The sequence below is a fragment of the Bombus huntii genome, chromosome 12 (genome assembly GCF_024542735.1).
Source record: "Bombus huntii isolate Logan2020A chromosome 12, iyBomHunt1.1, whole genome shotgun sequence".
NCBI classification, from domain to species: Eukaryota; Metazoa; Arthropoda; class Insecta; order Hymenoptera; family Apidae; genus Bombus; species Bombus huntii.
The window spans coordinates 279,274-1,144,694 of NC_066249.1; the positions used below are offsets into that span (position 1 = coordinate 279,274).

General features: G+C 36.3%; 28 protein-coding genes and 6 long non-coding RNA genes across 94 annotated transcripts; 17 read left to right on the top strand and 17 right to left on the bottom strand.

The window, feature by feature from the left end:
• Positions 1-11,614: 11,614 nt before the first annotated feature.
• Positions 11,615-13,557, bottom strand: LOC126871617 (kinesin-like protein KIF21B). Its single transcript, XM_050630607.1, has 2 exons — positions 11,879-13,557; positions 11,615-11,795 (listed from the first exon to the last, which is right to left on the bottom strand). The coding sequence occupies exons 1-2, from the start codon at positions 13,312-13,314 to the stop codon at positions 11,615-11,617; spliced, it is 1,617 nt and encodes a 538-aa protein (XP_050486564.1). The 5' UTR covers positions 13,315-13,557.
• A 149,534-nt stretch (positions 13,558-163,091) lies between these two features.
• On the bottom strand, positions 163,092-182,248 carry LOC126871969 (zinc finger protein 48). Of its 9 annotated transcripts, none has more exons than XM_050631387.1 (9): positions 181,937-182,248; positions 174,868-175,022; positions 173,932-174,114; positions 172,295-172,605; positions 170,862-171,164; positions 170,599-170,786; positions 169,878-170,189; positions 167,282-167,386; positions 163,092-165,709 (listed from the first exon to the last, which is right to left on the bottom strand). In XM_050631387.1, the coding sequence occupies exons 2-9, from the start codon at positions 174,965-174,967 to the stop codon at positions 164,878-164,880; spliced, it is 2,334 nt and encodes a 777-aa protein (XP_050487344.1). In that variant the 5' UTR covers positions 174,968-175,022; positions 181,937-182,248; the 3' UTR covers positions 163,092-164,877. The 9 variants fall into 9 exon arrangements, with proteins under 9 accessions (XP_050487344.1, XP_050487340.1, XP_050487339.1 ...); XM_050631383.1 differs by lacking the exon at positions 181,937-182,248 and adding exons at positions 175,140-175,310; positions 180,960-181,887 and having other exon boundaries at positions 170,599-171,164; XM_050631382.1 differs by lacking the exon at positions 181,937-182,248 and adding exons at positions 175,140-175,310; positions 180,889-181,887 and having other exon boundaries at positions 170,599-171,164.
• A 5,731-nt stretch (positions 182,249-187,979) lies between these two features.
• Positions 187,980-209,498, top strand: LOC126871970 (regulator of G-protein signaling 17). The gene is made up of 5 exons (XM_050631389.1): positions 187,980-191,575; positions 197,357-197,649; positions 198,844-198,852; positions 201,150-201,525; positions 203,840-209,498. Exons 1-5 carry the CDS (start codon positions 191,567-191,569, stop codon positions 204,077-204,079), a joined length of 927 nt encoding a protein of 308 aa, XP_050487346.1. The 5' UTR covers positions 187,980-191,566; the 3' UTR covers positions 204,080-209,498.
• Positions 209,499-279,810: 70,312 nt separating this feature from the next.
• Positions 279,811-442,582, top strand: LOC126872117 (protein grainyhead). Of its 2 annotated transcripts, XM_050631693.1 has the most exons (15): positions 279,813-281,268; positions 284,847-285,171; positions 298,908-299,680; positions 392,223-392,648; positions 415,598-415,958; positions 417,764-418,147; positions 426,325-426,584; positions 428,353-428,521; positions 432,591-432,702; positions 433,083-433,177; positions 433,340-433,510; positions 433,632-433,817; positions 435,147-435,599; positions 437,346-437,410; positions 438,518-442,582. In XM_050631693.1, the coding sequence occupies exons 2-15, from the start codon at positions 285,109-285,111 to the stop codon at positions 438,801-438,803; spliced, it is 3,804 nt and encodes a 1,267-aa protein (XP_050487650.1). In that variant the 5' UTR covers positions 279,813-281,268; positions 284,847-285,108; the 3' UTR covers positions 438,804-442,582. The 2 variants fall into 2 exon arrangements, with proteins under 2 accessions (XP_050487651.1, XP_050487650.1); XM_050631694.1 differs by lacking the exon at positions 437,346-437,410 and having other exon boundaries at positions 279,811-281,268; positions 438,518-438,677.
• An 833-nt stretch (positions 442,583-443,415) lies between these two features.
• On the bottom strand, positions 443,416-447,714 carry LOC126872123 (uncharacterized). 3 transcript variants are annotated; one of them, XR_007691856.1, is made up of 6 exons: positions 447,558-447,714; positions 447,381-447,486; positions 447,058-447,252; positions 445,827-446,257; positions 445,511-445,742; positions 443,416-445,418 (listed from the first exon to the last, which is right to left on the bottom strand). It is a non-coding gene; the product is annotated as an uncharacterized LOC126872123 (long non-coding RNA). The 3 variants fall into 3 exon arrangements; XR_007691855.1 differs by having other exon boundaries at positions 446,869-447,252; XR_007691854.1 differs by having other exon boundaries at positions 445,827-447,252.
• Positions 447,715-448,005: 291 nt separating this feature from the next.
• LOC126872120 (proclotting enzyme-like) lies at positions 448,006-451,790 on the top strand. Its single transcript, XM_050631698.1, has 6 exons — positions 448,006-448,204; positions 449,523-449,836; positions 450,326-450,798; positions 451,040-451,314; positions 451,409-451,554; positions 451,627-451,790. The coding sequence occupies exons 1-6, from the start codon at positions 448,015-448,017 to the stop codon at positions 451,777-451,779; spliced, it is 1,551 nt and encodes a 516-aa protein (XP_050487655.1). The 5' UTR covers positions 448,006-448,014; the 3' UTR covers positions 451,780-451,790.
• LOC126872119 (serine/threonine-protein kinase greatwall) lies at positions 450,780-454,681 on the bottom strand. 2 transcript variants are annotated; one of them, XR_007691853.1, is made up of 4 exons: positions 454,232-454,681; positions 452,287-454,150; positions 452,096-452,198; positions 450,780-450,915 (listed from the first exon to the last, which is right to left on the bottom strand). XR_007691853.1 is itself a non-coding variant. In XM_050631697.1 (3 exons), exons 1-3 carry the CDS (start codon positions 454,448-454,450, stop codon positions 452,152-452,154), a joined length of 2,130 nt encoding a protein of 709 aa, XP_050487654.1. In that variant the 5' UTR covers positions 454,451-454,681; the 3' UTR covers positions 452,014-452,151. The 2 variants fall into 2 exon arrangements, 1 of the variants encoding a protein (XP_050487654.1); XM_050631697.1 differs by lacking the exon at positions 450,780-450,915 and having other exon boundaries at positions 452,014-452,198.
• A 226-nt stretch (positions 454,682-454,907) lies between these two features.
• Positions 454,908-457,652, top strand: LOC126872121 (serine/threonine-protein kinase VRK1-like). Its single transcript, XM_050631699.1, has 7 exons — positions 454,908-455,312; positions 455,469-455,521; positions 455,601-455,670; positions 455,800-455,996; positions 456,116-456,329; positions 456,402-457,099; positions 457,169-457,652. Exons 1-7 carry the CDS (start codon positions 455,156-455,158, stop codon positions 457,295-457,297), a joined length of 1,518 nt encoding a protein of 505 aa, XP_050487656.1. The 5' UTR covers positions 454,908-455,155; the 3' UTR covers positions 457,298-457,652.
• Positions 457,653-457,686: 34 nt separating this feature from the next.
• Positions 457,687-461,554, bottom strand: LOC126872118 (ribosome quality control complex subunit NEMF homolog). Of its 2 annotated transcripts, XM_050631695.1 has the most exons (10): positions 461,376-461,554; positions 461,102-461,273; positions 460,831-461,033; positions 459,674-460,752; positions 459,432-459,612; positions 459,065-459,366; positions 458,801-458,963; positions 458,417-458,714; positions 458,075-458,337; positions 457,687-458,000 (listed from the first exon to the last, which is right to left on the bottom strand). In XM_050631695.1, exons 1-10 carry the CDS (start codon positions 461,429-461,431, stop codon positions 457,802-457,804), a joined length of 2,916 nt encoding a protein of 971 aa, XP_050487652.1. In that variant the 5' UTR covers positions 461,432-461,554; the 3' UTR covers positions 457,687-457,801. The 2 variants fall into 2 exon arrangements, with proteins under 2 accessions (XP_050487652.1, XP_050487653.1); XM_050631696.1 differs by lacking the exons at positions 461,102-461,273; positions 461,376-461,554 and having other exon boundaries at positions 459,674-460,738; positions 460,831-460,975.
• Positions 461,555-461,830: 276 nt separating this feature from the next.
• LOC126872163 (40S ribosomal protein S16) lies at positions 461,831-463,035 on the bottom strand. The gene is made up of 5 exons (XM_050631799.1): positions 462,885-463,035; positions 462,743-462,787; positions 462,536-462,667; positions 462,184-462,298; positions 461,831-462,099 (listed from the first exon to the last, which is right to left on the bottom strand). The coding sequence occupies exons 1-5, from the start codon at positions 462,891-462,893 to the stop codon at positions 461,954-461,956; spliced, it is 447 nt and encodes a 148-aa protein (XP_050487756.1). The 5' UTR covers positions 462,894-463,035; the 3' UTR covers positions 461,831-461,953.
• Positions 462,885-466,455, bottom strand: LOC126872143 (chitotriosidase-1-like). 2 transcript variants are annotated; one of them, XM_050631765.1, is made up of 5 exons: positions 466,012-466,455; positions 465,101-465,164; positions 464,250-464,911; positions 463,866-464,155; positions 462,885-463,777 (listed from the first exon to the last, which is right to left on the bottom strand). In XM_050631765.1, exons 1-5 carry the CDS (start codon positions 466,012-466,014, stop codon positions 463,339-463,341), a joined length of 1,458 nt encoding a protein of 485 aa, XP_050487722.1. In that variant the 5' UTR covers positions 466,015-466,455; the 3' UTR covers positions 462,885-463,338. The 2 variants fall into 2 exon arrangements, with proteins under 2 accessions (XP_050487722.1, XP_050487724.1); XM_050631767.1 differs by lacking the exon at positions 466,012-466,455 and adding an exon at positions 465,838-466,005.
• A 121-nt stretch (positions 466,456-466,576) lies between these two features.
• LOC126872166 (39S ribosomal protein L54, mitochondrial) lies at positions 466,577-467,446 on the bottom strand. Its single transcript, XM_050631803.1, has 2 exons — positions 467,212-467,446; positions 466,577-467,013 (listed from the first exon to the last, which is right to left on the bottom strand). The coding sequence occupies exons 1-2, from the start codon at positions 467,297-467,299 to the stop codon at positions 466,730-466,732; spliced, it is 372 nt and encodes a 123-aa protein (XP_050487760.1). The 5' UTR covers positions 467,300-467,446; the 3' UTR covers positions 466,577-466,729.
• Positions 467,447-467,734: 288 nt separating this feature from the next.
• Positions 467,735-471,656, top strand: LOC126872133 (leucine-rich repeat-containing protein 49). Of its 2 annotated transcripts, XM_050631745.1 has the most exons (7): positions 467,735-467,909; positions 468,065-468,231; positions 468,313-468,951; positions 469,046-470,304; positions 470,366-470,736; positions 470,836-471,072; positions 471,164-471,656. In XM_050631745.1, exons 1-7 carry the CDS (start codon positions 467,880-467,882, stop codon positions 471,365-471,367), a joined length of 2,907 nt encoding a protein of 968 aa, XP_050487702.1. In that variant the 5' UTR covers positions 467,735-467,879; the 3' UTR covers positions 471,368-471,656. The 2 variants fall into 2 exon arrangements, with proteins under 2 accessions (XP_050487702.1, XP_050487703.1); XM_050631746.1 differs by lacking the exon at positions 471,164-471,656 and having other exon boundaries at positions 470,813-470,960.
• Positions 471,657-471,799: 143 nt separating this feature from the next.
• On the bottom strand, positions 471,800-474,711 carry LOC126872156 (uncharacterized). The gene is made up of 2 exons (XM_050631787.1): positions 472,596-474,711; positions 471,800-472,258 (listed from the first exon to the last, which is right to left on the bottom strand). Exons 1-2 carry the CDS (start codon positions 473,029-473,031, stop codon positions 471,981-471,983), a joined length of 714 nt encoding a protein of 237 aa, XP_050487744.1. The 5' UTR covers positions 473,032-474,711; the 3' UTR covers positions 471,800-471,980.
• Positions 474,712-475,905: 1,194 nt separating this feature from the next.
• On the top strand, positions 475,906-479,672 carry LOC126872139 (uncharacterized). Of its 6 annotated transcripts, none has more exons than XR_007691861.1 (3): positions 475,906-477,925; positions 478,017-479,018; positions 479,165-479,672. XR_007691861.1 is itself a non-coding variant. In XM_050631757.1 (3 exons), the coding sequence occupies exons 1-3, from the start codon at positions 476,856-476,858 to the stop codon at positions 478,852-478,854; spliced, it is 1,836 nt and encodes a 611-aa protein (XP_050487714.1). In that variant the 5' UTR covers positions 475,906-476,855; the 3' UTR covers positions 478,855-479,672. The 6 variants fall into 6 exon arrangements, 2 of the variants coding, with proteins under 2 accessions (XP_050487714.1, XP_050487713.1); XR_007691860.1 differs by having other exon boundaries at positions 478,017-478,920; positions 479,055-479,672; XR_007691862.1 differs by having other exon boundaries at positions 478,017-478,920; positions 479,058-479,672.
• A 543-nt stretch (positions 479,673-480,215) lies between these two features.
• LOC126872135 (DNA ligase 4) lies at positions 480,216-487,590 on the bottom strand. Of its 3 annotated transcripts, none has more exons than XM_050631752.1 (12): positions 487,455-487,590; positions 483,604-483,787; positions 483,364-483,521; positions 483,025-483,281; positions 482,627-482,941; positions 482,202-482,508; positions 481,998-482,127; positions 481,672-481,926; positions 481,431-481,616; positions 481,040-481,357; positions 480,710-480,952; positions 480,216-480,634 (listed from the first exon to the last, which is right to left on the bottom strand). In XM_050631752.1, the coding sequence occupies exons 2-12, from the start codon at positions 483,778-483,780 to the stop codon at positions 480,290-480,292; spliced, it is 2,691 nt and encodes an 896-aa protein (XP_050487709.1). In that variant the 5' UTR covers positions 483,781-483,787; positions 487,455-487,590; the 3' UTR covers positions 480,216-480,289. The 3 variants fall into 3 exon arrangements, 2 of the variants coding, with proteins under 2 accessions (XP_050487709.1, XP_050487708.1); XM_050631751.1 differs by lacking the exon at positions 487,455-487,590 and adding an exon at positions 483,901-484,045; XR_007691859.1 differs by lacking the exons at positions 480,216-480,634; positions 480,710-480,952; positions 481,040-481,357; ... (5 more) ...; positions 483,025-483,281; positions 483,364-483,521 and adding exons at positions 483,901-484,257; positions 484,393-486,236; positions 486,320-486,523; positions 486,591-487,008 and having other exon boundaries at positions 483,639-483,787.
• A 240-nt stretch (positions 487,591-487,830) lies between these two features.
• Positions 487,831-492,850, top strand: LOC126872131 (membrane-bound transcription factor site-1 protease). 2 transcript variants are annotated; one of them, XM_050631734.1, is made up of 14 exons: positions 487,831-487,974; positions 488,276-488,814; positions 488,910-489,041; positions 489,127-489,336; positions 489,412-489,596; positions 489,670-489,961; positions 490,090-490,241; positions 490,343-490,623; positions 490,702-490,813; positions 490,892-491,150; positions 491,237-491,511; positions 491,609-491,898; positions 491,980-492,147; positions 492,332-492,517. In XM_050631734.1, the coding sequence occupies exons 2-14, from the start codon at positions 488,290-488,292 to the stop codon at positions 492,376-492,378; spliced, it is 2,928 nt and encodes a 975-aa protein (XP_050487691.1). In that variant the 5' UTR covers positions 487,831-487,974; positions 488,276-488,289; the 3' UTR covers positions 492,379-492,517. The 2 variants fall into 2 exon arrangements, with proteins under 2 accessions (XP_050487691.1, XP_050487690.1); XM_050631733.1 differs by having other exon boundaries at positions 487,861-487,974; positions 491,980-492,256; positions 492,332-492,850.
• Positions 492,851-493,172: 322 nt separating this feature from the next.
• LOC126872155 (replication termination factor 2) lies at positions 493,173-494,991 on the bottom strand. The gene is made up of 3 exons (XM_050631786.1): positions 494,526-494,991; positions 493,968-494,351; positions 493,173-493,895 (listed from the first exon to the last, which is right to left on the bottom strand). The coding sequence occupies exons 1-3, from the start codon at positions 494,592-494,594 to the stop codon at positions 493,494-493,496; spliced, it is 855 nt and encodes a 284-aa protein (XP_050487743.1). The 5' UTR covers positions 494,595-494,991; the 3' UTR covers positions 493,173-493,493.
• A 247-nt stretch (positions 494,992-495,238) lies between these two features.
• LOC126872141 (V-type proton ATPase subunit C) lies at positions 495,239-505,898 on the top strand. Of its 5 annotated transcripts, XR_007691864.1 has the most exons (10): positions 495,239-495,418; positions 496,402-496,723; positions 498,824-499,402; positions 502,727-502,913; positions 503,027-503,125; positions 503,202-503,410; positions 503,561-503,705; positions 503,773-503,917; positions 504,042-504,227; positions 504,359-505,898. XR_007691864.1 is itself a non-coding variant. In XM_050631760.1 (9 exons), the coding sequence occupies exons 2-9, from the start codon at positions 496,438-496,440 to the stop codon at positions 504,135-504,137; spliced, it is 1,746 nt and encodes a 581-aa protein (XP_050487717.1). In that variant the 5' UTR covers positions 495,239-495,418; positions 496,402-496,437; the 3' UTR covers positions 504,138-505,898. The 5 variants fall into 5 exon arrangements, 4 of the variants coding, with proteins under 4 accessions (XP_050487717.1, XP_050487720.1, XP_050487718.1 ...); XM_050631760.1 differs by having other exon boundaries at positions 504,042-505,898; XM_050631761.1 differs by lacking the exon at positions 495,239-495,418 and adding an exon at positions 495,847-496,110 and having other exon boundaries at positions 504,042-505,898.
• Positions 505,348-508,476, bottom strand: LOC126872154 (S-methyl-5'-thioadenosine phosphorylase-like). Of its 2 annotated transcripts, XM_050631785.1 has the most exons (7): positions 508,338-508,476; positions 507,637-508,235; positions 507,219-507,379; positions 506,878-507,098; positions 506,598-506,800; positions 506,319-506,528; positions 505,348-506,228 (listed from the first exon to the last, which is right to left on the bottom strand). In XM_050631785.1, the coding sequence occupies exons 2-7, from the start codon at positions 507,655-507,657 to the stop codon at positions 506,187-506,189; spliced, it is 858 nt and encodes a 285-aa protein (XP_050487742.1). In that variant the 5' UTR covers positions 507,658-508,235; positions 508,338-508,476; the 3' UTR covers positions 505,348-506,186. The 2 variants fall into 2 exon arrangements, with proteins under 2 accessions (XP_050487742.1, XP_050487741.1); XM_050631784.1 differs by having other exon boundaries at positions 507,637-508,476.
• A 47-nt stretch (positions 508,477-508,523) lies between these two features.
• On the top strand, positions 508,524-512,784 carry LOC126872161 (dynein axonemal light chain 4-like). Of its 9 annotated transcripts, XM_050631798.1 has the most exons (4): positions 508,524-508,677; positions 512,121-512,176; positions 512,250-512,547; positions 512,621-512,784. In XM_050631798.1, the coding sequence occupies exons 1-3, from the start codon at positions 508,536-508,538 to the stop codon at positions 512,505-512,507; spliced, it is 456 nt and encodes a 151-aa protein (XP_050487755.1). In that variant the 5' UTR covers positions 508,524-508,535; the 3' UTR covers positions 512,508-512,547; positions 512,621-512,784. The 9 variants fall into 9 exon arrangements, 2 of the variants coding, with proteins under 2 accessions (XP_050487755.1, XP_050487754.1); XM_050631797.1 differs by having other exon boundaries at positions 512,250-512,784; XR_007691867.1 differs by lacking the exon at positions 512,621-512,784 and having other exon boundaries at positions 508,535-509,037; positions 512,250-512,341.
• On the bottom strand, positions 509,200-511,663 carry LOC126872145 (histone acetyltransferase type B catalytic subunit). The gene is made up of 7 exons (XM_050631769.1): positions 511,529-511,663; positions 510,888-511,072; positions 510,521-510,783; positions 510,283-510,439; positions 509,982-510,196; positions 509,687-509,838; positions 509,200-509,620 (listed from the first exon to the last, which is right to left on the bottom strand). Exons 2-7 carry the CDS (start codon positions 511,034-511,036, stop codon positions 509,327-509,329), a joined length of 1,230 nt encoding a protein of 409 aa, XP_050487726.1. The 5' UTR covers positions 511,037-511,072; positions 511,529-511,663; the 3' UTR covers positions 509,200-509,326.
• LOC126872164 (mitochondrial import inner membrane translocase subunit TIM14) lies at positions 512,649-514,069 on the top strand. Of its 2 annotated transcripts, XM_050631801.1 has the most exons (4): positions 512,649-512,786; positions 513,228-513,362; positions 513,428-513,649; positions 513,982-514,069. In XM_050631801.1, exons 1-3 carry the CDS (start codon positions 512,733-512,735, stop codon positions 513,638-513,640), a joined length of 402 nt encoding a protein of 133 aa, XP_050487758.1. In that variant the 5' UTR covers positions 512,649-512,732; the 3' UTR covers positions 513,641-513,649; positions 513,982-514,069. The 2 variants fall into 2 exon arrangements, with proteins under 2 accessions (XP_050487758.1, XP_050487757.1); XM_050631800.1 differs by having other exon boundaries at positions 513,428-514,069.
• LOC126872149 (growth hormone-regulated TBC protein 1) lies at positions 513,695-516,099 on the bottom strand. The gene is made up of 7 exons (XM_050631777.1): positions 515,921-516,099; positions 515,419-515,620; positions 515,122-515,352; positions 514,862-515,022; positions 514,683-514,791; positions 514,311-514,496; positions 513,695-514,211 (listed from the first exon to the last, which is right to left on the bottom strand). The coding sequence occupies exons 1-7, from the start codon at positions 516,031-516,033 to the stop codon at positions 514,101-514,103; spliced, it is 1,113 nt and encodes a 370-aa protein (XP_050487734.1). The 5' UTR covers positions 516,034-516,099; the 3' UTR covers positions 513,695-514,100.
• Positions 516,100-516,743: 644 nt separating this feature from the next.
• LOC126872142 (eukaryotic translation initiation factor 2A) lies at positions 516,744-522,574 on the top strand. The gene is made up of 12 exons (XM_050631764.1): positions 516,744-516,910; positions 517,397-517,660; positions 517,867-517,966; positions 518,236-518,411; positions 519,224-519,312; positions 519,382-519,532; positions 519,626-519,796; positions 519,904-520,078; positions 520,153-520,316; positions 520,408-520,500; positions 520,588-520,775; positions 520,853-522,574. Exons 1-12 carry the CDS (start codon positions 516,883-516,885, stop codon positions 520,976-520,978), a joined length of 1,725 nt encoding a protein of 574 aa, XP_050487721.1. The 5' UTR covers positions 516,744-516,882; the 3' UTR covers positions 520,979-522,574.
• Positions 522,575-523,188: 614 nt separating this feature from the next.
• Positions 523,189-538,364, top strand: LOC126872124 (probable ubiquitin carboxyl-terminal hydrolase FAF-X). 5 transcript variants are annotated; one of them, XM_050631700.1, is made up of 30 exons: positions 523,189-523,316; positions 524,713-524,925; positions 525,139-525,403; positions 525,505-525,730; positions 525,828-525,962; positions 526,053-526,209; positions 526,287-526,610; positions 526,690-526,947; positions 527,025-527,123; positions 527,253-527,524; positions 527,615-527,816; positions 527,898-528,227; positions 528,313-528,647; positions 528,726-528,966; positions 529,042-529,179; positions 529,305-529,574; positions 529,655-531,414; positions 531,518-531,691; positions 531,759-531,900; positions 531,984-532,288; positions 532,372-532,622; positions 532,695-532,870; positions 532,944-533,140; positions 533,218-533,345; positions 533,433-533,599; positions 533,675-533,940; positions 534,040-534,290; positions 534,352-534,554; positions 534,634-534,899; positions 534,991-538,364. In XM_050631700.1, exons 2-30 carry the CDS (start codon positions 524,860-524,862, stop codon positions 535,166-535,168), a joined length of 7,782 nt encoding a protein of 2,593 aa, XP_050487657.1. In that variant the 5' UTR covers positions 523,189-523,316; positions 524,713-524,859; the 3' UTR covers positions 535,169-538,364. The 5 variants fall into 5 exon arrangements, with proteins under 5 accessions (XP_050487657.1, XP_050487661.1, XP_050487662.1 ...); XM_050631704.1 differs by having other exon boundaries at positions 534,040-534,275; XM_050631705.1 differs by having other exon boundaries at positions 534,040-534,275; positions 534,361-534,554.
• Positions 538,365-540,598: 2,234 nt separating this feature from the next.
• On the bottom strand, positions 540,599-544,865 carry LOC126872176 (uncharacterized). Its single transcript, XR_007691896.1, has 2 exons — positions 543,126-544,865; positions 540,599-542,978 (listed from the first exon to the last, which is right to left on the bottom strand). It is a non-coding gene; the product is annotated as an uncharacterized LOC126872176 (long non-coding RNA).
• A 187-nt stretch (positions 544,866-545,052) lies between these two features.
• Positions 545,053-552,649, top strand: LOC126872150 (2-Hydroxyacid oxidase 1). Its single transcript, XM_050631778.1, has 9 exons — positions 545,053-545,194; positions 546,129-546,273; positions 546,652-546,803; positions 550,871-551,126; positions 551,209-551,337; positions 551,409-551,541; positions 551,697-551,813; positions 551,891-552,002; positions 552,080-552,649. The coding sequence occupies exons 2-9, from the start codon at positions 546,137-546,139 to the stop codon at positions 552,145-552,147; spliced, it is 1,104 nt and encodes a 367-aa protein (XP_050487735.1). The 5' UTR covers positions 545,053-545,194; positions 546,129-546,136; the 3' UTR covers positions 552,148-552,649.
• Positions 546,950-550,829, bottom strand: LOC126872140 (N-acetylgalactosaminyltransferase 6-like). Its single transcript, XM_050631759.1, has 2 exons — positions 549,941-550,829; positions 546,950-549,582 (listed from the first exon to the last, which is right to left on the bottom strand). Exons 1-2 carry the CDS (start codon positions 550,142-550,144, stop codon positions 547,954-547,956), a joined length of 1,833 nt encoding a protein of 610 aa, XP_050487716.1. The 5' UTR covers positions 550,145-550,829; the 3' UTR covers positions 546,950-547,953.
• Positions 552,650-557,870: 5,221 nt separating the features above from the next.
• LOC126872127 (TLD domain-containing protein 2) lies at positions 557,871-860,629 on the bottom strand. 18 transcript variants are annotated; one of them, XM_050631719.1, is made up of 20 exons: positions 860,082-860,629; positions 784,383-784,740; positions 662,036-662,104; positions 659,763-659,869; positions 621,927-621,991; positions 609,037-609,262; positions 605,770-605,924; positions 605,283-605,675; positions 604,983-605,189; positions 604,539-604,898; positions 604,307-604,458; positions 603,189-603,359; positions 602,117-602,283; positions 600,890-600,925; positions 599,894-600,056; positions 593,765-593,990; positions 591,613-591,699; positions 563,121-563,402; positions 562,234-562,403; positions 557,871-561,549 (listed from the first exon to the last, which is right to left on the bottom strand). In XM_050631719.1, exons 2-20 carry the CDS (start codon positions 784,538-784,540, stop codon positions 561,414-561,416), a joined length of 3,330 nt encoding a protein of 1,109 aa, XP_050487676.1. In that variant the 5' UTR covers positions 784,541-784,740; positions 860,082-860,629; the 3' UTR covers positions 557,871-561,413. The 18 variants fall into 18 exon arrangements, with proteins under 18 accessions (XP_050487676.1, XP_050487677.1, XP_050487675.1 ...); XM_050631720.1 differs by lacking the exon at positions 860,082-860,629 and adding an exon at positions 841,887-842,076 and having other exon boundaries at positions 784,383-784,735; XM_050631718.1 differs by lacking the exon at positions 860,082-860,629 and adding an exon at positions 841,887-842,076.
• On the top strand, positions 563,409-579,016 carry LOC126872169 (uncharacterized). Of its 3 annotated transcripts, none has more exons than XR_007691883.1 (3): positions 563,409-566,113; positions 566,186-569,304; positions 569,350-579,016. It is a non-coding gene; the product is annotated as an uncharacterized LOC126872169 (long non-coding RNA). The 3 variants fall into 3 exon arrangements; XR_007691884.1 differs by having other exon boundaries at positions 566,186-568,487; positions 568,694-579,016; XR_007691882.1 differs by having other exon boundaries at positions 566,186-568,052; positions 568,187-579,016.
• Positions 596,617-598,088, top strand: LOC126872179 (uncharacterized). The gene is made up of 2 exons (XR_007691899.1): positions 596,617-597,838; positions 597,925-598,088. It is a non-coding gene; the product is annotated as an uncharacterized LOC126872179 (long non-coding RNA).
• LOC126872172 (uncharacterized) lies at positions 758,882-765,530 on the top strand. The gene is made up of 2 exons (XR_007691890.1): positions 758,882-763,901; positions 764,878-765,530. It is a non-coding gene; the product is annotated as an uncharacterized LOC126872172 (long non-coding RNA).
• On the top strand, positions 794,068-811,586 carry LOC126872177 (uncharacterized). The gene is made up of 2 exons (XR_007691897.1): positions 794,068-799,778; positions 800,696-811,586. It is a non-coding gene; the product is annotated as an uncharacterized LOC126872177 (long non-coding RNA).
• Positions 860,630-865,421: the final 4,792 nt, after the last annotated feature.

The following is an 865,421-nucleotide window of genomic DNA, read 5'->3' on the forward strand; positions in this document are numbered from 1 at the left end:
TACCATATAGCGATACGCGTTATAGCATTATGTTAGATAACATAATACGTTATAACGTTATACCTTATAACGTAATACGTTATAACGTTATACCATATAACGTAATACGTTATAACGTTATACCATATACGTAATACGTTATAGCGTTATACCATATAGCGTAATACGTTATAGCGTTATACCATATAACGTAATACATTATAACGTTATACCATATAACGTAATACGTTATAACGTTATACCATATAACGCAATACGTTATAACGTTATGTTATATAACGTAATACGTTATAACGCTATACCATATAACGTAATACGTTATAACGTTATACCATATAACGTAATACGTTATAACGTTATGTTGTATAAAGTAATACTTTATAATGTTATACTATATAACGTAATACGTTATAACGTTATTCCATATAACGTAATACGTTATAACGTTATGTTATATAACGCAATACGTTATAACATTATACCTTATAACGTAATACATTATAATGTTATACCATATAACGTAGTACGTTCTAACGTTATACCATATAACGTAATACTATATAACGTTATACTATATAACGTAATACGTTATAACGTTATACCATATAGCGATACGCGTTATAGCATTATGCTAGATAACATAATACGTTATAACGTTATACCTTATAACGTAATACGTTATAACGTTATACCATATAACGTAATACGTTATAACGTTATACCATATAGCGTAATACGTTATAGCGTTATACCATATAGCGTAATACGTTATAGCGTTATACCATATAACGTTATACCATATAACGTAATACATTATAACGTTATACCATATAACGTAATTCGTTATGACGTTATGTTGTATAAAGTAATACGTTATAACGTTATACCATATTACGAAATACGATATAACGTTATACCATATAACGTAATACGTTATAACGTTATACCATATAACGTAATACGTTATAACGTTACACCATATAACGTAATACGTTATATCGTTATACCATATAACGTAATACGATATAACGTTATACTATATAACGTAGTACGTTATAACGTTATACCATATAGCGATACGCGTTATAGCATTATGTTAGATAACATAATACGTTATAACGTTATACCTTATAACGTAATACGTTATAACGTTATACCATATAACGTAATACGTTATAACGTTATACCACATAGCGTAATACGTTATAGCGTTATACCATATAGCGTAATACGTTATAGCGTTATACCATATAACGTTATACCATATAACGTAATACATTATAACGTTATACCATATAACGTAATACGTTATAACGTTATACCATATAACGCAATACGTTATAACGTTATGTTATATAACGTAATACGTTATAACGCTATACCATATAACGTAATACGTTATAACGTTGTACCATATAACGTAATACGTTATAACGTTATGTTGTATAAAGTAATACTTTATAATGTTATACTATATAACGTAATACGTTATAACGTTATTCCATATAACGTAATACGTTATAACGTTATGTTATATAACGCAATACGTTATAACATTATACCTTATAACGTAATACATTATAATGTTATACCATATAACGTAATACGTTCTAACGTTATACCATATAACGTAATACTATATAACGTTATACTATATAACGTAATACGTTATAACGTTATACCATATAGCGATACGCGTTATAGCATTATGTTAGATAACATAATACGTTATAACGTTATACCTTATAACGTAATACGTTATAACGTTATACCATATAACGTAATACGTTATAACGTTATACCATATAGCGTAATACGTTATAGCGTTATACCATATAGCGTAATACGTTATAGCGTTATACCATATAACGTTATACCATATAACGTAATACATTATAACGTTATACCATATAACGTAATACGTTATGACGTTATGTTGTATAAAGTAATACGTTATAACGTTATACCATATTACGAAATACGATATAACGTTATACCATATAACGTAATACGTTATAACGTTATACCATATAACGTAATACGTTATAACGTTATACCATATAACGTAATACGTTATAACGTTATGTTGTATAAAGTAATACTTTATAATGTTATACTATATAACGTAATACGTTATAACGTTATTCCATATAACGTAATACGTTATAACGTTATGTTATATAACGCAATACGTTATAACATTATACCTTATAACGTAATACATTATAATGTTATACCATATAACGTAATACGTTCTAACGTTATACCATATAACGTAATACTATATAACGTTATACTATATCGTAATACGTTATAACGTTATACCATATAGCGATACGCGTTATAGCATTATGTTAGATAACATAATACGTTATAACGTTATACCTTATAACGTAATACGTTATAACGTTATACCATATAACGTAATACGTTATAACGTTATACCATATAGCGTAATACGTTATAGCGTTATACCATATAGCGTAATACGTTATAGCGTTATACCATATAACGTTATACCATATAACGTAATACATTATAACGTTATACCATATAACGTAATACGTTATGACGTTATGTTGTATAAAGTAATACGTTATAACGTTATACCATATTACGAAATACGATATAACGTTATACCATATAACGTAATACGTTATAACGTTATACCATATAACGTAATACGTTATAACGTTATACCATATAACGTAATACGTTATATCGTTATACCATATAACGTAATACGATATAACGTTATACTATATAACGTAGTACGTTATAACGTTATACCATATAGCGATACGCGTTATAGCATTATGTTAGATAACATAATACGTTATAACGTTATACCTTATAACGTAATACGTTATAACGTTATACCATATAACGTAATACGTTATAACGTTATACCACATAGCGTAATACGTTATAGCGTTATACCATATAGCGTAATACGTTATAGCGTTATACCATATAACGTTATACCATATAACGTAATACATTATAACGTTATACCATATAACGTAATACGTTATAACGTTATACCATATAACGCAATACGTTATAACGTTATGTTATATAACGTAATACGTTATAACGCTATACCATATAACGTAATACGTTATAACGTTATACCATATAACGTAATACGTTATAACGTTATGTTGTATAAAGTAATACTTTATAATGTTATACTATATAACGTAATACGTTATAACGTTATTCCATATAACGTAATACGTTATAACGTTATGTTATATAAAGCAATACGTTATAACATTATACCTTATAACGTAATACATTATAATGTTATACCATATAACGTAATACGTTCTAACGTTATACCATATAACGTAATGCTATATAACGTTATACTATATAACGTAATACGTTATAACGTTATACCATATAGCGATACGCGTTATAGCATTATGTTAGATAACATAATACGTTATAACGTTATACCTTATAACGTAATACGTTATAACGTTATACCATATAACGTAATACGTTATAACGTTATACCATATAGCGTAATACGTTATAGCGTTATACCATATAGCGTAATACGTTATAGCGTTATACCATATAACGTTATACCATATAACGTAATACATTATAACGTTATACCATATAACGTAATACGTTATGACGTTATGTTGTATAAAGTAATACGTTATAACGTTATACCATATTACGAAATACGATATAACGTTATACCATATAACGTAATACGTTATAACGTTATACCATATAACGTAATACGTTATAACGTTATACCATATAACGTAATACGTTATAACGTTATGTTGTATAAAGTAATACTTTATAATGTTATACTATATAACGTAATACGTTATAACGTTATTCCATATAACGTAATACGTTATAACGTTATGTTATATAACGCAATACGTTATAACATTATACCTTATAACGTAATACATTATAATGTTATACCATATAACGTAATACGTTCTAACGTTATACCATATAACGTAATACTATATAACGTTATACTATATAACGTAATACGTTATAACGTTATACCATATAGCGATACGCGTTATAGCATTATGTTAGATAACATAATACGTTATAACGTTATACCTTATAACGTAATACGTTATAACGTTATACCATATAACGTAATACGTTATAACGTTATACCATATAGCGTAATACGTTATAGCGTTATACCATATAGCGTAATACGTTATAGCGTTATACCATATAACGTTATACCATATAACGTAATACATTATAACGTTATACCATATAACGTAATACGTTATGACGTTATGTTGTATAAAGTAATACGTTATAACGTTATACCATATTACGAAATACGATATAACGTTATACCATATAACGTAATACGTTATAACGTTATACCATATAACGTAATACGTTATAACGTTATACCATATAACGTAATACGTTATATCGTTATACCATATAACGTAATACGTTATAACGTTATACCATATAACGTAATACGTTATATCGTTATACCATATAACGTAATACGTTATAACGTTATGTTGTATAATGTAATACGTTATAACGTTATACCATATAACGTAATAGGATATAACGTTATACTATATAACGTAGTACGTTATAACGTTATACCATATAGCGATACGCGTTATAGCATTATGTTAGATAACATAATACGTTATAACGTTATACCTTATAACGTAATACGTTATAACGTTATACCATATAACGTAATACGTTATAACGTTATACCACATAGCGTAATACGTTATAGCGTTATACCATATAGCGTAATACGTTATAGCGTTATACCATATAACGTTATACCACATAGCGTAATACGTTATAGCGTTATACCATATAGCGTAATACGTTATAGCGTTATACCATATAACGTTATACCATATAACGTAATACATTATAACGTTATACCATATAACGTAATACGTTATAACGTTATACCATATAACGCAATACGTTATAACGTTATGTTATATAACGTAATACGTTATAACGCTATGTTATATAACGCAATACGTTATAACATTATACCTTATAACGTAATACATTATAATGTTATACCATATAACGTAATACGTTCTAACGTTATACCATATAACGTAATACTATATAACGTTATACTATATAACGTAATACGTTATAACGTTATACCATATAGCGATACGCGTTATAGCATTATGTTAGATAACATAATACGTTATAACGTTATACCTTATAACGTAATACGTTATAACGTTATACCATATAACGTAATACGTTATAACGTTATACCATATAGCGTAATACGTTATAGCGTTATACCATATAGCGTAATACGTTATAGCGTTATACCATATAACGTTATACCATATAACGTAATACATTATAACGTTATACCATATAACGTAATACGTTATGACGTTATGTTGTATAAAGTAATACGTTATAACGTTATACCATATTACGAAATACGATATAACGTTATACCATATAACGTAATACGTTATAACGTTATACCATATAACGTAATACGTTATAACGTTATACCATATAACGTAATACGTTATATCGTTATACCATATAACGTAATACGTTATAACGTTATACCATATAACGTAATACGTTATATCGTTATACCATATAACGTAATACGTTATAACGTTATGTTGTATAAAGTAATACGTTATAACGTTATACCATATAACGTAATACGATATAACGTTATACTATATAACGTAGTACGTTATAACGTTATACCATATAGCGATACGCGTTATAGCATTATGTTAGATAACATAATACGTTATAACGTTATACCTTATAACGTAATACGTTATAACGTTATACCATATAACGTAATACGTTATAACGTTATACCACATAGCGTAATACGTTATAGCGTTATACCATATAGCGTAATACGTTATAGCGTTATACCATATAACGTTATACCATATAACGTAATACATTATAACGTTATACCATATAACGTAATACGTTATAACGTTATACCATATAACGCAATACGTTATAACGTTATGTTATATAACGTAATACGTTATAACGCTATACCATATAACGTAATACGTTATAACGTTATACCATATAACGTAATACGTTATAACGTTATGTTGTATAAAGTAATACTTTATAATGTTATACTATATAACGTAATACGTTATAACGTTATACCATATAACGTAATACGTTATAACGTTATGATATATAACGCAATACGTTATAACATTATACCTTATAACGTAATACATTATAACGTTATACCATATAACGTAATGCGTTATAACGTTATACCATATAACGTAATGCGTTATAGCGTTACACCATATAACGTAATGCGTTATATCGTTATACCATATAACGTAATACGTTATAACGTTATGTTGTATAAAGTAATACGTTATAACGTTATACCATATAACGTAATACGATATAACGTTATACCATATAACGTAATACGTTATAACGGTATGTTGTATAAAGTAATACGTTATAACGTTATACCATATAGCGTAATACGTAATAGGGTTATACCATATAGCGTAATACGTTATAGCGTTATATCATATAACGTTAAACCATATAACGTAATACGTTATAACGTTATACCATATAGCGTAATACGTTATAACGGTATGTTGTATAAAGTAATACGTTATAACGTTATACCATATAACGTAATGCGCTATAAGGTTATACCATATAACGTTATGTTATATAACGTAATACGTTATAACGTTATGTTGTATAAAGTAATACGTTATAACGTTATACCATATAACGTAATACGATATAACGTTATACCATATAACGTAATACGTTATAACGGTATGTTGTATAAAGTAATACGTTATAACGTTATACCATATAACGTAATGCGCTATAAGGTTATACCATATAACGTTATGTTATATAACGTAATACGTTATAACGTTATGTTGTATAAAGTAATACGTTATAACGTTATACCATATAACGTAATACGTTATAACGTTATACCATATAACGTAATACGTTATAACGTTATGCCATATAACGTAATGAGTTATAACTTTATACCATATAACGTTATGTTATATATCGTAATACGTTATAACGTTATACCATATAACGCAATACGTTATAACGTTATACCATATAACGTAATACGTTATAACGTTATGTTATATAACGCAATACGTTATAACGTTATACCATATAACGTAATACGTTATAACGTTATACCATATAACGTAATACGTTATAACGTTATACCATATAGCGTAATACGTTATAGCGTTATACCATATAGCGTAATACGTTATAGCGTTATACCATATAACGTTATACCATATAACGTAATACATTATAACGTTATACCATATAACGTAATACGTTATGACGTTATGTTGTATAAAGTAATACGTTATAACGTTATACCATATTACGAAATACGATATAACGTTATACCATATAACGTAATACGTTATAACGTTATACCATATAACGTAATACGTTATAACGTTATACCATATAACGTAATACGTTATATCGTTATACCATATAACGTAATACGTTATAACGTTATACCATATAACGTAATACGTTATATCGTTATACCATATAACGTAATACGTTATAACGTTATGTTGTATAAAGTAATACGTTATAACGTTATACCATATAACGTAATACGATATAACGTTATACTATATAACGTAGTACGTTATAACGTTATACCATATAGCGATACGCGTTATAGCATTATGTTAGATAACATAATACGTTATAACGTTATACCTTATAACGTAATACGTTATAACGTTATACCATATAACGTAATACGTTATAACGTTATACCACATAGCGTAATACGTTATAGCGTTATACCATATAGCGTAATACGTTATAGCGTTATACCATATAACGTTATACCATATAACGTAATACATTATAACGTTATACCATATAACGTAATACGTTATAACGTTATACCATATAACGCAATACGTTATAACGTTATGTTATATAACGTAATACGTTATAACGCTATACCATATAACGTAATACGTTATAACGTTATACCATATAACGTAATACGTTATAACGTTATGTTGTATAAAGTAATACTTTGAAATGTTATACTATATAACGTAATACGTTATAACGTTATACCATATAACGTAATACGTTATAACGTTATGATATATAACGCAATACGTTATAACATTATACCTTATAACGTAATACATTATAACGTTATACCATATAACGTAATGCGTTATAACGTTATACCATATAACGTAATGCGTTATAGCGTTACACCATATAACGTAATGCGTTATATCGTTATACCATATAACGTAATACGTTATAACGTTATGTTGTATAAAGTAATACGTTATAACGTTATACCATATAACGTAATACGATATAACGTTATACCATATAACGTAATACGTTATAACGGTATGTTGTATAAAGTAATACGTTATAACGTTATACCATATAGCGTAATACGTAATAGGGTTATACCATATAGCGTAATACGTTATAGCGTTATACCATATAACGTTAAACCATATAACGTAATACGTTATAACGTTATACCATATAGCGTAATACGTTATATCGTTATACAATATAACGTAATACGTTATGACGTTATGTTGTATAAAGTAATACGTTATAACGTTATACCATATAACGTAATGCGCTATAAGGTTATACCATATAACGTTATGTTATATAACGTAATACGTTATAACGTTATGTTGTATAAAGTAATACGTTATAACGTTATACCATATAACGTAATACGATATAACGTTATACCATATAACGTAATACGTTATAACGGTATGTTGTATAAAGTAATACGTTATAACGTTATACCATATAACGTAATGCGCTATAAGGTTATACCATATAACGTTATGTTATATAACGTAATACGTTATAACGTTATGTTGTATAAAGTAATACGTTATAACGTTATACCATATAACGTAATACGTTATAACGTTATACCATATAACGTAATACGTTATAACGTTATGCCATATAACGTAATGAGTTATAACTTTATACCATATAACGTTATGTTATATATCGTAATACGTTATAACGTTATACCATATAACGCAATACGTTATAACGTTATACCATATAACGTAATACGTTATAACGTTATGTTATATAACGCAATACGTTATAACGTTATACCATATAACGTAATACGTTATAACGTTATACCATATAACGTAATACGTTATAACGTTATACCAAATAACGTAATACGTTATATCGTTATACCATATAACGTAATACGTTATAACGTTATGTTATATAACGAAATACGTTATAACGTTATACCATATAACGTAATACGTTATAACGTTATACCATATAACGTAATACGTTATATCGTTATACCATATAACGTAATACGTTATAACGCTATACCATATAACGTAATACGTTATAACGTTATACCATATAACGTAATACGTTATAACGTTATACCATATAACGTAATACGTTATATCGTTATACAATATAACGTAATACGTTATGACGTTATGTTGTATAAAGTAATACGTTATAACGTTATACCTTATAACGAAATACGATATAACGTTATACCATATAACGTAATACGTTATATCGTTATACCATATAACGTAATACGTTATAACGTTATACCATATAACGTAATACGTTATAACGTTATACCATATAACGTAATACGTTATATCGTTATACCATATAACGTAATACGTTATAAAGTTATGTTATATAACGCAATACGTTATAACGTTATACCATATAACGTAATACGTTATAACGTTATACCATATAACGTAATACGTTATATCGTTATACCATATAACGTAATACGTTATAACGTTATACCATATAACGTAATACGTTATATCGTTATACCATATAACGTAATACGTTATAACGGTATGTTATATAAAGTAATACGTTATAACGTTATACCATATAACGTAATGCGCTATAAGGTTATACCATATAACGTTATGTTATATAACGTAATACGTTATAACGTTATGTTGTATAAAGTAATACGTTATAACGTTATACCATATAACGTAATACGATATAACGTTATACCATATAACGTAATGCGTTATAGCGTTACACCATATAACGTAATGCGTTATATCGTTATACCATATAACGTAATACGTTATAACGTTATGTTGTATAAAGTAATACGTTATAACGTTATACCATATAACGTAATACGATATAACGTTATACCATATAACGTAATACGTTATAACGGTATGTTGTATAAAGTAATACGTTATAACGTTATACCATATAGCGTAATACGTAATAGGGTTATACCATATAGCGTAATACGTTATAGCGTTATACCATATAACGTTAAACCATATAACGTAATACGTTATAACGTTATACCATATAGCGTAATACGTTATAACGGTATGTTGTATAAAGTAATACGTTATAACGTTATACCATATAACGTAATGCGCTATAAGGTTATACCATATAACGTTATGTTATATAACGTAATACGTTATAACGTTATGTTGTATAAAGTAATACGTTATAACGTTATACCATATAACGTAATACGATATAACGTTATACCATATAACTGTAATATCGTGATACAATGTGTTTACAAAGAGTGGACAATAGAGATGTTAATCAGACAGAAAAAGACGATTGTTGTTCAACCTGAACTATTCGTGCCAAACGCACAGAAAACAGCGCAATCCACACTCTCTCGGCAACGCCACTCGCAACCTCTGTCTCCGCTCAGCTCGCACTCGGCTTCTCGACTCGCACGCTGCTTTTCGACTCCCCCGCTGCTTTTCGACTAACGCTCTGGCCGTTGCCGCATTCTATTGTCTATTGCTGGGCCCACCGCACACGTGTTCTACAGACGCTCGTAGCCAGGGTCACGTAGGTCCTTTCGACTATTTACCTATTTACCTGAAGGACCCGGTAATGCATCGATGGAGCCGACAGCGCCTCGGCTCTCGCGACATTGTCTGTAGTTAGCTCGACGTTTCTTGGGCCCTTCTTCCCGATACTACACTCGGCCATCCTGCAGTAACATCTGCCCTCAGATGTTATGTTCGCTCTCGCTATCGTCGGATGCGTCATCTTCGGCGTTCAGGACCCAAGGCTTCATGAAATCTGCAGTCGTCGAGGTGTGCGCGGGTCCTTCCTTCGGTACTGCTTCGTACGCTTTCTTCTTTTCTTGTAACTTCGACGATTCTCCTCTTGAGTTGCGGCGATCTTCCTCTTCGCGTCCTCACGTAGCTCGCGACGTTGTTCTTCAAACCTCGCGGCCCACTCTTCGTCGATCAGCTTTCTAATCTTCGCCTCTTCCCTGACTTGCATTTCGACCCCGACCAGTAGCTGGAAAGGAGTCTTCCCTGTGCTTCTGTTTACGGTGGAATTCAGGTATTTCTGAACCTGGTCGACATGCTGCCCGTTCCCCCTCGGCGCCAGTCTTCGCGGTCTTCGCGCTACCGGTTTGTCGCTTTTCAGAACTATCTTTGCGGTTATTCCGACGTCTCTCTTCTTCTCCGACCTATACCCTTTAATAATATCCCGAATGGCTTCGCGGTAATGAGGTTCTCGTGCATGCGACAAGTCGATCTCGTCGGATTGTTCTATCGCGTTTACCCTCAGTACATCCGGCGCGTCCTCGTGACCGTCGGTCTGATCGTCGAGTCGTAAAAATGTCACCTCGCCCCGTTTGACTCGCAACTCTACCTGGTCTAAAAAATCGGTACCTAAGAGTAGACTGTGTCTTGTCATTACCTTATTGGAGACAACATGCAGGGTGACAGTAAAGTCGTACCCGTCGACCGTCATTACCCTTGTAAACTCGCCCCAGGTACTATTGCCAGCGGAACCAAAACCATCAAACCTAAGTTTGCAGTTTCCCAGAGGTGGTGATCCTAACCTCGCATACTCATCCGCTCGTATGAACGTAAAGTCACTACCTGTATCCACTAACGAGACAAACCTGCAGCCATCTATCGACACGTCCTTCACATACTTCCCTTTTTCGGATCTTGACACTACGCAAGTCTCTTTCGGTCGTGCCGTACACCTCGCTGCAATATGTCCAAATCCGCTGCACTCGAAACACCTAACACCTTCTCCCCTCTCCGGACACTTAACACTTAGATGATCCTCACTACCGCAAATGAAGCATCTTCTTTTCTTCATTGCATCTACAGATTGACTGGGCTTCCCGTTCTTCTGGGTTTCAGCCGGCTTCACAATCGACTTTGCTCTGCGACTCTTCTGCTCTTCGTACATCACTAACCTCTTCCTCAACTCTTTGATTGACGTAGCGCCGTACAATACAGCCTTATTGTTCTCGTCGTCTATTATTCCATCCACTATGTATTCCACCTTTGCTTCCTCCTCCATGTCCACATGGCTGGCTATTTCGAGCATGCGGTACATGTAGGCCAAACATGCTTCATCACTCTCCTTTTTTGTTTCTTCAAGTTTCTGATGTACTTGCCTACTGTTGACTTTCCTCGAAAATTCTTTCACTAGCCCCCTCTTCAACTCATGCCAAGTCCTGGCATGACACTCGAAGCTCGCGAATATTTTCGCTGATCCCTTCAGCAGCTTCCTGGCGTAGACTGCCTTCTGCCCATCCGACCACATGCACGTATCAGCGACTTCCTCGAACGACTCGAACCATCGTTCGACATTTTCACCTTTGTCGCCACTAAACGACTCTAATGCATCTTCGACGTCTCTAAAACTCAGTGTCGAACCAACGCATGCCCTTCGACAACATTCGTCACGGTCCTGATACACCCTTCGCGTATCTCTCTTGTATCCTCTTGCGTTTTTCTTGTCATCTTCATCCTCACTTTCGTCGTCGCTTTCTTCTTCCGACGATATGTCGTTACCATCCATGGCCGCTTGTAGCCGTGCGCGTAATTCTACTTTTCTTCCCGTCGTTTTTAAACCCAAACTAGCGAGGCGCTCCTTCAACTCCTTCGTATTCATTTTCTCAACATCTTCATCTTCGTTACAATCGCGCTCAGCTCTCTGTACGTTTCCTAGATCTCGTTGACCGGTTAGCTCTTCACCGCCCGTCGATCCCTTAGGACACGATTGTCCAGCCCTACACGCCCGATTCAGCCTTGCAATCAGCACTGACCTCGCACCCGATATAGGGAGGTTCATTCGCGCGAGCTTACTCCTCAGCTCCTCCAGCGTCGAACCCTCTTCACCCGACAATCGCTCGTCCCCGACGTTTGCCATTTTTCACACTACACAAACTTAAACCGTCAACGATATCGTCTTTTACCGCACCGCGTACCGGTAAATTCACAACTAGCTCGAATAGCTCTGTTAAACCGTTTCGTTTTCTGTCTTGTCCAATCCCGGACGAGCCCCCAAAAATATGTAATATCGTGATACAATGTGTTTACAAAGAGTGGACAATAGAGATGTTAATCAGACAGAAAAAGACGATTGTTGTTCAACCTGAACTATTCGTGCCAAACGCACAGAAAACAGCGCAATCCACACTCTCTCGGCAACGCCACTCGCAACCTCTGTCTCCGCTCAGCTCGCACTCGGCTTCTCGACTCGCACGCTGCTTTTCGACTCCCCCGCTGCTTTTCGACTAACGCTCTGGCCGTTGCCGCATTCTATTGTCTATTGCTGGGCCCACCGCACACGTGTTCTACAGACGCTCGTAGCCAGGGTCACGTAGGTCCTTTCGACTATTTACCTATTTACCTGAAGGACCCGGTAATGCATCGATGGAGCCGACAGCGCCTCGGCTCTCGCGACATTGTCTGTAGTTAGCTCGCCGTTTCTTGGGCCCTTCTTCCCGATACTACATAACGTAATACGTTATAACGGTATGTTGTATAAAGTAATACGTTATAACGTTATACCATATAACGTAATACGTTATAACGTTATACCATATAACGTAATACGTTATAACGTTATGCCATATAACGTAATGAGTTATAACTTTATACCATATAACGTTATGTTATATATCGTAATACGTTATAACGTTATACCATATAACGCAATACGTTATAACGTTATACCATATAACGTAATACGTTATAACGTTATGTTATATAACGCAATACGTTATAACGTTATACCATATAACGTAATACGTTATAACGTTATACCATATAACGTAATACGTTATAACGCTATACCATATAACGTAATACGTTATAACGCTATACCATATAACGTAATACGTTATAACGTTATACCATATAACGTAATACGTTATAACGTTATACCATATAACGTAATACGTTATATCGTTATACAATATAACGTAATACGTTATGACGTTATGTTGTATAAAGTAATACGTTATAACGTTATACCTTATAACGAAATACGATATAACGTTATACCATATAACGTAATACGTTATATCGTTATACCATATAACGTAATACGTTATAACGTTATACCATATAACGTAATACGTTATAACGTTATACCAAATAACGTAATACGTTATATCGTTATACCATATAACGTAATACGTTATAACGTTATGTTATATAACGCAATACGTTATAACGTTATGTTATATAACGCAATACGTTATAACGTTATACCATATAACGTAATACGTTATAACGTTATACCATATAACGTAATACGTTATAACGCTATACCATATAACGTAATACGTTATAACGTTATACCATATAACGTAATACGTTATAACGTTATACCATATAACGTAATACGTTATATCGTTATACAATATAACGTAATACGTTATGACGTTATGTTGTATAAAGTAATACGTTATAACGTTATACCTTATAACGAAATACGATATAACGTTATACCATATAACGTAATACGTTATATCGTTATACCATATAACGTAATACGTTATAACGTTATACCATATAACGTAATACGTTATAACGTTATACCATATAACGTAATACGTTATATCGTTATACCATATAACGTAATACGTTATAAAGTTATGTTATATAACGCAATACGTTATAACGTTATACCATATAACGTAATACGTTATAACGTTATACCATATAACGTAATACGTTATATCGTTATACCATATAACGTAATACGTTATAACGTTATACCATATAACGTAATACGTTATATCGTTATACCATATAACGTAATACGTTATAACGGTATGTTATATAAAGTAATACGTTATAACGTTATACCATATAACGTAATGCGCTATAAGGTTATACCATATAACGTTATGTTATATAACGTAATACGTTATAACGTTATGTTGTATAAAGTAATACGTTATAACGTTATACCATATAACGTAATACGATATAACGTTATACCATATAACGTAATACGTTATAACGGTATGTTGTATAAAGTAATACGTTATAACGTTATACCATATAACGTAATGCGCTATAAGGTTATACCATATAACGTTATGTTATATAACGTAATACGTTATAACGTTATGTTGTATAAAGTAATACGTTATAACGTTATACCATATAACGTAATACGTTATAACGTTATACCATATAACGTAATACGTTATAACGTTATGCCATATAACGTAATGAGTTATAACTTTATACCATATAACGTTATGTTATATATCGTAATACGTTATAACGTTATACGATATAACGCAATACGTTATAACGTTATACCATATAACGTAATACGTTATAACGTTATGTTATATAACGCAATACGTTATAACGTTATACCATATAACGTAATACGTTATAACGTTATACCATATAACGTAATACGTTATAACGCTATACCATATAACGTAATACGTTATAACGTTATACCATATAACGTAATACGTTATAACGTTATACCATATAACGTAATACGTTATAACGTTATGTTGTATAAAGTAATACGTTATAACGTTATACCATATAACGTAATACGATATAACGTTATACTATATAACGTAATACGTTATAACGTTATACCATATAGCGATACGCGTTATAGCATTATGTTAGATAACATAATACGTTATAATGTTATACCTTATAACGTAATACGTTATAACGTTATACCATATAACGTAATACGTTATAACGTTATACCATATAACGTAATACGATATAACGTTATACCATATAACGTAATACGTTATAACGGTATGTTGTATAAAGTAATACGTTATAACGTTATACCATATAACGTAATGCGCTATAAGGTTATACCATATAACGTTATGTTATATAACGTAATACGTTATAACGTTATGTTGTATAAAGTAATACGTTATAACGTTATACCATATAACGTAATACGTTATAACGTTATACCATATAACGTAATACGTTATAACGTTATGCCATATAACGTAATGAGTTATAACTTTATACCATATAACGTTATGTTATATATCGTAATACGTTATAACGTTATACGATATAACGCAATACGTTATAACGTTATACCATATAACGTAATACGTTATAACGTTATACCATATAACGTAATACGTTATAACGTTATACCATATAACGTAATACGTTATAAAGTTATGTTATATAACGCAATACGTTATAACGTTATACCATATAACGTAATACGTTATGACGTTATGTTGTATAAAGTAATACGTTATAACGTTATACCTTATAACGAAATACGATATAACGTTATACCATATAACGTAATACGTTATATCGTTATACCATATAACGTAATACGTTATAACGTTATACCATATAACGTAATACGTTATAACGTTATACCATATAACGTAATACGTTATATCGTTATACCATATAACGTAATACGTTATAAAGTTATGTTATATAACGCAATACGTTATAACGTTATACCATATAACGTAATACGTTATAACGTTATACCATATAACGTAATACGTTATATCGTTATACCATATAACGTAATACGTTATAACGTTATACCATATAACGTAATACGTTATATCGTTATACCATATAACGTAATACGTTATAACGGTATGTTATATAAAGTAATACGTTATAACGTTATACCATATAACGTAATGCGCTATAAGGTTATACCATATAACGTTATGTTATATAACGTAATACGTTATAACGTTATGTTGTATAAAGTAATACGTTATAACGTTATACCATATAACGTAATACGATATAACGTTATACCATATAACGTAATACGTTATAACGGTATGTTGTATAAAGTAATACGTTATAACGTTATACCATATAACGTAATGCGCTATAAGGTTATACCATATAACGTTATGTTATATAACGTAATACGTTATAACGTTATGTTGTATAAAGTAATACGTTATAACGTTATACCATATAACGTAATACGTTATAACGTTATACCATATAACGTAATACGTTATAACGTTATGCCATATAACGTAATGAGTTATAACTTTATACCATATAACGTTATGTTATATATCGTAATACGTTATAACGTTATACGATATAACGCAATACGTTATAACGTTATACCATATAACGTAATACGTTATAACGTTATGTTATATAACGCAATACGTTATAACGTTATACCATATAACGTAATACGTTATAACGTTATACCATATAACGTAATACGTTATAACGCTATACCATATAACGTAATACGTTATAACGCTATACCATATAACGTAATACGTTATAACGTTATACCATATAACGTAATACGTTTTAACGTTATACCATATAACGTAATACGTTATATCGTTATACCATATAACGTAATACGTTATAACGTTATAGCATATAACGCAATACGTTATAACGTTATAGCATATAACGCAATACGTTATATCGTTACACCATATAACGTAATACGTTATAACGTTATTCCATATAACGTAATACGTTATAACGTTATACCATATAACGTAATACGTTATAACGTTATGCCATATAACGTAATGAGTTATAACCTTATACCATATAACGTTATGTTATATATCGTAATACGTTATAACGTTATACGATATAACGCAATACGTTATAACGTTATACCATATAACGTAATACGTTATAACGTTATGTTATATAACGCAATACGTTATAACGTTATACCATATAACGTAATACGTTATAACGTTATACCATATAACGTAATACGTTATAACGCTATACCATATAACGTAATACGTTATAACGTTATACCATATAACGTAATACGTTATAACGTTATACCATATAACGTAATACGTTATAACGTTATGTTGTATAAAGTAATACGTTATAACGTTATACCATATAACATAATACGATATAACGTTATACTATATAACGTAATACGTTATAACGTTATACCATATAGCGATACGCGTTATAGCATTATGTTAGATAACATAATACGTTATAAAGTTATACCTTATAACGTAATACGTTATAACGTTATACCATATAACGTAATACGTTATAACGTTATACCATATAGCGTAATACGTTATAACGTTATACCATATAACGCAATACGTTATAACGTTATGTTATATAACGTAATACGTTATAACGCTATACCATATAACGTAATACGTTATAACGTTATACCATATAACGTAATACGTTATAACGTTATGTTGTATAAAGAAATACTTTATAATGTTATACTATATAACGTAATACGTTATAACGTTATACCATATAACGTAATACGTTATAACGTTATGTTATATAACGCAATACGTTATAACATTATACCTTATAACGTAATACATTATAATGTTCTACCATATAACGTAATACGTTATAACGTTATACCATATAACGTAATACGTTATATCGTTACACCATATAACGTAATACGTTATAACGTTATACCATATAACGTAATACGTTATAACGTTATACCATATAACGTAATACGTTATAACGTTATAGCATATAACGCAATACGTTATAACGTTATAGCATATAACGCAATACGTTATATCGTTACACCATATAACGTAATACGTTATAACGTTATACCATATAACGTAATACGTTATAACGTTATACCATATAACGTAATACGTTATAACGTTATGCCATATAACGTAATGAGTTATAACTTTATACCATATAACGTTATGTTATATATCGTAATACGTTATAACGTTATACGATATAACGCAATACGTTATAACGTTATACCATATAACGTAATACGTTATAACGTTATGTTATATAACGCAATACGTTATAACGTTATACCATATAACGTAATACGTTATAACGTTATACCATATAACGTAATACGTTATATCGTTATACCATATAACGTAATACGTTATAACGTTATAGCATATAACGCAATACGTTATATCGTTACACCATATAACGTAATACGTTATAACGTTATACCATATAACGTAATACGTTATAACGTTATACCATATAACGTAATACGTTATAACGTTATAGCATATAACGCAATACGTTATATCGTTACACCATATAACGTAATACGTTATAACGTTATACCATATAACGTAATACGTTATAACGTTATACCATATAACGTAATACGTTATAACGTTATGCCATATAACGTAATGAGTTATAACTTTATACCATATAACGTTATGTTATATATCGTAATACGTTATAACGTTATACGATATAACGCAATACGTTATAACGTTATACCATATAACGTAATACGTTATAACGTTATGTTATATAACGCAATACGTTATAACGTTATACCATATAACGTAATACGTTATAACGTTATACCATATAACGTAATACGTTATAACGCTATACCATATAACGTAATACGTTATAACGTTATACCATATAACGTAATACGTTATAACGTTATACCATATAACGTAATACGTTATAACGTTATGTTGTATAAAGTAATACGTTATAACGTTATACCATATAACATAATACGATATAACGTTATACTATATAACGTAATACGTTATAACGTTATACCATATAGCGATACGCGTTATAGCATTATGTTAGATAACATAATACGTTATAAAGTTATACCTTATAACGTAATACGTTATAACGTTATACCATATAACGTAATACGTTATAACGTTATACCATATAGCGTAATACGTTATAACGTTATACCATATAACGCAATACGTTATAACGTTATGTTATATAACGTAATACGTTATAACGCTATACCATATAACGTAATACGTTATAACGTTATACCATATAACGTAATACGTTATAACGTTATGTTGTATAAAGAAATACTTTATAATGTTATACTATATAACGTAATACGTTATAACGTTATACCATATAACGTAATACGTTATAACGTTATGTTATATAACGCAATACGTTATAACATTATACCTTATAACGTAATACATTATAATGTTCTACCATATAACGTAATACGTTATAACGTTATACCATATAACGTAATACGTTATAACGTTATGTTGTATAAAGTAATACGTTATAACGTTATACCATATAACGTAATACGTTATAACGTTATAGCATATAACGCAATACGTTATATCGTTACACCATATAACGTAATACGTTATAACGTTATACCATATAACGTAATACGTTATAACGTTATACCATATAACGTAATACGTTATAACGTTATGCCATATAACGTAATGAGTTATAACTTTATACCATATAACGTTATGTTATATATCGTAATACGTTATAACGTTATACGATATAACGCAATACGTTATAACGTTATACCATATAACGTAATACGTTATAACGTTATGTTATATAACGCAATACGTTATAACGTTATACCATATAACGTAATACGTTATAACGTTATACCATATAACGTAATACGTTATAACGCTATACCATATAACGTAATACGTTATAACGTTATACCATATAACGTAATACGTTATAACGTTATGCCATATAACGTAATACGTTATATCGTTATACCATATAACGTAATACGTTATAACGTTATAGCATATAACGCAATACGTTACATCGTTACACCATATAACGTAATACGTTATAACGTTATACCATATAACGTAATACGTTATAACGTTATACCATATAACGTAATACGTTATAACGTTATAGCATATAACGCAATACGTTATATCGTTACACCATATAACGTAATACGTTATAACGTTATACCATATAACGTAATACGTTATAACGTTATACCATATAACGTAATACGTTATAAGGTTATGCCATATAACGTAATGAGTTATAACTTTATACCATATAACGTTATGTTATATATCGTAATACGTTATAACGTTATACGATATAACGCAATACGTTATAACGTTATACCATATAACGTAATACGTTATAACGTTATGTTATATAACGCAATACGTTATAACGTTATACCATATAACGTAATACGTTATAACGTTATACCATATAACGTAATACGTTATAACGCTATACCATATAACGTAATACGTTATAACGTTATACCATATAACGTAATACGTTATAACGTTATACCATATAACGTAATACGTTATAACGTTATGTTGTATAAAGTAATACGTTATAACGTTATACCATATAACGTAATACGATATAACGTTATACTATATAACGTAATACGTTATAACGTTATACCATATAGCGATACGCGTTATAGCATTATGTTAGATAACATAATACGTTATAAAGTTATACCTTATAACGTAATAGGTTATAACGTTATACCATATAACGTAATACGTTATAACGTTATACCATATAGCGTAATACGTTATAGCGTTATACCATATAGCGTAATACGTTATAGCGTTATACCATATAACGTTATACCGTATAACGTAATACATTATAACGTTATACCATATAACGTAATACGTTATAACGTTATACCATATAACGCAATACGTTATAACGTTATGTTATATAACGTAATACGTTATAACGCTATACCATATAACGTAATACGTTATAACGTTATACCATATAACGTAATACGATATAACGTTATGTTGTATAAAGTAATACTTTATAATGTTATACTATATAACGTAATACGTTATAACGTTATACCATATAACGTAATACGTTATAACGTTATGTTATATAACGCAATACGTTATAACATTATACCTTATAACGTAATACATTATAATGTTCTACCATATAACGTAATACGTTATAACGTTATACCATATAACGTAATACGTTATAACGTTACGTTGTATAAAGTAATACGTTATAACGTTATACCATATAACGTAATACGTTATAACGTTATACCATATAACGTAATGCGTTATAACGTTATACCATATAACGTTATGTTATATAACGTAATACGTTATAACGTTATGTTGTATAAAGTAATACGTTATAACGTTATACCATATAGCGTAATTCGTTATAGCGTTATACCATATAGCGTGATACGTGATAGCGTTATACCATATAACGTTATACCATATAACGTAATACGTTATAACGTTATGTTGTATAAAGTAATACGTTATAACGTTATACCATATAACGTAATACGTTGTAACGTTATACCATATAACGTAATGCGTTATAGCGTTACACCATATAACGTAATGCGTTATATCGTTATACCATATAACGTAATACGTTATAACGTTATGTTGTATAAAGTAATACGTTATAACGTTATACCATATAACGTAATACGATATAACGTTATACCATATAACGTAATACGTTATAACGGTATGTTGTATAAAGTAATACGTTATAACGCTATACCATATAACGTAATGCGCTATAAGGTTATACCATATAACGTTACGTTATATAACGTAATACGTTATAACGTTATGTTATATAAAGTAATACGTTATAACGTTATACCATATAACGTAATACGTTATAACGTTATACCATATAACGTAATACGTTATAACGTTATACCATATAACGTAATACGTTATAACGTTATACCATATAACGTAATACGTTATAACGTTATACCATATAATGTAATACGTTATAACGTTATACCATATAACCTAATACGTTATTACGGTATGTTGTATAAAGTAATACGTTATAACGTTATACCATATAACGTAATGCGCTATAACGTTATATCATATAACGTTATGTTATATAACGTAATACGTTATAACGTTATGTTGTATAAAGTAATACGTTATAACGTTATACCATATAACGTAATACGTTATGACGTTATACCATATAACGTAATACGTTATAACGTTATACCACATAACGTAATGCGTTATAACTTTATACCTTATAACGTTATGTTATATAACGTAATACGTTATGACGTTATGTTGTATAAAGTAATACGTTATAACGTTATACCATATAACGAAATACGATATAACGTTATACCATATAACGTAATACGTTATAACGTTATACCATATAACGTAATACGTTATAACGTTATACCATATAACGTAATACGTTATATCGTTATACCATATAACGTAATACTTTATAACGTTATACCATATAACGTAATACGTTATATCGTTATACCATATAACGTAATACGTTATAACGTTATGTTGTATAAAGTAATACGTTATAAGGTTATACCATATAACGTAATACGATATAACGTTATACCATATAACGTAATACGTTATAACGTTATACCATATAGCGATAAGCGTTATAGCATTATGTTAGATAACATAATACGTTATAACGTTATACCATATAACGTAATACGTTATAACGTTATACCATATAACGTAATACGTTATAACGTTATACCATACAACGTATTACGTTATAACGTTATACCATACAACGTATTACGTTATAACGTTATACCATACAACGTATTACGTTATAACGTTATACCATATAACGTAATACGTTATAACGTTATACCATATAACGTAATACGTTATAACGTTATGCCATATAACGTAATGAGTTATAACTTTATACCATATAACGTTATGTTATATAACGTAATACGTTATAACGCTATACCATATAACGCAATACGTTATAACGTTATACCATATAACGTAATACGTTATAACGTTATGTTATATAACGTAATACGTTATAACGTTATGTTGTATGAAGTAATACGTTATAACGTTATACTATATAACGTAATACGTTATAACGTTATACCATATAAACTAATACGTTATAACGTTATACCATATAACGTAATACGTTATAACGTTATACCATATAACGTAATACGTTATAACGTTATACCATATAACGTAATACGTTATAACGTTATACCATATAACGTAATACGTTATAACGTTATACCATATAATGTAATACGTTATAACGTTATACCATATAACCTAATACGTTATTACGGTATGTTGTATAAAGTAATACGTTATAACGTTATACCATATAACGTAATGCGCCTTAACGTTATATCATATAACGTTATGTTATATAACGTAATACGTTATAACGTTATGTTGTATAAAGTAATACGTTATAACGTTATACCATATAACGTAATACGTTATAACGTTATACCATATAACGTAATACGTTATAACGTTATACCATATAGCGTAATACGTAATAGGGTTATACCATATAACGTTATAACATATAACGTAATACGTTATAACGTTATACCATATAACGTAATACGCTATAACGTTATACCATATAACGTAATACGTTATAACATTATACCTTATAACGTAATACATGATAATGTTATACCATATAACGTAATACGTTATAACGTTATACCATATAACGTAATACGTTATAACGTTATACCATATAGCGTAATACGTTATAGCGTTGTACCATATAGCGTAATGCGTTATAGCGTTATACCATATAACGTTATACCATATAACGTAATACGTTATAACGTTATACCATATAACGCAATACGTTATAACGTTATGTTATATAACGTAATACGTTATAACGCTATACCATATAACGTAATACGTTATAGCGTTATACCATATAACGCAATACGTTATAACGTTATGTTGTATAAAGTAATACTTTATAATGTTATACTATATAACGTAATACGTTATAACGTTATACCATATAACGTAATACGTTATAACGTTATGTTGTATAAAGTAATACGTTATAACGCTATACCATATAACGTAATACGTTATAGCGTTATACCATATAACGCAATACGTTATAACGTTATGTTGTATAAAGTAATACTTTATAACGTTATACCATATAACGTAATGCGTTATAACGTTATACCATATAACGTTATGTTATATAACGTAATACGTTATAACGTTATGTTGTATAAAGTAATACGTTATAACGTTATACTATACAACGTAATACGTTATAACGTTATACCATATAGCGTAATTCGTTATAGCGTTATACCATATAGCGTGATACGTGATAGCGTTATACCATATAACGTTATACCATATCACTTAATGCGTTATAACGTTATCCCATATAACGTAATACGTTATAACGTTTTACCATGTGGCGCAATACGTTATAGCGTTATACCATATAACGTTATACCATATAACGTAATACGTTATAACGTTATACCATATAACGTAATGCGTTATAACGTTATACCATATAACGTAATGCGTTATAACGTTACACCATATAACGTTATGTTATATAACGTAATACGTTATAACGTTATGTTGTATAAAGTAATACGTTATAACGTTATACCATATAACGTTATGTTATATAACGTAATACGTTATAACGTTATGTTGTATAAAGTAATACGTTATAACGTTATACCGTATAACGTAATACGTTATAACGTTATACCGTATAACATAATACGTTATAACGTTATGTTGTATAAAGTAATACGTTATAACGTTATACCATATAACGTAATACGTTATAACGTTATACCATATAACGTAATACGTTATAACGTTATACCATATAACGTAATGCGTTATAACGTTATACCATATAACGTTATGTTATATAACGTAATACGTTATAACGTTATGTTGTATAAAGTAATACGTTATAACGTTATACCATATAACGTAATACGTTATATCGTTATACCATATAACGTAATACGTTATAACGTTATGTTGTATAAAGTAATACGTTATAACGTTATACCATATAACGTAATACGACATAACGTTATAACATATAACGTAATACGTTATAACGTTATACCATATAACGTAATACGCTATAACGTTATACCATATAACGTAATACGTTATAACATTATACCTTATAACGTAATACATGATAATGTTATACCATATAACGTAATACGTTATAACGTTATACCATATAGCGTAATACGTTATAGCGTTATACCATATAGCGTAATACGTTATAGCGTTATACCATATAACGTTATAACATATAACGTAATACGTTATAACGTTATACCATGTAACGTAATACGTTATAACGTTATACCATATAACGTAATACGTTATAGCGTTATACCATATAGCGTAATACGTTATAGCGTTATACCATATAACGTTATAACATATAACGTAATACGTTATAACGTTATACCATGTAACGTAATACGTTATAACGTTATACCATATAACGTAATACGTTATAACGTTATGTTATATAACGCAATACGTTATAACATAATACCTTATAACGTAATACGTTATAACGTTATACCATATAACGTAATACGTTATAACGTTATACCATATAACGTAATGCGTTATAACGTTATACCATATAACGTTATGTTATATAACGTAATACGTTATAACGTTATGTTGTATAAAGTAATACGTTATAACGTTATACCGTATAACGTAATACGTTATAACGTTATACCGTATAACATAATACGTTATAACGTTATGTTGTATAAAGTAATACGTTATAACGTTATACCATATAACGTAATACGTTATAACGTTATACCATATAACGTAATACGTTATAACGTTATACCATATAACGTAATGCGTTATAACGTTATACCATATAACGTTATGTTATATAACGTAATACGTTATAACGTTATGTTGTATAAAGTAATACGATATAACGTTATACCATATAACGTAATACGTTATATCGTTATACCATATAACGTAATACGTTATAACGTTATGTTGTATAAAGTAATACGTTATAACGTTATACCATATAACGTAATACGACATAACGTTATACCATATAACGTAATACGTTATAACGTTATACCATATAGCGATACGCGTTATAGCATTATGTTAGATAACATAATACGTTATAACGTTATACCATATAACGTAATACGTTATAACGTTATACCATATAACGTAATACGTTATAACGTTATACCATATAGCGTAATACGTTATAGCGTTATACCATATAGCGTAATACGTTATAGCGTTATACCATATAACGTTATAACATATAACGTAATACGTTATAACGTTATACCATGTAACGTAATACGTTATAACGTTATACCATATAACGTAATACGTTATAACGTTATACCATATAACGTAATACGTTATAACGTTATGTTGTATAAAGTAATACGTTATAACGTTATGTTGTATAAAGTAATACTTTATAATGTTATACTATATAACGTAATACGTTATAACGTTATACCATATAACGTAATACGTTATAACGTTATGTTATATAACGCAATACGTTATAACATTATACCTTATAACGTAATACATTATAACGTTATACCATATAACGTAATACGTTATAACGTTATACCATATAACGTAATACGTTATAACGTTATGCCATGTAACGTAATGAGTTATAACTTTATACCATATAACGTTATGTTATATAACGTAATACGTTATAACGTTATACCATATAACGCAATACGTTATAACGTTATACCATATAACGTAATACGTTATAACGTTATGTTATATAACGCAATACGTTATAACGTTATACCATATAACGTAATACGTTATAACGTTATACCATATAACGTAATACGTTATAACGTTATACCATATAACGTAATACGTTATAACGTTATACCATATAACGTAATACGTTATAACGTTATACCATATAACGTAATACGTTATATCGTTATACCATATAACGTAATACGTTATAACGTTATACCATATAACGTTATACCATATAACGTAATACGTTATAACGTTATCCCATATAACGTAATACGTTATAACGTTTTCCCATATGGCGCAATACGTTATAGCGTTATACCATATAACGTTATACCATATAACGTAATACGTTATAACGTTATACCATATAACGTAATGCGTTATAACGTTATACCATATAACGTAATGCGTTATAACGTTACACCATATAACGTTATGTTATATAACGTAATACGTTATAACGTTATACCATATAACGTAATACGTTATAACGTTATACCATATAACGTAATACGTTATAACGTTATACCATATAACGTAATACGTTATTACGGTATGTTGTATAAAGTAATACGTTATAACGTTATACCATATAACGTAATACATTATAACGTTATACCATATAACGTAATAAGTTATATCGTTATACCATAAAACGTAATACGTTATAACGTTATACCATATAGCGATACAAGTTATAACGTTATGTTAGATAACATAATGCGTTATAACGTTATACCATATAACGTAATACGTTATAACGTTATACCATATAACGAAATGCGTTATAACGTTATACCATATAACGTTATGTTATATAACGTAATAAGTTATAACGATATGCTGTATAAAGTAATACGTTATAACGTTATACTATATAACGTAATACGTTATAACGTTATGTTGTATAAAGTAATACGTTATAACGTTATACTATATAACGTAATACGTTATAACGTTATACCATATAGCGTAATACGTTATAGCGTTATACCATATAGCGTAATACGTTATAGCGTTATACCATATAACGTTATACCGTATAACGTAATACATTATAACGTTATACCATATAACGTAATACGTTATAACGTTATACCATATAACGCAATACGTTATAACGTTATGTTATATAACGTAATACGTTATAACGCTATACCATATAACGTAATACGTTATAACGTTATACCATATAACGTAATACGATATAACGTTATGTTGTATAAAGTAATACTTTATAATGTTATACTATATAACGTAATACGTTATAACGTTATACCATATAACGTAATACGTTATAACGTTATGTTATATAACGCAATACGTTATAACATTATACCTTATAACGTAATACATTATAATGTTCTACCATATAACGTAATACGTTATAACGTTATACCATATAACGTAATACGTTATAACGTTATGTTGTATAAAGTAATACGTTATAACGTTATACCATATAACGTAATACGTTATAACGTTATGTTGTATAAAGTAATACGTTATAACGTTATACCATATAACGTAATACGTTATAACGTAAAACCATATAACGTAATACGTTATAACGTTATACCATATAACGTAATACGTTATAACGTTATGTTGTATAAAGTAATACGTTATAACGTTATACCATATAGCGTAATTCGTTATAGCGTTATACCATATAGCGTGATACGTGATAGCGTTATACCATATAACGTTATACCATATAACGTAATACGTTATAACGTTATGTTGTATAAAGTAATACGTTATAACGTTATACCATATAACGTAATACGTTGTAACGTTATACCATATAACGTAATGCGTTATAGCGTTACACCATATAACGTAATGCGTTATATCGTTATACCATATAACGTAATACGTTATAACGTTATGTTGTATAAAGTAATACGTTATAACGTTATACCATATAACGTAATACGTTATAACGTAAAACCATATAACGTAATACGTTATAACGTTATACCACATAACGTAATGCGTTATAACTTTATACCATATAACGTTATGTTGTATAAAGTAATACGTTATAACGTTATACCATATAACGTAATACGTTATATCGTTATACCATATAACGTAATACTTTATAACGTTATACCATATAACGTAATACGATATAACGTTATACCATATAACGTAATACGTTATAACGTTATGTTGTATAAAGTAATACGTTATAACGTTATACCGTATAACGTAATACGTTATAACGTTATACCGTATAACATAATACGTTATAACGTTATGTTGTATAAAGTAATACGTTATAACGTTATACCATATAACGTAATACGTTATAACGTAAAACCATATAACGTAATACGTTATAACGTTATACCACATAACGTAATGCGTTATAACTTTATACCATATAACGTTATGTTGTATAAAGTAATACGTTATAACGTTATACCATATAACGTAATACGTTATATCGTTATACCATATAACGTAATACTTTATAACGTTATACCATATAACGTAATACGATATAACGTTATACCATATAACGTAATACGTTATAACGTTATACCATATAGCGATACGCGTTATAGCATTATGTTAGATAACATAATACGTTATAACGTTATACCATATAACGTAATACGTTATAACGTTATACCATATAACGTAATACGTTATAACGTTATACCATACAACGTATTACGTTATAACGTTATACCATACAACGTATTACGTTATAACGTTATACCATACAACGTATTACGTTAAAACGTTATACCATATAACGTAATACGTTATAACGTTATACCATATAACGTAATACGTTATAACGTTATGCCATATAACGTAATGAGTTATAACTTTATACCATATAACGTTATGTTATATAACGTAATACGTTATAACGCTATACCATATAACGCAATACGTTATAACGTTATACCATATAACGTAATACGTTATAACGTTATGTTATATAACGTAATACGTTATAACGTTATGTTGTATGAAGTAATACGTTATAACGTTATACTATATAACGTAATACGTTATAACGTTATACCATATAAACTAATACGTTATAACGTTATACCATATAACGTAATACGTTATAACGTTATACCATATAACGTAATACGTTATAACGTTATACCATATAACGTAATACGTTATAACGTTATACCATATAACGTAATACGTTATAACGTTATACCATATAATGTAATACGTTATAACGTTATACCATATAACCTAATACGTTATTACGGTATGTTGTATAAAGTAATACGTTATAACGTTATACCATATAACGTAATGCGCTATAACGTTATATCATATAACGTTATGTTATATAACGTAATACGTTATAACGTTATGTTGTATAAAGTAATACGTTATAACGTTATGTTGTATAAAGTAATACTTTATAATGTTATACTATATAACGTAATACGTTATAACGTTATACCATATAACGTAATACGTTATAACGTTATGTTATATAACGCAATACGTTATAACATTATACCTTATAACGTAATACATTATAACGTTATACCATATAACGTAATACGTTATAACGTTATACCATATAACGTAATACGTTATAACGTTATGCCATGTAACGTAATGAGTTATAACTTTATACCATATAACGTTATGTTATATAACGTAATACGTTATAACGTTATACCATATAACGCAATACGTTATAACGTTATACCATATAACGTAATACGTTATAACGTTATACCATATAACGTAATACGTTATAACGTTATACCATATAACGTAATACGTTATAACGTTATACCATATAACGTAATACGTTATAACGTTATACCATATAACGTAATACGTTATAACGTTATACCATATAACGTAATACGTTATATCGTTATACCATATAACGTAATACGTTATAACGTTATACCATATAACGTTATACCATATAACGTAATACGTTATAACGTTATCCCATATAACGTAATACGTTATAACGTTTTCCCATATGGCGCAATACGTTATAGCGTTATACCATATAACGTTATACCATATAACGTAATACGTTATAACGTTATACCATATAACGTAATGCGTTATAACGTTATACCATATAACGTAATGCGTTATAACGTTACACCATATAACGTTATGTTATATAACGTAATACGTTATAAAGTTATACCATATAACGTAATACGTTATAACGTTATACCATATAACGTAATACGTTATAACGTTATACCATATAACGTAATACGTTATTACGGTATGTTGTATAAAGTAATACGTTATAACGTTATACCATATAACGTAATACATTATAACGTTATACCATATAACGTAATAAGTTATATCGTTATACCATAAAACGTAATACGTTATAACGTTATACCATATAGCGATACAAGTTATAACGTTATGTTAGATAACATAATGCGTTATAACGTTATACCATATAACGTAATACGTTATAACGTTATACCATATAACGTAATGCGTTATAACGTTATACCATATAACGTTATGTTATATAACGTAATAAGTTATAACGATATGCTGTATAAAGTAATACGTTATAACGTTATACTATATAACGTAATACGTTATAACGTTATGTTGTATAAAGTAATACGTTATAACGTTATACTATATAACGTAATACGTTATAACGTTATACCATATAGCGTAATACGTTATAGCGTTATACCATATAGCGTAATACGTTATAGCGTTATACCATATAACGTTATACCGTATAACGTAATACATTATAACGTTATACCATATAACGTAATACGTTATAACGTTATACCATATAACGCAATACGTTATAACGTTATGTTATATAACGTAATACGTTATAACGCTATACCATATAACGTAATACGTTATAACGTTATACCATATAACGTAATACGATATAACGTTATGTTGTATAAAGTAATACTTTATAATGTTATACTATATAACGTAATACGTTATAACGTAATACGTTATAACGTTATGTTATATAACGCAATACGTTATAACATTATACCTTATAACGTAATACATTATAATGTTCTACCATATAACGTAATACGTTATAACGTTATACCATATAACGTAATACGTTATAACGTTATGTTGTATAAAGTAATACGTTATAACGTTATACCATATAACGTAATACGTTATAACGTTATACCATATAACGTAATGCGTTATAACGTTATACCATATAACGTTATGTTATATAACGTAATACGTTATAACGTTATGTTGTATAAAGTAATACGTTATAACGTTATACCATATAGCGTAATTCGTTATAGCGTTATACCATATAGCGTGATACGTGATAGCGTTATACCATATAACGTTATACCATATAACGTAATACGTTATAACGTTATGTTGTATAAAGTAATACGTTATAACGTTATACCATATAACGTAATACGTTGTAACGTTATACCATATAACGTAATGCGTTATAGCGTTACACCATATAACGTAATGCGTTATATCGTTATACCATATAACGTAATACGTTATAACGTTATGTTGTATAAAGTAATACGTTATAACGTTATACCATATAACGTAATACGTTATAACGTAAAACCATATAACGTAATACGTTATAACGTTATACCACATAACGTAATGCGTTATAACTTTATACCATATAACGTTATGTTGTATAAAGTAATACGTTATAACGTTATACCATATAACGTAATACGTTATATCGTTATACCATATAACGTAATACTTTATAACGTTATACCATATAACGTAATACGATATAACGTTATACCATATAACGTAATACGTTATAACGTTATGTTGTATAAAGTAATACGTTATAACGTTATACCGTATAACGTAATACGTTATAACGTTATACCGTATAACATAATACGTTATAACGTTATGTTGTATAAAGTAATACGTTATAACGTTATACCATATAACGTAATACGTTATAACGTAAAACCATATAACGTAATACGTTATAACGTTATACCACATAACGTAATGCGTTATAACTTTATACCATATAACGTTATGTTGTATAAAGTAATACGTTATAACGTTATACCATATAACGTAATACGTTATATCGTTATACCATATAACGTAATACTTTATAACGTTATACCATATAACGTAATACGATATAACGTTATACCATATAACGTAATACGTTATAACGTTATACCATATAGCGATACGCGTTATAGCATTATGTTAGATAACATAATACGTTATAACGTTATACCATATAACGTAATACGTTATAACGTTATACCATATAACGTAATACGTTATAACGTTATACCATACAACGTATTACGTTATAACGTTATACCATACAACGTATTACGTTATAACGTTATACCATACAACGTATTACGTTAAAACGTTATACCATATAACGTAATACGTTATAACGTTATACCATATAACGTAATACGTTATAACGTTATGCCATATAACGTAATGAGTTATAACTTTATACCATATAACGTTATGTTATATAACGTAATACGTTATAACGCTATACCATATAACGCAATACGTTATAACGTTATACCATATAACGTAATACGTTATAACGTTATGTTATATAACGTAATACGTTATAACGTTATGTTGTATGAAGTAATACGTTATAACGTTATACTATATAACGTAATACGTTATAACGTTATACCATATAAACTAATACGTTATAACGTTATACCATATAACGTAATACGTTATAACGTTATACCATATAACGTAATACGTTATAACGTTATACCATATAACGTAATACGTTATAACATTATACCATATAACGTAATACGTTATAACGTTATACCATATAATGTAATACGTTATAACGTTATACCATATAACCTAATACGTTATTACGGTATGTTGTATAAAGTAATACGTTATAACGTTATACCATATAACGTAATGCGCTATAACGTTATATCATATAACGTTATGTTATATAACGTAATACGTTATAACGTTATGTTGTATAAAGTAATACGTTATAACGTTATGTTGTATAAAGTAATACTTTATAATGTTATACTATATAACGTAATACGTTATAACGTTATACCATATAACGTAATACGTTATAACGTTATGTTATATAACGCAATACGTTATAACATTATACCTTATAACGTAATACATTATAACGTTATACCATATAACGTAATACGTTATAACGTTATACCATATAACGTAATACGTTATAACGTTATGCCATGTAACGTAATGAGTTATAACTTTATACCATATAACGTTATGTTATATAACGTAATACGTTATAACGTTATACCATATAACGCAATACGTTATAACGTTATACCATATAACGTAATACGTTATAACGTTATGTTATATAACGCAATACGTTATAACGTTATACCATATAACGTAATACGTTATAACGTTATACCATATAACGTAATACGTTATAACGTTATACCATATAACGTAATACGTTATAACGTTATACCATATAACGTAATACGTTATAACGTTATACCATATAACGTAATACGTTATATCGTTATACCATATAACGTAATACGTTATAACGTTATACCATATAACGTTATACCATATAACGTAATACGTTATAACGTTATCCCATATAACGTAATACGTTATAACGTTTTCCCATATGGCGCAATACGTTATAGCGTTATACCATATAACGTTATACCATATAACGTAATACGTTATAACGTTATACCATATAACGTAATGCGTTATAACGTTATACCATATAACGTAATGCGTTATAACGTTACACCATATAACGTTATGTTATATAACGTAATACGTTATAACGTTATACCATATAACGTAATACGTTATAACGTTATACCATATAACGTAATACGTTATAACGTTATACCATATAACGTAATACGTTATTACGGTATGTTGTATAAAGTAATACGTTATAACGTTATACCATATAACGTAATACATTATAACGTTATACCATATAACGTAATAAGTTATATCGTTATACCATAAAACGTAATACGTTATAACGTTATACCATATAGCGATACAAGTTATAACGTTATGTTAGATAACATAATGCGTTATAACGTTATACCATATAACGTAATACGTTATAACGTTATACCATATAACGTAATGCGTTATAACGTTATACCATATAACGTTATGTTATATAACGTAATAAGTTATAACGATATGCTGTATAAAGTAATACGTTATAACGTTATACTATATAACGTAATACGTTATAACGTTATGTTGTATAAAGTAATACGTTATAACGTTATACTATATAACGTAATACGTTATAACGTTATACCATATAACGTAATACGTTATATCGTTATACCATATAACGTAATACGTTATAACGTTATACCATATAGCGTAATACGTAATAGGGTTATACCATATAACGTTATACCATATAACGTAATACGTTATAACGTTATAACGTTATACCATATAGCGTAATACGTTATAGCGTTATAACATATAGCGTAATACGTTATTGCGTTATACCATATAACGTTATGCAATATAACGTAATACGTTATAACGATATACCACATAACGTTATTTTATATAACGTAATACGTTATAACGTTATACCATATAGCGTAACACGTTATAGCGTTATATCATATAACGTAATACGTTATATCGTTATACCATATAACTTTATACCATATATCGTTATACCATATAACGTTATACGTTATAAAGTTATACCATATAACGTTATACGTTATAACGTTATACCATATAGCGTAATACGTTATAACGTTATACCATATGGCGTAATACGTTATAGCGTTATACCATATAACGTTATACCTTATAACGTAATACGTTATAACGTTATAACATATAACGTAATACGTTATAACGTTATACCATATGGCGTAATACGTTGTAGCGTTATACCATATAACGTAATACGTCATATCGTTTTACCATATAGCGTAATACGTTATAGCGTTATACCATATAACGTTATACCATATAACGTAATACGTTATAACGTTATGTTATATAACGTAATAGGTTATAACGCTGTACCATATAACGTAATACGTTATAACATTATACCATATAACGTAATACGTTATATCGTAATACCATCAAACGTAATACGTCATAACGTTATACCATATAACGTAATACGTTATATCGTTATATCATAAAACGTAATACGTTATAACGTTATACCATATAGCGATGCAAGTTATAACGTTATGTTAGATAACATAATACGTTATAACGTTATACCATATAACGTAATACGTTATATCGTTATACCATATAACTTTATACCATATAACGTTATACCATAAAACGTAATACGTTATAGCGTTATTTTATATAACGTAATACGTTATAACGTTATACCACATAACGTTATTTTATATAACGTAATACGTTATAACGTTATACCATATAGCGTAACACGTTATAGCGTTATACCATATATCGTAATACGTTATATCGTTATACCATATAACTTTATACCATATAACGTTATACCATATAACGTTATACGTTATAACGTTATACCATATAGCGTAATACGTTATAACGTTATACGTTATAACGTTATACCATATAACGTAATACGTTATAACGTTATGTTATATAACGCAATACGTTATAACATTATACCTTATAACTTAATACGTTATAACGTTATACCATATAACGTAATACGTTATAACGTTATATTGTATAAAGTAATACGTTATAACGTTATACCATATAACGTAATACGTTATAACGTTATACCATATGGCGTAATACGTTATAGCGTTATACCATATAACGTTATACCTTATAACGTAATACGTTATAACGTTATAACATATAACGTAATACGTTATAACGTTATACCATATGGCGTAATACGTTGTAGCGTTATACCATATAACGTAATACGTCATATCGTTTTACCATATAGCGTAATACGTTATAGCGTTATACCATATAACGTTATACCATATAACGTAATACGTTATAACGTTATGTTATATAACGTAATAGGTTATAACGCTGTACCATATAACGTAATACGTTATAACATTATACCATATAACGTAATACGTTATATCGTAATACCATCAAACGTAATACGTCATAACGTTATACCATATAACGTAATACGTTATATCGTTATACCATAAAACGTAATACGTTATAACGTTATACCATATAGCGATGCAAGTTATAACGTTATGTTAGATAACATAATACGTTATAACGTTATACCATATAACGTAATACGTTATATCGTTATACCATATAACTTTATACCATATAACGTTATACCATAAAACGTAATACGTTATAGCGTTATTTTATATAACGTAATACGTTATAACGTTATACCACATAACGTTATTTTATATAACGTAATACGTTATAACGTTATACCATATAGCGTAACACGTTATAGCGTTATACCATATATCGTAATACGTTATATCGTTATACCATATAACTTTATACCATATAACGTTATACCATATAACGTTATACGTTATAACGTTATACCATATAGCGTAATACGTTATAACGTTATACGTTATAACGTTATACCATATAACGTAATACGTTATAACGTTATGTTATATAACGCAATACGTTATAACATTATACCTTATAACTTAATACGTTATAACGTTATACCATATAACGTAATACGTTATAACGTTATATTGTATAAAGTAATACGTTATAACGTTATACCATATAACGTAATACGTTATAACGTTATACCATATGGCGTAATACGTTATAGCGTTATACCATATAACGTTATACCATATAACGTAATACGTTATAACGTTATACCATATAACGTAATACGTTATAACGTTATACCATATAACGTAATACGTTATAACGTTATACCATATAGCGTAATACGTTATAGCGTTATACCATATAGCGTAATACGTTATAGCGTTATACCATATAACGTCATAACATATAACGTAATACGTTATAACGTTATACCATATAACGTAATACGTTATAACGTTATACCATATGGCGTAATACGTTATAGCGTTATATTGTATAAAGTAATACGTTATAACGTTATACCATATAACGTAATACGTTATAACGTTACACCATATAGCGTAATACGTTATTGCGTTATACCACATAGCGTAATACGTTATAGCGTTATACCATATAACGTTATACCATATAACGTAATACGTTATAACGTTATACCATATAACGTAATACGTTATAACGTTATACCATATAACGTAATACGTTATAACGTTATACCATATGGCGTAATACGTTATAGCGTTATACCATATAACGTTATACCATATAACGTAATACGTTATAACGTTATAACATATAACGTAACACGTTATAACGTTATACCATATGGCGTAATACGTTATAGCGTTATGCAATATAACGTAATACGTTATAGCGTTATACCACATAACGTTATTTTATATAACGTAATACGTTATAACGTTATACCACATAACCTTATTTTATATAACGTAATACGTTATAACGTTATACCATATAGCGTAACACGTTATAGCGTTATACCATATAACGTAATACGTTATAACGTTATACCATATGGCGTAATACGTTATAGCGTTATACCATATAACTTTATACCATATAACGTTATACCATATAACGTTATACGTTATAACGTTATACCATATAGCGTAATACGTTATAACGTTATACGTTATAACGTTATACCATATAGCGTAACACGTTATAGCGTTATACCATATATCGTAATACGTTATATCGTTATACCATATAACTTTATACCATATAACGTTATACCATATAACGTTATACGTTATAACGTTATACCATATAGCGTAATACGTTATAACGTTATACGTTATAACGTTATACCATATAACGTAATACGTTATAACGTTATGTTATATAACGCAATACGTTATAACATTATACCTTATAACTTAATACGTTATAACGTTATACCATATAACGTAATACGTTATAACGTTATATTGTATAAAGTAATACGTTATAACGTTATACCATATAACGTAATACGTTATAACGTTATACCATATGGCGTAATACGTTATAGCGTTATACCATATAACGTTATACCTTATAACGTAATACGTTATAACGTTATAACATATAACGTAATACGTTATAACGTTATACCATATGGCGTAATACGTTGTAGCGTTATACCATATAACGTAATACGTCATATCGTTTTACCATATAGCGTAATACGTTATAGCGTTATACCATATAACGTTATACCATATAACGTAATACGTTATAACGTTATGTTATATAACGTAATAGGTTATAACGCTGTACCATATAACGTAATACGTTATAACATTATACCATATAACGTAATACGTTATATCGTAATACCATCAAACGTAATACGTCATAACGTTATACCATATAACGTAATACGTTATATCGTTATACCATAAAACGTAATACGTTATAACGTTATACCATATAGCGATGCAAGTTATAACGTTACGTTAGATAACATAATACGTTATAACGTTATACCATATAACGTAATACGTTATATCGTTATACCATATAACTTTATACCATATAACGTTATACCATAAAACGTAATACGTTATAGCGTTATTTTATATAACGTAATACGTTATAACGTTATACCACATAACGTTATTTTATATAACGTAATACGTTATAACGTTATACCATATAGCGTAACACGTTATAGCGTTATACCATATATCGTAATACGTTATATCGTTATACCATATAACTTTATACCATATAACGTTATACCATATAACGTTATACGTTATAACGTTATACCATATAGCGTAATACGTTATAACGTTATACGTTATAACGTTATACCATATAACGTAATACGTTATAACGTTATGTTATATAACGCAATACGTTATAACATTATACCTTATAACTTAATACGTTATAACGTTATACCATATAACGTAATACGTTATAACGTTATATTGTATAAAGTAATACGTTATAACGTTATACCATATAACGTAATACGTTATAACGTTATACCATATGGCGTAATACGTTATAGCGTTATACCATATAACGTTATACCATATAACGTAATACGTTATAACGTTATACCATATAACGTAATACGTTATAACGTTATACCATATAACGTAATACGTTATAACGTTATACCATATAGCGTAATACGTTATAGCGTTATACCATATAGCGTAATACGTTATAGCGTTATACCATATAACGTCATAACATATAACGTAATACGTTATAACGTTATACCATATAACGTAATACGTTATAACGTTATACCATATGGCGTAATACGTTATAGCGTTATATTGTATAAAGTAATACGTTATAACGTTATACCATATAACGTAATACGTTATAACGTTACACCATATAGCGTAATACGTTATTGCGTTATACCACATAGCGTAATACGTTATAGCGTTATACCATATAACGTTATACCATATAACGTAATACGTTATAACGTTATACCATATAACGTAATACGTTATAACGTTATACCATATAACGTAATACGTTATAACGTTATACCATATGGCGTAATACGTTATAGCGTTATACCATATAACGTTATACCATATAACGTAATACGTTATAACGTTATAACATATAACGTAACACGTTATAACGTTATACCATATGGCGTAATACGTTATAGCGTTATGCAATATAACGTAATACGTTATAGCGTTATACCACATAACGTTATTTTATATAACGTAATACGTTATAACGTTATACCACATAACGTTATTTTATATAACGTAATACGTTATAACGTTATACCATATAGCGTAACACGTTATAGCGTTATACCATATATCGTAATACGTTATATCGTTATAGCATATAACTTTATACCATATAACGTTATACCATATAATGTTATACGTTATAACGTTATACCATATAGCGTAATACGTTATAACGTTATACGTTATAACGTTATACCATATAACGTAATACGTTATAACGTTATGTTATATAACGCAATACGTTATAACATTATACCTTATAACTTAATACGTTATAACGTTATACCATATAACGTAATACGTTATAACGTTATATTGTATAAAGTAATACGTTATAACGTTATACCATATAACGTAATACGTTATAACGTTATACCATATGGCGTAATACGTTATAGCGTTATACCATATAACGTTATACCTTATAACGTAATACGTTATAACGTTATAACATATAACGTAATACGTTATAACGTTATACCATATGGCGTAATACGTTGTAGCGTTATACCATATAACGTAATACGTCATATCGTTTTACCATATAGCGTAATACGTTATAGCGTTATACCATATAACGTTATACCATATAACGTAATACGTTATAACGTTATGTTATATAACGTAATAGGTTATAACGCTGTACCATATAACGTAATACGTTATAACATTATACCATATAACGTAATACGTTATATCGTAATACCATCAAACGTAATACGTCATAACGTTATACCATATAACGTAATACGTTATATCGTTATACCATAAAACGTAATACGTTATAACGTTATACCATATAGCGATGCAAGTTATAACGTTATGTTAGATAACATAATACGTTATAACGTTATACCATATAACATAATACGTTATATCGTTATACCATATAACTTTATACCATATAACGTTATACCATAAAACGTAATACGTTATAGCGTTATTTTATATAACGTAATACGTTATAACGTTATACCACATAACGTTATTTTATATAACGTAATACGTTATAACGTTATACCATATAGCGTAACACGTTATAGCGTTATACCATATATCGTAATACGTTATATCGTTATACCATATAACTTTATACCATATAACGTTATACCATATAACGTTATACGTTATAACGTTATACCATATAGCGTAATACGTTATAACGTTATACGTTATAACGTTATACCATATAACGTAATACGTTATAACGTTATGTTATATAACGCAATACGTTATAACATTATACCTTATAACTTAATACGTTATAACGTTATACCATATAACGTAATACGTTATAACGTTATATTGTATAAAGTAATACGTTATAACGTTATACCATATAACGTAATACGTTATAACGTTATATCATATGGCGTAATACGTTATAGCGTTATACCATATAACGTTATACCATATAACGTAATACGTTATAACGTTATACCATATAACGTAATACGTTATAACGTTATACCATATAACGTAATACGTTATAACGTTATACCATATAGCGTAATACGTTATAGCGTTATACCATATAGCGTAATACGTTATAGCGTTATACCATATAACGTCATAACATATAACGTAATACGTTATAACGTTATACCATATAACGTAATACGTTATAACGTTATACCATATGGCGTAATACGTTATAGCGTTATATTGTATAAAGTAATACGTTATAACGTTATACCATATAACGTAATACGTTATAACGTTACACCATATAGCGTAATACGTTATTGCGTTATACCACATAGCGTAATACGTTATAGCGTTATACCATATAACGTTATACCATATAACGTAATACGTTATAACGTTATACCATATAACGTAATACGTTATAACGTTATACCATATAACGTAATACGTTATAACGTTATACCATATGGCGTAATACGTTATAGCGTTATACCATATAACGTTATACCATATAACGTAATACGTTATAACGTTATAACATATAACGTAACACGTTATAACGTTATACCATATGGCGTAATACGTTATAGCGTTATGCAATATAACGTAATACGTTATAGCGTTATACCACATAACGTTATTTTATATAACGTAATACGTTATAACGTTATACCACATAACCTTATTTTATATAACGTAATACGTTATAACGTTATACCATATAGCGTAACACGTTATAGCGTTATACCATATAACGTAATACGTTATAACGTTATACCATATGGCGTAATACGTTATAGCGTTATACCATATAACGTTATATTGTATAAAGTAATACGTTATAACGTTATACCTTATAACGTAATACGTTATAACGTTATACCATATGGCGTAATACGTTATAGCGTTATACCATATAACGTTATACCATATAACGTAATACGTTATAACGTTATACCATATAACGTAATACGTTATAACGTTATACCATATAACGTAATACGTTATAACGTTATACCATATAACGTAATACGTTATAACGTTATACCATATGGCGTAATACGTGATAGCGTTATACCATATAACGTTATACCATATAACGTAATACGTTATAACGTTATAACATATAACGTAATACGTTATAACGTTATACCATATAACGTAATACGTTATAACGTTATACCATATAACGTAATACGTTATATCGTTATACCATAAAACGTAATACGTTATAACGTTATATCATATAGCGATACAAGTTATAACGTTATGTTAGATAACATAATACGTTATAACGTTATACCATATAACGTAATACGTTATATCGTTATACCATATAACTTTATACCATATAACGTTATACCATAAAACGTAATACGTTATAGCGTTATGCAATATAACGTAATACGTTATAACGTTATACCACATAACGTTATTTTATATAACGTAATACGTTATAACGTAATACCATATAGCGTAACACGTTATAACGTTATACCATATAACGTAATACGTTATAACGTTATGTTGTATAAATTAATATGTTATAACGTTATACCATATAACGTAATACGTTATATCGTTATACCATATAACTTTATACCTTATAACGTTATACCATATAACGTAATACGTTATAACGTTATACCATATGGCGTAATACGTTATAGCGTTATACCATATAACGTAATACGTTATAACGTTATACCATATAACGTAATACGTTATAACGTTATACCATATAGCGTAATACGTTATAGCGTTATACCGTATAACGTAATACGTTATAGCGTTATACCATATAACGTTATACCATATAACGTAACACGTTATAACGTTATACCATATAACGTAATACGTAATAACGTTATGTTGTGTAAAGTAATACGTTATAACGTCATACCATATAACGTAATACGTTATAACGTTATACCATATAACGTAATACGTTATAACGTTATACCATATAGCGCAATACTTTATAGCGTTATACCATATAACGTAATAAGTTATATCGTTATACCATATAACGTAATACGATATAACGTTATACCATATAACGTAATACGTTATAACGTTATACCATATAACGTAATACGTTATAACGTTATACCATAAAACGTAATACGTTATAGCGTTATGCAATATAACGTAATACGTTATAACGTTATACCATATAACGTAATACATTATAACGTTATGTTATATAACGCAATACGTTATAACATTATACCTTATAACGTAATACGTTATAACGTTATACCATATAACGTAATACGTTATAACGTTATATTGTATAAAGTAATACGTTATAACGTTATACCATATAACGTAATACGTTATAACGTTATACCATATGGCGTAATACGTTATAGCGTTATACCACATAACGTTATACCATATAACGTAATACGTTATAACGTTATACCATATAACGTAATACGTTATAACGTTATACCATATAACGTAATACGTTATAACGTTATACCATATAGCGTAATACGTTATAGCGTTATACCATATAGCGTAATACATTATAGCGTTATACCATATAACGTTATAACATATAACGTAATACGTTATAACGTTATACCATATAACGTAATACGTTATAACGTTATACCATATGGCGTAATACGTTATAGCGTTATATTGTATAAAGCAATACGTTATAACGTTATACCATATAACGTAATACGTTATAACGTTATACCATATAACGTAATACGTTATAACGTTATACCATATAGCGTAATACGTTATAGCGTTATACCATATAACGTAATACGTTATAACGTTGTACCGTATAGCGTAATACGTTATAACGTTATACCATATAACGTAATACGTTATAACGTTATACAATATATAACGTAATGCGTTATAACGATATATCATATAAAGTTATGTTATATAACGTAATACGTTGTAACGTTATGTTGTATAAAGTAGTACGTTATAACGTTATACCATATAACGTAATACGTTATAACGTTATACCATATAGCGTAATACGTTATAGCGTTATACCATATAGCGTAATACGTTATAGCGTTATACCGTATAACGTTATACCATATAACGTAATACGTTATAACGTTATACCATATGGCGTAATACGTTATAGCGTTATACCATATAACGTTATACCATATAACGTAATACGTTATAACGTGATACCATATAACGTAATACGTTATAACGTTATAACATATAACGTAATACGTTATAACGTTATACCATATAACGTAATACGTTATATCGTAATACCATCAAACGTAATACGTCATAACGTTATACCATATAACGTAATACGTTATATCGTTATACCATATAACTTTATACCATATAACGTTATACCATATAACGTTATACGTTATAACGTTATACTATATAGCGTAATACGTTATAACGTTATGTTATATATCGCAATACGTTATAACATTATACCTTATAACGTAATACGTTATAACGTTATACCATATAACGTAATACGTTATAACGTTATATTGTATAAAGTAATACGTTATAACGTTATACCATATAACGTAATACGTTATAACGTTATAACATATGGCGTAATACGTTATAGCGTTATACCATATAACGTTATACCATATAACGTAATACGTTATATCGTTATACCATATAACGTAATACGTTATAGCGTTATACCATATAACGTAATACGTTATAACGTTATACCATATAGCGTAATACGTTATAGCGTTATACCATATAGCGTAATACGTTATAGCGTTATACCCTATAACGTTATAACATATAACGTAATACGTTATAACGTTATACCATATAACGTAATACGTTATAACGTTATACCATATGACGTAATACGTTATAGCGTTATATTGTATAAAGTAATACGTTATAACGTTATACCATATAACGTAATACGTTATAACGTTACACCATATAGCGTAATACGTTATTGCGTTATACCACATAGCGTAATACGTTATAGCGTTATACCATATAACGTTATACCATATAACGTAATACGTTATAACGTTATACCATATAACGTAATACGTTATAACGTTATACCATATAACGTAATACGTTATAACGTTATAACATATGGCGTAATACGTTATAGCGTTATACCATATAACGTTATACCATATAACGTAATACGTTATAACGTTATAACATATAACGTAATACGTTATAACGTTATACCATATGGCGTAATACGTTATAGCGTTATGCAATATAACGTAATACGTTATAGCGTTATACCACATAACGTTATTTTATATAACGTAATACGTTATAACGTTATACCATATAGCGTAACACATTATAGCGTTATACCATATAACGTAATACGTTATATCGTAATACCATAAAACGTAATACGTCATAACGTTATACCATATAACGTAATACGTTATATCGTTATACCATAAAACGTAATACGTTATAACGTTATACCATATAGCGATGCAAGTTATAACGTTATGTTAGATAACATAATACTTTATAACGTTATACCATATAACGTAATACGTTATATCGTTATACCATATAACTTTATACCATATAACGTTATACCATAAAACGTAATACGTTATAGCGTTATTTTATATAACGTAATACGTTATACCGTTATACCACATAACGTTATTTTATATAACGTAATACGTTATAACGTTATACCATATAGCGTAACACGTTATAGCGTTATACCATATAACGTAATACGTTATAACGTTATACCATATGGCGTAATACGTTATAGCGTTATACCATATAACGTTATATTGTATAAAGTAATACGTTATAACGTTATACCATATAACGTAATACGTTATAACGTTATACCATATGGCGTAATACGTTATAGCGTTATACCATATAACGTAATACGTCATAACGTTATACCATATAACGTAACACGTTATAACGTTATACCATATAACGTAATACGTAATAACGTTATGTTGTGTAAAGTAATACGTTATAACGTCATACCATATAACGTAATGCGTTATAACGTTATACCATATAGCGTAATACGTTATAGCGTTATACCATATAGCGTAATACGTTATAGCGTTATACCATATAACGTTATAACATATAACGTAATACGTTATAACGTTATACCATATAACGTAATACGTTATAACGTTATACCATATAGCGTAATACGTTATAGCGTTATACCATATAGCGTAATACGTTATAGCGTTATACCATATAACGTTATAACATATAACGTAATAAGTTATAACGTTGTACCATATAGCGTAATACGTTATAGCGTTATACCATATAGCGTAATACGTTATAGCGTTATATCATATAACGTTATAACATATAACGTAATACGTTATAACGTTATATTGTATAAAGTAATACGTTATAGCGTTATACCATATAACGTTATACCATATAACGTAATACGTTATAACGTGATACCATATAACGTGATACCATATAACGTAATACGTTATAACGTTATACCATATAACGTAATACGTTATAACGTTATGTTGTATGATGTAGTACGTTATAACGTTATACCATATAACGTCATACGTTATAACGTTATACCATATAACGTAATACGTTATAACGTTATACCATATAACGTAATACGTTATAACGTTATACCATATGGCGTAATACGTTATAGCGTTATACCATATAACGTTATACCATATAACGTAATACGTTATAACGTTATACCACATTACTTAGTACGTTAGAACGTTATACCATATAACGTAATACGTTATAACGTTATACCATATGGCGTAATACGTTATAACATCATGTTGTATAAAGTAGTACGTTATAACGTTATACCATATAACGTAATACGTTATAACGTTATACCATATAACGTAATACGTTATAACGTTATATTGTATAAAGTAATACGTTATAACGTTATACCATATAACGTAATACGTTATAACGTTATACCATATGGCGTAATACGTTATAGCGTTATACCATATAACGTTATACCATATAACGTAATACGTTATAACGTGATACCATATAACGTAATACGTTATAACGTTATAACATATAACGTAATACGTTATAACGTTATACCATATGGCGTTATACGTTATAGCGTTATACCATATAACGTTATAACATATAACGTAATACGTTATAACGTTATACCATATAAAGTAATACGTTATAACGTTATACCATATGACGTAATACGTTATAGCGTTATACCATATAACGTTATACCATATAACGTAATACGTTATAACGTTATACCATATGGCGTAATACGTTATAACATCATGTTGTATAAAGTAGTACGTTATAACGTTATACCATATAACGTAATACGTTATATCGTTATACCATATAACGTAATACGTTATAACGTTATACCATATGGCGTAATACGTTATAGCGTTATACCATATAACGTTATACCATGTAACGTAATACGTTATAACGTGATACCATATAACGTAATACGTTATAACGTTATAACATATAACGTAATACGTTATAACGTTATACCATATGGCGTTATACGTTATAGCGTTATACCATATAACGTTATAACATATAACGTAATACGTTATAACGTTATACCATATAACGTAATACGTTATAACGTTATAACATATAACGTAATACGTTATAACGTTATACCATATGGCGTAATACGTTATAGCGTTATGCAATATAACGTAATACGTTATAGCGTTATACCACATAACGTTATTTTATATAACGTAATACGTCAAAACGTTATACCATATAACGTAATACGTTATATCGTTATACCATAAAACGTAGTACGTTATAACGTTATATCATATAGCGATGCAAGTTATAACGTTATGTTAGATAACATAATACTTTATAACGTTATACCATATAACGTAATACGTTATATCGTTATACCATATAACTTTATACCATATAACGTTATACCATAAAACATAATACGTTATAGCGTTATTTTATATAACGTAATACGTTATACCGTAATACCACATAACGTTATTTTATATAACGTAATACGTTATAACGTTATACCATATAGCGTAACACGTTATACCGTTATACCATATAACGTAATACGTTATAACGTTATACCATATGGCGTAATACGTTATAGCGTTATACCATATAACGTTATATTGTATAAAGTAATATGTTATAACGTTATACCATATAACGTAATACGTTATAACGTTATACCATATGGCGTAATACGTTATAGCGTTATATCATATAACGTTATACCATATAACGTAATACGTTATAACGTTATACCATATAACGTAATACGTTATAACGTTATACCATATAACGTAATACGTTATAACGTTATACCATATAGCGTAATACGTTATAGCGTTATGCCATATAGCGTAATACGTTATAGCGTTATACCATATAACGTTATAACATATAACGTAATACGTTATAACGTTATACCATATAACGTAATACGTTATAACGTTATACCATATGGCGTAATACGTTATAGCGTTATATTGTATAAAGTAATACGTTATAACGTTATACCATATGGCGTAATACGTTATAGCGTTATACCATATAACGTTATACCATATAACGTAATACGTTATAACGTTATAACGTTATACCATATAACGTAATACGTTATAACGTTATACCATATAACGTAATACGTTATAACGTTATACCATATGGCGTAATACGTTATAGCGTTATACCATATAACGTTATACCATATAACGTTATACCATATAACGTAATACGTTATAACGTTATAACATATAACGTAATACGTTATAACGTTATACCATATAACGTAATACGTTATAACGTTATACCATATAACGTAATACGTTATATTGTTATACCATAAAACGTAATACGTTATAACGTTATATCATATAGCGATACAAGTTATAACGTTATGTTAGATAACATAATACGTTATAACGTTATACCATATAACGTAATACGTTATAACGTTATACCATATGGCGTAATACGTTATAGCGTTATACCATATAACGTTATACCATATAACGTAACACGTTATAACGTTATACCATATAACGTAATACGTAATAACGTTATGTTGTGTAAAGTAATACGTTATAACGTCATACCATATAACGTAATGCGTTATAACGTTATACCATATAACGTAATGCGTTATAACATTATACCATATAGCGCAATACGTTATAGCGTTATACCATATAGCGTAATACGTTATAGCGTTATACCATATAACGTAATACGCTATAACGTTATACCATATAACGTAATACGTTATAACGTTATACCATATAACGTAATACGTTATAACGTTATACCATATAGCGTAATACGTTATAGCGTTATACCATATAGCGTAATATGTTATAGCGTTATACCATATAACGTTATAACATATAACGTAATACGTTATAACGTTATACCATATAACGTAATACGTTATAACGTTATACTATATGGCGTAATACGTTATAGCGTTATATTGTATAAAGTAATACGTTATAACGTTATACCATATAACGTAATACGTTATAACGTTATACCATATAACGTAATACGTTATAACGTTGTACCATATAGCGTAATACGTTATAGCGTTATACCATATAGCGTAATACGTTATAGCGCTATACCATATGGCGTAATACGCTACAGCGTTATACCATATAACGATATACCATATAACGTAATACGTTATAACGTTATACAATATATAACGTAATGCGTTATAACGATATATCATATAATGTTATGTTATATAACGTAATACGTTATAACGTTATGTTGTATAAAGTTATACGTTATAACGTTATACCATATAACGTAATACGTTATAGCGTTATACCATATAGCGTAATACGTTATAGCGTTATATCATATAACGTTATAACATATAACGTAATACGTTATAACGTTATATTGTATAAAGTAATACGTTAAAGCGTTATACCATATAACGTTATACCATATAACGTAATACGTTATAACGTGATACCATATAACGTGATACCATATAACGTAATACGTTATAACGTTATACCATATAACGTAATACGTTATAACGTTATGTTGTATAAAGTAATACGTTATAACGTTATACCATATAACGTAATACGTTATAACGTTATACCATATAGCGTAATACGTTATAGCGTTATACCATATAGCGTAATACGTTATAGCGTTATACCATATAACGTTATACCATATAACGTAATACGTTATAACGTTATACCATATACCCGCAATACGTTATAACGTTATACCATATGGCGTAATACGTTATAGCGTTATACCATATAACGTTATACCATATAACGTAATACGTTATAACGTGATACCATATAACGTAATACGTTATAACGTTATACCATATAACGTAATACGTTATAACGTTATGTTGTATGATGTAGTACGTTATAACGTTATACCATATAACGTCATACGTTAAAACGTTATACCATATAACGTAATACGTTATAACGTTATACCATATAACGTAATACGTTATAACGTTATACCATATGGCGTAATACGTTATAGCGTTATACCATATAACGTTATACCACATTACTTAGTACGTTAGATCGTTATACCATATAACGTAATACGTTATAACGTTATACCATATGGCGTAATACGTTATAACATCATGTTGTATAAAGTAGTACGTTATAACGTTATACCATATAACGTAATACTTTATAACGTTATACCATATAACGTAATACGTTATAACGTTATATTGTATAAAGTAATACGTTATAACGTTATACCATATAACGTAATACGTTATAACGTTATACCATATAACGTAATACGTTATAACATTATATTGTATAAAGTAATACGTTATAACGTTATACCATATAACGTAATACGTTGTAACGTTATACCACATTACTTAGTACGTTAGAACGTTATACCATATAACGTAATACTATATAACGTTATACCATATAACGTAATACGTTATAACGTTATACCATATAACGTAATGCGTTATAACGTTATATTGTATAAATTAATACGTTATAACGTTATACCATATAACGTAATACGTTATAACGTTATACCATATAACGTTATACCATATAACGTAATACCTTATAACGTTATACCATATAACGTAATACGTTATAACGTTATCCCATATAACATAATACGTTATAACGTTATACCATATAACGTAATACGTTATAACGTTATACCATATGGCGTAATACGTTATAGCGTTATACCATATAACGTAATACGATATAACGTTATACCATATAACGTAATACGTTATAACGTTATACCATATAGCGTAATACGTTATAGCGTTATACCGTATAACGTACTACGTTATAGCGTTATACCATAAAACGTAATACGTTATAACGTTATACCATATAGCGATACAAGTTATAACGTTATGTTAGATAACATAATACGTTATAACGTTATACCATATAACGTAACACGTTATAACGTTATACCATATAACGTAATACGTTATAACGTTATGTTGTGTAAAGTAATACGTTATAACGTTATACCATATAACGTAATACGTTATAACGTTATACCATATAACGTAATACGTTATAACGTTATACCATATAGCGCAATACGTTATAACGTTATACCATAAAACGTAATACGTTATAGCGTTAAGCAATATAACGTAATACGTTATATCGTTATACCATATAACGTAATACGTTATATCGTTATACCATAAAGCGTAATACGTTATAACGTTATACCATATAGCGATACAAGTTATAACGTTATGTTAGATAACATAATACGTTATAACGTTATACCATATAACGTAATACGTTATATCGTTATACCATATAACTTTATACCATATAACGTTATACCATAAAGCGTAATACGTTATAGCGTTATGCAATATAACGTAATACGTTATAACGTTATACCACATAACGTTATTTTATATAACGTAATACGTTATAACGTTATACCATATATCGTAACACATTATAGCGTTATACCATATAACGTAATACGTTATATCGTAATACCATAAAACGTAATACGTCATAACGTTATACCATATAACGTAATACGTTATATCGTTATACCATAAAACGTAATACGTTATAACGTTATACCATATAGCGATGCAAGTTATAACGTTATGTTAGATAACATAATACTTTATAACGTTATACCATATAACGTAATACGTTATATCGTTATACCATATAACTTTATACCATATAACGTTATACCATAAAACGTAATACGTTATAGCGTTATTTTATATAACGTAATACGTTATACCGTTATACCACATAACGTTATTTTATATAACGTAATACGTTATAACGTTATACCATATAGCGTAACACGTTATAGCGTTATACCATATAACGTAATACGTTATAACGTTATACCATATGGCGTAATACGTTATAGCGTTATACCATATAACGTTATATTGTATAAAGTAATACGTTATAACGTTATACCATATAACGTAATACGTTATAACGTTATACCATATGGCGTAATACGTTATAGCGTTATACCATATAACGTTATACCATATAACGTAATACGTTATAACGTTATACCATATAACGTAATACGTTATAACGTTATACCATATAACGTAATACGTTATAACGTTATACCATATAGCGTAATACGTTATAGCGTTATACCATATAGCGTAATACGTTATAGCGTTATACCATATAACGTTATAACATATAACGTAATACGTTATAACGTTATACCATATAACGTAATACGTTATAACGTTATACCATATGGCGTAATACGTTATAGCGTTATATTGTATAAAGTAATACGTTATAACGTTATACCATATGGCGTAATACGTTATAGCGTTATACCATATAACGTTATACCATATAACGTAATACGTTATAACGTTATAACGTTATACCATATAACGTAATACGTTATAACGTTATACCATATGGCGTAATACGTTATAGCGTTATACCATATAACGTTATACCATATAACGTAATACGTCATAACGTTATAACATATAACGAAATACGTTACAACGTGATACCATATAACGTAATACGTTATAACGTTATGCCATATAACGTAATACGTTATAACGTTATGTTGTATGATGTAGTACGTTATAACGTTATGTTGTATGATGTAGTACGTTATAACGTTATACCATATAACGTAATACGTTATAACGTTATACCATATAACGTAATACGTTATAACGTTATACCATATGGCGTAATACGTTATAGCGTTATACCATATAACGTTATACCATATAACGTAATATGTTATAACGTTATACCACATTACTTAGTACGTTAGAACGTTATACCATATAACGTAATACGTTATAACGTTATACCATATAACGTAATACGTTATATCGTTATACCATAAAACGTAATACGTTATAACGTTATATCATATAGCGATACAAGTTATAACGTTATGTTAGATAACATAATACGTTATAACGTTATACCATATAACGTAATACGTTATAACGTTATACCATATGGCGTAATGCGTTATAGCGTTATACCATATAACGTTATACCATATAACGTAACACGTTATAACGTTATACCATATAACGTAATACGTAATAACGTTATGTTGTGTAAAGTAATACGCTATAACGTCATACCATATAACGTAATACGTTATAACGTTATACCATATAACGTAATACGTTATAACGTTATACCATATGGCGTAATACGTTATAGCGTTATACCATATAACGTAATACGCTATAACGTTATACCATATAACGTAATACGTTATATCGTTATACCATAAAACGTAATACGTTATAACGTTATACCATATAACGTAATACGTTATAACGTTATACCATATGGCGTAATACGTTATAGCGTTATACCATATAACGTAATACGCTATAACGTTATACCATATAACGTAATACGTTATAACGTTATACCATATAACGTAATACGTTATAACGTTATACCATATAGCGTAATACGTTATAGCGTTATACCATATAGCGTAATACGTTATAGCGTTATACCATATAACGTTATAACATATAACGTAATACGTTATAACGTTATACCATATAAGGTAATACGTTATAACGTTATACTATATGGCGTAATACGTTATAGCGTTATATTGTATAAAGTAATACGTTATAACGTTATACCATATAACGTAATACGTTATAACGTTATACCATATAACGTAATACGTTATAACGTTGTACCATATAGCGTAATACGTTATAGCGTTATACCATATAGCGTAATACGTTATAGCGCTATACCATATGGCGTAATACGCTACAGCGTTATACCATATAACGATATACCATATAACGTAATACGTTATAACGTTATACAATATATAACGTAATGCGTTATAACGATATATCATATAACGTTATGTTATATAACGTAATACGTTATAACGTTATGTTGTATAAAGTTATACGTTATAACGTTATACCATATAACGTAATACGTTATAGCGTTATACCATATAGCGTAATACGTTATAGCGTTATATCATATAACGTTATAACATATAACGTAATACGTTATAACGTTATATTGTATAAAGTAATACGTTATAGCGTTATACCATATAACGTTATACCATATAACGTAATACGTTATAACGTGATACCATATAACGTGATACCATATAACGTAATACGTTATAACGTTATACCATATAACGTAATACGTTATAACGTTATGTTGTATAAAGTAATACGTTATAACGTTATACCATATAACGTAATACGTTATAACGTTATACCATATAGCGTAATACGTTATAGCGTTATACCATATAGCGTAATACGTTATAGCGTTATACCATATAACGTTATACCATATAACGTAATACGTTATAACGTTATACCATATACCCGCAATACGTTATAACGTTATACCATATGACGTAATACGTTATAACGTTATACCATATAACGTAATACGTTATAACGTTATATTGTATAAAGTAATACGTTATAACGTTATACCATATAACGTAATACGTTATAACGTTATGTTGTATAAAGTAATACGTTATAACGTTATACCATATGACGTAATACGTTATAACGTTATACTATATAACGTAATACGTTATAACGTTATACCATATAGCGTAATACGTTATAGCGTTATACCATATAGCGTAATACGTTATAGCGTTATACCATATAACGTTATAACATATAACGTAATACGTTATAACGTTATACCATATAACGTAATACGTTATAACGTTATGTTGTATAAAGTTATACGTTATAAAGTTATACCATATAACGTAATACGTTATAACGTTATACCATATAACGTTATACCATATAACGTAATACGTTATAACGTTATACCATATAACGTAATACGTTATAACGTTATACCATATAACGTAATATGTTATAACGTTATATTGTTTAAAGTAATACGTTATAACGTTATACCATATAACGTAATACGTTATAACGTTATACCATATAACGTAATACGTTATAACGTTATATTGTATAAAGTAATACGTTATAACATTATACCATATAACGTAATACGTTATAACGTTATGTTGTATAAAGTAATACGTTATAACGTTATAACGTTATACCATATAACGTAATACGTTATAACGTTATACCATATAGCGTAATACGTTATAGCGTTATACCATATAGCGTAATACGTTATAGCGTTATACAATATAACGTTATAACATATAACGTAATACGTTATAACGTTATACCATATAACGTAATGCGTTATAACGTTATACCATATGGCGTAATACGTTATAGCGTTATACCATATAACGTTATACCATATAACGTGATACGTTATAACGTTATACCATATAACGTAATACGTTATAACGTTATACCATATAACGTAATACGTTATAACGTTATATTGTATAAAGTAATACGTTATAACGTTATACCATATAACGTAATACGTTGTAACGTTATACCACATTACTTAGTACGTTAGAACGTTATACCATATAACGTAATACTATATAACGTTATACCATATAACGTAATACGTTATAACGTTATACCATATGGCGTAATGCGTTATAGCGTTATACCATATAACGTTATACCATATAACGTAACACGTTATAACGTTATACCATATAACGTAATACGTAATAACGTTATGTTGTGTAAAGTAATACGCTATAACGTCATACCATATAACGTAATACGTTATAACGTTATACCATATAACGTAATACGTTATAACGTTATACCATATGGCGTAATACGTTATAGCGTTATACCATATAACGTAATACGCTATAACGTTATACCATATAACGTAATACGTTATATCGTTATACCATAAAACGTAATACGTTATAACGTTATACCATATAACGTAATACGTTATAACGTTATACCATATGGCGTAATACGTTATAGCGTTATACCATATAACGTAATACGCTATAACGTTATACCATATAACGTAATACGTTATAACGTTATACCATATAACGTAATACGTTATAACGTTATACCATATAGCGTAATACGTTATAGCGTTATACCATATAGCGTAATACGTTATAGCGTTATACCATATAACGTTATAACATATAACGTAATACGTTATAACGTTATACCATATAAGGTAATACGTTATAACGTTATACTATATGGCGTAATACGTTATAGCGTTATATTGTATAAAGTAATACGTTATAACGTTATACCATATAACGTAATACGTTATAACGTTATACCATATAACGTAATACGTTATAACGTTGTACCATATAGCGTAATACGTTATAGCGTTATACCATATAGCGTAATACGTTATAGCGCTATACCATATGGCGTAATACGCTACAGCGTTATACCATATAACGATATACCATATAACGTAATACGTTATAACGTTATACAATATATAACGTAATGCGTTATAACGATATATCATATAACGTTATGTTATATAACGTAATACGTTATAACGTTATGTTGTATAAAGTTATACGTTATAACGTTATACCATATAACGTAATACGTTATAGCGTTATACCATATAGCGTAATACGTTATAGCGTTATATCATATAACGTTATAACATATAACGTAATACGTTATAACGTTATATTGTATAAAGTAATACGTTATAGCGTTATACCATATAACGTTATACCATATAACGTAATACGTTATAACGTGATACCATATAACGTGATACCATATAACGTAATACGTTATAACGTTATACCATATAACGTAATACGTTATAACGTTATGTTGTATAAAGTAATACGTTATAACGTTATACCATATAACGTAATACGTTATAACGTTATACCATATAGCGTAATACGTTATAGCGTTATACCATATAGCGTAATACGTTATAGCGTTATACCATATAACGTTATACCATATAACGTAATACGTTATAACGTTATACCATATACCCGCAATACGTTATAACGTTATACCATATGACGTAATACGTTATAACGTTATACCATATAACGTAATACGTTATAACGTTATATTGTATAAAGTAATACGTTATAACGTTATACCATATAACGTAATACGTTATAACGTTATGTTGTATAAAGTAATACGTTATAACGTTATACCATATGACGTAATACGTTATAACGTTATACTATATAACGTAATACGTTATAACGTTATACCATATAGCGTAATACGTTATAGCGTTATACCATATAGCGTAATACGTTATAGCGTTATACCATATAACGTTATAACATATAACGTAATACGTTATAACGTTATACCATATAACGTAATACGTTATAACGTTATGTTGTATAAAGTTATACGTTATAAAGTTATACCATATAACGTAATACGTTATAACGTTATACCATATAACGTTATACCATATAACGTAATACGTTATAACGTTATACCATATAACGTAATACGTTATAACGTTATACCATATAACGTAATATGTTATAACGTTATATTGTTTAAAGTAATACGTTATAACGTTATACCATATAACGTAATACGTTATAACGTTATACCATATAACGTAATACGTTATAACGTTATATTGTATAAAGTAATACGTTATAACATTATACCATATAACGTAATACGTTATAACGTTATGTTGTATAAAGTAATACGTTATAACGTTATAACGTTATACCATATAACGTAATACGTTATAACGTTATACCATATAGCGTAATACGTTATAGCGTTATACCATATAGCGTAATACGTTATAGCGTTATACAATATAACGTTATAACATATAACGTAATACGTTATAACGTTATACCATATAACGTAATGCGTTATAACGTTATACCATATGGCGTAATACGTTATAGCGTTATACCATATAACGTTATACCATATAACGTGATACGTTATAACGTTATACCATATAACGTAATACGTTATAACGTTATACCATATAACGTAATACGTTATAACGTTATATTGTATAAAGTAATACGTTATAACGTTATACCATATAACGTAATACGTTGTAACGTTATACCACATTACTTAGTACGTTAGAACGTTATACCATATAACGTAATACTATATAACGTTATACCATATAACGTAATACGTTATAACGTTATACCATATAACGTAATGCGTTATAACGTTATATTGTATGAAGTAATACGTTATAACGTTATACCATATAACGTAATACGTTATAACGTTATACCATATAACGTTATACCATATAACGTAATACCTTATAACGTTATACCATATAACGTAATACGTTATAACGTTATCCCATATAACATAATACGTTAAAACGTTATAACATATAACGAAATACGTTATAACGTTATACCATATAACGTAATACGTTATAACGTTATACCATATAACGTAATACGTTATATCGTTATACCATAAAACGTAATACGTTATAACGTTATATCATATAGCGATACAAGTTATAACGTTATGTTAGATAACATAATACGTTATAACGTTATACCATATAACGTAATACGTTATAACGTTATACCATATGGCGTAATGCGTTATAGCGTTATACCATATAACGTTATACCATATAACGTAACACGTTATAACGTTATACCATATAACGTAATACGTAATAACGTTATGTTGTGTAAAGTAATACGTTATAACGTCATACCATATAACGTAATACGTTATGACGTTATACCATATAACGTAATACGTTATAAAGTTATACCATATGGCGTAATACGTTATAGCGTTATACCATATAACGTAATACGCTATAACGTTATACCATATAACGTAATACGTTATAACGTTATACCATATAACGTAATACGTTATAACGTTATACCATATAGCGTAATACGTTATAGCGTTATACCATATAGCGTAATACGTTATAGCGTTATACCATATAACGTTATAACATATAACGTAATACGTTATAACGTTATACCATATAACGTAATACGTTATAACGTTATACTATATGGCGTAATACGTTATAGCGTTATATTGTATAAAGTAATACGTTATAACGTTATACCATATAACGTAATACGTTATAACGTTATACCATATAACGTAATACGTTATAACGTTGTACCATATAGCGTAATACGTTATAGCGTTATACCATATAGCGTAATACGTTATAGCGCTATACCATATGGCGTAATACGCTACAGCGTTATACCATATAACGATATACCATATAACGTAATACGTTATAACGTTATACAATATATAACGTAATGCGTTATAACGATATATCATATAACGTTATGTTATATAACGTAATACGTTATAACGTTATGTTGTATAAAGTTATACGTTATAACGTTATACCATATAACGTAATACGTTATAGCGTTATACCATATAGCGTAATACGTTATAGCGTTATATCATATAACGTTATAACATATAACGTAATACGTTATAACGTTATATTGTATAAAGTAATACGTTATAGCGTTATACCATATAACGTTATACCATATAACGTAATACGTTATAACGTGATACCATATAACGTGATACCATATAACGTAATACGTTATAACGTTATACCATATAACGTAATACGTTATAACGTTATGTTGTATAAAGTAATACGTTATAACGTTATACCATATAACGTAATACGTTATAACGTTATACCATATAGCGTAATACGTTATAGCGTTATACCATATAGCGTAATACGTTATAGCGTTATACCATATAACGTTATACCATATAACGTAATACGTTATAACGTTATACCATATACCCGCAATACGTTATAACGTTATACCATATGACGTAATACGTTATAGCGTTATACCATATAACGTTATACCATACAACGTAATACGTTATAACGTGATACCATATAACGTAATACGTTATAACGTTATGCCATATAACGTAATACGTTATAACGTTATGTTGTATGATGTAGTACGTTATAACGTTATGTTGTATGATGTAGTACGTTATAACGTTATACCATATAACGTAATACGTTATAACGTTATACCATATAACGTAATACGTTATAACGTTATACCATATGGCGTAATACGTTATAGCGTTATACCATATAACGTAATACGTTATAACGTTATACCACATTACTTAGTACGTTAGAACGTTATACCATATAACGTAATACGTTATAACGTTATACCATATGGCGTAATACGTTATAACATCATGTTGTATAAAGTAGTACGTTATAACGTTATACCATATAACGTAATACGTTATAACGTTATACCATATAACGTAATACGTTATAACGTTATATTGTATAAAGTAATACGTTATAACGTTATACCATATAACGTAATACGTTATAACGTTATGTTGTATAAAGTAATACGTTATAACGTTATACCATATGACGTAATACGTTATAACGTTATACTATATAACGTAATACGTTATAACGTTATACCATATAGCGTAATACGTTATAGCGTTATACCATATAGCGTAATACGTTATAGCGTTATACCATATAACGTTATAACATATAACGTAATACGTTATAACGTTATACCATATAACGTAATACGTTATAACGTTATGTTGTATAAAGTTATACGATATAAAGTTATACCATATAACGTAATACGTTATAACGTTATACCATATAACGTTATACCATATAACGTAATACGTTATAACGTTATACCATATAACGTAATACGTTATAACGTTATACCATATAACGTAATATGTTATAACGTTATATTGTTTAAAGTAATACGTTATAACGTTATACCATATAACGTAATATGTTATAACGTTATACCATATAACGTAATACGTTATAACGTTATACCATATAACGTTATACCATATAACGTAATACCTTATAACGTTATACCATATAACGTAATACGATATAACGTTATACCATATAACGTAATACGTTATAACGTTATACCATATAGCGTAATACGTTATAGCGTTATACCGTATAACGTACTACGTTATAGCGTTATACCATAAAACGTAATACGTTATAACGTTATACCATATAGCGATACAAGTTATAACGTTATGTTAGATAACATAATACGTTATAACGTTATACCATATAACGTAATACGTTATAACGTTATACCATAAAACGTAATACGTTATAGCGTTAAGCAATATAACGTAATACGTTATATCGTTATACCATATAACGTAATACGTTATATCGTTATACCATAAAACGTAATATGTTATAACGTTATAACATATAGCGATACATGTTATAACGTTATGTTAGATAACATAATGCGTTATAACGTTATACCATATAACGTAATACGTTATATCGTTATACCATATAACTTTATACCATATAACGTTATACCATAAAACGTAATACGTTATAGCGTTATACCATAAAACGTAATACGTTATAACGTTATACCATATAGCGATACAAGTTATAACGTTATGTTAGATAACATAATACGTTATAACGTTATACCATATAACGTAATATGTTATAACGTTATACCGTAAAACGTAATACGTTATAGCGTTAAGCAATATAAGGTAATACGTTATATCGTTATACCATATAACGTAATACGTTATATCGTTATACCATAAAACGTAATACGTTATAACGTTATACCATATAGCGATACAAGTTATAACGTTATGTTAGATAACATAATACCTTATAACGTTATACCATATAACGTAATATGTTATAACGTTATACCGTAAAACGTAATACGTTATAGCGTTAAGCAATATAAGGTAATACGTTATATCGTTATACCATATAACGTAATACGTTATAACGTTATACCATATTACGTAATACGTTATAACGTTATACCATATAACGTAATACGTTATAACGTTATACCATATAGCGCAATACGTTATAACGTTATATCATAAAACGTAATACGTTATAGCGTTAAGCAATATAACGTAATACGTTATATCGTTATACCATATAACGTAATACGTTATATCGTTATACCATAAAGCGTAATACGTTATAACGTTATACCATATAGCGATACAAGTTATAACGTTATGTTAGATAACATAATACGTTATAACGTTATACCATATAACGTAATACGTTATATCGTTATACCATATAACTTTATACCATATAACGTTATACCATAAAGCGTAATACGTTATAGCGTTATGCAATATAACGTAATACGTTATAACGTTATACCACATAACGTTATTTTATATAACGTAATACGTTATAACGTTATACCACATAACGTTATTTTATATAACGTAATACGTTATAACGTTATACCATATAGCGTAACACGTTATAGCGTTATACCATATAACGTAATACGTTATATCGTTATACCATATAACGTAATACGTTATAACGTTATACCATATGGCGTAATACGTTATAGCGTTATACCACATAACGTAATACGTTATAACGTTATACCATATAACGTAATACGTTATAACGTTATACCATATAGCGTAATACGTTATAGCGTTATACCGTATATCGTAATACGTCATAGCGTTATACCATATAACGTTATACCATATAACGTAACACGTTATAACGTTATACCATATAACGTAATACGTTATAACGATATGTTGTGTAAAGTAATACGTTATAACGTTATACCATATAACGTAATACGTTATAACGTTATACCATATAACGTAATACGTTATAACGTTATATTGTATAAAGTAATACTTTATAACGTTATACCATATAACGTATAACATATAACGTTATACCATATAACGTAATACGTTATAACGTTATACCATATAACGTAATACGATATAACGTTATACCATATAACGTAATACGTTATAACGTTATACCATATGGCGTAATACGTTATAGCGTTATACCATATAACGTAATACGTTATAACGTTATACCATATAGCGTAATGCGTTATAGCGTTATACCATATAGCGTAATACGTTATAGCGTTATACCATATAACGTTATAACATATAACGTAATACGTAATAACGTTATACCATATAACGTAATACGTTATAACGTTATACCATATAACGTAATACGTTATAACGTTATACCATATAACGTAATACGTTATAACGTTATATTGTATAAAGTAATACGTTATAACGTTATACCATATAACGTAATACGTTATAACGTTATACCATATAACGTAATACGTTATAACGTTATACCATATAACGTAATACGTTATAACGTTATATTATATAAAGTAATACGTTATAACGTTATACCATATAACGTAATACGTTATAACGTTATACCATATAACGTAATACGTTATAACATTATACCATGTAGCGTAATACGTTATAACGTTATACCACATTACTTAGTACGTTAGAACGTTATACCATATAACGTAATACGTTATAACGTTGTACCATATAACGTAATACGTTATAACGTTATATTGTATAAAGTAATACTTTATAACGTTATACCATATAACGTAATACGTTATAACGTTTTACCATATAACGTAATACGTTATAACGTTATACCATATAACGTAATACGTTATAACGTTATACCATATAACGTAATACGTTATAACGTTATACCATATAGCGTAATACGTTATAGCGTTATACCATATAGCGTAATACGTTATAGCGTTATACCATATAACGTATAACATATAACGTAATACGTTGTAACGTTATACCATATAACGTAATACGTTATAACGTTATACCATATAACGTAATACGATATAACGTTATACCATATAACGTAATACGTTATAACGTTATACCATATGGCGTAATACGTTATAGCGTTATACCATACAACGTAATACGTTATAACGTTATACCATATAGCGTAATGCGTTATAGCGTTATACCATATAGCGTAATACGTTATAGCGTTATACCATATAACGTAATACGTTATAACGTTATACCATATAACGTAATACGTTATAACGTTATACCATATAACGTAATACGTTATAACGTTATACCATATAACGTAATACGTTATAACGTTATACCATATAACGTAGTACGTTATAACGTTATACCATATAGCATAATACGTTATAACGTTATACCATATAACGTAATACGTTATAACGTTATACCACATTACTTAGTACGTTAGAACGTTATACCATATAACGTAATACGTTATAACGTTGTACCACATAACATAATATGTTATAACGTTATACCATATAGCGTAATACGTTATAGCGTTATACCATATAGTGTAATACGTTATAGCGTTATACCATATAACGTTATAACATATAACGTAATACGTTATAACGTTACACCATATAACGTAATACGTTATAACGTTATACCATATAGCGGAATACGTTATAGCGTTATACCATATAGCGTAATACGTTATAGCGTTATACCATATAACGTTATAACATATAACGTAATACGTTATAACGTTATACCATATAACGTAATACGTTAAAACGTTATACCATATAACGTAATACGTTATAACGTTATATTATATAAAGTAATACGTTATAACGTTATACCATATGGCGTAATACGTTATAACGTTATATTGTATAAAGTAATACGTTATAACGTTATACCATATAACGTTATACGTTATAACGTTATACCATATAACGTAATACGTTATAACATTATACCATATAGCGTAATACGTTATAGCGTTATACCATATGGCGTAATACGTTATAGCGTTATACCATATAACGTTATACCATATAACGTTATACCATATAACGTAATACGTTATAACGTTATACCATATAACGTAATACGTTATAACGTTATACCATATAACGTAATACGTTATAACGTTATATTATATAAAGTAATACGTTATAACGTTGTACCATATAACGTAATACGTTATAACGTTATACCATATAACGTAATACGTTATAACATTATACCATGTAGCGTAATACGTTATAACGTTATACCACATTACTTAGTACGTTAGAACGTTATACCATATAACGTAATACGTTATAACGTTGTACAACATAACGTAATACGTTATAACGTTATACCATATAGCGTAATACGTTATAGCGTTATACCATATAGCGCAATACGTAATAGCGTTATACCATATAACGTTATAACATATAACGTAATACGTTATAACGTTATACCATATAACGTAATACGTTATAACGTTATACCATATGGCGTAATACGTTATAGCGTTATACCATATAACGTTATATCATATAATGTAATACGTTATAACGTTATACCATATAACGTAATACGTTAAAACGTTATACCATATAACGTAATACGTTAAAACGTTATACCATATAACGCAATACGTTATAACGTTATACCATATAACGTAATACGTTATAACGTTATATTGTATAAAGTAATACGTTATAACGTTATACCATATAACGTAATACGTTATAACGTTATACCATATAACGTAATACGTTATAACGTTATATTATATAAAGTAATACGTTATAACGTTATACCATATGGCGTAATACGTTATAACGTTATATTGTATAAAGTAATACGTTATAACGTTATACCATATAACGTAATACGTTATAACGTTATACCATATAACGTAATACGTTATAACATTATACCATATAGCGTAATACGTTATAGCGTTATACCATATGGCGTAATACGTTATAGCGTTGTACCATATAACGTTATACCATATAACGTTATATTGTATAAAGTAATACGTTATAACGTTATACCATATAACGTAATACGTTATAACGTTATACCATATAACGTAATACGTTATAACGTTATACCATATAACGTAATACGTTATAACGTTATATTATATAAAGTAATACGTTATAACGTTATACCATATAACGTAATACGTTATAACGATATACCATATAACGTAATACGTTATAACATTATACCATGTAGCGTAATACGTTATAACGTTATACCACATTACTTAGTACGTTAGAACGTTATACCATATAACGTAATACGTTATAACGTTGTACCACATAACGTAATATGTTATAACGTTACACCATATAGCGTAATGCGTTATAGCGTTATACCATATAACGTTATAACATATAACGTAATACGTTATAACGTTATACCATATAACGTAATACGTTATAACGTTATACCATATAACGTAATATGTTATAACGTTATATTGTATAAAGTAATACGTTATAACGTTATACCATATAACGTAATACGTTATAACGTTATATCATATAGCGTAATACGTTATAGCGTTATACCATATAGCGTAATACGTTATAGCGTTATACCATATAACGTTATACCATATAACGTAATACGTTATAACGTTATACCATATAACGTAATACGTTATAACGTTATACCATATAGCGTAATACGTTATAACGTTATACCATATAACGTAATCCGTTATAACGTTATACCACATTACTTAGTACGTTAGAACGTTATACCATATAACGTAATACGTTATAACGTTGTACCACATAACGTAATATGTTATAACGTTATACCATATAGCGTAATACGTTATAGCGTTATACCATATAGCGTAATACGTTATAGCGTTATACCATATAGCGTAATACGTTATAGCGTTATACCATATAACGTTATACCATATAACGTAATACGTTATAACGTTATACCATATAACGTAATACGTTATAACGTTATACCATATAGCGTAATACGTTATAACGTAATACCATATAACGTAATACGTTATAACGTTATACCACATTAATTAGTACGTTAGAACGTTATACCATATAACGTAATACGTTATAACGTTGTACCACATAACGTAATATGTTATAACGTTATACCATATAGCGTAATACGTTATAGCGTTATACCATATAGTGTAATACGTTATAGCGTTATACCATATAACGTTATAACATATAACGTAATACGTTATAACGTTACACCATATAACGTAATACGTTATAACGTTATACCATATAGCGGAATACGTTATAGCGTTATACCATATAGCGTAATACGTTATAGCGTTATACCATATAACGTTATAACACATAACGTAATACGTTATAACGTTATACCATATAACGTAATACGTTAAAACGTTATACCATATAACGTAATACGTTATAACGTTATATTATATAAAGTAATACGTTATAACGTTATACCATATGGCGTAATACGTTATAACGTTATATTGTATAAAGTAATACGTTATAACGTTATACCATATAACGTAATACGTTATAACGTTATACCATATAACGTAATACGTTATAACATTATACCATATAGCGTAATACGTTATAGCGTTATACCATATGGCGTAATACGTTATAGCGTTGTACCATATAACGTTATACCATATAACGTTATACCATATAACGTAATACGTTATAACGTTATACCATATAACGTAATACGTTATAACGTTATACCATATAACGTAATACGTTATAACGTTATATTGTATAAAGTAATACGTTATAACGTTATACCATATAACGTAATACGTTATAACGTTATACCATATAACGTAATACGTTATAACGTTATACCATATAACGTAATACGTTATAACGTTATATTATATAAAGTAATACGTTATAACGTTATACCATATAACGTAATACGTTATAACGATATACCATATAACGTAATACGTTATAACATTATACCATGTAGCGTAATACGTTATAACGTTATACCACATTACTTAGTACGTTAGAACGTTATACCATATAACGTAATACGTTATAACGTTGTACCACATAACGTAATATGTTATAACGTTACACCATATAGCGTAATGCGTTATAGCGTTATACCATATAACGTTATAACATATAACGTAATACGTTATAACGTTATACCATATAACGTAATACGTTATAACGTTATACCATATAACGTAATATGTTATAACGTTATATTGTTTAAAGTAATACGTTATAACGTTATACCATATAACGTAATACGTTATAACGTTATACCATATAACGTAATACGTTATAACGTGATATTGTATAAAGTAATACGTTATAACATTATACCATATAACGTAATACGTTATAACGTTATGTTGTATAAAGTAATACGTTATAACGTTATAACGTTATACCATATAACGTAATACGTTATAACGTTATACCATATAGCGTAATACGTTATAGCGTTATACCATATAGCGTAATACGTTATAGCGTTATACCATATAACGTTATAACATATAACGTAATACGTTATAACGTTATACCATATAACGTAATACGTTATAACGTTATACCATATGGCGTAATACGTTATAGCGTTATACCATATAACGTTATACCATATAACGTGATACGTTATAACGTTATACCATATAACGTAATACGTTATAACGTTATACCATATAACGTAATACGTTATAACGTTATATTGTATAAAGTAATACGTTATAACGTTATACCATATAACGTAATACGTTGTAACGTTATACCACATTACTTAGTACGTTAGAACGTTATACCATATAACGTAATACTATATAACGTTATACCATATAACGTAATACGTTATAACGTTATACCATATAACGTAATGCGTTATAACGTTATATTGTATGAAGTAATACGTTATAACGTTATACCATATAAAGTAATACGTTATAACGTTATACCATATAACGTTATACCATATAACGTAATACCTTATAACGTTATACCATATAACGTAATACGTTATAATGTTATCCGATATAACATAATACGTTATAACGTTATACCATATAACGTAATACGTTATAACGTTATACCATATGGCGTAATACGTTATAGCGTTATACCATATAACGTAATACGTTATAACGTTATACCATATAACGTAATACGTTATAACATTATACCATATAGCGTAATACGTTATAGCGTTATACCATATGGCGTAATACGTTATAGCGTTGTACCATATAACGTTATACCATATAACGTTATACCATATAACGTAATACGTTATAACGTTATACCATATAACGTAATACGTTATAACGTTATACCATATAACGTAATACGTTATAACGTTATATTGTATAAAGTAATACGTTATAACGTTATACCATATAACGTAATACGTTATAACGTTATACCATATAACGTAATACGTTATAACGTTATATTATATAAAGTAATACGTTATAACGTTATACCATATAACGTAATACGTTATAACGTTATACCATATAACGTAATACGTTATAACATTATACCATGTAGCGTAATACGTTATAACGTTATACCACATTACTTAGTACGTTAGAACGTTATACCATATAACGTAATACGTTATAACGTTGTACCACATAACGTAATACGTTATAACGTTATACCATATAGCGTAATACGTTATAGCGTTATACCATATAGCGCAATACGTAATAGCGTTATACCATATAACGTTATAACATATAACGTAATACGTTATAACGTTATACCATATAACGTAATACGTTATAACGTTATACCATATGGCGTAATACGTTATAGCGTTATACCATATAACGTTATATCATATAATGTAATACGTTATAACGTTATACCATATAACGTAATACGTTAAAACGTTATACCATATAACGTAATACGTTAAAACGTTATACCATATAACGTAATACGTTATAACGTTATACCATATAACGTAATACGTTATAACGTTATATTGTATAAAGTAATACGTTATAACGTTATACCATATAACGTAATACGTTATAACGTTATATCATATAGCGTAATACGTTATAGCGTTATACCATATAGCGTAATACGTTATAGCGTTATACCATATAACGTTATACCATATAACGTAATACGTTATAACGTTATACCATATAACGTAATACGTTATAACGTTATACCATATAGCGTAATACGTTATAACGTTATACCATATAACGTAATACGTTATAACGTTATACCACATTACTTAGTACGTTAGAACGTTATACCATATAACGTAATACGTTATAACGTTGTACCACATAACGTAATATGTTATAACGTTATACCATATAGCGTAATACGTTATAGCGTTATACCATATAGCGTAATACGTTATAGCGTTATACCATATAGCGTAATACGTTATAGCGTTATACCATATAACGTTATACCATATAACGTAATACGTTATAACGTTATACCATATAACATAATACGTTATAACGTTATACCATATAGCGTAATACGTTATAACGTAATACCATATAACGTAATACGTTATAACGTTATACCACATTAATTAGTACGTTAGAACGTTATACCATATAACGTAATACGTTATAACGTTGTACCACATAACGTAATATGTTATAACGTTATACCATATAGCGTAATACGTTATAGCGTTATACCATATAGTGTAATACGTTATAGCGTTATACCATATAACGTTATAACATATAACGTAATACGTTATAACGTTACACCATATAACGTAATACGTTATAACGTTATACCATATAGCGGAATACGTTATAGCGTTATACCATATAGCGTAATACGTTATAGCGTTATACCATATAACGTTATAACACATAACGTAATACGTTATAACGTTATACCATATAACGTAATACGTTAAAACGTTATACCATATAACGTAATACGTTATAACGTTATATTATATAAAGTAATACGTTATAACGTTATACCATATGGCGTAATACGTTATAGCGTTGTACCATATAACGTTATACCATATAACGTTATACCATATAACGTAATACGTTATAACGTTATACCATATAACGTAATACGTTATAACATTATACCATATAGCGTAATACGTTATAGCGTTATACCATATGGCGTAATACGTTATAGCGTTGTACCATATAACGTTATACCATATAACGTTATACCATATAACGTAATACGTTATAACGTTATACCACATTACTTAGTACGTTAGAACGTTATACCATATAACGTAATACGTTATAACGTTGTACCACATAACGTAATACGTTATAACGTTACACCATATAGCGTAATACGTTATAGCGTTATACCATATAGCGCAATACGTTATAGCGTTATACCATATAACGTTATAACATATAACGTAATACGTTATAACGTTATACCATATAACGTAATACGTTATAACGTTATACCATATAACGTAATATGTTATAACGTTATATTGTTTAAAGTAATACGTTATAACGTTATACCATATAACGTAATACGTTATAACGTTATACAATATAACGTAATACGTTATAACGTTATATTGTATAAAGTAATACGTTATAACATTATACCATATAACGTAATACGTTTTAACGTTATGTTGTATAAAGTAATACGTTATAACGTTATAACGTTATACCATATAACGTAATACGTTATAACGTTATACCATATAGCGTAATACGTTATAGCGTTATACCATATAGCGTAATACGTTATAGCGTTATACCATATAACGTTATAACATATAACGTAATACGTTATAACGTTATACCATATAACGTAATACGTTATAACGTTATACCATATGGCGTAATACGTTATAGCGTTATACCATATAACGTTATACCATATAACGTGATACGTTATAACGTTATACCATATAACGTAATACGTTATAACGTTATACCATATAACGTAATACGTTATAACGTTATATTGTATAAAGTAATACGTTATAACGTTATACCATATAACGTAATACGTTGTAACGTTATACCACATTACTTAGTACGTTAGAACGTTATACCATATAACGTAATACTATATAACGTTATACCATATAACGTAATACGATATAACGTTATACCATATAACGTAATACGTTATAACGTTATACCATATGGCGTAATACGTTATGGCGTTATACCATATAACGTAATACGTTATAACGTTATACCATATAGCGTAATGCGTTATAGCGTTATACCATATAGCGTAATACGTTATAGCGTTATACCATATAACGTTATAACATATAACGTAATACGTTATAACGTTATACCATATAACGTAATACGTTATAACGTTATACCATATAACGTAATACGTTATAACGTTATACCATATAACGTAATACGTTATAACGTTATATTGTATAAAGTAATACGTTATAACGTTATACCATATAACGTAATACGTTATAACGTTATACCATATAACGTAATACGTTATAACGTTATACCATATAACGTAATACGTTATAACGTTATATTATATAAAGTAATACGTTATAACGTTATACCATATAACGTAATACGTTATAACGTTATACCATATAACGTAATACGTTATAACATTATACCATGTAGCGTAATACGTTATAACGTTATACCACATTACTTAGTACGTTAGAACGTTATACCATATAACGTAATACGTTATAACGTTGTACCATATAACGTAATACGTTATAACGTTATATTGTATAAAGTAATACTTTATAACGTTATACCATATAACGTAATACGTTATAACGTTTTACCATATAACGTAATACGTAATAACGTTATACCATATAACGTAATACGTTATAACGTTATACCATATAACGTAATACGTTATAACGTTATACCATATAGCGTAATACGTTATAGCGTTATACCATATAGCGTAATACGTTATAGCGTTATACCATATAACGTATAACATATAACGTAATACGTTGTAACGTTATACCATATAACGTAATACGTTATAACGTTATACCATATAACGTAATACGATATAACGTTATACCATATAACGTAATACGTTATAACGTTATACCATATGGCGTAATACGTTATAGCGTTATACCATACAACGTAATACGTTATAACGTTATACCATATAGCGTAATGCGTTATAGCGTTATACCATATAGCGTAATACGTTATAGCGTTATACCATATAACGTAATACGTTATAACGTTATACCATATAACGTAATACGTTATAACGTTATACCATATAACGTAATACGTTATAACGTTATACCATATAACGTAATACGTTATAACGTTATACCATATAACGTAATACGTTATAACGTTATATTGTATAAAGTAATACGTTATAACGTTATACCATATAACGTAATACGTTATAACGTTATATCATATAGCGTAATACGTTATAGCGTTATACCATATAGCGTGATACGTTATAGCGTTATACCATATAACGTTATACCATATAACGTAATACGTTATAACGTTATACCATATAACGTAATACGTTATAACGTTATAGCATATAGCATAATACGTTATAACGTTATACCATATAACGTAATACGTTATAACGTTATACCACATTACTTAGTACGTTAGAACGTTATACCATATAACGTAATACGTTATAACGTTGTACCACATAACGTAATATGTTATAACGTTATACCATATAGCGTAATACGTTATAGCGTTATACCATATAGTGTAATACGTTATAGCGTTATACCATATAACGTAATACGTTATAACGTTATACCATATAGCGGAATACGTTATAGCGTTATACCATATAGTGTAATACGTTATAGCGTTATACCATATAACGTTATAACATATAACGTAATACGTTATAACGTTACACCATATAACGTAATACGTTATAACGTTATACCATATAGCGGAATACGTTATAGCGTTATACCATATAGCGTAATACGTTATAGCGTTATACCATATAACGTTATAACACATAACGTAATACGTTATAACGTTATACCATATAACGTAATACGTTAAAACGTTATACCATATAACGTAATACGTTATAACGTTATATTATATAAAGTAATACGTTATAACGTTATACCATATGGCGTAATACGTTATAGCGTTGTACCATATAACGTTATACCATATAACGTTATACCATATAACGTAATACGTTATAACGTTATACCATATAACGTAATACGTTATAACATTATACCATATAGCGTAATACGTTATAGCGTTATACCATATGGCGTAATACGTTATAGCGTTGTACCATATAACGTTATACCATATAACGTTATACCATATAACGTAATACGTTATAACGTTATACCACATTACTTAGTACGTTAGAACGTTATACCATATAACGTAATACGTTATAACGTTGTACCACATAACGTAATACGTTATAACGTTACACCATATAGCGTAATACGTTATAGCGTTATACCATATAGCGCAATACGTTATAGCGTTATACCATATAACGTTATAACATATAACGTAATACGTTATAACGTTATACCATATAACGTAATACGTTATAACGTTATACCATATAACGTAATATGTTATAACGTTATATTGTTTAAAGTAATACGTTATAACGTTATACCATATAACGTAATACGTTATAACGTTATACAATATAACGTAATACGTTATAACGTTATATTGTATAAAGTAATACGTTATAACATTATACCATATAACGTAATACGTTATAACGTTATGTTGTATAAAGTAATACGTTATAACGTTATAACGTTATACCATATAACGTAATACGTTATAACGTTATACCATATAGCGTAATACGTTATAGCGTTATACCATATAGCGTAATACGTTATAGCGTTATACCATATAACGTTATAACATATAACGTAATACGTTATAACGTTATACCATATAACGTAATACGTTATAACGTTATACCATATGGCGTAATACGTTATAGCGTTATACCATATAACGTTATACCATATAACGTGATACGTTATAACGTTATACCATATAACGTAATACGTTATAACGTTATACCATATAACGTAATACGTTATAACGTTATATTGTATAAAGTAATACGTTATAACGTTATACCATATAACGTAATACGTTGTAACGTTATACCACATTACTTAGTACGTTAGAACGTTATACCATATAACGTAATACTATATAACGTTATACCATATAACGTAATACGATATAACGTTATACCATATAACGTAATACGTTATAACGTTATACCATATGGCGTAATACGTTATAGCGTTATACCATATAACGTAATACGTTATAACGTTATACCATATAGCGTAATGCGTTATAGCGTTATACCATATAGCGTAATACGTTATAGCGTTATACCATATAACGTTATAACATATAACGTAATACGTTATAACGTTATACCATATAACGTAATACGTTATAACGTTATACCATATAACGTAATACGTTATAACGTTATACCATATAACGTAATACGTTATAACGTTATATTGTATAAAGTAATACGTTATAACGTTATACCATATAACGTAATACGTTATAACGTTATACCATATAACGTAATACGTTATAACGTTATACCATATAACGTAATACGTTATAACGTTATATTATATAAAGTAATACGTTATAACGTTATACCATATAACGTAATACGTTATAACGTTATACCATATAACGTAATACGTTATAACATTATACCATGTAGCGTAATACGTTATAACGTTATACCACATTACTTAGTACGTTAGAACGTTATACCATATAACGTAATACGTTATAACGTTGTACCATATAACGTAATACGTTATAACGTTATATTGTATAAAGTAATACTTTATAACGTTATACCATATAACGTAATACGTTATAACGTTTTACCATATAACGTAATACGTAATAACGTTATACCATATAACGTAATACGTTATAACGTTATACCATATAACGTAATACGTTATAACGTTATACCATATAGCGTAATACGTTATAGCGTTATACCATATAGCGTAATACGTTATAGCGTTATACCATATAACGTATAACATATAACGTAATACGTTGTAACGTTATACCATATAACGTAATACGTTATAACGTTATACCATATAACGTAATACGATATAACGTTATACCATATAACGTAATACGTTATAACGTTATACCATATGGCGTAATACGTTATAGCGTTATACCATACAACGTAATACGTTATAACGTTATACCATATAGCGTAATGCGTTATAGCGTTATACCATATAGCGTAATACGTTATAGCGTTATACCATATAACGTAATACGTTATAACGTTATACCATATAACGTAATACGTTATAACGTTATACCATATAACGTAATACGTTATAACGTTATACCATATAACGTAATACGTTATAACGTTATACCATATAACGTAATACGTTATAACGTTATATTGTATAAAGTAATACGTTATAACGTTATACCATATAACGTAATACGTTATAACGTTATATCATATAGCGTAATACGTTATAGCGTTATACCATATAGCGTGATACGTTATAGCGTTATACCATATAACGTTATACCATATAACGTAATACGTTATAACGTTATACCATATAACGTAATACGTTATAACGTTATAGCATATAGCATAATACGTTATAACGTTATACCATATAACGTAATACGTTATAACGTTATACCACATTACTTAGTACGTTAGAACGTTATACCATATAACGTAATACGTTATAACGTTGTACCACATAACGTAATATGTTATAACGTTATACCATATAGCGTAATACGTTATAGCGTTATACCATATAGTGTAATACGTTATAGCGTTATACCATATAACGTTATAACATATAACGTAATACGTTATAACGTTACACCATATAACGTAATACGTTATAACGTTATACCATATAGCGGAATACGTTATAGCGTTATACCATATAGCGTAATACGTTATAGCGTTATACCATATAACGTTATAACATATAACGTAATACGTTATAACGTTATACCATATAACGTAATACGTTAAAACGTTATACCATATAACGTAATACGTTATAACGTTATATTATATAAAGTAATACGTTATAACGTTATACCATATGGCGTAATACGTTATAACGTTATATTGTATAAAGTAATACGTTATAACGTTATATTGTATAAAGTAATACGTTATAACGTTATACCATATAACGTAATACGTTATAACGTTATACCATATAACGTAATACGTTATAACATTATACCATATAGCGTAATACGTTATAGCGTTATACCATATGGCGTAATACGTTATAGCGTTATACCATATAACGTTATACCATATAACGTTATACCATATAACGTAATACGTTATAACGTTATACCATATAACGTAATACGTTATAACGTTATACCATATAACGTAATACGTTATAACGTTATATTATATAAAGTAATACGTTATAACGTTGTACCATATAACGTAATACGTTATAACGTTATACCATATAACGTAATACGTTATAACATTATACCATGTAGCGTAATACGTTATAACGTTATACCACATTACTTAGTACGTTAGAACGTTATACCATATAACGTAATACGTTATAACGTTGTACAACATAACGTAATACGTTATAACGTTATACCATATAGTGTAATACGTTATAGCGTTATACCATATAGCGCAATACGTAATAGCGTTATACCATATAACGTTATAACATATAACGTAATACGTTATAACGTTATACCATATAACGTAATACGTTATAACGTTATACCATATGGCGTAATACGTTATAGCGTTATACCATATAACGTTATATCATATAGTGTAATACGTTATAACGTTATACCATATAACGTAATACGTTAAAACGTTATACCATATAACGTAATACGTTATAACGTTATACCATATAACGTAATACGTTATAACGTTATACCTTATAACGTAATACGTTATAACGTTATATTGTATAAAGTAATACGTTATAACGTTATACCATATAACGTAATACGTTATAACGTTATATCATATAGCGTAATACGTTATAGCGTTATACCATATAGCGTAATACGTTATAGCGTTATACCATATAACGTTATACCATAACGTAATACGTTATAACGTTATACCATATAACGTAATACGTTATAACGTTATACCATATAGCGTAATACGTTATAACGTTATACCATATAACGTAATACGTTATAACGTTATACCACATTACTTAGTGCGTTAGAACGTTATACCATATAACGTAATACGTTATAACGTTATACCATATAACGTAATACGTTATAACGTTATACCATATAGCGTAATACGTTATAACGTAATACCATATAACGTAATACGTTATAACGTTATACCACATTAATTAGTACGTTAGAACGTTATACCATATAACGTAATACGTTATAACGTTATACCATATGGCGTAATACGTTATAACGTTATATTGTATAAAGTAATACGTTATAACGTTATACCATATAACGTAATACGTTATAACGTTATACCATATAAAGTAATACGTTATAACATTATACCATATAGCGTAATACGTTATAGCGTTATACCATATGGCGTAATACGTTATAGCGTTGTACCATATAACGTTATACCATATAACGTTATACCATATAACGTAATACGTTATAACGTTATACCATATAACGTAATACGTTATAACGTTATACCATATAACGTAATACGTTATAACGTTATATTGTATAAAGTAATACGTTATAACGTTATACCATATAACGTAATACGTTATAACGTTATACCATATAACGTAATACGTTATAACGTTATACCATATAACGTAATACGTTATAACGTTATATTATATAAAGTAATACGTTATAACGTTATACCATATAACGTAATACGTTATAACGTTATACCATATAACGTAATACGTTATAACATTATACCATGTAGCGTAATACGTTATAACGTTATACCACATTACTTAGTACGTTAGAACGTTATACCATATAACGTAATACGTTATAACGTTGTACCACATAACGTAATACGTTATAACGTTACACCATATAGCGTAATACGTTATAGCGTTATACCATATAGCGCAATACGTTATAGCGTTATACCATATAACGTTATAACATATAACGTAATACGTTATAACGTTATACCATATAACGTAATATGTTATAACGTTATACCATATGGCGTAATACGTTATAACGTTATATTGTATAAAGTAATACGTTATAACGTTATACCATATAACGTAATACGTTATAACATTATACCATATAACGTAATACGTTATAACGTTATTCCATATAACGTAATACGTTATAACGTTGTACCATATAGCGTAATACGTTATAACGTTATGTTGTATAAAGTAATACGTTATAACGTTATACCATATAACGAAATACGTTATAACGTTATTCCATATAACGTAATACGTTATAACGTTGTACCATATAGCGTAATACGTTATAACGTTATACCATATAGCGTAATACGTTATACCGTTATACCATATGGCGTAATACGTTACAGCGTTATACCATATAACGATATACCATATAACGAAATACGTTATAACGTTATACAATATATAACGTAATGCGTTATAACGATATATCATATAACGTTATGTTATATAACGTAATACGTTATAACGTTATGTTGTATAAAGTAATACGTTATAACGTTATACCATATAACGTAATACGTTATAACGTTATACCATATAGCGTAATACGTTATAGCGTTATACCATATAGCGTAATACGTTATAGCGTTATACCATATAACGTTATACCATATAACGTAATACGTTATAACGTTATACCATATAGCCGCAATACGTTATAACGTTATACCATATAACGTAATACGTCATAACGTTATACCATATAGCGTAATACGTTATAGCGTTATACCATATAGCGTAATACGTTATAACGTTATACCATAAAACGTAATACGTTATAACGTTATACCATATAACGTAATACGTTATAACGTTATACCATATAGTGTAATACATTATAACATTATACGTTATAACGTTATACCATATAGCGTAATACGTTATAACGTTATACCATATAAGGTAATACGTTATAACGTTATGTTGTATAAAGTAATACGTTATAACGTTATACCATATAAGGTAATACGTTATAACGTTATACTATATAGCGTAATACGTTATAGCGTTATACCATATAACGTAATACGTTATAACGTTATGTTGTATAAAGTAATACGTTATAACGTTATACCATATAACGTAATACGTTATAACGTTATACCATATAACGTAATACGTTATAAAGTTGTATCATATAGCGTAATAAGTTATAACGTTATACCATATAGCGTAATACGTTATAGCGTTACACCATATAGCGTAATACGTTATAGCGTTATAGCATATAACGTTATACCATATAACGTTATACCATATAACGTTATACCATATAACGTTATACCATATAACGTAATACGTTTTAACGTTATACCATATAACGTAATACGTTATACCTTTATACCACATAACGTAATACGTTATAACAATTGTACCATACAACGTAATACGTTATAACGTTATACCATGTAGCGTAATACGTTATAGCGTTATACCATATAACGTTATACCACATAACGTAATACGTTATAACGTTATAAAATATAGCGTAATACGTTATAAGGTTATGATATATAACGTAATACGTTAAAACGTTATACAATATAACGTAATACGTTATAACGTTATACAATGTAACGTAATACGTTATACCTTTATACCACATAACGTAATACGTTATAACAATTGTACCATACAACGTAATACGTTATAACGTTATACCACGTAGCGTAATACGTGATAGTGTTATACCATATAACGTAATACGTTATAACGTTATACCATATAGCGTAATACGTTATAGCGTTATGTTATATAACGTCATACGTTATAACGTTATACCATATAACGTAATACGTAATAACGTTATACCATATAACGTGATACGTCATAACGTTATACCATATAACTTAATACGTTATAACGTTATACCATATAACGTAATACGTTATACCGTTATACCACATAACGTAATACGTTATAACAATTGTACCATACAACGTAATACGTTATAACGTTATACCATGTAGCGTAATACGTTATAGCGTTATACCATATAACGTTATACCACATAACGTAATACGTTATAACGTTATAAAATATAGCGTAATACGTTATAAGGTTATGATATATAACGTAATACGTTAAAACTTTATACAATATAACGTAATACGTTATAACGTTATACAATGTAACGTAATACGTTATAACGTTATACCATATAACGTAATACGTTATAACGTTATACCATATAACGTAATACGTTATAACGTTATACCATATAGCGTAATACGTTATAGCGTTATTCCGTATAACGTGATACGTTATAGCGTTATACCATATAGCGTAATACGTTATAGCGTAATACCATATAACGTAATACGTTATAACGTTATACCATATAACGTAATACGTTATAACGTTATGTTATATAACGCAATACGTTATAACATTATACCTTATAACGTAATACGTTATAACGTTATACCATATAACGTAATACGTTATAACGATATACCATATAGCGTAATACGTTATAGCGTTATACCATATAACGATATACCATATAACGAAATACGTTATAACGTTATACAATATATAACGTAATGCGTTATAACGATATATCATATAACGTTATGTTATATAACGTAATACGTTATAACGTTATGTTGTATAAAGTAATACGTTATAACGTTATACCATATAACGTAATACGTTATAACGTTATACCATATAGCGTAATACGTTATAGCGTTATACCATATAGCGTAATACGTTATAGCGTTATACCATATAACGTTATACCATATAACGTAATACGTTATAACGTTATACCATATAGCCGCAATACGTTATAACGTTATACCATATAACGTAATACGTCATAACGTTATACCATATAGCGTAATACGTTATAGCGTTATACCATATAGCGTAATACGTTATAACGTTATACCATAAAACGTAATACGTTATAACGTTATACCATATAACATAATACGTTATAACGTTATACCATATAGTGTAATACATTATAACATTATACGTTATAACGTTATACCATATAGCGTAATACGTTATAACGTTATACCATATAAGGTAATACGTTATAACGTTATGTTGTATAAAGTAATACGTTATAACGTTATACCATATAAGGTAATACGTTATAACGTTATACTATATAGCGTAATACGTTATAGCGTTATACCATATAACGTAATACGTTATAACGTTATGTTGTATAAAGTAATACGTTATAACGTTATACCATATAACGTAATACGTTATAACGTTATACCATATAACGTAATACGTTGTAAAGTTGTATCATATAGCGTAATAAGTTATAACGTTATACCATATAGCGTAATACGTTATAGCGTTACACCATATAGCGTAATACGTTATAGCGTTATACCATATAACGTTATACCATATAACGTTATACCATATAACGTTATACCATATAACGTTATACCATATAACGTAATACGTTTTAACGTTATACCATATAACGTAATACGTTATACCTTTATACCACATAACGTAATACGTTATAACAATTGTACCATACAACGTAATACGTTATAACGTTATACCATGTAGCGTAATACGTTATAGCGTTATACCATATAACGTTATACCACATAACGTAATACGTTATAACGTTATAAAATATAGCGTAATACGTTATAAGGTTATGATATATAACGTAATACGTTAAAACGTTATACAATATAACGTAATACGTTATAACGTTATACAATGTAACGTAATACGTTATAACAATTGTACCATACAACGTAATACGTTATAACGTTATACCATGTAGCGTAATACGTGATAGTGTTATACCATATAACGTAATACGTTTTAACGTTATACCATATAACGTAATACGTTATACCTTTATACCACATAACGTAATACGTTATAACAATTGTACCATACAACGTAATACGTTATAACGTTATACCACGTAGCGTAATACGTGATAGTGTTATACCATATAACGTAATACGTTATAACGTTATACCATATAGCGTAATACGTTATAGCGTTATGTTATATAACGTCATACGTTATAACGTTATACCATATAACGTAATACGTAATAACGTTATACCATATAACGTGATACGTCATAACGTTATACCATATAACTTAATACGTTATAACGTTATACCATATAACGTAATACGTTATACCGTTATACCACATAACGTAATACGTTATAACAATTGTACCATACAACGTAATACGTTATAACGTTATACCATGTAGCGTAATACGTTATAGCGTTATACCATATAACGTTATACCACATAACGTAATACGTTATAACGTTATAAAATATAGCGTAATACGTTATAAGGTTATGATATATAACGTAATACGTTAAAACTTTATACAATATAACGTAATACGTTATAACGTTATACAATGTAACGTAATACGTTATAACGTTATACCATATAACGTAATACGTTATAACGTTATACCATATAACGTAATACGTTATAACGTTATACCATATAGCGTAATACGTTATAGCGTTATTCCGTATAACGTGATACGTTATAGCGTTATACCATATAGCGTAATACGTTATAGCGTAATACCATATAACGTAATACGTTATAACGTTATACCATATAACGTAATACGTTATAACGTTATGTTATATAACGCAATACGTTATAACATTATACCTTATAACGTAATACGTTATAACGTTATACCATATAACGTAATACGTTATAACGATATACCATATAGCGTAATACGTTATAGCGTTATACCATATAGCGTAATACGTTATAATGTTATACCATATAACGGTATGTTATATAACGTAATACGTTATAACGTTATACCATATAGCGTAATACGTTATAGCGTTATTCCGTATAACGTGATACGTTATAGCGTTATACCATATAGCGTAATACGTTATAGCGTAATAACATATAACGTAATACGTTATAACGTTATACCATATGACGTAATACGTTTTAACGTTATACCATATAACGTAATAAGTCATAACGTTATACCATATAGCGTAATACGTTATAACCTTAGACCATATAACGTAATTCGTTATAACGTTATGTTATATAACGTAATACGTTATAACGTTATACCATATAACGTAATACGTTATAACGTTATACCATATAGCGTAATACGTTATAATGATATACCATATAACGTTATGTTATATAACGTAATACGTTATTACGTTATACCATATAGCGTAATACGTTATAGCGTTATTCCGTATAACGTGATACGTTATAGCGTTATACCATATAGCGTAATACGTTATAGCGTAATACCATATAACGTAATACGTTATAACGTTATACCATATAACGTAATACGTTATAACGTTATGTTATATAACGCAATACGTTATAACATTATACCTTATAACGTAACACGTTATAACGTTATACCATATAACGTAATAAGTTATAACGATATACCATATAGCGTAATACGTTATAGCGTTATACCATATAGCGTAATACGTTATAACGTTATACCATATACCGTAATACGTTATAACGTTATGTTGTATAAAGTAATACGTTATAACGTTATACCATATAACGTAATACGTTATAACGTTATACCATATGGCGTAATACGTTATAGCGTTATACCATATATCGTAATACGTTATAACGTTATACCACATAACGTAATACGTTATAACGTTATGTTGTATAAAGTAATACGTTATAACGTTATACCATATAACGTAATACGTTATAACGTTATACCATATAACGTAATACGTTATAACGTTATAGCATATAGCGTAATACGTTATAACGTTATACGTTATAACGTTATACCATATAGCGTAATACGTTATAGCGTTATACCATATAACGTTATACCATATAACGTAATACGTTATAACGTTATACCATATAGCGTAATACGTTATAGCGTTATACCATAAAGCGTAATACGTTATAGCGTTATACCATATAACATTATACCATATAACGTAATACGTTATAACGTTATACCATATAACGTAATACGTTATAACGTATACCATATAACGTAATACGTTATAACGTTATGTTGTATAAAGTAATACGTTATAACGTTATACCATATAACGTAATACGTTATAACGTTATACCATATGGCGTAATACGTTATAGCGTTACACCATATAACGTAATACGTTATAACGTTATACCACATAACGTAATACGTTATAACGTTATGTTGTATAAAGTAATACGTTATAACGTTATACCATATAACGTAATACGTTATTACGTTATACCATATAACGTAATACGTTATAACGTTATAGCATATAGCGTAATACGTTATAACGTTATACGTTATAACGTTATACGTTATAACGTTATACGTTATAACGTTATACCATATAGCGTAATACGTTATAGCGTTATACCATATAACGTTATACCATATAACGTAATACGTTATAACGTTATACCATATAGCGTAATACGTTATAACAATTGTACCATACAACGTAATACGTTATAACGTTATACCATGTAGCGTAATACGTTATAGCGTTATACCATATAACGTTATACCACATAACGTAATACGTTATAACGTTATAAAATATAGCGTAATACGTTATAAGGTTATGATATATAACGTAATACGTTAAAACGTTATACAATATAACGTAATACGTTATAACGTTATACAATGTAACGTAATACGTTATAACGTTATACCATATAACGTAATACGTTATACCGTTATACCACATAACGTAATACGTTATAACAATTGTACCATACAACGTAATACGTTATAACGTTATACCATGTAGCGTAATACGTTATAGCGTTATACCATATAACGTTATACCACATAACGTAATACGTTATAACGTTATAAAATATAGCGTAATACGTTATAAGGTTATGATATATAACGTAATACGTTAAAACGTTATACAATATAACGTAATACGTTATAACGTTATACAATGTAACGTAATACGTTATAACGTTATACCATATAACGTAATACGTTATAACGATATACCATATAGCGTAATACGTTATAGCGTTATACCATATAGCGTAATACGTTATAGCGTTATACCATATAGCGTAATACGTTATAACCTTAGACCATATAACGTAATTCGTTATAACGTTATGTTATATAACGTAATACGTTATAACGTTATACCATATAACGTAATACGTTATAACGTTATACCATATAGCGTAATACGTTATAATGATATACCATATAACGTTATGTTATATAACGTAATACGTTATTACGTTATACCATATAGCGTAATACGTTATAGCGTTATTCCGTATAACGTGATACGTTATAGCGTTATACCATATAGCGTAATACGTTATAGCGTAATACCATATAACGTAATACGTTATAACGTTATACCATATAACGTAATACGTTATAACGTTATGTTATATAACGCAATACGTTATAACATTATACCTTATAACGTAATACGTTATAACGTTATACCAGATAACGTAATACGTTATAACGTTATACGTTATAACGTTATACAATATAGCGTAATACGTTATAACGTTATACCATATACCGTAATACGTTATAACGTTATGTTGTATAAAGTAATACGTTATAACGTTATACCATATAACGTAATACGTTATAACGTTATACCATATGGCGTAATACGTTATAGCGTTATACCATAGAACGTAATACGTTATAACGTTATACCACATAACGTAATACGTTATAACGTTATGTTGTATAAAGTAATACGTTATAACGTTATACCATATAACGTAATACGTTATAACGTTATACCATATAACGTAATACGTTATAACGTTATAGCATATAGCGTAATACGTTATAACGTTATACGTTATAACGTTATACCATATAGCGTAATACGTTATAGCGTTATACCATATAACGTTATACCATATAACGTAATACGTTATAACGTTATACCATATAGCGTAATACGTTATAGCGTTATACCATAAAGCGTAATACGTTATAGCGTTATACCATATAACATTATACCATATAACGTAATACGTTATAACGTTATACCATATAACGTAATACGTTATAACGTATACCATATAACGTAATACGTTATAACGTTATGTTGTATAAAGTGATACGTTATAACGTTATACCATATAACGTAATACGTTATAACGTTATACCATATAACGTAATACGTCATAACGTTATACCATATAGCGTAATACGTTATAGCGTTATACCATATAGCGTAATACGTTATAACGTTATACCATAAAACGTAATACGTTATAACGTTACACCATATAACGTAATACGTTATAACGTTATACCATATAGTGTAATACATTATAACATTATACGTTATAACGTTATACCATATAGCGTAATACGTTATAACGTTATACCATATAACGTAATACGTTATAACGTTATACCATATAACGTAATACGTTATAACGTTATACCATATAACGTAATACGTTATAACGTTATACCATATAACGTAATACGTTATAACGTTTTACCATATAACGTAATACGTTATAACGTTATACAATGTAACGTAATACGTTATAACGTTATACCATATAACGTAATACGTTATAACGATATACCATATAGCGTAATACGTTATAGCGTTATACCATATAGCGTAATACGTTATAGCGTTATACCATATAGCGTAATACGTTATAACCTTAGACCATATAACGTAATTCGTTATAACGTTATGTTATATAACGTAATACGTTATAACGTTATACCATATAACGTAATACGTTATAACGTTATACCATATAGCGTAATACGTTATAATGATATACCATATAACGTTATGTTATATAACGTAATACGTTATTACGTTATACCATATAGCGTAATACGTTATAGCGTTATTCCGTATAACGTGATACGTTATAGCGTTATACCATATAGCGTAATACGTTATAACGTTATACGTTATAACGTTATACAATATAGCGTAATACGTTATAACGTTATACCATATACCGTAATACGTTATAACGTTATGTTGTATAAAGTAATACGTTATAACGTTATACCATATGGCGTAATACGTTATAGCGTTACACCATATAACGTAATACGTTATAACGTTATACCACATAACGTAATACGTTATAACGTTATGTTGTATAAAGTAATACGTTATAACGTTATACCATATAACGTAATACGTTATAACGTTATACCATATAACGTAATACGTTATAACGTTATAGCATATAGCGTAATACGTTATAACGTTATACGTTATAACGTTATACGTTATAACGTTATACCATATAGCGTAATACGTTATAGCGTTATACCATATAACGTTATACCATATAACGTAATACGTTATAACGTTATACCATATAGCGTAATACGTTATAGCGTTATACCATAAAGCGTAATACGTTATAGCGTTGTACCATATAACATTATACCATATAACGTAATACGTTATAACGTTATACCATATAACGTAATACCTTATACCGTTATACCACATAACGTAATACGTTATAACAATTGTACCATACAACGTAATACGTTATAACGTTATACCATGTAGCGTAATACGTTATAGCGTTATACCATATAACGTTATACCACATAACGTAATACGTTATAACGTTATAAAATATAGCGTAATACGTTATAAGGTTATGATATATAACGTAATACGTTAAAACGTTATACAATATAACGTAATACGTTATAACGTTATACAATGTAACGTAATACGTTATAACGTTATACCATATAGCGTAATACGTTATAGCGTTATTCCGTATAACGTGATACGTTATAGCGTTATACCATATAGCGTAATACGTTATAGCGTAATACCATATAGCGTAATACGTTATAGCGTAATACCATATAACATAATACGTTATAACGTTATACCATATAACGTAATACGTTATAACGTTATGTTATATAACGCAATACGTTATAACATTATACCTTATAACGTAATACGTTATAACGTTATACCATATAACGTAATACGTTATAACGTTATGTTATATAACGTAATACGTTATAACGTTATACCATATAACGTAATACGTTATAACGTTATACCATATAGCGTAATACGTTATAATGTTATACCATATAACGTTATGTTATATAACGTAATACGTTATTACGTTATACCATATGGCGTAATACGTTATAGCGTTATTCCGTATAACGTGATACGTTATAGCGTTATACCATATAGCATAATACGTTATAGCGTAATACCATATAACGTAATACGTTATAACGTTATACCATATAACGTAATACGTTATAACGTTATGTTATATAAAGCAATACGTTATAACATTATACCTTATAACGTAATACGTTATAACGTTATACCATATAACGTAATACGTTATAACGATATACCATATAGCGTAATACGTTATAGCGTTATACCATATAGCGTAATACGTTATAGCGTTATACCATATAACGTTATACAATATAACGTAATACGTTATAACGTTATATTGTATAAAGTAATACGTTATAACTTTATACCATATAACGTAATACGTTATAACGTTATACCATATAACGTAATACGTTATAACGTTATAGCATATAGCGTAATACGTTATAACGTTATACGTTATAACGTTATACAATATAGCGTAATACGTTATAACGTTATACCATATACCGTAATACGTTATAACGTTATGTTGTATAAAGTAATACGTTATAACGTTATACCATATAACGTAATACGTTATAACGTTATACCATATGGCGTAATACGTTATAACGTTATACCATATGACGTAATACGTTTTAACGTTATACCATATAACGTAATACGTCATAACGTTATACCATATAGCGTAATACGTTATAACCTTAGACCATATAACGTAATTCGTTATAACGTTATGTTGTATAAAGTAATACGTTATAACGTTATACCATATAACGTAATACGTTATAACGTTATGTTGTATAAAGTGATACGTTATAACGTTATACCATATAACGTAATACGTTATAACGTTATACCATAAAACGTAATACGTTATAACGTTACACCATATAACGTAATACGTTATAACGTTATACCATATAGTGTAATACATTATAACATTATACGTTATAACGTTATACCATATAGCGTAATACGTTATAACGTTATACCATATAACGTAATACGTTATAACGTTATACCATATAACGTAATACGTTATAACGTTATACCATATAACGTAATACGTTATAACGTTATACCATATAACGTAATACGTTATAACGTTTTACCATATAACGTAATACGTTATAACGTTATACCATATAACGTAATACGTTATAACGTTATACCATATAACGTAATACGTTATAACGTTATACCATATGGCGTAATACGTTATAGCGTTATAACATATAACGTTATACCATATAACGTAATACGTTATAACGTTATACCATATAACGTAATACGTTATAACGTTATACCATATAACGTAATACTTTATAACATTCTACCATATAGCGTAATACGTTATAGCGTTATACCATATAACGTAATACGTTATAACGTTATACCACATTACTTAGTACGTTAGAACGTTATACCATATAACGTAATACGTTATAACGATATAGCATTTCACGTAATCCGTTATGACATTATACCATATAACGTAATACGTTATATCGTTATACCATATAACGTAATACGTTATAGCGTTATGCCATATAACGTAATACGTTATAACGTTATACCATAAAACGTTATTTTATATAACGTAATACGTTATAACCTTAGACCATATAACGTAATACGTTATAACGTTATTTCATATAGCGTAATACGTTATAACGTTATACCATATAACGTAATACGTTATAACGTTATGTTGTATAAAGTAATACGTTATAACGTTATACCATATAACGTAATACCTTATAACGTTATACCATATAACGTAATACGATATAACGTTTTACCATATAACGTAATACGTTATAACGTTATACCATATAACGTAATACGTTATAACGTTATACCATATAACGTAATACGTTATAACGTTATACCATATGGAGTAATACGTTATAGCGTTATAACATATAACGTTATACCATATAACGTAATACGTTATACCATATAACGTAATACGTTATAACGTTATACCATATTGCGTAATACGTTATAGCGTTATACCATATAACGTAATAATTTACGACGTTATACCATATAACGTAATACGTTATAACGTTATGTTGTATAAAGTAATACGTTATAACGTTATGTTGTATAAGGTAAAACGTTATAACGTTATACCATATGGCGTAATACGTTATAGCGTTATACCATATAACGTTATGACATATAACGTAATACGTTATAACGTTATACCATATAAAGTAATACGTTATAACGTTATACCATATAACGTAATACGTTATAACGTTATATTGTATAAAGTAATACGTTATAACGTTATACCATATAACGTAATACGTTATAACGTTATACCATATAACGTAATACGTTATAACGTTATACCATATAACGTTATACCATATAACGTAATACGTTATAACGTTATACCATATAACGTAATACGTTATAACGTTATACCATATAACGTAATACGTTATAACGTTATACCATATAACGTAATACGTTATAACGTTATACCATATAACGTAATACGTTATACCGTTATACCACATAACGTAATACGTTATAACAATTGTACCATACAACGTAATACGTTATAACGTTATACCATGTAGCGTAATACGTTATAGCGTTATACCATATAACGTTATACCACATAACGTAATACGTTATAACGTTATAAAATATAGCGTAATACGTTATAAGGTTATGATATATAACGTAATACGTTAAAACGTTACACAATATAACGTAATACGTTATAACGTTATACAATGTAACGTAATACGTTATGACGTTATATCATATAGCGTAATACGTTATAGTGTTATACCATATAACGTAATACGTTATAACGTTATACCATATAGCGTAATACGTTATAGCGTTATGTTATATAACGTCATACGTTATAACGTTATACCATATAACGTAATACGTATTAACGTTATACCATATAACGTGATACGTCATAACGTTATACCATATAGCGTAATACGTTATAAGGTTATGATATATAACGTAATACGTTAAAACGTTATACAATATAACGTAATACGTTATAACGTTATACCATATAACGTAATACGTCATAACGTTATACCATATAGCGTAATACGTTATAGCGTTATACCATATAGCGTAATACGTTATAACGTTATACCATAAAACGTAATACGTTATAACGTTACACCTTATAACGTAATACGTTATAACGTTATACCATATAGTGTAATACATTATAACATTATACGTTATAACGTTATACCATATAGCGTAATACGTTATAACGTTATACCATATAACGTAATACGTTATAACGTTATACCATATAACGTAATACGTTATAACGTTATGTTGTATAAAGTAATACGTTATAACGTTATACCATATAACGTAATACGTTATAACGTTATACCATATAGCGTAATACGTTATAGCGTTATACCATATAACGTAATACGTTATAACGTTATACCATATAACGTAATACGTTATAACGTTATGTTGTATAAAGTAATACGTTATAACGTTATACCATATAACGTAATACGTTATAACGTTATACCATATAACGTAATACGTTATAAAGTTGTATCATATAGCGTAATAAGTTATAACGTTATACCATATAGCGTAATACGTTATAGCGTTACACCATATAGCGTAATACGTTATAGCGTTATACCATATAACGTTATACCATATAACGTTATACCATATAGCGTAATACGTTATAGCGTTATACCATATACCGTAATACGTTATAGCGTTATACCATATAACGTTATACCATATAACGTAATACGTTATAACGTTATACCATATAACGTAATACGTTATAACGTTATACCATATAACGTAATACGTTATACCGTTATACCACATAACGTAATACGTTATAACAATTGTACCATACAACGTAATACGTTATAACGTTATACCATGTAGCGTAATACGTTATAGCGTTATACCATATAACGTTATACCACATAACGTAATACGTTATAACGTTATAAAATATAGCGTAATACGTTATAAGGTTATGATATATAACGTAATACGTTATAACGTTATACCATATAACGTAATACGTTATAACGTTATACCATATAGCGTAATACGTTATAATGTTATACCATATAACGTTATGTTATATAACGTAATACGTTATTACGTTATACCATATAGCGTAATACTTTATAGCGTTATTCCGTATAACGTGATACGTTATAGCGTTATACCATATAGCGTAATACGTTATAGCGTAATACCATATATCGTAATACGTTATAACGTTATACCATATGACGTAATACGTTATAACGTTATGTTGTATAAAGTAATACGTTATAACGTTACACCATATAACGTAATACGTTATAACGTTATACCACATAACGTAATACGTTATAACGTTATGTTGTATAAAGTAATACGTTATAACGTTATACCATATAACGTAATACGTTATAACGTTATGTTGTATAAAGTAATACGTTATAACGTTATACCATATAACGTAATACGTTATAACGTTATACCATATAACGTAATACGTTATAAAGTTGTATCATATAGCGTAATAAGTTATAACGTTATACCATATAGCGTAATACGTTATAGCGTTACACCATATAGCGTAATACGTTATAGCGTTATACCATATAACGTTATACCATATAACGTAATACGTTATAACGTTATACCATATAACGTAATACGTTCTAACGTTATACCATATAACGTAATACGTTATAACGTTATACCATATAACGTAATACGTTATAACGTTATACAATGTAACGTAATACGTTATAACGTTATATCATATAGCGTAATACGTTATAGTGTTATACCATATAACGTAATACGTTATAACGTTATACCATATAGCGTAATACGTTATAGCGTTATGTTATATAACGTCATACGTTATAACGTTATACCATATAACGTAATACGTAATAACGTTATACCATATAACGTGATTCGTCATAACGTTATACCATATAGCGTAATACGTTATAACCTTAGACCATATAACGTAATTCGTTATAACGTTATGTTATATAACGTAATACGTTATAACGTTATACCATATAACGTAATACGTTATAACGTTATACCATATAACGTTATGTTATATAACGTAATACGTTATATCGTTATAGCATATAACGTTATGTTATCTAATGTAATACGTTAAAACCTTAGACCACATAACGTAATACTTTATGACGTTATATCATATAGCGTAATACGTTATGGTGTTATACCATATAACGTAATAAGTTATAACGTTATACCATATAGCGTAATACGTTATAGCGTTATACCATATAACGTAATACGTTACAGGGTTATACCATATAGCGTAATACGTTATAGCGTTATACCAATTGGCGCAATACGTTATAATGTCATACCTTATAACGTTATGTTATATAACGTAATACGTTATAACGTTATACCATGTAGCCTAATACGTTATAGCGTTATACCATATATCGTTATGTTATATAACGTAATACGTCATAACGTTATACCATATAACGTAATACGATATAACGTTCTATCATATAGCGTAACACGTTAAAACGTTATACCATATAGCGTAATACGTTATAATGTCATACCTTATAACGTTATGTTATATAGCGTAATACGTCATAACGTTATACCATATAACGTAATACGTTATAGCGTATTACCATATAACGTAATACGTAATAACGTTATACCATATAACGTAATACGATATAACGTTCTATCATATAGCGTAACACGTTAAAACGTTATACCATATAGCGTAATACGTTATAATGTCATACCTTATAACGTTATGTTATATAACGTAATACGTCATAACGTTATACCATATAGCGTAATACGTTATAGCGTTATACCATATAGCGTAATACGTTATAGCGTTATTCCATATAACGTGATACGTTATAACGTTATACCATATAGCGTAATACGTTATAACGTTATGTTGTATAAAGTAATACGTTATAACGTTATGTTGTATAAAGTAATACGTTATAACGTTATACCATATAACGTAATACGTTATAGCGTTATACCTTATAACGTAATACGTTATAACGTTATACCATATAGCGTAATACGTTATAGCGTTATACCATATAGCGTAATACGTAATAGCGTTATACCATATAACGTAATAAGTTATATCGTTATACCATAAAACGTAATACGTTATAACGTTATACCATATAACGTAATACGTTATATCGTTATACCATAAAACGTAATACGTTATAACGTTATACCATATAACGTAATACGTTATAACATTATACCTTATAACGTAATACGTTATAACGTTATACCATATAGCGTAATACGTGATAGCGTTATACCATATAACGTTATGCCATATAACGTAATACGTTATAACGTTATACCATATAACGTAATACGTTATAACGTTATACCATATAACTTAATACGTTATAACGTTATACCATATAACGTAAAACGTTATAACGTTATACCATATAGCGTAATACGTTATAGCGTTATACCATGTAGCGTAATACGTAATAGCGTTATACCATATAACGTTATGCCATATAACGTAATACGTTACAACGTTATACCATATAACGTAATACGTTATAACATTATACCATATAGCGTAATACGTTATAGCGTTATACCATATAACGTAATACGTTATAACGTTATACCACATTACTTTGTACGTTAGATCGTTATACCATATAACGTAATACGTTATAACGTTATACCATATAACGTAATACGTTATAACGTTATACCACATAGCGTAATACGTTATAGCGTTATACCGTTTAACGTAATACGTTATAACGTTATACCATATAACGTAATACGTTATAACGTTATGTTGTATAAATTAATACGTTATAACGTTATACCATATAACGTAATACGTTATAACGTTATTCCATATAACGTAATACGTTATAACGTTGTACCATATAGCGTAATACGTTATAACGTTATACCATATAGCGTAATACGTTATAGCGTTATACCATATGGCGTAATACGTTACAGCGTTATACCATATAACGATATACCATATAACGTAATACGTTATAACGGTATACAATATATAACGTAATGCGTTATAACGATATATCATATAACGTTATGTTATATAACGTAATACGTTATAACGTTATGTTGTATAAAGTAATACGTTATAACGCTATACCATATAACGTAATACGTTATAAGGTTATACCATATAGCGTAATACGTTATAGCGTTATACCATATAGCGTAATACGTTATAGCGTTATACCATATAACGTTATACCATATAACGTAATACGTTATAACGTTATACCATATACCCGCAATACGTTATAACGTTATACCATATGGCGTAATACGTTATAGCGTTATACCATATAACGTTATACCATATAACGTAATACGTTATAACGTGATACCATATAACGTAATACGTTATAACGTTATACCACATAAAGTAATACGTTATAACGCTATGTTGTATAAAGTAGTACGTTATAACGTTATACCATATAACGTATTACGTTATAACGTTATACCATATAACGTAATACGTTATAACGTTATACCACATTACTTAGTACGTTAGAACGTTATACCATATAACGTAATACGTTATAACGATATACCATTTCACGTAATCCGTTATAACGTTATACCATATAAAGTAATACGTTATAACGTTATGTTGTATAAAGTGATACGTTATAACGTTATACCATATAACGTAATACGTTATAACGTTATACCACATAGCGTAATACGTTATAGCGTTATACCATATAGCGTAATACGTTATAGCGTTATACCATATAACGTTATACCATATAACGTAATAGGTTATAACGTTATACCATATAACGTAATACGTTATAACGTTATACCATATAGCGTAATACGTTATAGCGTTATACCATATAGCGTACTACGTTATATCGTTATACCATATAACGTTATGCCATATAACGTAATACGTTATAACGTTATACCATATAGCGTAATACGTTATAACGTTATACCATATGACTTAATACGTTATAGCGTTATACCATATAACGTTATACCATATAACGTAATACGTTATAACGTTATACCATATAAAGTAATACGTTACAACGATATACCATATAACGTAATACGTTATAACGTTATACCATATAGCGTAATACGTTATAGCGTTATACCATATAGCGTAATACGTAATAGCGTTATACCATATAGCGTTATGCCATATAACGTTATACCATATAACGTAATTCGTTATAACGTTATACCATATAAAGTTATGTTATCTAATGTAATACGTTAAAACCTTAGACCACATAACGTAATACTTTATGACGTTATATCATATAGCGTAATACGCTATGGTGTTATACCATATAACGTAATAAGTTATAACGTTATACCATATAGCGTAATAAGTTATAGCGTTATACCATATAGCGTAATACGTAATAGCGTTATACCATATAACGTTATGCCATATAACGCAATACGTTGCAAAGTTATACCATATAACGTAATACGTTATAACATTATACCATATAGCGTAATACGTTATAGCGTTATACCATATAACGTAATACGTTATAACGTTATACCACATTACTTTGTACGTTAGAACGTTATACCATATAACGTAATACGTTATAACGTTATACCATATAACGTAATACGTTATAACGTTATACCACATAGCGTAATACGTTATAGCGTTATACCGTTTAACGTAATACGTTATAACGTTATACCATATAACGTAATACGTTATAACGTTATGTTGTATAAAGTAATACGTTATAACGTTATACCATATAACGTAATACGTTATAACGTTATTCCATATAACGTAATACGTTATAACGTTGTATCATATAGCGTAATACGTTATAACGTTATACCATATAGCGTAATACGTTATAGCGTTATACCATATGGCGTAATACGTTACAGCGTTATACCATATAACGATATACCATATAACGTAATACGTTATAACGGTATACAATATATAACGTAATGCGTTATAACGATATATCATATAACGTTATGTTATATAACGTAATACGTTATAACGTTATGTTGTATAAAGTAATACGTTATAACGCTATACCATATAACGTAATACGTTATAACGTTATACCATATGGCGTAATACGTTATAGCGTTATACCATATAACGTCATACCATATAACGTAATACGTTATAACGTGATACCATATAACGTAATACGTTATAACGTTATACCATATAAAGTAATACGTTATAACGTTATGTTGTATAAAGTAGTACGTTATAACGTTATACCATATAACGTATTACGTTATAACGTTATACCATATAACGTAATACGTTATAACGTTATACCACATTACTTAATACGTTAGAACGTTATACCATATAACGTAATACGTTATAACGATATACCATTTCACGTAATCCGTTATAACGTTATACCATATAAAGTAATACGTTATAACGTTATGTTGTATAAAGTGATACGTTATAACGTTATACCATATAACGTAATACGTTATAACGTTATACCACATAGCGTAATACGTTATAGCGTTATACCATATCGCGTAATACGTTATAGCGTTATACCATATAACGTTATACCATATAACGTAATACGTTATAACGTTATACCATATACCGTAATACGTTATAACGTTATACCATATAGCGTAATACGTTATAGCGTTATACCATATAGCGTACTACGTTATAGCGTTATACCATATAACGTTATGCCATATAACGTAATACGTTATAACGTTATACCATATAGCGTAATACGTTATAACGTTATACCATATGACTTAATACGTTATAGCGTTATACCATATAACGTTATACCATATAACGTAATACGTTATAACGTTATACCATATAAAGGAATACGTTACAACGTTATACCATATAACGTAATACGTTATAACGTTATGTTGTATAAAGTAATACGTTATAACGTTATACCATATAGCGTAATACGTTATAACGTTATACCATATGACTTAATACGTTATAGCGTTATACCATATAACGTTATACCATATAACGTAATACGTTATAACGTTATACCATATAGCGTAATACGTTATAACGATATACCATATAGCGTAATACGTTATAACGTTATACCATATAACGTAATACGTTATAACGTTATGTTGTATAAAGTAATACGTTATAACGTTATACCATATAACGTAATACGTTATAACGTTATACCATATAACGTAATACGTTATAACGTTATACCATATAACGTAATACGTTATAACGTTATACCATATGGCGTAATACGTTATAGCGTTATAACATATAACGTTATACCATATAACGTAATACGCTATAACGTTATACCATATAACGTAATACGTTATAACGTTATACCATATAACGTAATACGTTATAACGTTATACCATACAGCGTAATACGTTATAGCGTTATACCATATAACGTAATACGTTATAACGTTATACCATATAACGTAATACGTTATACCGTTATACCACATAACGTAATACGTTATAACAATTGTACCATACAACGTAATACGTTATAACGTTATACCATGTAGCGTAATACGTTATAGCGTTATACCATATAACGTTATACCACATAACGTAATACGTTATAACGTTATAAAATATAGCGTAATACGTTATAAGGTTATGATATATAACGTAATACGTTAAAACGTTATACAATATAACGTAATACGTTATAACGTTATACAATGTAACGTAATACGTTATAACGTTATATCATATAGCGTAATACGTTATAGTGTTATACCAAATAACGTAATACGTTATAACGTTATACCATATAGCGTAATACGTTATAGCGTTATGTTATATAACGTCATACGTTATAACTTTATACCATATAACGTAATACGTAATAACGTTATACCATATAGCGTAATACGTTATAGCGTTATTCCGTATAACGTGATACGTTATAGCGTTATACCATATAGCGTAATACGTTATAGCGTAATACTATATAACGTAATACGTTATAACGTTATACCATATGACGTAATACGTTTTAACGTTTTACCATATAACGTAATACGTCATAACGTTATACCATATAGCGTAATACGTTATAACCTTAGACCATATAACGTAATTCGTTATAACGTTATGTTATATAACGTAATACGTTATAACGTTATACCATATAACGTAATACGTTATAACGTTATACCATATGACGTAATACGTTTTAACGTTATACCATATAACGTTATGTTATCCGCTGTAATACGTTAAAACCTTAGACCATATAACGTAATACGTTATAACGTTATACCATAAAACGTGATACGTTAGTGCGTTATACCATATAGCGTAATACGTTATAGCGTTATACCATATAGCGTAATACGTTGTAATGTCATACCTTATAACGTTATGTTATATAACGTAATACGTTATAACGTTATACCATGTAGCCTAATACGTTATAGCGTTATACCATATATCGTTATGTTATATAACGTAATACGTCATAACATTATACCATATAACGTAATACGTTATAACGTTATGTTATATAACGAAATACGTCATAACGTTATACCATATAACGTAATACGTTATAGCGTTATGCCATATAACGTAATACGTTATAACGTTACGTTGTATAACGTAATACGTTAAAACATTATACCATATAACGTAATACGTTATAACGTTGTACCATATAACGGAATACGTTATAACGTTATACCATATAACGTAATACGTTATAACGTTATACCACATTACTTAATACGTTAGAACGTTATACCATATAACGTAATACGTTATAACGATATACCATTTCACGTAATCCGTTATAACGTTATACCATATAAAGTAATACGTTATAACGTTATGTTGTATAAAGTGATACGTTATAACGTTATACCATATAACGTAATACGTTATAACGTTATACCACATAGCGTAATACGTTATAGCGTTATACCATATCGCGTAATACGTTATAGCGTTATAACATATAACGTTATACCATATAACGTAATACGTTATAACGTTATACCATATACCGTAATACGTTATAACGTTATACCATATAGCGTAATACGTTATAGCGTTATACCATATAGCGTACTACGTTATAGCGTTATACCATATAACGTTATGCCATATAACGTAATACGTTATAACGTTATACCATATAGCGTAATACGTTATAACGTTATACCATATGACTTAATACGTTATAGCGTTATACCATATAACGTTATACCATATAACGTAATACGTTATAACGTTATACCATATAAAGGAATACGTTACAACGTTATACCATATAACGTAATACGTTATAACGTTATGTTGTATAAAGTAATACGTTATAACGTTATACCATATAACGTAATACGTTATAACGTTATACCATATAACGTAATACGTTATAACGTTATACCATATAGCGTAATACGTTATAGCGTTATACCATATAGCGTAATACGTAATAGCGTTATACCATATAGCGTTATGCCATATAACGTTATACCATATAACGTAATACGTTATAACGTTATACCATATAACGTAATACGTTATATCGTTATACCATATAGCGTAATACGTTATAACGATATACCATATAGCGTAATACGTTATAACGTTATACCATATAACGTAATACGTTATAACGTTATGTTGTATAAAGTAATACGTTATAACGTTATACCATATAACGTAATACGTTATAACGTTATACCATATAACGTAATACGTTATAACGTTATACCATATAACGTAATACGTTATAACGTTATACCATATGGCGTAATACGTTATAGCGTTATAACATATAACGTTATACCATATAACGTAATACGCTATAACGTTATACCATATAACGTAATACGTTATAACGTTATACCATATAACGTAATACGTTATAACGTTATACCATATAGCGTAATACGTTATAGCGTTATACCATATAACGTAATACGTTATAACGTTATACCACATTACTTAGTACGTTAGAACGTTATACCATATAACGTAATACGTTATAACGATATAGCATTTCACGTAATCCGTTATGACATTATACCATATAATGTAATACGTTATATCGTTATACCATATAACGTAATACGTTATAACGTTATACCATATAACGTAATACGTTATACCGTTATACCACATAACGTAATACGTTATAACAATTGTACCATACAACGTAATACGTTATAACGTTATACCATGTAGCGTAATACGTTATAGCGTTATACCATATAACGTTATACCACATAACGTAATACGTTATAACGTTATAAAATATAGCGTAATACGTTATAAGGTTATGATATATAACGTAATACGTTAAAACGTTATACAATATAACGTAATACGTTATAACGTTATACAATGTAACGTAATACGTTATAACGTTATATCATATAGCGTAATACGTTATAGTGTTATACCAAATAACGTAATACGTTATAACGTTATACCATATAGCGTAATACGTTATAGCGTTATGTTATATAACGTCATACGTTATAACTTTATACCATATAACGTAATACGTAATAACGTTATACCATATAACGTAATACGTCATAACGTTATACCATATAGCGTAATACGTTATAACCTTAGACCATATAATGTAATTCGTTATAACGTTATGTTATATAACGTAATACGTTATAGCGTTATACCATATAACGTAATACGTTATAACGTTATACCATACAGCGTAATACGTTATAGTGTTATACCATATAACGTTATGTTATATAACGTAATACGTTATAACGTTATACCATATAGCGTAATACGTTATAGCGTTATTCCGTATAACGTGATACGTTATAGCGTTATACCATATAGCGTAATACGTTATAGCGTAATACCATATAACGTAATACGTTATAACGTTATACCATATGACGTAATACGTTTTAACGTTTTACCATATAACGTAATACGTCATAACGTTATACCATATAGCGTAATACGTTATAACCTTAGACCATATAACGTAATTCGTTATAACGTTATGTTATATAACGTAATACGTTATAACGTTATACCATATAACGTAATACGTTATAACGTTATACCATATGACGTAATACGTTTTAACGTTATACCATATAACGTTATGTTATCCGCTGTAATACGTTAAAACCTTAGACCATATAACGTAATACGTTATAACGTTATACCATAAAACGTGATACGTTAGTGCGTTATACCATATAGCGTAATACGTTATAGCGTTATACCATATAGCGTAATACGTTGTAATGTCATACCTTATAACGTTATGTTATATAACGTAATACGTTATAACGTTATACCATGTAGCCTAATACGTTATAGCGTTATACCATATATCGTTATGTTATATAACGTAATACGTCATAACGTTATACCATATAACGTAATACGTTATAACGTTATGTTATATAACGAAATACGTCATAACGTTATACCATATAACGTAATACGTTATAGCGTTATGCCATATAACGTAATACGTTATAACGTTACGTTGTATAACGTAATACGTTAAAACATTATACCATATAACGTAATACGTTATAACGTTGTACCATATAACGGAAAACGTTATAACGTTATACCATATAACGTTATGTTATATAACGTAATACGTTATATCGTTATACCATATAACGTTATGTTATCTAATGTAATACGTTAAAACCTTAGACCACATAACGTAATACTTTATGACGTTATATCATATAGCGTAATACGCTATGGTGTTATACCATATAACGTAATAAGTTATAACGTTATACCATATAGCGTAATACGTTATAGCGTTATACCATATAACCTAATACGTTACAGGGTTATACCATATAGCGTAATACGTTATAGCGTTATACCATATAGCGTAATACGTTATAATGTCATACCTTATAACGTTATGTTATATAACGTAATACGTTATAACATTATACCATATAGCGTAATACGTTATAGCGTTATACCATATAACGTAATACGTTATAACGTTATACTACATTACTTTGTACGTTAGAACGTTATACCATATAACGTAATACGTTATAACGTTATGTTGTATAAAGTAATACGTTATATCGTTATACCATATAACGTAATACGTTATAACGTTATTCCATATAACGTAATACGTTATAACGTTGTACCATATAGCGTAATACGTTATAACGTTATACCATATAGCGTAATACGTTATAGCGTTATACCATATGGCGTAATACGTTACAGCGTTATACCACATAACGATATACCATATAACGTAATACGTTATAACGGTATACAATATATAACGTAATGCGTTATAACGATATATCATATAACGTTATGTTATATAACGTAATACGTTATAACGTTATGTTGTATAAAGTAATACGTTATAACGCTATACCATATAACGTAATACGTTATAACGTTATACCATATAGCGTAATACGTTTTAGCGTTATACCGTATAGCGTAATACGTTATAGCGTTATACCATATAACGTTATACCATATAACGTAATACGTTATAACGCTATACCATATACCCGCAATACGTTATAACGTTATACCATATGGCGTAATACGTTATAACGTTATACCATATAACGTAATACGTTATAACGTTATACCACATTACTTAGTACGTTAGAACGTTATACCATATAACGTAATACGTTATAACGATATACCATTTCACGTAATCCGTTATAACGTTATACCATATAAAGTAATACGTTATAACGTTATGCTGTATAAAGTGATACGTTATAACGTTATACCATATAACGTAATACGTTATAACGTTATACCATATAGCGTAATACGTTATAGCGTTATACCATATAGCGTAATACGTTATAGCGTTATACCATATAGCGTACTACGTTATAGCGTTATACCATATAACGTTATGCCATATAACGTAATACGTTATAACGTTATACCATATAACGTAATACGTTATAACGTTATGTTGTATAAAGTAATACGTTATAACGTTATACCATATAACGTAATACGTTATAACGTTATACCATATGGCGTAATATGTTATAACGTTATACCATATAACGTAATACGTTATAACGTTATACCATATGGCGTAATACGTTATAGCGTTATACCATATAGCGTAATACGTTATAGCGTTATACCATATAACGTTATACCATATAACGTAATACGTTATAACGTTATACCATATAGCGTAATACGTTATAACCTTAGACCATATAACGTAATTCGTTATAACGTTATGTTATATAACGTAATACGTTATAACGTTATACCATATAGCGTAATACGTTATAATGTTATACCATATAACGTTATGTTATATAACGTAATACGTTATAACGTTATACCATATAACGTAATACGTTATAACGTTATACCATATAGCGATATACGTTATAATGTTATACCATATAACGTTATGTTATATAACGTAATAAGTTATAACGTTATACCATATAACGTAATACGTTATAACGTTATACCATATAACGTAATACGTCATAACGTTATACCATATAACGTAATACGTTATAACGTTATGTTATATAACGTGATACGTTATAACGCTATACCATATAGCGTAATACGTTATAGCGTTATGCTATATAACGTAATACGTTATAACGTTACGTTGTATAACGTAATACGTTAAAACATTATACCATATAACGTAATACGTTATAACGTTGTACCATATAACGGAATACGTTATAACGTTATACCATATAACGTTATGTTATATAACGTAATACGTTATATCGTTATATCATATAACGTTATGTTATCTAATGTAATACGTTAAAACCTTAGACCACATAACGTAATACTTTATGACGTTATATCATATAGCGTAATACGTTATGGTGTTATACCATATAACGTAATAAGTTATAACGTTATACCATATAGCGTAATACGTTATAGCGATATACAATATAACGTAATACGTTATAGCGTATTACCATATAACGTAATACGTAATAACGTTATACCATATAACGTAATACGATATAACGTTCTATCATATAGCGTAACACGTTAAAACGTTATACCATATAGCGTAATACGTTATAATGTCATACCTTATAACGTTATGTTATATAGCGTAATACGTCATAACGTTATACCATATAACGTAATACGTTATAGCGTTATTCCATATAACGTGATACGTTATAACGTTCTATCATATAGCGTAATACGTTATAACGTTATACCATATAACGTAATACGTTATATCGTTATACCATAAAACGTAATACGTTATAACGTTATACCATATAACGTAATACGTTATAACATTATACCTTATAACGTAATACGTTATAACGTTATACCATATAGCGTAATACGTTATAGCGTTATACCATATAACGTTATGCCATATAACGTAATACGTTATAACGTTATACCATATAACGTAATACGTTATAACGTTATACCATATAACTTAATACGTTAGAGCGTTGTTCCATATAACGTGATACGTTACAGCGTTATACCATATAGCGTAATGCGTTATAGCGTTATTCCATATAACGTGATACGTTATAATGTCATACCATATAACGTTATGTTATATAACGTAATACGTCATAACGTTATACCATATAGCGTAATACGTTATAACCTTAGACCATATAACGTAATTCGTTATAACGTTATGTTATATAACGTAATACGTTATAACGTTATACCATATAACGTAATACGTTATAACGTTCTACCATATAGCGTAATACGTTATAGCGTTATTCCATATAACGTGATACGTTATAACGTCATACCATATAACGTTATGTTATATAACGTAATACGTCATAACGTTATACCATATAGCGTAATACGTTATAATGTCATACCATATAACGTTATGTTATATAACGTAATACGTTATAACGTTATACCATATAGCGTAATACGTTTTAGCGTTATTCCATATAACGTGATACGTTATAGCGTTATACCATATAGCGTAATACGTTATAACGTTATACCATATATCGTAATACGTTATAGCGTTATACCATATAGCGTAATACGTTATAGCCTTATACCATATAGCGTAATGCGTTATAACGTTTTTCCATATAACGTTATGTTATATAACGTAAAACGTTATAACGTTATACCATATAACGTAATACGTTATAACGTTATGTTGTATAACGTCATACGTCATAACGTTATACCATATAACGTAATACGTTATAACGTTAAAAATTATAGCGTAATACGTTATAACGTTATACCATATAACGTAATAAGTTATAACGTTATGTTGTATAACGTCATACGTTATAACGGTATACCATATAACGTAATACGTTATAACGTTATACCATATAACGTAATGCGTTATAACGTTATACCATATAACGTAATACGTTATAGCGTTATTCCATATAACGTGATATGTTATAGCGTTATTCCATATAACGTGATACGTTATAGCGTTATACCATATAGCGTAATACGTTATAGCGTTATTCCATATAACGTGATACGTTATAGCGTTATACCATATAGCGTAATACGTTATAACGTTATACCATATATCGTAATACGTTATAGCGTTATACCATATAGCGTAATACGTTATAGCCTTATACCATATAGCGTAATGCGTTATAACGTTTTTCCATATAACGTTATGTTATATAACGTAAAACGTTATAACGTTATACCATATAACGTAATACGTTATAACGTTATGTTGTATAACGTCATACGTCATAACGTTATACCATATAACGTAATACGTTATAACGTTATACCATATAACGTAATGCGTTATAACGTTATACCATATAACGTAATACGTTATAGCGTTATTCCATATAACGTGATATGTTATAGCGTTATTCCATATAACGTTATACCATATAACGTAATACGTTATAACGTTATACCATATAACGTAATACGTTATAACGTTATACTATAAAACGTAATACGTTATAACGTTATACCATATAACGTAATACGTTATAACGTTATACCATATAACGTAATACGTTATAACGTTATACCATATAGTGTAATACATTATAACATTATACGTTATAACGTTATACCATATAGCGTAATACGTTATAACGTTATACCATATAACGTAATACGTTATAACGTTATGTTGTATAAAGTAATACGTTATAACGTTATACCATATAACGTAATACGTTATAACGTTATACCATATAGCGTAATACGTTATTGCGTTATACCATATAACGTAATACGTTATAACGTTATACCATATAACGTAATACGTTATAACGTTATGTTGTATAATGTAATACGTTATAACGTTATACCATATAACGTAATACGTTATAACGTTATACCATATAGCGTAATACGTTATTGCGTTATACCATATAACGTAATACGTTATAACGTTATACCATATAACGTAATACGTTATAACGTTATGTTGTATAACGTAATACGTTAAAACGTTATACAATATAACGTAATACGTTATAACCTTATACAATGTAACGTAATACGTTATAACGTTATATCATATAGCGTAATACGTTATAGTGTTATACCATATAACGTAATACGTTATAACGTTATACCATATAGCGTAATACGTTATAGCGTATTACCATATAACGTAATACGTTATAACGTTATACCATATAACGTTATGTTATATAACGTAATACGTTATAACGCTATACCATATAACGTGATACGTTATAACGTTATACCATATAGCGTAATACGTTATAGCGTTATATCATATAGCGTTATACGTTAGAGCGTTGTTCCATATAACGTGATACGTTATAGCGTTATACCATATAGCGTAATGCGTTATTACGTTATACCATATAACGTTATTCCATATAACGTAATACGTTATAACGTTCTACCATATAGCGTAATACGTTATAGCGTTATTCCATATAACGTGATACGTTCTAGAGTTATACCATATAGCGTAATACGTTATAGCGTCATACCATATAGCGTAATGCGTTATAACGTTATACCATGTAACGTTATACCATATAACGTAATACGTTATAACGTTATACCATATAGCGTAATACGTTATAATGTTATACCATATAACGTTATGTTATATAACGTAATACGTTATTACGTTATACCATATAGCGTAATACGTTATAGCGTTATTCCGTATAACGTGATAGGTTATAGCGTTATACCATATAGCGTAATACGTTATAGCGTAATACCATATAACGTAATACGTTATAACGTTATACCATATGACGTAATACGTTTTAACGTTATACCATATAACGTTATGTTATCCAATGTAATACGTTAGACCTTAGACCATATAACGTAATACGTTATAACGTTATACCATAAAACGTGATACGTTACAGCGTTATACCATATAGCGTAATACGTTATAGCGTTATACCATATAGCGTAATACGTTATAATGTCATTCCTTATAACGTTATGTTATATAACGTAATACGTCATAACGTTATACCATGTAGCCTAATACGTTATAGCGTTATACCATATATCGTTATGTTATATAACGTAATACGTCATAACGTTATACCATATAACGTAATACGTTATAACGTTATGTTATATAACGTAATACGTCATAACGTTATACCATATAGCGTAATACGTTATAGCGTTATACCATATAGCGTAATACGTTATAGCGTTATTCCATATAACGTGATACGTTATAACGTTCTATCATATAGCGTAACACGTTAAAACGTTATACCATATAGCGTAATACGTTATAATGTCATACCTTATAACGTTATGATATATAACGTAATACGTTAAAACGTTATACAATATAACGTAATACGTTATAACGTTATTCAATGTAACGTAATACGTTATAACGTTATATCATATAGCGTAATACGTTATAGTGTTATACCATATAACGTAATACGTTATAACGTTATACCATATAGCGTAATACGTTATAGCGTATTACCATATAACGTAATACGTTATAACGTTATACCATATAACGTTATGTTATATAACGTAATACGTTATAACGCTATACCATATAACGTGATACGTTATAACGTTATACCATATAGCGTAATACGTTATAGCGTTATATCATATAGCGTTATACGTTAGAGCGTTGTTCCATATAACGTGATACGTTATAGCGTTATGCCATATAGCGTAATGCGTTATTACGTTATACCATATAACGTTATTCCATATAACGTAATACGTTATAACGTTCTACCATATAGCGTAATACGTTATAGCGTTATTCCATATAACGTGATACGTTATAATGTCATACCATATAACGTTATGTTATATAACGTAATATGTTATAGCGTTATGCCATATAATGTAATACATTATAACGTTATACCATGTAACGTTATACCATATAACGTAATACGTTATAACGTTCTACCATATAGCGTAACACGTTATAGCGTTATTCCATATAACGTGATACGTTCTAGAGTTATACCATATAGCGTAATACGTTATAGCGTCATACCATATAGCGTAATGCGTTATAACGTTATATCATGTAACGTTATACCATATAACGTAATACGTTATAACGTTATACCATATAGCGTAATGCGTTATAACTTTATACCATGTAACGTTATACCATATAACGTAATACGTAATAATGTTATACCATATAACGTAATACGTCATAAAGTTATACCATATAGCGTAATACGTTATAACCTTAGACCATATAACGTAATACGTTATAACGTTATGTTATATAACGTAATACGTTATAACGTTATACCATATAACGTGATACGTTATAACGTTATACCATATAGCGTAATACGTTATAGCGTATTACCATATAACGTAATACGTTATAACGTTATACCATATAACGTTATGTTATATAACGTAATACGTTATAACGCTATACCATATAACGTGATACGTTATAGCGTTATACCATATAGCGTAATACCATATAGCGTAATACGTTATAGCGTAATACCATATAACGTAATACGTTATAACGTTATACCATATGACGTAATACGTCATAACGTTATACCATATAGCGTAATACGTTATAACCTTAGACCATATAACGTAATACGTTATAACGTTATACCATAAAACGTGATACGTTACAGCGTTATACCATATAGCGTAATGCGTTATAACGTTATACCATGTAACGTTATACCATATAACGTAATTCGTTATAACGTTATGTTGTATAACGTCATACGTTATAACGTTATACCATATAACGTAATACGTTATAACGTTATAAAGTATAGCGTAATACGTTATGACGTTATACCATATAACGTAATAAGTTATAACGTTATGTTGTATAACGTCATACGTTATTACGGTATACCATGTAACGTAATACGTTATAACGTTATACCATATAACGTAATACGTTATAGCGTTATACCATATAGCGTTATACGTTATAGAGTTATACCATATAGCGTAATGCGTTATAACGTTATACCATATAACGTAATACGTTATAGCGTTATTCCATATAACGTGATATGTTATAGCGTTATTCCATATAACGTGATACGTTATAGGGTTATACCATATAGCGTTATACGTTATAGCGTTATACCATATAGCGTAATGCGTTATAACGTTATACCATATAACGTAATACGTTATAGCGTTATTCCATATAACGTGATACGTTATAGCGTTATACCATATAACGTAATACGTTATACCGTTATACCATATAACGTTATACCATTTAACGTAATACATTATTGCGTTATTCCTTATAACGTAATGCGTTATAACGTTCTACCATATAGCGTAACATGTTATAACGTTACACCATATAGCGGAATACGTTATAATGACATACCATATAACGTTATGTTATATGACGCAATACGCTATAAACTTAGACCATATAACGTAATTCGTTATAACGTTATGTTGTATAACGTCATACGTTACAACGTTATACCATATAACGTAATACGTAGTAACGTTATACCATATAATGTAATACGTTATAACGCTATACCATATAGCGTAATACGTTATAGCGTATTACCATATAACGTAATACGTAATAACGTTATACCATATAACGTAATACGTTATAACGTTATACCTTATAGCGTAATACGTTATAGCGTTATTCCATATAACGTGATACGTAATAGCGTTATGTTGTATAACGTAATACGTTATATCGTTATACCATATAACGTTATGTTATATAACGTAATACGTTATAACGCTATACCATACAGCGTAATACGTTATAGCTTTATTCCATATAACGTGATGCGTTATAGCGTTATACCATACAGCGTAATACGTTATAGCGTTATACCATATAGCGTAATGCGTTATAACGTTATTCCATGTAACGTTATACCATATAACGTAATACGTTATAACGTTATACCATATAGCGTAATACGTTATAACCTTAGACCGTATAACGTAATTCGTTATAACGTTATGTTGTATAACGTCATACGTCATAACGTTATACCATGTAACGTAATACGTTATAACGTTATACCATATAACGTAATACGTTATAACGTTATGTCGTATAACGTCATACGTTATAACGTTATAACATATAACGTAATACGAGGTAACGTTTTACTATATAATATTATATCATATAACGGTATTCTATATAACTTTACACTAATACGTTATAACTTTACACTATATTACGTAATACCATACTACGTTATACTATATAACGTCGTACTGCATTACGTCCTGCGTTATAACGTAATACTGTATAGCGTTATGCCATATAACTATATATCCATATAACTGTATAACTATGTAACCATATGCCATATTTTATATAACGTAGTACAACATTACGTAATACTATATAACTTTGTACCATATATCGTTATACAATATAACGTTTGACTATGTAACGTAATACGTTATAACGTGATGCTATATAACGTAATACGTTAAACTTAATACTATACAACATTATACCATACGTTATACCATATGTCGTTGTACTATATAACGTAATACTACATAACGTTGTAGTGTGTAACTTAATAGGTTGTAACGTTATACCATATAGCGTTATGAAATATATCGTTATTCCATATTGGATAATACTATATAACGTAGTACTATAATACGTTATATTATACAGTGTGGTTGGTAACTGATGGTACTAGCGTTAAGGGTGTGATTCTACGCGAAAAGAGAAGTCGAAAATATGGAATAAACATTTTTATTTTTAATTTTTCCATCGAGGCAACGATCTACTGTGAGATCCGTTATAACCTACCGCACACGTACTGAGCGAAAATTTAAAATTGATTTTCTTGATAACAAAGCCTCAAACGAAAAATTTTTATTCTATATTTTCGACTTCTTTTTTCGTATAGAATTACCCCCTTTCCGCTTGTACCACCAGTTACCAACCACCCTATATATTTTAAATTAAGTAATAAATACAGAGAATGTTCGTTAAGACACTGGGTACTAACTGATTCGTTAAAGACTGTGTATTGATCGCTAATAAAGTCGCTCGAGGCTGAGACTGAAAAACTGGTTGCCTTACGATCGTGTTCGTTTATTTATACTGGTCGAGAGGGTACCGATATGTTTCCAATCGCCTTTGTTTAACGGTTACACGTTGCGGCGACATTGTTTTACCCGGAGTTGGTTTATTATTACATTATGTATATCTTAACAATATTGGTACTTCAAGGCAAAACAACAACGTGGCTTGAATTGTCCTCTAGCTCGTGTGCCGCTACAATTTTAAGTATTCCATGGTAAACTACATTACCTGGTGTTCATAATCGTTCGAACGGCTTGAAAAGATGGTAGACATTGCTTGAGTAATTCAAATTTCAGAATTGTATAAATTCTAATTGATAATGCAATCCAGGAAGAGATCGCTGTTTCGATAAAAGAAGAAATAGCAAGAAATTATTTGGCTTTTATAGTACTATAGGAGAGAAGTAAAGAATAACAGATGTACAATTGGGATAATCATGAGCGCTACCATATGTACAGTTACAGAAAAGTAATGAACTAGTGTCCTGAATTGTGTCCATCTTTACAATCCTTTAATATAAATGCTATATAAACATTTCGCGATGAATTAAACAGAATTCTCCAAAAAGTCTATCCGCTTAACATGCATATCTATAATTATATATAGAAATATGAATTTGCATAAACATCCGCGATGTAATAACAATACGATACGGACATACTGTGCTCAGTATGAAAATGTTCGCAATAACAGTACAGCTCAATTTTTTAGACTCTCCTTCATTTTCATCTGCGTGTGTGACCATCGACGGATCGTTCCTGTAACACGCGAATCAACACCGCGTTTCGCGACGTTCTCGCGCTCTGTCATTTGCCGGCGTGCTGCGAACGAAACGAGCAAATTTCCACGCGACATGTTTGCAATCTCTCGCCACGGTATCCGCCGGACGATGTTTTAATGAAACGATGATTCTCGCGTCGAACGGATTAAAAATCCAAGCGGCGCGTTGCGACGCAAACCGCCAGCGTGTAACCGGTGTAAACATCGATGCAACCGTGTGATCATATAAAATCGAGCAACGTAACAATTCAGCGAGCGTCAAAACGCCACAACCCTTTTCCGCTATTATCAAATATCGAAAAATAACAGGAAAACAAGGCCGCTCGTCTTCTTTTTTTTTTATTTCTAGCATTGATAAAACGAGCAACCGCGTGAAAAATTGCTGAAACAACGAGAAGAAAAGGGTACATGCGTTAAATGGCAAAGGTGGAAAGAAGATTGATGAAACGTTCAGCGAGTTTCACGAAGAGGCTACATAACGATTTCATCGTTTGTCGAACGTTCTTCGTGGTAATTCAATTTCGGGGTGAGATACGATCCGAGCATCGCGTTAATTAACACCGGTTACGACCTTTTACCGCGTTTCGTGTGTAAACATTGAGCATGCTAGAAGATTTTAACGATGCCTACTGGGAGTTCACGAATGGAAATTGATAGGTTCGTTATTGAAAGCAACAATTAATGCTGGTGAACAGAATTCGATGACTAGGGAGAGGAATTGTAATTGTGTAACACGATTGATTTCGTGTAATGAGATTGTTGAATCCATTCCAAAACGTTTTAACGCGTCAAAACAACGTGGCAAGCATATAAATTTTCTTGAAAGATAACCGATCGGCTGGTATCTGATATATTATGCGCTGGGAAATTTATTCGGTTAATTATGCAGCACGCTTTCGAACAGATGAATCGTTAATGACACCATGAATTTCAATTTCGAATCATGCATTAATTTTATGACGTACACGAGAAAGATAAAAAAGAAGATTATTGCGCGAAGTATATAAAAACAAATTTGTGGAACGTACATTATGCATAAACATGGAGGATGCAAAGAAGGATTTATCGGGAACATGTTACATTTGAATCTAAATTAACTATTAAAAGTCAATCTACGACGATTGCCAACACGCGAGCCAATAATTCAGGCGATAATTATCGCGCTAGCCGGAATTTAATAATGAAACGTGATTAATTTCCAATCAGCCGTGACGCGGATTTTTGAACGCGTCGAAATTTCAAAATAGCCAACTTACCGATACCGATCGAATACCGATTAAATGTTTTCTATCCTGAAATATTTATAATATCCGCCGATTTCGAACCAAAGAAATAATATAAATCATGGACACAAGGCAGGCAAAATATATTGATGTCACGATCGAAATAAGCAGAGTATTAATTACATAAATATTAATTCCATGCCAAATTCGTTGCATCGAATTTTTCAAACTTTTTCATACTAGGTTTTAGGATTGCCATTTTGTAGAAGATAACAAATGTGACTTGTCGCTTTTATGTTTTTCACATATAGCATTCGTATTTCAGGAATTCGAAGACTGTTTGGAATTTTACAAATTTCACGCTTTACTCCTCCAAATACTCGAGATTTGCTTTTCAGACTATCTCCACTAGTGAGTATACAGCTATTATCGTAAGAATTATCGCAGCAGGTTTGTAAATACGCGAAACGCACGAGGACAAAACAACATCGTTACCCCGTCGTTTGAAAATTCCGTTTCGAGAGCGCACGAACCTACCCTGGGAGAATCGTTTCATAAAGATTCAACGTGGAGAAGAAAAAAGAAAAGATACGAGAAAGAGAATAGAGGAATCTGGTCGCGGCTAATGGTACGCCTTTAACTGAAAAATCTACTTCGAAGCTAGGACAAAGAGATTTCGACCGACCGTGTAACGAGTTTGTTACACTACGCACGTTAGTGTAATGAAGTTTCCCGACGTGCTCGTGGCGCATCGTGCACATCTCGTGTGTGTAAACCAGCACACACGCTTCCGGTCTGTTTCCGATGAAGGCGGCGGCGGTAACTTCTCTTAAACTACAGTATAATGCCACCGTATTATTAGAGAAAGACGCAGAACGCAAGAAAACATTGGCAGCCGTTAGAGCTGTGCCGTAGAAGTTATGCACAAAATCCTCTAATATTTTTCAATGTGTTGTGCCTCGAAAATCGGCTGGTAACTTCCACTGAACGCAATAAAAGGTGGAACTAATTACTGTACCAGATTACGTGGTTTAGTTTACAGGCAATTAATAGGTTGTAACAGGTAATAATCGATGATCCTTTTGCTGATAGCAACCTGTACATTATAATCCTGTAAAACTCATTCCTTTCGAATCTGAGGAGCTTTTAATAAGTAGAATGTACTACCCGCGAAAGCATATCTTTATAACACTTCCGACACCTTCCAAACTTAATAATGTATAATTATCTGGCCATTTATAATTCACTTAGAAATTAGTAAAGCTTTTAACAATCGGCGTGTACCTCAAGCAGTCTAATATTATTTAGAGCTTTAATTATCCTTTAATTATACATAGCGCAATTACAGAATCAGGCAGGACTCATCAAATCAAGTCATTGCACAAATAGGACTACGATATCCACGAATGACACGATAATATGCATCTCTCATGGGGGAAGAAAACACTATAAACCAGGAGGGTTTAATAAATGGATCGAGGGTGTATACGATGTTGACAGAAAAACTCTAGGGAAATATGCGAGTATATCCACTGCAAGCTGTCTTTCGTAGATTATGGTAAAATCATTCGTGTAGATTCATAACATTTCGTTCATAGCATCCATTGATTTTTTTACTGTTTTATTTAACAGTAGTTAATATTTTTTATAGGATACCGCATGAAGTATGCAAGACGCGAATTAGCGTCTCCCATCATCAACACGTTAAGAAACAAAGTACAGTAAGTACGTCATAGAAAGAAACGTATCGAACGTTTCAACTTTTTTTTTAACTTCCTTAGAATTCGTACGAGAGAAATCATTTCGATCGATCCAAGAGGGTCCTTTGACCCTAACATCAAGGAAGTCACTGGCGATCTGTACCGAGTGATTTCTATTCCTGTCCATCCGATGGAAATCGATATCGTCGCGTAATGCGTTCGTGAGAAAGCCGTAGGAAAAAGGGAAATATATTGGCCGAGCGTTAGAACAGTGGCTGGGGGTCGCGTCGAAAGATCTTATTCCACCTAACCGACGTTCTTCGACCATAAAGATAAATTCGAATGGTTACGAAGGAAAATCCAGTTTGTAGCGTGGGCCACTTTCACGGATTTTCTTTCGCGATAAAATCAATGTGAAGAGGTGAAGCCCTTTCCGAAAACGATTTAGGCTTGTCCCTGTGACACGATCTTGTCAGCGAATGAAAAACCCCCGACGATCTGCTGATTATTTAATTGAATTTAATTCCTAACTTTAATTCGTAAGGTAAAGTCTATGAGACTATATGCTGTGAGATGCAATCAATGTCTACGAATTATTGCATATACAGAATGTCTCAAAATATGTGGAAAATATTTGTAGGATTCAAATATAGTAATCGAAACAATAAAAATGATTCACGAACAAAAAATGTCGTGTGAGAAACTAATAAGCATAACACGCGATACTACGCATTCTTAAATTTTTTAAATTTCCCATAAATTTCTAAACATTCCTACGATATTCTATGAAGCGAATGACCATCGTTTAAGTTAGAGATTCATCGTACAAATATGTCTTTAAAAACTCTCAAACTTATCAAGGAACTCGAATTGTGTATCGCTTTTGATATTTCACAACATTTAAACGAAATAATTTAATACGCGAGCTGGGCTGTATTTAAAAAAAAACACAGAATATAAAGCGGACCGTTTAGCGTCCATTATCGTTGTTTCAATAACAAGCAAAATGTTCGCCCGCCGTTATTAACGCAATTTCCATGCCGTAGTTTGATGTTTGATTTAGCTTTGAAAGCCTTCGTCTACCATTATCGTCCATATCAATAACTTTTTTCTCCGCGTCAATGCTTTTAACGCGCCAAACATGTCAGTAAACGCTATTAATTCGCACGTTCGGCGAGCCAAATTATCGATGAGGGAGGGCAGAACGTAAACCGGAAGTGGAAACTGCCGGACGAATTGTTCCGGTCGGCCCTTAAGCCATTTGGAACAGATGTTCCGAACGATGCACACGAATCTAGGAGCAAACAGCCTTGAAAGGGCACGTTTCTCACAGAGTTTCAGCCACGACACGAGCCAAGGATGCGGAACCACGTTTTTTACGATGGAAACGTAGACCATTGAACATTGTCCTGTATCCAGCGTGGCGTTTATATGATCAATCATGCGACGCTCTCGTACTTTGTCCGCTTGTCGATTATCTCTATATGTCTACTGGCTCTTCTTTTCTTTTTTCAATACTAGAGGAATATCATTTTTTTCGTGGAATTATTGGCGAATTTTGAGGTTATTGGAGAATTTTATGGAATTAGTATTTTGTGGAATAAATTTAGCAATATATCTTTGACGAATTAATCAGATATCGTTAATTAACTCCTATCTATTTCTCATTCAATTTCATTTCATTTTTACTTTTTCAATTTCATTTTTCTCTTGGGTAGGAAATTAACACGATGGTACGAAATGAAAAATGATTAAATTTGGGATCAATAAATGAAACTGATACAAGAGATACATAAAGCCAGCACGAGGAAAGACAAGTTCAGTTTTGTTAACTTTCTGTTGTCTCTATCACTTGGTGACTGAAAAGAAGTACTTTAGTATGAGACAGTTATGTTGGCGAATTATCCGGTAGATTCAAAGATATTAATCTTTTGAAAATAGATGTTATATCCACAATCTTTGAATAATTTATTTTAATGGGTAGATTTGATAAGAAGGTAGTTAATAACATATTAAATTTAAAAATTGCAAATAAGAAGCCAGAACCGCTGGAAAGACATTAGAACTATTAAGGAAATATTTGGAATTCGAAAATATATGTAAACAATTTCTAGAAAAAAGGGTAAAAGGAAATGATATTTCACATGACAAACTTCATGGTAGAGAAGAGAAGATAACAGCTACTTGATACGTCGACTGGAATTGATCCTCTGCTCACGTGACAGTGTTTGCGAAAAATTTTATTCTCTACCGACGTCGATACGACGATATCGCTGGAATCGGTAAATGTTCGGGCGGGAGATTGATACGATGTCAAAGGATATTGATCTCTCGTACGAAACGTATTGGAATCGTGCGACGATTCAACGAATAGCCTGTTTCTTTCTCATCCTGTTCTTGATACATGGTTCCAGGAATTATTGAACACCCGTTCGGCGTCCATTAGAACATCGTTTAACTTTGAAAGGAAAGATGAATTCGCTTCGAATGTGGATAATTTTTAATAATTCCATCACAAGTGGTCGAATTATTCGAAATAATGCTATTATTTAAGCTTCCGTTGCAGAATGTAGATCCTTTATAAGCGATAATAGTACATCCCATTTTTTAATATCATTCCTATTAATAGAATTTAGAAGCCACAATGAAAAAGTTGAACTTTTCAAACTTGTTTTAACACTATATTTACCGATGAGTACAAAAAGTACGAAACTTGTATCAAAATGTACATAGAAAGATAGATATCTCCAGAAATAGATTTAGCTCCTAGAATATATGAAACATTAAATTTTCGACCCTTATAAAATCACTTTACTCCACTAAGCATACTGCAAAAATAATTAGTCTTACCTACTGTCATTTCAATCCCTGTAATCAACGAAGCTTCCCACATCGCATTAAAATCCGACACGTTTGTCAATTGCCAAAATTTCACTAAAGTATTCGCAAGAAAGGCAAAGTAAATTTCCCTGAATTAAATTTTTAATCCTAAAAATCATTAACTAACTTTCCCTATTTATCATCTCCTCTGATCAAAGCCCTCTGTACTCGCCACAATTTTAGCAAAAAAATTTCGTCAAACCATCTTCCCTATCGCAATAAGAGTCAACACGTGACTTTTCTCAACTGTCAAAATTTCATTAAGATATTCGCAACAAAGCTAAAGTAAATTTCCTTGAATTAAATTTTTTATCTTAACAAGTACTAATTAATTTTCCCTATGTATCATCTCCTCTGATCAAACCTCTATACTGGCCACAATTTTAGCAAAAATTTCGTGAAACCACTTTCCCTATCGCGGTAAAAGCCAACACGCGACTTTCTCATCTCTTGCCACGTCTCCTCGACTTCCGGCGCAGCGTGAGGTCGTCCAATTCCCGTCGAGGCGTTCTTCTGTGGACGGTAAACCTACCGGAAGCCCTTCAATTATCCCGCACTCTTACGTGATCGTTGTGTTTCCTTAATTAGCCGCGTGGAGAAATAGAAAGGGAGAGTGAAGCTATGAGGGGGAAGGCGAAAGGATGACAGAAATGAACTTACCGGGAGCAAAGGGCGTCGACGTTGGGTCACATTGTGTTGCCTGTATAGGATGCATGAGGCGGGGAACGTGATCGCACCCGCGACGACCATGTAACTGGTCAGGGCTACGAGGATCCCGGTCGGACCATATAGCAGATGGATCACAGGCAGTCGAACCAGCAAGCACCAGATTCCGCTCGACAACAACGTGCATGACATGGTAAGGAGGAACGTGCCAGCAAAGAACAGGTAGAAATTGACGAAAGACGTACTCTCTTGGTGAACCTGCGGCCCGTCAACCTGAATGATATTGATGGTAAATAAGATTTATAGAGCTATGGTGATTTGAATTAATCGAATTAAAGAAGGGTCGTGTGGTAGCTTAAATTTGTGTCGAGTGATGAACAGGTTTGAACAATTTTTGGTTATTCTATATAATATAGTTATATAAAATTTTGCTATTTTATTTATTTGCTATTTATAATTAAGGTGTTCGAACGATGGCTTAAACTTATGTCGAGTGATAGGAAAGTTTAATTAGTTAGGGTGATAGTTTGGGGACGAAGAGGACATTAAATTATCGTAGTATTGCAAACTAGAATTATTAATAAGGGAAGAGCAATGGAACGAATACAGTATATGGGATAATTGATTCTTCTTTTATTCGTTGTTATATGTATTGAATAAAATTTTCCAAAATTTACAGTTAAGAATATCTCGATACAGATAATTCTTCGTTTTAAACATTGTTATACCAAAGATTAAGGATTGTCGTAACGCAAGGAAGTGAAGGTAATACACAAGACGAATCTTCGCAATCTTTAACAACTTCGAATCTTACTTATTTACAGTTGAGTACGACAAACTCGCACCGGTATCAGCGACAGAACTTTCTCGAGAGGTAAAAAAGTAGAATTCTAACAAGAAGGGAAGAAACGCGGTAGATTCGTAGATAGAAATCCTCGATGTGCTCCTCTCACCAGATGAATACTGAATACATTACCGACTGTAATGCAGTTCGCACATAAATTAACATACGCGAGCCGTGGAGTCGCCGTTCCGTGAAAGCTCCTTAAACTTTCAATGGACCGCGAAAACTTTCCAACGAAATGAAAATTTCCCGCGTGCCCACCGCACCCCCCTTGAAGCAAAACCTTCTCTTTATTCTTACACGAGTCTCGGGTTATTACAAGTTCGTTAAAATAGAGTCCGGAAAAATTGAACTTATCTGCATTCGTTCCATCGATGTTCCTCTTTGAATTATATGAGAAATCTCAGCACGGTGGAAATTATAACGAATGTAACCTGTTGGTTATGGTGGAAAAATTGCGCGTGGGAAGGAATAGGATTTAGAAATTTGATTTAAAAATACGTTGGATAATTAACTAAGCTAACGATCTTTTCTTCGTAATGGTGGTGGAAAAAATGTGTGAGAATTTGATCCGGAAATATACTCGATATTTAGTATCAGAGAAGCGATTTTTATTACAATATTTTATTTTGATATTGAAGGATGAAATGAATAATATGAATATTCTTCCAAATTTTTTGCTATCATATTGATCTACCCAAATTTAACGGAAAACGTTTGGCAAATATTTATTCGAATATATACCTTTGATACCGAGTTAATTGTTTCCAAGTTTGGAAAAAAAATCAATTTTAATAGCAGGAAGGGAACGAAAAATACGACGAATAAAACACGATGACGTTTACGGAAATAAAGATTCGGAAGTGTTGAAAATAAAGAGCTCGTTTAGTTCGAATTTTCGGAGCGTAGAAACAGGTGGATCGTAAACGTCGCTCTCGTCTTAACGTCAGTGTTTGGTCACCTGGATTATGACGCGATAATGTAAGTGCAAAAGGCAGTCAGAAATCCCAGATATACTTTCATAAGGAACAACTATCGCTGTGCCGAGAATGTGAATCATTAAAATCGTGGTTGCTGCGACTCGTGTTGCAAAGATTTCGCGAATGTCAGAGAAAATTCCGCGTGGAGAACGCATACAACTTCTAATAGCTGACTTGTGATATTTTTATACCGTTGCAGAAACATTTGTACCATATAGATACATACACATAGGCGATTGTACATATTATGAACTACATAATTTATGTGAATATTTCTTAGGAAACAAGCTGATCAACTATACTTCTCGTACAATTTTCAATTTCGTTACCCAAATACATAATTAATATTCAATTTTTCAAAAAACAAATGATTTCTCCCACGAATTCGTTCATTATGAGGTGAAATTAAATAATCATAAATTGAAAGATGAATTTTAAGGAGTAATGTTTATAACGATGTCACTTTCTGTTATATATTAATTAATGTAGTTGACTGATGTAATTTCTTTCATAAAAACAACCACTTGCGTATAACCATTTACCTTAACCAAATATATAAACTATACGTTAAAATCATTTATTTTAACTCAAGACTTATATTAATCGTATATGAAAACTCACATACTTCAAGTAATCACAAAATCAAGATACCTAAAACCTGTGACTGAAGCAAGTTGAATGATTCTACCGTTGCATAATTGGAATTCCAAGCCAGGCAAATAAAAATCCTAAAGGACGCTTGAAGCAATCAACAAATAATAACAGTTCTCATAGCATATGGTAAGCAACCGTGTTGGCTCGATTGATTCTCGGATGCGATTGAGTGCTATCGATACTCTAACAGGATATCGCGAACGGTACGTTGTATCGATCTCCAACATCGTACAAGGATGTGCTCCGTGTATGCATTAAGCCGTTATGTCGCATTTATAGGTATCTGACATTGATTCTGATTCGATCGAATTAGATTAGCTGAGAGGATCGTGAGAAGCAACGGTAGGTGATAGATGGTAAGAAATATTTAATATCATAACAATACATCAAATGGCTTGTAAACAAATGCCTGAAAACATGAATTTGTAGAAATCACAAGCTTCACTGATTTTAACAACGCTGTTACGAATGGTTGATGTGAGTCCACTGTTGGTTTGCAGAAAAATAGAATTTTTATGTAACTTATGAGGCAACTATACAGGGTGTTCTACTAAGAATCTTGAATATCTCCGTTGTTTTTGGAGATATGAAAAAGCTTTATGGACAAAAGTTGTTCGATATAAAAGGGACTATAATATGGTAGTAATAATTTTTTCCAGCTGCTGGACTTTCGGAGATTACAAGGTCACTTTCTTTAAATGGAATTATATATCCTTTTATGCACTGGTCGATGCAGCTCGACATTCTCTATAAAAAAGTATTAACCTATGTATGCTATGTAACGTATGTCGAAAAATGATTGTTTAAGCAGATATTTCAACTGTTAAGCTTGAGTCAGACTAGCTGTTGCACTATTCGGGAGATTTTCGTTTGACTTGATCGCCTGCTGTGAATGCTCTGATTGGATTACGTATAAGCGAGTTTGACTCTGATGTGACGCTCGACTTGACGTGATCTGATCGTACACCGTGATCTCGAGTGTGAATCATCCCTAATTTGCCAATTTACCGTATGAGACACAAGGACAACGTAAACACAAGAATACCGCTTCGCGTCTTTCTGTGTCTTTCATACATTAAATTCGACTAATTAAAACTAAAATATCTCCTAAACTAACAATTTTTCAACATACATGGATTAATTCTTATTTGTAGAGAATATGGAGCTGCATCAAATAAAGCAGAAAAACGTATATCATACCATTTAAAGAAATGGAGGTGGCCTTGAAACCTTGAAAACTCCTCCAGCTGCAAAAAGATTATTATTGCCATATTATAATCCGCTGTACACCGAATAGCTTTTCTTAATACGGTTTCTTCATATCTCCAAAAACAGCAAAGATATTCAAGAGCTAATCCTTATTAGAATACACTCTATATGGACGTATATTCCTCATTTTGCAATAAAAAACGCGATCCTTTTCGTTGCATGCGTAATCGCTGTATTTGTTGACGCAGTCGTTTTCAACATTTTTGCCAACTTTCTGTTAACTCCACCACACCCTCGCGATATGTCAAAAATCATTCAATTTTTTGTCAAACAAGTTGCTTTCCATCCGTAGCTGTCCCTAAGTTAACTCTTAAGAAGTCCAATTTTAGAGAGTGGTTTCAACCCTTAAACTCGAGTTACCGCAGCTAAATAAAAGACACGCGTGTAATAATTTTGACTGTTTCCTTCAAGCCCACTGTGTTTCATTCAAATCGGAGCCGGGCCGTTCACGACCTCCATTATAAATCAGCCGACATCCACGTCTCCTCCGGCTACAGCCCTGGCTCGTCAAATATTTACCAGCCTCTAAGCACGAAGTTTACGTTCCACCTGTTACTACCTTACTTGCCTCATTCATTCGTATCCTGTAATAAAGCGAATCGATCTGAATCGCAAACAGAGATCGTGATCCATTCACGACGAATGAAAACGGGATGGCTGAGAAGACAAGAAATTATGGGAAAGGAAGGAAAGTTTGCGGCTCTTTAATGTCACGGTCGAGAAGGAGATGAAACGAGGAAGTTTGGTACTGAGAGAGATCTTTCGGGGATATAGAATACTATTGGTATTCAATTGGGAGGAATTTCAAGGAGATTCCAAGGAATCGATGAGATCTCGTGGTGCAAGTCTGAGAAAGGATAATTATATTGAATATAGCACACTTTCCATCCATTTTGAACTATGTTATTTCGTGTAAACTTACGGTATAATAAATACTAGATCTGACCGAATAACATGTAAAACGGAGGCGTGTTTTCTTGTGTAAAAATATGAGAAAGGTATGGAACGAAATTTCTTCGTTCTCGGCTTAGTCTTCGAGTAAATCGAATTTGAAAGTTTATCAGATATACTTGAACATGACTAATTCAACACCTGACTTGTGCGTATTCAATTTTCTTGAAAATGTTACCGGAAAACTGCTTCACATTTTCGATTTATTTTCAAACGTGGAATTACGTCCTATCTTACTTAGTCCTGTCCAATGCAGAATTAGCCATGTTCAAGTATACTTGATAAATTTTCAAACTCGATTTTCCTGAAAGCTAGCAGACAATGGAAAGATTCTATTCTATATCATTTGCCTGTTTTTCCACAAGGGATTATGTCGTGCCCGATTTTATTCGGATGGATCCAGCATTATAATGGCTCACGAAAGCATTCAAACACTTGTCATAAGAAATTTTGATGTCTACATTGTGTGAATTGAATGAACCATTTGGAATTTCATTGACACTATAATGAAACGCGATTGTCATGATGATACCGTTCAAGTTCAAAACTAATCTGAAAACATATATAGAAGTTACGACAGGTGTATCCAATTGTATATAATTACCAGAGAAAACACGTTACTAAGAGGAGTGCCTATTATACAGCAAATTGGAGAATTTAAAAAAAGAATTTATTATAATTTAAATCGACGCTAGAGAAAGAGACTTGACGTAAACAATTTTGATATTGGCAATTATTTTGAGCTGGTGAAATTTAATGCCGTGAGTTGAACTCAAGGAACTCGATACCGACAACCCTTGATTTCAATGACCTGATATCGATCTGCTTACGTACAGGGTTATAGCATTTCCTGACTCAACAATGGCCTTCACTCTGTTCTACTTTGTATTTTTAATAATTGCCTTGAAAATTGTTCGATTTATCGAGTCTGAATTTACAATGAACGCGGCCGGAACACAGTTCCGATTTACAAAGCAATAATATCATGAATAATAATAGGGCATTTTTGCAAAATTTTGCTATGGTTAAAATTACAGTTAGTTGACAATCTCGCCAGATAGTATCCCTTTGAAAAGCGACAGCTTTAATGCAAGTAGGTAATATCGATGCGGTCGATAGCGTGCTCGCGTGTAAACCACGCGCTTCACTCGCTAGGAACAATGAAATCATAATTTTATAAAACGGTTTTGCATTTTGAATGGCTCCGAATGAAGAGCTACAGTTATTGTTGAACAAACGTTATTCGAGTATTTTGGATAAATTTAATTGAAACCTCTGCTATACTAAAATACGTACTTAGATATTAACAATTATTCGAGTCAATAATGTATCCGACAATTGCATAAATTCTTCGTCTTATGATCTTTTTAATAAGATCCACAATTTTTATGGATTTATCTCGTTTTACCCTCTCCTTAGATCTAAATACGTATCAACAGTAATTAATACAATATTATACGTATTTGACGAGCATAGAAATTCATTATTTATTATTCATTAACCTATCCTTGCTAATGAAATCTCATTTTGTGAATTTATCTTATTTCACGCTATCTCTAAATCTGCATACGTAATAACAGTAGTTCAAGTGAATAATATATTCGACAAATACATACATTCCTTATCTTGTAGCCTATCTACGATGAAATCCCAAAATTTCACACCGTCTGTGACGGTCATCATTTATAATTCAGCCCAAATCTTAAAAGGTACGTATAAGGTAAACAAAAAATTGTTTACAGTTAAAACAATTTTATACGCTCCAAAAGATATAAATTCAGATCGATTAATTTGATTAATTGGTATAGATGGAGCTTCGTCTCGTTCTATATCAGCAACTTCGACGATATTTATATTACTATTCGTTTAAATTAATTAATTGTTTCATTTTTACCAATAATTGCTGGCTTTATGCATTTCCACGATGATAAATATCATACCGATGCTCAACAGTAGTTACTAATCTTTTATCTGCAATGCCATACTTTGAGAAATTGCCGATAAATTTATCGTCGAATGAATTCAAAAGGGATATATTCGATTAACGATGCTACATTAAATCGATATTTTTCATTTAACCGAATTTACATTGAAATGGATCTTCGGATCGCGAGTATATTTTTGATTCTTCATCGAATACCTCCACGTTAAACGATTCCCTTCCTTCTCCTCGTCTTTCTATACTTATGAAAGGTTGAAGTACGCAATTTCGAATCACAATTCCTTCAAAAATCCGGCGCACGTGGCTGGGGCCAACCATCCGCACTGATAAGGTCGTTTTCCAGGCGAACGATCAAGCGTTCGCATGGCGGTTTCGAGAAGCGAGCGCAGACTGCCCTCAGTATCCAATTATAACACGCGCATGGCGTGTCTACCGTTCGATAAATAGGCTTTGTTGTATCGCGCGGATCCTCCCGAGGAGCGACGACGTCGTTAATTATTATTTATTGGCGAGTTATTGGACGCTAATGACTAGCCGCCTACCACACAGAAATCAGTTGACGTACGAGACAACTTTTTGGAGAAATTATATTCGAAATGTGTTCAGGGTTGCTACACTTGGCGAAATGTATTTTATGAGCGTAATTAAAGAAATTATGAACGTTTTCCGAACTTAATTATAGAGAATTTCATCTCTGTAGAAATCTTGTTTCGTCCATTAGATATTACAATATGCGGCTTACTTCGAATATTTTATATATTTTTTCATAATATTATATACATCCTGCATATGTTTACAATTTTTCCATAAATAAGTATCCACAGTCTGTTTATCCTCTTGCGGTCTATTCATCATTCGCAAATAAATGAATCATTCAGTCAAGACACTGTGAAAAAAAATGTCCTGAAAAATGTCTAAAATGGAGCTGAGCAATGCTACAACGTCAATTTTAATATAACGTTTTACGATCCTGACTAGCCAATATGTGTCGTATAGTAAAAGAAAACTAATTGATATGACAGAATATTGGGTTAATAAATGGTGTCCAAATTTCCGGACAGTGATTCGAGGTTTCTAAATAGATTTGGTTGCGATCAATATCTGTTACCGTCACGTGAAAACATATGGTGTCCAGTCGTTATTAATATATCTCAATTAGTAACTGTCAGGGTTACACAACCTGGCCGATATCGTTATTATATTCCAGGTCGCGCCTTCATCTTTGCCGTTCGTGTTATTGTTATTGCCGCCGCAACCTAATCGCGCGATATTATGCTACCCTCGTGAATGTGTGCATATATCACGGAGTATTAAACGCGCTATGTGTCGAGATCGAATTTAAGCGCTCGAACTCGCGTGCTCTTGAAATTCTAACTACATGCAGCCAATCCTACGCGTGTTGCTTTTCGCAACAGCGCTTTCATTTATTTCCCTCTAAGATGCTCAACGATATTGTCGAGATTTAATGATAGCAAATGAATGCAGGTTCGTCGCGTGTAATCCGTGTTAATTGTCCGAGATTTAGATTCTAAGTTTTATAAACATCTTATAATCGTTAATAAGTTAATAAGTACTTTAATCGCTCAACGTATGTAATCGTCATCATCTTTTCGAATTCCAGAACCACGATCTTATGCTATAGATATGACTGCAATATCTATATGTCTTATAAACAATAATTTATACATCCATTTGTATTGCTGGTTATTTTCCTTTTATAGAAATGATTCATCATTTTCATAGATAAATTCAGAAAAGCGATGGGCCACTCATTTGGAAAATGAAAGATTCGGTTTCGAAAGCTGCATCAGGGAGAGCCAATCTCCTGATTTCTTTTCCTCTTGCATCTTCAATCTCATCTCATTGCTATCCCATCTGCATCTTATCTTAGGTTTGGAAAATCTTCTGGTTTTTTAGTCACCATCTTTCCATCCTGTCTATGTTCAGCTCTATATAATAAATTGTACTTGAGATTGTTTATTGTAAATTAGAAGTAAAAGAAAAACTTCGAATAAATCAGTCTAAGTGTATTTTGAAAACGCCTGTATAATTTACTACACAATTTTTAATGTAATTATTTTAATATAATTTAAAACTAGAGAAAAAGAGAATGTAAGTATGTTATAATGCACTGCACGAAAAATGCGTACCTAGAGCTTAAATTTCACACCGTGACGCTAATACCACATCATATCCAGCTGTACTTTATATTCTTCAATTGTTTCTAATACATTTAACCATACATAATCTTACATAATCTTGCTACAAACTATTTACTCTATTTTATACTCATATGTTTTCACTCCTCCGAAGATAGTTCGCTAAAAATGTGTTTACAATTAAAATCTACGGAGAACAATCGCGCGTAAACGTAACAATAAAATGATATCATCTTTTCTTTTCTCACAGATTGAAACTCGGTGCTGATTGCATTAAAAACAGCATAAAAATCAATTCTTCTAAAAGTCAATACCTGTAACGACAAACGATACGCAGGCTATGAAAACAATTCGGTGCAACGAAAGGAACAACGTCAAACGCTAATTGGATCCAGACGATCCGGAAGCATCGAGCCACAAAGAATTAACCAACTACGAGAGCTCTCGTGGCACGATGTTCCGCGCTCTCGATGCTAGAATAGCAAGTATTAGAGCTATTACTTGTCCTCACGTTCGTCAAAATCGAGACTGTGTAACGTAGTTTCATCGTTGTTCCCGTTACGTTGAGTGTATCTTGAATCAAAACGGGTTACGTCAGCTACAAGCTTACATACAGGAACTGGTAAAAGCTGTGTATACGTGACGTGAAGACAAGGTTTCCTACGCATATCGTGAATACATATCATCGTTTGTAATAGGATCGCTTTATATCTGGATATAATACGACTGAAAACATTTTATGGTTAGAAATATTAGGATAGATGGAACTAGGCATTTGGAATCTTCTCAATAGAAAAAGTGGTTGGATGATGTAACCAGCGGTTGTTTCCTGGAAAATAATAGGTTTCAATGAGAGTTTCGATAATTATAGTTTCGAACATATTGAAATGTTCTGCATAATTTGAAAACTTTATTTGAAACTCTATTTCTAAAATGCATGTAAAATTCGGGCTTTAAATTGAACGTATTACAAATAAAATCTGGCTTCATTAAATATAAATGTGCAAAAAGGGCAAACATACAATTTCGAAATTCAGTAACAAGTTCAAGTTTTCAAAAATTCCTACCAATATTTAAATTAGTTTAATTAACATCTCCTTCAATGATCGATCTGGCTTGGAAAGTAGCGCGTGAGAACTTTTTGTCAACGAAATAAAATACACTAGGACCCTAAAGCGCTTTTAATCCTAACCGAAGCATTCCCTGTCTTTCGTTATTACTTTTTTCTCAAAGGATAACACTATTGATAGGTTGAAACACGAACGATAACACGTTCCACGTGTAGATTTATCCGTCGTGTCATTCCCGTTTAATAAATATCACGTTTCACGCGGCAACGTCCTCTAGAAAGATGAAACCAGCTTCGATCTCGACCAATCTCGTTGATTCAACGTAGTTTTTCGTCGCGTTCCAGTTTCTCTATGATAGCTAATCGACACCTTCGTCGATTGTATGTATATACATCCATTTTTCGCAAGCGTTAGAACGCTAGCTGGTTTCATTCAAAATGTAGCGATTAATCCAAATCATTGAGGAAATTAATCAAAGTTAATGATTTTTTGTATTGGTCGAAGATTGCGATCCGATAATTATAGCAAAATTAGTTGAAACTATATATTTGAAAGAGTTGCAGCGATATAGTAAATTATAATAGTTATATGTTTCCTAGCGTTCTAATCCATTTTTTATTAAATATATCTTTACAGTAAATATCTTGTAACTTCTATATAAATTTTTAGATTAGTTTCAAGTATCAGTACAATCACGATAGTCGAGTGCTCATAGAACTTGGAAATGTTTCATATAACGCACGCAATATGCGGTACATATGACTAAAAGTTTTTTACAGTAAATATTCAAATTCTCGCGTAACCCAATGTATATAGCCCGGCATTTTATTGATACATCACAAAAATTCATTTTCGTTAGTGCGAGCTATCTCGCAGGGAAATTTATACATGTGCCGACCACGGCTATTAATTAAAATTACAATCACTTATGAAAACCGATCGAGAGGTAAACAAATAATCGAAAACTAATATCGAATGAAAATCGAAGGGAAGGATCGATGTACTTTCGCCGATTTCGAATTTAATTTATGGTCGGACGCATTTGCCAAGCTGAGCCGATTGTGAGAGCCATCACCCTCTTTCGGGGCGCTTCCACTTTTTTAATATATCAGTCACGTAATGAAGGCTGAAATAAAAATTACGAGAGATGAAAAAATATTCCACAGAGTATTGATTTTTAGTTTTCCTCGTGTCACAATTGGTTCAGTCAGTATATTATTAAAAATTCTTCTACTTGTCGTTCTTTGAAGTGTTAAATTACGTTCGAATTGCGTTTGTTTGAAATTTACATATCATAAGAACATTGTGTATAACAGTTGCGCAATTTCCAGTTTCCAGATAAACCGATAAATATAACTTGTCGATTTGAAAATGTTTCATCAAAGTGAAACCCAACTGACGGAAAACTGATCGACAATATCGAGGTTAATGTTTCCTTTTGAAAAATTATACGTTCAGAAATTTTCAGTATCCAATATATTTTTTCGTATAACACTGTTAATTCTAATTTTAGACTCTGCTATTAATTTATAAGGTTAATCGTGTGATTACTATATAAGTCAATTATCGAATATTTCATAATATTAAAATACCCGAGTTACAAAAAGGCAATAAATTTCATGTATAAGAGTTGATTGAACCATTTTACAATAATATCGTTATATCGTAATATCGTTATATCGTATAAAAACAATGGATTTTATGTACAAGGGTTGGCTGAAGAATTTTGTCGCAGAATCGACAACGAACGTTTTACGGTCTACGCGTGAGCCAGGAACAATTTCATTTAACGCGACGCGACAATTTTGCGTTACGGCAAAAGTAATTAGCAGCTCTAACATGTCCCTTTAAATAACGGTAACCGCGAATTCTTGAACCGCACCAGAGTCAATTGACTCCACATTCGCAACAAATATTTGCGCTGCGATGCTTTCGTATTTATTATAAAACGGTGTGAATTTTAACGCTCGTTTATAAATCCGATCGCAAAGTTTCGAACTAACCATGAGATCCATAAATTTTACACCAACACGCTTCACAGACTGTTTATTCAATTATCGGTAATGATTCCAACGAGCGAACGGTCCAATGAAACGAATTAATTCAGAAACAAGCAAGTATGATAGGCGCTTTTATACGAATTATATTCGATTCTTTCGAACTGCAGAAAATTGTAGAATCTAAATGGATATATTTTCATGACTGCAACATTAAACAACAAAATTCAGTGATATAAACTGACTGCAACAATTATTGTAAATATGCAGATGTATAAATTGTGGTTGTAGACAAAACATGACGTTAACAGAAAGTTCACCCGCAGCGAATCGAAGAAATAAATCTCGTTCGAGTCAGGTTCCATTAAAACCAACCCTCGTTAAAGCGATTCGTGCGATATCCACGAGTCACCCCGAAGAAATCCAACCATGAAATGAAAAACTTCTCGAAGCACATCGCCATCAGTGGCAACACAAGCTCAAATACGTCTAAACATCGTCCATGTGTCGTTTATCAACGATAAGATCGCGGCATGAAATACCAGGGCGAGAATCTTCGACGAAGATCGGGGAGGTAGTTCGGTGGTGACGATTAACGGACGATTATTAAAGCAGCCCCTTATCGCGGTAATTGCGTGGAATAAATCCAGGTAGCGAACGAACAGACGAGCGAACGACGTCGCTGCAATTTTCTGGCTCGGCGAGCCTCCGGATGACGATATTCTCTCTCTCTCTGTCTCTCTCTCTCTCTCTCTCTCTCTCTCTCTCTACTTCGATCTTTGCTTCCCTTTTTCTCTCGCCCACTCGTTGGCCTATCTCGCCAAATACCACCAGGGTCTGGACTGTCTCTTAGTCAACACGCGATACGATAATCTTTTTAGCCGGCAGGTCGTTAATCGCAGATCGATTTTGCACCCTTCGAGAGAGCGGTTGCTACATCGTGTTTCAAGGGTGAAATAGTATGAGGGTGTGTGGACTCGGGCGAAAATGGCAACAGTCGCGTGGGTAGGACGTGTCACGTCGAATGGGGTTGTAAGTAAATCCGACAAGCTCCTTCTTCGAACAGACCCGATGCTTTTTGCGCGAAGCGTCGATCTTATCGGGCACCCGGGGAGTGATCGATGCTGACACCGCTTGTTTCGTGCACTTTATTGCGTTCCACGGGTGTACAGGCCGATCCGTTTTATCGGAGGTTTCCGAGACTACCGTTTCCCTTGTCCGTCACTAGGTGGAAACCGAGGACTCGATGGTATTGGTAAGAGGGTTCGTTTCTGCGGTTTTAGGGCGAAGATTTTGACACCTGGTTGAAATGGTAGTTGGTCTGGCAGTTTAGGTGAAATACCTACTAGGTTTTTTATTGTAGCGTTAAATCATATTCAGGGCATGGATTGCAGTTGCGTAAGTTGCAATCGTGACCAGATTAATTTGTATTCTAACTTCGATATCAGCTCTATAGCCTGAGAGGTTATTGAATGTAAAAGGACGTAAAAAATGAAATGTTTGTTAGAATATTCTAAATTATAGCATATTGAATATGCTCGATATCGATATTATATCTTAAAATTTAAAACTTTACGAAGTGTGCACGAGTTTGTAAGTGTTTATCTTGTTATGTTTCTAATATTTTACTATATTACTGTAATAAAGTTTATTATTTTATTGTTTTTGTGTTAAATATATTCTATAATATTATCCTGCGTATAGAAAATAGACCATTAAAATGAAATTTTCACAGAATTGTTAATCGTGAATATTTTTAAAATGCCGACAGCCGGTATTACGATAGCAAGGTAATAAAAAGTCAAATTTCATGCAAAATAAAAAACAGAAACAAGGAACAAAGTACGTGCATAAGTGAAAATAAATATTAAAATAGATTAAATATTTTGACGGTCGTTCGGTTAATTTCAAAAAGCGCGAAGAACAAAGGATTGTCCCAGGGCTGAAAATCAACGAAATTCGATCGAGCGCGTCAGCTTTGAACGATGCTGAAATTAATTAACGTTCATGGAGTCATTTACAACGGTTAGATGTAATTTTTCGTCGCCACCCTGCCCGATGGCACAGGATGGAGGAATACAATGCAGTCCACAGCATCGATAACAATGGTCGATCGCTCGTCGGTTCAGTGTACCATTCGCGGCAACAATCAATCTTGTCAGATGGCTCGTCTCATTGTCTAATAACAATCATTTACGCTGCTGACGCGATTAATCGGCAGCTTAATAATCCCGCAAACACGACTACAACGATCCGAAATCATTAACGCCGCATCACCGTTTAAACGTTCATTCGTCTCTGGCTAAATGAGCTTCTACCGGGTGTCTCTGAAGTACCTATACATCGATATTTCAGAAATATTTCATTATAGAAAGCTGATAATTGGTACACGAAAATACATCTTGTTACACGGAATACGAAAATTTGAAATATTTCACTGCTTCCTGGTAAACTGGATTATTTATGTTCAGCTGACATTTTTTATTTAAAAAATCCAAACAAGATTTCCAGAACTCTTTCCACATTTCCACTATGATATTAAAGTCGAGTCAAATGCGTGAGACTTTTTTTAGTAAAAGTGAGAATTCTTGCTGGAGAAAGTGAAGAGAGAAAACTCAGTTCGTGTACGAAGGGTCAATACTATTGAATTGATCTTGTTTATGGATACTTCAAAACACCTTAAATCAGAATGTTGTTAACTAGAATGTAATGGGAATTTTATTTGGTTACGAGAAAAAAATCGCATTTCGATATAGTTTCGTAATTTCAGTCACCATACAAGGAATTAATAAAAATGTAACAATGAAACTGCTTGTTATCGATCAAATGATATAGCAACAAAATCGAATAATGATTACATTCTAATTAAATGTTATAAATTTTAAGATACGAGAAAGTATTAATTTGCTGAACCACACGCAAAGCGTATTTATGTACGTTCTAATGTGAGCATTTCCAGTGAAATAGCAAGAAAATCATAGTCATAGAAGTTTAAACCGAAATGTTCGTGAAACTGCGTTTACGCGACTGGTTGGCATTCCACAAATGCGGCCATGTTTGCACGAAGTTATTTCGCGTTCAAGTTCTGGGGACATGGTGTATAATCGAGTAGAGCGATGATCAATTTGCACAGGGAAACATTTTCATTTTCACATCTTTCCTGGCAACACATGTCGCGATAATATTTCCAGTCCGCGTACGCTAATGGCCCGATCGATTTTCCAATCCTTTTTAATACATAAATCATTGGCTTTCAACCCGGCTGACGATGTATCGCTACAAAATGCACTCTTTGTCTTCTTTAATCTAGCGATGATATTTTCCACTTTTGTTCGCCCGTGTTGATCACCCATTGTTTCACGCGGCTGTTTATTCGCCTCATTTGCTCGACTGCCGAATTGCAAGCTTGATCTAATGCTTCCAGAAACGTTTAACCTCGTTGAATTACGACCCATTTCCTTTTTATCGAATTTCCAGTTTAAAATATTTACGAACCTGTGAATTTCCTTTTCCATAAACGAAACTTTCAAAGCGACGTAAATGTTAAAGTTGCATTGAACTTAATTGGAAAGTTTATTTAACGAGGGTCTTCGGATTTTTATGATCAACGGGGAAAAGCTTTAGCTGATTAATAAAATTTAAAAATCGAATACTAAATGTCTAATGAAACGAGGAAATCAAAAAAGGTAAAATTGATCAGTTTGGATTGAAATTATATAAAGATCCGAATATTGACTCCGTTTGATACGTAACATCGTTCCAAACGAACGATAAAATATATAATGACGACTGTAGAAGGCGACGTGGTCTTGCGAGGACATTTTCTCACTGACAAGAACAAACGCGTCCCGATCAATGGACTCTAATTATCGAGCGATTCCAGGCCGATCACGTATGCGGTTAAGATTGGATGGCATTGTCGAACACGCGTTCTTGCATTCGACACGTGCTCCTATCATCTTTTCGCTCGACCGGCATTAAGCGACGTCGCTAGACGATGCGCTGCCTTCGCTGCTGATGGCGTTATCTCAATATTCAATGGTGATTCGCCGTCAGTTCGACGTTCCCTGTTCTTTCGCTCGAATAAAACCAGCCCAATTTCGTGCAATTAATTTTCGATATTAGACTCTGTTCCTAGGTAGGTAAATCGCATTTTAGATTTATGAATTATACTTTGTGAGCGGAGTAGGTTCTTTCTCATTTGAAGTTGGTGAAAAATGATTGACTAAGTTCGTTCAAAGTTTCTAATAAGTAGATTCTTGCTTGTTTAAGATTCGTGAGAAAAGATTAGGTTAAAGAAGGAAAAAGAGCAATTTATTTAAAGTTTATTTAAAGATAAATAGATTCTTTTATATTTAAAAGTGACGAGGAAAATTGAGTTGATTTAATGCTACAGTGTCTCGTATAGCATAAATTAAAGATCTTGCCTATGACGTGCAAATAGTTGAATTCACTAGCTCAGTTACAACATAATTATTTCAGTATCAAAAATTAACAATCTAAAATATGAATATATTATGATTAAATGAAAATCAATTTGTTTGCTGGAAACATTTCTCTTCATACCTTGCATAAAAGAACCAACCGTCAAAGGTTAATACGACAAGTGGATGTATATAAAATTGTGTTATTTATCATATTTCACACCTGAATATGACCATAATTTTTTTAAAAAACCTTGACATATTAGCTCGTAACGAATTGAAGAATATTGCTGGACTGAACAATTTCATAATTAAATTTCGTAATTTTTTACTCATAAAATTACATCTTTCTTCTTGCTATTTCACTGCTGTTTCTAATATTTACCAATTCCCATATTTATCTCGAGTTTAGTTTAAATTAAGTTTAAATCTTTCATCGAAATTACGTAATATCACGATATAAATCATTCTTTACAATTTCTTCTGTTCATAGCATACTTAATTACTACCATCAAACTTCGAAGTAATTTTTCTCAATTTCATTTCTCACTGGACTGTTTCCTTCTTGTATAACTCGGACCAATTAAAGATTGAACCCCACGTTTCCGTACAAGTCTATCCAAGTACAAATTTAAATTTCCTACATCTGCGTGCACTCGTCGAATTAAGAAAATTAAAGGCCCGTTTGTCTCGATATTTTCATACAGAATCACAGAATGGTATGACCGTGAATACTATCTGCTTTTAAGAAGATTTCTAATAAAAGTATCAAACCTTCATCGTTGGTTGTCACGAATAATTAAAATATTCGTATGATTTTGTTCTATGAATTGAGATTTGAAGAAAACGGCATGAACGATGCTGGAGACATGAATTATTATTAGCATTTGGGGAAAATCGAACGCTTAAACAAGTTTCTAATGTGCAAAAGAAGAAACAAATAAAGAAACTGTTACGATTCGAATCGAAGAATTTGTTTTTAGAAACGGTAATTCGACAATTCTTGAATAACAAAACTAATTCATCACTAATTGTCAATATTATTATATATTTCTATACTATTATTATTTATATATATATAAAGAATTATTATATACTATGTGTTCTTCAAATGATTCAGAGTTTTATTTGCACCAACCCAACAGCTCATTACGGTGGACAAAAAATTTCAAGAAATTTCGTATGACACGCACATATTGATAAAAGCTTCCTAATTGTTCGCGAGACACTGCAGAACATGGACAATATTAGTCTCGGGGCTCTTAATCTCTGACGCGGGAATATAGACGCAAACGAGAAAATAAGAACACGGCGTGTAGTCAATCTCGATTCGCAACGAATTTCGCATTTCCGGCAAGATAATTATTTTAATTGCATTCGGTTAACGACCTCCCTCCATCCTCGTCCGTGTTTCCGGTTCCGGCCGTTTGTCCCTTTTACAAGTGGCGTGCCGTCGGAAATACCGCGTTTCTTTGTCCGCGTATATGCTTTTAATTACGCGAAATCAGAAAAATGTTCCTAATTAAACGCGTATTGTGGAACGGCAGCGGACCCCTTCATTGATTTTATTTATCGCGCTCTTGTTGTTCAACGTCGAATCAACCGGCTGCAATCGATATTGGCAAATGTCAACTCGTTACTCGAAATACGGGGGAAAAGCGGTTCTTTTAATTAATTTCGCGGACACGAAGTTAATTTCGATTCGTACTCTCTATTGCTACTCGCTGTTGAAACGAAATTTTCTTCTTACTTCCAAACCTTTAAATATGTTGTTGTGCGTTTTATTGATCTAATAATGCGTTTACTGGATACGAATATCGTGGCAAATTTTTCCCTCTCTTTCACATTGATTCACTCGTCAGAAATATATTAAAAATAAATTTCGGGCGTTATTTTCGTTTTTACTCATCAGCTCTTTAAAACTTAAGGATTTCTATATATGATCAATTACCGACTTGTAATATTTATTTTTTGAGACTAAAAGTTTCTTTTCTTAAAAAAGAGAAAGTATTATAAATAGACGGCAGATTTTCATACATTCATGGGACATTCAAAAGTACAAAAAATGCTCGTATATAAAATATTAAAAGTACAGTACGCATTATAATTGTATTCGTTAAAATATGAATTTGCGTGAACATTCGCAGCCTGGTTATAAATTTAGTTACACAGCCTCCTTTCCACTCTTCTCTCGTGTCAAAAACAAAACTAAATAAAGATTTTCACAACACCAACGTCGCTTATCGGTTTCCATGGATCGGAAGCATTACTTCTCATTCGATCCCCGTATAGCAAGAATTATATCAAGCTTAACCTAATCAATCTACTTAACTGACCCAGATTACCTATCAAAACAGTCATATCATCACGTTCATACATTATTATTCGAGCACATAATTATTTACCTATGACAAAGGATCGTTATCCAGAATGGCACTCGGCGAAATAATTATTCCGCAATGAGATAATGACCATTTTGAGGGATAATGTCGGTGAATCGTCTCTCGGGCCGATTCTCCATCCCACGTTCAAGGCAATTCGTTAAGTCTCGTTTCAATCCCAGTTTGGCGTGTCACTCGATCTCTAATTACGTCGAACGAGAGAGATAAAGAGAGAGAGAGAGAGAGAGAGAGAGAATTAGCAGAGAGCGATATCTACCAGTTTCGAATTGGTTCGGACAGAATCAAGATCGAGTTGGTATTATCAGGTGGAAAAGCGATAAGGGATGGTAAAGCTTGTCTACCAATTAACGCGAGACCCGCGAGTGGGCTTAAATAAAATTAACGGCTCGATAAGTTTTCGAGAGTCGCGGACCCGATATAGTTTTTCTCACGTTAAGACGTACTCGTCCTCAAGAGGAATCATCCTGACAAAAAAAAAGCACTTTTAATCATCGTCCCTTGATTCAACCTCCGTTAATGATCATAAAAAATTCCAGAATATGACACTTCGTCGCGATAATTTTCCGTTTCGACGTATGTGTTTCGTCTGGTCTGTGTAAAACCTACTTTACAAACATGTTGAAACTCTAAGGGATGTAATAGGATTTTAGTGTGCTAAGTGAAATACATGCGAAATTTTGCGAGGTTATAACTACATAAAATAATAAAAAATAAATTAGCAAGTTGTAATATGGAATTGTACAAAATGTACAACTTCGTTATATCAATTTTCTAAATATTTCTTTCCAACAAATGTTTCTACTTACTATTAACACATACTATTTACTATTAACTTTAACACGTATGATAATACAAATAATAATATACAAATTTTGTGTTCTGCTGTTATTTTTCAAACACAGAATTTCTCTGATCTATAAATATACCCACAGACTGATGAAACATGAATTATTATACGCGATCATGAACTGCTATTATCGATTCCCGATCGTATGAAGCTATCTGTGTATACTTAGGATTCATTCATACTCATATTTTATTCAAACACAACCATCCCAAATGATTATGGTTAGACTCATCCATACTTTCATAAACACTTGTCACTCGTAGCTATACAATGCATAAGAATTCATTCCCCCTACAATACCAGGTTTTGCAGTTTGATTTGACTCTCGTTTAACTCGTTATTAATGACTAATTATTAGTTAGATAGTGTTTACTTCTACTTTGAAACGACATTCGTCTATTTTGCTACGTTTAAGATTGACGTTTTTACCTCGTTGAATACTTAATGAAGAACTTCGACTGCTTCAAATTACACGAATAAAGTTTCTACAGATGCCGAGTCGTGGAATCACAATTGGCAAACGTAAAATTTAAATTGGGAATTTTGTAGTACTGTAGGGAATCACAAGTATGTTTAATGATATTTATAAAGCTCTGCAAAAATACTGCAAAGTATTGTATGCAAAAAGATATTGGTTTATTCAATAATTGACAAGAAAAAAGATTATAATACATAACAAATACAATATGTTATCGTTCCTAAAGAAAAATTCTGATCCTAAAAGAGATATACTATATTTCCATCTAAACAAATGTAACGTCATCTACAAATGTTTAAAACATCTCCACTTTGGAAAGCTCTTTTTGCTTATCATCTGTCTAATACGAAACCAAACAGCTTCCTTATTATCTATTTTCTATTACAAATAATAATACTAACGTGAGTTATGTATGTAATTATATAATTCCAAAATAGTCGAAATTTCCATTGATTCAACGATACGTAGACGTAAAATCGTAATGGGGGCGCGCCTGTTAATACCCAATCGAATTTACAAGCACGATATGCGGTGGCACACGAAGATAGGAAGGAAGGAAGGAAGGAAACGAGGCACGGTCAGTGTCATTTCCGGAACGAATCTACATGGGGGACGGACCGGTGTATGGCGTTGATAATTGCTGCTCTTACGCAACCTGAAAACACGTGAGGCCATTCAAGCCCTCTACCACGTTACGATTAATTTATTCCAGCTATCCCATTCGAAATCGCGATAAATATTGATTCTTCAATTTTTCTTTCGCGTTATCGCATTAAAATTATACAGATATTTTATTTATAACACGACGTAATAAACTATTTAACCGATTTCGCACGAAACTCCTCGTCATCTTCAATTTTCTCCCGCTAAAGATATTTTACCGCGTTAAATAATCACGCATTATTTCCTGTACGTTTACAGATTACACGAAGGGGCAAACTTATTATGGTAATTTCGCTCTCGTTAATTGCGTATTCGGCGCGGAGGGCAAACAACGAGGATGAATCGGTAATCTCGATCAAAGTGAAAAGTTTTGTTTATTCACTTTTTCACCTGTCTCGTTAATGCGCCCTTTATTCGTGTCCATAGGACTTTTCACGGATAAATGGAAACCCGTGAAATGGACACGACCGATCACGATCGACTGGAATATTAAATCGAATAAGAAATAATCAAATATGGCGATCACGTCTGCGTTGTATCGAGGACCTGTTAATTATTTCGTCTGCTCATTAGCGCGTTACTTTTCGATCCGAATCGTACGGCAGAATCCGCTGCGTGAAATTCCAATCAATTCCACTGTAGCATGGACAATCCGATCATTTTAATAATCGTTTAAAATAATGCCATTAATTCGCAGACCACGCGTCGAATATCGTTGGCGATCGCAGGGCGACACGATCCTTGTCTATCAAAAGTATCGCCTCCCTTTGATACTCTGGCAAATTATTCAGGGAATTCTGTGCATTCTACGTAAATTATAAAAATTAACGAGCTTAATTAATAAAGTACTCAGTGGAAAAATCATACAAACGCATAATTGGAAGAAAACAAAGCAATGGAAAGAATACAAAATAAAAGTATAGAATAATAAATAATAATGCAGAATGGAAACAAAGAATACTTATTAACTATTACACGCTCTATTTTGTACTTTAACACATTCACTGCCAACTATGAGATATCTCGTAGTTAACGACAACACGAGGACACGCATTTATCACATCCCAGGCGCTGTCAACTTGTCCCACTTGCCAGGGATCACATACCATCTGGATTGTGATATCTTCAAAACCAAATCCCTTCGCTAGCGCCTTCGAGAGGTCAAACGAGCATCCTTATGCATCAACTGCCTCCGGAAGGGACATACAGAGCGAGATCGCCACGCCGGGTCACGTCGGGCGTGCGGAGAACGACATTATACGATGTTGCATAGGGCAAAACACCACTCAGGGTCTCGTTCCAGCACGCCCAGTCCAAAATCCTCTCGATCAAACAGTAGACCCACAGCAAGCTTCCTCCGCAGCATCATCTTCACAGAAAGTCGATCTAGAATCGAAACCTACGGCAGACTCTCCAAAATCCACGATGATCGAATTATCCAGGAACAGGTTTTCCTCGATCAACACTTCGACGGTTAATAACCTGTCCTGCATCACGTCACCTGTTACACCTGATATAAACAACATATCGGAAACTCATTCTTCGGGACATAACGTGAAGACTCCTCCTTCTTCATGATCGAAAGGGGCCATACCTGCGAGTGACCCGTATTGAAATAATATCTACGTTATTGCCACTGTGACTAATCACTTAATTGATATCGATAGTTTTCAGAACACCCCTTCGGATCTCAACACTTGTCGACTGAGCCCACATATCACTACATCGAACAAGTCTCTGATTTTGTCTTTTGCGGATAGTTGGACCACGCCGGTACAACCACCAAGCATCATCAAGAAGGCGCGATACGGATGGGTTAGCGGGGGGAGCCCTGACTCCCAATCAACCGTAGACCTCTTTCACGCCTCCAAAACGCATCTACATGCGAATTTCACTTGCCTTTGTGAAATCGACGAAATGTATAACGACACTTCGTGAACTTCAACGGCAAATTTCTTGGTAATGCCGAGGACCACGGCGATTCAGACTACAAGGCAGACAACGTACCCTCAACGCAACGGCCTTTCGGCCGTATCATCGAATTCATCCTGGCAACGACGGCGTCACAGATGAAATCCGACTAAACAAAGCGACAAGATAGCGAAGCGCCTTAGTATGAGTGACCATCCGGATAACATCCGGTTACTCTATTCGTTCTCAGAAATATATGATAAATACGATCGAAGCCTTTTCTCACTCCCACGAATAAAGGAATTTAAATACTCCTCCTAAAATCATCCAAGTCAGTCTTGAACAGTCACGCTCCGAGCTCGGAAGTGTATTGTAAACCAGAAAAGATAAAGTTTCTTTTTTTCTTAAATTTCTTTTTATTTTACGTGACAACGGCCTTGTCACGTAAAATTGATACTTGGATTGTAAGAGAAAAGAAGGCTGAGTCGTAACCTAACTATTAATTCTCTTTTATCGAACTTTATTATAAATTTAGCACTTACAATAATAGAATAACACTGAACCGGAGAAAGAGGTTATACAAGAACAGCGACTAGAACAAGAACTGCCCGAGCTGGGTGAAGTCTCGCTTTATATACGTTTTGGTTTGAGGATGTTGAGGGGGCTCGGTGTAGGTTATGATATGGAAAAGTGTCCGAAAGTCGGGGATCGATATCCTATCTCTGATGTTGTTACGCCACGAGACTTACTATAGGCCGTATTTCTAACCGTCGCTCGCGGTTCTGCAGTTTCGCAAACGGATCGTCTGATCTGTCCAACGGAGGGTATACAATATATCGAGTTCTAGAAACGTTAATTTCGGTCCGTTATTTTTGCCACGCAAGAAGGCGGCATACGTGATATCATAGGCGTGAACAGTGGCGTAACCCGAGCGTAGTGGGGGTCGTCTCCCAGAGAAAACAAAGAAATGATCGAAGGGCAATTAGTTCCTTCTGAAGACTCAAACGCTGTACATCGCTTAGTCGAACGCATACATCGAGAGATATAATAAAGTCGAGTCGAATCCTGTATCAAACTAATTATAATTGTTAAACAATTTGTGGCGTGTCTGTTATATTATTTTTAAATATTGTTAAATATACAAATTTATGTTAACCCTGTTAATTCAGTATTATCCTCATTTGAATCACCCCTATTATCGTAACAGAAATCAGAGGATCGATCAGTTTGTCGCGCCGATTATCTAATCGTAACGGGAATTTATGATTCCCGTTGACGTGCTTTCTCGCGATCGCATCTCTCCGCGAATGGTCGAAGAAACAGATGTGGACTAAGGTGCGTCACAGCCTTGGTGTAGGCTATGATGATGAGGTGGTGATGTGTCCAAAGGAGTCCGAAGGTCGGGGGTCGATATCCTATCTCTAGTCTGGACTAAGGTGCGTCACAGCCTTGGTGTAGGCTATGATGATAAGGTGGTGATGTGTCCAAAGGAGTCCGAAGGTCGGGGGTCGATATCCTATCTCTAGTCTGGACTAAGGTGCGTCACAGCCTTGGTGTAGGCTATGATGATAAGGTGGTGATGTGTCCAAAGGAGTCCGAAGCTCGGGGGTTGATGTCTTATCTCTGATGTAGGTTGAGATGTGATTGATGTCGCAGTCTCATCCAGACAACCACAATTCATACAGCAACGAGCATCGTGGATCGAGGTGCCACGCAGCTCGTCCTTTTTTTTTTTTTTTTTTTTTTTTTTTTATTAACGTGGAGGAAATCCGCACGGACACCAGGTCGCTTCTGGGGAAAAGCGGCGTGGTAGTGCCGGACTCCAACCGACTAAAACCTCCACGATGACCGTCCCGGTTGCAATCGAAAGGGGCCCGGGAACCGGTGTGAGCGATACACCGCCCCTCCGACCCAGCAGAATACGGACAACCAGCAATCGACAAAGAGTTGGACGGCAGAACTTTTGCAGAACTTTTGATCGGTACCCTCTCAACGGGGGGGAGGATGTTATCTACCTAGACCAGGCCGCACACCGCGGGCAAGATGGGAACCAAATGTTCGCTTACTGCGTATCCTCAATAGTCTTAAGAACCCATCATAAATCTCAGGAACTTTCTAGCTAAGGTCCTTCAGACCGAACAAACATCTCTTTACTGAATCGTTTCTAAAGCTTATTGTTTACTACGGGAAGACGCGGGAAAGTTAGTTTTCCTCACATGGTATGACTATGATACTTCACACTAGCAACTTTCTATCGAGGGCGGCTAAGACCCTTCCTAGTCCACCAACCTTCTTTTATTCAATCAGAAGCAATGTCTATTGCTCTCACTTTCCTAACCAAAATTGTCATCAACAAATTCAATGGTCTCTTGCGTTAGACACACCCATTACTAGCTTTCCTCCGACACAGCATCGTCATTTAATTATTCTTCATCGTTAGAATAGTCAACATGTCATTACCGGGTTTCTATCCTTAAATTAATCACTTACTTAACTTATACATAGTGTATCAGTGTAATTATCTTCTTCACAAAGTTGTTGGAATAAACATTAATTTATACCTGTTAATTCAGTGTAAACTCAATTGAACCACCCCTGTTATCGTAACAGAAATCAGGGGATCGATCAGTTTCGTGGCGTCGATTATCTAGTCGTAACGGGAATTTACGACTCCCGTTGACGTGCTTTCTCGCGATCGTGTCTCTCCGCGAATGGTCGAATAAACACATCGTGTGTTTTCTTTATAAAAATATTAAATAAAATATGTTCCTATTGTTAATAATTCCCATTTATAATGATCCTCGTATTAATAATAACTGGTAAAAAAATGTTTAAGACTAATTTGTGATTGTAATGGTAGAATTGCTTGCATTTAATAGAATTCAACTTCATGGAAGCATAATCAGAATTTAAATAGAATAATCGAAAGATTCCCGGAAGGAGGTACATCGTGCACGGGGAACTTTCGCCACAAACTTCGGTTTTAAATAAAGTTAATATAAACTTAACCGCGGGGAAGTTTTAGCCGGGAACTTTTATTAACCCCTGAAATATCCATCATCAGTCAAATACCAAACGAGTTCTCAAAGTCGGTAAAACTAGCAATTTGAAATTTCTTTATTCTTTCCTATATTCAATATTCCCAATATTTTCTTATGAAATATCAATCGTTAATACTATCTTTTTAGAGCTTCTTCTGCAACCTTTTAACCCATCAACTACGAACACCCACGTTTAAATATATGATATAAAAAATATGCAAGCATACAAATATCAAATTTAAAAACTCAAGCTAAAGCTAGACATTACCTAGAGACATCCATATTTATACGTTTGACATAAAAATATCAGATATGCGTCGTACAAATACAAATACAAATACAAATAGCGTCTCAAACAAGATTAAATCTCGTCCAAAAAATCGTTAGCCATTTCGCAATCCATCAAAAAGGAGAGATTCATTGGAAAACGCATTCGATCATGCTTTAGAATCTTTTCATCGAAATCACATTCGATAATCCCCTAACCCACTCCCCAACGAAAAATACAAAATCCCATTGTCTCACGTATACGCACGTATCGCACACCACGTTTCTCACAGTTATTTTTTCCAACTGTAGTCGTGGATTTATGCCCGTGTACCACCCAACGGGATTAACTTTTTAATTAATCCCGACCGCTGCTTATCGTTATTTCATTCAACCAGGATCCAACCATCGCGTCGAACGAAAAGCTAGCAGAGGGTCGTAGGGAGAGTCGATCATTAAATGAAACCCGCGAATCGATCTGCCTAACAATGTCGAAAAGCCCGCGTAATCTATTTCGGGGACCGATTTCGAGGAATTTCCACGAAACTCGACAATGAAGCTCGCCATTCGTGGTAGAGCATGTCCTAGGAAATAACGCCGCCTGAATCCTTCGTGCCAAAGCTGCTGAATGATCACATATCTCTGGACATCGAATCAAAATCATAAGAATTTCGAAATCACGAAATCATTCGAAATGAATCATTCGAAATCATAAGAAATCACGAAAGTATTCGAAGAGATGTAGAAATCTTTCGCAAATATATCGTGCGTATTATACGAAACTTTCGAGGTTTCATTGATACTGCAATGACTATGTAATGATTTTTATCCACGTTTATAGCTCTGTGGACTTAGCTAAAGAAATGGGCGCTAAATAGAGATTTGTTTCATCTCCTAAATATTATAACGAATATCTTGCCTTATATAATTTACGTATTTTTGTACGTTATACGTGTTGCGACGCACAACTTACTAACAACCAGTCGGATGGCAACTGATCGGTTGTTTATCGCGAGCCTTGAACGTTATTAGTGTCACGTAATTTTTGGGTTAGTTGGTGAAAATAAAATATAGTTGAGTCGTAACACAACTATTTACTTGGTTTTAATCAACCTTTATTATGAATTCAGCAATCACAATGTAACACGCACTGAATTAACATAAATTACAATTCACTCCAACCACGTTATGTCAGAGTTAGTTACAACGATACATTAAGTACGCGACTTATAAGAGTAGAGACCGACATAGATATGTTGACTATTCTAAGGATACAGAATAAGTGAAGTCTTACTGACGATACTGTGTCTGAGGAAAGCTAGGGGTGGGGGTATCTAAGGAAATACTCGCTTGGTCCGAACGACCTTAACTATAAAAATGCCAAGGCCCCTGATAGGCACTTAAGACTATTGAGGGTTCGCGCCAGGGATATGCAGGTATCTGGGTGCCATCCTGTCCGTGGTGTATGGCCTGGTCTCTGATATGAATTGACGTTACATTAGCGTTCAAGGTGGAGGAATACGATAAAGGTAAAGAGCGAGGTTTAATTCACCTTATTTATTACATTCAATACTCGGATTACACTGATTTAAGTTGCTATGTTCCACGTTCTACTCTGAATCCACTGTCCGTAAGTGTACTGATTGTCCTGTTAAATATACTGTTCACTGAGTGAGTACTGGTAAGTGTTGACTCTTAGAATACTGATGCAAGAGTCTGTCCTGTCCGTAGGTTACGGAATATGCTGTTCACTGGTACGTGTTGACTCTTCGAATACTGTTGCAAGAGTGAGTCTTGGGGCTGTTGCTGTTGTAGCGGAAGGTTCGTCGTGGGGGTGTCCCAGGTCTGTTCCTACCTGGTCCTTGGGTAAAGCCGTATGTTTCTGAATGGGCTGGCTGCCTTAGTGACGGTTCGCGCGGGTGACCTTACACTTGGGGAAACCCGCGTGTCCCGTCTTCCTGAGATATCGCATAAAAATATAGGTGTTTTATGGTAGGTCCTAAAGTACTTCGACTGTACAATAGGCCCACTGTTTATGATGGGTCCGCATTACGGTATCCTTGACGGTCGTCCTGCTCGAGGCTTGCGTCCGGTGGTCATACCGTAGCGGTAATTACCAGGCGACCCCTCCAAATCTCGAACAATACGCATTGTGTGCATTTTTGCACCTTTAAATTGCCCATAAATACATAAAAATGTGCAGTCCGGTATGTTCGAAAAGATATTTAGCGAAATAATGAGAATATAAAATATACAACATGACGATGCACACAGTGCAAATTGGGAAGGACATGAGCTGTAATGAATGCGAAGGGGAAAACAGAAATTGTTATCATGCATATATGTACGTGTACACTGCATTAATTAATAATTAATTAAGTTCGTTATTACGATTCGCTCGTGTCATTCGATTTTAATAGAGAAGTGAAAAATATTGAAAATTTTGAGCGATCAGCATTCGATGATTGGGAACTATGTATTGCATTCGTGAAATGGACTGGATCGATGGTTCCAGAGAACAGATCGACCCTATTATTTCTTGGCCAGTTCAAAAAGAATCGTGCGTGATTAAGACCTCGTGGAATGAGGAAGAAAATTGATTTCGAGAGATAATCTTTTGGATGGCGATGGATTTAGCAATGGAAAGGGGTCCAGGTCTGAGGAAAAGGAAGCGAAAGAAGAGGAATAGCTCGTTCGTGAGATTGTCAGAGGTGTTATCTGTGGCGTTAAGTAGCCATCTCTCTGGTAGGGTTGGATACTAAGAATGGCGAGAACTCGGAGATAAGAAGGGTTCGTTTTCTCGACAGCGATATCAGGGTAATTAGCGAAGATCGTGGTATTCTTGGATAAAAAGAATGATCAGTTTGATGCAATAAGACTTGCGAGATTTGTAAGATTTGTGAGAGTTGTTAGTAGATGGCAGATAAAATATTGGAGAATAATGGCTGCGACTTTTGCGATGAAGATCGATCGTATGGGGACGTTCACAGATGAAAAAATCTGCAGATTTCTATATTTTAGAATTTTCAATGTTCTAGGAATTTCGAGATAGTGCGAGAATTATTTTGATTCAAGATTGTTCAATCGAAAATTAGTTATCTACATAATAAGCTTATCATAAGCTTATAATGAGCTTATAATACAATGACGCGACACTAAATTTTGTGATACTGAAGTAATTTGCAATATTCGAACCAGCTCCTTCTAAATGGTCTCGGAATTATTATTATTTAAGATCACTAGATGGAAAATTCGGATGATTTATTTGCGTAATTCTATAAAAGAGCTCGTGTTCCATTAGATGGCGCAAAGCCGGTGACATTAGACGACTCGTACTACGTGTTACGTATTAGCGATGTTACGAGTTACCCTACAGCCTCTGAGATGTTTCCTCCATGCACATTCTCATTCTGAGACACGTGCACATCATGTCAGCTCAACGCATTAGGAATTATGTACATGCTTTGTCGCCCATACTCTACGTATATATGCATATGCACGCTTGTCACCTTGTAATCCCTCTCTCACATTCTTCACGTCAAAGTTTGTTGCAACACAGTTCAGCCGTATTTAACACTTTAAGAATCAGTTTAAGTTAAATGACAATTAAGAAGTTTGCAAACATGAACCTTTGTGTGGTTTCCTTTTCCTTTATACAAAGGGGAAGGAGATGGCACAATATATGTATACTGTCCTCAACTTTATACCGTTGTATTATGTCACCGTGCAAAGTAGCACTATTCTTGAGAATATAAAGATATAAATATTCGCGAATATGTTCTTCTTCTTTAAACATTATCTTTTTAATATAATATCTATGTGTCTAAAATATTATAGTACAGGTATCCCTCGCATAACACGGTATTCTTACACACGGATTCCATCAAATACGATACATTTGTTAGTTTAGTTCAATAAATCTTGTGAGATATTAATACATATGTGTCAAAAGAAACAAAAATACAATAACTATATGTACATATTATTTTCATTAGATATTTTAAAATTCTCTCTTATTCTCTACTATTATACTATATACTACTCGATAACGAAATAATAATATAGTAACAATTTAATTACACACTCACATTTGCTCTCTGCAAATGAAATTTCGAACAAATGGGCCATGCATTCTTTATTTATACTATAACCTCAAATATTCTGCATTCGCACGTTCAAAAGTCTCGCCTCGTCTAATCTCTCCCACACAACACAACCAATCAATTCACTTACTTAACACGAACTTAATTAATCAAGGCACGGAATTAAGAATTCTATAAAGCCACCATAACTCGATTTTAACGTCAACCGAATGACTAAAATGAAAAACGCGACTCGACGTTCGAAGATCGTTCGTCGATGGCTGGAGCACGCGAGCACGGTTCGTTCGCATTAATTTTTCGCTCGAGGCGGCGCTCGTGCGCCGATTACGCGATTATTAATTGCGATTATTTATCGTTTGTCGGGATCGATGCACACGTATAACACAAAATATCTTTCCACAAATCTGACCCGTGTCATGCGACGAAAAAAGGTGTTTGCCGTCTTCGAAGAAACGAGAACATATATAGAAGGGACGATTAAGAACACATGATTTAGAAGAAAAGGCTCGAAGACTGTTCGAAAGGTGAAATGCAAGTTACATCATATATATTAATATATAACAATATCAGGACTGCTCGACTCGGTAAGTTTAATGCGACTCTATTTATTTGCAATCGTTTAGTGACGTTGAAGTTTGAGGTTTTTAGAGCGTCCTCTTCGAAGATACATACTTTTTCTATTAATGTTGCGTTATTGTATGTAGATCTACTCATGAAATGAGTAAAAGTAGAGTATGTATTCAAATCACTGAAAAAAGTATAATTTTATTAACACAGTTATTTAAACTAGCAATCTCAAACATGACATTGGATTATCCATTTAATAACAACTATCTATATATCTAATTCTCTTAATAGTGTTAAGTTATTAACTTAACCTCTAAACACTATGTATGTATGTACATATATTATTATATCCTAAGGATGAAAATAAGCAGAAGCAGAATGTACATTTAAATAATTGCAAAATAGAATTTTATTAATATATATAACCACATGAAGCAACCAGTTAAAATATGCTACTGAATAATTCATTTGATTATAACTTTGGTAATATTGTTCATAAATCATGTATTACGTTGAATATTATCCTAATATCTGAAATGTACTTGATCCCTATCTGCAAACAATAATATTGGAAGTATGAATATCAACGTGTAATATCATGAATATCAAGCTTTACCACTCTAATCATGATAATTCTCTTACTTCAGTATCGTTACCTATATTAATGGAAACAATAATGTACCGTTAATTGTACACTGTATCGATGTGAACATAGCTGCTGGTGGAGAAATAGCTAAGTCGTAAATTATGTATATCGAATAATAGGTACCGATTAATATCGCCCATGTATTTCCTACAAAATTTCTTGATTGCATTCATAACTCATAAGAAAAATTATATTCCCTCTAATATAAGCCATTCTTAATGATTTAATGTAAATTACCAATTGATGGTTGATAATTACCAATTGAAAGGAAAAGAATTATATCGTCTCGTAAATTCCTCTAAAAGATTTATAAAGAAATAGTATATTAAATTGTAATTAAAAATAGTCTGTTAGAAAATGTACGATATTGTGATAATGTACGAATAAAAAGAGCTTACACAAAATTTTCTGCTTAACTGACTTTACGATCTCGCTATATCTCCAGCATTTATAAACACCAATTCGTGCATGGGCTAATCCACGTGAAATAACACCATAAAGAAGACAAGTTTTTTATAACGAATCTACCCGTAATACTTTGCCACGTGCGTGTCATCGCTAGCATCGTATTCGTTGGTACATTTTCAACGCGTATGTCGTCCGCGCGAAATTACACGCTCGCACGCGAATAGATGCGTGTACCGGCCACCTTTCAACCAGGACAGAACATTACAAAACAATCCCGTGGTTCTCAATTTCATTCTGTCCTTTTTTCGTCGCCGCTTATCTTTTTTTGCACATTCGCGAGAGAAACCGTACAAAATCGGTTCGCGTGTCGCAGGTTGCCGACCCCGCAACACTCTCGTGTTCCGACGTATTAACCCCGAAACTCGCATAGAATGACACTCGCCAGCTCAATTACCCAGCTGTTTTCTCGCGACAACAGCTTCGATCGCGCAACCATAAGTCGACATCGAAATTTAGAAAAAACTAGAACCTCGAATTTTTATTCAGATAGTATAATGTTATTTTCCATAAAACCATTAAACACATCATAATTCCGAAAATTACAAATTTGCTAGCCTTCCATAAATTTGGGTTTCGAGTCTTTATTTATTATATTATTTTAAACCGAAGTATATTTGATAGATACATATTAAATTGTACCAATACCAACGATTTTATACCGAAACTTGTAAGCTGCAAGTGTAACACTCCTCAAATCAATAGTCTGCACCTGCAGAATATAATTTTCAATAATTTTCATACGATAAACGTAACTAACTGTTTAAGAAAGGACATGGAGATAACAAGAGCTAAGAAACTTCATTACTGTCCGATCGATCAGCATGTTCGGCTTGAATACGTAAATTATGATAGCCCAAAGTTGACGTCGCGAGTTGAGCTCGAAAGAAAGGTGCTCATACGCAGTCGAACGTCCCAGTGGAGCTCAGAGTATGTCAGGAATATATATGATGTCGTCCGTGATGATGACGTCAGAAAAATATCCCTCAGTTGCACTTTGTCAGGTTGATAAAACTTTTAGAAGGTCTATACTTAGGATGAACATTTCTTTAAAAATTAAGGTAACATTTCTTAAAAAAGATTGGCTAAATTATAAATGATCGAAGATCAGTGATTGAGAATTTTTCATTCTATATCGTGCAATAGGTATACACCTTATCAAAGTAAGAAATGCTTTAAGTATTAATTAAGTATTAATTAAATACCTTAGTACCTAAATAAGAAAAGAATGGACCTTCTAATTTCTAATACTAATCTTATGAAACGAACAGGGGGAAATCAACGAAGGACAAGGATGTAGTAACAAAAACGTTTTAAAGCATTTTTTCCCTGTCGCTTGTTGGAGTTTCTTTATTCGGCGAATTTCAATTTATAAGACGGGGTAATGCTTTCTAATGCAGCTGGAGGAATGTTGCATTATGCATACGGCTGGCATTAACTTCGTTATCCAATTCAAAGCGTTTCTTTCTTCTGCAGGCGGTTACCGGAGTAACGTATTAGGGTTTAGGAAAATTGTATCTGGGAGAAAGAGGATCTCGCGTAGAGGAATGGACAAAAAATATGATGATAGTAGTCCAAGTTTAAGGAAAGGAGACGATGTACGACCAGGAGCGTACTCTCTCCGCTACTTTCGCCGAATAATTAGTATGTATTTATTAGAGCATATGTGGCATTGTGTTAGCATAAATTTACAAGTTTCGCTCCATTTATTCCCCTAATGTACAGCTTCTCATCACCTGAGCCAACCCCTTATTTCGCGGCTGGATATTCGGTATGCTGAGCTCTCAGTTTAATGAATTGAATATTCTTCAAAGTGTTAAGCGAGCATCTGTTTCGAAGTTTGAAGAGACGACGGAAACTTTTCGGCGAGGACAGATAGAGATAGAATTGCTGATATGCGTATTTCCACGAGGGTAGAATCGATAATAATGGAATTTTAGGAGATTTAGGAAGAGTAGCACCTGAGCTTTTGAAGATTGATTATATTAATGATCGAGTTCTCGAATAATGTTTTGTCTCTTTGTTAATTGCATCTACAGTCACTCATATGGTTTTTTAATTTAATAGGCTTATAATCAGTTAGATGCTCGATCATTCCAATGATTCCATACTTGTAACAATTAAGAATATTTAACAAGAATTTAACAAGAAAAATTAAGAGAAAAGTAGTAATTTTCAATATATTATTTGAGGAGGAAGTCTTCTTTCAAACCTTTTTTAAAAAGGCGAATAAGAATAAACTATCTGGAATAAAATTCTGCTCCCATACGCATCTTTTAAGAAGAAACCTAATTCATGACTAAGAACCATCAGAGTCAAATTTTCGTTCCTAACAATAGGTGCGCGAGAAAAATGTAATAGCGACGGTTTAACATTTCGCGAAAGGGAAGCTAAACCTCATCAGGCCGTTAAGCACTTTCCCAAAATGGAAACGATCAAAATAACCAGGTAATGGTGTCCCTTAACCTCTAACCGGTTTAACCTGCATGTAAAATGCATTGAATGGCTGAACTGCAACGGTCGGTATGTGTCGGTGAATGGGCTAGTGTTTCGTACGAATATTCGTAGGAGGACGTAGGCGCTCGTAATAGCTGCTAAATTACGACCCTATCCTCGAAAAATGGACAGGATCGTTTAAACGGAACTTCTGTTATCGTGAATTCGCAGAATCGCGATTATCTCGCCTAAGTTTTCCACGATTCGCTATGATAAACGAAATAGAGGATAAAATGGAAACGCTCGGAGACACTAATCATCTGAAAACACTGGGACGAATGCAGTAGGATGGAACAATATATCCAGTAATCAGCCTACATCCCCGTAACTTGAGAATGAGATTAACCGATTGTCCCAAGCGGCATTAAAGGAACTTAAATATTTAAATTAATTCATCGAACCGATAGTTCTTCATTTTTTTTTTTTTTTTTTTATTCACATGAGACTAGTGAAGCACCCACGCGTTTTCGAAACATCGCGGCTCGAAATTATGCTGGAAATTATATTAACGCGAGATTGACGCAATTAAAATGCAAAACGCATTTCGTGAGCTCTAAATGAGATACAAATAAAAACGATTGCAGGCGAAAAGGTGGCGGTGACAGATAGTACCGTTTCATGGGAGGGGAACGGTGCTAAAGAAAGCTGCAAAAAAGAAATTGCATTCATGATTCGGTCGCTGTTGGCGAATATATATTTCCACGAAGCTTTTCGTCGGGCTCTGGACCGCTTAAGAAATTAAAAAAGAAAAAGGGAAAAAGAAGTAAAAAGGATGGGGAAAGGAGGAAAAGGCATACGTCATGAATATTCATGCGTTAATGCGGCATGCGTAATGATGAGAAAGTTGTTCACCATTGCCGTGCTTTCCGCGAGGAGATATGCGCCTGGTGTATACGTGCCCACTTCACGCGCGTTCGGCTGAAGTGCCACTATAAACTGATATACGAGCGTCATAGTCATGCTTGCTTGCGGACCGGATATTAAAAAATGCCTTTAACGCGAAATTCATCCTTTCGATATGGCGACAACGCGAATTTCCTTCGTGTGGTGTTTGTTTAACTAGCTGCGTCCAGAGCTAAGGGTTGGTTACGTCAAGAGTAAGTTGATACATTGAGAAAGTGGATTAAAATCGTGCAGACGAAGTGAAAGATTCGATGGTGAGGATCAAAGAACTCAGAAATTCATATATATCATGTACCAAAGACTCAAATCAGTGAAAGCTTACGCGTTAACGACAAGGAAAATTTGAAAATTTTTACACGACCAACGATAAATTGATAAGATCCAACAATACAGTCATTAATGATAGAAAAATTCAGGAAATTAGAAACTTCATTGTGAGATGAATATAAATCACGCAGATTCGTGTGAGCATTTTCATCGTAAAATCGATGAACGAGCTTCAGATTCCAAGTAGGCGATATTTGTGGAATAAAAACGATGGAAAAACGAAATCGTTTCAGAACGACAGATACCATCAATCGTAACCCGTTTCATGGTGGTGTTGCGGATGTTGCTGAAATATTCTTCATTTCTTTTATCCGCTTATCGATGTGAATCGAGGCACAAATCCCAATATTTACCATACCAGTGTTCCACATTGAAAGTTAACCGCCTTCTCGCGCTCGCCAGCATCTTCCTGCCAACTTTCGTTATCCAAATTTCCGCATAAGAATCGACTTATCCCCCAGTCGATATCGGAAAAATCCTTGAAAAATCCGACTTCCCGAGATAAACAGATACTCGATGCGCACAACACGATCCTCACCGCAAGCATCGTTCTCCGGTCGAAACGACTCGCGTTACGGATAGTTATGGTTGATCGAGTCGCATCATACACGAAACGAGACACGGAAAGTGATCGGTTTCCGATCGATTACCCCGTAAACGAAACGGTTGATCAACGACGTTAATTATGGGAATAGGATCAACGATCGATCGCGTTCAATCGCTCGTATTTCGTGAGCTTGCATGTCGCTACGTTGGGTTAGGTACACGGCGGCGATGCGAGTTTGCCGTTGTGACGCTTTGCAATTTGATAGTTTTGGTATAAATGCATGAACATTTGCTCCAGCACAGAGTCTATTAGACATGTTTAATGATGTGATACATACGAGAGTATTACTATTGAAAATATATAGAAGCAATGGAAAGTTATAACAAATAAGAATCGTTCGAATGCATCGAGTACCTGAGTCTTGCTCGGATTACTCAAGATACCTTGATTAAGATACTTTAGGACTTAAATTACAAATTTAAATTTCAATAAAAATGTAAGTTTCAATACAAATTGAGAATCTCAAGCGTTTTCTTTGACTGGATAAAAACAGGAGTTACTTGCTAGATAACGTAATATTATTTCTAATTACGTGCTTGTCGATATCGATCCCCTAAACCAAATTGATTTCAGATACGCATTTCCCGTTAAGCTAAAGTACCGTGAAAAGCCAATTAATTAAATTCGACTAATTAAAATGAATTTGATTTTAAATAGGTTTTGAATTTTGGGATTCCAACATTAAAATTTAATATATATTTAATATGTTTCTAATTCAATATAAAACTGTTACATGCTGATTGAGTTTTCGAAAACTAGCTTTCTATAAAACGATGACATTTTCTGGCTCTGTAAATATCTATAAAAGCAACTGCAAACGCAAATACTTATATCAAACTCAGATAACTTGAGTAATCTGAACAAGATTCAACGCGAGTTCGCGCGAATCGGACGACGCGAATTGAACGACCATTCACGTGACGTTGTTCTTTGTACTTTTTGTTTCAATCTATCTTTCTTTTTCTTTTTCTAACCTGTTCCGCCGCAACGATTACTTGATTTTGTAGCTGACCCGATGGAACGAAAATGGGCAACGAGCTTCCGCTTCGAGACCACGCCTTTGATTCCTTCCTGCGCATTTCTTCTCGCACGACATTCGCGTTCGTATGATCAATCTCCAGCGAGCTCTCGGATCCGGAATCCATGGCCAAAATAATTCCAACAACAGAGAGAGCTACTCGAACGTCTCGAAACCGGAAGTAGAATGATACAGATTTCTGATAAAAGACATTCTGTTGTTTCTATGGAATTTTTAGATATGTGAATGGTATGACCGTTTTTGTAATTATTGAACACTAGAATAGGACTGATAAGATAAAACATTGTTACAAAATTGGTATATGAGAATAAATAAACGTACAGGAATATTAGATGAAATTGTATTTTAAGATCGAATGTAAGTGGTTCTTTTCTGATATTTTTTCCACGTTAACCCATTCGTTGACATTTTATTTAAAAATACTGAGAATACGAAAATTTGTTGTCAGTTTTATACGTACACTTTGAATGCATTTTCTTTCGTTCTGCAAAAAAAAAAAAGAAACATTTTAAACGTATCGCTTTCTTTTACATTTCCACTCGGCGTAATAATAGCTAGTACGAAAGTGATGGTTTTGCGTTCAAAATTCGTGCTGAAATTTCTAAAAAAAATAATTTTGTTCCGGGACACTTTTTTCTGGGTAACTTCGTTTCAGAATACTTTTTTCCTGCGAATCTAGAATTGAAAGAAACGTTCGAATGGTCCCATTTAAATGCACCGCTTGTGCCTGCGGGTACCAAAATACCAAAACCGTAAAAACACAATTTTTGGGCTAAGCGAGAAGTGGCGATAGTGTGCAGTCGAATTTTTGACCTGATAAAAGTGACAGAGCATGTAAATTCGTTCGCGCATTCGAATAAAACAAACCAGTGGAACTGTCGTTTCCGTTTCGCTAAAACATTCCTCACTTTCCTGTAATTTATGACTCAAATTTCGGAGTAATGTTTCCACGCATTTCGAAATAGTTTCGCCACAATTTTCGCGTGTATTTTATCGTTTGTGTTTTCTTGCCACAATTCGACTAATGTTATTAGCGAAGTTCATCGAATCATAAAGTGTAAGTTGTTAGCAATTATTAAATCCTTTTATGACAATGAAAGAAATGAGAACAACATTACAAGTGATATTTTGCAAAATTACTAGTTATTTGACTATCTTGTTTGACGTACAGTCGTAAAAAAAATAGTCTATATAATTAAAAAGCGAGATACTTGAATGATGCAGTGGTATTATTCTTTGTCATCGGTATCATTGGCATTATGTATATGAGTTTTTAAATCAACTACAAACCAAATTTCGTACTGCATTTCGAAAGTTAATCTCGTTTAAGATCGTAATCGAAAATTAGGACAGTTACTTGTTTTATTCGGGTATAAATTACAAACCCAACTCATTCTTTATTCGAGAAATGACAGGTTGAAATCGTTATGTGAAAGCACAGTTGAACGATTCGTAGATAACGTTATTTAACGTTATTCAGCAGCAAGGAGAACAAAATGGAAGCCACGCGGTTTCGCGTTTCATCCAATTATCGACTCTCGTCGACATTGCGTGTTTTCTTCAGTTTACGTTACCAGAGATTGCGCCTGATCGTTACTAAATACCTTTACAAAGACTTCCGTCTGCTATGCGCTCTTTGCAGTTACCTTTACCGTGAAATTTGCAACTTGAAAAGTTTCGCGAACTTTTTATTCGATAAAGCAAAAAGAGGAACTATTCGAGAAATTACGATTTACGAACTCATCTGACGAAGTTTAGTTATTTACGTTGTAAATTGCTCACAGCTCTCGCAGCTTCGACTTTACTTTCAGTTTATTAAGTTTCTCGGGCTCTCTTCCGCATAAAGACTTAAGTTTTCTGGACGATACTCAACAGCCGTTCTTCCTCGCATGTATTAAAAATTTTGAATCAAGTTTCTAACATTGTTGATGGAAGCCGGAAGTCTTCCGTTGGAGCGAAGTAAAAAATTCCTGTTTCTAAAAAAGTTAAAATGAAGTTACGCGAGTTGATGTTACGCGGTCCACGTTTCAGAAAAAGTTTCACAATATATTTTTTGCGTTGCTGACAAGTTTAGGAGAAAAATAAGCATAGATTGTGTGAAACTTCGCGCGAAAAACCGGAAATCGATCGGCTGTGACGATTTTGGCGACGTCTACCGGCACATTTTCGAGCCAAGTTTCTCTTACGCTGCTAATATCAACATTCGATACGGTTTCTTTTATAAGAGAAACAGACACGTATTTTCTTCGTAAAAGACAAACTGCACGAATGCAACATGGGACGATAACTATGCCTTGTAGTTTTGAGAAATAAAGTGTACACCTTCTGTGACCTCAACATATTTTATTTTACTTCACATACGATTATAATCTTTTCAATGGAAATAATTTCGCTTAGAACATCTCTCGAATCTCATGGAATTTTAATCAACGTATTGCAGCAATTAATTTAGTACGAAACAAAAAGTTCGAAAATCATTTTTACAATAATAAACGATCAATAATACCACATAAATGAAGATTAGAACATTAAAGTTAATGATCTGAAAGACACGATTTTGGATCACTATAAAAGAAATGAAATTAAATCCTTTTCCATTTGTGCTCGTATGCTTAAATGGAGGGGAGTGTGAAATGAAAAGCCAGAAATCACAGAATCTCAGAGAAATAACAGATAAGGTGGATGTTCTCTGAGAGTCTACAGTTGCCTGGGCTTCTCACGTCCCCTGCTTAAGTACAATAGATATAATATATTTCATGTAATAACGTAAACAAGATGTTTTTGTACAAATATCCCTTATATAAATATGGTGCTTGTCTGACGGCTAGGCACAAATTTCGTGACTTGCGTGTCTCAATCATTTTTTCTTTCGCCTTTTTTTTTGATATTTTCTATTTTTTCTTTTTTTTTTTTTTTTGACTAGACACAGCCCCACCGTAAGTATATTTTAGGCTAGCAAAGTCGACTGATCAGTAAACGAAAATAATCACGTAATTACAGAGACGGACGATGGACATACGCACAAGACATCGATTAGGGACGATCATCCAACATTAATATCGTTTCAATTTGCATTCTTTTTTTTCATCTTTTTTATCTGTTATCTTTTCTGAAAAATATGGTCTTCGCGACGTTCGTCATAGGCAATCTAAAGTCCAATGCGGATGAATGTGCTTACAAGGATAAAAACTCGAGTGTCAAGGTACTTTCGATTAGTTCTTTCTTATGCGCTAAATGTTTCGCTGTTTCAATTTCTTAGAATCATCGTCCCGTCCAGAAAAGGTTTAATTGAGAGCAGAAAGGCTCCTTTATCGTTTTATCCCTACAACCTCGACAAAATTCTTTTCTATCTAAAATTGTTTCGTTGGCTATGAGAAAGTTTCCGCATCTATCGCCGTAGTTCATCGACCAAACATGGACCGTTCGTTTCAAATCGATCAATACCCTCAAACTTCATACGAGATGTGGTCCGAAATCTTGATTAGGAACACCAATAATTTCTCAAAAACGGACGTTCGCTTCACAGCATCCGATATTATCCTCCGAACAAGACGAAGGCTACGGATTTCTTAACCAATACGATACAAATACCCTGAATCCGGAAGCTAAAGTTTAAAGCGATGAATATCGAAAGGTACCAGCTCTTTTCGTCAAATATTTTCTCTCGCGAGATCGATAACTTTGTAATAAGAATATCCTCTTGTAATAATATAATATATTATAATATAATATAATATAATATAATATAATATAATATAATATAATATAATATAATATAATATAATATAATATAATATAATATAATATAGTAATATAAAGGATAATATATAATATTATCCTTAGAAATAAGAATAAGTAGAATATTACGATTAAGTACAATGACAATAGAACAAATCAAATCCTAGTAATAATTTTCTGAAAAGTCCTCTCTGTAGGACCTCCGAACACAACGTCTTACAAAAACATTTCCGCCTGTCATAGTAAAGAGATATCTTTATTACAAAATTAATTTGTTAAAAGGAGAAGATACTGATCGAAAAACAGCTTTCTAGATTCGCATTTCGAGATCCATCTACACGATCGTCTGTCGTTGCCTTTCTTATCGAGTGTTATCTGTCGTATTCGTATCCAGGGTTGGTGAACACCGTCGCCTTCAACGTGATGGAGGGCGGTTGTGACAACGAACTGTTCCTAGCTACCCAATTGCTTATAATTTCATTCCTTCTGTGCCTCCATAGTTTATGGAGAATGAGAGAGACTTTGGTGTGGTACGCTGAACAAATTGATCCCCTGGCAAGTGCATCTTTGGGGCATTGACGACACTTGAGCAAATTTCTTCTGTTCTGTTGATTTCGATACCTAGCTTTCATATCTATCAAGGTGATAGCCCTGGATGGACACTTCTTTACAGGACTGGATGTCGTTTCTTCTAGTTTCTTGTCCTGGTTCTCCCCCTCAGAACAAGTTGAGTCCTCGTCATCGAACTCCTGGACCCCTGTCACCTTTCTGGGCTGTCTCTGCTTCCTCGGTCGCCTCTCGTGCGGTTTGCTCTGGATGTTTCTTAGCCAAGGAAACTCATACGGCTCCGTGGCTGACTGTCCCTTGCTCGCTTCGGGAACGGCTCGGTAGCTGTGCGCAAAATCACGATTAAGTAAAGTAGAAGTAGAGTCACGACTGGAACAACCGGTGCACGGTTCGTCGTGTACATGACGGTTGTCGTGTTGCTCGACGTTCGACGAGTATACGGCGTAAAACGAAACGAGGTCGCGTCTCAGTATCTCGGTTTCATGGTGATCGACGATCTGGTTGGCGTCGTGTTGACGATGGCGACGACGATGGTCGTGGTCGCGGCCGTGCTCGTGCCAGCTCGACCGCCTCTCCTCCTCCAAGGTCGGGTACGCCATTGTCGCTGCAGTTGCAGGGGAGTTTACCATCTCGTGGCTGCAACCACCGCGGCACTGTTCCATAAGTTACGTTCGCGTCATTTTTCTACCAACGAACGAGCGCTCGTCGACCGTGCGACGAGAAGGCAAGAAACATTTTTCTTTTCTTTTTTGGTTTTTTTTTGTTGTTGCTTTGTTTATTTATTTTTTAAAGAAGAAAAGTATAAGAGACAGTGACAACGAGAGAAGAACAGACAACGAAAGTGAAGCACGGGAACGTGCACGACACCGCGTGTCCTGGCGACACCGAAAGCAAACAAACGAAGCGTGCACACGGCGCGAAAGAAAAAAACTAAAAAATGACGCTGCAACGTAACAGAAAATGGAGAGGTAGGAGGGCGGGCGAAATGGTGAAGAGCAGTTTCAGTGGCAGATTGTAATCTTTTTGTTCAAAATCGATCTATAAATTTTACAAACGACTTTTGTTTAGCAGACAATAGTTGTTGAGAGATGGTCTACCCTTTTGAAATTCGTAGGAATTTATGTTGCAGAACGATTCAATCTACCACTGAATAACGTCGACCTGGTACAATGGGCGAATATAGAACGTAATATAAAAAAAAAGCAAGCGCAGGAATGGCACTCGCAACTTACGAGCACACACGACGTCGCTAATGTTCGTTTAGGTATTTATTAGTAAAAGTACTTTAAGGCGTTAAACGACAAACTTTAATTTGCTACAAATTCGATTTCCACTGTCAGAATATGTATTGGGTAGATTAAACGAATTACTTGATATCTAGTTCTCAACTGAGCACTCTGGCACAATTGAATTAATATATTATTAGTGACATTATACGAGTCACAAATTATCTGACTATCCTATTTGATAAAAGATTATAAGACTGTAAAGGAGATCTACAATTTTTAGCTTGGAAATTTGGATTGATTATTGTGCGAGAAGTATCCTGATATCTTTGGTCATGGGTAACTACGGCGATCTATCTTTAATTTGGACCACGTAGTTCAACAAAAAACTCTGTACGAATGACTGGAAAACCGAATCGATAAAGTCCATAATGTAAAAATGTATATTTAATATCAAAATGTACGTATTTTATGTTTTATCAATTTAAAAAAGGTGGTGTATAATTAGGTTTCTGTATACTTCAATTATTCTCGTTATATAAAACATAGAATTCAATGCAAAATTCAATCTTCCCAAAATTAAATAACATAACCCAAACTAAAATAAATTACTATCTATAGCCTAATAATACCGATCTTGCAAATAATAATATAGCTGATAATATCGAAATTACAAATTCCAACAGTGGACATCAAATCTACATTTCTCTCTAAAGATTCAGATATTAGCTAATAGAAACTGGCGTAAAATCTCGTTGTAAAGATTCATGCTATTCGACATACAGATTCCCGATTAAAAAACATCAAAAACTAGCATGTTTTGTCTGTCGTACGGGACAAACGAGCAAACGAATTCGAATTTACGAGCGGAGTTAGCTTCGCCGATCTCTGTGCGCCAACGAGCGAATCACGGACGGGCAAAAACAAAAACGAATAAAATAGCTTAGGAGCGTGGGAATCAGAAGGTTAGCGAGATGCTTACCCGAGTATCGTTGTCGGTGGTATCACAGTGGTAGCAGGTGCGATGGCTGGAGCTGGAGCTGGAAAAACTGGTGGACCAGGTGGTGGCCGTCCTCCTCCTGCGGGACTGTAAATTCGATAATTAACCATGTATAAAGCACATATTACAGCGAATTGCAATATTATTATTCAATGAATAAATCGTAATACGATCATAATTTCAAAATGTAAGCCAAGTGAAACAAACAATTATGCGATCCAACAACGTTGTGCAGAAACTTACGAGAGCCTTTGAACACTTTTAGAAACATTTTATGAATATATTATGTACGTTAAGCGAAACAATTTGAAATTTCATAAACATTATAACGACACCTAACGAGTATAATTATATATAGGTAACGTTTGCAACAAATCTGAAAATGTGCATCAGATTAATTTCTACTGGTGCGCGAAAGCTTTTCGTTTGCAGTTATCTTCCATAGAAAAATAAAATAACAACCAATCCTCCAAAACACTACTCATTTTTAACCACATCATTTTTTAGTCGATATAATCGAACAATTATGGGAAATATTTAAATACTTTCGTGAACCACTGTTCATCGATTGAATAGAAGGAGGTGCAGTAATAAACTGCTGGACGAAAATGATTAATGACGAGAGTTTGCACCAAAACGTGGTATAATATACGAAACCAGCGGCGAACAGATACGGATAAACAAAATTCACATCTTTCCTCTTCAGCGATCGGTCGAATCCCAATTAATTCGTAACTCATCGTGATCGATATATACGTAATACTTTTCTCTAATTTCTGTTAGCGGAACGGTTTTGTGTAAAGATGGCTAACGAACTAGAGAAACGGGGCAGGGAATCGAAGTTTAAATCCGGCTCGACCGCTCGTTACACACTTGCTTTCCCACGGGACGCGACCGGAAAAGTAACGAGAGCGCGGATTAATCGCGTCCGATCGGCTTCCAATTAAATCGTTTTAATGAATTTCCCGGTTCTCGTGTGTCGTGGCAAAACCTCTAAACTAAACAGACCAGCGCACTGCGGTTCGATGAGTTTTACAGGGCGGAAGATGCACGAGAAACCGTCCGATCCGGATTCGTTTAACAGCGCGTGAAGAAAAATGTTGCGCGAATTTTCGAAGTTCGGATCGAATCGTGTGAATCGCGTTTTCGTATGGTTCGACACGACTTTCTGGGCGATTGGAACCAAACGAGTTGGAAGATGAAGCAAAGAATGAGTTTGCAGAGCAGTATGTCGAATTTATATATTGTAGAGATTATGTGAAATTCTTTAAGTGTGCCTGTAATAAGAATGTTGTTCAGGACGATTATTGAAAATATAATTGATACGTGTGAATAATTTCCTGAAATATGTAAATACGCTCTACGTCTTACAATTATAAAACCATAGCAAATTTTCAACTCTACGAGGATACAGTGCAGCAAAATCTGTGATACTAGAAGTATGCAAAGTCGAATAGTCAAATTTGTAAATCGCTATCGTTACTATTTCATTTATATAATATCTTTTTCCAGTGAGTATAATCTATCCTTTTTGGGAAGAAAAAGATACATTGTTTCTCATAATCAAGTTTTTAGGTGATTTTGTAGTCATAAGATGCAACGTAGATCGTCCACATATAAAGTCTTAGTCAATTGAAGAATTTCACTGATATGAATGGTTATCAAGTAAATCCAAGTCATATTTCAAATCAATTAAATATCACAGATCAATTAACAGGTTCGTCGCCACGTCGCACATATTCGTGTGACGGGTATACTTCCGTGGGGGCCCCGTCACCAACGTATGGTGACGCTCTTCTTGTTCGAGTTCGTCGCCCAGCGTGTTTCGGCTATGTTTCCTGCGGGACCCAAATCCGACTGTGGCTTCCTCAATATTCGAACTCGATGAAATTCTATTTATAATTTTTTTTCTAAAATTCACTACTTCGTCATCACTATTCTCCTCACTTTCAAATATATTTTCACACTGTTTACTGAACATTCTCGACTAAATCGAAGATCTGAGATATCTGCCATGAGATCCCTCGGAATACTCTAACTGGAAAGTTTATCGCTTTCTCCATTTCAGAACTAAATATATTTGTCGGAGATGAAAGGACATCGGGATTTCCCGTCTGGAATGTTGGGAAAGACCCCAATACCCTAGTCCAGACTTTTACTATAGCTACACTTAAGTAATAAAAATAAGAAATAGTTTTAATGTTCCAATCTGGCTTTATGACTATGTGTTCGGGCTCGAAGTGCCATAGAGGGTCACTGGACGTAGCCACGGTCGGATTTGGGCCCCGCAGGAAACATAGCTGAAACACACTGGGCGACGAACGTGTTAAATAGATGTACTTCTATAACATTCTAAAAATGTTTCCTTCTTAATTATCCATTTTATCAACATATCTCAGCACCTATCCAACAACTCAAAATCAACAACTTTTCTCGCAAATCATCCTTCATACTTTTCTAATCCATTATCTCTCATAAACAAATCTCGATTACTGCATCACACGGATAACGGTTAACACAATTAGGACATCAATTACTGCATAATACGTTAACGAAACAGATAGAAACACATTCTTACTGCAAAGGTTGTTGATGGCGATTAGTAGGCGGTGGTGTAGCTTGAGTAGTAGAGGTCGCGGGTGCGTTAGCACTGCTGACTCGATGTACATGCAGCTGGTGCATCTGTAATTGGGCCGCATCTTCGCCAAGGAAAGAGCACCTTGAGCATTGCCGTCTGTTGTGCACCTTGAGCACGTGGGTGGCTAGGCGTTCGGCACGCGCCGCTTTATACTCGCAAAGTGTGCATGCAAACGGCTTCAAATGTGTGTTTAGATGCCGTTTCAAACACCAGTTGTCCACACCGCTCCAGGAACAGTAGCAGCAAGTGTACCTAAAATCGATGACTGTGTTAATCGGTTGTTAAGTCAGCCTATTGATTCGAACGAAACAATCTATTCACCTGAGCTCTACAGGAAATTACTCCAGCCATTAATAAGAACAACAAATTTCTTATATTACATAATCAATAAAAATGAACGATTTCTAGCCACAATTTTAAAAGAGTATTCTTCTATCATTGATAAGAATGCGTTATATTATTTAAAACGAATAATCTTTAGTGTCAATTCCAAGAGAAAATATATTGACAAGAAGAATTATCCTATTAAAAGACGAAAAACTTTAGGCTGCATTTAAGAAATAAAGTCCTTCAATTATTAGGAAAATCTTTAATTATTTATTTTTCTTGTCCAACTCCTATATGTACTATAAAATCATCAAATTTTCCAAAGAAATCTCACCTTCGTTCCTGAGCACCTTTAGAGCTTCCCTTAAGATGGCTCTTGCTGTTACATCCACCATTCTGTACTCTTCTTCCAGTGGCGCAGTTCGCTGCATCAGGTTGCATAATACCCGGAGCAGGCATCGATGTTCCTTGATAAATTCCTCCCGCGTTAGTAGCTGCATTATTGCCAGTATTCGGCTGCAACTGGTAATTTTTGTTATTATTAAATCCTGACGAGTAATTTGTGTGCTGTTGCTGCGGTTGGCCATTCGTATTCACATTTCCGGTATTCGCGGTTCCTGCTTCTTGTTGGAGAGGCTTTGGTGGACTGGATCCAGCTGGTCTGCGTATCCTTGATAACTCGTAACCGTGCTCGCGATGCATCCTTAAGAAATGCTTTTTCACATGATCAGCGCGGTTGAATGGTTTGTAACAGATATAGCAATGGAACGGTTTTTCCTCCCGGTGGATATTTTCGTGTCGTGTGTACAGATCGCGGCGATCCGTTCCATAAGGACAATATGGACAGCTATACCGCTTCACGCTCGGTGTCACTGTCACTGAAGACATCGTGGTGGTGTTCTGTGGAATTAATAAAATTTGAACACTACTTGTTAATTAACTGAGTTACTATCGGGTCGAGAGAAGATTTCATCTTATCGTCAAGACAATGGATTTTAGATATGTAATTTTTGCAGTCGCTAGAATTAAGCAGACACTTCTTTAAAAAATTAATATTATTTGCTGAAACTTTCGAAAACTTAATTACTGACACGCAACTGTAAACAGAATCACTGTAGTGGTACCGGCAGTTTTTCATGAATATCTCGGAAACTAAGTGAGTCCACCCCTCGCGTGTATAGAGAAAAGTTGTCAGAATATAGTCATTTATGCATAATATACAATACATTTTGGTACATGTCAACCTTTTATATCTCATCCCGGAATATAGAATATTATCGGAGTAAATATAATTTAGAATTCTATAGGATTGTATAGACTGTAAGATATTTAACACTAAACCTACCGACACTTCGTGTATACCTATCCTTACCGTGTGCGGTCAAAATGATCGGTGATTAAAGAAGTAATAGTTTTTATGATTTAACTTAGATAATGGTTAATTTATCACTAAATGTATATAAAATGATGAACTTTCATAAAATTTCGTTCAAATTTACTTTTGTTTAATTTCAATTATAGACTTAAATGGAATTATACTTTTATTTATATAGAGATATATCTTATTCAACTTCGCTGCATTTTTTACAAATTATCTTATTATCAAATGTACATTTGCCGCATAAATATTTCCCGCATCTTAAACAAATTTGACCTTAAGGTAGCCTTTTCTTTGTACTGATTGCATTTATTTTAAGAATAACTAAAATATTTTGTCGAACAGTCAAAATGACCGCTCATGGTAGGTAAGGCAGAGTACAAATTTTTCTCAGAAAATAAAAGAGTAAACTAAAAGTAAATACCGAAAAATATATTGTATTGTATGTTTTAGGAAAAGTAAAAAATTATGAAGCGATATGATAAAGTTTAAATATGGTTTAGTTTGTGTAGAAATTCGAGAGCGGTCAATTTGACCGCCACTGGTATGTTTAATATTAATTGTGTTACAGAAAAATTTTACGTGATAGAAATAAACTATGCTCACTCATTTGACTTCAAGGATTTGAGAATAACCATGAACAGAGACATACCTGATGCAAATGTTGTGGTGCAGGAGCTGATGGTAATTCTTGTAACAGAAAGGTGGAGGTGACAGGTAAGAGTGCTGCAGGCACTGTTTGCGTTTCCTGAGTTCTCCTGGATGGTGGTGCCACACGTTCTACTCGTTCACGCAGCCTTTCCAGGTAGGAAATCACATCCTCCACTTTTAATTCTTCGGACTGTCGATAATCCTGTGAGGGCGAATGGTGTCTGTTTCTGCTATCGTCTCCAAGAATCCTTGACGAGTGAAGTTCCATGAAATGTTCAGCTACATCCCGTGGTCCACCTCCCATCAAATCACCTGGAGAAATAACGTCATTCGTAAATTTATCCGTTAGTCCAGAATATCGGCCTAGCCAATGAATGACCTGATCTGGTAAAAGTAACTCCAGAAACTTTTTGTTTCTTTAATTTATGGTAATAAACTTCTGTAAAATATATCTATGCCTTTATTACTTCAATTTGCACAGAAGATACGATAGTATACACCCTTTGATAGTATCGCGAAACTTCGTCAAACACCGTCAAACACCGTCAAACACCGTCAAACACCGTCAAACACCGTCAAACACCGTCAAACACCGTCAAACACCAATCAACTGTTTTCAAATATCGTCAAACGTTGTAAAACGTCTTCAAACGTTGTAAGCGTCTTCAAGCGTCGTCAAACTGTTAAACGGCGTCGAAGGCGACGATCACTCACGAACTCAAACTCCGTAATGAACGGACGTTGAACCACCCGGAAAGCCATAAGCCCAAGAAAATGGGCAAAAGACGGTAAGACGGGGGGAGGGAGGGTCAGTACTATTCACGAGAAACTTTCCATTTGCAAGGGACAGTCACGAAATCCGTAACTCAGGTATTACTAAGGAAACATAGTACGTCATATAGTGTTCGTATTGGAGAAGGAACCAAATATCCCCATAAACAGCGAATTGCGTTCACGCATTGTTTATACAGGGTGGTTGGTAACTGGTGATAGAAGCGGAAAGTACAAGCGGTGGTACAATAAACATTTTTCGTTTGAGGCTTTGTTTTCGAGAAAATCAACTTTGAATGTTCGCTCAGTACGCGTGCACTTTATCACGTCTCGTTATAACGGATCTCACTATAGATCATTGTCTCGATGGAAAAATTAAAAAAAAAATTTTTATTCTATATTTTCGACTTCTTTTTTAGCGTAGAATCACCCCCTTTCCTCTTGTACCACTAGTTACCAACCACCCTGTATATTGAACTCTGTGTCGATTTGTGTATCTAGCCGTGCCGTCGTGCTCGGTGACCTATTATATCACCACATAGCGTTACATGTTTTTATATAGCTCATGTTGTCCTCGATAACCGACGTCATTCTAATAATTAGACAAATAAAGAAATGAATTGTATTGATGACTATAAATTATTACGAATTCTATAATGTTCATAATATTTATGAGTCCCTAACTCTATTAATAACTAATATGTATGGGGAGGAATATCTAAAATCTATAAATCAAATTTATCAAATAACCTATATCCCCTCTAGTATTTTTAAAAAAATTTTATTTTATGTTTTATATCTAAGATAAGACAGTTTAAACAGAAGTGGTGCAATTTTTTAAAATTTTACTAGATGTATTATACGAACCGCATTCGTAGCACCTCCATGTTGCTTTTCCAGCGTGATAAGCAGCAATACGACTTCCATCGGTGCCTTTCAAAGGCTCCTCTTCGCAGGTCCAGTTTCCATCATCACTATCGGTCCCGTTTCCGGTATCCTCTTCGGTCTTGTACGATACAGAAGTTTCGAACTCGTTCTGAACGCTTGAGGCTATGATAAACGAAGATAATAAGCTACATTCCCTTTTGCTATTTTATTTTACAGAATACCAAAGCATCTTTTGTTTTCTGCGGGAGCATCATTACGTTTTATGGATTTAAATATTAAAATATAAAATAACGATCTCGATGCACCGAAGCAAAAAAGCGTGCTACGTTTGAAGTATTTATGGTACCCCGCTGGGGGTAGCCACCTACATGATAATCAAACAGCCAAAACAATTCTACCAAATGTTCAAATTGGACAAATTGTGAATGTAAACAACTAAAAAAAAAAAAAACGTTTGAAGTATACCGTAATCCTCCAGAAATATTTATCTTGCTTCAATTAATATTGCAATACTTGCAATTACTCCTTACTTTCATGAACTTTTACTGCGATAGTATATTCAAACCGTTAAACTTGAATTTTAAAGGCACGCTTTAATATTTATACTCAATTTGAAAATTATTACCTCTTCTTTAAAATATGATACACGCCTCATTAATAAAAATATCGATTCCTTTACCGTAGTGATACATGTTAATCTAAACCCTTAATATAAACCTTTAAGCTTGAGAGAGTTTTCAAAGAGCATACTGTATAGTATTTCTAGTTTATTTGAAGACTTCTTTAAAATTTAAGTTTAAAATGCAGTACACAGTTCAATAAAAGATACTTAAAATTTTCTACCGCAGTAACACATACACAAGTTATTAAATCTATCATTTTAAAGAACACATAAATATCTTTAAATTCACTTACTTCTATGATCAGGATCTTCACCGTACAATTTTCTGGTTATTTCCTTAAACATATCTTCGTAGCAGTCGAGCCTGCTAATTCCTGCACCGCTACCCTCCATCTTCCCAGTCCCCGCCGGTCACCCCCTATCCTTGGAACAATAAACCTTCGCCTACCTGCGAACCGAAAGATGCCCGTAAGCCGGGTTGTAACTAATAATTCCTCTTCCAAATGTATTTTCCTCCCGAATTTTAAAAGGTTGGGTTCCTCCCTTTTCATACTTGGACATTTACAGACCCACCTTCACCCATCGTTATTGCTTTCGTGCTTTCTCTCCTGCCTTTCCTTTTTCGGTACTCGTTTAAAGATATGTCTTTTTTTAGAATCGCTCGCACAGTGATGTATCGACGAAGGGAGCTAATTGACTCATTGAAGCTTAATGAAATCTTGCCAAAGCGTTGCCCCTAATCGTCCACAAGATTTAATCTTTCCGCTGGCCGGCTTGAATGGCACATTTATATAGAGAACGGGAGTTTGTCGGTACTAAGTGCGATTCAAAGAAAACGGAGGAGATTGGTGATAATTTGCCGAATATTCTAGCGCGAGAATAACGAATATAGTTTTTTGAGATACTGTTCTGGATTTTGAACATCTGTAGGAATTATATTATCAAAAAAGAAAGAAAAGAAAAAAAGGAGAAAAAGAACTGAAAACTAAAGTTTGAATAGAGTTAATTTTTCTTGATGCTAAGTGGAGTCATATTATTGACTGTCTCTGTTTTATGAGGGGGGCCGAGAATGGTAAATGAAATGTCGTTTTCGCCGAGCGTTCAATTCTTCGGAAATTCTTAACGTCGAAACAGTTTGTAGAAGGAAAGATATATAACGCTAGAATTTGACGGTCGGATATTACGTTTCTACGTACAAACATACCCGGTCACTGCTTCTGAACTCTTCGACAAATTGGAAACGTGAGAATAAAAAGCTGCATTTCCTATTAAGTACGAAAATTACTTTCTGTTTAACGAACCATTTATTTGATAGTAATTTAAATCACAAATTGAAGAAACTTTGAATAAAAATCTCAACGATGATAAACAAATATTAATACTATAATTTCATACTGTGTAACAGAATTTAGTTTTGTATAGTGTAATCATTCTATATCATCGCCGTTAATGACCACAATTGTGAAGGTTGCAAAAAACAATTGCTGTGCGAATCTAGAGGACGATTTTGTTTTTAGAAGACGTGATCGCTTCCGCGTCATCGACTTTTCCCCTATCTTCTTATCTTGTATATATTCAGCTGCAACGCTGCCGACTAAAACATCTTATTCCCTAAAGCCGCCTTCTATCTTCGTGTACCTGAAAAATCGATTCACCCCGGTCAGAAAACGTTAAGAACAACTCGGGGTTCTCGGTGAAGCCGACCTGACGGGCGCTTAAGCCACGTACATACCTACGAAAATGCTTCGTAATGCAATCTCATCGGTTAACGTAATTGATGATCGATGTCTCATTCTACTGCGCTTTGATTTCTTATAACAAGTTTTTAGTTATGTACCTTCTGCTCTGTGGACGAAGAAAGAGTCACTGACAAGGAATCATTAGACTAAACCGCGTTCGCGCTTGATAAAAGTTTCATGTTGATTTGTATTTAAGATATTTGAATTTAAGATACACTATATTGACCATAGAAAGATAATAAAAAATAAATAAAAAGATATTGTTCAAAATTATACTTTCTATTCTATTCTATTTTATTTTCTCTGTATCTCTTTCTTGCTCCAGGAAGCAAAGAGTTTCGAATATTTAACTTAAAGAAAGGTTGTATGATATAGTAGTGATATTCATAAGTTTCACAGAAATCTTCCAGACTTTTGAAATCTTAGAACAGTAACAAATATTAGGAAAAATTCCAGAAAAATTCTACGATACTTATTAATGTCTCTATTATATTATACAAATCTTCTCTTAACTGAAATATTTGAAACTTTCCCAAGAGAAATACAAATCCAAAAGAAATAAATTAAAAAGTGAAATGTTCCTTTAAATTCGCGTATTACTCTCAGAGTATTAAAACTAAACATATAATTTTGCAACACGTTGTACAAAAATTAATAAGATTCTATCGTCTATCTTAGACATTTTTAATCACTTTGCCAACGTGTACTAGGCTTAAGGCAATCGCAGCGTTCGATCGTCAAGCGCAAACGAGGCAATGGCAACGTAATAGCAATTCCAAGCTGAAAGAGATTCTGGCCGCGTACGAACGTAAATACAGGGCTAATGTGTGCTAGGAAATCGCGGCTGGTGTTCCATCACGATGACAGGAACCGGTGGTGACGCGAAACTCTGTATCGGAAGCGTTAACGACTTCTCTCCCTGGAGGTAGACGCCGCGATGGAATTAGAATCGAGGCTGTTATGGCCCGTTTAGAAGCACTGATCGTCGTTACGGATCTTCAATTAAGGGCACTTTGAAATCAAGCATGCAGAATAATTATTTTATTCGCACTATACAAGCGTTTTGAAAACTGATGACTAGGCTGCAGAATATTTATGGATTTATGGGAAATTTGTAAATACAAATGCGTATAGAATGCGCATATTACACAGAAATATATGTTGTGAAATACTGAAAGTGCAATATGTAATAGACAAAATATTTTTCTGTCCAAGTTCGATCTTGTAAGTAATTTAAGTAAGGAAATACGAATTTCCATAAATATCGTAGTCTAGTGAAGAGACTGTGGGGAATGAATTTTACGATTCAACAATTTTCAAACGAATAGAATCTTCGTTTTTCACTTTCAAAGGATAATTTACCACGAAAAATGCGATCTTCCACGTGAAAGAATCTTTCACGTGTTTGCGCAACTTCCAGACGTTTTGAAACTAAACATTCTGACGTAATATTCCAGTAAACTTTTTAATCGCATATCTGTATTTAAAGAGCGGCGGATACTTAAGAGGCGCGTGAGAGAATATTGTTTGTCAAATTCCGAAAGATAATTTACGAGGAAAAATGGAATTCTTCACGTGATAGAATTTTTAATGTTCTCACCAATCGTTGAATGGTTCTACGAAGATAAATGAAAAATTCTGAGGAAAGGCCACGAAGTTAAATACTCTGGTAAATTGTTTAATGCCTGTTCTCTTCATTTTCCGAATGTTTTCAGAAAGTAAGAAACCCTCGAGAGTTTGAGCATGTTGGAAAAGCACTCGGCAGGTCGTGATGTCCTTTGAAAGCGAACCACAATGAATAAAAAAGGATCGAGGAGCAATTGCGAACGTGCTTCGAGGATCTCGAGAAACTGGATCGAAGTTAAGACCACTTTACAATTTGCTGAAGCGTGAGCAGTCTTAACTCTTCTTCCCGGTGTATCTCGAGGGGATGAAAGGAGAATGAAAAATCCGCCTTCGTGTTATCGGCTGCTAAATATTCATGAACCGGGAAATCTTTCGCCTTTGAACCGAGTTACAATTTAGAAGGCTGACTAAAAAGAGTTATCGATTTTCACTTAGAAGTGAAACAAGAGTGAAACCTGCCGTCTCGAACTCATTCACGCGATACCAAGGAACAACACTTCCTTTTCGCCCCATTAACGAGCGCGTTTCCCATTCGTGTCTTTCTTCTTTGAAAAACAGCTGATCAAAGGATAAGAATTCCTTCGAAATAAATGAAAAATATGGAAAGAAAAAAGACAAATTAAATTTTAAATCGGAGGCATTCGAAATAAATGCAAAATAAAAAGAGAGAGAAGAAAGATGGAAATTAAATTGAATTATAAAAATAAAAGATGAAAAAGGAAATGAAAATGAAATTTTTAAGAATCCTTTGCCCTGTTTAATGAAATTGCAAACCTTCTAAATTTACATTGAATTTGTAGATACGAACTATTATAAATCTAAGATTTGGAAAAATTGCATTAATAAATCGTAAAAGCTTAAAATTCTATTAACGAATTGTAAAAGTTCAAAATTGTATTCGTTTCTATGCGAGATCTAATATTGTACTAAATAGCGCGTAGAATCCTTAAAACGTAACAAGAAGAATCAAATGGACAACAATAATTTATTGGACATAAAAATTATTAGCTTGGCTATACTCGAAAACGTGAAACAAAAGAGCAGAATGTAATAAACACGGCCGATGCCAATTCCATTTACTACCCTTCAAACACAAGGGAAGGTCTGATCGTCGCAAGGGATCCTTGAAACTAATCGAGCATAAAGACGAGCAGTTCTTCATCGAGCCCTATTGTGAATAATGAAATCCACAACGTCACGAACAGCTCCTCCAATCTTATAGAACACATTGAAAACGCTTTTGAACGATATAATCACGCTGAGATTCCCATAGCACGTTAATTATTCTAAGTAGGAATCTTCGTAGAAGTCCTATGCCACTCTAACTGGCACGGAGAAGGAAAAACTCATCAGCCACATGGTTTACCGAAAGCAAAACTGTTCTAACAGAGGTATTCAGACATTCAACAGACCTCTTTTCTCCCCAATGCAAACAGCTAAACGGCTAGCACCTACTGTTCCCAAGTTTTCGATTTTCCAGTGTCTATTTAAGTGCATACATTAAACGTAGAATTAGTCGAAACTGAATTTGTAATTCAGGTTGAAACCATTTTACGTTTATTAAGAATTAAAAATTTCCTTAACTTTAAGCAAATTTCAACATCGAATCTCAACATCGATATTTCTCATAATACGTTAAATTTAACGATTCTAAAATTAACATTAAACACGTATGTAAAATTGAATTACACATCAAAGATTGAGACTTATATCTGGTCTTCGATTATTAAAAATCATTTTATTGCTTCAAAATATGATCTTACTTATCACAAAATAATGAACCTTCGAACAATAAATAAAGATTGTATTATCAGTTGGGATCGAAACTACCCTTTGAGTATAAAAAGTTATTCCATTGCTCTTTAAAACTATACTATAAAAATTATATTATACCGTAATCACAATTAACCCAACAATTCCTAAAGATAAACTCCGTCATTAACGGAAGAACGATCTCCAATTAATAGCCCCACCCCATAATCGTCCAGAGCGCGAATAAATTACCCATTGCCGAGATCCTAGCGCTTGGAAGCAACGCATTCCAGAAGCAACAAAATCAATCCGTGAGCAACGCGTAACGCGGCTCATTAACCGGCCAATCGACTCTGGAGGGAGTGAGTGCCCTGTCAATCGAACTGGATCCTACCCTGTTAGAGCATAGATCGATCGATTTCGATCTCCGCGGCGATGTAACTCGCTTTTAGGGGATGCAGCGTCCGGAAAGAGGAAGAAGGAGCCTGGTCGCGTATTGATCGAGCCACGGTTGCTGCCGCGTGAAAACTAGGGGGAGAAACAGAGAGGAAGAGATGAGCAGAACAGAGAAAGACAGGGTGCCTCTGGAAACCCCAAGCGACGGTACCATACATACTCACACACAGATCATACAGTACACATACACACATACGTATACATACGTACGAAATATGTACACATGCATGCTACTCATACATTATGTACACGTGTATAAGAACGCATACTATTCAGTGTATCTCGGTATACGTATTATAAAGGGGTGGTGGCGAGAACGATCGCGCTGTGTGGAAGGGGTTAGACCGGCGACGAATAAATCAATATTCCCCTCCGGAACGATCGAGGACATGTCCCGAAGGCGACAGATGGCGAGGGTGCCTTGATTCGTGTTCTGCGCCGGTTGAGCACCACTGTCTCCGAAGAAAACCTAAGCTTGGTGGGGAGATGCGGGTGGGTAGAGCATAGGGAGCTGTCGTATATACAACGAGGAACGTTCGAGGGAACGAAGAGCGGAAGAAACGAAAGAAGAGAAAAAGGTTCAGAGGGAGAGAAACGGCATTGGGGAGTGCTGCGATGGAATAAGACAGAGATATGCAAGAGTGGGGAGATTGTCGAATGGTGGGAGTGAAAAGTAGTGGGGGTAGAGAAGGCGCGCGCAGTGTGCCATTCAAATTCATCCGGAAATTATTACCGACTAACCAAGGACGGCGAGCGGGTCTTGGCGTCGGCGCGCGCGCGTGCAACTCCTCCATGCGTACAGGCATACATACGGCGACACACAGGCATTTATAAATATATAGCGGTGTCTGTATAGCACTGTGGAAGATACAGTAGCCGCGCAGGGACACATAGCAACGAAGCGTAGGTGATTTCCCATTACGATCGAAGAAATTCTACTGGTTCGGTTCTGGTCGCCGTGAGAACATTTCTCGGTGGCCATTGCGTTTCTTCCGCCTCTGGTAGGCCGATCGAAGGCGCGCACACACGTCGAGCGAGCACGCGAGTAATCGTCGCGATCCGGCGAGCGATACACGCACACGCGACGCATATCGTCTCGCTGTTCTCTTCTCGAGTTCACTCGTACGCGTACCGCGCACCATGATACTAGCGTTAACCACTCGCACGCGAGCCGGCGTTTTCTTCTTTAGAGCGCGTTTTTTCTTAAAGTTGGATCGTGTTAGAATACACCACACACTCGGATAAAGTGTTCGAGCTACCTACACGAGGACAGGGTCGCTATCTTCTCGGCGGCCACGCGTGTAACGTCGTTCCGCGATGCCCACGATACATGCTTCCTCTCTGGACGCCTGTTCCGCGTCACACTCTTCAAGTCACTCTGTCACTCTCGCTCTCCGATCGATCGCGGCTGGTTCGTACGTTGGTCCGTCCACTCGTTTGATTCGATTCCTCGTAGCACGAGCACAGTACGCACGTTACATACTGATAGAATCGAGGGTCACGCCGTGTACAGTTCAACTCGAGAAAAGTTCTAACTGACACGATGAAAAATCATGAAGAATCGAAGTCCAGGAGTTGTCGATCTCGGTGAGAGTGAAACGAGCGGTAGAAAGAAGGACGGAACGAAAGGAGGAGAGAAAGACGCAGAATGGGGGGGCCTAGAGAGTGTAAGGGAAAAATTGAAGCGCGCGCGAACGAGTTCGCCCGTATGAGAGGAAGAAGAAGAAGAAGACGACGACGGATAACGAAGGTGATGGTGAAGATATGATACGTGTTATAGAGTACTCACTGGATGTTGTTGCGGTGTGACGAGAACCAGCCTTGCCCAGGATGGAAATTCGTTGTTCGAGGAAACGTTGTGCTGGTTCGGTTGCAGGTTGTTTCCTCGACGGCAGTCGGGTGGCGAGTGGGTGGGCAGGCGGGGTGGCAGGCGGACAGAAGTGGGTGGTGCGGGTGGGTTGGGAGCTAGCGGCGTGTGGGTGGTGGGAGTGGGGTGAGGGAACCCAATACCACCCTCCTCGCCCATTCAATCCTGCAGTATTAGGGGGAGCAGTCGAGCCTGTTCCCTCCCCTCCCTCCCTCCCTTCCTCCCACCCTCTTCGTCACTCTCTCTCTTTCTGTCTTTCTCACTCAGCACATATCCAGCACAGGCAGAGAAACGTCTAGGACGACGAGGATGATGTCGGAGTCGACGACGGATCGTTGTACGCGTGTTGGTGCATACTCTCGACGCTGTATGGAGGTGTTCACGCATGTGTGCGTGCCTCTGTGGTCGCAGTGCCTCACAGTGTCGGCCTGTCTCTTCCTTCTTCGCTACACTCACACGCACGCACGCATACTAAGAACCGAAGCGAACCTCCCTACACGTGTTCACAACGAAGCAGTCAGCCGGTCGAGGGGCGGATTCGCTGGGGTGGGAGGAGAATTTACGGAGGCCCTTCCGAGGTCCTTGTCGAGAAAACCATTACTTGGAAGGGTCTGGAACATTGGGTCTCATGCAGGTCCGTATTTTCGAAACGACAGAGGGTCCGTTGAATTGAGAAAGTTGCAGGAGAAGGGTGACGGAAGTTGCTTGCCGGATGCTCGTATCCTTGGAACGAGGGTGCTCTGCTCGCTTTCGTATGGGTTGTGGAAGGCTCGTATCGTTTCCGGATGGATATCGTGAAAAAATTTTGGCAGAACCCATCTTTTAATTAGAAGAAAGATTCCGTAATTTGCAGCAGGGTAGAAAGGTCGTGGGTGGATGATAGAGCAGATTTGTTCAGATTGGAAATGATTATTTTTAACAATGAGGAAAGAGAATGACTATAATAGAAGTGAAACTGTGGAATTCGTTCCGCTATAAATACTATTTTTTGAGATAGCTTTTATAAGAAATATAGGTAAATTAAAGGTTACAGGGTGGAAGATCGAAGCACCGAGCGTAAAGCGTGAATCGGAGCGGCTAAGTTTTTAGGAGCTTTCTATTAATAGAAAAATTCGATACCGATAGGATCAATTTCTCCATAGAGTCTTTAGAATTTACCTCGTCTCCGATTTTTCTCTGAATTTTGTAATATAAAATACATCACACTATATATGTTTCCTGCTTCCTATTGAAAATTCTACATTACTCCAATAATAAGTGAAGTTATAATAGAAGTTGATGTAAGAAGGCTACTGATTTGCAATAAACATATAAACGAATTTCAATCAATTTGAAATTCTGATTTTCACTTTGAAATACTGGTTATAGTTTTAAAAATGAACAGGATCGGAAGTCACGTATTGTTCTCTGGTTAAAATTAGTTTGTTGTATAATTCTGTGTAATGTCGAGAGAAGCGATATCGGAAACCAGTAAATTACAGTAATCTGCGTTATCGACGAAAATCGAAGAGCTATGCGATGGTACAGACACAGTATAAGATAATCCGTAAACTTAACATATTATGAAACTTCACATGTTCTGAAATACCGATCGACCAAAAGTACATAGGTTTTGTTATACCACAGACGAAGTATGGAATAGATGTGAATTACAATGCTTTTTCGTGTCCCAAGTTCTGAAGATCACCTAACCAGGCATACCATTTTCGTGTCACATGCGACGTTATCGATTCAGTGGAGTGCTGGCACACACGAGATAGTACCACAGACGACATGTAGAATAGACGTAACATACAATGCTTTTTCGTGTTACGTTTTGGGGGTCACCCAGCCCCTTTATCATTTTCGTGTCACATGCGACATTATCGATTCAGTACATAGTAATGTTTTGAATTAAAACTACATAAAGCCTTGTACATATGACATTAGAGTAGAATAATCGCAGCGAATTATAGAATTCTATACTTCCACAATATTCTAGAAAATTCTTATACACTATAAAAATAATAAGATACTGTATACTGTACACACATTACGTACATTACATGCAATGATGCTTAAAATTAATGATGCAACTTAAAGCTAAGACTTAAAACTAAAGCTCAAAACTAAGGATTAAAACGAAGACTTAAAATTAATACTTTCAACTTAGACTAATACTTAGAATTTAATACTTTGTCCCTCGTCGTCTCTCACTAGTCATGCCAAAATAAGGCATAAATTTAACTTAATAAAAATCTTAGAACCAAAACCTACCTAAACAAGAATATATTAGATCGTAGCCATACTGGTAGCCTTTCGGATCAAGGACTATAACTTGGAGCGAAATTTAAAAACTGAAAGTACAAACATTTTGTTAAATCGATTGTTTTGTTTGATAATTTGATATTTAAGAGGATTAAATGAAGGAGCTTCTAACTTTTGTCTCCAAGTTAGACAACATATCTTTGTACAAAAGGCACGCATAATAAACTTAGCCCAGATATATTCATCTTAAAATTAATTAAAGCTGTAGCGTGCATCCCACGACATCCTGCGATATCACACGGCTTTCCACGACAGGTGCTTGTAATTTATTAAGATTATATGTTTTATGATTAACTAAAACTAGACGCATGCATTCCACGTTGGCTGTGTAGCTGAAAGTTGGAACTAAGTTTTAAATATAAAACTCAGAAATAAATATACACCACTTACCATCTCCCACAGGAAGATTACACAGACGTTCACAAACTTAAAAGTAAGTGTACATCATGCAACATCTATCTCCTACAAAACGATTAGAGAAATCGCTACCAATCGTAGATTATAGTCTACGATTTTATAATTAACTAAAACTAAGACGCAAGCATCCCACGATGTCCCTGCGATATCCCATGGCGTCCTATGACGAGTTGTTAGCCTAGTCTAGATCAGTCAAGGACTCTGCAACAAATTTTGGATAATCGATAGTCTAGAGTGCATTGCATTAGTATAGTTCTTAGCTTGGCATCGTTTTCCGAAGATTAATTAACGAATATGAAAACAATGTGAAGATTAATCTCTGGAAAACGATGCCAATTACCAGGTCTCGCCTATGTATCAGCCAACATTACGCATAAATTTCGACATTCAAGCTGTTAAGAAGAATGTCGAGCTTCGACTCTATTGTCCATGATTCTGCGTAAAGCGAGATAGATATTTCGTAATTCAAATTGTGAAGCACCTACCTCCCACGTAGCGTTAACATGAATTTTAACAAAATTAAAACAAAGCATGTTACAGCGCGCTACATTTATCTCCGATACAACGCTTACACATATCTTCGCAAATTTAAAATAAGGCACATGCCACGCTACATCGATTATCCCGCGCGACACTCACACGTATCTCTGCAGACATTGTACAATTATTTACAATCCTGCTGGCACCATTCAGTATTAAAGATACGTTGGTCTAACTTGGAACGAAGGAAAGGAAACGAAGCAACTGACACTATTCGCAATTTCGTGTCTTGCAAAAAGGAAATACCAATCGTTGTGCCAAACTCTAATACCCTGCTTTCGCAACACTAATACGTTTCAAAATATCGAAAAATTACCTGGCCTGAATTAACTGAACTTCCCTTAAAAACAGGAATGCGAACAGAACCGCGATCGGTCAAAGAATAAAATAAAAATCGATGAAATTTTGAGATTTCGAAAAAATTTCAGAGAAAGAAACGAAACGATCCCTCAAAAGAACCAACGAACCTACGCGACGTATTTCCGTGCACGTGAAAACCTTAAGTTCCTGTGGTTGGGAGATACCTAGAGTTGGGTGATACATCTCCAAGAGATATCTTTCAAATATTTTTCGATAAAGTATTACAAGTTGCTAGTTATTGAAGTGTGCGTAAGTGTGAACGGTAGAACTAGTGGGAGTTGAGCTCGTATCTGAGCTCAAATAAACATGTTTGAACATTGGACCCATCACCGAAGAAACCAAACTATGCGACTCACTAATCCTAGCACGCACGATTGAACGAAAAAATCTCGTTGCTTACGATTTCATTGCATTTGGTTTTTTTTTTATTATTTAATTTGTACTTTACAATTTGTCCAGCTGGACATTTGGTAAATTTGGCTTTGAGAAGAAACAGTAAAACATATTTGATTCTAAAGAAGTAGTGAGTATTGAAATTTTTCAATTACGATCTGAAGGTATTGGCAGAGGTTATAATATAGCTTCAAAGTTTTGTTTGAATAAACGGAGCTCGCTCAAACGTATAGTTCAAACGGATTTATAATCACAATCGTCATGACGCAACGTTGCAAATTGTAGAGGGCGTGAAAAACACTGAATTTTTTCGAGGTCGGTATTTCAGAACGTGAGACACGAAGTCCCATTTAATGTCACATGTATCCTGTCTCTAGTCAATGTATATTTATTTAATGTCTACGCTACGTCTCGTTTATCGTGGAGGATGTTTTCTCGTCGACTCTTTTGATTTTCTCTTTACAAAATTGATTTCTTCGGTGCTAGATGTCCGTAGCTTCGATTCGAAGGGATCCGCCCAACTTTATCACATCACCAACTTTACCAAGTTCCGGTCAATTTCCGTCAACGAAGAAGATTTCAATGGACGAACTCGATGAGCGCACAGTCCAAACTATTTTGAATTAACATTCGGAATTATTACTGTCAGTCAGACAAATTTATCAATGAAATAATACGTAAACTCGTTGTTTCATTTTTATTTCTTTAATAAAATAAATATTCTCATCAAAACCATCCCTTCGTATATATCGGTTCATCGCTTTTCTCCTAATTTAAATATTCTTAATTTTGATGCAACTATTTGGCCAAAAGCTTTTAGATTTTTAATGATGAAACATTTTATGTGCAGTTATGTAACGAACATACGTACATAGGATCGTGTAAATAAGCGGAAGGAAGGTTCACTCTAAGGAAGGTAAAGGCGCTTGTTCTCGCTCGAGAGAAGATACGTTGTGACATATAAGTATATGTAAATGCATGGGAAGATTATGACACACGTGTAACTTCCTTCACCAGTAAAGGAACGTATGAAATTGGGAAATCGATAGGGTTACGAGCGGAGTTCGCCAATTACGATTAAGAGGAGCTAAAAATAAATCTTTTATTGGACTTAGTTTCCCTTTTTAATTACAGTCAGCGATATTCGTGGAAAATTGTATTTGTCGAAAAGTAAGGAAAATTTAAAGTAACTGTGGTTGATTATTATTTCTAAGAATATGATGTACATAGAGTGGCAGCTTTCCTGGAAAGAAAATAAGAGAGGCGATAGATCGAAGCACGTTTTGAAAGAATGCAAGCGCAAAAGCGATAACACCAAGTACGCTTGGTCGACGTCAAACCTCGACGTCATCCTCCGTGGCACGTGGTATGCGTCATCGCTTATTATTCTCACGTAGATCACTCGCCTATTGTTGCGCGCGAACTACGGCACCTGTTACAACCATCGTTGTTAATCTACAAATACTTTCCCAATAACAACCTCATTAATTACCCAATAAATTAGACCAGAAGGAATAAATAATTAAACTTTAATAAACGAAAACACAATTCTTTTATGATTGTATAAAAAAGTCATATTAATCCTGGTGCGGTCTTTTAAATTTGTTATTATAGATACGTAGATCGTGCTGTCTGTTCATTAGAAATAATTTTAAATTTTAGGAGAATTTGTTAGAAATAACTTCAGTTTTGAAAAGAAACGTTCTCTCATTGAAAATAATCTTAAATCTGGAAAATGGACCTTGGAAACTGGAGAACCATATCAATAATAACTTGCTTGTACCTCCCTAAAAATTGATAAAAATTTTGTATCAAAGGTAAAAGAAAATTGCATAAAAAACTAGCCTAGAAACAATAGAAGGGTTAAAGTTGAATCTCGGAAGCCACCAAACCATCCATTCATGATCCTCACCTCATTATCTTTCCTTCCTTCAGTAAAATATAGGCATGAATAAAGGCTTGTATTATGGAAATTACATTCCCTCGTGAAAAGGATCCCTTACATTACGTATTATATTATATCACGTATCTTTTATTTCTTCAGTATAAATTTCATACATTAATCGTCTCTCGCCGTACTTTTCCCCATTCGCCAAAAGTCAACGTGGAACCGTCCAAACTCGTAAAATTCGCCGGGGCTCATTGACACTGTTCTCTCTTTTCAACCCTCCCCAACCCTCTTTCTAGCCGAGAAAGCTAAAAGGACTCACGTAATGCGATCGACGGAGAGAAAAGGAAAAAAGAAAGGCGTCCATCAGTAGGTCGTTCGCACGCAGGATCGCGAGCATGAACCCGACGTCCGGGCTGCGTCGGCGTCGGCGTCGGCGTTTTACGGTGTAGCGATGGCGCGGCGGCTAGGATGGTGTCGCGACGCCTCGCGTCAGCGTCGCTGAGACCATCGACGACGGAGGCAACAGTGGTGGCCAACGCATCGCGTCAGCGCGGTATCCGCCATATTGGCCGCGAAGAACCTGTTTAAACTACGCGAGGAAGAGAGAGATAGAGGGAGAGGGGGAGAGAAAGAGAGAGAGAGAGAGAGAGAGAGAGAAAGGCTGCTCTCTTACGAACATTCGTCCGAGATCCGGCCGTGGGGGTGAGAAACGAGGGCGTGTAGCACATAGAAGAGCGTGTGTGTGCTAACGCGATTCTAAGTGTGTGCGCGACAAGGGAAACGAAGAAGGTGGTCGGTGGTGGTGGAGGAAGAGGGCAATCGCGTCGTGGGACACGCCGAAATACGCCTCGAACGTTTTCCACCACGCCACACGGTGAAACGGGGTGAAAGACGGCCTGGCCCGTTGAAACATAGAGAGGGAGAAGGGAGAAGAAGAGAGAGGCTGCAAGGAAGTGTACACTCTGGTGATAGTGGCTAGGAAAGTGTCAGCGCAAAAAGTGTCCCGTGCTTCGAGCCGGATCGGTGGCTACGATCGTAGTACCACCCTTGGCCTACACCCCATCGCTCCGAACAACTCGATGACCCTGTTCCGTTTCTTTTTTATTTCCGACAAACTTGCGCTATCGATCGCCGATCGCTACTGATCGTTGAACGACGTGTAATATAGTCGATGCATAGTGCACACGTTGATAACTCCGGTCAGCCAGTGTAAAATTCTTTCCATGCGACCTTGTGTATAAACGAGAGCACGCGTTCACGGGGTTCAGTAACATCGTTCGTTCAGCAGCTACCACTCGATTCGATCGACAGAACCAACCCATCACATTCGTATTTCGTATTCGCGATCACGTACGATCGTCGATCGTCGAGAGTGTATTCGATAGGAGGGAGAGAGGATCAAATTGGAGAAAAACGTTCTGGGTAGTTCCGGTGGAAACGACGCGGCTCGCGAGAAACTCGAGGCGGAACGTAAGCGGGTTAGCTGGTCGGTGTCCAGCGTGACAGCGCCGTGGGCTTGTCTCTCCCTCTGGTCTCGACTTCTGCCAATCAATAACCAGCGCACCAACTCGTTCACGCTCTGCTCTCTGCCTTCCTCTCCCTTCTCTCTCTCTCTCGCTCTCTCTTTCCTTCTCTTTCTCTCTCTCTCTCTCTCTCATCCTATCCGTTTCCCTCGTTACCGTTCACCGTTCAAACTTCCCTCTCTGTCTCCCCCAGCTCACTCGATACGCTTGAATGACAAACGCAAGCCCGATAGCGAGTGGAATCGAAAGGGTTTAAAAGAATTGCCCGGATGAATTGAGAGGCTCGTGTTTGCTCCGCGATGCCTTTCCGTTTCTCTCTTCCGCCCGATTCGCGCCGTTCTCCTCTGCCCCTGCGCGCTCCGATCGCGTCTCGCGTTTCTTCTCCCCTCGCTTCCACTTGCTGCTAGCTTTCGCCGCCCTTTCAGCGGCTACAAACACGAGACTCCTTATCCATCCTTTACTATCCTTCTTGATAACGATACACGGTGAGCAGAAGCAACAACAGGCTGTGCGTGTTTTGGCGCAAAAGGACGAACACGAGGACGGCAACTTGCGACGACACGAGAGCGGAGGCAACGCGTCGCGACGAAACGGAACAGCCAGAGGCGGCGGTAGCGGCGCTCTAGCTGCTGGCGGCGCCAGCGCCCTGCACGCAGCACCTTCAAACAGAGCCACGAAACCTATTTATACTCCGTCAACGTAGCGGACGACGCGACGTAGCGAGAACAGCGCCGTGTTCTGGCCGCCCACGCGAGCAACAGCCCGAACGAACCGCGCCGTGAGCTGCACGACCACGAACCTCGAGAGAAGACGACCAAGACGAGCAACAGCCAGCAGACACCAACCTACTCTCTCGTCCCCGATCTACGTGTTGCTGCTCGTTACTAAATATTCGCCATAATAGTTCGCTGCCGTCGTCATCGTATCGAATCGTCGTGCCGAACCGTGGCTGGAGGACGTATCGTAGTTAACCGGTGGAGCAATTCGGTGGAATTCGTGAAACGCTCGTCATCCATCCATCCATCCATCCATCCCGTCGTACACACTCCTGCTTTCCAACGATTCGAAATTAGAATCGTTCTACTGGTTGGCCGATAGAGATAGAGAGAAAATAGAGGTTCGTTGGTCGTCGTGGTGGTGTCGATGGACAGCGACGAAATCCTCATGGGACAGGATCAACGACAGTGGAGTCTGGCTAGCGGCGCGGCCACCGGAGCCCACCCATAGGGGACGCCATTGAGAGTCTATCTTTCCCTTGGCGTGTGATCGACCGTCGCGCATCCGCCTTCCCTTCTCGCGTCGTGTGCCGATCTGCGCGCTCTACACCACCGCGGCGGTTGCTCTCCTGTCGCCGGAGCTGCTCCGCTCGCTGGATGGGGTTGGGTGTCGTCGTGGTGTCGCCTTGCTGTTGGGTGCCGTTGAACGCGTCTCGCTGGTGATCGTGTTGCCGGCGAACGAGTGGAAGAAGAAGAAGAAGAAGAAGAGGAGAAAGAGGAAGCTCTGTTTAGGGAGCTTTTCAAGGCTGGACGAGCCAGCGGGCGGGAAATGGCCGGTGGTGTACTGTTATAATGCTTGAGGACGATCCGCTGGCTGGACCAAGGCGCGCCGATTCGTTGACCGATTGTTGTTGTTCAAACACCGACGTTGCTACCGACTTCGTTGAGATCAACGTTGATAGCATAGTCGTGGAGAACATCGTCGAGGGAGTCGGTCGCGAACAGACTACGAAGAAGAGCACAGTGACGAAGGGGCGGCTCGCGTAGCCCAAGAGCATCGTTGTGCGTGTGGTGCGTGGTGCGCGCGTATGTGTCCGTCCGTGAGTGAGTGGCACGAGTGAAAAAGGTTGAGGCGATTGTAACATACGCGACGAGGGCTGCGAAGAGCGCGTGCTGGGAGCATGCAGGGTTCGGGCGAGGCCCGAAGAGGCCTGAGTCCCGCCGGTGGACCGGGATAAGGTTTAGCGATACGATTCACGAGTACCGCACCGGAAGTGACGAAGAGGATAACGAAGTTCGGATTAAAAGGCTGCTTGGTCGCGTTCGCTCGACCAAGTGAACGTCCTTAAGCTGAGATCGCAGGGACGCGGGAAGCGAGCTGGACTCGCTTTCGGGCGCATGGAACATGATAGAGGTGAGGCGATGTGATATCGATTGAGAGATGCCCTGTCGATGGTTGAGATGCGAGCGAGAGCTTGCGTCCTGTGTGGCTCCTTTCTCTCTTTCTCTCTCTCTCTCTCTCCCTCTCTCCCTATCCCTCTCTCTCTCTCTCTCTCTCTCTCTCTCTTCCCCTATATATATACATATTTCTGCCTCTCTCTCTCTTTCTCTCTCTTTTTCTCTCTCGCTCACTATGCGTCTGCTTTCCGTTTATATTTCGTGGATATTTTATTGTTCGTTTGGTAATAGAATTTTTGATTTTCAAATAGCGATTCTCATGAGCGTTGGAAAATGGGAGAAGAGATTGAAGAATCGTTTCATAGTAGGAACAGTTAACAGCTGGAAAACGTCGAGCAGTGGCGAGGATTTAGGTTAGCTAGATTGTGTCGAGCCTGTTGATCCAACCGGGCTTTATATTCGGCCCGGATGAATAGTTGTTGCCGACACACGCGCCAAATCCAGGTTTCGCGATCCTCGCGACACGAAAAATTCGTGTGCTACTCGTTATCGGTTTATTGGACGAGGTTAGAAGAAAATTTATTTTCGAGGTTAGTTATTGCGAGTTGGAAATAATTGAAATCTAGGTCACTGGTTTGAACATCCAGGTAAAGTGCCCCTAAGAAGCTGTTATTGGAAGTAGACTGCGGTTGTTTACGCAAATTCATATTTTTATGAACACTTCTATGAACGACAGATATAATCTGTCAGATTTATAATATATAATATATAATATATAACAGATATACATATAATCTAGATATTATAGTGCGAGATCTAAAATACTATACGCATATACTATACGCATTGCCCGTATACGTATATTCCGTATATTTTTACAAATTTTACTCCTCATTAATGCATAAACATCCGCAGTCTAATAATAAATTTATGAAATACGATGAGTTTGTGGCATAATATTGATAAACAATAAATCTCAGTCGACATTTTTTAACGTAAAATTCTTCCACGATTTTCATCTATTTGGAATCTATAAATACTGACTACATATCTTTTAACACTCTACATAAAAGTCTAAATATTCACAATATCATAACTTTCGAACACAGTACCCTCGATCAACTTGTACATTCGTTTCTGGAATATCGGAAGATACGTGGAACGATGATTCGAAGGAACGAAGTCGGTTGAAATTGGTAAAATAAACTCAATGTACAATACAAACGGGTTTGACATACTTTGGTCAGGTTATGCACGTGCTTTGGAATGGAGCAATTCGTCGATGGGGTCGATCCTCTTGCACATTAGCGTCGATAACGCTTTAACGTTTCGAGTCACTGCCACTCGATGATGATACGTGCATCAACAAGTGTCTGAGCTTGTTGCACTGGTGCACGAATGCTGTACGATGTTTCGGAAAAAGCCTTTTCTCGAACAAGGTTATAATATCGTCCGGAGAATACGGTATTCAAAAATAGAAATGCAGCCTTTGGGAAAATCTTTCTTTCCTTTTTTACGCGAATGTTTCACAAATGAAAATGTTTTCGTATCTTTCGGAATATGTAAACGTTGTGCGAATGCACTTTTAGGCAACGTTCCAATAGTCGCCGGAGATCCCTCGATCATTTTGTATCCACGTTTTCCTTATCGTTTTATTGGCAAACTTTTTTCTCTTCATCTTTTCACGTTTAATTAACTTTTTCGTTATTTACGTTGCATAATCTTGATTTATTTGCATACGTTCGTTTTAAACTCGAAGAATACAACGCTAAAGATAAAAAATTACCCCTTTATTTTTAGTAACATTGAAGAATGAATAATTTTATCGCTTTATTAAATCGTATCATTACTTGCAAGCAATCGTGAAAGATACAGCTTGAATTTTGACATTCTCGAAAAAGGGATCCTCTCCAATCTTCCTTTTTTCTTCTCGTTTCTTTTTTAATGTACCACATTGTATACTGAAATAGTTCCAAAAATAGCTTTCAATATATAAACATTTTCCTCTTTACATCTCTAATCTAAGTTCTTACAAACAATATCTTCTGAAACCACTCTAAACCACCACCCTCTTTTATCGCATCGACCAATACAGCTTAACTTAAATAACATTTACAACCTATAAATAAATTTCCAATTAATTATTAAACCAAACAAAATTGTTCAACGAAATTAATATATCCTAACATCATCTAACACGTCCACTTCCCCTAAAGTATCCAATTTGAATTAAATCAATTAAATCGACTGATCCTTGCAACCATCATAACTTAATCTGAGATTAAACGAACCTTGGTTAAAATTAAATAGATAATTTTCCAATTTATAAGTACACTGCAATTTTTTCCAAGAAAATTCATCTTCTAACACTCGCTGAGTTGTGAATTCTTCCTCGGAGCGCCGTCTGACGCGCTTTTCTCGTGGTAGCTTCGATTTTCACCCCTCCACTTCCGCCTGTCCGCTCCGTCATCGGCGAAAATCGCGTTCGCGACCGCGATTCGCAATGGCAATGAACCGGCACGCGTTTTCGTCTCCAAACGCTTCGATCTTCCATCTTCGTGCACGCACACGCGCCGCACGAAGGCCTGCTGTTTATCAATCGGTGCCCACAGCCCGTATAAGCGACTCTCGAAAGCGTTATCGTGGCAAAGCTGCTCGCCAAGCGGATCATCGATATACACCGCCGCGTAAAAATAAAGCGAATAGGGAAAGAAAGAGGAAGAGAGAGCGATTGTGATCAGTGAAGAGGCGATCCACGAGATTTCGCTTTAGTAGAGGGGTTAATTCCTTCGATTCAAGATAATCGGATACCTCGAGAACTTGTTGCGATCTCGATGGTCTCTTTGGTTTTGGAAATTTTTCAAATTTCAGGTACTTCGATACTCTGCAAAGCTTGAAGATCTTTCAGAATCTTAATTGTTGAAATTTGATAAAATTCTTTTTAGAACATTACAAAGATTTTGTAAGTTTATGATACTTCGATACCTTGAGATCTTGAAGACCTTGTAGAATTCAAGTATCTTAGAATTTTTGTTAAAACATAGTCAAAGTTTTGAAAATTTTTGGCTACTTCGATCACACCTTGAGAACCTTTTGGAATCTTTGCGATGAAAACATTTTACGATCTTTTTCATGTTTGAGATTTTTTATAAGTTCTTGGGGTCTTTTTGGAATCTTTCTATGTAGTACTCTTTTAAACATTCTTTTCGGAATTTTTGGAGAAATTCTTCAAAATTTTCAAGAATTTTCGTGGCGTCCAGCGTTTCACGAATTTCACACGTTTCCTGTGAGATTTTGAATTCATCGTTTCCGTGCCCACTTCGAAGATACTAACGGATCGATAGGTGCAGCTGAGCGTGCGACAATCGTATCCAAACAAATTGGTTGGCTTTTGAAAGCTTATGTGTCAATTACCGTACGGTCAGGTTGTTTCAATTAGAGCTTAACGACTTTATCGTGTTTCCGCGTGCGAGCCGACTGTGATGTTTTTCGAGTGTTCAAATACATATGGGGCGAGAGATAGAGAGAGAAAGAAAGAGGAAGTTTTGGTACATGCCATACACTAGCCCATAGTTAACCCTTTTCCTTTTTTTTCTTTTTTAATAAAAGCTACCCCGATACGTGGGAGCGGCCTCTTTCTGGCCACGTCGATTCAATGCTTTGATATTCTAAAATAGTGAATGGAATCACGTGCGTGCTTTCTACCTTGATTAAATTCGACTCCGAAACTTTCAACCTATTCAAACCTATTGCCAAACGAACAAGAGTTTCCTTGCCTTTTCAGAGAATACACAGTCTTCTTTATTAAATAAATTTCTTCGCTTGCTAAATAAATTTCTTTACTTAAGGAAAATTCTTAATACTAACTCAGAATAATAGTTGATGCAGAATGCATTTTCTTTATTTTTGAAATATAATTATATTCTTATCGCTGGCCCCTCTAACTCAAGAACCATCGACCTAAGCGTATCGAAGTATTCTATATATAAATAATTTGATTTAAAATACGATAAGTAATATTAATTACAACCTATATATATATATATATATATATATATATATATATATATATATATATATATATATATATATAGGTATATATATAGGTATATATATATATATATATATATATATATATATATATATATATATATATATATATATATATTCTAGTTTTCTAATTTTGTCAAATTTTGCTAAATATTGAAAGAAATGTAAAATCCCACATTTTGATAGACTTGGTAGTTCTACCTACAGTTAAGGCTTTGATGTAATAAGGAAACGTTCATTAACCACTTTCCTTATTACCGACTGTAGACTGTAATTAGCACACATTTCTATAAGACGGTATATTCGTAGTAACGACATTCCTCTCTTCGTCGATTCCGCGTTTCTTAATCGGATTCCCCTAATTAAAACTCTCTGGAGGATAAATTCTTCATCGTTGATACTAACGTAGCAATCGGAATCTACAATGTGATTTCGAATCGTCGCTTTCGAGCGCACACAGAGTTCCGTGATCAATCTTCGCTCATTATTACCAATAGTCACACTGATTTAGAATCGACTCTACCTAATATCACTTAATATCCATAAGGCTGGTCTACTCGTGTCTCTTCACTCTCCTGACAAACTTCAAATTATTCCATTTCTCTACATTCTCCATTTAGATACTTCCAATTCAATTTACCATCCCTATCACTTTTTTTCCTTATCGATTCTTTCACGCAGTGTCCAAAATTTTAGAAGAAGATCACAAATATCCTCGTCTTCTATCCTTTTCTTACCATCTTTTTCTTAATAAATTTCCAACGTTCTAAATACCATTTCCGTGATCTCTAAAGAGAATTCCAAAGAACATTTTTTTCTTCAAATGCACTTATTCTACTCATAAGTTTTCCCTGTAAATCCAATTTACCGTTCCTTTCATTAATTCTGTCACGTTTCAAAGGGGTATTTCGAAACTTTTAAAGAGAAACCTAAAGAGCGTACCCCATTGCTTTTTTAATTTCCAAAATTTCAAAGAAGATTCCAAGGGATGTTCCCTTTTGTAATTTTCTCTGTCCCGTTTCTAAGCCCTCTCTTTCAATTCAATTTACTCCCTCAACTCGCCATTACTCAGCTTTCATTAATTTCGATCAGAATTTTTCTTATCACGTCTCTAAGTTCCCTTTCCAAGCCAATTCGCGTTTCCTACCGCTTTTCCTCAATTAAGTCTTGCACATTTCAAACTCTTCCCAAGAATATTGCAAAGAATATAGTATTCTTTACCACTTCTTCCCACTCTACCCCTAAGTTTTCTTTTCAATCCAATTCCTCTTTCGCCGTTTACCGTTCCTGCTTTTCTTCCATCAAGCTATTCATATTCCAAACTTGTCTTTCCTAACTTCCTCGAAGATTATATACCATTCCAATCTTCTTGATTCCACTCACACGAGTACTTGATCCAATTCATCGTTTATTCAATTCATCTCAGCCTGTAATTATAGTTTATACGCTGCCTCTCAGTTAATTCCACTAAACATTCTCGTAAATATTTCCAAAGAAAATTCTAAAAACTATACCATCGAATTTCTTCCATGCAAAATGGAATACACCGTGATGCTAATCCACCGTAAGATTGTGTTCTCGGCGAATCGGTGACAAAGAAGGTTAAGGTCGCGAAAAGGCCGAAGAGCGTCGATCGGTTGCTCCAGTGACTCGGCGTGCGCGCCTGTGTATTTTTAGCGAGATGGAGCGATGATGGGTTCCGGAGCTGGGGATAGGGCTGGCTGACCAGCGCAGATATCGTTTGCAGATGTCGAGCGGAATCGGTGCAACTGCAATGGGGATCGACGTTAGTCACGGGGCAGGGGGTGGCGAGGGTGTCGCCGGTGGGTGCCGGCTCCGCGCGCAGAGCCAAAGCCAGGCGAGCGGATCATCGGGCAACTCGCAGCAGTCCTCGCAGCAGCAGCAACAGCAGCAACAACAGCAGCAACCTTCGTCGCAGCAGCCGCAGCAGCAACAGCAACGCCAGTCATCCGGAATCATGGGCCGCTTGAAGAAGGACAACTGTTGCCTGTGCTGGTGCTGGTGTTGTAGTTGCTCGTGGTATTAATGTGCCTGTCTACATCCCGCTTTTTCTTTTCACCAATGGTTTGACAAAGTTTGTGGAAGGTCACGTAGTTTTTCTTTACAAGCCCTTATCATTTTGTCAAAATTATTATCACGGGAATGGTTGGTTAGGTACGTTTCGTTTTTGATTTTGGGCTGGTACTGGCTGATTATTTTCGTTGTTGGTTATTATTCAGCTGCCCTTTTATCGTAGTAATTTTTTTTTGTTAGTTGTCATTTAGAGTTATATAGAGCTATTAAGCTTCAATTGCCACTGTTACATAGGTAGGCGATATTGGTAATTTGAAACGAGTTATCTGATTTTATAGTAGGTTAGTTCACTTACGTTGCGTAGTTTATGCGATGAAAACTATTAGCGTCGTTTGTCTCAGAAGATACGGACTACAAATGAAAACTGGCTAATCTGAGATTAAGTAACTTAATTTAAATATAATTATAAAGTTACTTTATGATCATCTAGATTCTTATGATACTAGATGAGCGTTAAATTTAAAGAGACAAAGATTGTTCGTACGAGAAAATAGCGATTCCCGTGATTGGTAACACTGATGTCAGTTGCATTGGTCAACTGCTAATATTAGTTATATATTACACGAAGACTAGATGTTTTAACTTGTAATAATTAATTCAATGACTGTGCTTATACAGAAAGTCATTACCTTTTATTCGTACCAGCTATTCGATTCAGTTAAATACAATTCTCAACTTCAATTATTAATTCCACAACTTTCGTCCTCACGATGCTTCATGCTTAGTACATGTCACTCTTCCTGCAATGCATCCACGCTTATGTCCCGAGCATCTCATTAAAGACAATAAGCTGACCTCGACTCGTCATAAGCGTATGAAAAAGAAAGAAAGAAAAAAAACGTACTTTTACTAGAAATCTCGAGTTGAAACGCGCTCGACTTGAAAGCAACGAGTCGATCGAACGTTTTCATCCGTCCATCGCGGAAAAGAAGAGACGGTGGTAACCGACGATCGATCCTCGAAACCGTCCCGCGATAACTCGCGTATCCTGCCGCGTGACAAGCCATTATCGCCGCGTTTCGTAATATAATCGTAAGCGAAACGACGTCAGTCCATTGTCTTTAAAACGGAGCTACGACCTATTTATCGAAGAACAGCCATACCTATATACACTCTTTCTGTGTTTCATGCTGCACGCAGGCATAATTGGTAAGCAGGCCATCTGCGTTCGTTCAAATTACTTCTTCTTTTCGATCCGTAGCATCTTACTATATTTTAACGCAAACGAATGGCGCAATTCCTCTCGATTTTCACGAAAGAAATTGAAAATCCCACTTAACAAGATCAACCTCCATTCACATTGCTGAAAATATCGGAAGAGATTTTGGTATCTCGCCTAACTTTTAATCGACAAAGAGAAACTAAAAATACCATCAGCTTAATACGTTACTTAAAATTCCTACCTTGAAACGTAGAATCTAACAAAAATTAAGTCCATCAAGTTAAAATACCCTCGTGCTGAAACTTTTCATTCCACCAATATTCGTCACATCGTCTATCGATTATCTAACTTACAGCTGACAAACAGACACTGAAGATATCATAGACCCAAATAAGTTTCTGCGAATTCATCTCCTCAAACGAAGTCGATGACAAAATTTAAACCACGCTCGACACTAAAGCATCTCATTCCGCAAATACATATTCGTACCAGCATCTCTTAACGTAAGCGACAAAACGGAACCACAAATATCGCCGACTCGATAAATTCAAAATTCATATTCCAAGGGGAAAGAGATAATAAAACAGAAACCCGTCAGCTTAAAGCAAAACTTCTTATTTCACCGATATAGCAGCATCGATCGACTGGCAAACTTTTTTAGCAACCCCGAGAAAATCCACCCTAATGCCCATTGAACATCCACCAATCTCACGCTCCTCCACGCGAAACAAACAACTCGTAGCCATAGATCTGCCTCTTTATACACGAAGAAACGGAACAGAGTCTCTGTGAATATCCCCTCTCGAATAAAAAGGCATTCGTACGATAAGCAAACGGACTCGCCGCGGCGTTGGTCGAATTTTTTGGAACGGCAGACTGTTTCAGTCGGGCGATAACCGCCCCTGGGTCGATAGATTACGCGGTGGCTGGCACGGAACCCTCGCCGGATGCGTAACACGTGTCCATTCTCGACGGAAATCTGGTGGACTGGGGGAAATGTTTTTCCGACTGGATGTCTCGCGCGTCTTTCTCCATCGCTATCTGCTTGTTTATCCACGAAACTCACGGGCTCTTCCAACACGTTATCGTCGTCGACTGAAACGAAACGAGCGAGCTTCCGGAATAATGGAGCTCGTTCCGTCGCGCGGAGAAAACCGTACAAAGTCTCCTTTATTTTCGTTCGTTCCGTTTCGTCTCGGTTTGTAGTTTTTTATCTGACAAGCGTCGCGGAATCTTTACTTTTCTTTTCCACTTCCTTTGTGAATTTTCCCCTCCTTTGGCCTGGTTTTTACGGTTCCGTGGCCATCGTCGGTCGAATTGCAGTGGTTAACCGTGGATCGTTTGTTTTACGAGTTTCGAGTTTGTGAATCGGTGAAATGGGCATTTTGAGGTAATTCCTGGTGGTTTTTACGGTATCTGGTATCTTTCTCTTTACTGTTACTGAAATTACTAGTAAATGAATGTAACGAAGAAAGACACGCCTGCATGGTTCGTTCATTGTGTAAAAATTCGCGGAGGAAATTTCAGTTTTTGAAAGAAGGACCGTTGCAGTTCATGGTTTATCACTCACGCGAGTTGGATTGGGAAAAGAACTGAAAGTCGATTTTCTCCTCCTAGAAACTTTACTCGAGTAAAATAGTCCATCGACAAAGGAACGTATTACATTAGCATACAATCGCATTTAGCACCCTCGCGAAGAAGAATCTTTCAAATGGCAATAAAAAGTCGATTCTACCCTGCAAATAGCCTCGCTTGAATAAAATAATCAATCACCAAAAAGATCTATTATCGTAGAATCCACACCACATTCGCACTAAAAGAAACAACCCTCAAATCACTCCACAAACTCTTCTCCCCCAAATAACTTTACTCAGATGAAATAACCGGCCAACAAAAGGCTGTATTTGCCTTGCCGTACAATCATACTCAGCACCCTCACCGAGAAGGAAAAAAACAACCTTCGAATCACGGTATAAAATCGATTCTTCCAAACCTACCCCTATGATCACACTGATATTTGGATATTTAACCAATCTCATGTTTCTATAAACACAGAAGTAAGAGAGATAAGATCCAAGCAGAAATCAGTTCACCTACGAAATATTATATAATAAGCACTCTACCTCAGTTATTTCCTGTATCAACGTACGTCTCTTGCACTTTGAAATTTCTCATAAATGCGTAAGAATTTACCTACGATCATCCAACCCCCGAAACTTCCAAAAACTATTTCGAACGATTATCGAAATACAAACTAAAAGGAATCGTAAATCAAAATTAACAGTTTGTCGGCGTTGAGGGGAAATTCGGCAGGCGCAGGAGGCGCGATCGATCAGGGGAAGAAGAAAGGGAACTCGGGTGTGGAACACAGCGAATTGTGCGACACGGGGAACGGACTCGACGGCTTGGATGGTCTTGATGGAAACGTGGAGTGCAGCCTGGAGGAGATCAGGTCGTGGGGCTCGTCCTTCGATAAACTGATGAGGAGCGACGCGGGCCGTAAATTCTTCAGGGAGTTCCTCCTCAGCGAATACAGCGAGGAGAACATCGCGTTCTGGCTCGCTTGCGAGCAACTGAAACACGAAAGCAATTCCGAGAAGATCGAAGAGAACGCACGCTACATCTACGATCGTTACATATCCACAGTCTCGGAGAAAGAGGTTCGTGATGCTTGTATGGCTCTATTATTTAGTTTCAGGCTAGATTAACTAACTAAATTAGTAGTAAACTTTCTACGGATTTTTAGCAATTTCATTTATCAAATGATTTTTCGATTAGAATTTAGGTAGCGTATGGAACTTTGCAAATGTGTATTATAAAATTGGATCTTTGTGGAATCAAATTTTATAGCGTGATATTAGCGAAGCGAGAGCGGTAGATATTTTTTCGATAAGAAGTTTGTGAAGCCGAGCCAAGTTAACGAGTTAAGTTGGGATGAAGAATTTGATTAATTTAAGGCTTAGCTATATTAAACTATTTGATTTATTATGACGATATCCAGGCTTTGTTACCAAAGGTCTTTCATTTTTGTACCTGGACGTGAGAAGAGTATGATGGGGTTTCAAGATGGGAAATTTAATTTAATTTAAATTTCGAATAATTTTAATTTAAATTTTTATTGGAATTATTGATAATGTAAAACTTGACACAATTCAAGCTTGAAAAGTTTAGTAGATTGGAAGAAAGAATAAATACTGGTGTCTTTTCTTTAAAGGCCTACTTAAACTTCCTTTGTACTATAATAAAGTGTTTGTTTTTGGTGAAAAAATCGAGTAGGCATCTGCCGCCCTCGAATACGCTCGGTAAATACCGTAATCTGTAGAATATTGTACAAATGACCGATCGTCTGCATCGTTATCGCTTTCGTTATCGAGAGTCAAACATCGTCATTGCTTCACCTGAGAAAGCTTAGTCCAAACATCTGTAGGGACAGAAATTTCTTTAACAGATATATCTCTTGAAAGATTTCAAAATTTCTTCAACAGAAGGAAATTACAATATTGTTTTAGCAACAATTATCTTATCGTTTTGATCGTTGACAGATTCAAATAGTCTCAAACTACAATAATTAGACTTAAAGAAATTCTAAAAATCTAAGCTAACAGGTATTTATGCAAATCTAAAAATCAATACCAAAAATTAATAAAATATTGTTACAATTATGTTTACATACTCCTAGCTTGCATTTTTCTTGCATCTTTAATGTTCAGTGCAGACGAACAACGCGACATCATATTATGACGATTTCACAGCATAAACGCGGCATTATATGATCTCACAAATCACACATCGACCTTTCTAGCCAGAGATTCAAAATAGCAGTAATTTTACACATTTTTTAATCACTGAGTAAAAATTAATTTTTATTTCAAGTGAAATCAATTATCAACAAATCATTTTTAAAAAATTAAATGATTAAAAAATATTAATTCCTAATTGTTTTGATTGCGAATAACCATTATGAATGATTAAAATTGTTTTCGGCTAGCAGTAACCATCGTCGATGTCGAAAATTTAATTTTAATTATCACTAACCAATACAGATGATCGGAATTTTTTTTCGTTACTAGAAACCATTATCGATGGCTCGAATTTTATTTTGGTTACCGGTAACCATTATCGATGGCACGAATTTTTTTTTCGTTACAGCTAACCAATATCGATGACAAAAGCTTTTTCTCGTTACGTTCGATTATAGTCAATTGTTCCTAAATTACTGACAATTAATATTCATTGACAATATAAAAATACCCAATTATAAAATTTATGTATTTTATTAAATAAAAGGAAAATATAAAAATATATGAAACAATATTAATACAAGTGTTAATACAAATACTCTACTGCAATATCTTCCACCCATTTTTTGTTTCATATATTTTCATATCGTCTTTTTTCATTGTTAATGAAAATATACAAGTTTTATAATTAATATCCTCTACGTTGTCGACGAATATATACCAATTATCAGTAATAACAATCGACAGTAGCCGAATACGTGAACCAGAAAGAATTGTTGCCGTCGATAATGGTTATCGATAACCAAAATAAAATTCAGTCCATCGATAACGGCTACTGGTAACTAAAAAAAATTCCGGTCATTTATATTGGTTACTGGTAAACAAAATTAAATTTCCGTCATCGATAATGGCTATTAGTAACCAAAATAAAATTCCTATTATCGATAAAGGTTACTGGTGATCAAGAAAAATTCCGGTTATTTATATTGGTTGCTGGTACGCAAAATTAAATTTCCGTCGTCGAGAATGGTTATTCGCCACTAAAATAAAATTCTCGTAATTGATAATGATTATCAAAAAAATTTATATAATAGTAATTATTATTCGTAACCAAAATTTTCTAATTAAACACACTTTTTAGCTGTTATACCATGATTTAAAAAATTTGCCCTATAACAATTGCGACGTCTAGCTGTAGCGAACAACGCTTCTAACACACGCCTGCAATTTTCAGGTGAGTCTGGACTCGCGAGTGCGCGAAATAGTGAACCGTAACATGGTGCAGCCAACGCCGAACACCTTCGACGAGGCCCAGCTGCAGATCTACACCCTGATGCACCGGGACTCGTATCCCCGTTTCGTGAACAGCGAGATCTATCGACGGGCGGCGAGACTGAGCAGCGGAACGACGGGATCGAGCAATCAGGAACACGGCAACACAGCCAAGTCGAAGGGGAAGAGGTCCACCACGTAATCGCTCGTTCAACGACCAAAAAAAAAAAAAAAAAAGGACGATGGGGTGGCAGCGGACCAACAGCCTCCGTCTCTCAGTAGGTAGCCCCGAGGCGACATTGGGGACGCCGCGACGCTGTCAACGCTGGCCGATGACGACGGAAGCCGGAGGACATCGGCGTGAAAACAACAAGAAATAGTATCAGCTCTAAGGTGTCGCGCCTCGACGAATCTCTCTGCCCTCATCATAAAGCAAACAAAGAAAAGAAAGAAAATGAAAAAAAATAAAATAAAGTAAAATAAAATAAAATAAAATAGAATGAAATAAAAATCGGGATCTCAAGCGTGTGGAGATTTCGAAGATTTTCTCCTCTCGTCGGAGAATACAGGAGAAAGAGGAAATAAAAAGTTTTCCGAAGCGAAACTCGCGACTCGCTCTTCCACGCGATGCCACATCGGGGCCAACGTGCACGAACTTGACGATGGACTGAACTAAATAAATAAAAGTAACTAGATGAAGAGGAACGACGAGAAATTGAAAAGAAAGGAGCAAGGACTAGGATGAAAAGAGTAGAGAAAGGAAAGAGCAGCATGAAAGGATCGCGTATACGTTGCGTTGATCCATTGACTCTTTCTTCCAGGACACTATGGACACACGCTCGTTCACGCGTGACACACGAGTATAGATCGAAGAATCGAAAACACAGAGACATATACACACGCGGGTCGGTCGGGGATGACGTTCATCTTTCAAGGAAGTTCCTAATTTCCATCGTCTTTAGCGACTGATCATCGCCGATGATCTCTCTCTTTCTCCCCCCTCCTCCATACACAAACATAACCATAACCACCCCAACCCCTCGCTCGATAACGAATTAGTCGTGTTTTTCTCTGTCTCTCCCCGCTCTCGAGCTCTCTTCTTTCTTTTTTCTCTCTTCTTTTGTACCATTGTTTTTCTTCGTCCCCTCGTTTCAACCCCTCTCTCTTTCTCGCTCTATTCAGTCGAACCTCTTTCATCGTACGAGTTGGGGAAGATCTAGAGATTCGAGGAATTTCCTGCGATAGAATCGTTTGGAACTTGGGTCGCTCAGGATGATAGAGTCATTCAAAATATCAGGATCCTGCACGATAATGATATTAGCGAATTTTGATAAGTCACAATTTCTAGGTCGTAGACAAATTTTATGGTATCACGTCGAAATGATTTGTAATTTATAAAACTCTAAATGTTTTCATTGCCAAGCTTACATTTGTCAAACTGTATTCGTCAAACCTGTGAAATTGCGATTCGTAGAATTTCATTAATAATATGTACTCGGTTGTGCATGAGCATCCGATATTGTTCAATCCTACTTTTCTGTGATTAAAATTGCACAAGACAGACAATGACCCGAGTTCTCGCAGCACAGGGGGCTCTGCATGTTCCAAGAGACGCGCGAAGAAATGAAAATCGCCGAAGCAATTCCATCGCTGGAAACGATCGTCGTTAATAGAATCGATTGTTGGATACTTAGAATCCCCCAAAATATCAACGAAAGAGTAGCGAAACGACGAATATTCCGTGACGAGGCTCCCATTAAAAGAAGACACTCTTTTCTCAATGTCTTGTTGACGATGAAACGGATCTCTGTTAATAGAGGCAGAGATTATTTTCATAGAAAAAGGAGTGACATTTCGTCTGGTCTTAGGGTGCCCTCAGACGATCAATAATGTCAATATTTCAAGATTCTCAACATCATTGCGGCTTGTCAATAAATATTGATGATATCACCAATGATGACGTATCGTCAATATTTATTGCGACAAACCGTATTTTCTCGTATGTTCAATATTTATTGACGATATCTATCGATCGTCCGAAGATCTCTTTATACGTACAATGATATTGAGAGCCTTGAATATTGATAATAAATATATACATATATATACATATTGCACGTTTGATGGCATCCTTATTTGTAATCTGACAGACGAACTCAAAAATCGGTGACGTACGGTTCGTCTCGTCACAAATCGCGATTTCTGCAACGGGACCATGAACAGATCGAAGTAATTTATTAGCAAATAAATGGTAAATGGGCCTCGTTCGTGGAATACTCGTTCGATGAAAAGTATGTCGTTCGACTGTAGAATACCAGGTCAAAGAATATCAAAGAGCGTTAGCATAATTCAATTACGGAGGCGTTGTGAAGTATTTTATTACCATCGCACTAGCATCGTAGAAACGTAAGCAGGTTCGCAAATTTGTTTGTCAAATTCATGTACTCGATCTTGAATTGCTAATTCAACGAACCCTCGACACTATTCTCTGAACGTTCTTCCTCGTTTAATCGCCGTTTCTTTAAACATGCCGCGTTGCATCGGCGATTCGAGATCGACCCAGAGGCTACGCGCCTCGACAATCCGATTGCTAATTGAGATTTAATTAATTCAGCCCCTTGCATTCCGACATCCCTTCGACTTTCTCCGTCTTGCATCGATATCTTTCAGCAACAAACGAAAACTCTGTAAAGAATTTCGTTTGAAAAGAGTTAGAGAATACACAGATACCATTTTTATTATCTAATACGCATCGGAACACAGCCAAAGATCAACCAAATCAACCGATCGAATCGCATCGTGCGCAAGTAGAAAATTTCTTCTTTGGAAGGATGTAAAAGACGAAGAAGAGAGAAGAAGAAAGAAATCCTCGACGATCTTCCCTCATCGATGCCTGCCACATTGCAAACCTGGAAGCCGTTTCACTTCTATTTTCGCGTGGATCGTTCATCAAGATGGCCTCCATCCGAATGAACGAAGCAGCTCGTCGTCCCCGAACAGCGTACACCAAGTTACTGCCAGCGAGACGCACCGTGGATCGAACACGCCTCACGTGGATGACCAAGAAAGAAAAAAAACGAAGAGTAAAAATGATGCACGATCTAGTCAGAATCGCTCGAAGACGATGGCGTGGATGAAAGAAAAAGGCCTAAGCGAGAAAGTTTTCAACTTGGACCGCGAGTTCGAACTGACATTTGGAATATCGTTCGTTATACTATCGATGCGGCGGCGAGAACACAGTATCACGTCGCGTGACGTTTCTTCGTCTCCTATTGTTGCACAAAGTTATCGTTCTTGTTAATATAATTTCGTTACTTTATCGATGAGGGAATGTAACGGATACCTTTCGTTTTTCATTTTCTTTTTTTTTTTTTTACAAAGATGGAACGATCGAAGAAGTTGGAACGCGACGCGATATCTTCGATTCTCGCGCGAGACGTTCAAGCTCGCTCGGATACTGTTCGACGCTGTGTAAACGACCGAAAAATTTTTTTTACACCCGCGATTCATTATCGAAGGTACTTAATCGATGTTTAAGGGTTGTTACTTTACGCGGTCGAACGTTCGACAAGTTGATCTCACCATGATGGATCTCACAGCAGCGCGCTCGAAAGGAGGAAAAGATAAGAGTAAAATAAAGAAAACGAGGAATGAGTGTGGAACTGCGAAAGCGGAAACGAACCGAATTTAAGCGTGTCTTGGACGAGACACGCGCTCCAACACATGCACATGAACAGACACGTGACCAGGGTTCCATATCGCTCTTGTGAACCTCACAATTTTACCCATCCAACGACCACGAGTAAAAGTAAAACCGATGGACACCTGAACTGGAGTCACGTTCCTCTGTGTTCGCGCTGTTTCATCCCTGACCTTGCAAACCAAAAGAAACAACAACAAAACGTAAGCATTAAAAAAAAGCGAAAAAAGTAAAAAAACGATTAAAAATCTGAGTCTACAGTTCTTTATATCGACACTTTCATTTGATACTACCATTTTCTTCTTGTTCCACAAATTTTCTATAATCTTTACTTCCCCGTGATAATGACGTAGGGTTGACATACGCCCCTGGTCACGTGGCTGCGCCAAGAATAAAAAAAGGAAAAAAAAAAGAAAAAGAGAAAAATCGCTCGCTCGAAGCTCGTCGATCAGCGACGCTTAGGGGAAAGACGCGCGAAATCGTCGCGAGCCGATTGCACGGGAAAACAAGCAGAGAAAAAAAAAGCAAAGAGTGAAAAATACTAAAAAAGTTCGCACAGTCAGTCACAGCGGTTGGCTACTGCCCTGTAGATAATATTCTAGATAGTAAACACGATGGCGGAGGAAGGAGGATAAAACTAATTATACATGCGAATATATGAATATACATAATATATATATATGAATATAAAAGGAATCTAAAACAAGAATATATATATATATATTATAAATATATATGAAATCTCACCTACACATAAACAAACACACGCGCGCGCGCGCGCGCACACACACACACACACACTCATGTGCTACATATGTTCGGCATTATAAATATGGTGGCAGGGTGCGAATCGCGCGCACGAGGGGGAGAGAAAGGGCGGGAGAGAGTGGGAGGGAGTGAGCGTAAAGGTGAGAAAGAGAGACAAATATCGGACGATTTTTTCATTCTTCCGTATTCCATTTCCATGCGAGAAGACATCATTCGCGATCGAGCATTTCACAGGCAGAAGCTGACGCTTTACAACCCCCGTCTCGTTGTTTTCCACCCTCCAACTGATCGATCAAATAACGACGAAACGGTTCACCCTTTCTCCTCCCATCAACCACTGTCGTTTCACGTGTGATCTCATTTAAACACATCTCTAAAACGAGAACAAACGTAAGCTTCGTTCATTCTCGAAGAAGAGAACGATTATGGTGGACAGAAACTGATTTTTATATACGACCACATCCAATCATTTCCTCCTCGCCCCTGTTCAGTCGTGAAACAATATTGACGTATACACGAGGTATATGACGATGAAATATGAAGGAAAAGGCGACTTCTACCGGAAGCAACGAGACACGAAGCGATTCTTCGCGAAAGCATTTCCCCTTGGAAACGGGGATGGAAAAGAATGACGCGGGGGTTGATGTGCGTGAAGACGGGGCAAGAAACGAGAAACGTCGGTGGAAAAAGAAGTGAATGAAGAAGAAGCCGGTGAAATTGGTCGAGCGTCATCTTCTCTAATAAACGCACAATTTTTCTGAACCTTCGATCCCCTGCTTCTTTCTTCCGGTAGCCCTTTTATAACATAATAAAAAAGAAAAAAGAAGAGGAAAAAGAAGAAGAAAATCGTCGTTCGATTTCGATTACGCGATTCCTTTTGTATATCACTTTGAACGACAATATTTGTACAGCACCGGAGGACGCCCATCGCGGAACCTTTTCGTTACCGCACACGATCGTTCATTTTGTGTCGATTCCTTTAAGAATCGTGGAACACCTCTAAGTTTTTTACCCCGAACGTTTTCGCGACTGGACATACGACGGAGTTCTCCTCCCTGCTTTTTTTAGCTCGTCACAACCGGCGGAACTACGGACAATAGGCAATAAGAGAGGGATGGAAATGTGAGGGTTAATAAACTGGTGAAACATTGAACGTTGCCTGGTCTTCGAGTGTTCAATTATATACATATATTTACGAATTCGTCTGATTATGAATTTTAAGGGGCTGATCTCAATTAGCGAGGATCGATGAGCCTGAGCAAATTCTCGAATCTCGAAGGTAATTCGTCGAGAATTTTTATATTCTAACTTCTTTTTTAGTTAGCTCATCTTTCGTAAATTTCTTTTTGATCGATTTGAAATTGGTAATTTAAGTTTCAATTTAAAGTTAATGTAAGTTTCAATTTGAAGTGAAGAACGATCGAAGTCTGTTACGAATTGTTGCGGAATTTGTTCGTGTCCATTGGTGCTCGCAATTTGAGTTCAGTTTTATGGAAATAATGCTCAAACGCGCTTATTCGTTGTAAATTAAATTTTCCAAGTATTCGATACGAAATTTGCAATTCTTTCGGATTACCATGAATTCTTATCGTTTGTTTATATGGTCGGAAGAATGATGCGTACCCTTACCAGAGACGCCATCTACACGATCCACGAATCAACAGCTACATCATTTCTACCTACTTCGTTTGAACATTTTCACTATACACAAATAATCAACCAATAAGATAAAAGACTCGAACGAGGAGATGTAACATTTGTAAATTTTTTACATAAGAAAAAAGAAAGGATAATCAGGTAAGTACCATATTTTGTCTCTCTCTTCCCCTTCCAATATCCTGTATTTCTAATATCAACATTAGAATTACCAGCTTTTAATATGTAAGTTTCTATTCCTGAATCTTAGCGCATCTTTTTATTTTTAGTAAAATTTCGATATCTGAAGTAAATTATGAATTTTCAATTGCACGCGAGTTTCAATAAAACTATTAACGTTTATTCTGTTATCTTTATTACTATTTATCTATTCATTTAAACTAACTATATTACGTTATAATACATAAATACATTATCTAACTTGGATCAACTTATACCTTACCATATACAGGGTGGTTGGTAACTGGTGGTACAAGCGGAAAGGGGGTGATTCTACGCGAAGAAAGAAGTCGAAAATATAAAATAAAAATTTTTTTTTTAATTTTTCCATCGAGACATCTACAGTGAGATCCGTTATAACGAGACGTGATAAAGTGCACGCGTACCGAGCGAAAATTCAAAGTCGATTTTCTCGAAAACAAAGCCTCAAACGAAAAATTTTTATTCTATATTTTCGATTTCCTTTTTCGCGTAGAATCACCCCCTTTCCGCTTGTACCACCAGTTACCAACCACCCTGTATATCTGGATTTACCTATTGAATACTTGATTTTTTCCAATTTAAAAACCGACATAACAACTATCCTAAGACTCTTAAATAACGATATATCTAGATGTACCACACATAAATGATTATAATCAAATCAATACGACTTGATGATGTTTCCATTTTCAACAAAAGACAAAATTAATTTAGTCGAAAACATTTGCACGATTGCAAAGATTAAAATATATTAGGGCTACTTTGCAAAAATGATAAAGCTTGGTTCCTCCTAGTGTTGATATTCCAAAGAAAAATGGGAATCTCTTTCGATGTGTTTCTTTCGTTCTACAGAGATCGATCATTACGGGGATTCGATTGTGATTCCAACGAGTTTGTGCGAATGGAAGCGTAACTCGCGCCATGCCCTTAATGGTATCAGCCTCATCGTGGCCATTTAGGGAAGAGGGTCGTTGAATGTCTTGCTCGTTTATCGATCCTCTTCGGGACGATGCCATTGTTGGACTTCTTCTTCTGCCTTCGATTATCCAGAAACGCGTGTTTTCGCGAAAAAATGTCCACGCGGATCCCGCGTCGCCTTTCTTCTCGGCCGTTTCGCTGTTGGACTTCCCTCGTAATGCGTTTCACCTGAGGGACCGTCGCGACTGTAAAACTGAGAGGCGTGTAAAGAATTTTTCCGTCTGTCAGCGGGAAGGCTGAATTAATTTGCAAAAACCGTTTAGTTACGCAAATAGATGCGTTAATCCCTTCTTGTCTGCAATCCACGATAGAATCCACGATGACTTCTTTCGTTGGATTTGAATTAATCACCAACTTTAGCGTCATCAGATTTAAATATCAGCAATAAATCTCATAGGAAGAGAAAATTGATAGATCGATGGGAATAAATTTGAATACTTAATCGGTATTGGACAGATAGGAAAGATTCTTCGAGGGTGAATTTTCGCGCAGTCTTTGGATTTCCTGGTAGATGGCGCCATCAGGGTCATCTGAAGAGTCAACTGATACTGCGTGAATTGGACGAAAATGAGAGAACTTATATAACGTTTTGATAAAACGCCAAGTTCCATTTTTTATACAAAAGTAAGAAATCCTGAGTTTTTAGGTACAGATTAAGTTTTATTTATCCTTTCGTTGAATGATATTAATGGATTCCTTACTAACTAAGAGAAGGGAGAAATCCTCGCCTTTAGTGAAGCTACTTTTTAAGAAAGATGAGCGATCTCTATTTACTTATATTACATTTCATTCTCTAATAAAATACCTAGCTAACCGATAATACAGATCCCTGCAATTGCATGCTCGACCAATCGAAACTGAAAAAGTGTCCATCTTATTGGTACACCGTTTCAATCACGATAAAGGCCAAAATAAAAACACGATTCGAATGGAACCATCGACTCGTCCGTAAAAGCTTCCTCATCGCACGTTCAACTCACGCAATTAATATCAAACATCGGGCCAATCAAAGTTAAACCTTTTCTTTTATCTCGTTTTCTTGCAAAATCGTTTTCTTGCAATTACAATAGTCGACATTCGCGCGTCCATTAAAAAGGAACTGTAGGAATCTTTGAAAAAGAAAGAAAAAAATGAAGAACGAGGAGAAAAAGAAAGAGCCAAGCATACCCGCACAATTTCTAAGCAAAAGCGAGCAGCTCGTCACCGGCCTAAGCCGCAATTTCCTCGTCGAGGGGTTAATCGCGGCCATTAAGTTTCCGATTACATTCGAGCCAATTTATCTGGTAATTTCGCGTGATCGGATCAGCTTGCGCGCTTCTATGTCTTTCCTGCGCCTCAGTCTATCGTACCTTTTAATAGAGAGAGATGGTTGGTCGCGGTTCATCGTGAGTAATTACTTACTCGTTGATAGGGACAAGCGCGTTACACGTATAAGCGAGCTGGTTTTCGCGAAGAAATCTCGCGTTACGCGCGGTTGCTGGCCAGGACGCGAGCCAAGGGGAAGGAACAGCGTGGGTCTAGCACCGAGGAAGCGGACGTTGTCACGCTTTATGTACTAGCAAATCCTACGCGTTCGCGCCAGCTGCAGCTGCGACAAGCTAACTTTAGCCAGACACGCTCGTGTTCCTCTCAACTGCCCACACGAGGCCGTCAGGGTAGTACGCGTTACTGTTCGAATTTGTTATAATACTGTTTGATCAGTTTTCAGAAGGTTTTAGCGTTGCATCGTGTGGGTGGATGGGTGTTTTATGTGTTGGATTCCTTGGGTTTGAAATGGCTGGCGGTGAATAACTTTGGGATTTTAGAGTGATGGAGCGTTCTCTTTTTTCTTTTTTGAACGAGTAGTGGATTTAGTTGAAATTCGTTCTTTTGAGAGTGCGTATTGGAAATTCTTTTCAGTCGGGGATTTTCTATTTGAGAGAATTTTAATATTTGCATATTGGAACATCGAGACAGTAAATATCGATAGGAAATATTAACTGATCCGAGGATTGATTAGGTTTTGAATCAGAGAAAGATATCGGGAGTATTAGAAGCGGAAAATATAAAGATTGGGTTTTTTCAAATCGGAAACGATATTAAGAATATTCGAATTGGGAAATATCGTTATCGCGAGCCTTCGCACCAACATAATATCACGCTACAAATAATCACCCTGCCAGTATGAAACTACGAACGTGAGAAAGGAAGTTTCCCTCTACTATCGTACCTAAAACGCATCAAACCATAATAATATATCCATGCATAATAGCCATTAAAGTCCACGAGGGAGACGTTACTCGTCTCGGCACGCAACGTGGCTCGAACAGCCTGATTGAGATATAAGAATCAGCGCGAATCACGGAACGAACCTGTCGCGATAACCGCAATTTCGTACGCGAAATTCCGCATCGAACCTTCTCTTCCCTCTTCGTGCCTCTGTTTAAGCAGGCTAATTTCCATCGTTCACAGTTAAAATTACGTCGAGAAGCTGCGATGGACGCTCGTAACCGTAACCCATAACCGGGGTATCCATTGCCGGACGAACCACAAACGCCACGTGAAATCCGATGCGATACGTGCACGTCGCTCCCTCGGCGCGTATATTCCGCGAGCTTCGAGGAAAGAGGATTCCGCCGCGTTGAGATCGCGCGCGTTCGCTTTCTTCGGCCGCCTCACAATGGCCACAACACGCCACCGCGATTATTTTTCATCCGCGGTGATCAAAGTCACTGGTGTGTTTCGCAAGTAAACTGCGAATTTTTTTGCGTCTCTGTGAAATTCGAAGATACAAATATGTATAGAACGTATGTAATTAACAAATAGATACGGACTGTCCTCAACTTAAATGTCAGAACTTCGGGAACGTGTTCTTTTTAACGTGAACGTGGAAAAGCGTCCTTTTGAGAGATTCGCTAATTTTTGCTGCATTTTGGAGAAAATAAAAAAAGAAAGAATGGCCAACAAGTTTCTGTTTCTCACTTATCTATTTACGTTTATTTATGCATGGTATCATCTATTTAACGAAGATACTGTGATAACAAAATGCTAGGCTCTTGCTGAGCTTTAATATTGATCTGATTTGATAATTGCAGTTTGACATTATTGTTCTGGTGGTGTTTGGTGCACTGCAGCTACGATTCCGTTTGTCAGGATAAATAAGTGAAAGAACGTGAACTTTATGTCATTATCTTTCGCGATTTCCTCTAAAATGAGGCAAAAACGAGTAAATCTCGAAGGATCTTCTTTCCTTGTTCTTTTTTATCGGCCCCTTACATGCCCCCGAAATTTTGACATTGAAATTGGGGACGTTCTGTGTATATGAAATATCCGAAGTATAATGTCCGTTATAAAGTTTAATATAACAGATAATTTTCTCGCTGAGTTTCACTTGTTTAATTATCTTCATAAAACTATAAAGTTACATACATATCTGCTGTCTATTTATAAGTATATGTGAAAAGAAAAGCGTATACATGGTGTGTATTTCTCATTGGAAAGTTTGAGCCACCTACCTTTTACAAATTCTGTACATTTTCCTGTGAAATAAGAATATTATAATTGCGGGTGTTATTTCTAAATATACATAATGAATTGCAATTTCAACACCGTAGAATAGTAATATTTATTTTTACTTTTAATGAAGTAGTTACTTCTTTCGAAGCCCTAACATGCTCTAAACTTTTGAACAGGAGTGTATATGTGTTCGTATGTATAGGGAGTTGCGAGGTTTGGAACTTTCTCCTGTTTGGTGCAGTTTGAAGATGAATGGACGTTCTTGGGTGTTCGAGTTTAATGACAGATTGTACTTAATCCTCTATAATCGGATTTCTCTTTGCTCGTGAAAAGGAGAAGAAATTATAGTTGATTACTGTTTTTCATTTTATTGATTGAATATGTAGGTATGCAGATTAGTGGCTGGACGATGATATAGTGACTAAAACACATAGTACCGTATTCAGTATACGAATTATTATAATAATAGATGCATATATATGTATATACAGACTGTTCATTCTAATGGTTCACGCGATTCTTCAATCGTTTGCGGCAACACGTTGTTGATTAAAATTAACGCGTTGTCGAATGATCATGTTACGTATGGTAATAAATACCTCGAAGATATTCTTTTTCTACAATGAATTCAAATTTTTTCGTTTCTCTTCCGCTAAAATCTTGATATTGAAAAAGCAGTCTATTTATCAACTTTTTCAATCATTTCCGTATAAATCAATCCGAATCAAACGGTTAACTTCGATGAGATCAATTATTTTTCCTTAGAGTATAACTTAAGTAACCAACTATGATATGTACCCTTGAACAAAACATTTTCAAATTAACATCTTGAAACATCTTCGAAAGAAATTGAACCTCTACTCTCCGTTTTTTAACCTAATGTAAAACAAAGGGATAGGAAGTTCGCAAGTTGCACACAATGAATCTCTCGTAGCCCGAGTGGACGCACAAAGGGATGCATTCTGGGAGCCACGACCGTGTCTCGGCGAGACTCCCCATGCAAAAATCTGCGCCCGGGCTCGTGAATATTTTTCCTTTTTTATTCTACGTCCAGCTACCGGCTACAGATCGAGGCGATCGAGATCGCATGGGCCGAGGAGAAAACCGAACCCGGTTAAACTCTTTCACTGCCCCCGCCTCCGTTTGTCTCCTCGACCGTGCTGACATCGTTTTCACGGCCTTCTCTCCTCTCTTTCTCTTTCTCTCTGCTCAGGTGACCTGCCTCTTCCATTTCCCTCCTTCGATTCTCTCCACCTCAAAAGCTAACGCGGACAATGCAACTTTAATAACTACATTTCAACCATCCTTTAGCTTTTAACGAATATAAAGCCTATAATGGAGCTTCTAACGAAGACTCCAAATTGTTGAAATTTATATGTAACTTGGTTGTGATTCTTAAATTTATACATTCGAATTTTGTTCCTGCTTTAAGAGACGAATAAAATTGCAATGTTTGACAACGGGAGACTACTTTTAAGAAAAGCTCGAAACGAGAAATTACACGTATCGGTAATAATTCTGTATCCTTGCCTTAATTTCTCAACCATAGAAAGACACAATTGGCTTAAAAACTACAAAACGTCGGCAGAGTTAAGAAGAGGATCTATCGGAATATTGAAAATTTATCCTGGACAAATTTCCTGAATAACTGAAAGAGTTTGAAAGTTATAAGCGCCTCTGCAATATCGGGTCACTATAGCCAATTTCGAATTAACTGGTCGCTCGATGCTACGGTAACACAACCCCCACCACGCTAACCATCCTCGTTTTTCACCCTTCACTTCTATCGCCAAATTTACCTGAACGAACCTCCACAATTCAACGAGTCTGAAACATTAACGTAGCCTCGATATACCGAAACATTTCCCAGAATCGTACCGCTTGCATATTAAGGTAAATCCTTAGGTCTCTTCCTCTTCTTTTTCTCTTTTCTTGCGGTGATGCCAGAGTACCGAAAAGAAGCGATCGAGTTGAATTATCGTTAACACATTTTTATCCTGCACGTACACTCGGCTTTACGTACGCCTTCGAAACTCGCGTGGTGTTTGGTGCTTTCACGATCGAACGACGGTAATCGGATACAAGACGCCGCGCGGGGAATCGGTAATTAGCCAGGGATCCGGCGCATCTTCGACCCGGCGTCGCCGGGAATTAAAGCGTTTACAGTAATTCGGGGTTACAATATGGCGAACCGGCATTGGGTAGTTCACGATCCTTAGCTCCTCTCTCCACGTCTATAAACAGCGTTCGTTATTGCCGTAACTGGCGGCCGGATTATCGCGATTAATATTGTTGGCGTATTCGGAGGGAATCGCCGAATCCCGGCGCGGAAATGATAAAATAAGTTAACGCGCGAGTAAAACTCGCCGGTCGGATTCGTTCGTTTTAAGGCGAACTCGAATTTATCGCGCCAGAGTTTCTTTCAAGCTGGAAATTGTAGGAACTGTAATTTTTGTAGATGCGACTGTTTTTGGATGAGATTGTACGTACGTTTTATTGAATGTGGAGGGTCTAAATTTAGTTTCGAATGTAGCAGAAGATACTGATCGTGATTTTAATAGTTTGGTACGAGCAAACTCACAAAGATTGTTTTCTTATTAAGTGTAGAATGTGTCTTGAATTCAGTTTCGGAAATAACAGCAATTTTCCGATCGTGGTTTTAATAAATTGGTGTAAACGAAAGTTTTTCGAGCAGATCGTGTGTTTTCTTGCTAATCGTGTTTTTTAAGTATAGTCCCACGAAACAATAGAAATGTTTCACTTGTAGTTTTAATAGTTTGATGTGAACAGACAGTTTTGTGGAGTAGTCGAATGTGGAAAGTGTTTTAAATTTAGTTTCGAAAATAGTAGAAATTTTCTGATTGTAGTTTCGATCGTTTAATACGAAAAAATATGTTTCTGATGTTTCATTCGATGTAAATGTGAATTTAATTTAAATGTTACTTTTACTCGTACCATTTTATTCGCCATAATATATGCTTCTTGGAATAATCTCGCGTGTAGCTGTTCTTATTAAACTCTGTAAATAATGATTCAAGCGGGCGCTATCTTTTAAAAGAAAGTAACGTAATAGCGTAAAGAAATTGTGAATTGTGTTCAATTTCGATATTTGTAATAAAAGAATCTTGGATAAAATAATACCGACTGTTTCGAACACATAGTGTCACGGCTGAAAGAAGTATGGAAGACATTTTCGGCTCGGGACACCGTGTACATGTAATCGAGGGGATGGCCTCGGGCAGGTAGTTCTTTCCAGGCTGCGTATCGAGAAACGTGAGAAGCGCTATAATATAATCCGCGAACGTAAAAACTCGAAGGTCGGGTCGATAGCTGTCCTCGGTTGTGATAATGATCCGAGGAGGCTGGCTTTTAAGGGAACGAACAAAATTCACCCGGCAGGCCTTCTTTATTGTCATGCTCGGCCACCACCGATTCGGATTCTGCTTTTGTTTTCCAGGGAAAAGAGACCGCCTTCGGCTTGTGAAAGTTTTCAGAAGGCCCACAAACCCAACTTCGGAAAGTGATATCGAGAGCACTAACTTATTCACATTCTTCCAAGCTTCAAGAACATGAGAACAGTTTTAACATTTTATGGCCTGATCTCACCTATGATTACAACACTTGAAACGTTATACGTTTTATCTTATAATGAAGCTTGATTCCTATTACGTAGTTTTGATCATTTCCCAACCAATTGTGTTTTTCTATCGTTAAAACGTTTTTTAGGTACGTTGTTAATCTACAACTTCTCGTTGCGATTTTAAGAGAAGTTTTTCTTCATACAAAGGCTATAGAGCCTTCCTTGAATCGTTAAAACCGTTTTTGTTTGTTGAAACGGGAATGGTATCGAAACGTAAGAGCTTCGAGAATTATAATGAGATATTGGCTTGAAATTGATCCGTCAAATCAGCTACGATACTCGCATAACGAGAGTTATTTCATGAATCGATTCCCAAGAACGTCACCAACAACTAAATTTATTCGTTTAGCAGAAATAATTGGTCCGATATGTTCACGATCATGGATCTATATATCGACTCACAACATTGGCAAAAAACTATGTCACCTAAAATCCACGAGGAAATTTGTCGGCTTCTGGCAGAAACAGGTGGCTCAATTCGTCCACAGTTATAAATCTGTCGATGGTTTCGCGATACAGTCGAAACTCGAGTCGGTCGATCTCAAAAACGACCTCGATTTCCAGCAGACGTATCGTAACTCGGGATCTCTTCAAGGCCGCGCGTTACCGCGCGAGACCCGGAATCGTCTTTAAAGATGCTCGATTCTCTTTCTAGAGTAGAGAACCATCCTTTAACCAAAGAAAAGCAACGATCATCGCGTAAACAGGGTTCGTTACGGAGAAAGAGACGATTACTATCGCGTTACTCGTTAATTATCCTTTTAGTGGGGCTCGTTCGGGTGGTATAGCCGACGTTCGAACGGAATAATCGATTCACGACGTTACACTCGATCGTTCGGGTACCTGAGTTCACCTGAAACAGTCTGGCTAATTGCTGTTTGACGAGAGCAACGCGATCTGCCGCGCGCAACCGCGCCAATTTCGTTTTTCGTCGTTTTGAGATCGCCGAGGATAAAGTCGCGTTCACGTTTGATCATTTAACGCGGATCTCCGGCGGTTATGATATTCTGAACGCAGCATGGTTGTAATGGAGCGATGATCACGTGGTGATTCGAGTTACAAGATGCCGCTTAATGACGTGTTTGTTTAAGGGAGGGTCGAAGGGTGGGGAAAAGTGGAGGAAGGGTACAGATGGGGATGTCCACGGTTTGATAAGAAAAGTTTAAGCATCCTCCTATTATTTATCGTAATTCGATCTTTATATCGTGGCTGTTTTATCAAGATTTCGATGCGTTATTAAATGCACGGGGAAAATGTAGTTTACATTTCGAGATCATACGTGGCAATTAAATATATAATTAAAATTTGATATTTAACAACAGTAGATTTTAGGTTACTGGTTATCTATCAACTTGATACTTTTGTCGAGATACTTTCGAGAATTTTGACAGCTTCTTTTTTTACTATTGCTTCTTTCTATTTTGACACTTATCGTGTTCAAGTTCACGCGACTCGATCGTTTCTTTAGACCAACGTTCGATATTTCGTCGTATTTCTTTAAATTGATACTTAATATTGTTTATACGATAGATCGCTTTGGATTTCGTTTAATAGTAATGATAATTTCGCTTGACACACGATCAAAGGCTCTTGAAATCTGCGATGAACTTTGCTAAAATTGGACCTTTTCTAATTTTGTTTATACGAATAATATATAAAGCGGAGAATTCTATTTCGAATAGCGAATATGAAATATTCTGTACTGACTGGTTACTTCTGTAACCAATCGTGTAGAATAACGTAGATGAATTCGATTCCCGCGGCGCAAGAAGTCGTACGCAGCGTGGTCCCCGGATGTTCCGGTTTAATTGGGAAGAAATGTCGGTGAGTTTTTAACGCGAGGACCGCCTAACGAGTGGTGCCGGCGTCAGCAGCATAATTACAGGGCGTGGCGGATACGGCGCCAATGCCAGGCAAATACTTTGCCTTAGGGAATGAAATTAATCTACATTAAGGGAAGGGATAGAAACTGCGGCCCATTCCACCACCGATAACGAGGAAAACGAGAAACTGCGCAGTTGCGACGACGATTTTCGTGTTTACTTCGGTAATAAACATCGATGTACAGGGTGTTTCACTATTCCTCTTTAAATCTTCTTTCTCATAAGAACCTAGGGAATCGTATGATTTGATATTTTATGTCACCCGAGAGCCAATGTCACTAGAAAACGAGATTGCCAATAGATTTCTCTGATACAGTGTGTTCGAACCAAAAATCAACCTGATCCAATCATCTACCGGTCTTATCGTAGATTAGATTCGATCGTAAATTTTCGCAGCGAAACAATTTACTATTTGTCGAAAAGTAGAATTTCTTGTAAGTGCCAGGCGTGTCAAGATCGTTTAGAATAAAATCTATAATGAGACACTTGTAGTAAATATCTCGAATCTTCTGTACACGTTTTTGCATTGCTTTCGAACTTCAGCCAAATAGTTACTTATTTATTTACTTATTTACATACAGGACAAACCCTTTGATGTAACAGATCAATGTAGGAGACAGAAAACAAAAGGAAAAACGAGCAGAAGGTACAAGTATAGAGAAAAGAAAAGCGTCGTAGAAAACGCTCAAGAGAATGTCTGAAAGGTACTATAGATTGGTTCGGAGATATTTATGTTCGTGTGGCAAGAGTTTACGTGACTGACCATACGATTTATCCAATTACAGTAAACACAATGTGCGATATTATTGTGTATGGAACAACAGGTGACTTTTTAAGTCTCTTTGAAGGTGCATTGAGCAAAACCAACTATATGATATCCGAACAGTCAACGACACACGTTTAGCTATTTCACTAATGAACATTATATCAGATATCTTTCTCACGCCCTGTGTAGAAAGATATCAAGCATGAAGGTATTGTTACAATTTCGAGAATCGAACGTCATCGAATGTCCACGGTATCTGGCAGCGAGGTTCAACGAATTTGTGTTCAACATATTGGATATTACGGCTGTAAAACATACAAACACGCGTATAACGATCATATCTCGTTACATTGCTAATGAAATTTCCAAATGTTTCGTATAACACGCGTAACGTAATACACATAAATATTTTCTATGTTTAAATACTTTCATGAGCAACTGTATTTATAACCGTCTCCTATTTCTAGCATCCTCCACCCTTTTCCCAGGCGCCAGGTCGAAGGAAATTTCCTCTGAAAGGAAAGGCGCCCTTGGTTCCCCTTGCAGGCTATCTCGTGAGCTCGCACGCAGCAAGAAGGGCGCATGGTGTACCACGTTCTTCCTTTCTCCGTGTTTATCTCTCTCTTTCTGTTTCGAAAAGTCGCAGGAAGGCCGCCGGCAGGGAAGAAGACAGGGCGTGGTCGCGATCTCCCGCACCGCGAAACGCGTTTATTTGATCGAGAAATTTCTCTGCACCTCCCTTCCCCCGCTGTTCGTATTCCTTTCTTTCTTCATCTTCTTTCGTCATCCTCCTCCATCACCCTTGCACCATTTACCTCTCCCTTTCTCTCTCTTTTTTCATCTTAATCTTTGTCTTCCTCTTTACAATGTTCTTCTCTCTTTCTAACGAACCGTCCCTACTCCCTCTCTCTCCTTTTCTTTCTCTCTCTCATACAGATACACACACATACACATAAACATGTGCACACACAGCTCGATCTCCCTTTTTCTTCGTCGTTCTTCCCTGTCCCCGACGTTCGAACGGAGGCTCCTCTCTTTTTCGTCTTTTTGCCAGCCGACGACTAGGAACGCGTGTGCGTGTGTCCACTTCTATCGAAAGGCGCATCACGCGTCGAAGTCTCGACTATGGTTGCGAGAAAGAGGGCTTCGAGGAAGATTCGAGGAGAGAATAGCACGGGGTGTGAAAGAACAACCCTTTCTTGTCTCGTTCTCGCTGTTACGATAGAATTTTTTCTATAGGAGCTATAGTGGCTGCAGTAGAAGTATTTGAACAGTTATATTATAGAATAAATATAATTATATTATATTATAGATTAAATATATATTATGTCTGTGAAGCTTTGAACACTTTGAAATTTCGGTAGTACTATAACGAGGCACGATACACTGTTTGAAATCTAGATAAATTCTTTGGTATTTATAAAGTCATGGAGTGAGTGCACATTAATACACATGAGTATTTCGAGATCGAGTATTTGGATTAATACCATGAATTAATACCGTTCAAATATTAATTGGAGATAGTTAATATTTCCGAATACCCGAAAATCAAGTATTTCAGTTAATATCATGGATTAATACGGCTGAAATATTAATTGGAGACAGTTAGTACTTGCAAATACTTGGATTAATTAAATTGGATTGACAATATGATCTAATGTCTTTGAAATATTCAATGCGATCAACGAAAATACAATTTGAGATGTTAATAATTCAATCAAACGGGTTAAATAGCTTTTTAAAGATACTTAAAAGCAACTGTACGCAATTTTCTTCACACAATATCGCAGGAGACGTGGAAAAGCGGTTCAACGACCTACGGCAACGCGATCTTTACCCGTCCTTGAGCATGAAAATCTGTATCACGAGAGAAATGGACGCGGCTGTGGATCGACAGCGCACCTGTTCCTCGTGTATATCGAAAATAGAAGAAAACCGGCAGACGTACGTGGCCGATACAACATTATTGCATGATGCCGCCGCGCCATTGCTCCTTTTAATATCATTACGACGTATTTCTTGCGAGCGACGTCTGCTCGAGATCGAGAGGAGCGCGAACCTGAACCAAAAAAGGCTTGGGAGCAAGAAAAAAAGGGAGGAGGACACGTCGGATATGAAAAAACGACAAGAAACGAACGGATGAACGAAGAACGAGAGAAATGTCACGAGCAAAACATTGGAGTGCTGCAAAATCTTCTTCAGCGATCGAAGTTCTCATCGTTTTACGTTTTATTACCGTGAAATCGCGATTAAAAAGGAAATGTATCTGATTGGTTCGTTAGGCTGCTGTTTATTAACTCAGATATGCTTCAACTTTTCTTGCGATAAAATAAAGTTTTCTGAAAAGAATATAACCTGTCCTTTATTTAGTATCTATCAAGTAGCTTGAATATTCTCATGATTGCTTCTTGGAAAAACTTTTTCCACATAATAAATTCCTTCAAGTTTTTAAAGGCTCTTAGTGAATTTAGTTTTGTGACGTTAAAACGTTTTGCGAATATCAAAATAAACCATATTCGTACCACGCTCCTAATTAAGACTCGAACCTGGCTTCTGGATCTAGTATTTAATGTAACAGTTAAAAGCCAAAAAACAATATATTTCGTTTCAAATTACCCATAGATAAAGAAACACCCGCAATCTAATAACAAAATTATATTTTAATCATTCTTCTGCAAGAATGATAAATATATGTAGGTTAAGGATCTAATAGTAGAAGATAAGTGTACTATCTAGATCTCGAGAGATTTAACGAAAAGTTTTCAATGTCTACGCCAATGGGGCGCCTCCCTTCGCTACCAGAGGGATCCTTGAGACTTTCATTCGTCTCTTTTTCGCGTACGCTTAATGAAAGTTCCGAATATCCTTCAGCCTCGTTTCCGACTTACCCTTTCGGTACGAAATGTATAATTGTGAAATTTTGTCTGGTTTCTGTGGCACGGAAAAGTCGCGGACGATGTATCAGACGATGATAATAAAAACATCATAATCGTACAGTTATATCGAGTTAAAGATAGTCACTTTAATTAGTGTTTAATTGTAATAGGTTTATTAGCGTTCTGTTAACCATAGGAAAATTACGACCGTTCTTTGCTCGAGGCAGCGTGGTCTCTTTTTACTTTTACGACAAATTAAATCCCTTTATGACCGTGAATATTTCTTGTGTTCTGTTATTGTAAGCCAATATCAAGCATGTTTTATGATAATTTCAAAATCTAATATGGATCAATTTAATATTCAATTTTTATCTCAACATTACGAGAGAAACATAGTTTTAATAATTGATAATTGTACATGAAACATAGATAATAAACGCCTCAATTCATTCCATATCATGGATTTGTTAAAGTAATATTCAATTTTCATTTCAAGATTGTCGCAAGTGCCTACGTAGTTTCGAGAGAAATATTATTTCAATAATTAATAACAAGTGTATAAACGATAATATGCAATAGTATTCCTATACGATTAATAAAATTCTAATCTCAAGTATTTATTGATACCATGTAACGCTCGATAATACAAGAATGTATAAAAATCAACCTCTCATTGCAACATTATCGTTTTCCTTGTTCAACGTTCTTGTCAAATATTTATAACAAAGATTATTATTCATAAGGACTTGTTTCGCTTCGATTCACCTATCGTCTAAAGCAATCTGCCTTATCAATCTTGCGACGTTTATTGCGGTCAAGCGCCATTTATCGCGTTTCTCCATTCATTATCGGGATTTTTTCATCGAGCACCCGAGATAGTATGTCGGTGGAAAAGGTCGTGCCGGCAAATCGATTGAATGGAAATACGGTCTGATCCTGGCTGACCTTCGCCACGCGATGCCTATTTTTCGCGCCATTGTTGAGAGTCCGCGGCGAACCGTGACGCGAATGGTCGACACTATAAGTGTATTTACAAACCTGTTTGTTGGAAATCCATGACAAATTTTAGGCCAATTATGTTGCGATTATGACAGTGAGTGTCTGATCGAGGTTTTGATATACAGTAAGTGAAGGTTCCACAGGAAAAGGAGGATAGTCAGGTTTCAGCATTTCTTGATACATGAAAGTTTATTTTTCAGTATTTAATGTCACAACTTTATATTTTTTCGTAGATACTATGTCAAAATAAAACGTTCTACTCGTCATTTTATTCCGCATCATTTTCAACTTTTATTTATAATTTTAATTAATATATCACACGTTAGATTGCAAAAAGTGAAAGGACATTGTACGCTTCGTACTGTAAAACTCGAGAAATTTTAATTCAATTTAGTACGACATGGCCAGTGATAAAGATCATAGAGAGTACGAAAAAATGTTAAACTCAAAATTTGTTAAAATACATGTTCCTCTTTCACCTGTTGGCCCTTCAATTGGGCCAGAGTGAGATTTAAAAAAGGAAACCGTGAAACTTTGTTTTTTTTTCAGACTTTCAAACAAAACAGTAGATGAGTACATATTCTTAAAAATGTCCAGTAATTTGATAAAGAAACATTCTTTATCTTTTTTATCCATGCTTTTTATGAAAATATAACAAATATTTGAGACCAGCAGACCAGAAACCAGCAGAAAATATCATAAGTATGACAACTTGATCATAGTTCCAAATTATAAGAAATTAAGAAGTTTGATATAATCGTTTAGAGCAAAAAGAAGTTTAATATAATAATTCCATGGAAAGATTGCGAACATTTTCTGGGAATGATGATGCCAATATTAAGTTGTAATTTCCAGCTCTTCAAAAACGCTTTAAGTTTTTTTGGCAATAGAAGCCATGCTTTACAAAAACCGGAATATAAAGGCTTCCAGTTACAGAATAAAAGATACCCTTAAGGCAATTATCAAGCGAGGTTAATTTGTCGAGGCTCTTTCTACACGTGTAAGTCCATCCAAGTATCTCAAGAGACGAAATTCAAAGGAAATCACAGCGTGCACCTGCATCATATAACACTGGTTCGAGGTAACAAGTGCAACCTCGTATAATTTTCGCCCAGCAAAGGCTGTCCACCGCAAAACAACCCCCTCAGGGAATTCGAGATCCCACCATTCTTGGCTAACGCGTTGGTGATCCTATCTTGAGATATCGTTGGCTTACAACGAGAGAGAAAGAACGAAAACACGACACTTTCTAATACTCGTGGCTAGTGGACCGCGTCTGAGATACTTGAAATTGTTGCTCGAGAAATGTTATCAATTATTCAGGAGCTACCGATTATTTCCTCTACTCTTTGCTCTAGGTTTCCTTAGTACAGTTGATGGACACTATGGATAAGATAGAAATAACGTTGAAACCAACTGCACACCTCTTTATTTTCTATTCTATACTTTATCGATGGTTTTAGCGTGGAATGTAAATTCGTATCTTCTTGCGAAGATATTTAGTTGTAGGGACATGATGAATGATGTGTGATCTTTGAATTATGGCAGCGAATGGGAAATGGATGGTATAAGGAAGGAATACTTGGAATAGAAGAAGACGCATTAAACATCTTGTAAAGTGTGATCATAAAATTAAATATATATTTTTGCCCGTTCATTAACACGAACAACTTTTTAACTATTTTCTAGATTTAATCAATATGTTCTTTCAAACTGTGTCGCCACGTAGTTACATCTTACTCCAAGAGAATCGATTGTTTCGTTCATGATTTTGTTCTTTCCATTCTTCCACTTACGCAATTAAAAAGAAAAGAAGAAAAGAAAAAATATAGATAAAGCTATTCTACAAAGAATAATTTCAATAAAAATACGTTCTCCGGTTGTTCAATCAGCGAAAACAAGAAAACCGTTTGAAAGAATATAAAAATTCGCCAAATTTGGTTATGAGCAAATTTTAAGCGACGTACGATCATTGTATAATTACATCGTATAAATTCTTCTGAAGTCTGAAGCCTGTTTAAAAGCCTATTTACAAAGCCTAAAACCAGAAAGCAGCTAAAGTCTATACCTGTAACAAAGATCACACAACACGTGAAACATGTTCCTCGAGAGCGATCACTATGATAAAGTTCTCGAAGATTCTCTATTTGTAAACCGGTGAACAAGAATCGTGGAAATCGTCGCGCGTAATCAAGCATTCGCCGGCCTGGACGGAAGCGGAATCCGGGCGGGCAGATCGTCCGCTTGGCAAACGGAGAATTTCATTGAACAGTTCTTTGCCCGAGGCCGATCCGGCCGAGCCGTAATAGGTAGGAAAATGTCTGCAGGACGTGGCAGGATATGGCAAGTGGAGCCACTCAATTCGCTGAACTGGTCTGGCGTGTGCTACCGCGGAATCAGTCGCAGCTGACGTTGAATGCCTAAGCTGACGTTTTTCCGTCAAGCATGTAAGCGAGGAGCCTAGAGTCAACAACCCCCGTGTCCCTGATGGCCTAAGCCCCGTGGCTGGCCAACCGTGTGCGCGTGCAAACGGCATTCAAGATCACGAGAACGAACTCGTCGCGCGACTATGCTTGCTTCATCTGATCATAGAAAGGTATCCTAAACACGTCGAACACGTTCAAGGGTTCTGCACCCTTCTGCTTCAGATTATTTAGAGAATGTGTTGAAGGGATTAGGAGTTGATAGATTGCTGTGAAGAGTTTATTGTAGGATCTCTATAGATGAATTTGTATGTTGGTTGTGCGAAAATGGCAAGTCATCGCAGGTTTAGTTGGAATCACGAGATCTATAGAATTGCGTATAATGTGGTACGGTGTGAGATGTAGCAAGATAACTTTTAGGAAGATTGCTACTACGTTGCTATAATGTTCCTTGCGCTATTGATATCTATTGGAATACTTCTTTGGTTGAAACTATTTAGAGAATTTGTTGGAAGTATCAGAAGTTGGTAGATCGCTGCGAAGAGTTTATTGTAGGATCTCTATGGATGAATTTGTATGTTGGTTGTATGAAGATAGGTAATCGTTGGAGGCATAGAAATGGTGGCTTATAAAATTGTGCATAATGTGTATAAGATGGTATTGTATGTAACGAGATAACTTTTAGGAAGACTGCAAGATTGCTATAATTCAATTAAAAAGCAAAGATGGCTAGCATCATTGAGATGTAGTGCGATATAGATAGTTTTCAATTTTTGATTAACCTACATATTTTTAAACTTAATAGTTATTATAGTTTGTGCCATTGTATTATCGTATTCATTATTAAAAGAAAAGTTCGAAGCAAAACCAGTAGGTGAAAGATTTTTGATCGTCGAAATAAGATATCTACGTCAAAGATGGAAGTTTCGTAATTACATTATGTAAACGTTCTTTAATCAATCAATTTTATTCAACATCGAAATTTTATTTGATCGTGAAAGACTGAAATTCGGTAGATTTAAAAGATTCTTCGTTATCTCGCTGGGTTGTACTTTGTATAGTAATGAATTAATCAACCAGTTATCTGCGTAGAAAACTCAACTAACCAAGTATCCACGCGAAAGATTAAAGTTTTGTGGATTTGAATGGAGGATTCTTTTTTAAGTCTCCGAAGTATGGTCGCAATTTATATAGTATCAAATGTTCATGCGGTGGTAATGCGATTTTCGAATGCCATGGATTCCCGGTGTAAACAGATTTCCCGTAATACGGTATGCATGGGTGTGTCCCTTTCCATTTCGCGAAGTCTAACGCGTATGCCTTTCGCCAACGCGCTCCACGCAACTCCAGGAATGTCGTGCCGATCTCCTTCTCGTCGATCCGTGGTGTTTGCGTTCGGCTCACGGAATTTCATTGATCGTCACGACCTCTAAACCAAAACCATACATTGCTCATTTAAAACTGGACATTCAATATACGCCCCACTTTACGTCTCTTCGATTCAATGAAAATTTTTATTCAATCGACAATTAATTTATTGCGTATTTACCCTTTGCTTAGACCATGTTGTAGCTTTCTGTTTAAAGGCTTGGCGCATAACTTCTAAAGTAGCTCATCGTCACCTAACTATTAAACGTTATGCAATCTTCGTCTGTGAGCTATTGATAATCACGATCTATTCTGTCTTCATTCATAGTCTCAGTCAGTAGATTCCATTCACTGACAAGTAAAAGAATCTTCTTTCATTCTGTACCGTTTTCTGCTTTAAACGCTAAATAGATAGATAGTACCTCGATTAATTAATTTATTGTTGATAAAGCGAGAAACGTTGAAAGTTTTACTAAAATATCCAGTCAAATCATTTTCAATGACCTCGTTCTTTCAAGAATCGCAAATAATTTTGAACACCTAACAGTTGGATCGCTCGCATAAATCCATATTTCTACCTGTCAAACGAACATTAAAATTTTTCATAGCAGCTATAAACGTGAAAATATCAATAATATTTTATCAACGTAAATATTTGCAAAGAATTTCTTCTCAATCTAAATAATTTCCTATCTTTCCCTTATCAGTGTTATAAGCAATCAGCGAATATAAGATTTAGAGGGAAATTGAGGAATACCAAAAAATCTCCGATATAAAGATTCTTTCAAACGAAAAAATAAAACGACTCCGGACTATAATGAACGTAGCAAAATTCGAAATCGATCAAATGACACATAAATTTCGATTCGACGTGGATCCACGGGGTCCCTCAAGGTTAAATCACGGATGGTCTACGGGGTTATCAAGACTCTAGGCACGAGACTGCTCGCGCGTTCTGCTAGCTGGTTGGGCGCGCAAAAGACGACGTCTCTTCTTCTTGGGCGACGGTGGTGGCAGTGTCGCAGCTGCAGTTGCACTGCAGTGTAGGTTACCGCACGCCACGAGCAAGGTGAAAGAATGTCAAATGATGATTGGTCATTGCGGTGGCCAATGGGTCCCCGACTTCTCGGCTGGTAGGTAGGCGCTCGCCGTTGTACGTACCGGCGCCGCCTCCTGGTGCATCGGGCTATCAGCTTGCACAAGGAGTTGCGTTAACATCGTAAACGACGCCTGGATCACTCGAACGAGTCGTGTTCGTTCGATCGAGCCGAAGATTCCTTTGACTTCGTCACGATCGATTTTTAAGGGCAGTTTATTAGGCGGGAAATTCATTTTCAATTTGATTAGCGAGGCTGATTCGGTCAATCACGAGGAAATGTAAATGATTCTGTATTCTTTGAATCTATCGATCGAAGCATTTTTGAACCAGGAGTTTTTATAATTACGGCATTGATGTCAACGAAGATGAATCAATTTGAAATAAAGTTGGTTCGGTAATTTATTTTTAATAAAAATGACATTTTTATTGAAGGTAGAGCGTTCCTAAATAAGCGAATTATTCTGACTGAGAGACTGGTAAATCGAAGTGGCGATTTAACTCGTCTTCTCTGAGTCACAGGTTAAGAGGATGATGGATAAGATATAATAGTAGACACACAGGTTTGCATATTATTAGCAAGTGCTAAAGGAGTTTTTAAAAATCTGAATTTTGAAGGTGATGATAAATAAGATACGACAGTAGATATACAGGTTTGAATCTCCATAAAAGGCTCTAAAGAAGTTTCAAAAAATTCGAGTAGTTTCAAGGTCCTAAAGTTTCTTAATCGTAGGTCATCATACAACACGCCGACGTGTCGGACATCGCCTAATCTACTACATCACGTGACATACTGCGAGTCCCACAACGCATGGCATGTCTCACTCTAAGAAGCCTATACTACTTTATACGCCGGTATGCACCAGGAGAAAAATAAAAATCGGATTCATCGACGAACGTGTTAGGTAAATATTCTTACAAATGATCTTCCTCTTTAAAACTTAAATATTCTTATGAATTTATACGAATAATTTTCCCGCTGTAAAGATTTAATTTCCAAGATCCACAGCGCAATATCCTACCGAACGCCATAAACGGCTCGGCCGTGTCTAACCAGGTAAAGAAATTACTCCTCTCGGTAAGTACACGTTACATCCCACTAAAAACCTATCCATTACTGAATTTAACACCCAATTTCATAGGAAAGTAATAAAATTCCACTAACCATCTACAGTAAAGTGGATAACTGTACCTTATGGCCGACATCAACGTAATTATTCAGGCCGTTTCCACTATATCCTAGCTTTTTCCACTATCAGCGCCGAGTCAAGAGGAATTTCCACCAATTCAAACCGTAATCATTTACCAGCAAATTATCAATACACCTATCCCATTGGCAAGCACAGCGGGTAAGCGCGTTTCGACTTAGCGGAAGACGACGAAGCAAAAGGAAACAAATAAAAACTATCATCGTCCAAAGAAACTGAAGATTTGCTATATTAAGTAGTATTCCGTGGATGATATCGGTTGTAACTAGATCGCGGATATTTATGAGCAAAGTCACATTTTTATTATTATTATTTATGTATTCAGCCTTTGAAAAAGGATCCTTTGGTACATGCAATGTAAAGAAAGGGGACAAGTACATGAAACGTACATTATAAAAGTGTAAATTGAAGGAAAAAGATAAACAAAATTTAGATGCACATGCATCTGTAACAAGCGTATTAAGGGATGTTTTAATGAATCAAGGGATGACCGAACAGATCGATCGTCGAATGTGCGACGTTAGTATAGTCTAGTTTGGATAGCTATGTGATTTACACGATTAAAATAGGCATATGTCGTACGGTGCTGTTCAGAATGAAACAAATTGAAATTCCTTAGATTTCTGGAATCCAGAACGAATAGCAGAATAATGCAAATAATGATTGAATAATGCAGCGTGCGAGACTTTTGAATACCGTGCAAGCAAAAATGATATTAAATATAATACTTCTACTGCTCAAAGCCTGAAGATTCAAATCACTAAGAACTGCGTCATAAATGTGACAAACAAAAAGCACGGAATAGTCACAATGTTCAGCACCAAATTTAAGGAATTTATGTTGAATACTCTGAATTTTCTAACTATGCAATCTTTATAAATATAACTAAAAAAAAAAGAAAAAATAAAAGAAAAAAAAACGAGATCCAAACAGAAATTCGTTTCACCTATCAAATATTATAACAAGTACTTTACTTTGAATATTTTACACATTTTTCCATATTGCACGTTATCGTGTGCACTTTTACATTGAAATATGTCCCATAAATGCATAAAAGTCGATGCAATTTAGTCATGACTAACTGTTTGCTAACTGACAGCTTGTTCCCTCCGCTTATAATTGCTCGTGACTGTGTTCCTTCTTGTCGCGAATATCTCGACAAGAGTATTTACTTCTAGCACGGTTCCGATACCGATACACCGGTACCGTTAACGTGATATCAACCTGCCGTATCGTGGCTTGTTGACGGCCCACGAACTTCGAGAAATCGTCGGAACAATGCGGCCGGCCGCGTATGTACGCCAAACCGGACGATAAATCGGAACGATCCCAGGAACACACCACTTTCCATACACCTGGACTTCTCTTTAATGCAACTTCACGGTGGTCCGTTAAACCAAATGTGTTATGAATATGGAGCGTTCACTTTGTGAAAATATAGTTCTCTCGAAGATAGTAATTCGGTCTCTTGAAGAATGTTACGCGAGAGTTTTCGGTATGGATTTTTAGGTTTATGTCGGAGAACTTTGTGGAAATATGGAAGGATACATAACGACTATGACTTGTTAAATAATTAATAAATTTAATTACACAGGGTGAAACACAGAATTTTTTTGATTGCAGTATATTTTTATACAGCAGATCGGCAATTTTAGAACTTTGTTTACGATAGATCACGAATTGTAGAATTTTTATATAGTAAATCTCTCTTAAACGACAGATTACACCTAAATATGTACAAATTTCTTTCTTAAAAAGATACAAAGCAGCTTCATCCCTATTTACCATTTTTATCACCACCTATTACCAATATCATCAAAATGAATCAATGAGAAATTAATTATTCTGACTACTTTGCTAAAAACAATGACGTGTCTACTTCTAAAGATACCGTGTAAGGTACGCACAGGACCGATTCCCAAGAATTCACACGGGTCGCGAACACACGTATATATCCACGGAAAAGCCCGTGCTCGTTTTCTCCGGTAATTCTCACGCGATATGCTGCAGGCGTTCATCTACTCGCCACGCGGATCGGAAGCTTATAATTCGACGTAGCGAGCGTATCGTTGCCTGTAATATACCGAATACCGATGCACCACGGAGCCCCTGAGATCCTGTCTCGGGCTGCGTGTACGTGACCATCATTCAGGATCGTTCGATAAATAATTATCGATATGTCCCGGTGATGCGAGAAGGGGATGATGTCGGTTCGAAGGAGGAAACTGAAACGTCTCCTCTTTCGCTGTGGCTCTATTATGGCAGCGGCACGGTGCTCGCATTATACAGACGAACCATTTTATCGGTTTTCACGACGTATTTTCATCGGCCGACCGTATAAATTCCATCGATAGGATCTCGACAAATGAAATTACAGGCCGGCCTGGACCGAACTACATTGTACGGTGCGGTATCACCAGGTCTCATCGGCTGATGGTGACTTCGTTGATCCTTGGGTCCCATCTTCGATCAACCGTCGACGTATGAAAGGCTTTCAGACGCATGTATTTCAAAATGGATCATTTGATAATTTCGTGAGTGCTTTCCTTGTTGTCGCTCGATTTCTGGAATATTTGATTCAAGTATATTCTGTCGCCTACAATTGTTTGAACGACATCGATAGTCGGTTTAAATTTGAGATACGCGGAACTTCAAACGCAAATACAAAGAATACAATGTTCGCTGTTTGTATAAAAAATCGTGAGCAAGAAGCTCCTATTTAACTGTTGTATTAAAAGCGAAGTAAAGTGGGAAATCTGTGTCGTTTGAACAGTTTTAAATGGTACTTTATATCTATGAAGTTTGATGGAGATTTGATATGGTTGTTCATAGTCGAATGACGACGTGTGGCAATCTTCTTGGAACGATTTCAGCATTGGTGAGAAGTAAAATTTTAACCTTGATCGAAACTGTCTTTCAATATTTCTATTCAATTCAGTTATTCTTATATAGAATATTAATTTATTATTGTTTATCATTGCAGTATCTGAAGTATTCACTGTACAGTATTGTATCAATCATGTTTTTAAGATTAAAAATTTCAATTGTAAAAATCAAAAACTTTCTACGTCGCAGTTTACATTGCTCAATGTCCTTTCAGATATAATAAATGACCCTGCAACATGGTAATCTGTATTGCGACTACCTAACATTTATCCTAACAATTTAATTAACAGGTTAATTAATTCTCCATAGTTAATAACTCAGTAAATTTAGATCACGCACGAAGAAAGTGACGTTATTTAAAAAATCATTCTAAATATCTATCCATCCAAAAGATGGAAGCTTTTAATATCAACCGTGTAGAAGTGCCATCGGATTTCACTCGGCCCATAAATCCTAACCTCTTTCCTTCTCGAACATCCTCTTAACTTTATCAACCAAACTACAACACGGTGCCTTAAGGAAGTGCTAACAATACTCGTGGCGTTAACAATTTTTTTCCTAAGCGCGGTATCAGCGAGTAACAATCTCGTGTCCCATAACAGCGAGCGGGATGCGCCGTTCATCGACGCCAACGGCCTCGAAACGGTGAAGAATGGCGGAAATTAAAAGCGAGACGGCCGAACGAGGTATCGTAGAACGTTGGACGGTGACGGAACAGTTTCGTTCGAACGACCGTCGTTCCGGTTGTCTCGATAAATAATTACCGATGCTTAGCCACCTCCTAAAAACAGCCGTACCGTCGTCGAGTGAACGCCATTATCCCGTTGGCCGCGATAGCGACGCTATACGAGGCCATATTCACTCGACATCGCCCTTATAAATACGGACACGCAGCCGCATTCGTTTCGTTAAGAGCATCGTGTCGTTATTTCATGGTGTTTCATGATGTGACGATCCTCTTGGCCTCTAGCAAGGGGATCGCTTAATTCGGATGACCGTGGTAACGGCGTCCTTCATCGCGCTACAAGGAGGAGCTGTGGGAAGAAATGTTGACGCACTTATCTTTGCAACCGGTGCGCATGTTGGTTTTACGTTAAACACGCTAGGATTATCGGTGTGATTCACGTTGTGCGAATTGGAAGATTGATATTCTGAAGAGAAATGGTAGATCTGGAGATCCTGGCGAGAAAGTGATTTGTTATTTACAAACTATGGAAGTCTAGAATCGAACACGTAGGCTCAGTTTGTTCGAGTTTAGTATGAACTTGATTGGCGGTTATATCTTGACTCTATTTGTCCATTTAATTGTCGCTTTATACGTGTATACTCACGCGTACAATTGTCAGTGACAGTGTGAATTAACTTTTCAGTAATGCTGAAGTGAATTAAGTCAAAGGTAGACGCATCTTCTGAAATTGACAATCTCCATAACAAAGCGAATATTCAACCAAAAATAAGTCTATGATGTGACATGTGACCAATTTCAACCATTCACTTTCCATTAAATCACATTATCGAACACGTCTTACGATTAAACATAGTAACTCCACCAATGTTCCTCAACTAACGCGTAAATAGTATCGATAAACTATATGGGGTGGTGGAAAGCCTTCAAAGAAAATAAAATAAAGAAATAAAGAAAGTAATATATATCATTTCAAACTAAAACAAACTATTTAGCAAAAAGAATTGTATTAAAAATCACAGAGTCGAATAAAAGAACCTGTTTTCTCCATAACCCAAATTCAGTACGATATTCGTACTGAAGAGGTAAAGCTCGTTTACACATTGTGAACCGATGGCATCATGACATACGTATATGCCACAATGATCGACGACAACATGTCGTCGCAACATATGTCATCGATATTTTCAGTCAATTTTCAGACAATTACAGTTACAAATAATATTTACACCTATTATATAATAATTCTATAATTTTCTCATTCTTGAAATAAATATCATTAACATTTACGTGTTTATCTGTCTGAAATTTTAACTAAAACCCCATTTTACTCGGACGACACACGCGATGTATCACAGAACAGTACGTTCAAATAAAAATGGTCTAAATGGCGTTTTTTCTATTCCCAAGTCGATTAGCTTCGTTTAATATAAATGCAAAAAATGTTTCCAGTCATTCAGGAGAGTTTCGTTCAAAGTCATCGGTTTCCAACGTGATAATAAATAATCGTGCGAAGGCACGTGGAACGATCGCCGTTACACCATGCTCGACGATCCAAACACTACGTTTGACCCTGTGTATCAACAATGGTGTAAATCGCGGTGGCGCGCGACGTGCCAGCACGAAATCAGCGTGGATCGCAACCGATCGTGCGTACAGTCGTTGGTTCGACCGGTTCGCAGGTCAACGGGGGACCGTAGCCGCCATTATCCGGCAGTCTGGTTAATTTATGAATGGATTATGAATGGACGGGGAGCCGAGTTCGGTCGCGGGCCAAATGGAAAATCGGCTTAAACGGTGCTAGCTGGCCGGGAGATAAATGATTCCGCCTCTCGGCCGTAATGAGGCTTCCTTGTCGCGCGACGCTTTTTGCCTCACCGCCTCGTTCACTACGCCGTGTGATTTATCCACGATCCGGTGAACCGTTTTGGTGGTGACTAGGGCGGAGAATAGAGGTTTCCTTTCGGTGATGAGTCGTTCTTAAGGTGATCGATTGCAAGTCGACTTTTGGAAGTGGCTTTTTGAACGACGGATATTTTTTGTTGCTAAGTTGAGGATGAAGGTTGTTGGAGCAGAGAGGTTGAAGTTTTGGATGAGGTTGAGGACGTTGAAAACCACGTTGAAGCATCTGGTTTAGGAATACTGAAAATATGGATGAATAAATTTAGACTGCGAATAAGAAGAAGCAGGAAGAGATTTGGATAAAAATAGACTGAAAATGTAGAGAGCGAGTGTATGGATAGATAGACTACGAAGAGATGAACGAAAAATGTTCAGGAAGAAACCAGGAATGTAAGCAAACAGTATGAGTTAAGAATGTAAATAAATAAACATATTAGTCAATGTTATAGGGTTCTAAACTAAAAGGATCAATATGTATTGTCAATACAATATTGTGAATTTAAGATTTTCGTTGAGAACCTTGAAATTTTGACAATGTTATTGATCGTCTTAGAGCAGCCTCAGAACTCCAATTTTGTCACGCTCCTGATAAAGATTTAATAATATTTATAGAGATAATTCGTGCAAACCCTTGTGTCTAATAAATACATAAAACTCTCCAATAATTTTAAGTATGATCAACAATTTTGAAGTGATCAAATTTTCCTTTGACTCCATCTCTATCCTGTAGTAAATTAATAATCTAACAATCACGTATCCCAAACATATTGCACCATCAAAATTCCCTCTAACCAACAGAACACGATGTTTATTTTCCACTTTACACTTCGAAACGGCAATCTTTTCCAGAACGTGTCCATTTACCATCAAACGTCGTACTGTTACGAAAAAGACGAGGAACCGGATTCGGTTCGCGTTGGAAAAAAAGAAAAAAGGACAGTCAACGGTACGATTAAACGACGTGAGGACGATTGTGTGCACGGGAAAAGGATATACTGTTAACCCGTAATCACCGTTACGCCGTGGTTTAACTACCAATAGTTGGACAATCCAACGGAATTCATAATTATCCAATGACGCGTGGAAAATTACACGCGTTGTCGATCGAGAGCTAATTTTACCGATCGCTACATAGAATGACTGGCGTTTGAATCGCGCCGCCTGTCTCGATGATAATGAATTGTCGATTGCCTGACATGCACCGTAGATGCGATCGTTGTAAACGTTTGCAAGGAATGCAAAACGCACGCTCCATATCGTTTCGTTATAGTTTTGTAACGACTTTTACGATCGTTTCGAAGTTGGTTCAGGGCGAGAGGCACGTGTACAATTTTCGTTCGTTCTTGCATCTTTCGTTAGAGTGGAATTATTATTTTACCGAGGATCTATACCTTTTTATGGAAAATTTCGAGAGAGACTTGTATAATAGAATGCATATGATATGCGCATATACGTAAATTATTCATCGCGCTTGATCTTTACCATAGTATCATGCTGAATAATACGTTAATTTTCTGTATCAAGCCTGTAGAAGTGAAAGCATTCATAGCAACGATCTACCAGTTGTGTTATACACAGTAAGAATATCAATTCGTGTAAGCGTTTACAATCTAATTATTACGAAAGGAATACACGAACCCAACACTTCATTGAAAAAAAAAAGAAAAAAAAGAGAGATCTATTTGCTGATATCTCAATACTTCGAGTTGTACGGTAAAAGACAAAAATATATTTAATTGTAAGACATAGATTCCGCAAATGAGACACTGCGATGACTATCTTAAACCCTAAAGAATTCATTTTACTCCTATTAACTTATCCATCGCCGCACCTTATCTTCCACTTTATGTCATCAAAACTTCTCGATTTTCCGATCTAGAATGATAAATCCCTGCCCATACATCAACCAGACGTTTCACGATAGTTCGAGCATCTTAATTGAGATGCTTGCCCGCGTAGGATGTTTCCTTTGCTCCTCTGTTTATACATACGTTCCGAACGAACGTTGTCAGTTTCGTCGTCGATATTGTCCTCGAGAAAAATCGTTATCGCTACGATGTTCTTAAACAAGCTCGCGTTTTACCACGGCCATTCGACGTTGTCTCCATGCGCCATTAATTTTCAGGCTGGATGATCGTTAAAACGCTGTTCTCGGGACGCGAAACGAGCAAGAAGAAGATCTTCATCCCCGGTGTTCTCGAGAGGAAGGGGTGCTGGCCGTAGAAAGAGGAGAGGAACGCGCTTCCTGCGAATTCGCGATCGCGAGAACGATAATAGAGACACGTACCGGTTGCCGAGGGAAAAATCGGCAGGGTCCGGTATAATAAGGCGTTCGCATTAACGTCGTGGATCATTTGAAAAAGCGATGGAAACAAAAAGAATCGGCTGGATCCGCAGGAACTGAACCGCCGTGCGTCATGCAACAAGTAAATTAAGTTTCCTCCCTTGCCTTTTACCTCGTTCGCTTTCTCTTTTTTTTTTCTCCTCTCTCGTTTCTTTCTTTTAACGTTTTGCTTCGCCTCGTGAATGTTCCGAGAATATTTCTGTTTTCCCTTTAGAGTCGCTAATAGGAGTTGGTGGATATAAAGGAACATTTATTAGGTGGAGGGAACAAGAACGATGGCTTGAACAAGTATCGCGTAGTGATCTTTGTTGTCAGACTTTCAGACATTAAGTCGTGGAGATGACTGCTATTTAATATTATAATGGCATATATACGATATGTCTTTTAAGGAAATCCAAATGATTATTAGTTAACAAAACTTTAACTTGGAACGCGAGTATTCTGCGTTTTCATATTTTAATTTCTTTCGGTATAAAAGTTATCGCGTGAAAATTTTCGAACAACTTTTCACCGAGTGCGTTTGATTTTGTTTCTGTTCATTCGACGAGCTAAAGATGCAAATGCATTGAGAACAGAAAATGCAAACGCACATAGGAAAATGCTGTGTGATAATATTTAAAGAATATACCGCGTGTTAATGTTTTTTAAATACGAAGGTTCAAACGCAACAACGAAAATATTCATTTCAAATGACAAAACGATGTCGTGTCCTACCCTTAAACCAATTTAATCGATAATCAGGCTAGACTAAATGAAACGCAACAGTTTATAGCGAATCGATACGCTATGATCTAACAGTTAATAATGGCTACGTTTATCGACTTCAACCGAATCCCTGTTTCCGTGTTAGCCGTGCAATCTGAAGCATATAATGCAGGAGAGTAATAAGGCGAGCATAATGAAGCCTTCAGACCGTGACAGCAGGAATCAGTCAAGGGAAATCGAATCGGATCGTGTTAGGCGAATGCTGGCGAATCGATCAATCACTAGCAGAGACAAGTGAACTCTGTTAACATGGTATATCTTCTGAACCAGCTTTGGCAGCCCTTGAAAGCAGCTCCAGTTGAGTAGTATCAGAGATTGTTGAAGCTTAACTTGCAGGTAGCTATTATAGTCAATAGAGGAAGGGTAAAATTTGTCTATTCTTTCGATTACTCGAGTAACATTACATGTACATTACAGTACATTAATACATTATCTTCGGTTATGTATGTGTTCGAGTTTTATGATTTTGTCAGATAACGTCGCTGTTACAATATTTTATTATTTATTTAATTATTTCAAGATCTATGTCGGATACGCTATTAAAGTTTTTTAAAATACTGTTAAGTAGTTCTTAAAAAATAATCAAGGCGGATAAAGAATGGTAGGCAGTATAAAAGTCGTGAAACTAATTAAACTACAATATCTTCCAATTACTTCTTTGAAGAGCAGATCGACATGTCCAAGTTATCTCAGTCTGGAATCATCATAACGTTATTAATCAAAGTTGGAAAAATGTTGGTAACATCAAATTGAACTGATTAAAGCGCAGCACGTATAGAATTTAAAAAGAGCCTTGATCTTGATCTAGGAAAAAATAAAAAAACTCTTCAGTGTCGATCACTCCACGAAATTCCCCTTACGTGAAACTAATAACAATTATTAAAAATAATTCTATAGCAAATCGAAATTAATCGGAGCATTGTATCTCTCAGAAGCAAAATTGATCAACTTCACGTTCTACCAATTCCTCGATTTCATTACATGAACACACAGTTAACATCTGTTATCTATGTTAAAAAAGGAAACAAATGACTTACTTCTATCAGTATACTTATCACAAGAACGCATCATAATTTCCTAATTATAAATTCCAAGATAAGATTCAAAAAGCATCGTTCGTAGCATCGTCACTTTTCCCTATTTCTTGATTTATATTCAGTTCGATGCGGCTTCCGTGAGACTCGATTATACTACAGGAATCTTCACATCGAGGAAGAATATCGAAGAAATCATCTTCATCTCCGTCCAATCTTCCATCCAAACTAAATTTCATCGAGTAATCTTCAATCCCGAACGTATCACCCTGTGCGGTACACTCGTTCTCGGAACGGAAGTACACGTTGAGCGCACTTCCCGATGACTCATCTGCGCGTTCGACGACTATCGTCATCGACCACCGTACGTTAAAGAACGCGGCACAGTGTAACCGTCGCCGGATCAGCCGAGATCTCGAGGCCAACTGCTAGGCGATTTTTCTTTTCCATTCTTCGAACGGTTCGAAGGGCCAAGCCACGCTTATCGGGTCCGCTTCCTATGTCCAGTGTCCGGTTCGTCCGGTTTTCCCATGGCCCGTTGTCGAACCGCGGCTGAGCTTCGTTACGATCCTCGTGTGTGCGATCTCGTCGCGAACGTATTTCGAACGGTTTCTCCATTGTCGCGTTTCGTTTGGTCGTCCTTCTTCGAGCGTGCGCGACAGAGACGCCCGCGATCAGGTTTTCGTTCCCACAGCACCCGTTAAAAAGAATCGAGACGAAAGAGTAAAAGGAACGAGAAAAAAAGAAACGAAGTCGCGCAACCCCTGCGTTATCGATGGTCATCCCCAAAAAGGACGACGCTGGACAGAGGTGTTGGTCACTGTCCCTTTGCGTCCCTCGAGTCCCTTCTCTCACACCTCTTCGACAGGTTGACCGTGTGTGGATCTTCTGCCACCTTTACGGAAGGAACCGGCTGACCCGCCGATCATCCCCCTTGGCTCGTTATTGTCGAGAAACCGGATTTCGACAGAGGAGATGGACAGAGGCCAGCGAGGGGCGACTTTGAGAAATTTTCGAGCCGAAACTACCAGCGATGGTTTCACGCGTGAGATGGGGACGTTCGAGAGGGTTGGAAACGATGGAAAAGTTTTATTTCGGCTTCTTTCTGAGCTACCAGCTTGTGTCTTGGGAAGATCGTGGTGTAGCGAAACGTTGGGGCATTTATGTTTTATAGCTGCAGCGAATTATGAACGGCTTGCGCGATAGTATGTATGGGCTATGGAAGGCTTTTATGCGATGTTTCTGAAACTGGTATTTATATGATAGGTTTGGTGGAAAATGAAAGGAGCAAGTAAAGAGTTAGTGCGAAAAATGTGAAAGGGATGCTTAAAGGAAATTTAAAAAGTTATGTTGTTACCTAACAGCATTAATTTAGAGAAAGAGACATTCGTCTATGCGGATTAGAGACTATAGAAGGCAAGAAAGTTTGATGGAGAATGACAGAAACTGCTACAAAGAAGAAACTGACAGAAGAAGGGGTAGTTAAAGTAAGTCGGCAATTAAATATACATAGTTAATAAATATGTTAGTATTATTAGCTAGTAAGCCCTACTTCATGCAAAAGGTATTTCTTTATATATTTTTCGTTTAGAATGTTGAAGTATACCAAAGCTCACCCCTTCGATTTTTCTATCTTCCAACACTTTGTTTCGACAACTCGTTTACTACAAGTTCCTATTTCCTATCTCAAATTCGTTGATAAATTGCTTCTTTGCAACTGCAAAGGAGAACAGATAGATTTCTTTGAAGCGTCTAACAATCGTCGACTTAGGAACATTCGTGCGCTATAAAGCGTGGCGATTCTCGTCGCAGGTTCCCCTTTCGTGTCCCCTGCGAGGTGAAAAGTTTGACCCTCGGTTAGAATCGCGTTCGAGGGCACTAGGCGTCAGGCATTGTCGAAAACCGGATTTCGTCGACGATGGACAGTCCTTGGATGCATTAGGATCGCCAAGAGGGTTGGAACCCCGTCACTGTAATTACTATCAGTCACAGTTGAGGAATCGAAGCTTAGAGGCTACGTGATGTGCACGTGAAACCTACCCCTTCGATCTAATTTAGAATTCTATGGACGGTAGGGAAGAATTGTGGAGTGGAATCTGCTTTCTGTCGTTTTGTGAGACGAGTGGAGAATGGTTCGGTGAATTTTGTTTCGCTGCTACCGCAAATCTACTTGAGATTCAGATACCAGAGATTTGTATTGGTATCTCGTATTGTTCTATTCTTTTCATTTTTTCGTGGAGCTTACATTCGTTATGATGTTTGAATTCCCTACCAATGTCTTTTCAAGCACCATTTCATTCTGACGAAGAAAAAAATATGAAATATTCTTTTTCGTGAACTGACCAGGCCCCCTGTATCTCCATATTAAGCTCATATAACTTGCCAGGAAGAATATATTTTTCTTCTGCATGAATCAATGACCAACCTACATCTGCACAGTCATAGCGGCGACTTCCTTCCTTAGTACTAAAAATTATTTAACTTTTAATCACTAAACTCTCAGCCTCTAATTTCTTCAGTACTTTCTTAATAATTCCCAAACTTAAGCTTACCTGTAGATCAAGCCACGCTTAAAACCCAATCACGAAATTCTTACCCCTAAATTTCTCTACCATTTGCTTAACAATCCTCAGTTCCATTCACTGTCAATACCACTCATCCCAAACACCCCAAAACACCCAAAATGTTTCAGAAATAGCGACTATCTCATTTTACGTCTCCACCAAATCATCATACTCCCAAACTCTACCGTACAAAGCTGGGAAGAGGTATAACAGGATTATGCAAGAAGAAAGACGCACTCTCTCCTCTTCCACTCGCTATCATACAATGCCGCGTAATTTTCTCTGTGGATGAAGCACTTTCGGTCAATACTCGTACTTATCTTACTCTACGATACCATTGAATCTATTAGAAATCAAACGCCCATTCCTCCCAGCTTTGTATTTCTTTCAGCCCTGTACGGTACGTGCCTCGTCTAAAAATCGCCAATGTCCAACCCCCCTGCTGGGGTCCAGAGGGTGATTCTCGCGTCTCAGCACGCGGCAGGTATTGTCGAAAACCGGATTTCAGGCCCAGGATGGGCAGAGAGCGCTAATGTATGCGGATGGGCATCGTACGTGGAAAAGGGGTTGCTTAGCGGACCTTTGCCGTGTTCCCTCTCTCACGGAACGAGGACAAGTAAGTCGGACGGGGGCTGACCACGGTACCGCTTGGAGCAACGGGGTCCCGCCCGATGACCCGCGGAATCCGGAAACCCGCTAAACCGGATCTATTGGTCAGTTTCACGTGTCTTACGGGGCCCCGTTTACCGGCCTCCCCTCCCCTCCCCTCGATGCTCTGTTTGCCCAGTCGGTTGGCATTGAACGCGGCCCAAGGGCCTTCTTCTTCTTCTTCTTCTCCTCTTCCACCTGTGCACGCGCGCATGCCACTGGACATCTGCGTAGTTTTGGTTCCGGCCACCGATGAGAACCGGACAACAACGCGAGTCTCAAGAATAGCGTTCGCCATCGATTGTCCCAGGCTATCCGTTTCTACTGGCCGCTATCTTTTTCTGTTTTTTTCTCTCGATGGTTTTAAGCATCGGAGAGGGAGAGTTGGTTGGGGTCTTTCTCATTTCAGGGTGAAAGAAGATGGACTCGTGGTACGTTGGATACTGGACGATGTTATGATAGTCAACGGTCGTAACGTGGACACAGGAGAATTGGGGGGATTCTATGGAGCATGTAAGTAGTTCGTTGAAGAATTCTACGCGGTTTCGTACTTGGGTCCTGATTGAAGAATTGGGGATGATTCTATAAGGAATATATGTAGGTACATATTTGTTAAATTTTACGTAAGAACGTATATGATTCGCAAGTACGAAGAAGAAAGAGTTCTGGGGATGGAAATATAGGGATGGTTTTCGGGAAAAATTTTTTTTTAACAATTTTCCGTAACTAAATACGGAGAAAATTTTTGCGGATGATCCTTTGAGAGGTAGGTACACGTATACCAGAATTTTCCGTGAATAGCAACTATATATACGTATAATAATAATTTATAGACACAGCAGCGAATTCTGGATGAACATAAGAATTCTCAGTTGAGAATTATATGATGATACCCGGTGGCAAATTTCACAAGTTCAAGATGATAAGATGAACAAAGCAGGTGGGCTATTTTGGAGTAGTTTTTGACGCTATAAGTATCGGTAAGGGTGAATTTTAAATACAAATTCCCTTAGAATCCAGCAGAAAGGAAGGTTCAGGTTTTGGAATCTTGTAGCGGTAGCTTTCTTCCGGTTCCTGAATCGGCATCTTCATACAGTAAACAGGCTAAAGGGTTACCTTTCACTCGTCGAATGAAACTGCCAATCCATCGAAATCGGCCCATTTACATATCGCTCATTTCAATGCGTTCGTCAATTTGCACACGCTCGTGCAGGCGCCGCTCGTGCATTCGATGCAAATCTCGCGCTAATTGCGTGTCATTGTTAACCGTATTGTTAACTTCATAATACGCAACTGCGACGCGGAAGAGAATGTCAGCACGCGAATAATAGAGCTTTGGCTTCGATATTGCGAAGTAATAACAAAGAGAACGCAAGGCAGATAATTATTTCTCCATAATGGATAAAGATCCAATCTTTTTCACCCAACATTTTTCGGAATAGATGGGTTACACGATTAAACAAACGAGCATTAAAAAAAGATTCTTGCACATTTAGATCAATAATATCCATACTATACCGTTATATCTTACTTCAACCACTTTAAACGAAAGTACGGAAGCAAAAGCTTCCGCGGCAAACTCTTCTGTCAACAGCTCTTTAAACATAAACGCCACTTTCTTCGTTCAATTCTCGCAATTCAATCACAATGTACTCGCGACAGCTTGGCTCCTGAGCAACATTGTTTCGTACGACAACGGTAACGCAATCACGCGGCGCAGTTACGCGCGCTATCGACAGTAGGAAAGGTTGGCGAGCCGTCGACCTGTCAGACAGGTTGATCGTCAGCTCCTTTGAAGTGTGAACCAGCTGTGCTGCTGACAACTATATCATAAGCGTCACGAGCTCCTAACTGTACGTCTCGTTTCTCACATTTTTACGACCACGGCGTTTCGATGAATCTGACGATGGGTTTTCGGGCGAATTTCCTGCAGTTGAATCGCGAGAAATCGAGCAGCGATCGAGAGTTCGCGTGATCGTCGTTCGTGAGCCGCTAGTCCGACTATACGCCAGAGATAGCATATTTTTTTTTACAAATGTTTTTCGTCGTCTCCTTATTGACGGTGGTCGCTGATACGGTCTTCCTCCGGCTCGATGCACGTGTCGATATTTCATTTCGCGGACGTGCAAGGTAACTTTGATAAATGGAAGTCCTGTTCTCGTAATGCTCTCAGGTCTGATCTTCTTTACGGGTTGGAATCACGGTATATTAGATGAAGAAAAAGCGGTCCGAGCGGGTAAAACTCGGTTTCCGAGTCTTTTGGAGACTTTTTGGTTGCTTTCTTATCAGCCACGATTGGCTGAGATTAAAATGGTAAATTGCTGATTATTCGTTCGAGTTTTATTTCCACTGACTTTCAATCGAGACGAGAGATCTTAGGTATCAGAAAAGAGATAGCGGAATTAAGAACGAGAATATTCTTCCGTTAAAAGTGTTCTTATTGTATTTTTCACCTAGTTTCGTATTTCTATGAAAATGATATTTATTCTCGAACCGAATCACAGAAATGAGAATGAGAAATTTCACGCGAAGCTGACAAATATTCGGATTAAGTTTTAGAATGAATTACGCACGAGCTGTTTTGCGTGGTAAATTTGAATAAACGCGAGCAATGATAAAAACGACGATCGTATATCAACGGTGGCCGGCAATTCATTCGTATAATTTGTTGCTTGAATCTACAAATCGGCGTTCGTGTAACTTTGTCACGTTGCACAATCTATGGCACCAGAATTTATCGACAGCTTAGGAACTTCCTCTTTTAACGCGCTTGATATACATTCTATATATTATAGCAAATTATGGAATAAAGTTTTCGCGTCTCAATCTAAATCTGTAGTTTGCAATTTTGCAAGCAACAAGAGATATTTCAGAATGGAAATACATTCCGCGTGTTTCAAGAAACGAATCGTAGAAAATGTCATGCACGTTTGAATTTATATCGACGATTTCGAACTTTATGAGAATTACAAGGAATCTTCAAAAGTAAGATACAACGTGTGTCCTGAATGATAATAAATAACGAATAAAAAATAATTATATTACACTTTGTGACGATGGAAAATAATTTCTCTAGTGCAATTACGATTAGAAGAGCTTAAAAGACACAGGTCGAAGCAACGCTTTGAATTCCATGTCACGCGATACGTCGTCGACGAAAATAGTCACGGAACGCGTGCAATAAAAATGATAATTTTATCAGCCAGTGTCCTTCTAGAAGCAGGAAAGATCTTGATCAGGATAATTTATGGATGCATTCGGATCAGTTTGCATTTCTGCGCATGGAAATTTTGACATTTCATTATCTCGCGAAGTGTCGCTTCCGGGAAAGAGATTGCACGTTTATGCGTGTTTTTTCACTCCTCCAATGAGCAGAAAGTACTCTAAAGCGAGAATTGATTTTATTCTTCTCGCATAGACATTGTAAAAATAAATTTTTAAGTGATGCTATCGAGATACTTCATTTTGATCGTGGAATACGAAATTCTGAAAACATTTATATCTTTAGATTTTGCTAATATTTACAATCCTTTGAAATCGTGAAATTCATTCTATAAATTGCGAGAGTATAATGAATTCGTCTTTAGGCACTGTCTTAAAATAAAAACTTTAAAATCTACTTAATAAAAACCAAAAGTTTTAGAACTAAAAGTTACCACAGTGAAAATTTTGAATATATCATATTCATATTTTACGTTTATATTCTCACGTTTCATATTTATATTTCTAATCAGGAGAACATTATGTTAAACTCGAAACACTCTAAAAACCGGAGAAACTAAATAAGATATTAAAAACACGAGTATAAAGAGATAAAATATCGAATAGTTTTTACTCCACACTAAAAGTATCGAAAATAAAAAAATCTCCAACTCTCGTTCGAATTATGTTATCGAATTTAAAACACGCGAAAACTTAAAAGTCGAAAAATAAAACTGTTAGATAAAAGGGAGCGTATTATAAAATCCCCACACCGTAAAAACTTAGAATTACAAATAAAATATCGCAGCTTTAGAGAGTCTTCAACCTCTATTCGCAAACTTGAAACATTTTAAATTATACTGAAGCGCCATTACACTCCATAAACGATTCTTTATATTCAACTTTTTCAGCTGAGGCCTCCGTAAACACTTTGCAACGTTTCCACATATCAGCCACGGGACCACTACGGCTCGGAAATTTCGGGAATTTGGTGTCGAAACGCGACGTGGACGATTCTGCCGTGTTTTCGTTTTCTCTTCCCCTGGCTTCTCTTTCCTTGTATCGCGAGCACGTCGCCGAACGATGCGTTAAGTCAGGTCATGTTATGGGCTTATCTCCCACGAGACGACGCAGAGAAACTCAAGAAGGTCCCGACGACGGTTCCAGCGGCGCTGTTTCATTCCGGGCCCCAGGCCGCGTCGTCCTTTTGCGGATTTAATTTATGGAGCGATTTTAATGCCTAAAAATACCGCGCACCGTCCCCGCCTCGAGATTCCATGCGGTTTTTGGCCTTTCCAAGTCCACACCCCTTTCCAACCAAATTTCCTCTTCTCTTTTCAGTCCATTCCTTCTTGTCCTTTTTCTTATTCTTATATTAGTCTGTTTTTGCCACGTTTTATTATTTGCTTGTTTTATTTGATAACGAAAAAAGAAAATCAGGGAAGACGGAGCGGCGAAAACAATATTTGGAGAAAAAATGTAGAATTATGGGAGAGCCGGGTAAAGAGAATTTCAAAAAATAAGATATCTAAATAGTGTTAGATTTGTAGGATACTACAGACTGAACCTTTATGCGTTATGTAGCTCTGTTTTAACAAAAATGTTTTATCGTATCTTCTAATGTTTTATTATTTAAAAGTTTAGATAATATTTGGAACCTTGTAGGAAATTAAGAAATATTTCAAACTTTGCGGGGGCTTGAAGAATATTTGAAATTTTACAGAAAAGTCGTTCGACTGAAGCTAGCGATCCGATTATGATTTCTTTCGGTAAAGAGATGGTTCCAGGGGTAAAGACATTTCTTAAAAGAATCTCCGAATTTTTACATTGCGCACGAGTATGCGTGTAAATGCACGGAGGCTGACACTTTGCCTTCCATCGAACTGCAACTGAATTGCAGATATCATAAATCGATGATACAGCCGGTGTATATCGTACACACGCTGCAGGCTTTTCAACGTCTTTCGCCGGGTTACGTTAGCGAGGCAACAAGTTATAGGTTTCGCCGTGGCTAAGTATGATTTATCGTGACCAGTTGCGTGCACGGACGCTGCTTAGTTCAGTCTTCTGGCCCGAAACGTTTCCTCTCCTTTTCGCCGTTTCGTACTGCTTGCTTTTATTAGATGTCGATTCCATCGACGCACGAGATCCTGAATTATCATAAAACGTGGGAGCCAATGATAAATGCCGGCACTTCGCTGGAAAATCAGACAATTTGCATGAAACGCCATGCAACGAATTTTAGATCTGTCTTTTTTAGATAAAATGTCCTATGTAAGCAGCACTTTTTCGTTTATCGAGATATGTTTATAATCCCCTGTGCTGTATCAAGTAGATATATGTTATACAGTTTGACACGAAATAATGATTAAATATTTTAAATTTCACAAGGAAAGACAGAAACGACGCAGAGAAGTAATAAAACCCCGATTTTCTTCAATGATTTAATGAAATAATATCTAGGACATCATAGTTATAGAGTAATGGAGATATATTCCTCTCGTTAATAAGATAGAGAGGCAGCGAAGGATTCTAGAAAGCAATATTATTTCTTTCTCGCTAAAACGTCATCCACTTATCACTTATTTCCAAAAGGTTTTTGTCTCCGAACCCAACAAATTATTCCCTTTCTCAATTATGTAATACTAACTCTGTTACGTTTAACTTAATTATATATTTTTAACATAGCGAAATATTTTTAGTTTGGACGAAATATGAACAAAGACTTATTAAAATTATCTTATGCATAATTTCTCGTTTTAATTTCAAGTTAAACACCTTGAAACATTACAGATTCTTGTCGTTTTGTAAAATAAGATCAAGATCGAAATATAAAAATTCGAAGATCGTGACAGAATTTAGATGCTTGCTTCTAGCCAGCAGGTGGCACGAAAATAACAAAAATTACCATACTTTAGCCGTGAAAAAAATATCTTCCACCGAGATTAAAATCCAAATTCTCCAGTTCATTCATCGAAGCTCGAAAGCTTCCGATTCCAGAGACGCGGAAGCAAACCACCCCCGAGCAACCTAGAACCGGTCTACGGATCCATGTGATTAATTTGTGGAAGAGAAGCAATGGGACGCGAGTTCGCGACCATCGCCTAGCGATTCGTCCGGATAAAGGCGAGATTATTGAATTAAGTATTCCTTAAAATCTCATGTACCCCGTTCGCGGCATTAATACACACTAAATTACGTGGCGGAACATTATCTGCGCGCCAGACCTGATAAATGCCGACTATACCGGGTCCACGATAATTCCTGCTGGACCGACGATAAATTATCGCTGCGAGTGATATAGCGGCGTTCCACACGCAGACGGTTTTTCTTTGTATCGAGAGCTACCGTGAGTTTTTCCGCCGTGAATCGTTCCGCGATTTCGATACCCGATCGCGTAACCGATCTATTTCGAGAAAAGATAATTCACAATTATACTGGTTTCTCGCGCAACTGCGTATAATTATCGCGACGTCATAATCTACGCAACGTAATTCAGTGGCGTCTGGTCGAATCGTGACGAGGAATTCTCCGCGTTGGATCGAGCTCCTGAGACCTCTATGAGAATTATACGCAGCAAGGTAGGATTGCTCGAGTCAGTCGATCTTCGACGTCTTAAAATTCAACTTTGATCATTGCTCAGAATGACGAAGCTTCTTACGCGTTATGAAATTTAAAGTGCAGCAAGAGAAGATATTGAAAAAAGGAAAATAATTCGAAGAACTTTGTGATAGTGTTTGAACGAAGTTAGATAGAAATTATAGTGAGATATAAAACAAAGGAAGTGGAAGTTATATTTAATAAATCAGTAGTACTTGGAATAATGATGATAACAGTGACTCTCACCTATGAAGTAAGTGCAGATAAATTTGGAGGAAAGGGTTTAGAAGAAAGATCGATTAAGGGAATGAAATGTAAGCTACGTAAAACGTTCGATATACTTACATCAAGATGATTGTATTCAGCAGTAGTTTGTTGACGCAGAAAGTTTCAGCCTAATTATTTGAACCACAAAATCCACGAAAACACGAAATTCTGCATTTCGAGATTATCCACAAATTCTCTGTCATTTAAACAATCAAAAAGCTTAACAAAAGACACTTTTAACTCGACGTTCCGACACGGTCCACAGTTAAAATCAAGGATCAAGAAAGTTATGTAACTTTTTAATACATAATTCTACTTAAAACATTGATCGTGGAACTTTTTTAGAAATCGTTCTCGCATTGTAATTCCGCTGCGAACAGATAAAGAAAAATTCTTGAAAATGAAAGTTTTAGTTTGAATAGAAGTTAGAATAGAATTAAATATAGAATGAAATATTTTTCTATAACAGTAACAGATATTTTGTTCATCGATGTTAACAAAGTTTTCAGTTATTGTAAAAAACTATTGAATACTATTCATATTACAATACTATATTAAATATTAAAATATTAAATAATATATAATATTATTATATATTATTATAATATTAAATAATTATTGCAGTTAAATTGATATTCTGAATATGTTATTTGTAATCATTAAGTAGATAATTTACAGTTCAAAACCCGTTTGCGTTTCTTTTTGGAACGAACACTTAGGAAAATACAGACGTTTGCTGATGTTCTATTATAGAAATGTACATTATATATCGTATTACATACATATGTTTTATTTATTGAAGAATTGTTACGTATTTCAGTAAATTTGAATGATGAAAAAGTGTTATTTAGGTAATATTCCCGATTAATTATATTTTCTGCGCAATAGTTATGCAACTATTAATTACTTATTTCATGACTTTTATATCTTTTATCAATATGATATTGCACAGTTAAATAAAATTAGTACCTAATAGCCTAGTACTTTTATTCATCTTATGGGACCTTTCTAAATACACGTTCTAACGTAATTTGTTTCCACGAAACTTTCATCGTACAGATTCTGAAGTATCTGCTGCGTGGGAATGCATTTTATAGTTCCCAAAGGCAACATTGCCTTCCATAAAAAAAGGCATTTTTTAAAACATATAAGTTGGAACAGAATTTTATTAAACACGAAAGGACATTGTTTATTTCAAGACCGTAATACGTACCGAGGTCTAAATTCGCTACAGCGCTACTTGAACCAAAACTCATACTATCTCGTCTTAATCAGTTTAGGTTCGCAGTTCGATTAAAAACTCGATTAAAATCCAAGCTACAACTCATCTGGGAAAAAGGGAAGAAGCAAATTGAAGATCCTCGCGTTCCAGGATCGTCGACGAGTATCAAGATCGAAGGTGGCTATCGCAGAATCGGCGATCGTCCACTAAATCATCCGCCGTCATTCGCGTTCGAGGCGGAGCACGTTAAGAAGATCTCGCGAGAATCCCGCGGCGCGGGCAGACTCATCGATCGAAGCTAATTAAAGCGGTCTCGGCCGGTTAATCTAATTAAAGCGGGGTCAGCCGGTAGCTCGGTGACAATTCAACAGAACGACCAGGACGAAGAACACGCACGCAAAGCTTGGTGGGTTGCAACTGCGGCACCAATGCGCGCGAACGTAAATCATAATGCTTAACCATGCCCAAAGCAGGCTCCACCTTCCGATACCGGCGGATACAAGCGTGCACGAGCTGCTAATGGTACCGGGTTTTTCATCCGCGGCGTCGCTTCGGTGAATTCTGGGACTTTGGGCGAGAAAATTTGGTGGAAATTGAATGATAAGAGTGAAGAGATGAGGATGAATTTGATTTCTAGATTTTAATCTTTCATGCCGATTAGACGAGATATCGTGATCTGAAAAAGGGGCCTTTGTCTAGAAGTTATTGGACATTTGAAAGATTTAAGAATACGGTGAATTAATTTCGCGAAATTATAAGAAGCTTGTTAGCTCTTTCAAGATCGAGTATCTCTTAGGTTCTGAGGCGAACTTGTTTTTGGTTAACGATTATCGATGGAAACACGCTTTTTCTTGTGTTTCTGTGAAGATAAACATCTACCCTGTAGATGCAGAAGGAATAGGCAAAATCTGCGATGCTTTTATGTCACGTTTCTGTGCAACGTTTTCCCGATTTGCAACGATTCGATTCGTCGCGAAGCTTACAGATGCGTAAATTTCCCCAATTTATCCGTGTTCGATGGAAAAGTGCGATTATTTGCTTTGTCCTAAACGTACAAACGAGAATATCACCAGGAGTCGCGTTTCTTCGTCTCATTTCGTTTAGCCTGTTTCAAGTTTTGACTGCTTCTAGCACGCTTGAAATTGGCAGTATCAACAATCTATCCAGAAAACGAATGTTTCTTTTTAGCTGGGGGAGAGGGTTGACTGGAGAGGTAGACGGCAGGGCTGGACAGCTTCCATAGTAATGCGTTAAAATTAGAACTATTTCGAAAAGCTCAATATACAGGGTGGTTGGTAACTGGTGGCACAAGCGGAAAGTAAAAGCGGAAAAATAAAACTTCTTTTAAAATTTTGTTTTAATTTTTTCATTGAGACAACGATCTACAATGAAATCCGTTATAACGTATCACACGCGTACCGAGCGAAAATACAAAGTCTATTTTCTCGAAAACAAAGCCTCAAACGAAAAATTTTTATTCTATATTTTCGACTTCTTTTTTCGCGTAGAATCACTCCTTTCCGCTTGTACCACCAGTTACCAACCACCCTGTATATTTATTTTATTATTATTTAAGTACGTGACATCGAGCTTAATTGCTTTTAATTATAAAACAATATATATTCCTAAAAATCATTAGAGACTTCGGCGAATGACTCGTTTAAAATCGGCGAATTTAATTGTTTAATGCAAGTTATAGAGAAGAGCGTAAATTATAATGAATTGTCGAATAATTTGATAGAATGTTTCTTAAGACATTCAACAGGATATTTGATGAAAGAATCGGCTGTTGAAAGGATCAAGCCTTTTAATGGGCAAAAGTCGCAAAGATAAAATCGGTAACAGGATCACGAAGTACTGCGTTAAGGCAATGATCTGATAGAGAAGTGAAAGAAAAATCGCGATAACGTTTATAGAGGTTACAAAAATACGAGGAATACGCTTGTTGCGGCCATATCTCAGAGTGAATGATAGAGGCTTAAAGAAAGGTGGCCGTCTGACTCAGATACATGGAGCATAAAAGTTGATTAATCGAGCAGTTTTCGAGTCTCTTGAGAGACGACGGGCTGAGAGACCAGACCTGAACAATACCATTAACACGAACTTAAACTTAACAAATCCTAGATGTTACATATCTAGAGTAGTCTTTAGAAGGGATTAACTCGCCGCCCAACGATCAGCAAAAAGATCTAAAAATAAATAGAGAAATCGATAAATGATATAAAACGCCCAAAAATTAATGCATAGAAAAATAAAAAAAATTCTTCTCTTTTTCAATTTCATGATCAAAACAATCTTTCCCGATAGACAAACCATTAGGCTTCACCGTTTGATCGTCCCAAAAGAATTCTCCTACCTGCAATCGTCTCCATAATATAAAAACGTAAATCAATAAACAGTATGAAAGACATCCGATATTAAAAATATAGAAAATAAAAATATTCTTCGCGAATTAACGAGTGCCCCTCGACTATTCAGTTGCTTGAAAGAAAATTCTCATCGCTTCTAACAGCCCTGGAAAGGTGAACGGCGCCTATGCTATGGTGAGAAAAGCTGAGATTCCTCGATTCGGCTGGCGTTGTACGTTTTATCTGTGGAAGTGAGGCCGACAAGAGCGAGCTGTCGGATTCGAGAGCAGCGTAAACGTAGTTACCGTGCACGGTGCCTCTCTTTCGCGGTGACTAGTCGTGTTGCTCCGGTTAAATCCTTCGGTGCTATCTCGAGGCGGGCCTGATAGGCTGTCCCTTCGCGAACGATAACGCTCGCGAGAGATACGCGACGAGATTACCGCGGCCCGAGCTCGTTCGAATTTTGCAATGCAGATCCCGGCTGAGCGATACGCTGAATTGATGGAGCGGAGAAAAAGAGGCTCCGCCTATAAATTGAAGGACGTCGCGATTTTGTCACGGAGGAGACGCGCGTAACGAGCCATAACGTATGCAAATTACATAAGAGATCGCTTGACACGGGCCTTTAAGTGTCTTCCCTCCCCCTCTTTCTCTCTTTTTTCAAATCTCTTTGATTTGTTATGCTTCGGAGAAGAGACTTTTTCGTGATGTATAGAACTCGAGATGAGATTGGAAATTAATCTCGAGTGTGGGTGGATGGAGACTTTAATGTTCTTTGCATCGTATATGAGAAGCAGTTGTTGGTGAACGATTTTTGGTTTTAGGTTCGAAGAATCTCGTATTTTGAGTACGATGTGCTCATCTTTATAGGAACAATTCCCAATCCTTTCAAATTGGATATTGTACCTTATTAAGCTACTAATTAATCAGTTAGCTATTTTTGACGTGTATACCCGTCATAAAGAAATGACAATATTTTGTTTTATGTGTTACGAGCCTTGTCAATAATAAAATTAAAATACGCATACTCTGTGTTTGACGAGTATACTCGTCATCGCTTCCTTTTTGCGACACGTTTTAGGTACACGCTTTTCAAAGAGGTCGCAACAGCTAACTTGTTAACTGAGCGATAAATGCATTTGTTTGTATGCGTCTCCGTTATTCGTGATCGATCGAAAGTAATTTTTCTCGTTACGTGAAAGATAATTCGATTTTGAAAGAAGGTTTTTAAAGGTTTCATAAATGCAAGGAAATATCGTTAATGCATGTTTGAAAAATTTAATCTTCGTTTTAAAAGATCCATGGCTGCTATTTTCGGATCAATCACGAATCAAATAAAAGCGCAATCTTTTAAATTCGCCATTCTGTCCTTCCAATTTTATTATCACATAATTATTTTAACACACATAAAATCCAAATCCGCGCAATCTACATTATGAAGAAATAAAAAATTCAATTTCCAAAGAACATTTATCATCCCCCTTCGCTAAATTATTGCTTAATTCGAAAATATCATCTTCTCAAGTCACGACGACTCGTTCGTCGTATTTTTCGACATTATTAACGACACCGATCCATTAACATATTTTTATTAAGCAAAGGAATTAAAGCGACAAGCTCTCCGTCTCTTATCCAATCCAATTACAGGCACGGAGAGCAGGAACGAGGCAACATCGGGAACGAACCGCGAACAATTTCATTTTTCCATTGCCGCGTAACTTCTTCGATCTCCCTCTCCACGCTTCCCTTCTTTAACCGACCCAGTGCGTCGGGACCATTCATTGAAATTACACGCGACGTAAGTTACTTCTCGCTGGAATTTACATTGAAATTGTAATTAAGCCGCGGCGATCGCTGTTTTATCTGAAATTAACCGACAGAAATCCTGGTTCGGGATGCTCCAACGTATATAGATGTAACCGGTGTGTCGCATAGAACCAGTGTTTCTCAAAGTTTTCTTCTGTTGAATTTCGAAGCTTGCTCATGGAATACTATGGGACACGAAAAGTGGCGAATTTCGAAGTCTACTCGTCGAATACCGAGCACTCGAAAAATAACGAATATCGAATTCTACTCATCTAGTGCCGCGGTATGATTCTCTAACAGTAATGAATTTTGAAATCTATTCGTTAAATACTATAGTCCTGAAAAAGTAATAGATTTCATAGCCTGCTTATCGAATACTATAGCGTTTGAAGATTAACGAATTTCGAACACTACTCATCGAGAACTTTAACAGTCAAAAAAGTAATAAATCTTAAATTTTGCTCATCCAGTGATATAGTACTGAAAAAGTGGTGAATTTCAGAGTTTACTTTACTATCGAATACTACAGCGCTCAAGTATTACCGAATTTTAAACTTTATCCATCGAATATCATAATACTAGGAAATATAAATAATAGTTTAATAATTTTCGATACTTTAGAACGAAATTTAATCAAAATTTCCCCGATATTAAATTACTCTAGAATATAAATATCTACGCAGCAGCAAAGTAAACAGGAACATAATGATTATAAATGCGTTTCTTAACGCCCAGTAAAATTGCAATGTTTCTGCGGAAGTGCTAATAATGGTTATCCAATTTAACATCTTTTTTCGAAACGTCGATTATCTAGCGTAAAAATGTTATCGTTATCGTAGAATCATTCGATGTCGCTCGATGTTCCCGCGATTACGTATGTATTTATGCGATAGGTTTATGAGGATGTTCTCTTTTCGTCCAGATAGGATGTTTTATCGGTGTATCTAGATCCTAGGCACGTTGATTATACGCAACAGTATAAATACAGAAAAGGGTAAAACAGGCGCATCTGCATGCTACGTATCATGAATATTTATTCGAGAACCGCGTGTCTTCATTTTCCTCGAAGCGTCGTCGACTCCTTGTCCTTTTGCGTTCTGCCTATTTACATTCCGCCACGAAGAGCTTTGACATTCTACTTTATTTATACTCTGTCGCGAGGCTTTACGATTCTACCGACGAACGTTCATCATCTCTCGACGTACGCGCGATGTTTCATTAAGAACAGCCAGTCGAACCAGAGATTTAGCAAGCTGTGTGATTTCAAGTTGGAGCTTTTGAAAAAAGAACAATCTCATCTGGACATCGTTCCCTTGAAAAGATTTCTACGAAGAACGTTTTTACAGCATAATTGAGGAAGGACAAGGCCTGCGTAATATGGAAGTCGAGTAGTCGATGTTTATTATAATTATTGAGGAAAGATAAGGCCTGTCTAGCTAATGTAGCAATCCGTGTTTGTATACTACAGTGGTTAATAAAGAGCAAAGTCTGTGTAATGTAGTAACAAGAGTTTGTAGATTATCGTGATGAAAGCCAATGTCCGTGTAGTGTTGTGATCGAGCAGTCATTATAATCTAGTAATCCAAACGTAATCCAAACCAAACCCAAACTATCTCCAAACAATTGTACATCGGGAAATACAAATATACTAATTTTCTTCAATCTACTAAACAGATCAATTCACATGGGAATAACACCATTTAATACATCTTCAAACCTTCTCCAAACATCGTACTACAATTCACATCGCTAAGTACAAATGTATTAATTTCCAACAATCTATCAAGGAGATCAATTCACATGCGAATAACACCATTTAATACATCTTCAAACCATCTCCAAACATTGTACTACAATTTATATCGCTAAGTACCTATTTACGATGTATTAATTTCCTTCAATCTATCAAACAGATCAATTCACATATAAATAATAACATTCGATACAATAAATTCAAAGCATCTCCAAACATTATGTCACAACACTACATCTTAACAAACTCGTTGAACCACCTTACTAATGGAAACAAGCAATGACTAAAATACCATCGAATACGACATCTACAAACCATCTCCAAACTATCTAACATTACACAGAGCGAAACAAACTTGTTGAACCAGTTCGCTAATGGAAGAAAGCGATGAGAAACACTGTGTGCTGAGCTGCTTATCCAACGTTCCGGAAGCGACAGATCCGCAGAATTGATATTTAGATTAGTTATCAAGACGAGCCGTACCGAGCCACGTCCCGCGTTATTACCATCGATTATTTCTACTATTTGCACGCGGCCAGATCCCAACCGAGCCGTAACACGCTTGCGAAAGGGGACGCTTTCCTCGTTCGATCGGCTCGATAGCCTAACGCACCGCGGGCGTTTGCAATGCTAAACCGGGAATTCGCGACAAACCACGGTTCCGATGTTCCGGAACGAATGATAAACGCGTTCGCGACCATTCTCCGAGAGTTCGCGCGAATATTTCTATTCGTATTCAAGATGATATACGTACATAGTTTGGTGTACAACGATTCGATGATCTGGGCGTTGCTTTCCAGGCGGGAAAACCGGAATCGAAATCAACGTGTTTTTCGAATAAAACGGGACGATTCTATCGAGCGGATTATAGTAGCGTACGTATGTATGTTAGTGTCTTGATATTCTAAACGCGTAAATTACTCGAGGAATGCTGCGAAATCGACGAGCCGCGCATAAATCAGAGATTATGGCGTTTCGCGGATGATAATTCGTTGCCACCCGTTGCTTGTTATTTTGTGAAAGAAACGAGAAGCCGCGATGTTATTCTGGATTTTGTTTTCGCAATTATTTATGGAGAAACTGTGGTTTCTTGGACGTTGGAAATGCTGGTAATTCGAAGATGGATTTAGAATAGTTCGAGGATTCTTATGAGTAATACTTCATGGAATTTAAACATATTTTCAAGAATTTGACCGAGTTTTTGTAAAATGTATGAATAATAGTTTCCTTTCTTGCGATTACGTATCTTCTCGCATATTTTTTCATTTTGATTCCTTTGATACAAGTTTCGCACTTTAGTTATCGGATGTTCCATCGTCATCGATTCACCATCGCCATCGCGTTATCGAAAACATCTATATTTATATGAGATAATGACAAAAAAGGTGCTTTAAAAAATAGGGTTGAAAGAGGTGATAACAATTATTCGAATAAAGTAACGATATCAATTGGAATTATTCGTAAGAAAATTGAAATGTTACAGGAGTTGCAAGTCTTTTGTAATTTTAACGATGGATGTGTTCTATAATCGTTCTAGTTCTAAGAAGGCAATCAGAGGATGTAGTAACAGTAACTGAAATGGAATAATGGTAAATAAGAAACGTCCTAGCGACACGCGACCATAAAACATCGATTCCAACAAACGAATTAATGACATTCATATTTCGTAGCCTTCACTTCCGCCCTTACATTCATTTCTAGCCCGTAGCAACAATCGTTACGACTTCATCCCGGTGATCCTTATCGTGGCGTTCGCGTTGAATAAATCCCGAACCTGATTATCGTTCGCTGCCGTGGGCAATAGAGGGGTTATGCGCAACTAACGAAATCGCTAGAACATTGTTCCACCTTGATAAGATTTGTGCTTGTCGCGAAATGATTTAAGAGCGGTTTAGCAAGAAGGAACAAAAGGGTTGCTAATGAAATGGTAGACTCTGATGTTTGTTTCGACACTTGGAGCTGTTCAAAAATTAGATTATTGTATGAACGGAATTTTTATTCGCGCTGTTAACTATATTTATCTTTTAATCTTCGAGTTTTATTGTTTCGATTTCGGATAATCATAACGCTACATCGTCTCCTGAAAATTGTCAAGATTTTCATTATCATCAGTCGGAATAAATAAAGTCTCTCCAAAAATCTCACCTCGTAATTGACCTTACAATTTTTTAACTACCTGTCTTTAAAATTTAGTCCTCCAATTTACGCGATTTTAATATCCTCCACCCGTCCAGAAACTTCTTAAATATTTCGTAACCTTCTTGAAAGTTTACTCCCTCGGTCTACAAAATATCTTCTCAAACGTCTTCAAACGAATCTTCACACGTCTTGCCTCTCTTCCTACCACAGCAGCAATTTCAAAGTCGACTACGAAATACGTAAGTGCTATAATAAGTACAACATTGTATCGATACTTTTTGTACCCACTGTACATGTTAACTACTCTGCCTAAGTTAAGTCACCCTTAAATCCCGCAAACATTCGCCGCGCAAACTGTCGCGCGTAAACGCTCTCCAATTCATCTCTCTTACAAGCGAACGTTCTTCAGGTCTGTTTACACCCAGCTCGCCATCCATCGTCGATCCATAAATCGTCGGATCGGCTCGTACATCTTTACACACGTAGCTACATACGTATACACGGGCGTGGATCTTAGCCAGGCGGATCGGGCACGAAACGACGCTTGGCCGATTATTATTGGCGGAATAATTATGATCGGTAGGCTGTTTCGTTGGGAAACGAACGCGGCGTATACGAATCGTCTCGCATGCTTGCTCGTAATTAATAATGCAAAAGGCGTCCACAAAGCTGTCAGCCGCGCGACGCCGCTTCGGCTGAAGCAGGAGGAGAAGAGGAAGAGATGGAGGGAGAATCGCAATTTGCCGATAGGGGAATAGGAAACGCCTATACTCGGCCGAGTCTCCATTCCAGTCTCTCCTTTTCTACTCTGGTCGCACGACTTTTCCTTCGTTTTACTTTTTGCCCGGCCACGCGTCGTCTCTCGTATTTTTCTATCGTCATCCCCTTCTGCGCAAACCAACCCCGACCTTGTGTTCGAGCTTTCCACGCGACGCAGTCCTCCAGACTTTATACATCGCTGGCTGTGTTCGCTCGCGTGTTACCATTCCAGGATAATATTTCCCGCGTGTACCTCGTTGATTTACGACGCGAGTCTATCGCGAGCTACCTTTTCGCGATTCGACCTTATTAAAAAGCGAAGATCGCAATTGGAAGCAGACTTGTAACTGAATGTCAGAGGGGTGGTTTACTGATCTGACGAAGGATGCGTGGGAAGAGAGCTTTTTGAGGGAGTTTTTGAACAATTACGCTTATGTAACCTTTCTGGTCTCGTTACTGGATGTGATAAAGCAAAACGATTGTTTCCTTTCGTCATCAAGATTTTTAGAAGGTACTTTTGATGTCAAATATGAAAAGTAATCGTATTATATTTTGTTGCAATTACTGTACATTTCTAATCTCGCGGAAAATGTATTAGTCCACGATAATGCAACAACGAATGAATAATGTTTTACTTCAGGAATTGTACGATTATTTGTTTCGCATTTCGTCGTTGAGAAATTTCACGAAATTTCCAATCGCTGAAAGAAAGTAATTTCACTTAGGAGTAAAGTTCTTTAGGATAAAAGAACGAAGTTGATCTTCGACAAGGATTCTCTAGTAAAGTTCATGTCCGTATGTATATTTCACGTTTTTAAATAAAAAATAGTCTTCATAAACTACGTTATATTCCATGAAACTTTCTCCAAAGGTTACCAAGCCAATCCCATCTTCTACATCGTGGCTGTCAAACAAAATACTTGATTCAACGCTCTCCAAACAGTCACATAAAAGTGCTACAGTCCACCTATAGTCGTTAAATATTTCCTTACATTCTCCAAACAATTTCTCCCCTAAAATGTGTTCCGTCGTCAAAGAACATATAATCGGAGAATCGCAAGATCGAATCACGTCCACGTGTGGACTTCTTCATTCTCTTCGGTGGAAACCCCGTTGCTTTATACGAGCTGCCAATTAACATTGCCTCTCCGCCAGAGATGCCATCTCAGTCCTTCATTTTCTTTAAGTGTAAGAAATCGCGACTGTAAACTAATTATGACTAAATTTAACTTTCAACCACTCACTACCAGAGGATTCCCCGCGGATGCAATTTTTCTATATAGAAATTCAAACGGTCAGATTAACTGCGTCGAGCTCTTGAGTCTCGTCGACTTTCATATATCACTGTTTTTTTTACCAGATCATCAAAGCTGTTTTATGCAAACATTTTCAGCTGCAGATTCCGGGATCACATCAACACGACAAATAAAATATGTGAAGCAGGGAATAACTTTGGCGATCAGGTAAACATCTTCTCCACTGTTCAAAGATTTACGACCTCTTCGCGAATTTGGAGCACCGATCAATCCGTAATTTTATGCATCGGATGATTTGAAATTTCAACTGATCTGTTTCCTTTTTTTCTCCTATTTTCTTGTATTTTCCTGTACTACGCTATATTAAGTTTCTACGAAGCTATGTATATCGACATATATTTTTGTATAATTTCAACGTTAGAGAGGTTTCCCTGTTTATCGCAGTAAATGAAATTAAAATTAAATTCCGCTTATTATTCGAGGATCATCGAGAAAAGCTTTCGTAACTTCATACGCGAGGATCGTCGATCGATTTGAAAAGTCAATTTTTCACGACCTGGAAAGTTTCTCCGTGTGATGCAACGGCATTTCGTCCCGGAGGCGATTGGGTAAAAGCTTGAGATCGATTAAACGATCTATAATGGACGCGTGGCCGTTTCACCATTGCAAGTCCGCCATTAAGGAAAAAAGGAAGAAGCGGGAAAGTCGAGGCGATTTACGCGCGGCATTTTATAGCCGCGAATAGATAACTGTTTGTAATTTAATAAAACGATCGAATGAACGATAATTCCGATAATTCGTCGCGATTTTTAGCGACGATTTAATCGACGCGCGCACCGGGTGGCGCGCAATTAGAATATCGACTATAAGCACCTTTGTGTTGCTTTCGTTCGAGACGATTTCACTACGAGTCCAGTTGGGAAAGCGTGGATAATAATCGAGCCGGGATAATGGCGAATTTTTGCTTTTGTTTTTTGGGCGTTAGAATTCGACGTTTCGTTTCTGCAAACTTTTTGTTTTTGGCTGATGCGGGGATCGTGATCGATTTGATACAGCTACGTGCACTTTGATGCATTCTCTCGCCATGGGGCACGAAACCTTTCACTGACGTCTTCTCACCTTTAACCTCCGAGGAAAAGTTCTTGACGCTGGAAGAATTCCCTTTCGCGCCGCGCTCCTCGCCAAAATAAATACCTTTCACCCTTCTCTAGCCAAGATTAACATTCACGAATATTTCTAGGCAAAACGTTAAATATTCAATGCATTCCTCCTTTTCATAGGGCAAATATTTATAAATAGTACAGTGATTTCTGTATGGAATACTTTATATATAGAATAATATCGTTATATCGAATTGTATTCCTACATATTCTCATTTTAGATACTCGTACGAGATTTATCATTTCCAGGAATTTTCAGAAAAAGATCAAAATAATTTAGTAGAAAGCTTGGATTCGTTTAGAATCGGCATCAATGTAACAAAATTATTTTTCAGTCATCTAATTTTCAATCATCTCTATTTTTAGGTGTTGTGATATTCAGTTACTCAGCCTAGCGTTGACAGAATTCTGTGAACCGTATAAAAGGGAAATTCATCCGCTCCAATTAACGAAGAAAACTGATGATGTTACGAGCGTTTCTCTTTTAATAATAAATTTATTTTGCTACTTAATATCACGATAAATAAGTTCACGAAGATAAGTATTTTGTTCCTTGTGAATCGAACATACGAAAGAAAAAAATCCACAAAATGTTCAGCTATTTAGTTTGGTTTTTAGAAAGTTCATGTACGAACGTAGTACGCAGTTATACGTAAATATATTAAATATAAAATGTCTTGTCGGAAATGAAGATTCGAATTTACTGATACTTATCCTGAAACACCATAAACCTTAAGGAATTTTACGAGACGTTATATTGAAATATAAGACGCGTTTCAGAAGAATTTCTATAAGAAGAAATAAATGTAAATCATTGCTCGGCACGTTCTTCACAGCTCACCTGTGGCAGGTTGGAAAATATATACTCCTCTAAACACGCTCTCAAGCATCCCTCACGAAACTGATACAAATCTATGCTTAAGGCTAAACAGGTTAAGTCTGTCTCAATGGGACTGTTTGTATTTTAGACCACCCACCGCATGACTACAGGATTAAACGAGGACTCGACACTTAAAAAAATTCATATTTTTCTATTGCACCTTTTATGCATAAACCGCTAATATTTGCTTATAAGCTTTAAGAACTGCCAGAAAAAGTTCAATTTTCAACTTCATCCCTCTCATTTGGATCTCTTTAAAAGGATTGAAAGTTTGATTCTAAGGATTTCAAGGATTCAAGATTTACGGAATCTAAAGATTGAAAATTTAAGGAATCTAGGAATTCAAAATTTAAGAAATCTAGGAATTCAAAATTTAAGGAATCTAAGAACTCAAAATCTATGGAATCTAGGGATGCCAAATCTAAAGAATCTAGAGATTAAAAATTTTAGGGATGTAGGGATTCAGAATTTAGGGAATCTAGTAATTCAAAATTTAAGGAATCTAGGAATTCAAAATTTACGGGATCTGGGGATTCAAAATCTAAGGAATCCAGGGATTCAAAATTTAAGGGATGTAGGAGTTCAGAATTTAAGGAATCTAAGGATTTAAAATCTGAAAGACCCAAAGATTCTAAGCATTCAAAATTTAAAGAGCCTAGGAATTCAAAATTTAAGCGATCCGGGGATTAAGAAATCTAAGGATTCTGAGGATACGAAATTTTCAAGATATTTCAAGTGAATATGTGATGACATACAAAGTTCCTAAATAAAATATTATAACATTGTCAGAAATTCATATTTTCCTACACTAATTCCATAAAAACTTCGAATCTATTTCCCTGTAATATATATCCAACGATATAACACCTTCGCAACGCAATGTAAACTCAAGATTTTCTAACCTACTAAAGGGATGTCCTACATCCTTTTTGTCAATAGCTTCCTACACAGATAACGGTACACAAAGGATTATAATACAGGAAGCAGGTCGATGTCAAAGAACCGAAACATCGGAAGAAGGGAGCAGTTCTCACGGCTGGAATGTACTTGGATGATTCTCCTCCTAACACTACGAAAAAGTTACGATGCCGGATTAGATGAGGGAAACCCATGTCCTCCCTTTCTCCTCCCTTTCAGGCGAAGTGGTAAACGTTTTTTGGCTTTTTACGCTCCACCAGGTAAAGGCCTGACGGGGGTGTTCCTCGACCTGACAGGTGCATCTCTTCTCGACGTTTGACCATGGCGCAACATCCTCAGCCAAAATGCATTCAACCTCGGAGCCACGCCGAGTATCTGTCCGCGTATTCGTTACAGCGTGTTAGAGTGTTGGTATGTGTACATATATAGGCCTCGAGATAAATATAAAGTCGCCTCAGGTAGATGAAGGCAGTGCCAGGATCGAGACAGGCAGGTAGGAAAGTCCCGTATACCTACAGGACCCTTTGGCCGAGGTCACCGCGATGACTAAGAGGAAAAACGATTATCTGACTGGGCAGATAGTGAGATAGCGCAGGAGACACACGTGGAAAACCCAGGTGAATGATTTCGTAATAGGATTGTTTTCTATCTGTATTTATCTTTTTCTCTTGTTTACTTTCTTTTTTACTTATTTTTGTGTTACTTATTAATGATTAAGGATCGAAAGAATGACACGTCTTGTGGCGAGAAGAACAAAATTGGCGACACGAAAGTGTTGTGTATGTCGAGGATGAAATTTTCAGGGTAGTTTGCGAAGGTGTATGATGGAGGAAGAGGAAGGACGAAGGACGAAGGATTAAGCGCTGTGATGTTATTGAAGAGAAACTGAGCGAGAAAGAAGAAAGATTAAACAGACAAAAAGCACCGATAACATAGAATTTCGAGGCTAAGGACATAAGAATGTGGGATTAAGTAGCTTTTACGATTTACTATTATCGATTACGTAATCTCTATATCTGGTAAAGGTTAAGGAAATCAACCCTTTCTTTAATCCACTCTCCAGAACCTCCACGACGTAACAATCTCCCCAATCAAACTTTAATTCTTCTCTGTTTAACCGACCACATTGGAACACACCAGTACCGAAAGTTCTCCTTCGAATCGAAACTTCTTCAAACTTTCATCAACCATGCTCTGCCTGAATAGGATCGTTAGGATGTATCTGATAACTCGTCGATTAACATCGATACTTCGATGTTACATACTCCGATATTCAACGATGTCGAGAACACTTGGAGAACGCGTGCCTTCGACAGGTTTGCGATTGTCATCGTTTGGTTACGCAATCCAGCGGCTAATTAACCTACCTCCACGAAACTACGACGGATTGAAATTTTCAGGCGCACGACGAGTGATCAAAGAGGCGGAGACAGGGAGGAGGCTAATCAGCGTTAATTGCGTAACCGTCTAATGATAAATTATTCTCGACGCTGGTGCACGCGTCATGTATCAAAGCAGCAGAGATGCGTCTCGGTGGCGTGGAAAAATTGCGCCACTGAGACGACGGTTGCAAAAGAGCCGCACAATGGCGCATCATTAATATTCGTTCGACGATCGACAGCGATCGAAAAGCGCGCCGCGTCTGTGCCTCGAGATCATGATTTTTCTTGTGGTATCTGGCTTACTTTTCTTTTTCGATCAACAGAGGTGACGGTGGACCGTGTACGAAAGTTTCTCTTTGGATGTAACCATATATTTTGCCATGTCGGGTGACGCACTGTAAATTATAGCGATACACGCGCGAACTATGCTTGGCGGTTCGCTGAACCAGCGAAATTCGGAGCTTTTCAGTTCGTTCGCTTTCTAAATCATTCTGACGCGAGTTGGGTGAGTGGAAACACAGTTACGAAAACGTTACTTTTTTTTTTTTTTTTTAGAAAGAGAGAGAGAGAAAGAGCTATCTGTTTCGCAAGAGTTTTTGAAACTGCGTTCTGGAAGGTTCTTTGGGAGGTCAGTGCGCTTGAAAATACTTGTGGCTTTGTAAAAGTTTGTTGCGGTGATTGGATTTGTTCTTCTTTTTATCTTTGTTTCTCTTTTTTAAATCGAAGGAAATATTTCTTGTCCATTGAGTTCAAGCAATCTTCTTACCTCTCTTTTCAAGCTCAAGTTTCTCTTTTCTGAATTGAGGGAAATATTTGTTATTCACTGAGATCAAGGAATTTTCAAAAATATATGACCGGAAAAGAAAAAGAAAAATATTCGAACTTTGTTTATTCAAATGAGATTTGAATCAAAACTCAAATCCATTTATCGAAACGTGAATTCCTATTGAGTGAACGAAAAGTTCGTCCCTCGGCGTATTCAGATAAGTGAAATTCTACAGTACGACCAAAAGATATTCGTTTATTTCGACACTTTTTTCTCAGTTTCTTATATCTGACAATTACGATAAACAACAATTTCTTTCACTTTTACGTACAAATACGTTCAAAACAACCCATCGAACACACTAATAAGATGAAGATCTAAAATATTATTCGCTTCTAAGAAGATTCCACCTGCAATCTCCGACTTTCTCGATTCTTTTGCTTTTGGTCCAGCATTCGAATCACCAAGCGATATCAAACGCGATAAAAGAAGTCTGCCGCTTGGTTTTCGGGGCTATCCTCGATGGCGGGTTCTTCCAATGGTTGTTCACGAATCCACGATGGCTGAACGTGTTCGTGTTGCGTTGGCGACACACGAATCGAGAGTGCACGAATGCACGAAAGCCGGGTCTCCGCGTTTCGCACACTTTCGTATTCGTCTCGTGCGTGTTCCCTCTTTCTGCGTGGCCGTTGATTGGGCATATCTGGGTCCCGTTTCGCGCCCCTCGTCCACCAACTCCCTCTGGATATCTTCTAACGAAGGGGAATGCAAATCTCCGCGAACGCAGCCTCGATTTGACTCGTGTGCTTTTTTCGGCGATGACCAAAGGAAATTTTCGACTGCCGAATTCTTACAACCTTTTCGTTTATTTTGTAAGGGAAAAATGGTTTCTTTATTTATAAAATAATTAAATTGGGTCTCTAAATCTTGTCTCACAAATTGGAGCGGTTCCTGTTACAAACTTTCGATGTGTTGGAAATGGATATGAGTTTCGAACTCGTGTCCGCTTGAAATTGATGTTCGATTCGCTATAGTGAAATTCTCTAACGTTGTAGCATCCCGTACAATTCAATCAAAATGGAACTCCAACCAACTGATTTTTCATTTTTCAAAAAGCTTCTTAACGTTGTATAGTAACGAAACTAACTTAATTAGGAATTAAGATTTTGAACTTTGCCTTCCCACGACTCCTAAACTTTGTATCTTAACGCTACACTGATCGAAGCTTAATTTCTCAGAAACAGATCTGATAAAAATTCAACTTCGTTCAATTGACTCTTAATTCCTCCGAAACGTCTAAATTTCAAACTGAAACATAATACCATATCTAAAATCTAGAACAAATAATCTACCTTCCAAATAACGTACCTGTAACCTAATTAAAATTAACTTACCATCGCCTGACAATCTGAATTCCTCGAAGGCTTATAATTTTGACATTATGTAACCGTCTTGTAAACATAGTACCTGATCGTCGCCGAGATAGCATCTCGTTTCACTGCCATAGACATTTCCACGTTCTATGCTCAAAAGGGAGAAAAACCACATAGTCAGAGGATAGTAATCGAAAGACGTCGCTCGTCCGGTCGAATTTCCTCCGATCGAAGAGTAGAGACAAGCGTGGCCGCCGCGAGGGATTTTCTTGTCGGTTTCGTAGCAGCTCCGTGCCGGCCATTAAGGCCCCGGCAGTGGAGAGTCAATGAAACGCTCTCCTTATCCCCCGGCCGCTGCATGTCTGAGCGGGGTAACTGTTTTCCGTTCTTGCGAAAAGTTAACGGCACGGAGCGGCGCAATTTCGCCGGCTTCACGGAGCCAACGGATACACGCCGCGCCAGTAAACGGAGTCGCAAGAACGACCCTCGGGCATCCGCGCGATTTTCGCGTACCGTTACAGAAACGCTGCCTTAATTTGTTCACCGAACGATCTATCGGGACAGCGAACAATGTGTTAAAACGACCGGCCGACCAGAGAACAGTCTAATTAAACTGCGGATTTTTATATGTTTAAGGAGAACTTGGAAGTGGAAAAATGCACGGAACGAGCATTTCGGTAACGTTTGGTAGGCAAAGCAAATTTTTGCTTAGATTCTGTTGCTTTACGTGCTTTCATACAAATGAGTTTGCATAAGTAGACACAGTCTGGCCGTAAGTTTTATCATTCTCTATTACGCAATTCGTATTCCTATTTTAACATTCTAAATCGTTAAGAACCCTTAACTAGAATGTTATTAGTTAGTATGAACGTTATTTAAATAGAGTAACACGTACGTATGTGTTGAGGTTAACTGATAGAGGAACGAGTGGATGAATTTGTAATAGAAAAATGTATTGAAATAAGTATAGGTATAAGTATAGGTATAGTGTATGCTGATCCAGATCCTCACTCTTCCAGTGTTACAATACAATAGGAGGGATGACACGTTGATATATTTATAGCAAAGGACATTGGCAAAAAGTTAACCTTGGTGTGTAGCTCTAGCTGAAGGCTATAAGAAACAGCAATAGAAATCTACTTATAGCTCTTTTGTTTCTCGACCTTGTAACCCAAAACAAAATTTATATTCAAGGGCACAATAATATGGACCTCTCCTTATTTTGAATTTTTTTCACTAAATTCTATTTTCTTCGTAACAGCAGTTTTCAGGTCACGGATATACAAAAGAAAAGGTGTAGAGTTTTTCTTGAAGTAATTACTTCAACAATATGCATCGGGGAAAAGGACATAATTTTCGTCATTTTCTATTGCGTTAATGTGATACTTAACATAGATCGTCTTACATTATTACGGATTTCGTAAAGGAAAGTGGATACGTGAAGTTACAATAAGAAGTTAAGTTTTACAGTTTCTAAAGGCGTGTACTATAATCTGGTTCGTGAGGAAGCGAAACTTCTCTAACGTTGATAAATGACGTATGATCGTGACGTGTGAAATAATTATACGTATTTACAACAACTGGAGAGCGGTAAGCTGCGTGCACTTTGCACGAGTCAGGCGATCGTTCATAAGACGTGTCAAAAATATTTCATACGGGATCGTGTCACTGCCCGAATATTATTTATTATGGATGAACGTACAATTATTTGATAAATATCTGTCTGGTTCGATCGTAAAAGATCGAAACGGAATATGTAGCTACATGAACAATGAAATATACGAAAACAATAAATAAATTTAAACATCGAGAGACATGCATTATTCATGCGTCATATTTCGTGGAGCGCGCAACGATTACGATTTTACTTTACAAAAGAGTCGCGTTGTAACGACACGCGCGGCGCGATAACACTGCCGTTTGCTTTATGTATCTCCACAAACGTACCTCGCGTCGCATACTTAAACCGCGCGGCTATTTTGCATCGATAACGTCAAATGCGCTTAACGCCTGATCAGCCACGTTTCCTTCTTGTAAGTACCGAAATTTCTTAGTACGAGTATCCTCACTAACTTTTTCACAGTTTATCCGTATTTTTTTCACGAAACATATGCCAATGGTATTCTCTGATAAGTAGATTGCGGATTTTTACGCATTCGTAGGAAATTTAAAAACGTATAAATATAGAGAACGCGCACGTAAGATAGAAAATTATATAAAATTTTCAGCGTGAGTACTCGTGATATTTAATTGCCGAAAAAAATTGTTGCTTAGATTCGATTCCTTTAATTTTCATAAATATCCGCCGTCTATTAATAAGCACATCTTTTACAAAGATCGTACGAAAGAAAATCGACAACATAATCATTACGTTGGTGAGTATGAGATGTGACTTTTTTAAGATGTAAGTTTCGTGAGCTAATACTGCTTATTAAATTTTTCTTCTATCTGTTCAATTATCGACTGCATTAACGAAGGAGCAGTTTGACGTAAATTTACGTATGCGCAATGTTAATTGATACATGAATGACCAAAAGAAATTGCAAATTAAACGTTGCAACGTTGGTCTTCGATGTGTTATACAAATTAATTGGCAGGTTTTTACACGGCGCGTCGATCGATGCATATCGATCGCGTGTGCGTGAACGCGTTAATCGACGAATGGCCGAAAGACCGCTGGAAGTGCGCCGTTAGAGAGAAGAAAGTTCTTTTTCTGGACCTCGACAGCTCGGCCTCGCCGCACGCCGCCGGCATCTCCGTCGCGACGTCGTTTCCTCTCGCGCGCGCGACTAATCGCGTCCATTAATCGTGACTCGATTAAATGATTTCGATTTGGACACGGTCGCTTAACAGGCCAGTTTTTTCACGCTATAAATAGTCCTCTGGCAAGACTCGCGCGCCAACCGACCGCTTTGTCCACGGGATTACACAATACGATTGAGAAGAAAGGAAAGAAAAGGCGTCTCTGACGATTTAACGCGGACGATAAAATGCGCTCGCCGATTCGCGCCGGTTTCACTTCGCCGACTCTACCGAAGTCGTTTAAAGAACTGGATCCTCCGAGGGAAAAATTAGAGATAAGAAAATAAATGAGAAAGGACAGGGTTGCAGTGGATGCGCCTTCTAACGAATACACCAGAACAATCAAATATATAGTAGCTACAGGAAACATTGACAAATACCTTTCGTTTTCTAACGAAGCATTTTTTATCAGGTTCCATATTTCATTTTCGTATTATCAAATTTCTGCAGTCATACTATCGTAGACCTACTAAATCGGATGAAATTTAATATACGTGGATAATTAATTAACATGTACGCGCTATAATAAATACAATGCTGCATCGATAGTTTCTTTGTAGTCAATGTACATGTACTTCCTCTAATTGAATCCTAGAGCCCGCTAATACTTCAATTAATGATATTTTAAACTATGTTCATAAAGGTATCTATATGTGTACTTTCAGTTTGTTGTTTGAGTTTGTATAAATATAATACAACAGAAAAATCATAAACTTTAATGATGCTATTCAAAACATTTAAATGAGCTTTGAACAGTATTCAATTTAGAATAAAGTATGGACGATTACAAGCTGGTTTTCGCCCGTGCGCGAAAGTAACGAGGAGAAAACCACGCGTGTGCACGCCTCGGCTGGACGAGAGCTCGTTCGCTTTCCGCACTGACCGATTCTCAGGAATGGGAAAGTCGGCGATAACAATCGCCGTTCAACAATATCGTGCGAGCAATAAGCGTTTCATTACCTTGCAGCTTATCGACTGTCATACGCGCGAATAATGGTCATGGTATTGCAGAACCGTAAGCAATTGCGTGGATACACTCTTTCACGAGGAAGAAACGAATGAAATCAACAATAACAACGGACTGATACTTTTCGGTAATAAATTTTGTTTTATGGCCTGATTGTTATCCTATTTGAATCTCTCACACTGTAATGGGCGGTATTGCGTAATGACCTTTCCTTCTATATCGTATTTCACTTTTTTTTATATAATACCTTATAGTGCGTCAAATATATCTTTCAGTGAGAAGAAAAATTACTAAAAATTACAGAAACCTGTAGGGAAAAAAAATATCAATAAATACCTTCACCTTGCTTTTTGTCAAACTAAGCAGATATTCTATCTTTTGGCAAATTAATTATTAATTAGGGATGAGTTTCGGCGATGCGTGTAAGTGTTAAAAATATAGGATCCAAACTTGATGCGTACAAAGAATTCAACAAACCCTAAACGCGACACGCATCACGATGCGCCACAAAAGTTAATTATAACTTAGGAAATTTATACTACGTATTAGATTTTATAAATATTCGTTTAAATATAAAAAAAAATTAAAAAGATACAGAAAGACGACCTATCTCAGGAAAAAGTTCTCAAAACTCAACGTAGCTAACCCCATCTTTGGTGTAAGAAACGAAGGAACGTATTATATTCGTAACGAATCCCAAAAGAATATTCCCGATGATATTCCTTCTTCAATTTCTTCGAAAGTCTGCGGCGTTGCATCGTGCAACACAGTACATCGTGACGCATGAAACAACGACGCCGCAAAAAGCGTAAAACAAACAGGCTGTTCATTCACGCCAGTCAAGTTCACGCAGTCCATCATCGCGGTCGCGAAACTTCTCGACCCAAGGTAGAAAGCTCTCGCTCTCCTCCTTTTCTCTCTGAGAGAGCTCGATTAACTCGCCAACCTCGCGTCGGCTATAAATCTGCGAAATTCACTGTACTCTCAGTCCCATTGGACGCGATGAACACGTCTCGGAACACGTCCACTCGCTCAACCTTCGACTAATCGTCGAATCGCTCGTAGCTGGAAGCGGGGATCGGTCGCGACTACTTACACGCGGCTTCCGTGACACGGCTCGATAACGGCGCCAACGGGCTGGCGAAAATCGTAAATTTTCCGCGCGATTAACGCGACTCCGCGGCGTAAATTAACGGAGGATCGCGCGTTCCGGCGCGACGCACGCTCGAGCAGATAACCTCGCGTACACGCGTAACACTTTCGATACCGTTATCACGACGCGCTTCCTGTCGCCGACGATTGGAAACGCACGGAACGGCCGATCAACGGCCGCCGCTACACGCTTCTTTTTCCACGGATTTGTAATTAACTGGGAACGAGCGCGGCCCGCTTCGACGAGTTACGCGCGCAACACAGGCTCCCGGTGAAAGTTCCAGCCGAGCGTTACTACGCGTCCAAGCAACCGTTTTGCACTTATTTCTCCCGTGGCTACGTGTATAAGCTGAATGGTGTGGGCTGCATGTAGTTTGGAAGTTTGCGTGGGATGAAATTTTTTGTAACTCGAACGACTTCGAGTAGCAGCGGCGTGTGGTGGAGTTTCGGTAGGTTGGTACAGTCGAGGAATTTGAGATTGGATTACGAGAGAAAAATAGGCAAGCTAAAATTTCTGATTAGCTACATAGATCGAGAAGCTAAATTTGCCTTGAAATTTACGATTCGTTATGCCATTTCCTTCTGACAAGCAAATTTATGGAAATGTGTCTTTTTGGAAAGTTGAACGATAATCATGTGTGAGTAGAAACAAAAACAGCAGTTGATTGGTTCAGATTCTGAGTAACTTGCATGTTAATTTATCTCGCTAAAGATTATTTTGTGTTAAACAACTTCGAGCTGTGTATCGAAGTCTTGGTAGGGAATGTTAGGCAAACATATTAATGTGTCAATGTGTCTCTTTAAAGACGAGGAACGAAGCAGACGAATTTTCTAATGTTAAATAATTTTAAGTTACGTAAAATTTTAATAGGTAATATTTAAAGAATATCGTTGATATGATTTTCTCTCAAGGGAATGTTGTTTATAAGAACGGATAAAGAATGAAGTTTGCTTGGAATTTATTCGAGTTTAATTATAACGAACATTTCTGCAAAGTATAGTTGACTTGCTAAGCGCGGAGGCATAAAACTCGCATTTGTGCTCACGAGAGGCGCCATTAAACCACAATGAGTCACTATCTTCTTTCTTTCGTAAAGAAGACGTTCGTTGACTTCGTACTTAGCAACTTCAACCTATTCGCGTCCTCACAAACCGCACTTCAAAGTTTTATTAACGTGACAAAATTGTTATCCTCCCGTAAAATAAATCCTAGAAAACTTTCTTTAAAGCAATGTCCGACGGAAGAAATATTCAAATAGTAATTTTCCAATATATTCAAATACATGTACCTTATGAAGTTTCCTCTTAAAGATCAAATATATAACTAAACAACGTATATTCGATATTTTAATTAATACCAAACTCTTACGTCCGAATTAATAAATTGTTAAATGAATATTATCGAGTAAAAAAGATTCGAGAAACTTCTCCAGAGCGATATAACGAAATACTTGATATCCATTTCTATTTGTCTAAACATTCTCGATAAAAATAAACAATGAAAAAGAATTATCTCGCATTAAAGAATGAAACAAAAACGAACGTAGTGTAATTACGTTGCGACACGGAAGAGTTGAACGCGAGGTCAGTGGCGACAATCGAAGTCTCCACGAAGATTCGGCGCGACTGACGACTTGTGCTGGCGTCGAAGTCACCGCTGCGATTAAACGGCGCGCTCGTGTTCTCGCGTATAATGGCCGGCGACCGGTTCACGCGTTTCATTCAGAGAGACGTCGATGTTGCATCTATTCACGTGCACGGCCACAATACATCATAAACTACCTGTTCGACGAAAGACCGGTCACTGGTCGCTCTTGCCCGCGTTTCGAGAGTAAACAGAGAACCCGTGAGGGATCGTGCGGATCGAACAGAGGCGGCTCGTCGATCGACAGGTACAGAGGTGTTAAAAACCTTTTTACAATCAGCCGAGAAAAAGGATTAGCATCTCGACGTGTACATTAGGATCAGAGTATTATTACTCTCTGCTACTTCAGATCAGAGACTAAAATTAGAAAATTTAATCGACCCAGATTACGCAGAAAAAGAAAAGGAACAAACACAAAGTATTCCCTGATATTTTTCTCTTGATTTATTTGGCATTTGGGGCGTTACGTCTGCTTCAAACAAAATTCCAGAGAAGCTAATTCCAAGTTTTCAGAGAGGAATGCAATTATTTTTCATGCGATTCGGAGAAATCTGCCAGGCTAGTATAATCCACGATCAAACGACTACAGCGATGAGAGGGAGAGAGAGAGAGAGAAAGAGAGAGAGAGAGGGATTTTCGTGGTCAATGACAGATGACTGTGCTGTCGCGGAGGACGCGTATTTCAGAATCATACACGCAATTACAAGCGACACGACCTACGTCAAAGTTTATCGATATTTCTAATAAAACGAACAATCTAATGTATCTATCTAAACAGCATCTAACTAAATTTATGTGGTTTATTGTAATAAACGTTCGAATAAAATGTACGAATCATTCCTAATTAACATAAATTGAAATTTTCTCTTCAGATGTCCGTGAAGAATTCTTTCCCTCATTTTCATGAATTAATAAAGAATTTTACCGTTCTCCGTTAATCGCGATGAATCAAAGAAAGTTAGCAAGTTCATGTGAAATAATTCCACGCTATTATATTCGCTGCATCGCGGTTAAGATGACACACGGAGCCGTTAAATCATACATTTAAATCGAACACATGACATACCAAGTATATTTAAGTAAACTCATTAACTTGAATGACGTTTCCAGGTCACCTTGACTTTTTAAAATCTTTCAACTTCAAAGAGGAATTCTGTGACCTACATTATCGTAACCTTGACGAGATACCGAACTTTAACATCCCTAAATTACCACTGTATAATTCTTCCATATATCTTTCTGTCTCTGAACAACGAGAAACCTTTTAACAACCAATTTACATTTCTCAAACGAAATCTATCAAGTATACCATACATTACTGTGATCTAAAGAATATTCCAAATTTAAGTATCCTTAAATCAATTCTATATAATATTTCCATATTACTCGATGTCTGTGAACAAGGAAACGTCGAATTACATCTTAACAACGAATGACTTACGTTTCCTCCCTTAAAAAAAATACCTAACTAACATACTTTATCTAGAGAAAAAGTTGAAGGAGATAAGGATCTTGAACATCTCTAAACTAATTTGTCTAGGTAGCTCTGTATCTCTAAACAACGAGAAGCCTTTCAACGATAGATAAACTACTCGCAGAAAGTATCTATGAAAAATAATTATAATCTACACTAACAATCGATCACTCGTCAAATTGACCCTGTAACACATCGTATCGTCCAATTTCCTCGCGGCTCGAATCCTCAGCTCTCGCTGGATTCTCTCCGAAGGTGAAGAAAAACTCGAGGTCGTATCGTCAGAAGAGAACGCCGTCAACCGAGCAGAGTCCCCTCTCCCCGACGAAAATGTCGTCGTTCCTCCTCCTCCTTGGCGAAGTCGATCCGCCCACGCGGTTGCGTGCAGCCACCCACGCGGTAACGTGCACGCGTAACGACCAGCGACGATTCTCACGGGAAGGCGTGCGTATTCAAATGATCCGGCCTCGCGTTTCGCCCGGTGCCGTCCGCGGCCGGCGCCGTCACAAGCCCACCGATTCCCTAATTACTCCCTGCTAAACATCGCCGGGAACATTCGGCGTCAGCGCGACGCGGTGCAACATCGCTGCCGCGCGAGCAATAATTTCCTTTCCTCCTCGCTGAAGCTTTTTACTCGCGCCCGCGCGCAACTTTATATATCTTTTAAACGAACGAACAGCAAGATCCCTCCCTGAGCAGGGTCGCAGCGCGCGACGTAGCCCGAGGCTGTCTTCTCTCGCTGGCTGTCCATTTTTCACCAGTCTCCCTCTCGCTTCATCCTCGTCTTTCTTTCCTTCTCTCTCCTTCCTCCTTCTTTTTTTCCTCCTTTTAATTCCATCTCCTCCTTTTTCTCCTTTTAATCTCTCCCTCGGTGCGCAGGCCTAAGAGGACCAAACAGGGAGGAGAAACCAGAGAAGAGAAAGAGGCAGAAGACGTGTAAGACAGAAAAGGAAAGGACGATGATTTCTTCGTCCTGGTCGCTCATTTTCTCCTCTGCCTCTCGTTTCTCCTATCGAGGAGGGCTCGCCACGCACTCTCTTCTCTCCTTCTCGGCCTTTTCTTCCTCTCCTCCTCCACCTCTCTGCCTTCGTCTCTCTACTTCCACCTTCTTGTCCAGCCGGCTGACTGGCCGACTAGCCGCCTCCCCCTCGCGCGGCATCCCGAACTTCTCGCTCTTTCGATCCGGAGTCCATCTCCGCTCGCGTAGCCGGCCGCCGCTGCCGCCGGCACCAGCAGAAGCCAGCTACGGCAGCTTCGTTTCTTCTTCGCTATGTCTGCCTCTCTATACCACTCTCCTCTTCTTTTTCTCACGCACAGAGAAGAGAGCGCACACAACAGAGAATCAATAGCCACGCACATGTGTCTGTGACTATATCGATGCACGGACCGCTGCCTCCATATCTCGTCTCGTTCCTTTTCCATTTTCTCCTTTCTTCTCTTCCCTCCTCGTTTTCCCTTCCTCTTCTTCGTGCGCGTTTCTTGTTGCTCTTCTTCGTCCTCGTCTTCTTCCTCTGCAAGGGTGTCGTTTTTTGCCAACCGTCGAACGAGCCTCATAGAACGTCCACGAGGAATCTCCTCCTCCTTTTCTTCTTCTTCTGTCGCCGATAAAAAGCACGATAAAAGAAGGGGACGCCGGTATCGTTCACCGTCGCCGCCATGCCTCTTCGCCGGGAAGACGCGATCTTTCTAGATCACGTACGGAGCAGAACTGAGCAGAAGAAAATCGAGTATATCTTCTGCAAAAGCATATCTTCGTACGGAAAATTATGTCGGAAGCTGTATAGAACGAATAAACCGAATGGTATAGAAGCGTACAAATAATCACACGTGGATCGAAATCCACGTTCGTCTCCGTTCACCTTGGCCGCTCGACCTTAAGTCTTCATAGGATGTCCACAGGTATCTCGCGGATATCTGGACATCCTTCTCAAGGTGGGAGAATACGGCGAAGGTGAAACGCTTCGGGGATCGAACGAGAGACCAGGACGGTCTCCGGCGTCGAGGGGAGAGGAGAATTACGATAATCTACGTACGCGGTGTCCTCCTTCTTTGTCTCCTCCCGGCTGGACGGCCAACTCCCGGGAATATCCTTCTCAAGGTAGCGAGACGGACAAGGAGAAAGCCTTAGGAGGCTCCATTGCGTGTAACAAAGACACGAACGCACGATAACGTTCGAGCGTACGTGTGTGCCAATGTCTTCGTTTCTCCTCCGGTAAGGTAGGCCAGGTATCCTTGTCAAGGTAGCAAGCCAGAGGAGGAACGAACGACGAATAACAGACAGGAGAGACAGAGACGATCCTGGAGACACGATAATGCCGGGTGGCCAAGAGCCCTGGCTGCCTGGCTGCCTCGTCGATGACTCGATGCTCTGTTTGTATCCGTGCAGGTCGCCGTAGAGAGACGTTCTTCCTGTCTCCGTCTCGCCATAGGCCCATCGTATTCGCCTTCTCTTCGTTCAGCGTTGGCTACCTGCGCGCCGACTATCCTGTCTCCCGATCCCTCTCCTCTCTCTTCCCTTTCGCTGCTCGTGTCCTTCTTTCAGATACGGCTCCTCGTCCCACCTGAGCTCTCTTACCTTAGCCTAACGTCGGAGGAGAGAAACGCAGAAAGAGAGATAGAAGTCATGTGGAAGAATGAGAAGGGAATATCATCAGATAGCTCCGTCTCACCACCTCTCCACCGCAAGCTGCTGGTGTACCTATTGCTTGGATTCTCTTCGAGAGGAGTGGGAGTACGGTCGAGAAAACGCTACAGGTAGGCGACGAGAGGGAGCAGGAGCTCTGTGCGTGGTGTCGAAGAGAGAGGGATTCGTGGTGTTAGAAAAGGAAGGTGGATCAAAGGAGAAAGAGCCCAAATGGGGAGGCGTCGTAGGGTGGCCAGGTAAAACGACGAAGAAAGATATAGAAGACGGGTGGAGCGAGAGGTAGAGAGGAGATTCGGGAGCGAGGGAGGCTTACACGAGATGGTGGAGAAAAAGAGTGAGGACGAACGCGTGTCAGGGAAACGATCGGTGGTACGAGAGAGAAGGAACGAGAGCGGGAGAGACGAGAGGCAGCTTGTGGAGTCGAACGTGTGTGTTGGAGGAGAGAAGAGAGGGGGGTACGAGACACGGAGCCAAGAGCGGGATGCTGGGAGGCGGCGGCGACGGCGGCCATGTTGCCGTATCCCGAGAGAAGAGAGAACGATCCGAGAGAGCACCGTGAGGCTGCTTCGTTTGTTGCTTGCAGCGGCTGCCTAAACTTTGGGTGGTTTAATTCTACCTGTTGGGCCGCACAGTTCGGGGTGTAGTGCATCCGTTCCACCCTCGAGTTCGCCTCGCCAACACACGTTTCACGTAGAACAAAACGAGAAGCTCGAGTTCTCGTCGCGCGGCTTCGACACACGACGTCGGTCGATCTGTCGCGCGCGGAGGTATAGTACGCTCGCGTTCGCGATTCCACGGCGACGATGTCGTCGTGCTTCCCGTACAAGCCGCCGTTCACCACGTTCACGTCGTCGCGTTCGTTGTCGCCGTCATCGTTCTCTTTGCCGTTGTTGTCGTTGTCGTCGTCATCGCCGTCATCGTCGTCGTCGTTGTCGTCGTCGTCGTCGTCGTCGTCGCCGTTGTCGTCGTCGTCGTCGTCGTCGTCGTCGTCATCGTTGTCGTCGTCGTCGTCGTCGTTGTTGTTGTTACTACTGTGGTCTACGTCGTCGACGTCGTTAAAGCCGCGGCCTGCGCGAACGTGCGCGTGTGCCTGAAGCCGGTGTACAAGTGTGAATCGTGGACAGACGATCCGGTTTGGAAAAACCGTTCCCGGTCCGGATCCTCGTGACTCGTCGAAGAGGGGTGTGCGCGAAAGGAACGATAGCGCTTGGTGACTGGCTAAGCGGAACGCAACGCGGAATGAACCAGAAACGAGGATAATGAGGTGCGCGGAGTGAATTTTGTGTTTTCCACGGTGCTTCTTTCCTACATTTCTTTCTCACTTGTGCGTCTAGTTGGAAGCAAACAACCGATCGATCCGATAACGAACCATATCGTGTCGATATCATTCGTGGAAACGAACAGAAAAAAAAAAGAAAGAAAGGAGGGAAGAGCCGTAACGACGGTTTTTGTGCGTAACCACCGAAAAACCGTGTACATACATGTGGTGGTAGGTGAAAAACTAAAAAAGAACAAAAAGGGCTACCCGCGACAGTGGGTTCGCCCTTCGACGAGGAGAAGTCTCGAAAATCTCGTCGAAACTCGCGGCAGATTCACGTTTGGTACGGGTGGATCCATCGCGAAGGTGGTGACACTATCATCCGTGGAGATGTGATCCGGAACACAGGAGGGACGCTTAGTAGTTTGTAGTTGGCCCCCTCCCCCCTCGCCACCCCACCAGCACCCCACCAGCACCCCTCGACCTACCACCTACCACGTTCTCTACCACCTTCTTCTTACTGCTCTCCACATACGTACACACGTCTACACGCGCGCACTTTCAAGCCATCGGCACGAAGATCGTCCATCAATCCATCTTCTAAGAAGAATATCGACTTTTCTGTATCGAATGCACAGAAGACTTCCTCCCTTACGATCCAGCGAGATACACTTCGAGATATACATCGAGATACCCCTCGGATACGTTTCTCTTTGTACGCTAGCCCCGACAAAGTGAGTATCTCGTCTCTAACAGTGGGATATCTGTCTGTGGGTGAGATGTCGATCGTTTAACCGCGTCAATGCTGTGCACCTCTTTTCCGCGGATGTTCACCGGCTACCTGCACGATGACGCACAGGTGACGCGCAGGTGAGCCGCCGGTAAACAACTTGCACGTCGACGACAAGTGGGATCATCCGGTTCCCGTATATCTCTTTTTCGCATTTCTTTCGTCCAATTGACTCCAATCGATTTTTTCTTTCCTATTCTATCGCCGTAGGTCGTTTTAGATTAGCTTTAGATCAACTTTAGATCAGGTTTTTCCTATAATCGGTTTTTAGTCGAACTGTACGCTACAGCCGTGTGCAAGCTAGAGTTTCGAAGGATTACGTAAAACGGTGCACGTTCGACTGGTAAAAATGGGCTCGCGTTCAGAGCTGCGATTGCGTGCGTTCAAACGAACGAGACGCGATCAGCATACGCGTTCCTGGTAGAGCGAGTGAATGGAAGACTCGCAAATATAATTGGTCCCGGTTTAATGGTGGCTACTAATGGAATCGCGTAGTTCTATACGCAACGTAGATTTCTTTTGGCTTTACATAACGACGTTTCATATCGCGACCAGGAGCATAGATATTTGAAGAACATTCTCGAATGGTCCATATCTACGCACTTCGTCTCCATTACCTCGTCTGTCCTTCTTCTTTCTTCGTTCGATTCTTCATGGCCAAAGAGACAACACGTGTTAATCGCGAGAAAGGATGCTCAATTCCCACGGTCGAAAACTCGCCACTAATTCTCACTCCCGAAACACTGCACGAGGAGGACAGCACCTCTATAAAGTTGGAACGTTCGCAGGTAGTAAAAAGGAGGAGCGTAGTTGACTTCGTGGGCCAGGTAAGCTTCGAGACGAGCAAACATCTCGTTTTCGAAGGCCTCGAACGGTCCAAACTTCTTATTCCGATTGGATCCACTTTTAAGTCGATCCAGTCGAGAAATTCAGAAGACACCTGAGACCTACGGACTCTCTCACACTCTTCTTCTTTCTCTCTTCGATTTCTATGTTCACTGTACGAGATCACTACGGATCAGTCGAATCACTTGTAAAAGGCTTTGCCCACGAATCGATCGGACCCAAAATGCCACACGATAGACACCACGGAGCCGGTTAACGCGCCGACGTGCCTAGTGCCTCGTCTTCGAGACACCAGCTCTTCTACCAGCATGTACTCGAGCTCTCCGTAGAGAAGCTTGTTCCTCTTTGCAAAGGCTCGTCGAGTCCTCCGTCTCCGAAGGCATCGTCCACTGACGCGAAGCGAGGGAGTACAGGTACTTGAAATACAAACGGACCCACGGAGGTGGGTCCAATCTGATGCAGGGTTCCCTTTGAGAATCAGGTTAGACCGGCCGAACCTGCTCCTCTGGCTTCTCGTCTCCGGTCCGCGGTTGTATACCGGCTTCGTGTACCTACTCCTTCTCCCCAGTCGCCCCAATCTCCTTCTTCCGCGTAGTAGGTAGGCAACCAACCTACCTACTTCCCGCCACCCTGTTCCCTGAGAAGTCTCGCTCTTGCACACGTAGGCCGGTTCATCCATCGCGTTCCTCTTCCTCGCCACCGACGAGTTCGCATAATCTTCTTCAGCCCCCGGTGTCTCGTCTTCCAGGAACACCATCCTCCTACTGTCAAGCCTCGAGAAAACGAAGAAATCACGGAACAAACTGAATAGAATCGTCCTCGTCGGAGATACACGTCGGTTCTCCTACGCTTTCCTACGACCAACGACGGTGTTCACGGTTCTTGCTTCCTCGTTTACGTCTATTATTACACCTGTCTATCCGTCAGACAGGCGGTCGCGGGTTGAATTCCAGTTTTACGCGGCCTGCCCTCCTTCCTTAGCTGGCTACCGGTAGCCACGCGGTTGTAGTAGGAGGAGATGAACGAGCCGGGAGAAGAGGGAAGCCAACTGGTTTTACCGACTATCCACCTGGTGAACGACGACGCGGCGCAAGGGCCCGAAGACGGTGGAATTCGTGGTGTCCGACTGGTTTGGCCAACATCCACGGATTCCCTGGTTCGACCGGCCACCGCGCACGTGATAACTGAATCAACCAGAGCCATCGAACCTGCTATTCTGGCTTCTGAATCCGGCTCTCTCTTCTTCGTTTGTCCGCTCTTTGCTCGTCCACGAACAGTCGCGTGGATTCGCGTGGTCTCTCAGCCACCGCCGCCCTACCCGATGGCCTTCCTGATTCCTCCACCGATCTCGTTCTTCCGCCTGGACGTCACAACCTGACTTGCCAGGGCAAAAATGCGGCTGCAGCTTCCTGTTCGACCGCGACTTCTTCTTCTTCTTCTTCGTCTTCTTCCTCTTCTTCTTCTTCTTCTTCTGTCGGATACTAAGGCGACCGGTTCGACCGCTTGCGTTCCTCTCTATGTTGTGGTTCCGTTGCGGCCAGATTGCCAGTTTCGCTTCTTTCTTTCGCGGTTGACGTTTAGGGAGTCTTTCACCGAAAGGAACGTGTTCCAGTATTCGAGAGACGAGACAGGAACTTTTCACTCTCGGCTACCTGGCGGCTGGGTCGGTCGGTTCGCTTGTCTGACTGTCTGTCTGTCTTCGACGCCGGTTTATTACACCTGTCTATCAGAGCCGCGACCGCGAAACCGTTTCCAGTTTGACGTGCTTGTAGCCGGTTCAAATGAATGGAGGAGAGGCGAACCAGCTGGTCCCACTGATTGCACGTTGCGTAATCGTAAACGCGACAGAACGTACAATACAAGATTGACGTCTTCGCTTTGGTTAGCTCATTTTGCAGCATGTTCAGTGAATGAGAAAAATGAAACTTTTAAATAATATATTTTCACGTTGGTTATCGACGTCCATCGTTCGGCTTCTCCTTGTCAAAGGAGCTCTAATGGTCACCATTGGACCCATGTTATTAAATTTACGATGATTACAATAAAACATATATTATTGATCAAAAACGGTTCCACGTAAAGAAGTAGATTATTAGATTGTAGAATTAAAAGTGCTCCAAATTCTATTGCAATGTAATGTATTTAAGAAAATTAAATGTTATGGTATAGGATAGAATACGTGAGTTTATCACAAGCTAAACCGATCAACGCAATTGTTTATACATTTCTCAATGTAAATTTTCCTCGGAATAAATAACTTTCTTCCATACGCGCTGTGTATCGCGAACAGATGGCATAAACAAACGGAAGTCTCAAGGCAAATTTAAAAAAATAGCGCTGTGACATCATTACTTTTCTCTACTGTCTGATACACGCAGTTGATCAATATGGCCTTTGTGAGTGACTCATATAAAATTCGCGTGGCAGTCGACGTGTTAATTACTTTTTTACATTTCTTTTTTTTTACCTTGACAATCCGGAATTCGACTGTCGAATATTCTCAATGACACAGCCTGACACGATCAAAATTGACTCATTAACGATACAATCTGCTTCTTACATCACGCATAATGATCTCATTTTTTTTATTTTACCCTCGTTCTTTGTTCGTAGTCTTAACTTATAAAAACGAAGGATTGTTACATCTCTCTTTTTTATTTCTCGTCCGTTTCGCAGGTCCTCACTGGCTGCTCCTCTTCTTCCGTCCAATCACGTGCCATACAACGCTCAGCAGAAGACTGTGATACGCAACCCCGCATGCTTAGAACCCGTTCGTTCCCGTAGAGGTTAGTAGACGATATTAGTCGACCACTAGAGAGTATCGAAGCAGAAAGGGAGAACTTTGGAGGAGGACACGACGTCGCGGGATAAGAGGCTCGTCCAGCGGAACGCCACGATTAGACGAACTGGAAAGAGAAGTGGAAGACTGCGCGGGAGAATGTCGACTTGCACCGACGAGGCCGACAACGCACCCCTGCACATGCAGGAGGCTCTGTCCCCGGTTAGTCTATTCTTATTCTTTCTACGTTACCAACGATTTTTTACTTTTCTTTCAAATCGTAATTAAAAAATTATTTACTATCCCACGATATTGCATAACGAAAGGAATAATAAAAAATTTAATCAACCGATAATTCTCCATGTAACTTGGAAATTTCGTCTTTCACTCTTCCATATGGAACTTTCACTGTTAGGTAATATGTCCCTTACATTCATATAATATTAATTTTGTTTCTTGAACACTCTCCAGTCCCTTTATAGAGACTCGAATTTTCTTTCGTTGTAAAATTATTTAAAATAATTTCATTTACACTCGTTACTTGGAGTGTACATTGGGTCTATTAAATCTTATTATATCAAATCTTTGTATATAAAAAACAAGATTAAACGCGATCCAGTAGTCGCGAAATAAAAATTGTAAAATAAGATTGGACGAGGGAAATCGTTTAATCCATCTGTGAGGCAGAGATTATTTAGAGCCGAAGCGATTTCATCAGCTTCTAAATTCAACGAAATCTTCGCTGTACCACGTTAATCCCATTTACAGAGAAATAAATTTCTCGTAAAATTCCCAAGAAAAGAACTCGAAAAATGCTTATTAATGCGCGGCAGGCTCCGACAAATATAAATTCTACGATACGTGTAAGATTTTGAAGATTTTTTGGTAGATCCTTTGAGGGATGTTCGTGATTAACGTTCTCTGAAAGGATCGCGCCGCTTCGATTTCGACAATTCATGGAATGCATTGGCATGTTGCATGGGTCTCTTCTCGTGTGGGTCATCGTTTGACCTTCCTCCCTTTCTCTTTCTTTCTCGCCTCTCTCCCACCTTTCTACCATCGTTTCGTCGGTACCACCCGTTGCGTGAAATAACGAGAATGGCGGACCGACGAGATTATTGCCAGTTGCGTTGTTCCAGCGTGGAACTTCTGGAACGACCCTGAGACGCCGTCCAATGATGGACGTAAATACGTGGACCAAGGATTCAAAATCGCTCGAAATCGATTTCTCGAAAAAAAAAGAAGAAAGAAAAAAGAAATGGAAAGGTAGAACGAAATAAGATGTTTTCCTTTTTCGTCTTCTTTCTTCCTTTCTTGGGTTGATTAGGATAGCTAATTGCACGAAATGGAAACCGAATATCATCGAGGTTAATTGGGAACAAAGGTAGATAATCCGATTGGTTCGTAATTGATTCATTTGGCGGTTTCAAATTCTCTAATACGAAGAAGATATTTTTAGTAGAAAGAAGATATTATTAATCGTACGAAATTTACAAAAACTAACTTCTGTATTTATTTTTCACCGTAGTGGTATGTTTGTTGCATATAGTATATAGCATGGCATGTAGTATATAGTGTAGGATATAGTATAGTCTGATTGGTACGGAGAGATCGACTAATTTAGATTTGGAACGTTCTAATTGAAAGAAAATACTGGCGAAGTAAGAAATTTTCGAGAAATGATTCCTGCGTTTATTTTTGATCGCAGGTAATCTGATTGGTTCGTAGACTGACTGATATAGCTTTGGAACTGTCTGGTAGAAAGATGTTGCTTCTTTATCTTCGTACTTCTTTTTTTCTTGATTTAATCTTCTGTGTTTATTCTCGATCGTGTGTAATCTGGTTGGGTAGACGATTCATTTTGGTTTCGAACTCTTGTTTGAAGAGAGTAAAATGCTGGAGGATTCGTTGACCTCTGCTAGTCACGCTGTTGTTTGTCTTAACGAAGACGCCTTGCAGGTCTGGCATGAGAAAAGGTGCGTCATAGAATCTTCCTTTCACGACGAATTTTTGGTGTTCCGGGAATAAGTTTAGAAGGTGCGTAGGAAGTCGTATAGATTCGTTGGTTTGTTCAGAAATTTTAGTACCTTGATTCTTCGTTCTCTACCTATTCTATTCTTCCTTAGAATAATTTCCTCTTGCACCACGCATATCGTAATAATTTTTATCATTCTAATTTTCACTCCAATGTATCACAAATTAAATTTAATTCAACGATGTAACTCATGGTACGGGCGATTGATAAATATTCAAGAACATGTCGAACAACTAATTAATTCATATATTCATAACAAATAATTATATAAAAAAAGAATTCACAAACTTAGCGCGTCGCAAGACAAAATTCAAAAAGGATTTTCTTAAATCCATTTTTAAGTTAAACGGGATAAGAAACAGAAAAGAAAGACACGGTGGTTTCTTAAAAAAAAATATACGGTCTAAAAAAACAAAGATAAAAAGAAAATTTTGTAAAGGTATACAACGATTGACGCTCTCGCACGAAAGGAAAGATTCGAAAAGAAGATGAAATCAAGTTTCTCTGGATCCAAGAATGATTCGACGATTGTATGGTGTCCCATTTGAGGCGCAGGCCGAACCCTCGAAAAATCTAAACGAATTCCAATAGCTTATCGGTCTAGGGTGATGTGTATATCGTTCTGGGACGGCCACTCCTCGACACAGAGAAGCCTGAAAAGATTTTTACTGTCACCTGGCCGCAGGTTTTTAACCTCACAATAGTATACCTGTCGCTTAAAAGTGAAACTCTGTAGAACGAAAGCCCGTTATTTGCGTGGCGTTGCTCGACAATGGGAAGACCGCCGCTTAAGCGGCTCCCCTAAGAATCTTATGGGGCCCCGGACATTACGGAGACCAAATCCCTGCTGGAATTATTACGCTTAATCTGGTTCGTGAACGAGGTGATACAATTTACGGCAATGGAATGGAATTTGCGTCGTTGTGTTGGTAACTCAACACGTGGAATTTCTTTTTTACTTTTTATTGTTGTCGTAACAGAAGCACGTAATTATAATTAAGATAAGAAATTAAGATAACGTTTAGGAATGTGGAACTTCGTTTTTATTTTTTGTTGGCGCAACAGAAGTATGTAATTATAATTAAGATAAGGAATTAATTTAGTATTTAAGAAGCTGCGTTGGTAGGTCTGGGAGGAATACTTAAAAAAAAAAATTTTGTTGTTGTTGTTGTATAAAACAGTATAAAAGTATAGAGATATCTTGTTAACTAAGTCTTCATACATATCCATTCGATCATCACAATAAACGTCAATCAATTTCCCCATTTATGTCGAAGGATATAAATAATTACGCTTGCTTCTTTTTTCGCGCATGACTGAGTCAGTTACAATGATTTATCGCTGTTGTCCAGCTCATAAAAATTAGATAAAAATGAACAGGCGCTAGGTTCTTGGTAGAATCGATTAAAATATTAAACAACTTTTGTCAAAGCTATTCTATGTAAACCTGGTCGACAGTAAAACTATACCTACATCAACCTACACGAATGGGGGAAAAATTATGAACTAGCTAATATTCAAAGTGACTAATCCGTAATTTCTAAAAAAAGATTAGTTTTTGCCAAACCCACCTGCACATTTCCATTAAAAAGAAAAAAAAATAGAAAAGACAGTAAATCTAAATGGTTTTAGCGTCCTAATTTAAATAAAATTTAGTCAAACCCCATTTTCTAAATTTTTACTAGAAATTTCATCAAGAAGTGACGCGAATTTCCATTTCCATGGAAAAATTTCCGTTTTCGCTTTACGATCGAGCAGTAAGAACGGTTGCGAGATTTTCCATCCTAGCCAGAATCTTCGACGAATACCGACATTCTTTCGCGAAGGCGAAGCGGTACGTCGTCGTCCATTCGTGCGAGCATAACCACTCATGGTTGGAGTCTCGAACCAAGCCGTGTCTCGAACTACGGGCAAAGAAGGAAGAAGAGGAGAAGGAGGAGGAAGACGATTTTGCTGTGTACGATGACTCGCCGGATTTCGCGTATACCTGATACTTGGGTCGAAGGGAACGCACACTCACCGATCGTGCTATTCATTATCCAAGTAACCGGCAGAGATTACTTAATAGAATCCGCCAGACTCCCAACTTAGACTTTTTATTCGATTTTTTTTGCCGCGGTGTCGGAAAGGGGGAATAGAAAATCTTTTTGTTGCTTCTTCTCGTCCTGTTGATTTTTTAAGATATATTCTTCTTTTCTTTTTTTTTTTTTTTTTTAGAGGCAATGGGAAAAGAATGTGTTTAACCCTTTCACTGCTTTTGAAGCTTAATGTGTGTCGACGGCAATGCTCAATATACCGTATTACAGAACATCTTTTTTATTCTCTTTACTCGTTTTTGTTGGTATGTTTAATACTTTGTGTTGAGCGAATCATGGCGATTTTTCGAAATTCCTAACTTTCGAATGTTCGGATTACCAAATTTTCCGATTGTCAAATACTCTGGTATACAAACTTTCCACTTTGTTAATTTTTGAACTTACCCATTTCTCAGATACCTGAGTCTTCAATCTGCCCGGCTCTCAAATTCTTTGATATTTTAATTAGGGAACGCATGATATTTATTCCTGGTGTACGCACTCAATACCGGTGGCTACACGCAGTTGAAGGTTCAACGGAGAATTTATTGTCGGAGACGTTATTTTCGACAGAAATTGGTATATATTACACTTTTAGCGATACTGCGTTAATTTTAGTGAATTTTAAAAAAGTTAAACGAGCCAGAATTCCCCATAAACCGATTCGTAGGAATAATATAGAAGATTTAGTGCTCTGTCGGCTCGTATTCGGAACCGGAGTTAGTGATGAGACTTATTATAATAAAGACGACTCGACGTCGAATAAAATATACAACCAATGAAATCAGCAATGACGAGAATCGTTCCAAAAGGATTACAGGAGCAACTGATTACTTTTCCTCTAATAAAAAGCGTTGCTCTAACCGTTCTGAGTAGTGTATAATGGGAACGGAATAATGGTAGCAAGAAATGTTAGCGAGAGTTGTTTGGAGATATCAATCAAAGATAATGGCGGTAGGAGAATTTTTGTTTTCCTCTCCAGCTACCAGCAACGCGAACTACAGATATTGTGAAAAAAAATGATTTATTGCTCTGTACACTCTGGTCGGATGTTCGGTATACGCGCTAATTACATGAATAGTATCGCAGTGTCCGAGTGTCAACGATATTTCTTGCTTCTTATTCTTAAATTGTGATTGATGATGCAGCAATGATAATAAACGTTCGATGAACGGAATCACCAGACGATTGCGAAACTCTTCGAAGCGATCGATGATTTTCCGCCGACTGTTTAAGACTAGCTGTTGGTTAAGAAATCTTGAATGAATGAATTTTTAAGGTTTAGAATTTACGAGGTGTCTCGGTTACTGGGATGGAAAGATTTTTAACTTCCCAACAAACTTTCGATTGTTCGAATTTTAAAGATATTTCGGATCCAAAAATATTGGATCTGCAATGATTGAAATTAATTCAAATTGACATTACGAAAATTAAATTGTCAAATATTCGAAATCTCGAATATTTTGATTTTCAAGTACACAGATTTTCCTTCCGAAAATTCGAATAACCAAATTCTCAGATATTCAAATATGCAAACATTCCGTTTGTTCTATTTGCAAAACTGGAACTTCCAAATTTTCAAATGCAAATAATCTCAGTCATTTTCCAAGCCCATAAATTCTCAACCCTCTGCTTACCTGCATATCTCGAAGCTTGTTAATACAAAATTTCCAATTCTACGATTGGCGATTGGAAAAAAAACGTATGTAATTCAACGGTCATAAACCGAGCCGAAAAAGATTTGCATAAAGCGTAAGTGAAATAACGAGCATGTTTATCGTGGGGAAAAAAGGGGAATAAACGATGGAGATATAGTGATACGATCGTCGACAAGCGTTTCTAGCAATTCCATTTAGCTTGGTTCGCCTGCGGCCACGTTCACGATGCTCGATACGCCAACAGGAAACTAAAAAAAATAAACAACGCATAGTGAACAATCGCACACAGTATTTCCATGATTACCGTGACTGGAAATAGCGACAGGAAGTCGCCGGGTGTAAATACATGAATATAATTAATAACAGTAATTTATTTCGGATCATAGTTGCGCCACTTTCGTTATTCAACGAAACTTAACACGGCAGTTAAACGCGCACGGGTCCACATTCTTCGCGACTAATAAACAATTACAAACAATTATAAGAGCCATTCAGAGTGGCTACAGAACAGCCTTAACGTTGTACAATGATTTTCCACCGCAATATAAACCGCTAATTGAACATTCACGAGAGTCAAAAATGTATTTTAATAGGAGCTGCTTGGAAAGATCGCGACTGACAGACCGCGACAATAACGTATTTTTATTTTAGAAGTTTATGTGTTTTATGGCGCATGCAATTAAAGCGTACCATGGACTAATGTAATCCGAAATATTTATATCAAGTGGTATGCTGTGCTAATAGGAACGAAGGGGATAGAAGGAGATACGAAAGGAGAATTGAAGTTGTACCGTGTGAAGAGTTTCGAAACGCCCGAAATTTCCAACTACCTAAATTTCCAAATGTGTGAATTTACAAAACCACGTTCCCCGAAGCTTCAATTCGCAAATGCGTAAATTCATAAGTATTTGAATTTACAAACTCTCGAGTCTGACCTTCCAAATGCCCAAGAATCGCCAGAAATGCCTGAAAATTTGCAAACTTCCAAATTTCCAAATTCTCCACGCAACTTATTACGAGCATACCTGACGCAAGTCAACCCAAAGGAAAAAGATTCGACGCAGCCAAAATCCGAGAAGAGGGCGAGAAATACAATAAAAAAAAAAAAAAAAGGAACGGAGAGCGAGTCGAAAACGAGGGAATGGAAGGAAAGGACGGGAAGAAATAACCGCGACGGGGCCGCAATAACAGAAACTCTGACAGGTGTTCCGCGAGCAGACGAAGCTGGATGCCCGGACAGAAGAGAAGCGAGGAGCGGCCCGATATAACAAGGATTCAACGGCGTATCGCAAAAACCTTTGGACGATCGTGTACATCGTCTTGCGGAGGGGGATGCTGCGTGGAACGACGAGGCAAGAGAGAAAGAGAGGAGTGCGGGCAACAATGAAGGTTCTCCGGTGAGCTAGGACGCGTATACGCGCGCAACCGCTTGGAAGAGCGAAAGAAAGGCCCTTAACGATTCCACGTATCTTCGAGCTGGCGGCGCAGCTGCGTATTCCAACGACGTGATCGGCAATAAGCGAGCGCGCGCGACCCGCAAGAAGAAATCGACGAGGACGCGAGAGCAGCGGTCGCGCATCCGCTCGACCGACAGACGAGCCAAGGAGTATCGTCCGACCTGGAACAGTCTCTCACGGCCAGCAGGCCAATTAACTGTTATTATCAGCCGGTTCTTGCGTGTAAACAGAGGCTAGTCTCTGTTAGAAGGTGGTTAGAAGAGGCAACTCCATTCGAACCCACTACCGCCCCTTTTTCCTATTATTATTAAAGGAATCGATGCAGGGGAGCGCGATGAATCGCAAGAAGGGAAGGTTTTAGGGAAATGCTTATATTGGAACAGTGATCAGATCGGGCGATGACTGGAAATTTGTAATTTTTCAGTGTTACGTGATTCGGCCTAGGACTCGAGCAATTTTGATCTCGGGTTGGAAATTGATTTTCCAACGCGATCGAAACGTGTTAGAATTCAAGAAGTTTCAATTTCAGGGTGGTTAATTGTATTTGACGACGAGTGGCAATTTGTAACTTTTTGGTGTAATGTGATTGGGAGTTAGAATACGGGAAATTTCAACCACGGAGTGGTAATTAGGTTAGAAAAAATTTTACAATTTTTCTGTATAATATGGTTGAGTTGAAGATACGAAAAATTTAATGGGATGGTAATCCCAGTAATCACAAAGGTTCAGCGGCGAGTGGAAATTTGAAATTTTTGCGCATAATGAGGTTGCGGTTTAAAGTACAGTGGAAGATTTAGAGTTTAGCGAACGAGGTTATATTTAGCTTAGAAAGTTTGGAGAAATTTTGATTTTCCGGTGATAGTTAGACTGGGTGATAAATGGAAATCGGAAAACTGTTTTTGCTTGTAGCGGATAGTGATAAGTTAGTTTTTCTACGCCCTTCCGTTTTAGGAAGCTAGTTTGTAGTTTTGATAGCTTACGCTACGTTGGTTTTATTTGCGACACAGACGTAATGATACCGATAGATATTTTTCTAACCAACTTCGATTCAGTCTATTCCATGCTCACGTTGCGGATCATTGGTCTCTAACCATCGCTTTTTATTCGATCAGCTGACCGCATCAATGTCCACTCCCGGCAGTTTATACATGTTTTACGACGACTGCTTTTTCTCCCACGGAAATGCAGTAACCACGGAAAATGGAAAAATCAGCGCGAGAAACCAAACTTCTCGAACGTTCTGACCAATCCGATCCAATTGGAATCCTATCTTCACCGCGTGACTTGCTACCGCATCATGAGAATGAAGTTGTAAACCACGCTGCATCTATCCAGTCTCTTTTGCCCGCAGAACCTGATAACCTGAATTATCCTTCATTCTTAATCACTATCCACATCGATATCCAAACGAAGTCATCTGTAATTATTCGCTCGTAACGAACTCATGCAGCATCGAAGCACAATTCGATGGCCATTCGGAATCAATTAGGTATAGAATTAACCGAGAAAAAGAAGAAACAGAATGAAATAATAAAAAATCACACGTTCTATGTCGACTTACCCAATACGACAAAGACTATTCGAAGACTATCTGAGAGTTAAATTCGAAAACCATTCGAAATCAATCAAGGTGTTAAATTTAAGAAGAAAAAATATAAACGAGACAGTACGAAACCATTAAAGATCGCTGGTTCCAAACGAACCTACGCAACAACGAGGAACGTTCGATGGCTATACCGGACAAAAATTTTACGGCTGTTCACTGAAATCAATTATGGAATTAACTAAGTAGAGAAAAAGCGAGAAAGAAAGAAATGAACGAGGAATGAAAAAAGAGAGGAAGAATCAGAAAGTCAGGACACAAGCAGGTACAAGGCCAATCATCGTCTAATAACTCTCAACACGCCTCTGAAGTACTATCGCGATGCCCGTGGTTACGTAATCTTCTACCTTGACAGCGATACTAGATTGAATCTATGGTACAAGGCCGTCGTTCGACACCCGGTCGTGTACGAGTTATTCAATAAATAATCCCGAGATAACATCCAGCAGGAGCTCTGGGAAACCGTAAAACGCGTATTCGTGAGCAGGATAAATAACGAATATTTCCTTTCTAACGATCCTCTTCCCTTTCATCCATCGATGTCATTTTCTTCGAGTTGGCGCGTGTAGAACGTCGTAAAAACTAATACATTCGGTCGCAGGATGGCATGTGAATCAACGCGCTCGGACGACCGCGATAAATTTTCCTGGCGATCGGCGATTAGATTTCGAATGAAGTTGGTATACGCTTTCATCGACGAGTGCTCTTAACGTCACGTCATGACCGCGGGAGGCTTCGTAATCGAGCTGATTAATATTCGTCAAACATCGGCCACCCTCCGTGTGGGTTATTACGAGTGTTACCGTTCGCACACTCGTTTAGGAGAGCTAGTGGGACTGGAGGGTGTTTCGAGTATAAAGTGAACTGGGCTTTGAGCCTTTGCACCTGCCCGAGCGATGCCTTTGGCGGATTAAATCAATCGAGGATTAATTCTTCACACTCTGACAAGTATTTCATAGGATTGACCAGTTACCATGGTAGTATATTCTCGTGGAGGCAGTTTTTGGAATCGTAAAGTCTGTTTCGGATGGGAATAAATTGCAGTTAATTCTCTGAATACGGCGGAGGTTTCTGAAGTGAGAAATTTTACTCCGAAAAGGAGAAGATTGTGAATGTGAATTGGAAGTTGGGTTTACAAGCTGAGAAGTTTTTGAACGAGATTGGGCAAAAGGATGATAAAGGTAAATTACCGACAAATCTCTGTATCTTGAAAGGCGTTTAACGCGATTGATCAGGATGTCCAACGCATTTCATGATACAAAAAATTGAGCTAGAATTTCTGATCGATGATATCGAAACTTTTTCGAAACTTCTCGTAGTACGAAAGATTAAACGATTTATTATGACAACAAAAGAGAAAAAGAAGTGCGTATCTAATATATTACATACATTCTGAAAAAAGTTTTTGAATAAGTTCAGCCTTAACAACTTGGAATGTCATTAATCAACCCGTTAGACACGAAACAAACTGTACCGGGTATTCCCAGAAAAAAATAACTTATCATGTTGTCTGACCGATACTCGAGGCGACGACGGTGACTTGCCGCCAGTGAAACTCGAATATTAACCAGATGACTCACGATATTGTTAATTATGTTAATGGACGGTGCACGATCGTAAATGACATTGCATGCTCGTTCGTCCGAGGACTCCGCGAGAGATGTGAGGAAGGGAGAGAGAAGATTCGCGGTAATTCGGCCTGATTCCATTGGAAAGCGCCATAAACCGCCATAAACCGACGACACGTGGGAAATTCCAAACGACGTCGTTAGCGTGATGGGACACACTTATTCACGAGACGGCGGCAACTTTCTGAGCTTAAGTCCCTCCTTTATTATGTCTTTCTTTCCACTCCTTTTTTAGACACTTTTTTAAATGACGGAATTAGTCGTGGTATGAGCAGAAGCATTTTGCATCCTTTCTTTGTGCGAGCATGTTTAATCGCGTAATCAGACGAAGGAGATGCACTCGAGATAATTCTTCCATCTCGAGTTTTTATTATTTCAAATTTATTCAAGAATATTATCGCGTTTTGTTCAGAGCGAACGTTTATCGAATAACATGGCAGGATAAAATCACGCGTATATTAATACTCTCGACGTTATTTGTTCATACGAATGTTCCGATTAGAAGAATATTATGTAGAAATATTCATCTTGTACTTCACGTGTCCATTTCAAGAATCGCATGTGCTAACTTTAAATAACGGACAACACACGATGATACAAGATATGTTTTGGTTTCATGTTCGATAAATTTCATAATTTAAACAATTTTTAGAAACGTTCCTCATCCTGTTAAATATACAGTCGCGATTCTCGTTTCGTCAAAAAATTCCACCAATGTTTTCCAATGTTTCTTTATATATCATTTTATTCGGACAAAGGCATACTATCTGTCAAAATATTTTCAGCTTTCTCAAAGCCACCAACAAATCCTACAGCTTTTCAAGAAACCAATTCCAGGAATTCGAACAACGAACCTAACACTTCACGCTCCCTTCGACCACAAAATCCTTGAAACGAACTTGTTCGCCGATCGATCATAGTCACTTGACAATCTCAAACCAGTGGACCACGGATCAAGGAAACGCAAGAGCGCGATCGTTTGGTTCAGAAACTTTTCGCGATGGAGCCGCTTTCGAATCGCGATCCCTCGGCGCGATTAAATACCCGGCTTAACATTAGCCAACTTTAGATTCGTCTCGGAAATGAAAGTAACGCGGCGAGTTCTTCCCTGAATTTCGTGACGAAAAAGGATCACTTACGCGATGACTCCGTTAGAAAGTCGAGTGGACGTCGTGGTACTTTGATCTTTGCTGGCGCGATTAAAAATATTTGCCGATCGACGCGTTACCAGACACCTAGGGGATTAATTATTATTCGACTCGACTTCGGCTGGACTGGTCTCTACGGAGCGATTAACCAGCAAGATTTTTATTGCGGGTCGATTAGCATTCGAAAATGTTAAACTGTCGTTACGACATAAAGTACCGCGACGTAAATTTCCGTGACTAAAACCGGCGAACCGTGCCTCGATAAAATAATAATTTTGTGGAAGCCACGCGACTATCGATAATTGGCAAACGTTCGCGTAATTGAGAAGCTCGACTGGATCTTGGATTTAGAGATGCATGGATCGTTACAGGGATTATCGTGGGTGAAATTTCACCCCTTACGAATTTCTTCATCCCATATTATTGTCTCGTAATCGCATATTACAATTTAATTTTACTTGCAACCGTCGAGAATAATAATTTTTCATTTAGTCGTGGAATAATAATAAAATAATCACTCTGACATTCTTTGTTCAACACAGAATGGTGATAAAATATCGAACTGTATTTGTTAGAATTTATTGATCTTTACAGGAAAAAGGAAAGATACCGAGAAAAGGTACTGAGATGAAATTTCATCCATCAATGTGACTTTCCCTGATGATGGCTTTTATCGTGATTGCACTGGAGATTATTTTAGTGATAAATTAGTAAATTACGAGTGATTGTACGTTTATGTAAAATTTAAAGGTACAGTAATATACAGAAAAAGTGTCTACGGTAAAGTACTAACTAATTTCATAATAACTAAAGAATGAAATAAATTTGACTACAATTCCTATAGAAATACGAATGTCATATAAGCATCTGACCTACTGATTATTGAAAATTCTAACAAGAGATATCTCGTGATAGTACTTTATTTATTTTGGTCCACAGATCTATCGATATTCACAAGCCTACATACACAACGTTATATAACTTGTTATTTATATAAGCTTCTAATCTCACACCATGTATCCTACTTCAAAGCTTTCACGAACGCTGTCCTTACTTTTCCTGTCACTTGTCGACAAAGGATTCGTTCCATTTTCAATTCCCCATGGAACCTGTGATTCTCTGTAGAATATTCGGACTATACCCTCGTCAACCAATCTCCCTTGAAAATTTGCGACTGAGTATTGAAACCCTAAGCTGAATAGGGGTTGACGATTCATCTTTTGTTCTCGATTACATCCTTGAACTCGACCAGTGTTCTTTTAGCCTTTTGTATCGTAGAACGAGGTTTTGAAGAAAAATTTAGTTTATGAATTTTTAATTGGAATCTTGATTACGTCGTATTTATAAAAAAAATATGGTTGAAGATTTTGGAGAGTCAGAGATGCTAACTGAGTTTTAACTTTATTTTTTATTGAAAATGTTAGAAAACGACGAATGCCGGAGTTTCGATCAAACGCGAAGAAAGTAATAATTTAGAGTTATTTAGAGTTATATAAAACAAAAGGTATATCGATAAGAGAGTTTCTGTTAGAGAAGAGAAATCTGTCAATCAATCTGTGTGAAAACTTCCTCGCAGTGTTCAGAACTTTTCTAATCGCTTATGGTAATCGTACTCGCGTTCGCTAATGGTAGAGCCTTGACAGAACGAGAGGTTTAGTAGCAAATAAAAAGGCAAGTACCATAATTGAACTCGTCGTCTTGTCTAGTTTCTTTGAATATTCCTATTACGACTACTAAGAGGTAACTCTAGGAGAGTAGCTATCATCACGTTCGCCGGCGGTTGAGGTTAGCAAAAAACTGAGGAAAACGTTTAATAAAGTTGCCATTCTGTTTGGCTTGCTCGTGTATCTATTCGAAACCAACGAACGGTGACAAAATATTGTACATTTTGATGTACAGACAGCAATTACCACTATACAGATTAGCTTTCTATAAATATAAAGAAACTGATCATGTCAATATTCTAAAAAAATTTATGTAAACAGAATTCTATCGCAGATATAATAATTCACCGCTACAAACGATAACCTTCCCTAACTCTTTATTATCACAATAACATTTTCTTCGAAATTCTAAAATTTTCAAATGCACAAATTACTATATTTCCACGTTTCTAAATGTCCAAACTTTTGGCTACCAACGTTTTTAAATATCCAAACTCGTAAACGCGCAAATTTCCGAAAGCCTAAACGTTTACATTCCCAAATTGTCCAATACTTTCCATATATAATTTACAAACGTCTAAATTTGAAAACGCTCAAATTTCCAAGTTTCCAAATTTTCCCAAGCTACCCCAGATTTGTCAGCTTAATCCAATCAAAGGCACTGGTTTATGGAAATCTTTGCTATCCTAGGTGCAGGAGGGGCCAGTGTCCCCGGCGTCCTCCTCGCTGAGCAACCAGAATCAAAACGAGAGCGAGCAACAGGTGTTGCTGGCCACGATGCAGCCAGTGAACGTCCTAGACCTGCACGAACCAGCGACGGTTCACTCTCTGCATCCAAAATACCACCATCACCACCACCGTCACCACCATCATCATCACCATCACCACCATCAACAACAACATATCCAAACTGATCCGGACGACGTTCAACAACGAGCGACGGACGACACCGATGGCCGAGTGACGCCTGGCACAGACGCAGCGGCCGCCAGCACGACGTTGAGCGTCGGTGAGCACAAGATGATCGATTTAATTTACAACGACGGTCAAAAAACCGTCATGTACACGCACGACAAGGAGATCATCTACGAGAACGAAGCGGATCGCGTTCAAGTGGTCGAGTATCCACCACCACCACCATCACCGCCATCTCCATCGCCACCCTCGGCAGTCACAAGAGCTGGATTATTGCCACCCACGTGTGTTACACCTAGATCTGGGTCAGCCACGACCGCGTTACATCTGCATCATTATCCTCAACTGCAGTTGCAACACGAGGATGATCTTCCACCCAGTGTTCGCCATGCTGTAAACGCAACGGTTCCAAATTGTGCGGCGGCCACTACTACGACTACCGTGTTGGTTCTGTCGGAATTGGTCGCTGCTGACCCTGCAGCTGGAGCTGCTGCTGCTCAACAACTCACTCTTACTGCCGCTGCCGCTGCTGCTTCCCTCCGTGCAGGGTAAGTGTTTAATGATTTTTGTTTTTATTGACAACACTGCGGATCTTTATGCAAATAGATATTATTAAATTTGTTTTATAGATACAATTTAAAAGATGAAACTTAGCGAAGCATTCATACCGCTCTAAACATTTTTCAACAATAGTATTCAAGTTCTCGTGGGTACAGTCGAAAGAATGAAATTTAATTAGAAATTTCTTTGATTGGTTAAACGTTATAATGGATACTATGCATAGGACAATTTATATATTTTTGACACATTATGTGCATACTATACGTTTGCATACTGCACCGCTAAAATTTCTATAAATGCATAAAAATTCGCAGCTCTTAGGTGGTGAAGGAGATTTTGGTTGTTAGGAGAAATCGAAACCTTGCGTGTTTTCTGAGAAAATACAAAAATTAAGATGACGTGGTGGAATATGGAAATGTAAGTACTTCCAAGTATTTTTGGTAAAGTGGAAATCACGTTCTATCGAAGAATTTAGATATATTCTTAGTTGATGAAGAGTCACGCTGTCTCATTATGATAATCGATGAGATTCATTTTACATTTGTTTGTTATGTCGTATCGAGTCTGTTATATCAGAAAGCGTTGTCACATTATACAAATCTGTGCCAGATCGAAGTCGAAGGCTGCATTAAGTAAAATGTCAACGAATAAAGTTCATTCCAAAAATACGCAAGAAACCGCGACAGCGTTAATCCATTTTAAATAACGTTACAGATATTAATTAACATTGGCATACGCGGTAATATTGCAAAATCTTAAGAAACAAAAATTCCCTCGTCCGTTTAAAGTAACGAGCTTCGTCGTCGCAGAAAACGGAACGAATCGTACGTGTAGAATTTAACGAGATGGAAAAATGAAATTCCGCGGCGGAACGAGTCACGGCGTGGCGAGGAATCGCGTACGAGCATTTCGAGGCGGCTCTATATCGAGCAAGTAACGTATCGTTGCACGGTGTCGCGCCTTAATAAGCCGTAAAGTAGCGAGGAAAGTGTCTGCACGTGGACAGTAGCCTGTTCACCGGCATGGAAAAATCGAATAGCTCTGTTGTGTGCGCGCGAGAGAGCGTGAGCACGTTGAAACGGCGAACCTTATCGGCCTCGTGTATCAGCGTCGACAATTAACAATTATTGCGCACACCTACCCGCGAGCACAGTCGCGGATAAGTCACGTTGCTGCGTAGAATTTATTATTAGGACGCCGTGTTGCTCGCGCCCGCGTGCCTATACAGCGTCACGCAGACGCAGTGTGCCCTGCAAGGACGTTCGCCATAGCCGAACGGTCGTTCTGCTTATCAGTTTGGCCTTATTGCAATTATTTGATCGTATTATACAAATGTTCTATGAAAGTACTGGACAATTAGAAGTTTTTTAGAAACATTATATGAACATATCGTATGTGTTGCACGAAACATTTTGAAGTTTCGTTGGCGACGAGCAGACTACGGATTTTTATGCAAATTCATATTTTGGAAAATTAATCAAAAATTAATTTAAGAAGGTAGAATCTCACTGGAATATTGTTTTACTTACCAAGTATTATAAAAAACATTGTATTTTGGATATCTTATATGTTTCCTCGTTTTACATACAATTTTGCACATACGAATTTTCTATAAATGCGTACAAATTCGCGATCTAGTAATGAAAATCTATCGTCACGACCATAATGATAAAATTTGAAACAAGATCTGAAAATATACATAAAAAGTACGAGATATTTAGTGTAAGTCGGTTTATTGAATGCAAGAAAGCAAAGACGCAACAGTTGCGTCAGTAGTATCAGACGTAATCAGACAATTAAAGCGGCGCTACATACGCTTCAGTAGTATTGTAGCCAGACAACTGAAGCGGCGGCGCAAAGTATGCTTCAATAGCAGCGAAACTCTAAAGTATCAAGAAATTGCATAGTGTATAGAAGTAGGGAAAAAAATAATTTATTTATTAATTTGATAAGATACAACATGTACTAGGATAATCGATACTTACAAGAGACCACCAGAATCATGATCTTAAAAGACAATAGTTTATCATAGTAATATGAATAGTACAATTTTTAGAAAATTTCAATTGTAGAATTTCAATTGTTTTATGCTCATTATATATAAATAGAGGAAGCAGAGGAAATACATGTTACAACTTAACAAATGAAAGAAAATATCGTTCATTCTTCATTTCAAAAAAACATCGTTCGTTATGTTTCTTTCTTGGTCTTATCAATTTATTCGCTTTATTTTTATGATTATAAATTTTCTATTTTTAATTATAATTAAATTTTTATATTTATATTCATGCTTATAAATTATTTGTTCGACTATTGAATATGCTACTAAAGATGATAAATTATAAATTATCGCTATCGGTTCATCGATCGTTCGTTAATTATTATCATACTATTCTGTCGATAGACAGAAAACGTCGTTTATTTTCGCTTGACATATTTCTAACAAGCAACGTATTCGATGAGAAAATTGCCCAGCAATTTCCACTATGCTGCACCTGAATCATACGGTACACGCGTGAGAGCGTCGAATAAATAATCCACGTGTCGCTTACTCCACGGGCACCACCCCGTGCGCGAATTATTCCGAAGGATCCGTCGAACTCAAAATGCAATTAAGATCTCGATCAACTAATTTGTAACGTTTTCCTATCGCGCTCGTATCTCCATATATTCTCGTGCGAGCAAAATACCACTAAACGGGGGAACAATGTTTCTACCTAGTATATTTAGAAATGACGTTCTTCCGCGCTATGTCGAACGCGCGCGCGCGCGCGCGCGCGTTAAACTGCGCGCCTGACCAGCCACCCGTGACACAATGAATAATCCGAAAAAAGAAAAAAAAAAAAGAAAAAAATGAAACGAAAAAGGAACGAACAGAAGGAACGAGAAAATGCAGTGCAAAAATTATTACAACGGGAGAACCTGGAGTCGAATATTTCTAGAATTTAAGTGGCGAACGATGTATTTATGGGCGAAGAAAATAAAAAGTTGCCTTTTTAGCGAAGGAATGTTAGCGCGAATTTTATGGTAGATATAGTGGTGAGCGCCGCGGTCGCTATAGTAATTTATTTTTGCTTTTAAGACTTTACCAGATTGCGGATAAAGCTAAAATCAATAGTCCTCGCTTTGCTGTGATTGAAAAGGAAGGCTACTGACCAGTAGCTTTCGATTTGAGGAATTTGGCACGCCATAATTCCATAATTTATTTCCTTCTCCTGAAATTTATAAAAATTATAAATTGGAAATCTACAGCCTTCGGATCGATGGACGGTATCATAATTAAATATCAAAATTAACGAAGATAACGTTCTTTATCTATATGAGAAATCTTCATTCGCCGTTCCAATTTTTCGGTTCACATTGTAACGCGCATTTAGAAACGATCTGTATGCAGTACACGCATATATACCACGAAATATCGCGAACAAATAACCATTAAACTCACCGGTCGCCGCACACCTTGCTCTTTTGCAACAAATAAAAATCAACTGCAATTAATCGGTCGTAAGATATGCACGTGGAGACCTTGGGGGCCTCGAAAACAACCGTGTCTCTCTTTCTCTCCCCGCCTTTCTCTCGTCTCCATGTGTTTCCTTCTCTATCTACGCCTATCCGTCTGTTTCTCTTCGCTTTTTATTCCTCGCTCTCTCGCTTATTATAAATATTTTCAATATTTCCGAAACCAAATTCCGCGGAATCCTTTCTTCTCTGTTCACCATTCGGTAGCAAGCGACAAGGGACCATCGGCGACAATTCTGTCGCTTTCACGTCATAAAAATTTAAGAAAAGGAAAAACTTGTTGGCAATGTTTCGAGGGAAAAGGGGCAAACTGTCTGTTCGAAAGCTTGCTTCTACCTCAAGGCAACGTGGGTTTGCTAGCTTGAACATACGAGGAATGATTCTTTTGATGAAGGAAACGATTCTTTAGAATCGTTTCATTTATTTTACATTAGCAAATCTCTCCCTTTTTATTTGACCTTAGATGTTTCGAATATTTAAGAAACTTCGTAGATTTATCAGCTATTTCAGTTTCTTTAACAGACCGAAGTTGATCTCTGAAAGGATTTAAAAAATCTTCTTGCCAACTACATACAATAATTAAGATACTCTTCTAACCATCAAACACAGAGCCCCAATATTGTAAAAAAATGTATTATTATTTACTTTTATCTACTATCACATATTGTTTTTTACTTGTATCTTTCTCCGGTGGTCCTCATAAGTGTAAAAACATACTTCCTCCGGATCTTCGTAAAGAACGATCAACCCACAATCGATGAGAAGGCGATAATCAGATTAAAATGGGTGAAAAAGGCTGGCGACTGATGTGGAAGCTATTACAGATCAGATTTTTCCCAGTATTTCTCCGTAAGCTACTTATATCGGAGCTTAAACGCTCGCATCCACGAAATCCGAGCCGAACTCTCGATTCGTCGCGGCTGAATCCTATCGATAATCCGGCAGGCCGCGTCAAGGGAAATAACTGGACGAGCGGAACAACGGAGATGTTAATTTAACCTCGAAGCACGCGGCGCCATCGAGTTTGCCCGGCCACCGTTTATCGCCATTTTGTCCTTCTTTGTTGTCGCGAGACGAAAGAGCCGCGGGAAGCTTTGATACGTTGCGTTTGATTAAAATTCGTCCGCCTTTGTTTATCGAGCTTAATCGCCGTGTCACGGCATATTGAATATTAATGCATTCAATTTCGCGAGGCTTGCATATTTATGAACCCGTGGATCGAAGTCGTTGACTCTCGGAGTAAGCGTTTCGAAATGACGGTCAAGGTGTATCGAATATTTGATTAATATTATTCCGGGGAAAGTAATAGATTTGACAGATTTCTCTTCAGCATTCTTCGCTCATTTTATTTGGGTCACTTTATTCTTTGAAATTTCTTATCGTTATTTAAAATTATTAATAAGACAATTGTTTTACCCTTTGACGTGAATTTCTTCTTTAAGAATTAAATTAATATTATTCTCGACAAAACATATAGATGTTTCGTGAACTATATCTGGGAGTTCTATCGACGTTTGATCTGAATCCCTCGGCTCTTTCAAGATTATTCTCTGCATAGTTTAGCATCGATTGGTACTGTAAGCATTAACATTTTGAAATCACGACAGAGAATATATCGTCTACTTTACTTGGATATTTGCTTCGTCCGATAAAACTTATTAAGAACGAAGTGTAATGATCGATAGTTGGAATCGCATACGACTTCTCTGACTTTTCTCGTTATATTACAGTAACCTGTAATGATAATGAATAATGTACAGAAACCAGAAATGAATTATTATTCGATGTAACTTCTACTGGATAAAAATTACATAAATACGTCATTCCTTTCTTTATCAACGGTTTGACTCTGCAAATAAAATATTTATTATCGTTTCGCTCTCGATATAAAATTATCCCGACTGTGTTTACGTGAATTTCGTTTAACCGACAAAATGAAGCGAAATTGCCAGTGATTTTTATTTTTCGCGTTTCTCAGACATTTTATTATCGAAGAATTACGTGGACCAAGTGTCTGTCGCGACTTCCTTAGGGGTTTGATACATTCGTGGTGCGGCAAGGAGTGGTTGAGAAATACGAAACTAAATTGCGATACGCGGCATAAAATTAAAATACGAGACGAAGAGCGCGATGCTCGGGACCGGCCGCGGTGAAATTTGCATATATTTCGCGCGATTCCTTCAACGAAATTACGGTGCGCTGGTTAACGTTCCTGACGAGCGTCTCTCACGCACGAAAATAAAAAGAGGAAACTGCTTTTTTCGTAGAAAACATTCTTTGTCCGCTTGATCGAACAGAAAGTTTCGCAACAAGGCGACGAAGCGTTTCCTTTTTCTTTTCGTTAGTTCATTCGTCGCGATTTTAACGCGAAGGCACTCGCGAGATCTCGCTGCCGGCACATTCCTTTTCCAATCAGCCAAATTATAGCCGATCCGTGGTCCGTAATTAAATTAACGTGAAAGTTCACCGCCGCTGTCGAGTTATTTCTATGAGTTAATTGTACCTCTGTCCCTCTCTCTGGATATCTAAATAAGAAAGGAACGCATTTGAACGCATTTTTAAACAAACACATGACAAGCTAAGACGATATTCGAAAACTACTACATTGCTACGTATGGAATCTTCTTCGAGATTTGCATATTGCTACTTTCGTTTATTGAATTCGCTTTATTAATTCGATTATCAACTGCATTAAAAAAAAGAAGAAATTTGATATACGCGAATGAAAATATAAGTTCCATGTGCGACATGCTGAAGCTTTTAAAGACATGGAAATCGTCTTGTCGATCGTCACGAACAATAAAAATGCTCGTGCGATTTTCTCGTATGAGATTAAACTGCGATTAAATTTGGACAATTTAAGGTGGCACCGTTGCTGAAATTTTTAGAATTTCGCGCGACAGAAAAGTATGAAGAAGATAGAAAAGCATTTGATATCCACTCGAAATGGAACGTAAATCGCGACAGAGCAAACGATATGCAAAGTTAATTTATCCAAACGACGATTATCTAACGCAATGTAAAAGACAAGAGTCGAATATCGAGCAATGAATCTTTATTCGCTCTAATAAGGATTCAAGATCGTTGAACCCGCGTTAACGTCGATCCCGAGGAATAACAAAGAACACTGTAACGCAGCAGCCTAGCGGGGGACCAGAAAATGGCCTCCGTTTAATAAATCCGCCGCGATGGAAGCGCGATCTGACCGAAGAAAAACGGGACCGCTCGAAGGGGAGCGCTCGTAATCTATGCTAATGCGGCGAAGGTGGGTGCACAGGGCCTGTAATAATAGTGTTTTCGAGGATGTGACGTCACACGGGAACAATACAGGCACGAGCCGTGCCGTGTACACGCTTTCGGCGGATTATTTATTTGACAGACCTCCCCGCGGGCCGTGTCTGCGTTTACGACCAGCTCGCAAACGTTTCGACCCGAGATTCGCAACGCGCACTTCTCCTTTTCCTTCGCCAGATGCTAATGCGATGCCTGCATGCAACGTATAATAGATTATATATTTTCTTCCTAGAATAAACTATAAATAAATATATTCGCAGTGACTCACCAAAGTATTCGGACATTTATGGTTGGAAAACATCGATGTGTATAGTTTCTGCACGTTATAGATAGAATATTTCGAAATTTCATGAATATCTTCAGTCAAAGAAGAAATATCCAAATTCAGTAATGGATATAACATAAGAGTTAACAAACACCAAAACCCACTAGTTACTCAATTACTTGACACGTCGGATCAGATCCGCAGGCTAAAAAGACTAAAAAGGCTAAAAAGAATTACCCTTTAGATTTAAGCACTAGATTCAACTAGAATCATACACACGATAAACACTTATTAAACACGGCATAGTACCACGCCAGAAAAATTTACTTATAATTCTCAATGAGAATTGATTGTAAAATTCATCCAAATAAGAAAAAAAAAAATGAATTGAATCTTAAGAAGAGGCGAGTTTCGTAATTCTATGTATCGGTCAAATTTGAAGACGATATATGAGAATGTACGTAAAAGGTACAAGATATTAAGCGCAAACATTTCGAGAAAAATTAGTACAGTCAAATTGGAAATGATCGGTAATGTGTACTATCTCAATTCGTAACCAATTTACGGCGTATTTAATTTGAAACGCACCTAATATGAAATGGGCCTAATCTGAAACTTCTTTAAATTTAGTTGAGGAAAAAGAACAGGATATTTTATAAAGTATTAAGTTGTCCGAAAAGTGTCTATCTTTTACAGACACGTCTTTTACAACGAGGCATCTTTATACAAACATGAAACGTACGCTGTCGAACGTTGTGATCTTTATTTTGATAGAACAAAATGGATCATACGTAATTCGATAAAATAATATAAAACAGATGTTGTGCATCCATTATTTCCTTATAAAACGAAAGAAACTTTTCGGACGACCTAATACATGGAAAAGGGAAATTTATTCGCAAGCTATTCATCGTACCGACTTCTTCTATCAAAGGCGAGTTCGGTATACCATTCAAAGATATTAAGAAATCTGTTAGGTAGAGAAATTATTCGAGAAGCGGAATGAGAGATGAACTGGCATAAATTCTACAAGATCACATAAAACAGCAAAGCGATACTCGAATCCCTCCTCCACCTCCGAACCTCTATACAATAGAAACGACCAAGTGAAGCTATTCACTGCTAATTGAACACACAAGCGTAACGCACGAATTTCCGTTACGAACAAATTACGTTACTATTACAAGTTTCTATTACATTACCAGTCACGGTACAACGCATGATTCTGAAACGCACGACATTATAGGAACCACGGAACACATTCAAAACCCCAAGAAGCTCACGCAAGCGTTCAGTTCGAAACAAAAGTAGAGAAAGCCTCTGGAAATTTATCAAACAGACAGGCACATAGTAGAAGATCCTAGAGGAGATACAAGCGAAAACCTTCGCCAATGATCGTATTGTCGATGCGACGCCCTTATTCAAAGAATAGAAGAAGAAGAAAATTTTTAATCGGTACAACAACGACAAAAAGAAAAACACAAACATTTCAGAAAATTTCGCAAGAAGATCCGCTCAACGACGATCATAAAATTGCAATCGAACGAACGAACGAACGAAATGGTGGGGCTTCTCCTTGTTCGCTTGCAGCTCGAATTTTCGAGTTTAACCAGGGGCCGCGTTTCGTATGCGCGGCAAATTGCCGTAATGACGGTGCATCATGGTAAAAAGTTTCGCGTTCGCGGAAAGCAGAATGTAAACCGGACATATCCCTCGCTCTGTCCTCGTCTCGTTGTCCTCGCGGATCGCCGCACCCGCTTCTTGCGCCGCTCGGAGGCGCCTTTGATCCGTCGTGTTTTCAGCGTTCACCGCCTCCCCGCGGGTATACATATATGCGCGGTTCCCGAGTTTTTGCGGCTTCCGGGGACGCAAGCCCCTGACTCTCGAACAATGTCCAGAAGAAACGATTATGTCGCGGTTGGTTCATCGATCGATGAAAGTCTGACGAGCTGACTCGATTCTCCGATGAAAGGGGTCGCTTCGATTGGATCGAACGGTGATTAAAAATGAAACGCCGGCTGATTTTTGATACAAGCTCCGTTTAATCTCGGTCGATTTGGAAAAGAAAGGCTCGAGTTTCGTGACTTTTCGGAAAATTGTTCGAGTTCTAGAGTTGAAGAGTACTTTAGGCGGAGCGTCTGCGTTGTTTTTTGTAAATTTGGAAATAATTGGGTTTTGTAGAGACGGGGTTGGTTAGGATAGGGACGAATCCTGTATTTTGGAAGGGAAGCAGTCACATGAATTGCATCGAAGAACGATTAAATGCAAAGGAAGGCCGACTTGTGGAAGAAGTTTCATCTAAATTTGTTTACTTGCGACATGATCGAAAATGGTCGGATTGGATTATTCGAAGAAAAGGGCGTATTTTGTGATTTCTAAGACAACGAATGGAGATCTATGGTTGAAGGATGCGTCATAACATCTCTGGATGACAGAGAAAAAGAGTGAGTTTTTGTATGGTTTTTAAGAGGAATATAGAGTTTGAAAGTTTGAATATACTTTAACGAGAGAAAGAGTGTTTCCTAGTAAACGATAAAAACGATTACTAAAGCGTTATCCTACATGAAAATAAATTACAGTAATTACTCGTGAGTAAATATAGGTAAATGGTAATTACGTCTCGGCCATACGTGGTACTTAAAAGCCGCAACAACCGGTGCAACGATCTCCATCTTTTGCAATCGATAACATATGTAAATCAAATTAACATCCCCGCGTGCAATAAGTTAATATCCTTTCCTCGTAGAAATTATATCCTTATCCTTTACGGTCTTTAACGTGTCGACCTATCAGAGTATCACAGGGGAAGTCACTTTGCTGGTGAAACTTACTTTCTCAAATTCCAACGATGACCATCAATTAACGACGATGATCATTTATAACTTCGCGACTTCCAGACAATTTTAAACCTACCAACAAATAGCTAAAAACATATCTATTAGATCGTTCAACGTATTTGCCTCGTGGCCGCGACACTGACATAAAATTACAAAGATATTTTTTTCTTGTCTTTCAAAATACTTTCCTGTATGGAATTTAATTCTTCTATTTCTAACTTGTAAAATCTTTCGTAATTTGGAATTTGCTGAAAATTTTTGTACGAAAATATCAAAAACTATCCTTAGTCTTTATGTTCTTACATCTACAGTTTGCTGATAAACAAAGGAAAAATAAGTGAGAACCAGTGCGTACCTATTGCCAACAAATATTCAGACATCGTCGTCACCGTCACTATCTCGTTTTTGTAAAATGTATAAAACACATAATTACTATACTTCCATCATTCTGTCAATTGTCTATAAATTTTCACCATTAAAGATCGATATTAATTAGGAAATTATGCAGACAGGTAAAAAATTCTGCGAGAACCTCGTCAAGATTTAGAGCAAAAACGACAGATCTCATAATACGACTTAATATCATGGAGCAGAAAATATGAAACGAGACGCCAGCACTTTTCCCGAAAAAACTTTGATCGGACACTTTTTTACCCGTGCACAAACCGTCGGTTATTACGATCACCGGAGCGTAACGATCTATCGGTTCATAACACGCACTAAAATTAGAAATAAGATTTCCCAATATCCCTCGCGCCCCTTCCGCCCCTTTTTCTCTCCCCGTTAGCTCGCGATCCGGTCGCTACCGTATCGTAATCATTCAGCAATGGAAATCGGCTGACGCAAAGACAAATTCTGTTCGCGCCGCTGACTGATTACGATACGCGAGATAACAGGCCAGGCCTGCGTTCCACGTGTCGACATATCTCCTCGCGGTCGAACACGCAGCTCGTGAACTTCTTTTCGCCTGTTTTTCCGTATCTAGATCTCACCTAGATCCGCCAGCTGTCATTTGAATTCAATTTTGTTTACAGAGGCGCGATCTTTTATTGGTTCGCGAGACACGATTTCTATGTGAAATGGAAGTGTAGAAAGTAGAAAATAGTAATGGTCGAGAATTATTTATGGAATTCTAGACAGATACTTTAATTAATAGCGCAGATATCATAATCGCGGACTGCGATTTAAATTTATCTTGGAATTTTCTATCGCTTATATCATTGTCTTATGATGAACGAGCTTCTGGAAGTAACTTATGTGTTTCTTAAGCGTTGAATATTAATCGTGCACTTATGCAATGGAACTCGCAAATTAATAAAAAGTGAAGTCGATCAATCTAGCTTCTGAAAGGCCCGTATAATAAAATCAATCATCTTCGTATATACCGTTCTATCTGCGTTTCAGCTCGATTTAGCAGTAACAGCTTTTTAAGACATCGCATTAGCTTATAGAATACATTATATTTTCATGGCTAATAAAAATACAATATGGTAGAACTCGATTTATTTCAACTCCGTTCATCCGAACTGACGTCATCGCAATATCTGATTTAACGAATGTATCTCCCTGAACTCCAGTTAACCGACTCCAGGTTAAGGCATAGAAAAGGTAAACACAAAAATACCACTTCTTATCTCTCATACGTTAAACTTGACAAATTGAACTTGAAATGGTTTCTAATGGTTTCTCGACAGAAATATATTAATATCTTTTTGCAGGGGAAAATGTATCATTCTGTTTAAAAAAATGAAGTTGGCGTTAAAATCTGCTCCACTGTACTCGACCGGTAAGAAGACAATCTGCACCATATGATGTCCTCTTCCCAGCGAAACAGCTTGTGTTGAAACATTTTTTTCATAGTTACAGATTACAGACTATAGAAATATTTCGAGTTTTCCAGATAAAGGAAACATTCTATATATATATATATATATATATATATATATATATATATATATATATATATATATATATATATATATATATATATATATATATATATATAATATATATATATATTATATAATATATATATATATATATATATAATACAAAAAGAGGATTAACCCTCCATCAGTTTCACGGTGCAGACACGTTCCAACCTCATACGTACTCCCCTGATAGCAGAGCTGGCAGTTCACCAGGAACGACCGGCGTCCAGCTGGCGATTTCCCAAACGATTTTAATTGTACTTGAAATGGATGCACGTAGCTCGTCCCCGGCGGCCAAAGAACTCCAATTAGTCGTCGTGGTGGTGTCCTTATGTTGCCTTAGGCCGGTAAGAACTAATGCCGAAATAAGGGAAGGGAAAGAAGTGGCGCGGTCGGCGAGCGTGCGTGCGTGCACGCGGCGCGTGCAAGAAAAATCTCACTCGGCAGAGACGTGCCTGCGAACCTGGAGATCGGACATGCCTGAACGTATTACTCATACCCAAGCGTAGGGCCGCAGTCCCGGCATCCTCTCGCGAGCAACGCGCTCTCCAGATCGATACCGGTCCTCGATGAACTCTGCAAGCTGAATTGCGATGCGTTTCTTGCGACTTTACCATGGACACGGTGGAAATCTCGATCTGCGAATCGTGCACGTGGGAAAAATTTGGGTTTCATGGGTGGAAAGTGGCAATGGAAGTTGGTAAAATTCGTAGGCTCGATTTATACGTAGATTCGCACAGACTTTGCACGTATACGATTATGTTAGAAGATTAAAGATTAAAAATTGATCGTCGTTCAGATTAAAGTATCGAGGTGAGAGATGATTTGCAGGTTGAAAATGCGCGAATTTTAGAGAAATATTTTTGACACGAATCGCGAAGATTTTTAGCATTTTTCTGTCATTTCCTTCGAAATTTAATGTGTCGAGATAATTGATAATTAGATATGGCTTGGTTGAGAAGAAGATGGATTTTAGAAAAACCTTGATATTTGGAAGTTTTGGGAATTATTGGACGACCTTTTTTTAAAAGATTGCCGTGCGGAGATCGTTAACATTCTTGTAAGTTTCTTCAGCGTTTAAAGTATCGAGATGACCGACGATCAGCAATGGTTTAATGGAGAAGGGGTGGGTTTTAAAGAAGCATTGATATTTGTAAAATTGTGGAATTATTGAACGACTTTTTAAAAGATTGTGACATGAAGTTTTTTCATATTCCTGTAATTTTCGTGGAAATTTAAAGCGTCACGTAAGAGATAATTAACAGTGGCTGAATAGGAAAAGGAAACGTTGAAATTTGTAGGTTTTCAGAATTATTGAGCAATTTATAGCATTTAAAATTCCGGTTTAACTAGAAAGAAATATCGATAGAAATTTATAGCATAGTTTTGCAGGAAAGTTGAAAGTGTTATCTGATAATTGTCGTTAACTTAACAGCACAAGCTTCTATAACTTTTTCGAGTTATTACTCGATAGTCTGGAGGATTGGTTTACCAAGAACTAGTCCTTGTCATTTTGTTTTCCATACCGGTTGCAAAAGAATTGATTGATCGAGTAGATTCCGTCGATTACACGCAACAATATGTATCGATTAAGCGCGTTGATTTCATTCGCTGGCAACGCCCTGCGCACTGGCGTTTAGCGTGATTAAACTGAATCTGTAAAAGCATCTATCATAAGCTACTACTACGCTTATTAAACGGAGCGTAGATTCAACAGATAGGATCGAGCCAATAACACCTATAAAACCGAGAGTCAGCGGCATTTTAAAATAGTGTTCCGCGGCGTGTATAAACGCGGACAAAAAAGTGATAGTTCAAACATCAATCAATGAAACTGTATCTGCAAACTATCGTTGCAACAAAAAGTATTCTCGATCGGACGCTTAAAAAATGATAACTTATAAATAATAAATAGAAAAATATCATAGGATGGCCTTGTGGCTCGACTTGGATGAAAAATCAGATAGAACCGTTCGAAAGTCGTAGCACGAACTATTAATAATCGTAAGTGGACCAAGTATACGACAGGAAATTTTTCTGTTAGCTTCCGTTACGATTCTATGTACGAGCGCTTCCCACTCGTTACCAAAACGGTACTCACACACATTTTCCACACGTTTTGCATAGCAACGGCATAGTACACCTCCGCATTTTCGGCTCGCGTGAAAAACAAACGGGCTTTATCTCCTTGTTACGTGATCTCACGGCGCGTAGGTGAGGAAGTGATCTACAAAGTGCGATCATAAGGAAAAGAAACATATAGAGTAGGTGCCTTTTACAGTATATGTCGATTCAGTGATAGATTTATCGAGGTTGATTATCGCTTCGAATAGAAGTTTACCAGATCTATACGTGATATATATTCTTTAGAGGAAACACATTAGTATGTTGGAAATATCGAGGTAGAAATGTTCAAGCAGTATAATCATTGGAAATGTAAATGTACAATGTAATAGTTACGACGATTTGTAAATTAATGAATATTTCTAGATAATATTCCCAGATCGATACGATGTTTCCTAGGTATATATCGTTGTCCAGCCAATGTCTCTTTCGACGTTTCTCTAAATTCTACGTTTTCTTTTCCATGCCACCTCAACGTTCACCGCATAGAATTAACACAAGAGCAATTTTCATTACATTCGCTGCGTTCTGAATTTCGAGACTATAAAAGACCTACAATCTCCACACGCCTTTTGTATTCCTTTTTTACCCCTAAATCTCCGACAAAATAAGAATCTATAGTCTACATCGAAGGAAAGCCAACACCGTTCAACGACGACGACACATTCGAAAGAAAAAGGTTCGATCTGGCGTTTGACGTGCACACACGATCAACGAGGACGAGGAGCGGAGAACGGTAACGGAGGTGAGGAAGAGAAAAGGACGACGAAGATGAGGAGGAAGGGCAAAGATGGCCGCCATCGTGGCGCTGGTACGGGGAAAAGCGTCGGACCTCCGCGTCGTTCGTCTCTCCTGTTAATTCCCACCGGCGTGTCCTTCGTTTCTGCCCTCCCCTCTTTCACTCACTGCATCTTCCCTTCCTCTCCCTTCCTTGTCCTCTTTTCGAAACACGCGTTCGTCATCGTACCGAGTTCCCTCGATGTGCTTCCCTCGCGCATAAAAGCCTCCCCCCATGGCGTGTTTCGATCGCCATCATGCCACGTGATCGAGGAGCATTCGGTGTTTTATGCGACCGGCTACCCAGAAAACCAGCACAAAATCGTCGATCTGTACGTTTATCGAATTACGATGCTCGCCTCGCCTTCCACTCACCACCGATTTCTTCCTTTGTCTTTCGTCTCATCGGCCACTTCGCCATCCTCATCCTTCGTTTTCCCTCTTTCTTCCTCCTTAACGGAAGTCTTGTTCCGCCTCTCTGTTCTGTCGCCTCGTTTCTGCGAATATCTCTGGCGTTCCATGGATTCGATCTGTCCCACGTGGTTCTTCTGTTTCGGGCTTAAAGCTAGTACGAGGAGTAAAAGGAAAAGGTTGACCGACCAGGAGACCAACTGATCGGAATGGTCGAAAAAGATCGATTACGGCGGGATAGGGGGACAGTCTTGGGGAAGGGACCTGGTTTCGAACGAATTCTCTCCTCTTTCTATCTTGGCCTCCGCAGGGCCGTCGGGAAATTACGTGGGGAGATCGAGGGTTCTTTAACGAGACTCTCATTACCAGAACTTCTTTTGTCTCGAGATATCTTTTCCGCCTTCCCTCTGCCCCTCGTTCGCTTTGTGCGCTTCACGGCAAACACGACGTTCAACGTGCACGCTGCCCCCAAGGAACAATTAATTCGCGCGATCATAATAATTTCGGTGTTGGATCAGTGATCGGTATCAAAGTATTAAATCCAAAGGTGTTACATTTCGGAAAAGAGCGTTAAATAGCATCGTAGATGCGTTCGGTGAGACCACAACCTCTCCTTCGATTTATTTTTATATAATTCGAGCGTGGGTTACTTGTAAAATGAAAAATCGAACATTTGTAAAATTAAAGGAGACATTAAAGGACTTCAGGAAATTAGATAAATTGTGACGTGGCGATCGTTGTTTTAATTTCGAATGTAGGATTGTTGTTGCGGTTGTAGAGCCCGATTGCATTATGCGGATGCAACGCGCATTTACATCGTAGAGCTGCAACACGATAGCAAGGTACAATGATTGCCATGTACATTGTCATTGTGTCAGGTACGCAACATGTATTTACAATATACAGTCGCATTGTACAGTTGCGTTTGAGATCACGATCTATGTGTAACTGTTGGCTCATCCATCGTGCAAACGTTGTTTCGTGTTACGGTACAATATCGCGGTATTAAAATCATAGGTAAAGGCGGTAGGAAAGAAACGAAACAAAATTTAACCTGTTCGGGAAACGAATTTGCAGTATCCGTCAAGAAATTAGGAAACATAATCGCGTCGCGTTGAAAACGATCGAAGACACCATACTGTTCTTAGTCAGGGATATGTAAACTTGAAACGATGAAAGAAATAGAAGCTTAAGGTGAGAAAATCACACTTTCACAATCATTCATCGATAGCAGAAAAACTGTGTCGTAATCGCAGCGATCGAACAAGATACTCTTCATCGTAACCATTCACACGTTAGCAGAAATACCTTCAACGATACGTAATTCTGCTTATCCATCTATTTTCTCCTGTTTGCTGCGAAAAATTAAGACGAACACATATACAACCGTAAGATCAACACTGAACACTCAAACGATTCTTCTACACCAGTTTCTAATTACGTGGATATGTAACGCATGGATTTGTATTTAATAACACGTAACTCCACGCATCCATTTATTCTTCTATATCGATCACGAAAAAGCAAAACCAACAGATTAGAACAGCAAAATAGCACCCTAAAACCATCCTACACCATTGGCTTGAAACTATTTCTATGCAGTTGAAACGCGTAATACAAGTAAACGTTCCTAAATATATCATCAATGGTTCTGGCAATTCGTTTGTTTTATACCTGTCACGAAGAAAATACAATCGACGTGTTGCAACCATACGAACAACCACTAAACCGCAGAAAAATGGAAACTATGCGAAACTATACGAAACTATGCGTTAGATAACGAAAGATAACGTTCTCGATAAAAGCAACGACCAAACCGCAAAGAAATTTTGCTGCACCAATCTGCAACTATCCGGATGTGTAATGCACATAAATTCGCGAAATCTCGATGGCGTGGAGGGGGGCAGTTGGCCTGAGGCGGGTCGGCGAGCCACGATTTATCTAGGAACGCGATCGAGCTACGTTTTTGCTGACTACGAAAAGCCCTGGAAACGTACGAGCTACGCCCCGCCATCGGATACGCGTAATAACACCCTTTAACGCAGCTCTCGCTAGAAATAATGTTGCAACCACGGGAGGAACGCGCGACTCTGCAGGAGATATGTGCCGTCCCTGGTCAGACAGGGAATAAGTGATTTCACGGCGTTCGAGGAACTGGTGGAAGGGAATTAAAGGGTCGAACACACGGATGAAGGGTTGTCCCGTGTCTTTTTCTCGTTCGTTTTCCTCTTCCTCTTCGTTCTATTGCTCCAGGAACGTTACAATTTGGACGATTGCCGGGCGATCTGTGATCCAATGGTTTCCTCGAAACGAAATGATAATCGAAGAGAAGGAAGCAATTTTCCCGGGCAGAACGTTTGGGAGCAATATCCGCGAAAAGTATAAATCGATTTTTCTTTTTGTCGTTCTTAAGTGTTGGTGATTTTTTGATGCTACGTAGTAATTTATAATGCACTGTGCGTGGTGCCTAATTATGGGACTGATACAGTGACTTCGATTTTACGACTTCCTGCGTGTATAAGGTATATATTAACGGGAATATTTATGAGATAAACTGGATGGCGAGGAAGAAACGACAGCGGAATGCGAAGCGCAGTCGTGCGATTGTCTGTGAGAAGCTTCGAGTATATTACCATCTGACTATTGGGAAAATCTCATTCGAAGTATGGGAAAAAGTTCTCGGTGAAAGATTGGCGATTAATTGTTAGCGTGAGATGATCGAGTAAGTTGTCGAAACATAAATTTGTAAAACTGGAAGCTTCGTTCCTGATAACATATAAATCCAAAATATCTTACATTTAAATTTCTAAATAGATATATTCGCAAAGAAACTATTACACGCGTTATGGATATAATTTATGTAATCGTGACTGTCTAAGATTCGAGATAACCGTAATAATTTGTACGCCAGATAAATCTAACTATTCCACTAGTTCATCAAAGATTCGCGTCCTGTTCAGCTTGCATGCAGGGTATGCAGTTCTCCACCACGCCTCGCACTTCATTGATTAAACGAAGGCAACAGAAGCAAGAAAACCGGAGGAAGAGACGAGATTTAAAGCCCTTAAGTGCTCAGGCCGTGAATCACTCGACTCGGTTCAGTATTCTCCGATTTATTGGTCGCGCATAACGCGATGATCAATTCAAATTGTCGCGCGCGAAGGTTTACTACCGTCGTGCTTGCATTGGTCAACCCTTGGCTGATCATGCGAGTCGAGAAAAAGAGAAGGAGACAAATGTAAAAAGAAATAAAGCTACGAGAGAGTAGAACGATAACGCTCGTTCTAATCCATTCGAGCAATTTAATCGTTTTAATAGCGTAAACCGTTATACGATTAACGCCGTGTATCAGCCGTCGTAAACGCAAATTTTCCATCGACAGAACGCTTCATTAATAAGACGACGTTTCCCGCGAAGATAACACGACTCTCGAATTTTTTTCAATTATATTACTGCTTAATAGCGAGCTTGGATATTAGACCGACCGGAGAAGATGATAAGATTTCGCGAGAAAGATAAGAAATATTAGAAGCTACGTACAGTTAATCTTGAGTGACGTTTCTGTCGATGTTTAAATAGCCGCGATTCTGGAATCGTTCGATAGTATCTCGCGAAATCACGCGAATTTCTCGGTAAATTATTATTGGCCGATTAATCGTACGGCATTGCGTGCGTCACTTCCGCCGGTTGAAAGCACGATATCGCGGCGCGCGAATTTCTTTTCGGGCTTGTTGGAATTAGAGGCCGATCAAAAGGAGAATTTTTGCACGGTCGCCACCAGTTGATTTGTAATTGCACCGTTTATCGATAGTCCAGGGAGAAACCACCTTAGAGAAACTCATTTAAATTCCGACGGATCGACCCGGTTGATAGAACGTAACAGCGTTTCGTCATCGGTATCACACACTCCGAGAGATAATGTTCTCAATGTGTACAAGATTATGTTTGGAGAGAGATGTGACACTTGAATGACTGCCGGAAAAGAAAGTTTCAGGTCGGAGATTGACTTCGCAGTTAACTTTAATTGGAGCTTTTGATATCCAAGTGTTGAAATTCAAATATCAGTCCAAACATTCAAATCCAAATACTCGGCTTGAAACGCTACAGTTGCTAGGATTGACCTGAAATTCGAATATATAGGTTCACATATCTAAATTGAAATATAATTGTAGGTAGGTTCAATGTGAAATTCAAATATGGATTCAAGTATATTCAGATTGAAATATCTAACTTGAAAAAATTCAAATATTCAAATTCGAGTTTCCAATTGTTCAAATTCAATCTCCAGTTAATATACATATTAGTTTACATTTCTGGCATGGAAATCTAGATTCGCATAAATTCTGCGAAAGACGGATTGTACTTGATAGAATCGTGATAATGAATAGTAAGTCAAAGAATTAAGATGTACATACGTAGCCTCATCCAGGTTTGTGTACATACACGTTAAAGTGCAACAGTTATACGACACTGATATTTGATAATAAATTGATACTTGATATTTCCGAAACTCTCCCTGGCGAGTTTCAAATTCCTATCCCAACGATCGAGATACGTAAACTTTAACCTAACCCATTATTGTCAGCGTAAATCCACTCTACGATCTTGATACATTGGTTTTACCAAGTATACACGCATGATCGTACGCTATGATACCAGAAAAGGCGACAGACTGCGAACGCGCCTATTTAACAAGAGAAGATCACCATTTACCAACGTAGGAATCTACGATCTAAAGAATTTCGCGATTCGATCCGCGATCGTCCTGTAATTACCTCGGCAAACGAATTTTTTCAATTAAACCGCATTCCGCGCACATTGACGCGCGGGCGACGACGCGAGCGCGCGCGAGTTTCATCGTAAAAAGGGCCAATTTAACGCATCCGGCGAGTGGAGCCGAAGTGAAAGACGATTTCAATGGGACGTCTTCCTGCGTCGTGGAAAATCGTTTTAACGGTAAACGCCTGTTAACCGTTCGTTCCCTGGGAAATTATCGGGCGGACATAAATTGCTTTAACCGACGGATTCCTCCGCGTTGCCCATTTCCCTCGCAACAACCGGCATCTTCGAGAAAATCGCGAAAACAGAAGAAACACGATGGAAGAAAAAGGAAGAACGTAAGCAGGTAAGCTTCGTTCAAATTAATTAAGTTGCTTGAATTAACGTCAGTTTTAATCAATGCGAATTTGTTTCTCATTCGACTTGAAGTATCGCTTTCCGTGCGAATCGTTCGCTTCGAATCGATTCAAAACATTCAAAATAGTTTCATACACTTTAGTAAACGCGAACCTGTTATTTTACTTGACTTGAAGTATCCTTTCGTTGTCATGCGTAAACATTTGTTTCGAGTCGCTTCGATTTAGGCAAATCACGTTACCCGTGTCAACTTGTTTCGCTCGACTTGAAATATTCTCTCAAGCGAGACTGATGTTCTATCGACGTTGAAAAGGCTGTATGAAATACGAAGAGTAAGCGATAAAACTACGTATCCTTCTCCGTTTCAAATTGAATTTCATTTTTCGTCATTGCCGTTCCATCAAGTTCTTCCCTAAACCTCTTTAACCTTCTTCGAATCGTCGACGTCGTTTTAGCCATCCATTGCTTCATATCAGTTTACTCGAGTCCTTTCGACTTGACTGATCATGAACGTGACTTTAGAGAAAGGAAGAATTTCAAAAGGTAGGGAAGAAGAAACGAGATCAAAAGAAAGATAGATCGATAAGGGTAGATAAAGGAGGAGCACTAGAAAGTAAAAGAAAGAAGCGGTGGACGCGTCGAGTTTGTTAATGAATACCAAGCGTAATCGAACGATTGAAGAGATTGGGGCTCGTTAACGAAGCGAGGCGCGTTACCTTCTATTTACCACAGTTTCGCGGTAACCGCTTGCAACGATATTTCATCGATATCCCGACGATCGATATCCATCGTTCTTGATAATTATCAGTGGCCGGCTGTGTAACGTCGCGGCAATACTTTACGGCCAGCGCGCGATTGCCCTGGCAATTATAGAAGGCTGGTTAATGAATGAAGCAGAAATCAACGCGGCATCGCGGCCGTTTCATAACGCTGGCTCGTAATTAATATAATCAGGCCTGGATATCGGTTCGACCACCTCTCGTGTGTTCGCGCTTGCGATCAAGCTTCCAGCAACGTATAAAAATCATGCTTCGTATATTCTGTTATTCATAACGACGAGTTTCATCAATCTAATCAACGTTCAAACGCGTTTCTTTCGTGGTTCCTCCTCTGAAATCTCCTTTCTTTCCTCTTCGTTTTTTGATTGTTTTATTCTAACATATAATTACTGACATATATTTATTATTTAGTTTATATATTTATTACGTTATATATTTATTTGATAATCGCGATGTGAAACGTTAGGGACGACGCGTGTTGCTAGAACGTTGATTAAATATAGAAAGAACAGTAAATCCATACCAGGATATCGTAAATCGTATAAAGTACAGAGAAGTTGTTAATAAAGAACCATAAAAAAAGGAAAGAAATGAATTCCGTGAGAAGTCAGACTTTCGAATTGATCACTGAGTCCACCATCTCATTTACATCGGACGAACTTCAAACAACGATTAAAAACTATGAACGATGTATTTTAATATTTAGTGCCTTGTCTAATCAACATTGAAATACATTTTCTACTTAATATCTGTGCTTCTTAGTTCTTCCTCGTTTCTTAAGATAATTCCAGAGAATAATTAATGTTGGTGAACAGGCTCCGATATCGATTCTATCGTTTCGCGTGTATTTACGCGATCGCAGCCTAAACACGATGCGAAAATCATGCAACGATATATCAATGACCGTTCCAATATCTAACGATTATTTTGTACATTTAATAAACGAGGCGCGTTTCTTTCTTGAACTTCTCTTTTCACTTTTTCTCCTTCCTTCTCCTTATAACTACGCAAAAATTTAATATAATCAAGCCTAGATACCGATTTGATCGCAACCATGTTCGTATATTTTAATATCTAATGGCACGTTTCGCGTATCTAATCGACGCCGAGACGCGTTTCTTTCGTCGTTTCCATTTTTCCATTTTTTGTCCCTCTTTTTCCGCTCGCTTCTTTTTTCCTCTTTCTTTTTTCCGTTTTTGCTGCTGCGAAACTTATTCGCGTAATTGTAGCGAAAAATTCGGTTTCATTAAATCGAGCCGAGCGCGACGAGAGGAAAATAAGTTGAAAAATAAAACGAGTCACTGAAGTTTTATCGGGCTTCTGAGTAATTTGATTTATTCCGCGATTGAACGGGGAATTAGACGTTTTCGCCCGGCCGATTTTCACGCTCCACGGATTAAACGGCGTTTATTACGGGTTAATCGGCGCGACCATATTTTTATCGAGGTTTTTGCCACCACCAGTCGGACTCTGTACGAGGAATGATCGAAAGCAACGAGCGTAGAACGATCGAGAACGATACTTTAAAAGCATGATTAGCCTGTCGTTTAGTCTAACACTCTGGTAGAAGTTTCACGTGTATCTTCTTTTAACGATCGATGCTGGTTTATAGACTCGAGTTCTACATTTATCATCTATATAGGTCTCGGGAACGACGAGGCAAATAAATTCAATCAAAGCAATCATATTTCAACTCTAATTGACTTGTTGTAAATACATAAATCTACGGAGCTTCGATTTAAATTAAAGATATTCGAACAGACGAAAAAGTTTGAACTGAAATCGTAAATTCGATATGGTAGTTTTTAAACGAGTAAATCGATAGCCACGTCGAGAACATCTTCATTTTCTGAAACTGTAATTTTACGCAACGTCTACGAGAATGGCTGTCCGGTGTTTAACGTTTATTCGGAAATTCAACAATCAACCTTGACAGATTTGAACTATAATAAATCAGCTTCCAAGCAAAGTTCTCCAGCCGGTATGCAAACGATACTCGTGTAAGCTACAGGAAAAAAGGAGAATTACGACTTCGATCAAACGCTACACGATGATTTTCTATAACATGCTGTATGTATGTTTACAGATTTCTAGTTGAAAATTGTTGAAAAAATCTGAATTTTAAGCTTCTTATCTAAAGTAGAAGTCGAAGCGTGACAAGTCTATCGTCAAGCAGTTTCTCAGCCGGAAAATCTGGAAAGTTCGCGAATAATACGCAAGAGCGTACAAAAATAATACCTGCAACACACAAAACTGATAATTCTATTTCAAAGCATGCAATCAGCCAAGAGATTGCGTGACGCGCGAAATGCAACAAGGTAAACTCTTCGCCGTTAACAGAAACGAAAGTGAACGCGAGTCAAATTATCAAGTTGTCGGCGAATTGGATACCCCAACGTCCAGGACTTAAACGAGACTATCAAACCACGGTGTTTTATGCGTCGTTAAGCTTATTTGTACTCGCTTCAATGAAATTCCAAATCAAACAAGTCGCATACCGAAGGCTGGCCAGAGGAACGTAAACCGCGAATACGCCATTTAACATCTCTCAGTGTACATACAGTGATACTAACGTAGTAAAGCTCGCTGTTCTCGAGAAATGTTACAAATGGATTCAAACACGTACGTCGCTGAGGTAAAGTTGAATCTCAAGTATCGCGAGTTTTTCATGGAGCAGGAAATAATGCTTTTAAGTAGATCTGTATCTAGACGAGAACAGATTCAAACTCTTTAACTCTGTATAGTTCGAGAAACGTAGATAAATAGTATTATATTTATACCCTAGTTAAATTTTAGTAGATTGGAACTTTTTAAATGAATTAACGTGAACTGCTTATTACACGTGTTGTATCATGTACGTATATTCTATTCATAATATCGAGAGATCAAGTACTCGATAAAACCTGACACTTTTTCCACCAATTGTAAAAAAAGGGTAACAAATAATTATGCAGTGAATTAGAAAAATACATGGTAATTTATAATGTTATCAGTTTCGTCTATTCGATGCATAAAATTAATCAGCCAGACTTCTGTTTGATTAATCAAGAGTCTGGTATGCCATAATCGCAAATAAAAGGAACCACGATGAAAGAAATAAGCAATAAGAAATCGATAAAAATGGACGTGTGCTGTTTCGAGGAGAGATCCCTTGAACGGCAATAAACGGCTGGCTCAGCGACGATTTCGACAAAAACACGGTGGAAATCACCGTGTCCGTGATTCATCGACGTCCCTAAAATAGACGTGATGCGGCATCCTCATTGGCCAAGATTTCCGCTTTAAATCTTGCCAACCGTGTTAATTGCCGATCGTGAAAATCCTGCCTGTAAACGTTTTATTTTTGCAAAGTGTTCCTCCCTGACGGTTTATTGGATCGTTCAACGACCGATTTGTCCACTTTTTATGACGATGGCGAAGCAAACCGGCGACGATACGGACGCGAATGATATTATGTCGCGGTGTAAACTACACCAGTTTGTCACGAGCTCCTCGAAACTGTCCTTCTAGTGATATTTTTTTTATTTTTGTTTAGCCTTCGACGGGAATGACGTTTGAGAAAAATTCTTTACGACAATGACGTACATGCTGTCTCAAAGTAGCGATGCAAGCAAGCGTAGAACGATTCAACGTAAAAAAGTACATGAAAAACGCTAGAACCAAATTTGTTCATAGAAAATGTTTCGTGTTTCAAAATTTATCCAACACAAGGTAATTTGTCTAATCAAAATGCTTCTACAATTGAAAATACGCCCCATTTCATGTACGAGTTATTCCATGTATGAAAGATACAAAGAAAAATTTCTGAAACCTCATTTTCGGGAGAATTATATTTGAAAATTTCTCGATTATTTATCCTTTTACATTTCCAACTGTACCGTTTACGAGACACCCTATGTAATTCTCTAACAACTCCTTAGAGAAATAGAAATATGGTTAATATCGTTACATACTTTCCCAACAGCTCGGTAAAAGTGACGTCTGAAACCTTAAACAACATTAGTATACTCGAACTTCCTTCCGTAACCGTATCGACCAGTAATAAAGTCGAAACACGGCCGATTAAACTTCCATCGATGACATACAGTATCACGATACATAACAGAATACGTTACTGGATGATGGAATATTTTTGTCAAATTAATATTCATTAATTTCGTCCTCTATGGATTTTCATACAACACGAAAATGGAAAGTATGCAAGGAACGTGTTAGCTTCGCGGCGATGTACATAAACTATTAGCTTTTTAAGAGTTAGATAATTATCCGTGGCTGGCTACGATAATCGATATTGTAATCTACACCAGAAAATAAAGGGATTATGGAACATTTTTCGCGATTCTGCTGCAAGATGCCGGCTTTCCTCGCAAGATACTCGTACGCCTGTTCGGCCATTATCGCGTAGCCACGCGCATGATTAAATTTGACTCTCATAAATATGCATGCTACCAATCCCAGTTATTGCCCAGGCGTATTTTTCCGTAATTAGAAATTCAAATTGATACATAAACGATATATGAACGAGCGGTGATACGAATCATGGAAATGAAAAGCGGCAGCGGATATGGCGAAGTGGTTTTTGCGCCTCGCGGTGCCATCGGTACGTTAATTCGACGATAATGGCCGGTTAGAGAAGAGATAAATCATAGTAGTCTTTATGACACAGCGGGCTGCTAAATTAAAGTATTAAACGGTGGCATCGATTGATGCACTGACACCCAAGGTCGCTCGCAGCATCTTACTTGATGAGAATTTCAGGTTATAGGGGATCGAGGCTCGAGTATAGGTACTTCACGCTTACAGCGTACCTTACATTATACTGATCTCAGTGAAATTTCAGACCTATTACCTCGGTAGATTTCTCTTAATTTATTCACGAAGACTGAATAAATCAACTCTAATACCTGAACGATTTATTAAGTATATGATTTTTCTTCATTGATTTATTAATTTATCGTGTGCTAATATAGTACCTGCGATGGTTAATGTACATAGAAGATGTGATAAGAACAGGTTTCGGCTACTAAACATTCTTATATTCGTGTCTTATTAAAAGAAAGTGAAAACTAGCGCTGTAAATAGAATAAGCCGTGAGAGTCGGACCATTTCTAATCTACTACTCCGCTTCTATTCTTCCCTCGTTTCAATCTCCCGCTTCCCACAAATTAAACTATGTGTTCCACGGCCTTTTTCATCATTGTAAATCCCTCTATCCGTAAAACATTGAACTCAATTACTGCCGGTCGAATTTTCAATATTTTACTCGCCGTGGCGTAATAGTATTATAAGCACAATAACTATAAGCTACCATAATGTTAGAAAAATGTTAGAAATCTCGCGAACGTTTCTCTAATTCAAACACTTCAACTGTTGATTTCATAGTCAGTGACCCACGCATCATATTACTGACAAATGTACGTAGCAATTGTACCAAAATCTACGGGCAAATCCAGTTACCTTCGGTCTTCAACGCGTTAAACCTACGACTGCCTGGCCCAAATGCTTTTCAAACGCCGTAAAATCGAACCACGCTCGCAACTATCCAACCAAAGTCTGAATCGAAGATGCAACAACCGTTCCTCGACAAGCGTACCACGTTACCGGAAGTTTTTACGCGTTCGCGCGCGTAAATGGCTGCGTGGTTCACGGCGGAGCCGGTCGTAGGTGAAACGTTCCGCGTCTGGTTCCCATTCATACGCGTGGCATCGGCAGTGTGCAACGGTGAACGATAAGTAAAGGGTCGGGACACCCTCGGTGCAGTTGGTAGCGGCGGTTTGAAACGAGACGGATGGATAGAGGAGGAAAGGAGAAACAGAGAGTCGGCGAGAGAGAAAGCCCGAGAAAGAGAGAGAGAAGGAACGAGCGGTGCGCCGCGGAACAAGTGCAGGCCGCCTGATCTCGGCACCGGCTGCAGGCGGGCAGACAGGTTGTCCAGATTCCACGGAAGGTCGTTTGCTTTGCTTACCGCGGGTCGCGACAGACAGACTCGAACGCCGCCACTTCGGCCATACTTAGCGAACACACACCGACGTCGAGGGAAGGGACGGGAGGAAGAACGAGCGGAGGAGAATGCGGTGACACGTGCACGCACACGCGTAAACGCGTGTTTACGCGTCGATACGTCAAGCTTTATGCGTCTACGTGGTACGTTATGGCTGTCCAAATGGCTCATTCCACTGTGGTTTCCTTATTTGGTCCCTTGTTTATTGTCGGCTGTTGAGAGATCTTTTGTAGAACTTGACGACGAAAATGATTCGTGTCGGTGAGAATTCGTGTCAGTGGAATTGCCGTCTGGTTATATTTGGATGGAGGGAACGAGGATTGTCGTTTATGCGAAGCTTTTAATTGTTGATATTAATCGTAAGAACCGTAGGATGGAAGAGTCGATTCTTAGTCGATGATTTCGGACGAAGTTGGAAGGTCAGGCGCCAGTGCGACACTATTTGTACGAGAAGAGTTTGAAGAATAATGTCAAAAGGGGAAAGCTTATACAATGGAGGAACAGCTTCCTGATCGAACATTTTGCACGAAGTTTAACGATATGGGCACCTCTGTGAACATGTTCGAGAGACTTTGAAGAGTAATAACGTATAGAAAATCTTTATGGAAGATTGTAGAATCCGATGAAAGAGGAGTATCTTTGTATACACCGAACAGAGTCAGACAACAAAAAGCTGAAATCCACTATGATACTCGAATCTCGCTGCTCACAATCGCCGTTTCTGAAATACACAATCGCGCTCCAACGATCTTCGCTCTCGCTCCCCTCGTTCCGTCTCCCTAACGAATTCAAGGTCTCTCCTATTTCCAGTCTGACATCCAGTCGGATTTTTCCTCGTATCAGCAAACCGTGTAACATCCGACGCACGCCCAAAGCGCTACGACACCGACCAGTGTCCACTACAGAAGAAAGCCGGCCAATTGTATAGCTCTCCATCGGGAACATCCCCAAAACGGGAAGAAGGGGAGGTCACGGGTCTCGTACGAGACGAAAAGGAAGAAAATAAAAAGAGAAGAAAGCTGAAATGAAAACGTCCGTGGTGTTTGGTTCTCCTCTGCGATGAGCACAATTGAGAGACGGAATCGAGGAGAGGAGCAGTAACCGTAAGAAAGGGAAAGATAGTTATGGCAAGAGAAAGATGCCAGCTGTCCGGACGAATCCACGGTCAGGTTCCTCTTTTTACGCGTACACCGTTGAACGACAGCCACGAAGAGAGCACAATCGGTCGGAATTAGCGAGCCTTGTGCTATCTCGCTCATTGTTCGTCGCGGCGCTTTACACGCGCCTAACATATTCCGTGGACGAACCAGCAACGCATATCATCCGACGCCTTCGTATATACCGTCCTGCAAGCAGCTGTTTTTCTTACGTCACCGTGTCAGAGGAACGCTTTTGATTTATGACCGCATCCAACCCTCTCTCTTTTACCCTCGCTCTTCTACCTTCTTTCACCTTCATCGTTCCCTCGTTGCACTTCAAGCCGCGACAATCGCGATCTCGCATGCACGGATGAAAAAGGGCGTGGATGCTTTTTAGCGTCGCTGGCTCGTTACAGAGAGACGAACCGTCGTTTTTCGTCGCGATCGTGCCGGGATTCGGAATGATCCAGCGAGAAGATCTTGCGGTGAATGATTTTTGTTTAACCTCGCTGGAAATTAATTCGGCTGTATTCGGATCGTGGCACAACAGCTTGGATCGATCGAGGTTTAAATTAGTTCCGTGTACGCGATTTTTTCTTCTATACCGGTTAATCGATGAGAGGATCGTGCGATACAGACGTTTGAAATCTTAGGCTGTATAGAAATCTGCTTTTCTCTCGGCAAGAATCGATATTGGAAAACTTGGTGCCGTTGAACAATCGTTCGAGATAAAAAGCAGAAACGCGATATTCGTCAGAAGAGAGACTTATCGAAAAGTTATTCGCAAACAAAAGATGGTTCTTTGTAACGAAAGAATATTGTTCCATTCACACGAGCGCACTCGATATTCCTCCCCTCGATCGATCAGCAGAATAAAACACACCTTGTGATTACGCACTGATAAAAAGGAAAAGGAAGAGATAGATTAAATTAAACTAATTGTAAGTCCAAAGAAGAAGATTATGTATACACCAGGCCATTAAAACTTTGCTCGCAAAGTTTAACATGTTTCAAAGACGCGCTTCCTGCACGGACGATAAAATAACTTATAAGTAGAAGGTTATCCGGGCATAATCGCGAACTCATTTGAACGTTCACGATGCACGATATAATCCAACGTGATCGGAGTGAAACTAGATCCCTGTCGCATCGATCAAGACGTCGATTTGCATGGCCGTTAACGTTCCGTCAACGACACGTATAACACGACCAAACATCGAAGAAAATTTCTCTAGCGCCGGACGAACTTATCGCCGTTCGACCGATCTAAAAGATAAAGTATAAAAGTCGACTGTCGCTTTCCTCCGGAGCGAGAGCAAACGAAAAACGTTATTAAATCATGTGGCATGATATCTCTAAGCAAAGTGGACATTACTCGAGAGAGAAAAAAAGATACGAACGTGTAATTTCGCCGACAGTGGATAAAACGATCGTACGAGACATGACTTACTTAGTGGATGCGAATAGTAATTTCGAAATCGCATGAAAGGGGGATTGGCAGGAGTAGAAATATGCGATATGGTGACAAGCAATGGTTATGGGTTGGATAAGAGATCAGGGAAGTTGGAAACTGTAGGAATATTTAATTAACGTTAAGAAAATGAAGGCTGCTGGGCAGCGAGTTGTAATTTCGTTGGAATGCCAAGGATTTTAAATATCCCTGGTTCCATGCTTTCTATGATCAAGAGTTACGCTTTCCTGGGATAATTTATTTACGATTCACGGAGAAATTCCTGCTTATCCGATTGTTACACTCTGAACCATCCCGCTTGTAGCGACAGAAATATCTCAATATTATCGGGAATATTAACTATCTTCGATGTGAGAAAGACGAGGTCGTAGAAGATTAAACGATAACGTAAGTTTTACGTAACACATAATGACTCTGCTGTACAATACGTACACTCGATACGTAACAAAAAATAGCTTTCACTCTCAATTCCATGCAATTACTCCCTTCGATGGCTACAACGTATAATACGGACACTGGAACGCAAAAATTTTCAATAATTCCTTATCGCTCTTGAATATCCTTATCACGCTGAAAAAAGCAACCGTCGGTTGTCTGGTTCCTAACATTCCTAGGAGTTCATGATCGCTATACAACACGGAGAAACAGTATGATGTATGATAATCCGTAGAAAACGTCGAGTGCCGCGTGTGAACCGATACTTAGGCGGTCGACCGTACAACTACATCATCTTCTAAACTTCAACAGAACCCGATCCCAAAGTAGATTATCGAAAGCGACGTGCTGTTCACTTGAACGTGGAACACCTTCGTGCACTTCTCGGACATCGTGGCCGGTGCGCTCGCGCAAAAAGCAACATCAGCGACGAAAGTCAAGGAACACGAGCTACCTGGGTCCCTTCCCGGCAAAATGACCACGAGCACGAGATACACGTTATCGTTCGGCCGCGACATAACTCTCGAAATACCAATACTCATCGAGGAAACAGGCAACGACAACTATACGCGGTGGGAAGGGAGCGCCACACGTCTATCCGCGGAACGAGTATTCGCTCATAAGTGTATAAATCAGGAAGAGAAATGCTGGCCACGTATTTTATAAGCGCAGCGCGCCGCACGCTAACAAGATCGCGTTAATGTAAATCGCGAAAAACATTTACGAAGCGAAAAGCACGGGAATGCACGGGAGAGGTAAAGCTCGCAGGATATTGCATATTCTCGGTAACGACGTGCGATCTGGTTGACAAAGAGGCTCTTCCAACTATCTTGTACGCCTGCAAGATTTTATACCTTCCAAATGATTCTCTCTCTCTCTTTTTTCAGTGATAGCGCAGCTTGTACGTGACATAATCGATCCGTCTTGTTCGTATCTCCCGATTAATCTGCCCTTTCGATTCGACGCAACAAGTCTCCTTCGATATAGTTGAGAATTCAGTGCGAATGTTCGTTACGAGTGATTAAGCGTTACGGGGACCTCGCAATAAGCAGTAAACTGACAAGAAATCAACTCGAAACCGATTAAGATCGAATCACTTTTTCAGACGCCCTATAAATTCAACTAATACTCGTGGCAATAAATTCGCACCGTTGAACGCGCACCTTGTACTTTCCTTTTTCTTCCAATAAATAGCATTCAGATATTGGAACTGTCTCCTCATTATCGTAAATCCTACTATCGTTCAGCCTTGCACTGCTAAAGAAGCTTCCTGTGGCAAATGTTTATGGTGCGCTTCGCGGATCGCGCTGCGTCGAATCTAACGCGACAAAGGAAATTCGCAAGATGCAATAAAGAGAAATCATTTACGTTACTAAAAATCGCTACGGTATACTTGGCGAGACAAATATCAACATTAGGGTGGATAGAAATCGATCGTGGATGGATCTTGCGACGTCTATGAGGGCTGGGTCTGCTGGACGGCGACGCGCGAGTGTGCGTGGAAGATAGGAGGAAAGGAAGCTAACCGGAGCTAAACCCATTTATCGTACGGAGCTGCGTGCTTTCAATGAGAAGCACGCTTGCTGGACGAGGACGGAGCAGGAAAAGCGGGAAAGAGATAGAAAAGGACAAGACAAGGAGAAAGAGGTAGAAAGAACCAGATAGAGAGGAACGCCATAAGAAGAGCGACACGGGGACAAAGACGAAACGACCTCGTGTAAAAGAGAGCAAAACGAGGAGGGAGAGAGTATAAAACTTGGAAAGAGACGAAGAAACGAAGCTGGAGAAAGAGGGTCTTATCTAGAATTCGAAAGTCAAAGGGAGATAGAGATACGGAGAGACGAGGTAGGAGCGAGAGAAACTGAAAAGGAGAGCGCAAGGATAGCGTGCACGCTGGTGTACGAGCGTATACGCGCCTCGGGGGAAAGAGACAGCGAAAGAAGAAGTGAAAGAGACAGGGAAGGGAGAAAAAGAGAGTAGAGCGGAGACAGGGCGTGGTCCAGCCTTGCTCTTACTTATAATTATATTTATTCGCGCAACGTACGCTCCTATAGCGATTGATATACGATCGCGTCGAGGTCTCGGCTTACCGCGACGTGGCCGCGTCTGTCGAAGACGTGGCCCCAGAAACGGGGAAGAGACGGGCAAGATGAAACGAACCTGGTGGTCGCCTTTTCGCTGAAAACTTTGGCACGACGAGCATGAATGACGGGACGCCGTTAAGAGCTCGCATTGGCAATTCTGTGTGATTCGATTACTCGAATGGGAACCTCATAGTGAGCAAAGTGAATTATTTGTAGAAATAGTGGACATTTTGTACTTCGGTGTGCCGTTGAAAATGCTTTGTCATTGCCGCTAAATATGTACACCTGAATATTTTATATTCAATTAAGAGGGCTTCTTTATGTTTTCTATGAGGTAACAGCACACGATTCTGCGTATCGCCTTGTTAGATCGCATTATCGCAGCATGCGGCGCGCACAGATCCATCGAATCACACAGTGTCGTTAATACGATGATACGATACGAAATTGTACAGACGTAGCCGTAATCGTCTACGCCAAATCTTAAAATTGTATCAAATTTTCTGAAACGATGCAGCCCATGCAATTAACTACTCGCTGTTAAAAATATGAAGTCGTGGTGATTCTATAGCGTCTACAATTGAAAATTTCAAACGATAACTCGTCTGCACTATCCTAAAGCGACAAAAATTATCGAGGACAAAGAAAATTCGCGACATTCGGTAATAAAAAGCAGCGTCGTCAATGCAAAGTCACAAAAATTTCCTATCGTTCGACGCCACTAAACCGTAAACTGTCACGTCGAAGCGATGGTGCATCATTGTTCACCATCGTCGCGAAGGAATTTAATGGAGGCGGCGAAACGCAGTCTCCGGAGACCTGTCATCGCCCCTCTCGAAAAACACGAGAATCTGTGAGAGGAAAGAGCACGAGGTATTCACGGATGCTCGTAAAAATCTTGGACACTGTCACCGGCGAGATAACGAGCGCCTTGACCTTTCCAGAAATTTTTTGATTTACCACCGCGAGACTTAATGCGAGGAGACGGATCGAAGGATACCGCCTCCGGCGCTCTCGATCTTTCTCCTCGTTTTCTTGCGACTTTCCTGTTCTTCTTTTTTGCTTTGAATACACGAAAGAGAAATTGGACGCGTTTCTGAGAAATTGGAGCAAATGAGGACGAATTTTTCTATTTACGATTCTCAAGATTCCGATTGCGACCAATAAGGCCTGATTGACGAGCATTTGCTAATTTATTCGTGCAATGCGATCGATTCGTGAAATGAATTTTCCTGTTTGTAATTTGAATTAGAGTAGCGTAGTTTGTGCAATCTGGTCAATTCATGAATTGAATTTTTCTGAAAATTCCAAGTAATTTGATTCATTTGAGAAGAACGTAGCGTAGTTTATAGTAATTCGTTAATCGTTATAATTACATTTGTTCGTGCAAGATGATCACTACACGAATTGAACTCTTCTGAAGATTCTGGGTAACTCGATTCGTTTTAGAAGAATTATGATATTTGTCATAATCGTTACGATCATATTTGATCCTTATATTTCCCGTATTTTACAAAACAATGATAAAATTTCCTTCCTCGGATCTAGTCTCCAAAATCGTGCATCTTGTTATAAAATTCATATAGAACAAAGACATGGCCAGTCGATCAAATTCGATTACATAAATCACTTGCATAACGTTAAAGCGACAACCTCACGCCAATTAAAAATCGGACCTGTCCGGGATCTTTCCGTTTTGAAGAAAATCTCGCCGACTACGTTTTCCATACGACGTTTCCTCGTCTCTTATCTCGTTACAAAATTAAGACACTCTCGTAATTTACTAGTTTGGCTACCGTGGTACGAAGCACGCGCGTTCGCGATAACGCACGTCGAAACTTTCTCTGGAACGCGAACGCGTCCTCCGCAGCCGTCTCGATATGCAAATCGCCGGCTGGAAACTTTCCGCGGAGCAAACGGACACCTCTTACGCAAGCTGTCCGCTTTTACTGCTCTTAGATTGCCTCCATTTGCAAAAGCTTCGTTTTTTCCTGTCAGTGATTCGAGTGAGATATTTCTGTTGGATGACCGTAGACTCGTGCGTGTATAATAGAATAAACGATCCGAACGATAAATTTGATGCAGATCAAAGGATATGAACTCCCCTTCGAACAACCGAAGTAACGCTATTAGTAGAATCTTGCAAGATAAAACTTATCAACATCGATAGATGGAACGAGATTGATAATAAAACAAACGAAATTTTATACGTGTGAATCTTGCAAATTACGAATGATTTCAATCGCGCTACTTCACATGAATTATAAAATTGTCAAATTGTAAAAAACGTATATAATTTTCTAGTTTCTGACTTCACTGACATTATTGCTTGGTAAATTATTCCGCAAGAGATCCGCGATAAAAATGCCTGGTGAATCACCCATCGGTGGTGACACGCGGAGATATCGATGCACGTAGAGAGAATGTGTTATGCTCGCGAGCATCTATACAGATTGCGGTGTATGACCAAGAGGATAGAATATCCTGTACGAATCATGATATTTATCATCGATTAACGATTGTTCCATATACCGTTATATATTTTCGATATATTTCGATATTTTGGATAGTCAGAGACATCTCTTCTACATTTATTTCTATTCTCCTCGTGCGAATTCCAACTAGCTCACCGTTTCGAAAATCATTCTAAAATCGATCGGACAGTAAATCAACTGATCGTTGTCCGGTAATGGAAAACGACGTAGACCTTTAACACGCGCGCGCACACACATACGCGTCTCGTGATAACTTACAGTGCGTCGTTACCTACTCAATAAGAGCGGACGGTTAACACGGTTTTGCTCGTTCGAGAACAAATTCGACAGAGCTATTCGTGAAACGACATCGCGTGATTTCGCGCCGTGGCGTTTCAAGCGCATCCGTCGCGTCGTCTACGCGGCTACCACGGTGAAAAAGCAACGATCGACACGTGCAAACGTCCTAGGCGATTTCTACCTAGACCCGGCGTGGATCGCGCGAGAAAAAGTCGGAGAATTCCGCTCTCTTGCCTCGGGAACGAGCGATTCCCTTCGACGAGAATCCGCCGCTCGATCGCCGCTCGATCGCCGCTGCTTTTCAACGAACCCGTTTTTCTCCTGGCTACCACGACGAACAACGACGCGACGACCACGATGGAGGAACACGGTCAGGCGTGTCGTCTTGGCCAGCACATACCTTCGTTCGAGAAAGGAAGACAGAAAAGGGCTGGAGGGAGAAAGTAGCCGAAGAAAGACGCCAAAGAGAGAGAAAAAAACAAGGGGGAGATTCGCGTCGTATACTGGCCGGCTAACCTTCCAGGTGGCACTCATATACAAATTATGGTAATGACCGATCGATTCCCTCTTCGTCGCTCTTTGTCTCCCCTATTTTTGCTCGTCGATGGGCTCGCCGCCAATGGGTCTCTTTGGACCTATAAACTGTTCGCGTCCAATTGCTCGTGACACGGATACCAGGCACCTTTATACCTTTGTTATTTTGATCCGTATTGTAACGCGATAGAAAGATCCGATGCGAGAGAAGCGTCTCTGCGAACACTTTCGTTAGATAGAAAGTTTAGGTGTATTTAGTGATCACTTCGTAGAATTAGCAGGATGAAATATTCATTGAATGTCCAAATTTGTCGCTGTTGTTAGTCTGGTGAATAGCTTTACATATCTTCGGTTGGTTCGTTGATGTATTTAGTCGACCAGAACACCTTTTAAAATGTTCTTTGTGTATCTGATGCTACAAATTCTAATAATTCGTACATTTTTGTAATTCGTTAAACCTCTTAATTCTCATGATAATCGGCCGACTAGACGGTATATTCAACATTACGAGGTAAAATGATTCGTCAGAAGCTGGCTACGAAATTATAACGAATGATAAACAAACGAAAATAAGAGTAAATAGCGCACGTAATGCAAATAACAAATTATAATGTATTTCCGAATAGAATGCGAAGCGAAGTTTCCAAATATCCAAATGTTTGCGTCTAATAAACTTAAAATTGTAGATAAATATTTGCGACTAATTGAATAAGGTGGAACTGCAAGGATTAAAAAGCGACAAATCTCGCATACGCCTGTATTATACACGATTGACCAGTCGATAAAATAAGATACCACCGTATCAATATTTTTTACCGACCATGAAAACTAAAAGTTCGTAAATATTCAAACGAAACTTCATATTTCACGTATATATATATATATATATATATATATATATATATATATAATATGTATATTACATAGAAGATACGCGTATATATCATTTTTGAAAGAAGGAACGGAGACCCGGTGGTGAGCCGCAGGCTATCTTTGATATTTTAATCCGTTTCTCTCGAGTCTGGTACGTGGCGCGTTTCTTAAACGTGATACGACATCTAGACGTGCGGGCTGTCTGCCGCGCGAGGATTTCATATCACGCGCGGTTAAATGTTAAGCGTTACTTCGCGCGTGAAACAGTTCCGCGTGTGTTCCGACGAAAATCGAGATATCGAGCCAGGTTATCTCGAGGCGCGACATTCACGAAACAACGTACGTACTTATTTGTCGACGAACTGATTCGGTCGTTTGTTCGTTCGAGCTGCTCGCGCTCGGCCTCATGAATATTTATCATCGCGAAATCCGCGTCGATTGACGATAGAATAGACGATAGGATTGATTAGAAATCGGGGATTTTTGGCCCGTTCTTGACGGAGTATATTCGCTGGCGAGAAATGAAAAAGAAGGAATACGGTGGAAAGTACGATGAACGCGTGTCTCGGTTTATTTTCTCGATTTTTCGCTTAAACGAGCCATCGAAATTTGCATAATTCGAGGAGAGAGAAACTTGAATTTCGCGTGCGATATTAAAAGCCTTGATTAAAAAGCAAAAGACAGAAAATGAAATTTTGTAATCTTTTAATATACGTACTTAAAGACTCACGTGATTGTTGAAACTGGATAATTAGGCTCTTTTAAGTCCTCTGAACAGGTTGCCGCTTCCAGATTTCCAATCCTGTGACACAGAAAATTATTATTTATCGTTATTTCGTCTTTATTAAACGGCGTGATCAAGTCATTAAAGAAAGGAAGAGAGCGAAATATACATTTTTATGTGCACGAGAGCGATTTAACTTTTGCTTAATTCGCCATAAAACGCTTCGCGTTTATTCTCGTGTTTCGTATCGTCCACTTCCCCTTCCAATCTCCGCTACCTCCTTTCTACTTTCCTTTCCACTTTTCTTCCCCTATCTGTTATTTTCTTCTAGATATAAATTTCTTACACTTATAGATATATAACGATGTTCTACTAAATATACACGAGAACCACTCGAATCTTTAATACAACCTAACTTTACGTATATCCTTGCATTTCATATATTTCATTCCCGCCCTTCTCTCGTATCCTTCGTTCTTTTTTTCCCAGAAACATGGAAATTTGCATTACACACGTATGTTAAAATCTATTACCGTATCCAATCAATATAATCTCGCGCGTTGGCAGCTTAATTTATCAATCAAAGGTCGATCGAATCGTACTATCATTCACTCCACCTGTTCGCGATCTATTCCACGAAACGCTTCTACATATCCAGCAATACACGATGGAATAAACTTTTGCAACGGAGACGATCGCATGGAAACGTTTCACCTGCGAACGTTCACTTCGATATCGAAGTGTCGATAGCGGCGGAAAGAGTCGCACGTGTTTCGATCGTTTCGCGGACTTATCGCGCGTTGCTGCGTATCGCACGCGCGGTCAACGAAAAGGTCAGCGGCGCGTTGATGCGCGGATGGCTAGCGTGAAATGGAAAAAACGTTGGAGGCGGATAATTTCGAAAGGTTTCGCGGTGTAACCGCGGACAGGCGATAAAAATTCTTGATATACTGGCCGAGAGGCCTTTGGAGAACGCGTTTGAAACGGTCGGTCACTCGAGAGATACTCTGATCACCAGGCGCGTGGATGGCTCGTGGAATTGCTTGAAATGTTACTTTGCCGAGGATCGTTGAATTTAATTGATCTCTGTATCCTCGATTTGCCGCCGTATTACCGCGCAATAATGTCCGATATGAATTTTGTCTACCTATAAAGAGGAAAAGCTCGTAGATTCCTATTGTGAATATATTATGCGCATTGTAAACAATATTTTAAAATTTCGTTAGCGCCGTTATGAATGTATCGGTGGAGTTTGAAACTAGCTTACAAGAATGATACTTAGAGCAAATATATGTACATAGAGCGGTTAAATAAAATAATATAATGCCCTGGATATTTAACTTTGGTAAGCGGCTGCCAGCGTGTCGTTGAATATATTAGAAAATGACAGTGATTGTATCAAGTGACTTGAAGTTTAAGCTACATGTGCTATATCAATTATACGGTCCAAATTGATTATAGCTCAGTCGTTGTAAGAAGGTGAAAAATCGGGAAACTGGCTTGCGTGAAGGCACACAAGAATTGTAACTAATAATTATGATCGACCAAACTGTTGCAACTAATAATCGACTCAGTCCACCAATTTTCTGAATAAATTGACATACGTCAAATTACCATAATGATCCAACACGACAGACAGTCTAATTTAGGCAACTACTCCTTTATTTCCGTCCCCTTCGAAACTGCTTCTTTTTACAGAAATGTTAATTCAATTATAAACGCATTTTGATCGAGAAACACGATAATTTTCCTACGTTAATTACAGTGCGGATGGCACCTGACGCGACGCGTCATATCCCTGATATCAGAAAATAGATTAATTCGTTGAAAAACACGCGGAACGTTGCGGTGCACGCGGCCGATTAATCTGTCACGATAATTCTTCCATAGCCGGCCGTAAAATAAATAATTCTTGGCAAATGAGAAAGAAACGGACAAAACAAATTCTGCGCAGCACGCGATTGCAAATCATCGGATCGATTATCACGGTGCGTGCAACCGAACGACAAACAAGGGGCTTTCGTGCCGGCCAATGGTAGACGGTATCGCACTGTAATCTGTTCCACGTTGTCAATATTTAACAGAACCCCGCAGATTTATCTGCACGAACTGCCTTTCTTGACCACACGTTAAAACCATACGAAACGACACGATCGTACTTACTCTTTCCTTTTTTCACTTTTTCATAAAGTATATTTTTCCCCGCCATCGAACGAGAGAGAACCGTTCTGAAAGGATACACGTGGATGGATAAGGAGACGAGAGTCGCCAGTTATCAGATGACGGTGGACACAAAAAGATGGCATGATGTAATGCAATTGGTAAGCAGATTGTATTGAGCGTACGCGCATATAGATTGATATGGCGATAAGGCGATCGTTGGTAGCGAGGAGAAGGCCATTAAAGAAACAAATAGCGAAGGGTGTGCTCGGAATGAAGGAAGAGGCGTGTAAAATAGGCCGAGACAGGTAAATCGTTCGAGAAAATAGATAACGTATCGAGAGAGGTGTTTGAACAACCTTTCCTTTCTCTGCACTTCATTTCTCTGTTTCTTCCTCTTGTATTTTTTTTCGATGGATTAATTACAGTGTTTCATAGTATCGAGTGTTCCTGCCACCTTTCGCTGCTTTACGAAGGGAAATTCGTGGTTTACAGTTGAATTGCTTCGTTTACAGGTGAGTTTGCTTTTACTTCACTTCCCTTCCAGTTCTTCTCTCATTGGTTCTCTGTCGTTGCATTTTTTCTTTTTTTTTTTTAGTTGGATCAATTATGGTTAGACCGCAACGTCTACGCAAATTTATATTTTAACGAACCGGATTAAGGAAACAAAATATCAACAGAGATTTGTTTCATCCTTTGAATATCGTAACGGGTCTTTTATTTTAGATATTCCATACATATTTGCATGTTCTGCGGCTGCACATTTTTGCATGTTCTGTGGCTGCACATTTTTGCATGTTCTGTGGCTGCACGTTTTTGCGCACTCGTGTTTCTTACAAATGCATAGATATCAAAGAAGGAGAACACAGAACAGAGTAGAATTTCTCAATTTATAGTCTCCCGTTCTTCCTTCCTCTTATTTTTCTGTCCTTTTGTTTTTAATTGGATTAATTGCGTTATTTCGTAACGTCGAACAGCGCCATTAATTGGCTAATGAAGAGGAGGAAATATTTGTTAGGTTATAAATCAATTCGTTCTTTTTTCCAGTATTTATTAGGAAAGTAATAACGAATTTAGAGAAGCGTCCCGTTATATCGATCTTTACCGAGATCCTCCTCGTACATGTAATATCAGCCTTCGTAGATTGACGTTAAATAACGCGACGCTCCTCCTCGTCCAGCTTTATTGCTCATCGACGGGATTTCAGTGAAACTACTAATAGATACGGCACATCAATTTAATCGAACCGCTATACGGCTTCTATAATCTTCCCTTCAGAACCCGGCAATATTATCATGGGCTGCTTATAACCTAGAAATATTAAAAACAACCTATAATTTCAACGAAACATAAATAAATGAAAGGAAACACGGAATACGGAATTCGTTGGCAATTCGAATAAATACTTTCGTTTCAGACATTATCGATGATAGGGCGAAAATTTCGAAAGCTTTCCGTGAAATAGCCCTTAAAATAATCAAAGATATCAAACGAATTAAAGATATTAAACTCCTTATTCTTTAGAATCGCACTGTTCTGCATCGTTTAGACAGAGCGTCTACGTTGGTGACACTGAAGTAAAATCAAGAAGATTCGAAATAAAACGAAAATCGATAATTAAAAAGCTATACACTGATAATACTATATGAGAAGCCTCGTTTTGGAAGCAAATCAAATTCATAAGCTTGTCAAATGTACATGTATATTTGACTGTAATGATATACACGATTAAAAAGGTGTAATTAAAATATCAGCAAAGAGTAGCTGAAGTTCAACGAAATTCCACAAAGACAAACTTCGGAATCTTCCCAAACGTCCAATATCATCTTCCTAAGGATCGCAAGATCTTGATAATTCTGCCGAAAATGACGCCGATTATTCTCTCTTAATAATCGTTTATCTTCCCCGGGGTGAAATGAAATCACTTCGGATCGCGACAGACGCCAGGATGATCGCGCGTGCGCGCTCGATCGTCGCGGGATCGTTTAATTGGCTGGACGCAAACGAGCCAAGGCTCGTGCGTTCGCCGCCCTGATCGCATAACCGTCCGGGCACAATGATCGTTTTCCCCCGGGGACATTCTGCGTTTAATGTTCGGCGCGATCCGCGCCGTTCGTAGATCGTAAGCGAGCCGCAATGATCGTCGCCATTCCGCGAACAGATTCGCCTTAATGGCCCCGTGATCCGCTGGCATGCGATAATTAAGCCCGAGCGTTCGTCTCTGTCGCGCCTACCCGATACAACCGAAATAATTGTTCCATCGTTCGTTTGGCAAGGATGTGGACGTGAATCGATTAGACGGTGGAATGTGAAGGGAAGGAAGATTTGTTCGGCCGGATTTATCGTGGGTCATATCGCAAGCTGCTATTTTGTGTGACACTTGGTATTTAGTTCGGAGTAATATGTCTATCCTGGTAGGCTTTTAGCAAGGATTGATAGAGAACCTGCAACTTTTTAGGGTGACAGAGATATTATTTTAAGTAGCGGCTATATTATTTTGATATTTTAACTTGTAACGCTATAATTGTAGATGGTAATTATTAGTATTTAAGTAGCGGATAGTTAGAGAAATATGCAAGGTATTTTTTTATTTAAACGCCAGCTTCGTCTTTCAGCTGTAATGATTATTAATCGAATTTTCGTACGCAGATATTCGGAGAAATTTTTTAATGTTCCGATAGGCTCTCTCTCGTCATCATCGAACACCAATAGTCACTTTAATAACTTTTTGTATCAACTCGATTTAATTTTAAAAGAACGAGTTTTATTCGAGGAAGTAAATTTATGTGGGAAAAATGCTTGCATGTGAATATACGAGATGCGCACGTACAAATGTATATTGAACTAAATCTAAAATATTTCGAGGATGCCATGTAAACGTACATATTGTTCAGAGACTCTAGAAAACAGCGTGATTCTAGTAATTCACTTTAATACACGTTATACCACGAGTATGATAAACTATCGACGCTACAGATTGGTAAGTCCAACTTATTTCATGCGACTTCTCATATTTTTATCCACGTTTCGCGAGATACCAGGTAAGATAATCTCGACTCTGACACGAACATGCACAAAACTCGACTGCCCTATCGAAGAATAAAACCGAGCGAAAGCCTCGTTAACATTTCAATTACGCAATCCATTATATTCGACTTGTATCAAGCCAAAGCTCCTTAGACAAGCTCGACTTTTACAATGCACGGGAGTAGATAACATTCCACCGATATCAACGGTATAAACTTAATCCGGCATCCAACGAGCACGCAGCTTCCGTGCGTGGAAAACGCAGTGGCTGACGTCAATTTAATAAGCAGCGTCTAAAAGGCGATCGGCTGCCTTTGGCAGATTTATTGCGGCGATCGATAAATTAGCATTGCCACGGTTTCGATCGCGCGAATCTATTTTCGATACGGTCCTAAATCACTTATACGAGGTAGCGGACGTTGAATAAGTCGATATCATCGTCGATACGTGGGTGAAATTTATCTCGTGTTCGGTCGACCGCCGCACTGGTACCAACTGGTTCGCAGGAAAGTTCTCCTCTTCGCCTCGATAACGCGATAACAGGGAAGCAGAGGGTAAATGTAATTACGTAATATTTATATGCCATCGTTCTCGTACGAAGCACACAAGCAGCACGAAATATTTCGTGTATTACTATTAATTCCGGATGTTATGCTAGTCTTCTCGAGGCGATAAGACGGTCATGGGACCAGTTTGTCGTTGGTGAAAATACGTTGGTTTGACGATAAACTCGAACACCCGGCCAGCACCGTGTCACAGGAAACACCGTAATAAAACCGACGGTATGCTTCGATAACGATTATTAATGAGCTCGACTAATTGTCGCGGTAAACGGATCGAAGGCGATTCGATATGCTCCCTCGACCGTGCAGCGATTATGGAATAAAATTAGACTTTACATGGTGGAGTTGTCGCCATGCTCTATGAGTTATAGCCACCTATACGTAATTTTACTGGCGATAGGTAATTCACGGTAAACCTTCGTCTTTTAGTTTTGAACGTTTTCATCGGCTACCTGGTGGCTTTAGGTTAGATGGAAGAGGTCAGTGATCCATTACTCTGATTTTATATCGGTTTTATCCTGAGTTAGCGAATTATCAGAGATCTAATCGTTCGCTGGTATGTAATATTTTGTCAGTATATAGTATGTGTTCAAAGCGTACGCGGTAGTCAAAATGTCACATAAATTACCGCTGAGAATTGCATCGCTTTCTACGCTTTGATATAAGCATCTCGTAACGACTCGATCGCTTCTATATCGTTAGGTAGTACTTTTACCGAAGTTCAGCCTACGCAACACTACGGGGTTCTCTTTCCTGTATCGAAACCATAGAAATTATACTTGAGAACCGTTGAACGATGAAAGAAACCTAAAAAGGGCACCATAAGAGGAATCTAAGAAACAGAATCTATATCTGTGGAGCGTCTTACGCTCCAGCTTTCTCCAACTAAATACAATCCAATATCTTATCCCTACAAAATTTTAATTTATATCTGCGACGCGTTACGCATCTCGTCTTTGTCATATGAGAATAAGAAACCTAAGGGACAAATATCGTATCGCCACGTAGATATCACCGAGTGATATTCTCAAAATGAAATGAAAATCTCGTATAATGAAACTACTGCGAAATAAGGTCTACTTCAGCAAAGATTAAGAAAACCTCGTATCAAGAAAACACCACACAACCTGTATCTTTCCATCAAAATAAGGAGCCTAAAGTGCAAGTATCGTACAACCAGCGTCACATAGAACCGGCGAAGAGGATGTTCGAATAAATTCACACCTCTTCGCGGCTAGCAGAGCCATTCCGCTAACTCGTCGCCGAGCTGAAAGAGGGTAATCGCGAGCAGTTACAGACTGGTTCCTGTCGCGAATCTCGCTGCAACGCGGGCAAACGCGATCGTCGATGGGTATCTCGGTCGTTCCATGCGAGCTGATTCGTTTTAATGTTCGCCACTCATCGATGGCCGGGTCCCATTAAAATCTGTGCGCGCGCTATCCCAGCCTAACTCTCCCGTTTGCCTTTTCCATGCTTCCTCCGTGCTCGAATCGTCGATTAAACCCAAGGAAACCGAGTGTTTCGCGCTATTACGCGTCGCGTATACCGCGATTAACCTGAAACGCTGGTTTTACCCGATCCAGGTTCGATACTATTTCGATTTTACTGGCGTCGAAACGGCGCAGCGAAGTCACCGAGGATCGATTAATAAGCAACCGGTTGATTATGGGAATCGAACCGCGTGGGCGGATCCCAGGCAACGCGGAGCTCGTTTGCAACGTTTCGTTTTCAATTTATGTCGATATTCGAGCAGCCCGATGCCTCTGAGACGCTTTATGGTAGTAGAGATTCTGCGCCGTTTCCGATGGAAATCCATGGGAATGCTCGAGTTAGAACGGCGCGCTTGGGAATTCAAAGTTCCATCGGCCGATTCCATTCGATGTTATTGTAGCGAGAATTACCCTGCCTCTCTTCGTTTCGCTGTTCTTCGATCTGCTTGGAATTACCAGCGGCCGTATTACATGCAGAAGATTTGTATGCCAGTTTCACGACGAGCTGTGCGCATAGCCCCGCTCTGTTCAACAGGCAATTACTCCATCGATTATCGTACAACTTCTCACGAGCATGTTAACTAAAACTACCCGACATGGAAGACGAAACGAAACGATCAACCTAAATAAAATGCTTGACTTGCAGAAGTAATTACGTCCGTCGATCTGTGAGATACATTTTGACCAGGCTACGACGGGCAACTAGTTGCGTAGCAAGTAGAGAAAATGAATTATGAAACATGAATCTAATGTCTCGTTCGAATTGGTCACGTTACTAAGATTCACGTTAGAGCTTGAATAACCTGATTTCAAGTGCATGCATAATGCAGGAAGGAGATACGCGTATGTGAAATCTAATGTTGATTACAGCATTAATTATATTGTTATATGTGTATATTCCATACGTACTTTCTTTTGTTCGTTGTATTTATTTTAATTAATATTCATTCTATTATTATAATAATGATAACTGCTGTCCTTTTGAGTCGAACAAATGACAAGTTTCATACTATTAAAAAGATTTCAAGTTGCTCAAACTTACGTATTCTCTGTCGAAGGTTCGGACCACTGTTTTCTCTTTGTACAAAAAACATCACTGCCACGATAGAATATGTAGAAAATTGACGAAAATTCTAATTTATTCTTTGAATGCGATTAACTACAGTTACGAATAATGTATTCGAATAACAATAAAATCCGAATGCAGGTAAATTGGACAAAGCTTCACCGCGAGGCTCATCTCGAACAACAGATAAGTCCGGCAACAATCTTCGGTGAAACGATAAATAAAAGCACGAACAGAAACGACGCTTATCGTTTATCGACGCTCCAGCTACCGGTCGTTCTACGATTTTTCACGGACTCGTGTCCTCTTATCGACTGTTACATCTCGAACGCTGTATGTCCGAGCGTGTATCGCAGATAATTTCGAGTTTTTGCGCGGGACGACTTAGTGGGTGTCGGGCGTGGGGCAGAAGCAAAAAAAGGATCGATCGGTTTATCGTGTCTACGCGTTAGACGTCGCTTGTTCCGCGTGAAATGTTGCCACACCGGGTAACCGAATAGTCTCGTTTGATTTCAGGTGCCGGTAGTGAGAGCGGAAAACGCCGACCTCGCTCGTTTACTACACGTATTTCGTAGCGAACGAGAAATCTCGACACGTCGAGCAGATCGGTTCGATTGACCCGCGGAATGCACCTTACGAACCGAGTTGACGCGGGGAATGACAGAGTCGACATGTGAAATTTAACATTTTTCCACAGGGTGATGCCCCGTGTTTGAAATTGGTTCAGTCATTATCAAACAAAAATGTATTGGCAGCCATAAACGAGACACGAAGATAGGTAAAATTAGATAAAAGATAGGTAAAAAACCTATAGGTAAAAAAAAAAAAATAAAAAACGAACAATTGACGAGTCTAGATTCTCTCACGCGATCATAAAACTCTTTTGACGATCGTCTCTTTAGCGATAAGGAATACGCATACATGTTCTTTTATTAAAGATCGTGAGCATACAAAAAGAAGTCAAATTTTAAAAGACGAAGAGTTTGTTCATTGGTAAATAGTAAAGTAATTTTCTACTCGTAGCTTTCTATTACAAAATCGTTCCCTGAAACGTGTATGAACGCAATTACTTGTAAAAGAAAAATATCCGAGGAGAATTAGCGTTACTGTCCTAACAAATCGGTACGCAAAGCTTTGGCTGTTCCAGCTGTAGACAGGACCCTGAGAAAAATCTGCTAAATAATTTTCGTTTTCCAATGGTTGGCTTCGAAAGTGTTCCGCTTTTCAGATTAATTTCTGCGGAGCATTCGGCCGGAAAACGACACGTCTCGCGAAAAATTACGCAATTTCACACGACCGTCCGTCGAAATTCGATCGGTGGCGCACGTTGCGCAACACGATATAATTAATTCACGGTACATTTCTCTCGGATGATGTGGTTCTTTTTGTCTTCCCACTTCCATTTTTTTTTTTTTTTTTTGGTTTATTTTTTTTTCCTTCTCAGTTAATTCGACCATTTTGTACGTTGGACATACGTGGAAATTAAGAACGCAAACATGTATACGACACGGACTATTTAATGTATTAATGTTTTCCGGATTTTCGAAGCGAGTCCACGAAAGGTTTAGAAGAAGTTTTCCGCAATTAGCTTGCAAGAAACATTTTAATGGAAGTGGACAGACCTTTGCGAGCGTATTTAGTATCGGAATGGAACATGGTAATTAGAAAAGATTATGCAACGCAGTTCGGTATAAATTATTATAAGGGTACGTGACGATAACGTGCTTGACAGGAAAAAGTTGTTTGGCTTTTCAGGAGGATTTAGAGATCTGTTCCTTGTACGAGATTTATATAAGGATATATCAAAATGTGTTCTATTACGTGCGTTAATTTTATAATAAATAAGCGATAACGACAGTGATAATAGGCACAATTTTATATGATGTATTTATTATGCTACGTTTCTTGTAACATTATCAAAACATCTTACGATCGATATAATAGATTGACATAGACAATAATATTGACAATTGACAAATTTCAAACAGCTTTATCTCGCGTACGTAAATCAGTTTATCATTGTTCTAAATCTAGTAAGTATCTAAAGTTTTGTTGATCGATATTTGACATCTTTCTTTATATCTCAAATTTATTTGCTTACTTACATTTCCTATGCTTCTGCTTCTTATACTTTGATCAGATTTGTATTATTTAAATAGTATACATGTACATACATGCACTCAAAATATCAACTAACCAGACTAGGAAATTCAACAGAATTAAAAATAGAATCCACCCTTCAACCATTTCTTCTTTCAAACTCGTTCATCCAAGATTCCGGTGAAAACTTCATTTTATCTCGATCTGTCCCGAAAAGAAGAGACCGACTAAGCGCGACCATTTAAATTCGAGCCACGTTTCAAACTAAACTTCCTCTCATCCCCGCGCAAGAAATTCGAACTCACGTCACTACGAAGACGCGCGCTACTTTGGAAGAGAAAGAAATTATACGAGGAAGGACGCGAGGGTTTTCGATCAAAACCAGCAGAGGAGCAATCAGATCAAAGGGGAGAAAATTAAATGACGTTAAAGCGAACGTACGATTATTGTACGAGTGTAAATAGCCGAGGCAGACAAGCAAAATAATTTTTAAAAGCTAAAGAAAGAAAATTAAATAATTTTAAATGTCCAGAGGAAGAAAATTAATTGATCTTAAATGTCTAAGGGAAGCGAATTGAGTAATTTTAAATGTCTAAATAACGAAACCAAATAAGAAAAAGAGAGAGAGAGAGAGAGAGAATGAGAGGTGGAAGAAACTGGTGAGCAATAAAAGAGCATGGTTTGACATTACTGTCGCTGCGTACGCGAGGGGATACTCGTTTACTCGAGAATATCTGCGGTAGATCTCTCTTTCTCGCCGCGGTCCCTGGTCAGATACGATTGCCGGCCAGGCCCTTTTATTTACAACGACAATGACAAACGTAACGACAATTCACGGTTATACGCGGGCTGGCCGCGTCGCACGGACATAACGTGCGACGTCGTTTTTATGAAGCGCGGCAAGAATTCGAAAGGAGAGCCGATAAATCGTCCGAAGCGCTTCAACCGCGACGCGTGTAATCTCTGTTCCGTCTCTTGTGTGTTCGTTCGACTAAACCGCCCCGCCTTTCTACCTCGATCTCTTGCTCGCTCAACTCGTCGTGAAGAAGCTTCGCGGGAACCTTCGTAAAGCGTCACACGATTGTATAAGTGGAAAGGTAATTCGAGCGAGAGAAAATACCCGATAGCGTCGTTCGATGCGATTTCCGATCAAGATTGCCGATGATTTCTATCGAGAAGAATTTCACGTTACTGGATTTCTAAACTCTTTCGAGATTGATATCGCGCACAGTATTTTTGCTACCAACGCCTGAAATTATTTTATGGTAATGTAACACATTATGACTTGTTATATGTAGCGTGGAACAGATACGATATACTCTTGGAAAATTCACAAGTTACGTTATAGAACAATATGAGATGCTCAGGCAAAAGAATGGTATCTAGTAGTCAGAAATTCTTCAACGTGGAAAGCAATGGAAAAGTATATTAAGTTCACAAAAAAAACTTTCGGAATGTTATAGGATAATGAGAAGGACAAAGAGAAAGTGATATTTAGAGGCAATAAAGCGTTCGATTAAAGAAACGTATGGTTAAAATTTATGTTTGACGAGTTGCAAGAAAGCTGTCTAAAAAATTCTAAATTGAACGTTCTAATGCCCGCCGTACGTGTACTTTCAGAGAATATTTAGATAAGAATATTGTAAGAAGTTTTTTTTAATTGATTCCCTAATGGATCGTAATATATTCTAATAAGACTTGACGATAGCGGCGTTTCGCGATACGTCTGACCAGTAACAGGCGCTTACTACTTACGACCGCTGAATCAACATCAAATAATTCGTCGCTAACGGGGAAACTACACGACCACTTTCGCCAAGCACGATCAGGAAATAAAACTTTAACGTGCTCGATATGCCGTCTATACTTTGGCATTTAATTTTCCTATCTTTATTCCATAGACGCACGAACGCATCGTGGAACGATAAAAATAACCTATCGATCCGAATCTAAGTGTTAAGCGGCTGAGGTTTCATTAGACGTAACGATACCGTGGAAATGTCTCCGATGTAATTACCATGGCGAAGTCGAACTTAAGACGAGTAGAATTTTATACGACAAGTCAACGATGTTAACTAATGCAGGAAGTGTCGTTGGGTTCGTTAACGAAACCTGATCGACATCGATAGATTTATACGTAATTTACGAGGTGTCACTCGCCACTTTCTACCTACGAAATCCACTGGTTCGAAATCCAAACCTTCGAATCGTTTGATTCAGGAAGAAGCAAAGTTTGAGTACGCCAAAGAGCCTACCATTTCGTGTATAATTTAATCAATAATAACAATGATTCTAAATCACGATAAGTAAGAGTCGATACCGGAGAAGAACGATAAATAAAATTCGTTATTACTCGATAAAATCCTACTCTCTAGACACGTGTCTGTATTCAAGATTTTGATCTTTGAATCGTACTAAAAATTCACGCTAAGAATAAACGAATCAAGTCGATCGCGCGTGTAACTTATAAAGTGCTAAATACAACGGTACGTGGAAATACTTTCTGTATTACTGTATAATATTAAAAGATAATACGAAAATAACTCCGTCCTTTGCTCTCCATTTGAAAAATTTCGCTCACAAAACAGAGACGAGAGTCGGCTAATAAATACAGTGTCACCGGATCATTAACGAAACTGGTTCGAACAGGTCAAGATTTTACTCGATCAACAGTACCTAACGCTCTTCACCGGTTTTTTTCCCCTCGGCCTTCCGACTTCTCTTCGCCGCGCTGTGTTTCCCTTTTCTCTCCCGGGCCGGTCGGAAGAGCCCATGTCGGTGCTCTGGATCGGCAGCAGCCTCGTTATAGCTATGAGATCGGCTACGAGGACCGCATCTGTTATGGGTGTAAACGCGGATCGACAAGCATGGAAAAATGGTCGTCGAGCGACGAGCCGGTCGTGAAACTATCTCTTATTTGCGAACCGCGTGCACCACGGCTTCGTTAAAATAGCCTAGGTGTGCACAGCTCCGGCGAAGAGGTGAAACTCGAAGTCTAACGCGTTTCGAAGGCGTGGTGGAGAGACAGAGAGGGACATAGAACGACAAGAGGAGAGGAGAAGAGAGGAAAAAAAGGCCGAAGCTCGCAAGAAACGGAGATCCGCGTTTTCCACGCCCGAGGTTCTGCTGAAACGGGCGAATTCAATCATTACGGGCGTGCTCTGGGTGACATAGAGCCCCGATGAAAGCGTTTTCATTAAATTCGAACGGATTCGTCGGATGCCGCGACGTTCGCTCGCGTCAACTCCTCGCATTCTTCGATGGAAAGGTTCGATAGGCATTTAGGGGTAGACATTTAGGTTCTGTAATTAGCAGCAACGTTACACTGTGACATTCTTTTCTTTTCTTTTTTTTTTTTTATCTGGACTTCTATCCTCAATTTTCTCGCGCAAACTCGTAACATTCTTCGGTGGAAAGGTTCGATAGATGGAACAGAGATTTAGGTTTCGTAGTCGCTCGCTGTGATATCTTCTTCTTGGACTTTTGTCGTTAATCTTCTCGATTAGATACAGTTGGATTCTTGGTTTTTTTAATCGATGATTGAGCACTTTCGAAACTGGGTATCGCAGAATTATCGAAGTTGAGACTTTTGCAAGGCATATACTTTGGGCGATATTGAGTCGAAACCTGGGTGGCGTTCTTTCGAAAAATACGCTTAAACATTTCGCAGGTACTGTTAGTTTCGACAAAATTTCGAATGGCGTACGATACTCAGGGAAAATCAATATCTACGAAATTTTCAAATATTCTTCGAGTTTTTTTTTTGGTTCTAGAATCCTAAACTTTGATCCCTGAACTTAACTCCTCGCCTCGTAATATCGTTGCATATTTCTCGTGAAAATATCATGCTCGTACTACGTATCAATTATTACAGGCCAACGTTAAACAAACACGAGTATTGTAATTGCTTTTAACCGATGAAACACAACTTCAAACCAAGATTATCGAAAACTGTTCGAATCGTCGGTATCTCTTTGGTCGTAAAACGTCCTAGAAGAACGAGGATCCGCCCAGATTTCACACGCATTGGGTCTTTGACCGAACCGAGATGATCGAGATAGTTAGCGGTGACATTGCAGAGCGCGAAACTTTCGACTCGAGTTTCCATCGAGGAAAAAAGATCGGGGGTAATGGAGATCGTTGCTTTTCCACGCCCGAGGTTGTTCTGCTGAATTATTCGTAGCAGAAGACGAGGATCTACGTGTCTGATCTCTTAACTCGTTCCACCAGCAGTGCGCATACGGAAGGTCATACCCGTTCTATAGCGCCACTCGATTAGCGGATCGTTTCGATAAAATCTAACGTTCGCTCGGTTTTGCAGACACCGACGTGTTTCGTGGTATTTAATCATAGGCCAATATATAGTTAACGCCGATGGCGCCCAGCCACGTGTGTTACGCGTCTTTTTCTAACTCCTTTCACTCGTCCAGGCTGTTTCCTAAGATCCGATATTCCACTGTGCCGTCGTGCACAGCATCGAACATCGTGCTGCTACCTTTGAGAAAAATCCGATTGTCGGTGAAAGATCAGCTTTATGGAAATGTTTCATAGATAAGCGTTACATTTTCAATGATTATTCCAAAAACTAATATAGATCTTCGAGCGGTAACTTTCAATGGTGAAATAAAGTAAAACGTAAATATATGTTTCGTAAAATTTTGAATACTTTACGAGTGCTTAGAAGAGAACTGTCTCTTGGTTAAGGGTATCGACCCTTCGCGTACATGCAGACGAACCTTTACGTAATAATATGTCTCGTGATAAAACGTATCTTACGTTTTACTTCTCGCCTCCACGAGGCACGCGGATTCTCCTAACAGAATCCAACTATATCCACGACTGTTTCAAAATCTAAAGGTACCGTCACTCCTTCAATCACCAAAAGATCCCTCGCTAAATCCCATTTCCAACAATCTACGGCACGAAACGCATTCACCGATCAGGGACAAACAACAACAACAGAAAATATCGGTCAGTCACACCGAGGAATGCTATCATCGTGAAACCAGAAACACAACGTGGCGATCCAGTGGCCGGTACCCGACGTCCTCGAAGCTCACCCCCGGAAGAGCCTAATGAAAGAATCACCCTTTCCTCCCTGCTGTATAAACTACCCCCACCTTGTCCTCCCTTCTCTCGCCTCCTTCCTCTTATTTCTCCGTCTTCCTGCTACCGTACGTATGGAAACTGAAGCTCGCCAGGTGGGGGGATAGGACGCAATCGCGACACGTTAAACGTCCCCGCAACAACCGGAGTCACGCACTTACGCACCTAGAGAAAGAGGTGGTAAGAGGCATATAGAACGAAGGAAGAGGGAGTCCTAGGTTTCTCACTGGTTGAAGAAGAAGGGAGAAAAGCGAGAGGGAGCGAGACAGAAGTGGGAGAAGGAGAGAGACGCGTGTACGCGAGTGAACGAAGACTACCAGTGGTGTACGGTCGGCACACGGGGGTAAAATCCGTAGACGCGTGCGTAGAATGTGTGCGTGCAGGTAGGACGCGTGTAAGAGCGTATACACGAGACCCGCTGGCTCGGGGACCGACGAGAGAGTGCCGCTATCAAACACGTATGGCGGCGATCGTCGTTCCGCTAGCAAGAAAGAGACAGAAGGATCAACGCGAAGTACGTGGTAGGGATAGAGGCGGGCCCCGGCACACGCAGCGCTGCCGTGTGTGAGCGCGCGCGCGTCACGCACACGCACACGCTGAACGTGTCTCTGTCGTGTGTACCGGGGGACACACGGGTAAAGCTCACACTTACCTGACAAGATGTAAGTTCAGAAACTGGAAGGTGCCACTTCTGCACAGTCCAATACAAGACACCGAACCGGAAAGTTCGTCCCGAAAATTAGTCGGTGCGCTGTGTACGCGATTGTACACCGGTGTACGGCGGTCCTAAGTACGATTAGGAGGAAAAGGTCGTTGCGAGAGCAAAAGGTCGAGAAGGATCGAGCGGAGGAGTGCGAAAGGCGGTGACCTTCCGGTGGAAGGTGAAGGTGGCGGTGGAGAATCGTTCGGTGGTAATTAGTTGGAGAAAATTACTTAAGGTAGCAGGATACAGAGAGAAGGATAAGAAGCGGGAGGAAGAAGTACGCGAAGGCGTAGAAGGTAGTGAGGTGAGTCTCGCTTTGAGCGGAGAAGGGTGAAGAAACCTGGAGGTGGAAGAAGAAGAGACAGAGGACGAAGGTGGTGGAGGTGAGGTGGTAGTGGTGGTGGTGGCGGTGGTGACGGTGGAGGCTTGTGGAGGAGGAGAAGAAGCTGGAGGATGAGAAAGACGCAGGAGGCGGCGGTGAAGGCGGAGGCACGATAACGAAATAAGCGGAGATACGTGAAAACGTATCGGGACACGGAGAAGTGACGGTGAAGAGAAGGAAGAAAACGCGACTCTCGTCCGATCTCGACGAACGGTGGACGAGGAAAAAGGGAAATACAAGGAAATATATACACCGCTCTGTGTTTTCGTTCTCTTCGTTGTTCGAAGAAGAGAGGCGCGTATCGTGCGTGCGCCGCAGACCGCGGGAAACGCGTTGTCGTCCGCTTCTCGATCCGATCGACGCTGCACCGGGGCAAGCCCGCGATACTCTTCCGATACGCGCTCTCGATAATCGCGTCCCGTAAACTCTTTGCCCGCCGCGATATTCATCGAGCGTCGATCACAAACGTCACCGGTGATCTCGTTTATCGATCGTGCATCGACAAGTTTACGATGGTCTTTCGCCGTATAAACGCGCGGTCTACGGCGAGGACGATGATGAAGACAACGAAAACGATGATCGTCGAGAGGCATCGTATACGTATTGGATGATTATCATATTAATGAATGCGCATCGCTGCGACTCGACCAGCCAGTTCGCGAGATAGGCTGACGAAGGTGGAGCTTGGTGAGAGCCACGAGCTCGAAAACCCGTGCTCGATTTCATTCGCGGTGGAACGCTATCGATGGTCGATCGACGAATGCACCAATTTCCCGGTGACGCTTTTTCATCGTGAGTTCAAACTGTGTGAAAATACCTTGACCCGTACTTTAAGATACGAGGTGTTCGTGAAAAGTGTCGTTCGAAGAGGTACAAAAGTGACGGAACGTATACATGGAAATACATTCGTGCTGTATCTACCATCAAAAACTTGAGAAACGAAAGACGGCAAAGTGTACGTGTGTGTAAATTATTGCTGTCGTTCGTTTGAAAACTGCAAGAGGAATTGTTCGAACATTCCACGTGTCCAAGGAGTATGTTTTACCCAGGATAAACGATCTCGAGGCGAATGTCGTCGGATCGGTAGCTACCACATCGGTCGCTGACATTGGATTCGTCCGGAACAAGGTAGCCGTGAGTTTTATTCTTTGACCTTAATCGGATCATAATTTTTTGGAATAGCTGCAACTATCGTTGAAAGCCACCGATAGCCTACTGAGTGGAGACTTTGCCGCTCGATACGCAAGACATGTCGGAAGTTGACCGTTACCCCGCGAAGACCGACGTTACTTCTTTTTACGCGCAAACGATTTTGGCGCGAGTGCCGCGAGTCCTTAATGGTATCGCGTTTCCAACTGGCCTTGGAGGCTCGTCATCGTGAGATTTCGTGTTCCTCACCGAACGACTGTTTCTCGTTGCCGTCGTCGTTGTCGTCGTTGTGTTCCTCTCGTCACGGTGTTTTCAACCGTGCGACGTTGTCAGCCTCGCGAACCCGTGTTCTCCCCCGATATCCGGTCGAAACTTTCAGAAAACTTTGTTTTTCGTTTTACGGTCCCTACCGAGCATACCATTCCGTTCGGATCGGCCAGTGTTTTCTGTTTTCGAATGTGATCGCATCAACGTATCTTGTTTTTCACTTCGATGAAAAACGTTAAGAGTGACATCGAGTCTCGTGCAGAAATAAAGGCAAGTCGTTCGCATCGAACGAAGTTGGATTTCTATGTGGCAGTTTCGAAGGAAATTAGACTTATACTATCGATGTGCATTCGTTTATGAAAAGTTGAAAAGTGTAAAAATATTCAAAATGTGAATAATATACGAAAAAGTATAAAATATATAAACTATTTGTTATAATATTTAGTTGGTGAATCGTGTGTCCAGTTAGATTCCATTTTTCATAATACTATGAAATTGCATAGAAATCCACAGTCTACTTGAAATCTCGATGGGAAAGATACTATTTCCATGAAAAACCATATGGCATTGATTAAAATATAAAATATTGGATTTATGCAAAAGGCAATTTTCTTCCGATCGTCAGAATATTTGACGAATCGTAAAGTATTTGAACTTGTCTCTTCGCAGAATCTAGCGATTTCAAAGATGCTCCCTTTCTTGAAATTCTCCTTCAATGTTCATGTATTATTGATTAACACTCGAATGCTTAAAAACGCGTTGTCGCTCGTCTCTAGGACTGTTCAGTATTTTTACCGTGTTTCGCTGTCACGCGCGAAACGCTTTCCCACGATAAAGAGTTCGAAGACGCAGGGTAGCGGAAAATTGAAATTCATTCTGATAAAAGTTATCGATAGCACTCGTGACACATCGTGAACGTTTTTGACTTCCGCCTCGTATGCATCGAATTAGCCTCGATTTGCGATACCGTCACTGTACGCTGCACGCGATTCTTCCATTATCCAAATTTCATTTTCTAAGACAACAGAGATACGCTATAAAGCAAACGAGTCACAAAATATTTTATAGAAGGAAATTTCAGTGAAAAATATTCATCCACACAAATGGTGAAAATTTCAAAAACACGCTGACATGAGTATATTATACGTATAATTCACTAGACACTTGCTAATTTCAATTAATATAATCAAGACAGGTAGGCGATATTTTACAGGCACACTCACATACACGTAATTCAGAGAAATACATGCATACAATTACAGATTCGCAGCAGATACATCAACGATACACTATAGTTTGAACCATCGTATAACTCGACTTCCAAACTGGTCTTGTCGAACAGAGCCTAATTAATATTAGGTTGCCCGGAAAGTGTCTTTCTTTTACATACACGTCTTTTACAGCAACGCATCTTTATACAAACGTGAAACCTAATCTGTCGAACGTTGTGATCTTTAGTTTGATAGAACAAAATGAATCATACGAAGTTCGATAAAATAATATAAAACAGAAACTTTTAGAAACAGAAAGAAACTTTTCGGACGACCTAATACATCATCCTCCAACTGCAACAAATTTATCATCTAAATTTCTTGATCTTGAGCCGAGCGTTCAGTAACCTACGAGCGGGAATTTTTCTCTGTCCAGAATAACTTTTATTTCGCTTTATTTTATTCGATGTGTTATAACACACGTGATACCTGGTTGAAAGGCGAGTCGAAAAACTAGAGAGCACACATATAGATACCTCTGACTCTGTCCGCAACGATGACCCTTTGCTAGTGCCCAGCTTATGCAGAGTCTACACAAAACGGAAAGCCGAAATAGGGTCTGAATTTCCCATGGGTACCGCCTAATTATGTCCATGGGACACTCGTTCCATTATGGTATACGCATTGAGCATTTGCTAGTTACCCTTTTATGCTAAGTGAGAGCAGAGCCAGTGGATGACCCTTGGAATGGGTGACCGCTTGTGGACGGTCTGGCCTGCCGGACACTTTCCTGATCATCCCTGTGTACCCACGAAGACCCGCAGGTTCCTTGCACTATAGGGTGTCTTCTAAATATACGTAACACGTCGTCGCACCTGGGCCTTTGCTGTACGATAAATAATTTACCATTTAATAATATTAGTAAACGAGCAAGTATAAATAGACGGCGAATGTTGAAACGTTTACGAATAACTTGAATATACAAGATATTTATATTATTAGCAAACTTGTTCCTATGTTATTAATACGTAATTATGTAGGCATAACAATTCGGGCGATGATATTAGTGTGATAATATTAACAAGATGGTCGTACGATTAATGCTCGATGTAAGATACTACGTGTTAATCAGTGGAAAATTATTGGTTTCTTGAGAATATAAAAGCTACCACGTGAATCATTTCTTTGCTTCATTAAAGAAGTTTCCACGCTTTTTCTGTTTGATATGAATCGGAAAGTAGTGGCCTCAGGATTTCCTTGTATTTATTGAATTTATTAATACATTACGTGTTATGAGATATATCTCGTGTTTTTTATTCAGTCACAAAAAGTTATTTACGAGGCATCTAAAATCTTACCCTGTTTTAAACTATACGAACAGCGATAATTTTATTACAAGTCGAATATAACACGCTAATTACTTAGATCCAAGTATTTTAAGATTTCGTTTTACTTAATACCATCTACGTATACGAGAATGTCCTACCGCGAAAATCAAATGTAGATACCCGACAGAAGAAACGTTTCATTAGAAAGCAGGGATGCGTGCACTTTATAACGAACCATAAAGCAACATTCTTGCACAAACCTACGTCAGAGACTTGAACGATCGATAATGAGCCACCCTGTATGCAGCGGAACGCGCGTTCCCGCGAACGTCCGTTGAAGCTCCTTGACGACAGTTGGAAAAAATTCAACCAAAAAGGTTAGAGGAAAAATGCACGAGCGAAATAATACGTGATTCCAGTGCGGGGACACGTACGTCGATCGAGTTTTGCTGCGAGAGGTCCCGGCGGCGGACGATCTCGCAAGCGGCCACCGTTTAATCGACAATTAGTCTGGAAAGGGCGATCAACGGCGTCACGAGAGCCGCGGGATAATCGCTGCCCCGGAGGACGCGAGCCGCTTCTCGTGATCCTCGTGCACGCTTAATGGAGCTATAAAGCCGTATTAAGATTAACTGTTCCTCGCAGGCCAGTGCTCCAATTGCGTAACGGAATAGCAGAGGAATTAGAGTTGGCCGCACGTTACTCTAACTCTGCGTTGTCGGTTCGAGCGATAACGCGATCCATTTTACGAGATCGATCGACGAGATCGTGACAGGGGTTGGTTAGAGTTCGTGTTGTAGCATGTCTGCACGACAGGTTGCGCGGATTTTATACGAAGATATTTCACGTGGAAAATACGCAAAGATCGGAGTAGACGTAGTAGATAGAGGGGATTAAGTAGTAGACCGTGTGTGCTAAGTAGGTAGCGGTGTTGTAGACTTTTTTTCGTTAAGCTGTTATTCATTGTTGGCATATTTTATCGTTGAGACGATGACGACGACGATAGTAATGTCTTTATTGCGTTTTGTTAGTATGCAAACAATCGAACGATATGTAGCGAGTTTCTATCGAACTGAAGCACATGCTGTTGAATCGAAGTGTTGTCAAGAACGTTTGAGAATAAGCGACTTCTTTGGAAGGCGCACAAGTTACGCTATGATATCCTTTGCTGTGTTAGATCGTACGATGAATTCTCTTCCGCGATGAGACCTTGATTCAATTGTATTGTTAACATAAAACGCTTGGACGTTTCGTTCACGAGGCTTTGATCCATAGTATCTTCTATTAATTGTATAAATTTCTTAAAGCAGTAATTTAGTACTTTATTTAAAATATTATATTAGAAATACGCCATGCCTGAACTACTTTTTTCGAAAATAAAGCTTGTTCAAACTGTTATTATTTGATCAAAAATCTTCGTTTTAAAACAGGTTATGGTCAGCGAAAATACTGGTTTGGACTAAGATGGTGGATGTTTATTACGCAACGACTAAATAATCTTAATAGAAGAATTCTCTAGAATCGTTATTTAAATAGAACCACCCTCCCCTGACATGCAATAACCAATATGTAAACACCCAACAGTAGCTAAAATTTCACAAGCTATTAGTACTTCCTACATACACGCAGTAAACTCACGATTTCCTGAATTTAATCTCCCGCGATGGGAAAAGCTATTAGATCCTCGAGGATCGCCCAGAAAACCGGGCGTATAAATTGAAACGTCGCGAGTAAGGTAGAAATGAGAAGACAGAAAAGCGTTGGAGCTTCCGATAATCGGGCCTGAAGCCGGTATCAGCTGCTGGTAATCGGCTCGGAAATCACATTATCACGATACCCGTGCACCGCGTAAGCAACTCTGCGAAAAGAGAAAATCCAAGGAGCAACGCGGAGGGAGGATGGCAAATGATACTTTCACGGTACATTTATCAGCAAGAACTGGCAACGATAATAACCCAATAGGCAGATGTTATAAATTGTATTACCGTATGCTTCTTTATAGCGTGCTAATTAACCGCGTTCACTACCGGACGGAACGCTGTTGAAATATGACAATGCTCGCGCCCGCGGTGGACGCTGCGCAAAAAGGAACCCCGTGAAAACCGACAAACCAGTTTCTGCTTTATCCGAAGAACTTGGTGCATGCGTTAAAATAAAGAAAAAGAAGGAAAAGGAAAAAAAGAGGAAAAACAGAAAAAAAGATAAATGGAAAGAAATGGAATACGTCGGTCACGTTCATTCGGTAACGAGTTAAACGTTTCGCCGATTCTGTGGAATCGCGTGACGATTCGTCCACACGCATGTACAGGATGTTGCGGTGATCCTGTTCGTGTGAGATATCTTCATTATTTTAAATAACGAGGCAGAATATCAAATATAAAAAGAATTGAGAAAAATATATAGCGACAATGGGACGCAGGTGAAAAGAAAATTTGTAAGCCGATAAGATAGATACTGTGTAAGCTCTTGGATAAGCGTATTTTAGTATTTCTATACTTTCAAGCGGTTATTCCAACTGGCTTAGAATTTACAGTTTCCCTGTACGCGAAAAATTTATTTCGTCCTCGAGGAAGAAAATTTTCTTTCCTGTAAATTCACGATAGATGAATAGTTTGATCCGGACAGATAAACGTAAGTTACCTATTCGCAAGAAAAATGTTATATTTCGTTGTGAATACGCGTGCGAATTTTTCTATCACTGTGCTATTTAAAACATCAAAATTAACCCATTAGAAAATCATTAAAGAACGTTATATCAAATATGAACTGTTAGAAAAGCCACTATTGTCATAATACTATTACTACTACTACTACTACTACTACTACTACTGCTATTACTACTGTCCTTTTCTCGATCCTAAAAGTTTCACAAATAATATTCTCACCTATTATTTGAAGTAATGAGTTTATCGTGACAAGCTGTGTATGCGATACTGGGCGAAAATGATGTTTACGAGTACGACGACTTCGCAGTTGGACGAAGAGAATCGAAGTGGTCCGCAGAAACGTTTCTGTGGATCACGCGAAAGCATAATAAGAAGGGATTAACGGATATCCGTGTTTAAGTTGTCAGGGCTCTCGTTCCCGCGAGTAATACGACGCAGCAACGACAAAGGATCGGTTGAATTAACCCCTCGGATCCATCCGCCTCACGCGATATGTCACCTTCGGGAGAAACGATTTGTTTCGGATCTACATTGCGAATCAACGTAAATAAACAAAGAGAAACGTGCTCCGCGTGACGTTCCCTCGTATTAACGTTGCTCGTTGCCTCGTTAAACGTATTTTACGTTGAACGTAGCACCGTGCTGGAGCTGGTAATCTCTTAATCAATGCTACTTATATTAAACTATTAGATTATTTTTCTAGATAATATGATAGAAGCAAAAGATTGCATTACGTGTTATAAACTATGGACAAGTTCTACGTTCATTTCTTGGATTTAATCAGCGATATAACGAAGAATATATTTAATTGTATAATTGTTTCTTTGTAAATGACAAACATATTGTTTACCGATCATCCGTCAAGATCGCTGTGCTTTTATACTTAATACAGATTGGTTGTTATACTCGTGATATTATAATTCCCCCGCAGACGAACTAGATCATTTATGTCCACGTCTAATTTTTCAGCATTCTAAGCTCTCAAGAAATCTAGCAAAATTCCAACGTACCAAACGTCTCTGTTACTTCGTACGATCGTTCGTTAAGCCAAATACTTCGAATATTTTTCAACATACAGATAAGAATTCCTTTCAAAGAAACCATCGATAACCCATTTATATTACAAAGAATTAAAATAAAAGACAACACGAGTTTCAACAGCGTTTCACAGTACAGACCACCGTAGAGTTTTGTACTCCTTACAACGCGTTAAGAAATTAGAGGGATTTGGACAAGGGCGTGCGTTTGATTTCGATATGCAAATTAACGCGTGGTCTCTCGCGGCGGCGTTAAATTGGACTCACGCCTCTTTCTCCTCTTCCTCTTCACCGGCACTTCCTTTCTCTCTATTCCGCCGTGAGACAGTCGCCAATTTCATTTGCGCTAATAACACGATCGTTAACCCAGTGAGAGTAAGCCACGGGGTGTGCGCCGCGTTTCCTTCGGCCGGCTGTTCACGCCGCCACAATGCCAATAATGGTGTGGCGTTTCCGGTGAATGGCAGCGAAGGGGGTAAAAGAGCCGCGAGGTAAAAGCACTCCCGTCGGGTATTGTCACGCCATTCGCTACTTACCGAGACCATTTCTTTTCACCGTCGTGTCTTCGTTGCTCTATGAATATTTTGCTCCTCGCCTCGAACGACGTCCTTTGGTAACGACGTTTCCGTTGCGAATCTTCTATTTCCTCGTGCGAAATGTTGGCGAGAAATTGTGGTACAATGGCGTTACGAAATCGGCTAACAAAGCGCTGATTGTTCCTATCGTATCACGTTGAATCTATTCCAAACTCGAGAAAGCGAGTCGAGATTGCACTCTCTCGCAGGTGAAGTTGAATTTAAAAATTTGTACAATCTCGCGTTTCCAGGAAGATGTCCAGTTCTGACGTTAGAGCGTTCTTGACGTACGTGTAGTTTCCTTGATTCGATTACGCTTTTCAGCCTCTTTCAGTTTCGTTGATTTCATTCAGGTTTCGATTTCTTTATTTCCTTATTTTAATTATTTTCTTTTTTATTTTTATTTCATTTATTCTCTTAATTGTTTTCTTCTATTTCAAGTCGATATATTTATCGATTAACGCTGCAAGTCAGCTATTTCTCTCGGTCTTTCAGTTCCATCGATTTTACTTCGCTCTTGATCTCTCTTCTACTCGAGTCGATATAATCTGAATGCTTTAACGAAACATGTAGATGCATTTTTTTACTTCGCGAAGGATAAGTTTAATATGTTTCCTCAAAGATACTTGGAAGTATCTTGTCGAATGGAAGAGTGTGGTGTTCGAGTTAACCGCAGGCGCGGTTTTTCTGCCGTTCTAAAAATACGCTAGAGCATGCTTAATCCGAGGCACAACTCGACTCGACGAGAACACCCGTAGGCGTATTGTCCTCCAGTTCTCACCAACGCGACTGCCTCGAGCCAACTTAATTTCCTCTGTTATCCTAATGAACAGGTAGAGCACCGTCTGTCAACACCTTTTACTTTTTTCCTCGAAATTAAACGTACTTGTCTGGATGGCAGATAAAAACAAATGATTATATGTTTGGGAATCTCTCGGGTTAACGCGAAATATCCGCAAAGGTTGCAACAGTGGCAATGAAATTCATGTTTTTGCATTCGCATCGAAGTAAGAAATTTTCGCTACCGATACTACAACTACTCTTGTATCTGTGATATAGTACAAGAACAGCTTCGTCTGACGTTCGTCTGTTTGATCAATTATTAAAATAATAATACAGTCGTAAAAAGTTTTTACAAGCCTTCAAATAGTTTGACGAGCCACTGTACTTGATCTCATGATTAGTTTCCAACAGATAGAGAACGAAGATCAACAAACGACGACCGACGAACGCTCGCATGAATCCAAACGATAATATTAACGCAATTTTCTGTGTTTGTTGGTACGACGCCGCAACGAGGCAAAAAACAGGCCAAGTAATTAGCGTAACACTATCGTAACCGGATGTCCAAGCGTTTTTTGCCCTCACTACCACAGGCTGATCCATCTTTTTGCCCGTGTCGTTCTGCAGTTTTTCGTATTGGTTCTTGACTGAGAGGTCTCGTGTCTGTCGTGATTTCGCCGATGATATAGTAATGGTAACACGTCGAAACGTTTGCACGCGATAAAGTAATGAATGGAAGAAAAGGGAAAATAGGACTTGCAATATCGTATCGTCGATTTGTTTATAAATTAGAGATAAACGTTATCTTAAACTCTTAATTTGAAATTCAATTTTTCTAGAAACTGGTTGGAAAATTTCTTATCATAGAAAATTATTGCTTCCCTATTTAGTGAATATTTTATAATCGATAAATATTTTAACGATTCATCTGACAGACATTTCGAACTTCTATCGAAATCGTTTCTTCTTCGAATTCGTTCGTATAGATATGTCGAAACCGATGATTTCTGAAATAGACGAACAGATTTCTATTTACGTATTCCTCTAAAGAACCGAAACATCATAGCCTGGAATTGTTGTAGAACTCTTGCGTTAAAATTGACTTGTATTCGTAAGAACGTATTAAACTAATGCCGTCGCTACTCGAAACGAGCCAACGAAGAAACGCCTTTAACGAAAAAAGACGAAAGAGTAATCTGTGTGGTGTTGTACCTTTGGGTATCCGCGTCTCGGTTTACCTGTCGCGAAGATTCCCGCCGTCGACGTGTGGTTATCACCTCGACGAAGAAGAAAAACGCCAACAAGAGAAAGGGCTGAACGAAGGATAAATCCATGCCGAGGATGGGACCGTTAGACGAGTCACAGAGAACACGTTTGGTTCGGCGAACAACAAAAATTCCTATCTCCCTTTTTCATACATTTTTTCCAATTTTTTTCTTCTTCGTAATTTTTCTCCTCTGTTCCTCGTCCGGCTGTTTCATTAGCCGCGCGAAACGAAAAATCGCCTTAACAACGAACAATTTGTCCGAAGAAATTCCTCAAAGAAGAAGAATTCGCGACACGTACCTTGCTCATGTGGGAAAGCTTCGCGAGCTATTGACGCTACTAAATGACGCTTTTCATTTCTGCACGCTCAGCCATGCTCGAAAAATGAGGGAACTTTCCGCCAGGATCACACGAAAGGATCCTTTCGTTTATAGCCTCGATGAAATCCCAACGTCTTCCTCGATTACGAATAATTTTGTATCTTTTAATGCAGAAATTAATCCTTCGCCATCTTTTTTATCTTCGATCATCGAGATACACAGATTCTCCATTTCGAATGCATCCGATATACAGGATACGCTTGATGGACGTACAGTAAGATAGGATTATTATAGTGACCGGCGCTTCGATATTCTAAAATTCTGAATTATGATAATTACAGCGGAGAATTTTAATATTACTTGGACGAACATTTCGACGAGTAGAGAAGTTATAACACGCACTTTCTAGTAAAAAGTTATAATCATCGAGCTGTCAACGTGCCCAATATATTTCGCCATTTACCACGCCACTAATAGCGTCGAATAACCAAATGGTCTATCTTCGGATATGAACTGCTAAAATCTTGTTGGCGATCGAACTGGCCGAGTTACAACACAAAATATACTTAGCCTGACTGGCGTAACTTAACCTCGCTCTATGCTAGCATTTAAATTTACTCGGGCAGAACGTCCCTAACTCTAAAAAGAGACCGAAACCTCCGGTGGTTCGTTAGCATAATGAAAGCGTTCCCGTAGAAATTAATTGGATCAGAGTAGCCGGCAGGTGGAAAAACGATGAAATCGGGACGGGTTAATCGAGGATAATGCTCGGTGTCTTTGAACGGTAACAGCCGCCGGTCGAAGAGGACAGGATCGAAGAGCCGGCGTAGCCGATCGTGACAATAAATTATTTTAGCCGGATGATAAGTGTGCCGAACGTTAACAAGCGGGATAACGCGGGACGAAGAAGGCTGGATAACGCGTATCAGATCGGTTCCCGTGGCGGGAAGCGGAAGAGACGAGAACCGAAAGATCGAAGATGAGGAACGCTCGATAATCGCAGCACGGTCGAAAGAAGGGTAGAGGCCGAGAGGTAGAAACGAGACGTGGAACCCGCGGCGGACAAGAGAACCGTTAACCGGTCTGTACGCACCGCCAGATATACTGCAAATTGATATTTTTTCGCCGCGGTATCGAAAGAGAACGAAAGAGGAGGTCGGCGTTAACGAGGAATGATTTGTCGAGCGACGGAAGCTCGCCTCAGGCTAAGGCGGTTCGAGATCTTCAACGGTCCGCGGACCATCTTCCGCTCTGAATCACTGATCGAAAGCTCCCAATGGCTCTCGAGCGTTCTAGAAATCGTCTACCGTATCTGGCGTTTATGACACGCTATGCCCGAAAGAAGTTGGATCGTTGCGATACCGATCGTATCTTTAAAAAGGGTAGGACTTTCTTCAGGCTCGATGTTTCACAGCGGGGAAATTTTCAGTGGCTTCTTTTTGCAAGTTGCTTTGATCAATCCGTATCGATTTGCTGGAATAAAATATCGACGAAGAGACGGAGAGGAAATCTGATGGAAGTCGATGACTTCGGGTAGCGTAGCTGAGGAACGGATATAGTTCTTTCTTTTTTCTTCTTCGTTGTGAAACGCGCATTACGACAAGGAACGTAACGACGTTAGGACTGGCATGCCAAATAGATAACGTAGGAATTCTCTTCTCTTCGTGCAGAATTAACGATCCCCGTTTGGTATTGTTGAAGTGGTCACCACTTCTAGGAGAACTCTAAATCTGGTCTTTTTAGTTTTCTCAAGCACTGAAGCCATCGACAGCGTATAGACAATAAACAGTAGACAGGCGACGATGGTTTCGGGGCTTTCAGTTATAGGGTAACACTGCTAACGTGCGGATCGGGATCGGCTCAAATTATATTCCTACTTGTACTTACACTTCTGTATTAAAATATATTTTCTACTTTACAATTTATCCACGCGTTCTTCTGTTCATACATCTAATAACCTCAACATGTATACCAGACAATCGACTATCCTAACCCTATTCGTAGAAAATTCATGCAAACATTTGACGAATAACATCGAAAATATTCAAAGTAAAATGCCTGCGTAAAAATTCCATTTCTTAATTACGTCCGAAAAAAGATAAATTCGTATAAAAATCCTTCCAATTCCAATTTATTACGCTCGGCTTGGACTAAAAACTAGCGCAGAAATCACGCCCCATCCATAGCGGTCACCCTCACGACTCACAGATCCGCCGGGAGGAACGAACCCAAGCGAAAAGGAGAGGAACGTTGCTCGCACACGCGATGATGTATCGGCCGTGGAATCGAGCTAATGGAAGGTCGCCATAGGGAGATTAGTTAACGGGCCACGGATGTGTATTCGGGATCATAATGCTTCGCTGACTTCGAACTGGTTTTTGATATCCGAAGCCGGCTTCGGGCAACGTAGGAACGCGCGTATGAACAAGAAAATCCAGAGCACTTACACGCTAGAGGAATATTCGTGGTGTTTCGACGTGCTCGTTTGGTCCATGTGGCCCGTTTATTGGCCAGTCTGAATCAAATTATACAAGCCGCTCGACAGAGTAAGACACGTTGCGCAGAAACAAACGTTACCGAGCGTGTCTCTCGGCTCGGACGCTGGTGATTTCGATGCGTGCATAGGCGAGCTCGTTCGATTTCGCGTTCGAAACCTTGTTTGCGCGTGGAATGACGTAAGATTTATTGAATGGTCTGCTGGTTCTTTGAAAGGTACGTACGTTCCTTTAACGTGATTTTTGTTCGAAGAAACGAGAGGCTTGAATCGTGTTAGCTCTTTCTGGCCAGATGTTGTGCATAAGCGACATTCTATTTGAATAAATTATTAACTAAGTAAACGATAAATATCCATAGCTTAACAGATACCTACCAATTTGAAAAGGAAGTAGGTATCATGATACGTTTCTTCAACGAGTTATTAACTGGCTAAATGCGGGTATATTTTCTCGGCGCTAATATTAGTGCGTGATGTCTTCTTTGCAGAAACTTCGGAGAAAATGTATTTTCTTCGCTAACGATCGAAGAGAACGAAATATTTGCTATGGTGGCTCGATCCTGCACGGCTGAACAACGTTTGAGAAAGAAGAACAAACTTGTCGTTCTAAAGCGTGTATCATATTCGTGTTAGAGGAATTTGTTAATCACATTTTTACGTGAAAGTTGATGTTTCATAAGCAGATTCAGAATACCTTCATCTCGCTACTGTCGATACGGAATAGATAGAAGAAATTCTGAACGTTCTTTCCGGTTTCTCCTATCACAAATTACTTACATATCTACGCAGGTACGTATGTGTAGGCAAAACAAATTTCTGTAATTTCGTGTCTTTAAAATTCACCGTATATTTTTCTCGCTACAAAAGGCTATTTCGAATGTAAATATTAACGTCGTAAGAATTCGCGGCATTTTAGGACGAACCTCTCGAGAAAGGGACATACCCACGCCACCACAAGCTGACTTGATGTATCGCCAGATATTTAACCGACGCGGCTAACGTACGGCCGATCATAAATTGAATTGAAACGTTATCGTTTCGACGGTGGACGTCATTAATCACCATAATATAATCAGATACGTGCGACTAAGTACTCGCGGATGTATTATTTTGATGGGCGAGCCGCGCGACGTAAATCAACAAAGTCACGGTGAATCTTGCTCGTCCATTCCAGCCAGTCGAAATTCTTCGTTCCTTTGAATTTTTTCTTATCCCACTCGATCGAGATTAATGTGGAGAAAAAGAAAGCGCGCGGGGCAATTTCCGGAATAAAGATGGAAGGCGGAACGAAGATCGTTTAACGAGCCACGCGGACGATACGTTGCCTCCTCGTTCGCGAGAGTTTTATCGGCTTAATTGTATCGATTAATCGGAGCCGGATTCCACGGTCTACGTATCTTCGAGTTTGCAATCGCGAGGGAGCGCCGCGACGATTGAATCCGCCCGTTGTAGGATTTTAAATATTAATTCCCGTGCAAGATGCAAATTTAAAGACGCAGTCGAACTTCTAACGACGGGCTATTAAAATCGTTTCCTGCAATCGCGCATTAATCTTACGAGCGATCGCGTTCGATAATTGGCAAACCGGAGTGGGGATGTTTGTCGATAGGTACTTTTGTGATGTAAATACGAACGAGAGATGCGTGTTGAGGGATTTTTTCGAGAATAAATGTCTACCTACTCGTGGAAACATTTTCATTTTAATCGTAAGATTGAAAACTGAGATATCGTTTCCTCAACATATTGGCCGGTCCGTAATTTTAATCGGGAACTTCTATGATTGCGAAATTAAGAATTAATAGATGACGAATCAATTTCAATTAAATCGAGTTTATCTTTATACAGATAAATAAGCGGGTATAATTTATCCTTTATTTATGCGAAGCGTCAGGCGTGGAGAGATAGCGTCTCTAAATAATGAAATTATTATAAAAATGGGCGATTTCTAATTTCTCTGTTAATTATTTCCGTTTTCGCAATGAACGTCCTTGTTTAAATAAATACATTAGGATAAAAAGCGGAATATTTAATGACTCCTGTATCCGTTTTAAAAAAACGAAATCGCGTCTCGAAAAACGTTATTATAGTACCGTTTGTGCGAAAAATGAAATAAGAAGTGGGTTAATACACGAATCGACGATTTCTCGGTTCTCTGTTCTCGCACAGATTTACCTATTTAACGCTGTAGAACGTACAGAATGATAAATTTGGACATTGCCTATCGAACGACGCTGCTTAGCAGGCCAATAAAAACATCGTAAATTTTTTTTACGATCCAAGAATACGTTTGTTCGGGGCATTGATTAATCGCGCCTAGGAGGCTCGTACGAGATATAAAGTACGCGAAGACACAAAGTTATCATGAATATCGACGAATCGGCCGGTGAGAACGTAGGTCGTTAAGCTCGTTAACTTTCGTTCGAAATGGTAACGCACTGACTAGTTGATTATCATACGTACTTGGTCGAAGAAGGATCGCGTGGTTCTGGTAATTCACCAGGACCCTTTAGACGATCGCGTTGATTTAATGACTACGTTGTCAGCTATACACTTGTATCGTGACGTTTCCGGCCCGGGCAAATCGCTCACGAAAATTGGCCCTCGAATTAGGGACAGACAGGTTAAACTTATTTATGACTCGAGTGTTTCGTCGAGTTGTTCGCTGTTGGGAATTCTTCTTTGAGTTACGACCAACTTGTTAAAAAAACTAGGAAATTGTCTAGAAATTGCGTAAACGTTATTGAAAGATCGTTAAAAGATTCAAAAACTAAGATAAAATCAAAGTAGATAAAAATCAAAGAAGCAGAAGAATTTCATAATTTAAAAAAAAATACTTTATATTTCTTCGAACCTTCAAACTTCATAAAGTTGTAAAATTTAAGCGAAGAAAATCTCTGCTGGACGAATCTCCGAAATTCCCTTTCAGATAAAACTCAGCGATGTAAATAAATTGAAAAAAAAGGAATAAGGAAAAAGGGATCGCAGTATTTTGTCACGCTGAGAATTCTCTTATGGTTCTTATTCGGCTACGGAAATCTAGGAAATTAAGGTGTCTCCATGCTGTTGTAAAATAAAAACGTAAGTTGACACGTTAGAAGAGAAACTCGATTTTGCTGAACGTGTAACTTTCAGCGTGAAAAGTATCGACGCAGAACGGTTAATCAGGCTGCTATTTAGACGATTCGTCCATCGTGTCGCGTCCACTTCCACCGGACAGCCGAATTAATTGACGGTGGCTCGAAAGTGGCGATCGAAAGCGTAGATTACGCGCGGTTCGGAACGGTGTTGGCGATTCGCATGAAAAATGACAAGCCCCTGCAGCGCGTGACACCGTTACCAACGGGACAAATTAATCGATCGGGACCAGCCGAATGAAGCCAGATAAAGGGACAATGAGTTTCGAAAGCTTTCTCCCTGCGTACGATTAACAAGTCGACTAGACAGGAAGTAAAAAGCACGATTAATATAATCGCCGGTCAAAAGATCGTTTAGAACGAAATGAAGAAAACGTTTCGATTTGAGACACAGCTTCCGCGATCTGCAAGTTCGCCATCAATAAAATCGATCGTATCGACGGAATCGCCGTCTACCTTCGACGATCACGTAACCGATCTGTGTTCTTCCTCGTCTGCAGACATCTGCCTGGGATAAATCGTGTGCGAGTTTTGATAATTCGGTGAAAGATCCTCGTGAAAGACGCTCGCTAGCAACGACCTATTGCGCAACCAGGCAAAATGGTCAGTTGGCGATGGTCGATCGAGACCGGAGATGGCTAAAGTCTACCGTCGAGGCGACGATACTCGTCGAAACTGTCCAGGAAGAACCGCTGTGAACGAGACTAGCCGGTAATTGCGATACGACCGGGCACGCAATCGTTGAACTTTCTTCCCCAAAGGTAATATCGCCGCGTTAGGTAATAAATGCAGAACGTGTTGGCGATCGTTGGTTTGCGCCACCCCGAATGTACGTTCGAATACGTTTTTCTCGCGGAAAACGCGTACATGATCGGTGAACACAGAAGTGTACGGTCCAGTCGGTGATATCGCGACTCATCGAATCGCACGCATACCGTTCGTGGACTACGTAATTTAATCCTTAACCTGTCGAACGTTACGTCAAACGTCTATCTTTGACTAAGTTGATGCGAGGTACATAAATAGGATAATTTTTTGTGTAGCGTGTGTATAAATACGTAGAAGACAGTGTGATCAGTGTGACGAGTGTTAGATACCATAATTGCCACTTGTATTTGCGCGAAGAGAGAGGTAATGAATTTTAACAATATATCGACCGGCTCGTAGGTTTCTATGGTTTTTATCGCGTGTTCAATAAAAACCATGAGATTCGTTTGACGGATATGCGTGACAGTTACGTGACAGATTTTGGTTTTTCCTTGTACATTAACGTCGTAATATGCAATTTTGTACATCGACGTTTGCATATTGAGATCGATTAGACACATTCATATCGGCGAGAGATATTGTTTACGTAACGTTAAGCCCCGAGGTGAAACGAAAATAATCTCCTTTCGCAACGTGCAACTGGGAAAATTCTTCGAAGATTGATATCGAGAAAAGTTCGAACTAACGACGAAGCGTATTAGTTGATTAACGAACGTCGAATGATTATGAAAAAAAAAGACTAAAATCGAAGCCTAAAACACGAACTTACGAGCCAACATAACACAATCTTTACGGTATATCTACTATATAATTAGTAAAAATATGCATATATATCAAATAGCCCGCGTCGTAAGAAGTTTCGATAATCGAGACGGAGGTAAAGTGGGACGAATTTGCGACATCATTAGCGACGGGTTCCTTTGCGCGGTAGAAAACGAGAAATTAAAAAACGTTCTCTCGTTTTAAGAGGCGAGTTCTCGGGTCGGTCGTAAAACGTTCGCGTGCACGACGAGAGGAACGAGAAGAGACAGAGAGGAAGGAAAAAGAAAAGACTCGCAATGGGTTCGTATTCGACCGATCGTTGCAAGATTGCACGAAAAGAGGAGAGTTAGTATTATGCGCGGTTTGATTTAAAGGATGGCAGACGTATCGACGCGACTCGGTTTCTACGCGGAGCCTTGTGCAACGGCTCACCTCGAAGAAGCAGACGCTTTCCGTCGCGGCGCGAATGAAACCATTAAATCGGCCCGTTGCTCAGCGCGTAAAGGATAATATATTGGCCAGTAAATTTCATCGGTGTGTTAAACGGGATAGTAATTATCGGGTCGGGCTCGTAAGTAACGAGCCACTTTCTGACGTGCACGAGTACCGAGTGTGCAGTGCCTGGGTTTGTGATCGCGGCCAGGATGAAAATTTGATCATTTTACTGCCTACAAGACTACCTTGTTAAGCTACGCGCTCACCAATTAGCGAAACTGGCTTCATAAAGTATGCGTCGTGCGTCGATACGCCGTTCAACGATTACAAAATGCCCGCACCACTGTAATTGAATCCGTCTGGAATTTTTCCGCCTGGAACTTTAACCTCCGCCAGTTTCGATAAGGAACGTTCGTCGGTCGTTTCGACCATTGCGGGTTTAATGTTGTTCGATTCGGGTATTGGATCTTTTAGAAGCAATATTTACAAGTTCATTGTCGGACAGGTTTAGCGGTTGCATATCGTTTTAAGCAGAGACTGAAAGGGTACGACAAAGATACGTTCATTTTACAAAGCAAATGTTCTAGCAAATGAAATTACTTGTTCATTCAGAAACTCGTTTATTCCAGATTCTTTCAAACGATATACATATACCGTCTCAGATGAAATAGATCCAATCAATAAGTCATAAATCATCCAGAGACTAACCATGAAATCGATCTAATCAACAATCCATAAATCAAATTACTCGTTCGTCCAAGAACGAACTACCTCTGTTTCTTTCAATCGTACGTTCTTTCCCAAACGAAATCAATCTACCCAACAACCTTAATGGGGTGAGATTTCTATTTCACCTCTGATTCTTCCGATCAATTTGCACCTAAACAAAGTCAACAAAGTCACGAAACAGCCCGAAATCTCTACTTCGTCTCTGATTCCTTCAATTAGTCGCCTTTTCGAACAAAATCAACGCGATCAACCACCCAAAAATTCCCATTTCGCTTTTCCGTTCCTTTAATCGCTCTACGCTCATTCTCAAATGAAACCAATCTATCGACTCTAAAATCCCCATTCAATTCCCGACGATTACTCCATTCGACGACCTTAAAACTTCCAATAATCTAAATTTATAACCCGTCTATCTACGTACTGCCCTCTATTTTCCACCCCGTGGCAAAAAGCAACGAACACGACTCGACGCAACCACAACAACGATTCACGAATCGAACTCCGAACTCACCCCGACCTTACGCGCGTTACGCCACGATTCAGAAAGCGAGTGGACCGCGAAGATGCCATTAACCAAGGGCAGTTCTCCGTGTGTCGAGAGCGAGTCGGAGCACAGGAACGACAGACGGATAAACAGATCGACGCATTGTGCAGCGAGACGGTCGCGTGTCTACACGTGTCGGCGTGCATGGACACGCTGTGTGCGTGAACTGGTCACACGCGAAGCCAGCGTTCACCGTATGCACGTACGCGGCTGGCTCAGTTCCTATAATAGGTATGCAAGTGGCGAAGCAGGTTCCATTCATTCATGTTCGGCGCGCACTAGTGGTCTACCATTTACAATTTCCCATTTACCATTTACCATCCTCCTCGAGCGAACGCGCTCGAGCTTAGCTCTCTTTCTCTTTTCTCTGGGCGGGTTACAGAGGCGAGACAGAAAGCAAGAGAAAGAGAGCTCATAACGAGCGGGTGTACGCATGAGGTCGGCCTGCTGCGCTTCAGGACAATGTTCGACTCGCTGTGTTACACCGGATGCAGATGGTCTCGCGTCTAGAGTCGCTAGGATCGCATCCGTTAGCTGCAAGTGAGCAGGTATAGTTTGTCGTGCTAGAAGAATAGCTGCTTTCAACGCAGCAAACGCTTCGAGTTGGGCTTTTTAGAATTCAAATTGGAATACGTACTTTATGGTATATACTATATATATATATACATACAGTGGCTGTTCGTTGATTTAGCTCTACATGCAGAAATTTTGTTTCTTTCGTGATAGTATGTCACACACTCCTCGCCAGAAGATAGCCCAGCTGTGCAATCTTTAATTTCTCAATGACGCGTGCAAAGTTTTTCGTCTGTAACTGTATAATATCAAAACATTATGAGCTCAGAATATACGGTTCGTTGAAAATAATTAAAAATATTATGAGGTTTAGTGTGTAACAAAAAAAATTGTTTTATATTAAGAACGAAGTAATAGCACACTCTGTTAATATGTTTAGAAATTGCTCAGTAGTTCGTGATCTATCAATGAGTAAAGATTACAGTATAATATTATATAAATTTGTAAGTATGGGACGTGAATAAAAATTAAGGGAGTCTTAAAAAAAATCAAATTCTTGAACTAAAACAGCAACACTTATCGGTAGCAAAGAAAATATAAATCAATAACAAATAGTACAATGGAAGTAGTAAAAAAATAAAGGGGGATGTACCCATTATTAAATAAATATATATGTTTGATAAGTAATTATTGTTAGTTACAATTTATGTTGATTATTATTTTCTTATTGTACATGTGCCATCATTTCGTTCTTAAAATAAAACAATTTTTTTTGTTACACACTAAACCTCATAATACTTTAATTATTTTCAACGAACCGCATATTCTGAGCTCATAACATTTTGATATTATACGTTACAGACGAAAAACTCTACACGCGACACTGAGAAATTAAAGATAGCACATCTGGGCTATCTTTTTTGCGAGGGGTGTATATGCTGTACTATGTGAGGTAAATGAAAAATTATCGTTAGTCGTTCCAATTACTATTGAATACATAGAAGATGGTATATATATGTTGTGAAAGTCTTTATTTCTTGGAGAAAATAACGTAAGAATTAATGATTCTTCCGTTATTAAAATTTTTTTCCGACCGAGTATGAATTTTTCGGTGGATTTATTTCTAAAGAAACGATATAGGAATCGATATAGGAAATTCATTGTAATTAAAACAGTCTGAGAAACGGAAGAAAATAAATGACAGCTTATTTTTCCTTTCTCTGAATGTTAATTTACTTTTCTCATCTGAATATTCAAAATCGATATCAAACCTGTTCTGTCGCGTCAATGGCCACGTCTAGATGGAGTATTAAGAATATCGTGATTACCAATCTACGCGCAAACGCTAAACCCCTGGAAGATATACCAGATACTTCAACTTTCACGAGTACGTCGAGAAAATGATCGAAAGATAACGCCACGAACGATAGGACGCTTCTGATGCCGGACGTGAAATCGATTATACATTTGCATTTTTTGCATCGAATACTTTGTACGTACGTAGGATTTGCAACGTTAATCCTCGTCGCTGTCAACTGCGCGGCAAATCGTGGAACGCCTCGTTTAATTTATCGCTTCTTGCAATTCAATTTCAAATAAAATTAACATTTTGGGTTAATCGAACGCCACATCAACTGCGATAACGGTAATTATTAGACTGTGATAAATAATTAAAGTTTCTATATATGTATAGGGAATTTAAATGGATATATAAAAACAGGAAACACGTAGGAAATGTAAATATACGTATAAGAGCGTACAAAATACACGCAGACTCGCCAAGTTTTCCGAAAATTTATAAACATCTTTTACGAGCATATTGTGCGTATCACACGAAATATTACGAAATTTCATTCGCAACGTTCTGAAATTCGAATATCCTAATTACATTCGATGACAAAGTTTGAAAGCAAACTAAAAACGTATACAAAAATTACTACATAACTCCTTGCAAATACGAGTGAAGTTTATCTAGCAAAGCGCCAACTAAAATTTCGTTCAGACAAATAGACGTAAAATTCTAGAAATATTAAGTCAATTTTAAGCTAAGCAGGGCAATATAAACAAATAGATAGATATAAACGAATCTAGCCATTGGAGAAACCTACGATAAACCTACGAGGAACCTAAGGAAAAACAGACAAGCGTAGAAGATAAACGGAAGACCATTCGTGGTTCTATCTTAATGCAATTCCAACAACGCCCTTTTATCGGGCCAGGCTTGGCTGATTGTCGACCGGTCGACGACATCGGGGACTTCCGTACGAGATGCTGACAACAGGGCAAAAAGAGGAGCGATTCTCGAAACAGGAGACACCTCTTATTAGCGTCGCATTAGCGGCGCGATAACCGGCGCCGACAATGCGCCGCGAGGAAGGAAAAAGGAGCGCCGTTTTGCGCAGCGCGAGACTCTTAAACGAGCAATGTCACGCATCGAATCACCCCGGTCTGTGCGTAACCGTGCTTCGCTATCGTTCATTTTTTACCGTTTCCCAGCTGTCCCTTCTTCCATCCTTCCTTTTTCTCCCCCTCGTCCCCTGATTTTCTTCTCCTTTTCTTTCGTCCCGCCGTCTATATCGGCCGATTCATTGAATTATTTAATAGCCAGGACGAAGGAGACACGGGCCTGATGGATTACCCAGCGATACACTCGAACGAATCGCGATTTAACGTTCGATGGCACGATATATCGGGAATCTTTACCCTTCCAATGGGAAATTGCGCTTTTGTTTCGCCGTGGATTCGTTAAACAGCGAATATCGTAGCTCGACTGCGCTTGTTACGGCATGCGTCGATAACGTACAATTCTGCTGCAAAATACGTAGACTTTTGAGAAGAATTTTAGGATATTCACCGAAAGAGGCGCGTTATATCGAACTTGGTTGTATGCTCGTAAAACGTGTTTCTCATCGATCTAGTGGCTAAACAGCGAATATCGTGACTCGACGCGTTCGTATTACGAAGCACGTAGATTCGCCATGTTAATTTTAGCGAATTCGACGAGAAGGTTATATGGAAATTGATGCTTCCGATGAATCGTAGATCGGTTAATTGCATCAGTAAATAAGGTTCAGCGGAACATTGTAATACTTTACTTGAGATTCGATAGAATTAACATAAACATTTCAAGCGTGATAATCGTACGCTAGAAGAAAGCAAATTTCCTTAATTTCCAACGAACACGAAAGAAATCGGACAAGTACAAAGTCGAAGTAACACTTGTGTTTAAAGTATGCATAATGTAAATGATGTGTGCATAATGTAAAGTGCACATGGCGCAAGTGCATGCGAAAGGTACACACGTAGTTAAAGTAACAGAAACATTGGAAATGGGTTGTACAAATCTTACGGGTCAATGTCTCCTTTAAGCGAAAACGAAAATATTTCTCTGTTATAACCAAGAAAGCTATCATCGTTATTATTATTTATCGTACGCAAGAATTTCCTTCCTTTTCCATGGTAACCATCGCTGACAAGTGTTTTTATACCTATATTTATACTTACGGATAACTGGCCGTACGGTATCCCGAATGCAAATTCCAAGGCTCGTCCTATCGAAATTAAACGGCGCTGATTTCCCCCTCGATTAATCCTGAATTATGCACTTCGTGTTTTCATCGAGCTTCACTCGATTTCACTGGACTTCATTGGAAGTCATACAGTCGCGAGGAAGCGTCCTGTCGGTGGTCTAATAGGTCCTCAGGAACCAGTTTCGAGAAATTCAGTTCTCGTATTCTTAATTAGATTCGCGTTGTTCCCCCCCCCCTCCCCCCACCTGCGAGCTTGTTAATATTTTTCCAGCAAAACATCCGCGAATAAACCGTGCGTCGCCGTTATCTGCCAGTCGAAGCGAATTAGCTCGGAAACTCGGTCGCAGAAACGTCCATCTAGATAACTCCTTCCACAATCCCGATCTTCGCCCTAGCCAAGCAGGCGCGTCTCGAAAAAAGCAACGAGCGAATTCGCACAAAAAACGGTCGAAAGAAAAACCCATCTGAATGTTAAAACATGAAAAAGAAGAGAAGAAAAAGAAAAACGGTCGTCTATAGAAAGAAACTCGGTAATCTCGCGAGGCAATAGAACCTGCAGTGGCTCGCAAAAGTAATTGAAAGCTTATCGTGGAAAACTTTTATACGTTATATAGAACATTCTGAAATTTTATTAACATTATAGATACGACTGTCACCATCATATTGTTCAAATTTGAAGACAGTCTGAAAACGTATACAGAATTATACAAGATATCGCTGCAAATGTATATTTGGTAGAAAAATCAGTACACGGTGTGAACAGTCATCTCAAGCATACGAAAAGCATAAGTGTCATTGAACGTCAAGGCTTATCGATGCAACGTATAATCGACTGTTGGACTACTTTTACGACCCTTGCTGCAGTATATACTTGAACGAAATATCTCGTAGCTTCCAACGTTTTCAAGTTCCTTTCAAATTTTACCATCTACAATCGTGACAATGGAATCTCGTTGCAGTAGCAATGCGTACGAAATTGCAACACGAAAGCTTCCTACGTGTGTTCGAAAACTTTCGTGAGCAACTGTACACGATACCAAACAGAGTCCACTCTTGGGCATCATTCTCTGTGGCGAAAGAAACCTTCCACGTGAAAGTCCACGAAGGAGAGCCTACCATAAGCTGGTCGCTTTCCAATCGTATAAGATGAGAGTCCGGAGAAACACGCCCGAGACTCGATTTGCTAATTAGTGGCCACGTCGGAGCTAATTAATTCCAGAGAGCAGGTCGACCTGTGGGGTACGATAGAGAGCCTTCGCTGCCGAGGGATGCAGGACCCTGTAACGCTTTTTGGTACGCGTGCGCTCGTGTGCACGAGCCGCCGCGACAATGAGAGACAAAGGAGGCACTCGTTGATTGTGCCAAGGTTCCTCTCGCGCATAGAAGTGCAGGGAGGTGTGAAAGAGGATAATAATATAGAGTTACACTCCGGGGAATATTTCATATCGGTGCATCCCCGCCTCCTTGTGCACCTTCTCTCGCGCCTATTCTCCGTTGCGAGACGCGTTTCTTTTCTATACACATACACGGTCTCTTTCTCTCTCTCCACGCGTTCTTCCTTCCGCTGCTTTGTCGACCCTTCCACCAGGTCGAACGATTCTACTCTCGGTCCAGCGCCTCCGACAGAACCGCAGAGCACGCTCGATACCTTCTCGCGCAGCAGGGTGCCCCCGTTGACGTATCTTGTCGGGCTTTAATAGCGATCCGCTTCCGTGCACGCGCGAAAAGTCACCGAGGGTCACGGCTCTCTGGCGACGGTGTCCTTCCGTGTTTCGTTGGGAAATAGGAGTCAGTAGAAAGGAAGATCGTACGCGTTGAAACGGGAGAAGTAGTTTGTCGGAGGAAGAAGATCTTTGGGACGAAGTTGGAAGTGATACGAAAGAGGAGAAGGAAGTCTGCTTCTTGTTTCTACGATGTTTCTTCGATTCAGCGAATGTCGCATTACGTCACCCTTCGTGTCTTTGTTATCGTCACTTTCCTTCTGAATAATCGAAAATTGTTCGGACGTACGTATTTCTGAATAGAAATATTTTTTTGGGTATAACGCAAATGACCGACATTGTTCTTGTCTCGCTACTTCCTTCGCTTCTTCATATAAGAGATTTCCCATTGACCGAAGATTGATTGTAATAGCTGAAACTAAATTATCACCGAGACCGTAAGAACATGAGTCAGCTTGACTGGAAAAATACGCTACCGCATGCGTATTGCAAAGCTTCCTCTTTGACTAACTAAACGCGGTACCTCTAGAACGCTTCATTTTGTAAAACCGCGGAGAACACGAGTAAAACACGATTCTATATCTCATAACGCGTCGATTCGTTAATGTTACTTTAAATTATTGCCTCAAAAAGTCCTGTACGCGTAAAGTTTCACGAGAAATATCAATTTAGTTGCACGAAAGAGCGGAGACCGCAAACGTTAGATGAAAACGTCACCCGCGACATAATGGATCGGCTATGAATGCCTCACGTGACCGATTTGCATAACGTTTAGCGGAGGCACGCAGCAAAAAGGAACTCGTTCCTCGCTCGAAATTCTCTATTTTTCCACAAGAAAGAAGGCTGTGTTTATCTCTCGCTCGTCAGGACGCGATGTTCGCAATCGCGTACATTTATCAGCCAGCTCGGATATTAACATCGCGATCAAACTTCGATTTCCACGACTCTATTCTTTCGTTTGGTACACAGCGCAAAGTCCGGTCGAGATATATCGATGTAATTGAATCAATACGATCGGAGGTCTCTGCGTGGCTATATTCCTCGTTGTCGATCGTATTCCTGGTAAATTGAGTTAAGTGGAGATTCTTGTTTCTGTAATGATAGCTCCATTGAGACGATCGGCCGAGTATTATAAAATAGTTTTTGCGCGTTATCACGGAGGACGCATCGATTCATCGTACGAGGCAGATTCGACCCTGCGTTATACGGGTTAATTGATCCGCCGCCGGTAGCTTGGACCACTTGGATAATCGGTTAATCGGACAATCACGCTGGCTGCTCCTTTTTACGACTCCTCGGAGCTCCGGAGTTAGCATATATTAACAGGAAATTCCGTTCTGGTCTTCGTTTTCTACTAATTTCTATTCAGATAATAGACATTTATATATAAATTCCAATAATCTAGCGGAGTAATGAAAAGGAGGTATAATAAGTCACTTAGCGTGATTGGTCTGAAATCCCAAATTGATATATTAACATAATAATGATTCAATGTATTATAATTTCCGACTTTTAATCTCGTTATTTTCATATCGATTCTGCTCTTTCTTTTATTATTTTCCAATCAATTCACGGATACCTATTATATTTCGCTGACAGAATACATCAAGAACCGCAAGATACTTGATACGATTACTTCGAAACCTGAAGTTACTATATACATATTAATACCGAGTCCTCTATTTTCTTCTTAGAAGATGCTCGCTTTTTCTATCAATTTCGAGTCAACTGACGAACGCTTAAACACAGATGCCAAGGTTCTTGGAAAAGAAAGAGAAGAAGCCGGGTGGCACTTGGCGCGACCAGATCTTCGATAATTGAATCCCACAGGGAAATCCCCTAACTCGCGTTTACGATTCCCCCATAAATCCTAAATACACGGCGCACAAACCGGCCGTAAATCTCTTCAGCTGATTAATTCGTGTTTCCATTTTCGCATTCAGATTAATCTCTCATTACTACCTGTAATTAACCTGGGCAGCTGCTAGATACCGAGTATGCCGATCCTTCGTTCCAATCTCCGCGGCTCAACGACCGACCTCTCTCCTCTTCGATCCCCCACGAAAGGACTCACAATCTTCCCACGAAATAACTCGCCACTTAGATTTTTTGCAATTTAACCTATCGAGCGATGGTAAACGGAAAAAAGAAAAATCGACCACGAAACTCGTCGTTCCGTTAGCTGGCAGTCGTCCGCTTTATCTTGTCGCGTTCTTGGCGATTACGCGAAGCCAACGCTAATTGTTCTCATCCTGTCCAGTTAATTTTCAAACGGCGTAGGAAGTGCAGGGTGACGCTTATCCTATCGCCAGTCACGCTGGGTAGCTACGTCCGTACCCTTTTCGAGATATGCGAATAAAGGAGGAAAGAAGAGAGCTTGAAACGAGAGCCAGATAGCAAGCTACGCTGAAAGGATAGATAACGGCCTGTATTGTGCACCTCCGCGCATTACCTAATCCGATATCCGCAGGAAAAGTCCGAGTGAACTAGAGTGCTGCATTTCTAGTCACTTTTAAACACGCTTTGGTGTATCGGTGGAGCGTCGTTGTTAGGTTTGCAAGAGCAAGAATGTTTGCGAGAAGAAAAATATTCGAAATTGGTATAATACGATTCCGACAACTTTCGTGATTGTCGTTGTTGGATTTGAAACAGGAAAAATGGTTGAAACTGGCAGATGTGGTTCCGAGAGGCTTTTTGTAATTCTCGTTGTTGCATTTGCAAGAGAAACGATGTTGTAAATTGATAAACATTGTTCTGAGAAACCTTCGTAATTGTCCTTGTTAGGTTTGTGATGTTTCTTGGAACAATGTTAAAAATTGCTAAATGTGATTCTGAGAGAATTTTGCAATTTTCGTCGGTGAGTTTGCGAGAGAAAAAATGTTGGAAATTGGTAAATATGGTTCCAAGAAGCTTCTGTAATTGTTGTTGGATTTGAAAAAGGGAAAATGTTTGAAGTTGGCAAATGTAGTTCCGAGAGATTTGTTGTAATTGTCGTTGTTGGGTTGGAAGAGGAAGAACGTTGAAGATTGATGAACGTATTTCTAAGAAGATTTTTGTAATAGCTGATTACTTGAAAATCGCAGTACATTAGATGGTGATCGAATGGTGTCTGAAAATTTGATTATTGGCAAACGACGAATCATCAGGTTCTGTGATTGACGCAACCTTTGCCGTAAAATATTTTTTCTTGGAAACTGGGTATTATATGCAAAAGATAATTGGATAATGCACGAAAATTTGATTATTAGAACAGTAGGAATGTTAGGAACGGATTTGCGTAGTTCTAAGAATATTTTCTAGGAATTTTTATTCCTTGAAAATTAATCTATCGAAAGCCAATTATCTGCAATTTATTATTAAATTCTGCCTTTATCGAAGGACGAAAATAAAATGTAAATTCCTCGAGATTCCAATTTTAATTTCTACTACTTTCTTCCTGGAATAACTCTCACCTTATTAGAATTGCATATATAAAAGATAAGATGATGTTGATATATAAAACATAGCTTGTAACACTGTTCGGTACTCAAGTACTTGGATAAATGTTTTGCAAATGAAACAAGTATACGTTACACGAAGAAACATATACTACATTGGCAACAATGTTCGAATAATAAGAAAGGACATTAATATATCGATAATACCACCCGAGTGAATGCTCCATGTAGAAAATCTGTAATCTTTTCAACGCTTCCTGAGAGACAGAGCCCGCCCTTCGGCTGTCGCATTGCTGCCTACGTCGAGATTTACTACTCTAAAACAATCGCTCATCAAACAGATACAGAGGAGGTTGCACCACTCATCGTCAGACCAAAGAGACGTTAGTTTATACGGAGGAATGCGATTCTTACCGCAAGAGGTTGAAGTATCTTCGTCTTTTTACAAACAAAAATTCTTTACCAACAACAGAACATAATCTCTAGCGTCCTTCTGCTATGAGAATATTCATTCACCTTACACAATGATCATATTATACAATACGTGTACAGCACAGTTTGCATAATTATTTTTATACTTCAGAATCGACACAAGTCCGATTCGAAATGGCTGATAGTCGAACATTTACGAGATATTCGCGATCGTCCGGCTATTTTCATCGGTCAAGACGAAATTATGAGTACCACGCGTCGCGGTGCACCGATATTCGCGTTACACCGCGGTATTATCTTACGGTTATTGATATTTCGTTGCCGCGATCGTATTACTGAATTCGTTGCGCCTGTGCAACAGCCGGATCGTCGACCAGCCTCTGTCTGCGTCCTACGCACATATGCAGGCGTTTTGTTCGCGTTTTTCGTCCGCTACTATGGGATAGATCGCGAGACTATCGTTCAGTTTGTCGAGCGTTGCGTGACGGCCAGGGATTCAGACTAGGCGATCATCTGGCTAATTTATAGGGAAAACTTCTCGGTAAATCCCTTGGCGAAGCTTAGTTTGAATTTAATGAAAAGAATGATTTTTGCCGAAGATACGATAATTATTATTGTTCTAATCGTAAGCTGCATCAAAATTTGTTACGTATGTAGAATATGTCGTATCGATATATTGATATAAAGTCGTCTTATTTTACGTTCATTATCAACGAAGAAGGTGGAACGAATATATTATGTTACAATTTAATAAACGTGGAATTAACTTTTGAAAAATTAGATCCACAACCACGCATGACCCTTTCCAAGGTTTCCAATTTATCAGCTCTCCCTATCTTATGGATAGGTATACATTACATTTATTTCTGTTCGGTATACAATTTCGAATTCTGTGCGCGATTTAAGCTGCAAACTCGTATTATGTTCTTCCACAACGCGACATATATTTTCCCTACTCTTCAATTCTAAGCGCAATAACACTACTTAAACTCGTCATCGAACAAATCTCATTCCTTAAACAACATCTTTTTTCTCTCTCTCCTCTATTCGATTAATATCAAACATTCAAAAATATTAAATATGTGGCGTTCATCCTGCAGAACTCTATAATCTCAAATATCCAACATTCATCAGCCACGGCCTTTTTGCGGCGCAAGCAAACCTTGACCCTCTCAAAAGTAACACGCGAACCCTACGCATCGAAGAAAAGTGAAATTTCAACGCTTTATTACAAGAGCTGTGTTGGAAGTTGCGAGATCCAGTTTCCTCCGCGACGAGTCATTGCAGCTGCACAGTTCGCGGCTCTAAGTGGCGCGAGTGTGGACTGAAACTCCCGGTGCGTGCTCTCGCGAGCGCAGAAGACGTTACTATACACCGTGAGAGAGTAACCTGTCAGATACGCCGTTTTATCCGTGGTGAAAGAAAGAACAAATACCGATGGTGGAGAGCGAACAAAAACGGGGGTAGAGGGATCTTCGATCCATCAAAGTCAACGCGCGACACCTTTCTACCCCCGTGTCTCTGTTAACCCTTCCTTTCGTCCGACGTCGCTCTGACCGATAGAGGAAACCGATTTTCACGGTGAAGCTTCACGGCGAAAGTTTTACGAGCATGTCGAACGCCACTGACGAACCTATTACCGGGACGGGGTTGGTTTCGCATCGAGGGTTGAAGAGAGTGTATGATCGTAGAAAATAGAGAACAGAGAATGGAGAATGTAAAATGCAGCGCGATGGATTTTTAATAGTTTTAGGAGAAGAAACGGAAAAGTAGAAGTTGCAATGCAGTTGCTTTTTACGTTTGATCAACGTTCGACCAACCTCGCTGCGATCTTCGAACTTTTATATCCCGATCTTTGCTTTAATTTTACAAAACAGAGATTTGTAACGTTTTAAGAAGTGTTAGGGAAGTGATACATTTACACTGTACATGAGAGTGTGTGTGTAAGGGTTAGAGGGCGTCAAGGTCTTAGTGGAGACAAAAGACTGTTGCCAGATGTTAGAAGAATCTAGGATAGTCGGTTGGCGACCAGCGTGCGTGCAAGACGTTCTTCAGAGAGTAATATAGATGTACAACTGTTGTGTGGGAAATATAGTAAATAATTTGTATTCCCAAATCCTCGAATTTCCTTGACAAGAAGATATCTAACATAAAATTGAGGCAGAAGATCATAGAGGACAATACGAATTTATGTTTTGTGCGCGTTTTGTTCGAACTTGATACGTTTCTTAGCGTTAGAAAATTAGGATTGAATGGAAAATGGTCGAAAGAACGCAGCGGGGTTAGCTGAACTCGCGAAGGCTATTTCTCGCACTTTTCCATTGCACAGTCGATTACAATTCGTTCCTAGAATCTTGCACGCTTTAAAACCAACGAGAACGCGTGCAATTAATCGTACAATTAAATCTTCTCTAAGTAACGCGGAATTTCGCGTTCTTTGCTACTTCTGCGTAACAAACGAACAATGGCCTCGTAAATCTCCGCTCTCGCGTGTCTGCCCACGTAAAAATCTGCTGGATGAAAACGAGAACAACGTTTGTAACAGCGTGCTTCGCATAGTTGTCGTGCAAGAATCGCGCTGTCGCATCTTTCCTCTCTTTACATTCCACCGATAAACCAATTAATACATCTAATTGAATGAAATATTAGTTTTTCGCTACCTTCGACTTTCGTTTCCAATTCGAATCTATTGGGTACTTACATTACTAAAAAACAGAATTCTAAATTCTACAAAAGATAACAGTTAATTCCGAGGAAAGAGGTGAAAAGTTGATAAATGGTGTTTTAACGTATCGATCGCAGAAGCTTCGTTTCGCTCTGCGACAAACAAACCTTAACGAACAAAGACGCGTTCCTTGTCACGGACGAAGAATCGTTTTCTTCATATTCTTATGTCGTTTTCATACTGCAACATCACCGTGGACCATCGATGAAAACGCAACAAGATCGATCGAGCGAGACGAAGTGGCTCGAGCTTCTGTTGTGTTCAGGGAGCATAAAACGATGAAGTAGTGCGGAAAATGATCGGCCGCCACTGGCTCCGAGGCAAATGAACGATTCGTAGCGCGATTGATCGTGCAAAAGGAAGCAAAGAGAATTGGTGAAAAACGGTAGCGATATTTTGTCTTTTTTCTAGATTGGAGAAGTAATAACAGTGAATTGGTGATCGTTGGCGCGCCGTAATGTTGGCAAATGAACGAGTTCCTTGACGAGGTCGGCCAGCAGATAATAGCAGTAATGAATTCACGCTTGAAACTGGCTGTATCGCTCTGTGAATACTATTTTACTTTCGATTCAGCTATTTTCCGCTGTCCTTGAATAATCGAACTCGCTTTGCTATTCGAGTGAGATTTATTACAGGTTTGCAAAAAATAGTTCGTGTTTTCCTTCCCCCGTCCAAAAAAAAAAGAAAGAAGTTTCGTATTTATAAACCTGTTAGATTTTTTAATATGACTAGCATATATTACGTATATCATTGTTATTCCTCGGAATAACAAGAAATTCGCTCTCGTGCATCCACCTGTAAGCAGTTACTTCCGGCGGAGGTAGCATCCAGCAGCCACGAAAACAGAAAAACCAGAGTGTCTCTCCATCTGGCAGAAGCTAATACGTGGGCACGTTTATGTCGACGAGACACGCGAGTCTCTGGAACAGCGAGGATTACTCCTCGCGATATCCTGTTTCCTCTACGATCGACCGACTTACAGAAAGAAGGCCGTCCGAAGTGTAGTTTTTGTTGGTGAACCGAGAACTGTGTTTAGGTTTCGTCATTGATTGTTCGAATTTTCGAAACGTTTCTTTGCCGAGGAAATTGTATACGATTCGCGTAATTATATCGATAATGTAATTACTCTGACGCTTGGAAGGTTCGAGCGCTGCAAATTCTCTCATTCATCGACGCCCTCGATGTTGTTTTATATTCGGCAAAAAAAAGCTATACTCCACCTGAATCGAGGGATTCTATCGGAAGAATGGTGGCTGTTTTTCATAGAAAATCACGCTAGGAAATTTATTCACCCTTCGACCTCACACCAACGACCTCGAGCCGCGTAGAAATAGATTTATTTGTAGAATTAGTATGCATACCGCAGCCAAGCTGGCGGCCGAAGCGAGAACGACAGGGACGTGTGAGCGAGCAATGGTGACATTAAATCGAGATACGTATCGGTAAAAAGGATCGCGGCATTCTTCTCACCGTTTCTCCTTTATAAATCTTATTAACACCAGCGATCGGCCCGCGTCGGATTATGGATCGAGGTTACAAGACAATCGAGGAAGTATTGAATGGAGAAAACGGTCGTCTCGTTGCTGGAGTTCCTTTTGGAATCGATACGCTTTTACGCGACTGATATTATTGCTCGTGCTTGGAAACTCGCGAGCGTAGGAACCGTAATCCCTTGCAGCCGTGAAACTGTTATCGAGAGAAAGTATTCCGAGCGTGAGATTTATCGCCATATTACAGGGAAACTATTTTACCTCCGTTTACCAATCGAGACTCGTTATTTATTTAAATACTGAGATATTCACTTTTATGTTCTTCCGAATCTATAAGGAAGTTTCCTTTCAATGTTTCTATTTCCCTGTTTTTCTATTTATTTCTTTGAGATAACTATCCGACGAATAAAAAAATTATGAAACTCTTTATCTACGAAGAAATCAGGGAAACGAAATTTCTTTTAGAGAAACAGAGAGATCGGAACGTTACCGTTACCGAAAGAAATAAATTGAAAATAACGTAGAAAAGACAATCTCATATGATAATTAGATGTAAAAGAAAACAGGCGTGAATTTCTACGGATAATTCAATGAATAGGCACACCATTAGGTACATTAGAAAACGACATTCTTAATGGTTGTTAAATTCCAACCCGTGGAGACGCGTAATTGTAATCAATTAAGCTAAACGACGATAATGGGTTAATAAGGTGGATAATTTTCTCTTTGAATACTAAGGTGTTGCTCGGCTTTCTTAGAAACACACCTTTCCTGTCACTGTCACAGCTCGTTTAACTGCCCACGATTTTTCCAGTAACTCGAGGCATTCTCTGACATTCTAAAATTGCTACCTCAAACGCGATATTGAATCTGAGATTGTCCTCGTAAAAAAGTGCTTTACGATATTCTTGAACCGTGACATTTCCACGTCACGCTCAAGTTGAAGATTTAACGATTGTTTATGATAAGATGATCTTTTAGTAGTCTCTCGCTGTGCAATTTCAATGCAACAGCGAAGGATTATTGTTCTCTTGTTGTGTATACAACTATAGCGTTCCAACAGCTTACATAAATCGGACAACGATGGTTTCTTTATCGCAATGTGTTTTTTGCCATACCCAAATTATTCTTCCCAAATTTTTACGATGGGTTTAACACATTGTAATAATTTTATATAAAAGATATCCAAAGTCATTTGTCTTGAAAATCACAGCTTGGATGACAAAGTTTTGTTCCACGATACATGTTTTGCCGCTGTAGAATTTTATTTCCACATTTTCCTCGAAACTTAATTTATCTCACTTTTATGATCGAGCAATTATTTTTGCATAAGAATCGCCTCCTATCTACAATGTAAAATACTTTGAGTCGCATCCGGTAAAGCTAAATACTTGACACATATTTTTTTCAAACTTAACAATGACCGTGGAAACAACCACTACAAATCGCTCCAAACCCTATCCAACATAAATCCAACACAGTCTTCGATCTAAACTCACGAAACGTTACATCCACGACATCACCATTTCCCAAACCACCTGCATCTCTATTCCACGATCCAAGACTAACATGATCGTCAGTCTGAATCGTTTCTGTCATCGCTTCTCGACATTACCGAACCACGTCAAGCCCTGTCAAACGTAAGCACGTTGCTTCATCGATCGAACGATGCCACGTGAATTCAACCACATAATAAATTCAATCTAATACGATATGCGATCTACACTCGCAAGACATCCTGTTCGTCCAAACATCCATCACTTTCGCTACTTTCAAGCCGCGCAGGACTCTTTCCAAATTCAGAAACACGCGTGATATGCAAAGACACAGTGAAGTGAAAGTCTGAGAGAAATATAAGATGAAAGGGCGACAAGAATGCGTGGAGAACCAGCCGCCAGGCAAACTGGACGTTCAGTTGAACGAGCGTGTATCCCGGGCGGAGGCGGCTTTATTGAAATGCACACGAGGGAGCAACAGGGTGGGTTCTCGGGTCGCGTGGACAACACTCCTACGGAATATTAAACGCGTCTGTGCGTGGCGCGTCCCTCTTTATCTCGTCACGGTGCGTTCCACCTACCTGCAATATTTACGCGTTGAGGTAGGTGCGCAGGAACGAGGATGCAACAGCACGATAATGCATTCTGACGATCGCGAGCCACGGATACTGGCCGGACGATGCCTTCCAGAGACTCCTTTCCATTCAATGTTTCTTCTTCGTTCTCTCGTACTCAAGAACGATCAACCGAGACGAATGACGCTCGCCAATAGATCGATCCGAGCTGAGAATAAATTTAGAGAGAATGAGAGAGGCATATGACTCGTCGAGGAAGGAAGGATTACGCGCTTTTTGCCGAGACTACTCGTTGCGCCTGCTTGTGATACAATTTGTCTTGCATAGTCGTCATTCGTCCATCGGCGTTCGATTATCTTTGCTGGATGAAGGAAATTGGATGAAAACGTTGCTCCCTCGGATGATGGAACAAAATTGTACATGCAAAGTATTTGTTTGCATCATTGTTGCAAAATATCGGATATGGGCTGTTGTGTAAAAAGACGAGGTGGATTATTATACGTGTCTGGTTTATTAAAGAGACGAGTGATAAAATTGTAATAGTCAGTGTATATTAAAATCACTTTAAATACAAGTACAGAGATAGTGTATACCGGTCGTTATCATCGCTCGTTCAGTGCTACTGTTCAATTCTACGCTCGCTATTCAACTGTATGACTCGTTATAATAACTCGCTATAATGATCGCTATAGTGATTCGCTGTACTAGAGAGCACGTTCGTCTATTTGTATCGACAGGAGGTATTATAAAAAGTTCGAATGTAACTCCGGTTTACGATTACAAATAACCGCGACGAATATTTTGTCCGGAGTTCGTTTATCTTTGAACCTAGCAAACCAAAACAATGTTGACACTCCAAGGCACAACAATATGAGTCATTCTCGATTCGAATCTTCCATTGACTCCTGTGCCGCTACAGACTTCTTTTAGAAACCACAATTACGATCGCTTTCTCGTTTTACTAATGTTAATAAATTTTCCTTGCGAAAGGAGTTCCTGCACGATTTTATTATCTTTCAACACGTTCACTGCTGACCAATTTTACAACGCGCGTAATCATAGTGACGTAATTATCTGCAGTCTATTTACGATGCGACAAGTTGGCAAATATTTCACTAACTCGAGTCAACCGATCGATGTCGTATCGCCCATTAAAACTACAGCTTTCGTACCGAGAATCTTCCAACTTGCGAAACCGTCGACCAAAAGACGAAATGCGGTTCATCCAGGATATTCTGTTTGCCCATTCCCTACCGAGAAGTATCCACTCAGATGATCACGAATGAACTGATTACCCCGACTGTCGAGCATTATAATTCAAACGCGAAGCAACCCATCCATCGAATCTCGCGTATTCGCGCCCGATCCTCGCCGCGCCTGTGCAAACAGACGCCGAGGAAAATATTTGCACAGGATAACGCGGACCCCTCATTATCGGGATGGCTTGGTCCGCCGCGTTCGACCTGGTTTGGCCCCAGGTGCGCGAACAGCAGCGATCGAGAACGCGGCCAAGTTAGATAGAGGGACGAGGAAAGGATCGAAGTGGTGGAAACGAGAGGTGGGAAAGAAACGGAGGATAAGGGGAGTGTAAAGAAAAGAAAAAAGGAAGAGGGAGATTGATTCGACATGCATAAATTAGAGAGGATGAGCCTTTATTTCGTGCGCGAGGCTCACGGGTTCGGGATTGGGTTTGGAATTGGGATCCACGAGAGGAGTATAAATTGATGACTGTAGGCAAAAGGCAGGGGTTTATAATAATTAATCTTCGTGCGTGTATGTATATAAAGATGCCCCTCTCTGCTTCTCACCCTTCTCCAAGCTTCCTTCATCCTTCCTCTCGATCCCGCGTCTCTTCGTTCGTGTTCGAGGCATCTGCGTGCATCCGGCGTCGTGTATCTTTTTTTCATTATTTTCTTTTTTCATCTTTAGCGCTCTGAGGAATCTAAATGGAGCCGAGATTTGGATATCAACCGCTTGATCTGCCTGATCTTTCGTGAATTTTTCGTCGCTTATTACGATCCATGTTTTTTATTCGTATAAATAGATTCAAAATTCGGTTTCTTGGATGTTCAGTTTCTTGTATCGTTCCAATCGTTGATTCGTGTTGGAAACTTTTTTATGTTAGTTCGATCCATGCTATCTCGTCTTTAAATTCTCGACATTTAAATTCTTTTTCAATCCTCCGTTCTTTTTACATGTTTTCGATTCTGCGTCTTTCCTTTCGCATCTTGGCAACACAGCCGTACACATCCAGCGTCGTGTTCCGTGTTCCTTGAACGCCGATCTAAATATATCGAAAATTCTGTTCACTTCGTCCTCTTCGATATCAAGCAATTTTTATCCATCTACCCTTCATCCATGCTTGCGAAAAATTTTCTGGTTGATTAAATCGCGACCTAGCCGGAAAACCGAGCATCGTCCCCACCGGAAACGAAGTAATCTCGCTGACAAATATCCAGCTAGTTGGTCGAGCTTACGCGCGTGCAAACCTTCTAAGAGGCGATTAGATATCGCGACGCGACAAACGATAAATTATCGCTGCGTGCGTGTGTGGCAAGAAGGTGGCCTCGCGTCCTGGTGGCCATTGCCAGATTGAGGAATCATCAGCGAGTCTTAACGCATCGCGATTATAGTTAATTGATAAATTCGACGGACCAGCGGCGATTAATCGCCGCAAGACCGTCGCTCGTTTCTAACAGTTTATTGCACGGCGAATTCATCGGCAGGAGATCTTCCAGGAAATCCACGGAGAATCGCCTTGTCGAGACTTCTCGCGGATTAACCGCGCTTCTCGGCTACCGTCTAGGTACTCCATCAAACGTTTCTGAACGTACTGGAGACACGCGGAAATGTTCGAGCGAAAGGTATTCGCATGGATGTTGGAAAATGTAGACGCTTGCGATGTCGAGGAAAAGGTACTTTGACGTTGAACTATGCCGGACGAAGAAAACGATCGTGTGTGTTTGTAGGATTGTAATCGAGGTTCGAACCTTTCGCACGATAATTTACCAGCTAATGGCGTTAATGAATTAAGGTTAATGACAGGCTTCTGTTGTTGCATAGTTTTTATAATCGACGTCGAATAGCACGATCAGTCGTCTTCTATAGGAGCTCGTTTTATTACAAAACATTATTAATATTGGTAATTTGTACAATTCGTATTTTACTCGATCATCAAGCGGACCAATCTTCTCATAATAACACAACGAAGAAGTCTATCGAAAACTCTGACGATTCGAATATCTAACGAAAGATTACATGATTTATCGTTGATACGGATGAGCTATCGAACGTAACATTTACGTGGAAAGCCCATAAAACAAATTCAAACTTCATTTTATATTTCGTTTATCCGGAAGACTTACTTTCTATGTATAAATGTTCTATATTACAATCGTGCGAAATTTTTAGAAAGAAACGAACTTTTGGATTTACAGACGTCGAAGCCGCGGCGAGGAGGACACGAGCGGTGTAGACGAGAATTCTCAGCAACAGCAATCGGGCTACGTGGCCGGGCAGCGTGACACAGAGGAAGAGGAAGAGCTGGGGGCGGAAGAGGCGGCAGCGCAGGCGGCGCAGTCCCTGCAGAGCGGCGCCGAGGGCGCCGATCCAGAAGTACACAAGAGGGTTGCTGCCGTGCAGGTGCAGGTGCAGGGTATGGAGGGCGACTGGCGGACCTACTGCGAGCATCCGCTCTCGGTAGCGACCGCGGCGATGCTCAATCTCCAACAACAGCACCAAGTGTCGGCCGTTGCGAGCCACGGCGATGATCCAGCAGCTTCGTACGTCTACGAGTACTACAAAATCCCGGAGAAGAGCACCGCGGACGTCAAACTACCACCCACTCATGAACTCTGGTCCACGTGAGTCTGATTTCATTGGTCATAAATTTGGATTTAATTCTCTGTAACTGTAATTGTTTATAGCAACGAGAAAAGAGCGTAAGTGATTACTTAACATCTCGTGTGACACGTATACTGTCGGTGAAAAATTTGCAATCGCATTGCGTTTCCATGAAGAATATATAATAAGAATAAGGAAAATATGAATTTTCGCGACTCAGTATTCTATTTGCTTAGAAAATTTTGTAAAGAGAAATCTATTAAGATAAAGAAAGTTACTATATCGATATATTAATTTTGAATTAACAATACGAACAGCAGGGGATTTAACATAAGTACAGCTAGGAAAATTCAATTCTGTTTCGTTCTCATAATTGTATTTATAATCGAGGCGTTAAGAGATTAGCTTGAGATCTGGTGAACAGCAGTGCTACAAATAAATCATTCGATGCTAATATAATCGTGTACCGATGAAATACGATATCTCGCCAGTCACATAACGTTATAGAGGGTTAAATAGCTTTTGTCTGAGTGATAAACTGGCAGGGTGAGGAAAATACTTGTTGCCTCGCTGGCAATCTGAGCTCGAAAGATCTAATATCTCGATACGAGTAAGATGTATTGAATTGAATGCCTGATTAACGACGCTACGAACCAATCTACCCAACTTCATTTTCTGGAAATGTCTTAATTTCAGTACCGGAATATACGAATAACGTTCAATTTTTTTACAGATTACATCTTAATAAAGTCGATAAGATTAAAAGACACGTATACGTATATCGTTGTTTGTATAGAAATAAATTTTTAGATTCCAAGAATCGATTCTCATTGCGAGAAATCTTCATCGTTGCGAAATTAAAGATTCAAAGAAGGATTTAAATATTTCCTACGTAAACTTCTCGCTCGCGTCATTCTTCTGAACTGACTGATTTTATAATGAAAAACATGCATTATAACTTTAAATAACCAAGTTCTCAACCGTCTCCTACATATTCACAATCTACAGTAGATCATTCGAGCCACACCCAGCCTGTCGAAGAACAAAAATTTCCAAGGCTCCGATCGAATAATTAATTTTTCAAGAACACGAATCTTAAGACCGCGAACCAAAGAAACCTATTTCTCTGTTTGCAGCCGCGCCTTTACAATCTCTTATAATTGTACCGAAAACGCCAGCTGCTCGCACTGTTCATTGCAAAAAGCAATTACCGAACGTAAGATTCTCTCCCTTTTTCAAATGAGAAAAAATACCGAAACGCATTCGCTCCGGGACAGCAGCGGCCATTGGAACTATACATTATCGCGCGATTGCATTGCTAATGCGGAATGACGTGTTGTGCCTCGCCGTTGAACCCATGGCATATTAGTATCTGCGTCTTAAGCCGTGCACAAAGATAAAAATCACCGCTTTCCACAGTTATCCCGCAACGCCTTCCCCGTGATTCACGTGCGTGGAAACATTGCATACAGGGTGTCTATCGATAACTGCGAAAGTTCGATCAATGCGAATTCAAATAATCGAAGCTTCGTATAATTGAAAAAATCCTGCTTCGTTGTTTCTACACGTGGAATATCGCGATTAGATAGCAGATCTTTATGCGGTCTTATATTTTCTACGAATACAATTACAGAAATAAAACTGAAAGTGGTATTTGTTTTATCTAGTGACAACCATAACTGATATTCTACTTTGAATATCGTAGATATCTACGTATTATCTATGTGCATTTGTTCATTTTTGCACATTTATATCTCACGCAAGTTTATGAATACCTACAGGACAATGACGATATACATACATATTCTACGTTAAAAGTACAGCGCTTGTTATAATATTTAGTAGATAAAGCAACTTTCTACCTACGTTCCATTCTTTTCGATTACATTTATATAAATACGAACTTACATAATATCCGCAGCCCGATTTATCAGATTCTGTACGGAAAGCAACAGGAAAGATCTTCTTCGCGTACTGCTAATTATATGACAGCGTAGTATAATAACGGATATCTGAGTGGTTATTGATAGACACCCTGTATATGCGCGCGATTGCCAGCAATTGAATAACGTATTATAGAAATCTCCATAGCATCGTCATCTTCTGCCTTCTACCTCGTGTTTCTTTCAACTACGGTCGCATATAGGAAAGAAAAGACGTCGCCGGTGGTCGAGTAAACTTTGACGAATCTATTTTTTGCTTTGCTTAAGACGCGTTTTTGTGAATTATTCCGCGACCTCTTCGTCGCGATGCTTTTTACCGAGCGCCAGATGACCGACGTTGATCGAAATGTCTCTTGAGAATGGATGTCCGTGTGCCCCAGCGATTAAATCGACGAACTCGATTTTTGCCGCGCTGCTTTTTCCCAGCGTCGTTTGTCATCATTTTTGGAGTTCTCTTACCGGGAGAGTACCGCGATGTAAAGTCTGTTTTATATATATTTCGGATGGACACTGCGATTCGCCTTGCGAAGATGATCGTAAAATCATTCGCTTGATTATTGGTATCGTCCGTTTTCGAAAAACTATATAACTCCTGTTGTAGTACTTTTGTACTTTTATAGCGACATTGAATTGTTTACCGTGTTTGGGGAATATCGGCATAGATAATTTTATTCCGTGCTACGTATCGTCACAGACCATGCGAGTTTTGAATAAAATATCGCATCGTAACATAAATCTATTCTGTTCTTATATCTGTTGCAACATACATACGAAGAACACATCATACGTAGAAACTGGATGACTTTACGTTACAACCTAATGATTTCTTGCGTTCTGTCATCATACACTTGATTAATTATTAGCGGTTCGAGTAAAGATATTCCTAACAGTCGTAAGAGGAAAATCTACGTTATTGTCTACGAGGTACATGAGTCATTTATTCTGTATATTATAATTGGAAAATAATGTTGATATTTATTAACCACGCGTATTATAAGGAGAACTAAGTTATACTGAATATTTTATCGTAAACGTATCTCATCGAAATTTGTAACACGTTTAAAATTAATAAGAGTCCCGTAACACACGAGCAACCTAACGACCAATGCGTTACATAGAAATTGGTTAATGCGCTTGCTAACACCTCTTTAATACAAATCTTTCGTAAAAATTTGAATATTCTTAGACATTCAGCATATGTAAAAAAAAAAGAAAAAGCAAAGAAAAGAAAGTATCTGTGAAAGCATAAACGTTGTTCGGACAAAGCAACACGTTGGTAGAGCGTGTAAAGCGCGGGTCAAAGGGTTGGTGGTTCCGTAAACGCGTGCGTGACGACTAGTTGCATCGGAAGAGAACTCGATTAGCGTAGATCGCCAGATAGCCGGCGTGTAAACGTCGTTGAAAACACTTTCAACGCGGCACGACGCTTTATTAACATCCACGTTTCCCCGTATCTCGATTAATAGTCTCGCGTGCATAATTGAATGCTTGCGGGTAGCATAATTTATCGCGACCACGGACTATGTGGAACAATCGTACACGCTTCGGACACGCTCGAGAATTCTCTTCGTGAAAATGTAAATTCGTCATGAATCAAGAAGGAACCTTCTTTTCCTTCTTCTTCTTCTTCTACTTCTTCTTCTTCTTTTCACTGGTTCAGGGGATTTCGTTATTTTTTATCTTTATTCCTTCATTCTTTCCTTGCTCCCTCTTCGATGTTGAGAATCGAGATTAATGACAGACGACGATGTGCCTGTCGACGTGCCGCCAGATAGATTTTCTCCATAAGAGAAATAGATTTATTGTGAAGGTTTATTGCGCTATTACGCGAAATTTATTGCGCCTGGACACGATATTCGTCGGTGTGCTTGAAAACTGAAAGCTTGCAGGAAGTTAGACGCTAGGCAGTTTCTCCTGGTTCTTTAGTGCTAATACTACTCGATGGTGCTTAAAAAATATTCTTTCGAAGAGTGAAATTTACGAAGCTGATCATATATTTTTGCGATATTGCAGATAAATTTAATCACGACGTCCTTGTTCTGTTTTCGATTCTTGTATCCATTATAGAAATCGATGGAATTTACGCGGAAATTTTTCTGCGTGTTTTTGTGCGGAATCAAATTTGCGAAACTGATAGTCGATCTTCGCGGAATTAAATTTACGAAGCTGTTCGTGTATCTTTCTTCTTTGGGATAATTATTCTTTTTTTTCCAATTCTCGGTAACGATTAAAATTAATGTTTGCATAGCGACGTTCGTTTCTAGAGGTTTTCGCGCGGCACTAAATTTACAAAGTCGATTTTGTATTTATGTGGAGTTAAATTTAGCTACTATAGCCATAGCAAATAAAATAAAGCTAAACGTATGTCTTTGTTTCACGAAATCATTGTCCCTCTTCTTCGATTCTTATTAATGGTAGAAATCACCTTTTGGAGATCTCCACGATATCACCGAGACACATAAAGAACAAGGAGTCTAAGAAAAAAAGAAATTCTGCATAAAAGACCAATTTCGTTGCCAGGTAAAAAGAGGAACTGTCAGGTCGAACGTTAAATTTATCAAGCCTAATCGATCAATAAATTTCATTTATGTTCCTATCTCTCATGTAAATATAGTTACGCCGATGAACAGCTAAAGTAACACGCCTTGCCTAATTCATTACTGAAAACATTCCTGACTTCAATGTACCGTTTACTTCACGGATTCGAAGAATATTTACAATTTCCAACACTTGAAACATCTTCGTTAACTACTGCCTCTGCTTCTTCACGATAGAAAAATACACCAACCAAGTCAAACAACGATCAGAATTACGAGACACAAACTCGCACAAACGTTAAGAGATTCGTCAAAATCAGTCCGTAAAACCTCGTAATCCAGAGCAGAAAACAAATTGCAGAAGCGATGAAATGAATAATCAACGGGTACGCGATAAAGAGAGAAGAAGGAAAAGTTGAGCAATCGCTAGAGAATCGATAACGCGTTTTTCACTGCCCGCTGGTAATTACATTCGGCCGGAGAGTGGAGTTTAGCGAACAGTGGCAAACAGTGGAAGATCGGCACGAGGCGTCGCTCGAGCAGAACGATCTTCTTGCATCGATCACGCTGCCGAACTGCATCGCACGCTCCCGAATCAAACGTAACCGCACTCTGTTTAATCACAGTTTAAAATCGCGGATTCACCCGGTGGAACGCCACGAAATCGACCTCCGTGACGACCCAGCCACTCGCCATAAATCTCCAAGCGTTCTCCCCGACACAAAAGCCAACAAACAACCGCTGTACTGTTTACAGTATACCATACTTGACGATGGAATCTTAAAATCTTTTCAGTTTCTTTAAAGTCCTGGTTGGCTTTGAAAATCTTCAGAGCTCTTGTAGGTTCTGAAAGCTCGACAAGTATTGAATATATTACGAGCGCAGGCAATATCTTCCATGTAAAATATTAACGAAAGTCTATAAATTTTAGTCGGTTAGCGTAATTCACCTGCGTTATTCGCTTTGCAGGTTGTAGTAAACCTCGTTATCGACTTGAACAAGACGTAGAAAATGAAGCAAATGGTCCGCGAAACCCCGCCTGTACACGTAAACAAATCGCCAATTCGAATTTCATAATCGATACATCGCTATATCAAAGGGTAAATCAACGAACCTTGGCAAGAAGAGTTCGCAGCCTATATTTATATCGACGCCTTCCAACGAGGCCTTCCGGTCCATTTGCTCGGTTTGCAAACTCTCATGCTGTTCTCTCGTCCCGTGAGAGAGCGTCTGGTTGGATTCGTGACACGGGGCTCCCTCCTCTCTTTATTTTGGGTCTGACTGGTAGCAGCCAGCCGATCGAGAGCGCCCCTATCCCCGTGGAATCGAGAAACGGCTAAGAGTAAACCCCTCTCTCCTTCCTTTTCCTTCGTTCGTCTCGGTGTATATATATGTATATACATACCCTTGCCAAGTTTTGATTTATATCGGCCGCTTAGCATATTTTGTAATTTACTGTTGAGAATCCTTAACGTACGGATCGAACAAGGAGGGGAGCGCTGGCCAAGGGCGACGAATGCAACGAGACGAGACGCGAGCAAAGAGAAACGAGAGCAAAGAGACGAGAGAAGGCTACAGTGGCATCGAGATCAGAGCAGAGAGTCGTTCCGTGTTACCACCCCGTGGGGAGATGCCGCCCTAATCTTCCCTCGCATCTTCGCCAGGTTCTCCTCTCTTCGTCTGTTCGGCTGGCCGCGTCCTCGTCCCACCGATTCTATCTACTCCGCTATCTCCACGACCAGCCTCCATCGCGTCGTTTCTATCTCTTTCGCCCGATGGCTCCCGCGGGGACCGCGTCCCGATACCATCTCGACAATTTGTACGCCGGTGGATCGTTAAAACTGCACGGGAAAGGGAGGACGCGCGAGAGCCACGGTAACGGCGGCCTAATCCAATTTCATTGTGTCGCGAGTTTGTCGAGGGACTTCTTCTTCATGGGAGACGCTACCAGAGTCGTTTCCTCTTCGATGAGCTTCGTAATACCGCGTCGGTTTCGGTTTGAAGTAGTTTTTTTCTGTGATTCTTCTTCTGGGAGATGGCACGGGGTTGCAATACACTGACGTTTGAACGATCGTCTGGTTGTTGGTTTTAGCGATGGAATTATTGTTACCGATTCGGAACTTGTCACTTTGCAATTTAACTAAACAAAGTAGCTTGTAAATTTACGACGGCTACAGATAGTATTTGGACACCGTCGTATTTATCACGGCAGTTACGTTCTGAATAATCGAGTCTGATCGTATGCATGTTAAGTTTCGTTGCTCTCGAGCGATTACAAAAATCGAATACCACGAAAATAAAAGAAAAACGTTTCGACGTGTGCAAATTCTATTTCGTAGCCACTGTACTTTGCGCGTGCACTTCGATCGTGAGTAGCTACGATTAAAACGGTACGATGAAAATAAATAGATATAGGTAACTATGACTATGAACGTGACACAAATCACAGACGATTAAAATACGAAGAATTGAACAATTGTACGAGAATAAATTTCGATATAAAATTCTGCGATACCTTCTCACGAGATTGGTGCGAGATTCTCACACTTTGAAAAGCTCGAGAAACGGCATTTTTTCGCTACGACTAAGAACATCAGAGAAGTTCCGTATTAAAAAGCCTCGCTGAATCGCGGAGGAACTCGAACAAGAAATTCGAAGAAAAACGAAAGATCGTTATAAGAAACTCAATTAATCGCAATCGACAACAACTTTCTCCCGGCAAATCGATGAAAATTCCGGCGACAGCCGGATGATTTGTCTTACGGTAGCGAAAGAATCCTGTCCAGACGTTTTTCTCCGTGTGTCTTCGCGATGATGTACGATTTTAACGGTGTGGCATTTGTACTCGCGAACGAAATACCTCCGCTTGAAGGCTTTGACAACGGTATATGCTTAACCCAGACCTTGCGCTCGTGGTTCGAGCGTATATCCTGACTATTAGCGAGCGATACCTAACCCCCGAGAAAATCATCCTCCAATATCATTTCCTCCAATAACCATGGATAAGTCTAATAGCTTGTACGATGGTCTCTTTGGTGTAGAACATCTTAAAATTTAAATTATCTGCCTTTAATCTACGAAGTGCAAAATCATGGAAGAAGAAGTACTATTTTGCTTGCGGTCGTTCGAAGTTCTTTTGCGAGGCTTCTAAGGTTGTTTAGAGAGATTGAATTTTGAAATTTGTGTTACGGCGAGCCTGAGAACGATAGGAGGAAGGTGTTGAGTTATTTCATTTGTACGCAATAATTCTCTCTTTATTAGCGATCGGAGTTCGATTTCGCCATCTTTCTACTGGTTGTATCGATTTAATCTTTGAATAACGACTTCAGCTATTGACGCGCACGGTGTGTCGATTTCAATCGTCTTACTTATCCTTCGATTCTAATTGACACTATCGCGCTTCGAAATTTGCGAGTTTCCGTAAAAAGATTCAAGAAGAGGAGCGTAACGATGACTAGCGTAATCGACCAAATATTATTATCAAAAATAAAGATCTTACAACGCTCGCGCGATTTCAAAGATTTCTTCTCAGCATTTCAAAATTCTTTCTCCAAAATTGAACTGCAACGAGTTTCCTATTTTTACATTCGCGTCAATATTAGATTCCAGCGACACGGAATCTTATCCGTTTGCTTTCCCCGCCGCCTGTGCCGCAACTTTTCTTCTTCCCCAAGAGTTTCTTAATCCCCAGCTTTAACGTCAACCGAACGAAAGGAGAGTTACGTTCATAAATGACCATAATTACGCTCGGTCCTCGCGGATCTTCTCTCGGCGATATCTTCGAGAAAACCACGATAAATTCACGCATTCTATGGGCCTCCTTAGGCCTGTGCAAAGTTTGTAAAGCATCCCGTGACGGTGCTAACGACAGTCGAGAGTTCTGTATATACTTGCGCAATCCCTAAGACGCGGCTTTAAAGTACATTTGAATCCAGTGAACGTATGGATTTTGTATTAATCGAACATTTCCCTAAGTTCGAACCAAGGATACATGCCACGATACTCAAGAATAAATCTATGGAAATTACGTCGGAAATTATCACTGTCCCGATCTATGATTCTGTAAATTTCTCAAGGAAGTTTTCTGAAAGATCGCGAACACGTGAAACGGTCGATCTCGATGCAGGTTCGTAGCTTAAAAGATTTCTTTTTCTTGTCATTTTGTTTTCTTTTTCTTTTGTTTTCTTTGGTACGAGTTAGGTGCGATAGAAGAATGACGAAATTTACGCTAGAGACAAGACTCGATTTCAGTGAAACAATAAATTTTCCAGGTTGATACGACGACGATCGAGACTAGGAATTGGCGTGGCTGAAATGTGAAAGTCAGCCACGGTACATTTTCGTACGAGCAGCGTGATAACACTGCGGAATTTACGACGTTAAAGACATCGACGCAGCTGCACAACGCGAGTCGTAGTATTTTATACACGAGTCTCTGCGAGTTTTATTTTCGTCGCGCTGATCTCTTGCGCGAGGAATGTTCTTCTATTAAACTTTAGAATCGAGTAAAAAAAGAAGGCAGGAAAATGTGAGAAAGTAGATGGGAGATTCATCGCTGTTTATTTCATCCGGCCGGTTATTTCAATTTAGAGGAAGGATATAACTTGGACACGGCTTTATTGTTTCTGAATGGTTGGAAGTTGAATGTCGATTTAACAGCAAAGAACGAATTTCATTGAGAAGAATTAATTTATTTGCTATTTAACGTTTTCTTTCGCTCCTCTGGCAGCACATTAGCGTTCAAAAAATTCACGATTGTAATAAATTAGCATTATATTTGTAACATATTTACAATTCTAATAATGTGATTTAATATATTTAATATTAAAGAATGCTATTTTTCCATTTATGTCCTCGCAATTTGAAGTTTCACAAAAATATAGATTTGCATAGAAGTGCCTAGTCTGACTGTTAATGACAACCCTGATCATTCGAGTGTCGAGAAAATCCTCTATGAAGATGGAAATATGGTGACACTAAGCTGGTTACAGGAGAAAATAGAAAGAAGGAAGAAAATAAGAAAAAGGGGAAAATAGAAACGGAGAGGAATAGAAACAGAAGGCAAGCGTAAAGAAGAGTACAATTATTGCGAAATAAAGTAGAAGTAAAAGAAAGATAGATAGACAAGGGATGGTGGAAAGAACGAAGTAGTTAACGAATGAACGAAAGAAATGTGATAAAGAGAATGTTTATATAAAGATAAAATATTTAAAGACAAAGAGAAAAGGTAACCAAAGAAACGATATATTTTTATACTATTCTAGTTATCTGTCAGTTAACACTAGAATTACCATACCAGTAAAATTGACTGGTTTTACAATTTTATTTTAAAATTCTTACTTTATGTTATATTTTCTCCCCGCAATGATGTAATGACTTTCGCAACGATAACTAAAAAAACAATATAATGAATTCTATTTTGTTTTTTTATGTATTCAAACTGAAAATAATTTTGCATCAAGGCTACTTATACCAATTACAGATAAAATGACTGGTACTTGTCAAAGTGCAAAAGGGTCCCACAATCTGTTTATCGAATCCCAATTAACCAGTTTCCTCGTTTTGTACAATTTCTTACTCGTTTTTTAAATTTTTTCTACGTATCATTCGATATGACAATATCAGTTATCAGGAAAATTCCGGATCGATCGCTAGATCGCTAGATGCTAACACTAGAAATACCACACCAGTCGAAATGACTGGTTTTACAATTTTATAAATGTGTCAACCTTCGTTTAGGGACGATGATCTCAGATGGATTAATAATACTAAAAATGTACTACATAACATGGAATTCCTTCTCTAAGAAAGTAATAAATCAATAAATATAAAAATATTCCATTATATATATTTTTAAAGACCAATCATTTTGACTGGCTTTGCTAGAAATAGCTTCGTGTTAACTATTCGTGATTCTAGCGTCAAACTTTAATTTTGTTTTATGTTTATAAACCACGTGAAGCCAAGTCCAATTTCCAAATCACAGGCTGAAATAAATACAATGGAATACGAAAAAAATACAACCACGAAACACGTATTTTTACGAGATATGATAGAGACATAATACATCTATATCTATTCTTATGGAAAGTAAAAGTGTCGAATAATTGGATAGACACACGAACGTCTATCTTCATCTGGCGCGGTATCGTGCGAGGATACGCGCAGACGGAGGCACGAAACGCGTTGCCCTTAACGACGCAAAATTATTATTATCCCTGACGCGGGACGGTGCCATTAAGCGGCGGGAAAGATTTTGCCAGACGACAAAAGCTCGGCTCGCGATCCCAGTGAGCTTCTCGCGAGATAATGTCGAGTAGGGAGGGCTGTTACGCTCGAGTCGGGTCACTTATGGCGCGCCACGGGGTTGCAACGTCGGCGTACGGTTTCACAGCAAGCCGCCGCCGTAAAGACGGTCCAGGAACATCACCGTTTTAATCTAAACGCCCCTAGCCGTGAGTGACAACCGGGATACGCGACACTCGAACGACGAAGCTAAGGAAACCAGCAAATACTTCCTTAGATTCGTCGACGATCGAAATTTCCCAAGATTATTCGCTCGTCCCTCAAATAACGCAGTTCCCCTAGTCATCGAGCATACAATACTTCAGCAAACAAATTGCTTATTCCTGTATATTTATTTACTATGAGATGGTAGCATAAATAACTGCGAATTCTAAGGTAAATTTTGAAAAATAATAAATTTTGAAAAAAAAATTAAAAAGGATAGAGTTAAGTTTCGAGTGATTCATCCAGTGATGTTGAGTGGAGATTCGAAGAGGAAGGTTGAACTCAATTTTGTGAGGATCGAAGGGTAGAATTTCAGCTTAATCGGGTTATTATAGGAAAATAGCGTAACCGATGGAGTTATTCGTCCCATAAATAACATGATTCTTCTAATCTTCTGTTCGAATTCGCCCTAAGTCGAACTAGGATTTTACTTTAGCGACAAACAATTAATTTATCGAAACTTTCATTCGATTTGCCTGGCAACGTTCACCCAAGATTGATCTGACGTAACTGATCGTACAACACGAAATGCACCGTGAAGAGTTTCTTTCAGTTACGTTACGCAATTAACGATGGAAAGTTCATATTTCCAAGGATTAGCGTCTGAAGTATCGGCGTCGATATTGTTGCTCGCGTTCGGCGACACTACTTAATCGTTTCCCGCAATCCGGCCGGGTGTCGTTGAGTTTTTGTCGGTTCTTTCTCCTCGACACGCGATAGCGTATCATTACATCTCCGACTTACATAGTAACAAGGGATGCATTACGCGTTGTGAAATGGAATTCGAACCGATCGCTCACTCGCTCGCGGTGGATTTCATTTCGCTGTGCTTGCGTTTCCTGTCATTGGCGATAATAACGTTGTATCCGTTCGAATTGATCAATCTTCCATCACTTTCCAGAACCTGTTCCCACTCTTTCGTTTCTCTTTTTCCTTCTATTTTCTTGCTCTTCAAATTCAACAATCGAACAGAGCGAGGATAGCATGACTGATAGAAATTTCGTTTCTCCTTCTATCGTTCGATGCAAACGCGATACTCGTGCAAGTTTCTTGCCCAAGAATCAGAAAATTGCAGTTATTCCGAGTTATCGTCGAGTATATTTACCTGGTAATTTATGAATTAAAATCGAAGCGATAACGTTTCATTAAAGAACTTCCTGAAAAGCATTTTCATTAAACGATATTATTCTTATTAATTCGTTCGCGTATTCCGCTGTTCCTTAAACTTCGAAAGAAAATGTCGTTCGTTTAAACGCGGAATTAAAAATCACGATGTTAACTTAATGTTTGAATAAAAAATGTAACGGCGCGATTATTATCGTGTACAATGCCGTACAAATAAATTTAAGGAGATAAAAAGATCCACGAATTTACTAAATATGTAGAATCCATCCCCTCTAAGTTCCTTTATTGCCTAATTAGAAATATTTCGCCATTTAACCAGCCTTTAAAATGTGCATCACGAGCGCGTTAAAACGAGACCTGTTTTATTATCCCGCGACCGTGTGAAAAAAGTCGAAGCACAGCCGCGTTATAAAAAGTCATTAAAAGGTCGACTTTTGACAAAGACGGGCGGCAGGCATTCGCAATGACCGACCGCGGTGTCGCTTTTTATTACACTGGCCGGTTATCATTGCCCGAGGATCTTGTAGAAAACGAATCCTTTCGTACACGATTCTTGCGTAGCTTCTATTTTCAGTAGCGCATGAATCATCCACCGGCGAAGGTGGTTATTACACTTGGTCATGCGTCATCTTCGAAAGTGGTCCACGGTTTTCGTGACTGTGGAACTTTCTTGAATCATTACCGATTCAGCGACGGCAGGTCACCGAGAAGCGGAACAGGCAATTAGCTTTGTTAACTCGAAAGTCACAAATGAGGTGTAATGAAATGTTTTAGAGATTCAAAATGAAACGGAGTGGAACTTGAGTGAATTTTTAAGTGCTGATTAAATATAAGAAACGGTCTGGAATTTTGCTCTTCCGGTATAAGTAGAATATATACGCACGTCGTATTGGCTTGTGCTTATCGTTGGAGGATTACAGAAATTTTGAAAGAGCGATAAGAAGCGAAAGGCTGATATGAAGGTGGAGGATGACTATGAAATCAAGGCTTTAAGGAAACGAACGAAACTGTGATGTACAGGGAAGATTTGATGCATGTAACAAGATGCATAAATCTGATTTAAGAAGCAAAAAGAGCTAAAACTTCCAGCCTGAATGAGTTGAAGATTCCCGCGAAAAGAAAATGCGAGAGTATTAAACTGAGGATCGTTACAAAGAAGAATACTAAAGTATATAGCAAAGATCTAGAAAACATAATCACAAAATAAACATATAAACTTGGACTGCCTACGAAGAATTTGAATTGGCTATGAAATTGGTAACAACTTAAAAAGCGCAATGAAAACGAACAGAAAAATACGAACTTAGGCGCACCGGAAGGAAAAATGCTAAAAAAGTTAACAACCTTAAAAAACGATGAAAAGCAACGCAAAAATGCAAACTTGAACTGACCACGAGAAAGAACGCTGGAAAAATTATTAACGATCTAAAAAGCGCGATGAAAAAGAACGCAAAAATACTCAGACTCGGATTCGCCACAAAGTAGAATGGTAAAAAAAACCTAAAGAACCCAATGGAAAAGAACAACAGAAGGATCAGCTTAGGATCACCGCAAAGAATACTAAAGAAACGTAGTAAAAACCTAGGAAACATGGAACTCTCAGGAGTACGAAGTTATCCCTTCCAAGGATCCTCACGAAAGACGTGTAGCGCGGTCTTAACTCCTTATTACGCGTCTCGTTGTCCGTTTTATCGTTACGCGGAGATCTGTCGACTACGAGGAACCTGGCGTGCCTACTACAAGGATGGCCTCTGACCCACTTGACGAGGGCCTCGTGTCACGTCGTAAAACGAAACGGGCCCGGAGAACGAGAATCGGCCGCGGGACGAGTGGCATGGCCCGTTTTCGCTGTCTACCGGTGCTTTATGCCCGACACGTAACGCGAGCGCGTTCCCCTTTATTTGAATTTATGATCACAAAACGCCGTAAACGTTTCCTCCTTCTTTTCTTGCCCGACCGGCGTACACACCCGCGCTCGCTTTTACCTTCTTGCGAGCGCGCTTCGTTCGTCGCGCGATTCATCGCGTTTTCCTTCCTATACAGACGCCAACGTCGCCGCTTTTGAACGCTAGAAACCGGACTAGGTTGGGTTTTATGGGTCCTAGAGGAATTGCATCGGCCACGGCGTAACCGCGGGAGGAGGTGGATAAAGAAGACCTCGCCGACGAGAAAGGCTGTTACGATAAGACGTGAGATCTAAGAGATAAGGGGTTCCGTTGAACCGAAAGCTCGATCGAGGTGAACGTTCTTGCTCCTGGAAGAATAGGATAAACAAGCTGATGAAATAGAATCGATTTGGTTGCTTGATATTTCTTTTCGTAATCGTCTTTGTAATCGGTCAATTAGAATTATTGAATCTGATTTTTTAATATATAGTTTGGTAAGGAAATATAGGTTTCAGGAACTTACTTGATGTTGCCATCGTCGATATCTTTACCTTGCAATGTTGTAAAGTCTGAAGAAACATATGTGTTTGTAGAATTATCATATAAAATAGTAAATCTCAGAAATTCCATGTATTAATTGTGTTATTTTCTTGCGATAAGTTCATTAACTTATGGAAGCAAGTTATCTGTTTGTCGGGAACTGGCTTCTGAGAGGCTTATGTGCAAATTAGTTGTACAGCAACGTTTCTTTTCTGCAAACAAGTTTAGATGTTCCTATTCCTCGAAATAAAAAGTCGAGTTATATCCACGCCATGCAATTGAATAATGTTATTATTTTCTACAATTCAGAGCCGGAGTTTTAAGTGGACAAAAGCAGCGTTATTTCTTTCGCTATATAGTCATTAATTCTTCCTTGTAAAACAAGAGCCGCAAACCTACAGAATAATTCCGGTTCTCAGGCTCATTTTCGAGGTTTAACACGTCTTCCTGTTTCGCAACGGAAAGTCCGGTTTCTCGCGGCTGGGGTCGAATCGCGAGACAGCTACCCCTGCGAAAACTCGACCGTATCGTGCTGTACGGCTCTACGAGATCGCGACAACCTCGACGATGTGTCAAGTGCGCTTTTGACCTCACGATCCCTGAGTCCGATTCCCCGAGTTCCTAGATCGAAACAAGTTTTCGCAGTCGTTCGACTGATCTCCGCGGACAAGCAGCTAAAAATATGGATTCTTGTTTCGCAACCCTGGTGTTAATATACTATAACATTTAACATTCGACATTTGTAATAAATAGACTCCGAATATTTATTGAAATTTATATTTTTATAAATGTAATTAGAGAAATGAAACTTAGATGAGAAGTTTCACCAGTTAGATATCACGACAAGTATCGTTATCGTATATTTTGAACATTTTATATATTTTTGCATATTACACACATTTGCACTTTCAAATATCCCAAAATTGCATAAAAATCCCCGCCCTAGTCATAAGAATATTTGCGCTTAATTTTATTTATTATCCAAAGTATCCTATCTTTCTTCTTTTTTTTTTTCGTTTTCGTTTTAGGGAAGTGAATTATGGTAGGTTAAGTAATTTGATTCGTCGTTCGATCGTTACCATCCCCACAAAGTTCCAAAAAAGGGAAACGGAGCAGAAGTCACGCATGTAGAGATCACGATCTAGGCATGCCCGACATATCAAACTTCGCCTTCTTCCAAGAAGAGGGAAACGCTTCTAGGGATCTACACGCGGGATTTTAACATTATAAACATAGTTCAGAAACACGGCATTAAGATCAACGTCCTATGGAACGTTATGAAAAAGATTCGCATCAAAATCAAGATCCTGGAAAGCGACACGTGCCCGACATACCGAATTCCCCCAAAGTTTCTCAAAAGTTCATATACTTTACAAAAGTCGGTCTCTCGTGAACCACTGCAACCTTCTGAAACAGAAGACAGTCTAACAATGGGAAAAAATATCCATTGCAGTTATATAAAATTTCTTTCCAACTCCCGTGAATCCATAACTCTTCGTCCGATAAGAAGAATCTCATAGAACTACAAGACAATTCGATAGAGAGCAAAGTCTGTTCCAATGACAGACCAATAATAGATAGAAGTTACAGAAGTCTTCCGAAAAACAGAATTTCTCTTCATCCTGCACAAACCAATACAGTCCAAATCAGATAAAGAAATACAAGAAGAGTCGAACCATACGCAAAACCAGACGCAATTACCGATAAAATAACTATATACGCTCGAAGAAAGCAGAGCAATCTGCTTTACAAGCAAGATGAAGATCTCCAAACGTTCTACCGCCGCGTGTCCACCATACCAAGCTCGCCCAAACTGAGAACTCTTCCGGGAACCGAACAATTCACGTAGGAGAAAGGGCGTGCGCGCGAAGGGAAGCTGGACGAGGCGCGATGCGATGAAAGAAGTGGCAGAAGCCAGGCCTCGTCCACGTTGGTCGCATTTAAATTCGCCGACGCGGTTGAACGTCGAAGAACTCGCGTACATATGCGGACCACATACACGGGTGGCGCGTGCTGCGCGCACAGGTGACGTGCATGCGTGCGTGCGTGCTTGCCAAGGTAAAAAGCCCCGCGTGCGTCTTCGTTCGTTTTGCTTGCGTCACGTTGGAAAAAGCGGAGGTAAAAAAAAGAAAAGATAGGAGGAAAAGAAGAAAGAAGGTGGAACCGGCTGGTCCTGACAATAATAATCAAAACGAATGACCCGAGCAGACGGTAGAGCGCCACGCAGTAGCGAGACCTGTCTTTCGAGTTCGACCGCTGCAGGTCTCGAACCAAGCACGCTCCCTTCCGATACGCCCGATTTCCGGTTTCAGGAACGACGATTCCGGTTCCGAACCGGGTCCTGCATGGTACCGCAAGTTCGTTCGGGATACAAACACGCGTGCACGCTACCGTCCGACCCTTTCAGACTGACCTGCTCATTCTACGACTGTTAGGAGTAGACACGCCTTACTAGTTAGATGAAATTTGTTGGGATTCTTTTGGATTTTCGACGTCGATGAGGGAGTTGACTTTGTAACTGGTTACAATTGATTGTTTGGGGAGCGTGATTTTTTGAAGAACCAAATGTAGCCAATAATTGGACATCTATATTATCTATTCTATAGAAAGTGGTTTCAGGAGTAGTCTGCTCGAGAGAGAAGAACGTTGATGTAAAGACTTAAGATCTGTTTAAATAGGATTGGTTACAGTTTTACAGGATTAAAGAACTTTTGCAGGCTCCGATAGGTTTCGTCGAAACTTTTTGGATTTTGGGCGTTGACGAGGTGCTTTGTAATTAATTAATAGAAATTGACTGCAGAATTTCTCAACGCTTAAATACGGTTATTAATTGGATATCCATATTATCTATACTATAGAGAGTGGTTTCAGAAATAGTTTGATCGAGAGAAAAGAACATTGACGTGAAGATTCGTGGATTACTTTAAATAGGATTGATTAATTTATGGATCCTTATAGACTCTGCTACTTTGATTTTGTGCGTTCATTTAGGAAAATTTAAATACGTGGTTGATTAAAAGAGATTGTTTAGAAAAAGTGTAACTCTTGAAGAATCGATATATTATACAATATATTATAATAGAGAGTAGTCTCAGGAGCAGCCTATAGAAGATTTGTGAACTGGTTCAAACAGAAGTCGTGAATTTGAAGATAAAATTTTGCTAGCTTGATTGTTGGAAGAGCATAGAAACATACATATTCGATCGATCGTGAGAATATTCCTTTAGATAGCGACAAGAGGATTAAAATAGTGGTTGATTACGAATAATTACTTATGTGGATTGAATGTATGTATGTAGTTGAATGAAAATTCTAGAATCTTGAAAGTTTTCACTCCGTTTTCCCGGAACCGCGTGCTTAATACCGTATCACTCGTTCGAATGACGAGCATATACACTCTAGTACACGCATATACGCGTCTGTGAGCAGACGGTGACCCTCCAGCGACCTGGCGACCTCGAAGCTCGCATGGTACGTCTGTCTTGTCGTCGATAATGCTGCACCGTAAGCGCATAATTGCCTCTTTTGCGCGTACGAACGCAAACGGTACGCAAGTTGCGTGGCGACGCGGCAAAAACGGCGCGGTCGTGTAACGTTACGTGGAATAATTTGCTCGTCCGTGTACGGGGAAACAGCCGCGAATTCATGAATTCGTGGAAACCGGCTTGAGAATTACCGCATAGGAGGTGATTAAACTGTGCCACGGCGTCGATTTCTTCTCTTCTCGATTCCTCGCCGTGATTTGCGACTCTTTCGTGACAAAACTATACCACGATCTTACGTCATGTTTTAACACTTTCGTGGACAACAATTTTGGCAGGTATTTTGAAACATACCAGCTTGTCAGAAATCAAATCGAATAACTATGCTTTTCGTTGACATTTTAATTTCATTACATAAGTGCAGAATTAATGTTTATTTCTCGAGAAACAAATGGCTCACTTTCGCACATTCGTTTATCGCAAGAAGATGATCTGAATTTCAAAGTACTCAAAAAATAGAGTTTATAATATTATCGCCTTTTGGTACTTTTTAATTCATGAAATTAATTACTGTGACTTCCGAATGTCACGTTCAGTGAAATTTACATATTGTTTCGTTAAGATACGAAAGAGAATAGAGTTAAGAGACAAGTTAGAATAATAGAAGCTCACAGTAAGTATAAGTAGATAAAAAATATTGTAAAAAACAAAAAATTAGACATATCTGGGTTACGAAAAAAAGCTCGAGCGTGAGAATTTGTAAAACATTGCACAAGAAATGGAAGATATTGGTCGTCACGCGAATTCCTAACAGGAATTGACGCAACTGCAACGCAATTACTAGTTGCGTTATAACGGATCGTCTCGATCAGTCCTTGATTTCAGGCATCATAGGATTTTACGACTACGACGTTTTATAAATTATTGAAATGGAAAGGAGGAAATTGGCACGTTCTGACGTTAGATTCAATCGTAGCTAGCTTGCGAATCACCTCGGACTTTTACTACATACGAGCGTCGAGGTATCGACATTTTCCTTTTTCAAATCGAACAATCTTTGCCTCGAAATGCAGTTACTCTTGCGATTTCTACACTTGCTTCTATCTCATAATTTCTACGTTCAATTCTATTATGTAATTCCTATATCCGTTTTCGAATTTGTCAAAGCCTCATCGTCATAACTTCGCGGATTAAATGCTTCTTCTCTCCAACATTTAACGCCTTCGACAAAATTAAACATATATCTAGTGCTATATGCTAAAAAATCCACAAGCTTCCTCTGAAGCTGTCGAAAATATATATCGTATAATTAAAAAGTACGATGCTTGTAGCAAAATAAAGTTTCCTCAAAAATTCGTGAACCGCGGCCTTGTAATTCCTAAACGATACGTTGAAGTCGCACAATCCGGAAAATCCTACAACCCACCCTTAGCTGGCAAATTATAATAATATCATAAATTACGAAATACGTTAGCTGCAATACCCATCAACAAAAATTGTCCCAAAAATCCGACAGCATTGCCCGAGGCATCCAAGGATTAACACGTCAACGATTCATCCGAAAAGAAGCACGCGTGCCCCCGTCGATTCTCGCTCATGTCAGAGCATCACCCCGTAGTATATGCACCCAAAATATTCAAAAGAGAGCAGACTTAAACTGAGAGTATCGGTACGCGTAAGGTTCCCCGGGCGGATTCGCGATCTCCATGAATCTCAGCGATCCTACATCAGGGATTAGCATCGCATTACCACGGCGCGGCATTAAGAGTACGAGGCGTGGAACGAATGCGCGTCTCGACGCAACGACGAACAAGCTTGGATCCATTTCACGTAAGCCGAATTCATGAGGCTGTGCCGTCGTCGCCTCCGGTTATGAGACGAGCAACAGCTTTCCAGCGCGGAAAGGACAACAGAGAGCGCGCGGTACTCCTCTGGCTTTCACCAGCCGTTTTTCCATCGTCGTTCCAATCCGCACCTCTTCAGGCACAAGTGTGCCGAGGGCGACGACGTGTCGCGTCCCGTCATCCTTCTCTACTTTCCTATGCAACTCTTTCCTTCTCTCCTACCTCCGGTGTCACCCTTTTCCTCGCTTCCAGCGAACAACCTTTCTCTCTTATTCCGTTGTTCGCTCTTTCTCGCCTCGAGAGTAGACCAGACGATGCCAGAAAGGCGGTAGACAGAAAGCACGGCGTGTACAGAGGGGGAGAAGAGAGACGGAGAGAAAAGAGCAGAGAAGAGAGGGTTAGACGAGTGAGATCAGGTATCAAGTGTAAAAAAAGAGCCATTGTACGGGAGCATCTGACCGTAGGGTAGGTACCTCAGTGGCGATGTTCAGCGCGGTAGAAAAGAGAACGAGAGAGACACGCGGCCTGTCTTCGTTCGTTTAATAGAAAGAGATGGAATGAAGGAGGCCAGAGAGACCGGTGAACCTGGCGGAGGTTGCCACGACACGTCGGGCAAGGACGAGAGCAGGGAAGGAAGAAAAGGGAAGAAAAGGGAAGGAAGGAAAAAAAAGAATGCGCGAGCAAACTAAGAGAGAAAGAACATGCAAGTGCAAGGAAGAGAAAGAAAGGGAAGGAGGCTGTCGTATGCACCGAGAGCGTTGGCAGTTTATAAGGGTCCCCCGTATTGTGGATACGTATTATCATGCTAAATATAACATGTTAACTACTTCGCATAATGTCGGCCCGCGATCCTCTCGATTCTCTCTCCCCGTACGACCGTTCGGCGAATCGCGTTTCCGCGCCCAGAAAATTTTATTGCCGATGGTTCGGCAGATGCGACGCGACTCGCTACGATCCTCGTGCCGAAGGCGACGCGCTTCTCTTCCCGTTCCCAGAGCCCCCGGCTTCTGGAAACGAGAACCTCTTCTGGTACATACCAGGAAGAATCGCTGACATACGATTCGTTATTTATGTACAGTAGCTTTCTTATGCAAAATTCGGATGTCGAAGATTTATGATAATTAGACGTAGAAGCGAACTTGAATATTTTTATGGACCACGAAACGTGTTTAGCAGTTAGTAGAGGCGATGTTTATATCGGCAGATTGACTTCGCTAGAAGAAGCTTCGATAGCACTTCTTCATTGTTCCTAAGACTCGTTCAAATCAGTCGATTGAATTCGAGCAACATGAAATCTCTTCATCGGACGATTTGAATCTGTTCGCTACTTGATTCGAAATGTTCGTTCAAATTGCTGTTCTCTCAAATTGTTTAACCTGATTTTACTAGTTATTATTTGACTCCAAGTATTACGGTTTCTTCGAGTATCACTAAAGCTTGAGATACATTTTACAATATTACGTATGATGTACGTATAACACAGGATTTGCAATGTCAACTACAAACAATTATTTATAAAAGCAAATGCCTTTTGGATTTTAATGAAAAGCGAATCTTTCTCCTCGTTCCCAACGCCATTTCAAATATCCATTACTTGAAATCAGTAAACTCGACTTGTATATACACAAACTTCAATCTAAGTAACTCGTCGTGTAGAAACACGTGATTGTTCAAACAACATTGTTAGTTCTATAAAGCAGTGAATCTACGCATAATCGATAGTCTATAGAAAGGAACGCGCCGACGCTTATCGTTTATATTTAGTAATGATTGGAAACTATCGATATTTATTCGTCTTTACCTGGTTTTTACTGAGAAAAGTCAACGTTGCGAAACAGCTGTGCCATAGCTGTTATTGATGAGACACATTACGCATTTATTCGCCGTGACGGACCTTGAAAATCTATGAATTAATTATACTTTATATACACACGAGCGTCGCACGATGTCCGATGATATCGTCATTGAGACGCGGGAAATGACAAATGTACCGCAGTCATCGGCGCTGTCGATCCTACTTTAGCTTATCTTCGTCGTAGAACACGCTGCCGTACAATAAATCGCTCTGCTCGTTAGCTAATACCGTATTAACATTATTATAACTTCCCTCGGGGTATAAAGATTCAGCGCGAACGTTTCAAATGCAATCGATTTAGTGGGGAAAAAAAAGGAAAGAAATGATCGTCCAGCCCCCACCCCCTCCGGGGAAACCTGCCATTATCATATCAGTGAAACGTTAAAATCTATCTTTCCGAAGAAAAACGGAGAAAAAAAGAAATTCTCTGTAATCAAGCTATCAACGAGCACGTTTAATAAAATAGCGTCGTCTAGCATCGTTTGCATCGCAACAAAATTAAACCCTGTTTTAATATCGCTGACAACGAAAGCGATACGATCTTTTAAGTCGCCTCGTAATTAGATCTTTTTCTTGCGACATCTGCATAATCGATTCTGAACTTGTTGCTCGGAATTCTTCGGCAAATGTAACTTGATATAATGAAGAGTGGGCAGTTAAAGCTATAGCGAAACTATCTTTATAAATTGGAAAATAAACTCCAAGCTCCTTCTCTTAATTGGTTCTGTATCGATAATAAATTGCTCGGGACAATCAGAGGATGAAATATTATGGTTGCATTAATTCTTGCTTAATAATAATTACGTGATTATATGTCGCAAGAGGAAAAAACGACAAGTCCATTTTTCTTGATTTTCTGATGTTTGCGTTAGCTGTTGAAAGGAAGGACGCTAAGCATGAAATTGCAACGAGAGAAAGTAGAGAAAATGCATATTTAATTACAAACAGTTCTCAATCTTCTTCTTAATAGGATTGAATTTTACAACTTACTTACACTTTTTCGTCAAGTTCGAAAATACTAACTAAGATTTAACGTGTTTTTCTCTTGCTATGTCCCACGTGTTTTTCTATAAGAGCCGATAAATCTCACAAAGCACTACAAGCAAAGTGCAAAGAACGAGGAAACATTTCGCTTGCGACCCGATTCGCCATGCGCACTTAGCGCATAGTCGATCGATCCCGAATTGATAATGTCGAGCTGTAAAGGGAACCGCAGTTAAAGGTCGATTCTCCACGGACTGTTGAAGGGGTGTGATGGGCCAGAAGCTGCTAGTGCAGGAGGCGCCTGGCTCCGGTTCCGGTTCGACGAATCGCATGGAAGGCGGCGAAGGCGCCGGAGGAGGGGAACTACACCACTTCCTCCATCAGTACAACCAGCCGTCCCACAGTCCTGGCCAGAGTCTACAGGGTGGCCTTCCGCTTCCGCTTAGCCCGCAGTCCCTCAGACACGACGGTTCCTCGAGCACCGGCATCGCCGGAGTCAAAAGGGAGCCCGAGGACTTGAGCTCGTCGAGAGGGGCGCAACAGTCCAGCAAAAGGCACAAACAGGCTCAGCCGGACAGTCCCACGCCACCGGGAATGTACCATCATCATCAACATCAACTACAGGTGAGACCATCGAGCAATTTGTAGCCATGATATTTTCTATAAAACTTTGCTGATTTTTTCTTTTGTTTCTTCTTGTCTTGTTTTGCCACATAATAGCATAGAAGCGTGAATTTTTCATAATATGGAGAAAATATGGAAAAACAATATCAAAGAAACAATTCATTTGCTGCAATTTTACATTAAAGTACTTTGATAAAGTATTTGGAAGCATTCAAAGATACAGTAAATCTGATTTCACGTATTTTTGGAGTTATTGCCTTTCTGCATAGTAAGTGCTTCATAAGAGAGATGGTTGATATTTGTGTTGTGATGATAATATTTAATATTAGGAAGACTAATGAATCTAAAATAAATACTTAATAAAAATTGACTTCAAAAGATCCAGAGTCTCTCTATCTCTGTGTTTGGAGTAACAGCAAATTCTCAGATTGCTGTTTAGGTTCGTTTTTAAGGTGCAAAAAGATGTATTTAAGTGGGGGAAATAGAAAATCTAGTGCTGCCGTATTAAATTAAGGTGAAATCGTGAAAATTATTATACTACGAATATTTATGCAACTAAAAAAACAGAATACAATAAATTAGAGTCATTAAATTTGAAGAAAATATGAAAAAATCGTTCTTTCTTAGTATCGTTTCATAAAGATTTTTGTAAAATGTTCGAAGTTTCCTTGTTTGTTGAAATAAATCTCGTTTGTAAAAATTCAACAGTCACAGGAGAGTTAAATTTGCCATAAATTTTTTGCAAGATCACTGTAGCAGTAAAAATATATATAGCGATACGCTAGCAGGTAAAAGCTTTATAAGTTAGTTGTCAAATAAAATATTATTTCCAATCTATATGATGGGGGAAATTTTTAAATAAGTACAGGCATTAAATTATAATATTAAAAGGCTTGATGTCAATGACGGCCAATCAACGAAAATATCATGTTGCCTTCATCAGTCTCTCCTAATTACATGCACAGGCCTGGCAACGAAACGAGTCTAAATCCCACAGAGATTATCGACAGTCAGCTGGAAAATGCGTGTTAATAACTTTCAGGATTCCAGTCCGCTCTTAGAAAACATGCTCCACACAGTACCTGTCCTAATAAACATACGCGACACTATCCAATCTGAACTCCATCAAATCCGACTTCGCTCCATTGCGATTAAAATACATGACGCACATTAAAAGCAATAAAGAAAAGACCCAACACTGCCTACCCTGATCTAGATATAAACGCAAGACACTAGCCTCGCTGATTCCGATACAAATAAGCGTCATTATCCCGACTCTGTTATAACAAACATACTTGACGCTATCTAATTCGATCTCGATAAAAATTCTGAATATTAGACCGCGCGATCGAGAGAAAAATACCCTATAGCATACTATATTCCTATGGAAATCCGGAATAACAATCTCGTCCAGTTATAACTATTTTTAGCTAATAATAATAACTATTTAATAAATTAATCGTAACTAATTAAACATATTAACTAAATTGTTTTAAAAATTTTGCAATATTATTCAGTTTACGAACTATTTCAGGTATTCAATAAACGTGTTTGCGTTCGCGAACTTGACGATCGTTAAAAGATTTCAAACTCTGAGAGTTCAATTATGTCCTATGATTTTCAAGTTCTATGAAAAATGTCGTATCAGTCATTTTTACTCCGATAACCCTGAAATTCTCTGCAAAATTCCACACAAAACAATCACTCTTCTTTTCTGATAGTCCTAAAATTCTATGAAAAATTCTACGTTAATTACTCGTTACTGTTACGATTTTAATGTTAATAACGATTGCGTAAAATTTCAGGTGCAACAGTACGGCAGTCCCTACGACCCCTACAGCTCGTGCAGCCCACGATTGCAATCCACGGCGTACACGTCGACCTCGGCGACGGGCGCGGCAAACGCTGGAAACCCGAGCGGATTGCACCAGGAGGCCACGGCGGTCTACGTCACCGGCGACGCTCTACCACCATTGGCTTCGTCGAGCTCGTCCTCGTTGTCCACCACGACCGCTTCGTACACGAGGTACGAGGTTGTGCCAAGCTCTTACGCGACGACACACGCGATACGCTCATCCTCGAGCAGCAGCAAAGTCCTGACCGTTGATCTTCCCAGCCCCGACTCCGGCATCGGCGCGGACGCGGTCACGCCCAGGCAAGATCATCATCCGCCCACGGCGCTTCATCAGGTCAGTCCAAATTAAATGATTATTTGACACTCGAATTCGAAACTATCAGCACTTTAAAGACGGTACGTACACCGAGAAACGTTTAATGGAAAATAATCGCATTGCAGTGTGTAAGAATGAGACAGTTTTCGAGCAGTATATTAATAACGACGTAGATATATTAGGTCGCCCGGAAAGTTCTTTTCGCGTTCGCCTTATCTCGTTCTGCTTAAGTAAAGATACCACCAGATCACTCGTCAGCCGTGAGATCACTAATTATCCTCTGTAGTGGCACATGAGTTAGAGAACAATTGAAATCATGTTGTTGTTTTGCCTCGGAGTATCAAGATCGTTAGGATACACGTAATGTAAGAATAAGTAAACTCCGGGCAAAACAATGTCGCCGCTACGTGCAACCGTCGAAAGAAGACGAATTCGAATTTTCCGACTCTCCCCCGACCAGTATAAATAAATGCAATCGAAAAGAGTCAGTTGTCGATCAGCCTGTTATCAACGAATTATCAGCGATCTAATTAACGAGTCATTAGCGATCCTATTTTACGACTTATACACTATCCACCACATCTCTGGTAAGGCAAGAGAACAGTTCTCGACGTTAGTAGAAAGTGTATTGAGTGTTTTTTGCGTGGAGAAAGATAGAAGACCAAAAGATGCATTTTTGTCACGTTATGTTTCACTGCTTTAAAAAAGACAGTACGCCTAAAAACACTACAAAGGAGATTTGTGACGTTTATGGTGATCGGTCTATAACTGTTTAAACAGTCTGGAATTGGTTTAGGAGGTTTAGAGTCGGAAATTTTAATCTGAAAGATGAAGATCGCAGCGGACGTCCATCCACCACTGATACTGACCTTACCAAGGCCTACCTCGATGAAAACCTAAGGTCTAGTGTTCGTGAGATAGTAGATACTTTAAACATTCCGCGAACAACGATTCATGACCATTTAATAAAGCTTGGGTACACTAATCGCTACGAAGTGTAGGTCTCCCATCAACTAACAGAGAGCAATTTCCTGAATCGAATCTCGACATGCGATTTGCTAATTCAACGCAACAATAGGGAGCCATTTTTAAAAAAGTTAATTACTGGGGATGAAAGTTGGATTCTCTACGACAACACTGCGCACAAGCGATCTTGGTCGAGTCGAAATAAGTGTCCTCCAACGGTAGCAAGACCTAGACTTCACCCGAAGAAGGTGCTGCTTTCAATTTGATGGGACTTGAAGGGTATCCTCTACTATGAATTATTTCCAGAAGGGCAAACGATCAAATTGTTGATTTGTAATAATGGCTTCCTTAAGTTTTTCGAGTTGGGTGAAAAATATTGCACCCAACTCGAAAAACTTAAGGAAGTTATTATTACAAAACGTCCTGCAGTGGTGAACAGACGTGGCGTTGTGTTCCATCACGATAACGCGAGGCCACACGTTTCTTTAGCGGTGCGAACGAAACTTCTAGAGTTTGATTGAGATGTTTTACCACATCCTCCATACTCTCCAGACCTTGCACCATCGGACTATTATTTGTTCCTCTCCCTAAAGAATTTTCTTTACAATAGAAAATTCAAATCAGTAAACGAAGTGAGAAACGGCCTCGAAGAATATTTTAAAAGTGAGCGAAGAGAATTTTGGAAAAATGGCATTATGAGGCTCCCTGAGAGATGGCAAAAGGTGGTAGAAAAGGATCATACATTATTTAAGAAAGGTACACTGAAGGAAATATATTTTATACTTACCTTCTATTTAACAAACGAAAAGAACTTTCCGGACAACCTAATAACAATCAAAAACTCTTTGATATAGCGAATAGAAGTATTTTTTACGATGTACGAAATTTTTGTATCGATATCTTAATTAGTTTGGAAGATACAATTTGAATAAAATTATCGTTCACAGTAACAAGCGCTGCGTTTGTGAAAGAAATGATTTAATTTTGATTTCTAAGGTTTGGTAGAGTTAATTGAATTGAATCATTTACATTTGCATCTTCGTTTGGTTTAGATGAGTTTTCATATTTGGGAAAAAACTTGTTCAGTAGCTAAGCATTAGTTGTAACAATTACCTAGAGATTTTGTTTAATTTTTGGCGAGGTGAATTATGCAGAAGTTAGGTCTTCAGAGAAGAAAAATGTATAATAATTGAATCATGGTTACGAGATAAGAGTTGCAAGTGTTGAAATTCAATCTCTTTGTTCCGAGCGTAGGATATACACGATCTATGGACACAAAGGAGATCAATCTTACACCTCGAATCTTGATCTCGACGTTTCAATCTCGAGGAATGTTATCGCAATCTCCATTAAAATCTAATATATTGACCGATTAATTCCATCATAAAACAAGGTCGGTCAGTGTTCAAACGTTGTTCGAATACTAATTACTTCGAATAATTCAAATAGACTAGATTTATCCAAGGATCGTACTCTTGAATAACTGTAAACTTCAGCTGTAGATTCCAGCTTCAAAAACATTTCGTATATATCCAATTGATCGATCGCAAATCTCTATAGGATTAATTCATATTTGCAACAATTGTTAGATATAATTAATCCAATTAATTTTTGTAGTTCAGATAGCGAAAACTTCGTGAAAAAAATCACGCGAAATAGAAACTTCTTACGATCAAAACTTCTGACTGACAATAAATTTTGGCAAAGTAGGTGTAGAATTATGGTACTGGAGTTTGGCAATAAGTTACAATAATAACTTTCGGCAAAATAGATTCGAAGTGAAAGACAGAATATAACGATTCTATGCGAGGTAGCTCATTCTTGTTGACGTACTAGAGTTAACAGAAGCAAAGATATGTCTGCTACGAACACCTTTTCCTCTTCCTACCCTGCTTTCCTTTTCTATTTTCTAAACATCTCTTCTTTTCCAATTACTTCCGTCTTCCTCCTAGTTGTTAAATGGAAGGACAGCATTTGATTAGACAAGACTTAAACGTTTATCGCAATCCCATCATGCAGACATAAGCTCTTCCATGTTTGATAATTTTCTACGCACTCTCTGAAGCAGAACTACACGGCTTGGTAACGATACTGGTCGATTTGCATAATCAACAACGCATATCTATCAGGAATATCGTCACGTTTGTTTGTAATCAATGAGAATCGTGTAATAAGTGCCACGTTCCTCTCCCCCGCCACATTTCCATCTTATTTCATTCGACTGGAAATCGCTGTAGAAAAATCCATGCAACGTAAAATCAAATTGCTACGATTAGATTAATACGATTCCATATCGGAAATATTTGCTTCGATACAAGTTACAATTTAGTCGAAGCGTAGAAAGTTCGAAACGGAATTTTAATGCTGATTATCGATAGAAATTATCGATAGTGAAGTACACTTCTTACCGATAAAATTATAATATACAGGGTGGTTGGTGATTGGTGGTACAAGCGGAAAGGTGGTGGTAAAAAATATAGAATAAAAATTTTTTTTTTATTTTCTTTTTTAAATTTTTCCATCGAGACAACGATCTACTGTGGGATCCGTTATAACGTACCGCACACGTACCGAGCGAAAATTCAAAGTCGATTTTCTCGAAAACAAAGCCTCAAACGAAAAATTTTTATTCTATATTTTCGACTTCTTTTTTCGCGTAGAATCACCCCCTTTCCGCTTGTACCACCAGTTATCAACCATCCTGTATATATCGGCATACCATACATAATTTAAAATCGATAATAAATATTGATTTTACGTTTTGAGGACGTCTACAAGCTCTTTAATAATTTTGATATCACGCTGATATCACAGACATTTATACCAAGCCGTTCACTATAAAGTCATTGGCCAGATTTCTATCAAATTCATATCGTATTCGATATTCAATTTTCTCCGATTAAAATTACATTACGAATCCAACATCAGCCAAACAAAAAGTACGACACTCTAAAATCTTCCTTCTATCCGGCCACAAAATAAAAGATTTCAAAAGCTGCATTCTTAAAAACGGAAACCACAAAGTAGCTGTGAATTCGTCAGTTGTAGATCTGTCACGAACGCACAATTACAACAAGAAACCGTTCGCCATAGCGCTGCGAAAAAATCGCAAGTTCCCTTAGGAAGATTCGCGTGTGAAGGAAAACCGCGCGGAAACAACGAATCGAGCCGCGTCGAATCGTCCGTATCGTAGGCAAATTGTCAGGCCCTCGGGGTCTCGACGCATAATTTTCGCCGCCGTCGAAGCCGCGCCGGCCCGCTCGCCGTGACCATAAGCGATTCATCACTCCCACGTACTCTCGGTTGTCACGCGTAATCGGCCGCTTCCGGAAACATTAATCGTTCGACGGGGCAACGGGCAGCTTATCCGCGCGAGTAAGTCATTAGCATTGCGGTTGACATTACGAATTAGAAAGCACACGCGTTCCGTTCTGCTCTGCTTGCACGCGGCTGGAAATAAAAGCGAATCGTTTCGTCCGGTTTATCTCTCGCCAAGTTCCTAATTAAAATATTCATATGTATTTCGTACCGTGTTACGCGCTCCTTAGAATCCTATATTTTTCTCTCTTCTTTACGTTTCTTTGTCTCTTTCCGATGTGCAATATGTGAAGGATATATCGCAATGTACAAAGAATTCTCATGAAACTATGTAAGACTATTCTATAGGATTTTTAATCCTCGTATGCTTTTCCTTCTTTTTTTTAGCGCATCCTCTCGTTCCTCTTTTCATTTCGATTTTAGATAGCTGTTTTAGTCTTGCGTCAGGAATAACGTAATTTCGGATAAACTCGACGAGAATCAATGATTTCCGCGATAGAGCCGAATGAGCCAGCTAGCAAAGCGAAGAGAACACGTTGCATTAGACACAGCAAGCTGAGAGGCTTGTAATTACGGATTAAATCTCCGACGGTTTTCGCTTGCACGCGACGTTCCAACGTGTCTACATGTGTACCGTGTAATATTCGTTACGGGCTGCGGAGATACCGAACCAACGCGTCCAATAAAACAAAAGACCATCGGTAACCGGACAGATGTGCAATTTCACGAATACAAAATTCTTTTCATTTCTTCTTTCTTTTTTTTAAGTTGAAATCGATCTCGGTATGATAGCCTTTGTCGAAACGTCAACACTAAGACCATTATCGAGGTAACGAATTTTAAAAGAATACTTTTTCGATAGAATTCATAGAAATTTGTCTTTGTCTTTTCCCTTTTTCGATGTAATAAAAGACTTTGGTCTGGAGAAGAACGTAAATTTGGTAAAATTTGCAAGCTTTTTGTGCTTCTTTGGATTACCCATTTACGTAAAACATATATTAAAACCACCTGATTCGATCGTTTTATTGGCATAATTTGAGTAGCGTGCAATCGCCAATGGAGTGGAACAGATTGACTCTGGCAAAGATTAAAAGAATATGCTACGATCGAAGCATAATATAACGTTCTTAAATCGTCCACGATTAAAAAAAGAGCAGCTTTCAGTGACAATCTATTCTTCGTAATCGAAAGTTCTCGTTTTAATATATCGAGCAGAACGAAAAAAAAGGGGATAATCGAAGGTGCCATAATTTTGAACCTGTTTCGCCATTCGAGAATAAATGAACGACTAAAAATACTTATTAAATCGATGGGGAAGGGAAAAAACGAAAAAATCAATCTCACGACAGGCTCTTACGCACGTGGAAAAATCACTGTCACTAAACCGATCATTAAGAGTATTTATTAGACGAACGATCAGAATCTATACGACAATTTAGCCATTTTCCTGCGTTTCGTAATTTCGTATTATAAGCAGGTGCTTGGAATTTAAACACGATCGTTCACAGAATCTTTCGACTTTTTCGTTCAGGCGATCTTAGAGAATTTCACCCATTGCATTCGTACCGATTTTGTTCAAGAATCTAGCGTCCATTTAACCCTTTGCACTCTGAATTTTATTTCAATTTTGTTACCAGCAGCTCCCAACGCTTTTAAGTGTTTTATTTGAAATTTACTTGAACTAAAAAATAAGACAATTTAAATAAATAAAGGAAGAAACTTCACTTAAATACCGGTTTTATTCACACTATTGTTGTATTTTGTACCTTTTAAGTGTATAATATATCTTGATACAATTTCCAGAATGCAATCCTGGTTTTCTTTCGCACGTTTCACAAAAAAAGGTAAGACTGAAAGAATGTCGAGTGGGACTCGACAAAGGAGATCCTGAGATAAAAACTGATGTCGTGTCACAATCGACATAGTGCAAAGGGTTAAGACGTTCATTGAACAACAGAAATCCTAAACCACCACGATTTGGTCACCGAATCGTGACAAGGAATAGGACAAAAGATGAAAAAGAGTCGTTGCTCGATAATAAAGCATATATTGGCTGATCAGACAAATCGGGAAAAAAGTTAATTACGTTGTTTGTCCACGGTAAGCGCAATATTCATAATTACACGGCAAATGTTTATGCAAATTCACATTTCTATGAACGTAATTAGAGATATTGAACCTAAATTACATATTTATTTCAAATAGTGTAATATGTATATTTCACTTGGGATATGTTACATATTCTTTCATATTATATATTGTTCCGTGTAACCTCGACATTTTTATGCCTTTTTCCCATACCTAAACGTATAAGCATCATCAATCTACAATAACATAACAAGTTAGAATTCATCGTGTCATGATCGCGCAGAATCAAACATCTATATCGCAGAACGATTGTAGGCAAAAACACGTGGCGACGTGTACGTTACACGCGCTCCAACATCGTATGTAGAAGACCAATTATCAGTGAATACTAAGCAATTATGCAAAGAGTGAGAGACGATCAATAACAGACCGCTAATAAAACTCCGCCTTGGAACGCAATTCAACGAATCGATCGAGCGAAAAAAACACATAAAAAAATTAGATCGTCGGACGATATTTAAGATAATCGATCGCGTTGGCCGCGTACACAAACGCCTCCAAAGCGGATCGATCGTACGATCGTATAATTCGTTTTTCATCGTTTGCTCTGCTATCTGGTTCGTTCGTGGATCTGCTATAAATTCAATTAAACCGGGAACCATTCGAGTAGCACACGCTTCCCGGCGTAATTAGTCGAGAAATCGTGGAACGAATGAAATAAGGATGGAAACGCGGGGATGTTATTATTTCTAATTATGGATGGCGGTTAACCACGTTATTGATTCAACAGGATAACGTGCAAGGTAGACGGGGGTTGTCCTGGTCGGCGAAAAACCGCGGCAGACGCGATCTCGTTGCTTCTCGGTTCTGTTGGCTTCTCGTCGGTTCTCCCGGCTCGATGGATGGCTTCCGCGATGCCGTTCATCAGGTCGAGTAACGAGCTGCGGTAACCGCGTTACGTTCCTACCCAATGTTCGTCGAGAATTCTCGCATGAAGACGTACGAGGGAATAAACCATTCGGTTGGGCCGCTTATTAAGAAACCACCGGTGGGAGCGCGTGCGGCCAGCCCTGCTCAATTTTACGAGACCGCAATGGCCTATTCTACTCCTGGCCTTCGATCCTTTTCTTCCAGTGAAACCAAACGGCTGATTGTGAGAAGCATGTGTATGTGAAAACAGTTAGAATTGCCAACAGATTCTGAATAAGCTTTGTAGGTCACGTAATTAGAAAAATTGTCCAATTTTTTGCGAAAGTCGTTGATGTATGGTCAGGAGGAATATGGTCAAAATTGAAAGTAACAAATTAACTCGGTATACAGATAATCGTTAATTGGACAAAGTGCTGACGGGTTTCATCGGACGATTTTTGTAGATTAACTTATCGACAGGTTTGTAGAAATTGTTGAACTTTTGGAGAGATTTATTAATGTACACAGCAGAGGTCTACAATCAAGTTGAAAATGACAAATTAACTCAATATTGAAGTAAGCGTGGTAGCGTAGTTCGTTAAAGTTCATCAGAGAGTAGTCGTTACTGGGATGCTGCTAGTTATGCAACCAGCGTTTGACCCTATCAGTTAAGGGTTAATAATTGAGGAAACGAGCGTGAATGCTTGTCAGCGTTTCACGGCAGATTTCTGAGATGTATAATTTCTATTTAGAAACCGGCAATTATCGAATACTGGCCATAAGGGAAATAGGAAATGTATGATCAGACTAGGTAAATTTGTTATCCAGTTAAACACAACCATGGAACTTTTGTTACTTCTTATTTGATTATATGTTAACGAATTACTCATGGAAAACGTGGGTTTTTTACGCAGTCCTCCTTCGATTACACGGAATTATGTCCTGGTGGAACGGCTGCTGGAACCGCTGTTGTCCTCGAAAGCGGCGCAGTAATACACCATCAACCATTGCAACTGCAGCTACAGCAAAGCCATGCACAAGCACAAGTGCAACGCGGTGCTTTGGTTTCCTCCGCGGCGACCAACCCGAACCCTAACCCGAATCCTCCGAGGTCGCGACCTTGGCACGATTTCGGCAGACAAAACGACGCGGACAAAATCCAGATACCAAAAATGTAAGTATTTCATATGGCATTTCTATTATTTAAAAATTATCTAAGACGTCTTTTACGTTCAAGCAAATTTTAAAAATTTTACTCGTACTATTTTTCACAATCCCAGAAGACTTGGAAGATATTACCATAAATGAATTCTATGAATTTTAGTCAATAGGAATTTGGTATAGGTAGCATTACGATGTAGCAAAATCTTCGATCATTTCTGAACAGAAAGTTTGCAGCTGTACAAATGATAACTCGAATAAAATCTTATAAAATCTTCCCTAATTCCCTATCTTACAAACAATCTTAAAATTTCCCCAAAAACCCTAAAACCTTTGACGTGTTCAAAAAAAACATCGTCATTCTCCGCCAATGAAAACATTAAAGAGTCTACTGACAGCGAAAATTTACAAAATCTCCCCTGTCTCATTTATTTCCCCAACAACATTTTGAAACATCGCCAAACCCTAGAACTCTTCACGCGCTCGAAAAGAATGCTATCATCCTCCGCTAATGAAAACAAGTAGAAAGAATCTCTTGACATTAGGAACAGACGAAGACGTTGGTTCGTAACCTACACAGAAGTTGTAATAAGCTTACCAAGTAGGCGTCGCGCGTCGGTGTGGAGAACAGGAGCAGAGGGGCTCGCAGGCCGTTCACCCGGGCCAGGCTCGGTTATCGGCTCGCACGCACCGCACTGTCCCGGTTGTTCTCCACCCGATGACCAATGCAACGGAAAAAACGCGGCGAATACAAAACCGCGACGCGTGTCGTCGCGCAAGATAAAGATAATAGGTCGGCGGCAGAAAGTTCGATGGTTGTAAGCGCGATAGGCCGCCACCGTGGAAAAGCTTCGCTCGGATAAGGATAATCGTGCCTTTTATTTCACTTTTCGCGCAACTATATTTAGAGTGGCTAACCTAGGTTAATCGCGTCCTCGTCTCGAGAGAAACTGGTAGCTGGGCACATATTTGTCGCGTAATCGGTTTTAGAAAATAGCTTGGAAATTTTAGTCCTGAAAGGTGAAAAAGATGATTTGCTTAAACTTATTGCATCATGAATTTTTTTTTTCGATGATATACGTATATATTTATATACATATATTTAGCTATTTTGCTTCAGCATATTCAGATATAACTTATGCCCAGTACTCTTCAATTTTGTAATTTGGCGATCAAAGCCGGAATTATAATTGAATTTGATCTTTAACTCTTTATTCGAGGGAGCACGAAATTTGTTTGCTTTTTAAAAATGCCAAGTGAAGATTTCAAGATACTGATCGTAATGAAAAACATGGCATTTCCTAGTTTACACGTGAATCGGTATAAAAGATTCGAAAACAATTAGATGCATCTTAGTTCCGTCGCGCTGACTGACGTCATTCGTGCGGGATACTTGCGACGAAAACCGCAAATATTCGGATTCGAGAAACGATTTCTTAAAATTAAGATTATATTAAAACCATATAACGCTGTCAACGTCGTATAATTATAAACTCATTATCTCTCTGTTTGTCTAGGACCGATTAGAAAAAAAACATCACGTTGATTATAAGCGACGTTACCGTAATTATATCTTAATATATGAAGATTAGAGACTTCTTAAGAAAATAATCAGTAAAACCATTTGCACACGCGCTGTGGCCATGATCGAATTCTGATACATTTTTTACAATCGGTCGTTGATAAATCAATATGTTATTAGAACTGTCAATATATACCTACGTCAAATTATTCAAATCGATACAAAAACAATTTGTAATAATACGCCGGTCTGAACGCAGATTCTCCGCCTATGGGTTCAAGTATCACCTGGAGTCACCAATTAGCACGTCGCAGCGTCGCGAGGATGACAGAATCACATACATCAACAAGGGACAATTCTATGGAATCACGTTGGACTACGTTCCTGATCCGGACAAGCCAACTCTAAAGGCTGGGCAAACAGTTAAGGTAATGCTAAGCAACATTTAAAAGGAAATTTTGTATCTTTGATATTTACCATAAATCTGTCATCAATTACGTGAGTAATCATATTTACTGAATAATAGGATCATAATTATTCCTTATTTCCGGATCTACTTTAAAAACTTTAATTTTCAATCAGTTAATCGGTCACTTCAGAATGATGTAAGCTTAATCGGTAGAATAAAAATATAATCAAAGCAGGCTGTAATTATGAGATAACGCGATGTTTTCGCTTAGCGATAAACGATAATGGTATAAAGGCAGCTATGTCATTAGGTGCAGATGGATTACATGTGCATGTAATGTTACCGAAGGTAAAAAGGAAGATTACATATAATTAAAAAAAAAATTGAAATAAAAATGTTACGTGACGCTGTTAAAAACAAACATTGACTAACAAAAAGACACACGCGCCTTTGATTGCGAGCGTTTCAAAGTTAACAATCGCCCCCTAGCGTTCACCATAATGGCGGCGCACAGAAAACACCGTGCTACGTGGCGCCAAAAAACCCGCGACTCTAAAGTATAACATGACACGCGTGCAATATACGCGATCTATAATATCGTCACGCGAAACGCAGTGGTATTGCTCTTAAATCGCATTAGGACTGCGCATAGCATTACGCTTCGACTCCTACTAGAGATAGAATTCGCGCAGCTCGTCGAGAATCGAAAGAAGAAGTCGGACGAGGTCGTTTGTTCTCGCGACTCTAATTGGCAGCATGGCGCACCGTTAGCAATTTCCATTCTGATAAAGCTGCTGATTCTTTTCTCCCCCGCCCCCCTTGCTCTACCTCTTTCGCTAGAAGTTACGACTTCCTCGTTAATTGCTAATCGAGAGTCTAGCCGATCGTAGTAAGTCGAGCAAACAGCTACGTACGAACATCTACACACGCGAACAGGGAGCCGCGAGTACAAATTCACCTCTTATCCGTTCGCTTCCCCTCTACGTTACTCTTTACTATTTCACTTTATTTGCACTTACGTACAACCTCGTCGCTATCCTTTTCTCCTACTACACTCCAATCCACTCCTGCACCGTTGTTTTTCCTCTCTCCTATCTCTGTCAATGTCCAGTGGCGATCAGCCTGCCCTCTGCTTTCTCTGTCTCGTACAACTCCGTTTTTCTTGTAGCACTGTCTCTCTTGTTCTTGCTTTTATCTATTCACTTCGTATACTGTATACCATTCGTTATGTTTAAAACTCAATTTCTACTTCGAATGTGATTCGATATTTAAAGCTCCTGATTCTTGAATCTTGATAGATTTTTTGAGTCCTTGAAGCTTCGAGAGTTTTGGCAGATTTCAAAGTTTTGAAAGATCGGTATTAAATTTTTTGTATGAAGGGAAGAGAAACGTGACAAGTCACGTTGTAAGTGTTTCATAAAAGCAATTTTTAAACTCAATATATCATAATAAAACAGCCACGAAACTGTCAAAACTTCAAGGCCAACCGATACACAAAAGTTCAAAAGTTTCAAGTACTAAACTATGTTCAAAGTGATTTGAATCTCTCGCGACATATACATATTCGGAACAATGCAAAATCTTCCAAAATGCGTTACAAACTATGTATGTACATAGTTTCTATTAACATGCCTTGTCTTGCTTTCGTATCGAACACTTTCTCCGTCTTTCTTTACGATGTAAATTTTACGCTAACCTCAGTCCGCCCATAAACTTGTATTTCCTCGACGAGCGCATTTCTTCGCCCATTCACCCGAATCACAAAAAATCCCTACCGGCGGCGTCGCTAGCGAACACGAGTGCGCACCGGTCTGCGCAGTGAAGCGTGCTTCTGTCGCGGCAGCCGATGTCACGCTCACGTGAAGCCTGCGTTATCATTGGCGGCTGAGCAGCGCTGATTTTTCATCAGCCAACCCCCGACAGATACACCGTCGAACGGTTGCCTGATTCTAAATTATTTGTCGGCAATCTGTACGCGGCGCACGGTACAAACGTTAACCCGCGAAAACGGCCCGGGGACACATGTTGTAAACTGGTCCGCGAAGGTTAACGTTATCTGATCTCGTGGCTTAAACGGCGGGACAATAAGGAACTGGACAAACACGCGATAGAGGTCTCTATTTGCCCGCACTGGTCACGCACACTCCACAATGTCCTCTATTGTAAATTCGATGATAACATTCTCTTAAATCTCTGTAGTTCAATAACGTTTATTTTATTATTTTTCGTTGAAATCTCGAAATCTTTCTCTCTTTCTCCTGTTCTATATCCTTATATCGAGCATACTCTATCTCAATATCGATGTTTATAAATCGTTGGAATATTCGAGAATCTACGAAACTCAAGATCGTTGAAGCTTACGACAATCACTTTTTAATCAATTCTTCAACAAAAACGACTACAGTCGCAAAGTTCAAATTCTCTATATAGCCTCACAACCGAGAAAGGTATCAACAGTCTTACACGTCTCTCTCTTGAATTAATCACGATGAACTCGCCAAATGCTTTCTATCTTAGTTTACCACGCAATGTTTAACACTCAATAAAACTCTCTCGCGCCCTCGAGCTACAATCTCGTATACCGAAACGTTATACCCATAATTACAGTGACGCGACGCATTATAAACGATCGAAGACCACCATATTAATCGAAAGATGGCGTCGTTCGATTAGTCGCTCGATAGCTGACGCGAATGGTGCAAAAGAATGGCGGCAAAATTGTCTCTCTATGTCTTTCTCAATTAATCAAAGTAATTGCACCTCACACGTTCGTTACATTTTTACCAATGAATCACGACCGCTCGGCTAGACACGTTACCGACGGAAAAACGTCGAGAACAAGGTTATCTTGGGATACACGGTCGTTTATTGGGAATTAGCAGTGTCGAATGGTGCAATTTATGCTACTGGATTATACGGTACGCCGTGATTTATACACACGTTCCTGTATGCGCGCGGTCGTTCGCTCGAGCGTGTCCTCATGTCGCGCGAACGATGCCACGCTCACGCGAATTTCGCGTGCCGCGCGACCGATGCGTCAGCAGATTCCGCGACGGTGTTCCGTTACCGACCGAGTATTGTCTCGTCACCCGACGGATCATTGTGGACAAATGATAACCGGGAGACGCGTCATGCTCGTCATTATGCGTATAATTTGAAAAATCTCCCACAATCAGCCACAACCGCTCATTGTAGCCTGTCCATGTCGGAATCTATAATCTGTGTTACATAATTATACGCTACCGTGTAATTTATGATCCGTGTAATCACGTGTGCGCTCGAGTCCACTTCTGCATAGCACCAACGAGAATCTAAAATTCTGAATTTTCGATTGACTTTTTCGCGAATTATTTCCTTTATGTGTATATCGTATCATGTAATTTTTTAATTTTTTTGCACTTATAAATTTTCTATATTTAATTTTAATGTAACACAATGATATTCATTTTTAATGTAATATAAAGACCACTTGAGAAATAAGAGGGGTAGTTCTATATCTTTACATGTCGAAATAGTGAAGAAGAGATGGAATAAATACGTATTTTTGTTCCGAGCTTCAAATTATAGTCACTTTTGTGCTCGCACGGTGTTTCTATATGCTTATTCCTGCGCCAAGCGTCCATAACGACCACCTTCTGTCTTAATGTGAGTCCGCTCACACCTGATCATTATTACCGCCAGTTCCGTGCCTATTTAGATCTCTAGATATCAAGTGTTGGTTATAAACAGATCAGTGATTTCGCCTCGCACTATTCGAGCCTGTCAAATGGGATTGCGGAACACGATAATAGATAGAATTATAAACTAAATTTATCTAAAACGAAGAAAAAGAAACATGTGAAAGTAGTCATTGAAAAAAGATGCCTACTTTATTCTAACCCTTAAATTCTATCCTCAGAGTAGTCGCAATAAAGAAACAGGTATTGCAGGAGTTAGTAAAATGTAACGGCGAAAAAGTTGTTTAACCCGTTGCTGAAAAAAGATAAGAAAGACAAAAGTAAACGCGTCAGCGGAAGCCATTCATCTGCCCTTATAGTATCTCGCTTAATAAAGTACTTACAGTGTTTTCTTGATGTTTTGTCGCGCAGAGCGTGGTAATGTTGATGTTCCGAGAAGAGAAGAGCCCAGAAGACGAGATTAAGGCGTGGCAATTCTGGCACGGAAGGCAACATTCTGTCAAGCAACGTATTCTCGATGCTGGTAAGTAAAGCGTGCAGAATCACCGAGTTTTCAGTCATCATTAAAACCAACCTCATGAACAAATAACCCAGCAGCGTACCGACCATTCCAATTACCTCCTAATCAGTTCGCGCATTCATCAAACGAAAAATAAATCTCACGCTATAATAACATTGTTGCATTGCATAATTTACATATGTCGTTTGATATTTTTTGCGCAAGCCGCTCGATAGTGGGATCGCCTCGAGGTTGGTAAGATTAAATTACAAAACCATACCTATCGTTGATCATACCCGTGTAGTATCTACGTACGTAGAATCGAAAAGAAAACGAAAATCACGCGCCCTTTCGAGGCATCGTAGAATGATTTGCAACTCTGACAACAATCTACACCATTACAGACACGAAGAACAGCGTGGGACTGGTGGGCTGCATAGAGGAAGTTGCACACAATGCGATCGCCGTTTATTGGAACCCACTCGAATCCTCGGCGAAGGTACGAGAGAGTCCTTCATCATTCATTAAAGAGATTCCATTTGCATTTAACGATCTATGGGAGACTTAAATGGAGCTGTGCTTATTCATGCACCGCAACAATCATACGATAAAGGTCTCTGGATTTTATCCGAATGATTTTCATGTACTCTCTACGTTGCAGATCAATGTGGCGGTACAGTGTCTCAGCACCGACTTCTCCAGTCAAAAAGGCGTAAAAGGTTTGCCTCTGCACATCCAGGTGGACACGTACGAGGAACCGCCACCCCACGCTCACACGTACACCCCACCCTCGCATCGTGGGTATTGCCAGATCAAAGTGTTCTGCGATAAGGTACCCAGTTTTTTTCTCTTCTTACACCTTCGAGTCTCGTTACGTCGTTTAATCGACGATTCGAACAAAATTACGAGAACCACATGATCTCATGAATCATCCTGGCGTTATTTACGCACAGGGAGCTGAAAGGAAGACTCGCGACGAGGAGAGGAGAGCAGCAAAGAGGAAGATGACGGCCACCGGTAGGAAAAAGCTGGACGAGCTCTACCATTCCGTCACGGAACGCAGCGAATTCTACTCCATGGTCGATCTTCACAAACCTCCCGTCCTCTTCTCGCCACCGGCGGAACATACCATAGACAAGGTACTCGTCGAGACTTCTGATTGGATAGAAGTTAAAGGAACTATTTACAAATAACTGTTTGTCCTACCTTTTATCTACTCCTCTTTTTGTATTTGAAATTATGTATGTTGATACGAGCATGACAAGCATGCTTTTTTCAAAGAATTAATAGTCTATCAAGAGAATATTGTATCTAGTTTGCAAATACTTTTTCGTTTTACCATAATGCAAAGCATTACTCTGACGTCTCGAACATTAATACCTTCACGGACACCCACACACAGTTTAACTCGCGATCGCTACGCCAACGGAAGCCGTGAACGTGTTACTTGTTCGAGCCCGAGGCCTCGAAAACTGGCAAGAATTGTAATAGCTTGCAATTGGCTTTGAACGCGAACGAAAACGAAAACGAAACTAACCAAATTACTCAGTGAAAAGCAGCCCCAGATATGTCTGCGTAGTATCCACCACAATCCTCTGCTCTCAACACCGCCAAAATTCTCCACTAATCGCAACTTTTAAATCGCCATAACAAAAACCGTAACAGTTTCCGGGAACGAGCCGAAAAATTAGTCAACCATTCAGCACCTTAGGCAAATATAGAATTCTCTAAACTTGAAATTAGTAAAAACTTATAAACGCTCGATAGGAGATAAAACTAGTTCATTCGACTGCTATAAAAAGTGGCTAAGAAAACAAGTACATACCTTGCTTTACGAAAACGATGGATACAATATAGACAATGTGACAATTTATAGTGAAAGATAAAATTATTTGTACACGATTGAAATGTAGAAATAAAACAAATATTTTCTATATTATTAAATTTCAATATCTGTAACTGTATATGATACACAGATGCTTACAGTAATAAACGTATACAAAAACAAAAGTTAATCCGCAGGTACCAAATAACATCAAAGAAATATGTTGAAAAAATTTTGAAAAAAGATTGCAGAGATATAGAAACAGATTTCTTTACAAAATGAATATATTATCCACACCCAATAGATTGTAGTCAATTATTTGTCATAAACAGAAACCCACAGAGTATTAACTATAATATTAATGAACATTAATTAATAGTACTATACAAATAGCTCTATTCTAATATCAAAATATTACCACTATGTGAATCTTGTCTTCTCAGAATTTAGCAAATAATTTAATTTACATTTCTTTGTATACATTTGTTACTATAAATTTCGTAATATACAGTTACATGTAATTCAATTTATTTAATGATATAGAATACATACTTTTGTCTCTCAGTGTAGCTCGTATCACGGAAAGTAGCTCGTTCGAAAAGAGATAGAAAAAATATACAATATGTTTCTTGTTCCACGACAGTTCTCTACGATGGAGTTGTCGGGCTTCTATGGAGGTGGCGGCGGGGGCGGTGGCGATACAGACACATCGTCCCTGAGTAATGGCGAGGGCGGAGGATTGAAGGCAGGGGGCAGCAGCCCTTATCCTGCCTGCGGCAGACCAAGCTTGCCAGCCCTCAAGTTCCACAACCACTTTCCGCCCGACAATCTAACTAGCCTGCACGACAAGAAGGACTCCTTGCTGATGCAGGTGCAGGAGCTTCAAGGCTCGGTGCTGCAGGGAGTGCAGCAAGCAGGTCTCGCCGGAACGGTGGTATCCGGGGTTGGGAATAGACTACATCTGCAACAGCAACCGCCCCATCTACGTCCAGCAGACTCCGAGGAACGAGTGATGCTGTACGTCCGCCAGGAGTCCGAGGACGTGTACACGCCGCTGCACGTCACACCTCCGACTGTTCAAGGACTGTTGAACGCTGTAAGAAATGTCAAGGATTTTTGTATGGAGCACACATTACATTATCCAAGTAGCACCGACACTATCAGTTAAAACACACACGTAGATCACTGCTCGTTGTCAGCCATTCCACGAATGAAAAAAATTCATCTTGATGAAACGCGAGAAGTTTAACCAAACGGGGTTTGCATTTGATTAATCGTACCATTAAGACGTATTAAAGGTCGTGGCGAATAGGTGATCCCGAGTTAAAGAGATACGTCGAGAATGTCGAATGAAAGTTGTCTCTCGACGAAGGTTTCTCTTTCCTGGAAATTGAGGTTCAGTTTCTTCGAAAATGAAGCTTCGAACGAGGTCGCTATAGTCTACTTTATTCTCGGCACACTTGTGCAACCAGGATTTTCAATAACTTGTCGTGGATACAGTGGAATGACTGAAGGATGAAAATACATACAATCGCCGACAGATAGCGATCGAAATACTTGCAAATCGTAACCATGTCGATCAACGTCGAAGCTCCTGCGGTGGACGCTCGGTCGGTTCCTAAAGGGCAGGAAAATGGTAGCGGTAAAATCACACGAGTACGCCGCGTACTCGCAGAAATGACAGCTAGGAACGTTGCATAAGTGAGCCACGTTAAGCCCGGGTGCGTTCGTGAGCGGCGATATCGCTCGTATTCGTCGTCTGTCTCTATTTATGCCGACGAGTACGTTTCGAAACCGGCACGGTAACAAATCCTCGGGTAGAAAGCGACACGCGGAACGTTTCGACGTTCGCGACGTAAACCGGCGATATCTTGACGTGGCCAATTTATCACATTTCCACGGAGCCATGTTCGATTTGACGCCTGTACCCCCGGTATGAATAATGAGTGATGCGCGAGAATAACACGAGATATACAAGATACACACCCATATGATATATATATATATACATATGTATATGCATATGTATATATATACATATATTATATAATATATAGGTATAAATGTTAGCTATGCATGTAAGGGCATATTACACCATTTTATTAATACCTGTTGCACCGTTCCATTACGCTGATATTAATATTAATGCGCATGCATCACTCCTCCAAAATCCTTACAATAATTAATACGGACCGGAGCGCGGTGAATCACGCGCACGGATCATTAACCCCTGTGATCGCGAGATCGATGGTTTCGACGTTAGAGGTGCCGTTCTTTATATTTCTTTTTTTCTTTTTTTGTCTTTTTAACATTGTACATTATTGACCAACTGTAGACGTACGCAAGGTCGCATTGTTGTAATAACGATGAGAAGTGGCAGAAGAAAAAAGTGGAAAAGAAAATCTATCTTTTACCGCGTCCTCCTTTCTCTCCGTAAATCGTACATTTGTCATTGCTTCTACAGAAGTAATTCCCTTTCTCCATGGCAAACCGATCATGCTAGCCAATAATTCCCGTTGAAATTGATCAATGAATTCCTTGATCTATGTACAGGAAACGGAGGATCGCAATTTTTTCTCTACGTTTCTTACATTTCTTCTCTCTTTATTTTTTTTTTTTTTCATTATTTTGTCTTCGCTTCCTTCGTCCTTTATCTTGCCCGTCAACTTTACTCTATCCCTGATATCTGTCGGTCTGTCCGTTTTCACTAAGCGTATCACGTCGTAATAAAAGAAAAAAGACTAAAAAAAAGAACCTCCTCGGTTATCGAGCACGAGTACCCAGACCGATGGTCCGCAAACACTGTCAAAATTCTAATGTTCTACTTTTTTCTATTTTACAGATTGAGTCAAAGTACAAAATTGCATCCTCGAGTATTAATAACCTCTATCGCAAAAACACAAAGGGGTAAGTTTAGTAGAGTGTCATCTTTACTTGCATGCACCGCCCACACAGTAGTGCATGCCATAACGGTGACATTGCCTGACTCTCTCCGATTGCCTGGTTTGCTAGTCTCTCCCTAACTTCCGGAATCGACACACCACCCTCTATATCTCCTATACAACGCATTTGATAATATTTTTCTATCTCTCTTTTTGTCTCTCTATCTATCTATCTATCTATCTATCTCGCCTGTATATTTCTCTGTTTCTTCCTATAATCGCTTCTTTTCTTGGTTGTTCTCACCGCTCTGATCTTTGGTCGCTATTTATTATTTTATCTTTTTCTAACGTTGTTCACCACCATACCATTCGTTCGTCCTGTAAAATCCTTGTCGTCGGCCACGCTGATTCAACGTCAGAGTACTCGTGTGTCTCCCTCGACTTCACCAGACTAATCCACTAATCTCTCTCGTGTCCTTCATTTTTCTTCTGTCACGACCGCTCACGCACGCCTGTCTGCTCGCTTCTCTAGACGCCTCGCCTTGTCTAGTGGACCAATGCATGCCTGTATACCTCTCAAACGCATCACGCACTTGGCTCGCTTGAGTCGCTGTGCTTCTCGTGTGCTCCTCTTATTTCATTCTCCCCTTTCTCTCTTTTTGGGTTACGTGATCTTTCCTTTTTACACGGAATAGCGTCTTGCTTGCTGTTTACTTTGGTTCACTCTTCGATGACTTTGGAACCATGGCGTTGATGCGGTCGACAGATACTTTTTCTTCAGTGTAGAAAGTACCAAGCCTGTCGTACCACGAACGCGACCAAAGGTCCCATTAACCGTACTCTGCTTAAAATATCAATCGTCACACGAAACGAAAACAAGCCCAAACAGAATGCGACAGAGTTGTTTCCTGCCCCTCAACACGAAACACAAAAATTAATCGAAATCTCTCGTTGTATCGCCGTATCGCCCAATAATTTCATATTTCGCTGATTCTTTCAAACAACACCGTTTTTTTGTTTCGCCGTTTTATTTACCGTCGAATATCCTCCCTCGATTTTAAGCAGGGTAACCTCGAGTCACCTTGTTCTATCATTTCCACTATTTAATCATCCTTTTTTCCTCCTGTTGCAGAATTACAGCGAAAATTGACGACGACATGATCCGATATTACGTGGACGAGGACCTGTTCCTCCTGGAGGTGACCCACTCCAGAATAAACCCAGACCCGAGCAACGAGCGTAATCCAGCCAATCCTGGGTCGCCAGGTGACCCTGGTGATCCCGGAGATCCACCTGCCACAGCTGGATACGACGTTACCCTGATCGAGCTACCATCGTCGCCGACGCACATAGCTCACTCGCCGCTCACGAATTCCGCGCATGGCCACGCGCACGTTCACGAGAGCGGCAACACGTGAACAGTCCGTGCCACCAAGTACGCAAGAAAAAAGGACGAAATAATGAAATTAAAATGAACAGAAATTACCGTACGTGGCTCTCGTCGTTTCGCGTAAATAAGTCTGAGATGGACAAAAGCAGCCGCGATGGTCGCGAGGAATCGTCGACCCGGTGCAATGTGAGAGGATAAATTGGACAGTTCGACGGGAGAAAGCTCTTCAGGGACCTGCGTTTGAGAAATCATTCGAAGATGGCGTTCGAGTGCGACTTAAGAATCGGAAGAAGAGATAGAAGAGGTAAAAGACGAAGAAGAGGAAGAAGATGTTTCGATCTAGTGGATAATAATCGCCACTTTACCCCACCAGTGCTTGTATTTAAAAAATAAGTTTGTAGAGGTTGAAGAAAGGTAGAGAAGGAAGGGAGAACAAAAGCGTTTGGACGTGTAAATCGGACTGGGAAGTACGGAAAGGATACTCGGAACTGTTCTTCGTACCGTACAATGTAAGATGTCAAAAGTAGAGAGGAACGTTCGTTAGTTGATAGTGACCGTCTTGTGCAACGTCTTGAACGATCTTGTCTGTTTTTATAACGATATACAGGTAGTTTCGCCGATGTAGAGAATTTCGTGGACACGGAGTGGTGTTTGATCGATTGTACTTGATCTCGAAGAGATGACGAAGCTTTATTTACGATACCGTTTTTTCTCTTTTGTATCTTCCGAGTTTTTCGTAGAAATAGTTATGTCGATAACAAGGCTCTTTTTGGTCAGAGATAATACATGAAAAGAAACGTACCTCGTGTGCACGAAATATGTAGCGATCGAACAGCCTGTATTTGCGTAAACGTCTTCGATACGAAGCACAAGATCGAAGCTAGAAAGTATATTCTCTAGCCATGCAAGGCAACTCGTTATTTTATATATATTTTTCTTTTTTGTTTGTTTTCACTTGTGAACAATTTATACCGATGGTTGTTAGCTTATAAAGTTGAAACATTGCCGTCGTAGTTGAAACGCGATGGCTACATGTAAATCAATCAAAATTGATTTAAGAAATTCCCGCCCTATCCCCGTTAAATATTAAGTTATAGATTTATATATATATATATATTATATATAGATACGTATGACGTATAAATGTATATGCAGAGAAAATGTCACTCTATTTTATCGTATCGTCGGTTTTAGAGTTTAAAGTCTTGTTTATACGTTTTTAAAAGAACCTATGGTCGGTGTTTCGACTGGTCGACGTGCACGAAGCAAGCTTATTTTATACCAAGACTTGTACGTAGAGCTAAAGAAGTATAACTCTGAACGTCGCCATTCCAAGATAGACGGGTGCCATCGAGCATTTTAATCTCTTTATAGTGTTTACGCTCATACAACGTTCAGCGATATTGTAAGTCCTGTCTGATTCTTGATTAGGATTCTCGAACAGACGCGATAGTGTCATATCCCATTCGAAGGTTAAAGACTCTTCTTTTGCATTTCCAGCATTCCAGGTTAGTCGAAGGAGCTCACCTTCTTCCATCAACTGTCCATCTTTTGTATCTCATGTGTTATTTATACCGAGTTAACCCGAGAATCCGAGTAGAGCCGTGTAATACATCGATTAAGGTATCCCTTAGGTACTTCGCTATCATTCCAGAAACCTCCTGAGTATGCCAGGATCCTTTAATATTATACAAAGAGCAAGTATTACTCTCACTGAAATACGTAATTTCTCTTTTCGTTTTTTATTTTTCGTTGAGACCGATCACGAAGAGAGGATGATAAATACACGTTTAGAAGATCAGTAGATACGTTAAATATCCGATGGAATTGCCACATCATTGCAACGAGCATTGCAATATTTAGAGTAGGTTAATTTAGACGAATACGTTATATTGGTATCTGTAACGAGTTTCTTAAGAACATTCCTTCCTCGAACGTTAGACAATCCTTTGAGAACAAGCCTCTATTTCGATATAACGAAATAGTTAAAATGAATATATTGATAAAATAAAAAGAAGGAATTCTAGAAAATATTTCGAAAGAGTATGTATTATGATCATGAATATATATGAATATTAGTTTTAATTCTTACGATTCAAGACTGTTTATAGAAATCGTTCTCAAAGGGTCCAGCTATTTATAACGTGTAAGCCCCGTGAAACCCAAGTTTATCTTGATTATGGCAGGATACAGAATGTACACAATGAACATAATCAGTGACTCTAATCAGTGCAACGTCGTTGTCGTAGATCCAAAACAAGCGGCAAGATGTGAGTATTGTCAATAGCCTGGTTATGTATCGTTCTCTTCTTTTTTTCTCCTTTTTTGTATTAAGGTAAAACAACATTAACGTGCCACTGATAAAAGCGAACACAGGTTTCGTCGTCACGTACATCGCGTGGTTTTTATTGTAAAACCACACTCGTATACATGTACACATACACGCACACATCTACACACCAGCATATACACCGTTCATCTGCTATAAAAGTTATCGATAATTAGTTCACATGTAGGTTGAACTAGAGAACATCGTGATCGCGACACACACCACTGTTGTCCCCATTTTTGTTCTTGCGTGAAACGACACAAAAACGAAGGGAGAAGGAAGAGATACTTAAATCATATACACACCCTATACATAATATCACGACGATATCAAAGCAAGGATCAAAATACGCTTGTAAAATGCATATTATTATATGAGTACTATATTTTGTTACATCTATTGCAAGGCAGCATATAGTTTGATATTATTAATATTATTTGATTCTATTGACTAGAGTTACATAATGCGTATATTATTATGATTATAATTATTATTATTATTATTTTTATACAAGGGATGCGTGTATTCATGGTGCGAGAATGAAAGTAAAGCTGACAGAGGGGGTTGAAATACAGAGGAGAGAAAAATAATACGAGAGCGAAAGTGAAGATGAGAATGAATGGGAAGATTGATCAGTATGCCTGAAGAAGAGTGAGGAGAGAGGAAACGAATCGTGTTTTACGATCAACGAAGATTGTTAGTGTTGCTCCATGACATTTTTTTATTCGTAATTGATATCTTCCCCCCAGCCTATCCCCTACACCCACATCAAACACCATAAACTTTACCCACCCTGAACCTTCGATCGCCCAAATATAATAACTTTCGTCATTTACAGATGGATCTCGCGAGGGATTCGTCGTGTGTGCGTACGAACGGTTTCGTCGATGAACGATTTTTATTGCTATCGTATCATCCCTTATAATCCCTTACGTTTATTAATATTATTAATTAATGATATATCATGAAAGGCAACCGTATTACAGTCACGAGAAGACCTCGATCGCTATCAAAACCAGTGAAGAAATGTTAAAGTTAGTGTAGAAAATTGGTTGTGAAATCTATAAGTTTTTAAATCTCTTTTTCTCTCCGTGTTAACGTTAGGAACATTGCACGGTAGTATAGAAGCGAATATGTGGTCTTCCCGTGATCGTTTCCCAGCCGTCTCGATATCGTACTTAAATGACGTAAACGACGATGCGAAACGAATTCACAAGCTTCGCCTTATTTGTTAGAAATGTACCCGTGTAAGAGGAGGAATGTTAAAAACCAGCCGATTTCGAACTGAGCGCGCGCAGTATACTGTTTTGTTAAGGGTCGTGAAGCCAGACAAGTTGCGGAACAGATAATGATGCGAGAATATCGAAATATAATAGCCGTTTTCGCGTTGTCTTGCCATCGTGAGATTGTGCCAGAGGTGATATTATATTACGCTGTTTATTGCAAACAATAAATATTATATTAGTACGTTTTATAAATTGTGCGTTTTTATTGTCCCTTGCGTGGAAGACCAAGACGGGGACTTTTAAAAAATATCTTCTCAAGATCGTACAGGGCTACCTTAAGGTTTTTTGAAGATTCTTTAAAATTGATAGTTGCTAGAATACTGTATCAAAATCAGTTGAAGGCCACCGCAAAGCCAATCAAAATCAACTCAAGAAGATCTCCTCGAAGTCACTCAGGATCATCATCGAGCTTCTTCAATCCTTTTGAAAATCATCTCAAGGATTTTAAAGGTCGTCTAAGAGCATTCGAGGATCAATCCCAGATTGTTAAAGTTTATCTGAAGATCGATTCAATTCCTACGAGTTCAAGATTGTTTAAATGTTTGTTAAATAATTCGGTTATTAAATAAACAAATTTGTGAATAAGTGCAACGTCTCGATTTTGGAAATAAAAGATATAATTTTATAATATTTGAACATAATTCTTGTTAATTTGCAGAATGTTTTCCTCCTGCCTTTGTGATCTCTTGCTCCATCTCGAACAACACAGATCGGTATAAAGAAAAAGAGGATTACTATGAAAAGGTATAAAGAACAAAGCGAAAACCATAAATTTGGAATAGCAGAAAGTGTCAGATAATGCTTCGAAGTAATTTGCGGGCTTTTAATGTCGGAATTTCAGGTGGCTCAAAGTTATTTTTACATCATTCACTTACAAAAATGGAATTCCGTTAATGTATGACAATTTTTGTTAATCGTCACATTATCTTAAAAAGAGTTTACGTGTATACCGTGATCAACATGATTTTATCCGATAAAATCTTACGTTCTAGTCGTTGGCGCTTTAGACAGTAATAAGTCAAACATTTAACAGTCACGTATAATTTATAAAATTTACATAGGTTGGAAATACGATCCATAAATTTGATACCTTCTACTGAAACTCGAATACATGCGTTCTCGTCACCAGTCGTGAGAATATAGCATCTATGTGTAGACACTGTGACGATCGTGAAGGAATACGACCTTGTAGTGGGGCACTGGCCCTGTAGTAAATTATCCGCGCTTCATACATTTGTATTGCGCCTTTAAACCATCTTAATTACATATAATTATTAAAATTACATACGTGCTTCATACTAAAAGAATATTTTCTTCTCCTCCTACTTCATATAACAATATCCTGTAATTGATAAAAGTTACATATAATGATGTAGTACATAAACCATTAACCCTTAAGGGCCATAACAAGTGAAAGTTTGCCGCAGCTCATCGTTCTTAAATTAAAAAATTATCAAAGTCAAACAAGTAGAGTCGAACGTTTTATTATTACTCGGTACTAGATAAAGACTAGAAAAATTATTGTTTGCAACAGTAATAAGGACGATAATACTAAAATAAAATTCTCGCCAGGTGAAATCTCATCTACGATAGCCTTTAAGGGTTAATAACAGTATTCATAAAGGAACACTCTTAGCTCTTCCATTAATTACACGCTGAGAATGCCACACGATTTGTTTGCAAACAGTTTTACCAAACCAGCTTTCTTGATTCTCCCAAGGCCCGGTTGAGAATCAGGAAAAAGAATGGCTTTATGCCGTATCTTAATACTTTATGGCTATACAATAAAAAGCAGCTCTGTCGCAACCGGTTTCCACGTTCCAGGAGAAGAACCATCGTGATCCAATGGTGGCGTCAATGCAAAATCTTGAACCAAATTTTATGTATGCACCGATAAGTGTCGAATGCATCTTACAAATTTGTTTGTCGATTGATCGTTACTGCTCGTACGCTGGTCGTCGAATCTCAATCGACTTCCTTTACGAATATCGGAGCAATTTCGATAAGGATGACGCTATGTCTCAATACCGGTACTTGATTAAATTAATCTGACAGAAATTGTTGAGTCTTCTAAATATACAAATTAGATTTTGAACGGAAAATGAACGCTTACTACGAGATTCTTCGAGTAATACTATAATTCAGGGGGGAGTGTGGGAGGGGAGGGGGGACGATGTAACGTTGCGTCGAAACGAATACCATGTAATTGTGGACCAAGTTACAAGTTCGTCCCTCCTTTCCTTTTTTCTCCCAGCTACATCGGTTCGCAATTAAGCGTGATTCGATAACATCGTTATAATGCTATTAAAATTCGAACAGTCGATAGACAATGAAACTAAAGTGTTTTTCTGCGAAACAGAGGATCAGCGGTCCGAAATCTTCTAATCCCCTCGGTGACAAATGGCTCTCAAATACTTTGAAAACAGTCTGGTTTGATATATACAGTCATATAACGTACAGTCTTTCTGCCGATTATCAAACATTCCTCCTTCCAATTCATTAGCAAAATTGTTAATGGATTTAGGTAGCGAAGAATATTATCCACTTAAGGAGACTTATCAAAGAGTAGAAAGGGGAGGAGACTAACTGAAAAAGTCTATTTCAAAAAGAGTCCACAGGATCGAAATGAAAAATTTTAAACTCGTTTCAAAACTACGTCATTTTAAAAGAATGTCATATGTATCTTTTAAAGATATTCCCAAAGGTTATGGCACGATTAAATAGGTTTCGCTCGTATTATGAATAACTAAAAATCAAAGCTGAATCGCAAATCAGGTACGGTGAACAACTCGGTGACGCAAATTATTAATAGCCTGACTTGGAAGAAAGAGCGAGAGGTTCAGAGGAGAAAAAGTAAAACTTCGCCTTGTTTTTTCCTCTCACCCTTTTAAGGGAGAGTTCAATGAACCACGGAATGTGAAGTTTATATCCATCTCAAGGACTGGCACTGTCTTCTTTCGCTCTTTTTTTCTGAATCGCCGCCCGCGTACTGCATTTTCGTGAAAAGGATCATTCACGCGTGTCCGAGCTAAACATAAAAAAAAGGAATAAGAGACAATAATACAGAAATATTTCTCAATAAACTGTGAAATATATTTTTATAATTTCGTTTATCGTTACCTTCTCTACAATTTGTAACGAATGTTGAATTCTCATTTCCAACATTATTTCCCCATTAAAGTCTTAAATTTGTGTAAATACGATTTGCCTCTTAAAAGAAAGTTCAATGAACCGCAGAATGTAAAGTTTATATCCATCTCAAGGACTGGCACTGTCTCCTCTCGCTCCTTTCTTCTGAATCGCCGCCCTCGTACTGCATTTTCGTGAAAAGAATCATTCACGCGTATCCAAGCTAAACATTAAAAGATAAGAAACATTGATACATAATTACTTGGTAAACTGTAAAATACATTTCTGTAATTCTGTTTATCATTACCTTCTCTATAGTTTGTAATGGATGTTGAATTGTCACTTCTGACACTCTTTGCCCATTAGAGTCTTAAATTTGTGTAAATGTGATTCAATTCTAAAACTAGTTATACCTTGATTCATTAGTGTCACGTGACTTTTTCGTAATTGAGTTCTTTAGGAGGCATAGAACAGAGAGCGTTAAAGACTCATAATTGAGAAATTGAAAAGATTTAACAAGCTGCTTGCATTAAAGCACCAATACGGATTCAGCGCGTAGATTACTCCATCGTTAGCACGAACTTGTTTCTTTTATTCTAAATACTCTTCGGTTACATCCATTAAATTAAACCATCAAACTGAAATATGCTAATTTCAAATATAAAACAGCATGATAGTTCAGGATCTCTGAGCTTACTCGATAAACTTTTTTCGACTTCACTAAGTAAACGTTTGATCCTGAAAGTATAATATTAAATTAAATTTTAGGCCTTTTGGCCAACATATCACCAAAATTTCTATTTCATTTTCAGATTAAACAGATATTCTTGCTATCCATTTAAATTCAATATTTTAATAATATCGATAAACTAAACTTCGTACATCTGTTACTTAATTTTAACAGTTAGTATAGATTTAGAAAATTACTTCCTTTTTGATCATATCATATCAAAATCAAAAAATCAATGAAAACAGATTTACCAAGTTTTACAATATCAAATATGTTATATTCCGATTAAGAGACGTTAAAAAAAGATTGGGATAGAAAACAAAAAAAGTTATCTGACCGATATCAAGAAAACGATACACGCATGGTTTGAAGAAATTCCATTCATTGTGGTCAGAGGGAAATGCACGCGTACGTTGGCATTAGCGATGGTGCACGAGGAACACGCGATTGGCAAGTTCACGGCCGTCCCTTACGTGCAGCCTTCTCCTCGGCCTCTTCAAGGCCAACACGAGGATCGTACTCTCTATGCAAATGCCTATGAACTCGACATTCACGATCGGCACCGGGTTTCATGCGACAACACAAATCAAAGTTAAGCCGGTTCCGTCACACCACTTACATAATCAGTGAATTTCTATTGAAACTGTCTCGACCGCGAATCCAGAACGAATTTTGTTGTACAAATTCCATTATATATTCCTGATTCATATCGACTAACAGTACAGTTGTCCGTTAGCGAACGTAGAAATTAGATACAATCGTCGAAGCGTACCAATAAATCGTATTATCGACAGAATATTCATTATACCGGGAAGGAAAAATGATTGTCCGATGTAACAGGCTGTAAAACGAGCTCTTCGTGGACGATTGACAGCTGTTCCGTTGTCATTAATCGAATGATTAGTTGATTGATCGACCAGTGCTCCGTCTGATCATGTTCAGTACGATAAGAAAAATATCCTTTGTCAACAGCGTGTGATTCGTTGTCAATAGAAACAAAAATCTGTTCATAAAAGTAGAGCATTGTTTATATTAGTAAGATTGTAATTTAAATTGCTAGCGATGGTGATCTCCGTGTAATATTGTAAACGAGTGTTATTATTACACGAATTTATATTTTTTGTAACTTACACAACAAATGAAAGAAATCCTAAATTGGAGGACGTATAACAAATATAATATGGTACCAGCAAAGATGTTTTACGCTGTCCATTACCACCACGAGGAAGGAAATAAACTGCAAAATATAAAAATATAAAAACACGTCGGATATAACTTAATCGTAAAGAGTAAACAGAGGATCTATACCATGGAGCGTAAGAAACTTCCGAAGAAGCACTCAAACATCCGATGCAAAACGAACGTAACGTGACCGAACCAGGATAGGCCGAAGCCGGTTGGATCTTTCAATCTGCCAAAAATTAGCATACCGTCAGCTCCGATTCTGGCATCGCGTGGTCCGCCCACCCTTTTTCTTCGCGGTGTGCTCCGCGCAGATGCCTCGAGGTGTTCGCACGCCCGCTAGAAGAAGACGAGAAGAACTCGATGGTGTCTCGTGCCTTGTGTCGAGCCTACCGGGGGCAAAGAACAGCGTCGATCCACGAGAGGGGAGGACAAGCCCGTTATAAGCACGAGCACCGGCTATTCAGCAGCTTAGCAACTTAGTGGCGGTCCCAGGATCCCTACCGGTAACACAGAGCCTTGAACATACTTGTGCTCCTTCTCGTTACGCGTTCTTATCTCGCTTGTTTTCGTTTCTCTGGGGATGAACCGACGACATCGAGCGTCGTCGCTAACGACGCTACTGTTGCTCGTCATACAGACTATTGTTACAATTTTGTTGATCTCTGGTAGCATAGAAGCTAATAATCCAAAAAGTAAATCAATCGTTTCTGAGTCGTCGTTCGAAGAAGTCCAACAAGGGGAGGAGGATGATAACGCGGTGATCATTGACGGTGAGTGCCAACGGGTGGTTTCCTCAACCTATACACAATTCAGTTCGTTGCAATCCATATTTAAATAAACTGAGTAGGTAAGAATGCTAGAGGATTGCTTGACATCGTTAAACTTTTGATCGAAGAAGCGAAGAAATTCGTCTTCTTGAAAATTGATCCGTATACGTCTTTCTGCAAAATTAATTCATATGCGTCTTTTTGCAAAATTGATCCATATACAATAGAAAATTTAACCAAAGAGAAGACTGTTTTAGTCTTTAGGTAGTTATACGTTCACGAAGATGTTTGAACAGAGTAACTAATGGTAGCAATTAACATCGATTAGCCTGTCACGGTATCGTTGAGCGCCTCGTTGATGGCTGAGTATCAATCACCTGGAAGGATCGTGACTGGAGGAACAGAGATAGGGAACTCGTTCGGGTTCGTTGCACGAAACCACGGTGGCATTCGAATTTGCTCGTCGCGATGATAACGATACGTGAGAATTATCGAAGGCGAGTTGCGACATGTGATCGATCATGCGTGCGTTCCATACACGGCGAACGGAAGTCTTCCAGGCGCGCGTATCGCCGTATGTGTGCACCTGTGTGTCAGCCTGTGGGTCAGCGAACTCGCTGTCAAGAATCTGGATGGAATTCTATTGTGATACGACTGTCTTGACCAATCGGCTTAATAACATTCGATGATATAACGAATTGATCTTCATCTCACCGGAAGTGAAGTGGATTACTCTCTGAATCTGTACAGCAATTAAGATTTCGCGTGCAAATCGCGTGCAACATGATAAGATTATGTTTGTACCGTCCAGATTGATGTGTATCTACAAATATCGATAAAGATGTTAGAATATTACAGACTATTTAATCTTAATATTGCCACTCCAATTAATATTACCACTTTGATGAGACATAAAGATACACTTTTTTTTATATCTTTCGATAGTACAAAGATTAATGAAGGAAGAAATGACAAAATAAAAAAATAGAAAGATTCATGAAGTATCAATCACATTGTTTTCTTACGAACATGTCACGCAGATACATACCATTACACGACACGGACAATCTGCATTCATTACAACGGTAGACGATGTGTCATTCTTTGTCAGACATTGTTCATTCACACATGTAAACACGGTTCTACGTGCTATATTCTTGGTGTAAGTAGATTCTTCGTTAAACACGTTCGTAAACCGATCACGAACAACTTGGAAAAAGGCGAGTGAAATTAGCATTAGAAAAGAAATACCTGACCGACGAAATAATTAATTTTGTCATTTAAAATACAACGAACCGAAACTTATCGTTCTCTTATTTAGCTGCCAGTGATACGGACGTTCGGCTCGAGACGAGAGACGGTCGTGGTATTCTGTGGAATGGAGTTTCCAACAGCGACTCCTGCCTCACGTCGAAAGGCGAAGTTGGTCGTTGTACCAGCTTCAAAGAATGCTATCCATATTTTAAAATCCCTGATCTGAGCGCTCTTGATGGCTGGGTTCTCGGTGTTTACGACACCTGCAGCTATGTACGGGATAATAGACAAACAAATTTTGGAATTTGTTGCTCCAATATACTTCCGGTCGTTACACCACCGTCAGATAATAACGAAGATCCTACTATAGAAAATGCTCAGGTAAATAGCATACTCTGGTAAATAATTATAAATATGAATTTATGGTGCGCAGACTACATATGTTTATGCAAATTTTATGATAACAGTTTACTTTGGATATTTGGCACGTTTAAATTTTCCTAAAATGCATAAAAATCTGCAATCTGCTAAACAAAACGTGTTACTGAAACCAAGTGTTTCTTCACGTTTCTTTTCGTGATTTCTCTAATGAAATTATAGATCTTAGTTAGTTACCAGGAACTCGTAAAAATAATACGTGATACGAATCGAAAACGATCTATCTAACATAGAAAGTCACACCACGGGTGTATCTATCGAACAATGCGGTTTCGCAAACAGATTTTTACGACTCTACTTTACTACCGTGTCCAATTCGCATTTAGCCATTGTTCGCCGTGAAATCTTCGACTCTCGCTACTACATGTCCCGTTACTCTCATTGAAACGGTATTGTTTAATATTTCATGAAGATTCTCGTTTGATATTTCAGGAAGAGAGTATCGATAAGAAAGACGAAGATATGACCGTGAAACCAAGACCGCAGACACCAGGTTCCTGGCCACCACCGATTCCCACTCATCCACCTGATCATACCATACCACCGCTACCTACTCATCCATCGTTCGAATTGCCGACGTTCTCTACGATAAAACCAGTTCTAACATCAAAAAAACCTAGCGTCGCAACGACCTGGCCGACGAAGAAACCCGCCTGGTGGCCACCAAGTACGTCGTTCGTGTCAACCACCAGCGAGAAACCCCTAGGAACTATTTCGAACATCGATACGTCTCAATGCGGAGCGAAGAATGGTAATCAGGACCAGGAACGGATCGTAGGCGGTCAGAATGCTGTCCCTGGCGAATGGCCTTGGATAGCGGCGCTCTTCAACGGTGGTCGACAGTTTTGCGGTGGTTCGCTCATCGATGATAGACACATTCTCACCGCAGCTCATTGCGTTGCCAAGTAAGTCCTCCGAAAGACGGACCCGCATGACAAAATCATCTGGTCTTCGTATTTGTGTATGGTATTTGTGCTTCGATATTCTTCCGTACTTCGTATTTGCGCTTCCATAATCTTCTCCTGTAATAAATAATAATTATCAGAATGATGAATTTATGGAAAAATTACATGTCCCCAGGAAAAAAGGAGATACAGTTGCATAGAGTTTAAGCATACAAATAAATCTTGATTACTATACTTCCAGCATGAATTCCTGGGACGTAGCAAGATTAACGGTCCGTCTGGGAGACTACAATATCAAAACGAACACGGAGATCTCACACATCGAACGACGAGTTAAACGAGTAGTTAGACACAGAGGTTTCAACGCACGCACTCTGTACAACGATATCGCATTGCTCACCCTCAATGAACCTGTTCCATTCACGAAAGAAATACGACCCATCTGCCTACCGAGTGGCCCGCAATTATACATTGGATGCACTGCTACGGTCATTGGCTGGGGCTCTTTGAGAGAAAGTAAGACAATAAAACCGTGAAACACTAAAATTACGTTCATAAAGTTTCTAACTTTCAGGAAAATTCACAACTTTGAAATATTTTAATTTTTAAGGTGGACCACAACCAGCAATACTGCAAAAGGTGTCAATACCTATCTGGTCGAACAATGAATGCAAATTAAAGTACGGTGCAGCAGCACCTGGTGGTATCGTGGATAGTTTCTTGTGTGCAGGTCGAGCTGCAAAAGATTCCTGCTCGGTTTGTATTGTAAAATTATTTTGTTGTATCATCAAGCTTGAATTTTTTCACAACATATTTTTTATTTAACAGGGCGACAGCGGTGGTCCTTTAATGGTGAACGATGGCCGCTGGACGCAAGTAGGTATCGTCAGCTGGGGTATTGGATGCGGAAAAGGTCAATATCCTGGCGTATACACCAGAGTGACGCATTTCCTGCCTTGGATTCAAAAAAATTTAAAGTGAAACTCGCGCTAGAAGATACATTAGTCCTACTTAAGTATTTTGTTATTCGTAATCTTCACCCTCGCATCATCGAACTCGACATGGCGTCATGTAAAATAACGAAATTCATAGACTACTAAAAATTTTTTACATAAATAAAAACGATATCATTCTTACAATTTATTCTTGTGCATTTTGTTTCACGAACCGCTTTCAAGCGGAACATTCATCCAAGGATAAGTAATTACACAAGAATTCTACATTGTAACAAAATATTTTATAGTACTATACATGTACAACTATATAAAAAATAGTTTAATACTATAACAATCTTTACGTTATGTTATTCCTGTCACAAAGTAGGCCGTTCCCATCAATGCTATACTTGAAGTATTATGTGTCGCAATTGCTCACATTTAAATGTTGCATGATGTTCCGTGCTAGAAAACAAACAAAAACAAGGTTTAGTAATCAGACATCAGACTGATAACGTTATTCTTCGTAATATGCTGTATAATTTAAAATTACCTTGAAAATAGCATGTATCGTAATTATCATCGGGTTGCGGTATAAAAGGGGGCGTCGCTTTCAGCGGCTCGTCCCAGGCAAAATTCTGGAAAAGTTTCATAACTCGCACTTCTTGCGCAGAAGGACGTTCATATTGATCCAAAGTGAGAAGGGCATCTATGGCTTCTACAGCAGCCGTCGACAAAGCTTCCTCTTCCTCTGGCCAAGGAATGTCTCTGGCGAGAATATTGGAAAACACAGCCTGTGGTGTTTCGTCATTAAACGGCGGAACACCGGTGCAAAACTCAAACAGGCATACACCTAAAGCCCACCAGTCCACCGCATATCCATGACCTTGTTTCAAGAGTAATTCTGGAGCGAGATAATCAGGAGTTCCAAGTATGCGATCATCTGACCGATTAACACCGGCTCTTCTTACCGATTTGGGAGTTCTGTAAGGTGTGTAACTATTACCAGAAGATGCCGGTGTCTTTATAGGAGATATGCCTTGAGGCGACCGATGCTTGTCCAAGTTATCGCCTACAGGTATCTCAGGAGCCGACTGCGACGTATGAGCCATTGGAAGTTGAAATCGTGTTGTCTTAATCAAACGTGCTGTTCTTTCCTCACATTTGTCCTCATTTTCTTCACTGTAACATCTCTGTTTCACAAATGACACTGGTGTACTGAATGCAACTCTTCCGCTTTCTTGTACTTTAGCAATATCAGTACTATTGTTAGTTTGTTTTATCGATTCAGAGATAGTAGAATTGATCGGACTCCTAGAAAATATGCAACCACGATTCTTTCGTTTTGGTGTTTTGTCAAGATCTAAATCTATTGCATTTAATTCACATGTTAGGCCTGTTGTTACACTTGCAGCTCTTTTTCGTTTCGCGCCTCTAGTAAGCGTACATGTACTTAATGGACTAATATGAGGGAGAGGTTGCTGAGATTGTTCAGCCTCTAGCGTGGATTCGTCCTCATCTTCTAAATTTTGATTCAATTGACTATTCACTCGAACCGAAGTCGCTTCGCATGTATGATAACTCCCAGAGCTACTTTCTTGGTCATAGTCGATGTTCTCAACAATAACATTTTTCTGATGTTTCGTTAACTGAAGATCTTCTGCTGATTGAAAAGGAGTAATACCAGACACTAGGGAATAATCTCCTGACGTGACAATGGAAGAAGCTACCGAAATCGGTGATACTTGGGTTTTGGTACAATTTTGTTGCAGAGCAGAAAGTAAATTAACACCAGGTGTACTTCTATCGCTAAGATTAGATTCACTCGTGGATTTTTGTCCAGAACCAAAAGATAAATGCGACGTCAATGAAAGAAGCTGTCCAGGAGTCCTAGCGCAAAGACTAGGTGTGCAATTAACTAAATCCGATATTTCGAGATCTCTATGTAAAGATATTTTACTAAGCCCAAAATCTGTCAGCTTGACATGTCCTTCTTTCGACAAGAGCATATTATCTGGTTTTAAATCCCTATGTACAATTCCATGGGAATGAAGATATTCCAAAGCAAGACATACTTCTGCAGTATAGAAAGCTGCCATGGACTCTTCCATGTAACCATATACACCAAGCAAGCTTTTAAGATCCCCACCCACCATGTATTCCATTACTAAATAAATGCTACTAACGGATTGCAATGAATAAAATAATTGTACACAATATGGACTATGTGTTAAAGCTAATGCATTCCTTTCAATGATCACTTGCGAAGCCATATTCTTATTTATCATCTCATTTTTCTTCATTACTTTAATAGCATATACTTTTTCAGAGTTTGATTTTTTATATCCAAGGAAAACTTTGCCAAATGCGCCACGGCTAATTGGTTTCACGATCTTAAAATCCTGTATTTCTGGTACCTAAACAGTAAATACAATATCAAGTAGTAAAGTCAGTTTTGATATTTAAACAATACTGATTAAATAATAATATATATTTACCTTTGCTGTGGGATTAACAATTTTAGATATGGTGTTAAAGATAGAATTGTTGATTTGCCTGCTTGCCGATCCCTGTTGCGGCGTACACTCCCCAGATAGTATTTCACGTTCACTTTCTGAGTCATTGTAATTTGCACAAGAATTTTCGTCGTCTGTTTCATTAATTTGTTCATTACCATTTAGACGTAAATTTGGCGAATCAATCGCCGCTTCTTCCATTTAAAAAAATAACCTAACTTAATTCCAACGAATTACAAACTTACGTAACGAAATTTAAAATATCGAAACTTCGATTTATAAAATAATTCGGCAATACAAAAAGACTGAAGTTTTATTCATCGTTATTCTACATTTTATGTCTTCCACTTATGTACGTAAATTAACTTTAACGGTTATCTGACATATTTGAAAATCAACATCTGTGCGACCACGTGACAAGAAAGTACATTGTTGAATACTTCAAGCGGCTTGAAGTAATCAGAACTGCCAACGATAATTCTTTCTTACTAACTAACGTTATATAATATAAACTAAATGTACTTAATGACTAACAGCAAATTTTACTATGGTTAGAAAAAATAATGAATTTAAATTTATTATATACATCACAATCAATGGATTTTTTAATAATATTTTTGTGTGCATAGGAACTTCCGTCATCTTGAAACGGTTGCACTGAAGACGTACAATTCCCGCCATAAAATTTTTTGTATTTGCAGCAGCTCAAGAGCTCTGCAATTGTGAACGAACAACAGTCGTTGCTCGATGTATAGTGTGCAAAATATTTATTTAAGTAAAAATTCGTCAATTTGTTTAAATATTATTATATAGTACTTAAAATTATTGTTAATCGTGTATCTTTTCCTTCGTAAACACCACGCAATTCTATATATATTGTAACAATACTTTTTTGATAACCTTATAATGACTGAAAAAGTGATAAAAAGAGCACCTAAGAAAAAAGGAGCATATAAATTGCCAGATCCGATATCTGTCGGTGAGATATTAACAGATATGGCAAAAAAGCAATGGATTCTTGGCAAGTCGATCGGTATCGGAGGTTTTGGTGAAATTTATTCTGGTATATATTCATATTTAACATTGATCTATTACTACTCTTATGCTCTTTATAATAAGTACATTCTTTATACTTCCTCTTATATTTTATAATTTATCGTGTATTAGTAGAAAATATATACAGAAAGGATAATCATTTAATTTTTAATAACAATTACAGCTGCACCTTATAATGGGAAAACTCCAAAAGAATATACTAATGTAATTAAAATTGTAAGTATTAATGGCTTCTATCTATGTATCATTTGATGATTTGTTCCATGTGAAATCCTTTACATTTTCAAAATTTTAGGAACCACACGGAAATGGACCATTGTTTGTAGAAATGCATTTTTATATGAGAAATGCTAAATCAGATGAGAGTAAGTTGTTCAAATTTTAATATTTAAATATGAATTACTTTGATATGTAGATTCACTTCTTCTATTTTACTTTACATTTTATGATAAATTAGTATAAAGAAGGAAAGAGTATTATATGATTGATTTTAGTTAATAGTTGGAAACAGAAAAAGAAACTTACAACTCTTGGTATGCCACAATATATTGGTTCTGGAAGTCATGAATATAAAAACATAAAATATCGATTTATAATAATGGATCGGTATGGCACAGATTTATGGAAACTGTTTGAAGCAAATAATAGAAGATTTCCAGAACACACAGTATACAAAATAGCTTTACAAATAGTAAGAGGCAATCCAAAAAACAGCTTAATTCATTAGTTTATAAATCAATTTAAGCATTATAACTATTATTTTTTAAAAATGAATTATTACATTTTATATTATATCTAAACATTTTTTAGGTAAATGTATTAGAATATATTCATTATAAAACATATGTACATGCAGATATAAAAGGAGCTAATTTACTATTAGACTTAAAATCTCAAAATCGAGTTTATCTAGTAGATTTTGGATTGGCTTCTCATTATACTACAAAAAATGAATATAAACTAGACCCAAAAAAAGCACATAATGGAACCATTGAATACACCAGTAGAGATGCTCATATGGGAGGTAATCATTCTATGAAATTTAATGTACCAAATAATATAATTTTAATAAGATACATATTTTTACATATTTTAGTACCGACAATGCGCGGTGATTTCGAAATTTTGGGTTACAATATGATTCAGTGGTTATGTGGTTCACTCTTATGGGAGAAAGATTTATCAGACTCAGTTACAGTACAAAAACAGAAAGAAAGAGCTTTTGATAATATTTCAGAATTTTTAGATAAGTCTTTCCATAAATCAGTTCCAAATACTATATATAAGTACATGACTTTATTAGCAAGTATTAAGTTTAATGAAACACCAGATTATGAAAAGTTTAAAAAAATACTGACCGAAGGATTAAAACAATTATCACATAAACCAGATGGAAAACTGGAATTTAACAGTGATGTTAATTCTCAGAATGAAGTAATTCCAAAATCTACTCCACAAAAAGTGAAAAGAACTGTCGAGAAAAATAGGAGAAGTCCTCGTATACAATCAATAAAAAATTCGAGTCCTATGAAAAATCTTGATGATAGTACTGTAGGAATTGTAATAGACAAAAAACGTGGTGGTTTAAAGGATATTAAACTAGTATTGGATGAGATTGATTCTGATGAAGAATATGATATAAAAATAATTAAAAAAGCAAAAAAGATCCCCAGTTCTGTAAGTACATATAATGAGAAGAGCCCAGTTAAAAAAAATCCAGTCAAAAAGACTTCAGTTAAAAGCAAGGAAAGAATTAATAGAAATCGTATCATAGAATCGGATTCTGAACCAGAGGTAATATGTGCACCTTTTAAATTTAATAGCATATATGTACATGTATTACTTTATATATTATTTATGTAGATCACATCAAAAGGTACTAAATCACGGCCCATCAATGTTCCAAGCGTATCACTTAAAAATACAAGAAGTCGACGAAAAAATGTACTAATGGATGAAAGTGTTTCTGATGAGGATATGTTTAGTACATAATTTTAATATAAATGTGAAATAAATGTGTATGTTTCAAATGCGTTTATACGCATTAGAAATCTTATTTGGATGAGTTTTGTATATTTTTGTATTTATAGCGAAATTTATAAAACTATTGATATTTTGATTGTGCAAAAGAAGTGTACCATTTGCAAGTGCATTTCATATTTTATAATTATATCGTACTAATTTGCATTGCTTGAAGAAATCAATATATTTTGATAAATACAATAAGGAATTGTACAAAATATAATTGTAGAATTAGTAATTTATGTAATTCTGTGCTGATTGTTAACCAGAATTGATCTTTTATATTTATGCAAGAATAAAATACATTATGTAAGTTGTTTAAAATGATGGCATAATATTCAAGTCTTAAACAAACAAAGTATTAGTTAAAAAGATTTATCGATATATAACTTCTGTACAAGTAAATCACTTTATATATACATATACAAATACATGTTTGTTTATTAACAATGTTTACAAATTGTACTTGGACACTTATTTTTTAAGCTTCTGTATCTGCGGTGCACTTATCTTGACTTTTCCGGGAATATTTCTAGCTATTGTTTCCTCTCTTACAGCTTTTAATAAGTCTTTTTCTCTTGAAGTGATTTCTTTATCTTTCATAAAAACTGTCATAGCAGTCTTAGCTGCTTTTCCTCTCTTACCTGTACCTGGCGTTAGCTTTACCTTAAATCTAAAATATTGTAAATATATAGTAAATAAAAATTTTAGTGTAATGTTATATAAAAATAAACCTGTTTAGCTTACTTATAATTTAATACAGTGTTATAGGGTGCTATAACGGGCACAGCAAATAACAATTCATCTTCTGAAACAGGTTTTCCTGTTAACTGATCTAACATATCTACTTCGGGTCCAGGACCTGGATCTTCTTCTTCAATGTTTTCTACAATTTGAATATTTTGTGGTGCAACTGGTTTCGCCATACCCTTCTTCTTTGTTTGTTGCTTTGGTCCAGACGGATCTTTATTTTTATTTTTTCTTTTATTTTCTTTTGCAGCACCTGCTGACTAAGGATCATTACATTATTATGTGAGAAGCTCTTTTTTGTAGCATAAATGTCATTAATTACTAAGAGATAATATTTACTTGAAGAACTTGCATAGATAATTTTCTATCTTCTTCATCTTGATCTTTATATTTTTCTTTCATTTTTTTTAACCTGCCTTTTTGTCCTCGTTTTAAAACAACCTGATCGTTTTTTTTAGGTTCTATCTCAATCTTTTCTTTATTGTCTTTTTTAAGAGGAAGCTTCTGTTTTATTTCAGAACTCTTTTGCATATTCACAGCATTTATTATTACGGGCTTATCATCACCTAAATAAATTACATCTAAATCCTTTTGTGGCATCACTGTTGACTGATTATTGTCAACATGTAATTTCACCCTATAAATGTTATTTCAATAATTAATTATATAAGTAACATAATTTTTAAACATAAAAAATTACGATGAATAAATCATAGAATTTACTTTGAACCAGAAACGTCAATTCTAATTTGTGTATCGGGAAATTGAACTAGATTATTTTCTTCATCACTAACATCTTGATTAACATTATTTTCTTCCATAATTATATCTACTTTAGATTCCTCTTGAATAGGATTTAAATTATTCTTATTTTCAGACTGCTCATCTATTTAATATAAAGGTATACAATATGAATTAATAATAATGAAATTTATCTTTTTATGCATTTACATATCATTTATACATTTATATAACATAACATTTTACCTTCTTCGGAATCCCCTATTAATTCGATTTCTCTATCTTCTTCAATAAGAGAATCTGTGTGTTCACTTTCATCATCAATAATTCTGACTCTTCTTTCATCTTTATGTCTTTCAATTGAACTTTCTTCTAAACGAAATAAGAATCCTAACCCCATCACTAATTGACAAGGTGGTAGGTAATTCTTTTTTCCACGAATCATAAAGGATCCAGTAGTAAGATATTCACCAGTTGGAGCCGTTTTAGATACTTGATCATTATTGACCCACCATGCCCCTGCTACTACTTTAGCATCCCATGCAATACTAATATAAAAATTATAATGTTTTTATAATAAAGACATATTAGTAAGATATAAGCATTTATGTACCTGTAAGCAACAGCCATTGTGCCCGCTTCAGCTAAAGTTTTTGGAGGCACTGAGTCACTACCAGGATTTTTAATAACTACAGAACTAGCACCAGTTAAATCCGCGTGAACATATATATCTCCAGACTTAAGGTATCTCTTTACTATCAATTCATTTTGCTGTTGATCCCTTCCACCAATAACTACAAAGTCACAAAATTATTGGCTTTTATCATAAATATTATATGTTTTTTATCGACTTACCAAGATAATTCTCAGAACTAATAAACCAATAAAATTTTTCAAACCAATATATTTTCCTTAGTTTGTTAATACTGTGAATAGTTTGGACTTCTTTTAGCGTTTGTTTTGTCTTCTTCTCTGCCGATTTTAGGGCCTTATCTTGCGATTCTATTGTTTTTTGTTGCTTTTTAGCTGCCGATCTCTTTTGATTATAATACTTTGTAGCATTTCCAAAAGCTGTATGTGCTAAATCAATGTCAATTAACATAGGTTTTAATTCTGATTCTTCATCACTATCTTCATAAGGATCATGTAATAGTAAAGAAATATGATTTGTTTCTAATTTTAGTTGTTTAATTGCAGATGCAACTGGATCTCCTCTGCTCTCTGCTTCTTTTAACAGCACTTTTATATCAGGCCAAGCCATTTGATTGGCAAGGGCACTTTGTATGGCTAATATAGCATTGTCCACCAAAGTTTGATTTCTAGAAATTAGTTCAGCTTTTTGTTTATCTAATTCTTGAGTTTTCTCTAAATTTATTAATCTTTGATCATGATCCTTTTTTACATTTTCTAATTTTTTAAGGGCATCTCGTTCTTGTTGCAAAGCTTTTAAGTCCAACTTTTGACCTTCCATTGTGGAAAAATATTCATCTACTGCAACATCAAAAGAATCAAATTCCTTGTATGGATAATCTGTATATTGTTCAAATAAAAATGGATGAAATTCAATATTGGTATATATGAAGTCTTCTTTGCCATCTGCAGTTGGTTTTGATTCTTTTTTTTGGATAATGTAACCTTTTGAAACATTTTTTCTAGCAAAATCCATCATTTCATTTGCATATTCTAATGCCAGAATTAATTTTGGCATATGTTCTGCAACATTAAAATCTTTGCCAATTTTACAACCCAGCGTAAATCCATGTTTTAATAAAACATGATCAATTACACTAGCACCAAATTCTACAAGAGGATTTAGTAATTTTTTCAAACTTTCTCCTGCTTTAGCACTCTGTAGGTGTTGTTGTATATTTTCTATTGGTGGCATTGTATTCTGATGAGCACGGTCCATAGGATATTTCTCTTTAACAGCAAATCTAATCATTACATACTTTTTTAATCTCTCATAATTATACAATAATTTCACTTAATGTTTAACTTGCATTATAACTTACCTGATCTTATCTCCTTCTGTATGAGGCCTCAAAATATTTAAAATAGTCATTTCATGATCTGTCAACACTATGTTCCCACGATCATATAATTCTAAAATTACATGATATGCTGCTTCACCACTTCCAAATTGCAAATCGATCATTCGATCTACTCCTATTTGAGTCAGACTTTCAAGTCTTTTATTCTTAAGGTGTTTACGCATCTACAAAAAAAGCATGACAAATAAATGTTTTTCTAAACAAATCGTCCAGATCTTATAATATAATGTACCTTCATCGAAAATCCTGATGGTGCTACATTTTTAGGCCATTCAAATGCCGTTGTATGAATTCTATTACCAGATTCTAATAAAAGGACACATTTTTCTTCACTTCGTTGAAGACGTATGAGATATGTTCGATGATCAATATCGTAGATTTGATTTACGCGCATACCAATAAACCTAAACGTTAAAATTGACATGAAATTATTTAAAAACACTTATCTTACATACTTCATCTTCTAACCTTTATGCACGAAAAACAACATTTTTACATTTACTTACTTTTGCAGCTCACATATCGTACAAGCAATGTCATAGGAATTAAATCTCGTTTTCATTTTTATACATATATTATTTCTTTTTAATTAAATTACTGACAGAACTTATTTTCATCTGACACTTAACTCTCACGTTGCATACGTATCACGCATCAGTACACACACACACACACACACACACACACACACACACACACACACACACACACACACAGAGAGAGAGAGAGAGAGAGAGAGAGAGAGAGAGAGAGAGAGAGAGAGAGAGAGAGAGAGAGAGAGAGAGAGCTACCATATACTTATATGTGTGTATATATATATATATATATGTGTACACGTGCAAACTCACATTTTTGCAATATTTATCTTTTACAAATATACTTGCAGTAAATATGAAGCAAAAGTAGTCTTAAAACATACGTATGTATACTATATCTAATGTATATATCTATACAAATAAAATTTTTATCATAATGAAATGCTATATTTAACGACAAAAAATTATAGGTACATAAAGGAATGCAAGGAATTTTTTTACATTTTTTTATTCAATTATATGAATAAAGTATATGAAATTTGCAGGTGTTAACGATAAGATTTCTGGTATCGTGCTCTTGCACCTGGACCACCAAATTTCTTTGGTTCACACCGCCTTGGATCAGCAACTAAAAGTGTACGGTCATACTGAATAAGGATATCTTTTACTTCCTTTTTACTTGCTTCATCAACATCTACAAAAAAATATTTCACATCAATAAAATGTATTTGCAATATGCTTATATGCATCTAATGTTAAATCTTTCATCAATACTTACACTTTTGATAATATGCCACAAGAGCCTTAGAAATAGCTTGGCGAATAGCATAAATTTGTGCTACATGACCACCACCATTTACTCTTACTCTAATATCAACTCCAGAGAACTTTTCCTATACAAGAAATCCAATAAATATAATATTACTAAAATAAAGACGTCCTCAACATAGTCAATATGAGGCACCGCATCAGTATTATGATTTTCATAATCATAAACAGTCATTTTCGGAATAAGAAAGCATCACAGGAAAATATAAAGAAAATTTTGAAAGTTATTTTTCTGTCATTTAAACGAACGTAGATAGATATTTTTAGAATTCAATGGAATTGACATATTATCGAATACTTACTTTGCCGAGTAACAAAATAGGTTCTTGTAATTTATACTGCAATACTCGAGGTTCAACCAATTCCAGGGGACGTCCATTTACTCGGAGATTTCCACGGCCTCGTTTGCAGTAAGCGACCGCGGTTGCGCTTTTCTGTAAATAAACGTGTACATTTAGAAGAACACGCGCAAACATAACCCTACTCGTTTTTTGGTACTCAACACTCACTTTGCGTCCGAAGACTTGGACTGATTGTATGGGTTCTTTCTGTTTCTAAAAATAAAATTAAATGTCAGCTTGAAATCGAATTGAATATTTATCTCATATACAGAACGAAAAATTTATAGAATTTGGAATAGGAAAAACCTACCTTTTGCATGTTGCAAAGTTCGTCGTGGAAAGGAAGTTGAACGGTGTTTGTTGAGCGGCCTCGATGTTTTCGGTACGAACTACACTAATCAAATTCAAGCTTCAAATGACTTCCGTTTATAAGCACAATTCAAAAACGATTCGAGATCGATTAGTAATTAAACAAGTTTTATATTTATTATCAAGTTAGTATAGAAAAAAGGGAAAAAAAGGATTACATTTATGTAATTCTGATAATGGAAAGATAATGGAATAATAATAAGATAAAATAATGGAAATTAATATAATTGTATTGATTAGATTTTATATTGATTTAATATTGATTAGACATTAGTTTAATTTTATATAAGAACAATAACATTTTTCTAAATAATTCAGTACAGCATGTGTAGAAATGTATACAAAATATTACGTTCTGTTACAAAATACATCTCGTTTGGTCGATTCGTATCGATCTAACAATCAGGTACATTATGTCTATAATTGCAACCATTAAACGATGTATCAAATACAAGATCAGTGGGGCAGCGGAATCTACTAATAACATATTTGTTGTATGCTTTTTGACAATAGTAAAATATTGAACAATCTTTTGGATCTCGAACAAAACCTTCCTGTGTGCATACAGAGTCAGACGGTGTTGATGATGGCAGTGCTGTAGTTGATGATGTCGGTAATGGTCTTGTTACAGTCGATGGATCAGGTTTAGGCAATTTTGTAGGAGTAGAAGTCGGAGAAGGAGGCGGAACATATCCTTTCAGTACCCTGTTTATGCTGCGCAGAAGCGGATATTTATCACCACATATGCCATGAAAGTCATCCGTTTCGACGCTCCACATCATTATACCTCCAAGTCCTTTGGACATGACGTATTTGGCCTTCTCTTCAAGAGATCTAGGAACATAGATATATTATTTTCTATACATCCTTATTTCTATATTTTTTATCTTTCTTTCTATGTTTTCATAAAGCGAATACTTACATGACGTCGTCATATCCAACCCATTGGTTGTCTTTGAAAGCATAAGGCACGCGTTGTTCAGGCTCGCGTTGTACGGTCCATCCCTGCTTAATATACTCGCAGATTTCGTTGTAACCAAGCATGCCACCTTCTCGCGTATAAGGACCAGCCATTCCAGGACCAATGGTTGGAGAACCTATCGTATTATACGCGGAATTCGACAAGGTAAAGGATCTACCGTAAGCGGGAACACCAAGAATGAGCTTGTCAGCTGGTGCACCTTGTTCAAGCCAATATTGAACAGACGAATTCTAAAACGTAAATGTTTCATTTCAGAATCAATATATCGAATATTTTGTTATCAACTTCAATAAAAATTAAAGATAACTGAGAATGCGATTTTACCACGTTGAGCTTAGCTTGCTCTCCTGATTCCTTAGAGGAAGGATATAGAGGAGCGTTAATCGCTGCGAAATTGTTCCACGATCCATTCAAGTCGTATGCCATTAAATTAATAATGTGAGGATATTGTGAAACTTGCGAAATAAGATAAGATTTAGAAGCCGAGACTTCGGCAGCAGCGACCGCCACACTGAGAATGTAACCATGTTTATCGAATTCTTCTCTTAATTCTTTCAACATTGCAATATAGTTTTCTTTGTCGGCCAGTTTCCCGCCACGCTGGTTCGGATATTCCCAATCGAAGTCGAAACCGTCGAAATCATACGTTTTCAAAAACTTTATCACGTTCTGAACGAATCGTGCACGTACGTTAGGATTCGCTACAACATTAGAATATTTCGTGGAACCTTCGTTCCAACCACCTATTGCTATCAAAGCCTTAGTTTTTGGGTTCAATTGACGAAGTCTGGTGAATTTTCCATAACCATCTCGGCCGTTTGGCAGATCTAGCCAGCTATCTAATATTCTAACGTTACCATCCTCAGAAATACCAACGAAGGTATAGATTATATGAGTACATAGATTTGGATCTATGTCGGTCGATTCGAATTGTCCACGTCCATTACGATAAGCTGCCCAGCTACCATAGTAACAAACTATCTTCTCTGAATATTAAAAACGGATTATGATATTGCAACTTAAGTTGTTTGATATGGCAATTACATAGAAGAACAGAACATATCCGGTATTACGAAATTAATGAACTGATTAAATACTGATAAGGAACTTCAAAAATAATAAATGTATTGATTATTTGCCATTTATTTATCAGTAATCGTGTATTTGATACTTACTATCAGCCTCGATGATCGCAGTAGCGTACACTATAAAGGCAATTAGAAATAGTACCTTCGACATCTGAAAATAAACAATTTTTTTAAGTATAGTTCAATTAATAATTGAAATTTCACCAATGGAGATGTATACAAAGAACGAAGAACTTAGTGTGACATGTCGTATTCTGACAAAATGGATATTAAAAATTCTCACTATGATTATAAAGTTTTCATATTTTTCCTTTCATATAAATTAAAATCCTTCAATCGTATTTATATCGATCTTTAATTCTTTGTTTAAATGATTATCGATTTTAATAAGGCCATAGATATCATTCCATTAATTATAATTAAGAAAATAAAATACGTGAAAGAAATTCTTTAAAATGGAGTTTGAATAATTATAATGTCAAGCGTCTCGTTTATACATATTCCGAATATTTCTTTAATTTAAAAATTGATACAGACTCAAATGTAAGACAAATTGCGATAAGTTGCGTTATTGCTTCTTTAACATAAAAGTGAAATAAAATAAAGCTAAAGAAAATAAAGCTAAAGAAAATAAAATGAATAGCTCTGTGAAAAGTAATAAGAATAGACAATATTGTTAAATGAGAATAAAAAATTTTTAAGTATATATTTTATGAAAAAATTTCAAAATTCCATAGTAAATGAAAATTTTATCTGTGTCAGATACAACATTATATAAACATTGAACACAAAATAAAGTTAGATCAAGATAGAAGAAATATTACCTGTCCGAAAATTGAAAAGCTTCACTTGCTTCAACCAGTATTGATATGTTATAAGATTATAAGGCAACTTGTCGCCTCTTAACTTAAGAAGTATTCCAAATTTATTTATCGTGTACAGATATCGAGTAATAATTGTTTCTTAGATTTCCTTAACTCAGACCTTTATATACCTACCATAGAAACTTCAATCGCAATCTGGACGCGTAATCGGAATTGATCATTATCGCTGTTTGTCTTTTTCCCTTATATCGTTGCATATCCTCCACCACTCCACCAGACGCTTACTATGTTAAATATGACAGTTCCTTTGTACGAAGGAAACATTATGATGAAGTTAGCGCAAACGTATTCACTAATGTCTAAATCAACGATAACGTGGTGTCAAAGATGCGAAAATTGTAAATATTACATTTGCAAGTATTGTATATAATATTATGGAAAACAATTAGTTTGAACACGATGTCTCAGTATTTCCTCACGTTGCATTACTTATCAGTTGTTTCCGAAGAATTCGCGAATCCGTGACTGTTCTAAATTAAATATTATGAAAGTTGATTTTACTGTCGGATGATACTTTGCCAACAAATTTCGCGCGCAAAAATATCTGATAAAAAGCGTAAACATGTACCATTTATCATTTTACTGTGTTATATAGGAAGTTTATATTATTTACATACTTATGAACATGATCTTAAACATGATACTATAAGGTTTATAAGAGTATAGTTCAAAACTCACATAATTTTTATAAATACAGTTTTATTTATATATATACATACATTTCATAAGATTCTAACAATATTTTAATAAAATTATCTGCTACTAAATTATTGTAATGGAAATGAAGAAGACAAAATGAAATATTATTATAGATTTGGAATTTATAAAATTTTTAGAATCGTTTTTTTTTTATGATTTTATTGTTTCTTATCTGTGTCATTTTACGTATATACCTCCAATACTGTTTTGTATTTGGGTCTAAATCTGATAATTTCAATGGTTCAGTTCTGATTTGCCACAACCATTCAGGATATTCAGAATCTGGCTTTAATTTTATATCTTCTCCTTCTTTATAAATGTTTGATCCACATACATAATTCAATAATTTATTGACATCTTCTTCAACTGGTAAGTCTATTTTTTGTTTAATTCCTTTTATCTTCTTTTTATCAACAACTAAAAAATAAAACAATGTATTTATGAAATCATTTGACAAAAATGAATACATAAGTATTTAAAAAAACAAATTTTATAATAGGAAGTAACAATCTTTGTAAATTAAACAATATAACATGTGCGACATAACCTCTACTTTTGATATGAACATAGAAAGTTAAACTTATACATAATGATTTTACTAAAATGTATTTTTACCTGCATAATTCTTCACCTGTATCGTATATTGTATTGCAATAATATTTTCTGTAATTCTCGGCAATCGCAAAATAGATAGGAGAGACATGATATTAACCACGATGATATAAACGAGTGTCGACACTCATATGCCCAAAGCATTGAAGAAATCGTTCGAAAATTGAATTGTGAAAATCAACATGGAATACAAGGAAGTTCACGTTCTGTGCATGCGTGACATATTATTAATATCTTAGACGGAGACAGAAATACTCTATTCATCTCTGTCTGTCTCACAAGAACGAGAACTTCGTTATCTTCCATGTTGATTTTTCACGATTAGACACAACTCAATTTTCGGATGGTTTCCCCTAGCGAGTGTCAAGAGCTGTTTATACGATCGTCATGGCCGCAACTAATGCAGTTACATCTATGATAGTTATTCTTTGCTATAGTTATTTCATTACGCGGAACTTTTAAATGTTGACAACGGTAATAAATCAAATGCGCAATGACAAACAATAATCGTTAGGCTTATGTTAGACATAGTTTTATCATGATTTAATAAAAAATCCTTAGTAACTAACTGTAGACTATGATCATATCAATATTCTTTTAAATGATTAAAATTAATTTTATGATCCTGAGGAACAATATACTAACTCAATCCTTTATGTTTCGGTTATGTAATGCCAGTAAGCAGCGATAGAGTAACGCGGGTAGGTTTTATCGTAAAATGATATAGCATATTGCATATCTCATAAAGAAGAATTTTTAATTCATACTTTTATTTTTACATTAATTTTCTTATACTATCATATCTCTTTTGATTTATATTATAGGATAATTGAAATAATATTATTTAATGTTTTAGTCAAAAACAGTAGGTTTTGCTATAAAAGGAATTAAAGGAGAACCAATAGTTAGTCATACAGAAAATCAAGAAAACAATAATTTTTTGACAATTGCTCCTGCTTTACCTATTTTACCTGGAGCTCCTATACCACCAAAGTTATTTAAACGCCGTTATAATTTATTCAGGTATTTACTTTTTAATTAAAAATTATTTATGATTTTGGTACTAAAAATGTTTAAAGCTTTGTATATAAGTTTTACATATAGTCCAACAGATTCTCCATTTAACATAGAACATGATAAGATCGATGGTTCTAATGCAGTTACTTTACAATGGACAAGCGAAGGAAAGACTGTCATGGCAACAAGAACATCTGCAGAAAAAGAGAAAAGTCCTGACAGAATATGCCTTGATAGACGAGGACTTACCTCTTTTCCAAACATAATTGGGGAGCCACGTTTACGTTTATTATCTCTTCAACATAATCTTCTTACAAAGATTGAAAACTGTAATTTCTCTCAGTTAACAAAATTGGTGTTTCTTGATCTATATGATAATCAAATTGAAAAAATATGTAATTTTGAAATATTAGAGAATTTAAGAGTATTATTGATTGGAAAGAATAGAATAAAAAGAATTGAAGGATTAAAGCAACTTTCTAAACTGGAAGTTTTAGACCTTCATGGCAATCAAATTGTACAAATTTCGGATTTAAATAATCTTGTATCCTTAAAAGTGTTAAATTTAGCTGGAAATAATATTAAAACAATAGGATACCATGATTTTCAAGGTTTAGCATCATTAAAAGAATTAAACCTCAGGCGTAATAAAATTAAAAAATTATTAGGTTTTGATGAAACACCACAACTGCAAAAATTATATTTAAGCAATAATGATATTTACAAGTAAGCATTTTATAAACATATATAAAAGATATGATGCATGATCTAGTTATAGTAATATACTTGATAATTATATGTTGAATATTTAATATTTTAGAATTGAAGATATAGGAAATCTTGTTAAAGCGTTACAGCTTAGAGAAATAACAATTGATGGAAATCCTGTAACATTGAATGGGGATTATGTTTCTTTCCTTGTATCATATCTACCAAATTTACAATTTTTATCAGCTATGCCAATCACTGAACAAATCCGAAGAGCTGCTGTGGCATGGAGAACGACGAAGGAACAAAGTAATTCAACCTTTTTAAACCTTAGTGCACAAGTTTGTATGAATGCTCAAAGAGAGGAAATTATATCAAATGCTAAAATAAGTTGGGAACTTCTTAGATGTCATTCCAGATCATCCACAAATAATAGCAATAATAAGAACAATATTCGAAATAGTAATATTAATACAATGCAAATTCAGAAATCAAATAAATTCAATATATTAAAACCTAAGAACTTAGAAAAAGTAAAGTCGAAAGGTTTTGGGAGTTTAACATCTATAAATGAAAATATAGAAGCAACAAAAATAAATATAAAGAAAAGAAGTAATTCTAGCGATAATTTATTTCGATTAAAAGATACAACTAAAGCATATCCACTAGAATTTAAACTTCCACCAATTTTAGATTCTATCGTAGATAGTTTAATAAACAATAAATTTGATGAGAAAATAAAAAAAGATCTAACAAAGACGAAAACCGAAAGCGACACTGAGAGTACATCAAATAGTGATTCAGAGACTCTAGAAGGTCATGAAAATTTGCAAAGTTGTTTCAACTCTCATTTCTTAAACTCCAATAATTATGCTTCATCACGCGATGTTAGTAAAATTGTTAATAATGAAACATTTGATTCCATTAATGTTTCCCCATCATCAGAAATAGCTGATGAAAAGAATGATCAGCCTTATGAAATATTGAAGTCTTCTAAGCTGTTAATGAATGAGAAACAAGATCTAACAAAAATATCTCAAAGTACACAGTTTCATAATCAGCATGGTCTAATTGATTGTCAATCAAAATCAAGCATTGATTCTTCTGGATATTGTTCTTTAAGTTCTAAAACTAATAGCATTGATAGTTGTAAGTCAGTATTGAGTGACCTTAGTACCTCATCTACTACTAAAAATATATTGCAAAAATATAAAAACTTAGAAAAAGACAAGAACAAGGTGAAGAGTGCACAAGGGAAAAAAATAGTATGTTATAAAAGTAATAAAGCAGCAGCTGCTAGAGCTAAGTATAAAGCCGTTACACCACCAAGTCCAATCCCATTACAAAATACATTAAAAGAAAGAGAACAAGGTATGAGGCAATTATAATATCTGTATTATGTTATTACTCTTATATCTTTATTATTTTATAGGAGGGGATTATTTGATAGAAATAGTTGGCCGTTGTTTGAATATTTATGGTCAAGGTGCATTGCGTTTTATTGATCGACTTTGGGACTCTTCAAAAGCTCAAGACGTTAATATAGTTAAATTTAATTATGTGCAGTTTAATGATGTAGCCAAAGTGTTGTGTAAAATAAAAAATAGATTTCCAAATTTAGAACATTTTATGTTCAAGGAAACTAATATTAGCTATCTTGGACAGCTCAATGCATTAGCTGAAGTGCAGGGATTAACAAGTATTCATATAGAAACTGGAAATCCAATTATATCAAAGGATTGGAAAGTTTATGCTATATTTCGGCTAGCTCACTGGGGCTTAAAAATTATCAATGGAAAAGAAGTAATTATACCTTAACTTTTCTTATAAGTCTGTATAACAATATTAAAAGCCAAGAATTACTAATTCATATTAATAGAATTAACAATTTTTTTTTCATAGGTCACAAATGAAGAAATTGATTTAGCAAATGAAGAATATGCTGGTCTTGTTGATATTGTGATGTGTTCACTGCCAGAGTCTTTATTACAACCTTTATTACAAAGACTTCATTTAGAAAAACTGCAAAGACAAACTGGAGAAATTACTGCCAAACAATTTTTACTTAACAGTGATCCAGCTCTAAGAAGCGTTGTTGCTAAGGAAGCATTGCAATGGAGAAAAGGAAGTATAACACAGGTAATCAACTATTCAATAAATATTTTTAGGATGAAAAAAAAATTTTAATTCAATTCAATTTGAATTTTTAAATAACTGCTTTTAACTGCAGGAAGATCTTATTTGGAGACACAGAGGAAAAATACATTTACTAAATTTAATAAACCTTACTGTAGATGCAATACAGAAGTTACAACTACTCGAAAACAAATGGCCACGTATTTTATATGAAATAATTCATACTACCTTGTTTGATTTTTCTGAGATGGACGAATATATGAAACGCTGTAGTAAAACACTCGAAAATGATAAATAACAATTATATCAGTGTATAATTTATTGTATATAATGTATGAAAAAGAGAGAGACAGGATTGATAAAATTGATTTAAATACTTTTCATAAAATTATACAGAATTATTGTTAAATAAGCTTACACGATCATATAAATTTGTATGAATTCACAGAATATGTTTTTATGTATTCATATAGATCTATTAGTTTGATACATATAATCTTAGGACATACTATATTTATTTGTTTTCCTGGTTAAATTTTTCTGATATGTTTAAAATATTTGCAATAATAAATGAAAATGGCATAATATTCAAGTTTTGTATAATTAAATCTGATTTTATGTAAGAGTTTATTGTAATATTAATATACAATAATGTATCTTATCTATGTATATGTAACAAATTAGAAACTTGTTAATTGGAAAGATATGTATAATTCTTAAAATAATACTTAAAAAAGAAAGATTTACAAGCACATATAGATTGCATTTCATAAGAAAATAATTTAAATTTTTGAATATTTTTCACTTATGTCATAATTACTGCCCATAAGTATATGCCAATAAGATTTATCAATTCATAAAAATTCCTATTTACAATAATGAAATGCAATTTCATATAGAACTATCATTTATCACTTTGTTCCAATGATAGATTCTACGCTAAAAGAGATCGTCGATTTCTTCTCCAAACAAGGTCCACTTTTAGCAGCAGAAATATTCTTTTGATCGTTCACAGAGGAAGTAAAATTGTTAAAACTTTTCTTCATCTTACGAGGTTCCGCGACCTGTTCAAACCACGGGATCGTGGAATACATACTTGGGAAGGGTTGTATTTTTTTCGAACCTTCGGATTCTTGTTTGTATTCCTGATTTTGTGACAAACCATTCAACAATGGAGCGTCTGCGGTAACTGTAATAAAAATATGCTATCAATGTACAAAAATACCGAACAAAAAATGCTAATATCATAGCAAATAGTTAATCGACGATAATAAAGTATTATTTATGATTCTCCAGAGTTTTACATATGTTAAAAACAGCTGTCGCTATACGTGCGATACTTTTTACGACTACTTTTTACGAATCCTCCTCTTCTTGTAGTTCAAATAATATCAAAGAATTCATGTAAAATCAAGGAAGACCATAAAATAGGAAAAGAATAACAATTCAAACGCGAGAAAATTGAAATTAAAGATACGTTTTCTTTCTATTGATTTACTATATAAATACTAACTATAAATACTAACATGCTGCAGGTAAACCATGAATCGTTTTCAATCCATAGAATCCTTGGGTTACGCTAATGCTGGTTTGCGTAAAATGTAATTGATGACGTTGAATATTCTTCCCTCTTCGACAGACTGGTGTTTGATCTGTTTTCAGTAGATACGGCGAAGCAGACGTATCAATCGGGGTGTGACAAACGCTTGAAACGTTTTCACCGAAGAAATTTCCTTGAGCCTGTTGTTGTCTTCTGAGTGCAACTTGAGCGGCCATCACCCGTTGCCTCTCGACCACCAGCAAACAGCAAGGACAACGACAGTCCTTCCACGCACACGATCTTTTGTGACCCTTCAGTCCGGAAATTACACCGTGGTTCCTACATCTAGCGCACTTTGGACTCCTCAAACGTTGCTCGATTCCGGAATTCACTTGAGTCGAATTACCGCTTTCGGTCTTCATCTTAAATCGTTGTGATACTCTGTACAGAGAGTATATCTTCTTCAAGATTTCCACGAATAATTACTATTTCTTGTTTCTATCGCATAAAGTTTATTCGTGGAATATTATAAGAATTATTGTTGGGATTATACGCTGTGCAGTATATGTTGGTACAACATTTCATATTTACAAAGAGATTCAAAAGTTTCTAATAACCACTACGTTTATGGATTATCGATTCTTCAGCACGACCGGTTTGTTAATAAATGTGACGAAGTTAAATATTAGTTAGTGACAAAATTCGTATATATTTCATGGAAGAAATCACGTGAATTTAAACTCGTTCGCCGATATATCTCGCGAAACACCCGTCAATTTCCCTTGTTTCCAGCTTCCTGTAAGATTCTACCCGATGAAACAGTCAGTGTACACTGTTGAATGAGTTATATACATAGTGGAATCTTTTTCCCTCTGTCGAAGGAGGTGTCTCCGCATCTCCTCCTACCAATTCAAAATGTATTTTTAGAGAAGGAACATGTTGGGATTGGCTCGAAACGCGATGTAACTCCGCCACTTTTGTGGACCAGGAGCCAATCGAGGCCAGCTTGGATCTCGTTCTTCTTATTACTGTCAACTTGTATCACCTCGAGAAAAAGGCAAAGATCTTCGTTAAACCCGTACAACTTCTTTGATTACGGCCACCGTGACGGAATCCTACGGATCTTCCGTAAGCAAATAGGCACAGAGAGCGGTTTTATACAAAACGGCTAAGATTTATCGAGCATGACTCCTTGCGGGCAACAGAAATGCGCGTGCTTATTTACCCTTACCGACAAAAACAATTTGAATGAGACACATCGATTTATCATCGTCCAGATTAAAATAAATGATTCCTGTATTCGTTCTTCTTTACACTACAAGTATACTATTTTCAAGAATTTAAGAATCAAAATACAACGATTAACAAGTATCGTATTTTGTAATTTCTATATCAATTTGTAGAAAAGAAGAAATGGCATATAAAGTTCTGTTTAGTTTCCCTTTGAAACCTAAACCTGACGCTTCCTCTCCATCCGTCAGAGTATATAGATTTTTATCCAAGACAAGGGAAGAACATAACATTCAGGTTTCTCCAGCACTTAACTGCTGCCGGAGTCGAAAGAACACTCATACGTTAAGAAAACATACTCGAAACTAATATTAACTGTGCGTTGGCAACATCCGAGAGGATCGTATTAACGAGCTCTTAAAGCAAGATCACAGAAAGAATGCCATGTGGCCGCAGCTGGCGGTGTGTACCGTTGTTAGCCGAACGTGATTCTCTCTCTTCTATTTTTGCAGTACGGAATAGGACGAAAAGGGGCAGGAAGATTGCACTATCCTTCGCTTCCCGATACTCGAACGATATTATATTTTTAGTTGTAACCGAAAGCGATCTCGTCTTCTTGGACATTCGATGACGTCTCCACGGGTGAACTTTAGTAGCCATTTTCCACGTATAAACTGTAACTCTCAAAAGATTCGTATTCGACTAGTCACTTAAGTGAAGTACTAAGATATGAAATTCGAATGTCGATGAAGAAAAGATCGTTCTCTTAAAAGAACGATAATGCCTGTTAAAGGAATTTTTTTTTCTTCGTAGACGATGAAAGGAGCGAACGATCAGACAAGTTTAAATTTACATCGACGCCGGTAGGCACGCGTGAAACGTACCGAGGAATTTGCCCTAATGAGCGTGGAACGAAGGGGTGTCACTTTAGACGTTTCTCCGTTTTTCCAATCGGACATGGACAGCTTTGCTCGAGGGTGTTGTCAGTACGGCAAATATGTTGACAGGTCATTCAACATCTTCCCATCGTTTGCCCGTGGTGGACCCTCGTTGAAGATGCGTGACTGAAGAGATGTTGCACCTCGGAATATCCATAGCTAAGATTGGCCCTCCTCGAGACTGTCCTTGCGAGAACAACGTGCCCAACGAACCAAGAATTTTAACAAGAATTATTAATAACGAGATAAAATGAGAGCGTAAAATGGGGGAAAAAAGAGAGAAAAGAAACGAAAACGTTTTCTCCTAATTCACTTTAGGATTAAAAGTAACTTTAAAGCTATTTTAGAATCGTATTAAAAAAGAAGAGGGAATGGCAAAATTGAAAATCGAGTATCAAAAGTAGGCAATGTTCTTGGCTTTTTGACAACTTTTCGACATTTGCAAATCGACATACTTTGCATTTGTTCGCGTCCTGGGGGCTCTACGCGAAACACGGTAACCCGAAATCCTGGTATACAAAAATTAATAAATCCATCGATTTAACAATTGCAAAAGTCCCTCACGGTTGAAATCCTCGCGCGTGCCTCTCAAATGCGCGCTCGTCGGAAGTGGAACAAAACGTGTGGGCCTCGAAGTTACAAACATGTTATGTAATTCAAAATTCAAAGGATAGATTAAACAAACAAAATATCGCGACAATAAGCAATTAACCTTTCCGAATAGTTCCAAATATATGGTAAAATTTACGTAGCAGCGACGTTGCGATATTTGTAATGCGATCGTTCACGAAAAAAGTATAAAACTTCTCGATTTTAAATATCGTTTCATTCATGTAAGGTAAGATGTGTTGCGAAGATGCATATTCGCACGTTTTAAAGATATTCTAAGAAGAGTGACTCTGAAATGCAAATAACAATTCAGAAATACAATTCTACAAAAAAACTGTATCATACAACGATAGAATATTTTTAGTTTATTGCCGATACTACATTTTTTTGACATAGTTATAACGCTGACGAACAACCAGTGATCAAGCTCAATAGCGATGCCCCACTGTACCGATAATTTTGTTTGGTACTTAAGCAAGTTTATCGTGGGTTTCACGGGAATGCTCTTCTTTTACGTGGTTTTCCTGAAAGAAAGGTAACTTTTAGCTACGGGAGCGAACCGAGAAAGCAAACACAGCCATCGTAAAAATACGTGTGTTACAGGGAATACAGTTGCCTATGCAAACCGAGAGCAAGGGAACTCTTACGGCGTAAAGGGGAAAAGTGAGTCACGTTGGTCATACGTGCGAGATTTCTTCCATGATTTTTCCTGTTGTCTTTTCTTTTTTTGTCAATTAATAAATAAATGTTCTTATTACGTACATATATGTCTACATACTGATATATGAAACTGATTATAATATCCGAAAGGATATCGCGCATCGTATGACCAGCAATATCATGTGCATAGCATAATCATAAGTTCTAATACTTAGTACTAATTCCTGCCCTTTAGACGTTCAGACAGATGCGACTGCAGAGAAGGGTAAGCATGAAATCATCGATAATATTCATTGAAAGATGATATTAAAAATTCGATAAAAATGTTATTGTCTTCTATACAGGGCTCGGATCAAAACCTATGCTTGCGGCTGTAAAAAACGTTTGGACATGTAAGGACGTTCTGTCGTAACAGTGATAAGACGTTCGATTTTTTTCGTATTATTTTAAAAATTGACATATGGCTTTTAGGGTATAGGAAGATTCGGGAATGTTTTCTGGAGAACGACCCAGCTATCGCATCGAAGACCGCATTTGTATTAGGAAAAGGTCTTCCTAAAAATGACAATGGTAATTTCGACTTCCCCAGCAAATCGCTGTAAGTCTTACCATCGTGAATGGTTTTCACGATTCAACAATTCAGTGATCTCATGGTTACTTCGATTGCAGACGTATCATCGGTAAATTGCATGTGCTGTGTAACGTTGCTCAATCAGAAAACTAAGGTAAGCGAAAATGTATTGTTCGAGTGGAATGCGATCGTATTAACGACAAGAATTTTTTACGCGAATTAGTTCACAGAATCAACCATGAGTGTACGAAGAAAACGATTAAGTAGACACTGTATTTATCGCCATTGCAGCGGTCTCGTATGCCCCCGGAAGTTAGTGAAAAAAAGAAAAAACAGGCAACATTACGTTCACCTACGCGTTTCTCAACAGGCTATTTCTGATTATTGGAAAGTGACCGATGAATCGGTACATGGTGAAAATAATATTAACGAGGCTCAAATATATCAAGAAAATACAGGCGGGAAGGAAAAAACCATAAAAATAACTCACGAACATAAAGAAGAAATATCGAAGAAGCATGATAAATATGCGGCGGAAGAGATTGAAAAGGATATGGTATTAAAATCAGAATGTAAATCTCCGTGTGTTTACCCTAATAAGCCTTGCAGTGATTGCAGTATCTCTCCATTATCTCTACGAATAGCTGAAACTAAACACGAAGAGAGCGAAAGTATTAGAAAATCGAGTAGTTTCAAACACATTTGTGATAGTAATACGAAACATTTTTTAATGTACATGCAGAAAGATACCTCTAGTGCTTTGGAAAGGAAGAGTAGCTCGTGTAGAACTAGTAAAATCGATACATCGCACGAACGTTCAAAGAAAACTTCGAGTGAAAAATGTTCGCCAAGTGGCACAAGTTTCGACGAAACCACTAATACAGATGACTATATGAATTCGATTTTGTATTACGATATACGAAAAAAATTTGCGTCTACTGCTAAGAAAAAATCATCAAAAAATTGTTTGAAGATTGAAAAAGGCATTGAATTAAAATTGACTCCTGAAGCAGAAATAAAAAATACAGAGAAAATTAGTTCACATCAAGAGTCGGACATTGATGGAATCAAAAGTAACTTTTCGGACAACACGCGGGTGTACTCTTTGAAACAAAAGCAAAAATATAATTCAAAACGCCCTATAAATAAATCGGCTACAAAATTGCAAAAGAAACTTCCATGTCGTAACATTGAAATTAGTTCAGACATGCAACAGAAAGATACTTACCCTGTTTCTTGGTATAAAAATACAGTGTATCAGAGAAAGCTGCCAAAATATCCTTGTCAAAGCTGTTATTGCGATGCAAAGTTAGTTACGTCACTTTTTAACATTGATCAATACACTGTAATATAATACTAAATTTTATCTCCGTTACCAAAATGCATTTTCTCTTTTCAGAGCACGTAATTATGATGATTCCCGATGGAGTGGCAGTAAAAAACAATCCTTCTCAGATTTGCAGCCCTATTCTTCGTTTCAACCACAATACAATACGTTATCTATGAATTTGCAACCGCAAAGGAATAATTCTCCATATGAATGTCTGAGGACGAAGAAAAAAATTGATTCAAGGGTCGATTATAAATTTTCACCGTCTCATGAAACTCGTTCGTCGAAATTCAAACCACAATCGATGCAATATAAAGAGAAACCGACTTTGGTCATCTTCAAAAACAGAAGATCCAATAGATCGAGGAATTCGACGAATTCGTTATATAGTTCTTCGACCACTTCTACCAGTACTATTAAGAGACCTGTTCACGACAATTTAGTTACGTCTCAACGTTCAACCTATAAATCATCACGTTATACGATGCCTTCGAGTGATCAATATAAGCATAATAAGAACAGCGCAAAAATAGATACTACTTCTCCGTTGTCTTCATCATCAAGCTTATCATCGTCCAAACGATTTCATTCTTGGACAGTATTACCACGAAACGCTGTTTATCATAAGCAAGAACCGATTTCTTCCTCTTCGTGCACAGACGTTCACAGATGGAGAAGAAGATACTCGGAAACGAAGAAAAGGACGAGTTCGTATCTTTCATCCACTACCTGTTCTTGTTCGTTGTCACCGTTATCGACATTTAGAGATTATTGTTTAGAGGAATCGGAGAAGGAAGCAAGGCAAATTAAAAAGTCGCGGAGAAAACCAAGATTTCGTGCACAGAAGAAGAAAATAATATACACGGATGAACGTCACGTTAGATGGAATATTAAGAATATGTATTAGGACTAGAAAAGTAAAAGGAAGAAAATGAACAGATATGAAAAGCATGGAAAGAAAAGAATTATTGATGTAAGAAGTATATTTTAATCATAGGTACACGTGAGGAAATCACAAACATAATTTATACCTCGATATTATTTAAATAGAAGGTCCACGCAACAACGTTGGTAAAGTAACATTTGTGACATGCTCTATTCTTTTAGTAGAACCATCGATAAAGACATAATTCAAGCGTGAACTCGGTTAAATCATAAATTTATCGTGTGACGATGAAACGTAAGCAACAACAGTAACGAGTACACGTAATTGGCAGGTACCGAGTTAGCACTGAAACTCCGTGAATAAATTGGACGTAGTGCAAAGGAGTGACGCGTCCCGTTGGACGTTTGGAAAATCTGAAACTCGATTAATATGCGTCGTGTCCGTAGGTGAAGAGTCTATAAGTAGATCTTCTACGGACACGAACGTCAGTCATATTCATATATTATGTTCTGACCTGGTAGACGAAACCTTCCTTTACGCTAACGAGATATCTGCAATGGTTAACACTATACATACATCAGGCAATGCCACGATATACATCTTTGCCAAATATCTCAACTACAATTTCGTTGTTGTGAAAAAAAGGACAAAGGATTCTTTCGCTTTATTATGTGTAATCGTAGACTTTTGAATGAAGAAATCTTCCTTTTTCTTATTATTCGTAGATAATGTATGTCCGTCTCTTCAATTTGATAAAAATGTATCTTTATAACATTATTGTGATGTATCGTTTTTCATAACTTTTATGAAAGTTAAATAAAATATGTTTACTGCCATCATCATAGTTTGTAAAATATTAATCGAAGTTCTTTTCCAAATTAGTGATACGAGTTGAGTGATTGTTTAGGTTGAAAAGAATTTCAAAATGATTCTTAACGTCGTATCGATGTCTGTGCATACAAAGTCTTTTTTCCAAAGTTCTCTCGTCTTAATCTACTCGAGAATCTCTCTGAATGGCAGGCTTTGTAAAGGAAACGTCGCAGCTGCGTCCCTTTCGCCTCGTATTTTGCACGCATTCCGATGAAATAAAACGAGAACAGCAAGGGTGCCGACTTCAACCGAGAAGAAATATTTCGAAACGGGATGTTAAATGAGCGAACTGTCCAACTGTCACTCTACCTAGTACCCAGTTTCTTTAGCACTTAGCGAAAATATGAGCCAAAATGAATCTATATATTTTCGGTGTCCATGTTACAAATATACGCGTAACGCTTGTACGTTAGATATTATTTGTTAAAAAGACTCTGTTCTAAAACTATATTTTCATTCTTATTCGTCGCTTTAATTTCGATGAAAAAAATAGAATTATATAATGCAATGTATAAATTTATTTTTGAATGAATTGATTTTATTTGCATAGATATACATATCTAAAAATCACTTAATCTATCAATACTTATTGGACCAGGTATACAGAATAAGGCATAATTGTATTTTGTTTAAAGCACTCTCCGATCCATTCGCTTTTAATAATTGTTAACGATGCCTGGGATTTATTGTCAATTAAATTTTGGAGTTCAATATCGGTGGAATTATTATTGATAAAAATATGTGTCACAGAATCGTCAATAGTTTCTCTAATAGTACCACCCATAAAACGAAATTCAAATTTTGATAAATCTGATGAGTCATAAAAATATGCCACGATACCACGAAATAGAGAATAAGGTGATATTTCACTATCAAATAATTCTTGATCTATTTTTTTCATTTCTGTATAATCAAATTTAACATTTTGATCCTGAAATAATTTTATATAAAATTTAAATTACCTATAGAAATTAGATTTAGTAAAATAAGTAAATGAACGTGATACCGTATCTTCGACTTTTTTGAACGAACGTAATAAACTCTCTTCGTCAGCATCTATAGTATAGTGATCATAATAATCATCATAATATTGTGCTAATCGTCGTTTCGTTGATTCACGACTACATATCAAATCCCATGGTAAAAAATCTTGTAATGACGACCAATTTTCTTTTTTGGTAACCCGTCTAAACCAATCCAATGTTACCACATCATACTTTTTACTTTGTATGATGCAACTTGCTCTTACCTAAAGAATTTTATTCATATGTCGACTATTCGAACAGTATTAATTGTTAAATTAAGATCCAAAGTTGATAGTAAATAGCACATTTACCGTTTTAACGTTACCAACAATAATACAGTAATTTTCCTTTAAAGGGTTTTGTACAACATTTGCTCTGTGTTGCAGAAGAATTTCTTCAATCTGTTCTTTAGGTAACTCATCGACGCCATTTATCACGCAAATTTCTTTGTCGTCAAAAAGTCGGGTAAGATGAACCGGTGGATTGTCATAAATGTTTGGTTTCATTGATTTCTCTTCATATTTTATTGAACGTTGTTTCCTTGTCTTACATACTTTACTTTCACATGCTTCTTCTATATCTTCATAAGGTATTTCTCGTTTTGTTAATTTCTGAATTGGTTGCGTATCCTTAAAAATAACAAAAATATTTGTTATTTATATTGTAATGATATAACATGCAATAAATCATTCAATTATGTACCTTAATTAATAATTTCAAGTTATCAGTTGTACAAACGTCATACCACGGTTTATCAGTTCTAACACTTGTAACTCTAGGAAATCGTAAACTGTATCCGGTTGGATAATTATTACTACATATCATTTCCGATGCTTTTATGGTCAAAATGATGGAATTTTCAGGACGAATCCATAAATTTGGCTCAACCTAACATATTAAAATGATACTAATATATAACGAATATTTACTTCCGTCAACTCACCTTGGGAGGCACGACATTTTCAGGTCGTTCTGTTTGCCACTTATCTTTAAACATTCTTCCGAGTTCTTTCAATGTATTCATAGAAAAACCACTGTTGACTGATACTACAGATAAAAATTTTGTAGGATTTTCACCAGGAGTTTTTGCAGAAGAAGCTACGCCCATTAAAAAGCTATTTACTAAACCCATAAATTTTCTACCGTAATAACCACCGAGAATAATTAAATCTATATCGTGTACCAAACCTTCAGAATACTAAAAGATTATTATTTATAGTAACAACAAAAAATTATAACAATGTAAGCAAATATTATACAGAATATTACCTCAGCTTTTATTTTATAACAATTAGTACCATTTCGTACATTTGGTTTATATTTACTATCACATTCTTTTACTACAATTCCTTCTTCTTTATTCCTAATACTTTCATTGAATATTTTACATAATTCCTCGCTTAAAAGCAGAAATTGTATAAATTTACATGTAAAAATTTCTTTTTTCTTAAGCTGTCAATCATAACCAATTACCTTCTAGAAACTTTAGTAGATTTACATAATAAAAGGCAACCTTCTTCCTCTTTAAATACATCTTTTAAAATTTCAAGTCTTTTTTCATAAGGTTCGTTATTAAGTAAAATATCATTATGCATAATAATATCGAATGCAACAAAACATTGTTGATAAGGACTATCCTTTGAGAGTTTCTTAACATCAAAGTTCATTCCCTTTGAGCCTAACAATTTCCTTTCTTTATGCCAACCCATTAATTCACCATCTAAAATGACTGATTTTACTTGAGGATTTAATAATCGACCAAATACACTGCTCATAAAACCTGAAATGTATAATTGTATAATTGGTACCATCATAGAGATCATGTCATCTTTACAAAAATATGTATTTAGTTTAATTTATATATAACATATTCTAATCAAATTGCAACACATATATACCTGCAGAAGTAGTTTCCCCAAAACCAGGCTTATTTGTAATATCATACCCTTGTCTTGTAAAATACTTATATTTGCCATTTTTCATATGTATTTGAGATCGCTCGCCATCATATTTGCATTGCACAAAGTATTGTTTTCTTCCATTAAAAAGTTTCTCTACATTCTCAATTTGACATTCTTCTAATAACATAGGCTTAAAATGAGAAAAAACTTGAATATCATGATGATATCTCAATTGAGGATCATATAATGTGTCACAAATTTGTCGCAAATTAGATGATACATTAAACAATGAATCTGCATCTGGATGAAAAACTAAAAAAACATATCACTGTTAAATGATATTGTTCTAAATATATTTTTTTATATATTTTTAAAGTAATATACAAAAAATAAACCTTGCAATATCTTTTTCGTTCCAATACCAAGATCCAATCTTTTTAGAATAATTCGTGTTATCCATTTGAACTCTAATGCATTTAATTTCCTTAATAAATCTTTGAACGTTTCATTTCTTCTTAACGATAGATTATCGAGAATAAAATTGATTTGTTCTATTGAGATATGAGAACCTTCACGTTGAAAACGATTTTGTAAAACCCAATAAGCTTTATCCGCAAAATTGCAACGTGTAATATTTTTTGCAGTTGGAGTTCTAAAACATTTTAGTTCCTTTTAAGATTTATGATTATAGCACACTATTAATACTAGGAAAAAATAAATATTAATAATCTTACTTGTACTGTTTAAGTTTAATTGCATCCTTACTGTTTTTCCCGAAACAAAATATACTAATATAAATATCGGCAAGAGACTTTTCTTTTAAATTATATGCCTCACGTTCTCGTTCAAGATCTGGTAAGATTAATCTTAATATAGGAAAGAGTGAAACATCCTGTAAAAGAATTTTATTGAAATATTATGATTTTAATACAGATAATCATTAACAACTTTAATTTAAAAATTCAAAATTTTACCATATCTGGATACTCAGTTTTTAATTCACGACCCATATTACGACATTTCTGAAAGAACTGCTCCAAAATATCAGCTTTCCTAGATATTCGTGATTTCCTAGTATCTGTTTTAGAGATTTTCTCGAATATACCGCACAATTCCACAAATTCAATTTTACTAGCTAATGTTCCATTCATTTTACTCCTGTACAAAAAAGAATAGAACTCATTAATTATTTGAAAGGTAGAATCAATGTAATTTAAGAGATGAGATAGTTTATTTATAAAAAACGTTTGATTTCTATAAAAAATGCTTACATCTTTATTTACAACATAACATAAGTTTATAAATCATATATAGTAATAATCATATACTGTAAATAACTTTCTTAAATTAAATCGTAATATAATTTTCAAGATACATTCTTGCTAATAAATAGTTTTCAGACTGTAGATAAATAAGATGTAGATTAAAGGCAGCTTCTTTTCTTAAATCTAAAAGATATGAATTCTTTTTAACTAAATCTCCAGGGTCCTTATCAAGTACTAATTTATAAAATTGTACAGCTGCTGGTAATAAACCAATTTGATGAAATGCACGACCCATATTGTAATATGTTTCTTGTTCACCATCTTCGTTACGGAGTTGAGAATATTTCTTCAAGAAAGCAATAGCTGGAATAGAAAATAACAAATATTTTTATAAATTTTATAAATTATAAATTTTATAAATTTTTTTTATGAATATATTTCCTAAAACAAGATTTTAAATAAATTACGATCTCTAATTTATTTTTCAGCTGTAATTACCTTGACTTACAAGTTGATTCTTCTTAGCAGAAAATTTCTGGCATGCCATTTGTAATAAAGTTACACCAATAAGTAATGCCAATAAGGCACTGGGTACTACTTTGAAAAGAGAAATATAATCATTAAGAGCATATTTATATGTTCCCGAAATAAGACAGTTGTTTGCATGCATTATATGCAAGTATGAAAACACATCTTCCCTTCCAAGGAGCCGCATGATAAATCTATTGTGTCTACAATCTTCTGCTTTTTGCACAATAATATTTAATAAATTCCAAGAATTTGGTTCCTGACAAACGCGTATTAATTGTCGTACGATATTATATCCATGATAAGAATCATTGTTATAAATACAAGAAAGTAAGCATAAAAACATGATATGAGAATTCCTTTTCTCAAATCTTTTAGATGTTAAAGCACTAGAACAGATTCTTTGTAGTAATCCATACTTTTTTAATGTACAAGCCAGTTTACACATTTGCAAAAGTAAAAGAAATTCTTTCTTCTCACTTAATTCCGTATTATTTAGAAATGATGGTGCATTTTCTTCTTCAAGTTTTTCGCCACGGGATAGTCGATGAAGTTGCAATGTTTCCAAACGTTGTCGTACTGCATATGCTCTAGTTAATGCATTTAATTCAGCTTTGTTTCTTATGTTTGCGCAATGTCTAGAGAAAAGTAACATACCAGATTGAAAATATTCATCATACTTTTTTACTTTGAAAAGGAGTAATGTCCTTTGATATATTACTTGTGGATCTAAAGTATCTGACTCTGGATCTTGATTAAGAACTTCTATTGCTTTGTTATATTGACCTTTTAATTTATACAGCTTAGCTAATGCTGTTCTTGCACCTAAATGTTGAGATGATAATTGTCTAACAACTTCATATGATTTTATTGCTTTTTTTAAGTCTTTGCAACCAACCCAACATTCCGCATGTCGTAACCATACTGCAGCTAAACTATAATTATTACTATTGACTAATGGTTCTAATAGCATTAAAGCGTGTTTAAATTCTTTTTTCCCCATTAAAGCTTCAGCTATATCTAAGAAGAGATCGCCAGAAATTTCTGGATTTTCATTTAAATAAAAGTTGGGTAAAAAATTCTCAGCTAATTTCATCTGATTCAATTCAATAAGTGTTACAAGAAATTTTGCCTTCAAGTCAACAACAACATTATCTGGCACTCCACAAGATTCTATTTCACATATATTGCTATCTTCCAATTCTTCTTTTTTTTCATTTCCAAATCTTTTTATTATTAAATCAGAGTCTTGAGTACCATCAATGGTTTTATATTTTACCCAAATGCTGGTGTATGTGGTTAAAATATTTAAACTTCTTTTAAACTTTTTTAGTGCTATTAGAATTTCAGTCATGATATTAACTTCTTCTAGAGTAATGAAAGTAGGACATTTTGAAAAAATATTTTCCATTGCTTCTAGTGCTTGTTCATTATTGTTCTCTTCCATGTATCGTTTGGCTAACATTTTAGCATACTTAATTATGTTTATACCATCTTCAGGTTCTAATTGATGAACTAACTTCAAAAATCCTTTTAAATAAGCTCTTTTATCTCCATTACGATCTAAAAGTTGAGCTCTTGTTTCATATAAAGTTACATCTTTTGGATTTGCCTGAATTGCTTTATTATAACATGTTATAGCTTGTTTTATGTCTCCACCTTCAAGAGACATATTAGCCAATCTTACCCACTGATCTGCATCTTTTGGACTAAGATGTGCTGCTATCAAAGCAAACTGTAATGACTTTTCTGGCTGATCTGTTTCATATATCATTGCTAATGTATGAAATGGTTCTGGAGCACTTGGTACTTGTCTATAGAAACATTGAAGAATTTATATTGCTTTATTTATTATTATCTAGGAATGACACATCATCATTTGAAAAAATACACTTGCCTGATTATTTCCATACATATCTGAGCAGCTAATTCTGTATCTCCTCTAGCATATCTTAAATTTGCTTCACCCATAAGACCTTGCAGAACAGGTGGAAGTGTCCTTTTTTTCCGTTTATGACGTATTTGTCCTCCACTTTGTGGCTTTGACGTTTTAGACTGAATTATTTTATTTGTTTCTACTTCTTCATTCTCAAAATCATTTCTAAAAACAAGAAAGTTTGTTTACTAGGAATTTTATAAGAATACACAGATCCATATTAGGCTGCTACCTAGAAAAATCAAATTCTGCAGTTTCTAAATCTACATCTTGATCCATTCTAGAAGAATATTCAGAGAATGTCAACTCTCCATTTAAAAACTGCTTTGTTAATTGATCCTCTTCATCTGCAGTTATTAATAAATCATGATCTTCTTCTTCTGTGGTAATATCCATAGCAGAAGTACTTTGTCTCGAATAAACATCTGATATGACATTTTGTGGCACATCTTCTATTTCTAAAGCTTGTGCTTCAATAAATTCTGTGATATCAACATTCATGTTATTTAAGGCATTTTCATCTAATTCTTCTATAATCACAGGAGCTATTGCACTTTTTTCATCGAACGCCATATTTTTATCCTTGAGCTGTATTATATGCACTAAATGTTATTACCAAATTATTCACTTTTCAATCACACCACAGAGCACTAAAATAAATATAGAACTAAATTCATGTATCTTTAAGTTTAAAGATTTACACATTAAATAGAGATAATACAATTATCACACATAATATTTGATATGTGATATGAATAATAAAAAATATATTATTTCTTAATAAATTATTATTGCTGTACAATAAAAATACATTAAAAATTTTTATTGCAAGGTACTGATTTTATATACGTATTAAGAGATATTTACATTATAAATATATAAATATTAACATTTACAATGCATGTTGATCGCGTGTAACATAAATGTCATACAATACGCATATTACATCTACATCATATCATTAGAACACTTTTTATACAATATTATCAATAATTTATACACATTAACATTAACATTCGTGTACTTATATTGTAAATTAAATATTTATGAGAAATAAATGTATATGAAAGGTTAAGTTACCACATAAATTGTTTACCTTTTATTAAAGTTCTAGTAGAGTGATTAATATTAGATTCCTGGCACAGATATAACTTTTGTCTTAAACATACAATTATTATATTTTTATTTCTGCGTCTACAAGATAACAACTTATACTTTTGATATTGACATCATCACTTTACGATGTGAAGTTCTGTAAACAATACGATAGTAAACTGCATTATGATTTGCTTGTCCGTTATTTGTTGGCACAATTTATATATAATAGAGTATATGAGTTGTAATATAGAGAAGTAAGGGACGTAAAAACATTAAACGAAAATGTATGTTGCGAATACTTTGATATTTCATTTGAAATGGATTTTTATTTTAAGAATGTTGAGGTTATGACATCAAAACAAGGTTTTTAACAATAAAAAAACATCTGTATATGTCATTTTTAGATTTCTTAAACATTAAATAAGAAATTATTATATTATCTTATTATTGCTCGAAACGTTGAAAAAAAGCATGGGCAGAGAAAATACAATTTAATAAATTATGTCTCTCTACTACATGTAAGTTTTATAAAGTACAATATGCATGAATTGTAATCTCAATTACATTTATATAAACAGAATTGATTACAAGTTATTTTAATATTTTTTATTTTAACGTTCAAATATAAATAGAAATGTAGTAGTTTATTATTAAAATTTAAAAAGAAAGTTTCTTTTGTTGTTCTCCAATATCACTTTAAAATAATTTATTCTAAATTATATTATATCAGAAGTAGATGATTCTATATTTTGAATATTTATTTCCTTATTTAACAATTATATGTGATATATGATATTAATTTTCTTATGTATTTTTCAGCTGATATTAATAGTATGAAGCCACATACATGTTGGCTATATGTTTCTTTATTATTACTACTTAATATTGTAATTCGATCATCTCGTAATCAAGTAAATTGTTTATTAGAAAAAAATAATTCTGTAAACTCTGAACTTAATAATGTACCTAAATTACCATGCCATGGCAATAGTCCTGAACAAGTAAAAGTCCATTTTACTAGCAGAATTGTTGAAAATGAATACATTGTTGCATTTAAAGGCTATTATAAACCACATACACGTGAAAATTACATAAAAGCTGCATTGAATTCATCTGGTATTCATAAGTGGAAAATTTTATTTCGTGACAACTTGGCTAGCAATTATCCAAGTGATTTTGATGTTGTTCTCTTAGAAGAAACAGATAAACATAATGGTCTTAGTGCTTTGACTGATCATCCTCTCATTAGAAGAGTAACTCCTCAAAGACTTGTACAAAGAAGTTTAAAGTTCATCAACGCATCAGAGGATGCAGATTTTCTAGAATACAAAAATTTCAAAAGAAAAATTAACAATTATGTGAGTTTTTATATTGGACATTTTAATTTTAATTTGTATAATCAAGATAATAATCAATAATAATTTTATTTATTGTGACTTATATCGAATTTTAGAACAATCAGTTTTGGCAATCAACCAATCGTCACACATCACGTAGATTATTAAGAGCTATACCAAGACAAATTACAAGTATACTTCAAGCTGATGCTTTGTGGAGTATGGGTGTTACCGGGAATGGAGTCAAGGTGGGTATTTTCGTTTGGGATATAGGTTTTAAGAAATTGGATAAATTGAAATAATATTTATTATATACATAATAATTATTATTAGGTAGCAATATTTGATACTGGACTAGCAGCTAGTCACCCACATTTTAAAAAAATTAAAGAACGTTCAAATTGGACAAATGAAAAAACACTAGAAGATGGTTTAGGTCATGGGACATTTGTAGCTGGAGTTATTGCATCATCTTGTATAGATTGTCTTGGTTTTGCACCTGATGCTGAACTTCACATATTTCGTGTTTTTACTAATACTCAGGTATGTTTATCATTATATTCGGTATATCTACTTTTCACTTAACTTGATACATCAGAACATCCTTGCTTTTCACAGGTATCATACACATCGTGGTTTTTAGATGCATTCAATTATGCTATTCTTACAAAAGTTACTGTACTGAATCTTAGTATTGGAGGACCAGATTTTATGGATCATCCATTCGTTGATAAAGTATGGGAATTAACAGCAAATGGTGTAATTATGGTTTCTGCTATTGGTAATGATGGACCTTTATATGGGTAAGGAATTTTTTCTATATTTATTCCTCTAAATTTTATAATACACCAATAAATGGAATCTCATTTAATATAGCACCCTAAATAATCCTGCGGATCAGATGGATGTCATTGGAGTAGGTGGAATCAACTGGGAGGATCAAATAGCAAGATTTTCATCACGTGGTATGACTACATGGGAGTTACCATCAGGATATGGGAGAGTAAAACCTGATTTAGTTACATATGGATCAGGAGTACGAGGTTCTGCATTACAAGCAGGTTGTAGAACCTTATCTGGAACTTCTGTTGCTAGTCCTGTTGTTGCTGGAGCTGTAGCACTTTTAGCCAGTGGGTTTGTACAAGCAGATGGATCTGTTAAACAAAGAGTAATTATATATCAAATCTTATATATCAAATCTATATATCAAATCTTTATCTTCTTGTACATTTATCTCTTCTATAAATAAATATAGATAAATGTTTAATGACAAAATTATTATTTTAATTATTTTAGATTACTCCAGCAAGTATGAAACAAGCATTACTTACTTCTGCGCGTCGTTTATCGGGAGTTGGAATGTTTGAACAAGGTGCTGGAAAGCTAGATCTTTTACGAGCATTTCATTTTCTACGTTCGTATACACCTATCGCTACACTAAGCCCAAGGTAATTATTTTCTTATATTATACAGCTCATTATTTTAATATTAATTATGATCTATAAAATGGTGTATAATATGATACATAAACTATGATGCACATTATTAGTTATATAGACTTAACTGAATGTCAGTATATGTGGCCATACTGTACACAAGCTGTATATCATACTGGTATGCCTACAATTGTAAATATAACTATAATAAATGGTTTGGGAGTATCTGGTCATGTAACAGAGCTTGTATGGCATCCGTATACCGGCAATGGTAACGGTGAGCGAATCGATGTATCAGTAACTTATAGTGATGTTCTTTGGCCATGGTCTGGATGGTTAGCAGTTGCTATAACAGTTCCACCATCAGCTCGTGGTTGGCAAGGCATAGCACAAGGTTGAAATTACTTCTATTTCTAATATATTAAATAATACTCTATAATATTATTATGTTAGAATTTAATTCTATAAATAGGTCATATATCGGTTACAATTGAGTCACCGCCGAGTGATGGAGAAGAAAAAGTAAGACAATCTAAAATAGAATTACCCTTAAAAGCAAAAGTTATTCCTACACCTCCCCATCAGTAAGTATAAGAAAGAAGTTTTAGTTATAGTATAGAATTTTGATATACAACTAAAATTGAATAACATTTCCTTAATAGTAAACGTATCCTATGGGATCAATTTCACAATCTGCGTTATCCTCCCGGATACTTCCCGCGAGATGATTTGCGTGTGAAAAATGATCCACTTGATTGGAACGGTGACCATATTCATACTAACTTTAAAGATATGTATCAGCATTTACGTAATGCTGGTTATTATTTAGAGGTACTTGGTGCTCCATTCACTTGTTTTAATGCCAAAAATTATGGTACCTTACTCATTGTCGATAGTGAAGAAGAGTTTTTTCCTGAAGAGGTAATATTATACATGTTATATAATGTTCAATAACGTTTTCTGGTAATGTTTAATTAATTTAAAATTTACAAAAAACTATGTTTCAGGTAACTAAATTAAGGAAAGATGTAGAAGAAGAAGGTCTTTCTGTAGTCATATTTGCAGATTGGTATAATGTCACTGTTATGAGGAAAGTGAAATTTTATGATGAAAATACTCGGCAATGGTGGATACCAGATACAGGAGGTGCAAATGTGCCAGCCTTGAATGATTTACTATATCCTAACTGGGGAATTGCATTTGGTGACCAAGTACGCAATGGTCAATTTACTCTTGGTCAACATCCACCTGTTACTTTTGCTTCTGGTACTACAATCACTCGGTATGTGATATAATAAATATCATAGCTAACTGTTTAAATTGTTATATATATATTGACTTTAATAATGAGATAAAATATATTTTTTACATTTATCAAGATTTCCAAAGGACGGAGTTATTCTTTATGCAGAATTACATGATCAAGGGCAGGAACTTTTGCTTGAATCAGAATCAAGATCTACAATCCCAGTGCCAATTCTCGGACTTTTTCAAACCAACGGTTATGTAAATATGAAAGAACTGTATAATGACAATTACAGTAACAACGAGATAATGGGGAAAGAAAATGTGGAAAAAAGTAATATGAAAGACCAAGCAAAAATTGTATCAGGTAGAATTGTAGTATATGGGGATTCAAATTGTATCGATGACAGCCATTTACAAAAACGTACGTTTCTTTCATGAAATCTTCAACTTAGTAATTATATTATTTTTTATTCTTCAATTAAAACTAAATGTTATTTTTTAGCTTGTTTTTGGATGCTTGATGCTATACTGGAATATACAACAACGGGACATATTGCAACTGTTTTTACAGACGAAAGTCAAACTAAGGCAAAAGTTCTTGAGAAGTCTAGTATTTTAGACAGTAATGAATTACCGCAACGTATGGAAGGAAGTTATTTGAAACGTCATAGTAAAGTATTACTGCCTGAAAATACTAATGCTGGTCATATTAGACCACTTCCATCTTGTCCTACTATTACTCCTGCTATTCCAAAACCTTTAAACGAATCTGTCCCTTTGTAAGTTATTATAAATGTCATTAAATTTCATTCGATAAATAAGTACATTACAGTATGACTTTAATTTTATTTCAGAAATCTTTATAAGCCTCAAAAACTATTGTCTGTTGGAGACACAATAGTTGCTATAAATCCAGTTCTACAAGATTCAAGTCCATTATGGCTTAGAAGACGTGTTGGAGGTGCAAATATTCCTACATTACATCACGCAGATCGAAATAATATTGATGAATTAAAACAAAATGATCAAGATAATGGTATAATACTTACAAGTAAGTGGAGTTACATGGGAGGAATAATAATGGTAGCAAGTATTTTTTTTTACTTATTAAATCGATGGAATTGCTTAATAACAAAAAGGCATTCTCGAAGAAAACGAACAGTCGGTAGATTACGCAGAGTTATTCAAACAATTTCTCTACGCAGAGTGCCTCAAATGTGACTGTGTATTTGACATACCTTCAACTAATGCAAGATAATGTTCAATTATCTGTGGTAAACGCTTAAAAATATAACAAACTATATTATGTGCCTTTAAATATATAGTACTCAACATAAATCTAAAAGTTACATAAATTATTTTGATAAATTTTATGTGTTGTTGATTAATTTTGTATAGCGCAAGTTTCTGTTGATATACAGGTATAAAATGAAAGATTACCCTATTATTTCGTTTATTAAGCATATAAATGAAAAATAAAAATAAGGAAAATACAAATACTTTACATATAAAAATATACATACATTAAAATATATTAGTAAAATGCATGGAATAAAGTAAATATAAATTTGCACGATAAATTATAAAAACATCATTTTAGATTCAATATTGACATATTTTATATGTTTATATTTTTTCAAATATTTTAATATTTTAATTAATAGAACAATCATTTACTTTAGGTTAACAAATATATATATATATAAAAAATGTATTATCAACTTATTATTAACTTGTGGTTATAATAATTATTAGATTTTGTATAATGACATCATCATCCATTTTTGTTACAAACAAGTAATAATATAATATTATTAGCTTAAAAATGTTGCTACTTCGTAACATAGGCTACAAAAATTCCATAAATAAAACTGTTTTTATATACAAAGCTATTTAATTAATGACACAGAAACGATTTCAATGTTTACAATGTGTTTGCAACGAATTTTAAGTATAATATTTTTTATATAAACATAATATTAATTACTTTTAGAACATTTACATTAAAATTATATTTTAATTATAAAATGGATTATATGTGACCCAATGTGCCCTATCTTGTTCTGCTGCAGATTTATGAGTCGTAAAAATACTTTTGAATACTTCTGATGCTTTGGGATCTTTAGCAACACTGTAATTATCTTTAACTTTTTTATATGCTGGATCTTCAGCTTCAGTCCTATTACTATTGACCTTCACAGTACCATTTTTCTCCTCTTTTCTCATTTTTTTCTTTGGTACTTCCTCTTGTTTAACATCTTGCATTTGATTATCTTCATTATGTTTCTGTTTCTTAGATCTTTTCTGAGCTGTTTTTCGTTGGGTCATATTTTCTTCCATTAATTTAAGATCATCACCTTCTGCATTTATAATAACAATATCTGTTTCAGTAAAAGGCTGTTGACATTGATGACATATCTGAAATACATTATAACATAAAAATCTCAATATGTTTCTTTTAATTTTTATACTTATAATAAAACTGCCTACCTTACTTCTGACTTCCTTAAGTGCTCTTTCACTCATTACACAGCCACATGACCATAAAAAGCAGAATTTATACTTTCCATTCATTTCTAGTCCAATAAGTGGACAAATATATGGACTCTTTCTTTCATCAATATAACAATCTCCTTTTTTTGCTTTGTTACCCTCAAATGCCGGATTAGATGTTAAATTTAAGTTTTTTATGTCTTTCAAAGTTTTAATATGTTGTGCTGATTCTGGAAGAGTATTTCGATCAAGGAGGCCTTCTAATACAGATTCTTTACTATAAAGACGACCTAAAGCACAACCAACAACTGGTGGCTGTAATGGTAATTGTTTAATTGTACAGTGTCTCCACTTAAATGCTAGCTCTGCTTCCTTATCTTTCTGCAATTGATTATAAATAATTATATATAATTTTATTTCAGTTAGATACACAGTATGATAAGGAATTAATTTTTGTAAACTAAAATTGATGATGTTTTATATATGTCATTCTTTTAGTAAATGGATGATATATAATAAACCTTATTACATAGATAGTATTACGTAGAAAATTACCTGTTCTGGTTTCTTTTTGACTCTTACGAGTTCATCTCTGCGAGGAATAGTTCCACCATCGCAACCCATGATATATCGTAGACTAAATCAAAAATACGATTACGATCTTTAATCCTAAGCTGATCTGTGTCAAATGCTGTTATGGACTATACGGCAACCAACAGTCTCCTCTTTGCCACAATATCAAAAGCACGGTGTAAGGTGTAATCAGAGAGAAAATTTCCTCTCTAGTGTAATATAAGGGTATTCCGTGTTTTGATGACGCACCTCTATCCTATTGGTGTATTTGTACTGTGACGATTATTAGGTAGTGTGAGTAGTGATTAGTTCCTCTGGCCATCACTATCGCTAGAGACATCGTTGTTAGAAAGGCATATACGTGTACATTAATGAGATGTAGTGATACAGATTTTAATAGTGATATTATTAGCAAAAAGTACTAATATATAACACTGGATACGGTATACAGTTTATGGTATCTCAACCAGAGATAAGTACTAATAAATAAGTGTGAAATAGATGAGACCTCTCGCTGTGCATATGCACATTTCTCGCATCCAACCAAAAGCATCGGAGTGTGCGTATAGTTCCGCTGTTTAACCGCTAGAGGCAGTAATTCGTGAAGCGTAATTTGATTGAATTTCTCCCATGCTCATTGGCAATCTCTCTACTCATCTCTGGTTCCAAATCAGCTGATGATTCTTTTAGTTTATGCTTTAGTTGCCGGGCGGGTCGTAAGACAGCAGCACACAATTGTCATCACGTGAGGTCACAATGGTTTCTGATATAGTTTCGACGACTGAGTGATCAGAACAGCGAATGTTTTAAATTTCTAGAGAAATTCAAGCATCTACCGTGTTTTTCAAGTAAAGGTACAAATTGAAATATCTGGGGTAAGTAGAAGCAATTTGTTTCGCGTTTAAAATAAATCAATGATCAATAAATTATGATTAAATAGAAAGTGCTTTTAACCCATGTTTTACGATTAAGAAGAAATTGAAGATTATTGTCAAATATAATATTAAGATTGTGATACTTGTTTTTGAGCCACTCAATGCAATATATTGTGTGTTCATTATATTGATTGATATTAAGCTTCCAGATTGTTCGAAATTTAATGTACGACGTACTTTTTATGAAAACGATCAGATCTATTGTATTATCGATTTTATACTGGTTTAATAGTAGACGCCATTAAGTCATCTCAATGATAAGCTCGACTTTGCACTAAACATTTTGTATAGTCCTATCAATTTAAGACTATCTCTTTTGTAATTTTATGAACACTTGTCATTTCCATATATTGATCGTTCTGTAAGTTCGGCGCGCCATTCTTGCACTTAGTATATGTCACGTGGAAAGCGCGCCTAATTACATAATATAATACCACAGTGAAAGAAATATGTTGTGCCACACCCCCTTTTTTTATTTCATTTTTCAAAGCTTTGCAAATGTTTCAATTGTTTAGAATTCTGAATTTTGCACCACCATTTATTTATACACGAATAAGTAACGAATCCATGGACAATACTCGTAGAATTATAATGTTAATTTGATAGATTAGCTACGTTTGATAGACAAACAGGTGATTGTTGACAAAATTATTTTTTTCTACAGCCAATTCTCATCTCAAAAATGTATTTATCATAGATAAATTATACAATTATTTTAATACAAAATACCATTCTAATATTTCTATAGAGATTTGAATAAATATATAGAAAATTATTTGATGTTTATATGTTTGAGAAATGTTAAAAGATTGAATAAAATTTGCTATACAAAATATAGTGCAAATAAATAGGTATATAACATTATAAAATATGACAATTTACGTGAATGAAGTACATAATATTTCTACAATATAAATTTTCAGACATACTAAGTCATCTACATTGGAACATTATCCAAAATGACAGAATATTGGTTAATATCCGCACCTGGAGATAAAACATGTCAACAGACATGGGAAACCATGAACAATTTGACATCAAAACAACATTCTTTGTCAGTCAACTACAAATTTCATATCCCAGATTTAAAGGTGGGAACATTGGACCAATTGGTTGGCTTATCAGATGATCTAGGAAAACTTGATGCTTATGTTGAACAAGTAACACGCAAGGTGGCAACATACCTAGGAGAAGTTTTAGAAGATCAGAGAGACAAGCTACATGAAAATCTTTTGGCTAACAATAGTGAGTACAAATATTGGTGTGTTTATGTTTTTAAAATTTGCTCTATAATTTAAATTTATATATAATCTATTCTTTGATATAAGAGAACAGATTATTGAAAAAGTCAAGGATTCAAAATTATCAACTTTCTATCCAATGTTGCTTCAAATAGAATGCTTCAATATTAAAGATTTGTCAAAATATTAGTATTATATTATTATATCATGGTATTTTATCTTTTTGGATCCTTACAAACAGGTATCGATCGATTTTTTGTGTATGATGTTTTAACAATAAAATAATATTGGTTGGCAAAGACATCAATGAATACTATACACAACACAAAACATGCACACAACTTAGAATTTTTCTTTAACAATGATCTTAAACATGTATCAGTTGATTTTCTAAAAATTTTAATTTATTCATTGATAATAATAATAATAGCACGATTAGAGTCTTTGATCCTTCTCCTCAGTACCCTACATTAATAGATTGATAGATGGAAACAAAATTTTGTCTGTGTACGCTAATAATCAAATAACAACAATATTATTTTTTTACAAATTGTCTTAATAGACATGTTTTTTTATTGAGGATAATATGCAGGCAAAATACTTGTGGCTATAGCACACAGTAATTAACATTCTTAAATATGATATGTACCATATATCTTTTTTATTAAACTTTTCAACATTTAGTTGGAAAAATCTGTATTATAAAAGGTTTTCCTGTAATATATTAAAATGTTTGTTTGAATGTAAAATATTCTAAATTCTATATAATAAATAAACAATCAAGTAATTTGAACAATTATCCTTGAAAGAAAAACATTAAAAATTATATGCATATTTATTTTTATGAGTAACATAGTCTATGTCAATCTGTTATAGTCAGTATGATTATTACTTAAGTGCATAAAATCAGTGTTTCTTTTCTTTACCTTTTCCAATTTTTTATTTTATTAAGAAATTAAGAATTTTAGTTAATGTGCAAGATATGATGGTACACATCATATTTTGGCATATGATTTACATATCTGTAGAATGCTTATTACTATAATTAGATTAGAATTCATTTATTTTATTATTTATAACAAATATTTTCTCATATTTATGGTGTTGCTTGGCTTGCTTTGTTTAATTTGGACCACATTAACCCTATTTCCCTACCTTATTATTTTATTAACAAATGCTCATACATGTGCACCATCAAAGATGTATAAAGCTACAAAAAATTTTAATACACAAACATGCAGTATCATCATATATTGAAATATATGTAGAAGAAATATCTCAAATATACAATGATTTAGAGATATAGACCACATTTTTTATTAAAAATTTACAAAGGACGCAAGGAGTTGCTTGGGTTACTGTGGTCACCAAGCTCGAATTAGTTATTGCAAGGATTCTTTTCCTTTTTTCTTCAGTTATTTTATACCCTTGGCATTATTAATCATTTGCAATTTAAGTTGACATTATTGCATATAATTTGCTCATTTTGTCTTCAGTTCCTTTATTCATTTTGATTATATCTTGTTTACCTTTTGTTTTCGTTTTTTCTTTCTTTCATTCTTTTGTTGCTTTTGCCATTTCGGAGTATTTAACGGAAATCTTCCTTTAAGATCTAGATGGTACTTTATTTGCAAAATGTAGTAACGAAAAAATAGGAATCAACAAATTTTTAGCAAGTATAGTAATCTTATTAATAACTGAATATTGTAATCATGAGGTGCATAGTTTTTATAAATACAATTATCTAAATATAGATCTAACTTACTATTTTTTTTAGTAAAAACTGCATATCTCACTAGTTTCTTTTGTTACAAATGTAAACGCGATGCTCTTAATATGTACACTCACTAGTGAAATAATAAAAATTAACATTCATTTATGATGTGTGAAACTATCCATTTATTAAAGTCCGTAATTAAATTTTTAATGAAATAGAGAGGTTGTCTATGCGCTAAATACTCCGTGACTTCTCTTTTCTTTTTTTTGAGTTATTTTGATTGAGTTTCGACAGCATTGTCGTTAGGCATTTGCGTAGGACGCAATAATAGTTGAACGAGACGTAAGAAAAATCGCGCGGAGATTGGGACTGGGCTGTAATGGATAGGTCAAACGTCAGTGGATGGGGAGAGCTCGAGCCCCGAAGGGGGTCCGGACACCCCGCCAAACACCCCCGTCACCCCATCACACAAGTCTTCAAAGGAGCATCACAAGCAGTGGAAGGAATCGGAGAAATGTGAACCAGAACCAGCCGCCTGTTTAGGTCAGCATCATCACCAGCGTCATCATCATCACGAGCATCATCATAGTCATAAACATCACAATCATCCTTCCGAAACCGAAAAGAAATCATCATATAGTCCTCAAGGCATCTGTGATGTCAGATCATCAAATGATCCTTTATCAGCATATTCATGCTACCATGCGCATTGGTGCGCTGCTTCTACCTCTTCCACACCTATTCCTAGTCCTACTCCCACGAGTCCGAGTCTTTCCCTTTCATCAAACTGTAGCAGTGAAGGAGAGACCAGATGGCAGTCGGCGACACGTCATCGGACTACTGAGAAAGCAGATCGATCTACCTCCAATCGCAAATCGCTCGGCAATGACGACGACGAAGACGATGCGGACCAAAACAACGACCAAGACCAAGACCAAGACCATAGCGGCAATTTGCCCAATCCAGGTACCCGTCCTATCACCGCCAGGTCAACCCGTCGAACCTTTTCTCCCAACATAGCTGCGAGACTTGTTCAAACCTACTTTCCTGTGCACCTCGTGATTCGCCCGTTTAGCGACCGATTCTTGTCTTGTCTTATCTCCTTTGGAGGTAGATATAGGAGAGAAAGAAAGTGAGAGAGAGAGAGAAAGAAAGAGAGAGAGGTTGTCATTTCATAGTATTGAAAGTTTTGAAACAATGATCTTCGCATGCAGCTTTTGCTTAGAGGAAAAAGAACAAGAATAATTGAAACTCACGTTGTTTCAGTTTTTCCCAGTCACTATATATTGAAAGCGTCTTTATGATCCTAGTGCGCATTTCCTTCAGTGTCAATTCTGCACAACTCTGCACTACATATATGCAATGTTTGTAATGCTAAAATATTTTATGCCAAATCTTGCCTCCAATGTAATAAATTATTTCAAATCTTCTTAAATGTTAATGTGCTATGTCAAATGAGAAAGCATTGCTTATTACATATTTTATTTTTTATTTTTTGTCACTGTAATAAATTTTCTACACTCTCTTATAATTGAATTTGCATTATTCAAAAGACATAATTTTCTTTGTATTAGTGACTAAATATATGTTACATATTTGTATATACTTTGACAATTTAAGAAAAAAAAAAGAAAAAAAGAAAGAATATTAAAGCACATTATAAAAGTCATGACAATCTCTCTCGAATGCTTACAGCATACACCAAGTGAGACAGTACCAAAAGGAAAAAGATACTTGGCTTAGTTTACTTAGCTTGTGATTCAAAATACAGAAGCCTAGTATATCAAATATTTTGTGTTGTACCACAGTAATTTCCTCGGTGATATTTCTACAATATTTCTTGTGCACGCAGGAATTAAAAAATTGGAAGATAACAAAGACAGCTGCCCATGTTCTAGCACATTTTAATTGCAGCAAATGTGCGTACATTCTTAAAGTTTATTTTTCGGAAAATGCTCTAGTTTGTTTTAAGTTCTTAGCTAGTTCTTTTTCACTCCTGCGTCCTAGTGGTGAACAAGTACAGAACACATTAAGGGACTATCTAATTTTGTGTTAAAATTCATTTTTAATGATATGAGAATGTTCTATTTGATTAATATTTTTTAGAAATCATTCAATCAATTGTTCCAGGTGCTGTGGACGAATGAATGAACACATAGTATATTACCTCAATCATTATCAACCTTATTTTTCTTACATTTTAACTGCTTCTTTTTTATAACTTCTTTACTTCATGTTCTTTTATACCATACTTTGTTTCAATTTTCCTATGTATAACATTTTTTATGTATTATTTTTAAAAGATACATGTTTAAATAAATATTAAATTTACTAGAGATTACTCATATACAAAAAAAAAGGAAAGTTACAATGTGTTAGTATAATAAGTTGGTCTGATGTAATTATTTTGTCATTACATTAAGTTACTTAAATAATTTATGTATAGCATTATTAAAATTAAAATTTATGATTGTGAATCAGAAAATCTTGTGGATTTAAAATTCATGTTATAAATACAGACTAAAGTATGGTTTAAGAACAATTATAAGAAGTATGCTATATTTAAAACACAGTTACACAATCTTAGTAATAACTTTATTTCTTTCAATACATTTTTTAGCATTTTCCTATACCTAGCTTTTACATGCTTTCAAACCATTACTTTCTATAATTTTCATAGAAAGACTATTGCACAAACTATAATACATGTACTCATATGTATTATGGACGTTAGCACAGACTACAGATGACACACAATTAATAAAAGTTTTAAAACACTTATCGATCGGTACATGGACTTACAACATACTGTTTCGCATGATAAGATAAATTTTAATGACAGTATGGTGCTCAGTACCCTTCAACACTACAAGTTATCCATATCACAGAGAACATCCTACTGATCAACTTTTATAAAATACTTCATAAACAGTTGGCATGAAATGCTTAAATATCTTAGTTTAGCCGTATACTATGTCTATGTTACTATTGTTCATGCTACACCATTTAGGTCTCTAATATACACAAATCAAACATGACATCTTGAAAATAATAATTAAAAGATATAAACTATTTATATAGCATCAATGATCATCATATTTCAGTAGTTTTCACTGTATTCATACTCTAATGAAACAAGTGTACATGCGTATGCGTGCATGCGTGCGTGTGTGCTTATTCATAAAAAATTATCCATTGACAGTTTCATGAAAGGACATGATAACATAGTTCAAAATCCATCAGTAGTTACAGAGTTATCATAAATTTTGTTTGAATGAATATTTTGTCAAAAAGTTTCTTAATAATAAAATAGATAATAAAAAAGAAATTGCAGTGAAACAAATCTTACAACATTGAATTAAAGGGACTAGCTGGAACTACTTAATTATAAAACTTCACGATTCATTCAAACGTGATTTACGAGTAATTCTTTTTCATTACAGATATATAAATTAATTAATTTGAGCTAATGTCTACTTAAAAATGTTATATATTAAAAAGAAAGATCAACTTTACTTAAATAAAATGAATTTTACAATAAGAAAGAATTGATAACATAAAATGCTTCTATACATTAATGTTTGCATGCTGTATTTTTGTTAATGTCTCGCTTATTCTTGTAACGCTAATAATAAGTAAGGAGCGTACTAGAATCAAAAAATGAGTTTAGTAGAAACAGTCTTTCTCTGTTATCTTATTATTATCAATACTCTCCTTATCACAGAGTCAATCTACAAAATTATTTTAATTGTGGTTCAGCTAAAATTAATTTAATTAGATACTCAGATGTACTCATATGCATAATTTTATTGTACACATGCAGACTTATAATTTTCTTTTCTTTTTTTAACTAGCATAAAAGAAACATAATGTAAGTAGAAGTAATATTATTTTCTTTAAAGAAAGGTTTAGAATTTTTTACCACTTTTCTTATGAACATAAAAATATAATAAAAATGTGTGAAAAAATATGTAAAAATGAAAAATATAAATATTATAGTTGATAAAATTAGATGTTACAGATATATTTCTGCATTTGTACAATATATCTACAATTCAACAGAGCTTTATCATTTCCAGCTTATAAACTTTATCAAATCATTAAAAATATATTCAGTATTCCATTTATAAACACACTTAAGCATTAATTATACTACATGTAATTTAAACATTGCATGTTACTTATGATTCCACATTTTCAAAATTGTACCAAGCTCTGTTTGAATATTTATATAGAAAATGAAGATGGTTATCTCGCAGAACAATTACACTAACATTTTAAATTTACTAGGTGATCTACCATCATATATAACTCGATTCCAGTGGGATATGGCAAAGTATCCTATCAAGCAATCATTGAGAAATATTGCTGACATTATCAGTAAACAAGTGGGTCAAATTGATGCTGATCTTAAAACTAAATCTACAACATATAATAATTTGAAAGGAAGTTTACAAAATCTTGAAAAGAAGCAAACGTAAGTTACAACTTTTTATTGCCCAACATTTCATATATGTAAATTATTGTTGATTTTATTTAAGATTTTTATATCTTGAAAGTTATTTAAGGAAGATAATTGTTATTATATAGAGGAAGCTTATTAACAAGAAATTTGGCAGATTTAGTGAAGAAGGAACACTTTATCTTGGATAGCGAATATTTAACTACTTTGCTTGTAATTGTCCCAAGGTAAACTTACTTAACAAATTTTATAATTGCTGCTATTTCTTTAGATGATACAAAATTTTTTCTATGAAATGTTTAGAGCAAATTTCCAGGAGTGGCATAGTGGATATGAAAAATTAACAAAAATGATAGTACCACGTACCACACAACTCATCGCTCAAGATGTTGAGTATGGATTATTTACTGTTACTTTGTTCAAAAAAGTTATCGATGAATTTAAATTACACGCACGTGAAAAGAAGTTCATTGTTCGTGATTTTACATATAATGAAGAGGAATTAGCAGCAGGTACCTAATATCTTGTTACAAACTTCTATTTCTATTTATAACAAATACTTTCTTTTTATTTACATATAAATTAGTTTATACAATTTTTAGTTTTATAGTAGAGACATTAATATTATTTACAATTATGAAATTTATTAAAATATGTTATAGGAAAAAATGAAATAACAAAATTGGTAACAGATAAAAAGAAACAATTTGGGCCTCTTGTACGTTGGTTAAAAGTTAACTTTAGTGAGTGTTTTTGTGCATGGATTCATGTTAAAGCTTTGCGCGTATTTGTAGAATCTGTCCTAAGGTAAATAATCATTTGATATTACAAAGGTCACATATAATCATATATCGATTAAATTATGACTTATTAGGTATGGATTACCTGTAAATTTTCAAGCGATATTATTGCATCCTCATAAAAAATGTGCGAGGCGTTTACGTGATGTTCTGAACCAGCATTACGCTCATTTAGATTCCTCTGCTACAACATCGTCTGGTGCACAAGGAAATCAAGATGTAAGTTGTAACGTTTTAATAATAGATTTACTTCGATTTCTTTATAAAAATTCTGTCATGTATTACTATATCTTTTTTATATCTTTATATTTTATATCTTTTTCCTATTTGTATGTTCAAACAGAGCGTGGATATACCAGGGTTAGGTTTTGGCCAAAATGACTATTTTCCTTATGTGTATTATAAAATCAACGTAGATATGGTTGACAATAAGGTCTAATTATTGAAGTGATGAGTCTATTTTCTTATATTTTAAATATCCTTTCATTTACATAAAACATACTTCCATATCTCCAGGTACTTAAAGCAGGTGCGTACAAAGTAGTTTATATGAACTATGATCATTTCTGTTTACATGAACTACAATATATTGCATTTTTTAAAACTTTGCTACGATCTTGATTTTCAATGTAAATGTAATTATTATTGATTCACTTCCAGGAGTATATCAAATATTTACTCAAAACTGATATTTTTATAGTACATCAAAATGCCTGGAGAGATGTATGTACTTTGATATTAGCTTAATATAAACTATGCATAATAGAATGCACAATCACTTGTATAAATTTTAGCAGACGAATTTGAATACATCTTTCAAATTTTCTTTTTTTTTTTTTAAACAGGCTATATTTGATTGAACAAAAGACATTAGTACAAATGAGATTCATAATATGATTATATACTTTAAATTTGCAGCTTTAAACAAAATTGAATATATTAAATATTAACAACCATAATAATCACATTCTGCGTAAAATGCCTGTATAAATGTACCAAAATTCTCACAATTAAATATAGCACAACCTATTTTATATAGTACTACCTGAAGAGCAAAAAATATATTGTGCCAGAATAGAAATTCTGCAATGTAGAATTGTATTATGTTATGTATTGCTTATAAAATTAAGACCATTGTGAATATTGTTATAAAGAAGAAAGTGCATCTTGTTACAAGACATATGTCATAATATCTGTTTTGATTCAAATGCTTTTACCATGTTCATTCAATAGGTCTTCATAATGCATATTGTATTATGCGACAACTAGTAAAATAAGTGTTATTGAAGTGTTAAGATACTGTAAATTTATTTCACTAATATTAAAAACTAATGTTTTAACAATGCAGAGTGTACCAGATACATGCTAATGTATCAATGTTACTTATTAAAAACTATAAAACTGCAAAACATTAGTGGAACTCTTGAAGTATTATTATTAACATTATCTTTCAAGTTTTAATGATATATAAAGCTTTTCATTTTATAATAAATACAATTGAAGTATTAAATATTGATTTGAAGGCTGCACAAAAATGAAAAGTAATATACGGAATCGCTATGGTGCATATTGTTTAAACAGGTTGTATTATAAATACTTTATGTATAGAAACTATGCTTTGCAATATTACTTTGAATATCGCTTAAATATTTTTTTCGAAATGGTATTTTTAATACAACGATGTAAATCGAATTGTATGTCTGAATTTATTCAATTTCATTCTATACATACGTTTGAGAAATAGAATGGTCTACAGATATAATATTTTTCCTGATTTAAACAAACATATTTTAACCTATGGGAAGATAATTTAGTTTATAATTTCCGTTCGAATAATAATCATTAATTCATTAGTGTTTCGAAGCGCATTTGTATTTCAAACTGTAAATTATTATACAGTTGACGATAAAGTGTTAAAAAGTAAACAAAATTTTATCGTCATCGATTAAATTTTATAAAAGAAAAGTTTTCCTATGCGTTAAATAATGAAAATGTTCTATGTATTAAAAACGTTATATGTATCATACTGATAATTCTGAAAATGTATTGTTTTATATACTCCAAAATCAATTACAATATTATATTAATAATATATAATTTTTAAATTCCAGTTGTAAAAACATTTCAGTCACAGTGATGACAATATTAGCTGAATCATAACTGTATGTTAAATCTATGAATAAATGAATTCTTGAATGGAGTATGTGATCAAGAAATTACTCTGTTACAATCTATGTACACATTAAATATAAAGTATCATTTAATCATCTCGCTCTCCCTCTCTCTTTCTTGTTGACTATTTAGATTAATTAATATTGGATAACAAATATCGCATTTTATTTTAATTATATTATTTATTAAAACGAACAATATGTATTCTTAAAACCTTTATAAGAAGTGTATAAATTGCAGTTTTTGTTATCAAACTTAACATAAATCTGAAATACGAAGTAGTACATTCTTACTGTCACATTACAAATACACAAACTTATAAAGTATGAGAAGAAACATTACTACTCTGACATAACTCCTGGAAAAAGAAGAAAAATTTAGTTTTATTTTTCTGTAATATAGAAGTATTTATATTTTCTTTGTTACTTAAGTACTTTATGATAATTACATGTAAAGCATCAATTTCCTTGTCCCAATTTTTTTCACCAATATGTTTAACTGCCTTTGTAAGTATATGTCTTATTTTACTAACATTTTGTTTAAATACTTTTATTACATCAGCTGCATGAACATTATCTTCACAATCTCTCCAGCAATCATAATCAGTTGCCATTGCTACAACTGCATATAGAAGTCCAGCTTCTTTTGCCAAATATACCTTATTTAAAAATATATTTTATGTAAATTTACAAATTAGTACAAAGAAATTTGAGAAGAAATGTAGTACCTCTGGACATGTAGTCATATTAACTAAGTCTCCTCCCCATAAACGCATTGCATTACTTTCAGCTTTTGAGGAAAATCTTGGTCCTTCTATACTTACAATTGTTCCTCCTTTTCTTATGTCATACCCTAATTCTTTACCAACTTCAAACAATATTTGAGATGTAGTTGGATCAAAAGCTGGTTCCATTGGCATATGGCACACTCCTAAAATTTGATACTGTAATATTTATTTGGATAGGATTGATGCTATGTTATTAATATAATATTGAAATCTAGTTTACCAAAATATTTAGGTGAAGTACCATCATAAAAGGTAATACTTCTTTTTGTTGTCCTATCTAAGAAACTGTCTGGAACAACTAATTGTCCTCTACAAATAGTTTCCTGTAAAGAGCCACATGCTGTTGAAGCAAGTATATGAGTACATCCAGCTAAGCGGAGAGCTTCAATGTTTGCACGATAATTTACTGCAGTGGGACTTGTTGTATGACCTGGTCCATGTCTATATGCATTTAATTATATAAAATTTCCTACTTTAAACTTTTATTCCAAAAAAAGAAAGTATAAAACATAAAAGAATGTATGATATAAAAAAATTTATTTTTAAAAGCACAAATGTTACCTTGATAATAATACCACGTCTACACCATTAAGATCTCCATGGTAAAGATCGCTAGATGGAAATCCAAACTCATTTTCAGCCTTTCCTCGCGTAATTATAGTTTGACAATTTAATATTTGATTTTGAGGGTCATCTAAACCTGAACCACCGATTATTCCGACCTAAAAGTTTGTAGAGATACAATAGCATTCAACTTAAAAAATAAAAGCCACCTGTTTGTCACGTGACAGTTTCAGAACATGAAATTGTTTATACAATTAAACTATATATTTTATTAACTATACAAATATTTACAAATATAATAATGCAAATATATAAACGATTTAAAAAAGATATAGATAATTTATTTGCCGAACATAGTATCACTATAAATTAATTAAATATAATTTCTCAAATTTTTTAATACGAATAATCTTACCTTCACTTTACACTTGGTCATTTTTAACTTTATTCAATGTTATCTAAAAGTTTTTGATATATACCGAATTTAAGTTACTGCTTTAAAGAACTACAAACGAAGTATGGAGAAAGCTCAACATTAAATGTATTTTTATATCACTGATAAGAGCCTTGACCCTTACTATTTTCGAATCATTTTCAATGTTATCGATTCAGCACTTACTAGAGGTATGCGGGTACGCGTATGTTTGGGATTGGAATGGATTGAAAGACGTTTGGGAGGGATCGGGCGGAATCCGCTTCCAAAAGTTTCGAAATCCCGAAACTGAATTCGGTTATCAGCATAAACCATTGACATATATTCTATAGATACGAGGTCCCGTGAAACCGCGTAAAGCAATTTGATCGCTGTCATAATGTGGTTTTGGTATGTAACACCATTATCGGTTGAACGGTGTACTTCACTTTTCTGTGCTCCTCTTTACCCTTGCAACAGGTCATGACTTCGTGACCATTATGTAGAGACAATGACAAGGTACATAGGTACCCTGATCGCCCATGTCATTTCGTGTCACATGCGACGTTATCGATCCAGTAAAGTAGTAATTAGGATTGAAACTAAGTTTTTGTTATAAAATTACAAGATATGGAATAAATCAGCTAGTAAAGGAAATATAGAATTCTATACTTTTGTAAATGGTCGGAACCATGATTTCATACATAACCTATTATATTCCTAACATTTTTCCACGCATCTCCACCTGTTTCCGCCTGGTCAAATTGAAAATCGCTTTACAATAATTTAGATATGTGAATGAGACTTTATCCGAATCTTTTCATCAACTGCGATCCTTACTATTTTGGGTGAACTGAGATGAGAGACATCTAAAGTTAAATATGTGTCAATAAAATATTAAGATGTCAGTAGATGACGTCACAAATGTGGTATCTTTCCTATCTCTTGTAGGTGATATAATCATTAACGAGTTGTCTGTGATAATTCCTATGTTCGCTATAGAAAATTGCAGAGGGCGTAAGAAACACTCTGATTTTTTGGTAGGTTAGTATTTTATAACCTGAGACACAAAATTCTATTTAATGTCATGTTTATCCTGTCCTTAGTAGAGAGGAAATCTTCTCTGTTCTTAGTCCATGCTGTATACTCGTCTTTTGTCAATGATAGTGACGAAATGATGAATTCTGTGAGGGCGAAAAAGAGTATAGAAGAATGAAGTATACCAATCAACCGGTAGTGACGCTATATACTAAAATCAATATGGCCGCGATCAAATTGCTTCACGCGGCTTCACGGAATCTCGTATCCATAAAATATATGCCAGTCGCTCATGCTGATATCCGAATCCAGTTTCGGGATTCCGAACGATACGAGTATGTCGAGAGTCCATCTGAACTTCTTCCGGTTCGTTTCGAATAAGCCTTATAAAGAATGAAATATGGAGTGTGCGTCGGAGTAGGAGTGGATGCATGCTCGAATTAACATTTAAATTTTTAAGTTCATTAAATTTTTTCAAGTTTCATTAAAAATTTAGACATATTTAAATATGATTACATAATATATTACTTAATAAAAAGAAATTTTATTGAGTCAATAAAAAAAGATTTTCTTTGATAATTCATATTCAAGCAGTATCAATCGTTTCATACACGGGCAGCTTAATAAAAATAAAAAATAAAAAGAATATAAAATTTCAAAGTTCTCCCGCATTTTCTAAACGTTTAATTACTTTCTTATATTCTTCTTCTAAACTTTTGTATTCTTGGTCAAGAGTTTGTATACGTTGCTCCAATGTAGGTAGAGTGATGTTCGTACGATTATCAATGTTTTTCAACACACATTCCAATTTTAACAAATCATTTTGTTCGCGTCTGTATGGAATATTCAATCTCCTTTTTACATCTAATCTATATCTACGATATTCTTGCTCGTTTGCTAAATCTGTAGCCCGTAATCTTAAAATTTCGTATACTCTGCGAGCTTGTTTCTAAAAATGAAAATTAATATTTTAATCTAAAAATATCTCTTATAGTGAAAAAAATATAAAACATACGTTAGTAATCTTGAATTTTTCTTTAGCCTCTTCACCCATTGTTTTACTAAAACCTTGAAGTAGACATTCTGGTGAAAAACTAGATAATTTACTGCAATTCATTGCATCCACATAATCTCTTAACCGTTGAAACGTCGCGGAAGGGTTCTCAACTACAACAATGATGACAATGCCTTACCAAAATGAACTAGATTTACTGAAATAAAAGTATTTAATCAGGCCTCACTTTTGTTTTGTTCTTTTCAAATACAAATTTGGATTTTTAATGATTATCTGTTTCTATGTTTTCATTTACCTGTTATGTCTTTGACTTGATTTCTTCCAGTATATTCGCAGTAAATAGCGTGTAACAAACGTGTACCAAGACCTATATTTTGAAATGGTGGTAATATTAAAACTTGAGCTATACGAGGTCTAATATGATGTGGGTATGCATAGTACTGATATACAGTAGCAAAACCAGTAGTTGCATAACGAGCAGTACCATCTGCTGTTAGATATTTCTCAAACCTGTTCCACAAAAAGTGATCTATTTAAAAAAATAATTTGCCATGTAATCAATAAGCAGCATAAATTAAAATCATGATTAAACTTACATATTAAAATAATGCCACCGCTCATCATCAATGTCTATAAAATTGGCAGCATCTATGTACCATAATACAAATGTACGGAGACGTTGATGATATTCTTTAAAACCGTTATAAGTCATGTCTGCTTTATAAACTTCAAATTTTCTTGTACAATTTTCATCTATATTATTTATAAATTTTGATTAAGTATTTAGATTATTTATGATATAAAAAAAGAATATATAGTATTGCAAGACATTACCACTGATAGAAAATGAATGTAGCAGTTCACCATGAGGTTTAAATATATCATCTTTCTTTAAAGATTCAATAAATGTATCTATGTTGGTATGTATTTGTGGAGCTAATTTCTCGGCAATGTTAGGCAATACTTCGTCAGCTTTGACACCCTCATAAAGTACTTTACTTATTTTTTCTGAATAACTCATACTTAAATATGTTTCTAAACAACCTGCTGAGTAATATAACTTTACTCTGAGATCCCGGTAACCAAATATAGATTCACTGATAAACAAAATTAATAATTAAAAAACGAACATAATAAATATATTTAATATAATCTATAATATTTATATAGATTTCTAATAATACATATTTCAATAACAAACCTATCTCCAAATACTTGATGGGACATTTCTGGTTTAAATGTATTTTGATCATTTTCTAAATCTTCAACAGAACGTACTAATTTTAATTCCAAAGCTTCATTACTGCTGACCACCAAATTCTTTAAACGTGCAGTAACTGGATCTTCCATATTATATTAATAATAAAATAGATAATACGAATTAATCTGTAAAAAGTAAAAAATTAGAATTGTATTAGTGATAAATCTTTTACAAATAAAATTACAAGCAATGAGTAAAATTATTTTATTATTATAGATAAAATTATTTCACACAAATATTTTCATGGTTATCCATGTTTAATTGAATTTGTTATATATATATATATACACATACACACACAAATATATGTATATACAAATTTGACCTTACGAGTTACCGCTAAATAACATTTATAGGTTATACAAAATATATTTCGGAATTTAATAAATTAGCAGGTAAAATTTGTTTATCAGTGTAAAATAGAATAAATATAAAAATGTTATTTTCAGGTATAAAGTTAAATTAATGCTTATTAAATAATTTCATAAGTTCGTATTTATTTGTAAATATTTTCCTGATTCTTTGATTTAAAAAATTACCAAATTATCAACATTACATGTAACATTATCACAACAATATACCTTCTTTCAATAATCGTGTGTAATTTATAGATATAGATCACTACTTTTTAGTATTTTTCCTTAAACATAACTATAAAACAACTTCGCGCCAAAAATAAAGCGGTTGTTTAAGATAGTTACAACCTCTTCGAAGATTAAGAATTGACTGGATTTTATGTTCCAAATTCTTGTAAGTCATTGGTTATTCTGACTGGGTACCTTATAGATTAGTATTCTTAAATACGAAAGCAAAATTTGACATCACATTAATATCAATCGATCTTAATTATGAATATTTTCAAAAAATATGTGAATTTATTTTTTATGGAAAAGATTAATATTTTATATTGTGATGAATAAAAATCTATAAAATTAAATTCTACTTTATGAATTTAAATTAAATTCGGTTTCTTATATATCTTATCACCTATATAAAATAACAAATGAAATACATTGATTTTATATTTATGTTAAAACTTTTGTCTTGAACCTCAAAATGTTAATTTTTGTAATATGCTTATTAAGTACTTTAATTTAATATATTGCTGGAATCTTCAATCATAATTTTTTCTAATTGAAACAGAATTATTCTAATAATCAAAAATGTCTACAGGTGAGGTGAAAAAGATAGAAGAACCTTTAATATTTCACACGTATCCTTTGTGTAAAGTAAGGGTTTAAATTATATTTTACAAGATTTAATATTGTAATGAATATTAGGGTTTATTTGAAACCTTTTTAGTACAGTGATATGAAGGAAGAAATGAAGCAAGAAGCAATGGAAATATGCGTTACAGCTACGGAGAAATATACCGATAATCATGAACTAGCAGCTCGAAATATTAAAGATAATTTAGACAAAAGATTCGGTGGCCCATTTCATGTGGTTATTGGAGAATCGTATGCTTGTGCAGTTACGTATCAAGCAAAGTCGTTATTATATATGTACAACGCTGGTAATATTGCCATCCTTGTATGGAGAACAGTTTCAACTTTTTAACGACAATATTACAATTTTGATATAGTATACTGTACACCATGTACGTAATATAATTATTTCTGTTATATTTATTTACATTTTCCTGACTAAATAATTATATGTAATATGGTTAGAGACATATGAACGGACAATAAATATAAAGCTGAATCCACAATGTGATCAAATGTCGCTACTGCTCGATTGTACTAATCATTATAGTGGATTGTCTTTTTCACCACTTTTTTGATGATCGAAGATTTGTTGTTTTTGCTGTATTGTTTTGACAATTTTAATAAAATGGTAAGAGTAAAAACTAATGATATATTGTGAAGTAATTTTATTGTTGATATATTAATATTTGTAATAATATATTCCTAATATTTCTTTATTTTTTTACTGAATTAATATTGTTTTGTGATTTATAACTGTATATACAATGTCAAGAATGTGTGTATATATATGTGCATGTGTTTCATCATAATTTCATCAGAAGTGAAATAAATAGTTATGGCTTTACAAATATTGTTATTTATGAAGAGAAGAAAAAAGAAGAAAAATATTTTAATCACCTTTATTTTCAATATCTAACGTTTTTTTCAATGTATTTGAGATTATGAGGATACGTATAATTACTTAAAGTATATGTAAATTAACATGACATTTTTTAATGACTAATTGTTTTATGTTTGATAAAAAACGGAATTTATAGAATGTATTCTTATTAGTAATTGATATTTTTAGACTTCTACACTTATTGCAGCAGGCATTGGCCTTGCTGTAGTGGGTTTTACTGGGCGTTATATACTTAAAAGAATGCCGCAATTATCTCAAAAGATGGCAGAAGCTTATAAAAATGTACCAAAATTAAATTCACAGGTAAACTCCTAATTGTTAAGTTTATACAAAAGTTTCAATAGATTTAATGAAATGTGTCATTGTAGACATTAGCAAATAGTAAATATTACAAAGGAGGTTTTGAGTCTAAAATGACTCGACGAGAAGCTAGTTTAATATTGGATGTATCACCAACTGCAAGTAAATTGAAAGTAAAACAACAATTTAAGAAAATTATGTCTGTAAATCATCCAGATAGAGGTGGATCTCCATATATTGCTGCAAAAATTAATGAAGCAAAAGATTTACTAGAAAAATGATTTATATATAGATAAATGTATACGTATAGATAGTCTGTATGAAATTAGTTTGCATCTAGCCCCGTGACTGTAATTTGAATAAGTATTTTATTTAACTTATAATAAAATTATTTATACATAATAATGGTTCATTTCTAATTTTGATGCTGATTGAACTAAAAATTATATTGATAAAAGTATTTAACACGTGATCTTCATACAATTAATATATTACAATTTTATAAAATTAGTATTCCGTTTTCTTTGTATTTATAAATAAAAAATGTATAAAGAATCTTATAAATTAATCTAAATCAATGTAATAAGATTACTGGTATGCTATCCTTTGCTTTTATATTTACAGGAATACTGTAGATGCAACATTATTAATAATCTTATACCGTACATTCGTTTTTTCGGAATTACAATAAAATAATATATTGACTAGAATCTTTCAGTAGGTAAAGTCTTGTTACTAGTACTATCGTCCTAATTTATTCTCCTTTTGTTGTTCCAAACGTTGTCGTGATATTTTTGTTCTTAGTTTAATAATTGTGCTACCAGGCAGTGATCCAGGTACTTTAAATATACTCTAGTAAAAGAAAATAAAATATTTCATAACAATTATTTGATTAGGTTTGTTAAAATACGTTTATTTTCTTAATAAAAAATTAAAAAATGCTTTATTTACCTGCATAAAGTCATGACATTTTAAAACAATACTGTCTTTTGTTATTTCTTTAAAGCATTCTGCTAATGTTGTAAAATCTTGACAAGCAAGCAAGTTGCATTTGTTCCTTTTTATGAGAGTTAATGCAACCCGAAATATAATTTTACTGCCTTCATAAAAAAGGCAATCCCATATACGCAGCGTAGTCTGCCAAGTTGTAAATATTTTATTCAATACTTCTATAGTATATGGCAATCCAAACAGGTATTAATTCAAAATGTTAAATTAATGCATGAATCAACTGTGTACACACCACATACAATAATGTTAAAAGACAGCAAAACATAAATTGTGTAAATTTTATCTTTAAAAAACATATATAATCAACTTTACCTCAATTGGTAATACTTCTGCAAATAAGCACACAAACCACTTCGTTGTAATGACTGGCCAAGGTAAGCCTATATTCGTTACATGTTGGTAAATATCTGGCATTTTTATTCTAAAATAATAATGATGATGCCATTACATGTATAATTTGTATATTTGTATTAAAAGTTAAAAAAATTTACTTGACTAATTCTGCAAGCACATCGATATCTGTAAGGAGGCCATCCATTGTTGGAGTATAATAATCAGGTAAAATTTTTTCTATTAGGACTTTTAACAACCAAAAGGCTGTTTCTTCGCTTTTTGTAACAAGCAATAGTAATCCTGCTATATAATTCAAGCCCTAACAAAAAATATGAAGAAATCTTTTATATAAATTATATTAAAAATATGGATGTATAATAAAATTATAATAATAAAAATTAAAATAAATTTAACATACTTGACAATATCCTACTGTTTTATTCTGATGAGCAAATGCTAATAGAATGTTATATAATTGATACTGTTGATTTTCTGTATTATTAAAAAATATATTATCAGGAAAAGTTCTTGGTAAATCAGTTTTAATAACATCTGCAACTTGTTTATTATGTGGAGGTTGTAGTAGCTTCTGATAAAGATCAGGGTCTGCATTTTTTAATTCTTCTCCTCCACTGACAGAAAGCCATACCTTTTAAAATGAAATTTTTTCTTTGTATGTTTATAAAATGAATTAAAATGTAAATTTTATACTTACTAATCCTCTATGTTCTCCTGGTATACCTTTACGAACATATCTCTTTATTGTAATATTACGTTGTAATGATTTTCCTTCTCCAATTATTTCAGACCACTTTTTTGCTCTTTTTGCAAGTACTTTGAGGTATTCTGAGATAAAATCTTCATAAGTTTCATAGTCAAAATCTTGAGGTCTTTCAAAGCCATATTCATCCACATTACTAATAAATATATGTACGTATATAATAACAAATTTGTTTTTGAAACATAAGATTAAGAAATTTTATAAGATTGTAATTAAAAGAAATACATCCTATAAATACTACTTATTCTTTTCATGTCACTAAATTAGATTGTATTCATAAAAACATAACCTCACTTAAGTCGAAACAAAAATAAAAAATATGACTATTATCTGTATTATATTAATTATGTCATTCATAGTTTGAGTATATATGTCTATAATAAAAAAAGGTATTACAACATAATTAAGAAATAATATAAAATCTATAATACCTTACCTAAAACATGAACTTGCCATACCCCACGCAAGACGATGCTGACATATGATTTCTGCCGAATATAGGGTGGTCAGTAAACACTTTTCAATTTTAAATTTATTGTGCGACAACATAATTAAAATATGTTTGCATTAATGGTGCACTGTATTAACGAATATTTTCTTTCTTATCTATTCTTATTATGTAATAAAGAATTATTTTGTATTAATATTATAAGTACGACGATTAAAATATTTTTATTTTAATTTTTAACAGGTTCAAAGGTTAATGATTTATAATATGATTGTGTATTTTTTATCTTTTTTTAGAATAATATAAATTACAGTTAAACATACATCTAATTCTATAAGGCTCATATTGTATAGTGGAAACATAAATAATATTTGATAAACACATAATTGTCGGTAGACCACATTTAAATATTAATCTATAAATTTTACAATATTACAATACATTTATAACTTAAAATAAAGTAATAACGATAAAATATTTTTGAAAAAGTAAGATCGATTTGCTGGATAATCACTCACAATCGAGAAATCTAGTCGATAATAGATTTACTAGTTCAACATTTGCGCAAGCGTAGTTAATTGATAGAAAATTATTTTTGATATTCAAATAAAAGATTGATACACGTATTTTGATATCACGGTATACACATAAATGATATTTTATCTATTTTTAATATATCTGATAATGAATATATTAACTTATTTATATACATTATAGCACTTACAGCTGCTATATTGTATAAATATATTATTGCTTTTACTCAAATTTAAATAGATAATAAAGAAAATTTGATGAATGTATCCTAGTTTCTACGGTACTGAGCGCACGTGTTTCTTGCATACGATGTTGGCGACGCATGTGCAAGAAATCCTTTTCAAGGGACAAATTCCTCAGTCTGGCAAGAGTGGTCGATACTCGATATTACGGTACCACATGGTAACGGAGGTAAAATGGCGTTAACTGTTCCTTGTGTTGCTGGTAAGAATTTTCATATTGTTTTTATTGATAATTTTCTTACTTTAACATCAAATTTTTACTGGTATTTTTTTCTAAATGATATTAGCATGCATAGAATATACATCTATCCATGATATGCTTCACAAGTTTCGTATTACACTATATCTGATTGCACAAAAATGCGTCATGTGGCATTGTATTACTGGAACACATTTATGATTAAAAAAATGCGTCATGTGGTACCTCGTTATCAGAATGCATTTATTATTAAATGTATTTACATGTATAGTTATTTCCGACAATTTCATTTAATTTCATAAATAATTCGTGGATATTTAAATTTATCCTGGATTAGGAATATATGTTAATAACTTTTTTATTTTAAGATATACATAATATTTTTCATGTTATACGTTTACTATTATTAAAATTATTCATGCGTTAAATGTAATAAATAGTTTAATAATGGAAAAGGAACTTAGAATATTTTAATGTGATTTTCTATAGTGAGAGGTTCCATTGGAATCAGCTTAGGACAAGGCCCACCATCGTATGAACCAGTGAAGTCATTTCCTAAAGATGACAGTAAAACATGTAAAGCAATGATTTTTAGCCCAGAGGGAAGTTATTTTGCATGGGTCAATGGAGTGACTACCAAGATTTTACATTGTTCTACATGGAAAATTATTACAGAAATCAAAAGGCCCAAAATTTCTGCGATTCAGTTCTCCACTCGAAGCACATATTTTATGACATGGGAACCATTCATTGGTATTATATTAATTTTATATTATTTATTTTTAATTATTTTTATATGTTATATATCTTATTTATATATTTAACTTTATCTCACTGATTTTATTACTTTGTAGTAAATTAGATGAATATAAAATTTTTTAACATATATTTTATTTGCATTATATTTCAATATTTTAAATATGGAAATGATACTTATATTATTAATTTGTATATTGCAGCGACAACATCAAATCCTCAAGGAACACCAAATCTTCACATATGGAGATCAGAAACTGGAGAACTGGTGAAGAGTTTTATACAGAAAAAACAATCAGATTGGTAATGTATTACATACTTATTTTACTTTTAATTAAAATTTATATTAAATTCATCAATTATTGCAAACTATTTATTTCTTTTTATCTTTTAACGTTGTGTGATCTATGTGATCAGAAAAATATAGTTTTAATAAATATTTCATATTTTAATGGCATTCATAATGTTTAAATTTTATAAAAATCTTATATTTATTATTACCAAAAAACTATCTACTTTTTTAAGATAAACATAAACAATAGGTAGAACTTATTTTCCTTATATCTACCTAGGGAACCTCAATGGACAAGTGATGAAAAGATCTGTGGGTTATTAGTTGGTGCAGATGTCATTCTATATGAAGATGTCAATTTTAACAAAATTATGTACAGAATAAATGTAGCCAAAGTTGCTAGATTTAGTATATCACCAAGTAATACTCCATACTATATTCTCTGTTATATGCCGGGTAATTAAATTTTGTTGTGTATTTATTTAATTTTAAATTAAACAAATGCATGTATATTATATCAAGGTACTTATATGTGGAGAGTATACTAGTTTCTTAGTTGTTATCATGTAACTATACCAGTTTATTAGTTGTTAAACATCAGTGCTTCATAAAAACTAAGAGAAGTCATACAAATTTCAATATAACAAACAAAATGATTTAAAACTGATAATTAGCAATTCCGTTTGGTTGATTAAAACATATAATGTTTATTAGTAATATAGTTCAAGCATAAATCATATAAAAAAATTGGCATATTTTATGAAATACTTTTTTATTTCAGTTTCTCTCATTATGAAGCAAATATGTGTGGCAAGCATGTAATACACAAATGGAATGAAGATTATAAGATAATTATATCTATATAGAATACTTTAATATTTTAAAGAAGTACTACAGAATATTAAAACATAATGGTATTTTGAAAAATATACAAGTATGAATATATAATCAGGATCAACATTAATGGGAAATATTCCTGATTATTGCATGCTCATTTTTATATGTAAGTACTTTCATAAAGTTTTAGGGATTCATAAAGTTTATTTAACAGGTAATTATTTTTTGTTTCAATATACTTGCGATTCTTAGGTGTCTATAAATGAAATTTGGAATTGCAGTAAATTTAATATCATATCTTTATAAGATGAATAAATACTCTCCACATTAAATACCAAATTATTAATTACATCATTACATGTAAAGTACTATGCTACTATTACAATCTAGCTAATAATTTATTTTTTATAACCAGTATTATTACGTTACAGGAAAATCGGATCAGCCTTCATTTGGTAGGCTATTTCAATATCCGAAGTTCGAATCCACACAAGCTTTAGCAAACAAAAGTTTCTTCCAGGTATTATATTATTATAAAATTCATACATATGTATTTAAGTACACAATATTCTATAATTTCTATTTTCAGGCGGACAGAGTAAACATTTATTGGAATAATAATGGAACAAGCGTTTTATTAATGACGAGCACAGAGGTTGACAAAACAGGCGCTTCATATTATGGAAAACAAACTTTACACTATCTTAGTACAAAAGGAGAAACTTCTATGGTTATGCTTAGTACGTTATGATCTATTAATTATTATTGTTTTTATTTATGAAATAATACTTTTTCTTGTCTCCAAAACGAAATTTTTTATTTTTCTTAATTAGGTAATAAGGGCCCTATACATGCTGTTCAGTGGTCTCCTAAAAATAATGAATTCTGTGTTATATATGATTTTATGCCAGCTAAAGCTACACTATTTAATCTTAAATGTGAACCAATATTTGAATTTGGTGCTTTGCATCGGAATAGCATTTATTACAATCCTCAAGGGAACAATATCCTTTAATTACTTTAAAATGCTACTAAAATAACTTTAAATGACTTGTTTATTTAGTTTTTTTTTTTATTTATTAAGAACTGTATTTTCTTAACCACTTTGCACTTCTAATTTTGACGGGATTTGGCAATCTCCGTGGTGGTATCGAGTTATGGGACGTAGCTAACAGAAAACTAATTGCTAAAACTGAAGCTCCTGATACAACGCTTCTTCAATGGTCGCCGGATGGAGAACATTTCATGACTGCAACTACCGCACCTAGACTTCGAATGGGGAATGGGTAAATCTTTTATATTTTTGTATGATTTCGATAATTATATTTTAATTTATATCCGATAAATATTTCATATTTAGATTTAAGATTTGGCATTATACCGGGACTTTATTATACGAACGACCATGGAATGAACAAGAAGAACTTTGGGAAGTATTATGGCAAACCTTTCCACCAGGAACGTTTCCAGAAAAACCGATTAGTTATAAAGCTGTTGAAGGTATTGCTCCTAGTCAACCACAAGGTAAGAGTTTTTCATAATGTTCCTTAGAACAATAGAACTACTACATTAGTCGACATTATCTTTTAATATTAGAGTTTCATTTCATTTGCAGCATCAAAACAAGTGTATCGACCACCTTCTGCCAGAGGGGAAACTATTAGTTTTAAATTACGCGATGATGAAATGTTCAAAGATAAGAAAAAAGGTTCAAAGCGTTAGATAAATTTAAAAGCGTAGAATTATAGATACAAAATAGGTATTTTATTTTACATGTATCCAATATTTGTTGTAGCTATAACAAAAGCAAAGAAAAAAGCAAAGAAAGGTACAAAGAAATCGGAATCCTTAGCATCTTCTCAATCAAACAATCCAAGTACAAATGGACAAGTTACTACAAGTACAGAAAGTCAGAATTTAAATACAAATGTTCCTGAATGTGATAATCTGGAGAGGAGTAAGAAAATTAAAAAAATTAAAAGCGTAAGAATCTCTGTTACTAATACTTCAGTAATAAAATAAAATTTATTTAACTGTTTATTATTCCTCATTTTTTACAGAAACTAGAGCAGATTTCAAAATTGAAGGAACTGCTAGTAGCTGGAAAGCAATTAGAAATCAATCAATTAGACAAGATCAAGAAAGAAGCTGATTTAATGAAGGAACTTGAAGAGCTTGCTTTATGATGAACATTTCAAATTATGGATATGTATGCGGTTTAAAAAGAAAAGTCTAAATATTTCTTTTAATAACGGAAAATGATCTCGGTCTCTCACATACGATATCGCACGTACGGAAGTTACGTTTGGCTGTACATAAAATTTTCATTCTGAAGAGGTAGCGGGAACAAACTAAATTTTGAAAGTGGATGGAATAGGTTTCCATGTCTCTCATTGAAGATATTAAGATTTAAAAATATAAGTTTTTTTTTGAGCGATGATAATGAAATTGAAATGGTCCATCGCTAAATCCTTCCTTTGATACTTGGGAATGAAACCATTTTTTTTCTTTCTTAATGGGTTCTTTATTCTAAGTAATATTTCGAAATAACATTGAAGAATGGGCATTGAAGATTGGAAAACAGTCCAATGACGACCAAGCTTCCTTATTATATAGCCCTGTATACCAATGTTGCATTACAAGACACTTCAGTAATCTTCTTGATATTACATTTGATAAATAAAAAATTGTACAGGGTGAATCATATTATCTTGGAATTACTTTGAAATGTGACTCGCAATAGCGATTTACCCCGTATAAAATGCATAATATGTGATGGAAAATGTGAGGTGGAAAAGAAAAATGGTATGATTATAAAACCGAATGCACATAAAATTTGTTCCTGGAGACAGGTGCTGTCATTTCACTTTTTATGTTTATAAATTATTGCGCACTATTCCATTTTTGTTTTTATCAATCTCTTTATGAAAATTTAGCGAGGGTTAGATATAGACATATCATTTTGTGATTTCATAATTATTACACTCATTTCATGAGTATTGCACTAGTATTTCCTGACAACTTTTCGTTCTTATACATACTTTTGTTTTGTGCCTTACATTATATGTTTAAGATTCAGATTTTATATTTTTCTTGCTGTCAAGGCTTATAAGACTGGTCAGATTAAAAGTACTATTACGTGGCACAGTGTAACAAATAAATGAAAGAAAACTGCCAAAAAATTACCAACTATATTCCACAACTAAAGGAACATTTTTAAGTAATAAAGAAAATATAGCTTTTTGAATTAGTTGATTTTTTAAAGTGCTGTTCTTCAATGATGTTCAAAGTTACCTTCGCTTATTTTTCAGATTGTTGTATGAGCATTTAACAACAATCTGTGTTCTGTAACAATATAATAGTTGTTGAATTACTTGTTTTAATTTAATATTTACTAATATTGAGATTTTTAGGTTTATCTGAGCAATCAGAGAATTTGTACAATATAGATTGTACAAGTCAATAGACAAAAGAACATTTCTTTTACCTTGTTTCCATTTCTTTTGCTATAATAATGAACAAAAGTTAAATACAATTGGGAAAACCTATAGTACAATGTGTGATTACGTCGAATTTTTATAAAATTCGTGAAATTATAACTAAAAATTATGTATCATTATTTCTGACATGTACATTGAATCATATACATATAAATTACCGATTAATTAACAAGTGATGGGTATCTCATAAAATGAATTACATCAAAAAAAAAAAAAAATCACAATCGCCAATGTTGTGTATACTTACGTGAAATTTATGAAAATAAATTATTAAAAACAACAGATGTCAACGATATGTAATATATTTTTATGAAATTGTATTTTTCCTGTATTACAATATATACGCATGTAATTCTCGATAAAAATTTTCATTTAAATTTATTAATCCGTTTAAATTATATCAAGTGTATAGATTACTATTTGAATCGACGTGATATTTAAAAAAAGATTTGTTTGTATTGAAATAGTATTAAATTTTTTAAAACAAGTAAAACAATAGGGGTTGAAAAATTTGTACATGTGCACATGAAATTCTACATAAACAACAAAAAATAAATCACAGGAAACTAGCTATTTATAGGAAGAAGAGTTTTTGGAAAAAATGTTTCGATTAAAAAAACAAAGAAATAAAGGAAGTACGGCCGAAATATGGCTATAATAAGGGCGGCAAGACAATACGGGGTTGAAAAATTCGTATATTTGTACACATACATATCAATAAAATTCTACATAGTTAACAAAAAATAAATTGCAGGGAATGAATTATTTATAGTAATTTGGTTAAGAATGTTTCGATTAAAAACACTAAGAAATAAAAAAAAGAAGGGTTAAAAGAAACAATCTGGTCGAAATTGAATGAGCGAGGAAATGCACGAGAAGCACCGTGAATGTAGTGTCAGTGGTCGTTTTAACTCGGGGACGACGGTAGCGCCGTAAGATAGTCGTGTTTACAGATTCGCCAGTGAGTTCTACAACGTCACGTCAAAAAGTGCAACAAATTTCTACCACCATTTACTATGTAAAGGTGCGTTTACCCGATAGAAGTTTGATGCGATAATCGGTGATAATAGGAACGTTCTGTGTGTTACGGCACGTTGTTTAACGGAATCGGGATTACTCTCGGGAAGAAAATTGTAAAAGATTTTCTTTAATACGGGAATGCTAATCGTTAGGATGGCCGCCATTTTGTCCGGAGGTGGCCCGGTTGAGTGAACGGGGCGAAAATAGTTGCTCCCTGGACACACCGAGGATTGTTGAAATTGCATAGGTACCGGTTACGTGGGATCTATTCATTTATCTCTAATTATCGAAAGAAATCTGACTGTTCGTGGAAAGAAGTGGCGCATAGATGAGAAACATCGAGATTTCTGTTCTCGTCGCCGCTCGACGTTAAGTCCTTTGTAAGCACGCCGTATACGTATTTCACGCGTAATTCCAAGCTAATTTAGCGACGATCGTTCGTGAAATTCTTTAAGTACGATGATGGTTTTCGATCGGCAGGAAGCAGACGACGGGTTGCTCATTTCCTGATTCTAATTTTTGACGGTTGACAGTTCGGTACGTTTGACGATTACACCCGAGAAATAAAAAGAAGCAGCGAGAGAAAGAGATCGAGAGGAGAGCGAGAGAGACAGACCCGGAGAGAGAAAGAGATAGAGAAATAATTCGCGACATGACATCGTACCTTTCATGAATTGCGAAATTCCAAAGAAATACAGAGACCCTTGGACGTGATTATTAGTTTCGTTTACTGGTTTACGTGCGAATCCGAGTGACTAGTAAACGTTTATGAAAGAATCGTTTCCTCGCTCAGATCAAGGCGAATAATTGAAATTTGTTAGCTGAAACCTTAATAAGATCATGCTGTCATACGATTTATAGAATGTGCGAAACGTTCTACGTTATCTATGTTGTTCTTCCTCCGCAAGAAAATTTAAATTCGTTAAAATTTTTTGCTGCTCGACTCTGAAATATTGACGGTGTACCTACCGGTGTCCCTCGAGGCGAGCTCGAATTACATGGTTCTTATCTTACGGATTTTTCGTCCATTCTAGTTTTCCAATTGGCTAACTTTTTCAATGTTTTTCAATGTTTTTCTATTTTATGTTTTCGGCCCGTCCCGTTTTTTGCAGAATTTATATTTATACAGTATTAGACTATAAATAACAGTACACTTGTTAATGATATATAGAATAATGAGGGAATTAATATTTGATGGATATACTAAGCTGTTGTAAAACTTCTTTACTAACATAAGTATTCTACAAGATTAAGTAATATTTATTGTCCTACTATTGTTATAGCTTCTTAATTGTTAGATCTGTATTGAAAGATTATATTTGAAAATGTCTAATATTATTACAATAACTTGTACAAATTTTAGTCTTTTTTTTTATGAAACTTTTATTATTTTGTTTCAGATAATGTAGGTATAGTTTATTCAAACAAGGCCTTTAGGGTATAATTATATTTAATGTCAGTGAATGAGTTGGATGATTGTTATTGGTGGTGCGATTATTGGACCAAAAGATATTGAGACAATTGGAATATAGCAAAGAGCGTACAAAATGACGATTGCCACAAGAGGCCAAGGAGTAGGCATAGACCCTCCTGACAGCCAGCAAAGTACACAGGTATATAATTTATTTTTATATTAGTTAGTCATATATCGTTCATTTAAACTAACTGTATTTAAACTATGTTTAAGCTATATTTAAAGTAAATTTCGTTTGCAAAATTTACCATATTGTTTTATGTATAATTGTTATAATGTGAATTTATATGCATTTACATTATTAAATCATATCATATTATTGAGTTAATATTGTGTATATGTATAATAATAGATGCACAGTCCATCGGGCCCACAACAATTAGCTGACACAATGTCGGGACTTCAACTCACGGAGAATGTGGTACAAACAGAATGCACCAATGATACCTTAGCTTCAGTAGAGGATAGTAATCAGCTCCATGGCGAGCCAGATTTTCCTGTTGCAAAACTCAATATGCTTCATGAAAAAATATCTAGTCCACGATGGGTTGTACCAGTTCTGCCAGAACAAGAGTTAGAGTGCCTGTTACAAGCCAGTATCGATCTTTGTAAAAAAGGTTATAATAAGCAATTTCGAAATTTTATTTAATCGAGTAAATAATTAAATATAAATTAATGATTTGTTTCAATGTAACAATAAATGCAAATTTGTACTTAGGAATTGATGTACAAAGTGAAGCGTGTCAACGCTTTTTTCGAGAAGGACTCACTATTTCTTTTACCAAAATATTGACTGATGATGCAGTAAGTAGTTGGAAAATGAACATTCAAAATTGTATTAATGCAAACTGTGAGCGGTTAGTGGATCTATGTATCCTGAAACTAGATGAGGACTGGTTTCCTCTTCTTGATTTGCTGGCAATGGTTTTTAATCCTAGTAATAAGTGAGTTACATTTTTTCCTATGTAACTGAAGATATGTTATTTTTAATTTCTTATTTTGTATTACTGATATTATACTGATTTATAACTTTTATTTCAGATTTCATACGTTTAATGCTGCAAGGGTCTCTGAAACTGTCCCTCCAGGAAGTGATATTCCTGATGAACAGCTTTATGCAAGGCCACCTCCTGATTCAAGAAGTCCTCGTGGTTGGCTAGTGGATCTCATAAATAGGTTGATAAGTGATATTATTATAATATTTCTTTATGATTTTATATTTTATACATGACATATAAATTATAAATTACTTAATTTTTTTTACAGGTTTGGAAGCCTTAACGGATTTGAAATTTTGCTCTCTAGATTTCAGAGCGGCCGAAATTTAACAGTACCAGTTATTTACGCTTTAATCAGACCTTTCGGTTTATGTTATGAACTACTTACTGTTCACACAATAGTTAAATATCTGATGCCTATTGTGGTAAGCATTTTATGAAAGGTATTAAACAACTCAATTACATTTGAATCTATACCAATTGGACATTTTTATGTTTATAGGAAATGGTGCCTGTAATTTTGAATAATTTAACTGATGAGGAATTAAAGAAGGAGGCGAAAAATGAATCAAAAAATGATGCAATATCAGCTATAATCAAAGCCGCCAAATGTTTAGTTTCACGAGTACCACACCAAGAGGAAATGATTAAAAATTTGGGAATTCTGAGACTGAAAATGATATTGAGACTCTTACAAATTTCTTCATTTAATGGAAAAATGAATGCTTTAAATGAAGTAAATAAAGTCATCGCCACTGTTAGTTTTTACCAACATCGAAATGCAATTGTTGAAGAAGAGGAATGGCTTACTGCGGAATGCATGGCTGTAGGTTTAATTAAAGTTTGTTTCAATTTGTAAATCATATCGACAAATATTGATAAATAATATTATTCTGTTTATATAGAAATGGATAAAGGAAAACGGAGTATTAGAAATTGTTTTAAGAGATTCGTTACATCAGCCTCAATATGTTGAAAAGTTGGAAAAGATTTTACGCTTTATTATAAAAGAACGAGCATTAACTTTAGAAGATTTAGATGCTGTTTGGGCAGCACAAGCCGGGAAACACGAAGCTATTGTGAAAAATGTTCATGATTTGTTAGCCAAACTTGCTTGGGATTTTAGTCCTGAGCAACTTGACCACTTATTCGAATGTTTTCAGGTGTTCAATATTGTGAAACTATAACAATCCTTATTCTATTGATTATTATAACTCAATTAAAATCTTTCTTATTCTAGATGAGTTGGAAGACTGCTAATAAGAAACAAGGAGAAAAATTACTAGAATTAATTCGGAGATTAGCAGAAGATGATAAAGATGGTGTAATGGCACATAAGGTATTTTTATGTTTACATTATATTTATACATTGTTACATTTTTACATTATTTAAAATTTCGTATCACTGTATATATAAAATATACTATTGATTTTACTTAAGCTTAATTGTATTTTTCATTAATATTAGGTGTTAACTCTTTTTTGGAATTTGGCTCATTCTGACGAGGTGCCTACAGAAATAATGGATCAAGCATTAAATGCTCATGTAAAAATTCTTGATTATTCGTGTTCACAAGAAAGGGATGCTCAAAAGACAATTTGGTTAGACAAATGCGTGGAAGAACTAAAGAATAGTGATAAGTGGGCTTTGCCTGCGTTGAAACAAATTCGGGAAATATGCTGCCTTTATGAACCAAACCCTAATATAGCATGTCATGGTCAACGGAACCATCATTATAGGTATATTTATTTAAATAGTGATGTAGAAGTTAATAATTAACTTAAAGCAATTTACAATTGGCATTATTTCTAATATGTTTTATTCTACAGACAAGATGTTATAGAACGACTTCAAGCAGAACATTCTGCAGTAATTCTCGTGACAAACAGTTTAACAAATTATATGGATAAAATGCGGCAGTTGGTTAAGGAAAATCCAGACATTGATGGAAATACTTACATGCACGATGGTCGCTACAATCATATTATGCAAGTACAGGAAAGACTTAATTTCCTCCGTTTCTTGTTGAAGGTGACATTTGTATTCATTTATTTTGTAATAATGACTTGTTGTAGATCTTTATAATTTTGTTTATATCTGTTTTTCTTGTAGGATGGTCAACTATGGTTATGCGCGGATCAAGCTGAACAAATTTGGCAATGTTTAGCTGAACAAGGTGTATTTGTATCCGATCGTGAAGCATGTTTCAAATGGTTTTCAAAATTAATGGGAGATGAACCAGATCTTGATCCAGCAATAAATAAGGACTTTTTCCAAAATAATATATTACAATTAGATCCGACATTACTTACGGAAAGTGGTATCAAATGTTACGAAAGATTTTTCAAGGCAGTCAATTCTAAGGAAGGAAAATTAAAATTAAAAAGGAGAACGTTTCTAATGGATGACGTTGACCTAATTGGTACAGATTATTTGTGGCGCGTAAGTAAAACTTAATACTAATTATTTTTTATGATCGTAATAGTATTTTGTGTCATTACATATTTTTATGCTTCTATTTATTCAGGTCGTGACCAATAGCCCTGAAGAAATAGCAAATCGAGCTATAGAATTATTAAAAGAAGTGAATACTAATTTAGGACCACGACTTCAGTCATCAGTTTTGGCGTTTCATGTGACATATATAGGAGAGTGTATGGACAGATTGAAAGCACATTATGATACTGTATCTGTCTTGAGTAAAGTATACCTTGAAGGAAGGGAAGAACGCGAACAGCAAATGTCAAATAAAATTAAAATAGAAGCTATGAAAATGTGCCGTGTTATGAAAGTGTTACAGGAATATATAAATGAATGTGATACGACATTTCCAGGAGAACGAAAAATATTGCCATTACATAGGTACTAATATTTGTATTTATTTGTAAAAATGATGAATTTTCTAAAATAACAATAATATTCTATTTTATTTGATTACAGAGCAGTTCGTGGGAAACACCTATCTCTTATCATTCGTTTTGCGAATCCTGGTCGTAATGTGGATGATATAGAGATATTTACACATAGCAACGACACTTTGGGGTCATTAAGGCGACAAATATTACGCAGAATTAAGGCAAATGGATCAAATGTAAAACTTGACTTATTTCTTAATGGAGAACCTTTGGAGTCAACAGATGACAGGAAATTACTTTCTCAAACTCCATTGAGGGATAAGATGGTATATATTAATATCTATTTTTTGTAAAACATAGTAATGTCAGAGTAATTAAAGAATAAAATTTTTTTCATATAGCTGTTGTCTGCAAAACTAAGTCAAGTAAACAGCAACTTACCGAGTTCGCCAGATAGTAGCTCAGATAGTTCTACCAGTTCTCCACACCATCCATATGATGGGCCAGATGCAGAAGCAGAAAATAGTTTACCCGGAGTGGTATGTTAATTTGCGTTCACATATAAAAAAAAAAGATTTTTATACAATACATTATAAGTGCAATATTATTTCTAGATGTTTATCTTATAACTTGAAAATTTAAAAGTTTCCTGTTTTTGTTATAGGTCATATCGCAAAGATCGCAGTATGCTACATTCTTCTTTCAGTTAGCAGATCTTGGATGTAGTCTTCAACATGCGCAATTACGCGATGGTGCAAGGAACCTTTTACAATTGGTGCCACCAGATACACTTACTGTATCACGATTGCAGTCGTTATTCGGTCATTGCAAAGAAGACGACAATTTAGATAATGCTCTTTGTAATGAACAAAATACTACAGTAGATTCTTTATTTTTTACTGCAAGTTCTAGCCAAGTTTTATACAATTTAGAGGTAAAGTTTTTGTAACATTTATATGTGTTTTTATTATGTATACCTCTCGGGTAATTTGTAATAAATTATTTGTATTTCAGGTTTTATATAGTTTATTAATGCCAGTTTTAGATCCAATGTCAGAAAGAGCGTTTGAGTTTCAGTGCAACTTTATAAAAAGTGGCGAAGCTGGTGTTATTCTTGAAATGTTAACTAAAAATAAATTTCTACCAAATGCAGACGAAACTACTAAACGAGCAGCGTATTTAACGGTGTTAAAATTATGTAAACTCTTATTAACGACAGTGGGTAATGTGATGGCCTGTGTAATGGATGAAGTGCAGCAAGCTGGTATTTCGGAAAACCATGATAATCATGTTCACAACAATCGAGGCCCAGTAGCGGTTTTGAAACAAGCCTTACAAAGTGTACCTAATCAGAATACTGAGTATATGTTGAGAAGCGTAGCAACGAACTTGGCGCAGCATTTAGCGCTTCGAATGTTATGTGGAGCAGCGGAATCTGACAAATGTCGGCAACTTTTTATGCAAGCCCTTTCCTGGGAGCTACCAGACGTAGCTACTATTCGTGCCATAATTAGGCTAGCATGGGCAGCATCGACAGGTAATTTAAATAATATAAATGCTTCTGCTGAGATGCTCCATACACTTCACGAAATAAATGAAAAGGAAACGTCAAATAATCCTGACAATAACGATGTGTTAGTATGTAAAGAAGCATTAGAAGTTCTGACAATCGCTTTGGTACTGAATCCAACTGCGTTAGAATCATTATCAAGAGATAAAATGTGGCATACGTTTTTGATAGATCTTGTTCTCTTGAGTACATCGAGAGTGGTTAGAATGGCTGCGGCTGAACAGTTTTTTCTTATATCAACGTGGTACAGTAGTGGTCATCAGCCATTACTTTTTGCAATAACGCTACTTTTCACTGTTTTAAACACTACGGTTATGGAGCATGCAAAACAGAGTCATGAGTATTTTCAGCTTTTATGTAGGCTGCTAAACTTTGCACACATGTCAGGATGTCCTCTTCTGACTGCTGAAACATTATTGAACATCGAAATAGCATGGTTAAAGAAAGTACGAGACAATGTTAAAGAAACTGGAGAAAGTCAAGTCGATGAAGCTGTCCTTGAAGGTCATCTTGGTCTTACTAAAGAATTACTAGCTTTTCTACCTCCGAGTAAAAAGTTTGAACTTGGCTCTGATGAAAAACACGGCGTAAATTTGATCAAGGAATTAGTCGAAGATTTTGTATTTCCTGCATCGCGTCTTATGCTGCAACTGCGTAGCACTGGAGAGCTAAGTGCTTCGCAAGCGAGCCCAGTATGCACGACTCCTCAATCGACTAGCGCAGCATTTGATTTACTTGTAGGTCTTTGTGTAGGCTGTGTACCTAACATGAAACTTCTAGTCACAATGCTCACTGATATGTTCTACTCTGAGAGAGATGAACCGCTAGTAGAATGGGATTATTTACCACCAGTCGGGCTTAGGCCACTGAAAGGCTTTGTAGGTTTAAAGAACGCTGGTGCAACTTGTTACATGAACTCAGTATTACAACAATTGTACATGGTTGAAAGTATAAGAGTCGGACTTTTGGCTGCGGAAGGTGCAGCGACAGATTTGAACGAAGATTTTTCTGGAGAAGAAAGAATTGAAGGAGAACAAACGATAGAAGCAAACGATAATGATACAAATGAAGAAAAATGTGGAGCAGACGAATCTCGAAAGGAATATAATATTGGTATTTTAAAGCAAGTTCAAGCAATCTTTGGTCATCTAGCATATAGCAAATTACAATATTATATACCTAGAGGTCTTTGGAAACATTTTAAGTAAGTTTACATTTACATTGTAAATATTGTTAAATGTACAATTGTCCAAGTGTAATTATCATCTTCATGTCATTATTGATGTTTTTATTAATATTATTTTCAGACTTCAAGGTGAGCCTGTAAATCTTAGAGAACAACAAGATGCAGTAGAATTTTTTATGAGTTTAGTGGAAAGCTTAGATGAGGCACTGAAAGCCTTAGGACATGAACAGATAATGAGCAAGATTCTTGGTGGTTCATATAGTGACCAGAAAATCTGCAAAGGTTGCCCTCATAGGTACCTTCTTAATTCTTAAATTTTGCTTTTTTCGGTAAACTGTAATACCGCATTACATTATCTTCAGATATTCCAAGGAGGAGCCGTTTAGTTTGATAAGCGTGGATATTAGGAATCATAGTAATTTACTGGACTCTCTTGAACAATATGTGAAAGGAGAATTATTGGAAGGTGCAGATGCTTATCATTGCGACAAATGTAATAAAAAGGTATAAACTTCATATATTTGTAAAGCACTTACGCATAATTCACGACTTTTATTACATATTCTATTAACAAATTATATTTTTAGGTCGTAACAGTAAAACGATTATGTGTAAAGAAGTTGCCACCTGTTTTAGCGATACAATTAAAAAGATTTGAATATGATTACGAAAGAGTTTGTGCTATAAAATTTAATGATTATTTTGAATTTCCAAGAGATTTGGATATGGAACCTTATACTGTTTCTGGGCTTGCTAAACTGGAGGGAGAAGTTATAGACTGTGATTACGAGGAATCGGTGAAAGGGACTTGTACTAAATATCAATTAACTGGCATCGTAGTACATAGTGGCCAGGCTAGTGGTGGTCATTATTATTCGTATATCCTACATAGGTATTGAAATATTTATGTGTCCACACATTAATATTTACATAATGGTTTAACACATATTTGTTTATTATTGCATTTTGTATTAGACAAAATGATGGCGTTGCAAAATGGTATAAGTTCGACGATGGCGATGTTACGGAATGTAAAATGGAGGAAGAGGAAGAAATGAAGTCGCAATGTTTTGGTGGTGATTATTTGGGAGAAGTATTTGATCATATGCTTAAAAGAATGAGTTACCGAAAACAAAAACGATGGTGGAATGCCTATATGTTATTTTATACCAGATTAGATGTAGAAGAAAATTCTTTAATGAAAAGTGTTAATGAATTATCCTTGTGTAAGTACTGCTTGAAATTCTTGTTTGTTAAAAAGTTATATTTACTTACTATAAAAATGTTATAACTTTTAGATACGAAACTAGGAGTTATGAAAATGCCCCCAGCTATCGAATATAGTGTCAGAAAACAGAATATCAAGTTCATGCATAATCGAAACCAGTTTAGCGCAGAATATTTTCAATTTATTAAAAAACTTGTATCTTGTAATCCCCATAACATCAATAGACAAAATATGAATGAAAAACTTGTAAGTCGATTTAGCAAATAATTTTTTTCAACGTTTGTATCAAACATATAATCTTTAAAAATTATATTTGTAGAATCCAGAGCAGGAAGAACTTGCAATGCTATCCGTGCAATTAGCGTCGAGATTCCTGTTTTACACAGGTTTTCATACTAAGAAAACTTTACGCGGTAACGCAACGGATTGGTATGACATCGTTTGTCATCATTTACGTAGTAGCAAAACAGTGCGATCCTGGTTTGCTCATAATGTCCTATTTAATCATCCACATAGGTATTGGGTTTTCTTGAGTATACATGTATCAATATAAGAGAATTTATTGTTTAACAAAATGAATTTATTGTCTTTAGATTTTGCGAATATCTTTTGAGCTGTCCTAGTACAGAAGTTCGAACGGCATTTCTCAAAATTTTGGTATTTCTCGCACACATTTCCTTACTGGATGGCCCATGCGTGCCGCCTAGTTTAAACGCACCAAGTAAGACTTTTAGTTATATTTATCATTCTTTCAAACAGATTAATAAGATATAATTTGAAATATTTGTTCATAAATCTTTATTTCCAGCTATACTTTTAGATCCAACAGCAACACTCAGTGATCATTTATTGCATGCAGTACTTTCTTTACTTCACCGTGAAATCTCAGATCATGGTCGTCATTTACCACATTATTTCTCTCTGTTTCACACATATGCATCGCTTGGTCTAGCTGAAAAAGCCCAATTGCTTAAGGTAACTTATACATTGTTTTTCTCATGTAAAATCATTTAATAAGATTATGCCATTTATAATTGTTTTTTATCGTAGTTAAATGTGCCGGTTACGTTTATGTTGGTTGCTATCGACGAAGGACCCGGACCTACGATAAAATATCAGTATCCTGAATTAACTAAATTGCATCAGGTAGTTAGTATGTTGATACGCTGTTGCGACGTGTCATCGAAAGCACACTCGAGTCTTGCACAGTCAGGTGTAGCACCTTTACCAAACCCATATGGTGACCCGGCATGTCAAAATGAATATTTGATGCCTATTCAGCCGCAGGCAGCAGATATTCTCTTTGTTAAGAACAGGTAGGTATTTCTTAAATAAAATGCGTTTAAAATATAGATAAAAGGTAAATATGTAAAGTATAAAGTATATTGGTACAAACTGCAATTTTTGTCATCTAGTTATATGAAAAAATTGATCGAAGATGCAGACGTTAACGTTACTGAAGATACAGTGAAATTATTGCAATATTGTTGTTGGGAGAATCCTCACGTGTCACGAACCGTTCTCAGTGAATTATTATGGCAGATTGGATTTTCTTTCGCACATGAAATAAAACATCATACTGACCTATTACTTGCTGTACTTCTTATGGAGGACTCGTGGCAAACTCATCGTGTTCACAATGCTCTGAAAGGTACAACTGTTGCAGGTATAAGTTTTTAATTTAAGAGGCATTAAAACATGAGATCGTAAAATGTAATTGTCATTAGGTGTACCAGATGAAAGAGAAGGTTTATTCGAGATAATACAAAGAAGTAAACATCATTATCAGAAAAGAGGTTATCAATGCATTAAATGCATGGTGCAGCTCTTCAGTAAGTGTCGACCTGCACATCAGCTCCTGCATCATAGTTCCGAATTGAAGAGGAAGTGGATACACGCTACCGACTGGCTTCACGAAGAACTCGATAAAGTATTGAACAATAATAATAGCTGATTATGAAGTTACAAGAAGAGATTCATATATTAAACAATATCGATTTTATTTTCAGAGACCGTATGCTTCTGCGGCACCATATACTCATGCGTATAGTAATTGGTCTCCACCAGCTCAATCCAATGACTCTGCGAATGGTTATGTTTTGGAGCGTAGTAATAGCGCGAAGAAGACATTAGAAAGAGCATGCGAACTTTGTCCGGATGAAGAACAGGAGGTAGAGGATGCAAGCGAAGATTGCACTGAGGAGACAGAGAAGTACCAACCACAGAATAGAGACATATTGCGATCGAGACGTAGTTTAGTATGGGGATGTATAGGGTAAGATTCAAAAACAGCAATTTTATTCAATTTCATTTATCATTATACAGTCCTTATTTAAAACATAAATCATTATTGCTTCTCTCTTCAGTTATCCTGACGTCACTGTAATGCAACAAATGCAAGAGGAACAACAATCTCAGCCTAGACCATCTCCAGTTCATACTCCCCTTTGGTCCCAATCCCCGGTTATACTCACACCACCAGCTCATCAGTTACATAGTCCACAGAACTGTGAGTCGTCACAAAATACCAGCCAGGATCCATAATGAACGCTACATATTGACGTTCTACCAAGTTGCTGCCTCGGTGAAACTGTTTCAAGATATTTAGACATTACTGCGCCAGCAGCTTGGTGCCGAACGATAGAGGCACCTGTACAGATATAACTCGCAGATTTGTTCTTATTTGCTGGTATTCACGAACTTGCATTTGCAACCTGAGTTTTATTGTGGGCAGTTACTTTCATGAATGATATGATGTGGCATAGCTATCTGCACTATTGAGAAAAAAAGAACGATGTTAGAAACAGCAGGCGATTATTAAATAAGTAAGAACAGAATTTCTACGTATTAGTTGAGGCAACGAGAATTCTCATCGTAATTTTTTCTTACTCCTAACGTTCGTGCATTCCTCATTTTTTGCATCTATATAATAATTTGTGCTTTTGAATTTCGATAAAAGGAAGGTTGTTTTGGTAGAAAGAAATCTTCTGAAGAGAAATTGATACGAAGAGGAAAAAAGAACAATTTAGATAAGAATTACACTTGCCTCGATTAATGCATACGAATTCAAGTGTAGGAATACGATAAGATTGTATAAATGTATAGCGAATAGTGTTATGGAATCCCGTCTCTGCCGAATAGAAAAGAAAGGTATAAAAAAAAAAGAACCTAACTTTCCGTATGTCTATGTAAATTTGTTACTAATAAAAAGTTAAAAAATGAAACTTTCTAACGATCGAAGGATAAGGCTAAAAAATACAGTAGTTTCCGATTTAATTGAAAAGAGAGCAGAGTTAACAAGTCAAGAGAAAAGAAAAATTACACATCTATCGATATTTCACTATTTTAGTCTTTCAAGACGAAGTAAACGAAAAAATTTCCTTGTACTTAATCTCGAGTATCAAAAAAAGAAGAAAAGAAAAAAAATATAAAAAAAAGGAAAAAAGAAAGAAAAATAAAGAGAGAGAAGCCACTCCTCTGATGCAGACGTTTGTGCTGTATGAGAATCTAAACATACACCAATAAGATGCCTCCCATTGTGCTTTCTTTCAGTTCATCAAATTTGAGAAGAAGAGTTGTGTCTTTGATATCATGCGACTCCATTTTGTATCTTAGATAGTTATTTAAGAATCGAGTTGTTGCTTCAAATTTTCATTGCTTATATTTTTGTCTGTTATGTTTTTTCGGCTATTTATGAGAAATTAACGAAAAAGAACTTGATCGAATGAAATTTAAGTGGACGGTGCAGTTGACCGCCTAAAAAGTTATTCGGATAAGAAACGACAGTTATGACGGGATGTTTCTACTTTAAATAGTAAAGATGGATATTAAAAAAGAGAGAAAAAGAAGGAGGCAAAATGGATGGATCAGTTTGTGTTTATTATAACGAGTCGCAGTGCCGCGAGGAAGAAAAATAAGCCTTGTTCGAAGTCCAAATTTTTACAAAATGAAAAACAAATAAAAAAAAGGAAAAAGAAAAAAAGAAGGAATTGAAGAAAGCGTGACGGTAGCGACACAAAAAGGGTATGAAACAAATATAAAGAAAAAACACTAATTTGTATCGTTCTAAGGTACGATCCATCGTTAAGAATAAAGAGCTGTGGTCTTTTCGCAGTATTATAAATCGATTCTTAGTTTTCAGTCGACAAGAAAAAGGACAGATGTGTTAGATGTTATACTGCTTGTATACTGTTCGGCATTTTATCGGGCATACAACGGATAAACGACGAAACATGGGAGAATAAACGATGACTGCGATCCTTTAACGTATGAACTGGCCATAGCTCTGACTTATTAAATAACATGTGTTATATAGATATTATATAAATAATACTAAAGAGGAGGAGAAAAAGAGAAAATAAAGTCACGTGTAATGAGGATATAAAGCAAGCCGTGTGTATACATAGGAATTCGTGCGATGAGAAAATCAACGACTATGTCAAGACACCAGGAAATAACGACATATTGATTATACTGTTCGTATTTATCAAATATCTACGTTAAACAGTGTACCAAATTATATAATAGCTACTATCGGTTAAAAATAATAATAATGGTACCTAATCTTACTCAGAATATGTACATATGCAACTGCTTTTTATATGTGATAAAAATTATTATATTCCTATTATACATTGAGGTTAGTATGCTATTGTAAATCCTGGTTTTTTGTACACAGACTGTATACTAAGTTCAATTTTTTTGTTAACGGAGAGAATGTAGTCTATAATTATTTAATATTTAATTGTATCGCTGAAAGAATAAGCGTAACACGTCTTGTATGATATACATAACTTGATTACCTTCTAACAATCAATATCAGATTTAAGTGATCGAACCTCGAAGTTTGTGTCATGATATAATACTACTAGTAGTGTCATTATTTCTTTTTCTTTCTTTCTTTCATATTTCGTTCTCTTTTTTCTTTTATTTCTCTCGAACGAGCGATGATAGAGCTAGAAAGATATGGACATTAAGGGGGAAAAAACAGATGTAAGACAACCGGGTACACGATTCTAATTCATGATTTATATAACTATTGTCCGAAAACTTATCGAGCGATTTCATCGAACTATCGAACATTCTCATATTTACTACGAATTCTATGTGAAACTGTGACGGATCTACGAGAGTCGATCAAGATTGCCGGTCATTTTTAATGCGGTAGTTGCGAATAAACACGCTTGTTTTTTTATAGTCGACGGAAAAAGAAAACGGTCGGATGCAACATTTATACATTTTCTTTTTTGCACGAAATGTTACTATACAGAGAACAACAACGATGAAACATGATACAAACAAGAACAAAAGCGAAAAAGAAAACGATATATTCAAATCTTGATAATAAGCGAAGGTGACTGATACGACGCGTTAATCAAAATCAAAGGCAAATGCATGTGAAGCAATGAAAAAAAGAAAAAAAAAAGTAAAGTTATACAGTTGCATGCTTAAGCAAAGAAGAAAATGACACATTGTACACAAAAACGAAAAAGACGCGGAAATGAGATAAAAAAAGAGAAGCAGTTACAATAATTCGAACTCCAAGTGAAGTGAAATTTCATAAAACACAAAGTAAAAAAAAAAAAAAATGACAAAAGGAAAATACAAAAAAAAAAAAAGATGGAGGAGAAGAAAAGAGTCCCTCGTCGATGTTCGTTTAGTTTTAGTTGTAAAGGTAATTTTATGTATTAACTCGATCGACGCTCTAGTCAGTAAAATTAAATAAACGGAAGGAGATTAACGAACCTCGTTCATTTAGTAGCGTAGAGTATCTCTCGAAATCTTTGTATTTTTTGTTTCCAGTACGACGATTGTTCAAACGATTTTGTTTTTTTTCCTTCTCTTTTTGTTTTAAATAAAACGACGTAAAGGAAAAACGAGATTTCCAAGAAACTAATAAACATGTACGCGCATTCGTTCGAGGCATGTCTTTTCGATGGTATCAGAAACTACCATGGGACACATCCGCTACTTTCGTGGTGTTCGTGTTTCTCCATTTGCCTTTGACAACTTCCTCCGAGGCTATTTCGAGAATGAAAAAAAGTAAAACAAGCAAGGCGATACGAATGAAACAAAAAGAAATCGAACAAAAAAAAAAAAAAAAAAGAATAAGAAGAGAAAAAAGATAGGAGGAACGAAATGATTCAACAATGAAACTACCTCGTTAAGCGGTCAATGTATTTACAATTTACACGCGTACTGATTTCATTGCCAAAACCCTTTGCGCTCCATTTAATCATTTAACGAAAATACATTTCTTCTTTCGTTTGGAGCATTTTCTTTGTTCGACGAGAAATAACATCTAACACTTTGGATGCTGATGTTCACGATAGATTAGAAAATGTTGTACCAATGGTAGATTTTTACTTTAAATAAATCGCGGATAAATTTCATAGCGTAGCAGCACGCAAGGAATAATGGTAGATCGATTATAGTGGCATCGCGAAAGTTAATTTATTCCAAACTGTCTTTTTACACGCGAAAAGAAATTGGACTGCAAAGGGTTAACGCTGGCAAGAAGCTGTTCTTCGCTTTTAGAATGTCAACCGCATTATCCGATACAGCAGAAGTTTATAAGTTCACATTTTTCTCTCTTGTCATTGAATTCCGTTCGCGAATGTTTTGGATCGGATTGTTCATTGATATTTTAAGAAAGATCGATACACACGGGACGATCCATTTTTATTTACGAATTGATCTATATAAGGCTAAGGGGGACAGGAAAAAGAAAGGAATCTATTAAATTGACTTTCTAGTAATTTTACTAAGGTGAAGTGCCATTTGAAAAAGACGTCGAATAATCTTCGGATGACCTTATTCTAATTATATCTTTGATACTTTCATGTAATCTAAACGTCTTATTTAGTAATCACTTTATTCGTAGGAATTTTTCACTAATTTTTCACTAATCGTGCGTTTGTAGATTCAGATGGATCGTCCTTCGCCTGTTTTACAGATTATAAAGCGTATAAAAAGATATCTAAATCCCTGTTACGGTTCTCAGTTTCAGCACGTGTCTAAAGAGATGATTTAAATAAATGAAGAAATTACAAACAGAATGTTGACGGAACCATTTTTACTTTTGTCGGATGTCTTTGTTCTTTTTTGTTTGTTGTTTGTTGTTTGGAACGCGTAAAAGAAAGAGATGTGGTAACGAGGAGAAAAGAGAGATCGTAGCAGGGCCGACGGAAGCTTCTCAGAAAATAACAGAGGCTTGTGATTCCATCGGAACTTGTGATTTCTTTCACGTGAATCTGCTCACGTGTGTACGAATAAAGTCGTTCGACATCGGCATTCGTATGATGAAACGATCGAGTACAGTATGGAAACTTAGTCGGTAGATAATTAAAGATTATATAAAGATTGAACTCGTGTTCCAAATCGACGTTGGACATTGGAAAACGTACTTTTTTTTCTCTACTTCGCCACTCGCGCGACGAATGCCTCTCTATCAAAGATAACACAGCGTGAAAAAAATGAAGCGTGAAATTTCGCTAGACAAGTCTGAGGGCGTTGATAATCAAGCCAGTCGGTTTCAAGCTGATTCCGCACGAAACCAAATGTAAAAGATAGTGTGTATATACTTTGTGTCCGTCAAATACACGCTTTTGTTAAATTTTTTCTTTTTTTCTTTGTTACGTCGGTAGATGGTATTATGTTCGTGCGTAAGGAAGTAAATATTTGTTTTCTTTCATTAAATTCTGCACACGATTTTTGCAATGAGATTCGTGCGGTTGTGTCTACGAAACGACACGATCTTTAATAGTAATTACGATTGTATTTAACCATATGAAAATAACGATAGAATTGTACGCGGAGAGAATTAATAATCGTGGCTGTTTGTTTGAAATGTATTCGAATTAAGAACTTTTATCGGAAGTGAATGATCGCTCGGTTCGATTAACAGCGCCGTAGAATAATTCTAATCGTTAGATTTACGAAGTATTACACGATACCACAGATAATATCGAGTAGAATATTTAATATTCACTGTCCTATATTAGGACTATACTAATAAACCTTTCGATCGAGCCACAGTCGACATGTTTCCCGATGCGCAATTACGATCGTCGCCATTGAGAAAAAAGAAAAGAAAAAAAAAAAAAAAAATAAAAGGAAGAGGAAAGGAGAAGAGGAAATTCCTTATTAGAAATGGTCGACGATGAAACTTCGCTGGTCGTACACTGTCATCACAACTGCACAAAATTCATTGTGTCTCGTAGCGGAATATCGTTTGGTGTTTGTCGTACCGAAAACGACTGCCAGAAGAGGTTTATAAAAAGACTCCAAGTAAAAGAATTGTGTTCCTTGTGACACAGCCAGTGAATAAAGGACAACTCAGTGATATTCGCAGGACGAATATAGAACATTGCTCGCATTCCTCGAAGCCGTTTTCGTTATCTGTTTCTGTATTTATTTCAAAGAGCTGCGTTGTGCAGGCATTAACTAATAGGACTTACTAATACGAGAATTCTATGCGGTGTAGGAAAGGAAATATAAAATAAAAGAAAAGAGAAAAGAAAAAAAAAAGGAAAGAAGAACATTGGTCGTGTCAGACCATGAATAGATTGTCATAAAGGAAAGGGTAATAATAAATTATTATTTACTCTGAAACGATAAAATCGTCTCGTGGACTTGCATCGACCAAAACTTTTTCTCAGTGGAAAATGAAGTTTTCTGAAGACACTATCGTTAAGAATATTCCTCGTTTCTTTGTATCAAACATATATCTTCTTTCTTCACTCGCTAAATAACGTAATTTTCGCTTGCAATTGCCTACGTCATTCGTTGAGCCGCGTTTTTTCTCAATCGAGGCACGGAAATGTGGATAACGACCGATATCGTTTCCACTTTCGCGCGTTATTAATTATATTCGTATCGAGTCGAGATAAACCACCGTGCGGTGTGTGTGTGTGTGTGTGTGTGTGTGTGTGTGCGCGCGCGCGCGCCCGTGCCCCTGAACCTATGGTGCTTCAATAGATTGTGCCTCGTCGACCTTGAGTCTTTTCCCTTTTCATTCGTTCCGAGCGTGAAACGATCATGGATTCTTGTTGGATCATCGTTCCCTCGGTTACCAAGAATTTTCTGGAGTCGAAAAATCTGCCGACATTGAACGTTTCCTCTTGTAGAGGATCGTCGGGTTATTAATTCTACGTTCCTCGATCTTTTCGTTCATCAGATCTTATTAACGAAGATCGCACTCCTCGTGTGTACGATATTGTTAGGTCTTTTCAAAGAAAAGATTGAATATATGGTTTTAATATCTTCGTAAGGGATCATCGTGGTCCAGGACGATCGAAATTTGACGAACCTCTCTCGGGTGTTTTTCCAAGAGAAAATCCTTCAGTAGAGGAGAATTACTCGGGAAAAATTCCCAAGACAATTTCGCGAGATATCCGAGACCTTGGGATAAAATTGAGAAATTTCTTCACCTACATATTCATTGGAGAGGGAAAAAATATTTATTGAATGAAGCTTATCACGAGAATACCGTATCACAAGATTTCTTATCTGAATAATCGACGGATGTCTACCTTTAGGGATCCACGAAGGAACTCGAAATGAAACTAACACTTGCTTCGTAATCGAACACCAAATACATATATTGACGTTCAAACGAAAGTAATACCAAAAAGTGGTAAAAAGAAACAATAAAGTATGATATTCTTAATTTGTCGCGTATATGTGATTTTTGGATCGATCGATGGACAAATCGAAACAAAACGAAAGAGAGATATACAATGAAAAGCACGATGAGAAAGAAAACGTAACCGAGTGAAAAACACACTCTATAAGAGTGGCTAAAAACCGAAGATAAACGCTCACGTCGTTTTGTGACATTATTCGTTTTTTCAAATAGGCGCATTTACGTAAGCATTTTACTTACTCGAACGTTAATCGCAAATCGAGCCAACCGAGTCTGCGATCCTAAGAAAATACGAAAGAGAAAGAGAGACAAAGGAAAAGAAATCGGCGTGCCCTTCTCTCTCTCTATATATATATATAATCATATTTATGGTCTCTCGCAGACTCTCATTAATACAAATATTAATTAAGATTATATATATATATATTATATTATATATATATATATATTCTCGATTTAACAGTGCATGATCGATCGTTTTCATTCGGGGGGTCGCAGACAACGGTTCGCCACACGATCCACGGGGCCCTCGATTTCTCGATCGAACGACAAACTCACCTCGTGCGTGATCGGCGTGAAAAGCTTCGCCGCCCCTGAGAATCTTCTGTGTATTATTTCTAACAGAATGTAATAAAGTATGGTTGAAAAAGAGGAATAACACCAGCTTAATCGATCTTCTTCATTTCCATCTCCATCCTCTCTGTTTCACTGTGACCGAAAAAATTTAAAAACAAATTTATCTTAATACATAGTTGATACTTGACGTCAAAATCTTTAGCGCTTCTGAGAATCTTTTGCGTATTACTTCTAATACAATATGTATAATAAATAGATGTCAGCTCTTTGTATACTTACAGAAAATTTCATAGTGCAAAGTTAGTAATTCAGAAAAATAAAAATGTATCCCAAATTCATGAAAAAGGAAAGTGTATATATAGGAAACTCTGTACGTGCCACTTCTTAGTTTTAAAGAAAACTCAATGTTCCATTTATTTAAATAGATGGTATAGACAAAAGCCAAGAAACAATTATTATTATTAGCTGACACTTATATTTCTCTTTACACTACAGAGGCGACGTTGGACGTGCCACTGACACCATCTTCTAGCATTATTGATAACTATTTAGAGAGGCTAATTGCGCTTAAATGCTATACTATGGTATGGTATGTTAGAACATTTTTCAATAAGAAAAAGAAAATTCTTCAGTTTTACCACTCACGGTGTCTTCTGCAAGTACTCTTCGATTATTGCTGACCGGAGTATCGAGTGAAAGAAATCTCGGGCCAAAAATTCCATAAGAGTATAAATCTACATAAACACTCGTAATCTAGCGACGAAATACCGTTTAAAGAGGAGAATTTAATTGACTCGTCTGTTGTTTTTTGCATCCCCTTTGTTTCGTTGCAATCGACAAAGTTTGAAGTTCACTTGTCTCAATTTCGACTATCAAAGTTTTTTGCCACTATGTTGCAAAACAAGAAAAAATGTTGTCTTGCATAAATACCGATAGACGTGGGTTACGATTACTTTTGCTCGTGTAAGATATGTATTTGTTAAAGATATTCGTAACTGAAAAACTATTTGGCAAGCGTTGCATAAGTGTTTTTATCGACATGGAACATTTTTACCCGTTGTCCTTGAAATTTTGTCCTTTCAACAGACTTCAAAGTTTCAAGTTGTGTAAGTTAGATAACCATGGGATTGACTGATAAGTACGTAATTATTATATACTATCGGTCGTATCAAGTAATGAATCACAGATATTTCCCATTCGGTTCCGATCATTTAACAATGTGACGCCTCATTCATTAGCACAACAAAATTTCGTTTAATCGCGTGATAATGAAAATCTAATCTAAAACCTCTTGTACATACCATACATATGATACACACACACACATGATTACGATATAAGGGGTGGAATAAAATTCGACGATGAATGATCGATATTGATATCGATCGATTTATCGTTAATCTCTCGTGTTAAATAAATTTTCGAGATCTATAAAGAAACTACGCTATATTGGTTTGCCAATCGTAATTTCTTGTAACATATTAATGAAACGCTAAGTCTGCAATCCTCTATGGTATACACTATTAGTCAGAAATTTTAAGATATTTGTAGCATGTGTATTTGGTATCAATCGAATGTTTGTCGTAGCTCTCATTTTTAATTACTTCGCAATAAGTCTACTATTTCATCCGCGTGATTTGTGCCTTATGGCATAATATATGAGATAAACTAAAATTTGTTAGATTTGTCCAATAGATATAACGAGTCTATATATGTAGTGTCTATATATGTGCTAATATTTATAGTCGATAGCGCGTATACATGTATCGCCATATAACTAAAATAAAATTTTCTTGGATAACTATTTGCAGGGATAGCAACAACAATAAATAATTAACGCTCGATGATCATAAAAGTGAATTGGAATAGAGATAGAACAGAATTTAAGTCGAAGCGAGGGACACATTACATATAACGGGTATCGTTATGTTCATTAATTATATCAATAATTGTTAATTACATCCCAGTGTTGATTTCAAAATACAGCGAGCGATTCATCTTCCGCCTTTCAGGACAACACACGCGTCTTTCACTAACTCTGTAAAGATAAACGGTTTCTGGATAAAGCAAATAATTTTATCTGTAATACTACTGGACACGCTACCTCTCCCGAGGTTATCTTGGCAATAGGAGTTATCGTGGAGACTATGGAAGTCATTTAATCATATGTTTTCCTTGCTGGGAAATCAACCGATTCACTGAGTGATCCGCTGCAAAATAGAAATTGATCTATCGTGCATAAATTGCGCGGCGCTCTTCCGACTCGGGCAGTTTCTTCGTATCTCTGGGTTCGCGCGAGTGTCACGTTAATAGTTCGTTAGAAATCAGTACTTTCAACGTACAAAACGGTAATTTGTTTGAAGTCTTGTAAATTATATGTGCAGAGTGCGGATTTTTCTGCAAATTTATATTTTTATGGACGCCATATAGATAAATAGAAATAAAATAGAAATTTGTTTTACTTAAAATTGAAAATTAATTAAAATGAATGAATTGATTGAAGATTAATTAATTAAAAATTATAACGGGTATTTAACTAAGTATCATATATTTTTGTATAATAGCGCACTTTCGCACCTTAAAATTTCCTGTACACGCATGAAAATTCGTACTCTATACGTGTATACGGTGAATTACAATAGCTCACGAAAATATTCGAGCATTTATAGAAATTTCCTGTGAATATATTACATGCGAAATGAATATATTATACGTGTTTCGAAACATTTTGAAATTGTTTGAATACTGTAATGAGATTCAACTATCATAACTGTATTATTAAAATTTGAAACAAATTGAGAAATGTACATACAGAAGCCACGAAGTATTTAGTGCAAATATGTATTTCGCAGAGATCACCAAAGTACTTAAATTATTCATTATATTAATTATATCAATTATTCATTATATTAATAATTCATTAATAATCGCCATCATCGCGATAATAAAATCATTAATAATCTAGTGAGACCACCTTTACCTTATAACGATTTATAATATGTACTAATTTTTTACTGAATATGTTTGCAATGAATAACTTGTAACTTCTATAGATATTTTTAAATTAGTTTCATAATTTTCCAAGGTACAGTATTAATGAAATGCCAAAATGTCTTATTAATGTCTAATTAAATGTCTTATTTAATTTACAACACACATATATACAATATATACACAAAAGTGGCAAGAGTTTAAATATTTCCGGGAATCATTGTATATTGTAAATTATATTGAACATACAGGACTTGTTAAATGCAAAATTAATTTCGCATCCGGTTTCAGAAGACACCATGGCTCAAAAAATGATCTGTATTGAGGACTTCGAGAAATATGCTAGCACGCATTTAACACCTTCTGTCAGAGATTATTACAATTCTGGGGCGGGCGAGCAGTTCAGTTTACAGCTAAATAAGGATGCTTTCAAAAGGTATTTAAAAAATAATAGTTTATCGTTAAAAGTAAATTTAAATGCGGAGCAGTTAACTTATATTACTATTAAGACTGTATGAAAAGGAATGATTATAAAATCGAAACTCTTTCGTCATTCTACTCTTTTCAGTCTTGATATTGTTCGTATAATTTGGACACTTTCTGTAAAAATTTAAAGATCTTTTATTTTATGAAACATCTAATAGAACTAATTGAACAATGAAATTAAACAATGAATTAAACAATGAAAATTTCTAAATTCACTATAAAATTAATCTAAACTACCAATTGCTCAACCAAAAAAATGCGAGTTGAATTCGTAGATCTAATCTATTCTCTAATCTTTTTAATTAAAAAAAAATGTAACATTTTACAGATACAGGATAAGACCAAGATTTCTAAGAAATGTTGCCAAGAGGGACTTAAGCACCAGGATTTTAGGTGAACAAATCTCGATGCCATTGGGAGTCGCACCAGCAGCTATGCAACGTATGGCGCATCCTGAGGGTGAATGTGCAAATGCAAGAGGTAAATATTACATTTTAATATTAATTATGATAATGTCCCACTATGAGTTTCCCTATTTTTCTTGTTTTTTTAAATAATCTCAGTATCTTATATGGATACGTATATTTAATCTCTAAATACCAAACACATTCATTATATAACATATATAGATTTAGTAAAAATGTTTATTAACTTATGCAAATATTTTACAAAAATAGTTGCAATCACAAACGCGTGTTGTGTTCGGTTAGTCAGCGACGATCACATTCGAACTTTTCATGTTTGTAAAATGTTACAACGTAGAGCACGGTAAAATTGAATAAACAAGTACATGATTTCCTATAAAATAGATAATTCTTTTGTTTGTTTTAATTTATTCGAGTCTGTACAGAAATTAAATTGTTGTCTTTTCATTATTTAGGTACAAATATATATAAAAAATCGCATTAGACTATATAAAAAGTTAAATGCTCGGTAATTCATTATATATGCAATAAGATGATATGTTTGCAGGCATTGTCACTTGTTTAAAAAAGTCACTTATTAGTGCTTAGCCGTGTTTCGATTGTAGAATTTTTTATTTTATAATTGTACAGGAAACAATTTATTCGTCTGCCGGTTCGGTCGTACATTATAATAGTATATTCTATTTCAGTCGAAAGAACTTAATTAGATCCTTGAGAAATTTGGCAATAAAGAAATTTTTTCTGTCGATCAGTCCGTTTGTAACCCTTAAATATATACTGTATTAATAAAAAATAATCCATAATAGATAAAAATTGAGCTTTGAAGCGAAGTTACTTTATAAAGTAATCATTATAATTATGAGATATATTCGTATATATTCTAAATGCAGCTATATGTTTAAGGCACAACAGAGGGTTCGTACAATATTTACAGTGATAGAAATGCGTCAAGAAATGCGTTACCATGGAAATACTGTAAAGACTGCTTTAAAAAAAAAAGAGTAATATTATCATCGTGTTGTATTATATAAATAAAGCTCGCAAATCTCAAAATTCGTATTTTGATGGATACAAACCGAACTCAAATATTACGATTTTAGATGACTAGTTAATAAAAATGGAACATAAGTTTATATACACATACATATAATTAAACATCAGACGTTTAGAGACTAAGAAAGTTACGGCAATAAAAGGCAGAGGAATTAATGTCGTTTGGGTCCCACATTATCCCAGTTATTAATAGCTTTCATATTTACTTTCTCAATTCTCCACTTTTGCGTAGCAGAAGACGAATCACATTTCGCTGCAAAGACTTTTTTGCTTGCTGGATCTGTGTCTAAGCACCTCGACGTATAACCGTGCATCAGCCATTGTTTTTCAACGTTGTAACGCCATAATTGATTTCCTTGGCCTCCATGGCAAGGATACAAAGTGACTGGAGCCTTTGCACCTCCTCTAGAAACATCCAAACATTCTGTACGATCCTTTGGCCTAATGTCTTTATGCCAAGTCAGTTTGAATTCTTGTTCTCCTATAATTTTGGGATTATCCTTTATGCAGGTATCAACTACAACAAGTTCGTCCTTTTTTCGCTTTTTTGAGTCTAGGCACAGTTCTGGCACACCCATGTTACGAATTTCTCCAGATGCAAAGTCATCAGGCTCGACAGGAGGGTACACATCAACAAGATCGAAAGCTATGTTTTCCATAAACCATTTGAATGGTTTACAATGTAATCTAGCTCTCAAATCTCTTTGCTCTTTTAAGTTTCCAGGATTCAACGACCTCAAATGCGGACGTCTTGTATAGATATATTCTGCATATTCATCCATCCATACTTCTGCTACTCTCTTATAATTCTTTCCCAAAAAGTCTCCCTTTCCTGGATTAGGGAAAGGTGGGAACTTTCTATAAATATGACCTACTCTTGAACAAGGGGCATCGTACATTTGACCTCCACATTGCCATATCTTAAACGATAGCTCATACTGTTCACCTCCCCATATATCTAATTCTGGATCATATCCACCTAGTTCCCAAAAGAATTTTGCACTAATGGCAAACAGACCACCTGCCATTACTGGACTTTTAAATGGCTCTGTTGGGTTTTGAAGATCTTCAGGTAGCAGTGGCAACCGTTTGTAATACAATTCCCAGTCAAAAGCTCCTCTTGCACCCTCATCTTGAGCTCTGTATTCGAACGTCTCATAAGCTATCACATCAATAAAAGGACACACACAAGTTTTGTAATCCTGTGCAATGGGTTCCAGCAATGGTGGTAACCAATTGACATTTGCTTCACTATGAGAATCCAAAAATACAAGTACTTTTGCTTTTGCAATCTTTGCTCCGGCTAAACGACCTTTAATTAAACCAGAACGCTCCTCTAGTCTTACAATTTTCACTTTTGTCAAGTGTTCGGTTATATAATCCTCTAAAGGCTTTTTCAATTCTGCCTTGGTACTAGCATCATCTACCAATATTATTTCCTTGAGGAGAAACGCTGGTGAACGATTAATCACACTCCAACAAGTTCGCATTAGAGTGCTAAAATGTTCATTATGGAAGGAAACTATCACAGAAACTGAATCAAGATTTCTTAAATATTTCTTTTTCTTACAGTCTGGATGCCTAATGTCAGGTACTGAGCGATTCATTGAGATCTCATCGCTGAGCGCAGCATTAAAACCATTTACCTGATACAACTTTTCCTTCAATGCATCGAGAGATGGTGATAGAAATGCTGGCTTTCCATGTTCACCTATACCGGTTCTTTTCCTGTCTTCTTCAATTGTCTTATAATCATGCCAGTCTATCTTTTCATCCAAGTCCTGTTAAAAATTTTATTCAAACATTATATTGTGGAATTAAATTCCATCTTTAGACTAGAACTACCAGACTAATCAAAATAGCCTTCTTCATAGAAATTTTATGAATTTACAACTGTATATTTCCTGTGATATTTGTTTGTTTCCTTGCATTATATATCTTTCAAATTGATTTCTTTGATACACAAACCTTATACTTTAATCATTGGTAGTTCTAACATTAATATAAAATAATATAATTTACATCGGGGTTCACGAAAGTGATGTACGCTACTGCGTGGAATGCAGAAGGCTAAGCTATTGCTAAACCTGTTTTACTTGCATCAGCCTTGTCAATAATGAGTAGGTCTTTAACCCATACCTGATAAAAATGGTTGAGATTCTGCCTAGAATCGACGAAATTTTTCTGACTGTCACCTTCAATGCCCACCAATACGGTAACTGGTGTCACGATTTCATGGTTAGGTGACGTTCGTACATAGCGGAATATGACGACGGTTAGGAACACGGTGAGAACCGCCAGAAGGAAGAACTTTATCAGGCTCACAACATTTCTTCTCATCATCGTGATACACTCATGTCGCGTGATGACACTTGTGAAATCCCGCTGCCAGCCACTGGCTTTGTGAACTATCTACACGAAACTAACCTCATGTATATGCATTTGCTTACAGCTTATCAGTTGCTATCTTCGATGTGAGATATTAGTGTTGGATAAATTTTTGTGATAAAACACATGGAGTAGACACGGTTGCCACGCGTCGACTGAGGATCGATCCTTCAGGATCGAAGCAGTTCTCGATGACCGAATGCATTCGATATATTTGAAAACATCCTGTAGTAGATCGCTCATTTATATCTCCAACATGTTGACTGTCACGCGAATTTTCGAAATGCACTGAAATATATAACATTTCATTTTATCTAATTATATCGTGTTTACAAACTTTTTCTCTGATAATTCATTCAAATTGAAAAAGAACATTTTAGTCTGTAAAATTTATTTTATCTTAATCATTTAAAAGATTTTTGTAATATAAGTCACCGATGACCACCGTGAGGCCAACGTATTAACGTCACTTGTTTAATATTAAAATTGTAACACTCTCATAAGCATAATTTAATCTTAGTGAAAAGCGCAAAAATTTCAATACGAAACACGCTAGATAGAACATATGTTCATTCTAATAAAATTGTACGAAATTTAATTTATATGTAATTTAAAAGTTTTTCGAATATTAAGTGTGTAAGTGTGAGAGAAATTAAACCGAATTAAAATGTTTATTTCTAGCTGCCCAGGAAGCAGGCACGATCTACATACTCTCAACGATATCAACAAGTAGTATTGAGGAAGTCGCAGAAGCTGCGCCAAAGGCAATAAAGTGGTTCCAACTGTATATATACAACGACCGTAATGTTACTCTAAATTTAGTTTCACGAGCAGAGCGCGCTGGTTTTAAAGCTCTCGTCCTTACTGTCGATGCACCGCTGTTCGGTGATAGACGTGCTGACATTAGGAACAAATTTTCTCTTCCAACTCATCTGAGGTATTTATTATACCATACCATAATAAGATTTTAATATATATAAAATATAATTGTACAATAAAATATGAAAATATATTTTCAGATTAGGAAATTTTGAGGGAGAGTTATCCAGTAAAATAAACAATGCCAAGAGTGGCTCTGGTTTAAGCGAATACGTTATGAACTTGTTTGATGCTTCCTTGACCTGGGAAGACATCAAATGGCTGAAAAGGTTGTTAGAAAGTTTGATGATTTGCAATTGTAAAAGTTAGGAGACGTACTAATTCAATTTATTCCCCGCAGTATTACAAAGCTGCCGATCGTTTTAAAGGGAGTTCTTACCCCACAAGATGCACTGTTAGCCATCGAAAGTGGAGTATCAGGAATCATCGTTTCAAATCACGGCGCCCGACAAGTTGACACTCTTCCAGCAACGGTTTGTTATTTATTTTTTTATAAAGTGTATCTTTTGACGTTGTATTATAATATTGTAGAATTATAAATAAAATCGTGAAGTATAAAATAAAATGTTTAAAGATAACAATAGTTAATAATAATACTGAAATAATAAAAATAATGTATGATTTGTAGATTGAGGCATTGTCAGAAATAGCGGAAGCTGTAAACGGCAGAATAGAGATCTATATGGATGGAGGTGTGAGGCAGGGAATTGATGTTTTCAAGGCACTTGCTCTGGGTGCTAAAATGGTAACTATATATCAAATTGCAATATAAGTCATGTAAATCCTACAATTGCTCAATTCTTATTTTTGCATGATTTCTAGGTTTTTGTTGCCCGGCCTATGCTGTGGGGTCTGTCTTACGGTGGTGAGGAAGGTGCAAGGGCAGTTCTTGAAGTCTTCAGGAAAGAAATTGATGTTACATTTGCGTTGACAGGTACGATTAAAGCCACTTTCATGAAATTTCAATACTATTATGGACAATTTTATAAATATTTGGAAATCAATTTGCAGGCTGTGCTAGTGTTCAAGACGTTAAGAAAGACATGGTTCAACACGAATCTTACTACAGCCATTTGTAGTAGAAAGACACGACGTAAAATTGATTTACAATAAAATTCCAGTTGTCGAAAGTCTGTTTAATCGAACTCGAAGGAGGAATTAGTGGATTTCTAGTATTCGACTGATTGCTATCCGATACGTCTTGTATCGTATCGTATAAATGGATTTTTACTGTAATTATAATAAATTGGTTTAAAGATCATGTTGATTTTAATGAACGTGACATTTAAGATTATCATAAGATTAGGTTTAAAGATAACTTGAGGAATAGTTTAGATTATACGATATGTTTCATAACGAGTACAACAGTAACTTCAAGAATATTTTAAAAGCAGTAGGATATTATCACATTCATAATAATAAATATGTTTTAAGTTGATTGATTTTTCTTTTAAGTGAATAATGTACAATACGAGATAATAATAATGTACAATACGAGATAATAATAATGTACAATAAAAGACGAAAATATAAATGTACGTATATTAATGGAAGAATAACACTAGAATTTTTTCTTCACAATATCTGCGTTTTATTGAATATCTCTTGTATATTCATCTGTGTATACATATATGCGTGTGTGCGGCACACATATCACAATTCACGAAGCGTACGTACGCACACACGCATTCAAAGGTGATCCGCAGCTCCTTTGCAAACGGAACAAGATTGACTATTTTGACGTCGATATTATATATATATAACGCACGAAACATGCAACAAAGTACTTGCATCGCTCTCTGTTCAATTCGCAAAATACTCTCTTTTTTTATTGCATTTCTTTCTTTTTCTTAATCCATACCACATCGCATACCGGGAGAGGCAAATTCTCTTGGCAAAAAAATAAATCCCCTTTATCTTTCCGGTATTTCCTATCTCGGTTTAGTAACTCTGATGCCATCATTACACTCGTAATTCTTTTGTTTTTTGTAATTTTTTTTGTTTACTCACAGCTTTACAACGTTACAATTAATCGTTACTCGTATGTATATATTTATAATTTATGTATATATTTATAATATATATGTATATGTATATTTATGTATATATGTATAGTGGCCTCGTTCGCTACAGGTTTTTCTGTTTGCTGAGTATGTACGCTGCGACGCTAAACTTTTACTTTATGTATTAGTATGTATACGCAATGTACACGTGTTTGATAGTATATATACACACATGCACGCCTCCTGTCTGTGTACTGTATATATATACGTTATATACATGCATACACACGAACATTCGCCTTTCTTCACCGTTTTCGTTTCTACAAGCGGTTCCTTTGAACAGAGGGGACACGTTTGCGATTACATACGTATTTTGGGATATAGATCAACGATTTTATAAAAATATAACAACGTTCGACAATTATCGTTATCCTTATGATAATCACTATCTTCTAGATAAGAAAGGAATTTTTAAAAATGATCACTGTTTCTCAAACAGAGTTCATTGGACAGAAAATAAAATTCGCTAATCTGTCTTGTGATATATTTCAATTAACGATTCACACGCGATAAGATCTATTCTTTTATAAATCGACAGTTCGCAAACATGCATCCTCCGTTTTCTTTTTTTCTTTTATCTCCTTCGATCAATCTTACATTATTTGACGATATCAATCCCGCATACACGGTATACAATTGGCTAATATATGATTACTATAGACACACAGTGTGTTTGTTTGTAAATTTTCAGCGGTATATTTTACTGCTCGTGAGAACCTCGTGAAGAATGATCGTTCGAATTCTTGTCGAATGGCGTCTCTCAAGGAATCCAGACGCGGCGGAGAAACTTACTTTCACGATAAAGTGGCGATTTAGGCGACAGTACATTAGTAAGTTAGTGTAAAATTCATTGGTCCAGAGAGTTATGTGTGTTTCGAGAGGGCCTTCGTCTCCCCTATCGCTCCGATTCTTTCTTTCTCTTTTCTCTTCCTTCTTTTTCTTTTTTCTTTTTTTTTTTTAATTTTCCTTCGAGTAAGGGTTCGAAACTGGAAACATGAAACATCTTTTAAACCAGGAGAGGATATGTTTTATTTCCTTTTGATATTCTTAAGTTTCTCGAAAGCTTTTTCAACTGTCAGTGACAGACTGGATGATTTTTATTCTTCTCTTTTTTTTCGCTCTTCTCTCTTGGTAACTGAACTTGATGGAACAATGTGGTTGCTTTAACGTGACTGATATAGTTTTTCTTTTCGGCCTCTCGATGCAAAAATTCGGTGATCAGAGAATAACGTCGTTGCTCGATATCTTGAACGAAAATGTATCAAGTACGAAGAAACAACGTCCCTTTTTATTTCCGTTGTCTCTTTCTATCTCGATCGGTTGGATAATGGTTATTCGGATCGATGAAAACGATCCTATAACCGAACCGTCGACCGATCGATCGGAAAGACAATTTCCCTCTGGAGAAATCGCGGGGATGAATGACTCTTCGATTCGGTAACGAAGCGCGACAGTGTAAAAATGTTTTTAGAATATCTTTTGCGCAGTTTACACGGAGGAAATTCGAGTCTTATACGTATATTGTGTTTGCGAGTGAGACACGTGGTACAATTACTGCTTGGTGTGATTTGCTCATGGTTGTGCGATTTTTTTTTTTAATCTACCTTAATCGAAAATACGGAAAAAGAGAGAAAAAGAATGTATTAGAAACGTAGTACGTTTTTCAAATTATACGAATGATACACAAGCCGCTCAAATGCCATGGTGATCAATACCATAAAATAAGAGAAAACGTTGCAACTTTGATCTCTAGAGGTTACACACGTTGTTTTTTAAAATTCACCCTAAGTATCTTAGACTTATTTATCTGCCATCTTTCTCGTTTGTTTCTCTTTTTTTTAATTGAACAATAATCACATGTACGATATATGAAAGCAAAGTAATCGAGAATTTCGCAATTGACCAGCTCGGCCTATAAGCGGCTTATAGTATAACGCTTAAGTATAATGAAACAGTAATAAAAAAAAGAAAAGAATTAATGAAATATACGATGTATAATGAAATTTCCTCGTCATCGTATGACAATATCTTCAAGTACTCTGAAAGGGGATAAGAATAAACAAAGTTAGAAAATATATAATAGCAATTATAAAATACTGCGTAATTTACGATGGTATTAATTAGCCGACGATTTTTCGTTGAAAGACGATAAAAAAAACAATAACGTCTTTCATAAAACGAAATTTTTCTCGTTCTTAAAATTCTAACAAATTCTTATGAATTCTTGCTAAAGCTGAAGATAACGTCGTCGATTCTGCTATCGCGATATAGTAACAAAACAGAACGCTTATCTTGTAGCTAATTTCTTTGGATTATAAGACCTTGAATATGTAGTCAGAAATTACTAAAAATTTCTCAGTGATTCGAAAAATATTCAGAACGTGTACACCGAGTTATCAGCGAGAATGGCAAATAAATAGCAACGCATTAAACTTTCCTTAACGTAAGCCGTATATCACAGTGTCCTGTTCAAGCGCACGTGTATTTAACGTGTAAACATATAAGCTCAATATATTGATTAGAAAGATAACCGATCCTCTCGAGTTTAATCTACATTTATACGAAGAATCGATCGACTACTTTTAATTTCGTCGTAAATTATGTCGAACCACGAGTAACTAATTAAAAACCGGCGTTAAAGCACATTCAATCGTGATAGACGCAAGATAAGAACAACTCTTTGTGTTCCTCTTTATGAATTTTCGTCTCTGTTTGCTGTCTACGTGTATAAAATAGACTACGGTTCAAGGACATAGCGTGAAGATCCGATTCTCTTTGACGATCGATAAAATTTGATTAGAACCGGATTAGGAAAACGTAATTACCAATTCTTACAATTAGTCGTGAAATTATCAAAGCGTTATTGATGTTCCTCCGATTCCTCTTACGTTTGAGCTTTTTATCCCAATCTCTGCCTTCTTTTTTATTATAATTCTTTCTTTTTTTGTCCTTCTTTAAAGTCTTCCGAAGAGTTTCTTCACGCTACGCCATCCTGGAGAGACAGGATCGTACCTCGGTAACGATCGTTAACAACGACGACAACAATATCTAACTAAACATCGAAGAACATCGAATTGTTGTTTTACGATTTATATATATTTTTTCTTTTTTTTTTGTTTCTTTTCCATTTTGTTAATGCATGTTCAATCCCTGCGGTCAGTCTGAATCTAATTGACAACGTGTATACCAAGAAAAGTCCTTTTTCGTTTCTAACAGAAATTGTTGCCCTAATCCACCATCTTGCATTTGCTCATTCATTCTTCTCCTTTGTAACGAGTGTTGTTGTTTCTCTTTTTGTTTAATTCGCTAAACGTCCACTAATCAACTATTATATTATAGATACATATATTTATGCGATTATTACGGGTACGATTTCTCGTGTGAGCTTCTTATTTATTTAGTTACTTTTAGTTGCTCGTTCTTCGCTCTGGTTGCAACAGAGTTTCTCCTTGCTCTTTCTCTCTCTACTTCCGCTACGAAATGTAACTCGTACACGAACGTAGAAAGCTAGAACGCTTAATTATTCGATTCTTCCTCTATGGTTAATATAGCGAGCTATTCAGCTTTCGTATTCTACGTGTCCATGAATGAGATAATATTGGGTTGGCACCTAAGTGATTGCGGATTTTGTCGATACCACCTAATGACAAAATTCGCAATCACTTAGTTGCCAACCCAATATATCGTGATTTTCCTTTCGAATTGTCAATTAACAATCGATTCTTTGGCGGGAGATCTTCTATTCGTATCCCTCCACTGTCAGAATTCATCGTTGTACATCATCGTCAAAAAAATCGCTACATATCAAATTTTTGTTCAATGTTGTTCTTTGATTAATACTTGTCGATAATAATGTCACATTGATACGATAGAGTGTAATCTTTCATCTTTGTTCGTCAATTTTTACTTTAGAGCGTCAGGAAATTGTTACGTAAGAAATGAATTTTAAAATTCCAAACTAGCGAGATAAAAGAGTTTTAATTTCTAGATATAAAATCTGACAGCGAAGGATATCGGTTTTAAGATCGAAACGTATACTGTGCTCAAGCTATTATTCATCTCAGTTAATAACCAGATCCTTGTATTTGTCGTAAGGGATGTATCGATTCACTTCCTTTTCGAGGTAACGATTGAGTTGGCGCGCAAATACATGGCAACCGGTCGTACAAGAAAAAGAATATCATCATTCGAAGATTAGAATCTCTCGACCTTACATAGGGCACGCTTAATTTACAGTTTCTTCAGTGAAGGCAGTAGTGTATATGTATTTCAGATCAGACGACGACACCTACAATGTGCAAAGAATGTTTCTGAAGATTGGTAAAGTTCGTATCGACGGAAGAGCAAGAATTCTTCCGGGCAGTTCACATTTCGTTTTCTATGACAAACCTTCTCCCGAAAGGTATCGAGAAATTCCGATAGCATTTAAAGAAACCGCCAATTTCTGACCAATTCTAGAGAACCAAGAGACGAAGTTACAAACAAATTAATTTCAACAGATGACCCTCCGATGATTTTAAAGAGTATTTGTCTGAAGAAATACTACCAAGGAAACTTAGAATTGGTTTTTAGGTTATGTTGCACGCGCCTCAACAATTTTGCGTAAGACGAAATTATAGTAAATAAAGAGAAATTATAAAACTAAAAATATAAATGATTTTCCTCTGTAGGATTCTCGCAAGAATTCATTCCAGTCGCCAATGACAAAAGAAAAAGAAGGAACAAAATGAACGAAAACAAAAGAGAAAAACGTATATTTTCTCAGACACACATCATCTTCTTTTATTTCACGTTACAATATTACATTTATACCATGGATCTTCGGCATCTAGAGGCGAGGGTCTTGAGTCCTTCTCAAACAGAAAAGAAAGAGACAAATTTGCCACGATCGAGCACACTTCGCTTCTCTATACCTCCCTTTCTTCTTTTTCCTCCGTGTTTGCTCTCGCGTTCTATGTAAATTCGTATTGTCCTGGCTGATGTACATATATTATACATTATTATCAGAATTTCCATCTACAACGGCCTTTTTCCCCTGCCACGAAAGAAAGTGACACACTCGAACCGGACTTTGTTTTACCATCTTTTGTATCTTCGTTCCTTTTTAACTCGTTAGTATCACAAGAGAGTAATGCCTATAGACGCTAGAACTTTATATGTCTTACACAACGCTATGATCGTGTACTATGTACTTGACAACTAGTCCTAACGAAGCTGATAGATAGCTACACGTAATTTGAATACACATAGTTTTTGTGCTTTCTATAGCTGCGTTTCTCCCACTTTTACTACTTGAAACCGTGCTCCATAAGATTTTTTTCCGCTTTAAGCGACGATCGTTTTCGCTCTATTTGTCTTTATTCGGTAAAGTGCGTTTCATAACCAGTGCACGGAAATACGCTCGTTCAAATTTACAATTTTCGCTTCTCCTCCATTTCCACTCGCTTTTACAATCTTCTAGCCCGTATTCAACAATTCAATCCAACAATCCACGTCGGTAGTAAACGTAATTTGAAATAAATATACTATAAGTTGTGTTTCTGCTATAACGTCTCGTCGTGCTGTTTTTTAAGCCTTCTTTCATAAATCGAACAAGATCGCTTGCTACCGATTAACTTGAATCATTTTAATGTGACAATTCTGTTATGATGTTAAATAATAAATGTTTTTAAAAATGCAGTACTCTATGGAAGATCGAAAATCGCAGAAACATCGGGAACTGTTCCTAATAAATTGAAAGGAATGGCAACCAGTACTCTCGCTATGGTATAAAATAGCGTCTTAATTTCTTCTCCTCTTTCTTTGTCTCATTATGAAGCCGCTACAGAATTCTTTTCGTAATAGAACAAACCGGGATTCGCTACCAGACGTCGTCGTTTCACACATTCCTGGACCGACCCAAAAACAAATCAATTTACATAATCGATTATAAAAACCTACGTCTGATGTTCGATCGATGCCTTCTAACGCAGCGTGTTTCTATTTTATTGTTAAACAGCGCTTAATATCTAACATTCTCCTCTCGTCCTTAAACAAAAAATTCACGTTTAAAAAGCGGTAGAAACGGTGGGTTCTCTCGCGACAGTCTATCGGTCCTAATTAATTCACAGTAGTAAAGAGACCTATAAGCTCGAACAGTTTTATTTTTCTGGTCGTGTGTGTCTGTGTGTGTTTTACGATTGACATCCATTCGCTGATCTTCAGAGCCGAGAGAAAAGTTAAACGCAGTATAGAAAACTTTATAGTACGATATGTTGCAAAATTCTCCCTGTCCATCGAACGAGTCATATAGACTACTATAAATTTTCTTGACACAGTTGTTAAACCGTGCCGGCTCACTGGCAATAGCAAACAATGTATATCTTGGTTCATTCGTCGAACGAGAAAGTTACAAACGGTGTTACCAGGGTGCGTAACGAAAAAGAGATCGATACCACGGCGAGACTCCTCTTTATTGTCTGAGTTTTGCGTGACGCTCTTATGAAGTAAACCATAAGAGTGTCGTTGCAACAACAAGCTTTCTTTCCTTCGGCTCTGATCTGTAGATCTTACTTTTGTATAAAGTTTAAACTGAGATACTATAATGTCATGTTAACTGTGTGTGCTCTATAGTAGAGGGAGAGAAAGAGAGCGAAGCGAGGCACAGGCGTGTGTGTTCGTTGTGGTCACTCGAAACACAAGAAGCGAACGCGCTGCTCTGAACTTCTAATTCGCGTGTTTCTACAATTTCTGGTTCGCCTTCCATCGTGTCAACAATATAATCGGTATCGTGTTTTCTAATCTCTTTTACGATCTTTATCACTGTAACATTGTGGCAGTCGCATGCATCAGCGTAAGATCAGTACAAACTTATCTTCTCCTTCTTCATTCTCTTCTAAAGCTACTTTTGCTCGCAGATCCTAGGATCGTTTTACATCCAGAGTATCATCGTATCGATTCGATTCAGTGGTGTATGTTGCACGATCTTCTTCGAATCGTATGTGTGTGTTTCGTGTACATATATATATATATATATTTAATTAATGTGTGTCCTTCGGGATATACATGAGACAAACTACACAGAGTGTCCTCTGCAATGTGTGTGTTTCTCTTTCTTTAGCGTGGTATCATATACTGTATTTTTTTCCTTCGTTAAAATTAATTTTTTTGTTTCCTTAACAATTTCGTAATATATATATTTACATTCATCTATCTACAATAACTACACATCAACAAATACGGTTAGTTTAGCATACTCGTAGTATCGTGTTTGTATCATGGTATTGTATAATCATCACCGTCATGATGATGTTAATGTGATCATCATATATATCCGTAACAATCGGTTCGTAATTTCCTTCCGTCTTTCTCGCATAATCGATTCTCTCCATTGTGGAGACGTATTTGTTTTCCCTTTCAATCTCGATTATCATTCACACTTTCATCTCATTTTCTCTTCTTTTACTCGCTATCGTCGATCACCGTAAAACACATCGGCGATCGCATAATCTCTCGGAACAACGCATTATTATTATCAATTAATATTATTATTATACTCGCGACTAGTTCGAAGGCAACACCACGATCATAATCATCATCATCGTTATAACAAATTCATTGTCATCGTGGTCGAACCTTCGATCCTTTACTCAAACGGCATGCGATCGCGTGAAATCAGAATTATTAACGACAGCAACGACGATTCATTCAACGAAACACATGTATGCGTGCGTGTATGTATATATATATAAAAAAATAAAATAAATACGACAACTTAAAACAAAAAGAAAAACAAACGTAGGACGATTAAAACGACAAATTTATCAGTTATAGTCATTCGCAGTTCTTAATTCAACTTTTCTGCCTTAATATATTAGGACTTGTTCTTCACATTTTTTCTTATATCTCTTCATCATTGTCATCATCATCATTCTTTCCTGCAGCTTCCTTTTCATCATCAACGTTTCTACCTTCCATTCATTAAAAATTACAATTCTTTCATCTCTCTCTCTCTCTCTCTCTCTCTCTCTTTCACTCGAAAAATCTCCTATTGACTTTTAACAAAATACGTCTGGGGTCTCTCTGTTTAAAAATCTATCGACGGTAATCGAGCTAACCGATAATCCCGTTAATCGACTTTAATCTCCTCTGGAAAAATGTCTCTTGGAAATCTTGATAATTGTCCTCCGTGCGATAATTTTTCTCTGGGGACGATCAACCTCCACGCGAGACTTTCTCGGAATTCAAGTCAAATTAGGCTGCGGTGAGGGCGAAGTCGCGAACACGGAGTACGAGGCTGTGTCCTATATGAATGCCCAACATTCCAGCGTTTTCACCACGAAATCTTCTCGCGGTGCCAGCGGCTCGTTTCCATACGTGCTACAAGATTGTGACCTGCCTTGGTATAGGTCTCCGTCTAGCCACAATCCAAACTTGCCACTGCAAAACAGCGAATGATATCTGTTAATTTGATGGAACTTCAATGGAAAAGAATTAAATGATATTATAGAAACATTATGATATGAATAATATAAATAGATTGTACATGAGGAGTGCTTCTCTGATTCACTCAATTATATCAGTCTACTTAGAAACTCAGTTGATCAACTCCATTTTTGATCAGTTTCTAATCTCAATAGGTAAATACACGATCGATGTTTAATTTTCAAGAAACAAGTTACTCATTCCCACGTGCTCATTGTTGCAAGATGTTGCAAGAAGATAGCACAAGTTATAGCAAATTCCAAGATAAATTTAAAAAGTAGGACGAACGAATACAACGGAGAGACTAAGGTAACAGTACATAACGAAGCTTTGAAAACTTTATCTGTTCCCCTCCCTGAAATATTCTTTGCTAATCAAAAACCCATATCGATAACTAAATGTAACTTGTATAACAAGGCATTAATCCTTCATATGCAATCTCCCAAACCACCGTTTCATAACAGATTAATCTACCCTAGCATAAGTAACATATAATCCTCTCTAATTAATCTCTTTCCAGTGATCCCTCGCTAAAACATTTGTCTAACAGAATTAACATATTCGATCCGGTATTAACGTTTCGACCGAGTAAAAATTCGTTCAATAAAAGATCGAAAACACTTAGAAAATGATACCCACTCTCCGGCACCGATGGCAAGGCTTTCGTTGTTGCCTTTGATGAAATAGAGGTTGTCCCCAGTCCAGTGGAACGCCTGGAATCTGGGCGTGAACTTGAAGAGAAGAGATTCGCCGGTTCCATAGAAATGATCACTCACGTGCAGAGAGCACGAGGTCAACGCACCAAACACCTGTAACACGTGGAAAGGATGATTCACAGTACGCCGGCTGTGGCACTAATAACGTGCAATGAGTAATGAATCCTCTGCCTCGAGGTTTCTCGCAGCGGATTCTGCACGTGACACGGTCACGCTTTAGCCATCTTAACGAGAGTACGTGCAAGCAACGAAAGTTATAAGCGACTGTATATAATTTGTCACTTTAGTTTCTAGACTCTGTCAACCAGTACAGTTTGGTCATAATGTAACATTAACGACATTAACAAGATAAAAGAAATATAGCTCTTGGCTTTCTTCTTTTACCTCCGAGCGTTTACTAAAATAACCAAATATTTAGTAGTATTTAATTGTATGTAATTTTAATGTACTACGGAATTTTCAAGCAAGCAACTGAGATTTTGAAACGTAATTTGTCAATTCCACAAACAGGTAGATATTGTTTCTGCAACAAACGACAGTTTGTTATTAACTTATTGCGTGAATTACTATATTGTTAATTCTCATTTATATTCTACGTATATGTATTGGTAATATCTTACTGCGTAAAGCAATACTACACGTTGCTTGCATATAATGTATGCTAAACACTCAAAGAATTAACGCGGTATACTAACGCAAGGTACAAAGAAGATAGGATAAAAATATGGAATAAAGGGGAGCGTAATATTATGAAGAGCAAATCAACGTAGAAACTGGGAGTGAAATTCAAAGTAAACTTCTAGAACTTACGTTGCCCTCTGTATCTTCTATCACCAAGAGAATTGGGCTCTCTATTTTGGCCATCTTCCTGTACATACTGTTTAGACTAAATCCATGTTGACTGGTACTGAAAACGAGGGTCCAGAGGTAGCCCTCCGCCCTGGCAGGCAAATGCCGGCACAGTTGTTCTCTGTGCTCGTCGCTGAGGATCTCGGTGGTGCCAACCAGGTCGGGAACGATGACATCGTTGTCTATGGAGACGGCGCTGTTCGTGTACAGAGCTCGCCTGAGTTCCTCGCTCATAGACAGTACCTAGAAGATTAAATTCAAATTTTAGTAATTCGAAAGATCAATTCGGTCCAGGAAATTTGTTTTTGGGAAACAGGATCTGCGAGATCGATCGCTGAGTTCGCCGTTTTCGAATTTAGAATCGTGCAATTTCTTATTGGAATTTTCTAGATAAATGGGTGAACTTTGGTATAGGATCATCGTTAAGTGATCTTTGAAACGAACATGCTTTCTGAAAGAAATTTTCTTTTCGGTCGAACGTAGAGTGTTTTACGGAACACGTTTGATGGAACGAGGAAAATTTTCGTTCTTATTTTTATACACGAAAGCTTCTAACGGTATGGCAATTAATGGTCACCGCGATGCTAACTGTCTTCATAGATATATTATCGAAGTTTCTTTTAGGAAATTCGAAAGTTTGCGCCAAGAAGCTCCTACTATTCGCTAGAAAATGTGCAACTCTGGAACGGTGGAAGTTGAGTCAATTCTGTCGCAAGACAATATTCTATATGTACATTTTTGTGCTACATTTCGCAGCTGTATTTTACAAAATAAAAGCTAGATATTCGACAGTTGTGGTAAAGATGATTCAACATTTATTAAACGACGATGGAAAGAAGAATTTCTTTTTAAACGAAATTATTCGAAGAAAAAAAGAATGTGTACTAAAGTGCGGAGAATTTAATATCTCAAAGCAATTGAAACACTCGAGATTCCTAACGGTGACTTAACTCGCTATTAAGTCAACAGTCCGCCACTATATTAGCATTCGTTTGCAAGCTCTTTATTGCACTTACGAAACAGATGAGAGATCACAAGAGCAAAGACCTTGCCGCAAGACATAAAGTAGCTCGCGATTAATTAGACTTTGACCCTCTGAGGTCGAGATCTTTCACAGTTTGTTTGTTTCTAAGAAAAACTACCTTTTAATTAATTCTGTTAATAATTATTACTATAACTATTGCTATTATTACTATTAATAGAATAATCTTTTATCGCATAGTTAATCGTGCTAAAATTTTCCAGCAGTTTTTCTGAAAACGAATACATTTATCATTTGGTAAATTAATCATTTACAAAATTCTGTATAAAGAAAAATCGAGAGCGAAAGGGTTAACGACATACTCAGCGATCTGGAAAGGATTGAAAAGATGTGACATATCGAAAGAAAGAACATTGCTGTGGTGGTTACAACTAAGGGAACAGGTGTCATATCGTGTGAACATTGGTCATCTAAACCTAAATTCTAAATCTAGTACATCTAAAAAACATATAATCACTACGCATTCACAAGTGTGACATGTTGTAACTGTTGTTTCGCAATGTTGATAGAGTCGTCGTGTTCCTTGGCTGGGTAAAGAGTACGAAGACAGTTGTGTATAGAGTTATGAATATTTATACGGAGAGGGATTTCTGCTTATCTTTCGTAGATCTGGCGTATTAAAACGACGATCTCTAACCGTGCTCGTCTCATCGCAAAGCCTTGACCTTTCTTCACAGAATAATCAACAAAAGATTATGCAACCATCCTCTTCGCTAATATCGCCGATGGGAGTAAATGAGAACGGATTCAGGCGAAAAATTGCAGTTTTTTCTGGTTTGTTTGATTAGAGAGTGGAAGACAGCGTGAAACACTGCATGTTTATGCAGATAATCCGCTAAAAAATGTCGTGGACGAAATAATTTGTCTACGAGAAATATTTATACTTTTAGGAACGAATTGACTGAACATCGATGGGACAGCATACTATATTTTCTAGTTTGTTTTTGTTTTATACAATCCTTCACATGGAAAAATTCTGATTGTTTAACGGCAGGCTTGAATTTCTTTCAGGCGGATTTTATGGTAAAAAAAATTACGTTCTCGCAATTGTTTAAAGCGCTCGTTTTTTAAGTTTAAACTAGACATAGAAAAAATTCATCGGACTTTTAAAAGGTTTTTAACAATTCCAGACAGCTCCTTTTTTTATACCTTAGAAACTGATAGCTGAAGAAGAATCATTACTATTTTAAACACAACTAAAAAAAAAAAAAAAAACAGTTGATAGAGAAAACAATCTTTTATTGATTTGTTCATGGAACAATAATACCTGGCTGCTCCTTCTAATGCTAAAAGTGCAATCGAACGTGACAAATTTGCAAAGTTGTTACTAGAAAAAAAAAAGAAGACTCGATTACGATGTGTCACGTGTTATTATCGTTCTATTCGTTAATCCAGATGCGTACGCGTTGAATCACATTTGCGCACCTGCCTTGGACGATAACAATTTCGCGCAATCGTCTCGCAGGATTACACCAGCGTTGTTGCTCTGTCAGAGCTTTGCATCTCATCCATTAATATTATGGAATTTACATAACTCATTTGTGGACGAACTGGAACCTGCAGTTGATGGGTAGATTAACTGGCATTTTCCTATCGGCATACCTTGTAGAATTTCTACGTGACAATATGACAAAGCAATTTTCCTGTCTGAGATTATTTTTCAGCGAACATTTTTACGTTTTTCTTTTTGGAGAAGAATATAGAAGACTGGAGTTGTACGAAGTTTATAAGGAAAAAAAAATATCTTGGAGACACGCATAGATTAAACTAATTCAAGGATATAAGGATTTAAGAATTCAAGGATTCAAGCAGAGTTTGAGAACTCAAGAATTCGAAGATTCAATAATCCGAAGGTTCAACAAATAATTCACGTATTTAATGGTTCATGGTTAATATATTTAATGGTTTAAAGGTTCAAGAATTCGAAGATTCGAAGGTTCAAGAATTCGAAAATTCGAAGGTTCAAGAATTCGAGGGTTCAAAGGTTCAAGAATTCGAAGATTCGAAGGTTCAAGAATTCGAGGGTTCGAAGGTTCAAGAATTCGAGGGTTCAAAGGTTCAAGAATTCGAAGGTTCAAAGGTTCAAGGATTCAAGTATTCAAAGCTTTAATAATTCAATTAGTCAATGGTTCAGGAATTGAAAGATTCGAGAATTCAAGGGTTCAACGATAAAGCATTGAAAGGTTATTCAAGTGGAAATATTTGTAAAGTATTTCCCTATAACGACAATCATATCCCCTTGAAATTTGTACATTTTTCATCACTTAACCATTTGATTCACATGTAGAATCGAAGATTACATATTTAGATAGAGATAAAATTATACTAGATACTCAGATAAAAATTAACCCCTTGACAATATATCAGAGCAATTTCGATAAACGCGTACCGATTTGACACAGTAATTTTGTAAAGCGATAAGATGATAGTAAATGTGATTATAACACGCATTAGTGAAAATAACATAACGTCTGATTAGCCAAAGGTTACTACGCAGTAACATGCGATAAAAAAGATGCGTCCGTTTCTACGTCAATTTAGCATTCGTAGAATTTCATCTTGTTTATCGCAATAAGCTTAATTGTAATTAATTCTAAAACCGATTTCACAGTGTTATTTTATTATGTGATTGCGTGTGCGACGTACAGAGAAAAAAGCGTCGCAGAAAAACGTATTACCGGTGACTTGAATTTACGTGTAAGGATGTGGCGTGTATTACGTTTTAGTGAATAAAAAGCAAAAGTTCATATTACATACGTAATTAGTACGATACTAAAGGTGGTATTACGATCTTAGCAGCAAATACACGAAGTTCCTCCAATTACTCGGATTATTATTTCCGTTTCGCTTCGCGCTACTCCTTGATGTATCATTAATAAATATTTTTAATTCCCTAACGCAATTCCACAATGATTGTTAACAACGTGTATATGAAGTGATATATTCTCGCGTAATGTAATAAACAATTGATCGATGATTCAGTTGGTATCGATTACGTGAAGGAGAAAAACGATACGCAAGGTAGGATATCGAGTAGTTTAATCGCAATCCTTTCACCAGAGGAAACATAACGGGCCACTTTCCGTCAGGTACCAAACAAGACGCGGTTTACCCTGTTTTTAACGCGATACGCATCAATTGAGCCGAGGCCGTGGCAATTAACGCGCTTCTCGTCGCCTATCAAGGAGCCAACCTCGAGAAAAACGCACTTGAACCAATTTGCGACGTGGGAAAACGCGACAGGGTGCATTTCCCATCGATTCCATCGACAAATTCTAAAGTGTCGTCAACGGATAATAATTTAATTAACAGCATTGGTACCAATCGATGGTTTTGTAAATTCACTTCCAATTTCTTTCTTATACGACTTCGTAAATTAATTTATTTAGTTTGGTTTTTCAGACGAGCGAAAGCAATCTGTCTGCGAGGATCAGCTCTTCCTCTCTTTCCTTCGAAATAAATAGCAGATAAACCAGAACACAGAGTAAAATGAGCGAAAGAGTAAATTTATTCCTTGCTTCTTACTTTATTTACATCTATCGGTTTACTTGTAACAGAAGTAGTACGAAAGTAACACGACTCACGTAGAATTATTCTTTTAGTCTATTCTTGAAACTGTGCGTAGAGATTTATTTGACAACGTGGTTTTGTAGACAGTCTACTTCCTTCTATTTATTTATTGATACAAGTATATAACTATTTTTCAGGGCAATTATTTCTTCTGTATGTTTTTCGAAACGGCAAATACAATAAATTGAAATACAGACGTTACCAGGAAGGTTTCTTATATCCATCTGATATCCCGAGACGAGTCAATAAAGGAAGCGAGCGTGGAATGATGACACTGAAAGGTTGAGGAAGAAATTTCTAAACGTAAAATGAGATGAACTAGCAATGCGAATATCGAATATAGTCGACAGGGAAGAGAGAACGGTTTTACTTGTTCGTTTACATCAGTTTACAGAATTGATTTTCTCTGTTATAGAATAAAAAATATGATCAAGGACAACGAAGCGCTTCGAACGTATTGTGCGTGTGGGACAAACACGTCCTTTGGCGTCGCGCATACTTCTGTTTTGTTAGGAAAACTTCCTTGACCTGTGACATCAACTTTTATCTTCGGGCACGCGGAAAAAATCATCGACGTTTAATTGCGAGAAGGATGAAAAAAGAAAAAAGGAAGAGAAGAAAAAATATCAAAGCTTTCGTTGGCAATAAGAAGAAAAGGATTACGGTCCAATTAAAACACGATCTTTCCTCGTAAACAAGCAACTTCATGCTTCACCGTTCGTAGATAAAACAGTCGCGTATTGAATTATCGATACAACGTACTCAATCATTTTTCTCGATAATAGTTCGCCTGTTATTGACACTGGTCACATGTTTTGCTAACTTGTTGTTTGAACTGTTGACTCATCGATATTTTTTTTCTCTGTTATCATGAATTTATCGATTTCGATAGCCTTGGAATTAATTAGACTTCACTTTTTAGTTGGCGTAGTGTCGTCGTTAACGATAGATAATTGACAAAACGGCACGCGAATGGGTCGAGGCCTCTCCGCAAGAACCAGTTGGTCTGGAAACGAGTTCGTGAGAATCGGAGAACAGTTATGCACGACCGATCTGAGGAAAAATCGTGAAACGTCAACACCACTCGCTATGCGTTCAAGAGGCACCATTATAGTATCGCGTTTCAGGAAAAGATTCTTCTGGATTAAAAATAGATGCAATAAAAATAAATGGAAAACGATTTTATGAGTAAGAGAGGATTTTCTCAGAACGTTAAAAGTCTCTTTATTGGAACGAGACTAATATTAATAATATATATATATATATATATCACATTCTAACGCAATATACAACATAATAACATGTTATATATATATAGTATCGTAAACTATTATGATTAGTTTATCAATAATAAATGGATTAAACAGATGTTAATTAAACAGAAAACAATGGTTATTTAACATGAACCAATCACAACAACGTATTATAATTAAAACAACTAAATAATTAATTAACAATTCTTGTCAACGCAAATTCAACTATCTTCTAACCCCTTAACCTACGATTTACGTTCGAGAATTTTGGGCCGAAAACGTAAACAAGCTATTATAGAGGGTGGTTGGTATCTGGTGGTACAAGCGGGAAGGGGGTGATTCTACGCGAAAAAAGAAGTCGAAAATATAGAATAAAAAAATTTTTTTTTTTTAATTTTTCCCTCGAGACAACGATCTACAGTGAGATCCGTTATAACGTACCGCACGCGTACCGAGCGAAAATTCAAAGTCGATTTTCTCGAAAACAAAGCCTCAAACGAAAAATTTTTATTCTATATTTTCGACTTCTTTTTTCGCGTAGAATCACCCCCTTTCCGCTTGTACCACCAGTTACCAACCACCCTGTATATTATATTTGGCCCGATCATCGTATACGGGCTATGCCCGTAGTTGTAGGTTAAGGGGTTAACAACGCTAACAACACTATCTCGACAACACAATTCGCACTCTCTGACTTCTCAACTCATATCGCTGTTAATTCGTTTATTGTCCCCTAGCAACCCCTTGTCTTTTGTCTTAGCTTCGCTACGCACATGCTCACCAACCGCTTGTTTATAATTCACACCTCAGCAACCGCTTATTTACAATCCGCATGACACCCCCTAGGCCCCTCGTCCACGATATATATATATATATAAAACATATAGTATTACATAAAGTGTACGTGAAATATTATAAAACAACTGCGAGTGGTATAATCGAGTCATTCGGAAGCCACATGATCTGCATGAATTGAAAAGTACAGAAAAGTGGACTAAACTGCGGATTTCTATGCATTTGCAGAAAAATTCAAAAGCGCAAAATTGTACAAAATGTACGTAATACGAGAAAGTATATAAAAGATCCAAAATACATTTCTTTTTGTAATTTTCCATAGGTGAAACAATCTCTAAAATTATATTTTCGAAAACATGAATTTGCACAAAAATTCGCTGCCCAGTTATGGCATTGTGTCGTTACCTCAGAATTTTCGTTATTAAAATTTACGACATCTTTCTCGGAATGAATCAAGTCATTTGTTTCTTAAGTGAACGTTAATCGTTTATCGCGTGTATCATATGTAATGAAATTATATTATTATATATAATAAAAAAAAAAAAAAACAGAACAAAAGGTGGAATCAATCGGTTTCGCTCGCGAAAGATCCGATTAGAGACTACAAGCTGTAAATATACAGCGATGTTCAAACGCCAAGTTCGACTAATAATTATTATTCTTCGTTGCTCGATCTCGTGTTATCTCAATTTGAAATGCAGATCTTCTTAGCATATATCGAGATATGATCGCTGGAGTAGATTAATCGATGTCATAACAAGATTTTTTACGTTGTGGGAGACGAACACCGCTATGCTCATCTCGCTATGCGTCACCTCGACACACGATAACCGAGGTCGTGGCAGCAATCGAGATGCAAGCCGAAAAAGTATTTAAGATGACGCGTGTTCACGCGTACGTAAGGTCGATCGGAGTTGACGTTATGTCTACGAGATATATATTTATTTTATATGTATAATATATTATATCTATTTTAGAGATCGAGCAACGTTTCAGTTAATCTGCGAAATCACGCGACTTCGTCTGTGAAATTTTTCGAAATAAAAAATTCTTCCGTATTTGTGCGTGTGCGTCGCACGTTATATAATGTTGCGAGGCCGACTTCCACTTTGGATCGACTCGACGAGTTCGAGAGAGGATAGAAGTTGTTTATAATGTAAATTTCGGTGCAACAAGTAGATTGTCGAGTTTTTACGATTCGCAGGAAGAAGCAAGTGAGCATTTCCATAGTCGTTTCTTAGGAATTCGTAAACAGTTTCTTCCCCTTTGTATGTTTATAGCGTATACGTGCGTAAATAACAAGTAATACATTTTAGAAATTGGACATTATCTGATTACGCTATTTCATATGAAAACGCGCCAACGTTATGAGAGTAAAGTGTTGTGCAAGTTACGGTCACTTAAGAAAACAACGTTCAAAGACCAGAAAATTTGGAAGAAGTTCTTTTCTTTCTATGACAAGTGTTCGAATACTTTAGAGGACCAATGTTATTCTCCTACATCTTCGCTTTCACGCCACAGACCTATATATTCTCCGGCATTTAAAAACCCATAAAAGACATTGTACTGTATTTTTAACCCCAGAGTGGCGCGCCACGAGAGTGACTTGGTGGTTTCTGGCGCAGAAGGACGCCACGATCTCGATTTAGGATCTCTCCCCTCGTGAATTTTTCCAGATGTACACGCGACCTCGGGATTTCACACGACGAACGATGCACGAGACATCGATCGTACGCCTTTTTCTCGTTTTGCTTCTTCATCGGGCATATAATGGGCGCCGTTTCGCCCACGTACTTTCAACGAGGACAAGTCGGTTTCTCTCGATGAATTTCCCATCTTCGTTTTATGTAAGTCGTCGGTCTATCGACCGTCGTCGTTGACGCGTGACTTTTCTACTCGTGTACAAATCTTACATTAAAACTTCAGACCAGTACAACGTGTGTCACGGCACGCGATAATTTATGCGCGAGTAGACACGTTTCGCGTAGTCCTTCGTTATATTATATATTGATTTTTGCAAATTTTTTCTCATTAATAACTTACGAAACAAAAGTTTTCGAGATGCCATTCTGAAAGGATTAATCAATATATTCTCTTATTTTTCGACGATATTATCGATTGGCGAAGTCTTAGGCCAGTTTTTGCGACATTCTACCCGAACAAGGAATTTTGTACAATTTTTTAGGCATAGTGCAGAATTTATTATCTCACCGACAGCATCCTCGAGGAATGTTGGAACACGTACTTCAGAATCGGACAGGAATTGACGATCATGATGTTATCAACGCTCAACTTCCAACCACAATCGAATTATTTCTTCTTCGAATTAGTCTGATTTTCTATTATCATAATCTTGCGCTATGTGTTCGCTTCAACAATCGTAACGATACGGAGGTTCTTTAAGAATATGTTTCCTTCGATGAATTCATTGATCAATCATCAATCATCAACTAAGTAATCACGAACGTCTGAGTAAATGAACTCGTGACGCGACAAAATCCTCCTTTCTGCTTCACAGCACTTTAACGTCTAAACCGATCACCTTGTAAGATCCCCTAAGACGAAAAATCCAAATAATCATCGATCGAGGAATCATCTTCCAGCATCGTTTACCAATCGATTCTCGACAATTTATAAATTCACGCACACACCGTTCGCGTTAAACGATTTAAATTGACAAGATTGACAAAACTTTGCGAACGTTTCCTCTGCGGCTATTCTCAAATCTGGAAAATCTGCAAACTTCGCGATTTTAAGTTTCCGAAGTTTCGCCGATTTTCATATTTTCCTACTTGTTTGGTACTCTCGTTGGAAGAAAATTGCTTGCAAGGTCTGCACGACGTCGAAAAGATGGAGAATCCGACCGATCCGATGATTCGTTCGATACTGAGCCTGAAAATGGGCATTCGAATGAGTCTCTCTCTTTCTCTCTCTTCAAATGACCATCGAGCTTGGTAAAAAATCTTTCGACGACCGGCTTACTTCGTCTTTCCTTTCCTTTAATGTCAAGTACAAGCGCGAATCCTGCCGGGTGTATCTCTCGAGGGACTCGCGGCGTCCTCGACGGTATTATTCCTGATCGTCCTTCGCTGCAACGCTGACAATGATGAGGTTTTGCTCATAAATCGACCGATTTTTCCGCCTGTCATTTTCGAAGGTTCTGTTATCATCTTTTCTCTTTTTCTTTTTTCTTCTTCTTCGCTTTTCCTTCTTCTTCTTCATTCACCCCATTGTGATAAGTCTCGGTGTCTTTTGTTTTTAACGCGAAGAAACTGTCAAAACTGTCATTCTCCGCCAGAATAATTATTCATCTTACAGAACCAATTTTTATCACTATAATTCCACCAGCAAAAAATTAATCTTCCTTTGCACCGACTCGAAAAGAAAGAACGGTTTACAAAAGATCGTTTAACTGTTCTCATTCAGGGCAAATTACGCTCCATACGCAAAGTGTCGACTCGAAAGAATCGAGAGAAAGAGAGAGAGAGAGAGCACAATTAGTTACGCTAGCTCGAATTCCAACGAAGATAATTAAATCACGAATCTGCCTCGTTTAATTTTACGATATACTTTGGCTAGAACGCGTCGAGAATACACGTAATCGTCATTCGTTTTGATACAAGGAAACAAAACGAGAATTCGTGAAGCAAGGAATATGGATTGAGCCGAAAATCAGAATGTAAATGTAAATTATAGCGATTTAAGATGTAAATGAAAACGAAGGCTCATCATTCAGCGTGGTTTAACGAACGTTTATAAATACCAGGAGATCTAGACACGCGTTAGATTTCTTGCTCGATCGAGTGTTTTTATAGATTTCTTCGCTCGTTCTAACGACTACTATCATCTGAATTAATGACATAATTGCGACTGCTATTATAATAGTTTACATTTTTCTTCCTTCGTTACCAACAAATACAAACACGGTTAATTGAAATCTGAATACCACGAGACTGTACCAGTCGATAGACGTCTCCGATGAGTGTAAAAAGGAAACTAGAGAGAAGCAGAGAGAAAGAGATAGAGAGAGAGAGAGAGAGAGTTTTGACGCATATACTCGCCGAGTAAAAAATTACTGCACTCTTCGATCGAAACGTTTTATCCATAATTTTTGAGGCAGTAAGTTTTAGTTTAGTTCTCTATTGAATCATTTTCTACAATCTACTTTTTATAACGAGTATCGCATCGTATACATTCTCGGAACTTTTCATGGAAATAACGAACATTTTCACGATCGTTTTAGAGAAATCTGGATGTAATAGAGCCAACTGCGAGAAATTGTAATAATCACAGAAGAGTCGCAGTGACTAAATTTACAACGACAGGCGCATTGTAATCAAAGTTGACCAATTAGGTCGACTTCCTCTTATAAACGAGATGAACGCGTTCGTCGAGTTTTATGTGCGCGAAATTATGTAATTTAACAATAAAGTACGATCTTGTTTGCGCGTGTACGTGGTCAAAATACGTACGAAATAAGTACGATCTTCTGTTCGCAGCGTCGCTACAATCAGGTTTAATTTCCGTCATTACGAGACTGCTTCTAGAAATGTAGAAGCATTTCTTCTTTCAAAGTAGATCTGAACATGTATGTTAGATTTATAAACGAATCTTTTTATCTTCGCGACAAAGTCTACAAAATCAACAGATATTTTATTCTTTGACACGTTGAGTGCCACATGGCTCTCGTATGCTCCACGTCTCGCTCAAGTCGTTAATATTTCCAGTGTATAGGGAACAAGTGTTGAGCGAGCTGAATATTAATTCGCAAATAACTGTAACAGTCCAAGATTAAAATAGTTTCCACAAAACGCACTGCATCATGATGAACGCCTCTCTTCCTTAATTTACGACCTCCGTGCCATACGTACAAGGAACGTAACACAAGTTTCTATTTCATTTGAAAAACGATGATGCAATTTCGCTCGTATCCTTGCGCTCGAGAGATTGCAGAATTTACGACTACTTTGCTTTATTGCGAAAACATAATATATTCGTTAGGTCAACAAACCTTCTCTACTTCGATAATTTCCTTTAATTTTGTTGCTCGTTCTATTTAAATTTCCAAAACCTCCGTTCATTTCCTCGTACTTAGGAAACCATTAGGAAAAAAAGTCAGAAAACACGTTAGATAACGTTGACGAGAAACGTATTAGTACGTCTTGTGCTAATCGAGCGTTGTTTCTAGTTAGTTTCTGTCGTAAAATTCGGTGATTAATGCAAATCGAGCTGTTATTTCAATCAAAAATAGCCCGATGAATTATACGACATTTCGTCAAGCAACGTCTACAATCTCCAAGATATATGGTCGAGCAGAAAACAACAATACATTGATAGGAAAAGCTGCGTAGTACGTCGGCACGCGAAGCCAAGGTAAACTTCCTCGTCGTGTTCCGCTACGATTATCATAGAAATAGTTGGGTATTTAGCGTAGAAATTATGGGAATAATAAACGAACTGGAAGAAATGAAAAGTCGATTATGTGCGTTGATTTGGTTGGTCTCGGTGCGAAGATCTCGTTTTCTCAATGAAACATATCCTTCTGTATACATAAAACTTAGATGTAGTTCGAAGTGTAGTCTTTTCACGAAGGAAGTGTTTTTTGAGGAAAGCTCGTTAGAACCGATCGATTCTTTCAGTATCTCCTTTCATCTTTGATACACTACAACTTCTTCGAAAATCAACTAATAAGATCTCTTGCCATCCTTAAAATACTACTTCTTCAAAAATCAGCCAATAGGATCTTTCTTCGTCTTTAAAACGCTGTAACTTTTGTTGAAATCGATCGATTACGATGAATTTCTGCCAAAAGAATTTGTTTTCCGCAAATAGAAAGATTTCGGAAAATGTTCATCGTAATAAGCAAATTTTTGTTGAAGCAAAGAAACTGTAATTTCTTTCCAACAACCGACGAACAAGAAACATCCTTGCAATTTTCCCTTTTCTCTCTACGAAGACAGTTCGAGGAACGAGATGCATCGCGAATTTTCTTCTTCTAGCCGCTCTTTCGTTTTATTTTAACCACGCAAACACGCGTAAGCGAGCGTTCGCGTATTGAAACGCGTGCCAGATGAACGTCGAAATGATCGTTAAAACGGAAAAACGTCGTTATCTGTCCGCATGGACGTGTTTAATGCTTCAACATTTTGGCGTATTTAACGCGTTTGACGCCGCTCTATTGATCGGCCTGTTTTTTCTTTCCGAAGGTAGGTTGATCTTCACTGGACGAGTTCGAATTCTCATTTGAAGCTGTAGCGATATACGACAAAGAGAATTTTTAGCACTTGATTTGTAGCTATTAACGGAACGTTGTTTAAGTTGCTGGTTCACGGATTCTTGAAGATTCGAGATTTTGAAAAGCGTGGGTTACTCGTATTTACCTGAGCCTCGATGGTACTGGTTAAATGGAATACTTGCGCCTCTGTTATTCTTTGGATCATTTCGATCGTCTGATACGTCAGAGAGGTTGCACGAAGCTGTCTGACGCGAGAATTAACGAGCACTGAGGAAAACTTGGAAGGACCTTGGTTAATGAGCTACGTATTAAATGGGCGAGAGAGATCTTCTACGGAAATGAATTTAAACGATGTTCGACGGAAATATTTGCATTTGTGAATACACGACGAAACGTATCATAATAAGAGTCCAGTAAGCGTAAAAACATATAATATGTAACAAAAATATATATACAAAATTTACTGAAAAATGAATAATTTACAAAAGGAAACCTTCTTATTGAATTGGGAGGAAAATTGTGTTCTCATTCTAGGATTTATTTTTAAAATTATTTTTAATTCTCTTAAAAAAAAAATTGTTCTTCAAAAATGTACATATTCGTTGTAAAAATAGACAAAATATATAGTTAATTAATGTTTGCCTACCGATTACAAAATGAGATTGCTTTCTAAGAAAAGAAAAGTGGGGGAGATAAATGTGCTAAAGTAATTAGCGAGGGAAAGTGAGAGAACTGTGAAAGATGTTCGAAAACAACCCCCTGCTAGCTTGGACAATTTATTCTCTTATAGGATCAGCCAGCAATTGGACACCCAAAATGGGTGAGGTCCAATTTTTTCTTTCCTTTCAACTCTCGGACGAGCTCCACCCTTCGTTCTGGGCTATCCTTCATGAAGCGACTAGTTAATTCATGCCACAGGGTCCCCGTTTCCAGTTACTTACTCGTTCGTGAACAAGCAAAATACGAGCTGCGCATTACATCGCGACACATAAAAGGGGGATGATTTAAAGAGCTAGTAGAAAATAAATTTCACTTCAACTCTTTACGAATAAATAGCATTTCCAAATTAATCCACATATATTCTCTTATTATATATTCTCTATTAATCAAGATTATTCTCTTTTCCGGAGGATCATTTTGTCTGTGTAATTCCTCCTTTACGAAATCATTCGAAAAGACGTACCTCTACCATTTTTCTCGCTGGATAAGGAAAAAAGAGATTTCGTCCTACAAGATTTATTGATTAACGTAATCGATTTATATCCTCAAGAAAAAAGTAAAATTTAAACAGAGAAAAAGCGATATTGTCTCGCGGAACATAACGACAAAGAGTCGAAACACATTCGGTTTATTTTTCTCACGAAGGAAACAGCTTTCCTCGAGTAAGTAGAACGCTCTCAGGAGCACGTACTCTCTTTACAAAGGGGAACCCCACCCCTTGTTTACTGCAACCTTTTTACGCTTCATACCCCAATAAGTATTTTTAATGCGAAAAATGTTAAATGTCAGCCATTCTTCTGTCTGCCTCGCGATTTCCATTAGCCTGTGATTCGCCTAGCGTGTCGATTTTCCATGTGCGCGAGAAACCACCCCTTCTCACGGTCGAGCCATCGCCGCAGACCGCGCCCCTAGCGCGTGTACGAGCGTCGCGGCTGTAAAAGCCAGCGTGTATAGTTATTCGTTATTGCATAACTTTCGTCAGAGATTGGCCGGGTTCGAGCGTAGTTAGTATATCGAACGAAGCCGGATTCTGTGAAAGGTGGACCTAGGCGCGGCCAAGGACCGGTTGCACGTAAACACAACCGAGCTGCTGCTATAATATCTTTCTAACTGTGACATATGCTAATTGTGTGCACCGGTGGATAATTTTCTGCACATGTCATCGCTATATACAACATACGTTTGACACACGTTTGGATTTTTGTTACATTGCTCATGCGAGAAAAGAAGGAAATTCTTGAAAGAGACAGCACGATGCTTGAACTTGGGGGATGATGTTCGAATACCAACTTTAAAAACTGGCATAATCGGTGAACTTTTTGCAACCAAGATAATTGACACAAACTTTTTAGCGTTTGATAGAAAGTCCTGAAATTAAGGTATGTAGAGAGACAATCTTTTTTTGCGAATTAAGTTTCATCGCGGTTAAATCACATCGCTGGTGAAACAGATAGTTTCATCAACTTTACATTATGGAAAATTTGTGGTTCCTGGTGAGAGACATAGAAAACGGGTCGAAGAAAGTTACGTCGTTTTGTCGAATCGTAGGAAAGCAGTTGGATTCTCTTTCCTTTCTTTTCTGTTTCGCTCCAGTGACGAAGAAAAAGAGTTTATTTAGTTAGCATATTGATCATATCTCGTACAAGCTTCTAAACAATCTTAACATCCCATCTTTGAGGCGCTACATTCGAATCGAATTTGAAAGCAAGGACATATTCACAAACTTTTCCCAAAGGTATCGAAACCAGCAAATTTGGAACATTTTAGTTAAAAACTTTTATTATCGACGATATATTTTGGAGTAAACTCGCTGCCAGAAATGTTTAAAACGCTCAAATTTTTAAATCGCGAGTGGAAAAATATGCCGGAATATTTTTTATTGATTTTCTGATTTTGACACGTTTAAAGAGAGAAGTAATCTGTCAGATCCACAGATACAAGAGAAATAGGTGCCACCAAATGATGTTGCGTACAAAAAAATCAACGTCAACCATAACTCATATTAATCTACAATCGATATTTTTGGATTATATTCTCAAGAGGATAACAAAAACACGCATATTTAATCTGCACAACCAAATAAAAATATGATTCGAATATATGGATATAATAATTTGAAATTAGCCGAGAGTATTCTGAACTTTAATTTCATAAAAAGACAAACGTGATTTTTTACGGATCTACGTATCCCCCCGTAATATTTTCCTAAATATTATACACAGATAAAAAAAGAAAAAGAAAATTGTGAAGAATTATCGTAACACTATAGAAGTACATGTCTCACTTTCCCAATCGATATACCGTTCTAGATATCCGAGAATCAATTTTTTACGTTCCAGTATAGATCGAACACCTTTACACTGGGTAGAGAACCGTCGCTTGTAAACTATGAAGAAGGTCTATTTACTAGAGTAACCGAATATAATCAACAAAGGGAACGTGGACTACGCCAATGAAGGAAAAAGTCAATCGAGAGACAGCTGTTAGCAACACATGTGGCAAATCGACCTCGTATTTGCCAGGGATTCGTGAAAACGCGAAGGGGTCTTAGAGAGATCTTTCTGAAAAATTGTTGCTTATTTTTGCACTCGTCAGACATAACTTTTACGTCAATGGCGCGCCGAAAACGTGATCTAGAGGAATTCTGGAATCCACGAAACGTGTGGATCGTTTGTGACAAAAAGATTGTGTTCGGCGAATGACGAGAAAATTTGTTTGTACATTAAGTTTCAGCCTTTGAAAGAGGAAGCAAAACGGAAATATTAAAATACGTAATTCGAAAATATGTAATTTTATTTATTTTTTCGAAATATTTCGTTTCAACTATATTTTGGCCCGCCAGCGATGTTTCAAAAAGAATGCACAGAAATTTAGGTGTACGTTCGAGTCATCGAGAGAAGATTATATTATTAGAATAACGAGTTTAAACGAGTTCTGAACGAGTTTGAAGAAGACAAAACGAGACGTTTGCGTGCAATTCAATGGAGGACGCTCCTATCTTTTTTATACTCGATATTCGTCGTACGGGCATATCTTTGTATAAACATTTTTACTTGTTTCTGTACATAGAACCTAGAATCGAATCTTTTATCTGTCTTCTAGAAATGCTCTTTATATAATTCGACGATAATTTTAGATCATTGTAATGTTTCTACGTAGAGCTTTACTTTTAGAATCGAACGTTTCGAATTTTGTTTATTTTATTTACACTTCGGAACACCGAAGCGAAGTGTATACTCGCTTTTATTAAGAAGCTTGCCGCATAATTCGCACGGAATTCGTTTACGGAACATGATAAAATCATTCATTTCCAAAAGTAGAAATGAAACAAAAAAGGCGTCTTCTACCAACGATGACTCTCATATTACGTACAACTTCAATATTCAGTTTACATCTCTCTATTGCCTAGAAGATAACTGACTTATACTCAAGAAAAGCAAAGAATATTGTATTCGAGACGGATAAAGAGCCGCTTATTAACTGTTCATGACTAAAAAATACCAGAATCGTAAAAAGGTAAGGATCACTCTTTATCTCGTTCAAACATTTTCCACAAAAAGAGACTAAGAAACAAGAAAATTAAAAAGAAAAAAAAATCAGAACAAATTGATTTAGCAGAAAGGAGACTTTAAATAGAAATAAACTTTCTTTACCTTCGTCTTCTGCTTGAGAAACTTGGAGATCTTAGTGATGGGATTTAGAAACTTTGGCCTCGGCATTTTGACTAGATTCTTTCGCCTCTGAAGTAAAAAACTCGAATTTTCAGCCTCCACCGTTTGATCACTGCTATACTCTGATATATATTTCTCTCTGCGACTATGATCACGCAGGAAACAGTTTACATTATGCGTTTTATTCTGCGTCTCAACGCCGGTCCAAGATCTCACTGCGATCAGATCAGTCGCCGTGGCGCAAACCTTTCTAGAAGCGAACGTACCGACCCGCGTCTACTAATCGCGCTGAAAATACACACAAGTGTATCGTCGAAATTTCAGACCAATACGCGCGACTGTGTGCTCTTAGAAAACACTTTGCGATGCTTCACGCCTATCTATCGACGTGAACTTTGCTTTCCTTTTGCCTCGAAGATTTCTGTCTTTTTTTCCTCTTGCCTCTCAAACTCGCGATAAATGTGCTTATGTTTGGATGAAATGTAATTGATCCGAATGAAACGGTCAATAAGTCACAGTGATATTATACGTATGCAATATACGTATACAATGTCGAAAGCTCAGAAGGAGAACTTCTGGAATCGAAGCTTCGTCGGTTCGAACTTGCCAGAGCTTTTCTGTGACTGAAATTGTGTTCGCGGATAGATATGACGTTAAATTCGATTTGTTCGTTTCACGATCGATCGTTTCGGGTATGCACGCTTCACTTCGCGAGGACTGAAGCAACACTGTATCACCGCGCTTTCGGGGTGAGTCTAATACTCCGATCCTAGGAGAAAGGCGTGGTGGGGAGGGGATAAACTCGACGCGCAACCCGGTTTGCGCAGCACGTGCTGCCGGTGCGCGCACTGCTCTTCCATTCAAGCGCGTATCACGCTACCAATTTGGATCAAAATAGTCTCATTTTGGATACTCGTTTCATCGTTCGCATCACATTTTTTATGAACCGTGAACAAGCCTTTCATGAGTGGATAAATCAATGGAATATTTCTTTTGCCCATTTTCACTTACGTGAAATTGTAAACTGTTTAAACAGAATCGATTCTCGACTTGGAAAATTGTATAGTTTATAGAGTTCGATTTAGAGGTCCTTACAAAAGGGAAACATTCGCTTCATCGTTCGTATCATTTTTTACATCTGCTGACAAGCCTTTCAAGTGGGTGGATAAACGAATGGAATATTTCCTTTGCTCCATAATCGTTTCGTACTTATATGAAATTGTAGACTGTTTAAACAGAATCGATTGGTTTTTATAAAAGGGCAACATTCGTTTTGTCGCTCGCATTAATTTTTAGACTCGGGGACAAGCCTTTCGTAGCTGCATAAATGAATGGAATATTTGCCCTGCTCGATGATTATTTCATACTTATATGAAATTTCAGACTGTTTAAACACGATTGATTTCCAGCTTGGAAAATTGTATAATTTATAGAATTCAATCGAGAGATAGTAAATATCGTAAAAAGAAAGACTGTTTTAAAGACTAAAACGTATTTAATTGTTGTAGAAATTTTCAGAAAAATGGCCAGACGGCTGTTTCGTAGTTAGACGATTTCCAACTTGGAAAATCCTTGTTGGCTTAATATAGGGAATTATAAATTAAATTTCAGAGATGATTGATTACGATGGATACATAAGAAAATCTGATCCGTCGCATGCAAGGATTCGAAGCAATTAGCGGTACACTTGATTTAACTTGGTGGTCAACATAGCGTGCATATAGTCACGTCCGCCTTCCACGACGTAGTAAAATTATTCTCCGTACCAAATACGATAATAATAATCGCTTTTTGCCTCAGAATCGAACAATCGTTTTCGATATTATTGTAATGTAATTCAAAATCCTTTGACTATAAACTTATTAAACTTGTGATTTAACTTGTTAAACCAATTATTTAACTATGATCTTTCGTGTCAATAGGATTGAAGTTCTACAAGATTATTAACGATTAGAGCTTATCAATTACTGTTCCAATTCTATTTTGAGAAATAGGACAAAAGTAAATATCGCGCAAAAGCAAACAAAAAGATGTGACGAATAATGAAATTATAATCGAATGTTTTCATTGCAATTCGCGCTATCTTTAGAGATTCCACGCAGTTACTATGTACAAATATTTTATTTTCATGTTCTCAATTATACAGTGCGAGCCATTGAACTTCTTATGAAATATCTTGAAAATAGAACATATACATACTGTATATAAGAATATTTTTCTGCCGATTGCGTAATTGCAATTGATACTTATTATTGTTTGTCGAAACATATCGTAAGAAATATTGCAAATTAATCTTCGTTTCATTTTACACGCATCTTAATACAGTAAAAAAAAAAAAGGAAGAAGAAAAAGTCAATCTCTTAAGCGTATTATTCTTGACTTATTTTACACGATATGCAACACATACGCGTCGATTGTTACCAACTGGATTAATTTTCTACACGTTACGCATCATGCAAATGTCACGTGTGTTTTTGTAAGGTACGATCTCTGACATAAGTTCAATTACAATCGCCAATGACGACTCACAGCACCAACAACTATGAGAACATAACAGCCGCGCGTATGGTATTCCACTTTTTGCTCTGTTCGTTTTGCACGCGACGATAAAATATTCATACTGAATGCGTTTCTCGAGTTTATTTAAACCGGAGGGAAAACTACTGGTGTTTGACAATATTTCGCGCTCTTGTCGTTAAACACGAGTTTCGAGACTCGTTCTACTGGTTGTTTCATCTTTGATGAGAAATTTTGTTTGCTTACAGGAGTGAGAAGAAAATTTGAAATTATATGTTAAAAATTAGATACCATTAATATCAACGAATCGAATAATTTATGCAAAAACCAACGTGTGTTTTTTTTACACAATAACTGACGATTTGGATGACGATGGAAACACAAGTTTATTCAAGATAAAAGTTAACAACGTGTTAAGATGATACAATCGATTATAGTTCCTTAATTTTCAAAATACTAGATACTTTTTAAAGATATGTATCACGTGCAAATGACGAAAAATCATATAACGTTATAGCGGATTTAACGAATAAATTTAATATGAACAAATAATTTCGAAAAATATTAATTTAATGTTCAACTCTATTGAGATTATTGTTATTAATTATTGTTATTATTAATGTTCATGGGACTATCGATGATGAAACAACCAATATAATATGAAACGCTTCTAAGTACCAACGTCGCGCGTCACCTTTTGCACTCTGTTAATATCATGCGACAATGCAGTTAACGTTTCACGATGTAGTAGAGGAGACAAAGTCAACAGTGCGCTCTGCTCGAAACCGCGTAATTTTCACATTGAAAATTTATTGGATATTTCCCCGTGTTTCCCGCCTATCACAATTCGAGACCAGAATTCCCGGAGTTGAAATAAAACGTGCGTCTATTGTGAGGTTGTCAGCGTTTTCTTAAACGTTAAGATGAGAACTTTCAAGTACTTCGTGTCCTATAAAAATTTCATCTTCTCGGATTTGAGTCCTTCTCAAGTGAATTGGAATTTTCTATCGTTAAAGGATTTCTAAAAAATTCGCAGAAAACAGAATTGTTCTTAATACGCGTGATTTTCCGTCCCGGAATTTCACGTTGAACATTTTCTTCAATTGTTAAAAATCATCGCGTTTGTGAGCGTGACGACGATTGAGAACAAATTTGGAGACCGGAAAAGGGCTAATTACGTTTAAGAAAATATAAATTTGCATAAATATCCGCGGTCTATCTATTGAAGAGAAAAAAAAAGAGAAGAAGAGGGAAGAACGTGACAACAAAAGAGAGAGGGAGAAGATGGAGAGCAGAAGGAGAGAAATGGAGATGCAACTGAGAATCCCTGTCCGGTAATATTGATAGCGGACAATTACGCGTGGGCCGAGCCGCAGATGCGCAAAAACGCCAAGAATAGAAGCTCGTAGCAGCTATATCTACGATAGACAACTTTAGAATCCATCAAATCCAAACTTCGTGATAAGAATCTCCATCGTTATTCAAGCCCGAAGAAACAAACATAAAAGAAAAAATGAAAAAAAAAAAAAAAGATGAAACACACGAAACACGTTTCATCGCTGTTATTTTACCAATTAACGCCTCGTTAATCTTTTCTAATATCTTGCATAGAGGCGTTAAATACCAATAGCACGAACAACATAATAAGATCGTGTTTTCTGAATCATCTCAAGGCGCTTCATCTAAGCAACTGGTAATGCAAATTACGAAGATTAATGAACGTCTACCGACGTATCTGGTCCGCATAGCGATTTCAAGCAAACAAGCAGCCAGATTTTTATGTTTCATGGAAAATTACTGACAAATTCCATGGTGCAATTTTCCAACCGGTCTACGTGATGTCAATACGTCACGTACATCACACTCTGATGCGATGCAGATAATAAAGAGGATTACTTTATCAAGAATTTAATCCTCTGTACTTAACTGTTCTCTCCAAATACGGGATAAACGTATAGAAAATTCAGTTCGATGATCGTTAATAGGTAGAAATATGGAAAGGTGGTAAAATCGGTCGGCTGTTAAGCCACAAAGGCTGTTGCAGGTGAAAGTTTACTGTGCATTTTTCTCTTCAATTATAAAATATTATATATAATTTAATAAAATTGTAGATCAGTGAAATCAAATGTTTTGTTATTTTGTTTAATCGCGAGCTCTTAGAGGCTGTTATGGGTGAAACGCACGCACCATTACTGCGTCACATTTTGTTTAAATTAAAAAATTAATATAGCTAAGCGCGATGAAATATTTTATCATTGTTCAATGCAATATTTGCAGCTTTTACGATATTATTACAACAAAATATACATCCTATTCCAACAAACATTTATTCATTACAGCAAACTTCAACATTGTTGACATGACATGAGTCAATATCCAATAAGATAAAAGTTGAGAAAGAAAAGTAATGTCGGGGTCTATACAAGTGTAGCTCTAACTAAGATTAATACAATTGTTAGTGCTATTTTATTTATTTGCTTTATTTTACGATCTTAATATGTTATCGTTTCTTAATCTTATCTTAATCGTTTCTATTCGCTACACGAAGAATTCGAAGAATTTATCATCTAATATTTAGTCGTTGCTCGAGCTACAACTGGACAATGGAGGTGTCGAATTGGACCTTCGTTGCTATGCGAAACGCGTATGCAAGGTATCCGCGATCATTTAGGAACAATTAGACCGAGATATTTGGATAATAGGAGAGCTGAAACGACAGCAGCGGAAATTTTTAGAAATTCAACTCTGACGAGAGACAACGATCATATCTTATTTACACTCGATCACTGTTTTATCGTCGACCAGCTGTGTTTTCAGAGCTACACACGATTTCGCACGCTAACGAACGCACGATAAGGAAAGTGTGACTTGCATACAATTAATAGGCACATGCTGTTGTATTTTGATACTGTGTGCAAATTCGTAGTCTATACGGACAATTTAGATTTCATTTTCATGGATTCGATATTCGTTAAAATGATCATTCTAATAAAAAAAAAATACTGCAGATAAGAAAACGAATAAAGAAATTACTTAATCAACGTTTACTTTTATAAATATTGTGTGACTGTGAATTTATAGCTCGTACAGAAAATTCCATTTTTTTAATTTTTCTTTAAATATTCAGTACACGTAATTTCGGCGAAAAATCGACGCGAATCGACAAAATCATCATCGACACGACTTTAATTCCAGCGTTAGGAGAAAAAAGAACTGAATAAATGATCGCATTTTACGAGCGAAATAAATCAACATATGAAGAACCATCGCTATTCCAATCAGTTTATTAAACACAGTCCAATCAATCCTTGTTCGAGATTTCATAGCTTTTTGAATAACAACAATGGACGATCGATTGATCATTCAATTTAAGCAACGCACTGCTTCAAAGCGAAATTAACTTTTTACACGTAGTTTCAATCTCTTTGATTATTAGCCTTTGAAGTTGCTTGCCGCTGGTGAAGCACGTGCATTTTATATGTAAGTATAGAATATGAAGCATACTTAATTTGATATTTATAATACAATGTATAGCGAGACACATGATTGATCGCCTATAGATACCCATAGACAGTGAAAGGGTTAATAACAAATCAAATTGCACATTAAAAATTGACGAACCATAAAGAAGATAAGGCAGGAAAGAACAAAAGGTTCGTATGGGAAGCTCAGAGTTTTAATTCATAATGCTATTAGTTTATAACTTATAAGCGTTTAAAGATTTCCGGGGAATCTGTGAAACTATTTCTAAAGAAAATGTGACACAGACAGAAGAACAGTTCTGCTCCATTTTGGACTATTATTTCTACAACGTCAGCAATATTTGAAGGAATTCGACAATCATTAATTCCACGAATGAAAGACTGCATTCTTGCAGAGGGAAGAAATCTCGAACGTTCATTACAACTGCCATGAAACAATCAATGAAAATATTTGCACTTGCTTACAAACTGCTTGTAAATCCTTACAGTTCTACGATAAAGCATTTTCGAAAAAGAGTTGACACGAACATTTTCTATCTTTTGACGTCATTAACGCAAGTTTCCTCCCGATTTTACACAGCGTTACTCTCCTCTCAATACTTCATATGTCGAGTATTTTATATTTACCACTATTTATTACACAGATCTGGAACACGAATCGCACTTCATTTGCTACATATTATCGTAATAGATGCAGCGAGCAATATAGTTGAACGAACGTCTCATAGACGCTCGTAATAGACAGTGAAAAGGTTAATAACAAGTCGGGCTACAGAATTCGAAATGAAGGAACGTTATATCTGAAATCACAAGCAACAGATGGCAAGGAGAAACGATCGGAGGAATGCATTGTTTATCCTGCCCGTGTCCAGCGACGTGTTACGGGCTGGCGCCATGGTTCTCGCTAGCTGGGCAATTTTAGCGAAGTTTCGTGGAGCTAATGGAACGAAGATGGAATGTTGGCACGGTTCCGAGAGAGCGAAGGTGACGCGTTCCAGCGTGTCCTCGGACCACGGTGTGAAACAACTCGAGGACGGAAACATCGTCTACGGCGACTTGTTTTTGGAAACACGACGGAGGGTTCGCGAGAGGCTAGAATCCGCTCGTTGCTCGCGTGTTCTACGTCGATCGTACTTTATGCAATCCTCACTTGGTATTTTCGAGCGATACGAGCAGAGTTTTGGAAGCAGAGCTTTTGAAAAAGTTTGCAGAGGGAGAAAGAACGTGAGTTCGAGGGAAGAAGAACGTGGCCATTGAAATATGGCTCTAAGAATAATTATACCGAGATATACACGTGTTTAGAATGAAATGACGAGTGAGAATCTTTATCGTCTTTGATGTCGATCTTTTCGATACCGATCTTTTCCATTCCTTCAATTTTAACGTTGGTCGTAAATTTAGTAGCGTAGTTTCCTACAGAAATTGTCTACAGTGACTAATGCTGGTCCAAGGAATACATATTTGATTATTATTTTATCGACACGCGTTATGTTTATTTTTCTTCTATCTCGCGAATCTAACAGGTTCTTTTCTTTTCTAGCTATTTCGTGTTTAAATATTCATCTTCAGTCAGAACATGGTATTGAAACTTTTTTTCTATCTTTCGGATCTAACAGGTTCCTTTCGTTTTCAAATATTCGAGTTTAAATATTCAGCTTCAGTCACAGCGTGGTGTTAAAATTAAAAAACTGACGGAGGTGTACCGGTCACGTTTCTGTTTCTACGGATCTTTGTATATTTACGTTCGTTTTGTTCCTATTAGAAAATGAATAGAATTCGCTAATGAGTGTCATGCACAGAGTTTAGAAACGGACGAAGGATAATTTTAGCCCACGATAGCCCTTCGCGTATAGATATGATAAACAGGGTGAGATACGTGCAATCGACATAGAACATCGACCCCAGTCAGGACCACCCACTACTGAAACTAATCTATTTTCTACTCCATAGAGGAGCAGTTCAGTTTTCCAAAAGTTCGACGAGTAATGATTGATATACTTCAGGTTCGAAGTTGTCCAATTATAAACGCACAATTATGCGGCCAGTTCTCAACATTTCCATTGTCATTGACGTCAATGGATTCACCGTTGAAAATAACCTTGGCACATTTGCAACATCTTCGAAATCTTTTGTCGTGGCTCGACATAAAAATGTCTCAATGGAAAAAACATCGAGTGAAATACGGTTACTTAGAAACCAACTTGCATTAATATCGGTGTATCGTAGAACGTTCAAACGTTAATATTTACAATTAGCCTTAACCGAGGATAGGGATAAGTGCACAGGCTGTTCACGCTGTTGGTTATCAGCGTTTTTCTCGTAAGTAAGCAACGAGTGTAAGGGAAAAATGAAAGTTGGTAAATATGAATAATTCAAAATGAGTTATACGTTCACCATAGTATCTTTTTTCGCAAGCGAAAAAATACATGTACATCTTGCTTGACTATGTCTTAAATGAAAATCTTCCTCTCTTTGCGTACATCGAATCCTCTCGTCAGTCCACGAAAAAAGAAAATATTATGCGAACATAATATGGTCGAAAGCTGATTACTTTAGAACATATTTTGCCCTTAATTTTGTAAAATATCACATGAAAAAAACAGGGAACGACGTAACGCAATATTCTTGTATTTATGTTTTCTCCATCTTACATACGACAGATTCATTTAAAACATAAAAGCGCACGTGCATCTTTGTACCTGCGAAAAGAATGTCGTGAATACGTAGTTCGCTTTGCAACATTTTTCCTCATACTTATCGTTTGCGAGAAAAACCTTGGGAATTAATAACCTTGGACACCCTGTACAATTGACTAATTATTTTTCCTCGTATATACCAACAATAAATACCTATAGTCACATTGTAGCTTCATTTGAATTACTAATGGTAATTATTCGTGTAATCTTTCCAAGTACGCTTATCTCTACTTATATATATATATATATATATATATCAATTTTAATTATTCTTACAGTCGCCTGCAACAGACATCAAATAAACAATAATCGTAATCTTGGTTTAAGAAACGATTATGGTCACGCTTACTATCATCCAATTACTGACTACAGTATTCCTTATCATCGTCCTCAATGATTATTATCATCCATATTCCATAAAAAACACTTATGGTCACACGTAAAATTCTTCTTCAATGAAAAGTTCATCACATCGAACATTCGACAGCGGATACATACACAGGCTTTAGGAAAGAGTAAGAGCGTTGTAAAAATAGCCATTGATTCACAGTCGTTGCTTTTATTGCTGCAGTGAGCAAGCAGGATTGTTCACGTGCGATGAACATCTGTATTTGGCAAACGATATCATCGTCGAACGGAAGCAGTGACGTAGGCGAGTCGCGAGCGACCTTCCGGAAATAAATCGGTCACAGCGGCATCATCCGAAAAGCATTTTGGTCTCATTAACCTTCCCCCACGATGAAAAACGATCTATGAGGATCACCGCGGGCTTTGGGCGTGCGCGCGCGCGCGCAGACAAAGCGATCCGATCGGACAAACCGCAGGAAATCGTTGAATATTTCTGGAACGAGATTCACGTAAACAAGCGTCAAATATTTTCATGCTCCATGATTTGTTTGTTTTTTTATACAAAATTTTCGAAGGAAATGGTCCCTAGTTAATCTCGAAATTATTAAAAATTTCAGCAAGATTTGTATCTTAAAGCATCGTTGTAGTTGAGATTCGAGATTAGACCAGTTACTTCTAAATTGATGTGATCTGCGAGCTGAGAGATCTTCGCCTGAATCGATTTTGTATCGTGCACCCGATGATTCTTGATAATAAAGCTCTTCTAATGAACATGCAAATTACTCTGGTATTTTGATACTTAAATTTTGGAAATCTATGTAGCATGGAATTTGTCTGTCATCTATAAAAAAAGAAAAATGCAGAGAATCCGTATACGATTTGATTTTATATCACTTTATCTTCATAAAGATAAACTCTTTCTGATAAACTCTTCTTTCCTGTTTTTACATTTCTCGTGTAGTGGCATGTTTATAATGCAGTGGATGTGAATCATGCCGCGAATAATCCGTCTAAAGACTAAACGAATGATCAGCTGTACGAGACGAGACGGCAGTGAGAATCCAAAGCTGAGCGTACAGAGAACAGCATGCACGTTTAATATCCACACGCGACACACGTCGGGGTATATTTTAGCCGAAGAGGCCGTTGGTCTGGCTCTAAATACAGAAGAGAATGTTCAACGCGATTTGGGCGACGATTAAAACTGCCCAGTGAGGTGTTCGACCGAACGAAGGGGTTCAAGAACGACGAAGACACACGACTATTTCTGTCTCGAAGTATCATCGGTACGATATAGTCTGACGAGAAACTCGAGGGTTACGTGGTTGATCGATGTCGATCAACCTGATCTTAAGTCTCGTTCGAATTAATCAAGCTAGCTAACGATAACGTAAACCAACTTCCTGTTAACGCGTTACATTTGCAAATTTTTCCCATCAATTTACTTTCTCCAATTCTGTCTTCCACAGTCTCGTCCAATATCTTCTCCACGCTATTTCTTTCATCTAGATTCTATAATTTTATGAAATTTAAAGAAATCGAAATATGTACGACATTAAAAAGACAAAAATTCAAACGACACAAGGCAACTTGGAATCCTGCGACGGGCTAATCGACCCATTTGAAATTTTTCTTATTCCCTTACATAAAGTTCTATTATGTTACAATTAATAACATTCCACATTCTTGTTTCATCAGCAGCTTCAAATCTTACCAAATGATATATTCGAATTTCAAGATGGTTTTTATTCAAATCGTTTCAGCTCAACATTTCCTTTCACCTCTGACATCCATCTCGTTAATTAGCATTTTCCTCCATGCACGTCGCAACAATAACCGCGTACACCGTAATATACCTAACTATCGGCCAGTCAATGAAGCGGCAAGAAGCGTTTTGGGACAACAATGACGCAAAGGAAACGATCAACGTGGGTTAGGCCGCAACATCGCGTGACAACGGTGCAACGGTAGATCCGGAAACAAGTAGAACAAGTAGAAGAAGGTGTGGCAGACTGTGTACAATCTATGAGGTGCGTATCTTTTATAGTCAATATCGAGCAATTTGAGTTTGTGCCTATTCTGTAATAAAAAATGATCGACAACGGAGGAGTGGGGAATCGGTACCTCCGGGTCCTGGATCTGCTCGGAATCCGCCGATGTGCTCGACGTCTTCAGGATGCTGTACAGCTTTACGTAGGGGGCCTTGATCAGCTGTTAGCCAATATAATCGGCCGTTTTTAGCGGTTTCATTAACTGGATTTCCACCTGGTTCCCTCGATACTCGCATCGAAAACTATTTCGCATTCCTTGTACAATTTTCTCGACTCTTTAAGCTTTCATTTTGCAAGTTGGAGTTAAGTCCAGGAATTCCTTTGAATGTGTTAAAATTGTTGTCGAAGTTTCTTTCAAAAGCTTGCTCTCACGAGTTTCGAACATAGGAAAACATCTCTCTTACTCTTAAACATACTCTTAATAATATAGAAACAGTTTTGAATATTTCTAAGGAGTTCTCGAGTCATTTTTAGATAATTCACGTCGAACATATACAGATCTCTTCTTCAGAAATGTACAGATTTTTAAATAAAAAAGAAATCCTTCCTGATACAAGCATAGATAGTCCTGAAAAGCTCTCGACAGTTTGCAAGCTACTTCTCAATTACTCCACGCGAATAAAAATGTACTACACAGTTCTGAAAAAGTTTCAAGAGTTTTCCGACTGTTCTCAACATCGATGCAAGGATCGAGGGTGCACTGGAATCACTAACGCTAACTTTTTCTTGGTTTAGATAAAATGAAAACTAAAAGAAGAAAAGAACCGATCGGCCAGAAAAAAAGAAAAGCTCGAAGGAGATATGCGAAAAAACAATTGATACGGTGCTCGGATCCGATGGATGGAATCCAATGATGACGACGATGATAACTTGGTGCGTGAACGTGACGCGAGAAAACATGAAGAAACGTGAAGTGGAAATGAGAAGACGAAGCTGTGCACAGCGTTACGAGCAACCAATCGATAAATATTTAAGATGACGATGACAACGAAAAAAGGAAACGAAAGAAACACAAGTGCGAACGTGAGGAACAAAATTCTAGAAGAGAATGTTCCAGTGTGTTAACGCAGTTAACACGACCGTTCGACAAATCAAACTATGGCTATGTTTGACAGCGACGAACGAGTGCATCGAACCTGGGTGCAGAGGACTCGTAGCTCGCGAGATGAGTCAAAGAAAATACGAAATTATTGCGAAGATGCTGATATCGTGATAAACGAGGATAAAATCAAGTACGTATGTGTCTGTATGAGTTGATTCGATGGTTGATTACACGTAATCACGCTGAACGATTTTTATATCTTATAATGTGTTCTACGAGATAAGGTTTTAAAGACTGAATAAGATTGTATTATATTTAAAAGGAAAAACGTACTCGAAAATTTGAAGAGTGCTTGTAGAAAACACTTGACAAGTGCCAAGAAACAAGTTTCTCAGGAGGAAAAGGAAACCGATGCATTGATGTAGTTCAAATTCAGGAAAAAGAGAAGCGTATCTGTAGAAAAGTCTGTACGTGCCATCTTTTATTTGTAAAGAAAACTTGGTGTTCAATTCATCCAGATAGGTGGCACAGACAAAAGCCAAGCAACAATTAACTAAAGTTCATTGGTACTTATATTTTTCTCTGTAGAGGTGACGTTGTGACACCATCTTCTAGCACTTAGGTTAATAGCCATTTAGGAAGATTAAAATAGCACATAAATTCTATAGTACAGTATTCTTGTCGGTATGTAAGACATTTCCCAATGAAACATCAAAGTTTTTCAATTTTCGCACTTACAGTATCTTCTACAAAGACTTTTCAATTATGTTGTATATTCCACTTTAAAGAATATAGGACAATTTGCGAAGAAAATTGTCAAACTATTAATATATATAACGAATTAAAGATTTGAAAAAGAAATAGCAGGTATAAAAGTTGAATGTTCTTTGACTCGACTTGAGTGTTTTCTGCAAATGATTAATACAAGATTTCATCAAAGATTGACATATGTCAACAATCTACAGAAATGTCCCATAAGCTATAAAAATGAAAAAAAATAATAATAAAACTGTATAACGAAGTTAGGTGATCAAACCTTGATATTTTCAAAGAACCGAGTTAATTAATTAATCTTTCATTCTAACTACACAAACGTTCAGCGTGTCAACGTATAACGAGAAAATAAAATCGTCGCCGTCGATGGCCAATTAGGCGAGAAGAGTTTTAAAATCGAGCCACTTACCTCCCATGATTCCCTCGTCAGCTCGGAGATCTCATCGCTGTCTTGACGACATTTTTCCTCCTCGGTGGCATCCCCGGCTTTCCCAGCCTCGTGCGGCGACAATTCAGGTGATAGATCCGTGTCAGTGTCCAGCAAGACATATCCCCGTTCTCGCCAATAATTCTCGTCGAGTTCTCCATAAAGCGACGGCACCCACGCATGGATAAACCTGTAGAGGTCGTCCACCCTGCAAACACCAAGAACACGCTTAGTATTAATCAGCGACGCTCATTCAGCTAGTTTCTTTTCTATTCTACGAGAGTTCACCTCGTTCCCTTGCGTGTATTTATCAGGCAAACGTACACGAGAGAATCGACGAGGATTACGAATGCTCTTATCGCACTGATTTGATAACAATAATCGGTAACGTAATATCGGTTGTAACTTCCAATAAACGTTATGTCGTGTTTTAAAGCCTATTGTGAAACGAGATTACACAAATGGATATTTGTTCATTGATTTCTCAAATTAAATTTCAATTTTCTTTATCCGAATAAATTGTTTACCGGATAGTTTAAGGTAACCCAAGGTAACTTCTTCGTTCAATTTTTTGATTCTACGAAATACGTGAATGACTTCATAGCTTTGACCAACACTGTAAATAAATGAACATTACAATTAACACGATATTCTTAACTATCTATATCTAACCATAAGAAATACATTGAGTTACCCAATCACTTAAACATTGAAAGTAAAAGAGAAATCGATTTCACCAGTTTACTACCTTCGATTAACGAACGGTATAATGTTCTGCACGGTATTCGAGAGATTCTGGTTGTAAATGAAATTCACCACGTTGCTGACACTGCTCAATCCCCAATTCATTTTGCTGTCTTATTAGGTACGGTACTCGTACGCTCAATCCAGTCGTCTCTCAAATTTGACTTTCTTTAACAGATATCAAGACCGTACGAGGACATTTCCTATTTCCTTCAATGACCACGCGGTTCTTTTTTCGCACAGCGTGATTTCAATTCCAACGAAGTTCCAAAGTTTCGCGTTATACAATTCTCTTTAAAACACATTTACAGACACCGAAATAGTTTCGTGAATTTCGAGGTTTCCGCTTTAAACCACTCGGCTGCCCTTTAAAACTTATTTCAAAAAATATCGCAAGTTGTAACACTCGGAATCACTGTTAGACCGATACGCTTTTGAACACTGGACCAGCTTCACAAATTTGATTAACTTTGCGTCAAACGACTCGATCATTCTTTGAAACCAACACCGAACTACTTCGATAAATTTTGTACGTTTAGCTTGCAGCAACTCGATTATTCCTTGAAACTTGCTTGCAGAATCACAACAGGTTGCACCGGTGAAGAACAAAGCGATTATGATGCAACCAACGAGGATACCACAGAGGCACTTGTTAGAATCACGTCGCTCGACTGAACAAGAATTAGACGAGTGAATCATGCAGGAATTATGTATATTTATTACGATTAGCCAGCACGGTGACGTAAACTTGTTGCAGCTGGTGCAAAATTTAACTGATTTTTTAAAGGCGTAGCCGTCACGGAGTCGCGATATCGCGAGTTACACGTAGTCCAAATGTTATTTCTACGAGGCGTACGAATTAAAAGAGAGGAGTCAAACGAATGCGGAACACAGTCGGTTCCAAGTGAAATTTTTTACTGCGTACAAAAGCGTTTTATCTGTTTGACATTGCCCGTCATTGTTCAAAGCATGTCGATTAGGTATATCATTATCACCTGTCCGTTATCGCGACATCCAACTGTTGCTACAATAACTATTGTCTAATGTTTCAAAGGCGTTTTACGTTAAATAAGATCATTTCGATCATTAGAAACTAGCATGAGTCAATAATTACTGTCATTATAAACAAACAAACAAAATTTTAATTGAAGTTTAATCGTGCGGAATTAAAAAACAAATAGCCTCTTATCTTACTGCTCTTATTATCAAAAACACAGAGTATTAATAGATTTCAAGGACAACGATTATTATCGAAAAATTGGCGCTACAAGCTTCTCAATTTATATTTCAATTTATATTGCACGTAAAAATTATTATTATCCAATAAAGTGTTACGTCTACTTTTATCTATCGCCACTCTGTTACGTGCTACGTTTACAAAATTATATTAACATTCTCAAAACTGAATTCTTTTTAGTCGGTGAGCAAAGATTACCTCTTATTAATTACTTTCTGTACACGATTGGGTCTACTTTATTCGCTTCTAATTTATAATATTCGCTTCTAAATCTTAGAAATCCGATCTACGCAACTTCTAAATCCCAAACCTCGCAATCTACAAGAAAAGCTTAAATCCTTGACCTTTTCCAACCTACAAGAAACTCTTAAATCCTTAATTTCTCTCTGTCTGTATGTCTGTCTGTTTCTCTCTTTCTTCCCCCCCCCCCTCTCTCTCTCTCTCTGAACCTGAAAAAATACAAGAAGAATTCCTAAATTCAGAAACGACAATTATACGTGTAAAAAATTCCACAAACTGCTGTGCATTTCTGGTCTCGAGAGAAGTGTTCTTTTTTAAATAAGCCGACCGCAATCAGAAGATGAGAGAACTGCCCATCATCTTGTATTTATTATACTCGTCTTAAGTTCGTCCATCGGAAGACCGCTTTGTACACAATCAGGTAACAGGAAACAATTTGAATATCTGTCTATCTAAGACGATGAAGCGAGAGATTAGCGTAAAACGTCGTTGGGTTTTTTACATCTTTTCCATTCGCGATTCCATTTCGCCTAAGACAATTGTACAGGAAACTAGTTATATAAAATTACATAAAATGGCGCATGAAATAAATATACGAAACTTTAATCAAACCTGTTTGATTTTAAACGATTCTTTGTCACATTTATAATTCGATTATTCATTATTATATTTTAGAACAAATATTGATGAGATAAATGTGCTTGTTTTCTTATTTGCATAAAGAATTAAATCTTGGCTGTATATCTGATACAACAGAGCAATCTTTTTAAATATTTTTTAAAATTAATATTTCAATTTCACGATAGACAACGACGAAAACGTTGTTTAGTCATAGACACGTAGTAGTATAAGCGCGTTTAAGACAATTTTAGAAACAGCTGGAAATTCTGTCCTGATTCCAAGCAAAAACCAGTTTAAACGATTTTTTTAAAGAGCTGGTGTTTTATAATCATGTCGATTAGTAACTCAGTGAATTCTTCGGGATCTTTTGATGACAGGTGATCGATATTTTTTATTTCACTGCTATGCGACAATTGTAAATATTTTCACGATCCATAGTTCAGGAAGCTCTGCTCTAGACGACGTTTCAGGTCAAAAGTAAAACTGCCAGTTGCGCGGAATGAAAATACGCTTCTGCGTCGTGTTACCTAATTTCCCAATCACGTGACGGCTACCAGACACTGTTCTTTCGATTTATCCCTACCGTGCAACACGTAGTAATGCTATTATAGTACACAAAACGTTCGCCAGGTCAGAAACATACGTGTAACGCGATGCGAAATAGTTGTATGTTAGAACGCCATTTATCTTGATGTTTATCGTCCTGATCTCTCGTATTTTTATGTAAATTCATATAACTGTTGATACAGTGCAAGAAGGGAAAGCCACAAGCTTAAGTTTAAGAGATTTGTTTCATTGATTAAGTATCATAACGTGTACTTTACTTTCGAGATTTTATATATTTTCATGCATTACGTGCTTTCGCGCGAATTTTTACACGCAAAAAAAAAAAAATTCTCGTGATTGGCATAAATATCCGCAGTTTATTTACAATAACATTATTCGATTGCAATCCACGCGTTCCTGCTCGCTGGAAGATTTGATTTCAACCCACGTATTATTAAACGTTTATTCTTCGTTGTTGTTAAACATAAACAACGCTAACTATAGAAAGAGCGAATGAAATTAAAAGTTGAAGACATAATTTTCAAGAACGTCAGAGGAAATTAATTACATAACGTCCAAGGATAACTTGCTTATACATATAACAACAGTTCACTGATTTTCTTGACTAAGTCTCATTTTTCGCTTAAACAATAGTCGTTCACGTCAAGGTAAGTGAATTCAATTCCAGAACTATCAACATTTTGATTCTATGAATGGAGCGCAGATAAGTAGAGTACCTAAATCGTATATACAGTGGCGAATAAAAGAAAGTTCAGAGGACATAATTTTACAAAACGAGAAGAAAGAGGAAAAGAAAAAGAAAAATGAGAAATGAGGATGTCGTACATGTATCTAACATGTAAATGATTTTTATCGATACGATGATAAATACTTGGTACAAAAGTTACAAATACTCAAGTGCGTAAATTCCAATTTTTAAATTCCTTTCGCTCGCTGCTGTAACTATAAGAAGGGAAACGTGATTTTCGCACGGAGTAGAAACGATTTTTCGAACGATTCGAGCACACGGCGTGATTCCGTCGCGTTTTCTTCGCCAGACTAATATCGCGAACGCAAGCACGCAGAGGAAAAGTTACGAGCGTTAGAAGCATTCGATGATACGCTGAACACGTCACGTGATAACTCGCACTCTATTCGCGTGCACAGTGCACGCTTTTTTATTATCTAGAAGTAATCAACGCCGTATTTAATCTCACACGCTTCCACGCTATTTATCTATTTTATTCAATGTACTTGCTAAACATAAAATGAACAATTTATGGATTTACTAATTACTACTAATTTAATAACTCGACGTTTTATCTATAATGTTACAGAAAAACAGTGTGTCAGCTGCATTTGATTATAGCGAATAAAAATTTAAGAGTATTTGATACTTCGTCGTATAAAAACGGTATATCTAATATGCGATTGATAATACGCGACGTGAAAAAGTTTGCTGAATTCAATCATCAAGTTATCAGAGTAGAAATAAAGTATTCGTGCGATCGAATAAAAATTTTCCAACCATAGTAATCTGCAAAGAAACTGTATATATTTATACGCGTTACCTAATCAGATAACAATATAAATAGATTTAACGCAATGACCACAGATTACACATCGCTAAATCAGATTAAGCTTTCAATTAAACTTTACGTTCTTTTTCGTTTACTAAAATCAGAGCGAAATTAAAATATACAAATTCCGGCTTAAAAATCACCGTTACTAAATTCGGAATATTGGCAATTCTCGAGAAAAGATCGCGTTAACGCATCTTTTTTTAACAATTTTATTAGCGCGAAAGCATCCGCTAGTCCAAACAGCTCGGATCAATAAAACGAAACGCGGCGAACGTGGGAGAACATTGAACGTTTCACGATGTTGACAAACGTAAAAGCGATCGTATAAATAGCGAACGCGATGGCTGTCTCGAGATCTATTTTGCGATCTCTTGCAGCTGACCACGTGCCCCGCTCGTAATTTTTGGCCGTTCTATCTCGCGATACGTTTAAATTTTCAAAAATAACGCGTTGCCCGATTTCGCAATTATCTTCGTTCCGCTCGTTCGGCAAAGTTGTTCGAGAATATTTCATAGCGGCGTGGCGATTAATTTATCGTCACTTCCGTTGTCCAAGGCTCCTTCCGTGAAATCGACGATGATACAGGGAAATGGCAAGAATAGAGAAGGATGGGAAACAGACCTTTAAGAAACGATTCGTGAGAGATGATTTACGAGGAACCGAATTTCTCTTGAAAATCCAAGGTCCTACGATTTTCGGTATTCACAACGTATACTAAGATTTTTCGTGTCTCGCGCTTGTATAATGAATGAAACTGAATGTTTCTCAGAGAATCTTGTTTTAACTCTAGAACTATGGCTCTAACGCTAAATAATGCGTTGTAAGATTTTCCTGCGATTACTCAGAACAGATGTTCTTGGCACGATTAATGCATTTTGTTATACGTATTTTTCATCATACTACCTTAATTAAATCATCTATGTACGATAAATATTAATCAAGCGATTAAAGATAGAAATCTTATAATGAAATTCAGAATTTATAATTGATGAAATATTTGTATTAATTGTTTGAACATTTAAAAATGACTAAAGATAGAATTTTTGGAATAAAGTTAACTTTTGTAAAAAAAAAAAAATTAGGAAAACTACAGGTGTTATAATGTTTGTAGGCTCGTGAAATGCAACGTGTTTTATTTACCTGTTACGCGGTATGCTGAACCAGTATTCTGGCCGCAGCTTCTTCTTGCCATAGCTCATAATAGGCGTCGAGCGGGGAATCTTCTTATCTTTGGGCCTTCCTGTTCGCAGCCTCAGGTACAGTGGAGGATCCTCGCAAGAATGGGCTGGTCGTGGTATAAGCTCTACATAACGCGACAGAACAATTCATTATAAAACACATTATAATTCTCCTATCTCCGGAATTAATTATTTTACTGATTCCTTTGATATTCGTTTAATTATACGATAATAGATACACGCGTTTGCGACTTTTCTAGTGAATTTTCCGACAAGACACACAATATTTAGATACCATTAAATACATTCCCTTCAAATAAAAAAAAAAAAAAGAGAGAAGTAGAAAAAAATAAGGGTCATACAAGAAGCTCGTCTTTGAAGAATATTTTAAAAAGCATCGCATTAAATATCGCAGACAATATTATCGGAAATATGTCTTTTTTGTATAAATATTGTTATTTATATATTATAAAAATGGGATCGTAAGACAAACGTACAAATCAGAACACGGTACAGTTACAAACACGAAGAAAACGGGCACAACATCGCAGGAGAGCAAAATTACGTGATAAACAGCGTGAAAAAACCGGAACCACATCTAAATGATGATGGACAAATTTCGAGTATATTGGCGACGTGAAAATTACACAGATTACATATTTAGAGAAATAAGTGCATTCGTGTGCAGGTGCAGTGGCAGAAATGAAACGGAACGTGTGAGTGAAAAGTTCAAAAATGTTTTAATTCTCAAGGGACAAGACAGGTAATCGTCAATGGTGCGAAATTCAAATTGCATGATATAATTGGAGATGGAAAAAAAAAATGTTGCACAAAGAAAAAGAACGTGTCGAACAGGTGACAACGAAATAAATAATGTAAATTAATATAACGTTCTGTGGAGATATGGTGATTTATACGAAAAGGGATATAAAAGCAAGCTAATACAGTATGAACCTACCGAGGCCTTCGAGTTCGGGAAAATTAGGTGCTTGGACTAGAGAGGGACAACAAAACATATGACATTACTGCATTAGTATGAATTCATTGGCAGACGATCGTGAAACCTATTCTGCTGCTTCATGATAACTTTAAGTTTAATTATATTAAATTAGCAACTTATTCATAGAAGTTTAAGCTACTATTGTATCATATTTTATTTTTAACAGTATAGAAGATCTTTACTTTGTAAACATTATATTCTTTAAATAGATGCAGCAGAAAGGGTTTCAAAATCCTGAAGACATAATAATGTTCCTCGTTTAAAATTAACGATAACGAGGTTAAGAATGAAGGGACTCAAGTCTAAACTCTGTGACCAAAAAGTAAAAAAGACAGTGACAGAGTCCAAACCCGTACGATCATGGTAGAATCGGTGTTCCTCGAATCTGTGTCAGGTATTTAAAATACTTGGAACAATATCAATTCGATATTGTTTCTTCGAAACGGTGGCACAGTTTCGTGGAACAACTTTCACGGGTAATGACACACCGAATACAAGATGTAAAAACTAGTAATGACAAACGAGTAAAATTTGAAAACCATACAGAATAATATTGAAACTACGTTAAACTTGTAATAATGTAACGTAAGCGCATTTGGTTAGATATAATCATTGTCCTTTCCTTTAGTCTGTATTGGCGATAAGAGTTAGGTGTGAAGAGAGAGATATATATGTAGTCGAAATCGAATCCAAAGGCGCTCAAAAATTCGAAGAAAAGGATAATAAATGCACTAGCAAAATAACATCGTTTAAGAAGCCGTCTATACATACGAGCGAGTGCAGTGCGTGGAATGTAATCCCGTTTGCCATCATTTATTCGCCGTTTTTGTTTTTTCATGTATTCGCGGCTATGTGTAGTTAATTATAGAGTTATCGATCCCTTGAAAGGGTGTTTCTTTGTTGACGTAGTCTCTTGCGCGCAAACTACCTAACAATAATAACACGATAAAAAAAAAATAGCTAATCCATAACAGAAATAATCATTTCTTTAAAACGGTCGACCAACAAAACGAAACACCCAGTAAAGGACTGAAAAAGATACTTTGCGTGAGCGGAGTCTGCCACAGTATATCTTACAATCATCGAGTTAATCATTCCGAAAAGATATATATATATATATATATATGTATAGATTGAAATATATCATGTTCCACGAAGAAACTGATCGAGTTCCGGGACACTTACTGTCGAAACTGACGAACAGTTCGGGCATATCTTCAACAGAGACCATGCTACGATAGTCCAATCGAGGTGCTGTGGCCAAGGTTTTGTTACTTCGGTTACTGTCCACGCTGCTGCTACCTGACGATGTCAACGGTTGCTGTCTGATGAATGTGCCCACGGAAGACCGTCTGAAAGGAAACCATAAGATTACTAACGATTCATTAAATATCTGAGAGATTGCGTTTCAAAATCACGAGCACACGAGATTCTCTGTTTCGTGTTCCCTGCAATTTCGAAGCAGTGTACACTGAGTAATATATATGTTGCAACATGATAAATAGCGATTAAATCATGGGGAGATGATGACATTCGAGATAAATGTTAAAATTGTATCCAGCATGTATGTACGGCGAAATAAAGTCGGATGGCTGCTCGGGGATACTAAAAACGCTGTGTTCGACTGATCGGTGAACCGTGTGTTGTCTGTAAGCGGTACTTGTAAAGCGGTATATATATATATTTTTTTTTTATTTGGTGTAGTTTCTGAAAAGATGGTGGGGCACGTTTACCTGAAAGCAAGAGAATAAAAGATGCTGATCTTTCTCAATCTCGAGAAAGGCTTAACAGAAAATTAAAAACTCAACTGAGAGACAGGATAGATGAAAGATAACAAAGTATAAAGTGTCATATGTGTGAAGCTCGAATAAGTGGAACTTACGAGAAACTTGAATTAATTTCACGTCCTACGAAACAATAATCGTTCGTCGCTCAAAAAACTGGTAAGAAATGATCTTGCACGTGAATCTCACGTACTTAATTATTGGAAAACAACAAGGAACAACAAACTAGACATCTAAGAAGATAAACGTTCAATGAAATTAATATAAAATTCAACAGCCCAATCAGAGATAAAAAGAGTAAGAAAAAGATAGAGCAAGAGAAAGGGAAGAGAGAAGAGAGAGAGAGAGAGAAAGAGAGAGCGAAAGAGAGCGGAACAACAGTGGGCAGATACGAAAGAAAAATTATAAGGAGAAAGTGGATTTTAACGTGGATACATTATAAGTTGCTGGTTCATGACCGGGCCCAAACTCACCCCATAAGCCCTCCTGGACCAGGTGAAATCTGAGGGTTGCTGGTGTCCTGGGAGAGAGAGGAGGCGGTAAGCGGAGGTGTTCCTCCGGCTCTACCGCCCCCACCGCTCTCTTCGCTGGGAGTTTTAGCAAACAGGCCCGAGCTAAAGTCACTCACCAGGTTGATCGGCGAGCTTATATCCACCACCATTACATATTCTTTGTTAGTCACATTGGAAACCATAGTTAAGCTTTATGTTTAACACAGATTTACCATCACAGTCTGATTGGTCATACTGGTCTCAAAATAGCGGAAAAAATAGACAATATCCTTAAAATCCTTTTGAGCCACAACTTTCTTCTTTACTTACGTAACTACTAAATAAAATTAATCGCTAAAGGTCATTCCAGGATAAGTTCTTATTTCGTGAGCGAAATCTCTAGGGTGAATGTATTTTTTACCATTGATAGGTATACGCCTTCAGCGACAAATTTATTGATAGCATTTCGTAAAAAATAAAATTTAAAAAAAAGGAAGAACAAAATTGAAAAAACGGACTATGATGGTATAAGGTTATAGAAGACAACGTCTGGACTGATTGTGAGTTGGAAATGTTACACGTGCCCATTCCTTTGATTCGTTTACTCCGTTCAGAAATTCGAAAAAAGGATTATCCCAAAGCGCGTTTCGCAAATGCAATAAGCCGCTTGCATCTACGCGCAAATTTCTAATTAATATTCTATATTATAATAAATGAGGGTATTCATAGCAAAACTTGTTTTTCGAGATAGAAGTTTTACCAAGCTTGTGCGTCATCATATATGTAATTCTGTTTCGTTATGAATAGCCTCAGATATGCTATAAATGTTACTTTAAGTTCTAAAAGATTTCAGCAGAAAGCAACCACATGAAAAATAAATGTTACACCATATAAGGAGGCCGGAACATTGAGAACCTTTCCTGTATATAGAAAGTATGCAAATTTCTTTTTCATTGAATTACTCATTCCTAACATACACGAATAGTAAAGTAAAATATAAAAGCGTATTATATTAATTTATAAAAATTATTGTACCATATAAATTACAAAAAAAATTCTTATAAAAATTTTATAAACTTAGCAGGGCTAAGTATTATCACCTTGAGAAAACTTTGCTGAAAACTGATGAATGATGAGAATCCGCGCTATTAGGAAGACTCGAAACTTTATCAGTTCCAGATTTACTTTCATCTTCCTTTTCGCCAGTTAACCCTTCCATCCATGACAGAGGATATGATAATCGTTTTAACATCTGAAACAAATTACGGTAAGTATTAAAATAAGATACAGATTACATCAAAAAGATAACAAAGATATAAATTATAGTATTACCTTATTTCTACGAGTCTCTTGTTTATCGTCGTCTTTGTGTTCCTCATCTTTCTCAGGTTCCTCCGTATTATTACTGTCTAAGCTAAAAGATACAGAACTTGCCTTCTTCCTGCCGTTAATGGCAGGACCACTATCTACCGAATCAGTTGTAACGTTCGTCGGAGCAATAGTAATAGGAGGGACCCAATCTGAAGATAAGACAATATCTGCGTCTGAATAAACTTTCTTTGTGGGATTTGGTTGAACTACTGGGAAAGAGGGATTAGGGTCACGTATGTCAATACCAGAGTCGTGGCATGACAGTTTGACTAGAGATCCTTCTTCGCCTTCGGGAATCACCTTCGACTTCGCGGAGTCCACCTGCAAATATCAACATTCATTACATTTTGAATTTCGATTAAGAATAGCATACTGAGTTTTAGTGATAACGAGTAATTAGTTTACTTTGTCAGAATTTAAAGAATCTTGTTGTTCATCCTCGATGGGCCATGGATATTGATCTTTGCTAGGAACTGGCCAGTGATGGTCAAGCATAGAACGTCTACGCTCCTCTAATGTTCTACTTGCTTGACCACCACCGCTCACAGCTTTAGTCTCCTTCTCTTTCTCTTTCTCCTTCTCTTTTTCTTTGGTTGTTGTTGTATCTTCTTCCTATGAATCAAACAGAAAAAAAATTCAATTTATTGTCTGACAATCATCACATTACAAAAATGTAGTTAGTGTTTAATATTTAAATCCATGTACATTTTGAAGATTAGTAGGAGTAACGAGATCTCTCTCAAAGGCCTTTGGAAAAGCATCTCCATCTCTCTCAGCACAGCTGCATACATTCTCAGCATCATCCGCCGTTAATTCCGGAAAATTTTCCTCCTTTTCTGGTGACTGGCATTTAATATTTTCAATTGGTGAAGGTTTCTTCATATAATAAATTTCTGGCTTCTTATCTAAGTTTCCAGATTCTGTATGTCCAACTCGCATATGTGCAATATCATAATAAATTGCAGCATTTACTACAAATTCCATTGGTGCAATAACACCGTAAGATTCAGCTCCATGTTCAATTACAAGGGGATCAGAAACATTGGGATCAAACATGACTGCATTTGGCGTAACTAGTAACACTCCACCAACAACACCCTATGAATACAAAACAACAGTTTAGTAACAACATGAAGTCATTAAAGAATGTAAGAAGCTTTACGTTAAATGTAAATTGAATCATAAACCTTACCTGACCATCTGTAATGTGACGAACATTAATTTTCAAAAATCTTTCTTTAAATGGCTGTTCCTCCTCTTCTATCACTGTATTGGTAACACTAAGAGGTGTTTTCACTCTTTCATGGCTTGGTTTCGGTGACACTGGCCTCAAGTTGTCTAAAAGTTCTAGAAAGAAAAGTACGATGTTAAGCATTCAATTATTTCATTAAATATACAACATTTCTTATAGCTAAATAAAGCTTACCCATATTGAGAAAAAAAAAAACAGAAATTAGGTGGTCTGGTACCACTTCAATATTATAAAGGAATGTAACAAATATTTCATAGTATTTAATTATGAGAAATTTAAATCTTGTTTCACGTGATATAACCTTTAGGTAATAGTTACTTGGCCTATTACGAAGAACAAATAACAGTATAACAACAACATATTTTCTATGTTTACAGTAAAATCAACGTTCATTGTTTTTTTTTCAATACCTGATAGGTTATGTTTGATATCTACCATAACGAGATATGAAAGTTGTATACGACCGTGCGCCATATTCTTTCGTGACATCGTATTTACATCGTGACGCCGATCAGCTGACGTCTTACTAAATGTATACATACGTTGAATGACAAAAGAAAAAAACAGAAATTAAGATATGAAATCGTGAAAGTTTGCAAAATCTTTGTAAACATACCAATAAATATACCACAATTGTTTTATTTTATATCAAATCATTCAAAATATTGAAATTAATTATTTGCGAATAAGCATATGGAAATGAATAAACTAGCACTAGTTAATGAGTTACGTATAATTATCTATACGTCCTTAAACATTCTAACAAAAAAGAAAATACTAAATCGCAAAAAATACAATAAAAAATTTCACTAGGTTGAATCGCGGCTATCGACTGAAATGTTTATCAAGAGAAAGAAACATAGAATGCGCGGGAAACAGACTAAGAAAACAAGAAACACAGTTTTCTCTGTATATCGATTCACCATACAAATTTTCTTCTTGTATACATTCGACTACGTAAAACTACACCACAATGAATCTGTCTATGATTCTTTCCTTTTAAGTACATACATACTTTGTTTTTCTGACTTCATATCCAATCGTCGATTCATTCGATTTTACGATCATATACTTGACAGGACTGTGTAAAGTGGCGCCATCGAATGGTCAACTTATGTTCTTTTCTCACCGCGAACTGCGACGTCTTAAAAACATCTTTAATATATTCGATATTTTGTATGGTCAGTTTTCCTTAGAAGTTAATTTCGATAAACACAACCGATGTATTTTATTGTTCGTATAATTTCGTCACGCATGCTATTTTTAGTCTTCTATTACTACGTATGTATTTTGCAATAGAAACCGGCAACCTATCAAACAGGGTTATAATTTCACCTATGATTAATGGCTAATGGAAGTATAGTGGTTTAGTATTGATAATAAAGCCAATGAAATTTTACATTTTGAGGTAAATTTTAGAAACTAAAACGATTCAATCACGTTATTTAGCAAAAGATGGTGAAATCGTAAAGGAGATACTATCTAACATGTATACTAACACTATGAGTTTGGAAATTCCAGAAAAGGTTAAGACCTCAGCATGTAACCAGTTAGTAAAACAGGCACTATGGCTAGAAAATTGTAAAAAATGATGGGCGAGGATACGCGGCGGTCAGAGAATAAAGAGCAGGAGGCTGGCAAGAAGATACAGTACTGTATGTAGATAAATAAATAGTATACGAGTACATATATACCTATATTGCGGATGTACATTATTTGTATGGTTTTCAGTGGCCACTGGCTGAACAAATTTTTCTGCAACTTTTTCGTGAAAATTTACAAAATTATCATGCTATTTTTAATCCCTGGTCCGCATAATTTTGCGAGCTATTGCATATGGTAGGTGCAATGATTCTCACAACAAACGTACTCGTATCAAAACGCTGAATCGTGCAGCGAATAATGAGAAAGAAAAATTCGATAAATCGAAAGGAAAATTGGCGTTAACGTGTTTCTATGAATAATGGAATACAGAACCTTGTGGCGTTCGGCTAAGACGGATTGAGTCACCTGGCCAAATATCAAAATGAATTAGGTCTCTGCTATATCTGATTGTACATTGTACATACAAAGTGCCGCGTAGAATATTAATACGGATCTATTGCACACGCTGGATAGATAAGACCTGACGCCTGACTCGTCATATTAACGTCTTCGAATATGCGCTTCGTATGTAAGCGACGTACTGAAACATTTTGCTGGTGTTAGATCATATGTAATGGAACGTTAATGAATTCCACAAGTCACGTGGTGAATTTTTCTATTCATATGGTACTTTTTCGTATCACCTTCACCTAGTTACATATTATACGAGCGACATGTGATACAGTTCGGAGAAAATACAACATCAAGTATCCGAGCGCGTCATAAGATAGAAATTGAGATAATATCCTGAAATAGAAGTATAGGGAACAGCCTGACACTCGAATTTCCAGTGGAATGAAATTCTTATCTCGAGATCAGTTTTGTTTAAGTAAAGCTTATATTCTCTACTGGTCTCGATCGTTCTACTTCAATTTCGAATACTGTAATACATTTATTGTATCTCCCTATCGCTAATATCTTTATGATTCTTAACAACATATTTGTTATTAACGTTTTAAAGGTTGTGTCAATTAAAAGAGCAATCAAAGACAAACGTGCACGTGGAAATTACAATTGCAAAAGAGATTGCGTAGCAAATATATTAACATTAAACCTTCAAATCTCACGCAACATTGGTCAAGTTGTCGTCAGCGTTATAATATTTAATTAGGAAGTAAATATAGAATCATCTCGATTACCTATTCTTTTACTAAAGTTAATTAAAATCAGTTAAATAAAAAATATGCAGGATTGAGAATCATAGCTGTATATAATAAGAAGAAAGGATAATACTTTCAGAAATTGAAATACGTGACTAAATTTAAATTCCTGAAATCTTAACTTACACCGCTATCATTTTCATCATTCGTATTTAAATATTTACAGTAACTACAAGAAGCATTAATTTATTTTCAACTGAAGTGCTTTTTTATCAGATTCTGTTTCGCCTTCATGGTATTCTGTACCTGGACCTGATGAATCACTTTTAGTAAATGCTATAATAGATACGATGCTAAATTTCTTATATAATAGCTATATTTGCTTTCTGTAACCACTGTGAATATGTAAAAAAATTGAAACAAAAAATACTGAACAAGATAAATAGGTAAATAAATAAATTGCCTTTTTCTTCTGGAGGTAGGTCATCCTGGGACTCGTGATCGTGGCAAGGATCCGGACTAGGTGCGTCGGTAGTTCCGCCTTTTGTTTGACCTTCTCCTTCCACCGGTATCCACAGTTGCTGGCCGGGATAAATGAAAGTACTTCCGAGCCTGTTAAATTTGCTCAGCTCGGATGGCGTTGTATCGAATCTCGCGGCCACGGACGTCAGCGTGTCCCTATCACCCACCTGCGGCAAAGAAAATAGTCACAAATTACACGATTAGTCTGGTATAATAGAAAGACCAGTCCGATAAGAAGAGAACAACAAATGTGCCTTATTGTCCACGACGAGATTAATTACGAGCGGGGTTTTTAAACTACATTGTTCGACGTCTTGCATCGTTGATGAAAGATAATCTGTTTTTATCTTACATAATCTATTTTTATGTACAGAGAGAATGTTCATTGTACTGTTACAAGCATAAGGTATATTTCGTCTAAAAGGTTACACTCGCGTCAGGACTTATTACCATTGATAAGTTATGTCGTAAGTCATTGATTAGCTTAATAAGCGTAGCGAATTCCGTCTTTTAACATGCTGGCTATAAAAACGAATTTCAAGAATATTCATTTCGGTTTTATATCTTCCACTTAGATTGTGTAATTTAGTGAAATTTAAAGAAATCGAAGTATTTACAACATCGTGAAAGATATAAAATTTCTCTCTTCTTGATCAAAACAATTGATAGAAAAGTTAGCCATGTAGAAAATTCAAACTGTTTCCGAAGTGTCATTCTCTTTTATTTCAAGCTAACTTTCACACCCTCTATCCAGTGGCAGGGTAACCAACCCTAAATGCAAATCACTGGCCACGGTTGCGTGCGTATAATAGGTAGTGTGGTCCGCTGAATCGATGCGGGTTGGCCGGGAAGCCAATCAGGGATCATCGATCGTGAGAAAGGGGCATGCATCGATGACGATCGTATGTCTGGACGCGTCGTTGACGTGCCAGCTGGTGGTAGACCGGTTTAGAACCGAGCGAATATCAGTGAAACGCAATTTCACGGACCGATGCCGATGCAACGTCATAAGCCGTATCTAGCGCCTCAATTTGCAAACGTCTGATGATCATACTCGATCGAATCGTTCGCGGGTAGCGGCTCCATTTCTACAGAAATATCATATAGCTCTATTTATCCATCATTAATCTCGTGGAAGATGCTAACACATAACTTTATTTCATTTAAGTGTAATTTGAACAACTAAGACGTATATTATTATGAATGAAAATTATCGTGTGCAAGTATAATAAATTAATTTCTAAACAAGCTGAGCACCATTTCTCACTAAAGACGAAAAGAAGAAGATAGTAAAAAGATTTTCTCGCCAATAATGTCGCGTGACGATGCAGATGACGTTGTTGTAAAGGTTGTAAAATGAAATTAAGGGAAACCAAAGAAGATAAGAATGTCATTTCGCGATGTGCCGAAGAATGCCTCGTGGAATTTTACAGAGCCGACGTTTATGCAATGTCTAATGTCGTAACACGGCCAGAAACGTATAACGTAATGTGCGAGGCAGTTCCTGAAACATAATACTAAAATGTTCGCGTAGCGGTTCACTGCAGCGTCTGTACGGTAGCACCGGTATCATCTTGCAAGGTTCCCTGCGACGTTATGGTGCAACGTTCTGTGAAACGTTACCTGTCCTCGGTGCTTCGACGTCGTTTAAACGTTTCGTTTCATCCGGTTGTTCTCTCTGCCCGTTGCAAAGCAAAACGAACGAGCGGAAAATTGAATTTACGCTTTCATTTCAATTTAATTCCGTCGGCCTCTTTGTTGACCATAAAACGATCAGCAAAAACACGATATTCCTTCTGCGTCGATTAAAGTGAAACAATTATTTTTTTCTAAAAGTAATTTTAATTCTTAAAATGTTGTAAAATGGTGAAATACGTTATTCCTTCTTATATTCTTGTAAAGTGGGTACATATAATATTAGCATAACTAAACGTATCTACCTATCTGGTTAGGTAATGATTTATTAAAATTTATTCCGTTTATTTGTCCCATTTATAGTACCGATATTGCCTATACAAAAAAAATTACGAGAATCTTCGGAGAAGATTAAAGATTAAAAAGTATTTAAAAAAAGTACGCCCATCGAAACTATAAAAAAAAAAAAAAAAAAAGAAGAGAAAACTTATGATATCGTTGCAGTGTTCGTTAAAATAATTCTTTTCATCCAGCTCACTGAAGCTTCTCGATCATATTTCCCGTTCCATGACAGTCGTAAATATATTCACGCGATGGCCGTAAGAACTATTATGCTATTTGCATAATCCTGCAGAAATGGTGTGCAAGGAGATATCGGGTGACAGAAAATTGAATTTCTTGAAAGAGGGGCTCGAGAACGGTCCATTCGCCAGCACATTATGGCTTTTATGCAAATTTGTGTCCAATGACCTTTAAACGCAGCCTGTCTAACGATAGTTCGACATTTCGTAACAATGCATATCCTACTTGAATGAATGTTTAATCAACGAACCTCGCTTTAGATTGTATCTGGTTTAATTATAAGTTTATGGTGATGTATCGTCGTGTTACCACGGTGGTTCACTGAATTTAGTATGCTACGTCTGATCATGACGCGACACGATCTACTGTGCAGTAGAATTTAGACGAGCACGCGTTCCAATCAAGAACAGACAGAACGTCTGACTATAACGTGACTCGATCTACTTCTGCGTTTGACGATGTTCCTCGATGGGTCTAAATCATTTTATGGAATTCCGACTCGAAATATGGTTTTTGTATCGAGATGAATATAAATTGCCTTTGCCATGAGTATCTGTTAATATTGTGTTATGCTATTTACAGCTTATTTGTTACGAAAGAGTTTTCAATTTTAGAAGTTTCTTCGTAGGTTTCAGTAAATTCGTACGTACAAGTATCTTTTCTATAACAGCGAAACTCTTTTTTCTCTTTAAAATCGCATTTGACATTCCCAAACAAACGCTATTCGTCGATTTATAGAGAATAATCTCATTATAGAGGTTTATAGACAGACTAGGGGATCCTAGCAAAATATTTGATGCGTTATGTCATCGATACGGTTGCATAACTTACAATTACGAGTTCCTTATTTACAGAAACTACGTCCACCATGTTTTCGCGATTTTTAGGATTATTTCAATCGAGAAGATTAATCGAGAGAGGGGAAGAATTCGTAGTTATAAAGTCATGAGTCCTCCGAGTAAGATCAGTCAAGAGAAAGAGTTGTTGCTAGTGCGGCTTCAAGTTGAAAGATCGACCGAAAAAGACAAAAAAAGACACGGATGGGGTGGTGAAGCTTTTAAGCCGAAGAAAAAGAAAGAACGCGAGCCAGGAGAAGAAAAAGGATGATGTTTTGTAAAACGTCAGAGTAAGAGGGCAACTCGGCATTGTTTCAGTTTCTGCGTCTTGAGCTTCAGTGGTTTTCATCGAAAAAATTTCCGCAACCTTTAAGAGAATGGAAAGAAAAATTTATGGAGAAGAAAATTCATAATCTACTTCCTCGTTTAGAGTTTCGCTTGCTCTTTTATTCAGGAAGATTCGTATCATGTCAGACTCGCATCTAATCCAAATTATTGCGTTCTCCTACAAGAGCGCCAACAATGCCACGAAAAATTGAAAAACAATCGATTACATTTCAATTATTGGTATGTATGTCGACTGTATTAATTTTTAATTCAATTTGCACCGACGTGTATATGTTGAGAGTAAATTTTTATAACTATATTCGAAATATCGATACTTTTCAATTCAATTTATATATTTAATGCGACAATATATTCCCGTATCGACATTTAACGCATATTACCGAAATTGCTCAATTAAATTTTCGATTCAATCCAATAATCCGCTTCTGAGAAAACTAACTAAAAAGTATTTTGCAATAAGCGCAATACCTGTTTCGTCTGAACGGCTATTCTTCGAAACGGACAATGTTCTAAATGAAACAAGAAATCGTTTAAACGGAGAACATTTAGAGAAAATATTTTCAGATTCACTGTCTATCGAAGACTGGTATTTTGAGTACAATATTCTATTTCTTTACTAATTAAATTATATATTCCATGTTATGTTTATTGTATAATACTTATAACATTAAATTTATATACGTGATTTATTTTCAGTTTTGGATTTTATTTTGACTGGTATACTTCTAATTTAAACCTCAAACCGTAAAGGTGGGTATTTCATGTCCGGGCTATTTCGACCAGGTTGAGTTTCTCCCAAGGGAGTAATCCCCGGCTGGAAAAGGTTGTCTGGAAAAAGTTTTACGATAACCTTAATTTAGAACGTTTGAGGATGTCATATGAATTTTCTGTGATCTCTTTAACGTGTATTGTCTATTCAAAAATGTATCAAATAAAAGATCTACGTTTACAGTTTGAGAGTACTGCAAAACCGTTTACAGTCCAAGGGTTAATTGCAAGTAACAATACCGATAATATCAATATTCTGCTTCTAATATTACGTGTAACGATGCTCTGGATATTAATACCAACACACATCGATACAAAATATCGACACAATTCAAATATTTCGTTATCACTACCACGCAGTTTCTCACAGTTCGTTTACCAAAATCGCCACTTTCCGCACTTCGTGGTCAGATCCTTTAGACAAAATCTCTATTTTTTGGCAATATAACCATTTCTAAACAGTCATATCATCGACACCGCGACTGCCCAAATGTTGACTTTCCAAACATTCGCTCAAACACCCGGCCGAGATCTTTTGAACCGCTGAACGAGCCAGAAATTATGCTAAGGCTAAATAGCGGCGGGTTATCTGCCACTATATCTGCAGGAGTTTTACATGTATTATATCAACAGGTATTATACAAAACACAAATTGAATTGGGAAATCATAAAATTAAATAAGTAGATTCGGAGCCAACGCAAACTATCGTAGTCATCTATAACCTAACGATAAATAATACCGTTTAGCGGTTGTAAAACAATTATTTATAGCCTGGTGGACATAAATTTAACAGATTGTAGCCTTCGATGAAAGATGAAATGAGCACCTCTGATAGATGCTTGGCGTCGAGAGGGAGAGCTGTCCCATTCACAAAAGATCGGCTAAGAAAGCATCCGTTGTCCCGATTCTTCCCTCTTTTCTTTTCTTTTGTAGCCGAGTTACCTTCGTCTTGCGCCCTTCCACCTTCCTATCAGCTTCTTATTCAGGGTCGTGCGCCGCATTTTCGCGGTTTACGTATCCGATAATAACTTTGCCTGGCCTCGAAGCTCCGCATCCCGATGCATCCTCTCTGTTCGTTCCACTTACCACAGTTATCGTCCTTATCTTTCGTATCAGCTTCCGTATCATTGGAGGCTATTATCCGACGATAAGACGTTACAGGTAACGAGGCGAGAGTGGAATGCAATTATCCCTTGCCGACAAGACAGGGCTTTGCCTGTCGGCAACTTCCATCACCATCGATTGATTAATTAATCGACGAACAGGATGACCGCTTTTGTTCCGTTTCATTAGGTTCTTGCATCAGGCCACGTAATTCTTGATCCACTGTATCGAGATGGTGTTTTTTCCATCTTTATGGAGTGTCGGAGTTTCGCAAAAAGAAAGCCGAACAAGTTCTCTGAATAATTCATGCGACGTAAGGAATTCAACATCTTTTTAAGCGATTTATTCCAGAAACTTGGAATTATTCATTTGCCGCGGTATGAGTTACGAGCGTTAGAAACGCGACAGCGAACGACGGAATTAAGTCAAATTTTCTTCGAAATTCTCTTAGAAGAAAATCCAATTTTTCTTCGGAACTACGAAGTTTTCGAACAACCCAATATCTTTAGCAATAATTTAGAAGCGTCTGGATATTTATGGACGATGTGTCTAAGCGACGAGAGACGATCGTTAATTGGAAAAGTGGGCAAGAAGGAAAGACGTTTGGAGAACGTCTAGCGCGAACATGTCCGGCATTCAGATTGCTTACTGGAACGTGTGCAGATGTTTAAGGAAGGCTGGTTCTGCAGAAGTCGCTGCCTTGGATTGGTTTAGATGTGCGTGTGCTTTGATTACTCGAGGGTACCGAGATGAAGCGGTTAGAGGTGAAAAACGGCTGACACGAATTAAAAGAAATTTTTAGAATCTTCTTTAGCATGTTTAGGTCCTTAGAATCGGAAGCCTTTGAAAGTTCAAAGGAAGCTTCGAGGATTTTCGGATTTTTCAGAATCTGCAATTGCCGGGCACAGTGCTGCTGATGACTTCGCAACTTCCGGAAGCCTTCGAGTGTCAAGAAGATAGCAAAAATATGGATCCTTCGATCGAATCACACCAAGTACCTAGATACTTACGAACAGTAATGTACACTAATTTTCTCGTAATACTTTCAACGACCGCCAGCAACTGCAATACGATCGAGTGATTCGTTATCCACAAAGGAGCATTTTAAGTGCGATTTAAAGAGAGCTGCTCGTTTGAAACTACTCGGGCTGTGAAATCGTGGCTGAAAAGGCAGCTTTTGAAGTGGCTCGCCTCAAAAAGACGATCCGTCTTCCGCCGCAAACGATGTCATCGGGACTTTTTTTCACTCCCTTCCTCTACGTAGTAAAACTCAACCGAGCTAACGAGTGACTCGCGGCCGACTAAAAGCGGAGAGAGACGATGACTCGGCGAGAACTCGCGGAACGTTGCTTTTCAGCGGTCCAGGATAGGGGGCGAGCATCGAGCGTGCAAAAATCGAGCCACGTAATAAAGTACGAAGAACGATATGGTTGGACGAGGGGCAAAAGCACCGGGTTTCATTTAAAAAGTCTGTCAAGTGGCAGAGAAGTCTCGAAGGAGTCGTTCACGCTCGACAAAACTGCGAGGAGGAGCAGAGAATTTGTCGATGTTCCTCGATGGACAGGGAGGACGAGTAAATTTGCCATTTACCAACGCGGATAGATGTTCGTTATATCTTTCGGTTTATCGCGGACAATGGAATTTTTCCAAGTTGAAAAATTAAATTACTCTGACCGAATTTGCGAATCTTGCTTTTGATATGGCACTCGTGTTTCGCTCTATGTCAAATTTAATTGAAAAATTATACCAACTTAATTAATTAGTAAATAGTTCGTTAATTAATTTAAAAATCAATTTGATCAATCTTTGGTATCTTCGCAACGCTCTTTACGACGCTATAGTAATTTATATAGTAATTCTTAATTTATCCGTGTATCAACACGGTCCGTTGCAAAAATAATCGAACTTCTTAAGACTAGGAAAAATCAGTGACATCGATATGAAACTTTCGTGGAAATAAATCCTTCGTTATAGCAATCAATGTCAGAGCAGAGTTCGTTCGAAAATCTGGTTCCGTTACATGGTAATGCACCGTACCAATCGTGCGGCGGCTGTAACTTCTTTTCTTGAGAAAAAAAACAAACAAATTAGAATGTTGCTCCACCCACCAGTTCGCCAGATTTAGCACCGTGCAATTATTGTTTATCTTCGCGGCCTCAAATGACAACTAAGGGGAAACGTTACGACAACATTGGAGACATGCGGAAGGTTGTGACAAGCATCCTGAAAGTGACAAGAATTCCACAAAAGGACGTGCAACGATTATATGACGCATTAGTTAGTCGTTGAAAAATCATTATCTCGCCGCAAGAGGAATGCGTGTTGAATAAAATAGAACATTTTCCTCAAACCAATGCGTTTGTCTTGTTATCTTTAAAAAGATCGGTTATTGTTTTTGGACAGATCGCATATACAGAATGCGTGCAAAATCACGGTACGGGCGACCGGATGATGATTCTACATCATTGACCGATGAATAAGTCGAAAAAGGAAGAATAACGTTTCTTCGTTTAAGGCTTGGTTTTCGACAAAAATGAAAATCTATCAGGTATCCGTGTATTAACCGCAAGTTTCGCGTTATGACATTTCTGTTTCAGCTCGTGTCCGTATTATTAAACACGGACAATGTCGCGATTTCTTTCCTGATTAACGAAATAATTCTCAAAAAGTGCCAACTTTATCCTTATTTACAGAATCATTGGAATTAAACACAGAATAAAGGAAAGTAGTAGTCGATATCGGAATATAACAGGAATAAATAAAGAAGGAAGAGTAACGACGTACTAGATAGACCAATTTACAATAACAAACTCGAGTAATTTTCTACCTAAATATTGCAAGCTCTCAAAAATTGAAAAATCTCCTGCTATCCTAAAATCTCCAAGATTCCTAAAGATTAAGAATAACAACTTCGACTTTTGTATCACTGTAATCCCCAAGTATCCCTAGAACAGCAGCCAAAATATCCGGATCTCTTTAGATTCACGTCGATTCCCCTTGTATTTCGTTCAATACTCATCGAATACCATCCACATCGACCGTATTTCAGTCGTGGCAGTGCATCGACGACAGATAAGAGGACCAGCTGTATTACTGACATTAATCGATGAGCGATGTGAAGGGCACGGGAAACGTACAACATAAACCAGAGGTCTAATCGGTACGGAGCAACGACGATTACACCAGGATGCACGGATTATAGGGCAATCATAGTCGTTTCAGTACCGTTGCCAGGGATAATGGAGAGACCGGCGGATCGAACGCGAGAGAGCTCATGAGAACTTTCTATAACGGTTCGAGTCACTCGATCTCTCTGTTGCCTACGTGTTTATGTAACCACTTACGTGCTTGTTATATGCAGAGTATATCTGTCGATATTAAATTGCTATCTCGAAGTATCGTATGTTGCAGTCGAGTAGTCGTGAATCGAGCAACGATTCGGATTTTCCGATCTAGCGATAGGATTCGAAGCTTCGAAGTTTAGAAAGTCTCGAAACTGCTGGAGCCTAACACGATGTTATAATTCTAATCCACTAAGAGTCAATGACCCCTTAACGCGGTATTTAGTTTGCAGCTTTCTTTCAATCGATTCACATCGCCAGATTCAGCATTTTTAACATTGTCACTACGAAAGAAAATTTCAAGAATTTGCTCGATACCCTTTTCGCCATTGTGTATCTTCCACATAAACTTCTCGATTTTATTAAACTTAAGGCAGTTGAAGCATTTCCCTCGGCTGTTAACGGGCTAGGTAAATTGTTGCATCGAAGGATCGCGCACGTTTTGCTTTCGAATGGTCGCGAATCGACCATCGAGATCAGATTTTCCAAGGGCAACGGAGCGATGTTGCTATCGTTTAACGTTGGTTTCTCTTTTCAGAGAATATAATGTGCGACGATCGTGAGCAAGATAATCTCGAGAAAGGTATTACACGAGCAGCGACGCGAATCGTTGATAGATTCGAAGAAATCCGGATCGCTTTTTCCTTGAAGAGATTATGGACATCTATATAGAGCGACACCGTGCATCCTGTATATAAGATAATCGCCGAGGAAAGGAAATTAGAAGGGAAACTATACCGAGAAGCAATCATGCCTCTCCATTTGCGAGTATGCTAGCGCGTATGTCCGAACGTTCCGGAGAATGAAAGTTTGCTCTTTCACCAATCTCCATGAATTTGAATTTTACGAGACACGATTGGCATACGTGTATGGAATAAATTTCAATTTTATCGCTAGCCCGCGTTAAAATTGCGAACAGATGTGTAATTACGTAAACGAATCGTACAACTAATTCCTGAGATCCTAATCACTGAATGTAAACAAATATTTATACGGTGTTCTCATAGAGAGTACTCCGTATGTTTCTAAGACACAATCTATCGAAACAAGAAAGCGGTACAAATGCAAACAAGTGAACCATATACGATACGTAGCGTGATCGTTTCAAAATAAATTGAAAGTTGTTACAAAATAATAAAAAATCACCGTCTATTAAAAAATAAAAATCAAGATATCGCGATTAAGTGCGATTTAATTTCACACGTACGATACAATCGAGGCCAGAAAAAGTTGGCCAAAAGTGGATCATCTGTCTGTAATAAGCAATGCTGTTGTCATAATGACCAAGCTACTCTAGTAATATCAAAGTCGAAGGTACTAAGATTAAATACGATTTAATCCCAATTTTAAATTCGACCACGGATATTGAAAAGGATCCAAGGTGCATTATTTATCGATACGACTGATCTAATACTGAATTCTTTCGTCAGAATCGCTTTCATAAGAATCGTGGCGATTACCACGTTAACTCTTTCTCTCCCTCCCCTGCCCCCGTGAAATGTCGTATCGATTACCAGCAACGCGCGTGTATATACGCGTTCGTCGAGAAAGTGAGCGTCGATTTGCGAAAGGCGTATGTGCACGCTCAAGAAAGCATAAGCGTGTCATTATGCAACCAGAGTCCAAGTGCTTGGGTAATTTAGCGTGCGTACACACCGACCTGCGTTTCGTTCAACCTGCCTCATGCTCGTTTCACCGAGCCAACCTTGCGTTACCAATAAACGCTATATATTCGCGCCAAAAACCTCGGCCAACGAAATCGCAAGTAAATTTATTCTACGAGCTTTCAAAATTATCTCTCCTTAGTCTTCCATGGCTTGCAGTCACGGAGAGCGTATTATTATTATTCGTGAAAAGCGATTTAATCGTATTATCGACTCATCCCCGAAGACTCGTTTGTTGTCATATTGGGCGTTTCTTCGATTTTTTATTTTTATTTTTTTTTTCTTTTTTGTAATAGAACTCCTTTTAAGTGGGTGAGAATTTTATGTCGTGGAAGTATAAGTTTGAGGAGAAGATCACTATAGGTAGTAACAGCTTTGGTATTTTTTAAGTTTCGTGTCCTTTCTTTCAACTTTGCAAATTATTATATCTCAGGGATCGTTGAAAATGAATAATAAAACACATTTGACTGTTACACTATCGTAGTGAACCTTCTCAGGTTAAATAGACTTTTATCGAAATGTAGATAGACGAATACATTTATCGCAAGAATGTAAACAAATTCGAGGGAAATTATCATAACACAGAAGGCTTCTGTTACCTTTTTCCTGTCCATATTTCTCTTCCCTCAATGTTGAAAACTATGCGTACAATATTTTACCAAGTGTTAATAAAAGTTCTTTGAATATTTATCTTCTAAACATCTGTTCGCCACTCGATCAAGTTCTCTAACAGTATTTCTAGATTCGGTAAATTCTTATATCAAATAAAATATGCAAGTTCGAAGATTACGATGATAGTGGCGTTACATAGTTAGATAATCTAAAATCATCGATCACACGAACAACGAAGAACGTGGAAATGACAACAGCGAACGATTAAACATTAGGAAGTGTTTCACGCGCAATAAATTTCTTGTCTAAATAAATATATAGACAATATTTCACGCGGTATAAAGATAAGAAAAGAACATACGCGAGCTGTAACGGTTTGATAATTGAAGATGAACGAGAATTTCCTGATATTTGCTGGTAAACTATGTGACGATGAATCATGCTTGCTAACTCGTTGAGGCACGTGAATTTCATCAAATGTGTTGGCCAATAATTCTTCTGCGCTTTGATCTATGAACCGTGTTCATAGTTAAGTAAAAATATCTTATTGTAGACGTTTGAAGAATTAGGAGGAGATTCTTGTGCAACAAAAATAAGAGCAACGGATTTCTATGAATTTTGTTTAGGCTAACTACTGGTTATGTGGGACCAGATCCTTTTCAGATGTATTCACGATCTTGAAGTACAAATGTAATTTTAATTTCAACTCTGCTCGTCATTTATTAACTTTTTAAACTGGCGATAACTAAGAAACCGATAAATCAATTTTTGACAGAAAAGCTTGTTCACTTTGTTCGAAATTTCTCCAAGAATCGAAGATGACATTTTTATTTGATTATTTACTTATAATATGCATTTAAACAGTATAAACTCAATTTATCCCCTGGAAAAGTTCAATTTTTCTTCTAAATACACTAGAACTTTCTAATCTTTTATTTATTTCTTTTTTTTTTTTTTTTTTTTTTTTTTTTTTTTTTTTTCTTTTTTTTTTCAAAAATAGGTTCGATATCAGCGTAAATTATAAGAAAATTTCTTAACTTCTGCATTTTGATGATCGTGACAAATGCTACACTGCACGCCAACAATGGTTACATTGTCAAAAACGGTCACAAGACCTGTACGTTATACGATAAATAACAAGAAAAACAGAAATAAAAAAATTAGATTCGTACATCAAGACTCTCTATTTTCATCCCAAAAAAGTCTAATCTCACACGATCGGTAGTTGCTTTAAAAAAGATTTGTAAAAGTCACTTGGTTTTATTGTCGTCTCTAGAATCTCATCTTAAATTTATGATCAGAAATTCAAGTAGCAGGTTAACTCGTCTCCCTTCATTTTTAAGGCGAAATGTACGAAACGAGTTTATTCGTAATCGAACGTGTTTTTGATCTACTCTTGGAAATTTAGGCCAATTTATCTCTGATAACTTCTTCGCATGACAAAACATTCTAATGTTTCGAAGGACTGCTTATCTTTTAGAGATTTCATGAAAAAGTATGTTTGACAACGTCTGCTCGAATGATTGAGAAATACAACCTTAATTTCTGCATAAAGATCTAATTTTTATCAAAATGATTACAGAAGGCACAATCTTTACATAAAGAAACTAAATGAAACAATAGTTAAAATTAGATGTTCCTGAATAAAAGATGCGATTTTCACGAACACAGTTTTACACAATTAATCTTCGAGCAAAGAGAATAGATATAAGATAATGCTTAAAATTTGGAGTATGTGATTTATGCGAATTCAGAGCAGTGTGTAAATAACGCGTATGGAATGGATCGAGCGATCAGAACTTCGCGCATGAATCAAATGCATCGTGACAGATTCGATCGATAACAGATATTTATGCATTCTCGAGCAGAGGTTACGTTGCTTTTCCTTGACTTTCTTCAATCGTTTCCATTCGTCTTGCATAGAGGAACGAATTACTCACAGTGTAGGGGATGATGTTGAAGTTTAACCTTGTCGACGAGCCATCCTCGCTTTCGCTGTCTGTATCTGAAAAAGACAGATTGAGAATCGTGAGTATCATTTCAAATTAAGCTCCGCTGTCACGTTAATCAGGCTTCAATAAAAATCATTCGATCGTAAATTACAATTCAGAGGGAAAATTTTATTACGCTAGACTCGAAGCTAAAATACAAATTGCTTGGAATTAATTAATCATTTGAGAAGACATAGTGCTCGTTCAGGAAAAAGCCCATAATATTTAACAACTTTGTATCACGAGTCACTCAAAAGTCGAATCTCTCTTTTTTACTAATTTTCTAATTCCGCCTAATTCTCAGTTCACGATTAATTTCTGATCTTTTTGAAGGTATACGTCGATGTAAAGATGAGAAAATACAGAATATAAGAGAAGAGAACACAATCAATGTCCAACTAGAACAGAGAACAAATCAGAGAAATTAATCACAATTTTTCCCCCATTTAATTGCAAGCAATTCTTACTATGTCATTGCAGAGACGTTTGTGATAATTCTAAAGTTTCTCAACAGATACTAATGAATTCCTAAAATACGCAAGATAATGAATGTTGAAAATAAAGAAGCGAATTGAAACAATTATTCATTTGCTCATGGAAGAATAATATACGGTGTAACAAATAAACGTATAAAAATTCGCGGTCTAGCGGCAAACCTAAGATGCACGAAATCGACCGTATTATGGCATTATGGCAATATGGCATGCCTGTGCGAGCATTCTATACATGCGTTGAAATCACCGACAGCGTCAAACTTCCAGTCACGCATCCAACGTGTCGGAAACTCGAGGAAACGTTCTAGCTACGTAAACGCGGCTGAGGACGAGCGATTCAAGGAACAATACCGACTTAATTTTCAAATTCGCCGTATGGCAGAGCTTTATGACGGCAAACAGGCGACACGGGCGCGCGATGATAAGCGAACGGCCATTATATTCGGGAAATAATCAGGTAAATACGTTTGATCGTTGTTAATTTAGATTGTTACAGCGCAGACACGTACCTAGGAATCAAGGGATGTCAGGTTTTATCCGAGAAAATCAATGAAGCGCGTCCCCATCGTAACAATCGCGATAAAGTGGCAATTTATAGGAATGTCATAGCGCATTCATATCGATTTCAATCAGCTGCGTGTGGCAATTTTTGTTTGAAGAAGGAAATCGAAAAGATAACCGCGTATCGCGAGGAAAATGATCACTGTCCGTGTAAATGCCCGACTATGCACACAAAGACATTTTCCATCTCGCTGCTCTCACTTCTTCGCTTCGTTTCTGAATTAAACGGAGATCGATAGAAATATTCAGCCGTCATTTAACATTAGAACTATCACACCAGTCAAATTGACTAATTTTACAATTTTATTTTCAAATTTTTACTTCATGTTATACTTTTTTCCGCAATGATGTAATGATTTTCGTAACGATAACTAAAAGAATAATATAATGAATTTTATTTTGCTTTTTATGTATTCAAACTCGAAATAATTTTGTATCAAGGCTACTTGTACCAATACCAGTCAAAATGACTGGTACTTGTCGAAGTGTAAAAGGGTTCTGCAATCTGTTTATCGAACCCCAATTAACCAGTTCCTTTGTTTTGTACAATTTGCCACGCGTTTTTAAAATTTTTACTGCGTATCATTCAATAGGACGATATCAGTTATTTGGAAAATTCCGGATCGATCGCTAGATCGTTAGATGCTAACACTAGAAATACCACAGCAGTCAAAATGACTGGTTCTACAATTTTATAAATGTGTCAATCCTCGTTTAGGGATCATGGCCCCAGATGGATTAATAATACCAAAAATATACTACATAACATGGAATTGTTTCTGTAAAAAAAAGTATTCTATTATTACGTATTTTTTTTTTTTTTTTTTTTTTTTTAAAAGACCAGTCATTTTGACTGGTTTTTGATAAAAATAGCTTCGTATTAATTATTGGTAGTTCTAGTATTAAATTTCTGGTATTTCAATATTCGGATAACTTTACGTTCAAGTTTAAAAATTCAATGTATCGTTTGGAAACACGGTAAATAGATAACTTAGTGGTTGTCCGGCGATATTTACGAAATAATCAATCAACGATCGTAAGAAAATTTTAAATAGTTTGCGTCTTCGCAGCGAAACGTTTTGGGATAAAAAAGAAAACGATTACGTGTGTATGAATCTATTAAAATATTTAGTAGCCTTCGTTGCTTTATTTGTCTCTTCGCTAGTGGAAACGACAAGGAAACAAAAATTCTCACGTTACCGATACAGACACGAAGAATTGTTACATGATAGAAGAAGAATTGATCGAACATGATACTTTGGTATTATTGCAGGCATTATTATGAGGGTTAGCTTCTCTTCATGAGAAACGGTGCACCTTTTGGTAAAAGGTCACTGAAACGCAATCCCGCAGCCAGCCACTTGAGCGATTATACTTTATTAAAGAAATATTTGAAAAGACATTGGTCGTGACGGCGCGTGCTTCAATGACTCGTTATAATTTGTCCTTTTATTTAGAACCGTGGAAATCCATTCATTATTTTGCTTTGGAACCTGGTCGGTCGACTTTCTACAGCCACGGAGTACGTGCGTTAACTCGTCGTGTATTATTAACATGCTGATTTCATCTTTGTTCGAGTTATTAACACGCTGCTTACTAATTTTCTTTGACTCAGCAAGAATTTAACTCGACCGTTCGATTCCGAGGAATTTATTTTCTGCAAATTGGAAACTACAAAGGAGTAACAACGTAATGAGTAACATTTCTTTAGTGAAACAATTTCGAAATTCGGTACGTTGCCGATCGATATCGTGTTAATAAAATTGCCTCTTTATTTAGTTTCACAGCTGAATATGTTTTTTTCACGTATATTATATACAGGGTGGTTGGTAACTGGTGGTACAAGCGGAAAGGGGTGATTCTACGCGAAAAAAGAAGTCGAAAATATAGAATAAAAATTTGTTTTTTAATTTTTCCATCGAGACAACGATCTACAGTGAGATCCGTTATAACGAGACGCGATAAAGTGTATGCGTACCGAGCGAAAATTCCAAGTCGATTTTCTCGGAAACAAAGCCTCAAACGAAAAATTTGTCCCCCTTTCCGCTTTTACCACCAGTTACCAACCACTCTGTATATCTAAGAATAAGAGAGAATTTTATTATACTTGATACGATTTTCGAAATATTATTGTCGATGGGATAAAACGATAGTGATCTGGCGGCAATTCCTCGTGGATACGAAGAATATAAAACTTACGACCTCTTTATACGCGATTCTCGCCAGAAATGCAAATGACGGAAGTTACCTGGCGGGAATGCAGGTTTAAACGCAACTTGCAATTAAATTAATCACTAAGCGCGACGTCTCCGTTACACGCCGCTAATAAAAAAGATAAATGGCCGCTTACACGAGCGTAATAAAAATAACGGGAATTATCTTAGTATTTTTTGTTCGGAGTTCGAAAGATGAGCCGCCTCCGTGTTCCTTTTCCCCTCGGTGGTCTACGTTTCTTTCCATTCAAACGGCATTTAAACCTCTACAGAGGCCAAGTTATTATAATAAAAGAGAGAAGAAAATTATTTTGTATCCTCTAGAAAAAAGGATTTCTGGTCGTTGTATCCTCCACTTAAACCGCAATTAGACTATTTTTCTTTTTTTTTTTTAATTTTATTTAATGAAATTGAATTTTGATTTATTGAAACTTAAAGAAAATAAGATATCTACGATATTGTAACAAATTACCGTGCCTGTACCATAACGAGTTAATTTGTTGTCGTTAAAACGAAATATAGCCAAAATTAAGTATACTCGTTTTTCGACATTTCCAAACGGATTAATGGTCGATATCGAAGTAAATGCACGATCTGCCAGGATGACACTTTCATAATCGATTACTTTATTCGAGCGTTAAACTGCCCGAGTTATGGCCGTGCTGCTTCTCCAACGACGTTTAAACATTTCAAAGACGTTTGTTCACGTAATCGATTTCTATCGTTGTCTACAACGTCATTCGAATCTATTTTACCGTAAAAGATACGATCGTTTAGCCATGAAAATCGACCGAAATAGACTTGATACAAGGGCAATACCTGTGCTTTCAAAGGAACTGTGTTCAAAACTCTTGTAGGTGGATGTCGGGGAATCGCCATTCGCGGAGAAGTACACGACATAGTCGCGAAATTCCTTCTCGTATATGTAAATCTTGCTTGAATCGTAGTCCAAGAACTCGAACGACGAGTTCGACGTGCTCGAACAGTCACTTTCCATTATTCCCTCCGATCATAAATCAGCTGACATCCAATTGAAAACTACCATAGTCTGTTCGCTATACTACTATTCCATATTGTGGACACATTCTGTTCATAATTATATATTCGGACGAATTGGAGAATAGGGCAGAGATGGAATAAACGGGACAGTTCTGTTTCGAACTAGATATAACAAAAACCGAAAGATCATTCTGCTTCTAACATCGATGATATCGATGATAATCAGAAGGTTGGCTGTAAGGTGTAACTGCACGTGATACGAACAAATTTCCCTGTCTTATCTTCTGCTTTTTAAAACAAGTGAATTTTGTCCCTTTTTACATCAAAATAATTACGACAAAATTTACATGAAACTTGCGTACGTAATTAAAAAGCAAAAATAATTATCACATTAAAGAACAAAAAATAATCGATCGACGGTAAAATATAATTCTTAAACCAGACAAAATTAATGAAAAAATTGATATTAATTCATAGTAAAACTGAAAAATCTACAGAGAAGCTTATAATAGTAAACAATCATGATTAACATAAATAATAAATTAATAAACATTTGTTGTGTTCCTTTGTCACAAATATGGCATCTCGTATTACGTATCATTCTTGAATAAACTTGAAAAGCTTGTTCTGATGTAGCGTTAAAGAAGCCAGTCGCTAATAATACTCCGCAAAAAGTTTGGACAAGCTACCAAAAATTTTATTTTTAATATAGAAAAAACGTTACAAAATAAAGAAACCATCGATGCGAGCAGATCTTTCGTCTTTACGTTTATAATGATGTAATACTTGTAATGTCCCTATCAAACCACCCCTCTCCTATAGTCAATCAACTTATGAATTACATAATAATACTTAACAGTAATAATTACTTTACTAGTAATCATATTCCGATTCTTAACTCATTTGCATCCAAGCACTGCGACTGTCTTCTATCACCAAGCGCGGATTATTACGCGCGCTGCGACTGCTTTTTATTTCAGTCGCTAAGTATTCTTCAGATGTGAGAGATCACGTTTGACCCGTTTGTCAGCATCTCGCTTATATCAGTTTATTATTTTCTAAACAAGTCTTACTTTTGTTGTGGAAATCCTTTTAACTGCCGCTATGAGTAAGTACTGTCGATCTTAATTAAATTTAACAAATTCAAATTTAAAAAATATTCTAATTTTATAATGTAAACTAAAATTTAGTTGCCCCAATGGATTTTGACGATTTTAATGATTCGGATCAAAGTATACAAATAGGACATACTCGAAAACGTATCTGTAGGATCTCATCAAGTGAAGACAGCTAAGTTGGTCACTGCAGCAGTTTTAAATTCTAAATAATTTTTACTTTTTTCCTCTGTTATAAAGAATGTAAGATGCGATGTTTGCGAAGCAACATTGCCTACTAATCGTTTTGAACAGTAAATTTTCGATAAACTCCGTGAAGAATTAGGATGTCGTTTACTGCATCCACGACCGATCGCGTCGGGACCAGTCGTCAGTTGAACGCCACTGATGCCTTCAACAGTCGTCTTAAGTAGGGCCATGATGCAAATGGGTTAATACTCGAATATTGTTAAATAGTATCGTTGGGTTATAGATAGTCGACAATTTATTATACCACTTCATGTTAGATTACTAAAATTTGCTTAATTTTATCTCGTATTCGAAATTCTTTGCGATAGCAATTGCTAACAAATATTAGATCAAATAAAAAATTCCCAAATTAAGTAATCTAGTCCAAAATTGTTATGATGTCCAATGACCCAATGAATTAAATTTCTACGTTTCGATGTTGCCGAGGGTTACGGAGTTAAACTGCACGTCATCAATAAAATACACAAAAAGCAATCATTTTGATACGATTTCGAAGGTTTGGAGGAATTGCAACGTTTAATACTGAGAAATACAGGTCTCTCGACTTCGAACTTTTAACGACGTCGACGTTAATTTTAACGGATCCTGGTCGTAAATCGTGTACAGTAAGAACATTAAAAATTTAGGTTTACAACGTGTGCTGTATTAGCATACAGCGTGCATGAAAGAGCGAAAGACAAATGAGAGGAACACGTACAGCACCTGCGAAGGCAATTACACTGTGACTTGATCGATGGCACTTCGTTAACCTATATAAGAAATGGCGCCAGGACTTTAGAAGAACAGTCGACCAACGATTTTACGTTGTGCATTTAAAAGAAACTTTGTACGATTCTTGCAACCAGTCGAATTGGCAGATATAAATACAACATTCGTTGTGGAATATTATAATTGTGATGAATGTGGCGAATTCTGAAAATTTTACGACTTTGTTTAGACATCTTATAAAATTAATTTGCCCCTTAGAGTCATTTTACTTACACGATTGAGGTAATATTGTTAGCAAAATCTTATATGTTGTTACAAGTCACCAACCAGTACTAATAAACTCTCTTGCATAACACAGTAATAAGTTTGACGATAAAACGAGTAATTTTACGTCAATTTTATAAATTACTAGCGATTTAATTATCCTAGTCGATGTAAAATAGTAAGATTGTCCAACAGCAAATCTGCTACAGTTTATAATTTATTTACTCACTTATTTATTTATTTTCTAGAGTCTCGTGTATCATGAAATTTTCTTGCCAGTATGAGACACGTAATTTTCTCATAGCGAGAACATTCTATAAATTTTCAAATTTTCCTATTACAATACTTAATAAATAAACTTTCCTGTTAAATAACTTTCTAATTTTATTATAATTTTTTCGCACGAAACAAGGAAACTACGAAAGCAATATTTACAAAACTCTTAAATCTCAGAACTCATCATCTTTACACGACCCTCCGATAATAAAATTTGTTAGTCGTTTCGTAGCGATACTTTAAAAGATCTCTCGAGTAAAGGGCAATTAGAAAATTCCAGAGTATCGGAAGTGTACTTTCGCGAGTTATGTCTCGCAACGAATGCGTACATCCAAGGCTAAGAAAGTCAGATTCGAGCGAGTTGAACGAACAATTACTTTCAAGCGGGAAAGTGTACAGTTGTCTCTGCAATAAAGGGACTTGTTCGAAATGCTGACGGAGAACAAAGAAAACCGGATTCGGAAACATTCTTTCGTCAAATGGCCTTGCTCTTTCCTTGCACAAGTTGGTAATAGTCTATTGCTGAAGTCGAAGTTATTCGGCTATTCAAGCAGTGCATGCCGTAATTGGTCTTCAAATCGTTAGGCAAATTCAAGTGCAACACTAAGAAAATGGGGGAAAAATCCTTTCAAGTATCGCTCTTAGGTACAAAGTGAAAACTCGATCTTGTCAGAAACTTTCGCAAAGCAACGTATATTGGTAGTTACGATAGTTTAGATAATTCAGGTTCTGCTAACAAGGGAGGATCCGAAAAATTATGAAATTCAACAAATTATGAAACTTTGAGCACAGTCGCTTCCATTAACATTCGAACAGTCTTCAGAGCAGAATTACTTCTTCGAAATTGCACCAAACGGCCTCGCTTTTTTGAGACGTCGCAAGGATTAGTTTACTAGATGGCGCGTAAAATAGATCTCGAGGAAATTGCGATTGGTCAGAATTGCGAAAAAGATAGCAAGAGTCACTTTTTACTACTTTTTTATCCGAGCCTGTAACGAGAATTTAAATGCTACGTTCTGTAGATCTACGTCAGTTGCATGTACGTTGAAAATTTCATCGAAATCGATTAACGTTGCTGCGAGCTACACACGGTTAAAACCGATGAAAAATCGCAGTTTTTCGCGACTTTTCACCTGTAATAAATTGTAACAAACCTTGCTCTGCATCGATCGATTTCGATGAAACTTTCAGCGTGTACGTGGACCAACACGAATCCACAAGACGTGGTGTTTAAATTCTCATTACGGGCTCAGGTAAAACAGTCAGGTAAAAAGTGATTGTTCCTATCTTTTTCGCAATTCTGACCGTAATGCGGTTTTTTCGAAACTTCCTCTTACAGTTCATCCAGAAATGAATTCTTTTAACTTTTCAAAACAAAAGCTTCACGTTTAACACTTTGACTGCCACGTTGGTCATATACAGGGTGGTTGGTAACTGATGGTACAAGCGGAAAGGGGATGATCCTACGCGAAAAGAGAAGTCGAAAATATAGAATAAAAATTTTTCGTCTGAGGCTTTGTTTTCGAGAAAATCGACTTTGAATTTCCGCTCGGTACGCGTGCAATTTATCACGTCTCGTTATAACGAATCTCACTGTAGATCGTTGTCTCGATGGAAAAATTTAAAAAAATATTTTTATTCTATATTTTCGACTTCTTTTTTCGCGTAGAATCACCCCCTTTCCGCTTGTACCACCAGTTACCAACCACCCTGTATATATGACCGGCCACGGTTTCTCCTGTGACGCCACGATGGTCATTGGTGACCGGAGCGCTTGAACTTCTTACAATTGTAAAAATTGAATGAAAATTGACAGTTAGGGCATTTTGAATATAACCGATAAATAGAAGATACTTTGAAATAAAAAGTGTCCTATTGGACAATTAAACATTTTTATTAGAACACCAATAAAAAAAAAAAATGAGAACAAATCTTGCATGTAACGGTGCACTGTATTTGCATCCATATCTTTGAGGGCTAATCTACGAATATTATTATAAACACACCTTAGAAAATAATCGTAAATGCTGCTTTATAATCATATAATTGAAGTTAGAAGTGTGCACATACCTTACAGTTATATATAGAATGAGCAAATACTGTTTACTGATATCTTCTACACGTTTCAACAATATATTCTGCACATTTTGCTTACGACGAAATAACGAATGCGAATGATTTGTTGAAATAAACGAAGCCTTGTTATAATATGTCGCTATCAACTGTTACCAAAGCGCTATGGTGGTCACCCGTGACCATCAGTAAGATAAACGGTAGCAAACTACCGAAGCGTCCTGTTTTGCGACCAAGTTTTCAGGACGGAAAAAAATAAAAAAAAAAAAATACATAAAGAAGCTCCGCTCCCCAGAGGCTTAAACCCAAAAACTGTATCATACAACGAAAAATGTAAAGCGCCGACACATAATACAGCATGGCTACGTCGTACCGCCGCGTATCGGTACCTTTGCCTAACATACCATTACAAAAATTCATGTTTATTGTGAATAATGTACCTAAAACTGTATTTTCTGGACTCAATAAACTTTAAATCTCAATAAGATAAGCGGTCCATTGGGGAAGAATGTTGTCCTACATCATCGATTTATTATTACTTTGCAATTATATGCTTTGAATAGTAAAAATACTCTCGTGGCGTCCTCAGCGGAACATGTGATTTCGGTGTGGCAGTCAAAGTGTTAAAAAGTTATTCCCCTTTCACAAATATTAATGAGAATATTAATGAAAATTATCGTACGTATTACGCAACTTCTTTTACTAATCTTTTGAATAAATTGACTGCAAAAGTTTAAAACCGACCCTTGAAAATTCGGCTGTTTCCCAATTTCACGTTATAACTCGCGAACTGTAAGAGACGGAAAGATCTATTTTCAGACAAATGTTACGCCTTTTAAGCATAGCTATCGTTGGCTAAGAATTTCCACAGTAAGCAAAGAATTGCGTAATACATACCTATACATCCTCTACGTATGCCAAAGTTTCATGATTGTTTGAATTTTCGAGTTGGGAATCTTCCCTTGTATACACATAATTTTGTTTAGTCTACGTGTTTCGTTAACGGTAGATATCCAGTTTAACAAACGCTAAACAAGGTATATACCGGTATCCCTAGAAAATCATATTTCCGTATTTACTAAATGAAATCTTATCGACGCCTGATATATACTCCATCGATTATCTTCATACTAAGAAGTGAATAGACCGATAAGATATAGATATTGATATCCGTTAGTGCTTGAATATTCTAGCAAATTTGAGAATTCGAATGATCGAAGATGAAAGAAAACGAATGTTCCGACGGGAATGCGAAACGGAATACCAGCGACAGTGACTTTCTAGCACGAACAGTGCTCGTGTTTCGTGTAGGTCAGCCTTGGGGGCTCCGGTCGACATTGACTCGTTCTTAGGATGCTTCTCGAGTCTTGGCGGGACGAATAAATAACTAGGAAACTGGGGAACAAGCTCTACGAATGCAATCACCAGGTCCAGAATTCGAACGAATCGATTGCAGCGAGCTACAGTTACGTACCTTGTATCGCTCTGGTTACCACAGATAATACTTAACATTTTCTAGCTTCTCTTACTACATCATCGATAACAATTAATATTCTTCGAGATTATAACTGAAAAATCGATAAATTTATATTTAAATTTATATTTCGAAAAAATATGAAGGCGTGGTTTTAGAATTCACATGGAAATATTTATGGATCGTTGCTTGTGAGGAAGAAATATTAAAAAATAACAATTTCAAGTATTTACTGCATTTAGTGGTCTGTAGCGTTCTTAATTGAAAAGCCGAAGCGATGAAAGTTTCAAAATCTGGAAAACGTCCAAGAATCGGAAGAAGAAACATTGAAAATTGATAAAATCGAGATACATAATGGAAGAGTGACAAGATAAAAGTTGACCAGTTGAAAGGAAAAAAAAAAAGAAAAGAAAAGAAAACGTCGAGGGTAAGAATAATCGAAGAATTTCAATAGTTTCATTTTTATTTACAAAATCTTGCTCCGTGCAATGATAATTGCACAACTGTATTATCTATTTTTGTATGTATCAATGAATATTCATCGCAACTCATAAGCCTGCTGTCTTTAATCTCTTCTTAATGAGTTCAGAAATAAGTATCTATCAACATAGCTGACTCGACTCTCTCGTGTTTCTCTTCTTTGGTTACAAAACTGCGCCGCAGAAAAAATGCACGAGAAATCAAGAAGTGACGAGAAGAAGAAGAAGGAAATGGAACATTAACCGCGGAACAATTTATCAGCATATTGATATTTCTTGCGTCACATTTGCTAATAGAAAACTGCTATTTTTCTCGGATGCTAACATGAAGATAATTTGAAGCAATAGCAATCCCTAAGAGGAATACAACAATATTCCACGAGATAACGTATAATATACCATTTGTGTTCTTTTATTAAGGTTAAGAAAATCGTTCGGGTTAGAACCGATTCGTCTTACATATTGACAAGTATTATGATTTCGATGTCTGCATAACTGTTCGCAACTTAAATATCCCTCTAGAGAAATTTTATAAATCACAGGTTTCAAATTACAATTGCTGCAAAATTCCTCTTGAGAGGAAGATGACAAGTTCGATAATAAAATAATTAAAGTTCCACGATTGCAACATTCTGAAAATCGTGCTACAATTTGTACATAAAATATCAATCGATAAATTACCGTGTAGGAAGGTCTAGATTGATCTTTGACGATTGCTTTTGAAGCATAGAAAACATATACTTTAGAAGATTCTTTTAAATCAAGATAAAGCATTCAGAGAAGAGTCGAATGAAGTAGAGCAGAACGTCGAGTTCAATTCTATACGAGATTGAAAGTAGTTTATGATGAAACTTCGCTGTTAAAAGTTCGAATCAAGAGACCTTCGCACCATTTACAATTTCTCCTGGAATTATACGATATTCGTCTAAACATCGAACTTAAACAATACTTAAAGAATTTAATATTACATTTAATATTAATTAGCATTAAATGAAAAGGATTTTAACTACAGATGATTAAAGCAGAACGTTTCCAGAAAAGAAATAATAAAGAAACGATACGGTAAGGTGTGCTACGACGAACAAGTGTTATGACTAATATCACAAACGTTGCTATAACGTGCAAAGATACTGTAAACGAACGCGAAATATCAGCCACTCCGCCTTCGTTACGATGGTAAAAAGTAAACGTTGACTGATAATGCGAATCTGCATGAACCTTTCCTTTTCTCGATTAGAAATATCTATCGCGTAGAAGATAATTAAGCAGCGTAAGAACTCGCGAATAGAAAAATAAATTAGCGTGGTCCAGGATGGACGCGTACCGGATGTTACAGCGAAGAGGAGAGATTCGTTTATGAAAAGATAACGCAGCCTGAAGAAGACTGGCAAACACAACTACCTCGTTATTTTATAATTCCCACTAAATAGATTCGTTTCGTATTATTTTTGCAGCTTACTTTTTACTAAGCTGTTTTAATTCGTATTACACTTTCATTTTCATTTCAACCACGTTCGTTCCAGCACACCTCACCGTATACGGAAAAACACATAACGCGACAGAAGAAACGAGCTATCTATCCATATACTTTGCAAAAACATACAGAAAATTGTCGAAACGCGCCACTGTAAATCTACAAACGAAAATTTCCATCGAAAATCAGATTAGTCGATGATTTTTCGCGCTTCAACCAGTTAGCTGTTTTTGACGAGTACAGTAATCATGAAAAAATGACACTATTTCGTATTACGGCGAGTATACTCGTCATGCGTGAAAAGTAGTTACAATTTGCTGCTTAAGTCGCAATTTTGTAATTGCAGTAAATTGCAGTAATCAAATTAAAGAATAAAACAGTCATTTCATTACGACTTAATTCTATCCTATAACAGCCACGTGTACTCTCTGTCCGACGAGTATACTCGTCATCGTATACATTTTGCCACACATTTTAGGTACACGCTTTTCAAAGAGACCGCGACACCTCGCCGGTTAACTGTTCTACTATCAAGTACAATGTAACGTAAATCATAGAACTGTCATCCGTACCACTCTAAAGCTATGAATGAAAATTTCTATGAAAACTTTCTCACGACTATGATAGCTCTAGCACGAAGAACGATATAATATAACGTTAAATAAATTACAAGAAAATTTCCAAAGGTACTGTCGCGAATCCGTAAACGAAGATATCCGCGAAAGATGACAAAATCAGTGATCTTTGGCTATGCCGATATTTCTAGCCTGAAGAACGATATAACATAACGTAATATAAATCGTAAGAAAATTTTCAAATGCACTAAGGCGAATCTACGAGCAAAAATTTCCCTGAAAAATAACAAGATCGGTGATCTTTTAGAAATTAAAAACAACGTGTGGCGTAACGTAGCATTAAATGAATCACTGCAAATAGTTCAAATATACCGTTGGAAACCTGTCAATCAAAATAACTTCGGCTACTCTGATAGCTTTGATCAAACACAGTAAAGTACAACCACGTAAAGAACACTAGAATCGATTAGTTAGGTTACGAGGCGAGACGAAATCGGCTAGACAAACAGTCCAGTCGTCTGTCCGCGTTTCGCGTTTTTCAAGGTAACAGGTAACTCCCGATGGCCATCGTCATCGTATTACGACAATGTTTCTTGCAACCGGCGTTACAAACACCGACGTTACTGTCACTACATTTCCCAACGTTAATCGGATTCCTTGATCTCCACACTTTACGACGCCAGTATCGGAGATCGTTTGTCGTGGTTTATCAAAAACTTCCGCCGCGAAGACACGTTGGCTGAGAGACGAGACGCGAGTGCCGCGACTACTCACGCGAGTCCCACAGTCGACTGACTATCATACAGCCATGTTGCAATCACGTCACCTTTGGCGCGATTATTTAATTGTAATATGTGTCTTTTATCAGCGCTCGTATCTTTATCTGTTTGGCACATTCATGTCGATCCTTGCTGCACCCTTCAGAACTGAATGGTATATGTAGTAAAGGCGGGACGAAAGATAAAAGGGACATTTTTGTTTTCCAGCAGGATGCGAAAAAAGCTAAAAGACCATTCTGCTTTTAATTGATAACATTGAAAAGGTTAGTCTATTAGGCTATGACTGAACGTGGTATGTATTAGTATTGAGATATGTATAATTTTGTGCGCTAGACTAGATTAACCGCGTAGTAGTGATACATGTAATGGAATATGAGTGTGTGGAAGTATGTGTGTGCGCAGCGTCTCGAAAACAAGGGAATGTAAACTGTTCAGTTAACTGTCTGGTATGGAAGAAGGTGAGACAAAGAACGTGCTGAGACGCGCGTAAATCTGTATCGACGAATATCCTTGAAATCGTTTATCAAATAAATCTGTAACTATTTTAATATAAATTCTAAATGCGAACTTAGTGTTCCTTTACCATTATTTCGGCGATTAAGATCCAAAATTACCAACAATTAGTAAACCTCTCTCTGTATTTATTACCCGTGTTATTTTTTGCCTTTTTGAAAAGCTGTATTTTGCGTTTTTCATAAGCTCACTGTATTGAATGGAACATATTGATATTTATGAACGGAACGGTGTAATAAAACAGCACGATATGAGTAGTATCTTTTTGGATACCAAACTCATAATATTATAACGAAATTTTCGTGAAATACGTAAAATAGATTAAACCGTATCCTATTAATCATTCAAGAGATGATTGATGAAATTTAAATAAAATTAATCGTTTTGAGATTAACCTTTCAAAAATAATAAAAATTAAGAATAATGATCTATTTATAGCTCCAATTGAAGAAATTAAATTTCAACAATAATAAGAATCTGGATAGTCTGAATATCGTCGAGGTATAGCTATTAATTCTAAAAAATGTTATATTTACTCCAATAAATATTATAATAAATTGAAGTTTTAATCATTTTTGATTTAGTATTACACCAGTAATTAATGGACATCAATTAATCTTGTAATAATTGCAAATACTGCTCCTATGGATAAAACATAGTGACTACTGTCCTACTACATAGTATGTATCATGTAAGATAATATCAATTGATGAGTTAGATATTACTCCTGTTAATCCACCAATTGTGAATATTAAAATAAAACCAATTGATCAAATAAATGTAATATTAAAATTTATTTTAGATCCATGATATGTTGCTAATAAAATAAGCTCGTGTATCAACATCTAATCCTACAGTAAATATATGATGAGGTCAAACAATAAACCCTAAGAATCCAATTCCTAATACAGCATAAATTTTTCTTAAATTGTCAAAAGTTTCTTCTTTTCCTCTTTCATTTATGATAATTTGAGAAATTAATCCGAATCCTGGAAGAATTAAAATATATACTTCTGGATGACCAAAAAATCAAAATAAATGTTGATAAAGAATAGGATCACCTCCTCCTAAAGGATCAAAAAAAGATGTATTAAAATTTCGATCAAAAAGAAGTATAATAGCTCCGGCTAATACTGGTAATGATAAAATCAATAAAATTACTGTAATACATACTGATTAGGAAAATAAATTACGGAAATTACGTAATCGTTAAACGATCCTTTGTCATATTTATGATTTTATCACTCACCATCGCTTGTTAGAACAAAATGCACAGTATATCGACGAGACGAATGTGCTTGTTGATTTCGGAAAAAGGAATTAAATATTGGCTGGACATTTTTGGTATAACAGAGCATTTTTTACATCGCAATAGACACGTATAAAATTTTGTAATCATGTTTAAGGCAATTTTAGAAATTCCTGGAAATTCTGTGTTAACGCCAGGCGAACGATCAAACCCATTTAAACGATTTTTAGGAAGCTGGTGTTTCACGTCCATGTCGTTTTCAATAACTCAGTGAATACTCCTATAATCCTTTAACGAGAGACGACCGACATTTTTCATTTCACTGGTGTGTGGCGGTTGCAAAAATTTCTACGAACCTATTTCGAGTGGCAACAAATAGTTCAACAAGATCCAGTGTATACACAGTGACACATATTGCTTACATTCCATGATGTTGGTTTATTTTAGCAAACGTTACTTCAGCTCTGGTCGCGCCTTCGTATAAATTTCCTCTCCTCTGTTACGATGTGTTATCTGCTGTTAATATGTATAACGTACACAGAAACTAATATTATATACAATATATAATGTAAACTAATTTACGTTGTATATTGTTATAAAAAGAAAAGAACACTTTGAAGCATCTGAAAACACATTGTACTTTTAGAGGAAATTTTTTTATCGAAGTATGTGCATTGATTTCGAAGTGGAAGGTACCAGAAATTATGCAATTCTTTTTAAGATAACAATTTCATAAAAATTGCAACGTACTGTAGAAAAAAAGAAAGTTAATCGGTAACTGAAATAATTTTTTACAAATTATCAGAACGTTACGGATTATATGTAGAGATTAAGAGAGAATTATGCCAATCTCTCTAACGTTGGCTATCAAATATCAGTTTTCGAGTAAGGAAATTGATCGCAATATCTACAGTTGACATTCCGTTTAACTTGCACTTGAATCATTTTTGCAAAACGATAGATAAACTGAGTGCGTACAGGTGTTCTAAATGTGATAAAAATCCGCGTAATTTTTAATAATTTTAGAATTTATCCACGTAGATAAGGAAATTAGTATATTTAACGAATAATGGATCACATAAATGCCTAATTAATTACCTTTCGTTCAAAATTGCTTCGTATACGAACCAATTGAATTCTGTTTATCGAACTGTTTCATTACGAACGATTACGATCCTTCCATTAATTAGTTTCTACGTTTCTTTCGTACTCGTAAACGAATATCTAATTAAACGATGACGTTCGTGAAAGAGAGAATAGAAATTCGCCATGTGAAATACCGGAAAGTTGAATATTTCTATAATACAACGGAAACACGATTAATTATCCGAAAGCAATTTCCACGATCACGAAGGATACGCAGAAGCAGCGGTGAAATGAATTTCACGTTAACATTTTAACCTAAGCTCTCCTAAGGAATTTTCGGAATTCGGTCGGCGTTTCGTACTCGAGAGCAACACACGATATTCCTTAGATGCAAAACGAAGCCAGTTTTCATCGATACGTGTCATTGGTTCTCTGATTAATCAGCTCAATAAGCGATAGAGCGATGCACATAGGGGAGAGTCGTACAGTACAGACAAAAACCTAAATAATCCTCGCTTCTACTCTTAGTTAATTGCGCTATAGACAATGCTATGAAAATTAATGAAAATAAAAAAATTGCAATTAAAATTATTGCCTCCTTTACCTGTCGCTTAATGTTTGTTGGTATTCAAAAGTTACTCGTATGCAAAGTCGACGGTTTTTAGCGTATTTTACACCTGTGAGCACGTTACTCTGACGTCATGCTGGCTTCTATCCATCATTCGTCTAATGCTAATAAGCGGAGCTGTTGGCTCTACACAAATGCACGTGGGTGGCGGCCACAACGCAGCGGGATCATGAGTCATGAGTCCATGAGTATTAGTTTAAGTTTGGCGCCGCGAAACGGCCGGTTACGTTTATTAAAAATAATAAAAATATAAACTAGTATTAGGCGAAGTAAGATTCAATTCAACGTTCAATTGCGCGGACCAATCGGATCAGCGGTTCTTAACATTTCGTTTACCAAAGGACCTCGTTCGAATGATTTTTCGTTATCGCGGACACTCGAGATTTAACTAGTTGACACTCTAAGCACAGCATAGAAAATAAACTAATAATCCACAAAATGATAATAAAACCAATCTGGATGTGCGGAATATCGCTATGGGGAACGGCAGCAATGAGCTACATAAATAAACTAGAGTCGCTACAATCGAGGATACCGAGAACAATAGTGAACGCCCCATGGTATGTCAGAAACGAGGATAGACGCAAATACTTACAAATACCAACGGTCAAATAGGCGAGTACGCAGAAAAATACAAGGAAAGAACGGTAACCATTGAAATCAGCTGACTGCTGAAGCAAGCAAAACTCACATAGAAAGAAGACTAAAAGGAAGACACTAAGACTAAAAGGACTAAGACTAAAGACTAAAAGGAAGATAGTATCCCACTGGGAGTAGCCATCCATATGTTATTTAGCAATTAAGTTAGAAAAATTTACCAAATGTCCAGCTGGACAAATTGTGAAGTATAAATTAAATAATAAAAAAAGCTCGAGATTTAACTCAAAATTTAAATCCATACTATGACGAATGTGCATAATTAAAACAGGTATTGACTGTTTTTCGCCAACTTTTTTTGAGAGAAGAGATCTGTTATAAGCAAATTGATACATACAACGAATATTTTTTACTCGGATAATGTAATGACAAGCTGCGCGTGTACGGACTTCGTGGCGCTTGGAGATCCACAGGTTAAGAAACGCTGAATCACATGATGGATAGAAGAAATATGATCGTAGTATGTCAGACTAGTCTGTAAAATGCGCTAAAAATGCTCAGTTTTACACACGCGTAACTAAATTTCTAAAGTTAACATTTGCATTTTGAGATTCGACGTGTCGAGGACTGTCGAACGACGAATACAATAACTTCGTGTCCCTCAATGGGAAGTTAAAACCAAAATGAAGGTACTGTAATTGTAAGCAACGTACTTCTAGCATCGTTCTCTTCTCTTTAATATCGCCAGAGTTCTAAGACGTCTAACGTTTACGTTGACGTCCCGCGCAACAAAAGTTATCTTTCACAGCTGATTTCTTATCCCTCAGGCAATGAAATAATTTTGTCATATCACACGTACGTTGTCTCTAGGCTATTAAGTACACAAATGCTCTGGTCTTTCTAATTTACGTTGTATATTACGCACAGAGCCTAAGACTTTTTCCACGCGATTGTCGTGCAGCACTGACTAGATTATTTAAAAATATCGTGGATGAATTATTAGTGAAAAAAGGTAAAAATCTAAAAAAAAGGTAAAAGACTAGTCATCCAAATTTTCTTTAACTTTTCTTATAGTTAAAATCCTTTCAAACGAGAAAGCAAGTCAGAAGAAGAAGATAAGTAAGACAAAAGTAGCTTACCACAGAGGAAACTAGACTTTGATGAACAAGTCATTGAGTGCATTATTCGCAAGGAATTATTCAACGAAGATTGGCAGCGATATATCAAACGTAAAGGCTTGTTTGGTTCATGTGTAGTGTACAGACTAAGAAAATGTGACAGAGCCATAAATTAGCGATAGAAAAACTAAGGGGGTCTAACGAACATCCCGCAAGCCATCTAACCAACAACGAAGAGAGTGTTCCAGTGTCAAAAAACAGTAACAGCATGGCCATCTCTGACCTGGGCTCTGGCGACACCCCTTCCATAGGAGCCACACCCATAGTATATAAACCTTTTTATAATCAGCTCTCCACATTCTCTGTTCTAACATTCTGAACCGTCATTCTGTTGGATACGTACAATAAATTTTATTATTAAATATATCTAAATTTCAATTCTTTACCTTATTTGTGAAACGTTCGAACTGGAACGCGAGGAGATCGCCGGTGATCTGTTAATTTCGTGATTTGTTGTGTCTTCTACGTGACAAAAATATCGATCAGTCTACTTGTGATATTTGTGGACACGCCGAAATAAAAGTTGTATTTTATTTAAATGTTTCTTACTAACATTACTAATTACTTAGATGTTAAAATCTATCAAGTAGATAGTTTAACGGTATTGGATAACAATTTTTCGTTCGTTGTCAATTACATCCGTTTTATCTTTATTGATCTTTACGCTAAGATATAAGAAAACTATTGTTCCCCTTTTATCAAGAAATATTTGCAACTACCAATTACTTGTTCCATATTTGATTTTTATCAAATGTAGCCTAAGTTATAGAACAGAAATTTAGATTGGCCGGTATTGTACGACTCTCGTCAAGAGATAGATAAGAGAAAATTCTCATATCCATAAATTCATTGATTCGTCGTGGCACGAAGAATTAAGAACAACGTTAATATTCGTGACCATTCTACTGGCTTATTGGCAGACGTTTCAACTTAAGCGTGCAGAGTAAAATAATGCTATATAAAGCCATGTTGAAACCTGTTTCGACCTATGGGATCCAACTATGGGGAACAGAAATTCTTCAACGATTCCAATCAAAAACTCTAAGATCCTCAATAGATGCACCTTGGTATATTACCAACGAAACAGTACATTGCGACCTTAAGAGACCTACAGTTAAAGAAAAAATATCCAAATTCAGTAATAGATATAATATAAGAATTAACAACCATCAAAACCCACTAGTTACCCGATTACTTGACACGACGAATCAGATCCGCAGGCTAAAAAGACATTACTCTAGATTTAAACATTAGATTCAGCTATAATCAAACATACGATAATCATTTATTATTCATGTTATAGTACCACGTCAGAATAATTTACTTATAATTCTCAATGAGAATTGATTGTAAACTACTTCCAAATAAAAAAAAAGAAAAAATATTCGTGACTGATTGGAACGTACGATACAATATACAAGGCCTCAAGTTAATGAATATTTTTAAAAATTTAATTACCTCCGCTTCGTGTGTTCTTTTCAAATTATCCTTTTGCTACAGCTTTTTTCTTTCGTTTAATTTATCCTTTTACCTGAAACGATTTTCACGTTATCTTTATATCTCTGCAACCTTGTATTTTATTTTCAATATGCGTTCATTTTGTCAGTTTACTTTAATTCCTTTCCGTATTCTGTAATTCGTGATTCTGCTTTGCTTCAACTTAAAAACTTCCTGTTTTTAATTGCTACGCTACGAATTAATATTAATTAAAGAGCAACTCAACCATCAAATTTGGCTAATTCAAACAAATTTATTTCTATCGAAACAAGCAGTTAAGAGATTCCAGAACTAATTTTCGCTATAGAATTTCCTATTAAAGCAAATATGATTTCAACCAATTACCGATCTTTGATCTAGAGGTGGTAATTAATCAACCGTCGAGTTTCCATGATCAAATTAAGCCAAGTATTTTATCGACAGGGAACACGAAACTTAGACACGATTGAAATTGTTGTATCGCGTTTCGAAATTGGTGTTTCGGAAGAGACTTCATCGGACTTTTGCTTAACATTTGTATCGATAGTAAACGACATAATAGCTGATTAATACTAAATCAAAAATGATTAAAAATTCAATTTATTATAATATTTATTGGAGTTAATATAATATTCTTTCCATAACACTTTTTAGGACTAATAGCTATACCACGACGATATTCAGATTATCCTGATTCCTATTATTGTTAAAATTTAATTTCTTCTATTGAAGCAATAATTTCTATAAATAGAGTATTTCTGAAAGATTAATTTCAAAACGAATAATTTTATTTAAATTTCACCAATCATCTCTCGAATGATTAAATAATTACACTCCATTTCATCATTCTTTGTTGGCAACGAAAATTCTATTCTTTCCTTTTTCCAAATATCTATCTTTATGCACAAAAGTTTGAAGCGTTTGATCTGACGCATATTTGTATATAGTACAGAGATCGACAAGGGTATTCTAGTACTTCTTTTGTTTTTAGATTTTTTGAGAGCGTAGAATATGAAAATAAATCCAATCTGTTAACAGATATTTGATCGTAAATAATTCTCAGAATCTTTCAACTTTCGTTCGCGATGATTCAATGGAACGTTCGTAACTCCTGACGGTTGTCCCTCGAAACTTTCTAACCGAAATACATCCAGAATTTCTCCGTTCGTCTAGCCAGACTTTCTTCAGCGGCACGATCGATTCGAGACATCGTTTCGCCTGTAATTCAACGCGGATGGAAAGCTTTAATTAATTTCGGTCTGATAAATCTTCGAGGACGTACGAAACGAACGCGTTTTATAAGAAGATCGGATTGGCGTAATTCCTTGAAAATGTCCCGTGAAACGGCAGACATCGCACGTATGGTACTTTACACTGTCGTAAGAAACGATTGCTGGCACGAAGCAAACGGACAGCATGTGAATAAAATAAATAATAAATAAAATAAAAGTAAAAGTAATCTAACACGATACAATGGCGTACTTAAGCACTTGCTTTTCAAAAATTGAACTAAATGTACGTTCATTTACAGTTGATTTTTCAACAACGCGGGCTCTATTTTTTTTACACAGCCAGAAGCACAATTTTTCTGTTAGAATACGAAATTACATCAAGGATTTTTGTATTGTACTAATGTATCACGAAAAACTTAAAAATAGGGTAGGTGTTTATAATTATTCTCACCACTGTACAGATATTATATGCCAATATACAGTGGCTCAAGAAAGTATTCGAACGCTTACACTTACAAATTTTAATTAATAAAATGAGGTGTACTAAACTAATTTGTTAAAACAATTTCGTATCTATAGTGTAGGATCTTATACTACAATTAGTTTATTTGCAATAAATGGATTAAACAGGAAACGATGGTTGTTTAACGTGAACTAATCACAATATCGTATTATAATTAAGACAACTAGATAATTAATTTGCAACTCACGTCACTACGGATTCAACTCTATCTCGACAACGCTAGTGTCACACGCTCAAGGAGACCACTCGCACGGAAACAGTAATAGGATAGGCTAGACATCCTGCATACTACAGCCATCGAGACAATAACCAAATAGTAACGGAATAGGCGCCTCTGAGATACACCAGACGACAACCCTTCCAGAGGGACTGAAACCTCAGTATAAAAACCCCCCAAAATAAGCGCTCGCCCCAGTCTGTTAAAACATTTTGAATCAGTCTCTTGTAATTCAATAACAAATATAATACAAGAGTTAACAACCACCAAAACCCATTAGTTACCCAATTACTTGACACGACGAGTCAGATCCGCAGATTAAAAAGACAATACCCTTTAGATTTAAGCATTAGATTCAACTAGAATCAAACATACTATAAACTCTTGTAATTCAAGTTACAGTACCGCGCCAAAATAATTTACTTATAATTCTCAATGAGAATTGATTGTAAAAAGTCTACCAAATAAAAAAAAAAAATATCTCTTGTAACACTTTGAACCGTCATTCTATTGGATTTGCATAATAAATTCTATTATCATATACAAAGTTCAATTTCTTCGCTTTATTCGTGAAACGTTCGAACTGCAACGTGATTTATTGTGTCTCCGACGTGACACTAGCAACACTATCTCAACAATGCAACTCGCACTTTCTGGCTTCTCAACTAACACTGCTGTTAATTCGTTTATCGTCCCTCAGCAACCTCTTGTCTTTTGTCTTTGCCTCATGACTTTTGCCTTAGCCCCACCACGCACATACTCCGCAACCGTTTGTTTATAATTCGTCCCACACCCCCCAGACCGCTCGTCCACGATATTACAATAGTGACGGGAAAGTCTGAAGATTACATCAGTCAAATTTGAAAACGATTCAATAATATGGACAGAAGTTATGATACTTTTATTAGAAACATTCATGGTAAGTGTCTTACAAAAGTATTCGAACGCTGTAACACTGTTGATAGTTTTTCATCTTCCTTTGCACCGCATGTAGACATCATTACTAAATGAAAATATTGGTACGTTCATTTGTTGTTAGGATATCGTTTCAGTAACAGTAACGCAAAAGTGTGCACAATAGTATTTAAAACGAATACCAAAAAGTCTGAAACAAAAGTGTGAAAGAGAAATAATATTCCGATTACATGACGACGGCAAATCATATAACGAGATTGCCGGAATTGCGAACAAAAGTAAGTGCAGAATAAATTATATCATAAAAAAGTCAAAGAATGAGGGAACACTTGCAAACAAAGTTCGATCAGATCGACTAAAGAAATTGACTGGAAAAGAGGAGAAAGTTACCATTCGCGAATTAAAAAAAATCCTACTACATCCGCTCCTCAACTCGCGAGTATGGCAGCTGATATGTTTCACAAAGAAGTTCACTCGGAATTATGTCGACGAATCTTACGAAACAATGATTTTCATGACAGAGTACCGCGAAGGAAGTCATATATTAATGTGGTAAATCATAAAAAAGGATTGACTTTTGCAAAAACCTATATTAACAAAGATAATTCTTTTTGGGACAAAGTCATCTTTTCGGACGAGTCAAAGTTTAACGATTTTGGCTCGGATGGTGAAAATTATGTGTGGAGAAAACCAAATACGAAATTGGAAATTCGACATTTACATCAAACAGTGAAACACGGAGGTGGATTGGTTATGGTGTGGGGAATTTCGATAGTTATTGATGGAATACTTGATAAATATAAGTATTTAAATATTCAAAAAAAATAACCTTAAAGAAAGTGCCCGTAAATTAGGATTATTGGAAGAATTTCACTTCCAGCAAGATAATGATCCTAAGCATACTGCTAGAATTGTGAAAGAATGGATCGTATAGGACACACCACACATGTTAATTACTCCACCGCAAAGTCCAGACATAAATCCGATTGAAAATTTATGGGCTGAGATCGGAAAAAGATTAAATAAATATCAGATAATCTCAAAGCAAGTATTGCAAGATAAAATTATAGAAATATGGGACTCCGTTGAGTGTAATTTTACAAAATCACTGATTTACAGTATGGAACGTCGATTGAGGCACACTATTGCTGCTAAAGGTGGCCCAACAAAATATTAATATTAAATAATTTAATAAGAGATAATCAGATAAAATAATATAAACCTATTTTGTGAAATACATGTGTGACCCATCGCGATGCACGTCGTTCCACGGAACAAACTCGAGTGACCCACCGGTAGTGCACGCCGCCTCATGGGACAGACACGTATGACCCACCGATGGTGCACGCCGGTGTCACGTAAAATAACACAAAACAACAAAAAATAAAAATAAAAAAGAAACTATTTTTTTCTAACACAGTTTACAAATTTTACTTCCGAGCTCTAGGCGCGACTTTTCAAGACTGACTCTTACAACTCGACTTCCGATCGGATTCGGTTATTTGTCTTTTGTCACCCCTCAATATCCCCACTATCCTTGCGATCACCGCCACACATGCCTTCTCCTCGAATATTCGGCGGAAGGACCGTTGGGATATTGATGGCTCATTAGGCACTTTGGTGATATACATTGTCACCGAGTGCCGCCACATCTTTATCTCCGATTTTAAAGTGAGCCGGTCGTGACAGCGGCCTGGTCTCTGATGTGGATTGTCGTTTCATCGGCGTCAATGTGTTAATGTACATTATTTCGGCTATTCAAGTTTGCATATGTAAGCGTTCGAATACTTTCGTGAGCCACTCTATATACTTATATTATTTATACGTATATTATGTTTATATTACGACGTGATGATCGTCACACGATTGACCGCGCGACAATAGCGATAATAATACAGGCATTGTCTAGCCGATCGTCTTTTAGCAACGGTGATTCGCCTATTTTTTCCAACGCTCTCCGTTAGTCGTCTAGTTTGTTACAAAGTCACGGTTTACTACACGGACTACATGCATAGTACGTATGTTTTCTCGGAAACTCTCGCAATATTGACCGAGAAAAACATGCGCGTGTAAGAAAATCCGTGTTGTCGAGACCGGTGCTGTTCTACGGTCAATTGTACGTATTTCAGCCCGATGGCCTAGAAACTGGACTTGGCTTTACGTGTATACGAAATTGAACTAGTACAAATTTCTGAAATGTTAACGTTAGGACGTTTAATTAGGTTAAGAAGGCGAAATTCTATTAGATATTTCATTTTCCGGCGTGTCTGTTTCGCGACATTCAGAGAAATTTCCGAGCCAGCGGTTCTTTTGCAGACGTATAATACACAGAAGCTGCAAGATTCGGAGATTCCAAGCGATACGAACGAACGAAGCTTGAATGTTCGCGTTACGTGGCTGAAATTACTTTGTCTCTCGACCAAAGTAATCTGAAATTTCAAGAATACCTAGCATTCTACAGAACGCACAACCGAACCTTACCATTTCCGAATCAGTCGGGATATCGTTGAATTCCAAAGAAAACACAAATGATATTGTTGTTTTCGTTTGCATATTTTATGCACTGTTGGAGTATTATTAGGTCTATATTATATTAAAAAACATTGAAACGCGCGGATAGCAAATATTTACTTACTGAATGTTTCAAAAGATAATTCGTCGGAATCTTTCGCATGTATATCACGTAATACTGCGACAAGTCTACGATTTAAAAAGAACGATGAAAATCGTCGCATCAGGTATGAGAAAACCTATGTATGTTTAGTAAGTAGGTAAGCATTAAATGTAACTCAAGTTACATAATATCAATGAATTCATTGTAACATATTATAGGATTTATTTATTCAGAAATATTATTAGGTCGTTCGAAAAGTTTCTTTCGTTTTATAAGGAAATAATGGACGCACAACATTTTTCGTTTTATATTATTTTATCGAATTACATATGATCCATTTTGTTCTATCAAAATGAAGATCGCAATGTTCGGCAAATTAGGTTTCATGTTTGTATAAACACAGGTGATCATAAATAATATTCCAATTCCAAACAAAGATTCAGTCAGATATCTGGACATGATTCTGGACAGAAGAATGACATGGGAACGATACATCGTAGACAAATCCAAACGACTTAAATTAAAATTAAAAATATTCTACTGGCTCATTGGCAGACGTTCCAACTTAAGCGCGCAGAGTAAAATAATGCTATATAAAGCCATGTTGAAACCTGTTTGGACCTATGGGATCCAACTATGGGGAACAGCGAGTAATTCCAACATAGAAATTCTTCAACGATTCCAATCAAAATCTCTAAGATCCTTAATAGATGCACCTTGGTATATTACCAACGAAATAATACATCGCGACCTTAAGATACCTACAGTTAAAGAAGAAATATCCAAATTCAGTAATAGATATAACATAAGAATTAACAACCATCGAAACCCACTAGTTACCCAATTGACACGACGGATCAAATCCGCAGGCTAAAAAGACATTACTCTCTAGATTTAAACATTAGATTCAGCTAGAATCAAACATACGATAATCATTTATTATTCATGTTGAGGTGGTACGTCGTGATAGGTGCGGAAGGAATACTCAGACGTTAAACGAACAATAGTTTATTGAGAAAAGATTTAATAGACAGAGTCAACAAATAACAATTAACAGAAACGATCAACAATAACTGGTAACGATTAACAACTAACAATTGAGATCAAGAGTTCAATCGACGCGTTGCTACGCAATGGCACTGAGGACTTTTCTATTTCACGGCGCAAGACAGACTGTCCTTTTGTTCCCAAATCGAACGGATTCTTTCCTTCGTTGCCCATCGATATCCGCCACTAGCGTGGATTCATTAGATGTGCCGCCGCGGCTGGCACGTGTATGCTCTTCCGAGGATTCGGCGGAAAGAGCGTGAAGGTATCGATGGCACTGTCACGACCGGCATACTTCAAATCCGACGGACTGACGATAGAGATAAAGATGTGGCGGCACTCGGCGACAATGTATATCGCTGAAGTGCCTAATGAACCATCAACATCCCAATGGTCCTTCCACCGAAGGTTCTCGAAGAAAGAGCACGTGGCAACGATCGCGGACGCCTAGCAAATGCATGGACGGTGGGGATGTTGAGGGATGACAAAAGAAAGTAATCGGATCCGATCGAAAGTAAAATCATAAGAGTCAGTCTTAGAAAGTCACGCCTAGAGTTCGGAAGTAGATTGTAAAGTGTATTGATGTTAGAAAAAAAATAAAGTTTTCTTTTTTTATTTTTCACCTCAAATTCCTTTTTTATTTTGTTATTTTACGTGACAGCACATTGGGCACGTCGGTGTTGCGCTTTGAAGGTTTGGCGCTTTGTGGCCCGTGCTGCCACAATGTTATAGTACCACACCAGAATAATTTACTTATAATTCTCAATGAGAATTGATTGTAAACTTATTTCAAATACAAAAAAATGTTTGTATAAAGATACGTCGTTGTAAAAGACATGTCTGTGAAAGAAAGACACTTTCCGCACAACCTAATAGAAATTAGCGTTTCCAATGATTTGTACCATATATGATAAGTTTATTGATAGATAGATTTATTTACCATGAATTAAACAGCAGACGATGGTTATTTAACGTGTACAGTAATGTACTATAACTAAGACAACTAAATGGATAATCCACAACTCATAACTAATAGTTTACAGCACATAACAACTCAACTCTCCACTCCTCACAACTAGACTCTTAGTTAACGACTGCCAATTAATTCGTCTTTCTCGCTTAAGTATTTCTTTGTCTTTTCTCATACTCCCACCACGTACGTGTTCCGTAATCGTCCGCGATCATGATCACCTCACGACGACACATTGATAGGCCGCTTGGCTCATTGAAATTTCCCGACCCTTTCGACCTGACGGCACTTAAAGCTTTCTCGCCTTCATTGTTTATAGTTCACCTGATAATTCTTACACAGTTTGTCTACGATACTACGATATCGATTAATTCTAACTCGATATGTACTTTTCAAGCTTTCTGCAATTCTATCTATATCTTTACAGTTCAATCTTGTTCGTTCTAGCAAAAGATATTTCTAATACTCTAAGAAAATGCGTAACACAAAATTGAAAAGAGAAACGGTGCACGAGTTTCTCACGTTCTGCTCAAACATGAGATACGTTCCAACGTTGGGAAAACACAACTGGGTCGAGAATGGCCGGAACAACGTGGTACCAAGGACTTGCAAGCACGGATCGACTGTCTTACAATTTCTTCGAAACGTTCACGTAATTGAATTTTTACAGAATCTTATCCAACTGGAGATACGTATGTACTCGTCTTCAAAGCAGAATGTTTCAGCGCGTAATCCATACAAGCCAGCTGTTGCAAAAATAACTTTGTGGCGGCACGTGCCACGGAACTTTCCAGCGGCTTCGCGATACAAAGTGCTACAAAGCCCAACACCGACGTGCTCAATGTACCATCGATATCCTTACGCTGCTTCCGCCGAATTCTCGGAAGAGCATACACGCGCCAGCCGCCACGGTACATCTAATGAACGCACGCTAGCGGGGATATCGATGGGCAACGAAGGGAAGGATCCGTTCGATCTGGAACAAAAGGACAGTCTGTCTCGAGCTGTGAAATAAATCCTCAGTGCCATTGCGTAGCAAACGCGTCGATTGAACCCTTGGTGTTAATTGTTAGTTGTTAACTGTTACCAGTTATTTGTTGATCATATCTGTTAATTGTTATTTGTTGACTCTATCTGTTAAATCGTTTGTTAATAAATTGTTGTTCGTTAAACATCAAAAGTAGTTCCTTAAATGCACTATCACCTACCAAACACCTCAGACTTTTCCATTAATTCCTTGCAAACTTGTCGAAGAACTGACACATCGCGTAAAATAATTGAAAGAATCTTCTTTCGAGGAAAGTAGCGCTCACCTTACCGACCTACTCCTCAAGGATTTTGCCGTGAAACGAATACCTTAACGAATAAATTTCCACAAAAGCCGCAACTGTAGAACGAACCCATTTCGAAAACGTAGCCTGACAAATTCCAGAACCGTTGGGTCGATCCCGGTGGCACGGCCGCGCTATCCCAGTAATTAGATAAATTTCCGAGCGACTGGCCGGGAATTCGAGCGACTGTCATTTAGCAAATCCACGCCGGCCATTAAAGGCACGCGAGTATACACGGCAAGTGTTATTAGTGTTTCGTGGTACACGGGTATTTGGGTTAGTCTCTCGCGGCGGACATGGATTCTGCGTTTAATAAAGTGCTCCCGGGCACTGTATCAGAACGGCGTTGTGCATTTAAATTTTCCACGTGATCTCCGTTTCCTGCGACTCATACCATTCGCTCTGTTTCTGCCGCGCCTCGTGTTCATCGCCGTACTATCTCAACCCATGCTCAAATTACCGTCAATATCGCGGCTCTTTAATGAAACGTTAACAGGGACTTAATCACGGAAACCTTCGTTTCGAATTTCCATTCGTTTCGTTGATCGAATTTCCTCCCGTTATGTGCTATCGTTTCGCTGGTTGTCCGTGTTTAATGTTCGATAGGGTTACGTACATAAAGGCGGCGCGAGGGTGGAGGGCCGAATAACGAATTGCGAGCACGTTCTACCACGTTTACCTTTTATCGGAGCGTCGAAAATATTGGAACAGTACGAAACTTCCTCCGGAATTCACTCGCTGTTTTTCGTGACACGTATGGATAGCTTACGGTTCTTCTCGACGATGATCGTTAAAACGGTGACGCAGCGCTGCGTTATACCGTGTTACAGGAATGGCCAACAAGTCGATCGCGAAGCGATTTTTGCTCGCTTGTCACAGAGCCATAAATTAGCGATAGAAAAACCAACGGGGTCTAACGAACATCCCGCAGGCCATCGAAACAACAACGTGAAGAGTGTCCCAGTGTCAGAAAACAGTAAGATCAAGACCATCTCTGACCTGAGCCCCAGCGATACCCTCAGCGACACCCCCTTCATGGGAGCCAAACCCATAATATTTTTTTTCGTTTTTTTTTATTATTTAACTTGTACTTTACAATTTGTCCTGCTGGACATTTAGTACATTTTTCTAACTTAATTGCTAAATAAATGGATGGCTACCCCCAGCAGGATACCATCTTCGAGAAACCCATAGTATATAAACTGTTCTAACACTCTGAACCGTCACTCCTGTTGGATTCGTACAATAAATTTTACTACTAAATATATCTAAAGTTCAATTCTTTACCTGATTTGTGAAACGTTCAAACTGCGACGCGAGAAGATCACCGATAATTTGTCAATTTCGTGATTTCTTGTGCCTCCTACGTGACACGCTCATTGATAGCATCACTGATAGATAGGAGACGACACGCAACGCAACTTAGCCGCGACTTATAGAAACAAACGGTCGAGGCTTTTTTAGTATCGTAGTAACTATAAATATTATTAATAAAATATCACGTTGGTCTAATACTCTCTCTTTCTTCGTTACTTGTTAGTACACAAGATACGTGTTTGAATAAGAAAATGTGTAAAATTCGAGATTTTAGTAGGTAGATCGCGACACATTTTTAGGAAAAATATTTAGTCGATCGTATTTTATTTTTATACCGAGATTATACTGTTTTACGTTGTATAGATTATACTACGTTGCACTATAAACGGATTATATTCATTAGGCTTATTCACAAGGAAATCGAAGACCTCGCTGTGAAAATCGGGCAGTGCACGTTTTGAAAGCTGTGAGAAATCGAACGAAATTGAATTAACACTAACCTTACCTGGTCTGGTCGAATGCCGGTTTCAAAATTGAATTTAAGATTGCACATTATTCATCGTTACTTCATTTGTTCGTCTAACTTTATGTAGATTCTTCTATTAATAAAAATTAAGAAATTGATTGATCGGATAATATAAGAATTTACATGAAGTTAGACGAACAAAAGAAATAACGACGAATATACAATTTTTAATTCAATTTTTAAACCGGTCATTTGACCGCGCTTGGTAAGGTTAGCGTTAACTACGACTTGTTTAAGCAATCGCGATAATATTTGGAATTTGGAAAGGCGTTGGCCTCAATACCACCTAATGACAAAATCCGCAATCACTTAGTCGCCAACCCAATAGTTTGAATTAATTGATTGTCGTTAAAAGTCTTTTAATTTCATTTAAAGCATCTTAATTTATTTTGAATACATTATTTTATACCACTCTCCCTTTCATATCTGGAAAACGAAGACGAATCGATCCACGGTGTGCGACATTTTTTCCACAAATTGATCTCCCAAGCACGTTGGCAAAGTTTATCGATTTGGATGTGGAACACTCGGTATATAACATATAATCGGACTGCGGATTTTTATACAAATTCACATTTTCGAGAATATAACTAGAAAAGTACAGAGACTCGATAGAAAATTGTTTTACGCAGCAAATATAATAGAAAGTATGGTAGTTTGCACATTTCATATAATTTTTTATATTACGTGCATTCTGTGCAATTTACACGCTCGCATTTCCTAGAAAGCCATAAAAATTCGCAGTCCACGTATATAACAACGAATGAGTCTAAATCTTTAGACAGAGAACTTTAATTAGAGAAAGGCTGAAAACTTGGTTCGCTCCTAGCCATGGTACGACATTTATCACGGCAACAGCTATGCTGATTATATCTAATAAGCAAATAATTAAAAAGCTGGATTTAACGAACCGAACAAGCTGTCAATATTTAATTAACGCTCGTTGCGTTTAGAACTCGCTCTGGCGATGCCGATCTTCGCCCGATATATGCAGACACCGATGTGTTTTGTCTTTTGGTGGAAATGGAATAAGAAAAACGAGAGGACCGTTAAACCTCGCTCGAATCGATACGACGCTGTAAAACTAACCAGGTGAAACAAACGAGTGGATACAGAGAGAAAGTATGGGAACTTTAATTCTTGCTTCGAATGCAAATTCCGAGATAAAAGTGTCTCCCGGATTATGGGGCTGACGCGTTGCTCGTAAATAATGTTTAACGTTAAATGAATAATTCAGCGATGTATAATCGGCAACCTAAATTATTATGTTGCCCGAGTTGGATTAAACGTGGAATTCTGACTACCATGCTCCGAGTACTGTCGCCTTTGGTATTTTTTCTTGGTTACCGTTAGCCCGCGGATATTTAAGCAAACTCGTATTTTTACCAATAATACAAAAATGGAACTCTAGCAGAGATCTGTTTCGTCTAATGGCTGTTATAAAAAATACAAACTATACTTGGGATATTTTATATATATGTATATGTGTTTGTGTGTATGTGTATGTGTGTGTGAGATACACGAAAGTATTTCGAAAATTTTTATGAATGTGTTATACAGGATGTGGCCGAATAACATGTCGCGTGAGGTGATCTCTTATGAGAAAATAAGGAGAAAGCACGGAATAAAGGATTCTTCATATGTCTCGTTTTCAAGAGATTTTTTAAATTTGGAAATTTGTGAATTAAATTCGAATAATCATCGACTGAACACGAGTAAACGATCAATAGAAGGTTTGTCCGTTTAAAGCTCCGTTTTCAAGGAAATAGAGTTCGCAGATGTTTAGTTAGAAATTAGCCTAATACGATACATTTTCAAATTTATTTTTCTTTTTCAGAAACAAAGCGTCTTGTGGACAAACTTTATTCCATATTTTCGACTTATTTTCGCACGTGGAATAACGTCCTGTCGATTATCTACTTTTGTTCAATCAGGAATTAGCCATGTCCAAGTATACTTGAAAGAGATTCAAACCCGATTTTCTCGAAAACGAAACGTTATGTGACGAACAAATTTTTGTTCTGTACTTTCTTTTTATTTTTTCATAAAGAATCACTTTGTGCTTGCTTATACATAATTATTCGGCCGCTCTGTATATACAAAATTTTATTAACCCTCGCAATTCCTGTGTACGTGCTTAAATTGATTTTATACTTAACAAATATGATAGTTGTGTCTAGTTATGGTGTTCGTGAAATTTCAAAATGTTTCGTATAATACACATAATATAGATACATAAAGTGTTTGTTCCAAAGTAACAAAAATGTTACAATTAACGTTATAATTAATATTATATGGATCCCTTAAACTATACCATAAAAGAGATTATATTTCCCAGGGATAAAAAAAGGAAGGAAGGAAAGAACTTTCGACCTATTTAATCTTAATTTTCAACGTCCAATACGTTATATACCTTCTAAGCAGCCTCGTGTTTCAATTAAGCGCAGCTTGGCGAACAACTTACTCGCTAAATATCGCAACGGATGCTAGTAACTTAATCGGTATAAATTTACCGTGTTCGCCTGTTTGCGTTAAAAATAGCCGTATTATAATCTAAGAACGAAACTTAGCTGTAAAAATAACGACCGTCAACATCCACACCGAGTGTCTCGTAAGTTCATCGCTGTTATTATTTCCTACAAATATAAAATAAATAGACGAATATCCTTAGAAACTTTATTGAAACCTCGAAAGAAAACAATGACGACTTCGCTTTTAATTTAAGACCTGCATCTACCGATTATGTCACGTTAGATTTATATCAATAGATTCGCTGGTCAAACAAACCAGGACAGAACGTGGTAGCATCGATGCAAGTGCCTTTACTACAGCGGAACTCCATTCATTTGAACCAGTCGGAGGACAAACAATTTATATAACCGAAGTTCGTATAATAAGGGTTTACCTTCGGATAATCAAATTCGATAGAATTTTTGTTGAAATAAAGTTCCACTGAATTCGTTCCAATCAAATGAAATCTGCATTCGATAACGAACTAACTTGAATAATAACTATTGTAAAAAGTTACCGACAATCGTCGAAAAAGTTCTCAAAAACCGATAACAACCACTATATATCACACGACAAGTAGTTTACTATGGAAGCTCATTAATCACCTGTGAATACGATTAAAAATATGGAACCTGAGCAGAGATTTATTTCACGTGCTAAATATTACAACGAGTACTTTACTGTTTGCCATTTTATATACTTTTGCGCTTTCGAACTTTTATAAGCGCGTAGAAATCTCTGACACTCCGCACCAGACATTTTGTATACTTTGTCGAAGAGACTATAGATCGTCCGATCGTTGAAAAATCCGCGGGCGCGGATAAATCTCACGAGAAGAATGTCAATTAAAGTTGAGCTGGTGCGCGGGCGCGCGAAGCGATCGATCAGGTCTGGCATCTGTGCTACTTTAAGAAAGTAAGTCAATGCAATTCGCAATGAGTAAGGTTGCATAGGCGATGCTTTAGCGCCTAGGATCGACGAAGACCTTCGGCTTTGGATCATGATCTACACGGTCGTCTGCTCCGATTAGTCGTTCCTCAAACGATCGATCTGAGCTTCCGCGTAAAGGCGCTGCTAACGAACACTATGGAACACTATCAATATTTCAACCGTCTAAAAATGAAACCGAGTCACTCGATATTTTAAAAGCTACTAAACTTCGTTATCGGAGCATACGATTAACTATAGACCGAGTCGTTTCTCAATTAGAAGCTTCTACAATTACGATATTAAAAATTAATAGCGAAGATAAATCAAGTTCAGTTAGGTCAGTGTGGAATCGGAGTCGTTGAAAATATGAAAATGATATAATTTACGCGTAGGAAAAATCAAACTATACGTGGAAAGATAGAGAATCTTTAAATAGGAAAATTATTACATGAACGAGGAGCTGATTCGTCTTTCTCGATTAATAGGTCGATACCTAGCCGTTTAAAAACAGAATGATTTATAACAACAGAGTTGATCGGTTTGACTCGAATATCGATGATATCGAAATGTTATCGCCAGGTGAAATGTAACAAGTGAGGCGTGTCTTGTCCGAAAATTCATTTCATTGAAACGATAACGAGCTACACTAGAAGTCCATTTGTCGGAACGAAATTTTAGTTAAATGCTAGTTCGACCGATTAATCTTGTGCTCATTCAACTCGCTTATCTAAACACGAACTCCTATTATGAGAACGAGGTATAATAAACAGTGGAAAAAAAAAGCGGTTGATTCTTACTATGGAAATTCTCGTGCGAGTTCAGATAAACGGAGGTTTATTAAAATGACTTCCATACTTTATTTTATACAATGGCGCGATAGCAACGTTGCAATAATTTGAATATGTTTTATTCGACACATCTTAAATATGTATCTCTGCCAACAACTTATTCTTTCGGTGAAACATTATTTTCTAAAATAATGCAAACTCTTTGTAACGTAAGTTAACGAGATAAAGATATGTTAGAGTAAACAAAATAAAAAGGTAAGTGACCAATGTAATAAGTATTTACAGTCTCTTCACGTCATTCATTCGCTTTATCGGCATGTGAACAATATTATCAATATACCAATAAGTATTGTACTATCGATATATCAATAAATCCTTATCAATAGTCAAATTAGTATATCGTAAGATATGTTAGAACGAACGGAGTTGGTTCTCGAACAACGTTAGTTGTAGCATAAATTGAAACGTAATATATTCAGATGTAACTCGTCTCGGGCTGACAGTTGAAAACAAGGCTATGGTTAGTACAACGATTTGAACAATGCAAAAACGTAATATGATCTAAAAGAAACAAATGGTAGAAATAATATGAAATCTATTTCTTTAACACGAGTCATAAAATGGCGAGGCAATCGCGTTAGCCAACCTTCCCATAAACAAATCTCGCCTCTTCACCGTGACATCCGATACTCGTTCATCTTCCAGCAAGCTGGTTTATAGCGCTATTCACGACTTTTTACGCTGTTTAAGTATCTTCTACACACTGGATACCGTTAATCGAGAGAAAGAGAGATTCAAAGAGATTCGCATCGTTAATTAACGTTTACTCCTTACAGTCGTAACGAAGGCGGAATTCTTCGTATTCGTTGTACCATCTACCAGTTGTAAGGTAGTTCGTCGTAGCGTAGCTTGCCGTATCTATTAGGTTGTCCGAAAAGTTTCTTTCGTTTTATGAGGAAATAATAGACGCACAACGTTTTTTCTTTTATATTATTTTGTCCAATTACGTACGGTCCATTTTGTTCTGTTGAGATAAACACCACGACATTTCACAGACTTGGTTTCACGTTTATATGAAGGTGCACTGTTGTAAAAAACACGTTTGCGAAAGAAAGACACTTTTCGGACAACCTAATACTTCCACGGATATACAATCACTTAGCCATGAATTTCGACCGCAATCTCTATTATCAGAACACTGGATCGCTTTCGACTTTCACCGACACTTTTTCACGGTGAATATCGTTTATCTTGTTACCATCGATAAGCCGTAATAAACTCTAAGGATATGTTATCGACAGGATCGGGTCTAAATTCAATTGCAAGCAGACGTAAGTAGAACTTTCGGTGCGTGCCCGATGAATTGGAATTTCGAGAAAGAAAGCAAAGATTAATTGTACGAGATAATTCAGCAATTACGCGGTTTGTGAGCGCGTGGAGAAACGAAAATTCTGCGAGAGTTTCGTTCTCGAGATAAACCACTGTGAATGTTGCTCCGTTTCCCTCGTTTTTCCTTTTATAATCATCTTCTTTGCCGATCTAACGCAATTTTTTGTTTGTCCTAGTAGTTCTTACGATTATCGTATCGGTGTGTTTCTTTGATTTTTCTGCTTATCATTCCTTTATTCGTTGGCTCCACGGATATGTCGATAAAACGTTGATTTAACGTCTGTTCAATGACTATACGTTTCGCGACTTTAGGGAGAATTTCGATGGAACTTCAAATTCGTTAAAATATTAAACGAAGATAGGAAGTTTAAGAAAAAAAGTCAATGAAAGCAAGTGATTTTTTTAGTTTCACTTACTGGACTAGACATTTTTGGCATGTAAATGTGGTCTTGAAGTATTTATGAAAATGTAATTTTGTTTATTTTAATTTTTCTAATCGTTTATTAACTTTCAAGACTTTTAATAACTTTAGACCACGTTTAATAACTTTTTAAAATAGCGATAAGAGAAAGAGTAATCGATTAATCAATTCCCTTTGTTACAAATTTCTCCAAGAATCGAACCTCAAATTTTGATTTCATCATTTGTTTATAATATCCCTGTTAAACGATATAAATTGTACTCATTTGTCGAAAAAAGTAAATTTCTTAACTTTTGCTTTCGAATGACCGTGACAATGGTTACATCAAGGTCAAAGCTCAATGGTCAAAGACGACTACTTGAAATGAGAACTCGTGTATAATACACACAACGAAAGAATAAGAAGACCTGAAATAAAAGAATTAATTTCTATCTTGAGGCTATCTGCGTCCCAAAAAGGTCTAGTCCCATATGACTCATAGTTGGTCCACAAAAAAGAAAAAGAGAATAAATTCATAAAAGTCACCTGCCTTTTTTATTGTTACACGAAAATCCCTTCTTAAATGAACATTTATGGAAACAATATTTTACTCACCCTTCGTGAATTCGTCGACCGACTCGAACCGTCCTTCGACCTTGTTCTTCGATGAATCCCAATCAAAAGGCGCGGCGAATCCATGATCCACGCTGCGACTCTTGCTCCTGCGAAAGCAAAAGTTTAATTAACCATTGAAACGATGAAACCCCGTACTTTCTCTATTCCTTGACTCTCTACGTTAAGATAGGTTCGTTGGAACAAACGAGTTTCGAAATTTCTAATACGAACGAACAGAACTGAATCGTACACGATTAAATACAGAATATTATTCGTGTAACCTTCTGTTTCTCTTCTGTTCCGTTTCATTCTTCCGTTTTTCTTTTCTGTATTCTTTGCAAAAGCAGAGTCGGCGAGGCGAGACACGATGCAATTTCACGATGCAACGAGCCATGCGTCGTATATAAACGAACCCTAAAAGACGTATCCACGGCACAGAATGGCCTGCGAAGATAGCGAGCAACAATGGAAGGCTTCCGTCAATGAAATTGCCGGCTACGAAAGAGAGAAAGAGAGAGAGAGAGAGGCAAAGAGAGAGCGAGAGAGAGAGAGAGAGAGAGAGAGAAATAACAAGTTTGATGGAGGAGCACAAGGCGCGAACGAGTTATCTGATGTTGCAACAAGTAAAATCCGCTAAACCGATGAGTACGTACTTCTCGTACTTGTGCAATGTCCGCGGATTTTTAATCCTTCCTGATGAAAATTTTTCAATGGTTAAAACTTTGATTTTATATTCGCAGATTGACAATAGTCGATACGTTATTCGAGAAAGCGTTTCAGATAAAACTTGTTCTGTTTCAAGGGGGACGTGTTCCGACGACCACCAGATTTGTCTAGGTGAATACGTTTTCGGGATTTCAAGGCTACCTTAGTCTTTTCTGAATGGAATTATATGTACATTTTTCTTCATGCATCGCTCGATGCAGTTTGTTTTTAATTATTTAGAGAAAAGTATTAAGGTATACCCGTATGCGATAAGTTTAAAAGGTATACCATGTTAACTTCGTCAAGTTAAATGTACGAAAGACAAGGAGAACGTAGAAACACCTGCGCTATCTTTCCTCGTCTTTCATACGATAACACTCGCAAGAATCAAAGTTAGAATATCTTTTGAATCAACCATTCTTCGACTCGAATACCTTAATACTTTGACTGCCACGTTAGTCACGGTTTCTCCTGCGACGCCACGGTGGTCATTGGTGACCGGAGCGTTCGAACTTCGTACAATTGTAAAAATTGAATGAAAATTGACAGTTAGAGCATTTTGAATATTACCGATAAATAGAACATTCTTTAAAACAAAAAGTGCCTCGTTGAACAATTAAACTTTTTTATTAGAACATCAATAAAAAAAATGAGAACAAATCTTGCATGTAACGATGCACTGTATTTGCATCCATATCTTTGAGGGCTAATCTACGAATATTATTATAAACACACCTTAGAAAATAATCGTAAATGCTGCTTTATAATCATATAATTGAAGTTAGAAGTGTGAACATACCTTATTATTATATATAGAATGAGCAAGTACCGTTTACTGATATCTTCTACACTTTTCAGCAATATATTCTGCACGTTTTGCTTACGACGAAATAACGAATGCGAATGGTTTGTTGAAATAAACGAAGCCTTGTTATAATATGTCGCTATCAACTGTTACCAAGGCGCCACAGTGGTCACTCGTGACCACCAATAAGATACACGGTCCATTGGGGAAAAATGTTGTCTTACATCATCAATTTATTATTATTTTGCCATTATATGCTTTGAATAATAAAAATTCTCCCGTGGCGTCCTGAGCGAAACATGTGATTTCGGCGTGGCAGTCAAAGTGTTAATACTTTTTTTTGTAGAGAATTTAAAACATACACAGCATGCTCCATTCTCGTTCCACTTGAAAAATCAAAGGTCAGGCTTAAATCTCGAAACTTCCGTCTGGATACTCCATCTCCCTGAAGGAAAGTGAGCTTTATTCGTAATACTTTTTCGAATAATGCACAGTTTAGTAGATATCTGCGTGTATCGATGAAAATGAGACGCACGGTGTATAGGAATGAACAAAGAAAATGAAATAATATAGTAGAATGTATGACCAGCGAATAAATGATATAGATATGTGTATAAATAATTTCTAAGTTACATGGCATTGTCTGTTTTTGAAGTCAATTGCATACACACAGAAAATCTATATTTTACCTAATCCTATACATAATGCTTGGAACTCATCGTCGTGCAGCCATTCTAATTGAAATTTGTAGAGTTGTACATACCTGAAATAGGGTACTGTGAGATTTTCTGTGGATCTGGAATGCGTGATATCCTGGGACATTCGCCTGGACCTACGATGCAACAAACAATCCAAAACGACAGCGGTGAGTTTACATGCAACTGCGTGCCAAAATGCTTAAAATAAAATTAATGCGCGAATAAAATTGATGGGGATCGTAAAACTGGGTAATGACGGGATAATTTCAGTTAGAGAGAAAAACGAACGATATATTTGTGAAATGTAGCAATTTCCATTGCACTGGTTGTTACATATCGAATTTAAAGTTCATTTTTCGCCAAACTAAGGGAAACCATGAGGTACGTTGAATCGATATGAAATAAAAAATATAACAGAAAGCGATTGAATAAAAATCAATGGTCGTCACGCTGACAAGAGACTCGAGTCTCGAATTCGATAACGATAAAATCATCTCACACAAGCAAGTAGTTGCAAAAATAAAACAACACACATTTCAATGCTCATGCATATACTTCCCTGTAATTCTTGGAATATTGGAATATCACATATCGTGTGACATCATCATCAAAGATTTAAAAGCATACAGTCGCAAACTATGTTTTCTAGTATTATTCCCAACTGACTAAAACTTTCCAAACTTCATCATCGCAATCGTCAATACCTTGGATGTATACCCGGATGCTTGTAATAATTCAAACGACTTCAAAAGTCGATAAACTTCTACAATAAAATAAAATAAACCATTTCAGTAATTTCAATGAAACACACGTGTAATTTCGAACCAACAATACAGATCAAATCAGTATTTATTGACCCAATAAATAATCGTATTTGTTAATGATATCTTATCTCTTATTGACTTTCATTCCTATTATCGACCATGAAAATGTGAATGTATTGTAGGAAATGTGTGAACGTAAATCGTAAAGTGTGCGTTATTCGAATTAATTATGAGCGGTAGTATGAATAAAAATCTGACATAATCTTGTGCATTTTATTTGAAGAATGAGATTTCAAGCTCGATCGATACGAATTTGTTCGAGGCAGGACTATTTGCATAACATTGAGCAAAATCAAATTATCGAATTACGCGCCGCAATATAAAGACACGATGGTGGAAGGATGCCAGAATAGATATCCCCAAACGATGACTGGAGCTGGATCTGCTCGATTTGAAACGGCGCATTCGCAGCGTCATGTCACAGATTTCATCCGACGCTAACTACCAGCGATGCTTTAATTCGATTACCGTCCCCTATCCTGACGAGTTCACTCGTTACACCGGATCTGCATTCGAGCGACCGTTTGCTTCTATTTTCGATCGGGTTTCCGAGGTCGACTCGTGTATTTCTGCTCTAGACGACGAATCCAGTTGTAGTTTATATTACGCCAGAGAACTACTGAAGCATAAAACTTCCTCCTGCTTCGTTTTTCGGTAATAAAATCAATCGGGCAACCAATTACCCTTTCATTGCAAGTTATTAATATTTTTCACTTGGATTTACACAAGTCGCACTGGTATCATTCATGGAGCACCGCGATCGTAATTTCCATTTTACGTATCACGATATTTACGGACAATAGTTGCGAATGTATTACGATGAAAGTCTTCTGATGAAAGTGGCTTTTGTTCCTAGAATTTACGTTTTGTTACTTCATTCTACAGACGCCTTGTAGGGTGAAGAATCAATTAAGGAAGATTAAGATCAATCAAGTAGATGAAGAAAATTAAGGAATTTAATAACAGAGAAAAATTAGCCATAAATTCAATAAATTATGAAATTTCGCGGATACGAAGAGGATCTATATATACAGGCATTGGAAAAACTAATGGACACACTTTTTATATGTTATACATATATATTATATGGCATGTAAGAAGTCTTTCCATTATTTTGTTCAACCCCTATATATATAGATATCTATATATGCCACAATCTTTTTTGCCGCCCAAATTCTCCCTAAGGGGATGAAATTCACTGCTGAAAATCCGGCTATTTTCCAATTTTGCGTCGTAACTCGCTACAACATCGATATTTCCTTTGTCAAACGACAATCCTGATATAAAAAAGTAACCAACTTTCGTATGAAAACTTTTTTTCTGTCTCTTATAACTCTCGCGTTATAACGTAAAATGGAAAAATGGCCGGATTTTCAAGGGTCAATTTCACCCTTCTAGAATGAATTGGCGCAGTAAACAAATTTGCGTGATACCTACCTACATATCCCCAAAGCTTCGCAATTTTATGAATTTGCGGTTGGGGCATTTCCCGCTGTAACACAGAATTTAAGTGGACATAAACGCAAGAAATAAAAATAAGAAATTTGTACTACCACTCTGGTTTAACGTTATTCGGTAATCGTAAAAGAACACGCAAAAGAAGGTAGAAGAAGAAGAGTACAGCATCCATTGTATTGGTTGGACCAGTCCATTCAATAAATCACACTGATATATTCGAGCAGCTGTCGTGTATAAGCAAAGTCGAAGCAACCAAACTTTCCTCCCTGCAATATCTAGCTATGGTCCTTTAGTTGAAAACAACGAAGGAAATTTATGAGGAAAAACAGGCGTGATATCATCGGGCTATATTTTTGGAAACAGCAGAATGTCACGTTTGGCAGTCTGCCTTGTTAACAGATCGGAATCATCGACTAGCACGAGACACGGGGGGAAAAATAAATAAACAGCACCTAGTTTCGATCGAACTAACTCTGATTTACGCGCAATGTTTGTGTTTTGCCCCGCCAACAATTTTAACGAACTTCACGCTTGACACTGTGATCAAGATCGCAAGAACGAAACGAACAGTTTTTAGTCGGTCTCGGCTGTGTAAATTGTTAGGAAACAGGAAACACGTACTTACGTTCTCTCGGTAATATTTCATACTACTATAAATACGTAACGCTAAAGCGAAGTCAATAAGTTGCAGGAAGTACGTGGTCACAGAGGAAGGGGAATATAAATAATAAATTTCACTCTCGAGCCAATTGACAAATCGTCCAAGGAAAATACGACAACTTTAGTTCTTGGTACGATAACATGAAATATTTCTGAGAATAATATTTTGTTTCATAGATGTTCCGTGTCGTGGGAGTAGATACGTATTTGGTTTGTGATTCGTTTGATTTTGTATACATATTGGCGAGGTCTAGGAAACCGCGAAAATTCTATCAGAAACTTAGTGGAGTTGGAAGATTCCAGGGACTGTGGACATCGTCCAAGTCCGAGAGTAATACTAGAAGGTCGAATAATCTAAAAATTGACATATTTTCATAAGTTTGTAAGATCATAGAAATTTTATGACCAATAGAATGAGATGGCAGATGTTCTAGAGATCTAAGGTTTCAAAGATTTCAAGAACTACAAAGGACTTAGAGTAATGCCAGAAAATCATATAAATCTGAGAATAATTTAAAAAATCTATGGATTTTATAGAGATTCATAAATTAAAAAAAAAAAGAAACAAGAGATTTCATGCAATTTAGAAATCTATGCTGCAAAAGTTGCAAGTATTACAAAGGTTCTGGAATAACTCTAGAAGATTCAGTGATTCGGAATCTAATCCTTTCACATTTATAAATTTAAAAGATCACAGAAATTTCAAAGATTCTACAGACATGAACGTGACGAAGATTTGAAAAATTCTAAATATTTAAAGAATACTAAAAGTTCTTCAATGTATAGATTTACAAATCACAGACTCGTTGATCTAGAATCTAGAGATCCGAAGGATCACCAAGATCCAAGAAATTCCAAACATTTTAGAGACATGGACATGACAAACGTTTGACAAATTGTAGACATCTGAAGAATACCAAATATTTGAAAATGTATAGATTTGCAAAAACCAGAAACTGAACGATCTAGAGATTAGAAAGACCACGAAGATCCAACGACCATGGTAAATCTTGAAATCCACTATTATCATTTCTGATAAAACATTGATCCAATCCAAACTCTAGACAGTATCGAATTCTGCGAGTTTAGATTCATCGCTATAACGTTCCACGACCCCAAGATGACCAGTATAGTGTTCTATAAAGGCAGACTTATCAGTATGTATCGTATTCCTACCTTTGTTACAAGGAGTATCACATTTTACAAGCCTGACGTTTCATCTGCTTCGAATTCCACGACCTCTCAATGGACAACGTTGCATTTTACATATCCAATCTGTATCCGTTTTCATATCCTCTAAATACGAACACCATAGACGGCATATTGAAGCACAACTTGTTCGAAACTATGTTCGATGGACTGGTAACCCATCAAGAGCTCGACGAAGCTACGTTTGATCGTCCATCGATAACAAAACTTCGACTTGTTCAAACCACGTTCGACGAAGGTACAACTTGTCAGAACATTCTGCAAACTACACTCAGGATTGCCAAATAATCTCTCGTCGTTATAACGTGCTAATTATTATCCGATATCCAGGTTAGAACCTTAATTATCGATAGCACCAGAACACCTGATGTTAACCATAAAATGACGATATTGGCGAACGAATTTCCCACTGTTCTATCGTATCTTCTCTACGAAAAAATCGATAGAACACAATCAATAATTGAAAAGATAGTTTTCATCCGGCGTGTTTGTAATGCCTGCGCGCGGAGCAAACTCAGAGGTATATCAAGTTCTACATTCCATTCTCATAGCGTCAAAGCTTCGTGGTCATACGATGATATGTAAATACTAGCGTAAGTGATACGAAATGTAATATTCGAGCTTTAACTCGATTAAATTAATTAGCGTATGAACGCCATAATAACATTATTCTCCAATTTATCATTTGAAACTCGCATCCGCGGAATCGTTAACCGATGCTACAAGATTGTCGGTGTCGTCAGCACAGCATCGAAGCTCTTTACTGACATTAATACTTTCTAACAGTTGTACTGCAGCCTTCTTCGTCCCCGTTTGGAGTTTAGTTGTGATATCTGGTCTCCTTACCAATAATACTTGTGTTCCGCTATCGATAGGTGTTCGACATAGATTCTTAAAGGATAGCAGCGAGACACATGGCTTGTCTCGTGTCTTTCGATTGAAAAATCGAATATATACTTTCTAGTTGAAACATATTATCTGCTTGAGCAGATGCGCATCATACGTGACATCTTGTTTGTCTCAAGTGGTGCCACGAATTATTTGGGAATTCTCGAATTGTTTAAAATCTACACTCCTTGCGGAGCTTCCAGATTCCCATTTACGCTTTTTTGAACAGCAACACCGTAGCTCATGCGGTAAATCTAATTCTATTCGTCGAATGTGTATATCTGTCAACAAGCTTAATAGACAACAAAATTGATATTTTCTATGATTCTGTTACTGTCTTGCAGCGGGTCATCCTCAACAATTGTTACTTGTAATAACTGCTCTCAGTTATCTTTGTCAATCGTCTTCTTTTATCTTATTTTTATCGTTCTTGTTTTCTACCTACTTTGTTCGTTCCCTGTTCTTTGTATTTAATGTTGCGTTTGTTTTAAAACTCGTTAATAAATAATTGCAATATCTACGATTGTATGTGCAATATCTTTTGTAGCTATTATATATCATAGAAACTTCAGATTTAACACGCTCAGCCTAAGTGAGCTATTTAATATACGAAATACGCGAAAATCATTTGCTTTACATTGGTGTGGTTTTTTCCTTCTTTAAAATATACGAGAGATTCAGACATGCGAAGCATCTTGTTATTATTTTTTATTGCACTCTTATAACATTTATTCCCGTAATGAATAATTCCTGTAATGTTATTACAGTTCTCACTATTGTTTACATGAAATTTATGATCGTTGGTCATTCGCGCTATTAATTCAGCGATGATTCTCAAAGATTTTAACTGGTAATCAAAATTCCTCGACTATTCTTCTTTTCTTTTATCTTGAAAATCTTCTCAGACACATTGACCCATATACTCGCACATTTCCCTGGTAATTAACCGTCTGAACACATGCAAATGCTTATCATTGCATCGTTAAAAAGAAATTAAACCAGCTTATTAAATCGCAATCACGGAGTCGAGGATTCTGTTCATCGAAGAGGAACGTAGCCACGTTTATCGTCCCTTGCGCATTTCGTCGATGCACGCTCTCGATAACATCGACCCGTGACCATAAGTGCATCAACGTGATCACCGTCTACATCGATCGGTACCGAGCGCGTTGGAAACTAGTTTTATCCAAGTACACTACGCTTCAAAAGTATCCCAGGTTCATACTTACATTTGGCAATGTCAATAGCTCTAATTACAATTAGAATATTCTTCCGTCAAAAAGTTACGAAGGTATAAGAGAATAAGGAAAATTTATCGAAATACCTTGGTTCTAAGTTCTATTGAACGCGTAACGATCCAGCGATTCCATCGTTGAAATGAAAAAAAAGCAGTTTACGCTTGTTCAACTTCCATAAATTTCTACTTTTAAAATTGCAACAGTTAATTTCAATAATTCGTTTGCAAAAACATCGAAGAAAATGTATGACCTATTGATTAAATAAATATTCTACGGTTATTCATTTTTCATTAATTTATTACATGGACGTACGATATGTCACATACCGCTTCTACTATATGTTACATGCTCTACGTCTTATTGGCGTAAATCAATTTAAGTATCGGAATACTTATGAACGATAGTGTACGTACGTGGTACTTACAAGGCAGAAATAGAATCGCAACACGACTTCCATCGGTAGGTAGAAAGGTGACTGCTTCGAGCCGCTTGGAAAGAGACTCTTTCGAAATTTCCTACGACACCTTGGCAGACATTTTGCATCAGGCAGTTTCGTAAAAATTCGCATCTCCTATAACGTAATATGTCAAGAAACGATCGCGCCTTTCTTCCAACTTTGTATCTGCATATCCTTTTTAATTATATCTACAAGTCAATGTTCATCACGGTGTCACAAAAACGGTACGTCGATTTATCAAATTTATATGCGACTTTGCTTTTATTATCCGCTTGATTGGGGCAATAAAATCGTTCGCAATAGTTGACCCTATAATTGTTTCGGCGTACTACTGCAAACTCATGTCAAAACGTCAATTTTAACACTTTGACTGCCACGTTGGTCATATATGACCTGTCACGGTTTCTCCTGTGACGCCACGGTGGTCATTGATGACAGGAGCGCTCGAACTTCTTACAATTGTAAAAATTGAATGAAAATTAACAGTTAGGGCATTTTGAATATAACCGATAAATAGAAGATACTTTGAAATAAAAAGTGTCCCATTGGACAATTAAACATTTTTATTAGAACATCAATAAAAAAAAATGAGAACGAATCTTGCATCTAACTGTGCACTGTGTTTGCATCCTTATCTTTGAGGGCTAATCTACGAATATTATTATAAACACACCTTAGAAAATAATCGTAAATGCTGCTTTATAATCATATAATTGAAGTTAGAAGTGTGAACATACCTTACTATTATATATAGAATGAGCAAGTACCGTTTACTGATATCTTCTACACGTTTCAACAATATATTCCGCACGTTTTGCTTACGACGAAATAACGAATGCGAATGGTTTGTTGAAATAAACGAAGCCTTGTTATAATATGTCGCTATCAACTGTTACCAAAGCGCCACGGTGGTCACCCGTGACCACCAATAAGTTAAACGATCATGTAAAGCGTCGACACATATCATAGCATGCACCGGTACTTTTGCCAAAAACATCGCTACAAAAATTCACCGTTTATTGTGAACACCAAAAGGTATTTAAAAAAATTTGTATCTTGGGCTTAATAAACATAAAAAAAAAAATAAGTTAAACGGTCGGGGAAGAATGTTGTCTTACATCATCAATTTATTATTATTTTGCCATTATATGCTTTGGATAATAAAAATTCTCCCGTGGCGTCCTGAGCAAAACATGTGATTTCGGCGTGGCAGTCAAAGTGTTAAAAGAAGAATACATTTTATATTTTTTTTCTCTCAGTTCAAATAAAAATTCAACAACGAAAACGTTAAACGGCGAAAATCAGAAGTTTCAGTCGAATCGAACATCGGATTAGAAGCAGATAAAAGGAACGCTTGTAACTTGATTTACGCCGTTCTTGCTCACGTTCCGGTTACAGTTCGACGAAATATTATTCAGTTCTCGTCCCGGGGGATAATATTTTAACGGGCCGCGAGTGAAACGTGACTGGACCGTCACTGTAAATCAGCACTGGAGATCGTGACGTGGCTAGGTGCTCGTAGCCGGAGTTAAACAGTCTGCATTTGGCGAGAAAGATGCGATGTATCTTCGCGCTTCCGGTCACGCTTCGATCGCGAGGAATACAACGATCTCGCGCTCGTGTATAAGTAAAAACGTGCCTATTTCTTTTAGAATCGAGCGCATCGTTGGCAACGTTCAATCGGATTTCGATCAAACAACGATTAAAACGCGATTAACTTTCGCGATTTTTCTCAGCGATATGATATTTTCCCGCCGTGCGTTTCATTTTCGCTCGTTTCGTCTGCGTGTCGCAATTACGTCCTTCGCAACGTGAAACGTTCTTGATCTTTGAAAGTTTGCATATCACACGGTATATTGGTCCAAAACAGAGATAATAAAATGCTTTGGTATCCATTTATGGATTTACATTTCTTCCTGTATGTTCAGATAATACTTCTGTACATCTAAGGATATTAAAATTGATTCCCACATTTTTCTCCCCCCCCCCCCCTCTGTGTTTCCTTGACGAATTTAAAATCACCAGTGGTGTTAAGATTTTATGAACGATTTCGATGAAACTACCCTTCACCTTCCACTTTAATCAACTCGCCAAGGTGGAGCGGTATCTAATCGGGAAGCGAATTTCATGGCTGACCAATATTGGTTCGCAACGAAGTTTCATTTTTCTTCTTTGAAACGTGCCTATTGAGCCCAACGATAACGATGATTAGCAAGAATGTTACCTACCTTTAAGAAACTATTTTTAAAAGAATTCAATGCGAAGCTGTCTAACGAACAGTAAAGATTATAGAAAAATATATCTTTATATATTATTCTATTATATTATATACATTGTGTATATAATACGTAAATACATAAGCAGATATGTTCTTCAATAATCTTCACTACATATATGATATATACATATTACACATAATACATACGTACATTTCGAACAAGACAATAGTTTACAAGAAGCGGTTTTTGTTTTTCACAAGCTGGGGAACAATTTCTCAGAGCGTTAAGCGCAAACAGCGGAAATTAAAGCGGTGAAACTTTCGCGAAACGAACGTTCGAAGCTTTCGTGGCATCGAGCGCGTGGAAAAATTTCCAGCCGATTGTTGCGGACTGTTCAGAACAGGCAGTCTTAACTTTTAATTGTACGTTCGGCTGTCACAAAAACGACTTTTCTCCGGGAAGTCACGACGTAAGCTCGCCGTTTCCGGATACAAAGATCCTGCCGTTTAAATCAGCCGGTGCTGCTGCAAACTTTTTATTAGTCGCGGTAGAATGGAGGGAACGTGGTGTGGTTTAAACGGCGTTTTGCCTCGAGATCGTTTCAAACGTGGAAACATTTTTATGGCGACACGGCGTTATTTCATCAGGCGCAATATCGCCGGGTCGTTGTTCGTCCCGCTCGTATTCGATCGATCGATCGACAGAAAAGGTCTTTTATCATTTCAGTCACGCGTTATTAGTTTGCAGGCAGCTGCTAAGATCCGACTCTAACGAAGAATATCTTTCTTTCTGTACAGCAGATGGAAGAGAATTCCTTTCTATTTGTAATATGACAGCGTTCCTTCGGCCGACTTCAAAGACTACACGTTCTATTTCCAATGAATAGAATTGTTATGAAACAGAATTATTATTCGCGTCAAATATATAGAACGTATAGAATATTTACAATTACGTATAGAACTGTTGTTCATTATGAAATAAGTTTTGCTTCCTTGCTCTATTATTTCTTACATTAATTTTTATACTTCGATGTTGGTCTCATTCTGGGAAATAAAAAGGGGGAAAAATGGTAACGTTTTAAGAAGACGTTCAACGTGCAATCGAAACGCGAAATTATGCGTGTCGATAAGATCATTTTCAAATTCGCTTCAAACTGAGGATATCTTCTAACGTTAGAGAAATATAATTAGATCGAAAATGATGGAAAGAACGTAGCAGGTGTAGTAGCGCTATTTAGCGTTAGATATCAAGAAATTCTTAAGTTTGTTCAAATATACGTATGTTTGTAGATTTTCCTTGGGAAGGCGGGAATTTGACAAGCCTCTTAACACTTCGACTGCCACGTTGGTCGTATATGACCGACCACCATGATTTCTCCTGTGACGCCACGGCGGTCATCGGTGACCGGAGCGCTTGAACTTCTTACAATTGTAAAAATTGAATGAAAATTGACAGTTAGGGCATTTTGAATATAACCGATAAATAGAAGATACTTTGAAATAAAAAGTGTCCTATTGGACAATTAAACATTTTTATTAGAACACCAATAAAAAAAAAAATGAGAACAAATCTTGCATGTAACGGTGCACTGTGTTTGTATCCATATCTTTGAGGGCTAATCTACGAATATTATTATAAACACACCTTAGAAAATAATCGTAAATGCTGCTTTATAATCATATAATTGAAGTTAGAAGTGTGCACATACCTTACTATTATATATAGAATGAGCAAATACCGTTTACTGATATCTTCTACACGTTTCAACAATATATTCCGCACGTTTTGCTTACGACGAAATAACGAATGCGAATGGTTTGTTGAAATAAACGAAGCCTTGTTATAATATGTCGCTATCAACTGTTACCAAAGCACCACGGTGGTCACCCGTGGCCACCAATAGGATAAACGGTCCATTGGGGAAAAATGTTGTCTTACATCATCAATTTATTATTATTTTGCCATTATATGCTTTGAATAATAAAAATTCTCCCGTGGCGTCCTGAGCGAAACATGTGATTTCGGCGTGGCAGTCAAAGTGTTAACGTCTACGATGTCGTAAAATACTTGTATGTTAAATTAGCGTGATAAGGTCTTGCCGTGGTTGTTAGCGAAAAATGATCTCGATTATTTTATCTCGATTCGAATTGATTTACCTAATTTCTGTCACAATTTTCTCGTTACAATCTCTTCATCGTAACATACGCTTCTTCGTATACACCTTCAAGATTATCTACATAAAATAAAAGCTAAATTTCCAATTAATAATAGAACAAATTTCATAACAGGCTAAATATCTCGATACATATTAGAGTCGATCGATCGGAATAATTACATTAATCATTTAGAATTTACGATCTTAAAGAGTATCGATAAGAGTGAAACGTTGCGATCAACACGAAGATAGTCGCGCGAGAGATGATTAAAAGGAAGCTCGTTAATAACTGAATCGAGGATTTTTATCCATTTATGGGAAATTTGCAGCAGTAGAAATACGTGTAATGCACGTGACATGTAACGAAAATATATCACAAAGTATTAATCGTTAATTCTCTATCTAAGCACCAAGAAATTCTCCACGGTGTCGCAGTTGTCGCGACTCTAAAACTTAGTTACGAACAAAAGGAGAAAATGTGTGGAATTTGAACGAACAGATACGATATCCGCGACAAAAGTTCCCCGTTCGAATTCAACTTCCAAATTTCGAAAGACGCGGATGAAAAATTCTAAAAATTTTAAATAGAACTCTGTTCATGGAAGCTGCCAAGAGCTCTCTTATCGATTCTAGCGAAGACCAAAGGGAGGATGCGACTCTAAACTTTAATCAAAACCCAGAAAAAGCCAATCAAATTCCAATAAAAGTCTTCCATTTAAATACAGTTTCAAAATCGCGGAAGAAACGCGTCGAATCCCAAACGGTCAAAGTAAAATTTTCCTCGTCCAATCTTCCAATTTTCTATCCAATATTCTACACGGAACCTTAATTAATTAATTAAAAAATAGAAAATACGCCAAATCTCGATAAAACTCTTCCGTCTAAATTCAATCTCAAAATGTCAAAAGAAACACGAGTCACTAAAAATAGTAAAAAATACAACGTAAAGCACTAGCTGCTTCTCTATCTTAAAGCATCTCTATCGATTCTAACGAAAAGCAAATGGTCCCGGCACTCGTAATAGTCGAAATATCCATCGATCCAACTGCGATTTCGTATTCGCCGCGTATTTCACGCTCGAAAACGAGACTTCCGCTTCGAAAAGTGGCCTGAAACGAGAACGATAACCTTCTGTCGATCGATATTGTCGACTCGATATGCGATTCTAGGAAGTGGCCTTGGTCGTCGATGAGAATCGCCGTGCGCTTGTTTCCTTCAAGGACGCTGTTTAATTAAACCAGCCACATAATAATCTGAGAGTAGATTATCGCCGAGACTAACCGATCGTCGTCTAGAAAGCTTGGATATCATTGCGGAGATATTATTGGCCGATGGATATCGGTTTGAACGTGTCTGTCGACATGCCAGTAACACACCACGCACGTTTGTCACATGTAATTTATTCAAATCGGACTAGTTTATATGTTCGCAGTGCGTTTCTTCATGGTTACGCGTTCGTTGATATCTAACGGGGGTGAACGAACTTTCGCAGCATCGGTGTCGACGAACTTGGTCGCGTAGGTGTTAAAGTTGAACGGAGAGCAGCTATGTGAATTTCTACCACTTCGTAATATTTATAGCACGTGGATTTTTTTCACGCTGTACCTCTGTATCTTCAACGACGCGAGCTTGTTTCCTGAACCGCGAAAATTTCATTACGACAGCCTGCTATCGACTGGAAAGTTGATCTTAAAAATGAAATAAAGCAGAGAGAAGATGTGGTGGAGAAAATCGCATGTTGACGATTCTTACAATTTTTTGCCAGTGTCGGACGTATCAATAGTTACTTGCAATACGTACTTATCCATAGTACTGATGATGTATCAGGATGCGAGCTCCTTTTTACGACAGCAGATCGAGAAGCGTACGAGGAAGAAAGTCTAGTTGGATCGTTGCCTAAGGAAGTTACAATAATGATACTCAAGTGTTATTATGTTCTTATTAGGATGATTAGATCGGATCCTTGAGAATCGGTATGCGAGACAACTAACTGCAGCGTTCTAGATTTAGAAGAATCTGATTTACAAAGGATATGGAACGATGATACAAATTCTTTCTGAAACACGATAACCAAACGATTCGAATAAACAAACGATGTATTGGTAAAGAGCTCGGTTAACGACTGGCCCTTTATTCTTCCAATACGAGGCTACTCGTTAATCGAGCTCTTTGCTAACAGCGAGAGATGCAACATTTTAACGCGAAATGTGACAAACGCGCGGAAGAGGACACGTTATCGACCGTTTAATTCACCATACCGTTCTATTTATTTTATTGCATGTTACGATATTGCTGCGATATTTTCTAGGCGACAAGAGTATCGTGTTCCGAATTTTTCCGGCGATCAATGTCACCGACATCGAAGGACGATCCCGATTGGTAACGTCGCTACTGTTCTGGTATTCATCGCGCGGATCTGCGTCGACTCTGGAATTTCAATGTTGCCCGTTATACAATCGATGCGCCACTGCCCTTATCGATCTGTAACGCCATCCACGGATAAACAATACCGATCGATCGGCTTATTAGGTGGCTCATTTCCGGCGAACGTCCTTTCGTTTCCTCTCGACCCTGTGGCTGACTAACGAGCTCGTCCAATCGTGGCCTTCGATCAAACTCCACGATTAATCACCCCATTAAATATTACTTCGAGCCCAAAATCGGCTATACAAAATGTTTAATCGGCCGTTTGTTCGACGAATCTGCGGCACGAGCTCTACGCGCTCGCGTTTTACGTACAACATAGCAGGGAAATATGAAAACATGAAACGAAAATGTTACGGTCACGAGTTGCAAATTATTCTCGTCGAATCTGTCATGAAATTCGCGTTTAAATTAGTTTACGGACCTGCAGATAAATTTCTGGAGCGAGAGATTCGTTCAAAGGACGGTCGTATCTCTGAAAAACAGTTCATTAACGAACCTATCGATTTATAGCGTTTTAATTCAAATTTGAACGCGCTTCCTCTCTCTCTTTCTCTCTCTCTCTCTCTTTGTTAACAATTTGCCTATAGTTAACGCAAACGTTCTGTCTTCTCTCTGCACGTTTGTTATATTTTCGCGAAACTTTCTTTTCACTCGAGACAGAAGGAGAAGATAGAACGAAATAGCTTCGATAAGAAGACTACGGGCAAAAGCAGCATTTCATTTGCATTCTTCAATCGCATGTTCTTAAGCACCGCGGTCATAAATCGAAGTTCCAACGATTTGTTGAATATAATTTTCTCCGTTGTTTCTTGCATCTAGATTTTACAATTTTTTAATTCCCCTGTTTACTGGCAAAGTAACAGAGCAGCGAAGGAAAACGTACTTGTTATATGTTTCTTCTCTCATCTGTATATCTTTTATTTCCTTCTTTTTCCTTTTTCTCGTCGGAGTACCGTTGCGGAGAGGAAACAAAGGTGTATTGAGACGAGTGAAGGAAAAAGGAAAATTGAAAGAACGACAAGAGAATGAGAGTGCATTATCCTATAAACAATGGGCTAATTATCGAATAACTGGCTGCTTCGATCCAATTACCGTCATTATCATTCCTGTGCGTGGCAAACGCGTTCTCCGTGTCTTCTTCGGGGAATATTTCAACTCGCTCGACGTAAATTACTTGGCACCGGCTCGCGTCAGTGTCTACGAAGTACCATACTTTATTTCAATTTTAACGAAATTTTCCGGGTTATTCCTGGCTAACAGATGCATAGACGAGAAATAAAAGTCCATTAAAAAGGGGAATCTTTTATGATTATACTTACTCGAACCATTAAGTACCAACGTTGCAGTAACGCTGCGATTTATTTGCAGTTTCTTTTCTGTCAGTTCACGTTATCGTATTTGTTTTTAGATATCGCTACGGTTTTTCAATAACTAAGAAAAATTTGTTATACGTAGTTTACATAATTTACCTCGTTCCAAATAATACGCAGAAATTAATGGAAAGGCAGCGGAATATTTTTCTTTTTGATTGTTAATTCAATTGGACGAGAAACCGGAGCGAAAGGTAATTTTCTGAAAATTCCGACAAAGCAACGTACTTAGGCGGATGTTTTCTCTCGACGTCTCTTTGCCTTCTTTCTCGCTCGTCTGATTGCACGTTCATTAAACCTTGCCAACGCTCTCGATGCCGCACTGAACGAACATTCTTGGCAGGTCAGGACGATGCCAGAAACAGTCAAACGTCTTCTACGGTAATCGGCGATTAAGTCCCGCAGCGAAATTTATCGGCACTCTTGAGATTCAACTAACCACACCGAATACGTCCTTCGACGACAGGAATTCTCTTAAAGCATGCAGTTTTACGCAGGAAAAAAAAAAAAAAAAGAAAGAAAAGGAGAAAAGAGATCCATTTGATTTGACGAGAATCGTAAAGTGCCGAATTTATTGATTCTTTGATAGGACTGTTGGAATTTAGTACGTGGTACTTGTGTTGGATCGTAAAATTAACTGGATCAGGGGTATAATTATGGAAAGTAGAAATGAAATACGAGCACGAAGCAATAACTGAAAATACTCGAAGATTTTCAGCTTGTACCGTATAATAAGTACGTGGAAGATTGGGTTAATAACGCGTATGCTGTGGTTATTTATGCTAGTTCGTATTTCTATGAATATTATTAAAAATCCAGTAATTTGTTTCATAAGAAAATTACAGGCGGGAAAATGCGAAGACAGCAGGAGAAAGATACGATAACAATAATTTTGTTGATTTTCTAATTTTTATGTTATTCAGCGATTAAACGGCTGCACTTTAATATAACGTAGCTAAAAAAAAAGAGAATAATCCATCTTGTTCAAGGATATAAGTCTTTTACCAAGCGAAGCTAAAGTTTCGTGAAGTTTCGTGATAAAGCTAACGACCCATATAATACCTAGAATATTGCATCTGAGAAATACGGCGAAAAATTGGCAAACAAATTTCATCCAGGACACATCGAAAATTAAACTAAATTGCATCTAACATTTACTCAAATAGCGGCCAAAATTTACCGATAACTCGTACCTAAAATTTATCTAAATTGCATCGAATATGCATGTAAAATCTACATAAACCGCACTTGGAGTACACCTAAAGTAACCTAAATTGCAGCAGAAGTTCACTCGAATACGCTGCAAAGGCACCAAAGAAGCAACCAAGGTGCACCTCTGCGATGTTTCGAAACGCCTTGCAAATATACAACCTGTTCAATCGGCAGACAAACGCGTAGCTCTTTTAAATGGTTCATTCATCCAGTTGGAGACAACTGGTCTCTTTCAAAGTTACCGGCTCAATTGCTGTTTGGCCGACAATCCGCTAATTACGAGCGTGCCTCTTCGTTAAACACCGTCCTTGACATCGATGTCGTACGATTATATTCGATAGTCCGCAGAGCAAGTCGGCGACGCAAAAACTTGTACAAGTGCGTTCCACGAACCATTCGAAGGTTGAAACCTATCACGAAAAAGTTCGAACTAAGTCGAACACAAGCAAAGTCGAAGAAGGAAAGGCGATCCGCGTTCGAAACCTCTGCGACGCTTTTTTTCGCGAGTTGCTTACGAAACGTTTCCTTAAAAATGCCATTGTCTCCTGTGTTAAAAATAGTACGTTTGTTTACGAGCTATAAACTCGACTAGCTCAGCTTTTCAATTCGTTGGTAGGACGCGATCTTTCGTAGACAGAATCCTCTTGAGCGTTCGATACACGCTAACGATAAGAGCTAAATGTTACAACTCGATTAAGGTCGAATACGAAATTTAAGACACGTTTAAGCGGAGTCTTGTACACGATGCGTTCAAAAACTTTTGCGACTAATTTCATTAAGAACACAGCTTTTCAGTAGAATGAAATTCTCTTATCTACCGTTCAACGTATTGAATTTGCAACTAAGTGATTGCGGATTATGTCATTAGGCGGTAATGATAAAATCCGCAATCACATAGTTGCCAATCCAATACATCCCTTTCCTCTTGATGCAAATTTCAGATCGCTCGTGCAACCGGTCGAAAGGCGTGTGCGTGGTCCTCTTTTGAAACTGTATTTCACAAATAGCCGTCACGTGCTTCCCAACTGTTTCTACATCGTCAAAACGCTGCCCTTTCAACGCCACCTTCTGCTTAGGAAACAGGCCGAAATCAGCACAAGTCAAATCCGGCGAGTAGTAGAGTGGTTGGTTAATCACGACGACCGATTTTCTAGCAAGAAATTGCCAGGCAATCACCGAGAAGTGTGCTGCAGCATTGCCATGCAGGAGAGACGATTTTCGTGATTGGTGCATGTTCCGCATGATCCTACGAATTCATCTCAAAAGACGATAAAATAGTCGCGCGTAAAACGATCCATTCGCGGAGAGTCAGTTCGCTTAAATGAAAAAAATACGATCAACGTTGTTTGCACTTTCGATCTTGTGAGCCTCACACGTTCATCGATCTGGCGTCGGCTGTTCGACGCTTGGTAGATGGGTTGCCCGGGACCCACTTATCAAGGGTCGAACAAATAGAACTTCTACGGAGACGGATCTACGTTGAGTAACGTACAGTGGAATTTTCTTTTGTTTAAAAACTGTGTGTTCTTAATAACATTAGTCCATTAATTTTTGCCAACGCACTGTGTATGGTAGAGCTTGTACGATCAAAAGGACACTTGAATCGAAAGTTTTAGTTTCTGTAAGCTTCCACCGTAATTATGTAAATGCAGAACGGTCGAACGAATATTCATGGGCCGGCGCGCTCGAATCCACCGCAAACCTTCGTAATTCGAGGCGTAACGCGAGCAGTCGAACGACAATAGATGGAAGGTGAGTTACTTTTACTTGGTCGGAATTCTGTGCTCTAGCAATGGTTTCCACGTCTATCATGAACTATTCCAACAGTCATAATCCAATAGCTTCGCGTTACCATTTCTAAACTCTCTTGTATCAATGGAAAAAGATGGGAATTTTAAAGATTCTTCTGTATAGAATTCGAAAAATATGACTTATCGTAGGTTTCTCTCGTGATCTTCGCATAAAATAGGAAGATAAAATGTCACGTAATCATCGTCCGATCGATGTAATCTTAAAATAAGTAAATACAATAAAAATAATGGGGTCAGAAAAATCATAAATCATCCAACCACATGCTACTCACTCATCGCAAGTTATCATTCAAGTATTCATTATCGCGAGTTACGAGATAATTACGAGTCAATTACAAGTACAGACACCTTTTGTCTGGAAATAACCATAACCACTGTTATTTCACGGTGTCGATAAGAGCACGATCGTGTAGAACGTTTGAAATCTAACTCGAGAGGGCTATGTGTCCATGTCAAGGAATCTTTTAGCGAAGTTGCCAGTGCGTTTCACATGTTTTTAATGGTTTAATCATGTCGCAACACACGCGACAGATATTTACACGTACAGGTTTTCCTTTGAGCGACGAAAAGTCGTACACGACTTCCCTTTCCATGGACACGCCTTCTCTTTTACGACTCTGGCACGTACGCAGCCTGAAGGAAGATTAACCTCGAGCAGAGTCTCGATGAATAATGCAACTGTTTTACATATTTTCCAGCTTTAAACAACCGTCTGCTGGATTAAATTCAACACTATCCCCCTTCCCTTTTCCCTAAGTCTTCGTGTCTATTTATTAGTTTTAGGCTCGGTGCGGAGGAAATTTTCGCGCGGGTGTTTCAACAGTTCGTTGGATTATGCAAGTCGGTGTGCAAAATATCTGCAGAATATTTGCAGAGTGAATTGTAGACATAAAGAGGATGAAAAAGATTCGTGTGCAAAAATTTGCGAAATATGTTGCAAATTACGAACGATGGTATCTTGTGTTGGAAATACAGGGTGGTGAGTAACTGGTGGTACAAGCGGAAAGGGGGTGATTCTACGCGAAAAAAGAAGTCGAAAATATACAATAACAATTTTTCGTTTGAGGCTTTGTTTTCGAGAAAATCGACTTTGAATTTTCGCTCGGTACGCGTGCACTTTATCACGTTTCGTTATAACGGATCTCACTGTAGATCGTTGTCTCGATGGAAAAATGTAATAAAAAAAAATTAAAAAAAAATTTTTATTCTATATTTTCGACTTCTTTTTTCGCGTAGAGTCACCCCTTTTCCGCTTGTACCACCAGTTATCAACCACTCAGTATATTGATATCGATAAATCAATCGACTAAGCTTCTTTTCTCTTGTTTCTCGTATGTGTGTACGTCGTACTTCATACTCGTGTTTACGAGATATTTAATCTTGTATAGAAAATACCATTTAGCATAGCTCGACGTAATGTTACGTAGAATTCTTGGCGTTTCACAGTGCGTTCACCGTAGGACAAAAAACCAAAAAGTCAACTTTTACGCTGGCGCTTAAAAGTCTCATAGGAATGTGTTCTTGGATATGTATATTAATAGGAATAGAAGTGTTTTCGAAGCAAACAAACGAGCGTTCAATCATGCCTGGATACACCGTTTGCGAACATGCAAATGGTAAATTTCATTCTTCAACTGAGCTAGCGTGTTTTATGGAAGAGGAATTTTGCTTTTATTATTTTCAATAGAGAATGTTATCGAAGTGATTTTTTGTTTCTTTCTTTCCTCGTTTCTGAAGCGAAATCAATAATGTAAATTTTTATAATATAATTATTTAATTAGCTAATATTATCATCTATCAAGTAGTTGGGCCACAATTTTTAAAATCCTTTTTCTGGGTCACCGACGACCTATCGCGAATAAATCTATCTTCAATGTGTACACATTATATATACGTATATACTTGCGCTATATTATATTATATTTACACATATTTACGGCATTATATATTTATAGCAAATTTATCACCTAACTGCATTTTCATTGACTATTTATAGAGAGAACAATAATACGATCATAATATACTGAAATATGGATAAATCGTAAGACATCAAAGTTTAAATATATAGTTTATGCAAAGTTTAAATATATATCGCGATTTTACGCGAAAAAAAAGTCGAAAATATAGAACAAAAATTTTTAGTTTGAGGCTTTGTTTTCGAGAAAATCGACTTTGAATTTTCGCTCGGTATGCGTGCACTTTATCACATCTCTTTATAACGGATCTCACTGTAGATCGTTGTCTAGATGGAAAAATTAAAAAAAGAAAATTAAAAAAAAATGTTTATTCTATATTTTCGATATGTATATCTTTTTTGTATATAAATTTTGTATATGTGACATGTGTAATTTGATTCTGACAAAAATAACATATTATTATAATAATATAATATTTTAATATATTATTATTATTTTTACAAATAGTAAATAAAAATATGGTTAGATAATAAATTATGATACATAATGAAATTGATCTAAAATAACATACGAACTAAATGACGTCTCTCAGATGTCTTTCTATATTGGAGGGTTAAATATGCAAAAATGCGTATAATATGTAACAATAAAACTATATAATGTTTCTCTTCCATGCTTTATGGTAATTTTCATTTAGTCTTAAAATTGACCTGAAAATTTTCAAATAATGTCGAAAATTTGTCGAGACACGAAGATCCGTAGCAGATGCAAGATGCTTCGTGATTACGGACAGTAACTGTAATGGAGAAAGGGTTTTTCATACGAGGACTCTGCTATTTGTATCACATTTGGGTGAATTGAATATTTAATATTTAATATTACGAATTTAATATTATTGATGCGTGAATATGTTGTAACTTTGAAGCACCCAGGGATTATCTTTGGCTCTCTTCGTTCCATTTTTGTATGCACTCTACGTTTCTCGAAGGGAATATTGGAATTTTCTATTTTTCTTGAGATTTCTTTTTCGAACTTTGGGCATTCTTGTCCAAAGGAATGGAATATTTCATTTTGCAATTTGTTTCGATTTCGAAGTAGAATCAAAAGTAGTGAGAAATAAAATACTACAGGATATTTCGTTTGAAAATTATCAATATTGAGACTTTGAAACTTTCTTGAAATTCTTTTTAGCATGCCGATTATATGATTTCGTCGTTCGTTATTCCAATAAAATTCTCACACTTCGTTCCGATCCTTAATGTATAAAAATTGGAAAAAATGAGAAATGAAATTTACGATTCGGATGAAACGACTTCCTTCTCTGTAGATTAGCGTTAAACGCCTATTTCCGTTAAATAAACGATATGGTGTTCGATCTATTAGATACCGAAACGATCGTTGCTAATTTAATATTTCCATACAATGGAGAATCGTCTAATTGCGGCGTTAACACATAATAGAACAATTTTATCTCCCCTCAAGGAACATCGGCTGATGGAACGACTCAAATAGCTGTCTGCCAATTATACGCGAGATTAACATCGATATGGTGCCGGTCGAGTTAAGATAGTCGGTATATGTACGGATTTACGAGCTTTATCAGCAGATCAAATCTTAATTCGAATCTACATCGGTCATACACGAGACGCACGTTACTCTCACTCTTCAACATCGCAATAAAATTTGAAATAAAATTCGCAATTACTTAAATATAGGCATAAATTCGAAAATTGTTTCTCTATAAAAGGCGAGAAATCAGAATTTGTTTCTCCTGTAATTTTTACGTGAAACTCATTGCACATAATGCGAAGACTATGTGGGAAAACACGATAAATCTATATTTGTTAACTTACTGATTTTTAAATTATTCGCTGGTTGGAATAGAGTATTCTAATATAACTTACAATTAGTGGAAGTTACATTTTCAAAACAGAAAATAAATCGAAGAAGTTTTGTATAAGATCCAAAGAATAATGTATCTTACCAAAATTAAAATTTTGGAAATATTCAAAAACAGTAATAACGCGTATTTAGTCCCTAGACCAAATAAAAACCAGTTTGGATAATTTGGATAATTAAGCTGTAAACTTCGCGAGATAAAACACTATTTTCATCTACGAAGAATGTAAAAGGACAACTCTTTTTGCCAACAACAATTTTCCTCTTTTCTCTAATCTACCAGCTCGAAGCCAGATCTAGGAAAATGCATACATATTCATAGGAACGCTGTTGGATTAAAATTTCTATTCGGCTTATCAGATTTCCACAGAACGATCTATTCACCGGTTGCGCCGATTCGCATCAGATGGCTCAAATTGATTCGAGGAAAATCTAGCGTCGCGATACGTGAGCAGAATATAGGGCAGAACGTCGTTTGCTGTTCTTTGGCATTCTCTCAGTCGTGGCTGCAACTGTCAGGACTTGGAGGTGGACAGGCGACTCGTTGGCAGACAAGGGAGTCGGTGAGGCAACCGGTGGAACACATCGGTACGGTCTGTTTAATATTCCGCCGTGACTTGAAGCGGAAACGGTATCTTCCGTGCGTTAAACGAAAACGACGCTCGAGGATCGTCCCACGAAAAGAAAGGAAAAATTCGTACGAGTCTATTATACCGATCGAATTTGTACGTTGCGATCTTCTGCTTCAAATAATTATCAATCGAGAAATCCTTCACTCGAAACATCGAACTGATAACTTCGTTATACTGCATATACTATAAATGTATTTCATTATACAATATCTCTTTGTATCATCTCTATTTTTATCTCTTTGTATCATCTGCTTCCCTCGTGTCATAAATGATCTATCGAATTTATCTAACTATATAGCAGTTCAATCCGAAACTAGAATCTTGATGGTTAACGAAGCTGGTCTCGAATAGATAGCAGCCGTGGCTCTAACTTTAATAACCAGCATGTCAAAAAATCGTAACTGTGTAATGGAGCAAAATAGCTTCTTTGTGTTATCCTGCTCTCAGCGTGTCCTCTCCGACGTTACAGGTTATCAATCAAATTAATTATCCATGCGATCGTAAATTCTCGAGTCTCGACTGAAGATCAAGAACTACCTGCAAAACCATAACCTGGTCGTAATTTCTTCTTTGAGAGTTATGAGCATTCTTTGGATCGTTGCGTCCTTAAATTTCGTGCAAACGCATGAAACTGCGCGGTCTAGCGATCAACAGCCGCCTCCAACTCTTCAACAAGCATCGTGTCAAAAATCCTGAGTCATACCTAAGTACAGTGGAGAAATAAGAAGCCTGCATCGCCACGAACAGAGCTATCTCGAGCCCACGCTCGAGACTCAAGACACCTCGAGTCCTGGTTCTTTGTTCGGCCAAACCAGCCTCTCCTTCCACGCTCACCTACACAAGCACACAAGTATACGTTCAATCCTTTCTTCTCTCATCCGGTTTGACCAGCGATTCCCGAGCTACAACTTTTATCTTTCCTGCGTGTTTCACCATCTGGAAAGGTGGAAAGAGAGACGAAAGGTGGACGGGGCCGGGCTGCTTATCGTTCGAAACGGCTAATAATCGACTCGGAGAACACAGGAGACGGTAAAAAAATTGGCAAGATCGAGCGCGTGGATCTCGTGCACGGGTGGCGCTCGATCCGCGCGTGAATCAGAGCGTGACGTCTGGATGCAGTCGTTTCACGATCGCAGAACACGCGCTTTTCGCGCCTTCCCTCCTGTCTTCGCCTAAATTACAATCCTTTGGCACTTATAACGCATCGGTGGACGTAGACACGGAATGTCCATTCTCATGTGGGACAAATTGTAATTGCGCTTGTTTCTGTTCTTTCATATATCTTCGCACGCTAATAATTATAGTAGCCAACGATCGTATTAGGTTGTCCGAAAAATGTCTTTCTTTCGTAAACGTGTTTTTTTACAACGATGCACCTTCACACAAACGCGAAACAAAGTCTGTGAAATGTCGCCGTGTTTATCTCAACAGAACAAAATGGATCGTACGAAATTCGATAAAATAATATGTCGGGTTTACATTAGAATTAGGGTTAGGGGCGTGTAACGAATCTTCGTTTGGGTTACACGTTGTCGTTATGCAATAGAGAAGACATTGACTAGTGCAAATACGATTATTATAGAACCGGACAAGTAACCGTGGTAGTTAGGTACTCGAGAAACTAATGACAATGATCCTAGATTCAATAACGAATCCGCGGTCGACGGGATGATAGATGAACGTACTCACAAAATCTAAGTCGGACGCGTAATATTCACTGGTCGTAAGGGGTTACTCTTTTTCATCGATGAGATCGCGTGCGGGAATGACTTTCCCGTCCCGATGATGCCACAGAGGAAAACTATATTGGGGTGTATCTAAGGACACGAGATCATCGGATTCGTCGAGAAAAGCCTTCGTTCAGAAAGTAAGGGAAATTGGCGTTGCTGCTAATTGGTCAATCTCCATATCGGTGGTTAGAAAAAGATGCTAGCCGCCCTCGAGGGAAAGTTGCTAGTGGGAGATGCCGCTCGTTGAAAAATAGGTCTCCCCTATTTTCCCGTAGTTGGGACAAAGACTGTTTGTCTGTTTGAAGGACTTTAGTTGACTAAATCTTAAGACTTATAACGGGCCCTCGAGCTAGCTGAACATGTACTGCGGAGACGCATCGACAATCTGGCAATCATCTTACTCGAAGAATAGGGTCTGCGTGTGGCGAGCTACGGGACAGAGACCGTTGGAATGTTTACTGTCGAGTGTTACAATTATTTCCTTTTTAAGGAGAGCTATAGAATTATTCCATGCCTTTGTTAGACAAAGCGTTCATCCCGTGACCGCGGCTACGTTCGGCGACTGACTGTCGCCTCGAGCCCAAGCTCATTATCACAACTCTCGAACAATTACAATCGGATTGAATAACTACAATTGTTCAATTACAGCTATAGTAGACTCTAGGTTACAATGTTGCGGGATTATCCAAAATTCCAAAGGCTCCGGTGTTGTTTCATCTCCGACAAATATAAAACAAAAACGTTGTGCGTCTATTATTTCCTCATAAAACGGAAGAAACTTTTTGGACAACCTAATATTTGTCATATGTGTAAATAGGGAAATTTCTTTGACTTATGTTACGAGCCACAAGTGAAATTAAAAGTTCATAGATCCTAATCAGAAGTGTATCGGCACGGGTCTAGAGGAAGTCGGGTCGGATTCCTCGAAGTATCTTGTAATTCGAGATTTTCGGGATTCTCGAGAATTTTAAAACTATACAAGTTAGAATATGGGGCGAAAATAATAACGAGATACAACATGAAGCAAGAAAATTTGTCTCGTAAAAATTATTTCGTAATAAAATTTATCGCTTACTTCGTTATTACTTTTGCTACATATTTTAACCTATGTATAGCTTTCAAATTCTCGAGAGCCTTGAAAACTCGCGGAAATTCCGACAGTCTCGAATTATGAGATACTTTCAGGAATCCAACCTGATCCCGAGAAAAATTCTCGCACGCCTCCAATCCTGATGAGTTCTGGAAACTATCAGTCCATGTGCAAGTGTCTATTTGAAAGTGTTAATTACGACATCGGCCGTAGGACCTCTCATTTCGTTTATTTTTCAATTATTTTCAACTTCTTCGCTCTTAACTAAAGTAGCGAGATACGGTAAAAGAAAAGCCTTAATCTTTGATAAAAGTAACTTCCAATTGTATTGTTCTTTTTTCAATCAATGAAGATAGCAATCAAGTAAAATTAATTTTACTAAAGAAAAAGAATGTTAGCTGTATAATAGCATTAGCCTTGAATTACAACTCAAGCGTATTTACAGAGCTTTCGTCTCGCAACAGTCGACGAGCTAATGTCTCGAATGTTAATTCTCACGCGGGACAAATAATTGTAATTGCGCTCGGTTCCTCTTCACATTTACGAAGCGCGAAAGTTAAGCAAGAAAGAAGAAAGGAAGCTTTGGTATTCGTGGTGTGACTTCGTTTGACTACGGTTTGGAATGTTCTGGGGAATTGGTGAGGAATTTTCGAGTGAGATTTATAAGCAGAATGGTAGAGGTGGCGTGGGAAAAACGTTTGGTTGGGAATGGTAACACCGTGGTAATTAACACGTTTGAGCGTGTACGTGATGGGTTTGAACGTGACTTAGATACGTTGGTTCAGCTTGTGTCGTATCGATACAAATAGAAAATAAATTACGAATCTGGAAAAATTCCCTTTGAATTTATAGATAAAGCGGATATTCTGACATACTTTGAAATAAAATAAATCTAGATAGATTTTATATGAAAATCATATGGTAGCATGTAACACAGGCGATGAAAATTCGATCGGTTGATCGATTGGTTATATGTAATGGTGCTTTATAATACGAAAATTTAGAAATTTTAACTTAGAAGTTGAACGTTCGCGGATTCGATTTTAAAAGATTCCCCGTGGAAAATTGAAATTTCTTGGAGAGAGTAATAACAGAAGTGCATTCTAAAAGATTTAAAGCAGATCTGAATGATTCATTCATTCGAAGATGAAACTGCGAATTGTCCAAGGGTATTTCGAAAAAATTCACGACTTTAAGGAATTTTAAACGGGGGCAACTGTTACGTAAGTTTTTAGGAGATGAAAATGGTAATATCGTACTAACGGTCGGAACACAATTGAGAAAGGTTGGTCGGTGAAGTTATGAAAGTTAGAAGAACGCGGTTTTCTTATTGTTTCTATTGTAAATTTAAAACTCTGCAGCGAGCCAAAAAGAAACAGAATACGAGCATAGTTCTTCTCTTTCAAAACGTTGATAGAATGGAGCTCTCGTGCCAGAACATAAATTAATAAGACAAAATCTATTAATCACGATACTTCAGCTCTCACCACTCTACAATTTCTAAACCTTATTCGCCTATCTCGAAAGAGTTACGAGCGTAAGTGATTGCCTGTTGCAACAGAAGATCACGAAACTCGATAAGAGGTATAAAGAAAAATTTTTAAATTGACGTGAGGTCAGTTCAATAATTGAATTGATTGACACCAGTTTTGTTCCATTAACTCGTCTAACAAGATTTCTGATAGAACCGATATTTTCATTTTTATGCTACCTGATCGTCGAACTACGATACAACGAAAATGAAAATTATATTTCGCTGTTGAAACATTGCGGAAAAAAAAGGAAGATTATAATTATAATTATCTGGCAATAACAATATACCAAGAATTTCAATATACGCTTTCAAAAATGGCGCTTTCGCTCTTTTCCACGTAGGAAAAATTATTCTTCACGTTCCAAGGGTCCTAATGAAAATTACATTTCGCCTCCCGGGCGACTAGAAATTACAATTATCTCGCACTAATGCACGAACAATTTCGATATATGTCTCTAAAAATCTCCTTTCTAGCAAAAGTTATTTTCCACCCCTCAAGCTCCACCTCCGCGACATAAAAATACAACAAAATTAAAATTCCGATTATCAACAATTATAATCTCATAATCGATCTAATCCAAATGATACTCTGTCCCAAACACAGAGTATCGAAAGAAAAAGTCCCTCATCGAATTACGCATAAACTAGACAGAACTCTAATCGTTAATTATTCTAATTCTAAATACGGATGATCGAAATAAGAATTGTCTGACTGAGTTACATATAAGCTTCTCGATCAAAATGCACACGTTACATCGAGGCCAGTTATTCGTTCTAATATCAAGGCGAACGCAGAGCCAAGTCGGACGCATACGCGTATGCGTGATAACGTGTTCGAAGAGTAAAGCGAGTTGGACACGCGAGCCGCGTGCGTAACAACGCTTCGCTACTTTCTCGTCTGCGTATCCGCACCAGTGAACGTCACTTTCTCAGACTGGTGCATACACGCCCTTCGCGATTCACGTCACTTTCTCAGGGTAGCCAGCCGGCGTGTTCTTCACGGACGAAGTCGTGCCTTCCTCCAGAGGAGACGTGCACCTGCGTGCAGGTTACTTTTTTTTTTTAGGAAACGTACGTATGTGTGCATCATGCACGCCCTCGAGAATAAGCCAAGTTCGTGCATGAATATTTATGTGGACGTTTTGTGGGAACTGTCGTTCATAAACTACTCTACTTGACTGCCTTCGTCTCTTTTGCAGAAAACTTGCGTTTTATGCATCGTGCTGGTCCATCGAGTCTGTGCAGGAATTCCTATTCTACTTACGGATGATTTACTCTCGTAATATGTATTATAAATTTGCCCTACGGATTTTTTCATGTAGAAACAAACGTTCGTACTCTCAAGGAAATACGAGTACGTTTATCAAATAAAAAATTCATTTCGAAGAATATATATATATGTTTTCGTAATGTTGCAATGTAACGCGTATTCGTTCCATTTTCTTTTCTCCGTTTACAAATACAGATAACGATAGAATGAATCTTTGTTACAATCTAATATTATCAGTTCTATTGGAAAAAGGAAAAGAAAGGAAAGTAGAGAAGGTATTTGTGTTGAAAAAATACCAACTACGTTAATACGAATAATAAATATACTTTTGTAAATGATCTAAATGTAAGGTACATCTGACTGACCTAAAACTTAGACACATTTGTCTACTATCAACCAACATCGTGTATCACGATTGCATAGAAGATTCAAACGGAAACTTCCCACGACAGATCGCCGGATAAGACAATAAAGTCTTTGTTCACGTTGAAGAATCTTCGATTTTTATTACGATGAGTCGTGCATACCACAGGGACATAGAGCTGTTTGCGTTTTGTTATTCAACGAGCGGCCACGGCGGGACGCGAGGAATTGCGCTTTTCTTTTCCTTCGTTAAACTTTTGACGTCACGCGTACGTGCATTTTCGGTTTAACGACGCTGAATCAACCCTCTCCACTGGTTCATTATGATTTTCAATTAATCCTTTCTCGAGAGAAGATTTATGGGCATAGCATGGATTTACAGCCGAGATCGTCTAAGCAATTTTATACAATGATTCAATTTTTATCGCTGGGATTTTATCGCTCGTTGAACACTGTATACTAGGTGTATTAATCGTAACCTTCTGCGTTGGTCTGATATCATGCGCGACAAGTGTAAATATGTAAAACCGAAGCCGCGAAGAATAAACTGCGATATTAATTTCATTTCCATGAAATTTTAATTCATGTATTTACTATGAAAGTAAAAACTTCAAGTTGCGTGTATCTTTCGATAAAATCGTTAAGTAAATATATAAGTAATAAGGTAAATAAATAAGTAAATATAGATAATTGTTAAATAAATACCGATAATGAAGCAACAAATTAATCTCCTAATACAGAGAAACAATATTTCTTATATAACCTACTTTGCTTGTATGTGTACAAAGTTCCATTGAGATCATCAGCCTCGAATTAGATAATCAGCTTGCTGCAAGTATAAAAATCGCATCTCGCAATAGCAACTTCTAACACAATGACCTCTAAGCATAAATTATATATATGTAAAATTTTGCGTTACTAATTAAGATGCTAATCACACGCCAACGTGTGTAGCACTGCATTAATAATTCCTCGGACAATGCTCCGCGCTGAACTCGGTTGCAACCGATACCAAATACAAGGCTACACCATATCTGACTAATTAACACTCGCTTTCGATGCGTTCGCCGACTTTTACCGTTTCGAAATTTTTCGACGTGCTAACGTATCATTGCGAACCGGCTGACATAACAACATATTTTTAGCGAATACGAGGGAGTTGGCATAAAATTCCACGCGAACAGGGCCCGTAATTTATTTGGATAAAGCCTACTCCGATCAAATTCGATTTCCTGCTTCGCCTTCTTTCAATCGAACATGTTCACGATCTCCTCTAACGATATACAGCATGTTCGGGTTATTCATTTTTATTTGCCCGTTTCGATTGATTTTTATTGTTATTCAGTTATTGGTACTGTCTTCTACAAGCGAACAATTTATTGGTCTTTTTCTTCCAATTGACACATTTGTGAGAAAAATGTTGGATTCCTAAACGTCTGCTGTAGCAACAAATATCGTGAGACATTTATCCAACGGCCATCATTTATAAAATATTCGCGAAATATGCAAATGCGTCGTAAACAGATTGCAAACTTTTATTTATAATTATTGGATCGTTAGTTTGTCGCTCGCGTTAGCTTGTTTACAAACCTAAAAATCTCAGTACCAAATACCCATTCTGAGAAATTCACGTTCTACATTATTCTAACACTATTAACACTGTGAAATATTAATAATACGCTACGTCTTGCAGTCAGTATCGTTCTAAGAATAATTTCTACGCTCGTATCCTCTTCCTTTTTAATTAATCGTCCAATCGTCATGAGTGTTTACGATTGTCGTTCCCAATCGATGGGCAGAGTGGAAAATAAGAATGATATAAAGGAACGTACATGCCGGCGATAAAAATAACGGTGGAACAGGTCGCGTTAATAGAGATGAAACGCAAATAAGTTGCGCGCTACATTTGCACCGCACGTATGTTTATACGTGTGCGTGCAAAAGGTGTACAAAGAGTTGCACGAGAACAGATGTTGCGCGTGGTGGCAATTTCGAGTGGCTGTCGAATGCTTGCGCAATTTGCGAGCACCTTATTGGCAGAGGCGAAATGTCGGACTGTATGTCGTTTAATTCGTCGTATTTTCATCGACAATTTCAATTGCCTCGTTTATAACCGCTAACGAGGATCTCAGGTATGCTACTGTTTGCAATTGTTTGACTGTCTTCAGCTGTTGGTAATTTGCATTTAAAATACGTACAATTAAGAGCAACTTACGATACGGCCGACATTAATTGTTTCAATAAAGATTACTCTGTTGTAATAAAACCGGCGTGAAGTATAAAGAAGAAGAAAAAAAGAAACAATAACACGGTGTTTGAGAAAAATTGAGCACTCGAGGACATAGATTAATTCGATCTTAAGAGGCGCCTAATAATTTTGTTACGTCGTATCTTTACACCGATAATTGCTATTGCGAATCACTATCAACACAGAAGCTAAAGTAATATAGATAAGTTGAAATCGCGAAACAGTCGCATTAATAATAGTAGATACAGATCAAACTTGTTCATACTAGAAACATCTTTTCCACGCTAATTTCCTCGGCATTACCAAGCATTTCTTTAATGCGGTTTTTTCTCCATTCCTCGCCAAATCTTACGAAATAAACGAAGCTCTGGCCTGCAAGCAGTAAAAGTAAAACAGAAAGGCGGAAAATTTATTTTCTCTATAACAGAATCAATTTCTGAATGAAAGAAGGGAGGATAAGAATGGAGGAGTTTGAAAGGTAGGTTGTACGAGCAAACACGTTACAACAACGCAAACTCTATTGGATGTCGGGAATAAGGCACACCGGAAGCGATTCTTCGAAACTGGCAACGAAACTTTTCCTGAACACGTTCCTGGCCGTTCGAGGAAAACACGCGTTTTAAAGTCGACTCGCGCGGTTGTTTCGCTCGTATTCCACGGCCATTCTTTCTTTTCTTCCGTACGGAAGCACGATCGAAGAGCAAAAAACAATTTCAACCTCTTTCGAACTCTTTTTCCCCTTTCTCATTTCTTTATTTCTCTGTTAAAGCACGCTTCAACCAATTAGGATCGTTTTTTCTCTTTGTGTTTATTCTTCTATGTTGTTTATTCTTCTTTCCGCGTTGCAAACAGAATATATTTTTCTACTTGTTGCAAAAGGTTTTACGTTTTGCAATGAAACGTCTCGTTCCATGATTAATTAATTGGAGAAAAGATGTTAGCTCGTTACTTTGGATTTGAAAACTTCCGTCTGTCCTCGAGGAAAATTTCAGCATCGCAGAGTTCCACGCGAAATCGAAACGTTCGCGCAATATCGTGCGAATCGCCGTGAGAAACATCGAAAGAGTAGTTTGGTATCTAGCAAACGCGGTAAATAAAGGCTTGGATAGAAAAAAGAAAGAGCAAAGAATAATAACACAGGCAGCTATTTTAAGACGTTCGACCGGTTTTCAGGAGCAACCAGTGATCCTGATAAATTCCTCGTGCATTTTTTTGCCAGCGACCAAATCGATCCAACTTTCCAATTTGTTCATTATTCTAATCCTTTGCAACGGAAAGCAGCGTTTGTTTGCAAAATGTCTCATTGAAAATTCCTCTTTCTACGAAATTTATTTTTTAAAGATCAAAAGAGAAATTTAAATTTCTCCCACGCTAGAAAAACATCGTAGGTATTACAATATTTGCGTTGTTATGCTCTGTGTTTTAAGCAAATGTACAAAGAACGGAGAAATGTGTGTACATATTACGTTATGCTAGAGAAAATTTTCTAGATATTAAAAATGCAAGTATTAAAGGAGATGCGACATCGCGAACGATACGATAGCTTTGAAAATAAATATGTCGAGCTACAGACAGATAAATTTAAATATGCTTAACCATCAGTTGAAAAGTGTGCTTATCGCGAAGTTAAACAAATATCAGAAGTCTGAATTTGTTTTTATATGAATACGTTATTACTACTGAAGTTCTCATAAAAATATATAATTAATCCCGGTAAATTTATTTATCGCAAGCAGCCATAAAGAGCAATAAATTCCAATGTAAATTTCGAACAATAACGTTTGCAACAATTTACGCATTTTACATTCCACGATATTAAAAAATCATATTTGTAACAATTTATGTATCTGTCGTCTTACAACTTTCCATTGAAACATTTTTTCCTATCTTCCGTACTCCTCAAGATGTTCAATCCGATCCATTTAAACCAAATACGCTGACGGTAATTCGTAGCAATTTATCGAACAAAGAGAAACGGCTCCAGAAGATGTCCGTAAAATTTGATTCAGCGGAGAAGAATTTTTCCTCTTACGGTTTTTAGGATCCGAGTAAGAAACGAGAAGGATGGATATTCTATTTGGAGCGTACAGAGCTCGTGGGATATAACGTCGAAACCGGCGGCTCTGCCGTGAATCAGCTGGCACGAAACTATCAAAAATTAACGGCTGCGGATCAATCGAATGGAACGGGGAAAAGATGCAGCCAGGGGAAAGCCGACACGGTTGGATTACCGATGTCGAAACGAGCTGCCAATTTTTCAAGGAGGGAAACAGTGCGAATGTGTTACGGGATCGACCTAATTTCCTCGGTGAATTTTCCTCGTCAGCGGAAAAAAAACAGCAGAGCCTGGTCAGCTAACCGAACATTTCCTTCCCTTCTTTCATTTTCTTCTTTTCCCGCAAACAATACGCCCTCTCGGAATAAAAACTGCAAATTCCCTCAATTGCCATGTCTAACAATGTTCCTGGCGCCTCGTGATCGTACGAAGTAAGGGAATTATCGTCGAATGTGTTCAGAATGCAATTTCGTCTTGTCCAATCGATTTTTAGTTCCTATTAACCTCGACTACAGGTATTACGGGAATGATTGTACGTACAGCAAATTTTATTCATATACACGGTGTTCCTGTTATTGTTCTTTGCCATTATGTAACATTGTAAATGGATGAATTCATTAAACCCTGTTCTCTTCCAATTTTCTTCCACTTTTCTTAGAAACCTACCGCTCATGAGAAAGACATTGGGAATTAAAAATGTGAACACGCTGTATAAATCCGGTAATCGCACTTAAGCCTACTCGAATACAAGCCAACTTAGTCGTACATAACTATACTCGAACTAAATTTAAGCGGATTTAACTACACGTATTCCGAATCTAATCAGACCTGTCCCTATGCACCCAAATCAAATTATAGCGTTCGAGCGTAGTATCATTAGTATACTATATATAAACGTTAGTATACGATCTTTCATATTTAAACATAGATATAACGTGTAATTAATATTCCGTAAAATACGTGCCAAAACGCACGTCATCGGCAAGAAACATCGACGTCCAGCGTATTTTCTACTTACAAGGAGATGGCAAGAACTGGGAAATCTCGAGTGAACTAGCTGTACGTGTGTACGATGCTTTAGGCTGACGGTGTAACAGCACCAAAAAGATTTCACTGTGCAACCGTTTGTTTCTGAGAAATTAATACATTTTTTCATATCTTTATATTAGGTTGTCCGGAAAGTATCTTTCTTTCGCACACGTGTTTTTTACAACAGTGCAGCTTCATACAAACGTGAAACCAAGTTTGCGAAACGTCGCGGTGTTTATCTCAACAGAACAAAATGGATCGTACACAATTCGACAAAATAATATAAAACAAAAAACGTTGTGCGTCTATTATTTCCTCATAGAACGAAAGAAACATTTCGGACAACCTAATCGATTCTTTTAATATTGATATTACGCTCGGTTGAATATCAAATTTTTACAATTTACCTTGATCAATTTTTCATTATTTTTATTTATCACGGCACCGCTGCGAAGTCTTACGATTCTACGGATGGAAATTGTAAGAGGAACGTTTTAGAACGTGAGAAATTGCTGCACCAAGAAAACAAAGGGCTGTGCGTTCAAATCCTTCTGGGATAGTTTTACCATCAACCTAATGCGCATACAGCTATCTTATTCGAAATTTCGCAGCTCTTGCCTTGTCAAATCAAAATCTCGCCATATCAAAACCTTGAAGTATGAGGAAACAACGATCCGGTCGTGTAACGTTTAATGAGAGTCGTAAAATAAATAAAAAATAACGCAATGACGTAATTAGAGGAAGCGAGAAATAAGAAGATACACTCTCAATTTTTTCTCCATTGATTGGAGAATAAATAATGGCAAAAATAATGGTTTCTTGCTTCTGGATATTTCTTTGAAAAAGTTTACGCTAAAGGTGCCAGGCAATGCGATTAGGGCAGATCGATTGCACCATGCTTTCTCGAGGTATGTTTAATTAACAAACTGTTGGGGATAATTATGCCGATGCTCGGAACGGCAATAAAATTAGTGTTTAGTTAGCAATAAAAAGACTGAGTAATCACGCGGCGAAGGTTACGTTTTTTGTTACGGCAATTAAGCGATCAAAACATCAGTGTCGAATGATATCCGTAATCGTTAGTTTGACACGACTGGATTTGATGTCGACAGCCGACACCCAGGAAGCAGCGAATAATTAACAACAACAAGTATCGACGACGAGATTAAAAGATCAACAACAAATCGATAATACTTGTCGTTCCATACGTTGTTTTCGTCTGTCAGAAGTTAAACAGAAAAAGAAAAAAAACATATTTGACGAACGTTCGAGTGTTCTGTAATGCTGTTTTCACAGATAAAGAAAATAAATTTCGAGATAATTGTACGCAATCACGGATAAAGGAAAAGCAAGAGATCGATATCGAAAGACAATGACGCGCTATTGACAACTCGATCCACGTTTCTCGACGCTTTTCGTCAAGTACAGACGACCGATTGCGTATGATTAAGACGACTCCTACGATAAACGCACATTGAATCACGATGTTTGATTTCCGCGTTTATAGATGCGCGGAGAAATCGTGGGATTACCGGCGAACGCACGGGGAAACTTCAGAAAAATTTCCCGTCTTAGGAAACCCGCGAGATTGGACACCGATACATACAAAGCTGTAAATCGACATTTTGTTCCCGGTTTTCCGTATTCCTCCGTTCCGAACTTCCCATATTATTAAACGAACTAAACGTTTAAGAAGCAACTTATTTTACAAAATTCCATTGTGATCGTGCACCTGATTGTTCTACTGGAAACTTAGCGATAGTTCAATGCTATCGATGATACATCGTGTTTGGGATTGCGAAATGGTTGGAAACGTAATTATTACAATTCCCCTCTCAAGGACGCTGCACTCGCAAGTGTGAAAAACAAGATCGCTGAAAGAGAAGTTAAACACATATTTGCGGTTCGATTTATTTTTATAAAGCAAGATACGTGTATCTTTCTACTACTGTACGAAAAATTCCCATTAAAATCGGATAAAATGAACGTCTTATGCATGTTACAAATACGCCGACGTTTCGACATAATATTATTTAATTCGGAACGTACGTAAAAATTTACGTAAACCGAGTATACCGTGAGATATACGTACGTATACCATTCGCGTGGTTAATTTACAAAATTTCGAATCTACGAATGATGAAAGAATGAACGTCTATGTACCTACTTACAGGATCTGTATCGCGGATACGATACGTGTAACCGATTTATTCGCAAGACCGGATGACGTCAGCTTTCGATGCAGAAATATTAACGGTTCTAGAGAAACGCGTGCAAATGTTTTTATCACGAGGCACTTTCCACCCAGGCTACGTAATACAAACAGATCATGCTAGAATTCGGTTGGTAAAAGCGTTGTATGAACGAGGTCGTTATCGCGGGCGGTAATGCGACTGTCTGACAAGTGACATGATCACCGGGGCCCGGATTATGGTTTTAACTTCGCGTCGACTTCGCTAAATATTTACACGGTGCACCTGTCTCGCGATTTTTCTCGCAAATCACATTCACTATACTCGCTACTGTAACAGTGCGTACTGACGGTGATATAACACGAATAAACGATAACAAAATCGTGATTGCTAAACGTCTTTCCTCGGCCCCGTAACGTCCATGATAATAATCTGAAAACTGTGACTTTTCCTCGATATGGCAGATGATACGACAGAAGCGTACGATACGACTAAGGAAGATAAATTCTACAGTAAATTCATGTCAAAATTAATATTATTGACTGTTCATGTTTGTTCAGCGAGGAAAGTATCGTTCTTCCTTTACAGGATTGTGTATCGATCTTTTGACTTTCCCGCGTTTCTAACGAAATATCGTTTATGCGTGTCGAGAAGAGAAGAATCAAAATTCAATTTTCAAATCGCCATACTTTCTCATCCTAATAAATAGCCGATTGTTGAGATTACGGAGATCAGCTTCCGCGAATATCTCACGAGCAACGAATTTGTAGAAGCGTCGTTCCTGGTGTAGAAAACGAACGATGTTATGCGATAGAGAACGTTCACGTGGCAATTTATTCATCTGGTTTCCATGGGAATAAAAGCATTGCGTGTGACGAGCGGGGAACGATACCCCCGCGAAAACCGGTCCCGCTCGAAATTATCGATGCGAACACTACGAAACTTCAGCCGGCCAACCGTACAACGTTTGACGAGAGTCGGTTTTACTTTATGTCTATGTTTTTATCCACGTTGCAACTCGACCGAGCAATTTCGTTTAAGTAAAAGCGATTTACTTGGAGAGGCAACTTTTAAATACCGCGCCTTACGAAAAGATAAAACGACGCGATCCAATAACAGAGAGAAAGCTAAAGAACAACGATGGCGTGCCGTTATCGATGTCCAAAAATTTCACAAGAAGCATCGATCTTTAAAAGACGCAAAATAGAATAGCAACGGAACGCGAACTGGTAAATACCTGGCGACGGAGTCAGGCACGAATATGTTCCACCAGGAAGGCCTCTTCTGTCTGGCTTGCGTGTAAAGTCCATCGGTGCTTGCGACCTGTGTCGGGACGCCAGCAATCCCTTTCCTCCTTTTGCGATCGAGTTTCGGCGGCCTGGCGAGGATATGCCACGACTTTCTGCGAGCCTTTTTGCCCTCGATGTCCGCTTGTATTCTTCTCTCGTTCTCCAGTAGTTCTTGGTTCTCCTCGAGCAGATCCTGCGACACGTAGAAAACCGAGCACCGTCTGCCACACTCGCTGGCGCGTCTTTTCTCCTTCTGCACTTGTTTCGTATTTTCCTTCTCCTCGACAACGCTACCGCGTCTCGCTCTATGAAACAGACTGTCCCTTCGCGCCTTCAGATCCTCCAGCACGCTGTGCCGTCTGCCTTTATTATCGCGTAAAATAGCGTTCGAGTCTCTTCTGCCAACAGCGCCGATAAGTTTCGCGAATGACGATTCTTTCTCCACTATCGAAGGAATCGAATTGGTCGACGCGTATTTGGCGGCCGAGTGGCCGTTGTTCTGCGGCTCGTTGCTGATGTACATCTTGCTTTCCATGCTACGTATCGATCGAGATCTTCGAAACGCGTATCCACGTTTCCACTGTATTGCCGATATACTAAATCAACAACACCGAAACACCCGCGACCACTATACTAGACGACGAAGACGAGGAAAAACCATCAGGAAACTGTCGCGACGCACTGCACACTTAATCACCCGAGATCCGCTATCATTTTTCCGGTGGTTCGCAAGGGAAATACGGAAGGCATGAGTCGCGTACCGTTAAGGCGCGATCGGCATTATTCCGTCGCCGGTGAAAGCAGCCACGACGGCGTACCGAGTGACCGCCTTTTCACTCCTCGTGAAACGTGCTATCGGCACGAATACGCGCGTATCCAACGAACGCGACCGAACCACGAACCTATATATATATATATATATGTATATATCGTATCGACCGGACCTGTCCACAGATACGTGTATACAAACCGGGAACAGCTCAAGCGCGAGATCCACCAACAGATCGTTGACCCAAGAGAATCGTGAGCGCGGAACCAGCCAACGGTGGTCGACCGACTACCTTCCACCTCGCGCGCGTCTTTTGCTCGCACGCATTTGTTTCTCTATTTTCTGGTAAGTCGAGAAGAGAGCTCTGGTTGGAAACTCGTTCGCCGCGTTTCTACGTTTCGGAACGTCAACCGAATCAACCTTTGCCTCGTCCTCGAGCCGTCAAAGGTGGCGCGGTGTGTGACTCGTGTTGTAATAACTTACAACCGAGAGATTGTATTTGGAGCAACTCGGAACGAATTCGATAACGGTTCCTCGCAGTGAACAAAGTGAATCTGTCTGGTTGAACGAGAGAACAAGAACGAAGAGACGAGTCTGGTTTGCTGCGAAGTCAATTTCCTAGCGGCTTCGAATCGTTTCCACGATTTCAATGCAGGAACTACGACCAAGCTTCGCTGTTGCTAGCGTCTTCTTCTTTGGCCGGTGGAACGCTTTCGGATGAACGACTCGACTTGTTGATAGTGTTCAGCCAAAGCGGTGTTCCTTTTCGTCGTTCGATACGGTGGTAACGACGGGGAATCGAGGCTGGCCCGCTGAGACCGCCGATGTCGGCCACAATCCGCACACTCGTCCTTTCTTGTCGTCGTAACACCGACGTGACGTTGTCGCGATGCCGACACGTATACACACACGGGCCAAAATCGAGATTCGTTTACTACGAGAGAGGGAGAGAACACACGTGACACGCGCGATCTTCAGCAAATTAATACGTTGCTTTGATAAAACAAAATTCGACGACGATATAACAGGATACACGGCGTCTCGTGTTAAGAAGAGAGGGAGAGACGCACAACCGGCGGAAAAACAGGCGACTTTCTCTCGCCTCCTCTTTTTTTCTCGTGTTTCTTTCTTCGCAACTTTATTGTAATGCGTTTCGATTTTGCGCGCATGTGCGCACCTGATCTGCTTACACTCCACGACGATAGCCGGTTTTCGATAAACCGAGATATCGGGCTACACAGTTGACAGTGGTACACACACGCCGAATCGACAGGCCGTCACGAGAATCGAGTATCGCAGCGACTAAGCGAGAACGAAGCCGACTGCTTGTATTTATACACGTCGAGGCACTCGGCCGAGACTGTCTCTTCGGGCGCATCCCCCACCTCCCGTGCCCGAGTACCCAACAAGAAGAAACACGCATCGAAGACACACGACTTTACGCTCTTCGTTAATCGTTTACAAACAATCTTTTTTTTTTTCTTCCTTAATTCTCTCGATACCGTCTTACACGCGTCCGAAATAATTGCGGGATTGAAGGAAGGCGGCGATCGTACGAAACGCGTACTCGCAAGATGGAGGACTTTAAGGTCCGTAAATGGGAAACGCTGGAACCGGGGCATGTGTTTCACATTGCAACTATCAGCGTGAGCAAACGAGCAATTCGTAATTTGTCGTAGTAATATTATTACGACGATGATTTGAGAGCGAATTTTAGTGTCTTTTAAACTTGTAACTGATCAATATGTGTTGATATGATCGATTGATTGAAAAATCAATCGAACTTCTTTGTATGTTTTCTTTTCTAAGAATCTAATACGTTCGAAAATATTTCTTTTTTTTTGTTTGCGCTCGGGGTGAAAAAAATAAATCGCAGATTTCATTTGAACGAAGTTGTTTCGTTATTTGTAAATGTTCCCATCACGTTCTTTTTTTTTTTTTTTTTAAATAGGAAGTATTCAGGAAGAATTCGAAATTTTCATCTTCTTTCTTACGTCAGAGTGAAAAATGTGGATCGTAGATTGATTTTTCAGATCGAGATGAACATTCGTGAAACACGTTGACGACTACAATAATGTCTTACTTGCAGCTTACTAGTAAAGAAAATCGCGATTGAAAATACGTTGAACAACTTGGAATCAATGTAATATAATGTGTTCATGAATATATACATACACATATATAATATGTATGTGTTTCTCGCTCATTTCTGTCTTATATTCATACGATTCGTAGTTTTCAATCGTTTTATTAATTGTTTAAACAAACGTTTAATTGTTCATCGAGTAATATATTATCGAGAAGCCCGTGTAAACGAATCAACAATGCGATAAGTCTTAAGTAAATAAGTAACAACGTGCCTCGATTCAGTATACTTAAAGAACACACAGTATACACAAACACGGATAATTATCGCATGTAACTAAACGACGATGGGAACTAGTATGGTCGTAGTAAAAAGCAATAAATAATCGTAAATAAGTTCAATTTCAGAAAAATGTCAAGATACTAATGCATCGAATTTCCAGCTCCAGAAATTATCCTAACTAAATTATTCTTCGCTTTGCATCAACATTTCTAACATGCTATATTTCTTATAAATTTATTCTTATAAATATCTTCATATTTGTTAAAAATTTTATCGAAAGATATCTTTATTCAGACTATTAAGAAACAAAAATGGAGAGTATTCTTCGTCGAAGAAAATCACTCTGTCTCGTCTAATCATGAGCCGTTGTAAACGTGAAAATCTTCACGCGTGTACGGGAGAGAATAATCCAATCTTTGGCGAAATAAATTTCTGAGAAGCATATTCGTACGTCGCGTATCTCGAATTGCGATAAAGATTCTCATTGATAACGATGACAAACACCTTCTCGAGTTTTTCCTTCTTTTTCTCTATTTCTCTCTTTCTCTCTTTGATTAACTGCTTTTCATAGGCAAGATGCATACAGTAAGAAATAGTCTGATTCTTCTCAGACGAAAACATAGAAAATTATCACGGCAAAACAGCTTTCAAATGATCTAGCAATCGTAACTCATTTCATAATCCATGTCTAACTATTCGTCACGTCTGAATCGACGAGCCTCGGTTACCTAACCGCTGTTGCCGGCGCACAGATTAATTTTGTTGTGGAGCGTTATGGAGTCTGTGCACTCGAAACTGCGTGCAATTAACTGGTTTGTATGTCGGGAAGTTTCCAATGTAGCCTCGTTTATGTTTTAACGAGTTCTATAATAATTCGAATCGCTCACAAGTTCGTAGCGAAATTTTCATCTTTCGTATATTGCGATTCGAAGAAATAGTAATCGATAATAGAAGCGAAGCAGGAAATTTTTCAATCCAATAAAAATTGGGCTATGAGGAAGAGCTTCGATTATCGAGAATTTATTTAAAAAATGAGAAATAATAGCTACCGTAGTCAGTATTATCGATTCGTATCTTCATGAAACGAAATCTAAGTAAAAATTTGTTCTAGCTTTTAATTTATAATATTATTCATGAACATTATAAAAAATATCTCATTTTAGATATTTCGAATGTTCTACGCATCCTGTGTAGTTTCATGTAATTTAAATTCCCCGCAAAATCGTAAACATCAGCGGTCTAATTGTAGCCCCTTTTTTGTCCCGAAATTTCAACTTCTACAACACGTCCAAGCCAAATTCGATTATGCCAACCGCGATATATTTCGTTCGTATGATTTAGGATCGTGTCGCGAGACACTTTTTCGTGGCGATACAACTTTGACCCAATTGCTGGGAACGACCGGATGAGTCGAACTTTAAACTGCGCCACAATCGAAAGCTACAGCTGTACCATTTGTGTAAATTCACCTTATACGGATCGAACATACACCATCAGGTGTCTTGCTATGTTTTCGTGAATATTTAAAATTAATCCAATCATGGCAAAAATTTCAAATTAAAACGAAGAATTCACAATCATTGGTGAAAATATACATTTACTGTGCAATTTCAGCGATTAGAATTTTTCTTCTTACATTGTGTAATTCTTCATATGTCATTTTTGCTTTGATTTCTTTGTTGCTAATGTTATGTTTTAGTCGTGCATAATTCTAATGTTATATACATATATAAACGTGTTTGTTTTCCTGTTTAGTGTTTAGAGATCGCTTCGAGAAACTCGGCTGACCGAGTGAGATTATGGTCGTCCGTAGAGGGACAGAGAAAGAGAGAGAGTTAATTGGGTGAATCGAATTAAGAGCCAGCCAGTATTTTCATTGTTGCAATTCTCTAATTAGTCGCGTACGAATTGACCAATTGTTTCCACCGGTTTGCACGTCCGTCTCTCGTTAATCCCGCGAGTCTGCGTTCGAAAGAGCAATCGCAAGATTTTACACAAAATCTTCTTCTATAAAGTCAGACGCGTTCCGATATAAGCGAAAATGGTGAACGAATAATTGACACAACGCACGTGAAATATTCTTCAACAACGCTGTCTTACAAAGATCTAGAAAATCGATGAACTCTTCGATCGGACTGACTTAAATCAAAACGATAACGTCGCTAAATTCGCTAATTCATCAATTAATCGAGCCAGCATGAACAACATATAATTTCAAATAATAACGACGATAACTACGCCACGGATTTGCGTGCAAAATTTCCGCGAGCACAATCAAAAGAAGTGGAATTAAAACGAGTTACAATATTGCCTGTTTTATACATTTTTGCGTACTATATGCATTCTGTACATTTCTTGTATCGTCAAATTTCGCACAAATGCACAAAAGTTCGCAGCCTGCTAATACCACCAATAGAATACCAATATTCCGTGACAAAACGCAAAATATGCCCATTGGCAAATATCAACAAAGGAAAATTCTCCAAAACGTGGAAGATCGCTTACGAATCCGCTATAGCGTAATAATCACAATATCAAGAAAAATAGCAAACCATCGATATTCAACAATTCACGATAACGATGATCTTCGAGCAAAATTATTCTCGAACAAAGCGAAGAAAGAGAACAGAAAAATGTTCTCGCTTGGCACAGAGCAATTTCAAAGGAACGGTGGTTTTATGCATCGAGGAAAAGACGAGCGTCTCTACTAACGACCTTATCAGTCAACTGCTTATCACCGACCTCACGTAGCCGAGGACAGGTTTATGACTCGACTACTGCAATCGCGAACAAGTCTATCTCCGTTACCTCAAACGGTTCCCCTTTTTCTTCGTACCACTTTCCTGCGGCGTTTCTTGTTTCGCGGAGAGCCACAACGGCAAGAACAAAGCGGGCAACGGCGGTGCAAGCAGAGGCACGATTTTCGTCACTACGAATCGAATAGTTTGGCCGCTGTTTCGTGATCGAAGAACGAGATTCGAGGCACGCGTGTCGGCGGGCAAACAGCTTTGATTCGATTCCATGCGAGTTTCTTCCACGTCGACGCCGCGTAGAATCGTCGAAAGGCCGGATCGATGTGCAAATAATCTCGTTTCGTGCCTCTGCATTTGCTTCGTTTCATTTAGCATTAAGTTTTCTCGCTCGAATTACTAATAAGATTAGTAGCTGACTCAATATACGATTACAGCTAACTACGATTGGACAAGCGATGCAAATTTCTCACGAATTTGTACTTCAGACAAAAAATTGGGTTGTAACAAAAATTCGTTCTGTCTTCGTTTGTATTTTCAAGCGCAGAGCACAGGATAAATACAGGCGCAGTGGCGGTAAAAAGAGAGTTTAAAATTGATCAGTGTGAACTTTAGGATGAAAAGTTGCTCGCATATTGGTAACAGATTATCTATTCTTTGGTATAATATGTGCATTGTGCTTATTCAATGTATTTTTGTGCGTTCAATGTATTTCGTAAAATTATTATTATTACTATTATTTGTCATCCTTGTACGGATGACACACTTTGATACAAAGGAAAAAGATATACAGTAACATGAATGGTAATGGCAACACGTCATAAATGACGCGGAAGCATCGATGAATTACTTACCTACTGCATTTCTAATATTTTTCTTGACAGCACGCGACTCGCAAAAGAGGTCTAATCGATGGTCAAGTAAATTAGCATGTTTGCAATCGCGGTTAACGCAACTGGTATGAGCATATTACGATGTCTTTTTACATTTGTTTTTTCAATCGACATTTAAATTTCCCATAAAAAACATAAACATCGATAGTCGTTTAATTAGGTCCTAAACGCTCGTTCAGTAGACTTTACGATCCGGTCTGATACTAACGCGTTTAGGATAAACGATTATGCAGGCGAATCGCGCGATTCCGCGATTACCACTAGTTACATCGAGTTGTTCTATCGGGAACGACACGCGATATCGACCGTACAATCGCACAGCAAATTGCCTGTGCACGATAATGCTCGGAGAAATAACTAAAACACTGTTCTCGGTGCATCGACGTGAAAATAAAAATCAACGAGAGAATTGCGTTTCGCAAGAGCTGAACGTATATAACCGCGAGAGAGAGAGAGAGAGGGGGGGGGGGGAGGAAAGAACACGAATCAAAATTCGACTATCCTCGATTTAACTGCGGCCAATTTCCAGCTGAAAACCATCTCTTAGCGATCATGAAAATTACCGGTTACCCGAATGACCCTGCGTGACGAGTGTTGGGATTCAAGCATACTATAACTCACGGAAATATGCCACCATTTGTAGAGAACTTTTATAAACGTATTACGTGTGTTATATTTGGAACATTTTGGAATTTTGCTAGCGCTATAATGACGCAGAACCATCATGATTATATCGGTAAGATTTAGGAGAATACCGGATGTCTAGTGCAGGTCCATATTTCGCAGAGATCACAAAAAGGTTTAGATTTGTCGATTATCTGTTGTAATAATCCAGTAATCGATGCTCACTACGAAGCATCCAAGTACTTACGGTTTGAGTATTAAGTATTAGTACTAGATGCTAAGTACTAAGTACTAAGTACAAAGTATTAGGACACATACTTGTTACATTTACTGAAAATCTCGAGAAAATTTTAATTCGTTTAGTGTTTTACATTATGAGGTGCATACGATGTGAACGAAAATTATGGATTTATAATAAAACAACTAGAAAATAAAATTAGTGGGAGACATCCAATTTATACCACGTGATATTTAGCGTATATTTTGTATTATACATTCTATATATAATATGATATAATATAATATAATATAATATAATATAATATAATATAATATAATATAATATAATATAATATAATATAATATAATATAATATAATATAATATAATATAATATAATATAATATAATATAATATAATATAATATAATATAATATAATATAATATAATATAATATAATATAATATAATATAATATAATATAATATAATATAATATAATATAATATAATATAATATAATATAATATAATATAATATAACATAATATAATATAATATAAACGAAAATGGAGTGTAGTTATAATGCAGATTTTAACAGAGATTTAATTCAGACAGTATATATTTTTGAAAGTTGCAAATACTCGTTCTGGATTGAACCAGCTATAGAGATTAAATGCTTTGCAACATTATCGTACGAGTCATTATAATGTTGCGAGTAATATTCAGGCCTAATCGAGCGAACCTTCAATGCTGCCTTTGATCTGAATTTGTGAGTACACGTCGAACTTAATCCCATCGCTGGAATCACTGGAAGGGACTCACGTTTGATCGACACTGAAGGACGTCGAGAATTTTGTTACGCAAACGTACCTATATATATAAATAAATGAAATTTTCTTGGACGAAGAAAAGTCGAGCCGAGATAATTGTTAGGCTGAAAAGCAGAAATCGAGCGGACCCTTGGTACGCAACTTTCACTCGCGTCTCGGCGCGTACCAAGACGCGAACAAAAACGACTAGTCGCACGAACGTTTGCCCAATCTGGCTTCTGATTGTTTCTGTAAGACACGATTTATACGATACACGAGGTTTTTCGGGAGGAGATTTCACGAGAATCAAAGCGATCAGATGATCTGGGGACAAGAGGTTATCTTAGTAGTGTGATATTGATATTAGGTTGACGTAAACGAATTATGGTTGTCTCAGTTGATATCATAACGAAGGTTCTGTTTTCAAGCTTGCTGTGATCAAAAGAAATGTTAAAACCGCATTATCGTATTTGATGAAATTTTCTCTGATTATTAAAAATAATAGGAGCAAATTCAGGTCAAGACGATTTTTCGACTCGGTGCACGGAGTCACTTTACAGTAACAGAGTGAAATATATTACATTATTAGTAGAGAATTCTAGCTATTTATTAGCTAGATTAATTTTTAATTAATTTTCAACAGCGTTTTCTTGCAATAGTTGAAATAATTTATTCTATTAACGATAGAGAAAAATGTAAGATATTATTAATATGAATTTATTTCAAAGTTACATATTAACTTAGTATACATTTATCGTATCAAATTTTAATCAGCACATTTTTCTCGCAGTGGTACGAGCCTAACAGCAAATGATCTTCGAAAATGCTCAGTTATTTAAAGTGAATTATGCAAAATTAGTAAGATGAGCTATTCCAAATGACTAAAGCAAAGAACTTTAGGAAATTGACGAATAAAATCGTACGATCTAGCAGACATACCATTAACAATTCTTTCATCATTAAAATCTATTATTAAAGTCTACAATTCACGTTGAACCTCATTTACAAACTTGCTATACTTAGTATCAGCAAACAACAGTAATCCATTGTCTATTATTCCGGACGTTACGTAGAAAACTTTGTGAAAACATCAGAATGGCCACAATCGAAACCAGACTTCCTTTCATCCGTCTATTGAAATTTGAAAAATCAACCAACACGAATATACCGTGTCGATTCAGGCTCGAAAGTAACACGCTGATTGCGAGAAACAATAAAAATCGTGCATAAAACGTTTCTTGAAATCAAAAGTTCGTATGTTTCGCATTTCGACGAATTCTTACATCTCTTTTTTTCGTCACGAGAATTTTTGTTCACACGTTCCACAACATCGGATAGCCCACGATAAATGCCAGAGATGAAAGAAACGTTTCGTCCGAAAAAAGCTATGGTTCAAAGAAATATAGCTTTTTGAAGGTGGGTAGAGTAACCGAGGAAAATTTATTCGAAAGAAGCTGCAGTGACGACGAATTAAGTACAATCGTTATTTTTCTTTAATTAACCGGCTATAAGGAAACTGGGTCGGTTGATGACTTAAGTGAAATTGCGTTCTACAATTTCTCTCTCTTTCAACTTCTTATTATTATTTCGAAGAAGCTTCAAACTATCGACTATTGACTTTGCTAACAAACGAATAGTTGTACGATGTAGTAGGAATAATAATAAAGAGACGTATGTCATTCAAAGTAATTCATTGAAAACAAATTCATTGAAAACAGTAAAATGATCGAACTTCTTAATTTCGTTGCTTCAGTCGGCTCGATTTCAAGTTCGCTTGAAAATTGTTCATTTTGCTACCGCGAAAGAGGCGTGAACGCTTCGCTTTCATATCCACGGAAAAGTACTTGTTCGAACAGGATATGAAATTGGAATTACTAAAAAGCGCCGAAAGACGCTAGAAATGAAAAGACACTGAAGCAATTAAAAGCAGAAAACACATCAATGGAATTAATGAAAGAAAAACAGTATTTTCATTGAGTTTCCGATTCCGTGGTCCTCTTCTGCATCCGTTTGGCCATACACACGATATATAACACGTACAACAGAAAATAACCTTATTTGTCGAATTGAAGTTAAACTACGTTGATTGTAATGACCCGACGATGACCCACGTCGAGCACAGAAAAGGCATTAATCAAAGAGCACGCGTTGGCCAATCGTTTCGTGGATCGTCGTCCAAACCAATCGATAGTTTAATCTTTATTTACGGCTAACGTGAATAGAAGCTTAACTGGTTTTCCGTCACGTGACGTTTGCGAGGCTTCGCGGAAAGAGGCGAACGCCTAGCGCGTAAATTCATCGCGATAAGCCATGAAAAAAGAATTTCGAAGCGGTGGTCGTCGTGCGAAAGATAAGCTGGCTCGGCAAGGCTGTTACGAGATGAATTCGAACAGATGTTCTACGTGACCAACCGCACATCCTCGCTCGACGTTGTGAAAAATTAAATTTCTCCCTGTCAGGATATCTTTTTACGCGACGATATAATACTCCATTCACGTTCACGCTACATATTTTGCTCCTGGATGAGCCTAGTTTAGGAAAATCGACGAAGAACTGCTTTATTCCGATGAAACACGGAGTTCGGTCGATCGCGTACGTTGTTTTTCACTTTTCCTTTTAACTTTCGTTAGTTGGGAATACAATGGATGGTGATTCGTTCGATGGACGCGTATTTATTATTTTTAACGAAAGTTATCGATCAATTTCCATCTTAGAAGCCAAATCGATCAACTCGATGAATGAAGACGTACAGAAGAATGGCAGTTACAAATATTAGGTTTGAAAATTCTTCTTGGAATTTTCAATTACTTATGCCTCCTTCTTATGATAAACAAACGTACGAAGATAAGATCTGTTTGTTTAGACGTTGAATACAAATCTGTGACTTGCGACTGGCTCTTGTACTCTGGCTGACAACAAGTCATTCTAATCATTTGAATTCTTCACGCGTGAAAAGAGCTTAAGGTGCTTGGAGCTCAGGAGGCTTTTTCGTAAAAGATTTCGAATTTACAGCTGATAAATAGACGAATTTGGAACATTTTGGTGTTGAGAATTTTCTCGTCCATAGACACGTGCCTCTGCAACTTTCTAAGGAATTAGATTCGATTTAATCAAGCGTGGGACAGGCTTAAGCAAGCTCCTTTCCTGGCGTGGACATAAAACCGAGAACGAAGGTTTACCAAGGGTCATTAAGCACCGTTTCTACACGAACGACATTCTCGTTTCTGGCAGTAAACGTCGACTAGAAACTGTTCAGAGAGTAGCTATCTAGAAATTTCGCTGTTTATTCGAAATTCTAGCGGCTTGGGCCGAGCGACGAGGATCGACGTGGCAATGTTACGGTAAATTTACCGAGTAACCGGCAATGGGAAAACTTGCGACCATAAAAATGACGTTGACGGCTATCCTACTTCCAGAATCAACCAGTCCACGTAGGAACTCGACTGGACACAAAGTATTATCTAGCGCTGGTAATTGTTGCAGACGCTTCGAAACCTGATGGACGTTCATTTCGAAACTCAGATTTACGACGCGTACCATTACAGTAAGCTTGTAATAAAGATCATATCAATCATTCTGTCAGGTGTATAAAAAGATCCGTGTGATTTTAGTTCAACACCGTGACTGCTGTTACGGACCAACAGTGTTCTTATTTTTAGAAATTGAAACGTTTTCAATCACTGAGGTATTCTTTCTTCGTGCATAAGAGAAGAATTTTCCATTAAAAAAAAAAAAAAAAAAAAAAAAAAGAAATAGAAGTGAAACTGCTCTATGTTTTTTTAAATATCTTTATAAATCTTTCTTTTTACGTCGATCGAGATATAATCGAGATTCTAAATTGAGGAGATTTTTTCAAGCATAATATCATATAGTTTAAAGAAGAAAGGTACATAATAACGTTGTTTGAAAGATAACAAGGTGATTTCAGTCTTTTACGAAGAAAATATGCTTCCGAGAGTTTCATTATGCTAGCGGTTTTCCTACTTAGCACCAACGAGCTTGAAACTTATTTGAAACATTTTATATTATAAATTGATAATCTATTAGAGTCGGGCCAAACATCGTGATACACTTGCCGTACAGTTTCCTGCATCCGCACGACTATTTCTTGATGAAAAATACATTTGATCTACTTTTTCATTCAGTCGGAACCGGCGTAGCGCATCATCGTGAGATGTTTGTATTGGTCTAACTGGCCAATAAATTTCGTGGAAATCATCGGAAGATGGGAGAATCGACGTAGAGAACCGAGTGGAGTCGTAAGTTGTCGTGAAACGAGGATTTATCGCCTCATGGAACGATAAAGCGTCAGTTGGTCGTGTAATATATGTGCGTATAGGCAGATGCTACCGTGAAGTTTTACGAGCGTCGTTGCGACTCGAATAAGCGACGTGGAAAGAAAGAAAGAGGAGGAAAAGGTGCATCGAACGACGATCGAATCCGATCGAAAGCCGATCGATCCGTTGCGCAATTAGACACGGCGTGGTGGTTGCACGAACACGGTGAAAGTCGTCGACCGATAAAAACGAAATTGTTTCATCCTATAATATCTCTCGACTTTGGAACGTGATACGATACATTCGAATTAAACTGCACGAGCTCGTGACACATGATGAATCACGATGAGCTTTTATAATACTCGCAATGATCGAAATAATCTCGCAATTTGTACAACTTTTAAGTTACCGAAATACCAATAAAAATAACCAATTTGTGATCCTTCGTAGATTTTTCCGAGTTTTTCAACGATATTGCGACGAGATTTAATTTAATGTGGTCAAGTTGACAATTGCGAAAGTAACCAGTTTATAGTCTTCCAGAGAAATTTAAGAACACAATATATGACGGTGCTTTCTTTCAAGATTTAAATGAATTTTTGTAAAGTATATAGATAAAAGCTGGTTTTTCCTCCCGCGTTATATAGCTTTTCATGTATCTTTATGTTGAATTTTTTGATACTAGTCTTACGCTTTATCTATTATATATATAATCGAAAAATAGAAATTAATTTTGTCACGATCATCGGAACTGCTGACAGACACTTAAGGATAAGAGTGGTTTAAAGTTTGAAGTATTTTTATCTGACGAGTCAATTGGAGATTAATTTGAGTGCACGTGATGGTGCAAGATGCATAGTGACTAGAATAATCGAACAATTAGCCTTCATCTATCGTCAGACTCTTTTAGACTCTTTTATTTTTAGTTTAAGGAAGTAAAGAAATAATCTACTGCTTTCTTATTTAAATTTAATTTAACAATATTTCAAATGGCTGCTTGCTCAGCCGGAAATTAGTTTTGCCTTCGGTTCGATCTTAATCGAGACATTAATCGTGTTATGTATGTCGAATATAATTCTTCTCGGAAAGTTATCGGAAATTTCTTACGTTGAGCAGATTCGTTTGATTAAGACCCACTTCGCCAATGACATTATATCATCGATCATGTTAATTACATCGATCCTAATCTTTACAAACACAGATATAATAGGATTTACTTTTAATAAAAATGACGCGATACATTGTAGAAGACAAACAGCTCTTAGATAAGTCAATTATTGCATTCGCAATCTAGACAATTGAAATCATCAATTTCAGTTTGTTAAAGACTCCATTTTGTACGACGAAATCCAGTAAGAAGTCGAAGCGACAGAGAACCCGGAAGAAAAAACAAATCATCGATTAAGAAGTTAAGAGTTCCGAAGGTTATCGTGAAATAATTAAGATAATTAATCTTCCAGGGTGAAATATCTCTGATATCGAGTATTCACGCTTATTGATAGCAAGATCGAAGATCAACCGGTGCCTACGCGGATTTTCCTCTTTTGTCGTGGCTCAAAGAACAGAAGCTCCGATTGAACGGGAGCACATTGCAATAAAAAAAGTGGTAAATACCTCGGAAAGATCATGTATCGAGCAAACAACAATCGCGAAAGGATTAAGGATGCGATTCGCAGTAAACGCTAGACGGGAAGCTGATAATCTTCTTGAAAAATAAAAGCCGATCAATCGGTCGAGCTGTCATTATCGCGTATCTCGCGCAATCTTACAGATATTTTCAGTAACAGTCCAAAAACAAAAGAAGAATTTACTAAGAACCCGTGACACCGAGCAAGCGAAAACAAAAACACACGTTTTAATTCAGCGAATTCGATGCCGAAATAGATCTTCGATCAGGTTAAGTATCGCCAGATCGGTTGCGAATCGTATCAAGTAAATGAACTGACCAGAACAGCTATGTAAATACATGAAAAAAATAATATTTCGAATGTTACGTGTTTCTAAGAATTTCTTTGGAAATCGCGTTCATTCGTGTCATTTTCTTGCAAAGAAATAAAATAGTCAAACTCGAAGATGGTATCCCGTTGGGGGTAGCCATCCACATGTTATTTAGCAATTAAGTTAGAAAAATTTACCAAATGTCCAGCTGGACAAATTGTAAAGTACAAATTAAATAATAGAAAAAAGAAGGAACTTTCTTGCAAAGAATGAACTTACGGGAGTAACTTGTTTCGTTTGAGAAGTTCGACAATAACGGCGGATTTTTATGCGACTATGCGAAACTTGAAGATACGAAAATACGCAGAATATATATAAAATATTCCAAATACAATATCACAGTTTGCAATTGATGAAGCAAGTTTCCATATGAGTTCTTCTATTTTAATTGTGGCCATAAAAATATAAAACTGTACGAACATCCCCAGTCTGTCCATATAATTAAATTGAGAAACTTCGCGCTCCTTGTTTCATATAAATAACGTCCTACTTCATAAATTACCAAGCAATTGATAAATAAGATAAATGCATTTACTTTCTGTAAAATTGTCCTTGAATTGCAGCGTGCTCTTCTTTAAAAACCAATTTCTGAGAAATGTATCCGTGCCATTAATAAATAATATTATTAAAAAGAAGATAGTTTTACTTAAAAAAAACCAAGCAATTGATAAATAAGACAAATGCATTTACTTTCTGTAAAATTGTCCTTGAATTGCAGCGTGCTCTTCTTTAAAAACCAATTTTTGAGAAATGTATCCCTGCCATTAATAAATAATATTATTAAAAAGAAGATAGTTTTACTAAAAAAAAAAAAAAACTATGATCCTAAAAGATTTGATAATGGACAAAAAAGAACTTTCTTATAGCCTAATAAAAATTCAATCTTGAAAGGGTCGATCAAACGTGCGTCATTGAACAGCTTGAAAACGAATTAGCTTGTTATACAATGCGTGCCATAATAAGAAGGCCCTTAAATTCTTTCCTGTTGAATTTTTATGTTGGGTCACACAAGCCTTATAAATTATAATAGCGTCGCGCGTCCGTTTCAACATAGAATTTGACGTGTTTCCTAGGACAGGTTTGCACACGTTCACCATTCAGGGCCTTCCCCTTATTTGTCTAACGCCATTATCGAATTCGTTGTGTCGATTCATACAACGTAAACGCACATCGACATGCATACGTTGTATCACAAATAAGAAAGCGTTGTTTGTACGAATAAATTAAGAAAAATATGTTATTAGATGCAGATACCGTTAACTGTTCAATTTTCACGATAGTCGTGTGGCTTTGTATTTGGAATTGTAAAGCAGAACGATACTGTCTCTTATTAGGAACTTATCGTAGAATTATATGTAAATGGCACCATTTTGAAATAACTTTTACAAGTTTTTAAATATTAAAGTGTTTGTTGTACGTTTTACAATGGCCAAAATAATTTAAATAATTTAAATAATTAAACTTTTAAATAATTTAGATACGAAAGTAGGATGTTACTAGATCTATTTGAAGATCCCAATTGGTTGTTTGTAATTTTATTTGTACTAATTTATTATACGACCATTCACCATCAATAACTTACCGATCAACCTGATTCCTGGTTATTACGATATTATACAGGGTGATTGGTAACTGGTGGTACAAGCGGAAAGGGGGTGATTCTTGAGATTTTTGACGGATTAGAGGAATTTTCGAACTTTCTATCACCTCAACGACTTTCGAGTTTTGCGATTTTATCAAATTTCAAACAACTGTCAGCTGTACAAGCGGAAAGGGGGGTGATTCGACGCGAAAAAAGAAGTCGAAAATATAGAATAACAATTTCTTTTTTTAATTTTTTTTCTTTTTAAATTTTTCCATCGAGACAACGATCTACAGTGAGATCCGTTATAACGTACCGCACGCGTACCGAGCGAAAATTCAAAGTCGATTTTCTCGAAAACAAAGCCTCAAACGAAAAATTTTTATTCTATATTTTCGACTTCCTTTCTCGCGTAGAATCACCCCCCTTTCCGTTTGTACAGCTGACAGTTGTTTGAAATTTGATAAAATCGCAAAACTCGAAAGTCGTTGAGGTGATAGAAAGTTCGAAAATTCCTCTAATCCGTCAAAAATCTTAAGCACGTGCAAATAAAAGATTACAGTAACAGACATAGGAGTTCGGACTGTCCCAGAACGTCGCTATTAATCATTTTAATTAAAGTATTTAATCCAACCAATACATACCGTTAGTCTGCGAATAAAGAAGAGATGGCAAAATCGCTATCACCTGAAGAGGATTATACAAATATGTTGATTCACCTTTGTTTATTCTATATTTAATATTTCCCACGTTTAATCGATAAGTTTATGATCGACCGAAGAACTGTATATTTATTTATTTATCTCATCTACGATCTTTTATGGTCACTAGCGATCGTGACTAACAAAATATGTAAGAAGAATATAGAAAAAGAAAACGAAGTGTAAAATACGATAAAACGAGATATATAGATAAATTATGGTATCCATACAATTATATAGATCATATTCCATAACAATCTCGAAACGCTTATAATGTAACCTTTTCACGAATGAAAGAAGTAAAAGCAAAGCTAATCGTATATTAAGTTAAGCGAGTATTACAAAGAGAAAGAAAAATTAATTTCGAGATGTTTCTTCGTAGCAATCAAGTAGCACGAGCTCGTGCTTCTGAGTTATACTAATTTCTCTGACGCAGTCGGCTTTAATCGATGATTATTGCAGCGGAATTACCGGATCCAAATACTCGACGATAAGGTATTCAGACGCGTGCGTTTCGATACAAGTGAATCACGTGCCGTGACTCAGTACTCGCGAATGTTTCCCAGCAGATGCGAATTCGTATCCAGAACCTGTTCTTTTATCATTCCAGCTTCTGTTCGAGTAACTTCGTAAAACCCCTTTTTCCTTAGGACACGAACATCATTCTTGTGAACAACTTGCCAGAAACAGGATGTACTTAAATTCGACTTAAACTGTTCTTCTTATCTAAAAAGAAAGGAAAAAGAATACGTCTTCTTCTCTCTCTTTCCTTTTTTTCTTCTTTTATTAATACTAGAACTACCACACCAGTCAAATTGACTGGTTTTACAATTTTATAAATGTGTCGACCCTCGTTTGGGGATCCCAGATGGATTAATAATTCCTATTTCATGTTATATTTTTTTCGCAATGATGTAATGACTTTCGCAATGATAACTAAAAGAATAATATAATGAATTTTATTTTGTTTTTTACGTATTCAAACTGAAAATAATTTTGTACCAAGGCTACTTATACCAATACCAGTCGAAATGACTGGTACTTGTCAAAGTGTAAAAAGGATGCTGCAATCTGTTTATCGAATTCCAATTAATCAGTTTCCTCGTTTTGTACAACTTGCCACGCGTTTTTTAAATTTTTACCGCGTATCGATCGCTAGATCGCTAGATGCTAACACTAGAAATACCACAGCAGTCAAAATGACTGGTTCTACAATTTTATAAATGTGTCAACCCTCGTTTAGGGATCCCAGATGGATTAATAATACCAAAAATCTACTACATAACATGGAATTCCTTCTGTAAGAAAGTAATAAATCAATAAATATAAAGATATTCTATTATTACGTATTTTTTAAAGACCTTTAGCTTCGTGCTAACTATCGATAGTTCTAGTGTTAATCTTTAACCAGCGTATTGCGAGCGAGATTATTTACGAACAAGCTATAAATAAAGAATTAACCAACAAAGAGTTGGTTCAATAAAATTGATTTCTCAGTTTGAGAATAAAGATGAAAAACCTAACAATTTCACGGGAAGCGAATAACGTATTATTCCTTTTCTTTTCTTCTTTTCTTTTTTTTTTTTTTTTTTTTTTTGTTAAGAGTTTTGCCTTCCTCGGGGAGAATTTTCTGTTTTCTTTGGAAGAAAAAATCCAGAGTCCAGACTTCCTTCGATCTTTCCCTACTCGAAAGAAAGCGACACTTCTCGTCCCGGAACAAATAAACAAATATCCTTCAATTTCATCCTTTATATTCAATTCAATTCGATTGTACGCAGAGCCGAGAAACTGATTAAACGGACTAAGCAGAAACGCGAAATCCGTATTCGAATTCAAACTAATATTGCCGCTTAAAATTAAAAGGAAAATGTAAGGAATAAAATTACAACGATCTATTCTAAACGTTTCAATTGGACCATTACGCCAATTGCTGATCGTTGACTGTTTATTTCAATTACGATCGACGATTGTCGTTTCACTTCCTACCAAGTCCTCTCATTATATAATTCGCCGCATTTCGTCTTGTCTCTATGCGTTGTGTATTATATCGTGTCCGAAAAGAATCGATGGAAAAAAAGGCGAACCGAGAGAAACGAGAGAAAGAGAGGGGGAGAAAGGGGAGAGGGAGAGAGGAAGAGGAAAGAAAGTGGTCGTTGTTCAACCTCGTTTTCGCTCGGTGCTTCTGCGTAAAGGTATCTCGACGGCGGAGAACAGGAGAGAGAAAAGACAAAAAAAAAAAAAGAAAAAGTACCACGAACGCGACTTTTCTACAGTGCTTCCAACGAAGGATTCCTCGTATAATGGAATGTCAAGTTGCATACGACAACAAAAAAAAGAAAAATAAAATAAAGCCACTAGGAAAAATAGTTGTGCACTGCATTACCAGAGAACAAGCAAGACATTGTTTTTTTTTTCGTTCTCTGTCTTTCTTTTTCTTTTTTTTTCAGTTTCTTTGTTCTCCTTCCTGTGCTCTTCTAGTCTTTCTGTGGAAGAACGCAACGTCTTGTGGACTGGAAAAAGCATAACGATAAGATGGAGAGGTTAAAGTATTGGGAATATAAAGTGGCTTGTTAAGTGAAGTGGAAAAGATACTCGAAGACGCGAAGTATGCAACTCGCGTTGGTATGTGGATAAATGATCGTTTGTAGTTATTGGGGACGAATGAGGGGATAAGTGGTCGAAGTTTGTCACGAGGGTTCGGCGAAGTAAAGCGGAAAACCGGTCGCCGTAATATTCTTCGTGCGCTCTAATTCTGGAGCTTTTTTGGGGGCGGAAGAGAAATGACATCTGAATATCCAGCCCTGCAAATTTCAGAATTTTTCTAGAATTTCTACGCTCTTGAATATTCAAATTCTCAAATGGTGAAACTTTCGGGCATTCAAGTTTTCCGATCTTGTAATGCCCATAATTTGTTAATTCTTCAACTTGCAAACGCGTGAATATGTGCAGGTCTTCGAATATTTCAATTCCCAAAATTCGAAAAGTCACAAGTATTATCAAATCTGCGAACTTTCGTCGTCTACCGATCTGTGCTCCAAATGTCTTACACCCGAGTGCTTGCAGTTTCAGACATAAATCAAATATACTGGCCAGCTTTCACTTTATTCGAAGCCCCTTTGCCATTTCTCATTCCTTCGTCCCGCTGAATCGTTCACAACGCCACGATGCATCGAAAGGAGCGCGATAACAACGGACAAATCAGTGTGCGTCGCTGTCGCAATTAAAATCCCATTTACCTGGAATTAAAACAGAAAGATCGCCTGTATAAGAAGCATCTCGAGCTTCCTGTATCCTTGTTCGAGTATCAAAGCGATTATTCTTCCACGGAAGCACTGTTGCATTGTCCATACGATATATGTATGCCGAATTATTAACGTGCCCTAAATTCTTTGCTAATTATTATTGAACGATTGTTAATAATAAGACAATGGTAGGAAAACTGAACAAGATGTAAAAGGGGAAAGTGCTGGCAACTTTCTTAAGGTTCGTAACCGTTTGATTAATACACGGTAGTAATCACTGCCACGAGAAGTTTCAACGACTTCAGCATTCTAAAATTAATCCCTGAATGTGTTACGTGTGGTGAGAGTGGAAATATTTTTGATCGATCCAACGACAGATTTACTTGTCGAGCATATGTGGCGTGGCGACTATGATGTTGCATTTCGAAACGAAAATTCAATCTTTCGTAACAAGGTGTACTATTTTTGAACAGTGTATTCAACATCGGATGAAATGGCGGGTGAAAAATCGAAAATTTGTGTTAATATAGGAACTGTTCGAATTTTAGAGAAACTTAGAATCCGAGGAGATTAGAGAAGCTTGGAATTTGAGAGTCTTAGAGTCGTAGCAGCTAAGCATTTTAGGTAGGAAGCTTAGAATTTTAGAATCTCCATATTTTGGAATCTTCGAACCCTGAAATTCTAGAATTTTGGTCCTCAGGATTTTAGGAATCTTCGAATCTTCGAATTTCGGAATTTAAAAATCTTGGAATTTTCGAGCCTTGAAATTTTAGAATGTTGGTCTTTAAGATTTTAGGAATCTGCGCGACTGAAAATTTTTAAATCTCAGAATCTTTAGAATCTTCGAATCTGAAAATTTTGGAATTTTAGTAGCTGGAATCTTGGAATCTGAACATTTGAGAATCTCAGAATCTTGGAATCTTAGAATTTGAACATTTGAGATTCTCAGAATTTTTGAATCTCTGAATTTTTGGAGTTTTCGAATCTTCAAATTTTGGAATTTTAGTATCTTTGAATCTTAGTATCTTCGAATCTTAAAAATTTAGAATTTTAATATCTTAGAATCTGAACCTGTGAGAATCTCAGAATCTTTAGAATCTTCGAATCTGAAAATTTGTGAATCTCTGAATTTTTGGAGCTTTCGAATCTTAAAATTTTGGAACTTTAGTATCTTTGAATCTTAGAATCTGAAAATTCGAGATTCTCAGAATGTTTAGAATCTTCAAATCTTAAAAATTTAAAATTTTAATATCTTAGAATCTTAGAATCTTAGAATCTGAACCTGCGAGAATCTCAAAATCTTTCAAATCTACGAATCTTCGAATCTGAAAATTTTAGAATTTTAATATCTTGGAATCTTAGAATCTGAAAATTTTAGAATTTTAGAATCCTAGAATCTTAAGATTTTGTACAAAAATGTATATTTTATTTATTACAGTATATTTTAAATTCGAATTTGTAAAGTAAAGTAAATCGATTGTTTGTAAAGTATGATATATGGATAAACACTTGTTTTTCCATACGTGTTTCATTTTAATTCCTTTGATATAACTTTTACGTTGTAGCTAACATCTCTACTGTCAAAATACCATATCAGATAGCTACGTTCTCTCTAAATATATTTACCAACTACCAGTTCTTTTATTTATGAAAACTGCTTCTTTTATTTATGAAAGGTAAATTTCGCTTTTCGACAATTGAATTCGTTAAGCCATCGAGTCTTCAGTTTGTCAGTTAGTTTCGAAACCTGCAGAATCGCCTGGTTTACGTGCAAATAGCGTTTAACAGCGAAAAGCAGTTACTCGAAAGGATCGAGGTCAGACTCGACTCTTGTTCAAATCAAACCTGCGAACCGTTCTAATAAAAATGAAAAGAGAAAAAGAATCGCGCTTGCGGTGTTAAATTTACATTACAAGCCACGCACTTCTCGTTAAATAACAGTAACGATTCCGTGAAAATTCATAAAAAATCCTGTCAAGTTTGTTTGCAGTTTCGCGCTGCTATTTCTAAAGAATCACCGCCGCTCGTCAAAGACGAATTTCACTCGACGAGCTTGGCGTTTGGAAACTTTCTTTATGTACACACGAACGCAGAATCTCTCTTTCCTCTTTCTTTCCCACAACTCGATGAAAACGCAAATTTAAGCTACTATAATCTTCTGTAACTTAGAAGCTATTCGTTTCTTTACACTGTTGACCAACAAATTTTCGAGTCTCTTTTCCTCTATCAGAAAATTATATTAGGTTGTCCGAAAAGTTTCTTTCGTTTCATAAGGAAATAATAGACGCACAATGTCTTTTGTTTTACATTAGTTTATTGAATTATGCACGAACATGGTAATAGAAATATAACGAAATATATCATACCTAATTCAATAAAATAATATAAAACAGAAATTGTTGTTCATCTATTATCACCTTATGAAACGAAAGAAACTTTTCGGGCAACCTAATAGTTGCAGGTACTCAGATATATCGAATTTTGTTAATTTCATTATTAAACTTGAAAATATCGCTAGAAATATCCAAAGTAATTTCAGTTATCTGTATGTATCTTTGATTAAAGAAATATTCAAAGTGGCAGGACATTAACGTGTTCTTGTTTCACTGCATCGAATACACGTAACAATTTTTTTTTTATTATTATTTAATTTGTGCTTTACAATTTGTTCAGCTGGATATTTGGTAAATACGTAACAATTCACGTAATTTCTCCCTAATGTAGTGTACATCGTTTAAATTTTACTTCGTTTGTTGACTATTGTAGCACGGTAGTTTCCGTTTAAAACGCGTCCATGTGTTTTATCAGCGTTCGTGTACGATGTATTCTTCCCTCTATTCGACCGATTAAATTCTGATTACAGGAATTTAATACGAAACTAATAGCGTTTCAATTACCGAAACAAATCACGGCGTAACTAAAAAGCTGAGAAGTGGCGCGAATGCGACAGAATTAGCGAAAATACGCGGTGCCGAGGAAGCCAGAATCACAGACATTAGAAAACAGAGACTTGAAAATTTTCCGAATCACGTACACTCGCCCGATACTGACAACAGCAGAGAAATCTTAAATATATCGACGCAATGAAATGATTTCACAGCGATAAACACGACAATTATTGACAATTATTAATGTTATGCAAATGCAAGTGACGAACGAAAATGATAACGAAGAGATAGCTGTTCACAAAAAAGCATTCGTAGCATTGGAAAATGAAGTTCGATAGCTCGAATTACAAGAAGAATGCAACTGAATGTAAGTTACGTTGAAATTGTGTAAATTACGTGACGTAGCAGCCAAAAAGATACGGCCACAAATATTTCAAGAAACTATCGATTAATCCTAATCTGTATTCGAATAAATGAAACTTCGAATGGGAAAAGCGATTGTTTTATCGTCCGAAAATTCCATTCTGCAAACAGTTTTGTCTTCCAATTAAAATGCAGGCTCTACTGTACCTGACTAATTTACCTACAATGTAGCACGATAATAATTTATTTGCCTTTCAAATGGAAGCGTAGAATCGCAATCAATTAGAATTATTTCTCTTCCAAGCAAACATAATTTTCATTATGGAAGATTAATCGTCGCGCCGGAATGTCAAAGCGATTCTAATTTGCGAGTCGCGTGAATGAAACCGGCGAACACGTTCATAACGTTGCACCGGTTCAACAGGATATTTGCATCGCGAAACAATTATACTCTTATAATTACAAATATAATGAAACCCGCGCAACCTAATGAATATTCAAGTCGATTATCCTGTGCAGAACGTTTAAACCAAGAAAAGCGAACGTCGTTTAAGCGGCCAACTCCTGACATTGTGAAAGACTTTTTTTTTTTTTTTTTATATACTTTGATCAACTCTATACGAAGAATATTTTGATTATAACATCGTAAAAAATCCTATACGATTTAATTTATCGAAATTCTGCTGTTAATTTCGCGAATTAACGTGCAATATCTTTCATGAACCTTCTGATTCGAAGTTAAAATCGATGAATTTTTTGTTTCAGAAATTTCTCTTCAAACATTTTTAAATATCTAAATATCTAAATCGTTATTTGACACAAGCTAATGATTTAGTACACTGATAGGGGAAACAATGTCGATCAGTGTTACAGATCTGTAACACTGTGTTGCTTCGATAGAAACTAACGATACTATGACAGACAAATGAAAAGGCCATTGTCTGGACACGTTGGATTTAACACGTTAAGTACACGCGTTAAATCCAGAAATGTGTATTATTGAAACTATCGCGACGAACGACTGAAGGAAGTGTCAGATCGAGATCTTTAATTAACTATTTAAAATAGACATGCTTAATTAACAACTTACGGTAGTGCGCGTAAATGGAAAACAGCTGTTCATGTCCGACCCATAATCGGCCAATAAGGTCGTTCGGTTGCACGAGTTGCAGGAATTTTAAAATATCGAACACACCTTCCCGGATGTCGATAAATATCGTCAGGTTGCCACTTAACACGATGAACTACAACCCATCGATCTTAAACATTTCTTCCTTGTAATTATTTTACTTCGCCAAAACTTCGGCAAAGTAACTTTACCGAATGACGTTGCGTTTCGACTGTATATCCTAACACGTATTCTCTCCATACTAACATTGGAACTATCACACCAGTCAAATTGACTGATTTTACAATTTTATTTTCAAGTTCCTACTTCATGTTATATTTTTCTTCCGCAATGATGTAATGACTTTCGTATTAATAATATACTGAATTTTATTTTGTTTTTTCTGTATTCAAACCGAAAATAATTTTGTCCCAAGGCTACTTATATCAATACCAGTCGAAATGACTGGTACTTGTCAAAATGTAAAAGGGCCCTGCAATCTGTTTATCGAACCCCAATTAACCAGTTTCCTCGTTTTGTACAACTTGCTACACGTTTTTAAAATTTTTACTGCGTATCATTCAATATGACGATATCAGTTATCAAGAAAATTCCGGATCGATCGCTAAATGTTAACACTAAAAATACCAGAGCAGTCAAAATGACTGGTTCTACAATTTTATAAATAAGTCAACCCTCATTTAGGGACCCAGGATGGATTAATAATATCAAAAATGTATACCAATAAATATAAAAATATTCTATTATCACGTATTTTTTAAAGACCAGTCATTTTGACTTCGTGTTAACTATCGGTAGTTCTAGTGCTAATCGATCGTCGCTATGTTTCACTACCGGAGAAAGCTCGAAAAAGTTCCCCAACGCTTCCTTCAAGACATCGCAAAGTTCGGTGGCTGAGCGATACACTTTGATCTGAATTCAGCAACAAAATTTATACTAATTATAGGATACTAATTATGCACGAGACAATGACGAAAATTTTTCATTTCTCGTTTTTAGTTGCAGGGGTCTTTGAAAAAGCAGGGTCGAAAAATGCCGAACAGCGCGATGACGCTTGTCTTAATCGATTGCGAAGAGAATCAAACCACGCAATAGCGCTCGTCATATTTGTTATTTTATGAAATACATCTATATTATTATATATGCGTACTATCAGTTTATAAATATTTCAAGTTTTGTTCAATAAAAATTACTGAGAAGGTAACAATGAAATACAAAATACCGTCAGTCGTCTAAAATCTAAACAGCGCGATCGCGCTGCTTGCGACTCAAACGGTTAAATTCATCTTTTTGATTTTTCTGATTAAAATGAAAGCAAACTCGATGTAGTTTAAATAACGTTGATATGAATATGCAACGGACAAAAGAAGGTAAGTCGATGTCACTGAATAAGCAAATACGCTACAAGTTCTATCGCGTTTGGACCTGTTTTATGGTCCGGAAGAATCTCTCACAGCTTCATTGGTCAAAGTTTTATTCGATAAAGATTGAGAATAAAAAGGTTCCGTTGTTGCATTAACATTATCTAACCGATATGTTCCTTTACTTTCTTTCTATCCAGCCGAGTCCTGCACTTCTTTCCTTTTCATTCACGCTGTCTTTTTCCGAGTTCGGTGAAATAACGATGTATTACATACAATCCAGTCCTTTGTTGGTCCAAGATAAAGTCCAAGAGTCCAAGATATTGGCACGTACCTTTATTTTCCAATGGAGCGTTTTTTTTTTTTTTTAATCAATTCCTGGACATTTCACTTTTATAGATTTACAAATGCTTGCAACTGTATGAAGATGCTGCTAAGTAACACGAGCCGTAAATCCAAATAACATGAAAATTAATGTAATTGTAAATTTAATCTATGATCTTCGCTTCGGCAGCGAGCAAGCACGGTAAATTATACATCATTCGAAATCATCCAGTTTTGCCAATAAGATTTGTTCCGACGTGACACACGCTGTATATTTTTTGAACGAAAGAGAATTTCCATCGAAGTTGCAGAGGATAAAAACATAAAAGTTCCATATAACGTACCAAGAATAAAAATAGGAATGAACTCGTAAACGAGAGTATTCGAACGAATGTTTACCTTTTGTCGGTAATTTAAGCAAATAGTGCATAGCAGTGAAAAAGGATCCCTGTTTGAAACACGAGACAGCAGGTTTTTTCAGAACGCAATTGGTCGCGATATCGTGTCGACTCGTCGCCATGGCTGTAACGAAGAAAGGATCGATATTTAACACGGTACAATGCTGCAAACCATATACGTACAGTCGATTACGAAAGTGTACGCGTCCCACAAAAATGAAATTCCAGGAAATTTTGTTAAAAAGTAGCATGTAACAAACGTTGTAACCTGCGTTTCCCGAAACGTTTTGCGTTTATCGGTCGGCAACATAAATAAGTTCGGTCAGACAAAGGAAACTATCGAGTTCGACTTACTTGTGTTACAACGCCAATAATTGTCGACACGTTCGTCATCCATCACAATGCAAATCGCCGTAAAAATTCCTTCACGAACGAGAAACAAAGATCAGACGGCTGAACGAAAACAAGAAAACGTTTATTCATTTCGCGATTTAATGCCGCTCGTACGTCTTCTTCGATTTTATCGACACCCGAGCAAATCCTGTTTCCGATCGTTTCTGGCTTTTTCCGCTTGTGAAAGAACGTCGTCGCTCGTGACGTCCGCCGCTCTTTCTCTTTGTGACCATTATTCACTTTGTCATTTTCTTTTTGGTTCCTTTATTTTCCTTTTCTTTTTCATTTTTTTTTTTTTTTTTTTTTGTTGTCGCCAGGGAAAAATGCGAAACGCGCAGGGTAAATTCGTGATAATTGCAAAAGGGAGGACGCGCGTGTCTCTTTGCGCGTGAAACGCAACAAGGGGAGGAATTTCGACGAGGCGCGCGCTAGTGAAATTTCACGCTCGAAAATTTCGGAGCTCGTGTGTCCAGGTAAAACTAAAGTCGCACCGCGTTTCGATGTCAAAGCGTTTGCCTGTCTGTCGATAGCCCGTTTGGGTGAAAATTTTGCGTGAAAAAGTTTGATATCGCGTAACTGTATTTCGTTACATATTTACACAATTCCATACTAATCTTGCAAATAGCTCTGTTTCTATTTATTTCCTTGTGTATTTAATTAGGCGATTAGACAAAGACTCTTAAGATTTTCTATTTTATCGCAGACGTACAGATTTTGCAATTGACAGTGAGTCGCCTGTTTATTAATAGATTGCCATTCGATCGATAATTTCAATTGAAATGTAACTGGCAATATGCACGATGGGAGATGCTATCTGGATTATAAAGTAGCATTGCTCGAAGGAAACGGCTTAAAGTAGAGAAGAACAACACGCGATAAGACACGTTCCAAGCGAAACTATGAAATTATACTTCTCTTTGCAGCTTCGTCTGTTTACGTATCATAGTTACGAAAGAATAATACTTTTGTACAATGGAACTCTGTTGCTATTGTTAATACCGACTATGTAATATCATGCAATAATATCAACGTTTCTCATAGCGAAGTATCTCAGGTTCACAGTTTTCAAGTATCACAGTTTCAAGCTGATGGCTACTGGTAATTCTACGCCACTTACGGTATTTACACAAACGACTATAAACAACAACAATAATTTCGCAACAACCTGCTGCAGTATTACTAATTGCAGGATTACGACATTGGAAAATTGACTCTTGTTAATGCTTGGAATTACAAAATTGCAAAATTACCAACTAGAAATGTATAATAAACATACAAACTTTTACCATGGTTGTGTCACACGGATCGTCTTATCAGCAGGCCGAATTTCCGTTAACCTTTCGACAGTATCTTCCCGCATACTTACGTGACGGAAGTGGCTGCAGGCGTGCAAAGCATACGGGACACAAAGAGTTTACTCACCTGCAAACAGAGAAAAAAAGAAGACAGTTCGATTAATCCGAGCTTCCTTTCGAGGATGCACGCGCAAAATTTGCTACGGTCAATCGGTTTCGCATGGGATGCGATTTCGCGATTCTCACGCTATACAATTCAACAGTTGCGTATTTCTAACGACGCGGTACACGCGAGTGTACGATTAAATAGGAAACGACGAACGATTACAGCAACGTAGAAAGAGATTATGAAATTTATACTTATAGGAAGAGAAATAAATTGTGGTGTAAAAATGTAAAGTGAAATAAAAGACGATGTTGAAGGTAAAACATAAGAAATATCGTCCTCTTTGTTTTTCCTTGTTTTTCTCACGACTCTTTCGTTTATCTTTGATCGACAACATTTTTTACTCCATCGCATTCATAAAGTATATTGGCAAAGTTCGGTTGTTGAGTCGCGTGGATAAAAGTTTCACGAGCCGAAAAAGAATGGGCTAGATAATATGTTAATTTATCATCGATAAATGCGGTGAAAAATTGTGCTTTTATATCTAGTCCGCAATTTGAATGTTAAGTGTGCTTTTAATGATAAAGATGTTATCAAGCGCGAATGTTAAATGAGTTCTGTGGAAGAAGGTGGTAGAAACTGCTTGATAAGGAGAAGTGGAAATATCTAATAAAAAAGACGAGAATTTTTCTTCTTGTGCCTCGCATAAGGGAACAGTTCCTTGTGGCGCCGATTAAGGCAACGTTTGTTCTCCGGACTTGTTTTATCGTCTGGCGTATAAAAAAAAGTTAGAAAGAGGTTGATATTTACCGCACGATATATGAGGGATCGTGAATGGGCGGGAAACTCTGCCTCGTTTAGAAATAGCGTAATTATTCAAGCTGCTGAGTGGCGGCGAAATTTGGAATTTCAGAAAAATAACGTGCAGAGAAGAGAAGTTTTAATTACACGTATGAAAATGTGAACTGATAAATCATATGTCGTACATAACATTTTTATTCTTTATAAATGTACACTCGTCCGTTATTGAATGCAGTAGAAATAATATACAAATATCTTTTTGTACAATGATTTTCAGTTTTTATAATAAAAGTCCATGTTCACATTAATAGATTGAACCAGAGAGAAGGGAATTTTTAATTAGCATACGATATAACATACAAAGACATAAACCGACAAATCATATTCTGTGCACAATGTTATAATTGTTTATAAATGCTCAATCGCTCGTTGCTTAATGTCTTAGAAACAATACACGACTACCTTCTTGTACAATGATTTTGCGTTCATATAATTAGAATTCGTGTTTGAATAAACAGGTTCAAGTAGAGAGAAATTTTTTCATTCGACAGTAATCGAAATTTCGTAGTCGTCAAGTAAACGTCGGTCTGCTGTAAGTTAAAAATAATTGAACAACGTGATTAAAACTTTTACAATATTCTTATTGTGCATCCCTGGTAACGAATTAGCGCACAAGACAGCAAAGCACGGGTCTACCTTGCTTTTAACAAAACAAAACTTGCAAAAATGCCTCCTTGGTATCTTTGAAATTTTTTCAAAAAATATTTCCAACTCAGCCGGAACTGCGTGTGGAGCAAAACTCTGCAGCCTCGATGCATTCGAAATCAACGAAAAATCTTTTCAACAAGGAGTCAGTTATCAGGAACCTCGATCATTACGAACACCAAGTTGTATTAAACAGATTTAGAATTAATCGCATCAAACTCACACGGACATATCTAATCTGAGAATCTAACCCATCCACTAGTCTGCCGTATCTACAATTATCAACTTACACTTTCATACAAATTGTCCCGAACACGATTACCCTCGTAAGAAAATAGCTCGGACCAAAGGAACCTTAAGTAAAAATCTCTGTTCTAAAAGACAAGTTTCAAGCGTTTTCTCCTTTTTGAAAGACGTATCGTTATTTAGCAAAATCTCACTGCTAAATTTCTTTCTCTTCATATTACTGTCGCTAATTACTGCATACAGATGCAGTTGTTTTATGTATATAAAAAATATATATAAGAAATCCTTAGGGGAAATCAGAGTTTATTTTGGGAATAATTGAATAAAATACAATAACAGTTAATAACAAATCAACTACAAATTTTAGCTGGAAAGTCGAGAATCGATTTTCTAAATTACCTATTTAGCAAATGACTGCCGATAAAACAAAACAAAAGTGAAAATGTTGGTTGGTGGGTAGTTTGAATTCTATAGAATTTACATACATATATATAAAAGAATATACTCTGAAATAGCCTGACAAATATCAAATACAAAAGGAACGTATTGTGTAGAGTAATAACATTTTATCAATTTCTAAGCTGTATGGAAAATTGGAAAATTACGTTTACCGGTACTTGGTGGCACCAACTTTCATGGAACATTGTGGAACATCGTGAAAGAGTGGCAACCGGACGATGTTTGACGATATTCGACAATGTTCGCAAACGCGACCAGACTACATGCAGCAATCACGTCGTCCCTCTATTGTTTTCTACCGACCTATCGAATAATACAACGCGTGTCTAGAATGCTGTCTGTCTGCTGGCGCTGTTCCCCTTGTTTCAAACGCCGCCGTTTCCACTGGCTTCAGATATGCGCACAGGCCATATCTTTGTTTTGTATGCCGGCTGGTAGACGCGTTCCGGAAAACAGAATTTTTCAGACTTCGAGGTAGGGACGGGATACGAGACGACGATCGAATGCAGATGGAAAAGTTGTTTCCGATTTTGTCCCGAACAAATGCGCTCCGTTTAATTCAGTTCGCAACGTTTCATGGCAAATTTTGAATAAAAATTTGGCTTTGTATTTGGCGCTGTATTGGTTAAGATGAGTATCTCGATCTTCGCGTCTTTTAAATTAACAGAAAAAAAACAAAACAAAAAAGAGTGGAGCGGGGAAGTAGGAGTTTACCATATTCATATTGGGTTGGCAACTAAGTGATTGCGGATTTTGTCATTAGGTGGTATTGGCAAAATCCGCAATCACTTAATTGCCAACCCAATACGTAGTGTGAACCTTTGAAAAGAATGGTTTTTCTTCTGCGGTTTACCAAGGACTATAATTTTAAATATATAAGCGCAAGATTCTATTAACCCTTGAGATTAAAATTATTCTGTTTGAAAAATGTTTATATGAATAATTATTATTGGTACACAAAACTTGAAAGGCGATTTTCACAGATTTATGATCCTATAACATAGACTCTATAAAATATGGCGTCCATGGTATGTTAAAATTGATTAAAACCAATTGATTAAAAATTTTGTGTGCATCTTTGTCAGAACAAGTATCATATATACATATAGCCTGAATTCAATTTTCTTAATATCCCGGAAGATGAAAAAACATGAGGGAGATTGATAATCAAATTTCATAGTGTCTGTCAATTTTTTAATCATCGATATCTTTTTCTTCCATTCGGGTACCTGTTTTAGCCAGACTCATTCTAATTAAGTATCTCCCCCAGTCTTTTATTTTAGATAATTAAAACGGCCGCAATCATGAACACCATGAGACGAGGATGTGTTTTCGCAAACTGCATAGGTGCAACTGTAACTTTTTCTCGAGAAAGAAAAGTAACAGATATTATTAAAATATACGTAAGCATAATCTGAAAGTTTGACTGCCAAAAGCATTATATTTCCTTCGTAAAAAAAATGTTGAAAATGACAACATGAGTTCGTGCTCGCCACCCATATGCAGATACGTTAGTTATAAGAAATAGTAACTAAAAGATAATCCCAGTTACAATCGATAGATTTAAGGCTTAAGATGCTTTTTTGTTTTTATCCCTAGTTTTTGTAAGCGCGTGCAATAAAGGTTTTTTTTGGCTCACAACGGTGTGATAGATTTATCCATTCAATAAAACAATAACTATTGTGATCCTACCTTTGAGTACAGAAATAACAACAAAAAAGAAAAAATCATCTAAAGTAACTGGAAAAACGTGTTCCACGCTAGAATACTCTCAAGTCAAATGATGTTCCCACACATATAAACAGGAGTATACTTTACCCATTTACAAAACTCACGATTACAGTTAGAGAACTGAACGATTCTTTCGAGAATTTCTCCGTCAAAGAAGACTCGAGAGAAGACAGTGTTTTATCTGTAGAAAGCTAATAAAACAGCTTTGCTTGGAACGTTTACAGCAGTCGATGGAACGTTGCTGTAAGATTAAAAATGAAAAGCATTCGATGGAGTTTAGGATGTTTAAAAGACGTACGCATCTGGCATTCTTTGAGCAAGTGTAAAATTGAAATGATCTAAACGGCGCAGTGTCTGGAACGTTTCAAACAAGTGCGGAATTTTCCTAGATAGGCGCCTTGCAGTTTCTATTGTGGTAACGAGATTTTATTATCCTATAGTTGCTGTTATGCTGCAATAGAACAATTCTACGCAGTAGAATATTTCGATCCGAAATTTCCAACACTTGTTCCTTATCTATTTCTCTATCTGTTCTCGATCCTTCTCTTTTATACTGCTCGTTTTCTTTGTCCTTCTCCTTTTGTTTGTACAGATAATTCCTCGTCGTTATTCATCAGTTATAATCCATTTGGAGGAAATATCACGTAATTTCAATTAGCGTCTGATTAAACGAACTCCTGTGACTGTTGAATCCGCTTATCTGACAATGCATTTCATCATCGCAAAATCATCATATCTCTACTTCCGCGAGAGACAAGATGCACGTTCTTCTGAATTGTGCAATGTTATATTAGGTCGTCCGAAAAGTTTCTTTTTTATAAAAGTTTTATAAGGAAATAATGGATGCACAACATTTTCCGTTTTATATTATTTTATCGAATTACGTATGATCCATTGTCTTCTATCAAAATAAAGATCACAACGTTCGACGGATTAGGTTTCATGTTTGTACAAAGATGCATCGTTGTAAAAGACGTGTCTGTAAAAGAAAAACACTTTTCCGACAACCTAATATTAATAATGGAATACCTGTACATCTGTAGACAGCAATTCGATATAAAACCTACTATGAGGGACAGTTTAATGGATCGATAAAATTAGCAAATTATCTAAAATACTCTAAATTGGTATAGTTCTGTATAACAGTTTATGATCGTAACTTTTCGTCCTGTTCTTCTGAATCATACGATGTTACGTTAATAATAGAACACTTCGTCCTCTCCATCTATAGACAGCAATTCAATATAAAACCCACTATAAGAGACGGTTTAAAGGATCAATAGAAAAACTGGCAAATTACATAAAATACTCTAAATCGGCAAATTTTCGTATAAAAGTTTACGATCCTCACTTTTCATGCCATTTTCATTGCTAACAAATAACGAAAGAAAAAGAAGTCTTTCGATGACGGAATCAAAGGACCCAGGCAAGCGATAAAAAGGCAGAGTTCAAATATTTCAGTCGTATTTTTCGCACGAACGTCGTTCATCCTCGCGAACGTTAGCCGAGTATAAGCTCATAGTACGTTTCGAAAACCATTCGGTTGCGATCAATTTCGAATTGGTGCCGTTTTGTCGAATCACTGGAATGTGGAGCATGGTCTTCCCAATGCAGCAGCCACTTCAATTAGATAAATTTACGAATGAACTCTCTCTTATTTATATCATGGCCAACCTAGTGCGATATATCTTGCAAGCTAATGCAATAATATATCGTGCCAAGGTAAGCGACAATTCCTTGGACCGTTAGACAAAACATACAAAATTGCTACCGCGAGCGACGCGTCTGGCTGGCCTGAAATTTCAGAATTTCGCTGCCTTTTCGCCCGGTTTTCGTCTTCGCCGTTGGCCAGGTGTAGGGTGTAGCCTATATTCTGCTACGTTGTAGGATCGACTTTTCTCATTGGCTTCCGGGAATTCTATTTATAACCGGGCACACCTGAATGAATGACTGAGCCTGTCTGCGGGCTTTCAAACAGGTTCCCATCGAGTTTTACGGGCGTCGCCTAATCATGCATGCAAGAAAGGCCAGGCTGTTGTTGGCCGGTGCTTTTGTCCATGGTCATCGAGCCTCTGAGACCAACCGAGCAACGTATCAACCTCGACAATTAAGGCATGGTATCCGCTGTTGAAATAACAGAGGACGCGAGCGACGGATACTTTTTGCCCATTCTCACGTGTCTTGCAGTTTTTCTCGTGTTTCCTCCCTAATTATTACGTCATCAGCTTCTCTTTCTCTCTACGGTATCGCGTTGTTGGATGAGCAACTTGAACCTCTTCCGCGACAATACGATTAAACCGGATATTCGTTCCGTTCGATGATCTTTAGCTATTTATCGTGCAATGCAGTTATTCCATTTACGTAGAATTTCTGTTGCTTCTGAAAGGAGAAAACCCAACCTCACTGACAACTCAATATCATCGAAATCTCGGTTCATTTTTATCCGTCACGGCACAAATTCCTTTCTTCCTTTTTCTTTTTTTTGATTATGCATACAGTTGGCCACGAAAGTACATACTTGAACTTTACAGCCGATGATGATTATACGTATTGGAAACGGTTAACATATAAATTGGTCAACTTATCAGTTCGAAAACGACGATTGCGTTGGTTTCTTGGAAGTGTCAGATGGACGTTCATATAGTTTCGAGTTGCTCCTTGCAGAAACACCGTGATCGATGATATCAGTTCGTTGTTTCGTCGTAAACTGATGGCGATGAGCTTGGAATTGGAGCGAAACAACAGGTGTGTTGCAAAAGCTGCTCATCATTATATTCGAGGCTTTCGGCGGACGAATAATTTAAACGTGTCTTTTTCCAAATAATTAATAAATATAATGGACGATATATACATTTTTTAACGGCAGCAGACGAGAACGAAGAACAAGGTAAACTCACAAAGATTTTATGAAAGATGAAACTAGAATGCTTTTCGAAAATGACGCTCGAATTATGGTATCTGAAAATTCTGTGTAAATTTCAACGTTGTATCCGCAACAAAGTTAATCGTGAAAAAGTGATTTGTACGAAATAAAGGGAAAGGATCTGAGTAATAATCGAAAGGCAATTTGTCTTTCAACGCGAAAGTGGCATCTCCGAGAATAATGATCTTTGCAGTTGGTCATCGATTTCTTGAAACATGCAACGATCCTCGATGGAGAACAACCATGACTCGTTAATCTCGTGTAGGAATCAGGAGCTCAGTTGGCTGTGAAATTTCGCGAATACACGCGATCGAACGATCAGCGACGGTTGCATAGTTGCAAGTTGCAGAACAAATGACTCGATCGTCGATCCTTCGGCGTTTCTGTCGCGTTTCGGCCGATTCAAGGTTAGAGTTCGCGAATGGACGATACGTGGGTGGCTCGGAACGCTCGTTAAATCTGAGAAAAACAGAATTGCAGATGGTGTTCTTCGTCAATGGGAAAGGTCGAGCCTTTAAACCGAACTTCCACTGTTTTGCTTGGCTGCTTCTGAAAAATAAGATCTTCCCTGCGAATTTTAACGAGTCGCCGAAACGATCCAACGAAACTGGAATATCGTTCGAATGGTCGAGGAAGAACCTTAGAAAAGAGAATTACTCGAAAATGATATCCCGCTGGGGATAGCCATTCGCATGTTATTCAGCAATTAAGTTAAACAAATTTACCAAATGTCCAGCTGGACAAATTGTAAAGTACAAATTAAATAATAATAAAAAAAGAGAGAAAAAAACTGTACGAGAATACTTTCGACAGAAGGAAGATATTAAAAAATAATACGATGAGGATAGGATAGAAAATGACGATAGGACCTTAATATAACTTACTAATACTAAACTCGTACGACAATTTTGTCTGGAGAAAATCGTCGAATTATTGCAACAAGATTTCTGTTCTTAATATTTCAAGGTTCGTATTAAATTTCACACCGAAGAATTAATATTACAGAATACTCGAAGTGCAAAGGATTAAAGTTCAAGTTAACTGAACTTGACATCGAGCGAAAAATTCTATCTCCTTCCATTAACCTTTCTTTATCTTGAAGGTAGTTCCAATCAATCGCTTCTCTCAGCCTTGGCTCACTTTCGACGTTAATGGCTGACGGGAAGTTTGCTTAAAAAGATCACCGTGCCACGATTCCCCCGAATTTGTCATTTACTTTCAAAATACGAACAACGTTTTCTATTTGCAATTAAGAATACAGATTTACGACGCACAGTGCTTCTACACTGTTCGACGCGAAGAATATTAATCGTCAAAACGTAACGCAACCGCGAGCCTGACGAGTTAGCCGAGAAAGAAAAGTTCGCTTATCTGACAAGCGATCAGAAAATATACGGCCTGTAGGGGGTCTGTCTGTCTATCGTTACACGGGATTTACGTGCAACGACTATTCTCTACTGTTCGCAGAAAGCCGTCTGCGACGGAACAAGAAGATTAAGAGGCTCTGGTCAGGCCAACGCAAACTTAACCCACGACTTTCCAAGAATTCCTTGACGTTCTTCCGAATGTCGCAGGAAATATTTCTTTCCAACGTCGTTTTCGTACCAGTGAAACTAGATAATTATTGTTTCGAATCAATTGGAGCGTCGAAATTATACTACAATTTACGGACGCGTGATAAATCTTATGGAAATTAAGATTCTTTCTGTCGTTGATCGTGTCACGTTGGAGACCCAAGAAATCACGAAATTGACAGATCACCGACAGATCAAATTGATTCGCGTCGCAGTTCGAACGTTTCATAAATAAGGTAAAGAATTGAACTTTAGATATACAGGGTGGTTGGTAACTGGTGGTACAAGCGGAAAGGGGGTGATTCTACGCGAAAAAAGAAATCGAAAATATAGAATAAAAATTTTTCGTTTGAGACTTTGTTTTCGAGAAAATCGACTTTAAATTTTCGCTCGGTACGCGTGCACTTTATCGCGTCTCGTTATAACGCATCTCACTGTAGATCGTTGTCTCGATGGAAAAATTTAAAAAGAAAAAATTAAAAAATTAAAAATTAAAAAAATATTTTTTTTCTATATTTTCGACTTCTTTTTTCTCGTAGAATCACTCCCTTTCAGCTTGTTCCATCAGTTACCAACCACCCTGTATTTAGTAATAAAATTTATTGTATGAATCCAACAGAGTGACGGTTCAGAGTGCTAGAACAAAAAATGTCGAGAGCTGATTTTAGGAAGGTTTACATATTAGGTTGTCCGAAAAGTATCTTTCTTTCGCAAACGTGTTTTCTACAACAGTGCACCTTCGTACAAACGTGAAACCAAATCCGTGAAATATCGCGTTGTTCATTTCAACAGAACAAAATGGACCGTACGTAATTGGACAAAATAATATAAAGCAAAAAACGTTGTGCGTCTATTATTTCCTCATAAAACGAAAGAAACTTTTCGGACAACCTAATACTATGGGTTTGGATCCTATGGAGGGGGTGTTACCCCTATGCTGTTACTGTTTTCTGACACTGGAACACTCTCTACGTTGTCGTTTGCCTACGGGGTGTTCGTTAGACCCCGTTGGTTTTTCTATCGCTAATTTATGACTCGCTGACAATCGCAAGACGAATCGAATTTGGATCTGCTCGGAAACGAGTAGATTTAAAAGGAAATTCACATTGGAAAAGCGTGCAGTTTGTTCATCGATGAAGTTAAAAAAGAAGCAAACCGTTGGAAGAACGTCGGCACCAGACCTACCAAACTGATCCGGAATCTGGTGAAGCTCTAACAAGATCGTGAACGAGCGCAGCCAGATAAAAGCCACGATAAACTGGAAGGTAAACTTTTATAAGATCGTCTACCCCGGACGTGGACTTTTTCATTTTACGAGTGCGTCACTTCTGATCAAACGTGATTGCGCCGCTGACAAGGATGACGCATATGGTGGACGAAATTAAGGAGCTCGAATTAAATCGGAATAAAAAGCAAATCGAATTAACAAGCCGAAGGACAAGCACTGTCTCGCGTTAATAAAACGTAGATATTCTTAAGCTCGTAGAAATTGCCGAAAGTCTTCAATATTTATAATTATCTTATCTTCGTATCCGGGTATTTTCCCCAAAATTGCGAGAGTTGCTTAATTTTCGAAATTCTTATCTTCGTCTCGATGTGCCTTCATCGATGTATTGAAAAAAATAATTGTTGGCTACGAATTACCACGGACCTACATTCCTCGTCAAAAAGATAATCCAGGTGTGTTATCTTTAATTTCTCAATGACGCGTGTAAAGTTTGTCTTCTGTAACGTATAATATCAAAACATTATGAGCTCAGAATACGCGGTTCGTTGAAAATAATGAAAAATATTATGAGGTTTAGTGTGTAACAAAGAAAAACTATTTCATACTAAGGTCGAAATGATAACACACTCTGTTAATATGTTTAGAAATTGCTCAGTAGTACATTATCTATCAACGAGTAAAGATTAAAGTACAATATTACATAAATTTGTAAGTATGTGAGACGCGGAAAAAAATTAAACGAGTCTGAAAAAAAGCAAATTCTTGAACTAAAACAGCCACAGTTATCAGTAGCAAAAATATCGAAAGTAATAAGATGAAGTCGTAGAGTAATACACAATTTCTTAAAAAATGTTAAAGATTATGGCAAAAAGAAAAGTACTGGTCGGTCGTCATCGTTATCCGATCGTGATAAGCGAGCAATTTTGCGTGTAGCTTCCAACTCGCAGTTTACAACGAAGCAAATAATGGAAAAATCTAGTGTTAGTGCCAGTGTTTCAAGTGTTCGTCGAGTTCTATTATTCTGCAAAGATATTAAGAGGCTAAAATTGAAAAAGAAAGCTTCGTTAACAACGAAACACAAAGTAGAACGTTTACGCTTTGCAAAAGAAAGAATGCATTGGAAAAAGAAATGGAGAAGGGTACTATTTTCAGACGAAAAATATTCAACTTGGATGGTCCTGATGAGTTTCAATATTATTTTCATGACATAAGAAAAGAGACAAAGTCAACAATTCGACGACAAATGGGACGAGGCAGCGTGATGGTTTGGACCGGCATCGGTTATTTCGGCAAGACAAGTATCAAGTTCATCAATGGGAGAATGAATAGTGTCCGATACATAAATTTAATCGAAGAACAAATAAATAATCATGCAGAACGCATTTCTGAACCTGATTACATCTTTCAACAAGATAATGCATCTGTATACACATCAAGATTGGTCCAATCACATTTTAATGAAAATAATATGTCTATTTTGCCGTGGCCTGCACAATCCCTGGACCTTAATATTATCGAAAATTGCTGGGCAGAACTTGTTCACGTCGTATACGCGAATGGAAAGCAGTATCAACACGTACAAGAATTAAAAAATGCAATTGTACGCGAATGGGATACGTTAAGTCAAAATTATATCCAGAAACTATATAAATCGATACCAAATCGTATAATAGAAGTAATAGGAAATAAAGGGGGTTGTACTCATTATTAAATAAGTATATATGTTTGATAAGTAATTATTGTTAGTTACAATTTACGTTGATTATTATTTTCTTATTGTACATGTGTTATCATTTCGTTCTTAAAATAAAACAATTTTTTTTTTGGTACACACTAAACCTCGTAATATTTTTAATTATTTTCAACGAACCGCATATCCTGATCTCATAATGTTTTGATATTATACGTTACAGACGAAAAACTTTACACGCGTCATTGAGAAATTAAAGATAGCACACCTGGGTTATCTTTTTGACGAGGAGCGTATATAAAGAGAAAATAAGTCGAAGAGAGACAACTGTGGGTCTCCTTAGAGAGCCGCAGCAAGAAGATCGGAACCGTTGTCGAGGCCGAATAATTTCTGTTACACAACAAACTCGAGATACTAACCTAGAAACTTGATAAGTCTTGTTAGAACGAGGACGGAACTCGTTATCGTTGAAAAATTATTCGTGCACCGTCAGGAATCCGCGATATCGATCTATATATACATATTCTTCATTTCGTTCCTTCGATCCTTTCCGAACGAGGCTAAACATCTTGACCGCTGAACAATCACTTGTGTATAGTACATTGCGCACTGTTTGAAGGTTTCAAGGATTTGCTGACTCAAGTGGGTATTCTGGTGTAGAACACGTTTTTCTGGCTTATTTACGTGATTTTTATTACAAAGACGCTATAAGGCACTTTTTACGGTCCAACTTTCCCACTATATTTATACGTATTTTAATAACATTCGCCATTTCGTTGCCGAAGAAAAATTTTAATCGATGGCGCTACAAGAGAAAAGAACTCGCCTCGTCGCGTCTACGATCGTCGATCGTTCTACTTATGGAGAATAAAATGTTGCAGGAGACTCTTGATTGGCATGAGTTTGGCTAGACCAGGTACCAGAAAGAAAGAAAAAATGAATAATTAAAAATAAATACGGTATGAAGCGACAATGTGAAGATCGATCGTCAATTTTTTCCATGTTTCTTCAACATTCAGCAATTTAAAAAAAAACCTTTCGGAAAAAAGAAACAGGGAAAATAGAATAACTGTAATTTCAGGGTTATATTCTTCAACACTTTGACTTTTGATTATATGACCGATCACCACGGTTTCTTCTGTGACGCCACGGTGGTCATTGGTGACCGTCTTGAACATCTTACAATTGTAAAAATTGAATGAAAATTGACAGTTAGGGCATTTTGAATATAACCGATAAATAGAAGATACTTTGAAATAAAAAGTGTCCCATTGGACAATTAAACATTTTTATTAGAACATCAATAAAAAAAAAAATGAAAACAAATCTTGCATCCAACGGTGCACTGTGTTTGCATCCATATCTTTGAGGGGTAATCTACGGATATTATTACAAACATATCTTAGAAAATAATCGTAAATGCTGCTTTATAATCATATAATTGAAATTAGAAGTGTGAACATACCTTACTATTATATATAGAATGAGCAAATACCGTTTACTAATATCATCTACACGTTTCAACAATATATTCTGCACGGTTTGCTTACGACGAAATAACGAATGCGAATGGTTGGTTGAAATAAACGAAGCCTTGTTATAATAGGTCACTATCAGCTGTTACCAAGGCGCCACAGTGGTCACTCGTGACCACCAATAAGATGAACGGTCCATTGGAGGAAAATGTTGTCTTACATCATCAATTTATTATTATTTTGCCATTATATGCTTTGAATAATAAAAATACTCCCGTGGCGTCCTGAGCGAAACATGTGATTTCGGCGTGGCAGTCAAAGTGTTAAGAAATTGCTAGATATATGGTTTCCTTTTTCACAGGTTCGTGGTAGGATACTCGTTTAAGTACTCGTCTGATAAATCTATAATAATTGAAACAAGTTCGACATCTTGCGGAGGGTTAATGATCTAGAAACGAAGGGAGGAAAGAAGAAGAGGAAAGAGTAAGTCATTAGGAGTAATACTATCCTTTGTTGCTGCTTTCAACCAAGAATAAACTAATATCCTTTTCATTAAATTCTCAATTGATATTGTTCAGTAACAAACGACCATAACCAGACCGTAGGTTTTTACGCATTTGTGTGAAATTTAAAAGTTTTCTTTTTTATTATTATTATTTAATTTGTACTTTAGAATTTATCCTGCTGGACATTTGGTAAATTTTTCTAGCTTAATTGCTAAATAACATGTGGATGGCTACCCCCAGCGGGATACCATCTTCGAGTTTGACTATTTTATTTCTTTGGGGAGGTCAGTGGGGTGTTTTCTTTTTAGTCTTCTTTCTATGAGAGTTAGCAGCCAGCTGGTTTCGATGTGTCGCCGTTCTTTCCTTGTATTTTTCTGCCTCCCCGCCGATTTCTTCCTTGACCGTTGGAATTTTTAAGTCTTCGCGTATATCCTCGTTTCTGAAATATCATGGGGCGTTCACTATTGTTCTCAGTATCTTCGATTGTAGCGACTTTAGTTTATTTATGTGGAAATTTCAAAGTGTATAGAAAAATGTATCGAGTACGCGTAATATAAAAAATATATGAAACATGGCGCAATGGACAAAACGAAGTTCCCACTTTACGTTCCAATTGTTACAATTCTATCCATAGAAATATGAATTTTCACAAGTAACAAATTTAACAAGTAACAATCCGAGTTACATTCAATTTCAGAACTCACAGTTTTATCTAATACTTCACGCTTTAAGCCTTTCTATTCTGTTTCTATCGCGGTTTCCTATCATGTAGAACACGCAGCGATAAATAAAATTAGGCTTGCAATTGAGCATTCCAACACAATCGTACGAATCGAAGGTAAAGTCTGCAAACGATCACAGCTGATTTATTACGTACACGAGAAATCTCTATAGTTTCGAGCAATCAGATCGTAAAGCCGTCACCGTTTAATATCTGTCGAACGTGGCTAGCCTGCAATCAAAAATATTTGACCTATCTAGCACGAAGATCTCGAGAAACTCGAAATAAATCTCCTTCGCGAATTCGTATTTTCCTTATCTCCCGATCGTCTCGATCTCTGGCGCCGTGTTAACACCGTTTCCATCCGTAAGAAGAAGCATCGCAACATTAAACTCTGTCATCGCGTACACGAACAGCTTCGAGGAAGGCTCGCCTTGAAGCGTCTCCTCGGCAGAGCTAGTAAGCCCTGCGAAGAATCTGGTGGAGCCTCGAGGCATCGGAGATTCGGCCGACTAGGACAAAGCTGTAACGCCGTAAAACTATTTTCGTTGGACGTACAGCGACACACTTTCGGAACAGAAAATTGGAGCACGGTGGCGAAGGCATATACGGGTCGGCCCACCATTGTTCCATCGTTTTCAACAACCTATATTTTACGGGAAAGGACACGTAATACGCTCGTTTGGAAGCCTCCGCCATTCCCGTGTAACGAATGGGTCACGCGGAATTAACGATTCAGGCAACTTGTAATTTTATTCGGTCGGATGAGATCGGGTTAAACGAGAGTTTCTATTTCGGTGAGCGCTGCGCTGTAGAAAGGGAATTTTTGAAAGAATCGAGAGTAGAACGGAGAACGAAAGTCGCACGATGATACAGCGAAAGTCGTTAGTTACAGAGTCGTTTTATAATTAACGATTCGTAGTTTATTATTATTTTGCTATGTACATCTCGATGCTTAGTCTCACTATAATGTATGATATTTCAATGTTTTTAGTATTAATGTAAGTTTATTTAAAGTATAATTATTATATAAATATAATTATACAAGGTGAGTCAACCAAATTCTAAAATAATTCGGTATCCATTGACCCTATTCAAAGATGTTTGAAGTATTGCAAGAAGCCTGGACAGACGAGTACGTTTTCTGCTATCTTACATTTTTTCAGGTATTCGAGAGACTTAGAGTTTTGTAGTGGCCATCGTGTATTTCTGGTAACGTCGGTCAATCCAGCTGGACATTCTCTGTAAAAGAGTGTTAACCTATTTATAGCGAGAAACCATTCGTTTAGCAGATATTTTATCTACAATTTGTCAAGTTTAGCGCACAGAAGACACAGGCAAAGTAAATACAAGAATACTAATTGAAGTTGAAATATCCGCTGAACTAATGGTTTTCCGCTAGAAATAGGTTAACACTTGTTTGCAGAGAATGTTCAGCTGAAAATACATAAAATACATACGGTGGCAATTGAAAGACTGATAGCACCTAGGGCTCAGAAAATATATGGTTATTAGAAAATCAATAAATGACCAGATATCTTTTTTTATTATTTAATTTATACTTTACGATTTGTCCTGCTGGACATTTGGTAAATTTTTCTAACTTAATTGCTAAATAACATGTGGATGGCTATCTCCAACAGAATACCATCTTCGAGTTTGACTATTTTATTTCTTTAGCGAGGTCAGTGCTGTGTTTTCTTTTTAGTTTTCTTTCTATGAGAGTTTTGCTCGCTTTAGCAGCCAGCTGGTTTGAATGTGTTGCCGTTCTTTCCTTGTATGACCAGATATTTCAAGTGGTAGTTTTTACTGATTCACACCCTGTATATATGACACATTTTTTAAACAGAACATTTTTTAACAGAATTCAACAGAAACATTTTTACACTATGCTAATTCTATTAACGTTTATTCAATTGTATCGTCTTACGTCTGCTGAATTATTCTTATAGTAATCGAACATTATAATTACACGATCTCGTCACACGTGTCAGGACCAAAGCAAAGGAAAAGAAACACTGATATTCTTTCAAATCGGATAATCTACACGAGACGTACACGAAAAGTAGCAAAAGCGTTACACTCAGACAACATTTAACGTAATAATTCCAAACGTTTAATTTTTATGGTTGTAATAAAAATTCTTAATCGTTGTGTAGGCTGCTTTCTATTTTACAATATTATCTAGTCGCGTGTTTATGTTCGAACATCCGTCTTACTTTTAACACTTTGACGATGTAATAAACGGCGGAGAAGGCAGGACGAACGACTGAGAAAATAATTTGCTTTTTATTTTCCGGACTTCCTGTATTTCCAACATCACACGCGAAAGAAAATGTCTTTTATCTTTTCATAGGAAATAAATATTTCTCGAGCTATGTTGTTAAAGTATTGTAATAAATTTCATAACATTTTTTCCAGGCAACGTATTGAATATAGTCGCTGTCATATCGTTTGACATTTTACAAGCCAATATCTATGTACAGGGTGCGAAAGAAGCAACCGTAAAAATCACCGTGGCATGATTCTTGATCTTGACCTTGCGTCTCGATGTCAGATTCGCGAAGACCTTCTTTCTACGTATCTTCACCGACCCGAAAATGTAGAGTCGCGCCATGGTTTCTTGTTCTACTTTCTTTACGCCCAGTATATGTGCTCCAATGTTGCTACGGCAACAAGAATTACAAAAAAAAAAAAAAAACAAGAAAAAAGAAAGAAATTTTTACAAACTTCACGACCATGCAATAAAGAATAACGATCGAATAAATCATCGAGAATAAGTAGTTACGAAAATGAAAAAAAGAGGATAAAGGGGGACGGGAATATCGAAATTTCGTGGAACGACATCGAAAAACGAGATCAGACAGGCTTTGGGCACTTGGCGCGAGGCCTTCGGGCTGGAGGCATCGAGGGTCGCGGACAGATCCGCAAAGTCACCGATTACCCTTTATGAATTTTAATTTTCGCCCGGCTAAATCTTCGCGGAGAACAGTTTGCTCGCGGCTCGACCCACTAAACCGTCTGCCCACGACCACACGTTATATTTTATTTATGTCGCGTTCCACCTTCGTTTCGAGCGCACGCTCCCGTTGCTTTTCTCTCCCTCCTTTCGAATTGGAAAACCCAAGTGGATCGGCTTAAACGTGAATTATATCTCGAGATGCGCGCTATATCACTCGAGACGTGATAAATTGTTGCTTTAGTCAAAACACGGTGACGTTAGTCAAAGCCTCGTGAATTAACGTAAGTTACAGCGTTCGCTGTTGCTTTGAATTTCTATTGCGACGATAGCAGAAATATCTGTTTGTAATTAGCGAGCAACAGAACGCTTCTGTACATTATTATTATACTATTATTATTAGTTACTATGGTGTTACTATTATTATTTATTTATTCACGGGGGAAAAATTTTTTTTCGCGTATACGATACAAGAAATAAAAAAACGTATATTTTAAAGGTGTAAGTCACAGGAAAAAGGTGGACGTTCAAATTTAGACGCATGCAACTATAGCAAGCGTATGAAGGAGAGTTTTTATGAATCAAAGGGCTGACCAAATGGATCAGTCGTCGAATGAACGCGCTACCACATGGATAGCTACGCGATTTATACGACTGAACGTTTATATGTCGGCAGATACGCAGAAAAATACCAGGAAAGGACGGCAACACATCCAAACCAGTTGGCTGCTGAAGCGAGCGAAACTCTCATAGAAAGAAGACTAAAAAGAAAACACAGCACTGACCTCGCTAAAGAAATAAAATAGTCAAACTCGAAGATGGTATCCCGCTGGGGGTAGCCATCCACATGTTATTTAGCGATTAAATTAGAAAAATTTACCAAATGTCCAGCTGGACAAATTGTATAATAATAATAATAAAAAAACGTTTATATACAATTCAATTATACAATTAAAATAGCCACATGCCGTGCGTTGTTTGGAATAAAGCAAATTGAAATTATTTAGAATTCTGAAAGCAGCGTTCAGAGAGCATAGTGCTGAATAATGTGAGAACAAGGTACAACACCCTGGAATATCTTACGAGTAAAAATATCAGCAAACATCATCCTTCTATCGCTCAATGACTGAAGATTCTTACTTCAGAAAGAAGTATCTTTCTTTCGCAAACGTGTTTTTTACAACAATGCAGCTTCATACAAACGTGAAACCAAGTGTGTGAAATGTCGCGGTGTTTATCTCAACAGAACAGAATGGATCGTACGTAATTCGACAAATTAATATAAAACAAAAAGCGTTGTGCGTCTATTATTTCCTCATAAAACGAGAGAAACTTTTCGGACAACCTAATACTAAGAATCATAAGTCACAAACGTGAGAAACAAGAGGCAGACGACAGTCGCAATGTCTAGCAGCGAGTCTAAGGAATTTGTATAGAATACACTCAATTTTGTTAAGCATACGATTTGCGGTAAGGCGGCCAGATAATACAAGCATATTCCAAAATGAGCCTAGTATAATATTGCAGAGGACTGAGTTAGAGTAAAAAATAACGATCATAAATAACAAGTGGTACAGACAAGTTGACCATATTGCAAGCTGATAATTTGGAAGAATCGCAAGGGTCAGGCAATCGATAATATTGTCAACATTTACGAGCTTCTCAACGAAAACCTGATTTGTCAATAAATATTGGCAATGACGTATTGACAATATCGTATCGACAATACATATTGACAATGCATATTGATCCTTTTAACCGAGAGCCTTGTAATATTGACAATATATATTGATAGTCTGATGCCTGAGGGCGCCCTAAAGATTTGCAAAAGAGGTCGATGGTATTACAAAACTGGTTAGCAATTATGTTCAGTAACAGGTTGTAATACGATCGAGTGGCGAGCGATTTTATGTGAAAAAATACATCGAAAACGTAGAATACATTTTTTTTCGTATGACACTTGGTTCCCGAGAAAACCAAATTTGAGAATCTGACAAGTATATTTAAACTTGGCTAATTGCGGACTGAACAGATTTCATTAACTAAATTTCACGTGAAAATAAATTAAAACTGTAGATTAAAATTTCTTCATAGGATGCTTTGCCTTCGAGAAGAATAAATTTTAAAATGTATCGCGCGCACCAGTTCTTAAACAAACATGTTCAAACTTTATTTTCTTGAAAACGAGGCTTCAGATGGAACAATTTTATTTTACATTTTTGACTCATTTTCGCACCTAAAGTAACCTCTTGTTGATTATTTTACTCATACCTAATCGCTACTTAGCCATAGTTCAAGTATATACCCGACCAACTTTCAAACTCCATTTCCTCGGAAACTAAATGTTATATGAAAAAATTTTATTCTATATTTTTTACTTATTTTTTCACATAGAATCACCTTATCCGGTTATATCACCAGTTTCAGGACACACTGTATTTCGATAGTTCGAAGAAACCCCGAAGAATTGCGAAAGAAGTTGATGATATTATTAGAAGTTAATAATAAATAATTTTAGATGTTTTTCTCGTATATTAAAGAACTTTACTTGTGTGTTTTGGATAAATTATTGTTCAAGTTTCTCTCAAAATTTCACCATCTGTAATTTGTGTTTCTCTTGTATTTGCATTGTATTATTTTCCTTTCTAACACTATGTATACATATTGAGTAGAATATTTCTTTACTTTAATGCTCTGTTAAAGCATAATGTATCTTACTGTCATTTTTAAAAAATATATTTGAATATTTTGTATAAAATATATAGTTGTACGAAAAATAACAGTGAACACAGTATTATGATTTTCAGTTTATTAAACGAGGAAGATCAGTACCTGTAATCAATCCAATTAACATTCTGTTAAATTACTTTGTTACATTCTGTTAAACATTCATTACTTTGCCAGAGGCAATTTTAAAACAAAAGAGCAAAATCCTTCACATTCTTGCTTGATGCTCCAATAATTATTATTATTTACATAATATCATCGGCTTAAACAGCTATATGTTTATTATAGAAATATGTTATGTAAATATGTTACGTACAAAATAATCCCTGTATGATGAATTTCAGAGCATTTTACCCATTAATTTTGTGACAGATGTGCGACACACGATGTTTACAGTTGCATCACGCATGCAGCAGCAGTTTAAACGCACTGCTTTCGCTTGCTTTCTATTTGCACAGCCTGTTCTCTAACGTGAACAGAGAAGATTATTTCTTAATTTTTATCGAACGTTCTCGACCAATAAAGCAGGCGCGTTTAATTAAGACATAATTAACGTCGCGTCTCGATATCATTTCTGTTCACTTTTGTGATGAAAGGCAGATGACAAGAAGACAGATTTACACGGGCTAACATCTGTTAATTCTGCGAATTTCTGGTCGCAATGATCAAAGGGGAAACGTTGATTAAAAAAGAAATGACGTAAAAGAAATAAGCGACACACGAAAGATACGATATTTCAGAAGCATTTTTACTATTTACATATACGACATTCTAGAAAATTGTATTTTATTTGAAAAATAAACCCACAATTTACGGAAAAATGTGATATTAATTAAATAGCTGATTTAAACAATTTTTCCAACGAATCACGATATCTCCTTAACTCAAGATCATGTCGTTTCAATGTAGAAATTTCAATAACGATATCACATCGATTAAGAAGAAATGGAAAGCGGTTCAAAAGAATAAATTAGGGTACTTTTCGTCGAGATCGTTGACGAAGCGTGAAAAAGTACAAAAGGTTTGCATCATTCGAAGAACGCGTTAACAAGTGTCGGTAGACAAGTGTCAAATCAGCTAATAATAGAGGGGTTCAAAAAACGGCCAGCCAATTACGTTGTTGGCGACTGGCACGTTTTCCGCGAATTAGCACGATAACACTTGACATCCGGATGAATGGCTCGGGAAAACAGTTGTCACGCGGTCGACGATGACGGCGTAATTTGCGGAAACACGAGGTTACCTCGAAAACGAAGACAATAGCGACATTTAGTCTTTTGTTCAAACAGATGAAACGAAGGAACAGTTAGGAGAAACCGTATTGTCTATCGGAATGGCGCATAATAGAGAGATTAGACTTGCTAAATTTATTACACTTTAAAACATAATAGATTATACTGGGCGACGAATTTTCGCGAAATTTTCTACGAGTTTTCTAAAGTTGAGATTCTCCTGAATCGAAGCAGCGAGATTTTAATAGCTTCAATTAATTTCCATTAATTGTGAATGAGAATTTGTAAAATTATAATACAGTAGAGCCTTCTTTATACGAACCAATAATTCATAGATAATAATAGATAAAATACGAATTAAATAAATAAAATAATAATAAATAAATGAAACAGTTTGGATAACTTTCGGATAATAGAATAGTTACTTCTCTGATATGAAATTTCATTTATTCAACTGCAAATTAATCGATAGTCTCTTTAAATATTTATGGATTCTGTATCTTTATGATCGCTAGCAAAGTAACTCGAAAATTTAAAGAACTTGGAACTTCTTTCTGGAAATATTCATGTGATGAAAATAACGGAACAATTTTTTTTCCTGCCGAAAAAGGATACCAGGGGTTTAAAAAAACCTCCCCAATGAAATCTAAACTTTTCGTATTATCGTGAATATTTAAAAAAAACTGTATAAGATAGAGCGAAAAAATTAAATTAAAAGTTCTAGCGTTCTTTGTGGTCTACGTCGTGGATGTGAAAACTATCCGAAAAAGAATTCTTTTTCAGGATTGGTCTCTCTAAGTTTTATCACTTTAATTTAGTTCATTATGAATATCTAAATAAGTTGAGAGAACAAAATTTTTAAAGACAGAAAAATCACAACGTCGATGGAATGTAAAGAGCAAGACATTTTTCTGCGAACTTAAACAAACATAACGTCTACAATGTAGCGCACGATATTTTTGATATCCTGATCCTTTAAATTTTTATAAATGTTTTAAATAAATTGTTTTCCAGCACGAAATAATATTTTGCCCCTGACAAGCCACCGTTTTCTTATTTTTCAATATTATGGAGAAATCGTACGCTACATCGAAGGTGATCTTTCTTCGCTCAAAATTGCAGAAATTTTCCTACTTTTTACGTCCCAGTCATATTTCTCGCTGAATGCAAGCAAACGAGGTTCCATCGCATATGTAGCAAGATTGTGTTATGCCAGTTCGCCATTTCGTAATTTTATGCAATGACAAAAATATGAACATAGAGTTCGAATGTTGCTTAAAGTTTCCTTATAAAAATCTTGATCCTTCACCATACGCTCGTAGACGAAAGAATTTTCAGATTTACCGTATTTTCCTTAGGCCTGCAAGGTCGCATATCCCCTTGAGCATTCAGCGAATCCATAACCCGCTTTTCCTCGGATCAATGTCAGGTTCACCACTCGACCCCAATGAAGCTCGATCTTGACTTAAACATTCTGTCGATCTCATCGACTTCCGGCTGTCTAACGACGAAACCGTTCCACTTGCTCGCGGAAGCTTCCAACTCGGCTGAATCGTTCGATTACAATCGTCAGAAAAATCTGACGCGATATCTACACTTTATCTACATTACATGTTTATCGAATTCCACGAATCCGTGTAAACGTACAGAATTCTTCGAGTTCGAATGATTCGATCTAGCGACGTTCGTTCTTCGATTTAAAGTTCTACGTTCGAGTAATTTAGACTTTACACAGGAAACTATTTAACATAATGTTATCATAAATAAATCGATGTAAAAACTTCACGATATTTCTATTGTATAGCAAATTTTCAGACACAGAAGCCTTTTACGATATTCGGAGGATATCTGTCCTTTTCATTGAAAAAATTAGATTATCTGGACAACTGAATTCCAAGGATTGAACGATCCATTCATCCTGCTGTCATAACTTTATCCTCTCGTCCTCGTCTTATCATTCTCTCACCCCATAACTTCCTACACTTGGATTATTCAATTACCCTCAACATGTCAGCGATATAGAAAATTCGATGGATTTTTAATAGCAAGTAATTTATTTATCTCAAGAAATGAAAGAAGCTAGATGGAATAAGACGTTACCGTGTTCCACTCGACTATAATAACTCGTCGAATTGAAAAATGTATCGAGTATCAAGAAGAGAACACAAACAGGATTATTCTCGACTGTTCGAGATGATTTGATAATGTTTCCCCCTTTCGAAACCTTCTGCATTTCCACGACAAAGAATTTTCCATTCAATACGAATACACAGAGGGTACAATGTCTCGCCACAATTGTGTACTTTTGCATTAATCAAACTCTTGTATCCTCGATTAAAGCCATAAATCGAGACACTGTCATAATGCTATACGAACGATCGGCTATCATATCGCTGTTCCAGTTAAACTACTGAATTTCCAGCGTGTACAGTTTCCCAGCCGCTATAATTCCGCAAAGCGTACAAACGTGCCAAAATCTTGTACACACGGATATTCGAAAATCCCGCCAATGGTACACACACGATACATAGTCGAAACTCGATGAAAGCGCACTTCGATCGAACATCCTTGTGTAGAGAAAGGATTAAAGCTCGTGTTTGTCCACCGTAAAAGCAACAAAGAGGAAAATTTGATGAAAAAAAAAAAACAAGGAACAAAGAGGAAAAAGAAGACGGAGAAACGATACGAGTAACGAACGGTGCATGGAACGAGACAAGAAAACGAATCGTGGACTCTGGTTTATGTCACGAGGCAACCTTATGCAAATTTATGTAGCACATAATATGCCACTGACCTATATTCTTCACGGTCGCCGCTAACATTTGACCAGGATTTTTCTATTTCCATACAGACCGGTATTTCGCTCTTAACATTGCACGCGAAGCATTCTTGGACTCGTTGGTTTCAAGGCGTTAATACTGGCACTGAGTTAGCTACTCAAAAAATTGTTATCGCGTTCAGTGTGTAATTCCATGGCAATGGATTTTTTTTTTTAAATCTTGTGTTCCAGTTCTTGGAATATTATTTTAGTGCGTAGAATGTATGGTGATTATTTTAATGATTAGTCACGCATATATTCTATAGGTTCTTCTCTGGGTAAAGTATCTAAGGATTCTTCGAGCAATAATTTATTTTCTTCTTTACGATGGAAAATATCTTACGACCCTATCTTTCTATCAGACGCTGCAGATATTTATGAAATAAAATTCCAATAGCAATAATTTCCTATTTAAAATATCTACGAATTTTTTTAGCCATAACTTATATTTTTATCAACGGTCGAACGTGTCTTGCAACTTTTCCTCTCCCTCAGGACCATTTATAACGTAAAATATTCTTAATAACGATCGCAAAGGTACTTTACAGCCGAGGATGTTTCCATCGAAGTTGGAAATATTTATGAGGTAAAATTGTTGCTGTAATAATTTCCCATTTAGAACATTCGCAAACTATTTCAGCAACAATTTGTATTTTTATCGGCGATCAAGAATGTACGATTCTATTTTCGCATCAAAATGCGAGGAATTTACGAAGTAACATCCATACAATAGCAATTTCCCATGGTGAAGTACATAAAAAAAAATCTTCCAGCACTAATTTACATTCTTATCGACGATCGAAAATACCTTACGATCTTGTATTTCATCGAAACCGAAGAAATTTGTGAAATAATATTCCTACGGTAATAATTTCCCATTTAGAACATTCGCAAACTATTTGGGCAACAATTTGTATTTTTATCGACGATCAAGAATGTACGATTCCATTTTCGCATCAAAATGCGAGGAATTTACGAAGTAACACCCATACAATAGCAATTTCCCATGGTGAAGTACATAAAAAAAAAATCTTCCAGCACTAATTTACATTCTTATCGACGATCGAAAATATCTTACGATCTTGCATTTCATCGAAACCGAAGAAATTTGTGAAATAAAATTCCTACGGTAATAATTTCCCATTTAGAACAGCTACAACTTATTTGAGCAACAATTTTTATCTTTATTAATGAGCAATAAGGAATATCTGTAAAATATCTAAAGAAGATCTTTGAACAATAATTTATATTCATATCGACGATCAAAAAAATACCTTACGAGCCTATCTTCCATTAAAACTGGAGATATTTGTACAGAAAAATTTCTACAGTAATAATTTCCCACTTAAAACATCTGCAAATTATTTCAGCAATAATTTGTATTATTATTAATGACCAAACATGCCATACGATCCTATCTCCTCGATGGAATCGGCGGCCATTTATGAAGCAAAATTTTTATAATAGCGATTCCTCATGCTGTATGTATAGTAATACGAGAAGAACATGCGAATGTTCCCATAAAAACCATTCAGCCCGTAAAACCATCAAGAGCATCATTTCCGTCGTATCACCTTTTCCACGCGACACAGTATGTCGTATGGAGGTGCAGGATCATGGGAGGTTTATTCCTGCTGGAAGTTTATTCCCCTATACGCACCACAGCGATCTTGCTCGATTATTCTTTTATGTGCTGCTGCCGCTGGAAGCATAAACGCTCGTGACAAGCAGATGGAACTTTTTGTTATCATAACCGAGAGAATAAAGCAAGCGAAATATTAGTAAAAAAAATATTACCGTCTATTTTGCTATAAAATTAATTAATACCTTCAACTAACACGACAATAAATATTTTTCCATTAATTGCGCAGTTTCCGTTGTTTTCTTCGTACATTCGAGATAAAACGCATATCACGTTAAACACAGCGTATTGGAATGAAGAAAAGGAAAGAATTTAACGTCGCTAGAATGCATAAATATCTCATGTTGAAAATACAAAAGCAAATTAATACTGTCAAAAGATATTGTAAACGAACGTGTAATAGTGCATTTAATATTTAATATACGAACGAACGAAATGGAATATAGCGCACGAAGCAAAGGAATTGCAACGGGCAGAAAGATATTCGTTATATCCAATTGCTTTTTTAAATCAGATCACGCTTCAGCAATTTTCTCAAATTAAGTATAAAACGTTCCGCGATTGTTTCTCGTTCGCGTATTTATATCCCATCTCAGTTCAGAAACCTTCAATTTGTAATTCTCTTTACTGATTATGCAATATAAAAAAAAATTTTACTTTTTAATAAAATCGACCAACAGAGTCTTCGGTCGAAGCTGATTTTCAAGTAGTTTGTCGTGAAATTTCCTGAAAGTTTCTCAACCATGAAAATGTATCAACACGCCAGTGCATGAATAGTACTTAATTTTTCAAACGATCAAGATTCTCGCCGAGCAATCAATCTCAATGAAGCTAATCAATGTTCTTCCTGCATGACTCATTTATTATGCAACAGCATAATAATTAATAATGAAGCAGGAAGGTAATATGACACTGATGAACCATTTAAGAAGCCGTGGAATAAAGATCGCGTGGAGCGACAATTTTATCGAACAGACGGCGAATTTCATCGAGAAAAGGGAAAAAATATCGTGGTCGAAGTGCGTCATCGTTGAATATGGCCCGTCGCGTTGCTATTCTCGGGTGAAGTCGACAAAGTCGCTGCCGTCTCTATCGATTACGCCCATGCACACGTTTGTTTTGCATAAGCATGTGCGTGGAATGTCAGTGAAGGATGCGAAATACCTTATAAACGACATCGATGATCCACTCTCGTTCCGATGGAAACCCTGTCTGTTCGAACATTCCGGATATGTTCGAAGAGAAATATGGCGGATCGATGGACGAGACACGCGACCCAACGAATCAGAATTATTTTCCACTGCGATGATGGAACTTGGATTAGCATTGAAATGCTGTCGGAATAAATCGTACTTCCGATTTATTTCTTTCCTTTTCTTTTTTTTTCTTTTTCGTGAATTTTGAAATCGAGAATAAAAGGAAATAAGGGAAAACGGAAGACCGGTTTTTCCCGTTGGAAAAGTTGGGAAATGATGGAGTCGTTGCTTGGAGCGAAGAGCGATTGATATTGAACTGCTATCGTGATCTCTCGATTTCTTTTTGAAGTTAAAAGTATAAAAAAGAAAGACTCTCATATTGGAAAAGTTGAGAAATGGCAATTTTCAGTTAGAGAAAAAAGCGATTATTAACGTGCAAGTGCTATCTTGATTTCTTTTTACAATTAAAAGTAAAAAGGCGTAAAGATAGGTTTTTTTTACAATGGAAAAATTAGAAAATTGTCATTTTTAGAAAGACATTTTAGAGAAAATAATAATGAAGGAAACATGAAAAACAGCTTTACACCGGAAAAGAGAAGGTAGCAATAATTGCTTAAGGAAAAGTGTACCTAATTATCAAAATAGCATATGAAGTATTCTATTTCTGAGATCAGCAAGAGAGGAAAGGAAAAAAAAAAGAAAAAGCATAATTACTACTTAGAGAAACGAGTAACCGGCATTGGACGAAATAAAAGGAAGAGACTGAACGGGACTTCTACTTTCAGCGATTAGACAGACCACCATGTGTTCCGTTTGCTGGAGAAAAAGAAAGAAGAAAACTCGGAGGAAAGTGCGTGAAACGAGGTCACCGTGTTCAATTTTTCTTGAACGTTGAGAAACGTTTCGCGATTAATGGCTCGATAATGAAATGCATCTTCGATGGGTTTTCCGCTTGTCTAGCGCTTATTCGCGCGTAATCGCGGAGAAAACCTTGCTCGATATGGCTGTAAAAGAAGAGGGCAACTGTCAATTAAATTCATACAGCCTACCGTCTTTGAGTTTTTTTTTTACGAAGTTAGTTAACCAGCGAATCGAGACCACACTTCGACCTGCAACCCAAGCGTAACTTTAATCGAGCGCGAGGTGAAGAGCTGACAGAAACTATCAGCCTCTAATCACGATCAATTTATTTAATGATTCGTTCAAACACGATACCGCAATTACTGACGCTCGTTTTACGTCTCCTTATGTTGCTTATTTACATAACGTCCATCAGCTGTTACAATGATGCATACGCAACGTCGTTTCTTTAAAATTTACGCTCATACTGATACCGATACCGAGCCTGGTATCGAGGCTGAGGCTGATACTGAGACAGCAGCTGACACTGATATTGATACTGCAACTGAAATTCTCACTGAAACTTACATTCAGATTAAAACTGACATTGATATTGAGACTGAATTGGGACCGATATCGATATTCATACTGAAACTATCACTGAAACTTACATTAACATTAAAATTGGGAGTGATAGCTAAACTGAGACTAAAGCGAACTTTACGCTGTTTCATTTTGGAGGAATACGGCAGATGAACGCTGCTTTGATCCTCGTCTCATCGGCGTATAAAACAAGGATGAAGGCAGCGTTCATTCGCCATGTTCCTCCAAAATGAAACAGCGTAAATTCAGCTTAAGACCAAGACCGATACCGACAATGAGGCTGGTACAAATTGTGACCTAGTGTCGATTAGTACCAGTCGTATAATCCCTTTCCAGACTAACAACACGATACGTCGCAGTGCAACTTCCAGAAATATTGTTCAGTTAATTGTGTCTCTTTCTCTTACCACTATAACCTATTTAACACTAGAACTATCACACCAGTCAAATTGACTGGTTTCACAATTTTATTTTAAAATTCCTACTTCGTGTTATATTTTTTTTCGCAATGACGTAATGACTTTCGCAACGATAACTGAAGGAATAATATAATGAATTTTATTTTATATTTTATGTATTCAAACTCCAAATAATTTTGTATCAAGGCTACTTATACCAATACCAATCAAAATGACTGGTACTTGTCAAAGTGTAAAAGGGTCCTGCAATCTGTTTATCGAACCCCAATCAACCAGTTTCCTCGTTTTGTACAACTACCCATATGTTTTTAAAATTTTCCACTGTGTATCATTCGATATGATGATATTAATTATCAAGGAAATTCCGGATCGGTCGCTAGATCGCTAGATGCTAACACTAGAAATACCACGCCAGTCAAAATTTTATAAATGTGTCAAACTTCGTTTAGGGATCCCAGATGGATAAATAATTTCAAAAATCTACTACATAACATGGAATTCCTTCTGTAAGAAAATAATAAATCAATAAATATAAAAATATTCTATTATTATGTATCTTTTAAAGACCAGCATTTTTTAAGGACTAGAAATAGCTTCGTGTTAACTATCCGTAATTCTAGTGCTAAGAATATTCGAATGCGAACCTACTAATATGTTCTATTTAAAAAAATACATTCATTGATAACGAAAAAAAAAAAAAAAAATTCGTCGCAGAAAGCTTAAATAGAACAATAACAAAAATTAGCGCGAATCGACAAGTCTGAGAAACTTTCGGTGGATACGAGTTTCAGCTGGTCTGGTCCGCAATGTGCAGCATTTCGACATCCGGCGGAACAAGCGACGTTACGCGCCAATTCTCGACCTTGGCACGTTTCGCACGCGTAAGACACTTTCGCCGCGTGTGCCCACGCGACTTGTGCCACGAATGCGTGGCAGCTGTTTGTCACGCGACACACACGGCCTTCCCGTACCCGTCGATGGATGCGATTGTTACCTCGTGAATCGCGGTCGCGTCGTTCCCCTGCCACGTGACACATCGGCCACGGAAATACGAGGAAAAGCCTCGCGAACCTTTGTACACATATTGATCTGTGGGATCAGAAGTTTTTCTCGTAGAAAAAAACATTCGTAGAATTTACCTATTTCTTTGTCCGACAGAAAATTTATGCACTTTCTGGATCCTGCAATATCAAAATCTATGTGGCACTTGCGGATTTTATGGTAAAGGTCTCGTGCATGAAATCACGAGTTTTTGGTTGCACGGAAGATGGCGAAGGGAATTTTCTGCCGATTTCATTAATATCTTTTTTCAACATGATTCTACTATTTCCACGTGTTCGTTATACGTAGTAAATTTGCCAGACTATGCGCGAGCATTGATGAAAGATTTGTGGAATCGTGGGTCTTTGTAATGAAACATTTGCGGAAGAGATGGATAGATCCTTGACAGTGAAAAATTTATCAGTTAATTCTACAATAAAAATGTTACGGCTTTTGACAATCTTCTTATGATAAAATCTTTGTGGGGTCTGCGCAGCAGATAATTTGTGGGCTGAGAACATGCAAAAGAATACTCGTGGATTAGCTGCATAACAAAGATGTTGTATGGATCTCACCACGGCAGAAACTTTGTGAGATTCGTAGATCTTACGGCGAAGAATTTCTGGTGTTTATAATTTATGAAGGTAATGCAAAATTTGCTTAAAATGCTCCTCTAACAATTCCGGTAGTTTAAGAAACTTCTCTCAACAAATTTTCCTAATTCATAACTTCTTAATTCAAGGTATAGAGCGCGACAGAAGAATAGTATGATTAACGTTAAAGAAACCGCGTAATAACGGTGCACGAGGATAATTTAGTTATTAAAGAAACATGCAGCCAAGATACAGCAGTTGCGTAACTTTGAAATTTATGTAACGAGCTAACTACCATCGCTCGACTAATGACACCAAACGTTCACCGCTTCGATAACTTTTTCCCTCCCTCTTTTTTCTGCCCTATTTTTCTTCTCTAAGCGACGATACATATTTTTGAACTGTCGAATAACAAACACGATGAATGGAACTCTACAAAACACACGGTGGTACGCCCTCGTTAGAATTAAATAAACGCACGGCGTTGTTTTCCAGAAGATAAACTGATTCACAACGATGTCGTTCGTTATCAATTCGTTTATTTAAAACCATTGTACGTGCCAGGCATTAGAAATATATCGTTTCCGTTTTCCACTCTTCCATTCGACTCAGAATTCAAAATTCACGGATAAACATTGAAAAGCCTAAAATATCGTGGTACGATATCATCGATCAATGAAATACATATCACTGTGCGATATACTAATCGAGACAATATCATCTTGACAGAAGCCATCAGCCCTGGATCCGACTTTCCTTGCGTACGATGCTCCATTCTAACAAACGATTTTCATACGATACTGCAAGCTAACAAATAATTTTCCTGCTATCGAATGCGTGCTAGCAAATAATTTTCACGCGATATTTACACCTACAACGATATACTAAAACTCCATTTATTTGCTTGAATTTATCGAAAGATAGTTTTCCTATAACGAAAGATCATCAATTTCTCTTGCTACGTATCGACCTTACACCCATCGCATAATAGAAACGCAGAACTAAAATGTTGAGAATTGTGGATCTCAATCGCCGAAATAAAAGTAAAGGAATACCAAGGTTACACTCAGAATTCATATTAAAATAGTTTTAGATTTATTTAATAAACGATTTCCAGGATCTTCGTCGATATACATTTGTACGCGTCTCAGCACTTTCTTTGTCTCACCATCTTCCATATATCACACTGACAACGGAACAGTTGCGTACATCTGTTTTTCGAAAAATTGTGCGCACACATACTTTCGTACACTCATATTCACTACTACGCGGCTAATCTAGTCTAGCACACAAAATTATACATATCTCAATATAAAAAATAGTTGCACGAATAGATAGTAAACCCATGCTACGTTGCAAAACTGCACGTCCGTGTTTCACATCACTATTGTAAGATATTTTCCCACGTTGAAAAATCGATTATATGCTTATGATCTGCAGGTACATGCTGATTCAAATTCTAGCCAAACGCAGAGAACCTATTAATTCGTCTCTACCGTCTAACGAGCTAATAAACAAAATCGAACGACGAAGTTGAAACAACGTGTACGAAATATACGAAAGATATCCGCTGTTCTGGCATTTTTCTCCGCGTAAGGTCGGCCAGACAGAGGGTAACGAAGTCCGCGAGTTAAACGTTTGTCTGAAAGCGGCGTCGTTGAAAGGAGGGGCCGAGTGAAATATCGCCCTCGCCCGGTATCTTGACCAGAAGGACAGGATGGAAACCGTAAGGACACGCCCGTGATGTTTCGAAAGTTAATAACAACGAAGAAAAGACGAAAGACCGAGACAACTATCGCACGGAACTCGCTGGATCCTTGAGCCGAATCCTCCAGTCCCGTGTACGCCATGATAAAGGTCGACCTTCGTCTTCCATCATTCGTCTTCGTCGCTTCGTGACTCTCGAAATCCGTTGTAAAAATATAAAGACATGTTTGTTCGGACAACAGAGTATGCAAGTTGCCGAAAACAAGCGGTGAAACGCGTGGTGGCGTCCCGGTCCTGGAGAAATGCCAGTCGTTAATCCGTTTCTTCGTCGTGTAAGGTCCATTTGTGATTCAAGGGCGATGTGTATCTTTGTGCACGCGTTTAACTTTTGAGTCTAACGTTCGCGTTAACTTGTAGGTTCAAGGACTGGACGGAAACCTTCGTCAGAGACACTCGAGGTACTGTTAGTTTTATTTGTTTATTTTCCATTGTTATTTTTCTCCTGCGAGTTAGCACAGTAGCTGGAAAGCTATTTTTCTCTTTGGTTTTAATTTCTCACTCGTTTTTCCAAACGTTAGACGCAGACCTCGCTAAAAGGAAACGTAAGACTAGATACGTATCGTTGTAAAAATGCGTGCAACAATTTGCAACGACGACAACTAAGCTAACCGCGTCTCTCGTACTTCACATTTCCGCTTGAAACCAACGCTTAAAACTTGACCTTAAATTGTACATCTTACGTTTCTTATTTTTCTACGCCTTTGCCACTCGTATTGTCGCACCGCCTGAACCGATATAAAATACGGCGCAACAAACGGAACAAATAAATGTAACATGAAGTGCGGTAAAATATATAAAAGTCTAACAATATAAAATCTCTAAGAGATATAAAAGCACGAAAGTATGATATAATATGAGACCACACAGCTTATGAAACTGTTCCCTATTCCTCTTTGACCTTTCCCCTCTCTTCTCTCCTCGTTTCTCTTTTCTCTTTCTCTCTCATTTCTTCTCGCAATATAGAATACTCAAGGTACTACGATTATCTGAATTAATCATGAGAAACTAAACTGGTAAAGATATTTGGCAGGCAAAGGAGAAAGGATTATGGGCCTTCAAAAAATGATTAAAAAATATTAAAGTTCCAATGAATTCTTGAAATTTGAATGCCAAAGCATTTGATTAACGACAAGGGAAACTTCTAAAAGGAAACAATTAAATGAAAGAATTTGAAAAGTTGAGGAAGTAGGAAGTTTCCAGAATTCGCACGTACGTGACTCGTGTGCTTTCTTCGTCGCCTGATTCATGTCAGAAGATCGTAAAATCCGGATCGTAAAAACGTAGCCGGATACAACGACCCCGTTTCCTCGGTTCTTTTTCATTTTTCTTCGTCTTCAACTTCAGATAACGCGAAGCATAAAGTACAGCGATAAGAAAGTACGTGTTACATGCGTAGAGGCTAAACAGGTTAACGAACGCATCATCGCTTTTACGAACATCGTTGCATTCATTAACAGCCATAGTCCTTTCAGTTTATCAACCGCATTTATCGTGACTACGAGTCGTTACATTTATGGTACAAGATGTGTATTTGATAAGCGGAGAACCGTCATAAACGTTGTCTCGAGTTAACTTAATCGTATTTATGGCAAACATGAGGGAAACTAAGTATTTGCGTATTTGTTGTGCGATTTTTGACAGAATTATAAGTTTCGTCTCTCGTTCGAATACCCAAAAGGTTTTCCATTCGAATTAAACCAACTAAATCTAATTAACTAATAGTCTTTAAATTACTCCATGATAGTTTAATATATACGAAAACCGTGTCTATTACTGTGCGTATTTTATTAATATCAAATAATAACGTTGTGCATCGTTGAATAAATTTTTATTGAAATAGTTATTTAAATAGAGGCTCGCTCGTTATTTGAGAGCTGAAATGAAAAATAGAAATAAATTACTCGTTATCTCGACAAGTATAAGTACGTAACTTGAGATAATGAAACCAATTGTTATTCAGAAATTCAATTTTATTTCTTATTTATTGTTCTAATTTACATTTACGTAATAGTTATCGATCGTCCAACAAACTTATTTTTGCATAAATATATTTTTAACAATGTTCGTTAGCTACGGCGAACGCTCTCCAAATCAAATATAACTTTCTGACAACGAAAAGCGAGTAGTTTTAATAGCAAGTACGAATTGCCAACTATCTATTGAAAAATAACCGTATTACCTTCTCGACTTTTTCATTGCATAACACGAAACGTTTAAGACAAAACCAAAAATCAATTTACTCGTATACTATCATTTTCTCTCCAATTAAGTCCAAATGGAAGATGAAATTTCACTTGCACATAAGAAATAAATACAAATAAATAAATTATTTCTGGTGCCGTTTAAGCTACCCTCATTTAAATAAGAAATTTAATTGTTACTCACAACTAGGATATTATTTCGATTTGTTATTTATTATTCAATAAGTAAATCAAGTGTTGTCTAATGAAACATTGTCTACAGACAACACGTCGAAATCCAAAAATTTCGAGCATCGAAAAGACGGAAGGGAATTTACATATCCGTAACACGTACAAAGGCCACATATCTCACCGCGTTGCATAACTCAGCTCATTGCTTAATCGCCCAATAAATCGACCGAACCATCTTCCTCCAATCTCCGCCACCCACAACACCAAACTCAAACAACATTCTTCAAATTCAAGTCTTCCAATTCCGCTCTACCCCTTTCTCTCTCTCTCTCTCTCTCTCTCTCTCTCGCTTTCTTTCTCTCTAAATGCTCTTTCTCGCGTGTGAACACACACAGAGAAACCGCACGTATGTACGTTATATCCAGCAGGAAATTTCAACTCTCTCGTGCACGAGGCAGCAACGAATTGGAAATATCATTGACCGTTTCGCGTGGAATTCCACGCGTGCCATTCCTGGCCCGTGGACGTACGGCTTTTACGCAACTGATCGCCAGTTAAAGAGACGGCTGCAATAAAGAGCACTTGCCAGTAATTCGAGTGAAACGAACAAAAAGGAACGTACGCTAAAAATCGACATAAATTCTATCTAAATAAGTAAAATTGGCTCGAAGTCGATCGATGTTAAATTACTTTTTCAAATATGATAATGTACCATACCATCATACCAAAGTTATTTCAGTCACCTGGGCTTCGATGTCTAAGTATCAATCTGGAACATTGCACAGGACAGTGAAACTACGTTTTGCATGAATAATTAATCGAGTCGTTGGATAATCAAAACATATTGAGCCGTTGAATAACTTTTAATTTCTAATTTCTTAATGGAGCGTATCTTCCACACTAATCAATTACACGTCCAAGAACTGGAACGTCTCTGTACCATCAAGTAAAGTCACTCTAAACATCGTGAGAAAGCTGTGTATTCTTTCATAATAAAAGTCTCAAAAATACAAAATAAAACTAAATAAAAAAAAAGAAAGACAATAATAAAAATCGTTTATATTATGAAATCTGCTGTTGGATGTTGCTGTGATTATTAAAGTGTACGTTCGTGCAATGTAAACCGAAAGGTAAACGGGAATAAAGAAATACGTATATAAATCTTTAATTGCATTTATCATCGTCCGACTCCACGCACTCTATAAACTATTTCACGAATCAGACTCAAATTTTTGCACATTTTACTGAATTCCCTCGTCCATTATAAAAATGTTCTCGACGAGCTTCGTTTAGAATTTCTTCAGCAAACAACGTACATGTACGAACTTGTGCTGTTCGCGTGAATGTAAAATTCCGATCGATCGATCCTCCGTTTCCCTGATACTTCGAATTAATTGTCACGTTCCGTACGAAGCCAACAAGTATCCTGTACAGAAAGCAGCTGGATATTCGATTAATTTTCATAATAATTCTCCTTAGCTTTTGAATACGAAATTTATATCCTCCTTTCTCCTCCAATAAATACAGTTCAAACGTACAGAGTTTCCTTATTGCCGCACAGCCCTCAATTACTTCAGAAATCCATAAGCGTACTCGCATGCACGCGTACAGCAGTTTACGATCAGCATTACACTTCCCGCGTGCCGAGAAATATACAGTTTAAACTAGTCTAATGCGTCCAATTAATCTAATCGTGGCCGATCGTTGTTCCCTGGCGCACGAAACGCGTTACGTAACGTACTGCCAGCAGTCGATCGAAGTTGCCAATGGAACTGTTAATTCCCCTATGAACACACGACAGCTAGCGCAGATCACGGGAATACACGGGGTTTATCAATTTGCTCGGCGATATTGCATTCCGCGTGAATTAGACGTTGTAGAAGTGGTTTGTGGATTGAGAAACCTTGGTTTCAATTAGGTTTGGGTTCGGCTGGGTTTGCAGTTGATTTGCAGATGCATTCTGCTTCTATAGATGGAAACATCGGCGTTTTCGTAGAACGGTGAGTCTAAAGGGGATCGACGTTTTCGTATATTGGAGTGGATTGGAGAGGAATAAAAGTAGCGACGTGATCGCGGAGAAATTTTCCAGTGAGAAACTAAAGTATATTTTGGTTTGAATTTCCATGAAATATAGGCTCGAGTTAGGTTTGACGGTAGATTTAGGTCAGGCTGGCGGTAGATTCGCGCGTTTTGTGTCCAAAAGAAGATAAGCAGTTTCCTAGAGTTATATTGGTAAAGTTATATTGGTGTATTATATTATATAGAGCTGAGCGACACTTGCTATTCTTTGGCCTTCTCTTGGCCGTCTATCTTATTCTAACAGGGAATATTTGTCTAAGAAGGATTATTCTACTGATTGGCGAGCCATAGATGGTCTCGCGAGGTACAGGTCTGACACAGATATAGTTTTATTACGTTTCCTATGAAATATAAGTTTAGCATCTCTTGAAAGAAACATACACTGCTACTTATAAGAGTAATAGCACGTGGATTTTATTTATTTGTTTCAACCGATATAGAATAGATGTTCGCATATACTTAAGAAGGTGCGAGGATCAAGAATTTATGACTATGTATACCGTCTTTCTTCGACAAATAAACTCATGCAGATGTGTTGTTATGTAACGATAATTTCCTCAGAAATCGAACAATATGTTCCTGGACTATGAAATTGACAAATTCGAAGAAGTGGGCTTGTTTTACGAGTTAGACTGTCAAGAGGTTCGTGTATGCGAATAATAACAGACAAGCAAACGATTCTCGCAGTGAACGAAAATGAAGGGCGGAGGCCCAGACAGTTGCAAACACTGCGACAAAGAAGAAAAGAAAGAAAGAAGCAGGGGAATTATGAAATGCTTTTTATCTACAAAAAAGCAAGCAGTTTTAAATGCAGCGGAGATTGGTTTGACCTCGAATGAAATTTCTGCGGGAACTCGATAAATGATAGCCACTTATGAGAAATGATTTATGTTGCAGGTATATTCATAATCGGACACGGAGCCAACTTCGCTCTGCACTCGCAGAAAACCCTGAAGCGACAAAGAAACGCTTTCACGTTCGTCACGTTCTATAATTAAACGTAGCAGCGTGCTGGAGTATAACGATTCGAAACATTAACGCCATAGTGAAGTCGTCAAGCAAGAGCACTTTCGCAAACAGGAAGGGAACGCAATAGCGCCCGATCAAAGGGACGGGAAGCGATTACTCCGGTGGTGTGTTCGTCATTGACCCAAATCACCAGTCCAGAAAGACGTGGCCGGCCTCTGAATCTTGACATTGAATCGTTGTAATATAGTTCCGCCCCGTCAAGATTTATCCGAGCGAACGATAGCGTTGAAAGTGAACGTTGCCGAGGAAACGGTCTATCTTCGTTCTTCGCTCGAACCTCCGTTCCAAAAACATCCATCAAAGTTTCATCACAGTCGTTTCGACGAAATCGTTCCTCGATCGTTAGCAGCTGACATCAAAGGAAAGTAACTACGAAGATTCGACGTGAAATGGCGGGAAACGTGGAAGATGGAGAAAGACAATAATTACGAAGGTTTGATGTAAAAAAAAAAAAACAGTGCAAAGATTCGATGCAAAAACACAGCGTAGGAGATTGTATACAGAAAGATACTGACGCGATACTCTGCTAAAAAGCAAGAAAGACCTAATAACACGAAGTGTGACAGAAGAAAAAAGCGAGATTGGACTTACAGCTCGAGGACCAAGAGCGGCAGGAGAAAGATAAGGAGGCGATGTTGTGAGAATCAGCTCGATCGCTTCTTCGAAAATCAGCATCTTCGATTATTGACGTGTTCTATCGCTCGGTCGAAAAACACGTCGGATAGTAAAAGTGAGCATCGAACATCAAGTTTCCTGTTAACATTTTGACTTGGCCGCCGAAATCACATGTTTCGCTCAGGACGTCACTGGAGTATTTTTATTATTCAAAGCATATAATGACAAAATAATAATAAATTGATAATGTAAGACAATATTCTTCCCCGATCGTTTAACTTATTGGTGACCACAGGTGACCACCGTGGCTCCTTGGTAACAATTGATAGCGACATATTATAACAAGGCTTCGTTTATTTCAACCAACCATTCGCATTCGTTATTTCGTCGTAAGCAAAACGTGCGGAATATATTGTTGAAACGTGTGGAAGATATTAGTAAACAGTATTTGCTCATTCTATATATAACAGTAAAGTATGTGCACACTTTTAACTTTAATTATATGATTATAAAGCAGCATTTACAATTATTTTCTAAGATGTGTTTATAATAATATTCGTAGATTACACCTCAAAGATATGGATGCAAACACAGTGCACCGTTAGATGCAATATTTGTTCTAATTTTTTTTTATTGATGTTCTATTAAAAATGTTTAATTGTTCAATGGGGCACTTTTTATTTCAAAGTATCTTCTATTTATCGGTTATATTCAAAATGCCCTAACTGTCAATTTTCATTCAATTTTTACAATTGTAAGAAGTTCAAGCGCTCCGGTCACCAATGACCACCGTGGTGTCACATGAGAACCCGTGGTGATCGGTCATATATGATCAACGTGGCAGTAAAAGTGTTAAACTTAAAAAGTTTAACGCGGTGGAGTGTTAGTTCTAGTTCGAGTTTACGCGCTTCCGAGCCACGCTATCGAAGCCATTTTTTGTCGGTAGAAAGTGTAACAGCGAAAACGACGGAGATGCGCATCAGAGAAAGTGATCTGCGAAATTATTTTGATCGCTGCCACCACCGTATGCCGCCGTGTGTCAAACAGGTAGTAGGCAATTGGTAACTTCAAAGACCAGTCTAGCTGATTTTCTGAATTCGTTTAATAAAACGAGTTACGGGTACAGTCTCGTTTTTTTTTCTTTATACAGGGTACAGTTTAACATGTTGAGAGTGGACAGAAGGCAGAAAAACGATGAAAAATGTTCGTACGAACTCGCGTTCTGTCTGACCTTGTTTCGAATTTATGACCATTTTTGTGTCTGAATAACCGGCAACTGTTTACTTTCATAAAAGGTGCTCGAAATATATTATCGTATGTACCTAATATTAGTCTGTATTATTCGACGTACACCTGGAATTTTTGAAAGGCTGCCAAATTCTTTGGTGGATCGACTGTAAGCTTGCGCGCAGGCCGAAGGTAGCCATTTCGAGTACCTTTTACGAAGGTAAACAGTCGCCGATTATTGAAACACAAAAATGGCTATCAATCCGAAAGAAGGTCAAATAAGACACACGATCATGCAAATTTTTTCATTTCTTTTCTCCCTTATGTCCACTGGGTTCCATTAAATATTATGATATACCTTGTATATCAGCAAACTGCGAATCTTTATGAATTTATGGAAAATTTGAAGATGCAAAAATACACGGAATACGCAAAAGCGCATAAAATAACCCTAAAATGTATTAGACAAGCCCTTCATAACATCTGACTGATAAAAAAACAACGTCTTATCCAAATTCTATTTTTTTCCAACATATTCATAAAAATATAAATTTGCATAAATATCAGCGACCTGTATATTACATTACCTTCATTGCTCTTAAACAGAACGTAACACACGTGATACGCTATGAAAGTTCGTGCTGATTTTCCGCAATATCGTTGTTTAATGTAAAACCTAACTGATTTGTCTGGAATGTTATTCAACAGAATCATCCATAATATAACAGAATGATTTAGTAGCGAAGAATTGCAATCATCTGCGGTATTATTGGGTTGGCAACTACAACACATTAGGTGGTAATGACAAAATTCGCAATCACTTAGTTGCCAACCCAATAGAAGGGCGGAAACGTGGACACAAAGCATGCGTAGGCGAAGGTTCAAACGACGTGCAAACATTTCGAAACATTTAGCAACAGACCGGAAGGCACGAGCCCTTGACTAATTAAACATCCATAGCGGAAAGGATTCGCGTCTCGAACGAACGCTTAAGACCGCGCATAATTCATAAACGAGTACTTAGGCGAGCTCGGGCGCGGAGGACGCGGCCGTCGTCGCGCAATCTGCATCCTTAAGTGCGCGACAAGTACCTACCACGTCTACTTGACCCATTTACCCGATGACCTCGTCCCGGGTGCACTTTTCAACAGAGTGTCTATCTAATGGCACGACTGACTCTCATCCCACCGACTTGACATTTCCTTTCGATTCGAATCCATCCCCCTGAACCTCCTCTCCTCGTGCCTTTGCTTCGTCTTCCGAATATTTGTGAAACAAGGATGATTAAAAGACGAAGAGGATGATGGAAACGTATTTAATATGGCGAAACGAGAGAGAAGATACTTTAGATACTTGATGGGCAGACTTTCTCGCCGAGAAAAAGCGTAGATTTAGTACTGGAATTTCGAATCATTCTCGAATCCACAGAGTGGTACAGAGCAATCATCGAAGCAAGCAAATAAGTCTTGACAAATACGAGTCCGAAGATTATTCGCTTGCGCAAACTTGACGTCGTTCTAGAAAGTATCCATATATTATTATTACGTTTGAATAGTTGAAATATTCAAACAAGTTTCACGAATCGATTTACTAGATTAATTTTTTAGAAGGTCTGTAATATATTCAAATTTTTCGGAGAAAACCGCGTCGACTCGAACTATCCTCAGGAACCTTTGACGTAACCAGTTTTTTTCAAGAAAAGAACCCCAACAACCCAATACTATCCATTGCACGTGGTATATCGGAATTATATTCAGAAAACCATAACAGCGTCCTTAAAAGCTAACTCTAGCGTGTGGAAATTTTATCGAGATAACCGGTAATATCTTGAAGACTCTCGATGTTTCTTAAAGTATCCAAATTTCTTCAAGAAAAAGATACCGATAACTCAAAAGCATGCATTTTGTAATATACACAGCACTTTCCAAGAAACCCGTATCAAGGGTCGTCAAAAGCCATCTATGGCGTACCAAAATTTTATCGAGGAAACCGCATCAATCGAAAATATCCTCCAAAGCCTTCGACGTATCTAAGCCTGTTGAAGAAGAACGTATCGACCCCTCGACGATCAAACTCACTCCACCATATGGCAAGATCGGGCGAGAATCTCGAAGGCAGCTGAAACCACACGTTTCTTCTTCCTCAAACGAAAACACACCGAGGCTCGAGAAATCAGCCAACGTGTAGGCAACTTGCGGCGGTGCTTTTCAGTGAGAAAATCGAGACGATCAATTCCTCGCCTGGAACGTAGCCTGGAGGAGTCTCCACGAGCGGAGCACGCCTCCGATAATTTAATCAGGAAAGTTGGGTGTACTCGCGTGGCAGCCCAAGGCGTCCAAGCTTCCATTTCATCGAAGAAAACCTTCCTTCGTTGAATCTTTCCATCCCCTGCTTTCACCGACGAGTTTCCACTCCGGATCGGCTGAAGTAGTAGTGGTAAAAGTTGGTTGGTCGCGAATCACCAACCTTTCTTCCGGCCTCGAAACGTTCGTAAAGGGATACGATCACGAGAACCTGGTCCAGGAAATTCGTCACGGAGACTTCTTTTAACTCGATTCGAGTGTGACCATTGTCGAGACGAAATGAAAGCTTAGGACAGACTTTTGAACGATACTTCGGACGTGTGTTTAGGTTCAGTGGGATGAGGCTGCTTTCTCCACCGTTTCTACCCTACGAACTTTTATGGTTGTGGGAGGGTTCCCGAGAGGAAAGCGTAACAAGTTCATTTCTGGTAATTTAGTAATTTTGTTAGGTCGGCAAATACAAGTTGCCTGGACATCGATGACTGACCTACGGAATTTTCTCAACGGTCAAATAAATAAGAGATACGACTTTTTGACTGATTTTGTTCTTCATTTCTAATCTCTTCGCGTTGCGAAAACAATCCTGCCCACAGGTGATCATAAATAATATTCCAATTCCAAACAAAGATTCAGTCAGATATCTTGGCATGATTCTGGACAGAAGAATGACATGGAAACGATACATCGTAGACAAATCCAAACAATTTAGATTAAAATTAAAAAAATTCTACTGGCTCATTGGCAGACGTTCCAACTTAAGCGTGCAGAGTAAAATAATGCTATATAAAGCCATATTAAAACCTGTTTGAACCTATGGGATCCAACTATGGGGAACAGCGAGTAATCCCAACATAGAAATTCTTCAACGATTCCAATCAAAATCTCTAAGATCCTTATAGATGCACCCTGGTATGTTACCAACGAAACAATACATCGCGACCTTAAGATACCTACAGTTAAAGAAGAAATATCCAAATTCAGATATAACAAGAATTAACAACCACCAAAAACCACTAGTTACTCAATTACTTGACACGACGCGTCAGATCTGCAGGCTAAAAAGACATTACCCTCTAGATTTAAACATTAGATTCAGCTAGAATTAAATATACGACAATCACTTATTATTCTCGTTATAGTACCAGGCCAGAATAATTTACTTATAATTCTCAATGAGAATTGATTGTAAACTACTTCCAATAAAAAAAAATGTTTAATCTGCCGGATACTTGATCGAGTTGAAGTATACACGAGCGTGTACTATATGATATAGCCAATTTATATTAGGAAATAAAGTCGGCATTATCGCCAAACGTCCAATCGTCGGTACCGTTTACTTCTCGTTCATTGTGAAAGAAAGTGACTGCGTTTAGGATGTCCAATAGCTAGTATATTATATTAGAATATAGCTATCTATTATGTGACTACTATACTATATAGTATATACAATCATTCCGCCTAAAATAGGTACAACGACTGATGGACGGCATTGTATTTAACGCACAACCGAACAAAACGACAGTTTGGCATTGGAATTGATCAAAAATGAATGTGCAAATTTCTTGTACAGATTTTCCATTTATGCTGCGTTCTGTGACTGCTACGTACATTTGCACAGTTCCTCCAAACTCTGCCAATAGAATCTATAAACGATAATCGTATCTTGCTACGGAGTGTTCGTGGCATTTCAAAAGGTTTCATACAACGAGTACAATATATTCATAGAATGTTTCTACAAGTGTTGCAACACTTTCGTTAGCTGCTGCACGCTTATCCGCGTCTAATAGCTTGAGATTTTGTGGTAGAACGAAAACCGGTTAATTTTCCGTCGAGGAAGCGTGACGGTATTGATCTCGACAGGATTCGACGTCCAAGCCACGGAGGTCTCTCTGTATCGATACATCGACTCTGCGCAGGATATGAAGCGACGAGCGCACGTACATGTATAGATAGGCGCGCGCGCGCATACATATACAAGCCATGTGCTTGGAGTTTCTCGATTTGTGTCACAGAGAGAGAGGTGTGCACGCGGAACGTATCGACGTCATTTCGCCCGAAGGTGACGGCCACCGTTTCCGTTTCGTCTTCTCTCGTACATCCGAGAGAACGAACGGCCGTGTGATGGATACGAAATGACGCGTGTCGAGTGTCCGAATGGAAACAAACGGCTCGGATGTGGCCGAGGAAAGAGACACGGCTCGACGCGTCGCTTAGGATCGAATAATTCGACGTGCGTTGACCGTCGTCTCTTCACCGAAGTCGTCTGCGTACTGCAGTTTTTTTTTTAGATTTTCCAAAAAAAGAAATTGCCCAAAATTCTCGAATACTTTACCTAGTTCATAGAATATTATCATTCGACAGTTTTTTTTATCGTTAACACGTTGCCTTAACTTTTCCAAGCAAAGCAAAATTCCAACAAAAGATGATACGGGGAGAACGAAGAATTACTTAAAATCTCTGGTCGATAACGATCCGGTATGCAAATAGAGGATTAAGTAGCGAGAAGTAGCACATTTCTTCTCTTTTTTCCTTTTTTTTTTTTTTTTTTTTTTTTTTACAAAAAGTAGCACACGTCAATCTATGGCGAGAAGAAGCACGTTTCAATGTTTCTGCCGATAACAAGCACGTTTCAATGTTTCTGCCGATAACAAGCACGTTTCGTATAATATAGGTACCGCGATAGCAAGCATTATTCACATTTCGCCACGAGCAGTAGCTTATCTGAAATGCTGCAGCGAGAAGCAGCACGTTTCGTTTGTTTGCCGAACAGTAGGCTATTTCAATTTCCAAATGGTTGACGTTGATCTTCTGTAACTACCAGTTGTCTGTATTATTATCGTTGCACGTTCATTACGAAAGGAAATGACTATATATTTACAATGTCTAGCAGTGAATACGATGATTGTAAGTACGTCGGTAGCAGATCGATGAGACTCGAAAATATTTCTGCTCCAATGAATCTAAGCTAAATAAATGTAATTAAACGAGCGGAACAATTACAGATTTTCAGTGGTGGAATAATCGTAATGTGCCTCGTACGACGGATAAATACTTTTGTCAACGTTATATGAAAAACGTATAAAGTTGCTTTTCTTATTATGAAAGAAACGTGATTACTTTTGTTTCAATAGCAAATTGCTATAAGAAAATAGCCGTCAGGTTTAACAATTGTATACTACTTTGCCTTCTTCCAAAAAACGTTAAAAAGCCGAAGAAGCTGCGAATTAAACAAATTATGACACTTAGCATACGTATTACGCAATTTTTGTCGCTGCCGAAATTCCGTCTGGCAATTCAGTGGGTGAAATTGACCCGTAAGGATGCAGCTAGTTTCCGATTTTCCGTGATACATCGCGAAAGGAATGTTCTCAGACAAAAGTTACTTCTTTTAATTATCTACTATCGCTTGGTCATAAATTGATCAACAGTATAGCGGGTTATAACGTAAAATTGGAAAATAGCTGGATTCTCGGTAGTCAATTCCAGTCCCTTAGAGTGAAAATTTGGACAGCAAAAGAAGATTACGTAATACACACCTGTCTCTCTACGTATCGCCAAAGTTTCATAATTATTTTTACAATTTGCATGTTGAGCATTTCGCTTTGTAAATATCGCTGGCTACTATTTACATGACTGCGTATTCACAAACATCGTCAATGTCGCTGTTTGTTATTGTTTCTTATTCGAACTCTGACTTTGCAGTTCTTGTCGTCCTGTTTATATACGACATCATTCGGTTCGAGAATACGCCGATGTAGTAGCTGAAAGAAAAAATTATTTTTCACGCAGCAACATGAAATAACGAGACAAACTATGAGCGAAACACTGATAATTGTGACAATTCTATGGACAGCACGTCTCTCATATACGTAGAACCAGGGCCGACGTGACCTTTCGCGGGGGCTGAATACACATTGAAATTCTACACTTAAACTTTACAACGAGGAATTATTTATTTATAAATGCTGTTACATATCATATATTTTTTATAAGCAGATTTTTAAACAAATCCTAGTAATATTTTTTCGCGCGCGTAATTCGCTTTCGAGGGGCAAAAAATTCAGTGAAAGTAGAAAATCTGTAATCATGTATGACTTTTGCAAGAAACTATTGATGTAGTTTAATTTCTCTAAAAAGTACATTTCTCTGAAAGCGATTTTTTTTTATCTAAAGTAGTTTCCAGGATATAAGGACTTTACGAAGTTACACTGAACTTTCATGATTTTTCTCACTCCTTTAAACTGAATCATCGCTACTTAAAAAATATCTTGCATCTGTTAATGGTATCATTATTCTGTAAAAAGTTAATCAAATCGGTGTTTTTTAATTGGGTAATTTTCGCAGACCGCGAGAAAAGCTATCGCGAGAAAAAGAAGTGGAAACAGGGATTCGTGGACCGACGAGAAGACAAAAAGGGCACGCAGTTTGGATTGCGTTATACACGCACATTTTTTCCTTGTTTCAACGTCCAGATTTCTTAGATTTCTAAAAGTTTGCCACGACAAAAACGACGGTGATTGTGCACGCTCGTATTGAGCTCCATTGCAGAAACAAATTGATATTAGACGCAAGACGAGTGGTGCAGATCGATGATAAAACGCAACATTCGTAATTCGTAAATTGTTAAAGAAAAATCGCAGATGGATATATATAACTCAAGAGACTCATCGAAAAAGTGTAACTGATCTCTTGTTAAAATTGCTGCAGTTCGAGAGACATGTGTGCGACCAGACGTGAATTCAATTAACGCAAAACATGATTTAAGTGGAAACAGTTTCGAAATACAAATTTTAGGACGTTATGTTTCAAAATAATATATTAAAGAATATACATTACAAAACGCATGCGATACTAAAATTTAATTATCTTAAAAAGAAGAAAAGAAAAGAAAAATCTATCAGAGATGGTGTCCTAAGATCTTAGACCGAGAGAAAATGTTTAATTTTATAATATCATTGTTCTTTAAGTAGATTACTCTGTGCCAATTTACGTTTGTTCGAGTTTTACTTACGTCGTTAAAAACGTTTGTATTTCGCTGTAAAAGAAGGTATTTATCTTTCTATTTTCAATAGAAATATTATCAATATTATATTATATATATAATATTATATAATAGAAATAATAGAAATATTATCAATATTACATTATATTATATATATATAATATTGATAATATTTCTATTGAATATATAATATAATATAACATTGTATATGTTATAATTTATATATATTATATATTAGCAATAGAATCCTATACAATCCGTAATTTTTCAATCCATTAATTCAAGGTTAAAGGCAAACCGAGTTAATTTTCACGCAAAGAGCCGAAATGTGTCACCTGCCATCACGGAGAAGCATAACATGTTACTGTTCCTGAAACTAATGAAAATATCCTACTTTCAGCAATCAAAATCGAATCATTCTATTTTTCGTGGCGAGAGAAAGACAGACAGACAGACAGACAGACAGACAGACAGACAGACAGATACAGAGAGCGTGTTAGTGTCCGTAAGACAAACGAAATGTGCTACTTTTCCTAATACACGTCGAATTATCCAATGGCCTAGATTCCAGGCTTCGATCACCTAGGTGTGTTGTGGCACCACGGCTCTCGTCCATGGAAACGGACGATTATATCACGGTAGCTTTGGCAAAAGTGGGAAATAACCACTGTGAAGGATGGTCTGGTATTTAGGGTGATATCGATGTTCTGATATTGTGGGGTCGAAGAGCTCGATCGGGGATAGGTGAAGGTCAAATGGTGAAAAGTTGAACATTGACGCGTTTAAATGGTTAGAAGTTGGATTTCGAGACATTTAATTCGAAATCTCGCAAGATTTTTGGTATTTCCAATGAGATTGGAATTCTGACGCATGTGGCATTGAGGAATTTTTCGATCGGGGAAGGCAAACGGGTTGTGGAAAATTTTGAAATTCAATGCATCCGGAGCGAAGCGAAAAATTTTGAAGTTTGAGTGAACCAATTTGGAGGTTCAAGGGTTAAGAGCTGAATTTCAACGCAGTTAGTTCGCAATTTGCAAGGATTTTTGCTATTTGAAATGAAATCGATATTCTGATTGTTGCAGGAACGAAGAGCTCGATTGGGCATGGGCGAACGGGTCAAACGCTGAGAGGCTGAACCTCGACGCGTTTAAATGGTCTCAGGGTAGATTCTAGCGCATTTAGTTCGTAATTTGGCAAGATTTCTAGAATGAAATCGATATTCTGATGCTTTCGAGTCGATCAGTTCAATTAGCACGTTGACTGCCGTACGTATTTTCGATAAAATCTCCTTCAGGCCACGAGTGCTGTACCAAGCGTACTCTGCTAGGTACTCCCACCGATATTTTAGATAATTTAAAATCTCTACCCTAATTCGTTGCAATGTCGAAAAGAAAAATGGAAAACTTATTTCTTAGTGAATCAAATAAGTAGTGAAAAAGAAGTTACGAGGTAGCGATGAGGAAGAAATCAGATTTTCTAGAAATAGAAATATAAATAAAATTACATCGTCTGATTCTGATTCGGATATTAATAAGTGCAATCGTAGTGATACTGAATGTAATGAAAATACTGTTGACGAGATTTTACAAGAATTGGTCATTAAGGAAGAAAGAAGAACTGATGATACCGAGGAAAGTACAATTCAATTTGGTGAATGGAATGAATTTAGTGGTCGGCAGAAGTAATTTCTTTTTCCCGAGACAGACGGCCTCATTAGGCAATTACCTGGCAATGTCAATCCATATGATGTGTTCGAGCTATTCGTTGATGACGAAATAATAAACTTACTTGTATCAGAAAATTTCAACAAGGAAGGATGTAAATATTAGAAGATTTAGAGAATTATTAACTGCAAAATTATTAGGGTTGTCTGAAAATACAAAAAATCCTTGTTTTCCACGGAGTCAGCATAATATCGCCGTTTGGAAAAATGATTCCGGAAGAAGTATTAGACGCGCATGCAAACTGTGTTATGCAAATAAAAGACGTCGAACGGACCGATCAAAAGCAATTTAAAGAAAACAACAACTTATTGTCCAAATTGTGCCGACCAAACTCAACTATGTATAGAATGCTTCAAAGTTTTACATTCTATATAATTTTCTTAATAAACCATTTTCGTATTACTTTTATAGCAATTCAATAGTTTTATCACTTCCTGTGGAATATCTTTTCAAATACCTACGACGATCCTTCGCAAGTAGTCAAATAAGCGCCACTCGAATACGAGTGACGCGGTCCTATCAGAAACTTTGCTGTCGCTCGAATATGGGTGACATGACAGTCAACGTGTTAGGGAAGAGGATGAGAGTGAAAATCCTAAAAAAATCGTAGTTCGACGCGTCTAAATGGTTAAAAGTTAGATTTCACCGCGTTTAATTCCTAACTTGGTAAGTTATCATTGTCTGAAATGTCTACGGATATTCTGATGTGAGCTCCAAGGGCATGATCGATTCAATTTTTTGAAGCTCGACGAAAAAGAAGAGAGGCTTGAAGAAGTTGATGTACGATTTTTCATTCAAGTCTCATTGAAGAATCGAAGAAACCGCGAAGAACCGACATAAAATTCGATATTCCAAGAATATTCATATGAAACATGGAAGAAGATGATTTAAAAATATTCCGTGGTTAAAAGGATATGAATCGATCGCAGGTACATGAGTAGATATATGTACTCTTTGTTCGCGGGAACCGTTTCAAATGAAGAAATAGGACTTGGATTCGTGGTCTACGGATGATCAAGGCCACGCACAGTATCGAACATCGAAGAGCAAGAGAGAGAGAGAGAGAGAGAGAGAGAAATTACCGTTTCAATGTAGCTACTGTGGCCTGCACGAAAACAAAGGAACCATCCTTTTCATTGTACAACGGGACGACGGTTGTGCATGTATGCATCATACATACATATTCGTATCTGTTCATCAGATACCGTCAGACACAATTTCTATATGCCAGCGTATAGATCACGCTGCGGTGTTTCAGAAGATCGTTACGTAGCTAGAAATTGTTGCACAATAAAAAATTCCCCTGCTTCGTCCATGTCTATGCCGCAATTTCAAATTTTTCTAAATTTTAGAAACTGCACCTGTTTTGTTGTTTCCTTGTTTTCTATCGTCGTCGTTGAATTCCATACAGATATTTGTTGCACGCTAGAAATCCACGCGCTTTGTCTACGTCTACCCTTTAGTTTCAACGTTTTCTGGAAACTTTAGAAGCTTTGGGTCTCTTGCGTGAATTTCCACATATTTTCTGCGAAATGCAAATCCTATTTTGTCATACGTTTAGCTCCAATACTTCACCGTTTCGTTCCAGCTCTTTCGTTTTTTGCCTGATTTCTCCAATCCACTCCATCCTGGCTGCCCGATACACCGTCGCTCCTACGCTCCGAAACGCAAACTTCCTTATACAACTTTCGTCGATCAAGACACCGTGACAATCACCATGAACTCCTTCCTACACCCACACCCACGGAAATCCTGACAACAGACAAACGCCTTCACATCCTACACGAATTACTCCAACTTCAATTGGATCTTTCGAAATGCGAAACTATCGCTGAGAAGAACACGCTACTATCCGCAAGCGTTAGGACGTTTGCAAATTACAAATTACGGAAAGTGTTTAAAGGTTCGCTTGCGTATATCCTTTCCCTGTTGACGAAAGTTCCTTCGATCCTTATACTTTATAAAATATATATATATATATATATATATATATATATATATATATATATTTAATATATATTTTTTTATATAATTATTTTATATAATATATAATATATATATTTATAAATTTATATATATTCTACATACATAGAATATAAAAACGTCAACCTTTAGATGGAATTGCACCGAGTGTCCAAATATTTATGGCCGTGTGTAGCGTAATATGCAAATCGGGGACGATAAAAAATGAAAGGAAGGAGAAAAGAAAACGCAGCCGACAGAAGTCGAGCAAAACAGATGATATACGGTCGTGGAAACGAAACTGGCCCGATTCTGGCGGCGATTTACAGCCCAGAAGAGTCAGGGTCGTACGAAGAAACGAGTTTCGAGGCGGCCGGGTCAATAACTGCTATATAGGTGACGGCTGTTTAATAACTTTCTCTTTCACTTTATGGAAAAGAGCGTAAAAAGTGGTGGCAATGAATGAACATCTGATGTTACGTCGATGGGTAATCGCCTTGGCTGGTTATTCGGAATCGTGATTAATCATAATGATGGCTTCGGCCAAATTTGGTCCGATCCGATCCTACGCGGATTAGTCGAGTTAACCGACCGGCTAGTACAACTGTTTGAAGTTTCCAACAGCTTGTAAACCAACTTGATGGGTCAGTGGTGTTCGTCGCTGGATTAAAACGTCGTTCATCGTACCTTAATTAAGGGAGGAAACATCGCGATGACTATGATGGATGTTGCATGAGCGTTGTTTGTAAAAGAGATGATTTTAGGATCGTTAGCAGCTATCGTTGCCACGATTGACAGAATTAATGTAACGTTTAAGTGCGATAATCTTCGGTCGTTAACATAGTTTCCTTTTGTATGGAAGTAACCAGAGTGTTGAACCTTCGCGTTAAATTATATTATATCGACAAGTGTGTATAGTGTTTTAGGAGACAAAGGTCTATTGCCAGAGCGTAGGGCATATACACCTACTGACAAAAGTGAGAGAAACACTATGATCGTTTGGAAATTATTGTACAGGTATTTTTTATCTTCTCAGATACATCGGGTGAAACTAAAAATAACATAAGGAGATAAGTGTCCATATTTGAAATTACAATATACTTTTTTTCGATTATACTCGTGTAAGATTCACGTTTGATATTGACTCGGACGAATCGAATGGAACTTTGTAAGAAAAGTTGAGGAACAAACTTTAGTGGAATTATCTTACTATTTTTAACAAAACCTAAATAAAAAATAATGTAATAAGACGTTGGCTAACTCTTGGATTCGATGATCGCACGTCATCTGTGTGACATTGATTCAATTAATCGAACGCAATACGCTGTCGATATTTCGCACTATATTTTTCTAATTTTTACTATCAACTCGCTTTTATTTGTAAAACATTGCCATCCCAATTGATATGTAACGTAATTCCACGAATGTTCAATTGGGTTCAAGTCACGAGATTGACTCGATCATTTCATTGTATTAACATTTTGCCCCGGAATAAATTTCTTAGTCAATTTAGGTTTAGAAGAATTCGTTTCGGGTTATTCTCGTATCGAAATGGTCACTCTGTTCACATACGTGCTCACACGTGGCAACATATGAATTTGTAAAATACCGCCATATAAGAAACTGTCTATAGTTTATTTTATTTTATTTATTTTATTTGTATTGGCGGATCAGATCCATTACGTGAAAAAGCAACCTCGCACCATCACTGCTCATTTTAGATATTTAACGTTTAAACTTATTGTATGTTCGTGTATAAACTCCTATCTCTTTATGGTGTTTTAAATTCCAATGTATCTCAAACGATAAAAGAAATGTACAATGATTTTTAAGCGATCGTTGTTTCTTAACTTTTGCCAATAAACGTAACTTCAGTTTGTAAAATATAAAACCATCGTATTAGAATAAACCAATCTATCGGAATAAACAATCAAAATAAAATACCAAATTCTAAATCCTCGTTTTCGTTCTAAATTCTAAATTGATAAGTAAATATAGAAGATTGTACAGGAAAAACAATTTTTAAAATACTATTTCAAACAGTATTTTTACCATCTCTGCAATGAAATCATTATCAAATTGGTTTAAAGCGATTGCTTAACATTTATCAGTAAACGTAACTACAGTTTATTAAATATAAGAACATCCTATTAGAATAAACCAATCAATCGGAATAAACAATCAAAATAAAATACCAAATTCTAAATCCTCGTTTTCGTTCTAAATTCTAAATTGATAAGTAAATATAGAAGATTGTACAGTAAAAACAATTTTTAAAATACTATTTCAAACAGTATTTTTACCATCTCTGCAATGAAATCATTATCAAATTGGTTTAAAGCGATTGCTTAACATTTATCAGTAAACGTAACTACAGTTTGTTAAATATAAGAACATCCTATTAGAATAAACCAATCAATCGGAATAAGCAATCAAAATAAAATACCAAATTCTAAATCCTCGTTTTCGTTCTAAATTCTAAATTGATAAGTAAATATAGAAATTTGTACAGTAAAAACAATTTTTAAAATACTATTTCAAACAGTATTTCAAACAGTATTTTTACCATCCTCCAACGAAATCTTACTCTAATTACTGCTAAGTGGATGTTGGCAGAGTTTACGTTCGCCAGGCACTTTGCATAAATTAATTGAAATTCCTTCGTCCACAAAATGCCATATTCGCGATGAAAAAAGTGAATCGTAGCAATTACATGTAAACGATGAATAATCTCATTGGAGATGGAACAGAAAGGTCTCGTTTCGTAATAAGCCAGGCAATCTTTCCTCGATAACGATAAATTTGTCGTGTATAAGCGGCCGATCTACCGATCGCGTCATAATTTAATAGATCGATTTAGAAGCGGTTGACGCATTGTGACCGCCGCTGCTAATGGCAAATCGATGAACCGCCAGCTAATTAGCGTATCGACGCTAGCAAACCAGCCAGTGCTTGTTACTATTCGCGAAATGTTATTCTGCTACTAGTTTGTGAACGGCTGCTAATTCACCAAGCAAACTTTCAGGCTGTTGCTAAAGAATTTCCTTCCCTATTTTCCTTTCGCGAAATAGCCGATACTCGCGCGATATTTTCTAACGAACTGCGTATTAGCTTCGTAATAAACTTCGACGATGGTATTTGCATTATGTATATTTGCATGTATACTTAAATATTATTCCTCGTCTCGTTTTCTATTTTCAGTAAAGGAATTTCGTAGCTTTCAATGGATTTAAAAAAGAAAAAAAAAATTCTTCTCGTAAACTTGAACAGATTATTAACAAATCAGTAGTTAACAAGACCTTAAGGACTCGTAGTACACATCGAGGAGAATAAAAACAGACTCGTAATCGGTATATAAACAGACCCGAAAGTAATTATTTTCAGAGATAAACTTTCGTTTCGTTGCGATTAATCACGTGTTTAAGTAACACGCTGGATGCAAACAACGATGACAAAGGATTATTATTATCACCGACAAAGGATCGCAATGAGTTACAAATCATTATTTCCCTCTTTCACATCGTTATCTCCCTCTTTTGTTCGTCGCGTCTTCTTTCATCTCAGTACGAATTCGCCTGTGTAGATCGACTTACGCAGCTGTATTTCCAAATATCATTTCTTCTTATAATTCAACTCTATTATTACTTTATTACGAGTAAATAAAATACATCGAGCATCAAAGAGAAGCGTTAAAAATTCGTAAGTAGATTAAAGTAATAACCTACTCTATACCATCCATTTTATACTCTGTTTCTATCCGGCAAAATTATTTCTTTCTGTTTCTATCTAACAAAATTTAAGGGTCGAACACATTTTTATTCATCTGCCTGAAAACCATAAATTCTCGTACTCTGCTTTAACCCTTTCTTCGGCATCGCACATAACGAGAGGAAAGCGACTGATAGTTCTCCTACTCGTTCGCCGGGTTCTCAAGAAGCCTCCCGACACCACAATGTCCGGAGAATCGTTCGAGAACCAGCCACACTAACACCGACTGCCATCTACTGATTACGCTGCGTACTGAGAAACACTGGCTCGAAGATAACGCTTGAATTATTGCCGCGAATAATTAAAGCGAGCGATATTGGATTCTGTAATGGTAGTTCATACGTCACCTTTCATCCCATTACCTGACTCTACCTGATCACTGTATTATTTTAATGCCATACCAGCAAGATTATCAGTTAAAATATATAATACCAGAACTACCATACCAGTCAAATTGACTGGTTCTACAATTTTATAAATTTGCCGACCGTCGTTCAAGGATCCCAAATGGATTGATAATACCAAAAAGTTACTACATAACATGGAATTCCTTCTGTAAGAAAGTAATAAATCAATAAATTCCTTCTGTAAGAAAGTAATAAATCAATAAATATAAAAATATTCTGTTATTACGTATTTTTCAAAGATCAGTCACTTTGACTGGTTTTGGTAGGAATATCTTCGTATTAACTATCGGTAGTTCTAATGATAAGGTTGTAAGATTCCCGCAAATACACATGTACAGGGTGTCGGAAAATACGTGGAGCTTCCAGGGTAAAATACCATTTTACGTTATTTATTTGACGTTCGTGCGACGCAGTTAAAGTTCCAACGGCACGTTTTTACAGCTACTTTTTTTCGTCGTTCTGATATGATGGAATCAACTCTATAAATATCCAAGTGATGGAAGATAAAGGAACGCGTCTACGCTTCGGAAAACGTAACTTCCAAGCACCATCGTAATACGTATGGAAAAGAAACTGTCGTAATGTAAAGTAGATTTACGAGGCAATCTTGAGAACGTAGCATGCGTATGTAAATTAGTTTCTCTTATAATATAGCCGGTTAACGAGTACAGTGGAACTTCGGTTATCGAACGACTTTCGTCTCGAACAAATCGGTTCTTCGCGTGTTTTCTGGAAAGAAGGGAAAAGAAGAAAAATAAAAAAGAAAGAAAGAACGGATCGGTTTCCGGAGAGAATCTGCATTTTCGAACAGGCAATCATGTGCTCCACTCTGGTGGCGGAGTATCAGTTACGTCGCAGTTTCTGTTCAATGCAGACTTCTGTTCGAATTTCCAGCACCTCTCCTTAATTTTCCTCGTCGTTCTATGCTTTTTTTATACGTTATCGTTAATTAAATAAATGGCTATTTGGCCGACGAAAGATAACGACGGTGGCAAATCGAATAGAAAAGTGGTTAGAGCTACGATGAAAGTGAAAATAAAAAAGATGTTTTTAAATGGTTTTTATTTAAAGATGGAGCAAGAAGAAGAACATAATTTCCTCGATCAGGTATCATTAAGTAATTGAATGTAATAATATTATACAGGGAAATCTATATAGATTGAGCACACGCGGTAATCACGTATAATAGGGTATTACTCAATTGTTGAACTCATATTACTAAAAATAAAGAGCTAGCGGGCTCATTGCATTAACCTTGCGAGGCCATCCGGTTAGCATCTCCTCTGTTCTCTTGAATGAACCTTTTGGATACAAAAAATTTCCAATGAACGCAAGCAAGATAATTTTCTAACGATTACGAGGTAAAAATAGAAGAATATTTCGCTGAAATTGTCAGTCCGATATTCATCTGATCGAATAGAAGAGAGTCTTTGAAAGCGTAAAAATTCTGGGAACTTTGTAATTAGACTAATACGAGCCAGCCACGTTTTTATTTTCATTTCTATATTTTGATAACTTTGATATTTATCACTTAATAACGCCTGATTGAGAAAATTATACTCTTCCTTTTAGCGGCACATTTTTAAACAAAAACCACCGAAGAAATTTTCTTTTATTTATATATTTTATTTTCTACTTTTTTCTTCTTTTAACTGTCATCCCACGATATACAAATATTTTATCAAATAATATTTTGTCAAATTTCACTTCGGCTAACCAAACAATTATTTCCAATAAAAAGATATTATCAACATCACAGTTTCAACATCAGCTTTTCAGCTGGTCGGGAAATGGATGAAAATTCGCTTACAAAATTCCATCCAGACAAACAAACAGAAAAATCAGCTAAATAAAAACCACAAATAAAGAGAAGTCACGTCGAAATATGAGAATGGCGTTCGTATTTCGTATTCAAAACAATTAATGTGTGATACCGTTAATACCCAGTGTCTCTACAGAAAGGAACTCTTCTTAGTAAAAACAAAGCTGTTCATTTACTACGTGTGTGTATTCCATTCGCGTAAGATTTCACGCGTCTCTATTGTTCCTCTATCCGACTTGATGCATTGAAAACTGTTAAAAAGTATAAATAAATAAAAAAAAATGGTTTCAATTTTCGAACAACCTTCCCAAACGAATTATGGTCCGACAACTGACGTTCCACGATATCAATATCATTTTATAATGAAAAAATCTTCCCTTACATCTATGCTAAATGTAATTCTACTAATTTTAAATGTCCCACGATTTATAGACGATAGCGTATGCAAGAAATTGATCATTCCAAATGTTTCGATTCTAAACTCTACGCTCTGTGGTAGAAAAAAAGGGACTCTCAAAGCGAAGAATCATCGAGGGTACTCACTGCCAATTGAATTTCCCGGTGATACCTTCCCTGAGGCGGTCCTTGAGGCTTCGTTGCCTTGGTCTAGAGGAAAGCGAAGGGCTGGCTGGTTCCTTCGACTTGATCGGCGGCGGGCCACTTCCGCCACTGCCGCCACCGCCGCCGGAGAACAACGCCATTCTTCTTGCTTACGCCGATCCACCAAGTGTGTCGATCTGACACTCGCACAACAGTTCGCGACTCGCTCGATCCGCTGCAACTGTCTCTAGGTCGCGTGTCGAGCGAGCATCATCGAGGCACTCGCGAGCACGAGGAATCACTGGACGAGTCGAACGTCCGCCGCTTTCTGCCCAACCAGTCGCCGAATAATGTTTCTATTCTGCGAAATATTTTCCCATGATAGACTGCTTTAAACACAAGCGAATGAGACTATACACGGAACTTCCGAAAATATCCATCAACGATGCAAAATAATTTTTGCTGGAACGCTGGGAATTTTGGAATCGATTGGAAATACGCCTGCTTCGTCCTTCTCTTCAGGGAGAATTGAATTTTCAGTTGAATTTTGAATTTTTGCAGTTAATTCGCAAGGAGCACGAAGCTGGCTTTACGTCGGTCCAGTAGCATTGCAGCAAGATCCGGTGCTGGATTGTAATTGGAACAATCGAGACAAAGTTCCACTACGGTGTTTTCATTCCAGTACAGCGTTTTCGTTCCAGCAAGTAATCCGACCAAACTACCGGATCGAAAGTCTACTTTTTCAATCCAATGTTTAGCCCCACCATCGCTAACACAACGTTACACAGCGTTGCTGGAATCGTCTGGACGGCTCAATGATGCCCAGTGCTGGCTGAAGCGTAGTACAGTGCAGTAGTCGGTTTTCCGCGCGAATTCATTGCCACTAAAGCCTATCACTTTCAACGAATCCGAAAGAAACTTTCAGATTTCCAATCAAACCATTGCCATGCAATCGGTCGATCCAACGACTGGACAAGCGTAAAGCCAGCTTAAAGGATTAGTAAACAGGTCTCAAAGGGGTTAGTTGTATTAACGAACGATTAAATAAAATATTTCGTGACAGTGCTGTGGTACGATATGACTTGTACAACGTAGATATAGACGTGTGGTAGTTGTCGAAATAATATAGTTTTAGTATACTTTCAGTATAGTCGATATATGGTTAAATGATATATAGGCTGGACAGAAACTTTTCACAGCCACTGTAGGTACGTAACTTCAAAGTTATAAACGTGACAGCGTAGAAAGTTAACGCGACATCTGCGATCGATGACGGTTTGGTAGGTTTGTACGAGGCTATCGATTAAGTTAGACACACAGAATTGCAGGGAAGGCACGAATCGTATAATATCTGTATCTGACTTATTTTCACAATTGCTAAATTATACTTCACACGCGTTCACGAACGAAGCGGAAGATAACGAAACAAATAATTTTGGTTTCGCGAACGAAGAGAAGGATCGTAATTATTTGGAAAAACCACGTTTCTCGTTATCTGTGTACCAAAGACACTTCGCTTCTCCAAAAGTCTTTCACGGACAATTTTCACTTTCGTCGGCAGTTAAAAATCTTGATCGTTGTATATAAATTATCCTGCGAAAGGAAATATTTTTTAAATAACGCTTTAAACAATTACCGGAGGCATAGATATCTTCCAGATGGAAACACTAGCGCGGAGGGCTCGATGACAGATGGTTTCAGCAGCTCAGCCCGAATGCTTACTACGATCCAGACCGATTTTTCAGTCACGTCAACGACTTGTTGAGGCTCGTTAAATAACAAGTACGACCGAACGGATGATTCAATTCGCTCGCGACTCGCGCGACCGAACGCTAAGAAGATCGACGACCAAAGTTCTTTGGTCTATTATACAATAGATTCGTCAAGTGCATATTTTTTCCTGTAAGCTACATAGATCGACGACAATTATTGTCGAAAGTTTATTTGATTAGAGAAGAAGCAATTAACATGCAATTACGCTTTCTTTGGGTAAATAATTTCTATAAATATTTTACCTGGTGAATTAGAATTAGATTTATAGATAATATAAATAACGTAGAAGAATTAGAAGAATTACTTGAGGTAATAGAGTGGAATATTTCAAATATAGCGCAAATAGGAACTTGCGTAAAAATTACAGGGTAACGTACTTTATACTCAAAAATGTATTTTTCTGTAAAGAGAGATTTAATATACAGGGTGGTTGGTAACTGGTGGTACAAGCGGAAAGGGGGTGATTCTACGCGAAAAAAGAAGTCGAAAATGTAGAATAAAAATTTTTTCTTTTTAATTTTTTCTTTAATTTTAAATTAGAGATCCGTTATAACGAGACGTGATGAAGTGCACGCGTACCGAGCGAAAATTCAAAGTCGATTTTCTCGAAAACAAAGCCTCAAACGAAAAATTTTTATTCTATATTTTCGACTTCTTTTTTCGCGTAGAATCACCCCCTTTCCGCTTGTACCACCAGTTACCAACCACCCTGTATAGGAGATTAGGTAAGGTGTACAAGTAGACATAGCGAACATCGATTTTTTAGGAAAAAAATAAGGAGATATAGAAAAAATTGTTTCATCTGATGCGTCGTTCTCGAGAAAATCGGGTTTGAAAATTTTGTCAATTTTATATTTGAACATGGCTAATTCAGGACTGAATTGGAGTAAATAATTGACAGAAGGTTACTCTACGTGCGGAAATAAGTCGAAGACGTAGAATAAACTTCGTTCGCGAGACGTTTTGTTGGAAAATAAATCTGACTGTTGAACACGCGCATGTACCAGGCCAACTTCTCACTAAACACGTTCAAACACTATTTTCTTGAAAATTAAGCTTCAAACAGACAAATTCCTTTTCACGTTTTTCACTTATTTTTGCATCCGCAATAACGCTCTACCGATTTTTATTATTAATTTATGTATACCGAATTGTATTCATCATCGGGTCGATAATCAGGCTAATTTAATCGACAAATTTTCAAACTTAATCTTCTCAAGAATGTCGTATGACAAAGTTGTGTTCTACTTTATTTTCTCGAAGGAATCGGCAGGTACGCAGAAAAATACCAGGAAAGAACAGCAACAAATCCAAACCAGCTGGCTGCTGAAGCGAGTAAAACTCTCATAAAAAGAAGACTAAAAAGAAAACACCTCACTGACCTCACTAAAGAAATAAAATAGTCAAACTCGAAGATAGTATCCCGCTGGTGGTAGCCACCCGCATGTTATTTAGTAATTAAGCTAGAGAAATTTACCAAATGTCCAGCTGGACAAATTGTAAAGTACAAATTAAATAATAAAAAAAAAACTTTATTTTCTTCTGATCTTCTCATAAGATATCGCCGCACGTCCGCTTATACGTGTTATTCGCCCGTATCTTGTATTTACTTTTTCTTTGTTGTATCAATCTACGTGTTTGTATTTGTTAAATCTTCAGCTTTCAACGTGTATCCTCATCGATTAAAAAATTAACCTTCGAAGTAAATAAATTTCAAATACACCACGGCTAAGGAATTAAACGATCCGTGAGTGTTTGAGAGGCGGTGAAATTCATACGACAGGATAGAGCCTCGATCCTTCCGATTCACCGAAAGGAGAAAGAGCACCGCGATAACGTCGTGTACGTTCGGATGGAACTTTATTCGTTCGCCGACTTCTAACGGGAAATAAAGCTGCTGCTTCGTATTGAACTCGCAGACGTATCGAGTGGCGATCGAAAGGAACTGACGTGAAGTATTCTCGTGCTAACTTCCAAGCGCATTTATCACGCTCTCTATGGTAAGATTGATAGAGAACAGTCGGATCAGTCCTTCCTTTTCTTGCGTAACTTTGTTTGAATTTGTAGATTACAGTAGCTTGCTTCTCTTAGCAGGTTTTTATTAATCGTTTCAAGGAGTCGTCTAATTTGATCTCATTATGGAAATTGATTTAGTCGAAGACAAAGACGAGTAAGAATTTTTTTATTAATCGTAAAACTTGATTGGTACGCAATCGTTCAAATAAAATAATTGTCAAACAGACGTAGCCATTTTTCTCTACAATGACCATTCTACAATATACCGTAGGAAGAATATCAATGACAATAGCAAACGATAAGGTGTGACACAAATACGACGCATTTTCAATTTCTCATTAGCACATTAAATTGAGTCGAACTTCGTTCTGTGTATTAAATTATTCAATTACAAACATTTTGATAGTGGGACCATTTGAAGAATGTTAGTCTAGAATAATGGAAGGTTCGAGCAGTGGGATATTCAAATAATGACACACTCGAACAATGGGATCTGCGAAACGTGTATTTTTCGAACAGATATTCAAACGATGGAAGTGCGTTAAAATCAGATCTTTTAGATTCGAATAATTTTCACTGCTTCGATCTATACTTCGAAGGAAAATTATTGTTCGATTCACGTTTCCACGTAATCTTTATACATTGCGGAACGTTTATATGTAAAACTTGGATAGAATTATTTTTAGCGTTAAACGAGTGTATAGAGAAGGGCGTAGATCAGTCGATAAGTCGTTACGACGGAGAAAGAAAATTTAAGAAAATTCTATGGCCATTCTTGTCTGCAACGAAACGCGAAAGAAAAGTGTGCAAAGGCTCATGATAGACAGCAACTGGTAGCGACAGCGATAAGACCGATAGAATCGACCTTAACAACCTCAGTTAAATTTCATTACGTTTCTCGAGTGGCACGCGCCTTTCAAGGTTGCAACATACGATTTCAATTGCGCAAAAACGACCACTGTCGCCGGGATCGTTGGTCGACTCGACTAATAACCAAATTATAAATGTTTACTACTTAAATAAAAGAACAATGGAAGACGGACAACGTTTCCGACATAATGCGTGCTTGCAAATAACAAACATTACATAAAATGTTTAAAAGAGAGCGACGCAAAAATCGAACGTGTCTGCATTGTTAAAATATCGCGAGAATATTTCGACGAGGAACGAGGAACTGGAGATTACAGGAAAGCCATTTAATAAATCGATTTTCATTCGTGTTTCTTTTTTCTTTTTTTTTTTTTTTTTATTTTATTGCGGCGATAAAGAAATGAACCACAAGATAGATTTATAGTTTTCGTTCGATGATCGTAGATTTGCAACTTTTTCGTAGCAGTTGCTTACGCATCGTTTTCTAGTAGTAAGCTTTTGCGCGGTAACACGACCTAGTTGAAAATGAAAATGGCTTGTTAATTTAAGTTTATATTGCATTTCGTCTAAAGGCGCAAGCCTTTCAAAGGTAACCGACAAAGTTTTATAAAAAGTATCGGGACCCGCATTATAACGATCTATATTTTGGAAATGTATGGAATTTAAAAATTCATCATTCTTATGTTCATCAATTTAAAAGTTCAAATTTCATCAAACGTAACTTCATCAAACATAATTTCCACAACATCAGAATTCAACATCGAAATAATATTTTGTCCTATTCCCTACCCTTTCGTCAAACACTGTCAAATTTAGTTCGCGTAATGTATCGTTTGGCTTCGGCCAAAGTTTCTGATCAATTTATGCATGCGTTTAATTTCTGTTACACCAATACGTACATAAGAAATATATATGTACACACACACACACACAAGAGCGAAACAGATGAGATTAATAATAATAATAATGATAATATATATGTATCTTACAATAAATTCACATAAATTAATCATAAACTTTAGTCGAAACCAGAAGCTACATTACGCGAACCAAGTTTTGCAATATTTGACGAAAAGATACGAAACAGAACAAAATATAATTTTGCTGGTCCGGAGAAGTTCCACGTGCAAAGACTGCGCGAATACGAATCTTTGTAAAAGTCTGAAGTTATGTGTACTCGATGAACGAAAAAGGGAGGCAGAGACTCTCGACCCTCGATCCTCGACCCTCGACTTCAAAGCAAACACACTCGTCCAATCCTATTTTTTTTTTTCTCTCCTTTCTGCACTTCTGTTTCACCGAAAAAAGTCTCAGGACGCACGATCACAGAGAGAAGGAAAGGGAGAGAGAGAGAGAAAGAGAGGAAGAGAGGTGAGAATCATCGAGAGAAAGGGAGGGATGAAAAAGAAAAATTTTCCAACCAAAACGTTCTCTTGGTGTAATCAGGCTTCCGTTGAAGGACATTTGCTAGGTCAAGGTTAGCACGGTAAGGTCAAGGACTGGCAGTCCCGATTCTCGTAGAGTGGAGAACATAACCGGCCTACGCCTCTCCGTGTCGAAAGCCTACTCCTGCTCCCGGTGTGTATTGATCCCTTTTGCCCCGGCAAACTCCGACCAATCGCGGCTCTGCCATTGCACGGTAACCAACTCGTTCCGGCACATTTTCGACAGAACGGACGCACAGGGGCCGAACTTCGATCAGCAAGTCTCGTGACAAACGTTAATTAACACTGCGATTTGATGGAAGGGTTTATCTTTCGGCCGAGTTTCCACACGCAACTGCGTCCATGAAATTCGCTAGTTTAGGGGAATTTCCCTTGGTGAATTTGGTTTGAAATTGAAGCAGAAATTTTTCTGTTTCTGATATTAAAAACGCATATTTGTACCTCTACGACTAGAAAATCCGTCGAATTTGAGGCAAGACTTACTTTAACTCGAATTATTTGCCGCGTTTCCAGATCCCTTATTTTACCTCTGTAACTCGAGTTTAGAACACGCAGCCCTCTGCAAGTCGAAGTTTACCACTACAAGTCGAACTTCTATCGCCGTTGCCTCTGCAACTCGAAGTACGCCAATAGCTATGCCGTGTATCACATGAGATGCGAGAAACCAACCGTTCGATATTCTCTCGTTTCTTGCAACTGTTAGAACTCTTTCGAATAAGACGACACAAGTCGTACACCTATTTCTTCGTCCTTCGACCACAAGCATATCTACAATAAGGCTAATCGCTTTTCGTCAGTCAAACTCGTAATTACCTTTGTCTGTTGCATTTATATACGTTGAATAAAATGAGTTCAAAGAGGAAGCTTGAGATACGAAGACTTTCCGAAGATGTGAATGCGATCGCCCCTTCGTTGTTATAATGTTACGTATATGATAATTTCGTTATTTTATTTATTAAATCAGAGATGAATTCGCAACTGATTTACTTTCGTCTTTAATTCATTTGAAAGAAGCTCGTTCAGCTTGAATCTCTACGCGTACCATATAACGACGAAGAGAGAAATGTTCCAGTGAAATATGCAATTCGAACCCTTCAACAAATTACGCTAAACAGTCTTGGAAAAGTCACGGCCTTGTCTCCGAGCCAGTGGTTCTACACTATCGATCGAGTCTCCGCCGAAAGGTCTCGCGTCCTTTGATCTTCGTTGAATGCTCTGCCTTTTCGTAGCTCTTTTCGCCAGCCGCTACGAGCAGTGTTAATTAGAAGCAAATTCATGAAATCCGTGTTACTGGCTCCGTATCCGTACTATTTTTTTCTTGTGACTCTACGTTTTGAAATATCTCCAAAAATTCTTCAATACTCTTGCATCTCTCGTCGAAAAGAAGGGAAAACACAATGAACGGACTATATTGTCGCAGATATGTTATCGTTGAAAAGATGTACGGTTCATGAAATACATAACATGAAGAGAAGCAGCGAGAACTTGTTCACACAATGTGTATGTCCAATAGAGGAGAAATGAATGTACAAATTTAGAAATTAGTTCATTAAAACTCTCTCGTCTCCTAATTCCATCTTCGCCTAAATTTTCTCCTAAAGATTCTCTGTTCCTATATTTTTAGACGATTTTCCCATTCCTCTGGAAATTCGACAATTCTCGTTGAGGATCTCTTTAAAATGACCAATTAGCGACGTGAAGTTTATTCACAACTTATTAAATCACGTTCCATTAGAAGAATAACTTTATGTAATAGCCAAACTGTTCGAGTGCTGTGAATCCTACACGTTGATCTGATATTTCTCTAATTAAATGATCCAGTAGAACTTTCTCCTACAAAACTCTCTTTTAAGAACGAAACTTCAAAGCGTTGCCAAAACGCTTCCTTCTCTTGAGATACAAAAAGTATTAACAAAGAATATACAACCGCATGTAGGATAACAAAAAAGAAGACGTCCATAAAATAAAAATTGAAACGAAAATGTGAGAAAGTCGCTTAAAAAAGAAATGGACGATGGAAAATAAGGTGATCGGATTGGACTGTAGAGAAACGATCGAAACCGTGTGCCCAGCTACCGCCAGACGGCCTGTCTCCTAGCCTATTCGTAATTTATGAACGTGCCATGGGCCAATTTCCAGACAATTCTTTGCCTTCTGTGGCGGGCGAGAGTTTCTTCTTCCATGTTTAAACAGGGTCGAGTCGAATCATCGTTCAGCGGTCAACGGTATTTGCCATTCGCGATGGTAATCTGTGTCACGGAAACCACTTTTACGTTTCAACCCCGTTTCTTCTTTCACGTCCTCTTTAAAAATTGATTAATTCATAATACCACCGCGATTTTTTCTTGTTTCTTTTTTAGATACAACCATTAAGCTACTGATTCGTTGGTATCGCGCTAATTTAGATTGATCGTATCGTATTATCAACAGTTACTCCGTTTCTTGGAAAGCAGTTGCAATTTATATGTCTGAAAATGTATACGAAAAAATGTTACGTGTGTGTCAATGGGTAGCTCAATCGTGTCCTCCGCCCAGTTAATTAATATTTATATACAGATAGCGATTGTTAATTATAATAGACTTGGTTGGATCCTAAGAGTAAGGGCCAAAGATATATGCTATTTGTAATAGCTTCTGCTCTCATATTCTCCTTCCATTTCTCCTTTCTTTTTCTCTTTTACTTCGTTTCCTATGATCTTTGTGTCGGTAATTTATTATTTCTGCTGTACGTGTCACCTTCTCCTTAGGTTTTTGTGTCCACGTTTTTTATTTTTCATTCAGCTCGACGTGAGAAGAGCAACAAGCGACTCGACCAATAATTTTAAGTTTTCCTATCCTCGTTAATTCGTTCTTTTATAAAGATAATTTCATGTAAAATGTGAGCACGTGCAATCAATTTTTTGAACGACTGTAAATTGGAATTCATATAAACGAAGTTGCACTGGTGATAAGGTAATGACTATGTTCTAACTCTGTCAATGCACGTCGATCGTGTAGATTAACGCAACACAAAAGCCGAGCTGTTTACTCGCATTGGCAAGTTGAACGTTCTACTGGAAGCGTCAACCAGCCAACCCTGTCATTTAGTCACGAGGATCGCACAAAGAGCGGATAATTAATGATTAATCACTAACGATAGAAACAACCTTCGAATGGAACATTTTCAAGCCACGGATGATGTAACGACGAACGAAGGTTTTACGTGACGTTTTCTAATCAAACTGTTTATCTCGTACGGAATCTAATAGGAAATGCGCTGCGCTGGGAAAAAAGTTCAATACAAAAACGCCACGTGCTTCGGACGATTCTACGATACTAATGATCATTTATTCCCTAATGATAGGTGGTGCAAAAACTTCCAATTCTCTTGTAACGTCCAAGTCAAAATGAAGAAGAACTGGACATTAGAAAATTGTCTAACTTATCTTAATAATTCACCGCTTTCGCACGATTAGTATGACATTCTCTATCTGATTCTCTTACGAGAAATATCTCAATAAAAAGAAATATTCTACTTCATGAATCGATGAAAATCCTAATTTCTTTTTTCATTTCCATGTGTCTGTAATTATCACACACTTCGAATGCCAATTTAAAGATGTGCTTTTGCTTTAGGTCTGATTGTTATGTGACGGTAACCAGAATCTATGGGTCATGGGTCGCGGATTTCTTTTCTTTCTAGACACGAGTCTTACCTGGAAACCTCAGATCGTATTGCACGAACCTGTACAAAATTAGCCCCCATTTTCCAAATCTCGAATTTTTCCTTTTAACTTGTTTCGCATTTATTTCACGTGATTCCAACGAAGTAATAATTGACGTCAGAAAGTCCCAGAAACGACCTTAAAAAATTCAATTTTCTACTGGCCCTCATCTTCTAAGAATTGAACGTTTAAAAGTTCCTGGATTGTCTAGTTGTTCCAGACGTTGTTTCAAAGTATCGTTTGAATATCGTATTTAGTTTAGGAAATAATTCGCAAAAACTATAACTATAACAAGACTGTGGATACTTTTTTTTCATTTTGACAACGATAATATACGGAAAAGGATTCCTTTGGAACACGTACTAACGCGTATTTTACTATTGCGTCGACGATGCTCGCTGACGACGACCACGTAAAAGTAAAGTCACCTTTGTATTCGCGTTCCGGTCTTCAAACTTTTGTTCTAAGTCATTCCAGGGGATTAAGTACCTGTTCCAAAAGAAAAACCTTTCACTGTACGCTATTGCTGCCAGAACGTGAAGAAATGTTCATAGTTTCACGGGCACAGTTTTTGCAAATTATTTCCTAAACTGAATACGACGTTGAAATAATATTAGGTTGTCGCAAAAGTTTCTTTCGTCTTATACGGAAATAATAAATTTTTATTTTTTATTTTATACTATAACTGGACAAATTCAGAACAATTTTCAAACGTTCGGTTAAACAAAAAAAATGGCATTGTTTCTGAAACCTTTCGAGACAGATCATTCTTTCTTTGGAACGACGTAGAGCAGTCGTAGAATAATTTACAACAACAACAACGAATCCAAAATTTTCAAATTTACCGGACTAACTTTACACCGATAGTGGACGAAGCAGTGTTAAATTTATCAGTGCTAAGTGTAACAGTCTGATTTTGTTGATTACAGATTTTCGTTACTAGTGTTTGGTCCAATTTTTTGGTCCAAAAAAATTAGAATTATTACAATTATAACATAACACATATAACACAATATAATATAATTATATAAATTAAAGTTAGATAAAACTGTTTTTGAGCGAATACTGAAAAGCTTTTCAGAGTACGAAATTCGAGCCGCTTGGCGTATGCTCGCTCGAGGTAAGCTTTTACCTACGCAAAATCTCTGAAAATCATTTTCGATGCTCCAAGCGCCTTCTGTGCTTTCGCGATGGCAACAGTTAGCTCGTGTGAACGGAACTCGGTGGGAAGGCACGCGTCCAAGATCAGCGAGAATACAACACTCGCTTTGTCGTACACAGATTAAAGCAACGATGATGACGCTGGTCGCGTCGCGATTTACAATCGCATTAACCACGTCGATATATTATCGCGAGGTTATCTCCGTATCGTAGCGCCGCGACGCTAAGTAAGATCTGCGACGAAAAGCGTCAAAACAAGTTCTATCGATCGTTCTTGAAAAATGGCATCCTTTGCTTTTCATCTAACCGATATTTCGTCTGGCGTACCATCGAAAATCACGTATGAGCTCTTTTTAGACGCTGTGCGTTCTAATTTCGAGAGGAGATAAATATATATACTCGTCGATGAGCTAGATCCGTGCGGCTTGAGCCAAGAAGAATGATGCTTGTACAGCGTGTGACACAGAACGTGTGACAATTGGATGATTTTGGTGATTTACGTGCGTAGATAAAACGAGAGATGAAACTTGCTAGGCAGAAGTTTGTTATTCCTTGGTAATAATGCACGATCGAATTGTACGTCATCGACGTGTAATTTCGTAGAAGTACGAGTGTTGCATAAATGATGTATAAATGATTATTAGATAGTAAGAAGAATTTGGGATAAATATATGAAGAAAATGATACGAAGAATTGTAAATAATCGATAGATTAGATTTGATCGTGCATAGATCTTCAAACCTTCAAAGCGTAAATTAAAATTAAATTGGATATTTCTGGAAATATAAATAATATAAAAGATATGTTATTAAATAAGGCTGAGTATTTCGGGTAGATATATTTTTATATTTGTATAAAAAAGATGTAGAGGAAGAAGTGATTACGAAGTGATAAACTTTTCTCTTTTAATAGAACAGTATGTTGGTGAAAATGCATAAGCATAAGTCACATTCTAACAACTTCATTATACGATAATACGTAGTCGCTCAGGGTCAACGAAGGTCGTAGGTAAAGAGAAAGTAGTTATATCTCTTCAACCTGATGTGCGAGAAGATAAATTGCCAACTTTCGTCTTGCGAATATTTCGCAATTAATTTTCTTCCTGACTACGTTTTCCTTACATAATTCAAATATAGCATCGCAAATGGAATTATAAACTTTGAATACTAACAGCTTCACCATTATTATTATTAAGTTAATAATCGAGTAATTCTTTCTTCGCTAATTCTTCTTCTTTGCTTGCAATCCACGATGCTCAACGTTTATACATCTACGATAATTAAATTCTCTAGATTACAGATTACACTGATGCGTATTTGAAAGTCTGCTGACATGTACAAATAAGTCATCAGCCTTGAAACCACGACTGTAATAAATCAAAGTAATTGCCTTCCATATAAAAAACATTTCTTCATATTCATAAAAATGTAATTGTGCGAATATCTGTATGCTTATGGGAAATTAAACCAGATCTCATAATTAGATATGAAATAAATATGAAATGGGTAAATACAGATAAATGTATGAATTTATCACAAACGTACACGATTCTAGATACACGAAATTGCTAAGATGCTTGTTCAAAAATTTAACAGCGTATAACAAATAAAACAAATCTCTGCGTACAATTTCTAGAAATATAAAATTACATCATCAGGATATAGATAGCGTCTAGACGGAACCTATGTTTTTTGAAATCCATATTTATTAGTCGCGTTTCTTCGCGAGCGAATGTTGATAGATTCGAAATTCGAGCTTGAATAGAAATAACATTTAACGTAATCCACTGTTTCGTTGCGGCTGCTTGCGAAATATCGCGATCACGTGTAAACAATGTGGGGGGATAAGCTATGCGAGACGCGTAGTACGAACGTAAATTTCAAAGGTTTTTTTAGAAGCGATGGAATTATAATATTCTAGTTTATGCGTTAGTTGCTCGATTCGCGCGTGTAGCCTGTGATTGGCGTAGCTACGAATCAGTTTAAGATAATTCGTTCAACCGATTAATGATGACGATGTGAGGGATAAATTGATTGGACGCGTTGATACGGAATATTAGATACAGATTTATGACACTGTCTACGCGAACGAAAGCTTAAAAGTTGCTTCAAAATTTGCATATGTTTTAGGTGAAAAAAGTTAGGGTAATTTATTGCTATTGTTTTGAAATAATTCATCGATTACGAAAGAGTCATTGTATCGTTGTCCAAAGAATTTTTTTCGTTTTATAAGGAAATAATAGACGCGCAACGTTTTTTGTTTTATATTAGTTTATTGAATTATGCACGATCATAATAATAGAAATAGAACGAAATGTGTCATAAATTCGATAAAATTCTAATTCAAATAATTCTAATTCAATAAAATAATATAAAACAGAAATTGTTGTTCATCTATTATCGCCTTATGAAACGAAAGAAACTTTCCGGACAACCTAATATTAGACGCAATTTATAAGAGTTGAATTAAATATAAAAATATAAAATTAAATACACAGATGATCTACCAATAGCACGTCTTTGAAAATGTACACTGGTTTTTGCAATAATCACGTTAGCGTTGTAATTTTCGTTGTATCGAACATATGCCGTGACCCTCTTTTCGTTTACAGAATTACGGGAGTCGTTAATGATCCGTGAAAACCATTGAAAATAGAACTTGTTTATGAAAACGCTTTGCCAGAATAAAGTATTAAACAGCCTTATGCGGAGCAACGAGAAACTATTACTTTCTGGCTCAGTGATAATTCGCCCCATGGAAGTCGCAACTTTCGTTAAAACAATTCCAATTTTCCTATAATTAGAACACTCTGCGCTTGTCTTTTGTTAAATCATCCAGTCAAATAAAATTCCTAATAGAACCGTTGTCAGGCGAATGAATCGACCCGATTTCACCGTTTCTTCAAAATAATCTAATTGTCGTTTCATTTGTAGCGTGGTCAGTGTATTTTTCCCATGTGTGTTGTAACGTAAAGTAACACATTAACTTAAAAGTAACGTAATAAGAAGAGAAAATCGAAGCGTGTGTCAGACGTTTAACCCAACTTATTCACTGTGTCACGACCACTGACAATGAACGCCGTAGCAAATACCAGAGAGGTACAGCGTCAGCAAGTTTAGAACGCAAAATATGCAACGCTAAGTTCCTCCTTTGTCAAAGCTATTAATCAGTCGTGCGTGTTACGAGCGTTTCAGCAGTTCGCAGTCTGAGAAAGAATCTACGAACCAGAAGTGGGCAATTCTTTTTTAACGGGTCTGTCATGAAACGAATAAATGAAAAAGCGAGGAACGATTTGCTCCTTTCAAAACACTCGAGAAAGTTATAAACGTTCTGTAATAGGCTGTCCAATGTTTTTAAACCTTCGTGACGAACAATTCCTGTACAGTTAATGTTTCACAGCGCTGAATGATACCTCACAACTCTGCGTCGTTCCGATTTTTTATATCTACCTCATTACTTTTTAATCGTTGTCTTTAACCATTGAATTTATTATTGAATTTAATTACTATCGCGCTATCATACGAATAACATAACGATCTACCAAGTCTACAAGATATCCTCACCTGTATTCATTGAACGTCATTAACGACGCGATGGATCATTAAACGACGTTCATATCAGTCCTCTGAATAAATCCTATCTAAAATCCTAAATAATCAGTCTTAGAATAAATACAATGGTTGTGTATAAAGTAGTTACACTGTGTTTCGTATTGTTTAAGCTTGATTCACACCAACGGTCAAATCGGGTGAAGCATCGGTCAAGATCGTTTGCACGTTCGGTCGAGTCAAACGAAAAACTGTGGCGTCGGTTTCATAACGATCAACACCGCCATCGACAGTCGAAAGGGAACACGGAGAACGAGCGTTTAAATTGAGTTTGTACCGAAATTACAGCGAACTACGTGACTTTAGTCGCAAGAAATAGTGTGTCAACTTGCATGCACCTACGCGACCGTTAAGACTAGCACAACCTTTCCTTGTGCAGAGACACTTGTCTTCCTCCTCCACTAGGGATCCTATTAGTTGCATTTGTGAAACTGTGAACTCTGTGAGTAACGACATCGGTTCGCTTACCACGTCGACTCAGTCCCTCGAAACCTAACTTCTTCAAACGAATTCGACGAATGTTTTATGAAATACGTTCTTTCTTCTCCGTCTTTCTCCTTATACCCGTGATTTATTCATTTATTCTTTTCCTTGCCTATTTCCTTCTTACGCACTGGGTATATTTACTTTTTTACTTATGCTTCGCAAGCGTACGAATTGCAGTTTATTATTTATTGCTTTGATTCAAGTTGCACTTTTACGCGCGTCTCCGGTTAATACACAGTCGATTGACTCGGATAGCCAGGAGACCTGGCAATCACCTGATCGCAACGATCGATCGCGTTCTAATCGTCTCTCTACGGTTCCAAACTCGAATTGTCTGTGAGTATTTGTCACTATTGAGATATGTATAATTTTGTATGCTAGACTAAATTGGCCGCGTGATACACGTATGTGAATATGAGTGTGTGGAAGTATGTGTGTGCGCGGCGTCTCGAAAAACAGATGAATGTAACTGTTCCGTTGGCAGTGTGGTACGGAAGATGGTGAGACAAAGAAAGTGCTGAGACGCGCGCAAATGTGTATCGACGAAGATCCTGGAAATCGTTTATTAAATAAATCTAGAACTATTTTAATTTGAATTCTAGGTGTAACCTTAGTGTTCCTTTAATCTTATTTCGGCAATTAAGATCCACAATTCTCAACAGTCACAATAAAATTTAATACCTACGACGCGGTTCGACGAACGTGTTAATCGTAATAGGCTCGCGCCCTGCATAATCTGCAACATCTTGAATCAGGTTTTAGCGATACTTTCGTATCTCGTGTAGTATTTCTACTTTTAATACTTAAAACATATAACTCTATGCATTGTACATGACATGGAATTTAAATCTCTGGCGAACCGATTTCTTCCCCCCACTACTAGCGCGAAAATCTTTTTTTTTTATCTACTATCTTTTAACCTAGCAATCTGTTAAATGTACTAAGAGGGGTTGATGCGTGAATTCGATGATAATTGAAAGGTTGTTAACGACGGAAAATCTTGCGAAGGTGGAACGATCGAAAAGGAGGGAAAGAGGGCGAGTAGGGTCATCTTTCGACGCGATAGAACCAACCAGGTGCGGCCGACTAGCGGTAACCTGGCCGTTTCTTCCGCCAAGAACGTTAGATGTTTGATTGATGGAGCAAATATTAGCTCGCGAAATTACTCGAAACGCCTTGGCTCGACCCTTTCCCATCCAGTGTTACTCTATCGCTCGACTTTCTGCGTTTACGTTCATTTTTTCGCCTTCTAGAATGTTCAACAAATTGCCAGGGAAGGTGAAAATAACGGAAAATTAAAATAAGGATTTTGATTGTTCGGATTGCGACGAAGAATACAAGATTGCGAGAAAGTTGTACAGAAGAAGAGCTTTCTTCGTAAATTCAAAAGCTCTAACCCATTCCATTTGTTACTTGTTCCGAATGATTGGGAATATTCCAAGGAAGGAAAGTGGCGGATGAAAACAGAAGAAGAAAGCAATAAAGACAACGACAAACGTTTCAAAATCAGAGATCAATTTCTAACGTCAATGAGTAGCTGCCCCAAGATAAAATCGTCACATCATATCGTACGTCCTAAAAAAGTTAAAAGTCGCTTGTCATGCGAAAAAGTTACATAAATAATCGGTAATTATGCACGGAAGCGGAGACTCGACTCCAATGACCTTGACCTTGAGCTATGTCGTAAAGGGGAAGGTTCTGAGTAACATGCACGTTGGCCGCGGCTTGCGACGATCGCTTCTCTCTACGACAAATCCGAAATTCAACGAAATTGGAATTGAGGCTTTTGTGACAAATAACCTTCGTATTGTATCAATGATATCGCGCGATAAAAGGCAAAATAACAAAAACTGTACTACCGATACCATCGTTCTGTTTTGTTTCGAGGGAACAAATTTTCCGCCGAAGAATTTTCCCTACGACAAAAAATTCATGAGTAGCCGAAGGTGGTGAAATTAGGTGAATCTCGCGCTGTACGCTAGGCTGAGGAGGAAGAATTTCGAGAGCGAACTTGTAGCCAGCCGGTGCACTATCTGTGCGATTGCAGAGGACTGATTGTGCCGACCTACTTCCCGAGACAATCGCACAATGCCGGAGGGGGGTGTTGGAAGGGGGTTGGTTCGGGGTTGTGCTGGAAGGACAGCCTTCTCTTGAAGAGCGAACGAAGAACGACTGCTTTCGCTGTTTTACGTGACGTCAAGGTCGTTGTATCGACGATCGAGGAGACAAGCTTTCGCCTTTTTGCCTGGCGTTTGGAAAGATTATATTGTGTTGGTATCGGCGCAATCGTACGAATCTCGCTTTTATTAAATTGAGAATTCATCGATTTTCGAGGGAACGCGTATTTATGTAAACGAGGTAAATAAAATAAATAAATATGTATAATTGAATTAACGGATACGCGTCATAGTAAATAATTGGCTAATTTCGGCGAATACTTAACTGATTAATTTTTCGGAATCTCGAGGGCTTGCATATTTTACGATAACAAATGAAATATAACGTTAATTGGAATTTCGAACGACGTTGCTAGCCGAATATTTAGCTAATTAATTTTAGTGCTTTTTCGAAAGTTTTCATCCCTAAAATCCAGCGACGGTGAAACAAACATTCCGTTCGCCGAACTTTTCAAATCTAATTACTTTTTAGACTCTACTAATTATTTCTCATAATATTAATTTACATTGTTAAACGGAATTCAAAGTTTGTTTCTGTTTCACTCGATGCACAGAGCTAACTAAATTTCAAGCTTGCCGCGAAATGAAAGATATGGCTCCTATTATGGCTGAATCTAGAGGCATTGAATTTACATATTTAATAGAGCAACCCATTTTTCCCGGTATCGATCACCTGTGCCGAAGGATTAACCCGCTGTAATGCCGTGTAATTTAGAGGTTACTATGCGATTACATTGACACAAGTTCTAACACTGACTTCGCCTTAACTAGCCAAAAAATCTGCCTATACAAGGTGGTTGATAACTAGTGGTACAAGCGGAAAGAGGGTGATTCTACGCGAAAAAAGAAGTCGAAAATATAGAATAAAAATTTTTTTTTTAATTTTTCCATCGAGACAACGATCTACAGTGAGATCCGTTATAACGAGACGTGATAAAGTGCACGCGTACCGAGCGAAAATTCAAAGTCGATTTTCTCGAAAGCAAAGCCTCGAACGAAAAATTTTTATTCTATATTTTCGACTTCTTTTTTCGCGTAGGATCACCCCCTTTCCGCTTGTACCACCAGTTACCAACCACCCTGTATAATTTCTTTCTAAATGTTAGCGTTCTATTTTAATTGCTTAACAGTGTCTCTTATTCGATATCTACGTTACAATACCACTACCAAATAATTTATTTATCTTTACTTATCTATCTTACTTCTTTCTAATTTTTAGACTAAAGTAAAAAGCTACAATCAATTATTGTTGTTGTTGGTGTCGTTACATTTATTATACTGGTAACACCCTTTGATACAGACAAAGATCGATACAAGTGAACGAATAACGAACAATTACTAGGAAATCACACATGTTGCGATAATAAACACGAATTGTCGATGACATTTCTAATATGTTTGTTAAACCAGATTCACAAAAAAAGATGGAGCAAATGGGCGAGTAAATTGAGATATTTGCAGATACGATTGATACAGATAGTGTCATACTTAGTGTTGTAGAAAGATGTGTGAAATAATGGAAGCTCGCTGAAAGCCCCAAATGGAACATTAAGCTTAAAAAACTGAAGAATTTCTGCGCGGTCTGACCTTATAATAATTATAATCTTGCCTTCCCCAATAAGCGAATAAAATCCAAACTATGACAGGGTTAGGAAGAAAAGTATGGCAGAGAAAGCATGGAGTATAATTATTCCAGACAAAGCAGATTTCTCGATAGGTGTGACAACAATATCAGCTCGTAATGAACAGAAACGAGCCGAATTTCGGTTGTTCTCCGAAGAATTAGCCATGCTGTTTGCCGTATCGGCAAATTCGTGGGATCTTTCCTCTGGAATTCGATTAATTAGCTATCCAGGTCATCGATAAACTATCGACACGTAGACCAACGGTTTCCTGTCATCGAGCTCGGCTACTGACCAGAATTTCCATTCTTCGCGCATTCGACGAGATAAGGACGAACATAGTCCGATCGATGAGATTATCTCATGAAGAATTTTTCTCTTCCTTCGTGTTTAGTTTCTTCTTTTTCTGAGTACGTGCGTGTTTCTTTTACGTAGACCGAATGGGCCCGATAACGACGCTAACAAAATAATTGCGACGTTCGTTATACGGCTGGAAGTGTTACCGAGAGAAACGATGAAAGAGCACAATCGTTGCATCGTGTTGCACCATAACGACAAGGAGGAAAAGGCGATGAAATTTTAGTAGACGATTAGTTAATTTCCGATGTCGGCTAGTTCTAATGGAAGGAACGAGCAAGCCAGCGAGGGATTTTTTCCATTTAATGAAAACGCTTCGAAGCCTTTTTATCGTAGACTTGAGAAATTTGATTTCGAATAAAATCGTGAAACCTGCTGCGATTCCAACTTTAACTTTAACTAAGATCGATGGACCTGTGATATTTAATAATTGAGAAAATGATAAAAAATTAAGTAATCCAGATACGTATGGTTCTCATGAAAGGAAACAGGAAAGTACGAAAATTGAAATCTCAAGCTTCCTACTCTGCTTTGATAATTACAAATTTGAAATTCTATTTGCTACGAAACGAAGATACGCGCTGCACATCGGATATCAAATTTTTGCGAACGATAACGACCACCATCTAACTGTTGGCAAATTTCCTACTGCTACACAGGATGTATCTATTGGGTTGGCAACTAAGTGATTGCGGATGTTGTCATTAGGTGGTACGATAAAATCCGCAATCACTTAGTTGCCTTCCTAATAGATTAAAGCTGAGCGTTCTTAACACGTTGCGATGGAAAAATATCTGCCCTCTGTATTAAAGGAGAGACTGTGAGATAAGACTGGAAGAAAATGAAAATTACTATCGCCAGCATCTTCACTGTGCTGACTCGCGCTTCGAATACCAAGTTTCCAGTTTTAGAAAAAATTGCATAAAGAATACAAAACGTGTATTGGAGAAAAATTAACTACAAAAGAAAAAAAAACATTGCTAGTTACTGTGCTTGATAATGGAACTTTACATCAGAGTGGTAATTCATAATTTTTTTTTTTTTTTTTTGGAAATTTAAACAGTACAAGTCTAACAGCATAGATTTTTGGGAATTTCAACGATTTCTTGCATTTCTGAAAAACGCGTGCAAGTTCGTGTTTCTCCTTGCATCGCGTGTTTCTTCGTGTATCTTTTATTTCCATTTTTCTTTCATACGAGTCTAGTTTCTTCATTTTTAATGGTTCTAGCGTTAATTATCAAAGTAGATGAGAAAAAAGATTGTCATCTTAGATCGATGTACTGTAACGTGGTATGTTACGCACATCGATATTGCGTGATTGTATATCGTAAATTGTGCCACGCTATATTTCATAAAAAATGATACGCTATTGCAACATACTTGTATACTAGTTACAACGTTATAAATTTTATACTATCGGCAATATGTATTTATAACCTCGGAGAAAATAATGTAGAATGTAGATTACGAAGTGGGACGAGAAAAATTATGATTATGAAAAACGATGCTATAACTACGTACTAGTGAAAAAAATGTAAGAGGAAAATTGTCATTTTTGTATCTATGCTGTATGCTGGAAATAGTTACGCACTGTTATTAATTATTAATCAGAAAATGCGTATAGTATAATCGAGTATATTTCAATGAAATCAATTCAATCTGCAAGAGTGATGGTTAAACGAACCTATTAGTTGATACATAGTCGTAAAAACACGATGATTAAAGAGCGAAAACAAAACGATTTGAGAGTTCAAAGAGCAACGACAACTGACAAAATATTTGTCTCACAATAATTTAAAATATTACGATTCTCCATTGGAATAAAACGTTGCGAAATAAATGGAAATAAATTTCCCTTTATTTCCTTTTGCAAATATTCCTATGCAAATTATCGTATTATTGTGCTATACATTGTTATACGCATATGAAGAGTCCACAAGAAAAAGAGGAATTTTAATTTAATGGAGAATTCTCCCGTGTGTGCCCTTTACCACTTGCTATGTCGTATTAATTTCAATTAGAATTTCCTGAGTTGCACATAATTGAAAGAAAGTGATTCGTATAACGTACTTCTTATTTTTTACTTGTTAAACTTGTTTTACTTGTTTTTTTATTTGTTAAAAGTTGAAAATGACGCGGAATAAAATGAGAAATAAAACGTTTTCTTTTTTAATATTTATGAAAAAATATGAAGTTGTGACATTGTACAGGGTACAACAGAATATCTGGCACCCACAGAATATTGGCAGCTGATCGTACAAAATTATATTATTATTGTATTATTGTACAATTGTATTATTTATCGTACTAAAAACGATGAAAAGGTTCATACAAACATATGTTCTATCTGTGTCCGTTTATGATATTTAACGAATTTTCTGTTCTGATTTTGTCATATTTAATCAACTTCACAGAAAATGCACAAAATGACGTTCCGTTTCAAAGCAAAGACGTGTCGTCACGAACGATGCTTCTCAAATATATCTAAAAGCTTGTTCCATTCTGAATTTTAATATTTCAATATTTTCAGTAGGTTTGCTCTGTTTACAAAATTCGTTATATCTCATAAACTTACACAGACAGAGCATATGTTTGTACGAACTCTTTTATTCTTTTCAGGTATACAATCAACTGAAAATGCTAAAAATTCTTACTTTGTCCGAGTCTGGTTCCCAAATTTTCCCAAATTTATTAAAAAGCTTGTCCTGTTCTGAATCTTAGTATTTCAACACTTTCAATAGGTTTGCTGCCATTAAAAAATTCCTTATATTTCACAAACGGAAATATAACATAAACAGTATACGCTTATATGAATAATTTGAAAGTTTATATGAATTATCTTTTTCTATTCTTTTTACATGTACTGTATATTGAGAAAGACATTCTCGCTTTCTGAGAAACATTGAAATTTGGCATTCTTCTTTCTTCCCGTGAACCTTTCATCTATAAATGATCAGTGAAAAGGAACACGATTGTATCAACAACAATCGCAAGGATCGCAAGGATACTACCTGGAGCGTGCTGAGAGCAAGAAAACGCGCAGGAATAGAGCTTCTCGTGTTGTATTCATCACGAACGCGTGGTTGTCACGACACATTGTGCACCTCCTCCTTTCCATTTACGTTGGCAGAATCGATGATCGATTGAACGCGAGGGAAAAAATATGTACCAGTCGTGATACCACCCCTGGAGAAATATCTCTCCAAGCAGAGAAACAAGCCCACAAAGCACCGTTTCAAATATAAAATAGATTACCCTGGTGACAGAAGAAAATATCGATTTCAACCAACGAGAATACAATTTCTATTATCCATCGAGGGTCTCATTGCGTTGGTGTTACAACGTGAAGAATAATAAAAGTTAGTAAAAAGAAATTGTTTCGAATCTTTCGCCAGTCTTCTGCCTTTGTTAATGAAGAGTTAAATTCGTAGCTTTGTCGTTGAACCGGAGAAAAATTTGAAAAATTATCTTATTATTTTCAATCATAATTTTATTTCGTTCGCTTTTGTATATCAAACTAAATTAATAAGAATTCCGCGAGCTTCTAACACTAGCGACTAACAGAGAGCAACTTTGATTACCAATTGTTTATGGTGGTCGAAAATTATTCTTCGAACATCCTAGAACTACGTTCTTCGTGAATTACGTTACAAGTTTTGCAAAGTATTTACCGATTCAGTTTCAATACGGAAACGAGCGAAACGAACTTATAATTGGAAAGCTCGTGCCTGAACAATTTTTCGGATTTAATTGTAGTAATTTCGCCGCTGCAGACGCGGTTTAGCCGTCGATCGCACGTTCCTCGAGTCTTTTATTAATTTGGTGAAACAGGGGCCGCTCGAAGGAATTCTCAGTATTTCCTATCCTAACTTTTATTTCATTACGCCCACTTCGAAAGATATGAAAATTACAGAGTTTAAACATCGCACGCCGGCCATTGTGTTCGTCGATAAAATTTATTTCCATCCCGGTCAGCGAGAGGAAACCATTAAAGAGAAAAGTTGCCAATGTAAGTTGAGTTACCGTGAGTTGTAAAATCCCGATAATTTCAACGTTTCGTCGGGGACGTCTCGAGCAAAATTAAATTAACCGTCGAGCGTCTATCGCCCGAAGACATCACTCCATCTTATGCATTTCCAACGTGTCCCACGGTATTCAATATTTCTACGTACGTACTATACGTACATCGTTTTTCACTCGTATTTTCACGGTCCTTTAAGCTTTCAGGAATCTCGTCGAACGAGATTTTTCCTATCGACTACCCTCAACCCTTTTATATCCTAGAATTTTTACATATTTTTATAGACGAATATGTTTGATATTGTCTCTAAATTATACTATGCTAGTTTTATACTTAAAAAATGTGCTTGTATTGATACAGTGAATATAACTGGTTGCTAAATCACATGTTTGTGATCAAAGAAAGTCGCTTTAATGCTATATGTAAAGACGATGTTCGTTTACCAAGCTTCTAAACAATATTGTAGTAGTATCGTTACGAAACGATGATGTTAAAATAAAATTTCTATGAAGTAAAATTTCATCTATGATAACCTTGGACTGTTCAGTTTCGCGATATGTAAACGTCGTATTCCAAATCCAAATGAAACATTCTATCGCGTACGTTGAATAGAACATAAGATAGATATCGTTCGAGTATTACCTTCAGACCAAGTACATATTTACAAATATCAAAATCTCTGAATACGTTCGTTTCATCCTCAAAAACGTTCAAGAGCAAGCCATTCAACCGCGAACATTTCCATGATACAAGAAAGCATTTCTAACATTCTTCTCCACCGTAGTCCGTACAAATTTTCTACTTCAACAATTTCTATACGCATCGTTTTATTAAGTGCTACATCGCGCGTTTGCTTCACACTTTCTAACGCATAAATCAGCCGCATGATTAATATTCCAATGTCGTGAATTTGAAATAAATATTCGGATAGCGCCCCTGTCAAAGTAAAAATCCACAACAGAACATCGATATTCCTCCGCAACGTCCTTTCATCCCCACAAAATATACAAAGCCATTACTTATTTTAACGACCGCTATTTTCTACATCCTGAAACCTTCGATATTTATCTCTTCGATAATATTTATAATCTTCGATATATCGTGGTAGTATCAATAAAAAAAAACGTCTATCCCTCCTTTTAAAGGGAATAAGACGACCGTAATGCAAGCAATAAGTTATCGACAGAACGATAAACAATGGTTGGGAAGCACGTTAGTTTGCATTGCATATTGACCTACCGCAATCTCGTGCTGACCGTGCACCAGCGTACCGGCAACATTATCGGGGAGTTAGCACGTACCTCATATTGGATTACGAGGAATCCTCTTATGATACGCACGCAGTCTTCAAGGCCGCCCGGCGACCTTTGGCATTACGACAAATCGAAAGGAGTACGTCGCCTGTGGAATTTGTCGCCTGCAATCGTGTTACGATAAACATACAAGTTCGAGCCTCGTTTTCAGATTGATTTTCATCCCTGAAGCCTCCTAGAGACAAACGCGATAATCAAGAAAACGGTGGAAGTTGAGTGACTGATTCAGATATTTGTTACGCTTGTCGAATAAATAATTAGAAATTTCGGGAATGGAAAGCAGTATCACACGTACAAGAATTAAAAATGCAATTGTACGCGAATGGGATACGTTAAGTCAAAATTATATCCAGAAAATATACAGGGTGGTTGGTAACTGATGGTACAAGCGGGAAGGGGGTGATTCTACGCGAAAAAAGAAGTCGAAGATATAGAATAAAAAAAATTTTTTTTTTTTTTTAATTTTTCCATCGAGACAACGACCTACAGTGAGATCCGTTATAACGAGACGTGATAAAGTGCACGCGTACCGAACGAAAATTCAAAGTCGATTTTCTCGAAAGCAAAGCCTCGAACGAAAAATTTTTATTCTATATTTTCGACTTCTTTTTTCGCGTAGAATCACCCCCTTTCCGCTTGTACCACCAGTTACCAACCACCCTGTATAAATCGATAGCAAATTGTACAATAGAAGTAACAGAAAATAAAGGGGGTGTAGCTATTATTAAATAAGTATATATGTTTGATAAGTAATCATTGTTAGTTACAATTTATGTTGATTATTATTTTCTTATTGTACATGTGTTATCACTTCGTTCTTAAAATAAGACAATTTTTTTTTTTTGTTACATACTAAACCTCATAATATTTTTAATTATTTTCAACGAACCGCATATTCTGAGCTCATAATGTTTTTATATTATACGTTACAGACGAAAAACCTTACACGCGTCATTGAGAAATTAAAGGTAGCACACCTGGGTTATCTTTTTGACGAGGAGTGTAGGTTATTTAATTTGTTATTATTTAATTTATTTTTTGGCTAGTTATTTATGTATTCTATATCTTATTCGATAAAGACGATCAATGCGAGTTTACGTAGAGTTGAGGATAGAGAAAAGGTAACATTTTGCAGCGTGTTGTTTTATTGATTAATTTAGATTAATAATTAAATTAATCATTTTTAATTTACACTAATATCGTAGGGGCTCTTGGTAGATTTCTCGTGTACAATTTGCATTTTTTTTTTACTGTAATTTGAATTGGAATTATAATTTGAAAGGCTCAGATTTTTTTCTCTTTGTTGTCGCTTGGAAATAGAATAACATTAATTTCTCTCTCGTCTCTTTACAAATATCGAAAGAAAACTATAACACCTAAACAGAAACGAATTACTTCATCGTTCGCGGAACATTGCCTGGTATTTCATTCTCCACGTAATAAATAGTCTGTCTTGGAGATTATCTACACTTGCAAGAAGAATTTATACCTGAACTTATTTAATCTTCGGTTTCGAATCGTTCGAACTATGCTGATGGTGCGCGTACAACGATCGTGAAACTTGATCACGTTCGTCATTCGAAACGAGTTTATAAACTGCAGAAGTCGAAGAATACCTTCCCAACAATGTACATTGGTAGGACTGTGTTCGTCTTTGAGAAACGGAGCAAAGGGGTAAGAGGCGGAAACAGGGAAAAATTGAGTCACGTTACGTGTGCCGCGATCGAAAGCTTCGGTAAACCTACTTGTCCGCGAATTAGGTCAGCGTAACCATTCGAAATCTTTTCTACGTACATAATCTGCACACGAGTATCACTTTTTCAGCGTGACTGTTTGCCTGAAGGCTGGACACAAAAGATTATATCGGTTCAGACGCGCACAATGCATCAAAAATACGATGGACGAGAAATAGCATGATCTCTATAAGTGTATCGGCAACAACATTTCTCATACGATCTCACGCTCCGACAGATATCGGTGAACAATTTCGTCACGATGAAATACGTGAATCATGTTGCTCCAGTGATTTATCACTGAATATATTATAGAATATAATAGAACAATATAGAGTAGTATAGTAGAATATCCTTGGTTTGATATACATATTGAATATACAGGATGTTCTATTTTTATTGATCCATACAAATTTCTATGTATAAATTATCCGAAAAAGTGTTAAATAAATTATTCGAAAAAATGTTTCAAATGAAGCTACCACCAACAGATTTGTTTAACTGGAGGCGTTCTCGAGATCTCGAGGCGACCTTTGTTTTTTATTTTTTTTTTTTTTTTTTTTTTTTTTTTATGGAGCTACATATACATTTTTTATCCATCATTCGATGCAATCTTTAATACTCTGAAAGAAAAGGTATTTACGCGTGAAAATGTTTATCTTCCAATGTTCATTTTATGGAATCGAGTGTATGAAAGACGAGGGGAACATAAATATAAAAGCACTGCGTTTACTCCTCTTGCCATTACGGTACGTTTCACGAGATTAAAGTTAGAATGTTTTTTAAGCTAATAATCATTTTTCCACCCAATACTTTTATATACGATTTCTTAATACTTTCGTGCAGAGAATTACAAAATACATGGTATGGTGTATAAAAACAGGAGTGTAGTTGCATTTAAAGAAACAATGATAAGGAAATCTCGAAGACACGTCCACCTAGATGAAATTTATCAGCATCACAACACGTCCTTCTCGAGACAAAGTAAGTTTTATTCGAAACATTTTCTCCAATAGTCTATGGTTTAGGATATATTTGCATGAATCGATTAAAACCTGACAACCCGTATAGCAAATATATTACAGAAAATTGTCGGTAAGTTAAAAATAAACTCCTCTTAAACATGAAGTAAATTAACAATTTATGTCCGTATGAAATACGTTTTAATAATATGTAACAAAGAGCGTACTATGTACTGTAAAATAATCTCTTGGCGGACTGCTTTCATAAAAGGAGTCCACAATTCTATAAAAGTGCTAAACGAACAGAAACCGACGGAAATATTGCACAGATATTTCGTAATTTCGCGAATAATTCCGGAAAATGTTTTATCATAAAATAAAAAACATTTCGAGCTCCGTTTGCCGATTATATTGTATAGATATAAAACGGTTAGGAAATTGGAAAAAATAAAAATTAAATATATCTGGTAAGTTAATAAAAAAAGGAAAAAGCACGTTGAATACGGTTTTTTCGTTAAACTCCCACGAACGATCATCAACGAAATCCAATATCGTGCGATATAATGAAAACTTTAACGTGTACAGTGCTCGATAAGATAATTGTTCGTTGAATATTCCATCGGCCAGTGTGTAAACACACGTGTGAACAAATAGTGCAAGCACACGTGAATGTAAGGGGAGTAAATGTAAATCGACTAATAATATAACGCTGTTGCTGTGCCTGGTTATACTTATAAAGGCGTAATACGTTGACATTAACCACTGGAAAATGCACAAATCCCGAGACATTTCACGCAGCACATTTGCTTACATACTGGGTTTACGTACTCTATCCGAAACACGTGAATGACAGACACAAGTGTTCACTTTGTAACAATCAGTACCGATTATAAACTAATAATAATTGTGACAATTATGAGTAACGACCAATGTTCATAAGTATGGTAGCTAACGATGCAGGACTACTTCAATGGGGCTTGATCAACTTCTTCATGAAAACGATTCATTCTCCTGCTTCGACGATGTATTATCGTATAAATAATTATTTGTAACCTTGTATACTTAAATCATGTCGTATATTTTACATGCGTAGTTTATTTACCTGTTCCATATATCATACGTTTCATACGCTTCCTATATCTAGTTTATCTACTTCATACATTTCATGTACTTTTGATACCTATTTTATATGCTTTATATATCTATTTCATATACTTTCTATAACTAATTTATATACTTCCTATACTTATTTTGTACACTGCATATACCTGTTTCATATAATACACGTAATTATTTCATACACTTCATATGTTTCCTATAGCTATTTTATGTACTTTATATACCTATTTACTTCATCTATGTTTCATGTACTCCATACGCTTCATATACTTTTTATATCTATTTTGTACACTTCATATTCCTACTTCATCTACTTCATATATTTTCTGTATCTATTCTATATACTTCATATACCTACTTCATCTAGTCCATACCCTTCATATGTTTCATATATCTCATATATCTATCCCATATACCTTCTATACCTATTCTATATACTTCATACACCTACTTAATCTACTCCATATATTTCATATACTTTTTATACCTATTCTATATACTTCATATACTTCTCATATCTATTTTATATACTTCATATTCTTACTTCATCTACTCTATATCTATTCTATATACTTCATACAACTACTTCATCTACTCCATATACTTGATATACTTCTCATATCTATTTTGTACACTTCATATTCCTACTTCATCTACTCCATATATTTTCTGTATCTATTCTATATACTTCATATACCTCCTTCATCTACTCCGTACCCTTCATATATTTCATATATCTTCTACACCTATGCTATATACTTTATATATCTACTTAATCTACTCCATATATTTCATATACTTTCTATACCTATTCTATATACTTCATATACCTACTTCATATACTTCCTATAGCTACTTTACGTACTTCATATAGCTACTTTATATCTCATAGACTTAATTTCATATCTCATATGCATAATGTCATATACGTAATTGAAAATTGCCGAATAGGAAGATAAAAATTCTGAAATTGCCCAGAAGCTTCGTGAGCAAGATTATATCCGACAAATACGTACGAGAACTACTTGAATAAACGAACTGATCAATAAGACCCTGGAGAATCAGCCTACCCTAATAAAATATCGAACATCTGACAGAATATCGAAAATGGCATAAGCGTGGAATCACGACGGAGCGTCGGCGAAGCGGACCGTTTCCCAACTCGGATTTGTGTAAGACTAAACTTTCTACAATGTATCATTAGCAAGAAGTAGGGCAGATGGAAACTCGCTGGGACGATTTACGCGATTCCGCAACGTTCTAGGTGTCTCTCAAGTCCAGAAGTCGGCTCATTGCTGTGCAACGAGAGCTTCATCAGCTTTCGTTAGCGACAGCTACGAATTGATCCCAATCGGATCAAGCAAAAACTTGAAGAAACTGTCGATTGAAATTAACTCCACGCATATATCGTGTAACTAACTTGATAACATCTTCGGATCTCTCGAAAAGTTACCAAAATTTTCAGGATCTCGATTTGGATTCTGAGCAGTTAAAGTATCGTCAGCTTGCAAGCGTTCGAAAGTCTTCCGGGGGTTCCAGATGCGCTAATTTCTGTACGACGTTTACACAACCTTCGAATAATTTTAATGGTACAACGTGAGATGTCAAATTAAATATAGAGATTGATTAATTGATTTTCCATTGAGACAGATTAATCGATCTTCAATTGAAATCTCGTCTTGTATAACCTCGAGATAATCCATAAATAACCTTAAGATGAGTTGCAATCGCTGGTACACGACATTCGAGCGATTATAACATGACCTTCGACAATCGTGAATGACGTTGAGTAAATTGGCATGACCTTTGACGTACCTTGAAATAACATCTCAGGGGCATCTTGGATAAATTAGAAAAGAGTGTTACACAGATCTTAAACGACCTTGAAACAGCATACCGTTGGTCTTATTGTATAATCTTGAATGACACCGGGTAACCACGAATGACCTTGAAATAATATCCTACCGATCAACGATAACTGGAAATAATATCATGGCGATCTAGAATAACTTGAAATAATATCCTAGCGATTTAGAATGACTTGAAATAATATCCTAGCGATCCAGGATGACTTGAAATAATGTCCTAGCGATCTAGAACGACTTGAAATAGTATCGTAGCGATCTAGAATAACCTCGAAGTAATATTCCAGCGATTCAGAATGATCTTGAAATAGCATTCCATTGGCTACGAAAAATGTCGAATGGTTCTGCCAAACGCCATTGAATCATCTTAAATCTTCTCCGGTTGATCTCGAACGACCTTGAAATAATCTGACGACGATTTTCAAATGACTTGAAATTTTTTTAATTGCGAGGAAAACGCGTGGCCAAGGGAACGACCAAGGAAAGACTAAGAGCGACTGTAACTTTGAGAACTCGAAATCCATCGCTATCATCGGATTATGCAAGGACACGGTGGCGTACACGTAATGCTGGCGTAAACGCTCGATTACTGGACGACGAAACGGCGCTAGAATAAATAGATAAATTACTCGAACACATCGATCGTCGTGTAACAGCCGGACGTGCCGCTGCAGTTTTTAAAGCAAACAGCGGAGAAGTCGAAATACGAACGGGAGGCTTTTTCAACGCCATCAGCCATGTTTTTCGAAACATCAGACGAAACACCGCGAATTTTTATTAGCGTTTTTCGTTACGCTCCGAATTGTTTGTTGATGGTGTAAATTCTTCAAAAATTTCGATATTTCTCATCGGTGTAGCTCACTTTATTTTACTGTACAACACGATAAAATAGCAATATAATATAGTAACTTTAGAACTCGACGTAAGAATATGATATAGCGTAAGAAACTATAGCGTAAGAACGAGACTGTGACAACATGCTCAAAATAGGCTATGGGCCTAAAGTATAAATTATTGTTATTATTATTAGAATTTTATTAGAATTTATGTTAGATAATCGTATGTAATCTTCATATATACTGACTCTGTATTACATCATGTTCGATCTTTGTATAAATAATTAATAATTTTTGGAATATTTGATGTTTCGTACAGGTACGTATATTTTAACTTTTCATATCTATTTTGTGCGCATATATTTTGCTCGCGTTTTTGCCTCGCGATTTCAAAGATGGCTTTTTAAACATCGACAATTCGCGGTTACAAAATCGTGTGAGACGTAAAATATTGAAATATTATACACAATTTGTATTTGACGAAGTTTATCGAAACGCATCGTTCTACCCACGCTGCAGCTAAAACTATTTTATTCGATTCATACAGTTAATATTAACTGTATTTTAGAGATAGTACTTCAAATTGCACATTGTATTATTTCCAGTTCACTAGAGCGTTTATAACATCGCCTGGCGAGTTTATTTAATTTATAAACAACTTAGAATCCAACACAAAATACAAACGAAATAATAAAATTAATACTGTGTAATTAATATATATATATAGTATTAATTTTATTATTTCGCTTTGTATTTTGTGTTGAATTTTATTTTTATGGATTATGTAATTAATCGTTTGTATTTTGCGTTGGATTGTAAGTTGTTTATAAATTAAATAAACTCGCCAGGCTATATTATAAACGCTCCAGTGAACTGAAAATAATACAATATGCAATTTCAAATATACATATATATTTATATATATATATGTATATACAATATAAAATGTAAAATTTTGCATCAATCTTCGAGAAGAATCACTCTCAAGTCCGACTTTTCTTTCAAGACCCAGAGAAGAACATAGGATATAATACTTGGCACAGTGTTGAAAACGATTCTGGCGACGCACAGTGCGGCATTTAAATGAGGATGGGCGACGAAGATAACAAAAATGCGCGTGTAAGTTTTCCTGCAATTTGAAATCACTGACCCGACACGAATAAACGTCTACAAATCAAATCTTTGTCACTATTTTCATTTTGCCAGATATTACGATGACATTTAGAAAAAGAACAGAGTTTCCCTTAGACTTTCAAAATTTTCCTGCAGCAAAGAAGGAATGTCTCTATCCAATTCGCTACTACAAATGTATTTCGCTAAAAACATAGATAAATAAATAAATAAGAAACATGCAATGTAGCAGTTTGTACCAGAAAAAGGTTATATAGTGTGGATCGGTAAAATGCGATTACCTGAATATCTTCAGTGGCTACGAGAAGTATTTGCACGTACTGTTATTTTCCAATGAAGTATTTTTTAGTCATTCCGCGTCTCATTTTCGCGGTATCAAATTTTCATGGAAAGCTACACTTATTGGAAAGCTCTAAGAAATTGCGCTTTATTTGGAATTCTATTATGAGATGCATATGAGATGCGCATGAAGTAACAAATTTTATGCTAAAATACAAAAATGAAAAAATGATGGATATTTAAACTGTTGTAACTTCAGTTCTAACTTGGCGAGGAAAGAAAAAGGCTCATTTTAAAACGTGAAGCCTCAACTTTCATAATATCGAGTTCATTTTTTTTTCAAAGATGTTTTTCCATCGTGTAGCGGATAGAAAAACGAATAATGCTTTTCTTGTTCGAAAATCATAAAAACCCAGACGTCTCTGAAGACATTAACAATTTTTTTCTATGGCTGAGATTGCCGTGTGTTTGAAGATCGATTGCTTCCCTTCACAACGATCTCTTAAAATTCCATCCACGACTTGTCCCCATTTTATCGAAAAGTGTACCAATGAAACACCAATGAAAAGTGTACCGCCGACGCTAGAATGATCCAAGGTACACCAGTATCTTGTAGGAAGTTTGATTAATGATTCAATGTTTGTAATCATTTCACGCATTTTAATTTGCCAAGTTGAGCAGCGTGGCTCCTCCAGACATTTAGGTGACTCTAATTGACTGGTCCTCCCTGTACAACAATGGACTACAATCTTAACACAGAACGATCAAAATTACAGGACGTTTTGTACCATTTTTTTATCAAATTGCTCTCTTCAAAGAGAGAGAGAGAGAAACGTTCAAATTGAAAATTAAAGCCATACGCATCTTTGCTTAATCCTTTCGCTTCGGAAGTTCAGCCCACCGAAGTACTGTCACTGGACAAAAATGCGTGACAGAAATACGCAGAAATAAGCACAAAATGTTTAATATAATTAATTATGAAACACAGATTAGTTAATATATTAATATGCAAAGATTAGTAATGTAATTTTGTATGATATATTTTGAAATAAGGATCTATACGTAAGCCAACATTGCGATCTTTACACTCATATCGTGATCCGAATCTTTTATCATTTTTACTATAATACAAACGACACTTAAGAAGTGATTAATCCAACATGTCAATAAAATCAACAGAAAATGTTCTGCCGATGACGAAAAAATATATTATTGACTACAGATAGCACTGGTATATGCATCATTTGCATGTCGGATATATGAGGTACCGGACCCAGGAGTCGTCGCGTGGTCGCCGCCTATATGCGACGCTCGAAGCGAAAGGGTTAAATTCTGTACACTTAAAAAGTGTAACAAACGCTATTTAACCAAGATTCACAAGCATATAATGAATATACAGGGTGGTTGGTAACTGATGGTACAAGCGGAAAGGGGGTGATTCTACGCGAAAAAAGAAGTCGGAAATATATAATAACAATTTTTTTTTTTTGTAATTTTTCCATCGAGACAACGATTTACAGTGAGATCCGTTATAACGAGACGTGATAAAGTGCACGCGTACCGAGCGAAAATTCAAAGTCGATTTTCTCAAAAACAAAGCCTCAAACGAAAAATTGTTATTTTATATTTTCGACTTCTTTTTTCGCGTAGAATCACCCCCTTTCCGCTTGTACCACCAGTTACCAACCATCCTGTATATAAAATAAATATAAATGAAAAGATATAACAAGAACGAACAAGCCGATATGCTTGTAATTTTCCAGCGATTCAATTTTCATGTACAAACGATTTTTACCAAGTCTCTATCGATTTTCTACGAAATTAATGTTTACACTTTAAATTTCTTACTAACAAACTGATATCATCGAATAATAAAGTCAGAATCGAACAACGATTACGCTCGACCCTCGTCCACCGCATGCTACACTGTGCGACTTGTAATTTGTGGACCGACGCGACGCCACAGTATGCAAAGACAGAGAGAGAGAGAGAGAGAGAGAGAGAGAGAGAGAGAAAAAAGAAACGGAAGAGTGTCCGATTTCGTGGCGAAGTGGGACGCGTTAATGAATTTCCTTATCAAATCTCGGCTTCGTCGTGCCACGGCCCGCTATTATTATCTCTCCCATCGATCAATACGACGTGCGGCCGTATTTCAGGATGACTTGCAAATAACGCAGAAAACGTTTCTGCGCAGGACGTGTAGGATATCCGTTTTCTATCGATACCTGGATTTCGACGTAGGAACAAGCAAACCTGAGGAACCATAGAGCACGTCGGATTCCGATCGATGAAAACCTCGTGAGACGCTCGTACGAGACGAGAACGTGTTTCGCTCCGACTGCATTCCATGAAACTCTCTGCCGAACTTATGAAACTTGAATGTCGCGCAAGTAGGTAGAGTTACATTAAATTCAACACGGTCATGTTTAATTCCGTGTATTTATCCGTGTCATTGATTGCTATAGCTTAATTAATTTACCGGTTATACTCGGTAGAATATAATCATATTTGTCATTCATGAGTGAATATAACATAACGCCGTATTAATAAATCAATATAGCAATTTCGCAACTGCGGAGATATTCATAATTACACGGTTGGTAATTTCATCCTATAATTCAGTCTGTAATTTAATAAAAAGAAGCCGGTTTAATTCGAGAATAACAGTGGCCTGTTAAACGAATCGTGCACGAATAATCTTCATATTTAGAAAAATGTCTAGATGTGAATTTCATTAGTACGAGGATATCAATAAATCGAAAATCGATACGTAATCTTATTTTATAATTCGGTTTATTGTAATTCCGTGTAATATGAGAATAATAGAGTCCACCGAGTGAATCATCCACTGATAAATTTCTTATTTATGCAAATTTCGTGGTACCAAACAAACCGATGAATCATTTCATCGACAAAAGGGAAGAAAAGAAAATAAAGAGATTTTCGTTGAAAGAAAAAATATTGGAAACATTTGCAAAATTTGGAGATAAAGTTCGATTTAAAGTTCTATTTAACGACACGACGACGACTGTTCCCGCGAAATTTTCGTATACAGAAAGCGAGGGCATTTCGAGGCGAAAACAAGTGTCTCTCGCGAATATTAACATAATTGGAATAAATTTCGCGTGCACGATGTTTGCGTATGTTCGGGGTGCATTATACGCGCGGCGTTTCACGTTAATGGAATATTAGAGGGATGATAAACCGAGGTAAAAGTGGCCGAGGATAGCCAGGCTGCGTTCTCGCGAATTAATGAATTCGGAAACGCGCAGCTCGCCTCGAAACGTTCGTTCGTGAGATTCCGGCAGAAATTATCGGTCCGATAACGTTGCTCTCTGTTGTTCTCGTTGTTGTTGTTGTTGGAATAATTAAACATACACGTTAATAAAAACATACCGTGCAACTCTCACATGTATAATAAATGCATTTTGAAAGATCGTTTGACCGAGAGGGCAAGATATTTCGCAACATATGCGCAATACGAGAAATTCTGCAAAAATGACGATGGAATGAAATAAAATTGAAAGAAAGAAATGTAGAAAGAGAAATGAATCAAGAAGTATAATAACAGAGATTCGTTGATGAAAGAGCATTTCGCCGATATGATATTGTAATACACGCTTTTCTTGGTAAAATTACAGAATAATTATATCGAATTTTAACATTAGTAAATTCGTTTGAACGAAAGATTAAGAAGAAAAATGTAGTATGATAATGCGCTATTATATTGCTAAAATTAACAAATTATTATTATAGGTACAGCCTCCATTATTCGAACGTTCCATTATTCAAACAAAATATTTCCCAGTAACAGATGCTTCTTTTTTTCCTTTCAAATATCTACATATTTTATCGCTGTTTATATACAACGTATTCTTCCGTCTATTCGATCGAGTAAATTCCGATTATAAGAATTTAATATGAAACGAATAGCGTTCCAACTATCGAAACAAGATACGATGTACAATTGAAAAAGCTCGAAAGCGATGTAGGTGCGATAGAATTAGCAAACAGACGCGATGGTATTGGGAAAGCGATCGTCACGGATATTCAAAAGGAGAAACTTAATATTGAAAATTGCCCGGAGCATGTAGATTCTTCTGATACTGGAAACAGCAAAGAAGCCTTAAATATACAGATGTAATGAAATGGTTTCATCGCGAAAGAAGACGATAATAATGGCGATTTTATAGAAGTGGAAACAACAAACGAGAGCGATAATGAAGAGGTTTCTCGTGCCGAAGCATTCGCGGCAGTCGAAAAAGAGCTCCAGTAGTTCGAAGTACAAAAAGAACGCAACTCAATGCAGTTACTTATATTGAAAAAATTATATAAATATTTAAAGAAACTGTCGATTGATCTTAATACGTATTCGAAAAAAAGAAAGGAAATTTTGTATAAAAAAGGTGATAGTTATATTATTCGAGCAAAATAACGAGAATTTTATCTGCCTATTTTGGAAAAAAGGAGGCTCTACTATATATTGAATTTCAATAAATTGATCGTAGGAAAGATTAAGGACAGAAAAATGAAAGAAAATTTTCCAGAACTCGGAACACGCCAACGCTTGTCGATAAATTACTTCGATCAAGAATGCAGCCATTTCGACGCAGCGATTATAAATATATTCAAATTCGCGTGCACACGATCGATCGATCCAATGTCAGAGCAGAACGACGGCTTTCGCAAATCAAAACGACCGCTTTCACGAAATATTTTTTTCCGATGGCTCACTTTGTTAGCCAACGTTTACGTTCCCATCGCGTTCATTTGTCACTCGTGCCTCCGCCATCGTTTCCTCTCATCCTTTTTTCTCTTTTTGTTGCCATTTGCATTTATATCGCGCGTTGTCGGGGCGTTCGCATTTTCATCAAATGAAAATCCCATATACACGATATATTTTGCAACATCGAGTTCAGATTATGCAGCAACGCAATCCCAAAGTAACGAACATTTCAACGAACTTTTCCTTTTTAATTCATAAACGTGGTCCTATGTTTCGTCAAAATGGTGTAGCTGAAAGACATCGATTAATTTAATTTCATATTTAATATTTCTATCGTCCACCTTTTGCGATAACGAATAATTTCTTTGCACACTTATTTTCGCTATAATCCTGTCAATTCTGATATTCCTTACGGACAAAGTTATTCAAAGGTTGAAATCAACCAGATAGAAGGAACAGGTTTCACAATTATAGATAGCTCACTAATTACGCTAAAACAAATGATATATTGATCGAGATTAGATATTCAGAGCTGAAAAGAAATAATAGAATTCGCAACTAATTATCGTTCGCTAACTAATTAAACTAGAACAAATTGTCGATTGCTTCAGGTGTTTGGCATTCAGAAGTTGAAATTAACTGGTAGAAGGAGTAATAGGTTTCATAATTGTCATTTACTAACTGATTAAGATAAAACAAATCATTAATTGAGGTTAGGTATCCACAGGTTGAAATTAAGCAATAGAAGGAAAACGTGTGTTCTCAGATATTATATATTAAGTAATTTTAAACTGAACGAAATTATTAATTCCTTTAGAGGTTAGGTGTTTAGAAGTTGAAATTAACCAATAGAAGGGAATGATAGACTTTATAATTGTCATTTACTAACTGATTAAGATAAAACAAATCATTAATTGAGGTTAGGTATCCACAGGTTGAAATTAAGCAATAGAAGGAAAATGTGTGTTCTCAGATATTATATATTAAGTAATTTTAAACTGAACGAAATTATTAATTCCTTTAAAGGTTAGGTGTTTAGAAGTTGAAATTACCCAATAGAAGGAGTAATAAACTTCATATTCTTCATTCACTGACTAATTAAGATAAAACAAACCATTAATTGAGGTTAGGTATCCACAAGTTGAAATTAAGCAACAAAAGGAATTGTGCGTTCTCAAATACTATAAATTAAGTAATTAAACTGAAGGAAATTATTAATTGCTTCATAGGTTAGGTGTTCAGAAATTGAAATTACCCAATAGAAGGAGTAATAAACTTCATATTCTTCATTCACTGACTAATTAAGATAAAACAAATCATTAATTGAGGTTAGGTATCCACAAGTTGAAATTAAGCAACAAAAGGAATTGTGCGTTCTCAAATACTATAAATTAAGTAATTAAACTGAAGGAAATTATTAATTGCTTCATAGGTTAGGTGTTCAGAAATTGAAATTACCCAATAGAAGGAGTAATAAACTTCATATTCTTCATTCACTGACTAATTAAGATAAAACAAATCATTAATTGAGGTTAGGTATCCACAAGTTGAAATTAAGCAACAAAAGGAATTGTGCGGTCTCAAATACTATAAATTAAGTAATTAAACTGAAGGAAATTATTAATTGCTTCATAGGTTAGGTGTTCAGAAATTGAAATTACCCAATAGAAGGAGTAATAAACTTCATATTCTTCATTCACTGACTAATTGAGATAAAACAAATCATTAATTGAGGTTAGGTGTCCAGAGGTTGAAGTTAAGCAACAAAAGGAATTGTGCGTTCTCAAATACTATAAATTAAGTAATTAAACTGAAGGAAATTATTAACTGCTTCATAGGTTAGGTGTTCGGAAATTGAAATTACCCAATAGAAGGAGTAATAAACTTCATATTCTTCATTCACTGATTAATTAAAATACAACAAATCATTAATTGCTTCAGAGGATAGGTGTTCAGGGATTGAAATTAACCAATAGAAAGAAAATATGTTTCTCGATTATAACACATTTAGTAATTAAACTGAAGCAAATTATTGATTGCTTCATAAGTTAAGTCTTCAAAAATTGAAATTGTTTCAATTGGTTTCAAAATTGTCATTCAACGACTAATTAAACTAAAACAAATTCCATATTCATTGCTTTAGAGATCAAGCGTTCAGGGGTTAAAATTAACCAGATAAAAGAAATAATGTTTCTTAATAGTAATAAGATTTCATAATCATCATTCAGCAACTGAGTAAACTAAAATATTATCCGCGACTAATTGCTTCTGAATTTTTCAATTTTCAGTTTCGCTAGCGCAAGAAGAAAATTAGAGAAAGGTGTTTGATCAAAGGAAGAGCACAGAAGGGGTCAGGATTACAAGAAAATCCTCTGGAAATCGAGGATCCTGCAATCACGAAGAACAAACAGAGCGAAAGTGTGGGTGATAGTCGTACGTCGCGAATTTTGTTGCGGTTTCCATTCCGTTTCGCACGGCTCGCTCCGCGATAATGGAATTTCAGTGACGTTGGAGGAAAATCGAGCCACGACAAGCCTCTGCAAAATAGTCATTTGTCAAATTACCACGATTAACGACGTTCCCCCCTCGCTAATACAATTAATCAGTTCGAGCCAATTGTCCGGTGCGTCAGAGAAAAATCGCTCGATGCTATATCTGTGCTCGTTTGAAAAATGGAGCGATCAGTTTAGTGCTTCGCTCGTGAATTACGATCTACGTTTCTCTTCTCTTCTTCTCTTCTCCTTGTTCTCAAAAAATTCCGTTACTTTTCCACCTTTCGATAACATTTTCCTTATCCACGTTTTGCATATAATCGTTACTAATACATATAAATGATACATATAAAATAATAAATGATAAATGCATACATATAAATTGAATACGCCTATGTTACATCGTAGAAGAAATTTCTGAAACGTTAGGCTAATTGAATAAATCGAATTAACTCGTTAGACTAACCGAGGATAGAATCTTCAACTAAAGCACACTTTTATCAGGAAGACTGAACAAACTCGCGAGCGCCATTAAAATTGATGAAACCGATCTACTGAATTAACGACATAAATTTTCACCTAAGGATTATCTCCGACAATCTGAGAAAAATTCAACCGAGTATCGTTATCAAGACATCTTACTTATTAATTGGAACGATTTATCAACCCTTGCATTTACCCAGCTAGAACAAGGCGGCAAACACCATAAAAATTTACAGCAGCAAAATCCAAAAGTACAACGATATAAATATTTTACTGCAGAAACCATGTTCGAGCAGCATCTGTCTTCGTAATCTGCAGCGCAGAACATGCAGGTGAATTCCAACTGCAGAAACTACGATATTTCAAAACCCACGTACTCGATCTGCCAACCATTTCTACGTTCAACTCACCTAAACAGCTCGCGCTCTTCAACAGCCACGAATAAACGATAAACTACGGAGACGCTAAATGAGCAGAAAGATAAAAGAAGAGACAGAAGGAGCGTGTAAACGAGCGCGGAAAAAGAACGGACGAGTGAAATGTCCGCGGCGCGTTTTAATTCGACGTTAATGCAAAGTGCTTGGTCGTCGGCAACGGTGGCTGAAGGTTATTATCTGTCGCTGGCAGAGACCCAACAGCCGGCGGAGCAAAGAGAGTGCAAGAGCTTTTTTTCCTCTCGACGCACTTAACCCTCCGTTGGATTGAAACACGATAAACGCTCCATCCGCTCGTGGATTGCCAGCCGACGCGTGTTAAGGTATTTGCAGCACGACGATATCCCTCAGAAGTAAAACGCGCAGAGACACGCCGACAGCCATATTCTTCGCGCATATCTGACATTCTTCCCCTGGCAAGAACCTTCTTCGCTGTGTGTATTTTCTACGCGCGCACGCTAACGAACAGTTGACCCGTGTTATGCAGCAACATACCTAGCAACCGCCGATGATCCGAAATTGAGTAAATTTAATTGAAAGATTTGAATTTGATGGGGATGCAGTGATTAATAGGCGACTAGCCGGCAAAAAGGGTCGATCGATCAGCATTAAATTGTTATTGTTATTGATAACGTGATAGATTGCAGAAATAAAAATACCATGTTCTATTCTTTACTGGCATTAGTATAATTTTGTTATTTTTGAATACGTAGTATATTTGCATATTCGTATGTTACGTAATTATTATATAAAATGTTGTGAATAGTAATTAGCATTTGTTGAAATAAATATAATTATATTGACGTAATTATTTCAATTAACGTAATGATCATTACGTAAAGAGTTAAAAGTAGTAATTAGTATCTATCGAAATATATCAAACAAGTGCCAATTAACCGGGACGTCATTGTTTCTTAATTTTATCGTAGCGAAAACACCATTTCAAAGGAACAAATAATTAAAACGACGTAAGGGAGAAGATGGAAAGGCGGAAGTTTGTAGACTGTAAGACATTTTGTTATTCACCAAAGGAAGGGCTACATGAGAAAGACCGTGCTACAAGGGGTGATGACTGATGATCGAGGAGATGAAGAGGATACAGGGAGCAAGTTGAAGAGGGTGAAGTTTGAGGACTAGACGATATTTGAGAATACGTTGGTTTAAGAGGAAGTTTTCCTACGGTTGGAGGGCTAATAAAATAAATGACAGTGATATTTTGGAAATATTAGTGTCATAGTGTCTATAAGAATCGTGTAACAAACTGTGGAGAAAATACTGAAACGCGATGGAAAAGTTACTTGGAAAGGACGATGGAAAGAAGAGAAATAAATATAGCTACGTTTACCAACACCAACCGATCTTATTGAAATAATTTCCATCGTATAAAATGAATTTTCTTTTTGAAAGAAAATAGTTTGTTTAAAATTCAACGAGATAAACGTCGAGCTAAAAATTTGTGAAAGAACATGCAGGGTTTAACAACTTGAGAATGAAAACACATTATGATGAAAACCCAATAGATTATCGTCAATAAAATTGACTCGTTATTGATGACACAACACTTTAGCAACATTCCGCAGGAGATTGCTGTTTAATCATCGTTTAGTGTAACCATCGACAGATCTTCGATGCTCGAAACACCGTGCACGGAAAACGAGCTCGTGAGAAACAGACGGGGAATGACAATCTTCCGTAATGACATTCGAATGCAATATCTTCGTTCTAGCCAAGAAAGGAATATAGATTTTCCATAATAGCGTTAGTTAAAGCGCATCTGGCCGCCGGAAAGAAGAAACGCGAACCACTTCGATGATGTCATTTCAATTCGATTGAAATACCGAACAAGTTAAAACACATTATCTCATAATACAGTGATTTCCTTTATTACGGCAATTTACATTTTTATAACGTTATTAGAAACTGACTAGCGTTCAAGTAAAAAAAAAAAAAAAAAGAAAACACTGTAGGTGAATTTCAACGGCCGAATTATACTCACAGCTACGTGCAAAATAAAAGCCAGCACGTGACCAATTTTCCCACAAGAAACGAGCGACACAGATAACAATATTGCGCCTGGTAGCCGGCGAACGGTTCACATCACACGTTAAATCACGTTTCCGACTTTTATTATTAGTTTCCGCGCGCGTTCCTAAGATACGTGACGTTTCATATTCCGCGTGCTTGCCGCCTGCTCCACATACAAAATCAGCTTTATATTCATTTGTAAATTATACGATGCGATGTGAAAGATCAGCATCTTGATATTTCGCAGTTCAACTGATTCCAACCTGACCAATTTGTTACTCGTTACTGTGCGTTATTCGTAATTGTTACTTATAGTTGTTCTGTTGTTTCTAATCGGGGCGAGATCTGCGTTATGACGAAAGTTCGGCAACACGACGATCGAAAAAAATTAGAAACTTTGAACAAATGTAATATCCAACGACAAATAATGAGGATGAATCGTATGTATGTACGTATGTATGGTGGATTTAGTGTATCGCGCGAACAAAGAGAGAGAACATGAAAGGGAGAAAATAAATAGATAAAATCCACAATGGAAGACAAAGCTTTCTTTAATAAATCCCGAATAAAAATTCAATAGAACGATATTAAAAATTAAACATTGTCGAATACGAATCCTCTATGCTTGTACAAATACGAAATTATATATATAATTTAATGAATGTAATTAGTAGAATTGAATTAATATAAATAATTTGCACGAGCTACCACAACTCGACAGAGGCTCACAGTTAGCGTTGTACTTTGCAGTCTTCGATTTATGTTCGAGATTCAAAAATTGTTCAAAAAATGTTGTTTTTTCTAATCGTTTATATATTCGTAAAGACCTCTTCGAGGAGCATTTATTCGTGTGACAGCAAAAAATGAAACTTCACAAAATTATAGGTGGTAAGGGTAAGTCTTGATAAACAATTTCTTTTTTTTAATTTCTCACATCCACGACATAGACCATAAAAAACATTGCAACGTTTAATTTGCCATTTATCCTGTATCGATGCTTACCATGATACGAAAAATCGAAAATTCTCTAGTAGGAGAAAAAAAGTGGTTATTGGCATTACACGAACTACATTTGTGCAAAGTTGCAAATTTTGTTGAATTTTCGAGCTGCCGAATTTCCCTTGTTAATCGAGATACGCTTTCCTGCCAATTATATACAATTTAATTGATTCAACATTATCAACATTTAACATTTAACATTTCGTAAAGAGAAAAATGGCACCAATTCACATTCTTGTAATCGTTTCTACTTTGAAAGAAGCAAACTGGTAATTTAACGGTAAAAAAATGGGAATTAAAGTAACGACTAATTAAATAAAATTAATTAAAAATAAATTATACTAATAATAGATTGCATTAATAATAATATAATAATAGATGGAGCGAAGTTTTCTCAGCAGAATAATACACGAAGAGGAACAATCTTTGAACTCTGTACAGAGTTTTGTACAGCTTTAAAATAAAGTAAAATCACGATAAACTAAAATAATAACGGAGAACCTCGCAGGAAGATGATATTTGCTATTCGATGATTTGCTATCAAAAAGTAATAGAATGTAAAATACAACGATTTAGGTGCACGATAGTTTCGAAACATGAAACATCCAGTTAAATACCGTTGCAACGATCGAACGATAAGAAGCTTGGCGAATGATAGCGCGATGCAAAGCCTCGGATCGTTCGATAATCGCAATAAAGACGTGTACTTTGTACGCCTTGATAATCGAAATACGAGGGAAACGAAAAAAAAGCCACATTCCCGGTGTCACAGAAAATATAATTATCGTCGGCCGTGTAATTGCACAAACTTATCGTCGCTTGAAATCTGCGTTATCTGGCGGAGAAATCGCGCGCACAACGTCCAGTTGATCTCAAGCTTAATCAGCAGACGTTTCGACGTTGGTAATTGCTTCAAGTCGTCGATTTATCAGCGTTAAAAAGCCATGATTCATTGGGAAAACCGATAGGGAAGATAAAAAAAAAAGTCCAATTATTTTCTGCGACTGTTCCATTGGAATTTCTACTCGGAAAAATACAAATTCCTTGAAGCGACGTCTTACACAGTGGTCAGAAACGATACAAAATTGCGTATCGTTGTATTTATCGATTTATTCGATTTACGTTTTACATAATTAATTAAGTCTGAGTATATGACGTGATGCTGTGAACATAAAATATCGAATCTAATTTAAAAAAAAAAACGCTTCATTGGAAAACAAAGGAAACGTGTAATTATCTTTTGCAGCCACTGTACATAGATTAATAAGTTTCTGTATAAATTGGTAGCGACAAATAATTCACTCGCGTAAGTTCGTTTATCAAAGAAATTATCAGAGAAGTTTGGCGAAAAAAATGACGCAAATAAATGGCGCGAACAACTTGCAAGCTGAAACTTTCAACAGTAGCATGCTTGAAACATATACCAGCCTCTCTCAACAGATTAATTAAATTAATCAACCACCCAACTTTCTATTATCACTAGACTGAGGATCTTTCTGCGTTTATGAGAAGTTTCAAGACACAAAAATACACAGAATGCTCATAATATTCACTATCATTATTACATTAATTGTTACAATATACAGGGTGGTTGGTAACTGGTGGTACAAGCGGAAGGGGAGTGATTCTACGCGAAAAAAGAAGTCGAAAATATAGAATACAAATATTTTTCATTTTTTTTTTTTTTTACATTTTCCATCGAGACACGATCTACAGTGAAACCCGTAAAACGCTTCTTGTGCTGTAGCTCTTCTAAATTATGGACCCTCGTTTACGACCAATCTGTATTCGGCATACGTTGCATATTCCACATTATAGCAGAAAATTAACCAGAATTATAATCTGCTAGGTCGATCGTTAACGCGATTCCTTTGATAATTAATTGTTTGGTACATTAGCACGAAATCGGTAGAGAGTCAAGTTGTTTCGAGACTTAACTTCACCTAACGTCACAAACTACGATGTAAATTACAAGATCCTATAAGAACAAAGTATCCTCATCGTCCTTCCCGTTATTTGGAAGAAAAGAAAAAAGAAAAAAGAAACTATTTTCACATGCAAACTTAACCAACCGATTGGAAGTAGAAATTTGATACCGACTGATAGATAACGTTGGAAAAATTCGAGTGGTTGGATCCTTTCTATCTTTTTGCCCGCTCGGGGGATCATTTTTTTTCTGTTTGAAACCGTGACAATGCGTGACGTTTCTGGTAGGAAAAAAGCGGCTTTCAATGAGAGGAAAAGCCAGAATCGGGGCGAATTTTCGTCCGGATAACGAACAACGAAACGATCTTTTTGTTCGTTGTTACGGGAACGGTGGAAGGGAGGGGGCCAGGTGAATCGAAAATTCGGTCGAAATAATACGAGCCGACGTTGTACGCGCGCTTCGTTGCTCGTTCGTTAAGTTGAATTATCTCGTGCGACCCAGCGAACGCGTTTACACGCGTTGCTTCTAATCTTTGCAATTTGTAGCGTGCTTTGACTTTCTTACAATTTCTGCGAAATTTTCACGAGATACGATTATTCACTGTTCTGTTATTTCTACGCGATTGAATTTTTAGGGAGCCCAGCCTCGTCGAAATAGAAATATTCATCCTGAGAGTTGAAAATTTCAACACATAATCCTCACAGCAAGTGGCTGCAAAAAATGGTTTTCTGATTAATTACGAGAAAACCGATCGATAATCGAAGAGTGCTCGTAGAAGATAGCGTAAATGGGAAAATTGAAAATTCTGACTCTTTATTGGGAAATGTTCTGCATACCAATGAGGATACCATAGAATACTATACTATGTAAAGTGACCTAAATCAATAAAAGAAAAAAAATGTAAAAAAGAAAAAAGCGAGTTTGTCACTTAGTTTGAGCCGCGTCCATTTGCGCTACAATAGTCTGAGAGCATCTTCGCAAAGTAATAGAGGTTGAACCGCTGGGTCGAGTTGCGAGATATTAAGACTTTTATGAAAAGGATTGTTTCAACAGAAATTGCAAAATTGAAATCTTCGCCATGTTTTTATTTAAACCTACCAACGTGAAAATAGTGCATCTGGGAAACCGTTTCGTTCTTTATCCTATTTGCGCTGCGCTAAAACCTGAAAATTACGTTGAAAGAGTCTCTCGTGCACAGAAATTTTTCGCACACAACATTTTCGAAACTATCGTCCATAATAAACGATCGCTGTACAAATGGAACTCCTGCCATGTAATTACGAATCGAGGGATGATAACTGGATACCTAAATTTTATTTCGGAGTTAATGGAAATTCTCATTTCTCGATCTTTCGTGACACAGCTCTTTCTTCCAACTTTTGGACTCCTCAGTTCGGCTCACGCGTCAAACGCAAAACTTCAAATATCTCGAAACCAGAGACACATGAACAAACAACGTTTTCATAATGACCGGCGCAAGCAACGAACCACCGTTTGTTAGTACGCGCGCGCGCGCGTAGAAAGCACAGACAGCGAAGAGCGAAAAAATTTCTTCCAAGAGGAAGAATCTCAGACGTGCGCGAGGAATATGATTTTCGAGCCTCAGCTCGTGTTTTACCTTTTAGGGATATTGTCGCGCTACGAATAGCTTAACGTGGCACGCGTTTCTCCCGGAAATACGCTGCGTCGTTTGAATAATCGTTCCGGTCCTAGAGAAGGTAAATGACGATAAAATTACTGTTACAACGTGGACCGTGTGATTTGTTGCGAACAACGAATATATACGGTGAATCTGGATGAATTATCGAAACAAGGGAATTCGATGTGAAACGTTGTTTTAAATACACGCGTGTGTTGTTACGGGCAATTGCAGTGACCACCGATGATTTTCTGTTTTCCGCGAATTAGCATTTTTCTAAATATAATTTAGCTGATTGTAATTAGATATACAGGGTGTGGTTGGTAACTGGTGGTACAAGCAGAAAGGGGTGATTCTACGCGAAAAAAGAAGTCGAAAATATAGAATAAAAATTTTTCGTTTGAGGCTTTGTTTTCGAGAAAATCGACTTTGAATTGTCGCTCGGTACGCGTGCGGTATGTTAAGAAACGTCTGGAAATCAATCCTTTAGACGTAAAATCGACTTCTATTTTTCATTAACGTTAGATATCTCTTCGAAGTATTCGCATCACATCGAACGTCGAGTATACAACCGTGAACTAATATTGTCTCGAGTTACTTTGTTTACTATTTAGTTACTACGCATGCTCGAATTCACAACAACGCCGTGTCGCTTGATCGACGTTCAACGTGATGTGAACGGACCAGATTAGGTTACGATATACACACGTAGAACGCTAGAGGAAAAATAAAGGTTGATTTTACACCGAAAGGAATGATGTTAGGACGCACGTTGATTTGACATCTTTTACTCTCCTCGGTGAATATTATAACCTCTAAGTTATGGACCCTCCTTTACGAACACCCTGTACATAGTGAGAATCAAAAGCGAATACATATGTATATCTCGAAGACGGAAAATTTATACCGAAACGCTTACGCGTATATTGCGTGAATCGAAAATCACAAAAATGTAAAATATATAGGAATACAAATTAGTCTCCTAATACCAGAGTTAGTAGTTATGCGAATATTGTTTCGAATAAATATTTATCTGAGTTAATTATCACAATGAATTCATAGCAATGGAATATTTTAATGAAATAATTATTTGTTACCAGTAACGAATTTTTTTTTTCTATGGTTATTCGACTAATGACTACGGAATTATTCGAATAACAATACGAATAATTGTTTGCTTCTGCTTGAGTTTATACAGGTGTATACAGATAACAATTCTTATTAATTTACCGAGTGAATAATTTACCAAGGAACGATAAACTTTTCAATCTGGCATTCGAAAAAGCTATAACAGCTGATGTTACAACAACTGGACAACGTAGTTTAGAAACATATCTCACGTTCAATGTCATACCAATATATATAACATCGATACAACATCATACGATATCATCTTGCGTGTAACACGTAAATATTTATATACATACAATATATCATTTTATCCGAATAAATTCTTATCCGGAAAAGCTATTCGATTCAGTTTTTATTCAGATAAATTCTCACGCGAATAATTTCATATTCGAATAAATTCTTATTCGAACAAATAGTCGTTCAGTCGAATAAATATTCGTTTGCGGCCAATCAAATTTCGTTCTATTATTTTCATTCGTTGTCTGTTCTATTCGAATAAAATTTCGCAGACTATCGGAATGTACCGATTGCTCGAGTAGTGACGCGAAGTCCGAATAACGGGTAACTTTGACCCATAGAGAAAAGACACACACGAGTGTACATGTATGTACGAGAATAGTTTCAAAGGATAGTTTTGCGATAACATTGTTTTGTGTTCGTCGTTTCGTTCTCAATCAGATACGATTCAGCCGATACGGTGAAAGGTCTATGAATCGGGTCAAGGTGACCCGGCATTCGGTTTCCTAGGATTAATAGTAAAAGAAAAACAGATAAGTCTGTAGATTAACACTTTGACTGCCACGTGGTCATGGTTTCTCCTGTAACGCCACAGTGGTCATTGGTGGCCGCAGCGCTTGAACTTCTTACAATTGTAAAAATTGTATAAAAATTGACAGTTAGGGCATTTTGAATATAACCGATAAATAGAAGATACTTTGAAATAAAAAGTGTCCCATTGGACAATTAAACATTTTTATTAGAACATCAATAAAAAAAAATGAGAACAAATCTTGCATCTAACGGTGCACTGTATTTGCATCCTTATCTTTGAGGGGTAATCTACGAATATTATTATAAACACACCTTAGAAAATAATCGTAAATGCTGCTTTATAATCATACAATTGAAGTTAGAAGTGTGCACATACTTTCCATTATATATAGAATGAGCAAATACTGTTTGCTAATATCTTCTACACGTTTCAACAATATATTCTGCACGTTTTGCTTCCAACGAAATAACGAATGCGAATGGTTTGTTGAAATAAACGAAGCCTTGTTATAATACGTCGCTATCAACTGTTACCAAAGCGCCCACGGTGGTCACCCGTGACCGCCAATAAGATAAACGGTCCATTGGGGAAGAATGTTGTCTTACGTCGTCGATTTATTATTATTTTGCCATTATATGCTTTGAATAATAAAAACACTGCCGTGGCGTCCTGAGCGAAACATGTGATTTTGGCGTGGCAGTCAAAGTGTTAAGACAACGTTAACGCGAACCTCGTTTCTGCAATGTGTACACTCGCTTCTGTGTCTCGCTGTACGTATGCAACGATCGAGCAGAGGAAGAGAAAATAGAATGGAAGAGATGAATGGAAGTTAAAAATTCGAAACAGATAATTAGATATTTATAAGTGAAATCCGTAATGGAAGGAAATGGAAACGTAGTCTGTAATAACGAAGGAAGGTAGAAACAAACCAAGGGTAGAGATGTATTATAGGTACTTTATAAAGTTTGCGCTACTTTGATGAATTCGATTTACCTGTGCATAAGAAGAAAGACATCTTAACGAGATTTTTCCTTCAAGAACATTGCAACATGGAGAAACAGTCTGCTAGCACGATTGAAGAGATTCTTTGTTTCCTGTTGGTGGAGGGAAAAGAAGGACTCCAAGGGATGCTTGCAGAGAAATCCATCGATGGAAATTCAATCGTTCCCTCGATCCGCGATCAGAACTTCGCGAACACGGGGATCCAACAAGCCAGTAAACCGATTTCGACCACGCGAAAAGGTTCTTTCTCCGCCGTGATGCACACTAACCAGCTAACTGTTTCCAACCATCGACGGTGTCGTGGCCAATGGTAGCATAATACAGAATATCAAAAATATAACGCATATACGGTGGAACCTCGAATTAAGAGGCAAAATCTTCGAGTTATGGAGGTATACGATGTACAATTAGCAACGTTACTTGCAGATGTGTAAACTGTGTAAATCTCGCAAGATGCTAATAAAGAAAAACAAAGAATCTTGACTTTCTCTTACAAATTTGTACGATGCTTAACGCTGATTCGTTAAATCGTATTGTAAACTTGATTTTGCTCTATGTCGATCATAATTGTTAACGCGTTACTGTCGAATCACCGATTGCAACTTTCTACCGTGCAACGAACAAACATACTGGGTTGGTAACTAAGTGATTACGGATTTTGTCATTAGGTGGTATTGACAAAATCCGCAATCACTTAGTTGCCACCCCAGTATTATACGACCGAACCTCGGAGGAACAGCTAAAATCTTCGAGTTATAGAGATTTCGACTGATCGAAATTTCCGAAAAAAGGCGGTTTAACAAACGAAAATTCGACGTACAGAGGCTTTGTACGAAGGCACGATCGCATTCACGTCTCTGGAAAGTCTTCATATCTCAAAGTTGCTCTTAGAACTCGTTTCATTCAACGTACATTTCGAATTGTCGAGGTTCCACTGTACTAAGAATTCAGAAATACCGTGGCTAAAAAGTACCGAGACTGGCCCAACGGTATGTAAGCTATGAATTTATTCGTCGAAATTTATTTCGTCTTCTTCAAGATAATCTCCTTGCGCTGCAGTATACTTTTTGCGAGAACATTTTTTGCCAATGGTCGATGCACTTCCTATAGGTATAACGCGTTGAGAACGCCAGGCGTATATTCTCTTTTATCGCATCTGTCGACTCAAAACGGTGTCCACGAGGCGGTAATTTTAGCCAAGGAAATAAGAAGAAGTCACACGGAGCCGTATCAAGCGAGCAGAGAGCTTGCGGAATGCTATTCGTTGAGTCTTTAGCGCAAAAAATTACGAACGGCGAGAGATTTATTATTTATTTATTGAAATAATAAACGGGCCTGAGTTTGTCCAAAATACATAACGAAAGAAAAGTTAGAAGAACAATAGAATAAAATAAAATAAAATAATAAAAATGAAATGACACAAAATAAAATAAAAATCACTATAAAGAACAAATCACGATGAGAAGTCATCCTAAGTATTCACAAGTTACAGTTCACGCTATCTTTTATAAATATCCACCGTTTAACGACGAATATCGTATGGTAAAGTTGTTAACAGGAAATCATATCGGCGGAAAAAAATTAATTTCGTAACAATATGAATTTATAACTTATTCATCACAACGGTAAAGGAATTTGTTGCTGAATAAAAAAAAACAGATCAACGAAACAGCGCGAACTGATGGTGAAAATGGGAAATTTATAACATTCGTATTTAGCCAGGTAGTTGGAAGTGAAAAAGATTTATAAGGGTAATATCGGTTGAAACGCGTGTTGTTGATTTTATGAGGCAAACAAGAGAGATTCGTAGCGGGAAAACAAGAGATTCGACATCCCTAGAAATTATCGTTATTATTTTCTGTAAATGGAAATGAAAATAACGACGAGCAATGGGCTAACTGTTCAGCCTTTAATCCCTTTCGAAATAGCTTTTAATAAAAAAAAAAAAAAAAAAAAAAAAAAGGAGGAAGGAGAGGAAACAATTACAAAAAACCTGTAAACATAGAATCTCGCCGATTGGGATTAAAATGTTTCGTTTACTTGATTCGAATGCAAACTGGGTCAGAAATGTTGGAGGGGAGGGGGGATGGTAATAACGATAGAGGGAACGTTTACGCGGAAGTTGCGTTAGGTTGAAAAATTTCAGTGCAGCGTCCGGTGTAGAATGAAAAAATAATTAAAGCCGTGCGCGATGGTCGCGGATTACGAAATTCTATCGGAACGCCTCGAATCGAAAAAACGTGATCTGTAATTCTGGCGATAATTCCCGATAAAATTGGTAATCTTGCCCGATGAAAGTCCTCTTAGCTGGAAAAATAAATCCATCAGCTACAAGTTGTATCGAAAGACATACACGGAATTGGAAGAAAAATGAAACTGCAGAGAGGGATGTAACCTTTCACTTCTTGCCGAAGTATCAAAGTGTTTCAATTCTTCGATTTTTCAATTCTTACGATTGCGCCGTGTCTTCGAGATAAAAAAAAAGTACGATAATTTACCCTTAATTACGAATGAAAACAGAATTTTCAACCTTTCCATGAAAATTTATTCACTTACCGTTCTATCTTCCTTTTTGGAGAAGCCAAATGTAACAATCCGAGATTCTCTTTAAAGATAGACCGAAAATAAGATCTTTCAAATTTGAACAAGCTCGCTCTCGATAATCTCGAGGAAAGAGATCTCTGCTTCGACTTTTTGATAAATATTTGTCCGCTCCTATTTCATACTTCCTTCTTTCTCCTTCCCGCAGAACCAAATTTAAAACTCGGCACGATTTTTCAAAAGATCATTCGAGATAGAATCTTCAAAATTTGAACAAACTCGCTCTCGACAATCTCGAAGAAAAAAATCTCCGCTTCAACTTTTTGATAAATATTTGTCCGCTTCTTTGTTTGTAAAAAATAGTTTTCCATACTTCCTTTCTCCTTCCTGCACAAACAAATGTAAAACTCGGCACAACTAATCTTCAACAAAAAATATGATCGTAGTAAATGAATATAAAATCAAAGTACCCAAACGATTTCGTCCGCTTCGGCCAAAGATAAGAACGGGTCGGACACCGTGTCGCCATGAGAGCAACGTATCGTGCTCGTTACAAAGGCTACACACTGTAGCCGAAACAAAGCCTTGAGGATGGCATACGGGACAGATACACAACCTGGGATATACTAGTTGGTCGAGGGTTTCGTTTCGTCTCGTCGAGGAAACGCGACTTCCGTTGCACGTAGATATTTCGTTACTTAAATTCCGACGGAAATTTAGCTCCAGAGGGAGAGTTCATAGTCGTCCAGATGATCTCGACTTGCTTCCAGGCTAATTAACGTTATCATGCTAACGAGATAAGGCAGTCGGTTGTCGTTTGCCAAGCGGCGTCTGTTCAACGTTGTTTACGCCGAATAACGAGCACGGTTGTTTCCGAAAAACGACTATTTGACCCCTTAAAAGCGTAATTTACTGAGAGAATCATTTGAGGGTTCTATACTTTACAAGGCATAAAGCAAAATAATCTTTTTATTCTTTTTATATCTTATCTTTTTATATAATTCTCTGCGCTCGCTGATGAGATGACTTTCGTTAACTTACACCGTGTATCAGTGGATAATCTTCATATAAAATTTCCTTTTGTATTCTTAGATCTTTAGATACGCATGAATTTACGTTTAAATTGCGTTTTCGAAATTTCCTACGTCAAACAGACTGATGAAAATTTGAATTGTCATTTGAATTCATAATGCTTCACGATGCAGATAAATAGGTATGCGTAATAACTATGCTTCTATCTTAATGAGAATCAACATGAACGTTTGGGTGTTTTAATAAAATATAAAAAAAGAAAATACTGGAACTTGAAATTTGGCAATTCGAATATTTCCTGCAAACGCGGAAAGTAAATTGTACGCGATACTGAAAAGTTTGAACGTTGAAAACCACTTAAACCTGGTAGGAGGATTGTGTAACATTTCATCGTCATCGAATAAGTAAGCTGCTTTCTTATTAAACATTCATATCTACGTATTACGATGCAGTTGCCAACGCCGGTTTAAATACTTAAAATCGTATTCTTTGCGCGTCACTAATCATCAAAAATTCGTTTTCCTCCTGCTTAATTTATTATGTATGAGTACAGATTGTTAAGAGGAAGAAGTCGAAGACTTGTATGTATGTAGTAGAGCTTACGTCGCTCACCGAAGTATCCCATTTAAATGAGTCTTTGTGAATAATCTCGAAATATTAGGAACAAAAAAGGAACGTTCAAAAGAAAAAAAAACGTCCTGAAAAGAATATTCCAAACGTAAATTAAACACTTTCCAAAGACACGTATATATGATTTAACAGTTATAACTATCAACGATATTTTTTTACCTGGACATCCAGGAGATACACGAAGATCAACCGTACTTTTCCCAATTACGAAACTCGCGATTCTTTATGAAAGAGAACTATACTCTAACTTGTAGAAAATTAATTTTTATTGAAAAAAGTCATTATATTGGACAATATTTGAATTTCAATATTGCACATTGGTAATAACACGCATATTATTTTTGGAGAATAATGAGACGAATCGTACATCACTTTTCCATGTAATTCTAACAAACAGTTACATTTCGTAAATTCGTCGATGTAGCGTCAATGGTACAGCTTCGTCGGTTCTTTCATTTTACTAAATTTTCAATATTCCGTTGGAGGAAGAGACGCGAAAAGAAAACGTGGACGAAATTTCACGCGACATTTTCAAAAACGTAGAAACGTCGAATTATCGACGCACGAGAACAACATCTCGATGATTGCTCCTGCGTGTCACGATGAAACGTTACGCCTATCGATTAAAAGAATCCTGTGTCCGCTGTCCAGCGAACAGGATAAATTTATCCGAGGTATCGCGTTGAATTCAGAAGATGATATATAACATCCTATTTATGTCGCGAGCTTATCATTCACGAGAAGAACTGCGGAGGCGAAGAGCGCGAACAGTCTGTATTTCTCCTGGCTAGACGACATTTTCCATGAAGTTTCTTGTTCTCAACGCGTTCGTGATATTTATGTTACATAACGCGGAACGAAAGAAACACGACACACGACGAAAAGGCGGCGGAGAGATAAGAATGAGATAAAAATTCGAAATGGGACGCACTCGCGAGTGTATTTTCAGCCGGTGTTTCCAAGGACGAGCTGGATTTTTCTTCAGATCTGATAAACGCCTCGTAAGACGAAACACATATCGTTTATTTTCGGCTGATGTCGCGTGCACGGTAACAAAGGCCAAGTAATACGCAGCAATAGGGCGAAAATGTGGAAAGAAAAGGAAAATGAGCAAGTACGTGAAGGCGCTTTAAGGTTCGGTCGCGGGTCTAACGTGCAGCAGCGTAAGGTGGGTCACCGTCGTACAGGGGTTTCCAGCGCAAGATCAAGTTGATTGTAATTGGAATAATCGAGCTTCGTTCGATATTCATTGTGCAGACATATGTATTTTTGTCTCGATGTATAGAATCGATTCTCGCGGCGTCTCAAAAACATCTTACACAAGGTCTTACGTACAATTTATCGAAACGTATCCGTCGTTGTGCCGTCGCATCATGGAACCGCTTCGGTGGATGAATCCGGATACGAAAAGAAGAAAACAAAGTTCGTGTAAACATAATATTCCGTACTCGACCTTGTTTTCGAGTTATAGCGAGTTTCTTCTTCAACAAACTGTGTCTGCAAGCAGATATGTTTACGAGATATGTTGAAAATGACCTCTTTGCATCCGAAAACCCGAACACAATGGAGACGTTTTGTTATCGACTGTGTTACTCTCTCCATTTCTCTAGATATTGTTCGGATTTTCTGGATGCCCTGTTTGTAAACAGACAGACGACATTAGTTCAACTACCTTCATCTTTCGATAGAATTACTGCAACGTAAAACTTTGCTATAGCTGAAACGAGGTCAAATAGAGCGTAGGCATACACAAACTTTTTTTATTCTTTTCGTGTGTATATTTACCCTGTATTTGTAAATAATATTTTTAACGACGCAGTGCACGTCGATTTGCAGCTCTCTTACTAGGAATGTCGATATTTCATCTTAGAATTCGACGCAGAGCAATTGGTAAAGTGACTTTGTGTCATTTGAGAGAATTCTAATGATATAATGCGATGTTCGTTAACAAAGTTATTAATTGTGTGTTATGTACACACATAACTACGCGTTGTATCGTTAGAAATACAAAATCGAATCTGCTGCAGACTTCTCAAATTTGTTCTGAAATATTCCAAGATCTTTTAAATAGGTCAATATTAGCTATTTTACTTGTTCATCGCGAACATCTATATATTTGCCAACAGACGTTGCTAACTGGATGTCTACGTGCCATAGACGGGTGACGTCCGAACGAGGAAAAAAAGGAAAGTGAAGCATTAAAAATAGAGACAGCAGGCTGTAACGTCCGCGCGTCTTTTAAATACGCGACCTTCGAAACTACCTGTTCGTTTATCGATCTTTTTATTCGATATCGAGAACGTTTCTGCTAGTAGATATTCTTAAACAATGCAGTTTCGCAAATAGCGATCGACTTCGTTCTGAAACGCGTCGCTCTTCTAGAAAACCAACGGTCAGCGGAATTCTACTATATTTTCAAAGCCACTCTTCTTCGTCAAACGCTTCTACTTTTCGAAAATCCACGATTATAATAAAAATTCCACGGCCCTTCACGGCATGTAAAACAGGATGAGAAACGAGTGTGTTTTCTTATTCGACGCGATACGCGACGATATAATTAATAATAGAAATAATATAAAATAAAGTAGCAACAGAAACCGCGAGTCTGCGAAAGTCATACGAAAGGACGAGAGACGAAGATGAATAAAGCGCGATATCGCATCCCTTGTCGATAATCAGCCTTATCATCGATCAAGAAAAGGACGAAGCAAGCGTTTGTCTTTATTCAACAGGCTTATGTAGCTAACACGATAACAGCGTAACAATGTGAGATGTGTATGAAATTCTGACCGATACAAAAACGGACGAAGATTCAAAAGGCGAGCGTTGGTCTCTGTTGGGCACGAAACGGCGTACAAAACAAAAAGACAAGAAGCGTGGAATTACGGCGCACTCTTAGCAAAAATCACACGACCGATTCGCGAAAGAGGCGAGAAAACCCAACAAACAAGCGTCTGTCTTTGTTCGACGAACGTACGTAACTAGCGCGAGAACAGCGTAGAAAATAGGATGCGTAGAGGAACAAAAAACTCGGAATTATCGCGCTCTTTTAGTAGAAATCGCACGATCCAGAAAAGAGAGTCAAGGGACAAGCGTTTACCTCTCTATTCGACAGAGTATAATTGAGTAGAAAGTGTATAATTAAGACGAAAACAGCGTATAGGAATAAAAAAAGCGCGAGATCACGCGCTCTTACCAAAAATCACACGATCAATCGAGAAACTGTGGACAAGACGAAAGACAAGCAGCAGCCTGTCTCCCTTCGGCGATACGCGACCACGTAACCGACACGGAACGACGGAAACAACGCAGAGAAACAAATTATGTGTATACGATGTACAACAAGACGATGATCCGGCGGGTAAAGTCCTCGCGGAAAGATCGTCGCGAGGTAACTGACGTCTCGCCGGTGTGTGTTCATAGTTGAACAGAATCGCGCACCCTCCCTGTCTCCGCCGCCCAGTCAACCTTTTCCTCCCTCTCGCCATCGCCGCACCAGCTACCCTCTCACGACCCCACAGCGCACACCGTTGCCACCCCACCTACAGACTCCACCCCCGGACGAGCAGCGTGCGCCCCCGACTTCCCTTCTCTTTCTATCTTGCAGCGTGACGTGGATGGACGCTGTCATAGGACGTACCACGGATAGAATGGACTCCTCCTCGCCATTGTCCTTTCACACCTAACACGTTTCATTTCGGCGCCAGAATGGAAGAAAGTTCCGCTTTTCCGGGTTTATCGGCCGTATATTTTTTATGGGACGGCGGGCAAGGCCGATGATTAGTTTGTAGGGAAGGTTTAATGCGCGGCGTGAGTGGTTTAATGGGCAAGGAGAACGAGACGGTGTTTGGTCAGACACGAGGCAACCGACGATTTCGCCCGGTGAAGTTTCTGCTCGGTTCGACCACTGCTATGACATACGATGGAAATTCCTGCTAATCGTACGCCGGACTTGAGAAACCGGAATCAGATTCGTAATTCTAGTTCACTGATCCAGTGAAGGGTCGAATTGTTCGTGGAATTGCCACTTGACTATTAGTATTGTATCTGCTGTGCCACGCGTGTTTACAAATTACATACGTCGCACTGCCTCGCTCGGATTAGTCGAGTTTTGCTTGGGTTCACGCTGAATCTCGGGCCACTGAATAGAGTTAAGTTAACGACAACGAGTGTACACGGTTGCTAGAGCAGCTCGAGTTCTCACATCGACCAAGATACCGGTCATACGTGTTTGTATCCACTCGTTTGGATTCGAACGACCTGAATAAACTGATGCTTAAGGTGGGGGGCTAAGGTTAATTCGTACAAAATAAGGCACGTTTTTGTGAATTATTTTTAACGACACAGTTAAAATCTCTTTATTAAAACCAATAGTACATTAAAGTATGACATTAAAAGAATATTGTATAAAATTTTCACGGAGAAATATTGAAAAATACGGCAATGGCAGCAATTATTCGGACGTGTCTCGGAAAAAAGGTAGAATTGCGGTGCCCCTGATAACTTGGTGCTGGATCATCTGAAAACAAAAAATCAAAGTTTATTCGTTAGGTAACAGTTTTCCCTAGGTAACGCTGGGAGGGTTTTTCGAAATTTCAATTTTTCACTTTTTTGGAACACTTTGAAGGGATAAATTGGCCGATTTTGCGAAAATTTGCGGCTAATTTTCCCTTCAAAATGTTCCAAAAAAGTGAAAAATTGAAATTTCGAAAAACCCCTCCCAGCGTTGCCTGGAGAAAACTGTTACCTAACGAATGAACTTTGATTTTTTGATTTCAGATGATCCAGCACCAAGTTATGAGCAATTCTACTTTTCCCCGAGACACGTCCCATTGCCGTATTTTTTAATATTTCTCCGTGAAAATTTTATACAATATTCTTCGAATGTCATACTTTAATGTACTATTGGTTTTAATAAAGAGATTTTAATTGTGTCGTCACAAATAATTCACAAAAACATGCCTTATTTTTGTACGAATTAACCTTACCCCCCGCCCCTTAAGACACGAAAAATTGGCATGAAAAATTTGTTGAAGTAAATGTTACATCAAACCAAATATACATTCTATGATGGAGGTTATTCTTTACGATTAACGTAAAACCGTCAAGGAAACGTAAAATCGCAACTACGAGCGATAATTGTGAATTGGCTAAACAGAAGTTAGAAATAATGAAACGTTTCGTTGAACGCAATGTTAATCTTTAATGGATTGAAATTGCGACGAACGTGACGAATGAACACCATATGTATGTTACCAGAAGCAAATCTGCCGTTTTGCAATGAAACGTAGGAAAAATTCTAACATTTGCGCGCTAGTCAGACGGCCTATTCTACTGATAAACGTCTCGTAGTAGCGATCGTATCCAGAAATGTAGGTTTTCACGGCGACAGGTAGCATGACAAATCGTAGGAGCGGTTGTACGCTTTTGTTCTATTCACGGAATGCAACTGTGGTACACGCAGCAGGCAAATTTCGGTAGTGGTAAAACGAGGTTGCAGTTTGTGCGTTGCCATTTTTATTTTAAGCTTGACGAATGGTTTTTATTGCGAAACCATGTGACCCAGTATGCGGCGGGAATTATGCGCTCCAAAAGCGTTACGTGTACTTACTTTTGCGAACAATCGTGTCAAATATGTAGGATGTTGCTAACGTTGCTGGTAATATTAATTCATTACATTCCGCGATACCGCAAATAGATTTCGATCTCACTGTTGGCTTGTTCTCTGGGTGATCTGCCAGTGATACTTTATCGATACTTCTTTTTCTAAAATTCGAACGCTGAGAATTTTATGCACGAGAATGTCGTGATATTTTAATCCGATGTATTCTGGTTTCTTCGATTTAATTTTAAATTCGCAAAATGTCGATACGCGATTCGCTTACAGGCTATTCCGATTAAGTCCATGAATTGAAAAGTGAAGAAATGAGAAAATCATTTTTATCATTAAAGAAAAAAAAGAAAATGTAATATCATCGCTTTCCTTTACTTTCGAATTTATGGGCTAAACCGACTTACGGACTATTTGCTTTTTCATACGGCATTTTCTTAAAAAATAATAACCTTAGAATTTGTGATTACTATACTATAGTCTTCCGCGACAGATAAACTTAGTGTATGGTAGTAAGTATGTATGTAATTTGTTTTTAAAGAACATTTTTTAAAACAGTTCATTCTTTCCTCTGTAATAGAAATCACGGATAAAGCTTCTCGAAGACCATAGCGCGTAATTGAGAAAGCCGACACGCGCCAGAAATTACGTTCGCGATACGCAAATTAAAAAGACAGAGTAAACAGTTGTAGGAAATTTTTTAGAATTCGTTAAATCAACTCTTCTGAAAGTCGAGATCTTCTGACCTGATTCCTCTCGTCGCTAACACAGTGCAAGCTCCACCGTAAATTTGGACAACATCGTTAAAGGACGAAGACCAGGAGGAATCGATGGATCGAGTTGTGGATTCATCGACTAAAACGTTCTCTAATTTCCTCTAGTTTTTGTATTCGACGTTCCTACAGATAAAAATGTTTCAACATCGAAATGTATACTCGCATCCGCTTCAAAATAAATCAGAAAATTCGCTTGTCGAAAAAGGAAAGAAGAAGAGATACTAGAAAATACTATAAAAATACTAATAAAAATACCAATGATCGGAAGAAATAATGCAAGAGATGAGCAAAAGGGGGCTCGAAAGTACAAAGGGAAAATTTAAAATGGCTGATAATAGTTTTTTTTTAATTTAGAAATTAAAAGAAGAAAATTTGGAAACCTTGGAAGAAAACCTTGGAAAATTTGGAAGAAAAAGAACATTTTAATAATAAAAATAAAATAATAGAATGAAACAAAAAGAGTAATAGAAGAATAAGAAAAGGAAATAAAGGAAGAGAAAAACTTCGATATGAATCAACGATGAATTTTACGAAGCAATTTAACCTATAAAATTCGAATCGAACAAATCTATGTGTGTCCTGGTTCTTGTTATGGTCATTTGAAGAGACGATCGATTAAGCTTTATTGACGCAGATGTAGCAATGATACAAAGAGAAACGATTACAAGAAGTATCATATAATAACGATAATATTGACTTTGGAAAACAGCAAAATAGATTTACAATTGCAACTGGCCAATAAAACTCTTCTACATGACCAGTCTAAAAATTGACCAAATTTAATTTTAAAACCAACCAAAACGTCCCTATCGTGTTACTTTATTTCTAATTAATCAAACAAATTTCACGCTTCCGCTTTTCGGCAATTCCACACAGCATTCTAATCGTCTCATTTTTCCAGAAAAACAAAATCCTCCTAATTAATCAAACAACCCCCACCCTTGTGACGTTTCCAAAAATTCGACCACTGACGGTGAGATCAACGAATCTGACAAACCTAAACATTCGCGAAACATACTTGTCTTATTCCTGCAGAAAACCAAAATTCTTCCAATTATAATACCGACAACCAACAAAATACCGACAATGAATCTATCAAACCCAATCTCACAAAACGTTTCTATCATCCGGAAAAGGAAGAAAGAAAAGGAACCTTTCTTCCGCGAAAGCGAAAATTCTTCGAATTAATTAATCGAACCAACTTCGTGCGCTTCGACGTCGCAGAGAAATATTCCGAGAAATTCGATTACTCGGCAACGGGAAGATGGGTTAGAAGAAGGTCGCGAAAGGGTGGGAGCGATACACGAGTCGAATGAGAAGAGTACAAGAAGAGGAGCAGGGTAGGTAGTGTACGAAGATGCTTCTCTGTGGAGAATCGAAAAGGCAAAAGATGAGGGCAGGGGGTTGATCGATGACGCAAGGTCGTACAATATCGACGGCCTCCACGATCTGCCCCTTCTACTTACGGTGCCGAGCCACCCCTTTTCCTCCATACGATTCATTAAGGAAGAGAAACTGTAGCGTGTGTTTTGACTCTCGACATGGGACCAAGCATAAATCAGGATCCCACGTGTATATGCAAGATGGTATAGGAAATTTCAAGGACGCGTGCTTGTAACACGCCATTGCTCCATTTAAGCGATCCTTTTGTCGTCACTGACCTATTTAACGTATCCTATCGTGCCTATCGTACAAACGTATCCCATTTTTCAGGCTACACGCGCCGCAGAGTTCGAGCAACCCTTCAAATCGACGATTTATTAACGCTAGAATTAACAGAGTGGTGAGAACGATCGATTTTTGGCAATTTTCCATCGAAATTTTAGAGATACGTAGATTCTCGACAGATTCGAGCTTCTTCGTAAGACAATCTTTTCTACGGAGCAGGAAAACACGCGCGAAGAATTACCATGAGATTTTATAACGGCAAATTTATTTGTCGAAATGAACAAAATGGCAAAATAACCAAACGACTAATTCTTATTCGAGGGAGTTTGATAAATTTGCAACATTTTTGGGAATTTGAACTATTGTAAAAATATAAATAAAAGCTTGTTCTTCTCCTTATTTTATTATATACCGTTTATTCTGATTTGCCTAAGGCAAGTTTTACGTTTCCAGCGTTAATGCTGCTACATTTATCGCTCGTTTTTCTATACTTTTTTCCTCTCGTTTTATTTTTCTTCGTTGCCTTTATTGCCAATACTAATTCCTTTATTTGGTCGAAGAAGAATATGTATCACGTTTATCTACAAGCAACTGTCGTGCGTCGGAGAATTTATTAATTCCAAGATATCATTTGATACTGATCCCCGAGTCTCTGTATTCTATCTGTTTTTACTTTTTCTTTTTTCAATTTTTCATGCGAGGCAGGAAGATTCCTGTCTCAGAGAATTTCCTATTTCCACACAAAGAGCCTCTTTAATATACGACGACATATCACTGATCCCCCTCTCTCTCTCTCTCTCTCCCTCTCTCTCTCTCTCTCTCTCTTTCTCTCTCGTATCTTTTGAAATCGTCGTTTAAAGCTACTTTTCAAGAAAGAACTTCCTAATCCTGACGGCCTGAAACTCAGAATAGCTAACTATATATCACCATACCAACAAATACTCTCATTGCAAACTTGGCCCTGCGTGCTCGTCCATTTCCCCTGTTATGTAACGAGAAGAAACTCGACAGAAAAATTTCCAGGCAATTACGATTTCTATAGTAAGCGGAGTATTGATTAGAATGTTTCGTGTAGCAGACTCTACAGACTGGAAGTACCTTACATTAAAACATCAAGCTGCGCCACTAATTGACACACTCGCGGCCAGAGATGTATTTTCCATGGAAACTGAACCAAAGGTATAACATAGTACAACGGGAAAATAAAACAATTTTACAGGACAGAGTTATACTTTCTGAAACAAAGAAGACTAACGAGAAACTTAAATTCGCAGAAACGTGATACAAGAGCGATACAGAATACGTAATGAGGTGGCTATGAAAAGTATTTGCACGCTATGCGTATTTAATTAACTCCAATTAGCTGCAAGTGTATTGAATCTTGTATCATTTAATAGTACTCGTATATGAATATAAAAATTTCGTATTATGAAAATGAGAAGTAAAGTTTGATAAAAACCACTTGGTTGAAAGGCATTTCTTTTTACACCAAAAAAAAAAAATTTCTAATAATTAAAAGAAGATATTTTTATAATAAAAAGCGACACCAACGCGGAGACATCAATAAAGAGATCAATTCTAACAATTAGAAAAAGAAACCTGGAACAGTGTTACAGAAAAGAACGATACAAAAACATCAAAGAAGAAATTCTAGCAATAAAGAAACCAGTGGAAGGGCAAAAGGAAAAAGAAAATTCCTGTGAAGAACAATGAAAATATAACGTGATATCAACGAACTATACATAATCGATACTATTGTATAATACGTATAGAATATCATCAAGCTTCTAGGACCCTACATTTTACCACGAACGAAAGTTACGGATTTTACGAATAATTCTACCGCGCTGAGAAGTTTGTAAAATCTTCGTAATAAAATTTACGTAATTTTATGACCATTGAATATATTACAAGCAAAATATTTGAAACATTTGCAACTGTGAAATATTCGCCACTGAAGAATCTCCAAGTTGATCAATCTCTTTCGCACCCCTTTTTTCTACGCGCGAGATAATACACAATAGCAAGGGTGAGAAATTTGCAAAAACTTTCTAACAAAATTGATATAATTACGTTGTGATTGAATATACATATTAGAAATCAACACATCCGTAATATCCTCGAGTATATCGCCATTGAGACACTTGGAAGCTCATCAAGCTCTCTTGCACCCCTATTTTTCTACGCGTGAGATAACTTCACAATAACGAGCTCTCGGTATAAAGATAGCGTTCTACAGATTTACGCATCGCTCGAAAGCCGATATTAAACGAGGATATCGATCCGTGATACGAACAAGATCCATAGCGAACGCGGATGTTCGCGATGCATTTCAATGAGCTAAGAGGGTGGAATTATTTAAAATGAAACGACGTCGTCGTGATATTAACAAAGTTCTTGGCGTATCGTGGAAAAATAATTAAGATCTTCCTCTTCTTTCGTTGCTTGTGTCGCTTATGAGTCTTCGCGGAGCTTATTATTAGCAGATTGATAAAAAGAAACGTTCGATGACGAAACGGTAACCTCGTTAAAGACACGTCAGTCTCGTCACGCAGCTTCGATAATTCTCGCGCGGATAATAAACGCGTTGCCCTCGAAATTGCCAATCGTTTTTCTCGTCGAACTATTAGAGCCACTGTTTTCTCTAATTCTGATGGCGAATTAATTTTTAACGAGTTTCATATTCAAGGGCAGATAAGCGTTTCAACTTTCAACCGCGTGCCAAAGCTCCAGTGTTTTTACACCAGACGATTTCTAGAGTTCTAATTACGGAATTCTCGCGTCTTATTTTTATATTGCGAGTGTCAGACACCATGGACGGGTCAATTTCAAATGGAAACGTTTATCAGAAGTACGTATTTGCAGGAAAGTGGTACTCGCGTTAAATTAATCGAAACTGTTCGAGCAGCTCACGGGAAAGAACGTCTTGGCGGTGTGTAAGAACTTGAGGAGCTCTGAAATGTTTTATTGCACGGCTACAAATATCTCGAATACCTGTGTCTCTCTACTTTCGATCACGGTTAAAAAGTTTCTAAAAAAGTCTGACAAATTTACCATTCGCCCTAGAAAACGTGCGTCTAATCTCTTCGACTAGACAAGATTATCCTTGGCTCGAAAAATGAAAATTTGTAAAAGATGAGATATAAAGCGTTTCGTTGGGAATATAAATTTCACAATGTAAACAAAGTTAGCACTCGCTTCAGATAGCATAAGTTTGCTCTTAATGCGGTGAAGTTGCCTCTCGAAGTGGAACAATGTGCAGTAATTCTGAATTTGAAGAAATCTCATTAGCGATACAATCGGCGGTAGCATCTTCGATATTTCGCATAAATTCTGTTACAAAGCTTGCTTAAGATTCGACAAACCTACGATTCATCCCTTGAACAGTTTATTAAGATTCTCGTAACTTGATATGTAAATAAGGCTCTGGTCGATAATCACATGAAAAAGAAGAAAAAAGAAAGACGGTGGAAGAATCGATTTCCATACTCTACAACCCTAATAGGTTGGAGCAACGCGAGACCAAGAATCTTCCCCAAAAGCTCACCTGATCCACGTCAACCATGGCCACAAAAAAACGGCAAAAAATCCAAGGGAAAAAATGTTCGTTCCATCTTAACGACCCCTCGGGCCGAACCGCGGCCGCAGATTACGCTAAATGATCCCGTTGCTCGTTCTGGGGGCGAAATGAGGAAAACGAGCAGAGAGGGAGGAAGCTGAGGCCGAACGAAAGAGCCACCTAGTGTATAGTGTGCATAGGTGCGAGAGTGAAGTGCGGCGAACCGAAAAAAAGTGGAAACGGGAGAAAATACGAAAAGAAGAAAAGGAAAGAGGATGCAAGGTAGAGGAAGAGAGATAGGGAAAAGGGGCAAGAGAAGGAAAATAGAAGAGGGAAGAGATGGTAGACAAGGCCGTCTCTAATGAGAACTCGAGCGATTTTCCATCGGTTTTTCCAAGCGGACGAAGGTCGCGGCCGAACCACGGAAAATGAGGAAATGTCCTCTCTGTTTCTGTTCACTTTCTGTTCACTGCTTTCCTCCCTTTGATTACAGGTATTTAAAGGCGGACGCACACGTACTTTTAGAAAACTCCTATTTGGAACGTATCACGCGAATTATATAAAATATTTCGAAATTTCGTCGCCACTGGACTGCGCATTTCTATGTAAATTCATATTTTTCAGCATATAATTAAAAAATGTAGAACCTCGTATTATACTCGAAGATGGTATCCCGCTGGGGATAGCCATCCACGTATTATTTAGCAATAAAGTTACAAAAATTTACGAAATGTCCAACTGGGCAAATTGTAAGGTACAAATTAAACAAATAAAAAAGAAAAAAGAATCTTCGTAATTCTGTGTACTCTGTGTAATTTTGCTCTGTCAAATTTCCTACAAACGCACAAAGGCTCATAGTCTAGTTATCGCTGTGGCGAAATGAAACACGGCTGTCGTGATTACGTTGCTAAAATTTTAAGTCGTCCACTGCGAACGTTATATTTAATAAACATGTAGTACAGAGCGCGAAGTATCGTTTAAAACATGAAACATAAGTGGTAAAATCTTCCTGAATATCGACGCTTATTGATATAATATAATATTATACGTCGCGCCTCCCATATACAGTTCCAGATTTATTTCAGTATAAATATAGATAGTCGAGTCTTATTACTATGCTGCTGGATGTTTATGCAAATTCATATTTTCATGAAAATGATGAAGCAAATGGAGCCTAGCTAGAAATTTGTTTCACCTGCTAAATGTTACAATGTGCATTTCTACTTTGTGCATATTTCATATGATTCTTCGTATCGAGTGAATCTTCCACTTTTTGTATCTTTAAATTTATGTAACATAAATGCACGAACATCCGCAGTCTATCTATTGGGTTGGCAATTAATTACCACTTAATGACAAAATCCGCAATCACTTAGTTGACAACCCAATATATGTAAGTCTATGTATATGTAACATCGTTACAGTGCCAACGAAATTTCAGAATGTTTCGTATAAGACGCGTAATATAATTCGCAAAATGTCTACAAGTGTCTGAACAGTCTGGCGAGCTACTGTAGAGAGACAGAGGATCCTCTTCTGGGTAACTAACGACCGTGTCGGAGGCGGAGGGATGAAACCGGAGGAAGAAAAATGAAGAAGGAGATAGAGAGGAGGGTTTTAGGGAGAAATAATGAGTCAGAGCGTTGTTATTATTACGTACGTGTTATTGGTCCGGGTTCAACGTGTCTGCCAAGTATTGTTTCCTTTTTCGAGCTGGCTGCATGGCTCAAGGACAGCGCCAGACAATGGATCGAGCTGTTCGATTCGAGCCAGTTCTCTTTTCCATTTACCGCGTGCATTCTATTCCGTCCAACTCTCCAGTATAATTTATTTCATTTCAACGTTTTAATAATAATTTTAATGATTTCAATGTGACCAAAGATCGCCGAGTGTGTGACAATTTGTCGAACAAAGGGTGGGATTTGCTTGAACGAAGAACGAACAATTATCTCGTTAACACTTGCTGCTAATAGCAATCTCACTTTTCCCAAAATTTCCCTAAAATTTCATTTGAAGATTCTCCGCCTTTAACTTCAGCTCCAACAGCGATATACAGGGTGGTTGGTAACTGGTGGTACAAGCGGAAAGGGGGTGATTCTACGCGAAAAAAGAAGTCGAAAATATATAATAACAATTTCTTCTTTTTTTTTTTTAATTTTTCCATCGAGACAACAATCTACAGTGAGATCCGTTATAACGAGACGTGATAAAGTGCACGCGTAACGAGCGAAAATTCAAAGTCGATTTTCTCGAAAACAAAGCCTCGAACGAAAAATGTTTATTCTATATTTTCGACTTTTTTTTTCGCGTAGAATCATCCCCTTTCCGCTTGTACCACCAGTTACCAACCACCCTGTATATCGTCACCGAGTATTTTATAGGCAAATTTCTAATCGTCGGAACATATCTTATATAAATGAGCATTTCTACTGCTAACATGACGTAAAACAGAGAAAAAGTATGTAAGAATCGAAGCAACGAATATGCATGCACCGAATCGAACGAGTCATCACGCTCGAGTTGAAAAGTATTCATTTTTCTCACGTAAATATTTCTAGAATGATCGGATAATGACCGAGTGGCGCGTATACGTACAACGTTGTCAGACAAAAGAGCCCACGTACTGCCAATAATATGCAATTTCTTGTCTTCTAATTGATATGACTTATTACGCAACTGACACGTTTCGAGCTGATCGGATCGGGCAAATTTAAGAAGCCTCGTTCCGTCACCGCGAAATACATTCTCTCTGTTACACATTATTTATTTAGGCGATAACAGGCCAGAAACTTACCAGCGATACCGTTTCTATCGTGTAATAAGTATACCGAACGATTCTCGAATATTCAAACGCGTCTTCGACGATCTTTCGTCAATTCGAACGATGGCGCCTGTTACGATCTATTGAGAAATGTATAATTTTGTGTGCTAGACTAGATTAGCCGCGCAGTAGTAACACACGTATGTGAATACGATTGTATGGAAGTATGCGTGTGCTCAACGTCTCGAAAAACAAATGAATGTAACTGTTCCGTTGGCAATGCGATACGGAAGATGATGAGACAAAAAGAGTGCTGAGACGCGTGCAAATGTATATCGACGAAGATCCTGGAAATCGTTTATTGAATAAATCTAAAACTATTTTAATATGAATCCTAAGTGTAACCTTAGTGTTCCTTTACTTTTATTTCGTCGATTAAGATCCACAATTCTCAACACGATCATAAATCTGAACGTAAGTTCTTTATACAAACTTAAATTTCTTACCACTCTTTATGACAGCTTGATGTATTGTAGTAAACGTGAAAGGTAATATATATACAGGGTGGACGATATATAACTAATTTCCAACTGAAACGATGCGTCCATCGTGTCCTGTTCCGCTTCAGCGATTGTTTTATCGAAGAATGTGAAATAATCGTGGAGCGTTGCACAGTTGAGGAACGAGTGAGAATTATTCAAACATTTGATCGAAGTAATTCGTCGACTGACGATGACTTTAAGCAAGTTACGTTGACGATATCATCCGACCTGATAGATCGACCGATTTGACTTTACCGAATTTCCTCTCGTCGGCTTTTCTTTTAACCCTGACCTTCCCTCATTTTCATAAATTAGCGGGTCGTATCAAGTGGACATTACAATGGTAAAACATCAATGAGATGAAAAAGAAAAAAGACAAATTATTAATTTTGCTCTTTGTCGCGCTAGTTCTACAATATACAAAAGTAAACAAATTTTGTAAAAATTCTTTCAAAAATGGTAGAACAATAATATATAATCTTTGGCCTTGAAAAGCGTGTCAAATTGACATGGGGGATGGCTAAGGGTTAAAAGTAAAAAGTATGTCGATAAAGCAAACGTATGAAAATGCAATGAAAAATGCGATTGACAGAGTTCGACTTTGTGCAGCGTCGGAAGGCAAACATCTTTCTGATATTATATTCCATATGTTTCATTTGCAGAAGCTACTCCTTCATCCTGATACATTGGCCAAGGGATTATTTGAAGAAACAAACAGATATACGTAGACTTAAGAGATTCGAAGCATTGGGTGCAAAAGACAAATTTTAAGTGATTCTTAGATAAGAGAAGATAGCTCAGAGAAGACAGGTACCTTATCTATCAAATTTGTACACGTTAGTTTCTTCCGCAACGACAAACGCTTGGTGTTATTTTATAGTAAATTGCACTTACAATTAGCAAAAAAAAAAAATCCATAAATAATTTCCACGTACTAATAGATATCTTGTATTAGCAGGACTATTGTTTTTATTTCGTTTGAAAGTTATTATATCGTCCAACCTGTGCAATATATCAATTTTTCAGTTATTAATTAGAAAGAAAATCATACGTCCAGTCGTTAAAGGATACGATTCTCTTGTTTTGGATAAATGCTGGATATTTTAATTACATTGGTTTCTTGTTAAAGTACGTATAAAGTTGCGAAAACGTATCCAAAAATTCAACTCTCCATACATACGTAACCCCAAAAATTCGAAAATTCCAAAAATTCCGCCATTCCGAAAGATATCGTAAAATTTCAACTACCGAGTAAGTACTAAAAGTTCTACTAAAATCTTCATCTACGTAGTACGGAAACGTCTTCAAAGTAGGATCATCAAGCGCGTTAGTTAATCAGCGGAAGCGTGACAAACGCACAATCGCAACACAGCAATACGTAGTGGCACAGCGATGCGCGTACACGTGCAACATGTTCAAAGCATAAATGTAAACGGATCGCCTAACCGTGATTAGATATGCAGCCAGGTACACGTGTATATAAGCAAATGAGCTGTACGATGCACAGTATGAAATCGTGGTAAAACAGAGGTAGTGCGCGTGTCTTATCTAGCGACCTCAACTTCCGCACCTTTTCACCATTTTCTACCCCTTTGCTAATTACGCGACCCAACGAAAGTTCAAAGAACCGTCCGCCGTCGTCTTTTATACCACGTACCTTTCTTTCCTTTTTTTTTTCTCCTCTTACGTATTCTTCTCTCTTTGATAATCGGATTTTTTTTTTTGCGGAAACACCCTCGCGAGACGATTCGAAAAGACACGCGGAATATGACGACGATGAAATCGCATTGATGGTATTCGACGATAAAAGTTAGTTACGCAACGCTTCTCACTCCCCTCTTACGGAAATATCGTCTGTCGGAAATAGATTCAAGTACATGGACATCGATGGTTGGCTTGGAATTATGCATCGACTCAGTTCGTCAAGGTTGCTGGATCACGACCGCGGTTTCGCGCGTGGGGCGTTTGAACTATTCGCGCCTCCTTCCATTTCTGCGTCTCGAAATACTTTCTGAACTTGTCCGCGCATTTTCCATGAAAATGATTTCTATTACGTTTCCTACAGTGCATAGGGTTCATGGCGTGATAGATAAAAGCTTGACGTGATTTTCTTAGTACCGTTAAAATGACATTTCATCGTATCCTCTTCCATCTTTCACGAATTTGAATTTATTCTAGCTGTTAATCGTGTTTCTGTAGGATATATTGGGTTGTCCGAAACGTTTCTTTCGTTTCATAAGGTGATAATAGATGAACAACAATTTTTGTTTTATATTATTTTATCAAATTAGAAGTAATATATTATTATTTATTGAATTTATGATCCATTTCGTTATATTTCTATTATTACGTTCGTGCATAATTCAATAAACTAATATAAAACAAAAAACATTGTGCGTGTATTATTTCCTTATAAAACGAAAGAAACTTTTCTGACCTAATATATGGCGCGTACGTAATAGAATAAAAAACTTGATACGCATATCGGTAAATTTGCATACACATCGCTCCAAATGAGGCAACCATCGACGTTTCGAATTCTCACATTTTACATATTTCAAACTACGAACTTTGCAATCTAGCTTCGACTGACGACTTTAAACCTTAGCAACTAAAGCTCTCTCAACGATAGAATCTTTTACTTTTGAAACGCAACTACTCCATTTTCCTCTACTACATTCTGAAACGATGGAAACGAGGAGGCAAAAGAAAAAAATGCAGAAGCCGTTCGAACGTTCGCCAAAGAAGATAACATAACCCAGATTACTTTATCATGTTAAGCGATGACAGCGTCCATAGGTGTGTGAAGTCGGACAGAAAGTCGACGCGTTGACCAACGCGAATAGGGTTGAAGTGGTAGTGATAATGGCCGCTCGTTGATGATATACAATACAAGCAACCACGTCGTTTGCCTACGCGGCGATCAACATAAATCGCGAGAAACGCTTTCAGCGTGAAAAATAGCTCGCCTTTTGATCGATCCCTATCGCGCCAGACTGTGCCATTCGATTTCTACATGCACGCGCGTGTCCACTTTATTATACATGTAAAAGTTGAAGTAATAAATATTTCATTATTACCATTAATGTTTCATTAATAAGTATTCATAAATATTTATTAATGGGTAAACGTAATACTTTTTATTCCCCAGCTATTTTATTCTATTCTGTTACTAATTTAATTATGTATATATTAATTTATTTCTATCATATGTGCCTTCATCTGGTATTCTACATATGCAAATGTATGCTTCTAACAGTAAAAGTTGGAACTTCAATGTTTCTACGATAAATACACTTGTACTTACGTACACTTCGAACGTACACTAGCCGCGAGATATTTGCTACGAGTCGATATTTTTCAATGTTTTTATTTTCTAGTCATTTTATTTTAAAACAATTATTTTATTTGTTGTATGTGTCTTTACTTAGTATTTTACCTTATAAATATGTGTTTACAAGCAATGAACGAATTTTCAATTTTCACTGGAAGCGTACGTTTTTGAACTTGGTTTATTCGAAGCACTATACTGAAACGAAAACAGAGCAATTTAAACGAACGTTGTCGCTATTTAGCAGATGCACGTCGTACGTATGTATGTGCAACTATAAGCATAAAATGAACACCTCATGTTTCGAATAGATACCTATAATAGCAAACATACCACGTGTAAATTGATAATTTGCATAAATTTATTAAATGAGGCGTTATTAAGTTTTTCATCCATTTTTTAGACCTATATTTAAAAAGTAGGCATTTAACATGACGCTTTTAATACCGAATGTGTTGCAACAAATGTATGCAACGTCTGATAAATGAATACATTTATTAAATATAATAGACACTTTATGTGTGCTTCGTTTCTCTTTGGTCTTACGGCAGTAGCATTGATCACTAGTCAAACTTATCACATATTAGCTTTCAATGTAACCTATACAGCCATGATAATATCATAATTTATCTATGAGCGAAGAAGTAAAGTAGATCTTCTCCCAACAAAATACTTCTCCCGACGATGAGTAATATGATACATTAACATTTTTGTGTTAAAAACTTGAATTAATAAAATTGAAATAAAAAATTAAAATAGTAAATAAAAATCGATAGAAAAAAGATATTTCCTTTCATAGTATAGTAGGATAGTTGTTTATACAAAAATTCAACGATGCACGGTTTAAAATTAACATGGCAGCATGATCTTCAATCCAGCAAACTGACCTGCCAGATCTCATTTCGCAACACGTTTATGGCGCCACGAGATTATAGAAGCTATTTCAAAAGCGTCTAACATTTCATATAATAAGAAAAAGGTGTAATGGTCTGTGTGTAAAGAACACCTTTGGTTCTTCGAGATAACATTTCTTCTCTAAAAAATCGTAACAATAAAATCGAAAAATTCTTTATAAATCTATTAAATATCCTGTAGGTACAGATTCGACGTCTGTGATGTCCTTGAAATCACGATAATCTCAAACATTTTGTCCCGAAACAATTTTTTCGATAAAATTAAAATCATACAAATAGTACAACTTAAGCTTTTAGAAAGTGTTTATGAAATAGTTCGGAGAAAAAGCCAAGTTCCTCTTTTCGTATGCAAACTTATATAACGGGCTTAACCATAACCATCGAAAATTCAAAGTGTTCCGCGTAACATCTTTAGAAATCGTCGAACTATTTTAAGAGACCAGCAAAAACTACTGAAATCCAGATAAACATTTTCAACGCTGCAAGAAATCGCTGTTTTATCATAAGAGCGTTGTCAGTTGCGCGCGCGTTAAATGAAGCGAAATGACTCCCGTCTAACCTCGAAAAATTCAGCTGTGCGTCTATCGATGACAGTCAAACCTTTGTCTCTTTCTCTATCCGCAACACTGAATTAAAATTTCGAGACTAGAGAAATTTTCTGCCACCCAAAGCGAATCAATAGTTGCGCAATTGTCCAACCACGAAGTACGCAATAAAGAAGAAAAATAAAAACTAACAACAGTATAATGCACCGAATAATGCGACCAATCGTTTTGTGCGAGCACAAAAACGAATGGGCTGAGTTTCGTGTAACGTGACCAAATATCGACCGGTCGAGGCAACGAAGGGTCTCGACGTCTAAAGCGGAATAATACAATCCCAGAAACACGACAACAGCCTAGGAGAGAACAGTGAAATGGCTGGCGGAGTGCGCAGTGAACCGTTCCCTGAGTTCGCCTCCTTTGGTTCGCAAAGTGGCAAGCGTCAATTGATCTACAAGCCTCGGCAGAAATTTATGACCCGCCCCTTATCAAGAGAAACCATCGTTGGTCGTTAATCGCGCTATGCCGTAATTCACCTTCATCGCGGGTCAGATGCCACTACTGTGTCGTGCCAATAACACCTACACGCGTTCTTCTATATACAGACCGTGCTCCTCAATTCTTGGTACAATTGAAATTAAGACGAAAATCAAGAGTAATAAAGTTACATTAGAGGCTCTATTTTCAAAAAAGATCTGAGAGAAAAACCAAATTTGCCTAGACTCAATTGGACAAGAATAGACAGGAGATTATTCTACATTCCATCATGTGAAAATATAGAATAAAGCATTTTCGTTTAAGGCCTCGCTTTTGAGAAAGTCAAAATGGCTTTACCCAGTAAGTTTATTTTTCTTAATAAGTTAGCATAATTAATAGTGAATTCTCTAAGGTAAATTTTTAGAAAAAATGTTTGTAACGTCGTCTTTCTCTAATTTTTAATTTATGAAGTTGATCAATATGGATAATTTGTAAACGAGTCATAAGTAAATATGTACATGTGCTTCCATTTGGTCCGCATATAGTTCGTTTAGGTCGCATATATTCATGAAAACGATATAGATATACGTGTCTCCGTATGTCCAAGTGGAGACGCGCGGGTATCCATAATTTACCGCTCGTTACACACAGCTACACGAATAATACGAGATAGTAGAACCCGTAAATCTAAAGAACGATCAAAGTCTGTCTTTCGTGAACAAGAGAGTGGAAGCACGCTGTGGCTGAAGGCTGAAGGTACTTGTCGCGAGCAAGAGGCCCTCATTTGGCAGTCAAAGCGAGAGAATCTTTAAAACGTTAACTGGCAAGGTCACGACGTTTCAGGAAAACGATGGAGCATCATTATCTATATAGTTTCTATCTCTCTCCCTCTCCTACTCGTGTTCACGATCAAGGTATCAAAACAATAAATCCGACCAAAATAACGCGTTTACTCTTTATTAGGGGAAATCACAATGGCCCGATAATGTCAACGAGAACGAAAGTAAAAAAGAACTAGAATAACATTCAAGTGCAAGGTTGTGGAGAACGTTTTCAAACCGTTATAGCGACTATTCTTCTTCGTTGAGGGACTCTCTCATACATGTATGTATATAACAGACAATCGAACGCGGTTATGTTATATACATACTGCGTTAGAGGAGACGAGGGATCGATTGAACGTATTAATTATGAGACAATGACCACTTACATTTTCCCGTGATCTGCCATCCGGTCGATGATGTCAGTAGACCAGCACGTCGTTGCTTTCTCGAAACCGCTCAACGTAGCCCTCGTGTGTACAGCTTTGTGTGTTCGCACCTTGTTCGATAGTGCGGGAAACTACTACTGCTACCGGAACGGATTACGATGGCGTAAAACGCGGAAAAACTCCACGACTGATCACGAGGGAAGTTTAAGTATACGTGACAGCATAGAGCCGGCTTGATGCGAAAAAAAGTAACAGGAACGTAACCGCGTGCGCGACACCGATTGTTTCGTGATATTTCGTCGCCGTCTTCTGCTATCTCACTCTTCGCGGACCCCGAGTTTCCTATGTCGCGTGAAACAAACGACTACACCGCGATCGATTCACTGGCGACGCGAACGCCCAACACGCACGTCTCACGATGCAAAATACGCCAAGACTATCGTCGATTAACGATGACACTGCGCGAAAGAAGAAAGTTTTTCCGGTTAAAATGCAATTACAGACACTTCAGTACTCCCGGCCCAGACTGTCATCGATTGTTGACGAGCGTCTTGGCCGATCATGTCTGCTACCGGAGTAACTACAGCGCCATCTCGTGATATTTTCCACGAATCTCATATGCGCAGAAATATCTGTAGATCAGTAAGAACGCTTCTTATATCAACAGCTCGAACTTAGCACCTCTACTGGTGATTTGTGGTATTCGATTGTCGAGGTGGGATCTGCTTAGTCGATTGAGCATGATATTGACGTTTAAAATGAAAACTGAAAATGGTTTAGTGTCTTTTCTTTAGCAAAATATGTATGTACCATTTTCTTATGTCGTTAATGCATTTTTAAATACATTTGATTAAATATACTGTGATTGATTTTTTCAAAAAGTGAATAAGTTTTCTCTGATTCTTCTAAGGTAAGAAAATTTGTTTTATAAAATCTACTTCTACCTGATTTTCTTAAGAAGAAAGTAGGGTTATTCGATTGAATTTCGCAACAAATGATAAATGTATAAAACTTAATGTACCGTATCAAATTCGGGTTTTTAACCTATTGTATACTTTCACTGTGTCATGAATAGGAGAAAATTATTAGTAATAACCGGGACATGACAAACATTTGATCGATTACATGCATGTGTAAGCCTAAATATCAAAGTCAGGCTGATATTATCGCGGCTGCTTTTAAATTTCACGTTTATCTGAGCAACTTAGAAAAATAGAAATCACAATGTAGCGCATGTTGAACTACTTCTTATCTCATAGCATTTACGCGTCAGTATCTTTCACAGGACTATTCATACACAAAGCAGTTTACCAAACATTTCCTGCATGCTTAAATCTTACTCATTCTTGATAGTGATATGACTAATTGCAATGATAATCATAACATACATATAACACGACCCGAAATCTCTTTTTCACTATTTTAAAACGATGCTTTGCCATATCATATAGAACTGCAAGTATGTCATACGTATCTCGACTTTTGTCTTTCTTATTACTTACGATAAACAATTATTAATGCATTATTGTTTCCTTGAGGAATTGTATTGAATTGTAAATACCATTGAAAGAATGAAAAGATATGCATTATTGTAAGTTAACACGCAGTTATATCCATTCTTGTCGTGTAACCAATATATAGAATTCAATATTTAACCGCGAACAAAAATTCTCGTTTTCATTCCCTCAGTGAAGTTATGGCGCGAACAAAGCATTTTAAGGATGGGAATATTATTGCCGAGATTCTACTGTTTTGCATACAATAGTTTGTTAGGCTAGACAGCTCGGCGGGTATACACAAAAAGTCATGCACATTGTTTCTCTCTGTTCGCCGCGTATGAATACCAAAAGAGATTAACGAAATTTAAACTCGCCTTCTTAAAATTTATAATTCCGTGCTGGCGCCCGACTGTTTACGCCCACGCGTCGTTGCCTACAATGCTACGCGCACAAACACCGTCCGTCTGCCACTTTAAAAACTGTTGACCGCAGATGCACTAAATTGTTTCATTTAACGACCCAAGCAAAGGTTCAAACCTTTCGTTCGAAAGTTTAATATCTTATAGTCATGACCATTCTCAAATGTAAAAACCAATCAATTTAACATTTCGTCAATCGATCATGGATCAATTTTAATTAACATTAAATCGATATTAATATATATTAAAGCTTACATTTTATATCTGTTTACATAAACGAAATGAACATGTTTTAGTTAATGCAATCATAACAACCTTGGGAATTTACATTTTTGTCGATGCTTCGAACGAAATCAGTTTCTCAGGCAAAAACAATGCCTTTGTTCCGTTTTTCTATCAGCTGCTGCATTGCCTTCCTTCTAGTCGTTAACCTTGGCAAACACAAAAGAGGATAAATACCAAACTGCGATAGAATAATTTCAACTTTGACTTCCTGTCCGTTGCAGTAAGCTAGTAACAAAAACTGTTACGTAGTCTCGGAAAACATTCGCCTCCTTGTTCTTATAACCTCAAAAAGGATACAAAACAACGATACTCTGCATATCTGCATACAGTTATTGCTATGAAAATCCGATTGATTGACATTATGCACACGTACTTATGTATGTAGCACGAAAGTTGCATATAATCGCTTTGTTTGCGCGGCCATCGTGCCAAATTTATTAACAGACGTGTTTATAGGCGCGCGACATGTATCCTCTTGTCCGGCGCGTTTTATCTCGAACGTTTGCAAACAGCGCAAGCGAACCGAAACGCACGTGCGTTTTGCAAGAGGCAACGGGAGCGGGTATTGACTCATTTCGTGCAACTTCCACGGCTATGCTTCGAACTTGCCAGCTGCGACCGAGAGCGGAGTCCAAACGTGCTCGATTCCTCAATCTCTAGTTGTATTGTTCGTAAATTGCCTGATCACATTTTCACGAGTTAAGCCTTTCCTTCTTTGTTTCAGAAAAGTTCGCGATGTCAGCAGTGACGTTATCTCAGGAGACTTTGTCTGTGTGTTTATGGAAAGAATACGCAGCGACTAACAAGCAAATGCACGTGTGACGACTCGATTTCGCTTTTGGCGTATTTCGTTGCAAGAACAGTGCTCGATACTCTGTACGCTATTAAATCTCTGAAGATTATACCTGATTGATAACTTATCGTTAATCGTCTATTCGTGAGTATATACAGCGTCTATTATCATGTCAAAATTGATGGATGAGAAAAATTAAGAAAAATTAGTCAATAAAATGTATTGATAGATCATGCACGTTAAATGAAACGGGCAAACAGAATAATAAAAGTTCCGAGTATATGTTTTTAAATTCGCTGACTAGTAATCGCTATTATTAGTTCCTACCAAAATAGCTGCTTTTTTATCCGCGTTATATATCCAGATAAGATAAAGGAGAATATTTCAACCGTTTGTATCGGTGGAAAATCGCCTTGTCAGTTTCTAATTGCGCATGTGTTAATATCAAGAACTCTTCACGATATATGCATATCTGGTACGACAGATGCGTTCTTCTCGTCTTTTTTACAAGGAAGATCGATGCGTGATTTGTTAACCTCGAAAACGCCACGAACAAGGCTTAACCTACATGTTAACCGAGAAAATCAAGCGAACGTGAAACAGGCAAAACAACGATTCTCCGTGTATTCTTCGAGCACATGTGAGGCAGATTGCTCCCGCGGCACCGATTTACGAAACGGCAATGACATTCCATGGCGTCGTAATTTTTCCAATCGGGTAACGTTTCAAATGTGGCCGCTACGTCGAGGCCTTGGCTATAGGCAGAAGTTAGCTCAAGGACGACGACCGCCTGTCTATTCGAATTTCATCATGGTGTGAAGCTAAGCAGGTGAATGTCAGCCCCTTACGCCTCATGCCCGTAATGAGACATATCTTTCAGGCATAACGCCGTGCTCAGTAGATGGACCTGATTTGGTTAAAAATAACGATTATGTAAAATGTTATCAGCGAACATGAAAAAGGGTAAGATAGATAGTCTTTAATTAAAGCTTTTAATGTTCTGTATTGTCATGATGGAAATAATTAGAGTGCAGACGCTTATGGATTGGAAAATTGAAAGATAATTGAAAATGTAAGATATCTAAAAAATCCCGTGTAATATTTAGAAGATTTTAGTTGAATTTATAAATTTCAAATCCATTGAAATCCCTTTATTTTATTATTAATTAGTAATCCATTATTATTAAGTAACAGTAGTAGATTCATTTGAAGAACACATCTTTATTTTAATTTCCTAAATCTCTCATCACACCATCTCATTTACGTGTATCATGCACAAATGCAAAATTATCGCATGTCGAATTAGGATAATCCCTTCCTTACTATCATACGCACTGAATGTTTAGATGCGAAGGAAGAAATCGTTTATCCATCTTTTTGATCTGGCTGACACCTTGTGTCGCAGTTCACGGTTGATTATGCATAAGGCTAATAACAAGGTAGAGAACGAGAGACTAGTAAGTGATCTAGCTTCCTCGTTTATCTTGGGCATTAAGTTATACAGGTGGCACCTGCATGCTTCAAAGCGGAGGAAACCGCAGGTCGTGGAACGTCTAGCCATCCAGAGGGAGCAGGTTAAGACACGAATATCCGACATATTAGTTTGGTGAGTCATGCGTCTTGTTCGATATGTTCCGGCTACCCCGTTCACCGCCTACACGAGCCGCCATATGAGTCATCGACGATTCTTGGAAACGAAGCGTACCGCTCGTTTGAAATTTTCGTCGCCAAGTGACGCTACTGCATACTTTGGAAACAGTACCTACAAAATCAACATCCTATAGATTCTGGCATTCGGTACTCGGTACTATTTCGTTTGCTCGGAAAATTCCGCTCCAATGACACTATCAATTGCGCAATATCATCCACACGTATTGCCAATAACAGAAGATAAGCGTCAGAATGACATTGCAACAGTATCTCAAGTCAGTCAGGGATGAAACAATTGCAGAATAATTATCGTATGAAAGGTACAGGGATGATAATAAGCGTTGTTAGTTAAACACGTTTTGTACGTCGTTTGAAAGATTCTTAGAATATGACTAAACGATAATCATAAGCGAGAGATTGGAAAAAATCTTAGTAATGTTCTATCTCCACATTCTTGAATATCAATTATATTTATCTTTTTTATAAATATATGTAAGCTTGAAGTTTTCAATATCAGATGAAAATTTTGTAGTCTAATGTTCTAATATTTTGTTTGATAAATGATTCGTTATCTTATACCAATTAGCATGTAGATTAGTGGAATCTTAACTGACCATCCTTATCTGACCACCAATCCATAAAATTAATTCCTCGAAACGAGGTTCTGAACCCAATTGCACAATTGAGTTAATAT

Coding starts and splice junctions, on each gene's coding strand:
- LOC126872127 (XM_050631710.1), bottom strand. CDS start 699,681: ATGGAAAGCAAGATGTACATCAGCAACGAGCCGCAGAACAACGGCCAC. Junction 621,992..659,762: donor GGTCGACGAATTCACGAAGG/GTGAGTAAAATA, acceptor TGTCTTTTTCAG/ATACAGACAGCGAAAGCGAG. Junction 562,404..563,120: donor TAGAAGATACAGAGGGCAAC/GTAAGTTCTAGA, acceptor CACGTGTTACAG/GTGTTTGGTGCGTTGACCTC.
- LOC126872142 (XM_050631764.1), top strand. CDS start 516,883: ATGGCGTTAACTGTTCCTTGTGTTGCTG. Junction 518,412..519,223: donor TATTCTCTGTTATATGCCGG/GTAATTAAATTT, acceptor ATTACGTTACAG/GAAAATCGGATCAGCCTTCA. Junction 520,317..520,407: donor TGCTCCTAGTCAACCACAAG/GTAAGAGTTTTT, acceptor TTTCATTTGCAG/CATCAAAACAAGTGTATCGA.
- LOC126872166 (XM_050631803.1), bottom strand. CDS start 467,299: ATGTCTCTCCTATCTATTTTGCGATTGCCGAGAATTACAGAAAATATT. Junction 467,014..467,211: donor ACAGGTGAAGAATTATGCAG/GTAAAAATACAT, acceptor TTTATTTTTTAG/TTGTTGATAAAAAGAAGATA.
- LOC126872164 (XM_050631800.1), top strand. CDS start 512,733: ATGATCGAAGATTTGTTGTTTTTGCTGTATTGTTTTGACAATTTTAAT. Junction 512,787..513,227: donor TTGACAATTTTAATAAAATG/GTAAGAGTAAAA, acceptor TGATATTTTTAG/ACTTCTACACTTATTGCAGC. Junction 513,363..513,427: donor TACCAAAATTAAATTCACAG/GTAAACTCCTAA, acceptor GTGTCATTGTAG/ACATTAGCAAATAGTAAATA.
- LOC126872131 (XM_050631733.1), top strand. CDS start 488,290: ATGAAGCCACATACATGTTGGCTATATGTTTCTTTATTATTACTACTT. Junction 488,815..488,909: donor AAAGAAAAATTAACAATTAT/GTGAGTTTTTAT, acceptor ATCGAATTTTAG/AACAATCAGTTTTGGCAATC. Junction 489,962..490,089: donor ATGGATCTGTTAAACAAAGA/GTAATTATATAT, acceptor TAATTATTTTAG/ATTACTCCAGCAAGTATGAA.
- LOC126872135 (XM_050631751.1), bottom strand. Junction 483,282..483,363: donor ATTAAACTTAAACAGTACAA/GTAAGATTATTA, acceptor AAAATGTTTTAG/AACTCCAACTGCAAAAAATA. Junction 480,635..480,709: donor TCAAAAAAGTCGAAGATACG/GTATCACGTTCA, acceptor AAATTATTTCAG/GATCAAAATGTTAAATTTGA.
- LOC126871617 (XM_050630607.1), bottom strand. CDS start 13,314: ATGGCAAACGTCGGGGACGAGCGATTGTCGGGTGAAGAGGGTTCGACG. Junction 11,796..11,878: donor AGGGTAATGACGGTCGACGG/GTACGACTTTAC, acceptor CCGATTTTTTAG/ACCAGGTAGAGTTGCGAGTC.
- LOC126872143 (XM_050631765.1), bottom strand. Junction 464,156..464,249: donor AGCAAGCTAAGCTCAACGTG/GTAAAATCGCAT, acceptor TTTACGTTTTAG/AATTCGTCTGTTCAATATTG. Junction 463,778..463,865: donor GTTGGATATGACGACGTCAT/GTAAGTATTCGC, acceptor CTATGTTCCTAG/ATCTCTTGAAGAGAAGGCCA.
- LOC126871970 (XM_050631389.1), top strand. Junction 201,526..203,839: donor CCACAGTCTCGGAGAAAGAG/GTTCGTGATGCT, acceptor TGCAATTTTCAG/GTGAGTCTGGACTCGCGAGT.
- LOC126872161 (XM_050631797.1), top strand. CDS start 508,536: ATGTCAGTAGATGACGTCACAAATGTGGTATCTTTCCTATCTCTTGTA. Junction 508,678..512,120: donor ACACTCTGATTTTTTGGTAG/GTTAGTATTTTA, acceptor AAATGTCTACAG/GTGAGGTGAAAAAGATAGAA. Junction 512,177..512,249: donor ACACGTATCCTTTGTGTAAA/GTAAGGGTTTAA, acceptor AAACCTTTTTAG/TACAGTGATATGAAGGAAGA.
- LOC126872140 (XM_050631759.1), bottom strand. CDS start 550,144: ATGATGAGAAGAAATGTTGTGAGCCTGATAAAGTTCTTCCTTCTGGCG. Junction 549,583..549,940: donor ATCTCAACCATTTTTATCAG/GTATGGGTTAAA, acceptor AATTTTTAACAG/GACTTGGATGAAAAGATAGA.
- LOC126872163 (XM_050631799.1), bottom strand. Junction 462,299..462,535: donor CTATTTTGTTACTCGGCAAA/GTAAGTATTCGA, acceptor TTTCTTGTATAG/GAAAAGTTCTCTGGAGTTGA. Junction 462,100..462,183: donor TGTGGCATATTATCAAAAGT/GTAAGTATTGAT, acceptor ATTTTTTTGTAG/ATGTTGATGAAGCAAGTAAA.
- LOC126872119 (XM_050631697.1), bottom strand. CDS start 454,450: ATGGAAGAAGCGGCGATTGATTCGCCAAATTTACGTCTAAATGGTAAT. Junction 454,151..454,231: donor TTGTTAATCCCACAGCAAAG/GTAAATATATAT, acceptor TTTACTGTTTAG/GTACCAGAAATACAGGATTT. Junction 452,199..452,286: donor CGATACATGCTATTTTCAAG/GTAATTTTAAAT, acceptor TTTGTTTTCTAG/CACGGAACATCATGCAACAT.
- LOC126872149 (XM_050631777.1), bottom strand. CDS start 516,033: ATGTTGTCGCACAATAAATTTAAAATTGAAAAGTGTTTACTGACCACC. Junction 514,792..514,861: donor GTGCTTGCAGAATTAGTCAA/GTAAATTTTTTT, acceptor TTATTATTTTAG/AATAAAAATGCCAGATATTT. Junction 514,212..514,310: donor AATGTCATGACTTTATGCAG/GTAAATAAAGCA, acceptor TTCTTTTACTAG/AGTATATTTAAAGTACCTGG.
- LOC126872154 (XM_050631785.1), bottom strand. CDS start 507,657: ATGACCAAGTGTAAAGTGAAG. Junction 507,380..507,636: donor TGACCAAGTGTAAAGTGAAG/GTAAGATTATTC, acceptor ACAAACTTTTAG/GTCGGAATAATCGGTGGTTC. Junction 506,229..506,318: donor AGGAAATTGATGCTTTACAT/GTAATTATCATA, acceptor TTCTTTTTCCAG/GAGTTATGTCAGAGTAGTAA.
- LOC126872124 (XM_050631700.1), top strand. CDS start 524,860: ATGACGATTGCCACAAGAGGCCAAGGAGTAGGCATAGACCCTCCTGAC. Junction 527,525..527,614: donor CAACGGAACCATCATTATAG/GTATATTTATTT, acceptor TTTATTCTACAG/ACAAGATGTTATAGAACGAC. Junction 533,141..533,217: donor CTATTTAATCATCCACATAG/GTATTGGGTTTT, acceptor TATTGTCTTTAG/ATTTTGCGAATATCTTTTGA.
- LOC126872141 (XM_050631760.1), top strand. CDS start 496,438: ATGACAGAATATTGGTTAATATCCGCACCTGGAGATAAAACATGTCAA. Junction 496,724..498,823: donor AAATCTTTTGGCTAACAATA/GTGAGTACAAAT, acceptor TGTAATGGATAG/GTCAAACGTCAGTGGATGGG. Junction 499,403..502,726: donor CGGCAATTTGCCCAATCCAG/GTACCCGTCCTA, acceptor TAAATTTACTAG/GTGATCTACCATCATATATA.
- LOC126872139 (XM_050631756.1), top strand. CDS start 476,856: ATGAGTGTACGAAGAAAACGATTAAGTAGACACTGTATTTATCGCCAT. Junction 477,926..478,016: donor AGCTGTTATTGCGATGCAAA/GTTAGTTACGTC, acceptor TTCTCTTTTCAG/AGCACGTAATTATGATGATT.
- LOC126871969 (XM_050631380.1), bottom strand. CDS start 174,967: ATGGAGGGTAGCGGTGCAGGAATTAGCAGGCTCGACTGCTACGAAGAT. Junction 170,190..170,598: donor AAAGGTGCTCAGGAACGAAG/GTGAGATTTCTT, acceptor CATCGATTTTAG/GTACACTTGCTGCTACTGTT. Junction 167,387..169,877: donor CGCCATCAACAACCTTTGCA/GTAAGAATGTGT, acceptor TCGAATTTACAG/TCCCGCAGGAGGAGGACGGC.
- LOC126872150 (XM_050631778.1), top strand. CDS start 546,137: ATGGCTCAAAAAATGATCTGTATTGAGGACTTCGAGAAATATGCTAGC. Junction 551,127..551,208: donor TCTCTTCCAACTCATCTGAG/GTATTTATTATA, acceptor ATATATTTTCAG/ATTAGGAAATTTTGAGGGAG. Junction 551,338..551,408: donor GACATCAAATGGCTGAAAAG/GTTGTTAGAAAG, acceptor TATTCCCCGCAG/TATTACAAAGCTGCCGATCG.
- LOC126872155 (XM_050631786.1), bottom strand. CDS start 494,594: ATGGGTTGCGATGGTGGAACTATTCCTCGCAGAGATGAACTCGTAAGA. Junction 494,352..494,525: donor TCAAAAAGAAACCAGAACAG/GTAATTTTCTAC, acceptor AATCAATTGCAG/AAAGATAAGGAAGCAGAGCT. Junction 493,896..493,967: donor TTAAGGAAGTCAGAAGTAAG/GTAGGCAGTTTT, acceptor AATGTATTTCAG/ATATGTCATCAATGTCAACA.
- LOC126872120 (XM_050631698.1), top strand. CDS start 448,015: ATGAACCGACGACATCGAGCGTCGTCGCTAACGACGCTACTGTTGCTC. Junction 448,205..449,522: donor TAACGCGGTGATCATTGACG/GTGAGTGCCAAC, acceptor TCTCTTATTTAG/CTGCCAGTGATACGGACGTT. Junction 451,555..451,626: donor CTGCAAAAGATTCCTGCTCG/GTTTGTATTGTA, acceptor TTTATTTAACAG/GGCGACAGCGGTGGTCCTTT.
- LOC126872121 (XM_050631699.1), top strand. CDS start 455,156: ATGACTGAAAAAGTGATAAAAAGAGCACCTAAGAAAAAAGGAGCATAT. Junction 455,997..456,115: donor ACAAAATAGCTTTACAAATA/GTAAGAGGCAAT, acceptor AACATTTTTTAG/GTAAATGTATTAGAATATAT. Junction 457,100..457,168: donor AATCGGATTCTGAACCAGAG/GTAATATGTGCA, acceptor TTATTTATGTAG/ATCACATCAAAAGGTACTAA.
- LOC126872117 (XM_050631693.1), top strand. CDS start 285,109: ATGTCGACTTGCACCGACGAGGCCGACAACGCACCCCTGCACATGCAG. Junction 415,959..417,763: donor ATCATCAACATCAACTACAG/GTGAGACCATCG, acceptor GTAAAATTTCAG/GTGCAACAGTACGGCAGTCC. Junction 428,522..432,590: donor AGGCTGGGCAAACAGTTAAG/GTAATGCTAAGC, acceptor TTTGTCGCGCAG/AGCGTGGTAATGTTGATGTT.
- LOC126872133 (XM_050631745.1), top strand. CDS start 467,880: ATGCCAGTAAGCAGCGATAGAGTAACGCGG. Junction 468,952..469,045: donor AGCAATAATGATATTTACAA/GTAAGCATTTTA, acceptor TTAATATTTTAG/AATTGAAGATATAGGAAATC. Junction 470,737..470,835: donor AAATTATCAATGGAAAAGAA/GTAATTATACCT, acceptor TTTTTTTCATAG/GTCACAAATGAAGAAATTGA.
- LOC126872118 (XM_050631695.1), bottom strand. CDS start 461,431: ATGAAAACGAGATTTAATTCCTATGACATTGCTTGTACGATATGTGAG. Junction 460,753..460,830: donor ACAGAAGGAGATAAGATCAG/GTAAGTTATAAT, acceptor TGTAATGATTAG/ATTTGCTGTTAAAGAGAAAT. Junction 459,367..459,431: donor ACAATGGCTGTTGCTTACAG/GTACATAAATGC, acceptor TTTTTATATTAG/TATTGCATGGGATGCTAAAG.
- LOC126872156 (XM_050631787.1), bottom strand. CDS start 473,031: ATGAAGACCGAAAGCGGTAATTCGACTCAAGTGAATTCCGGAATCGAG. Junction 472,259..472,595: donor TCATGGTTTACCTGCAGCAT/GTTAGTATTTAT, acceptor TTTTTATTACAG/TTACCGCAGACGCTCCATTG.
- LOC126872145 (XM_050631769.1), bottom strand. CDS start 511,036: ATGGAAGATCCAGTTACTGCACGTTTAAAGAATTTGGTGGTCAGCAGT. Junction 510,197..510,282: donor CGGTGGCATTATTTTAATAT/GTAAGTTTAATC, acceptor TTTGTGGAACAG/GTTTGAGAAATATCTAACAG. Junction 509,839..509,981: donor TCAAGTCAAAGACATAACAG/GTAAATGAAAAC, acceptor TCATTGTTGTAG/TTGAGAACCCTTCCGCGACG.